The sequence below is a fragment of the Aythya ferina genome (assembly GCF_964211825.1).
Source record: "Aythya ferina genome assembly, chromosome: 6".
Lineage (NCBI taxonomy): Eukaryota > Metazoa > Chordata > Aves > Anseriformes > Anatidae > Aythya > Aythya ferina.
In genome coordinates this window covers 25647485-26755371 of record NC_140303.1, presented here as the reverse complement: position 1 = coordinate 26755371, position 1107887 = coordinate 25647485, and the positions used below count along the sequence as shown (strand labels likewise).

The 1107887-nt window shown below is 42.2% G+C and overlaps 11 protein-coding genes and 7 long non-coding RNA genes across 68 annotated transcripts; 4 read left to right on the top strand and 14 right to left on the bottom strand.

Annotated features, from left to right (window-relative positions):
- Positions 1-2301: 2301 nt before the first annotated feature.
- Positions 2302-204094, bottom strand: MYLK (myosin light chain kinase). Of its 4 annotated transcripts, none has more exons than XM_084524650.1 (33): positions 203970-204032; positions 192661-192733; positions 145963-146120; positions 122027-122234; positions 119154-119202; positions 117339-117504; positions 113503-113668; positions 111476-111512; positions 110001-110575; positions 108834-109037; positions 107554-107688; positions 101975-102127; positions 87345-87482; positions 86080-86277; positions 84684-84930; positions 76634-76714; positions 75369-76273; positions 64904-65020; positions 62934-63023; positions 51090-51140; positions 49299-49426; positions 45720-45873; positions 33202-33504; positions 29516-29554; positions 29324-29417; positions 28258-28461; positions 22935-23152; positions 17551-17674; positions 9835-9987; positions 8643-8766; positions 7295-7424; positions 6233-6352; positions 2302-4402 (listed from the first exon to the last, which is right to left on the bottom strand). In XM_084524650.1, the coding sequence occupies exons 3-33, from the start codon at positions 146110-146112 to the stop codon at positions 4143-4145; spliced, it is 5721 nt and encodes a 1906-aa protein (XP_084380776.1). In that variant the 5' UTR covers positions 146113-146120; positions 192661-192733; positions 203970-204032; the 3' UTR covers positions 2302-4142. The 4 variants fall into 4 exon arrangements, with proteins under 4 accessions (XP_084380776.1, XP_084380777.1, XP_084380779.1 ...); XM_084524651.1 differs by lacking the exon at positions 203970-204032 and adding an exon at positions 199887-199982; XM_084524653.1 differs by lacking the exon at positions 192661-192733 and having other exon boundaries at positions 203970-204094.
- Positions 204095-204363: 269 nt separating this feature from the next.
- Positions 204364-232270, top strand: LOC311439201. 2 transcript variants are annotated; one of them, XR_014694584.1, is made up of 6 exons: positions 204364-204429; positions 204875-204993; positions 215476-215511; positions 216211-216329; positions 225204-226895; positions 227891-232270. It is a non-coding gene; the product is annotated as an uncharacterized lncRNA (long non-coding RNA). The 2 variants fall into 2 exon arrangements; XR_014694585.1 differs by having other exon boundaries at positions 225204-232270.
- LOC311439202 lies at positions 209313-212431 on the bottom strand. Of its 2 annotated transcripts, XR_014694586.1 has the most exons (3): positions 211414-212431; positions 211238-211298; positions 209313-209815 (listed from the first exon to the last, which is right to left on the bottom strand). It is a non-coding gene; the product is annotated as an uncharacterized lncRNA (long non-coding RNA). The 2 variants fall into 2 exon arrangements; XR_014694587.1 differs by lacking the exon at positions 211238-211298.
- On the bottom strand, positions 230842-240604 carry CCDC14 (coiled-coil domain containing 14). Of its 3 annotated transcripts, none has more exons than XM_084524654.1 (13): positions 240533-240604; positions 240277-240332; positions 239520-239595; positions 238767-238839; positions 238534-238674; positions 237463-237696; positions 237278-237372; positions 235753-236308; positions 235149-235290; positions 234439-234518; positions 233801-234019; positions 233590-233722; positions 230842-232273 (listed from the first exon to the last, which is right to left on the bottom strand). In XM_084524654.1, the coding sequence occupies exons 1-13, from the start codon at positions 240563-240565 to the stop codon at positions 231307-231309; spliced, it is 2805 nt and encodes a 934-aa protein (XP_084380780.1). In that variant the 5' UTR covers positions 240566-240604; the 3' UTR covers positions 230842-231306. The 3 variants fall into 3 exon arrangements, with proteins under 3 accessions (XP_084380780.1, XP_084380782.1, XP_084380781.1); XM_084524655.1 differs by having other exon boundaries at positions 231134-232273; positions 233801-234016; XM_084524656.1 differs by lacking the exons at positions 240277-240332; positions 240533-240604 and having other exon boundaries at positions 238767-238853; positions 239520-239581.
- Positions 240605-275699: 35095 nt separating this feature from the next.
- KALRN (kalirin RhoGEF kinase) lies at positions 275700-772324 on the top strand. 6 transcript variants are annotated; one of them, XM_084524614.1, is made up of 64 exons: positions 275700-275729; positions 276427-276567; positions 276880-276946; positions 278296-278400; positions 433973-434047; positions 446647-446761; positions 472615-472807; positions 477054-477566; positions 500070-500192; positions 509292-509483; positions 516244-516375; positions 521189-521419; positions 545741-545863; positions 567209-567400; positions 581419-581588; positions 587554-587728; positions 599775-599970; positions 605719-605885; positions 611558-611677; positions 614409-614627; positions 617883-618032; positions 618982-619096; positions 621614-621729; positions 622299-622421; positions 625349-625531; positions 626693-626811; positions 628082-628148; positions 629032-629141; positions 631495-631564; positions 633260-633349; positions 636324-636416; positions 637809-637920; positions 639193-639383; positions 639811-639912; positions 640591-640733; positions 642060-642162; positions 680216-680245; positions 681823-682069; positions 721047-721330; positions 722188-722292; positions 725750-725845; positions 727448-727578; positions 730660-730726; positions 732086-732189; positions 734637-734706; positions 735138-735224; positions 735990-736082; positions 737125-737175; positions 737497-737574; positions 738422-738607; positions 742065-742236; positions 746610-746848; positions 747756-748003; positions 751224-751347; positions 752665-752724; positions 761744-761771; positions 762231-762402; positions 764282-764403; positions 765271-765402; positions 765584-765748; positions 766309-766387; positions 767564-767764; positions 768673-768811; positions 770534-772324. In XM_084524614.1, the coding sequence occupies exons 4-64, from the start codon at positions 278328-278330 to the stop codon at positions 771077-771079; spliced, it is 8952 nt and encodes a 2983-aa protein (XP_084380740.1). In that variant the 5' UTR covers positions 275700-275729; positions 276427-276567; positions 276880-276946; positions 278296-278327; the 3' UTR covers positions 771080-772324. The 6 variants fall into 6 exon arrangements, with proteins under 6 accessions (XP_084380740.1, XP_084380741.1, XP_084380742.1 ...); XM_084524615.1 differs by lacking the exons at positions 752665-752724; positions 761744-761771; positions 762231-762402; ... (5 more) ...; positions 768673-768811; positions 770534-772324 and adding an exon at positions 751515-751601 and having other exon boundaries at positions 276427-276946; XM_084524616.1 differs by lacking the exons at positions 721047-721330; positions 722188-722292; positions 725750-725845; ... (21 more) ...; positions 768673-768811; positions 770534-772324 and adding an exon at positions 711398-712785 and having other exon boundaries at positions 276427-276946.
- LOC311439198 lies at positions 532556-535021 on the bottom strand. Its single transcript, XR_014694583.1, has 2 exons — positions 534929-535021; positions 532556-532913 (listed from the first exon to the last, which is right to left on the bottom strand). It is a non-coding gene; the product is annotated as an uncharacterized lncRNA (long non-coding RNA).
- LOC311439197 lies at positions 686854-695127 on the bottom strand. Its single transcript, XR_014694582.1, has 4 exons — positions 694975-695127; positions 693713-693797; positions 689802-690098; positions 686854-689703 (listed from the first exon to the last, which is right to left on the bottom strand). It is a non-coding gene; the product is annotated as an uncharacterized lncRNA (long non-coding RNA).
- A 3353-nt stretch (positions 772325-775677) lies between the features above and the next one.
- Positions 775678-781933, top strand: UMPS (uridine monophosphate synthetase). Of its 2 annotated transcripts, none has more exons than XM_084524507.1 (6): positions 775678-775865; positions 776467-776620; positions 778138-778806; positions 779439-779614; positions 780152-780266; positions 781249-781933. In XM_084524507.1, the coding sequence occupies exons 1-6, from the start codon at positions 775725-775727 to the stop codon at positions 781422-781424; spliced, it is 1431 nt and encodes a 476-aa protein (XP_084380633.1). In that variant the 5' UTR covers positions 775678-775724; the 3' UTR covers positions 781425-781933. The 2 variants fall into 2 exon arrangements, with proteins under 2 accessions (XP_084380633.1, XP_084380634.1); XM_084524508.1 differs by lacking the exon at positions 775678-775865 and adding an exon at positions 776052-776235.
- Positions 781934-788947: 7014 nt separating this feature from the next.
- On the bottom strand, positions 788948-835201 carry ITGB5 (integrin subunit beta 5). Its single transcript, XM_084524506.1, has 15 exons — positions 835065-835201; positions 831859-831944; positions 826810-827014; positions 822030-822279; positions 819092-819260; positions 814757-814918; positions 814182-814277; positions 813394-813483; positions 810612-810746; positions 808262-808691; positions 795983-796205; positions 795703-795803; positions 791122-791238; positions 790041-790207; positions 788948-789546 (listed from the first exon to the last, which is right to left on the bottom strand). Exons 1-15 carry the CDS (start codon positions 835174-835176, stop codon positions 789451-789453), a joined length of 2439 nt encoding a protein of 812 aa, XP_084380632.1. The 5' UTR covers positions 835177-835201; the 3' UTR covers positions 788948-789450.
- An 8122-nt stretch (positions 835202-843323) lies between these two features.
- On the bottom strand, positions 843324-864626 carry MUC13 (mucin 13, cell surface associated). 30 transcript variants are annotated; one of them, XM_084524620.1, is made up of 16 exons: positions 864385-864572; positions 860875-860937; positions 859984-860043; positions 859125-859175; positions 858464-858520; positions 857795-857854; positions 857062-857178; positions 856002-856108; positions 854211-854266; positions 852622-852767; positions 851137-851262; positions 849820-849931; positions 848669-848706; positions 846681-846768; positions 845676-845874; positions 843324-844414 (listed from the first exon to the last, which is right to left on the bottom strand). In XM_084524620.1, the coding sequence occupies exons 1-16, from the start codon at positions 864440-864442 to the stop codon at positions 844367-844369; spliced, it is 1386 nt and encodes a 461-aa protein (XP_084380746.1). In that variant the 5' UTR covers positions 864443-864572; the 3' UTR covers positions 843324-844366. The 30 variants fall into 30 exon arrangements, with proteins under 30 accessions (XP_084380746.1, XP_084380771.1, XP_084380747.1 ...); XM_084524645.1 differs by lacking the exons at positions 858464-858520; positions 860875-860937 and adding an exon at positions 861533-861592 and having other exon boundaries at positions 864385-864626; XM_084524621.1 differs by lacking the exon at positions 858464-858520 and having other exon boundaries at positions 860875-860928; positions 864385-864595.
- A 4364-nt stretch (positions 864627-868990) lies between these two features.
- On the bottom strand, positions 868991-913152 carry HEG1 (heart development protein with EGF like domains 1). Of its 2 annotated transcripts, XM_084524504.1 has the most exons (21): positions 912838-913152; positions 899237-899431; positions 898394-898687; positions 897145-897465; positions 896473-896751; positions 895819-896148; positions 894607-894924; positions 893651-893968; positions 892893-893198; positions 892028-892351; positions 889608-890969; positions 887234-887353; positions 885796-885890; positions 885021-885079; positions 884375-884535; positions 882840-882974; positions 878551-878593; positions 878403-878440; positions 877686-877773; positions 876174-876348; positions 868991-874828 (listed from the first exon to the last, which is right to left on the bottom strand). In XM_084524504.1, the coding sequence occupies exons 1-21, from the start codon at positions 913031-913033 to the stop codon at positions 874679-874681; spliced, it is 5307 nt and encodes a 1768-aa protein (XP_084380630.1). In that variant the 5' UTR covers positions 913034-913152; the 3' UTR covers positions 868991-874678. The 2 variants fall into 2 exon arrangements, with proteins under 2 accessions (XP_084380630.1, XP_084380631.1); XM_084524505.1 differs by lacking the exon at positions 876174-876348 and having other exon boundaries at positions 874680-874828.
- A 2993-nt stretch (positions 913153-916145) lies between these two features.
- Positions 916146-919180, bottom strand: LOC311439148. The gene is made up of 4 exons (XR_014694559.1): positions 918847-919180; positions 918625-918679; positions 917403-917592; positions 916146-916314 (listed from the first exon to the last, which is right to left on the bottom strand). It is a non-coding gene; the product is annotated as an uncharacterized lncRNA (long non-coding RNA).
- A 902-nt stretch (positions 919181-920082) lies between these two features.
- SLC12A8 (solute carrier family 12 member 8) lies at positions 920083-973259 on the bottom strand. 5 transcript variants are annotated; one of them, XM_084523716.1, is made up of 14 exons: positions 973207-973254; positions 969243-969463; positions 968224-968370; positions 964794-964985; positions 960993-961224; positions 944519-944632; positions 937904-937991; positions 936710-936797; positions 933124-933270; positions 929617-930289; positions 928688-928785; positions 926249-926366; positions 923857-923917; positions 920083-921240 (listed from the first exon to the last, which is right to left on the bottom strand). In XM_084523716.1, exons 2-14 carry the CDS (start codon positions 969309-969311, stop codon positions 921075-921077), a joined length of 2193 nt encoding a protein of 730 aa, XP_084379842.1. In that variant the 5' UTR covers positions 969312-969463; positions 973207-973254; the 3' UTR covers positions 920083-921074. The 5 variants fall into 5 exon arrangements, with proteins under 5 accessions (XP_084379842.1, XP_084379843.1, XP_084379844.1 ...); XM_084523717.1 differs by lacking the exon at positions 973207-973254 and adding an exon at positions 970076-970117; XM_084523718.1 differs by lacking the exon at positions 973207-973254 and adding an exon at positions 969883-970069.
- Positions 973260-979756: 6497 nt separating this feature from the next.
- ZNF148 (zinc finger protein 148) lies at positions 979757-1017990 on the bottom strand. 3 transcript variants are annotated; one of them, XM_084524494.1, is made up of 7 exons: positions 1017675-1017990; positions 999494-999839; positions 998147-998272; positions 995049-995172; positions 994302-994385; positions 988065-988183; positions 979757-987733 (listed from the first exon to the last, which is right to left on the bottom strand). In XM_084524494.1, exons 2-7 carry the CDS (start codon positions 999821-999823, stop codon positions 986138-986140), a joined length of 2379 nt encoding a protein of 792 aa, XP_084380620.1. In that variant the 5' UTR covers positions 999824-999839; positions 1017675-1017990; the 3' UTR covers positions 979757-986137. The 3 variants fall into 3 exon arrangements, with proteins under 3 accessions (XP_084380620.1, XP_084380621.1, XP_084380622.1); XM_084524495.1 differs by lacking the exon at positions 994302-994385; XM_084524496.1 differs by lacking the exon at positions 998147-998272.
- Positions 1017991-1021039: 3049 nt separating this feature from the next.
- On the bottom strand, positions 1021040-1029310 carry LOC311438837. Its single transcript, XR_014694353.1, has 4 exons — positions 1029171-1029310; positions 1028621-1028720; positions 1025422-1025509; positions 1021040-1023272 (listed from the first exon to the last, which is right to left on the bottom strand). It is a non-coding gene; the product is annotated as an uncharacterized lncRNA (long non-coding RNA).
- Positions 1029311-1038815: 9505 nt separating this feature from the next.
- Positions 1038816-1071854, bottom strand: SNX4 (sorting nexin 4). Its single transcript, XM_084523715.1, is given in 15 exon segments — positions 1038816-1040730; positions 1041076-1041190; positions 1042546-1042691; positions 1043579-1043678; positions 1044890-1044979; positions 1049082-1049147; positions 1050626-1050687; positions 1052207-1052279; positions 1056396-1056451; positions 1060344-1060391; positions 1061487-1061636; positions 1061713-1061851; positions 1070627-1070742; positions 1071686-1071790; positions 1071792-1071854. Coding segments are annotated over 15 exon segments (1362 nt in total). The 5' UTR covers positions 1071840-1071854; the 3' UTR covers positions 1038816-1040682.
- Positions 1071855-1078215: 6361 nt separating this feature from the next.
- LOC311438834 (TGF-beta receptor type-2-like) lies at positions 1078216-1105092 on the top strand. Its single transcript, XM_084523714.1, is given in 9 exon segments — positions 1078216-1079369; positions 1079371-1079440; positions 1079443-1079503; positions 1092864-1093014; positions 1095915-1096117; positions 1098505-1099319; positions 1099666-1099807; positions 1100881-1101008; positions 1104602-1105092. Coding segments are annotated over 9 exon segments (1923 nt in total). The 5' UTR covers positions 1078216-1079229; the 3' UTR covers positions 1104815-1105092.
- On the bottom strand, positions 1080337-1087306 carry LOC311438835. Of its 2 annotated transcripts, XR_014694351.1 has the most exons (3): positions 1086718-1087306; positions 1086509-1086573; positions 1080337-1085034 (listed from the first exon to the last, which is right to left on the bottom strand). It is a non-coding gene; the product is annotated as an uncharacterized lncRNA (long non-coding RNA). The 2 variants fall into 2 exon arrangements; XR_014694352.1 differs by lacking the exon at positions 1086718-1087306 and having other exon boundaries at positions 1086509-1086627.
- Positions 1105093-1107887: the final 2795 nt, after the last annotated feature.

The window sequence follows — 1107887 nt, the reverse complement described above, 5'->3', positions numbered from 1 at the left end:
GGTTAAAAATACTCCCCCCCCACCCCCCCATGCTCTCACTCCAGAAGGGTGAAATAGGTCTATAATTCCCTCAGAGAAATTAATAGTTCTCGAATCGAGGTCGTCTTTGGGGTGTTTAGTGGGTTTTCAGCGTTTTTATAGGTCAGCAAGCTGCCGAAGCGGAGCGCAGCCAAGGTTCTAGCTCATTTTCTGATGAAGTTCGGTGCAACAGCAGAAACCCAGATAATTTGCTTTCATAGCAGCACAAATTCAGGCGTCGTTTTTAGGGCAGCTGTAACTAGGACCGTATTTTCCATAGAGTTAAAACGAAAAGATGAAAATAAATATTTTTTTCCTTTTCTACAGAAAGTGTAAATACTTTGTGGAGTTCTCTCTCAACTTCCAGGAACAATTCCCAGTTTATTTTTCCTTTTGGTCACTGTGTAGTTCCTTTATGTCCAGTTCAAAGTAACAACATAAGCACCCTTCCCTCTCCTAGAAAATTCTGTTTTCACATAAGTATTTCTTGTAATAAATCTGTGTTGTTATGTGCACATCTCTTCCAGTCAGTGTGGCTTAATAATTCAAAGATGATTCATGAGAATTTCATTTTCAGACAGTATTTTTTTAGTGCAGTACTCTGAACCTTCCTAATAAACATTCCAAGAAATTTTAAGAGAAGCAAGTCATTCATTATTCATATATGCAACTAAAAATAAATAAATTGTTTTCAAAGCCTGATACTTACTTCAGACGAGAGAGCTGCGTAGTCCTGTTCTGTCTTCCTTGTGAGCAAAGAGAAGGCAACACAGAAATCTTTGCATACCTTGCATACAATTTGCAAATGTCTCTTTATTGACCAGAAATATGCTCTGGATGCTTAGATGGTTGGACAGGCCTGTAGTTAACTCAATTAGGTTTCTGTAAATCCAGAAGCGCAACTAGTGATGGCCAGTCCCAAATTTTCAATGCCTCTTAAGAAGACTGAATTTTGAACAACAGAAATACAAAAAGAATGAAGTGGTCTGTCTAACTTGTGCAGTGTCTTGCCTAACCTCTCCTGTTGGGGATTGCTTCAACCCCACCACACCCCAAGTGTGGCTCTCTGCGAACATTATACAAACAAGACGAGGTTTGGAGGAAGAGGTAATACCCTTTATTAGACCAATCAGGATGGCTGGCAAAATTAGACACAGTTTCAAGTACATAAAATATCCTTCTTCAGTTAAAATAGAATAGTCTTTCTCCTATTCTTCAAACAGAAAACAAAAATCAAGATTAAATACAAGTTGGAATCAATTGCTCAAAGTTGAACTAGGTACGTATCACACCATTTTTGCAGTTCATTTTTTCCTGCAGTCTAGAAGGGATGTTAACAGGCAGCAACAGAAGGATGGCAAGCGCATTATGTCCTTGGGGAAAAAGAGGCAGTTTATAGCCTGTAGGCTGCTGAAGGACTATTAAATGAGGAGAGCGAAGGGAAAAATCTGTGCAGTATCACCAATATTGTTTGTGGATTTTGATACCCAGTACATGATCCTACAGACCTTGCCATGCCCAGGTCTCAGGCTATCAAACCTGTGTCTTTTACTGCTTTATAAACGCGACTATCTGAATGGAAACCAGCAGCCAGTGAATAAAGTTAAGTACATTCCACTACATTCACAAGATGGTAGAGTCCATCTTGCAAAGATGACTGTTTCAAGGGCTGAAGGTTTGCTCAAGAAACGTGTTGCTACAAGCAGATGTTTCACAACCTTTGCTTTAGGGACTTTCTGCATCATCCTGCATGGCCCATGCTGCTTCAGTCTGTGTGTTGAATGGTCTGCGTAAAGGCAGTGTAAGCAAAGGTGTTAAACACCTTCATCTTTATAGTACTTAGGAACACTGGTGTAAGTATGCACTTTTCCTATTTTTTCCCCTCTTGCTCCTGCAGTCTTTCTGGACTGTATATTTCCCTGTCGTCAGGAATTCTCAAATGTAAGAGAAAACCAGAGCTGCCATGGTGTCCCATCCACGTTTACGCTTGTGATCAAGCGATGAGGCTGGAGATGCATGGCAGAGCACGCAGCTGTAAGTCGTGCCAGCCCCACGCTGCACCTGATGGCACTGGGACAGAGCAGCCTCCCTGCAGCGCTCGCCTGTGCTGAGGGGACAGGAGAAGCGCAGCAGCACCGCAAAGACCAAGCAAGTTTCACTGTTGCCACCTCACCCGTTTTTGTGCCAGGCAGGTCTCAAGACAGAATAGGAAAAGACCGCAGCTGTTGGTTTGCTTAGCCAACGTGACCGCAGTGACGCCTGCAATAGAGTATACAAGTAGCATGCTTTGTGGTATTATTTATTTAGGAACTGTGAGTAACTACAGCTGTAGCGTTCTCATCTTTGCAATTCTGATGGTTTAACAAACAGGGAAAACATTAGCATATTTTTATTAAGGTACAAAATACACCCCATTGTTGCCTAAAACATTTAAAAACGTGAGAAAAGCTCTGTATGCTCTAAATCAGATTAAAACCTTTCTGTATAAGGAATTGTGGCAATACTGTGTTTAGTATAACAAGAGTTCTTTATCAATTGAAAAGGAAAAGACATGCTGGCAATCTGAACTTAGCAACAAAGAGTAAAGCAGTTAAAAACCATTGTGTCATCCACATTAGTTGAGCTTTGAATGTTGAAGAGCAAATCATATGAAACACATACACAACTAGGTAATATCAAACAACCTAAGGTTGATATTGTACACATCTGTAATAAAGTACACTGACTACTTAATTGTGAGGATTTAAGGTATTTTTTTTTAAAGAGGTAACCTTGAAATGCAAATGGTTGCACTTTACACACAAAGTGGAAAAGAAAAAGATTCACTTTTGGAATGATACATAGATATAAGACACTTTCTGGATTATGCATATCACCTTTCAGCCGCTGATATTACCTCTGAGCAACAGCAACAACAAAAAAAAATTAAAAAGTGCCAATACTGTGAAAGGAAAGCAAAGTTATTAAGTCTTGAGTGCATTAACAATTTCTGAGAAAAAAAAAAAAAACAAACGCAGGGTTTTGGATTTTTTTGTTTCAATTTTTTTTCTGCATTTAAAAAAAAGGCAACAGCCTTACTGGTGCAGGTTCAAGACGAAAACACGACAGTCAAGCTCATAAGGTACAAATAAGGTCCTATATAGGTTAAGATTCTTTGGAAACTGCTAAGTATAAAGGAGTTTTTAATCCAGACTACTGTCTTTTTTTGACTACTCCAAAAATCTATGGGAGTTTCCAGCTTACCATCAGTTGAAATCTGTTTTGCAATTGCCAAACAAATGCAAGTGAATTTTTAACTAACCTGTGATTCCATTCACTCACATGCACATCGAAGACACTGATTGTGCAATAACATCCTTCTCACAGCAGCATATATATGAATCATAAATCAATATTAAACTGACCAGAACAACAGAAAATATCCTGTCTTTGCAGTCTTTCGGTCTGTTTCTTAAGTCGGCAGCTGTAACTGCGCTGAGGTGACAGGTTCTATAAGGGAAAGTTGATAAGATTAGAACTGCACCAACAGCATGCTGAGAAAGGGCCGTAGATGTGTCTGAAGTTAGGACAATGAAATCACATTTAAAACAAATGCAGAAGGAATCATGCCAACATAGAAATTGCAATGCTGGATGTATCAGACCTTCCCTTATAGAAGCTCCTGCTCTGGGAGCAGCATGTTTCTTTGGACTGGAGAGATTCACTGCACGTCTGGCAAATGATTCCTTGTAAAGTAAACCTTAGGGAGCCAACTTAGCTGCAGTTTTGGCTGAGGAAAGTGATGTTGTAGAGCTATGAGCTCAGTTACCATACTGCTTTGCTTTAAGAAGCTCAGAATATAATTGTAACTTGTTTTCCATACATTCTAATTTTAAAATAGACTGGGCAACTTACTTGATGACTTGCTTAAAGTAAATCCAATCATGCTAGCAACTTAGATTGCCTGCTGATTTCAATTAATGCCCATACATGAAGCAAACAGGTATCAACTGATCATGCTGAAAAAACAACCCCCCAAAGACCTATGTATCACACAAGGTGCTTTTGATAACTTGGTTTTCTGAGCCTTATAAGGAGAGTCTTTAAATATATTTTTATCATTTTTTTTTTCTTTGAGCCTTGTTTCATTCTTCCTCCTCCTCTTCATCTTCTTCTCCTTCTCCTTCGCCTTCTTTTCCCATTGTTTCCACAAGGAGTTCTGCGGTGCATGTTGCTTCCCCAAGGCTGTTAACAGCTTTGCAGGTGTATTTGGCATCATCGTCCCCACATACTTCAGAAATAGTCAAAGAACAGTTCCCCTCCTCATCATAATCTATCTGAAAGTGACGGGACTCCTTGACAGGCTGATCATCTTTGAACCACATTACCTCAGGGTCAGGATAGCCTGCAATAGTGGAGAGAGACCAGCAATTGCAATAAACGAGTATTAACTCATCTGTAATTACTTTAAACTCCAATTTCACATCTGTGTATGGATATGGCAATATGCTGATACACAGATATTTCAATGAATTCAGTGTAAAATAAATGCAAATGATCTGATTTTTTTTTTCTTTTCTTTTTTTTTGAAAGTTAGCTCTGAGGTACTGTCTGGATACCACTTTCCATCACTTTTTCAATGTCTCCAGACAGCTTTTTGTACGTCTTGATCATCAGCCAGAAAGGGACTCTTAATAGTTTGTGTGAGGCTTACCTTATGGTGCAGCTTTTGTGGGACCTGCAGTTCCCACCACTGAGATTTAGGGTGTAAAGAGGATGGTATTTAGGGCTACAACTACAATTCAGAATCCTTCTCAGGTTGCTTTGTTGCAGCTGTTCTGAATTTTCCTCCTCTTATCGTGTTCCTGACAAACCAGCCTGTCCTGTGAGGTGACCATGGAACTCGTTTCCCATTTGTCTTTGTTAGGATAAACAAGGGAGTCTAAGAAAAGCATTTTAATTATGCAGCTCGGAGGGAGTTTCCAAGCCTTTTGTGAAACAAATGGCTCTGCTGTACTCGAAGCACCCGGAGCAGGGCTGTACAGTACATGCTGAAGAACAATCCCTTATACAGTACTCTTGGCTGGTGTAGCAAACCGAAGGCTTGTCTCAGCCAAGTCCTGGACTGTGACGAGAGGGTGACTTCCCGCTGAACAGAAATAAAGTGCAGGAATCCCTAGTGCACAACAAACATTACAGAGATGCACTGGAAAGTCTAGAACATCAGTGGTTCCAAACATCCACCCGTTTTATTCCATGCAGTACTTAGGCACATACCCCTCACGCTGAGCATCCATCAGCACCAATAATCCATCCTCACATCTCCGCTGTGAGGTAGGAAACACAGGCAGTGAAAGAGATTAGGAGCACAGAAACAAGCAGAAGGTCAGTGAAGCCGGTTCTGAAACTCATTTTAAAATTAGAAATTGTCTAATTTTTAATGCATGCACTATGGTACCCACTCTATCCATTTTGTTTTAACGGCTCTTTTCTTCCTAATCTTCAGTTTTTGTCAACAGCTGTAACATAGGAGCTTCAGTCTCATTGCAATAGAAATGCAAGCAGTCAGCCTTCAGGGTATTAGGCTGACCAAGCAAAGCTCCTTAGGAGTCCCCTCATAAACTTGTTCTATCTGCATATTCCAGTCTGAATTTTCTTCCCTGAGTTTGCAAGTTAAAACAACAACAACAAGCACATGCTGTTTACTAGCTGTGACTTTGGTAATGAGCACAATTATATTATTATTTCTTCTGCAAATACAGTTAGGGACTTCTTTGCCTTTAACACAATGCATGCATAGTCATCTTAATGTCACCTGAAACTTTCATTTCAGACAATGACTCCCTACTTGTTCTTAGTTTCTGCTTATCAATCTCTAAGAGTAATTCTTGCAACTTACGGCACTACATTGCATCTTTTTTTTTTTTTTTTTTCCATTTTAATTGTTTTGACCCTCAAAAATCATCCTACTGCTCCCACTTGGTATTGTAAATTAGTGACTCACACGTTGACTCTTGGAGGCTCCTGCTCTATGGCAAGCACAGAACAAGCCCATGCTGCTCCCAGTAAATTCTGTTACTACAACACATCCATGCTGTGACATGCAGATATTGGTAAACCAAAATGACACCAAAACAACAGTAACACAGGGAAAAAAGAGCTAAACTACAGCACACTGCAGAAAGCTGGCAGGGAAAAAAAGAAAGAAAGAAAGAAATATGCTAATTGAATGTACCTTCAATTTTGCAGTCAAATCTAGCAGCACTTCCTTCCACAACCTCTATGTCAAGGATGGTTTTAGTAAAATATGGCTTTACATGGGGCTTTTCCTCAGCCACTTCTTCAAGGAAAGCATCTGGAGGAGAGTGAAAAGGTAGTTAGTTATTTTACAGGGGATGTTCTCAAAAGATGCATTGCATTTTTTATGGTAATGAAAGCATCTTTCATTTAATTCACTTAATTCTTCAAGGCTGATGGGACAGTCAGGACGTTAACTGCTTAGTTCTGTGCCAGTCTTTCACAACTGAACAACTATTCAGACCATAAATAGAAAGAAATCAACATGCAGGCCAACCATGCTATGAATAATCTTTGTTATTTTTTTCCCCCTTGAATTTGCTTGTATGCAAATCCAGACTTCTGCTCGTCAGAGGGGTAAAGCACTTCAACTTGGATCAGGCCCCCCGCAGTCTGTGTGAGAGTGGCAGGATGACTGGCTTCATTTCCAGAAGTGTCAAGCATCTGCACCTCTGATCGATATACACCACAAATCCACATTTCAACTGGGGACTTCGGGGAATAATGTAGGCACGTTATTTTTTTTTATTGTTATTTTTTTTTTTACTTGTATTTTTTTTTGGAAATGCTCCTGTCTGAGAGGCATGGTTAAGCCCCAGTACAGCTCTTGGTTACAGCAAGCGTTAATACTTTACTGCTTGCTCGCTTGCATGAGAAGCTAATACATCACTGCAATCTTTGTATAAACACACATTCCCAAACTGATACAAAGTGCAGCTGACAAATCTGCCTTAATTCCTTGCCTTTAAAAAGAGAACAATTTACTGCCAGTACTAGCACTGGGGCATTCTGAATAGCAGAATACAAGAACAATAACTTTTTGATATATATATATATATATGTATTTATATATAAAAAAAAAAAAAAAAGAAAAAGAAAAAGGTAACAACAAAAGAGAGACAGGAGAAATAACCTACTTGACAATTGGTCTCTAACATTTTGCCGAAAGTTTTAGTACGATTGCTGGAGAGGTAAAAAGGTGGTGCAGCAAGGTTCTTACCTTCGTTCTCTAGTTTGTCTGCATTTATCGGGCTGGTGGGCGAGCTCCCAGAGGCCTTCCTCCCACTCATACCAGAAATCATTGCCATGGATGACAGTCTTCCTATTGCTCGGACAGCATGGCCTGTTTTCTAAGACATAACACAAAAGGCTTCTGATCAATCCAATCCAAAAAGCATGTGATTTTCTGTAACAATGGTGCTTCGGACAAATTAGCTGGGATCTCTGCAAACCGCACTGGAATTGTTGGACAAACTGCTTATATATAGCTCTGATGTTTTAGGAGAGACAGAGCAGGCTGGTCTGAATTACCAAATTTAGTTGCAGATATAAACTTCCCCTGATGAACTCATACCTAAATGAATGTCTCTGTTAGCTGAGGATAAGAAGCACTGTGCGAGAGGACAGCCAGCAAAAAAGCTATGTACTGTTTAACTGGAACTTAGTTCTGGAGGAGGACGGGTTTCTCGATAGCCTTATGGGCTGGACTGAGTTTCATCAAGAATGAACAAGCAGCTAATACGAAACGGATGAGAAAGTACCATCTGCATGATGGAAGCAGACCTCTGACAGGCTCAAGAATCAACCACCAGGACACTAAAATACACTCAAACTACATTGCCCTAGTACGGGCGTGTGTATTTTTGTACAGCTTGCATGAGCTCCTAAGAAACACGTAAAATAGAATGTAAGAGGAAATATAATTAGATTTACATAAATTAGTATTTTGTAGGGTAATTAAAAAGCTGGATCCAGCATTTTATGTATCAACTACCCTAGCTACCAGAACGGCACAGATGGACCTGCTACAACAGTTCCAGCGTTAAGAAAAAAGAAGACATGGACACCAGATAGGTCAAATAAAATTGTTAAACCAGTCTGACTGAATCCTGAGCTTGGTGCCTCAACAGGACAGGGACTACAGGTTTAGGAGAATGAAGCTACCTCAAAATGAGGGTATTTTTAGACAGGCCAGGTGGATAAGCTTTTTTTTTAAGTTCAGATTTCTTAAGGGTAGCATAAACCCCTGGCCCTCAGCAGCACAGAGCGGGCAGGGAGGGAAGGCACTCAGACCCTCAGAAGCACAGGCAAATCTACGCTTGGGCTCATGACCCCTGTGCCTTCCAGTAGCCTGACTTGGATTCACGTGTTACATATGTGCAGCCGTGCACCTTCCTCCTGCTTGCCTGTAGGCACCAAACCTGCTCACTGCATTTACACGCTGCCCACACCAGAGTTTTCCCTTGCAGCAGAAGCTGCCTGGCACGACGTGTTTCTTGGAATCACACACATTAGAAATACAGAGACTTATTAGGATAACAAGCCCACTTGTATATCCTCTTTGTTACCTGCCATTTTCTTCTGGCCATATATTTCTTCATCCTATCTTTGGAAAGTTTTTTGGCTTCCATGTTTTTGGTGTCTTTTTGCAGCCATGGATGCTGAAGACATTGAGTACAATTTAAGCGACTCCTGTTTTTACATAAAAAGACTAGTCAGTGTTGCCATTAACGGTAGCTGCTTTAACATTATTTCTCTCTCTCTTTTCTCAGAGCTGATTTTTCTGTTTCCTAAATTTAGCATCATAGATCACATGGCACTGCTTTCCCAGCCGTGCTCTCTTCCCAAACTCACTTTCTCAATTCTTAGCCTTTTCTTTTTTTTTTTTTTTTTGAGAGAGAGAGAGAGAAAGCTGTGCATTTTCATGTGTGAATAAAACGTTACAAAACAAAGCATGAAAAGCCATATGTTTTAGGCATGGAACATATACAACAGAGCCTCGATGGCAATGATCCAGTTACCTCATGCCTGCCCTGTCCCAGATCTCCTTTTCTTCAATTACGGAAACTTCCCCTTTCCCACCACTTAATACCCTCCTTCTCTGCAGCACTAAACATAAAAAAAAAATAAAAAAAGAAATGTCCAATTCTCTGACCAAGCCACACCCATTCTCCATTTTGTTTGTGATGCACACACAAGTAACCCTCTGTTCTCTACCATCCGATTGCAAACTCATTGGAAGAAGAATGTTTCCTCTCCTTGGTTTGTCCCTTTTTTTTGGTCTGCTGTACACAGGGTTTCCAACTCTGAGTTTTTTTTTTCTTTCTTGCCCAATTCCTAGATTTGTAGGAAAGCTGTGGTACTCAGAGGCACCGCATTCAAAAAGCAACACGCGAGCTAAACCTTGCGAAACTGCAGCTCATTCAGATCAAGACAGAGCATTTCATGCAGAAGCTGCAGTTCTTACACAGTGGTCACACTACAGTAAAGGACAAGGGGGCACACAAAGCCTCAGGCTGCATCTTGCCTGGAGGAAAGCAAAAGCAGAACGTGCAGAGGATTAAAAGTAAGCCCTCCATTGAGCCTCCGCACTGTAAACTAAACGGGAGCTGCACACACAGACAGGCGGGCACGCGGAGCTCCTTATAAAGTATTGCCAGAGGTGCCTGCAGCGATGTGGAGGTTCACAGTGGGGGAAACAAGAATGGCAAGTTCAGCTAAATGCAAACAGAGAGAGTGTATCAAGTCCAACGGCTTTACTTCATATCTTTCTTCAGTAGATTGCTGATAAAGTCCTTGGCATCGTCAGAGATTTCATCAAAAGCCTCATCATCGAAGTCCCACGTTGCTGAGGTCACGTTGGCCAGGGTTTCGTTGTCGTTGTCTCCCATGAAAGGAGAAAGTCCACTGACCCTGGGGGCAGAACAGACAGACGGACACAGAACAAACAGTGACATTTTGCAAATGGAGGAAATTAAAATCCTGCGTGACAGCTCCGATGTCCTGCAGAGCTCTGTCAGTAAAAGCTCCCTTCTCCCTCCCCCTTCTTTTTAATAAAAAAGACACAAAGGTCACTATGGATAGCCATGTGGGGAGGAAACTAGAATTTTGACTGCAAAACTGAAAGGAAAATGTTTCTGCTTCTTTCTCTCTTCCCAAGATTTTTGAGGAGTGAAGTGGAACTAGGTGAAAGTGGAGCATACCAGCTTTACAAGTGACTTGTGTAGTTCTGCATAAATAATACTGCAAATTTCACACCAAACTCAGTTGAATATATTTTTGTGTGTGTATGTATGTTTTCAGAGTGACCTTACTACCCTTACCATCAAATCCAGGTTTCTGTACATTTTATTCCATTTATTTATGCAGAGAGAGGCCAGGAAGAAAAATGCTGCATGAAATCAGGACATTCAAGGGGCTGTTTTGTAAACAAAACCACACTCAGCCCTCTCCCCGCCGCAAATTATATTGCCAGATAAAAGAGTCCCACATCACTGCAGGCTCTAGAGCTATGCAGATGCACCCAGAAGTATTTTGGTCTTTATGTTCTCAGTCAGTCATCATGATGCGTGAAATGGAAATAATACTCTTTTATAACATAAGTTGAGCTTCCAAGGCTTTTAACTCAATGTAACTGATAAATTGCAAGTGAAAGGCAATTACAGAACATCACGGTGTCATTTTTGCAGAGTATCTTTCCCTCGTTGAGCTTTGTTGTTTATTATACTGTACCTTTGTGCATCCAGATACTTCTGGTATCTGTATATTTCACCCTTTCAGTAAAAAATTTCAGGCAAAAGGTTGCTTTGTTCCTTGGAACCGCAAGCTATACAGTTTTCCAGGTCTTCTCCCTGGCATGCAGTTTACATAATAACCTATTCTTCATGAAATTTTACAGCCTTTATTTCCTTTCTCTGTACAATCATTGTACAATCAGTGTAAACTACTCTCTTAAACAACCAGTTACATTTCAACAGTAGTGTTGTGTTGTTTTTGTTTTTTTGTTTTTTGTTTTTTTTTTTCCTTTGGAAAAATGGAATTTATTAGCGTTCTGAAAATATTATATGGAAAAATATTGCAAAGCCACTGAATATCACAGAACAGATTGGTTAAAAAAAAAAAAGAGTAGGGATTTAATAAAGTGAGCTATTAGATTAATAATATTAGTATAAATCTCCAGTGAAATTATTTTGCTATGTTTTGTTTCTAGTTACATTCAAAATCTCATTCAGAATTTGTTCTTATGGATTATACTTCTATAGGCAAAGCAGGAAGACACTCTTTGAAGTCTCAGGCGAAGCAGACACAAAATCTTTTACCATTTCTGGAAGCTGTGTGCAGTACTGTGGAGTGCAGAGTCGTACACGTATACTTCAGAAATTTGCTAGTAATAATACATGAGATGAAGATAAAAGGTTTTTTTTTTTTTTTTTTTTTTTTTTTTTTTTTTTTTTTTTTCCCTCAGGCAGAAGAAGGTAAATCAAAATAGAAGGAATCTGCTGTCTTGTTTTCCATTATATGGGGTGCATTCAAACAGAAATGTGAAGCCTGCCTTAATAAATGTAGAAGGTGGCACAACCCATTTATGAATGTATTGCAGGCACAAGTTACAGAAAGCTGAAGGATTAACACACACACACAAAAAATGCTCACAAAACCAACCTACTTTCCCGTAACTGTTCTCTGTCTTTGACACTTACAGTTTGCCAGGAGAGGTTTTATGCCTGACAGCACTGGCGAGCTGGTGTAGCCACTGCAGAATGAGAAGGACTCTGTTTTGCCCTCACGCACATCAGCAGTCCCGGCAAGTCAGTTGCTGATGCAAAAGCTCTGTCCTGGAATCTGCAAAGCACTCCTGCAAAGCCTTAAATCTCTCCCCATTCAAACATTTAAGCCTTTTCCTGTTTGTAGTAATAAACCATCATTCTCCATAATGTGTTAGGAGGTAAAAAGATCTCATCCATATCACAAGTCTAGATATTGGCTTCCAGATTTTTTGTCTCTTTTTTTGACTATGTAGTAAGCACAATAATCTTTCAAGCAATTCAGTGGCTTACAAAAGAGCTCACAATTTATACAAATGACAGGTTTGTGAGGTATTTCTTTAATTCATTATCAATTTAGGGGATGCACGTCTTCTTCCTTCATGCTGTTAGACTTCCAGAGGAAACACTTGGGTAGGCAGAGCAAGAACAATCCCATTTCCCTTCAACACTTTGTCGAAGGATGGCAAATGTGACCTTTGCATAGTATTACCACAAATAGTATTATGCAGCTCTTGTGCTATAATAGCTTGGCCTATTTCCAGAGATTAAAGCTGCTGTATTGAGAAATCACTTTCGTGCTAAAGAGGCTGCTGCAGATATTGCCCATTGCTCCACGCTGATATTGCAGATGCAGGGTTTATAGAGACATCTCAGAGACAGCTAGCTTTCAGGGCAAAGGGAATGTGTGTCACACATATCTTCTGAGAGATGAGGATAAACAGAAAATTAAAGAGGTTAAAAAGAGGTTGTTTGGCTTTATTTTATTTTTATTTTATTTTATTTTTTTTAAGTATTGCGTGACAGGATTATCTGCTAAAATCATAATTGCTTTTGTAGGATTGACCCATTCCATGCATTTTGTAAATTGCCAGGTTGGTTCCCATTAAGCTGCCATTCGCTTTGCCATTCCAAACCCCAGTGTAACAGTACCCATTCCAAGCTTTCAATGAAAGTATTTTTGTATTTCTGTATGTGCTGTGCCAAATTTATAAGGTGAAAATAATCTCTCTCTACCACAGTTTTACACCATGAATCAGTTTCTTTGTCATGAAAAAACTTGTAAGGAGAACTAGATCCCTGTGTACAGAAAGTAAAAAACAAACCAAAACCAAAACCAAAAAAAAAAAAAAAAAAGCTACTAATGTAGGTTATACCCAGAAATTCTTATCTTTATCACAGATCTCACTGACCTAAGTCTTGGTTGTTCGTTTCTTAATGGCCATTTAAAGTAATAATAGCCCAGCAACTCTTTTGACAGATTATGGAAACAATTTCTTTTTGGAATGCTGCAGCTAAGTGATAAAGATGAGCTACCTCTCCAGAAAATTAATACTGAGCTTACACTGTGAAGTTACTATTAGACAAGAAGCAAGTTGTTTACTGAAAACATTTTTCCAGCTACTTAACCAGGCATCTTCCTGGCGTGGTAAGAACCATTTGTTTAAAAAGTCTTTCATGGTTTCCACTTCTAAATAAAGGAGAAAGATATTTTATCCTCTAGATGATCCTTAACATTTATTGGTCTGTTCTAATGAAGCTCTCAGGGCAGGTTTAGAAATCTTAAGATCAAAAGGACCAATGTAGTCACCAGTCTTACTGCCTGTGTAACGAACACCACAGCATTTCACTTGGAAATCTGTGCATTAAGACTGTCACTAATCCAGGAAAGATGAGCTTGCTGCATGTCCCAAAAAGTCAGACTCTGAGCGTTCCTCTGCAAGCAGTGTCTACAGCAGCAGCTGCTGACACTGAGCTCCTCCTTACTGTTTTTGCATGGCATTAATGGTGAAAAAAGCAACAAATTTCAGTATGAAGAGAACTTTATCTCAATCTGATAAAAACTGTGCAGGTCATGCTAAAAAAGCCCATTTAGGCAGAGATGATAATAACTTCACCCTGGAGAACATGTAGTAATTTAATTCTTTTACAAGTGAAATAAAACAAATAATTAGGCTCACTCTACTTTGTTGAAGACTTGCATCCACTGTACAAAACAATCTTTTCCTTATCTGAGGGCTGACTCACACCTGCACCAGTCATCAAAGGGAAGAAATGGACCACTGAGACCCATGTAAACGAATGCAGCTCATTGCTGAAGCCGGACGAGTACCCAGCTCTCATCCTTCTTTTATGTGCCTGGTGGATTAATGTGGAATCACACCTTGCCAGTGCCACTGACCAAATTATTCATTGCCTTTTGAGCAGTAGAATTGTGGCATCAAAGGCCTCTTAATTTGCTTTATTGAAAGAACAAGGCATGCTCTCTCATCTTTATATTTACAAGGCTTAAAATTTTAATATAACATAGAGCCGAATGCAAGTCAGCAGAGAGTGCTGTGCCTTGTCAAAGTCCCAAAATAAAATAGAATTTAGAAGTTGCTTCAGATTACTAAATATTGGAACTACTGGCTATCCAAATGTATCACTGGAAAAAAAAAACTAGAAATAGAAAAAAAAAAAAACACACACACAACCCAAAAAAACAAATTTAGTAAAATAAATTGGACAGAAAGAGCTGGAAAGAATTCAGGAGGTTTTAACCTTCACTAGATAAAGGTTACTGCAAATGCAAAAAGAAACACTGAAATAGACATAAACGGAGATGATATACACAAGCTATAATATTTGTGGCCTGTTACTTCAAAGGCAATATATCAACTTAAATATCTGGGACAGTACTGTGATGCAGAACAGGACAGAGAGCAAGATAAAAGTGGAAGATAAAAAGCGTGAGGTGGAGAATACAAATAGGGAAATTTAAGGAAGAACAGAGAGTGATGAAGAGACACAACTAAATGAGTTATCCAGAAAGATTAAGAGGCTTTAATATATAGCTTAGAAATGTGGAAAGGGTACACTATTAGTTGTAGGATTAAGTGACTCATGCTGTAAGGAAGACATGCAGCAACCCAGCAGAGTGCAATATCTGTATTTATGCCTGCATGGCTGAAGGAGAGAGGTTTTCCTGAAGGGTTTTGAAGGAGTGATTTCACTCTGTTTCTTACTTGAGGATACATCCCACCCATTAGTTCTTCTGCAGGGAAGAACCCTCCACCCACAAAGATCTCTTCGATAGCTCTCTGTGGAGCCTGGGTTTTATTTCTGTTGTGCAGGACATACCAGGAACACATTTCTCTCTAGGCTGCTCTCAACTCTCCTGAATCCTACCAGAAAAGAGGTGTTGTCAAGTCATGCAATGCTTTCTGCAGCTTCCCTTAAGGTGTATGATGGACACAGCAGCAGCTTTGGGCCATCAGCTACCTGTAGCAGACCTGTTCTTAGGTCCAGTGCCACAGCAGTGGTCACCTCTTCCTTCATGACCCCACTCACCACATCAGGGAGAGGGAGGATGTAAATGTTAAGTTACAAACCCGCGATGGTATGTGAGGCAGACACCAAGGGAGTGAGTCTCACACTTTGTGAATGAGATTTGGCAGTTCTGAGCTCACAATCAAAACAGGAAAGCAGAGTTACAACTAATGAGAGATCCAATTCTCAGTGACTTTTATTTGCATTCTGTAATGGTGATGTGATGGTCCCTTTTGGATCGTAGCTCACAGTTATAAGTCTGCAAAAATAGCTGGACTTTAAGGAAGTGAAGACAGATTTGGAGCCTGTCACTCTGAGGTGGGAAGGGAAAGTCCAAGCGATGACTCACACCTCTCCCCTCACTTCTGTTACTTTATTCTGATGGCAAGAAACAAATGCTTATTACTACTGCTGATTGTTATTGTGGGGATAGTTAGGCATCAAAAATGAGATGATTTTCATTGCATTTGGGTAATGTTACTTTCCCCTCATGAGGATTTATACAAGCTTAGACACGTTAGCAAACAAATTATTTCACAATATATTTCACAAGGCACATCGGATCAGGAGTAACAACCCCCGTCCCATCATTACATTACATTACAGCATCCAGGTATCTTCTGGTGGCACAGAAGAACCGGGAAGTTGCAGTCCTGCCACTGCCAGAGGACTGACTTTTGGTGAGACATTTCACCTTTTTTATCTCTGTTTCACCTGCTCCGTTTGCCTTGCCTACTTAGATGATGATGGTGTGACCCACCGGTAACATACATGAGCAGCAGCCCTGGCTACATGACATGGGAAGACACACAGCTGCTGCCACTGACTTCTTCTGGGCTTGTCTGGCACTTCACATGATAGGTTACCTGCTTATACTGCAAGTACACAAAACCTCATCATATACTTTGGTAACAGACGAAAGCAAAAGATGTTAAAAACCTCCAACGTGTGTGTCTCCTGTGAATGCTTTGCTCCTTAACGTGTAAAAGGCCTCTAGAGGGCAATGCAGCATTGATTTCACTGGTGATTTTTCCGTAGCCATGCAGGCAGTCTGGGATCTCTGCACCACTTTTCCAGTGCTTTGTAACTCAGGAGGCCTCAGAAACTAGAGAAATAAATGGATTTGTCTTCTGAGTACAGCTTGTGTGGTCTAAATTATTTGAACTACAGAATGATCCAAACGAGCTTTCAAGGTCCCGAAAAAAAAAAATGCTGAAAGTGAATGGAAAATAAAGGCCCTGTAAATAAACTGGCAGAGCAAAGTGACCTTGAAAAGTGTAGCACGCTTCCCATATGAATTAAATAACAGAAACATTCTAAGTCTTTGCTGGGAGTAAGAAAGTTGATGCAGTAGCTTTTGCACAGGACTAGAGAGAAAATGATTTTGCTTAGTTTGGAAATAAGAAGGATATGAGAACAAAAATAGGCTGATAAGGCAAGCAGAATCACTGACAGACTGAGTAAAGGCGAGGCAAACACCTCCGCATTGTCAGCTGCCAGGGACGAGGCCGGCCAGGGAGGGGGGGTTCTTTTACAGAACAAAGTAAAGCATCAACAGAAGCCTTTTAAAAGAACAAGTGAAAAGTACATCTCCCTTTTCCTGAATATTGAAACTAAAGTGAGGGAAAAAGAACCGTGCTCCAAATTGACTTTCCCATTTCATTTGCATTTGTATTTGTATCATTTTGGTATGATGTTTTTTATGTCACAGTTGGAGGAAGATCAACTGATGTACCAGGCATGAGACCTGGGAGATGCTATTTCCATATAAATTTCTCTAAGCCTTCTGAAGTTCATAATCACATGTTATCAAATCACATATAAAGATCACACCAAATACACACCAACCTTCCAAAGTATTTCCATGAGGTTTATCCATGCTACTTAAAAAAATATTTATCTAATACTTTGCATTTAATAATAAATGAAAATGCACCGTGAACAGATAAAGTAATGCTGGAGTATTTTAGTCTGTCCTGTGGAAGATGTACCCTGAATAAAAAGACCCCCAAATTTCACAAAAATCATCTCTCTTGAGAATAAAAGAATAGGAAGATACTTAGCACATGACCAAACATTTTTCTTAAACAGCTTGAAGGAATAATAGTTTGAAGTTAATAATAAAATACTGACACGTTGTCCTTTAAATGAGATGAAGTGTTGCTGGTTTATGATGTAGGATGTATAACACTAAACGGCTAAATTTCCAGAACTTCTAATTCTGCAGTTCACCAGTTACACCCTTTAGACAACAGAGAATTTTTATTAATCATGTTGGAGGTTGTAGTAGAATAAAATAATAAATAAATAAATAAAAATTTGAAGAACACCGAGGAGTTGATGGAAATTTCATGTGTTCATAAACTGTAAGGATTTGGGTCACAAATAGCAAAGTACTCACAAGATGTAGCAGATAACTCCTATACTCCACATATCTGTTTCATATCCAATAGGTTCATAGTTTATAACTTCTGGAGCCACAAATTCAGGTGTCCCAAATAGAACTTTCAGAGAACCTGCACTTTCTGTGAAGAATGAAAGAGAAAACTGTTAACTGCTGCATGCAGGATTTAAGAATTCTCCAGTTATTCTCCAACAACAGAAAAACCACTTTTGCTCTCATATTTGTGGTTTTGTTAAAGATTCTTACCTGAAAAACATAAATCATGCCTGAACTGCTATTCTCTCAGCTGACACGTGAATAGTAAAAAAGAACGACATGTTAAGCATCCTTTACCACACAGTACAAGGCACATTCTAAGAAGGTTGCTATTGCAAGGAGTTTGCACAACACAAGGACTAAGAAAGGAGAGAACTTTTAGTGTTTGATTAGGTTTGCATGTTCTGAAGTACACGAGTGTTTGAGACTTCATTGCTATAAGCAGCTTCACAAGAGGATTTCAGGATTCCAGGGTTAAAGATGAGTTTTCACAAATTATCCAAGATTTAATAAAGCTCAGGGATCTGTATTTTATGGTAGAGATAGAGTAATGATAAAGTTATAATAACAAGAAATATTTATTTTAATCCAACACATTTTTTATAGATTAAACAGGAAAGAGAATCAATACCAGGTCACATGTCTCTTAACTGAAGTGTCACAGGTAGGAGGTGAAACAAGAAAACAAGATGACACACACCTAATGGATCACTACCTTATCAATAAAAGTGGGTTTGAGCCTGCTCTTGAAACCAGATGTGACTACAAGCATACCTCTGGAGCCCCAAAGTGGTGAAAAAAGGGGAGATATCTTACATTTGGCTCTGCTTGTGGATGCTTCTGAAATGATCCACAACCAAGCTACTGCTAGCAATATGAACTCTAAGAATCATGTCATAGGACATAGGAACTTTGTCTTCATCTTTCTTGTGCTGACCCACTGGTATTATTCTACTGGAAAATGCAGTGATGAAGGTAGAATAAGAACCAATACAGAATCTAACATTACCAGTTTATGCTACCAGTATGCAACTAGGAGTGATAAGTCTAACTTTTACTGATAGTGTGAAACACAATGTAATTCAATAAGAAGGTACTAGGTAAATCTCAATAGGCTTAATTTCTTTGATGGCTATTCTAAATAGGATGGGAAGAAGAGGAAAAGAATAACCAAGGGCAGGCAGGAAGGAAACTATGAGGAATAAATTAGTGATGGGAAAAAAAAACAGTCCCAATTAAAAAAAAAAAAAAGGATTATAAAAGTAGAAAAATGTCAGAAGATAAGTTGTTTCTGACTTCAAACAGGCATGGATTTAGGTTGAGATACTCGTGTCCAGTCTGCACATGTGCCTGAATAATCAGTATTTGCCTTAAGTGAGACACATTGCACTGTGCTTATCTTTTGTGCAAGAGTAGTGTCCAGATAAAGCACAGTACAATGACAGAGAGAGGAACCATCTCTCTCCCAAAGAGATTACCATCTAAACAAAGCAGATATGAATGGGAAGAAAAACAGATGTAACAGATTCCAATCCTGCTTCTGCTAAGGTAACCACATGCAGAGATTTGCAGCTCTGTAATCAAGAGAAAAGCTTGAGAAAAACAAAACAAAATAGCAGGTCAAAGTTTTGAGAAGACTACAGTAAAAGCTGCTTGTCCACAACACTGAATCAGTACAGAGCATTTTTATGCGCTCAAACTTCCATTACCATACTTTGCAACATAAATGCTGATCCAAATTCTGATGATGCATTTACAGTTACCTCCATTTAAAACTGTTTAGTCATTTCATAAAATGTAATCATGCATCTATGCTGGTACTCTTATGATTTATGTAAATCCCCACTTTACAACATGAAAATTGAAGGATATATGGGGTAAAGAACTTCCTTCAGGATTGAATGGTATGCTTGCAGGTAATTTAGGCACTACCATAGTGAATTCACTCACAGTTGTGCCAGTTTCTCATTTTGAATGTTGTGAAACACTTTTTGCACTGCTCAGATGTGTTGATAATAAATTAATTGTGGAAACCTCATTTTCACGTGTAATCTCTGCTTTCAGAGACCTCTCTATGCAGAGAGAACTCTATTCTCCCCATGCAGGTTCACCAACATCAAGATCCTTCCTGCCCGATTAGCCTTTAAAAAGCACATGCAAAAAATATCCCACAGCATCCCTATACTAACGAAACCAGAGCCTTCCTACAACAAAAAGACCCTTTTCCTAATATCCAACCTAAATTGATTTAGCTAAAATGAGGACGTCTTCTCCATAGAGGTAATGAGAGATCCCCCATTCTTTCCAAAAACAAACAGGAAGCCTAAGATACCATTTTCCCCATTTTTTTCCCACCCGTCCTTATGAAAAATTACCAAAATTTGTCACAAAGAGCCTATTTTCTAAAAGCTTCATTGTGATCTTCTAAATCTGAGGCTGGGATTTTCACATCCAAGTTTGGAAGCTTTTCTGTGCACTGTGTAAACTACCATGAGCCACTGTGTATGCAAAAGGCTGGTGTATGAAATGTGCTGCCCATAGGTCAGAGGAACATTTTTTGAAAACACGGCATTTGAGTGCAAGCATACAAAGTGAAAGAACTGATACAGCATTTTCTGTGTATAAAAGAAAAAAAAGAAGAGAATAAGACCTTTTCTGTGCAGTAATATGTCAACTCTTTACCCAGATGTTTACAAGCTTGGTACACAGTAGGATCTGTGTTTGGATATCACTTAGTTCAGACAGAAAGCTGACAAGCTAGCTGCAAACTGTTGCCGGCACTGTGTATAGTCAACTGATTAATAAAAAAATATCTTTACAGTACTCAAAACCCGTTCTCTTCTGCTCAAGAAGTTTATCTTAAACAATTTTCTACATGTGTTCCTCAGCACACCAAAAAAGGTCAGGAAAATATCCCACTGCGGCTTTGGTATTTCCTGACAGTATAAGAAAACTAATTAGCTGCAGCAAATGACGGCAGAATGAGATGATTCTATTTTCTCTAAAACTGATTGAAACAATGAATATTTAGAACCATCAGTTTGCGTTAGTTACAAAAAAAAATTAGAAATAAATCTCAGAAGCTGAAATGCAAAATCAGTCACTGTTCCCTCTGGCAGTCCCTTGGTTGAGAAGTATCTGCTGCACTGGGGTCATGGACACAGCACGAGGGCTCCTAATCCCACATCTATCTCATCAAAGTGATTTTGACAGTCAATTTCAAAATCACAAGGCTTGAAGGAACACAAATGGAGGAATGTGCTGTCAGTTCTCCATGTAAGACAATTAGCAAAAAGAGGTCACGTAGTAAAAATTGTTTTAGCAAATGGAACATCAGGGGCATGGAATGGGAGGGCACTTTCTCTTGCTATGGAAATGCCACACACCCCGTGTTGTCCAGAACAGCGGGCTGGTGAAAGAAAGAGCAAGTACCTACAATGTAACTTTGCAAGAATTAGCAACGCATTAAGCCAAATGAATGTAGAGCATAGTAAAACCAAAATCAGGTTCAGTGCCCATAGCTCTCATATTTTGACATTAAAAAAAAAAAAAAAAAAAAAAAAGAAAAAAAAAAGTTATATACAGGTTAGAGATTTGCCACATATAACATGACTGTAGCAGCTCACAAACTAGTATCAGCCATGCAATATACAGTGATGCCTCTACATTAACAGAAAAATGGAAAACCTAATGGGTATGAACGGAACACTGAAAACAGGATCTTCCTTTTGCTGAATGTGGCTTTAACTGGGGCATCAAATTACAAATGTAGCTGAAGAAATTTCTATAAAAAGGTATTTTGTTGTTACGTGCCTATCTGTTGCTGTTGAAAACCACTCACTTCAGCAGTAAAAGTATAGTTTCCCAGGTTGACAGCTGGAACATCCGGAGATGAAGTCTTTCACACAGCTGGTAACAAAAATCTCACCACTGGTGAAGGAACATAAATGGTGCCACGCGTTTTTTAATGAATGAAATAAACGCTTAGGTCTCTGAGTTCCAAGACTCATATAATGTTGTGCCCAAGATTCATGCAATGCGCTTTTGGAGTTGAATATCTGAAATCTGAAAAGCAGATTTGTTTTTCCCTATTTTTTCAACATACCATTTTTGGTTTGTTTTAGTAAAATCATATTCTTGGGTATGTTATAGTCTGTTACTTAAGTATCAAAAGAAGTAGGATGAGCAGAATATAGCAGGTAATATAAAACAGGTTTCAATTTCAAAATTTACTCTTATTAAAATGTTTTTTTTTTTGTTTTTTTTTTTTTTTTTTTTAATAAATATTAATTATAATTTTCTTTAAAGAGTGAAGGGGAAAGATTATAACTAAGAATGTAGCTGTAGGCAACTTTATGCAGAGTTGTGCTAATCAATTTAATGGCAAAAGTGACAAATCTCAGCTCAGCCAGCATAACATCTTCATAAAGTGTTTTAGCTCATTTTAATTCTTGGAATTATTATTATTTTCCCTCTTGTGAAAGTGCAGGATTAAAAAAAGATGAGTGTGTGATTTTGGCATTAACACTGAACAAACACAGCTGGAGGGCTGCCTTCTAAAGCTGAGTTGACAACAAACAATATGAAGAGAAGAATCCTCCATGGTCTTTGGCTTTCAGATTGCAAGATTGCAGATCATGCTGGAAAACTTAGTCCAGAATGAATGAAAAGAAACAACTAAAAACACCAGAGGAAGAGGAGGAGCTTGTCAAATGGAACTTTCCCCTCCCCCCCCCCATTGTATTATTTTAAGTAGTATTATTTCATTAGTCATTTTGAGCATGACTATGAGCATGTGAGTAAAACACACCTTTTTATAGAATTCCTCCTATATTTCACATATATAACAATATATTGCTAGTTAGGATGGAAAATGAGAACACTAATGGGTAGGTGTAAATTCCATGTAACTATCCATACTTGAAAGTTTTCAGGAGCATCACCTTAAATCCTGCTGTTAAAAAGTTTCAAATATTTGTAATACTACTCATGCAGATTGATGTTTTGTTCCATTTCTTAGAGTTAGAAAGTTAGTGTTTTGCGATTTCTCATAGTAAAGGTAATATTTGTTAATATTAGTACTTTTGTATATTTTACATTGCAATCTACAGGTATACCATGGTCACAGAAAAAAATAGCTACTTTCTGCAGACTTTCAAAGATGAGGTGCCCTCCTCTCTCTCTGGAATGTGTTATTTTCCACTTTTTATTTTTTACTAATTTCATACTTATTTGTGTAAAACATGTCTATTTACTCATTTAAATGGAAGAATGTAATGGTAAGAATTATTTAATGCTTGTCCTGTCCTTTTCCCCATATCATACTGAAAAAGAAAAGTCATTACCTAATCTTCTTGCAAGTCCAAAGTCAATGAGTTTGATACTTGTACCAGTCTTGTTGACACACATAATATTTTCTGGCTTCAAATCCAAGTGCACAATACCCTGCTTATGGATGTACTGAACTCCTTCTGAAATCTGTCTCATATATTTAATGCATTCTCTCTCTGTCAGTTCAAAGTCTTCATCAATAATTCGTTCAAAGAGTTCTCCTCCAGAAACCCTAGGAAAGACAGAAAAAAAGAGGGCTTCTGTACCATTTTCATTTTGAGAGTAATCAAACTATTTCCTTTACACAAATCCAAATATTTCAAGCTTGCAGTAGTCACTCCAGGATACAATCTACATTTCTTAATGGCATTATCCTTTATCGTTCAACCACCTGCACCTGGCTGCCAATTGCATACAATATGGTTGTCAGACCTCTGACGTGTCCATGCCACCACTCCAGACTCCAAACTGATGTTTCTCACTGCTTTCTTCCCTTCTATGCTCCATTACTGCACAAGTGCAGGTAACATAATTTAGAAATTAAGAAAACTACAACACAGGATAGGAGGGGAAAAAAGTATGGATCAAGAGTATGATCCCAAAGTATGGGATGGGTCATAGAAAAGGACAAAATTTACAGTAGATTAGCAAAAAGGCATTTGGGAAGAAGGGAGGCTGAGGGTGACAAAGAATGTCTGCAGAAGGAAGAATTTGAATGATATGCTTAATTGGAATGTAAAGCTCAAAGGATAAATTTCTGATCCAAGTGAGCTCAGCGGGAATTTCCCCCTTAGCTATGGCAGGACAATATAATCCACAACTCTTTCAGTGCTGGTATTTTTAGATGAACCATCACCACACTCTTTGTAGGTCAATTCCATTTTTATGCTCATTTAAGATATTAAATAAGTGGTCTTTCAAGGGTAGAATCTCCTGGACTCTTCGTGGAACTAAAATGGGACAGTTCACATAGATTTAATACAACAAAATGCATTTTTTTCTTTGTTGCTGTATTTTATTTTATTTATTTATTTATTTTAATTCTGAGTAATCACCAACTGTTTCATCTGTTCATGTCCAAAGATGGGAACTATGTTTTTGCATGCAGCAGATGAATGACCGATACAGAAAGGAGCAAGGGGTGTGCAGAGCAGATCTGCTATTAGAAATCTGCTCTAATTGAAACGTTTCATGGTCTTTATATGGCTTAACATTTTGCAGCATTCATGCTTATTGCCAAATATAATTTTAGTTACAGTAAGAAAACACGCAAGTAAAAAACGGCCTTGCAATGTTTGCAAGTTGTCAGATACATGATTATACCCCTCATATCCTATACTGAAATTGAAACATCTGGAGTTCTGGACACATCTGTTGCTTTAGCATTATATATTTTCAGAAAATATATAATCACAGATGCTACTGCAGTTTCCTGTTAACACAGAAATAGAACAGCACACACTTGACACATTCAGAAGCTGCATTGGATTAGAGCACATTTGTAACATAACACCAATAATATGGGGATAGATATTGAAAAAACAGCTCTGATGAGTCTGGGATCAAGTATTTTGTTACTGCAGTAAGACATTAACTTGTATGGATGCGTTTATGAAAACATCTATATGAAAAATATTTATAACCAGAGCACTCTGCAATTCCAAATGATAATCATCCTGATACTAAAAAGTATGGATTCCTTTTTGATTGTTAACATGGATGTATTTTTAACAGAAAACTGATATATTTTTTAGATCCTTAAAGAGAAAGTTTTCCAGAAATTGTACGATTGCCCCAAGCACCACTTTTTAGCATACAATTTTGAAATGATTTACTGTTAATGCATCTGCATGCTGTTTTTACCTTAGGACCACCAGACACTCTGGAAACATCATTAAACAGCAATTGCATTTATAGAATGCAATTTTTTCCATTTATATCCTGAGTGAAATCCAGGTTAATTTTTCACAGGCTAGAAAGCTGAACTGAACCAATGCAGATTTGGTCCTGCATACACACAGGAGGACCTGCTTCTGCAGGCTTTCCTCACACAGTCACAGCTGTCTCAGAATCTAACGTCTAATCAGGTTAATGTGAGGGAAATATTCTTCTCTATAGAGTCAGAGAGTACACACTTAAGGTATTTGATTTAAATATTTTGGTCATGGAAGAACAGTGAGAAAACGCTACCTTGGGGATGCCCAAGCAAATACTCCCTGCATTTTGATAAATCTTCCTTTGAAACAAAACCAAGACCTTAGAGACTTGTGTCAACTTAAATCATACCAAATAAATGGAGACATGCAGAGTTGACTGCTGCAATTTTGCTTTAATAATCTTAATTTTCAACACAATAATTTTCCTATCTGTGTCAAAATAAACTGACTATGAAACTGACTTTATCTGAAATATGTAAAAATGTACTTTAAAGCACTTAGCTGCCAATGCTGAATACTGTTCACAACGTGCTACTGTTTTTTAAGCTCCTTTTCCACTGAGATACTTATTTTGAAACAGATCCTGTATTATATCTGCAAAGGAAATGCCTGAGATTTGCCCCGACTTCTAACAAATGGTAGTAGATAAGAAGGTTTTTAGGGAAGAGCACATCAAATGATTGAATCACTATTGCATTTAATTTAAAATGAATGACCAGAAAAAAAAAAAAAACAACCAACAATTAAATTTATTACATATAAAATCAAACAATGCAAAATAGTGGCATGACAAATTGTAAAACGAGAGAGGAATTGCTGGGCAAAGTTTAAAAGCTTGTAAGAAAGACATAGAAATAAAATTAAAATGAAAAATTCAGGATTAATATCAGGAAGAAAAATCCAAAGGTGCTCGTTGTCAAAAGCTCCACTCTGAGTAGCTGCTAAATTCCAGTCATTGCTAACATCTAGTTTAGCAGAGGACTAATGGCAGATGAGCTTGATTTATTTGAAATCTGCTTATTTATAGACTCTGGTAGGAATAAAAAGAATAGCTTCGATACGAAGAATTTTTGAAAGTACTTGCCACAACTTCCCTGACATGCAGAGAAATATTAGCTTAATAGTTAAAACAGAAATGATCCATTGGAGCCTTTCTAAACAATACTGGTGCAGTTGCCATGCTGTGACTGTCACCTGGGGACAGTGACAGCGCAGAGGCCACCAAACCATCTGACATGAAGGTGTCACAGAAGCATCTCACTGCCCAGACCTGCTCCAGAGCAGGGACTGATAGCTATTGCCTGCCTGCTCCTCCTCCTATGGCTCTTAAAGCTATGGAAATTTCCATGTGGGGTTTCAAAACCCAGTGTAGCCACCAAAATCACATCCTAATTAGACTGGTTAACAAAACTACTTTAAGTTTGTTTGTATTTTTGTGTATATATATTTTTAATAAACACCCTTTGTTTGCAGAGGGGAACTAATGGAGTGTAAAGCCCTATGATATTCAAAACTCTTTATACATTTCCTTGTTTTCCATTAGGTCTGCCAGCTTTCAATTCCAAGCTAAGTAGGGCTCCCTTCCCTTACCATCATCAGCTCGTTCAACTTCTGAATCTAAAAATAAAAGCACCGTCTTGCATGTAAGTACCAAGGTTGTATAACAGCATTTCAGTCTCTGAAATATGCCAGTGCAATAGCAGCTTTCACATAATCTAGGCAAATGCCAAGAAAGCAAGATAATAGATAAAGTATCTTTGGCTCTTAACAACCTATTTCTCGCTCAGCAGTTCCAGCCAGAAAAAAACAGCTTCTCCTTGTAGCAGACAGTGCATGAAAGTGCAGCTGTCTAGATGTGGCAGCAGCACAGTGGCTGATGTAACTTTTTGGGAAACCACATCAGCACAGATCAGGATTTCCTTTTCTTTCCAGCTGCTACTGCCACAAGTATGGGATTCACACTAAGCAGGTGCATTATGCATGATGCAAACATCACGTTGGTCATGCACGCTCATTCTTAGTGTTTCTGAAGTCTGACCACTACTTTCCACTCCTCAATGTGCAGATACTTTTCTTATAATGAATTTTAGTGTATGAACATACTCTCAACTTTCTCTTTTTCTGGAAAAAATAATAATCTATCTTCAATGCCTAAGTTCCAGCCCCGTGAGATGCTTTATAGCACTGCTTAAGGCAATTTTCTTCTCCTTCTCACAGTAGTGTGGAGTTAATAGCCCAAAGCAGTTTTTGTGAGGTGAAGATAGGTATTGCTATCTTACTCAGCAAGTACATGAAAGCAACCTAGGCTGTCTTCAAATCCAGCTTTACTCAATTGTAAATCTTGTGATAAAGAGTGTAATGACTTTTAGGGAGATGAGAAATCCCCTTCTACAACTGCGACACCTGGACCTTGACACAGAATCTGGCTTGATACTAAGGGCAGATCAAGTCATGTTTAACTAGATTATTTAAAAACAAACAAACAAACAAACAAAAACAAACAAACAAACAAAAAAAATGAATATGGAAAAAAAAATTTACAATTTTGAAATACAAATTTGGAAAACAAAAATACAAATGTAAATTACAATGTAAACCATCTTTCTGCATCTCCTGGTCTAGATCTGGAGCATTCACTGTGCTGACCTGTGAATATTTCTTAGATGGATTTCCATTGCTAAAAATAAGTGTTTTACAATCAGAGTGTTTGTGTTGTTGCAGGAAAAACTCATCAGACTAATCCCTTTTTAAGGACTCTTAAAAATATAAAAACTGGATATTGCCCTTGATGTGAACAAAGTGTTCCCAATACCTCTTGGATACTATAAATTTTCCTGGGTGCTTTTTTCATAGAAATTCAACTATTTTGTTGTAATATAGCTTTAAGGTTTGCATTTGCAAGTATATCTTTCTTCTCTACAGTCTGTTCTTCATCCATACTCAGTTCTTTGCAGGAGATAACTGGTTAGTGTTTAGGTGAAATTTGACACAAGCTTATTCAATATCTGTTTAGAACTTCTTAAAGAAAAATGCTTTTTGTCCTCCTTAAGCACATTTTTAGTTCTAAAACCAAGCCAAATTACAACAAACTTTTTTTCTCCCCTCTCAAGTTGGCAATAGAAGAGTGAGCTGCAGAAAAGCACCACACTTACTAGATTAAAAAACAAATGAAATAATGAAGTCTGCAACACATTGACACTGATTTTAAAGAAAGACATCACAGATTTACTTGCACAGTTTAAACAGCTTGGATGAATGACTGGAAAAACTTACAAGGTGTGAAACCCTGCAGACTCTGAAGCGTCTGTCAGTCACCCATATCTAGGTAAATTGCTACTTTTGTATGCACAATTATTTCCAACTTTATTAGGTTTGTTAGCGTGATTTGTTTTATACTTACATTTCCAAGACCATAACGATGTTGGCTTTTTCTTCAAAGGCATCTACACATTGGACGAGTTTTGGATGATGTAGACAGTTCATGATGCTGATTTCATCCCTTATGTTTTCTTTTTCCTTTGCAGAATATGCTTTGAAAAATTTTCCTGCCCACACTTTTCCATTCTTCTTTTCAACAAGCCTAAAGACTTGTCCAAATTTGCCCCTGAAAACATACATCTATTTCCATAAAATGTTTTTACAATGCATGGTCCACAAAGACTAGCAAAATTTTACTAAATATGCCAGTGCAACCACACCTATCTGAAATTAAAAAATCATCATATCGAGTACTCTTCTGCACCGATTTTGTGAAGAGTAATCTGCAAGCAATTTTGATGACTACCATATTTATTACTGATGACCCCAATTTTACAATTAACATCTTTTATACAAGAGGGTTCAAAAAAAGAACACCTAGCAGTCTTTAATTCATACGACTCAAGTTTGATTGCATACAGTTTTCCATAGGCCATACACCTATGCAGAAGCAGAAGGTAGGAAACATCTCTCAAGTTTGAGGTGAAATGTCAGATTTAGATGTAGATGAAATTAGAACCTGAATGATAGTCTTCAATACTTTCAATTCACTTCACTGTATATGTACAATTGCACCTCTATGACACACTTATCCAGCAGAAGGATAAATGCCAGCTCTGTTAAGAGAACGGTACGTGATCCTCTGCCCTTCAGCACCACCAGCAGCAGAAATTGCTCAAAGATTATCATGGCATGCAATTCACACAACCACGAGTTTGAGCAGTGAGAAACAGCCAGGCTAATCGCTGACCTTCTCTGAGCAATACTATTAATGCTCTTGGGATTATAACCACTGTCAACAGAGATTTTAGCCTGTGGGCAGGATAATCTTGTAACCACTAATGGATATAATGGAAATGCAAGTGCGCAGTGTGTTCCTCTTTTTTTTTTTTTTTTTTTTTCTTTCTTTATTATTTTTTTTTCTAGTCTTGTAATTTCCTAGTAGCTTGGAAAGCAACGTGTCTTTAAAAGCACAATATAGTACTTACGATCCCAGTCTTTCTTCAATATTATAGACATCTGAAACTTTTTGTTCAGTGTTGATAGTAACTGTCCGATATTCAATCTCTGTTTCTTTCCCTTCTACAAATAAGGAGCGAGGAGCGTGATTAAAACCTCCATAGAACATGAAATAAAAACACAGCTTTTAGTTTTTCCTGATTAAAATATGAAATTCTTACCATCATCAGATAGCTCCGCTTCCTCCTCTTTAAGTTCTTCTGTAAAGAAAATAAAGACATGAATAATGCATTAAATAGGATATTGAACTCCCATAAAGCAGTCAAATTATTCACAGTAACATGGGTAACTGGTAGACCCTTATGGCTAAGCAGCAAAACCAGTCAGAGATTTTGTGTATTAACTCCACAATTAAAATCTCTTCACCACTTTTTCATGTCTAATAACTACATAGTCAAACTCCAGTCACCATTTCTTGATAAATCTAGTTCACGTGTTTTGCAGTGCTTGTCTATTTTACCTCCCTAATAGAAACATGAGCATACTGAATCAATTCAAAATCATCTAATAAATTGTTTTAGGAATACCTTAATGGAATAGAAAATAAATTAAAAATATTAAAATCAATAGCTTCACTTCTGGTTCAATGACAAATCCTTTTCTGACTTTTTGATGCATTCTTGCTATTGCAAACCTAAAAGTAAAGCATGCTTAGAGATGAAAAGATTTCCTGCAAAGCACAGAGACACATTTTTCAGAGTCAAGATGACTAGAAAATTTGGAGAGTGTACACCTTTCTGAGCATGGCTGAACTTTGAAAGCAAGGATGTCCAAACGGAGACTCAGTTCTGCAGGAATATTCAAAGGCATGCAGAGGTGTAAGCAAGCCCCATGACACAAGACAGAGTGGAAGCTGGCCTGAGTGTTCTGATTTTAATTGTTTATTCTCACGTGAATGAACTGTTTGTAGCACCAGTTTGTGTGTTATTCCCTACGTTGCCTGCAGGTATGAGGCAAAGGGGTGGTAGCTGGAATGTCACTATATATTACTTACACTGTTTGGACTTGCTCCTAAGACCTCTGGCTATGACCAGTAATTTGAGCAACTGCAAAGGCAGTTTCACGGGGACCTGTACAATTTTCCCTGTAGCTGCCAAAGCTGTACTTTGTCATCATGGAGTGCAAGCCTAATCGAATGATTTATCCCCACTGTGTCAACCAATTCATGTTATCAAACATTGACACATTACTCTGGACACCATTATTTGCCTTAGAGTATAGAGTTAAGTGCAGTAGTGGACAATAAAACAATAGAAAGAAGAGTGAAGGGAGCGCAGAGAACTGATCTGATGCAGGCATCACCTTTTCATATTCAAGACATAACCCTGCATATGCATTCTGGTAGCAAAGCCAATCAAGTAAATATAATCTGTTACTAAAGTCCTCCTCTCTTTCTGCAGGATTTGCAACCCTTGTATGTCCCAGAACAGACTCGCTGGTTTGCTGTCATTTACCAGAAGAGCAGGGAGGGAAGCGAGCCCTCCCCATGCAGGCGTAGCTGTCCTCAGATCTTCCTCAGCTAGAAACCACACTTGCAGGGAGCACATCACATTTTCCTCCCCTTTTAAGGGCTGCCTAAGGGAGCTGATCCCAGCTACGCTGCCAGTAGTTAAGGTCTGCCAAACGGCGATTAGACAGACAAAGAAGTCAGTTCCCTGTTCTGCAGCGACACTATACTGAAGACATGAACTCGAAACATTTTGATTCATAACTGGACACCTTAAATTAAATTAAATTAAATAAATAGAATATATCTCAGCCCTGTAAGCTCTGCATAGCTGTGCTAAAACCTTTCTCAGAAGTGCATTAATGGTAAAAAGATTTCCTCAAACATGGCAGTCTTCTTGAATCTGTTGTGATTTACTACCTTGTTTTAGTAGCTGTTTTCTTGAAATTCACGTTGAAAAGTTACCCTTGCCTTTCTCTGCTAGAATTTTATTGAGATTGAGATTGCTGATATGTAACGGCCACCTCAGTATGAAAATCAGTAATCACTCTTCCTGGCAGTAATGGAAAATCCCCCACTACTCAGCTAAGTGTTTACATAGATGACAGTTTAATGTCCTGACTTTCAGAAGTGCTGAACACATGCATTTTCCACTGTCTTCAATTAAGGCACCAGCTACACTCACACACTTGAAAAATCACACTTTATATGACTTGCCCTTTCTTCACGCTAGCTGCAGTATTAAGAACAGAAAGCTAGAAGTCCTGGAACTTAGAGCACAAAGACAACCCACTCTCCTGCACACAAAATGCATTTTCTTTTCACCCAAAGAAACTTTTTGATTGTCAAAATGTGTATCACAATGATTGATTTGTTCTATAGACTCTTTGTGTTAAATCTATGTAAGAAAACTGCCAGACTTAAAAAGAAAAATAGCTTGTTTGCTTTAGTCCAGTACAAGTAGCGCTTGCCCTAGGACAAGCAAGTCTAGGAACAGGTCAGGTCCTCAGCTCTAGAAGGTGTTTATCCTGCAACTAAAGAAAGAGGGCATTCAAACACAGGGAATTCTATTACGAAAAGCCAATACCGTCTAGCTTTCTTTAAATTTTATTGCTACTCTTAACGTTATTTTTCCCCCTTTGAAGACAAGTTGCATTTTGATTTACAGTTTCTAAATATTTAAAACACTTGGAGTATGATTCCCTTTTGCTGGGAAATGACTGTTGAGAAGCTTACACAGCTTTGTGATGCTGCGCCACTTTGCTAGCATTTTGTCTTGCTATGGCAATGAAAGATAACATCACAAGGATTATGTGAAACATTTAAAACTCTAAAGCTTTGCATATAAAGATAAGGAGGGAGAGACACAACACACAGTCCACTCTCCAAAGACAGGAAACATAGCAAAATACATAATTTTGGTGCTGAAAATTTGGTTCTGGGATTTTCAGTGTGGTAGGAATATCAAAGCGGTCCTTGCACAGTAGGTAGATGTGGATGTGCACAAAAATCTGCATTCAAAATACATTAAAAAAAAAAAATAATGCTGATTTTGTGTGTGTGTGTTTAAAACATTTGTAACAATTTACAATAATTTCTAAAATGTTCCAACTCTCCCCATTAGCCTATTTGAGAAGATGTTAAGTAGACAACAGGAGGAAAAACATACTGAGAAGTATTTTACGTGCATTGCAACTGGAATCAAAAACTCTAAAAAAATATTTCTAGCATCCATACAATGCTGTAAACCCAACATGCTAAGCAGGATACAAGTCACAAATTCATAAGATCAAGTGTATTAGGGGCAACAGGACTGAGGTTGTTTACCGTACTGGGATTTGAAGCACAGAAATCATATCTAGGTCTGAGAGGCTAATTAAGTTTCTGCTGTGTATTCAGTGCTTGGCTGGCAGCAAGCTCGTTTGCTTTTTCCAAAAGTAAATTTGGGATAGTGTTTTTTGGCTTGTTTTTCCATAGTGTGTCCAGTATAACCTGTAATGAATTCCCCAGTATGTTTCAGGTAAGCCACCAAACATAATTTCCCAGTTGGGCAAGGTCTGAATGGGTAACTTATGTGTTAAATGTTTTATCTCCCTTTACCTGTGTGCTGAATGACAGCCAGTCAGCATGCACAGAGCAAGCCAGAAGTCAAGCTACAGGTTGCTTTCACAAGGTGGGTTTTAGGGATTCCTGAAGCCATGTTTCCACAACTGATGCATGCAAAACATAAGCACAGACACCCACATGAAGCTACAAAGGGACTTAAGTGTGCTTACAGCCAGCTTGAACATTCATTGCACAGAAGCACATGCGAAGGAGTGTGGTAAAGCTGCCTGACCCTACTGGGAAACTGCTATGATATGATTTAATTAAACCTTGACGTTTCTCTTAAAAACTAACCTTCTTGTTTCTCTCCAACTTTGACCAGCTCGGACTCTTGACTGGGCTCACTGATGCCATACACATTAGCAGCTCGCACGCGGAATTTGTACTCCCGGTCAGCCTGCAGGTCCTGCACATTGAACGATGTGCTGCGGCAGGTAGTGAGGTCTGTCCATTTGTTATCCACTGAGTTCCAGATCTCCACGGTGTAGGACTGCACTGCACTTCCACCATCATAAGAGGAGCCATACCATGAAAGAGTGAGGGAGGAACTCCGGATGTCTGATGCACAAGGTGTTCCAGCAGGTGGGTCTGGTTTATCTGCAAAAAACAGATGCAAAGCACACTAGATGAAATTGGGAGCGTAAGAGGTAGGACTTCTGTTAAGGTATTACTGGCCTTAGCTAACAACCATTTTCCTTCCATGCTATTGCTCTGCTTCACAGGTTTGTAGTGGAGTAAGAAAACAGCTGCAGACATACCTGAATTAGCAAACACAGATGCCAATCCCACATGGGACTCAGCACGGGCTGTTCAGTCTTTGGGCATCCTGCTAAGCTGTTCTGAAGCCTAATGCCCTTCACAGCTATTGTTACAGAAACCACTGAGACTAAAACCAGTCACAACTATGCTGGCAAGTACTGAAATCAAATCTCCCACAGTAGTGCAAACATCTCCTTGATGAACTTCCTTGGAGGGTTAACTTCTAACAGTCACCATAGCTGTGATACTATTCCCCCAGCTCCCTTCATCTGCTTCCATAATTCAAGGCCCCTGTTAACTTTTCATAGCCTCTATGCACCACTTATCCAACTATACCTGGGTATCACAGCCATCCTAACCAGTTTGTTGACATAGAAACACAGATCTTGAGTTTTATGTGAACAGATTTTGGAAGCCTGGTGCACTTTTTGGTTAAAAAATAAATAAATAAGTAAAAATGAGCCAGTATCATCAGAACCTGGTGTGCAGATGAGCAACCAACTATACAAATGTCTGACACAATACAGAAGCATTGAAGTTATATCACTTTTTCAAAATTAAGTTTAATCATTGACTAGTTACTGAAATGAATGTTCTTCTAAGACAGAAGAATGCTGGCTTCTAAAAAAATAACTGATTAAAAAAAGAATTATGAAGTTAAGCGCTTTTAAAGACTTTAAAGTGAACTAAATGTCTTCCCTGGGAATAATCCCCTCAGAATTAATCTAGAAAAACCTACAAAATAATGATGATGTTGATCTGGGTGAACTAGTGGTCAAAGGCTGAATGAGAAAGCACAGGATGGAATAAAATAAGAGAAGATGAAAATAAAGGGATAGCAAGTGTGAGATACTACAGCAGTTGCAATAGACGCTGACTGATAAAATTCTGTTCCCTTTTGCTGGTTAAAACTGATAACGGATGTTATCACTTTTTCCTTAAGAGAGGCAGAATGGCTTTAGTTTTGGCTGGTTTGGCAACTTTCTGAGCAATAAAAACATCTAAAAGTTGGTGAAAACTGCTATGGACTTCGATCAAAGCCTTACTGTGGTAGACTATATGAGTTGTCTCTCCAGAATGAAATTATCATCCCTTGGAAAACTACTTAGCAGACAGAAGTGGCCACAGTTTGCCAGAAGCCCAACTTTAGTTCTTGGACAGAGAGACCTCTTCTTCTGACTGCCGTGGTTTTACTCATAAAGGGGGAAAGTGGGGTAGGATCAAGACAGCTCACCATCTGGAACTGTGCCATCTCTTTCTACAGAAAATGACCAATGATTTCTCTGAGAAAACTCATTTGCACTTGTCATTGGATATCCACCTCCTCACCAACTTAAACATATTAGGAGTTGTATGAATAGAAGTTTTAAGTATGAGGGAAAAGACTGGGAGAGAGGAAGAGAGATGAGCACCAAGGGTTTGTTGCTGCCTTCAATGTGAGAATGCCCAGGCAGAAGAGAGATAGGCTGCCAGAGCGTGAGTTTATCTGCATTCAATTTGGCAACACTTAAAACTCCATTCCACTAGGAGTCATCATTATACTGTACATCTTTTGTTAAAAAAAATAGGTGTCCTTAACCTCTGAAATGGCTTACTGCTCTTCCTAGTTGTCACTTTTTACCGGTCTCATTCTCTGGCAAAATAAAAGGGACTTCTAACAAGCATAAATTTGTAGTTTAGGTATCACGGACTGAATAACAGATAAATTAAACGATTAAAGAGAGGTCTAAGAAGAAAAAGAAAGATTATAGCAAAGATAAGAATATAATCTCAGGCTCCTGGTGCCTGAAGAGCAGTAGTCCTGCCCCAGACTCCTTGGGGTGGCAAGAAGTGAGAGGTCAGTGCTCACATCACTCACAATTTCACCACCCTTGTGCAATACTGCACCAGGCTCCGGGGAACCGTTTACATGGCACACGTGCGTTATATGTTTTCAGTCAAGTAGCAATGACAGCCAACTTCTTTTCACTACAAATTATTATGCATTGAGGCCTCAGGGGAATGATATTGCCTCTGTCCTCTTCAAAATCTGTTCAGAAGAATATTTAACTGTGTCATACTTTCCTCCTATATAATCATCACTGCATCATCTCAGGATGCACATATAAGCACTTGGACAAGTAACAGCTGACTTATCCTATATCCAAACAGAAAAGAGCAGTTGCTGATAGCAAGGGGAAAATACTTTGAAGAAAAAGCTAAGCCAGTAGTCTATCACACTCCAGAGGCATCTGTTCAGATTTGCCAAACTAGTCCAGATTCTCTGACATCTGCCATGCACACAGCTAAATGTGGGCACTATGGGTTTATTTTAAAAAAAGAAAAAGTAGCTTGCTCTAATACTAAAACCCTAATTTCAGAGGGAAGGTGAGGTTATAGAAATCCATACATCTGACAGCTTCTGACTAGAGCTATACACTGAATTTTAATGTGAAGGAGAAAAGAACTCGTGCTTCAGTCTTTTCAGAGCACAGCGGGACATGAGAATACAGTGACTTCTTCACTGACTTTTAGCACTCTGCTGCTTCCAAATGAAACTCTGGGCATGCTTTAACAGTTGCCTAAACTTTCCGTGACTCACCTGGATAATGGCAACCCTTTAGACCAGCATAGCTTGCATAAAGCAAGGCTTTTAAGGTATGTGCTCACTAGAGAGAAAACATTCACAGCCAACGGTACATTAGCTGATTAGCTGTCAAGAAAATGCTACATGACTTTAGTCTAATATCTGCAAGTCTTGGGAATATATATATATATATATATTTTTTTTTTTTCAGTAGAAAATAAGTGGATCTGCAACCCTGGCTGGACTTGCTCAAGCCAGAAATATGAAATATGCACATTTTTGTTTGAAGCCTACCAAGTGCTGCTGCTTACAGATCTGCTCAATGTATAAATACTGGGGTAGTAGCTGCTATGGAAGATCATAAACAAGAAAGAAAGCTTAATCTTTGCTCTTTCTTAATATGACAGATGTGTATATAGCATTTTACCACGCTTAGAAATTATTTGATATCAGACTGGATGGTATTTTACAGCTCTGCACATTCAGAGAATTTACAGATGGTCTCTCCATGTGTCTGTTTTGTTTCTCAATAGTTTATTCCATGGGGATTTTAAAGGTTACCCTTTATTCATCTGTCTGTATTGAAAGCTAGGACATTTTGCCAAACTACATTCCCTTCTGGAATATGAAATCTCTATCAGCACAATTAACTGCTTCCAATAAAAATATCCAGTGGGTTGAGGAGGGGTGCGGAAGTTACAGCACAGTTCTCTATTTTGTCCTTCTGTTTTAGTGTTTAGCATATCATTCACATCCTTGAGCTGCCCATCTTCAATGTTTCAGTTGTATATCATATGCAGTCTTTTACAATCATGTACTTCACACTTAGGCATATATTGCAAGGATTTTACATAGCTTCACTGGACCACAATTTTGTTCTTGCTGTCCCATACCAAACCATAGCCACAAGCCAAAATATGATCTACAAGGAAGTGAGTGCATTCCAAGATACACTGCTCCTGGTGAACATTTCCATAGGACTATAATGGTAGGGGGAACAATTCATTTTAAATGTCAGTCTCTAACTTCAGCTTCGCTACTGGATGCAGCAAAAGAAAACATGTATGTTCTCTACCATAAGATATCTTATCTATACAAAACCAGGGTATTTCAGTCTTGACTAATTTACAGAATGACTATAACACCAAAATAAATATTTAGCTATGCTTTATGATATTCTAGATTGTCCTGGTCAAATTGTCTGTGTCCATATAGTCCTACTGAATTTGCCCAGAATCCTACAAGCTCCACCCCCTTTGGTAGCAGGCAGTACTTATACCTCTTTTACTAGGATGCATGATCACCTTATTTGCCTAATAAGCAAAACTGCAAAGTCTAAAAACGTTGTTGCAGGTTGGACAGCTAAATGCTAAGGGGGACTTGAGCACAAAGCTCCATAGGTAATCTCTTTAGGAATGAGGTGGCTCACAAAGCCCAGCTGCAGGCAAAGGAGACGGGCAATAAGCTAACTTGGCCTCCAGCCTGCCCTATGGACTATTCTGCACAGCAGCATAGAGACTGTGTAAAGCCACTGACACTAATGGCACAGGGGAAGGAGCAGCAGCTGCTCCATGTACTGCTATTCACCAAGCACAGGGGAGTAAGAGGAGAGGAGGTGATGTGAAAGAGGACTTGACTGCTTTTCTCCCTTTGTGCTCCAGCAAACTTGGCACAGATTAGGAAAGAAGGTACTTCCCAACAAATGGAGACATAAATTACTGCTACCCCAGACCAGGGAGGTCAGGTTCCAGTTTATTCTTTGTGACATACTTTCATTAGGGCAGATGGTAAAGTCATGAGCTGGACTCGCATGAAATGTATAAGCCACATTTAAGGCCATACCAGGATGGAAACATGCACTTCTTGTTTACTCAAATTGAATTCAGCTGCACTCCCTCCTCAGACAAATTCTCAGAGATATTTTGGTAAACAGTTTTTGATATACACCCTGGAGTAACCTTTATTTAATTTTTATTTGTACACTCTGAGAAGCGTAAAGCATAAGCACGCACGATATTTAATCAATATTTATGAAACAGATTTGTCTTGAGGTCCTTGCCCTTTTCAGTGGTCTGTAACCCCAAATTCCTCTTGATAAGGGACTTTCTCTCCTTCTGTGTAGGTAGCAAACCCCAATGCATGCAGGACTCCCACAAAATCTGAAACCGTGCTATGCAGACCTTATTGGCCTCTCAGCACTGCTCAGTTTACAGAGTCTGCAGAACACAAGCACCATTCCAGGAGACCAAAAAAGGCAGCATTCTCCTTATCTAACTCAGAGCACAGGGAAACAGCAATCCTTCTGCTACTTGATGGGACAGTCAGCCTGAGCCAAAGCAAGGCTCCAAGGCTTTGCTGCACATTCAGAGCTTGCAAGGCTCTGGCAGTGCTTTAAGCAGCAATGCTGTTTCAGTAGAAAGCCTCTGAAAACAGAACTATATAACCATCACCCCTGAAAAATAAAAAGTTATTTTAGCAAGAGAGACAGCACTGAAGCAACGTCTCTGAAATAGTTGTCTTTATCTGTTCTCAAAATTGGTTTGATTTCTTTCTAAATCCAGTTATCGTATTACTGTTTAACACTATTATTAGCTATTGTGATATTTGTCTGCCAGATAAAGAACAGACAGAAAGAAACAATTTAATTCCATCCCACGGGCTGTTTAGCCAGAGAAGGTATTTAATATGCTGCAAAAGCCAGTTGAACACTGTCCATGCCGACAGCACTGGCAAAGCCTTCATTTGAAATTCATCAGCAGGAGAGAAGCGAAACCATAAAAGGCCATAACTGAACCCTGCATTATTGCTGACAGGGCTTAGGGTCATGGCAGACCTCTCCGCTGTGTTCGGAAAACTATGCCCTGCAGCTTTTTTTTTTTTTTCTTTTTTCTTTTTCTCTCTCTCTCTCTTTTATTTTTTTATTTTTTTATTCTTTTTTTTTTTAATTTTTATTTTTTTCCAAGGGACAGGAGTGCCGTAAGTAGATTATTACCCCTTTGCACCCCTTTACACCCACTAACGCCCTTCTGGGTGTTACTGCACCATAGGTTTAGCATAAAATTAAAGTAGAAAATAATGCATGCACTCTCCCTCAAAACAACACAAGTGAAGATGAAATGAACAGAATTTTTCTGCTAATGAAGCAGCCTCCCCAGCGGGAGCCAAGGACAACATGGCCAAGGTTAGCCAGCTCAGGGGACTTCCACACCTGCAGCTCTGGCAGAGTTTGAAATCCACCCGTCCCTTTTAATACACACAGCAGACTCATGCTAGCCTCCTCAAAGTATGATCCCTCCCCACAATGCTGACATAAAACTGTTGTTTAAGATCTGCATTTTTGAGACCTGCGGGTAAAATAGCTCATGAACATCGAAGGCCCACAGCACCACTTTGTGCTCTTTTTCCCCCTTTGCCAGTGGGGTAACTGAGGCATAAAAGAGTAAAATGACCTTGCCCAAGGACACACAGGAGAATGGAACTGGGAATGAAACCAGATCTCACCACTCCTACGCATATGCCCTCAGCACAAGAACATCTCCTTCTGCCACAGGCCTAATGGAACAAACAAATATATAATGCATTCTCAGGAGCCCTTTTCCTAAACCATCTGTTCCTGTGCCTGAATCAACAAGCTATTCGGATTACTCATGTGCTACATGTTAGGCAACTGGTTTGATAACTAGTTGAATTAGATCTCTGATACCTGTCCCCTGAAAGGCAGAGTAAGTTTTAGGACTTGTCCTGGTGAGACTGTAAGCTGATTCCAAGTCCCTGATGGTGTCAGTTTAGGTCCTAGGAACACTGTGTTCATGCGCAGAACTGGAGTCACAATGAATTATTCCTCTAGAAAGTAAGACATTCCTGGCATTTAACAGCAGGTAAAATACAGGAAGTTTGTTGTAAGAAATACTGCCATGATATTTCCTTTTCTTCACCAGAAGAAAGGTGAAGGCAACTATGAGGAAAAATATCTAGGCAGAGAATTCTACTGTAATTTCTCTTAGCTGAAATGACATTGAAACTAGATGGCCCTTCAAGGAATAAAGCTGCATCAGTGTGCCAGCACTGATGGATAAGGCAATGTAAGCTGTTTTTCCTCTATACATTGTTATCTTGCTGTGATAAGTTAGTTTTGATGTGGCTGCAGAGTTTGGCCACCAAACATTGGAGGGGAGACTGACAGTGCGGGTCACAGCACTCTTGAACTGCAACAACAGAAACAAAAACAGTAAGATAAGACATCTCTTCCTTAACTGTCAGTCTAGTTGCCCTTTAACCAGAAAACTGGTAACAAAAGTCCTTCAGCAATCCAAAGGAATTTAAAAGGCTAAAGGTTAGAGGCCAAGTCCACCCACATATTCTTAGGAAATTCACTGCATTCTCAGACCCTAGATGTAAACAGGGAATCACATGGCTACTGCAAGATATAATCTGGTGCTCCTCAATAAGTTTCAAAAGCAGTCATGTTAGCACTTCTGAGCTGCAGTGTTGTCCGTAGAAGTGTTCTCTTCTTTTCCAGATGGATAACACAGTTTCTAATCACCGCTGGATCCACTCAGTCTAAGCAGCTAGCACCGAGCCAGACATCTCAGGCACTCACAAAAATGCAATGCCACTGTTAACTTTTGATTACGCTACTACATTTCCTTATAATATAAAATAAGGGCAAAGAAGTAATGCTAATGTAGCATGCATCTGTGTCACTTGCTGAACCAGGACCGAGTCCTTTATATAAACAATCAGCAATCCTACCTTGGATTCAATGACTACTGGAGTTAGTGTTGATCTTATTCTCCAGCTAATTCTCAAATTTCTAATTTTTGCTTGGAAAGACTCTGCTCATAGAGGTTCTGCTAAAGGCATGATAAAGTCATTTGTCCCAGAATGCGACCTCTCCATCACAAACCAAGTACAGAATTTTAACATCATGCAGAGGAGTGGGTATTACTTAATGAATTCATATTATACTACATGCCTGCATGCAACGTGCTTAAATATAGTTAAATACTTGTATTATCACTGTTCAACAGTACATGAGGACACAAAGTAGACGTTATGTGCACAACTGCTTAGCATAATAAATATACAATAACAATCTTTGAGCTTCTCAGGGTATGATAATATTGCTCCTATTCTTCTGCATATATATCTGTCTTATAGGTCACTGACCATCATCTTTTTTTTTTTTTATTATTTATTATTATTATTTTTTATGCAATACTACAACTACACCAGAAACAACACAAATTTAAAGGATTTATAAAGTTAATCAAACTGCCACAGGTAGGCAGTACATGTGTTTTTAATTCTGTATTTAAAAAAAAAAAAAATTTGCTGATATCAAAAAGTATTCACCAAACCCTGGTGAACATCAGAGTACCCCTGTATTATAGGCATGGAAACATGAACAATTTGCCCAAAATCATGAAAGAAGCTTGCAGCACAGCTGCAGGATAGTCCACTTCTTTAATGCCACATTCTCCTTGTTGAATACTCTGTTATTCTTTTGACTCTTTGTCATAGTACCCAGCCATAGCCAGTATGAAGACCAAATTCCTTTTTCAAAAGTGATTGCAGATGGGGGTATTCCTGTCACAGATCTAAAATGTTCAGAAACAGCAATTTGACATATTTGCATATATACAGCCAGGAAATGGCGTGGAAGGAATGAATATTCCTTGCTATCACTGTAGAGCGAGGGATGTACCTTTCCTAAATCAGTCCTATTTCACACTCAGCTCACTACTAGTTCATTTAATATAGCTTTGGCAACAAAAGTCCACTTTAATCTGACACAGCATCTGCCATAAATCATTAGCTCAGTCCCACATCAGGCTGATTTGGATTTGGAGCAGAAACATGTTGCAAAAAATCTCCCTAGAGAGATCATACGGCTAATGAAATTGCTTATTTGAGAGAGCCAATCTTAACAATAGAGAACTCAACATGGGTATTTTGGAAACTGTCTATCCTTTAAGAGAAGAGATTGCTTAACTTGGATGTCTTCTTCTACTGCAGGTCTCCCAGCATTATTAATGCTTATACAGGCACAAAGCTACACAATAAAGCAGTGTTAAACTCAAGACTCCATCCTGGTGGCTCAGTTCTATGTATTCATCATCACACCACCCTGCCAATAAATTAACAAAGGTCTTTGCTAACTTGACTAGATATCTCTGCATCTGGTGTGTGGACTGCAAACAGATTACACTGGAGCCTGAGTTTAGTGGACATTTTGCTCATAGATATTCATTAAAATTATAAAGGAAAAAATCCTTAGAATACAGTTGGAATTCTTTCAAGTGCTTCTGTTCCCACTTTTACTTTCCTAACTGAAAAGGAAGATCCAGGATGGTCTTAAATATCCTCAGGAAGGTTCTGCTCAGAGCAGTGTCAGTTATAAGGCCAGGCCAGGTTGTTCAGATGTTTATCCAGTCTGAACATGAATGCCTCTAAGAATGGAGACTGCACAACTTTTCTGGGCAACCTGCTCCCTATCATGTGTTACAGTCCAAATTTAATTTGGGAAAAGTGTATTGGAGTCTTTCACGTGGTAAACTTGCACATCACCATGAAGACTTTGCAACCCACATGGTTGTAAAGTAATAATAAAATAAATACTTCTTTATTTTCCTATTTATTTAATTTTATATTTTAACAAATGCATTTGATTTCCTGAAACTCAGAACAGAAAAACCTGTTACTTAGACCTTTGAAACAGCTCTAGGTCAGCTCAGACACACTCCTCCAGGGAGCAGATGTTCTGTATTTGTAGTTTCCCTCAGTACATTCAAGACTAATTGTGGACTGTGGTCAGTCAGCAATGTTTTGCACACACAGCATACAAACAGATGTGCCTTTCATTGGTGAACTGATAGGGAGGCAGCTCTCTCAGAGTTATAGCCTTTTTATAAATAGCTGACTCAATTCTAGCACCAGGGCTTTCTCCACAAACCCTTGTTATGAATGGGGGATCAGGGCAGGGAGAGCAAGTTTCTTCCCCGTACTTTGGACAGAGCAGAGAGAACGGATAGGTGAGAATTTAGGACTAAGGGTGAGCTTTTGTAGACTGAATTATCATGTTTTGCATATTTAGAGAAGTACATTTTCCCTATGCTGACTAGAGTAGGCTTTGGAGAAAAGACAGCATCTTCCAACCTCTTAAGGTGCAGATGGGGTGAGGGATTCTATCTCAGTAGTGAAATTTAAACCTACTTCCTAGAAGGAAGACATTTTTTTTGCCCCCTTTTCCCACATTTTTGAGGACCCACAAAGAAGAATCTATAGTTAAAATGCACATGGAGCAAACTAGAAATCTGGAGGCTTTGTAATGCCTTTGGCAGTGCTGACATCAGCGAGATGTTTCACTGAAGAGCTTGGCAATTTTACAAGAGGGAATTTATTCTTTTCAGTTGGAAACAGATAGCTTGTCATCAGCCAAAATGCATGGCAAACTCCAGCACATTGTAAGGATTCTTCACCCAACTCTCCCGAAAGCATCTCTGGGAATCCCACTGTTCTCTGGCACATTTCTCACTTATGGAAAAGCAAAGCAGGAGGCTGAGATGTAGCTTTATAAGGTTATAGAATTCAAAGACTTTCAAGCCAATTAACTCCAATAGACATGAAACAGTGACATATAATAATGAGGCAAGGATCACATAATGACAAGATCATAGGAACTGTTGGCCTGGTTCAGCTAGAAAAAAAATCCATCTCGCTGAATAACCTGTTACAGTTAACAGACTGCAGCAGTGGCCTAGGAAGGAGTGATAAAAGGGGAAATGTAAAGAGCAGATTGTCTCCTGCCTTACCTCTAGCTGCTAGACAGCTGTGTTGGCACTTTGGACACAAAAGCAGTAGTTAGAACAATATAGAGAATAGTTATTTGAGGATCAATTTTTCAAGGATTTCATTTTTAACCTAGCTACACTTCTGATTTGTACAACCTACCGTTGGAAGGAATAATATGATTTATCTATGATCTTCTATTCTTGCATTCTATGGCATATTGTTGGCATCTGCTTGATTTTTATATTCATTCACTGTTATCTTTAACTGCAACCAGTGCCACAGATTAGACAAAAAAAGAATTTAAATAATCAGGAGACTTGTATTGACGATACACACAACAGTATGCAACTGACGACATTCACTCTTTTGTAGTGGTCATTGTAGTTGAAAGTGTGGTTCTAGTCAATAAACATTGCATGTTATTCATTGGATCACTGAAATGGATTTCCAGTCCAACTTGTGCTACTGGTGTTTTGCCATGGATTTCATCAAAGTCCAATTTTTGCCTTTGGCATTGTATGCACTTGCTTTACTTACTCACTAGCCCACATACGTGTATCTGTAAGGGCAGCAGAGCCAATGCAGTTATGACTGCATCACTACAATGAAGCTTTGCTTTTTTGAGCTAGACTTTGTCCAAATGTCTGGGCAAGCTCTGCAGTCCTGCAGTAGAGGGGTTCTTCATGTCAAGACCCCTCCACAGGCCATAGAGACCAGAGCCTAGGAACAGAAGGATGCAGACTAATGTTTTAAACAGATCTCCCTCTTTGCCTATAGGCATTTCTTAGATTTCCCTGGAAACCATTTGCAGTACATCCATACCAAGGTGAGTTCACTGGCCTTTTCAAAGCTAGATGTCACAGCTATAGGTTTTCTCTAATGCTCAAGCAGTTATATATGCAAAGATACTGAAACTGTCTAACAGTCTAAAACTATCTGTAGATATCCACAGCCTGCTGCAACAAACCTGGTGCTCTGAAGTTGTCATCTGACAAGGCTTTTTGAAACTTTATTATGCTTTAAGTGATTCTTCCATAGTTTAGATGTGTATTTAAAATACATGTGTCTAAAGTTCCAGATGTAAAGAGGTCCATATTCATAACAGACTGTCTCTATCCAATGCTTTCTGTCACTATAAAACAAGTAGACAACGGTAGGAATTTCAGTTAGAAGGATAAAACCTCCCTCCCCCAAGCAACAGGATGTTTTCAAATTTACAGTCTAAGAGGAGTCATCTCAGGCCTTCCTGAACTAGCAGTTTTAAAATTTGCAGTCTAGCAAACATCTCGATGCTACAAATGTTAAATGTGAAGAGATGGACTATAGTGGTATCTAATCAAAAATGGAGACATGACCTTTTTTTTTTTCTTGTGTTTTTATAAAGTCTGGGCTATTTTACACCTCTATCTATAGTCAGTAATTTTGGAAAATATAACAAATTATAACCCTACTGAAGTTGCTTGCAGTGGTTATTACAACGCCGCTATACAGTCCAGATAATTTTTAAAGAATTCTTGTTATTGTTGTTTGTTTTTTCTTTTTTTTTTCTCTCTCTCTTTTTTTTTTTTTTTCCCAGTCTTCTTAACTTACCTGATAATTTCATTTAATTTTGCTTATTGTCATATATATTATGAAGTGAATGTAAATTATTGTCTCTCATAAGTATATATCTAAATTATTATTATGGACTCACCAACAACTGTAAGGTTGACTTGTGCTTGTCTGCTGCCAAGTTTGTTCTCTACAACTAGTGTGTAACATCCACAGTGTTCCTGCTTCGTTGATGATATTGTTAGCTTGCTGCTGTTTTCAGCATTCTCAATTTTGATATATTCATTTTCTTGAATCTGTCAAGATGAACAGAAAAAAAAAGATCTTACTGGAGAAATTTCTTTACCTCTATACATGAAAGTGCTTAAATTACAACACAAGGTTAGCATAATGATAGTCATCTGCAGATAACTATCATGACAGTGAATTATGTGCAGTTGGTAAAGAGTGTAATCGATATGAGACACCTAGAAATGCAGTGGAACATTACAATTGCTCCAGTCCTGCACCAGAAACAAGGATCCTTGTTTCTGGTGCAGAAACAAGGATCCTTGTTTCTGGTGGGACTCCACTATGGAACAGGATCTTCACTTTCTGTGACCCCTTTGACAGGCTTAAAGTGTACACTGTCTAGTTGGCAAAAGAACAAAATTTGGTCTCATATAAGTAACGCACAGTGACCACAGTGTCACAAGGGTTTAGTTCTAAATACCCTAATTCATTTGCCATTCCTTTCAGAATCTGAATGTGCAAGTCATCCATAGCTATGACTTTTACCCTCATCTCAACCAGCCTTATTCTGTACTTCCATATAAATCAGGGTAACAGTTTCATTGTTTTGAGCAATTGAAGATGTTGTTGCCTGAAATGGAGATGTAATGGTACAGCGGTGCAGAGACAAGTACAAACAGCAGATTTAGCCTTCCTACGGCGTTTTTATTTTCTGGAGAGCCCAAATTTAAAATCTCAGCTGAATACCATAAGCATATTATGAACTAGCTTTTAATTGAAACTAAGCTATCATAGCATAAATGGCCAAGGAGACTTAGATTTTAATCAGTATTAACTCGAGACACGAAAGATTATTTTAAAACCTCATAATGCTACATTGCAATTATAGAAGTTGTACACTGTGTTCTTATGAAACAGACAACAATGTCAATGCCCTTGTTCCTCCCACCACTTCCTTTTTAGATAAGTGACTCTTCCAACTCATTCTCAGAATTTCATTAAAAATGAAGGCTATTTAGTTTGGCTTATCTTGTCACATAAATTCAGAGAATAAGGAATTACAAGGCTAAGATCAGGACCTGCCCTGCTTTTTCCTCAGCTGAGATGGAACATGCACACTGCTATATGCCCAAAAGTAACCTGAGAAAGTGGCTCCTACAGTAATTGCTAGAGAAAGTTAGTAAATGGGATTATATAGGATTACAGTTTAAATTTTTCTGAAAGTTTTCTTCCCCACGTACTTTGTTCTGTGATTCTACACTGGTTTACATGCTTTGCTTCATTAGAACTAGTCAAAGGATAATAGTAATAAAAAAGCAGTCTAGTAGAACTGGATATGCATTATATACCCATTGCAATGGGTGTAGACAACAGGAAGGTAGATTCCTATGTTCCCAAAAGAGAATCACTGGTTATAGTTAAGAATCTACAACAATTGGAAAGGTTAAACAACAGATTTTGTTACTCAGCTAACGATAGAAGCTTTCAAAATCTTTCTCGGTGTTCTAGCTAAGCATGGCTCCAGCATCACTCCACTAGATTGCAATCATGTACAACTGTATGGCTCATAACTTGGTGACATTCCCTTTCTTCTAGCAAAAGACAGTTGTCCAGAATGTACCTGGGGGAGGCTACTGTGGCTCTCTTGAACCTGAGGAAATGTGAGGAAGGACATAGAGAGAATGAATCCCTCCTGCTCACAGCTGTATACAGTGGAAGGGACGAAATCAGAATTCAACACTCACTGGCTTTGCTCAGATAACTACAACTAGTCCCCAGGAAAGTTATAAGAATACTTGGGTGATTTTCACCATTACGACTGAGAATGGAACAGGGTTGAAATCAACCACATGTGTAGAGGAGGAAGAAATCCAGGATAAAAATGAGGAGTGATGATAAGTGAAAAAGAAAGCAAAATAATTGTGCAGCACAGTAATAATAATTGGCTATTACTATTGGCTATTATAATGCAGCACATAGTAATTGGCTTCCCAATTAATTCAATGAGTGAAAGACTGCTACCCTCACTTATCCTCCCACAATGTTTATTAACCTTCCTGAGGCTTCATCTTTTCTATACCATTCACCAGCCATCCTGACCCATCTAAAAAAATTATTACCCATCTGAATTTACAAGTTTGCAAGCCTTTAGATTGTCTCACAGTAAATAATTAAAAAAAGAATTGTAAAGACGGTTACTTTTACCATCCTTTTACAAATGAAAAAAAATGTTAAACCAGAGATCTGATATGGGTAGTATTAGGTGCTGGTCTCAGTTTATATTTTCATTTTGTATATAAAAAACTTGAAATTTACACAAATAGGACTGTTGTATTCATTGGTGAACTCAGAAACCTGCACATACCAGCAGCTCACTTTTGAGGGGTACATTTACCCATGTGTCAAGACAGATCTCAGCCAAATGGGGAACTCAGTGTCACTTCTGAGGCCTATATTTGTGGAAATGAGTAGACTGCTGTTTAATTCCAATCTTGAAATTAAAGTATTTTAAGGAAGTTTGAGAGTTCAGGGAAATGAAAACAAAAACACTCTTTCCCCTAAAACAGGTTATTTAGGCTTAGCAAAGAAGGAAGCTGGAATACCCTTTGGTCTGGCAAACTGTTTAGAACTTTTTAAATTAAATGATGACCCATCTGGATTTAGAATATAAACTTCCTTGTAGAAGGAGCTGTTTTTATTTATGTTCTATAGAGTGCATAACAAATTCAGAATGAAATAAACACAATAGCAGCTACAGTACATATTTACATTTGCTCTGTCTTAACATGGCACTTCATCTTCCAACTTGTACTTGCATATTGGATTGTTTGGTTTAAAGTGTTTTAATTACTCATTAAAGAAACTCTTTTTATAAGCTGCCTTTATGGACATATGCAATACAATACAAGGAAAGTAATTCAAGTAGAAAGAACTTTAAATCCAGGGGATGAGGGCAGCACTGTTGCTGATAAGCCTTGCAGTGTGACCTTTGTGTTTTAAGATATTTCATTCAAGTTTTCTGCATGGCACGTTGCCCCTCTGACATAGCTTTAGAACTAGCATAAATGAAGAAAAAAATGTTTCTAAAGGACAGAAACATTTCCTGTGAAATATGTCTTTGAGATACTACATCCTTTGCATCAACTATATTTTAATTACACGGTCTAAGGCTTTTCTCAAAGGAACAGCCATTACTTTTAGGAGAGAGAACACACAGCAATGGGTTTAAACTGTAGCAAGAAAGATTTAGGTTTGGCATTAGGAAAAGAATTTCTAACGTTATGGATATTTAGGTGCTGCAATAGGTTGTCAATGGAGGCTGTGAAATCTCCATCATTGTAATGTTTTCAGCAGAGGTGAGGAAAACATGACAGGAATGACATGGATACTGCCAGTCCCTGGAGAAAGGAGGTTTATAAGATGGGTTTTTGGAATTCTTGTCCAGCTATATTTTTTTATGATTGTTAAAACAGAACAGAAAACAATTTACCTGCTTACGGAATTTCATCCAGGTGCAAGTTATGGGTGCTGTTCCTACCACCTTGGCAAACAATTCCACTGATTCACCAGCACGGACTTTTCTGTCTTCTGGGAACTGAGTAATCTGAGGAGGAGTAGCTGACCAAAATAAATAAATAAATAAATAAAAATCATTTATATAACTATGCTTTCTATTTTTCTTAAAATTCAAAACACATATTTATTTTGGTTCAACAGTTTCAGAGCACCATTTGAAATACAGACTGGCACTTATCTGTTGCTTGCAATAGAACAACACTGTGGACATTTTTAATTCTACTGTAGTGAAGCAGTAACAATCTACACATCTGAAACTGCTCATACAAGACCAAGGCACAGAAATCTGAATGTGGAAATTGTCAAAACCTACCACCAATTCCAAACAGTTTACAAAATGCTTTGCTGTAAGATTCTTCTTCACTTTGTATTTTTGAAGGGCCCCAGCTAACTTCATCTCAGTTTGCACATGATGAGAGGGTCTGCGAACCTGCTCCCTAATGTCACTGGCATTCATAAAATCTAAAATTTAACAGCTGCCTTTGAATATTCTTTCTAGAGTGCCCAGGTGAGCATCATGTGGGATATCTATTATAGCGGTAAGGAAGAAAATCAACATTTTCTTCATCATATACAATTCTCCTATGAGCAATGACACATCCTTCTGTTTGTGTATTACAGTCTTTTCAGTCTTCCAGTCTCATTCTTATTCCTCCATGTTGGAAACAGTTATTTGTCCTCCTCTTCCTTCTCATCATATGGGTATGGTTAGATGGCAGAACCTCTTTTTCAATTAGTGCCATTTCCTGCCTCTCAGCTGTGATGCTGAGTGTGACAGACCCCTGGCAACTGCTAGGGACAGATGCCAGAAATACCACATTCTTGACAACTCCAGGGTTAAACCTTTTCAGTTGCTTTACAGGAGCAGCATGATAAAAAAATATTTTTGGGTGAGGGACAGCAGATATGAAGATATTTTGACAGAAGTATTAAAAGGGACTCCCTAACACTAGAATGACTTCACTGCCAAAAGTAACATTCCCATCCAAAGCATAGGGCTACTGGGCATGAAAACAGTGCTTTTATATCCTTTTCAGTGTCAGTAAAACAAAGTGGTTTGTTTTCCTTAGCAAAGCTTTGTTGTTGTTGTTGCTGCTTTGTTTTGTTTTGAAAGTATCTGAAAGAAATTAGGCTGAGGCACACATCTGCCAGAGAAAACAGCTTGAATAGTCAAAAAGCCTGACAAAGTTTTAGGACACTGAAAGCAGTTTCTTACAAAGGAACTTTCTAGGTAGCTTTAAATATAGTTTTTCCTAGGAGAATGCTAACAGACAAACAAGTTACCATAATGCCAGTTAAGAGGACATGTATGTATCAACTTCTCTGTGGTACCTACTCATGCAGATGTGGCATTCTGTGATACATATTAAAACCTTTTTCACTGAAAGCTAAGCTGTGTTGAGGATAGAAAAATGGGCAAGAGTTACAGTGCTGACATGCTATAGGATCTTGCTATAATTTATTTGATAATTACTTTTTTTGCATGCTCATAATTTAAGTTTTAACCATGTGTAACCTTATGAACAAGTTTGAAAACTGGATTCAGCTTTCCATTTTTGTCCTCACAGAACTTCATGCCCACTATTTAATAACACATGCATGATAAATTCAGTAGGTAAATGGCTGTACTTAGAAATGCATTGTCTGTATAAAACAGTATTGGTTTATTATTTATTTTAACTAGGTGATACATGAAAATGATTACCTGCTTTTGGAGGAGTCTTTGGAGCTGGTTTCTTCTTCACTGTTGCTTCACCTAATAAAAAAAAAAAAAAAAAGAAAATAAAGTTAAGTCAAAGGTGAATTTTGGAAGGTAGCAAATAAGCTGCTTACATTCATAGTGATTCTTTGTTGGCACTTGGAAATCTACAATGTTCTTGCAGCATATAAAACTCAAGAATTAAAAACACTTTCAAAAAACACTTCTGATATGCTGAATGAGTCTCAGAATTTTCACTGTTGAAATGGAAACTTTTAAAAGAGTCAAACAAATCTGCTGCACATATCCCATAGTCTGTCATACTCCATTCCTCATAGCAGTTTAACGAGGTGAAAACACAAGGCCAAGATCCATCTCATATTGACTATCTGCCCAAACTTCAAGCATAATCAATGCTGAATGAGCTCATTTAAAACTAAAGCAGTGAACACCATATACTAATCATGTCATTTATGAGATAGTAAAGAAACAGACATATACAGGCAGTAAATACTTGTATCACTTCTCTGCTACATCTTCTTCCCTAGGCAGGGACAACTTTTTCAAGTATTCACAAAAGAAAGGGTCATGGCACCCAAAAATATGGCCCAGTATTTGACACCTGGGCACCTACATATCAGGAAGACAATGTTCTACAAAATTGTGAATGGTAAATAGAAAATGATTGAGAAGACAGGTATGTAGAAAATGACTGTTCATTATTTCTCAGAAAAAAAGACCTAGGGGCTATCCAATTAAATCACCAAGGAACAGTTCTAAAAGAAACAAAAGAAGTGTTTTTAAATGTAGCACGCATAAGTTAGGTTCACAGACAAACAATGTTTTGCAGGTCAGAAACATAGAAAGGTTCAAAAGGACAGCTTCATAGGAGTTATGTCTAGTGGTGGCCATTAAATATAACAGTCTGGATGCTTTCAAACCACTGAATTCCAGAAGTGGAAGAAATCATTCCCTTTAAAGCACTCTTTTTATCTGCTATCCTAAGCATCCTTGTCAGAGGATGGCCTCTGCTCTGAAAGGACATTTCTTCTTTTCTTGTGCTCAACTAGTCAGCTTGATTGAGCAGCCTGGCTATTGAGATATTGTTGCCTGCAATGGAGGTAATATATGCTAAGTGATTTTGAATATCTGGCAGCATCTACATAGGTGCCTAGCGGTAGCCATTACAGTGTCAAAAGGTTTGAATTATTTGGATCATTGTTTAAAATACCTCAAAGTCAGAAGACATTGAGGAACTAAAACCAAAACAAAAGGGGAATACCAAACCCCCCACCAAAGCAATAAAGACATATTTTTATTTTAACTTCCTTTGCTACTTGCAAACTACAAGCTGTGCATGATACCCAGGCAACATATCATCTGATGCCCTGTGAATAAGGAGTCATGAGAAAAGAACTCATCATGGGGCTCTAATATCATAGACAGTTGTGAAGACTTGGATTTTAGTTTTAGAGCTGCTCAAAATAACAACTAATGTGCTATAGGTTGTTAAAAGACCAAATGCTTTAATAAGTAATGGTTTAGCTGTCAACACCAGTGTCTATCCAGTACATTCTGGGGAATATTTCACTATGCTCTGAATATAGAAGTTGTTGTCACCTTCTTATATAATATTGCATTTCATAGTGATTTTCTTTCAAGGTATGCTTAGCTTTCATATGCTCTGTCTTTATTGATTTTGTTGGAACCAGAAATACTAAAATGGAGAGGTAGGATATTCTTGCAGTACTTATGGCTGAGTCAAAAAAGAAGACTTAGCTATCTCCCAAGGAAGCCTTTCTTCAGTGACTGTCAACTCAACAGAACAGTTAAAAGTTTAGATGAGTACTTCTGGGGATTTTATCCCAGTATAAGTGGACCATATCTTCCTTGTGGATTTAACTTTTTAAATAGAGGCCTTCAAAGAGCACTATTGTTCATTGAAGGGACCCATTACTTTTGGTCCATTAACCGGCTGACAAGTCCCCTGGCTGCTATAGTAAGTGACAGCATATATATTTCCAGCTCCTCTTTCCTGCCCAAGCTGTACGAGCAAAAGTGATAAGTGGTATTTTCAAAGCAGTTCTCCTCTTTAACATTACATGGTCACACTTACTCCAAGCTCATTTATTTCAGGCTGTAGTTACAGTTACATGGTTGAAACTGAATACTTATATATCAGGTGCCACTTGGAAGGGCTGGAGAATCCAGCCCATCATCAACTGTTAAACATCCCCATTAATGAAAGTATTCCATTAGCTATGCATTAGATGCATAATCCCATGAAAACTCAGTTATATGATTTAATAACATGCAAATATTTTTTTGTGTGCTGCATTTGACTTCAGATTCTCTTCTCTAAACTGAGGATGGAATAGTTGCTTGATATATCCTCAGAGTTATAATGGCTATTAATACTGGTTAAAGCAACATCATGAATTCAGTTACTTTCATCCTCCATTAAGCTTGATATGAACAAAGAACACCAATGATGAATAAAAAGTACCATTTGTCAAATGACATCTTGGGTTGCAGGCACTATTTTTATTTTTCAGAACTGTCAGTGGCTACAAATAAGAGGAAAACCAAATTCCTTAATCCCACATAATTTTCACTCAGCTTTTACCTCTTGGCATTTGTAGTATATTTGGTGCAGTATCTTAGCTAACAGACAAGGTTCTGGTGGAGTTGTCTCATTCTATGAATGTTCATATTTCACTCTGACTCTTAATACATGTATCTCAAGATTTTTCTTTCACCTGGCTGACAATGTCACTCTCTGCCTTTGCACAACACATACATAGCACAGATGTCTATATACTCAGATGTCTCACTTTTCCCTGCTTACTATCTACTATCCAGTTCATCACAGAAGGGACCTCAATAACATAATTCGTTCATTCACAATCAGTAACATTTGATTTATCGCTGTTAAAGAACGATGCTTCTGTATATTCAAGGATGTACAGTGAACCACTGGGTATTACTTTACCCTATAAATGGAATAAATGCATTTTCCAGGACTACCTCTTAGACCTGGAAGAAATAAGGCTATGTTTAAGATGGCTTAAAAGGTTTTCACCTCAATGTGGATTTTTATAGCAGCAAAGCAAATAACACAACCCCTTCACCTTATTTAGCTAGAACAATGCTTTTTATGTGTAAATAAAACATTTTTGTTTAATTTTTCGTTTTTACCCATCAGGACATTACATTAACTTAACTGAGGATATGCAGACTGTCACTGGACTTCATCAAACCATGGAGACTGCAAAGGGTTGTTGGAAGGTCTGGCTGAATATCCTGTTTTGCAGACACAAATAGCCCTGAGCAGAAATGAAAGGCAGGGGCAGTGTGGAAGGGAATGAGTAGGATACATTGCTACATCCCTGAAGCTGACTTTTTTGGCTGCTTGTGTACACTCTACTGTTCTTAGACGTTCCTTAAGAATCCCAGCTCACCTCATGCATCTTTTGAAAAGCAGCTTTTGTTTCAAAAGCTGCTGGAGACATTGAAAAAATCTAATAAGATTAATCAGAATTGACAAGGTCAAATGATTGTTTTCATTAAAATATTTAAGCCTCTTGGAAATGTTAATGCAAGTCTGCTTCTGCTTTTTTTTTTTTCTTTTTTTTTTTTTTTTTTTAAAAAAAAAAAAGAGTCTCTCTTTTGATATTTACATTGAAATAGGCCAAAGCTGAAAATCAGTCTGGAAGAAAAAGGACATAATATTGCCTCCTTAAATGAATCTGCCTGCTAGAAATGATTTAATGTAAACATCACAAGGCTGGTATTTACATAACTTTATAGGCAGGTTTGCCTCTTAGACAGTTTGTGTCTGGGGGGACATACACTAAAAAAGGGAAAGATTCCATACAGTCTGATAGCTGTGGGATATTTGGTTGTGAAGTTCTTTGCCCTGATGTTGAATTCGTGACAGCAGATATGTTCAGAAGCCTGTCTTTCTTTTTTGTTTCCCTTTTTTGGAATTTTACTAAAAATAGTCATAGCCCTCCCCTGAAATGGCTCTCTGCACAACTTGCTTTCATAAAGCATGAAGTAAAAGTCTGTAACAGTCTGAAAAAACACATCAGTTCTCAAAACAGCATTTCTAACCAGTTCATAATTCCTACTATCTTTCTTTAGGGATATGTCTAAAGTTATGTGCATATCTTGTATAGGGATGGATTTCAGCAGCTGTGAAACAAGCACAGTAAATATCTAACTGTTAAACATAAGGAGCAAGACATTTCTCTAGTTCTGCCTTCTTGTGTAAGTCTCATTTAAGATTTAAGTTCAAGGTAGAAGAAGGGCCAATGTCATACTCTAATATTATAGTCCCATAGGAAACCGTTTTCCAATCACGCAAAACTTTTCAAGATTTTGCCTTCTGAGAGTTTTTTTTTGTTTGTTTTTGTTTTTTTTTTTTTTTTTTTTTTTGTGAGAGTGTTTCCTTAAGGAGACACTGGAAAAAAGTCATGTCTATAATGTGTTAGATATCACAGAAATGAGAACATATGTACAGGATGTACAGGAGACAGAAAACACAGATTCAAGTCTCTGCTCTGTCTTCTCCATCTCACATCAATGTATGTGGGATGTGACTTGATGAGGTCTCTGTCTCCCACATGTAAATGAATCATGGTGTAATCTCATTCTGACCCTAGGGACAGACATCAGGGTCTGATACCAAAGGTGACAGTTTTCTGTATCTTCACTACCCACTTCTGATGCTAGAAAGCATAGTATGACTGAGACCTAAAAGTACAGAATAATAAAAAGCTTGGCCTCATGGTTAAGGCAATAACTTACTCAGTTCTAACTTTGCTTCCATCACAGGCTTCCTTGCTGGTGCAAAAACTTGTTACAAGTATTACTTAACACAGACAAGCTTAGATAAGAGGAATATGATGACTAAAATTGTACTAAAAGACAACACATCATTACTTACCAACTTATTCATAAGCTCATGAACCTATGCTAATTGCTACGGAGGAAACCAACAGTGACAATATACCAGAACCAGTAGCCTGAACACTGTCTAGGTTTGAAAGTTAAACAGTTCCACTCAATTGCTTCTCAAGAAGTAAATTCCTCATTCTGTTTCCAAATAGCTATTTATTATCTAAATACAATAAAATAGAGAACAACTCTGATTAAATTTGATGACATGAGGAAATTAGAAAACTAAGAGCCATACAAGACAGTCATTTCAGTTTGCGTGTTTCAGTGAGGATTTTAGTGCCTTTTATTTTTCTCATTAAAAACAACTGACATTTTGTTGCAACATCCCATATTTAGCTTCTAAATCATGCAGAGATTGTCCTCTAATTGAAAAAAATCCAGCCTCCTCTTCCATCAGGGAAAAAAGTTCCAGGAAATATTCACTACTGCATTCCAGTCAAGAAAGAGCTTGCATATACTAGCACACTCAGAGCTTCAGCAATGCAGAATAGCACACTGAAAGTAATTTAGTATTTTAAAACAGCTCAGCTGGAGGAAAAAACAATTCTTTAGCTGTTTGTCAGCACTGTCCTTGAACAATTTCTGCAGTTAAAACAAATCTGAGTAACACAGAAGAGATCCAGTATCAAATGGAGCTTACAAACAACCAAGTCTTGTGAATTCCACAAAAATTTTGATAGGAGCAAGATAACTACATTCATTTCTTAAATATAGGTTCCATCTTTGCATTTCTCATGTCCTGCAAGAACATCTAGAATTAACTGCTAAAATGCTGTGCTTAACTGTGTATGAACAGCAGTCACTAGCCTGCTACCCAGTCTGTTAGAAAGGAAAAAGACTGTCATGCCCTTTAGATGTTTGGGATCTCCAAATGATTTCAGTGGGAAAAACTAAGTATTCTGTGCTTTTGCACATTTATTTAGGCAATGGATTTAGGTCTCTTTTTGAGAAAAGAAACTTTGGTCAATGTTTCTATTACCTGCCAAAGATCTGCGATTTCTAGTCAATGACTTAACTGGGAAGTAACGGTGTATGGCAACTCTTCAGTTCAAGGCCATGTTGCAAAAGCCGCACTCATTTTTCTCTGCATGAGACAGTCAATAAACATTTCTGTCTTCTTCTGTCAACATACAGCTATGTAGGGTGGACTGTATGAAAAACACATGGAAAATATTGTCCCGTGCCAATATTTAACTCAGAAAATGTCAGCATGGTGTGAGCTGTAAAGTAACCTGGAAGAGATTCAAAATGCATACCTGACATTATCTAACAGTGCTGGACTGGGCATCATGGAAAAGTGATTTACAAAATACATTAGTATTTCTCCATGGCTCCTCTACAGGTACTGTAACTGAATTTTCTTTTCATCAAGGGAAGCAACCAGCCTTCATGGTTACCTAAGTTAATTCTTACATTGCCTTGCTATTTCAGCCAGTTTGGTTGGAAGGAATTGTGCCACAGTTATTCAGCCTTGGACCCTAATTCTGAAGAATGCATTCAGCACTTCTCGTTATTTAGAATTTGAAAAAAAAATTAAAAAGTATCTACATCTTAATAACAGTTCATGGCAATTTTATTTACATATACTTATTGACATATTGATTTTTTTCCTTGAAAAATTTTGGTAAGAGACTTCTCAGGCACTGAAACTCATATTGTTCCAACACACTAAGTAGAAATCTAGGTACTTCACATGCACTGGGCAGAAAACATCTTGGTTCTTCTTGAAACAGTCAGAACTTGAGCAGCACGAACCTTCTGGGAAATGAATGGGACTGAGAGAACTGGTTTAAAGAGCTTCAGTGAGCCGTAAAAAGTATCTCAGACTACGCTAGAGACCAAAGAAGACAGCAGCAGCAGCACAGTTGCCAGACTACAGTTGCTACATAGTACTGTCTTATTTGTACAATTAAGAGAACAACTCTGACCTGATTAGTTACTTCCTTAGCAACTCAGTTCTTCCCCTAGAAAGAGGCAAGTTTTATACTGAAAACAATCTCACATGACAGTAAAATTTAGAAACATTTTATGTTCATCCATGCCATGTTTCACATTATATTGATGGAATATAATCAACCAAAAACTCATCAAACTTAAATTTTAAATGTAACATTTTCTTAAAATGGTGTTTGCAGATTTGAATTCTCTGACAAGATTGTTTATTGAAGAGCAGATAACAGGACTGCATGCTAATCATTTGGCCACTGACTCATAATTTCTTCATGGTAATTAAAATGCTTAAAATCCCCCCTCCACCCCCAAGCACACACACACTATGGCAATGAATACGTAATATGCTAAGAAGTCCTCTTTGACATATTTATACTTATAACCCTGTTCCAGGGATGCCACTGTTCAGCCTGAATTCAAGTACCAACACTGTTGAGAAATCAGACTTGGTAAGATAAAAGCGCAGCCTTCTAGAGGATTAAATCTGGAAAGTGTCAGTGGAGACATTTTATTAACAACTGTCAGCAAAAGAATGCATCATTACTTAACTAAAATGTATTTGACATGAAATCAAAAAGATTTATATAGTAGCTGATATAAAAGATTTATATCAGCAAGATGCCAAATAATGTTAAATAATGTATCTTGGACCCCTTTACTTGGAGGTGTGTGGAAGAAGTTCCTTCCTTTGATGTAATTTTATTTTTCAGAGAAAAGCAGAACTTATGCTTGTGCCATCAAAGCATGTGCTGGAGCATTCCTTCAATGTATGAGGTTTGGGTATTGAGAACAGTGGGTTTAACAACTGCATTACTCAGATGTGGGAATCCAGGATATCCTGTTAGATTTTCATACCAGTGATTTTGACAGGTGATAGTTGTCATCTCTTAATATCTACTGGAAGTAGTGCTGTGAATTAGCTCTCAAAAACAGTAGGCATTTCTCTCTAAACACTTTGATGTGATGCTTAGATTTAGGAGGGTTATTTTCTAAAGCATGAAAGCCAACTCTTTTCTCACTAGCAGTGAATGGGATACAGTTTCTTTCTACTATATTAAAGTTACATTGCAAAGCTGAGCCCTGGTGAAGTTTAAGAAATAGCCTCTAACTGTTGTAATATACCTTTTCACAAAGTGAATCCTAAAACCAAACCAAAACAAAAAACAACCAAACAAAAAACCCCAACCACCAAAGAAAAAATTAAAAAAAAAAATCTTTTAAAAAAATCTAACTTTTAAAAAACTCATGACTTATGTAAATGTTGGGGATGTTGGTTTAAAAAAAAAGTACATTCTGTGTATGGTGTGCAAACTAATCACAAGACCAAGCACCAAGAAAGCTGGGTTCCAGACCTGCAAGTGAATGCCCCTGCACTTGGGCTAGTTGCTCAAGCTGTGTTTTGCTGCTGTTTCAGTTCTTCAGTTTAAGAAACATAAAACAGCACAAAATTTTAGGAGGTATAGAGTAGTAAAAGTTTGGTTTTTCCTTTTTTTTTTTTTTTTTCTTTAAAGATAATTATTTATTTATAAACTATCAATTCATTATTTACTCTTAAAAATCTCAAGCGGCACTTCTATTTTTCCAGTCTGTTGGGACAAAAACATTTATTTAATGACCACTGAAAATTTTACAAAGTGGTCTTGGTAATTTAAATGAGTAATTCCCTTTAAATATCCTTTGAACTAACTTCTAATTTCAATGGGAAATTTGTTCCCAAATCACTTTACATCACATGATTTTGAAGCTCCCTAGAGAAATATTCAAGTGGTGAGGATTTTATCTTAGCACTTCTGCTGCAGGGTTATGTCAAGCTAGAAGACTCTTAACACTATCCACTTATTATACTGGCGTAGCATGTAGTATGAAGTATGATAAATAATAATATGTTCCAATTTTCCACTGTCTCTTCTAGTCCGTGTAGAGGAAACACAACACTTATTATTCTCAGTAGCATTTCACATTCACCTAGCTTTTCACATTAGCATTTTCAGCACATTTCTCAGGAGCATTTCACATTCATACAAGTGACAAAGCCTGAGTCAGTGAAGTCAGTGTGGAATGAACTGGTTCTGACATGAGAAAAAGAAGACATCCTTCTTTCTCAGGATTGATATTGATTTCATTCAGATTCAAACCTGAATCTGTTTGTTTTTCTCAAAAACATTATTATTTATTCTATTTAGCATTTCAGAGTTGCTAAATGCAACAGACTCATAATCATTACTAAATTCTGGTGATAGAATACGAATTTTGAACAAAAAAATGCATTCAAATTTTGCTGAGTTGCTAACATAAGAACAATCTTTCTGCATGTAAACACTGCAAGGATCCATTCAGAGATCTTTTAAAATATTGAACGCTACAAAGCTGTCTTAGATGCTTTTCTGAGAGTAACTGCTTATTCTAAATGACAGTCTAGTATGCATAGCATTTCAAAAGAGTTAATACCCCAAATTAGATTTACTACTGGATTTCTGTATCTTAGAGAACCCAAAATTCCAATAATAAAATAACATTGTCAGAAGGAGTCAATGGGACAGCAATTATTCTCACAGTGAGAAATTTTCTACAGATTAGAATCTACAGCTACAGATTAAACCTACAGATCAGCATCTACAAATGCCAGAAGCATTCATTCACTTTCAGAAAAAGAAATGTACTGATCTTTGCTTTCAGGAACAAAATATGAAGTCTACTGGATCAGTTTTGTATATTTTGCCAATGACAAATGTAATGCTCATTTCAGACAGATAAATACCCACAGTCCTTCAGAGTCTCAGACCAAGATGTTAAAAGACACCTGTGGAATCTCTGCAGCCAAATCCTTTTAAAATTAAATATGCATTTTTCCAAAGTTTTCTAAAAGCTCTTCTGAAGCCCAACATTCTGTCTGGTTATCTTGATGCTTTCAGTACAACATAAAACATGTATTACAGACATTTTGAAAATAAAACTTATCAGAAGTTCAAGAACTTTAGACACTGATATAACATGCCATAGAGCATTCTGAAGAAAATAAATCACCATTATTTCAATGTTTGTTTCCCAGTTATTACTGAGTACAGAATTATGAGCTTCCATTTTACTTCCTATATCCAATGTCCACTAAAATCAACAACAAGACAAGCAATGATTCCAGCAGGATGTGGATCAGGTCATACATGAATGTATTTAGATTTAATTCCCACTCTCACTTTCTCCTGGGGAAGCTGCAATTGATAACAGTGCTGGGAAGATGAGAGGAAGCTAGGGAGAGTGGCTGACTCACCAGAGTGCCATGCTGCCATCCAGAGGGAGCTGGATGGGCTGGAGAGGTGGGCTGACAAGAATCTAATAAAGTTCAAATGAGGAGAAGTGCAAAGTCCTACACCTGGGGAGGGACCAGGCACCAGTTCATGGTGGGGGCCAGCCTGCTGGAAAGCAACTTTACAGAAGAAGACCTAGAAGTCCTGGTGGACACCAAGCTGAATATGAGTCAGCAACATGCCCTTCCTGCTAAGAAGAATAATGATATTCTTGGCTGCAATAGTTAAAATACCATCAGCAGATCAAAAGAAGTGATCCTTCTGCTATACCTGGTGTTGGTGAATATTGTGTCCAGTTCTGGCCCCCCAGTACAAGAGAGACATGGACATACTGGAGAGAGTCCAATGTAGGGCCACCAAAATGATTAAGGGACTGAAGAACCTCTCCTATAAGGAGAGGCTGAGGGAGTTGGGACTGTTCAGCCTGGAGAAGAGGAAGCTCATGTGGGATCTTATCAATGTGTATAACCTTAATTCAGCCTGAAGGGAGGATGCAAAGAACATGCAGCCAGGCTCTTTTCAGTAGTGCCCAGGGACAGAAAAAAAAAAAAGTTTTTTTTTGTTAATTTCTGCAATTTACAGTGTTTCAAGATGAGGTACAGAAGTGGAGTATGTTGGTGTGACCCTTCCCACACTCTTAAGTGATTGCTGGAAGGGAAAAGTAATGCACAGCCAGAAATTAAGAAACAGAAACAGCTGTAGCCCAAGGCACAGGTCTACACAAGACATCAATTCCAGAAGCACAGTTATAACCTGTGATCATCAGTCAGTACAGAATCACACTGAATCCTGCTGAAAGCAGCTGAAAATGTTCCATGTTAGAAAATCAGATTTTATATATATATACATATATATATATTTATTTTGAGACAGCTGGATTAAATATTTCAAAATTTCCATTAAAACTCTGTCTTTACATCTTTTTTAGTAACTCACATGGTGGACATCTAAGATACAGAATTTTCAAAGTCCAGTTTCTGATTTAAATAGATATTTGTATCCTAAGAACACTTCATTTCAAAAATAGTAGTGGTTTTAGGAATTTCTAAACAGAGACATTATCATGCTTTCTTTATCATTTAAAGTTTCCTCTTAATCAAACACATGTTTGAAACAAAACAAACGCATGTATGCAGAGTAGCAAACATGGGAATTTGTGGCTGATTTGTTATTTCAAGACATATTAAAAACAAGTAAAGCATTTAATCTTGAAAAAAAGAATGTAAAATTCAACAAACCACTCCTCACACTCATGGAAAAAAATCACTTTAAAAGATGTTTCAGTAAGGATACCTTACTATCAATGGTAAGACAGTATATTGTCTACACAGGACACAACAGTACTTGAGAATTTATGCCCTCTTTGGGAAGCAGTGAGAAATAAATTTGTGTTCATTGCATCATTACAGAAAACTGAGAACTGAGTGGGCTAGGTCTGAATTCACAGTTTCAGTTCTTACTTCTAACCCCTACAAGGCAAAAATGCATTTCACATGCCTTATGTTCAAGGGTTAAAGAAGCAGCACAAGTTTCTGAGACTATGCCTCGAAACAGAAGGGAATAACCACAGAACCCAAAGTTGTCTTTTGTTTCCAGTGAAAAGGAAGTAATTAAAATCACTGTCACTTACTACTCTCTGTTGACAGCACAGGGGGAAGTGTGGTCTTAGGCTTCTTGGTTTTCTTCTCAGTAGGCTTTGGGGTCTTTGTGGCTGAACTATCTGCAATCAAAACAAATAAAATATAAATTCTATTTAAAAAACAATAACGAAAGAGCTGTCTGTTAACATTGCTTTGTTTTGTATCTTTCTGCAAGGTTAGAGGAAAATGCTGGCTTTTATTTTTTTAAGCAACATTTTCTGCACAGACCTGCTGGAGAGCATTGCATTCCAAAAGGAAAAGAGAGCAGGAAGAAGAATCCCTCCATGGAAGCAGCTGCACTGAGAACCTGAGAAAGCAACTAGGAAAGACATGCCCTCAAAGCTGATGGGTCTACTTTGATTAAATAAAGTACAATTTGCATAAAGCTGCTTTTGACATGGCAGGGAGAGTGAAGTAAAGGCATCTTTGAAGCATTATTTCATCCAAAATAATCTCTTTCATGTGTTTCTTCTATTCCTTTGTCTATGTGACATACATAGAGACGAACACAGATTGAAAAGTAGCATTTCTTCTGTATGTTTAAGTATTTCCAAGAAAATACCACACATTAATTCATTTCCTAAAGAGGATGGTAGAAGGGACACCATAGGACTAAAGTTTGATATAAATATTGTATTATTCTCAAGATTGCACAGCCCAAATCCAGCAACGACTCAGCACTGTGGACTCCACCAGCATCTGATAGTCAATATGTGCTCTCCTTCAATGTGTATCCCATAGAATACAGACAATAACTAGGAGATGTTATTATTTATTTATTTATTTTTCCAGCAAGGTTATCACAGAGAATTTCATTTAACACAAATTCTAATTAGTATTATCTTTTAGATTGCTTGATTCCAACATTTCTCTTTGGAAAAAGAGATTCCAGTTCTGGATTACGATCACAGCACTACCTGTATCAAATTAGATCTTTCTACTATTCAGCTTTCAGATTACTTTATGCAACAGATAACTGTTTAAAAATTAGTTACTGGAAAAAAGATAGAATAAACATTATGGAACCACCCATTTCAGTCACTTATCTCCAGGTACCAGAGCATGAAACTTAGTTTCTCTAACAAATTAATGGTGAAAGACAGAACCATGTAGCAAACAATTAAGGGCAGAAGGCTGTGTTAGGTCTGAGCTCAGACACTTAAGATTCTATATATTTGTCCGTGATCTACTTTGACAACTGAAGTTAAATATTTCTCACAGTTGGTTAGAGTTCATAGGGACAAAAGGAATAAAATGAAATTTAAGATTACTTCTTGAGTCTAAAAATCATCATGTGAGATTCTGACAGCAGACTGAGCCGTAGGAAAGCAATTTGAGTTGTTGTTTTAGATCACAATTCTAATTTAAAAATATCAGCTATCCCCTCTGCCAGTTATGGATATGGGATATACAACAGCATCCCTCAGCTAGCAAATTATTCATTTTCTAAGACTATGGCATACAAGGGCAGTTGAGCTACTAATTTCTTTGTATCACCTCCCCTTCACTAGAAAAAAAATAAACAAAGGACCAGATGTCATTGAATACAAAGAATTAAGAAGTTCTAGACAGAGAAACATGCCATACATAGCAGACCTGAGACAGACTGGTAGCCAGCCTCCCACATGGAATTCTTACACACTTTTAAAGAATGTATATAGCTCAGAAGCAAATCCTCATGGATTCAATTTACTGCTCTAAAATCCTTTAGAAAAGTAGAAGGCAGCAGGAGCATGTAGATTATTCTATAAAGCAGTGAGAGTCCTTGGCTCTGTACTGTCTCTCTGCTCATGCTCCTTTATGGTACTCGCTGAATTATTGTATCGACCAAAAAGTGCAGTAAGGAAGTGGGCAAAGGTACTTTTTGTATACGTGGTTCATAAAGGCTGGCATTGGGAAAGAAAAGGAGGGAAGGAGGAAGATCTAAGGATGATTTTCCTGTATTCAGGAAAGTACTTACCTTCCACTAGCACTTTGCAAGCACATTCAGCTTTTCCTGCTGCATTCTCTGCTATGCATTTGTATTCGCCTCCATCTTCAGGCATGACCTTCTCAATGGTAAGTGAACACAGCGTCCCTAATGCAAAGGAGAGACCAAATGAACATCATGTTGCAGTTCACTAAAAGCTCAGTGCTACTAAGAAACAGAATGCATGAAATAATCCAATCCTTTACTATAGTTGATCTTCGCTGCCAGAAAAAAAAGGATGTTTTGACCTTAAAAATTCAGCAGTGGAATTGGAACTTTATTAATGCTGAAATAAAATAAAAACAAATGGAGAATAGATATGCTGAATCATATCACTGTTCCCCATGATTCTCAAAGCTGTCCCTGCAGTGCTCAAGTGGTTAATGGATAGGGACAGAGAAAATGAAAAGCAGAGTCTCTGCTACTGTTCTTTGTCTTATAGCAGGGAAAAGAAGCCCTCACTTCAATGTTTTTTTCTCAAAAGCACTAGTAATTCAGGACTGTAATAAACTGATGATCTATAACATTTGATTCAGCCTTATCTCTGGCTCTCCCATGGGCATCTATGAAAGTAAAACTTCAGGTTACTGCCCAAGTTTAAAAATGGCACTGAGAGCCATTTTCTTTCTGCTTGAATTTCTCAAAGAATGAGTGACTAATATTATAATGTTAAAAAGTCCAACATATAATTGACAATCAAATTTGTCACTGCAACAAATTCCCCATTCCATTTCAAACAACAAAAAAAGCCAAATCTGACTATTGGGTTTGCAGAAACAGGATGCGACATAAGTTCTGTAGTTACCAAGGGAAGCTTGGTATGACCCAAGGGAAATACATTTCCTCTTAAAAAATAAAACTCTGTGAACCAAAACAGAAGTTGTTCCCACTAGTTGGGGGAAAAGGAAGGAGAACTGTGCTTCACCTAATTCCTTACATTCACTTGCATTGCTTGGAACAAAGCACTTTGCTTCTCAGGGTAAACCCCACTTAAAGCACTCCAGAATTTTCCCTTCCAAATATCCTTCATTAAGAGAGGGTAAAATGTGGTCTTTCTTTCTTCCTCACTGGAAAGCCTGGCCTGTACTCTAAACACAGCCTGAGACATGGTGCTCTACCAACCATTGTTGTTATCTTGCCCAGAATGCCTCGACCCTCCAGTTATTTCAGCCATAGAAATACCTTCCCTTCCCTTCTTCCTCCATTTACCTTTCTCATTCTCTCCTAATTAACAGCAAGAACAGACAGATGATCTTTCTTAAATCTTTTCCCTGTGTCTTGAGACACAAGGAAATTCTCTTGCCATTTTTCATCTTTCTTTCTACGTTATCTGGGAGCTGCCTTCTACATTCCAAAGTGCCTGATCCCAGGTTCGCCATCAAATATATCACTTGTGATGTGGGAAATGGCATGGTCACACATGACACTAATCCTTGGAAAGGAGCTGATTCACTTTGCTGTTAGAAAAACTTTGGAAGTTTAATGGCTCCTCTTGGAGACTAGATCTCAATTCTGATATGGTAACTATACTTTTGGCATTCAGATTTTCTCTCATTGTAAAATTAGTTGTTATAGTTCAAGGCAAATCTTTTTTTTTCTTTCTTTCTTTATGAAAAAACATATTATAAAAAAACATTCAGACAGTTCTCAACAAATTTGCTTTGCCAGACACACATGGGTTAGAAAGAATTGAATGTTTCTGTCGTCCTCATTCTCCACAAAATCAAGAAGCTCTAAATAGTGCTGATTTTCCCTTGAGGAATGACATAAAAGCTCTCTCAGAAGAGGAGTATTGACCCCTCACTCAGATGGGCTGTGCTCAGCCAACCACAGGGTGAAGAGAAAAGCCATGTGCCTTCCCTGAGTCAACTCATCTTCATGAGTCAGGCTGAGCCAAAAATGTCACGAGCTGCAGCCCTGTTCCAAATGGAGGAGGGACATTAGCAAAGTATTCTTGCAGGCATCCAGCAAATATAAATTCAGGTGTCTCTGCTGTTTAGAGAAAATTGGAGGGTAAACAGAAAGATAACTTACAGTCTGAGAATTTGTGTAAATCTATACAATGTGCTTAGAAAAGATCACACATTAGAACCTAAAAATGCTGTTGCCAAAGAACATGGACTATGGAACAATGACACATAACTATGAGGAAGATTTCTGGCCATCTTACTGCAGGGAAGGAGCCTGGCTCCTTCATACACATAACTTCGTACACATAACTGAATCTTTAAGGGACTAGAATAAAGCAGCATGTACTTTAGTTTCTGCTGGAGGTTTCTGTCTGCTCAAAAGCCCTTTCTTGCCTTAATCAGCTCACTGAAGACTCGTGTGACATAGGACCATGCCTCACCATTCACACTGTTGCATTTCTGTCCATACAGCATCCTGTGGCAACATAACGCCTTATGAGACACACTTCCTTATGCAGCACACACACAGAACCATCCCACATCAACAAGACCTTCCCCAAAGTTAGACTAAAATCGAGAAGCTAATCCTAGCAAATCTCATGATGATCCTCTACTTGCCACATGCATTAAATGTTCTGTTAGCTGTGATTTTATAATCCAGCATTGGCCAAGCCACGTTGCAGGGTCTGACTGAAGCTGCATTTGGCTTATTCCACTGGAAACAGAGTCCTCATGAGTGGAGAATGAAGGAAACATGATTATTCAAGGTTAAATCTTTATCTCCTGACTTCAAGCACCCTGCAGAAATAATCTGTATCTTATTTCCCTTCACTCCTTCATAATCCCCAGCAGCTAAACCAGGACAACACATACAAAGGACATGGACATGGCATTTGCCGGGCTTGTTGCTACCACCAGATGTGATGGATGTGATGGTATTCTGCCCTCCTCAGTGGAGGAGTGAAGGGGAAATGAGATAATTTGAGTCATTCTCCTTTATTTAGCCACTACTATTTATGAAACCATGGACTACTGTAATTTGGTGTGAAATTGACCTGCGGTTCACAAAAGCATTTGCTGGGCTGGGTCAGGGGAACAAGGGGAGACTGAGAGCATGGTTGTAGAAACTCTTTTCTAGGAAAACCAGGATAAAAAGACAGCAACAAGAAAACAAACAAACAAACAAAAATAACAAAAAGCACAAAACCCAAAACCAGGCAAAACTTGACAAGATTTAATAAGGGCAAGAAAGTCCCCTATGTCTATGTTCTGTGACCTAGAGCTCCAGCTGATTCCTGGGGCTGGAGGGCCAAATGTCTTTCAACAAAGTCTTTGGTATTTCCTCTGCATAAACGCTTTGTGACCTGAAATGAGCTTATTTTTCTCATAAATGTAAGAAAACTCAGACTGGTTACTCCAGATGGAAATCTGAATCCTGGCACTTCGCAAATCCCAGTCAACTAAAAGAATTTGCAATTAATTTCCTCCTTTTCCCCTCTTTTTCTTTTAGGAACCAGCCCATCAGCAATCTTTAAAACATTGCCATGAAGTGCAGGAATAGAGTAAACATTAATACTTGGATCTTCCAGTTAGCAGAACTTGTGCAGCTCTAGAAAAGACCTTAACAGCCACAGAAGCTGACAGTTTACTGGGGGCTCTGGTTTAGATACATAAAGCCTTTCCCTTGCATTTTGAGCTATTAAGGGATTTTCTGACTTACTCAGAAATAGTACAAACCAGTTTAAAATATCTCTAGGCTTCTGCATTCTTTCCATGACACTCTGCAGAAAGTGAACTTCAGATATAAAACAAATACACAAACCAACAAAAAACAGCTCCTGCATCTTATTCCCTGCTCTGGCATCTAGCTGGATTAATTCCTGACTCCTGTCTCTGGTGCAGACTGAAGCTACTATGTCTTTCTCATTTATATCCCATGGGACAAAGAGGTAATATGGAGTATTTAGCAGTATTAACAAATACTAGGTCATGAGAACTTCTGCCTAGGAGTCATAATGAATTTGTTGAAGAACTCTTTGGCCCACTGGTGTTACTTTTCTAATGAATCTCAAATTGTGCGGGAAAGTGTAAATATGTGCTAATGTCCCAGTCATGTTTTAAAATGGCAAGTGGCTTGACCTGGAGACTACTGGCTACAGTTAGGATGACAACAGCCAAAGTACTGAAAAACTCACAGGAGTTTCAGAGAAGAAAAAGAGTCAAATTTAATTATTGCTAATTGATAGAGTTGTAAGGAAAACAACATGAGAAACCTATTTTTATCCATTATGAGATTACACATTTAACTGTGAAATGTACCTGTACATAGGTAATTTGTCTTTGCTGAAATATTTATATTATCTCCCATTTCTGCTTGTAATGAACGCCATATTAATGACATTCACAGTAGGCAGAGTTAGAGTTGCCAAAATAAGGATCTCAGGAAGCAGCTGACAATAGAAAGTTGTCACTTGATATGTTTCTGGTGGACTTCCTCTGTGATCAGACAAGGACAACAGCTGTTCAATATTTTAATCTGTGATAGAAGTATTCACAAATTAAATGTTGATAAGCATACAGATGATCAAAAAACTATTAGAAAGGGAAAAGAGGAGAAAGAGATAGAACACAGGGCAGTTCACATAAACAGTCTCATTTACTTTTTTATCTGAGTCCTATTCACTCAAAGAAAATGGGGTTTATTGGAATGACAAATAACATAGCCATGGATGGGAAGATTTAAAGGTTTAACACAGAAGTAACAAACGTGAGCTCCACTGTTATGAGGTGGAAAGAGAACCAATGATCTCCAGCAAGCACAGCAATAGGATCTCCATCTCACTGGTACTGATGCTGAAATACAGTTCTGCTGGCTGTTTTCTAAACCAGATAACAAATCAACAAGCAGCAACTGAAGAGGAGTATTAAAAGGACACAGAAAAACCCACCCCAAAACAAAAACAAAAACAAACAACAAAACCAAACCTCTAAGGCCTAGATAAAGTGCATTATAGAGAGAAAGTTGTAAGAGTTTGACTTGTCAAGTCTTAAAAATAAGAAAATTAGGAATGCTGTCTTGATTACAGAATGAAAGCCATTATATCAAGTACAAACAGGCTCTTCAGCTTAGCAAAGAAAAGAAACTAATATATCGAAGCAGAAATCAGATACAGTCAATAAGAAATGTGGTATTTCCTTGTTTCTTGATTTAAAAGCAAAGCAGCAATATAAATAATTAGCCAGTGCAATAAATTAACAGAGATGACATCAAATTAATCTCTTTTGTTGTATTTAAATATAAACTACATACCTAGACTACAGGAAACATCAGACAAAAATGACAGTACAGTGGGAAATTTTGTGGCAAGTGACAAACATGGAGTTGTATCAGAACCGATGCTCAGACGATTGCCCTAGACTTAAACTTTATGAAAAAACTTTTAAAGCTTCAGGTTCCAGCTACTTTCATTAGTACACAGAACTGTGTTAATTGCACACAAAACTCTTGCTAAAAGTTAATTAAAAAAATAAATCAAAAAAGTCATGGCAGATCCTAGTTAGAATGACATAAACATGAACAACTGATAGGAAGACAGGAGTTATAGTAAGTCACAAGAAAGTTGTTAAGGCATTACTGCTAACAGGATTACCAACTCTTCAGACTGCCAAGACACAGAAAAAAATGTGTTTTACACAAAGCAATACAAGCTGGGCATTTTCTAACCTACATTGTTGCTGCCATTGAAGGCTGTATTAAGTAGTTCCTCCTCAATCTACATAGTCACGCAGTACTAAATCTAGCCCAAAAAAGCATAACAAGGTGGCTTAACAAAATGGCAAATTTGCCAATTTGTACTTATATTCATTATTCATCTCAGTTCTCCAGTCTAGCATGAATGCCAGCTTCCAAATACCTTTCACGGGTGTCTTCTAGAATAGTTTTTGTAACCATGCAAAAATTTTCTATCTGTTTTTTCTATCCAAGAGTGTGTTACATTAGGACACTAGCACAGGCCAGTACTCTGCCAAGTACTATACAAATCTAAAACAAAATGGTTCCTGCTCTGCAGAGTTCACCGTGTGAGGAAGTTTGTTCTACTCAATCCTTATATGTCTAACTCCACTGTAATGTCTGCCACAGCCTTCTTAAACTTTTTTTTTTTCAAACAAAAAGCCCCCCATAACTTCAAACAAAAGAGCATTCTCTCATATTGAAAACAATTGCCTCTTAACCACACACCATCTAACCTGCCCATATATACGCATGAAGCTTTAAGTTATGAGTATGCTCCTTTGTGTTTGGCTCTCTTCCATTTTATTTTGAGATTTCACAGGAAAAAAAAAAAAAAATCACCCCAAAACACATTAGTGCCTTCCCTCACGAACAGGATAAACAACTCTGATAAGTGTTTAAAAGAAGAAAAATAAAATCAAACCCTTACTAAAATCCTACCAGTTGTAAAAGAAAAATGGTGTAAGAGCTCACTTTGTCATAAAAATGATACTCTAAGCAACAAATCACATATACCAATCAACCTACAGAATACGATGTGGGGAATTATTAAAAGAAATGGGGAAACAAGTACCAATGTTCATGATTTGGAAGGGAAATAAATCAGTATTAATAAATGGAATGGAAAATGTAAGAAATTAGATTATTCTTAGACATGTTGTGAATGTAACATTCAGTATAACGCTGCTAGATTCTGACTTCTAATTGTTAATTTAAGTTTTATCCAAGAATATTGAGTACATTGCAAACCCTAGATTAAGTACTACAAAAATATGACATAGCGTGCCTGAATATGAAAGTCTTTTTTGGAGCAGGATGTATTTTTTCATTCCCTGAAGACCTTAAAAGTCAATGATTATTCCAACTGGTGTTTTAATTTGAGCTTCTGATGGCAAAGATCTGTGGCTAACATCCCCCTTCTCTTGCCCTATAATGGCTAACCTGCTTTGGACAATCAATGCAGTGTCAGCCTTTTCAAACACAGAGGACATGAATAGAAGATGTTTTTAACAGGTAAAGGGCCTTAGGATCAGCTAGGAAAAATATGCTAGGGAAAGTTGCTTTCTGTGAGTTAGTACGTAAAAGGAGAAGTTAGCTCTCCTATCCAGTGAACTTGTTACGCACAAGTATAATTTGAAGTGGACAAATATGCTACTTGTTTTATCAAGTGGATGTGCTTCTGAAACAAGATCTCATGCTTTTATATACACGACATATTTGACACCAACAGATCACTAAAACGCTTCTTCTTCTGGCTTTCTGGCGATGATCGAGAGGGTTAATTTCATTTCCAAAACACAAATACATGGCATTCTGCCAAGGTTCATGTGTTACTTACATTGAACAGTTTGTGGGCCACTGGCCCACACCAAGATGGGCTTGTACTATAATAAGGAAATAGAGATCTCTTGCTCTAGATTTTCCAGTATCCAGCTGACTAAGCATAAGTAAGCCATTCTTTATCCATGAGATAACACTGGAAAATGTACATATAGCTTTTTCAATATATGAGCCAGTAGTCACCATGAAACTTCATGGCAGCACAGAACCAGATGAAATAGCTAGCAACACACACAGTGCCATTTTCAGCATGGATTGTGGTGTTGAACACAAGAGGAGTAAGATCATACTGAATAAATAAAAAATGACTGCACGGTCTAAGCCCATTAATGTGAGCTAGGTCCATTTGCTCTGAACTTCTCTCCTTCCCCCAGACTCAGCCTTCTTTCAGCTGAGATGACTGTAGGGGATTATCTGCAGAGCCCATTAAATGCTGCTCCAAGGTTGGCCAAAGGCACTTTTGCTGAAGGGTATGATGCCTGTGGGCCTGACCAAGCTGCCTTTGCAGTGTTCTGGGCAAAATACAGAATGTGGGATTTTGGCACTGGGCTACTGAGCACTGCATCCAGTTATATAGTTGCTGTCTATGTTCAGAGCTGCTCCAAACACTTTATGTGAGACTAACCCATATGAAGAGTTTCTCTATCAAGAAATATTTATTGATACTCATCATGAACTTGTTATTTCTCTGTTCTAGTCTATAGCTCTAATTATTCCTTCTTCTCTCTTGGTTACTTCAACTAGTTACATGCTCCTAATTAGGGGAAAACAGAAAATCAACTTCTGAGAAAAATGAAAATTACTTTAAGAATCATGCATATGCAGTTAACTTCTTAACAGCTGTCATGAAAGCATCTCACAGCAGAAGAGCAGCAATGTGTCCTTCTCCAAATGTCAAAGCTAGCAGGTACTGTCTGAAAAAAAACTAAACTGACCATCGTGCAATGCATCCCTTCAGTGTACCAGAAGGTATGTAATAAGGTTAATAAAAAATACTTGTAACCTTCTTTCTGTTTCTTTCCATTAAAGGAGAAAACCATAGCATTTACTTCCCTGTGTAGTATTTCTTTTTAGAGACTCTGCAAATAGGTGCAAAAGACAGCATAACTTCTAAGTACAGGCAATAACAATTACCTAAGCAAGATAATAGTGCAATAATGCAGGTAAAACTCAAACATAAAGACAGTTACTTCACTCCCTGAAAAAACAACAACATCCTGAAACAATGGATTCCTCATCCAGTGGTGACCTTCATTCTTTACCTCAATGGAAAGCACTACTGCAGTGGGACATCCTGACAAAATGCCAGCTCTGTGCCATGATCCAGGAGTGTCACCCAGTCCAGGCAACCTGAGTGGGACATGTCACATAACCCTGCTCAGGCAGGTGGCAGAACATGTATGTGCATCAGTATCACGTCACTGTACTCCAGTACAACAAACACAACTCTACTGGACTTTCACAGAAAGGTAGAGGTTGGGAGGGACCTCTGGATGTCTTCTGGTCCAACCCCCTACTCAAGCAGAGCAACCTAGAACAGGTTGCTCAGCACCGTGTCCAGGCAGCTTTTGAATACCTCCAAGGAGGGAAATTCTACAGCCTCTTTGAGCAGTCACAGTACCATTTTATAAAGCAAATATGAGTTCAGGTATTGTTAACAGTCAATTACTCAGCTTCTTTTAGTCCAGAAAAGAGTTTTCTGCAGCACCATATCACTGAAGCTTTGGCACTCTAGGAGGCTCCCCCACAACTCAGAACTGGATTATTTCTGTCAAATAGAGATGCTTTCTATCTAGCATACTTTGAGAGGGCAAGCAAAACTTTAAGGTGCATAATTTCTTTTTACTCTGTGCAACTCCAAGAAAACTCATGAAACCTTGCTACATGGGCTTCGTCTACTGTAATGTTTATTAAACTGTAGTTTCCTACCTTCTGATCCCATCAGTCCTTTTCACAAGGATGGCATTTCCTCCTCTCAACTTTTTCTCTTGTAAATGACAGTTATCCAGACAGAGTGCACCTGCTATCATTTCCCTCTCCCCATCTGCTTACATTGTTATCCCCTTCATACAGTACCCAGGTAATTTTCTTTTCCTGTCTGAAGAAAGCGATGTTTTTGACTGCATCTACTTTAAAGAATCCTCATGTTTCAGTGCTTGGATCACTGTTTAAGAATTCACCGGTTGTGGTCAACCATCATGTGTGTTCATTTGATTTTCATATAATAACACTGAAAATGCTCTAGATTAAATGAAGCATGATTCATAGTTAAGAATGTGGAGCTCTGTGTATTTAAAAAAAAAGTTCACATGCAGAGTAAGAATCGTACCTTGACAATCTGTAGGACAATGTAATTCTCCCTATAATTCCTTCAGTTTTTTATGAAATGAAGTATGGAAGACTTCTGTATTATCCTTCCTATTTTTTTTTGCCCAAGGCAAATATACGTTAAATACAATACTAATATTATTTCATACAAAACTAATATAGTGGATTTTGATTACTCAGAATATGGAATATAAAGAAAGAACACTCAATTTGACAACAGTAAATGCTCTTTCTGAGGACTTTTACCAAACTCTATGCTGTTTTGAAATTAGGTAAAAGTCATCATGCCATTGGTGGACAAGTACTTCAGTGTCTGTAAGGACAACAAAAACATCTGTGGGAGGACACTAAATAGGCTATAAATCAATTCTGAACTCTGATATTAAACATGTAATTTAAACTTATAATAATTTCCTTCTGTAACACTACCCCTCTTTGCTTCTGTGTTTCTTAATGCAATAAAATACCTGAAATACTAAACATACAGAAGAATTAAATCAGAATTTGTAAACCAGCAATAATATTATTCTGTTTTCCATGTTCTAAATCCTTAAAGTTCAGCTTAAATAAACGTCATGTACCAGCTCCTTAAACAGCATCAGCAATGTAAACAGCATTTAAAAACGCAAGAAGTTCAACTTTATGAAAATTACATCTGCAGGCTGTTAAAGGAGAATCTGCAAGAAATGTCAAACATACTGTTCCTTGTGTACTCCACTGAAATAACAAGAAAGTTGCATCTGGAAACAGTTACTGGCACAGGACTTAAATAAAGTATTGCATTACCTTTAACAAACTTAATATTATTAATCAAGAGTCAGATATAACAGTGTCACACAGCTGGCTTGTAATTCAATTGATTTACCTTCTTGGGAGATGACAATGGACTTTGATGATTTGATGGCTTTGCTGTCCAGAGTCCAGGTGACAGCTGCAGGGGGATCTGAGGAAATCCGACATTGTAAGACCAATTTTTCACCATCTACTACTTTAGCATCCTGAAGCTTCTCTGTAAAAGAGGGTGCTGTTCCTTTGCTTGGTGTTGGCTTGCTTGGTGGTGGTTTGCTTGCTGCTGGTTTGTTTTCAGGTTTTTTCCCAATTATTCCGCCATCCACCACGGCACACCCGTGTTCACAGTTCCTGTCATTCTTTTCTTCTTTTTTCACTGCTGGTTTGGCAACAGGGGCTTCAGAATTGGGGGTGGCATTCTGGGCTTCAGAATTGGTGCGGGCATTTGGTGCTGGGGTGCCAGCATTGCCATTCTCTGCAGGTGGCTTTTTCTTTGCGCCCAACACAGATCTGAAATCTGTGACAGCTGGTTTAGGAGGTGGCACCTTCTCTGGCAATGGGGTTTTTGGGGTGCCCTTCTTGGCCAGCACAGAGCGGAAGTCCACCTGTTGAGGAGCATGAACTTTCCTTTCCTCTTCTGACAAGGTCTTGGGCTTGACCTGCCGCTGCAGGTTTGCTCGGAAGTCCATTTGCTCGGCTGGGATTTCTTTCAGTTCCTCCTCAGAAAAACTTTTGGTGCTGACTTTCTTGCCTAAAATGTCACGGAAATCAAGCTGCTCAGCTTCCTGCTGCCTCAGGCTCTCCTCTGTGTGTTCCCGAGTTTCCACTCGCCTCTTCAGCACACCCCGGACGTCTTCCTGCTCTTCCTCAGCTGCTCTGTTTTCACTGCTGCTCTTTCTGAAGCCACTTGTTCTACCAAATGTTAGTGTACCATGATCTCCACCATCTCTTCGCTCTCCAGAGCTGGCTGATTCCCTCCCACTATGATCCGAAAAAGAAAAGAAAGAGACAGCCAGGAAAGGGGCTGGTTTAAAAATGTCAGGGAACAATCTCAGAGCAGGAACAAAATGTGTTTATAGAAGGGGAGGTTGATTAGAGGAGCACACTCCATTAGTTTATTGCATCAATGATGACTTCAGGATCCATATAAGGGCACAAACAAAAAAAGATCTTCTCTACTCTGGCTTGGTACAATGTGCTTAGCCTGTATGATGAAAACAATTTGTTGGGTCACATTTGGGGATTAGATTGAACAGCAGCCAGCCTGGGTCTGTAAGGGCAGGGAATTAACGGAGCAAAAAATAGAACCCACCCATGCAAGTCCCTGGGAAAAATACTCACTCTCTGAGCATTTCTGCTCTGGAAGCTGAACTCTCTCGCAGCATCAGAGACACCTGGCAGCTGCATTCTCCAACTTGGTTCCTGAAATGTTTAAGTGAAATCAGAAAAGCAGAGGTTGCTCCCTCCAAGATTGTAACTTACCTGAGCTAAGTGACTGGGTAGTGCAATAAAACAGCTCAAAAACAGGGCGGCATTGTGGTGGTTGACTGAGTGGAGCTGGTCCCCTTATACATGGAGCCAAGCTATCTCAAATAGCTTTTCCTGATTTGTGACTGTCTACACTGGGAACAACACACTCTATGAACAAAAATCAAAGCAATTTACAGAATGAAACAGCTGCAAACAAACAAGCTAAAGGAAAACAAATACAAAAGCTGGAAAATCGAGGCAGAGGAAGGGGCTATTTTGCAAAGTTGAAAATCTTTCCAACTCTTCCTACTGTTTATTTATTCAAGCCCAAGCTCTTAAGTTTCCTAATGTTAAGATATTAAAAGCAGGGTCTCATTTCCTTCCCTCCCCCACAGCCCAACCAATCAGCAAATCCCATCTACATGGATTGCTCCAGCCTGTGCATGTTTATATTAAAAAACATAAAAGTGTCACCATATATGGTGCTGAGTACTTATTCTTCCTTTTGCAGAGGAATACCATGGATGCCTTCTGAAAAGGGCTCCCATTAAAGAATTCATCAAAGCGCTCCCCCCACCCCCACCGCACACTCCCTCCCACAGATATATATCATCCTTCTAGCCCCAAACAGCTCTTCTCCACTTAACACAGAAGATGCCAAAACCAAAATTTAACTCCCCAAGGCAGCAGCTCTGTAATTGTTGCCACTGTTTCTCTGAAATACTATTAAAAACACACAGACCTACTCCTTTAAATTGATTAAGGACTGGAGATATTTTTCAATAATGAGAACACTTTTGTTCTTCCCAATATAAACTAACAAATGGACTGCAAACTCCCAAATGATTTTTCTTATTAACAAAAATATTTTTTGTTACTGAAAACATGTCTTGAACATAGCAAAGGACTTGTGATCTTGGGGGAGGAAGGAAAGAGATGCAGTTTTTCCCAACTCTGATCACCTTTCAAAAGACTCTTGTTAAATAAGAGCACCTTTAAGCCTATTTTGCTCTGAATTTTAAAACATGGACTTGGGAGTGCCTTTCTGTTAATTTACCATACACATATTGATTGGCTTGTTTTTAAATAGCCCAGAGAAATGGATTCCTAGGTATTGTTCTGTTTGGGTGACTAAGCTATAATTTGACTCATTTGCAACTTGCAATGGAGTCACACAGTATGCAAGGGTATTAACACAAATGCAGCAAAAGATTATACTTTTATAATAGCAGTTAGTGCCATCACCTTTTCAGATGGATTTCCCTTGTTTTCTGTTGCTTTAGATAATTAAACAATGGGTCAGCACAGTGTGAAATCAAGCCTTTAAAACCAAGAAGAAACCGCGGAGGCTGACCAAAGTTACTGGACTGAAAAGTTAAGGACTTGCTGGTAGGAATACACCTTATTTGACCTTAAGACCTTAACAACAAGAAGTCATAGAAATACTTTCAACATTTCGTACCCCCAGAAATGCAGACTATGTACACTAGAAACTGCTATTGATGCCAATCCATTTGAACAGCCCTCAAAGACATAACCCTAATTTCCTTCAATACAAAAGGCTAGAGAACATCCAAGTACCAAACAGAAACTGTCCAAATGGCAAGACAGGAGCCAAGTCAGTGCAGGGAGCATTTAAGTCAGTTCTATGCTGGAGATCTGCCATTCTTACGTCCTCTTATATTTGACCTCCATTTGGAGGCAAGATAAATAGAAAGAAGTGCATGTGTCACTTCCTCCCAACATACTGATTGACACTGAATAATGGCAAGATACCAGTGTTGTCTTCAAACAATGTCCAGATTCATTTCAAAATGCTGCCTTTTGCAAATATTGAAACTCAAGATTTATTTTTTTCCTTTACCCTTATTCTCAGAAGCTTTTAAGATGAGTGGAAGCACTCTGAAACTGCTTAAGTAATGCTGGGCTATTAACAGGATGCTCATTTACTCTAAGATACCTCCAATAAGTCTCCTAGAGCCCAACTACTCTCTCTTAAGGACTTAAAACAATCCAAAGCTGTCAAAGGAGAAGAGACCATGCAAGCTGAAGTACAGACATTTCATAGCATTCATCAGATAGGGAGGCACCACTGCTCAGCTTCTGTCATGACTGTATGGCAAAAATATTTGCCCACAAGAATTATGTCACCAGTGGGAGAGGTTAAAGTAACAGAGACAGCACTCTCCCAGGAGATGAATCTAGGGGTACTGAAGTGACCCTGACAACTGTGAAGAATAATGGCATTTCTGCAGGACCCACTTCTGCAGTGCACCTTTCCCTCTGCAAAGTCTTTGCATGTACAAAGAAACAAATAAGGAAGGCAAGGGAGACCTTTTTAAACTAAGTTATTTTTTTCACAGGGTTTGGAAAATAAAGGAGGGAGCAAGAAAGCAGGAGAGCATTTTGTTCTCTCTATTTTTAAAACCTTGGGAAACACATACGAATTATGGCAACAGTAGAAGTACCTAGATAGACAAATGATTCATAAGGTAGTTTTTTGATCTTAGTTAAGGTTTCTGATTCAAGTGAATGGCTGAAAACTAGACCACTGGACATAAACCTTGAGTATGCCTCTTATTCATCATGTCCCTGTTCAAAAACATAACTTTCTCAGGTCAAATCCTGCTTTTGATTGAAATCAGAGGGAGTTTAGTTACTGGTATTAGGAGAAGGGACAACATAATTTTGTCTTCTGAATTCAGTTGCAGAGTCTAAAAAAGTGAAGTTACTAGCATTGACCCACCTTCATAAGATGGAAAAAGTGAACCAAGCCAAGAAAAATTAAGAGGGATTGGATGATTTAGATGCTAAATTCAATCAAGAATAATTCTGGAAACTTTGTAAATATTTATGCAATTTCAGAATTTAGGCAAGGCAAGATAAATAGGGACAGTTAGAAAAAAAAATAGAACTTTGTGGTATACATGCACTACTGCAAGTATTTCGGGTCTCTGCTGTTTTGAGTCTTGGCAATAACAATATTCTGTATCATGAGGTTCTCTGTGTTAGGATTTTATCAACAACCCCCTGGTCAAAGACAAATCTCAGTGGCTCTGTTACTGTGGAATAAAATGTAAGACATAAATAAAAGTTATGCTTAGTAGTTACAAAGATGTGTCTGAAAGTGTTGAATTTTGCAGGATTGTTCTGTATAATGCCCATGCACAGGATTTAACTTTAAAATGTCAAGGAATAAAAAAAAAAAACAAACAAAAGCAAAGCAAAACAAACAAACAAACAAACAATAACAATGACAAAAACACACAAATAAAGCCTCAGCTGGAAGGCCTGAAGCAATCTTAAAAATAGCTCCATCTCCTATTGTGGGATCAGTTTTCCTGGAACGGCTTTTATGTTCAAAGTATCTTGAAATACTAGTTTCTTGGCAGAATCTACTCAAATACTTCCACTGAACCTTAGATGAGACTTACTGTCTGTGTGTCCCTAGGAGTCACTCTCCAGAGGAAGAGGAAAAAAAGGTATGCACTGTTAACTACAACGTGAGGACACACTGAAAATTCCTACTAACCTATGAAGTGTGAAACAAGTATTGCAAAGTAAATTATATTTTTTGAGAACGAACAGAGAATAGTAAATTATTTGGTCCCTAGCTATAGCTGGTATTTTCAGGTAACTGTAAAGCCTCTGAATGAGATTTTGCAATACCTTTGTATTGCAAAATCTCATTGTATTGTAGTTAAAGAGGTAGAAAGCCCCAAAAGAAACAAACACACAAGTTCCAGGAAGCTTTCACCCCAAAGAACACAACTAATCTACTGGCTCACCAATTTAGCTGACATAACACAGACCAGATCTATTGACTTCAAAGAGGATCCACTGACTTGCCTCACTTTAGGGCTTGGAAAAAATTACTCATTTTATTTGCATTTTAGGGTATTGAGAAGGAGAATAGAATGGGAATAGGTCATGGTTTCTTTTTCTAAAAATAGACAATGTATTGATAACAAGGTTTGTAAACAGTATTTTACACAAAGACAGAGCCATATTTACTGTGGCGTAATGGAATGTAATCTGACAACTACATTTTATATAACTTGAAATGCAGAGTATTTGAGGCACCAGTGATTTATAGGATGAATGTTTACCTCTGATTTTATTCACATTATCAAAATCTCTAAATAAGGTTAATCAACATTAATCAAGCTTTTATGGAAAGTGATAGATGAGGAGAAGAGAAATACTCAGCTTCAGAGAAGACAAAGGTTAACAAGGCAGATGATTTATTTAAGGAACTGCAGGGGGATTTCTGAAATCTCTAGTGTTGCCTGTGCCATTATGAAGATGAAGGTTTTGTTCAACAACCTCAGTCGCAGTCCAGTACTCCATTTTCTTTGCTTATCTTTGTACTTACAACGTACACACTGACTGAAAGAACATGGGAAAAACACACCGGGACAAAAGGATACTGATGCTAGCATCATTAGAAGGATGCAGTGGACAGGAAGAGAAAAAGATTTCAGTGGTTTTCTGCATAAAAACAGATTGCTATTTCCCATTTCAATTGTGATGGTTTCATGGAGACTCTGACCAATTTCTTGTCCTTCAACTGTATGACAGGCATTTGGCAGGCATGAAACTTTTTTTTTTTTTTTAAATGCAACACCATTTCTGGAGGTCTGAGCAATAACAGGCTCAATGAAACATTATTAAGAGAGTTGAAATGAAAAATTTAAATGTATAGGAATAAGAGGTCTGTGTAGGTTTAAAACAAGGACCAGGAGCAGCTAAAATGACAGCCCTCTTGGAAGTCAGACTTAGCAGTTTGCTATACAGCAAAAGACAAAGCAAGAACATATCCTAAATGATGCTGAGGGAGGGAAAGAGAGAAAGCCAACCAGCAGTCACTGATGGATCACACTGGGATAATGCTGGGCCACACACCCTTGTCAGTTCACTCTGATGAAAAAAGAACTAACTAGGAAAATCCTTTATCACACCCAACTTGTAGAAACCAGAGTTTTAGTTTGTGAGAAGCCAACACAAAAGATGTGGAGACACTAGGACAGCATTTAGGACTTAAGAATAATGGAGAAAACAAATTGGAAAACAATTAACACTGGTATGAAACTATGCCCAGACTAAGTAAGGGAGTTGAAGAAGGAATGACTCCCTGAAAGCAGCTATGCAACATGCTTCTAAAATTAATACATGAAAGGAGCTGCACATTTCATCTGAAGAGAAAATGATTATGTTTAAAAATATCCCACTGTGTATTGTTAACTTCTGTATAAATTCTTCTCTGAATTGACTTGTGGTTTCTTGGTTATTCCATATTTTTAATGGACTTTGTAGGAGTTTTTGAGAGAAAGACACTAAACGCAGCTCTCCTACTCTCAGGTACTGTTAAGACTGCTCCTGAATATATAAACTATTCTCAATCAAGTATTCAAGACAAATGCAAGCAGTTCAACAGCTATTTAGACAAGATTATGTGCTGCTGAAAATTATTTTAGCTCTGCTGCAAACATGAAATTATACAGCTGACATTTGGCTCCTGGAATATTCCTGAGGCAGTTACTTCTCTGTTATTCATAAGCAATAAGCAATTGCCTAAAAACATATGGCTTTCTGTTCCCTGAACTGTAGCAGAATTTTTACAAATGAGAGCAGGGTAAAAAGAGGTATCAGCATTCTCCTGGCTCTAATTCCAACACAGCTTTGGTCATTATGGATTAGAAAAAGACAGCATGAATGCACAGATCTTTGTGGGATCCCCTGCTATCTATCTCATAAAGGGCTTATGGAATAACTGAAACTAGCATGTAATCAGCTGTGTTTTCTTCTAGCTACTGCTTTACTTCTTCCCACCCCCAAAAAATTCTCCTCCAATAATTTTATGGAATAATTTCTTATCTAAGCATACTGCCTGTTCTATTGTACAGTCATAACATTCTCTCCACTTTGACAAGTGTCTTCATTGATGAATTTGGCCAGGGTAATCATCAGCTACACTGAATCATTGTCAACCTTGTTCAAGACAGCCACATCAAAGTCCTACACAAAGCTTTCTTGGCACTTTTTTGTTCATCTCTTTCTTTTTCCTCCTTCGTCTATGAAGTTTTGATGAAATACCTCATCCTCTTTCAGTTTAAGTGAAACCACCAACATACATAGAAGTAGAAGGTAGTGACACTCACAGTTTGGCTTGCCCTGTCCTGTTAGCAAGGTTAGAAACCTTAATGCAATTGAACCATCTTTTCTAGTCCCGCCAGTGCTAATCCCATACTGAGTATTAGAAACACTACTGATCTCCAAAGAGACTTTTCTTAGATGCAAGGATGTATGTAGACATAACCTTCACAAATCAGTATTATACATGCCCTTGACCACCTTAGCTTATTGTGAACAAGCCACTTCTTCTGTAACGAGTCTGTTCACAAGTTATTACAAATAGTAGAAAGGGTCTAAATCTACTAAAGAGATTATTTGCAAAAAGGTCATGTTGCATATCGCTTTACCTACATAAGAGTTAGTAATAAGACTTGAAATTAAAACAGCTATACTTTTCTAAAACTCCCTGTTCTGGTGAAAAGTGATTATCTTGTCCAACTAACAATACCAAAATATACAGAGGCTACTTTGTGGCTGCCTGTAGTAGCCTATGGAAGCATACCTTAGGACTAGATATGTATGCAGTAACATGTCCATCATTTTGACAATAATTTTATTCCGTTTCTGACACTAGTTGGAAAATAAACAATAATTATACAAAATCAAACTCAATGTTTAGGGGCTAAATGGTTTAAATACATTACCCCTCCCTTAGGTTAGGAAGATGAGATTAATTTATTTACAAGAAAATAAAATACAACTCAGTTTTCAAATTTTATACTAAAGGATATGAAGCAAAGATAACTTTTTAATTGCTAAAAAAAAAAAAAAAAAAAGACAAACCAGAATAAAACAGGGCAAGTGCAAGTGATGAGGAACTGCAACAGTAATGTTTTGTGATATTGGGTGGTATCTGGATAAACTGTCTACTGGACAATCCAGCAAGGCCTAAAAAAGTAACATGTGGAGCAGAGCAGATAATTTTCTTCCAGGGTAATAGATTCAATTGTCCATGATGGTCAGATAAATTTTAATATAAAAGGTTATGAATATTAGTCAAGTAAGGCGATATACCTATGCACAAGAAATAGCAGAGAATGATAACATCATTTTAAAGTTGTACATTTGGTTTTCTAAGGCCTCACAGGAATTACATTGTTAAGTCCAACCTTCACCATTAGAAATAGAAAAACATGACAGCACCTTCTAGAAAGAAAGCAGTAGCAAATCCGATGTTTGATTTAAAGGACTACTATTTTACCAGAAAATAAATAAATAAAATAAATTTTAAAACAACTCTTCCAAATTTTCTAGGATGGCAAGATGCTCAAAGCATGAAGGTGCCTCATTTCAAAGATATGACAGAAAAAGGAGACTCCAGTTTCTGTATAAAATTCAAACATTTCCAAAATGGCAGGGGAGTACTCTCTCCTCTTAAATTATAAACCATATGATCATGTGGAATGGCCCTTCCTGCTCAGGCTGTTTCATGGAAAGCAGACATCCTTACAAATATTCAGAGAAATGCTAAAAATGATAAACAAGAACTGTAAAATCAAGATGTTGTTTGTGTTTTCCCTTGCTAGAAACTCAAATCACTTCCCATAGTGATACTACAGAGCTTTGTTTTTCAAGATCCCCAGAGAAACTGTATACTGTTTTGTCCTCTCTTGTGTTTCCTCTTGTAGTTTGATTACATCTTATCATCCCTCCAAAATATTTAGTTCCTCTAGTACTCTACTGTTTTGTGCAGATAGAAGTGAATACTCTTGTTCAGGTGGGAACTTCAGCTTGAGGGTAAATATAACTAATTGCTCCAATGGAATAAACTTCACAGCAAACATACCTGAGCTGAATTTCATATTGCCCTGCATGTCGAGACTGCACATTCCTCAAAATCAGTGTGAAGATATCTTCATTTTGCAGGATTTCACTCCCTTTTCCTGGCAATATTTCTTGCCCATCTTTAAACCAGTGAACGGTGGGGAAAGGATCTCCAGCAATGGCACAGGATATAAGGACATTTTGCCCAGGAGCTGCCGTCACTGATCTTGGTTTGCTAATGAACCAGGGCTGAATACCATCCTGAGGTTCTGTAGTTTACAAACAGAATTTACAATCAGGAGAAAATGCCAAGCTTGAAATTAATTTCAGGTGAAGCAAAAAAAGAAAAACAAAGTTGTTTTGAACATACAGGGTGTAAGTTTTTAATCTGAAAATAAACCAGGCTTTAATTTTGGAAGTCACTTGTGTTAGTACTAAAATTAATCATTTACTTGGCACTTTACTGGCTCAATCCAAACTTGTATTAAGGGCAAAACAAAGGGACTTTAAAGTTGCCCTAAAAGGAATCTTGAACATTTGTCCATAGAGAATACGGGTACGAATAGCTTTAAGGGCAACTAACATTACTTTGACTGCTGTTTAGTTCAGAGATCATGTAATAAATCATTAGGAATTACATAAAATTGCATTTAAGATATAACACTGACTCTAAGGCTAGACCTCAGGACAGGTCTGAATTCAGAGTAGACAATGACAACAGACTACAGACCCTCCCCTCAAGGCACAGCTTGCTGAAATCCTGGGGTTAAGATCCTTGATGCTAAAAATAATGAGAGCTTCCTATCAATCTCCAATTATTTGTAGTAATGGCTATGGGAAAATAGTTGGCTTACAGCAAGATTAGACAAAGTCTAGTGTCATGAAGGTAGTGAATACACAAGTCAAGGTAAGTTTGGAGGTGCTTCAGTGTTTACTGTGGGATTTACATCATACATGGAGATTCAAAGCCAAATTTTCTGCATGCAGTTCTCAAATTGCAGAAATCATGTGTTCCTCGCCCACTAATGTTAAAATACCTGGCTCCTAGACAGCTTTTCCAAATAGTCAGTGCTTTAATTAGAAAGAAAAACATCATTAAATGGTTTACATTAATTCCATAGCTAAGTAAGCCTCATAATTATAATCTGAAGCTGCATTTAGCAGAAGTTTTGCACTGTCCCTAGGAATAGGACTCAGGAATGCATTTTTGAAATAGTAACATAATGTTCCAGAGTGAAATCATTTTTTTAAAGTTGCTTCTGCTCAATATCCTTTTTAATTCAGATGTGGAGACTGAAAACTCCTAGTATCCTTCACAACAAACCTTATAAACACTCATCTACTTTAAATAGACACTCCTCCAGCACATTAGAATTATTTCCTTTTTGCATTTCCTAAGGTGGAGAAGAACATTATACCTTGTACTGTCAATGTAGCCTGCGTTTGAGTTTCTCCTAATTCATTCCAGGCTTCACAGGTATATTTGCCTGTGTCTTCAGGAAATACTTCCTGGATGTACAGACTGTACTCATTGCCTTTCTTCTCAAAATGGAAATCTTCTGTCTCCTGGATTTCTTTCCCATTGTGCAGCCAGATAATTTCAGGAGGTGGGTTAGCTGAAAAATAGCAAAGAACGAAAATTAGGGACATACACACAAAAAAACAACAACAAAACACAACCAACAAAACAAAAAAAATAAATAAGATGACCAAGTTTGGCTGTTGTCTGCCACCTGTCTGCAATGGCATCTTCAAAACTTTCGGGAATTTCACTAACTCTGCTGATGCTGTGCAATGTAGAACAGTTCTGTCTTATTAGAGTTAAAATGCAAATGAATAACGGAAGCATGTATACAATAGGGAGGGGAAATGATTTCTAGTTACCACTAAGGTAGCTGACAAGGGTTTCTATTATCAAAGTTCATACCAGGACTGCTCTCTCCTGCAGTGCTAATCCTACCTCAGCTGACAGGAATTCGGTCTTGCCCTGTTCAAAACAAAGGCTATTACAAGTCCTCTGAGATTTAGTTTTAGTTCATCAGGACTTGATAACGACCTGATGATTATTCCAGTAAAGAAACACTTGTACAGGTCTGAACATATTACAGAATCACAGAATCACAGAATCACAGAATTTCTAGGTTGGAAGAGACCTCAAGATCATCGAGTCCAACCTCTGACCTAACGCTAGCAGTCCCCATTAAACCATATCCCTAAGCTCCACATCTAAACGTCTTTTGAAGACTTCCAGGGATGGTTACTCCACCACTTCCCTGGACAGCCTGTTCCAATGCCTAACAACCCTTTCAGTAAAGAAGTTCTTCCTAACATCTAACCTAAAACTCCCCTGGCGCAACTTAAGCCCATTCCCCCTCGTCCTGTCACCAGGCACGTGGGAGAACAGACCAACCCCCACCTCGCTACAGCCTCCCTTGAGGTACCTGTAGAGAGCGATAAGGTCACCCCTGAGCCTCCTCTTCTCCAGGCTGAACAAGCCCAGCTCCCTCAGCCAAACACCAAACAATGTTCATGCACCCTGAAGAACAATCCTAGTTTTCACTTTTTAAAAACTAGTTCCTTGAAATATTATTTCAAATACAAAGGCACCTGCTAGAAGAGGAGAATGTCAAAAAGTGCAGCAGGACTGAAGGTATTTATATAATCCTGTTCTATGTCTACGTACCTGATACCTCCACAGTCATTATCACTTGACTTCCATCCATTACCTTGAGGTCAGTCAGGCCTTTAAGGAAGATGGGTGCAAAAGTCTTGTTTAACTTGACAGCCTGTGCACTTTCTGCCTTTTTGCTGCTCTTCTTTTCTGTGAAGTCAAGAAGAGAAAAAAAGTGATCTCTTACTGGAATTTTCATTACAAGCTTTGATGTTAGGTTCAAACTGGTTTGAACTGAGTGGTCTTGTTTCAGTTCTCACAAGGCAACATCACTGAAGCCACTCCAATACAGCTGTTTTCTCTGCCAATGCTCCAAGCAGGAAGAGAGGAAATCAGAATAGAACTGTCTTTCCTGCAGAGACCTTCCTAAGTCATTATTAACACATATGATTGAATATCACAAAGAAGTTTGCAGTCATTTCCCAGAAGTACACATGCCCAGGTACAAAAAGAAAAAAAAACAAAGAACAATAACTTGTAAACAACAAATCAATACCTTTAACCAGTGCTAGCTTCACATAAAAATCTTAAAATAAGTAACAAGCTGCTACTCTCATTGAGTAGTTAAAAATTTAAACTCACACAAATATAGGATTTGCCACTGTATGAAACTAGAAACCAGTTAGTCTGTTAGATGGTCAATGTCAAATGGGTCTGAGAATAGCTGAAAAGTTTAGCATACTCCTCTTGTGCGTTACACTTAGCCAACTGATTGATGATGGGAAAGCCTGAAATCTGAAGTTATAAACACACAGCATGAAACAAATTGTTGGATTGGGGCTTTTTTTTCTTTTTCTTGAGGCTATATAATCAAGTGACTAGTGCTGGAGTTAACTAGTGACCCTTAAAAATAAAATCTAGCTGTGATACATTTCCAGTACCTGCAATGTTTTTCTCCACCTTGTATTAAGAGACAGTGATGCGAGGTCACTTAACTGTGTCCTATATGGTCCACTAGACCAGGAAAGATACTTCTGCTCTAAAAACCTGAGCTAAGACACTTCTGGAGACGAAGTAGTGATCATGACCAAATGTAGGAAGTCATAAATATTTATCGGTCACTTGGATACACTTTTTGTTTTGTTTAGCTTGAGTTCAGACTTCTTACGTCTTACCTCTAAAATGCCAACCCGAGTTTCTGTCCATACATGAAAATAACTTCATTTTGCTTATTTCTACCCTCAACATTTTCAAAGGTATATCAAGATCATCCTAAACAGTATTACAGTAACACAAAGTGCCAGACTGGAAAAAAACAGATATTCCTACAATAAGAAGCTGAAAGCACCTAACTGAACAAGTCCACTGAACTTCCTGGAGGCCAAAAGTTAAGCTTCTCCCAGGGCTATTTGAGCTCTATGTAAATTTGGAAGCTGCCTGGAGAGGAAGTTTTTCCTCCTCTCTAGCAAAGGTTTTTCTAGCCAAAATCTTGTCCTTCTGGCTTACGTTGATCTTTTCCTGGCACTGAGCAGCAAGACATTGATGCATGTGAGAATGGAAATATGGGACCTGACTGAGACTCACTCAGAGCTTGGTGTTATGGACTTTGTAGTCTGAAAAGCTTGATTTTAAACCATGTTCATCAGTCTCAGTGCATTCTATAGTACCTGCTTGTGGATACTGATACTGTACAGAAAACACGTGTGAAGTTGGGTCAAACCCATCTGCACTAATAAACCATCGTGGTTCATCATATTCCTAAGTTTCGTACTGTTTACTCAGGGAAACTGCTACTTACAACTACTGGACTAAGCAATATTAGCACATATTCCTTCACTACTTCAATGCATTGCAGAAAATTGCTTTGTACCTTAAACAGAAACAGACCTGTCAGGGGAAGCAGAAATCCATATAAGGTGAAAAAGAGATGGCAGTCTTATTTCATTATAAGTTTCAGGGGAAACTGAATATAATTACACAGAGGAACATTAAGATTGATTATTAAGTCTGAAATATTGAAAACCTGAGGATCACCTCAGGGACGGAAACAAAAGCAACTTTATTGTATCATAACCTTTCTGAAGACATTCCTACCTTTGCAAACTTGTACACGGTTAGATTTAGTCCAGTCCTTTAAGTACTACATGATTTCTCAATACCTGTTACAGAGCAGGAATAAAAATAGTTCCCTTTCTATTGCCGATATTCTTTGGAGCATTGGAACAGTGAAGGCATTTCTTCAGCAACAGATATGTAATCTTCTGCATCTAAAAGCTCAAAAATATCTAAGAAGTTATAAATTACACCCAAGTCAGCATCATATGGGAAATTAGATGCTTGGTCATGGCTAAGGCAACCTGTATTCCTTTTCAAATGTGTGGCATTCAGGACAGAATAAATACATGACTAAAAGGACTGACTCCATGGCAACTTGAACAGACTTTCTTCAGAAGCATTCTACCACTACATGTTTTTTTTTTTTTTTTTTTTTTTTTTTTTTTTTTTTTTAATATATATATGTTATTTTTTAATTATTTTTTATTTAATAGGATATCTGATTTTATGCTACTGTTGTTCAATAGTATATGTTGGTCAGTAGCCTATGTTTATTCTAACAAATCATTTAGGCAGAATATCACCAAAATTGTCTACTATTTTTTCACCAGGTAGCAACAATTAAAAATATTTAAATTCTAGTCCCTAAACACTATTTGTTCATTAAGAAAGCACAGGGGCTCATTTCATGTAACAATTCTTCCTTAAGATCTGATATTGTAAACTTCTAGATTTAGGAAAAACAATAACAACAACAACAAAACAAACAAACAATATAAACCAACTGATTTACTGACAACTTGAGTTTCTAGCAGATGTTTTACACAAAACACCAGAGTTAGTTTTAGATAAGTTATTTAGTTTTGTTTAGTCTTAGTCTAAAATCACTGCATTTTCTCAGATGTAATCACGCAAAGGGCAAATTAAAAGGTCTGAATCTTAACTATCTTCAAATTCTGAGGCTTGTAAATACTTTTAGTTGATAATTTATTACATAGCAGCATGCAGTGACTCAGTGCTCCTCTGACAATGGCTTTAACATTTCAGTTTTACCATGAGGTAGCACTGGTGTACATTTTCATAGTTTTTTCAATGTATGTAAGCTTTTCTTAAATTTTACAGATCATTTGGAAAAATAGAAATCAAATTGATTTTGGAGGGTACTTGGGAAAAGAGAGACACTACTCATTCACTGAGCTGCAGACAATGTTCATCTGGCTGCAGATCCCAGACAAGGAGGAAAAGAAAGAAGAAAGCACCATTACTACTCCAAACTCAGGTACTGCTAGCCACTATGTTTCTGACTGAAACAAACAAACAAAAAAACAAAACAACAACAAACCAAAGAAGAGCACATCCTCTTTTACAATACTGTGGGCATATTTTTGCAGCCAAAACTGCAGACATGTGACGCATGGCACCAGAAAGAAAATCCAGAACCTAAAGAAAATTGTCTGACATTGGCATTGAGAGCATGACTTTGCTATATGCCTGCCCACCCTCAAGCTTAATTAACTGGATGTGAAATAGAGGAGATCCGATCTCTTCCTATTATGCTAATGCGCTCTAAGCACCTACAGCCATTTAGCATCTCCCCCACCACTCTTACTTCTTATTGCTTCTAATTAGGAGTAGGTTTACCTCTAAGAATGAAAACAAGGAATATAAGAGTTAACACATAGCAATACCATCACAGTGACCACAAAAATTTCTACCCTGAGTAGTTAATTGTCTTTTTCCTCTTCCTTTCCCCAGTCAGCTTCTGCTGCTGCAGGGAGTTCACCCTATGCGGATCACGCCAAAGCAATTTGTGAGAAACACCAGAAAGCACTAGATAGCATGGGCTTGATAAATAACAGATACATCTCAATACCTTGTTTTCAGATTGCGACTAGTTTATTTTGCAGTAGCTTATAAAAAGTCACAATTTTTAAGCACAACTATTGGTTTCACGCAGGTCAAATCAGGCAAGATAATACAAAAAATACTGTGATTTTCTCAAAGCCTGATTATAGAGCATTGAATTCTCAAAGGCTCCACTAAAATTACGAGCTCAAGAAGTCTAACAGCTCTTTGCACAGAGCTGTGGTCTGGCATAATGCATAAGCCCAGCTGGGGCAGTCTCTGAAGAGCTGCAGTGTCTTGTCATTTCAACAAGCATTTGATAAGGCATTACAGAAGATGATAGATTTAAAAGGCCACCACAATGATCCTACTTATATGTTTCCTATGTTTTTTTGCCTTTCCTTGGTTTTTAATATGCATGAATGTTGGAAAATGTCAAGTAATAAGATGCACAGCTCAGTGGGAAACAAACAAGACACTCCACATCTGCCACTCAAAAGAGCTTGGTTCTTAGCATGGAAGACCAGAAATAGTTAGCAAGGCATTTAAAGACTACCTTATATACCCACATATGTTTTTCTACAAAGCAAGTGTAATATAGGCTTTTCCCATAGTATTGCCTTACCCCTAAGGGTTCATTTTTTATTAGAAAGACACTCTAATAAGCATTTGAATCTGTGTTTAGAGAAAAAAGAAAAAATACTTAGTGCATTAAATCCACAGAGATTAAGGAGAATTCAGACCCTTCCAGTTATTTTCTTTCCTTTTTTTCTTTCTTTTTTTTTTTTTTTCTTTAAAAAAAAAAAAAAGACAGATTCTCAGCATATTTGGAAGGCAATGGTAAAGAGATACATTGCCTCACATGCAAAACTTTCCATTCATTTCTTATACTGCTCTCCTGTGTTTGTGCAATCAATAGTAAATTAATCCCTCTACAGATACAATATCAGATATTTATTTATAACTTTATTAATAGAACTTTAAGGTGAAAAATATGCTTTTCTATTCTTTGTCTTTTCTTAAACCACAATTTCAAAAATACTTTGCATCAATTTAACCTCCACATATCTGCAGACAGGAAATTACTGCAAGACTAATATTAATGTTAGCCATGGGCCTGAGCCAAAATACACTTGAATTTTTAAAAACCTAGACCTAGTGAATCAGAACTTGGTGCTTGAACAGAACTTTAAACATTTGTACTGTAGAATGATAAGCAGAGGTGGGTTATTGTGTTGAAGGTGTATACATAAAAGAAAAAGTCAGTGGAATATTCATGCTGCTCTGAAGTTAGTTCGCTACGAATCAGTTGTACCATACACATATACCTGCAAGTAACAACCAACTATTTACTTACTAAGGTAAAAGATAAATTTATACACACAGAAGGAAAAAAATGAGTCAGTAGCCTCACTATGGCGTTTTAATTCCTGGATTTGCTATTGAAGCTAGAGTGAAGCAGAAAGTCCAGATAAGGACACAAACTTCAAGATTTCCAAAGACTGAATTTGGGTTCTCCATGGCCTCTAGCTAAAACAGTTAACAATTTATGAACATTGTCTATCCTAAGAAATTTTGTTGCTTGTTTGCCTGCCCAGAGGTACTGAAGACTTATTAATATGAGCTGCAGAATGCTGACATCTCCTGTTGAAATATCAGGACTTCAGCATGCTTTACACTGCACAGAATAACAGAAAAGTAGAGGACGGAAGGGATCTCTGGAGACTGTCTAGCCCAACCCCCTGCTCGAGCAGGGTCAGCTACAGCCCTGAACATATACACCATCAATGCAATAACTCAGCTGCAGAGGATCAGGGTTACAACTGGTTACAGGTCAGGGACACACAAAGAATAGAAAGTTTGCTGCATTATGTTCAGAACACTGCAAACACGCTGTTTAGTCTTATGAGAGATTTAATTATACTCAAGGAATCTGTTTGCCAGAATCACATGGTTAACTGCCAAATAATGCCTAGCGTGAGCCGTGCAAAAGGACTGCCTCAGCAACATTTACCATTTATGGTGTTTAAATATCATTTTGGCTCAGAGGCTAATATGTCAACTGAGCTGAGGGGAATGCTTAACTCAAAGAGCTCTCCATGTGAGTGAGCTCAGAGAGAGAAGCAGCAGATTTCACTAAAATCTTTCAAAGAAAAACTCAGATTCATGCATATTCATACAGACAGAGCTGTAAAGCAGCCTGGCCAGATGAATTAGTCATTTTGAAAAGAGTTTCACCTCTCCAAATCTCCAAATATTCTCAGTGTAAATAAATCCAGCTGTTACCAGATCTCACGTTAACAATGCTAACATCTCCAAAAAATACTTTTTTTTTTTTTTTTTAACAAGGCAGAAAATGGATATTAGGACACTCATCTCATTTGTCTCAGCCTTGAAGTGATAGGGTAAAAATATGCTCTGCAAGATTTCCAAGAATCGCAAACTTGGCTTATACTGGCATAAAAAAAAATAAAAATGAGACCTCTATACACTTGAGACATGCAGGGACATTTCTCCTTTATTAAAGATCACAGGTTGGTATGCCATTTTGCAGACTTTGGTCATGAGAACTAGACATTTAATGACCTAGCAGTGTTTTTCACATATCTAAGTCCCAACATCTATTTCTGCAGTTATAAATGGGCTTTGTACATGGAAGGTTTAAATATCCTTGGGGGATGCTTTGTAGTTACAGACTGGGTGCTATGCACTGCACGCATTGCACAGAAATATTATTAACCCTAGACTAACAATGCCCTAAGCCTATATTAGCCAGGGTGGTTAGGGATATATAAAGGAAGCTGAGTTCCACTTTATCCAGCCTGGCAATCTATTTATTTTACTGCAGCACTGCAGGATAGTCATCCAGCCTCTCCTGCAGCTCTGTGTACATTCTTTCTTCTTTGAGTCTTTCTCTCTGTATGGGATGTCAGCAGGTCTTCAGCATTTTAACCTCTGCTTTGTCTATTCAGTTTCTTCTGCAGCCCACAGCATTTGAAAGAGACGTCACCCTAGAAATTCTACTATCAAAAGGCTGACAATACCAGTAAGACCCATTATTTGTGAGAAACGTGGTCAAAAATCTCCATTTATTCTGCTGAGGACTACAAAGTAGCCAGCTGGGTTCACTGCAGAGCACTTCAAAGTCAGCAGACCAAATCTGCAGTGACAGTCTCACTGGAAGTTTTTGCAGTCAAAGAGCTGTTTGCTTTTGCCTTCAGAACCATCTGCCTTACTAATGACTAATGTTTGTGAGTTATTTACGTCAAGTGATTGCTGCTCTTTTGTCACTGCCACAGACAGCAACTCCATGGAAGGCCTGAGAGTGTGTGCATCTACCAAATGCATTTATACAGCAGCTCAGCTGGCCTTCTGCTAATAAATTCCCCAACATTAGCTAGTCCACTAGAAATTCACTCCAATATCTGCACTAATACAGCATTGCTGCAAACGTAATTATACCAGTCTGACAAGGAGAACTGCAGAAAAGGTGATTTGTATACGCGTGATCAACCCAGGTTAGCCCTGTAGTGAAAACATGCATCCAGCTAGGCAGAATTTCACCTTTGCATGTCCAGTGTCAATTTCTCTTTGGCCACACAGGTAGAATTTAACTTAACTGCAATGCATATTGAAGTGCTGAGATACCACTTTGATCATTAGAAAAAGCACGGGCTCTGTGTGAGCAGAAATGGAATGGAAGCACAACAGGAACAAGTCACATAAAGTGCAAGTGTCCCTGAGGATGGCACTAACAAAGAGTTAAAGCCCCATTAGCCCTTCCCTCCCCAGGTCAATTCACTCTAGCAACAGAGCTGTTGTAGCATGGCTTTGTTTGTGGTCAGTTGTCTCTTCTTGATGAATTCATATTGGAAAACTAAACAAAACAGAAGACTAAGACATTATCCTGAAAAAAAGGCAAAGTGTGTCCGTGGAATTGTAGTTGAGGCAAGGTCCAACTAAAAAGAAGCTCCGTTCCTTTCCTCTACTTCAAAGGAATGACTTGTTCATTAGGACTTACACAGTAACCTGTGTTAAAGTGCTTTAACTTCTCTGTACCAAATATTTTTCCAATTTCTAAAATCAAAACCTTATACCTCTAAAAGTATCATTATTTGACAAAATTACATTTTACAAAGAAGTGTGAAAACAGGTGTTAGAGTGGTATATATGCCTAGATAGGTACGTTTTGCAACCCAAATGTTCACACTACAAACCCTGTTATGCTGCTTCTGTTATGTGGACAATTCTGCCTTTTCAGGCAAGAGAACTGCATAGACTTGCAAAATTATTGAAGACAAGGCAGGACCTGCTAATATACAGCATGGGGACCTGTATTTGTAGGGAGAGGCTTTCTGCTAATTCTTCTTGACTCAGTAAGAAATGACATTCTTGTAGTAGGACAAGGATGGGATACTTCTCACTACTATCTGTCCACAACAGTGTAGTTTCATGACATCTGCTCTCCAGGGTCAGTACTTGTCTTTGGCTGAGACAGGGCAGAAGGTAAGATGGGTCTAAGCAGCATACAAGCATTTATGCCTAGTGGAAGTGCCCTGCCAACAGCTGGGTTGGACTTGGCACATAGGAAAAAAACCTTACCCTCTTCATGTTTTCATCTGGGAGAAAAGGCTAAGGACAAATAATATTATTATTTTGTTGTTGTTGTTCTGTTTAGTTTTCCTTCAGAAAATTAGTAGCACTATGAAAGAAATGCAAATGAAAATGTAATTCATGAGATTCTTGTTTGGTCAGTTCACTCAGAGGAGTTTTGTTTTCAGTTTCGGTGTCCATAATAACCTAGAATACTAATACTAGAATCTATACTGTAACCCAGTAAGATGCTTAAAGAACACATTGATGAGTTTTTAAGACTAAACTGAAGAAACGCAACAATGATTTCTGTAAGGTTTTACAGTCAGCCTAATTCAATAAGATAATTTGATGCCTGACTGAATTCCCACTAACTAATCCATATCAGCTGCTTTTAGAAACATTCTCTGGGGTAAGATCATATCCATGCTTTCAAAGTTACTCAGGTGTATATTCAGTTAACAGGATTTATATGTTTTTTGATGACTTCCACTCTTCAGTTAAAGCTGGAACATCATAGAATTTGGCAATCCAAATTGGGAGTTTACCCCTGGACCAACATAGGGCCATTCCTAAGACTGTTAACAAAACCATCTGTTTTCTGTCATTCTGGCATACAATACTTAAATGTTCACAATTCAGAACACCATCAGATGTAGGGGGCTTTCTTCTTGTTGTTTTTCTTTTGAAATTATTATTATTTTTTTTCTGTCAGCTTTGTTCTTTGTTTATAAAAAAAAAATTATTACAATTCCTGCCATTTAACTTTTGCTCATTCTGCAATCACTCATCCCTCATTTGCATCCAAATTTGGTTCCGCTTTTTCTGGAAATGGTTTATATCAAGAAGCTGTCTTTAGAGATCTTTGTTTATATTGATGGCACAAATCCTATATCATTAAAAACTTCCACACATGTTTTGCTTTTGTCCCTCATTTTTGGTCTCTAGCCGGCATTGTGCTTCATGTTTGGTCTTGAGGTGCTGAAAAAAGGCAATTTATTAAAAAAAAAAGCAGCTCAGTCTTACAAGGATTACAGCTGTTACTGACCCACGTAGAGTACTGTACCAAGAACTTTAGGACACTCTTGAAAGTACTGGAACAGTTTCTTTGATAGCTAATATTAACTCTGCTTACAACAGCTTACCTCTGACTTTTCAATGTAGTAACAAAAAAATCTTGCTTTCACTTAGTGCTCTAAACCAGTTCTTCCATAGCCAAGCAATTCCACCAGGCTACTGGTCTGGAATACCTTCTGGACATTTAACAAGACTAGACTCTTGAATTTTGGAAAGTCTTCTATAGTTCTTTATATTTATGTTACACTTCAAATACAGCAAATTATTTTCAAATAAATATTGGCTTTGAAAAACTGTCACAATTATTTCATCGCTCTCAGCAAGTAAGACAACACACTTCACTTAATTTAGGCAGAAATATTTGAGAAAGAAAGCTGTATCCTCTCAATTAAGGATTCAAAGAGAGGTTGCTTATTGCAGTGATTACCTTCTTTAGAAGATAACTATCTGTGAGAGGTCATTCTGAGATAGAAAGGAAAATAACCCATGACCTAAAGACAATGTCTCTAATGAGTGGAAGAAAAGACTCCTACCTGAAAGCCTTTCTTCAACCTGCTTATATTTTACAGTCCCACTCACACCAGACAGAAAAGTGACAGGAACAAAATAAAGCGGTTTTCCAGATAACATCTCCCTTCAGTGCTCAGATAAACTGGTTACTAGAGCAGGGACTCTGACAGGCTTTCAGGTGACTCTAATCTGCTTGTCCAATGATCAATGAATGACTACAGTAATCGGATTACAAGGGCTACTAGCTTCCCTACATAGATATTTATGCTGGGGAGGCTGCACTAAAAAAAATAACAAAAAAACCCTGTGAACTGAAAGTGGTTGGGGAGAAAGAGGAACAGGTGTGAAACCTGGAAAGTGCAGTGCTGGCAGAGAAGAAGAAATGAGGTCAAGAGCCAATGAGCAGGAGCAGCAGCATTTGCTGAGTAGTGTTTGCTCACTGAGGGAGGCAGCATTAGGCCTCTGTTGAAGAAAGCAATATACAAAAGAGCAGCATCAGCAAAACAGTTCTGGGAGGCTGCAGAGCAACAGAGCCCAGCAGACTATCCTAGCTCTAAGCATGTGCTACTGCTATCGCTAGCCAGGCTTTGCACACTCCTTCTTAAAATCAATGCTGTTTCTGCCTGGCATGAGGAGGCTCAAGAAGTCCACATGATGAAAGAAGAGCTGCAGTAGGTCAGATGTTTTGTTTGTCATCTATAGCTGGGCAGAACTGTAAGATAGAAGGACATTCTCCTGGTAGTCAGCCCTCATGTAACAAGCACTCCAGCTTGATACACTGGAAAAATTAAATAACTGCCTCTCTTACATGCACACTCTGTTTGCAAAGGAAAAAAAGCTTCCTACACACAGTATTAATTTTGTACAGCACAATTATAGATTGATCCCATCATTTGTCCCATCCCTCTTCCTGCTCTCCCTCACCTTTGTAATCTTGTGTAGCACACCCAGGAATTGGTGTGGATGTCAGGTGGTTAAATATCCTTTTGACACATCTTTGCTACAGGTAGGTCTTACTTATGGTTCCTTGTCAGTGAATAGTTAACTGACAGAGACAATTACATATCAGAAGGCTTATCTGAGGTATGAGACAGACCTGAAGAATGGTTGCTGTGCCTCGGAGTTGGCCTTAATTCCAACTATACCAGTTATTACCACTTGTCATCTTGTCCATATACTTCAACTGCCACAGCTACAGCAAAGCACTCTAACCGACTCATTATATGTACAGACAAGTCAATTAACCTCTCCTTGGCACATTTTTCTATTAATTAAAAAAATAGTTTAAAAGGTCAAAGACTTTGACAAAAAGCTGAATAATATTAATATTCAACCTCAGTGTCTATGATAACCATCAGTATATAATCACTGAAAATACATTTCAGGTAACCTGAACACTTAAAATTTACAACAACAGCAAGAACTCAGTCACTCATACAGCAGTTAAAAGCTTACAGAAAAACTTGCACATCAGCCCCAAAGCTTCTCAAACTTTGATTTTGCTGTGAATGGAAAATGATGTATAAGTCTGAGTGAAGAAAGAAATCTAATATTTTCAGAGTGACAAATGATACTCTTGTGGGAACAGGGATGTCTGTCACAATGTTTGAGTAATCTGGACTGTTTCTCACCTTTCAGGATTTCTTGCATTAGACTAATTAATCTAGCATTTCATCCAGTGCACGCTTCTCACTGGAGAATTCAGTTAGAAAACATTCTGATGGTGAAGATATTTTCTAGGCTGCTTTTTCAAAAAAAAAGTGCTGCTCATTCTCTGGAGCTCATCTCTGTCCTGTATTTCAGCTTTAAGAAACCACCATCACAGAGAAGACGACTGTCAGGATTCAATTTAGTCTACTTAGCCTTTCACAAGACCAGAATTAGCTTCACCTTGATTAACTTACTTTCTTCAGAGACTACCTAGTGTCCCTTTAGTCAGCCTGCCTTTGTTTAAGTGATCTTCACAAGAATGATTAGTTTGAATTTGTTTAATTTTTAAGACCAATACATTTCTTAATGCACCATCCATAAGAAGTGTGGGATTTTTCCAACAAGATGCCAAAGCCTCCTACAAATGGCTAAATGTCTTCAGCTTTTTTCATACAAAACCAAGGAAGGACTGAGGTTGCTGGCCACAAGGCAGAATTTATCTTGCTTAGTAATAAGGAAGGAAAAGACAATTATAAATAACAATAAAGCCAAGAGTGATGATTTGGAAAGAAGCTGATTTCTGACATTGGTCTGATATTGATAATATGTCAAGAAGATTAATTCTGTCTTGGATTAAATACAAATTACATTTCAGGTACAAAAGGAAAATATTGCTCTAGCTATGAATGAACAAACTGAACACTTCATAAAACCTGAAAACCTTAAATCATCTGGGAGACAAAAGAGAAGAGGTGAGTTACAATTCAGAAACAGCTTGTACAGACTTTTTCCCACTAATCAGTGTCTGGTCAGGAGAGGATTTATGAAGTTTTCTCTCTTCCTCCATGTACACGGATTTCCTGCTGTAATCTGCCTGCAAAAGCCAGGCGTTTAGAGAAGCCTTAGCTGCAGCATTCAGGGTCTCAAAGAAGCCTAAAACCAGTAAGTGTTTGCTAGAGGATCTGATGGAAATATATGAACAGATAAGAGATTTGGAAATCACGATTTTAAATTTGGTACTATTTCTGTCAGGGAAATCCACATTGATCTGAGTGTTAGGGAAAGTTACTCTAATCCTCACGGCAATAAGGACATAATGACTTTTAGGGAGGAAGTGGAGAGCACAGCTAAGGCTGTAAAAGCTTTAAACACATGCCTGTCACGCATGTTCTTAATTCTGCTCCTCTTTGTCCCTCCACACTCCATGACTCACAGAAAACAGAACAGGATGCAGAACAGAGGAACTAACTCCCCATAGTAGAGTCACTGTAGCATTACAGCTTTTGAGCCCCAGACTAGCCAAAGTATAAGAGGAATCCAAATCAGTGCAACAGTGCCTAAATGGCCTGAAATAGCTCAGAAGAGTACAGAAACCTAGGGAAAGGCTAGGTCACTAAGTGGTCCAACAATAGCATTGTATGCCAACCCTAAAATAACTCAGAAATTATTAGTGAGAAAGGGGCTGTCTTTTTTGATTCTGTGTCCCAGTGAAGAATCAGCAGGTCCCATGTCAAAGACTGCTCCCTTGAGGTGCAGTTCTCTCAGTTGCCCCTTAGCTAATGCAGATGAAATGCATCAAAGAAATTATAAATGATGGTTTTGAGAATGTATTTGAGAACATAGTTTCAGGCTTATTTGAAGTCGATGTTTTCTTACTTCATGCCTTTTTTGAGGAGGTGGGGTAGGTACTGCATTTCCAATTCTGTAATCAAGAAATTAAGTTGTAGATTTACCACAATTACTCTGTTTTCATTTTTCAGCTTGCCTCGAGTTTTAAGTGGATTCACATAGACTGAATAGTTGCAGGCATATCACTGAAGTGCTGAAGACAAACACCACAGAACAATGGCAAACCAAGACAAATCCAGGGATCCCAGGCATCATGATACATTTCCCACTAAGATACATGCACTAATTTGCTGCAGGCATTATTTGGTCCTAGACAAATGGAATACTTCCCTTGGCAGCTGTCACTCATTTGTCTGTTGGACAGGCAGTGGCAAACTATTATAACTTTGGGGAAAAAATAATATGCAGATGACAAATACTAAATACAGTCTTGAGTATAGAGGGAGATGGAATCTGATCATCTGCTGCCATAAAACAATACAACTGTATAACCTGATACCATGTGAGATTATAAGAATAATAAAAATAGTGCTGATTGATACTACCTCTCACTGTTCAATTTATCCATGGGATTCTGACAAGATGAGATCTCTGTTGTTTTAGATTGGGTTTGTCCAGATCATAGTGCAGAATTAGGTCATTCATAGACAAATGAAACATGTCAAATCAACACTGAGGGTATTGAAATATAGATATTTGCAAAGAAGATGCTCCTAGATTTCAGGGATGACAGATCATCTCAACTGCTCACAACGTCCTTCTTCTGGTACTTACACTACCAAAATTCTGCTCATTTGGAGATATGCTTCCTCCAATTAGCTAACACATACCTCCTCAGAGTTATCTTTCTCTCTCATAACTCCTGGTAGCTGAACAGTGACATTTGCTGCCATAATTGAAGTCCCTGGCCCTGTTCTCTGAGACAACTCTGTTCAAGCAAAAGTGGTGCCAGCTACCTTCTCATCACAGCACTTTCTTCCTGATGGGTGATACTGCTAATACTGCACTCTTTTCTTTCAGCAGAGACAGTCCTTTCCTACACTGACATACTTCTTTCAGACCTTAGCTTCACTGCTCTCTACCACATTAAGCTGCTCTTGGTAATATCAGAACATGAATACCTTTTCCTGCATCATACATATAACTTTATTTTTCACAGTCCCTAAACATTTAAGTTTTACACATCTCCGAAGAAGAGAAAACCAACCCTGCAGAGAAGAGCTAAGAAAAACATGGAATATATTTACAACCACCTTCATTAATGATCTAATACTCTTTGTTTGTTTGTTTTAAATGATTGTGGCAGATATCATCGCTATAATTACATGAAGCTGAGTATTCACCTTTGACAGTGACCTGAGCACTGCATGATGCCCGTCCTGTGTTGTTTTCAGCCAGACAGGTATAAATGCCATCATCTTCTGGTAAGGCATCTTGGACAGTCAGTTTTGCAACTCCATCTTCAAAAGTGGAATGGGCATACTGAATTGGCTGTTCTGCAGACAGAAAGGGAGACAATTGTCTTAATACATCCGCCATATGTTTCAAAAACACTTCTTGCTTTCAGTGAAATTTGGATGTCTAACAGTGGTCAGTCTACTAGAATGCACAGCCACTGCTCTCTAGTGACTACAAACAGAAGCATCCCAAGCACAAAGCAGAATATGATCTTCAGACAAATCTCACCATTCATTAGGTTTATTGGATGCCACCTTTAGTAGCAACAAGAGGAAGAAGGTTTATCTTGTTTTATCTGTGTTTTGAAGAGATTCTCTTTCAGACAGATAAGAGAATATATGTCTTGTGTGTTTACTTAGACATTGCCTCCATCTAGTAGTACTTTGCCTGAAAAAAAGATACTGGTATTACTGTCCAGATGTACAAAAGGGCATGACGAAGAACTTGAAGCCCCTTAAATTAAGTACTTTGCAGTGGAAGACATTCCAAGAGAGGCAGCAAAATCTAGGATGGAGCCAAGAGGCTGATTTACCAGGCACTCAATCTACACTAAAGTATGTATAGTCTGTTAGCAGACAGGTACAGTCTGGTCTGTAGTGACACGACTGTTAAAGAAGTTCATTTTAAGAAACTGGTTCCTTGAATTGGTATGGAACATGCTAAAATGTTGGTGTAGACTGGTTTAAGTTGCCTTGCTATTGTTTCGGGAACTATCATCAATCTCAGCCTTACTTTCTCAAATGCTTCTGCAATCTGTTTTCCCCATATTAAATATTTTCCACTACTGACTCATCATTGGTTGCTTTCCCAGTGTATGCAATGCTTAAGAGGGCCTGATATCTGCATAAACACCATGCTGGAAGAGAAACTAGGGTCATCTGAGAGAAGGGTGAAAAAGCAGAGAAATTGTGCAGGACTTTATCAAGGACATCTGTCACTTCGGAGATCACGGTCAAAAGGAATGATCAAAATTGATTTAATTGACAAAGTCATTTAAAAACATTTGGGAAAAAAACTCTGGGGATTCTAAAAAAACATCTCCACACTATCAGCAGGATAAGTTAAATGATGATACAGATTTTTCTCTCATCTCTGATTTCCAACGTTAACAGGAGACAGTTATTATCTATGCACTATTTTTCTGCATATGAAGTTCAATTTGGAAATGCATAGATGCATCCAAATCAACATGATCTAATATTTGAAAAAATACTGTATAATGTCTGGGTAGATGATCTCATTCACTTATTTCTCTTTAAAGTTATCTGTTTGTTAAATTAGCAGATTTTCTACAGCATGAAAAACTGGGGCAAACATTTAATCAACTGCCCAGAAGACTCTGATTTCAGAATAAACTCACTTCACCTTCTTTGCAGATCACAGATCACATATTCTTAATGCTAGTTCCTTTGAGATCCCTTTCACTCAGTTACACAGGCTGTTGTAACTGTTAATTCCAATGACATATTTTTGCATGGACTTTTTTTTTTTTTTTGGTGTGTGTGTGTCATAAATAAACAAACGAATATGATAAATGTTCTATGTGGAAAAAGAAAATGTGGTCTCCTTTACCATGTCCTCAAATTGCAAATTGTCAGGGCATCCCATTTCTCACTCCCACTCAATGAAACCAATATTATATATATTTTTTAGTGTTATTCATTATTCTGCCTTTTCATTAGACCCCAGCAAAAAAATGAAAATATTTCTGCTCTGAGGAATAACCTACAGCAAGATTCTAAGTTATATCCATTGTTCTAATATTTTGATCTAATAAAAACAACTCTCCCAGTAGTGAAAGGTTGCCTTCTCTAGAGGCAGAACAGTCAAATCTTCACGACAGCTTGGCAGTAGAAACAATAACAAAAAATACCTTACTGCTGGCATGTTATGCCAGAAGAAAGGAAATTTTCCCCTGGCCCATTTATTAAAAGCTTTCTGGACAGATCATAAAGCTATCCTAAAACAAAACACTACTCAGAGAATTGTTCTGCTTAAAGTTGTGATCATATTGTTTTTAAATTCATCAGAAAGATGTTCAATTTAACTTTGGAAAAAAAATAAGAAAAAAGATATATTTGAAATAAAGTGAAATGGGCCTTATCCTTACAAATTAAAGAGAAGTTAGCAATAAAGCATTTAAAGAAGCTAAAATAAATTGAAATTGAAATTTTGGTGAGGCCAGAACAAAACCAAAAAAGGTTTACTTTCAGGGAAAAAAAATTAAAAAAAAAAAAAAATAATTGGTGAAGTAAATTGGTGAAGATTCAGGGGGAAATTTAATTTAATATGCAGAATTAGAGCATCAGGACAAAAGAACTCTCTTTAAAAAGTTGGAAAAAAATATTTAAATCATTATAACAGACCTGGAAAAGTATAAAAAATAAATTGAGGATGGTAAAGCTGCAGAGAAGAGTAGGAGCTAGAAAATAATCCACAGTCCAATCAAGTGGCTCTTGTACGTGTAACTTGGATGAATGTGGAAGAAACTCCTTGCCCTTACAGATTCTAAGAAGTAATTACTGACAATGCACCACTTACATCATCTATTGTTTTGGCTTGGTTGCCCTAAAAAGAGAGGTCAATCTATGTATGGCTTGGAAAATATTTTAAATTTGCATGCAGTCACAACTGGTAAAAATAGTCAGTATATAAAGTAGTACTTGCATGTAACGAGCTGTTGTAAATCTTTTAGTTCTCAGGTACTGTTGATACCTCAGAGGCAAACTGGGCAGCATACATGCAGCCATGCAGCTTGGTATCAAGCGCTTGCCAGCCTAGGCTCTTTTTTTTTTTTTTTTCCCCTCCTGTTTTCTTATGATTTGCTAAACTTAGACTTTACACTCATTATTTCATTTAGCTATGCATATTTTTCTCACTAGTCCTTTCAAAAAACAAATCCATTATTGCTGTCACACTTGGAAGACAATTTGCATTTGATATTTTCTTGTGATCTCTACACATCCTGTCCCATATAAAAAGTGTTATATTTCAAACAGTTGTGCAGTTGCTCTGGGCAGACTACATTTTTCTCTTCAGCTGTCTACCACTTATGAACCAAAGAGGATTTATATTCCAAGCATGAACAGCAGATTCTAACATTTTATTTTTTATTTTTTTAAAACCACACTTTTCTCCTTTATTTGGTTATGGATATAAAGATGAGTGGTTAGTAGTATCAAGCTATCTTGTAGACAGGAAGGAAAAGTTTGCATTCAAATTGAGATTGCTATATCCAATTTGATCGTTAGGTAGAATACCGGCCCTAGGAGCATATATGGAATTAGCAGCATTAAGCTACCATTTATAATCCATTCAAGTTTGTATCAAAATGGTATACAAACTGTTATGTATCACAATCAGATGCAAGACAGGAAAACATTAAAATATAATGGTATAATATAGGAGTCTTTAATAAAAGAAGTGTATTTATATCTTTAAAATAATGATGTCCCTAATTTTTATTATTGTGATATTATTGTGATAGTTTGTTGTGCTACTGTTACTCAGAATCATCACTGCCTTTTATTTAAGAGCAGAGCTAGCTTTCACCTACAGAACCATAAATGGTTTAAATTCCAAAAATAGTTGGAGTTTGGAAGTTGGAAAAAACAAAACAAAACAAAACAAAAACCCCACCATGCTTATGCCTCCTTCTGATACTAATACAATTGCAGTTAGAAGCTTGGATGCAATAAAAACATGGTTGTACCTGAATAGGGACAGACTCAGCTGAGTTCAAAGGAGGAAGGTCAAAGTAGAACAAACATACTGAAAAATGGCAGGCGAGCACACTGCATACTGGAGGCCTACAGAAACTTGTGGTTTATTGACCTCTAGGGTACATTTTTTCAGGAGACAATGTCTTTCTGGATAGCATGGTTACATCAATGGAGACGTTATCTCTGTTCCTGATAAAGTGTAACACAGACTTTGAAGTCATTTGAGACAAGAAGATGCTGTGAGTGATGTGGATGACAGCTAGGTGTAACTACATCATTCAGCAACTAAGGGAACTGCGTAGGGCATGGAATACCCTTGGAACATGAAGCTGAAAAGGTTGACCTCATGGGTAGGAGTTGTCCCCTCTTTGCTTCAAGACACAATTATTTAGTTGCAACAGTGATTCTACCCCAGTCTGCAAAGCAGAAACTGCAAAGTAGTCTTCAGAGAAACAAATGCTTTCCAATGGGAGTATGTCTGAGCTTTCATTCACATGTTTTGTGCTGTAAATAAAGCAGTGGCCTTTCTATTCTAGACATGGAGCTATTGGGAAGAACAGGCCAGGCTGTGGGAACATACCGATCTCAAGGTCATGGTTCATTTGCCCTGCCACCTTTTTGAGTTATCCCATTGACTCTGAACGACTTAAGAAAACCAGAGATCGTGTACAAATAATTCATTTTAAAACAATCCTAGAGGAAACAGCTTTATGGCAAAGCATGCTACTCTTTGTCCTTAAATCACACACACACAAAGATAGATAGTCTGGGGGAGTCTGCAAAAAAATCCATTGCACTTCAGGAATAACAAAGGTGCTTGAGGGTTAAGCTGAATAAATCTGTCTGGTGTTTAATAGATGTGAAACTGAAAAAGACCTTAGTCAAAGCATGTGGTCTCTTGGATCTCTGAAATCATTTGAAATCTAAGCAAAATACTGAAGTTTGGGTCCAACTCTGATATCAAGAAGGGACTGTTAAGGAAGCTTCCATGTTCAATTGTTTAATTAGAACATGGGAGGAGCTTATAGACCCTGATAAAATAAAATAAAAAATTATGTATAATTTTTTTAATCAACTTTTTACAGGCATTTCTGTGCAGCACTGGATCTCAAGGAACATCTTCCTAGTAGACAAACAATGAGAAAAACTGTGATTTTGTTATCTTAGGCATATGGATGCTAAAAACATTTATGATCTGCCCAGCTGAATGATGAGTGGAATCCGGCATAGATTTCCTTCCAACCCTAGAAGGTGATAAGGTACATATTTTGCTTAGGACTTATTTCTCCTGTGGGATCATGGTGCCAACCTGCTACTCTCTAAGCAGAGGCTCATACCAAAGGAGTGGGGGTAGCATATGATTCAGCATACAGTAGCAACACAGATTTTGTTGCAGCATGGTGAAAACTTCGTTTAATGAAACCCAGGAAAACCATCTGCATACAATGTTGTCACTAGAGTCCCCTCCTGGACATAATGGAAAACTGCAGTAAGGCAGAAAAACAAAACAAAACAAAACAAACAAACAAACAAAAAAAGCACACACACACACACAAAATCCCACTATCCTTCTTGCACACTACCTGCATATAAACTGATTTTCTTCAAAGGTTCTAGTGTATTATATTATGGTGAGTTAGAGTGCAGTATTCACAGCCATGCTATGTACTGATCAGAGTGGCATTTGAGACTGTGAATGTAAGTGGGTGCATGCACGTATTGCAGACCAGGGTGTTCCTTACCATTGAGAAGCCATGTGATCTGAGGCACAGGTATGCCTCCTACACAGCACTGCAGCACAAAGTCTTGCCCTTCACTCACAGTGCATCCTTTCAAGACACTGGAAAAGCATGGAGCAACCTCTTCAACTTTAGGCCCTTAAAACCAAAATGAAAATAGTTCCTTTAGCCCAAATTGACAAAATGACCTTTACCACTTAGTGACTTTTCTAGGTATGGTTAGGTGGCATGGCTGGGCTAATAGGTTCATCCTGTGACAACCAGAAAAAAAAAAAATCAAAACCACAGTGATACGTTTTATTGGGAAATACAAATCATTTTGAGTATGAACTGGTAGAAATATGGGGTTCTTTCATAATCTACAAAGCAGGCGTTGCCAGCCTTCAAGCTGTTTCTTAGGTGGCAGTTTTCTGCTCCAAATTTCACCAGTTGCAGCCAATCACTAGAAGGGTATGCAACATATTGCCAGAGAGCTCAGTGCAAAGAAGGAAAATTCTTCTCTCTGCTTGTCTGTGTTCTCCCAGTCCCTCTCCCAAGTTTCCCCTGGTTGGCAGTGATACAGGGTGAAATAAGGATGCAGTTTACAGATGTCTCATGAGATGGAACGTGAGAGTATCTTGGGTATCCTTCTTTAACTTCAGGCACAGAAAACAGAGAAATGTTGCATAAACATGATCATAGCTCCAAGAGAAACCTAAAACCAGGTGGAAAGCTTAGAACTGAGGACAGGATTTACTAAAAAGCAAAAAAAAAGTCTTTCAGTAAGACCAGTAAGACAGTACCTTCAAACTCAAAATAATTTGTTACTAGAAGCTATACTTGAATTTGGCAGCATGCAATTCTCATTCCTTCACTTTTCTTACTTGCTCTACTGCACAGGATAAGTTTGTGCTCACAAAACATTTCAGATATGCAGTGTCCTGCAGAAATGCTAAGCAACTCCAAGAGAACTACATGCAGAACAACAACAAAATCTTTGGCAAACTGTATCAAATACAAACATTAATAGAAAACTCCAATGGGGAACAGACCTCCCTGGGTACGAAGCATGTGATGCGAGGGTTTTAGTTATACAAACAACAAAAGCAAAAGGTCAGAGTGGAAACTGATGTAGAAAGTGGCTTGTCAGCTATCCCGCACCACATTAGTGTCAGAACTAGGAATCAGAATTAAACTTTACTGAGAAATTCCAACAGGAATTTTTTAGTCACCACCCTTCAGCAACACAGTAAAGACCAGCCACAGTTTTCAAAGTGCAGATGGGCTCACACTAGCTTACTTACTTTTGACAGTTAACAACCAGCTGGTGGAAGTCTGGCCTTTGGGGTTGAAAGCTGCACAGCTGTAAGATCCACTGTCTCCCAAGCAGGCTTTCTTTAACCGTAGGCAATGAACTCCATCTTCTTCATATATTTGGATATTTTCTCCAGTTTTAATAGGTGCACCCTCTTTGAACCACTCCACATTTGGTTTTGGTTTCCCTGAAACTAAACCATCAGGTCTTTGAATTTTTATGGACAGGTATTAGTGTAATTCCATTATTTGCTTTAGTATAAATTAGGTATAATTTACACATACATGATTATATAAACCTTAATGAGTCAGTAATACACTGCCTTCAAAAGACACTTTGATATTTCTGATCCTCCAAAACCTTTCAGCCAGTCCAGCTTTAAAATAACAAATGCTTGGTAACCTGAAAAACCACAGCACCTCTATCTGAAAATTCTTCCTCTAACAAATCACACACAAAAAAAATGCATGTGATATTAGTGAAGAAAAAGATATTTCTGCCATTCCTTCCTATCCTACTCATTAGGTTTCTCTGAGTACTTATCAGTACTTCGCAATCCACGGTTCCTACCACTGAAACAATTACTGTGGTTGTTCATTCTGGGACTGCACAGCCTAGAGAAGAGAAAGCTGGAGACATATAAAGTAATTTCTCTCTCACTTGTAGGAGCATTTTAGAGTGCAATTTTAAGAAAAAAAAAAAAAGTTATAAATAATCTTCTACTAAAATTGTAATTAAAAGAAAAAAAAAAAAAGAAGTGTTCTAAATATACTTCCTGGATTCATCAAGATGCAGCCTTCATTACTCTTTCAAGAGTTTGAAGCCTGGCCAAACTGTGGAGAAAACTCTTAAACACCATTTTAATTCTGACTTTTTCATTTCAGCTGTTAGGAAGCACTCAGATCATCACTGGACCAACCAAATATGAAGGGCAATAGTAGAATCCCAAATGGAAATATATAGAGACTGATTGCAGTTCTTCACCTGACCTTTTCCACAGCAGATTACTGTGGAAACAACATAAAATTCACCATCTATTTCTGAAACGCTTTATGAGCAGGGCAACTTGCAGTGAAGGAGGAAGAACTTCCCTACTTCTGCACACAGAAGGGTAACCTGACTAACCCCAGGGCTCTGATACCTTTCATCCCTTTACCTTTGCTCTTGAATTTAATCTCCTGTCCTTCTGATGCTTCCAGGCTCTCTGGGCAGCTCTCAAATTGAGGAGGAATTCCCAAAGGGTCCCTCTTCTCCTCCATTACAGCCTTCCGGGCTCCAGCTCTATTTTCTGCTTCTCTACTCCTTGGACCTACTTGTGCTGTCAGAGATGGGGTTTGCTGAGTTGTCGTCATGGGCTGCACAGTCCTTTTCCTGTCTTCACCCTGCCTGATGAAAGTGGTCTGGGATTCTGTCTTTGGTTCTGGTTGCACTTTGACAGGCTGTAGTGTGATGGTGCTTGAAGTTTTCTGCAAGACCTGAGATCCCTTTGTTCCTCCTTTAGGTTCTTGAAGAGATACTGCATTGACTTCTTGGTTCTGTACTTGCTTACTCTCTTTGGCTTCTCTGGAGATGTAAAAGGTCTCTTTCTTTGCTGCCACCCTGTCTTTGGTTTCAATCATGAGTTCAGTGCTGCTGGATTTGAGCTCTTTGGCAATCCCATTGCTAGTTGCCTGTTTGAAATCTGAATTTTCAGCAGATTTAGTAGCAAATGTTGTTGGTTTTGATGGCGTGCTGAAGGAAGATAAGTTTACAGATATACGACTCTGTATAAAGTCTAATTATTATTATCAGCAATGATATAAATGTCCAAGCCCTTAGGAGGAAGATCAATTTGCCTTTAGTTATGTGAGTGACAAGAGCAATTCTCTTTCCCTCAGACAGATTAAAAACAGAGATGAAAGAGGTAAAGTGAAATTACTCATTAAATGTGATCAGTGCTCAAACAATGTCTCAACTGAGGAGTTTCTGGGTACAAATCCTCTGCTCAGGTTGTAACACGTGTTTTGTGAGTCAGACACTAGCCTTGAATATGCTGCTAGAGAGTAATTACATGAGTCCCTGGAATATCCATAGTGTAGCACTATGGCATGCTTTAATAAATTGAGGCTACATGTAATTACAGTTCAAAATACCACATAAAATAGCTTCTTAGGGTGAAATTAAAATGTAAATTATGCAGTGAATTTACTATTTCTAATTATGGTGCCTTGGCAGAATAATAGAGGAGGGAGAAGTAGTGGAGTAAAAAAATCAGTTGAATGGATGTAAAAACATAATCTGTGGTATTATTAGGAGGAGTTTCTCAGAACTATGATGGATCTGTTGGTCAGAACTACTATTTGCAAACAATATCAAATACTGTGGCCATAGTGTATTTTGCTTTTGACAGCAAAGAACAACCTGCTCATTACTTACTTGATACTTAGGGTTTGGATGAAAAAAAAAAATAAAAACATTGACCAATTGGTACTGACAGTATGTACTATTTATATGAGAGTATATGTGAGTGTCCTCACATAGCTTTTGTTCAGATTATACAACTTGTTGTTGCATGAAGGCTCGTGCTGTAAATGTCAAAATTAGTGCTGAGAAGGAACCATGGTATGACAAAGAAGTCTAGTAAAAACGTACCATAGTGGCTGAGTGTATGTGTCAGTCTTGTCTGGACCTGAAATAATAATAATAATAAAAAAAGAACAGGTAACTTATACATACAATACCACACACACTCCCATAAATTTCAAAGATTATAAGTGAAGAACACACTTAAGATCCTTCACTCTTCATATCTTCAGTCCTTTGAAGTCAAGATTGACTACCACCATGTCTAGAATTTATATAGAATACACCAAATGGCTCAGCTGAAACAGAAGTCTTGGTCCACTTTGAGACATTTCTAGGTCAAGTAAGCTCTCAAGACCTTTGAGAACTATGAGTCTCAAAGATTCTCTGTTGGAGGACAGAAGTAAAGAAGAGGTTCCACCTGAGAACCAGCTCATCAAGTCCTATGGGAACTCCAAAGAGCATGCAGAAGTGGGAGAAAGACAAACCATCAGTACTACAAACCATCAGTACTACAACTGAGCATGCCAACAATGAAACTGCAGTGGTACCCTGTTTAAATCAGTGTTTCTTCACTTTGAAACATCACCAGGAAATCTGGGCTAAGCTACATTGGCGTAGCTACATAAGCTACATAAGCTACCTGGAGAAAAAAATGAAGCTCTTGGAGCAAGATTGTAGAAATAAGTGACTGCGTGGCTATAAAAGAAAATTCAGTAATTCTGAACCACTTGATTTTCTGCTAGCATTTTACAGCAATTTCTACTACCTAATTTAATTGATAATGAAAGACTTCGGTATTATATTATTGTGGTTAGGTAAGTGGAATCATCCAGTTAGTCGAGTACGTTGTAAGAGAGTGCCCTTTTTACTGACCTGTGCTAATCCAAGAAAGAATGCGTGCATTATTCGGAGATGTGGTCAGCATCTGAAGCAAACATATACCACAACTGACCTTGTGACCCCAGTTCTGCATCATCTCTCAGGGCAGATGTACCCATTACATAACAGAAAGATCACAAGTTCAGGGAGAGCAAGTAACTATCAAGTTTCACATTAAAAAAAAAAGTGCTTAGTGAACTTTATGGCCTTTTCTATGAAACATTAGTTGAACAGGCAATACATAGAAACTTTCTACAATGGCCTCATCAGATTGGAACTTACAGATAAAAAAAAACACACACAGCTTTAGGTGGTAAAGGCTAGTTGTGGTTCTGAGGATCCCAAATACAAATCCTTGTGTTATTTATGTTCTTGGTATCTTACAGAATGACAACACTCACCAAAAATTTCTCTGCTGGGGGCATATGTAACCTATTGATCTTGTGACTGCAGGTAAAAACAGCAGTTGTTGATTTAATTATTTCATTGGGTTCTACAACTGTTAAGCCAGCTGTTTGTCCACTGACTGATGAAATTCCTCTTTTGTGCAGTTGCTGAAGGCTTTATGATTTTGAGGCTAATGTAAAGGGTACCATAAGAATCATCAAACTGCAAGTTGAACTGTTATATGGTAAAGCATATGTGGAATAGAACATCCTGAAGTATTTATATAAATAGATTATTTTCTTTAACTGTAGGGAAATAAGAGCGAGGGGATTTGGGAGTTGAGAATTTTAATCTCATTAAACTTCTTTTTATCTCTTACAGTTTTAAGTTATGCTCCTGTCCTTTACTTTCCTAGTTCTACAAATACAGATACAATTTTGTTTTCCAAAAAGTAGTTGGTATAAACATGCACCCAGTGCTGTTATTCAATAAATACAAAATTAATTACTGTTTAGAATTACAACTGCAAAGTTTCTAGCCGAAGTTAAATTCTACGTTCAAAACATATGAAGATCAAAACCACAGTAAAAATGGAAAGCTGATTTTATAGAAAGTTATTACAAAGAAGCAATTAGACTGTTCATTGCCATTAAACCAACACAATGTTTTCAGCTGTAGCATGCTCCAAGCTATCACAGTACCATCTAATGAAGAGAGAGTAAGATGAAAAAAAAAGTAAATATTTATATTGAAAACACAACCAAAGATTTTTCAAAGCAATGACAGTGGTTCATTTGTGCTCTCCTGTGGATCTGTCTTTACTGTACCTTGGACAGTGAGCTCTGCAGACACAGAAGCCTTCCCAGCACTGTTTGCCACTGTGCATGTGTAAATTCCTGCATCAGCAAGCCGAGCATTTTGGATTTCCAAGAACTGGATGCCAGTTTTCTCAAACATGTTGAAACGCTCACTTTGCTGCAACTGAATATCACCCTGCAAATATCACAAGACACCATGAGACAGAGAGCTGTTTGTAGGAGACGGGGAGAAAACAGGTTTGTTTGTTTGTTTTTTGGTAAAACATCAGGCAAAAATGTCTTTCTCCTATCTTTCAGCCCAATACCTTCAGTGAAAAATATCTGCATGATAAAAAAAAAAAAAAAAGAAAAAAAAAAAAGTGCCCAGAAGTTCTTTAATTCATAACTGCAAGAGGCTGTTTCTCCTTGCATTTTGCCATCCATACTTTTTGGTTTGTTTTTGACTTTTCATTATTTACCATATTCACATCCTTACAAACATTTTCTTTTGTTGTATGTTGGCTCAAACCACTGTTCCATTCATGTTCACTCCAGGGAAGTCAAACATCACATTAAGTAACAACTTCCAGCCTGAGGAGCATTTCTCCATTCTTCAATAGCTGTATCTCTTCATCAATATGCTGTATCTCTTCAGGAACTGGAAAAAATTCTACATGAGAGGACCTCATCAAGGGCCAGGTGAGGAGGGTAGCAGAAGGCACTAACTGTGCCTTAAGGAGGTATTGCTGCAATACAAATTCCTTGTGGAGACCAGCTGAAGGTGGGTCTGGATTTAAGCATTCTCTAACAGAACCCTCATGACCAAGACAAGCCACTAGCAAAGAATATATAGATGGGAGAAAGCCAGCTTTGACTCTGTTACTTCTGTCACAAAAGAACTAAACTTCATGAAGCTTTAAACTTATCTAAAAAAGATGTTTAATGTTAGAGTGCTCCTTAGTCTAACACATCGGGATATTATGCAATGCAATAATTAAAAAATCTGGAGCCAGGAATAGTGAGAAGTATAGAAGATCGATACAATTTACTTGCAAATTTGATGCATTCTCCTACAACTCCAAGATTTAAAATAAAGTGGAGTTTCTTTCAAAGGGCTACACTGGAGGTGAATCAAAACACAAGACTTTACGGCAGGAAAACGTATATAGTTCTGTGCTTTTACATAGATCAGACAATCAGAACAATTGTTTCTTTGCTTTTAAATTCTATTCTATTTTAAAATTGACCAACTCATTCTGTGAGTAAATTTGCCTCTGCTTTAACATCAGCCATTATAGAGGATTTCCTTGCTATCAGGCACTACAACTTTTCCTATCCCAAGTTTAGGAAGGGAAAGATATGTTTCCTCCAGGATTTGTAAGGTACTGGTCAGTAAAAGTTCTGGGAAAAAGTGTCTGTGAACTTGCTGCTCTCTGGGTGTTGTAAATCCTGTAGATCCAAAAAGCTGATTCACAGCAGGGGTTTGGTAATTGTATAAGCTTCTGTTCTTTACAACTTAAGTAAGAAAAGGCAGAAGAAAAAAAATAAGCAGAGTAAGATATTTACACAAGAACTTACTCATTAGTTCTGAAATGTGCAGTTTTAATTTGTCCATTGTGTTGGCTCTGCGCTAGCCAGATGTGGTCCAGTTGTCACATAAGCTCATTTTCATGGTGCTGAGGCAGGGCTGATACACCGGCCACTCAGCAGAACTCTGCAGTACCTTTCTGATGTGACCTGAAGTATCATGGGCTCGAGCTTGTTTTCAGTTAGCCAAAGCACACACAATTACCTTTTGAGTCATGCCTTATGAATAAAGGTATAAAAACATGCTTCACAACAACCTGCCAATAAAACTCTGATACAGAGCAACAACACATTTTTACTTTACAGAGCAAATGAATTATTGAAAGAAAACTTTACAGTGCTCAAAATAGGTGCTGAATTAATATTATGAAGGCCTAGAGAAACCCAACTCAACCAAAACATTGTAGCGATGAACTGAGGATAAGTTCAAGAGTGACAGGGTGTCTGCAGGCCAGCAATGGTGTGACTAGTGAACCTCTGAACAACACACCTATGGTATTTTACTGAGTAATATATGCAGACCTATGAGCATCAAAATATGTTTTTTTTAAGGACAGAGACACGAACGGGACTCAAAGAGCTGCTAGTAACAAAAATGTCATGCACTTAGTTCTTTTGATTAGAGGAGGAATGTCAGATTATGGAATCATAGGGTAAAGAAGCTAACAGTGAATGACAAAATATGTCAGGTAACCTCTACCAAACCTCAAAACAGTGTGTGAAGTACCAAAGTGTTTATTCAAGCTGCTGTTTACTATGTAGTCCCGAACAAAGAGAACTGAATGACAAATCTTATTTTGTACTGAGCTGCATGGCTGGAAAGCCTAAGTGAGTCTGGTGGGACGGAAAGCAGACTGTTGCAGCTGTGTAGCAGCTGCAGAGGGGAAAGCTGATTCTAGGCAGAGCTGCCAACTGAAGGAGATGTTCTTAGTGAGTGCTTCCACGGAACAAGGTTGCTTGTTTTCTGAGATGTAACAGCGTTCTTGTATAACAGAGAACAAGAATAAGTCTGGAGTGAAACAGGCCATGAGTAGGAAGCATGTCCCTGCCCTACAAGCAGTTTTCTGCCTTTTTTTTTTTTTTTTTTTTTTTTTTTCCAGAAAACCTGCAGACACTAGAAAAAGTTAAAAGCTCTGGGAAAAGCTGCCACAACATTTCCACATGTCTTGACACCAATGCATAAGGCAACTGGTTCTTGAAGGCTGAAGGAGAGCAGGATGCCAACAGAGCAATCACAATATTTGTTCTTCCAAATTAAAGAAAGTAATTGTAATTCTCTAAAATTATAATAGTTCCAGAAAATAAAAGGTGTAATCAGTGAAATATTTAATTATCATCTGAGCACTCTCTCACTACTACCAAGAAAGTGTTTGGAGATCTTGCATATGCATATGCATATCTCTTGCATATGCCCAAAGGGGGCAGTAGGACTTAAGTCGTGGTTTTTTAATAGTCTAATGAATTTTAAGTGTTGCTTATTTCTATATAAATATGCGTATTTTTGTAAATGCTCACAATTCCCCATTTTAATGAAGATCTGAAGTTGATAGCTCAGGTCTCCTTTATATTCTATGTCAGACTCTTTTCAGCTACCAGTGTTTTAGCAGAGATCATACTGAATCAGTTGAACTGTTGTTTGTCTTAGACTTTTTTTTTTTTTTTTTAAATTTGCAAAAAACAATTGTGCATGCCAAAAAACAATCATGTCTGACAGTTCCTAAGCTGTTAGTTTTCTTTCCAATTCAATTTCATTTCTTTGAAGGTATCTTCTTAATTCTAATGTACAGGTGGAACCTAGTATAAATGAAACAGAAAAGGCTGCGACTGAGGCGCTGACATAGAACTTGGGAAATTTTCAAAGCTGTAAGAGACTCCTCTGTAACCTCAGCCATAGCATTAAATCCCTGCAGAGGGATAAAACAGAGATTGTGATAATCTTATTTCCCATCCCTTCTCTATTTCTCTTATCTACCTAGCAAGGTCTTTGAGCAAGTATTTCTCATACTTGCTATTTTTATGATAGAACTTTATACTCAGAAGAAAACTAGCATCTTTTTTGGATTTATTCCACATGAAAATTAGGAAGAATATGGCCCTCCTTGTACATAAATTCTTGCCATGATCATTTGCCATAATGCATTATGTATCAAATGCATTTCATTCTTTCAAGTATCAAATGCATTTCGTTCTTTCAAGTAAAACAAAACAAAACAAAACAAACAAACAAACAAAAACACTTCAGAACAGAAGGAGGACATTAATTAATTGGGAATTCATACCTTATACCAAGTCACTTGAGGCTGAGGTCGTCCTGTTATTTTACATGAGAATTTGCCTGTTTGTCCTTCACGCACAACAACTCTATTGGGTTTTGTAGCAAACTTGGGTGGACTCTCTCCCCAGATGCTTGGCCTATGCTCCACAGGAGGAACAGTAAGTCTTCCCCTAAAAAGGGAATCAAAATTCTGGTGTTACAGAAGAACTTCTAGAAGTTGTCCTGGATAAAGTAAAATTCAGGAAGCATTTTAAACAGGTTTTCTGCCAACAAGGATATATAATAAGCAGTAACCAACATTGTAGTTATCAGACTTTCAGCCATACACTAATTATTTTTTGGCCAATGGAAGAAATGCAAATGCTTGTGATGGCTGCTCTTGATTCCTCATGCAGTGAATGAGGATAGCATTAATGCTATGTACCCTCATCCAGTATACAAGGATGTCCACATGAGTTGCCTATAATCCGAGCTGGACAAACTAAATGACAGGAAACACTGCATACATTTAGTTTTCACTCTTTTTTTTTTTTACCTTTTATTTCAAGCAAACTCAATCACTTGCAAGTCCTTTTCCAGATGGCTATTTACCCCATTCAAGAGAGATGTGTCAGTACCTCACCATTTCTACGTGTCAGATACCAACAGATACTATATTCCCTTAATCCAAGGTGCTGCCAAGACACGATGACTGCCATGTAGGCAAATTGAGCTTTCTAAGAAAGAGATGAGACTGTGATGAAAAAATATACACAGAGAAGAGGATCAGTAAAAATGCTTGAGAGAGAAGAGTGACCATAATAAGCTGCAATGGAAAATACTTCATTGTAGAATTAAATAACTGATAGCATGAGGAAGGCAACATTAAAAGCTACATGTAAAGAACAGCAAGAAGGCTCATTGTGCCAGGTCAGGTCAGAGTAGATCACCCAATCAACCAGTTCTTCATAACAGTTACACCAAAACAGAACAAGTCTTTCCTCTAGCCTACAGTATGCCTACTGTGTTACTTGGAAATATTTAAATTATACTTGAATTATTATTTCAGTTGATTTTATTTCTTACTAAACAGTCTAGAAGTAGTAGTTGTTCTAGCTTTAAAAGATGCTTGACCTGTCATGGAAGATGCAGGGAAGGATTTCTGAATTTCAGAGAACAGAGACAGAAGGGTGCAAAACTGCAGCACAGATGCAAACAGAAAGTTCTCTTTTCAGCCATCTGAATTCCTGTTATGAAGGAGCAGTAGCTGTATCAAGCCACTTCCTGACAGCCTTGAACATTTTACTGACAGAGCAGTTCTCATGGTATCTATTCCACTTGGGAAAAATGGAGATTTGGACTTAACACACTTGACTTCAGAAATGTTTGTTTGTTTCCAGATGTTGTAGCTGGCATTCAGCTCTGCAGGAGCTAAGGACTTTGAATCGATGAAGTTAGGCTTGCCCTGCCTCTGTGAGCCCAGCCATTCTTGCTATTCCCATTTCACAAGTATGAGCGATCATGCCAACCAGTTATTCTATTCCAATGTCATGCTGTGCAGAACTGAGTCATTAACTACCAGGCTTTTCTTTCCTCCATTTCCCTCATTCTTGCACAGGCAAGGAGCCTTGGGGACACATTTCCAGCAAGGAATTACTGAGAACTGGACAAGAATCCAACACTTTTAATCTGGCCCTCAGAGTGAATCAGAGCTAAAGAAAAGATGCAATAGGCAGATGAAAAGAGAAGTGCATATACTTTAGAAAGAGTCATTTTACTTGTTCCCCACCAAAACATATTTGTGTCTGTTAAACAATATCAAAGCCACTGGACTTCTTACCCAGGGGTTTTAGCACTGGATGGCAGGCTGTATTTCTTCAAGGAGTTTCCTGTGAGCACAAGACAGAAAAATAGGAAGTAAGAATTGTTGTCAATAACATTAGGAACTATAGATACTAAAGGCTATGTAAAACATTCATTTCTTCAGGTTTCAAAAGTAAAGAAGGAATGCAACACCTGCAGCATGAGGTTATGTCACCCGTAGTCCAAAGTTAGGCTCTCCAATTTCAAAACCAGATTTCAGCAGAGTTAGCATCTAGCCCTTGGCCTCAGTAGTTACAACACCGCAGACTGTTCATGAAAAAAGTGTATAAAAAAAATATGACAATGCCTAATTTCTACAGTGCAGCACTAACTCAATTTAGATAGCATAAAAACTCTGAAAGAGTTGTTTTTTTTTGTTTTTTTTTTTTTTTTTTTTTTTCCTTCTTTCTTTCCTTCCTTTTTTCCTTCTTTCTTTCTTTTAATTATTAGTCCTGTACTAGCCCAGGAATACCTTTTCTTAAAAAAAATCATTCTCTTTTAAGCTCTAAAGTTCCTCTTGCTTACTGGTGTTGTGAGCAATAGACATGTGTATGAAGTCATGTAAGCTCAGCGCCATCTACTGCACACAGCATTCCTGGTAGCTTCGGGTCAGAAAAAAATGGCTAGTGGCCTGGGATAGATTCAGAGTAGTAGCACTGATGAACAACTCTGATGGCCTTGAAAAAACACATTGTTCTAGCACTTCATAAGAATTTACATTAACTCTCAGATAGGACAGTCATGCAAGATGGAAAGACTAGACTGTGTTTCAGTCCATCATTTTTTCAGGTAGCAGTCAGCCCTGTATAGGTCTTTGCTGAAAAACAAAATACCTGTGCTTTGCTGTCTTGATGCATATATATTAGAATAAAGACCACTGTAATTAAACTCCGGGAAATTCAGTCATTAGGAAATACCATGGCATTGTTTTTAAACTGTAGCAAAGCCTAGGTCAGAAGAACTGATATAAAAACACTTTTAAAAAACTCCACCTCCACACAAGTTGTTTCTCAGACAGTTTTAAACTAGGGAAAAAAAAATATTTTGCATAATTTTTAAAACAGAAGGCAATAACTATCCTTCCAGACACATGCATATTTCAGTATGTACTCTGAGGATGTGTGTAAGAGATTTTGACTCAGAATATATCCAAATGCTGATTGCTTCAGGCCTGCTGTCAATTTTTGCTGTGCTTCAGGAATTCAATGCAAAGTTATGATCTGAAACACTCTGATATTCAGCAGATCTCCGACATAGCCAAATAGCTAAGAGAGAAGCAATACATTTGATTTCCATAATTCACTGCATCTCTGTCACTCTTTACATTAAAAATTTGGAATTTGCAACAATCTAATATGCATATTTTCTCTTAAAAATTTCTGGGTTTGATCTTAGCTGTTTCCACACTACAATAAGCATGCAATTACAACCAGGTGTGCAACTTAGCAAATGGAAGGGTACAGACAGAATTCCAGACACATATTGCCCCAGTGCGCCTGCCTGATACACTGTGAAACATCCAAGATTGCCATAATTTTTACTGTCTGAGAGGAAACGTTAACTTTCCAGGCTTTTATTTTTGTTCTAAGTGGAGGCTTCCATCAAAATTGCAAAGCTTATAGCAATGTCTTTAAGATGTGGTCTTTTGTTACCAATGCCATACAGATCTGAAGGTTAACACCTACTTTATATAGCTATAGAATAGGAGTTCTGTGCATATCATCTTAAACTGTTAGATTTATCTGGGAAAGGCAGGGCAACAATACATAGAGGTCTGATGAGACATGTTGCATGTGGTCTAAGCTAACAAGTACAGACAAATGGCAGCTCTACCTGGTTTTATTTGCACTAGCTCCATCCTAGAAGCCTGACAACTGTCAGCCAATATCTGGTCCCACATTTCAGGAGTGAACAGAACAGGCTTATGCCTTTATGCCCCTGCTGGGGTTCTATCTCTATTGGAGAAGTGCACATCAGCCCTCTCTGCTTGCTCCCTCTTGCTCCGTCTTGCTTATACTGCATGTTCCCTAAGGAACATGACAGTGCAGTACTGGTGGGGCAGGTCCTCTTGTTAGAGCTTAACACAAAGGGAGGTCAGAAACAGCTCTAGTAACACAATGAATACCTCTGAAAGAGCAAGTCTAACTAAAGCTAACCAATTGTTTTACAAGCTGAAATTTAGCTGTCATACATGCCTTCAACAGAAACAACTTCATTAGTTTCATTTGGGAGTCACACATTGTTCTATCTGTTGCAAAACTGAAGCTTGATCTTAATATGGATGGCTCCCATTTTAAATATATTTATTTAGTGATAAAACAAAACTGTATTAGCCCACCGAGCCTCAGACTGGATATACTGGTAAGTGAAAATGTATAGCCATAGAGCAGATCAGAAAAAAAGCAGCAAGGATGACCCCTCATGTTAACATGAGCATTCAGCTAACAGCATGGGCAACTTTCAAAAGGGATCCAAAACAGTATCAGTTCCTCTTAAAGCCCCAAGAAGAACTGTCCATAAATAAAGCCAGGAAGGGAACAGTACCAAAAAGTTAAGAAAATAAGTAGTTTATATGTGAAAATGGGAAGGCTGTTGATACCACCACAGCACTTGGACTAGGACCTGCACCCATGTTAGAGTTGTGGCTATGAGAAGGGGATTTCTGTCTTCCAGACGTGTCACATTACTCTTCCAGTGACAGCAGCAATACAAGTAATGAATATTACTCTTGCGCCAATAAGAAAGCATGTATGTACTATTGTGATCTTAACCAGACAGGCAGTTTAGCAAACCTTGTTCATTTAATTAAACTTTATAATCATTGCAATAGCAGTATAAGTATCCTCTTACCTTCCACTGTCAGTTCCACAGTCACTTGACGAACCCCACCATCATTTGCAGCCTCACAGGTGTATTTACCACCATCGCTTTCCTGCACGCCTTTGATTACCAAGCTGAATATCCCCCGAATGCTGTGGTCTATGACATAATGGTCTCCTTCTGGGACAGGATGCCCATTTCTGTACCATGTGATGTGAGGTTCGGGGTAGCCTCTGACCTGGAAAGACGTGAGAGAGATCAGAGAAGAAGACAAACATAACAGATGATGGTATTAGGAAGAAATGTTGGACATTTAGCAATGCAGTGGAAAGTTCTTGACACAGGAGCTGTTAAACACATACTCTTTGCAAGCCAAATGGCAGAACATAATGAAATGAAGAAACTCTTGCATAAGTCAGACTGTTAAAATCATAAAAGTAGTGAGGCAGATAGATACTTGTGTAAAAGTTTCCCACTAGAATACTTTGTCTCCAGAATCATGGTGAGGTACTAACAAAGAATCCTCACACTTAGGTTCTCATTGCTCAGAGACTCAAGGGCAGAAGTGCTGTTATAGCTCTAAGTATGCAGGACTGCAAGGTATCTAGACCAAACATTTCTAATTGGTTGCCAAGAATTAAGCTTGTTTTGTAAATCTGCACGTGCTAAAATGTAGTGGTTCCAGCCTACATGTATAAACAGGCAGGCAATTGCCACCTTTTGTCTTGATCCTTAAAAGCAGGAGATAAAGCATTTGAGAAAGAATTATTAGGGGCTGTTCTCATGTTATGGTGGCAGGTGGACAACAATGATATAGCTATATTCACACAACCACACTGCTACATTTAAGGAGCTTTGTGGTCTATTAGTCACCCAAAGAAGAGAATTCAAAAAAACAAGGCAATCCTATGCTCGTTAAACAGCAACCACGTTAATATATCCTTGCCTGCTACGGCATTAATGATACCCTCAGATCTGCAGACAGATTCTCAGTTGGCATAACCAAGAACAGTTATTGATCTCAATTAAGCTGTTGAAACCTGCTGAGGATCCATGTCTTCCTTTCATAAAAAGATGGGAAAAAACAGACATACACTTTTCCACTAATGAATTAACTCCTCAGGCAAAGGTTTTTCCTCTGCTTTATGAGAGATGCCATCAACTTTGATGGTTGGTTTAGTATGTGTTAACTGTTAGAACACTTTTCCTGTTGTCATAACAACCTCTGATTACATTTTCCCCCCCTTTTTTTTTCCTATTCCCCCCACTCCGATATGTTAGCTCTCCATCGTCCAACTCTTTGATCCTTTGCCTAAATGTCATGAAGCAACTGAGTGGATCAAGATGAACTGGGATGAGTAATTGCTGCGGCTGTGTTTGCTCACTTGGAAAGTAGCAATGCTACATATTGAACTACGTTATCAAATCTTGGCAACTGAACAGGAAGTCCCTTCAACCTCCAGGTGGGCAAAATATTGATGACCTGTCTTGATTTGAAGAAGGCTGGGTTGTGGCTTGTCCAAATTCCTCCCAGCAGTCTCCTCTCAGCTTCAAATCAGCATTTCAGTTCTGCTTTCTTCTGCCTGCACAGCATTTACTTTCCAAATTACAGTCCTTAGCCAACCAGCCTTACCCACTCTTTATGTTCTCTTCTTTCAAAACCTTTCATTTTTAATCCAGCCCCACCTCACTCCAGCTGGGCTTCTCATCTGCCTGAGCTTAAGCTACAGCTGTCAGAAATTTTTCTCTTACCTTTAATTCCTTCGGTATCAGTTCAGAAAAATTTTGCCAGTGATGTGGCTACCCCTTCTTCCTGGCATTACTTAATATACATAGAGAGAGGACAGTAATGCTTGCCAAGAGCATGAATATGCTGAGTAAGCTGAATAAACTTTCCACTTCTGGTACAAACTTCTCAGGTTCTTTCTGAGTCTATCTTTATCTCAGCAAGAGCCATGTTCTAGGACGAACGCATTGTGGATCCCTGCACAACGGGGGGTCAATTACTGTTTAAAACTACCACAGCATCTTTTAAAGCATTTTGTGGCCATGCTTTTTCTTTCCTGTGCTTTCTGAAAAACATCAGCTCCTATTAGATCTTGCCCTCTAACATTACTGTAGCACATTGTTTTAGTGCTTAATCAGAGGTCAAGCTCCCAGGAAGGGTATCTTCCTCAGCACATCTAATTTTCATGAAAAGAAATTTGTGAAACATCAATATGATTTATTTTATTTTATTTTTTCAGTAGCGTAGCTCTTGTGAGTTGATAATCTGTTCATTGGTAGAGAATGTGACTTGTACCAGAAAACTGTTTCTAAGCATTACCTTGTCAACGCCCTCTTGCCTATCTTCTAATTTTAGATTGAGCTACCCAAAGCCAGAAAATAGATTAGAATTGAGTTTCTACCTCTCATTTCTGTTTTCTTTTATATTAAGTTAAGCTTTCTTTGAATTTGAAATATTTGAGGCAAAATTTCTTTGAAATTCCTATTTTAAGGATAGAGTAAAATAAGAGTAGCCCTTGTATTGGTGTGAGGAGAAAAACACCTTTTCAGTTCATTATATTGCATCAGCTTAACTAGTGGCAGTCTAACCACTGGTTACAGCTGCTGAGATTCTGCCCTGTGAATACAAGTCATCATTTGTACATTACTTAATCTATTTACTACTTTTTTTGAGTTTGCAATCATTCCTTCTGGTGTTTTTGATGATGTACTGTTTCACTGAACTTCAAAGGACCGAAGCACAAACCTTCCATCCCTTATGCCAGGGAAATATTGGGGTTGAAACAACGGGAAGCATCTTACTTCCATTTTCCTTACTGTTTTATCATATTCTTAAGTCCCTCTTGGACCACACAAGGCCATTTTTACCGGACTCTTCAAATTCAGGTAGACAACTATACATGCCCTTCCAGTATCAGATAGCTAAGCCTACATAAAGTATTTTTCCAATTCTTCCATGTATGTTTATTTCATTCTTGTCATGTCTGTACTATGTTGTTTATCCACACCTCTACACTGAGGAAATGCCACCCAGAAAATTACAAACCCAGATGATCAGCATGCCATTTCTTTTCAAAAGGTTGAATCATTCTATTCCCAAAATCTGATTTTATTTTTCTTTCATTTATTGTCAAAAATGAAATAAGGGGAAAGCAGAAGTTTACTGAATTGCTCTGTTGCAAGAATTTATTTCAGGTTTGGGTTTGGAATGTGTTTCAAACTGAGCCAGCCTGCTCTGAAATACATAGTCTTGCCATAAAAGTGTCAGGGACCCTTAAATGTATCACTCGTTACTAGGTTTTGATCCTAATGGATCAATTCCAGAACTGCAGCAGGTTTTATATTCCTTCCCAACCTTTCCAGAGCTCACTAAAAACATCTGCCTTGAATAAATCCACAGCAAAGAGAAATTTATCTGCTTATTTAATGCCCAGCAGCAGAAGGCTATAACGTTTATTTACAGCTTGGTCTGTGTGAGCATTGCCAGTCCCAGTGAGGCTACAGTTTTTCTTTACCTTCAGAACAACACTAACAAGTGGAAAATTGACAGTGAGCAGCAAATATCTGCTGTGAGCTTTGAGTTCTTTTCTGGACCCTTCAACCACTTAGAGTCTTGTAAAAGACGATTGGAAAAGTCCGGTAAGGTACAACAGGTCTCCTGCTTCATGCATCAACACAGCAAGTGGAAAAAGCTGAGAGAACCTGTTGCCTTGTGAAACTTCCTAAGTGTGAAACTAAGATTCAGTCTGCACCCAGGTCTGGGGGAATGTCATTGAAAAGGGATGGCACCAGGTTCCCAAAGGAAAGAAATGAGAAGAAAAAAATACAACAAATGCATTGAAGTTATCCACTACAGGACAGTATTATTCAAAAATGTTCTACTACAAACTAGGCTCTGTTGTCGCAAACCTAAAGGCATTCAGTAACAGCCAAGGCCAAATACATTCAGTAACCCTTTTCCCTGCCTGTTCTAAAGTGCAGGAAAGTTTTTCTAAAACTTGGCCTGTATCTATGCTCCATAAAACAGCTGCTTATATATCAATTCCAAAAACCCATAAATTTGCCTACTTTAATGTGTCACAGTTGCAGTAGCAGATTTGGGTAATCTGATGCACTCTTTTGGCTCATGCTTTTAACTTCCAAGTCAGATCCTACTTTGTAATAGCTGTCACTGCCTCCAGCAAGGTGAACAATGAATGCAAATGCAGAGCACTCAAAAACAGTCAGCCAGAAAAAGCAAAAACCTGAAGTGTAAGCAACTGTGAAACCTTGATGGGGTGTGTGTTATTGCTGAGTTACTCTTTGTGACTATAGCACTGTAAGGCTGTTGGAAAGGCTGGTGAATATTGCCTGACATATTCAAGTGTTACATTCATCATACTGGCTGAGATGTTCAGTTCTTGATGTTAAGGTCTAGATAAATGTTATTTTTTGCTGCTCAAGATTACAGCAAGACACAGGCAGTGAGAGCAGGAAGAAAACATCTACCAAAAGACTGTCTTGGATGGCAAAATCCCCCCAAAATACATCATATGTATTACACCAGATTCTGTCAGCACAGTGCTCACTTGCGCCACTACCTCTGTAGACTGCTTTTGCCTTCATTTCTACAAAATCCAGAGTTAAGACTACTGTAAGTAAACAGTTCAATCATTGAATAAAAGAATCACTTTTATTAAGATGGTTCAATCCACCTGAAGAACAATTAATTTCAAATTTATCTTTGAAAGACAAATATTTTCTATTCAATTTTTCATACCTGCATGCTATTTAAAGTGTAACTTTCTACCCAATTTGCATGCCTACCTGCCTTTTGAGGCATGTCCCCTCTGTAGGCTGTTAAAGAATGACAGCATATGGTAGGTGGTATTTAACATCTTACAATCTGCACGTTTGATGCTTCTGCACCTAAGTGACATTGCTTTTAACACCTCATTCTTGTTGAGAAGAACTCTTTACCATAACTACCCACTTATAATTCAAAGAGAAAAATACAGAATATACTTCTAAGAGAAAATATATTGATTTTTTTTTTTGTTGTTTAAATTAAAATGTTCAGTGGTAACAAACTATGTAAAAATAGACTTTTCCACATGCCTTGAAACTTTTAGGAATATGCAGTCCTTGAGGCTACCAAAACTGATGCACAGAGCCTACACTTCATTCATTGCTACACAGAGAAAGAATTTGTTAAAAACACTGATGGTTAGTTGTGCAGCTAATCTATTTGCAGTTAGACAAAAAATGTTTGGAGCATCATAACATGAAAACACAGTTTGCATTGAACCAGGTAACAAGGATACCTTGTATAATGAGAATGACGGTAATGAAAAATGTTTCCTAATGAAAAAGGTCCCCACAAAGCACGTGAGAATAAACTGTTTTCACAAGCACAGTGGAGAGGGCAAGCAATAGATTTTATCACCGGAAGGTTGCCATCAGTGTGGGCCTGTAAATACAGTTTGACAAACACCTATCAGGAATGAGACTATGAAGTTAACTCTGCCTTAAGAAGAAATGGATTAATTGAAGAATAATGGGAAACAGGGTTGGAAGAGACCATGACTACAAGATCATGTGCACAAAATTACAAAAAGCCACTACAAATGGTTGAAATGTAATCATTGGTTTGTAATCACTGGTTTTCTTCCTGCCATGTTTGACGTTAGTATCACTTTGAACATTCATATAATTCATAAACATATTTACCATGTATTATTTTATTTTTGGTCTTTCTAGTGATCTAGTCATTCCTTCTGCAGGAAAAAAAAAAAAAAAAAAAAGTGGGGGGAGAGGGGGAGCACAAACAAATCTGCTCAGAGAATGCTGTAAGAGAAACTGGCCAGTGGGTTGGTAGATGATGTCTGACAGCAATTAACTCCTTTAGAAGAACAGTTTGTTTGTTTATTTGTTTTTGCTTATTTGTCTGGTTTCCTATCTTAACATTAAAGAATGCCACAGAACGAGGTAACTTTTTGTGAAGGGCTTGCAGTCTATCCTCTGTCCCATGCCTTCAACCAGAAATCGGTCATTTCTGGGAATGACAACTCAAGAAAAGACCTGTAGAGATCAGAAGTTATAAAGGGATAGAAACAAGATAGCCTCACTTATACGTGGCTGCTGGGCTGCTGTTACCACTGAGCTTCTCCAAAAAGTGTGCTTTGGACATATCATTAGATGTCTCACCAGGAGGAGATTCAAGGGAGGTGCAGAAAACCTTTCAGAGCATCTGACAAACTTTGATCTTTGTTCTGCAGCCTGCAGACAAAAGTCTAAAACAGAAAAAAGGGGACTTGGCTTACCAAACAGTCATTACGAGCGGGACATAAACTGTCCCTTTTGCAAAACTTGAATCCATCAGATTGTATCAAGAAAGCATCAGAAGGAATGTGATTGAGCAGATGACAAATTCTGTAATTGTAATTCTATTCAAAAAAGTGTAGATAAAGGAATAAACAATGTATAACACTGACACTTGAAATATGTCAGAGAAAGTATAGCATACCTCTTCTTCCAATGTTTAGATATCACCAAAATGGAAAATTATTCACTTTATTGCAAGTTATGTATTAGATGTGCTCATCTGAAATTCATATATCTAAAGACAATCCAGGGCCCTCCTGTAGCCCCAAGAGATTCAATCTAGACAGTAATAGCTGTTCTGTGGATGTGGCTCATCCCACAAAAGGCTCATCCTAAGGCTTACAAAAAAATATTTCCCATAGTCATTAGACTCTAGCCAGTGTCCTTTGTCTGCCTTCAATCAAGAGCCAAGATTTTTTGCGTCTGGATCTTGACCTAAAGATTTATGAAGGGAATCAAGTACTTGAGAGTGGGCTTAGCAGAGGATGCTAAGAACTGGACACACCACAGTATGTGCTCTGTCCAGCTTGTTCTGTAACAAGAAAAAAAAACAACACTACTTCTTGTTTTATTAGTTTACACTTGTGTGAACTCTTAACGTCAATCTTAGGAGAAAAATAGTACAAACCTGTGGAGATTGCTATATAAACACCATGAATATGACCTCATCTAAGAGGTGATATATTTTTATGTAATTTTGGGGGGTTAGTGCAGATGGGAAATATGGTTCTGGCCAGTGCAGCTTTTTTTGCAAGACTTGTAACAGTGTTTTTGTCAGGTTCTAACTGCAGTTTGACATAACAAATGAACAGCATATGTTCTTGATAAAGGAGAGTGGACATGATACATTGTTAAGCTCCTTCTGAGATTTTAAATACACACAAACCACATATCAAGAATAGTTTATCCATTTTAAAAACTTACTTCTAGAACAGAGAACCTGCCTGTCAAAGTTAAACATGAAAATGTTAAATATTTGGGGACCTAGCTACGACCTTGCAAACAAAGCAAATAACTTTGCGTCTCTTACTTCTTCAAATGAGCAGGCTAGAATTACGATTACAAATTACAAAACCAAAACTGGAATATGTTACTAGGACTGAACATAGCTCACCTCAAAGCATTACCTGTAGTAGCTACAAGAAACAATAATGGCCTTTCTGTAAAGTTTGGGTATGTATATACACGTATATATTATTATTATTATTATTAGAGCTGAACACTTACATTACATCTGGTGTTTAGTGTTCTTGTTCTATATCCATACAGACTTCATAAATTAGTTCTTCATCCATAACCTTTACTGGAATGCTAGTCTGAAGACATCAGTCTTTACAACTGGTGTGTGCAGTTTTCTGGTTCTTTTCCAAAATGGTACAGAGAAGGGACAGAATCATGACAACACAAGAATTCAGACTACTGTCTTGAAGAGAGAGAGAGAGAGGAGGAAAAAAGGCTGCAAAACCAATAAAGAATCAAAAGTAGAAAGATTAAAACTATATTAAATTCCTTCTCAAGGTTTCACCTTTAGAAGTTTCAAACCATACATATTTTACTTCATTCCCATTTAGGGCAATGAAAAGAAACATTTTGCCTAGTTGGACTCCTTGATATTCCTAGTGTTAATATTGGGAGTGGAGGAAAACTCGTAGTCTTTTAGTCTCGAGCAGAAATTTAATATGATACGGCAATAACATGAAAGAGTCTTCAAGCTTTGTCATTGTACCCTTTGCCCTGATGAGAGATGAGGAGGAATCACCTGAAGATGCAATTCATAATATTCAAAGGAGACCCAGGAGGTAAAAAGAGACTTAGGACTCTCTTCCTATTTATTAAAAGCTTTTTCTTTAAAATCATTGTTTCAATGCACTTGTTAGTGTATCGTATGATCTTTACCTCTTCCAAATATCATAGAAAAACCTATGACCCAATTTCATAAGATGCTGAGTAAACTGTAGTTTTCATTGACTTAAAACACTATAGTGAATGCTGAGCGTTCCTGGCTCATTTTGACTGTTGTACCAACTTTTATAAATCCACTAAAAATGTTATAACATCGTAAACCGATATGTAGAGAGCTCAGATTATGGACCCTGGGTCTAATCTCTAGATCATAGAATGCAATTACAGAATTCAGGAAAGACAGAGGATAGGGGAAAGTAAAAATTCAAGGAGTTTAAATTTTCATGTGAGAGATCTTTCCTTAGAGTTTCGTTTGGCTGCCTGGCAAACTCCAAGGGTTTGTCCAGCACCTTGGCAAAAAGTCCCTCCATCCTAGAAAGCATAGAATGATTTGATCGCATGGAAGAATAACTTTCTGACATGCTTCTCTGCTTCTTCCATCCCTGACACCGTGAAATACTTCTGATAATCTTTGTCAAATTTTCTCTTTTCTCGACTGAGATAGGGAAAGATCAGAACTACAAAACAAACCACATTCTATTTGTTATTTTTACCACCTTGAGCTGATTAATCAGAGAGCTGTTCAGAGTGAGATCTCTGTTTTCAGTGGTAGTAGCTAATAAAAATTGAACTATGTATGTATTATTTTTTTTGCTTTGTACTTATCGACACCAAGTGGCATTTGCTGTTTTATAGTCCATGCACTAAACAGAATGAAATCGTTTTGCAGATGGTTCCCCACCAGTTTTCCCTTTGACTGTCTTTAGCAGTTCTGCATTACCTACACGTTTTGTCATCTTACTATTCAACTCCTTTTTACAGATTACAAAGGAGCTGAACACTACGCACACCAGCACAGTTCTTTGGGAGAATCAGCATTTGTAGCTCTCCAAGCAGGGAAAAATTTATGACTTATCCATAGAAGACATGGTCTGCTAACTGAAAAGCAGACAGCAGCTGCAGACAATTTCTTCTTCTGTCTTCTATGCTTATTTATTTTTGATTATTATTATTTTTGTAAAATTCAGCATGGAGGGTTCCCAGAGGTGCATGGAGTATTGCTTTTGTGCTCAGTCACCGTATATAGCTGTTTGAATGAGGCAATGCTTTCCCAGGTACCATAACATCTACAAGTTCGTCTGTCCTGAATTATTTCTGAAGGACTCAAGCAGAATTTCAGAGCTTACTGGGTGTTCGAGCTGCTTTCGGTTTATTTAATTTCTAAGTTCAGACACTAGCCCAACCTAATGCAGTTCTTAAGAATATGCTTAAGCCTTACTTAAATCTTTTGGTGTTAATCATATGCTTAGATGCTTTTCCTAAATTAAGTTTTATTTCATTTCAAGAATTAATTTAATCTTAATTTAATTAATTTAATCTTGGATGCGTTTTGCAGTCCCCAAATAACCTGAAACATCATTCAAATGAAATAGGGAACACTATTAAGTTGGCCTCTGCCCTTTCCAATAAGCAGACACGAGGGGAACACATTCTGTACAGGAGATAAAGTTTCTATATAACTGTAACGTCAGTCAATGGATCTGAGGTTGTAAACCTCTATTACACTAACGGAGATATTTTCACACAGGTGTTGCAATCCCAGAGTGGCGATGCTTTTCTGATGAAGCTTTAATAAATCATTTTTTAATAAATGATTTATTAAATCATTTTTTTCATAAATCATAAGCAACATATGTCTTTCTACTTCCCCCCTACTGCATTGTAGCCAGCTGACCTGTAGCTATTAAGAACATGAGGAGAGCTTTATACAAACCACCCACGTAGCTCACCTGGAACTTTTTGTCTCTAAATACAAGTTTTCTGAACTTAAAATGGGATTTCAAGCAGACTGGATCTCTGTATCTTTTAGATCTATCTTTAGTCTCCAAAATTTCCCCTTAAAATGAAAACATCAGTTTGACAATTAAAATGCAGTCAGATGTCACAAACCTCTGAAAAAGGCTAGGAGAAAGTTTAGGCTATTTTCCCCATCACCACTCATATGTTGTCCTGGCTCCCTCCTACTTTTCTGTAGTTGCACATTTTTATACAGGTGACAAGGTCTCTACGAAGTGGTGAAATTCTGGTACTTCATCACAGGGAAACTGAAGAGTGTGCAGGATACTGAGTTATGTGCAAGCTGAAGACAACCTCAGTTCCAAAATACACAGCTGTTGTGTGGGAAAGTGTCACTCTAACTTCATAGCTGAGCATCTGAGACACAGAGACACTCAGAGACTTCACCAAATTCACATTATAAAGGAATTAGCTTTCTACATTTAATAACATTAGATCAAATCATCTGACTGTATTTTCTCCTTGCCAACAAGCTCGCTATTGCAGAGATCAATAGAAGGACTCAGCTGAAGTTGTAGCACAGGAGAACAGCTGCTCTTCTGATGATGAGAGAAACCCATCAACCTCACATTAATGTGGTTGTTTAAAGGTATCAAAGTGCACAGTATTGAGTAAAGACGGCCCAGACAAAATAGGTACAGTCTTTGCAGCAAAATGAGAAGCATGTAAAGTAGTGTTACAAATGACAGAAAATTAACTCACCACCACAAGAGAATATGAGCAACATAGTCAGACAGGACTCAGTCAGCTCTCTGTAATTCCAACACTGCCATACAGCTCTGCAGAATAGAATAGTCTGCAGAATGGGCCAAAAAACTTTCAAAGCACAAGAGCTCTAGGCAAAACAGGAAAGATGAACTTTGCAGCCTTCTTTGGGTGAAAATCTCATCAATTTTAATGAGAATTTTCTCTGCTTCTGAGTCTCTCCTTAGAAGAAAAGAAATAACTGCAAAGAGGAAGCTTTCTTCCCATGGACCAACTGGTGTCAAGGCCTTTTAATATATGTTAAATGTTATGAGGTGCTGAATAGTTTGAATAATTTAAAATGCCCCAAATGCAAAGAAATATCAGATCTGTGTGTGTGGTTATGGGTCATTTAGGATTATGCAGTAAGAACGTAAATGAGTTCAAAGGGAAACAACCACTGCTGCTGATCGGAAATAGCTTGTGCTAATTGCTCCACATACCCCAGTAAGCTCCTAAAATGTGCCCTCATTCCCTATCCTTCCCTTCCTCTCCATTTTTGGTGATTCTGAATCAAGATATCTATCAGGTATTACTAAATGAAGCAGCTGCTTTAAGTCTGTGTGAATGGGTTTAGAAGCATGCCAGGAGTCCTGACAGGACTGGTGTTCATTTCAGAGCAGCAGCAATGTCTGCCACAGGAAACAAGGTTTTAAAAAAACAGCCTCGAGTTTTGTTGTGATGTGAGAGCTGTCAGAACAGGAGCAGTTCATTCATTTCCACTTCAACGGGACAGCCTGATTTACTGTGTTTGCTGCTACTTTTTTCCATAAATTTCATTTGGCAGCACTAGAAGAAAGGCTCAAACAATGCAGCTTAACACAAGAAAAACAAAATGTTGGTAAACTGTCTCCTCTCTTCACATCAAAATAAGTCAGCTTTTAACGCCTGACAAATATCTTTACTTTCGGTTGTGAATCCCCCATGCAGTCACCACTCAGAAAGGTGGAAAAGATTGCTTTGACCAAGTGCAAGTATGAAGAAGCCCCCTGACATGTACAGGGTGAAATTTCACTCTACCGTAAGCAAAATGTTTATGTCCCCACTTTGGAGGAAAACTATAAATATTTAGCTCTTTTATCTGACAGAACTGATCACAGAATCCAAATACTGAGCCACAGCTTGCCTGCAACATCAGCAGGTCAAAAATCTCTGCTAATACAAAATAAAAACAAGCAAAAAGCCCACAAACCCACAAAACAAATAAAAAAACTAAACTGCATCAATAATTTGCAGAGAGCAATGATCCCTTCATAACAATAATATTTGGCTTTTGAGTTGGCAGTCACTTTTTAAAGACAACAATGTACTCTGCTTCTTGCCTTTCTCAAGGCAATCATCATCATTCACTGCAATAACACACACACACACAAACTATTTTTCCATTGCATATTATTTCTGGAAGACTGGAAGATTATTATTTTTTCTTACCAACTTTTCTATCTTAATATGATGTGAATTGATTTTACATGCCACCAAATACAGGTGGCCCAACCTTCTCACAGGAGCTAAGCCACTGACCAAGACAGTTTGAATGTTCATACCTTCGTCGCTTGGAGACACTATTCCCCAATGTGCAACATCAATACATGCTCTCTGTGAATGATCTACTGTTGAAAATTAATAAAAAGAATAAGTGCTCACTGTTCTCAAAACACACAGCAATATGCTTGGAGCTCTGAAGTTTGTAACTAAGGTAAGTAATCCTCATCTGTAGTCTGAGATGGTAGCGAGAAGTCTTTGCTTTGAATGAATATGCCCCTGCTTTATCAATTTCCAGCCACACAAGATTAATTTCCTGCAATTTAGCAGTCTGTCAGTGGCCACAGAAAATGTTAAAACTGGGTTTTGTTGCTGAATTAACTGCACAGTTGTATGTTCATATACAGTCTGTCTGCTGATAGTGACGAATGCTGCTGGCAAAGGCAATGGTCTGGAGAGGTTATAAAAAGTTCTCCTCAGTTGTATGTACTGCTTCATAGTTAATGCTGCTTTGCAGAGCTGGCAACCAGAATGGGCATGAAATGTCATTTGTTTTAAATTTAATTAAAAAGTAGGATTGATGTGATGACAAATTGGTAATAAAATGCAATGTTGGATTGTTAAGATATGAATACTTTGGATAGCCTAAACATCTAGCATTTCTCCTTGCACTGTTTATTCTGTAACATGTAACTTACTGCTAGGCATTAAATAATTAAGACATCCATGCAGAAGCCCATTACAAATTGCTCCTCAGCAACTTTTGGTGATGTTTTTATCTTATAACTGTCTGCAAAAAATAAACTTCCCAAGCATAACATATGTACTTTTTAATAACAGCTTAGCAGAGATAACTCATACAGTACAAACTTTATGAGTTTAAACTCTATGAGCATATAAACTGCTGTATTTAAAATAAAAATAAATATCAAGTGCTGAGCAACAACCATTTAAGAGAGAAAACCCTCAAAGTACAAACTGAAATACTAAATAAATTGATGTGGCTATGAATTTCTAGCTCAACAGTTCAGAATAAATATTTACAGACCTGCTGAGTTCAAGAGAAATTTTGCGGGCTTGCCTCTTCTTTTTAATGCTTTCTCTCAAAACTAAAAGTGCTGTGATCTTGGTAAGAACAACACACACGTGCACTCAAAAAATAGCTATATTTGTTTAGGTTGTGAAAAAAGTGCTTACTCTGCATATGCTTTCAATCGAGCTCCACTTAACTGCAGTTGCTGGCATTCCTGTTGAGATTTGAACAAATCCGACATAATGCTTTCCATTAAACCTGTGGGTAAAAGTCTCCTGAGCAGACAAATCTTTGTCTACAATTCTCTCCATTAGCGTATCCCAACATGAATACAGACTAGTTTTTGTGTCAGGGCACTGAGAATCTACTTCTGCTATTCTGTTTTGATTGAGTGATGCTCTAAATCCAACAGCAGTCACCTAGATATTGGTAACATTTTTATTTATTGGAAATCTTAACTTTCTTTTCCAAAATCAAAAAATACTTATCTCCAAGAAGGATAGGGTCACATCTAAGGTAGTGGATGGGAACTGAACTTCTGGAATGTATGGTTCAATGCTGAATCCAGGCATGTATTTCTGTACGATCTTGTACAAACCAATAGATCTCACCATGCTTCAGTACTCCACACAAATGTCACAGAGGATAACAATAACTATTTTCTCTGCTGTGTTAGCTAAAAAGGTCATCAGAGAAAGGTCCAACTCTAGACTGGCCTATGTACATGTTAAACACTATCTGCAAACATACAGTAAGATTCCCATTCATTTAGGCTATTTCAGTGGTACCATGAAATAAGCAAAAATCAATTCCATTTACCATAGTTCTTTCATTTGTATTGCCAAGATTTTATCACAGTTTTTCTTCCAGTGCCCTGGCTTTTATCATCACTTTGTTATGAAATATTTACATCTACCATCCTGCAGAGACAAACTGTTGAGTTATTCTTTTATAAAGCAACACTAGAATTTACATAAGCTGAAGAATCAAGCTTAAGTATATTTAACTGTTGTTCCAGGGTGCTTCCAGAACAAAACATTCTTAATTCATTGTTTGTCTGATGAGTATGGGAATGTGATATAAATGATACAAGATGCCAGATACTACTAAAAGTTATGAACTTTTAGTATGCATCACACTAATATTCTAAAGTTTTGTAAAACCAAGGCTTGCTTGTGTATTATGGGTCACTTAGAAAGAACAGCAGCCTCTCAGGCCATACAGTTACAATTTGAGACTCTACTGTACAGCTAAAAGAAAATTACCATTCTAATTGATTCAACATGAGTCAGGAAAGCACAGAAATGGATGAAATAAGCTCAATTATTCTGTCACCAACAGCCAAGTGACCATAAGCAGAATTATTTAATTTGTTATTCTTTGAGTCCCCATTTTCTTTGGACCACATATGAGGATTGTTGTCATCTTTAAATAAAAAGTTCTTGTATATGCTACACATTAGCCTAGTATTTCACTAAGCTCAACTATTATACTTGTAACGAGCAATATATTCCATAGAGTAACATTCACTGAAGTACTGTGAAAAGGTGCAGAAAAGCAAGGGAAATTCAGAAATACTGATAAAAAAGTTATTTCCCCATTTCACCTCATTCTACACATGAATTACAAAACTCTCTATAAGGCAACGATGACATGCAAAGCTGGCTTGGAATTTGCACCAGCTTTAGGCAAAGCCTTTTTGAAGACAAGGATTGCTTTGTTTTGTCTGGCTGCAGGTTTACAGCAATGCATTGATTTACAGAGAATAAGACTATCTTCATCACCAGAAAGTCTAGAAAAAGATATATATTTTTTTAAATGTAAGAGTTCTGGGTGTTCACTCTCATGTGTAGTCATGCATAGTCCTTACAAACCCTTTGAAGAAGAGAGGTGAAAGAGCCTAGATCTCAGTACAACACATCCTTAATGTGGGAAGGGTAGCCCAGATGTCAGAGTAATAACTTTTGAGTCAAGAAGAATGATTGAATTCCCTTCTCTTCCTCTGACTTGTAGCAAGCCTTGGAGGAGTCACTGGGAGTTAAATACACAGGAATTTGAAGGCCCTGATTCCAGGAACATCTCTAATTCCCTATTCAGTAACTAAATGCAGAAACTTGGAAATGAGGTCCTTGGGAAATTGGTCACTGAAGAAGCTGGCCATATTCCATCCTGTGTCATAAAGAATTAGAGAAACTTCACTCAACACAAACAAAAATAAAAATAAAAATTGGCGGTACTGACAGACAATAACCTGTCTGTCAGGTTTCCTAGAATAAATTCAATATATTTGGACCTTGATTAAACAATTCAAACCCTTATACTAAACTGGTCATCTCAGGGATGACAAGTCAGTGGAATACCTTGATTTTCCAGCTCCTACTAGTACAGAGAGCTTTCACACATAACCTCTGACAGAAATAACAGTGGCAGCATCTCCTCCTCACCAAACACTATCCCAACATGTCAACATCTCTCCTTTTCCAGAGGTTATTTCCTCCACATGAAGGAAGTACATACAGAATACAGTATATTCACATGTGATACTGAACTATGAACTGGGATTGTCTGAGCATTTCACTGAGACTCAAGTCTCAGAAGAAGAAGTCTCAGTCTACAGGCTGCTTTACAGTTGATTATCCTTTTATATTAATATAATTTACCTGATTCCTTCATACTCTAGGTCATACCAGTTTACCTTAAAGATTTTCTCCTACCTGCCCCAACTTGTGCTCTCAGAGCCTGCTTGTCACACCAAGCAGCTTTCTCCAGCAGTGAGACCGAAACATTTATTTAAATAAGGAAGCACAATGCTTCATGATGAGTTTTATTGCCAGTGGAGTTGACCACAATAAAGACTTATGCACTAGTTCAGAAGAGGGAAGGAGACTAGCCTGGAAAAGATGATGCTATTTTTCAAATTAAAAACAGAATTGAGAAATCTAATTAGACTTAACTGAAATTTGAGAGATTCACAATTAACCGTCATGGGACAAGAAAAATAAGAGTTATACTGACTGCTTCTACCCTGATTTACACAGGCACAGTCTCCAAACTTATCTTTGTTCAGCTATATAGGATATTCTGACTAGCTCTCTTTCTCTTGAGAAACAGCTGGATATTATTCTATTCATTTTTCAGACATTTTTATCCTATCTTCCTTAAATGATGAACTTTATGATTATTCTTGGTAATTGTTCCATCATTACTTCTGTAAAAGAGTGAACCTCCTTTATAGCACAATATTAATGTTTTATATTTAATTCTCATCTGCAAATATGTCACTACATAGTTTCAGAAATTTCTGTCTGATTTCTGTTTAAGGACTATAGAAAAATAGCAAGATCAGAAGTCCCTACTAAAGAACTCTTATTGTCTTCAAGATCAACCCTAAGCATATTATTATGGGTAAATCCTTAAATAACCACATTTGCCTTTCTTAGCTGATCCAAAGCATTCCATTAATACATCACAGTAGTGGGTGATCCCAAAACAGATATCTACAATAAACTTCGCAGAATCAAAAGTTTGTTGTTCTCCCTTCCCTCATCTCAAACAGTGAGCAGGTATATTAAATTAAATGACATGATTTTTATTGTCTTGTTCCTCATGTGATTTTAATTGCATCCATCTAAAAATCCAAAACAATTGGAAACATGTTAAAGTAAAGACAGAAAGAAAAGTTATTGGCCAAGAGCAGCACAAATGCATGCTTTGGCTTCAGTTAAAACAATGCTTGTTTGTGTAGATACAAGACAAAATTAGATTCTCTCTAGCTTAAATGTAAATTAGTTGAAGGGCTCTAAAATCATCCTTACTAGATTCATTATTATTAAAACAAAACAAAAACAACAAAAAACAACTGCTTTTTACATTCCTTTAATTCCAGTAATTACCACCAAATCAACCAAGAATGGGAGCTAGTCCTCCTGCCATTGCACAGAGTAGCTCCTGTTCACAAATTATTCTAGATAAACAATTAAGATGGGCAAGGAGGTAGAAAGCAAACAGAGCAATATGTATGATAGTAGCAAATAGCAAATTTCTTTCATAATTTGGGGGGTGGGTGGGTTACTGAAAGCAGTCTCAATTACACACACACACAGAATCAACATTGTGCTGAGAAATGGCAATTGAGAGTAGGGATACTGTATATCCAGTCTTCCCCCATCATGGCCTCTTTCCTGCTTAGAAATTTTGTCTGGGTGGAATTTCAGAATATTTAACATTGTCTAGGATTTCTGAATGTCTGGCAGCTTGGAACAACTCTGCAAAAGGTCTGACCAAACTGAGCTGCCAAATTTCCAGAAGTCTTGGCTGTTGCTTCAGCACGTGCACAGATCAATTGCAAGGGACAGTGGACTACGTCCAGTACTTTGGGAGTTGTTGGACACACTGCACATATACTAAACAGACAGTTCTTATGTACCAATATCTGGAAATTCCTGAATATAAACATGATGGCCATATGTGACAGGAAGACAGGTAAGGAATGAATTTCAACGGCATCCTGGCTTGTATTAGGAACAGCGTGACCAGCAGGGCTAGGGAGGTGATCGTCCCCCTGTACTCAGCTCTGGTGAGGCCGCACCTCGAGTACTGTGTTCAGTTTTGGGCCCCTCGCTACAAGAAGGACATCGAGGTGCTTGAGCAGGTCCAGAGAAGGGCGACGAAGCTGGTGAGGGGCCTGGAGAACAAGTCCTACGAGGAGCGGCTGAGGGAGCTGGGCTTGTTCAGCCTGGAGAAGAGGAGGCTCAGGGGCGACCTTATCGCTCTTTTTAGGTACCTCAAGGGAGGCTGTAGCGAGGTGGGGGTTGGCCTGTTCTCCCACGTGCCTGGTGACAGGACGAGGGGGAATGGGTTTAAGTTGAGCCAGGGGAGTTTTAGGCTAGATGTTAGGAAGAACTTCTTCACTGAAAGGGTTGTGAGGCACTGGAACAGGCTGCCCAGGGAAGTGGTTGAGTCACCATCCTTGGAAGTCTTCAAAAGACGTTTAGATGTAGAGCTTAGGGATATGGTTTAGTGGAGGGCTGTTAGCGTTAGGTTGGAGGTTGGACTCGATGACCTTGAGGTCTCTTCCAACCTAGAAAATTCTGTGATTCTGTGATTCTGAGTTAAAGAGATTGAGAGACAGAATTGGAGCTAAGAGCACCACAACTGTCCAAAATCAAGACATTTCTTGAACAGTAACTCCTACCTCTTCAGGTTTTCCTGAAGGAAATATAAGCAGGGGAGCAAAAATAGGTGTTCCACACATGAGTGCTTGTGTCATTTGATGAAGTGCCTTTGAATAATTCTGTATACAGATAACTCTATGTGGGAAAACGATTGTGACTGAATCCCACTTTAACCACTTCCCAGCAGGGCAGCCGTCTCCCATAAAAGCATGGATCTTTCCTGAGTTTCTTCCTCATAGAGCTTAGAACAGTCACCCCTCCAGGACATACAGATCCAAAACCACTGGCAGCTTCATGCAATTAGCTGCCTGGTATGTTTTGTAACAGAGAAGATCTCATGCCAACAACAAAGGATTTTATGCCATGTCATCATCTTCTGTCATCATGTGGGCTTCTCTCATTTCAGATTCTGCCATCTCAAATCCAGACATACAATGTAATTAAGGTATACTTCCGGACTGTCTGCTGACTGAAACTTGGAAACGGAGCATGCATTTGCAGCTTAAGTCCAAAGCAAAGGGCAAATGACAAAGGTTTTGCCATGAAAAGCTGGTACAGCAGCCAGAACAAAACAGGTTGGTTATATCTCAGTTTTTCCCTTAGCAGGTAGTCATTTTCTCCGTTGTCTCTTGTTTCTCCCTGTCTGATCTCAGACAATTTCCTCAGGCAACATGTTTCAAAGAGTACCTGTGCAGCCAGCAGCAGCAAAAGCAGCTCAGACTTTGGCAAATTCACACATATAATTGGCTTAAGTATGATTCAAACAAACAGACACAGGTTGGGTGTTGCAAAAGAAGAATGACAGAAGGAAAACAGGAAAGAACATTAACCACGGGCAGGATTTGACATTAACCTGGCTAGTCTTAATATTTACCATTCAGCTCCCTTATTTGAGGGTGGATGGAATGGGAACAGCAGGACAGTAACTACTCAGTGAGCATCAAGCTATGAACTACATACATATCCCAACATCTGCACGAACTCTGAAGTACATCTGTCAATACATGACTTCTAGCTCCACCAGATTAGAATACCAGACTAGATTTAGTACTTTGATAACTTGGTTCTGGCAATGGACCATATATGATGGTTCACATGAAGCAGAAAAACAACCCACACTGCACTGTTGCCAATTGTGCAATGCTTTATCCAAGGAGAAAAATTCTTTCCTGACCCCTAGGCAATCAGTCTGTGGTCCGTAGCATGACATTTGGCTGTTCCTCTCAGGCAGAGCTGTAGCACAAGTATTCTTTAGGCTCGTAAAATTAATGACCATCAATATTACCCTTGAAAATTATACACACGTGCAGCCAAAGCAGGTTGAATTAACTGCTAGCAGCAAGCAAATGCAGAGGTTAATATCACTCTGGACAGGGAAAGGTTTCTTGGAAACTGACGGCTGACTTGTCAAATTTTATTGCTTGACACTCAGTGACATCAGTGTAAAGAACAAAAACTGTTCATGCTATATTTTTAATGTATTCAGTCTATTGCTATTTAAGTTCAGCAAAATTATGTATGGGCAGCTAGTCACATAGTTACTCTGCTTCCACCTACACCATAAACAGAAGTAGACTTATGGCAGCATTCAAATAACTGCTAAGTTCTACAGTTCATCCAGTGATGTGCAGCTGCATTAGAGAGATACACAAAAATTATTCAATATTGCAAAGCATTGATAAATATTCCAGTGATTCCAGTTTCTCCATCAGAGAAACAAACAGCTTAAAACAGAGCCTGGTAACATTTTGGCATGCTCTTCTTTTCCAAAAGTATCTTAAAAAGTACTGACAGACAAGGTAGAATGCCTTAGCACAAGGCAGGGGTTACTTCCTGGAGCTGTTCACCTCACATAAGACATGCAACGGAGATCTGCCCATCAATCAGTTTCTAACAAATTGCAATCCCACAACACAATTTCAAAATAACATGGGAAGATTTCCCCACCAAACACCTCAGCAACTGACTGATGAACAACTTCGGTGTCCATGCAGCAGAGGTTAGAGGAGTCCCTGGGGAAGGTAACCTTGTTTTAGCCTAAGTGGTTCCACCCCTCAGTCAGATTTCCAGGCCAACATCATCTTCATGCACTTACAAGATGATAAGCTAACATTTTACCCTGAGATCACATTGGGAGACTGAGATATGCAGTCAGACATAGATAAACTAGCTGAGATTTTAGCAAGAAAACCAGGGTGGTAGTAGGAGGAACAGAAAAAATATATTAATGTTAATGGCAACTCCAATTCCTTTCCACTTCCTGTTTCCTACATTTATGGGCTATTTTTCAATTTTCACTCTCTCCTTGATCTTCAGTTGCCATTTCACACAATTTGTCTTACATGCTGTTGGAAAGAAAAGCAAAAAGTTTGACTCCAGTGCTCCCTCTTCCTTGTTCACTTAGTGAGAGTACAGGATCATCACAATATCAGATTTATATCCTGTCTTGGATCCTCAAAATGTTTGTTTTTTCTGATAAGACAGATTCCACTGCAGAGGAACTCTTTGAAGAAAATCTCCTGTCTAGCCATTTTTAAAACTTTTTATTTTTCTTTAGCCTAAGTCTAGTTTAATATTTATACTATGTGATGAAGCAGAGTATCAGCAACAGACCCTCATAACATCTGTAGCTTATTTTCCAGGATAGAAAAAACTAAGTATGTTCAGTAGCTACCTCTATTACTAAATCATATTAACTTCTGTCCTTCTGAACCCCTGGAACATTGAAGTAATGGAAGAAACTACATTCTACAAAGTAGCTAAAGACGGTCCCATATGATACGAACTCTGAGGCTGCAATCTAGAAGGACTGCAGCTATTAAATGACAATGTCCTTCCAAACTGTGGCATTGTGTCCCCCATCCCCCTGTACATGTTACTAGACCAGGAGCACAGCAAGACATTCATTTGGACCCAGCAGTTAAAAACAACAGAACCAAACACAAGCGCCCCAAGCACATTACATTATAAACAACGGATCACACAAATTCAATTTTTATAGGCAGTGTAATCATTATAAAACTTGTTTTTCTTGCACAAGGTAATAAGGGGAACATGCTGTGCTTGTATTACTCTGTATTTCCAACTATTATAATGTAGGTTGTTCTCCCTCCTCCAGATTTGCAAGCTTGTATCTCAGCCTCCAACTAGAGTTGAGTCCAGGGAATTTGGAACTAATGCACAATGATAAAGATTGGCTGTTTTATGTCTACAGCTGTGTTGCATGCTTCTCAGCTGCATTAGCTGAGAGAGGCAAAACAAAGCTACCCTAAGCAAATACCAGACAATACTCTGTGCACAGCAAGAGGCTGAAGTGCCAAAGACAGTGGCTGTAATTACCTACCTTGGCTTGCCGGGCCATAGAATACAACATAAGGCAGTCTATTTGCACAAAGTAATTGCACGTCTCACATGTATTTCAACAAAGCTGTGGTCTGGATGCTTAGCACTTAATAAAGCACTTCAAGCAATACAGGTTTACTTCATCTATTTGACATGCATTCAGTCAGTATATTATCATCTGCATTTTAAGCACAGAAAATTAAAAGATTCAGCCATTCTCATATAGTAAAAAGGCAGAAATGGGATTTAAATTTTCATCAAGAGGTTCAGTCCAGAACTTCCACCAAACCTTCATTCCTTCAAGGAACTTAAGTCTTTAAGTTTAATTAGTATTGAATTTGTGTATTTTATCCAAGCTACTAAAAACCCTGCATAGTTTACCCTTTCCATGTTCAAAGCAACCCTAAAAAGGGGATGGATATTCTTGAAGAATTAATATTTTAAAGATAGGTCTGAAAAAATATTCAAAACAGTGATGGCACTCTAACTTGTAAGACAGTCAATTTTACCACTGCTTTCTTTTAACAAATAATAAAAAGTCTGCAGAGCAAATGAAAAATTGGAAATAACCTACTTGAGTCTTTAATTAGGAAACATAAGAAATGTAAAACTAAAACTTAGCAACTTCACACAATTCAACTTTCATTTCACTTGCTAGTTGCAGTGCTGTCTGGAAGAACCAGCCACAGTTAGAATAGTATTGTACACAGGTGTCACATAAATAAAGTAGCAACATGCCATCTTTTCATTGTGGTTGCAACCTATCAAGGTGAAATAATGGAAAAAAAAAAAAACAAAAAACAGTAAGAAAGGGAATGTTCATTGGGACCGGCCAATGTTGGACACACAGAGAGGATTTCTAATTGGTATCTCAACATTTCAAGAAGAAGTAGGCTATTTTTGGAAAAAAAAAAATAAATAATCTAATCTAAATGTTTGATAAAAAAATCTGCTCTCTGTCTCAAATGTTTACATCAAAATTTGTTGTTTATTTATTTATTTATTTTAAGAATGCCAACTTTTCTTCAAAAAGTCAAATCCAAGAACTACTACCAAGTTTTAGTTTTGCACTTAAAAACTGACATATTCCAGCAGTTTTCTGCTCTGTTCCTGATGGGAAAAAAAAAAAAAAAAAAAATCCTAGCCTGCTTTTGCATAAATAAATAAGATATATATCAGATGCCCTCTACTGGCCCTCTGTTTAAGTTAGTTTCAGAAGTTATAAATTTCCCAAATTCCTTTTAGCTTTTCTTTTGTTATCATAAAGTTGCAGTTTCCTGCCTCTGTCAGGGAAATCCCACCACTTCAAAGATTAGAACTGCATTCAGTTTGATGATATAGCTGTCAGCACACAATCAGAGCATGACATGGACAGGAGGAAGCTGAAAGGGCTAAGAGGGAAAACTGACAGCCCCAGAAGAAAGATTTGGCTTAAGGGAGAAGAAAGGAATGTAAGAGACCATACCAGGGTTGAAGCACAAAAGGAATATGGATGCTGGTAAGGACAATTGAGTGCCTCAGTTGTGAGGCGAAGGAGAGAACATGGGATCCACGTATGCCCACATTCTGCCAGTATGTCCTCTGAAAATGCTTTATGCTTTCAGATTATGGCAGCTGGTGCAGATACAAAAAAGTCACAACTCTCTTTTACAGATTCCTAGCTTAACTACCAAGAAGCACAGGTAACACAGTTAGCTTCGTGTTACACATGAAGCAGACAAGTTCAGAAACAGGCAACTTTGGGAGTCATGGAGATCGATATGCAGTAGGAGAACATATGCTCTCTGATTAGAGACAGATCCTGAGGCAGTTTTCCACTGATACTTAGCTCAGTGCCTGGCATGCTCATCTAGGTTAACTCAGCACACAGTCAGGTTTTGCAACACTACTCAGAAACAGACCTGTCACACTCCTGCCCCCTCAGGAATGGAAACACCAGTGTATTCTTCTTAAGTAAAGGTCCCATATTGAAGAGGCAATTTCACTGGCTTTGCAGACTGTGAGGTAGCCTCAGGAAAAGGTGAAACCAAACAAAGAAGCGCTCCATCATCTCCATTTCTTACCTTTCCCTCAAATCTTGCAATGGCTCCCAGCTGCACCCGGATATTCCGAGGAGGAAGAGTAAATGCTGGTGCTTCAGCAGGAACTGAGGGGCTGAGTGTCAGGGAAGTTTTGGATACTCGAGTAGTTGTCACCAGTTTCACATCCCCCATGATGTGAACTGTAAAAGAGAAACACAAAGGGTAGCATAGAATTTACAACCATTAATTACTTACAGTTGCAGCTAAGAACCAGATCAGAAGCAGATTGTTCTGTATGTATGCTATATGCATATACATAGTCAGAGTCTTCAGCCTGAAGAAACAAGTGCTATTTTTTGGGTGGGGAGCTGAGACCAAGGAAGATTTCCTAGTGTGCCTACAGTTGTTACAGGGTCACAGCCTTGAACTGAACTCAGTTTGAACTCTCAAGTCTCAGGCCAGCTCCTTAACCAAGAAGTCATCCTTTACAACTGCATTAAATTGTAATAACTTACTTCAGGAGGATATTTTTGCAATATGACTTTGATTTTCCTGGCCTGGAATACACCAAAATCAATAAGTCTCAAAAGCAGAGCCAGTGTTAAATAAGTCTTATGAAATAAAGAGACCAAGAGACCTCTGTTTGCACTGGAGTTAACTTGTGAGTGGGAATGTGGAAAATCTGATTTTTCATATCGTGCTTTCAAGATCTTAAGAAATATCTGGATAGCTCCCTCCAAAGTACTGCTAGTACATAACAGATACTTAAGCTGAAATTCCAAGTCTCTGCTTTGCTGCAAATCCTTCTGCAGCACATATACTAGTAAAATAGCGTCAAATTTCTTGCTACAAAACTGGCACTTAAGAAATCTCATTATAGATATCTGCTTCAGAGGTGACTCTTCTGCTACCCACCTCCTACTTCCCTAAAGAAAGCAAAAAAGAAAAAAAAAAAAAAGGAGAAAAAAAAAAGAAAAAAGCACTATTATATTTGTTAAAATGTAAAAGCTCGGGTTTTCCAGAAAAAAGTAGTTGCTCGACAAGTTTAACAAAGAATAAAACCAAGAAATGGCTTGGTTAGCCAACAGATCATTGTTGAACCAATGAAGAACACTGGCCTTGCAACAGTCTTCTATCTCAAGACCACTGCATATTTGCAGCTTCTGCAACCAACAATAGAACCTATTCCATGAGTTTCCCTTGCAACTCTTTCTGAAAATCTCCAGTTTTTCTCTGAGTACAGAGGCTGAGAAGTGCATTTTTTGAAACTGACTAGACAACTTAGGAACACAAACATCATTCATTTCTATTACGACTTATACTCCACTGTCATGTGTACTTCTGAAAGCCAGTCTGAGAACACAGTACTTCCATACAGCACACCTGACATGTTCAATAAACATACAGCATGCCAATCTCAAGAAACACCTATTCATTGTTAAAAAACAGTTTGAGGGGAAGTTATTAGTCTGGAAGTCAGATGGCTAATCTAAACTACAAGTTTTGGCTCCTTCACAGTCAACAGAGATAAAGAGGCACCTCCAGAGGTTGTTATGTTCTAAGGTGAAGAAGCCACAGAGCTTTCTTGTTCATATGACGCGTCTGTTAGAAACCCTGGTTTAGAGGGCAACTATTTCCAAGATATCAGTTAAATTATGTTTGTACACAGATTTTCTAAAAATACTTTAAAACTCCTTCCTCGGTCTTTCTAAAAATCTAGGTGAAAAGGGTTTTGGATTTCTTCTAGAATGGCATTAAGGCAACATTTCTGTATACCAACATGTGAAAGAAACAAGAAAACCCTCTAGCATTTTTAACGATTGGAATGCTTAGACCAACAAGTAAATGGAAAAAAAAAAAAAAAAAAAAAAAGATGGTTCTCTAACAAAGTTTTAACCTGTAAGAAATTACACAAGAGCTAATCTTGCAGAGAATCTGTGTACCTGCAGCCAGTCACTTGAGAGCTCAACTTAAGTCTCCCTTTCCAGTGTAAATAACTCTTCAAAACATAAAAAGAAAGAAAAAAAAAGCTATCATTTTGTCCTAATTTATCACAGAAACCATAAGAAATCATAACATAGCTTTAATTGGTAAAAAACTGCTTGTATTCCACAGACAGCAGAGATGAAATCGTAGACTTCCTTCTTTTCTAACAAGTCCGTGTAGCACCTTAAGAGACAGAGAATGACTGTCTCTCCCAGCTGTAGTTACTCCAACGAACAACCAAAAGCTTGAGAAAAGTATTAATTCAATTAACTGTTCTTTCATTAGGGACAATGCTCCAAACTCAGTTCTCAGATAAAACTATAATTTATCCCATCAGACTTTCCATCATTTTCACAGCTGTAAACTGATGCCTACCAAGCTAGTATGTGTCAGCACCTCTTTTTTTTTTTTTTTTAAGATTGATTTTTCTTTGCAGATAAAGAACACACATTTTTCAAATTACTAATTACTATAAATATCATCTAATCTTTTATCACTTTTGCTATTTGACACTGATAATTTTGTATCTGCCTACTTTTTCTGAGTTGGCTTTCATCCTAAATTGTATTTCTCATTCTCTTTTCTTCTGTTCTCCTTCAAAAAGTGCTTTCTTTAATTTTTCTTTTCACAAATAATCTTGACTTTTCAACATGCTCAGCTAACTACTCAGTCTTCAGATTTTCTTCCCACATGTTCTCCTCTGTTAAGCTACCAATTTCCTTATCATATCAATGCCAAAATCTGCATTGTCCCTCTAGCTGTGAAATCAGTGATGTCTCTCTAGCTCTTAACCAGCAAATCAGTCTGCCAACACAAACCTGCAATTAAAATTTTCTGACCATTTGCGATAGTAATGATGTTCCAGGTATAATTCAGATATGATGAAAATCTTCTCCAATCTGAAGATGCTAATATGTTTGATTTCATAAGAAACCAGTAATATAACTTATTGTTTCACACACAACTTTGCAGAGAATTTGAAAAACAAACAAACAAACAAAAACACCAACAAGCAACACAACATGAAACAGAAAAAAAAAAAAAGAAAAAAAAAGGGTATACTCCCTAAACCGTGTTAAAAAATAAAAACTGCAACAGCAGTTGCAAAAATTAAATCACCTAGGATCCAATTTCAAGCCTGATATTCGCCTATGTAAATGGAACTACATTTTGGCAAATGCCATTAAAATGGATAAAACAACTAAGAAAGAAGGCCACATGCACTGCAGATGTTCACAGGACAATTCTCTGGGGTTCAAAATGTTCAAGAAGTATCTGCCCCTAGGTACAGTGCACTGCTTATGCAGGGCAACTTTAAGGAACCTTGTTAGGCAGGACACCTGCTCACACACAGAAACCTCCCCATGGGGTTATGCTGTGAGACCAGGTTCACCAGGGACACGAAGGAAAGCCACTAGCACATGCTTGGAAAACATGCTTCATCCAACATATGCTCATCTTTCAAGCACCAGCTTGCTCAGGAATGTATGGACTGCATTGGACAAGAAGTCCTCTGGCTGGAAAGATCATCTAAAGAAAAGACTGAACTAAACTCCAACAACTATTTTTCTACTGATTTGTCTGGTTATTCAATTAAGCTCTACAATATGTGGAAATTAAAATAAAATAAAATTAAATTAAATTAAAAAAAAAAAGAAAAAAGAAGCAGTTAGGATAAAGAAGCAGAGTATGGCAACTAATATGGGCATTCGTACTGGTCAGATTACATTTCTTTTGCATGTTGGTGACATGCCAGAAATCAACAACAAATTGATGCTTAACATTATAGTGAGACTGTAATGTATAAAATAAAGTAATAGCTAGTCTTCTGCATAAGGACATCTTGTGTGGATTTATGCTTTTATAAATAAAATGTCTAAAAGGGATTGAATTTACCAATGAATATTATCTCAAGTCAGCACAAGCAGTTTTCTAGCAGCATAAGCCTCTAATCATCCACATTTAGCAGTCTGACTTTAATTAGCTGTGTATGCTGAAGATGTTTCTAGCAAATAATTAGGAAGTATTTTTTCAGCTTAGAGGATGTTTAACAATTATGTTCCCAAACAAATAAATAAATCCATGTTTTGCGGTCTGGTGTTAATATGGAACTGCTATGTCCAAATATTTCAAGGAAATAGTGTTCCAAAAAACAAATCTTATTCAAGCTTAAAATTTGATAGGCAGAAAAAATGCAGGCACTTAAAAACTATGGAACACATCTAACTGGTCTTCTTTTATGTAAGGAACTTTCTAGAATGAGCCTCTCCTCCCTAAGATCTTTTTCTTAGCAAGCTTGCTGCTGAATAAGATTTCAAAGATGCTGCGTGAACTCATAACGTTTCATTTCACATACTGTGCACACCTAAACTATGGTCTTTAAACAAAACCAACTGTAACTGAAGTTGCAATACAAACATTGTGGTATTAAACATAAAAGAAAACCGCCATGCAAATGTTGGCTTGTAGGCTAGTGATGTGGTTAGACAGCATTTCTAATCTGGATTTTTTTTATTCTTAATCCTTTCTAAAAAGCACATAAATCCTTACAAATTCTCACAGTGTGCCCTCTAATCTTTCAAATACCAAAGCAGACTAATGTGTTTCAAGCATTTTCTTCTGGGAACAAATCTCTGTCACTCAATACTCTGCTCACAAAAATAAACCCAAAAAAGCAAACACTGAGAAATCCATCTCATAGTTTTTCTCATCCAGTTAGTTTATATATGTAAATACTTACCACCAGCTTCCTACATAACCATTTAATTATACTAATTTCCTTTTACCAAGTCCTTCCTCCAAGGCAGAAGAAAAATGAGTTGCAGAGAGGGTGTGTGCGTATGAGAACGCAAGTGTGTGCAAATGCAAGGAAACCAGAGCTGCCAGTTGAAAAGCCTTTATTGGACTCACTGATATTGCAACTCTGCTTAGTGCAACGTAAGCAGCACATTTTGGCTTGGTCCAACTTTTCTGTTATTTTAGCCAGACCGCCCTCAATAACCTCTGAACCATCTCTGAAATCTGGACACAATCTTTTGAGCTCTTTAAAAATAGGAGCAAAAGGCCAGTCCAGGGGTTGGAGCATTTGTCTGCTATTTGGGAGTCCTGGTTGAATTCCCTGCTCCATATTGGGGCTGTCTGCATGACCTCAGGCGAGTCACTAAGCCTCTCTTTTGCCATGGCTCCCCATTTGTGAAATGGGGATTATTAGTTCCTTGCTGCAAAGAAGTGCTGTGAGGATAACTTTATTAGAGGGTGGGAGTCAGGCTACAGTAACAGGACTATAGAAATAGCATAGAAAAAAAAAAAAAAAAAAAAAAAAAAAAAAAAAAAAAGCAAAAATTACCATAATTACAGGAAGCTGGATCTCATTATAGACTTTTTTTTTTTTTTTTTTTTTTTTTTTTTTTTTTAATTAACCAATGGGGTGGTGTTTTCAAAAAGCATGCATTTTAAAACACTAGGTAAAATTTATTCCCTTACACAGATCACTGAATTCAACAGTTATGCTAGGAACTAAATGTCATCCCTTATGCCTTAAAACCTTCAGTATTTCACAACCTACTTGACAGTTTCCTCTGTTCACACACCTTATTTCCTCTCTCACAGATCCTTTCTTTACCACAAGGACTAACATGTGGTTACCATACACCTATACAAATCTGAACACACTCTCCCCAGAACTACAGAAATGATTTTTTGCAGCCATGTGACTTGTGTCTATCTTTTCAGTCTTACCTTACAAGACCACATAAGGAAGTATCCTGTCTCCTCTCAGCTACTGGTACCCAAGAAATGGCATGCAGGGAGAATGATAAACCACAGAGGATCAGCAAAGAAATTCAGGTGATAAAGTCACATGTGGATTTAACAGGCAAGATGAGGCAGAACTGGAACAGAAAGCAAGGAATTTGTAACCCCACCAATCACAGCTATGCTCTAGGCAGCCCTTCCTTGTATCAGTTCTGTCTCAACTCGACTGGAGTTTTTTCTTCCATTGCCTCATACATAAATGACCATCTTATTCTCACTGGTTTCCTGCCTACCTAACCTCTAGAAAAGCCTTTTCGTCATAAAGATATTCAGGGCGTTTTCAACCAGACCCCAGAACATCCAATCATTTTCCTAGTAAAATTCAATAGCAACTATTAGCCATGCCAGTAGGAACAGGATCAGATGCCAAACCTTCACACACAACTCCATGATCAAAAATTTTGCAAACTTAAGTTTTGGCAACACCATGCATGTAAAATCCCTGAGTATGTTCCCACAAAGTGCGTTTGCACAACTGTCCTACACAAATGGGAATTACAGGCCAATTTGTGATTTGTGCAAAAACTTTGCTGTCACTTTAATGAGCCTAAAATAATCCAAGTTAAGTTACAGTTTCATTTGGGACCATTATGTCAAAGACTTTCCCAGAAGTAAGCAAGGTATTCAAATCCTATCATTTCAGTGCCTTGGATTTCACACTCAGAAAGTCAGCTGTGAGGCTTTACATCAGCAAGAATCTTAGTGGTACATCAGATAAAGGACAGAACAGGTTCAAACTCTTCCAGGTGCTCATTTTAACAAAATACTATTGCAGCCAGTATATGGTATTTCAGACACAATAATGTTCTCCAGCCTGCTTTAAAGACTGAAATATTGTCAGCTCTAAAGAAGATGTATGTATGTGAGACTGTGGTGGAGAGCTTGAACTATAGTTGAGCTGTAGTTCCTACTACAGTAGGAACTTTCTGAAATGAAGCTAGGTCGTTTTCTTTCTTCCTTCTCCCAGATCTTCTCTTTACCTACTTGCTTTCATGACTAAGATGAAATAAAACCAACAGTGGTGTTTTGTGGAAGATTTCCTTTATTTTACTGTGTCTTGGGTATCCCTGTAAGAACAATGACAACTCCTACCTATTTTTTTCAGGGCTTCTTCAAGGCTTAGGTCATAAGCTTTTATGGAATATGTGAATCACAACTACCGTAGAAGTGTCCACAAGTAAAAGTGGCTAACCCCATGTGACTTATTATTTAATAGTCAACCTAAAAGTAGCCCTCTTTTTTGGAAAGTGCCTAAAAGAGACAAAAAGATACTGTTCTATGGTTTGCATGACACAGAGAACTGAACCACTTTTACTAGATCAGGCTTAAGAGAATCTATCTAATCAATAAATTTAGTCCTTTTTCAGATTTGCATATCTGTTGCAGCATAGGCTTTACCCTGCAATCATTTCCATGATAAAATCACACAGTTGTGCGAGGAATTTCATCCTGATCTTGTGAAAGAATAATTCAAATGATGCTAATTGACATTTACTTATATATAGGTTTATTAGAACACTAAGAACACTAGAAGGCTGGTAGTCAAACATCTTTAATTACTTATATAAACCATAAAAGGAAAACAACAACAACAACAAAAACAACAGCAAAAACAACACCCACATGTTTTTTTTCCAAACAAAAAGAAAACCACAACCTCCTTATCCATCAATTTGTGCTGCTTAGCCAGAAAATCACTTACAAGGATGCATGTTTCTTGCAGATGCTGCCAGTTGTAACCATGCTCTAATTTTCCTCAATTTAACAGTTCTGTTTAGGGTACTTGACCATCCCAGGCCCACTGAGATGTGGATACTTGACTTGTACAGACATCTAACTTCACTTACTGTCAGAAGTCATGTCGCTGAAACAAACCACATCTAACAAAAGCCATGATATCTGTTTTTGCACAATCACACCGTAATGGTTTCTTGCTATATTAAAGTAGCTGTAGAGGGTATTTCAGGTATAAGGAATGATATGGAAAACCATATGAAGAGAGAAAAGGATATATACCTTTGATAACATACATTTATCTTGATTATAAACAGACAGGCTACATAATCCAATTATTCCATAGCCACTGAACATTAAAATTTCAGAAAAAAAGAAGAAAAAAAAAAAGATACCCATTACAAGCAGCTGGACATGAAACTTTAAAGAATGCAATGGCATTTTAAGACTCAAAAATGTTTAATTTGAAACATCAGATTAAGGAGCAGTAAATCAAGAGAGACCATAAGAAATACAACTTCTTTGCAGCTGTTATCTTAGAAGAAATATGAGCAATGAAATATGACATGTATTGGGCAGGTTCAGTAAAGCACCTATACCTATGAATTATTTTATAGCAACAAATTGAAGCCAGAGGGAAACACAGATGGCAAATGGGATGCAAGCTGGGCTTGTTCTTGCTGATTCCAAAGTGGCTTCCTATAGAAGCACATTGGGGAGAGTAATTCAATCTGACTTCAAAACCTGCTACAGTTCTAGTTTACAAGCAGCATAAAAAGAAAAGAATAATAATAATAATAATAATAATAATAATAATAATAATAATAATAATAATAAAGGTAAGACCTATAGAAAGGTTTTCAGTGTACTAAGCAGCAGATCACTGTCAATAAAGTTCTACTATTCAAAATCTCCTTTCACTGTTCAAACAGTACAGAGCTTGTGACACCTTTAAGGAGAGCAGTATTTAACCTCCCAGTCTGTTTAGGAACACATTGCCTTCAGTCTTCAGGCTGTACTTATATCCAACTCCCACTCCACAATCACTGGCCAAACGCATGAGGAGGGCTTTTGGGGAAGGTTAATTCATTCCCATGTTCACGATACACACCTGCAAAATGCCATCACTTTCTAAAAATTCAAAACAACTGTAGCAGTTCTAGAGTTGGGACAAAAGCCAGCTTGCCACATGGAGAGGTAACTCCTTCTTGTCCATCTACCCACAAAGACAAACCTGATGGGATACCCTGGCAAATGAAGAGCGATCTGGTTTGAAAGTGGAGCAGGCAGTGAAGCCACAGACTTATGGGTTCAAACCAAAAGAGAAACACACCAGGACAAGCACTGGCACTACAGCTCCTGGGATGGAAGGGGAACCACAGCAAAGACTGAAGTTTGCTGGAGATGGTTTTAAGCAGCTGGTTTGAGAGCCTGCTGTATGTTTCAAAAAATCTCTATCCCAAATTAGAGCAAAACCTCTCTCCACCGCAAGACTAAACCAACCATTTTCCAAGCTAAAAGCACAACTTGTGTTTGTAAAGGTACCTACAAAGAAATTAAAAAAAATAAAGTCAAGATGTCAAAACTCCAAGGACTGAATACAAAATTAAATCTTTTATTAAGAAAGATAAAATCTATTTATTTTGTAGTTCCCATTTTCTAAGTGCATGGTTCAGAAAGGCTTCTAGCGAAACTAACAAGGTTAATTTTAGATGAAGCTAGCATTGGACAAGTTTTATGAGGTTTAAATAATAAGCTAGCTTGGAAAAAAAAAAAAGACAATAACAAGAGCTTATTGACTTGCTTAGTACTATACAGCAACAGGGGGCAGAACTTGGGAAGTGAACATTTTGTTTGAGATACTTCATGAAACATGTCAAGACAGGCAACCTAAAAGAAGCTAAGATTATTTTCTTGTGATTATTCTTGCTTTACCATTTGATTTAAATAAAAGTAGATTCACAGTAAAAGTCATGTATTTGCAATGGCTTAGTGGTAGTAGAACAGTATTCTAAACCAGTAGTTTACAGCAAAGTTGTCTTCTCTTTTTTTTTTTTTTTTTTTCTTTTTAAAAATTATTTTTCTTTCAGGTTCCATGTTTCAAAGAATAACCACAAGATTAACTTTCCTTGATGGTGATGCTGCAGGTGGCCAATTGCTGTTGCACATTTCCAAGCCAGTAGGGCCATAAAGTTGCATGAAAGGTGAGTCATGGAAGATTTGTGGTTCATAAAGCACAGAATATTTAGCCTCCACATTTTGCTTTGTGATTTAGTTTCAAATACAGCCAGAACTCAAAAATGAAAAAGAGACCCAAGTCTGCCAAGTTCTATGCCATTTGGGAAAATGAACATATGCACTATACTGGCTGAGGTGTGTGAACCCCAGGGTAGCATTGGAAAGAAACCTGTTCACTTCAGCCAAACATAGACTGGGCCATGAATAAACACCACTAAGTTTCAAATTATGCTGCAAATACTTAATACTAAAGGAATTAGGTTCTTCATTTGAAAAAGCCACTGGTTCTTCATGCTGAGATACTTTGTACAAGGCCAGATTCTGTGCTGCCTTCCATTCTATGAAGTCCCATTAACTGTCAGCATAAAGCCTGGCCCATAAGCTCTCCCACAAGTTTATTTTTTCTGGAAACTGCAGTTTTGTTCATGTATGCAAGCCAGCATTCTACAACAATCATCTGTTACATGTCAATCTTTCACAACATATTTGGCACCGTAAAGCAAATAAAAACACTACCTTAGTGAAAAAGTTATAGCCTAGATGTGAGATGGGCTATACAATGACAATTTATTATTATTATTTTTAATTTTAATTACCAAAGAGGCAGTTGGTTTTATTTCATAAAAGCACCTAAATTACATGCAGAACTTACTGCTGCAAGATGCTCCAGAAAGCCAATTACAGGCTTGACAAGAACATCTCTTAAATTGCAGAAGAAATCTTTCTACAGGGATGATAGCCCTCACAACTTCAGGATAAAGCAATGTGTACCGGAGAGAACAAACTCCTGGTTGGTCCACAATGTTCTTTCACCCACATTACTTATCAGGCACAGGAGAGCTTCCTATAGCCTTTTTCTTGTCTCTTTTCATAGAAAGAAAAGAAGTAAAAGCTTCAAGAGCACCATCTCAAAGAGAGCTATACCAGAGATTATGAAAAAATTAAAGCAGTCCTTATATGATGAAATGTGAGCTCCTATATGCATCATTTGAGTTGGAGACTTCTTTTCTACTTTACCTCTACTGTACAGGTTTTAGCAATGATGTAACCAAACAAGAGCAGCTTCTAACACTGAAGCCACCCACCTGTTCTTCTTGGAGCTTGTTAGGTTCCACATCCACATGCTACACTCAAAGCTTGAACCAGCTAGAGAGTTTTAAAACTAGCAAATAAAAATCGTCATGTGTTTTTATAAATTCTTGTGTGGAGAAATTCCCCAATTGGGCCCCACTAAGTGCAGAAGTTAAGGTGGTAATTATATTGAAACACTTAACAGCTTGCTGCAAAGAAAATGAAGAAAAATTAATTCTCAATGGGAAATGGGAAATAAGATCAGAAGTCATAAGCTTTTAATTGTACCAGGGAAGAATCAATTTAGACATTAAGGAAAAAGTTTAAGAATTGAAGCAGACCTGGAAGAGATTGCTTAAGGAGTCTGTTGAGTTTTCAGTGCTGGAAGCCATACAAATGTCTGTCAAGAATGACATGTACAATTGATTTAGCCTTGGACATGGGAAAGACTGAATGGCCTTCTGAAGTCCCTTCCAATCCCATGACTATGAGTCAGCTGACAACTGATGTTAAATTTGGAATATAATATAGGACTTTTACATGCTGGATATGGGCCAGCAAGACAACTATTATTCTGTAGAGAACACTATAAATCTGAAAAGAAACAACTGTTACAAGGTGGAAAAAAAAAATCAGCCTATGAAAACCACAACAATATCAATATATAAATCATTAACATTGAAGGGCTTACAAGAAGGAGGGAGACAGAAGGAATTTGGATTAATCTTACTTAAGCGCCAAATCTCAGCCAAAAGTCCGTTTCTGATAATAAGCAAATACAACTTTCATTTAAGACATGTAGACATGAAGGCAAAGAAATTCGTGCCTTTAAAAACATTTCCCATTTCAAACATAAAGAAGCTGCCCTGTTACATTCAAACACCTTATTGTATAAAAAAAGCTCTTTTACATACTTCTTACTGTGCTTGCAAATCAGATAGTTGCAGTACATAATACAGATTACAACAGAATTATTCAGCTGTGTTCCACAAAAGCACACATTGCATGCTCTTGAAGCCATCATCTTAAAAGTGTACGTAAAAGAAGATTCATATGTGAAACAATGGTTTGGAGCCCCTTCACATCTCAGTGGGGCTGGTATGAGCAGAAGATTGGTTGGATTCACTCTGAGATCCAAGTCTGTCCTGACTGCTCTGCTTCCTGCTGGGAGACAAGCCCAAGAAGGGCCAGTTTTCCTTCTTCTGCAATGGAATTTCATTAGGATGGTTCTTGTCAGAAGATCTGGGCCACATCCAGAACTTAACCCCTCCTTACGCAGTATATCTGCTCAATGAACATATCAACTTTTATTCTATAAGCACAGAAAAAAAGTGGTATAAATAATAAAATCAAAATCTTTCCATCATGATCACAAAGCACAAACTTTCCCACTTGCCTTTAAAAGGCCCAGGTGGAACAAGGTTTATCACTGCAATGACCTGATGAAGATGTTCAGCAGATGCTTGATCCTGTTTGTTACCTTAATTTATCTATCACATTGAGAGTAACGGGCATAAGCTCTCCTCACTGGCAGCAAATGATAGGAGGTAGATACCTCTGTGCCACTTCCAGGCAGAAAGGATATGCGGCAAGGAGAAAACAGAGAAGAAAAGGAAGGACTGAGATTTTTAAAAAAATAAATCAGGAATAAGAAGGAAATTGACAGGAGATTAAACAGACAATTCCGAGGATGCAGAAATCATCGAGGTGGGAAGAGTTCGGTCACACAGGGAGAAAGAAAGAAGAACATGGGATGAAGACTTTCAAAGTCTGATTAATTTTCAGCTGAACTGGCAGTATGGCTGAGAGTCATGATGGCTCCATTGCTGAATTTTATCTTTAATTGAACTAATTTCAGGATACTTCCTTTGATTCCTCTTCTTTCTCCTCATAAGAGATGACAAATAGTCCAAGAACGACTGAGGTTCGTACAAGCCTCTTTTGATAGACTTTCACCCACAAAGGTAGGTTGTGGAAGAATCATTCTTCCCTCATCCCCTTCCTTTTTTTTAAAATAACTTTGTTGTTTGCACATTTATTTATTTATTTATTAAATATTCCCTGCTCTTCCCCTTCCCACTCCCCTGAAGTTTCTCACTTAATTTGTCTAATTGCCAGTCTAGGGCAATTCTCCTTTTATAACATCCACCAAACTGCTCTGAATGCCAATACTGAAAATGAGCAGGTCAGGCAGGCACCAATTATCCAAGTGGTTATACAGATGTGAATAAAAATGTGAAACATTTATATTAGGAACAGATAAATGTATTATTCACTTTTATAAGATAAAGCATTTAAGGACATTTTTCAAAAATGGAAAAAATAAAGCTAGTTCTTCAAAAGCAACTGGGACTTCACATTGCATTACCTTTTTTGTATCTCTCTTCTATACATAAAAATTGTCCATGTTTTCTCTATTCTCTCTTCATTTCCTTTTTCCTTCAGGGATTTCTTCTTTAATGATAAAGATAAGCATCCCTCTCTTCTCCTTGAATTACCCCTCCCCACCATCACATTGAGATACTTACACTTAGCAGACTAACCTATTGAAGTCTGAAGATTAAAATTCAATCTCTCTCCATCGAATTTATTCTCACAATCTATTTCTGCCAAGGAGGACAGAAAGTAGAATCCAACCAGTCTTTTTTTTTTTTTTTTTTTTTTTTTCCTCTCTCTGTGGTTTTTTGTTTTGTTTTGTTTCCTTTCTGAGCACATATTTTATTTCAGAAGCAATGTATCTGAGGTAAACACTAGACAAAATAACATTGACTCACTTCAGTTTCACCAAAGGCAGTAAAGAGACTGCCAGTGCCCTTAGCAGCACCTGAAGAGGGAAGGAGGCTAAATGCTCTTCATTTAAGAGCACCAGCCAGGAGACTTGTGCTCATTAAAGAGCTCTGCAGTCTCTGAAAGCCAGTTCAGAACTGGGCACACTTCTAAAGCCTGCACAGAAGCTCTAAACCAGATGGGACTCAGAGGACCATTTCCCAATATAAAAATTGACCAAGTTTACAAAATAAGAACACATTAAAAGTAAGCCTCAGTTCTAGGTGTCTGTGAAAGAAAGGTTCTTAATTAACCTGGAAATAACAAAAGAATTGCGAAACCTGAACTTTGTTTACTACTAATGGGATTATAGAAGTTCAAGGAATTTTGTAAAGTTTGTGGAGAAGGTTTGAGAAAACATCAGTAAAATCCACACCATTTTCCCCCATATGCAGAGTCTGTTTTCCTGTGTCAGGAAAACCCAGAAAGTCATCCTAAGAAACTATCACACACAGCATCAAACTGGAATCAGAGTTCTGCAAACCACAAAAATCCTCTTTCAGATAAAAATCCCCTAGTCTAGAAACCAGCACTAGTAGGGTAAGGGAGAAGGACAGAAAACTGCCTTTCCCAGTGGACCTCTAGATGCAGCACAGACACAATTCTAGGAAAGGGCGGTTTGATCAGTCGCACAAGACAACTTATTTTCTTGTGTAGGCTTTTAAAAGAGAGATGGTCATTTCCAATAAAAGACAGTTGAAAGGATAATCCATATCCAGAACCGGTAAATAGGGAGCAGAAATCACAGCATTGAAAACTGGAAAGGTACACAAACAGAAAGTTCACTGGTCTTGCTGAGGAAATTCCTGGAATATTTGCACCTCATGTGATACATATCCAAGTCTGCTGATCTTGGAATGCTTGGGCTTGAGTTTTAAAAGATGTCCTCAAAATCACATGTGAAATAATTGATCGCTGAAAGAACTTTGTGAGAACAAACACTTATGAAGAGAAACCAAGCACTTAAATATGCACTTTTTTCCTAGGGATAAAAAAAATAAATAAAGAAAACTGAGTTGTACCTAAGGGAGTCAGAATGAGAATTTTTTTATGATGATGATGATGATGATGACTAATATTATTATTATTTAAGCATCCAGAATAGTTTCTGGGAAATCAAGTTGTGAAGGAGAGAGAGAGAGAAGTTAATTAAGAAAAATAAGCCCATATGAATATACAGACTAGATGTGTGTACCATAACTCCAAATCAATATGACAATATTCTGACAAGTATCAGCATATCCGAATCTCTCACCGACTATCTTTGGGGTCCACAAAATAGGAAGCTAAGACGGCAGTGAAGGTGCAAAGACCTTTTTGCTCAGCACATCGTAGGCTGGCAGTGGAGTTCCTGGCTCGCCACAGTATCAGAGCTTGTATTGCCCAGCATCCGGTGCTCAGGAGAATTTTACATGCTACAGCACAGGAAAAGTTCTCTGATGCCTCAAATACTTTTCCCACAAATCCAATGCCTTTGCCACTGTTCCCAACGGCCAAGGACCTCTTCCCTGTCAATATATCTCCACCTTCCTCTCCAGTGTTGCAAAATATTCAGTTAATTATTAAGTGATCTATTCACCTTTGCTTCTGCTTAGGCGATTTTTCACAGTATCTCACCTCGGGCTACTCCAATGAAGCCACAGCTGCGTTAGGTTTTTACATGTCCCCATACCACATCAGCTACATCTCTCCAATGCACCTTTTAGCTTCATATCTGAACTCTCAATGATTTTAGTGAAGACATACAGAAAGTCCATAGAAGAAGCAGAACCCAGTTCTGTTACTGGCCTTGGGCTCTGTGAACTAGTGTTTTCTTCAGTTCTTAAACAGCTGAACAAGAACTGATCTGAGAAGTTCTGCTTTTCCCATGTTTACCATCTGCTTCTTCCCCTGCATTTCCTCATGGCGGTATTCAATCTGTTGAACTCTGTTGAAAAACTCATCTGTTTTCTGAAGGATTATTTTTTTCCCCTCCACAGTGTGCATGATTCAGCTTGAAGGTTATTTTCCTTCATACCTTCTTGATACCTTGCATCACTGTGAGATCATCTACTGACTCTTCCTGTCTTTTCCATCTTTCCACAGCAGTGATGCAATGTTCCAGTGACATCACTGTTGGATGCATATTCTACAGACACTGCTACTTATTTCTGAAACAACACATACCTTACAGTGCACCAGATTATTTAAAATTAAAGGTAAAGTACAGAAGCCAGACAAGCACAGGTAAATAGAACTTTTTTTTTTTTTTTTTTTTTTTTTTTTTATTGTGATTATTATGTTTTCATAAGGGACAGGAATCTCTAAGGGTAGGAAGCTAAGTTTGCAGCTGGTGCAAATCAGTTTATTTTCATAGGGTCACAAAAGTGAACCAGTGTACACTGGCTGGGGATCTGGTAGCACATCCTTCTGTAAAAGTTTTGGCAGCTCAGTGTAAACCCATTAATCATGAACTACAGTACTATAGTTCTGTGAGATCTGCAATCACAATGACCTGGCATTATTTATTCTATTTCTTATCTGACAGGAAAAAACAGCCTCTAGGAATCTGCCTGGTGAGGTACAGGACAAAGGATGATTTCTGCCTCTGAGGCAGCAGCCTCATAGTCAGAATGACTAAGTTATCTGAAACCAGAGATAGAGTAGCTAGCAAGATTTTTCTTCTTTAGATTAAATAGCACAGTCCTGTTTTCACATAGTAGAGACATTTCAAAGCATCCTTTTCATTGCTTTAATAGATAACCCCTAAACAGAGTAATCTAGGCAAATTCCACAGAAGATCTAGTAATTTGAATAGTGGACAGGGAGTCCAAGCTTCCAAATTCTGCTTCTGATCTTGATTCCCTCTCAGTTTGTGATCTTTTCCTGTCCCCATTCTCCTAATGCACCTCCTGGTTAATAAAAGAATGCTATTCATCTTCGAGATGGCTATGAGAGTTGTGTTTTTTTAAAGTACATTTGACAACTTGATATCAAAACCCTGCTGCAAGAAAACAGTAGAGCCTGAGTCTTCAGTTTCTAATCATCTTTATTATTTGCACTGTAAGTGCCATTCATGCCAGCTTTGTATGACTAGGAATGACAGCCAAAGAATTTATACTTAAACTCTTAGCAAGCAGATATTCAGAAATGTAGGATGGCCATAAAAGAGATTATAGAAATTATGCAAGTTGTTATGAGGTACCTGTTGCGGCTTTATGCTTTGTCGTTAAAGTGCAGAACACAACCAAGTCTGGTGCTTTAAAGCGTGTGGCCATATGCAGTTTTGTTTAGAGGATGTTGCAACCCAAGTGATCAGAGCCAGCAATTTTATTTGGTTGGTTCTACAGGATACATCAGAATGATTCACCCAATAAATGACAATGAAATAAGCTTTTCTAGGATCCTAGAAGATGGTATTACACTTCATGTTCAACAAAGCATTGGTACATGTATTTCTAATGCACACAGAGTCACGAACACAAAGCCAAAACTGATTCCCTTCTTGAGGAATGAGGCGGGGGGGGGGGGGGGGGGGGGAAGTCAAGACATTTTAAAAAGACTCAGAACTGCCCAATTTTCTATTTTAAAGTTTTGGATATGAAATTACAGCAAGAACAAATACCAGCAGGCAGCAGAACTCCAAATAAGAATTGATTTGTTAGCAAAACAGGCAAGAACAGCTTTTCTCAGCACTATTATCTAAGCCCATGAGATATCTGAAACAATTATTAACTGCTTACTACAAAGAGGTGGCTGCTCCTGTGCTGGAAAAACAGACACTGTTCTGGGTTTATTGGTGCTATGCATGAAAAGATATCTGGGAGAAAACCTTAAGGAAAACAATTTCTACGGGTTTCTGATATCATGATTAGATATCCTTATAACAAAACTTGAACTAAATAAAATTACCCAACTTGAAAGAGTTTCTTGTAAGTCTAAAACTTATTCCAATTTCCTGAGGTTGGCAAACATTTCAGTTACCATTGCCATCCCTAATCACAGCAAGTTTTTCTTTCCACAGTATTGGCTTTTGTCTGCATTTGAAACCCAAGCTTACTGCAAACCCACATCAAGCAGAAACAGGATAAAACAGATCCATACTGAGCCTGCATGCATGAAGCTGCGGAGATTCTTGCTGCTGTAGTCACAATAATTGTTTTTCAGCTGAGAATCTACTGGTCCAGTTCAGCAAGTGACTGCTTTGCTCCTGTGCCACACAAAGCCACAGAAGAATGAATCTGTTATTATTATTAACTTCTGTTATTATTATTTTTTTTAAACATATGTTAGCTGGGGAACAGCAGCACAGAGTCTTCGAAGCTTGTAAAATGAATTAAGCAGACAAATGCACTGTATTTGTTTTCAGTTCAACAGGAGGCTCTTATATTGAATGCATATGAAGGAAGAGACATGCTAAATTGAATGAGCCTGGAGGCTTAAAGTGATATTAATTCCACTTGCATTCAGCCATGTGGATCCAATGATCAAAGGGATTTAGAAGCAAGAAGGGAATAATGGAAATATCAACACTCAGCAATTCCCCACTGCCTCAGGGCAGCCCAGGAAAGTAACAGATGTCAGGGAGCAGCAGGGCTATCTCTTCATACATCGAACAGAGACAGGAACTACAGTCACACTGGATTTCCAGGCACCAACCTCAAATCTTCAAGGGCTTATTATGAAAAAGGGCCAATTGTGCTTCTCCTACCTGTCTCTTTTATAAGCTTAAAAACTTTTTATATAGAGTACCACTAGTGATGGCTGACAGATTTCCTCCTAGGATGATTTTGAAGAGATAAGAGCACCAAAAGACTTTTCTAGTGGGTGAAAATTAGCAGATAAGACTTTGAAGAGGCCAGAGGCAGACCTGTTGAGTAGGCAGGTGTTTAAGGTATTAATTTACCATCATAATAAGTGGTTTAACTGTCGTTTTCAACCCAACTTTCTGTGCTGGATCGATTCTACTAGACACCCTAGTTGTCTAGGGTGATTGATTCTCCTAGACACCCATTCCCATATCACAAGAAGAAAAATAAAATAAAATAAAATAAAATAAAATAAAATAAAATAAAATAAAATAAAATAAAATAAAATAAAATAAAATAAAATAAAATAAAGCTACCATTGACAGCTCTGCACCAATACATCTCCTACCTTAATGGCATTATAAAATATTGACTAAGCTAAAGAACAGTTCTTGGTACATTATAGATTTATAATCTGCAGAGACAGAAAAGAAAATATATAACATTGATCTATGGAATTTCTTCTGAATACCAATATGAGCCATCTTCACCTGCACTCACTCACTATAACTGCTACGTTGCTTCATGCTGAAAAAGCAGACTTGTCACTGTAACACAAACTGGCTTTATTAAACCACAAAGAAATCAAGATTTTCCAGCTCATGAAGGATCAAAATCTCTGCTTTTGATTCTGTGGGGGATACTCAAAAGATTGGCTCTGTAGTGGAAGTACTGCAGCATCAACAAGCAGGGAAAATAGATTAAGCAATACCTGCTTATGACCAGTTCTTTTCAGCTCCCAGCTTCTCACTAGCTGTTAAGTATTGGAAAAATATACTTCTCTGGAATGAGCTTTTAATGAAAAACAAAAAAATTAACATCTTCTGCTCTTGTGAATTTTGGCTGCTCCAGCTGTATTCATTTTCTTTCTTTATTCCTGCAATGACATCACTCAATAATAGGAAAAATGGAAATTCATTGCAAACTTAATTCACCGCCCTTTAAAGGATGGAAGATCCAAACTGTACTGAATTAATGCATTTATGGGAACAGGGCTACTGCCTTCAGGAGTTTTATACATACATTATTTAGAGGTTCAGACACATGAACACTGGAAAACACAGTAATTGAAAATACAGTCATTGGCATCCCTTTAACTAGAAGAAGGCTGTAACTTTTAGTCATAAGAGGAAGAAAAAGAACCTCAAATCCTTCAGTAGTTGGAAAGCTGATAAGACTATACAATTTGCAAAAAAAAAAAAAAAAAAAGAAAAAGAAAAAAAGTCTAGAATTTGTGTATTTAATTCTCATAAATGGTCAATAGTTTCTCCTTTTATAGACTTCATAATATAGTCGTGTTTATCTAAATTTCTTTCAGGATTTTTGAATCCACTTGAGAAGCAGACATTCACAAGAGTGGAGTGGATGGATTACAATAACTTGCATCAGCTGTTTGAAATATAATTCCTTAAATTTAGACTCATAAGGGGAGCCAGTAGTTTTATATTGCACGGATGGGATTTTTAGAGGGGAAGAGGAGGGGAAAGAAAGTCTAATCACATAAAATATATCGAAATTTCCTTTAAGTAGTATTAAAATTAATCAGAGCTGTGCCATGAAAAGCAACAATATATGCCATTCCCCATAAAGAATCAACCCTCATCTATTCCTGGTCCCCATAAGATTTTCAGTAAGTAGAAAATTACTTCCTTCTACGCTCACTTCCCCAAAGAAATATTTAAGTGAATATTTAACTGAAGATGATCTGTGCAGTGAAACGCATTTTAACAGTAAACCTGACCAACCAAAAACTCTTCCTCCTCCAATGTCTCTAAATTCCAAGATATCCAAAACAAACAGTGCATTGCCATACCCACAGATAATGCACTACAGTTGTATCCCAGTGCTTCAGCCATTCTCTTTGCTCAAACCTAGACTGGTTTTGTGCCTTGTTAATAAGTTGAATCTCAGTCTAGTGCAGTATCATACCCCATTCAGAGCTAACAGCTTCCTCTTTTCCTTGGTAATGGTTGGGCTCAGGTTAAATGTAGCTGTGTCTGCTACACCTGGAACTTTACAGAGAAAACAGGCAAGACAGCACAAATACAATACAGATAACCTGCATGGTAAAAAAAAAAAAAAAGAAAAAAAAAAAAAGAAAAAAAAAAAAAAGAAAAAAAAAAAAGAAGCAAGCACCTTGGCCAGAAATAGACTATCCTCTATGCATTACTGCAAATCTGTAAATACTGAAGGTAAGAGATTTAGACAACAGGTATATGACTGAAACTACAGTTGTTTAAACAGGCAGCAAGAGAATGTATTACCAACAGATACACAGGAGACTTGTTGAAGGTATTGCCATTTATTAGAAATAAAAGACTGCCTACAGAGAGTTGAAATGATTAGCCTAGTCTTTGCTGATCAGTCTTCAAACTGTTAGCACAACTGTCTTGAGAACATATGGAATACAGCAAAAATTCTCTTATCTTTTCCAGATAAGAACTGAGTTGGGGTTTTCCAGTCCTGCATGCTGGCTCAGGCAAGAGGAGTTCCCACTTACTTCTTGGTGGAAATCGTTCTATTAATCAATGAAATTCGGAAACCTATTCATAGAATCATAGACATATTTCATATGACCCTTTCTTTCTGTGTATTTTCAAAAGACTATATATATATATATATGTATATTCTGCAAGAAGAGGGAGGCATAGAGACTTACAGCATACACAGAAGAGCATCTGCCACCTTTACGATGATGATTTGTCCACTGGAAAGCCCTGGGAAATACCCTCCCATGTATTTTGATAACTGCAGTCCATAACCTAAACCTAAATTCCTCTCTACTGTGCCAGTCACTAGAGCCATTCATTTTCTATGGGTCTGAGAGAGGCCAATGCCATTTCCAAACAAAACAAATAAGATAAAGTTTATAGCTTTCACCCAGGATGATTTGTGTATTTTGGAATAAACACAAACACATGAAATAAGGTTACTTGAAAAAAGAATGTGTTTACATGAGAAACACTCACAGACGCCAATTTTTCACTCCATGGTGGAAATACTGTGCTGGTACTCTTGAAAATTTTGCTCAATAAACTGTGATTGCTTTTCATCTTTTTCTCTCAAATTTGGATCAATACTTTCTAATTAGGTACTATATAGGCTCACCTGTAACAGTGGCAACTCTCCTTAAGAGATTTCAAACACCTCTTAAGAGAAGTCATTGTCCTTGTGCAATACCATACATGTTTTCATTATCAGTAGCTGGCTCCTCAGACAGACCGAGGATAAAGTGATCTTATTCTTCTTTTGGGTTTCAATTTGCATATGAGCTGAGAAGTGAGGCATTTTCAGAGACTGCCAGTTTTCCCATAGCCCTGACAGAAGGAGACAGCAGGCCTTCCTGTGGCTGACACACCTACCAGTAATACAATCCAGCTGCTCATTGTGGCTCTCTTTAGTCAAATTACTATTTTTTATTTTGTTTTTGAAGTCACAGCTACAGTGGACAAAATAACCCAAATTGCCTTCGTTAAAGCTCAAGCTTTCTGTACGTCTCTGTTGCACACAAATGCACACAAGCTTCGCCTGCTTCTACTGACACAAGCCTTACACTTGAGCGTGCTTCAGGGTGACATGCACACTTATGCTCACTCATTCGTAACATTTTTGGCCAAATTGAATTCTCAAAAACCACAGAAGTGGGATTAGAGAACAAAAGCTTGTCCTGTTTGTGTGCTCTAAGGCTGGCTGTATACTCCAGTTTTTCCCTAGTTTACCTGTGCTAGCTTTACAGTACAAATGAACAGAGATTCCAGCCTTCATTTGGCTATGAGTCTTCAACACGATTTATGGGAAGACAGCCAGCTGTAACTCCAGAGTTAAAGCAATATGGTAACAATAGAGAACTACCAAAGTCACACAGGGTCTAAGGAGGCTTTCCCTTGGCACCAGTTATAAAGATGCTTTTTAACAGCTATCTGTCCTCCAAAAATAAGACAACACTAATTATCTTCTAAATAGGTCTTCAAATAGACTATAAATAGGACCACAAAGTGGAAGTTTGAACTGAATTCAAACTGGCAACTGAGAAGTTTTACTGAGTTCAAAGTCGAAGAAGATTATTCCAATCATATTGTCTGAGCTTAGTGGGACACAGACCAAAGGAATCATGCAAGAATTCCTCCTCTTATTTAAGATACTCTGTAGAAGACATCCAGTCACCCTAAGATGTCTCTAAATCCAGATTATTATTATTGCTTATTTACTTTAAAGGTGGTTCAGCATTTTGGCATCTCGCTTCTAAGGGAATTAAGCTCTCCTTCAGCTTCCAGCCTCTGAATCTCATTCCACCACAAGTAACCTCCTATCCAGGTAGGTACAATTAGAACCAGTAAGAGTCACATTTTATCCTTTTGAAAAGTTACATGGACCAAGCTTCTTTAGTCTCTGGTTTCAAGGCATTTTTCCAGAAAATGACTCATTCTTTTATCTATTTCCTGAATCTTTTCCAATTTCAGCCTCTTTCGTGAAGTGTGGCTACTAGTATTGGATAGTAAATGTATAACGGTCTCTAAAAAGTAACACCTCACCTCTCCTTCTCCTTGATGTTTTTTTCCTCCTCTATAGCTCAGTAAGGTTTTAATCAAACTTCTTGTCTACTGCATCACAATGAGAGTCCTTATTTCCTTGTTTATCCAGTACTAGCCCCCAGACCTTTCCAAAGCTAGGCTTTGTCAGATGTAACAGCCTGTCTTCTGACCCATGCTCTTCTCCCATATTTTTGATCTAACAAGTGACTGTTAACAAGATTCTGCCTTGCAATAAAATTCAGATTAGCACATATAATAAGCCGTCTCTACTTATATTATTAACTTTAAAAAAGGAAGAAAACAGAAACAAAACAAACAAACAAAAACAACAAGGAAAGCCAAACCAAGCAACATCAAAACCAACCACAAACTCTGCCCCACTGAGGCTTGCATGGTGTCAACGAGTCCTTACAATTAACCACTCACCCAGAATCAGAATGTGGTATACTGCAGTCAAGGTGCTTCTGACACGAGGGAATTTCAGTCAAACTGAAGGTCATAATGTAGTAACATTTTCATACGTGTCATATAGGAATATGAATCTGAAACTCCGTATGGATAAAAATAAATAATGAATTTGATCCATTCTCTCACTGGCTCTCAGAAACTAACATTTTTTTTTTAGTGATGTATTCACAAGTGAATAAAATTCACCTCCAATATAACTGATGCCAGCGATGGATTTATTTTGAGCATTTAGCCTGTTAATCACATTAGTGAAGGTCCAGCTAATAGAAAAACCATCCCTAGAGATATCACTACTTTCTCTTCCAGCAGTACTAAGAAACAGACAGTGAATGATTTAGAGATTTTCCATACATATCATTTGTACAAATCTTCCATTGCTTCATGCTAATGACACTCAGACAGGTAGCAAATATCACAAACTGGGAAAGAAAATTTCAACAGAAAAAAGAGCAGGGATTTTGCTAAAGCTGTTTTCTACTGAAAAAAACTCAAAATGGAAACTTATTTGGCACCTTTGTTGGAGCTAAATTGGCAGGGTAAGATGGAAAGCAGTTCTGTATCTCATTACTGCCTCTACTATCACTAGCTGGAAACTTGGAAAAAATAGGCCCCTTTCTGTTTAGATACAACTGGTGTTGCTGTACAGAGTGTCTGTCTTTCTCTTTCCCTTTCCTTAGTTTGGATGACATCTGCATAGAAAGGCTCTTTTTAAGGCTTCACCTTCTGCTGTTTATTTTCCATGTGACATCTATTTGTGATATCACAGGCATTTCCTAAATAACAATTACAATGTCAGCAGAAGACTGATCAAAGGCCACCACACAAACACAAATAATCAAATGTCCCCAATTTAATTTCAATTTAGTTTGGCATAGTACGTGTTTTCATTTATTAGTTAAATGCAGATAAATTTATCTTTCTGAAGGAACTGTGAATTAGTGGGTAGAAATAGCAACAGCTACCCAATCTTCAGCTGAACTGAAACAAGACCTGGATTTCAGGTGGGCAGTAAGTGCTAGGAAGAAGCAAAATGTACAAGAAAATCTCCGCTTTCATATCAGAATTCCTTAAGAACAAAGCATGACAGGAACAGAAATCAAAAGCAAGAATACATGCTGGACTGCAGTAGGAGAGTTGTTTCCAAATAGGGATGTTGATTAAGGAGGTATGACAGCTCCTTTAATAGAATGGGAAAGGTGTTCTTACATCCAGTATAAGCCTAATCAGGGCAGTACAATATCCTATAGACACATCCAGGCCGGTTCAAAGCTAAAATAGCAACATGACCATGCTAATCCACGGGACTAATTATCACTCTTGAGACTTAAGCTAATTTTTCCAGGTGTTTCTTGGTGTAAGAGGCACTAGTACAGCAAGAAAAGGTGTAGACTTTCCACATTTTTCCTTTCTTTTCTGGTTTAAATACTGCAGTTCCCATCTAGGAGCAACAAAAATCTGAATTCATCATTCCACTCTTCCAAGCCTGACTCTGGAAAGACAACATGACATAGCAGGCAGAACAACCAGGTAGCAGGAATTCAAACATCTGACACTATTTCTGGATAAAAACATTTCATTTTTCTTTCTCTTTCTTTTATCTTTGCTTTGTGTACTGAAACTCATTGCAAAGAAGCTGTGCAACAACAAAAAAAACCTATATCTTTTGTCTCCAGGTTCTCACAGTAGGGTAGGGCTCTGTCTCACGCTTAAAGATGTCTGGAAAATGGAATACTATATCCAGATTAACACAGTGGGAAAACAAAAGCTTAAGTCAGCCATAGAGCACAAAGAACCATAGTCCCTTTACACGTCCAGTCCTTAGCTCCTCATTTCACAGCTAACACTGGAAATTAGCCCCCCACCATCCTCATCTCTCACTAATAAATTGTCTGATTTCTCTTAAAGTCATAGACACTGAAAAGGCACATTTGTTACAATTGGGCCATATGTGTTCAGACAAAATTATCTCCAGTCAGATTGGGCTCTTTAGACACAGTGAGATCAAACAGCTCACAAAATCCTTTGATGGAAATTTAATTCTTTAAAAATATGCACGAGGTAATTGAAAACACATTTTATGATATTTCAGATTATAAACAGTAGATCTCTGGCTGGGTTGAACAAATAGCATTAAGCCCTTTTCTTCCTTCTGAAAAACCACAGTGCTTGGCAGCATGAGTCACTGATGTGTCTGCTGTACCAGCACTGGGAAACCAGCATTTATAATGAAGAGCTTACTTGGATTCAAAATTGCCCTCCAACAGAAAAAATTATTTGTAAATACCAGTTATTATTCATTCAAAGCCATTTTGTGATAGCATGTTCTTCTAAGATCTAAGCAGAAGGCCTGGGTTTATTACTTTTTTCTTCTCCTTTCCTTTCCTTTCCTTTCCTTTCCTTTCCTTTCCTTTCCTTTCCTTTCCTTTCCTTTCCTTTCCTTTCCTTTCCTTTCCTTTCCTTTCCTCTCCTTTCCTCTCCTTTCCTCTCCTTTCCACAAATCTTCAGGGAATGCAAAAATAAGTATTAGTCACAACCTCCAGTCTTAGCATCAATCTTATCTGTCCTAGAACACAGAGACATTAAAATCATTAGATAAAGAATCAGAGTACAAAATCTAATTCAGGCTTTGCTCACTTGATATTAGTTGCTTCTTTCCCTTTGGCAGTACTGCAAAACAAGTGATGAAACAAATTCCTGTAGATGCTTAGTAGAAACAACAGCTAGAGAGGGAGGCACACTGCCTTACCCATTATCTACCACTTCCACACACACACCCCAAGATCTTTTCAGTCCCATCACTTGCATTTTGTGTGTGTGCTATATGAACAAGGAAGCTCTGAGCAGCAAACACCAGGGGCTGTCCAAAGTTTTAACACTTCATGCTACCAGGCTACTCAAACTTTGTTTCATTTTGTGTGGCAAGACAGAGCCTTATGTTAGGTGTCAGAGATACCACATGTAAGAGAGCTGGACAGCCAAGGTCTCTTTGTGTTCCTCTAAAAAAAAGAGATGTTGATGGAATAGGAGCGAATGAGGATTTTTCTGGCAAAGTAATTCAATAAAACAGTTCCTTTGTCACAGATAGAGCATTTCAAGGGAAAATGCAGGCCAGTCTGAAAGAAGTCGTTTCCAGTTAAAGGTAGAAGGTGCAAAACCAGCCTTGACTTACCCCAAACGAGTCAGAACCCAGATATTCACAGGCATTCAGAGACTGTGGGAAATCCTGCTTCAGGTTCTGCCTGATGCTCACACCAGCTACAGACCTTGGAGTTCCACGTATTTGGAACTGTGCATTTGGAAGTTTTTTCATAGAATGAACATATGCACATGTCTCCCCTTTTTCCTGCCCTTGAAAGGAAAGAGGCAAAGGGGAGTCCAGAACTGTCTGGGGATCCTCCTGTGGCAGAGACACAGAAAAATCTGCATGCTCAGCACACCAAACTTTATTTGAATGCATATTGCTCTTTGTTATCTACTGCATTTTTGATGGACTCTAGAACTAGCCCACTGCCTACACTTCCTCCTTAAACTAGAAATTAAACTACCTTAGCCCTAAAAAGGAAACAGCTATTATCTTAATTTCCACAGAGCTGACATTTCATTTCATCTTCTTCTAGGTGAGTGGCCCTTGAAAAAGAAGGAAGTTTTATGCCTGAGTTGGAAAAACACAGACCAGGGAATAGATGAAAAGCAGACCAAGACTGATGTAGAATTTTATTAAGGTAAGGGCACATTGTTGCTTGCTTCAGCTTCCTCACTGCTTGATCCATAAATGAGAGAGCAAAGACAAATATTTAGTGAAACAATGGTACTCACCCACTCACTCTCTGCTTCTCCTTCTGCCTGCTTACATTGACAAAAGTCTTTCCATTGTGCAGAAGTTAAAAAGAAGCCCTTACTTTATCAAAAACCGTCCCCTACCTCAAAAGATGTAATTCATGTTTAAGCAAAGGCTTCCTGGTTTGTTGGTTTCATTATAACTCATGCAGTGATTGAGAAATTTATGAATTTGAAATGGCAGGGTAGCATTCACAATATAAACTATTGCTTTCGTTTTCCCTTGGTCATTGAAAAAATGTGCTGCTCTTTGTGTAATTGGAGCAAGAATTTAATGTGCAAAGTTTAAAAGGCTCCACTGTTCCATAAACAACTTTTTAAGGTATTCTTCATCATATCTAAAGTTTTCAAAAGTGAAATAATCCAAAAGGACAGTGTGATCTAACAATAAATCAGGCTTTCAAGTGAGAGCACTCGGAAACACTGGAGGAGTTACAATTCATTGCATAAAGAGACATCTGCGCCTAGGCAAATCCTAGCAAACCAGTGGTAAGGCAAAACTGAATAGGCTGCTTATTGTTCTGCAACACTCTCCCTGGGTGAAGTGAAAGTACAGGAAAATGAAGTCTTTCCTTCTCACAACTAAAGATAGAACAATGCAAATCCCAGGGCAGCATTGACTTGTTAAACAGTTTCTGCTGGCTCTATTTTAAAGCTATAAAGACTTTGAAGTGGAGTTGTAAACTCAATTGATTTCAAACAAAAGGCTAATGTAATCCACTTTCAGCACCAGTACCATGCTGGCAGTGAATGCATCCTTCTCAGTAATAGAAATTACATATTAGGGTTTAAAGCAATTCATTTCAGTGTTTTCAAGTCACTTAAGAAGCTGGATAGGAATGATCTTGGCTGAATTCAGCCGTAGGGAAACAAAGCCAACCTCTGGACCTGTTTTACTGGGGAGACAGTAAGGCCTCCAGGAACACTGGCATCAGTATCGGACACACTCATGTGTCCATTTGTCCCAAGCTGCTTTCCAGGTATTGCAGCTTTTTTATGTGATTTGTTACTCCCAGCCTTGGATTGTGGCCATCATTGATGTGGGATGCAGCTTTAACAGTACCAGGTGAGCAGCATCAATTAGGGCAGTAGTAGATACAGCATCAGTTTGAAGACCTAGGCAGCTATTGGATACCTAAAAAATTTTATAACACTTACAAGGCACGAGAACAAACCAGTTTAGGAGTTTGGGGCAACAAGTCCAGAAGTCTCCAAGAACAGCAGAATGGAAAAAGATCTAGGAGGGATCTGATTAGAAGGATAAGGGAAGGACTGAATGGAATTACCAATTGTAGAGAGTCTAAGAAAAACAGGAACAAGTGGAACGTGGTACAGGTCAAAGATTTTAAACCTTTCCAATAAGTTTCACAGCATTTGGCCACTTACTTTGGAAAGTACATGTGATACACCAGGGAAAGTAATGACTCAAAGCAGAGTGTGAAACTAGGCAGACTTAAGGTGGCTCTGACATAACTCTACCAACAGATGAAAACTGCAGTGCCTCTTTCACAGTGTTTAAGAGTTTCTAAACAAAAGGTAGGACACGTGTTAACAAACCCATTAAGCCAGGATGGAAAAACCTGCAGCATTATTTTTAAAGGTCAATGCTTAGAGCAATGGGCATCCAGAACAATTCAAACCCACAAAGGTTCAAGCTTTCTGAGGCAACTACAGGCCCACATGAGGCCCAGTGACGTGAATTAAGATTATTTTGTTCAGCAAAATGTTTCTGGACTAGCTCTGCTGTTTGATCTTCCAGGCTTCTTGGCAAAAGTCTATTTTATCATTAAATGTCCAAATGGACAAAGAGAATATGCTGTCAAGAAGCTTCTGTAAGGGGAGGACACAGCCTAAGAAGGATTTTGCTATAACTAACTATAAATATTCAAATCAGTATTTCCTTATCACTACCAGTGGCCAATGTCTATCTGCTCCTGGCTTCTATAGAACTGACTTCCATGTTAATCTGAGAGTTCTTCCTATCCACAACAAATGTCTCAGAAGGCTTTACTACCTTACTTTTCTACTTTTGTAGTATTTGACTTAATTCCAGACAACAGCACTTTGAGGCTAGCAGTCCTTTTCCCAAACTATGGCACCGAAATCCTTTAACTATAGAACAATTTGAAAATATTAATAATCTAATCAGAGCAATTAAGCCATGTTTGATATAGAGAAACAAAAAGGAGATTTTTAGCTGCATCTCAGCCTCTCAAGACTGTTATTTAGCAGCTGGAGCTGCTTTGAAATAAAAACTCATACAGTAAATCTGTTCTGTGTTCTCTAACACAGATGATCACAAAACCTTTTTAAAAGACCATGTCGGTACTTTCTGAGTTGGACCACATAGCTAAAACACTCTCCCCCTCAAACCAATCTTTTTGTACTTAATGAAAAGTATAAGTGTACTATTTACTTCTGCCAGCAACAAAATATAGCTTGCACTTCCCTATCTAAAAAATCTACTCACATCAGGTAAGAAGCACACTCAATCTCTTCCCCCTCTGATTAGATAGGTACCAATGCCAAATCCAGCAAGCACACAAACATTTCTGCATTGTAAGATTGTAGAATATTTCAGTGATCATGAGACTGCCAGCATGCAAATGCCTGACTAACTCCAGTTGAAATTTTATGACTAAAGTCTATTTTTCCCTTTCTCTTTATTTACTTCATGCTTTCCACTGTTTATCTCCACTCATCTATAACTAATGTATCTTTAATTGAGCAGACTCGTGCTGCACAGATACTCAGAAGCTAAGTGTTTGTTAAAAGACTGCCCAACACAATGCCACTCACCTTCATTACACACCCCTTCCATTTTTCGAGCTGCTCTGATGCACAATGCAACGGTTAAGGTTCAACTTTAAAGTCCAATCGATGCCACTTGAATTAGCCACCCATTGAATGAATGAGAGGAATTCACACCTCAAGGCTTATTGTTTCAGGCTGCCTGCCAACTCAGGTGGCTGTGGCTGCAGCAGTTGCATGTTGGTCACACTTCAAAAGGTTTCTTCACAACTACAAGAGCCCAAAAGGTAGTTTGAAATCTTCTGGTCATAGAAAGTAGGGTATGACTGTTATATTTGTCTAACCTTCAACCTTTAGCTAGTTCTTTTTAAAGAAGCATGCTTTATTTATTTAAATCTTGTGTTTGAGACGCAGCTCTTTGCTTTCCCTCAGGACAGTTTTGTCAACAAGACATCCTTCTCAGAAAGGCATAAAAGCCTCCTCAGCTCCCTGAAGATGGCACGCCCAGGGCTGCATACATTCACACTGCATGCAAACTGGATTTTAATATGCATTACCAGGGAAGAAAGCAGTCACCTCTGCACCCCTGGAGGACTGTGAAAGATGGAATACTACATAAATCACAAAAATAGGCAACAAGCCAGGTACCAGAAAGGAAAGCAATTCTCATTCCTCAGTACTTTCTTGTTTCCTATTGATTGTAGTGGGAAAATTCCAAGTTCCCACTCCCAGTCTCTGGGACAGCAGCAAAAGTATACACACTTTCTGAGCATACTACTACAGAGGTTAACAAACGAGCGGGCCCCTGCAGCTTCACTGTGCTGGCTCACACACCACTGATGTGACACCGGCATTGACCTGAACTTCACTCATGGCAGTTACAGGATTAAACAAGCAAAGTCCTGAAAAACAAAATCCCACGTGCATTTTGCCCATGTGAAAAACAATTGTCGGTCATTTGTCAAAGGAGATTTACAGAGCAAACAGTTTACAGTGTTGCTTCCCTCAGACACAACAAACATGAACCCGAGTACCACACTTCCATCCTTTCCATGACAAAAGTAGGAAATACCCCCCACCCATTATTTTAAGGAAAAAAATACTGAAAACCGAAAGTGGATAGACAGGGGCTGGAAAGAAGTGTGGGTTCCAACTAGGAAAGCAACAGCTAAATTAACTAGATAACAACTGTGAATAACTTCAACAAAGAGAAGTGGATATAATGGAAAAGGTTTCCAAGACAATTAAAGTAGTAGCAACGAAAGTGCAAATGAGCATCTAGATGCTACGCAAATGACAAAACAGAATGGGGATCAGCACCTCACAGGCAGCTGCTCTGATGAAATGCATGGAGTCACACTGAATAAGTGACTCAGAAGTTCCTGGATGATGCCATGGCAGATAGGGCTACTGTATGCCTTTGTTGTATGAACAGAGGTGTACAGAATAAATATAAGGATGCAGTTTGGTCATTAGGTGGAATGTTACCAAAGTATCTTGTCTACAAATGGAGTCAGTCACCTAGAGATGCTGGAAAGAAAGCCATGAAAATACCCCAATGTCTCATTCTTACACATATCCTATCTCCAGTGGCCATCAGTAACACATGCCTTGGGAAAGAACACAAAGCCAGAGTAATCTTACAGCAATTCTTTCCCAAATACACCCTTCTGGCTTCTGAAAATCAGCAGTTTATGGACTTAAGAAGACAGGCCATCATGTTACATAGTCCCTGAGTTTAACCTCTATGAATTTAACCTTTTCCTGAACCCACTTTGGCCTTCATGACATTTTACTGTAGTGAGTTCCACAAGAAATTGCACACACTTGTATTAAAATTAATTAATTAATTAAACAAGACTTTTCTTTCAAGCTTATTGCCGAAGTTTTACTGATTTGTGCCTTTATTCAAGTGAGGCTAGGAGTCATTATTCCTTGTTTACCTTCTCCATGCCATTTCTGGATTTATGACATCTTCGGCCTCCAACCAACATTTTTCCAAGCTAAAGAGCCCTAGTTTTACTCTCTGGTCCTATGGATGTCATTCCATACCTTTGATTTTTCTGCCCATCACAGAATCCTACTCAGTTCTATCATGCCTTTCTGAGTTACAGTCAGAGCCACACATATAAATTTTGATAATGACAGAAAAATTATTTCTGTTTTATTCTGTATTATAATTCCTAAGTTCCTCTTCTGGTCACCCTTGAGTGGATATTTGAAAGAACCACGTATAACAATGCCAAGATCACTTGATATACATAAGAATTCTAATTACATTCTCCATTAAATTATTGCATGTGGATCCTTGAATCCTCAGTTTTACTAATTACCATAACACCTCTATGACAGCCAATCTAGAATTAACACAGACATTGTGTTCAGCACCACAGCTTCTCTTCAATACCGTGAACACTGGAGTATACTCAGTCCACTTTTAATAAAGTAAAGTAGAAGGTTGTTTTGGGAATAAAGCATACCATGAATTTGTCTCATGTCATCCCTAGCACTTATGACATCTGACATACAGCAGGGACAAAGAGCTGCAAAGAACATTCCCTCCATTTGTTAAAAGCCAATCCATAATAAAGAGAAGCCTGAATAAACGCTGTGTACTTGATTCTCACTCTCAGCACTCGTTTTTCCCTTCTTCAAGGGCATGATATGGGGATATAAATCAATAGCCTCAATTCTTCAGTCTCCCCCCTGCTCCCAAGTTAACAGAAGAGATGAAAACCAGCTGCCTTCTAATTTGCCTCTGTTCTAAGTAAGTGATTCCCACATTTATCAATATTTCATCTAGCTATTTTTTGGCACCAACATTTTCCATATCACTTAGAAGTAGAAGGGTGACTAAGGATGGGAGGGGAGAACATAAATATACCCCCCAAACAAAAGAAAAAAAACCTCTAGTGTCAGATCTCACAGTATGACACTTCCTTTGCAAAATTATTCATTGTATTTAATAGTTTTCCCTCATGGAACGGCTTTATTTATTTTCTCATTTTAAGCAACCAGAGCAGATAAAATTAATGTAGACTCCTTTGGAAGCATAAGAAAGATCCTGATTTCTTCACTGTTAATTCTGACAAATATTGACCAATACCAGTGCACTCAAAAGAAAAAAAAAAAGTTATATATGTACATCAAAAGGTACTTAGGAAGGCTTGCTTTTTGCTCACCCACTGAGAGAGCTTCCGGGTTCTGTACATGCAGCGCTAGGTTCAGAAACAGTAAATGGCTCCTGGTGCTAAGTTACCAAATCCACTGGCTGAATTCTGCGTGCCCGAGTACCATGTGATAGAAAATTATTTCCAAAGGCTGCTGGAAGATAAAACTGTAGTTTTATTCTAGGAATAGAGTATGTTCACACCCACTCTCTATAACACTGGGAAGGTCTCTACCAGGTCCATGGTAATTAACTTTCTACTTTGTTGACTGGACTGTAAGAAAACATTAAGGAAAGTGTGGTTTGGCAGGAATGCCCTGGACTCTAAAGACGAGTTAGGCCGCTGTCAGTGTGCACGAGAAGGGCTGACTACAGTGACCTTTGGCAAGGTACCTCATCTTTCCAGAATTGAGTTCTTCATCTTCATGCTCATAAAAGGATTGCTACTCAGTGTTTCTAGGTGGAAACTCCTCAGGCCAGGAGCTGCATCTGTTGATCTGTACAGCAATGTAATCAAGTTTTTAATCTTTAGTCTTGAGGGATCTTGGATCCACTCCTTAAGTGTCAGCTGCTACCAGTGACAACATTTTCCTGCTCATTCCCCTGTTCTCATATACTTTTTCCTTTTTTTCCTAACTCTGGCATTCATCCAAGCACAGGGGAGGGTGGATTAGGACTGAAAATAAAATAAAGTCACATTACATTCAAAAGGACAGGAATTTAGATTTCCTTGAAGATCTCTCTCAAATCTAAGACATGACTTTTCAAAAGTCCCAGTTTACACGCTGTCTTAGAAATATATTCTAGACTAATGTCACAATATTTCTTGAATTCTTTGTTAAGAACAAAACAGAGTGGCTGTAGTTCTGTTATTCCAAAATCATAATTTGTCATCTCAAGTAAAAACCACTAAGATGCTTCAGTAAACAATCCAAACATACCTTTTTGTGTTTCAGAAGTCAGTTGATGTGCTCATATAAAATACATTTTCTGCAATATTCAGGATAGATAGGATAGAAAATCCTACTGCTCAGTAAGCTAATAATTAAATAATAGGATAGTAAAAAGCAGATGACTGCACCAAAGTGACAACAGTATATAAAAAGAGGCAAAAGCCATCTAGGTACCAGCAAATACAGGCAAAACTACCTCCCATTAGGTAATCAGATGACCTGACAAGCTCAAATAAATCCCAGACAAGACAGAGCTAAAACCGACAAGCTCCATCAAAACAAGTTCCTCCTGCACAGAGAACTGTATTTTCAGAATTATAGTGTAACACTCATTGCTTGTTACCTAGGGAAGCATTTTTGATTTGTTTTGGCAGATAAGTAGGATTTTTCACTGTATTGTCACTCGTATCTTTATAGAAAAATCTTTCTTTCAGTACTACCTACTTGGAATTTTAAAAAGAAAAGTATTCAGTGTAACTTCCTTCAATGCACTAAGAGCTACTTCAAAGCAAAAGGTATACTGTTTTTGTCATAGGAGTTACTGGCCTTAAAACAAGCACACTACAATGTTCTTGTCATGCTCAGCTTTCCAGTACGTTTCTCCAAAATCCAAAAGGTACAGAAGGCACCCTCAATGAATTACACTGCCAGTGGAGCTGTCCGTACACGCATAAGTAATCCATCAAAACAAGAATTGTGTCAGGAAGCCTTCCTGGCTTGGAGAACAACAGAAGGCGTAGTCAAAGCCCAGCTGAAGTGCTTGTGACAATGTCTGTTCAGACAGACTAGGAATTCTGTGATTCTAGCTGTACGGAAAGCTAGCCTAAAGCACCATTTAGGATATTTCTGGCATTACCCCTTTAGTAATGGACTTTCACAACATATTACAGGTGTAATTATAAAATTCAACATGCATTTTCTTCAAAAACTTTTGTCTGCACAGATTCAAACTGACAGTAACAAAGCACTGATGCAAGCTCCAGAGAGAGATAACCCGAGTTCTATTTCTTTTAATGCCAGTCAAAAACATAATGTTTGTTTCATTTTCAAACAGAAATTACTCAGTTCTACAAGGCAGACAGAAAGTTCAAACGCAACCATATTCCCTTTAAAAGAGGACTTCCAAGAAAAAGATGTGCTGCAGTGAGGAACACAACACTAAATGAGTTTACTGCTTTTAAAAATGCATGTGCTTTCGTGATCTTTAAATTCAGGAGTATTGGACTTTTATATTCTAGGCAGGTATTTTACGGCTACCGTGCGGAGTTGCGGAGTTTTAAGAACATGCATCCTTAGGCTCACAATATATAGCAGTAAATTAAGAGATGTAGGACATAATCATTTCCATGGAAGTTGGATAGATAGAGATGGCTTTTTAGATCAGGAAAATAAATAAAGAAATAAAAACAAGGAAATTATAACCAAAACTTGCCATTGTTTGCTGAGATCCAAGAAAGTTCAGAACAAGGCTGACAGAGACAGCTTCATAGGCTTTCAGCAGAATGAGCTGTCCAAAATTTTAAACCATGAACCAGGACTCCAGACAGATGAAGATAAATAGATAAATAGATTTCATCTATTTTGGGAGATGCTGTAAGAGGTCTTTATTTTACCCAGGGATGCTGTACAAACAGGTGAAAGAAGGAAAGCTAATAAACCGATAACATAACAACAGAGTTCCAGAAATGCTGGGTGGAAGGGATCTCTAGACATCCCTAAGCCAACATCCCACTTGAAGCTGAACCAACACCAGACCAGATCAGCTACAGCTTTTTCTAGTCAAGCCTTGAATACCTCCACAAACAGAGATGCCAGAAAAATTTCTGGGTCACTGATTACAATACAGCACTACCCTCCTAGTGAGAAAGGCTTGCCTCGGGCTCAGTGTTAACCACCCAAGCTTCAACGTGTGGTCACTGCCCTTTGTTTTTCCATCTGATACCACTGAGAAAAGCTTGTCTGTTTATTTGTAACTCCCCTTCAAGTAGTGGTAAGCTGCTATTTGATTGCCCCTTAGCCTCTTCTTCATCATATTAAAGAAGCCCAGCTTCTTCATTCTCTCCTTATAAGCATGCAGTTGTGGAGGTCCCATCCTTGGAAATATCCAAGGCCAGGCTGGATGGGGCTTTGGTCAACCTGGTCTTATGGGAGGTGTCACTGCCCATGGCAGGGGGTTGGAACAGGGTGGTCTTTGAAGTCCCTTCTAACCCAAACCATTCTCAGATTCTGTGCATGCCAGACCTTTAACCACCTTCCCCTCAACCATCTCCACTTTCTTGACAGATTGCTGAGATGTGGCCCAAAAGCTGGGTGTGGCATTCCAGGGTACTCACCCCCAAGCCAAGCTGAGGGGAGCAAACAACTCTGTTCAGGAACTTTGCACTCTTTGTCAAACACCACATGATTTACTTTGGCTCAACCATCAAGTTTCTCAAGGACCTTGTAGAACAAAACTCCATCACAGAGTGGGTCAATACGGACTGTCTCCCAGTTTAGAGGCTTATTTTGTCACAGCATCTGCTCTGCAGATAACAATGCTGAACAATGTAGGGAACAATATTTCCCACAGTTTCCATTTCTGATTCTGTAACCACCCTCCAGATGAAGAGACGTACATTATGTATTAATAATTTTTTTCTAAGGCAATTCTGTGCCGTACAGAGTTAAAACAGCTCAGTAATAATATTACATATTAAATATTTGAAAATCTCTCACCTCAGTAGGAGACACTTCACAGTGAAATCTCTTTGAATGGGAAGAGAGACTGAGGAGTAAATGTTCAGTTTCCCATTCATTTTACATTCAAATTTATATTAAATAAAATACTTTGGTATAAGATAGTATGATATAAAACAACACTTCTCATTAAAAGCTGAATTTAGTTAGAAGTGTGACATTTTGCTTCCATGCTTTTAGAAGAGGAATAACTTTTTCTCTGGTGCCTGTAAGTTCCACTCCACTGTTGAAATCAGAAATTTTGATGTATTTGATGTAAGCTTTTTTCTCCTAAGGTAAGGGTAGGAAGTGGAAAAGAGGAAGAATTTAATTCATATTCTCTGTTCTTTTGCTGGCCAGAAAGGTTATGACTGAGAGAAAAATAAAACAAGAAATATGTAAAAGCAGCTCTCATTACAAAGTATAAACAGAATATTCTGCAGGAACACCTATTTTAAAATGAACTCTCTCCCAAGTTCATTGTCATCATTGCAGTTAGTTAGATACCCATATTTATGCTTTTACAGGACATTTGTACTAGCCTGTTTCCTTAACAAAAACAAACACAAAGTTTAACCAGAATAGTATGTTTAAACTTCATATATTCATGCCAAGACACTGCATTTTCACAATTATTTTTCTTCTCTCTGCTTCTGAGCACCTTGGGATATGTCCTTATAAAAAAGTTATTGAATCAATATAGAGAAAATTAATATCTTGCAATATGCATTCAAAACAGTTTAAAGGTGAAGTTTTGAGCCAACTGGTCAATTTTGGGAAAAAAAAAAATCCATTCACCTCACTGAAGCTGAAATCCTTCCCTAGGTAATGCTCCCTAACACTAAAGGTCAATGGATTCAATGAGTAAATAGTGTTACCACTTTGAATTACTCGTGTTTTAGATGAAAACAGGCTGATGATCAAATCCAGATTGGTGCAACTCCAGTGACTTCGTATGGTTTCAAACACCGGTAAGAATAGTCACAGTAATGATGAGCACCAGATGATCCATGCAAAATAAGGTCTAAGTAAGATTTGTCTAAACCTGGCCATTCTCATAAAAATCAGCATTTTCATACTGCCCCAGTTTCCTATGCACTGAAGTCAAGCTTCCAAAGAAGCAGATACAGTTTTTCCACCCAAACTTTATTCATCAATTTCTCTTCTTAATTGGCTGCATTATTCAGCCTATACTGAAAAGCTAAAGCAAGTCCAAGAATTGCTACAGATTTATTTGAATAAAGAATGTTTTTAAGAAAGTGTATCATAATTTAGACAGAGACATGACTGGTATGCTTTCAACCTTAAAATATGCACAATACAGCTACAAGTTAAGACTTTGTACTTATTTTCAGAGTACACTTAGCTAAGAAAAATCTGCAAAATGGCAATTTGAAGAAGAAAAGGGGAAGGAAGAACTCCAACACCAAAATATTTGTAACAGGAAACAGCTTTTTTTCTACCCAGAGCTTGACCCTGCTTTTCAAAGAGAAAAGCAAGAGTTATGAAAAAAGGTGGTTCTTGGTGAATTTCCGAATGGATATAAAATGATTAGAAAAGTGAGAAACATGAAAGAGTAAATCTGCTGGGCTCCACTCACACCGAGACCACTTTTGAGTAAATGGTTGGACTCCATCTTCTTGTCAAAGGAGAGTAAATACAGACATAAAGGAACATGCATATTTTAATCTCACTTGGTGTAAAGTCTTGTTTGCTTCAGTATAGACAAGTGTGTGTGGAGGAGGTGTTTTTTTTTTTGTGTGTGTGTTTTTTTTTGTTGTTTTTTTTTTTTTTTTTTTTTTTTTTTTTTAAACAACAGTAAAATGCAGTTCTTAATACCTCCAACAATCAAAGTAAAGATGAGTGGAGAGGGTATGTAAAATGTAGAAAGCTGGAGCCAGAAGGAAGCAGTAGTCTGTCAAGTCATTTATTTGTCTAAACTCTTGTTTTTTTTCCCAACTTTTTTTTTTTTTTTTTCCCTCCCCCCCCCCCCCCATATCCATCTAGAGGGGGAAAAACATTAAACAAACTATGGCTGGAATCCCCACTGGAAGGCTGGTATCTTCTATAGAGCTCAGCTGCAATGGTATTCATGTTCCTTAAGCCTCTGTTTGAACAATGTCACTATGGAAACAGGGCTGTGATGCCCTGCACCTTTATCAGGACTTCTCTATTTAAATTCTTTTCTTGAGTTTTTAACAAAGCCATTCACTGAACCTCAACTAATCCAAGATTCTGTTAGGGGTCTTGGGTTTTGTGGTTTAGTTCGGTTTGGTTTTTGTTTTCCACTACCCCATTGCTTGCAAAAGGTTCTCTCCTCCACTAATGCTGCCTGACAAGTTTTGTTTGTTTCATCTCTTCAGTTCCTAGCTCAAATTATTATGGCTGTATTTATTGCCAGACTCTATAATTTTTACCCCCCAGCCCCTCCCAATGACATAGTTTTCAATGAAAATTCCACTCATTCAACAGCAACTTTTTCATTTTGCTTTTAGCTGCTAGGAATCTGCCTGCATCTACATCAGATGTGCCTGAAAGTTCTCTCTGGAGAATTCTTAGGTTAGAGGTATAAAGGGTTACATCTCTGTAATACCAAGTTTATCATTTCCAGATGCACATGGAATCCCAAATCCTGTGTTTACAAATTCCAAATATTAGAATACTTTTGGAGAACAGAGAACAGAAAGGGAGCTGTGAAGCTTCAGGGCCAATTTACATAAGTGAAAAAGGGCAAATATGGGTTTACCCTCACTGCACCCAGATCTATCACAGAATCACAGAATTTCTAGGTTGGAAGAGACCTCAAGATCATCGAGTCCAACCTCTGACCTAACACTAACAGTCCCCACTAAACCATATCCCTAAACTCTACATCTAAACGTCTTTTAAAGACCTCCAGGGATGGTGACTCCACCACTTCTCTGGGCAGCCTGTTCCAATGTCTAGCAACCCTTTCGGTAAAGAAGTTCTTCCTAACGTCCAACCTAAAACTCCCCTGGTGCAACTTTAGCCCATTCCCCCTTGTCCTGTCACCAGGCATGTGGGAGAACAGACCAACCCCCACCTTGCTACAGCCTCCTTTAAGGTACCTGTAGAGAGCCATAAGGTCGCCCCTGAGCCTCCTTTTCTCCAGGCTGAACAAGCCCAGCTCCCTCAGCCGCTCCTTGTAGGACTTGTTCTCCAGACCCCTCACCAGCTTTGTTGCCCTTCTCTGGACTCACTCGAGCACCTCGATGTCCTTCTTGTAGCAAGGGGCTTCATTAGCTCACTACTTTTGATCTTCTGATTTGGCTGAAGAGAAGGTAACACAGCAGCCCAAGCCATGCTGTGGCTATCAGAGATCCCAAGAAGAGCTGGTATAAATACCAAGGCAATTGTCATCAACTATCCAAACAAGCTTCACAGTGAACTAATCAAAACCTCTATATGACTTCCACTGAGACAAAGCAACTGGAAATATATTGATGTTTTAAGAACAGGTAAACTGTAAAGAAAGCATAAAATTCAAGTACTCCCTCTTTTTTTCTTTTAATTACATTATTTCTGGACCTCCATTAGGCAAGCCCATGGAGGCAGGAGCAGCACAATTCACAAGCAATATTCACCAGGTTTCAGTTACTGTTTCACACAGAAATCAGAGGGGCTCTTTGGAATCTCACAGCAAGCCATTTCATTTCTTTCACACTGTCACTACTGCAAATGGAAATTTCCTTTACTCTTCTCATAATATAGCACATAGTAACTTCTGTGAGGTGTAAAACATGACAGACAGTGATAATAACTTCTAAAGCATATTCTTCCTGATCCTTAATTTATTTTAGCTTGCTGAGGAACAAGTTTGAGGTATGACCAAGAGGAGGACCTGCATACCTAAATAACCCTTATACATGCTTCAAGTTCTTCAATCCAAAAAAGAAATCAAATTCATATCATTTTCCACACATTTAACCATGGGACAGCAGCCTCCTTTCCCATTTCCACACTGATCGGGAATTTGCATTTCTAGTTCAGCCCATATCCAGGAGAACCATGGCAGAGCAGGTAAGCTCCTTGATCCCAAATACAGCATAAATCCCTGCAGAGTCATTACACAAGCAGCATGGTTCATAGAGAACACGTTTTTCAGAGAGCTCCTCAGATAATGATATGCTAAATTCCATTGATGTTCAAGAGAACATAGGTAGTTCTGAAAAGTGCTGCTACACAAAGAAAGAAAGGTAGAGGCCAAACAATATACATACATTTAAGCTTCATCTCTAGTACACTAATGGCTCTTCTTATTATTTATTTTTAGGAACTACCAGATCTGGCACAAAATAAAATGTTTTGTTTTCTCTCTCTCCCCCCTCCCCCCCCATTCTCAAATTAATAGTTCCTCATAAATCTTCTCTGGCAGCTACTGCTCCACATCATAGTATCTTGCCCTTGTACAGACTAAACACACTGCTGATTTCAAGGGACCTGGGATATAAAATGAATCCGTAGCATGCTAATTTATTTTCTTGCCACCAAACCACTTCCAAGAACCCTATGCATAAGGCCATAAATGCCTTCAACCTCCTCTTGCTCAGATGGCAAAGGACCATAGCAAGAGTTCAACTGTGCCTTTGGAGAGGAACAGTCCTACACCTACATCTGCAGTTTTGCAATCTAACCAGTTACCTTCCATGTATAAGTTGCCTACTGGTTCATTCTGTGTCTCACTCATATTAGTTTCTTACACAGCTGGGTTTTAGCCCCATTTTTTTCATACATAGCATACTTTTAATAGCTACAAGACCAAAAAACAAAACAAAACAAAAACAACTCTGAGTAACAAGAGATTACCAGAGATGTCTCTGAGATAGCCAAAGACAAAAAAAATCGTAGGTAAAAATTAAACAGGGAACATATTTAGTTTTAAAATCAGAGTAATGTTCACAAGTATGGTAAAGAAGTAACTTCCAACTAAAGAAAAAAAAAACTTAATTGTGCTTAAAGATCAGAGTGTGAAAGAGGTATGACACAGCTATTTAAAATGTAGGATAGGCCCTCCTGGACCACTGGGTCTCATTCCCTGCGAGGATAGTACCAGAGCTGGATACTTCTGTGTACCTCGTTATCCTTTCATTATGTTGTGCTCTTCCCTCTGAAATTACTAAAAGTTGTGCTTACGTATCTGAGGGCAGATCTGGGCAATTTGCCTCTAGCCTCGTACCACTGAATACACTTCCCTTCCTTCCTCCCTGCCCACAACTTTAACAATTAAACTAGGAACATAAATATCTATTTCAGATTTCCTTGGTTTAGGCGGATTAAGCCAAGATGCTCCCCTCCCCTCCCTAAACATCTATAGCAATGAATCCCTTTTGGAGTAATTTCTCCTGCTATGGAAGGCACTAGCCAATGACATTGATATGTATTTGCTCTAGTTTATATTACAAAATGGAATTAATATGGAGAGAAAGACATTGGTTGCTTCTGTACTCTTCAGGCTGCTGGGGGTCCCCAGAAAACAACTGAAGTGGTGAAATGAAGTTGGAAGACTGATTTTCCTCAAGAGCTTTCTCACAGAAAGCTTTAGTGATTCTTCCACTAGAGATTTCTCACCAGACAGTTGCCATTAATTACTGCATGGGAGCATTTGGCCAGATGCACCCAAGACACAAATCACGCATTAGGGATTTAGTTGGTTTAGAACCATAGCAGAATGAGTTGGCTTTCTCCTATTGCATCTGTTATGCATTATTTCAAATTTCTATGGCATTTTTACTGGCCTGGTTGCAGATGGAAGCAGGTAGGACTTAGTAGTGAAGCTAATGAGGACACAAACCGAATTTAAGTGAAGTAGGTAACTGGAGCATTTCCAAAACCATCAGCCTCTCCCTGCTACATTACATACTACCAACCTAGAGGCCACAGCAAGTTTAAACCCACTGTTAAACCTGTACATAAGTGGAAGGCTCTGCTTCATGGGCTAGAAGAAAATTAATATGATGATTAAGAGAAAAAAACAGAGTTAAAGCCTTGTTGGCACAAGTAGTAGTAGAACCAGCTGCCAGTTGTCTTGGAATGAGGAGGCACATTGCAATAAGAACCACATTTTCTGTCAGAAATCTCGGCCTCAGAGAACATTACTAGCAAGTTCTCTCTAACTTCATGGATTTATAGCATGGTCTGGCTCAGAACCACTGCAATTTCAGAGCTTCCTTGCAACAAAAACTGTTATTAAAGTTTGAAACTCTAGCCAAAGCTTTTTGTCCTGTAACAGTTTATCATCTCTCTCTCTTCCAGTGGTAAAAGAGCAACAGTGCAATGGTCTCTCTAGGTTATATGTTAAAATATGTGCAATAACATTTCAGAACTACAGAATCCGCCTTCCAAAAAACCCACTTTCTGTGCAAGTTGCAGGGAGTCCACTGGGTCCTGAGGTCAGCAAAATATATCATCTCATTCCATCTTCATCTCTTCTCTCATCAAAAGAGATCAACCGATGAGAGAGAAATAAAAATATTGTGCCCAAACATGATCAGAGGTAGGAACATATATTTATGTGTTTGTGGCGTGGAACAGTAATGCAATGATGGTGGAAGGAAAATAATCTAAGGAATTTTCTGTCTCATTCCGTACAAGTTATGATGCATTAAACATATGTGCACTACTGTTTGCACAGAATACAACTCATCCAGATATACTTGAACTAGTTTTAAAATGAGTTAGTGATGGTGAAACAACATAGCCCACAAATAGAGACTTCCCACTGAGTCCTGCTCCTCTCCCTTCACAGAGGGGTAGCATTTTTCTAGGATTAAAAGAACTCAGACCTGAAGGAGTAACTGAGTTGTGACATTCTCAGTCTCCCAATCTCATTCTGCCCAATCAGTCTTCACTTTATATATTGATAAATGGAATAAATCCCCTTGTAAGGAAAAGGAGATTAGAAGCTAATCTTTGCTCTAACAATAAAAATAAGAAGCTGCTTCACAAACCATTTCAGCTTTGTAGGTTAAATGGAACCAGCTGTACATGCAGCCATCATGCAAACAAAACAACATCGTCACTAAAAAGAAGCAATTTCTTGGCAGCACAAAAAAGTGGATAGGACACTGCAGTGGTGTCACAAAGTTTTAGGGTGCAAGGCCAGAAGATACAGTTCAGTCATTTATTTTGACCCACTGGATACTGTAAGCAATTCAATTTAACCCTCTCACATCTATACTGAAACTGATATTTTCTACCTGCATGATGCACAAAATATAGAAAGATAATTCCTGAACAGTGGTGCCCAAACAATTTCTGACAGCTGTGGCTGCTGCATTGACTGAACTCAAGTCTCTGAATTAAGTCCTATGAAATCCAGTATTTGCCCAGGAAATATGTCTGGGATTATCCCATAGATTCCACACACACAAGATACACGTAGCTTCAAAATACAACTCCCTGCTGACTGGAGGAAGAGCAGGTATTACAGGGTTTTAAGTCTCTGGTAGCAATATAGATATCACATCCTTTTACTGTATTACTCTATAGACTCCAATAAATCTACAGAATTCAGTTTACCACAAGGCTACTGTTTCTCAGAGAAATGGACCCAATGACTGGTATTTATTTGCTGAGACAAGCTCTATAAAAAAAGAAAAAAATCCATACTATTCCCCTTCACGACCACAAAGATGACAACTTGCTGCCAATCTGCCTGCCAGGAAACCAGCTGGAAGCAATATCACTACCACAATCTATAGGCATCAATCCAATGTATTAATCAGGTCAGAGTTCAATAACTGCCAGCATCTTGAAGAACTGGAAAGGATAAAGCTGTGGTAATAAGGCACAGTCAAGATCAATCCCCAGGGTCTGTTTAGTTGTTCTTCCCCTCCTTTGTTTTCTTCCTATTTTTCCTTTAGAAAACATCCAGCATTAGTGTTTTTCTTCCAGTGTTTGGGTTAAAATTCACCAATTCAGACAACTTCGAAGTGCAAGCAAGGCCTCCCAGTTTATTTGACGCACATACATGTAATGGAAAACATCTACTGCCTTGCTGAAAGAAAAAGTCCTCTCACACATAAGCCAGAAAAAGGCACAGACTTCTGCTTTAACAGTGGAGTTACCCAGATAATCCCTTAAAAGGGCATTGAAATAGTCTAGAGAGAATTGAATGGGCCATGACAATAATCCAGAGATTAGAAAAAATATGTACTTATATAAATGTTTACTATAAGCAACAAAAACAACAACAAAAAAAGTACAAATGTCATTTTAAAATGCTTACAAGGTTTTTTACCACAGAAGACAGAAATGCTTTCTGAGGCAAAAGACTAGCTGTCTCAGGTTTGAAAGTTATCTTGGAGAAAGTCATATCAAAATCCAGGTGCTGGAAACTGAAGCTTCAGAAATCTAAATTTCAGAGTGAATTTCTTCTAAAGCATGAGGAAAGGTTACAAATCAGAGAGAAAAAAAAAAAAAAAAGAAAAAAAAAAAGGTGTTGCATATGATTGCCTATGATTTTGGTCCCCTTTCATTCTCTTTTGAATAAAAAAAAAAAAAAAAAAAGCTGTTTTTGTGGATGATATGTTTAAACAACAGAAGTTAACAAGCATGTTACAAGACTAATGAAAAGACATTGGCTTCTGAAAAGCAAGGAGTAAGAGCAGAAAGACTTCAAATACATCTAGATTAAAGAAACACAGAAATCACAAAGATGCAATTTTTATCAGTTCAGTAAAGTTCTCCAATTTACAAAAAAAAATAAAAAAAAAATCATCTCACTGGAAGTAAGCTGTTCATTATCTTGCACAAAGCTCTTTGGGGGCAGTGACAAAGTCTTCCTCAGTGTTTGCACAAAAGCTGGCATAACACAGCTCAAAGTTAATCGTTGTACTACGTAACTGCATAATGCAAAAGGGAGCAGTCAGCCCTTGTTCTGAAATGAAGTTAACCAGAACTGTTCATAATAACTGCATCATGTCCCGACAGTGAACCTAAATTCTGGTTTTGTTTTCACAAGCTGAGATTCAATATTTGTCAAACAGTTCACCAAAGCTTTTTATTTTTCTCATAAGCTCATTTTTTAGTTTCCAGAAGTCTTTCTGCCTCCTGTAAAACTGGAAACTTCGCAGAGCAGTTTTTCAATAAAGCACATTAAAGATCTCTCATCTAAGGGTGGAGAAGAGTGAATAACTTTGTTATATGGAAGGGGCAAGAAACAGGGAATAAATGTAATAATTTTAAAGGGCGATTTTAAAATCTTATTTATTTTTCAGGGTATAAATTGGGAATGGTAGCTCATAATACCTTCATGCTTAGTTTGTAAGCATCTAAAATCTTCTTGGTCTGCAAATGGGGTGGAATAAATATGGATAATTAGAAATCAGAGTTTACCTCTGAAAATTATTTTTACATCAAATCTCTTAATGTGGGTGAAATTATTTTTTTTATTAAGTACATATTTTTGAGCTAATTAATCTAGCTGAGCCAACAGAGTCACAATTTATTTTTTTTTTCTCAATATTGCAATCCTAGGGAAAAATCTTAGAGACTCACAGAGAGCTAGGAACAAAAATCAACCCAAAAATATATTCCACACTACAACAAGAATTCTCCAATGAGTCACAAAAATTTGGCATATGAAGCATATATTTTAAAGGTAAGAAATTAAAATATTGATGAAAGTTGAACACCCAAGTGTGTACACTTGCATTTAAAAATGATACCTCTGCTCCTCCCACCCCCTCAGTATATCAAGGTAAACCTAGACTAAGCCTATTATAGGTAATGCAAGCATACCACTCACAGATTTTATCCACTGAACTACTAAATTGATTTTAGCTAGAGTAAAACAATTTTGCATTCAGATATGCGCTCAGAAGAATAACATTGCTTACCTTTTTTCAGGCTTTAGAGAAGTCCTTTCAAGCTCCTTCCCTTCTGATCCTTGTCTGTAAAGTGTTTTGAAATCTAGTGATGAAAGCAATAAGAACTATGTATTTGACCATAGCATTTGAAAAACATTCTAATAGAAATCCTACAAATAATTCACGTTAAAGAAGGCATTTTAGTTAGAAAAATATAAATGATTATGTTGTTGAAATTATCAATACCTAAATATCAGACTAGTAAAGTGTGTCTAGCTTAGCCACATAAATACACAAGTGAAATAAAAAATGATATCTAGATAACAAGGAAAATCCTTCTGAAGCCTAGCACTGAGAATAAATCCATAGCCTAATAGGTCCACAGAGGCCAATGATCACAAAAGTTCCTGACAGCCACTGAAATTTCATTTGATGAGAAATCATTCATGAGAACAGATTCATCAGACACAACTGCAAGTACTCTGCATCATGAAGTCCAGTTCCTCTTTATGACAGGCAACTGTTTCACTTAACATCATTTCCCTTGCACATATTACAATGAAATGATGAGATACAGGTTTTCACCACAGATGTTATTCCAGTCAGCTTTGATGAAGAAATTGCTCTGGACAATTTCACTTTTTTTTTTTTTTTTTCTTCAGTAACTTTTAAAATATACAACTCTTCTTCATTTTTTAGTTGCTGGTGTGATGGGGAACTCCTGCAACTCATCAGCAAAGTCATCTATACACATCACTGCCCCAGGCTCACACAGAGACAACATGTACGTTTCCAACAGCTCTCTGCTCCAGACAGACATGTAGTAGGCTTGAATCCAAGGCCTTCAACAGGAAAGCACAAACATATAGCTGGATCTGAAGAAAGACTGGTCCAGTACTCATAGGTTAAGTAAAGACTCAAAAAAAAGCTCTGCAGATTTAGGTGAGACTATTTATAGAATGTAAGGTGATTGCAAAAGCAGGGGACAGGACATGGTCCAGGAAAATGCATACAGTGCAGAGAACACAGCACTAGACTATTCACCTATCTAGGTGTTATTGGTTAATATTAGCTTTGACTAGGTAAGCAATATTAATTAACAATAATTTGTTTGCATATCTCCTATCAGTGCTGGAATGTGCTTCTAAGAAGAGCAGCACGTGCTTTATGGAAGAAGGACAATGTTCTGGTAACTGCACAGAAATTAATATAAACACACTTCAGCTCTTGTAAACGTGCCTACTGAGACCTCTCAAATAACCTCAGAAAATCCTCCTTCAGTTTTTTTCTGTGTCTGAAAAGTTGAAAGAGCAAGGCTCTTTCTGTATGTCTTAAGAGCAGGGGGGGTAAATTTTATGAAAGCCTGGGCTAGAATGTGTACAAATACAAAGATTTGCACATCACTGCATATACCATGTATGTGCAAAATGGAATATATGTAGTTCCGTTAGTTCCCCAAATAACTTTGTGCCTCTCAATTTTAATTGTTTGTTTCCACATTATTACAGTACCAATAGCTGCCATATATCATCAACACATAAGGATTACAGAAATAATTATTCTTTGTCCATTTAGGGAAGGAAGGAATGATACAGTATTGGTCATCATTCTAGATTCATATACAGTTCTCCAGTGCAAAAGACACTTCTAGGTGTATGGAACAGTCCAAACAAGAGAAAGCTATAAAGGCTACCTGCTAGACAACATACGCACAAAAAAAAAGTGATGCAGAACAGTTATTTTCCAAATCCCACAATGCTGGAATGAGGCTGTACTTACTGAATATTACAGTATACCCATCTATCTAAATAGAGAATATTTGTTAACACAGCAGGTTACAAGCTTCTGTAACTTGCTTTCATGGGAGGCAGTAAAGGCAAAGGATGTCCGTAGGTTCAAAAATGGATTAAACAAACTTCTGAACAACAGGTCCATAAATATACAGTTAAAGGACTAAATGGGTATGTATCCTAACGTTAACACAAGAACGGTGGGAAGTGGAAAGGCAGGGAGAGAAGTGGATCTCAAACAGTAGCTGTTCAAGAATCTAAGAATACTATACCTCTTTAAGTAGCTGTTTAAGAATACCATCTTTGAAGACCGTAATTTATTTTTATCTTATAATGACATTTAATCAGCAAAGCTGTATTTCCTGTCTTGTAAGTGAAATACAAGGACAGACAGAAAAAATACCTCACAAGAAGTGCTATTATACTGAGTTTGTCTTCAAGACAATAGAGCTTTTGTTTTGAGGTTCAATTTATTTCCTCATTATTTTTAACTCCTACAGTTGTAAAAGAAAATATTTTTTTTTGATTCTTTGGGGAAAAAATATCTGTATGCTACACAGATCAAATATTAGACAAAGATCTCTCTTGTGTCTTGTGTCTTGACATAATCTATCTCAAAATTTTGTAGTTGTAATAAAACCAGCTAGAAAGGAATGAGCACTGGGAAGTTTTATAGAGAATTCCATTCATCACAGAACACATAATGGGCATGAAGAGACAAGAAACACCATTGGCATTTTTATCCTTTTTAATTTTGTGAGAAGTAAGCTACGTTACTACAGTTTCTTACACCGATATCAATAACCATGCATCTCTAATATAATGTATGGTACATCCCATACATTCAGGATCCTTCACAGTGCCCATACACTGATGAATGACCACACCAAGCTCAAAGCAGGTTACCTTAATTGTCAAGCAAACTATAGAACTAGAGAAAAACAAATCCAAGAGGTGTTGTTTTGAGAAACAACAGTGTCCCGAAAGGGTACATTCTAATGCCAAGTACTAAATATACTTACACATTCATGTTTACTTTTTGCCACCTCAGACAAAACAAAAGGGATAAAGTGGTAACAAGATTGCAGTTAAAGGATATTACATCAAATCTAAGGTCAAGATCACATGTGGAGAAAGGTCCAAATTATTTTACCTGGAAAACTATTTGAACATCCCTGGCTTTCTGTCCTGGCTGTCAAGATGCCATGCAAGTCATTAATCTGTGCAAACTCACTTTCTGGATGTCAGTGTGACCCAGTCAGGAGCTGAGCCTCCACTTCTGTTCGGGCTAACCAGGACAGCTGATTTGGTCTCCATCCTTCAAAGTCCCCATGCTTGGAAATGCCTTGGAGAATGAGAGTAACTTCTGAGTTTTATAGCAGATAAGAGCTAAATAGATTGAATGCAACCTAAATGGTTTACAAGTCATCTGAGATGAACTAGATATTAGCACAAGCTAAGGTAAAATGAAGGAGTAATATCTCAACTGACTAAACTGAGAAGCATTTGAAGCTTCTGAGGCATTTATCAGTGAGGAGCCCAGTACAAATGCCATGTTCAGGTTGACTAGAACTCATGTCTTGAGCAAAACTCCCCACCAGCTGAAATAAAATTTTGGTCCAACAAATTGGGGCTGAGGCAAAATGGAGTGACTGCTTCTGAGCCTGCTCAGGCACTGGCCAGCCATGTCCGCAGCGCAAGACAAGACCCTGCCACCTCACACGACCCTCAGCTTGAGGGGATCGCCTCACTGGATACTCACTGCCATCCCTCAGTCCCCTCTTTATTCACCTCTCTCACACACAAAACTGTAATGGGCAGGTTTGTGTGCCAGGGTGGAGGCTGTGAGCTGCTCCAAACTGTTTCCAGATGGTTCTGGCGGGCTCTGGCACTGGGGCGGCCCAGTGAGAAAAAGCCACCAGAGCCCAGCCGTGGCGCCAAAATGTCCGTCAGCATGAGTGTGGTTGAGCAACGGTCATCCAGAGAGGGTGTGCAGTCTCCAGCTTTGGAGATGCTCAACACTGTATTGATTGGCAAAAAATAGTAAATAAAATTCAAAATTCCCTGACTCAAGCCTTTTTTTTTTTTTTTTTTTTTCTTTTTTCCCAGCAACACAGAGTTGTCTTGCCACAAACTCTCCAGCAAAAGTACAATGTGCTGTTCAGGCACCTCCCTGACCAGGGAATAGCACAGCACACACCCTGTGCCCCCCCCAGGAATGCTGGCTTTTGGACTTCAAAAACCAGCAGCCATCTTCCATTCAAATGTGTTCACTCCACTCATGAGCATGGACATTTTCACAGCAACATGAAAAATTTCTGTACTGAGGATGAACAGGGAAAAGAGTAGGAAGAAGAAAGGGAAATGAAGAAGAAACAAAGCATCTTTCACCACTCCCTTGTCTGTAAGAAAGATGCATCTAGGCATGCACAGACACATAAGACAGGATCTCTTCCTAAAAAAACTGCTTGATGCATGTTCATATATTTGCTTGCCTCTTACTGATAGGAGTTCAGTCAGCAGCAACTACCTCCAGCTGGTTTCAAGTTACAGCCCAGGGAAGCAGTGCCATAAAATTCCTCACAGCCACCCAAACCATTACTCTTCTATTTTCTACCATTTGGGGTCATCACACCCCCTCTGGAAAGCTTAGAGGTATGATACCACCGCAGGCATCTTCAGAGAGAGCCTGACAATGGTGTATTATGAGGCTTGTTGTAACATCCTTTCAATATCCTTAAGGTCCAGTGATTTAGAGAAGAGAGCCTTTTGTGTCTCCTGTCAGTTCCAGGAAGCTCCTGTCACTGGCATGGAGACTGCATAAGGAAAAGAGCTGCTAAATAGACCAGTTAAAAGAATATAGGCCCAGTTTAACCCCCATGTTACTGAAAACCATGAATGCTGCAGCTCAGTTGAGGTCAGAGGAATGGCACTGCTCTGAAGCTGGGGGTGAGATGCCCATAAACCAGCTGTTACATTTCAAAGCCAGGGCTCCCTGTGCAATGGTCTCACAGGCTCTGCAGGAGATACATCCCCTGAGGCCACCACAGCCAGAAAGGGGGCATTTAAAGGAGGACCACGTGTACACAAATAGATCCCACTGATATAACCCACAACAAAGACCAAACTTACACTGCATAAAATAGAAGTAAAGGGTTTCTCACCTCCAGAGCTGGGCTGGACTTGAACTAGTGATGTGGAGGCCTAGCAACACGTTCAGACAGGAAGCATTTACATAATATATTTCTCTTCTTCCACCAAAGGAGAGGGAAACTTATGGCCATAAAAAAGATTGAGAGTAAATAACCCGAGTAAAGAAGGCTTTATTTATTTATTTATTTCAATTTTCTCTTTCATGTATATTTTAAACACAGTCTGCTGATTGCTTTTGTTCTGTAACTCTCCTTTTGACACAAACGAGTATAAGACCATACCAACAGTAGTTCCCTGACTTTGACTTTGCAAGTGTTTCTTACTGAACACATCCTCACATTTGTTCTCAGAATCACAGAATCTCCTGAGTTGGAAGGGACTCACAAAGACCATTGAGTCCAACTTCTTTCATATGCAGGCTGTTAATCCTTGTTCAGGCAACATGGTCAGTTTTTTTTTTTTATTTTAATTTTTAAATATTACATTGATTCCAAATACATGACATAAAATAAAAGAACACCCAATACTTCAGTATTAACAAACAGTTTACATCATTATAAGGAGTTTATGGAATTATATATTTAATTCATTAAGAGTTGATCAACTTCCTAAGAGTTAATGGTGCAGAAAACACCTGAATAACTACAGACTTTTTAGAGGGAGATACTGAATTTGTCATCCTGTTACTTGTACTGCACATTTACTCAGTAAATGATATTGTAACTGTTACTCAGTAGATATCAAAAGCCTCATGTCCATGTCACAGTTTGTTTATTTATCAGTTAATGCTTTGCACCATGAGTATTCATCAGTTCATAGCACTTCAGAGAAAAGCACCACCATGAAATAAAATGCAACAACATCCTGATCAGAACTAGAGAGCTGGTAGCTGCAGCTCTTGTTACCAAAGCTGTCTTCAAAATATAACTCTACTAAGCCTTAGAAGCAGACAGGAAATTTGCAATACTGCCAGGCAGATAAGAACAGCTAATTCCCCAAATGGGGATCCTTTCATTATTTGGGACATTTCAGAAAGTGCCTAGGCCAGACCAAGTACCAACCTGTGCCTCTCTCTAGCCACTCAAATCCTGACCCTCTTTGTGAGAACATTGGCAACTCACTTGGTCCTTGGTCTCCCCATCACTGACTTGTCCCTTATTATTTTGCTGAGGTTAACAGTAAGGATAGTAATTTTCGTTACTTGACTGTCTTTCCCACCAAAAGCTGGATTGCACTGTTCTAGAGAGTAAAGCCTCTTGGGATGAAACTACAGGTCTGGTGGTCAGATTGTCCTCGACTACACAGTCCCTGTATTATTTTGGACACACCTTTCTGTCTGTTCAGATATCATCCTGCTGCTCTGCAAATGTCCCAAAACACAAGAGAGCTGTAGAATACCAGAAAAAGCAGTAAAAGGATAATCCAGAGTGGTGATCCTAACCTGTTGTGCAGCAATCAAAAATACATTGCACTGGGTGTACAATAACAGCACTCACCATCACACGCTTCCCTCAGCCCGAAGGCTGCAGCTTTAGACCACCTGTGGGCTCTCAACAACTTGTGGTATTTCACGAGAAAAGAAGATAAAAGATGCATAGTACTGGCAACTACAGCATATCTTCTTTCTCCCACAGGTTATATGTTCAACGTTCAAACAGAATATATGGTCTGTTTTAATCCTTTCTGGATGAAGCAAATTACTGAAAACGTCCCTCAGGATTCTGAATCCTGCAGCATATCAGCTGCATCACATAGGCCCTAAAATGCCTTTGGTGTTAAGAATGCTGTGCATACAAACAGCACTTCAGCCTAAAGAATAAATGTGCCATAAACTGGAAGTGTTTTTGGCAAGTGAGTAAATTTAATCCAATTACAGCAGAGGTGATGAGGTCAAGCTGACTCTTAGTGAAGAATCACCAACAAGACTGTCCTCAAAACACAAGACACAGCAGCTTGCTGGACTGCTTGAGAGAGCTGACACACTGTAGTGAAGTTCAGCAATGCTCAGACTCGTTATAACAAAGATAAGTGCCAAGAAAGTGCTTTGTGCCAGCAAGCAGAAGAGGAAAGGGATTCAGCAAGAACACACTTTGTAAAGCACACTGTAATCCTAAGCACTTAATTGCCTTTGGCAAGAGCTGCATCCCGTTGCTCTCTCAGAAGTCGTTTTATCTGCAACTTGATGCTCACAGCTACAGCAGTGAATGGAGTGGGGGAGGAGGAGAAACTGGGGAAACAGTGAGAGAACTATAGCTATGAGTCCTTGCTAAGCTACCAAAGCAAAAACATATAAAATACCATTGTGTGCAATACCTGATCTACACATCCAATCAATCTGGAGAGCTCCCTTAGAAGCAAAGAGTGACTTGCATCCAGGCTCCTAAATCACCTACAGAAGAAGGGAAATATGTTGTGGAGTTACACACCTGTATTTATATTTAGTATTTATGTAGGAGTGGCCTCGTTTCCAGACATTCTAAAAGAGCCTATTTAGGTGGTTGGAAACTCAAAGTTATCGTCAAAATTTCTGTTTCTTTTCCCTGCCTCTGCTTATAATGCAGCATTCACAAATATTTTACAATATGTTAATGCCAACTCATTGTTCCCACATAGATGGAAGACTCAAAGGTAAATAATGCACCAAGCCTCTTTAATTAAATAAGGAGTTTGGGGGAGGAGTTTCTGCAGACCCTTTTAAATTTTAAAGCCTGCCAGCAGGATGAACAAAAGGTAGATTAGGCTCACATGATAAATCCCAGTAAACCTGAAAAGCCTTTGTTAATAAGTCACTAAAGGAAATTTTTTTTCTTAGAATTTCTGCTCACCAGAAGCGAGAGTTAAGATTATTCTAGTGTGTTTAGTCTCCAGCAGCATTAAATGGGTATATGCCTCATGGAGCTCTAATCTCCTCATTTGTATAGAGCTCAATTCTCCTTTCATTCTTACTAAAGAAGAACCAGTTATTTCTAGCTTTTATATAGGGAGCAGCTGCTGCAACTCAGGAGGCAAAAAACATTTATGAAATCAGTCAAGTCTCCCAGGAAAATTAAAGTGACTCTCTAATCAGCTTTCTGTTTCCAGCTCTTTAATAGCAGCAGCAGCAGCAACAGAGATACAAGTGCATTTTCATTTCATTTTGGTATTTCTTTCATGTAGCAGGTTGCAAATGATCCTTTCAAGTTTCCATTCATAAGTTAGTGTTCAGTAGCTTGTTCACAGAGCCAAATGGCATGTTAGCCTGGCAATTAGTACACTCTCCTGTTTGTAGAGAAGCTTAATGAAGACATTATTAGAGACTTTTAGACATTATTGCTTGCTGTAGCACTTGCAACAGACCCCTTACAATTGCTCAGGAAAGATACAGATTTTAGCAAAATGTATACTGTAATGACAGACAAATTAGATAACATTAAATTTGGCAGAGGGCTAGCCATAAAAAAAAAAAAAAAAAAAAAAAAAAAAAAAAAAAGTCTGGAGTCTGTCCTACCTGGATCCATCTGGTTTCATTAATAAATCCTGTTCAGCACCACAAAGCACTATAATCATCTCTCTTCTCTGTCATGCAATGCTAAAGTCCAAATAGCACATGTAATCCTAATGTACATCATGGACTGATTTCCATCAGTGAAGGGGATTAAGGCAGCTGTGCAAGGCTTGCTAAGATCCTGTCTGGGACTCTGGATGCCACTGTGGTCATTTGGGTTCAGAAAAATATCATAGGCAAATAAATAAACAAACAAACAAACAATATCTGCTGCAACAGGTGTAGCTACACCTTGCAAGAACAATCAGAGAAAGGACATCCTACTTTCCACAGGGAGGCTAGAAATGAATAATTTAGTGACAAAGACAGAAGAGGATATTAACCAGCCATGGAAAATAAATAAATAAAAATAAAAAAGAACACCACCATTATCTTTGTTACAAACCTCTTAACTCAAGCCTGTGGAATATAGTTTGTGAAAACTATTGAGTACAGCTCTGAACAGGGTAAAAGCAAACATCTTCAACATGTTTTAGTATGAATTTGACAATTTTTTAAAAAGGAGATGAGTCTGCAAAATCAGGATTAAATGGTTCAGGATCGCTTTCAGACCATGCTCAGCTCTGAACCCAAAGTGGAGAGTCCAGCCACCACAGGCTGTGGCTCCCAGTTCTCCAGAGGTCCTACCAGAAACTTCACCCATCTGCCTGCATGGTTGTCACAAAGAGAGCTTCTGAGCACACTTTCCAGATTTAGACATCCACAACTTTAAGGCGTAGCACATGAAGCAGCTCTGAACTGTATTTACATCTGCATTTTGTTTTAGGAGAGCTCTGAAAGTAATTTGTAACTGTTGGTTTGTAGTCTAATACAGTGTTTTTGGCCTGCATAAGGATATTGGTATGGATTTTGATTGACTATAAAAACAGGATCATCGCCCAGAGGAAGTCCTTATGGTCTTAAAGGAGGAGGAGGCAGAATAGATTAACAGACCAAAAACCAGTGAAAAATCATGCATCTATACAATTTAACTTAAGCAAATGACGATGCATGATCACTGCTTATTCCAAACTTAATAAATTTACATTCAACGTTATACAAGCAAATCAACAGAACTTCAGTGATTTATTTCCTTCATCCTCCTTTATACCACGTTGCAAGGCAACTGAAGTTATGGAGAGATGCTTGCAACAGCAGAGTATCAGATTTCTAACTTCCTTTGCAGCAGACCTTTTAAGATTTCCCTACAAGACCAATAAAAATTGGGTCAGTGATATTAACTAGTGTGAGCCTCCCACATTTATAGAAAATCCTAGCTGTGATACATGTTAAACCAGGCATGTTCTTCTCTTCATGTCTCCCTAAAGAGGTTAAATACCATTAACATATCACACGTCAGCATGGTACGTGGCTGCTCCTCTGGTGGTTAAAATACTCCTCCTACAGCTAACAAAGTCACTCCGATGACTTCTGGCGTTAGCACACTTGTCCTGCCGGGCTGGAATGCAAAGTGCTAAGGACGAGCACAGCATAGATGTATTACGGAGACGTGTTACAATGAGCACCATATACCAAAACTACAGCTCAGATAGCTGCTAGCCTGTGTCACTACACAAGAATTGCATCATGAAGAACCAGAGAATGCTGTGGATATACGCTAGATGAAAATTACCAGTTCTTGCCATCTGACAGCTATTAGTAAATATACAATTCTGGTTTAAAAACAGAAGACTCCTAAAGTGTGCAGTTAGAGCCTAGTTCCAGGAAGATCTCAGCAAATGTGAAGTTTCACAGGAAGACGCAAGCCATATTTGGAAAATAATAATGCAAGTCATTAGGCAAAAATAAAGATGTGTGAAGGAAGTAGGGGGAGGGAGATAGTCCATCAGTTTGGGATTTAAAATGTGAGAGGAATGACTCCTTCTCTAATAGTGTCACTGACAGAAATGGTATTTCCTGCACTCCAGTAAGAGAGGGCATCATCTGGAGCGTGTGTGGGGTGTCTTAGTAGGGAACACACCTTCTGCACATCATGCAACTCCTGGCTCACTCTCCATAGGACTCAATACTTGGGAACATCTGAAGTAAGATGTCTGGAGCCAGGTATTTGCATTCATCCTTTCAGACATTCCATTTGTGGAGAGCATAATCTGGGCTTCAAAACACTTGATTCTGCTTCCCAAGTCTGGGAGAATTATCCCTATGGACTTGCTCTGCAGAAAACTGGGCTGGGGCTAAAAAGCATCTTTAAGCTGCAAAGGAAGAGACAGGTTCCCTGTCTTTTTGTCCCCAATCTCCAGCCCCTGCTATGCCATCCCCTTCTAGCCTGAGTGCAGGGTGTGGTGCCAGGCCAGTATCCAGATATGCACGTACAGGAAAGGGAGTTAATTGGCAAAGCATTTATTTTATTTTTGTGGCAAAGCAGTCCCCAAAAGCACATTGCTCCACTGTGTGAAGGCAGCATGCAGAGAAGTGATTCCACCTCCTCCTCTCTCCCAAGTTAATGATACAAAGCTTTCATCTCATTCCCTCACCCTCACACATTGCACTTTAGTGGTGTCACCGGGCTTTATCCTTTCCTGAGACAGTAAGAGAGTTGTGTGACATGGTGCAAAGTACTGTGAGAGGAGCAGAAATTTTAAAAAATTGAAAAGAAAAAGGGGGGAAAACAGATAGAAAACCCAACACGTTTTGTCTGAAGCAGGAGACCTAGATGCGCGGTGCAGGAACACTTCAGCATGCCTCCACATATGCACCCTGATATTTGAAAGGCTCCTCAGTCCAAGCAGAGCCCGAGAGCCGACCCTCGCAGCCCCGCCTGCAAACGCTTCTCCTGCCCGAGCCCCTGCTACCTGCCGCCGGGGAACGACAGACCTGCGCCAAACCCCGCACAAAAGATGCCCAGTACTTACAGCCCGGCTCGCTCCCTCTCTGCTCAGCGTGCCCCGGGGAGGTGAACCCTAGGTGAGCGCTTCTCCCAGCGGCAGCCCCCCGGGAGAGCCAGGGGGGTGGGCGGCAGCCGCACCGAGCCCCCACCCGCCGGGGTCCCGCGGCTCCGCCGCTCCCAGCCCGGCATCTGCCTGCCCGCTCCCCCCGGAGGGGCAGGTCTGCCTCCTCCTCCCCGCCTACCTCCGACACCCCCGGGCTTGCATTCACCCGGCGATGCCCGGCGTCCCCCCGCCCCCGGGCTTCCCCTCCGCGGCTCGGCACCGGGAACCGCCACCCGGTCCCTCCCCGGAGCCCCGCTCGCCCGCAGTTCCCCCGTTGTCCCCCCCCACATCCCGGGGGGAAGCGGTGCCCGGAGGCGATAGAGGCTGCGGTCGGCGAGGCTCCCGGCAGCTCCGCATCGGGGCCGGGGACGGGCAGGGAGCGGTGGGGAAGGGGTGCTGAGGGGTGCCTAGGGGTGCTGTGGGGTGCTGAGGGGTGCTGAAGAGGGCGCAGGGATGTGTTTGGCTGTGCAAGGTGCGCGCTGGGGTGCAGGCAGGGCGTTTGTGGGTTTGGGGCATCCAGAGCTATTTTGTAGTGCCCGTGGAATAGGTACAGGATGCATATCCAGGGGGCGAATGGCACACACAGAGGGTGCATGGGAAGGGCTGTATGGGATGTGGAGGGGATGCCTGAGGGATTTACAGGGGTGTGTGGATGTGCATGGGGTGTGCAAATGCCGGCTATGGGGTGCCCTCCCAGGCACGCAGGGGGCTTTGCCTCCCTGCCTCACCCCCAGGACCTGGTGCACCAGCTTGGGGTGTCTGGACCTGGGGCAGGGGGATTGGTTTGATAAACAGCTCACTGCTAATTGTATCAAGTGCTAAATTAGTGCCAATTAAGAACCGATGTGAGATGGGGACAAAATGAAACCTTCTCCACACCGAGACCTTACTGCTGCTCCCTAAGGTGGAATGAGAGACCCTGAAAAGGAAGGACAAGGAAAGCCAGGTAAGTGGCAAACTTAAACCACTTCATATCTCAGTACTTTTAAAGGTTTTTACTCATTTTAAAAAACACTTGACTTTTCGCCTGGAAAGAATTTATAGTGAGATAATACAAACACGTGGGGATAGATGCACCAAAAGCCCAGGTTCTAGGGATAAAGCCTCACCTTTCCATCATGCATTCTTCTGTGCTGCCATCAACATGCTGCTAGGTATCCCGAAAGTGGTTCCTAGCTGCTACGGAAAAGGGAAGGCACAAACTGCAGAGGACTGGGCTCTGAAACGCCTCTAGGGGCCATGGAGCAAACCACAGGCTCTAATCTCCCCCCTCTCTCCCCCCGTTTCTTTTTCTGCTAAACGGCGACCAACTCAGAAAAATGTGGACAAGATAAGGAAGTCACAGCAAAGCTGCAATTTGCTGCATTAGTGATAGGAGTCGTACATTGACAGAGACCTCAGTGTTTTTCGTTTTGATCCTGAGGTGAATTTTTTCAGCCACCGACAGAGGATGTACATGTTCTGCAACCTGAGTAGGTGACAGGACAAAATGCTGCTTTTTCCTGGTACATCATCTGTCTTACTGAGTGCAACCTCTGCCAAGGGTAAAAACATCTACCGGTATGAGTCTATGAAGAGTCGTAGCCATCTCTTTAGATTCTTCCAAGTGCAGTAGAAACTGAGTGAATGAGGAGGAATTGCTAGGAGGAAATTGCATGCTGGCAATGATGCTTTTCTTACCCTTTAATCCCTTAAATTGACTATCTGCTGAAAAGATGAGATGCTTTCACTGTTTTAAAGGTTCCAGGGGCTTTTTTTTTTTTTTTTTTTTTTTTTCTTTCCCTCTTTTTCAAACTTGAATGACTGAGAAATGTTTTAAAGAAAAGTGTCTTTATTTCCTGAGGTTCTAAATACCTCAGTTGTCACTGGCTCTGTTGAACCTTCCTCATCAGATTTATACCTTGGTAAAATCACAAGGAGGTTTCAAAGAAATTTTAAGAATATCTGTAAAGCCAGGCTTTTACGTCTAGGCTGCTTTTCCCTCTTCAGTGCACACTGGTGACATATCTCAGACTGTTTTCCTTTAGAGAAAAGCAAATGCACATAAATCCCTGATCCCTGCTGAAGTGTGTAACTGTCTATACTTGATCCTCCTCCCCTGTTGCAAATGGCAATGCACGTGCATGTCATGGGCATGTCAGCTGTTTTATAAAGAGGTGCATCTTATGCAATTGTTTTCTTTCTGTAGACAAATGATTATTTGCCATTAAAATTAGGAAAGAACACATACCCCTAACATTAAGAACACATACCACCTTGTAGAGCCTCCTGTGAACTTGCTTTGACCTTTTCTATGTCATAGCTGACCAAAGTCTGTGCTGGCAACATGTTTTGATAAAGTTTTCTTCTCAATATTCTAAAGCATGAGCTCTGAGAAGATGCTGCTCTGTATCATACTCATGTTTTTCTCTGCTGATTTCTAGTCTAGGCTTTGTGAAACTCCCTTCCTCTAAATGTACGCATGTCTTACCAGTTGGGAACCGCTGCTCTAGACAATCTTGTAATAGCATCACTGTCTCTGCTTTCAATTTAAAATGATTGCTCAGGCCTTAAACACTCACAAAGAACAAGGCCCACTGTTGCCAGTGAACCCACATCTGCCTTCAGCTGGGAGGGAGGAGTAGGAGACACTTGAATCGGGATGAAAGCCACTGAGCTCCATAAGGAGAGCAGACGGTGCCCCTGCTGGGTTTCAAGGGATTGACTCATTCTCAGCAGAACTCACTCACATATTTCTCTCTCTCACACTCTTTTTTCCCCTCCTGTTATTTTGTTTGCACAAGTCAAATGAAGAAGTAAAAAAAAGAAAAAAAAAAACTGGGGGATGTCCCATCCTACTAGAAACCAGGATGAGGTAACGCTTCACATCCAGTCATGGTATCTCCCCAGCATCCTTGCTAGGGCCATTTCACTTCAGGCTGGGCCTTCATTTTGAGGGTCCTCCAGGAGGTACAGGAGCAGCAAGTGAATAGAACCACTTCTGTAGATGCTGATCCTAAGTCAGGTCAAGCACAAAATAACCTTTTATTCACATATCACATTTAATGAATGTTGCTGGCTAGAACAGGAGTACATTCTCAACTGGCTGCTTGAGGTTTTGTTTTGTTTTTAATTGTAAACATTCTTCATGCAGCTGCTCCAGGGATATGTTTAGGAAGCAGTGGCTGGCTGTATTTAAAAGATTTCAACTCATCTTGACCTACATTTAGATTTCTGTAGCTTACAACCCAAGGCTTTAAACAGCGAAACCCTCAGAGAGCTTATATAGCTTCTGTAGGGCAAGGCACAGGAAACAAATGAAGGATGAAGTTACCCAGCTGAAGTGTTAGGAAAAGTGAGTTACTGAGGCAGAACTATAGGTTCAGATGATTATCAGATGATTAGGAGCTCAAAGAGCAGAGCTGCGTAAAGGGAGCAAAGATAACCTCTCTCTCCTTTACCTTGTGCTTTTTTCCTGATTCATTCTCTCACTTAAAGTTGTAAGTCTTCAACAGTAAAGTCTTTTAGGCTCCTTTCAGCAAGAAGTTCAGAAGGTGCCTAACCACAATTGCAATTTTATGTGTTTCTTTCTCACTCAAACTTTTGCTTCAGAAATTAATAGTGCTAGTTCTTGATACAACCCCTTATTAACAAGAGAAACTGGTAGAATTGAAGATGCTGAGGAAATAACTTTGTTGGGAAGGAACACATTCATCCATTTTCCAGAACTAATTCTTTCTTTTCTCTTCCTGGAATGCAGGGGCCTATTTTTGCAGGGCATAAGCATTTTAAAAAGCAATGCAGCTTGTAGCCTCTTAAAATTAGAAGGTAATCTTCTAAAAGTCACTATAATATCTTCCCAAATCTGCAGGCAGACTAAATTATTATCCCCCATCTTGCTCGTGTCTTTGCTGACTGGGTATGTCAAAGGCTTTGAGAACCTTTAAGTTTTGTGCTGCAGAGAATGAGTAGCTAAGGAGGCAGGAAGCCAAGAGGTCAGGCCCACTAGGTCAAGCACAATGCAGCACTAACACTGACATATAATGTTTAGACCAGCATCAGTTCACTCAGCTCAAAAGCAGCGGAAAAAAAATGAATTAGATCTGTCAGCAAAACACCACAAAAGAAGTGTGTGCCCATCTGGTGAAATATACAGGTAGTTGAGTCTTTACAAATTTAGGTTTGCTGGAAAAAGTCAACAGGGTTGTAAGCATTTGGCTGTTGGGGGGAAATTACAGGTTTGGAAACTCAGCAGATGTTTTAGTCCCTTGTACTTAGAGGTTGGAATAATGTATAAGCAAAAGGCATAAACAAGGAAAAGCTGGCAATTTCACTAATTTTAGTAGAAACTAAAATGTAAAACTTGTGTTAGAACCTGACATTTCTGTTCAAATTAGCAGGCCAAATATCTGGTCAGACTGCAAAAATTCTTCACCATCATTCTTCTAAAGCCACTGGTGGTAGCAGATTAATTCCACTTTCATAAACTAAAAGCATTAAAAACATTAACTACTACTGACCCTTGCTGAATTAAAGCCACTAATGGAGCGCTACTGGTATTCATGCAAGCCAGGTGATGGATAAAGGGAGTGGTTACTGTGTGTTACACAAAAGTTCATTCAGAAACAGGTAATGACTGAGTCTAGATTGACCCTACAAATGCATGGATCAATATAAAGGCAATAGGAAGGCAACACAACTCTACGTCATGAAGTTAACTTTACCCTTTTCTTCACAGAACAGAAACAGGCAGTAACTGCACATATGTGGAAGACTACAGCTTTTTTTTTTTTCTTTTCTTTTCTTTTCTTTTCTTTTTTTTTTGCTTTTCCCTGAAGCTCTCACTTCAGCCAAAATGAGTTCAAATTGATGGGGAGGTTCTGAGATGAATTGGAGGCTGGAGGAAAATCAGCAAGTATGCTTATTAACAATTTCTACCAGAGCATACTTATGTTCTGCACAAGTAATGGTCCAGAACTAGAGAGCATCCATTACACACAGTCGAGTTAGTGCCCATTCCATACAGAGAACAGCCAAGCTATAGAGTATAATTTACTGTTATTACAACCTTCAGTCTCTAATCTCAGTTTCTAGCCTAAAGAAAGAAGCAGTGGTAATGGCTACATGGCTACAGCATGATTACAGAGATGTACAATATTCTTGCCTTTATTATTATTATTATTTTGAAATATAAAGTTTAAGAGCAACATGCACATAATCAGCCTTACCCTTGGGCTAGAAAGAAAGAACTGCTGTTACATCTTCTATAAAACAAATCTGTTACACTGAAGAATTAAAAGTATTTTATTCAGGTGGTATATTTGAAGGTTGCCTTCATGACAATCAGACTGTTGTTTGACAAAGCTCGTAGTAAGTAACTTCAACACTTACAAGAGAGTAACACAGCATTTGTAAAGCAAAAGTTTTTTCCAGGAAATTCTATTGTGATCATTAACCAATACCCAAACAGAGGAAATGCAAGAGGATGTTAGAGTTGTCTGGAAATGCAATGCATACCTGACCATGGGCACATTTGGGATTGCCAGTCACCCACAGCAGAAGTTCCACAGAAAAAACTGACCACCTACATTTTGGAAGCCAACCCTCATTCCACAGTAACTATACCTAGGCTTCCAGATTTATAACTAGACCTCCCTTGTTGAGCAGGTGTAAACATGCAACTTGTGGAGCTTGTGGCTTCACAAAGAATTTCCCAGCCACATTCAAAATGACCGTGTCTGCACATCATTCTTATGTGGAACATGTGTCTCAAGATACCATGTGGAGATCTGGGGAGAAAGAAAGAAAATGTTTTCTTTACTTGTCCCCCTTTTGCCTTTTTCCCGAGACAGAAAACAGTTATTCTTACCAAACATAATGAAAGAAACTAATCCCGCTATATCAGTGCCCTAGCTAAGAGTATTGTCAGCAAATTCCATCCAGACTAAAAACTTGAAGTCCCTGTGGTGCGTCAAATTTCTGAGACTTCAAGCTAAAAAATGAATTTGTATAGATTAACTAGCTAGGGATTTAAGATAAAGCTGGCTTCTCTGAAAGAAATGTGTTTTACACAGTGTTAAGTGTTTTGGTTCCTCTTTTATTTAAAGGAAGCAAAGGGCTTTGTGAAGAGTCTTCAATAGAGTCTTTTCCTTTTAAAGCTGTGGAGGAGTTCCAGCCTGTCTGTTGCACTGGCTTAAACTTTGTTTTTCTCCAAAGCAAGAGCCCTTTAGTTTTCAGTGGCTTCCACATTTTTTTCTCCTTCTTTTGTGAAATGTGCCAATGAAGTCAAGTGGGTTGTATTAACTGAACATTTTTCCAAACATTCACACTCAGGACCAAAAAAGGGAATATTTAATAAACACAACCAGGAATATGTTGGAATGTTGATCTTCTGATGATCACAAGAATTTTCAGTCATAAGGTCTAATTAAATATCCCAAGTTGGAAGTGCTTCCAGTGACTGTTACGTCTCCTTGTTATCTGGTCAAATATTTTTAAGTTAGGTCAAGTGGCTTCTGCGCCAAAGCGATAGTTTTAATGTGAATAACACACATGCAAAGAGACTGTAATAAAATTTACCTAGGCTAGTGACATTTTGGCATCTCAAGTTTAATCTGGCAACATCAGCCTATCTTCATGCACCAGATGCTAACTGGCAATGAAACAACACTGTGGAGGTAATCACAGGTGTTTGCTTAGAGCAAAATGTCTTCGTTTGAGAGAAAATAAACAACAACAACAAAAACCACACAACAGTCTGCATGGTCTAGTACAGGAATTTGTAATATCATTGCTGATGTTGTTGAATTTCAATGCAATGAGTTTAAAGAGAAACAAAGACATCACATAGAATGGTTTTCCAAAAATACTATACGATGTTATTATCTAAGAATAAAGCATTTTTTTGCCAAGATTAAATAAATAAAACAGAAATGAAATCCAGAGATAACAAATGAATAATTAACCACTTCATCCCATTAGGAGCAATAGAATTCCAGTAGCACTCAGATAATCAGAGCTGCTTTGAATTAGCTGGTAAAACAAAAAAACATTTTAAGAGACAATCACTGCCTTAAGGAGCATCTCATCTAAGTAGACAAGCCAGACAAAGGAACATCATTGTTTCAGAATTAGGGAACTGAGGCACAGAAGAATTGTCTTGTCTGCAGCCAGTCTGTGGTAAGATAGTAATTGAATGCAGATCTCCTTACCACATGCACATTCTCCATTTATATTCCAACTGGTCAGCTGAAACAGCCTTTCATTACTGCTCTGTCAACATACCAAGAATTACACAAGACCATGAACGCTTTATAAGTTTGCTTCAAACCAACTTCTCTTCCTGCCACAGCATTTAAAAGCATGTAGCCAGTGAGCAAATACTTACGTAGATGCAATGAGGTCCCAACCCCGAAGAGCAGGTCAGAAGATTACGCTCCACCTGGAGACTCCTTCCCTTGCAAAATTCTCACTGTCTTCATATTTTGGACCCCCTACTTCCTTCTGCAGGATCAAGTTTTTCTTTAAAAGATCTTTAAAAACATTTCCTGTTTTTCTTTCTGTAGGAAGAGGAAGTGTCATTTATTTTAAGCCAAGGTCTGCCTTCTCACTGTATTCTTATAGTACCTTTCCTCGTGCAGTGAGTGGCACTCCCCTATCCAAGCACAGCCCCCAGTGTCATTCACAGAGAGAATCAGACAATCATAACTCCCCTGAAGACAGCATGTGCTGTTTCCAGGTCTACCATCAATCAGCAGAAACCAAGAATTAATCTGTCCTATTCATAAGTGTCAAGATATTCTCTGATGGAAATTAGGCTACAAGAAAGTTTTGGGAGAACAAAGGCAGTTACAGCCTGGCCACTTCTCCTAGCTCAGTGGCCCAGGTTCAAGAGGCCATTCACAGGCAAGTTCTGCTTCTAGGCTGCAGCACAAGGAGGAACACTGCAGGCTCCTCTGCTCCTCCCATGGCGAGGGTTTTTCTGATACAGACCTGTGAAAATTCCTCACCCAGCAGGACTTCCAGGCCTCCTGCAATACAAAGAACCAATTGTCCAAAGTCAGACCTTCGGCTTTACTAAACACAACCTTCTCAGAAGCATCTTCACCTTATAGAGTTGTGTATTTTATTCATACACATTTTAATCCACTGGGATTGAAGGAAAAAGCACTTTGAGACCAAACACGAGGGCCTCCACTTGCTCACAGGAAAACCAATAAAATATTTTAAAACATTGGCACACAGGCAGGGATATAAACAGTGTTTCGGTTGCTGGAAATGAGCAATAGTAATAATAATAAGAAAAGGCAATAGAGAACATATTGGTGCCTGCTTCTCTTCACTTGAAATCTAGAACTTGCTTGAACTTACTTTGCATGATAAGAAGTTCAGTCAACACGGGAAAGTTTCACAGTTGGGAAACAAGTCTGTGATTCCTTTGAAACCTAGGGCTGCTAAATTAGGATCTGGTGCCCTTACAGCCTCTTGGGTTGATCCTCCAGGTACAAGCATTTGTACAGGAATTCTATAGTATATGGGGTGTGCTTACAAAGAAAGGCAGCCAGCTCTGCTTGAAGACTTAGTACTGCTGGTGTCCAGGGACTTTCTCACACTAGTTCTGATCCCAATGTGCTCCATGGCAGTCACGTATATAATCCAGCCTTGTGCTGGGATTTTTTCTTAAACAAATGTTGGCCACTGCCCATCTGATAAAACTTAGAAATGGAAACAAAAGAGTAATTTGTACTGGCTTAAATTTTGTTCCTTACAAAAGCCACCCTATCCCTTCCTCCCTTCCCTCCCCAGGGAAGGTTAAGGGACTCCTGGAGCCACAGTGCAGGACCGAGCACTGCTCAGGGCAAGATCTTATTCCTTCTTTGCCCCCGCAATAGATAATTACAACAGCCACACTCCACATCACCAACCACCCAGTTAATGCACCCTTCCGCTGTCAGCATCTCCCACTCACCAGAGGAGACGAACCTGAAGTATAATGGGTGAGAGTTACACTGAGGGCAGAATCTTTCAGAAAACTCCCCTCCAACCAGGCCACCACTGTGCAGGAGCTGCTAGCAAACAGGAGAACCGGAGCCCTGGGAGCTGAGGAGCCAGGAGCCGGAGCACCCAGAGACAAAGAGACAGACAGAGCTGCCCACCCTCTGCTGCCCGCTGCCACAGTAGCTGGGAGCTTCAGAGCCCAGCAGGGCAGCATGCAGCTGAGCTTCATTTTCAACAAGACTATAGAATGAATTAACTCTATCCTGAATACAATAATTCCCCATCTAGACAACTTCCAAACCAGCAAGTGGCTGGCAGAAGGAAGCAGCAAGCTCCATCTACCAGAAAATATCAATGATCAGAGCTTGCTGCATGAGTGTTATCACTAAGCTATTAGCAGTTGCAGACCAAACAGCTGAATTTTTAATGTGACACTTGGGAAACACCTTTCCTTGGGATGCTGAGTGTCTCTTCATGCCTGCCAACCTGGGACAGCTCCACCAGCAAAGGTACAGCTGGGTTCTTGCCCCTGCACCCAACTCTTTGTCCCCAGCCTCAGAAGGGATCCCTTTCCTGCAGCAACCAGGGCAGGGCTCCCCAAGGAGGGCAGTGGACAGAAAGCAGCTGACTTCGCCACGTGCTCACCCTCAAGCTATGTGTAGAAAGCCTTCAGAGTGTCCCTGAACTTTCAAGCTGAAATGGGGCGAGACTCAGCAAGAAATGAGTAACAGCCCAGAGGAGCACATAGTACCAGGAGCAAAATGCAGCTTATTTCTTCTCAGATCTCTCTCTGCTGGCCCTCCTGGCCCCACCCCATGTGCTCTGTGCAGAATATACCACACCTGTATGCACTGTCTCCCACCACTGCTCTTCTGGTCCAGCATCACTATGAGTTGTGGTGCCAGGGATGGTCTCTCAATGCTATTTCTACTCTTTCCTTTCACCCATGCTAAAAAAGAGGCAGTGGAAGATAAATTTACTGTCTACCTTGCAGCAGAGAACCTGCAGACATCAGTTAGCATTTCTTTTCCCTGCAGCCCTAGGTGACACATTGGATATTCAGCCCACTTCTGACTGAAAGCTACTTTTGTCAGAGCTGCTTTATGCCCCTGTAGTTCCTCCAATTTTGGAAGCCAAATGTGCACACACATACAGCAAACACTGTTTTCACACAACATTTATGCAGCTTGGTATCTGTACCAAGCTGTGCCAACTCTGCCAGCCCCAGCCTAGCCCCAGCAGCTGATCCTCAGCCCAGCACCAGGACAACCTGATCTCTGTCAGGCAGCAGCATCGCAGGATGCATTGCTGTTTTTCAGCAGGTTAACAGCCTGATTCATGGGACACCAGATGAACAAAGCATGGCTTGCTGTTTGTCTCTCTTGAGTATCTTGAGCAATTGTAATTTGTTTGTTTTTTTAATTTATTTATTTATTTTTTTTTCCTGCAGAAATTTATCAGACATCTTGCCTGTACAGATTCTTTGATCTCAGAGTATACGTGCATTCTTGCAACAGACTTTTGGAGCATTTATAGCTTGCTCTCTTCTGTCCAGCTTCTAACTTGCATGAAACTTGTAACAGTTTAATTAGCTTGTTGTTCCCCCACTTCTCACATTAGCTCGAATCAGACAGAGTTCAAAAGTCATTAAGGGGACACAGATACTGGGATCATATAAGCCTTGTTTCCTTAATAAACTAAATTAACATTTCAGATGGTGTCTGGTTCTCATTGCTCACAGTCTAGACAAAACAGGCACATGCAGAGCAGGCAACGTATGAGAGCTCAAATTTATTTTTATCTTTACTTCATTTTTGCAGAAAAAAAAAATAACAGTTTCACAATACAAATAATTTTAAGTGGTTTTGGGGGCAGCTCAAGAGAATGGTTACAGAAGTAGCAGTTTTTCCATTTCTGCGTTTCCAGATTTATTCCAGCATAGGACAATATTCACCAAAATTAGGAGTTCCTAAATTTAATTCCCATTAGATTGATATCCAGTGCACACAGCACTGATTTTGAAATTCATTTTGAATTTTAGAAGAGATATCTAAATTGTCTTTTGGGGCTAACCAGGATTCCTGCTGGTTACAGATGATGAGGAAAAAACACATAATCAGATATTTAAAAGTAAATATTATATCAGAGGTGCACATCGATCAACAGAGGTATGTGTGCTGGCAGGGAATAGGCAGTAACCTGCAAACTAATGCTGAGCTTGCAATGAAAAAAAAAAAAAAGGAGAAAATCAGACAAAGGGGTAGCTTTGAAGCATACTCCAATGTCATGTCTGAAGGACTCCATCATCAGACATAAAAAAAAGGAACAAAGATGGATATTGCTTTATTAGTGCTCATAAAAACTGGATGTGCAGTGAGACAGTTATAATAAACTGAATGCTATGAGTTAATCCATACCTTTTTTTTTTTTTTTTTTTTTTTTTTTTCCACAGGGGCACTGAAACTAATATATACTGGCATTAGCTTCGGTAATTACTCTGTGCAGGTGCCTATATTTGCTATGCTTGTAGCTTGCTTTGATGCTGCTCCAACACAAGCTGTTAGCAGGGAAAGGAAGGCAGCTGTGAGTAGGTATTTTGTACCTGGCATTCATTAAGACTTCCAGTATATATCCCTGCTGGAGAAGCTGGAATTTGACTCTGGTGAAAGTGTGTACTTTGTGGATTTCATTTCTGGAAGTGCTCCTGATACTGAAACTGGTGACTTATGTTCTGTTATTCCACCATAAGGATTAACAAAATATTCAAGTCTTTTCAAATAATGTTGTGGCTGTATTTTTTTTTTCTCGATGCATACATATAAAAATATACATGTGTCTGAGTGAGTGTGACCATCTTTAGCACTAAGGCAATATTTAGTCATTAAGCAGAAATCTGGAGAAAGGCTGCTAGCTTGCCTCTCTGACCTTCAAAACAGACCAAGATGTCATTGCAATGCAGATGTCAACTCTGATTATTATTTTCAAAAACAATTGTTTTGAATGAGTTTGAGGTATTTGCAGATTGATAGCTGTGACAGCTCAAAGGGTGTCATAGTTTTGGTGAACTGCAGAAATAAAGGATTGAAGCATAAATATCTTAACAAGCACATTCTTTCAATGAATACTATTTTCAAGCTTTTCCCACAGTTTCAGATATGTACTAACCACAGCTTGCTTACATCCCCAGACCTCTGATGTCATCCCATCAGGATGGATGTTTCTACTGGAGTGCTGCAAAATGTCCAACTGTAAAAATGAAGTAACAAAAGGCCCCAAATGAGGCAATATTAAAGGTGTGAAATCCAGGTGAATTATGTTAATATTCAGCTATTTATCGGTATGCTAGTGCAACAAATAGGGTTCAGAGTTTCTCCCACTCTCAGTTATGTATTTTTACACATTAAAGTTTATGTCTCTTGAAGATTTTCATGCCTTTTTTTCCTTTTTTTTTTTTTTTTTTTTTTTTTTGTTTTTAAATTTAAATGCATTTCTGATGTGTCTTAATTATTTTTAAATCAGGCTATTGCTTAGGCTGCTTAACTCACTAGTAGTACTGATTTAACACCCTCATGGGCTGCCTTCTTAGACTGAAAGAACAACTTTGCTGTCCACCTGCAAATTCTAGAAGGCGTGAGAAGCAGAAAAGGAACGGACATTTCCAGACTTAAATAGAATGTCTCCAGACTTGTCAATTCCCATAGTTTTTGTAGGTGTTACAAAATACAGTTATATTTTTATCCTTTAATGAAAAACAGGGAGGTTTACTACCAGCCATATTTCTGTAAATACATTTAAGTTGGAAATCATTCCTACTTAAGCTCAAACACTGCAGTCCTTTCACCCTAAATCATCCACTACACTGGGGTTAGAAACAACCAAAAAGGACTACAAAATCTACCCACAAAATAAACTGCAGAAAATATCCCTCAACCAATTAATTTTGTTGCCAGAATTTTATTTTGAACTGGAGCTGTTTGACATCTTTATAGGTTGTATATCTTGCTTTTATCCTGAAGCATGTGTTCATTGGTAGCATAAATATGTCTCTCAGGTTAGCTGAAAATTGGAAGTTGGAATAACTCAGTCACATGAAAGTGAAATGTTTTCACCACATCTGCACAGCTCAAGAAACATTTTAATTTCTTTATTATGGATTTACAATATAATCTGATTTGGGCATCTCTCTGTGTCTCAATTTCCCTGCTTTGAAATGGAAGTTATAATAATAATTGTTTATGCTATTCCTTGGCAATTTTTCTAGACTTTCAGGACTACAAGACTGACAGTCTTTTCTTCTATACATATTCCCCATCTTCTAAAACAGAGTCTAGTTTGCAGTCTTTTAGTCTCATACCAATATGATTAATCATGTTGACTTCACAGAAAAATAGCCTTAATTAATTAACAGAGTAAGCTGGAGACTCCAACTCAGATCAGATTCCTATTCATCAGTAGAGGCATTCAAGTGCTAAATGATTTACAACAAGTCTCACAATAAAAGCTTTAACATTTTTTCCAATGCAATAGATTATTGTTTTCCTGAGAGATTTCGAAATAATTAGTTAAATGTCTAAAGAACAGAACATGTACATTAATTAGCCAATTCATGGAACTATGGTTTGTAGTAAGTTAATCTCATTAAGGCAAATTTAATGAAAGGTTGAAAACAACAATTGACCAAATATAACATGCTAAAACCACAAAAAGAAATCTGCTTTAATTCTATACTGAGAACTGGTGAAGTATTAACAGAGGGACAGTTATTAACCTAAATTTACCTGAGGCTTTAGGCTCTATAGCTGCTCTTGGAAAGCCCGTTTCCTCTTAACCTGGAATCTTTATCTGAAGCAAAAGCTTTGTCCAGAACACATTTGGCTTCAATAAAGCTGAATGACAATTTTTATCATTTTTATGCAGGTAACATTGTCTGCTTTTAATGTGGCTATGCATGTGTGCAGTTTAGAGAGAAGGTAAATAAGAAGGGACACTAGGATTGTAAAATGATATACGGTACCAAAGAAAGCCTATCAGGCTGTCCTGTTATTGTGTCTGCCATTATGAGGCTATGGAATAGCAACTGAAACTTCAGGGCAGCGTATTTACAACAGAATGAAATAGTGCTTATTAACCCAGAATATAAACAGCTTCCAAGGCACAAATACCTGATAGCATTGAGGCCAAAAGGTTAAAAGAATTCCAAATCCAATTAGCTCCCTGTATGGGTGTTAAGAACTTTAGTTTTGTTATACATTGTGTTAGTGCATACAGAATTTAAACTTACAGTTCAAGATATATCATAAGTTGTGTAGGGACAACACAGTTAATCTGAAAGTTTGACAGTAAATATAGAAGCTTTGATGCTAACGCCAAAACCAACATTAAAAAAAAAAAAAAAGTTGGAAAGAGAGAAAACAGAAAAATAATTAAATCTTAAATTTACAATACATTAATTTACAGTACATTGGGAATTTTTGCCAAGTGGAGTAAAAATAATGCCAAATGATTAGAAACAGATCTAAAAAGCAATAAAAGAAGGAAAACTTAGTTTTGGAAAATCTAAATCGATAGACTTAAGAGAAAAATATGTCATATTAAGAGGTAGGAAAGAGTCTGGAAAGCCCTGATGTTGAAAAATGGCTTTGAAGTTTTGTGGAACAATGTAAAGAATGGTAGTTTGCATTGTGGCACGACAACAACAAGAAACATGCAGCACCAAAAGAGTAGCAGGGAGAAGTACCTACCAGGCAGGTGGGATGGAGCTGCAAAGACGAAGCTGGTAGGCTCTATGCTGCTGGGATGGCCATATCCCTCTAGAGCACGGTGTTCAGCTCTGGGCACTTCATTCACCCCTATGGTGAAGTTTGGTAGGGGCTGGAACCTGACTGATGAAGAAAGGGATTCATTTGCTCAGCAATTTGGGTAAATCTGGCCTAATAGATCAGTCGAACAGTCTTTAACAGTTAATATTTAAATGGTATTAGACAATGTTTGTGGGAGTGTGGCCATGGGGGTCGACAAGCCCCATGGTTGGTGATAACATTGGACTCTTAACGATGAAGCCATCAGGAATGTTAAGAGTTTAGCTGTTGCTGGGCAAAGTTGTTGACCAATGAATAGTTAGTGGAAAAGTACTGCTGTGGGGCGAATGGTGTAAGAAGGGAGCCTGTCCTTAATAAGGGAGATTGAAGTTATGCCATCGATAAGAGAGAGTTGAAGTTATGTCATCAGCACAGTAGTAGCAGTTACTGATCTTAAAAGAACCCTGATGTTCGTGTGGTCGTTACGCCACAGATGGTGATCTAGTGCTTCCTGGTGTCACTGTCTCTCTCTCTGCTTTCTGGGCCTTGCTAGAGGACTTTATTAACATCTGCCTTCTCTATGTCTTGGAAGATGATGCCCCTAGTCATCAAAATGACCTTTACAGATTGACTGGAAATTATCCCATCTCCCAGCATCCCAGATATGCCTTGGGTTGCAGGCACCCAAGGGCACTATATCTTGACTAACATTTTAATTAGATTTGATGTTTCCACAGAAACGGCATACCTCATGCCTGCTAGAGCTAACTGGAATCCTTCATAAAACAAGACATGCTTAAACAGAAAACAAAAGCATTCTAGCAATGACTCAAAATAAATTTACAGTGGAGCAGCCTAAATGTAATTGAATATAAATGCTGGTGATACCTAGCTGCAAAGTGCTCCCTTAGATGTATCAATGACTCGACCATCCTGGACATGGAGGGAGATTATCTAACCAGCCAGATGTCTGCTACTGTTGATTGCACAGAAACTAAGATAGAAATGTTCTCCCTCTCTCTGATTTTTTTCTCTCTTTCTCTCTTTTCACTCAAATCTTTTTAGTCCCAGCCTGGCTTTCACTGCCATTCACTGTACCTGTAATAAGCTGGGCCCATGCCCTTTCCTAGAGCAATGAAGGAAGAGATTGTATTCCTGGATAAGTGTATCTAATAAGATAGTAATTACTGTCATACCTTACAACCTTTAGAAAATGCATTCATGCTTAATTAACACTTCAGATTATCAGAATGATACCAGGACAACAACAAAGCTTCAAAAGTCATATGACATAAGAATTATTAAGTGCATGTAAATTTCATAAAACTTACAGTCTGCCCTTTGACCTCTTCAGGAAAATTTAATGTGAAATCTAATGGTGCAGGCATTACTGGTCCAGCATTAGTGCTCAGCAGGAGAAGTACAGAAGGGCTATTCCCACTATTCCCAGGGCAGCTCCAGCTCTACAAGGGAATGTCTCCTCAGATTCCAGGACCATTGGCCGTCAACTCACACCTTCTCCAGTGATATAGGGTATATTTTAAGAAGTTTCTCTTTCCCCAAAACATATAACTATGTTGAAAAGAAAATAAATAAGCAAAATTCAAGTATCTCTGCTAGTACTAGAAGTAGCAAAGCATGATTTCCTGCAGATTTGTCCAAAGTTCAGGTCAAAAATAGCTGGCAGAGTCCCACTGTCAAACAAACCATGATATTGCTTAAGGAAAAAGGTACGTATGAAAAATCCAGATGAAAACAGGAGCTTAGCAAGAAGCTTAATAACTCCTTGTCCAGACTAATTAGAAATAGTGGGAACATTCAAGTAGGAACATGTAAGTAATATAAAGTTGTCAGGAGCTGTTTCTAGGTGCTGACTACTGGGACCCTTCAGCTACCTTGGCATTTGCCAGTCAAAACAGAATGCGTTCAGTGGTGAATGTGGTAAAGCTGAAGTGTTTTGTGTTTTATCTCAACAAATAAATCCAAGTTCAGTACTCTAGGTCTTATTTAGTAGGGATAGTCAAATGGTAAGCAGAAAAGTGAAGGTGTAGGGTCTAAAAATTACGTGCTGTAGTTAAAGCTTTCTTATGTTTTCTTGGCTTGTTTCACAGGTAAGAATTTTAACATTTATTCAATTACTTGTTCTGTATTACTTAGATCTTTGCTTAATCTCTAAAGCCTTTGCTACATTGAAAAAAATATACTTTTGTGAAAAGTTGTATTTTATGTTACATACAAAGCCTCTTTAGAAGTATGATAATACAGCTTAGTTTTGAAACCCATGAGGAACCTGCTCATTTTACTCTCACTGTTAAAATGGATTTAGCTTTGCACAGATCATATCCCCGCCATCAGAGTTAGGTTAACAATTTATGTTTGTCTTTATCCACTAATAAAATAAGTGGTGATAAAAGCAAAGATTTTACCTTCATAAAAAATAAAAATGAAGGCCTCTGGCTTGTAACAGTGATGTTGCACTGCATCACTGTGATTTTTACAGTATTTCCTCAAAACTGGTCTTCTATTACTAGATATAGTTTATAGCTAGTGCATACCTGAAAAAGATAATGCTTTTTGTTGTTGTAGTCATCATTTGTTTGCTTGCTTGCTTTTTAAGAAAATATGGAAATAAATGCTTTTCATTCAAATCTGGATAGTCCTCTAGCAGTAGTCCTAATATTCCCTATATCAGTGGTAGCCTTAGGTAAATACATTGGGAAGCATGAGAAACATGAGAATGTTGCAATTTTTTATTGATTATGGATGGAGTAGGAAGAACAAGAATAACCACAAACTTAGATAAAGCACCCGTTCAGCTATTAGTTTCTCTGTTACATAGTGCAAGAACTGCATAATCAGAGGAATATAGGTCCTGATCCTAAAACAGAGGCACAGAGTGCCTCAATGGGCTTGGAGCCCAGACACTTAAGCTAATCTCAAGAACACTCACTTTTATGAGCATTCTTTGGGGAACTTGGCTCGGAAATGCAGTGTCCCTGGAAGTTAGAGCCATGATTTATAATAAACTACCCACAGACATTCAGATGGTAAGAATTTGCTTCCTCTGGTGGGTAACCAGGGTAGACCTTTATTCCAATAAAGGTTGCATTGGAAGGAATATGGGAGCAGAACCTTGCCCAATATGATATACACAAGGAGAGAATTATGGCAGGAAGGAAAAGGAGAGGCTTTAATATATAAGCATAAACCTACATAGATTAGATGAAGAAACCTACAACAGTATTCTCAATGTTAATGGAATGATGTTGCCAGATTTGGTCAACCATAAGTGTAACAATGCACAGAAGGAATGCATGAATTATAATCTTGATTCAAATGCCAATATTTTCAAGAGGTGGATGGGAACAACCAGACTAGTCAATGTCTCCTTAAAATGTCAGAATAACTTCTTTAGAAACTAAAATTCTGCAAAACCACAAACATGAAATCTTTAATGACTAGGCGTACTGCACAGCCAGACTGTCTAGAGCATAGGCTGAGAATGATCAGCTTCAAGCCTTGTGACCCAAGTAATGAATCTTCTTGCAAGCCTGTAATGTAATCTTCAAAAGGATATGATTTTTTTTTTTTTCCTGATAGTTTTTGAAGCACTGACTAACTTTTCAACAAAACCCAAAAGTAGTGCAAAATGGCTTTCATTTGCAGTCCTCCCAGGTCTTTGTATAAGGAATCCTACTATGTCTGAATTAGACTAAGTAGTTTTCTATTTAAAAGGTGAAGAAGCTGCTGCTCTGTTACTTCAGTAAAGGGGATCCAGCTGAAGAAGCTGACTAGGATAAATGTCTAGACTTTTATAAATGGTCTCTGGATTTTAGAAGCAAAATGCTTCTCATTGTGGCTTCTTCTGTTGGATCAAATGACTGTTGAAACTGTATTTGGAAGATGCGGCCAAATCCAAAGTAACCACTTTCTGCAGTTAGGGTGGATGACAACAACTTTTGTTGTAACTGGGTAAAATATTTTATTTTTTAGAAATGCCCAGAGCTATTTACAAAGGAAGAAAATTAGATCACCACCAGATAACGTTTAGAAATGGTCCCTTTTGTTCTGTCATAAGCATGAAATGTAGAAGCCATGCAAGATCATACTTGAAGACCTTTGTGCAAGAAGGGGCTAGCACTGCAAGCAGAGGAATGTCCTACCACTTTTGGAACCTTTGGTGGAAGTTTCTAAGAAGGCCGACAGAATAGATTTTAAAACCATCTCAGTAATTTAAAATATTAATAGTGAACATGTGTTGTGACTGCAGTTAATTAAGTCTTGATAAAAGAATCTGTGTGTAAACAATTACACACTGCCTAGAATATTTCCTGAGTGGCACTAACAATAGCAGTTCTTCCACACATGGCTCAAGATGGTCTGCAAGAAGGGTGTCTGAGGCTCCTCAGCTGGTTCGTGGTGGTGTTTCCTCTCCTCGATGCCCCAGGCAGCTGCTAGGAGAGAGGCTCTGCTGTCCTCAGTGTGCCCTGAGCCTGGCTCTCCAAGCGGTGCTTTAACAGGGATGATCTTAGCCCTTGTGTGAGGATTGGATGGCAGAGACTAAAGTGAAGTAAAGATGGTGATGGCACATCAGGGAGTGTTTAACCCTGAGGCGTGCATTCAGTGAAAACAGTGCATGAATGTGATGGGGCTGTGACTCTCTGGTCCATTTGCTTGCTACTGGCCATCAGCTTGATTGAAATCACGGTTGGCATTGCTGCCTACTCTTACAGCAGGAAGGTAGCTGTTCGCAACGACTTCAGGTGGGTCTTTTAAAGGCTTTTTAACAATGTAGTGGTGGCTGCAGGACCTTCTTCAGGAATGTTCCTGGGAAGAACTCAACTAGGGAGCTCAAACAGGCAAATGCTGGTGTTTGCTCAGGATATAGTACACCAAGTAGATTGGATTGAACGACAATGTCTTTTCAAAGGAAAAAGAGCAGGTACTCTTGAAAGACCTCACTTCAAAATCTGATCTGACCACATAACTCCTTAGTCAATGGCTGCTGTGACAGTAATCACTGAAATTCCAGCTTCATGACTTAGGGAAGCTCCATTCTGTCAAACAGACGTTCATGGTTTAAAACCTGGAATTAGTGGCAACATTCCCATGTGCTTGTGCTACAGAAAATGAAAATCACTAGCCCTTTAATTTCAAACTCAGCTGCAGGGGCCAGTGGAAGATATAAAAATGCCATGGTGAAAAATTCTTTGAACAGCAACACCAACTTAGGCTGGAGACAACACTAGTGCTGGAGAGAGCCTGATATGGTGAACTGCTGCATCTCTGCAGGTTGGGAGGGAAGGGGGATGAAGGCTAAAGATCTGCACAGAGCAATACTTCTGTGCTGTTTGTCTGAAGTCCTGGGGGGCAGAGCAGAGCTCCTGGCCATGCTCCGTTTGTGTTTCTTGGAAAGAGGGTGCTGGGGTAAGGGTGATGTTGGGATGATCTTAGTTCTGGGATTCAGTCTGAGAGAGAACTGGCATTCCCGAAGGAATAAAGAGAACCTGAAACTGATATTAAAGCTATTTATGCTCTATCTTATGCCAAGAAAAATATTTTACACTTAGCTTAATACCATAATCATGAGTCCAAAACCATCACTGCTAGCTTCTAAATAGAGAACAGAATCTGGGAGGAGGCAGTAAGAAAATATATGTTTTGGCTGTATTATTGCAGCATGGAGGTAGCCAGAATTCATCACAGGCTTGAACAAAACCAGGAGTCTTAAAAGAAATACTACTTCTAAGTAGTCTTTAGACATGCAAATACTTTAAGGGCCTATAAACCACATAATGTGAGCTTCAGCACAGATGGCTGCTACATTCTAGCTATAGTTTAAGCTGCTCTTTTTCTGGTCAGTGAAGTCCCAGTTTTTACACTGTCTTTGGACTATAGTGTAGAGAACACCAGTAAGGGATGTTCTCAAGGGTGCAAAAAGGAGATTATCAGCATGTCTCAGTGCTAGTGAACTTGTTATCCTGGTGGTGTACCTCATGACCAGGCGTTGCAGCAGGGCTGTGCATGAAGACTGAAGACTTGTGTGTGGCAAGGACCAACATTTGAGGGTAGGACTGGAGAACCCATGGGATAATACTCTCCACTTTGTGTCCTGATAAGCAGAGCATTTGTTTTTCACATTGGTGCTTGTTCTTCAAAGATCAAGTGCAAGCTTTCACCGATTCACTGCAGCAGCTCTGCAGATTTACAATTCATGTTTGACACCATCCTGTTTACATACGATTTCATTACTGAAAAAAAGATCACCATGTAAGTGTGGCACTTCTGTTAAATTTCTGAAGGGAAATCAGTACGTGACTATGTGGATTGACTAACTCACATCTGCACAAAGATAATCTAGTGAATATTTCTCTCCTCACAGCTGCACTGTGGTATACCAGGAAGATCTTTGAGGACTCTTGGCAAGAATCATGGAGAATTGCCAATACCTGATGGTATGGACTACTTACAGAGGTACCTCTCCCTTGCCTACACTGCAGTAACAGATGAAAAGACCTACAGTGACTGCATTTCTGAAAAACATTAAAGACTGTGGAAATAGGGTCCATTTTCACCATTTAAAAGAAATCCAAAGACCAAAAACTGAGAAATCTGATTTCTTCTCTACCAAAAAGATTTCACAGTTTATGGACAATGTGTGTCTGTATACCATACGAGTACACAATGCTGCAGCCATTGTTTTTCTTTTAATTTATTAAAAAAAAAACAAAACAAAACAGAAAAATGTAAACGGCCTGAAGAAAGATCTGTTCAAATGTGATACTGATTGAAGGCTGTGAGAAAGGCTATGTTTTGTTCAGGCTTCTGCCTGGTTACAGCTCAACTCATAAGAGCAGTCATGGAAGTTACTATCACCCTCGATCCCACCTTACGGCAGACAGCCTGGGGTAAGCTCAGCAATGAGACCACATCTGCTGTTTGTTTGAGTCCCCTGCACCTCACGCTCAGCAGGCAAAATCCCTGATTCACTTGTGTAACCAAAGACTACTGAATATCCCTGAATCTGGCTGAAGAAAAACTGACTCAAGGACTTGGTTGTGCAATGAAATTACTGAAGGAATTTACTGAACTTTGGGGAAGGCAGACACTAATCTCTAACACTATTTGACTCAGTCTTGATCAAGAACCACTTGAAATGGCCTTCCTGAGATTAACTGGAAACATGTCATTAATGTGGCAGCCTGATCTGCCTAGGATGGTTAAGAGCCAAATCTCTGTTTGGCTTTAATGCCCCTGAGCTGACTTAACATTCTCAGTTTTTGGACATTCTGGTTCTGGCACAGTGGTGGGTGTGCAAAACTGTCTCAGCTGGTCCAGCACTGTCCTTGGATGTATTCACCCAGCACTCCAGACAGTTGCTCCAAGAAGTTATAGAAAGCAGCTGAGCAAAAATGTTTTTAACAAGCATTTTGGCTGTTCACTGTATAGCAAGACAGAGCTCACCGGGGCAGCACGTTACCATCAAAACCCATTGACTTGAAAATTCCACTGTGTTTTTTGGGGAGATCACTGAAGTGACTAAATCTATGATTTTAGTGAGTTCAGTGACTAAATCTATGATTTTTAAAATTGTATTTATTTTTCCTTTCTGAATCTGTTTTTCTAGCCTTCAGATTCTAACCAGGGATGCGTTTCTTTACCTTCTTAGGGAAAAAATTAAAAAAAAAAAATCATTATTATTAAGGATGACTGTGTAAGCCAATGACTTAGAAAGCTGCTATATACTATTAGCAACCACCGTTACTTTGCAAAATGTATCATGAGCTGTGAAACTCCTTCAGGACAGAGCTGAATGATGTTGCCACTTGACACGGGCTGGTGTCCCAGACAGTTTATGTACACATACAGAAGTAGCACTGGCTTCACTTCAGCAAGTAAGGCATCTTTGTTTCTTATGCAGATGTGGAGAGGCTTGCACACAGTGGTAAGGCAGCAATTCTCTGTGTCTGCAGGGAGCTATCACCATTCCCCGGATCTCTGAACGAGACACTGAATTATAGACACTCATCACCCAGGATGTCAGAGCAGGGAAATAAATACAGCTTAAACTCAGGTATGCTGGACACTGGAGTTTTGCCCTATCCATTTACGTTCCATATGGAAGAGGGTGCATAAGGGGAAATTTACTGATAAGAGCTTGGCAAAGCATATTCAAAGAGTTCCTTTCCTTTCCGTGTCTCTGGAAAGTGCAGATGTCAACTTCACAGAATATGCTCCATAAAAATGAAACCCCTGTATCTTGTCCCTTTGTGCTGACATAAATCTAGATGAGGCTACACAATGGCTAAGCCTGTAGCTGCTGAACTGTTCCTTGTAAACTAATCCTTGGAAGCGGAGAGGTGTTTCACAGCAGCTATTCCTGAATGTAAAACAGAACAATGATTTAATGTTGAATAAACACATTTCACATATCCCTTATATTTGGAGACTGATACAGTGGTGAACATAACCTAAAACCAGCCATCCTGGCCAGGCTGAACATTGTGCTGAATGCCTGTTTGCACAATGTGTTTGGCTGTACGATCAGCACGCTACCTGTGACTGAAACTGCTCAGCCCAACTAGCTGCAGTCTGCTCAACTTGGCATCATAAATTTCAACTGCAAATCTTAACCTCTTAAATTATATTATAAAATAACTTATTTTTAAACTATATACTATACCATGGAAGAAAATCTTAAGCTGCCTTTCCTACGATTGTAGTAAAACAGCAGGTGTGGAAGGACAGGCCTTCAGACACGGAGGTGCTGGCTCCTTTTGAGCTCTCTGTGTTATCTCAGGGCTGTTTAGGGTACTCTTCATCTTCCTCATTCAAACATTGTCTTCTGGCTACAAAAACTGAAGCATCACAGCTGGTTGTCCTTTGTCTGATCCTTCAGCTCTGAGGGAGGTCTATGCTTTTCAAACTAGACAATAAATCTGCCTGAATTTAAATACTTTTTTTTTTTTTTCCTTAGAAACAACAGCAAAATTTCACGTGCCACACAAAAATGACCTGTGTAGTTGACACTACAGTCCAATTAATTACTTTATTCTTTACCTCTTCCAGGCTATCCCAAAGCATTCTTAACAAAGCTTGGGACAGAAATGGGACTGGAATTGTCACATATACACGTTGACTCCACTCTCATGACTGTCTCCCTTTGTTGGATTGTGCTCAAAACCTGAATTCAGCAGATTACCTCACTCTTCTTGGAGCAGTTGGTATGGACGTTGGACTTACAGAAGTTAAAATTCAATACTACTTTCAAATAAAAAGTTACAGTTTTTAACAAGTGTAACTGTGAGTGGTGGGGAAACAGTGTTTGGTGTTGGAATCTAGCTAGGTAATGCCACCAGTAGGATCAGACTTAAAAAGTCCCCAAAGTAGCGTGGAGAAGAAGCCACCTCTGTTACTGCTGAAGGGCACTGATACTTGCTGCAGCATGAACTGCTCCAGTATTCCAAGAACTGGTGTTAACAAAGGTGATGTTCATTGTGATTTGCTCCTTATTATGGGAAATGTGAAGAAATCACTCAAGCAGGTTTAGCCAGCAAAGACAAATCTCTCTACGCAATTACTTGGGATCTGGGATCTTCCTTGCTGTCTACTTCTCAGACTATGAAACTTGAGTGGACAAACTGCTTCTATGACATACAAATTCTAGAAGAGTTTTTAATTTGGTGTTTTATTATATGCAACACTCCTTAAGTAAAGAGCTTGTAAGAAATATTATCATTACTTATTTTCTGTTGTACCACTCTCACCTTTTAAGGACCTGCGTATTTCACCTTGCCAGCTTTTGCTTCCACAACACTGCAAATTAATAAATGACTACATATTTACATATTAGAAATTTTATAGTTCGTTTAAATTCTTATAGTGCTGATTGACACATCTCAGTAAAAATCAAAGACTCTTATTAAAGAAAAATCTTTCCTCCTATTTCTTCTTAGCTTCTCCTCCTCTAAGAGGACATTAAAAATCTGCTCGCATCTCATTGCCCTGAAAACTTTTTGCAGCAGTTATTTCTTGCTTTGATAAAACTAATTTTGTAAGCATGAGTAGGACACAAATAAGATGGTGTAACATCCTCCCCATTGAGACAAAAGTGAATGAAAATGTAAGAATAACATGCTCAGGCATCTTGACACCATGGCTGCTTTATGCAGATTGTAACTGTCTTTGGCCAGGACAAATATCCTCCTTCAAAAGGAGTAACTGGAAGAAGAAAACTGGCTTAATTTGTGTAGTAACAAATAATTTGCAATCTTTTGTCAGCCTTCTTGTGAGTTTTAAAGACTAGAATTTATTGTAGCTTTTCTTTAATCTATGCTATAATCATAGCTTAAATCTTGCTTTGCTTTTTCTCTGAAACAGCTTGTAAATATTTAATTAAAACATGTGAGATTTCATAACATCAAACTTATTTTGAATCTGAGGACCAGTAGTGTGGAGAGTACTAAGATTTTCAGGCCAAGCCTTAAAAGCATTCTAAATCACTGAAGTCACTATTTAGTCTAACTTTCCTTTTTCGAAGTTAGAGTGCCAGTTGGCTTTTTTTAAATTTCTTTCTAGTATGCATTGTCTTCATACCTTCTCATTGCCCAGTTACCAGTAATGAAAATAAGCTCAGAACTTCTACACAGCACAACATACGCATGGTTAGCAGACCAACTTTGAAACATGTTCATTCAAGTAACTAACCATGGAAAGAAAAACTTCAAACTGCTAAAGCGATACCTGTATCCGACAAAGAAACATAAGAGAAAAGGCCAGCACCAGGTTCTACCAGCTTCTAGGGAAAATAAAACACAACCACAAACATTGCAGGAAAAGAGGGGTTAAATTCAGGTTCTTATAGTGCTGTTCCATTTCCAAAGATGCTTTCCCTGAAAAACCGTGAGCCATGAAAAAACCACCCTTTCAGTGCTGTTATGTGTGCAAGAGGAACATAACAGTAGCAGTAACCCAACCTCTCTGTATCTCAACTTCAAATCTTTCCTGATCCATGTCGAGATCTGGAAATACCTATCAAGGAGAGTAAAGGACTGGAACGATTCTCTGCTCTGCTCCCATTCCTGTGTAAGCCAACTTGCATGACTCAGCCCAGACTTTATTTATGCCCAGTAGATATTTGACACCTCAACAACTATTCTCTGTATTCTAGTGCTTTGCTAACTGTTCTGGTTTGCCAGCTCTAAATAATGCCTAATTCTTCTCTTTTATATTAACTGAAGCCTCTTACTGCTTCTGTTTCTTAGCACCAGTGTGTTTTGTGTTTATGCACTGGTACTATATTCAAGATAAAAAAAAGCAACAAACAATCATCTATAAAAACTATGACCTTAAACAGAACTGTAAAGCAAAACAGAACTCTGAAGGGTTTCGACTCTCCACTTATTCTTTCAAATACAATTTTCTAAAGTGAAAATTGAGTCTTACTCAATGATGAGTGAAAAAGGGCTACTTCATGTGTTTTGCAGGATCTACCATATACTGTAAATCCCGTACAATGTCTGCATTTGTTTATCCCCACACATTAATTTTAATTCTCCAATGCTGCTGCAGAGCTGCTCTGTAGTTAGCTCTTCCCTGGCATTTACCTGTGGAATCTCTCGCCTGCTTATGGTACCTTGCAACTGATCTTCAGGGAAGAAAACAATTCAATAAAGCAAAGTTTAAGCCTTCTGCCCTTAAGTCCTTAAATTCCCCTTTAAAAATAGCAATAAAAAAAAAATACGTGAAGAGAATTATCTGGCCAAGGTGGATTTTTTTTTTTTTTTTTTTTTTTTTTTTAAAGTTCAAAGCAGTTCCACTTTCATCAGTTAAATTCCCACTTTATTACTGAATTATATTGGATCTAAACTCAGCTTGGCTTAAAAACAATGCAGCTGAAAAAGAAGTCCTGTCCACCCATTTCTTTGATGTTGACACTTTGCACTCCTTCACCATAAGCCACAAAGAGTTAACTTTTGAAAACTGAAAGTCAAAAACAAGGGAAATAACTATGCATCTTATTTTATACATGTCAAATTATTATTAAATCAAAAATTCTCCCAATTTTATCACTTTTGCAGTTGACTTCAAATGCATCTCTTAATGCTGTTCTTTCTACTTTAGAAAAGCACAGAAAACAATTGCGTCCTTTTACCATTTAATAGAAAAAAATACTGCCAACAGTACATTAATTTATTAGAGTTATCAAAGTTTGTGCTAAGAATTAGATTTTGCAGTTAAAGGGTATAAACCTAAGTCATCAGTTTTTAAAAAATGGATTTATGCCAGTTATTTGAAGTTATACACATCAAGGGAAGCAGCACCAATATTTTAATGAGGAACAAATTCCATTCATAATTTAAACAGCTAGGAACTCAATTCATACAAAAAAATACAAATACTACTATCAGTACCATACTTATTAATGCACCTCAGAAAAAAACTAAATTATCTGAAGAAGCACATCCTATTTTGTTTCCTCATAGTCATTGTTTCATAATGGTATTTTGCAGAGTTCTTTGTAACCTAGCTATGTTGGCATCCAACGCTGCTAAGCCATTCTTAAAGTCTTCTTCATCTCGAGAAGTAAATGTTGAAAAAGAGGATGCACTCCACTCAGACTTCCCTGATATACCATCAAATGAAATAAAACTAGTATCAGTTGCTTCATTGCCTCGCTTCTTAGGAAACTCTTTCTGAAATGGCATTGGAACATGTGGCTGAATTTGGCCTGGTTTGTCTGTGCAGTCTTTTGCAACTCCACTTGGAGCACCTTTTGGCTTCACTTGGACTTTGTCTCCTGGCTTCACCTTACCCCCTGTAACTTCAAGTGTGTTTTCCATAGTCTTTTTCACACTGTACTCAGTGCTCAATTTATCCAGAATAGTTGGATCCTTTGACATTTCACATCTATTCTGCTGCAAAGAGTTTGACAGCTCACAGTTGAAGTCTAACATCTTACAAGCCCCTCTAGTATGGTGTAGTCCATCAGTTCTCCCCGAGACAACCTGTTTTTTAGAGGCACTGCTAGTCAATGGAATGTAAACAGTCTCATCCAACTTGCTTTGTTCATCTATTAAAGTCCCAGAATCACTAACTGTTTCTGCATCTTGCTTCAGTAAGGTTGGCAATATTCTGGAAGCTGATGTTCTTTCTTCTGAGAATATATGGTTTATATTATTTTCTTCAGCAGCAAACTTTTCATAGGCTAGATTTAGCATTTGCAATTCTCCGTTTTTATTTGAAAATTGAAGTTCTGTATCTGTCAAAATATGATCCATTTCTAATTTTTTAAGGTAAGTCATTACTGAACTACTCCCAGGAAATGGATCAGGCTGCATCCGTTTCTCATAGTCTTCCAAAAGGGACTTTGAGAGACCTTTTTCAGATCTGGGTTTAATACTGTCTGCTGTGAGGTCTGACAGAAGTTTGGCCATACTGCACTGCAAAGTTCTATTAAGAGAAGATAAATGCAGCAGGTTAACTATGTTTTTGGCAACTATTTCTCAAAAACTTTTATATAAAAATGAAAACAGATTTATCAGATGACAGCAAAATTACAATTCTTTCTACATACAGAAAATACTAATATAGATATGAACCAATTGCAGAGAATTAAATTGAAGAAACTTGCCTCAGAGAAATGAACACACTGAAGTTATTCAGATTATTCCTGATTTACCTGTTTTGAGTACTGCAAAGTAAATAGATGTCAAGAAACTATTATAAAGCATATAGAAATAACTATTGAAATCAGAGGAAGTTTTTCCAAAATATTCTCTTCTAAAGAAAAAAAAAAATCAACTTTTCTAATTTTCTGTTTTCTGTATCAAAAACTGAACACTTAATCCTACTATATATATTATCCAGGATATTTATATAAACAGGCAATAATGAGACATCATTATACTACCATCTGGTGGTCAGTATTTAACAGCTACAGAAAAGCATAATGTATCTGAATGTCTACTAAAGATAGAAATAATGATTAAAAACACTCCACCATTTCAATCAATATCACCTAAAAACAAGACAGATGATCTTCCTCTGCACATCATGTCCACACAAATTTTATGTACACGCCACTCTGGATGTTTACAAACATTTGTGAGCCTCTCAGCTTGTCACCAGATTCATAGAACATGATGAAATAAATTCACAGTAACATTAAAAAAAAAAAAAAAAAAAAAAAAAAAAGGTGAATAATGCAACGTTCCTTCAAGGGATCTAAGAGTTCCTACCCTCATCCTTCATTAAAATTTAAGTATAATCTAATTCAAGTGTATGTACAATTAAATGAGGGACTGCTCATTCCCACAAGAAGAGCTCACTGTGGGAGACTGGAAGACTGATCTTTCTGGTAGTTCTTTTCATAAGAGTTTGATTTCTGATTTTCTAAGGGGAAAGAGAAATCCCTCCTTTAGGAAATTAACTTTTGAACTGAATAATTCTACAGCTTCAAGGAAAGTATCAGTAGGTTTTCAGGTCCATGCACTTCCCAAGCAGCTCCTTACTTGCAGTCTGCTACAAGAGTTAAGACTTTGCACAAGTTACGTCAGGTAGCATTGCTCTTTAAAAGAGGACTAACATCACAGAACAAGATAACTGTTTTAATGAAGTTATAGCACTATAGTAGCAAATAGTATGCACCAAGAGAGGTTTTAGCCTACCTTAAAGATACTGATGTATTACTACAGATTACAATAACCTGAAGAATGGAGGAAAAAAAGTGATGTCAAGAGGCCAAAATAACACTTAGCCAACAGTACCTGGTTAACTCACGTAGTCTGTTAACTTCTGCATCACGCTGGCGTAATGTTATGCCCAAAATCTTATTTTCCTTCTCAGAAGCTTCCAGGTTAAATTGAAGGCTCTTCACATTTGCTAATGCCTCTTCCACCTCTAAAATACCAAGAAGAATTTAGCTTTTTTTTTTTCAAATTTTAAAAACCAAATGAAGAATAATTTTAAAATACTTACCGATCTTGAGCTTGGTGGAATGAATATCGTATTGCTGTTTGTTTTCAAGCAATTCCTTTTCTTTATCTTGAATATCTTTCGCAAGATGTTTATTTTCTTCCTTCTGATTTTCTATTACTTTAAGTAGCTCTTCATTTTTAGCCTGTAGCGACTCTAGGCCTTTCAGTGATTCTTTCAATTGAGTCTGGAGCATCATGTTCAAGGACTGCAAGGAAACTACTACCAAAAGTAAAATATATGAAGTTAAGTGTCTTGTGTGGTACAGTTTGGACTTATACACTGAACTGTTTTTAAGAAATGCTCATAATTTTGCTTACAGATAAAAATAATTTTTTTGAGGCAGGGAGATAAACTGCAAGCTTTCTTCTTAGTTGATTGTCATTATCATTGTAAGAGGACATAAGGTAAAGTAATCTGTTCTGGAGCTGAAACCTTCATGTCCCTGGAACCTAAACAGGCACAACAAGCCATACAAATGCAGTTGCGTGACTAGATCCTCAATTCTTAGCTTAGTTGTCACTAAAGGCCGTAGTATGTAGTGTTATTTTTTATTTATATATCTTTATTATGCTTATCTCTTTAAACAAAGCCTTAACAAAAATTCCCCTAATAAACATCATTATCTACTAGTACTTTACATTCATAGCTGCAGCTCTGTCCAGATGTCTTCTCATTTCTCTCTCGTTCCCTGAGTTGCTGGTTTAATATTCTTAGTCTCCTGTGAATTGTGAAAAAGTGCATATTCAGAAAGTTCAAAATAAGTCCCAAAACAATGCATTTTAAATTAGTTTGGTAAGAATAAAATGTCACAATATTTTAGAAATATGAGAAAGTTTTATTAGTGTTTTTTTCTTGCATTCCAATCTTTCTTCAACACAAAAGACCCTTTGCAAAGTCTGGTAAACATATTTCCCTCTGCTCTGAAGTGAAGTGTTACCCAGTTATGTAACTGAAAGCTCCTCTGAAATGAGCTTTATTTCTACATCTAAGAATACACTACAAAAGGAATAAGGAGCAAACTGATTATGTTAATACTGTAGTTTTCAGACAAAATGCTATGCTGATCCCACCTAGACGAAGTCCCAGTCGTGATGTAACTGATGCTAATAAAACACCAGTATTAACTGACACCTTGCTTCAGTGGCTACGCGTTAATTAAAACAAAGCCTTACCAACACACTTGGCAATATATAGTATAGACAAAGATAAAAGGGCCACAGCACTTAGAACACAACAATGCCAAAACATGCAATTTAGAACAGACCAATTAAGAATACTTAGAACAGATCAATTAAGAATATCTTAGGTGCTTTTGCAGTAAACACAGAATCACCAAACAGTTACTAACCTACGCAGCTGTGCATTTTCACTTCTGAGAGGCTGTAGAGCTAGTGCTATTTCGGTTTGTACGTTCGTACTTCCCACTACAGCTGGGAGCAATGATATGCAGTCTTCTATTTCATTCATCAACCTTAACATCTCTGAATCATCTGCACAAGGTGGAAAAAAAGAAACAGAAAAACCTGTAATGGGACAGTCAAACTGATGCAATAGTAAGTAATCTACATTAAAAGAAAACCCAATTTATTCTGTCCACCCATCTCTATTTAAAACTTTAAAGCTTGACTATGAGAACTACACTTTTGGATCTTGGTAAATCCTATCTAACTAACCTTGGTGGGGTTGCTGTTGCAATCTGTCTACACCGCTCTCTTTCTGAAGTGAAAACACTGTGTATGAAATGAGAACTATCTTTATCCTCGCTGTTACAACGATGTTAAAATACTCCCCAAAACAACTTAATTATTCTCCACAGTGAAACATTAAGGACTTAAAGCTGTGGAAAACCAATCCAAAATATCACACAACTTCCTGAAAATGAAGTGCTTGCTCAGTTTATGCAGTTTTTCTGTTATTTTTATATAATTGCTCTATGGCAAAGTGTGTCCTACCTTGATCTGTTATCAGTGCTCGGAGCTCTCCCAAGAGGTATTTCACTGTCTTAACTTTATGGGCTGTTTTTTCTGGGCTTTCTTGTCTCTGTTTTAGATCTTTCCTTACAAAACTTCTCTGGCAACTTGTATCTCTCACTGGGGCTACATCAAGTACATTCAAGTCGTCTTCTTCACTGAGTTCTTCAAAAGCATCTTCCTCCCTGTTCATTGAGACATTTTGTGGTGCTGGACAATGATTACAGTGCTTCTGATCAGTTCTGCCATTTGTCATTTCATGCGATTGTAACAGGGACAGGTGAGCCTGTATGCATCTTATTAGGTCTGCTTCTTTACGCTGCTGCTCATGGCTTGGGGTCATCTCTCTGCCAACAGATGATGGGGTGAACATAGGCACTGTAGAGTTATGTGATGCACCTGATGCTATACAGGGCATCACACCAGGAAGAGCACTGGCTGATTGTGTTTGTGGAGTGGTAGAATTAGAAACTACGGGGAAAGCCACAGTTCCCTTCATCTGTGCCATGCATTCATTGCCACTGCTTACAAGAACATCCTGCATGAAGATTATTCATATTGAACAGAAAATTAACATGGAGGTTTTTCAAATGTTTAAAAAACAACAACAAAAAGCTAGTCTCCCTCACTGTAGTCTTGATCATTCTTTGCATTTTATAAAAATAAATGCATCTCAAACTCCTTAATTGCATAAGTTTTCCAGCAGACTGAATAATTCACGTGTAAATCTAGTTTACATTATCTTTACCTTAAATATAGATAACATAAAGCACAGTCATTCTCAGCTGTTGTTGAAGAAAAAAACCTCAGCAGCATTTTTATTGCTGTTGCTTTTTGCTTTGTAAGTACACATTCCTTGAAAGCAAACCAGAATGGGAAAAAAAAGGACTTGACTAATTTTTAAAGAGTCAGAGTTAGCACTAACTATACATGGAATGCCTGCAGATGGAAAATAAGTCTACAGTCTCAAGGTGCAAGCCTTTAACATTTCCCAAGATGGCGGTTGGTACTCTCCATTAGTATTATTTTATGCCCTGAAACACACAAGCCTTTTAAAATATGGCTCTAAGATACAACACAGTATCTAAAGAAATACGCAACTTGATCATTGATGGCAAAAAGGTACATATCAGATGATTTATTTAATCAGAAATTGTTTAGTGACCCTAATGCGCATGACTGCGAATATAATTATTAACACTAAAAAATAATTCCCTGCACTTTTCATGCTCACTGTCTATTACAGAATCCACCACAGAGCGACAAACAGCCATTTGTAATGCCTCCAATGTCATTCATCCGTGTCTATGTATAAAACATTTTAAATAGAAGTATTTCCTGTCATTATTTATTCTGTTCATCAATATAGGTTGAAATATGTACATTTTTTTCTTAAGGAAAAAAAAATTATGTAAACCCAATAAAAACCCCACAAATAAATGAAGAAATAAATAGTTATTGCTCATTTAAAATGCTTATTAATATTTCAAATCAAACTTTTACTTACTGATTGAGTAGATAAGGGATTAGCTGCACACTGTAGGGACAGATCTGCTGTGGAGGTAGGTAATCGATAATTAAAAGCTGGAACATTTTGATATCCTGAAGGAAAACAATGGTGTCATAGATCAGGGCAATACTGGACAAAACTCAGAGTAAAATAGCAAACCCACTATTAATAGCTCTACTAACCATGATCTGAGGTAGGAGTTACAGCAGGAATTTGGTTACTGTTCTGCGGTGGCTGGTCAGTTACCAGAGACATCTGAGTTTGCACATGTTCACATAGTTTCTGATGCATCACAGGAGACTGTTGACTACAAGGCATATGAATTGGTTGAACCAGCTGATTCTGTTGTGCAATGGAAAGTTCTTTCTCCGTAGATGGTCCGGTAGATAGGGCAAGTTTCTTATTTGATATTTGCACTAGAGAAAAGGATCAAAAAACTCAGCTGAAGTTGAAGACCTACACAAACACATTGTGTCATCAGGCTCACTGGTAAGTTCCTTTCGCATATAAAATATCTTATGGCCTAAGATCCTAGTCAGATTTGATGAGCAGCGAATTAATTCATCTTAGGTCCCCCCCCCAAATAGAGCAAATTAACCCAGTTGGATAGACTGTTGTCCTTGAAAGAAGCAAAGGGATTTAATCCTATATAAAGTTCGAAAACACTACTTGTAACATCTCTGCTAAGCTGTTTCCTAAACTTTTAGGCTATTGGAAATAACCCATACCAAGCACTCTCCAAATATAATTTTTTTAATGTTGGGTATAATTAAAATTACATATTCTTCCAGTGCTGGAAAGACATGAACTAGGTGCCCATTTTCTATAATTGACAAAAGAGTCATCCTGCTATATACCAAGTTCACAGGTCCCGCCTGTCTACTGGATTAGAAATTGCACAAAAGAAATGGAGTGGAGAGAGGAAGAAATGCTAATAAGAACATGAATTACTTCAAATAACATTCTGTTTTGTATTTCCTAATAGCTAAACTCTTTATTATGCTGGTATTTGTAAACCCACCTAGCTTTCTTTTTTTTACATGAAGCTCAAACATCTGAGAGTTTCCGTAATTGCTAAAATATTTATAGTTTCTAAAAGTAATGAGCAACGTCTATATCCTTTGCAGATCTAGCCCCGGATCAACCTACAACAAAATACAACTATCTGAAGCCTTATTACATCTCCTCGAGAGGTTCAACAGTCTCTCAGTATTGTTTGAGGGAAAAAAGCAAGCCCCCAAAAATCTGCTTACCAATTTCTTTTCGGATGTGCGCAGCAGTAGTATTTTTTTTCAGCCCTTTCTTATTGGATGCACTTGCTTTTGTTAGCAAAGGCTTGGAAGTAGATTTAACAGAAGTTGTTTTCCCAGGTTGTTTATGGTTAGTCTCCCTTCCTATTAATATTTGAAACAAAAGCTGGTCAACAAAACAAATCAAAACAGCATTACAAAAACTGAAGACTTAACAAATTTTCAATAGGTACAACCTGTAGCCTCATTTTGTAAGATATTCTTCAGTAAAGCTGCACAACGGTCAAGTCCATTATGAATAGAATCAACCTGCATAAAGAATACTGTGGTCAGAAAAAGAGCATCAGTAAAATAAGACACCATTTTAGAGAAGACTGTTCCCCACTATTACCTGAAAAAACAACTATTGATCATCAGCAAAAATGCTTGATTTCCCATGTATTAGTCTACAATTATTTGCAATTATTTGAAAATTAGCAAACATACAATTTTTGAGAAAACAAAACAAAACATATGTTGTTGCATGTATGTCCTTTTGTTGGAGTACATGCTTTGGTAATTACAAGCATGTGGGTTTTTTATTGCTACTTTAAGGTACAGTTTAGATATTATCTACAGCATATTTTTGGTTTGGAAATAATTGACTCAGCACTGCACAGAAAACATTGCTGCAGCATGCAACATACTCTTTCCGGCACAAAATCTAACAAATATGGCTATGGTTCTGGCAGCATATACAGCATCGTTATGTTTGCAAAACATATGTTGTGCCTTAATAAGCTCTGTCAATAGTCAAAATGCACACAAAGCCAACTTGCACGCATCTGCAACATGGAGTAGAAACGCTCTTGCTGGCTTTGCCGGAGCTGTTTCTAGTCGAGATGCAGTAGTATCTAAATTAACGTGTTGACTTTTTTTTTTTGCATGTATTCCAGCTTACATTCTCTCTAGATAACATAGATGATTGTATTAAAAAGCCACTTGACTACCTGGTCATCAGAATCAGTGGAATAGAGAGAGTATCCAGCCTCCACGTCAGGGTGACGTTCTTTTCTTAATCCAAACCTGAAAGAGTTAAATTCACTGTTCATATTACCTCCTTAGCATGCAAACTAAGAAGTTACCTTTATTCGATAACAGCAAACTAAAAATTATTCTGTCAACATTTTTTTTTTTTTTTTGGCTCAGAGAGGTTGTGGGTGCCCCATCCCTGCAGGTGTTCAAGACCAGGTTGGATGAGACCCTGAGCAACCTGATGCAGCGGGAGGCATCCCTGCCCATGGCAGGGGGTTGGAACTGGGTGGTCTTTGAGTTCTCTTCCAACTCAGGCTATTCGATATGATATGTATGTATATACAATATATGCATCTAATATATACATACACAATGTATACAGCATATAAACAAGTATCTTTCTCTTTTTGCAAACTCTACTGCTGCAGCAGAAGCATTGAACAGATAGTAACAACTTACGTCCAAGGAGAATTTAGTCTTAACACTTATATGAGACTAGTAACTATATGGATACAGTCTTTCATAAATGTAATGTATAGAGTTAAGGTCTTATTTCCCCAGTCAAGCCTTTTGCTCAGGTTAGCTCTGTATGTGCACAGGCTGCTCAGCCTTCAAGCCAGGCACCTTTATCGATGCACACACACAATTTCTGGCTGCTTGACAGCAGGTACAAGGCCCCCGGATGCTAACACCCACCCTCCAGCCCAGACACAGCCCCGACCCGAGCCTTACCGCCTCCTTCCAGCCGGCACCTTCGCTGCTCCCGCCTGCCTCCCAGAGGACAGCACCTGCCGGGCACAGAAACCTTTCACTTTCACCAACACCCCCACAACGGGGAAGGGCTGCCCGAAGGCAGCGCTCCCCGCAGGGCCCTCAGCAGGACACCCCCGCCCTTCCTCCCTTCCTCCCTCCCTCCCCCCCCGAGGGTCCCGAGCCCCGTGACGGGACAGCCCCGACCCCAGCCCCGACCCCAGCTCCTTGCCCGCACCTTGCAGGGCCGCGCGGCGCCCGCCCTCGCCATGGCCCCGGCCCCCGCCGCGGCCGTTGAGCCGAGGGGCGGGTCTAAGGAGCGTTAGCCCCGCCCCGCCCCGCCCCGCCCCGCCGTTTAGTCGAGCGCGGGAAGGAGGGAGGGAGGGGTCTGTGCGGGGAGGGCCTGCGCGGGGATTGGTGGAGAAAGGAGCGAAAGAACCAATGGGAAAGCGGAGATGGCCGTGGGGGTGTGGCCGCACCGCGGGCCCGCCCCTTGCTGAAGGGCTTCTCGTTCCCGCCCCGCTGCTCCTCTCAGAACCTCCGGCGGGCGGCTAGGGGTGGTGCGGTGCCTCACGCAGCCTCACGCAGAGCCGGGGTGCCCCTCGGCGTGCCCGCTGCGGCTTTAGAGCTGCTTTGGCAGCATGTCCTGCCCGGTGGTGGCTGTATGCGCCCACAAAACACCCCAAGGAACGGGGTTTGAATGGTGCGCGGCGCCCCCTGAAGGAGAAGTGCCTCATAAAAGTGCCTTAACGGCCTGAGCTCGGCCTCAGCAGCACAAATGTTGAGCGGAGTGGTGGAAAGTCAAAGGGAATCGCTGACGTTTGGCATATATGAGGCCTTTGGTCTCCAGCTAGTGCCAAAGCTTCCCTTAAAACACCACTGTATGTAGGTGGTAAAGGACAGACAGCACCTCAGCCGAGTTTCGCACAGGCTGACATTAGCATTCCGCATATATTCAGTTTTGTTAACTGAATAAACAGACCTGAAAACATCACGGAAAGCAGTTGCACTTACTCAGGCTGAAAATGTAATTACAGTACTGTGTTATTAGAGTACTGTAGCAGAGGTGCATATTCAATCTCTGTGCTCTCCCAACGTGTACATTGGTTTTGGGAATTACTACATTTGCACTGAAACTCTGCTGAACTGAGTAAAACCATGTGAATTTAGTTATCTTGTCAAAAAAAAAAAAAAAAAAAAAAAAAAAAAAAGGTTTCTGAGAGGATTTTGGGACAGCTTCATTTTTTATTTTTTTCATTGAAAATGTTAAAATAGGAAGATCACTATAAGAAGAAAACAACTTTAGTCCTCTTTCAAATTTGCTGAAGAATACAAACTAGCAAAATGGAAGAAGATTAAGAGAACTCAAACAGACATATGGCAACTACCCAACCAGTGCCAGAAACATAGGTGTTCGTTCTTCATTAGCGTGTTTATGGAACTTTATGGGTGATTCCTCATTGAACTGATGGACATGAGTGTGGTGATTAAAATAATTAATCACAGAATCACAGAATGGCTGAGGTTGGAAGGGATTTCTGAAGATCACCTAGTCCAGCCCCCTGCCAAGCAGGATCACCTAGAGCACGTTGCACAAGATGGCGGCATTCAGGCAGGTTTTGAGTATCTCCAGAGAGGGAGACTCCACAATCTCTGTGGGCAACCTGTGATGGGTCACCCTCACAGTAAAGAAGTGCCCCCTCATATTCAGCCGGAACCTCCTGTTCTTCAGTTTGTGCCTGTTGCTTCTCATCCTGTTGCTGGGCATGACTGAAAAGAGGCCAGCTCCATTCTCTTGATGTCCTCCCCTCAGATATTTATACGTGTTGATGAGGTCTCCCCTCAGTCTTCTGTTTTCGAGGCTAAACAGGCCCAGCTCTCTCAGCCTGTGCTGGTACAAGTGCTCCAGGCCTATAATCATCTTAGTAGCCCTCATCTGGACTCGCTGAAGTAGTTTTGTGTCCCTCTTGTACTGGGGAGCCCTGAACTGGACACAGTACTCCAGGTGCGGCCTCACCAGGCCTCACGAGCTTTGTGTTGTCAGCAAACTTGCTGGGGGTGCGCTCCCTTCCTTCGTCCTGCTTGTTGATGAGTGAGTTGAACAACACTCGACCCAGTACTGACCCCTGGAGGACACCGCTAGCTACAGGCCTCGAAGTAGATTCTGCACCACCAAGCACAGCTCTCTGAGCATTGACACAGAGCCAATTGCCAATCCACCTCACGGTCCACTCATACAGGCCGCAATTCCTGAGCTTTCTTATGAGCATGTTGTGGGAGACAGCGTCAAAAGCCTTGCTGAAGCCAAGGTAGACCACATCCACTGCTCTCCCCTCGTCTACCCAGCCAGTCATCTCATCATAGAAAGATAGCAGATTGGTGAAACGTGACTTCCTCTTGGTGAATCCATCTGCTTTTTTACAAGAAAAAAAATGAACAGATATAAGAAAAAAATGAGTAGACACATAGCTATAATGAAGTCTTTATTAATAGTGGCATTAATATCAAGGATGTGGGCTGACCTACAACCTCAGGATCAAAGCAGAGATTATGCCCAGATTTGCCAAGGCTGTGAATTAGGCATCATTAATTACCTCCATTCCTCTCAGAGCTTTTTGGCAGATTTGGGGGTAAACAACAAAGAAGAAAACTGCACAGAACTGTATTATTCTCTACTGATTTGAAAAAAAAAAAAATATATATATATACACATTTTTATGTGTACTTATATATATATATATATATGTATAGCTGATTTCCCTAAACATCCTCCCTTTTTTCAGGGGAGGATGTTTAGGGAAGGGAAAGGAAGGGAAGGGAAGGGAAGGGAAGGGAAGGGAAGGGAAGGGAAGGGAAGGGAAGGGAAGGGAAGGGAAGGGAAGGGAAGGGAAGGGAAGGGAAGGGAAGGGAAGGGAAGGGAAGGGGAAAAGAAAAGAAAAGAAAAGAAAAGAAAAGAAAAGAAAAGAAAAGAAAAGAAAAGAAAAGAAAAGAAAAGAAAAGAAAAGAAAAGAAAAGAAAAGAAAAGAAAAGAAAAGAAAAGAAAAAGGAAAAAAGAAAAAGAAAAGAAATGAAAAAAGAGAAAAAAATAAAAGAAAAGAAATGAAAAAAAAAGAAAAAGAAAAAATAAAAGAAAAATAAAGAAAAGAAAAATGAAAAAAAATGAAAAATGAAAAAAGAAAAAATAATAAAAGAAAGGAAAAAGGAAAGGAAAGGAAAGGAAAGGAAAGGAAAGGAAAGGAAAGGAAAGGAAAGGAAAGGAAAGGAAAGGAAAGGAAAGGAAAGGAAAGGAAAGGAAAGGAAAGGAAAGGAAAGGAAAGGAAAGGAAAGGAAAGGAAAGAAAAGAAAAGAAAAGAAAAGAAAAGAAAAGAAAAGAAAAGAAAAGAAAAGAAATAAAGAAAAATGAAAAATGGAAAAATAATAAAAGAAAAGAAAGAAAGGAAAGGAAAGGAAAGGAAAGGAAAGGAAAGGAAAGGAAAGGAAAGGAAAGGAAAGGAAAGGAAAGGAAAGGAAAGGAAAGGAAAGGAAAGGAAAGGAAAGGAAAGGAAAGGAAAGGAAAGGAAAGAAGAAGAGAAGAGAAGAGAAGAGAAGAGAAGAGAAGAGAAGAGAAGAGAAGAGAAGAGAAGAGAAGAGAAGAGAAGAGAAGAGAAGAGAAGAGAAGAGAAAAGAGAAAGGAAAGGAAAGGAAAGGAAAGGAAAGGAAAGGAAAGGAAAGGAAAGGAAAGGAAAGGAAAGGAAAGGAAAGGAAAGGAAAGGAAAGGAAAGGAAAGGAAAGGAAAGGAAAGGAAAAAAGAAAAAGAAAGAAGAAAAACTTAGCTTTGGCCTGCCTGCACACATTGAAATAGAAATATATATAAAGCAGATTAAATGCTCTTCACATAGAGAAGCTCTCACACAGAGAAGATCATAAGTTTATTGAGTTATAACTTAGGAAATATCACTATGATTCAAAATGTTTTGACCTTTTTGAGCTGATGGTGTTTTAAATAAAAACCCGGATTATCGAGAATATTGTGCTTCACTAAGTACTTGTGCATGATTTTTGAATTCCACAAGGTGGTGCCATGTGAACAGAGAATAGTATGAGCAGCACAACGTGACTCATTATTTCCTTAAGATAAATCAATGCCAAAATTTGTTGCAGTAATGTTAGGACAATTCCTCTGATGTTTTATAAACTTTGTAAAAATTTGTTTACACAGGTACTTTTACTTATAGGAATAATACTTTATTAGTGAAAGAGTTGTGTATGAAAACAGTAATTTTTGGCTAAAACTTTATGACACTACTTATTTACTACTTCTTTACTGCTCTACTAAATATAAAATGTACTGTAACATGGCTAACATGTACTGTAACATGGCTAAAATGTACTGTAAGATTGGCTGTGCCAGGGGGAACAATAGCAAGGCCGGGGGATAAGGCAATGGCCCAGCTGAAGTGCATCTACACCAATGCACGCAGCATGGGTAACAAACAGGAGGAGCTGGAAGCCATCGTGCGGCAGGCAGGCTATGACTTGGTTGCCATCACGGAGATGTGGTGGGACCACTCTCATGACTGGAGTGCTGCAATGCCTGGCTATAAGCTCTTCAGAAGGGACAGGCAGCACAGAAGGGGTGGTGGGGTGGCTCTCTATATTAGAGAGTCTTTTGATGTTGTAGAACTCGAGGCTGGGAATGACAAGGTCGAGTCCCTTTGGGTTGGGATCAGCAGGGACAACAAGGCTAGTGTCCTGGTCGGGGTCTGCTATAGACCGCCGAACCAGGATGAGGAGACGGATGAGGAGTTCTACAGGCAGCTGACAGAAGTTGCGAAATCTTCAGCGCTTGTACTCGTGGGGGACTTCAACTTCCCTGACATCCTGGAAGCACAACACAGCCCTGACAAAGCAGTCTAGGAGGTTTCTGGAGAGCGTGGAAGATAGCTTCCTGACGCAGCTGGTTAGTGAGCCTACCAGGAGTGGTGCCCCACTAGACCTTCTCTTCACAAACAGAGAAGGACTGGTGGAGGATGAGATTGTCGGGAGCTGTCTTGGGCAGAGTGACCACGAACTGGTGGAGTTCACTATTCTTGGTGAGGCCAGGAAGGGGACCAGTAAAACCGCTGTATTGGACTTTCGGAGGGCTGACTTTGAGTTGCTCAGGACACTGGTTGGTAGAGTCCCTTGGGAGGCGGTTCTGAAGGGCAGAGGGGTCCAGGAAGGCTGGGCGCTCTTCAAGAGGGAAATCTTAATGGCGCAGGAACGGTCTGTCCCCACGTGCCCAAAGACGAGCTGGCGGGGAAGAAGACCAGCCTGGCTCAACAGAGAATTGTGGCTTGATTTTAGGAGAAAAAAGAGGGTTTATTATCTTTGGAAAAGTGGGCAGACCACTAGGGAGGACTATAAGGATGTAGCGAGGCTGTGCAGGGACAAAATTAGGAAGGCCAAAGCTCATCTGGAGCTCAATCTGGCTACTGCCGTTAAAGATAACAAAAAACATTTCTATAAATACATCAACACAAAAAGGAGGACTAAGGAGAATCTCCATCCTTTACTGGATGCGGGGGGAAACTTAGTTACAAGAGATGAGGAAAAGGCGGAGGTGCTCAATGCCTTCTTTGCCTCAGTCTTTAGCGGCAATACCGGTTGTTCTCTGGATACTCAGTACCCTGAGCTGGTGGAAGGGGATGGGGAGCAGGATGTGGCCCTCACTATCCACAAAGAACTGGTTGGCGACCTGCTACGGCACTTAGATGTGCACAAGTCGATGGGGCCGGATGGGATCCACCCAAGGGTACTGAGTGAACTGGCAGAGGAGCTGGCCAAGCCACTGTCCATCATTTATCAACAGTCCCGGCTACCAGGGGAGGTCCCAGTTGACTGGCGGCTAGCAAATGTGACGCCCATCTACAAGAAGGGCCGGAGGGCAGACCCGGGAAACTACAGGCCTGTCAGTTTGACTTCAGTACCAGGGAAGCTCATGGAGCAGATCCTCCCGAGAGTCATCACGCAGCACTCGCAGGGCAAGCAGGCGATCAGGCCCAGTTAGCATGGGTTTATGAAAGGCAGATCCTGCTTGACGAACCTGATCTCCTTCTATGACAAAGTGACGCGCTGGGTGGATGAGGGAAAGGCTGTGGATGTGGTCTACCTTGACTTCAGCAAGGCTTTTGACACCGTCTCCCACAGCATTCTCCTCAAGAAACTGGCTGCTCTTGGCTTGGACTGGCGCACGCTTCGTTGGGTTAGAAACTGGCTGGATAGCCGGGCCCAAAGAGTCGTGGTGAATGGAGCCAAGTCCAGTTGGAGGCCAGTCACTAGTGGCGTCCCCCTGGGCTTGGTGCTGGGGCCGGTCCTCTTTAATATCTTCATCAATGATCTGGACGAGGGCATCGAGTGCACCCTCAGTAAGTTCGCAGATGACACCAAGTTAGGTGCGTGTGTCGATCTGCTCGAGGGTAGGAAAGCTCTGCAGGAGGATCTGGATAGGCTGCACCGATGGGCTGAGGTCAACTGCATGAAGTTCAATAAGGCCAAGTGCCGGGTCCTGCACCTGGGGCGCAATAACCCCAAGCAGAGCTACAGGCTGGGAGAGGAATGGTTGGAAAGCTGCCAGGCAGAGAAGGACCTGGGAGTGATGGTGGACAGTCGGCTGAATATGAGCCAGCAGTGTGCTCAGGTGGCCAAGAAGGCCAACGGCATCCTGGCTTGTATAAGAAGCAGTGTGACCAGCAGGGCTAGGGAGGTGATCGTCCCTCTGTACTCAGCTCTGGTGAGGCCGCACCTCGAGTACTGTGTTCAGTTTTGGGCCCCTTGCTACAAGAAGGACATCAAGGTGCTTGAGCGGGTGCAGAGAAGGGCGACGAAGCTGGTGAGGGGCCTGGAGAACAAGTCCTACGAGGAGCGGCTGAGAGAGCTGGGCTTGTTCAGCCTGGAGAAGAGGAGGCTCAGGGGCGACCTTATGGCTCTCTACATGTACCTTAAAGGAGGCTGTAGCGAGGTGGGGGTTGGTCTGTTCTCCCACGTGCCTGGTGACAGGACGAGGGGGAATGGGCTAAAGTTGAGCCAGGGGAGTTTTAGGTTAGATGTTAGGAAGAACTTCCTTACCGAAAGGGTTGTTAGACACTGGAACAGGCTGGCCAGGGAGGTGGTGGAGTCACCATCCCTGGAAGTCTTTAAAAGACGTTTAGATGTAGAGCTTAGGGATATGGTTTAGTGGGGATTGTTAGCATTAGGTAGAGGTTGGACTCGATGATCTTGAGGTCTCTTCCAACCTAGAAATTCCGTGATTCTGTGATTCTGTGTGATATGGTTTTCTTCTGGTTTTCTTAGTCAGGAAAACATGAACTGAAAACGCATGTTAAGGTACCAAGTTGCCCTCGTATTCTTGGTTTTCTTTGACAGACATTGTCTGGATATTAGCTAGTGGTGAAAAGATGCTGATCTGTTTCCTTTGACATAAGAAGTTTGCTTCAGTCATCTAAATTAACTACACAAAATCAGAATGAGTAAGGAATAGCAGGACAGAGCCAGGATATTTCTCATCAGTCATACTCGCTGAGCAATGCTGGAAGCAAGGGACTGTTCTGGGCTTACCCTCACAGGCATAGCACTGCAAAAACATTTTTAGCAAGTCATTAGATGAGGCTCACAGCTAACTTCCCCAGTGTTTAATCTGTTGTGAATTGTCTACAAAGGTAAAAATAGGTAAAAATTGAAAAGGAGTCTACTACACATATTCTGACTCCATAGATTGCTGAAAGAATATCACAGAATCACAGAATTTCTAGGTTGGAAGAGACCTCAAGATCATCGAGTCCAACCTCTGACCTAACGCTAGCAGTCCCCACTAAACCATATCCCTAAGCTCTACATCTAAACGTCTTTTAAAGACTTCCAGGGATGGTGACTCCACCACCTCCCTGGCCTTTAGTTTAGTTAAACTAAACTAATTCCTTTCTTATGAAAAAAAAAAAAAAAAAAAAAAAAAAAAGACTTCCAACTGACAAGAACCAATGGCTGGGTTAGTCAGTGAGACTGTTAAAATTCATTATTATTCTGTCTCCAACTTTAACACAGACATTAACTCAAAATCACAATATACAACAAAGTGTGAAAGAGGTTACCATTCCAATCAGATTACATGCCAGGGCTAAAAACAGCAGCCACTCATTTTCATCAGTAAAAAAGTCCAATATTCATCACATTTGCAAGTAAGACCTCTGAGAGCGTCAGTGCTTCCCACTGGAAATAAGCAGAAATGAAAATGCACTGCAGAAGAAAGCGTGCTATTTTGCCTCCATTCAGAAGAAGACAAAATTTCCAGGAATCCAAAATTAGACCCAAATACTTTTTTTTTTTTTTTTTTGAAGTGTGCTGTGATGTGATTGGGGACTAGATATATCAGGAGCATCGGTGATATCAGAGACTAGCTGTATGCCTGAAGCACACATTTGGTGCATACCGTTAGGAAAGATTATAGCAAAAGTGCTATAGAAAAAAAGAAGGGGTGGGGGAGTGGAAGCACATAATAATTGCACGTTATAAAAATAGAGGTAAAATTAACAGTGTGAGTACAGCAAATAATTGCTTCTGTAACATCTGGAAGGAAGTTAATTTCACAGAAGTGTGTCCTGACTGTAATTTTAATTTTTTTTTTTTTTATTGGACATTTATTCATGCTCAGACTTTCTTTGGCTATGTTGGTATGACTTGGGTGAGCAAGTGATCTGAGTATGAAAACCGTCAGTCTTCAGAAGCACAGCTGAAGAAATAATCTACTTTCTACTATATAGAAACAGACAATTCATTAGTATTCACCATATCCATTATATTTTTATTAACTCTATAGAATATTTATGGACATAGAGGGGAAAGAAGATTATTCAACCTGAAAATGTAGTCAGTGTAACAATACTGATGGAATAATAAATATAACAGAAAGCCTACAGATGTAAATTACCCGTCTCTCATATATTTGCCTCAGAAGCAGGGAAGATATGTCTTGCTCTTTGATGCAGGACCTCTAAGAGGTCCTGCCCTGCCAGCTGTGGCATGGCACTTGGCTGCTGCCTTCCCACACCGGGGGAGCAGCTGGCTCTCATCCTGCCCTGGTGCTACTGCTCCCCTGAGCAATCTGCCTCAGTGCTTCACTGTGAGAAAGTCTGTCCTGTTCCCACCTTAAGTCCTTCTTGCTGTATTTTAGCCTACTGTTTGATTTTCTGCTCTCCGTGAACTTCATGAGCACCGCTTGCCTTTCTTTGCAGCAGTGTTTGAGAGATTTGCAGACAATTACCACGTCACCTTTGTTTTTCTCTTTTCTGTTGTAAACAGCCTGAGAGTGCTCAGGCCTGCTTTGTGTGTTATGTTTCATAAAATTGTAGTTACTCTCGCCTGGAGTCTTCAGCTGATCTTTCTTGAAATACGATGCCCAAAACTGGACAAAACACTCCAGCTGAGACCTTACCAATGCTAAAAATAGCAGGAGGGTTACATCAGTTGGCTGTAAATGATCTCCATGTTTATACTGCCCAGTATGATGTTTTTCTCTTTTGTAAAGCATGGTGTTGTTCAATAATGTTGAGTTTCTATTTCGCAAGAGTCCTCAAAACTTTTTCTGCAACATTATGAGCTGTCCAGTTGTTCCTTAAATTGTACATGTTGCTGTTGATTCCTGACGCACTGTAAAACCTTGCACACTCCCTGGCTGAATGGCTATCATTTCTCCACAAGATTAGTCTCATAAAATGAGACTAATGGTAAGAGAATTTTTTTATGGTTTATGGTAAGAGAATTTTTAATCTTAATTTCATCCCTGGGGTCCTTGATTTTTTTTCCAGATTAGAATTTGCTCCCTTTAATCTGTCCTCATGCAGTTGTCTCTACCCAATTCTTATGACAAATACTTTCCCTTACTTTTTTGGATCAGCAAAATAATTAACAGCACAGACATTTTGATTTTAATTTTGAGTAAAAGTAACACCATATTATGATAACTAAGTTTTGTCAGAAGACTTTGTAAGAAAAATTAAGTATATTGCATCAGATGTTGGCTTCAGTGGGTTGGCTTCAGAACATGACAGTGGGATAATGGAGAAACAAGTTCATAACAAACCTAATTGGTTATATGCACATGTGTATGCCATTTTAACTAATTAATAAGGATTATTTTTGTCAACAATTGTATTAGGCAAGTAGAATGTGTGAGACACATCATAGTGTTCTCCCTGAATGGTCTAGTATTTCTGGAAAAATATAAACTTAGCCTAATGTATAGCTATCAAAAACTTCATTTACATGAGCTAAAAAGCAGATGTGTATTCCCAGTTTAGCTACTGGGAACTTTCTGAATCAGATCTTATCAAAGTATCTTTGAAGGCAAAAAAGTGCAGGGCATATAGCTTGCTGCTTGTGAAAGTGAAACGACATAAATATACAGCTCTTTCAAGCAGTTCTTTATTCTCACAAATGTAAGAAAAATAATCTTGCTAAATTGACATTTAGCCGGTTGAAGTCTGTGCCGAACTGGTTGCAGTCTTGCTGAGAATCCTTGGTGAGTTCTCAGGCTCTGATAAGTGTTCTTGTATCTAACTGTTTCAAGTTGTGATTAGGCTTTATATGTCCCAGAGAGATTTGTTGCTAACCAATTAGCACTAATAATATTACTTCCCCTTTCCTATTGATGTCAGGGTAGGCTTTTGTACTTGAATGTAGTGGGAATAGGATGGGCATCTTAATTACTGAGGGCTGAATCGTGCTGCCTTGTTGGAAAACCTGTGGGAGGAATGCAGAGGAGAGCAAGATTCTGCCAAGTTGCTCTTGTCTGAGCTTTCTTCAGTTCTTCCATTGGAAAGGAGGAGCGTTACACCACCTTCTCCTTCCCCTGGCAGGGAGAAGGCGGCACAGGGATCCCTAGCACTTCCAAACCATGTGCAGGAGACACTGGCCTCAGCGTCAAGGGGACTTTGTTCTCTTCAGGTTGGTGATAGCACTGCTTAAATAGAAGGGCACAGGAGCTTGATATCAATTAGAGGCGAAAGATTGGTGTTATCTTCTTTGTAGACTGCCCATGGCACCTGGGAAATGAACAGCTATCTGTGAGATTCTTCACCTTCCATCAAGGTTCTCAGAAACCATTTAAGAGTCATCTGAAAATATTCACCATGGCTGTGTATACATATTTATTTATATCTAGTTACACATCTTTATTTTTACACTTATAGTTATCTCATTTTAACAGGCAGGTAAATTTAAATTTTAAATGCATTGTAGTAAGGCAGAATATAAAGGCAAAAACATCATTTTTTCATTCTGTTTTCCCATTAAGGCATTTTTTGTTACAGCATTGTACCAGGGTTAAAAATAATATATATAAAAAAAGTAATGATCTGTAAATATAGAACCAATTGCCACCATGGAGGCTTAATAGCATTTATAACACTGTTGAGAGGATGCAAATGCAACAGAACAGAATGCACAGTAACTTTTCCTGTGGATTGCTAAGAGCAGAAATTAAGCTCAACATGTTACAGAGAATGAATTAAATCAGAGAAACTGCAAATAGAGACACTTATTCCTTGAGAATATTCAATTAAATAAGTTTTATTGGGGTTTCATCAAGTAATCCCCATGATTTTTGTTATGATTCACATTTCTATTTTAGTCTTTGCCGTTATTTATTGCTATGCAGAATAGTTCCTAAGCCTTGTTTAATAGAAATGAATTTAATTAATCTATAGAGAAACACGAATTCTTGATTTAGCATAGCACAGTAATGTTGATTTAAATGAGAACTTAATAGCGATGAGTGGGACAAGGTGTGCAAAGGAACTGTCTCTCAGAAAGCGTGCTGCTGCGTGGTAACCACGTTCCCACTAAATGGAAGTAAGTAGGCAGCAGGTTGCTATGGGCATGCAAGCGTGCTGCAAGCATTAGGAAGACTGCTTATGCTCCTTCCTCCCCCGGATCGATCCTAGTGGTCTACGCATCTTTAATCCATGTTCCGAGAAGAAGGTGAGCAAAGAGGGGCTAATCATTCCTCCACGGGCTGGAGTGCTGGCATCATTTGACAGAAACAAAACAGAAACAAATGGCTGGGCAGTAGAGGCATGCTGTGTTTGTGTCCTGTCTTATCTTTCAGAAAGAGCAAATAATCTGCAAGAGGTACGGGAGAAAGACAACAAAGAGGAGCTTGCTGTTTTTATGTCACCATCTCCCTTAAATAGAGAGTGGGAGACTTGAATGCTTATTATTTCCCTATTTGTAGCCATAACCAAGGGAAACAATGTCTTGCATATATAGTCTTGCATATAGTGTTTGCTCTCGGGCCTTAGCAGGGTGAAATATGTATTTAGTATATTTAGGTGGCCGATTTGGAATGCTGAATACATTTTTGAAGCTCAGATGTTACCATCTTCATCTCAACAATACACCTTTCAGCAAGCCTGAGAGATCTCAATCAATTATTTAGTGTAAATTCCTTGCTTGATCTTGATTTTTGCCATCTAATCTGACAATACAAAGGCAGCAGAATTCGCTAGGGTGTCTCCTTCAGACTTCATTTGTTTTTTTTTATTTCCGAATTGTCTGGTGCAAGTGGGTTGACACAGGAGTGGCATGAACTAAAGTGCTCGCGCCCTCATCCTAAATGACCCCTGAGCCTTTACAGCCTCCCGGTGTAACACTGGCTGCTCTGACACTTGGCAGGGAAAAAAAAAAAAAAAGAAAAAAAAAAAAAAAGGGACAGCTATGACCTGATTGCTGGGTTTTCTTATTTCATGGCCCCTAGGCTTACCTGAGTGGCAGCAGGGAGCCTGTTTATCACAGTTCATTTGGATCCCCTGAGCCTTTCCTCCCCTCTGCTTCTCCTGACAACTCCATGCCTCAGTGAGAAACAGATCCTAAAGAAGCCAGAGAGACTGGTTTTGTCTCTTCCCTCTCCGTGACCCAGGCAGCATCCAGCAGAGAAGCTGCTATCCAGCTGCAGCTGGGAGGGGACTTGGGCTCAGACTGCCTCAGGTGTAGCCTGTGGCTGCTTCCAAGCTAGCTAGGGAGGAAGCAGGAAAGGTATTTTGAGAGGGGTTGCCAGCTACAGTGATGCTATCAAAAGATTCCACGTTTTCAACTCGTCATCAAACATAATTTTTCTTATGTCAAATTGGCACCACAGGGACTACAAGCCAGCAGCAAGGTGAAGGCACAGTGCCTGGGCACTGCTACCATGCAGACACATTTCCTTCCTGACCCTGGCTCCACAAGCAGGGGAGAAAAAAATGAAGGTGACCAGGAGCTGGAGGACAGGGGTTTGGTGGGTGAGCTGTGGATAAAAGGTGGCATTCTGCATCTGCACACCAGTTCTGTGCAACTGCCTCACCACCCACTGCTTCCTGATGCATTTCAGACTCTCCTTTCTCCTGCTTTCCATGGAGTCCTCATTCCCCAACCTGTATCCCTCTGTGTCAGGGAGGAAACTTAATGTCCTCATCTTTCTTTTCCCTGCCCAGGTGCTCCTCGGCATGGAAAAGAGCAAAGCAGCCTACTGGGACATTTTTTTTCCATAGCAGGGCTGTGTGTTGAGTCCCCTGAGCAGTGATGCTTTGCTGAGGGCAGTATGACACTGCAGAGTTGCAGGGTTGTGTTGCAGCTTGGGAGACCACGTTCCTGGGAAGAAATTCACCTTTGAGACATGTGAGGACCGTATCACTCACTCATGTATCTTAAGGATGATGGTGATGTACACCCAAGTTAGTGTTGACACTGGGCTTTACAGCAATCAGGGCCACGATTACTAATTTAGTAACAAAATATAGCCAGCAGAACTTCCACTCCATTAAAAGATAGGCTGTTTTAAACGTTGCTGAGCACATAATCTTTCTGAGACCAGTGCCTTGGCTTCAGACATACAGTGTGAGCCAGAAAGACCATGAAGGTGGAGCTCAGAGACTGCCTCAGACAGTGAGGAATGTGGAGCACACGAACGCACCAAGGCTGTGCCTTGACACAGCTCAGCAACTGAGAGCTGCTGTGAAACATCTCCAAGGCTTCTCAGCAGGTTCGAGGTGTGCTGCAATTTGCTTAGAGGGGCTTGGTGCTTGATGGAAACCTGAAAACATTTCTCACATATGTCTGAGTCTTCACAGAGCCTCATAAGGTCCAAGGGTGCAATCAGAGCCCTGACGAAGGGCTGGATGTTGGTTTGTGACAAGGTCTGGCTGAGTGCTGCCTCGTGCAGAGACCTCGCTGCAATGTGTGCCTTGAAACCGTCCCAGCACAGCACGCGTGCCGAGCCAGTAACCTTGCACAGACAGATGTCCTCATGTGGTTCCAGGGAGCTAAAGGAGGTTAAACAGGTAAAACTGACATGGGGAGAGTAGAAAACTACATTTTCTTTGCTGAAATTGTTAGAAGTATTCTTCTATCCTTGCTGCAGCTTTGGTAAAGCTGACTTGCCTGTTCCAGCCATGATTTCTTGTGTTTTAACTGGGAAAACTGGGAACTTGCTGGTTGGGGGAATCTGTGAGAAGAACAGGGTAGTTTTGTAAGTCTTTTGCTACCAGTAGGTTGGGGGGGCACAAGTTTGGAGAATCCAGTCTGCTTTCTTTCTTTTGTAGGAAAAGCTCTCAGCTGCTTTCTTTCTACCCCACTCAGAAATTTGAGAAGAAACACGTGGGCAAGGCAGAGTCCTCTTCTGTGCTTGCATTCCCCCGTGGGATTGCGCTGAGCAGTCTGGATGGCCCACCCCACCAAACCTGAGAGCTGAGCACACCTTGCCCACCTATGTGCTGTGTGCTGAAGGCCACTGGCACACATTACATCCCCTGACTCTTCTCCCATTGTGCAGCTTGGCCAGTCCCCTGCCTACCAACAGAAAGCTGCCTGGTTGGATAACAATCTCCTGATTTGCTCTAAGGTTTTTACTTTATTTTATTTTATTTTATTTGGTATTGTTAATGGAAAGAGACCATACAGTTACGGAGAGCAGCATGTAATGAAAAATGGAGATGCTGTGTGTACCCACATGCATGTCTATATCTCTATCTAAATCTGTACATAATTTTAGCTAATAATACTGCAAAATATTTAAAATAGATAAATTTTGCTTTGGCTTTTAATTCCTTCCAATTCCTTCAATTCTTTATTATGTGACTGGGACTCTGCTGATTCTGTGTCAGTACACTGTGAAGTGGTAAGCCCTAACAACTCTATTTTAATAGAATCCATACTGAAAATCAGAAAATAAGATGAAAGATGACGTTTTTGGCTTCTGGGCTTTATCAGGCTCTAGGAAAAAATGCACATTTTCAGCTGAAGAGAAGAGAAACTGGGAACCCAGAGCACAAAGACGAAGAAAGATGAAAGCAATTGAGAAAGAAGAGGAGGAGGGGAGTGAAGGAAAAGGGGGTGGAGGAAGTACGAAAGGGTCAGATGGCTTACTAGGAAGGCAAAAAAAGGATCAAAGGGTAGGAAGCCAAGTACTAGAAGAAAGAATTGTAATTTTCAGCAGCTGGGAGAAGACTAGGAAAGAGGAGTCTTAATGGTGCGCAGTTGGAAAGGGAAACTGAAAGGAACTAAATCAAAAAATGAGAGTGAAACAGAACTTGAGGGGAAACAGCAGAGCAGAGCAAAGCAAAGTGGCTGCTAAATGGAGGAGCAGGCTGTCATTTATATCAAGGGATGGTGGCAGTGAAAGCATAAAAACAGTCATAGCTTTGGCTTCAGCTGTTCTGGGAGAGGTGCTGGAAATCCTTTCACAGTGGTGCAAAGAGAAATGTGCTTCCTCTCAATGTTATGTTCAGCTGAGGATCTTTAGAAAACTGGCTGAAGCAATTCACACAGCTGATCAGTTTAGCATTCTTTGAGTGCTGTTCTGCTAGACCTCCTTCTGCCCAAAATATGATAATTAGGGACATTTCTTTCAAACTACTAAGTTACAAATCAAGAACTAAATGAGCAACTCCTGGTAAATGTGATCCTGCTTCTAGGGACTTGAGATTGGTAGCAGATGCCAGGTGATGATCTTAAGGTCATTGGGTGGGAATGGGAGAGAGTCAGCGTGACATTTCTGATTTTATGACTAGTTTTCTCTCTTGTCAGTTTTTGTTGCTGTCTTAATCTGTAGCTAGTGGAGAGATTTGGGCTCTTCTCTATGGAATCCTACAGAGCAGTCAAATTTCCTAAATTTCTTGGCCATTTATGCTGAAAGTGAGAAGCAAAATCACTTTCCACACAAGTTTTTTTGGCTTACAGGATTTTTTTCTACTGAATTCTGAAGTTATTTCTACATTTTCGACTGTGTGACAATCTTTTATGAAGGTTTTTCCCCATATTGTCTCAAAAAATGATCCAGGTTTTTATCACCTGTTCTACATTTTGTCCCAGTCAAGAGCCACGTGGAACAAACTAGGCTTCTCGTCCCTCTAACTTCTGTGATGAAAATAAGAAAAAAAGAATCCAGAAAAATTAGGCATAGACACAGTGGTTTCTCTGGAGAAAAAAGAGAGTGTCAAGAGAGAAAATGTATTGTTTTAAAATAATATGTATTCACTAAATCAAAATCACTGTTGAGTCCCAGCCTGTTTTCAATGAACTGAATAGCAGCATTAATATTTGCAGGTTTAGTGCCATTAATGTGAATGGCAGCAGACCTCTGGTTAACCTCTCCTCCCCACACTCAGTGTTTTGTCCACTAGCAGGGGAAATAGATAAGGGATGATGTATCAGTGGAGAAATACCGAAATCAGCCTCAGTCACAAAATATTGAAAATATGATGGAATAAATTATCTGGCATGCAGTCTGCAGAAGGGCCTCAGAGGTAGTTAAAAAAGTCAGTGGTACTGTTAATTTTCAAAGCAGATCCTTTAGCATCTCCACAGGACTTTCTCGTTGGGGTGGGACTTGGTTTTGAACATAACCCCATGTAATGAAATGTCAGCAAAATGTGCTTCATGGGAAAACCCAGTTGCTTGAGATACCTAAAAGAAAGCTGATTACAGTGGAAAACACTGGTGGAGAATCATGCATCCTGAAATGGAGATGGGAATAAGGGTCTGACTCCTTTTACTGCTAAAAACCCTCATGCTATTCTGACGGTAAATATGGGCAGTAAAATGAGAGGACCTTTCTGTGCATGTGCAGAAGGTGATATTTCCCTCCAGAGATGACTCTAATCATTTTTAACTGGTGAGCATCTCGTTGGAGTTTATAGGAGACTTGTAAGTGTGCGTGCGTACATCTAGCTGAAAGGAAGCTGAAGAGAGCAATATTGCACAAGTCAAGAACACTACTTCTTTTGACCCCTTTTTTGTGCTTAGCTTCAGTTATCATGTGCCTGTCTCAAACTGTGAGGTCCTCTGTTCAGATGCATGAGTAGCAGTACAAGAACTCTAAAAAGGGCCCTGCTTAAACAGCATTAGGAAATAAATATATATAACTTGCCACATGTTATAGTGGGTTGTTGTGTGCTGTAGGAAGTTCCTATAAAATGTAGAGATGGGCATGAAGCTGAGCATGAAAAAGCCAAAGCTCCATGGCATCCCTCTGCCCAGGAGGGAGCAGTAGCCAGAGAGTTTAGTAAGGGCCTCCAAGGGAGAGTTCAAGAGGGGATGGGGTGGAGATATTCCATACAGTGGCTTCCTTGGCATTTCAGAAACAGTGCTGGTCATCTCCAATTTGGCATCCAGTGTTCTCTTAATGCCACTTGCCAGCTGGCATTTCTGGCAATGGAACAGAAGCACTCTGTAAGAATAATCTGTGGTTTAGGCCCATTGCTTGTAGGCATCAATGACCCCTTTGGTGATGTCATCTTCCTGGGATCAGGGCTTAAGTATGCGACCTTACCCGCTGGCTTTGTATACTTTGCATGACAGCCTGACAGCAGGAAGGGTGTTTTCAGCTCTCTGCTCAACAATATGGCAGTCCTTGTGATTATGTCCTTCTTCATGACTTTCAGCCAACCATCTGGAACTGAGGACCCCAGAAGCATGGATGTTAGGTTTCTTCTGTTGTTTTTCTGAAGTTTAGTTGTCCCTAGCATCCCACATTTTGCTCAGTATGACTCGTTTTTGCTATTTTTCTAAACTCCTGGAGTTCTGCAGTTAAGAGAGGACTTTTTGCTCTACCCTGCTGGGGAAGGAAAGAAATTCTGTAATAGGGGAGCAGAAATGTTCCCCTGCAATGGAAAATGATGAAAAGGCAATCATCATCTTTACAAGGTATTAGTGTTTACCCTCCTGATAATTACCACATCATTTGTTTAAATATCATACACACTGGACAATGATTTTCTACACTTGTCCTCAAGTATTATTTTATGCTTAGGCTTTGGAGAATGGGATTTCCTATGGGAAGGGGAGATCTCAGCATAGAAATAAACTACACTTCTGGGCAGCCTGCAGGCTTGCAGTAACCACGATCATTGGTAGTGATTCTGGGGTGGTCAACCTACTCTGAATTTCTTTCTTGCTTTCAGCAACTGAATAGACAAGGAAGGAAGAAAATCCTGGTTTTGAATGATAATATTTCTTATACAAATAGTGACTTCTTGTCTGTCCATAGAAGATGGGGGTTAATCTGCTTATTTCTGAAATTAGCCACAGGGCTCATTTCAGTAAGTGGCATTGTAAATGATCACATTGGAACGACTTCCTTCTGATCATGTAATTTTAATGTAATTAAGATTCAGAAAGACTCTGGGGCTTCTCTTAGATAAGCAAGAAGAAATGCAACATGACTGCAAACTTTGTAGTGAAAATAAAATAAAATCTTGCCTTCTTGTGACCTTGAAGAGTATTGTAATGAAAATCTTCACCAACTCAGGTACTTATGATCATAAATTCTTTCAGTCCAGAAAGTCTGTCTCCTCCCTTTGTCTAAACAAGATGAAATCAAACCAAGTTCCTTTTCAAACCAGGACCCCTTCAAAAGGGGCAAGTCCTCCTTTGGAAGGTCGAGTGAGCAAGGTACTGCCTCCGGTGAGCCCTGCCAGCAGAGGCATTGACAAAGACAACTTCTGCTTAAAGCAAGGAGACAGAAATTTCAGGAATTGCCTTCAATTGCTAACAAGGGTAAAAGATAGAGTCTGATACTGATGCTTAAGTCACAGAAAACACTTGCTATGGAGTGGTTGTTTGCTGTTAGGAAGGCCACTAAATCACAGCTTTAATTGGAAAAAGAGCTGATGTATTTGAATGCACAGACAAACTAGAGACTTGTGTGATCATGTCATTACAGAGCTCGGCCTTTCTTTTCTCAGTCCTGTGCAGTTTGTAACTTTTTGCTTTTGGATCATTTGAAAACGAGAGTCTGAGTTCTCTTCTGGCACTGCGAAGGCAATCAAGCGTGCCTGCACAAAGCCCTTTCATCTGAGCCTGTCCTCAGACCTGGGATGCCGTCCTCGCATTGCCTACTGGTATTGACAAAAGGAGCAGCGGCTTTTAGTTCTCCTGTAAGCATCTATCTCTCTACAAATAATAGCGTAATGACCATGGGAGGAAATAACTTGGCAGTGAAAATTGGAAAGAAACTACTGCTGATAGAATTAAAAAACTGCCGCTGTTTGGACTGCTTCGCCTGGCTGCAGCCAGCCTGCTTCCCCCCCCTCCCTTTGTTTTGCAAAGTGCTTGGATTTCCTACAGCAAATAGAGGCATTTGTTGTAAAGACAAGTTGTCTCTTCCCACTCCATGCAAGCTCCACATATTATCTATATGGGTGAAAGCTAAAAAAGAAAAACAACATAAGGAATCTGCATATCCATGCTGTGGGTGCAGTCTCCATCAAGCCTGAAAGGCAGGATCTCCGTGGGGGAAAAGCAACTGAAGCAAGTTGGATGATGCCAACAAGAGAGATTCTGTATTGACCGAATCAATTAATTCTGCTGTGCCAAGAGCCTGTGAAAAGCTGGTGAAAAGGCACGCTTTGGATCAGGTTAGGAGCGGGGCTATGAAGCCTTGCCCAGGCATAGCACTCATGAATTAAAATAAAAATCGTGATAACTAAATCAGAGTCCTGAGCTTCGGACATACACATGACATGAAGGTTTCTTCTCTTATCACCACAGACTTTTTCCTGTCTGGGAATTTTTAAAGATTATTATTTGAGAACTATTTCTGAGTGATGAGAAGCTGCTGGTGCCTGCCAGCCTGCTGCTAAGCTCACAAATGTGTGAGTCAGTCTTGCCATGGTAGTAGCAGTGTTATGGTTGTGACAATCCAAGCTAAAGGTGTAGGCAAGGCGACTGTATCAGAAGGCACTGTATTTTATTATGTCACATTGTATCGCTGGGAGAACAGACATATTTTGGGGAATATAAACCTCTTCCTAGGGAAAAGTTTTGCAAGAGCCTCAAGGAGGCTTTATGCACCCCAAACCATCTTTTTTTTTTTTTTTTTTTTTCTTAATTACATCTGCTGAATTAGTAAAAGATGTTCCTCATCTTTACATATATATATATATATATATATATAAATTTCTATTTTCAGGATCTTTGCCTTTTATCCTATTTAGTTCTGCTCATCCTCTCTGATATGGAACAGCCCATTGCTGGTCCACCTTTAATCTGCCATGGGAGAAATGTCCAGCGAGTTTATAAAATAAGGTGTGAGAGAGGGCTTTTAGGAAGAGCTCACTTTTCTCTAGCTGATCTGCACCTTGTGATTCCGGAGCAAGGGCTGGAATAGCTGCAAGGTTTTGCTAGAAGTCTGAAGCACAAGGAGCACTAAGGTAATGAAAAGCTGCCTTGGTATTACATCACTCTTTCATTTTTTCCCCTTCATTTACATAAAGAAAAAAATGGAAACAAGGTGCACGACAAGAAGGATTATTTTTTTCTTGCCTCCTTGTATTTTAATGTTTTCTCTCTACTCAGAATAAATGGCTGTTGTTAAGTCAGTCAGTGGTTAAACATCTAAAATTCCACGGCTAATTTAACACAATAATCCTTGTTTCAAAAGAAAAAAAAAAAAAAAAAAAAAAGGCGGCACACCTGAGTCCTAAATCTCTCTGGCCAAATGTCATGAAGACAGTTTAGAAGTATCAGTTTTGGAAATATTTCCAAGCTTTGCCAAGTCTTTCCTTCACAACAACAACAACTACTACTACAATGACAACAACAAACAAACCACCAACCAAATAAACAATCCCCTCCCCCCTAAAAAAAAAAACATAAACTTTATTGTCTATGGATGTTTTTCACTTTAATGTGGTCCAAAACATACAACTCTTCCTTTTATTTTATTTTTTTATCTTCTTCCTCAATGACAGTTCCTTCCTCCCCTACAATGAAAAACCTGTGTGGAGGAAAAAAAGTGTAACTGTATGTTCTCATTAATCCCTGGGATTCTAATTACACCCAGGGCAGGATAATTGTAGCTTGAACTCAAGGCTGGCTGTACAGGTCTCATTGAATTTTAAAAGATGTTTCTGACAAATGGCTTTAATTAGATTCAAGTGATGATGATGCTATTTTGTGGATCTAATCTTCACAAGCTATTTGTCTGGGAATGGTTAGAAGGAAAAAAAAAGTTTTTAAACTTTAGGAGAAGTCTTTATCCCTACAAAAACTGTCTGGAGAGTGGTCAGTCATACACTTTAAATATGCAGCAATGGTGTTCCATATTTATTCTCATGATAATGTCAAATTCAGAAAAGCTTAGGAGAGATATTGAACTCGTGCGCTCTTTTACTAGCTCTGAAGTCTTAAGCTAATGATTCACATTCATATATTTTAAACTAATGCAGATTTATGGGACTTCAAACACAATGAGCCATATGCTTCCTCAAGCAACAGAGCATGGCGTGAATAAGACAACTGAAATACACTTGCCAAAGTGTGCATTGCATGCTTTCTTGCACAAAAGGAAAGAAATCTGCATGCTAAAATACTGTCACAGTTACAGATCCTTAAGGGCTGCAGAGCACAACAACTGATCCATAGAACAGTGAAATTGGTGAGGATTTTTCTATTGATTTCAATAGCTGGTAAAACACGAAGTTGAGATTTGTCCCAAATGAAGAGCAGAGAGCGTGTTAAAACAAATCAGTCGATGATCCTTATCCTGTGTAGTTAAAATTAGTAGAAAATGAAAGTTATCTCATTCCTTCCTGGAAACAGTTTGGAGAAAGGCGAAAAGGGCACTGAGCTCTCCAAGGATGTGCTACATAACAAGGACATGTGGAGGTGTGTGTGAGCCTTCTCCTGCCTGGTGCTGGGCACCTGGGGTTGTGGCGATGCTGTCGAGTTGAGTGCCCTACAGGAGTCTTGGTGCTTTTGGGGGCACCTACCCCAGCTTGGCCTGCACCATGCTGCACTCACTGCTGATGCTCGAGGCTTAGTGGGGCCTGAGAAAGTGGGGAGGCGATTTTAAATTGCCCACTGGAACAAATTTTGAGGATCAGAGCTTGTTTGAAGATGCCCCGTGTAAGCCCAGCACTGCAGCAGGCAGAGAGCACTCGCTCCTGAGCTGAGGAACCAGCTGACTCAGTCACCGAGGCTCTGCTTCTGTCACCTTCTTGTTTATATTCCTTTCTCCCTGATTAATTTTCTGAGTTCCTCAGGGCTGATTTTTGCAGTGGGAGGCTGTTGAAGATTCAAAATACCTCTCACTGGACACCTCTAACTTCTGCTTTCATCTCTTTCATGCCCTTTGGCACTAGAAAGCAAGGGCAGGATCATCAGCAGAAAGGTTTGCTCACCTCTTCGCTTTTTTAAGTTAGTGGATGCAAGTACATCTATCACTTATCTGTGACTACAGCTAGAATTAAAACCATCAGATAACTTGCCTTTTTTTAAAAAAACAAAACAAAACAAAAACGAACAACAAGCAAACAACATCTCATTTCATTGGATCTTTTTCTGACTTCATTGCTAGGGAACATAATCTTTTGGTTACACCACTCTGAAAACATGATTTTCTTTTTGACAAGTTGAATTATTTCTGACTTGGAGTATATCACTTGTGTTAAGAAATAATGAATATTTACAGTAGAGGGAGCAATAGCACTGTTGCTGCTCTATTCCTCTGGCTATCTGTCAGCTGTGCTATAGCTTTATGTAGCAGGTATGTAGAAAAACAACAGTTATCTGGATGGAATGATGTGGTCTCTTCTGTAGTAAAGGCTCCCTGATAGTTCATTTTAACCATTCAATAATGCTTTATTTTATAAGGAGCAGAGGATTTTGCCTGGGCAGTTATATGTCAGCTGGATGAACTGAGCAGTGACACTAGAGATTTTCTCTTTCAAATGCTACCTTAAAAATACGAAATGAGAAGAATTTTGATTTCTGATGAGCATCTTTGGCACCTCCCTGTCAGAGCTCACAGAGCAGGTTGGCAACCTGTGTATGGCTTGGGTTGGGTACTGCTATGGGAGCTGGGGGACTACCGTGGGCACACACAGGACCCTCTGCATGCTCAAGTGGGAGCAAGAGACATCAGTGGTTCAGCAAGGGTTTCTTGAAAAGAAGGAGGATGCATTTCACACCAATAAGCTGGAGATTTTGTAGAAGGCTCCGGTGGCTGCATATGGGAGTGGGGTTTGAGCTCCTGCCTCTCAGGGTGTATGGAGCTGAGGAGGGAGCTAAGAACAGAAGTGTACCTAAATGTAGGTCTGTATTGTGACTTCTGCTCCATCTTTACTTCAGGGGAATTACAGGAAGGATGTTTCTCCTCTGTGGTTGCAATTTCTGAACTGACTGTGGGTCCTGCACCATATTGTGGTGGCTTTTTTAGGGCAAAGCTGTGTCACCTCATGTGAAATAGATCAGGCTGGAAGACTAGATCTTAGATGAAAATGGAGAGATAAGAAGTTTGGCCTGAAAAAAAAAAAAAAAAACAAAAAAAAACAGGATTTTTCTGTGATAATACTGCAAAAGTGAAAAAAAATGTAGGGAAGTCCACAAATTTTGAATTTTGGAAGGCTCTTTTTCCTTAAAATGTAATATCATAACTGAAACTTCCCAGTGATTCTGCTGTTCAGGCTGCAAACTCTTCTAAACCAGGGTTCATGTGCATTTACAGTCTAGGTAGTGCATGGCAAGAAAAGGCTCTGATCTTAGTGCAGTCTCCAGTAAAGTAAAAGAGAGACATTATAGGCAAAAAAGGTAGGAATAGAGCTTTTCTCTGGCGGTCACTGACAATGAAGAAATATTGATCTCCAGAGTGCTGTCTTATGAAACCACTCTTCTTACCAGAAATGCACTTTATAATCTCTTTGGAAGGTGATTAGAGGAGGAGGGAAAAAAAAAATAAAACAGTCATATGGCTCAGTTCATGATGGAACTGTCAAAACATTTGTCAAAACATTGTCATTTATTGTACCTGACTCATTTAAAAAGCCAAATCACAACTGCATAAATGGCTCCCACTCGTGATATGATTTAAATAGAATGTCACTGATTTTGTTTTATTTAATTTGGCCATCATGCTCTCTTTACAGAGCCATATTGGTGTCACTCCCATTTTCTTGCTAAAGGTTGCTCATCAATGATTCACAGCAATGTCCTCTTGGTTCACTTTGACCATCCAGCATCACCTCCATATATGCACACTGATGTTGCCCCATTCTAGTATCACAACATCACCTCGGTACAACCATGGAAATATGGTTTTATTTCCGTAATGGTGTTATAATTGCATACTAGAGTCTTGAAGCAATTAGTGGTACAATAATATGTTACAAAAATATATATGACACGTGCTTGGTAGTCCGTGCTGTAATATTTGTTAAGATTGTACTGTTTGCAGGTCTCCAAAGAGTGGTAGTTGCTAATAAAAGTTTACACACTAATTAGTGTTTGGGTCCATTTCAACAAAACAAAACAAAACAAAAAAACCCCACACCATTCCTACCTTGTCATAAGTAATTGCCTATTTCTGTGTAAACTCAAGAAGAACTGATTTATTAATGCTAATTTTAGCACACAGGATGACCACACATTTGACAATTTATGAACCAATTAACTTTGCTTTTCTTTACTGCTCCTTGAGCATCTCAGAACACTTTATAAACTAGAACAAGGGCTCCTTGCCATCCCTGTGAGGCAAATAAGTATCGCTATAACCATTTTACAGAAGTACAAAAGAGAGGCACAAAACTGTGAATTGTTTGGGGTCATTTTGCAAACCCGTAGCAGAATTGTTATAAGAACCAGAGATTTCAGTGCATGTGTAAGAATGTGCCTGCACACACAGCCACTCATACATACAAATCATCCAGAGGCTTTAGGTATGAGAAAGGCAGTATTTAAAATCTTTAAAATGGCAAAATATCTTTAGGGAAGAAAATATATCCAGCTCTTTGTGCTCATTTGCACTTTCCCTGGCCCTGTGTTCCCCTTGCCATCAACGTAGCTGAGCCCAGGGCTGGAAGGGACTTTCTGGGTCATCAAAGCCTCCCACCTCTTGCTGACAACTGTGGCACATGCATGTTGTGTTTGATCAACCCCCAACTGTTCTTTTAGTTTATATATGTCATCTTTTATTAAGATGGTAGAGAATAAGGTGGGAAAATGAGGATTCTAAAACATGGGTAGAAAACTGTCAGTCGCAAAGAATCAGAAACTACAAACAAGAGTCAAATCCTGCAGTTCTCTGCTTGAAATCTGGAAGAAGGCCAATGGCAATTTTGCTTTAGCCGAGGGTATTTCCAAAACGAGTAAGGAAGTGACAGCCCTGGAGCTCGAGCTGCCTTTCTGTTGGCTTCTATGAAAGTTACATCGGGCTCTGAAGGCGTGTGCCTATGCACAGGGGGTGGCCACAGAGCAGTGTCTGTTGGGTGGGCTCAGCTGGTGGTTTCTGAAACCTTTTAATGGACAAATTTCTCAGAGGCTGCAGAAAACACTTTTATATTTTTATTATTATTATTATTATTTTTTTCCAGAGAGAGACTCTGGGGTTGACTCCTGTTAGTTGAAAGTTCACAGCAGATTCTGAGTCAGTAGCTCCTCTGCCTGATGTTAGTGTCTAAAAATGTCCACCCACACTCTTAGAGAAAAAACTGCAGCACAGTGAGGAGGCAGCTCCATGCCTTGGCAAAGTGTGGCAGATATAATCATTTCTTTAGGGATTTTAAAAATGGTTTTCAGGGGCTTTGGCACTTAACTTCTACAAAATGGTAATAGGACTTGAGTGCCTAACTTCACTGGACTCTGGGCATCATTCCAGTGTGGCGATGTTTCCCTTCCCTCCTCTTTTCTTTCTCACTTATTCCCTCTTCCATCTTGGCTTGCAGGAGATGGCAGGAGCTCCTAGTGGGGAGGCAGACGTGTCAGGGTGTGGGACCAGCCTAGCATTACTCTTCCCGGGTACAAGGAGGGCTGAAGCAAGCACAGGCAATGCTGATGCAGTGGGGATATTCAACTCCCATGCACTGGAAGGGTTGGAAGCATCAAGCTCTATTTTAAATGTGTGCTGTTTTGTTAGCATACCATAAACCACAGAAAGGGGTTTGGAGCCTGGGAAAAGAAAAAAAAAAAAAAAAAAAAAAAAAAAAAGAAAGAAAAGGGAAAAAAAAGCCCTGTGCCCTGGCAAGGATGAGAAGTCCAGCTATGTTTCCTTTTCTTTAGGGACTTGTGTTAGAGTATTTTTCTTTTTCTAATGCTTTTTGGATTTTGTTTCTTGCACCACTAAATGTATCATAGCACAAGCCAATTCAATATTAAGAATAATCACTCTGTACTGTAGAGAATATAGCTTTCAATACAATTCATTATGATCTAAAAGATGAATTGAATAATGAAGTGGCAAAACTAAGCAAGAAACCATAGAAGACTGGGAGGATGTCTGGAAGGATTTAATAAAGCTAGATGATGGGGCAGTATGATGGCAAATGAAATTCAGTGAAGATAAACACATGAAAATATATCGGGGGGGGGGGGGGGATTAAGCTATTTGTGTACACTGTGAATTCAGAATTAGCTGCAACTTCACAAAGAAAGATCTTGGTGTCATTAGGGTAGGACAAGGTCTAATAACTGATGCAGAAGAAAGTAGTGAGGGAGATCCTGGAGCACATTAGCATAGGGTGGAGGACTGAATTTCTGAACAATACACTTTACTGAAACCATGAAAATGTAACAAATGTTGATTTTAACTCAAGTACGAGAAATTGCTCCTGAGTAAACTTCCTAAGATTAGTTCCAGTTTCACAATCTAAATGGATGGTGTGTAGTATTTGAACCTGGGATTTTCAGCAATAAAAACATCTTACACTGATCAGACTAAGAAATGTTTGGATGAAATTTGCTCTCCTTTTTGCTACAGGGACTTTTGCCTTTAATTTTATTGAGTCCAAGATTTTACTTCAGTTCCATAGCTAAAGACAAAAGAGACTTATGACACTTATGTACTCTACTGACTGAAACTAAATGCCAATGTTGTGCTATGTTGCAATTACAAGACACAGAAAAACTTTTTTTGTCTAATAGCTTAGACAAAATAATAGTCATTGGGAAATCTAGAAAAATGTTTAGTAGAGAACTTTTGTCTTCATTGCCAAAATTGGTCATAATTTGCTTTCCCACATTAAGGAAAAGAAAAACAAAAACAAAAACAAAAACAAAAACAAAAGCAAACAAACAAACAAACAAAAAAAGCATGCAACTCCCCTTTCCATTGACTCATTGACTGGAGAAGAAAATCATCCCCAAATTTTCTGTATATACATGCATATATAAAGAGAGCAGGAAGGATTGCCATGGCAAGAGATTAAAATAAAAGGATCAAAATGTCATTACACAAAAAAATATGAATTCATGGGTTTCAAATATTATATGACTGTGAGAATGGTACCACTGACTGCAGTGCTTACTTCTGTTGTCTTGGAAAAGCAAGTACGTTTACAATATCAGCATTTGAATCTTAAATTTATTTGTCACGTCGTTCTGCTCCATTTTGTGACTGATGACAAGATTTATCTTTGAGATAAAAGCTTTGTCTCGCAGAACCTCACAATCAGATATTATTTAGCACTTGCAGAATATCAGAGTTGGAGCAGGGGGGTCTGCTTTTTGAGTGTCACTCCTATGACCAAATGGGGACAAATGTGGCTGTGTCCCAGAGCAGTACCTTCAGTGCTGGCTGGGAGGAGAAACCAGAAGCTGGAAGGGAAATGTGTGTCTCTTGAGCACTAAAATACCTTGCTGTAACTCCGTATGACTCTTCATAAATATGAATGTGGAATTCACCTCTGTGCAAAGGATTAGCTGAGACTTCTCATAGGAGTAAAATTCACCCTGAAGTAGTGTGTCATTAAGCTGTATAACTAAGAATATTTCACTGAACCATAATGAATTTAGCCTTTCCCTGAAGGTAAGAATATAGTACTGCCCTGTTGCAGATAGGTTAATTATTATTTAGAGGGGTAATTGTTCTATGAAAGGTCACAATTCATAGCACAAAGAAACTTTGGAAATTAATCTAAGAATCCTTACTCCCAGTATTTGTTTCTATGTCATATGTATTTGTTGTTCTGTTTTTGGCACTGGAGTAAAAGTATTTTTCTTTGGCTGTGTACCAGAGTGAATATTGCTGAGCACGCACCGCATGGACACAGGTTTAGAACATTTCCAGTAGCCATAACTCCTTGAGCTGCGCAGGCACCCTGTATTTGTTTCACTTTCAGGATGCTTGGCTTGTCTTTAACCACCATCCATTTAAAGAAAGAAGTCTCTCTGAAGCAAAAAGTACCGTTTTCAGATAGAGGGTCAAAATGTCAAGTTTTGAAAGCAACACATCCTGAATTCTTTCTCCTGACTTCTGGCAGAACTATTTCAGTCACTCCTGCCAAAACTGTGTGTTACAGCAAATTTATTAGATGTTAAAAACTGATATTAGCCCAACTTTACCTTGCAATGAAACAATAAAGGTTGCCCAGCCTTCCCTTTCTGGCTATTTGTTTGGTATCCTGAGCTCCCTAGCGCTGCCCCAGCTGGCTCTACCCAAGAAGTGAAGTCTTTCCGAAATGGGTTATGCCTCTTCTAGTTACTGACAGGACAATTAATACAAAGCCCTTTGTAAACTTCTGTATGTGTCATACAGCAGGTCTGCTGGTCCTCTGGCAAGTTAAAAAACATTTTCTTCCAGGACCAATGAGACCTGATCCAAAGATGCTGAGTCTCAGTAGCCAGGTGGCCCATGACCTATAGCTTGGACCTGTTGCCGCTCTGGATCATGAGCTGTCTAGTGATGTCTGTGAAATAAAGTTTGCTAACAGAGCATAGCGTGGATTTGGTCTCTTCCAGATGTTCACCAGAGTATGGGGAAGAGCTGATTTACGTAGTCAAAGAAAGGAAAATGGTTGGTGCTTATGCACAGTGGTTGAAGTTACTAGATTCGTGATATCAGCCATAATGATACAGAGAGCTTCCTTTTAGCAGATATCAGTGTTTCTAAACAGATCCAGATGACCAATGAAGGTTTCCCCTTTGAAGGAATGGAGTACTCTGGCTCTAGCAGCTGTGAGGCATTAGGCTTTCAAAGATACTCAGAATCATGTGTGGTCCTTAAGAATTTATAGCTCAGCTTTCATGGAGGTAATTTTGATACCAGCTTCTATTGGACTGACAGACTGGGATGGAGAAATACCCATCTTGGAGGCAGCTCTTCTTCTGGTGAAAGTATATCAGCCTTTCCTTTTGTCATGTAACTGACCTCCATCTTGGGGCATGTGCCACAGCAGTTAGGAACAGGGATGTTTTGAAAATGCTACATCTTGATACTGTCCTGCCCCTCCTGTGAAGTGGGATCATCTGGGACTTCCCACCCGGATCCTTACTTTATCTCCTTCTAAGATTTCACCATACCAGATCTGTACTTCTGCCTGACTGTAGGTCCCATCCATGCTGGAATTAAAAATACAATGTGACAAATTATACCAAAATCAGCAGCAATAACAATGACAGCAACAATAATGTGGAGGCTTTGGGGTCTTTCTGTGGTACTGAGTTTCCATGCTGAATCTTCTGCCACTGGAGCATTCTTCTAAGGTGAAAATCATTCACATCTGCAGTTGGCAAAGTGCAGTCAGCACCCTAGGGTGCTAAGGGAGCTGGCAGAGGTAATTGCCAAGCCGCTTTGCATCATCTATCAGCATTCCTGGTTATCTGGAGAGGTTCCAAAGGATTGGAGGTTTGCTGATGTGACTCCCATCTACAAGAAGGAGGACCTGGGGAACTACAGGCCTGTCAGCCTGACCTTGGTTTCAGGGAAAGTTATGGAGCAAATCATCTTGGGTGAGATCACACGGCACTTGTGTGGCATCCAGGGGATCAGGCCCAGCCAGCAGGGGTTCATGAAAGGCAGGTCGTGGTTGTCCAACCTCATCTCCTTCTATGACCGTGTGACAAGACTGGTAGATGAGGGAAGGGTTGTTATGTAGTCTACTTAGACATCCCCCTGTACTCTGGTGAGGCTGCACCTTGAGTACTGTGTTCAGTTTTGGGCCCCTCAGTACAATAAGGACATCGAGGCCCTGCAGCATGGCCAGAGAAGGGCAACAAAACTGGTGGGGAGTCTGGAGCACAAGTCTTATGAGGAGCAGCTGAGGGAACTGGGGTTGTTTAGTCTGGAGAAGAGGAGGCTCAGGGGAGACCTCATTGCACTCTACAACTACCTGAAGGGAGGTTGTGATGAGGAGGGGGTTGGCCTCTTCTCTCAGGTAACTAATGACAGGACTTGAGGAAATGGCCACAAGTTGCGCCTGGGGAGACTTAGATTAGATATGAGGAAAAACTTTTTCTTTCAGAGTGGTCAGGCACTGGAACGGCCTGCCCAGGGAGGTGGTGGAGTCACCGTCCCTCAGAATGTTCAAGAAGCGCCTGGACAAGGTGCTATGAGATATGATTTAATAGCGTGGTGGGTAGTATTGGTGACAGAGGATAGTTGGACTAGATAATCTCGTAGGTCCTTTCCAACCTTGTGTTTCTATGATTTTATGATTCTGTGATTGGCAGAACTGGAACAAAGCTCATAAGGAACTGGCAACGAAGCATATGCTCACATCATCCCTGTCTGTCTGCTTAGGACTCCTTGCGAACTATGGAAATCCATCCCTGACTTTTTAATGTATGGGAAATGTAGGGTACACCAAGCAGGATGTGGTGGCAGCAGAGACCTACTTTTAGAGTCCAGAGCTAGGCTGGACTTTGAGCTGCGTGAGATCTGAAGGAGCACTACAAGCAGCGAAGCACCAGGCCTGTAAGGGTTGGGAGCGGGGTGGGAGCCTGGCCCTCAACACACGAGACCTGGCAACACCGGGACGTGCCTGGTTGGCCAAACCTTCCTCCTTGCCTACTGCTTAGTCCTTGGTCACAGTCACACGTGTTTCTTTTGCACTCTCAGTGTCCTCAGACCTTTTCTCCTTCACGCTTACCTTCAGCAAGCGGTACTGGGAGCAAGCTGGAACTACTCTGCTTCCTTGTGACCCTCTGTTTATAGGCAGCAGGGAAAGGAGACCCACTAATAGTCAAGAAAGAGAAAGCCAAAAGGACAAATAATGAAGCAGAATATCTGGAAACTCTCCAGCCATAGCTTTAAGCCAGGCTGCAAAGAGATATGGGGAAAGTGGCAGAACGGGAGTTCTGCTTAGCAGGACCCTTAAAGCTCTCTGGAGAAAAGTAGTTGCCAGAAAGCAGAGAGACACTGAACAACTGCCCCCTGCCCTGGAGTAGGGAAGACTTAGAACTGCCCCTGAGATCTATGGAACAAAACAAGCGTGTGCTTGTAGGAGTGTGGGTAAATAGTCACTGAACAACTCCAGTGCATCAGATTGGGTGTTGGTAATTTACTGAGTGCAGCCTTCAGTAACAGTAATTCTGTTTAAAATAAATAAATAAATAAATAAATAAATACAACTGATGCGTATCTTGTGACAGTTATTCACATGAAGCTCTGCAGATAGGGCTCAACTAAATTTATTACATGACCAATGCTGTGATGTTCTTTTATAAAAATGGCCAACCAACCAACCAACAAACAAACAAAAAACACCAACCCAACCCAACAAGCAAAAAGCCCTCATTTGTGACATTTCAGAAAAGATTCTCCAGTCACCAATATCTGGTGCTGTGAATGTTACAATGTTCTGTACATCGGACACTGTAATGCATGGAGCAAGGTCAGTGACCTTCTGGTAGGGTCTGTACAGGTTTCTGGCCGGTTGTGTGAGGACTTTATAGTGCAGTTTGCAGTAAGAGGGTCCAGGGGATTTTGAAAGGATATCTGTGATGACACCACTTAATAAAAATGCCTGAATCACTTGACGCCCTACGGATACTTTTAGTGTTTTAGCTGATTATTGTAAGTTTGTTAGGGCTTCTTATGAGAATCCAAATCTTAAATGCTGCAACAAATTTATAGATCCAATCTCAGATCCAGTCATTTAGTTCTCTAACTTTCTACAGAAACTAAACTGAGCTCAAATTGTTTTTGGTTTTGCATACACAACAGCAGGGAAAAAGTTCTCTTTCTTACACTAATTTGTACTGGTGAAATAGAAAACAGGTTAGTATTTATGCCCAACCATGTGTGAAATTAGTATCCTACAAGTGCACTGAAATGAATGCTTGTGGTAATAAAGTAGTAGTCACTGTTTAATTTTAATGCATGCTTCACTTTAAAATTGTTTTTCTGAATAGCTAATATGTGCATTTAAAATTCTCCCCCAAACATTTCAATGTTTAATACTTCCTTTTTCTGGTCTACCTCTGTAACTCTTTCTGCACTGGGCAGAACATGCCCGGGAGGTTGCAGGGAGTACAGAAGCTCCTGGTAAATAAATAATTCTCTGTATCATTAAGAATGTGGTCAAATTGCAGAGCCAGGATTAAAAGTTTGCAAGAAATTTAGTTAGAAGAAAATGTTCCAGCTTAACAGTGCTTGAGACTGAAGTTCTTTGTGTACGTAAAAATAGAATGTGGACTTGGCCAATGCAAGCTTGTCTTGTCTGCCTTGCTGTAGCAAATGGGATCTGGCTGAGGGATACCACCTTTGCAATTAGCTTTTTTTTTCTTTTTTTTTTTTTCTTTTTTTCTCCCTACTATTTAATAAAACTGGTGATCCACTGGCACTAACAATTTAATTAACAAGTGTAACAAAACAGCTACCATGGGAAAAAGGATTTTCAGTCACGATTGACTCTTTCCAGACTCAGACCTGTAAACTTAGCAAAGGACCTGTTCAAAGCTATTATATAGTTTTTAAATTACCTTGCTAATTGTTGTCACTGTCTTCTAGACAGGGTAGGTTTTTTGAGAAGGAGTGATTATTGCTCATCTTCCTGCCCAAGTTCAGGGAAATTGGAGATAATGTTGACTCTTGAAGCAGGAGAGTAGGTGGCAACTGAATAGACATTCCCACTTCAGCTTTGGAGGATAACAGCAGCAGGGATGATGCTGAGACAAACCCTTTGCCATGGGATTAGGGCTTGCTCCATGCCTGCTCATACAGCTGTTCGTATCTGAGTAAAGGATCGAGCTAAGCTGCATGTGTAAACATACACATGGCTGTTGCAAAGTCAACCTTGATATGCGCACTGTCTATTGAACACAGCAATAATCTTTGACATATATGTGGGCATTTGTGTCTAAATCTGCCTCCTCCATCTTGCCCTAGAGGCTTCTGTGCACACCGTGTTTCTGGGGGCTCACAGATTTTCCCCTGCAGGATTCCTAATTGTCTGGAATATGAGCGGACACCTCCACCCCCTGCACTCAGCCCAGTGTAAGAGCACTGTAATTTCAACTCTAATACCTAGGCATGGGTTTGAACAGGTCTCTGTGTGTGAGAAGTTTTTCTCACATACCCCAGAATGTAGCTGCAAATAACTTACTAATGAGGCAGCCCTAGGTGCTTTTAAGACTTAGGTTTTCCTGCTCTGCTGTTGAGGCTTTCTCTTTGATCCTACCCATTAACACTTTGCATTTAGATGGTGCTGTGACACCGACAGGGAGGGACTTTCTGCACAAGTAACGGTCTCTGCAGTGCCTTGCAGACTTCAGCTGTCGGCTGAGCCTGGCAGGATGGGTTTTCTCTCTGTTCCTTTCTGAATAAAGAGCCTTGGCATGGGTCCTGGGTATTGCAGCAGTTGACTCCTGATCCCTCGCGTGGGACACCCACATTGCATGTGCTTCCTCTGAGTGCTGTATTGTTTTCAGCACTGCAACTGCCCTACAGCCTTCAAATACATTTCTCCCATCGGATCTGCCATCTTGGTAAAATTAAATTTATTGATTTCTTGTTCATATACTTCTCCCTCCTCCCATCCTATAGTTCTCAGGCTTGTGAGATCAAGCTGAAAAATGTTTTGTCTCTGATGCCATCTATTGCTGTCCTGTTGGAAAACTTGACTGTAGTAGGGGACTTAAATCAAAAGCCTGTGTGACAGTTTCTGCTACTTGAGCAGCTTCAAGAGTCACACAAATAAGAACAATGGCACCCAGCTAAAGTAGTTTTTTGTTATGAATTGGAATATTTGCCAAGTAGAGCCATGCAAAAGTTTAAAACAATGTCTGTCAATGAGACTGGTGTACTTTGGCTTATGTAATTCTCTAGGTGGTTTTGTTTGGTTCGTTTATTTGGTGTTTTGTATCGCAAAGAAATTGGAGGTACCTTCAGCATTATAACAACAACAACAACAACAACAAAGTGACATAGATTGCAGAAAGTATTTTATTCCATATTTAACAGCTCTTCTTTGAACAATACAAATTGTGAACTTGTTGCTGAGACTTGAACTGAAATCATGGTGGCTCCAAGTTGTTGAAGATACTTTACAGTGACCGCCCTGCTTGTATCACAATGGTAATGAAAATAGCAGCTTACAATGTCTGGGGCTGCATTGCTACTCACTGATGTGTGTTCTCCCCATCCTGCATGGCCATGCTGTGTGGAAAACATGGCAACAGCACTGATACTTCAATGATAATGCCATGAAAACAGTGAAAATGTTGTGCAGGGCTTTCCTGACAAGTGGAGCTGCAAGCTCAGGAGTGCTGTGCCTAGCCCAACAGAGGTGGCAACAGAAATGCGCAGCTAGGTCTTGGTGTACTTTAAAGGAACTGAATAAAAAAAAATATTCTTTAAAAAGTGGGAATTCCCATTTGTTTTAAAGCATGAGAAAGACCTAGGGCCATTCCTATTCTAATGAAGATGCCCTCTGAAGAAAAAAAATAGTTGTTTTCAGAAACTATCTGTATTTTATATGGTTAAATCTAAGTGCCTTAACTGGTTTAATCATTAACAGAAATCGGTATAGTTATCAGCATGGCAGGTGAGTTAAACGAACTGCTCTCCATCTCAGCATTTTCTAAAGTGGTTGCAGGTTATGCAGACAAGGACATTTTCTGTTGCCTATGTGACTTCTACAATCAATGGTATAGGCCACACCTGCAGGATTCATATAAATTTCTGTCACTGACATCATTAATTCTCCTTGCTGAATGATGTAAAACCTTCCTTGCTATGGGTAACTTCTGTTGCACTTCTAAGGATGCTCCTGGAGGAGGAACGCTTTGACTCAGAAACCCACCAAACTGTACAAGATCCCAAGTGGACTCTAAATGCTTCACTGGGAAGTCCTGATCTTCCCAGCTACCACAGCTTTAGCTCACACTTGCACATCAGTCTGCATGTGAGAGAGTCTGGGGGGCAGAAAGGGCTAAGGAGTGAAGCAGGGCTGTATGTAGTGAATATTCAGAGATGAAATCTTGTGGCAGGACTTGAAATGGTGCAGCTTGCTTAGGCCTTGAAGAGAGAAGGCTTTTCTGCCTTGTGGTGTGGAAAAGGGATGAGTGGTCACTAAAGAAGGTTAGTGCTTAGAAGACTGATTGTGCTCAGGTGTTTGTGGTGTGTTAATGCCCTGCTGCTGGAGTTTGAGCTAGCCCTGGTGTGCTGATGGCCCTAAGGAGGCATCACAGAGGTCTGTACCAAGCCTTGTTTTCTGCAGATAGTTGTGAAATGACCCTTTTTATCCCTAGGCATAAAAAGGTAAATGGCTGTACTTAAACACAGCTGGGGTGAGGCTTGGGAAATGGGCAGTAGATCAGAAGAGAGAGAATAAAGCAACCAGAGGGAAACTAAATGCTAGATCTCTATAGGATGCTTGCTTATAATTCTGCCATGCTCAGGCCTGATATATGGTTTGTTTCTCAATTCTGTTTCAGTTCCAGCAGTAAACAGTAAGGTTGGAGAAGATGTGACTGAGATGCCTCTGCTCAGCCTGCCTGCTCAATGCTGTTCTGATATTTCAGCTTCTTCAGGGAAAGATTCAGCCTCTTATCAAGTACAATATACCTAGTCTGTGGGTGTGTGTCCAAATCCAGCCTTCCCCTACCCTCTCTTGGGAAGAGAGCTGATGGAGGAAATCCATTTTCCTGTGTTGTGTGAAATACTCAGCGGTAAAATAGAAAAGGTTCTGCTGGCCTCAGCTGCTAACCTGCCCAACAGATTGAGATCTGATCCAGACAGTGTTGCTTACAACCAGTTGGTTCTGAGATTTCTGCTACCTGGAATATTTTATTTCCTGAGAGGCACTAGACTGGTGCTGAGCTCTTTGGAAGTGCCCCTGCGAATCCCTCTGTGGTGACCTGGAGACATTTCTTCTGTGTCTTCTCCAGCACGCTTCCTCCTGTGTGCACCTCGAGAGTCCCTCAAACATCTGAGTTCTTCAGTGGCAAAGGAGCGGTGAGTGGGCATCATCCTTACAGGGATATGGGTATTGTGGGGGCACGGGGACCTGCTGGCTGAGACCCTTGGTCTTGAGAGTGGAAGGTGCTTTTCTGCAGCAGGGCTGGGTTATCCAAGGGTGATCCAGTGAGAGGGGTGGCTGCTCCAGCAGTTGCTTCCCCTTTCCCAGGGCAGAGGTAACAAAAAATGAGCAACCAAGGTGTGAGAGCAGTCCTGTTTTACAGTGGGGCTCTGCCTAGGTGGAACATTTCTCCTTAAACAATGTTTCTCCTTAAGCAGGCTGCTAGTCCTAGGGCTGTTACGTGATTGCAGAGGAATGAGGAGCTGGTGAGGCTTCAAATAGGTGAACAGGAGAAGAAAGGAAAGTGCCCAAATGGCAAATATCTGCCTTTCTGTCTATCTCTGCCTGTCTGTGCTTGAAATCTTGATAGCTGGGCTTAGGGAATAATGTTTAACACAGCTGCTGGAGTACAAACAAGCATTCCTCACGGTGTTCCTTTGGGGACAACAATTATTGTCCCAAATCACAAATACTGCAGCTAGAGCAGAGAAATAAAATCATTTGAATAGCTGCATCAGCAGCTGAGCTGGGAGCAGGACCTCGGCTTTTCCAACTCCTTTTGGCCTCTCCACCCCTGGGACCGCAAGGGGTAAGCCACGAAGGCGTACCTGCAGCAACACGCAGCTGCACCGAGCCTTTCCAAAACCCCTGAACAGCAACCAGGGAAGGAGGGGGGAAAAAAAAAAGGGTGTGGGGGTGTGTTTCCTTTCAACCACAGGAGCTATTGCTCTCGATCCCCGACCACCTGCCCAGCTGACAGCCCCGGCACCGCGGCTGCTCGCCCGGGGGGCGGAATGGCAGCGGCGCAAGCTGGCGATGCGCAGCAGTAGGGCTGGGGGAGGAAACCCAGCACCAGCCCCCGGCTTGGGCTGCCCGGGGGGAGCCGCAGGCTCGGGAGGTGCCGGCAGGGGAGCGGTGGGTGCCGTGCCGAGCCGTGCCGGGTTATCAGCGCCGAGAGGGGCAGGTCGGAACAATAGCGGGCGGAGGGAGGGGACGAAGGGAGAGAGGGGGGCGGCGGCGGCGGGGACTCACTCGGCGGGGACTCAGCACCCCGCCCCGGGCAGCCCAGCCCAGCCCAGCCCCGGGGCAGCCGCCCCGCAGGCACCGCGGCTGGGATGAGCCGGGCGGCGCTCGGCTGGGCTCGCTGCTAAACGCGCCTCCATCCCTCTTCTCCTCCCTCCTCTCTTCCCTCCCTCTTTTTTTTTTTTTTTTTTTTTTTTTTTTCTCTCCTCTCTCTCTCTCTCCCGGCTCTCCTCCTCCTCCCTAACTCACTGGATATTACCAGCCGCCGGGCTCGCCGCCTCCTCTCCCCCAGCCATGAATCCCAGCGAAGGGGCGGCGGAGGAAGGCGCTGTCCCCGACTCCGAGGTGGATGCTTTCTTCCGAACAGGTAAGGGGAGCCCAGGGGAAGGGGAAGGGGCTGGGGCACCGCCGGGCCCTGCCTGGGATGCGGGGCTGGCGGCGGCAGCGCGGGCACCGCAGGCAGCGGAGCCGAAGGAAGGGAGAGGTGAAGCGGGAGGAGAGCCGGGGGTCCCCGCCTGCCTCCTGGCTTTGTCCCCCGCAGCCCCCTGGGCTCGCTTCCCCGGCTCCCCTCCCCTCCGTGTCCCCGGGAAGATGCTGCCGCGGAGCCGCCGCACGGGGCTGCCCTCCTACCGCCGGCCACGTCGGGAGGGGACCGGCCGGGCCCCCGCCCCCGGCAGCCCCAAAAACCCTACAGGGATGCTCGGCGTGTCCCCCGCTAATCCCCTCCCCGGGGGACCCTGCGGGTCGCGGAGCCGGCTGCCCGCCCTATGCCCTGCCTGGGCTTCGAGGGTCGTCGGACTCCGGCGGAGTGGGGGCTTCATTAATCGCTCCTTCGTTAATTAAATTCTGCGGGCAGCGGGGATATGCTGGGGCTCCCCCTGCGCCACCCGCCCGAGAGGTGCTGTTCCCTGGGGGCCCTCGGCTTTGCACAGGCTCAGCATCTCAGCTGAAACTACTTGCGGTCCCTCCCCCTCCCCCGAAGGAATCAGAGTCTCAAGAAAGTATTACGGGCTTCTTGGTAGATATTTAATTAAAAATTGTAAAGGATTAAATGCTTGTTTCATAAGGGGATTGACCCTTTTGGGCTGGGATTGCCACTTATTGCCACAGCTGTTTGTCAAGACCTTGCTTTTCAGCTGTCTTCCTCCTTCTACCTGCTCATTAGCTATACAGAGTGCTTTGAGCTCCGGTTACAAAAAAACAACTATGTAATCACCAAAACTTTAAGTAGTTAAATCCTGAAGGCTGCAGCGGTTCCTGCCATGGTAGACTGCACCCCATTTATGTGAAAACCCTTTGATCTAGAGGATAACTATAATAAGGTCTGGCTGTGTGTATCTTGTGATCCACAAGCCATTAAGGCATAGGATACTTGCCTGTTGATAGCTTACCAGGTTATAAGCTCATTTCCCAAGCTGCCTCAATATTAGCATTTGTAGGCAAAAGAAGATTTCTTTAAAGAAAAGAAAAAAACGCACACACGAAACAAAAATCACGACAATTTTCCTTTTAGACACACATCACTAAAGGTTCTCCCCACCTTTTCTCCTCTCCCCTCCTTCCTCCAAAACTAAATCATTTCCCTGTGGCACTGCCTTCTGAGCGTAAGCACATTAGCAGAATTGAATCTGGAGAGAGTCAAGTCTGTCTAGCTTTTATGAAAAAATAATAAAAAATCTTAAATGAGGAAAAAGCATAGAGAAGCACTATGTTCTTCTCCCACTCTGTCTTCTTCCCTGGCTATTTCACCTGTAGAACCAGAAATACACTGCTGCCTGTTTCAACTTCTTGATGCTTCTGTTCCCCAAGGAAACAAAATCACAGAAATGTAGGCTTGGAAGGGATGCTCAGGCCACAGCCGTGTGCTGAAGCATGTGTACACACGCAGGCCATCCCTAGTGGTTGGCTCATCTGCCTCAAAGCTTCATTGAAGGAGATCAGAAAATTCTTGTTTCTGCACTGTTAATGTAGCATTTTGTGTCCAAAAATATGACATGGAAAAATATTAGTAATTCATGTTGATTGCCAGCTGTTATAATGACCGGGAGACATCACTGAGGAATGGGGAGAAAGCAAACGATAGCAGGCATGACTCACGTGAAATTGCAATGTTGGTTTTCTGCGATGTTTGCGTGCTGCTTGCTTCTTGGCGCTGTGACTGCCTGAAGCTGTTGCTGGTCTCACTGGATGGCAGAGAGACCAGCACATGTGGGACTTTGGGGCTTCTGCTCCTCTTCTTCTCCATCAGTCCCAGTCTTGCCTGAGTGAGGGCTGTGAGATGGGGTCTGGTTTGTAGTAGCTGTGGAGACCTGCATAGGCTTAGCATTTCTTTTCTCTTGGTATTAGCTTTTTGTTTTTATTTCTCCTGTCCTGGCTTGTATTCCGGATTTGTAAAGCCATAAAGCCATAACCATTGTGGCTTTCATGCTCTTGAATGGTCACACACAAAAAAAAAAAAAAAAAAAAAGAATCCGTGTGGCTTAAAGATTAGCTGCTCCAATAGCATGAGCATACACCAGGCTGCCTAAACCCATCCTGAATTCACAGCTACTGCATGGAAAAGCATGAATTCATTATTCTCAGTGAAAAGATGGAGTCCAAACAACTAATATCTCACTCGGAGGCTTTTAGCAAGCAGACGGGCTCTGCACTGAGCCGGGAGGATCGATAGGCTGCTCCCTGGTACCAGCAGAGGAGGCTGATGCTGGGAATGGCGCCGTGCACGGAGCAGCTCCGCCGGCAGCACCCAAACACTGGACATAGCGGTCCCTTTTCAGTGAGAACCATTGAGACAGCAGGTCTCTGAGCTGGAGCTGGGAAGTAAAACCAAGGGAATTAACACGAGGTGGTAAAGGAGGGCCTGTTCTGGAGAGTACGCAGATGAGAACTAGGAAGGACTTTTCAGAAAAGAGTGGATTTAACACCTGTGTGGTTGGTGCTGGAATTCATCCCTGGAGGCACGCAGGACTGGGACTATTCTAGTTTTCACCATCAGATGTGTGCAGAGTAATTCTGTCTTTTAGAGAATCATTTCCATGTAATTGGGATAAAAATCACCTTGCAGAGGGAAGGGACTTCAAGGGCAGAAATGACCATTGCAATCTCCAGCTCTGATTTGTGAGATAACAGGCTGCTGAATCAAGGCAGTAATTTCTGCAGAGTCTATCACTGCTGTTTGAGCTTATGTTTGAGTGAGAAACCAAATTTGTGCCTAGGTATACCTTATTAAGTTCCTCATGTCTATTTCAGTGACAGGTAATAAAATACAAGCAAGTTCTGTAGAGCTCTTAGCAGTCTATATTAAAAGTGTACTGAGACTTTTACATTGCATGGAACCGAAGCCAAATACCTGTTGTTTGAAACATAAAATGAGTCTCTTTGTAAAGTGTACAAACGACAGATCTCCCTCAGATACAGGCACAGAGGGAAAGCTTTGTCTTTGTGCCTAAATTGCAGGAATTTCTGCAGCGTGTTTTGGAAGCAGAGGTAAAACAAATGAGAAAATCCTTTACCAAAATATTAAATATTTATAGAGGTCATTGACAGAACAGTTTAGCAAACTACTGATTACTGGGAAGGTTAATCATCAATACTTCTTATCCACTAGTGGAACGGTTTTCTAAATTATTTTTCTGGCACTTAACATTGATTATATCTGATATGAAGATGCCGAATTTGTCAGAGATAATTCCTGTGGGTAAGTTGAAAATTGATATTATTCCATCTCCTTTGACTACGATGAATTATTCTGTTTGCTTTCGGCTCTCCACCAGCCGCTCAGACTTCCAGCATTGTTCATTTGTGCACAAGTGACTGGCAGCTCCGCTACTAAATAACTTTAAAATGATTGGCAGTGGCCAGGTTGTTTGATCAATAGATGTGCTTGAAATGATGTCTACGGAGAAGTGCTCCTCGAGGTTGATGGAATCAAGTGTCTCCTCGTAGAGCGGATAAATTGATTCAATCTAGTTGTCACAGGGAGTGAGGTGTTTGCATGACGCATGACTTCCTCACCTTGAGACTTCATAATTTATAAGGTCCAGTCCAGTAATGCATGCTGATAAAGGAGGCTTTGCCATAGGAAAGGCTGTCAGGTTCTATGGACCACGTGGAAAGCGCCCATGCTCTTGATGGTGATGCTGTTAATTAAAATCCATACTGCTCTCTGGGGGCTTTGACCTCTGACCCTGTCAGGAATATGAGGTTTGTTCCTTTCTTTCCTTATTATCTAATGTAGGCATTGTTTCATGTGACTGATGTGGGAGAGAAAGCTGGTTATGTCACTCCATGTGAGGACCCAGATGCTCCTAAGTCTCTGTCACCACACAGTCCAGTGCATGGGGTGGGCCATATGGATCTGCCCTGCTCTTCCCTGGGACCCTGAGAGGGAGCTCTGCTGGACTGGGAATATGGCATGGACATATGACAAAGGACACACCAGTGGATCCAGAGATTTTGGCAGCAGTAACTGTCATCTTCCCCCTCTGGCCCTGCAGGTGCTGTTCAGAAATGAGGCAGAACCTACTGATTTGTGAGGTCTTGTGACAGAAGGGGAAGGATCTCTGCTGTCTGGTCCTAGAAAGGAGTAATTTAAATTAGTGATTTAGTTCAGAAAAGGTATTTGAAGGAAAATTTCTTTCCCAACTCCTTCCTTTTTCGTCACTCAGAAGTATGAACAGGGCAACAGGGGTGACACCTGTTGGTTGTTAATAATGTGCTTCTGCTGGATGAGCTTGCATTGTGTTACAGGCCAGTAGGAAGGTATTTGTTCTGTCTGATATTAATCAAATTAAGAGGAACAGAGTTACTTCCAGAGGCAAAGGCTTGTTGCATCTAGCTTCTGGTCAGAGCTGCTAGGTACTGAAGTCACAATCCTTGCTTTCCATAACAGGGTGAAGTAGGGCAAGTAAGCTCATAGTGCAGACGCCAGTGAAGTTCACAGGTGATGTGATGAGGTTTCATACATCACCTGTGATGTTACTGAAGGGGTGGGGAAAGCCCCTCTGGGGCCTTCACTGCCTTCACTGGGTTTGGGGGCAAAGATCACAAAGAAGGAAAGTGCTACCCCAAAATCTTTCCATCAAAGAGGAGCTCCACACAACTCTCCTAGTGCTCACGTAACTCTCCTAGTGCTCCGTTTTGCATCCAGCATAGGTGGCCACTTATGTTTTGGGGTGATGGGCTCCATGGATACAAGCAAGCATCCCACTGGGCCATGAAAATATATCTACTGTTCTTCCCCCAAAACCCCTATATTGTGTCAAGTCCCATAATAAGGTGCTAGAGAAACAGGGGGGCTTAGAAATGGGAGCAATTTTGTTTTTTTTGCAGGTTCCCGCCCACTCCAAGCACACCCCCCTCTGTGTTTAGAGCCCCTTGAGGAATCCTCTGGCTGGGCAGGTGTTCTGGACCCCTTGAAGATTTGGGATGAAGTATTTTGTTGTTTCAGCTGCTGTGACCTTATGGTCCCTAGGAAGTTTGATTATGGACGTAAAGCAGCTTTATAGCTCCGTGGCGACCTGTACCATACAGTACCCAGTGGTATTTGTAAGTACTTCGTAGTTGCATCAAAGAAAATACTTATAGAGTATTAGACCTTATAAACCCACAGCGCTGTGTGTTTTATGGCTGGAACTTAAAGTAAGTCATGAAACAAGTTAGAGGTATTTATGCTTTTGTTTGATTTGGATTGGTGTCCTGCTTTTAATATTTCTTTAGATAAACAACTCCCGTTTTACAGGCTTTTATGGCACACATGCCCTGTGTTTAACTAAAGGGACTCTGCCATTTGGGGAATTTTGCCTAGCCACTCAGAGAATAACAGCGAATATTATGATATATGTGTTGCAAAAGAAAGCAGGATACAAAAAGAGAAGGCAAACAGATAAGTCAAATATGATTGTCTGAATAGAGAGCCCTAGGATGTAGAGGGCTGTAAGAAAGAAGCCATAATATTGTGATTTTTTTTTTTTCCCCACTCAGTTCTGGGAAAGACTGTGTTGTTACTGTCACACTTATTCAGAAGACTTCTGAGGAATTGTTTGGGAATTTTCACTGATGTAACCAAAACCAGCACTTGGTCCTGGCACTGCAAAAGCAGCCATAAATCTAGGTTCAAGTCAGTCACCTGTGCAAGATGTGGATTGCAGCATGTTGAAGTAAGGTTTCATGTTTTGCAGGCTAAGGATGGAGTGATATTTCAGCAAAATATTTGGTTTTCTTTTTTTTGTTTGTTTTGTTTCATGTCTGTTTCAGAAAGCCTGGTGTTTGAAATTCAGGACAAGGACTTTTCTCTGTTTTAAGTCATTGCAAACGTTATGTATGTGACTGCTGGAATAACATCTATTTCAGTCACTTTGCATTTATTTTGTTTAGCACAATTCAGTTAAGGTTGGAAATGGTATATTCAAATTACATACATTTAGTGCTGAAGTTGGAAATAGCAGGTAAAAAGATTGAAGTTTAAATAATTCCTGTTCCCTACTCAGGGGCTTAGGAAATATTGAAAAGTGGAAACAGAACTATAAAAATTGATTTGTATTTGCTCGCTTTCATTAACCAGTGCCTAGAATAAATTGTGTCTTATTGGGGTTCTTTCTCCCTAAACAACATGTGTGGCTTTGCTACTAAACCTAGGGCTGCCTTCTGTTTCTTCAAAAATTACACTGTATAATGGCTGGGAACATATAAGTACATAGGCCTAATTTGTCACACTCCCACTTCAAGGCAACAAATTGCCTTTAAAACTAAAAATGAAATTCTCTTTTTGTAACCTTAATTATCTGAACCAGCATTTCAGTCTCACTGATGGAACAAAACTACCATAATTAGGCAGACTTCAGTTTTTAGCGTAAGGTCACATCATGCTTTGCTGAGAATAATAAGAGGAAATGATCTTCAATTTAACATCGCGGTGACTGGCAGACCAGCTGCTCTGGTCATTTCTGTTAGTGAAGTGGCCTTGGGAAAAAGGGCGAGTGAGTGCTGTTTGTGAGAGAAATTAAATTAACCTCATGGCGTAATTGGTACCCATGCAGAGACTTAGTGGAGTTTTCAGATTTTTTAAACCCTTTTGTACGTGTGTGCAATAAGCTGTGCTGAAGAGGCAGAAGATAAGGCATATATTGAAAATAAAAATCGATAAAAGGAAAGATTTCCCTCTCGGAAGTTGCTCTCCTCTGGGGACGGTGAGCCTGCCTTGGCAAGGGGAGCACTGGGAAAAGCAGCAGAGGTGGTGTGTCCCGGTGCAGCCACGATATGAAGGATGGAGGCTGGTCCAGGCTGGTTTATTACCTGAAATTAGAATAGATGCTGCAAAGAGGGCTTTGTGAAGGTTCCCTGCTAATGCCGACACTGCTGCGTGGTTCACGACTCCCGGGGTGTACCCTGGTGCTCCTGCTGTTGTAATCGCAACTGGCAGCCTAGGCTGGAGCAGCATTGTCAGCTGGAAACAATAGTGGCTGATTCTTGTTTGTCAGCTGGGACAATAGCCCCGCTGATGGGCTGCGGTGGAAGAGAGCCGGCCCCCTTTGTATGGCAGTGCAGGCATGGCAGATGGCTAATTGGACATGATAAACCACGGGGGCAATGGGGAAGAAAAAGGAGATCTGCAGGGATTATCGGCTTGTGTCTCCCATGTTTAAAATATATAAACAAAGAAGAGTATTTTAAATATGCTTTTCATCAGCTTTTTTTTTTTTTTTTTTTTTTCTATGAATATATCATTCGAAACCCACTAACTAAACTCCTTTTCCTAGCTAATGTGAGGCATGCTTTATTAGCTGGGAGCAAATCACATTACTGGATGGGAAGGTGGGCAAACACGCGGCCCCCAGAGACGCTGGCATGGCACTTAGGAAAATTAGCAGTGCGTATTTTTCCCTGGTCTTCTAAGTGAACGTCAAACTGTTGTGCCAAACAGCATCCAAGCTGAAAACAAAGAGCTTTGTGGCAGTGCTTTTTGGGAGTGGAAAGTTCAACTCTCCTCTAGCTTGCCTGGGTGCCAATAGACAACCATCAGTTTTGCATCACTGAAAAGTTAAGATGACTAATGAGAGCATAATTTATGTATTTAACTGTCTTTTATTAGGCTTCACAGAGAATATACTATAAAGCCAGGTCCTGAGGCCTTTATTCAGACAAACTTTTGCTTATTTAAAACAGCTTTTTAAAAAATGGAATGAAGACTTTGAGGTGTGTCAATCCCATGTAGTTTTCAAGTCCTTTTGGTATGAGGTCTGTAGGGGCTCTGGGCTGCAGGCTGTGAGCTCAAGGCTCACGCCCACAGCCTGGTAGCAGCAGTCCATCCCTTTGGACGTATTATAATTCTGGTTTTGCTCACCCCTCGTTTAATGGTGAGATAAAAAACACACCCCTGCTGTTCATTCGTTAATTTTTTCTGCTGTTCATGAAGATGGTTTAAGAAGTAAAGCTGTAGTGGGGTCATTGCACTGGTGGCTGCTGCAGCGACCCACGGTCCTCGCTGGCTTTAACACCCAGATTTGTAAAATGGTATCAAGTGCCTAGGATATTTTACTATTTTAGTGCGTCTCGTAATACTAATGTTATGGCATATAACAGATACATTCAAATTGCAGTAAAAATAAATCTGCAAGAGGTTAAAAATAATAGCTAACAAGAAATATGCGGTACTCTGGTAGCAGATTTACTTTCTGTGGAGATGTCTGGACTGTGTTTCTTGTGCACTGTTTACTACTGTCTTTTCCCACAGGACAGGTTTAGTGGAAATGCCAGATGAGAAGTTTCATGGGTTGCTGCTGGTTTCAGCAGGTCCCAGTGCTCTACCTGTCAGTCTGTGCAGGCCTTGAAGCTATAGGTGCAGGAGGCCAGTTGAAGTGAGTGGATGTACGGCTGATCTCTTACAGGCCCGACGGCGTTGCTGTTATGTTATGATGGCTCTCTACAGGAGTTTATTTCTCTAATTGTCGCTGTCGCTGATTAGTTCCTTCTGAAGTAAATGCTGCATGAACGCTGAACAAAAAGATGGTCCCTGCCACAGCGTGTTTACGATAAAAGTGCTTAAGTGGATTGTGAATTCATTTAACCAAAGACTCACTCGTCTTTCGCTTTGCTCTGCTTTTGAGCAGTGGATGAGCCAGTGGTGTTATAGGGGTCTGACACTGGGTGTGAAGCAGAGGGAATGGCTGAGAACAATGCAAAAAAAAAAAAATAATAATAATAATGGGGGAGAAATAAGAAAACTGTAGGGAAACCTGAAAATGTGGGAGAAAGCAACAAAGGTATCAATCAGAGTACTTCAGAGCTGGAAGGCCCTTTGCTGGGAAAGTGATCGCAGCCTGCATCCTTCGTGGAAGGGAAGTGAGTGATGTCAGTGAAGTGAAGGTCAGAAGCCAAAGGAAATCGCAGAAATGAGACAATAAGCGGTTTGATTACCTTTGGCTTTCCATCCTGAAAACTACAGCTGTAGGTTTTCTCACGTGTAAGATGAAAATATCAGCAGGCTTTGGCTGGGTACATAGTTAAAGGAGGGAACAGGCCATGCCTATGCATGTGTCATACTCAGAAAGAGGAAGGTGGCCATGCAAAGCACAGGAAAAACAGTAGAATTTTCTCCACCAGGAGATGCCTGTCACCATCTATGACCATTATTATCACACTGCAGTCTTTTAATGGTGACTGTACCAAATGCCTGTCTTGCTTTGATGTTGGAGAAATAAGACATTTGCCTCTGAAGCAAAGACATAGAGCCAAAATCCTTGGGTGTTCTCCTTCACGTTTAATGTCTCGTGTTCGTAGAAATATGGCCTGAAGAGGCAGCCTCCTTGGATCCGACTGCCGCTGTGTTTGCAGCAATTTAACTTTCCTGTTCTGCTTTTCCGTGCTGAAGCAGGGAGTTCAGGAGTGATGCTAATAGAGTCAGTCTGAAGCATTCAGATAAATTTACTCCGAAGGAGCCAGTCAGGCCTGCCGGGTAAATAGTAATGATCTTGTGAGCTTCCAGGACTGAGATCTACGGTGCGTGGTTCTCTGGTTAGCAGCTTGCTCCAATTCAACTCAATCCTTCTGGAAAGTTAGCCGGGGTGTTAAATGGGTCAGCTATCTGTTACAGGTTCCTGATGGCCTGTTATCTCTGCTTCTTCAGGTGATTCATCAATTTCCTAATGAGGTAGTCTTTAATTATTAGGGACCAGGAGAAAGTTGCTAACACTGGCTTGGTTTTAAACACCTCTGGTGCTAAATCTGAGCAGAGGGAAAAGCTGTTTGGTTAGATGAGTTCAGATTGATTAAAATTGTTTTGTGTGGTAATGACAATTTGTAAAAATGATGCTCCTCAGGATGTGAGTCCTTATCATGGGAAAAGATTTAAACAACAACAACAGAAAAAAAATATTGCTTGCCTACATCATTGAGCTGGGCAGCTCAGACCTGGTTGCTGTGCCTGGGGTAGATCTCAGCACTCAGTCTAGCTTCAGCTCCACTGCATTTTTATTTATTTTTATTTTTTTTCACTTGAGGCTTATGGTGGTCACGTGCAGTAGTTCAGAACCGGCAGCTGGTGGGCTCTCACACAGGTGGTCAAATGGCAGCTTTCTGCAGCTTCCACCTCAGAAGTCAAGCTGTGCTCGAGACGTGCAGGATGAACAGAAATTGCATTGCTTGGCTCAGCGCTCCTTGGTGTGGAGTGACAATGGTAATTAGAAATAGCATACAAATTTTGTGAGGCATTTCAAAGCATGTGAAAAGTTACAGTCTTTGTGTAGGATAGGGAAGTCTTACCAAACCCACCTATGAAATGGGAATAATCAGACATAAAGCTGTAGTAAGTTGTTTTCTTGAGGTTATGTGCTTTGCACAATTTTTTTTTTTCCTCTTTAAAACCCACATTCTGGTCATGGAGCACACCCTGCCAAAATGCTGTGTGGCTTTAACTTACATTGCCATGGCACGGACCAGGAAAAGCACACCAATCCCTTTGTACCTCAGGATTGTCAAAAGTCACGGCTAAAGTGACAGGTGAAATCAGATTGATGTGCAAACACTCAGTTCCTCTTAAACCACTTGGTACAGACACCTATATATGGATGCTGGTGACCTACTTCAGACAGGTTGTACGGTTTGGCCTTACTCCTGGAAATGGGATTAATGCACCTTTCCTGCATCCACACTAGCCAGTCAAATGGTCTTAAGATTTTCATTATGCTGACCCTATTTTTAAATATACGTAGGTCATATCCACATCTGGCTTAAGAAATGGCCCAGAGCCAGTGGCAGCAGAGGAGCTCCAGTAATTTACACAGGCGGAAATTCTGGCCCGTGTTCAGCTGACAGACTCTTGTGGGGATGGGGCCAAAGAGGACTGGTAGCAGAGTAAGGATATTTCTAATTTAATGTGTTAAGACATCCAGATGATTTTTCTCATCACCATGGTATCCAAATGCTCAAAAAAAATGAGGCACTTGGGCTCTGGGTCCATTCTGCTCACTGTTTGGTATGGTCCCCTGTGCCTTTTTTGTAATGAGCATGCTGCTGTGAAAGTTACATCTATTAAATGCTAAATGTAAGAGAGATTTAATGACATGCTATTAAAAAGTTCCACCTACCTAAAAATGCTTTGCTTTCCAGCCCAGGTTTGGTAATATATTCCATATTTTACAGAGATCTCTTCATGAAGAGAATGCTGTCAGGAGCCATTTAAAACTCTGATCCTGCTCTTTTTTTGGTCTTTTACAAGTGCCAGATTCCCTTTTGCTACAGATCCAACTGCTCTGCCATGAGGTTTATGCCGTGGATGTCTCCCGTGGGTACGTGAGTTACTTGTGGGCACGGGGAGGTACCTCCTCTCTGGTTCCACACAGCATAGTTTTAAAGAGCTATAAACATAGTATATGATTTCCTTCCCTTGGTCTCATTTTTCCTCATACTTTTTCCTCTTGGTGTATATATCTAGTGAATGTGAAAGCTGCATGTCGCTCCTCCAAATGGGGCCTTTCGTTTCATGTGGCGTTGTCCAGGGTAGAATAAATACCTGCGGCCTTCTGAGGAGAGCTGGACCACTTACCACCTGTGTGTAACTGCTACATTCCCCATGTGTGGTGTGAAGGAGAGAATTAGGAAGAGATGTGAATAAGCACTACTCCAAAGAGTCATTTTCATGCTAACAAGAAATAAAGTCTGAAGTTCCCTGGCAAAGTTTTCCCTTTGGGAAGGTGCAAACCTGATGTCTGGCTTTGTTTTCTGAGTGCCCCGAATCCAAACGAGCTTCCCTTGTTGAATTGAGCAGGAGTGCTAGGGGGGCAACCTGTCATTCCTTTCCCTCTATTCCCATTCCTGGGGTGCGCAGTGACTCCATTTGTACACAGAATAGCTGGATTTCAAATGGACGAGACAGCAACTTTATACAGATTAAGCCAAAAATCCTGAAACTAATAGGATGGCACAGAGGGCAGACTCAGTGAAGTACACACATGAAAAAAAGCAGGACTACGTTTTTATTATTTTATTTTATTTTTTTTAACTACCATGCAGCCATGTTAACAGCTACAGCTAATGACTTCTAAAGGGATCTCCTCTCCTGGCTCCCTTTTTGCTTTTAGCATCTATGTATGTATTTTCCCTGGGAGGAGAACTGTTCCAGGAACTGAATTTAAGCTTCCCTAATTGTTATTTTTCCTTTTGGTGTACGGGCACCTTGCAACTAGTGGCTCAGACAACAGCCTGAAGCCCTTAGGTTTCCGAAGTAGCCAACTGTAGCGATCTATTTTTAAAAGGTTATTTTCATGAATTGGATTTTGTGACCTGATTTGAACTGGTCTTGGGCACACGTGTGTTGTGTCACCTCAGCCTGAACCCGCAGGAGCCTTGCTGCTGTCCATCTCCCCATTGCAATTCCAGATGCTTTCTGATCATACCCAGTTCTGAGGCTTGCTCTTAGCCTGGCCTGGCAGAGGTAACACGCCAGCCACTTCTCAGGCAGCAGGAAATTATTCTCTTCCTTCTCAGTACTGTTTATCCTGTGGCTTGATGATGGAGGGAGTTGCAAAGCTTTTGCTGGGGAAAGCAAAACTGTAACAGTCCTGTTTCTTGGCTGTCCTGCTTCCCTTCAAGTGGTAGGAGGCTGGAGTTGTGGCTGTTCTCTTTTATGAAATGCCATTATGTTCTTGATTTTGGCTATCTGCGGAAAGAGATTTAAAAAACTCTCCATGACTGCATAGTTACTTTATGTAAGCTTCATCCCTAATTTTGCCATTAACGTACAGATGTAGGTATTGTGTAAAACCTTAAATCATGAGTTACAAACACCCATGTTCCTCAGCTACATCAAACAAAGCTTGAACAGCCTCAATCTGGAAAGCCACTGGCTTTTGCATCATTTGTCCCTTATATCTAGCCTGGGCACATGCCTGCTAATTTCCTCTTAACATCAGTGGTACAAGAGTTGTACAGCAGGACTCTGGTGGGCACTGGCCTGGGTTTGTACCTCATTTTATATGAGGCATTCAGCATGTAGGAGTGAATATAAACCTTGTATTCAGTCTCTTGAAACCGTCTCAATATTTCTATTGTGTAATTCTACACAATATTTCCACTGTGCTGGAGTAACTTGAGTTTATTCTCCTTCTAGAAACAAATGGGAAAGCTGTACTGCATTGCTTTGGATTAGGTGGTGTTGATGGTCAAGAAAACTGTCTGTTTGCATTGTACTTTTACATGCAGATAAGTAAACGAATATGTTAATTTAGAAGTTGAAGACTTGTCACAGAGATATTTATCATACAGGACTCCTGCAGGAACTCTGCAAATTGACGGGGTCTTTAGATGGGAAGCCTGCATGGATGTATAGGTGCTGATGGATCTCTTGTTTGCACACATCCATTTGAGACAAAAAAGACACCTAGGTTTGAAATTGCACTTTCTTTGAAGTCAAAACTTGAGGTTCACAGTTTTGAAGCTGTTGGAGCAACTAAAGGACATCGCCACACCACAAGCAATTGTTGGGAAGGAAAGCTGGTTCCTAATATTCTGGCTGGATAACTATATTATGTGGAATAATTATATTCCTCTAAGCGTGTTCTTTGTGATAATTATATTCCTTTCTTGCTTTTGTACATTTCCTATTCAAAAATTAAGCTTTCTAATGGTGATGTCTGTGAACAGGTATTTGCTGAATTTGACTGTACAAATTGCTGCATTTTTACATTGAGAGGTAATTCATATCTGTGACTCTTCCGTAGGACTTCCGGGTAAAGACTCTGTTCTTAACACCTCTGGTGTCTTTGCATCACCTCTCTTGCTTTAGGCGAGATAAAATGAGCACAGCCTCTGGCAGCTCTGTGTCAGGATCAGCACATGCGAGTACCACATCCAGGCACCCTGTCCTTCCCAGCTGCTGCCAAAGCAGTCTGGGAATACGTGGGCTTCCCGTCACGCCCCAGCCTGTACGTCTGGAGGAAACCTCCCTACATCTTCACCTTTTCCTGTCCATCTGTACGTGGTCCAGCATGTCACAGCTCATTGTTTAAGATGGCAAAGCGTGTTGTGGTCCAGCAGTGTGAAGGGGGTCGTAAAAGGATGTTATTGTTGTTAAATAAGTTTATAAGCTGTTAAACACCACGCGTTGGCCAAGCAGAGTTTTCCCATTTCCACTGCTTGATAACAGGCTCATAAGTGAGCACCTGTTGTGGGCAAAGAAGGGGAAAGACAGGCTCTAAACAGAGCTGCTGTGTCCCAGATCAAAGGATGTTTCTGGTGCTGGTTGGAGCTAAGTTTTTAGCAAATCAATCTTCCCCATATCTCAACTCTCTTCTGCTTTTCAATGTTTAGTTCTCACACAGGGTAAACTGTGTTGCAGCAGCTGGAATGCAGCTTCTTTGACAGCAGCTCCTGAGCTTCTGCATCCATAACTTCTCTGAGGCTCCCTTACATATAGCCTGGCTTGCTTTATCTTGGACAGCTCAGTTGGTATTTCTAATGGCTTACTCTGGTGGTGTCTGTGCATCCACGTGCAGTCAGCAACTTTCATCTTAAAGTCATAGGTGTGATGGAGGTACAAGGGTCAGTGTTGTTGCAATGGAAATGCCTCAGCAGTAGGCTTTTGAGAAAGGAAGGAATGTTGCATGCCTGGAAGGTGAAAGGTTTGTGCCTTCATGGGTAGGAGCCATAATTTGAGTAAAGGAGTCTTATGTTAAAGACCAGCATCTTTTACTAGGTTTTCTATTCTGTGCATCTCATCTTTGCTGGCGCATGTCAGAAATACAGATTCTTCAGTTTTTCATGTTCATTTTAAATATAAGTTATTCCCTTGCTGTGATAACTGAGGCATTGCAGAAAGAGGATTTTTGCATTGGAGTAATCCTAAAAGAAAAGATTGCTTCTATGCAAAGCAAGGCCCATGGTCCCGTTGTTCTGTGCTCCTCTTGTCGTCATTAAAGCTTTTCGTGTTAGACCTCAAGCAGCCCATATCATCACCAGCTTTTCCTGCTGCTGGAGCCTGCAGTGAGACCATAATCCTGCGATTGCCATCGCAGTGTCTTCCCCTATAATGTGATTTTACAAATCTAACACTGTGCTTTCCCTGCAGGAACAACAGCAACAAGAAGATAGGCTGCAAATAGCGATGTTAGCAGAAGTAAGCAAGTATCCTGTTGTCTGTTAGTGCTGGACAATCAGCTAGCTCATTTTCACCTTGTAATGCCAAGGTTGTAGAGAAGTTTAGTGGATAATGCAAAATTCAGGAGACGAAGGTCCTACTTCTGCTGTGGCCTGCTGGATGACATTAAGCAATTAACATCCCTCCATGCCTCAGTTTCCCTCTGAGAACTGGGTAATTGGCTGTGGATGAAAAGCCCTGTACAATAATAACACTTAAAGCTGTGCACATAACGGTTATTAACACGGAGTGCTGTCATCATCTCTGCTTTATAAATGTGAGGAACTGAGGCAGAAAATGGTTTGCCAAAAGCTATTGATGCAGGCAGGGCAAGAGTCCTCATTAGACCTCTGGAGCTGGCGGCTGCTGGGCCAGCCTGCAGGCTTCGTGCTGCTCCTCAGCCTCCTGCCCCTGCACACCACAGCGCTGGTCAATGTGGGGACGCGGGCATGCAGAGCAGGTTCAGGCTCGTTCCTTTCAGTGGTCCCGCTGAGTGAATTGGAGAAGTAATAAACAAAATGTTTTTTATCTAGGAAAAAAGGGTTTTGAGCCCTCCGTTTTTAACGAGAATACATTAATAGTACACAATATATGGGACAGCATTGTCCTAATTAGTTTTCTGTTGAAATTAGCAGTCCTTGAGTTCAAGAGGAATACATTTAGGCCGACACAGTGTCATTGAAATATTCTCAGGACTTTTTGCTGTCTGGTTTTGAATATGAGCTGAAGCTCTGGCATCATGGAACCTCTTCTGGGCAGAGCTTTGCTCTTCATTTAAAATGTTCTCCCTCTTTAAAAGCCAGCTTCTTTGTGTAATTTGAATCCATCTTATGTTAGGGTGTATATTTAGAATCCAACCATATTTTTTTTTTGTCTCTAAAATTCTTGGATAGCAAGTCCATTAAGAATTCTCAGTGTTGCCAAACCCGTTTAAGACATTTGGAACTTCAATTACCTGCTGAACTCTTAAAAAGTAATTTGGTAATGAAAGCAGTGAATGCATTCTGCAGTGTTTGAGGATTGCTTACAGAGATAAAATGGTTTTGGCTGGTTGTCAGATAAATACTTTTATTATGAAGCATATGTAGAACATTTTTTTTAATGAATCTGAAGAGTCTAATCTTTCAAAACATCTCTGAACAAATTCTGGATTAACAGATCCTGTATTCTTAAAATAAGAAAATCATTTCCATTTTGCACCTTAGGAGCATCTTTTGTTTCTGGATTGTGATGGATTGTACAAAACCAAATGAATTCATTCTAACCAAACTTCTGTGAAACAAGAAAATAGCATTACCCATTTTGCAGCCACATTAGCCAGCAGGAGAACATAGTCTGGACCACATGTCAGGCTGGTAGCAAAGAATTCTGTACCATGATACAGGATGGCATGCCTATATAAGAAACTTAGGGAAAAGGTTGTTGGAGTCACACTATTTTTGGTTGACTTGAATGTGATCCTGGACACATGACTGACTGCCTCTTGCAGGGCAACAACAGAAGTGTGCAAAGCTGTTTCTCTCCTACTTTAACTTAGAGATTATATTTTAGTGGGTCTCTTGGTGAACTCTGCTTGTGCCTTGGAAGCCAGGAAGGGGTTCTGATGTACAAGACAGCAACAAGTGCAGGGAGAGAGAGCTGGACTCCCCTGGTACTGTACAGACAACAGATAGCATTTTGCTTATGGGAGAGCAGCTTTCCAGCTCTTTCAGTGTGCTTCCATTTTAAAGTTGATCTTTCTGGAGATGGATTGACTGAAACATGCACATTCAGCTCCAGTTCAGGAGGTGACTTAAGCTGTGCCCCTTATTGTGAGATGCTATTTGTGTATGGCTATGCAGTATTAACAAGCCATACCTAGTTGCCCTAAAATGAATAATTTAGTTTGAAAATGAGGGCCATTAGTACTAGCATCTTTTCTTCTTGAACTAATGGAATCTGAAGCTGAGTGGTATTTCCCATGAATCATACTTTTTACAGTACATAGTTCATCTCTGACACTGAATTCAACCTCGTATGCCTTTTTTTTCCCCCGAACAGTATCTACAGCTGTGGCCAGATGTGCTGCTTGGCTTGCAGCTGAGCCAGGTTCAAAGGCTTTGAACCCCAGCCAGGCTCATAGTGGCTGGGCCGTGTCCCCGCTGCTGTGGGGTTGGTGTCTGCAGACGTAGCTGCGCATGCAGTCCTTCTCTAACCCAAATCAGTCAAAGTGATCTGGGTTAAAGAAAGCCCTCCATACTTTTAAATAGTAAGCCAACCTGCATCATTTTGACACAACCGGGTTAGGGAGTGACTGCATGCGGATAAAGCGGCAGGTTGGAGGGGGCTGTAACCCAGCTCTGCTGCAGCTGCACCCTGCCTTTGACCACAGGCTGAACAACTTGACTTGAAGGTGAGTTCAGTGAACTGCCCAGAAATTTGTCTCATTCAGTCATCTTTTTTTTCATGGGAAGTAATATAATACTCTAGGGGCTAGAAAAGCAACTGATTTTTCCCAGGCGTGGTGTCTGTCAGAGCTTGCAGTCTGATGCTGTACACAGTAGATGGACTCATAGATGCATTCCTGTCCAAGGGCCTGGCAGGGGCTATTTTTTTACCCTACAGCTGATTTAGAGAGACTTCAAGGTTCTCCCAAACTGCTTGCAATGGCCATAAGGAAGCTTGTTACCCAGGCAACGTTTTCTGGATAACAACAGTGATTTCCAGGTGTTTATGCACATGAGTGACACATGTGGTTTTGACATGAGAGATGTCCTGTGTGCTTTCACAGCCTTCCAAACATGCTGATAAGGGGCAGATATAGTGAGGCTTTCTGCAGAAACTGATTGAAAGCATTCAGGATATTAGTTCACATCTTTCAGTCTAAAAATCCCTGTAATTCTACCTTGGGCAAGTTTGTAAATGTGTGTGTCTGACATTGGCCTTGGCAGTGATCTCATTGATTTCTGCTGTGCTGAGACTCAATTACTCTGATTTAACATCACTGTGTGCGTGAGAGCAGAATGAGGCCCCCCAAAAGGATGGAGACTTTTTCTTCCCCCTCAGGAACTACTAGGTGGTAGACACACAGGTCATGCCCACACTCTGCAGCCTGTCTGTGTGACAAGCCACAACTCTGCATCATTTGCCAACAGGCATTTCCAAAATACCCTCTGCTATAAAAAGGTATTTTCTTACCTGGTCTCCACTCCTCAGGAGACACAATCTCCTTGCTCCCACAGAGCATGAACTAGATGCTGTGATCCAGCTCCTCACCAGGAGGATATGTTCTGGCCAACATCTTTCAGTTGCTGGTGGAGGTGACAGGAATCCTATTTTGGTGTGTGGGTTCACTCAGCAGCCACATGAATAAATGGGATGCCGCAGTGAGGTGCTTGGTGGTAAGGAACAAGCCTCAGGCAGGGTACCCCAAATGTCAGTGCCCATCTCTGCCATGAATTATCCCATCTGGTGCCTGCTGCAGCTGTGCTGCTGATGGTGTGTGACAGCTTCATGTTGTCTAGCCCTGAAGCTGATGACAGCCCAAGAAGTGACTTTCCCATGTCGATGTTTATTCCCAAATGCAGTCGCAGCATGACTCGGTGCTTCCCCAGCTCTGGCTGGCTGAGGCGAAGGCTCGACCTCTCTTTTCTTCTTTCACTTCACTTGACTTGTACTTGTAACGAACAGACCTAGATGTTGCAGTATGTTTTTCTGGGTCATCAACTGCATTATATGCTTGTCCTTCACTGAAGAAATACGATGTCTTTCATCTCAGCCCATCAACGTGGTTTTGTTGCTTTTAATTTTGTTGTAGCCATTTAAACCCCATGATTTTGTCAATCAGCATGATTCATGTGGGGAGAAATAAATTGATTGATACTCGAAGCGTGGTCCCTCACATACACAGACCCGGCAGGGCTGTAGCACAATGCAACAGCCCATCCAGCCCAAAGGAACTGACCCTGCTGCAGCACGGCCTGTGGGGCCACGAATACTCATGGATATGGCGTGAGAGATCCTGTGGCTGAGCTCAGTTGCTTGTGGGGCTGAGCAGTGCCTGGGCAGTCTGGCCTCAGCCAGCTGCATTCGGCAAATCTACAATTCCTCCTGCATTACCAATGTGTGCTCACAGACCAGATCCTCCTGCTTGGTGTGTGTTTGCAGAGACAAAACTATACACGGCCTGTCTTCAGCCTTTTGAAAACCTCTGTGCATGAATGATTTATTTGCATTTCTGAAAACAAGCTTGGTAGACACAAAAACACAGGAAAAGCTGCATCCCAGATGCTTTTCCCTATGATTTGATTGTGTTTTCTTGGAATACTTGGCATTCGTAACGTTGCCTGGTCTCCTTCAAATTGTATAACTGCCCGGAGGCCAGGACTCCGTGAGCTCACGGCGTGAGCTGGAACTGGCTACCTTCAACCTTAAACATTGCTTTTCTGCAACAACTGTCTTTTATTTGTAGAATTTCAGTCCAATTTCATGGTATTCAGGCTGTTTCACTTACCAATTCTTACGCTTTTTTTCATGCTATCTCTGCATCCCAGTAGTGAGATGGTCTCCACATCATCTCATCCTGAACATTTTGGTAGTGACAATAAAAATGTCTGTGGTCATGGTGATTTCTGGAAAAACTTCCTCAGCATTTTGTTGAGAGAGAAAAAAAATAAATAAATAAAAGTATGTTTTGATGAGGTTTGGACAAAAACACTAAACTGATTTTTTTTTGAAAACTTTACAGAAAGTAAGAATAGAAATCTAGTGGATGAGTGGTTTACATTTTCAAAAGCCAAAAAAAAAAAAAAAGTGTTTTATTTGGAAGACAAGTGGTACTCTCATTGGATTATTTTACTGAGTCAAAGCCATGTTTCTTTGTAGGAAGAAAGTTTTGTTGGAAACTTCTTGTTCAGCCCTGCTCCTCCAACTAGTTGTTAAGTGTCTTCTATAAAACCATTCATATTCCTTCCACAGTAAATTTACCATGACAGTAATGTTTAAGTTCCAAATACGTCTGATATATATTAAAAAACAAACAAGCAAGCCTGCGACCTGCACGTCCCAGAGTTAATGGAGCTGTCGGCTCTCCTCGTGCTGCAGTGATTGATGTGTGCTCTGATGGAGTTGCTTCTTCCCCCTCGCTCTGTCTTGTCTGCATGTTAATGCCTCCACTTGTTGAATAATGATGCACTTTAATACAGATTTGTCTTATTTTTGTTTCTGAGTGCTGGCAGGCCTCAGAACACGTGTCTGTGTTTCTCTGAAGTGTGCTTCTGGTCACTTGGAGTAATTCAGCAGGAAGAATTTGACCTGGAGACAAGCACATTCCTGCTTATAGGAGCACCACCCAGTGAAACAAGGTGGCACGTTGAATTTCAGTGAATCTGAAGATTTGGCACTGGGCATGGAGGAGTCCATTTCTGACTATTTGTTGAGCTGTACCTGCGTGATGGATGCCCTTTGCTTTTATGCTTCATGTACAGACATCCAAAGCTCACGTAAACCTTGTGAAACAGTTTTTCTCTATGGGTGCAATTCCTTATGGAAATATGTTCATAACGCCTTCAAAACAGCCCAAAGCTTTTCCTTGTCATAAAGATGCTCCAAATCACTATTTATTCAGTGGTGTGTAGCGTACAGGCAGATTAGTCTCTCTGATACAGCAAGCCTTCTGTTTGTCCTACTTGGTATCGTCTCTATCAGTTATTTTATGGTAGGACCAGCTCAGCACATTATTAAACTTACAAGCCTGTGGTTATATCATTAGTAAGAATAAATATTTTAAAAGGCAAGGGCAATTTAGAGATCCCAGGTTAGATGCAGCAATTTAAGCAGCGAAGTCAACCGGGGAGCTTCTACCCTAAATAGAATATGTGAAGAGTAAAGACTGAACAGCGTGGGAGGAAGGGGGCTTCAGGGACATATGCCACCAGTGAATATAGGATAGGTTCAGGAACCATAAAAAGACTCTAAGATATTTGGATCAACTGCTGCCTATATGATTGCAATGTAGGAGTAGTGTACATCAGAAGTAGAAGGGAAAGCAAGAGTATTTCTAATAAAATTAATTCCCTGCTTCTTTTTACACTTTTTTTTTTTTTTTTTTAATATATATATTTGAGTCTGATGGGTCAAAGAGATCCTGAGCTCACTGTCTGTGTAGGATACTTGGCTTAAGGATAAGTAATTCTTGCAAGATGGTGATCCACCCCTATCTCTCTTGTTTGTTTTAAAGGCAAGAAATCTTGAGATTAAAATATATATATATTATCCTTCTGCAATATATTTCAGTGGAACATATACCGTGAATGGGGGGAAGAACAACTTGCCACAGTGCTGCAGTCCGTTTTCTAATGATCTGGAAATCATAAAGTATTATGGTTCCAGAAGGACAACAGAGGTTGCAGTTTGCAGACTCCTGCACTATTTATGCACAAAACTGTACAAAGTGCCATTAGCCATTGAGGCAATTTGGGATTTATGTCCCTTGCTTTTTTTCACTGATATGGAGCTTTTGTACCATCATCATTGTACCTACTCCAGAGAGTAGGTTTAGTTTTGCAAATCTGCCAGTACATGGTACAGCTGTCATATTCCTGCTGCTCGAGCAGAAGTTTATGGCAGGGAAAGACAGATATGTGTGGCATTGGGTTATGAGACTGACAGATTTGCTGTCATGTTTCATAGTAGTTTAGGTAAGATAAAGTTGTTTTTATTTATTATGGAGTGCAAAACTTGAGCAGAAATAAAATTTAACAAGTAAACAGAGACTAATGTTTCTATTGGTCTGCATTTGGATTTTTTCCAGTGATTACAGATGATTTAAAAAAAAATAAAAATTAAAGCTTATCTAAATGACTTTGAGGAAGGAGACGAGGTACATGGCAGTGATGAGCACAATCTCCAGCACACTGGGGATGGCATCCCACCTCTCCCATGGGACAACATGGGCAGCGCTCATCCGCAGTGGGGTTATTGCAACCTTATTGAAATTGTTTTCACGTGCCATTTTGCTGTCTTCTCTCCAGCAGCTGTCAAAATCCTGTCTTGGATAATGTCTCTCAGTGGTCTGCTCCTGCTGCATGAGGCCACCCGACTGTGGTCCCCCTGAGAGTTTGTTGCGTGCGGCCGGCCACGCAGGACGATGCACTGCGCTGCATGAAAATGAAGCGATTGGAGAAAAACCTGGAAGCCATGTTTTAAGCTGAGATTTTGAATAGTTGCCAGCGACTAGCATTTTTTGAAGCCTACTGGTGGCTTCCAAATGGAGGCCTGGTGTTTAGAAACTGGGGCTAGTCCATGCTGCAACATCTTTTGTTGTTATTTTTGGTTGGCGTTTTCATTCTGAGGCTGTAGGTGTGAATGCTTGCATCAGAAGCTCTTGCCTTAAGCAAACCAGGTAGTAAATGAAGGTCAGACTTTTTCTCCTCTTCTGTACCTTGCACAGTAGGTCCGTATGCCCATATTCTGTCTGCTGAATGTGATTTAGGATGTTTAAAAGGAAAACAATGTTTTCCTGTAAATCCGAGGGAAATTTTGTCTCTGAAGTAAAACATGAAGAATTAAAAGGAAAAAAATCCATTCATTATGTAATTTCCTCTCCCATTTATTGTATTTCCTTTGAAAAATGTAATCTGTGTGACGCTTGGATGTTGCAGTGAATTTTTGTTAAGAAAATCTCGCAGGTGATTCCAAATATTTATTACTTCCTTAGCGGAAAATCAGTTTCTAGGGACCTGATGAATGCTTTTCCCCCTTACATCATGGTCGCACTTCCTTGTTGAATTTACTGTCCAGCTCTAGAAAAATAAATGAATCTAGGAAAGCTGGGTTTATTTACTCTGCTACTGGAAGGGGTTTCATTCAGTCTCACTCCTGTTTGGATAGTTCCAGCTTTTTAACTTGCCTTTACGTCCTCTTTGTTTCCCCGAGGCAGATTGTGTTACGCTCCTCGGTGCTTTTTTGTGTGTTTCCATATTCACAAAGCCGTTCAGCCAAGGTTGGGCTGGATAGCACAGCGTAGCAGCATCAGCAGCCACTGGCCTTGCCCTCTGAGGGTGCTCCTTATGCAGGGTGAACAAATACTGGACACTGTGCTCTGGGAAAACAGCGGTGTGGAGCCGGAGAGCAGTAATACGCTTGTTCGTGTGGCTTGCAGAGGACGCTGCCTATAGGTCATGTTTATTCCAGGCATTTTAATTTCATATTTAAAAAATAAATTAAATCAGACATGCGCTTTTTCTTTTTGACTGGTCACGTTGGTGTGATCAGAGCTGTAGGGAGAACATTGAACTGGTCACGGCTTAAAACATCAGTAAAATGTGCTCCATTCTACAGCCTTGGGGTTGCTCAGAAGAGCTGGTAATTGCTGCAGCTCCAGCTCCACTGCCACCACTTCCATGCATGTACTGGAGTGCTTTGGCATTTGTTGGGTTCTCCGTTTGCCACCTTGCCAGGGTGGCACAATGTGTTGCTCTGAGCCAGTTTTGTAACACTTAGCTTTGTTCCGTAGGACTTCTGCCAAATGCGTTTTTTGCTTTCTTTTACATCTCTGTGTATCCCAGCAGAGCAACAGGAAAGCTGCTCTGCCTGCACATAGATCTTAAAGAGAAGTGGTTTTCCTCATTCAGATATTCAGCCCTTCAGAAACATGACCCCACTATTTTGGTTCAAGATAGATGGTCCAGAAAGGAAACAATATAAGTGTCATGAACACTTTGAAAATCTTGACATGTGCTGCCATATTTTTGTGAAGGGATTCCTTAGTGGATGCCTTTGCCCATAGAGCAACCAGAAACTGAATGTGTGCAGTATTTATTTTTTTAACAGTATGTGTGTGTATATATATATATGTGTGTGTATATATATATATATATATTTTTTTTTTTTTTTTGGGGGGGGGGGGGGGGAAGGCCTGAGATTTTTTTCCCCTGCTCAAAGTTGTCAAGCTCCATTGTTTAAAAGCTGATGTTGAAATATGTTGAACAGCTGGTGCCCTTGGTTACAAATCAGCATCATTGTGCCCCAGGTGAGGCATTTTATTCAATTTCTGCTTTGGGTGCAGTATTCCCTTAGCTATCAGAACCCTTCATGGTTACCTATCTTTTTTCCTTCAGACCAACAAGAATTGTTGACATCTGGGCACCTTTAGTTAAAATATCAAACCCCATTGCTTCATTCTGCTGAAGTGTACGTATGCTAACAACTTTGCTGAACAACTCACCACAACAGCCCTGTTGAGCACCTGAAGTAACCCAACTGTTACAAGCACCAGACACTGAGATGTGTAAGCAACGTACAAAACCTTCTACTCCATCATGGTGAAAAAGGGTTTTGTTACCAGAAGACTTCTGCATACTTGGGTTAAAAGACTCAGATCACAGTTGCTAATATTAGAGTTATAAGTGTACTTTGGACTCGTATATGAATCAAGACTGCGTTTTGGAAAAGAGTGATAATGCAGCTCTCTCTGGCTTCTGCAAATGCAGTCACTTGTTCAAGAATGTGAGTTAGATATTTAGCATGGGTAGACAAGATGCTGGCTGTGGCTTTAGGGTGAATGAGGTGATGGATTGCTCGCACTGGTGGGCAGCTGGAGAATCCCTAAGCCCACCATGGGCAGGACTTCCAGGACTCGTGAGCAGCAGCCTGTGGTGCTGTGCTCAGTGCTCCAGCAGCATAAATGGTGCAGTAGTTTTGTCTGTTCTGAACAAGTCGAGAGACAGAAATACTTCTGGTCTGATTCATTAATAATGGCATGTTTGAGCTTCCACACCAAATAAGGTTGTGGTAGCAACAAAAGGTCAATTTTCTGTGACTTTTGCCATCCATGGTTGCTGTTATTGCTTAGCTTGGTGATCAGGTGCTGTGATAGAGCAGTTCGCTCAACATCTCAGACATGCAGCCTAGAGTCTAGTGCAGAGAAGTTTTAAGAAGGGAAAATATGTTTTCTCTAAACAGTGTAATTGGGAGCATAGATAGACAAACAGAGCTCTGGCAAGTATTAAATGGTGTGTCCCAGACCCTTTTCTGTCCCAGTTTGTACTTCACAATATGAAATTGTAACTGGAAAAAATATCAGTGTTGTAAAGGTTTAATAGCCTTTAAAGAAGCACAAAGCAGGGCTTTGGTAGGTTATTAAAATGTTGGTTAGAATCAGGGTTCCTGACACCTCCAGTGCTGCAGTTTTCAGTAATCCTCCTTCCAGTGAAGTCAACAGGAGTTTTGCCATTGCTTTTAGTTAGGTTAGATCATTCTGCAGCAGAAAGGAATAGAAACAGCAGTGATTTATTGCGCCAGCCAGGTCTGTTCTAACCACCAAAAATTCCCTTTCCTGTAGTCACCTGATCCTTTTTTCACTGCTATTCTAGCAGAGATTAAAAGCTGTAGTGTACCAGCAATTTTGGAGACTTGTTCAAATGCACATCTGTCTGATGTATCAAAGCTCTGCACCCTGGTATCCAAAAGTTTTCCCCAAATTATAAAGTGTGCACATACAGTGAGGTTTTCTCTGTCTCTCCCCAGTGCCATCTGGGCTTTGTTTATGTGTGTGTGTTGTGGGGGGTTTAATGTGGCGTCCTCGTGGGTAGCCTGGTGAAAGAAGTGGCTTTTGCATCCTGTGACGGAGGCACTAAAGCTCATGATCTTGATTATTTTATTTCCCCCTGACTTTCCATTGCCTGTGACTGAGGGAGCAGTGCCTCCTGGGGAAGAAGGACCTCGTCCTCGGTGGTGCAGTGAGTCAGGATACGACTTGGGATGAAAACTAAGACTCAAGGCTCAGCATCCCTTTTCTCCACACTGTCCTAGTGCGTGTGAACTCAGGTAACTCACACACAGAGTAAACTGGGTACTGTGAGCCATGGCCCATAGGCACTGCAGCTTTTGCCAGGAAAGCAAAAATTTAATGCATTCTGGTAGGGTTCAGCTCCCTCCAGGACCAGCACCAGCCTCTGCCATCACTGAGCTGCCCTCCAGATCCACATTTCGAGGAAGCAATATGAACATCTTGGGGGTTTGTAGGAGGGCAGCTGACATGTTGGAGGTTTTATCTGGTGTTTTGTGTTCAGGTGAGCCTAGATCTGCTCTTTCCTCCAGCTCCATCTATTTCAATTTGTGTTGTTCCTCTAGAAATTAGCTTGATAGAGCTATGGCAGTTTATACAAGCAGAAGGTCTGCTACCATCTGTAATTCTGCCCTCATACTGTTGAAGCATCTCACATACACAGTGTTTTTTATATATTTTAAATAATGAACTGAGTGTTACAAAAGGTCGGTCTCTGTGTGAGAAACAAGGGGCTGCCCATGTGTCCCCCTCATGGTATTTGCAATGCTACCCATCTTTCCAAGTGCTGTGATGGAAAACGTTTGCTCGTGCTATGTGGTGGTTTCTCTCTGTTACCCCTTCCTGGGTTGGGTGGCTGATGTATCAAAGTTAAAATTTAAGCTTTAAGTTGTATTCCTACAAGGTGATACAATTAGGAATAGCAAACTCCTAATAGTTATTTCATCACGTGTTAACAAAGGCCTTGCTACAATTTTATTTATTTATTTTTTAATTGCAATTTTACTATTTCCAATTTCTTCAATCTCCTGTCACTATTTCTGTGAAGCAGAGCATGACCCAGGCTGGACTGCAAAGGTTTTTCTTGCAAGAGTTACAAAGAACCCAAATGTGGTCACAAACCTGATCTTGCTTGCGTTCACTTGAAATCTCACTTTACCCCACACCATACTGGGCTGTCAGATTTACATTAAAGCTGATAAGATAAATTTATTTCTTTGGATTTCCTGCTGTGAAAGGAGCTGTATATTTTGCTGACATGCTCTGATTTTGCTGAAATTATGACAGAAGCTGGACCCTTTCCAGGGTCCCTGCTGTGGAGCCAGCCAGCTGTGCAAGCTGCTGTGGGGTTGGCGATCCCCTCCCGGCAGGGTACGTGGCACTGGGGCAGCCAGGCGTGCAGACTGCCGTGGGGCTGAGGATCCTGGCATCGTGGGATCTGTGGCTGAGGAGCAGGCTGCCAAGTCACTAGGGCCCCATTTTTTCTTTTGGAAGAAAACCAGATTTTTAAACACTGAAATCCTACATTAGGCAACAGCCTTTCTCTTCCCAGCTCCGGTTATTCCTGACCCTGGAGGAAGAGGACCATCCCAAACCCCTTTCTCTCAGCCATTAACTATTCCTTGGATGTTTCCCATCTAGGTATTTGTTTAATGTGCTCCTTAAATCCCAACAGAAGGAGATACAGCCCAGACAGCGAGAGAGAACTCCGTTTAGTCTAAAAGAAAATGTATGAAAACTTCACTGGTTATTCCATGAAAAAGTTCTGCAAAACCTACCATGACTGCTTTAATTTTCAAGATCTGCTATGGTTATAAAACTGTTGCTGTCTCCTGTTCAAGAAGCTGAGTGAAATATGTAATATAAACATGCACTCAGCGTATGGAGGCTTATCCGGTACAACTGAAGGATGAAGGGTTTGGGCTGGCATCATCTCGCGTTACAGCACTGTTTAATCCCAGTCCAACAGGAGACATAGCCACAATCAGCAGTAGGTAGCCTGTAACACAGCAACACTCATTAAGAGAGGGTGAAAATTATATATTGATTAGAAGTTTTGTCATATCCAAGAATGTGACAGATGGATGATTTATAGGCAGGGAAAGGTTATTTACTCTTATTTATTCCAGCCATTAAAACACCCCGAGTTGCAGAGACCTGGAGAATATGTGCAGTAATTAATAATCTGACAAAGAAAAGAGTTGACATTGTGTATGTCCTGTTAGCTCCCATCACCAGAACTGAAATGCTGCTAAACCCTGGTGAGTCAATTCCTAGAACAGCTGCGAGACGTGGGGGATTATTAGCATCTCTGGTTTACAGATGGCACTGAGGCATGGAGAGGTGGATGAAATGCTAGGATCTGACAGTGCTGGGGGAACAGAAATGGCTCCAATTTTCTGAGGTTTAACTGCAGGACTTCCTTTCTCCCACTGCAGCCTCTTGTAATAGAAAGTAGGATCTGGCTCTGAAAAGGTTCAAGTTTTGCTCGAGCATTTTGTATGATACTGTTTGAGTAGGCAGTAAAGAAGGACAGGGAAAATCTTCCATGGAGCTCCAGCTGGAGCCTCAGAGGGATTTCTAGCCAGTTAATAGGTTGGATTACATCCAAGAAAGCAGCGAGAAGCTGGCAGACCAGGGCCACTTAAGCTTCCTCCTCCTGTTGCCCCAAGGAAGCAGGCTGTCTTAGGTGAAATAACTGCTCTGTCACCCACGTAGTAACCTCAGACAAGCCCTGGGAGAGCGATGGTCAGAAAAGCTGTCTGCATTGATGGAAGTGAGATTTAAAGGGAATGTATCTGTCTGTTTTGGCAGCCTACATGCACGTTTCCAACAGCAAGATGCTTTCTCATATGTGATATATTGGTGCAGATCATAACAGCCTTAGCCTACTTGGTTGGATTTCCAGGAAAAGAACAGAAACACTATGGAAATAATGGCTGCCCTTATGAGTGTCTGCCAGGCAATCAGGAAAACCAGGCAGGTTTTCAGCACTAAGCCTTCGTACTGCCCCATTAATGTAAGTGCCTGGACTCCTCAATGAGCTTACTTGCCTCTTTCTCCTCCAAAATAGCCAGAAGAGACCCTGACCTATGGTGAAATTGTTATCCTAATGGTTTGACGGCAAGAAGAGGTTGATTGATGTATTTATCATAAATAACTTGAGGCCTGTCAGATCTAGCTGTATTGGGCATTCAGGCGGCAGGTGACCATCTCCACTAGCAAGCATTTAGCTCACTAAATAGATGGGATGGAATGGGTGAAGGTGAACAGTTCAAGTGGCACAGAAGAAATCATGGATAACAACAGTTGGTCCATCAAATGATGTACTCAGTGGTTGTCTAAATGAATGACAGCTTATAAAAGTAATTTTAAAATCTCACCACCTCTGTTTGGGAATTGCTCCATGAGCTGGTTTGACTGCCTGGCTGTACTATGATAAGCTGCTCTCCATGGTTGTGTCTTTTTTATAAAACTCAAGCTCTTTGGCTGGTGTCTGTGTTTCCTGAGTGTTGGCATTAGCAACATGTGGTACTAGGCAGTCATGGCATAAATAAGAGGCAGTGATCTCTAGAGAGCTACGTGCTGGTCTTACAAAATATTAACTGAGCTTTTAGGGAGTAACATGTTGGATGTCCCTGTGAGCCTGCCAAACTGGAGCATTTGGCACGTATGACTGAAGTTCTGAGATTCCATTTATTACTTTAGTCTTCATCAATACCTCAATGATGGGAAAAGAATATCCTGTCCTTTTAGGTGCTTAAGATGTTATCAGTGGGACAACTGAGATTTCTCTCTCTTTTCTTTGTTGTCTTGTAGGTAAATTTATCCTGGACACATCTGTCCTTTCTATCAGTGGTGTATTTGGAGGGTGTTTTTTAACCTTTGAAGGGCATCTGATGTCTAAAGAGCAGGTGGATTAAGGGTTCTTCTAAATCTTTTAATGGGGCTGCAATTCTCTGAGTTCTGGTTTCAGATTTCTCCTTTGGACCAACAGTGTTAACTGAGATTTCTCGTTCACCCTTGTGCTGGTGCGTACTTCTAAAAACATGCTAAGGGAGGTAACCACTTCACTCTTTTTCTGGCTGTGATAAAGTTAATCCCCAGTTTGATGTCAGTTCCCATCTTCAATTTTGTAATTTGGAGATATTCAAAGAACAGTTTGTTCAGCACCCTCATTAAGTATTTGCACTTACTGATTTGCAACTGCTGATTTAGGCAGATTGAGCTTGTGAGGGGCCTCTGAAGTCTTCAAAGAGTATTTACAAAAGGTCCAAGACAACAAAGTTCTTCTAATTGTATCCTAAATTCAGTAGGGACATAATGCTGCTGGTTTCATGCTAAAAATATTAGTTGTATTCAAAAAAAGAGAGATGTCCAATTTGCACATCTATCACTTCTTGCAGAACACAGTTGTTTTCTCAGGATATTTTTTACCTGTGCACTAGTAAATAAATAAAAGCAGCCTGTAAAATGAGGAATAGCTTCTCTAGAAACACAAGGAATTCCAAGCCCACTAGATGGTAATACCAGGTAGTGTAGAGGATGAAATGATGATGTATTAGATCCTCTAAAATGACATAAACCAATGCTACTGCTTCTGATCAGAATTTTAGAGTGACTGGGTTGTGCAGAATGTAAACTTTTATAGCACTTCTTAAATGATTGCCTTTGTCTGTGGCACAATTTTAGGAAGCCGTAGCTGAAAGTAAAAGAGAGATAAGGACTGGAAATGAATCTTTTACATTTTGGTCTAATTTTAGATAAAGGGATACATTTTGGTGAACTTTGGAAGATGCAGATTATTTGCTGAGTAAACCCAGGCTCTGTAGCAACAGATTTTATTCTGTTACAGCACTACTCATCTACAGTGAATCCATTTTTATCAGTCAAGGTACTGAGTGATATATTAGAGCCAAATTTATTGCTCAGGGGATTAAAACTGCATAACAGTGCAAAGCTGAAAGGAGTATTTTTCTGGTGTACTTTCAAGGCATATGGGTATCTAAACATGGAAACCAGCTTTCTGTCATCTTAGAATTCAGATAAAACAGCTTAATTACATTGAGGCATTGCTGCAAGGAGTACAAATACAATCTTGAATGCACTGCTTCAATTACTCTGTTGGAAAGTATGAAAGTCAAGCTAACTAAAGGGCGTCATGAGATGACAGAGTAAGGACAGAAGGAGAAAGTAGTTGAAAGCAATTAACCAATTACTTGTCCCTGTCCTCTCTTTATAGGTGGTAAGAGAGATGAAGTCATGTTATTGGTACACACCAGTGCTGTGACTGAGATCCTTCCATACACTGTCATGTTGAAACACGCTGGATAAAACCCCAAACAACAGCACCAAAAAAAACACCAGCCCTGCAGCTGGTTAAAACAGACTCAATTGTACCAAGTGTTTGGGAATTACAGATTTAGGAACAGAAAGTCCTTACAGTGTTGGCTTATCCTTATTTTGGGGACATGAGTGAAAATAGAAATATTATGAATCCCACAGGGAGGACACAATCAGTCCTCTGGCTCTTTCGAAAATGTAGAGCAGCTTATTGGGTCTCGCATCTTCTAAGCTGAGTAGGAAGGTCTTTATCACGTCCTAATGAAACATCTCAAAGATGTGGTGTTCATCCACTAATGATTTAAACCAGACAATGTAATGTTATGAGAAATTCTTTGGAACATGAGATTTTTTCCTCCCTTTACTGCAGAAGCTCAGCAAGCTCTTATCGAGTTACTGGTGACGCCTGATGGCAACCATCAGGGTGATATCTGTCCTGGGAAAAAAGCAAGGGGAGTTTCAGGGGGTGGCATGAATCACAGGGAAAGCAGATGGAGTCTGAAATGCATTGCTTGAAGACACCTTCAGCATGCTGCATACTTGTCAGGTCCCGACAGACATCTTCTGAAAATTGGTCCTTTCAGTAGTTATTCTGTGTAAAGGTATAAACACGGTTTGCTTGTCAGGATTTTACATATGTTTCTCATAAACTCTGTGTCCAGGTATCTAAGGAACAGTTTACAACTTAGCAATATGTGAGAATGGAAAATATTATTTTTGTTGTAAGTATTATTGGCTGGGTCACTGAAGTTTCTCATAAAGCATCCAGTGCGTCTGAGGTGCCTGTGTCCCTGAGGATCCTCTGTTCTCGGAAATGGATGTAACTTGTGGCTCAGGACTGACTGCATCACACGCTTAATGAGACTTTGAAGTTTCCATAGGAACTGAAATACTCTGTGTCATTCAAAGTAGACATTGTTGGCCTTTTCAAAGTGTTTGATGTACACGGGCTTGTCTGATCCTCATCCCACAGAGGCTAATGGGAGCTTTGCCATCAACTTAATGAGAGTAGGAAAGAATCTGTCACAAGTTGTGATATCCAAGCCATGGATTATTTTATACAAATCAAGGTCTTTGTCTTAGTTGCTATTTTTTCTTATTGCAAGTTTTCTCATTGTGATTTGTCCTCCAAGCATACCCGGAGACCCCAGCTATGATCAGGGCTTCATTAGGCCATGCACTGCACCAATGGGTACTTGCAGCAGAAGCCTGCCCCAGATTGCTTGTAGGGTAAACAGGGAGATGGGGAAAAGCTGGCAGGGGAGCAGGGGTTCTCAGACAGGACACAGCCAGCTTGGAGTGGCCATCGAGGCTGAGGGGTGAAGCCAAGGCTCTTCTGTCCAGGTTCAGCACTCTGAAGCACACATCTCTGGTTTGTTCTGGACTAATTTTGGAGCTATTCCTACGGACCTGAGGGAGTTTTCAAAACTGATTGCAGCTGGAGTGCTCTTTGTCCATTGCTGTCTGAGGGCAGCAGGAGAAGAGCCAGGTTCTTTCCTAATGGGGAATTACGGTGCCTGTTATGGAGGTGAATAGAAGCCACTTAGGCCATCTTGTCCTGTGAGTAACCATTTGCGTTCTCAGGAAAGTTGTTCGGATATTCAGTGTTTCATTGTGCTGTGCGGTGGAGTTTCAATAAGATAAACACAAATTGAAGTTTCCTTTACTGACTTTTCAAAAATACCAAAGATCCTTGTTAAAACAGGAGGGAAGCAAGGCTTTTGGCAACAAAATGCATCATTATATTCAGTATCTTATGTTTTCAAGGTGGTGACTGTTTGGGTTTCTTTATTCATTATACTATGTTGGAGAGGAAGCAGTGTATGTTTTCATCTGGTTCGTTATTAATAAGGGATCCTTAACTTCATAAAGCTACTGTGAAGTATTTTACTCCTATTCCTGTACTCGTTGACTTCATTTGTCTGCAGTTCTGTGGCTTTACACATCCACAGCTCCTTCTGGAGGGGGGATTTCTTTTCTGTTGTTTTGCAGAGGCTGGTTTATTTCCTGGACCAGTTCTCACCCATGGGAGAAAAGGATTCAGTAAAGCTTACAAGCTCTGGGTTTGCTTTAACTAATTCATCTAGTCTCTTCAGGGCAATAGTCCAGACTTTTTCTAACTATAGGGCAAACACGGTATCTGTTACACACACCAGAAAAGGAAGCTACCACTGTGAGCAAAGACTACAATGCCCACACAGGTAGATTTATTTTAAATGTGTTGGTGATAGACATTAACCCAGGATTGAAATCACTTTCTGCTTTGCAAGGTTTTAAAATGGTTGAAAGCTCACTGCCCAAGTCTATGTTGAGGGACACTTCTGTCCTAAACTTTTAGCGAAATTAATTCACTATTGAAATGAGAAATATTGCAAACCCGTCCACGTCTTCCCTGTAGTGAAAGTAACCAACACGTACAACATGACAAGGTGGTATTGCTGCTAGGAGCTTTCTTCTGTATGTGATACTATTTGAGAAATGGAATGCTATGGTGTATTTAAAGACTGTGTTGTAAAATGCATATGCACAGGGGGTAAAATTAAGGTTGCCCAGGCAACCTTAATTGTGGCATTTCCTGATTTTTGAATGCTATTTTGTGCAACCTTCTCGTTGCCTCAGAGTGGTGCTTGCTTGCACTGTGTTCTATTTATATGCACACAGTATAAACTAAAATAAATGTTTTGTAATGTTAGTGTTGGATTTCAGCTAGTTATTTGTTCTTTGTTTCATGCGGAGTTGTTTCGTCTTTCAGGTTTGTTTCTGAACATTTTTAACAGTTAATAGTTAAAGGAAAGTATTATCAATTTTGTCCTTCCCATGCTGAAGACCACACTTTTCAGTCAAGCCTGGTTGTACAGAGGTAAATGATGGCAGGAAAGAATTTGACTAAAGTGATTTCTATTTCCTTTGGTATTTTTCTCCCAGTTTTGCCATATTTCTTTATGAGCTTTTCAATGAGCAATATACTTCTCCTATATTTTAACTCTACTAAAGAGATCAGGGTGGAAACCATAGCATCCAATCAAAGTGATGTAATCTTCAAGGGAAAAGTTGCTTCAGCCTGCTATAAGTAGAAATTACGCTTCTTTTTAGCAGGTCCTGGATCAAGCTGTCTAGGGCTTCTAGGAGTGAGTGCATCCAAATGGATTTCCTCCAAAGCAATTTTTTTTTCCTCTCTTGGCTGTGCTTTTAATAGAAGAAGTTATTTTAACCCTCATCAATTTCTAATAAGTCAGAACAATGAAGTTCACTGAACCATCTGAAAATATAGCTGATAGGTAATCTTAGAAATCGAACCAAGAAAACAAGGAGCACAACCAATGATGTATGGGGAGCTCATAGAAACAAAGATGAATGAAATTAGTTTTATTGGAGGGGGGAACAGGAAGGAAGCAGATGGGCAGAGCTAGCTCTAAATCAGACAGTTTTAAGTATGGTCCAGGTTATTTTTAACGTTATGCCAGTGGTTCTTCTAATGGTGGAGGAACTGTTCTGATTTCCTGAGGTCTGATTGATTGAACAATGAAACAAATGTTGTTTTTAGCTTTGACTGATAGTGAAATCAGACTTGCAATGTAACTGAGGGAAGGAACAGGTGAGTAATTAATTCATCTTTAGTACCAAGCTGAATAAATCCCATTGCCCTTTTGAACATGAGGGATGAGAGTGGGTTACTGCCTTCCCAAAAGTGTGAAGGGGCATGGTGCTGGGGTGGCACCTCTACCCACCTGTTCATGGCTTTCAGCAGCCCTGTATCCAACCTTGTAGGCACAACCTCTTTCTAAAAATGTTTCCTCAAATGATGATTTAAAATTAGCATTCCACCCCGACACATCATATGATTTTCTAGCAGCAGCAGCAGTGGAGTGAATTTGAGTGTTTAGGACACTCCCAATATCAGCTGTTTTAATCTAAGTACAACTAAGGAGGGGTCTGATGTCCTTCTTGCCTGCTTTCTAGGCTGGAACATGCTGTTCCTTTCTCCCATCCTGAGCTTTGCAACATACTTTGGGCCAGATTGTCTGTGGATGTAAACAGCCAAAGTATCATTTGAGTTTATACAATCCCAGACAGGTCCTCCTCCCCCTGGGGGCTGGGGGAGGGTGGAGAGTATCGTATTGGCAGCTTCATCGTAATTTCCCCAAGTCTAAGCACTGCAAGCACAAGGAATTTTCAGTTACAGAGACATTCAGAATAAATCACTCTTATATAATAAGAAATGCACAATTAAGTTAGTTAAATAATCTACTTTATACTAATACCCTACAATAATGCCAAATATGTGCTTAAGGTATTTTAGTGGTTGTGGTCCTAGAATAGGTGCAACTGATTATAAGGTGCATTTGAGTTTTCTCCTTGTAGTCTCCTTTTCCTCCTCCTTTTAGTGTCTTTTGAGGCAGAGATTTCTTGCAAGACAAAGGAATTGAATCCTCGATTTAATATACAAAATGAAATTCAGCCCAAGTATTGATTTGCTCAGAATACTGTCATAATAATGACTTCATATATAATCATGCAATGACTTGCAGCATTTTGTGCCAGATCCTGTTTCTGTCAAGACTGCTGGGAGCTTTGGCACCGACTCCCTTAGGAGCAGCTCCGGGCCACTCACGTGTACTTTGAGGCTCTCACTTACTGGAGCCCGAGGACGAACTGGTCTTGGAGGTGACAGTACATGGCTCAGAAAACCAGTGTGGATTGATGTGTGTTTTTTGATATGCTGTTTTCAGTCACTTCACAGGCCACTTGTAGCCTCTATGCCATGTGATTGTCACTGCTGAGCTCCTGTATCAACATGGCTCTTCTGGCCAAAGGCCTTTGCACAGATGCACCTCTACCAACACAGCTGTGCTCATGCTGCCCTGGAAAAGACTTGAATAAATCTGACAAGCAGTTTTGTCCTTTTTCTTACACATGCTGCATCCACAGCCCCATCAGCACAGTTGTCCTGGTTTAATTGCATTGACATGAAACCCTTGCAGTAGCACCGCTCTGTCAGCTGGAGCGAAGACCTGAGCACATCCCTGACTGACACAGTGCACCGCACAGGCGAAAATACTTGGGCACTTAAAAACACCTGCTTTGTGCTGGGTTTAACCTTTGCTTTCCTATTTCCTTTTCTTGAAACTATGACAGCCCCAGTGATTAAAATACAGTTCTTGGTCAAGAAATTATATAAAGCTAGTCTTGTTCCAGAGAGCTGCTTGCTACACACTGTGAAAGTCAGGTCTTGAAGTCTGTTACTTTACTCTGTGGACCCACCACAACTCTGACAAAAAAAAAAAAAAATAGAAACCTTTCCTAGCTTGTAACTCTGTATTTTATCTGTATCTTATCTGCATTTTTCTTGCAAAGCTATCTGTAAAAACTCTTTGTCTTCCACTAATGCTCCCAGTGGCACATGTACAACCCCAAAGAAGGAAATAGGGTTGGCCAGATGACACAGGAGACATAATTCATGAGTAATGGATTTGCATAGTGCTGGACCTGAAAGGATTTGTATTATTGCTGATGATGTATGAACCAGAAAAAAAAAAAAAAAAAAAAAAAAGAATTTCCAGCTGAAGGTGAAGTGGTGAAGTTTACAGCAGTGTTGTTTTACTTTTAATCTCAGCATCTTGCCATAGTGGTTCTTAAGAACTATTTGAGCCACATAGGCCTGTCATGCAGAGCCACAGCACACGGCTGAACAACGCCGCATGGGAAGACGGCACCACTGAACAAAAGGAAAGCTGTTCCTAAAGATGCAACAGTCCTCTGATGAGGAAAACAAAGCTTTCTTCTTGACCATGAAAATGTGATGGAATCTGAAAGTCAGGAATTCTTTCCATCTCCTAATTTACAACTTTCAGATCAACATCAGGGTATGTCATTGTTTGGAAAATTAATAACTTCAAGCTGAGTTTTGTCACAACATCCACAAGTTCTCCTTTATAGACCAGCAAAAGCACGGAGAGTTCTGGTTGAGTTATTCTCAGACAAGTCTGCTCATTTATTTACTTCAATTTAGTTTAGTTATCAAATGTAATTTTTAGGGCCTGAATTTTCACTTGTAACGCTCAGTTTTACTCTGTTATAATTCATTTTGAAGCCAGCAATGCTACACTGTCATAAGAATGAAGTAAGAGAAATCTTTTCCTTCAATCTAAAGAGCTATCGGGTGCTAGCAGTTATGAGTAGAAAAGGCCAATATTTCCATGCAGCATCCTAAAAAGACAGACATTTAAGCCCATATAAGGACACATGGTTAATACATGCCTGCTTTCAGACATACCGAGTCTCTGTAGACCCCGTTGACAGAAATGGAAATGGAGATGTTTGCTGCTTATGCTCATGTAAGGCTTTGGGTCTGCTTCCCACATGTGTGCCCACTACTGGAGCACCCAGGCGTTTGAGCCAGATGCTCAGCTCCCCAAACTAAGTGCAGATCCACTGCAGTCAGCAGAGCTTTGCTGATTTACACCAGCTGAAAGCGCGTCTTCCCAAGTTTGGTTTCAGAGGTGTTCAGGTCTTGGCATGCAGTACATTTGGTTGGTTTCCAGAAGGTGCAGCCATGTGATGTCTTCCCTCACTAGACCCAGAGAAGGGGAAGTGAGGCTCAGTCCTCCAGGAGAGCTGAAATAAGGCTTTCTTCAAATCTTATCAGTGCTTTTCTAACTCCTGATCTATAGGACCAGGGCCAAAGTGGGCTATTACTGAACAACGTGAGATGTACCCTTTTCTGAAATAAGCTGCTTCTGTTGCCTCTTGAGTGCTCTTGGCCTCAGGAGCTGCAGACAGGGATCATTATTCAGACTTGACTTGGCACAGAGACGCAGTCACTAAGCTTCTGGGCTGGCTTCAAGTTGGTGCAGTTGAGCAATTTTATACAAGGCCAATGTATTATTTTTTTTTCTTGTAAGAGAAGAAAAAAATTCAGATTCTTTGAGCTTGATTGGAAGGAAAATGATTTCCAAGGAAACTGGATTTCCCAAACTGCCATGTAATCCAAATGTCTGGATTTGACCAAATTCTTGTAAGAGGCTTATTGATATCTGAGCCATTGTTTTAACTTAATGCTATCTGATGGGTTCGTTATACCAAGTGCTGCAATACTCAGAGCTTTATCCTATTTGTTAAATTGTGGATGAAGAGGTTCATTGGAAGATGAGGTCCCTTTCATCTCTTTTAGGAATGAACAAGTCCAGTATTCGTTCATTTAATGAGTAACAGTTTGTGGCATCTCTTGCAGCATGGCCTTTTTGATCTGCTTTCCAAATTTGCATGCCTAGGTAAGGCAATGTATTATTTTGGTGGAGCTGTGTGCATAAGATGTGGTGATCTCTTGGAAGTTTCAGTTCTTTATCACGGGAGTCAAAGTCCCTATTTCCATTACTCCAAATTTATTGCAAAAACTGTTCAGTATAACAGATCCTTGCTTGCTTCTCATAATGGATTAGATTCACTGGCATAATGTTCCTATTTGTTCTTGGCTAGTGGTGTGACTTGCTAAATGATTACCTGTAGCTGCCAAGGCTGAATTATGTCTTCTTACACCTTGTGAGGATGAAAACATGACAAAGCATCAATCAAAATGTTGAATTTGAAGCTTTTGCTAGTAAACCAAAACTGTCAAAGGGCACATTACTAAAAGCAAAGAATATTTCTGTACGGATCCTGTGTTGCATACTAAGGATTTCTTTCTTTTTTTTTTCTTCCCCAAAAAAATGTTAATGATCAACTGGGAGTCTCAGGGAATGATTATAAATTGGCATCATTATCGCTGCAGCACCCAAATCATGCTCCTGCCCATGTTAGATCTAAATATGCCCAAATCATGCTCCCACTCCTGTTAGATCTAAATGAGCAGAACATATTCGCGGCATAATGATGGATTTATTAACGCTGAACCAGACTGCATCCTGGTGATTACCATTACAAATGGGCTCTGATCAAGAAGATATTTTGGGAGGTGACATGTACCCGTGTTGTTGCACGGCAGGAGCAGCACGCGGCTTGCACCCTTGCTGGGCTCCCAGGACCAGCTGCACAACCTGCCCTGTTGCCAGACCCGTCCTCGAGAAGTTGGATGGGAAGGAGAGGTGATTTTACATCATGAGGGATGCGAGCATCACAGAGCATTTATTCATACTGATGCCTGGGCAGGAGAGAGTTGATGCCAGTGCAACACATGAAACTGAAAACCAAAGAGTCTGGAGAAAAAAGCTTAATTGATTCCACCTTCTTGTGTGGGTATCTTGTCTGTGATTTCAGTGAAATTTACAGTGATTAAATAGACAGAGGATCTGTAAACCTGTGATTTAAGTGTTTTTGGTTTTAAGTCATTGAGGATTTGGAAGAAAGGGTGTAAGTCTTTATGATCTCTTTGGTTATCAATAGGGGAAGACTTGGTACTACACCAAGTGAGAGACTGGCCTCAGGGCCTCTCTTTCCCTCTTAGCTAGCTCAGCTGCAGTTTGAACTAACCCAGAAAGTATTGTACACTGGGGAGCCGCTCTTTCCAGCCTCACTTCTTTCTGTCATTTGTATGAATTATGCTGCGCCTCTGACAAAAATGTGTCATATGTTAGCATAATATACTCCCCATGTTCTTACTGTATTTTGAAGCATTGACTTCATCTTTCTTTCCCCTCTCCTTGATGGTTTCAATGCTGTTGCATTCCTGGCATTTCAGATCGATCCCATTTGAGCCAGTGACGGCAAGAAAAGTTATAATTCTCATTATTTTATGTATTATTTTGGTGACGCAAAAACATTGAGAAGAGTCTAAAGTCTTTCCCAGGTTGTGTACATGCACAGGTGCCTGCTGCCTGCCATCTAAGTTTAAGATGTATTTAAGCTCCTAACTTTTACTTTAGGCTCCTAGGTCCCTACTGAAATGAAAAAGAATTCAGGGTCTAGATTCATCGGAATATTTTGGCTTTTATTTTCCACTGTTTTCGGTGGCTCTTGTGTCCAAACTTAACAAGTCAGTGTGTGAAAGTGAAGCTGGTTTTGTGGGTTCAGGTTATGGAGGGAGTCTTGTATCCTCACTTGTATTTTGGTAATAATTTTATGGAAACTCTAAATGGGTCGCATGCCAAAATGCCATTTGAAATCTGTGCTTTGTTACATTAACTGTTGCTGCTGATGCACACATCCTCTTGATGGGGCCTGGCAAGAGTGGGGACGGTGCACCAGGCTGGGCTCCTGTTGGTTAGATACCTCCAGAAGTGAGAGGTCTTTCCTTGCCAAAACTGCAACCTCTACACCTGGACACTAGTGCTGTTATTGCTCCTACAGACACATATGGAGCTAGTTTTCCAATTGGCAGCAGCAGCTTATTTTTATTTGATGGCACTTGAGTCCTGAGTGGGGAATATGCTATTATTAATGACTTACTGAAAATCTTTTGTGGCAAATTTATTGCTAATGCAAAAAAAAAAAAAAAAAAAAAAAAAAAAATTATTTGGACTACCTTCTTTGATTGCTTGTTGCATACTGATGGATATATGTCAAATTTGGATTCACGGTAACAATTTCTCTGCTGACTTTGAAGCATTTACACTGGAAAATTATTGGGTTCATTTTGTCATTGTTATTAACGTAAATCTGAACTGTAACTTCCAGCTACTCGCCAGATGTTTCTCCCAGGTACTGTAACGACTACCTGGATTCGGCAGGGAGGGGTCCCATCCACCAACCCCAGGCAGTGGTGAGGTAGAGATGGTGTCGCACGCAGTTGTGTTGCTGCTGTTACGGGAGGTTCAGGGTCCTGCTAGATGAGTGGCTGCTTTCACTCCTGAGCTAAGGTAACCTTCAGCAGATAGGAGGATCTTCACCTCTAACTACAAAGGGCATACAAATTGTGGGGAAGAGAGACTGAATTATGAAGCTGTAAAAGCTGGCAGGTGATGCTCCTGCTGCCTGTGTCTTGTTCTGTAGCATTTTAAGACTGATGGTGAGATCAGGGCAGGATTAGGAGAATTTGGTTACTAGCTAACTTTTGGAGGGGAAGAAGAAAACGTGAAGGACACAGGAGCTGTGCTGACCCTCTAAATCCTGCACACAAAACTGCTACTTCATATTGACAAGGAGGGGTGAGGAGCAAGATGAGATAAGAAACCCAAGCAAATCTTCACCGTTGGTTTTCAGTCCTAATAAACACTTTTAATATGATCTCTGACTGCTGGAGGAATGCAATGAGATGGAGCTAGAATACAGGGTTACACCTTTAAAAGGAAATAATAGCTAAATGTAGGAAACTAAAGGCAGGCTAATGCCCAGCTGCAGCTGGCTCGGTGGTAAAGAAGAGCTGTGTCATTAGATACTGAATGTCTCTTGTGCTCTGAGGTGGAAAGTCATCTTTGTTAGCTCTCAGTTAGGCTCCTGTGCTGCCAGGTGCCTCTCAAAGCCTAGCGCTAGTTTTGATGGCATCGCAGCAGTTCAGTGATGCTCAAAGCAGTGGTGAGTGGTTGGGGTTGCCCCTTCAAAAACAGCCTCGAAACACACAGATATCAATATCAATAAGGGTATTTGTGCTTCTCAGCCTGAGCAAGGGGCCAAAGTGATAACTGCTCTTACAAAACTCTTGGACCAGCAAGAGGAAATGTCTAAATTTGTATAGTCCAGCTTTGAAAAAACATTGCCTTTCCCTTTATGGAAAAAGGATTTTGTGTCAAAGTAGAAAGGAAAAACATTCCCAGACCCGGGTAAGGCCCTTACATAAGCCATCCTTTCTTTTCGGATGCCCAGCAGTAAATGATGCAAATGAAAAAGATACTGTGTGGGGAGTACTATTTCAGTGTAATCTTCCACCTCACGACTGATGCCTGAATGATTTTATTATAAGAACAACATGGTTTGGGGCACAGTGTCAGAAAGTCAGCTCTTGCCTGGAGCATGCATTTAAACATCAGTAACCCCTCTGTTGCCAATTGTCCAGAGAAATCCTGTTCCCTTACTTTTTTAATTTACTTTTTTTTTAATTTAAATATTTTATCTCTCTGTTCTATATCCTACCACTGCATTTCGTACACAAACCCACCTAAAAAGAGAATGCCCTCATGTAGAATGTCTTTTCAGCATTGTTATTGAACAGGCTGTAGCATATGTCGATTACTTCTTGCTAGTGTAAATTAAAATTGGGCATTGATGTTTGCAGTGTGACCAGCTCTTACCAGGGAGTGACAGAAAGGCTTAGCCACTGTCCCATGGTTCAGGAAAAGCCTGAAGGTGCTTTTTAGGCATACTGTGTTAGGGAGCAGTGTGTTTTGTTTGCTTTGTGCAAGGTGCAAGGAGCATGGGGAGCTGCAAGGATGCTGCATGAGCGACCTTGGGTTTCAGCCTTCCCCCAGAAGGGCTTTACTTCCAAAAAGTGCATGCAGTGTTGGTACTGCAGAATGGTTTGCTCAGAGCAGGTAGAAAACAGAATCCCAGAGACCTTGTGGAGGGACATGTAAGCAGCAGTGAAATTTACCTCGTGCAGATGTACACTAGGCAAACTGTCTGAGCCCTGTATTTTGTGCTGTCCCTCAGGGGCTGCACCAAAACCCCTTTAATTTGGGAGAAGGGCTTCCAGTCTTGACTGAGGAGTGCCATCTATATTGAAGGATATAATTGATTTTAAACCAGTCCATGCCATGTGTTACCTTCAGCCTAGTGCAGAAGTGTTATTCTGATATCCAGCCTCCCGCAGGGAGTGTGAAGTGGCTGTAACCTGTAGAGATAATACTGGGGCCATCCATCTGCAGCAGCTTGTGTTGCCCAATGCTACTCCCTGCTTTGGAAATGGGAGTGCTGACCCAAATTCTGTTAGTCCTCATTTGTCTTCTTATTCCATGATTTGAGCTCTTTAGAGTGGATGCTGTCTTTACTGTGTGCATGGTGGCTCGTAGTAGATGCTGGAGATCCTGGGCCAGGAAAGCCCAGACTCTGCACAGTGGGGGAAAAATGTTTCAGTGGGATAAGAGCTGAAGTGTAGATCAAGCAGCTGCATTTGTAAGTAACTCCTAAATGATAAATCTTGAAACTTGCAGTACCATATGTTGTCCCTTTGGAAGCAGTGATGTGGGCTTCTCCATCTGGGCAGCCCAGGGGAGCAGCTGCCCCTGGGGGGTGTCCCCTTGCCCCACAGAGGAGAAGAGTGGAGCCTTCCTCGCCCAGCACCACAGCACTGGCCTTTGTCTTCCGGGATGGGTTTAGAAGCAGAAGTGGGAGCATGAGGAGGGGCAGGATGTTGTCAGCTGATGCACAAGAAAAGCAGAGGGTTTGCATCACCCTCAGAAGCACACGCAAGGAGAGTTGTAGTGGAGCAAGCACTGCAAAGCAGAGGGTTTGGGTGTTGGCAAGCTGGCGGGTTCAGTTATGATGCAGTGGCTGGTTTCTGATATTCAGAACTGCTCACCTGGCTGCTCTAGCTAATACGTTTGATTAATACATTCTCAGGTGTAATTTTAAACTAAAGCATGCTTCCTTGCCCTTTCTCCCCCTAGATCAGTTTGGTGCCCAGCCCCTGGCAGCAGTTGAGTGATGGGGCAGTAGAGATGGAGCTCACGATGCTTCTCAACTCCTGTGCTTTTGGACCTAGTGTTACTCTTGGCTGGCTGCGTCGGCACAGTGCATTTTACAAGTCTGAGGGAGTTTTGCACAACAGGGAAGTATTAAAGCAAAGGAAATGTTTTTTCTACCCAGCATGTAATTAAAATAGGAAATTCCTAGTCACAGGGGGTTGTAGGGATCGAAATTACAAATGGATTCTGAAAGGGATTATGTAAATTAATGAAAGAGAAGTCCAGAAAAAAAATATTAAAAAATCAATTTGAATCTCTTTCTGAAGAAACTCTGAAACCACTGCTTGCTGGAAGAGTATCCTGGAGAAGAGTCACTCCTTGTGTTTCTGGTCTGGTAGCCTCTGGGTAAGGTTCCTCTCACCACATCAGCCCCTCTTTGGGTTAGGCTTAGGGCTGAGCAGGTGGAACACTGCAGCACTGATGGTGCACACTGTGCTGCCTCTTTCTTGGTGATGTACAAAAATATTTTTGTTGCTATGTAAAGTGTGAGGATAAGAAGAAAATAATTAGTGGAATAACTAAAGGAGGGACATGTGCATGTACATTTTTCCTTGCTTAATGGGGCTAGCACAGTGAGGTTTCTCCCAAAAAAACAGAAGCGAATTCCTGGGACCTACGTGCATGCTCAACTTGTGGATGTGGGTGCTCTGTTCCTGCTCATGGCTCTTTGTGTACCGGGCAAATTGGGCTTTTGAGACACTATGGAAGCATTGTTTCTGCAGTAACTCACTGTCAGGGTATTATTTGGCAAATAGTTTTCAGCAGCAACACGTTTGAGAAAATCTGCAAGGTTTTGTTTGAGTAATCCATAAACAATATTACAGGCTTAATTTGGCAAATGAATTAATTACTTTAAAGCTTTTACTGGCCTTTGATTTTAGGGCAGGTAGTGTTATTTTGATAGTTGATATCGCTTATGTGCCTGTTTAAATGTAAACATGCCTTATTGAACTCTGAATGTCACCTGTAGTAATGAGTAAGAAATCAGTGTATTTTTTTTTTTTTTTTATCAAGCATGGGAAAATACTGATGTATAAACATCTTGCAATTCGATTTCCTATACAACTTATTTAAGCGCTTAACAACTGCAAAAGCCCAACTTCAAACACTTCCTGCAACTACTTAGGGATTAATTTGAATTAAGATAATTCAAGTGTTGGCATATAACCACGAGTCGGGCTTTTTTTTTAAAAAAAAGATCTTTGCAAAATGAAAGGATTCTTTTTTTTTTTTTTTTTTTTTTTTTCCTAATAAAAACAAACAGCTGTGTCTCCCATATGGTATTCTCTTGTAAAATATTTACATTTGAAAGGTGCCCAGACTCCTTGTAGTAGAACACAATTTAAACAATGAGCGTAAGTGAACAAAAATCTATTGTTGTCAGCTCTGATCGCAAAGGTTTTAGCATGCACCTTCCCTCTGCTGACCCCTTCATGCTCGGCATTGGGCTATCGTCTTATTGGAAGATTTCCCTCAACAACTACCTCAGTGTTTCCCTTTCTAAAGAAAATAATTTTCATCAGGAGTCAACCTGGTGCAAGTGAAAAGAAGTGTGTGAGCAGAGAGATGTTATGAAGGAATCAGGGAAAAAAAAATCGGTGAAAGAAGGGCGTGATTAGTACATGAAGTTTTGCAATGATTCCCTGCTCTAAGCTGCAGCAAAATTGGCTGTAGGAGAGTCTCCCTGGAAGCACCATTGCTCCTTGGTTAGAGGAAGCAGTTTCCTTGGCTGCATGGCTGCCAGAATCTGTCTTTTTAGCCTACTGCAAGAATAAATGTTAACTTTCCAGCTGGAATTGCTCTGTTTGCTTTCACAGTGAAAACAGAACTAACAATTCTGGTAATGTTATTAAAAAATATTTGTCATGTCAAAAAGTCTTGCTGCCTGTAATTACATTTAAACATCCCAAACTGAATAGCAACATTCAAACTCGCCTAGAGTATTTGATTAGGCTTGGTTAATAGTTACTAATGGGTGTGCAGCTTTTATGTGTGACTCAAGGGAGAGAAAGGGGGAATTAATGGCAGGCCTATTTGGAAAGCTGTAAATGACTGAGGAGCTCTGAGGTCTTGAACCTCATCTTGTCCCATGCGTGGGAGAGGGAGGGGGGCTGGTGCCAGGCCTAGTTATAAAGCAGAGGGTCTGATTTTACCAGACTAAGACAAGATCTTAATAGGAAACAAAACTGTTTGTGTGTCTGTTGAACACAAGGGTGATAGGAGGTTGTTTTTTTGCTTGCTTGCTTCCTTTTTTTTTTTTTTTTTTTTTTTTTTTTTAAGTTTCTGCTTTGTCTCAAGCCCCCAGAAATCTCTTTGCTGGCTGTGTTTGCTGTTGACGTTATGCTCTGCAGTGCACGGGGACCTCAGTCTGTAGAGTTTCAGCAAGGAACAGCGATTACAGGCTCTTTCATGCTGCAGCACGCATCATCTCCTGGGTTTGCCAGACACCCACAGCAGTTTCCTAAGACCTTGCCTCCTGGCGAGTTGTGTTACCAGTCACACGAGCAGTATCACTGAAGCTGTACTGCACTCTCTGACATAACCACAGTGTGCACAGGTAAAGGTGCTTTGCACAGAGCATCTCTTCCCCAGGACCTGGTCTACCTATGTGGGCCTTGATTATCCCACAGTGATGTCTGCAGCAGGCCTTACAGTGGCACAGTGTATTTATAACTGTGTAGGTACAAAATCACATCCCTGACCTTGTGGAAACTGGGTGCAGACCTGGATTTAGTAATTAGAGAAATCCATGCAGCTTCACTTTCCATTTTATGTAACTCCTCTGCACCGAGCCCCTTGGCATAAGCTTCACGTGGTCAATGAAGACGCAGAGGTGTGCTATGAAGGAAGCTGTTTTACCCTGTGCAATGTCATTGTAACATCCCAAAGAATTAGTTTCCAGCACAACTTCTCTCTTTCCCCCTAGCTTTTCTGTTCTTTCCATGTCGAGTGAGGACTTTCCCATTTGTAGTAAAGGAGTATTTTGCTTTTTGAATTATTTATCAACTCCATCTAGTGCTCCTCAGGAATAAATAGGAGCTCCTGATAGGAAGATAGTTATATGCTTTTTGGCAGTAAGCCAACAGATGCTCCTAAAAGTTACATCTTATATTACGTGTGATGTTTGGACTTTGAGAATAGTTTATATTGGGAAATAATATATTGTCGGTGCCTTGAGAAAAGCCATGAGACTAAAGAATGTTTGTTTTTGTTGCTTAAAAGAAGATTGTAAGGATAATGTTTATGACACATCTGATGTTTGAGATAAACTTGTTATTGGGGTGTGAAGTAGTGTGCCGGTTTGCTAGCTATTTCGAATGGAGGAATTCAAAGTCCTGGGGTATAGCAAATGCTTAAAAAAGTAATAAAATAAAATAAATCTCAACAGAATCCCAAGAAGTCAGGAAAATACAGGAGCAGATAATGTGGATGCTGAGCTGACAGTGTCCTTGAATAAGTCTCGATGATGGATTTCTCACACAAGTGTTAGAAACAAATGACCATTTAAAAAGAAATGCAGGAAAGGGATGGCTGTTTCATACAGAAAGCACCTGGCATGTCTACGTTGGTTTCAGAGACCTCCATCGCCCTGCTGTGTTTTGGGGCAGGTCTGGAGGAGATGGTAGGAAGATAATAACAAGTTCAGAGGGTGCTGCTTGAAGGAAAACAAAACAAAACAAAAACTAAATCAATGTTTTTAACCCGTCGCTGGCTGCTGCATTTCTCTTTCGCCATGTGTTGCCCTGGAACAGCTGTCGGCAGCTCTGAGCACACCAGGCTCAGAGCACACAAAGGCTCAGAGACACGAGGGTTATGACCTAATGGTAATAGTGCTGCCATTTATTGTGTGGCTGCCAGGGGACTTCCCCTGCTTTGTCTGCAGTCCTGCCTAACCTAATATTCTCTTTAAAAGGCTTCCTTGCACAAGGAAGAATTATGAAATCAAACTTTCTCTTTTATTGAAGCAGCTTGTGTTTACTCTTGATGTGCTTGCTCAGAGAAGCTATTTTTGTCACCGCTGGGGAAAAGCAAGTAGGTTCCTGTGCACCCTATTTAATCGGTTGTTTCAAAGGGACAAAAAAAGCAGGTCAGCAGTCAAGGGATCTTTTATGTTGGTGGCAACTGTTATATTCTGCAGGATTTATAATCTAGATGAGGGAGACAAAAATACTTGGGGAAAGATGTTCTGGCTCTGTAGAGAAAAAATGTTAAGCATTGCTGCAAGGCTGACTGTAAGTCTTTTTCACTCTTGAGCTTTACTGTATTCATTCATGTAGCGGTGTAATTTTTCACCACAGATTTTGCCTTCAGATTTGCCTGTTAGGTTCTGTTTATAAAGTCCGTGCACAGCTATTTTAAAACTAGCTGTAGTCTGTTGTTTCTTACTGATGGGATGGTGGGAGGCATGCATTTTTTACCTACTTGAGGGTGTCTATTATATTCCTGCAACAATAATGTGCAAAAATACTGCGGATCATCTGTGACTGGTGATAGTGATAATAAAAACAAACCAAAACCAAAAATAAAGAAATGGTGATCAGTTCCAAGGGTGCAATAGAAGGTAGGTCGAATCTCAAAGGGGCAGCAAGGAAGCAGCATTGTCCTCCAGTTCTTAAAGCCCAAACTCTTTGCTACCGACATTGACTCAAATTTATCTTTGGTTGTTAGCATGTAGCTGACCTGTGGTGTGTATTTGGACAGTCCTTTTCAATACAGTGAAGGGCAGCAGTGCATCTACAGGCTGGCCAATTCATTATAATTAGTTTTGCAAACTGGGAAATCCAAAAGAGCATAGGTTGATTAAGCACAGGGCAATCAGAGCTACAAAATTAAATATAATATTGTTAGGTCTTTACTGTGCCCAAAGGATACCTAGAGGAAAAGCAGATTATAGATATGCCATAGCAGAAACCATAGGATACAGTCCAGAATTCTGTCCAGAATTATCCCCAATGTTTTTATTCATCTGTAGTTAAATTTAACCTTTGGTTAGACACATTTAACTTGAGATACATGTGCTACAATGGGCAACCTATAATTCAGGTTCTTGTATCTGTGGTCGCTAGCTGGTGCCTAAGCTGAGGTGCCTAAAGTAAATATTTGCTTGTTAAAATCTTCTTTTCAGGTTTTCATTCAGAAAATGATAAATGGATGGGCAGGAACAGGAAACGTTTAAATCCTATGAACATAAAAGCATCATGTGGCAGCAGGAACAGAATAGTGTTTTTTTGCCAAATGCCTGGGACAGACGCAGGGACCTGAGCACCCCCACATACTTGTGATGCCGGCGCTCAGCCACATGGTGAAATTCTAGCTCGCCAACTTTGTTTCATTACTTGGAGAATCTGTTTCAAATTTACTTATAAGAAAAAACACAGTGCAAACCAACAAAAAACAAAAAAACAAACAAACAAAAAAACCACCAACAACCTATTAAATATGGCTCATTACCAAGTTTATGGGATATCTGTAATGGATATTTCTCAGGCTTGTAGGTAATAGAGGCTGCCCTTTGGAGAGTTACCTAAAATGACCCTTTCCATGTTTAAATCATTTTCTACCACCACTGCAAAATGAATTATAACGATATTTTAAAGGAAATGTGTATTAATTAAAAGTCTCCTGAGATTCTTCAGCTGTGGTTCAGATTTGTCACAATAGTGAAGCTGTCGAGTGTCTGAGGTTTCCCAACTGCATGTTGCACAGGGGGACACTTAACATTTTATGCCACAAGAGGTATAGGAAAGGCCAGTCCCCCAGGCAGGGGACACTGGTGTGGCTTCTGCAGTTTTGAAGGAATTCTTCAAATTCTGTAGGAATCTGCAGTTTTGAAGCTGTCCTTTGAAGTTTTTGTTTGAATACCCTTAACATGTCTTTTCACAGACCTTTCTTATGATAACTGTAGTTCCCTCAGTCTTTCTGAAGAACTCGTGCTCTGGAGCTCTGCATATTTGCACTCTTCTCTTCTGGCCTTTATCCAATATGTCCATATCTTTTTTATTATTGCTATTATTATTTAGTTAGCGTTTGTTAGTTAGTGCTTGCAAACAGCTGATTGAGCAAAATAGAAGGCAAAACTGAAGAATTGACTTTTGGTTAGTCAGCAAATTTGGCTTGTTCCAGGTGGCCAAGTGCCAATTTAATGAATTTCTTGTTGTTCTGATGCAAGTGATTGGGATGCCTTCATTTCCTGAAAGTTGCAATTCCCTTATTCTCTCTTTATTCTCTCCTGCTCCAACCTATAGTATTTACTTGCTGCTAGGTTTCAGATGGGATTTTTGAGTAACCAAGGATGGAACGAAGAGATACAGCACAAGAAAATGGAAATTTACTGGCTGCTGCGTTCCATCCCATCTGCAGGGTGATTTATCTCTATCTTCATCTGCAAACCAGCTGCCCTCTACTTTCTAACTCTGATTCAGCCCTCCTTCCTATTGTGGCAGCAGTCTGGGACATCAGAAAACTCTCCTTGTGTTTCCTTGCTATCCTAAGACAGCTGAAGCTGTATCAAAGCTCCGTCTGTGTCCAAGAACAAAAGTTTCAGCCACGGAAATATCATGAACTCAGTTTTTCTGTGTTTTGTGAATGTAAATCTTGGATGGATGTTTGCTGAGAGCAGCGATCCTTTACAGCTATAAATGAGAACAGAAATATGGTCCTGCTTGTTTATAGAAAAAAAAAAAAAAAAGAAAAAAAAAAAAAAGAAAAAGAAAACCCACATGGTTTGGGCTTTTAGTGATGTTATCTTTTGGTTGCTGATCTGTCCAATGGTTTTCAAATTATGATTTCTAAAAAGTTACTCATAAGGCATCTGCTGAAGGATTTTTGGCCTAAACAGTTTGGCATAGTGCTGGTTTTATGGGATCTGTATCTGGGTTCTTGACTGTTACTGCTTCTACTAGCTTATCGTTTCTGTGCTGATTTGCAGCTCTGAGCTGTGGTTACCTGCGGTAATAATCTTGGCCTTTTCCACTGAATAAATGGACTGGATTCAGAAGTGGAGTTGCAGAAAAGCTGCAAATCAGGCCCACATGTAGAGACTTCTGGTTTGCAGGAGTATGGCTCGAAGGCGCATTTCTGTCGGGGGGGATGTGCCGAACAGGCCAGGGCTCACAGATGCCAAAAGATTGGGTTCTGCAGTGAAAATGCCCCGGTTGCAGCAAGGCTGAGGTGACTTGGAGGAACAGCTCTTTCTTAACCTGGCAAGAAGACCACAAGAAAAACATCTCAAATCACACAGCCTTCTGTGAGAGAGAGGCAGCAAAATGCACAGCAACCCAAATTCCCTTGAGGCTGTGTAAGCCTGCGAAAGCAAGAACAACTGTGATGGCTGCATGGCTTCTTGGGGTATTCTTGGTTTTGTAGCAAGATGTGGGAGAAATTCCGCTTAATCTAATAGTGTAAAAGTCTGTTGTATCTGTATGACAGAGCAAACAAACACCAACAGCAACAAAAGAAAGAATAAGAAAGCGCTGAACTTTCCCAAAGCTCAGAGCGGTGTTTTGGGATGATGGAGACCTGTGCCTGACTGTTCCCACTTCTGCACGTTTAGTAGCCACAGAGTGCAATGTGGTGACAACAGGCATTTCCTGGCTGGGCCTGTAATTCTTAGAGTAGAATGCTTTCCATGCCTAGAATACCAGATAAGATCTGAATTTCCTGTTCCTATAGCTGAAGAAAACCATCCATCTGACCAGTCATTTTGCTCAGCACTTTCCAATCCACAGCTGACTAAGTGCTGGAGAATAGTTAAGATCAGACTTTCAGCCTCGGAAAAATGAGGCTGGTGGAAGGGAAAATGCTGTTTCTGTTTCTGGAGGCAGGGAGCTGAGGAATGGTGAGGAATCCCCAGCCGGTACGTGCTGCTATGTGTGTGGTAGCAAGCAGAGCTGAGCAAGGAGGGGTGGATCTGCGCTGAGAGCCACTTGGCGTGACAGGGAGGATGTTTGCACGCTGCAAGTTTTGGCTGTTGCACTTTGGGCTGACCCCACGGATGCTCAGATCAAGCATTTGTGGTGGGGTGGATCAGCCATTTGAGTATCATCCAAAACGATGCACTTTGGGTGCCCCAAGCCCACTCTGCAGCATGAATCAAAGTGCAATAAGCAGGGCCAACTGGAAGATGCCTTCAAAAATGCATTCTCATCCTGTGCTGAAGTATTTGCACCTACCTTCACCCTAGCTGAGCGTACCTGCATGCCCAGTTTACCACATGTGTTCCCCAGACCAGCCATTATTGTTATCCTGACTCTGAAGGGTGAACACTCCTCCAAAACGACATCCTCTCACGTTTCCCTTCCCCAGCGTAATGCATTTGCCTCTGGCACTCAGCTTCCCTCCAGCGCCTCCACCTCCATCTCTCCCAGGGACATCCGTGTGCACATCAGCACCGCTCCCAGTCAAGTGGTTGCTATTTTGGAAGAGAGCAGAGAGGATACCAGCCCCTGTGCAGAGCACTTACTGGAAGTGCCTGACTGAGTCACAGCAATTACTGGGGTATCTGAGGTTAAGGGAGTGATGAGTAATTGAGGTCTCTCATTTTAAGGATGCCAAATCCTGGCTTCTTGTGCACCCTATGGAGAGAAGCAATTTGCAAGCCTTAAGTGAGGAATTTATAATAGCTTTTTTTTTTTTTTTTTTTTTTTTTCCCTTCTTATTTATTTATTTATTTAAGTGAGACTAATGGTGTCTCTAAAGCATCCCTTTGTATCGATCAGAGGTGTTAGGGCAGAGAGGGCTGCACCCTGCATCCTCCATGGGAAATAGTGCAGGGCTGTGCTCTCTACCAGACCTGCAAAAATTGTCCTGAGACCTGACCTTCCCTGCTCTTGCTCTGGGAAAGGGAAGCTTTGTCTCACATATATCACAAGGGCACGCCTGGAATTTACCTCTGGGTGAGGATGTATGGAGCAAGAGCTCTGGAAAACCAGGGAAGATCAGATTCTCACTGATAATCTTGTGAGCGTGCCGTGTGCTCTTCTTTATCAACTGGTGCGCCACATCCTCGGCAGACTAACGATTGATGCCTGATAGCAGACGTTCCTGGGAATACAAATCCCCACGCTGCCATGTTATGCATTCATAAGGCAATTATCAAAATGGAGGTGATCTTGCTGAGCGTATAATTTGGATGCTGAATAATCCCACTCAAATGCAGTATCAGTGCAGAGAGAAGGAGTTGTTTTTGCATGCTTGAATATGTATACCTTAAAGCAGAGAATACAGCCCAGCGGATCCAGTAGCTAAGCCTTGTTAGTATTGTGCACCCACCGGCAGAGCCTAGATGTTTTACTGCAATTGCCTCACCCATTTTTCCTGAAGCAGCTTATGTTGCAAAACGCTTGGCAATTTATCTGATGCTATATATTCCTATGAATTATTGACTCCCTTATGCCCTTCTATCAGGTGTACCAGATGGTCACTCCTCCTTTCCTTTTTAGGCTCAATGTGGTTTTACTATGGGCTTTTCCATGCCTCTAAAAAATTCAAATTTGGCTGTTGTTAGTCTCTTACCTGCCTCCCATTACCAACTTCCCTTCCCTTCCCTTCCCTTCCCTTCCCTTCCCTTCCCTTCCCTTCCCTTCCCTTCCCTTCCCTTCCCTTCCCTTCCCTTCCCTTCCCTTCCCTTCCCTTCCCTTCCCTTCCCTTCCCTTCCCTTCCCTTCCCTTCCCTTCCCTTCCCTTCCCTTCCCTTCCCTTCCCTTCCCTTCCCTTCCCTTCCCTTCCCTTCCCTTCCCTTCCCTTCCCTTCCCTTCCCTTCCCTTCCCTTCCCTTCCCTTCCCTTCCCTTCCCTTCCCTTCCCTTCCCTTCCCTTCCCTTCCCTTCCCTTTGGAACTGCAGCCCATACAGATTTAATTCTCCAACTAAAACTACAGAGATGTCATTCCAGTCACTTCTACCCTGAGGCCAGACAGGCTTGTGGGGATTTTTATCATCTAATGAAAAGCTTCCAGTGACACAGTCTAAATGAAGAATAATATCATATGTATCTTGCAGAAATAAATTCAAAATCTAAACATAATTAAAATTGCTTTTAAAGGAGGACACATCATGCTGGATTAAAAACGTGCAAAAATTCTTTTTAAACATGTTTCTGAAAAACGTTGGGTTTGTGTCTGATTTGCTGAAGTAATGAGAGATTTTCAGAGCAATCAATGTTTGTCTAAAAATATTGGCTTCCAGTTCTGTAGACTGCTTGCAACCTGGGTGGACGAAACCTTTTACAGAACAGGTCTTAGTATCATTTCTTAAAGGCCAGACAAGCAAAGAAACCTTTGTTTGAATAGATGCTTTCATCCCAAACTCTGGGCAGGGTTGCTCTGGGACTGAAGGGTGGCTCAGCAGGTCACATCTTTGCCCTTCCTTCCCCTTAGGATCAAGACAAAGCAAGCTGTGGCAGCTCCTGATTTTTGATGCTTTATGGGGCTGTGGATAGTGTGTATTCACAAGACAAGCCTCCTCTGCCATCACACTTGTTCCCAAAACTTTCTGAACTTGGAGAGTGTCTTTTACCACACTCCTAAAGCTTAAGATCTAAACCAGAAATGAGACAAATCAAAACATTTTTCCCCCTGGTGGTGCCAAGGCGTGGTTATGTAGGATGGTTTTCGAACTCTTCATTTTATTTATTTATTTATTTATTTATTTATTTATTTATTTATTTATTGTTGGTTAAGCCGGGAGCCCCTCATATAGCCCTTGGTCTTTCCCCACCACGAGCGGGCTGTGGGGTGCTGACCCCGCTGCCTGTGCAGACCCAGCTCCGCCACGGTGCTTTCTGCACTGGCGCCCGCTCAGCCGCAGCCTGGTAATTGCGCAGCCAATTAGTCTTTGTTGCAAGCATCTGTGACAAAATATACTTTGTTTTAATAACAATCATTATTTGACAAGCCACGAAAAAATTAAAACAGATGCAGCCATTATGTAGCTGCTTACATTTGCGTGGCTCTACCTGCTTTCTTCAGTCATGAATGAAATTGTAGCTTGTTTGGGGAATACAACAGACCCCTAAATATGGTGATCAGGCAAAATATTTTCACCCGGCTGCCTTCACATAGAGGAGCTCATACACCAGAGCTCCCAGTGGCTCAGGGTGAGACAGTGAGCTGGCAGACTTCTGAATTCAAAATAAATTCAAGTCAGGCTCAAAGGCAGGGATGGGAGGGAAGTTTGCCGCTCCCCTGTCCTTTCCTTGTGTGAGTGTTAGGTCCCCATAAAGCTCCAGATTAAACTATAATATGCAGGTTATATTTGTGTGAATATTTTGAAAAATGTTCTCCCAGGAAATTAATTAAAAATCTTTCCTCCACCTGTAATGGTAGGAATGTATTTCCTGGTAATTTAAGTACCAGCGATTATCATTCTTTACATTGTTCAGAAATTATTTTCCAGGGAAGAATGCATTAAAAAATTGCAACATCTGAACTCTATTTGTATGAGAAATACTGTTTAAGAATGTCTGTCGTGGTTAAGAAAAAAACAATGTTTGTCTCAAAGCCTGTGATTATATTCTCCCATTTTCTTAACATGCTTATTTTCAGACCCACTGGAGAGGATCACATAAGGAATGGTATCTACTGTTAGGAGTAATGGGGACTTGTTACATGCTTTATGTATGTCCTTGTCTATAAAATATGAGACATGGAAAGAACTTCAGAAGGAGATGTCTCAGTGTAGGAGCCACACTTGCTTTTTCCATGTTGGCACTCACTTTGCCTGAAGTTCCCTTCCTTTACATCAGATCCTTCTTCAGAAAGCTCTCTTTCTCATCTGTTTTTGCTGCCTCCCTTTTTTCTGACTCTGCTACCTCCTGTTAAAGTAAACACCTTACTTACAGATGGACTGCATCAAAGGGAGAGCCAGGATATGTAAAAAGAGAGAAATGCATGCCATGATCTTTGGCTGGTCTCCATTCTCCTTTTCGTGATATATCTTGCTGTGCCATGTGTCCTCTAGGTCCAGAACTACTCAGCTGAGGAAGAACTACAACATTGCACTGAAATTGCAAGTTAGATCTCCTTAGGGTCCCAGTGCCTTTTATTTTTATTTTCTTAATTTTGTAAGGCTAGCAAATGGTGGTGACCTGATGGAGGTGAGGTAAGGAGATAATGCTTGCAAGCAAGCCCTGGAGTCTGACAGCAGAACATGGAAGGGATGCAATGGAGCTACTTCAAGGTGTGCACCAAGGTGTGCCTGAAAGTGTCACCAGCCACAAGCCATCCTTGTGATACTGCCTCACATGGTGGGGTCTCATCAATCTCTTGTGCAGGATGTTTGCAGTGGGAAAGAATCAAAAGAATCTTCTCAATTATTGTTCCTCTCGATGCCAGAGGTCCTTAAGAACCTTAAATAACTTATATTAACTTTTTTTTTTTTTTTTTTTTTTTTTTTTAATAAAAAAAAGAAACCATAAAACCAAAAAGCAACAAAGGGATGTAAACGCAGTGTGCATGACTTTGGAAAGTTAATTATGAAAAGTAGAAAATCTGTTAAAACTATATTAGGAGACTTTTTACTAGTGAATCACCCCAACTTTTCAAACAATAATTTCTTCTCCTAACCATGGTTTTGTAGAGGAAGATGCTGAGTAGAAACTTCTTACACATTTTTCAAGTGATAATTTTGGGATGCAGTCATGTCAGTTGACTCGTCCAAAACGCAGATGGTTTCAAAACGAGATTAAGGAAGCGGGAATTCCTGGCTCTTGGCCCTGAGCTCAGACCGTTTACCCTAACGGAGAAGAGGAAACCACAACACACCAGGCACTTGAAGTACATGCCATTAAAGAGAACACGAGACTTTTAAATTAGACCCAATTTCAGCAAGGTGCTTTCAGCGTACACTTAATGTTGTATGATTTATGTAATGACTTCACATGTTTTCCACAGGGTTACTCATACATAATGTCATTTGTTTGCTGAATCAAGGCCTAAATCAGATCTTCTTGTAAAACTTCCTAGTTAATTAGCGATCTCATATTATCTTGTGCCCAGAGCACTTTCCAAACTGGTATTTTAGAGCCTGTGGGTACAGTTAGCTTAAAATAATCAAGATAAATGCTACATTTGGAATGCTAGTCTTATCCAAATTGCACGTTCCCTAAAAATACTGTTTGAATAAGCACTACTGAATGCAAATAATGTTAAAGAACTGACGCAGCCCATGTGTACAATTCAGGATATGTAAAAGATCAGGAAGAAGAGGGGATAAACAAGAAAGATGTTGACATATTGAAGAATAAACCACTTATTTGTTAGATTTGTGACACAAATTTCTGTAGTAGCTAGGGCCCAGTGTGTTTCTCCAGCTGTTGTAACTTGGCGCAAACTTTAGGTTAATTTGTCAGCAGAAGGAGTAGAGTAGGATTATGGAGGAAGAGTGGTAATATGTTTATACTGTGTGACAGAAAATCTGCGTTTAGTTATTGTCCTTGCTATAAATGTCCCATTGGACAGTGGGCAAGTCTCTTAAACTCTGTGAGCCTCAGTTCTCTGTCTTCTGCTTCACATTTCTTTTATCCTTTGGTTGAATATTCAGCATTCAGGCTTTGCAGCCCAGAAGTTGTATGTGATTTCAGCTCGATAGACCCTGCATCTGATTAGTGCACGTAGGTGTTTCCAAATTACAAACAATAGCAAAAAAATTACAGTACTTAAACCATAAAACGATGCAAGATATAATATTCTGTCATTTTTATTTTGGGGAAAATAAATAAATAAATAAATTACTGTTCTGGCCTCATTTCTTTTGGGCCAAGATCCTTGTACAAGAAGCCTTGTTGTTTCCCCAGGTGAGGTACTGATGTTCTCTAGCGCCTTCTCATAACTGCTAAGACAACCGGTGTTATCTAGGGCAGTGATCCAAGCTTTGGTGCTCCAGTGTTTTAACTAACCATGAGCCTAACCTAGATCCCAGTCCAAACTGCTTGTTTTCTTTTACAGTATTTGGTGTGAATGATACGGCATTCTGTCATCTTCGACATGCTTTTAAACATTAAGTGCCACTAATGTTTAAGGTGTATATTATATGGTGGAAGCAATTATTGTCTTGGGTGGAGCTGTGATTTGGAGCAGGTGATTTGTCTGCTCTGCACACACTGAACAGCAACTATACTTTTCTGAGAGCTCTACTTTAGAAAATATTTTTATTCTCAGAACTAAGGGTTGTCCATGGTTCTTTATATACAAAATATAAGATAAAATATAAGTTTAGAGGGAAAATATACATTTAGATCTTGGTATATGAGAGTACCAGAAATAGTGAGGAAACTTTTGCAACCTCAGCAAAATGTTCAGCTCAAAGAAACAATGGCACCAAATTTCTGTAATACTTCTGTTTCAATTGCACATTTTCCTGGTCCCCACGTAATGGGATTAAATCAGTTTACCAGTGTTTGGTCTTGCCTTGAAATGGCATGAAAAATATGGGACTTTGTGGTTTGTAAGATTACTCCTCTATGTTTCTTTCAAACTGGGTTCTTGAAGGAGATGTAGCCTATGAAACTAAATAATCCCAATTATGCCTTAGAAGCATCACGTAGTAATTTCAGATGAAATGGTGAAAGAATTAATGCCATCTTGTCATCGTTTTAATATTTTTGATATAACAGTAAAATATATCTGTTTGCTTGGCATTGGTGCTGACATAGTGCTGTTGTGCATTAGTTCTGAAAACATGAGGATGTATTTAAAAATTCATCTTTATCACATAGGGTTTCAATTTCAATGTGATATAGCTTCCAAATCAATTAGGAAGCATGGAAAAATTTACTCACTGGGTAAAATATGTCTATTAATTTGAAGTGCAATAGAAGTCTGTGTGGATGATTTTAATCTGTTTGTTGCCAGTAGTTCTCTATGGTGGAGTTAGATGACATTTTATGATCTGCCAAAGTTGTTTGCATTTTTGACACAGTTACATAGCATTACTAAGGTTAAGTCAAGGCAACCTCATGGAACTAAATAAGAAAAATATATTTTAGGCAGTGAGTAAAATGCTTTTAATATAAGTAAAATAACAGCCACTCATCACTGACAGTCAGAAAAGGTAGTAGATGGACATGATTGCAAAAAAGTTCTGGAACTGTCCCACACTATTCAAGAAATCTCGTTATGGCAACAGGTATCAAAATGCACTGCAAATATTGTATGGCTTTTCAAGCTGTCACATTAAACACTTCTAAGAGAAAGAATTTTCAAACATCCTCATAGTCAGCCTGCCTCAGCCTCTCTTCTTAATGATTCCAAGTCTCAGTAATGATTTCTATAAGGAAGCTTGACCAGCAGAGAGCTCTGTATCTTACCTAGCCAGCCTGATCACAGTGCTACTGGGTCACGATCATATATTTCTCCCAGTGAATTCACAAAAAAAAAAAAAAAAAAAGTAATGCCATGTATTAATCTGAGACATCCAAATACCTCATTTGTAAGTTCATTCAGATGCAAAGACAATAAAGTGAACTCTTCAGAAAAAGTTGCAGGTGTAGAAAGGTACTTAGCTATATTCCATGAAAATACAGTAATTTTCATTAGACAGCTAGCTAATACAGCTTGAAATCAAAGGTCTTTGAGGTTTTTCTGAAAGTCCATTGAAGGTAACAGAAGGATTCTCATTGAATTACTTAGGACTTGCATTTGAGTGCAAGCGTATGCCAATATTTTAGAAGTGTAAAATACATGTAATTGTCAAAGCAGCATACAAAACCACAGCAAACGGTCTAAAAAGCTGATGAACAAATCGATTAAGGGAATCTTCCACAGCTTCTCTTTGTGTTGCAGTGCTGAGAGTTTGAAGATAACAGTAGGTGAGGTACAATTAAAGGAGTTTTCAATTTAATACTTCAAAGTATGAGGTCTGCATGGTAGATTATTGATCGCTTAGCCTTTATTTTATTACATGCCCTTGTGCAAATGACCAGCTTTTGACAAATATTAATTTAAATGCTCAGGAACGTAGCAGTACAATACTAATTTGATGTATATCCTATTTGATTTGAAGATGGAGAGACATTTGTCTCCACAGTCTTTTCCCTGTATTCCTGTGGCCAATGTACAGTATGTTCCACCCATGAAGCAATCATTGAAATGAGCTAGGCGGGCAGACCAAGTGTTGGGTATATGGTGCTGCTCCCCAGGGGTCTCCCCAGCTTTGAGAAGACAAGCACTCTGTCCTGCCCTTTCAGTAAAGACGTTGCCAGTGGGGAAAAAAAATCCTGTTCTTCGTTAAACTTGTGTAAATTCATTGACATCACTCAGGCTAAAGGAGATTTAACTGCACGGGGAATTTAACTGCAGGCAGAACTTGGCAAAAATTGGAAAATCATATGGAATGTAATAAGTTTTGAGCTTGGGAATATTTGTTTAGTCTTTGCAAGCATTAAGTGGACCTTTTTCTTTTGTCAGTCCCTTTTTTTGCCACTTCTATAGATTGATTATGATGACTTCTTTTTTTTTTTTCCTTCAAGATTTCTTCTCTCACCTGGTTCTTTTTCATAAAACAAAATAAAATTTTGCAATGGTTCCCGGCAGGGGAAGGAGGTAGCATAGTACTGCAGTGCTCTTTGCGAGGCTGCTCACTGGCACGTACCTAACATCTTAAAAACTGAAGCCCATCATGGAGCCTGTTTGTAGATTTGCCTCTTTATCTGAGCTTCCAAATACTCCCAGAATAAGTTTTGGCCAGTGCTTTCCAGATCTGTGTGTAGCGTGGATGGGCCCTGGTGTAGATGATGTTCAGACACTACTGCAATTGCACAGGTGTAAAATATTTCTCTGTTGTACAAAATTGGCTCAAACCATTAAAAAAAAAATAAAATAATAATTAATAGGGTATTTACAGGTCCTTCTTCTGAATTAACCCTGTATAGTACCGGTAAGGAGATGTAACTGCAGATAACAATCTAACACTAACACTCAAGGGACTGGGATGATAAATGTTGACTGGAGTAAATGGACCGGATAGCAAAGGACTTCTCTGTGAGAGCATATAATAATCATTTGTACTTTGTTTTTACTTTGTGGGAAACCTCCAGTTCCTGAGGAAGCATTGTTCTTAGCAAGGGTCTTCTCGTGTTGCATCGTGAGATGTTTCTGTCTATAGCGGGATTTTCACTATTTTCATTAATGAAGAAGTGGTTTGAGAACCTGTAGGTCTCTGCATATGAGCGCTCAAAGTAGATTATAACAAGTCAACAAGCTTAGGGGGAGACTTTGCATGATTTAGAAGAAGCAAGGTGCAGGAGGGGCTTGAGCAGGCACTCAGCGTTGAATAACAAACGAGACTGTGGGGTATGTGGCCAAACAGCTTTAAGGTGCTTTAGGGGAATGAAGGAGGTTTTCAGCAATGTTGGGAAGTTTTAATCATTTAGAAATGTTGGTGGGACTGTCATCGCCAGCCATCACTGACCATAAGAGCCCGTTCCTGCAGCCCTCAGGCAGGGCTTTCCTGGCCTGGAATAGCTGTGTAACCACACCTAACGTGCCCCGACAGCGTTAATGTCTGGCAGGTCATTTCACAAAGCAGCTTTGGCCATAACTATGTAAGCATCTTGGAGAAAGAAAGCTCCCGATAACTAAACATTGTTATTAGCTGATGGTTAGAAGCTTATATCTTGCCTGTCTTATGTGTTCCCTGTCTACAGATGAGACTGAATATATTTACATTTCAACATAAAGGCAAATTACACTGGGATGCTTTGGTAAGCATTTATAGATAGGCTAACAGCTCCCATGCCATAAAGAACCACATAAAAAGGCCGTTTCTTGACATGGCCCACACAGTTGTGTTTGATGAACCTGAAAATGTTTTGTACAAAGAGACCTTGCAATGTTTTGTCTAATTGTCACAAAATACTAATGATGGATCCAAGTTGCTGTTGTCTTCCAAAAGACAGCAGGACTAACTAACAGGGAACCAAATCTTCCCAGAATCTTGCAGAATGACATAATTTGTTTCAAGATGTAAACTGCGGATGATTTGAAGGAGGTCTATAAAAAGAAATTGGATGTCACCCTTGCTAGCCTTGTGCAGGGAAGTCTCTGCTCAGTGTTTCTGTCTGTTGGGGGTGCTGCAGGGTGGTCACCCGTGCTCACAGGGGACACCCCTGGCTGGGTACGGGGTGCTGCCCTCTCCATCGCTTAGAAGGTTGCATGGAGGCACAGACCATGCCAGCTGCCTGCTCAGCAGTCTCTCCATCACCCACAGGCTGGCTGTGTGATTTATGTTGTTCAATGGCCGTTTATTGCTCGTGAGAACCCCGAGGGCTGAAGTCATTTATTTATGCATGGAGCCGTCCTGCACACAGCAGTGTAGTGTCTGGCCCTGTATGGGAAAGCCCCCAGGGCTATGTGTGAGGGACCCACCGGCCCAGAAAGGACTGGTGACTTTATGACACGGGTGTGCGCCTGGAGGAACTGGACCAAGGCCACTGATGCTTCTCCCACCCACCCACGGCTCTCAGCTGAGCTTGGAGGATGTTTGCTGGTGGTCCCTTGGGATGAGTGACTCACACAGCCCCGAGCCACCACTCTGCTTGCAGCTGCTCAAGTGCCTTGTAGGGTGGCTGCAGAAACACTGGAGTTTTCCATGTAAGCAGTGGACACACGCATGGATAGCATGGGAGGTGTCTCCTAAGTGTGACTGACAGGGAGGGCGATTGGGAAAAGTCTGGAAAATGTGAGTGCTACAGTACAGCCTCCAGGAAGCAAAGGCCCTTCACTCCCAGGAGACCTGAGATATACTGGAGCCTGTGGTAGAAGTGAGAGTGCACTGCTCCCAGTGCCCAGAAATGTCCTGCTCTGCCTGAAGAATTGCTATAAATATATAGTGCTATTCCTTGTAGCTGTAGGGCTGGAAAACATTCTCCTAAGGGAGGGCTGGCAGAACAGTTAAATAATGTTTTTTATTTGTTTGTTTGTTTTGTTATGTTTTTTAATTGTATTTTAATTTTTAATTATTATTATTATTTGTCCAGTCCATATTCTGCTTCTCACTGGAAACAAAGATGTTTACAGTCGAGCTGGATTACCAAACTGTCACTGATGTTATCAGGAGTGATGATTTAGCATTTATTTATACCCACCCATTAAGAAGTGATGGACAGCGATGCTTCTGGCAGTCCGCACCCACTGTTATTTAAAGGAGCCAGTCACAATTTAACGCAATCGTGGCTTCTTGTTGTCTCAGAAAGCAATTAAAAAGTTTAATTAAAGTCAGCACTGTCTTTATTGCCTACAACTGTAAATATCCTAAAATGATCAGACATGCGTCTGCAGCCTTTGGAATTGTGAATAGTGAACACTTGCCAAAACACTGAAATGAAGGAAAGTGTTGGCATGCATTTAAAACCCATATAAATGCTAAATTAAATCTCTTAGATTGGATAATAATCTCCATATTTTAAAAAACTATTTTAAGTATATCTGTCTCAAAATAAAGCAAGAAGGAGGCAAAGGGAATGACATATACTTTAGGCAGAACAGCATTACTCATCAGACTTTTAACTTTAACGATCACAAGCCTTTTAAAAGACTCTCTTTGCAATACTGTAATGTAGACCATATTTTCAGCTGGATTTTTAGGACAAATAGAGTCAGTTGCTACAAGACAAAATCAAGCCTCTAAGAAAAAGCTTTTGGGAGGCACCAGGACCGCACCGTGGTGTGGAGAAGCTCGTCGTTTCTCCTGTGGTTCTTTTCTCCTCCCTGTGATGCTGGAGCCCTGTTTTTAAAGCTGTTGATTACAAAATTAGATGATGTTTGCTTTTTTAAGCTGTACAAGATTTTTCTTGAATTAATTTTTCTTCTATTTTAATTTATGTCTTTAATCAACGATGTTTCTGGCATATATTTTAGGCCAACGGCCTATAAGTTGAAACCTTGGTTTAAGGAGGAAATTCTACCAGCGTGGCCTGGGTGTAAGTGAGTTCAGATGCACAGATTTAAACTAATGAATGGATAATATGGATATATATGGGAAATCTTTCCCTATTTTGCTCATTAAAGGTTAAATCACAGGCTCAGTAGCTAACCTCTTCTGGATTAAATGAAGCTGTAGAGCCAAGAAACATCTGCATTCATGAAGCGCCAGAGTATTTGCAAAATGTGAGAAGGAATTAGAGGATGTAAACTATTTTTTTGTGTGTGCCCCTTCCGTTTTGCATCCCTCAGCCCATCAATCTCACTAGGCCTGCAGAAGAGCGTCCTTTGTTTTCAAACAGCACCTCAGTGTTACACAGCAGACCTCACCCAGGATGCTGTAAAAGCCCTCACAGTCCATGTCGTGGGATTTAAAGCTGTGGGATGCTTGAGTGCTTTCCTTGTTTTGTTGTGTTTTTCCTTTTTTTCTGCATACAAAAATGAAACCTCATAAATGCGCATAATTACTAATATTAAACAGTCAGTGTGTGGTAAAAATTACATTAGATCTTGGTGGAGTTACAACGGCAGAGCTGTTCTTGCTGGTAACAGCCACACGCACAGCCGCTCGACCAGATTACATCTGCCAAGAGCTCAACTATTCTGCAGTCTATATGTACATAGAGACTGTTGCTGTGGCCACAGAACTGTTTTTAAAAAGGCATAGAAATTGTGCTTTGTGTTTCCCTGTCCCACCCTGAAATCACCCTCCTGGTGCCCACTGTAGGGAGTTGGTTGGTGTGAGAAGTCAAAGGCGCAGAGAGGAAATGGTTTGTGTTTTCTTTTCTGTAAGGAAATGCTCTGCCTGGGGCTAGCACCTGATTGCAGCATGATAGTGTTTTTTTCTCAATGTTAGGAGGTAATTTTTAAATGAAATATGTGACCTGAAAGCATGGAGAAATCCACGTTTCAGCTGTCAGTGCTGCAGGTATTCTTCAAGTGTAGTTCTGCTGTTGTTCTCCTGTCCTACTTTCATTACTCATTATCATCAAAAGTCCTAAACAGGCCAAAAACATCATCTTTCAGAAACAAGAAAGTAGCACAATGCTTTTGGTCATTGGTGCGTAAGAGGAAACATGAACAAAAATCCTCAGCTTGATATTTGGGAAATATAGAGGTGAGTGTTTTGACACACATATAATATGTGTGGCAGAGAGCAAGAGAAAAACTGAACTCTGACAGAATTCAAAATCTAAACTTTAATTTTGCGTTTGGGGTTCTGCAGTGGTGCAGCTTCTTCCTAGAGAGGTGTTGCAAGTGGGCTTCAGGCAGTAAATTTGGTTAATCATAAACCTGATAAGCATGAATAGTATCTTGGAAGCAGGATAAAACCAGTAATAGTAACAGAATAAAATGTCCAAAAATGGAAAACCTTAAAGATATCGTAAGTGTTCTGTGCTTGTTATTGTAAACATATCTTAAACTTAACAGAACCTCTGTTTAGAATCTTCACATCTGTAAAATGCTATCACCAGACACAAGATTGTTTATCTCTACAAGGTTTCACCCTCCTTCCTGGCATATGATAGGGATTATTTAATACATGTAGTTAGCTGGAAGCCTTATACAACATTGTGAACCTCGGGTTTTCAAAAATTGTTGGTTGGGTTCACCAATGAATTACAAATTATATTTGCAAACAGTATACATTTCCTTGATTTTTGTAGTTGTGTTCTGGACTTTAAACCTCTATGATCTGTCCTTTGAAAGTTTACATTGATAAGCACGTTTCAAGGAAAGTTTGGGGACACTTGTGGTAAAATCGGTAGCACTGCAATCTCTGTTGTATCGTCTGTTAAGTCCAGAATGCAAAGTAATAGAGGAGTGAAGTTTTATAACATTTTCTCTTATGCATAATATATGTACTTCCGGATGAGACACAAATGGGACTTCTTGATATTCATCCAACACAATGCACTGATCATAATTTAATTGCCTGCAGTAATTTCACAGATTTTATTGAGATAAAATTTAGGAGTTTGGAAACAAATTTATCTTGGGCTTATTTGAACACATTCAAACAGACATTCTGGGAACATGCAGAGCTCTGTTTTCCATTTCTTGTGTGATCTCCAGGGCTAAATTAGAGCAAAATGAATCATTAAAATGCTGCACAACTGCCACAATGGTATCTCACCAACCTGTAATTACAAATAGTTCCCACCAATTTGCCCCACTGACCTCCAATGAAGACAAATGAGTGTTTATTTGGCACTGCGTTGCAAATTGTCCTGCTTGTTTCTTGTCATTGTGCATTGAGCTTTTTATTCATTTTGCTTTGTTTCTTTGTTTTGGGGGGAATCATGAGTTGGTAATATTTACCTAAAAGTAATAAAAACAGGAGAAAGAAAAAAGTAAATCTGAAGAAGTGAATATGTTGGCAGAAAAATCCATTTGAAGCCACTGGGGAATTCCTACTGTCACTTGAAATGGCTGTTGGGGAGAATAATACAAAGGCCTGGATTTTTAAATGTGATTAAGATAAACAAGCAGTGTTTCTTATCCTTTTGCTGGTTACAATCTAATCCAAGCAGCTCAGTGTAAAAGTGCATTTTTGGCCTTAATTGATATTTTTACTAATGTCAGTGCACAGTTTGGAACAATCACATTTTGCTTTGACAGCATAAAGTGTTGTGTAAGTTTTCATCCGTACCACTGAACTATAAACATTGCCTCAGCCAGCCCACCAGAGCTTGAACGTTTGAACTGGAAGCCTGCTTGCCATGAGGACAGGGATGGAGCTATTTTTCGTGCTGAGAGCAGCATTGTCAGTGATGGTTCAGGGGGACATCAGCAAGGGAGTTTGGTCCTCAGGGTCTGACACAGCCTGGCTCTGAACTCTCAGGGGAGCAGAAGAAATTGCACGTGAAAGGCAGGTAGGACTGGACACTGAAATAGTTTACGGTAAGCCACCTATCTGCATTGCAATTTCAGTTTTAACTGTGAAGATCTGTAAGTACCAATGGATGCAAAAGCTCCCCAGAAATGCCTGTGGCAATGTATCCTTCCTGGTTATTTGCTTTGCAAGTGTAAAGTCTACCCTATTTCTTTTTAAGTCTGAGGCTGAAGTTTTTGTTAAAATCCCCAACTGTGAGCAGTGCATCCAATACCTGTGGGTTATTCTCCTTGGGCCTAGGGCATGCTCACCTTGAACCAAAAAGGTGTTTTGCCATGACTGTGCTTCCCCCTTACTCAGAGTCCCATTACCCTTTGCTTAGAGAGGAAACACAGAAGAAGTGTCTCAAAGGAAAAAGGGGATCCTTATTTTTCTTGTCTGTGGTGCAAATCAAGGCTTTGTCTGCTTTGTCCTCCCAACATAAATAGGAGATAGCGATTGGGGAAGCTGTTGTGGGCACATTTTAGTTTGCCTGTGGGAAAAGAAAACTTGGGACAAGCTGGCTGCACAGTCCTCAGGCCAAACCTACAGTGTCCAATGAAAGAGCTGAAGGCAAATGTTGGTGTGCAAAAGGGAAACAAGTGAAGGCACAGGTGGTAGGAGAGGACACAAAGTGGGTAACACTTCAAAGCTCACATTAATGAGAATAAATGGCAAATGAAATGTGAAAATGCCATACCTTTGTGCCTGTCTGAATATAAATGTATCTTGAACCTAAGAGCAAATGTTGACATGACAGAGCACAACTCCATGCATCCAAAACTGGTCTGCACAGGGGAGAGCACAGGGCTGTTAATGGCTGATGAGCTTCTGTGCTTTTCTGCCTCTGTGAGAGGAGAGGAGCTGTGCTCAGGGTTGGCCCTGTCAAGGTAAAAAACAGAGCTCCGAGTGCTGAGCCACTTGGAGCTATCAGAAAAGGAGTTGCTAGATATATGTGTTTGCATCCAGTGACTGCTCCTTGTCCTGTCCTCCTTATCCCTCCTTTCAATGCTGTAAAGCATGGGGCTGCACCAAGTTTCCTCTTGCTTCATTGCTCTCAGTATACAAGTGCATCTGTTCCTTCAAAATCTCTCAGGACCAGTTCCCCCTTTCTTAGTAAGGTATGTGGTAAAACAATGAAAAGTTGGTACTACCATGTGAAACACTGCTCGCAGAGTCTGTGCTGACTCTGTATCACTGGCCAGCTGGCTTCTCAAGAAGAATTTTAGCCCCTCTGAAATCTGTGAAACACTTTACAAGTTCACACGGTCTTAGTAGCCAGATCCTGCCAAGGTTGGCTGGGATCCACGGCACCTTGCATCCATGTAGCTCAGCATGTCAGACTCTTGAGCAGCATATTTGAAGCTAGTTGACAATCTTATATTTACCAAGCAAACCATGCCTGGATATATTCATTCTCATCATCTTTGGGTATCATTGTCAAATGACAAATCATTCCCTCCTTAGTTTCCAGGACAAACATCTGATCTGGTATGAGGAACACTGACAACTGCATGTAAACTTTAGGTCTGATGTGCAGATAAAAACTGTCTTTTAAGACACAACCCTCTCATGTCTGTCATGCTGTCTTCCATGTCAGTGAAAAACTCTTTCTGCTGTCCAGTAAATTTCTGACCGATCCAGTGATCTCTGGCAATATGACCATGACATTGACTACACAAGACCTATTCCATTGCACCAGATCCCATTATTTTTTTTATTTTTTTTTTTTTATCCCCCCCTGCAATTTCCAGATCATTGTCAATGATTAGTTCCCTGGAGGCACTCAGAGCTTCTGTATGTGCAACCTCCCAGCCCAGGGATCTTCAAGAAAATCAGAAAGTTCTTATTAAAATGGATTTAACTTTGCTAGCATGGTGAAGATATTTTGGTTCTTCAGCCCTTGGTATTTGCATTCTACAGTTTATTATAATCATGATCTTAATACAGAATTTAATTCCTTAGAAACAGGAGCCTCCATCTACTGCAACCTCCGTCTCACCCAAGGTATGTTGAATAGCTCTTCGGAAAAGGGAGTTCACATAAATAACCAAGACTTCCTCACTAGCAGCTGTAAAGGCTCAATTAGAAACGTTTACCTGGCAAGGTAGGAAAGGATTTCAGTTTGGCTCATTGACATCTTCTGTCTTTATCCAAAGAAAGTCAAGGTATTTTGGGCCTGCCAATGCTGGAGAAATCAAATCCCACAACAAGGTCACCAGAAGTTCTATTTTAGAAATGATTTGTTTTTACCTTCTGCAAAGATAAGAAGAGTTTAAAATGCTTAAGTAAGAAGCGTGCATCTTCTTGGGACCATAATTCAATCTTGATGGGACTTCTGAGACAAAATTTGCAACTGTTGTCTTCATTCTTTCCATTCCATTTATAGATGTGTGGGAGAGCTACAAAGTTTTAATGGCAAGGCTCTTTTCCAGTCTTTTATTTGCATATGTTGCACAGAGGCCTCCCAGGTGTCTGTCAAAAGTGATCTTAGAATTCCGTCCAAACCGGGCAATATATCCATCAATTTTCTTTCCAGAACTCGAAGAAACATGTAAAAGTTGAGTTCACAGGACATTTGGGTACAATGGCCCAGATACAGACATTATTTTAGATCCACTCCTTCACATTTGCACCTTCTGCAAAAGTAATTAAAAAATTAAGACTCTATATTGGCATAAAGTAAACTAAGCTCAGCTCGGCTTGCATACATCCTTTTCACCAGACAACTTGTGGCACACGTAGTCAGGGCTCAGTTCTGTGTGGGCTAATCAGAGGACGAGTGCTTCCCAAGATGTACTTACTCCAAGGGTGTTCATGTCTGAAAAGCTGGGGTTCCCAGCAGGCTTGTTTCTCAGAAAAGTGTAGCTAACTCTGAATCCTGAGCAGTCCCAGCTTTAGTAATTTTGGTGCTCAGACTGTCTGATTGCACTGTGGAAATACCATGTGACTTCTTTAGGCTGGATACAAATTCATGATAATTATACACAGAAGCAAATGTAAACCTGATGAGGCATAGCTAGTGTGCAGGTAAATAACCATCTAGGTTTGCTTTGGTAAATTATCAATTTCATCATTTTCTGTTTGGGGAGTGTATGAGTCATGACTCAACTAATCTAAACTATTCAGTGTTGTGTTGAAATGTGCTCCATCCAATCTACAGTTCATGGTATTGAAATTCTCCTACAATCAAATTTATTTACAGTTATTCATTTTTCAGTGTCCAAATATACTTCTTTTACTGGCAACTGCAAAGAAATGAAGACAAGAACTGATAGAAGTTAAAATATGCCTTTGTGACAATTCAAATTAATGCTTAGTTATGAGTTTATCATCTTGTTTGTTTGCTTTACTCAAGCTAACTATCAGAAGAGCAAGCTTACTTGGTGCATTTTTAACTGTAATCTGTGATAAAATGAAGAGTGTTTTCTTGACATGGGATCAGTTATGGTAAACTTGAACGATGCATGTGTAAATGTGTGACAGTGAAAGAAAAAGGAAAATTTAAAAGAAGGACTTAATGAACGGAGTGCTAGGAGCTGTGCTTGGCTACAGTACAGTAACCCTTTTGCTTCAGACATAAGTGGCAGAGACTGATAAAGGGTAGTTGACTAAGGAAAAAGAGACTGAAGTTATTCAAAACATCCAGCAAGTGGGTAACTTCTTTGTTCATCACCATGCATTTCCCTAAATTGGTTTGCTTAGAGTGAATTGTCTGATAACAACTTTGCTCGTTGTTTGAATGGGAAGTTAGGATATTTAATTTGTGTAATCACAGGTTAGATAATGCTAAATCAAAGTGACGGTGCTGACAGATGGGAATGTTTAAAGTCACAACCAGGTGCTCCTGGAGGCTGTAAGTCTATGATCTATCAGTACAAGTACATTTGTTTTCTTACAAATGATAAGGGAACAAGAGACACTCTACAGAAGCATTGATTAGGTATTATTAGCGCCTTAAAGTTCATCTGATCCTTCGTAACAACTTGTGTTTAATTTAATGGAATACTTTAAACCATTCAAGTCATCCACAGGTAGTACAAAGCAACAGTTAAAAAGGTGATATAAGTGTCTCCTTCAGCAGCAAAATTTTCGTATTTTACTGATGCCTGGAGGAGAAGAAGATGCTGATACTTAGAGAAAACCCCGCTGGTATGTTGGATGTGTTCATGGCAATTAGCCAAGGAGCTATCAGCTGGAATTCTTTTGTTTCATTTGTCTGTGGCATCTTGAGAATATCTCTTCCCAAAGTACAATAAACTTTGAGAGGGAAAGAACAAGGAAATTCCAGATATAAAATACACAGTTTCTTCAGTGTTATGGCGAGGAGAATATTTGGGTTTGTAAGAGCATGGGGCCTGCAACACCAGGTCAAACCTATAATCTCTTTAGTGCATATTTCTGGGTGTTTTCCTTTGCTTCTAACTTTTTTTTTTTTTTTTTTTTTCCCCATATCTTTTTTATTTATTTCATCCCTGCTTATCGAGTGGCTATAAAACAAATTTCAAAAGCAGTGTTGCTATTTTATTTCAGGGAGTTACATTTGTGATATTATCTGTCTATTCAGTGGAAGAGTTTAACATCATTCTTTGTTGGCAAGTGGCTGTCAAGAAACAGAGGTTTCTTGACATTAGCTTGCATGTCTATTTATTTTCCTTAATGATTGCAATCCTCTGCCATTGAAATTCATTTAACTAACTTAATTTTAATGGAAACGGGATTTCAAAAATTGAAGAGTGTCAAAAATTAAACATTTTGAACTGTTTTGAACTGCCATCCTCCTTCCCAAGGGCCACAAGAAAGCCTTCAAGGCCAAATGGTCTCTCATGAAAAACTTTGTCTGTCCCTGGGGCTATAATCAGGCTTTCCTGAGCTGGGGCTGTTTAGGAGCCACAGCAGAGGCCCTCTAAAGCACAGAAGAAAATATGCTTTGGTTTTGGACAATTTCAGGGGAGCAGAAGCCAAAGAGAATTTGTCTTTGGGGAAAGGGAATTTACTGGAGAAGAGAAGAGCAAATGGAGGATAACAGGAGAAAAGGATTTATCTGTGGGCCTTGTGTTCTTCATTCATGATGTATGCAGAGGTTCACCACACCGTAAAAACTGCGAAGTGCTGATGGGTACACAAGTGTCTGTTGGTGCACACAGGTTGTGGTGTAGCATTGCATCTGTATGCTCCTCAAAGCAGAGAGCTTTTCCTTCATTACTGGCCTCTGGAGAAGGAATTTGCTGCCAACTGAATGATATTTGAGTTCATTCTTCAGCATACTCTTTTGCAACCTCAATTAAGAAAGTTCAAGCAAAAGCTGTGCATGCAACCCCATGAAAAAGCCACTGTGGCCTTGAATCTTTCCTCCCTCTTCGTATGCTGCTGGGTATGCATTCTTTCAAACGTTGATACTGTGTTGCTTCCAGACCGAACCATTTTGGATTGTGGTTAAATATCATCTTGTTGAAATTACTGCTGTTGATATTAAATTGGCTGGATGGTGACTCTTGCTTGGGGTTAGCACAAGAATAAATTCCTTCTCCAACGATTGCTTTCAGGTTCAGCACCACTAACATTGTGCAGCAAATCTGTTCTGAATGTGCTTAACTAAACCTCTTGGCATTAACAGATGTCTTGCTTCCATTGGTGTACACACAAAACAGATCTTGCAGAATTTCTTTGTTTTGGGAAATCTGGACTCTTGAAATCAAAGGGGTGAACTGCACGTTTAGGATAGATTTATATATGTTTTAATTCCTGCCCTGTGGAAGTATAATACAGTATCTGACATGAGATGCCTTTAGATTAATGTTTAATTCCAATGGTAAAATGGCTCTTAAAATTTAATGTCTCAGTATAGTGCCACATGCTATTTCATTGTGGAATGTTTTTCACTCATTTTATATTCATTTAAAACCTGCTAGTGCCAGTGAAGTACCCCTAAAAAGTGGCCATTCTCTGCCAAAGTAAGCTTGGAGATACACTGGGGATAGAACATGAGAAATTCAGTGCTCTACTTTACTCTTTCTCAGTTGCTTCTTAGATGTAACATTCTCATCATGCATTTTTTTTTTTTTTTTTTTTTTTCTGTTTGGGTTGTCTAATGTATATGGATATTGCTGTGTATTTGTTAAGTGTTTGTAATTCTCACAATGCCGTATGTGTTGCAAATATCAAAAGGATCCCTTACTCGGGGAATTTGCAGCCTAGAAAAAGGAAAAATGAACTATGCATCCAAGTCAGTACAACCTAACACAAGTGGATGGAGCAGCCCTGTAGAAAATTTATGTATGTACATGAAATGTATATTCTGATTTTGGAAAAGAACCAAGCCTTTTAGAAAGGTCAGAATAAATGCAAAACCTCAATTCTCTGTGCCAGTGTTTGGGTGAGGGGAGAACTCTTGATTTATTTATATATATATATTTTTTTTGCTAGTAGCTGCAGAAGATGAGGCAGGGATGCAGACTGAGCTGGGAGAAGTGGGACCTGGGCACTTCCTCAAACACATGAAGTGAAAGCAAGGCTGATAGGTGGGCACCCAACTGTAAATAGTCTGGTGGGGGACCCTCTTGAGAGCTTTGAGGATGACTCTTGAGATGGTAGGCAGTGGGGAGGCCATGGCCTAGCACAAGGTTGGGCTGGCCATGCTTGGCACTGGATGTCTGTTTTGGATAGCATTTTAGCTGCCTTGTTTACCTGAAATGCTCTCTAAGGGGATTTGTAGCCCTGTACCTTTTGGCAAGTGACCTTGTCTACTGAATGAAGAAAAGTTGTATTGGAGAGGTCTCAAAGCAGAAAGTGGTTTCTTTTGATGATGACTTTTCTAACTGTTGCTTACACTATTGATAAGTAAACCATCTTCCCTCTCTCCTCTGTTGTACCATCTCCTGCAATCTGCATCATCCAAGTGTCTCTAGTCATATTTACTTTAACAAAATTATATATTCTACCCCACTTAGACCTCACTTCAAGTCTCCACTTTCTTCCACGAGCCATTCCTAATCTTTGATTCCAAAGGGGAAGCAATCTTCAGAATCATTCCTGATACTTGTAGCGATCTTTTAGGGTGTCCTCTTAGCAGAGGGGATTGCTTCGTGACAAAGGCTCTGCTAGAGGAGTTCACCATGCATTAAAAAATGTCAGATTTTTATTTATAATGTGAAACTGAGTAATTTGTTCCTTTCATTAACCTGTAAAATGCAATTGCCAGAGGTCTAACAAAATCAGCAGAGCTGAGGCCTCCCTAATAATTACAATCACTTTCCAGCTTTAACTTTTGAAAATAACCACGATAGTATTATATGCAAAGCCATTATTAACTGGGTAAGCCTTTGTAATTAATTTTCTGCTTTCTCTTTAACAGTCTTTTTGCCTTGGTCATTTGCATTATAAATCTTTCCTACAATGCCATGGGTTTAAATTTTTTAAATTGAATGTAATTAATGTATACATAAGCCCCTTTGTGTTGTAAACAACACTAGGAGTCCTGACTGAATAACTAAACAGATCTTTTAATTCTTCTGTTGTTACTAGACTACCAAACACTGTCAAGAATTTTAACGCCATCATCCCTAGTGATGGATCTGATATAAATTGCTACACAGAAACTTCTTAAAGCCTGAATTTTCAGTTGTTTATGTAGTCCCACTTAGCTATTCACAAAGAGCATAATAAGTTCAGAAAAACCTTTGGCATGTTTAGAAATACCTGGGATGTGCTAACTGTGACATCTCTATATAGAGCAGGAGAAGATTTAGAAAAAGTTTTGAGTATTTGAGCAGTTTTGAGTATTGGAGCAGAACTGAACAAATCCAGTCTGTTTCTTAGCCTGGTTTCTGAGGATTCATGTCATTGTGGTGGTAGAGAGATACTGGCAGCTCTGTGGATAATAATTTTTGAACCCTGTGGGGAAAGGCTGAGCATGAATCGAGTTATATCATTATTAGACCACAGAGAAGCCCTATTGTAAAGGGTGGTTCTGAAAGCCCAAGCTGTAGAGAAAGCATTGGATCAAAATGTCTTACTCCCCAGGGAACTCTTCCACAAGACAGAAACCCATAAGAAATGGGACATTGTTAATTCTAGTGTTGATTTTATTTAATTAGAGCATAAGACTGGGAAACATTAAATCTTTTTTTTTATCTTTTTTTTTTTTTTTTTTTTTTTTTTTTCCTAACTCTGACCTTGACTTGTTTCAATGGTTTGGACAATTTTTAATTTATTTTATATTATTTTTTTACCCTCTTGGTCAAACTTGAAAAAGAGGAAAAAGTTTTGCTGTTCATCCTACTCATGGCAATAACATTATGTTTTATCTAGAGGAGTGGCATTTAGCTTTTGTGCCATCCAGACCCACTCGTCAGTAGTGGGACTATGATATTCTCATCTGGGCTGTTACCAGAGACTGTCTTCTTCAGCAAAATGAGAAGGGCAATGTAACTGAACTTGTGTACTTAAAACATATTTTACTCTACAGGAAGCTTTAGCTAACATTCAAAAAAGGCCTTTTCAGAAGCTGGAAGGGCAAAAACTTTCTTTTGTAACATCATATCCTTTCTAGGGAAAGCATGAAAACTAAGCCAGTATTAAGGTTAGGATGAAATCTTTCCATGTCAAATCAGTGGAAGCTTTCCCAATTGCTTTGGTAATCCCAAGCTTCTAACATATTCGCTAATTAATGAGAGAAAATCTTCACACAGAAACTCAAGAAACACACATAACTTTGGAAGTTTAAAGACAGTTTACACTGATGAAAACAAGAGAATGTTGAAAAGTTTGGAAACACTGGAAACCAGCAAAACATAACCCTCTCCCTGACTATGCCTTTCTTCAATACCATGAGCTGCTAACCTAACAGGAACTAACTGATAAGAACATTAAGAAAGAAAAAAAAAAAAAAAAAAAAAAAAGATAAATTGTTAAGAGAAATAATGAAAATCATACAGGACTGGGAAGACTCTCTTCCCAGCTGCATATTGATCTTTAGATACTTTCCAGCCTCTGGAGTGATGAATCTGAAAAGCCATTTGCTTTCAGACATATCAGGATGGAGTTTTAACAGCTGGAGTTGAATGAGTAATTACTTCAATTAAAATGCATTCAGAAAGAGGTCACTGAATATTTGGTGTAACAACATATATAGTACTTAGCAGCTTAAATGTGTGCAGATTTTTCAGCTATGTATATATACAAAGTGTCATTTGGGGCTGGGTGCGAGAAGCTCAGGAGAGCAGCCAGGAGGTCTGGATTTTACAGCCTTGCTGTCTGGCGGTGGTTGCACTGGGCTGTGCAGCTGGAGGCGTGCTGGTGGCCAGAGGCCACAGGTGAGGCTCTGCCCTCCCTGGGACAGGTCTTGGTGAAGCTTTGGTCTTCTGTCTTGAGCTTGGGCTGCAGGCTTTGTGAGACCCGAGACATTGTTTGAATGATGCAGAGCACACAGCTGGGTTGCACTCTGTTATTGTTGTGCAATAACAGCACAAAAATGTTATTAAGCTACACACAAAATTAATTGAAGATAATATGGAACAGACCCACAAACTGTCTCCATAGTCTGTCTGAGATGCCATGGTCTAGTTTCCACGCAAAGAGATGTATTTCTAGTGCTTGCAACCCACTTTAATTGTGATAAATAACAAAGGCACCTGACAGAGGGGTAAAGAAAAGTGCGTCCTACCTCCTTGGTGACCCACCTGTCCCATTTGGATTGTGGAGATACTAATTCTACTCATCCAAAGACCATGAACACTTTATCCAGATGGAAAGTATTAATTTGAAAGCATTTTTCATCTATTTCAGCCTTTCACTACAAGTATCTCTCTTTGCAAATCTCTTCTCTCCCCCTCCCCCAATCCCTTTTTTTTTCTCCTGTCTCTCAAATGGAATAGTTTAAATCTGTTGAGCTTACACCATCCACAGGCCAGGACGGTGCTGCCCAGATAAGGGCTTTGGAACTGAATTCTTGATGCACCAAGTTCCCAACAAGTCTTTTCCGTGACCACGCAGAGGATCACACCACTGCGCTTTGCTGCTGTGTGGATTGTTTGAGACTGTGAGTCAGGACACACCTGGTGACTTTCACAATGATGATACAATTTTTTTAAGGAATATATTTTATTTAGCTAGTGTCTTAAAGGTCTGAGCCTAAGCAGGTCTGTTCACTAGGCTGCTTTTTATTCTAGAACAAAATCCCATTTGATAAAATGTAGCGAGAACTGGGGAATTCATATAGAATTCATATAGGACCTATGTCTTCCTGTTGTCAATACAGTGGCCAGTCATGCTCTTTCTTTAGTCTTTCCCGTATGAAGTGTGTTTTTTTTTTTTTTTATATATCTGTACACGCATATAGATGGAAATATACTCTGGAAAGCACTCAGATGTCTTCTTTCTAGTAAATTCTGTAAACTAAGGTTTTGAAATCTCATTGTAAGATTTTTTTAAACCTGAAAAAAATTTTGATGGCCTTTTTCTGCATCACTTCCAAAATTTCAACCTCACTTTAGCAGTAATGATTATAATCTGAAGTAATCTATCATTTCTTCCAGTTCTCCTTTTACAGTCCTCTGTTTCCAAATGGATTCCCCAGAAAGTCAGGTTGCTGCTGAATAAGACAGCATTCATCACTGCCTACTACTTCACCAGATTCTGTATCAGGCATTATATTAGCAGCAGTGTTGCCTTTACCTTCTGTACACTGATGAATATTTTCAGAGAAAAAATAATAAAAATTTCCAAAGAAGCTGCTGCAAACACCCCATCACTCATGGGTGATTCCCCACTGAAAAAATATTTTGGAGATCTGTCAGTTAGTCAGTTCTGAATTCATTTAATGCATGCTTTATTGGTATTCTATCAAGCTAATTTTTAATCACTCTCATACCACTTTAAATCAAATACTTTATAAAAAGAGAAGTGCATATCAATAAAACCAGACTTCAACAACAAAATTTGCAATCTCTTTATGTAATGAGGTCCGGTTTGCTTGACAAGATGTTTTAGCCTTGAAGTATGCTCAGGTATTGACCACATTCATCTTTATCAACCACATTCTGTATTAACTTTTGCATTCATCTGCCTGCAATTGATGTCAGACTTCATAGTTTATAGTTTTTCTAAGTGGCTGCTGCTTCTTTTTCAGTGTTGGCACAGCATTAGTTCATTAGTTCTCTGTGAAAGATTTTTCCCTGGTGTAATTTGCCAGGCAATCATGTCTAGGCTGTAAGACCTTTGCGTCTTGCCTCTTTCTTTCCTTCTTTCCTTCTTTTTTTTTTTTTTTCTTTTTTTTTTTCTTTTTTTTTTTTTTTCTTTTTTTTTTTTTTTTTCTTTCCCACAGATGCTGCCTGACATTGTTTTCAGATTTCCATTACCTGGAAAGGGTTCATCATCTTTGCTTGATGGGAATCCATTCTCCTCTTTCTTTCAGGGCAGAGTGCTTTTGTCACTGCTAACAATTCATTTCTGCAGTCTAGCAAAGGGCCTACATAATTGCTAGGATTATAATTGCTAGGATTTCTTTTTCTGTAGAAGTTCATATCAAAATTTAAACTGTAGAGAAATACAGCTGAGGAAGAAAAATGTACTGTACAAAGTAGATGAGCACTCTGTTTTTAGAGTGCTCATGTCTTAAATGAAAGTTCAGCATGGTTTCTGGAGCAGCATGCTGGGTAGTTTTTCCTTTGAAGACTTTTCTTCTTTTTGCAGTGCAACCTTTTCATGTAGGGCTTTGCTTCCTTGAGAAGATCTCATGCTGCTTAATGTCAGTAGCTACACCTACAGCTGGTCAGGAGGTAGATGTCAGAAAGGCATCCTGCCGGGGCTGGATTCCCAAGGCAAACCAGGAGCCCTGCTCAAGGAAAGGAAAGCAGCTAAATGCTGCCTCATGCAGCAGTCAGTAATTTTCCCTGGTTAAAATGAGGCTTTGAATATAAAGCCACACACTCCCTCCCCCACAAGCCTAATTGAAATACTTATTCTCTTTGTTTAAAAAACATAAATCACTATCATTTCATGTACTTGTGCATGGCATAGACTGAAGCTATCTGCCTGTTCATTAAAAAGAGATGTATTATTGTGGCTTGTTTTGTTGTATTTGTGGGTTGTTGTTGTTATTGTTATTGTTTTTGTTTATATTTATTTATGTTTTTATTTTTGTTTTTTTTTTTTTTGAACATTCAGTCTTTAATGTTACTGTGATCTGTAGCAGCATGGCCAGTAATTCTGTTTCCTTCTGTCCTCTCCTATCCAACATTAGTGTCCTGTGCTCATGATATCCAGAGTTGACTGTCTTCCAGTGGTGCATTAGGCAATCCAAAGAAGAGCTGAAACTCATTACTACATTACCAGAGCTTAAGGAAACACTATCATGTAATGAGTAACTGAGTACTACAAAGTCAAAGACAGTACTTCCAACCTCAAAGTAAGACAATAAAACACATAGAGAAGCCCAGACATCTGTGTGTAGGAAAGGTACCAAGAAGGGCTGCTAGGATCATTAGAAAATTGGAAAAGATATGTATGGGGATCTCATTGGTACCGAAAGAGGAGACTTGTTTATTTATCCAGAAGACTGAGGGGAGATAAGAATTGTTTTTCTACAAATACACAAGGAAGAATTACTGAGGGATACAAAAAACTACATAAACTATAAAACGGGGTTGTGCCAGTGTTTTTCATTATACTCAATGTATTTGGCCATATTTTCTCACCAGTAACAGAGTGAGATTTGGAACAGTCCTTTAGTAGCTGAGGAGAAAATAGTCTTGACACCATGCTTTTATTTGCTTTTGAGTGCATTTCTATTCCTCTGAACTGTCTCTGTCAGATGAAAGAGTGATGTCCTATGGTTAGCTGCAGTCCAGGGAGAGGTGAATGGTGTCTTCCCTATTTCCTTCCTCAGAACTGTCTCTGTCAGATGAAAGAGTGATGTCCTATGGTTAGCTGCAGTCCAGGGAGAGGTGAATGGTGTCTTCCCTATTTCCTTCCTCAGAAGGAGATAATCCATTACTCCAGCACTAACAGAGGTTGAACTTCGTGTTCCTGTCTAGTCCATATTGTCCCAGTATATCAGGTGAAGTTAGATGGCTTAGCAGCTATTTTTTGAACTTTTTTTGTGAGTTTTCTAAGAAAGAGAAAGCTTGAATTTGGTCACAGTTTGTGAGAACAATATGAAGTTCTTTAAAGAACTTCCAGACAGGTCCTCTCAAATCATGGGCAGTGTCTGGTGGGCTGGATGACTCATCTTGGGATAACTGGTTTCCTATGACTTGCAAGTATCCTGTAAATACTTTTAATAATAGATAAAATGCGACAATTGAGCGTCTTGTGACCTACCAAACACTAGAAATGTATAATGCATGACCTGAACGGTGCACAGATGTGACTTTTGTTTCAGTCAGTCTGTACAGAAATTGGGAGGCTATGGGAACCGTGGGCGATCATTACTTAAGTGAGAAGCAAATCTTGGGCTGTGGCCAGTCATCATGGACTGGCCCTCCCCTTCCTACCAGGCTGACCCTTGTGGCCCAGGAGCTTGGTCTCCAGGGAGCATGGTTGGTGTTGGTATAAAAGCCACAGTTATAGCTGTCTTCCTGCACTCCCTACATCCTTGCAGCTCTTACCACCGCTGGGAACACAGCAAAGCCAAGCACAAAAGTTTCAGTGAGAGCAGCTTTACAGTGTTTTTAACTGTCATCCAGTCGATCATCTTTCTTCCCCTTTGGTGTTTTCTGGCTGAGTGGTAATTTGATAGATTCAGGATGATCCTGGAAATATGCTTGGAAGACTTTTTTTTTCTTTTGTTTTGCTTTGTTCAAAGAGAAGTAATTAATTCCCCTCCTGCTGAATTCAACTCTGTTGCAACTTAGTTTTCGTGCCTTGTCTTACCACTTGACAGACAAATATGTTTGCGTAAGAACTGGCTTATTAAAATGGGATAGCCCAATAAACCAGAAGTAAACTCATTGAATCCCACTAATATCCTTGCCTAACAAAAGCCAAATCCCATGCAAGTGTCTTTGTTTATTGTTCCAGATCACATAAAATTTGTGCCAGCAATTTATGGGAAATAAACTCTTATTTTGCTTCTGATATTTTAGTTTGTGGCTAAAAGAAAAGAGAAAATACCCAGCTCTTTGAACAGGAATTCCATCTAACCTCAGCCCTGAGGTAGAAGACAGACATCTGGATGTTGTCTGTATGCCTATCCTGGAGGTCTGGGGGAGGGTAATTTCAGGGCAGAAATGATCCAAATGTTAGCCTTTAGTTAGCTGGATACTGACCACAAGCATTCAGCCGCATTTGGATGACCACTGTTTGTGTTATTCTGGAGGTAGGTGTTTCTTTTTGTCTTTTCCCACCATCGGGGTCTTGCCCTTTCATGAACTTCTCTAGCGAGGGGGAGGCAGAGTTGTTGAGTGCAGGACATCAGAGCAATTTCAATGTTTGGAGTATTCTCAAGCTGTTCAAAGAAAATAACCTTCCTTTTTCCTTATTATATGCTAATATCTGACTGGCATTTGAAAACCTTTCTTTGCTCAGGTATTCGGCTGGCACCTGTGAATTCTGGTCTTGTATGGAGGTGGGCTGAATATTTCAGTAGCTGCCAAGTACCGTGTTCCCATAGCAATGTGGAAACCTTAGTACCCTGCACAGGCTCGAGTGATTCACAGTTCAGAAAGGCAATCAAGGCAAAACTGGCAAATCCTGCACAGTCCTAGTTCTCTGGGACAGATTGTTGTGTCCGTTCCTTGTTGAGGGGGAAATGCTGATGTGGCAGCACTTGAATAGTTGATCAAAGAGAGCTGAAAAGGAAAAATAGCTGGTTTGATTGCACCTACTGTGGGTGATGATGCTCACCTGGACACGTTTAGTATTCTGGCTGTCCTGCTCACAGCTGGCAACAGGAGGGGTGTCCCTTTGGGTCTGACCACCACACCTTTCCTGAGGAGAAGCAATCTGGGGACAGTATTTTCTCTGTATGCCATTCTCCACTGAATCTCCCCTTTAATCAACGTAGAGTAAATAAATGGTACATTGTGAATAACAATGTTGATCTTAACAGCTGAATAATTATGGTTTTGCCAGCTTTTGGGATCAGCCAAATTTAAGATTCATTTGACACAATGAATTAAAAGAGAGAGGTATTGGAGTATATTTTCTGTAAAATAATCTTCTATTACTTTCATAGCTTCTTTGCTTGATCAAACACTGAACCAGAGAAGTAGGGAAGAAAGGATGTCTGGATTACATAGCCAGATTGGCATCTTCTAAAGAGTGGAATTTGATGGATGACCTGAAACAGGCTGGAGAGCCACCTAGGCTTCTCTGATAATGACCTCTCTCTGGTTGGGAACAGGGGGTTAGACCATATCACCTGGGTTGGCTTGCAGAAAAGCTTGCTTAGGCAAGGACACCAAAGCCATCAACTACTGGCAAGCAGGTTAGGGCAATTTTGCCCTATCAGTGATGCAATGGAATTATGCCAGGATGCATTCCACTGGCAATACTCTGGCTTAACAGACAAAAATAATCATAGAGTCACATCTACAAACATGCAAGAAGGAGCTTCAAGTGCTTTTAGACAACACCACTGTCGAGACCACAGTTTTAGTAACCTTTAAGTCACTACAGTGTCTTACACTGTGACTACAGTCACAGTGAAGTGAAAACATGTCTCAAAAATGACCTGTGAACACCTAGAGAAAGGTATACTCTGTTAAAGAATTGTTTCATTAGGAGGAACAAGCATATTGAGATCCCTTATCTGGAGCTGAAGTGAGATATGTTGAAACAAGAAAGATGGATAACACTTTTACAATCATTATAGCAATTGCAGTAGCTTACCAGGGGATGTGGGAAGATTTTAATTACCTTGAATATTACAATAAAGATTAAATATCTTTCTGAAGTAAATGATCTAAAGTGACCACAGTCTGTAGCTCCATTTCTCAAGAAGAGATAGGAAGTTTTTACAACTTGTCTGAAGTGGAGGGTCTAAATTTCTGTGCTTGTGATGATGTCTTTTTGCTTCAAAACATATGTACCTATGTTACTTTGATTATTTCTGCATATTCTTAAGTAACAACATTAAGGGGTTGATAAAGCAATTGATTGACACCAGTTCCTGAACTTCATACATTTAGACCTAAAAAATTCTCAGGATGAGTTTCAAAGCACTTTTTAACTCAGACATCTTTATTATATGTGTCTTACTGATGAAAAGTAGCTGAGGTAAGATACCTTGTTTAGGGTCGCACAGGAGGGCTGCAATGTGACTGAGACTGGAAACACATCTTGTTTCTTCCAACACTGAGGAGGGTCCATAGCATCTGTACTGATGTGCTCTCTCCAGGTAGATTAACTTGGTGATACCCACACCTGATCTGGAGAGTTAAAATCCATTCCCCACTGCTAAGAAATAAAGGGGAAAAAGGCAAGGCAAATCTCTTTCATTTTGCTTCTAGTTTCTGAGCTGAAATTTAAATCTGTTAGGTGATGTTCTTAGCTAGCTCAGTGACAGAAATTGTAGTAAAAACAGATGAGAGATTGATGAGTATTTTTTACTACATATAACTTTTTTGTTACACTCTCAACATCTATGCATGTCTACTGAGGGCTTCTGGCAAAGACAGACAAACAGAATCATGACATGCTTGTCATTTTTGTATCTAATAGTATGATATTTCCTCTATCAAATAATCAGGAGTGAAATTTGAAGCTTTTTTTCACATCATTCCATTGTGTTACTGAACAAAAATATATACGCTCTTGTCTTTTTACTACATTAATTAATAAACAGCATGCATTGGGAATATATATAGTAACTTTTGTCTTTCAACTTCACAGCACTTAACTGAGGTAGATACACCTTCTTCATTCACGAAGAGGGAGAAAAACACAGATGGGAACAACATAACCCAGAGAATCAAGCAGTGCCAGAGCTGACAACAGAGCTCCTCAAGCTCAGCTCTGCTTACGTGTAGCTGTCAGCTCCCAATAATCAAGGCATTCAATCATGACTTGTGGCTTCTGTTTTATGATATGACTAATGACAGTGGAACGCATAACTTGAGCATATTTGCTGAGTCCCAGGCATAAACATTTTTAAGAACAAGATTTCTTAAATGTCTCTCAAAATCGCCTGCCATTTTAAAATATTCAGGCCTGTTTTCATGTAAATGTTGTTGATCTCTTTGTCTTCCCAGGAAAATAACTTGTACTTTTGGGCTGATTCAATATGAGAAAAGCCAAGCTGTTATAATCATTCCCTCTAGCAGAAAGAATGTGTTGTTAACTGAAGTATCAGAGGGATGAATTTTCATTTGTTGAATAATTAAATTTCAACCTTGAAATGTGTCAAAGAACATCATGAAGCAACAGAGCTTACCTGCAACCTTCTAAAAGTTCTCCTTTAATGTTCACTCTACTGAACTCCTGCTTCAGAAGTCATTTGAAAAGCCTGAGAAGAGGATCACTTTCTCTCTCTATGGAAACCTTTCTTGATTTATCCCATGAGCAAGAGTTGTGAAGATCAATATCCCGTTGGTGGCAAGGAATAAATTGTATTGGCAGGTTTTTTTTAGCAAGAAAGAAAAAAAATACAGCTTTAGAACTGGAAGGTTGATAATGCATTTCTGGTAAATTAATAAGTTTTTCTAAGAGCTTCTGCATGGATACCTACAGACAGATTGTTGTAATTCTTAACCCAAGTGGATATTAGAATAAATATTTAATCAAACCGCTTATAGTGTGAATCAGAGAGTGAAACATAAATCTCACATACAAACTTTCTATTTCTTGTTCTGAATTTGGATGCAATATTTATTAAGATCAAGTAAGTAATTTTGGCTAGTGTGGTTGGATTTTTGAGGTGATTTACAGAGAAACATGCACTCTGCTGGTCATTTACCCAGTAGTCCACCTATGGGCATACCTTGTTTACTGTGTTTACTTCAGGAACAAATGTAATAAATAAATCCTCCAGTTTCCTCTGAATTATGAACTCGGGAGTGAGTAAAACTAATAGAGACAGTGTCAGTAGGTTGCTCAGAAACAAACAAACAAAAAGATGTAATTCATTGTTGTTGTTTTGTTTGTTGTTGGTGGTGTTTTTTTCCTCATGTATCTCTTCAGCAGTCTGGTTCTGGTCTTACAGGTTGGTTGCACCATGAACAGCTTTAGTGGTATAAACCACTGCATACCTGTATTGTTATTAGACCAAAGAGACTCTCAAAATGAATATTTCAGAAGACTGGGCTGTCCCTGAGATGTCTGTTAGAGAAGGTAGCATAGCCTGAGGATCTGATGCGTGTTTACACAGTGCACACTAAATGCCTTTTGGTTTCATATATCTAAAGGCAGTTACCTCTTCTCCCTCCTAACTCTCTGAGGATGTCACCATTGCTGGTGCTTTAGCTCTCTCTTCAGATGCATAGAGTTCAGTCATCTTTTTTTTTTTTTTTTTTTTTTTTACTACTATTAATATCTATATCATGAGGCCATTGAATGTAATTGGTTTCTTGAAAGGAGGTGTTCTGATCCTTGGCCCCTCACACGAAGCAGATGGCCCAAACACTACGAGGATACAGACCTGCTCCCTTGATGTGCTGCTCACAAATAAACATTTTATGCTGCTTCCAAACTAATTCCTGAAACCTCCTTGTACTTCCCGTTCAGTGCTGTCACCCTACTGCTACAGGGGAAAGGGTGAAACCTGCTTTGTGGTGTGAGAAGGTGAGTGTTGTGCAGTGGGCCCCTGTGTGATCTGGTGGGTGCATCTGAGCTCTGAAGTGGAGCTGTTTGGCTTTTCAGTAAGTTGCCCCAGCTCCCTTGCTACTCAAATACTTTGGTGATAAGCATAGTATAAGCATGAGGATCAAGAGATTAGACAGTCAGTAAAGAAAAAGAAGCAGAAGAAAGAATTTTGAGCATTGTGGAAAAAGAAAAAGCTTTTGAAGGATTAAAAAAAAAGAAAAGTCTATTTCACCACAGGGATCTCAGATATTAGATTTTGATTAGCAAAGTACATCTGTGCTTTATGCAGCACAAACATACAGAGCAGCAGTGACTAAACAAAAAAGAAATCTCTTCTCATTGAATTATAAATAATATCTAACATATGCATGTAATTATGACCAGGATTACATTTATACAGAGAACCAAGGGAAAGCTGTAACATCTATGCTTAGAAAACCACTAAGATCTTCTTAGTTCTGAAGGGATTATGTGAGAGCGTGTAGTACACACTAATTCATTTTGCAAATATGGTTAAAGTCCTGATCGGCCAATTTCTGGTCTTGTTCACTTACTATTATCCTATCTCTCTTCTTGACATATGTTTTACCTGGAGATCTTCAGTTGTATTGTCTGGGGGACCTGGAAAACTCAGGAGATAGATGAAGGGCTAAACTTCAAGGTATTCGTCAGCAGCCACGCATACAGGTACCCTGCTGAATACAACATTGACCATGGCGAGGGCTGGTAGAGTGAAAAAAGTGAAAGAAGAAAACTTGCTGAGAACTTGATTAAAATAGTAACAGATTCACAGTTAGTTTTGTAGTTGATTTCTTCGCATGTGAGTAAATTACTGTGTACTTGACTGTTATTAAAATGGCAACACTCACACTACTACTCCCACTTCTCCACTGTTGGCAAAGTGTTAGAGGTTGCGGAGAAGCTCTGAAGCCCAAGAGATACAAGGAATGCCTCTCACTTTTTAGGAGTTGAGCTGCATATTGCACATATTATTACTGATACTTATCCCTTAACAGCAATATATATCACTTCTTTAAGTAGGTAGTGAAAGCCCATTAATTTTCTCTGCTGCTGTGTGGAATAGTGGAATTTAGTTGCACTTAGCTATTATTAGGAGAGGTGGCCGGCTTGAAACTCTTTTCATCAGGAAAGTGCATCTTGACTTCACAAGACGAGATCCATCCTTCCTGTGAATCATCGTGCCCTACGAAATGTCCTGCACCTCTTAGCGTCTCATACTGGGAGTATTGCTTGCTCATAGGAACACAAGAGCAATGTGAGGAGCATAAGAGAGGATGGGGCCTTCTTCTCCCATTTATTTGGAAAACTTCTGATCCTTGCATACTTTAACTCCTGGCTACTTTCATACCTAACCCCCAAGTGTTTGCAGTTATAATTTTTGAAAATCAAGTATTTGCTTAAATGTTTGGTCCTGATCATGCAAAACGGAAAAAATAACAATTACCTCTAATTTTCCTACCACTATAAGGCAGGCAATTTTCCCCTGCAGCTTAGTTGTAGCTCCCTAGGGACTAATAAAAATTATAATACTGCATCTTGTTTAAATCATTAAGTAACTTTATACAGTCTTGCAGAAGAAAATATTGTCAGATTATCTGCCTGCTTTGATGTAGAAACTTTTCCTCGGGTAGAGCTTTTTCTGTTGAAAGCTTATTCATGTCGCTTTTATTATTTTACTGTTTTCACACGTGGACCCTATTATCAGCTTAGGGATGAAATGGTGCTTCTATATTCTTTTAAATAGAGAGTTCAATGAAAATATTATTAATCTTTCTGGGATATTTACCCAGCATTATGAGTAGCATAGCCATGGCGTCAGTGTTAATGATTTTATGTAGGAAGGAATGACATCTCTCTGCTGACCCTAAAGCACTGAGAGTTTGCCAAGTATTATTTTGCAGTGCAGACATCTACAACTGATTACTCCAGTCCCATGAAAGGGTGTATTAGCTGTAACATTGATTTTCTTGTGCTCTTACATAGATAGGAAAAAATGTGTTTGCTACAATTCATTTGAAGGGAGATAAAACAAGGTTTTTTTGCACTCCCCTAGCCCCAGCTGAAAGGACAGTTTGGGTCCTGCCTTGCTCGGTGGTGGCGTAGGAAGGGGTAGGTTTTTATATCACGGCATAGTGAGTTCTGAGTGAAACTTACTGAGCCTGTGCTGCCTTGTGCTACTGGAAACTGTGGTGGAAAAGAGAAGAAGTTGTCTTTCCGGAGGAAAAAGTAAAAGTTGGGCTCTGAAATGGAGGGTAGGAGTGTGAGCTGACCCAGCATCCTGGCCAGGACCTGAGCGCTGCCCATGGTGAAGGACTCCAGAGAAATACTTATGAGCATACCTGTCCTCTGAGCAGATCAGTTCTGTAGCTGTACTAGACATGACAGACCCCCAGTGCTGTAATTTAACACTTGTCATGCCATCAGGCCTGAATCTGGCTCCCGAGTTTTATTTTTAGAAGCGATTTGACAGAGCGAGTGCTGAGACCTGCCCTTTCACTTTCGGAGGGGAGCTCTGATTATCCCTTCAGCCGCAGCATTTTTGTTTGACTGTCTCTAATCTAATCTACCTCTGGAGGCATTTCTATCCTGCGCTCATTACTGTGGTATGAGAGCACTTTGTGCACTGAGCTGAAGAGCAGATTGAAAAACAAAATTCCCCAGGGCAGGATCCTGCACCATGTTCCACTTGCTGCTGCTCGGTTTTAGGGAGGTGTCTGGTGGGGGGCTGTTGAGTTTGCCATCCCCTTTCTGAACATTAGGAAGGGGGTGGCCCCAGAGCGGTTACTACTCATTGTGTTTCCAGTCATTGTGTTTCGACCGTGTGCGGAGAGGATTTCCTATATGGGGTTTTCCACCGGGACCTATAGGTCCATCATGCTGTAGTGATGTTGATTGTGACAGGGCTACTTCAGCTTGGACAAAATGGGACCCTGGCGTTACGGACCAAAGCCATGCCACGTCAGCAGGAGCACATTTCCTCCTTTGGACCATTTCAAAAGAAAGTTTGTTTTGAAGTCTATCGTGTTTCATATGTGTGGAGCTGCTGATTCACCCTGCTTCTTGAGCATGGATATACCCATAGCTTCCTGTGACAAATCCCATACAAACAGCTCTACCTTTTTACTCTCATGAGCTTGCATGATCCTTTACTTGCAGGACTATCTGCCAATGCCAGGCATGTTAGGGTTGTGTTTTCCTGCAGCTTTCCCCATTATGTCCAGAATGTTAGGATAAAGGAGAGGCGGAAAATTGCTGGTTTGGCTTGACACCTGGGTCTTCAGAAGATGCAGTTCACTGCACCAACTACCCATCATTTGTGGTGCTGCTGAGGTCCCTGTTCATCCCAGTTACAACTCAGTGCAAAGAAACATGCTTATCAGTGATGGTTCAAGTGCTCCAGTAACTGCTGAGATGTTCCTTTTTTCCCTCTTTTTGGCAAGGGACCCCTGCGAGGTGGAACACTTCTGGCTTCAGTGGTGATGGAGAGAGTAAGAGGTACTTTTTCTCCATCTGCCGAGCTCCACTTCACTTGGTCTTCCTTCATGCTTTCTTTTCCCTTCCAAACATAAAATTGGCAGAAACAAATGAAGCTGTAAAATAACAGCCCTGAATTAATAAAATGTAATTGTGCCAAGTGCTGTTAAAAAGAGCATTGCCCTCAGTACGCTCTTAACACTTCAGCTGTTATGGCTGCTGGGAAGAGAGGAAACTAGTTCATTTTTACCTGCCTGGATACTGTGGGGTTAATAGACCCCACACTGAGTCTGTCAGTGTTAAAATCGTTGTCTGGAACAACTGGAAATCCTATGGAAACAACTATGAATGCAATTGAACAGCACCAGCTCATGGACTGCTAGTTAATACCTGGATCTACAGCACTGCCAGTGAAAATACCCAGAAGTGGGCTGGGCACTGCTGAGATGAAAAACCGAGTAGGATCATGTATTCTGCTGCAAGAGGCTGGGGAATTTTTATTTGAGTCATCAGAGACTGATGTGGGTGTCATGTCTTTTGGACGAGACCATCTGAGCTGTGCAGTGCTGATCTATGATAAATATTTGCTCAAAGTCTTCCAGGTGACTAACCTAAAGCCAGGCAGGGGTCCCAGTGCTTTAGCTGACTGTCAAGCAAAACTGCTTTATATTCACAGTCAGGTAGCAGCGTGTCTGAAAATCTGCCAGATTTTCTGTTTAATTATCTATGACGTTTGCACCATTACGGCTGTTTCCTATTTTGCATTCTCTGAGGAAACACACAGTCAGGCTTCCTCTGCTAGTGACAGGAAAATTTGGGGATAGTAAGGAAGAGTGGCTTTGCTGGGGCTGCAATTCTGTTAGAGCTCATCAGAAAAATTGTGGTGGAGTCCATTTTCAGCAAACATGCTGTGCATTGAAACTGAAATGTTTTGTGGTAACACATGGGTCTCAGGGATGTTTTCTAAAGGAATAACTTGGGAAGTGTTGTAGACCCTTGCTTCTGAAAAGGAGGAGCAAGATCACACCCCTCATCTTTTCTACCTTGAAATAGGCATTTTAACACTACTGGTTTTCTAGTAAAACTGAAAAGGTTTTTAGAATGAAGAACTCAAAGAAAAGAACCTAATATTCTGTGCAAATTGAAATTATCCTTTGTTCAGCTCTAGGTTACACCTAGAAACACCTGAAAACCTAAAAGCTCACTTTTGTTTTTGTCAGTCAGAGGATGCATATCCTGTGACGTACAGGCTGAAAAAATCTCTTTACAGACCCACATTGATTTTCATTGTGGTTGAGGTTGTTTTTTCTTTTTCTCATCTTTTCTTTTGATTATCAATTGTTGGTTTCCTCCCAGGTAAGGAATGCTGGTCGCTCCGAGCAATAATCTCAAGCCTGCGCCTGTCAGATAAGGAGAGGTGATTAACAGGAGCAAGAAGGGTGTCTCATTTACATTATTAGTTTGGTGATACTGTCATGGGGCTGCAGGTGAGAGAGCTGACCAGCTAATTACAGCTGCAGAAAGACCCTGGAGTGGGACTTTGTTGCTTAAAGGCAGCAATGGGTCTGGAAGCTGCATTACTCTTTTATTTGCATGTCAGGTCTATCCACTAAGCATTATTTATTTGGAATCTGATGGAAACATTAGACATCAGAATAGCATGAGCAGTTCTAGTTGACAATTTCCCAAGTTACTTAAAAATTCAAGTTAGAGGTCTTAGAGTGCAGTGCCCCAAGAAGCAGTACCAGGGGGTTAATTCAGAAGAGCTGAGCTCAGGTTCCAGCTCTACTGCTGGCATCATGGAAAGCACTCAGAAAATCATTTTGCACAACATTTTTCAAAGGTGGCCGTTTGCTTTGGGTATAGAATCAAATTTGCCATGTGCCTAGTTTTCAGTGCCACGGCTGAGAATTTGTCATGACCATCTTTTTATTTGATGTAAGGAAATGAAAGAGCTCAGAGTCACAGGTCCATTTTGAAAACTCTGGTGATGGGATTGCATGTGGATGAGTTATCCTTCAACATCTTTCAGTCAGTACTGAGAAAAATGGCACGTTAAATGGAGAAAATGTCAGCAAGGATTTTCATAGAGTAAAGCAAATGGAAAGATGAAATTTGCAAACTTGAAGGTGTTCCCGTCTTGAAAACCTTTGGAAATGAATGGGAAATACAAGATTCAGTCACATATTCATGCAAGTTTGTTTCCTGGTGCATGCTTTCCTGCCGAAAAGGGTGTTAATGTGTAAACCGATCACACAGTGTAAGCCTTGGTTCAAGAAATATATCTTAAGAATGAATTTTTAAGAAAGGGGAAAAATGCTTTATGGACATTCAGGGAAACTTGGGCTGAGCAGGTCAAGATAGAAGCCACTAGGCTACCTTTTCCCTGCAACTTCATACTAATAATTAGAAAAATACATTAGCAGATGTTGCACTTTTATGGGGAGAGTGAAAGATGCCATAATTAAGAGAGGGATGATCTATTATTTAAGAGTAATTTGCAATTAGTGTTCCTAAGTGCTGTGCTATATTATTAGTTTCTTCACTCTGTCTTGACCAAATGCAGTTGGATAATCTGCAAATTAACAGTGACAGAAAAATCACTGTGAGCACATCTCTGGCTCACCGGGTTGAAAAGAGCTGGAAGAGGGATCAACAGTTTGCTGCTGTGGTCATAGGAGGCAGTGGCAGCAGGAAGGTGGTGGGAGGCTGGGACACCATGGGCACAACAGGTCTAGACAGGAATCGTTTGGGGCTTTTTGGTCAGGCCCAGGTCTTGATGGTAGAGCTGGGAAGGAGGGTTTTGTGCAAAGCTCCTGCAGGAGCACGTTTCTCCAAACACTTCCCTCTTTCTCCCTGCAAAGCAGGAAAAGCAGAACTTTGCTGTCAGACCTCCTGGGTGCTCACAGGGATAGAAACCCACCTGCCCCAGGTCTCTCAGCCCTACCAGTAGGGTGGGCTTCTCTCCCATGCTCCTGATTTAGTCTTTGGATTTTCACCGGAAAAGGTCTTGATTGTGGTTCAAACACACAGTTATATATATTGCATGGGGTATTTATTTTCCTTACAGTTATTGGTGTTGAAAAACTGGATGCCTCTTCTAGTGTCTAGGCTAGAAGGAGTGATATATTGTCCCTGCCACATAATGCCAAATGAACGAGTTCCTTAAGCTCTTTGTCACCTTCTTGCATTGTCACATTTTCTTTTCCTTTGGCAAATTTATTCTTGCAGTATCTGTGGCCGAGAATGATCAAATACAATTAATTATTTCAGTCTGTTCCCTACCATTCATGCCTTTAATAATGTCATAGGAAAAGAAAAGCGTTCAACCTGTAATGTCAGTGCAAGGAATTAAATATTTATCATATGTATAGTATTCCAGGGAGTGATTTGGAAATGATTAACATCGAGATTTGCATACAGGAGCATTAAGAACCCCCACAAAGTGGACCATTCATTTCTGAAAATATATGCAGAAACACGTTTTGTTTTCAAATTTTCAGATATATGCGTTTAAAAGCAACCTGAAGAACTGTGATCGACACGGTCTTATAATTCTACCAGCTTCAATGTCTGATTATGCTACCTATCCCAAAAAGGGATCAAAAGCTCAAAATCATTTATCTCAAAACCTTTTGGTCTGTCTGTGACTGTCATTCTTGACTGTTTCATTTTGAACCAGCAGCAGTTTTAATTATTTGAACTGGTGTCATTGTGAGCATCGAGTCTTTCAGCAAATGGTCTAATGGTGAATTTGCATGGTTGGAAGTGGTCAAATAGCTGCAGCTTAACTAATCCTGGTTTATCAGGCAGAACATGCTAATCTACTGTTAGTGTGCTCTTGGCTTACCCCAGTCACTAACGTGGTGGGTTTAAACCTCCGTGAAGCAGCTGCAGATATCCCCTGAAGCACATTTCCAGCAAATGTATTTTATTTCAGTATTGAAGTGGGCTTAAAGTGCACACATAGTTATTGCAACTCAGTGGATGGGCACTAAATTGCTGAGCTGTAACAGCTCAATCATTTTTAGTTATGGGAACATACCTACACTTTCTGGTTTTATTAAGAGTTTGATTTTTTGTTATAGGCCAAATTTGACTTGGCAATGACAAGCTGGAAATACTTTTGATTCTTTTTCAGAATCAAGCAGAGCAACTTCACTTGCAATATTTTAAAGTATTTTATATTCGTTGTCCCTGGTGCTACCTGGCTACATAAGCAAAGCCTTCTAGAGGCTCATTTCTTCCATCTGCATGAATAAACTTGCTACTCAAAATAGAAAACCAGGGAGATTTTAAACCCCTTTTCACTAAAAGGGTATTTCAGTCTCTCTTGTGTTTAGGCTGGCAGTCAATGAGATACACACCCAAGAGTTAAAGACCTGTTTTTTCTCTAAGCTGACTCTATTAATGCATTTCACACTGCTCTGGCTTGTAGAGCTTGTGCTGAATCCTGCTGTGGACCTGGCAGTTCTCTTGCAGAGATCACATCCCACTGACCTGTTTGAGGTTACTGCTGATGGAAGACATGGTTGTTCTGTAGCTCTCAATTATCTTTCCCTCTCCAGAAAGATGGGAAGAGCTGTCTTTTATCCCACAAAGCTCTACAGCTTTTAAAGGGAAACACAGAATAGAGTTGAGCTACTTTACAGGTGTTGCAGTACCTACCTTGCCACGTAGTTTTAACAGAAAACTGTGGCTTTCAAAAAGTGTTTGCATTTGACAGAAGTAAAGAACTGAATCTGGAGTCCCCTATCATATTTGTAATTCTAATAATAACAACTTCCAGCATGTTTGCAACAGTTAGCTTGGCTTTAGGTATTTACAAATAGTAACTAGTCAGTAGTGCTCATTTACGCAGTGTTCTCTCCACTTCAGCTTGTAGGGAGACACTGGGTACCTGCCAGTCACTAGAGGCTCAGAGATGCATCTCATTATTTTCTTTCCTGCCTTATGCACTGTATTGTTTCTAAATAGTGACTTCTGTTTTATTTTTAAAACTGATTGTTCTTAGAATTATGAGGTTTATGCATTGCAGTAGGCATTTTATTTGATAGACTTGGCTTGAGTGTCCAAGATTAGTAAATGTCAATAGGGAAACGTTTCTACCTGTTCTCTTTCACATTTTCATATTTCATGTGCTCAGAGCACAAATGCATTACAACGCCGGGAGTTTTGATACAAATAATAGATAAGGTGATGCCACTCTGAAGATGAAATTAGAGTCAAGGTACAGCCAGCAGTGTTCATTCAGTTTCTGGCTTTCTCATATGATTCAGCTTAATGAGGAACAAAACCGATAGAGGGTTATCATTTGTATGTACTGAGAGTGATGGGGGTAGCACGCTATTGAACCAGTTGTTTTTATCACCTAGGTACCAATCCTGTGGTGTTGATGAAGTTCTATTAAAAGGAAAAGTAACAGAAATTGAAAAGAATAAAAAAGTGAAATAAAGGTTGAAATATTTTATGAAACACATGCTAAATCTCCCTGCTTTAGAACCAGCAGCCTACAATGGAGCACAGCATCAGGCCAAAAAGAGTAAATCTTACTGTAAATGAGTGAACTTGTAGACCAACAACTTCATGCACAGCATGAATTTAGAAGGGGGAAGAAGGGAGGAGGCCATAAGGCCAAGACAAAGGCAGCCAGAACAGAAAGAGGTAGAATATGTCAGCAAGAGAATGCATTCATAAAAGGAAAGGAAAATTGACACAATATGAACAAAATATTATGAACTCACTTTTTTGTGCTATTGCACTTTGTTTTCCATGTCAAAACCTATTATACCATTACATCATTTGTGTGCTGAGTAGTAAACTGTGCTTTCACGAGGTCATGTGTTGTTCCCGGGAACTTTGCTACCAATTCAGGTTACCTTGAGACTTGATTTTGCATTACGATGGTGACAGTGGGGTTAGTCTTGATTTATGTCATTCTAATCATATAAAAATCATTCACTTCATTGGTAACACTTAGCATTTCTTTATGGTTTATCATTCATTGATCTCAGAGCACTCTGTGGCAGTTAATAAATATTATTTCCAGCATGTGGCATATGATTAAAAAAAACACAACAGAGAACACTTGCAAGATTTGCCTGTGATCACATGGCATGGCTGAGAACACAACCCAGAGCTCCTGATGCCTTGCCTATGAGATCATACTGCCTCCCTAAATAAAAGTAAAATGGAGTTCCGCAATAAAAAGGAATGGCTCTGCTCTGATACCAGTCTTAGTGAGATCAGCAGTGGGCCTCCACTTAATAACGCTGCATTACTGCAGGTTCTCTGGGACCCATTGTATACCTGGAGAAGAAAGCACTTGAGCTTTGGTTCCCATCTGTACACAAAATGATCTAGTGCATCGTATCAGCAGCAGTTTAGCAGGTGAAAAAACAGTCACCTTACAGTTTACATAGCAAGCCATGTATTTGCTATATCTACGCCATTTATATAGCAGTATCAAAACAAAACAAAAACACCTTTTTTGTTTTGTTTTTGTTTCATTTCTGTCATGTGGTAGTGCTCCCGTATCTATCCGGTGACTTTCTGAGGCTCAGCTGTCTTCAATGGGGCACGCGTGTATCCCACTGCCTCTCTCCCTCTGTTTTCACCCCACTCTGCTTGGAAAATGTGTTTCTAATATTGTGAAATGGAGCTTGTGTTTCCACACTTCCAGCACCACTGGAAATTCAGCCCTTGCTAATAATAAAAAAAGGACTTAGTGATTTCACTTGGAAGGGAGTTCAGGACAAGTGCAGTGCATTCAGGAGCTGATCTGGTGTCCCAAGGACATGGGAGCTGGGCAGCAACAGCCAGCAGTAAGGGCTTTGGCTGTGTGGAAAATACACCGCAGGAGGTAACAGGAAAAGCCACAGCGGGATATGAAACAGCCAGGATGTCTGCCTGGGCCTGTCTAAGGTGCTCTGCTCACCTTCTGCGTTGGCACAGTGTTGTTGATGCTTCCTGGATGAATGGAGGTGCAAGGGACGTATTGCTGGAGGCCACTGAGCTGCTCAGTTCCCCAGCCAAAATTATTAATTTTGTTCCGAGGTGAGTAATGTACCTTCTAGAGAAAACCATTTATGCCAGTGTTGTCCATAGGAAAAAGAGAGAAAGACTCAAGGTTGCCGTGTCACTATTTTTAGGTCTACTGTTTATCTGATTTTCCCTGGAAATATGCTTTTTACTCCTGGCCTTTTTTTTTTCTTTCAAGAAATGCTCTACATCAAAAGGTCTGAACAAATGGTCCTAGCAGATGTTTAGGCCACCTTGGTGCACAGCTGTTTATTTGTGTTGGACCCATTGGGCTCTGTGCAGTGTGTGGGCCCCAGATCCTGCACACCGTGGGCAGCAGTGTTTTGCATGCAGAGAACAGGCAGTTTCTCTTTCTCCCAGTTCAGATCCCTTTTTCTCTCTGTGGAGCCCAGGGCTAATTACAGAGGCATGAAGGGGCTCAAGGGTTTGCAGCAAGCAACCTGACCCCAAGGTGTGTGCTGACATCTTCTGCAGTGAAGCTGCCTGATGTAAACATGAACAGGAGGGCACCCTCAATTAAGGGGCAGTTTGCTGGGGAATAGTACAGCACAGCAGCCTGGAGGGGCAGTGGGGGCTACCTATGAGAAGATAAAGCATTTTTTGATAAATGGCAGGGCAAAGGCATAGTGCTGTTTTCCTGAAAAGGCCCTTCTGTTTCTATACATTTAGAAAGTACAGCTGTGACTTGGCTTTGTGGGTCAAGGCTTGGGAGCCAGTGGAAGAATACGTAGGCAAGTGGCTGTGAAGTGTCTTAGTATTGCCATATCGACCTGCAATTCTGAGCTCCTGTGGTGGTGTGTGGTGACCCACTGCACCTTCACACGCTTCTTCACAGGTGTGCATGCTTGGGGTGTCTCTTGAGATGCTTCTTCTTCAAGGGCGAGTTTAATGCATAGTGGGCGGCCTCTGCAGCGCGCCTTTCAGGTACTTGGCAATGACCGGCCCTGAGGGATGTGTTTTCTGAAAGGGTTTTACAAGACATATTTAATATATTTGATTGATGGTAGTAAAATAATTTTAATTATTTTAAAACATAATAATGGGAACAAAAAGCAACTTTGATGTTGGCGTGGTGTTCTGGCCTTCCTCTACTCTGGTACTTCAAGTTTATACAGAAAAGAAATACCGGGTTGCCATGGTAACTGCTTTTTCACAGGTTCACCCTGTGTAACGTGCTATAAATCCTTCTGATGCGCTAGATGGACAAAGAGAGGATAAGGAGGTAAAAATCTGAGCTCAAAGATCAATGTAGGGAAAGATAAGTATAAAGTGTGCTCACAGGGTAAGCAATCCAAGCAGTGCGGAGAACGCAGGCTGTGCTGATCTGTCCTCATAGCCCTCTCTCTATTATTTGTAGTTAATATTCCTCTCTTGGGAATACCTGCTTCGTTGAGTCCCCGTTATTATGTGTGCCGTGCAGTGGAACCGAGATGGTAATATTACAGCTCTGTCACGTGCCTCGTGGTTTTCTTAATAAACATCGCAGCCGCCTATTTATTAATGGGGTTTGCTCCAAGCAGACTGATAAACAGTGTCTGTGATGACCTCGGTGGGAAGTCATTACTGCCTTGCGAGGCAGTTAGTGTCCTGTAAATCAGGGAGATTATAACTCTCACCCTCCCCACAAAACACAGCTCCTTACTTTGGTTGCCCTGCTGTGCTGGCAGGTTTGGGCTAGGGATCACCTTGCTGACAAGGAAATCTCCCCCCAGAACAGCAGATTGGCTGCTAAATTTTTCAGATTTGTACTGCATGCGATTTGTAATCAGTGTCTAAGTCCTAGTGAGGAAACACTTTAAAATACAGAGAAGCATCCATCATAACTGGCAAACATCTCTTGGTTATTTTGGTATTGTGGTTGTGCTTGAGACTAGAGCACCCTTCTGTCAGAAGCAGTTTCTGTCTTGAAATAATTCCAGCCTAAACAGAAGTGATAAACAAAAGCTTTTAGGACCAATCAAGACACGCAAGGGTGAAATAGCATCTGGGGTCAGCAACATAGCTGGGAACAGAGGGATGCAGAGCTCTTGGTTCCCCTGGCTCCTAAACAGTACACAATCCTGAAAATGTTCTGAGTTTGCAGGAGACAGAAAATTGAGCTGCTCGGTGTCTCCTGGTGATTGCAACGTTGGTGTGCATTGCAGGGTGAAGCAAGCTGAAAGCTCTGGAGTAAGAATCTTTAGAGTGGTTTATTAGCATTTTTCCCAGATGATAACCTGGGTGCTTACAGAGCAATGTGAAAATAAATAAATAAATAAATAGCAGTTCCTGCTCACACAGTCTTGTGCTGGTGATCTTACAGGTATTCAAGAACCTGATATCCATGTGTTTCTGTTGTTCATTTAATTTTTCACTATTTTTCCCTTGTGGGGAATGTATTCATGGTGAAATTTAGCACGGGAGACAGCAGGCTAAAATGTGGATAACTGGGAACACACCGCATCTCTCTGCAACAGGTAGATTAAACAACCCAGAACCTCCAGCAACAGAAGCCTGGTGTTCGGCTCCTTTTCTATTTTTACTGGTGGCATGAGAACCTGAAGAGAACCTTGATAGAAAGCAAACACGTGTAGCTGTTTGACTTCATCCCTGTCAAATCAATGTTGCTGGACCTTCACCCCAATCGATGTTGCTGGACCTTTGAATTCTTGATCTGCACTTCACTGATTTGGTATCAAGTGAGAACTGACAACAAATACTGGTTTCAAAAGCTGTCCCATGGTCCCTGATGGTCTGCAGCAGTGCAGAACCATGTCAGTTTTCACCAGTGAGATTCCTTTTGCCTGTCAGTAAAATGGACTGAAGAAATTAGCCAAAACTTGCAATTGCCAGAATTTCTATGGAAGAACATAACATCCAGATTATCCTTAGTTATTCCGGACACAGGGAGCAGTTCAGACAAAAGCCTAAGATTCAGGCCCTACTTAGTGAAGGAAGAAAGTTGGACAGTGCCTGATATTATTTGTATTGATTGCTTTATCCATTAAGCTGATGTACAGGAAAGCTTTTGTGAATGAGTAAGGCTGTAGGAAGGCAGCACAAAAGAGCTGCTAGCAGGATGCTTTGCTTATTACCAGACACACTATGGAAGGGGGCATCAATTGCCAGGAAGGTATTGAACAGGGAGACAAATGGGTGACCTTCTAATGGGCAGCGTTAGGGACTTGTTATGGACCATTTCCTCCACAAGTCAGGCACTTTGGCACCAGAGTCATCCCCCACAGACACAGAAACAAAAGGGTTTGAGAACCAGGGCTGGCCTGGGTCACTTGTCCCCACTGCCTGAGAGCTGGTGTGTACAGAGGGAAGGAACTGCAGCCTTGGCCAGACCTGAAAAGTCTGATCCTTCAATAAGGGTGACCGGTATTATTGATAACAACACCAATGGTGTGCATTCTAAAGTTACAAAATGAGAGAGCAGAAGTGCTTGCATCATCAGAAACCTTTATGAGTTTCCTGGGTGTTGAGTTTTTTCAACTTCCTATGAGGCTGAAGTCCCAAAAGCTGTAGTTGGTGCCAAAGCACGTTAGCTGTGCCCCACAGCCCTTGTCATGCAATGAGTCAGAGCACACCATAACTCAGGGTTTCCTGAGTAACAAAGGTTTTCCTCCAGTTAAAACCAGGACCAGGAGGGCAGACAGTGGGACTTAGCACTTGCCCTGACATTAATTTGGGATGTGGCCAGAACATACATCCAGACTGGGAGCTGGGAAAATTTCCCAGACGCCGTAGTTTAGATGTGCCCATGTAAACACTGTCTGCTTTGCCTGATTTATTTGACGGTGTCACCTGGGTAAACTTCTGGGATGTGAGGCAGCACCTTTGAAACTCAGTCTCCAATAGGGAATATTCCCATCCCACTTTTGCTAATTTGATCTGAGTATCTAAATCAGCAATGTAGGTGATCTGTATAAACTCAGTGGAGTCTCCAGAGGCAGTCCAGAGTCTCTAAGCATCAAATACAAGGCACTTTTAATAGGTAGAGTTTTTTTTTACAACTTTTTTTTTTTTTTTTTTTTTTTTTTTTTTTTTCTAAATGCAGTAAGGTCGTTTAACAGCACTACTGTAGGAATTTTCTGTGAACTCGTTCAATGACCATTATTAGAGAGCTGGGACAAAAAGATAAAAAACATTTTCACTCCTTCTGCCACTGACCATATTGCACCCAGATGGAAGATAATTCCAGTTAACTGTGTTTCAACAAGAAGAGTATTAGGCTCCTAAGTGGTTTGATGCTAGAGGAAGCAGAGCACAGGGTGAAATTAGTGTCAGGGATGGTGAGGATGTTGACTTTCAACGTGTGCTACAGAGTAGAGATGATGATTTTTTTCTAATAATTACATAAAACTCACTTAGAAAGTGGAAGTGTATCTTACTCTCTAGTTGAGGTTGTTCAGTTTCTGCATTGAGATGAAGCTTTATCCAACTTTTGACCAGCTTGCAATGTTCATTGAAGCATTCAATAACTTTTTTAGCCTGGCTTTCACACAGGGCATAGCACAATGCAGCCCCCATCTGTGAAGGGATCTTCTGTTATCACTGTACACGTAATATGCAGTGTTTCTTGGCTAAAACTTCTTGGGTTCGTATTTGGTTGAACTTCATGTAAAAGCCTGTGTTTTCACCAGAAAGAAAACTAAAATCAGTTTCCAGACAGAAGGCATCCTTTCCTATTGTTATCATTCTTTTTAATGCACCAATAAAAGATAATAGAAATTTTAGAAATTATTCTCCAAACATGTCTTTCATGCACTAAATTTCACTCATACCGTCATTACTCCAAAGGAAAAAAAGCGAAACAGTTTGTTTGGTTTTGCTGGATGCAATCATAAAATCATTAACAAAAAGGATAAAGCAGCAGTGAAATGGAAATAATATAGAAAGGAATTATTTTTGAGATTTATCATATATCTGCTCTACTACTGTTTATGGCTGTATTTTTTTTTTTTAACTCTCATCTACTGGTGATAAAAAAAAAAAAAAAAAAAAAAAGTGGAAAGCTTTTCTGCTTTCTCCCCCTTCTAGAAATGTGTATGGTCGGCAGAACATACAGGCACATGCACAAGGCTGCTAATGAGTTTGTACCCGGTTTGATTTTAAAGAAGCCATCAGGAGACAAAACAAAAATTTATGAAATTGTGTGTTTACATGTAAATTACCTGTCAGATTTCCTCCAAAAGATTTAGCTCAAATGAAAATGATGTGCCCAAATCCTGTTATATCCAAAGCATTTAAGTAGTTTTCCTTTAAACTTTTATAGCAATTAAATGCAGACTCATTGTGTTTTTTGAAGTGTCCGTAATTGATGGAAATTATGAAGTGTGACAACAATTCCTCTTTTAGGAAAGTGTGTTGCTTGGCATTAATCATACTTGGTTGCAGTGAACAGAGTGGGTGTGACTGTTCAAATAAAACAGCCACAGAGAAAAACACTTTGAGATTTTCCTCAACTAAGCTAATGTTTGGAAAAATATTTTAATTTGAAAGCAAACAATCTTGAAATCTGGGTTGGAGAAGGAGGAGCAATGTTTTATTTTTATTCTCATTTAGTGTTCCAGCCTCTTCCTTGCCATTTTTGTTGCGCTGAAAAATTCATTAACTTAATTGAGTTCATTTGGAAATAGTAACAGAAGGCTGACAGACGTGCTCATTGCCCCACTCTCTAATGAGGGGGCATGGTCTCATTTGGGGGCTGCCCAGCTCTGTGTGTGGAAGGACAGCGGTGGGCCCCCTCCCTCTGCCTCTAATGAGCGGAAAAGTCCCCCCACTTCATCAGCACTCCATGACTAATTGCTCCCTTAAAGGCGCTCCTCCTGGTGGTGAGGCAGAACGTGTAGCCCAGCTCTCTGGGTCTACATTGAACAGCTTTTGGTAGCACAAAAATCATTTGCAAGGACAACTGATGTGACAAAATCAAGAGGGATGAGGGAGATGTTTCCACTGGAGGCAGGAGGTGGACACAGTCCTGTGTCCCCATCCTCACTGTAAGGCAGACGGGTGGCAACACTGCTGATGCCATCCTCCAGCTGGACATTGCTCTAGCTGTGTGTGTCCAGAGTTGTAAGTTCATCAGGCTTTTACTGTGCATTTGCATAGTAATGTGCATGCTGGCTCCTGACTTCAGTCTGGGCCTCCAGGTACAACTGGCCTGGACCTACTTCAGCCAAATCCCTCCACCTTTCTTCCAGCTCTGCCAGAGCTAGAGAAGCACTGAGCTTACCCCATGCACCCTTCTTCTATTCCGTATACATGATCAAAAAGCAGCACCTGTAACCAGAGGTTCCCTTGGAGGGATCCATCTGGTGTAAAGCTTTTACTTTATGCTGAGAATTTGATCGTGCGGTAGAAGCTGATGAGACAGAAGACTGAAATAATCACTCAGGCATTTAGTCTTCTTACTTATGTGCATTATCCTTTTACAAATATATTGTTTTTCAGTTAATTTCAAAGCTGAAACTGAGGTCTTTATTTATTTATTTTTCTTTTCACTCTGTAATTACAGTCCAAGGAGACAGCTCAGATGTCAGGAATGGGAATGAGGGAGTCCAGGGGTATCCTTTGTGGTCCATCACCCTCTGGGCTTCAGGCATCCTCCTCCTCCTCTCTTTCCCTGTGACCCCAGCAGACGGCTCAGTTGCCCACCATGGAGAGCAGTACAGGTGTGGACAAAGGCAGACTCTCTCCTGCTTCCAGCCTCACACGAGCCTCCAGAGGTCCTAGTTTAGTCTGTCTCATCATTTGTTTTCAGCCTGGATGTCAAAAACACCTGTTCACCTGGCCACAGGCATGAACAAGAAGGGGGATTTACATGTAATAGTCAACTTGATTTAAAGAGTAAGAGTCACTGTGAGACAAGAAGGTGTCAGCTATTCTTCCTCCTAGCAGGAGAACCACCACATGGCTGCAGTAAACCATATTTGGCAAGAATGACCAAAGTGCAGTAATGTGCGTTTTCTATGAAACACACAGGGGATCGGCCATGAAAAACGCCAAGCAGCTCTGCAGGGGCAAGGCACACTTGGTTTTCCTCACTGCCGGGCCCTATGCCCCCAGGGTGCTTCAGCACCCAAGACCTCAGCTTTCCACATCTCCCCTGTGCAGTAAAACACAGATGCACATGCTTGATGTTAAACCTGCTCCTAAGCCTTATATAACTCACTAAATACAAGCACATGCATCGAAATGCTCTCCTGAGTGACGCCCTCATAGCACATGCCAGCAAGCACGTATTTAATTTCATGCATTTGGTGAAACGTTGATTTTGTTTTATTTATTTTTGTGCCTGGTGAGAGGGACCGGTTTTGTTATTTAATTTTTCTGCCACTTTCTATATTGGGAGTGTTGAACAAAATGACTTTACATCATCAGTTAGAAGCTTTGCTACCTACTAAATCTAATTACTTCCCCCTGTGGTTTTTCAAATCAATGGTGATTTCTAAATGAGCGTGGTATGTAATAAATCAGGTTATTTTCCTGGCAGCTTGTGTCTTTGATATCTGGCTACAAGATAAAAGGTATTCACTGCTGGGCATGAGCAGTGAATGAGGATGCATCATGCCCACATCTGTACACCTTTGAGCACGAATGAGCAGTTACCTTCATGCACTGGGGAAGGAATTCCTGCAAATGATAGATGCTAGCAAGCAGTCCCAGCTCAGCAGGAAACACCCTGGCTTTGCTAGAACATTGCGTGTGCGTAGCTTTACTGAAGCAAGGGTGGATTTGGGGGAAATTTTATATATGCTTCTCTTCCCAGTTAACACCAGCTTCCCCCTCGCATGAGCTGTGCGGTTTCTGTATTTAGATTGGGCTGATCATTACAGACTTAGTTCAGCAAAGCTTTTAAGCATGTTATTAACTTCAGTGTGAAGTTAATGAGAGTGCTTTGATGACTGGGGGCTAATCGCTGTCCTACCTGCCACTCTATGTGGAAGCAAGATAAAACTGTTGCTGAAGCAGGACTAGAGCTACCGTACTTCAGATGTGTTGGTCCACCTGTGCTTTTTTTATGCCTGGGAATTTCAAGTGTTTTGTGTCTTTACTGCTGAACTCCAGGTGTCAGGTAGTCCTAAAAGTTACCCATCTTACACAGAGTTCCCCTGCTTGCTCATCTGTGCCCACAAAGCCTGATGCTTCCAGGAAGCATCCAAGGCAGCAGTTATGAGTCTGAGGGGCTGCACGTGATGGGTCTGACACTTCTAGGTGCTGTGGGGTGGACCTGCTTGGCATTTCTGTCAGTGGTGCTGTGCATGAGCAGTGAACTTGGCACATCCAGAACACCTCCTGGTAGTGTCCTGGAAGTCCCATTCAGGAGTGTTAGATGCATATAAACTCACCTAATGAAGTTTCTGATCTCCAGGTGAATGGCAGTAGGTCTTGTAAGAGAGGAGTAAGCAGTGTGGCTTCCTAGATCTTCCTGCTGGTAGGCTCTTTGTAATATTTATGTCAGCGATGGAAGAAGGAGGCACTGGCCTGATTGCCAGATGCTAGGTGTGAGCTGGCAGCATGCCTGTTACCAGCAGTGAACATGTTAAATTTGCATCAAAGACTGGTACAGTTTTAATCAGAGTCATAAACAATGGTGTTAGTCATCAGGCAGCTGAGAAAGGCAACTCACCAAAGGCCTTCTAGCCCTTAACAAACGTTAGAAATATCACTGTAAAGTATCCAACCCTTTGACAGGGCACCTTGCCTGTAGATCTGACAGTGTTTTGTAAAAGGTGTCAGTGTGATAAGTGAATATGTCAGGTCTGCTTCTAGACCTTCCTCCTAATATGCATCTGAACTGGCTTTAAAACAAGTCAGTGTAGGTGGACTTTGTGCAATAATAAAGGTTATTTGTTTGTTTTGGTTCCATTGCAAAGGTTCAGACTGAAGCAGCATTAAAAATTTCATATTTATTTTTGTCATGCCAAACTAAGAAATGCAAGATGGCTTTGACATCTTCCCTTCAAAATCTATGCCCCTACAAATCTATGCAACTGCATTTAGTCTTCTTTTTCAGACACAGGAGGGAATTCTTGTTCATCTGTAAAGGTCATTTTCCCTAGTATAACTAATAACAAAATATTAATTAGGGTAACTAGTATAATCATCTTTCATCTCTGAGAGTCTTATCAAGCCAATAAAATCTTGCAGACTTACTGCCACAATTTAAGTGAGTGCAAAAATGCCTTGGATTTGTGGTCATGATCATTTCTCGTGCTGTAAATAAATGAAATGATCAAAATGCACAAGCAGCATCTGACATTAATTGCATGAAATACAGTCCTATTGAGAGTTAAACAGAAGAGAAATTCACTGCTGGAGACTCCTCATCTTTAAGATTGATGATACGTGGGACAACAGCCTTAAAGTTCATTACATTGGAGGCTGCTGACAGGGGAGGACGTCTCGATGAAATGCACTCTTCATGGGGCATTTCCTAGTTTCCCAAAAGGGGGTTGGGGTTTAAGGAAAAGCGTGTTGATAGAAGTTAGATCTTTGGGGTTTTCCTTGTGTTCTCTGTAATCCCCAGCAAATCTCTGCTGCCTCCTCATATTCTTGGATTCAGAAAGGAGATGGTGCAGGTATAGACAGGTGATTACTGGATTCTATTTAAAAAATGACATTTCCATTCCTGTTTGGAAGCAAAAGCGCTGTGCAGCTTATTAGTGCTCAATTAGCATAATATATTGCAGTTATTACTCTCAGAATGATACCAGACATCCCATCGGAGGGGGTAAATTGAATCCTGATAACTGGCATTTAAACAAAACTGGAAACTAGCACTTAATAATAGGCAGCATAAATACGGAATATCATTGTTCCTCTTCTTCTGAGTGCAGTTAAGGCTGGTTGTGGGTAAAGGACTAACCACAAACTTCCATCCTTTGTTTAGAAAAAGGGGGGGGGGGGGGGGGAATAAAAACAAACAAACAAACAAAAAACTTGGGCTGAAATAATCCTTATATTTCATAACATGGCTTGCTGTCCATATGGACCTTAGCAAGATGAAGGGGGTGGTATGGCTCTCGGCTTGGAGCTTGATGGACGTTTATGGACTTTATCAGTTATTTCTTCCAAGTTCCTGCTCTCATTTTCTTAAAAGACGAGGATAATCACTTTTTCAGTCTGCTACAATCTCCTAGAGCTCTTAAAATGATCCTTTAGTGCTAATACAGGGGGGAAAAAATAAAATAAAAATCCAGCTAAAGCCCTAGGCAGAATCCTCTGTGTCCTTTGCACCATGATGGTGAATTAAGTCCAGTTGTTATGTTAATGACCCAGAAAGAGAAATTCAATGGCTACTATGTTATCTGCAAATCAATATGATTTTTAGGCTGCCGAAGAGAGCTTGGAAACATTCTGGTGTTGTAACGAGCAGCTTATGTGAAACTCTTTTTGTGTACATACATGTTTTTCCATCACATTGTTCTAAACAAAGACATTATCACGAACACAGGAGGTTTTCATACATTCAAGTGAATTGCATTTCATCCGTTCTTCCTTATGCCTAAGAGGAAGGTTGCCACAGCAAGCTGCCAAAGCTGTGCTTGTGTACCCTGGACCCAGCTGGCTTAGCTGGGAGCAGTGGAAGCAGGGCTGGGAGCACTCCTTGTGGCAGGTAGAGAGCTTCACCCATTGCCTCACTTCATGGTGCCACCCTGTTGCACCAAGCGCATCTTGGGCACAGAAAATTTGGGAGAGCTATCCTTGATTTGACGTGTACTCTCTTCTAGAAAACATCACCTGGAGAATTTGTCAGTCAGAATACTGGAAAGCATACAGGGAGGAAAACTGAGTTACACGGCATGTTAAAGACATGGTGATTTGTGAAACAAAAAATGGCACTCAGTCTGAGGGTATTTAGTTAATACTGCCACACATGAAAGGTGAATAAAATAACTTATTAGGTTATTTCACGCCTAACCTGAAGAAATTATGGCAGATAGATGGGAGAGCAGTAGTGACCACGCTCTCCTCCACTCCACGCCATTTTACCTGGGTCCCAGATCATCGCATGCTCACATTCAACAAGATGCTTGAGGCTGTGCGTACATCTATGAAAGAGCACCTAACCAGATGATTAACTGGTTTATTAAAGAGAAATCTTTGCTGAATTGGGGTGGTCTGTGCCAGTTGCCCTGAACTAGGGTGTGTTGCAATTCACCCAGCCTGGGGGCTGCGTGCCCACGGCAGCTTCACAGGGTGGTGAAGGCTTGATTAGTGTTTGGGAAGTGATTTGAAATCTATGGAAGGAGGCTGTCAGATGAAGGCAAAATATTACAAAATATGTCTGTTAGGCTGTACTTATGAATAGGTTCTGGGATCCCTTGGAGATGGAAAGTGTTACATAAATGTGAAATTTTAATTATTTCATGCAGCATTACTCATGCAAAGGTACGGCAGACCTACTATCTGATTAACTTCTGTGCTGCTTAATTTCAAATATGTTTAAATATCATTATTGGACATGTTGAAACTCCAGACAAAACCTAATTTGTTGTTTTATAGTGGAGGTAAAAGTCTCTTTTTTTTTAATGTAATTTAATAATGATTATGCGCAGGTATTAATTATGAATAAAACTGTACCATTGAATAGGTCACGGATGTCATTATTTCAGTGATCAATATAACAAAGCATGGTGGAAAGAAACATAAATAATTAGAGACACATTTTTAATTATTATCAGTCTCTTTTTGAAACGTTGTGCAGGTCCGAGAGCGGCACTGACGTTGTCCATTCTGGTTTAACAGCCTCCTTTGTGTGGCTCCAATTTGCATGAGATTTCCTTGGGAATTGATTCTCCCCTAGCCCTGCTAGTTGCTATTTTGGGAAGACAAAAGGAACCAAGTATGGTGCTGTAGCTCAAGCATAGGGCAGGATTTCAAGAGCTGAAGGCCGATAGGCTTTGTACGGCTGTCAGGCTGCTTTGTTTTCCTGCCCTGCTCTGGTCCAAATGCTGAGGTTTTTGAGCTTTCCATCTTGCAGAGCAGAAATAATAATAATTCTATTATGACTTCTAAAAAAAAAAAAAAAGTGGAAAGTCCAATTTTTATTGGACCCCAGGCATTTACTTATTAATCTTATAATGATTTCTGGAAGTTCTGAAGACAGGGAATTGCAGCTTCTTTATAGCATATGGAGCACATGTAAGTGCCTGCCTGAGCTCCTTTCTCCAATCCTGGCAGCTCCACTCCTGGTGCAAGCAGAGGGGCAACCAGAGCCCCTCTGGGGCAGCAGCCGAAGAACCCATCTGCCTCCCCTGGGTTGCACAGAAGGGCATGAAGCGTGTTGGGTAGCACGCAAGAGCATGTAATAGGTACGGATTTAGTAAGGAGAGCTTAACTGTGTACTTGACACGCTGCAGTGTAACTGTAGCACACAGGGCAGGCTAGAGAAAGGGCTGTGATGTTGGAGAGATTGACACTGAATTATGCTTGAGGCCTTTGCAGCCCCGGGATGTCAGGATTTGGAGTGAGCAGAGAGGGCTCTGAGCCACCCAAGGCTCCTCTGCCCCACCAGCCATTCGCTTTACGCTGCAGGTCATAGCATGGTATTATAGCAGGTCACCTTATTGCAGTGGATCTGTGTAGGCAGCAAATTGCATTTTATTTCCCCAGGGACTGCAGTCTTCTGTTTTTCCCTTTCTGACACCAGCTGAAACTAACCTCCTGTAGGTGTGAACATGGCTGTATGTGCATGTAACACTGACTTGACAAGCCTGTGAAGGGATACAGGTATGTACCAGTGGTGTCAAGGGCACCATCCAACAGCAGATCAAAGGTAGTAAGTACAGTTTTCATCCATAGCCCTTGGCACCTCTGTTGAGTTTTCAAGCAGTGCTGGCAATAAAGCATTTTGGGGGCTATAAAAACCCACTTAGTGGCATCTGCACATAAAGATGACAGATCTGAAGTGGCTGAAGAGGTAAGAACTAAATAAACTGAAAGCTCAACTGAAAAACAGAGGGCAATATGACAGGGCATTTAATATACATGCTTCAGAGTAGACACATAACTCAGCACCACCTGAGTCTCTAGGAGAGGCCAATCCTGCACGGTCCCGATTCCTGTAGGAAGCAGAGCGTTGGTGGGAACAGAGATGACAGAGCTCCTGGCAGGATCAGACCAGGAGCTGGCATGTTTCACAAGTGGCTCTTTTTGCTGTTAGCAACCAGTTCTTCTTTGATGAGAAGCAAAATAAAATGAGTGATGTGCTTTTTTGGTTCAAGGAAGAGTTTTAAAATGTGATGGAGAGCTGCCAGGCTAGGAGCTGCACTCCTCGCTCGATTTGCTTTTGATGTGCGATGAAGATGAAGGCGTTGCCTTGAAATAGTCTCCTGAACTGGGCAAAAAGGAGAGGATGAAAGGGAAGGAAAGTGAGAAAACTGTCCTGGTTTAGAGCATGGCAAAGGCACTGTGCAGAATAGTCTCTGTAAAATGTTCCGTGATAGGAAATCAATTCTGAATTACACTATGTGACGCATACTGTATTTTCCATCCTTCATTATAATGAGCAAGCATACCCTTACATAATGATGACTTTTTAAGAGATTGCCTTTGGCTGAATTTATTGCCAGACAGATCTATTTGATGGCATTTAAACTTTGTAATGCCATGAAATGTGCGAACTGGCTGAAGCAGTGGGAGGATGCTTGTAAACCTTCATGGCAGTGAAGGCCATCTTTCTTTCACTCTTATGCCTCATTGATCTCTTGCAATGGCTGAAAAACAACACAAATCAATTCTGCAGATCTTCTGTAGGAGTCTTTTCACCTCCCTTTTTCCATACTGCAGCATCAGCAGCAATGCTGCTGTAACAGAGAGAAGTGGCTTTCCTTAACATTAAGGTCCTGTGGCCACATAGCATGCCCTGTGTGTCGGCACCAGCAAGGATGCCTGAATAGGTCATGTGGCTGAGCATGAAAAGATGATGCCAATAGATGAAAAAAAACCTCTTTGCACAACACTGGATAAAGAAACCCGTGCTTTCTCTGGGGAAATCCCCAAATGGTGTGTAAGTGACTTGCTGGAAGTTGTTGGCATCTAACAGTTTCACATTCCTCCTTGAGGTACATGGGCACATTTTCCAGCATTGCCACTATTTTGAGACACAGCAGTTGCCCCAAGTGAGCCTGTTGTGAACAAAGGGAGCGGGAGACACTCCATTTCTGTGCACATTTGCTTCCTCCCTCTCGCTACTGGGACTGCCAGCAAAAATGCTGGTTCTGAGGGTGGCTTTTAGCATGTGGGCACCTGTCCCTTCCACAGCCTGTGGATGGATGGACGTTGTAGTACTTGAAGCCAAGCACTGCATGTGGACAGTGACATTCACAGTCTGGGTTTACACCAGACCACCACAGAGTGAATGCTCTCCTAGTTGCTGCTGAGCCAGTGGACTTTTAAATGAAATTGCGATGAATTGTCCTAATTTTTAAGGTATACTTACAATTGATGTGACAGAGGAGTTTTTCACGTTTTCTATATTTTTGTTATTAGTTCTATTTCTAAAAATAGTAGAGTGAAATCCCCATGTGGTGAAATCCTCCCATCTCCTCCTTTCTTGTCAGGAATTGAAGTAATCTTTAATGAATACAAACTCTCTTCCAGCTTGATAGGTGACATTTTCATCGATGTCCAAAATGAAACCCAGTGATTGATTTGCTTCTGGAAATTTTACCTGGAAATCACTAACTGCCCAAAATTCACCCTGCAATGTCAGAATGTTCCCTACTGACTCATGTTAAAACCTAGCTGAATCAGAAATGTGTTTGAGTTTTCATATTGGAATCTAAACTGAACATGTTAGATGGTTCACTGTTTTTTGTAAATTCTTTGGAAAAAATGACATTATTTGTTCTACACTAGTCCACAGAGGTGAGGAGGTATTTCCTGAATCTCAGGCAAATGAGAGGTCCCCAGCACGGGGATTTGTCCTAACTGATGTACAGAAACCCATATCAGAAAATAACTGATTTGTCCTAACTGATGTACAGAAATCCATATTTAACATATGGATTCTCTGCTGCCTCGCTGCACTGGATCTTCAAGGGTTACTTCCCTCATGTTGAGAAGGTCAAAATGCCAGGAGGAAATTGAACACAACTTCTTGACATTTGAGATCGTGAATTTTCCTTTCGAATAAAAGCAGTAAATTTGCAAGTTAGTAGGAATAAAACTCAAAACCCTTCAGACAGTTTAGGGCGCTAATTAAATCCTCCAGGTCAAGCAGTCCTCACTCGCCTGGCTCTATCGTGGTGCGCTGCCTGGGTTGGTGCGTACAGACATGCTTCGCTGTTTGCTTTGTTTCCCAAACAAAAAGCAAAGAAATACGGTGAGCTGGAGCTTCCTAGCAATGGAGGTGGGGAGATGCTTAAGCACAGATCTGGTCTGTACCTGTAAGTTCTCCTGGTCTTATTCTCCCTGTCTCTTCTGCACCTCTGCCTCATCCCAGCTGGTCCAGAGGGGTGATGGGGCTCTAGTGGTGAGGGCATCTGGGGTGGGCAGCCCACGTCTGTGATGATGGCCTTGGCTTAGCCTCCAAAGCAGGGTGGCTATGTGCACATTGCTCGTGGGGAATGGTCCGTGGTCTGTGCTGTACTGCTGGAAAATTGTTTAGCAAAGAGATACTGATACCGTGCCACACCTGGGCTTTGACCAGCCTGCCTGGGATCCAAAAGTGCAGCGCCGATGCAGAAGAGCAAGGTTGTTTTATTAGAATTTTCCCATGGCAGCACGGAGTGGCCACTGAGGGTATCTGGAAGCAGAAACGGGCTCTGAGTAATCTGCTGTGTAAACACATGGTGGATGGGAAGCCAAATTCAGATCTGGTTTGCAGTTTATAATCCCCCTTGTTTTAGTTAGGGTTAACGAGGTCTAACCCTGGGCTGATAATGGTCCCTGAGAGGATCTCTCTGGTGTCTGTAAGGGACCATAGATTCTGCTTCACTCACTGATAATTATTTTGACAAAAATGCTGGGTCCAGAGCCAGAAGATCTATTTGTTCCACATAACAGAACAACTTTTCAATTTAGGTACGTGTTTTCTATTGCTATTTTAGTTAATTCAGGGCTTATCCAATTAGTCCCTGCCAGTTCCAATTTCTGAAGGTATTTACAGTACAACTGTGCTGCAGATACAGATGTGTTCCCCCAGGTTTGGAGTAGCTTTTATTATCCTTCTCTGTACAGGTATGTGCAAGCTCATAGTCACTGCTCCACTCCCTGAGCCCTTATGGGGTCTTTGGCTGGTGTCCGATCAAAGCAGGCAGCCTTCCTGACTTCTGGTCTAATGCGAGAGCCCTAGGAATATCAGGCACCTAAATTAAGTACTATATTTTCTAAGAACTACTTCTCCCCTGTTTCCTGTACGTTGTCACATCTTCCGTGATGTTAACTACTTTTTTGTTTGTTTTTTAAAAAGACAAATGCTTCCTTTCCTTTTACATGCTTCACACAGCTTTTCACAATCACGCAGGGGAGCTGGAATCACCAGCTGTTTCCTTTCCAAATCTCTTTGAAGCTCTCTGGGCCACATGCTCTGCTCCTGGGTACCTGCAGGGCCCATGCTCCGTGCAGGCTGCAAGGGAATAGTTTCCACTCTCTTAGCCTCACCCAAGGCTACCTGGGGCTGTCTCGTCTTCAGTTTGTAACAACTCTGTCATCCTGCTCCCACAGTGGTGGAAGCAAATAATATATGCAAGGCAGTCATTGGTAAAAGTCCCTGTTCCTCATGCCCTGGGAGATGCGCCTTCATGCTACAGTGTGGCAAGGCAGGACATTTACTGCCAGTGAGAGAACGCATTTCCATTCAAACTGCAGTCAGAATTTCATTTAAAAATTATATAGGAGAGTTGGAAGGTATCACAGCTGGCCTGTCATAAAGAATGAAGGGCTACAGCTCAGCCTTCAAAAAGCCTAAAGATGTATGCTGAGAGCAGCCAGTGAGGAAAGGCAGGAATGGTAATGCTGGAGCTGCCTCTGGAAACATCCCATTACAGTCACAGGCAGACTGCAGTGCTTATCAGGATACTGCCCCGACTGGCTCCTGGCACATTTCTGCGTGTGTCATGCATTTGGGGATATTACTGGGATCCTGCTCCTTCCCCCCTGAGCACTGCTCCTGCTCCCACGAGACAGACCTGCCTGGTGTCCCCATCACACCGACGCCACCCTCGCCTGGACACAGTCCACCACCATGCAGTGCTGGAAGCTGTCCTCCTGAGTCCTGCCCCAGCAGCAAGCATATTATCACCAGGTGTAACTACTAAAACACAGTTATGAAATATTTGATCCAACAATGAATTTGCAGCCTTGCTTTTGTTGCTCTCAACAATGGTAACTGCTTGGGTCTCTGGAAGACCCTGCAGCTAAGAGATAACCATGGCCTTTCTACTGCAAATCCGCCTGTGGGTAACTTTTTACACACATGCAGCCTCATTAAGCCATCTGTAGAAAATTAGACTGCTTACTTGCATAATTGTTTGCAGGAACAGGAACTGAGTTCATCGCCTTTCTAACAAAAATTGTGTGTGTCTGTCTAGAGACTGATGACTTTATTTTAATTTGCATCAAGACCAGGGTAATGAAGTAGGCTTGATGAAAATGAAAATGAAAAGCAGACTAGGAGAACCTGGCATCGGTGGTGAACTACTGATAACATGGTCTCATTTTCAGTTCATCCTGAGTCTGTGCTGTGCTACTGCTGGGAAAGTGTCAGCTTCTTAATTGTATCCCAAGAACATCCATCTTTAAAGATCTGTAAGCCAATACTGTGCTGATTGCTACAGATGCCCATGTTCTCACTCCTTGTACTCTTACACACAAGTATTTCCCTTCTGAAGAAAAAAAAAAAGAAAGAAAAAAGAAAAAAAAAATAGAATTTTCCTTTTTCTTTCCTTTTCTTTTGGAAAGGAAGGAGAGTTCTTTACTTGAACCCTTGATTATGGTGGTTTGAGGTGAATTAATTTCCAGCTCTTCATCTCTCTGGTTCTGCAGTTTGCTCTTTGTATAAATAGGATTGTGCTCCTTCCCTTCTCCTACTCTGTGTGTTTTTAGAGATTGCCTTGCCCTTGGGAAGTGCTAACTCCTCAGGTTCCCAGCTGGCACAAGCAGAGGCTGCCCCAGGAGGGATGGCTTGTCCCCCTGTCCGTGCCTGGACCCTCACCCCATGTGCAGTCTGACTGCAATCAGCATGTGCTGTGCTACTGGACATAAACATGGTATTTAGCTGCTAATGGTAAAACTCCAGGGGGAGGAAACTCAAAGAAACCAAGCAGCTCAGCTCTCTGAAAGTGCCGTGGGTGGGATTGATGGGTCCCACTTCAGAAGTTTACACCATTTACACCTAAATCTGGGCTAACTGGGGATCCCTTTGTTGTTAATTAAGAGAAACGAGATGTATCCCATGGTTTTAGATGTCTTCTTCAAGTAAGAGCTGCCCTCTACATCACCCTATTTCTCTGTTTGTTCCTTTGATTCCGTGGTGAGCCATTTGTATCTAAGGAGGGAAAATCATTGAACATTGCCCTCTACAGCTGTCTCCAAGATGTCTTCCAGTGCCCTGCTGCAAAGGGAACACCACCAAAGTGATGGCTTGGTGGGAACGGAGGAGTTGAGAATGCTCCAAAGTGTCAGTGGTGGCTGGAAAAAACAGTGATTGAAAGCCACAATTGAATGTATTCCCAGACCCACAGAGTGCTTTAGGGTTTTACTGCTATCTGTGCAGTGCATCTTCACAACCTACAAGATTTCACTTGCTCATTTTCTCTCCTCCTGCTTTACTTGATCAAGGAGCACCTCTGACTTGAAAGGAAGTGGTGAGAGACCACAGCGACCAGCACTCTTCCACTCTGTGCTATTTGGAGCTGAAAGGGGAAAGCTACTTGAGGTGGAAACCTAGCTTGCATTTTGCCACAACACACAGCCATATATTGCAGTCAGGGAAACAGACATTGCAAATGGGGAGTTGATTTATTTCACGCCACGCTCTTGCGAGGCAACAACGGACTGAAATGGAAGTGCACAAATAAGTCGGCACCATTAGAGGGTTTTAATAAATGTGGCTATGAGCATGTGCTTTCCTGCTAGGAAAGAGGGACTGGTGAGCAGAGTTCAGGCTGGCAGCTGTGCACTAATTAAGGTTTTCCATTTGTTAAGATCAGGCGTGGCTACAGAATTACACAGGGAGGGGAGATGTACCAAAGAGGGCAGATGCATCCCTAACGCCGTCACACCAATGAGCACATCTAGTCTGTACAATTAACATGAGAAGTGTCTTTGTTTGTAATTTTTACTTTTTGATCTCATTAGTAATGAGGATTGACTTGGTATTATTTAGTAAACATTAGGACATGATGATTTGCCAAAGTACATAATTTTCACCAAATCTGGCATTTTTTGCCATCAATAGGATATACTATACACATATGAAAGTAATTATGTATGTAATTCAAATTTATTTTTCATATTTTCATATTTTAAACTTTTCATTTTTTACCACTTAGAAAATAGTTAGAACTTTATTTGTTTATTTATTTACTTACTTACTTACAGACCTACTTTTTATTCATGATTTATAGCAGGCTTGGTACAGATGTAAATTGAAATTCAGTTAAAATGCAGAAAACCTGCAGTGTAAAATTGTTTTGGTATTAGCTAAGTAAAGCTACTTTACTTGTGCTGGATGCAAGAGATTTTTATTATTATTATTTTAAAACTAAACCAAGCATGTTGATATTTAGAAATATTCTGAATATTACTTCTAGGCAATAAACTAGACTGATTATTTTGGAAAGGAGGCAGGGAGGCTGGAACTAGATGATCTTTAAGATGATCTTTGGTTTAAGAACAACCCAAGCTGTTCAGTGATTCTATGATTTTTGGTCAACCTGTCCTTCTGAATGGTAGATCCCAGCTTTCCACAAATGTTTCTTCTTCATGTATCAGAAGGGGGAAACAAATCTTTTATTATTATTATTATTATTATTATTATTATTATTATTATTATTATTATTATTATTTGCACACTCAGTGCTTTTCTTAATCCTAGGTGAACTGATTACACTGTCTTTATTGAACCAAATTAAACTAAGCTAACTGGATCATTCCATTGAGACAATGAGAGTTTCAGTCCTGTCAGAATGAAACCCTTGTGACAGATAAAGTAGTATTAAAAGATGAGGATGTGTTTATATTTTAAGCTATTCAATATCTGTTAATTGTCTTTCCAAAAGCTGAAATCTTTAAGTTTTCTATACAACTGAATATATAACTCAGGTGTTCCTAGGCACCTAATGATCAATTGTGTGGTTTTGGATATCATTCCCAGTGCTATTTTTGACCAAAAATGGACAAGAATTTTAGAATGGTGCATAACATTTTACATGAAAGTTGTTGTTTTGTTTTGTTTTGTTTTGTTTTGTTTTGTTTTGAAGAAGGGAGAAACATCCCCACACTTTTAATGCCTAGAAATACTCACTGAGAGATCTAACCCAAGTGAATAACCTTCATAAGATTTCAGAAGTAAATATAAGTATAAACTGAAAGAGTTTTTTATTGTTAGCAAGAATAACAGTCAATTTTAAATGCAGAATTCCAATTACTTATCTTAAGGTTTGTAAAGCTAAGGATTGTTTATACACTGGAATTCAAGTACAAAATAAGGATTTTATATGTATAAGAAAAAAAAACAAAAACAAAAACAAAAACAAAAACATGTAAATATATTAGGTTGGATTTAGTTGAGAGAGGTTATTAAATTATTCAGTTTTTCATGTGATATTTAGATAAATAAAGTCTCATTTTCCACTGTGCAGCTGATCTCATTAAAGGGAGGAAAAAAAAACCTTTAATGTTTAAACCACCCTCTAATTCTCAGCAAATGCCTAAGAATGTTCTAAGGAGAGAGAATTCTTAAATCACTGGATTTTGTACCCTAATTAAATCTCTTGACAGCTCTCTGCATTGCTGCAGCAGTGGCTCTGTGCAGTACTGGAGGTGGGGTTCAGCTTTTCATACTTCTCCTTTTCTTCCAAAATAAGGGTCATATTTTCCTTTTTATTCTGTGTACCAAGGAGCCCCGTTTCCGGGTGGTCTGAGTTCAGTTACTCCTTTGAGGTGTTTTTTTCCCTTTGACGGGAAAGGGAGGACTGTCCAAAGGAGGGGTGGGTGTTGCCAGTAGTGAAACAAATTAGGAGGAGGAGTGGATCCATTTCTGAAGTTGTCTTAAGAATGAAGTATGGGATTTGGCTGATAGATTTTTAACTATAAATGGATTAATTAGACCGTGACTGAGGTCACATATAAAAAAGGAGTAAGCTAATTAAGTCTGAGCAGTATTCCAAATGGCTTTTGTACTGATGACTAGAGATCAAAGGCTAGAGCAAGTTTTTTAAGATTATATTGCTTTAAATAAAAAAATGAGTCTTGCTAAGGGTGGACAGGGTGTTCTTTTCAGAGAAGCACAAACAAGCCAGGCGTGTTTTCAACATGGTTGACCTACTCAGAAGTGTCTGATTTTAATTGATGCTTAGATATCTAGATATATTGTAATTCTATGCATTATAGCAGAATAGACTTGTATTTTTGCATTTTCATACCTAATTTAAATGCAGGGATTTTCCTCCCATGCCTTGGGGTCAGATGTCAGAGGTTCTGGAAATTGTGTTTATTTTGGTTAGGCTCTGTTTCCCGTCTGACCTTGTAAGAGGATTCATGCAGCTGCACCAATCCAGGCATGGCATGCATCCCAGAGACTCATTCTTCCTCTCTTCGTCATAGGGGTAGAATCAGGTACACTCCCATACTCTGTCCTGCTTCTCTTCTGCATGCTCTCCTTTCTTCTGCCACTACATTGGAGGTGGCTGGACATCATGCTATGTGATATACAACCAGATTTGAGTTCGGTAGACCTTCAATGGGGCCAAGATGCTGTCCTCTTCTATCTCTTTGGTATATCATCTATGACAAACTGCATCCATGGATGCAGTTCTACTCTAGGCTTTTGAAGAGTTATGATTTCAAGGTGATAATATCTTGTAAAAAGCATTTCCTGTAACATTCTGAATGCCTGTATTCAATACAGAAGTCAAGTAAAAATAAGGGTATTTAATTCAATACAAGGAGTCTTGAATGTTGGTATCAATGAGGATCCTAAATGTCATCTTAGTTTTTCTTTCAAATTCCGTTCCTGAGCAGAACAGGTCAAACCCAGATACAAACTTGTCAATAGTCAGTAGCAAGGCAAGTTTGGGGTGGAAGGACAGTCGTACACTTCACTGAAAGCTGTTTCTCTCAGTAAACAGACACAATGAACCTATTTACTATAGTTTTCATACACTGTGGTTGGAGATGGTTTTTCACAATTATTTCTCATTGTTTAGCCAGATACAGAGTAGTACTCAAATGCTGACTTCAGCATTTACACGCGTATGATGTTCATGTGGCTTTTCTGTGTGGAATTTGAGGGAATTCTTTCTTCTGGAAGAGAAAAGGCAAAGGATGGGACAGCTAAATTTTGACAACCTCACTCTAAAACTAAAGCTCTTTTCATGTGGACTTTTAAGTGAAAACAGTTATTGTTAGGTTTATTTGAAGACCTGCTTATGGGGGTGACATAGACCAGATGATGTCTTGAGGTCCTGTTCTTTGAATCGTGTAGCAATGTCTTAGAAATGAAACGACCATTCAGAGTTATACCATTTAATTCATGAGGTTTATGCCTTTTCCTGTCTTGTGGTTCAGCTATCAACATTTAAATGATCATTTAGGATGGTAAGAGTCCCTGGCTGATGCCCAGGTGGACATACAGACTCTCCTGCTGAAGGTGTTGAAAAGCTGGACAGCAGCTGAGATTTATAAGATATTGCTCCCAGCAATCTCATCATTCAGCTTTAGTCTGATGTGCAAAGACTTGTGAATGGGATTGAAGGAGGATTTATTGTCCTCCCACCCTGGATGGCCTGAGGTGGAATACTGTTCTCCAGTCTATGGCTTGTTTGCAACATCCTTGTTGCTTCTCATACATCACAGCACAAAACGCTTCAGTTTGTAATGTTTTTAGAGAAATGCAACCTTTTGATGACAGTAAACATGACTTGATGGATACTCCAAAAGAGGTTTTAATGACCTTTGTGTCTTTATATATTTTCTGATTTGTTTCTTTTTCAGAAAATCTTGGCTGGGATAATCCATAGCAGAACTATATGGTTTCAGAAATGAGCATAGCTGCTAGCTGGAGGCTTGAAAGCATCTCCTATTGCTATATTCAACCAGCAAGATTGGAAAATAGGAAAAAGCTTGTTCTTCAACATTTTCTCCCTGGGTGCACAGATCTGGGATCAGGATGTACTAACTTTTGATCTCTTTCAACTCTCAGCATTGGTTTTAGCTGAAAAGGGACTCCACTTTGCTCTCTGCAAATGGATGCCCTGCAAGTATTTCCTTCTTTTTCCACCTGAAAATAGAGCATCTGACAAATGATTGCAGATGCTGACAGTGATATTCAGATGCTGGTGAACCCATGCCACTGCTTTCAGGCAATCCTCTCCAGTAAACAGGACAATGTATTTGCTTGTGTGGGAGCCTGAGCATGTCCTTGTGTGCTTGAGGAAAATCTTTGCTGCTCATTGCTGACAAATGCATAGGCTTTTAAGCAGCTGCACGAGGTCCCAGTCTCTGGTTTGGAAACTCCCAGTAGGTGCTGAGCAAGGGCTTGGGCAAACTCTGCTCTGAATTTCATCCCATCTGCACAAACTCAAATGGCATCATCCAGAAGGGTGCTGGACAAGTTGAGTCAATAAGGTGGGAACGCAGCTCTAATTCTCCCTGTACTCCCATCTTCCCCAGTTTTATTTTTCGCTCTGTATCATTTTAGGGTGTTTTCCAAAGCTACTCAATAGCCAAGGGGGCCGAATCAATAGCAGAACTCGTAGGTTCAAAAAAAATCCTGAATACATCTAAGGACAGATCTGTGTACAAAGAAGTGTAAACATTACCTCGTGTGTCTTGCCAAAGCCACTTAAACAGCTTTCCTATATCTGCAAGCCGTTTTTATTTGGAAGACATATGACTATCTGCCAGTGCTCGAGCCATATCTGCCGTCCTCAGGGCCTAATTAAATGAGATGATGCTTCACAAGCATTTTTATTTCCAAATAAAAATTGCTAGAAAGCTTATTAGGGACAAAGGAAGAATTCTGTGGAGGGGAAGATGAGATATATTATGCCTGTTCATAGAAATTTAAACTGGGTTATTTAGAGGGGCACAGCATGTGGACAACTGCCTGTATTATGGAATATTATTACTCTATGTAACAGGAAGAAATTGAGTGCTATTAGATAGAAACATTATGATCTCAGTTCTTTGAAGACCAGTGGCCATTTTGCCCAGATCAGGTGGTGCTAAACAGTGCTGGAGCCACTCTGCAGGCGTACAAAGGCATTTAGGTGACCGAAAGCTGTTTGCTGCTCAGTTGCTTGTTGCATACTGAGGAACAGGTCTAGAGTAAGGTCGTGTATTTGAGTACATAGAAGGAGCAAATCTATTGTAAAATTGGGATGATATTTTCATTCTCTGCAGACCAGTGATGTCAAGTGAAAGTGCATTAGGGGCTTTGTAGTTATCGGGGGTTATAGTGGAAAGGGCATTGCCAGCTCGGTCACTCACAGCAGCCAAACCATCTGGCGGATGGAAAGAGCCATGCTGTTGATGCAGCACAACCTGCAGCTGGACATGCAGCATGCACCAGCCAGGGAGCCAGAACAGCACACAGTGAGTCCACGACCTGAAGAAAGCCAGCTGTCTCAGATATGGGTGAACCAGGACTGGTTTTTTGAGGAACTTGTTCCTCAAACCCCTTCCATGCAACAGCATCTCCACAAATTGTCTCTGATAACTCCCAGAGGTGTTGCAATGTCTTTATGCAGACCGGTAATCTGACATGTTCCTACCATGCATGCCCATACATGTGTATGTAAACATAGGGGGAGTGTACATAAATATGTGTGTATACATATATGCACTGAACACATGTATAGTTATAAACACGTGCTCAGCTTTCTCTGCCTGTCCTTCACAACTCTCTTGACTTTTGTGAGTTACCTATACATTGAAGTTATAAAGCAGGTTATGTGCTTTGTGTTTGTTGTTGTTGCTTTGATTTTCTTTATGCGTTTCTCACTGCTTTCTCTGAACTGTGCTAGTGAGTAGGAGCTTTCTTTAACAAGCCACAAACAAACTCGAATTTGGTCTATGCTGAGTAGACAAAGCAATTTGAAATTATTCCTTGGAAGAGGTGATGGTTAATGCAGCACTTGCTGGGGTACAGCTTTTGAAGCCCTGAGCCTTTCTTGTGTTTTTTTTGTACATCTAAATGAATTTGAGGTGCAAGTCAGAATATTTTCTATATCTTTGATTTGCAACCACAAAGAAGCAGTAAGAAGTGCAAGTATTCAGCCCAGCTCTTTCTTCTCAACAGCTGGCACACAAATAGGAGTACCTTAATTATGGGGGAGCAAAAATACACCTGCAAAAGGCAGTCCTCATTTGAAATTTAGCACTGTATGAAATGCAAGATGGAAAGGAAGCCTGGTTTTGTCAGTGAATTGAGAAAATGTGGAGCTTAAGTCAGAGCAATTGTTCTTATACGTGCTGCTGCTATTTGTCTTTCACGGGAATAAAATTTAATATGAATATGTTTATTATTACCTCATAAAGCCAAGCAGCATTTTAGAGCGGAATAAGTGCATGTCTTTGATGGATTGCTTTCCCCCATTGGAATGAAATCCCAGTGAAAACAATAACACGGTTAAGGAGTCCTTTGGGAAGCAGAGGATGACGCGGCTGGAAAGCCTTCTGCTGTTTCACACTGGTCTGTAAATAAGCTTACATCTCTCTTCTGACTCTTCGTGTCTCTATCCATCTGGGAAGAGATTTATTTTTAGGACACTACCTATATTTATATTACTGTCTCTGGAACTAGAAGTAGTTGCACTTTGGGATTTATCTTTGAAACTGCTGACATAAATTAGAGTTGTCCTGTCCCTTTTTAGAGCTACTTGGGCGTGAAAGTCCCAGCGCGTTTCATACCTCGAGCTGCTGACAGAGCAGAGCAGAGCAGTGTGTGTGGCAGGCGGGCGTGGGGCGTGCTGGGGGTGTTGTGCAGCCAGAAGCATGAGAAGGTGGGTCCTGCCCAGCAGGTGCAGAGCCCCTGGTGGCCTCATCTGCTGCTCCACCTGGGTGTCTCACTCCTGGTGAGGTTCTTCTCTTCATCTCCTGTTGGTGTTAAACCTGGTTGGAGCGCTACTCTATCTCTCTGCTGGTAAGAATGAGGTAGGGACACAGATCGCTTGGAAATTTTAGCTTTGATTTTCATGAACACTGGCTCTTCACACACACACACACCCTTCATATTTTCAAAACACTTTGACATCTTCAAATCAAAAATGCTGAGAAGGTGAATAGTATTTTCCACATACACTAGAGTGATCCTGTTTTTCTGCTTAGTGATTTGAACATTTGGTTCTGTATCATTTGGTTGAAGAGCATCAAAATCTGTTCCTGTCTTTATGGAAATATAGGTAATTTCAGTTAACATAAAAACAAACAAAAAATCACAAAACACAAATAACCTTCACTATTAGCCATCAAAGGTGCTTGTGAGTGGATTAACAAATAAATATGTTACAACCCCTTCGAGATCAGCTTCATTGTAAGGCTTGACTTGTCTCTCTGTTGGCTGAAATTTTTATGGAGCTGTAGCAATGCCCCGAGCAAGGATTACATGGCAGAAGCAGCTTAAATTACCTGGAGATTTAAAGATTAAAAAAAAAAAGAAAAAAGAAAAAAGAAAAAAGATAAGACAAGGGAAAGCCAAACCCATTGCAGCAAGACTTGGGGGGAGAGGAGGGAGAACCTTTATAAAGAGAGACAAAATAATTAGAGATTGGGCTTGGAGGTAGCAGCTGAATTAGTTTTACAGTTTGAAGATCCAGGGCACCCCTGCATCACGCCTGGATCACTTGCCTGTTTGGAAAAGAGTCTCTGGTCTCTAGATGGCTTACTATCTCTAAGGACATAGCTGACATTCATTAAGCAATGGTAGTGAAAATGCTAAAAACAAAAAACGAAATGAAAAAGCCAGCTTAAGGCAGCAGCGTGCCATGCCCCAGAGTTTGATGAAGGTCACCTTTGGTTGTGAAGCTTTCACTTCTTGTCGCATGCTCATATAAGGTCACTTTTTTGTTCATCCTCTCCGAGATGCCCATCTTCTCCAAGACAATCTCTGTACTGTAGAAGCTCAAGATGAAAATCTAAGTCATGTCCTTCATCTGTCCCTTGGGGACCAAGTTGTTCTGTGGAATATTTATTGCTTGCACCTTCATTATGTTAAAACTGGGTAAACGGTCACACTGCTGGAGACCAAAGTAATTTGAAAGTGCTGTCTTTCGAGGTGTTGAGCATCCTTATGTCCATTAAAGTCAATGGGAGTTGATAGCACTTAGCACCTCACAGGAGGCATTTAACGTCCCGGAGGGTTTGAGTTGAACATTACAGAGCCCCTGGGGAAGGGAATCTGTCATGATTTATTTGCCTTTGAATCTCCAAAGTCCCCCGTGGTGCTATATAAATAACATGCTTCTGGAAACACCAGTCACAACCTTGTGTAGTTGACCCACTTATCTTGAACATCTTACATCTCCTTGCTGCTGTTTGGCTGTAGGGTGCAAGGTTCGAGCTCTCAGCGTGCTGGGCAGGGGGTACTGGCAGAGATTTCAGGCACCCGACCCAGGAACCTGCAGGTACCTTGCTCGTCCTTAAAAGTTCAGCTGCAAACTAGTTTATCAAAGAGGTGACCTGCAAATGCTGAAGAACAAAGAATTTTAGGACAGCTTTTAGGACAAATTGAAAAACTCAAAGACTGAGTGGTGAGGAAGACTCGCTGCTTTTCTCCCTGTCCTCATCCACAGACTGCTGCTTTGGGCAGCTGGTGCTGGAGGTGCTCTGCTGCTGGTGTCGTGACATCAGGGCAAGCTCTCCTTCTCTGCCACTGGTTTCATTGAAGTTTGTTTTAAACAGTGCAGCAGCCTTGCTCTGCCCTTGGTGTCCTGCCTCCAACCTGCCATTGCCACTGGCAGGGACATGGGTTTTCCCCTGGGATCTACATACCACGAGGTGATCCAGATGAGCTGCAGCAATGCTCTTTTCCACCACCCTGTCAAGTGGCCGTGTCCCCAGGTGGGAGCACGTGAGAGCCACTGTCTAGACTTGGAAGAGAGAAGAAAAAAAAAAAAAAAAAGATAAAAACTGACATCTGTTAGGTGTCAGCTGCCCTCCTTATCCCTGCTGCTCAGTTCTTCCACTGCGCTGCCACACAGCTCTGAATTACAGATTTACTGCAGAGAGTGAAGGCTCCCCCTTTTAACCCAGTCCAACCGAGGCAGGTTTAGAGGGCTAATCTTTAAGCTAGCTCCTTCAAACAGAAAGGCCAAATACTCCTTTGTTCATACCAAGGGGTCCTCAGAGAGGGCAGAAGCACTGGGAGCAGCGCTGCTGGTGCATATGGCACCAGGAACCACGCTCAGGGCACTGATGCAGCATCCTGGTTCCTGTATGGACCAGGGTGCATCTCTGTGAAATGATGCCTGATGCAGCTTCATATCTTCAGGGAATGACGAAGAATTTATAAGGATTTCAGAGAGGGGAGGGGGACTTCAGGCTCGACTCTCTGCAGCTGGAGGTAGCTGTATGCCCTCTGTTAAGCGTGGAGGTCACAACACAGTCTGGGCACCACTGGCACTGTACTGTCCCTGGGACCCCACTTTAGAGCAAACTCAGCTCAGGACAGGGCTTATTTTCTCCCTGTGCTGTGCTGTAGCACAGAACAAACACGACTGCTCAGCATGGAGTTCTGTACTAGTTTTGCATATTTTGCATTCCCCAGTTTGAATTGACGTGTTCCTCTAAAATGATTTTGATTTTATTCCCTGCTGCCGTTTTCTCAAGGGGTGCACGGAGGCTAAACAGAAGCACCTTTTGTTTATAACCATACGTTTGTAGTGATGGTGGGAGCACTTTAAACACTTTTATACACAGCCTGTGAGAGAATTGCTCTATACTACAGTGTTTTCTGATCAGTGGCTGTCACAGCCGGCTATTACTCTGCAGAAAATCTCCAGCCTACTTGCTATGTTATGAAATATTTCAGGCATGCAATCCTGCAAGTCCTGCAGATCAGGTGTGTGCATTCCCCCGGCAGCAAAAGCTCCCAGTCTAACTCAGAAAAACGTACAGAGGTTAATCTTTTTTTCATTTTTGCAGCTTTTTTTTTTTTTTTTTTTTTTTTCTTCTTTATTACATGTTCATCACCAATTAAAAAAAGGAGAAGCTAAAATCCAAAGTTCACTTCTGTGGTCACATAATTTTTTTTGTCTCATATGAACGGGTTTTGCTGCTAAATGCGTTATCGGCTGCACGAGATGGAGCTGACAGGCTCTGGGCTGGGAGTTTTACTGCTAAATCCCACCGATGAGGTTGTTGATGACTTTGACAGATAGCATGGCTTTTATGTTGTGCCTCAGCTTCACGTCCAGATTTTCTTAACCTCATAATATCAAGATCTCGTCATGAGGAGATGCTCTGACAAGTTGAAATATTATTTCAGTGAGCGCCTGCCACACACACACCTGCTTATCAAACCTAAATGCTTTTAGCTTTCTCTGTAATTGTGTGATGGGACCTGCAGGCCTACGAGCCACACAGCAAGGGTCAGGGCTTGCTTGGGGCCTGCTGCTGAGCCAGCCTCTTGTTGATGTTTTTCAGACGCTGTTTTCTAGCATTGCTCTGTGAGGGAAATCAGGATGGTGCAGAGGCTGGGATGCATCACGGGGTGACGTGAGACCCAACCTGCAAGTGGAGAAAAAGGGCCTGGGGGCATACTACTGTAGGATGCATGCCCTCCTCGCCCTGACAGTGAGTCCTGTGTAGTGGGGGCTCTTCACCCTCTCTTACACCAAGGGCCAGGATAATCCACAGATTTTGGAAATGTTTCTCTCCTGAGAGCTTAGCATCCATGCCCTGCACAACCCTTCCTCTCCCCACACGGCCATTTCAGCTCCACAGCTGCTGGCTCTCACTCCTGGGACAGGAGCTGGCCCTGAGCATCCTGCAAATGCCCTCTGCCCTGCCTCAGCACATCCCCTGACATAAACAGGGATAGAGGACTCCCCACAAGGTGTCCAAATGCTTGGAACAACAAGAGAAGGAGACAAAGGGAGAAGCTGAGGGCCTGGTCTGTGAAAATATACACGAGAGGTGTTGTGATGTCTTCCTAAGCTACTCTTGCACAAAGTATCTCGAGTTCATCCTTGCGTGTCGTGCAGGTTTATTGTAATGGTACTTTGCAAGCAGCTCACAGCCTTCTCCAATCATTACCTTGTGCTGGATTTTACAGAAGAGTAAAAACGCTGTTTTTTCTCCTTTTTCTGTGTAGGGGATTCTAATCTGCAAAGCACTGAGTTTTATTTAGGCCTCACTTGTGCCAATGAATATATTACAGGGTCTTGGTGATGCCACTGGCTTATATGCACTGGATACTGTAATGTAGAAAAGCACGTAGCATTATCCAGTGGGCAGAATGGTGTTTCAGAGTACAAAAGGATTGCATGCAGGGCTTTATCTCCCCAGCCAAATGCGGTGCAGTGTTGCACAGCCAGGTAGCAGCCTGGTGGAGACTTTCCTTCCTTGCCTCTCTTAAAGCATCAGCCCCTCATGCTGCTGAGCCAGATGGCAGACTCGGTGGCCCTGCAGCCTTGCTCTCCAGTGAAGCTGCTTTCCATACAGTGTGATCTCCTTCGTACCGTGGGTCAGATCCTCAGCTGGGCTAAATCAGAACCTGGGTCTCACTGAAGCTATGTGAAATTACAGCTGCTGACTCCAGCTGCTGAGGATCCAGCCGGTACCAAACAAAGAGCCCAATGAAAATCTTACATGTAGCTCATGGAGATGGCTGCCAAAAACTCAGATAAACAGTTGTGGATCCAAGAGCAAATCCAGGCTGTGATTTCATTGCTCACCATTGTACCAGCAGTTTAAAATCTGGCGTTGTGATAAATGCAGTAAAAGTGCTGGCTACACCTGCACAAATCTTCTCCCAGACTGAGGGCTCCACAAGCCTGAGCAGATGTACCTGAAGTCAAAATTTGCAGCCTACCACTGGCTTCCTTAGAAAGGCACCAGCTGGTAAAAAGCAAAGGCTTTTTGACTGGTTGGGTTTTAGTGAGCAAAACTTTACCACCATGCTGTAGGTGGGCAGCCAGTTACGGCATGTATGGCATTGTTGAACTGGTGAAGCGCTCAGTCAAGGTAAAAGTCCGCTGATCAATTTGGCAGGAGGAATGCGACCATTTCTCACATTGTGCAACTCTGACATAACATCCACAAGCCCTCTGACAGCAGCAGGAGAGGCTCAGTGGTACATCTCCATGAAGTTTGGGAAGATGCTCACTGAGTCGTGAACAAAGGGCTCCAGTTGATTTCAGGATGGCTCCAGTCCCAAATCATCCAGGGTTTCTGGCAGCAGGATTCTTCCAGCATCACACTTCATATATATACATAAATATATACATTGGATCTCACTTAGTCATGAGTGTTTTTCTTTTACAGGAAGGAAGAGATGCACAGAAAAGAAATGTAATGGCTGCATATAGAAAAAAAAGTTACTTTCTTTGGCTTTAAGAGCTGAGTTCCTACTAACCTCAGGAATATTCCTTTTCCCACTGGGAGAATCAAGTTTTGTCTGGGTATCATGTCATCTGTCCACATTTATTTTGAGTCCAGAAGAAATTATTAACTGATTGAAAAATCAGGCTTTGAGACAGTTGGTACAGAAGTGTGAGACCTGTCTATCGCCTTCCATCAAAGAAGTCTTGGCACCACACTCTCCATCTGACAGTTCCCCTCGCCCTGTCTCTCTAAAACAAAATCTGGCTGCTCTGGTTGGGGAGCACAACCTACCTGGTACCAACAGACACGCTGGGCTCAGCATGGGACCTGCTGGCAAGCACTGCATTAGCAGATTAAGCCTTTTTAAAGGGGAGAGCAGAGGCTACCACACTGTTCCCTGAACAACATTGGTCTCAGGGATATAGTCCACAGAAAGCCTGTTTGTACATTTTGTAAACTACATGCTGTCTGTCCTCCATTGTTGCCCTTTTTTTCCTTTCTTCTTTTTTTTTTCTTTTGCACCAGTGATGCTTTCTTGGTTAACATCCTGCCCCATCAAAGTGGGGCTTTAGTCCTTCAGTTATTTGTTTTCCAGCATTATCCCCTCTCTCTCTTATTCTCAGAAGAGAGTGACCTATTTTCTTGTTTCTTCATGTCTCTGCATCTAGTCTTCCCCTGCGTTATTATTAGCAAGCTGAAGCATCACTCACTAATCTAGGAAAACAGCCTTGTCCCAGAGAGGCACAGCCATATGCCTCAGTGCCTGCTCGAGTTTAGACCTAAATCCATGTCCTTCTCCTGCTGTCCCCTGTCGAGACCGAGCTGTTTCCAAACTAGGACTCACATTGTGAACCCAAGGCATCTGAGAGCCGCTGCAGAATCAGTATGCAGTGTTGGTTTGGCATCCCCAAGCTGTGATTAGGTAGAGACTGAGCGCTGGAGCTGTCACCTACTCCACTAAATGCCTCGTGGGCAGCTGAGTGGCCAGAAGACGGGAGCAGCAAATTTGGGCTCGGTGCTGATGCTCAGCCTATCAATAACCAGATGTCATGGGCAGATGTCAGCAAAGCCATGTGTACGATAAGGAACATTAGCTCACATTTGCTACTTTTTTCCCTTTCCTGATAAGCGTCCATGCTGCCTTCTCCATTTGCTCTCATGCTGTAGGGATCGTACTTGCCTGATGAAAAACAAGTCGATGAGATTGGCTTATTCATCCTGGCTCTGTCTTTGGTATCACTGCCCTGCAGGAAGAGAAAATTGGGCTGTCCACCCTGACGTTCCTCCTGTAAATCTGTGTCACTCTTTATTCAAGTTACTCAAGTAACTTTTGCTGGTGTTAAGGCCAGGCTTAGAGAGCCTGATCTTCCCTGCTCTCTGTCCTGAGCCTGAACGCTCCCTGTCTGTCTTCTGCTCCCCCCGGGGAGTTAAAGGGATTTCACCACACAAGTTCTTCAGGTTATCACTCTTGCCTTGCTGATCATCCCAACCCCTTTAGAGCACTGTCTGATTTTAATTGTTCTTATCCCCCTTTTTTTTTCCTTTCACTTGACATACTCTGGTGTTGCTTAGCATTTCATTAATTTTTCATTTTCTGCCCCCGGGAAATTTCTCTCCATTTCTGGCATGTTTCCTTCATCCTCCCCACAGAACACTGAGTCAAAGAAATCATTTAGTTTCCTAGCAATATCCGCCTCATCTGTCATCAAGAGATAAAATTACTAAAACAATGAACAAAAGGTTAAAAAAAAAAGAAGCTGGATGTCTCCTACTGCCAGATTGTAGGTCCCTGCAGTCAAATACTGGTCGTGCATGTGTTTTCCCCGTATGCCTTCACATTCGTCTCCTGCCCGCTCCCTCCTCTGGGCTGAAACAGCTTGGTTTGATCTGATCCATCCTTCTGTCTGAAAAACTGGGTAGAAATGTCTCCTGAAAATACCATTTTTGTTCATGGGGCAGCTGAAAGCTTTTGTGGGGGACGTCTCTCTGTTGATTGTCATTAACAGGAAGATTAAGGTGGATTGTAGCACTAGAAATGTTATTGGGATGCATGTGAGTGGCAATGGACAAGTGCCTGTGACTGCTCAAGCATGCAGGTTGATGCCCAAAATATTGGGTGGACAAAGCCAAAAGTGAGGAGATACAAGAGTTGAGACTGCTTACTGGAAAAAAAAAAAAAAAAATCTTGCTCCTCTGCTCTTTTATTATTACTCACACTGTAAATGAAAGTGGTTTTCTTACCCAATTAGTGCTGAAGACAAAGATTCCCAAGCTGACATACATACTGTCTGTGGGTAAACAGGCTCCTTTGGGTGGAAGTGGCCTGGTGTATGTGGTGAATGACTGATGCTGCCTCCACTTCGGATCTGGAGAGAGCAGCTGTAAAACTGGCAGGTTTTTCACAAGCCAATATTATGCCATAAGTTAGTAAATTTGAACAAAAGGTTGTCTGAGTTATCTAAAATTTCTAGTAAGGAGATTTTGTGGTTATACAGTAAAGCTTCTGACAAAGCCAGACTGTGCAGGTCAGTGGAGGTGCCTCAGAGCCTGTTATCAAATCATAAATAATATCAAAATAATATCATATAAGTAATATAAGATAAATAATTTCAAAAAGTAAAACAGAGGAAAAATCTCTTGTCAGTTTTAAAACTTCTGCTATTGGCTCCTGGTAATTTTGAAGGTTATATCAAAGGTGGATTCTTATATTCCATTGCCTTCCATATTGTTTATGCACAGGCTTAACTAACCTCTCTGAGCAGAGAAGCATTACTGAATAATGACCTTTATTTGCAAGTAGGTACATACTGATAACCAACCGGTTTGTATCATGAAGTCAGGAGAAAGACTTCTGTCCAATCCTTTGTCCAGAAAGCATGTGTGTGGTCTGTACTTTACCATACTCATTCTGAATTAGCCAAAATAATCAGTCCTTTTCAAAATACGTATTTTCCTAAACTGCTATGGGAGCACCTAGACCACTTTCTATTCCATAACCCAGGTTAGCAATACACTGTAAGTTTGCTTTTCTCATTTTAGTTTGATGACCTGCGAAGAACAGAAATTGAGCGAGGTATTCCAGTTTATTTCCCATGTGCATTTTAATTCTGCATCTAATGCAGGTTACTCCATCAGTTTATATTTTTCCTAAATCAAGAGTTGCTATTTAATTTTTCCAGGTATATAAGCTGTTTCAAATTTGTTATTTTTGATGCCCATTAAAGCATCAGGATGACAGTTGGTCAATACTTGGAAGTCCAGTTTTACAGAAAATTTGACATTACAGAATTAGTCTTTCAAAATTTGAATACTAATGTCCTTGTTAAAATTTCCCTTTGGAATAGAATTTGCAAAGCTAGAGGAGAAATGCGTCTCCTTCCACCACATGTAAACCTGGCTGAAAAGAGCTGTGGGAATTGGATCCCATCTATTGGCAGCACAGAAGGAACTCCCCGACTTTCTAAAAGATAACGGAGGAGAGTTGCAAGAGGAGAGTTGCATGGGATATCTGAATTTTAAATCCATCTCTGGTGTGTGCCCATTCTTGCTATTACATTGTTGCACTGAGCTGCAGAACAGGAGGACTGAGCAGGGCACCAGCAGGCGCTACAAGCACCTTGCTGGAGGACAGCAGAGGTCCTGGGGTACAAGGTTTTGTCTTTTTCCTTTCTGTCTCTTTGTCTTTCTCTTGTTTTAAATGGACAACTCTAGTGAACTGTCGTATTATGCATCGCCAGAAGAAAAAGCATGACTCCTTTTACATTTGTATTCAAAGGAATCGGGATTCTACGATGACATCTCTGGTAGTCCCTAATGAGCAGGTTTATGACACACACGAGCATACGTATTTTCTAGTTTAAAATTCCCACATCGTGCAGGAACACCACATGACTTCACACTGTAAATGTCATTAGTGCCTCGCATGTTAACAACCCTAATTGTTTTCAGTGATCTGTCGTGAGCTGTTAACAAAGGACACCAGCTCTTAACAGGAGAAGTTGCACTAATTGCCCAGTTTTCACAGATTAGCTAAAACCATTTGTTAACATAACTGTTGGCCTTTGGAAGTTTGTGTGCATGTGTATAGTCTTTGTTAATGGCATATAGATCATTACTAAAGCATTCAGCTGTGCTCAAATCCTCTAACAGGGACTATAGGCCTTGATGGTTACTACAACTGTGTTAGTTCTTGGGAATAGAGAGCCAGATCATAACTTGACTCTGATCACACTGTTATGCTCAGAAGCTCCTGGAAAAAAAAAAAAAAAAAAAAAAAAAAGACCTCAGAGTCTAGCATATGTGTGAGTCCTTGTTTATCTTTGAATTATTTAGGATCCTGTTTCTGGGATCGCATGCAAATAGCAAACACACTTCAGCTATAAATTCTGCAGATTTGTAGAAATGGTTACAAAAACTGATGGTCTGAAGTGGTGAAAGTCCTTACAAGCCAGCTCAGTGCTTTAAATGTTGTCTCACTTATTTGCAGCTGGTGAAATCAAGCTATAAAAATTATTTTCTTAATGAAAGGAAAATCAGTAGTAATTAATTCTAACAGCTATATAGCAACCCAGAAAAAACAGCCATCATCAACCTAATGTGACTTACAAATTTCTGGTTACTCGCAGCTCTTTACTATTTTCTTCTCAGGGATATGGGATGCAGAAAGCCAAGATAACTTGCTGCTGATCTGACTCTGCAAAATGCATATTTTCAGTTCCAGATGAGAGCCATGATGAAAAAGCTATTTCAGCATGGCTCTGAGCCTCTGCCTCTGGCATTGGCTGGCTGTGGTGGCCTCACTAAATGGCTGTAATTGTTGGGTGCTATCGAATGTGTGTGTTTGTTTTCACTTAGGTCATCTGCAAGGCTCAGACCATTGCTGTTAGCTTCCAGATGCTTTTTGGGGGGGTGGAATTACATGCTTTAGGGACTTGCATAAGAGGTGTTGATCCCTCTGCAGGGCATGCACTGTTATCATACAGCTTCTGAAGACTGGTGGTTATTAAACAACACTCTGCATGTTCATGTCACTTCTGTGAACATACTGCTGCAGATTTTGGGTAGGTAGGGTCCAAAAGCAGATTGAAAGGCTTGTGAGGTGCAGTGGTGAAGAGTGGGTGTTTGTCCTTGAATTACGGGCAGGATTTCTGCATAGGAAGGTCGTAGAGATGATCCATGATGGTGTAGCCATTAACAGATAACAGTGTGCCAGCGGCCAGCTCTCCTATTTCTTCAGTAAAGCTGATAAGGTATTTTCTAATCTGCAGCTCCATAGGCCATGCTGTTACTCTGGGCCTGTTGATATGAAGATCTCATGAGAGTATTGAGTGGCAAAAGGGGATTTGGTCCAGAAGAGTAGGAAAAACAGCTTAGGTGACAGCACACATCTCTCTTGCTGAGCAGCTACTCTCTGCTGCCTCTTTCAGTGCTTCCCTACACCATGGTTATATTGTCCTGACATATTGAGCCTGACTGTGAGACCCCCACAGCCAGCCTTGTAATGGCGATTTCCCTGACCATGGAATCATTCCTCTGTGCTGCTCTGTGGGGACAAATAGCAAAGCAGACAGGAGATGCCTGGACCCAGGGGGATGTGCTGGCCAGCTGCAAGCCCTCCTCAAATTGCTGGCTTGGAGCCACGGGATGCCAGAGGCTGGGATGGAGCGTGCAGGGAAGGAGCCTGGCAGGCAGGCATGTGGTATGGGTACAGATCTGCAAACCCAAAGGCTGCAGGCAGGAAGCAAGCCAAGGTTGGGGGAATTCTTCTGTTTTTAAAGTAATAGGGAAAAAATGTTCTCTTTTTTTGGCACAAATTTGGGTTAAACTCAGTTTGTATCAACCTTTGTTAAAAGAGCAGTTGTGACTCCCTGGTACTTCTTGCGTATATTCTTTTTCATTTAAAAAAAAAAAAAAAAAATACATATATATATATATATATATATATATATATATAAAAGTAATTGATTCCAAGAATGTGAGGTCTTGCAGTACTTCTGTTTTGATTTATGGCTTCTAATGGTGAGGAAGCAACACTGTGTGAACAAATTATTCAGAGATCTGGAAAGTCAGTGAGGGGGTGCAGAACAAGAAGCCACTGAAGAAATTTGCTTAAGATGCACTTAAAGTGATTCCTGTTTCCAGTACAGTACTGGGATAAAGTGGGCAGCAATGCCATGTTACTGAGTAGGTCCCATATGTATACTCAACAGTTCAGATAGAGGAGGCAGAAATGGAGAGCAGAAACATCATTAAATGTATGGCTACAGGGGCTGATTGAGGCTTGGGGGGATTTTTTTTTTTTTTTTTTTTTTTTTTTTTTTTTTTTTTTTTTTGGTAATACTGTGCTTCTCCTGCAGTGGTGGGAATTATGAGGCTGCCTGGTACCACAGCAGGTCTATTGAGGACTCCAGTGTGAACCAGTACTTTAGCATTCATGATGTACAGACTGAACCGCTGACAGTCCATTCAGCAGGGCAAGTGAAAAGGACAAAACTGCCCTGTGTTCTGCTCAGCTGCACTGCTTTCTGTGTGGGACTAACAGAAAAACTCCCCTCCAGTCTGCTCGACAGTAAAAGACTCCCATCACACTGTACAGCGTGTTTCTCACTAATAGTAGATTCAGTACGCCCTGGTTGTATCTGATATTCCAGTTGCTAAAACATGGGGTGGGATGCCAGAGCACTGTGCTTTCTGAATTAAAGGTTGAAAGAGTTTGTCATTCGATAATCCGATCTATACTGTTCTCTTTAAACTCTTTTCCTAGTGGAGTCGTTAAGTGCACGGGAATGTTTGGCAGGGAAACGATGGAGCGTGATATATCTTATTTTGGGAACTGACTTTCCTTTTTAATAACAATGGACATTTTTTCCAACCATCACTTTTGAGACTGACACTGGAGATGTAGTAAAGCTCCTGTTTAGAAGAACTGTTAGGTCAAACTGCAACATTTCCTACAGACAGAAACAGCTAACATCACTGTCTGGATAAAACTTTGAGATTTACAGCCAAGTGCTTGTTTGAACTTCCAAAGCCAGCTGAAAGATTGATTTTAATGGAAACAAGGCCTACTTGCAGCACTGAGAAAAACACCTATGCTTTTTTTGGAAAAGGGACGACAGATCCTTTTCTAAGCCTGCATGGTTAATGCCAGTGAAGAAGAACTGAGGGAACAGAGCGAGGAGCATCTCCATCCTGAAGTTATGTGGCAGTATTATGGACTGTTTTGAGCTGTTCCTGGTCAGGTTCTGCTTTTTCACCAACCTGAGTATCTCAAGGAGTCCTTTCCAGATAGTGGAGTTGTTCTTGTACATATATCTAAGCTGCCAGTGGCATTGTAGCTGAGAGGTTGTCTCACAAGAGGCTTACTTGGGCACCAGTGACATGGCAGACTGGGGCATTTTGCTTGTCTAGAAGCTCATCGGTGCCTCTGTTCAGCTTTTTACGGCTGTAGCCTCTCAAGTGCCCCTGCAGCTGCTTCATTATTTGTATGCTTCACTGCTGCTTGCAGTGGAGACATCCTCACATGTGAGCTGTCCCCAGAACCCTTTTCTGCCTCCTCACCGCACCCACAGAAGTGGAGAGGCATCTTTCCTCTTTGCACCAATGTGGCTTTGTGTTCTCCTCTGAAAAAACAGCCATAATTTGAGCCTTTTGCTAGTCTCTAGCTTCCTTCATTTTTGTTTAAAAATGCATTATCTTCAAAAATATAAACGTAGAGCCAGAGTTATCCCTGGTTTATGCATGCCACGCTACCACCTCATCCTGAGTCTGTAATCACTTCATGTCAAGGTTTCCCATCTCTTTCAGAGGGCATTACTTGCATGGATTGCATGGATTGACTTGGCCTTGTAACAATAAGTTTGCTTGCAGTATCTTATTTAGATGCTAGTTATCTTTGTGTACTGTACAGAAATTCAGATGAGATTTGTTTCTTGGTAAACAGGAAGGTAGAGTAGGAACCAAAGCCTTGTTATTCACATCAACTCCTTTATTGTTTTCCCTTCAACGCACACCTTCTGCTTAAGAAAACAATGCGTGACAGGAGTAAAACGGGTACAGTGTGATCCTGAATTTTCAGCTTGAGCTAGAAATTGAATGCTGCTTTTATTCCAGATTCTGGATTTGAATATTATCTTGTCTGGAAAGGTTTGAAGAGTTTTTACTGCCAAAATATCAGTACATTTTTACCAACCCCGCACCCTGTCTTCTGATCACCATGGAAAAATGGATCAGTCAGGCCTGTTTTGTATCCAAAAAAGCAGTATATAACTTGAGCAAGTTAGCCTGAAGTAAAGAATTATGGCTTGGATATATGTCTTCCTCATTTGCATGAATTTACAATGTCCATTTCAACTAGCACTGACTTATAGGCAATCAAATAGTGCAGGGCATTTAGCTGAAGAAGGCTGACAATATGCAAGGAATAAAGGGCTGTGAAAGGAATAATTGCTTATGAAGTTACATTGCTAGAGGTTTTCTTTTTCACTATAATTTGCCTTTGAGTCTAAGTAACATTTTCTCTTCTGTGCGTATAAGATAAGCAGTGGTTATTGGTCCTGTTTGAAAAGATATCTGGATTTCATTAAGGTTTCAAATCATCCTTCTGGAGAAAGAGTGGCACAGGCCCTGTGTCTCTAATACAGGAAAGGACAAAGGTCCTCCCCATGCATCTAGAGAAAGTATGCTGTGAATTTTCCATTTGAGACTGGGGCATGGCTGTAAATGATGACCCAAGTAAGTGCCAGGTAATTTACTTGTCTGTTGTTAAGCTGAGAGGAAGGGGAAGAAAAAGACAGGACACTCCTGTTCAAAAGTTATTCTGAAGCTTTTCCCCATCATCCTAATTACTAGTTCCTCACCATTTCCTTCTATAAGTAATTATGAAGGAAAAAGGTCATAAATTATAATATAATTTGCTCCAATTAATGTTGAATGATCAGCACAGTTTGCGGAATTGAGTGATTCAGCTGCACTAATGGACTGTGGTGAAAATGGCTTTCTGTCACGTTATATAATGTTCTGTTATTGTCTTTAGCCCAGCTTGGGAGATGCTAGAAAATCTCTTGTCACTCTCTTGGAAGCTGGAGTCTGTCTCGGTTTGCCAAGCGAATTACGTGGGTTTTCTCCTCAATGCTGTTACCAGGAATCCTGACACAGTCCAAACCAGGAAGTGCTGGATTTCTTATCCAGGGTTATCTTTATGGCAAAACAAACAAACATACAAACAGAATAAATCTGTGTGGACTCATTACATGGGAATGTATTTGCTATATACTTCTTTAGAACAAAAATATTAGGTTCATGAATTTCCATGACTACTGATTTCCCAACTGTTTGACTGAGATCTGCAAAACCCATTGATAAGAGTTCATTTCCTGTCATGGGACTAGACTCGTTTCCAATTACCATCCTATGGTTTTATCTGCAACAGATTGTTGACTATTTAGAAGACGAGATTTTTTATTTTTATTTTTTAAAGAAAAGTGTATTCAAATGTAACTCTTTTTACTCATGCCACATTAAAATTTTATTTTCTTGACTTTTAAACATGCAATTTAGGATGATAATATTTTCATTAAATTGCCTGTGAGTCTTCCTTTCTGACATCTCTTTTTTGACTCCTTGTCTTCAGTTTCGTTGATTAACTGTCTGCTTTCACCCCATCACAGTTTTAGGTGGAAAGGCCTGTGAGTTCAGAGCTCTCATGCAGTTTCATTCCTTTAGGAAAGTCCTATATATTCCATTAAATTCCTATAAATTCCAGGTGGATTAAAGGTAGAACATGGGATAGCTGGATTACCCTGTTTTCAAGAAACCTTGTGTATCTGTAGCTTGGATAAAAAAAGTATGCAGCCTGAATAATTGATAAGCATTGTTGCCCAGATGACTCGAGTTCTCTAACGGATATCTCCAATAAACAGATATGTCTCCAGCCTGGAGAGTTCAGAGATGAGCATGTCTCTTTATGACTTACTGACTTGTTTTCAGCACAAGTCCCCTCACAATAAATCTAGGTCTTGGCATAAAAAAGGCCTTGAAATTCAGCCGTCTGTGCCAGAAGAGCATGTTCAAGACCCGTTATGGTGCAGATGCTTTTGAAATCTTGGCCAGTTGTCCTGTCTGGAGGAAAAGATTTGACAAACAGCTAGCACAAATCCTACGTGAGACCTGGTTTCTCTCACAGGAAAGTAGGATGAAGGACAAACATCATCTAGTTGTTAATATCTTCATGTAACATTTCTCTGCTGCCCGTTGCCATTTTTTTCCATTTTCAGCATGGATTTCCTTGGACACATTATTGGTTAGCTAACCTAATTTAAAATCACAGACTCCAACAAACCCAATATTTCCAGAGCTGGAAGCTACAGCCCAAGTAATGTGTCTCCTCTTTAGGAATATTGGATTTGGTCTAGACATGACTCTTTGACTGTGAAAGGCCGTCAGCAGTGGGAGTCTTTCTTTCCCGAAGCAGTCTTTGTTTTTTAGCTACACATCAAACACTGCTGGTTGCCAACTTCCTCACCATGCCCTGCTTAACACCCCACACACAGCCATAGGACAAGCACCTTAAATGTGAGGGGTAATTCGGTGTCAGTTCTGCTTCACTTCTGCATCTCATCTGAACAGAGACCAGCAACTGATTTCTCTGTATCTCGATGTGCAGGTTTTCCTATCGAGGACAGTATCTTCAACCTCATTTCACTGAAAAACACAAAGAGTTGGGGCACGTGTCTTAAAAGTTGAAGATGATAGTTTTGGTAACCAAGTGTTCTTGCTTCTTGGGCAAAAAACATTTTACAAAAGACCTGTGCTTTCTGCCCCACACTGCAGCTCCTTTTTGCAACTGCGTTGGCAGCTTTCAGGCTTGTGGGTAGAGAAATTATATGCTCCAGTACCCAGGTGATTAAGTATGTGGTTTCATGTTTTATTTTCAAGTCTGCCAACTTTCAGAGCTATTACTGCTCGGAAATTTGGTGCAGTCATTGTCTGATGTAGGGAAAGGCTTGAGGGGGAAGAGATTGGGCTAACACCCACTCTGTGTTTGAATGTGTGCTCCTTGTGCCACCCAGACTACGCGTGGGCTCACTCCTCACCTTCTGACGCATGCTCACTGCTTGTGGTGGGAATTTCAGATCTAATGGAGTGTTTGAAAGCTCAGAAGTTGAAGAATGTGTAAACAGTCTCCTGGGACAAGCGCCTTGTTGAAGTGTTGGTAAGAATGCCTGTAAACATCTGCAGCATGGAGGATAAGCAAATGACTGATTCAGTCCTGGTTTTTGTCAGGAGAAACAGTGTGGTACATAGCACAGGGGTCTCTGCAAAGGATAAGGGGCTTATCCTGAGCCTGTGATAAGCTGATGCGTGACCTCAGAGAGGTACATGGCTTTCCCATGCTGCTCTTCCTTCACCCACAGACTTTGGGACAAAACGCATCATTCTCTGTGAGTGGCTGCTCTGAGAAATGAATGTTCCTGTCCAAGGATGTGTGTGGTGAAAGCTCAGGGATGACCAGACAAGCTGGTTTTCTTCCTGAACCCAATATTCTCCATTCTTGTTTCTCATTTAAGAATTGGCAGTGGTTGGTGGGTGCACCTGAAGGTCCTCAAACCAGGCCAGCAGGGCAGATGGGAATAGCTCTCTGTAACCAGGATGTGCTGGAGATGTCCCGTCAGTTGTCCTGATGGTAAGTTAGATGACACCCAGCAATGTTCAAGCAGTCAGCAAGCTAATTGCTCCAGGCTTGATTTGTCAGAAGTGCTAAATGAGTGGCACTTGAATATTTTCTCAGTTTTCTAAAGATGAACATGTCTTCTTTTAAGAACAGCTTTACATCTTTTCTTTCTGCCTTTTTATTTCCCTTTGAGCAAACCGTACAGAGAAAACACCCACTTAGCACTGATGGTAAGAAATTTTCTTGGCCAGCGAAAAAACAAGATGCTGCTTCCAAGCTCTGAGGCTGCTCTGGGAGGTAAGGAAATGCTGCTGTCCCCAGCATATGGGTGAATCAAGATGCAGGAAGAGCAGATGATCTGTGTTTGATCACAGGGTACATCTGTGGCCAGGATTCAAAACCAAATGTTTCATGCTAACCCAAGTAACCGTTCTCTTTCCTTATCTTGGGACCATCAAGGAAAATGTCAGAGCTTCCTGGAGACCAGAGCTGGCACAGCAAGACCCAGCGAGCAGAGCTGCACAGAGCTGGGGGAAGGTTTCACATGTTGGGCCACCCGCCGCTTTTATTAGCTTCTCTGTGACATGGGTTACTTCATTCACAGGCACCCAGAGAGGGTACGCCAAGAAAGACAAGGCTGTTTCCTTACAAGGGATAAAGTGCAAGCACAGGATCAGTGTTAATTTCTGGAGATCTGTCTCATATGAGCTACAAAAAGGGGTTGGGATCTGCACCAGTGTCTGGGGATCTCTACCATCTTTTATTTTTGCAGAAAAACAGGTAATTGAAAGGTTAAGAACATCCTGTGCTTATGAGGCAGTGACTGTATTCTGGTCTAAATTAATTTATGAGCAAGGTTTGTGTAAGATATACATCTTGAGGCTCTGAGCCAAGGGATTGTCCATGATGTCTTTATTGCCACTTTAATGTGGTATACCTCCATGTTGCTCTTAGCAGACAGATTTGTGGTCTCCTTTTTCTCATCCTAAAATAATTTAATAAGAGAAAGATAAAAAATGAAATGGGCTTTCAATATCAATTTAATCTGCAGCCATTAATAGCACTGCATGCCAGCCATACATGTCCACTGATTTCCTGGTATCCCTGAAGGCTGCCTGCAACTTGCTATGCCTCAGCACTGATTTCCGTACCTTGGCCATCTTGGTTTGCTTTTACATTTAACTCTTCTCTGAGTTTTTTGGATTTCTGTTGGTTATCTGGAATAATTACAGCTTCCCACAGAATGCTACTTTTGCTTTCAGATATCTGAATTTTCTCAAAGTCCAATGTAATGTTATTTTTCTTGGGAATCCAGTAGTAAGTGTTCAGTTCTGAGTCAGTAACTATCTGCAACGTCTTGTGCTCTAACTGGCAAGGCAGACTGATTTATTCTAATAAGGAATTAAAATAATTCAGAGAGAAACTGTGAGGAAAGTGATACAGAAGCGTGGAACTGAAGCATGATTTAACAGGGATAAATCTGCAGTTCTCTGAAAGCTGTGCAGAGAGGAGCAGCTCTGCACTGGCATGACTAAGGACAGGGTTTAATCCAAAGTCTAATGCCAGTAGTATTTGGGAGAGCTCCATTTTTCCTCCAGCCTAAAACATTTCCTTACCTACCATCCCTCCTTGGGCAGCAGCACAGTTTGGCTTTTACAACACAGCATTGCCTATAGTGAGCACAATCTGGAAGAAAATTAGGGTTGTTCAAGGCCTATCTCATTGCTACAAGGCTGGGGCTTGGAACAACACCCTTCCTGCAGCAAGGCAGAAGGATTGGCTTTGGCAGGGTAAAAGTTTATTCTGCTTAAACATCAGACAAAACTGATTCACAGACAGCTGCACTCAGCTCCTTCAACCCCCATATCAGGGTCTGTTGCTGAGGTCCAGATTTGTCCTGTGGGCTCTCTCTCTGCAAAGCACATGAATGATGTACCTAGACCCTTCTTCCCAGCATCGAACATCCACTGGCTGTCCTGGACCCAGCTCAGCTTGAAGCATCACGAGAGAAACCGAGCTCTAAGCCCGCAAGCAGAAATGCTGCATTACCAGTTGGGAACTACTTGCATTCTCAGATGAGGATGAGTCAAATAGCACGAGCTGTGACTGCGTGCTGGGAAAATATCATCCGGAGGATGGGATGAGCCACAAGTACCCCCGTACCTCTTAGCTGTACTCATTTCAGAGTTCCCATGACTGTTTGTAAAGACATGTCAGCGGTGGCTTGTTTGCTGGAGCAACAACCCTGTCTTGCACGAATATAGCTTTCTAAAATCTCCAGGCAGATTTTATCATTGTGGGTGAGACTTTGACTGTGGCTGGAGTGGGAAAGGGAGGGCAATTGCCCAGCACTAACCAGCCCTGTGATGGAAGGGGCCCTGGAAGGAGCTCCTCGGGAGCGAATGTGTCCTCAGCAGTGCACTTTGTGTTTGCTGCTATACTTTCCTTCATTTTGCACCTGAATACATAAAGAGAGCCAGAGAACAGAAACACATCTCTGGGTACCATAACAGCCGTAATTGGCCTGATGTTCCATTGATCACAGTGCTCTTTAATGATGAAAGCCAGGCGCCGTGCTTTCCAAATCAACGATTTTACACTTAGCTAGAAATGATAACATTGGGATTTAATTAAACACCCTTGTTTGTCCTTGTTGGAGGGGGTGGGAGAAGGGGGAGAGCCAGAGTAATCCTGCCAGGATGGCCTGGCAGGACTGCCCCTGCAAGGAGTCATCTCCAGCTTGTGACACCAGCATGAGAGGCCGGGTGGGTAAAACCGGATAATGTTTTGGAAAGTTCCCCCAGACTCGTTAACTCAGTACATCTGTAAATGCTGGCTGTGTTCCCAGCCTTTATTTTCAGCTCTCTTTTCCTGCAAGCTCTTCTGCATTATCTCTTGGGTTGCCATCAGATGTTCCCATTAACTCCCAAAGGTGCAAGGCAGAAGGAGGCAAAGGGCAGATCCAGACGGGGTGGGCAGTGCTGATGCTGTACTGTGGGAACCTTTCATGGCAGATCTTCAGCGGGGGCAAACAGTGCCTCAGTTTACTCAATAAATCCAGGTTTCGTATACAGCTGTTAGTTAATGCTCCTTCGAATCCTCTGCAAAGCTCGAGGCAGCCATCCTACTAGGGGTGTTTGTTTGACCAGTGGCAACCAGCAGCAGTCAGCACAGGAGCCCAGAAGGAAAGAGCTGGGTGTATGGGGGGAGGAAATGTGGAGAAGAAAAGACATGGCTGAAAACTGGAGGTTTTTCTGTGGGGGAATCACAGGGGACCTGATAAAGAGCGCTGTAAGAATGGTGTAAGATCCTAATCCATCGCAAAGCAGGTTTTAAGAGTTCTTCTGCCCCTCGAATACCTTGCTTCTTCCATATGTGTAACTGTGGGGCTCAGACACCTGGCTATGACCTATGGGAGCTGCCGTGACAGAGAGATTCTAACCCTTGCAGAGCTGAGGTTTTGCAGGCAGACAGACAAACAGACAGACAGACAGCTGTGGAATGGTTAAGTCACATGCACACGTGTATCTGTGTACGCAAGTTGGCTGTGCCTCTAATGCAATAATTTGCAGCTGTCAAATAGTTAATGGAGACTCGGCTTGCGGACTCATAAATTTTAGTTTAACATGCAATTCTGCTCTGACAAGTGTCTATATAAAAATAGCACCTTCCTACTGAAATGATCTGCTACCTCTGTGTAATCATATGCAGATCTGATTAATTTGCTGACTAAATTAAGGGGAACAGTTTTGAAAAATGGGTGCCTAAAGTTAGGTACATACTATAGCTACCTAAATATGCAGGGAGATTTTAAGTGGTACTTAAGTCTTGTCACTTCAAGTTGCCCTCGATGTAGCTTTTAAAATCAGATTACCTTGCTGGGGCCCTAAGGCGCGGAATGAGATAAGTGGGTTAGAAAATATTGTCTTCATTTTTATTCCTTGTAATCTCTGTTGAAGCTGGAGATACGCAGCAGCTCCGGGAGTGGGCGAGCAGAATTCTTCTCCGTTCCTTTTGCCAAAAAGATGACAACTTAATTTCTAGATCCCAGCATGGGCTTGTAGACCTGGTAGTTGGAAAAACAAACCAAACATCTTTTTACTTGTAAACTGACTGCATTTGATCTGGAAATCATTGAGCTGCAATAAACATGAACTTCATGATCCTATTTTCATGGAGTCAGTTTTCAGAGTAGAACCACACTTAACAAAACAATCATTATAATTGAATAGCAGTGCTCGTGAAAAGTGCTGGATTGAAAACACTGATGACAGAAGCCTTCTGTTTATCCGTGGAGCAGCAGTGACAGTGGCAGTGTGAGCTCCAACACACTGCTCCTCAAGCAATTGACACGGAGGGACTAGCTGACGTTACAGCTCCAAGTGCACTGCTTTACTGGGTACGGTGCTCCTGAGCTAGCGTATTGCAAGTGGTTGCACACCCCTGTTGCTGAGCAGGTTGCTGTGTGTTAGGGTACCTCATTTTACTGGCGCTTCTGTAGATACACAATTGCTAAAAATATTTTGGAAGCAAAGCAGAGAGGAGGTAGCTTGGTTGCTGGTACTTATTTGGTGTCTGCACATGAGCTCACTGCTGTTTTGTAAATTAATGCTGGCTGTGCAGAGCTTGGACTTTTTTTTCCCCGTTTTTTTTTTTTTATGCTGACATCTGTCTGTTGGACATCAAAGTGCAATCTTTCAAAGCCACAAAGTCATATGACTCACCGAACACTTAAGTGGTGATCTATACAAATGGAGACAGCCTTGCTCCTGGAGAAGGCATTCTTCTGACGCAGTGCGTTAAAACGGCTCTTTGTATTTGGGCAATAACAAAGGTTCATTTGAAAGTATTAGCTCCCATCAGGGCTTGACCTCTTCAGAAAGTATTCTTAAGTGAGGGTTTTAAAGTGGATTTAGCAAGATAATTATTCTTGTCCTCGGGTAGAATCTGGGCAATTTATGTGCTCAGCTGACTTGCCATTTTGGCTTCAATGGATATTTATTCCCATAATGTAGGGTTTCTGTGCATGGTTGTGTGGTGGCGGCTGAGGATGGTAGTAATGGTTGGGTTAGATATGTACAGACAGAGATACTGCTCAGAGTGACACATCCTTAATTGTCAGTAGCCTTATAGCAGGCAGTGTGCTCAGTACTGTGGCTCTTCAGTAAAGGGGAAGAAGAGTCTATTTATCTCTGTTTTGTTCTCTGTGTATGAGTTCACAAAACATTTCCAAAGATGCATTTCATGACTGTGAGAAGGTTGTTTGTCTATATCACTAAAGCCAGTATACCACATGGAAAACTGGATTTTGTACCTTTACTCCTGCATGGTAAATTTCTTTCCATAATATTTCAGTATGCCTTTTTTATTCACAAGCATGTTGTTAATGCTTTATCCTGCAGCTTTTATTAGTAGTCAGTCTCATGTATCTTGACTTTCTGTAGTTACTACTCTCCTTGTTATAAATGATTATTGTCATGTTTGATAGGGCTTCTCAGGAAAGTGGCAGACAGGGTAGATGTGTTTACATAGGCTGAATTTTCATCAGATCACCAAATTTAAGCAGACATTGCCAAGAGGATATTTTCCTAGTCCTCCCAGTCACAGGCAATATTCCCAAAACCTGCTGGTGAGGACAGGTCCAAATACTGCAGAGGGATCCACTGGAGGAGATATAAAACTGATTTGTGGAGCAAAATTGAGTATTTTCTCAGCATATTAAAGGAACAAGAGCTCAGGCTGAAAAGCCATAACCTAGCTCCTTTTCCAGCACAGGTTTGTAAATAACAGGTTTCGAAAAGGTTATTATGAATGTCTTGCCTAAAATCCCTGTCCATGACACCTGCTCTCTGCCATCGGTCAGCTGCTATGAAAAAGGGAGAAGTCATTACATGTTCAGTTGTCTACAACTGTACTTGGTTGTGGCCATTTTAGATACTTTTGGGCAGGAACTGTTCTCCATGATGTGTTGGTGCAGTTCTACTGCTGACTTGACCCCAAAAGACAGCTGCAGTCAGGACAGGATGCAGATTTAAGATGGATGGAGAGGGCCATCAGCACAGCTACTGTTTCCAATGACTGACACACACATTTTGTACCAGCTGGTGGTGGCAAAGGGGTGGAAACACATCTTCTTAATGTACACTTGCTAATATAAATTAATTATTATAATAATGAAGTCAAAGCATGATAATCTGTTCTCTCCAGCCCATCTTTCATTCTGCTTTTGCTTTGGAAGCAGGTAGAAAAATATGTTTCTTTCTTTCCCTTTGTGCAGTTAATTTGCCGTTTTTGTTTTGTGATTGTTCCTAATGTTTTATTGACTTCTGACTGTGTCTTGTCATGTGTTCAAAGCTGTATTAGCATGGTAGAGCCTAAGAGTTATTGAACCAATATAATGGATAAGTCATTCCAACTGTAGAGCTGGATTTTGCAGGAAAAGGTCATGGAAAGCCTGGGTTTACTTATAGGCTGAAAACATTGACTAGGTCTGTCCTTTTATCAGCAAACCTAGAATGAAAGTAAGAGAAGGTGCTGGTGGGTACATTTGTGCTGGAGAGCAGGGACACTGAGCATAAGATGTGCATGCAGGTTGTATTACTGGATGGGGAAAAATAGAAAAACGGATTTTAAATGGGTTATGAAAACTGCTGCAGCCAAAGTGAAATCTCACCTGCAGTAGGAGATGTGGGTGAAAGGAGGAACTCTCCTTGCCTCTCATCTTCAACTTACTGAAGGTAATCAATGTCTTTTTGTTGGCTTGGCTGGGTTTGGATTGGGGTCTGCTGCTCAGTACTGTGCTCAAGATCCTAATAGGAAACCTCAAGCTGCAATAGATCAAGTCTGTAATTGACGCATAATTTCACTGCCTTTAGGAGACCTCTCAGACGAGCTTTGTGGACTATTACCAGCTCTTCGCATGGGGCAGTTTCCTCCTGCCTGAAATTGCAAGTCTTTGCAGAGCGTGCTGGTTGGTGAAACTGGAATGGGGGGAGACACCAACCAATAAAATCCCTTTATAAGAAGAGAAGATACGTGCGGGAAAAAGATTTTATATTGCATTCTGTGAAGTTAAAGAATCATTCCTGAAATAATAGCTCTTTAGTCAGCTGTGTCGAAAAAAATAAAAAAAGTAAACATTGTCAGGTATGTGACTCTTTCTTTTACAACCTGGCAGTGGGCTGGGAAGAGGGGTCTTAATTTTTTTCCCTGTGTTTTAGGGATGAGTTAGTGGGATGGTCATTTGACTCCAGTTGATGGGCATCTATAGAGCAGCAGCTTGCACCCTCTGGAGATCAGTCAGATCTCATTAACCTGTAGCTAGGTATTTGTGCCACTCTTAGCTCCCCCTTAGTGAAAAGTAGCCAACTTATCAAGTCTAGGTGATAATCGTGTTAGAAATATTTTAGCCCTTTCAATTAAAAAAAAAAAAAAAAAAAAAAAAAAAAAAAAAAAAAAAAGAAAGCATGTTTGGGATGAAGAACATATTTTGGTAATTATGTCATCCAGTCTCACAGTCTAATAGGATATGTGAGATGAGGTTAAACGTGTATCCTCTGTCTTTGAAGGCTGTCTGGTGGCATTGTGTACCTTTACCTTCTGTTGAGTACCACTGCAGTAAATTTAAGAGGAGTGCTTGCCCAAGAAGACATCCAGGCAGTTAATGAGGCTTTAATCCCAGTCATCTCTTTATACGTGTCTTTAGCTGGAATAAAACCAAAAGAAAGCTGCATTTTCAACCTGCTGGTGATCCTTTTTGATTCAACATTACAATAACATTGCAGGTTTTTACCACAAAAACGTCAAGCTTTTTACAACAGTAAGTCGTAGGGCTATAAACATTTATGGTAGCATGCCAAGGAGATTTGGGCAGAAGGGGACATACTGGCCTTAGAGTGAAATGACTGAAAAAATGAGTAGGCTAACATTAGATTAAACAGAGGCAGGCAATAATATAATTGGCATTTATATATTGAAACTAAAAATAGGAAGATAAAAAAAAAAAAACATGGCTAGGAAGCTTTTAGAAATCAGGGAGGTAATTTGCTTTGCAAAATAATTCCCAGCCCCTTGCATTCAGCAATTAACACAACAGCGGGCTGGTGAATTTAGCAGCAGCGGGGCTGGGGTTCAGTGAGCTCTGCTCTCTTCCCTGCATTCCCAGGGGATGCTGAGCCCCCTCTGTCCCCCAGCATCTGGGGGCTCCTGGTCCCATCCGAGGGCAGCGTTACAAGTGGTCATGCTCCACCGTTGGGGCTGGATGAGGGGGAAAAGGGCAGGTGGAGAGGCAGAAGATGGTGCGCCTATGGCATGACTCAGCCATCCGTAAAATGATTTCCATTAATGTTTAATGTGTGTCAAACATGTCAGCGTACCTAAGAGAGGCAGATGAATTATTTAGCCCCGTGAGTGCCTTGCCCTCTCCTTCCTGCTGGTGTATGTAAAGCATTTGCCCTGGTTTTGTTTAGGTTTTGGATGCGGCTGGGGAAGTTAAGCCAATGGCTGTTATACCTCGTGGGTCCCTCAGAGGAGCTGCTGCGGCCACCCTGTACTTTGGTGCTTTGTTAGAGTGAGGCAGCCTGTGAGGGGGATACGTACTGTCATCATTTAGAGGTTAGCTTGAGGAACAGTAGGTTCTGGGAAACTGTAATGCGGACAATGGGTGCCAGGGGAGCCCCTGCTCCCCAGGTTGCTGCTTTTGGAGTAGCCCAGCAGGAGAGCAGAGCTCATGAGCATCCCCTGTGCCACTGTGGGATCTGCTGCATTGGCTGCTGGCTGGCAGCTTCATTTATCCCCTCTGTGCCAGCACAACTGGAGATGCACAGCCAGAGACAACATCTTGATTTATCCCTAAGGAAAATTCTCCTGCAGGTCTCTGCTTTTTTTTTTTTTTAATTATTTTATTTTATTTTATTTTATTTTATTTTATTTTATTTTATTTTATTTTATTTTATTTTATTTTATTTTATTTTATTTTATTTTATTTTAATTGGCTTTGCAGAATGACACTGTAGTTGCATGCTGAAATCCTAAGCTCTAGCAGAAAGAAAGAAATACCAAAGGGGACGAGCAAAGGAAGACATGTATCTGATCAGATGGGATTTGAAGTGAAGTGAGGTGAGACGGAGGGAAAAGAAATCCTAATTAATAGTGAGGTGTTAGTTTGTGAATGCTGGATGAGCCACAATCACATATGACCAGTTTAAAATCCCCCCTGACACTCACACAAGACACAACTGTCTCTCCAGGGCAGGGATCCTGCTGAAGGCAACGGGAACTTTGTCAGCCTGTGCATGCATTAGGACAGGGTACACTGAACCCTGCCAGAAAAACTTCAGAAAGTGCTCTGCATTCAGAGAGAAAATGTACAGATTGTTTTTAAACACATGGGCAAATGTATTTGGTTAGATCATTTGTTGTGTTTTTGTTGTTGGTGGTTGTTTGTTTTTTATTTTTTAGGGGAGTCACAGGCCTTGGGACAAGGATCTCAACTGGCTTCTAATTAAAGTTGCTTTCTTACTGTCTGGCATGAAATCCCCCTGAGAGGCAGATGTTTGCAAAGCACACTTGAGGCACTGGCATATGGTCCCTTTGTATGGCTGGCGTTTCAGCAAAGTGCCTCCTGAATGTTGTTTATAATTAGATATTTTATTTTATTTTTTGTCCCAGATAAATTTCTGGTGCCTGGGGACCTCCAGGACCTGAGCAGGGCTTTTGCAGGGACAGATTACAAGTTACAGGTGCTGGCTGATGCCCTGCTGCTGCTTTTTGGAAAAAGCCAGTAAACTAAACAAGTGCTGGCTAAAGGAAATTATTCTACCTACCAGAATTTAATAGAGGATGAGCCCCTGTGTACCCAGCCTCTCAGATTTCACAGAAGACTTGCATCCTTCCTGCAGGAATCCATCAGCAGGTTTAAACTTTTTATAGGATTATAAAATTCTGAGGAATGTTTCCATAAGGAATCTGATTGTAATCGAGAGGGAAGTGAAATGAAAAGAAAATATTCATGCACACTAGCCTGGGTAGAAACCATGTCCATGCTTGAAATTCTACTTCAGGTTACAAATGGCCCATAGCTCTTTATTAACGCTGTAAAAGGCTGTTGCATGTGGGTGGTTACTGAAGCATACCGCAACCTACAGAAAGATACTCAATGTCTTGAAGCTCAAGGTGCTAAATGTGATTATTTCCCTCTTGGGTAGCAGATCTGCCCCTTGCACACTTAAGAAATAAAACACAGGATTTTGTGACATAATTTTTTCCAGTTCTCTTAACATCTCCCTTTCCTCCCCAGAAAGTTGTGTTCACCAGGGCAAGTATTTCCTACTGTCACTGCCACATTTTGCCTATTTATAAAAGCAGATTGCAGCAGTTCCCTGTCTCAGAAAGGTTTTTTGAGACAAAATTAATTCACATTTTTAAGATACGTTTGAGGTCTGTGGACCTGACTGTACTTTACTAATGTGGGCAGTCATTATCCCCCTTCCACAGCCAGGAAAACCAAGATCTAGCACAGTTAAAACAGCCTGTTCAGGATCACAAAGCAGTTCAGGAGCAGAACCACAGAAAGAGCCAAGTCTTTTGACTAGCAGTCAGATGTGCTATCCACAGGGCTACCTATAATGTCTAATTATTTTTCTAAGGGTAGGAACTGAAAGATCTCAGCCTGGTTCCAAGTACTGATGAAAATAAAAAGGAAATGCATAAAAGATTGACTCACACTCATTGCGTTCTCTTAGCATCCCTGTTAATGTTTGCTTCAAATGAAATGAATAAAATACCCCCTGGATGGAGATGAAGCTCAGCCTTTGCCACAGATTGTGTGTTAATTTGGTATCCTTCTGATGCTTTGACTAGTTTTGTGCCGTGTATGAGAAGGCAAAGCCTGAGTGTTGGCTTAAGTGGGATGCACAGGGTGCAGTGTTTTAGGTTTCAGATGCTAAATTCAGCTTATTAGAGACCACATGTGCACAGAGGCTAATGAATTTGCATGTTTGCTGCAAGGGGCTGTACCTTTGTTGAAGCCTTGCCTATTCTTTGGCCTGCTTTCAAGCTGAGGCTACTGTTTAAATGTGTGGACATTCAAAGGCTGTGCTGGGAGGATCGGTGCTGCCAAGTACCTCGTGGAAGGAATAACAATCTCAGCAATTAGCGAGCTCCCTGAACCCCAGCCCTGCTTTTTGCAGCATTGTAGGCAAGGGAGGGAAGGGGGCTGTGTTCACAGAGGCTGTCCCTTTGGGAGCATTCAAGCAGTGGGAAATCAGAGGGACCGACTGCCCCATGTAGAGGGGACAGAAAAGCTGCTGGACCTCTGACAAGCACTGGCAAAACTTGGCAGCGGAGGAAGGAAGCTCTTAGCATCACTGCCCAATAGCCGTGACCAGAAGGGTGTTCCAGCGAGCAGTGGTGGTGTATAATTAATAGATGGGAGGACAAAATAAGGAAGTGTGGAGAAAATAGTGTTGGTCTTGGACCGAGGCTAAGCATTACATATAAAAACAGCATTCATCTTTTCATTTTAGAATAAATGCAACAATGTAGTGAATATAACTTTTGTCTCAGCTGGGATAACATCTTTGGCTTGTGGTGCAGTGGTGTGAGTCTTCTGTGCAGCCTGTCTGTTTGGTTTCCATGGCTCTTGCAACTTTTCAGGAGGTCACCTGGAAAGCGAGGCTAAGGCATAGGTCTGTGTGTCCGTCTGCACACTACATCTGATGGCATAAAGACATTTACCCTGTACAAGGCTAACAGGAGTGCTGGAGATCAGATTCAAAGCAGATTTATGGTTGGATCCTCTGTCAGGTAGCTGTTAGGCACTTTCCATCCATATTTGTCTATAATCCTGTGTTTATATACACTCACACATGCAGAAATAAATAGACATTTCAGCATAAGCTTCGATGCTGCGTGGGTCTCCAGTTGTATAGCGGGAGAGCCATCGTGTCTATGAAGGTCCTGGGGATTATTTGCATTTCCATCGCAGAGCTGAAAGCCAGCTCCAGCCCTTGCTCTGCATGGGGTGAGGAACACAGCCAACGCCAGCTGTGCTTCCTCGGAAAATACCCGCAATGTCCCCGTCAGTGCTTGCTGAGGCCATCCCCAGCTCAAGGGGCACTGTCCTCACCCCCTGCCTATGGTGCCTGGCAGCCCAACCTGCCTCACTCACCCTGGCCCTGCCATACTCTGACCTGCAGGCCCAGCACTGTATGTGCTTCCTGTGAGGTCATTTTATCACTGTCTATCAGTTAATAATGAGAATAATATCCTTTGTTGGTGAAGTTTCTGACTTGGTTTATAACTGCAGCCTGCAGCGGGGAAGGCTAGCAGGAGAGCCTCACATGGCCCCTGGGGAGTTCAGGGCACCAAAACGCCCTTTCTTTGCATCAGGGATCAGCCTGTCATCCGCAGAGGAGCGACAGGCAGATGCAGAGTGTCCAGGCCCATTTATCTCTGCCAGATGGTGCTAAAATGCAAGTCCGGAGCACATGTTGCTTCTATTCAACAAAATGCTCGTGCCATGCTGTGGCCTTTCTGCCTGCAAACCAATGAGCCTCTACCAGGGAAATCCCAGTGGCAAAGCCCCCGCCAGCCCTCGGCTAAGCCCCTCTGTGCGCCCTGTGGAGCTCGGAGAAATCCAGCCAGGAAGGCTCGCAGCCCTGTGGAGATGGACAATAGCATGCAAGAAGTGAAGGAAAAGGTTAAAGATAGCCTATCCCAGACAAGAAAAGTAAATATTTGAGGGAGAAAAGCAGAAAGAAAGAATAGCAGAGAGAGAAAGGCAGGAGGAGGAAGCAAAAAGTATTAAGACGAGAGAAAGGAGGATGATATTCTTCCAGAAAACAAAGGGATGGTTGTGTGAGGAAAGCACTGGGGAAGCGCTGGGGAAATGAGGGCTCAGCTCTGCACAAACTTTCTGTCTGACACTGGACAAGTCAATTTTCTCTGTCTCAGTTTGCAAAGGCTACAATGGGAATAATAATGTCTCCTTTGTTCTCCCTCTCTCTGCTCACATCAGACATCCCTTCTGTTTGCACATTGTAGAAAGGCAAGATGCTACTGTACTGTAAACACAAATAAAATCCACTGAGGCTTTGGGAGGGGGGAGGTAAATAGGCTGTGATAAACTTAGGAGATAACTGCTCTGAAAAACTGAGGGGAAAAAAAGTAAGAAATATGGAAGAGGCCTTTACTCAGGCAAGAAGAAATGAACAATATGGACCAGATTAATCCTACTGTTGCCTCCTGGACTCCAGTGGAGTTCCTCAAGGGATGGGTTCAGCTGAAGGAGTTCAGTTTTGTTTGGTTAAAGAAACTTCATGCCAAAGTTTTTAAATAGTCAAATCTGTTCTGAGAACTATGAGAATGTGGGCTGAATTTCATGAAACATTGCATGGGACTTGGGATGAACTACTCCCGCTGAAGACATCAGGAGCCAAGTGATTAAGCCCCATGCAGTGCTCTGACAGGAGGCCTTCTTCTTGCCTACGCATACTTTTTTCAGTATAGAAAGTATTTCCATATTTCCAGCAGCTGATCTTTATTTGAAGCCAAGAGCACACTGCTTTTTTCAGATTGGAGCTAGAGCTTTTCTAGGAAAAGCCACTCTGGAGCAGACCACGGGTTGGTCCATCTAACCCAAGACAGCGTCTCCAACAGAGGCCACTGACCTCTTCTTAGAGAACGAAATCCTAAAGCCTGCAGGGCTCCCTCCAGGCATAATTTATATTTCACTCCAATAGCTAGAGTCTGGCTTTCACTCCAAAGTCTGGAGGCTTATATTCTTTCCAAAACTCTTGTTTATTTTATTAATCTTTACAGTTCCCTGGAGATGTTTGCAGCTTGCAGATCTCTAAGCCTTTGGGAAAGCCTCTTGTGCTGCTGACCTCCACGTCCTATAGCAGCAAGTTCCCCAGGCCAAATGGGGCATTAGTGTGGGGAAGAAAACCCAACCCAAACCCAAACCAAAACAAATTTCCTCTTATCAGTTTCAAGTTTGCTGCCTTTAATGTGGAAATGTGCTTTAAGTTTCCCATCTCACCCAGCTGGCTTCTCATTACAGCATCTCACCTAAAACTGTGAGCTGCTTCTGCTGCACAGGGAATCCCTGCTAGGAGACGGGCTGTGCATTTACAGCGTTGATCTGCCCTGAAAAGTGACTCAGCCATGCTGAGCATCCAGTTTTTAAAATTTTCAGTGTTTCCAAGTTTCCAAGAATACATTATTCGGTCTGCTGCTCCTGCAGGCATGGTATGTTTTCTTCTTGTGTGCCTGGAGTAACAAAGGTTTGTGGATAACCAGAGCATCCCCACCATGTGGATAACATGCTAAGCCAAGGTGTGGCAAAGGAGTGAGGTGCTGCAGGGTGACTGGGATGTGGCACCGTGCTCTCTGCACCTCTGATTCTCTTTTGGTAAAGAGGCACTCGCAATGCTGACACTTCTTTGCAAAGCATGGTGAGACTTGCAGGTAGAAGAGCAAGAGGGGCACTGTTGTGTCGATGGCTTATGATGGCTTATGGCGATGGTGAACCAGCAAACCAGTGCCCAAATGCTCAGAGTTCAGCCTGCCCTTCCCTCATCCATCTGTCCTTCCCTGTTCATCTGCTGCAGAGGGGCTCGAGTCATACAAGGGTAGGGGGGAGTGTGGGGCAGAGTACAAAGCGTGGCCTTCATCATCGACTAGGAAGGCACTGCCTACACAGTTGTATAACTGGGGCTCTGCAACAAAATGAGATGGTGCTATGCAGACATGGCTTCAGATCCAGCATGCAAATAAACAAAACAAATGTATTAGAAACAGCTGGGGGTTAGGATGAAAATGAGCATTATTAGGAGTATGCTTATAATAACTCATGAACTGGGGAATGCATCATTGCTGCTTGGGGCCCTCCTGGAGACAGATTTGCCGTTGCTTTTGGAGCCCTTATTACAGCCATTGTTTTTCCTGTTCAGGCATCCTTTCCCCCAGCCCTTGCTGGAAAACCTGCCAGCCTGCTCCGAGATGGAGCTGCTGGTGTGTGGCATTTGGCATGAGCTGCAGTGAGCTCTGCACGCTGCGGTCACGGCCCGGTCTGCAGGTCATGAACTGCTGCTCAGGTGAGCATGCACCTCACCTAGAGCAGGGACCTTGCTTTAAGCACTACTCTGTCTTTAGGAGTTTCATCCCTCATCCTGAGGGAAGATTTGCAGTTTTGGGGAGCTTTTGTGGATTTTCTGGCTGGAGAACAGGGTCACAGCTTTCCAGTTCTTTCATCATTTTGGAGTGTGACCAATCTGTCCCGGGGAATACTGAGAATGTTGAAAACACCTTCTGGCAGCACTGTCCCCGTTCATGTCCTTCCTTGCCTCTCCTGCACACAGCCAGGACATCGGAGCTGTTAGCAGCAGGTCCCCCTGCCTTTAGCCTGCCCTGCTGCAGCTCAGGAGGTGACTGTCTTTAAAAGTCAGATATCTTTCCCCTGGGCTCCAGGTGCATTGCCTCCGGGAGATGCACTGAGGTAGGAGAGTGTTTCAAGTTGTCCTTGAGCCCTCGGTGTAGCAGTCTACAAATGCTTCTTGCTGAGAAGTCTTTATTATATATTTCACATAGCCACTGATTTTTTTTTAATTTTTTTGTAATGTGTTCACTATGACTTCAGTTATGTAATGTCTACTGCATAGTTAAGTGCCTAAGAATTGAGTTCGCTGTTTCCCCAATGAATTTAACATGCATTGGCCAAAACTCAGCTTGCATTGACACTTGCTGATCTTGCAGCTGGGGGAATTTGGCCCAGAACTCTGGTTCAGTGTCTTTGAGCCCTCATGATATGTCTAGCACATTGGCTGTTCTGGTTTGCTTCACGGTTGGATGAGATGCATACATACAAATCTGCTTAAATTCCAAAATATTACCTTTGGCTGAACGGTTCCTGTCTTTGATGTGAGAGCTAGCCAAAGCCCAGGATCTGTGGGGTTATTCTCATAAAAAGGACAAGTTAATAGCAAAGACTCATGTCTTTAATTCAGAGTGCATGAAGCCCTTCTTACTTGAACACAGAAAGAATTCGGCAACCAGAACTAAATTCCTCAGTGCTTTTCTGACACAAAGGGCTCTTTAGGGATCTCTCAGGACTGTCCTCCAGTGCCTGTTGAAATTGCAGTTACACTGGTTTCTGCTCCTTTTTATATCTCCCTCCAATTTATTAACCTTTCAGAACTTCTGAAGGATGAAGTGGGATGAGTTGATACTCTCTATTTTCTTTTCACAAGCATGTCTCTGTTGATGCTAATGATATTCATTTATCAGCCATAAGGGCCTGGCTCTTGGTGCCTTTATGTAATTTATAGACTTCCTCCAGTCTGAGTGAGAAACATGGATTGTTGGTGAAGTCTGAAGCCAGGACATTGTATCTTCTAATGTGGCTTTCCTGTCTTCATCTCTTTTGCAGGTTCATTCCGAAATGATGGCTTAAAAGCTGCTGATGTCCTTCCTATACTAAAGGAGAAAGTGGCCTTTGTGTCAGGTAAGCACATCCCTCCTGGTTCCTCCAGCCCAGCATGAGCTCTGCCTGTCACCCGCTGGTCCTTACAGTGCTGTGCAGGCACAAGGGACCAGTTTCATGTTTGGACTTTGTGGTACTTAGCGTACTTACACTGGCTCTTTTGCCAAGAAAAGGGCCATTTGTAGACCAGGGCCACCCGATAATACTCAGAGAGTTGGAAACTGGCCCATGGTGATTTTCTTCCTATTCTGAGAAATGGGTAAATAGGCAGCAGAGGTGGGAAGGAATGTCAGCTCCAGGTCAGACCTGGGCTGTGTCAGGATCCAGGATGGTTCAGGTCAGTGAATATCACTCAGTCCTGTCTGTAGGAAGCACTTGGTCCTGTAAATCACTGGTATTTGGTTTGCAATCCCAATCAATCTGCACTTAAAAGTGCCACTGCTACATTTTCATAACTCCGATGCTCAAAGATCTTCTGTCATCCCGTGCAAAAATTTACAGCCTTCATTCAGGGGATGAATCTCAAGGACATGGGGATGAATGAGGGCTAGACAGTATGGAAAATGCTTTGAGAATGGCTTAGGTTATATTGTTTCTGGGGTGAATTACAACTTGTCAGGCAGGGAGATGGGTGGGGAGAGAATGTCTGAAGCGATCATAATCTTGCATGAAGTCATACAAATCAGCAGTACGAAAAGAGGGTACTTCCACTGTTGGTGTTTCTGATGACTGTAAGCCATTTGCGCTGCTTTGGGTGACCTTGCCTGATGCAACAAGAAGACCAGTATCAAGCAGCCAGCCTGCTCGGCCCATTGTCTGCAGTCTTAGCTCTTTGTTTCCTTCATCTCCACAGTGCTGCTGAGTGCAGAAGGCAGGAGAGCAGCAGTGAGGCCATGAGGTGCCTGGGCCTTCCTCCTCCGCTCCCTGCTGGCTGCCAAGCGGGGCCAGGGGATGCCTGGCGAGGAGGAGAACCCTTCCCTTGGACTAGCAGCTGGTGCAAGCTGCCCTCCCACTTAGCATCACTGAAATGGCACAGGAACCAGCAAGGGCTTGGGCAGACAATATGTGGCTCTATAAGCCCTCAAGTTTTTTTACCGATGATATGAAAATCCAGGACTCGGGAAGTTTGTGAGACACCAAATGTACCTCATGACCCACCCGACTCTCCCAGCAATTCTCACTCGCACCACTATTTGCCTCACACTGGTGTCTCATTCTGAGTGTCACGAAATATTTTATGTCCTTTTTGTCTTTCACTGCTCTGAAGAGGGGAACATAGTCATAAAAAGGCACGGTACTTGCAGACTTGTTGGTGACATGAAGCTGAACCGGGTGCTCTGGGGAAGCAAAAGGCAGGAATTTATACAGGGACTGTACTGGAATTTAGTTCTTGGCTCCTGCTGTTGCTTCACATGGAAATGACCACAGGATCATTTGGTAATGCATGGAATATTTAATAACAACAACTTGTCTGGGATGTTTATATAGCACCTTTCCTTACTGTACCTGGGTTCAGCTTGCAGCCAGAGGGTCTCACACAAAATCATCAGCTCCTGTTGATGCTGTCCCGGGCCAAGCTTGCCTTGGGGGGGTTGAACAAGTGAGAGGTGCCAGCGCACCCCCAGGGGTTTCTCACCACAGTCTGCTGCAGGCAGGAGATGGTTTGTTACTTTTAGACCCACCACCCTCCAGACTCATCTCTGCTCAAAATGTTCCTGTTCCTAACCCAGCTCACTAGGTAGCAGTCCCAGGATTTCCACCTTCTTTCCGAGGTCTCCAAATGCAATGGCTATGGGAACAAGTGTCTGAGCCTTTGTAGATAAAATGTGCTGAGGCTCTGGTGCCTTATTAAAATAGCCCCAGCATCACCCTCCAGCCCAGAGTTTAGGAACTGCTCCGACTTTCCCTGGGTTGATGTAATAAAGCAGATGAAGAAAAGGATTTGACAGCTTCAAGTGATGGCTAGGTTCTTTTTAATTAAAATGGAGTAACTTCCTAGAGTGTGCTCTGAGCACAGAAAAGAAAGTGTTTGCCAGAAAAAGAAAAAACAAATTGCTGAACTTTGTGAGGATATATATATATATATTCGAGTTCGAGATGCAGTTAACACTGAGTCTGTGAGCACATTGCATTTGCAATCAGGCTTCCTTGAGGAAAAGGAGAGTTTTATTGAGTCTTGTTGGAGTTTATACTACAGTTAATTTTAACGGTAACAGTACAGTAGGGATGTCGAGTGGGTTCATCTTGTCCTTACACCGGCAGAATTTATCAGCACACAAAGTAAATCTGTTGAACATCTCAGTTACACACTTTTTCCTTTTCTCATCTGTTCCAGCTACACCACCTTGTCTTTTCAACCAGTCTTTGACAGGACGGCTGCAAGAACAAATAAGCTCCTTGTGGAAGGGGCTGTGCTGTTCTGTGTTTCAGTGCCGTGGATGCTCCACACCTCGACCACATAGAGCAGTGGGGAGAACGGGCTGGACACCAGCTACTGCCTGCCCACACTGCTGTGCAATCTCAGAGGCACACTCAGGCTTTCAGAAGTGCACTTAATTTCAGAGTTGCAACACAGCTGTAGCTAGCTGGGCATGGATTCACCCAGCCTGAACGCCGCCTGGGGCTTCGTGCCTGGCACTTCCTGTGGTTTTATTCCTGGAACTGCTTCTTGATTTCTTCCAGTGACCTTGTTTCTAAGCTGGACTGAACCCAAGCAAGGTTCATATATGTGTGTATCTAAACAAGATCTGAAAACCCCATGCCATCTCTCATAAGCACGGAGATAGCCTGAGCAGTGGCAGTGCATCCCAGCCATCGCAGCCTGACTGCTCCCATCACTGACCTCGCTGAGGCAGATTCAGCCAGGGCTGGGAGGGAGGCTTTGGCCGCCTGCTTGTTGCCTAAACCCTGATAAAATCTTGGCTTTGCCTGGGTGGTTCACAGTGTTGTTTCCAGCAATGGAAAGGCTTTGGGAACCATTAGAGAGCAAGCTTCAAGCCAAAGGCTGATTTTTATATTCTGAGGAGATGAGCACAGAGGAAAGGAAATAAAGCAGGTTGTAGATTATTTCGGTATTTTTTTTTCGTGAGAGGTGGTGAAAGTGATATTTTGGAAGCTGTGGCTATAGCCTTTCCTGGGAAATGCAGATGCTGCTTTCGAAGGGTTGTTTAACTTGAGATGTCGTTCAGCTGCTTGATTATAGTCATAGGAGATTTTCTATTGATCAGGGCAGTACAGAAAGAAGTGGATGAGGCTCTTGGGAGAGGGAGTGGAGCATGTTGCCACGTTGCCTTCCTGCACATGGAGCTTTTCATACACATGGCTATGAAAAGCTTTTTAGCTGACTAGCACAGTGGGTGTTGCTGAAACCATTTGCCCTTTCCCCATGTCCCACCCAGAAGAGTTTTGCAGGATCCCTCCCAACACTTCCCATTCCTATGGGACTCTTAAGACCCGCGGTGTGTAGGCTCCTGCCAGCCATCCAGGTGCCTTCTGCTCCTCTGCCAAGGCAGGAGTACAGAGGAGGAGTTGGCCAGGTTGCTGAGAGGCTATTCAAGCAAGAGGGAGTCAACAGCAAAAGGTAGAATGGTGTCACAATTTGGTGACAGGAGCACAGCGATGTCTGAGCCTGACTGAGAGCCTGAAGGGAAAGCACAGAGATTTCCCAAAAGGTTTTTCAGAGGAAGAAGCTCAGTGTAAATAGACCAGATGAAACTTTGCAACTAGGTCTCACTAAATGTAGGCTGGCAAGATGAATCCAAAAGGAAGGCTTACAGGTTGTTTGGCTTCTGAGACTGGAATCTGGGAAAAAATTGTTCCAAGGACTGTTAGGGGGGAAGAGATTGACCTTCCCAAAAACTATGGGTCTGAAGTCACCCCAGGTCACTATGTACCAGAGATATGTGGGACCATGTGTGCAGAAGCACGTTTTGCTTTCTGTGCGATGGATGTGCTTCACTCTTTGGAGAAGGGACTGAAATGAGATTCCCAAGGCCCTCCACGTGCTGGAAGAGTTCAGGTCTGGATTTCAGGAGGTCTCCAACATAGATTTGTGGACACTGGAAATTGTATTGGATTGGGAAGAGAACTAACCAAAATATTTAATTTTTGAATGATGTAAACATTTTGTATTTGCACAAAAAGTTTTGATTCCAATTTTAAAAGTTTCTATTATCTTCCTCTGTAATGGAAATTTCAAGTGAAACATCAACAATTCTTCTACATTTTGGTAGAGAAAAGTGGCTTCTTGTTTATACCTTTCCCTGATGTAGTTTGAAATCTATGGGAACTCCAAAAAGAAGAAATATGCTATTAGAAAAATATAACACTGCTTAACTATTGAATTTTCATAGTGGTTTTGGTCCATCGTCCTTTCATCTGGAATTTACTCCTGCATCGATGCATGTTTTTCTTTGAAGAAGAAAAAGGAAGTTTAGACTGCAAAGTTTCCAGGTCTTTTGATGAGGTCTGAGCCTGCTTTTTTGTATTGTTTGGTCTTGTTTTGTTTCTTTTGCCTTGCAAGATTGCTAGATCATTTGTGAGGATACCGAAGAACCTTTACCTATAGTGTCTGTTTAGATATCCTCATCAGGACTCTAAGGTCAGAGCAGAAATCAAAACATTCTCTGGGATATCCAGTGATACTCAGCTAAAGCATTGCTAGGGTGCCAAATCAGTTGCCATGTTTCTCTCCATATGTTTTAACTGTAGCCATGGACTAAATTTAAGAATTTCTGTGGAGAGTGCCTAGTGACTGCCAACACTTACCGTCCTGGCTCTCGGACACCAGCAGCTTGCCAAGATCCACCACCGTCTCCTTCCAGCAAGGAGACTTCTCCTTTGTGTGCTTCCTTAATTAGCAGGTGTGAGAGCAGGGATGCTACCTGTGCTGCCTTGTGGAAACACAAAAAAACAACCCCAAAAAAACAACCCAATAAACATTTTTGTCTGAAAGGACTCAGAAGAACTTGTGGGATGTAAATGAAACTGTGGGTGCCATCCAAGCGCGTTGAGTTCCTGACTGCCTCCTGGAAAAGCCTTCAGAGCCCACGGGTCAGTGGTTCTCTGCATCCAGTCACACGGGTTTAGCTTTTAAATTAATGATAGAGACTTTCAAAATAACAATAAGAGGAAGGAACTGAGACTGTGAAGCAAGATGTTCTGTATACATCCCATCCTGTTCCAGCTCACAAGGCTTTCTAGTCCTTAAAGACACAGTGAGCTCCATACGTATCTCAGCAAAGGTCTCTGCTTCATTTATGCAGGCAGATAAGAGTAGTCCTTGTACAGAAATGTAACCTGGGACCTTATAAATCAATATAAGGTCATTTTGTAGTAGGGTGTGCACTTGCATCCCACTGACAAAACACATCACCTCTGAAAACTTCCTTGTTTCTGCAAAAGCACTTTGCTTCGTAGGCTTACGTTTGTTTTGCTTGTTTAATTGGTTTTCCTAAGGAATCTATTTTAACATACAAGAAGCTCTGAAGTTCACAACTGGACATCTCTGTATTAGCAAATGGTTGTGGGTTTTGTGGTTGCTTTTTTTGTTTTTCATACTTTTTTTTGTAGGAAAATATAGGCTTGATGAAATGGAAATACTTTGCTGGAATGTGCAATTTTAGAAACATTTTTATCTGATGGTGTTTTCCAGCTCTAGGCCAAATTTTTTCTCAGAGCCAAAGGAGAAAAAGACTTCCTAATAGCAATTGTGTAAGTCTGATAGCTTGAACTTTCCCCTGAACTTCCATAAATTTGCAGGAGCCTCTACTTGGCTGTAGCTGTCAAGGACTTCCCTGCTGGGACATGGCAAGCCTGAACAGCCACTTGCGTTGAATCCATTCATTACATGTTTCACTTTGCTGAAGTGACATCAGAAACTTTCTGTTTCTGGTGTGCTCACCTCAGATTGGGAAGACAAACAGTGTGTGGTCAGGGTGAATGCAGTTTCTCTTTTTGTTTGTTTGTTTCCCTTTACTCTGTATAGCTTCTAATATGATGCTCAGAGACATGAGTCTGGAGTGCCTATTGGCACTGCCATCAGCAGCGTGATCAACACGGCTGTGGGCTGTTCTGTTCCTTTCCCCTCACCATCAGGTTCAAGAGTGTTTGCAGCAGAGTATTTTGTTTTAGAAAATTTGGGGTTTATTTTGTTTGTTTCTGCATCTTTTTTATTTTTATTTATTTTTTAATAGAAGCAGGTATTCCCATACATCTGAGATAGAAGAGCAAAAGGAAGCAAGGTTTGTATGTGTGTGAGTGAGGGGCAGTGTTGAAGAGGATGCTTCTGGGCTGCCTTGATACTTCAAAGCAAATCTGTATCTTCCAGAGGAAAAAACAAGCTCCTCTGGAATGGGCAAGTTCTACCTTCCACACAAAGAAGCTCTTCCTTTATTGTAACAAGTTTCACCTGTTCTTAATTTTGCTTTGCTGGGACAGTAATTTTCTCAGTGGGAAATGAGACAATTTTCTCAGTGGCTTGTTTTCAAGAAAGCATTCAAAATCAAAGAATTACCCCAAAATACTTGTAATAAATCAGAAATAAACCACCCATGCTCTGTGTGGTTATGGAACAAATCCATCAGGTGGGAAATGGGCTCATCCAGCAGCTGTGCTGAGCATCCCATCTACAGCCATTTCTCTGATCTGTTCTGCCAAGGAATCTCCTGGTGGGAACACACAGCCTTGTTTTGGGGGGTCATTAACCCTAATACCACTAGGGTTTGTTTCAGGCACTTGACACTTGTTTATGGCATTCTGCAAAGAGGAACACACTGGAGGATCATTCTCTGCTGACTGCATTGCAGCTGTGTTAATTTGCAGGGGGGATTTGTTGTGGGAGGTTAAATTTCCTTAACTATTACACTGGAATCACCTGCTTTGGAATCAACTGAGTTTGTGTGTGCTCATACAGATAATCCTATAAAGAACCCTTGCAAGAAATTAGTGCTTCTTGAAGCTGGAAGAGTTTTAGTGTGGAGGTCTGTTTGCAGGAGGTCTGGTAGCAAGAAGACTCTCACAGAGCTCAGTTATGGCAGACTAAAGGAAAAGAAATATTATTTTGAGGCTCTGGATATCAATTCCTTGATACTTTTCTTTTCTAGGAAGTCTGTCAATTAGATTTAGAAATCCAGACCATATTGTTTGTCATTTTATAGAGGCGCCTGACATCAGCTGAGCTCATTCTGTCTCCTAGTTCTCTTCATTATCATTCATTTTTTCACCATATTTTGGACTGAAATATCTTTTGAGGAGTGTTTCAGCTCCTCTGGAAAGTCACTTATGGTCCCAGCACAGTCTGCAGTATCAAGATTGATCAGCTTATGGTCTGCAGGGGTTAGACGGAGCAGCACATCCATTTGAGCTACAGCAGACACCGGAACAGAGGCCAGAGGTGCTGTGTGCTACTTCTGTCCCCACTGCTGATGGGTGTTGCAGGACCTTAGAAAAGGTACTCAGGAGCCTTTATGTGTGGGGGAATTTGTTTGCTTCTGTGGTTAATCCTTGTGAATTCTGGCTTACCAAAAGCATACAGAAGGAAGAAAAGGACTGGAATATTCTTAAATATAGATGAATTCAAGTAGGAAAGCATTGTGGTAGAGAAGTAGATAGGACCGGAGTGACATGGCTTGAAAACAGAGCTCTCCTTAGTCATTATCTGTTGTATACAAGAAGTCTGCATTACAGGAAATGTCTTAGTTCCTTTCCTAAACAGGATTCCAGAGTTGGAATTTCACCCTTCTGGGTATTATTGGGGATAGTTGTTTCTCAGGACTTGAAATATGGAACCCATACCCACGGTACACATTAATAACTCTGGGCTGGCCAACATCTTCCCTTACCTGTAGGCAGCTGGAGCCACACAGACCACTGAGGTGATTAAAATCTCAGTTCAGGCAGCTGCTAGGGAAAGCATCTTATGGCTGGAGTCCCTTTTGTCTCAGTCAAAAGCCTGACCACAACCAGAAAAGTGCCTATCAGTAGGTCACTGAAACCTGCCCAAGTTGTCTGCTGCTGGCTTCCATTGCCCCTGTTTGCAGGTTTTTTGAGGTTTCTTTAATTATTTTTTTTGTTTGTTTTCTTTTAATATGTAGAAGTGGTGCCCATCATCATGCCTCATGCTATTGCTGCAGTATCTCCTGTATTATTTATGGAGGAAAAATGATGTGATCCTACTTCTGGGACCAGGTGCTGAATGTAGTGGTGGTTTCTATACAGGTAGAAGAAGGGGAGATGGGAAGAATGGGCAAGCATGCCAGTCACAGGAAAGACAATCAACAAAGGATTTTGTAGGAGGGAGACAAGACATATATGGCTAAATATTTGTTTTCAGTGTTCTTTGTGCCCTGAAGAACATGTGTTTTTCTGACTCCTTTATTCCAGAGCACTAATAACTAGACCATCTGTTTGCCTCTCTAAATCAGAACAAACCCCATGAAAGCCCACCTTGAAAACCAATTAGAAATTATCAGCTGTTTGTTTTAGCATTTAATAACTGTAATTAGCAAACATAATGATATGTTTGATTATTGCATCCCATGTCTGTGAGCCCAGTGGGAGGCAGAAGATGGGACATATTGATTAGAGCAATTGAGCTTCTTTGCTCCCCTCCATTTTTTGTTTTCTTTTAAAACAATATGCTGGGTAGTTCTCTGATGAAGCTGTGCATGTAAAATCAGTGTGCAAATCAGGGCTGACTTGAGGCAAGATTAGCCTCTGTGGGTGGGTTCCTTGTAAGCACAGACAGAGCTTCTGTAAGGTTTCTAGTTGCTGATGTTTAGCCTAAGTACTATAAAGCCCTAATACAGTGTACTAGGGATCAGAAATCCTCATTTCTACTTCTTGTACTTCAAGTGAGATCTGGGGTGAATTTCCTCCAATTTCGTCCCCTCTCTGTACTTTACTATTTCCCTCAGTAAAAATAATAATAATAATAGAGAAGAGGAAAGATATGCATGGGACATTAGACTTCCTGCAGAGCAAATGCAAAAATAATTTCTTCTTTTAGTGGTTCTTACTCCTTGTTTGGAGGCTTCCTTAGAGGAGATGAGGGTCCTAACATTGGCATGGCAGGTGTCTAAAGTTAGGTGGTGTGACCATCCTGTTTAGTCTGTCTGGTAAAGCTGACATTTGCAGTTATGAAGCTCAACAGAGAAGCTACGTTTTATTAGTATTTAAGAGAGTAACCACAGTTACTGGACTCTGCAGGACCTATGGTGAATTAAACACACTGTGGTTGCTTCTAGAAGAAACCTGACATTTCATCACGCAGGCTCTTCATAAAATTGTAAATAATGCAGGCATTCATAAAAATTAGGGATTGCTCGTAAACTATTGGAAACAAGTGAAAGATTTTTAATATGTATGATGCACTTGTAATAATATTTTCACCCTATTACTCAAAGCATAGAGCAGTGATTTTTATCACATTTGTTTCTAAACCTCATATTTCTTGTTTTGCTGTGCTATGGAAGTAGAAGGAATCATTCCAGGCACTTATTTATCCTTCCATCCTCCAGAAAACTCCATCTGGGTCATCTTGTAATCTTCCTCCAAAGAGAATTAACCCATTTTCTCTGGTCTGTCCTGATAACTTCTGACTCTGTGCAAGCCTTATTTATCCTGTTCTCCTGAGGACAGTTCAGATGAACTGATGTAGGAGAAGTTTTGTCCTGAAAAAAAAAAAAGACAGGACAGAAATGTTCTGACCTCTGTTTCCCTTTCTGCAACTTCCATTACTGTCAGCAAAATGGTCAAGAATTTTCCATTTTAACTTTCTCAGTCTCCCAGAATTCAGTGTGTGGTGTTTCTTTTCTTGTTTGTTTTTGTTTTGTTTTCAGAGCTCACTTTGGAAATGTAGTTGTGAAAGGGGTCCCTGAACCCAAACACAACTTCTGGTCATGACCAAGCTGAGGTGAACAGGCAGCATTGGAGTGGTTGGGGCTGCTGGGCTGAGGGAAGATAATGGCCCTTTCTGGGCGTTTCATATCCTGGGAGAGGATTATAAATGTGTGCTTGGATGTCTCTTGATCTCATCTCTTAACACTTTTTTTCATTTGTAGAAGTATTAAAATAGTTGGGACTGGGGGAGGAGGGGGAGCCTGACTAAGTAGTGGGTAGCATATTCTTCTGGGATGTAATTCAAGTTCATGTCTCTGCTTTAGTGAATATCTGGAAACTTTTGAAAGCCTTGGTTACATCTTGATATGATGGGAAATGTTTCAAAACCATGAAAAGCTTCCTGTGTCAAAAAAAAAAAAAAAAAAAAAAAAGAAATCTTTCCCACCAGCTTTAGTTTCAATATTGGTTTGCCATTCTATAGGCTGGCTTGCTTTCCTGTTGGACACATCACGCATGATATAATGGTTTTGGCTTTGTTATGGTGTGTGAAATAATCCCAACAATGGGGGAATGTGCTTGAAATGAGGATCTTTTTATGTTTAAATGTAGTCCTGAAAATAAAAATGAGCTTATTTCCTTGTAAATTGAATCCTTTTTACATTACACCCCCATTCTTGTGCCACGTGGCAGAGGGATGGATCAGCCAAGATGAGACCAAATTCCCTTGGATCCTTCTAGCATTTGTGGCATGCTTGTTGCAGCAGAGGCTCTGCTGTTTGAAGGCTGCTGCAGAGAGACCCATGTAAGCAGTATAACTGGAAGCAGCAAGGTGCCTCTGAGAAATCACCCAGAGGATTTCCTGCAGTGCTGGGCAGCACACTGCACACCGTTAGCCAAAGGCAAGCATCAGGCACCCAGCTTTAGGTGGAGCTGAGGCAGGGCAGGTTTTTTGTACTCTACATGTTCCCCTGGCTGCACGAAGGCTCAAAATGAAGATGTCACCTTGTCTTTGCCTCTCTGTACCTTTGGATGTGACTGAAAAATTGGAAGGTGTTGCCCTTCGGGTGTAAAGCATCCACTGAAAGCTACAGGAATTTCAATGCAGACAGAATGTAACACTGGGTTACATTGGCATCTATATCTCTGTAGGTGAAGTTTATCTATAATGTGACAGGCTTTGAGCTGCACAGTCTGCAGGGCTGTAGAAAACTCATAGCCCTGGAAATTTTGTAAAAGAAATAGAATATATATACATAAAAAACAACATTGCTATTTTTAGCTGCTTCTACATGACTTGAGTTATGTGGAGACACTTTGTGCTAGAAAGTGAGCTTGTACCTATCGTGGCATGAACTCAATGGACACTTTCAGACTACAATGAACAGGGACTATGTTGTCAGCTGGCAGCTGCATCTACAAGAAACCTCTGTCTTGTAGTCAGGGTCAGGTGGAAAACCTGTGCCTCAGGGATATGTTCATATACATCACTGGATTGATGTGCACCTGCTGGAACTCCTGCTGTATGAGACACCTCCTTGAGTCCTGATCTAAATTCTCTTCAGAGCAATTCTTTGTCCTGTGGTGAGCTAGGATTCTGTTTATCCAAGCTCTCGTGCCAGTCCTGCTCTTACAACAGAGCCTCCCAGGGCTCTTCCTACCAAGCTGTGGTGGTTGGGACCCCTGCAGAAGTCATGGCCCCATGGAGCGCAGGTGTCCTGTGCCCTGTAACAGAGAACACAGTGTGTGTGAGTGCTGGAGATGCACGTGTCTTTGCATAGCTTTTCCTTCTTTTTGGCCAGATAATATAATTCAGAGGAAGCACGTGATTTCCCTTTGTCAGAAGTGATATTTCTCTTAAAGGGATTATATGTTCCATTAAAAAAGTGAATGTCGATCTGCTTTTTTTACAGCTTATTGGCAAGGTGTAGTCCTGTGCTAGCTTTTTGAATTGTAGTTTTGATATGAATTTTTTGCTAGATAACAATGCCAACATGTTTCTGACAACACACAGTTCCTGAAAAAATCCATTGATAATACATGAAGGAAGAACTAAACATTGCATGAGGAACTAGATTTCTGTTACAAGCTTATTAAACTTTATTCACAGCAGAGAAACAAATGAGGTGCAGTAGAATAGGTTGTATTCACCCCTATGTTTATGATTGTATAATTCAGGGTAGAACCACTCCTTTGTGGCTCTTTTGAAAATTGCTGTAAAGCATTAAGTGCCAGACACTGGCAGTTTAAAAGGAGTGGATTTTAAGACAGGAAAGCTGCAAGAGAAAAAACTCCAATTGCTGACAACATTCTCTAAATAGAAAACACAGGCACAAACTTCTAATCAGAACTTCAGTCTCTAATGAGTTGCCAGATAGATTAGTATGTCTGACTGCATAAATGTGGCGGGGGTGCACTGCATCCAGCTGGTAGGACTTTATAAACTGCCTGGTAATGAAGGATGCAGTTCATTGAGTAACAGAAATATTTTCACTTTCTTGCTGTTGACCAGTCATACTGGATTTTATGGGATTATGTGAAAGCCAGAAGAAAAGCTAGTAGCAAATTTCCTTGTGGTTGGTGTGTTGTTTTTTTTCTTCCTTTTTCTTCCTTGGCGCTCTAACAAATGCAAGCATGTCTTCCTCAATTAAGCAAGCCTGAAAGCTACAAAGAGTGCGCAGGCTCTTGAATGTGCCTTAATTTATGTTTATCAATTCAGTGCACATAGTTTTTTTGACGTGTGCTTCCTGCCTGATTTTCTAACAATCCTCTATTTTCCGCAGGTGGCCGTGATAAACGAGGTGGTCCTGTCTTGACCTTCCCAGCCCGCAGCAATCATGACAGAATAAGGCAGGAAGACCTTCGGAAACTTGTGACTTATTTGGCCAGCGTGCCAAGGTAAAGCTAGAAAGAAAACACTTCAAAGTCAGTGTGGATGGATGGGTGGGGAACTTGTTCTTGGCAGTTGCTGATTTCCAAGTATTAACCTTTAGTACCTTCAGTTCTTGGGACAGAGAAACAAAAGTGTTCCCTTCCTCCTCCTGCGTGTGTTCTGATGGTTTTTATCATACAAGCAGCAATGCAGAAGTCCCCAAGAGCAGAGGCAGTGTTCGCAAACGTGAGCCTCAGGCTTGCAAACCCAGCTCGTGACAGCAGCAAGGAGCTGCTCTCATTTCCAATGTTTCTGTGCAGCTCTCCTAGAGGCATGGAAAAGGAGAGTAGCTGGAGGCACTGGCACTTCCCTGAGCTTTCTCCAGGCTCAGGAAGGAAAGTGGGTGGACAAAAGGGGCAGTTTGCAAAGAGAGTCATTTTAAATGGCTATGCATGCAAGCCAGCTCTGTTAGAAGGTGTTTGTCCAAGCATTAGTCCTCATGCCCTTCCTTCAACATGCAGGTCCCCATTCCTTTCCTAGGGATGATGGAAGATGGATCTATTGCCAGTGCATATGTATCTCTATTGCCAGTGCATATTTATCTTAGCAAGACTCGGGAGATGGTTTGTTGGGCTCAGTGCCCAGGTAGGTATTTCTAGGCCAGTGTTTAATGCCTCAGAGAGTACGAGGCTATGCACACCCTCATCCAGCTTCCTTTCCCTGTTTTCAAGCCTGTCCACTGTCCTTACCCGATAACCACCACACCGGGTGTTGAGGTGTGGATATCCCAGGGTGAGTGAGGGGCTGAGAAGGGTTGCTCAGGGTTGCAGTGGTGGACCCTGTGCCACCCCCAGGAATTCCTTATTTTTTTAAAACCTGGGATAAAACCCTTTCAATAATGCTTATATTTTTGTAAAGAGTGAAAAGTTAACATCTCAAAATGGAGGGCTGGTTGTAGCTGGATATAAGGAGGTAAGCGTCTCAGGAGTGCTCTCAGTTCCTTAAATGTATGATGTACAGAAATCAAAGCTCCTGCTTTTGCTACAGAAAGAAAGTGAAGGCTGTTGGGAGATTGCAGAGTTAAGGGCAAAAGAAACCACATGTACCAGATCTGCCAGTGTTCGTTTCATGTTGACAGTACTTCACACTGTCTCAGGTGATGCATTTTTTTTTGCTGCACTAGACTTTTGCTCATCAAGCTTTTACTAATAAGTTGAATTGGTTTGCTTTTACTTTTGCTCTTTTTCCCTCTCTTTTCCTCTAGCCAACTCTATTTTCAACAACATCGTGAGGGAGATTATGGACATGATTTGGAGTTGGGAGAGCAGTAGGTCACTCCTTGGGAGTTTGTGTCCCAGGGCTTGACAATTCCCCTCCAGCTGCTCCAGTAATGAAACTGCTCCTTTATATTTTATTATCCTTTGCATGGTTTCAAGTACAAAGATATGACATTGCCTCTTTTCCCTTGGAGATAGGGGTTGCAAGCAATTGCACAGTTAAAATGACCTTCTAATATGTCAAACTTTTCTATTAATTTCTCTTCTTGTATGGCAGTAATAGCAAGATCCACCCATTGTGTTTTCCACTCACACACAACTGAAAAGATTAGCTTAGTCTTTGATGCTGCTTTTCGTTGCCTCACTGTGAATCAGTCCAGCAATGATTTTTCTCTAGTGATGGTGAAGTTGGGGAGCAGAGGTGCATGCTGAAGGAGCTAATACAAAACTCAGGAACATGGAAAAAAAAAAAAAAAAATTCCCCCTTGTGACCCCCACTTCAGAGCCTTGTTCTGCCCTGATGTTTGACACCTTTGAAGGACACATCTCTAGTTATGACAGACAACATTTCTTCCTCTGCAGTACAGCCTCCCATTGTGACAATCAATAAAGGATTGCTTGTTCATGAAGGCCTTTCACCAGTTTTCCAAGGATACTTGCAGATTGGTACTTCGGAGCCGTTAACCAGAGTACTGCCTCCTGTTTGGGATATCACACACTGAGAGATGGGGAGCAGAAAGTGATCGGAGGTGTAGCAAAAGCAACCTGTCATGGAGGATTAAAATGGCAGAGGCTGCTTAGCCTAGAGAACAGGAGAAAGTTAACAGAACAGTTTAAGCTGGACAAGAGGAAAAGATTTATAAATAGGAATGGTAAACACTAGAATAAATCATCTCATCTCTTCTTAAAAACCTCCACAGCTCTGTACAAAAACCTCTAGCATGGGTATAAATGTTAGGGAGAAGAAATGAACCAGCAGGTGACTTTTAGGTTCTTCCCAGTCCTGTTTTTTCTGGTGCTGTGGTTGTGAACTCACTGTGGTGGGAGGAAAAAGTGATCACAGACTTTGAGAGTTTGGCACGTGGGACTGTGTAAGCTATGCAGTGTGAGAAAACACTGAAAACTCATCTTTCCCTAAACATTTAGTTTGCTTTAACTAGGTCAACCAGCAGAGCTTTCAAACTTATTTACTTTTTGGAAACAAATAAATGTGAGGAACAGCAGTGAATTTGAATTCATATCACTCTAGTTTCTATCTATTCCAAGATGACTGCTGTAATGAATAACTGCATCAGCCATCTACAAAATAAACAGTTTCATTAGCTGAGACTCTGGGCGCAATGTCAGGAGAAACTAGTCTGATGCTCGGAGTGCTGAAAGGGGGAGAGATTCTCTGCTGGTTGAAAAACTGGAATTTCTTGGTGGAAAAAAAAAAAAAAAAAAAAGCTGTAATTTATCTTATTGACACCAGTATAATAATTCTTTCTTTATTCCTACTGCAGTGGTTTCTGAGTGAGACAGATTGCTATCTACATTGATACTATCTGTCACTTAACCCTGGTTTTGTATCTTAATGGAGGGGCAGAGGTGGCACATTGTTGGAGCTGGGAGCAGGTATAAGGTTGGTGATGAAATATGATGATAGATTAGGGTAAGTGAAACCATGGCCTGCCTAGCAGCTTTCAAAGTTTCTGATTCAGCTTTCTGTAATTCCTTCTTCAGAAACAGAATAATAATGTGGGTTTTCTGAAAGCAGCAATGTCTGCTTGAGTTAGAGCAGAATAGTGAGTGCTTTCATGCAGCTAGCAGTGACGGCCAGGCGGGTGCCCGAAGTCAGTGGGGTTTCTTACACAGCTGAGGACTGCTGTGTGGGGGTGAGACTTCAGATCTATGAGCCTCAGGTCCTGATCCTGCAGTCTTGGAAACTAGGAGGAGGAGGCAAGCAGCTATCTGACATTGCAGACGAATGCAGTCTTGGTTTGGTGCTGTATGCTGACTTGTAGGCATACCGAGAGGTCCTTTTCTCTAAAGTGCTCCTGTCTAATTAGCAAGAAACTAAGATGCTCTTCATTAGAAGTAAAGATAATTGCCACGGATGCCAGGTCCCTACTGCTCTGCCATTTTCTGCTTGATTCACATCTGCACTAATGCTTTCTGGATAGGCAGGCTGTATTTCTTGTGAATCAGGATAGCTCCTATTTACATGCAAATTTAAATGGGATGAGGTGTTTAGAAATTTGGAAGGCGTGACTGAATCTGGGATAGCATTGTGTTTATGATCAGGGGAGCTGAGCTAGTTCAATAAGGGGGAATTTTCTGACCTCGCTGAGGATTTTATTTTTTAACACTAGCATAGAGACATTTATTCCAGTAGAGTGAGTTTTGATTTATGTGTGTGTAAATGAAACTAGCACCAGGCCAATCTCAGCTGTGAGCCCTTTGGAATTAAGAATTAAGTTATGCATAGGCTATAGGAAGATAATAAGGAGACAGAATATTATTAGCTTGAGTTATCTCCCCACATGGCAAAGCAATATGATGAAGGAAATGTTCTCTGTCAGCTATAGTGAATCTTCCGGATGAACACATCAGTCTGTTTTGGAGCCAAGATAAGCAGTCCTGTATGCTCTCTGCAGAGGGGGAAACCCGAGATGCCTCAGAGGCCTGTATTTTTAAAGGCATCTACTTTTATTTGTTCTCTGTTTAAAAACTTGCTCAAGAATTTCCCAGTTCTGGGGGACATCCAGGGCTCATAACAGTAGCAAAGTGTTTCCAAGGGACAGCCCGGTGTGTTTGAACAGCTTGTCAGAGCTGCCTGAGCTGGATTAAAGGTGCTAGGATCAGTAAAACAACACAAGTGCCCCTAAAAATTAGTTCAATGATTGGGGCTTCTTAAAATTAAGAGAACAGCACAGGGGTTGGCAAAACGTAGCAATACTCACCTCTGTTGGATTTATTTTAAGCTCTTCTCTCATGACCTGTGGTACTGTGTATATTAGCTCCTCTGGCCAGGAGTAGTGTGAAACTTGTTTTGTTGATTGATAGGTATTAAACCCTGGAGCTCTACTTTCTGTGACACGATCCCAGCATAAAAGAAGCTTCTGAGGATGGTTTTTGCTTGAGGCTGTTGTAGATGTACAAAAATATCCATGTATTTTAAAAATAACACCAGGGACTTCATAATAATTTTAGTAACTAAATATATGGTGCCACGTGTGAGATAATTATTCCTTCATCCACTTGCATCAAAATACCACATTAACAAGTGAACTGAAGCTAATGAGGCTAATGGAGGTTTAATATTTGCTTCAGACATAATTTGATTTAAAAAAAAAAAAAAAAAAAAAAGAAAAGAAAAAAAGGTAAGTGTTTTGGAGAAAGAAGTTCATTAGGAGTATATAACTGACATGAATGCCAGTAGATTTAAGAGCCTTTCCTTTCACCATTTGATAGCCAGTTCACATCCAGCCTGTATTGTATGTGGCATTGGTACACAATGCTGCCACTCATCGCTATCCCGAAGTGACAAGGGAGCCTCTGTGGAAATGGCTGGGGGTCTCATCTTGTGACCTTTCAGAGGGCTTCTGACTATATCCCTGTTCTGTATCTGTCTACTTACAGACCACGTAAGGACCAGGTTGCACATTCAAGTTGCATGTTCACCTTTTGTTGGAAGTCAGCTCTCCAAAAGAGAATTTCTGGTCTTCTGCCAGCTGTGTTAATGACCTGCTGCGAATTGGGCTGTGACATTTTATAGATTTTATAGATAGCTGGACAGTTTCTATAATTGATGCCAAATTCTGCAATAAGTCATTACAGCTCCAGGATAGCCTGCTCCCCTGTGACCAAAAGCTACTAGAAAAAGTGGGCTTCCTAGAAATGCAGAGAGCAACAACAGCAGTCAAAGACTGTGGAGTAGGAGTTATGAGAAAAGATTACAGGTGTTGGCATAGCTTAGTTTAACAAGAGGGAAAGTAAATACATATTATGGCAATCCAGTATGCAAAACTGAGCTAAAGGAAACAATAATCCAGGTGTACATGGCAAATAGGGCAAAAAGAAAGGGGTTAAAACACAGGTAAAAGAAATGAAGCACGCAGCAGGTTGCTGTAGCATCTGCAAATTTGGAAAGCCTGTTGGAAAGTTTATCAGGAGTGACCCATGTATTGGTGGTGTTCCTGTTTTGCAGCAGAAGGATTAAAGTGGCATCTTCTCAATATCTCTTCTGACAGTGTTTTATATAAACCTGTGGGTTTGTTTTTTTTTCCAAATAGATACAAAATTTTCTTATGTTTGTTTATTTGTAATCCCCAGATTTTTTATTTATTTATTTTTTTTTTTTGAAAACCAGCCCAAACTTAAAGTAAATGGGGGCTTTCCATACCAGGTTCCAAATAACTTCCTGCTTTCATTGCCTGCTGCTGTTTCAGGATATTGCAAGGATTAATCTTACAAAGCTCTGGATCTAAAGCAAATGTCCTCTATTCTTCTGCACTTTATGGGAGCCAGGAGCACTCTCAGGCTGGTACTAGCTCTGTTTGCTGCTGAGACCTGCTCTGTCTTCCAGCTGGATAACCGTGCAAGTGTTTTCAGCCTGGTTTTGTGGTGAACAACACAAATAGCATGATACAGAGCTTCGTAGGTAATGTACTGTGAATTGCACAGCTCACATAGCCTTTTTCTTCTAAAGACTGATAAAAGGCAGGGCAAGCTGAGCTCTGCTTATCACTCGTACCAGAGATCATCCAATGCATTCTGTTTCATCTAGCAGAAGCATCCCTTATCCTTATGATGGAAATAGTTTGTGAAATAGAGGCAAATGAGAGTAATATAATGTTAATGTTGAAACAAACGCATGGAGATTTGATTGTCTTGTGTCAAAACACAAATTCGGAGACTTTTTTTTTATTTAAAAAAAAATTCTTTGCTATTTCAAGACTGAATCTTTATTTGAAATTAATTCCTTAAAGGATATGGAAAATACTTTGCAGATCCCTTTGTAAACTGTCTAGATTTTATCCAAAAATATTTGCACTATTCTGGAAGATCTGAAAGTCTATTACTGGATTTTCACACTAACTTCTCCAATATTTCTGTATTTTTTAAATAGTAGCTTGCTCCATTTTTGTTTGATATTAATTGTATTTCAATAAATAATTGAAATTACTGATTGTTACAAGCAGAAAAACTAGGTTTTCAAATTGCCATTGTGTTTTTAAGCATTCTATTCTGCACTCGACATCTGCTTAATTCTAGGCTCTAAATCTGCAATTGAAAACAGTTAATATCAAGGAATCCTTCATTTATTGTGTCTGAATTATTTCCAAGGCGATTGTTCTTTTTTACAGTGGGGTGTGTGTGTCCAGTTTTCTCTTACTGCCAACCATGCAGACTCATGCTGAGATTTCAAATGCATGTTGGGTTCTTTCTGGTTCATCTAATGTCTCCAATGTAAAGCTTCTCCAGTGGGTTGCTGATTTGAAGATTTCACATTGCAGAGGTAGTCCTGCTGGCCAAGTTTAATATACAAAGAAAGAGCACAGGTCTGGAAGAGAAGTTCCTTTTCTTGAAGCTTCACTGCTGTTCCAGCCCAGTGGGAGCTCAGTCATGCCTTCTTCAGCTGAGTCAGTGGATAAGGCTCAAAGGGGAACAAATTTGATGAAATTAAAGGTCACTGGTTTACTTTGTGCTCTCCCCAGCAGCAAAGCAAGTGTCTCTACCCGTTCAGGTCCATTTTGCCTTTTGGTGTTACTGGTCTGGCCCTCTCTGCTCAGAGCCCTACCCTACCCTACCCTGCTCCTGCTTCTCCTCACTGCAGGCAGCGTGTTCAACCTGGGAGTTTGGAGCCACCAGAAAAGTAGCAGTGAGTGGAGTGCTTCCCCACAGCCCCAGTCTTCCCGTGTCCACTGGGCAAGAAATAGAAAGCCCACAGGCTGCTACTGCTAAGCCATAGCTCCACAACATCAGCACACCTGGCTTCGCTGTTCCTCAGAAAAAAAAAAAAAAGGTCATTCCTCAGTGAGAAAGAATGGTCTGGAGGGTTCCTAAAAAACACCAATGCAGCCTTGAGCAGGGGTAGAGATACCTGTGGCGGCATTTCCCATGAAAGGCATGGCCAAAGGGGAGCTAACCTAGAAACAGTAACCTCCACGCAGCAGCATCTGCTGAGCCTCCTCAAGGCATCACAAGGGGTCGATGGCACAGAGCTTTGCCAAGGCACTGGAAAAACCCCAGCTGCCTTCTCATGTTGACATTGACTGTAGTAACTGCATTTCTAACAGGGCTTTCAGGGCTGGGAAGTATTCTGCCTGGGTTTCTCCAAGTCTGGGGTAAACAGCAAACCAACCTGCATTCATAAAGGGCAAGTGAGAGCAGATTTGAAGATGTGCATTTCCTTTGTATTTCCTGCACCCGAAACAGGTGTAGGCAAAGCCTTTCACTGCTCTGTCTGTGGCAGGCACTGCCCTATCTCTGCCAAGGGGTGGCCCCAGGTGTGCTTCCAGCTGTGGGATGCAGGAGCCACCTTCGAGGGCTGGGCTCGATCCCATCTCCTGAGCTGCCTCACGTAGAGCTGTGCTGCCTCACTTTGCTTTTTGGGCTCTGTCCAAGCCCTCAACCTGGGGATTAGATCAGCATTGTTCCTCCTTGCTAAATGGTTTCTGCATGTTGATTATGACAGCATTAGCTGCCTGGAAGAAAGAGCTGAGGTGATGGAGACAAGTGAAAAACCCCCCTGGTAAACTAGAATATAACCCATGGCCACTCGCTGCTGTGGAAGCCAGTGGGCACTGTAACTTGATGTTACTTCTATGCAAAGCATCATTTTCTCCATCTTCTTCAGTGGCAGAGAAGTGGTTTGTGAGTCTCTGCAGCACGCTTCACTGTGATGCTCTCTCTGGCCTTTGCCATGCTAGTGCTGATTTAAGGTTGGTGCCTGCTCCTCGTGGGCTTTTTAGCCACCAGACCTGTGGTTCCACAGTACTCAGAGAGGTGCGGGCAGCAGCGACCTGGAGACTTCCAAGAAGAGGGCAGCTTTGCACTAATGTGAGCAGTAATTCAGAGGAGCTAAAATTAGCAGACAGAGACCTTTTGTGGGAGCTACATGTTAGCAGCAGAGCCAGCACTGGTTTGCTTCCCTGCGGTTCCCTGGTGAAGCTGTCAGCAGCCATCAGCAGAATATGCAGCAGTTCAGCCAATCCTAACTTTTCTTGTTGGTGATCTCTTTCCTACAGCTTTTACAGAGACTGTAAAATGGTTTTGTCTCATTCCTGCATGGGTGCTTGTGTTCCTCATCAGTAACTTCAGTACGTGCTACTTCCTTTTCACTCTCAGAAACTATTATAGCTTGGAAGTGTTTTATGCCACCCTCTTCATGGATGTCTCTAGGAGCAGGAAAACTGCTGCAGTGCTTTGTAGTTTGCTTTGTAACAGGAATATTGTCAAAGGTGTTTTAATATGAATGGAAAGCTCTTGTAAAGTCCCATGGGGAAGGAATGAGACCTTTACTGCATCCCAGTATGGAGCAAATAATGGGAGATGGAGAAGCAGAGTCAGATCAGTCAAGACTGCTTGGTCCTTGGCCTCATGGGATGGATAGAGGTGTTTGGGATGCTGCTTCAAAGCCTGGATTCACCAATGCACTGCTTGAGGAGGACTGGAGATGCACTTTCAGGAATGTATTTTTAGCCTCGTCTCCAAATGATACAAAGCTTATGCAAACATGCTGTCTGTCAGTCAGTGTTTAAACCAAATCTGTCAGAGAAGAGTCTCAAGAATACTAAACTCCTATAAGTCTAATGAAATTAGACAGCTCTGTCAAGGAGAGGAGACCTAATTAGTGTCCAGAGAGAGGGAAAGGTGGGCAGTAATTGGTACCTCACCCCTTCCTAGAAACTGAAGGCAGAGGGGATATCTTGGAGCACAAGAGCTCCAGAAGAGGCAAATGCATTATTAGACATTAGAGACTCAGTGCACAAACCACCACTGAGGATTCGGCAGTTCTAGTGCTCCTGAAAGTGCATGCTAGTTTATGGTCTTAGAAAATTGGATCATACTAAAATAGAACAATGACCAATTCATGGTAACATGTGGTATTGAGCAGGCTGATGCTCTTACAGCATGGAAAGTACGGGTTGGGACTTCGTCTCAGAGGTTGGGATGCTCAGTTCCCTGCTGTTTCCAAAGGGAATTGGTATCCAAGAGTTTGGTAGGCAGTTGTAAATCTCATCAATGGTTTCCTCTCATTTTCCACAAGGTGCTTCTTTAATGTTTTCCTTGTGGATCCTGGCACTGCTCTGGAGTTCTCTATGGATCCTGTAATGCTGTGTGCAGCAAAATGTAATTGTAACTATGTGGTGTGAGGCTGCCAGGCTACTTTGATTTTTTTTTTTTTTTTTTTTTTTAAAAAAGGGGGGGGGGGCGAAGAGAGAGAGAAAAGGAAATACCTTAATTCAGAAGAAAACCATAAATAAGGGAAATAATTCTAGAAAGTGCTGCCCCCTGCACCCCAAAAAGGTGGAAAAGTGTAATTCAAACCTGCTTTTGGCTCAGCAGATATTTTCTGGTCTGCAATTTTTGCCATGGTGTACTTTTCTATTATGAAGAAGGGAGCACTGATTTCCCTGCCTGTGTACACAGAGCTTTATTTTATGTTTAACTTTAAAGAAAATCCGTAGTCTCTGGAGAATTTTCCAGTGATGTAATATTTTAGCAGGTTCCTTTGTAGTACTTTCTGCCAAAAAGTCAAACCTCCAGAACAGCTTTCCTTTGTTCTGCAGCTGCATTCAGAGAAGCCTCTTCCATTTCCTTGCTCTTCCCTGTACCCACCTACCCCTGCTGCAATGCAAGCAAGAGAAAATAGGATCCTTCTATGGGCTCTGTGTAATATCTAAAAGAGATGTCTTTGCTGAATGATCCTTCTGGTTAAAGTCATTGAATAGAGATCGAAGCGAAGCATTGGCTTTGTAGAATAAGTGCATCTCTCTGCAACAGCAGCAGCAGTTCATCATGAGCCAGATTTAGGCTGTTTTTATACATATTTTCTGTGCACTACTCAAGCGTGTATGTGATGTTGATGTGATGCAGCTCTCATCTATCACCCTGCTTCCCGTGGGAATAGGAGGAGAACTGACAATCTCGAATATCTATGCAGTGATACTACCACTTAGTCTTTTAATAAAATGTTGAGTTAAGCTTGATTTTTAATTCATTTATTTGAGCATCTGGCTGGCCAGATGCTTCTGCTATTGATGTTGTCATTGAGGATCGGATAAATATTACTTTGAAGCTCAGTTTGAAAGATATACTCATTAAAATACTTGGCTGCTTAAATTCAACCTTTCTGCACTCCCCTGCCCCCCACCCTAAGTCAGGGTTGAAGACCCAAGCAGTTATTAAACATGTCCATTTGAGGGGTAAAAATAAAAAATATGTCAGCATAGCTTTAGTATGAAGATGGGTGGGATCCTTAGTAGAAACTTTATGGCATTTCAGAAATACACATTGGACTAAACTAATCCTGGAGCAATGCCACTGATTTCAATGCATTAAATTCAACCAATCAGTAGCAATCCCTACAGTGACATTGTAATGCATGTCTGTGTTTGGATGAACAATTCATAAGCAAGATCCATCAACAACCTCAATCTGGGATAACACATAGGGCTGTGATACTTCGGAACTCCAGTTGGTAATTTCAAATTATCTGCCCAGGTTACCATTCTGCTAAACAAGGTAATGGCTTTTGTGGTCCTGAGGGATGATGAGCAAAACAGTTTTGAAATACTTTGTCTCAGCTCAACAATGAACGCTATATTCTGAAGTGCTGTTGCATGATATTAATTAAGTGTTCAAGGTCAGGTTGGATGGAGGAACCAAATCTAGTGGAAGACATCCCTGCCCACAGCAGGGGGTTGGAATTAGGTGACCTTTAAAGGTCTCTTCCAGTCCAAACTATTTCATGATTAAGCAGCTCAGCAGGAAAACATCACTTTCCACTAGGAACAAAAGATTTTTTCCTTAGAGAACTCCAAGTGGGCTCACTGTGTTTCATCTACTGTGCACTTACACTTCGTACATCATGTGGAAAAGGTATCTAGTATCTTACCATCAGTAACAGTAGATGGAGACTTTTGTATTTCATATTTTCAAATGTTCATTAAACTATATTAACATGAGGTATAAATCTAAATTGATTCCCTACCATTTTTTCTTTATTTGCATGTGAATTTAATGCCAGTGAAAGCTTAGTTTCAAGAAAAGTAGGCTTATGGTATTGATTAGTATTCTTTCTTGGCAAAGTACCAACTACATCCCCACCTAGGATGATTAAATAGGTCTCTTCTATCTCAGTCTTCTGTGATTTGGCATATGACAGCCTTAGAGACCAAAGTCCTCCGCTAATGTAGCAATGTCAATTTTCCCTTCCATTGTTTTTCTACTGTGTGTCACTCCTAACTTGAGACCAAAATTGTATTTCTGCTTTAGCAGCTCTGCTTAGACCACCACCTAAGAATGGTGTTTATTAGTAGTTCTGCTTATGTTTTTTGTGCTCTTTGTAGATGGAAACCAAATGGGAGTCTCAGGTGTAATTTAGGTCACCCATTTAGGTCACATTTGCACTAATGTATGTGCCATCCTGGAACACCTGGGAAAATATGCAGAGTTTCCTGAATTTTAGTTCTGTTTTCAACGTTGAGTTATCTTTGCCCTTAGCTTAACTGCAAAACTTGAATTTAGTAGTCCATGCAGTAGGTACCTCACAAAGTTTCAGGAAATTAAATTAGCTGATATTTTTACGTTTTGAGGATAGAAAATCCTAAGCATTTTATCAAAGTTATGCTGCATGAGGCAAAAATACAGGTTCATTTAATAGTACACACTGAATAGACCTCTTATTTCTGGGAAGCAAGCTCTTTAAAGTTGCAATTCCCATTACTGCCTTGGGAGCACTGTGTAAGAAATTGTCCATATACTGTGTCATCTCCTGACCTTAGAAAACGCACATGGTAAGAGGTCTTCATTATAAATGTACCATTTTGCCATTCAGCAAGTACAGAGAACAAGAAAGAACTAATTCCAAAACAAAATCTAAATGAAAAACAAGTACCTGATAAACTAACAGATCTTAAGCATAGGAAGAATGGCTGGACATGCTGCCTGCTAATAATCTGTCAGTCTAAGTAGTAATCAAATAGGCAATATGTACTTTTTCTTGAAGACCTCTTTTTAACTCCATTGTCAAGATAGAATTGATCTCTTCCAACTGTGATTAATCACATCCAGTTTTGTGGTTATGTCCTCTTACTTTTCTGTTCTCCCATTTCTGTAGCATTTGTAATTCAGTTCAGAAACTGCATCTGGAGAAGCAAACATCTCAAGGATCACAGATCAGTTTAAATTTTGCTTCCCATTGGAGATTTGTGGGAAGGAGCTGCAGTTCTAACATCTAATTAAAAAGCAGCTACATAGGAAAGTAGCAGACAATCTTACCCATAGGAAGAGTGTCCGGAAGCTCTGCTTTGTTAATGAACTTTCAAACTAGGAATAAAATACACAGGCAGTATGTGCTTTTTCTGTAGGGTTGCCGTCTTCTCACGGCAGAGCCCATCCACTATATCATGTCACATTTACCAGGCTTACTGGAAAACTCAGTTTCCCCTTAAGTTCCAGAACAGCCTCCCCAACGATTTTGCAGTGTCAGATGCTGTAATATGGTAGGTGACAAGAAAATAGGATCAGATAGGATCAGATAAAGACTTTTCCTGGGATTTCCATTTAGGAATAAATACTGTAGGAAACTTAATCTGTGTGGTTTTATGGACTGTTAAATTGCATCTGTGGTATATTAGCATTGGTAGCACTTTTCCAAAGACTTGTTGGGTACTACCAATTATAACAATAAGGCACACATTTTCATTAGGTAAGATCAGCTCAACACCTTTGAGAAACAGGCTACTTGTGGATCTACTTGCTCAAACACCAGGTTTAAAAATATTTTGTTAGTGAAGACGATGCTAATTGTTCTCATGTTAAAATAAATATTTTCTACATTCCCACTGGCACCAGCAAAATTTAAGCAGAGATACTTAAGTAAGGTACAGAAAGTGGAGTTGTATAAATAATATAAATGCATCAGATACAGTACCAGTACAAAGTTGCCTTGATTTTCATTTTTGAACTTTTAAAATTAGTGACAAGTCAGTGTTTCCAGAAGCTGAAGTCCATCTTGCTAATATTGTGCTTGCTTTTCCCACTTACAGGTAATTGACTTATGATTGTATTTACAAAGGAAAACACATTTTTTGTCTTTTTTTAGGAGGACACACATGCACAAAAGAACTTTAACTGTGTTCACGCTGCCTTGAAAGGATGCCAAATATCAGATGTGTAATTAGGGATTCTCTTAAATGTCTAATTCCTGCACCTGTGAACATTTTTTTGGCACAATACTCCTTGCTTTTCTTCTCCTGTTTCTCTTGTTCTTGGCCAAGAATTAAGTTCCTTTTCAAAGAAAATTGTCAAAGATCTTTTGGGGTATATTTTGTTCTTTGTCTAAATCCAATATAAAAAGGCAGTTTCCTCTGCTTTTGTTGTTGAGTGAAATGTTCTAAAGCATAATATTAGATCCTGTTTTTTTAACACCTAATTATAACAATAACTCATACTCAAAAACTCATAGTAATGCTCTTCAAGATCCTTCAGAATGAAAGATGATACAACAGTTTATGACAGTGCTGTTCGTCCTTCCAATGCTAAATGTAATGTATGGGGCACCTTCTGTTTCGCATCAGATAGATTCAAATGTTGGCCGAGTTCTATCACAGCCATTGATAAACTATGTTAGTTAGATGGGGTAGAATAAAGAGCTAAGGTTCATTATCACCAGATGAAGCAATAGGACATTTTTGGTGGATCTTGTAGTTATAAAAATATATCAGGTCATTTTAATAGTGGATCTGGATTTATTTATCAAGCCATTAATTCTTCCAGCCTTTGATAGATGCCTTCTGTGAAAATGGTAGGATTTCATCTGTTGGTTCTTCTGGCTACAGATGACTTCAACAGAGTCTGAATGTAACAAATGCACATCTGTTCTGCAAACAGACTCAGTCAAGAAATGTATCTCAAAACAATAGACTATAGCAGATCCATCTAAGCAGCCATTCACCACACATAAGACTTCTATAACTCTCTTACTTTAAAGAACATCTAATTACAAAACAAAGGCATTTGTGTGATGTAAATTATCAGGGACATAGGAGGGAAGTCATCAAGGTGGAAACATGCATTCACCATATTTACTGTTAATCACAAATGACTGGTGGGTATCAATACTTTGTTAGGCTAACACATTAATTCAGTAAAATAAACTTGGAAATTGATTCAAGAGTTCAACCGAAGCAGGAAAAGGTCTGCCTGGCCTACAGGCTTCTACTTCACATGTCCTTTCCTAGTTCTTATTTAAGGATTGTGATGCTTCTCCAGCAAAGCAGTCAAGTGTGTGCGTAAGTCCATCTGTATCCAGCAAGTGTAAACATGTGCTTTACGCATCGTCTTAATTGCTTAATCAAGCTCTTTATATTGTGAGGAACAAGGATACAAGCAGGAACCAGATGGAAGATATTTTTATCAGACAGTCCATAGGACTAAAGAAGCACGGTCATTGAACATTGCTGTCCTTTAAAAACACAGTATCAGGATATGGTTGCATCCATACAGTGTCCCCACAACATGATAATTCAGACAGTACTCACTGTCTTAAACTCAGAAGCAATCTTAGCTCCTTGTTTTCTGATATCTATAGCCTGTGTAAGCTTGTTTGACTGACGTAAGCCAATGTTGTCAGTGATTTTAAGAGAGATAACATCAAGAAATGTTGTGTAACAGTTATTAAGAATCACAATTTTAATATTACAGAAAATGCAGGAATAGTCCATTCTTTTTAGAGTCATTAGTTTTGTGGGTGATTTTAAAAATTATATTGAAGTGCTCTGAATTGGTAGAGTGTCACTTTTTAAAGTCACCAATGCAGTATTCTTACTATTTTCAAGTGGTAGGAAAAAGTCTGAGTCTATTTGAGCTTTGTTTTGTATGCTGTTTTTAAAGCATGCCATAGCAACAGACATCTTTTAATCTGTTTTCCTTAGTTTTATATCATAAAGCTTTTTAAACCATATATTAGGCTAGTGCTCCTGTGGGTTCTATAACAAATCCAAAATAATTGTGGGTTTGCAATCTTTTCCACTTAGGCTTCTAATACTAGTTGTCTGATTATGCTGTGATCAATGCTGTTACTCCACATGTTAAAAAAGATGCAAAATACTTGATTATAATTGTAATATTCTATATTTGGCCAGACACTTGCATGGTCCTAACTGACAGCCTGATTTTCCAGCACAGACGTCAGAATGGGTAAAAGGTTATGTGAATAAATCAGGGCTTTGACAAGCTTTTTATTTATTTTTTTTTATTATTATTATTATTTTTTATTTTTTAGGTTAGGTGGCAAAATTAAGAGTAAGGAAATAGGGAAATAGTTAAGAATCCTGATATTAGGCAGTCAGAACTGGCTTTTTACTTAACACCCCAATAAGATGGAGAGTACAAGTTCACTATTCTTCTAGGCTCATTGTTTCTTTCCACTGGCTGCAGACTCAGCAAGACAAATGTGCATTAGTTTATATTGTCAAGGCTATCTTTGCAAGCAGATGGGCTGGAAATCTAATTAAAAAAATCCAAAAGCTTTGATTCTGTCAAAAATAGCAAAATCTGTGGGACGACCCTAAATCCTCTGAATTAAATGGATGTTCTATGCCAATGCAGTTCTATTGTCCCACTTTATAAATAAAATATGAAGGGCTCTAATTTCACATAGACCCATAAGCGTGCTCATTTATGAGTTTAATAAAGCATGTGTATTCAGTGCAATTAGATAAGCATATGTATAGAGCAATAAATGCTCCCTATATAAAATCAGCACACGTGTAACAGAGAATATTGCCCAGCATGGATAAATAAGCACATGCTTAGATTATTAATGCTCTGTCTTAAGCTTCTGTGAATTAACCACGAAGCAGACATGACTATCTGCAATTTGTAATTCTCCCACAATTATTTATCACACCTGTGCCTGAAAATGTGGTAAATACAATGCATTCATTGGAAAATTCATTAGCCTCAAAAAAAGAAAAATACCATTACACCCATTTTATAGGAAATAAAATGGAGTAGAGTTGAGCTATAGCACCAAAACACAAGCAGGGGCCAATTAACCCAAAGCTAGGATCCTCTGACTCCCAGTCACCTATCCTGGACTGTGGTGCTTCAGCAAGGTTTAAAAATGAGTAAGCTGTGAAGTGATAATTGAAAGGCAGCTGCTTGCAGTTATTTGTGTTTTCTTAGCGTCAGGGAGCTGTACTAGGTAGGCTTTTCTTGTAGTGGGTGGCTTGTCCAGCGTGAGCATTAGCTACAGGTTTGTGGTGCCGTTGTGAAATGTTTTCTGTTGTTTCTTGCCAATTGTTGCCCAGAATTTGTGATGGTGGTAGTATTTCTTTCTACAGAAACCTTCCCCGTTTATGCTCATTCCTACACAAGGCATTATGTTACATTAGTTTAACTCACAGGTAGGAAACTCATTAGTCTAGTAGAGGAGATGTGGCTGGTAGCATATCTTTGATGTGTCTCTTCCAGATCAAATGAGCCACTCAGTATTAGGACAAATGTCAGCAGGTACAGTTCTCCATGAATCTACTCTGTGGTTTTTATTACCATGGCCTGGCTGATATCTACAATAAATGTTATGAGTTTTTTGACTACCAGACTCCTGTCATTCCTACTCTGGCATACATTAATTTGTCAATACAATTCTCAGGTCTGGCAGCAGGGTAGGCACTATATGGGGTATGCATTTCATTATATGAATAGGATGCTGCACATTCACATGTGGCACTTGGAGATGGATTTGCTTGTGATGTTTTATTGTGCTTTTGATAGAGAAGTGACACAGCTAATAGTGGAAAAGGAGCAGGCAGCTGAAATCAAGCAATTACTTGTCAGAGCATTTATCTGAACCTGCTTTAGTTGATGAAACAGTTATTCTGGATTTTTCCAATTAGTGGTGACTGATGAGAAGAGGTACTGGTGGAGAACAGAAATGGTTAGCAGTTGTGGAGGAAATTTGGGATAATAAGGAATATTTTCTTGGAGGACTGCATGGAGTAACCTTAAAACGGTGTTGCTGTGATGCCGGTCCATGGGTGAGAAAGTGCTCTATCAAGATGGACTGTAAAATTGGTGGGACAAAACACAGGCATCTGAGGAGCTCAACATCCTACAGGTGAGAGCATGTGAGGCTGCAGAAATGAAAGAAATACCTCATGTGCGCTTGGCAAGACAGGCAGAATGTTAGCTCAGAGATTCAGCTGAGTTTTGCAAAGCTATCAGAGCCACAACACCAATTTTTGGCTCCGTTATTCAGTTGTTTGGTTCTTCTGTACTTTCCGGAAGCTTTTTGGATCCAGCCTTCTTGTTCCTTCACTCCTTTTGAAATACTGAACTATTGACTATTTGTGTTCAGTTTGCATCATTTTGGTCTACCACACACTTATGTCACCATGCAAATAATAAGTGACACCTCATGGCAAGTAGCTTCAATGTCAAGCCTTAGCCCCCTTTGCTAAGAGGAGTGAGAGAGCCTGGCCTTACTAGGAGACAGAGTCAGAAAAAATCAGAGCTAGATGGTTTGAAAGTGGATTGTAAAAAACACATCAGTATCCACTGTCTCTTGAGGACTCGGTAAAATGGACTTTTTCTCCTCTAAATGTCATCATGGTAGTTATTTGAAAGAATGAGTGAAGTCTGTTGTGTAAAGAAATACACAAGCTATGATTTTACAAGTGTGTCTTTAACACATAGGTTGATTCTGCAGCTTCAGAGCAAACCCTTCTGCACATAATACCCCAGGCACCCAATCTTCACCCAGTCTGGCACAGCAGGAAGTATCTATCTGATAAGTGAACTATTTGGGGATAAATCATTGTGACTACAAAGACTTGTTTTGTTTCTATATGGGTGGAGCTCAAAAAAATGTACCGCTAGATTTATTAGTCATGGAAACTCCCCATTGTCCAACCTGGGGAAAATGGAGACATCAACTTTTAAACTACATATTTCCCCAAAGAATTCAAATTCTCACTAAGTGTCCTAGCAAAACAGAATCATTGCAGGGCCTGCAGACTGTTTCTGGGCTGTAGCACTCCACCTCTTCTCCTAAGGGATGCACCTGAATTCAGCATGTACCCTTAAACAAAATGAACGTGTGGATTTAAGCCAAAATCCGGTAACTCTCAAACAAGTAACTCATCAATTCTGCTAGGCAACTTCCATGCTGAACTATGCACTGCAAAAGGGCAGAAGCTAGGTTACTTATTAGTGAGAGAATCTGCTCTTTTGAAGTGCAGATTTTAAAAGAGAAAAAATTCAAAAACTTCAGAAACTCCTTACCAAAAAATACCTCTAAAATATTTTGTTGATCAAGATGGTTTGTTTTGATAAAATTCAAAGTTGGTGCTTTTTTTTCTCTTTATTTGATGTCTGTTTTAAAGCTATAGAACAAAATGAAAGATAAAGATATTTAAGCCGAAGAGGCTCAGACAAAATATTTTGCCGTTATAAAACACTTTTTTCATTTTTTATTTCAGTATACACTTTCATGAGAACATGCACCCTTCATGAAACATGTTATTTTGGATCAAAGTGTATTTTTCCAGCTCTCCCTAGTTCCCTAGATCTTTTTTCAATTGCAGCTCTTCCATACATGGATGTACATTGCTTTCCTGTGCTGCCAGAAGCAGTGTGTGATAACTGATGAGTGTGTACTGCAAGAAATGTCAATACTACTTAGAAACAGTAATTTTAGCATCTTTGAAGAGTTTTTTTTCTTCTCACCTGTAAGCCCAATTGAACCCTGGATCAAGTGTGTTATTGTTGCCTAAACCTACATTAATCATTCCTTTTTTTTAAAAAAAAAAAAAAAAAAAAGGTAAAAAAAGTAAAGCATGAGCTAAACATGTTTGCAGGCTTATTTGTGCTATAAAAGGTCTTTCCACTGTGGGTAACTCTGCCTCCCACAATGTGTTTCAATGGAATGTGTGTATTTGCAATCTGGAGACTTTCCACTCTGGGGTAACAGTGTTTTACTACAATGACTAGAATTCCTGGAGCTGTTTGCCACTCTCCATTCACTCACTTTTTAAGTTGCTGATGTCTTGAACTGATAAATCAGGATCTTAGGTCTAAGAGCCCTGAGCAGTCATTGCCCAGATGAAGTATCCTTTTCCTTATATTAAAATCTGGCAGTGTTGACTGTAGACTAAATGTTATAGTGACTGCACGTGAAATGGACTTCATGGTCTCCTTGCATGAACTAAGTACTTAAAATACAGGCCTAACGTGTTTTGTTGTTGTTGTTTTTTAAATAAATCTCACTAGTTTGGCTGTGCTAAACACAGTCACTTATTTACGTCTCACCTAGAATCCAGTAAATTTGAATCTCCGAACATATTCTCAAATAGCATTTGTTCAGCCAAACTTTTTCAAGAATGGTGTGTTTACATTTCAACACAACTCTAATATTTATTTTTTCCAGCAAATGTCAATAACATATCATTTTCATTTAGTAAATCATTTTTGTTTTGTTTCTGCTAAATCATCCCAAACACAAGAGTTTAAATGCTCAAGAGAGAGTTGAATGGTACTTACTGTTCAAATATTTCTTTGTTGTAGTAACAAATCTTTAAATGTAGCCCAGCTTCAACAAAAACAAAGCCTTGATTAATTTCATATTTATCTCAGCAGCTGTTTCAAGGAAGACCTGCCAGATATTGATCCAAATATAGTAGACATGAAGCAACAAAAGGGGAAGAGGGTAAATGAGTTTGTGTGAAGGCATCATTTACCAGCAGAAACTTAATAGGAATGTAAAAAACTATAATATTCATCCTCCGGCTTTGGCTTTAACAGCTGCAATCATGTATTCTTGGACACAGCTGTGTTTTATATATTTGCTATTTAAATAAAGACAGAAAGCTTCTCAAATAGTGTTTATTTGCTCAATTAAATAAGAGGATGAATGCCTGCAGAGATCTAATCTGGGTTATAATGGTGTAGATCAGGATTTTTACCTGGGTAGAAGACAACACAGTACAATCCTGCTGGATCCTGGCAGATTCTCCTGAGATACTAACTGTGACCAGCACCTCTCATAGTGGCACTCAGGATCTCACACCGTCATGCTTACATGTTAGGAAAAGGTTTTCTTAGATCAAGCTGGTGTCTAAGTCTTTCCCAGCTTATATAATTTTATAGCAGAATCACTTTGACTCCAGAGCTATTCTCTTAGAAGGAAAATTTGAATACCAAAATGAGTTACTTGCTTGAGAATTGCAGGAGCACCCATTCTGGCACCAGTTAGCTTCTGCCAATATTTTTTTTTTCCTGCCTTTCTGTTCCCTCCTGTTGACATGTGGCCAAAACCGGGGGTTGAATGTGGACATTGTGCAGCCCACACATCTGCATTCTTATGCCATTTGCAATCACACCTCTGTCCCCTAAGAGCAGTGGCTGGAAAGCAGAGACAGGAGGTTTGTCTCTGACCAGACCTTACTGGCTCCAAGTCTTTTTACAAGATGTCATTGAAATTTCTCTACATTGCTGCTTTATGTCCAGCTCCAGCCAGTGTGAAACTGTCTTGGGTTTCTTTCTTTCTCTTTCTAAAAAAGGAAAGTGAGAATGAATATTTCCTTTTCAGTGCTGCAAGAGAAGAAACAAAATTAGGTCACAGTAAGGAACAAAGGATTAATTGGAAATGGAGGTTGGATGACTGTTTCTCCTCTAATTACAAAAAAAAAAAAAAAAAAAAATGTGAAATGAAGTAAAAAAAAATATAAGAGGGAAAATTTAGGCTGAATTCTGTCTGTCTATGGTCTTTTAGGTAGCTGAAATTCTCTGGTGGGAGAATTCCATGAATTGTTTTTCCAGAGTAATGGCATTCTCGGGATGTGTATCATTTACCTTCCCCCACTGGTCACTGGTACACCAGCACGTAAGGGAAATGTGAGGATCAGCAGGCAGAGGTGTCCTGAGATCTCTAAGAAGACAGACTGCCCCAAAGCCAAGCAGCCACGGTCACTGGGGGACGTGGGTGGCAACTCTTGACGGTGTGAGTTCAGAATCACACCTGGTAATTGAAATAATGAGCAAGGTACAATTTGCTGAGAAGTTTTAAATGTCAAGTATTTTAATAAATAATGCTGGCTTGAGAGTTCTTGATAAACAGGTTTATTAGAAAGGATTTTATCTTGTCCTCCAAATGTATTAGAAAGCGTATTATCACTCAGATAAATGCATTGGAAAGCGTATTATCACTACAGATAGCTGTTTCTGTTGACAAGTTGATCTTCAGGCTCAATCTGGTAATGAAGAACCAAACTATTAAAGCCAGTAAGTGACACTGATTATAAACCTCCCGATCTAGCTTCATTTTCAAGCTGCGTTAACAAACCACAGACAAGATGAATAGAGTTACAGTAAATAAGAAATGTTAACACTTAAATTACTCAAGTGATCCTTGGCACATTTTGATATGGAAACTAGGCAGGAGAGTTAGTTTGGTCTCAGTATGAAATGAGGCCTTTGGTATAATGGTCTGTGCTTGGAGGCTTTCACATACTCATTTTTCTCCTCTTCCTCTCCCTTTTCCACCCTCAGCTTGTTGTTCAATTTGCTGATTACAACCACATTTGTCAAAGGAATGGCGATCGCAAAAATAATTAAGTTCCTGCAGATTTTGTGCTCACAAATTGATGCCTGTAGAGCTACTTGTTATGCCGAGAGCGTCTCCTGACAAGGTTACATTGACCTTCCTTGAAGGAGATCTTTCTCTCACAGTTAACAAATCATATGTTGAATGAGATGCCATATATGTCAGATCTGTGCTTTTAGTGGTCCAACAGGCGTGCTAAATGTGCTGCTTTGTCATTAACTCATGACTGCAAAATGGGCATGGAGATATTACATTATTTCAGCTAATCAAGTGCTGAAGCTTCTAAATGCCAGAAGCTTTGGCCAAATTGTAAGATGAAAAATATATATAATCAATGATAGGTATTTCAAAGATTAATCAGAAAGCATGAAGTGCTTAAACTTGCTTCGTACCCAGCAAGCAACTTCTTGCCAAAGAAAATATAATTTAGAATGTGCCTGAATTAAAGAGGAAATTTGAGAAAATAACCTTGTGAAAGTAACCTAGAAACCAAAATAAAGGGGTTATTTTGACAAAATTAGCATATCTGCTTTTGAGTTTCTATTTTATTCTTTAAAACAAACAAACAAACAGATCCTAAGTATTGTTTTCACAAATATTCTAGGATGTTTTTATTAAATTTCTAAGCTGGTCTCTGTCTTTGCTTAAAAGCAGTATAGCAACTGAAATGACATATCAACTATCAAATATTTTGTGCTCATCATTGCAAATCTAGTCCAGATGAGCACAGTCAAAAGGCTGATGGATTGTCCAAATACCTTGATCTGAGTGTTTTCTCCAGTTTCTGGTCAAATATCAATACCGGAAAAAATTAAGCACTACAATCAACATTAATTGCTATCCTAAAATGATTACTTGTGCATAATAGATTGCTGTAGCCTCCTGAGAGTCAGGGATAAGGCATGTCTTGCTCAGACAGTGTGAAGGAAGCTTGATTGCTACTGATGCTTTTTCCGATCAATTGCTAAACTGGGGAGGGTTTGAGTTGTTGCTTTTAAACAATAAATTTAATAAGCATGGCTAGACTATTCAAAAGAAACCTAGGGTCATTTCCTCTACATATTGAGGTAACTGATGAAAAATGACTGACTGTCAAGGATGACAAATGTTCACAGATTGCTCTGAGTCGCCAGAATTTTTGTGTACTTCATTACATCTACAAATGAGAACACTTCTTTTAGGACCTTATCAATGGCTGTATTTGGACATTGCAACTTAAATTTTGGTCTTTTCAATTATTTTTTAAACTGCATTGCCTATGGTGTTTCCCCACGTTTATATAAGCATTTTTTGCATATATGTAAGCACTTTTGCATATACGTTCTGTTGTGTTTTTACAGACTGTTTTTTTAATATTTCATAAAATTATTTAGATTTGCATATATAGTTTCCTGAAAAGTAATTTTTTTTTTAATTGATTCTAGACAGCTGAAGACTGTGTAGGTACCTGGAGATATCCACCAAGGCAAGCTCTTTACACAAACACAGCATAGTAGATGGTTTCTGCCCTGAAGAGCTTACAATCTAAATAAATATTTTTCTTATCTCCCTCCTCTTTGTCTGGCTACTCTCTGTGCTGAGAGTCTTAAGAAAAATCAGTCCTTCAAAAAATCAGTTCAATATAACAAGGATTGGTGACTTGGCAGAAGTTACGGAAGACCCCATAAAGCTTTGCAAGAAAAAACAACACAAACCCCCTATTCAGCCCTTTCTGATTTGATTCTTTGTCTCAGCTCTAGTTCCAAAGGGCAAGAGGCAGTAGCAACACCAACAAAGCTTCTTTGACAGTCTTTTTTTGGCATTAGTTATAGAAGGATCAGATGTCTGACCTTTCAGCACTAGGTAAAAGGAGAATAAAAAGATCTATATTCCTGATGGTGCTAGGAAGTGCCTGGTCTGCCTAGTTTTTCTTTATACAGACTGTTGTAAGCAGCATGCTCTGAGTGTGCCAATAACATTAAGGAAGAGGACCAAGCTCATTGGCTCTGACTGCTTCTTCCTGGCACTAAGTGGAGACTGTTCAAGTTAGGGACCTCCTTTAACGTGACATTGTACCCTTTGCCATGGGTACCCTTTGAGCAGTCTGTGCATAAACTTTTTTAGATCTTGGTAAGGTCACCAAGGACTTTCATTTTTAAGTTAGGTGTGTTAATCCAGTGTGCCTCCTACGAAAAATACCCCGTCTTCGATTTATAGAGCTTTACAGAGTTTTTTTCAGTGAGACATGTGGGACTTGGATCTTACCAGCAGAGAGTGCTTTAAGGATGCAGAGAGGTAGAATATAGTGAAAATCGTCCTCTGGGTGTGCACTGAGAGTGTTCATGTGGAGGCTAAACAGTCTTACAGTTTCCGCATCATAACCATGCTTAATAATATCTGTCAAGCATATTTTTAATTCATTCTAACAATATCAACACTTGCTATTTTGAAGTATCTTACATATGCCTTTATGTCTGCAGTATTGATGCTGTTTATAATGATGGCCAGTTTGCAGAAAGGCCACGGGTGCTATATTCATATATTAGAGAGGATTTCTTATTCTGTACCTCACTGTTTCACAAATTGTGTTCATGTTATGTCACATATCTCTTCTTACACCACTGTTCTTTCAGTTAATATCTTCCTTTCTTTTTTCTACACTCCCTTTCTTCTAGCAGCTTCTCCTTCTGGCTGTGACCTCTATTCCGTCTTAAAAATATATATTACATTGGCAATTAGGCCATTCTGCCATTTTTAGTGCCTTGGCAATGAATTTTAGTAATTACCATGCCAATAATATTACTGGGGGTGGGGAATTCACATTTTATGCAAGTGCTTGAGACCCACACGAGACACCAAAGCTCTCCAAGTTCAATGTTGTGCATGACAGTCAGAGGAGCAGGCACTTCCCAATTCTAATCCATGGTTTGGACACTGCAGATGGAGGATGACACTTTTGAACCATATCCCTTTTCCTAAGAAAGCAGTACTATGACACTGGAAAAGCTATTCTGAAAGCTACCCATATTTGAATTGAATCAACATGTCCTTTCATCCTTTCTCCTCTCCTGTGAGTAAAAATGAAAGGCACATTTGCAGGCTAATGCTGTGGTACTCTTGGTCCACATGCATCGCTCAGGAGCAGGCCAGATAACCATCTTTAACATTTGAGAAGGGAAAAGAGAAGGGTGGAGGAAAGGTATGACTTCAGACCTTAAAAGACCTGCAACATTTGGAAGATCAATCAGGACAGAAAAGAGATGCAGTTTTAACAGTGCACATGCGAAATCACACAGACCTTCCTTTCATGGAACAGCTGCTAGGTGCTTTTATGGAAATTGCAATTTTTTTTAAAGTTCTTAAAGAGGCATTTAAAGATTAAGACACACAAATTTACAGATGGTCAGCAATGTTAAGACACAGGAACCTGCTTATTGGCTTTGGTTGTGGACTGAATTCAATAGGTTGGAAGCAGAATCTGTTGTGTACATTTACAGCTACTATATAGATACATTTTATTCTGGTTTTGATGGTAAGTGTGTATGTTTTCAGTGAAAATTTGAATTGTGCATATTTGGGAAATAAGAGATTAAACTGTAATGTATATACCTGACTTCATGTAAATTAGATTATTGCAAAACTCTTAAAATTCATATAGCCTTTATGCTTTACTCTTTAGCTTTTAATTTTCAGTGTATCATTCCTTGCTTTGCTCTCCAGCACTGAATGCTATCAACAAAAGTTAAGTCTCAGTGTGACTGCACACAATATTAATTATCTTGACATGCTTTTATTCCTACAGCGAAGATGTCTGTAAACGAGGATTCACTGTTATCATCGATATGCGGGGATCAAAATGGGATTTGATCAAACCTCTCCTAAAGACCCTTCAAGAAGCCTTTCCTGCCGAGATTCACGTTGCCCTGATTATAAAACCTGATAATTTCTGGCAGAAGCAGAAAACAAACTTCGGCAGTTCCAAGTTCATCTTTGAGGTGAGAGCCACATAAGGGATGTATGGCAAAGCATTATCCCTGATAAGAAATGTTCTTCAGGGGAAAAAAATCTCAAACCTGGAAAGAAAAATATGACATTTAGATCTGCTTCCCAGAGGGGTTTATGCCTGGCATCAGGTGGCCTTCTGAGCACATCTGTGGAATGGGACACACATTTCATCTCAGAGGTACACATGTGGTTCACATTACTGAGAGTTTTACTGTGGGTTTTATTTTTGGTGGTAGCATTCAACATTCCTTTGTTTCTTTTAGAAAAAACAAACAAACAAAAACCAACCATCAAATTAGTCAAAACGCTAAAGACAAAGTTCTCTAGCTGCTAATGTACGGGTTTGTTAGCTGACCTCTATCCAACTTCAGATAATGGCTCTTTTAATAAAAGACATTTAGATTAAATTCATCTATATATTGTCACCACTTTAATTTAACTGCAATTTACAATCCAGGGCTAACAATAACAATTCATGTTAATGATAAGGTGCCTCAGGCAGGTTCTCTGAGAGGTAACCAATATACGAAACTGCATAATTAAAGGAAATTTTACTGACTTCATCATCAGTGAAGACAAATCTCTTATGCTCTCTTAGTGCTTCTTAGCTTTCTCGGAATTTCAGCTTCTCACTCGAAGAGAAGCAAAGCTCAGGTGTGTGAAGTGCTCATATATCAGTAATGCCCAGCCATGGGTAAGTCACGTTGTATGTTTTTGTTGTTTGTTTTTTTTTAATTCACTGAGAAACAAATGTATAGTTGACTGTCTTACCAATATTATTAAGTTCAGATATAGACTCTGAATTTGAAGCTCTGTAACTCAGAATAGAATTTGGATGTAGTTCTTAATCTTGACTGCAATGGAAGAGTATATTTAAGTACATACTTAAGATCTACTGAAGGTAATGTGGTATTTTCAGCCTCTGCCTAAGAGCACCGTTTAACTACACTGGGCAACTAGATTACCATGAAACATTAACAGGCTTTTACAGTATTACCACAATTCAAGTATTTGTAGATTTTACCCCCAATTCACGAAATCTCAATGAAAATGATTCAACTCAAATTTCGCTAAGTTTAAATGGACTTTATCTTCGTTGGCTTCCTGTGAGGACTTAGACAGGGAAAGGACTTCCACTTGCTATCCCCTATGAGCCTTTGAAAGCAAGGCTGCCTTCAGCAGAGGTTTGTATCACCTCCAGACATTGCTCATGCTTACTGAAATCACTGCTCCTGGCAGAAGTGCCTACCATTTCAGTGCAATGAGACTGACAATGCTACCTGTGGGGAGTGAAAGGGATCAGGGCAATGGGAAGGAGAGGGGAGATGCAGGGGCTACAAAGGAACAGGAGGGAGCTCATGCAGAGACTCATAACAGAAGACCTGTTGGATGTGGGGAGGCTTCTGTTTCACATATATGGGAACATCAAGGGGCAGTCCCACAGCAGCCCAAAGAAAGACAACTTTCTTTGCATGTATACCCAACACTGAATTTCAATCCTTCAGTGCTTTAATAATCAAAACCTAGGGGTAAGGTAACAGAGTTCAAATGCATATTTTAGATCATTTGTTTGTTTTTAAAATGTTTTAATTCTTTCTGAAGGCTTGACTTATATTATTTACTGTGTGGAGTTGGTGTGATGATGAAGAGTAAACTGTGGTCAAGCTATTCTTCATAGGTACAGCTCCAAGTCTGTATTGTGTTAAAAGCTCTGGAGTCATTTGCTATAAATGCTGGCATGCAATAAGGATATTTTTAATTTTATGTGTGTGCCTTTGAGCCTTGCTCTGTCTGCTGAGCTGTTCACATGGATGCCTGTGATGGTGCAAAAATTTTGGGGACCAGAGGAAGAGAAAGTCAGATCTCTGTTGGACAGTTTTATGACTTTAAAGAGATATTTAAGCCATGGCCCACAGTACAGCAGATCCACTGCAATACAGCCTCCACAGTCCAGGAGCATCTGTTTTAAGGGGGTTTTGTGGCTGCTCTTGCTTAGCGGTAGCCTCTGACTCTGGGGCAGCTCATGCTTTACATAAGAGCTGTGATTATTAAATAAGCATCCCAGGCCACTATGAGTCACATTTATTTGATTTATGTGAGACAACACACATGCACCCTCTTTGCACTGAACCACCCTGGTGATTTCCCACAACTCAGATCAAACACTAGGTACTCAGCAGGAACACACTGCAGTGGAAGGCAATGAAAGTCTCTTTTGAATTACCCTATGCACCAACTTAAGTTACCAGTGTCAGTTTTAAGGCCAGATTCTGCTTCTGGGCTTAAAGGAAGCATTATGCATGTGCCAGGGCAGAGCATGGCCCTTGGTGGAGGCTAATGCTCTGGATTTTGTGTTGTGAGCTGCTGGCAGAAAGCTTCTGTTACAGTCTGGAGAGTGAAGCATGCCCTGCAGTTTGTCACACCCAGAAAAAAAAAAAAAAAAAAAAAAAAAAAAAAGAGGAAAAAAAAAAGTTTGGTTGATGTATGCAGACTCCAAAACTTTCTGTCATTTTAAGGAATAGACCAGGCAGCTTACAGTATTAATTCAGAGGTGCTTTCAAATTATTTTTTCTCCTGCCAAAAGGGTTTAAATAGTGGGCAGTGCTTTTTAAAGTGATTTTAAAAGAAAGATGGGTGAAGCCTGATATGCAGTTACTTTGTCTTACCACACACCTGTCAAACTAAGGTTGTTTTCATGAGAGTCTGAAGAAGTCTGTAGAGAAACAAATCTGAATAAAGACATTTGCTACAGAAGTCATCTAATGAAAAGCCTTTCTGATATATTCTCATGTCAAATTCTCAGTATGATAAGGGTAATGTTGCCTTAGTGAGAAGCACTTCAGGGGGAATGCCCAGGTATTAAGGGAAGTCTTTTCTTGACAGCTAAATTCTAAATTTAATTATCTTGAAAGGGTTAGTGTTCAGAGATTTAGAAATTTGAAATCCCTCTCAAGCTGCATGCTTACCTTCCCATTGTTTGTCGGCTCTTTCCCCTTCCCCAGACCAAGGAACATTGCAAAAGGGCTTTAAAATAATCTTTCTGCTGAGCATATGTTCAATAGAATCCCCATTTTTTACATTTCAGAATGCCTGATGTCTTTAGCTGGATACAAATTGGAAGAAAAGCCTACTATTAACTTAAAACCAGTGGGCAGCCTGCTATTTTGGACATAGTTCAGGATAATGGACAGAACTTAAGTACTTTTCTTTATAGATGACTTTTGCGAGATTGCTGTGATTATTGGGTGTCTCCACTTCTGAAGAGCAGAAACTCCAACTTTCTGTAGAGGCATGACTTTTAGGGGATAGACACGCAGCTGTTGGTGAACATTGCAAGCCTTGAAGGGTTACCAACTTGAGTGTTAACATGACAACACCAAAAATCTCTAGTATAACATTTGACACCCCATGCTTATGTTTCAGAAAAAAATACTTTGTCTAAAAAAAAAAAAAAATGGGAAAAGCCATCAGTTGTTGGGTCCTTAAACTGTAATCTGCTTTCTAGGCACCCAGTGCATTTCTCTATCACTGATTACTGAGCCTAAATGAATTAAAACCATTTCTCATTCTGTATGATTCATGATCAGTTCTTTCTATTAGCAATAAATTCTAATTGTTAATACTCTAGTGACATTCTGCTTTTACATTGATTTTGGTTTAATTGCATTTGAAATTACTAATATGAAAGAGCTCTGCCTGTGGCAAAAAACAACTGCATAATCTGGAAGAAGAAAAAAAAAAGTGCATATTGTAGGTTTTGGCAGGTCACAATACCTGCTTAAGTTCAAGTGCTTAAAACTTTTGCTGCTGTACAGCCACTAACCTGAATGTAATGTAAATCACAGAATCCCTGTAATACCATATACATGTTTAATGAATAATCATGTCCAGATATTTAACAGATGTAGGAAGAAGTCTTCACTGTCCGACTGGATTAAAGTAATCTATGGCAGAAGCATTCCCATGATAAATTTTTGAAGGAGAGTCTGGTTTGAAAGGACAGACAGTATTACAGTAAATACCATGTCTTTAAATAAATAAATAGAATCAGTGCTATTAATAGAAAGCTTTTCAATCCAATTAATTCTTCAAAATTAAACATCATTCTCAGCATCTTTAACAATGTTGTTGCAATTATGTATTGATGAGGAAAATAATCGTTTCATGCTATTTATGGATTGTGCTGTTATTTCTTCTTAGTCACAAATTCTAATGCTGTCATTTTCTCTTCCTTAGACAAGTATGGTATCTGTTGAAGGCCTGGCAAAACTCGTAGATCCTTCTCAACTGACAGATGAGTTTGAAGGATCATTGGATTACAACCACGATGAATGGATAGAGTTGCGTGTCTCCTTAGAAGAATTTTTCAACAGTGCCATTCATCTATTATCAAGACTGGAGGACCTCCAGGAAATGTTGGCTAGGAAGGAGTTCCCAGTTGATGTCGAGGGCTCAAGGAGGCTGATTGATGAGCACACACAGCTTAAGAAAAAAGTGATTAAAGCTCCTGTGGAAGAACTGGATCGTGAGGGTCAGAGGTTATTACAATGTATAAGATGCAGTGATGGTTTTTCTGGTAGGAACTGCATTCCTGGAAGTGCAGACTTTCAAAGTCTTGTGCCAAAGATCACCAGCCTTTTAGACAAGCTGCATTCTACCCGACAACATTTGCATCAGATGTGGCATGTCCGCAAGCTAAAACTGGACCAGTGCTTTCAACTCCGGCTTTTTGAGCAAGATGCTGAGAAGGTAAGGGAAAACCTGTTTTCTTCTTACTTTTACCCAGACTATCACAAGGGCTAATTATAGAAAAAAATGTGATCATTTTCTCCTGTAATTAGACACATGAGGTATTCATCACAGGTGTAAATCTCATGTTGCCAGCTGATGTACTTTATGTGACTGGGAAACCAAATTGACTGAACTAATTGTTGGATGTAGCAGACATAATGACATCCAAGAATAACCTGCTTGTTTCACTTTTGATGAAAGTTAATCTGCTTTTTTTGTGTCACAATGGGTACATTTGGTTGATGTCAGCACATAAATTGGTCCTTTTTTCAAGTTTCTTTTACTAAGCTTATGAATATATTTATCTACATGTCGCAGCACCTAAAGAAGAATGATTTTAGGGTTTGATCCACTATGATTGTTGTTTGTACTTCTTGTGAGGCTGTGGGAAATTTGTAGTTTAAATCATCCTAATTGTTATCCCAAACATTTTCATTTTCCCTATCCTAGGAAATCACAACAGGTTTTGCAACTGGTAAAACCTTTAGTAATGGAAGTACGTACCAACGACATGGCCGCTTAGTTCCCACAGCATGAGATCTGAGAATGTGTTTAAGTTAAACATATAAACAGACCTAGAGAAAGCATTCTGAAATGATGACAGCAAGTAAACCTCACTGTGGCTGTTTTACATTAAATAACACATAAGGATGGCATTTGAGTTCATACCTGATGTTGAGTCAGTGGCCAAGATTCCTGTTCACCAGTGTAAGACCTTATTATTTGAGAAATATTTAACATTAAATTATTCCATAGAGATTGCATGGTGACTTCATAGTTCTTAGACATTTGTAATACGGTGTATCAGCCTGAAAAGTACATAGGGTGTCTCAAAATGAAACACAGTACACAAAAGAATGTAGAGCAGCAGAAGTGGTGAGCAACGTGGCTTTAGGAAGCTGTAGTGTGTAGTACCACTGCAGAGTTACACCCTCACCACCTCCTTCTTCAGAAGATATTCATTTGGGAACCTGTACTAGATAGGGAAGTCCCATATAAGCAAATCATAGCAGTTTGTCACATTTGTTGAAAACACTGGCTAAAAAACAGAGTTCCCTAACCAGCTTTCAGACACAACAACCCTTCAAACTTCAGCAATCCACAATAAAGTAGGCTTCTCAACATTACTATTTGTCTGCTGCTTGTCACTGGAAGCAGGTACCAATTTTGGTGAATTTGTTTTATAAAACCATGTCATGCTGGAGTCTTGGCAGCCTCACTTTCTTAATACAGTTGTGCTTGGCATCTTATTAGGTGTTTTTGTAAGAAGTCCTTGCTGCACATTTGAAATTCTAGGCCACAGAAGTAGGATATTCTCAGGGGAAAGTACTGAGCTCTTAGACTCTTGTTTATCTAGTCTGTATATCCATCAAAAGTCCCAATCTCCAGATCTCCCCTTAATGTATGAGCCGGTTGTTTCACTACCATGTCTGCTGGGCCCGGGAGGGTTTGCAAAAGAAACGCGGACATCATCTGAAGGGGCGTCCCATTGAATATGATCTTTTAAATCAATTTATATTAATTTTAATTGCAAATTAATTTTGTTTTTAAATGTCAGGGAGAAGCACATTGCTGAAGCAAATACAGCCGTCAGTACTTCAGGGAAAAGCACAGGACATTGGTTTTCTGTGCATGTACTAAATATCTCTAAGGGATGCTAGGACAAAAAAGGCACCATTGTTGTATAATCAATCCTCCTCTTGGGAAAGCCTTGAATTCAGATGAGTCTGCCTAAAGTGAGAATCACTGCAGAATCACTGAAGAATGCATAAGAGCAGAGTTTTTCTTCAAAATGCTACAGTATTTTCTTCCTCTCCCTTTTTCTTGTGTATGCCATGCTGTAAGCAGAGCACTTACTGCTGCCCTTCCCAGTGGTGGCTGCATTTCAGTCAGCTTGGATTTTCCATTTCTTTGGGATTTTTCAGATGACAAGTGCTTGCTAACATAAGTTCTTATTTTTACTAATGATTACTTGCTATGTTATTAACCTTATCAGCTGAAAGCTCTTAGATCAAGTCAGTGTCTGTGAAGCTTTTGTTGCCCAGCACTTTTCTGTAGTGTTGAAGGAACTTTCTGAAACACTTTTCCATTTCTTTCTCCTGAACAAGCACAAATGGATGGTGTAATACAAGCCTGAGCACTATGACAGCTGGGCTCTTTGCATGTGTTATTCTGAGGTTAAGTGCAAGGTTTGGGCAAGTCAGCAGGTACATGAAACTTTGAGGTGAAGACAGAAGCAGTGCGAACATGAATCTTCCCTTTTTCACACTGGCTGTCTTGAGCAATTCCTGACTGACAAAACAGGTGTTTTGATCTTCTAGGTATCTCCTATTCATTTACCTCTCGTAATCAATAAACAAAAACTAAGCACACAGTCTTGCTTTGGCTTTTCTGAGTAGCTCTCCTTGCCTTACTTTGATGACTACTGCATTATCCCAAAGAATAAAAAATATTTTGTTGCATTATTCTCACAAGTCAGAGTTTGTAATCTTTTTGGTTTATGAAATTCTCCCTAAAATTCTTCCAGTGAAGGTTGAAAAGCCTTTTACTTCACATTTCACATAGGTAGACTGGTGTAAAATATTGATGTGCTTATTCTCCTTTTGCAGATCTCTTTGAAGTAGTCTGATCATCTGAGACTGGAATGTACTTGTCTCATAAAAAGTTCAGAGCAAAACCCAGACTGAGAGCTGTCTCCGCTGTATATATATCCAGCACAATGTGTCTGTGTTTTGAATTTTCAAGTTTCCGGGTACCTCTATTTGCTCACTTGAACTCTACCCTCTACTATTAGGTATGGTAGCAGAGCCATGGTCTTCATCTCCTGGGGAAAGGCACAGCTCTTACCCTATAGCCTGGATATGTCATTTAGTGCTAATCAAATGACAACGTTAATACCTGATAAAAGCTCAAACACAGAATTCTGAATATGAGTAAGACGTTAGGGCCTTGAAAAATATCTGTATTGTCATTGGGTGGTATTTTAGGAAAACAGTTCCAAAAGGTGAAAATGGACAAGGACTTTCCATTTTCTGGACACCTCTGACTTTAAAAATTTTAGCTGTCCTCATTGCCTGAAAAATTGTTAAAGATAAGATAGAAAAAAAAGGGGGGCACAAGATGGAAAAACACACAGTATTTTCAGATAGGTTTATTTTTGAACCACTTGGTATTAAAATACTACATTTTTTCAAAGCAAATCAGTTCACTTTTTTCCCTATAGATCCCCTCTATTGGAACATTTATAAATGACAGTCGCTGGCTGGACATGTGAATTATTCAAACTACAGGTATCACAACTTAAAGAAGGTCTGCATGCTTCTCTGCTAAGCATCTCATATCACTGGCAAATAAAAGGAGAGGATGGCAGTCACAAACGAGTGGGCGAGAGCCCAGTCACCTGTGGAGAAACTTTGTCTCCGAGTCAGACCTTTGGTGTTTTATTTTCCTGTGCTGGGGCAGAGGGAGCGGAAAAGTTGGGCTCTGCCATCGGCACAGCGCAGTGAGATGGGATCACCAGATGGAGGCTGGAAGCTCCCTGAAGCTCAAGTCAGCAGGCAGGGCAGCCACGCGGGGAGCTTTGGCAGAGCGCTGCGAGGAAGTTCACATGCTGTGCACTGCCGACTGTAATGATCTGCTGATAAATAACACATTTCAGCTGCAAGTGTAGCCCCAGCTCTCACTGCTCGACAAATTAATTCCTCACCAGTTAATATACGTACATACGTATAGATGTACACAAGTCTGAAACGAGAGCTGAGCCTTCGCTGTGTTTTTACTTGGTAACAAAGAAAATACTTTAGTGATCAGTTATATGAAAAAAAATGTGGTCCAGTCCAAACTGAATATTGTTTAAAATAAAAAAAAAAAAAAACACAATGAACATAGATCCAACTATTAGAACTATCTGAGAAATGTTAATTGGTTGGTTGAAATCTGGACAGGGCAAAGAATTCAGGCAAGAGTCCACATGTTTTGCACTGAATAAATACCAAAAAAGACAAAAAATTATCCTTACACTCTGCACTTTCCAGTCCTTCTGGAAATCATTTGTAACTGGCACCCAAATTGACTTTTGTAGGAATTTCCCCATTTTGGATTTGTTCCATATCAATTTTACTACCCTCATGTAAGTGAATGAAAAACAGTTATCATGATGTAATCAGTGTTGTCCACATTAAAAAAGATGATATAGTCATCAGCTGGACTGAACCTAGGGTCTCTGTTACAAACCTGTAACACCAGAGCAAAGACAGAGCAGGCTGCTGTAAAATCACTGGAGTCAGCCTCTATCGAGAGCCAGAGGAGACTTGCATGGTTGTTTGGTCGCCCTCTCTCCTTCTGCTTTCTGCCTTTCCACAGAGTCCACAACACAAACTCCAAAAAAAATGGCAATGGTTGGTGGAAAATGCAATGAGTGAATTTCACTGGAAGCTTGTGGTGGAAGAAATATTTTGTTTGGATAGGGCCAGCTTTGTGGAAAGTCTAGTGGCAAACCACTGGCCACATCAAGTATTCAGGGGGCAGCGAAGCAGCAGGCTTGCAGTCAAAACCTTCTGCTCATCCATACTAAAGCTTCCCTTTGAAAAGGATAGCTTGGCCTGTGATTTTCCCTGTGGAGCAGCTCTGGGAAGCTGTGCTGGCTGCCAGGGGCTGCCGTGGTACTGCTGCTCTGCGGGTGGCTGCAGAGAAGGAGCAGAGGGCTCCCTGCGGCTCCTACCCCACCGCAGTCGTCGCTCCCATTTCCCGGACGATGGGACTGGTCTGGGATGATGGGAAGATTTCAGTAAGCGTAAGAGTGATCAGAATGTGATAAAATGTGAAGTCCTTATGGTAAAAGACACTTTTAGAGAGGGGGAACACTAAACAAAAGGGTCAGGAGGGGAATAAGGGGGGATAATAGTGGCACTAATTCCCCTGCATCCCACTGCCATGAGGGACAGCGAGAACACAGCACCAAGGAGCAGATTCTGCATCCCTCTCCTCACATGCAGTGCTTCTTCAGGCCTTTTCCTCTGTCTGGGCTCCTTAAATAAGGGAACTAATGAGAGCTGTTTTACCAGATAGGCTCTATTAGACTCAGCCTCCATTTAGTCAAACAAATAATGGGGCATTTGGTTCCTGAAAGAGGAAAATCACAGACACACCGTCTACTGTTTACAATTATTTTGAAGTGCCATATGAAATGCAGGAGTTCCTGGTTTGGAACCTAATTTAACACCATGCAGAGTTAGTCTAGAAGAGTACAAAGAACCTCTAGCTTTACAATGAAGTCAAAGCAAGAAAAGATTATCCAGTAAGTGTATAATCTTAGTATTTGAGCCATGCTCACACTATTATTGGAGTATTACATGTGTCAAGGGTTTATGTTCCTCAGAAAGAAGGAATGCTGTGCGAGCTATTTGTTGTCTAAAAAGATGCAGGATAAGTTTGATTGGGGAAAAATAAAAAAAAAAATAAAAAAAAAAATAAAAAAGAGAATGAAAAATGTAGAAATTTACCTTTTGGTTTAGGAAAAAAAGGCGGTAGGAAGAAAGAACCACTGAAATCTTGCTGTTGAGTGAAGGGAGGCTATCAGTGTATTTGTGACTGTGTGATACATGTCCACATTAACCATTTCATACATTACTTCCCTTTATACTGCACTTTAAAATTCTGATGCTGTATGTTCTGTAATAAAATGCATTACAAATCTGATGATATGATCCTTCTTGCTAATAGGAACCAGTTTATTTTATTACAGTCCATTAGGCAGGGGAATTGTAACTGCTCCTTTAGTCAAGTGATGCTGTTTCAAGAAGCATTTCTAAGAAATGGGTCTTAGCTGACTTTCTGGAAGAGCAGCATTAGAAAGATTAAAAAGATCAGCAATATCTTTACCTCCTTCCTCATTTCCCTTCATCTCTACGTTTCCTTCTTGCAGCAGTGTCAAAACACTCTGGAATTGATATATATAAGTAGATGATATAATTTTATTATTTATACTATGTCATTATTAACCCTTAAGGATTTGTCTAACACCAAAAGGCACAGCACCTGGGAGAGACTCCTCTGACTGAGAAAAAAGCTACTCAGTGAAAGAACATTTCACCACTCTTATTTCACTTCTGGAACCACTTGCTTTCTTTGGTCTGTTCTACATGCCATATATGCAATTGCCTCCACAATTTTGTGTGAAACATTGGCTTAGAAATTAATGGAAAGGGGATGTGTCCCAGGGAGCGAGAATGGGAAAGTGGTGAGGGAAGCACTCAGAAGCTGATGGAGCTGTCGTGTGAAATGAATGTAAAGTCAGTGAGTTCTGGGACATGGTTAATTAGGGCTGGGGAGGAGGCATGTTAGGAGGGGAAAGAACCAGAACTGGGATAATAACAAGAGCATGTCCTTAGTGTCTTGCACCAAAGAGACATATATATGCCCCCTGTGCTGTTTCACTGGGAAAGGATTTGTTATTGAATGAGCATATTTAACTGTTAACAGTAATAATCATGCTGGCATAATAAGCATGGATTAGACATGGATTTTTGCGTAGGATTTAGATTTCATTGAAGCTCCATGAGTATCCCATTGGCGTACAGAACTCAGAGTGCTCTGGATTTTCCACCTAAGTACTTACACCACTGATATCACAACAGCACAGTAAGCGAGCATCACAGTAAGGAGCTTTCCTGGAGATTTTGAACACAGGGGGTGTTGTTAGACCTGAGGTAAGCTCCGTAAGACTTCCTCTATAAAAGGAGTCAATAAGCTTAGTGTCTTCTGCAGAGACATTTGACTGAGGATCTACATGAGGCTCATTTTAGCATGTTACTTTTGTTCTTAGCCCATCCCGAATGCCTGTGCAGACAAAGGGTAGTGGCCCTGAGGTACAGATACTGACTGGGAGAAGCTCAACACTGGGGTCAGTGCTTGTGAAGACGCATGTGTTTGCAGAGGGCTTTGTAAGAAGAGTGACCAAGAATTTGACTAAGTACAAATGAAATCCCCTGCCCATAACCCCAGAAATAGAGTTCTCAGAGATCACAAGGGTTTGATTTGTTGGTGGTACCTAGCCCTCTCATTCCAAAGCAGCTACTTCTCTCTTCATCGGGTGAAGACACTCAGTTTCAGGCTGGTTTTAGCTGCATCCCCTGACCTGATAACATTTTGACATCTCCTTAAGAAAGCAGTGCCTGGTCCTGTAAAGCAGAAGTAGCCTTAGCTTCCATTGGAATTAGTGGAAGACTCTCATGGTCTCTCTAAGAGCTCCTACTGGCAGGTATTCAGCAAGCCTGTGTTAGAGCTCTGCGTGCAGGAGCCGTGCACTTCTGTATGACTCCAGCACCTCTTGAAGCCACCATTTCTAGCTACTGTCTCTGGTGCCAGCCTTACTGACGGCTGGGTTAGCACCTTTGCCACCCACTTAGAGACATGGGACCTTGCTTCCAGCTGTCAGTGCTGGTGCCCTACATGATATTCCAGTTATGCAAGTGCACATTCGCAATGCTATGGGCACCTTGATTTGCCAGGGCTTGTATTAGTCCTAATGTAAGAAAAATTGGCTTTGAAAGTGTACCTGACACAATTGGTTTTATTTTTAACTACAGAAAAAATGCAGAGATCTCTATTTATGGATCTGAAAAGGAATAGAGAGGTCTTTGTGACCAAAGATTGCTTAATTGGAACATCTAGTCAAAGTATTTTAAAGTTGCTTTACCTTCTCTTTCTCTGCCTTTTCTCATACATATGGACTCATGCACAGTGCACAGTGTCTGTTCTCTTCTGAAATTGTATTTCCATGTCTGGCGTCTACTCTATCATACTGCAAGTGAAAAATTCTTTCTTTTATAATCTGAAGTTTCCCCTGGCATATGGTGCCTTTTTGGATATAGAAATTCTCACTAGGTGGCTGTTCTTCCCCGTTCATAAAATCAGGCTTGGGATGCCAGTGTGGGGAAGGGAAGTCAGCTATCAGTCCAAATAAGCTGCCATGTAAGTAGAAGATCATCGAGGACTTACCATCACTCCTGTTATCCTTGTGCCATTCTTAGTGTTTAAGCCCACTCTGAAACAAAGGTGACAAAAGAGGGGATGAGCCCCATGCTGAGCATAAAGTGTTTGCGATGACACAGAATTGCTAATATGAGGCAGAACACAGAAAATGGGTGCAGTTAGGTTCCTAAATTGTTGAACTGGCAGACACCATCTAAAAATATTAGATCCTAAAACACTGGAAGGATAATTATATAGATGACTTGTAAAGGAGGTTCAACTTGAGACTGAGCTGGGTGCACAAACAACAGTTAAGTGCACAGTTATGTAGCACCTAGCACAGTAATAGAGTGAATTGGGCTGGGGCATTGGCTGTTTCCAGCAAAGAAATGCAGCTTTGCAGTTGAAAAAATGCCCTTGCAGATGTAATGGCATGGAAACATTCCTTGTGAATACAGATACATATCCACACATGATTTAAGTTGCTTTAGTATAGTACTGAGAATATTCAGCTTCACTTCAGATATTTCGTGTAAAACATTTCTAATAGCATCAAGGACAAAGGACCAACACAGAAAATTCATATCAAAGAGAGAACCTCTATATCCATTCTTAAAAATCTTTGTGTTTCGCTAAATGAACCTATGCCAGCTCTAATCACTTTTATTTAATTACATCACGCATCTTAGAATAAAGGAGGCTTTAATAAAACAGGTGAGAATTGAAAGCATGCAACAATAACTCTATTGTGACAGCAGTTTTTCATTAATTTTCAGTGTGTTTATTCAAATGTGTCCTGTATCGTGTTCTTTTTTTTTCTTTTTTTTCCCCCATTTTAAGATAATAGAATTCTTGCTTCTGAGTACTGCTTCTGCTCTGTCTTGAGGCAAGTAGTCAGTGCTTTCTGTTTTGGACAAGCCACTATTAGATGGTCTGATGCAGCTGAATAAACAGTATTATATTCTGAATCCATCTTTTCTGATTATTATTTTTTTCTGAAGCTCAGTGGCAGCAGAAAAGGGTTTAGGCTCATAGATACCCCAAATTACTAGGCTTGCATGACCTCAATTTTTTTTTTTTTTTTTTTTTTTTTTAAGAAACACAGTTTGCCTAGAAACAGCAAAATAATGAGGGATGATTGCACACAGAATGTGCATTGACAGCCTCTTGTGATGCTGTGAGCATAGATGTCATGTGCTGAAGAGATATCAGAGTGGGATCAACACCTTCAACTTTAGTGGGCTCTAAGGATGCTTCTAAACTGTGTATAATCTGCAATGCCCCTCTCCAAGTCATGGACATGAAAGAGCTGTTGGTGAACTGGGGGGTAAAAACACTTCAGCATCTATAAAGACAAGGCATTTTCAAAAATCTTTAATAGAAAGATGAATCCTGTGTACCCTATATCTTGTAGTTAGAAACCTGCATGCTGGGACTTCCACTCATTGCAGGCTATAGCTCTGAATTAAAGATGCAGCTAGCTGGCGTCCGCTCTGTTTAATATGAAGTAGGATTCTAGCAGGTTGCTAATGCCACCCTCAATTTGCTGCCGACAATCTAAAGTGAAGAGTTGTTGGAGCGGGAAGTAATCATGGGGGGCTCTGTGGGAACTGTTCATTACTTTGACCACTGCTGGTCACACTTAATAAGATCCTGTTCTTGGTATCTGTAGGAAAGAACAGATTTTGCAAGATCAAGAGATCATTATAGAAGATTTTAACTTCCCTCAAAGCACAAACAGAGCTCATTTCTGCTAATTAGATTGTAAAATCAAAATGTCTTCTTTATTAGAGGAATTTATTTATGTCTTCTTTATTTAGAGGAATGGTTGGAAAGCTGCCAGGCAGAGAAGGACCTGGGAGTGATGGTGGACAGTCGGCTGAATATGAGCCAGCAGTGTGCTCAGGTGGCCAAGAAGGCCAACGGCATCCTGGCTTGTATTAGGAACAGCGTGACCAGCAGGGCTAGGGAGGTGATCGTCCCCCTGTACTCAGCTCTGGTGAGGCCGCACCTCGAGTACTGTGTTCAGTTTTGGGCCCCTCGCTACAAGAAGGACATCGAGGTGCTTGAGCGGGTCCAGAGAAGGGCGACGAAGCTGGTGAGGGGCCTGGAGAACAAGTCCTACGAGGAGCGGCTGAGGGAGCTGGGCTTGTTCAGCCTGGAGAAGAGGAGGCTCAGGGGTGACCTTATCGCTCTTTTTAGGTACCTCAAGGGAGGCTGTAGCGAGGTGGGGGTTGGCCTGTTCTCCCACGTGCCTGGTGACAGAACGAGGGGGAATGGGCTTAAGTTGAGCCAGGGGAGTTTTAGGTTAGATGTTAGGAAGAACTTCTTCACTGAAAGGGTTGTGAGGCATTGGAACAGGCTGCCCAGGGAAGTGGTGGAGTCACCATCCCTGGAAGTCTTCAAAAGACGCTTAGATGTAGAGCTTAGGGATATGGTTTAGTGGAGGGCTGTTAGCGTTAGGTTGGAGGTTGGACTCGATGACCTTGAGGTCTCTTCCAACCTAGAAAATTCTGTGATTCTGTGATTAGTGATGTACCAAAGGAGCTTCTGGATTTTTCAGTGTCAAGCTTCTATCCTGCTATTTTCTTTTTTATCAGGCAAGGCCACAGGGGGTCTTCCTCTGCGTACCAATTGCACTATGAACATTTGCTTTTCTGCCCTTCCATCCACCAGTAGAAGGTTTAGGGACAAAGCTAATAACAAGACAAATCCACAAGTACGTGCCAATTGCTTTGTGTAGCTCCTACAACAGAAAGCCTCTACAAACCCATTTTTGCCATCTGGTTTGAGGAAGTGTGGGATTGCCTTGCCTGCTGAGCAGAGCAGTCGAGGTAATTGGATAAATACGCGTCAAAAATCTTCCCAGTGGATGTTTTTCTAGTGGTGAATGTCACCTACCATGTTACAACCATCATTTGTTTCTCTTTGGAGGAAGTGACAGGACTCCTTTTGGAGTCCACTGTTGATATTTCTGTTTCTTCTGCAGTGAGTCTGTAGTTGGTTTGACAGATCAGAGGATACAAACTTCCTTCCATAACATTTCCACAACTGGACCTGCGTTCAGACTCCATAAGCAAAGCACATTAGAATTTTCTGAATTCCATTTGCAGTGCTGATTTTGTAGATATGGACAGCTGTCCATCAAGAGGAGCAATCATCTGCCAGAGACTGATTGCTGTTGAGCTGGATCAGCTTTGGAGCAGCAAAATGAAAGTACAAAGAATGCAAGGTTCAAAGCAAAAAATGGGGAATTAAAAACCACAGGGGTTAATTGCCTTTCCTCCTGTCACACGGGAAGTCTGTCCTGAAGTAGGAGTCCTGATCTGATGTGCAAAATAGATATCTCAGTGCTTTCCATCTTTCTGTATCAATTCATCCTGCCCCGTGCTGCCAAATCTGCATATTTTTTATTTTTTTTCAGGCAGTTAAATATGTTGCCTCCACAGCACTTAGAAATGAACCTGATCTTTTTGATAGGTGTGTAAAAGTAATAACAACTCATTGCTCCATTGCTATAGCTGAGGATGAGGAAGACCTGCGCATTTCCTTCATGCTAAGTGTGCCCTATAACATAGTTTAGCACTCTACAGCACTTACTATCCAGCTTGCACTGGATCATCCAACATGGCTGTGACCTTTCAGAGTAAGAGGGCAGAACATTAGCTGAGTGATGGCGTAGTTCCTGCTTTGTTTCCTAACTCTGGCAGCAATCGCCTCGCAGTCCGTCCGCGCCTAACTGTAAGGAAACAGCTCTGAAGCCCGCTGTTATTGGAACTGGAACATGGTGTGCTGTACTATTTGTAGTTTCCTGCTGCCGACATTGGATATGCAGTTACTATTCCTCTTGCTTCCTCCATGAACATTAGAATGGATCCAAAAATAATTGAAGGCAGTATGTTCTGATAGAATATTTTTGCATTTGCACAAATTTCCTCTTTATTTCTGTTGCCAATTTTGATATAGAGCATTTCGAAGCTGTTTCAGCTTCTCCAACTTGGCACCACTGGGAGGCACAGGAATGCTCCCCTGATCAGTATGGCAAGATAAAGTGTTTTGGCATCTGAATACAGACCTAAAACTCATTTTTAGGTACAAATATAGGATATTATAACCAAGAAGTTCTGCTTTAACTAATGAAGGCAAGGAGACCCAAATGCTCTAAAGGGCAAGGAAGCCTACACATATAGAAAGAGAAGAAAGCAGTTTTTTTTTTTGTTTTGTGTTGTTTTTTTAATTGCTTTGATCCTCAAGAAGGTTAGGTGCTAAAAGCCTAGGTGTCAGGAAATAATGCAATTACACTGTGCATGAGGTTAACAGACCTATTCTGCAGCATCTTTCAGAGGTATCTATGTGATTATTCCTAAACAAACATCTTCCTTGCCTGGATGAAATGCTTTAAATGGCCCATACTTGGCAAAGTTTAGGTTCTTAAAAGTATATCTTAAATTAGACTTCATAAGTATTTATAGGGACACACGGTGGTGGGTATGCAGTCAAGAGGTTGCCTCCTCAGGAACTGGTGGTGGCTGAAGAGGTGAAGCCAGGAGCACAGTCAATGGTTGGTTTCCAGTATCAGTGTCACTTTAGACTAAGATTCTCTGGCTTTTCTTCTTGCATACCATACGCATTATGAAAAAAAAAAAAAAAAAAAAAAAAAAAAAAAACAGAAATGTTTTCTTGAGCCTTCATGTATTGCCAAAATCTTCAATGCCTTACTTCTAACACAGGCACTGAAAAGGTGTTGCAAGCAAAACAGTCTCAAGTTGAGAATTTTTGCTTAGTTCATTGTTAATCAACACACGTGATCTGATCTTGGTAATGGTGATGAGAGGCAAAAGTAGGACACAATGAAACAGTCTCAATTTCCCCTATTTTTATCATGGTTTATAGTCAGTCCATCAAAATACTTCTGGCGGGGAGACAGGCAGTGGAGGAAGTCAGGGATAATGTTTGCATGAGTTTCTTTCTGCCAATGTTACAGCTACTCTCCGATTCTTAACATTTTCCTGATACTGTGTTCCTTAGTGTCCCTGTCCCAGTGTGGGTCACCTCTGGTCCCTCAGCAGTGTCTGTGCCATCGAGCCCCTCCACCCCACCCCACCCCACCACTGAGAATGTCTTCAGTCCTCAGCTACTTCCTTTTTCTTCCCCAAATGCTGTATCTGGGTGCCCCACTGGCTGACGGGCATTTTGGTGTGATGGTTGGGTGCTGGCATGTGGTGGTTTTCCCCACTGGGGTGGCTCATGGTCTCCTCCTGCTGTCCCACTGTGCATGCCCTTGTTGGTGCCTGTTGTTCGGCAGCATAGGCAAGCACCATTGTTAGAAACCCCTTTTCCTCACCAAATTAGCTTTCACAATCCTTGTGATTTGGACTGAGCTGGATTTAAATCTTTTCAGCAGCAAACCTCTTCACTGAGGTAGGCCCTACGGCAGTCCTCTGAAAACTGGGGAGCTGGAGCAGCAGCAGCAAGACCTGGTGCCACCTGAGCTTGTGTGCTGAGGTGGGGAACACATCCACCCTCACAGCTTGCCAGATTTGCTGGTGTAGAGGGGAAAGATGGAGCTGTCTGGTTTAAGGGATGTGGAAATAGCCAGGGTACAGCCCTGCCTGCTGCAGTGGGGCCAGCTGGAAACACCCCGAATTCCAGCAGGAAGCTGGTGCCTTTGGCTGTCCTTCTGCACAGAGATGCTGGCTCCAGACCTGACGTTTCATGACTTGCCTGGAGTTAAAACCTGTGATTACCCTACAGCTGTATCTCTGGGCTTTAGACACGGGTAATTTTGGTAGGGGAAATGCCACACTTCTGATACAAAACAGTAAACATCTGTCTGGCTGTTTCGTTTGTAGTGGCAGCTATCTGGAGTTGCAGGAATGTCACACATGATGGGCATGGAACCAGAGCCTATAAAGTCACCAAACTCATACAGCATTTTCAAGTGAATGAAGTTTACTATATATCTCCCAGATTCTGAACATTAAGAGGAACATTTCCTTATCTGGGAGAACCACTCTGATCTCTTCATAATTTATACTGTTTGTTGCTTTTTTTTGTTTGTTTATTTTTTCTGTTCACCTGAATGCTGTTTATTTGTTTCTTTTAGTATTACATTTGTAGTGTAGCCAATGCATTGATTTACACTTAGGTAGCACACAGTTTTCTGCAAATGAGTTATACTTGGGAAAGGCAGTTTCCATTCTAAGGAACAGAAAATTCTTTCCAAGAATGACTGAGTGTTTGGTGTCTCCAACTGTGGTGGAAAAGCACGATATTTCAAAAAATGAAGCAAACATGAGGATGCATAAAATACGCCCAGATATCATTAGACATATTTATGTATTCAGTATCTGTAATTTTCTCCCACCTTCAACAATAAAATTATTGCTTCTCTATTTAGCATTACAGGAATCTCATGCCTTACTCTGTGCATGACTGTGCCTTCATATCTGTCAGGAAAAAAACACATATCTCTTACTCTGGTATTTAGTAGGAAAATTCAGCGTGAGTATGTTAGAACGGGTGCTCTGACATTAATACAAAGCTATTTGTCATGTCACATATCTAGTTAATTTTCTAGTGGGTTGACAGTTGGGCCCATTGTCTGGAATAATTTAATGTGCTGTAGCTTAAACTTACTTTACTCTATGAATCATATACACAGATATTTATAATGGAAAAACTGTGTTCATGCAGTGTTGAGGTTACACAAATACAGCTGTAGGTCTGAATCTTCAGCTGGTGTAAATTGGCTTCATTGGCACAACACCAATTTGCCCTGGCTGAGGACTGTGCCGAACACATGTGAAAGGGAAAGATCTGGCTGAAGTATCAGCTTGTCCGTCACTGTCTGTGAACAAGAAACAAACACAGAAACAAGCACAAATTTGTGTTTAGGCCCTGGTTTAGCAAAACACTTAAATGTATGCTGAGCTCTATTTTAAACCTATAAGTACTTTGATTTAATTAAGGATGTATGTTACAGAGTGGAGATGGGGATTTCAGTCAATTGGAAATTCTCATGCGTTGAAGCAGTTGTCATCAAAATTTTCATCAGAAGTTCTCCTTGGGTCCAAAAATTATTCTCAGCCAGCACAGTCTCACCAGAATAACAGCCATTCTCCTAGCAACCCTCTATGTGACCTGCCCCATGTCAGGCACTGTGGGTAATAATTAGTGTCGTTGACCCTAACCAGCCTCATCTGGTCCTCCCCAACAACTACTCATGGGCCCGGAGCTTCATTTCAGCTCAGCTGGGGGATATTAGCCTATAGCCTATGCCATAGGTTCTGCTGAACAGCATATGGATGCATGGTCTGACTTTCTACTGTGATCTGGGACCTGTTTTGCTTGTGTGGACTATCCCTGTGATTAATTTCTTGACTCAACTTGGTTGCTCTCAGGTCTTAGGAGCTATAGGGTGGGCTCTGGTTGAGGAGTCCCGTGCCTGCTGCTGGGTTATGGTTCCCAGATCCTCATCCCTTAGGGAATGGCCTGGACACCCACCATCAGCTCTCTGTTTGGCTGAATTTAGCCTCGAGGTTGGATCAGGGAGGTTTCCTCTATTCCAGGTAAATGGGCTCATTTGTTGGACTGCTGGCTCTTTTGCAGTGGAACACTTTTGGCTCTTTTCTTCAAGGCCTTTGTGAAGGTGTTGCACACTTTCTGTCTCTTTCTAGATTTTTAGGAGACCTCTGTATAGCCTCTTCTGATTAAACTGTAGCTATGTTTCTTGTTTGGAGGCACTGGAGATTTAATATTGTTATTATTTGGTTAATTTCTTTTTATAAAGGTAGCTGATGCAGTGCTTTCCAAGACTGAGTCCTCCTGTGTCAGTATAGGTTGTGTATATGCCACAAAAATGTTCTGCGGCCTTCTTCTTGTTAAAGTTCTGGTGAAGTTCATTTGCAGGAGATACAAGGAATATGGCTTGATTTATCTTTAACTGAATTGCTCTGAATGCTTTAATTTACTTAATGTGATAGGCATAGACCTTGTAGTTGGAAACTTGTGAACCTCAGGAGAGAGGCTCTGGTAGTTTCTGCTCTATGTGTGTTATTTTGTTTATATTCTGGAGGCATATGAAAATGAACTTGTTGAGCCTTAAATGGCCTTGCAGTGGAACTTTCCACTTTCTGTTGTAGATTAGTCAATTTAACACTGGCTGGGTAGTTTTGAAATTCCAAAATACGCATGGATTCTTATGTGGATGTTTTCTTAATAAGCAACACAAGCTTATTTCTAATGGTTTCCCACCTATGGACCACGGTTTCTTAGTAGTTTATATTCATTAAAGCTGACTTATTATTCAAAGATTTTGACTTGCTGTAACACTTACCTTGAAAAACTTTATGGGGTCCCCAAACTGGAAAAAGTACAACAAACGCTGTTACAGTAGGGCATATTATTTGGTTTTCATCTGGCATGTAATTAGTCATCTGTCCTCTACTCAACTACAGGCTTTTTTTTTTTTTCTTTTTAGATTAACAATGTTTTTCCTCTTTGTTAGCAGCATATGGAGGCATAGTGTGAGAATATGTTTATGCCTGGTGTATTATATGTGAGATTGACTGTAGTTTATTAAAAAAATCCACCTTGTATGCTTTTTCTGAGTGCTCTTAAATGTTCTTTTCTTATTTGGAACATAATTTGAGCTGTGTTTGTGAGAACAAATCTAGTAACTGCTACTGTTATTTGTCGATATTTATGCTGGAGGTGACCAAGAAAAAAAAAGCCAGGTAATACAGTAGGTACAGATGTTGATTCAGTAGCTGTTGCTCTCCTTTTTGTGTACCTTCTTTTTTATGAGTCCAGAAGCACAGATTAATCTAGATGGCATCAGCTGGAGTATTTCCAGGGAGATAAAAAATGACACTCCCCAGAGTCCTGTTAGGACCTTAACTTGGACAGTAAGATGACCATCAACCAGAACGTGTACAGAGAGAGGCTGTGTCTTATGAGGAAAAACTAAAAGACCTGGACTTGTTCACACTGGAAAAGGTTTCACACCTTGGAGGAGGATGTGTTTTAACTTGAAGGAAATCTTGACGTAAGAGCAAATGTGTATAAACTACCCACGAATTTGATTTAGACCTGGGAGACTCTGAAAGCTTCATACTGAATATCCCTGAGAATACCTGGATGTATTCTTGATGTGTATCCTATATTGTTCAAGATGGTGTGGTTATAGTAGTTATCATTCTGCTTTTACTTACCTGTGTGAATTTGATATTTATGGCTCAGAACTACAGACAATATGACTTGCTACAAACAGGGTCACAATTAAATCCGGTTGTATTACAGTGTTAGATAGATTTGGTTGTGTTTTTTTGTTGTTGTTGTTGTTTTTTTTAACATGTATGACCAACTTCATTAACAATTACATTTGGTTCCCTTGCTGCCAAAAGATTTGACCATGAGGACTGTAATCCTCCCACCAGTACCGCTTGGTACAGGGCGTGCTGCTGGCCACGTGATGGAAGCATCATCCTGTGGTGCTCTGTCCCACCCTTCCAGAATCCAGCACCAATGCTCAGTGAGCTCTGACAAAAGCCAGAGCGCAGAGGTTGCTACTTGAAATATTACAAATCCCATTTTATCAGAGCTAGGGCAGGGCAGCATACAATCTGCAGACATGCTGTTCCACAACCGTGTGTTTCTTCTCTGTTCCCAAACAGCTGCTCTCACACTGTTCTCACTAGCCTGCCAGATGTTACAAATCCAAGGAAAGTGTGGGGTCCCCTACTCCCTCCATCGGACTTATTCATGACCAGCTGGAGACCTGCTGTTTGGTCTAACACTTAACCTGGATTTTTCTAGTAACTCATCAACTTTGATGACAAAACATGAGGTTAAGAACTCATTGTTGCCAGCACAAGTGATGCTGGAGATACAATCTGATACCCTAACTCTTAAGTGAAGTGGCCTGGAGACCGCACGTGTAATAATTACAGGTGCATGCATAATCATTAACGAGGGTTCAGGTAGATGTTTTAGCAAAGCTTTCTGAGGAGACCCAGGAGACTGGTTTTGGCTCCCTTGACTTTCTTATAAGGGACTAATTCTCTTAATTAAATGTAGGGTGTATTTTCTTTTCTTTTCTTTTCTTTTTTTTTTTTTTTGTTTTTAGCATTTAACATTCTTCAATGTGTGTGTTTTATTTTCTTTATGTATTGTTAGAAACAGGGACTACAAAAGATAATAACACTGAAAGTTTATCTTCTGTTTTACATGTACTTAACCCCTCCTCCCAGCTACTCAGTAACTGGAAAACTCCAGCCATTGGTCTCCAGATTAGGCACAGCAGTGCAGCAAGGTGCCAGTCAGGGAGACAATGAGGACAGCTGGTTTGCATGTTTTAAGTGATAGTGTCTGATCTCAGCTATTCTGTGTTCCTGTTTAGTGTGAATTCATGACTGCAGGAATGATTAACAGACTTAAGAGAATTAGCTCACAGTCAGTCAGCACCACTCCAACTAAGAAGCAAGTCAAAGGAATAATTCAAGATCCATTAATTTTATAGTGATCACTAGGCTAGGTTTGTAAGGGCCCTTTTAATGAATGGGATGAGATCCATTGATACTGTGCTGTCTAGCAACATTATAATGACATGGAAATTCTCAGCTGAGACACCGTCTAGTCTAAGCTGATCTCACAGGGCACGTTTTCTGGATTCTGCTGTTTACTGCATTAAAAACTCATTTCTTTGACAGGGAAACTAACTTATCAAAGGATATTGAATGTTTTTCCAGGAGCCCAAGCTAGGCCCTTGATACTAGAGCAGTCTTTGCAGGATGGAGTAAAACAGCAATTATTGGGTCATTGCCATGCTCACATCCTTAATGGTGTGATTTAATTAAGCAGAGAAAGCAACACACTCACTTCAGGAACACAGGAAGCATCAGTGTTTCTCATGTGGAAAACAAGTTTAACTAGAAAGCTTCCAGGAAAGACTGCTTGTAATGTGGGCAGGCAGGCCTTTGTATTGAACCCACTGGCCACACATTACCATCTCTCACAGCATCATCACAAGTCACCCAACATCTGGTATATTCACAGAGTCTCAGCTTCCAGTCATATTATGAGAAAATAATTTTAAGTCCATTTATGGACTTTGTGGTTGAAGAGAAACACAACCCATTGGATGTCACAAGCAACGTAGACTTCATTTATTTATTTATTTAAATCCCATGATTGTTACACAAATCTTGTGGTCTGTAGGATGGTGATACTTATCATTCCTGTGCATCCTTGATTAGGAGGGTGAAAGTACAATTTTTCCCATGCTGCCAGTGATGTGTGATAAAGAAAACCTAATCCCTTCTTCATAGTATTTAGAAAATGACTACAGTTCAATAAGTGTGAAGCAGAAATGCTTAAAGTCTCTGAATGAACGAGCCCTGGAAACAAAAGCAATACAGACAAATCAAACCATTACTGTGCCCAGACTGTTCTGGTTTTGGGCATCAGACTAGTATTTCGACACAGCACTGGACTAAACCATGCAGAGGTACCAGTTCACCTGGAACTCGTTTGGGTACCTTGGCTTTAGTGATGCATTGTGTAAGGTAGATGTGCCTACAGTCTTGCAAAGCCCTGGCTGTTGAGTAAGTATATACAATCACTTCTGCCTTATTAGTCATTAAAACAGAAGTGCAATGAATGCTTTTACCGAACAAAGTATGTCATTAACCCTACTTTAGACCACAGTGAATCTGTATCTCCTTTTCTCTGGGCATCTTGCTTCATCTTCTTCCTGGTTCAAACCACGTGAAAACTCAGAGAAGAAAGACTTTTGAGTTTCAAGTCAGCGAAGATTGCAGCAGCTAACGGGAGAGACTCCAGACAGCACTGTGGAGGATAATTTGCTACAGACATATGCTAGCTGAAACCAAAGTTACCTTTTTTATGAAGAATATAATAGAAAGATTCAAAGTCTAATTTGAAGTTGAGTCTCTTCCAACATCTGCTGCTGTCCATGAATAGAAGTTGAAAAAGCAAACTGTTCTGAAAGGTGATAGAGACCTCATCATGTGTCACTCAAAATTCCTGAAGGTCATCCTTTCAACTGCTTTGTGTATTTCAGTTGATTAAACAAAAAGATGATTCAACTTTAAAACCTTTTTTTTTTTTTCCTTGATAGTCTATTATTGTGTTTTAGAAGGCAGAAGCATGATTTAACTTAACCTACGTTCTTGTCCAATAATGTGTGTATAGATTAGATGAAGGAAATGCTCTCTATCCACAGAATAATAGATGAGTAGTTTAAATTACTCGTCTTACAAAGATCCTCATTTGGCCTTGCTGACCATAAACTATTAGATTTACTGTTTATTTTCAGTGGATTGCTGCCAGTTTTCTTCTTGAATGTCTTTAGATTGTTTAAAACACTAAAAAAATGTTCACGTTGAACATTTATCTACTTATAAGTAGTCTGTGTTCGTTTCTAAGCAGAGATGTAAAATCTTGTTGGGACATGAACTTCACTGCTATGGAATCTTTCTGCCTTTGTGGCTTTTTTGTTTTTGAAGTCCACAAATGTGGCAAATGATTTTGTGCTTATTTTTCTTGTTAAATCTTAATAGAGTGGGAAAAAGGAATCCAATGAGAGAACATACTATCTTCTACCTGAAAAGCCACCTAAAGCTTTCTTATTCTGTTTAATTGGCAGTAATATTTGAAAGCCCTGATCTCATCATTGCATTAAATCTTATTTGTGCTGTCTGGGGAAAAAAAAAAAAAAATAGTCGTAGGCCTGAATTGGATCAGCTCCATTGGTACAAATCGGAAAGCAGCCAACTTGAGGATATTACTTTGAACTTGCATCATTGTAACTTGAATCAAATTTACCCTTGAAGACTATTCATCAGTATGAAATAGTGGAGACTCTGTAGTTGCAAGTGTATTCTTATAAATAAAAGATTAAGAAATCTGGTGTAAGTGACAGGTTTTGGGGACTGGGTCAGTGCCGTGTGTCTGGTGGCACTGGAGCACTTGTAGTGTTTATTTTCCTTCTAATGAAAGGGATACACAATATTTTTGCTGCAAATCCCCTGCACAAAGCAATTCATCCCTGTGCTGAATTGAGCACTCAGCACAAAATACTGGGTTTATCTCAGGAATTTGAAGTTACCCAAACAGGGCCTTTTCTTTGCTCCTGGGAGCACTATCTCTGCAGGGAACAGATAATGGATGCTGAGAAACTCAAGCAACACACAGTGCTTTTCAGGTGTCAGCCTGAAAATTGTTATTCAGTGCTATGGAACAAAATGTCTGCTGGCTGGAGGACACATCAGTGGCGTAACAAAGATCTGGACTGATCCCTTGACTGTAAGGTGGCTGCTTAGAAGCTGCCTCACTTCCTCCTTTTCACCCTAAAATGCTTGCTTTAACACCTATGACTATATTGACCTGCCTGACCTCTGCTGCTTCTAAAATTGGCTTTTCTTTTCCTTATAATGAATTGGTGAGGTTTTTTATGTTGTTGTTGTTGCTATAGAGCTCTTATTAACAGAGAGGTCCTTGGCTCACTGGGATGAAGATGGAGACAGCATGAGGGAATGAGGTTTGAAGGGGTTCTCTAAAGAAAATGTTTGCAGGAATAAAGAAATCCAGGACCGTAATGTCTGCACAGCTGCAGACAGGCATAAGGAATGGTTCCCACTTTGAAAGCATTTAGTCTCCAACACAACACAGAGCAAGCCAAATTGTAAACATACTATCTCCTATCTGTCCTGTGACAGTTATAACGAATGAACATGCTGCAGATTGGAGCATCACATTAATATGCTACGAAGTAAGGAATGAGTTTCATCAGCTTTATTCAACATATTTCTATCTGTGCCTGAAGAACTGTACATTTTACTTGGAAACACATTTGGAAGAGGGAGAAGTTGGAATGCGGACTCTTTATAGATATTAATAAAATACTTTTTTCCTTCATCCCAAAAATAATAAGCAGAAGATAGACTAGGTTTTGGCATTGGAATTGGAAAGATCTAGGAAATAGGTGTAGGAAGTCAACTGGCTATTTGGATATAACATTTGGAAACTTTATGTATAGACTATAAGGAAAGGGGATGAGAAAATCCCATCAATAATTATGGAATTTTTGGTCCATTTCTGGTTTAAGGGTACTTTATGAACTGTTAGATCTTTGGTAAATGGAGCAACCCCTGATTTAGGTCCCTCTGCTGCCATCTTTCTATATATGAAGTTGTTATTGCATGTAGGAAAAGATTGTAGTATCAGTTTACTGACGAATATGCTTTATGAATTATGTTTCTTAGCCTATTACTCCACTCACATGTGGATAACTTAAATGCTGTTATTGCTTGAGCAGCTTATTTCAATACGGAACATTTATTTGTAAGGCAACATAGTTGGGTGTGGGGTGGTGGTCACATAAAATTCCACAGTTCAGGGACATTTGTTTTGTGCTGTTTCAATCTTCTTCATTCCTCCCTAACACTTTCTTTTTCCTCCTTCTAGATGTTTGACTGGATCAGCCACAACAAAGAATTGTTCCTGCAGAGCCACACAGAGATTGGCGTGAGCTATCAACATGCCCTTGACCTACAGACACAGCACAATCATTTTGCCATGAATTCAATGGTGAGTTGGGAGCACACTGTGAAGAGCGGGTCTGGGAGTGTGAGCAAGGAAGGAAAAGGCACATGAGGCCACCTCCAGATCAGGGAGTGCTGAGGACCTATGAGAGGTGAAGCAGGGAAGGTCAGGCTGGGCTGTGGTAGCAGCCCTCTTTCTGGGAAGAAAATTGATGCTCTATCTGCCCAGATGCTGATATGATTATTTCCTTGACTTAAAATCAGCACAGTCCTGTGGAGTTTGTTTACATTTTGGAGAGTGAATACAATATTTTTTACTTTTTTGACATTTCTTTGGGAGTTAATGAGAGCTCTATGTAGTCCTTTAATAATTTATGCTTCTTCCCCTATACCCTGCTAAGGTACTTTTCAAAACCTTGAAAAAGAGACACTAATCAAGCTGTCAGTTATGGCCATGGTGGGATTTTGGCTTTTTCAATAGTTAATTGGTTAGTCCTTTTTAATGCAACTCACCTCATGTTGAGTTTTTTTTCTTTTCGTCTTTTTTTTAATAAAAGAAAGGAAAAAAAAAAAAAAAAGGAAGTGTCATTATCCATTTTTAAGAGCTTTGCTTATTTTTTCTTATTCTTGTATGAGATACTTGTTCTGGAAGCTGCCCTGTTTTCAGCACAGAAGTAAGGACTGACTGTATTGATCTTTTGGTTGTTGCAGTGGGTTAGAGAAACGGATGCATACCCCCTGCTGCAATCGCACAACGCAGATACGAGTCTCTCTGAAGGCTGTCAGTTACACAAAAGCTTGCCCAAGTCAGCCAGTGCCTGCAGATGTACCTGTACACACTGTGCATGGTCAGACTACGTTTGCATTGGAGCTGAGACTTCAAAGGTGTTGGTTGATATTTCAGTCACTAGAGAGCCACACCACCCTGTGGTGCCAGAGGGCAAGGTGTTGTCTGAAATGTTAAAGACTGCCCACCACTTTCATAAGATTACGTTAACCCTGTTACTCGGGCCAAATTTCAGCTCAGGTAATTAAATTCCACCCACCATTTCCACCTGTTTACCTATTCCTCACTAAATCATCGTGTCTCACTAAGGCAATGCATAAAAGCAGAGGATGAGAAATGTTTATAATGGCTGTTATGTATTTATTGTGATTATAATTGAAATGAGCACTGAAAAATAGGCTCTAGGCAACTGATTGCTAAGCTTGCAATCACAAAGCCAACTAACTAAATGCAGGGTAGAGCAGCCTCCGTGTAGTGCTGCTGTTCACAGAATCCTAACGAATAAATTTGTCCTGGAGGTTAATGCGTTAAAACTCATTTGGATTATGATAGATGTAAACCCAGTCATAATCCTTCACAAAGCATTGTGAGAAGAGTCAAGTTGAAAGACCTCCTTTTATCACTTTTGTGGTACTGCCTGGCATTATTTTTCTAAAAATATCCGGGAACTGAACTTGGAAAGGGATGACTGTTAATTGAAAATTAATGGGTGAAGGCAAGGGTGCTGCCTAATGAAAGAAAAAACTAATTTCCTCCATTATTCTTCCATCTGTCTCCAAGTGAACTTTTGGGATGAAGAATGCAAGGAAGTGAGGCATTTGTAAAGATCATGGGGTCCCTTCTGAGGGTGGCCATGGCTTCTGGCTGTGCCGTCTCACCACTGCCAAGCTCTCGTCTGATAGTGCTGCCCAGAAGAGAAACCTTTTGTGTTTTGGGGCAGATGATGTGCCTCCCATTTTGCTGTCTCTGGTGTAAACCACACATGTATAGTCATATGGAGGCCCATATGGTCAGCATGAGCGATACTGCGAAGAAGATTGTTGTCTTCATCTCTTATGCACACAAGATCTGTGTGGAAGGGCGTCCATACTGGGCACCTTTAGCTTTCAACTACTAAATACGTTGAGAAATGGCACTCTACTCTGCACTAACTAACTGGGCTGAAACGTATGAGCATGTGGCTCATACGCTTGCTGTAAGGCCTGTATTCCTGTTATGTGTCTGCACAGTGGCCTTTCTGGGGGGTTTCAATTCCTGGGTTGCACAGGCTGGCAATCGAGATGAGTTTTCCAGCCTGGTGACACTGTCTTGCGGAATTAAACAGGGCTGCTGTCTTGCGGAGGGCCAGTCATCCTATTTTTGGAATAGCTGGCATGAGGGTGAATGTATCAAGCTGAAAGGACATTTGAAAATTAGTGGAAAAGGGGTAATAACCTTAAGCTGCAGCCTCCTTGCACTAACCTGGCGCTGCAGTCAGCAGCGATGCTGGTTTTTAGATGGAGTAAATTCTTTGTTAGAAAAACAGGGAGTGACTCCTGCTGTCCCCAAAAGTTGACGTTGTGAAGATGAGGGTGTTAGCATGCGGGAGGCATCAGCTTGCTGCATGAGGGTGTTGGGCTGCATACTAGTCACTCTGACTGAGGCAAAGCATGCAGGAAGAGCAAAAGGAGATTAAAATTAAAGCAACCGTTTCCTGGCCATGGCCCAACTCCTGTGATAGATGATAGTTGCCTCTTGGCACACATGGGAGCTCTGTGTGAGCATGTGGGAAGACAATAGGTAGTAAGGAGGAAGCCTCTGCACTTCTTTAAGGCAAGAGCCAGTGGTAGCAACAGACTTGGGACAGATAGACTTACTTGAACAAAGCAAATACAGAGGAATGTGGGTGTTGATTGTGAGCTTAGTGGTAGGCTTGGGACACACAACTGCCTACACAGCAATCTGGTCTGTGTATTTTGTTAGGTTTTTCTGATGGTTGGTCTGACTGGAGGTTTTTACCATATGCAGGTTTTCCATAAGAAAATTGTAGTCAGGGATATCAGAAATAAAAAGTCATGCAATTGCTACCACATAACTGCTTTTACGCAGCTGTCTTGTTTTTATAATAGTATCTTAGCATACTTATTCAAGCTATTGTTTGATTTCTGCAGAAAGAAGACTGTCTGAAAATGGCTAGTGCATGTGTGCCTATTATTTGATAATATTCATGGTGCAGTAAGAGGTCTAGGTTGTTGTGCTAGGTACACCGTTCTTTGCCTTGCAGCATCTGTTGCCAAAGGCTCTGCTTCTGCAGATTTCATGTACATGAATTACTTTTGTACATTGGGAAGCCTCCGTTATTAAGTTCCCACTGATAAATATTTGTAGACTTAAGGATTAGCACTAACTAACATAACGCAGAAGGTGAGAGAAAAATATAGCTCTGGTGACTGATATTTAAGTACTCATTTGGAATTATAATTCAGTTTTTTTCAATCTCTCCTGTCATACCCTTGGCTGCTAAGAGAAGATCACAGGAGTACTTTACTGTTCCTTTACCAAAAATGAGAGCAAGAGGTCCTTCAGACCTGTTTGTCATCCCAAATATAGTAGATTTATCCACCTTGGTCTGAAAACTTAAGATTTTGATGAGTTTTAATTAACATACACATTCATATCTGATGAGCCTTCAAGCTTTCTTATGCTAATTACAAAACTGAAATATTTAGCTACCTCTTCATGCTCAAGATGTGGAGATTGGTTCAAGAATAATGACATTACAAACCCAGGTAAATGGTGTGGCTTTTTTTTTAATGCAATTTTTTTTTGTTTCTGAGTCTCCAGGGTGAACTAGATCATACTATCCACTTTTTCTCTAGACATTTGCTATGTAACTTTATTTTTGATAGAAATTTGCTTTTTAATTTAACTAGATCATTTTTAAGTAGCATGTTAGTCACAGCAGATAGTTAGATTGAGAACAGGTCAGCCATCATGAATCTGAGTAATGAAAAAAAAATTCAATCTTGAAGCGCTCTTATTGGGTGTGAGGCATTGGGTTGTGTTGTTTTTGTGTTGTTTTTTTTTTTTTGCGTGTTTTGCTTTTTTTCTCAATACATCAAAATTGGTATTTAGAGAAGATGTAGATAAGGGTGGCTGTGTGTTGTACAGGGAGAAACCATACAGATTTCAGCAGCAGTTGGATCAGATCTGGGATCTTCTAAAGGTCTTTTGTTTTCCTTATATTATGCTCAGTGCACCATAGGCCTGGTGTAACTAACAATATTTACAACATTTTTTCACAGTTCCTCGAGAAGATGCACTCTCTGGATGTTTTTTAGGTCATTCCTTTTGTTGCATGCTCTTCCTAGGTGTTCTGTGAACAAAGCTCCTTCTTGAATCAACAGTGTTACTTTTTTTAAAATAATTCTTTTTAAATGAACAATATGGCATATGGAATGTGAAAAAGTCATATCTGAGGTAATAAACTGTAGCATAGTAGTTTTTTCAAATAAATGCTGTAGATATTTTTTCCTGTGATTCAAGACAGTGCTTGTTTTTATTTCAGTTTCAAAATAAATTGTTGGTCTTTATCACAGCTGTATAATATTTATACTGAAGCAATGCTACTTCTCACAAAGATTAATATTTAGCTCAACCATTGTGTGAGTAATCTCATTCCTCTAGTCACTTTGATAGAGGAAAGCCTTGGTGTTTCAATATGATGCAAAGCATATTGATCATCGCTCTGCACTTGGATATATGGTATGTGTATCACTTGTTCTGGACTGAAGGTACTTGTACTTCCTTTGCTGGAACTGTTCTGTGCCTGGATCTGTTAACCTCCTGGAAGAGTGAGTTATCACTTTCCATGGAGCATATGTAAATATGGCAGAGCTCACTGCTGCCCATCCTGCTGTCAGGGAGGCAGTTGTCTGACACTAGATGGAGATGCATATTGTCCTAAGGAAGTCGCAATATATTTCATACATGTTACAATTTTCCTGTAAAGGCTAATAATGTATTTTGAAAATTCCCAGCGTTTGTCTTAAATGAACAGTATTTTTCTGTATGTAGGCTGAGCTAAAATGCCATCCAATATTATTCTGCAACATTCTAGATGTAATTGGCCTTGTTATAGAAACTTAAAGGTCTTAAAGATATCTCATGAGATTATTTTGTCACTGAAACATTCTGCTTTGGGTTTATGTGTTAGGTTCATTTTGCAGATGGTTTCTAAACTTACAGTAACACAGTGAAAGCTTTTCTTGCCTTTTTTTTTCTTTTTTCTTTTTTTTAAACAAAATCTTCAGCAATCAAATTTCACCTTCAGTTAATCTGCAAAACCCTTCTTTTGCAGCCCACATCCACTGCCACCACAATATCTCAGCTAGTTCTCTAGGAAATGAGATGAACACAGCCAAGTTTCTTGCAGATTTAGTGCTTCTCACTGCTCATTTTTCTTTCAAGAGTGTAAGGTATTCTCTATATATCTGTAATAGAAGAAAGTAATGTTCCAGCTAGAGTTGGAAGGTTTAATTAAGAGGGAAGGTCTCCCAGCATGATTATTAGATGATCAGTTCTGAATTAGTGTTGTATTTCCCTGTGGGAGATCATTCCCCAGCTGAACCACCACTACTGTCAGTGCTTACTGCTGATGGCTGTTATCCTAACAAGTGTTAGGGACTTTTGCAATGAACACATGCACTGGAAGGAATGTCTATGTTATAGACATTAGTTATAAAAATCAAGGCCTCACTTACGCTACAGGAATGGACTAAGAGATGGTGGAGACACACACACACACACACACACACACACACACACACACACACGGTATTCTGAATTTGAAAGGCATTGCAGGTGGCCTCCCTAAACTGTCAAAGAAACTTGCATATCATGATGCTGTTGCACATACAGAGAATTTTTGCTTTTGTTTTGTTTGTCCACCACGTGTCTTCTACGAGTAAAAAATCCCCTTTCTTGCCCAGAATTTCAAAGTTGAAGTAACTAGATGAAAAATTCCCTCCTGTTGTATTTGCAGACTTTCAAAAAGCAGTCCCTACATGTAGAATAAAGTTTTATCAATGATATAGGGAACATGTTCATCAAAACTTGGCTGTACCCTAGTATCACTACAACAGAATGTCAACGGAAGTGTTTTTGTCATTACTTCTAGACATTAATATATGTTTTCTCATTGTTTGACCTATTGTATTCCTGTGTAGCCATAAATCAGTGATCCCTTGCAATGCTCTTTGGGGACACCTCTCTGTTTTGAAGAAAAAGACAAGGGGGAGGAGAGAAGGAGAAGACTTCCGTTATATTTAAAGTGAAACTCTCTATGAACCTGGTAGTTTCCGGCCTAAAGGAAAAATAAAGTCACAGACATTAGTTGCTCAATTTAATTTACATCCTGTTAGGATAAAAAGATCAGTGTAGTAATAATACAGAAGCTCTCAATTCATTCAGTTTTTAGAGATGAACAAACCAGAGGGAAAGGAAGGTTTAGCTCTGTGAAATGTTGACAGTTGGCAGCACAGACTTTTGTTCCATTTTACTCGGAACATTACACATTGGCAGATAAAGATGAAAGCAGCCAGTTTACAACTTTATTCTACTTCACGATGGAAATGTCTTGAGTCTTTTTGCGGATTGTGGTCAATTAAATATTTCCTCCTAAAACTAAATTCTAGAGTGCTTTGAAGCTGTATTGAATTTTTCAACCCACAACAGGCATCCAAATCTCCCTCACAATCCTGATCCCATAACAGCAACGTCTGATAGGATGTGCTATTCTAAATTTCAGTTTTAAGTCTTCCCTGTTCCTTGGGTATCTCTGAGACCTTGGATGAGCATTGTGTCTCCAAGCCCCGCTTCAGTGTCACTGCCTCATAGAGGTGTGACAGATAAAGCAGAAGGAAAGGATAACGGTGTTGTGGAGTAGAAGATACCTGCATTACACTACCACTAGGAGCTGTACAGAAGAGCACACCATGTGTGACAGTCTGCTCTTGAATCCATGAATCCATTTATCACTCAGGAAGCACCAGGAAGAACATAGGGTGAGCAGGTAACTACCAAACTGCTCCTTGCAGGAGGGCTCCTTGCTGGAGGAGCTGTGGAGTTAGTGGGTTGGCTACAGGACAGCTTGGTACTCCTCCATGAGAAAGTTTCATCTAGTAAAGTGAAATTCCCTCTATAAAAATCCTCTTCTCCATATAAACATGTAAAAAACAGACATAACAATATATAAATCTACCAAAAAAAAATAAATAAGACTAGGACTCTATCTGCTATATTTCAACTAATTGTACATTTTATCCTTCTACTAATTAGTAAGTCCATATACTGTAGCTACAGAGATCTAAGGCATTCAGCTGTTTTCCTCCTATGGAATCACGTCCACTGTATTGCAATGGCTGAGACAATTCTGTAGGGGAGAAACAACAACTTAAAAAAAAAAAAAAAAAAAAAAAGGAAACCTACTATTTTTGACATGAAATCAAAAGTTTTTCAGCAACATTTTTTTTTATTCTTGAAATACAGCAAAGGTTCATTTCTTCAGTTGGTGTACCTCATCCAGTTTTTAGCAACTGTTGCGATGCTATATTGCTTTCCATCAGAATTGCTGACCTGAAATGTTAAGGAGTCATCTTGGCTGAGGTTTAGTCATGAAGGCTTTCAGGGAGAAAAGCTTTAAATATTTATTATTCTAAATTACGTTTAGAGGTGTTTGAATTTTAGATCACCAGCCACAGTCAAATCATAACAATTTTTTAAAAATATGTTAAAATCCAGGAAAAAAAAAAAATAAAATCAGTGTTCTTCTAACCATACGGGGGGAGGGGGGGGAGTTTTGTTTCTTTAAAATTAATCTGACAACTTCTATTTAAATGAAATTTTTAAGAGAGGCTATGAGGTAAGGGAAAAACTAAAACTGGAGGCTGGGTACTGCTTTGTCTATGTAATTCATGTCACAGCTTTCCCAGTCATGGTTTTACTAGGAGAGCAGACTGGTTGTGAGGACTGTGGTCACATCCCTCATTACTTTAGCACCTACAGGTGTGGTTAGTATACTTTGTAGTTATCCAACAGGCTTTGCAGACATACGTTGCCCTGCTTCACAACTTAGTTTGGAGCTGTGCCTACCTTAGCAGTGCTCTGCTGTGTTTCATATTTGGATTGGCAGATACCTTGCCACATGGTGCTCCTACTCACTATGATGAGATCCTGCTCCAGAAAACTTTTCAACCTCCAATTTATTATTTGTCCATGAGTACTACTGTAAAAATCATCAGGGCTCTGTCTGCCCTTGTGTGTAGGGGTCTTACAGATTCCACTCTGAAATTCCTAAAGCCCTTTTGAAGTGGCTCAGCAAGACGAAAAACAGTGAGTCAGTACTGGCAAAACATCTCAAATGCTGGGACGTACGTTCCTTCCTTCCAGTGAGAGCAGAAGAAGGAGAAGAGTTTGCATCAAGTGACTGTCCAGAAATCTGCAAGACAGATGTCATTTTTCTCTTGACAGTGCATCTGTATATGACATTGGCATGGTGGCCCTTTATTTTTAGGCTTATGTTCCAATGCTTGGGGTATCATAATGTAGTTACTGCTGTCCACTGTCCTGTTTGAGAAAAACCTGTTCTTCCACTGCTTTGAGGCTTGGTAAGAATCACCATGGGGAAGTCTTGTGAAAGAATAGAAAATATCCTTTTAGTAGGCTTTTTGAATCCTTCTAAATTCACAATGTAGTTAAATGATCTCTCTGCTGGAGAACAGCTTAAAATAACCTACAGAAAAAATAACGTTTTAACTGAAGAACACAATATAATGCTTATTTCTATGGAAATTTATTTCTCTATAGAATATCCTTATGAGCTCTTTTAAATTCTATAACATTTTTACATTTGTTGACACTGCGTGTCTATAAAGGATTGTCAGAGAGGTCTCAAAGGATAGAAAGCAAACATTTCATTTGTAAATATGTGGACTTAACACACAGAAAGATTAAGTAATTCAACAGAAATATCAAGAATAAGATAGAAGCAATGAGTAAACCCCAACAGGTGAGTAAATAGCTAATGTGCGACAAATGGTTTTACCTAAATAAATACAGAAAAAAATAAACTGAAGAAGAAGCAGGGCAAGATAACAGTGGTAGATAATGGCATAGATGTGCAAAAAGATTCCTGGGGGATGTATTTTTAGAGTGGAAGGTAGTATGCCTGCTATTCATGCATATTTAAATGGGTGGTTGATTGCTCTCTCTGAACTGCTCGGCTTTTCTCCAGCTGATGGTGTTTGGAATACGTAATGAAGGCAGGGGGTGGTCATGGTTCTTCTTGCTCATTATTTATGTGTGCTTTTTAATTTTCAGAACGCCTATGTCAACATCAATCGGATCATGTCTGTTGCATCCAGGCTTTCTGAGGCAGGCCATTATGCATCCCAGCAAATTAAACAAATTTCTACCCAGCTGGATCAAGAGTGGAAGAGTTTTGCTGCAGCCCTGGATGAGCGTAGCACCATTTTAGCCATGTCTGCTGTCTTTCACCAGAAAGCTGAACAGGTAAGCTGCTTTTGTGACTGGCAAAGTGGTCCACTGCCGCTTTGATAATTGTGATGCTGCAGTTATTACCCTATGGCTTTTGGATTATATACAGTGAGGTTAAAATTCTTGTTCCTAGTGGAGCAGTGTCTCAAACACAAACAGTGATGTCGACCCCTCCCCGCTTCTGAGTGGATAAGAAAATATGTTTAGGCCTTAGTGTTGAGATCTGGTGATAACAGAAGTACTCTGGTGCAGTAATGTGCTGCCTTGTTTCACTTGCCTAGTATTTCATCGGTGCTGTGGATAAAGTCGGGATTACTATGGTCAATAAAAAAAGTATGTATCTACATTCATATGTATACATGGGATGTGCACAGAAATATTCATAGGTATAGCATAGACCTACACCAGCAGACAATTTCCAGAAGCCAAGGCATATTACTGTTAATGAAGCTTACAAAATTCAGTCCACCTCCACTCCTGCAGCATTCTCCATTGCCCCAAGCTTTGTTAAGCCTCATTAAAAGACAGCTAGTAGCATCCCAAAGAACTTTCTGTCCCTGAACTCTGGTTTGCATCTTTAACAACTACCAGAATTGTTCCATAATTTCACGGCTAAAAGCAGACTTAAAATGTGTCAGTGAAGAAACCTGCTTTTTTACACCTAAACCAGCTTCACTTAATATTGATGGTTCAACTTTGGTTATATGTTGATTACATTTATTTTCCATTGACAAATGGTGCTTTGAGGCTCTCTTGAGTGCTGTTGTGCACTTGTTTTTTCCAAGTAGTTTATTTAAAGCTACTAAGTGGCTGTGGTTGATATTTCTATAATAACCCATATTTCAAGTGGCTAAAGAAGAAATTATTACTGATATGCCAGAAACTGCGCCTTGTAAATCTGAATGTATGCATGGAAATGTTTAGCTGAAAAAGTAAAGATTTTCTTTGTTTGTTTCTGAGCATAGAATTATCATGGATTTTTCTTTATTTTCTGTTTCTTACTGACAGCAGACCATAGCACAGAGCAATTACTCACCCTACTGGGCACTTACTCATGTAAGCATGCTCATTGGCTTTGAGACTGATACGCTAACAAGATGACCAGTACAAGTACGTTCATCTCAGTACAATGGACACTGTAAAGCATAGTTGTAGAATTCATACTGATAATTGTCTGTCATACAGAAGAATCAAAAAAGAATTTATCCAGTCTACAGTCTTAATGAGAATAATACAAGGTTTATTAATGAATTAGTTCTTTTTTGTTTGCTTTGGTTTGATGTGTGTTTGTTTTGGGGTTTGTTTTGCTTGTTCACAAGCAATCCCCTATTTTTCTGAAGTGTCAGTCTTGTTTGCAATTTATGAGGAGTTGCCAAGGTATTTTATAGCACAAAAGGCAATAAAACAGAAAGCTATACTAAGCTGTCTGTCAGCTAAAGGTGAATTTTTTTTGTCACTCTACCCTTTGAACACTGTCAAAGTGGATATTTTGCTTCAGCCTGAACTTGAAAAAAAGTTTCACTAATGTCACTTTCAGCTTTGGCTCTTTTTTATTTTACAATTGAATGGATGGGTCTGAAAAACTCAGTCCTCCCTTGGCACCTCTATAAAAGAAACTGAATTTTGTTCTGCCTGACAGAATACAGTATCTCATTATTAGGCAGACAGGAGAGTTTGCTAATTCTGAACAGCAGTTGCTCCTCACTTGTAATAAGCAACAATTCAGTGGGAGGTAAGCGCTGATCTCAAGCCTGTAGGCTCAGACTGCTGGAAGAAGGGGAGTGTGGGAGTTAGCGTGTCCATTAGCCAGGGCTGAAGTGTTGGTCCTGCTTCAGTAACTCTGATAGAATAAAGCAGTGACTTGTAGGCTAATAATTTAGTCATTTGACCTCTGTATAGTATAAAAAGTGAGGTGTTTGGCATCTGTTCTCTAACTCAGACCAAATCTGTGGTCTATCAAGCCTTCATTCCAAATGTGGTCCTTTATTATGTGGCAGCACCCAGGGTTGTGGTGGTGTTCTGTGTTTGTGTTGTTTTGTTTTTTTTTTTTTGTTACTGTTTTACTTTTTAAACTCAGATCAGAGCTTCCTCATTTTACAATAAATAAGGCTTATATCTCTGAAACAAATATGTAGATAAACCCACTACTTCCTCTGCCCTAGATCAAATCTTGTTTTTGCTCCCTCTGTTGTGTTGGTAATGGTAGTACTGATGCAGATCCAAACAGTTTTTCCCACAGTATGCCCCTGCCTCCCCATACCAGTCTGATATGCAGATTGCCTTTCCCTCTCCAGTGCAATAAGCCACTACCATCTCTTTATTCCATCCTTCCTACTGATTGTAAATCTTAGTAAGATCATAATCTTCCAGCCGTTGGCACACCACAGCCTGCAAGGAAGTTGTTGGCTTGGGACAGAGATTTATGAAAAGCTCTATATCTTATAACATGCAAGCTGAGCAGGAAACAACTTGTTTTTCAAGGTCTCTTCCTAAAGACCCCACACAGCACACTGTACAGAATACAATTTGTCTGGTTTGAAAGGATGAAAGGCTGAGTCAACCCTGCTGGGAATTGAACCTCACATCTGTCTTCACGTGCTTCAGAATCGCGTTGCTAGCCTGGCTCTCACAGCAGATACATGTGGCACACTGAATTGAACTTGGCTGAATGAGTTCCTGGATCAAAGCTGGGTTTTTGCTTTGTCTCTTTCTTTTCCTTCTTTCCTTTTCTTTGGCGTTTTCTTGATGATGGTTTGGTATGTATAAATTATGTTTAAAAAAAATAAGGAAGACACGCATGTGCCCAAAAATGCATACAAAGAAAAGGGGAAAAAAAAAAAAAAGGAAGGAAAGAAAAGACAAATGTTGCCAACTCAGCCTCCAGCCAAGCTTTCTTCAGCACGTGTGTTTGATGAAAACTAGTAAACTAAACTGCAAATACCTGCTGTGTCCAGGTGAAGGCTCAACTCAGGATACTCAATGGAGGTGTTTCCCAAATGTCCCTTAATTCTGCCTGCTACAAATCTTTCTTTTTTTTTTTTTTCTCTTCTCATGTTATCATGGAAAGATCTTCTAGAGCAAAAGAGAATCCACTTCTATATCTTTGGGTATATCTGAGGCTATTCAAGGTTGCAAGAAAAAGTGTCTTATCTCACTGTGATTTTGAGAGAGCTGTGCTGAGTTACGCCAGAGGAGATTCTGACCCACTGAGTGCCAGATGGCAGAAGCAGACGTACTACGTGTCCTCCCCTTTCTTGGTTGCAATCTCTGAAAGCGTGCTGAAGTATTAATAGGATGCTCACATCTCAGATTTTGTCAGAATGAACAAATTAACGTCTTCAATCATCTGAGAGATCCAAATCAATTAATTCTGGGCTAGCGTCTACCCTCAGAAGGACACAAGCAGACTTACTGGTTAAAGTAGTTAGTGTTGGGTGTGTACACTAGACATTCATGCTGATTCTCTGAAAACTGACCCTTGACTATTCATTTCATGTTGCCTTACTCCCCAGACAGGAATATTACTGTTCTCATCTCTATCTGGATCCCTCTCAGTATGTCCTGGGGTTCTCTGTTTGAGGAAAGGAAATGCAAAAGAGAAGAAAACAAAAAAGGGAGGAAGAATTTGAGGAAAGGGAGGAAAGGGAAAGTCAATTGATATCTGTGAGATGCAGGGATAAAAACAAGATAACTTCTGCATTAGGTAGGGAAAGGAAATTCCAAAAACAACATCAGGAAGCATACGGTTAACCTCATCAAAAAAATATATATATCTATATAAAATATAAAATCAGGACATCAATAGATATTTTAGGCCACTGAAAAAACAATTTCATTGCTGCCTTTTCATCTTTCCCCACAGACTTTCTGGATCCATCTCAGGATGCTCAGGATGACAAAGGCAGACTAGAGTCTGTTTTTAATTTTTCTGCGCCTGGGAGAACTACCCTGGTTATGCCACAGTTCCCAGGTGGAGGCCTAGTAAACAGCAAGCAAAGACTGTGCAAAAAAAGTTGAAGGAATATGGACTACAAAATGACAGAGCTGTGTTTTGGAGCAGCCATGTGATCCAGAATAGGAGTTAGAAAGGAGAACTTGAAAGAAGTTGCCTAAGAATCCATTAGTACCTGACCTAATACAGAATTTGTGACTTCGGTGAATAGGTTGTGAGTTAGGAGTAATTGTGGGTCATTACTTTAAAGTTACTTTTGGATTACATCAGAGGCACAAAGATACCTTAGGGAAACTTTTAATTTTAGGAGAGATTTTTCTTAATCTTTCCTCAAGTCTTGAAAAACATGTAGAATTATTGGAGTCTGTCATTTCAAATCATATTTAGGCAGCTTTTATGTTCCCAGTAGGAGCTATTCCTGTCTAAGGGCTAACTAGAAACTTAAGCAATTAATTTAAATGGTACTGAGTATCCACTAGACAGTAACAGCTCCTGTTCTGATCTCACAGTTAGAAATTTACAATTTTAAATTTATTTAACTCAAATGGCGACTTTGTTATATGAATGTGCTTCTAGTGTGAAGGGTTACATAAAATAAAGTTGATCAGGCCCGCTACAATAAGTGAGAAGTAATAAAAATTAACATAGCTGCTTTTTTCAAGATACACAAATTCCAATGTTGTGATGTAATACTTTGCAAAAATCCTTAAAAAACAACTTGCTCTCTGTGTGGATCTCCATGTAGACCACCACTTCAGGGTATCAGAGTAAAACACTGACAAGCTGTATTTCTTAAAACTTCTCAAAAGAGAGGATATCAACTGTTTCTGGTGGTGGTGGTAGTAGTGAAATTGCTGATGTAATTGCTGATATGATGTTCTCTATATACAATTGATATATAGAGGAAAGATAGATGTGAGACAACCAGGTGTGAATGTACTTACATTCATCTTCTTGAGGTGTCTTCCATCTACACTGCAAATCATGTTCTGGAGACATGGCCATATATGAGAAACAGGTCTATAAGTGCTTGTACAAAAATTGGTAGAATTTGGCCGTTTAGATAAGAGCCATAACTGTGTGATTTCAGCAGCAGGAACACTGGTCTCTAAGGTGTAAAGATCTTTTGTTCCCTCTGTTCACCAAGAGGTTTATGTAACAGCTCTAGAAAGTATTGGTCTCAGCTCCGTACTCTTAAAATTGCATAGGACATTATGTGAATCCCACTAGCTTAGCAAAAAAAGATGATGACCTCAGCTTCATGCAGGAGTGTTTGGGAATTTCATCTTAAGAGATTCAACAAATCAGTGGTCGAATCAACACAAGAGAATCTGCCATCCTTGAGTCCAGTCTTCTAGAAAGCACAGTTTTCACTGGTAGATTTTTACTTTGTAGATATGAATGTTTAGGAGTTTATCTTTGTTATTGAATCTTTGTACACTGAAAAGTATTTACAGTGCAAACACTTTATAGCCCTGATTACACAGCAGCGTGGTGAATAGCTTTACACTGCTAATAAAAAAGGATGCTGATGCCAGAACCAGAGTTGAATTGAAATTCTTTACTTTGAATCTCACAGCCTTTCATGCTGTGAGTTAGTGCTTTACTAACAAGCCACAGGTGAACGCTTCAGGAGTGGATAAAACTGTGGTCCTGGGGGTGGTTTTGCAGCATTATACATTCACCCTACAGGGTACTGCATCTGTTGTATAATTAGCTGTTCTTTTTTATTTTTATAAATAGCCCTGAAATATGGCAGGCTGGCTTAACAGCAAGATGGGGAAAGAGAAAATATTAATGAGTAGTAATGAGGTGGCATTAGGCAGTCAGTACGGACAAAATATGAGCACGTTAGATGCTGTGTTGTTGAAGTAGGCTCTGTTTAAAAGAAAAGGAGGATGGGAACCTTACAGACTAAATTCCACTTTTCTTTTACAGAACAGGCAGCCCCCAGGAGAGCCTCCCCAATATGTTCTGCCAAAGTGCATCAGCACTGCTCAGGAGGCCTTTAAGAGTGGAAAAAAAAATTTCCATCCCTCTGCTCCCCAAGCCTGTTCCATTTCTGGCTCTCTGTTAAGGCTTCCAACCAAGGTGCTAACCCATATCTATTGCAATGGCAATGACTTTTTTCTCCCTTTTTGTGGATGTCTGCCCACCAGGAACTGGACTGAAACCAGCAGCTCATTTTGCATTGGCTGCCTGACAGCCATCAGATGGTAATGGTATCTGATCACTGCTGACCTGGGCCAGAATCAAACGTGTGACCCAGGGGTTAAAGCCTTGGTATTCTGTTAGCAATCCCACTGAGCTGGTGCTGAGGTGGGAGCTACTTGAATACAAACTGTCTGTCTATCATTAAAATGCATGTCAACATTGATTTTTAGTGGGAGTTTGTATTGCCCAAATTAGCAGTGTTAAGTACAGGTAAGTGACCAAGGGAAGTTGGCAGCTGAGATGATGACAAATACAGCTGGATGTGCAACTGTGTCCTCCTGTGCCTCACGCTGATGGTTTTTTTCAAAATGTTTCAGCCTCCCTGCAAAGTCTCTTAGAATGGATGTTTTCTAGACCTGGTTAAAGAAGCATTAGTTTTTAATCAAGAAAACGCAAAAAGCATTACATTTGGATATAGGTGTTTTTTCAGGCACTTGAAGGGGTGATGGGAATGTGCTGTTTCAGGGTGCCCATATGAACCCCTTATAACTGTTATGTTCTCCACGGTCCAATCTACAGTCATCTGTGGCACTCTGCAAAGTTTTCTAAAGCTGACAGTGATGAGATGTTCTGTGTCGCTGTTGCTCATTGTTTCTGGAATTGTTTCAGTTCCTTTCAGGTGTGGATGCCTGGTGTAAAATGTGCAGTGAAGGAGGGCTCCCCTCTGAGATGCAAGATCTGGAACTGGCCATCCATCACCATCAGACCCTGTATGAACAAGTAACACAGGCATACACAGAGGTATGTGTTTCCCAGAGGATTATGTGAGTATCTAAGTGATAAGATACTTAACAATGTTTGGGAGGTTGGCTTTTCCAAGTAAGATAGGTTTGTATTCCATTGTTGCAATTTTTTCAAAGAAGGAGTCAAATCTACCTTCTCCCAGGCTGTAGGATTCTGGGGAGTCACAGTAATCTTGTTGCAAGGGTGCACCAGGACAATCTAGGGGACAAACCCAAACACAAATGGAATCTGGAACTAGTGTTGGCACCCCAAAGAAGAACAGTTTCACTGCCTTTGCTGAAATGGAAACCCATTTTAGATGGCAGTAGCTTTACTCCTGTTGATTTCCTGTTGTGAATGAGTCATGACACAGGTACGTGAATGGGAACTGAGGATGACAAAGCTTCTTGTTTCAACATACAAAGTCACACTGTTCAGCTCTTGCTCTGTTCATCATATTCTTGGAAGAACATGTAGAATAAAATGCAGGAGAAAATTATTTGCTATTTGAGGGTTGGTGGTACACATATACGGTGAAGTTGTTCAGATACCATGAAAGTAAGTGATGTTAAATAGTAATCTCCTATTTTCTGAATAACTGGAAGAATTTGAGCGTTAATTATTAGAGCAATTCTGGATTGTAATCACAAAGATCAGTTCCTAATTCAGTACTCAGACAGGCTTCTCAGGAGCAGCGGCTTGTTTAAGTAAACACAGAACAGCCCAGTTGACGTCCAGTTACAACCATGAGTTTTATACATGTGTCTAGTCAGAAACTAAGGTTTTCTGTTGGCACTTAAAAATACTTCTAAAAAGTAAGTCCAATTGGGGTTAAATAAAAATAATGTTTAAAACTGGCATTTTGTTTAGAAGCCCCAGTCTTATTTTTTGTGAAAAGAAAATTGATTTAAAAAACAAAAGCAATTTTTAAAATGCATATTGCTTTTACTGATGCATCCTCGGAAAGCTACAAATTGTCACAGACACAGCTGTTTAATACATTTCCGTATTATTTCACTAATAAGCACATTTTTAAACAGTCTGTAGAACTGCCAGAGAGGTTACAGTCTGTTATTTCTGAAATGTTCATTCCTTTGACTACAGCTACATGGTGAGCTGAAAAGCCTAGATTAGACCTAAGGGTCCTGCCTCCTATCCACATGCCCATATCTCCAATGCAGACAATGCCTCTTGCCTGTAGAATTTAATGTCTTCCCTCAGAGCTCTCTATGATGGGATGAAAATGGTAGCTTTCTCTTTCTTTTATTTTCCTGCAGAGTCACTGAAAATCTGTTTTTACTTCTGTAATTGTAAGATATTTGAAATGGAATGCACGTTCCATGGAATAAACATCTAAATCTGGATATAGGGGCCTCTTCTGTTCTATTACATAGAAAAATGAAGCGTTTCACATACTCTGCAGGAACCCAAGAAGAAATGCCCAAGGAATTTTAGGAAAAAAAAAAATTCCACCTTACCGTGGTTATAGCCATAATTGTTTGCCTTTTTTCTTTATTGACCATGAGTGAAGCTCAAAAATAGTGAAAGCAGGGACCATGGGTCTGATATGCAATCCTCTTCTACCCCACTGGTAACACCAAAAAGGTTCTCTTTAGTCAGGCTTGAGCTATGTTGATGGTAACTTTTGTTCAGTGTGACTTGATTAACTGAATTTTACCGTCTGTTCCCAGAGGCATGATACATTTGCTCTAAAGACCCATTTTTTTCCTAGTGCAAATTGTAGCTGTTTCACAGGTGGCATCATTACTCTAGTCACTGGCAAAGTTTTGGAGGTATTGCTGACCCAATATATATATGATGTTTACAGATTATAGCTTATTCACTACTTATGCATACAACTTCCATGGAGATTATTGCATTAGCGCAATAAAATCTAGCTTTTTTGGTTAACTCAAGGACACACAATGTCTTACAGAAACGTTTACATACAGCCCACCCTATCCCTTTTCCCATCATGAAGTCAAAATGCAGGAATATCACCAAATGACAGGAGTATGTACATATCACATGATGAGTTAAACCTTTCCAGAAACTCCAGGCAATTTTGTACTTTTCAAAATAAGTGAGAAATGGTCAAATTTGCTTTGACAAACACAGCACTGGCACTTAGACATCCTAGGGGCTGCAAGTTATGCTGGGTGTAGATCCATTAATCTTGAAGACTTTTGCAGCACTTTTTAAAAATTTATCGTAAGTGATGCTTGTGACCTTGCACAGTCCCTGAAAAACTCAGAAGAATCAAATGAAAAGAGATTGTTTTATTTTTTGCAATTCTAAGAACATGGAAATGACTGGAAGAGCACAGCATGTAGCTCCTCCATTTGTGAAGCTGTTCCCTTCCTTTCTGTAAATTGCGCATTGCTGAGCTCTGAAAGCACAAATCTTCTGTGCCCCTTGATTGAGAATGCAGTAATATTCACAACAAAAATACTTCCAGGAAGGAAACTTTTTAAACCAAAGAAGTGCAGAGCTGCAGGAGACATGAAGTCCTGGAATATATAAGTATTTTTGCAAATATAGAGCACCACTGGTTATCTGTTTGTCACTGTGCTGCTTGCCATGTATTTATTGTACATTTCATCCAGCATGACAGGACAAGCCTGTAAGTTGGAGAGCAGGAGAACATTTCTAATAGCCTCTAATTTGTGTTAATGATTATTAGCAGGACAACTCAAGCACCTGGTGCCTGGTATTTATCTCTAGCTGTGCAGAGAATGACTGGAAGGCTATGCCCATCAGGGAAGAACCATAACTTGTAATCTCTGAGGTTTTTTAGGTAGACAACAGGAACAAATAACTCATGGAATAGATAAAAGCCTAAATCCTGTAGAAGAAGCAAGGAGTCAGAGAGAATGCAGAAGTGCACTTGTCTCTCTTCCTCCTCCTCCTCACAGTGTGAGTCTAGGAGATTGTCTCAGCTCCTGTCTCAGCTTTGGATGAAGCAGGTGCATATACAAAAATTGCTGTAACACCAGCCAGGGACAGATGTGGACCAACTGTAAAACCAAAAGCCAGTACCAGGACAGTAGTGAACTCACATGGTGAATTTAGCCAGTGAAAAGTGAGTTCCAGGTCTAAGAAGCTGCTCCCAATCGTGTGCATGGCCGTGGTTTCCTGTTCACGGTGATTAGATTGTTGCTGATTATCTTCTCCCAGATACAATAGCATGTCGTATGCCTTTTCTTCCCTGTACGAATGCTTCTTCTTCCTGCCTAGCAGCTATTGCCACCTCTATAAAGTTGCTAAGGTAACACCTGTGCCTCGGTGTGCCCTGCTAAAATCCCCAGCATCTCCACTGTGCACTGCTGCTGGCAAGTGCGACTGTTCCTTCTGCGGCCCCAGCAGGCTTCAGCATGTGCAAATTGTTCCAGCTGGTCCTCAGCAGCAACTGAATTTGAGTATGGAATGCCTCTCCCTGTGGACTCTCCATTTACTTCCTGATCTAATTCCAAGTTACCCTGAATATTTAAAAAAATCCCCAAGGATCTGCCGAAGCCCACCTAGTAGCCACCAAGTATGATGAGATTTGACTCCCAGTTTTGCCAGTATAAATCACAAAGGCTCTCTTCATTTCTCTGCAATTGCACCAGACATATGCTGCTGTAACAGACTGCAATGTAGCATGGCTTGCCAAAAGACTCAGTTTGGGATTAATGGGTATTTGCTACATTTGAACAAGCAATTTATAATACAGATATAAGTGAGACTTGAAAAATCCTTGAGAAATGTTTAACTTAGACTGATAATGCTCAAAATCCAACCTGGATGGAAAGTGTTCTTTAGACTGTTCTCTAGCAAGGTTGGTGATTATGATTGCATAGAAATGAAAACACTTTTCAGAAAATCTTGTCATGCCACTGTAGTTTGTTTCAGAAGGAAAGTGGACTGGGAAAATAACATATTCCAATAATGTCCTTATTTAGTGTTTCTGTTGATCAAAATATTCTAATGTTGTACTCTGCAGTTGAAAAATATTTCAAAAACATTTTTAGAGAATTAATATTTACATGCACTTATTAATAATGTTTGTTGGGATTATTTTTTTGTTGTTGTTCCACTTTTCATTTTGCCCCTGCAATATGAAAGTGCTCCAGAAACGTTCCAGGAAAAAAAAAAGCTGGCATTCTATTTTTTAATTCCCCAATGCCTTTGCATCTGAAAACGTGTTTTAATATGCACGAAAAAGGTTACATACATGCAGAAGGCTTTCTATTTGCCAACAAACTTTGTAGGCCATTGAAAATGGAGGCTATAGATGCATCTGAGCTATCCTGGGAAAGAGAAGAATCGCTACCATATACTAATTTATTTTTCACTGTCACTGAATGAAGTATAGAATCAGAATGTCACACTTCTGAATGTATATTCATACTTAGTAATCCTACGAAGAAAGGACTCTCCCATACTGTACAGAATATGACTGACTCTACCATCTGTGGTTTTCTTAAAATGCCACCTCCTCACAAAAAATAGGCCTGCTATTGCAAATGCCACCTGTCATCAGCTAGTGCACGTCAAGAGTGTTCGGTGCCCGAGTGTCAGAACATAACGCAGCCTTGGGATCTCTGGTTCCATGCAGCCCCAGCAGCACAGTATCTGTGCTCCTGCTGAGTGGCACTGGAGGCCCACCAGGAAGCAAAGGTAGGCACTGCATGTGCAAGTACAAGTCAAAAAGAGATGTTACAAGGTCTTTCTTCCTTTTTGACTAAAGGAAAAGATATGAGGGAAGAAGAATCAGCTAGACTGTTCTCTCTCAGCTCTTGGATGTTTGAGTACCAGAGCAGTGAAGTAGATGTGTTTCTTCACACAGGTGAGCCAGGATGGGAAAGCTTTGTTGGATGTCTTACAGCGTCCCTTGAGCCCTGGGAACTCTGAATCCCTCACTGCTACTGCAAATTACTCCAAGGCTGTTCACCAGGTGTTGGATGTGGTACATGAAGTCCTGCATCACCAGCGGCGCCTAGAGAGCATCTGGCAACACCGAAAGGTCCGGCTACATCAGAGGCTGCAACTCTGCGTTTTCCAGCAGGATGTTCAACAGGTAATGCCATTACTAAAGGAGGTAAAGAATGGTCTTTTATTTGCAGACATAAAGATTGTTTGGTGCCTTATCTGGAGGATATTGTCACAACCAAGATTTCGTGCGCAGCTTTGCCTGTGCTGGAACCAGGCTGAAATACTAATGCACCTTTCAGTATCTCTCAGTTTCACATTGAAGTCATCAGTCAGTCCACTGATTATTGATCAATCCATTCCCCAAGGGAATGTGACACTCTTTTCAGTGGTTAATTTGTCACAAGTGAGCAATTAGCTGTAGGTACTCTGCTGTTTTTGAGAAAACAGCGTTTACTAGAAAAAGAAGGATTTCAAGTGTAAAAAGCAATCGAACCATGGTATATTTCATCTTCTTGTGTGGAGGCAATACAGATACAGACCTTTCAGTGGCGATGCTTAGGTGATCTTTACATTATTTCCATTTGTGGAGGGCAGGTACCTGTACTATGAGTTTGCTGGCTCAAATGAACTACACACCCCAATGTACGTAGCCCACCTCACAGAAACGGAGTTCATACCGTACAGGCTTGCCTCTTAGAATTCAGGCTCCAGGGAAATAAAATTTCTGTCAAAAAGAAATCCTTTTGAGTACAATCACAACAGTGTAACTGATAGTAAGAATGAGATGCCATTTTCATAGCTGCTAAATATGCAAACACAATCAACAGATGTTACAGGACTCTGCTCATTCCTCAGGGTGTGGTTTGTTTATGGGCCCCTGTACAGCCTGAAACAGATGTTGGTGGCAATATGGTACTTGCTTTAAATGAAGAGGCTGAATGCTCTAATCGTGTTTATGGAGCATTCTAATGTCCCTGGGGTTCTTTATGTCAGTGCCTTCCTCCCAGTGAAACATGAGGTGGAGATGGAGCGACAAAGCTGTCACAGGCAAAATAGATGTGAACCAGCAAGGAAGGGGGACAGGCCACTTGTATGCAGCATGTGTACATTTGTGGTCCTGTTAGTGCCATAGTTAAAGTGCACCAGCACAGACAGAACTGTGGCTGTAGATATCCTTCACAAATACGTGTGACCATTTCTTTGGCAGACTTGAGAAGTTTGCTAAAATTTATACCTGCTCATTTTTTCCCATGAAACCACACAAGTATTCATGCCATATATATAATTAAAACTGAGATTTAATGTAACAGATGCTTAATTTAAGCAACTTCACTTTCATTATGTACCAGCAAACGTACTGCATGGTAATGAAATTCATAAGCCATATATTAAATAGAGCACCTACTTGGAATTCAGCTAGAATGCTCTGCAAACTTTCTCAACTTTGATATATTATCTTAATACAATTTTGGGGTTAAAATCTTAAAAACCAAGGCATTGTAAATTCTGGTATTTTTACATTTTATCCAACTGCGGTATATAATGTCCATAGGTACCCATATTAGCTATGTATTCTTCATCCGCTAGGGTTACTTACACTTTCGTTCAATACCTCCACTCCAAAGCTTTCTTTTCCATCTTTTGAAATCAGTAGCAGTGCTTAAGAGGTGCATTCAGGAAACACATTCAGACTTCTACTTCCTGCTTAATGCAGGGCAACGAGACTGTCACTGGTTTTCAAAAAGTACAGGTCTTTTGTGTGTAATCTGACTTCTGGTGAGGGGGGGGAAACAAGCAGTAAGAGTTGCTGGATTCCAATCGATTTAGAAAGCATCACTCTGTGTGAGTTCTGTTGGCAGCAATCTTTCCAAATTTTTCTCTTAATGGGTAGTTATTATCTGGGAAACAACAGCTTAATGACAGACGTGCTTCTGTCCCAGCACACACTTCCATCCCTTTGTCCTACTTAGAAAGTAGAGAGGAAGAGATGAATCATTCTGTTCACTAAACATCTGTACTATTCAAAATGAATGCTTTGTAACTCATAAGTGAAATTAGCAGCTAAACAGAAATATGAAGTGTAGATTCCATGAGGAGGAGGAAGATCAGGAAGATCTCTGAGCATGCTTTTTGGTTTGTGGTTGTTTTTTTTTTTGTTTTTTTTTTTGCTTGTTGATTTGATTTTGTTTTGGAAGTAATCACTTCCTATGTATCTGTCGTGCAGTTCTTATTATGCTTGCTTTTTTAAATAGCTATCAGCTGGCAGGTGAAGCTGTCTACTAGTAAGTTGTCTGCTAGCCAAAGTAACATCTGCCTTATCAATATTTAATAACTTTTAACTAGCTTCTTCCTGGTTCAAATCAAAAAAGGTATGTGGGAGAACAAATCCTGAAAAGAGAGGCCTGAATTTAATAGAAATTGCTGTCTTCTAGACTGGCAGTGATACAGTGTAGTTTCTCAAAGGAAGAGTTCCTCTTTCCTTTCCACCCATCTTCAAATTTAAGCTTACCACTGTGCATGTCCCATGGTTCACCCTCTCCAGGGTTGGCTAATGCAGTGAAAAATTCAGGTGGAAGATGATCTGTCAGACCTTACACTCACTCAACTTCTTCATCTCTACCTTTCTCTTCATGCCAGCTGTTCTGCATCAATCTTGTCCTAAAAGCAGATGTGAACAGGAACTAGATTTGTTATGTTTCATGCTTCTAGTACAGATTCCAGGATTATTTTGCATGTTCTTGCTCTATGCTTAACTGCATTAATAGTTTTTAGTAAAGACAGATCTCTGAGAATCTTTTGGATCCTGAGAGATCAATTATTTTTCATTTAACTACTCTAATTAGACTTGACAGAAGGTTCAAATACTTAGTCATGCAATGTCAAGTTTCCATAAGTTTTGCGAAACTGGGTAGCAGGATGAAAGTTTTATGTCGTCCAGGTGTGTCCTTTGGACTGGATTAAAGGGTTATTCTGTGTTAGACAGGGCTTGTTCACTTCATTCTTGATATCTTCTACAATATTTGCAAGGCCAGAGTACACACTGCATGCATTGCTAGCAGGTCAGGGCAGTGTTCTGAGATAATCTCCCACTGACAAGGAAATCCTTTTGACTGTAATTTGGTTTCAGTTTGAACTGCACAAAACCTGAAAACATTGAAAATGATAAATTAAAAGAAACAAAAGTAACTCCTATTTTGAGAAAGAATGTATCTGTACAGTCAAGTTGTAACCAAAATAGAAGTTGTGGTATAGAAAAAAAGTTTAAACAAACACTGTGGATTGCCAAGTTACAAGTATAAGAAATGTTATGCTATAAAATGTCATTAAAATAATCACTACCTCACACCATCAGACATTTTCCAAGATTATTTGCTGTTAAATCTATATGTAAATACAATGATATCAGTTTGCACATGTGAACAAAGGTAAATACTGGTGTACTAAGAACTATGAGTTATGAACATATAGCATTTTAAAGAAGGGAAGAAAATAAATGGAGTGAAACTGCATTTGCAGCCTTCACAGGAAATGGAGCACCATTCACACAATAGAAATAGCAGATTAGACAATTTGTGAGCTGTTATGAGGCTCTACGCAGGCATAAACTGACAAGGAACTCTTTTAACACCAGAAGTATTTAGGATCATTATAAAAAGAAATGTTGGATTGCCAACTGTGTAAAATACTTCATTGCTTCTCTTGTTTTTCAGAAGTTCTCTATCATTTCAGATAGGGAAGAGCTGTGCTGTTTGATCCCTTAACACAGCTGTGGGAGGAGGTGCTGAGATTCTGTCTTACAAGGGAGGAAAAAAATCCCTTTGACATTCATACTGTTATTCTGTAATTGCTGCAGATGCTTTAGCCCATTTATGGTAGCTTTTTCTTTTTGTCCCCCTCTGTTCTGGGTCTTCTGCTTCTCCAGACTACTTACCAGCAAATTTACACCATTTCAATTTCTGTTGAAAATTGAAATTGTTCTAATGTTGTCTCCAATTTTGCCTGCTTTGCCCTGTTACATCTTGATTTACCCTGTCTGCCTTGGCATGTGTCTCTCCACTTTAATATGTTCCCTTTGCACTCTTGAACACCAACAGTGTAAAATAGCAAGGCACAACGAGTGTTGTACCATAAGCAGATGTTATTGAACAGCCTTAGAAATAACTGTAGTAAGTTTATAACATTGTTCTTCACTCCATTGCCTTCCCCTATCCCCTTGGTTTAATATAGGCAAGAATTTTGTCTGAATTCTCTCACTTCATAAACTCATTCAAATGAAGCTGTAAAGCCCAAAGCATACCTATTAAAGTAGAAGAAAAATGGAGACCTATCAGATGCATTATTGAAATGGTCTGTGCATGCCTTGAAGTTGGTATTTTAAGGCACTTTGATGGTAGAATAGTCAAACTGCTGCTCTTATTCTGCAGGCGTCGTTCCTTCTTGTGGAAGTTCTTGGTCTTTCCACCCATCTGTGTATGCACAGACACCAACACCCTGCCTGACACAGCCAACCTTATTCTCTACAGATTCACATTCTACAGACTCACGTGTTTCTCACATTGCTGGTGCTGCTTCCTTCTTGCTTCACTTTGGTTGTGATGATTTCCTGTAAAGGAGGAGCTGGAAAATAGGTGGATGTAGAGGTCCTGTCTGTACTGGTGTTTTTTGGCTTTGTACAATGTCTTGATTTAGCTGGGGTGGTTCTGCATGGAAAAAGGAGACATGCACCTCGTGCCAGATGAAGACTCGCAGTAAGCCACAGGATGTCCATCACTAATAAACCCTTATTAGCAAGTGGGTACCAGTATACTAAGAAAGCAAGGACTGTTGCCATACCAGTTGTAGTGATGTGTCAAAGCCCTTTTGTTATTAAAGAAGGTCAAGCTAGACCAGAATCAGGTTCATCTGGGTTTCTCTAAATTTGTAGATCGTTGGCCTCATGCCCAGAGACATTAATGAGCATAGCTTTGGTTTCCTTGTGTGGTTATCTGCCTCTGGTGATGGATAAAAAGGCCATGTGGCCACACTGATATCATTACATTTACCAGCTGCCATTGTTGTGGGAGACTGCAAAGTATTGCAGAGGAAAGGCTGTCTCTCTTCATAACCAAGCACTTTAACTTGTAACATGTCTGGCTTTTACTGGCCGAGAAAACAGATCATTCCCTGTTCCTGCCCTGCTTCACTTGTATGGAGAAAAATGTCCTGCCAACATCTATCTGCCTCCATACACTGTCCAAAAACACTGAATACTTCATGTGATGTGTGTGATGTACATAGTCCATTTGCAGAAGAATGCTGGGATGTTTGTGGCACAGTTCATGATTCATTTAGCTTTCACACAAGATTTTAGAGGATTAGGTCTGTACATCCCCCACATATGCATGTGGACAATCAGTTGTTTTGATCACTTCAAGGCAATGACTTCTCCAAAATTCTGTATTTTTCTATCACAGTTTGTCACAGTTTGTTTCAAAGGAAGAAATCAGACTATATGTCTCCTTTTATGCTTTGTTAATAATAAGTACCTTCACTGAGCCTTGTAAAACAATAGATTTATTTGTAAACAAGAGCAAAGTAAAAAGAACATTAGAGTCAAGTCAAGATTATATTTACTGCCATATGACTTCAGCTACAGCACCCTGCAAAAACACGTCACTGCTCTCTGCGCCATCTGAGCAGATTTAGCTTGTAAATTACTACCACTGACAGATAAATAATTAAAACATTAGAAGCATCCTAGAGAATTTTCACAGCCCCTTTGGTAAATTTATCAACTAATGAAATGCACTTAGTTTGTCATTCAAATGTTTGAATTGTCAAAGCATTACTGCCATACTTTCTCTGAGCTTACAAGGTATATGTGATCTTACCATCCATATGGTTGCAGTGGTACCTGATGGTGAGGAAAGGTTGAACTCTTGTTGTACTGTACCAAAGAATTAATGAAAAAAGGAACTCAGGAGTCAATACTGGTAAAACTACCTGGCAACCTTGTCCCAGTGGGAAGTGACAGAAGAAAATAATCTTTTGTCACCCGAGACCAAGAGATAAATAAATAACACTGCTTTTACAAACCTTGCTCTTCCAGATAATGGTTGAGGCCAAAGTGTCCACACCTAGTTTATTATCTAATATAAATATCTCACCACAGAATTTGGTAGATCACAGTAAAACTTTTACCTACATATCTCTAAATGGCTAACTTAATAAGATGTGCACATGCTTACAAATCCACATTATATCCTTAACGGCCTCTTTCTTGGTGCTTGTCTGGTGTATTATTTATGCCATAAACAACAGTAAGTCTGTAGTAAAATGATTTTTGTTTGTTTGTTTCCATCCCCTTTTTGTCACAGACCATGCAATAAAATATCTTGGCAACTGCTTCCCTAGAGCAATTTTCATTCCATTCTTTTGTTCCTGCCAAAGGAACTGGCACCTTTTCAGGCTGTATGAGTGCAAGTCCAGGCAATGAAGAGGTTTGTGGCCCCACTCATCTTCTGAAGAGGGCTGACAAGTAACCAACGCTGTCACTGACTTGAAAGTGAAGTGGTACTGATTAGTATCCTGCAGATCCTATGAAATGAACTAATAATAACATGGCCATTTAAATAACACAAGGCTTTGTGTTTCTGTCCTGGTAGTCACACTTGTACCCTCTAACCAGTGATCAGTGTCTCATGTAAGAACAACTCAGATGTCTTAAGAAAGCAGCCCAAGAAGTTAATTTCTTTAAATACTTCAAACTCACATGAGAGAGCAAACTGTGTTCTGAACTTCTGACAACATTTATAACAGTATCATATATATCAGTATTATACTTTTTGTGCCAAAAGTATTTACAAAGAAATATGGGTTTAAGCAATTACATTTTCATTTAATGATATTTTTTTCAGGAAATTCCTTAAGGCTTGTTGATTAACAGTACTGTATCCTCTGCAAAATTTGATTTAAAGTGTAACTTGAAATTATCTGGAATCAACCTTTTATCTTTTTTACTCTATATAGTTATTAAGCCAAGTAGACAATTGTTCTTTGTGCTTTTGAGGAGTCACTGATTAAAAAATAATAATGATCACTTTTTAATTTCTACACAGAGCAGAAGCACTAGGGATATCAAACTTCAGGGGCCAGCTTCAGTTACTAACTGAAGTTTACTTAGTATTGATGTAAGAGCAGTGCAAGAACACTTTGATGAGCTCCACAGCTGTCTTGGGAAATAGGATCTGAAGAAATCTGAACCAGCCAGCTTGATCTCTGAACCTACTTAAGTGAGAAGAGGAACAGAAAAAAAATAATCCTTTGTGCCCCCTAAACTGTTTTTCTTGTTTAGGATACTGTCTGTCCTTTAAGACACAGTCCTTACAGATGGTCTGTTTTGCTGCTTTCTGAACTGGAAAAGTTTGGATTCTTACTAAGAGTTTAGGAATCTCTAAGAAGGCCTTCCAGAAACTCTTGAAAATCCTGCTGACTCCTCCAGGCTTTGAATCTACCTCATAGCAAATGGAGAGGATGCAACATGTTGTATGAACAAATGGAAAAGATGATATAATAATACAGTTACCTCTCAGGAGGTAGAGGCAGCTCTCCGTGGTCTGGATTTATCCTGCCTGTCTTTAAGAACGTAACTGAATCATCCAAGTCAGGAGCCTAATGCATAGTCTCCTTTTATAGTCAGTGGAGAGACACTGGCATCTTCAGGGAATGACTCAGTCTGTCTAAGATCTGAATTGTACTGTGGATACTCTTTCTGTCAGGGGAAATAATGAGAAAGTAGGCTCTCCAGGGAGGTCCTTCAGTTTGATATTACCTGGTGTTGGGTGAGATGAAATAGGATGCAGGAGACCAATCCTGTGTGGTGCTGAGCACTTCTAGCCACCATGCCAGGCCATTCAGTGCCTGTCTGATCCAGGGTTCACTCTGTAGCAAACTTGAGAAGTCAGTCCTAGGGAAAGTGCTAAAATTTGCTGTTGTTATGCTCGAGCAGAATCATCCGCCTTATATAGCATATCCTCGTTGTTTAGTTCTATACCCAGATTGTTTGCATGTCAGCATCCCTGAAAATACGATGTTTAGTTTATTGTTTTTGAAAGGCATCATTGGCTCCCATTGTCATGGCAAAAGGGGAGGAAAGAATCAGGCTCGTCTGTTACTGATTAGGCCTACAAAAATAGTAGGGCTGCAGTGGTGAAGGAAGAAAAATAATTTTCTCCAGAAATATATATATATTTTTGAAAGCAATTGCTAGAATGAGTAATTGTCACTAAGGGTACAGAGAAAAAATAAGGTCTCTGAATAAACATAAGCTGGAATGCTAGAAGGCTTTTCCTCCTGCAACTTTAAGAAGTAACAATAACAGTAGTACTTCTTGCTTGTTGTGGTTTCTTTCATCTCAGGATTATGGGTCTTCTGAAAGGTTGATGCTAAGCGACTTGCCAAAGGTCACTGAAACCTTCATGGCCAGAACTCCTCATGTCAGGATGTCTGATTCACAAATCCTTGCTCTAAACCTTCAAAGTCATTGCTAGTCCAGTTTTACCCCTGAAGAGAATGTCTTACGGGATTTATTTAGACTATGTAAAAATGAAATATGGGTCTGTTATGCTAAGAAATAAATATGCTATTTTGGGCATTGGTTTAGGAGTCTAAAATAGTCTTTCTTTTCTACTCCATTTGTTTCCCGTGATCTTTCCTTCCAATTACCTCCTCACATGATCTCCCAGCCTTTTCATGATTCTGTCTGTCACTCAGTGATCAATCCTCTTTCATATTGCTTTTGACTGATGGCCAACAAAAGGTATTTTCATTAAAGTGAGAAAACAACTAGCCAGACAACAAAGAGGATAATGATAGCTAGTTGCTGAAGTATAACTATAACGATTTCACGGTGTTTTCCTGCATGGGGCAGCTGCTCAGCCAGCTGGTTACTTTCTGCCTCTGGCAATGACCTGCGCTCACAATTTGAGATTATTATGTCTTACTGTGTAGCGAGGCCCAATTTAGGTTGAGCTGATCTGGCACCATGACCTGTTTGTGCTAGCTGTTCCTCTCCAGGCCAGTCATTCTCACTACTTCTCACTTCTAGCAGCTCTACCTCAACCCGTGTCACAAACTGCTTTTTCTAGCTCTGCTCCATATAACTGTGCTCTGTGCTCCTGTTGGCTGTACCTTAAGTAGCGTCCCTACCCAAACAACTTGATTGAAAAGTTCTGGTATTTCTGTCCTTGGAAGTCAGTTTGTGTACCATCTAAGTCTGAACACAATGCTTTAGCTCACAGGAGACTTTTAAGCAACTACTTTTGTTTCATATTCCTCACAGGGAGCTCTTACAACAAAGCCTCTTGTTTGCTTTTTAAAGTTGTAATCTTTGGATTGCAGTTCTGGAAGCTATTGCCTAGGCTGGGGTGACCCCCAGGCACATTTTAGAACTGGTAGGCCCAAACTCCTGTATACTATTACAAATATAAACTTTCTTTTATGCTATGATTCCCTTTTTAAAAAAAATGTCCTTCAAACATAAAAACCATGTAAAACAAACATATTTCATGCCTGTCCACTGGTCTTTTATATTTCTCCTCCTGTTGGTCTGACAGTTCTTTACTTGTTTCTTCTTCCTGCCTTTTGGAGTTTTTTGGATGGGGGACATGTGTCGAGGGATGGAGAAAATTACTTTTATTTTTGGCTTCAGCCACAAAAACCATTTTGACCTTGAGATAGTTTCCTTCCCAAACCAGCATGAAAAGTTAGGGAAAAAAAATCACAAAACAAAAACAAATCAATAATCACTTCTTTTTTTTCTTTTTTTTTTTTTTCCTTTTTTTTTTTTTCTCTATAACAAAAGGTAATTTTTAAAAAATCAGAATGTATTTGGGGTGTTGCTTTTGCTTGCTTGCTAGCCTCCTCAGGTTTTTTAAAGTGTTATGTGGTGTCAGGAAACAAGAAGAGCAGTAAGTTCAGGATGAGGGGAGAGGGGATGCTATATGCTGGGAGACACAACCCACCCCTCACCCCCACCCAAAAAAAAAAAAAAAAAAAAAGAAAAGAAAAGAAAGAAAGGAATGAGTTTTTTTCACGGAAGACTTCACGTGTGAGGAAAGTGATTTTTTCATTAAATGAGATGCTCATGGGAAGTCCCCAACCACTTCTGGGCCTTGCTCTGCCCATGACTCACACATCTGGAGTCCTTCAAGTGTCTTTTCTCTCCTGAACAGTTGAAGGTTGTTCCTTGCTGAAAGAGCTTTTCATAAGTCTCATCCTGCTTGCACATAAATCTTAGTTTATTTTTGCATCATCTCAACCAGTCTGCCAGGGGACTTAGGGCTCAGCATCCATTTGTTTGCCTCCCCACAAACAGCTCCTCATTGCCGTTATCCGCAGCCTCCTTTGATCAGTCTGTAAGGTCATTGGCCCTTCACCCTTCAAAACCCTCGTAAGATCCATTTCTGCAGTGACCTTTGGAAGAAATCAGCCATATGATTATGGGTAGGTTACACAGCAATGCAAATGTCCTGAGCTTTTTATTTTCAGTTCTGTTGTGTCTTTCACACTGAGTGTTTGGCTCAGCATGGAGCCTGTATGCCACATGCCAAACTTCTCACACATCTCAGCAACTCAGCCCTTTCCCCGCTTATTTGCAGCACCGAGCTGTGACTTCTCTGTTCAGGGAGACCATGTGTCATATGCAGCTGGTTGGCCTGAGCAGTGACTGACCGACAGGCAGTGTGAGCAGAAGGGATGCTGTGGTGCCAGTGTGAGTCCCTGAGCGGGACCCTGTGGTAGAAAAGCCCTGCTGGGAGGCCAACCCCCAAAGGCAGCCTTGTGCTGCCGTCCTGTCTACCCTGGGCACAGCCTGATGCACAGAATATCTCAAACTGGGAGAAAACATTTGAGGAGTTAGGTTAATTGTTTAAAAGACAAACAAGTGATGTTAGAAAAGTCTCTGATAGTTGGGAACTGCCAGGATGGAGAAGAGCCACTCCTGGCATTCAGGGCGCTTCTTATTTGTACTCAGGTTTTGCCTCAAGTTTCAAACCAGGTCAGAGCCCCATGGAGGAAAGGTGTTTTCCAATGTGGTGGCACAAAACCCAGCCCCATGGGGCTCTGACCCTGGCAAGGGTGTTTGAGGCTGCTGCAGTGCTGTACCTTTTTGCATAGTTTTTCTGTTACTGAGACAACACTACGTACCAAGACCCATTTATCCCAGTTGGAGGTTGTTCTCATACTAAACTTGTCTGTTCTGGGATTATAAGCCTGGTTAAATGAAGATGATTAAATCGTCTGCTCCCAACAGTAACCTAAGCAGAACTTTATTTAATATTCTGGTCGATCAGCAGGTTTCTCTACGGCGAAGCAGACAACTCAGCACAGTGAGGGTTGTCAACATTAGGCCTGGAGCATAGTGCTTGCATTAAAGACTGCTCTGTCGTGAAGCTCATCTTTGCTTTATCAGTCCTTTCTATTTGTTCATTGGCTTTAAACATCTTATTTAGTAACAGTTCAGGTGGGTTGATACTATCAAGCTGTCGATGGTACCATCTTAATCCATGTCTAAATTCACAGTGCAGTCCAGGTTAGTAGCAGGTCCAGACAGTGTCCCAGAGCACCAAAATTAGAAGCCAGTCACGTAGGTAGTTCCTTTCCTACAGAGTAAATGAGGAGTTGTTACCCAAGGTAGGTGCCTAACCCTGCTTACCATTACACTATTCCACTTCTGCCTACGCTAACAGTTATGCTCTGGTTACAGCTGAAAAACATGTAGTAAATATGTCCTCCAGTAGTTTTGTTTCCTCTCTTAAAGCCTTTAGGCACATTTGTCACTGACAGAGTTAAAATCAACTGCTCTATTTACATACTCGAGGTTAATGTACTTTTCTAAAGAGTTCATGACAGTCCTTTGGTCCCTCCTGTGTATGTGCTGTATTTCTTTAGGGACATTTTACATTTTGGACAGTCCCACTGAGAAAAAAACAAATTAAGTGAATATATGCAAGGAATCTACTTTGCAAGCCATAGTGGGCTACTCTTAAAAATGATAATAATAATAAAATTAATAATCTCTTCAGGATCAGATGCTTTCCCTCACAAACATGAAAATCAGCACTGGGCAATTAGCTGTGATGTTAGCAGTTAATAATAACTTCTGTCAACACCTTGGAGGTCTAAATCATAACTGCCTATCAAAAATCCAAATCAGCTGGGTCCTGCAGGTGTCTCTATTTACTATCAGGACTGCAAGTGCTGATTTTCTGTTCTGCTCTGATGCCAGAGAGGTCACATACGAGTTACTGGAGGGGGGGTATTACTGAGGAATTGAAAAAGGCCCTAGTATGGTTGTAGCATAGTCTGAGCACTGTTAACTGTTTCTTTAGAGCTCTCTCTTCTGTGGATCAGCTGGCTCTCTGGCTCTTTGGGGGATGATGTGCAGGAGGACTTGAGCTTCTGGCACTGTGTCTATGCCATTAGGGTTTGTGATCATCATGAGACCTATGATTTCTCTGTCTGTGTTGTTGGTTCTTATTTAGGCTCCAGGAATCTGCACTTGCAGCAATAACTGAGCTCAGTCCTTTTGCTTCTGGGATGTCCTAATCCTACTTCAGAGCATGTGAGGAGGACCCTGGGTTTGGGCCAGGTGTTTCTCTTCTTGAGAGAGCTCCAAACCGCATTCTAAAATGGTGGAAACAACAGCAATGGAGGATGAGAGATTGCTTGAGTAAAAAATTAACAACTTTTCAGATTGCCTTTGCTTCAATGTCTACTCTGCCTGGCACATTTTTCTTCCCATCCTCTTGAGCTGAGAGGGGCCCAGGGTGTTCTTTCAGGAAACTCTGACTATGTCTAAGCAAACAGCCTGAGGTCTGAGGGAGCCAGACCTAAGAGTGTAGCTGGGCCCAACCTTGGCTGACCTGGTGGTTGTGCCCTGAAAAACTGGTCTGAGAGGGCAAATGTGGGACGGGAAATGGGGACCTGGGGAAAGTGAAGTAGCCACTAAGCCTTAGGAGGAGTGAAATCTGTTCAAACTAGTGCTACAAACAGCAACAACCAAAACCTAGCTGCTCTAGGTAAGAAATTATTTCTGTATTTCTGCATATTACCCTTGATAGGAGATTGACATCAATTAGTTGTATTGCTAATTCATCGTGCTACAGTTAAGTGCCAGGTATGTTTCCTAAGCATTGGAGAAAAGGCTCACCAACAGCAACACCAGCAGCGTAATTGCAAAAGAAAAAAAATCTACCCACAAGCCTTGAGAAGCCTCATGCAGAGCACAGCAGCATCTTTCTGTGCTGATGCAGAGCACATTTTCTGTGTCTTGTACAGAAGGAACATGCACAAATGTCGTTATTTATAGCTTCTCCACCCCCACATAGCTTTGAAAACTTGCTGTAAAAGAAGTTAGCATTTAAAGAATACAACAGAGGGTTTTTTTTAACCTGATGATTTTTTTTTCCTTTTTTTATTTCCTTAAAAACAATATTCTGGGAACATTAGAAACAAGCCAGGCATCAAGGAAGAAACATTAGTTCTTCGTTTGTCTGTCTATTGTTCTCTTACTTGGAATGTTTTTAGAGAGGCAGTTTCCAAATTTTATCAAGTAAAACATTTGATCAAGAAAATGAAAGATAAGTGGGATGCATTTGATGAATGGGAGCCTTACCAAAGGAAAGCAGCATTAAGTTGAAGGAAACCCTTCCTCATGGTAAGAGAAGCATGTGTTCACACTCCCTTGTGGAGAGCTTGTAGCCTAGATGACCACATTCAGTGAAAGAGCAAGTTGAGGCTGCATGACCTCCGTCACTGCTCAGAGGAAATGGGCAAGTACTGTACTCAAAATGCCCAGCCTACACCCAACCAACTCTGCCAAAGCCCTGAATTAAATGTGCTGTTCCCAAGAGACACATGACTAAATGCTGCATCTCCCTAATTACCAGGGCTGGGATCAGCTCTCTCCTTTACGTGAAGTGAAGGTGGATGGTGCCAGAACACATCACATTCTCACTTATCCAAACACTTGTCAGTTTTAAACCATCAGAATATGGTTATAGATGTGAAAGGCTTGGGTGAAGAACTGTACAAGTATAAAATGGCAATCTGTAGAAAGCAGTGACAGTTATTTTTGCCATGTAAGTCTGTGAAAAGGTAAGGAGTTAAGTTGGAGCTGCTTCCCCTCCTGAAGTGAGCAGCCCTCTTCCTCCATGGGAGGGCAGCATACATGGAGCAGGCAAGAATATTTTTGACTGTTGTACAGTTCTACGCTCATCTCAAGTCTCTCGGAGTGAGATAGGGGTGGAAATGGAAGAACAACACCCTGGCAAGGCCTGAAGCAGCAAGGAATGAGACTGCTAGAAAAGATAACAGTCTTGTTGGTGCTCAGGCCACAGCACTGCAGGACATATTTAGGATGTCTTCACTTAGTCATGCTGTTAACTTTTGAACCCTTTTACAACTAATTCTTTTTGCACACTTGTGCATTAGAAGCTGCTAAGAAGAAGACAGCCAGGGAGAGTTTTTCTGGAGTGATTTCCAGTGCAGGAGATGTTGATGAACAAGGGATTGTGTTGCAGGGACAGACATGGCTGGCCAAACTCTTACGGTCCTGCTTCCAGATGGGTTTGTAAACATAGGGTAGCTATGGGTGTTGGAAGCAGTGAGGAGTCTGGAGTCTCCGCGTGTATTTTCACTTATTGAGGACGTTCTGGTACCTATTTGTCTCTTTTATATTTGTTGTCCCATATTTCAGTAGTTGTATAATTTACTGAAGTACATTCATTAGTATCAGCTGTGCTATGCAAGGCTGTCACTACTATAAAGAGCAGAACATGGATGTCCTGCTTTTGGCAAAACAGTATTTTATTTTTTTAACCACTGAGGTTATATTTTGTTGTTAAAATGAGAAACTGTGCAGAGGTGAACCTTTCACATAGTGTCCAGGAAACTCATAAAAACACCTACGATCTGATTTCATGGGGACTTGTTTTTCTGGTTGAATGTAGACAAGGGAATAGAAGAAGTTTTTTTAATGTTGTAATTGGCTCTGCATTTAATCCTCCTTGTTAATTTAGTTGCTCTATGCAGCAGAATAATACTGATAGGTCTGTAAGGTTGCTTTTCCTTCCAAGGGTAAAAGGGACTGCATGGCTTTTCTTTTTGAAAAGACCTCTTTAATTATGTGGTGGTATTTGGAATAACTACAATTAGAGGAGAAAAGCAGGGAGTGATTAAAAAATCATACTTAATAGCAGCTGCATTAGTTCTTTGGCTTTTGAAAGAGATGCAGGCATGGCTTGATACATATTTACCAGATGCTGTTGTGGTGAAAAGGAAGGGCAAAATGGAGATGACAAACTTCTGAGTGACTTCAGGAAAGGTTGTCTGTTGTATCATTTTGAGAGTGACCTTCATTGACAAAAGACTGAGGAAGTATCAAAATTTGTATTTGTTGTCCAGTCCTAACACCCAGTCCTAAGAGTATGTTAATCAGTGTAGCTCTGATGACTCAATTACACCTTCTCTACAAAAAGTTAAAAAAAAAAAAAAAAAAAAAATCAACAACAAAAGAACAGAATCCCCAGACCTCAGATTGCTTCATTTGTGTGATAGCAGAATGCACCAATTAGGTCTCAAGCCAATTTGAAAGAAGTAACATGTATGACCACCTAAGATGAATCAAATAAAGACAAAGCTGGTTGGCTGGCACATTATTTTCTGAAGATGAATTAGTTATGGACATATAAATAGGTCAAGCTACGGTGTTTCAGATTTTATAGATATATGTTCAGCAATTAGGTATTTATACTGCCGTGAATTTGGAGCAATTTTCAGCTGATTTTATAGCCCTGCTTTCAAATTGATTGTCTGCTTATTTGTGTGTAGCAGCCATTATGTTGTTTGCTATTTACGATATTTTAGTGTGTTCAAGTATTGGAAAAGGTTTCTAGAATCCCAACCAGATTTAGAGCCACATATTGCTAGAGGCTGCAAAAACTTAAAATAAAGGCAGCTTTCACTCCAAACACTTTCTCTGTCAGCCTCACTTGTTTTGACTGTAAGTGTGGTTAATGTCATTTTACAAATGAGAATGGAGGCAGGGAAGTTGAGTCATTTGCTGAACTGCAGTGCTGGGCATTGAACCAAATTGCTTAAATTCCAGTCTACTTTTGATATGAAATCCTTGTTGCTTTTTGCTTATTTCTTAAAGCTCTCAAATGATTTGGCATGATTAGCCAAACAGAGTGAGCAGAGTAAGGCACTGTTGCCTTCCTCCACAACAAAACTCCATTAGCAGAGCTGTATCTGTACATTAGGAGTGCACTTATCCACATTAGCCTATATGCAGCTTGTAACATGCTGTCAGAGGAACTAAATTTGTTCAGAAGTTGCTAAATGGGACATAGAATGTGGGGTTGAAGTGTGTGTTTGGAGGCTTGGATTCTGCTGGATGAATAATTAGCCCCTGCCTATCTTTTACAAACATGGGGTCTTTATCAATATTTACTGAAGTCAGTTGAAATTTTGCTGAGGATTTTGGTGGGAGCAAGATCTAAGTTTTAGTGTCAGATTTAGATATTTCTGAATTTAAAAATAATGGCATGAGAGCCAAAATGATGGTTCCACTTTTAAAAATGAGGCATGATCAAACTTTATTTCTCTTCTTTAAAAAAAATGTTTTTAAAGATACTGTATCACTAATGTAAAATTATAATGAAAGAGGTGGAAAAAAGGAGCTCTGTTTTAATTGGGATGGAGAAACCACAAGTGCAATGGCTGACTTTTGTTTAGGGTTTTATTATAAACCATTAATAATGGCAGGAAAAGCCAGAGGATAAGTTCCTTTGTATTTTGGTGTATTTTCTCAGCTAGACCTTTACTTGACGTTACCCTGCTGTGACAGGGCCAGGGATAGGAGAGAAAAGAAATCTATTTTCAGCTATGATTTGGAATGCAACAAAGAAACTATGTTTTAATTGAAATCAGACTTGGTGTGCATTTTAGTCATTAAAGAGGATTAGGATATATTAAGTCTCCTTGAGTCGTTGTGGGTTTGGGAGAACTTTTTTTTTTTTTTTTTTAAATTTCTTCTGATTCTTGGTGTTTGTTCTTTCTTTGCTGGTGCTGACACAAAATTCTCCTGGAGGGCCTGGTAGCAGACCAGGGGTTGGGCTGCCCATGCCAGCCTGCACGGAACGATGTTATCCAGGAGCAGATATAATTGCAGTGGATAGAAGTTGACAGTCACACAGTGGCTACCGCCTTCACAGAGATGCAGCGCTCCCCCTGGCAAATGTGTATATTTTATCCTCGGAGGCCTTTTCCTTTTACCTCCCAAGGAAGGAGTGGTTTGTGGGTATCCTGAGAACACATATACTTTGAATTGTATTGCTCATAAATCCACATATGCTGTGCAGTTTCTAGTACTTCTACTGTAAGAAAATGAGTTATCTTCTGCCACAACATTCTTTGTCATATCAGCAAATTCCAGCTCAGCCAGTAAGTGTTGTTAAATAGGCTTGTATGATTTTGAAGGGCTTTGACAGAAGAGATCAGATTTTGTTGCTGTGCAGTAGAACAAAACATTTACAATAATCTTTGGATATAAAGTCTCTATGAAAGCGCGATTTGAAACATGAACCCTTTAACTACACTTCCTGGTTACAAAATGCATGGTTGGCAAGGGCAGGGTTTTGAAATGGGGATTTCAGACAAACAAGGCCTTTGAGTTCCTGTTCATCATAGCACCTACTGAATAAGTAAAGATGATTTTTGATTCCTGAGTGGAGATGGCGAAAATACTTTAAAAACACAAGTTTTGAAGTGCCGTATAAATTCCTGGTATCCCACCAAAACTCTAATTATCCCAAAGTATCTCAACAGCAAGCAATAAAGTGTACATAGTGGCAACTTGATACAGTTTGGCTGTTTCTCACTGGCACGTTTAAGGCATGAGCCTAGTAGATTTTGGAGGCTTCATCCATGTGTTTAAAGTTAGGCAATGCTTATGCATCTGTTTGAAATGGGGCCTCATTTAAAGCAGGATAAATTGGGTGCACTTCATTGGAATTGCTTTGGAATTTATTACAACCCTGCTAAAGTTACCAAAGAGTTAATCTAAGCCCTTAAAGTTATGCTAGATTGGTACCATTTTAGCTGAGATCGAGATCTGACTCTTAACTCCTTAAAATGGAAAACGGTATCATTTATTTTCAGTTTTCAGAGTAACCCAGTTTGACTCACTATGGCAACAACAGTGGGACATAGAGTAACAAAGAGTAATCGTTCCCTCAGCCAAGGCACTTCTTCAACAGGTCATCTTGCTCAGGAGCAATAAAACCGTTCAGAACAGGTCTGGGTCAAATGCAGAAGTCAGGATGCCCCATCACTGCTACCACAGCACACTGCAGCTTATTCATGTGTGTTTAATCAGCAGCTTATGCTCCTCATCTCCTTCCTGTGTAGGAGCAGGGTAGGGTTCTACCATCAGTTATTTCACAGAATAACAGAATGCTTTGGGTTGGAAGGGGCCTTAAATATCGTCTAATTCCACCTCACCTGTTTTCCATGTGTTGTTTTTTTTGTTTGTTTGTTTGGTTTGGTTTGTTTTTTTTTGAGCCTCTTTGTTCTTCTCCAAGTCTCTCTCATTTCATCTTCATTCCTTGCTGCTAAAAGAAATATAATTTAAAAGAATGCAAAAACACAATTTTTCAACTAACTTCACCAACAGAAATGGTTCCTGAAAGAAAGTAACAGATTCACTACTCCTTTCACAGTTTGTATCACTGTAAAATAGGATCAGAGCATGAGGGTTTGCTAAGAATGAGTCATAGAATCATCTGCGTTGGAAAAGACATCCAAGATCAAGTCCAACCATAAACTTGACCTACTGCATCCCATCACTAAATAATGTCCCTTAGCACCATATCCACATGTCTCTTAAATGCTTCCAGGGATGGAGACTCGGTTGCTTCCCTGGGCCACTTGTTCCGATGCTTGATCACGCTCTGTGAAAAAATTCTTCCTAATATCTAATCTAAACCTCCCCTGGTGCAACCTGAAACCTTGAGTCCCACCACTCATCACCTGAGAAAAGAGACTGGATTCCAATGAGTTTTTAACTTAAAGTCAAATAAAGTTATGAGGTGCTTCTTAGTTTTCACTCTTACGAATTAGGAAAGATACCTATGGATAGAGTTTGCATTTTCTAAGAGCTGCATTGAGCTGTCTGCTCTTTAAAAATAGTGTCCAACTCTTTTTTTTTTTTTTTTTTAATTTAAAAATCAAATTTAGCTTTTTAAGCTATTAAAAGAATTGACCTTAACTTCACTAATGCAATCATCTCACCATATTCCCATCATACAAATTAGCCTAGAGGAAGAACAATTATCATCCTAGAACTTTCTTTAATTATTCCCTGATTGCTTCTTCAACCTTCTTCCTTTAAAATCATTCTTCCACTTCTTTCTTGTCATCCTACTCTGTCTTCCTACTTTGTCTTGTAGAAACTATCACCATTCCCTGCAAATGGAGTGTCCAGTACATTTTTCCACAACCTCACCTGTGTGTTATTTATTTTGTCAGTATGCCACAGGACTTGACATAGGCAAGAGTTTTGCATCAGCAAAATGCACTATCGAGGGGCCTCTGGAAGAGTTTCTCTTCAGAACACGGGCTTCCTGATGCTGTGCTCAGATAAAACCTATACGAATTGTCACTCTTGTTCTTTCTGAAGTTACACAGATCATTCATAAAGGGACAGTTACAGCTATTCTTCCTCCAGGTAGCATTTTGAATCTTGTGATTATCCAGCCATATAATGACTGTAATAGCTAGCACAGTCAGCCCGCTGTAATTGTGCTGGAATTTTATTTAATTTTCTTGGTGACCTGAGTTTGCTGTTTATTTTGTTGGGTGTGTAATTTTGCCCCTGAGGACAAAAGAGAGACAGGATGTTCACATCATTATAGAAATAAAATAATGCTCCTACCACTTTTGATCTTAAATTAGGTGACATGTAGAAAGAGAGATTAGCACCGTGTTTTTAACATACGTGTGTATCCAGCAGCATTCCCACCAATAGATGTTGCTGACGTCAGATGTGCTTCTTGAACATTTGGTTTGTGTTCTCCTTCTGTTAAACAGGCTCTTAGGAAACAATTCATGATTTTGAGCCTAATGCTGTATAAACTTTTACTAGCTGGGAATTAAGCACAGTTATGAATCCCCATCCAGAAAAGAAATGGGGTCCCTTTCTCGTCTCCCAGCCTCGCATGCACTCTTTCTGGAGTCCTTTGGAAGCTACGAAGGCACGTAAGAGTAAACAGAGTAACTCTATTATACCCTGTTGGCATCTTTTGGATTGGGTGGATTAACAGCAGAAACAAAGCTACCCCAATCCACTCTCCAAGAGCAATGGGGTCAGTAAAGTCTGGGATGTGCATCTGCCATGGAAGGAGATAAAGTACCATAGTATTCTCCAGCCTTCTAAGATATCTGTGAGTTATAAAGTTTCCTAGGTGATTCTGGTGGCATGCTTGGAGATGCCTTAGGCTTGGAACTCAGCATGTTTTCGTTAACATAGTATTGTTGTCTGATGGACAGTGGCCTGGACTGGAAAACACCCTCCGACCAGGAAGTGTCCCCACAGTGGTTAGCCTGAATGTACATTGCAGTCATGCAGGATTCGGCTTTACTCTGCTAGAAGCTGCAAAGCAGGAGGGAGGTCCTGGCCCCTGCTTCAGGCAGCTTTCAGAGTAGTAGTAGTACAGTAGTAAATGCATAATGAAAAGAGCGTTGACATATACTGGAGTTGCAGAGTATTTTTTGTTTCAAGAAACGCCCCAGATGATGGACCTGTCTGGAGTGCAGGATTGTAATGCCAGCCAATTCATGACCTACAGCCTTTTTCTAGCCGTTTTAAGAAAAAAATAGCTTGGCAATAAAGGATAGTTATGAAATTTGAAGATGTAATTTGGAAAACACTCTTAACTGCCTTTTTAACAGCATCTTCAAGCTGTTTAAGTTTTTAAGGAGTAATTAAATTATTTGAACTAAGCCACCATAAATTCAATGGCTAACTGTATCTCAGGATATAAATTTTCAGCAGTAGAGTAAGTTAAAAAGTCCATGCTTTCAATTAAAATGTTAATGTTTATCTTGAATTATTACACAGTTATGCTGCTTCTAAAAATGTTTCCTTTTTTCCGCATAAGGGAGAAAGTCTCCAAACCCACTGACAGGTAAATGTTTAAAAGAGCTGGTGATTTCAGGTTTATGACCTTTCGGAGCTGTTCCTGTGTTTGCTGTAGATAATTGCTCAACATTTCTCATTGTTTTCTCTGGAAGTAAGTGCTGCTGTACCTGTCTTATTCTTGTACCTGATTTATGTTCTTGTTGTAGCTTTGCTCTGTTATTCCATATCACAGCTCCTCATTTAGTGCAAACTTTCCGTGCCTCATAGGATGGAAGCAAAGATGCGATATTTCTCCCTGCTTGCCAAGTATTGTGAGCTTATTAGAGGGCAAATGCTTTAATGCTGAGGATTGTTTTAACAGTTAGGGCTGACAGATTCACAGAGCCTTGAACTAAGATCCTGTCTTATGCCAACTTCCTGGGACATCTCAGCGATTCATTTTGTCTCTTAATCTCTCTCTCTTTTTTTTTTTTTTTTTCTTTTCACTCTAAGCAAAAGAATGATAGTATTCACATATCTGACAATGGCTGCGAAATCAAATACATTGATGCCTGGAGTTGCTAAATATGCTATTGTGAGTTTCAGAGCCACAGAAAACATTGTTAAGCAAGTTACTCTTTAAAGTCGTGATTTTTTTTTCTTGCAGGAATCATGGCAGAACTAGAATTTGTGGAGCAATTAGAACTCTTTAAAGAGCAGGTAGGGTCTGGGAAATCTGAAATGTGGCACCATCAGCAGAGAAATGGCATAGGAAAGAGGTAGTCAAACAGGGTGTTACACTCAGTGTCATTAGGGGATGGTGTATAGATTTTTATCTTTCCACCTAGCACTGATTTGTTAAGTGGCTGTAAGATTTTATCACCTCAGGGAGGTATATTATACCTAATCTCATAAACTAAAGGATTTGCAAACCTAATCAATATTTGAATAGAAGACTTCAGTGGGAAGCTTTCATGTTACAGGAAGGATTTGGTGAATCACCTTCTGCATCAGCACCATGGAATAACTGCCCAAATGCAACATGAGACTTTGTGGCAGTTGTCAGTTTCTGGTTGAGACCTGGAACAAAGGTTGATTCCCTGTGGATTAATGTACTAGCACTTTTGTTTGTTTTTGTTGAGAGAAAGCATCCATATTTGGACCAGTACTCTGATCTAGATTCATTGTTTCTGTTGTCATCTTTGTTTAAAGTAAGCATCACATGTTGTATTACTTGTTTTGAATTGCAGCATGTACTGAAACATCCCTTTATAAAATAAAAGCAGAGATCTCTGTCAACAGTCATCGAACAGTGACTAAAGAGACCTAAGCTAACATTGATTGGGTTGAAAATTTAACTATTATGTGGGCACTACTTTTATGCTATAAACATGAAAAAGTCTTCAGAATAATTTTTGGGGGAATTACAGTGCATGGCTGTCAAAGATTAATGGATAGAAAGCATGCATACTTCATATAAAGCATTGTTTAAATTAAAGCTATTTGCAATTTTAAAAATCATATTTTAAAATTAGTCCTCATCAGATATATTTTTTCCAGAATTTAGTTTTTCTCTGTTTCCATTTTTAACAGATAAGTTGAAAACTCCTGACAAGAGGAAGGAGGATGTTAACAGAATTATTTGCAGACTGTTAATGACACAGATGCTAGAAGGCCACTCTCCAATACCTAATGTTATTACAAATAACATACACATTCCTGGTCAAGAATATATTGTAGCCTTAGCAGACCAGCTGGCATGTGGCTGCCAAAGTTTGAAGGGATGTATTTGGGACTCTATATTGAGAGCAACCGGAAGCTGAATTGATCAGAGAAAGGGAAGCAGGAAGCGGTGACTGAGCTGCTAACACACCTGGTTCTGCTTCTTCATCCCCACAGTGACGCTTGTGCCAAATCCATGTTGTTCTAGCAGGGCCTGAAGTGTTGTGATACCCCACTTTGTGAAGTGCTTTGTACTCTGAATGAAAAATACCTTGTAAGCACAAAATACTGATTAAAACAGTGCTTTTACCAGCAAAGAAATGGGAGTGAAAAACAAGTATATGCATATAAAGTTTTGTTTGTACTTGGAACTTTTTATTTATTTATTTATTTTATTTATTAAAATATACTTGGGGTCTAAAGTACAGGTTGAAAGCCAAGTTGTATTCTCTACAACCAAGCCATCAAATAGCTCTGCTTGCCTAAAAGAGGAAAAAAACACATCTTCAATTTTTCCCCTCGTAGGTTTCTAGGCTTTGTCAATAATATCTGCTCCTTTATCAGCCCCGCATACAACACACAGCTCCTCACACAGCAGCTTTCTCCTGTCCAGTTCTGTGCCCCAGTAGCAGAGCCCCTCTCAGGCCAAGCTGGCACGGCTCCTGCAGCCCCTGGCCACCATTGCTGGGACCTGTGGTTGCAACCAGTACTGATCTATTACTGTCATACTCTTAGCCTCTGTGTATTGAGGAAGGGTGGAGATCACATCCTGAAATTTCCCAAGATGACAGCATCAAACACTGTTTTTGAGGTATTGCAGCTTGTAGTGGACCCTGAACAGATTTAATCCAAATTTCAGTGGCTTAATAGCAGAATTGTGCCAGTGTTATTGTGTGAAGGAGCTCCAAATGGATGGCAGTCATACAGTTGATCTATTTTTAAAAGAAAATCTTCTTTAGCTCTCAGTATATCAGATTTGCCACTTTACTTTTCCATAGGGTTCAGTTACATTTGGAACTGGAAACCTGATAAGAGTTGAAAGGTGCATTCAGTCAATGTTCTATGGCCTGCAGTGAAGGATTCTTAACCTTTTCATTCTACTTACTCTGATTTTTTCTCCCCATTTCAAAATCAATTTGAATTGATCCCTCCATCACGCTTTTGGACTCATTTAAGATTCTTCCTATTGGAATCTGCTCTTTATGTGAAATCTGCTATCTCTGTTTTTTGGTTTACACAGGGAGCTTTAAGGGGAGGATGCTTACTGCAAAAGATTCCAGATTTCTGACCTCCTTTCCCCAAAATTCATTTATGGGAAAGTAAATACTTAATATCTGTCAGGCTCAAATAACTAAGCTACACTTCAAAACAAATTGAATAGTAAAAATACAATAATCCTAATTTACCAGTAAGATCTATAAACATTTATCTTCTATCTTATTGGAATGGATCTTGACAGATCTCCATGTGTTTAGCTACTGCAAACATAAAGCTATAGCTCTGCAGCTGTTTTATCCTCACCCCAACAATTGCTCTGTGCTGCTGAGACAGGAGAGGTAATTGGATGCTCTTCTTTTTTGACAGGTACTGGACTGGATTGAAAATCACGGGGAAGCCTTTCTGAGTAAACACACAGGAGTTGGGAAGTCTCTACATAGAGCACGTGCACTGCAGAAAAGACACGATGATTTTGAAGAGGTAGCACAGGTAAGAGTCTGAATCAAAGACTTCTGCTTTCTGGCTTGATTTTTGTTACTTCTCTCATACAATAAGAAAAAATCTACTGGAGTTTTAGGGGCCTGGTAAACTCACACTGCTCTCTTCAAACACTGGGAGCTGAACAGGATCCTTGCGCAGTTTATATGTTACGTGTAGTAGCAGCAGCAATTACAATTAGAAAATCACCGCAGTGGGTGGGTCTGTGCAAGTACAGCCTGTTGCCTAGAAAGATTTTTGTTTATTTTTTTTCCAGAATTAGAGGATAGCTGTTATTGTTGTTACGGGATCTTCCTCATAGCACAGGGCAAGCAAAGCATGACGAGGAATTTTGGTATGAAGCCAAAATTCCGGCCTGAAAGCCCGTAATTTTCCTTGAAGCATGCTCATAGCAGATGTTTAAACATACAACTAGCCTTTACTTACAGAATTAAAATGAAGAAGGAAACTTGATAAGTTCTTCCAGGGACCAATTTTTTATATTTATTCTTTTAATAAAAAAAAAATCTTATGGCCAGAAATTATCCAGTCTCAGTTCTGCCTGCTAGATCATGTTACACTTTTTGCTTTAGATTGAAGCATCATCTGTCAGAAATTGGTATCCTACGAAGGTACTCCTGCACTGGGTATTTTAGATAAAATCCTGATTGATACATTCTTTTTTATGTAGAGGAAATGCTTTGATTTCCTGATGAACACAGGCTGGTTATTGCTCAAATATTTCACTGCAGCATAAGACAACAATGTTTTAGACTTTGGTTTCATTTTTCTATGGTAACTTTCCCATGTGTTGGCCTACTTTAGTTTTAGATGGTTCCAGCAACAGGGACGTAACTCTTTCACTGTGCTCCAAGGGAAATTATTTCACTGCCTGACAGCAGCTACTGGCAGACTGGCAGGATTATTATTATTTTTTCTCTCCCTGATATTCAGGATATATATATATATATATATATATATATATATATATAAATTGTTGTTTATATCCCTTTAGTCTTGGTTATCTCGCTTAAGGAGGTAAATGCCAAGGAAGGAGATAAAATAACAGCCCTGCAATATCTGTTGAATGTTATCATGTCTTCTCCTAAGTGCCTCTTATCTACGTTAAGCATATTTAAATCTACTAACATGTTCTTATTAAATGCTCTTTTGTAACTATTTGCTTGAATCCATTCAGTTTGCCGACATCCTTCTTTTAATTAGACCTTCAGCTATCAATGTAATACTCATATTCCTTGGCTTGATAGTGAATTTCAGTGTTACCTTTCGGCTGTGATGAGGTATCTTTGCATGCCACTGACAAATCACGCAGTCTGAAAGCAGCAGTTCTAGGCTGCTGGATCTCTAAAATTTTATAGGACCTTCTGTGGATTTAAAATTTATGACAATAGATTTGAAATTCTAGAGTTAACTTACGCAAATGGATTAAAATAGGCCTTAGGCTGGAGGCTGCAAACCACAGTCTTACAGGGCCCATCCAAAAGCAGGAGTTAGTGGGAGGTTTCATCCTGAAATCAACATAAGGTGCCTTCCCAAAGATGTGTTTAAGTCAGACAGCCATTACATTACACTACATACACAGAAACTGAAACTAGGTGATCTGGTATCTTTTGTGGCATTAATATTCTCTGAATCTTCCTGTCTGCAGCGTGACACTGGAATGCGAGGCTGGCAAATGGACATGGGGACATGTGCTGGGGGAAGTGAAAGGAATCTCAGGCTTTATCCCAGGTCAAGGACTTGAGAATATAATACTGTTTGCTTTCAAAAGAGTAATAGCAAGGGTAACAGGAAGGGCCATAAATTTATCACACCTGGAGTTCTCCTGCAGAAGCTTTTCATGAGGTCAATTTTGTGTTGAGGAATAAATCTCCTCTCCACTCTGACTATTACCAGTTTTTACTCTTCCTGATTCCCTTCCTCCTGATGCTTAACTCTTTATAGTTGGTCTATAATTAATTAATTTTAACTTTTTTTTTTTTTCCTAATAATAGTGAATAACTTTGTCGTGTCTAAGATAGGTAACTGGTATTGCTTATTCCTGATATAGCCACATAACAAAGCACACATGCTAAGATCCTGAAACAAAAGACTGAATAGTATGCTCACTCCCCTCATCAGGATGTCAATTATTGTCTGCTAATGATTTTGTATATATATATATATATATATATATATATATATATATATATATATATATATATATATATATTTAACTGCAATACTGACATACCTGGTGAGACTGACAGTACAAGTCTTCTTGCTTCTGGCAGTTCTCTGAAAATAACACATAGTCTGCCATACAGTATAAATTTATTCTTCAACATCTACTTTCTTTTGGCTCTGATATATTTGTTCTTATCTCCTACTGTTTGAGGAAGGTATTTGCAAAGGTCAAGCTAAAAGCAATTTTCATGAGTTTTTGTGGTATTTGCAACAGTGGACAAAAAGTTCATGTTTTTGAATGCTGCCTAGCTGCAAGTAAAGAAGAGAATTATATCTGGGATTGCTGTGCTGAGAAATGCTCTGATTGACTGACCTGCCAAGGCACTAGATTGAGAGGTGGAATGTATTCCCTCTATGTCTGATTAGAAACCTCACAGATTTATAAATCTGGATGTAATGATGCAATCAGGCATGGCCCAAATAGATCACCTTCCTGCATACAGCTGCGCTTGGAAAATGTCAGTGATTTTCGAGTGGTGCATTATGGGCAATAGGAAATACAATTTGGGGTCCCTTTCTCTCATAACTGCTGTTTAGACAATGCTCTAGCATTTTTTTCTCATCGTATTTATTCTACACAGGATGCACAGATGGGAAATGTTTGAATTTGAATGAGTTCCTGGGAGGGAGGTTTTTATCTTGAGTATACCTGGGACTGTTTCTCTGCCAGTGCTGATGCTGGTCTCTGGCTGCACCTTGATAATGCCAGCTTTAGGCACTGTGCCTCCTGCACAGAGAAACTGAGCAGTTGGGCATTAATGGCAAGATAGGTATCAAGGTAACCATCAACAAATAAACACCACTCTGTAGATGTAGCTGTTCGTGCAATGACAGCTTGTCTCAGATTACTTTGTGTGAATCAAATAACCCTCATTCAGCCAATTAAGATTGTAAATCCAGGGACAATTTCATTTTAGACTTTCTAGCTTTTCCTTATTCAGAGCGTTTACCTGAAAACCAGTGGAAAAATTGTGTTAACTGGGTTGTGCTCCCCAAGTCTCCCAGCACTTGAGCACTATTGAGTTGAGCTCTACGTGTTGGAAACCCTTCTTCTCTTCTCTGTATATGAGAGGGGCTGCTGTACATGAGAGAGGGGCCACAGATCATTCTCCCTTCTGTTATTCCTGGCAATTGGATGTTAAGGTGGCTTTGTCATCCTTCTCTGCTCACAAAGAGCATCGCTGCATTTGTGCTGGCAGGGAATTTGGAAAGATGGTGGGGAAACACCTCTGGCTATGCGGCACTCCGCTGCCGCAGGACCGAGTGGTTTGTGATTCGAATGATCTGCAAAAAAATGTGCCTGTAGTCCTTCTGCGTTTCTCCGCTTTTCTATCAGGCAGGTTTATCTGCATTTTTAGCAGGAGGAGGCCCACCAGTATGTACTTCAGCCTGCAGATGGCACTCGCTGTGCATTTTAAAAGCTTTCAGTTCAACTACCGGTAAACAGCGGGTGTTTCTAATCCAAACTAACCGAACGTTGTACCAAAGTGAAATGAAGCAGAAGTAGAAGCTGGCTCACACGCTGTCCCCTTGGTGTTCTCCCTCTCCTGCCAAACCCCGCGTTGTTTGGGGTCACCCAGACAAACAACCCGCCTGGATTCTGTAAATGCAGAGCTGGGCGGTCTGTGCTCTCATGCAAGGTGGTGCTTATTTGCATTTGGAGGATAAGCTGCTCTCAGGTCTATGGAGATGCTTTCAAGCCTCTTGAACTGCACTGTACTCACAGCTACAGCTGAGTTTTGTATTTAGTACCTGAAAGATCTACAGGCTCCATTTTGCCAAGGTGCAGTGGGCTATTCTTGAATTATGGAAGTGGAGAGCTAGGTAAAACATGGGCAAAATTGGAAGCAAAAGCGCTGAGCTTTGCAGTATGCTATTTGGGAAGCTAATTGGTGTTCCGGTTCTTGGGTGTCTATGCTCGCTTTCCTCCAAAAGAACTTTTGGGAGATGATTAAACACTGAACACAGGTTTTGAACCATCAAAGCTAAACTTACATGTATGTAAATGTGTATAGTTCCTTTAAGAATCCCTTTCTTCTGTTTTTTCTGAGGGAGATAAAGGTATTTCCTGCAAGAAAAGAGTTTCAAATGAGAACTAAAAAGCCAGTGGCTTATATCCTCAAAAATTAGGTGATGTTCTTCATCTGAGATGCAATTTGTACTCTGGTGATCCTGTCTTGAGTCTCCCCTTCCTTCATAGTTCTATTCCCCAGATGCCATCAGTTCAGAGTTTTCAAATGGCTCTTGGAGATAAAAAGATCTTTAAGTGTAAATATGTTGAATAATATGATTATAGTGTTTGTCCTGTGAAATATCCAATGGTTTCAGTAAGAATATCCACTGTGGGTAAAAAAAATAAAAAATAAAAAAATAAAAAAGGTATTCTGTGATCTTTCAGTCCCATGTAGTTTTACTTGAACTGCTTTAAAACTAAGTGAGGTAATGGAATAGTCAGGCCAAACTGAATTGCAAACAGCTACTTGTTTGGCCTTCAGGATAAAAACCTAGCGCTTTCCTATACAGATTCCAGCTCTGCTGGATGTCATTGTTCTAAAGTTTGGCATGAAGTTCAGTGCTGATGTAAAACAGCTAGGCATAAATGAGGAGCCCAGGTTGATAATGAGCACTTAGGGAGCATTGTCCCAGGGTGATTTTTTTTTATTATTATTATTAGTTGTTTTTTTTTAATTTTGTGACCTACCTGGTTGTTGAATGGAATAGCTCACCAGGCATGCTGGATTTCTCCCTTTGTGTTGGGTGACTAAAATACAGTGTAGGATGAAATATTAGTCCAAAACAGGGAGAAAGCAGGCAATTAAACCTGGTAAGAACTATGCTCAAAGTTTGCAGTATAACTGTAGTTTCAATAATGCCAAATGCTTTTATAAAAAATAAAATTAAAATAAAATAAAACAATAATGAGACAGGCAAGAGAAACTCAGCTCCATTTATATTTTCTTCATCACCCTTTGCATGGTCATGAACAAGCTCTGAAGCTATAATGCAGTTTCCTGTTCACTTCATTTATGCAAATGTATTCATTTCTACACAAAGAGGAAAAAATGCCCACTGGCAGCAGATTACACAAGCATGTGTGCTGTGGTGCAGAGCTCTGGGCTCCAGAACTCTTGGTTTCTTCTGGCTGGCAGCAGGCAGCATCTGGCAGTCATAGACAGCAGAGAAAAATGAAACAGTGCCTATGTATAGGTTGTATGGGAAGGTTATCTGGTGACTTGTGGATCTAAAAACTTCCAAGAACACAGTTAAAGAGCCAGGTAGTTTATCATGGAAGCAATAGTGTAACTCTGTGTGAATTCTAGCAGCTCCTGGTGACTCAGGACATACTTGAGCTGCAAGTGCAAAGATGCTGGAGCTGTTCTGCACAGAAAAGCTGGGAAGGACAGAGCCGTATAGCTGTGCTGGATGCACTCCTGTGCAAGCATGGGGACTCTGCTGCCAAACATGAGCCAGAAGAAGGCCATGTAACACATGTGCTTCCCGAGGAAGTGTGACAGAGTAGGCTATCAGAGTAGGCTGTGGATGTGTCAGTACCATGCTCCGTTGAGTGGTCTAGAGATGCCCATGGAGACCTCATTAGCAGAGGTTGCTGAAAGAGCTTCTTGGCTGATCTTCTGAGAGTTTGGATAGCAGAGTAATTGAATTGGTAGCCACCGGTACTTCACAAGTTCCCAAGTAATGAGAACTGTTTTTAGAGAGGCTCTGTAAGAGCAGAGAAATCTTCCTGGCAATTGCCTGAAGAGCTGTACTAAGTATGCCATGTCTCCGAGTTACATTTCAGTATATTGCTCATCGAGCTAGAGGTGATTTTCTTTCCTATTTCTTCCAAAATCACATGACAGATGGATCTTTTCCTTAAACTGCCTGGAGCTTGATTCAGAATCCAAATATTCCCTGTAAAATCTCAAGGATTGGTAACACAATACGTTTTTGACAGTTGCCAGGAGCTAGCTTCCTATAGCTGGTTTATTTGGGTAGGTTTATTTTTGGTTCTTTAAAATGTGTTCCTTTAGTTTGCCTATAAATGCAAAATACTGCTCCCTTGACAGACTGGCGGAACAATGAAGCTATTTAAGAAACATGTATTCTTAATTCTAGAAGCTCTAGAAATTTGAATTTCTATTGTGTGGGGATATCTTAGTTTTTGAACTCATTTCATTCAGAATAAGAAAACAGAGACAGAAAGAATTGCCTACAGAAGAAAAATTCTGGAAATTGTTTTTTTTCAGGCCCCTATATATATATTTTTAAAGATAACATTGGAAAAATGTAACACTGTTGTATCGTATAACATGCATGCTAAAGATATGTTCAATGTTGTGCTGATGTCTTGACTGAATGAATGTACAGCTGAAATAAAAGCTGTTTACTATTGGAACTGCTAATGAACCACTGCTGTTTTGACAGCATTGTGTATGCTGGTGAAAATCATTGTCATCCAAAGGCTTTGGATCCCCTCTGATCATTCTCCCACGTGCTTTTCTTATTGGGTTACCAAACCGTGCCTATTGACTCAGGAAGATTAATTGCAGCAGTGTCCGAATCTCATTTGTAATGATGGTGGACTAGTACTCTTCAGTTCAATTTCTTGTAGCTATTGATAGCAGGGGGAATTCAAGGGGAAGAAGGTGACATTATGAATCCATCTGAGTTTTTACTTGCTGCTGCCTCCAGGCCAGCCTGTGGTGCTTGTGGGAGAATGGTACAGCATTAGCACAGCAGATGTGGCTAATCACAGATATACTGCTTTGCAGGTATTTGGTGATTTTATTTAGGTTAAGCAAATATCAAAGAGATGTATATTCAGTAATAAAGTAAAATAATTTTCAAGGGCAGGTTTTAGGTATTTATTATCATTGTGCAAATATTCTGGGAATAGACTAATGGGGTCCAAATCTTCTTGCTGCAGAAGATTTAGAACAATGTCACATTTCCAGTTTCAGAGAAACTGCTTGTAATAACTTGTGCTAAAGAGCAGAGAATCCCATTCAGTGGCTGATCTATTCTGTGGGAAAGTTGCTCTGCAGTCTGGTTGCTCTTCTCTTTACCTATCATAGGTCCAGATGAGGAATGTCCTCTTATTTCTCATGTCAGGCATTTGAGTTGTCTGAGAACAGTTGCATTATGTGACTATTACCAACGTTTTATGTCAGTATTCTACCAAAATTTTATTGCATATAATCCTATTTTTTTTTAATTTGTTGCCCTGCAATAGAGTTCAGATCTCAGCTTCTCCTGCGTAGGAATAGAGGGATATCGGTGGATTTATATAAGTCTTTTAGAATAACATGTGTGTGAACTGGGGCAAAATCCTACTGTGTGTATAAATAACTTGTTGATTCAGTGCATGTAATAGAGCCATTAATATTGCCCTCCATAGCTGCTGTCTGTGAGGTCTGGCTTTGCATAACTGAGCCCCAGGAAAGCACTGGTTTGTGTCACTATGGAAATGGCATATGGTTTGAAGCATTTAGGCATCTTTGTTTAGTGTCTGCTTGAGAGCACAACCACATGCGAAAACACAGGTTCCTCTCCTGCCTCAGCCTTTGCGGAGGGAGGGAGGGAAGCTCTGAAGACTGACATGAGAAAAGCAAGCCGAATTGGACTTGTCATGTCACTGCATTTGAAATGAAGCTTGTTTGGGAGGAAGGAATTGCAGAATTTGTGAAAAGCCAGGAAGGGAGACAGGAGGTGTTTCTGACCTGTCAGTGAGCGTGTGCACGTGTTTGTCTGGCACGGTTGCCTATATTAGCATGCAGCTAATACAATAGAAGCCAGCATGTGCTGCAAAACAATGACAGTGTGCGTGCCCTATTAGCAAGCAACCCTCATTATTAGAGCGCTTTGTTCGATGCATAAGGCTTGTTTTTTCCATGCAGCGTAGGTAACTCCTCGTGACATTAGTGAGATGCGGAGCTAGGCAGAGAAGGGAGAACAGAGCCTGCTTCTGCCTCCCCCGGTGTGATATTAGTCCTCACTGCAAAAGTGCGCAGCACAAAAAGGTGGTCGTGACTCATTCCCATCAGGGAATTAACAGCACAGCCTTCGTGTTAAATGTGTCAACTTGAGAGCTGAGGTGAACGCACTGGATGCAGGGTGAAATGAAGGATGGTAGGGCATGGAGGTGGCTGCATGTGCTAGTTTTTGGCACCTGGTGCCTGGTTGCTTTGCCTGTGGCCAGGATCTGTATTGACAACCAGAATCAGGATTTGACAATGCCCACACATCAAAGTGGGGTGCAGGAAGGATTTGCAGTGCTCCCTGGTTTGACTCTGAAATAGATGCTACTGGAGGGGGGAGAAGTCTTATATGATTTCAGTGTCACTTTCTGTTGGCTCTGGGGTATATTTTAGGCTCCAAATAGACGTAACCAAATCCTTTTTAAAATCAGGGGTAGGTGTTTTCTCCCACCACAGAAATGGCTCAAAGAAATACCGCCCAGTCAGAAATGCATTCACACCATTGCTGCCTCCTGTCATGGGGTGGCAAGCTGTCCCTCCCAGCTCCAGGCCCTTTCCAAAAGGATTTGAGGTTTTATCCCTGCAGGGTGCACACCAAGGGGTGGTCTCACTTCCCGCTGCACCGTTGTGCCCCAATGTGAGCTATGTGAGAGAGGAGGCAGCTATGTGAGAGAGGAGGCAGCCCCACAGCACAGCCAGGGCTGCAGCCACATCAGCTGCTGGAATATCAGCCAACTCACCAGAGTGTGCGCTCCCCTCTGGGACTGGTAATTGGGTCACTGGGTCATGTAACCATTGTAAAATTAGTTTTTTTTTTATAATGGAATGTGAATGTGGGACAAGGAAGAAAGATGGCACAGCACAGAGCAGAAGCGGATTTGTGAGCTGGGACAGAGACACAAAAATAAGGAGATTATGTGGGGATGGGAATGGCAAGGGGAGTGTAAATTGCTGCTTGCCCCTGCAGGGTATGCCTCTGGGAGCAGGAGCAGGTGCTCAAATCCTGCTCCTTAGGGGCGGGCATGAAGCTGGGGCTCCAGGAGAGCAGGCAAAGAGAGATCAAAGACAGCTCAAGGAGAATTTCTCTGATCTTTGATTTTGTCTAATATCATGTCCTGTCTTATCATTTTGGGACCTGGTTGGGATTTTTAGAGGAAAGGGGGTTGGGCAGGGAGAAGGAATGGTTTGGCAACATTAAGTAAAGAATAAACTAGAAAGCTCAGAATTTGGGCAAATTTTTATAGTAAAAAATAAAATAAAATAAATTGGCAGAAGTTGACTACAGAGGCAGTATCTCATATGGCTGCGGTGTTCTTGGAGATCTACTACATGCCAAAAATCAATACATTTTTATAGCACGGTTCTGTACCAGATCTCTCATTGTAAGTCATTATTAGGATATGTTTAGCTCAAATCATGTGTGGCCTTCTAATAAGAATCAGAAATTTAAAATGTTATATTTCTAAATCTTTGTTGTGATTATAAGTAGCCTGAATTGAATTTCACACAGTAGAACACGTTGTTAAAATGTTCCCCATACAAATGCATTCTGACCAACATGAAAAATGTAGGTCCCTGTCTAAAACTTCTCTAAAGTGTATGAACGTTGGGTGTTTTAAAAAAATAATAATAATAAAAAAAAAAAGTTTATTTCTTCCAGGATAGTGAAAACTCATTTTCTTTTCCACATTACCAATATGCAGTACATCTCACTAGCTGTTAGAGAAGATCTTAATCCTTATAAGTTGTAGGGAAGACAATGCCTTTAGTCCATTTTTGCTTTCACAGCACACCTCTGAAGAACTAATTTGATGGGTAAGCTGTATGGACATTTCACGTCACTGAAATAACAGTGGTGAAAAATGGGCTTATAAATCTAATAAGATTCAGAGAATAGTTTCTACTCATTTGAAACAAATTCCTATGTGTAAACCATGATGGAGAGCTGAATTAATGCTGACAGTGAAGAGATTCTGAATCCCTTTGGATCTCACTGACCTGCTCCTAAGGATGCTGAGCTGGAACAAGGAGGTGAAGTCAAAAGTTACCTCAGTTGTAATTGAAGCTGGGGAGGCTGGCTTATTCTTGTAGATAGAGAATAGAGAAACTTGCCATCAAATTATCTGAAGGCCAGAGAGCAGGGGGATGGGGACTGAGGTTATCTGAGAGATGGGCAGGTGGTGTGTTACCAGTCCTGCTCAAAGGGTATGTTGAGAAACCTTCCCCTTCTGCCAAATTGGAATGTCCAAATTGTCAGCAAAATAGAGGTGTTGACATTTTCTTCTCATCATGTTTTGTCTCTGGCAGGCAGTGTACCCAAGTGTGAGGTTTCCTCTGGATGGAAATGCCAATTTTTAAGTGCATCTTTGCTACAAGTCAGATTTGCGTGGGTGAATACAAGGGACCCAGGAGAGTACCAAAAGACTCCTTGCTTCCCTCTGGGTCTAGGGGGAATGTAGACAGCACTAGCATGTCACAGCAGCTCAGCTGCACCAGGAGATGCGGTGGCCTCGCTGAGAAAATCTCCCACACCACTCCCACCTGGGTGCGAGCACAGGAGCTGATGCAGTGTAGCATGTCAGGGAGGTAATCTGTGTTACAAAGGAGCAGCAGCAAAAATTTCATTAAATCTCTGCATCCCTCCAGAGGCAGCAGCAGCGCGCTGACCCTGCTGAAAGGCTGTGGCACATCTTTCGGCACGTTTTTTCTGTCCGTGTTGTTCACAAATATCCATTTGTTTGTCAGAGGTGGCCTTTAACTTATGGAAAAATAGAGTTGGCTGCAAATCTTGGGGTCCTGTGATGAATTCTTGTTAGACCTGTTTTTTTGCAGAAGCTTACGTTGCATGCATGAAAAATACAATTGTTACGTGATGTATATACAATACTGTGTTGTGGTCCAGCCTGCCTGGTCTCCGTATTTGTCTATATAGGATTTTGTAAGCTGGAAGCTCTGGGGAATTCAGGAGAGAGTTCTGCTGAATTTTCTTGTGTTAAACATTATCTCGTTCTATAAGCAGCCCCATCTCGTTCAAGACGTGCTGCAGGAAAAATGTATAACCTATCTCTACAGTGATAGAAAGAGAGGCACAGCTGAGGAAGTGGCTGTGGGGAAAGAAATGTTTTGCTGTCTTATTTAAAACAGGTTTCATAAAAACCAAGACACTAGAAACAAAGCCAGAGAGTTTGCAGAATTCATGTCATAGCTTTATTTCCACCTCTGTTTTCATGGCAGTAGTGCTGCCAGTTGGTTTTGGTACTGACTTTTCCCAGTGCTGCTGACAGTCTAAAGCCTTTTAATACTGTCATCACTGTTTCTTTGAAACCTCCAAATTGTGAGCATGATATTAAATCCAGAATGCCCGAAGTTATTTCAATTGAGAAGGCCGGCAGGACTTGATAAAGCTGTCATGATTGCACTCATGTCTGCAGGGCTCAGAAAAGACACAAGCTGAGCCTTTGGGACAGAAAACAATACCGTGTCCTCCCAGATTGCTCACCTCTGAGCTGCCACACGGCTGTCTTCCTCCACTCTCTTTCCCTTTTCCTTCCTATCATACAGAACTTGGGAGGCTTTGCTATGTACTCTCTGGGTTTGTTGATAATATTTATCATTTGAGAAGCTTTCAGAACACTCTGGTTTGCTCCTGACAGTTCGCTTTATTGTGCTCCCTTGTCATCTGTGCAAAACAAAATGCTTTTCTCACCTCTGTTGAGCTTTCTTCAAAGGCTCAGTTACCTTGCAGTCACTTCAGCAGCTCTCATTCATACTCTTTGCTAATCACTTGATTAACAAGTCATTTTGCAGTCATAATATTTCCTGGTACCCTCACCATTCTGCATAAAACTAACCAATACCAGATGTTAATTTTTGGCTGCAAGGCCAGTTTGGTTTCACGTCTGACCCCCGAACATTGTTCTGCTGTCCTTGTTGTCAGTTCCATGCTTCCATACTTCCATATGCTTGTTACTGTGCAAAGGTGTTCTCAAAGAGGAAGGTATCAAGCTGTTTTCATGCTAGGATAAAATTTGGCCAATAATTGTCCATTTCAGATATCTTCCACTATTCTTGTACATCCCTCCATCCATAAAATATTGAAACAACAACGGGAGTATTTCATCATCTCGTTTTAATGCGCTGTTTAAATATTCTTTTCCTAGAACAGCAATAGGTTGACAGAAAAAGAGGAAAGTATTCCTAAGAGTATTAATTGATCTTTACCTAGCTCTCTATTGTATTTCATATTCCTTCCCCTATAAGCACAGAATGAGCCTACATAGTAAGTAGGCAATCTTTCTGTTTAAGGTGCTGTAGGGTGCCAAAGTAAGGTATAACTGCTGGCTTTGAAGGGCTATGAGACCTCCTCAATTAAAACTGTTAATTTTTTTTTTCAATACAGTCTCAGAAAATTGTTTTCTCAGAAATTTCTTTGGTTTGTAAACACAGCTGTTTGTGCATTAGACCCAGCGTATGAGCCTTCCTGGGGCAACACTGCTTTCTCAGCTGGCAACCTCTTTAGGTCTCAGGAAAGACACCAAAAGCTGGCTTTGTGAGATTAAAACACCATTCTTGTGCCAAAGGAGTGTTCTTCCAGCTCCTGTGTGTGGAGCCTTGCAAATCAGAACTTCTTGAATCACAGCTCACAAACTGTAAAGTAGTATGTATTCCTCATGCTTCAAACTGCAACTTTTTAAAGATGTGTATTGGACTCCAAAGTAATCCTGCAATGATACACACTCCACATGAAGTGGATACACACACCACATGAAGTGTCCAGATTGCTTCTCTGGAAAGAGTAGGTTTATTTACATGTCTCATATTAAGTTTGTGCTTAGATGTTTATTTAACGGAGGAACTTACTCGTATAAACTCATTAAAATAAAATGGAGAGGAAAGAGGAGGTTTGGCAGGATGTGGGTGAAACCTTTGGTGAGTGTAGCATTTCTAGCTAAAGAAAGAATGAAATCCCATCTTCCCCCTTGGAGCAAAAACTAAAATGAATCTTGCAATATTAAAAATAAAAAAAAAAATCCCAGCAGAGGTTTGAAAAGTCTAAATCTCAGCCAAAAATGCATTTGAGCATTTGGTTATCAGAGAAGAAAATACCTTTGGAGGCATTCCGATTAAAGTCCTTGCATGGATGGTCTTTTTCAGTAGTGACAGTAAAATTCAGTGATGGTTAAGCTGACCTAAGAAGTACTGGGTTAATAGTTTGTGATTTGTGTGTGTGTGGTATTTGGGCATATCTACGCCTTTGCATACTTATTAATATTGGATGTGATGTGTGATATTAGATGGAATTTAAAACATTAGTTCACTATGTGTATCACTTGCATTTCATTGAATAATAGTTGTGATCACAGCAAAGTTAATTAGTGTGATTGTGCTAATAGAGTATTTTTCTATACTGTGATTGCACTCCTGATTTAAGATGAATAGTTGATGTGATTAAAATATAACATAAGTGACATTGTTTTAATCTAAAGTAAGCCCTCAATATGAAGTAGGACAAAGAATTCTTTTAGTTGTTATATTTCCTATGTATATAATAATATTTATATTATATTGATATATAATATATAATTCTAATCTTACTTGTTTGTTTAAAGGACTGAGTTAACTTTTAAGCCATTTTTATGGGTTTGAGCTTTTAATGTAATGTGTAATGTCAAATAATAAATTCATCTCAGCTTGTAGGTGAACCCTGAGGGAAAAGCATAAATAAAAAATAACAATACATGGAAAAATACGTGGTTCTTCATGTTTAGTGAGGATGCTGTGTTGCATCTACCTTGTTTGTTCTTGGGAACAGTTTGTTTCTCATTCATCCTGAAAAATCCCTTATGCTTAAATAACCCACTGAAACCATGATACTACTTGTGGATTAAAGTAGTAATTAACATCAGCATGGTATTATTTATTTTATATTATTATATTATTTATTTTATATTTATATTATTTATTTATTTATTATTTATTTTATATTATTATTTATACATGGTCTCCTCACCATTTGAAATAGGAGTAAAATTTTCATTCCTGAAATTTGTGGATGTTTCTGAACTGAGCTAAGTTTCAAATTCTGGTGAGGATAGTGACAATAGACCAGTAAATACGGGTGCTCAGCCAGAAAATGTCTGAAAGAAAAATAATTTAAAACAGCATGAATTACCCACAATCCCTCAACAGGACATGAGAGGCAGGACATTGCAACCCCATGTATCTATCAGCTCCAGGATAACTTTTTGAGGAGCTGGGAGAGGTCTTCTATGCAGTGCTTGCATGCTGAAATGACTTTCCAGGCACTCTGGTTCTTCAAGTACATTGGCAAATAGGATGCAGTCCTGAGAACAGTAGTAATTTTATTGAAATTGTCAAGAGGTTGAAATTTGGACACAAACTCGTACATGCTTGCACTCATAAGCCTACCTGAGACCCTCATTTGGTAAACTACTTAAACAGATGTGATTATTATTCACTCATTTAAAGGTAGGCATGGTCTTAAGTGTTCATCGAAAGAAAATATAACAGGCTCTAGGATTTGAAGATCTCAGACTTCAGGAAGGACAGAGTAAAGAGAACTGGTGCAGAATTATGACAAGAAAAGCCTTAGATGAATCGTCAGATTTAAGGAAAGATCAGTCTGCTAAAGATTATAATGGAAACTTCATTAATCTGGATGTTTTTAAGAAAGGTCTACTGTATCCATTCCTAGTGTACAGTAGGGAGTGATCCTGTATCAATAGAGCAAGTGGCTACATGACCTCAGAGAGACATTCTGCCTTTAAGTTGTGTAGCCATAGTTCCTTGTAAGTCTGTTTTGAATTAGAGCAATAGAACACAAGTAAGAACATAGGTCTTGATTTGATTATGTGAAATTGAAACTGAATAAAATCACATTTTACATTAGATCATCATATACACTTAGCCTTTGCCCTTCAGGGAGGAGGAATTTTGACAAAGATGGATGCTTCTCTAAACCCCAGATTTATTTATCAAAGGAATCCTTCATCGTGGTCACTCATTTTACCTTTAGAATATCAAATTACTAAAGATATAATGCTCCAACAAAAGCCTCTCTGTGACATCATTTAACCTAAACAAAAAAAACAGAGCTACTTTTAACAAAGTGGCCTGAGCAAATATCTGTTAACAGTAACTGAACTTGGTAATAAAGGACAACAATAGATTATAAGGATTGAGAAGAAATGCAGAATCAGCTCCATAATCATTTTGTGAACGTGAATCATGTTGTAGTTTCTGTGAGGAGGAATGCTGCCTGCTCTCCTATATGCACTGAACAGAGGTACGTGGCTTCCAGAGGTCTGCTTGCAGCACTTCACCGTTTTTTGTCTCCTTCTCCTTCTTGAGTCAATGACTCAGAGGCTGACCCAGTTCTCACTGTAGTCAGTAGGATCCTTTTTGCTGTTTTCAGTGAGAGATGGATCAGGCTTTGACCTTTGTCTCAACATCCCATCCTCACTGCAGGAGTAATAATACTGGAATTTCATCTTCAGTGTTGAGCAAGTTCCAGCTCACAGAGAAGGTATCACATCAGAGAAAATCTAATAATTTTGCTAAACTTCAGCTTGAAAGCATAAAATTGGATTCCCATCACTTGTCTTTAGTCAAGAAGATCAGGTCTAAGCTAGTCATTTAAGTTCTCTCTCTTGTCAGTATTTACTGGTGTCTGGAGGTGGCATCTTTTCTGCATTATTTATGTGGTAAAACCCGGGTGACACAACTCTGAAAGAATATGAGAAACCTTTGCCTGGAACTTCCTTCCACAGCACCAGAACTTGATCAATATGGAATAAGGCAGACCAGTGCTGCCTCATTCCTCTTCAGCGTATCTAAACATGTTCTTAGGAAGTGAGGTGTCTGAGGTATGTAGTCTGGGTTTAACACAACGATATATCTGATCACCTGCCCCATTCTCCTGCCTCATGCTTCTGATTCATGCAACGAAATGTCTTTCTCTGGCTGATCAGCATAGTTCACATCACTCTGGAGATCTTGGAGACCAGGATCTCCATCTTGGAGACAGGTACCATGAAAATTTCTCAGATATAATAAACAGCTGTAAAATATCATGAAAGGGGAGATTATTTGGAGGGGGGAACAAGACCAACTTTTAGCCATAAATTCATCCCTGGACAACTATTAGACAGCCGTTTTCAATGTAATCTGCATAGAAACATGCAGCAATAAACTAGTTATAAGTTTAATTGCTAGAACTGAAGGAAAATCTTTATGTGGAATCATTTTGTAAAAATACCCTTAGGTTAAAAGCAAAATGCTGCACTAATCTGATCTTTCAAATGTTTTCAAAATAATTTGTCTCTAAGTGACTAAACTGTTAGACTTTAGGTTGCAATAGATATCATAAACAGGAAAGGCAAAATATTTCTGTTCTCATACCTCTAACCTTTACTTTGGGACAATAATTAACTGATGCATTATTCAGGTATATATTTTTTTCCTTTTTTTTTTCTTTGTTTTGTTGTTGTTGTTTGTTTGTTTTTAGAAAAAATATGCCAAAGTCTTTCAAAGCAGAATTGTTTTAGTAAGCATTGTAATGCAATTTTCTCTCTCCGTAGCAGGTGAGGCCGGCACTGGCTGCATGCAGCCAGTACTCTCCGATGTTGAGAATCAGTGCAACTCCTACTCTGGGTTAGATAGATTTGGAGAGAATGGTTGACAAAATACATCTATGATACAAGGATTATGGACACAGTAATGTTGGTTTCAACTTGAAGGAAATCTCATAGGCAGTTAGCTGAAGGAGCTGTGTTGGGATAGCACACTTCTGATGCTGCTACAGCTTCACACATGTTAACCTGGAGACATGGTGGAATCAGATGAGATCTGCTCAGAGACAGAAATTGATCATGGCATTTTAGCATTTGTTGATATGAAGTAAAAAGGATAGAGTAGTAAGTATAATGGGGAAAATTCACATCAGCTTTTCTCATAAGCAGTCTTTTTTTTTAGCTTGCTACAGAATGTCAAACTCTTAAAAATTAAGAACCAAAATTATGAGAATCTTATTAGCAAATATTGCTATGTGATCAAACTGCAAGCACTTCTCATTCTGAATTGTGGTAGGGATTACTGTATGGGTTTTGCTAGTCTGTTTCTTTTCCTGTGTTTCTTTTTTTATTTGCAACAAACAGAAGACAGATGAAAAAATGAATTCCAAAATCATATACTCCAGCTGTTCTTATTCTGAAGCCTGAGGCATGCATTTACTTTTTTTGTGTAATTGCAGATTTCGCAAGATGAGTAGGTGATCATGGAAAGATTAGTAGAGAAAGATACTAAGAGATTTGAGATAGAAATAGGTTTTGCTCTTGAAATGTTTCAGAAGTATGTAATGCAAGTTAGTAGATCACTGAGACAGAAATTCAAGGATTCTGAGTTTTCTCAGGCGTTAAAGCAACTTTAGGAAAAAATACCATGCACCACTAAACTTTCAGAGAGCATATCATGTTACAGCTCCAAGATTTTTTTGTGTGTAATTGGTGCTATCATTGTTTAACAGGAACTAGTTTCCACAAATCCCTATGTAGAAGAGAGATTCTGTGTAGGGTCTTGCCTTCCAGAGGGATTAGCCATTTTTGGCATCTTCTTCCTCAGGATGCCATAGAAAATATTCTGTGGGGCTGGCACTTGCAGAAAAGGGGATAACTATGAATATCCTTCTAGCAACATTTTTTTTTCTAGTGGTTGCATTAGATGATAATGTCTGCCAAGGTTTTGTACCTCGGTGCCATTGTGGAGATGTACCTAGATCTGGTGCTCTGGGTACATCCTTCCAGGTCTTGGGAGGGCTGGGAATCTGAAGCACTCTTGTGGCAGGGGGGACAAGAAGGTATTTGTAAAGGAAGACCTATTTATTATATGCTTTTCTTCATCATGAGACCTAATTCTCTCTTGGATTCCCCCTGTGTCCTGATCTAGTACTTGTTATGTCACACCAAAAAAGTACAAAGTGCTTTGAACAGATGAAAAAAGGACCTGTGCTCTGAAGAGCTTGCTATCAAGAGAGGGAGCTTGGGACAAAAATGTGAAAGTGCGAAGCAGGCAAGTAGTGGAGCATTATAGTACTAACCAGGTTGAAGCTCTCGGGTTGAACATAGCTTTAATACGGCACTTGTAGAGAGATAGATGTACATGAAAATATTTGATATATGTAACAACTCAATATGATTTATTTGCACTTGAAGCAAATGAGCAGAACAAACAAAAATAGCACAGGCTCTCACTAAAGAACTAACCTCTAGCTTATTTGGCATATGCTGTATTTGTATCTCATCTGACAGTAGATGACAATCCTTTCACAAATACATCAAGCTCTGGAGTTCAAGGCAAGTGCGGTTAACTCCCAGCTGTGGTTGCTTATCTGAAGTGTATCTAAACCTCTTGAATCTGCATCACTGAGCTGGAAATCTCTCAGCACCAACCCTTCCTTCTGGAATGGCAGGGATGAAGACATTAGTGTTTTTCCTATCATAAACTGCACCTGTTTTTAAAACCCAGATAATTAGCTGGGAGCTTCGTAGGAACAGATAAAAAGCAGGGGGACAAAGATTTCACCAAGCTCAAAATGTGCTGTGTTCAGACTTGTTGTCCACGCTAAGTGTTCACAGCTATAGCAGTCTTGGCCAAATTTAGGTATGAATACTTTGCAGATGCAAACTTTTGTCATATGTTGACAGTGCCTGGCAGAGCCCTGGGCAAACACAATATACATCTCCATCTACACGCAGCCAGCTTCCTTGTAGAAAATTCCATTTGCCTTTGGAGAATGTTGTGTAATACAGAGGGATTACTGAAGGACCACTGCATCCTTTAGTGTCTGTACACAATGGCCAGAGCCTCTTTTGAGGACAATCTTCATTCTTTTTCTTCCTCAAAGCCTAGGGCTCTGCCTACACTCTTTTCACCATCCAGGACGTGCCATCCAGGCCACTTGTGTCTGATCATCACATCAGTGAACTCACCTCACTCCAACTCACATCTTGGGATCAGTAAACTCACGATGGTTTTCAGCTGAGATGGACGCAAGTGTGTAGGTGCTAGCATAAAAGTATGAGAGTTGTATTCATACTGTGTCTCAACAAGGTGTTTGTCTCTCAGAATTGTTCTATAAGCAGGGTGTGAATGTGTTTAAAAGAGTACTAAATATTACACAAAAGCAAGGGACAGTCTTCTCCCTAGGGAGCTGCACTGGTATTTGTGCTGTTGTAGTGGTAATATATGAAAAAAGCCAAGAGTAAAATAGACTTTGAAAAACAGTGCTAGCTTTGGCACGTGCTCCAAATACTGTTGGAAGAGGATTATTCAGAAAGGATGCTGTTAAGTGAAACTGGACCCTAATACAGATCATATTAAATGGAAAATTTTTACAAATTCTCAGCTAAAGAGGTTTCCAAAAAATGGTTATTAAAACATAAAGTTTTGCCACTGTTAACAACCTAGCCATTACAGCAGTGACCTGAAAGTGAGGGAATAAAAATTTACTGTTGGTAACAAAACTGTCTAGAATGTGTTCTTCACAGTCCAAAAGGAGAAATGCAAATACCATGTATTTATAGTCAGCCCTCAGAAACTGGGAAAATGAACAGTGAATGAGCTGTTTTCTTTTTGCTTTTTATAACTGGAAATATTTTTCCCCATTAAACACTTGGAAGCCAGCGTTCCATCTTTGTGTTCAATATTTTCTTTAGTAACAGCTATTGATTGTAGCAAGGTATTATCCTAGTAAGAACAACAGGATTTGATTTATGGCTTATATGTTTGACAGTGTTCCTTTAATGCTCTGAAGTATGTGTGTCCACAGTTTTGAAATGTCTTTTAAGTATATGTTTCAAGTTAATGCATTTTTAAATTGAGGAGGATTCTCAGTAGGATTTTGAAAAGGAAAGTGCTACAATTCTTCTTCTATTGATGGGGAAGTTAAAATTCCCAGTGGGAGCAGTCGTAGGCCAAGGCTGAGCATTTCTGAAGATCCCACCCAGTACTGGAAACTCCCTACATCAAGCTGATATCTTTGTCTCTCTGTATTAAGTGTTTAACACCACAGAGCTATAGCCCTCAACTTGAGATAAGAAAGCTTTTCTGTGACAGCAAGGGCTGACTATCTTTAATTCCTGGCTATGGAGAAGATGTTTGCACTCCCATTACCTTTCTGCTGCTATTTATGGGAATCTCAGGTGTATTGGTTCGGTGGTGTTTTCTGCAAACATGAAAGAGGGAGAGAAAGGATGAGCGGGTACTCTGAACACTGAGTTAAGTTTGGTGGAGTAGGATTCACATCTTTTCCTTCAGCTTAGCATGTCTTGGGTACTTCATGGAACTTCTGCATTCTTCAGTTCCCTCTGTGTTGTTGGGGTAAGGGGTCTCATATTGCAAAGGCCATGGCTATGGGGTAAATCAGGACAGTGAAGTGTTCCAATCCTTTTGTAATGGAGGGCAGGTACATGGCTCGGGCAGTCTGGAAACTATACCCCTCCAAACCAATCTAAGCGTTGCATACTGGCAGCTGCCAGCTAATCAAGTGGACCTACTCTGCTTAGAAATACAGTGCAGAACAGCAGACAAGAGGGAAAAATACAGAAGGAACTTCAAGATACAGTCTTTCAATTTATCTCACAAAAGCCATTGAAAGGGAAATGTTTCCTGAGGCTGAGGCATCTCTGGCTGACTTGGTTCCATGCTGTAATGTGATAGCCATTGGGAGGCCTTTGCAGTGAGCTTGTAGCCCAGTGTCACATGAAGCACTATTGGCTTCTGAGGTGGTGAGACCCCTTGCTTCATTACATTATCTTTGAGAAATTCCAGGGGACTTGGAAATAAACAAGTGCACAGTCCTGTTGCTGTGCCTGGACTGGGGTGGGGTGGTGTGTTTCAAATAAGAAATTGTTTCATGCCTACTCAAGGCTTAGTCTGTGTGGCTTTATACATTCTCTTTCCACAGATGGCAGCACCCATAGGAATTATTACTATTGTTTAAAATACTAGTAATCACTTGCTTTCATGCCTTTGAAAGTATAAACAGCCTGTTTCAGGGGTATACTTGCCACAGTTGTATTACTCATACTCTGTTTCTTGCTTTGTTTGCTGGTAGAATACGTACACCAATGCAGACAAGCTTTTAGAGGCTGCAGAGCAGCTGGCTCAGACTGGGGAATGTGACCCTGAAGAGATCTATAAAGCAGCCCGGCATCTGGAAGTACGGATTCAGGACTTTGTCCGGAGGGTGGAACAGAGGAAACTTCTCTTGGACATGTCAGTCTCCTTCCATACCCACACCAAAGAGGTAAGATGTGCATGAGGGTTTTTTTCTGTGTACTGCACAGTGCTGCAAGAGGCTGACTCTGGGTACAAACTGAAAACCCAGATAAAATTGAAAGGGCATCATCGTTGTGCCAGACTGAAATCTAGTGTGCTTGATACATAAGAATATCTGTTGTAAAGAGAAAACAAAATGTGAATGAAACACATGAGCAAAATAGCACAGTAAAATTAAGGAATTACATAACAAACAGATCAAATGGTGCTTAATTCACAACTAGAATTTATGTCATAAAGCAAGAATTTTCTTGTAAGAACATCAGTTGATATTAACACACTAGATATAAACATGCTTGCAGGATGATACATATCATCAGAGGAATTCTATTTGAATGAAATGTTAATTAATGTAACCATTAAGTGTTACTGGAAATCTTACATTTTTTAATGAGGCAGACTTCACTTTTCAAAATTATGGGTAAAGAGCAAACAGCCACATACTGATACAGTGAATCAGTGAAGACCTGAATAAATGCAATTTAGCATAATTGAAAAATATCCAGAGATAAGGCTGTCTCGCCAGAGATACAGTGGACAGGCCATCAAATGGGAGGCCACTGGGGATGTAATTAAAGCATACTTCACATTTTTCTGCAGACCAAAGGCCATTCAGTGATGAGTGACTTTTAAAGATAGGCTTTCTGCTGAGAGAGATGGAATTAGTCAGAATGGTTGTTTTCATGGTCTGTAGCATCTGTTTGCAACAGCACACTTAATCAGAAAGATGTTGTTAGAAACTGAAGCTTTACCTTGTGTTTGTTGATTTACATGTTACAAACAAGTTGGATGTAGCAGGTCTTAATGTGCTGGGGAGCCTCCTTAAATAGAGGGTGTATGCACACATTCGTATATATGTGTGCGTGGAAGATAGTTGGAGATTCAGCATGTCTGTTATAGCTGTTGATACATGAGGGTTTTCCTTTTATGTCCTGCTTCAGAAATATACGAAGGAAAAAAAAAAAAAAAAAAACTACGTACTTTAAGCTTGTGAATAGTACTATTGTTTCCAGTGTATCTCAAATGATTGCAGCTATTTTGGTTTGCCACAGGAGAAACTTAATTGGTTATTTCCTCACTCAAATTATTTCATAACAGTTTCTTACTGTGATTAACCTTGCCTCACCTGTGCAGGTGGTGACTAGTCATGCCAGGAAGCTATCAGTATAATGTTTTCTATCATCTAAATTTCTTCTGATGATTCCTGGTACTGAGTGGCCTAATTTGGGTTTGGGAACTAAAGCTTCCCTGTGTGAAGGTTTTGGGTTGCAGTGCAGAATGCTCACCTCTAACCTTCTTCAACAAGAAGGGAGCTGGCCAGCTGCACTCACCTGGTTTCAGTGAGCCATGTTTTGGGGGTATAAAAATGCAGATGTACTAAAACACCAATCTTTTTTGAAACTATTAAAAAGAGAATCTTTTTTTAAATAAAGAGAATCAGTGCTGTTTACTAGGTATTAAGAGTGAACCCTTAATCTCAGCCTTATTGTCATTTACCCTTGGGACAGATGGGTGCTGTGATACCCCATAAGTACTTGCAGTCAGTTTTAGGGAGATTCGGAGTGGACAGGCTCTTCTGGGTGCCTAAGCTCTCTCACTCCAGAGGGACAGATGAGGGAGCTGTGGCATAAAAGTGGAATACAGCAAAGTCAAGATGAATCCAGAGATCCATGTTAATCACGGTAAATGATAGCTATTAGATTGGATGGAAAGAGGTTGCAAAAGTTATTGCAGTCTCCTGCAGCACCTTCCCCCCAATATCTGGAGGATGCACAGTAGCTTTTTGCAAGAAAAGTTTTCACATCTTCACCCCTGTGTTATCTCCACTCCTGGGGAGGCTGAACACTCAGGTCATTCAGTAAATTCACTGAATTTATTTGTGTGTCACTACCTGCCTCCTTCAGTGATGCGTTTCTGCACGTATATTTTAAACTGACATGTTAACCAATGTATTTGTTGTTTTTCAACGTGAAAAACAGATAGTGGAATTTGTCAAAAATGAAGAAATACAAACATCCTTCCTTTTCCACCTTGCCTCTGATAATATTATGTCCTTTCTCTGTTTCATATCTGAGCTCAGCTGATTTCTCCCCAGAGTCTGACCAGGAGATGCACCCAGCTGTGGTGAGAACATCTACAGGGTTGGGCTGGACCCAATGCAGGTTCTTGCTCTAGCCACTTGCCCAGGCCAGACATGTACCACCCATGCTAGTTTCCCAAAATTGCTTAAAAGTAAATCCACCGTATTAGCTGGCATTTCAGTCCAACAAAGATAACATTAGATTCCAATTTTAAAGGTAGGGTTTATCAAGCAAAATTCTGTTTGAGTCAATGGCAGTTTTAGCTGAGCTAAAGAAAGAGTGTGGAGTCAGATTTAAATTCTAGCAGATGGCAAGGCAAAAATCCTTTTGCTACAGCAGTGAAATACAGGAACATCTGAGATCCATTGCTGCTGTTTTACCAGGAGGCATTCCAGCTACAGTGCCAACACATGCCTCCGTGATTAACCCTGCTCTCCTACCTGCAGCGTTGTGCTTGGTACTTTGCTGTACTGTGCCCATTTAAACACTTCACCTGGGAGTGTCTTGGGGCAAGGAGAAAGCCGTTTGGCTGGCATGTTAGGGTGTTTAACACCTGGCATGTTTTGCATTATTCTAGAAGACGTTATTAATTACTTAATACTAACTGTCATTATTCATTTCAGCCTTTGTAATTCTTAAAGAAACCATTTCTTAAACTATTAACGAGTATTTCTCTTATGACCTTGGAAATGAATAAACAGTTGGCCTAGTGTTTTCTTGGCAATAATGCAGGAAACTATGGCCTAGATGTATTTTTCATCTAACTTTCCCAAATTCTCATTATTTCTTGATATATTAATCTACTGAGACAGAACTGTTGAAAGGGAGAGTTAAGTAGAAAGAATCAGTCTTACTGACATGTTTTTTATGGAAATATCCGAAATATCTTCCTGCAGCAAACACGTTGCTTTTGACAATCTTCCTAGAGCAGATGAATTGCATTTCTGATGCAGTAATTCCCAGACGTGGCTGAGTGCATCGACAGTGAACTTCTCACTGCTTCACCTGTACTCTGCTCACCTCTTCGTCTCTATGTGTGACTACTAAGATTTCCAGCATCTGAGAAACTTTCAATAGCTCCCATTTTTAAAAAGCCATCTTGTCAAATAAATGTTTCTTTTAAAAATCTTCCTTGCTAGAATTTCTTCAGGACAATACATAGTACTGAATTAACTTTAAATCTAGATATCCCATGAGCAATGAAAGCTAGAAGCAATTTTTTCTTAATACCACAGCAGACTTGAATCACTGCTCACTTCATGTCAAATAATCATGATAGGATTCTTTATGCTAAACATTGACCTATACAGTTGAGGGAATACGAAAGACTAACAATTAAACATAATAATAATTCAGATTTTTTTTAAGCAGTCTTACTGTATGAATACATGCAATAGGCTAAAATTATGACTTTCTGAAATGGTAGAAACATTTTAGAAGCACAAATTTAGAGCAGTCCCCTAAGTGACTGTTAGTATCATAACTCGTGAGTGAGGTAGTTGTCCTATTGCCTTTCCTATAAAAGAGATGTTGTGTCTCACTGTCCTACAGTATTCATGATGCTCTCAGTGTTTAATCAATATTTTTATACTCTTTTAGGCAAGGCATTCCTGATGGTGTGAGCAGAAACCTGTTACCTTGGGAATCAAATCCAATTATCTGTATGGCAGGATAAAGTTATAAATTATTGTCAGAGGGAGAAATGCTTCCAACAGACTTGTACCTGAATCATTTCTCTCAGGATTAAGTGTGATTGAATTCAGGATCTTATTTCAGATCTAAATCAATTAGTGGCAGAATTGCCAGATCTTGCAATTCTATCACAAATCTCATGATGGTTGATGTTCTTTTGTGAGCTCTCAGCTTCTAGGATCAAATAATAATACAAGATTCTTGGCTGCCATTTCATTTTGTTTAAATGAGAATAGTTTTTGAGCCTCTTGGAGAAGAGTTCGCAGATGTGATAAGATCTCACCCTGCGGACTGAAAAACCTCAGTGCAAATAATTATTTGTCTGAACCTTAACGTTTCACAGTTTTATATTTATGGTTCTGAAGTGGACTTTATCATTCCAAGTATAAAAATGTAGACACAAAAGGGCACTATCAACATTTCTATATCATTACTAACTTTTGAAATATTTTTGCATAAATAAATAATGACAATATGTTGTAGACGTCCTCACTTTCCCTACAGATTTTCTGTTTAGCACTCACAGTTTTGTTTTCTCTTGCTTAGGGAAGCAGGACGTAGTGCTACCAGCAATTTCTGATTCAGCTTCAGAGTCGCAGGTTTAAACAACAGTATAGAAAGGCCCAGAAATTGCTTTTGTCAAGTAACTGTTGAGGTTAGGCTACACTTACATGTGTGTAATACCTGCAAATAAAGTCTTGTCTCCATCTGCAGGATTTTAGAATTTGCGTGGGTGTTTAAGAGAAAGTATACCTGTATTCTGTATGTAGCTCTAGTAAAGGTTTGTTGCATTACTTGTGTTGGCTGATCATGAAGTCACTAACTTAAAATACAAGGAGGAACTTTGCATTTGGATCCATTTACAGCACATGGGTCTTAACCTGAACTCCAAAACAGTTCTGCAAATGCCTCATAGCTCTTCGGGATATGGAAAGCATGTCTTAGCACCTCTAAATTTCCCATTTTTCAGTGGATTTCAGGTTTCCACCTTTGTGTTGCCCCAAGCCCTGCAACAGAACAGTGAAAACCAGGAAAAGTAGGAGAGGCAGGTCCAGGCTTTGTTGGCTTTTAGTGGGTCAGAGCAGTACAAAGAGGCACTCAGTGCTTGCAGTGCCATGAGGAGCCTGCCAGGCCTACCTGGCCCATAGAATGGATGATGAGCAAGCTCAGGAAGTATTTAATGTTGAAAAAAAAAAGAACTGCCAAACTCTTAGCAGGTTCTTACTGAACGTGTGCAAACTGGAATTTGACAGAGGTCTTTTGAGTGACCAAATTTGGGCAGATTTTCACAGGGATGACATAATATATGTTCTTTACATCAAGGGTATCCCTGCAAAATTTCAAACCCCTGCTTAAAAGCATGGAGTGTCTGGAGCATCTCATGCAAGCAGAAATAAGACTCCTTTTCTAACACAGACAGAATAACTCTTTTTACCCCTTCCTATCATTCAGGACCTTTTACCTCAAAATTCATCAAGTTCAGCCTTAGGCAGATACCTGGTATGGAAAGTTTTACTCGGAACAGCTTGTCTGATAAGGCCATGTGAAACTGAGAACAAAGTCCTAGACCATTAAGTGTCAGGCAGCTTCCTAGAAAGACTTACATTATTTGTGTTCAGCAGGTCACCTTGGTCACCCCACAGACATCAGTGGGGCTACTCAAGTGAGTAATGGAAGTGGGTTTACCCCGTCGTTTAGGAAGTGTTTTACTGCAGGCACTGCTAACTTAATTTTGCTTGATAACCAAGGGCTGTGAAATTAAATTCTCTCTGCTTCGATTGAGTATCATGATTAGGAAATTATTTTAATGTAGGTCACTAATTTTGACAGGGTTTGGATCTCATGTTGAGGAAGTTTCTGGGAAGCAGGGAGCAAAAAGCTCACTGGCTAAGGGTTGCTGCTATTGGCTCGAGTCAGAAGAGTTGACAGAATGAATCAAAGTTAATCATGGAGCAAACATGGCAGTGGTTCAGGGATATATTGTATAATCCTATCATTTGTGGTAAATTGACCCAGGATTCACAGTTAACGTTACTGAACTTAATAATTGGTTGTTTTACTTTAACTGTTAATATTGACATTTCAGAGCAACCACCCATCAGATTATACAGATTTATGATGAAGGGGATAATCAGTTCAGCAATTCCACTTTCTGGCAACTTCTGGAAGCTCTGAAAAGGTCTCATTCTGGGGACATGGTTCCCACAAAAGCACTTCTTTCCTGAACTGCCATCCTGGTCAGTGCTTTTGTTGCTTTTCTCATATTATGGCCAGATCTAAAAACAGTGAAAGCACAAAACACTAAAATGACTCAAATTGGCTCCCTATGCTTAAAATGTGCTCTGACGGGGCATCTAATATGCCAACATTTTTCAGGGCGTGAATGAAAACCACGTGTCTGGTTGAAAAGATTAAAATTTTGTTCCTTCAATGGACTAATATTTCCAGCTGAGATTTCTAAAACAGCAAACAAAAGCGGACTGTGAAAATGCCTGCTCCTTCTCTCACTGCATGACTGTGAAACATCAAACTTTAAATTTATGCTTTTTACAAGTAAGTGCGTGGTTCTTGGGAGATGAATCAGTGTAGTTTGATCAGAGGGAATACTGTAAACAGAGAACTTGCAAAATAAAGGGAGGGGAGGAAGCAAATGCTTTTACAAGAGATTAAGTAAATGCTGTTGTTTTTTTTTAAACAAGTGCTAGGTTTTTTAACGGTTCTGATGTTCCAATCAGAGGTGGTTTAGCTGGCAGACAGCAGGAGATGTGGATGAAGGGAAAAGACAACACTGCATGCATCAGTAACATATATGTATGTGTATGCTGCCCTTTGCCTGGAAGGCAGATGCCTTGAAGAAGACAGATGTGTTTCTTTACCTGCTAGCTTACCATTATGATTCTGGTAACTGGGGCTACAGAGAGAGCTCTGCTAGTAAAACAAGCATTACTTTTGTGTGAGCTATGTGAAAGTTGACTCTGAGTTACTACTAATCAATTACCATGAAGCAAAAAAAAAAATAGGAACAAAACCCTCTTCCATCTCCAGAGCACAGCCCGTGGCTTTGACCCAAAGGTAAGCATTCACCAGTCATTGCTTTTTTGGTGGTTTCTTTGCAGGTAGTTTAAATCTTTTCTGTAATGATAGCAAAGCTCTGAGGCTGAGGGCTGAGGAATGAGGACAGCTGGGGTGGTGCAGTGTGCCCCCCTTCCCTGTCGATTTGTTGTCTAGAAGCAAGATTTTTTTTCGTGAAGGATTAAGAAGCTGGGAGTGGAGAGAGCTGTGATATCCTGGTAGCACATCCAGATCTTGAGCAGAGGAGTTTGAAGCGTGGCCAGACCTCTAGTGAATAAAATTCTGCCATCTGTGATCTTCCTTAAAAAAAAAATAAAAAAAAAAAAAAAAGTTGTGAGACAGAATCAAGCTAATAAGAATTAACTGTCCAACCTTCAGCAGAGTTGAGGCAGATGCATGGAAGGTAAGTTCTTTCCGTCTTTCTCTCCCATGTCCTTACCAAAGGATTCTTACAGACTTCAGTTCAATTTGTACATTGACAGCCACATTTTTCAGGCCAATTGTTGGTATTTTGACTGATTTCTTCCTATGAATCAAATATTACCAGCTTCAGAAAACCCTTGCATGTGTTTTGTGTGTTATGGAGATGGGACTTCAGCCTGTATGTCGTCCTCTCCAAGTAACAGCGGTTCATACTGCAACTAGAAGGGTGCTTTATAAGCACTTTTAAATAAGGGGCACCAGCTCTCTTAAAGTACTCTTTTATTAGTCTTACAATAAGGAAGGAAGGGCTTATAATGAGGAAGGTGGGCTTCTCCCATTCCCAGTGTGTGGGCTTGCAGCTTTTGTTGTTGTATACAAAGGCAACAGAGTGGGCAGCCAGTGCCTGTGACAATTTGTGTAGGGAGTACTCTTCATCAAAGCATTACAGGAGCACCCCTATAATTCACTCATCACTCAAAAGACACGTTCTGTTGCCTCTTAAGTGTACATGTGCAATAGAGCCTATAAAACTAGTTTAAAATGGTTAATGTCAGTGTAGTGGTTCCAGTTGATGGATTCTGTAGGACTGTTTGGTAAGAGAAAGGTCGCAAGTTTGTTTAATCCTTAGCAAGTCTCAGAATGATTCAGAAGTGTCAAAAGTGATTTATTTCTGAGCTTCCTAGATTCCTTTGTAGAGCTCAAAGTTGCGCAAAGGTCTCAAAGCAGCAGATCAGGGTAAGACTGCAAGTCAGACAGCAAATCTATTGAAAAAGCACAGAGGGAAGAGGTAGTGCAACTCCCCATATGAGAAGTAACAAAATGTTTAGAGTCAGGGAACAATTTAGAGGAAAACTTAATAGTACCTGGATTTATTTAAGTGTACTGCTGAATTTGTAGAGCATATTTTGAAGATATGGAAAGCTCCTCCTGCAACAAATTGTACTGTATTACACTGGTGTAAATCTGAGTAAAACTTTTGATGTAGGAAGAACTTCTCCAAGCATATATCAGTATGGAGATGTGCGAAATTTGATTTGCTTAGTACAATTACTGCAGCTAATTACATCCAGATTTGTAATTACAAGTAACATATTAAAATTATACTAGAAGGTGAACATGTTTTTGCAATTCATGATGGTAGCAAAAGCATAGAACATTTACAACTGATTCTTCAGTAATAAGCCAACTCTTCTCCTAGAGCAAATAGGCCCTGAATTACATTTACATGACCTTGGGCTGGGGATCTCACACTCCCTGATGGAAGTGTAACTACCCAAATCACGTTTCCCTTGAGAGGGGATTATTTTGTGCTGTATCAATCTGGTCCATGCAGGACTTGGAAAAAACATCAGATGTTTAGGCATTGCAAATCCTTTTGCCATAGGCAAGGTTACTAATTAAAACGTGTTAGCATACAGAAGCACCAGATGCAACCTAACCAAGGATGAATGTCAAGAAATTGGCAAGAAAAAGGGAAAAAGCAAGAAAGAGGTTAGGAAGAGATCGGATTTTTATTTTTTTATCACAGAACGTTCCCTTTTTTCCACTCACCATTTCTTCCCAACCAGTTTGGTAATATTTGACATTACATCTTGCAGCAGGGTGTCTCACCAGCTGCATCTTACCATGGAAGTTGCATATTGTGGCATTTCATCACATGTAGTGTCTGGTCATATCCTATCTTGTCACATTTTATTAGGTATGCTGTCATCATGTGACACTTCACTGGTGGTATGCGGTCACGTTACAGCTCATCATTACATACATTGTTTGATGTGTTTCCATTGACATTTCCATCAGACCTTGAATATGCCTTTGTGACTTTAGAAAGTGTTGTTGAAGTATGCTCTTAATTTATAACCATCACTTCCTTCAATTTAAACAGCCCTGGATGCATTCTAAGAGCGAACAACAATGGCTGTTGGAAATTAGTTATGCTGAGAAGTTTTGTTTTCTTCACCATGTTGGTGGAGAGAAATCAAGGCAGAAAAAAAAAAAAATTATAAATTTAAAAATTTATAATTTTTAATAAAAAAAATAAAAATTATAAATTTAAAAATGTAAAAATTATAAATTTAAAAATTTATAATTTTTCACACAGTGAAAACAGATTCACAACAGGTACATGAACATATACACATGCTGAAGTCCTGCCATAAATCAACCTGAAACAGAATCTGTTTCCCAAATCTATCTCCCCTCCTAGGGTTTATGGGACCTCCTTCTGTGTATGGTAAAATAGCTAGATGTTTTACTGCTCAGAATGGGTTTGTATAAGCCTGGTTTAGAAGGAGGGGGAAATTGCATGGATGGACATCTCTCTTTGGAACAAATCTGTTTTATTTTTCTCAGCATGCTCTTGGTTCTCTGCACACTTCTGTGTGCAATGCAAGTCAGGTGGGAAAAGAGGAATCCCATATATCACTGAATTCTTCTCAGTTCTGCTTTAGCCTTGGTTTCTGTGATGGACATTCACTTTATTGAGTTGGAATGCAAATCCTCTTGTGGCATTCACTGCAACACATGGCACTTTGCTGACGCTGTAAAGGAGTAGATGATATACCCTGGAAAGTTGCTTGTTTCCATTAATACCCTTGTTTTGAATGAAAAAATGTACAGTGGTTATTCTCATGGATTGAACTGACTGTTTCTTTGCTTTTCCCTGGTCTCATTACTCAATGTTTTTAAAATGTTTTGGAGGCGGGGGTTAAAACTCATCAGTGACATTTGCACATCGCAGTGTACAAACACTGGGTGTTTAATATTTATTCCAAACATGAAGGCAAGATTTTCTCAGCAATCTCTCTAGGTTTCAGATTTATTTTTTTTAAGTGGTCCCTTACTCTAAGTCAGAAGCATTAATTTCTAGGTGACAGGCACAGATGTCCTTCAAACCTCCGGTAAGTGGTCTCATTAAGTACTTGAGTAAAATGAAGGGTATTGCATCAGATAAAATAGCTGAGAATAGAGAGCAGTATTGTCTCCTGGATGGAGAGAAACTGCCTGTGTTTTATAGCCAAGAAAGACAGAGAAGTTGTTACAGTGCATTAGAGAGGTGCCAGATGCTCCCCCAGAAGAGGTGGCTTTCATTCTTCTTTTCCACTGGCCTAGTAATAAGAAGAGAAGTGTTTTTCTTGTTGAAAGCCATGGTTACCTTGGTAAATAAAGTCTCAATTCTGGAGCCTCTATGGAGCAGCATGATCATTTTAGGGCTAGATATTTGCTTTAGACTTCAGTGCAATCAACACTTATAAAGCTTGTAGACTTAGTTTCCTTGAGTTTGATTTGCGGCTGGCTCTTTCTGATAGAATTAATTCAGGTTTTGCCACTAATGCATCAGTCTTTCCACATCCAGTTAGCTGTACCAAAGCACAGATCAATTTGAAAAACAATATTTTTGCGTTTTTCTTCATTATTTTGCAGGATTTTATATATTTGGATTAGAATGTGTTAAGCAATGCAATGTAGAGAGAATGTATTCTGGACATGTGCATCACTGTGAAACAGAGTCACTGCAGCTGGATGTGTAGATACTGTGCTAGTATTTGAAATGTCTGCAGCTACCCCCCCCACACACACATCCTTTACGGATTGGTGATAGATTAGCAGTAGTTTGGAACATGTATGGGAATGGGACAGGTGCTCACAAATGCTGCTCATGCAAAGAATAAAAGAGAAAAGAGTTGGATTCTGCAAATATGACATAAAAGCTGGCCTGTGTAATATATCAAATTTCAACAAAAATTTGAAAGTGTGCATTCAGTCTGAGCTAGCTAGCTGTTTAAGAGAGTGTCACAGCTTGAATTAGGAAATGCACAAAGTGTCTGATGATTTGGCGTTTTAATAGTGAGGATTTTTAAAAGTAGTTGAATAGTTGCATTAGAATTAAACATCAAGCCTTAATAGGGACTGATTTTCTGAGTTGTGACAAACACGAACAAGCCAGGATGTGATTTCTGTTTCATGATTAACAGCTCATCTGACTTTGGTGCTGTGGTGACATGGAGTTCATCTTCTCGTTTCTGTGGCATTCACAAATGGGGCTTGGTGGTAATTTATTTCAGGTGCCATCAGTTGTAGCACATAACGTAGGAGGTTTTTGAATCTGGTTCCTATTGTAAATTGTTCCTGAAAGATCTTCCTAATCTTATTAATATTGACTGATTCTTTGTATTAGGATTTCCCAGGGATTGGTGGAGTCTAAAGGATTAGAGGCCTCTGAGTCAAGGATGACCTAGATTCTGATAGCTTTTATTATGCAAATCCTTACAATCAGAGGTCATTTATGGGAACATCTGAAGTTAATGTGAGTTCATATATCTGAGTGCTCTCTGAAATTCACAAGTGTTTCTGTTCCAGGTGAGTACAGTGCAGTTTATTAAGTATTTCAAAACTGCTTTGAGGTAGAAGCATACTCAAAACATGATGTAGGATCTTAAAAGTCCAAATCCTTTTGGCTGCTGCTGACAGATTGGTTCTGGAGACACTTTTGAAAATGGAGTTTCCTCTGAAGTCCCAGTGGGGGGGTTGGAAATTTTATTCCCTGCCCTTTCTAATGTGATAATTTCAGGAAAATGGAAGATTGCTACCAATAAAGCAAGTTATTTATTTCACTTTCATTTTTGTAAACGAAATTCCCTGAGCTTTTTTTTGTTATCTTAAGAAGTGGGAAAAAAATAAAAAATAAAAGACAAAAAGCAGCAAGAAATTAAAAATATACTGGCTTTCCCAATTCAAAACAGAAGAATGATTTATATGCATGACCATTTTTCTCTTCTATATTTACAAAGTGCTCTGTGACTTGAAGATCTGATAAGCAGAGAAAATAATATTTCCCCCCAAATGGTCCTTGCCTGTTATAGTCCAGCTGTCCCTGCTGTTTCAGCGGGAGCAGGGATCAGCTCAAAACCAGGATGATTCTGAATGTGACTCATAGATAAAGGCACAAACACATTTTCCTTTACAGTGGCTTCTCAGAGCTCAGTACCCGGAACTCAGGCCACAAACGGAAAAGTTCTCTGCTTGCTTCTTTAAATATGTTCTCATTATTTCTTCTATATTATGAGGCTAACTACTTAATTATATTTTTCTTGTATTAATATTTGCCTTTTTATATCATGTCTTTCCTCTGTGAAAGTGAAAATATATAAATAAATGGAGCAGACACATTCCATTTTAGGCCAGTAGTAGAGTAGGAATTATGATTATGCTACTTATGAATAAACAGAAGGGTTCACCCTAAATATTCAAAGCTGACTCTGAAAAGCTTAATGAGAAGCCTTCAAATTAAGCAGATATTTTAAAATGTATGAGTGGCTTGTAGCCTATCAAGCAAGGAGTCAGAAGCAGAGGTGAGGATAGGGCATAGAGAACTGGGCTTTTTCTTCTCTGATATCACCAGACATGCTGGGACAAGTTCTGGTTTGGAATGTTTTGTTTTAGTTTGGGGTGGCAGCCTTAGGTTTGGACCCTAACTGTGAAAAGCTCTATCAGCTGGCACTTAGAGCATCTCTCTATTCCTCTTGCTGTACAAGGACAGGCAGAATTCACAATCGCAGAAGAAGTCCTGTAGGATGGGGATCCAGTGCGTCTCGTTCTGAACAGAGACGTTTTTACCAGCTCTCTTGCCGCCCCCACACAGCGTCTGTCATCTGCTTCACATGTACCTCCAGCTCCCTGTGAGACAAATTGCTTTGCAGCTCCCTGGGCTGGCAGCACAGCATCCTTTGACATTCCCCAGGGCAGTGGTGCAGCGTGGTGCATCCTGCTACCTCGTGGGATAGACCAGCAGAATGTGGGTTAATGGGGCAGGCATGGCACAGAAAATAGTCTCTCTGGCGGAGTCATTAGGATTTGCTGGCAGATTGCCTGCTCGGTTGGTGCAATTTTACACTCACTTTTCAGAGAAAGCTTAAAGGGGAAACCTCTGTTCACTCTGAGGCTTTACAGCCAGGAGAGGCTGGGGCTTGCTGCCACTGTCCAGATATCTGCTGAACAGCTGGCTGGAAATTCTCATCTGAGCACTTACTCAAATGATTTTGTTGTTGTTGTTGTTTTGAAATTGGTAGTCAAGACTGTTTAGAATGAATGGATGTGTGTGAGATAGATTGGTGAGATTGCTGTTTCCTATTTCTGGGATTTCCAAAAGGCTGAGGTACATTTAGGGGAGAAAAAAAAAAAAAAAAAAAAAAAAAAAAAGAGAGAGAGAAAGCAGAACACAAAACCTTCTGCCTGGGAAGGCATAGCTGAGCAACTACAGCTAGACTTCAGTCAGTACTATACACACATAACAAATATTTTAGGTCTCAGTCCTGCAACAGGCTTCAGCAGCATGTGAAATTAATAGGAGCTGATGGCATACAGCTCCTGAAAGGGCTAGGTTATCACAGCTATAAGACATTGTAATTCATTACTTGTGTTAAAGAATTAATAGGAAGAATATCATTAGGCTAGTTGTTGTCATATATTAGACTGAAACACACATTAGTTTTGGAAAAAAAAATATTATCTGATACTGTATTTATTTTACTTTGTAGCTTAAAATGGGATTGCACCAACCAGTATTGAATAACCAGTGTCTTTTTGTCTTTAAAAACTTCAGGTCAGTTTTCCTGTGAAATATGCAGCCCTAGTTAATGCTTTCTGATCTGGAATTAGAGAGCAAAAGGGTTAAATCTCAATCCCTCTCTGATTTATATTTCCCTCCCCTCCTTCCCAGCTGTGGACATGGATGGAAGATCTGCAGAAGGAGCTCTTAGAGGATGTCTGTGCTGACTCCGTGGATGCGGTTCAGGAGCTCATCAAGCAGTTTCAGCAGCAGCAAACAGCCACCTTGGATGCAACCCTCAATGTTATTAAAGAAGGGGAAGATCTAATCCAACAGCTCAGGTAAGCATCCACCTGGAGGACAGGTGTTGAGAAATCTGGTCTTTGCTGTGGTTTGGGTGTGCATAAATGGGGAAGTGTAAGTTTAGGATTAATGGGGAGAGTTTATTCATTCCTTGCTTATTTATTATTCTTCAGTTTCTTTGAGTAATATATTGAAATTGCAGTGAGTGATTTATGTGGACTGATTAGAGTAGTCTGTGGATCAGCATGGGTTGCTGTTTGACAGGGAGATTATTTATAGGCACAGTGAAGTGAATTGAAACAAATGCATTTCAGGTGAATATTTTTAGTTGGTATTTATAGAAGATTGTTAAACGGTTGTGAGCTGAGGCCTTGTGATTTATGTGGTTACTCCTGGTGTAAGAGAAGTGTATTCCTCATAGTAAAACATGCATATCTAACAATCTTTGCTCTTTTATTTTGCATGCAGCACCCTTCTATTTATCTTTGTCCATGAGCTGTTTATTCTTACTGTCAAGAAGGGTCCTGTGCTGCCAACTCTATTTGCATTATGAATTAAAACTCATTTTATCTGATTTGAAATACACAAAGTGACTGGCTCAGAGAAGTTGGGTGTTTGGATTTATATTTTTTTCTTTCTCAGTCTGTAAGTGTAACAACTAATATCTGCAGAGCACACAGTAAGCTTACCCCAGAGTTTTAGTTCTGAGAGCTTTCTCACTTGTTTTTACGTACAGCAATTTTCTATACCTTTAACGTCATTGACAGCAGTGGATTTTTCCTGCCTTCTAGAGATGTTACTGAGTTCAAAACCAAGACCATTGAGTCCCTTGTTCTTGAGACATTTCTTTATTTATTTTTATTTATATTGTTACATATTTCCCTCATCTACCTGTATATAGTGTGAATATTCTTTCTACATATGTAATATCCAAGTGGTACAGGTCTTATGTTGTCCTCTCCAGCCTGAGTTTTTTGAGTCTGATGTCTTCAGTTCTTGCATAGGAAGAGCCAAAGGTGCCTATTGCAAGGTAGTAATGAAGCACCGTGGTAGAACCCTGCAGGGGTTCTAGGTCTTCTACTACAGCCACATGCTGAGCTTTCCTCTATACTTTCTCTTATCACCCTGGATGTGGAGTCTTCTCCACTGGTTTGGGGAAAAAAAAAAAAAAGAAAAAAAAAAAAGTAGATTTGAAAGTCTTTTCTAGGTTTTGATCGTCATTCAGTTGTAGGCAGCCACAAGGAGAGACAGACTGTATAAATGCCTCTTCTTGGTGAATGAGGCTTACCTGCATCATGGAGAACACGGAACCCAAGTGGTATTGTTTGCTGAGACCAGAGTTGGGAAGAAGGGATCAGGGAAAGAAAGAGCTAGGCTCCATCCATCCATGCATCTTTGCTGATAATTAGGAAGGAAACATGCTTTGCTTGGTTTGTATGCTGCCAGATGGAGGGGACTATAGGTAAGAACATGCATATGGCTGCCCCTACCAGGTCAGCCAAAGGTCTGTGTGGCAGTTTCCCATTGTGCAAAGAAACATTTTGCTAAATTTAGGGGATATCTATGAGACCATGAGAAAGATGGTGAATTTTTTTACTAAAACATTTTTTTCTTGCTACCCCACCTGTTGGTATACCATCATGAACACCCAAAGAGAGAGAAGACCCTGGAAGGGGCCCTGTATAAGGCCATCAGGTGGACTACTAGAAGTAGTCCTGGTGCAGGCTGTGGGATTGGCCTAAAGGTTTTTGCCTGCACCTGAGTCAGCAGGAAGGCAGAATGTGGAGTTGTACAGAGGCCACGGCAATATTTGGAGCAGAGAAGTCAGCAGAGCACCAGTATGAACAGCAGTTATTGGAGAAAGTTTCTTGTAGTGGCTACAAGGTCATGCTGGCAAAGAAGTGAACTGGAAATGTGGGAGTTCAGCTTTTTTTAATGTAAACTTTGTCGGTTTTTAAATGGTGGCCTCAGGTTTGAGACTTTTTTTAGGACTGGTGTCACACTTAAACATTTGTGAAATGCCAAGACAGATTTTGAGACAGTTGTATTTAACCAAGAAATCATATTTTGGGATCTGGCTTGTGTTCTGGGCAGTGAGCAAGGTGGTATAGGGTGAGCATCTTTATGTGAAGTAATCCCCTACTTCTGGTGAAGTTAAGGCCAAACACAGAGAGAAGCACACAAATGTTGTCTGAAATAAAGCAACCCTGAGCACACACAGTGATTGCAAAGCTGAACTGTCACGATGACCTCTGATTCCAGTATCAGTTTTGAGCTATGGCTAACTGCAAAGCCTGTAATGTGATCCTGGACTCTTTCAAAAAGTGAAGAAGAACTGCATAAGAAAACCATGAAACCACCTGTGTGTGTGTGTGCCCACTTGAACATCTTTTGTGGCTGATGACAAAAGTAAAGAATACAGAGATAAAGGAATGGAGGAAAAAATGGAATTGCTGCAATCTTTCCTTAACACAGCATTGCATTTCACAGTGTGGGTCACCTAGTACCTACTGTGAACAATGGCTGAAGACTGCAAGTGCTACAACGCTGAAGAAAATGAAATACACTGCTCTTACCAAACATGTTAAAATGAATAAAACTAATGGGGCCTTGAAAAAGTTTCCATTTCTTGTCCTTATCTCTGAGAGCACAGATATTCATTTAGAGAAGACCATTTGTGTAATAGCACACTGTCTCCTTCAGCTAGCACAGGAAAATCTCAGCTGTCCAAACCAGTGAAGTACCATGCCTGGGAACACACTTCGCAGAAGATCATCGGAGCCTTTAGTGACGCTTTGAATCAGGAGACCATGCCCATCAGGAACAAAACAGACCTGGCTTAAAACATTGTACATATCATGGCTAGCACTGAAACCACTTTTTTTTTAGTCTTTGTTATCAGTATTGTCCTGAGGTGAGCATTGTTCCCTGCAATCAACACAAAGGAGATCTTTTGAACTGCGTTTCCAGGAGCACTACTGGGGGCAATATTTTTGCACATCTATGGAAGTCAAAACAATGACTTGCTCCAGTGAGATGTGAAAGAGCAGGAATGATAGGGCCAAAAATAAGGCAGTTAGAGTCATGAATCTTGCTTTTTTTTTTTTTTTTTGCAGTAGTTCAACATATGAGCTTTTGATAATCAGTAAGTTTCACTAAGCATTCAACCAGTTCAGGTGCTTAAAGTGATTTCAGGAGTACAAGGTTCATTCTAAGCAAGCTCAACAGCAGTGAACGAAGCCTTATTATATGTTCCCCAAAGTCTATTTTGTATTTTTTTCAGTAATTTCCCTGCATTGTAAACTCTGATTCATGTCCATTCAAAGAATACTAGGAATCTTTTATGAATTTTTACCCAGAATTTCTCATCATCTGACAAACAAGAAATCTAGTGGTAGAAGCATCCAGTCTCAAAAATTTCTTTTTCCAGATAGAGATCTTTCTCAAAACAGCCTATATAGGGATCTGAAGGCCTCATCTGAGGAGACTATGAAAAAATAACATTACTACAGCTAAATGTTTAGATTGCATCAGCCACTGAAATGCAAGTGTGGCTTGATTTGAAGAGTGAAATATTTAATGAAAAGGAATTTCTAAAACCAAATGTGCCTTTAGATCCCATGTGAGATCTACCACTCTTGAATAATTCATTCAGTCATTTAGGTAATATATGAATAGTAATAATCCTGCATTTAAATGAAGACTTATTTCTTGTTCTTTTATAGAAGACAGGTGCTGACTGAAGGAAGCAGAACTTGACTGAATGTGGCGTCACATTAAGCTGTGGTTTCAAATCTCACCTTGTTATATCTTCGTTCATCCTTTCTCTGTACAGCTAATGTCTAGGCAAAGAGAGACCCTGTAGTCACCAAGAGGGTGAAAAACGCAAGATTTACAGAATGGGGCAGAAACTGCCAGCTGAAGAGAGTAATATTGGTGTAATATTTTCTTATTGGCAAAGGAAGTTGGTAGTATATGCTCAGAATAATGGTGGATCATCTCATTCCAGCATTCATCAGGATTCAGATGATTGTTGAACAGAATCATCTCTTCATTGTGTCAAACAGAAAATATCTGAGGGAAAAGCAGAGAAACACATCCACAGAGCAAGTTACTAAGCACTTAATAGTATTCTGTATTTTTAACTGTATTCTTAGTCTTCATATGTTCAGGAAAATGTGTTGTTTTTTTTTCCTTCGAGACATATAATGAAATCAGAGTAACATGGTTTTTGTTGCCTTGGAACCTCAAAGGTGTGTTTTAAACTTGCCTAAAATGACTGTGTCAGTGCCTAGTTTCAATTTAAAACGTCTGTAAAAGGTTGTACTTTTTACCTCAATTACACTTGCTGACAGTGTTCAATTAACATTTAAGTTGACTGTGTGTTGTTTTGATCTGACCCTACTTGATGATAATGTGCAAAGTACAAACATTTCAGACAAATTCCACAGAAAACTACCTATACTTTGCTAGATGTTTATGGAAGGAAAATTCAACACAGAAAAAGGAAATAGAAACCTAAAAAATTGGAAACACTAGCACTGTTCCTCAGTGGGAAGACTTCATGGACACATTTACTTGGCAGCCCAGGTTAGCTGGCCAGAAGAAGGGCTCCCAGCTGCGTTTGGTCCCTGTGGGACAATGTGGTGACCTGGCAGTGTTACCTGACATTGTCCTTGTCCTCCCATTTTGTCAGCCAGTTCCCTGCACACGTGGGAGTTTGATAAACCAGTAGTCCAGTGTATGCCATTGGATTTGTGATTGTCCCGCCACCACCACCACCTTCTCCAAAGCAGAACTAGAGGTTGGTAGGAAATACTGATGGTAAAACCTGCTGTTTTACCCATGCCATCTGGTTACATTGTGCAGGGTATCTGATAGGGCTTTCAGTTGGTTTGCTTTAAATACCCAAACAATGCGGCTGCTAACACATGACTTTAGGCAGGTTGGACAGAGAAAATCACTGCATCTAAATCTTGTTTTTGCTGAAGTACCAAAGCCAAGCATTTAATTATGGCTTCAGACTTTACGTTCTGGTTCTTGTTAATGTCAAGGGATGTTTCATGGTACATTCAAGAGTAAGTTTCAGCTCATTGTGCCTGAAAAGGCCCTTTATCTATAAAGCATACGCTTAAATTTACTGAAGACATAACAGACTGTAGGTGAGCTCATTAATATATGAGAGAGCACAAATAGAAAAGAAAATGTGAGGACTCTCCTATGTCCGTGCTAAGATCTATTTCAGGTACAGCAAACTTCCCCTTGGTACCCATACCAGTTAAAGGGTTTGCTCCCTTTTGTTCCCTGTATATGGGGAGCACAGATGGAGCAGTGCCTGACCCCTCCCAGGAACATCTCATTTCACTTACTCTGGTGAAAAGACAAGTGGATGACACCATCTTACAATGTTTGAAAGGTGCTTTCCTTCAGTGGAGGTTTTGCACTGTGTTCTGAGACTGTTGCGTTACTAAGAAATGCAGAGGAAATCAAAGCATCCCTGTTCCCTAGTCAAAAATGCTGGTAATTCTGATTCAATTAATCTATACTAGAGCAAATGCTCAAAATTAACTTGTAAAAGCCCAGGTGGCTAAACAATAAGGTGGCTAAATAGCAGCTCTGAGCTTGGTGCCCCTGGGCAGTGTGAGCAGAGGCTGGAGCAGGTCAGTGTGTAGGACTGGCCAGGATTGCCAGCCAGACTCCTTAAAAGAGCTATTGAGATTGATGTGCCATTCTCTCCCCTCTCTGCCCCTCTAACCCCTCACAAACATGTAAGGTCACAGTGTCACAGCACAAGAAAGGATGATCCCCTTGTTAAAACTTGGTGCCAAGCTCAGGAGCTGCAGGATTTCAGCGAGTAGCAGCAATGAGTGCTGCACACACCTTCCCTCAGCCCTTTGTGCTTGGGCTTGCTTCTCAGCAGCACGCAGAATCACAAACGTGTAGTTCTTGCTCTTTTGCCTGCCTTGAAGCTCAGCTTTAACCATGCTTTCTGCCTTGCCACAGGGACTCAGCCGTTTCCAACAATAAGACTCCACACAATAGCTCCATCAGCCACATCGAATCTGTACTTCAGCAGCTCGACGAGGCCCAGGTACAGATGGAAGAGCTCTTCCATGAGAGGAAGATTAAGCTAGATATTTTTCTTCAGCTCCGGATTTTTGAACAGTACACCATCGAGGTAAGAGCTGGCTGCACGACCTGAGGAAGGTAGAGCAGGGGGAAAGGGGTGTGTGTAAAGGTACTGTGTTAGGAAACATCCCCAGCTGCTTGACTGCGCTCAGCTGTCCAGCAGGAAAGAGTGATAAAACCACATTTTAAATTTGGCATCTTGAAGGTAAAAATATGCTTTAGGATGTACTGCTTAAATGCAGTGAAATAGCTTCATGTTTGCTCAGCTGGCTGTATGCTGAGAATCTGCCTGCTCCAGGGAGAAGCTGTGTAAGGTGTAAAGCACTCAGTGCTTTATTGGCACTAGTCAGGGTTTGCAAGTTCTCCATCACTTGGCAGTGAGGTCTGTCTCTTCCAATACAAACATAGATGCATGCAAACAGACGTGTGATCATCTTTAAACCTCTGAGAAAAAAATATATATATATCTATGAAGGGAGAGGATAATTAAAAGCTGGACTTTGAGCATCACAGTGGATTTTTTTTTATTATTTATTTACTGGGGAGAGGGGGGAATAGTAGAAGAAGCTTTTAAGTAATTTTCATGTGCCTGTTTAAAAGGTCTTTCAGTTTGCCTTTTTTTTACTGCTATTTTGAAATCAAAAGCACTGGAAGGAAAACTCATCAAAGCATTAATAATTGAGGTATTCTTGGACAGAGTAACTTTAAAGAGACTAGGCAATCTCATTAACTGCTTGCTGTAATTCTGATAGGACGTGGTGCAAAAAGAACAACATGTAAATTAACTTGCACACAAAATCCATGACAGCCATGTAGCAGCACACATGTCCTTCCTGGGATGTGTTCCTCCTACTATATCCCACTGGTCCTTGTTCAGGTCATGCAGCACTTTAAGTGTTTTATGATGAGATATTCCTGATATCATTTGTAAATCTATCAGCAATCTCAAGGTGGGTACTGATAATTAATTGGGAGCTTTAGTATGCTGGGTTACAGTTTATGTGTATTTTGAAACATGGCATGATGAATTACAGTAGAATGAAAGGCTAGGAACAGGGGTTTGTATATGTTTTTTAATTGGATGCAAGAGATAGAAATCAGTGAAGAGTATCTGAGCTTTCTTGTTGTGACTGGTAAGTTAGGTATTGTACTGAAAGCTGTTCTACAGTGCTTGTTATTAATGTCAATTAGATTAATTAACATTATTTTACTCACCAGTTACATACAGGCTTCCTGATACTGGGAGGCAGTATTCCCTGTGAGTATGTGCGTATATGTATAAATATGTACACTTCAGATTGGATAGCATTGCTGTGTGAGCAGTGCTGCCCTAAGACTACTACATTCCCAGCTCAGGAGCCTGCAATAACTGTGCTATCTGCTGAACTTATGTGGAAGGTATTTTGATACAGTGGTGTGGTGAACGGTAATTAAGGCTTGGACTCTAAAGATAGGAATTATAAGTGAATAAATATATGTGTACCTACCTATAAATGGCACCTGTGTTTTCAAAAATGAAGCAAAACATGAATAATAGTATGTGCTTCTGGACACCCAAATATATCTGTTGGCAGTATATTTTGAACCTGCTTGGGTCATTCATTAAGATCTCAGCCTGTCTGTATTTCACTGCAAATTCCAGGTGGGTTAAAAACCAAACCTCTGTTTTCAAATTCTTTTCCTTCTTACATTGTCACCCAACCAAAGATCACAAAGACCTTTACCATTATAGATTGCTTTATTGATGGGACAACTGAGGCATCAAATGATGTGGGTTGTCCTGGCCCACTCTGTATGTTGTGCCAGAGGTGGGAATGCTGCGTGGATCCCTCTGTTTTGTTTCAGCATGAATCCTACTTCGGTGTATTCAGAGATAACATTTAGACTGTCTGTGATACATTAAGATATTTAAAATTGGAAATGTACTTCAGTCTTCTCAAATCAGATTAGCTAGAAAGGACTTTAAAGAAAATCATCACTTAGTTGTCAGTGTAGATTTGCTACTTTTTTATCATCAGAACATCTGAATTCCCTCTGCAGGATTAACATTACAAGGAAATATGAGAACACATTTCATAGGGAGTTTATGGGCATATGATTTTTATTTAGAAAGCTCTCTCTTTCAGGGGAAAATATTTTTATTTTAAAATAATTACTACATTTAATTTATAACTGAACACAGAGTAAAAGTTATCATATCCATGTCAGTATCTTAAATTTTATAAGTACGTTTAGCGCTCAAACAAGAAAAAAAGTCTGATTAATAAAAAGAAAAGTAATTTGAAATACTATATTAAATGATAAATTTATGCTGTGCATTTCAAACAACAGCTGAATTAGCTCAAAGTGACACAATAAAGATCTTTAGAAACTAGATTGCAGTCAGTTGCCTCAGCCGTATAATAAAGATTACAAGTCAGTAGGAAACTTATCAACATTAACACCATTATCTCACACCATTTTTAAGAAACAAAAAGATGTTTTCATCCCCATAATTAAAAAGCATGTAGTATTTCTGACGGTTAGCTATTCTAAGCTTGTAAGGGAAAAAGATGATGAAATTTAAATTGAGAAATTAAATATATATATATATATATATTTTTTTTTTTAACTAAAGATGAGTAGCTTGGGCTATGGCTGGTAATGTATTTAGGTTGTAATTTTCCATAATAGCCCAGATCCAGCATAGATTAAGAATCTATGGTTCTATTGGTTCATAGGGAACCAATGTGTACCAGTATGATTCTCAAATGAATTTCTCCTCCTCTAGCCTAGATAAGCCCCCTTCCATCTGTCCAAAGAGCGGCGCCATGTTGAACATATCCCTAACAAAACCCCTCTACCTGCTGCATCCATGTTAAATCTCTCTCCTTCCTGCAAATCATCTACAAAAGTGGGCCCAAGGCACAGTGCTGTTGTAGCAGAAGCTCTTCTCAGCATGCTGGAAATCTCAGTCATCAGCATCCTGTTTTAAGTAGAGCAGCTGAGGAAGTTAGAGGTTGACACAGGATCTTCCAGTCCCCTTGTCTAAGAACATCATGCACATTACCTCCCCAGAGAAGGAAGCGAGCAAGAAGAGCTGGCTGGCAGCGCGCAAGGGCAGTGCTGCTAGGGCAGGTTTGCTCCAAGGGGACCAGGTTGCACAGGCAAAAGTTTCCTTGAGAACCCTGAAGCTGCTCTGTGCAGAGCAATTTGGTACATAGGTTGTAAGGCACCTGTGCTTTCACAACAAAAGCACTTGATTGACATGGGTTTCCAAATGGAAGTTTTACTGGATTTCCAAAAATTAGCCAGCAGATCTTGGTCTGATAGCAAAACAGTGGCCTGGTGTTTCTGTTCCAGCCATCTCATTTTTTTTTGTCTCCATCTCCCAAATTTGAATGCTCTTGTTCTCTTTGCTGCTTCTGTCTTGTTAAGTGTTGTGTTTCCCACTCTTTCTATGGGTGTCTGTGTTCTCAGCCTCAATTGTCAGGTTCTTGAGTTCCTAGGAAGCCCATGTGATGAGGATCCTTCCCTCAGAACTGCTCAGAAGAAAACCTTTCCTCTCTTTAATGAAAGCCAGATATGCAACTGTGGGAGCCCATCTCCTCCCAAAAGTTTTGGGGAAGGTTTCATATTAGAACTCAATCTCAGAGAATAGTTGCATCCTGTGTAGTCTTTTTCCATCCAGTTTTGGTACCAAACATGTTTTCTTTCATTGCCTTTCCCTACTAACCTCTCTCTCTCTCCCTTTTCTAATTGATACTGCAAACTGAACGTATTAGGGAATTTTTCAAGCTCACAAATGGCCATGGACTATTTGACCTTCATTTTTTATATTTAGAAAGTGTCTGACTGCAATTTCTTTTTTGGAAACTTTCATGTTTTATTGTTCTTCCCAGATATTGAAGTCCATGCCATGGACCACGTAACCCTTTCCTCTGGCACTTCTTTCTGGACTTGCACTGTACCCATCCACTTCATAGCTGTTGTGGTTTTTGGACTTTTCTATGACCTTTTCCTCCCGACAGAGGTTTGGAGTCCAGACAAACTTCAGAATTAATGGTACTTCATGAGCAACACTCACTTCCATCTACTTAGGCATCATTAACCTTCTCTGTGCTTCAGTGGAATCTGCCAACTATTGTCTCATTTTGTCTTCAGGAAGAGTATTTTATGTAAAGAGAAGCCACCTGCCTTTTTTGTCGGTAGGGCAGAGCAGCTGTCTTCGTTTAGGACTTCTAAGGACTTGTGAGTTGCCTAGGCAGCTTTTGTGTTGTATTTGAGTCAAGGCAGGTTTGGCAGATATGAATTTGGATGTGAACCCAGAGGCACATAGCATATGCTGCCTTTTATTTTTTTGCCTTAATCTCATTATATTGACTGATATTTACACTGTAGGTTCTTGGGGTAAAGTATGAAATCCAAGCGATGACGACACCTGGAAACCAGCATAACAGAAATATGAGAGAGCCTAGCTATCCCAGTGGGAGGTTTTTCTGCCTTAGGTTTTAAAACCATAAAGTGACAACCAATTCTTTATTTAGGAAACGTGTCTAACTTTGATGCCTGATTTGTTTTATTCCTTTACCAAGTCATTGCACATTCCAAGACAAGATGGGATCATTAGGATTATATGGTGGGGCTTTCTGTGTGATGCATGCTATGACTGAGTTCATGCAGCCAACCAAGTAACTCAGGAGATTTCATGCAATGTGAATGGAGTAGTTGATCCACTATGAGGAAGTAGGGTATAAGACCCTGGGGACAATAGCTGGCAGGCATCAGCGGCAGCGCTGGCACCACACTGAGCAAATTATATGTATGAAATACAGTAGTATCCCAGAGATATAGCTTCACTAAAATCTGTCAAGTATTCTTTGACTTGTGCTTCAAAAATAGTCACTTAAAGGCTTATTAACCATTATTTGGGTGGATGTTAATATTTAGTAAAATGCTGGGTAATTGCATAAGAAATGAATGGTAAAATACTCAGAATTGCAACCCCTACCACAATGAATACCATCCAGAGCATAGACCACATCTTTCTACATATGTTTTCTTTATATCTTTTGTACAGTGTGTGTGTTGTTGTTTCCTGCAATACACATGGTTCTGTGCAGTGCTAGGCAAAGCCAGTCCACTGTAGTCTTAGAGCAGTGTACTTTCTATGCAAAGACATAGTCCTGGAAGGGATTATGGGGTCCCTGCTGTACAATATAAATTGCATCTTGTATACTGTTATCTTTCAAAAAGTACCACAATCACTAAAATCTTCACCTGCTGGTTATCCAATTTTCCATTTCACTTGCTAATTAAATTGTTCAGCCTTGATTTCATTTGCTGATTCTTTTGGCTCTTCCCACCCATTCCTGTAGAAGGGAGCAGAAGCCAGCTTGCAGACAGTAGTTTGATTCACTGTTATTTACAACTTACTTGAGTTTCCCATTCCAGGTTTATAACATTAGCAGGATCTTTCAAGTGAAATAGCTGCCTGCTTGGAGGTACAAGATGCTTTATAACCCCCCACTGACTTATAGCTGACACTCAGATGTGAGCTTCTTTATAAGACATAAGAGTTGCTGGAATCTTATAATGCCCCATACTTAGGTGTTTGTTGTTGTTGTTTGTTTTGTTGTTTGTTTGTTTGTTTTTCTTTTTCACATGCATGGGTTTCAAACTGCACATCACTTCATTTTAAGGAAAGCAAGGCATGAGTCTCTCTTGGGTACCTTGTCTTTAGAGTTCAATTCTATTGTTTCTCTTGATATTTTTGGGACTCAGGAGCCAGAGGCACTGGAGCGGAATCATCACTGCGACAGCCTTTTCACATTTCAATAGCTCAGGTCCCTACTAAGCCAGTATTGTTTCTCTGCCACATGTCAAAAGGAATGGGTGACAGCATTGTCACACTGCACAACGTCAGTCCAAACCAAGACCTGAGAAGAAGGAACGGCAAACTTTCTGCATACGTGGTTTGTAGAAGTGACAGTTTCATTCACCCTTTCCTACCTACATCTCCGACCATATACCTGCAGTTTTAGCCTGCTCATAGATCCGCTTATAGGGTCACGTCCAGTCTTCTGCTCTTCCAGCGTCCTCTGAATTCCAAACCAGAGCTGAGTGCTGCTGCCCCTGGCACATCTGGTTAAAACATAAAAATAATAATAAAAGTATGTGCCCTGGAGATCTGGTTTCCCCTACTCTGTTATAATCCCTTTCTTTCTTCACTCATAGACATTCCCTTAGCATCCAGGAGTCAGAATGATCTTTTTTTTTTTTTTTTATTCCTCCCTAGATCACATCTGACCTCCCATCTCATCCACCCCCTCTTCATATTCTTGAAGAGAGGTAGATACTCCCTTTCCTTGATTCTGAGCTCTGCCCTGTGCCTGTGTGACTATTCTTCCCATCCTGCCTCATCCCTGTACTCTACCCACACTCCTCACCTTTGCTCCTCCTCCTACCTCCACCATCCTTTCTCTTGCAACCTACCTCCTACATTTGCTTATTCTTCCCAATCGTCTTTACTCTTTTCCAGATCCCTCTCACAAGCCCACTCTCTGTTTGTTGATAGTGGCTGCTCCCAGGGTAGAACTTTCTTTTTCCTCCTCCTCATATGCCCATTCTCTAGCCCATACTTCAAAATATCAGCTCCTATATGATTCATTCACCATATAACATTTATTTTCTCTTGCTTGATTCTTCATTTTCCTCTCCACCTTCTTCAATTGGCAAACATTTTTTTTCTGGCTGGCATTAAACAAGAAGACTTTAGGTGTCAAACACTGAATTTGGGCCAACCAAGCAGCATTCAAGGCTCAGCAGCACCATTTTATAGAAAATTTCAGCAGTGGCATCAAAAAACAGATAGGATTTAGATATGAAACCATTGCAGATATACAATTGCCTGTGCAGCAGCTGCTTTAGCTTGAATAGGCTCTTTGGCCTAATCCACAAACAACTGCACTACAGGAGTGAGATGGCAGGACTGTTTCTGTTGGTATTAGTGCTATTACTTTTGACCTGCCCACTACCTCTCTGTGCCTCTCCTCTCTCTCTCCAGGGTTGAAGATGAACATGTCTCTCTCCCCACAGTCGTGTTATCTGCTGGCGTTGCAACATGGTAAATCCAGGAAGCAGCAAAAGCAGCAGTTTTGCAGCAATAGGAATTTGGGTATATTAAGTTGCTGCTTTATTAGGATGCCTGCCTAAAAAATATGTGGTCTAGACTGTGGTTGCTGTGTCTGCACAAAACACAGACCTGGCTGATGTACTCTGTGTATCTGTTATGGTCTTGTGATAGTGGAGTTCAGCACGAACCCAGTATTTGGTCACATGCTGAAGTGAACTCCTGGGCTGTCCCTGCTGCTGTCAGGTGGATATCTCAGGTAGCTCATTTAATGCTAGCTTGGGTTCTCTACCTGCATCATTTCTTCTCCCATGATCATGACAGCAGGAGAATCTGTTTCAGATGAAGAAAAAAGGATCATACTTTCCATGCTCATTTTCAATATATAGCTTTGTTGTGTCTTTCTCTCTCATTTACACTCTGGGGTCATTTGACCTCCTTTTATTGCTTCGGACCTGTTTCTTGGCCACCAACCTTATATTACCTGCAAGGAAAAGGAATGTGGCTCCTTCCAGAGTCAGTTGGAGAGTGGCTGACAGTGAGGTATGCATCTAGCTTTCCTTTGAGCAGTGTGAGTGCTTTGGAGTGCCTGCCACTTTTGCTAATGCAGGCCTGTGCACTGCCACTGTTGCTGCTCTCATGACCCTCCTGCTTTGGTACAATTTCTCTCTCATGCCATAGCAGAACAAAGCAGAGCTCAGGGCTTCTCTCGTGGCAGCACTCTTCTTCTTTCAGGGCATGTGAAGGATGCTAAGGTCTATTTAGAATCACAAACACTGTGAAGGAAAATGAATAAACATAAGAAGTGCCATCAGTTCTTCCCACCGAAAATCCAATAGATGAACAGAACAAACTCTAATCAGCCATTCTTCTGGGTCAAAAGGGAATTAAACAAGTTCATGGCCAAGTGAGCCTCATTTATGAGACAGTCCCTGACATAGGCTCAGTGTAATTGGCTCTTACCACAGTTCACAAGAAGTTATGAGGCAGTCCCTGTTATGAGACAGTCCCTGACATAGGCTCAGTGTAATTGGCCCTTGCCACACACAGTTCAAGTAGTTTCATCTTGTGTAGTCCCAAGTTTCACCATAGATGTCAATGTCTGACCTATTCTGTGAAAGCATCCAAGGTCCTTTTTTAGGCTTGAAAAATATACATCTGTAGTTAACAGAGCTGCCTAATTACAGCCTCTTTCTAAAGAAAAATAAATTTTCCCTATACCCAAGTCAATCTAGCTAGGCACTCAGACTCTGGGACCATTTCCAAATGGTCCGGTATGAAATACAGAAACTGCTGGGATTTTGAGGCATTGGCTGTACAGACAGAAAAGGAAGTGTCTTAATGAGATATGCCAAGCAGCACAGTCTCTGGGATAGGGCACCAGATTGGGAGTCAGGAAACCTGGGTTGTTATCACAGCTCTGCTATTGCTTCTTTGCCTCCGTGTGCTTTAGATTCCCTTCTAGCCATCTGCTTGTCTCAGTTACTCAGAGCAACGTACCCAACCTTCCTGTGCACACACGTCGCCAGAGGAGCTTGGTGATGTTCCACCTCTCTCTGTGTCTGACTCCTTCCTCTCCTCCCCTAACCCACCACATGGGATAATTAGCACTGCTTCCTCAGCTCCCACTCAGAGACAGCTCCCCTCCTTCGTTCCTCTTCCCTGCTGCCTGTGGCTGAACTAAGGAGCCTTGCTGGACCTGACTGACCATCCAGAGCCTCACAGGCACAGACACAGCTCCAGCTCATGGCCCTGACAACACAACATAGAGCACCCGGTCTGGCTTTGCAGCCTGAGGAGTTTACCAGCTTGTGTTCTGCCTGACCTGCCTCCTTTCCTCCACTTGCAACTAGTGATTTGAACTGGGGAATGTGGATAACGGAGCATGAATCCCTCTGTGCCTTGCAGTGGATAGCAGAACACATAGATACCCACGTGGAGCTCCTTCTGTGCTAGGAGCCTGGTGAGAGATGGCTGCTGATGTGAGCGTCAGGAGCATGGGTTGCCTGGGAAGCAATTCCTCTCCTGAGTGCCTGTAGATGCCTCTCTGCTGTTCACCTGTCTTGGATGCTCAGGGACAAAAGCCAGTGCAGTCAGGAACAGCCCTTTTCCTGTGCATGAGTGGAAACTGTAGTGGATTTAATGATAAAATCAGTGCTGCTCAGTGTCCCTTCTCCTGCAAATGGAAAAGTTGCTAAGAGAAATGGCATCACAGCAGAGAGGCTTAGCCAGGCACTCATGTAGTAGTGCTGGATCCCAGCCTACTTGAAGATGTGGGACTATCTGTTGATTCGTTCATAAGTCCATCCTCGACTTCCCTGGCAGTCCAACCCTCCAAAAGATTTGTATTTTCCTGTACTGGAGATGATGTCCAGAGACATAAGCAGGATGAAAAGAGATTGATCGGAATCCCCATGTTGTAGCATGGCTGCAAGAGCAAACTATTGTAACATGTTCCTTGACTGTTTTAATGTTTTGTATTGCAGTCACTTACAAATGCTTTTAGACATCTTCCTGAGTGCATATACATGGGAATGCTTGCAGGGAATTGGGAAGTACTTTGCAAGCCCCTGCAAAATTTCAAGTGATTGTTTTAGCAGCCTTATGCTTAGTGCAATGAATTTGAACAGACAATATTTTTAATACCTCGTTAAAATAAAATAAAAAATCCTTTGGTTTGTTTATATCACTACTAAATCCTACAAGCAGAAGGGGCTTTGCATTGAACTGTGTTATTGTCATGACTGTAGGAACCTGTGCTTACTCTAAATTCATTCCATTTTTTACTTTAAAACAAGGTCAAGGCTACCTCAGTTCTGATTGCAGTTAGCCAAGGATCTTTCTCTAAAGTAAATGTATCTAGTAAAACCCTTCTCCAGCATCTACTCCAACCATTCCTCCATAGCTGTTAAATCTGCCAAGAAGCCTCCACAGTCCAGGGACCCCAGCTAAAACATATAAATGAATCAGAGGCTGTTGGAATCAGGAATGGGGCCAAAGAGACTGTAGAGATAGTTGTTATTTAAAGGTAATTGAGTGAAATGGGTGATGGAAAAAGCTGAAGAAAAATAGAAGCTCCTCGGAATGTTCACACTCTGCCTTCCACCCTGCAGCTGAGATCCCAGGTTCTCGGTTGAGTAAATCTGCTTTTTTGCTTCTCTCAAACAAGAGCCTAGAAATTGTGCTTATGTTTTCCCATCTAATGCAAAGCTCACATCCATACTAATGTGAGAGGGGCTGAAAGCCGGTCCTTTTGGGTTCCCTTCTAGTGCCTGTGTTGGATTTAATGTTATGCTTTCTGAAAAGGAAAACCAAGTGGAAAATTTCGAATCCTGGCTACTTGGGAAGCTAAACATCTCACTGCACACAGGCACTGAAGAGTGCTTTTAGTGAGAAACAGAGAACCTCTCACTACATGATAACATGCTCAAGTGTGAATTTAGATACCTATTTTTAGCTCTCCTGGCTCTAGCTATGAAGAGCTGACCAATGAATGAGAATTCAGGCATATATTTAATAGTTCTGAAATACTTTAAACAATTATATGCTGCACAGTACTAGCCTATGTGTGTGATTTAATTCCCATTCCCCTTGTCCCACTTCCCCAGTTCATTGTCGCTAGCACGTTCCATCTTTTAGTAGCAGAGTCGAATTTGAAGGGAGGCTGGGCTGTTTGAGTGGGGTTAAAGCTTGCATTCATTGTACAGGCAAAACCAGAGCAGGACTGTGATATTGGTTGGCTACTTGTGAGCTAAAATGTAAATGGTATAGTAAATGGACTGCTAGAATCATCAGTCTGCCTGTTTAAATTAGGAAGCAGAGAGAGCAACAGAAGATTTTGCCTGTTCCCATGAGCTATTGGCAGGTAACATTGGTCTTTGGCAAGAACTGGGTCCTGCCTGTGATGCTCCTGGTGATTCACCCAGCCCTCGAGTGTGATGTGTCTGTGCTGTGCTTTCACCATCTGTAAAAATGTGTTCATAGAATTGTAGAAGATCCCGAGTTGGAAGGGACTGACGAGGATCATCAAGTTCCGACTCCTGGGTCTGCACAGGACCACCCAAAAATCAGACCCAATGTCTGAAAGCATTGTCCAAATGCTTCTTGAACTCTGTCAGTCTGTGACCACTGCCCTGGGATTATTATTTATATTCGTTCCCCAGTATGAAATCTTTGAGATTCACAGAAGGAAGTTTATACAGGGCCTGTTCCCACTCCAGCTAGCAGAAAGACCCTTAAAAAGACAAAGTCCCTGAAAGCACAGACTGAGACAACTGCAGTCAATGCTGTGGGGGCTAACTCACCAATTTCATAATAAAATGTTAGGTGTCATGATGCATTTTCTGTGAACAACATGTAGATACTGTTCACAATGCATTATATTAATATATAACTTATAATATATAATTTATAACAACATAGTATTATAATATATTCTGCAAATGTATTATTTATCCCTGTTTTAGAGCTTAATGGAAGCATCTTATAATTTAAATTCTATGAAGAAAAAGAATAAACAATAATAATAAAAAATATTCCCATCTGTAGTATGTAACACATAGTGTGCTACAAGAAATTTTTAGAAATATTCAGGCAATTTGGCGATTATGTAATCACAGGTGTCAATTTTTTTTTTGCAATTCTGACAGCATTATTTCTTAATTTAAATTTGAATTTATTCATAAGCACTATCTCTACCACCCATGTGAATACAGTGAGTCTTTTCTTACAGTGGAATGTGGAAGGGAAAAAGAAGTTGTCAGATTTCTCGCTGGACTGATCATTTTTCCATTGATCCTTACCTAAGTAAAATGTTAACTGTGACCATTAAATGGGCAGAATCTAGAATGTATTGAGGCGCTGGTTTGGGGGTTTCTGGATCACAGTCAAAATGTGAAGTATTTCAGTGATCCATACACAGTTTGAAAGTAAGATTTTTCATTGCTCTTGAGTGCTTACAGTGTCTTATCTTCTGCCCATGAAGGTTACAGCAGAGTTAGATGCCTGGAATGAAGATCTGCTGAGACAAATGAATGATTTCAATACTGAAGACCTCACTCTGGCTGAGCAACGTCTGCAGCGTCACACTGAGCGGAAATTGGCCATGAACAACATGACCTTTGAAGTCATCCAACAAGGGCAAGATTTACACCAATACATCATGGAGGTCCAGGCTTCAGGTCAGCAGAAAAAATTGTTCTCTGTTTTATATGAGAAGAAACAAAAGAACCACCCCCCCCCCACACACACACACACACAATAAAAAATAAATAAAAAAAAATCCTGTATATCAAACAAAAGTACCCCACTACATACAAAATACTTCAACTTTTAACATGAGCCACTCTGGCCTATAGCTGTCTCCACACCCAGAACTGTTCCATAAGTTTGGGGAAATTTTGGATTCAGGATTATAAGTCAGAAATTGCTGTTTCTTTGAAACCAAAACTCAGTGTGAAAGTAAAGCTGACTTTCAAGTTCCATTTGGAAACTTTTACAACTGCAGGATGGAGTTTGTTGTCAGTTCCAACATGGAGGGAGAGGAGAGGGCAAGACACATTACACAGGTAAGGACACTTGTCCTTGTACCAGCTCCAGAACAAGCACTGCAGGTAGTCATGAGTTATGAATACTTGAGCTGGCCAGTCTGACCTCAGGTCTGGATAAATTCTAGCTGCTCTAGACTCCTAAGCTTGTAAACCTTTCTGCAACTAGATTTTATCCGGAGGCAAGCTGACCAGATGTGCTAACTCGGTTCTCCTCACGCTTGAGTATCCCTTCCCTGTGCCATGTTTCTGGGTGCAGACATGCCCAAGGGACAGAGAGAGGTGGAGGGAGAGAGGAGCTAGTTATCCAGAAGCCCTCTGGAAAATAATCCAAATATGAGAGCCTTGAAATGTACCATGGAATTGAATTCTTGTTTCCAGCCAGCTCCAATTGGAATTATTTTGTGTATAAAAAGGCAATATGATAAATGGTACTGGAATTTTCCTTTTCAATGTGCATTTGAAAGTTAAAGATAACTAGTTGGATGCAAAAAACCTTTGGCATGTGCTTTTAGGTGACAGACTTGATTCATGTTGATTGGGAGTCTGTCTGGTACTTCTACTCTGCTTCTCAGCAGTAAGATCCTGTTTCCAAGACATCCTATGAATCAGGATTTTTGTGTCCTTGCATTCTGCATTTGGAAAAAAGAGTGTTGTCATTCAAATTAATCACTGCATAAAGCCCAGAAGTGAATGTTACTTGCAAAGCGTTTTAACCTTCTTGAATATCTGGAAAGAATGCAAAGCAAGAGTGATTCCTGTTCTTTCCCTCCCCATATGCACTTTCAACATAAAAAAAGATTTTTATGGTTTTATTCTTTGGCAAACATTTTACCCTTAGGCACCCACCTTTAAAAAAAAAAAAAAAAATTGGCAGTATTCAGCCTGATTTGGCAGGCTGCACTCAACAGAGGCTTAAAGATTGCTACAAGAGTATGTTGTGAACTAGACAAGCCGGTGCATTGTGTGAACCATGTGTGTAAGCTTGTAGGAGATCTGCCCACACTGTGTCTGGCCCTGTGCTTCAGCACCCTTGCTTTCTGGGGTAACAAATTAGTCCTAATACATCAGTTAGTATGCTTTTTTTTTTTTTTTTTTTTTTTTTTTTAGCACATCTTGGAAGCATCTTAATATGAGTAGGAATCTGTGGGAGGTACAGAATATGATCCAGAACAGAGAACAGTCAGGAGTCTCAGGGCCTGCTTTTTTTTTTTTTTTTTTTTTGATTGCAGACAAAAGATCAACAGCTAAATGAAGTGACTGTTAAAATGTTTTTATAAGATTATCTAAGATCTCTTTCTATAAAGTCTACCTGATAAAAATCCATTGCTCCCAAAGGCAAGGAAATGGAAGCCTCATGGGGATGCACAGTAACTGTAGTTAATCAAAGGTAATGGTCACGTCTGCCTTGCGCAGAATGCTAAATGATGGGAGAATGGCAAAATAAGGGAGAGAGATTACACCTGGGACCCTACTGTTTCTTATTTTAATAAAGGAAAGCTGTAGTCCATAAAAAATTCATTTAATTTTACTCCGTCTTGCTAAATCCTATATCACAGTCACTCAGTGCAGAAGTTAAGGGATGATTGTTCTTACTGTCAGAGCTGTGAACTTGTAGGGGTTCTGGGAAATCAACTGCTATTGCTGCTTCCCATTGTACAGTGTCACCACTGCTACAATCAAAACTCAGCTACAGCCATAGAAGTTAAAACATTAAAAAAAATGGTGATTTTTCAGGGACATTCCACCTAATCAGGCACTCTTAATCGCCTGAGGTTTCTTCCCTTCCATGTAGTTCTCTTTCAGCTTTATTCATTTTAACATGTCACACAGGAAACAGATTCAATTTTGATTGTTCTGGAGTTTGTCTTGGAGGTCCTTAAGCTAGTAAGTCTGTCAGATAAAATTACATCCAGGTTTTTTTCCATGCGTGCATGACGCCTTTTTCACTTGAAAACCTTGTGCAGGTACATAAAGGTTTTAGACATGTGCCCATGATTTTTTGCACATCTCATGTAGATTTGGAGCAGTGATTCTCAGGCTGTGGAGTACCTGGAATTCTCTATGAACACTGTGGTGTGGGTACAGTAAATCCAGTTGTCCTGTAATGGACCATGTCAGAATCCATCCAGATATACATGGCATCTGTGTATGTTCCACATCTGTGCAAGTCCACTGTTTCCAAAATGCCATACAGCACAGAGTGATGTCCCATGTTTTCTTCCACTAGTCCAGCACTTGTGGATGAGCCTGCTTTAGATTAGCCTGTTTTTCACAATGAGAATTATAACTCTTTGAATGTTAAAAAACTCTTTTGAAACTCAAATAAATGTTTGTTTTTGTTAGGGAATATGTAAGATCTGAAAGTCAAGTCGTGTTTTCTGAAATTTTGCAGTACTTTCAAATTGTCTTCCTGTCTGACTAATACCAGTGTCCTTCAGGAAAGAGGTTTGCATTAGAGAATACTGTAACAGTATTCTCAGAAAGACTGGACTTCTTAATGACTCATCAGTTCTTATTTCAATGAGTCTATATTCTGTTTTTCCAGTTTGATTGCAGCTCTATACATCAAAGTATCCCCTGATTAAAGGGGATCTGTGTGCAAAAATTCTCAAAAATGGATATTGATTTTTGGGTGTCTATCTTGATAAATTAAAAGGCCTGGTGTTTCCAAGAGAGGCAGCTTGGAGATTTCTGAGAGTTTAGGATCACAGTTCATGGGTGGTTTAAAACCTCAACCCAAGCGGCAGTGATGACACGTTCATGTCACATTCATTATCATATGTCCCTCAGTCAATCTGCTTCTAGGTACTAAAAGCAACTACACTCTGATAGCTGATTAACTGACTACACACATTTATTTTGTTATTAATGTCCATTTGCATTGTTAATATCATTGTCACCACGAGCACCACAGTCAGGTGTCACTCAAGGTTTACAGAGCTAGCTTTTTATGTGTTAGAAGTAATTTCTCTAAGCCTAGCCTGAAATACACTGAAAAACTGATGTCAGGGTAATTTACACAATCCCTGCCTGTTATGTGGAAAATTCAAAGCCCTTTTGTGTCCTGGGTGTCAAACTAACATAATTCATGTCTTTTCCCAGCATTGCATCACTTAAAAGGGAAATGCAAATCTGTTTCTTTTTGGCTGTGATGTCATTTCTGGGATAAAAAATACATATTGCAATAAAGAGGAGAGTGTGCTGTTCAGTTACAGGCTTGTAACAGTTTGGTCTAAGAAACAGGTTCAGAAGAACTTCAGAAGAGCTTTGTACAGGTCAAAAAGCAATACCACTTCCCTACACTGAATAGTATGTCACACTGCAAATAGCTCAGCTGTAACTCACGTACGTCTTGTAGGATGCTGACCAATGTGGGTACTTTTTTTTGTAAATATCTTTTAAAAAAACATATTAAATTCATTATCCTTCATGTCATATCTGCTGCAATGGTTGAGACATGAGAAAAAAATGGCAACTGAGTTCAGTTTTATCAGAAAATCATCTGTGCTTTTCTGTCTATCAAAACACAATGTAAAGATTTTATGTATGAAATTATTCTGAAAGCAAAGCTTTCCAATTTGCAAACCAATCTTTGAGAAGAATAAGTGTTCTCGCTGCATGCACTGGCGTTGCAGAATAAATCTGTGTGACATATGACAAGCAAGAAAGGGCAGATCATTCATCATGGGGAGTGCTGGCTGCCCTTGGATAGCATCCCAGTCAGTTCACTGGTTGCCGCTGATGAGTTAGCACAATCAAAACCATACCAGCTGAGTGTGCACGGAGGAAAACCGTGCATTTAATATCTTATAGGTATGGTGAAGTCAAGCGTATGAAAAGCCCGTCATGTCCTAAGGATACAGAGCCATACGCAGGCTAATTGTAACAACGATGCCTCATGTCTGGCATTTGAAAGAAACTTCACTCCTAAGAATAGAAGCATATATTAAATTTCCAGGTCTTAAATGAGAAGCCAGGGGCCATTCTGCTTTATTTGGTAATGAAAAAACTGTTTTGTTTTGGCCGGGAAAGGGAATAAGCCAATCCCTTGCATTCCCATGTGCTTTTTTCCTGATAAAACCAGAAAGCAGGAAAAAGAGGATAGAGTCAATCATAAGGTTATATTTATTTTGTGTACTGTCCTCTGTGGATACCACTGTGAGAGAGAATGAAAGTCACGAGTCTCTGAGGAGGATAAAGGGGAAAGAAAATAAATCTTTTTAAATGGATTTTAAAAATTATCTCCAGCCTTTGTACAGAAGCTTCTAATTAACACATTTCTTTTTTAATGTCCTAATATTCCATGGAGTCAAATGGCTTTGGAGAAAAGTGTAGTGTTTTCTCAGCATTACAGCAATTTGATTATTTTCTTATTAGGTTCCTGATCCTCCCTGTACTGAGGCCAGTGGCAAAATTCCAGTAGACCTCAGTAAGGGAAGAGTCGGTTCTTTATTAGTTTATAAGGGATTACAGTAACGTAGGATGACATCATAACTCTTCCAGGCCAAACTTTCCCAATTACACTTGTAATGTACTCACCAATGCTATCATACCAAGAAGGAATATGTGACACTCTGTGTTTGTATTTCATATAACTACCACTCGCAAGGCCCATAGGGTCACAAGAAAATTCAGGAGGTGGGAAGGGTCCTCAGGAGGTCTCTCTTTCAGCCTCTGATCAAATTAGGGTCAGCTGTGAGATCAGGCCAGGTCATTCGAGAGTTTATCCTTTTCATGCAAGATGCAAGGAACAGAAAACGTGGTACAAGGCAGCCTTTTTTATCTGGTATGTGAGGAATGGATGAAAGTCACTCTGTGGAATAATTCTGAATGAACTACAGGTTGGTTTAAACTAAGTTGTTGTTAATGATCCCCGAAAGTCCTCAGATGGAAAAGTTGTTTGCCCTGTGGAGTTCCAACTACTCGTGGGCACTATTGTAAATCTGGTGACTAGAATTTACTTTATTTCACTTTTCTAATTTCTTCCACTTCTTTCTTCCTCTTCTAAGTTTTTTTCAACATGCATTTGTAAAGTATAGGTTAATGATTTACTGTAATGAAGAGAGAATTTCTGCCTTTTTTTTTTTTTAATTTAATGTTCACACAAGTTTTTGAGCAAAGCTATGGTTAAATCATGTTCTCTTAGTCAATTGCTGATGGGTGAGATGAGCAATGATTACCAGAGAAACACTACATTGTAGAAAAGATGTAGTGGTGCAGAATAGGAAACTGGACAGGCCAAATACTGACGATGAGAGAGTTCAGTGAGAAGGAATTACTAAACGAGTTACAAATCAATGTGTTAGGTGGCAAAAAATGTTTGTGCAACTAGAATTGCAGGTAAGTGTAATGATCTGTCTGCATGTTGTTCTGTTGTAGGCATTGAGCTGATCTGTGAAAAGGACATTGATCTTGCAACACAAGTTCAAGAGCTGCTGGAATTCCTTCATGAGAAACAGCATGAGCTGGAGCTTAATGCTGACCAAACTCACAAGAGGTTAGAGCAGTGCCTACAGCTTCGGCACCTACAGGCTGAGGTCAAGCAGGTGAGAGTTTTTAACCATGCTGCCGGGTCTTAAATGGGTTTTCAACCATTATAGCACATGCTAAACCATTATCTGCCAAGTCACTCACCTTTAGGTGGACAATCTTAATCCCTTTTTCCTTAGCAGTACTTAATTTGCTGACAGATTGCATCGTGACCTTTTACAAATAATGAAGGGCTCTGTTCCTTGTACTGCGTGTATGTGAGGCTTCATGAATAGTTATGGGAACTCCGTGCAGAACGGACACCCTATCTTCTCAACTGGAATGTGCCTCAAAGCCTGTGTTTTGGGAGTACAATGATTTCATATGGGATCCAGACTGAAGTTATTATGTAGAATTGGCCTAAAGCAAAGGATAACTGAACAGTGATGTCTAAGCATGGCCTTACAGTAGTTTCACATTTTAAGTTATTGCTACACATCTGTTGACCTGTAGGATCCTTTAAAATCTTCTGGGTCAGATAAAAACTTCAATTTGTGGTCTCTATCCTAGGATTTGCTTAACCATCTTGGTATTGTTATATTGCTTTTCCTCCAGATTTCATTCTAGCTTAGGCAATCATGTTCTGCCTCCCTTGTTTTCCCCCCTAATATTTCATTTGGATGCCTTGCATTTCTTTGTTTTCTCGTGCTTTCAAAGCCCACTTTGATTTGAATATTTTGCAACCATAACTGAAACTAACATGGAACTGTCCTGAATTTTGATTTTGAAAATGCAGTTGATTTGTGTTTGTGATAAATTGAAAGGACCCTCCTTACAAAGTTCCAGAGCTCTACAGCGTACTTTGGCTTTCTTCTTGAGACACTGTGATATTCATAGTCACCATGTTAATGTGCAGAGAATCCTTTTTTTCCATAGGTTCCTGATGCTTGTTATACACTACTTAATAGCTAAGTACTAAAAGAATAAATGCTAAAAAATAAAATAATAAATAAATAATAAAATGAAAAAATACAAAAAATACAGGCTATTGCTAGCTGACCAAATCCCTGTAACCCTATTGACCCAGGATGCTGCTTCGGTCAGCCAGCCCGGCGGCTGTTCCTGGAGCCATGCAGTGGCAGTGTAGCACTCTCTGCAGGTACTTTATGTTACTTGCCTCACTGTCAAGTATCTGTTGGGCTCTACTATTCTACAAATCAAAATCTAACCAAAGGAAGTGGTTTTAGGACTGAAATATCTAATACTTACTGTTAGAGAACATACAGCTGCCTTGAATTAGTATTTTCTTAACATAGCTTGGGACTATCAGAATCTTTATTACTGTGACCTTTCACCAAACCAATAGTGAAGAATCATTTTATTTGTTCAGCTGAATGCTACGGACTCCTTTTCTTATTAACCTATAAATTACCACAGCTACAGTTTCTCTTGAAAAGAGCCAAGTTAAAATATATCTGTGCCCTATCTATTTGGTTTCCTGTAGATGAGTCATATTCCCAACCATTTAGCGAAATTGGGAAATATATTGATTTTGGCTTGTAGTTCATCTCCAGTCTGGTCCAAATTTCCTTCACTTTCATTTTAATGCATCTGAGACGATGGATGATCTCATTACCAAATTGCACTCACTCTTGCAAATCAGCTGAGATTTGGTTGCCACAAGACACCTACTGTAGTGGTGGTTAACTTCTGCTGACATAGGAAAATCGGTCAAGACTGCTACGTGTACATGTGTTTGCATTTTGATGTAATGGCTCATGGAAATGCAAAGTCTTTTAACCTTCTCTATCTATTTAAGTCTCGTTTAGGAGGGGTTTCTGCTTTAAATCATATGCACCAAGGGTTCGAATGCCAGGACAATGAATCAAAGTTTGAGGCCATTAAAGCAGAACAATTCAAAGTGAGATGTTCTGTGAACTGCTTTAGACTGGAAATAGTATAGACCAGTGATTCACAAACTCTTTGTTATTTAGAAATACCCTTCCCAAGACTGATTTCCACTCACTTTCCCCACTCATTTTCGACAGAAACTACAGAGCTTGGATTGCTCACATAAAAGTAATAGTAGAATAGAGTTGTGGAGATCAATTTAAAAAACAAACTCTCCAGTGCTGTGCTTGCAGATATTTGGCTTCCAAAATCTCTTGCTTCTTGTCTGTAGTTTTATTTCTTTTTGATAAGTGTTGAACTTCCTGTAATATAGCCCCGGATATTGTCACAGTGTACCACTATAATTACTTACCAGGTTGTTTTTAAATGAATTTTGGATATTTTTTTCACATGGCCATTATTCATCCACTTTCGGTATTTTAGCGTTAGATTTGCTTCCAGGTAGATATGCCCAAAGGATGATGGAAACCAGTAATTCAAGGTATATCGAATGCACTTCTTTTTTTTGTTCTGGTGTTGGGTTTCTTCTTGTTGTTTTTTCCCCATGCAAATATGTCACAAAGTTCCTGAAAACTGGAGTGCAGTTTTGAACATGACTGAAATTTACCAGAAGGTGTCCCTGCTGGTGGTGGTGTCTTTCCTGGTAAAAGCCACTCAGAGAATCTTCAAAGGGATCAGAGATGTAAAAGGTTCTCTTACATTGTTTTGCCTTTTAAACTTAAAAGTCTGTTCCAACCTAATTTGACTTGTATCATTATCAAGGCCTTAAAGCCTTTTTTAGGAACATCAAGAGAAGAGTTCTGACTAAAGTAAACCAGCAGAGAGACTCACTACAGGATGCAGAGCTCTTGTTTCTTAAGGAAGGTTGCACATGAGGTGCCTCACTTTTTTTTTTTTTTTTTTCCTGTAAGTTCTGATGCTGTGCTCAGTGAAGATGACAGAGTTTCAGGGTATTAATCTTATAAGAATTTGGAACTATTATTTAATTACGGTGGAGCCTTATCCAAAAGCAGTCTGTTTTAAGAAAATTAGAGACACAGGTGGGAATTGTTTCAGAACTGTGGTGGTTGCTGTGTTAGAGAACCCATGCCTTGAAGTTGTTCTCCAGGAAGACGTGGCTTTTATGTAAGTCATTGTTAATGCATTTCTGTTTCTCCATTGTAAAGAAAATGGTTAGGCTTTTTTTTAAGAGTCTTTGGAGATTTATTTAACTCCAGGATTATTTAATCACTGCTTCTACAAAGTTGATAAAATCTGTGATTTGTAGGACGTGTCTGTTTAAAAGCATCCTTAAATCATTGGCTTGCCTGTGCATTCCCAGATAGTGGTGAATCTATTAATAAATGCAACAACCAGAGACATGTTTTGGTGCTGTATTAGCAGCTTCTATATGTATTTTAATGAAAAGGTGTAGAGCACCATATAAGTTCTTGTTAACCAGATACAAATGTGTGGGAAAGTTAACATTCCAGACAGACCCAGTACAATGCTCTCTCCCAGTCATTTCACGGTTTACTTCCAAAATAGAGGTACAATAAAAAGCTCTGCAGGTGACTGGATTTTGCACTTCGACTTAAGGAAGCTTTAGATACGCCACAAAATGTTTTCTTTGTATGTAAACCACATGCACGCAAAAAGAGGAAAAAGAAATAACAGGAAAACATTATTTTGGAAAAAGCTGATACAATCCCAGATGAGGTACTGACATTTAAGTGTTGCACTTTTGGAGGTAGAACGGGATTATTTAAGTTCTTTCAGACAAAATCTGCTGGGGTTTGGGTGCTCACTGGGTCTGGAAGAGGGAGTGCAGGGGTCCCACAGTGAGTGTCTGAGCCCACTTTCTTTGGGGAGGATGTGGGGGACACAACGGAGGTGGCAGCAGCCTTGGTCAAGAAGAGCTCTGAGAGGCTTTCAGGATGGAGAACCTCAGGCCTGACCCGGAGTACTTCATTCTGCAAGTTACTGAGTTAACGAGACAGTTGTAAAGAGTGATCTGCACATCCATTAACACTGGAGGAAACCTTGCTGCTTTCAGTTGCATAGTTCCTCTTCCTCCTTACTCAAACTTGTCGATTAGCTTTTTACTAGTTTAGTTCTTTTTTTTAAGACTGAGGCTTCCAGTGTTTTTGTTTATTTGTTTTGTTTTGTTTTGTTTGTCTTTTTGGAAACATGGATGTTTATATAAAATCTGTACCAAAATCTCTTTGACAAGTTTTGAAAATTTCAGATCAAATGAAAGCTGTTGCCCAGAGGACCCTGTCATGTACTGATTATATTGCTTGGGGGGAAAAAAAAATCAATTCAGTTGCTGCATTTTTAGCATACAGACTCAGTATTTTTTTACAGTCTAAACGGCCTAAGCCAGGATATATCGCAATATATCAAGTGTAAAATGATGCATTGCTTTATGATATACTCTCCTCAAGCCTTTTTCAGATACAGCCATCTTTTGGTTAACTTCAGCTTTTGGTACCATGTAGTGAGTGGGTAATAATGTAGCTTTCTTCTCTGATGGATTATACAAAATGCTAGCCAAAAAGATTGCCACATGATAACCCGATTTCTTTTCCTTTAAATCTTTGTTGCATTTCCCACAGGATCAATTATACCTGCTGATGAAAGACAGAAAGCTGACAAATGAAATCTTCCACACTGTTATACTGAGCAGATGTAATTTCCTACAAATTAGGGTCAGATACATGTGTAAATGTTTCCTCTTTCTTTGTCCTAGGGAAAACTCATTTTCCTACCCCACAGGGAATTGAATGGCCACAAGTAGGGTGATACTTGATGCAGGGATCAAAAACAAAACAACAGAAAATCCCTGTTTCTTTCAGACAATTTAATGGATCACTTGATGAAAATGATGTCACAAAAGGGAAATTGCCGTGTAGAATATTGCAGCAAAGTCAATTTGGGAGCTTTGTAAATCACAAGCTAAATTTAGGGCAGTGCCTGGGCAGTCAGGATTTCCTGTGCATCTGTGAATTGAATTCAGCAACTTGCTGGCTTTATTGGAATAATTTGACACCCACACAGGTAGAAAATAGGCTTTGAGCCAACACAGCAGAGAACTTGTACATGCGTGTGGGTTGCTAATTTTCAAAAAACATGCCTTAAAATAGTAGAAAGTGTCGCTGTTTAAATAAATAAATAAGAGCTTGATAGATTAATTACCTACATTTAGTGTTTGATTCTGTAGTCATAACAGCATGCATTGCATGTCTACAAATAATCTGAACATCCCTGAAGTACAGCCTCTTGACTAAATATAAAATGCAAGACATGGAGTTTCTTCCTAGTTCTGCATGTGCACAGAAACTCCAACTGCATCTTAACTACGTGCCAGATGAAACCAGCTGCATCTTCTCCTTACCCCCAAGCTCTGACTTTTGCATGAAAGAAACACAAGAATGAAGGAAGCTGCAGCATGACCCAGCAGGGTCCATAATTCCAGGTGGAAATTCAAAAAGGAGAGAGATCTTTATGTTTTATTTCAAATACCCCTTAGTGTACTTTGTGGTTTTGCCCTGGGGTATTTGCACAGGAGAATATTCATTTTTGTGATCAGACCTTTGAAATGAAAGCTCTTTTCCATCTGAATATCCACGTAAATATTTTGGTATTTGGTTCCTTAATCAGTAGCTTCTGCAGTAAGATCTTTCCCTCTGACAATATCTGTCACTGAGTCCTTATCCTAGGATTTCTTTCTCCTCACTGATTCAGCCTGAGACCACACTGGGCAAAGTACCTTTCTGTTAGGCTGAGCTATTTTTTGATAGCTGACTACAGAAACCTTTGTATGGAAGCATCCTTTAAGCACATCCTTTCTTTGCAGGTGCTTGGCTGGATCCGGAATGGTGAATCAATGCTGAATGCAAGCCTTGTCAATGCAAGCTCCCTCTCTGAAGCTGAGCAGCTCCAGCGAGAGCATGAACAATTTCAGCTGGCCATAGAGGTAATACAAATAAATTAACTTTGTTTCTTCATCCCAGCTGTACAGCATGCAAAAGGTTATCTCTTGGGCATCAGTCGTTGCTTGCTTGAAGGAGGAAAAAGAGTAAAAATTTTAGAAAGTCATCCTACCATTAAACTCATAAAGTAGATGGAGGTTAGTAGTGAGATAAATTATTTATCATCTGCAGCTAATTCTTTTGCTGTCAAATATCAGCCTTTCCATTCATGAAAATGATACTCACATGTCTGATAATTTCTTTGGTAAAAAACAATAAGATTAAAATTCACAAAGTGATCTGAAAATGGTAGAAGTTCATAAAGTCAGATCATTTCAGAGCATTCACGTATGAATATCTTTGATTCTGGATAATGCTCTCACTTGTAATCTTTGTTTGATTCAGCGGCTCTGTTGTTGGTGGCAGAGGAGATTTTCATTCAAACCCACATTCTCAAACACCTTTGCTTTAAGCAACAAGGGTGATTCTTAAGAATTGCCTGCTGAAATGAGCTCATGCCCCTGCTTGCCCAGGAGGAGCACATTTTTGACATGGCTCTTGAAAACCAATAGTGAGCCAGTGCATTTGCCTCCATCATGGTGTCAGGACATGTCAGGAGTAATAGCACATCCTCTGAGCTGCTGTGCTTTGGATAAGAAGTGGAAAGTTATCCGCTCCCCTGAGCAGGGGACTTCAGAACTCATAGTTTGGCTCAGTTCTTCATGTACCCTTGCTATTATGAACACATCCTACACTCACAGGGTGTGCTCGCTCCAATTATGTGTAAGGAGGTACATTACTTTCTCCTGTTCCTGCTTATCAAGGTGCATATGCTTCCCCAGTTTTCCGTGTTAATTGTTACCTTTTTACAAAGCAAAAGAACAGGTTGGCAAATCACTTTCTGTGGTTTATATGTGTCTGGGGAAAAATAAAAATAAAAAATACACTATGAGAATAATATTCCCATAATGGAGATTTTAAAAAATGCCCAGATTATGGGGAAAAAACTGTCATTTGGTCTTCTGATAAACTTCAAAGCAGTCAGTATACATTATAGTGTGGCTAGTAAGTATAGAGTTTAAATCTTTGTAAATGACCTGTTTTGATCCAGCTCCATTCACAGTAAGGAAGGAGCAGCTGCTGTAGCTCCTAAGGGAATGGAAAGAAGTTTTCTATCAATTCTGTATGAGCTGGCTGGTACTGAGCCTTGCTGACCACGTCTTGGCAGCCATCACCAGGCAGCGGTTGGGGACAAGACACCCACCAGCTGTGTTATCACAGCTTGCTGCCATTGAGCAAGTGCTTGTATTTGGTGGTAAATGCAAATCACAGAGGGAGAAGAGGGTTACACCACAGTATGGGGAAAATAAGTTTTCAAAGGCAGAAAACACTAGATTAAATATTTCAAGTGTTTAAAGCTCAATATGGGGAAGAGATCAGCAAAGCATGCAGGGCAGACAGTCCTCTAAAGGCACGCTAGATGTGGTATTGATTTTCAGTTAAAGTCCTTTAAAGTCTATTTAAAACAAGTATTATGACTCTAACATCAGTAAAGCAGCTGGATATTAAATTTAACCAGTTGTTCTTGAGCATCTTCCTAACTGTTTCTGCCAAGTATTAATCCTTTTTTTTTTTTTTTTTTTTTTTTTTGCTAATAGCTTTCTCTACATTGCATTATTCATCAATGTATTACCAGATGATTTCAAGCTTCTTTCCAGGTTCAAGGATTAGATCATAAATGTATCACATGAGAATTTGTCAGCAGCAGTTACAAATGGGATGCAGAACAGAGGAGTTTGGGGGAGATTTTAGGGCTTCTGTTCAGAAGATTAAAATCAAATATTGGGCTAAACCTGAACACAATTACTTAGGAGCTGGGAAGGGACAGGGGCTTTTTTCCCCTCAATAACCTACAAAGGAAGGTGTAACCACCATTTGGTTAACTGAGAGGCACTGATGCAGGCTGGGGAATGGGGAATATAAGTCCAATGTGAGTGAACTGTCTGAAACCTATCTTATTTGAACTGGTATCTGTGACATAGTTCATGCTGTTATATATATATATATATATATGTATATATATGTGACTAAAGAAACATTATCATAATGGGGAAGGGTTTTTTTTGTCATTTTGGCCCAAATAGTATTTTCAACATTTGTTGATGAAAGCCATTCCTAATATCTTTAATTTACGTGGTGCAGCAGTGTTCCCTGTAAGGCATCCTCATGTTTCCTGGCTTAACGTTTTGTATCCTGCAGACAGGACAATTGCATACATGAGGAAAGCTGCTGATGCCAGCAAACTGCCTGGCAAGAGTCAAATCGGGGTGATTCGGCCTGTAGTTTGGAAACTCGCTGTGCCTGCAGACTGTGTGGGATGCAGTCAGCACTGAGTACAGGCAGGGTGGGAGCTCAGCACGGTAGCTCCCTGCACTGGGGTTGCCACAAGGGATCTACAAGGACTCTCCCCCTTGCCTCAGGTTGTTGCCCATGGGGCAGTAGCTGTGCAGCGGAGCTAACCCACTGTGGCCAATGCTTGCTTGTCCCAAGCTTTAATAATGTTGTAAATGTGTGTGAATAACTGAAACTAAAATGCTTTGCGGAAAGTAACTATTAACTGGAGATAACTCTGAAAATGTTTCACTCTCTCACATCTCCATGTTCACACCTTGCTCCACCTTTCTACCATAAATCTGGCGCATCTGTACAACCTCTCTTTCCTCCCCTCATACACAGTCCCTGTTTCATGCCACTTCCTTACAGAAGACACACCAGAGTGCCCTGCAGGTCCAGCAGAAAGCCGAAGTTCTGCTGCAGGCAGGGCATTATGATGCTGATGCCATCAGAGAATGTGCTGAAAAGGTGGCCCTGCACTGGCAACAGCTGATGCTGAAGATGGAGGACAGGCTCAAACTGGTCAATGCTTCAGTGGCTTTCTATAAAACCTCTGAGCAGGTGAGCTGAACAGTGCTGTGTCCATTTCATGGCAATTGCTTACGGGCTTGCATTTAGTTCCCAGTGTGTAGTGCGAAGGTCTCAGTAAGATCTCTGAGGCAGTAGTCTCTCTACTCCTTTAGGATGATGAATTGTTCCAAATATCTGGTCCCTTTTCCTTGAGCAATCCCAGAAACAGGAAGTGTGGGGCTTTGGTCAGCCCTGCTTGCCCCAGAAAGCTGCTTTTTTGCCTTTTGACATCGTCCACACACAAAGTGCAAACAAAGCTTTCTGTCACCAGAATAGGACCCAGCCGTGTGTGTCCTCAGGTGCCCCTCAGCTAACAAACACCAATGTGATTGCACTCGACCCCATGACAGCGGTGGTTCATGTGGGTTTTTTACTCTGACCCCAAGTGCAGAGGGTCTTTTACCAGCAAGGGATTGTACAGCATTAACAAAATTAACCAAAAAGATGTTTTATCCAGTGGTATAGCAATACTCAGCCACACAAGGAAACTAAAGGTTGAATTGGCCAAAACTGTATTTCAGACAGGCAGTTTGAATTATGCAGTATCTTTAATCTTAAAGTTTTTATTGAAACTGTGTTGAAACAATATAATTTTTGAGCTTTTTTTAATTGTCTCTTTCCCAAAGGGAAAAATTTCTGAAATCCTATCATCTTATTTTCAAGTCCTCATTATACCAGAGTTCATTTTGAGGAATATAAACCTGCATTTCTTTGAGAACTGCTTACCATTAATTACTTAATATTTTGTGAGCAGAAATAGCCAGTGTTTTCAGTAGTAGTAAAACACCACCATGCCAAAAAAGATGCCAAGATACAAAGCGATTTCTCTGAAACCCATCTGCAGCACAGGTAATTATGGCAGTAACCATCATATGTTGACACAACTGTGCCTCGTTCCAGGAATCCATGAATTGTAAACCACATCCAGTTGGCTGCAGGTACAATAGGATCATTCATCTCTTGCATAAACAGGTGCAACTTCACTGTAGCTGGTGGTGAGAATTAGTGTCATGCTATGGATACTTGAATGGCCTCGTGTGATGTAATTTACTGCAGCCAGGCAGCTTGTGTTAGCAGTAGGAACCTGCGGTTTTGTGAAAAGCAGCAATGTTTTCCGTTAAAATTTCTATTGTTACCACCACACAGTTAGTTCCTCTATTAGAGAACAGGCTTGGAAAGTTTTTTAGCACAGCTAAGTATGTCATTATGGACCAAGATAATTTTTCCTTAACATCAAGGCTGTAGATGATCCTTGGGCCACTTTTTGTTGTCATTGTGTAATGCATTTATAAGACTGTTTAAAATAAATTAATTCCTTATAATGAATGTCCTTCCCTGTGAAGGGTTTACAGATTTACAGTCCCTGATGCACTCAGGATTGGAAAGAATTACTGCTGGTGGAGGACTGTGAGAAATGGAAGCCATTAAGGGATTCATTAGTGCTTTAGACAGTCAAATGTGCTGGCCAAAATATGCATAGCCAGTCATTTATCAATTCAGTCTCTCTTCCTTTCTCCAAGCATAGACAAGCATACTACAGTGCCCACCAGTTCATTCATGAGTGGTGTCTCTTCAGCAAATGTTTGGACAAAGATCATTCTGTCTTTAATGCTCATGAACTTGCTGCTGCAAGCAGTCTGTCATTCTCTCAGGCTGCAGGCCTACAGGCCTTAGCAGTCTGGTCCCTAGCTGCATGGCAGTGGATTGAGTAATTTATTGGATCCTGAGTTCTCTTGAGTATCTACAAAAAGCAGCTAAAAGGGTGGCCAGAGAGACTGTCACAACCAGCCAAACTTCATCATGCCTGTCTTCTCCAATTCACTCATGGTATAAGTGGTACAGCCCTGGCTTTCAAATAGTCCAATTTCTCACTGACTTCATCTACAGCCTGCTTCCTGATGATTTCTCTCATCCTCTTAACAATGAGGTGATACCTGCATGTGCAGGAACAGTCTTTCTGCAAAGATGTGGACCCAAGGCAGTCCATCTACTTTCATTGCTTTTAAGTCACCAAACCCCAGCAGAGTACCAAAATTCTCAAGAACCAACATGTAAAACAGAAATTTTCTGTGCCTAAATAACACATGGGGCATTTGCTCTCCAGCAAGTGTTTGAGGGTGAGGGCTGGTTTGCATCCAAGCAAGGAACTGATTTCAGATTGTCAAATACCCGGCAGCAGGATAAGTCAATCAGTTAACCTCAGTTCACCAGTCTTAAAATGGATTTTGATGTGTTCATGAATGGAGTTTTATGAAAATAACCTGTAATGGTGGGGAGGATTGAGTGGTTCCAGAGTCTCTTCTAAACTATGTTCTTAAGCATGTGGGGTCCTCTGAATTATATCTTTGTTCATATAAAGATTGCAGGAGTGAGCAAGAAACGGGTGAACATGGTTAGCTGGAACCCCAGCAATAACTGCCTGGATCTTCAGTAATCTCAGTAGTGGAGTGTGTAGGAACAGTCCTCTAGGAAAGAAGAGGAAAGTCCCCAACAGTCAGGAAAACTTACAGATATTTCAGTGTCTGCACAGAGCACTGAGAGTCATTTTCAGGATCTGCAATGCAAAAGACTCAACCTTGTCCAAGGCTGCCGCACACACAACTTTCAGACTGTGCTGGTTTATTTGCCTTATTCCCATTATTCAACCAAGATAGAAGATCCTTCTGTAAGCCCTGTACAGTGGAACACCTGCATCCACCTACGTTGGGACACTGATTTAATGTCTATTGGTATCCATAAGTCTTTACAAAAGCTGTATAGGGAGCAGCTAACATGCAGCTGAAGAGAATTAGTTCCAGCTTCAGAACTTGTTTCAGGAAAGTATTTAAGCATGTGTTTTTCTTTAAGTATGTGCTAATTCCCTTGACTTCAGTGGGATTTAAACACATCTAAAGCACCCTTCTGGAATAGGGATTGTTTCCTGAATGATCCACAGGGACCAGACTGACCCCTGCCTTGGTTATACCTTTTGAGCTTCCCCCCTGCTATGCATTGGAAGAGAAGAAGGATTTATCACCCTTAAACCAGATGAATTGCATCCCAAACAGTAGAGATCCCTGTGGGCAAGAATAACTAATAGATCATTCTGTCCAGGGCCTGTTTCATACCTGGTTATCCTCCATGCCATAGCCTACAGTCTAAAATATTTGGGTTTGAAATGTTTTTGGTTTTTAGACTTTTTCTGAATATGTTCCTCTTTTTTATGATTGTGGATAATTAAGTTGTTGTGCTCTGGGCATGCTTCAGGTGTGCAGTGTATTAGAGAGCCTGGAGCAAGAATACAGACGGGATGAAGATTGGTGTGGAGGCCGAGATAAACTTGGACCAGCAGCTGAGATAGACCACGTCATCCCGCTGATCAGCAAACATCTGGAGCAGAAGGAGGCTTTTCTCAAGGTCTCATTTTAGTTCTGTAATAAATCAGAAAAAAACCCTCCCCATTAGGTAGTCAATTTAGGGCACTGTTGGTAAGTTTGAGAGAAGGCTCTGAGGTGTAATTCCAGTTCAGATACTGGCTGTCTGTATAAGCCCTAGGCTAATTTCACACTGATATAATAGGAGTGATAAGCATTATCGTCAATGTGTATCTCCAGGAGATGTCATCAGGACTAATTAGGTGATGCGTGCATTGCACGTTGAGGATGCTAGTTGTTATGGTGGTTCAAAGTATTTATTCTCAAAATTTCATACAAGGAGCATTATAAATGACAAATGTTATATGGTATTTTGGTGCTGGCTTATACAAACTGTACAGAATTTCAGACTATGTCTTCTAAGCCAATACCTGAAAAACTGCTAACAACTGAAGCCACTGTGTCTCTCTAGCACAGCACTGGGATGGAGACTGATTTCCTCCTGACTTCCAGGTGTTGCTTGCTAAGAATTGCAGAGCTGACAGGCTGACAAGTCAGCTGACAGCCAGCTTCCCACTTCCACTAAAACTGGTGTACAACATGAAACTAATCTGACAGGCATGGCTTAAGAACCGATGCCTGTAGATTGCACACTTTTGGAAGGAACGAGTACTCTTCTTGAGGGAGGATTAGGATTGATTAGATTGAAAATGTATGTGAGGTACTAGCTCTTTGCAACCAGTTGCTTGATTATTGTCATTAATTTGCCTTAAGACGTAAAACCAGGCACTGAATTCAAAATGACTCATGTATTTTAATACATTCATGAGGCTGTTAGTTTATTAGCTGGGTTTGTTGACTCTTAACTGAAGCCCCTGTGTTTCCATATGAAAGAGAACTTCTTGCAAAATAACTGGACAGTTCCCTTGAATCCCTTTTGCTTTCTTTGTTTATCTTTACTAACTTTTCTTGGTGGGGGCTGTTTATCTTAGGCCTGCACTCTGGCACGAAGAAATGCCGAGGTATTCCTCAAGTACATCCACAGGAACAATGTTAGCATGCCTGGAGTAGCAAGCCATACCAGGGGGCCTGAGCAGCAAGTGAAAGGTTGGTGCACTGATGCAATGACAGCATCACAGGTTTTCCTTGCATCCTTCCTCCTCCCTTGCTAAGTTCTGAGTTGTTGTCATCCTGAAGTTTGTGCTTGCTGAGAAGGCACCTTAAGTTTTGCCATCTGCTTTCACTGAAATGATGTACATGCCTGACACTGTTAGCAGTGGTAGTGAGACCTCTCAGAAGGTGATCCCTCCTCTGCTAAGCTCTCATGCATAGCTCTGCTATTGCAAGTGGTAGTGGGAATAAAGGAAAGGGCTTTGAAACTTGGGCTCTCTCTGGCTTCCCTTGTCAGAGGAGTGCATGGGAGTGACATTGTGCCATTGTTCACTACACAACTAGTCAGCTGTGATGATCAGATGCTGTTTTGTCTTAATATCTAAAAAAGCATAAATAAAAAAGCACATATGCATCCCATTTCTGCTGAGCACTGAAACAAAAACAAAAAAACTCCAAGCTTGTTTGGTCCTAGGATGGATCTGCATTTTTTTTTTTTTTGTCTCTGGAATCACCCTACCACATCAAACAATCACCAGCAAAAACACCTGCCTGTAATTTTCCTTTGGTCAGAAGAGCAGTTTGCAATCATGTGATACATCTGAGATGTTTTAAATGTTTTCACTTCTCTGCTTAATTAATCATTTGTCAACCTGTGGCTAGCAATGCTGCAAGGTACTGATAACAATAATCAAAGTGAATCTACAGAACTAAAGCATTTTTTAATTATTATTGGCTGGCTTGCAAACTACAGAAAGAGACAGCCGTAGCAGTGCAGCCATTATGTCTGTGGGAGGGATAAAAGCCTTGCTTAAAGACAGAGGGTGAAAATGGTGGGTCTGAAAAGATTATTTTTATTCCTTTCTGTTGATACCAGTTCTGCAGTATTAATCTGGCTTTGGTCCATTTTCCCTGCTACTGCGTCAAATATTTTTTTGTGTGTGTTGTGGACAGTTGTTCCGTACAGTTGAAAATCTTGGGGAAATTGCTTAAACCCTCATTCAGTGAGTCCCTAAATATGCACCTGATATAAGCTTGTGAGTTTTCCTCACTGGGTTTCTTTGAAATTACTCACACGTTTAGAAATCAGCTCATTTGTTAGTCTTTTTGTAAGTCAAATGTCTAAAACAAAGTTGTTTATTTAGAACAAAATTAGTTTTATTTGGCATAAACTAGTTACTCAGAGACCTGATCTGGAACACCCATGACAAGCTTCCCGTTAATTTTGTCATTCAGACAAAATTCCTGCTACCTCCAGCAGGGACTGGGCTACATTTTACAATTTACTTAAAAATTATCAACTTTTGACCGTAATAAGAGTCAGACTTGTAAATGGGAATGGATGTATCCAAATCTGCTTTCTACTAGTGGAGTGGATACATAAGTAATGGATGAATCAAGGCTCAGAAAGGGCTTTAGGTAAGAGAGATTATTTTACCGGGTGAAGTAACTGATCATAACTCTCTGTAAGGGATTGACAAACTGGACTTAATGCTTTAATACAAAATAGCGTGGCTGCTGCTCAGATTGCGTGTGCCTAAGCCCCCTCTAGTGGATGCCACATTTGATGCTATGGCAAGGGGCTGCGGTGCCATACCTGAGCTCCTCACCCAGAAGTGCTTGACACGAGCTGAGCTGCAGGGCTGCCAGCCACACGGGACTTAGCATGGTTTGATTAGAAAACACAGCTTTTACTGATGTCTGTGTCAGTGACAGGGTGTAAGTATCTTGCAGTTTCTGTGCGTGCGATCTTTCAATTAAATCCATGGTGCTTTTTTTTTTTTTTTTTTTTTGAGTAAAATCAGACCCTTTTATCAAGTTGATACAGTCTGGCTGAGCACCCTCAGGTTTCAGAGAACATATGCACTAGACCCCAAAGTAAGGCCAGTCTCTTTCAAGTCTGTTCCTGAGCCTCAATGTCTGCCACATCCCCTTCACGCAGAAAAAGAGTTTAGAAGATCAATACCAGACCCTAACCCAAAGTCCTAACTCTGCAGTTATTGCAGGTCCCCAGGAAGCACAGCTGTACAAAGACCTTACTAATATGTCAGACTGGAGGCTTAGGTCTGTTTACATCTAATCATGATGAGTTCTGCTCAAGACAGCATTCTTTGGTGCCAAGTGCTGGGTAGCCTGTGGCCAGAACAAGGCAGTAAAAAGGCAACTCTTCTGTGTCAATTAGCACCAGACTCCTAAAATAAGCAACAGAAGAGAACAAAAGGACTAGAAATCAGGTACCCCAATGTATTTGCTGGGGTAAATTTCCAGCTCTGTTCTAGCACCTCCTCCTTTACCAGATAACTCTGCAACTGCATCTTATTACTGTTGTTATTATTATTTAAAGCAGTCCCTTTGAATCAGGTTTTTTTTTTTGGTTTTTTTTTTTTTTTTTTAGGAAGCACAATCTCAGGGGCAGTCCTTGGGTCCAGTCAGAGTGATTAAATTCAGATTTTTATGGCTTATTTCTTTATTCATTCCTATAACAACTAATCCTGCAGTTCCTTTGCCCTACAGCCATTTTGAGTGAGTTGCTGCAGAGGGAGAACCGGGTCCTTCACTTCTGGACCCTGAAAAAGCGACGATTAGACCAGTGCCAACAGTACGTTGTCTTCGAGCGTAGTGCCAAGCAGGTAGTGTAACAACCCCTGTTTGTCTTTCTGTCCTGGCAATCTGTAAATAACCCTTGTATCCACATCATGTATCTTTGTGGGGTTCCTACTGCAATCCTAAATTGTATTTTAAAACTGTAACTTTTGAATACATGGCAAATATACATTTTAAAAACAATTTAAAAGAATTCCCAAGTCCAACAACAAAACTCAGTATTTTTGCCAGGTCATATTCATTTCAGGATTTGTTCTTCTGTTAGAAAATAAATATAAGAGCAAATTTGTTTTATTGAGCTTTTATTGAATAAGAAAACTGATTTCCCTCTGTCCATATTTTGCTGTATGTAGGTTGAATTCCCTACACTCCTTTTTCTCCTAGGAAACAGACAGCACCTTTTGTATCCTTTCCCATCTGCTTTAATTATTGTGTTCTTTTTATGTGTTCCTAGAAAGTGTATTAATACACACAGTATTATGTCACAGTTGCCCTGATATCCTTTATTCGGCAGATTTTTTTGTTAGTGGAATAGTTCTTGAAATACAAAGACTATTTGTTTTGTTTTTCCTTTGGTTGTTTCTGACATTCACAGGCCTTAGACTGGATCCAAGAAACAGGCGAATATTACCTCTCTACTCACAACTCCACAGGGGAATCGGCTGAGGAAACTCAGGAACTCCTGAAAGAATATGGGGAATTCAGAGTACCTGCAAAGGTAAAAAATGGCATTAGTCTAATTATGGCATCTACCTTAGTCTGATTATTTATGGTCCTATAAATGTCTTAAATCTCTGTAATCACATTCTCTTGATTTTGTATTTTCCTCCTGACATTCCTAGCCCAAAATATAAATGTCCTTTGAGAATTGTGACCTTTCATTTTTAGCAAGACATAAGCACAAAAATGTGTTTTTCTTCCCCTTGGCTTGTACTGATTATGGAGCATTTTTGCTTTCATCAGAATGAAGAGAAAGTTCATTTGCATACACAACACGGCAACCTAACAAGACATACCTAAATTCCATCCTCAGAAATCACACAAGAATTATACAGAGTTCTTAATTGATCTGCAGCTTCTAAATATACCCATGATCATCTTGGATTCCCTTTCTCTTCTTCTTAGCCTGGAGAAGAAGAGGCCTGGGGGGCAGATCTCATCAGTGTGTATAAATACCTGAAGGGAGGATGCGATAAAGACAGAGCCAGGCTCTCTCCAGTGCTGCTCAGGGATAGGAGAAGAGTCAATGGGCACAAACTGGAGCACACAAGGTTCCCTCTGAACATCAGGGAGCACTTCGTGCTTTGCAGGTGCTGAGCACTGGCTCAGGCTGGCCAGATAGGTTGTGGAGTCTCCTCCTTGGAGATCTTCAAAAGCCACTTGGACACGGTCCAGGGCAAGTTGCTCTAGGTGGCGCTGCTTGAGCAGCAGGGTTGGACCAGATGGCCTCCAGAGGTCCCTTCCAACCTCAGCTATTCTGTGATTCTGTGATTACAACCACAGTTTGTTTGATTCATTGCAGCTGGACTGATCACAGGCGGTAATTTATCTTACTAGAAATGTTCCACTGATCCCAACGAAATATTTTAAATAAATGGGTTTGTAAACTCTGGAGTGAGCATTTTTCAATACAAAGCTGCATTACCAAGAATCTATTAATTTATATGGAGCAATTCTGAGAAGTCTGGTCGGGTTTACAATGGAATAGTGATTGGATCTGCTTCAGACAAATTAATTCAAACCATAGGTAATTCACAGACCATGAATCTACAATGGTATTAACAGTCATTGATAAGGATCTAAACTGCAAAGTCAGACTGCAGCATGACCATGGCTTTGGTATGATGTAGCTTCATTTCACTGTGTCTTAAAATTGATCTTCTGTAATCCTTAAATTCCTTATTAGGTTGTCCATGCTTGCATGGGTTTGATTCACAGGCTTTGTGTTCTTCGTGTCCCCTTCCTTTTTACTGAGTTTGCACATTTGTGAAAATAGGAGATAAGAAGAGTGGATGGGAGCTAAATTAATCAAACAGGACATATACAACATTCCTTTAACAGAGCTTCTGTCCCCTAATCATCAGCATGCCTGCGGTTGTTCCAATTTATCATTTAATTTGTAAGCAGAATAATCCCAATTCATCCCAAAGTTTCCAAGCTATTTCTATTCATGATTTAGCCTAGAATTAAGTTTTATACCTTGTTGTTTTCTGACCATTACTGGTCATTCCTTACACTGACACATCCAGTCCTGCTCCCTGGGGCTCTACTAAATCACTATCCTGCTGCTGACCTAGAATATTTCCAGGGCCATGTGCAATCTGGTAAATGCAAGTCACTCCCAGATGATGTTATTCTCAAATTAAGCTGTAATGGAAAGCTTTCCTGATCCCAATTCCTTTCTGTCCAAACCAAATGTTTGGACAGCAAAAACACCAGTAGCTTTTGGGAAAGAAAAACCCTTTAAATATGACAGAAAGTCAGATTTTTACTCCTCCATACCTAGCCTTGCTTAAGTACTCAGTGTATGAAGATGGCCTCTGATTCTGCTGTTAGTTTATTTTGCTGATAAAATTTCTAGCAGGTTTCAAACATAGAACTAAATTCAAGAAAATAGTGGGTTGACAAGTGCTTGTCCTTTTTTGGCCAGATTGCTGATAATGTCTAGTACTTGACAGCATGAACCACTTCTGGCAGAGGGGAGAGTTCTCCCTTTCTCTGAAAAGCAGCTCACCAGCATCTCTAGGGGTACAACTGATTCTCCTCTGCTTTTGAGGATTAACATGTGCATTGCAGCTGGAGTTCAATCCATGCAATTGATAACTCTTTTTTTTAAAAGTGTTTTGCACTTGAGTTGGCTTAAACATAGGGTTCAGGCACCTTCAATTGCTGGGACTGATTTGGAATCTAAGATAAAATTTGTGACTAGCCCCTTTGTACCAGATTTGTTCCTCAAAACAAAAAGTTCCAAAAAGTTCGCAAAGTTCCTCAGTGTGGAAAACCATGCTGACTGAGGGGCAGTCTGAGCCCTAAAGGTATAGATAAGACCTCTGGAAGATTTGAGGGCTTATTGTATGTTTTGGAGTTCAGGCATCTTTTACTTTGTAATGCTCCAACTGGAGCTACAATACTGACCGGGGATTTATAATGGACAAGGAATTTGGATTTAATTTCTGTTTGTTTCTGAAGCAGAAAGTAGCAATTCAAATTCACTTCCTGGATTGGCCTGTGATGCACTGATGACCTGTCTACACAGGTCTGCAGAACCACATACATACAAATTCAGAGTAACTGGGTGTGTTTTATGAGGTATGATTCTGAAATCCTATCTTCTACTCCAAGGCTCACTAAAATAAGTTTTTGGTTATGGGAAGGTGATGTCTCTAACTTCCAACATGTATTCCTTATGTGTTTGTGTGTGTGGTTTCAAATATTTGACTTTTTGTATCTCCTGCAGCTTCATAAGTTTCATTATAAAAATATAATTTCTTTCATGTTTTACTGATAAAAAGTTTAAAGCATTTTATTCTGCATAAGATGAATTTAAATGATCTATATAAAATTATGAGCTGTTTCTGAATGCAGTGTAAATTAAAATCAAAAGAAATAATAGTGTAACATAACTGAGCACCATGTTTTGGGCAGCAAACGAAGGAGAAAGTGAAGCTCCTCATCCAGCTGGCTGACAGCTTTGTAGAAAAAGGACATATGCACGCCACTGAAATCAGGAAGTGGGTCACCACTGTTGACAAACGCTACCGTGACTTCTCTCTCAGAATGGGGAAATACCGCTACTCCCTGGAAAAAGCCCTTGGAATCAATACAGAGGTACTTTAAGTCTGTGTCCTGCTGAGGTTTTATACCAAAGCTGAAAGTCACAGAGGGAAGTGTAGGCTACAGAATGAATGCTGCAGGTTATCACACGTCTATTATAACCACTTAAAACTAGTCAATACTAGAACTGTTCTTTCTGAAGAGAAAAAGTGTTGTGGGGTTGTTTTTGTTTGTTTGTTATTGTTTTTGTGTCATATCAATGATATGAGGAGGAATCAGATGAAGATCAGAAGGACTTTCTAAACAAATGTTTGCAGTATTCTCCAGGAGACTATACAGCTACTGTGAAGGAGGGAGAAACATATTATTTGAACAAAAGTCTGTATTCATTTTATCATAAGCCATAAATATTAATGCTACACCATTATTTTTAATCAAACCCAGGCTTGGATTGGATGTTACTATTCTCTCATCCTTTAACTAAATGAAAAAAATGATCACCAGCCTCATCTCTGAGCTCTTTTAGGTGAAATAAAGCAATACAAAAGCAACAAAAATGAGAACCTCCCTGTATTCCCAAGCCTCATTATCAGTGGTGTGTCAGAAGCAGAAACACTTAAAAACCTTTTGGTCAACCATCCTTTAAAACAAAGTATCAAAGAAAGATGAAAAAATTCCCTCACATCCTCAAGATAACTTAAATGTCCTGTTCCTTGCAGGGTCTCTAGTTTGCATAGACTTACTAACTACTTTCTGGAAGGGCGTTTCCATAGCAGAAGGCGTTTAGAAGTTGGAATAGTCTCTGTGCTCTTGTTGGATAGTGCCCCACTTTTTCAGACTATTTGTGAGGTCTGATACTAGGCAATACATTGAGATGTGAAAGGAGTAAGGTAATATTTAGACATTTGTCATCAATGCTTATTCCTAGACAGATAGAAGTAACAGCAGAGACTGTAATCAATTTCATAGTGGGCTTGGGTGGGTGGGTGGGTGGCAGTGTGGGTTTTTTTGGTTTGTTTTACAAAGATTTCTTTCTCACCTTCTCATCTTCTTCCCCCTCACTGTTGTTTTTCTAAATCTCTTTGAATTTTCTTCTTTCTTACACTAGTATCTTTATCTTACTTTTGTCCCTTCATTTTATTCTCATGGACATGCTGCAATTTACACAACAGTAATCTTACATGAATTTAAAATCTGTACTGTTACTTTTTCTAGGATAACAAGGACCTAGAACTAGATATTATTCCAGCAAGTCTTTCAGACCGGGAGGTAAAGCTGCGAGATGCAAATCATGAAGTCAATGAAGAAAAAAGAAAATCAGCCAGAAAGAAAGAGTATGTCCCAAAACTCTCACAATGAGCCATGATATAATATCTACAAGTGATTCTATGATATTTACATGACCAGAATGGACTAATATCACTATAACTCCTAGCAGTGGAGCTATTGAGATATGTTCACAGGTGTAGAGCTAAAGTTGTGATGTGTAGGCAGGAGAATATCAGAACATACAGTTTGAATTTCTTTTGTTTTTAATCAGAAATTACTTTTAGAAAGGGAAAAGAGTTAGTTGAGTACTTCGAGTAGACCCTGACAACATCATGAAGATACTCATTGTCATGATTTCTTTCTGGCTGTATGTGACAAGTAAAATGAACAGGGGAAGAAAAAAAAAAAAAAAAAAAAAAAAAAAAAAAAAAAACATCCTCATAAGTCTAAGTATTATTTAAATTCCACTGACATCCAGAGGAGTTATCTGGTTTTCAGTCACTTGACGTTTAGGTTCAAATTTCAGTGGGTGTATAACTGAGAGGGATGGAAATTTTTCATACTAGTTGAAATATTGTGAGAGTGGTTGTTGCACTTAAATCTAGAAATGCTTCACTTTTACAATACTTTGCCTTAAATTTTGTGTGAGAATATTCTGGAAAGCATTTGTATGTATGATCCTTCTCATCCCTCTGAAATACTCTGGACAACCTTAATAAGAAACCATTTCTTCTTTAGGGGACAGTGGTTACACTTGGTCCTCCTGTAGCACATTTTCAAAGCATTGAGCATTTGATTTTTGAGCTTGAGCACTACAAATGAGGTTGCTGGGTTTCCCAGCAGTTTGCATTGTCTCCAGTCAGGTACCAAGTTGTTGTATCCTCTTCAAATTAGCAGTGTCTCCCAAATCCATTAGTATTCCCACTGAAATTCAAATTGCAGGGTGACTTTTAATTGCATGTTAGTGAAGTTGCAAATGTTTTCAGGGAATCTCAAGTCTTTTCTTATGGAAAAAAAAAAAAAAATCTGACAATTGGTTGATTGCTATAGCTTGGTATGTAGATAGTAAATCATGCCTCAGCACTGCAGAAATACAACTTAACAGAATTTTATGCAGAGAAGTTGTTTAAAAATAATGCTACAAGATACTAGAATATCAAGTGATATTTCATATATGAAGCTGAAATGTGCAAGATGAGGCAGCTGGAGGTTCAGAGTGGAAGTACGTTGATTCGTGAAGGCAGTAGAAGAATGTTGTGTTTTCTCTTCATTACATTGCCAATAGTGCCCAAAGCACATTAAATGTGTTTGTTGTTTTTTTTTTTTTTTTTCTAGATTCATTATGGCTGAGCTGCTTCAGACAGAAAAAGCTTACGTCAGGGATTTACACGAATGTTTAGAGGTAAGTTACAGCCTGGGGAGTCTCCGATGTTTTTAGGAAGGACACGGTGTCCTTTGTGGTGGTGGTGTGAGGTTACCCACCATTGGCGATTGACAGCAGAACCACGTCTGGTGGTGGGAGCTTGGTGAGCGTGGAGGGAACCTGTCTGCCAGTAGCAGAACAGTGCCCTGTGCTTCTCACTTATATGTGTGAACGTCTGCACCTCTGGGGACACCTCAATATGCATTTAATATCAAAACAGATAGTAAGAGAGTAAGTAATGTCTTGGGACTCAGTAAATAGCGGTACATTCATGAGTTGACCTGAAATTTGCTGGATTCCAGTCTTTTTTTCAGTCATGAAGCATTTTCTTAAGAATTTAGTTCTCTTTGTTTGGATGTTCTCAAGCTAGAGATCACCTCAAGCTAGACAAAGAGCTGGATTTGCACTGTCAAATGGCTTACCTAGCTCTGCAGCAGAGTAGTTCTGAAGGAGACTGTGATACTCAGGGCAAAAAGCAGAGTGTTTTTCAGTGAAATCTGTCAGATTTCACATTCCTGCAGTTTGAACTGGATTTCTATATCTAATGTTACTGAAGTGGCAAATGCAGCTTATCTTTCAACTGTTTCTGCCTGAAGTTCTTGGTCACCATCAGTTGGACAGCAAAGACAGGTGCTATTGCCACATTTTTGCTTTTTCCTCAAACAACTTCTCAGTGTCAGCACTTTGAATTTCTCTGGGGAGCTTTTTGTGACACTGGAACATCTGTTTTTTTACTCTGTTTGTTTAATCACAAAGTGTGTAGTTCCCTTGTCAGCCCATGCCTTCGGCAAGAAAGCAAGGAGATCTATGCTTTTTCACTGCATTTATTCTCTGAAAGCTAAGAGTTTTTGCTGTCTTCCAGACTTACCTTTGGGAAATGACAAGTGGAGTGGAAGAAATACCCGCTGGGATCCTTAATAAAGAACACATCATCTTTGGCAATATTCAGGAGATATATGACTTTCATAACAAGTAGGTTTTCCTAACATTTATGTTGATGTTTACTGACTAAGGAAACCAAAAGCATACATATACCTACACATCTATGTGGTGTCTGCTCTGAACGCCTACAGTAGAATGTACAGCAGAGTGTAAAGTAATTGATCTAGATTTATAAAATAATGTTTGATTTCATTTTGTTTTGTTTTTCTTTACAAAAAAAAAAATGAATTGCATTTTTGTTTAAACTGTGCCTACAGCTGATTAACAATGTTGAAGTCCTATTATACCAACAGTTTGTAGTCTTACACATGTTTTCCATCTCACAGCACTGTATTTGTGCTTTGCATGTCTTCCATTTGAGGAAGAATGGGGCACTGAGGTAGCAGCCATACTCCTTCAGCTTTACAGTTTAGGAAATGAGGTCTTCTTGATGGATGCATATTATTTTTCATATATATAGCATCACAACCATATCCTTATCAAAATGTGAGAACTGCAGCCTTTGGCTCCATTATAGCTGCATGTCTCCAACTGGTGGATGTGAATTCATAGTAATGTTCAGCAAAATTAAAGGAGTAGAAACTTTGGAATTAACTTTTATTGTTTCTGATGCTTGTGAGTGACTTAATAACTGAGGAACGCTGTGCTCTGAGGTTACTTGTTGCCTAGGGAGAGGCTGATAGGTGACGCTTTTGTGTGAATTGATAGTGTTTATATTAATCAGATGGATATCAAGGTTATCAATGGTAGGACTTTGTCATTGGTATCTGTTGGTACAAAAAAATACTATCACATTCAAAGGATTGATCGTGGCAAAATTTAGTAACATCATGGTACCACAGCTGTGACTCTCTCTAAATCATGCTGGGGTGAGAGCTGATAAGTAAAGTGAACATTTTAAGTGGAAATTATGAAATAGAAAATAGATCAGGTCTGGAAGCTTGTCTGTCAAAAATACAATCTCTTGGAAAACACAAGGGGAGGAAAAAGAAATGGCTGACATGAGCTGGATTAAAAAGCAGCTTTCTTGCCACTTAGAGACTCACTGTGTTTAATCTGTAAGTAACAGTGCTCCCTTTTATCAAGATGAGACTGTATCAGATATGCTTAGAGAGCATTGTTTCCCTGATATAATATGAATGCAATGGGAGTTACAACACTTAGGGATGCTGAATCCCACAAGTTCAGTTTGAATTTCAAAGTCTGTCTTCAAGTTGTACATCAGAAGCAAGGCAGTTTGAAAAACAGCTCAGAAGACTGTTCTCTGTAGAAGTTCTGGGAGACTTTCAGTGCTTCAGACAGGTAAATGTGCCATTGTATGCACATGAATATGGTCCAGGAGAGGCTACTGTTTGCATGCTTCAAAGCATTACAAAATAGTAGAGTCAAACTACATATTAGATTAAAAAGACCTTTAATTAATGGATGAATTGACTTACAGTCCACAAGAATTGTGCAGTCATACCAACAAATATTCTTCCTCATTTAACTATGCCATGATCACCCAGTTGCCTTCCCACTTCCCCTCTCCTCTCTGTGATGCTGTTTTCCTTTCAGTGACTCTGACCAATGACATCTGATTACTCTTTTTGACTTTCCCTCACTCTCAGCTGCCACCCCCTTCAGCCCTCAGCCATGCCCCACAGCTCCCTGTTGCTGGTTTCTCCTTTCTCTGACCTATCCTTTACCAGCTCGCTGTATGCGCATCATCCTTTTCCCATCAGAGCTTCTAACAACACTAAAATAAATTGTCCCCTTCATACCTGCACTCTCCACAATCTTCTGCTTTGGACAGAGATGTTAATGCATCCCCCAACCTGATTCAGGGCAAAGGAAACAGCACACATAGTTGCTTCTCCTTCTGCAACTTCTGTTTCATGTTGCTCTTTCCACCTTGGCACTGTACAAGGCTCTGTCTGAAATCAGAGATGTCACTCACAGTACAAGGTGATGGGAGCAAGTTGATTATGAAATCTTTATGTGGGGAATTTACTACTTACCCACAAAGTGTCATGCTTGTTTAAACTGTTCTTTGCTCAGAGTGCTGAGATTCACGATGGGAAGCTGGAACATTTGGGCTCCTGTTTTTGAACCACTTCACAAGATCTTTTTGAAGATTTGGTCTGGTTCTTGAATATCATTTTGTCTTCTCGGACACGCTGGACCCTTACCTGTTTCATTGTAGTTGAGTGGGGCATGTTTATACTCAAATAGCAAAGCATGCCTTTGCAAAGACACAGTTTCTTCACTGGCAGCACACTTTATTAGCCTCACAGTCAAGTTACAACTATTGATCATTAACACTGATCAGCTCATTGGTCATTCTGCTTCTCCTGGGTATTTGACTGTAACTAATTATATCGGTGTCTTCTTTTTTTTTTAGCATTTTCCTGAAAGAACTCGAGAAATATGAACAACTGCCTGAGGATGTGGGCCATTGCTTCGTCACCTGGGTAATGAGCCTTCTTTTTATTTATTCAAATTAATTCCTCCAGTACAGACAGAAACAAGCTGAGAATTGGTGCAGGGGTTACATCCCTGGAGAAAAGTGAAATCAAGAGTTAATCTGTAATGAGGACTGTTTCCAGCATCACCCTCTCAGGATGGAAGCTCCCTTCCTTAACTCTTCTCTTGAGCGGTATGAAACCTTCTGGAGTACCACTCCTTGTCCTGCACTGACCAACACAGTACTTACCTCTGATGGTTCAAGAACCTGTTCAAAAGGAATTTATCAAACCAAATCTGTATTTAAGGTGACATTTATTCCTTTGCAAAGGACCCTGCAAGGATGAAACATTTAAAGTCATAATCTACCCTCCTTAGAGAATTTTAGTCATGCATGAGGCCTTTACAAAGGCATGAGCATCTTCTTTTATCAACATTTTGCTTCAGAAATGAGTGTCAAATTGCTGAGCCACTGTACTCTCTCATTCCATTACCCACTGCCATGAAAATTTCCAGCAGGACTTTGAAATCTTGATGCTAAGAGTCTTCATGGGAATAGGAGGCTCCAGGAATTGGCTATGGTAATTTATCTATATGAAAAACGTTATTTTTTCAAAATATTTACCAGACAGTTCAACCTTCTTCATGTTTGTTTTTTGTTTGTTTGTTTGTTTTGTTTTGTTTTTCCTGCTGGTTTTATTGATATTTTAAAACTGTGAATTAGTATTTTTGAAGTCATTACGGAACCTTTTCACTTACCAAAAAAATGAGCATGTTTGGATGATTTTGAATAGGCTTTTAATTTGAAAACATGGCACAAATACTGATGAAATGGATTCAGAAATGTAGTTTACAAGGAAGAGGTTACATATTTATGAAAGATGAATGCATTTACGTATCATTCTGTGCAAGATATTCATGGTACCGCATCACCTCAGCAACAGTACTTGCCAAGAGCTGTGCTTATAGATGTATATGCAGAATTGCCTGCCCAATTTCAAGGTCCTGTTATTTAGATTCATGGTATCAAAAAAGCAATAGTAATCAAAGGAGGCCATCCTCCTCTGCCTGCCTCTCTCTCTCTGAGACCAGTGTTGAGTGATATGAAACTGCTCTAAGACAGGACTGCACAGATGCTTTTAATTTCCTCTTAAATAAATTAGGAAATGAAATGCAAAACACTCTTAGCACAACATAAAGTTTGAGCCATTAAAGTCTGAACCAAGGTAGGAAAAGCAAGTTTGAGCCAGACATCACAAATCGGAGCCAGTCTTAAGACGAAAGTGCTGGCTCAAGCCACTTTCAGCTAGGTGAGTGTCTTGCCAGGAGTTCTCATGCTGGCTTTATCTGCAAGTAGGTGATAGAGCCAACACTTCATGATTGGGATTTGGATGCAATCTGTGTAACCTCATCAGAGCTCTTAGAAATTGTTTTTCAGCTGGATTAAAGTTTTAGGCCTTCCCTCTGTCACATTTGTTAAAGAAAGCCTCCCATAGCTATTACATGGTGCACCTCATTCCCCTCAGAACTGCTCAGGTAAGGTGTGAACTGCCTCTAAGTCTTCCATTCTTAATTCATATTTCTCACGTTGCTTCGAGAGGTGGGGGTTTGTCACTTGTATTTGTCCTGGTGAGCCCTAATGAGGGACTGTGCGAGCAGAGAAATAGCTTATCTTGCTTTTCCCTTGATGTTTGTTTTCACAGGCAGATAAATTTCAGATGTATGTCACCTACTGCAAAAACAAGCCCGACTCCAGCCAGCTCATCCTGGAACACGCAGGGACTTTCTTTGATGTAAGCAGCCACTGCCATTTTCCTTCAGCACACATGCTGCATCTGAAACACCTCCTCTTTACATCTGAGCAACAGATTCATTTTTGTGCCTTAACATTTGAGTTTTCCATTCCACTGCAGATACCACATGCTGTGAAAACTGATAGGCTGTAGTGTGATGTGTGATCTTCATCAGTGTGGCAAGTCATTTTTAATGGAGGCAGGCACTCTCATGGGAACCTTTGTGCATTTTTCAGACCCAATCCTTTCTGAAGGTCTGGTTTAGATATACTCTATGCTTCCGGGTTTAGCGGTAAAATGAAAAGCAAATCCCAATATATTTTATGACCTGAAATCCTTAAGTCCAAAACAAGATCCTGTCCTCCTGTTCTGCAAATCTAACCCACCCTAGTAAACATTTGCCTCATCATGCTAGTAAGGGACTCCATTGCCTGCAATTAGACTGTTTCTCTTACAAGCAATACACCCGGTTATAAACATTTGCAGGCTCCCATCACGGTTTTGTGGACTGAGAAAAAAATCATTGATGTTTCTCAGTACTTTTATACTAAGCACTCCCTCTGATTTTTGGAACCTCATGCAGTTTTCCATGCCTGTCTGCTAGCTTATAGCTTTAAGTAATTGTCTTTCTGAGGAAACACAAACCAAAAGCAACCCTCCCTCCCCAACCCCCAATAAATAAATAAATAAATACCCCTTTATGTCTCTTTTCCAAAGAGAAACCCTTTTACAAATCCTTAAGACTCAGCAGTATCCAACCTATGATGTGGTTGGCAATTGACATGAATCAGTTCCTCTGGGTTTTGTCTGTGCCACTGATCAGTTAAACTCAACACTGAAGGGGCTCATGTGAGCCAGAAGAAAAGTAATGAAGTTTTTTTGTTTTTGTTTTTGTTTTTTTTCCGTGTTGCCTAATGGTGAAAGTAGAATTGAACCGAAATGGATTTTCCAGGAGGTGGCGCTTGAGCCTGTTGAATGGTGTGCACTGGTTCTCCATGTTGTCTATCCCAGGTCTATCTGTAAGGTCCTCTGCTGCCGTGTGTAGAGGATATTTTTTATGTTTGCCTGGGTTGCTGTCGTTGCATATAAGACTACATGTTGATCCTGTTTGCAGCTCAGCTGGGTGCAAGACAACTGCTAGCTCAGTGCCTCACACACCTTCAGTTCTCCCAAGCCCTTAGGACGCTTTTCAACCCAAGTAGTAACTTAAGCTCTGTCTAATGGTGAGCCATTGTATGCTATAACATGAACTAAGCTTGCTTCAAACAAGAACCAGAGCAAAGATGAGAGCATATTGCTCTGTGGCTAGGCTGCTTCAAATCTCGTTCAGTTATCTCTGTGCCTGGCAGTCACAGTCAAGCAGGTTGCTGTCTTATTCTGAGACTTCAGAGACCAAAGGGAAGAGCTGCAGGGAGAACGTCCCTCTCCAGCAGTGCATTTATCTGATTGCATGTAGCAGTGCTACTGCTTTCCAGCTGCAGGCTCCTACAAAGCAGGGACATCTGTTATTCCACCAACCTCCTCTGCTTTTATGCAGCCTGACCAGGGAGCATCCTGGCAGAGAAGGGGGTGTCCAAGGGGGACACATCTTGCTGGGAGCATGTCATGCTGCTCAAAGAGCTGGAAGGAAGGAGTACTGCTGAATTAATCACTTAGATCCTACAAAAATTAGTGTCCTTAGCCAGCTTTGGGAAGTTCACAGGTGTGGCCAAAGCCATGCTGTCTCATGCAGTTACTAATTGAAGCCCAGCTGTCTGCTCTGCAGACACCACCAAACACAGAGCCAGCCGTGACTCAGCTTCATGCAAACTCTTCTAAGCCCCACACAGAGTCCCTTTCCTTTTGGGTCTTGTTCACGGCACAGACATTTATTTCAGAAAGAAAAAGAAAAAAAATGCCTAGTACAAAAACCAACACCATCTGTTGGCACGTTTTGTGAAAAAAATGGCTATTTTTGCATCTCAGCATAAACACTAGAGCTAAAATAAATAAATAAAAAGCAGTATTCAGCAGAAAATCAAACTGTTCTTGGCAGCTCTTCCCCCTTCATCTTGTGCAACTTCTTCACTTTATAGCCTAAAAGTTACCCTCCAGCCTCAGATAAATCCCATTCCCCCCCTTCCTATCTCTTCCCCTCATACTGGAGTATATCCTGGCCAGGAGGGGGGGCAGGCATGCCCAGAGCCTGGCGGAGGCAGAGGAATCCCAGCCTGTCCTACTTCAGCACAGAACCTGTCCCTGAAGGGTAGCAGGGATCAAATATTACAAATCTTTTAGATGACTAACGATGTGCAGTAGGGTCTTCAGGGATTCTCGGGAGCTCCCACTGGAGTCCTTTGCAGACCTCACCCAGTACCTATCTGCGATGACTCCAGAAGTTCATGAGCACGTCACGGTGATCAGCCCAGACATTTGGCTGCCATTCAGAAGCACTCAGTGCTGTAAGAGGTATCATAAGGGCCTCTCTCCTGGCCCCCAGCTGCTGCCTCAGAACAGCACAGGTCTGTCAGCACTGTCAGCTGCATTGCTCCCATGTGGATATTTCAGCTACCTCAGGGCTCTCAGATGGTACTAGCTGCTTATGTTTAGACAGCTAAATTGCACCCTACTTGTGCAATTTAATTTAATGTCACTCCATTTTAATTGAACGTTAAAACTCTGCTTTCAGCCTTCGTAGCTAAGAGAAACCAGTTGACATGACAGATAAGTCACATTTAAATCAAAGCCTGTGTAGTTTACTCAGTGTAGCCTTAGCTCAACTTGCACAGTGCTCCTGCAGTCTGAGTGGCCTTAGGGGGACACTGCAGTTTATTGCCAGCCTCTCTGAAACCACACTATTTTTATGTGAACTTGAAGAGAGTTAAAATGCTAAACAAAGAAATGCAGATACAGAGCTGACATTTGTTATGGGTGGTTCCGTCTGGCAGGGGGTTTACACTTTTCCATGACTGACTGCTGTTTTTATCTCTTCTAGGAAATTCAGCAAAGGCATGGTCTGGCGAATTCTATCTCTTCTTATTTAATCAAGCCTGTCCAGAGGATCACAAAATACCAACTCCTACTGAAGGTACCTTAGTGAGCTGCCCAAATCAGCTCACGCAGAGCAGTTCACAGTTGTAATGAGTTAACTTTTATTCTAAAAGGAGCTGCTTCATCAAGCTGTCCGTGATCTGTAAGCAGCTACTGCTGAGCTGCTGCTCCTACTACCTGGGCCTGAGCATGACAACAAAGTGTGAAATCAGGTTGCATATTTTAAAGGAAAATACTCACAGAAAGGAGTAAAAAAAAAGAAAGGAAAAAAAAAAAAAAAAAAACAGCAAACAGCAAACAAGTGATGGCTTGCTCCAGCTGGTTGTGGGTGTACAACCTGGATTTAATCCTGAAGAGCAAGAACTGGGAAAGGGAAATTGAAAGGATGGCAGAATGGTTTAAGTTTCCTTTTCTTCTTGCTATAGCATTTGTGAAGTAATATTTTAATTAAGGGCTTCAATGACAGCAGTCGTGAACTTTGGAAAATAATTCTTTACCGAGACTCCTGTTAGATTCTGTTTGGGGACGGACACTTTTGTGTTTGAAATACAGGGAAAACCTTCATATACAAAACAGACTTAAAAATGAAGCACTAACATTTTCCATTTAAAAATAACGACAACAACAAAAACTTTTGATTGGTTTCTTGTAAATTGGTTATAGTTTTTTGCCAAATCTTGTCAATAGCTGAATTTTAGATATAACTTAACCAGCTGTTGTTCAGTTCTAAACTAGAAAAGCAAAGAAAAAAATATCTTAGGGATAATGGAAGAGACAGGTTCTGACCTTGACAAGCTAGGACCATAGATGATATTTGCGTCTCTTTCGATGCATGTTTCCTGCGTACAAATGGAGTGGTGTGCTGTACTACCAAGGTACTTACTGGGTACAATCAGTGTTTCAACAAATTTGTGCTTTGTACCAGTTTACTGAAACAATGTGCTTACAGTCTTGTGAGTGCTGTGGGACAACAAGTCTGCACTGCGCAAACCAAAGCTACTGGGATGGCTAAAACAATCCTTCAGTTGTCACCCTTTGGGTTCCTTCTAAGATGACTCTTTCTAGAAGGGACCTGCCTGCCCTGGGCACAGCGCCCTGCCAGACCTGCCACAGACATGCTGCTGGAGCAGGCTGGGATCCTGCTCCCCAGCTGGGGAAACATGGTAGCTAAAACATGGGCATAAAACCTCAGAAACCCTCTGAGTGCAGTCTCATTCAATAGCACCTTGACTCATCTTGGTTTATAGTCCTTCCCATATGATACCCAATATTTTTGAGCATCCACAGTGAGTTTTGATGAAATTCAGCTTTTTCCTGTCACTGTTAGTGACATGGTCCCAACTTTGCACTCTACATACCAAGAAACACAACATGAGATAGAGACAGCATGGTCAGAGTTTGCTTACAGGTGTTCTGCATTGCTTCTTAGGAACTGCTAACCTGCTGTGAGGAAGGCAAAGGGGAGCTCAAAGATGGTCTGGAAGTGATGCTCAGTGTCCCCAAGAAGGCCAACGATGCAATGCATGTCAGCATGCTGGAAGGTATGGGTGGATGGGGAAAGGAAAGGACTTGGGTGTGAATTGAGCCTTCTTGCAACTTGTTTAGAAGGTTAACACAGGTTGGCTGTTGCAGTGCTGTTGGCTGGCTATCACTTTCAGGACATTCCCAGCTCCTTCTGAAATTTCTTCAAAAGTCTTGGAGACTGGCTAGGAAGTTTTGGAGTTTTGTTTACATTTATGTATAAAATATTTACATATGTAGTATATGTGTATGTTATGTATATATATATTTATATATGTATATATACATCTGAATGTATATGTAAACATATGCAATATATATATGCTGAAGATTTTCCTACGTACTGAAACAAAAATACCTTCTGAAACAGTATCAGTTTAGCTGCTCACAGGTGTAATAATTATTGGATGAAAATATTTCTAACATCTAAACATCTCAACATTTCAAAAGAAAAAGTTCTGTTTTTCTGAGTCAAAACAGTTTGTGTTTCAAAATATTAGTATATGTATAATCAGCCCAAAGGGAAAAAAAAAGAATCACAAAAAAGTACAAAAATATATATTCCAAATTTATAGAAAATGTTTTCATTGGAGAGAAGTGTGTCCCATGGGCTGCTGAGATAGCAGCGAGAAGGGCACCTTGTACCCAGCCCACACCTGTGAACTGTCCCCAGGACTCCCTTTTCCATCAGGCCTCCAAGTTATGTGGAGGGTATCCTGCAATCCTTAGATATGAAGGTTTTTAACATGCAGCTTGGAAGATGAAGAACTACTTCTGGAGGGCATGTTTCAGACAGCCTACTGATTTGCTCTTATACATGTAGCTCCCCCAGCACACTGCTTTGGGCTCAGACGGACTCTTGGAGGTTGGGTTAGCATGCTTGAGGGCATCATGGTATGACAGAGTACTTCTAGCCACAGCATCTTAGATTCCTCTGAAGTTGTGGTGACACACATAAGATTCCTTGCGTTGCAGTTCTGTGTACAGTAACCACCACTGAAAGCTTTAAAGATAAATATTATAATTTATCTTTAAGTAATTACTACTATTCTTAGCTGAAGTCTCATTTAGCACATAAGACATTTGGCTCTGATGAAATAATTATGATTTGGCAGTAGACCAAAAAAAAAAATATTTTCACCAGGACAGTAAATGCCCATTAATGTTCTTTCAGAATATGCATAAAAAACAGAAAGACCCTTTTATTCCAAATCCTCCTAGCTCTGTTGCTTCTGGGCATTTCTGCCCCCAAGAACAAGTACTAGCCGATGTGTTTTGTGTGCTCTGTTTAGGGTTTGATGAGAACCTGGACGTCCAGGGAGAGCTGATCCTTCAGGATTCCTTCCAAGTGTGGGATCCCAAGTCTTTAATTCGGAAAGGCCGTGAGAGGCATTTGTTTCTCTTTGAAATCTCTTTGGTGTTTAGCAAAGAGATCAAAGATTCTTCAGGACATACAAAATATGTTTACAAGAACAAGCTACTGGTAGGTGTGGCTGCAAAGAAATATTCTGGGTGTTGCATTTCTTGTAGGTAGAAGTAGAGTTTGGGGGATGGCTTGTACTTCCCTGTCTTGGGTTGGAGATGCTCATGCCACCTGGAGGGGCTGGCTCTGGGCCCTGTGGGAAGCCAAACTCACAGTGAGTCTGGGGAGGTTTAAGAGAGTGAGATGTGATGGGTGGGTGGGAAGTGCAAGGAGGACCACTTAAACTATTCACTCTTTCTTGACATACCCTGATGGTTTTCTGTCTTTTACCTGTGTGTAGTAAAACAGAGACAAGATCTCATTCCCATATCTCAATTCCCAAGATCTCATTCCCTGCCTCCTCTGATTCTCCCTAAAATTGTAAAGTTGTCTGGATTCATGAGGCTTCATTTATATGAAATCTCTTACCGTCTTTCCACCACACTAGACCTCAGAACTGGGAGTGACTGAACATGTGGAAGGAGACCCCTGTAAATTTGCTTTGTGGTCTGGACGAACACCATCCTCAGACAATAAAACAGTGCTGAAAGTAAGTCTTTTTTTGTTTATTTCCTTTGCCTTTAGAGCTGCTAGTTGAGGCCTCAAGAGCCCTAAATGGAAGGTCAGTTTCTTCCACTCTCATACTCACATGGCTTCCATATCTGTCGGTGGGGTCATGCCTGCGTCAGGAGCAATTCGGATCCAAGGCCACAGTCTGAGTCAAGCCTTGCTGAAATCGCATCTCTTGCAATCTCGACTAAGCAGCTGCACACTAACACAGGACACATCTTGGGGTGTTTTCTGGGAGGTGTAATTCCCTTAGTCCTATGCCACTGGGTTTGTTGACAGTCAACATTTTCCTCAGCCCTCCAGAGCTGACAGCCATTTCTGTCAAGTGATTTTCAAATGAAGAATTTTTTTGGTAGTTATTTAGTCTGAGGAAATCCCACTGTGCACTGATAACCTATTTCCTCTCCACAGAGCACACTGTATTGCTAGCATTAACTATATTTATCCAGAGCTTAGCTGCTTTGCTGTTGCTTGCCAAGTAGGTCTGGTAAAATACCCTCAGTTGGGGTTACCAGGTATCCAGCAGCTAGAACAATACATCAGAGAGGAGAAGCGGTTAATCATGCATTTTTATCAGCCAACCACGATTCTTCTACATAGAAGGTGATACGCTGGGAATGTGATAGAGTGTCTGTCTTTCTGCCTTGTGGAACTTCAGGCGTCCAGTATTGAAACAAAACAAGAATGGATCAAAAACATCCGGGAAGTCATTCAAGAAAGGATTATCCATCTGAAAGGAGCTCTGAAAGAGCCAATTCAGCTCCCCAAGACACCAGCAAAGCAGCGAAACAACAGTAGAAGGTAACCTCAGTCATTGCATACAACATGAAATCATTAGAGGTTTATCAGCCAACAGCAGTGTAGTGTCTGTGGACTCTTTACTGGATTCACTTGCTTTTCTTACTATAGTTGAAAGCAGTTTTCATCATCGTGCATTTTATGTTGTTTTGGCAAAAGTAACTTTTCTATTATATTCATGCAAAGGTCTTTAATTTTACTACTCTGAAGTATTGGAGAAAAATGAACAGTAAAAATTCTTCAGAGTCCAAGGTTATGTTTCTTTCCCAAAGGAGAAATTACCTATTTAATTGAGTATTAACAGATTTTTATTTTTTTTCCTGTTTGGCATTTTGAATTGTTTGACAATGAAAGTCATAGCTGGTCATTACAGTATATTACTAGGATGAAGAATCTGTGTTTCATCATCAAATTCATTTCATCCTAGAAAATAATATTTTTTTTTTTGTTCAACCTCTTTCAATTCTGGATTAAATAGAAATTATATAAAACTGATTATTCTTTCATTGACAGGCTGACATTCCCAAAAGCCACTTGCAGTTTGAGCATCTCCCCTTCCTCATCAAATATTATCATGTATCCAGTCTCATAATACAGGCTGTTTTATAGAGGTATCCAAAGAGTGAGTAAGCTAGTCATCTAGAAGCAAGGCAGAGATCCAGAGCTTTCTTCCTGGGGACATGTGCCAATCTAAGAGCTTTCTAGCGCAGTGTTGTTGTTTATGTTATAATTTATTGTATTTTGTATTATTGAAATATTTTGAAAGACCGATAAAAATTTAGGAGAACTGCAAAAGGGAGAAAATACCCTCTGCTGGCAGATTCATAGAGGTAGTCTCAGAGAGCAATACACTGTCATTATTCATATTTGTTTGGATATCATTTTATTGCTTAATATTAAATTCCTGAAAGTGTGGTTCCTGTGAGACAAGAGAAATGTCCTTTCCTTCTGTGCCACGTGTAGCCAGGGCTGAATGGTTTTGGTTAAGGCAGAAATCTAATTTAAGGAAAATTTCTGCCTGACACCCTCATTACAGAGCTATTTCTGAACACCAGAGCTTTCTGTGCTGTAAATACGCAGGCAACAGCCATCCTGTTTCCAGCAACAAACGTGGTGATTATGTGCTAATCCCAACCTGATGGCTGAGGGTTACATCATTTTAAATTTCAAGCTACACAACAACATAGGCTGTATCAGTGAGGTAATTTTAGTGTAAAGCCAGCCCTGGCACGCTGATTCGGCACTTCTCAAATCCACCTATAAAGTTGTGCACATTCCAAGGTGGTGCATTAAGTAAGCATGGTTGTTTTCCTCTTATGTCTTTTGCAGAGATGGAGTAGATGATGCAGACAGCCAAGGAGACGGCAGCAGTCAACCAGACACCATTTCCATTGCATCCAGGACATCACAGAATACAGTGGACAGTGATAAGGTAGGACTGAAATGTGAAAATACACTGCAGCTAATTGGCCCCAGAAAAAAAATGTAAGTGAAAAGCAGAATAGAAAAGACATAACACAGCAACCTGACTTCTACTGAGTCAAAACTTGTATTCCCTTTTGCTAGGCTGTTAAATCCAGCCTGTTTCTGGATGCTCATCAGTACCACTGTTTTACATGGTAACATCTTTTGCTGCAGCTTCTTTGTAGTTAGTACATAGAGTTTGAATTGGCTCTGAAGAAACAGCCCAGAGCAACCTTTTCTTTCCCTAGTAAAACCTGCCTTTTGGGAGCCAGCTTCTGAATCAGTGAACAGTTGGTTGCGTTCCACATTTACCCTTTGAGCTAAAATCACTAGTTTGCTGGAGGGAATACAGGTGCTTATACACCAATTAATAGAGCAAAACTGGGATCCTGGCTGGTATCTTGAGAGCCTGGGAGACCTACCCTTTCCAGAGACTGTGATTCTGGACCCTACGCCTCGTGGACATATGGTGGAGCATATGGATGGCCCCAAGACACGCTACGTTCTGTTGGATTGCTGCATGCTGTCGGCACGTATGTACTCGACGGTTTGTTTGTCAGACAATCTGAGTCCAGATTCTCAGCTCCACGAGGATGCCTGACTTGAATTTGTCACCCTGATACCTTCAACTGCTGTCTTCAGCAGTTGGTGGTAGGAGTAAATGGGCTGTTAGTGAGAATTTACTTCAGCTAAGCTGATGAGGTTTGTCATATCCAACACGAGAATATCCATATTCTCTTCATGTGTTGTTTTGAAACTGTTTAGCTTGCAAAGGGATGAATTCTGCAGAATCATTCTGAATTTATCTCTGTGTCAGGGCTCTAATTATGTTGCTCTTTGCACAGAGTAGGAAGGTATCTTCATAAACTCAGAATTCATGTTTATGGTCATAAGGTTCACAAATGCAGTGTAGTGCAGAAGGTATTTTTTGAAAGCTTTTGAAAGCTGGACTCAGAAATAGGAATTAATTGAGTTAATTGCAAATTACCTTTGGAAGACCACCTATTATATTTATCTTAAAAGCATGTTCCCATGTTGTTGTTTTTATTATTATTATTTTTTATTTAACTAAGAATGTGCCTTAGAAAAGTATTACTCCAAAGGCCACTGTAATATATGCAAATACTTTGCATGATGTGAAAGAATTACTTTCTTATGTCTTTAATCCATGTGGAATCACCGTGCTTTTCCATGTTTTTCGCATTTATCATTCCTGACAAAGGCCCTAGCTCAGTAGAATACTTGAGCTCATGCTTAATTTTAGTCATTCACATAAGCTTTGCTGTTTTGCCCTGCACCCATTGACTCAGTTGCATGAATTAGGGCAGACAGGCAAGCTCTGGTAAGACACCCCACACTGCTGTAGCTGCATATAAGATCTATAGGGCCAGCAGCGCCAGAGATGTTGGGCTGTGCCTTGAAAGACAGCACATCATTGCAACAGCTGGTTTAAGGATACAAGGCTGGAAAGAGTTGTAGGCATTTCTGCCTACAGATCTTGTCTGAACTGAAAGGTAAATGCATGTGGGATAAACTGAGCACCAAATCACACAGGCAAAAATTTGTTACCACTGATGACAGGCTAAATCAGTTCTAGGGTTGGGCCATGTTACTTTTTAAAGATAGATAGGTTCACTTGCTGATTTAAAGCTATTTGTGGTCATGCAACTGTATATATACATTTACTGGATAGAAACAAATTCCAGTTTACTGTTAAAGCTTAAATGTATGTGCTTTGTTGAGTCTGAGCAACTGGTGTAGCATCCATCCTGAGATAGAGAGGCAATTCCTGCTAAAGCACTTTCCTTTTTGTCACTGATGCTAGTGCCAGCGAACTGTGGAAAATTTAGCCCCCAAAGTACTCCATTTCCATGTCTTCGCTGCAAGGCAAGTGAACTCCCCACATAGTTTTATGGTTCTCTTTTTTTTTCTACACAATGTTACCCCAGTTAATGACAGCTGGAGCTGAGTTGTCTTACTTCCCCTTGCAGGCCCACCTGTGTTCAGTCTCAGCACAGGTGCAGGCTTTTCCACTGCTTGCTGTGCAAGGCCCTGAGCACAGACTGGCATCTGCTAAGAGGGAACTCTGTGTTAGCGGATCCCGAAGCTGTGCAAGGAGCACAGAACTCCTAGTGGTGACATTTCACAGAACTGGAATGATTTGCTGTCATTCCAGGTTATTTTACTCTCCAACTTTGAAAAGGGATTTCTTCCTCCACTGTGTATTTGAGTTTATCTTGTAGGGTGGTCTGACAATCTTGTTGGGAAGATTTACCTTCTCGCATAGATGGGTACTGAGATACCAGTGCTGGAAGACTGTGCCATTTTGTGCTTGCTAGCACAGGTTTCTTGACAGAGTTGACATGATAAATGCTGTAACGTGTTGTAATTAACCTGTGTGGTACTGATAACTGCACCAATAGGTAAAGTGTTCAGCAGATTGCAGTTTCCCTGGCTATTAAACTCTAGCACAGTCACCAGAGTTATTCCCAGAAGTTCAAAGTCAGGCTCTGAGTGACCTCCCTCTGTGCTCCAGTGATATCCCCAACCAGAAGAGCCAGAAGACAACTCCTACCTTTAAGAAAAACAAAACACTTTGGCTGTTCAGAGCAGGCTCATTTACAAGCACATGCAAGAGCTTTGCAGTGCTAGTAGTGTGCCAGGTTGGGAACAGATTAATCATGTGCTGGGAACATTTATGTATTAACTGAGTGCCAGAAACAACTCTGAAGCAGCATTTAAGAATCAACATTACCTGAATTGATATTGCATCTGAAGGCAAAAGAATGCAAAGCTTTAGATGACATGCTTTATCCCTTTCCTAAATTTTGCTTTTATGCCCAAGGATTACCTAAAGCATGAACTGAATTTTCACAGAAGAGAATGCCAAACAACAATTTAGACAGAAAAAAAAAAAAATCTCAAAGACTCCCAAGTTCAAGAAGCGTTTTGGCTTAATAACACTCCTTGTGCCTCAAGTCACATGTATTTCTTTCAAATTATTTGTAAGCCAACTCCTCCTGGGTTGTGAGTAGTGCTTTCTGTCTCGTGTCTCTTCAAGGCGCAGCCCTAGAGCAAAGCTTTACCTTTGCATTTCAAACTCAAGAAAGGCAGAAGGTATTTTTGTTGTTAAGTGGGCATGAGATAACATTACTGTAAATTCAGCAAGGATTTTGCTTTCTCTGAAGACAGCTGAACCTAGCTGCAATATTTACCAGGGGGATCATTTGGTGTACAGAGTATACTTGACTGGGGGCCAGAAGTGCTGAGTCCTATTTCTACAGAGCAAAATCTGTCATGCATATGGTGGGTGCCATCACAGATTACATCTCAGGGTGCACTGCACTTACCTTTTTTTCTTTTTTTTTTTCTGTTTGGATTAAGAATTTAATCCAAAGGCGGGTGGGAATTCTTCCAATCATTGTGTTTGTACAACACCCAACACAGGATACAGACCAGAATTCAGACCAGTGTTTTGTGTCGAAGATAATTCACAGCAATATTTATGGTAGCAGGCTCCTCTTTGAAATTATTCCTAGTTATATGCCTAGCTCCAAAATCGTTACCAAGTCTTTAAATATTCAGGTTTTCCTGGCTGCAGGCAGGGGTCAGGTGATTATATGAGAGTCTTCAGATTAAAAAATAAAAAAAATCCAAGTCTCTTTAAAAAAAAAAAAAGAGAGAGAGAGAGAGATTACTCCTTTCTTTTAAATGAAATGCATGTTTAAGTAGCTTCTTAAATCTGGATCTTAGTCCTTAATATCTTTAATTTTCTTGGATTTTTATCTCACAAAAATATATAAAGCTATTATCCCTGGGCTCAGACATTTCATTTTCATTAAATACTGTGTAGCGGAACCTCAGACTTCAAGTCAGATCTGTAGGTCTGCACCTTTTAAAAAAGAAAAAAAAAAAAAAAAAAAGAGAACATATAAAATATTACGATGTTTTTATATATGCAATATGTAACCTAAAATATTTAATAGACCGAAAAAAGCATGATTAGGATTGTCATTTGGGAAAGTATTATGTAGAGGGAAAAAGTGGCTTCATGAGCTGGTCTCACGGAATCAATAGATAACGAACACTATTACACTAAGTGTTATTCCCATTGGGCATCCATGTCAGGTCCTAGGTAACCTACTATGCAAAATTTCTTCATCTTCCTCCAAAAGGCACAGTAGACGGCTTTTGTTCTGTACAGTAAGCCCTCTTCAACACGTTATCTGAAAACCATTTCTTCGTGAGAAATCCTTGCCCTATTCAGTTCACAGCAGACAGGATTTCAGTCTTTATGTTTGGATTCAAAGCAGTGGGGAATTGCATTAAAAATGCCAGCGTGCAGGGCATTCTCATTTGTTAAGCCCATTGATCTATTGGCTTGTAAACCAGCTGTTTCTGGTGATACTGCTCCATCTTCTAATAGCCTCTTTTTGTTGGCTTTTGCAGAATGCTGAGAACAGCTCTGGTTTCCTCCTGTTGTTTTTGGATAGGGAAAAAAGCACTGAAATGTGAACTGAAAACGTTTTGCTCTTTAAAAATAAATATACATGATATACTTTTGTCTCTTCCATTAGATACTGGACTTAGCTCATCTTAGATTCATCATCAGAAGTCATGAGACTGAGATCTTGACCTCTTCTGCCTTGTTGGTAGAGGTAATTAGTGTAAGAGGGGAGCTCTTAGAACTTAGGCTTTTTGGAAGAAGTGACACAGGAGTGGATTCTCTTTTCTTTAAAGGCTTCAAGTCAAGGCAAAATAGCTTTCTCTCTGCGATATTGTCACTCAAGGAAAAAATAGGATTTGATGCAGGAAGTATTACTTCAGATTCTCTGTTACAAAGGAAACCGGGGCACCAAGTATTTGGGCTCCCTTCTGTCCTTAAAATCCATCATTTCTAAGGGTCTCAGTGCTTGCCAGGAGTAGAGGTAATTACTCAGGTGTAATTCTCAGTTCCTTGGAAGTTTCCTTTCCAAGTAATATGGGAATGAGGGAAGCCTTGATCCCCTTGATGCTACTGATCGTTGGGAGCTTGAGCTCTGTAGAGTCATGCACCAACATGCTGCAAGCTTTCTTAAATAGGTATATGTCCTGGGACTGTTGCCTAGTGTTAATGCATTCTTATTAAAAAGCAAATTAAAAAAATAACAAACAGAAATGCCCAGATATTCAATAGTAAAGGAAACCTCTTCTGTAATGTACCTCACATGGAGAATATAAGGGAAATCACTATGTTTATTAGATGCCACCTTCAACATATGCAGTAAAAAGTGGTTGATAATTGCTTCCCATCATAAATTAATCTGGAAATTAAGTATTGAAAGTGCCTAAAACCAAACTGAAAAAACAAAGATCCCACTCTATCCAGGGATCTTGTAAAGAAGTGAAGTATGGTAAGGTGATCAGGAATACTTATCAATACTTAAATTAACAGATTAAATTATGCAATTTAATCTCAAATAAATAAAAATACAAAATGCTGAAACAACAGTAATCATTTTATGAAAATCCCCTTGAAATAAGAACATCAACATAAGGGGAAAAAAACAAAACAAAACAAAACAAAAATTTAAAGCACTGATGCCGATATATAACATTATTTTTTCAAGTAGAGAATGTCTAGATGTGGAATAAAAATGAGAGACATTCACATTTTCAGAGAGGGAATTTAACAGGGAAATTAAAACAATACCATAAGGCAAATGCAGGCATTAATTAATTCTGCTAACAAGAGCACTCTCACTAGGACTGAGCTGACAATTTAATTTTTGCTTAGTTCCTTAGCAAGGGAACCTATATAACAAGCAGATATAAAAACTACATAGCAGATCTCTGTTTCTCTTCAACAGTATTAAAGTTTTCTGCAGCTTTCAGTTATTGAGTTTACTTTCCTGAAGCATTTTTTTTTCCTTTGAATCCGTTGGTACTAGGGTTTTTTAAATCATCTCTAAACTCTTACAAAACAGGTACACAGCTAGCTATCCAAGTCCTCTATCCCTCCGGCATTGTTGTGGCACAGCATGTGCATCCCATGATCCAAATTCAGCTTTTTCCTTCTCTGCCTTCTCAGTTCTGTACCGAGTCAGAGCAGGTTTGTGGGCAAGAGGCACCTTTCTGTAGCAGCACGGGAGGAACCCCAAGGGACAAGAACTGCTGACCCTCGGTCGTGCTTGTATCAAAGGTATCACTACAGGCTGGAGTCTTTACAGACCTAGCGCAGTGGGACTGAAGTGAATACAAATCACCTTTCAGTGGCCAGCCACTCTGTCAGTCATTAATGGCTGCTGCAGGCTACAGCTGATGGGAAGGGAGTCGGAAGGCATGATGGAAATTCTGGCTACAAAAGAGCTAAGGGAAAGCATGATCATGGGAACAGGGAGTGGGGTGGTAAAGCAGGCTGCTGCTTAACTACAGCACTTGGAGTATTTCTTTAGAAATCTTCTAGTTTTCCAGAGCCCAGTGAAAGATGTTACATACAGAGCTGTCTGACAGGTGGGGCTGGGCATTGGCTTGGAGAGATTTCTTCCTGTAACCTATATATCTTACTCACAGTAAATTAGGTTAGATTTAGCAGCGGAGAGTTTCTAACAGGGAAAGGAAGTGATTGATTTGGTCTCATTTAGCTAAGTGTTGTTGTGGTTATTCTGCACTGATCCTGTCCAGGCAAGTGACGTTCCCAAATGCAGTAGTGCATTGTCTGGAGTTCTGCTCCCTTACAGTGGCTGATGAATTGTGGTACCACAAGTAAAATTAAATTTATGTAATAGAGAATGACCTCTGACTGTTTAGTGAATTTTTCCCGTAAAGATATGATGGAAAAAATGAGTGAATTATAACCCCAGAGGACAGATTTCTATTGCTTTGACACTGCCCAGCATTGCTGCTGTTATCACACTGAGTTCTTACTGCCCTCACCTGTGGAACAGGGAGAACATGATAGCTAGCAAAGGCAATCCTGAGATAAAATATTTTGGCACTTTAATTAGCCTTACTGAGTGCTCACTAGCTATAGGTTGTTAACTCTTTTCAAGATAATGTCATGTGGTAGCAAAATGTTTATCTTATCAAGGAAATAAATCGTTCAGCCAGGAGCTGACATCTCCCCAATAGTTGTTTCTTCAGATTTCTTTAAGCTTTGGGAGTCTGCATCTGAATTCATGCTCTACAGGACCAGGCCTAAACTCTGCTTTGGTATAACTTAATCTCTGGTTTGGAGACTTGAATGGCAGATCTCACATTACCTTTTTGTTTGTATACGGATCACTGTGACTTGCAGCTTTGTAGGAATTTACCTGTCTGTCATCTACAAGTGGAGTCAGTTGACAGCTCTTTACTCGGATGTGTAATGTATGTAGCACGCAATCTGCAGCTCCCTCAGCACTGGTATCACTACTGGCAATGCCTTCAGCACAAACCTCCCAGGGCAAATTTGGGGGCCCTGGCCTTTAGGTTTCCCTGAGAACTTTGAAAACATCTCAAAACAAGGGAAAAAGTAATTCTTACCAACCTTGGTTTTCATCCAGGTTTAATCCTGGCATGAATTATGTGTTATCTGTTTTTTCCATCACCCATTTCTAAATGTAACAAGTGGGTGATCAAGAGAAGTGACCTGTCCAAGTGTTGCTGAGGGTAAGGACATTTGCTTTCTGTTGTTGCCAGCAAGTATTTTTGGAGCTGTGGGTGGAGAGAGCACTAAAGGCAGGCTGTCTGGTTTCAAAGAGTTTTCTTAGAAAAGATGTACATATTCTTTTGAAAAGCAAGCAATACATGAACAACTCCTTTTAAAACATGACACTTGTTGCAAGCTTGTGGAAATTTCATAGTAATTTTTCAGGGAACCTTATCTAAAGTCCATACCATGCAGTTGAGCCACATCTATTTCTTTGTGTACTGAGGGGTTGTACAACTTCCCCCACAGCCAAAAAAGAGATGATGACAGTAGATGAATTTCAGCAAAGACATTGTTTTTTTAATCCAGTAGTAAAATTTTAGCAAAGAAATTTCTCAGAGATTTTAGTGTTTCACCAAGGTTTGCTTCATCACAGACAAATATAGCAAAGCCAAAACATAGAATAAGGCACAAGCTTTGCAAAGGGTTCCTTCTTTCTCCCCTCAAAAGACATTTCATGTGAAATGAATAGCATCAGATTTTTAATTATATTATATTTTAGAAGTTTAAATCCCAATGCAGTTGTTTCTAATGCGCTCTGAAAGACAAAAAAAGCTGCCTATGGAGAGCTTGTTGGCTCAGGAGCAGCCTGTAGTTTCATTGCATGGATTCAAATGAATGAATATCAGGAAACTTGGAACATCTGTAGTGTATAGAATACAGGAATAGAAAAGTTAGTGCTCAGTGGCTGATATTCCCAGGGAATAATGTCATAAAAGGCATGCATGAAATTTTCCATGCATCTTAAATATCTTAGCTGGGATTTCTGAAATTGTTGTTGAATTTTCATGGGATTTCTGCTCTAAAAATGCTGTGTCCCCAGAGGAAGGCTATTCCTGTGCTGGTGTATGAACAGTAACTGCTCTGCATTCAAAGGTTTCTTTCCTTCAGTGCAGAAGCAGCAGATATTTTTTTACACCTCTCTCTCTTTTTTTTTTTTTCTTTAATTTGCAACTGTAAATAGTAGCAGATATAAAACCAGATTCAGTTGGATGATTAGATGATGAGAAGAGATCCAATTGAAAGTCCCTGAAAGCACAGTCCTATGGAAAGAGATTTTTCAAAGATTTTTTTGACAGCATTTTCTTCTATGCATAACTGGCGGTGCGTTGTATTTCTTTTATAAAAAGTTGTATTTACTTTTATAAGTGCGTTGTATTTCTTTTATAAAGTACGTTCTTTAGTAAATTTTCATCTAGTTGCTGTCCCTTTCATAAAGAAAGTTTGTTATTGATTTTCATAGATTTTTTTTTTCTTTTTAGGAAGTAAGAATCAGCATTTAGTCTGCTTTCTGTCTTTTCCTTAAACCATTTCAATCTAATGCATCTTCTGGTAGATAATAAGTTAATCACATTGCAAAATCAAACCAAGTCACTCAGATAAAACAAGTGTATGGGACTCCTTCAGGCTGAATCTCTCCTGAGAACAATGCAGGTATGAATGCCAAGGGTCAACACATACATGCAAGGGTAGTAAGTGTAATTTCCGTGGCTGCCCACTTGATATCTCCGTTCCATTCCTTCGAGCAGCATGAAAATCAGATTCCACACTAACGTGCTGATGAACACATTCCGCTTACAGGCACAAGGCACACAGCTAAAGGTCATCCTAGTGGATATATGGAGTGTTCCAAATTTACTGCAAATGTGGTATCTCACAATCACAAGGCATTTCTGAAGAACATGTGATCCTGCTTAGCTAGGACGGCTGTAATTTTAAAACGCACAGGCATAAGGTGCAGAAAGCTGCCCTTGTAAAGGTGGTTGAAAGGCTTAACTGTGGTGTACACTGTGGAGTTAAATGACAGGAAATAAATCATACTCCATATTAACGAATCTTTATTACCAAACTGAACATCAAAAAATGTTTTGATGCCTGCCGGGAAGAAAGAGAATGTTTAAGTCATGAGGATGTTTAAGTGAATCAGTTTGATTCAAACAAAACAAAATAAGAAGGAGGGAAATGCTGTAAAATCCCAATCTTTCTTTCAAAGATCACCAACCCGAGTTTTGTACACTTTTAAATAGAAGAACTAAAAAAAAGAATAAAAATGATTTGCACAGAAGAATTAAAGGATACTCTATTTTTCATCTCTAAAGCCAGACCAGCTGTTGTCTGACTTTTATAAATACACCGTGATTTTCAAAGAAATGAGATGTCAAAGATTTGTTGCCATTTATGTTACATTAAAAAACTGAGTTGGACTTCGAACAGTAGAGGAGTTTGAAGATCTGAACTGATCTTTGACATAGTGAGGAGTGATTAAAATTACATCGTGATAATCATAAATAGTATTCTTTTCCAGCAAGATTCTGTCTGTAGTGGGGAGACAAAAATACATATGTGTTCTGAGATCAACTGTCTGAGTTGCTTTTTCTTCTAAATATATGTTAATGAGAGTGTAAACTGAACTGTAAATTATTAAAGGGCATTTCTTTATTACTGCTTATCAAAATTAACATTAAGTGACCTGTAAATTATTTACTAACTCATTTCCCTTTCCCTTATGAAAAGCTACTTTTCAATTTTGTTCTCACACAGCACAGAATACCAGCATTGGGCAGAAGGCAGGTGAGATGATCCCGTAGTCTGCCCCGAGACTCTCTTGCATTGTCATATCAAATGGGATTGCACTGGCATTTCCTGAGACTTACTGCCTATAAGGTCTGCACACCACTTTGTAAACAAGTCTCCTCAAGAGGTGAAATGAGTCCTCCAGGTTCAGCATCATGCTATTTTTGCATGGATAGAAGGGACAAAAGGACTGATTAAAAATGGATAGATTATACAGTCGTCCCCCAAAATGAGGTCTTACATGGAATACAAAGCATCCATTAGAGATTTCAGGGTTGTCTCTAACCATTCTTGGGTCAGCTCCTAGATAATATAGAGTGGCCTAGAAAGAAAGGAGCAAACAGGATTCGGAACTTATTTTAAATGAGAGGTTTTTTTATTTGTTTTTACTTCTTCTCAAGTTCTACCTTCAGTGTTGTCATTAAGCAAGAAGCTTTTCCTCATCTAAACCTGATCATTCTCCTCCTGTTCTTCCAAGAACTTGAGTTCATATTTATTTGTCCTCTGCTGTTGTTTTGAGTTGTTTCTGAGGTTTCATTCTGGTGATTACAGCATGTTTGTTTGATTTGGCTGTACAACATTAAATATATCTCTCTAGAGGAACAGTATGCTTTTTTGTTGTTGTTGGCATAGATTTTTTTTTCCTTTTAGAATTTATCATTTTTGTGTAGTTAACGCTTATTAGCTGTGAAGAGCTGGGTTTGTTCAAGGAACTTCGTTTTGGAAAGGCATAGTTCCAGCTATAAAGAGATAACAGAATAACCGTTTGAAAGGGAAGAAAAGACTGTGTGTGATCAAAAATTAGTGTTAAGAACAGATTTTTGAGCAACACTGTTAGACTTGCTTGATCAAGGACATTAGGGGGCATTGGAGATCATCCAAGTTCAAAGTTAATATTAGCAAGAGCTTTGATATTGGAAGCAAAACAGTGTGAAGGAGGAGAAAAAAAGGGAAAGAGGGAAAGAGTTGCAAATTCTCTTTTTCTTCATAAGAGATCAAAACAGGGAAAACATAGATCACAACCAATATTTGTTAGAGCACTTTTAATTCAGGAGTGGAGGGTCATACTGGTGTGCAGTAGCTCTTAGGAAGCTGTTCACAAAGATTGCTGGAAAGTACTTTATTTCATCAAGTGTGTATTTATATTTGCTTACTGCAGCCACTACTTTTTGGATGCAGCCTGAATTATACCACCAGTATGTGATGCTAGTGTGAGCTGGTCTTGCCTAGATTCAGCTGACTCTTGGTACACTGAATCTATCCGTTCCTGGGGATTCAGGGAAGACTGCTTGTCTCCAGAGCTGATCAGTTCCTGGAAAAGTTCACAATTTACCATCTTGGCATGAACTTTTCCTCTCTTTAGCTTTCTGTCTGCTGGTAACTGTTTCTCCATCCAAACTATACATAAAATCTATATAAAACTCATTTACACGTTTTCATGCTTTACAATGCCTGAGTGTGGGCAAAAAGGAGCAGACAGATGATGAGTGAATTGTTTTTAACTCTTCGATCAGGGCCACATCTAGCTCGGTCTTTATATGTTGCCTGGCCAAGTGCAGCAGTGATGATCATGTCCAGGACCTTGAAGGATCACCAGAACAAAGGTAGTGGCTGGGCTGGGAGGTGATACAGAAAAACACAGAACTGAGCAGGCAGCTTAGGGAGGTGACAGTTTACAGCAGAAATGGGGAAGTTAAATATGAGGGGAGCAGAGGAAGAGATCACACCACCCAATATATCGTTGTTTTTTCTTTCCCTTTCGTTCCCAGTAAGGGTTTGCCTCCTCTAACCCAAGATCAAGAAGGGAAGAAAAGTCTCTGAATTATAGGGAGGTTCATGATGTTCATCTCTGCTAGTCCACAAACTCCCAGTCCTTTTAGTCATCTGAGGCAGTATTTATTCTGGGGCCAAGTCTCTCTGCTGCAGGATTCTTTAGGAGGCAATTCCCTGTCTTGGAGTCAGCATTTTCCCCACCTTATAAACCACACGCATGCCTTGCTACTGGCAACCTACAGACTAGAGAGACATCCAAAGCTTCCCTCAAGCCTTGGTTTCAAGAATCACAGTGCTGCTGCTGTCCAGACCAACTTTATTTTTCTGTTTGGATCTTGCATTAATTTAAAAGCCACCAACAATCAAAATCAAACTCACCCTCCTCAAATGTGCGTGTGGGCGAGAAACAGAGGGGTGTGAAACGTGTGGCACAACTCCACAGCCCCTTTCCTCCCTGGGTTCATTTTTCCTGACACTACAGCATCACTTCCTGGCCGTACTTGCAAATAAACAATTACTGAAAGAACATGGCTGGACCACACATGTGTATTTTCCACTCTTGTGGAGAAAAGCTGTGTGTTGGCTGGTTGTTATTTATTTTCACAAGAGGCGGTTGGGTTTGTTGTCGTGTCTTCAGGGCACAATCTCTTGAGGTGCTGAGCCTTCTCAGCTTGCAGAGAGGCTGCAGGAGGAATTGAGGATGGGAACCAGCTGTGTCCCACAGGTCTCGGGCCTCAGTTGGCTTTATTACTTCTAAAAGTTTTCCAGTGTTGATATTTGCTGTGTGATCTTGAGGAGTCGATAGAGAAGGGCAGCAGGGGGTCTACCCACGGGGATGAACACTTTTATTAACCCAAGCATGTGATGTTCCTTTAAAACAGGAGTTGTTAAACCATCAGTTAGAAGTATAGCAGATATAGGAAGAGAAGAAAGTAAATTAATACACACTGAGAAACCCAGCCTGTGGGTGCTGGCCCCTAGCTTTGTGCTTGCTTAGGTGCTGCTGACTGCAGCCTATGGGCCAGGGGCTGAGGGCTGTGCTTCATCGGTCACTTTCTGGGTGTTGTTACAGTGGCTGAACAGACTACCACTGCATCCTCACTCCCTCAGTGGTTGAAAGTAATAGTGTATGAACCAGGCCCTCACAGTTTTTGTTGTTGTTTTTGTGGGTTGTCATTTAAAATCTCTGGGGTTTCCTATTCTTCCAGGGGTGCTGGTCTCAATACTACTTGCAGTTATTTTGCAAAACCTCTCTTCCAACCCTGAAGTTGTGCTGTCCCCCTACAGCAACTGAACCTTCAATACCTTCTAACTTTATGAAACGTCTGCCCTTTTCAGGACTGATAAATAACGTTAAAAATCTACCCTTTCTCAAGCTCATCAGAATGCTGCTTTATGACCCTGTCGTTGTGTGATGCCCATGTGTTATTTATGAGTACTTGGCCACCCTTCACCACAGAAATTTAAACACTGTTGAAATTGAAATGCAATTAGCTATGTGGTGCTGCAGAGAGGCAGGAAGAAGACGAGAGCTGTTGCACTGGGTTAGGCAGCTGCTAAGGTCAGAGATGCAAGGCAGAAAATATAAGTCATTGGAAGAAATGGATGGAAAAAAAAAAAAAAAAAAAAAGGAAAAACGTTAGTTGTTTTTTTCACTGGGTCAAGGAAAGCACCTCACTGTACACCGGGTGAATATCTGAGCACGATCCTGAGCATCCCATCATTCCACACCATGTCCAGCTCTTCAGGAACCCATCATCAAGTTGGGGTTTTGGTTCAGTGTTAGCAGGATTGGCCTCCAGCCTTTGAACAAAACACTTTCCTTTTCAGGGGAAAGATAAATGATTAAAAATAGTCCAGTAAAAGCTGGGCCAAAGCAGATGTCTTCTAAACAAATATGCAACTCATTTTCCATCTGCTGGTTTCCAGTCCACGGTTGCTGTGAGACAGAGCAGCATTGCTGTATTTCAGGAGAACCAGGGTGTACATCCCAGGGTGCAGACCTGAAACAAGGCACTTGCACAGTCCATCCATGAACCTGGCATTTTTGTTGGAATAATTTTTGATAGGAATAATACAGGAACTGCTAATATTGATCCTAATGGTTGAGGGGTTTCCTTTGCATTTCTTAAATTTTATATCCGATAAATTCCTCAAACAATTCTTCTGGGCGTCCCATCCCTATGTAAAGGCTAAAATTAAATGACTCAATAGGATAAGTGCTTGATAAAGCAGCTCTGTAATATTTTAGTTGTCTATTTTCATGTCAGTAGCAAGCATAAGGGATGCTAATGTCCCAGACAGGGGGATTTGTAATCACCATTAATGGATATAATTCCCCTCATGGAAAACAATGTAAAGTACCATCATAAGGGCTAGAACACTTTTCTAGTTTTTCTCTTTAATCACAGCAGATTGTGTCTCTTTTGCTAAATTTCTTTGTGCTGTAGAGGAGGTAAATCTAACAAAGAAAAGTGATTTTTAAAACCTTAAGATAAACTCTTGATGGGGCACAATAAAAGAGCAATTCTGAATGTCCCAAGGCACCATCTATATGGATGAGGAAAATGAAACCAAATCATGGCAGCCATTAGCAGTGAGTGAGTATTAAGTGAGTCCTGAATGATGGCAGAATTAGGTAGAGTTTTTATCTTTATCACTTTATCATCACTAAAAGGAGAGATCTCACTGTTCCTTCTATTTTGATGGTAAATCTTGATTAAACAAATATGCAGACAAGCTGCAAAAAAGCAAGTGATTTCAATTGCATGTCATGTCTATTTCATATTCTGTATTCAGAGATCTTAAAGCCTGCTGGAAAGCAGCCAGAGTCATTTTACAGTTGAGAAAACCAGGTCACAGAGAAGTGATGTGATTTGCCAGAGTTCACCCTGCTGCCCCAGTGATCACATCAGGAGAAGTTCTGGTTTAGTTCCACTTCGTGCTGAGACCATTGGGCATCCTTTTTTATAGATCAATGGATAGTACTTGTTCAGAGGTTTTCCTGACATCTTTGTGGTTGTATAACTCAAAATGTTATTTGTGTGTATCTTGTCATCCCTGCCTTCAGTTTTGTCTTAATTAGTGGTACAAATTTACCTGTTTTCATTATTCAAAGCTGAGATGTGCCAAATCTTTACAGATAGGGTCTGCATTTTTATTTTGAGAGAGAAATTCAGCCCATTTCAGGAAGGATGCCTGAATTCAAGCTGACTGTTCCGTAGGGAAACAGATTAAACTTATCTGCTCAAGGAATGTTATGGTCCACATTTTCAGGATCCATTAAAAAGCTAAAGAGCCACAAAATAATTTCTGGATCCAAATGCATATTTTCCGAAGATCATAGTCATTCCAGGCTGGGATTTCAATTCAACAATTTTGTTAAGCATCTTGTTTTAGTGGCAAATAAGGTGAATTTACTTTAAAGCCTAATTTTATTAAGGAGGAATTTAACTTTCTGTAACTGGGTCCGAGCAGCTATGGAAAAAGTACAGTGAAGCAGCTATGAACAAGGTTAACTGCCAAGAGAAGAGAGTGTTTCTGCTGAATCTGATGGGAGCTTGGCATCCCAATCAGACTGTGTTTAACATCATCAATAGACAGTGAGCTGTGAGACTTTTTTAAAAGTCCATGTTGAAGTCTTTCATCAAAACAGAATATCTTATGAAATTTCTTCCCTTTTTTCTTGAGCTCAAGTCAAGCTGTTACCTGCATTCATCTGCATGAGGACCAAGTCCCCTCTGCTGTCAGGTTTGGAAAGGAGTGCCAGCCATTGCTCATCAGGAGGGCTGAGAGAGGATCATTTGCCATGTCCTACTTTTTTTTATTGGTGGTTTATGTTCATAAGAAAGCATTAAGCAAAGCTTGGTTTGACACTCTATAGTTTTAACCAGAAGTCTGTAAGTGTAGTGAGGACCTTGTTTTGTTCCTGGAAGCATTTTTGAGTTGGGAAAAAATGCTCTCCAGGGCTGAATGCCAGGTTACAAATGAAATGTGCTGTAAGAATGGGAACATGCAAAGGACGGACAAGCCTTTAAAAAGTGGATTTAATGTTATTTCTCCTTTCTTTTCAAAATGTGGAAGCAGCTTGTAGTGCTCAGAAGCTGTTAGAATCTGTTTTTCACATCGTTAAAATTTACAGCAGTGAAGATTAATACATTGGTTTGTTTTTTAATGAAGAGAAACTTGGAACTGGATTTGATCATTTACTGCAAACTTCTCTATTTCAGTGCTTTCTTATTTATAGGGGCATGTTTGGAATGTTATACATAGCATTATCTGACTATTAACTCCTACAATAAGATGGATTTGGGGATTAAATAAATTGCGTGCATTCCTTTAAACTGCTTGAGCCAAGAGGGTTAGGAGTGTTAGCTTATCCAGCTGCAGCCATTCCCCCTGCATAGCCCAGTTGCATGTTACAGGGGCTGTAGTGGGTGAGCAGGAGCGAAGAAGCCGCTGGAAGCAGCAATTGCATGTGCAGCTTGAATCACACATCTTCTACTCACCATGTAGGGTAGGTGGCCAAACTGTTCAGCCTTGTACATAATTCAAGAGCAGCAGGCAGAGAGAGGGAACGGTAGCCTCGATTCCTCTCAATGTAAGCTCACTGTTGGGCATATATTTATTGTCCTTTGAGGTAAGTGGGATTTAAACCTGATGTGCTTTGCTTGCTAAGTTGGGGGCTCTATGCCAAGTTATTTTATTTTTATTTATTTGGCATTGCCAGGTTGAAGCCAGCAATATGAACTGGTGCAGTGTCCTAAGGGAAGTGATTATTCCAGGAGCTGTTTGAGGTGTGGCACATTTCTATTATGTGACTGGTCACAGTTATCTCTTTTGGTGCAGAAAGATGGATGTTTTCTCTTTTAGTCAATTGCAATGTAGCAAATACAACTCAGTCACGTGAAAGTGTTGTGTGGAAGTATACAAAGGTATCTAGGACCATAAGTGTCCCAGCCCATGGCAGGTGGGTTTGGAACTGGATGATCTTTAAGGTTCATTCCAACTCAAACCATTCTGTGATTCTATGATATGAGCTGTATGGATTCCAGCAGCCCATTGCATCTGTCTTCCCACCTTCTCTTTTGAAAACCCGTTATGTGTCCAGGACAAAGCCTGCACACGGGGGCTGACATTTTTGGGACCTGATTTTGGCTCCCCTCTCAAGCAGTTTATTGCTATGAACCTTTACCCTGGAAAACAGAGAGTTTTATGAGCCTCATACTGGCTTTGGGCCAAGACTAATCTTTTAGTCAAGCAAGGAGGAATCATGTTTTTAGATCCAAAGATTAAACATTTCCTTCCTGCTGTCACCCCTGTTTCCACTAAGGAGTGTTAATTGCATGAAGAGTCTCTACATTTACAGTCAGATCTGTGCCTTGGAACAAGTTGTCTTCTGTCGACTCCTCTCAAGCTCCCGGTAAAATGTGTTCTTGGGTGATTAGGTCTTAGGCAAACAAACCCTTGACTGATTGATCATTTCCTTGCCTGATGTCTCATACACTTGTTATTCTCCTGTCTGCTGCATATCGTGCACTGGTTCAGTTGGAACCAGTGGGAATCTTCAGTTGGAAAATAAATGAAATTTCTTATCCTTAATTTCCTGATGCATATAGAATGTAAGGTTCAACTTCTTTGTTGCCAGGAGCTGTGTTCATTGAGGCTGATTAGTCAATGAAGAGCTTTAAATCCACTACCTAGTTATAATTTCATCCAGTGATTTGGCTGTGTAAAATGACTGGTGCAGTTACTCAGGTTGGTGTGATCTGGTGGTACCTTTAGGCAGGAATGTTTTTTGTTGTAAAGTGTAATCAGGCAAAAATATATGGTTTATTTTATTGACTCCAAATCAACGTCAACTTAAATTTTATTGTTGAATAAGAATATTAAAAAGTTAATGGGAAAGGAAAAGGAAGAGGGAGAGGGAGGGCAATAAATAGTGAGTAGCTCATTTCCACAGAAATAATAATCAGAGATGTGAATTTTGATAAGAGAGAACTAGCAGAAGAAGGAGAAGGTATCAGGTGAACCTGTCTCTTATGTTAGTAAATGGGTTCTGGCAAAATGAGCAAATAGGAACAGGTGATGCTGTGTTTTTTTTTCCTGCTCTGTCCTGTAAACAGCAATGTGACTGTTTTTTCTGAGATTATCTGTAAAACAGAGCACGCAGGGTACTTGTGACAGCTCATTGGCTCACGTTTGCAAAGAATATAGGACATGCAAAGGCCTGTGTGCCTGTTCTCCATGCAGACCTTACTAGTCTTAGAAACCTCTCCCAGGCAGTGTCACTGGGTAGCAAGTGGTGGGCACAAGGAATCATGCCTAAAGGGCAAAAGGTGGGGAGCAGCAGAACAGAAACAGCAATAAACCTGGAGACTGAGATGGAGCAGAGCAGGGACTGGGGGCACAGCAGGAGGAGCAGTGGACAGAGACCCTCATGAGCCCCGCCAGGCCCTGGCAGCCTAGCTGTGCCCCGGGAGACCATGTGGCTGGCTTGCCTGAGAGGAGCCTGGTGTCAGGGACCCGTGGCAAAGGGTCCACCGAGGCTCGATTGTCCAGGCATCCCAGAAATTAGATGGTGTCACGTAAAGATGCACTTTGTGCTGTTGTACTAGTGCCTTTCATGGGAGAGTAGGAGAGATTGTTGGAACACTGTGTGTTGGAGTAGGCGCATTGCAAGTAAATTACAAACCACGAGAATGTATTTGACAGCAGAGCTTCTGATTTTACGACACATTCATAACACCTTGGAGCACTTAGTACCTTGTTAACCCAATTAGCATATGCTAAAACTGCCAAAGCAATCTGAACAGCTATTAATCACATGCGAAACTATCCAAGATCATTCTTTGTTATTGCTGCAGAGGCAGCTGAGAGTAGCTTGGGAAAGAAGCATCTTTAAATTTCTAAATGCATATGCAGTTGGTCACCATAAAGCCAAAGAATTATGAATCAGAAGCTGATACAATAAAACATGCTGTCATCGTTTGTGTTGCCTTGTAAGCACAGGGAGAGCTATATTACTGTACATGTGGAAGTTGCTTATCCTAAAGGTATAAAAAGAGCTCTGAGTGATTTGTGCTGAGCAATTGCTGATAGTACTGATCCATCCCATAGGCTGTGGAGGTTGTTTCTAGCATGTCTCAGAAAAATGATGCATTAGCAAAACATGACTGCAGCATGCAAGCAAACAGACCAACGCCTATGCTTACACTTGGTATTTGTATTGAGCAACTTCAGATTACGCCCACTGTGAGTCATTTCCAGTCTCTGGGATTCAAGGCTAAAATTAGAGTGCAGTTCAACAGTCAGGTACAGGTAGTCCTTGGCCTCTCTTCCAAGACACCTGTGATAGGTGTTAGTGTAATGGAACCATTTGGCCCTAGCCAGAAGGAATGGGACAAGGGATCTGTGCCACAAACAGGCTATATTAACACATCCATTAGGGAGTTGCTTTCCAATTTCTGTTCAAGTTTCCATAGGATTCTTATCCTAGAAGAATTGTCTGATTTAGAGTAATTAAAAATGATATTGTTCCTAATGATTTATCAATGGTATTTGTGTTTCCTGTATGAAATACAAATTATACAAAAGATTTTGAGAAACCTTCAGAAATCTTACTTGACCTAAAAATGAAAACAGTAAGAGGATCCATAAGTGTCTAATTGTCCCACTTCACCTGTGACTTGGTAAAGAGATTGCAGTTCTCAAAATCTGCAACCTCTCATTTTTAGTTAACACAACTGAACTGTATACCTGGTATATTGACTCCAGGAGTAACAAAGAAACTACAAACAAAGAGGGTGAGTTTTCAATAGATTAAATCAGTAAGTAAAGCCAGTAATGCTAGCATCTGTTTATAGAAAATAAAATTAAACTAGTTTGGTATTTCTTGATGAGGTTTTAATTCAGCTAATAGAGGAAACAGTGTCTCAGTGATAGGCTTTTGTGGGCATTTGATTTGGGCCACGTGATATTTTTACAAACAAAGCAGAACAATAGAAAATAAACAGCATGTATTAAATGGATTGAAACATGGCTAATTGAGAGACGTAGATATAAATAGAATTATTATAGGGCAGGCAAGTTTGTAGAATATCCTGAAGAGATCTGTCCTTACTCTTGTGATAGAAGAAAGTTTTTAACTTAGTTTTCAAAGAAAAAAAGGTTTTCTTTTGTATTTTCCACATCTGCTCATGGAAATTTTCAAGTAAATTGGCAGAAAGCTTCTGATCTCAAAGATGATTTCTGTGGGGTTCCTGGAAGTCAGCATAAGGGTTGGGAGAGAGACAAAGAAACTGCTCTAATTAGGAGAAATGCAGTGGTGTGAGCATGTGCATTGCTAGAGAATAGACAGGGATGAGAAACCTCGTAGATGCTTGAGCCAAAAAAAAACAACTTCCACCACAGCTGGAGACTGACCACACAGTCCAGATCTGTGGGGAGTTGGGCTGCGCTGGTTCTGCTCCACAGGGACTGCTAGTTATCCCTGGGAAACAGAAAGATTAAAAGCACACTGCTAATGCCTGCAGCTGGGTGATCTGACAAGAGCAAAGAGAACAGCCTACTGATCCAAATAGCTTGGTAAGCTTGGCAGAGGTATAAACAGGATGAGCCCTAATACATGCAGATCTGATTGTCATGGAGGGAAGACTGCCAGCCCCAGGTATAGGCACAGAGGTTCGAAATGGGTTTGAGGAGACTGATGATTTCAGCAGATTTGTGGAAGTTTGGCATTGCTAGAAATGTGTTTGTGAAACAAATGGAGTGTTTCTTGCTACAAATACATGGGTTGAAATGTAAGCTTCTGCTTAGTCTCATGAAAAGATGACTGGCACTGTCCCTACTTCCAAGACACAGAAGTGTTACAGGAGAATGAGATGGCCCAAATCAAACACTAGAGAAGAGGCAGAGTTGGAGTTAAAACCAAGATCATCTGTGTCCCAGGCAGCGGCCTTCAGCTAGGTTATTTTAGCTTCCCTATCTGTATGTTCCCATCTTTAAGCGGTAAACCAATCCCTCTGAATATAAAAAAGCACCCTTCTTATATGCAAGTTCATAATAGTTTGTGGCACTCAGCACTCTTGGTGCACATTTATGCACCTTTGCTAACTTTAAGATTTTAATTATTTTGAAAACACATCTGTAATGTCATATACAAGAGCAACAGGGTAACAATAACAATAAAGTTGTGCTGGGTCCCTGGGATAAACTCTTTGGTTTGGGGTTTACAATTTATGTGTTCTGGAACTGGATTATTGCCTCATAAAACAACGCAGCAGCCTTTTCTCATTTAGTTAGCCATCCATTTTTATTAGGGTGCTCTATAGAATGCCTGCAATAATATTATAAAGGTGCAGAAGGTTCATTATTTCACAACAAGAGGCTAGCCAAGACCATTATTATTTTTGCAACAGCTAGGCTTGCTATTGAAATATAGTTTTGATTATAACCTTTTTTTCCCTCCTCTCTCTTTCTCTTTTCTCTCCCAAAACCAGAGATGTGCAATTGTTCCTATTCAGATTGCTTTTCCACTGCCCCACAAACATGTCATTTCCAGTGAAATGGATGGATTATAATGGGAACAGATCAGTGATAATGCATTACTGGAATACAGCCATCCCCAAGAGAGCTTATAATAATATCCAGTCCTCCTAAGCTTTAAAATCTGCAGTTTGGAGACCCTATGGCTCTAATGTGGAGCCTAGCGTTGAATTTTCCCTGCACATACAATTCTTTGATGCTCGATTATTGTTTGGGTTCTCCCCTCCCCAGCAAGTTTCCATGACAACTGCCTTGCATAAAACCCAGCTCTCCGGCAATGCAGCCGCTGCTGCAGAGAGGGGTTCCAGCCTCATAAAAGTTAAAATTGTTGTTCAAAGAAATTACGGAAGATTAATGACTCCGCTCTGAGCACCGCAGAGCAAATTTCTGAAAATGTTGGTAATTAAATAGAAATATGTGCAGGCGTCGTGTTCTCCAAGTCAGAAGTGCTGGCACCTGCTGGGAGTGGCGGAGTTACTGTAAATCTGGATAAAAACATCTGTGGGTATTATTCCTGCATATAGTTTCTTTATGCTAAACAGCTAGGGTGTTTAATTAGCTGGGCTGGTTTTCACTCACCTGTTCCATGGCTGGGAATATTGAACATATCGACAGAGACCTGAGTGGGGCAGGTTGGATGGTCCTGGGCTGGTGCTGGGCACCGTGTTCATGCAGTGTAACAGCCCCATCGGTGCTTCCGTCCCTGCACCAGCCGGTCGTGATTTCCCAGGCACGTTACCAGTTGTAAGGAAGATGAATACAGAGCTGCAAATTGCTTGCGCTGAATCATAAAACAAGGCTTGTTTCATAAGCCCATTAAGCACATGCCCCTAATGTTAAGCATATGCTCTGCTTCGCTTCATAGGAACAGGGTTAGCACTGGCTTGAGGTTAAGCGTATGTTTTTAAGTCCTGCTATGGTTTGAAGGTCTTAGAGTTGTGAACCTCACTGGGACAATGAATAAAATATGTTGATTGTATTTTCAAAAGCGTTAGGTATTTTCATATTCGGTAATAACATCTTTAGTATTACATGCCACATTGTAACCAGCTGTCCTGCAGCAGGATTTAAAATGGTCTTAACAGGATCCAAAGGAAAGGTGTTTTGTCATCCCCAAAGACAACAGTACACGGTTTAGCGTTTGCCTTCACTGAAGGTGAGCAGCGCTCCTCAGGACTGGCTCCAAAATCACATCTGGTCAAGAACACTATATTACAACCTTATGTTACTAAAATCGGGAGAAACGTGTGTACCAGGAAAAAACTAGCTTAGGAAAAAATCTCATGTATTCTAACGGGATAAAAATATTAACTCAAACCAGATGTGTACAGGTTAGTGCCATCTTTGTTCACCACAGCAGACCTTTTGAAACCTCTTTCATACTGGTGCTGTCTGCCACATATTTGTTTGTGCCCATCGAGAAACCTGCAAGCACAAGGAATTCATGAAAAACTCAGAAAGTATCCCCTCTAGCCAGCACATAAGAAATACACACAGGCTGAAAGGGAAAAATAATTCATTTTGGAATCTAAACCTGTTTTTAAATAAGCAGTTTGTATGTTAACTTCCTCAATCAGAGTCTTAGCCATCTGTTTCAGTTAATTGGTTAGCCTTTGGCTGAAACTAAAGCAGTGTCGGAACATGAGGAAGGGGAATCGGTAGGCCTGGAGGGGTCACAGGGCCTGTGCCATGCAATCAAACCAGCATCAGGTCCCCAGGCTCAAATACAGGGGAGAATTTGTATTGTTGGGCATGGTTAAACCCCTGTGGGTCCAGCGTGGCAGTAAGTTTGGGGGGGACCATGGGCGTAATTAAGCATACTTCATTGCTCCTTAGTGGGTTTTGGTTCTGTTCACACAGCCAGGCTGTGGTCCTCTCTGAGGACTTCTAGGTTCTCCCTCGATGCCATGACAATGACAATAATTGAAATTTGGCCCAGTGACTTTGCTAACCTGGCATCTGCAGCCAAGCTGTGCTAGTCTTCTGCCTGCGGTGAGCCGTAGGCGTGGGGCAAACTGTAACAAAAACCTAGGCAGCATTCAGGCTTCTGGGCCAGCCTTTTCCAGTGGGGTTATTTCATGTCAATTGCTGCAAATTAGAGGCATATAAAATTTATAATGTGTGGGTGCCTGTGCACAGAAATATAGTTCCCTCAATATTTACAGAATATAAAACAATCCTCCTTGTTTAAGGCCAGGATGAACATTTCTGTCACATTAGGAAGGAAACCTTATTTCATTCTGCAGCTGCTATTTAAACAGTACGAAATCTCTTTTTAATCTTAGTCAAAGTTCAAAACGAGATGTTTCAGACATCTGCTAACTATTACGGGCCATGCCTGCTAGGGGAGGTAATAAATTACAGCCAAGAATCAAGTGACTTAATAGTGATTTTGTTCTTTGCTTCAAAGTTCATCCTCTTTCAGTGTTATCTGTTCTCCTTTCTGTGGTGGGGTGCAGGAGTGACACCCTCTGCTCTCGTTTAGGGGAGAAGCAACAAAGGACCCAGCTGCTCTGTCCCAGAGCAGAGAAAAATCAAACTCACCCATGAAAATGCAGCCGGTGTGCTATGTGCCAAATAAAAGATGGGTGGTTCTAGCACAACACGGGAGAGAGGGCATTTCGGTTTCCTCCAAAGGGGAGATAACAGATCAGCTTTCTGGTTTGTCATGGAAACCTTTTGTCAGCCCAGTAACAATGACGTCAAGGTGGCAGTGGCACGGAGACGGGGTTAGTTAACAGAGCACACACCTGTTGAACTGCCAGAGGGGAAGGAAGGTATGTCGGCTTTTACATTTTCCATCCCTGATTCTAAACAACTGTGGGTGAACGCCTACAAAGTGTTACCCAAGTCCTGGGGCAGTTTTCCTGAGCTGTGGCAAATTCAGGCTGTGAGCAGGTGGTGCTGGAGCTTGCAGTCAGAGAGAAACCCAGTTAAGAAGCATTTGCTCAGTCGGTGCTGTTCTACAAACCCTCCTGGTCTGAGTATCCTTCTGGAGGGTGAAGACTGCAGACTTGTACTTCTAAAGAAGAGCACTGACCTCCTTCATTGTATTTGCTTTGCTTGGGAGTAAAGGGTTTGCTAGCATTTACCCAAGCAACTTTCTAGAAAGACTTCTATAAAAAGGGAAAAACGAACCTATAGTTATCACACCACATCTGTAGCTGTAGATGTGTAACTATAAGCTGTAACCTATTTTTGGAATTACTGTTTTCCTCCTTTTTTTTTTTTTTTTTTTTTTTTTTCCGTGATGCTTTTGTGTTTAGTGTTGTTGTCTGGCTACATTTTCTATTTTGCAAAGTGAGATTAGGCTACTTTTTCTCTTCATTCAGTGTTGCATTGGTGACTACCTTCCTATTTTGAGTAATTAAAATTAAAAAAAAAAAAAAAAAAAGCTGTAAGAATTTCTTAAAAACAATGTAATTTCTTTTCTCAAGAAAATGTTTTAGCAGAGAAAATAGTCCATTTGTGCTGAACTGTTGATGTGAACTACCAAAATCATGTACCTGGATGATGTGATTGCAGCAGGCCTTCAATCAGTTAAATAATTGCACTATGTCAGTAGCTGACGCAGTTTTTGTTGCTGTGGCTAAAACGTGAATTTACAACAGTTGCATTTCTTAGCAGTATTCACAGTAATTTTGATAAAATTAAAGTGTTCCCTTGTTATTGCTAAACAATAGCCGTTGAATGGATATTTTTCATATCATACAGTTAGTGAGAGGAGAAGAAAAGCCAGTGATATGAATGATTATTTGAATTATATGGGGTTGCAGAATGGAACTGAGGCTGAGAAAATGTCGTAAAATGACATAGGGTGATCAGAAAAGAAAAATGGAGTCAGTCAAAGTAAATGACAGTTACTGTATGGATAGAAACCAAATGTATGTAGTGGAGCCAGAGAACTGTAGAAATGTTTGTAAGACAGACCAGTCTGGGATTGTAATTTTCCAAATAGCCAAGCAATTAAGATAAGTGTTCAACTGATAATCCATGGCGTCGTAATAGAGATGGATGATATAAAAGGACTGCCAAGTTTTTAGGGGGTAGAATAAAGCTCAATGATAAACTTTTTGCTTTCCATAGAAGATGAAATTGTCCTTCATAGGAAAGAAATAAGGTTTACCTATATTAGTACTAATGCTGTTGTGGTGAGAATGTGTAAATATTCCAACAATGTGTACAAAGAACTGTAAATCTCTTTGGCTTCAGTTCGGGAAATGCTGCACACTCCTCTACAATTTTTTCCTACTTCTTTCTGGCAATTTCAAATGTAACAGCCTGACAGAAATGGTTATTTTGTGTGATCTAAAGGCACTGTAGTATCATTTAATTTTATTTGGGCACTTTGTGGCTGGAAGATGAGAAGAAGGCTTTGTAGATGTTCTTGAAATAAGACTCGGAGCTTTTACTAACACTGATAGGGGAACCAAGGCATGGCAAAATGTATGGTCTAGTTTTACAGGTGCCCCTTTTGCCTTCATCACCGATAGCAGTGAGATGTGGCTGGGGTCTCTATAACAAAGTTGCCACATAGTAAATTAGACCTACAGTTTGTGCCTCTTGCATCAAATTCGGCACATTGCAGGTGGAACATAAAATAAGCATTCATAAGGGTATTGAATGTCCTTTTCCCCCTCTACTTTTATTTCAAGCTTTCTGTGCTAAACTCTATTCAAATTCTATCCCAATCCTTTTTTCCTCAATCATTCCCTTTTTTTAAACTCTACTTAGCAGAAAAGTCTTGACTTGACTGCTCAAACTGCCTGATCACTCTTCACTTTTTGAGACCAGCAAACTGTAGGGGGTTTTGAAAACATTCAGGATTTGGCCTTTTTGATTGATATTTACCCTATCCCCCATTAGGCACCAAGAGCAGGTCACTGGAGAGCCCAGGGAAGAGGGGAGTCTCAGAGGGCTGCCACAGGTCCTGCTCCCCATCCCCAAGAGCTCCCCATCCCTCTGGAGTAGGTGCCCCTACTGCCTGCATCCATGGGGATCAACCCCAGCATCCTTGGGCACCAGGACAGGGGAGGAGATGGCTTGCTGCAGCATCTGGGCCATGGCCAAGAGTGGGCCTGCCTCTAAATGCTATTTCCCCAGAATTTCTCTGGTTTCTACAGGGACTTTTCAGATTCCCTTTGCCTTTTTTTTTTTTTTTTTCCCATGCCTCAATGGTGCATCTTAGTGAGGAAAATACCTTTGATACAGGAGAGAGGCAAATTCATTTATCGGCACTGTGGATCAATCCAGGCATTAGTTACAGTACAATATGGAGCAGTGTGATAAAGAGTCCCTTTTTTTTTTTTTTTTTTTTTTTGCTGGAGGGATAAATAGGGGAATCAGAAAGGAAACTGTGCAGTCTGTGATAAATTATGTACATGCTCTTAATAGGGTCACTACTCGCTAAGGCCTTGCGTGCAAACCCTAAGAATGAAAGAAAGATGTTTTACACTGTGTTTTCATCATTTTCTTGTGGAAATTTATCTTTGAAAGAGCCACCAGCCCATAATTACAGTGTTTTGTGTGGTGGTGCCACAGTAAAATCATTTTTCATGCAGTAAAGACTAGGTTCATTCTTTTTTAGTTTAAGCATGTTTTCCTTCCATTTAGAACTCATTCTGGTGACCAGAGCATTTCAGCAGTTGTTTCTTTAGGTTGGATAGGGGTTAATGAGGTTTGGGCAGACAGTTCTGCTACTGTATTGCCTTGGATTGAGGAAATTGCTTACTTATTATTTATCATTATCATTCTTGTCCAAAATGTGCTTGCATTTTATGAAAGGAAACAGATGCTTATGCCAAAAATCTTACGGCAGAGATGAAGGAATAATGAATTAGTGAAACGGGATTTATTAAGAGAACACAATTTTATGAGTGGAAAAGGAGATATTCAGCCAAGGAAACGTCGTGTTGGGTATGTGGTTTAAGTAAGTGCAATTAATATAATGTTAATACCATACGCACACATATGGAAGACAGGCTGTGGGTGTTAAGCGTAGACGTGAATGGCATTTAAGAAAGGTGCAGCAAAGGTTAATCATTTCTTTCTTCATTTTAGAGTTCTCCAATATGCAGTTTGGGAAACATCTCAGAGTGAGTCAAGGTTTCGTATGGGAATTGCTTGGTTTCATTACAGTACTGATCAGCACTGAGGGTCCTTTGTCATCCTAGTTGGTTATTTCTTTTATCTGCTCCTGGGATCCCAGTTTGTCATCTGCCCCTCATCTCTCCAGCCCCAGTTCTGCCACAGTCCTATTCTTTTCCCAAGCCTTCACCCATTCGTGCTCAGGCTCCTGTGTCACTCTCATCTGCAGCTGGGATGCCACGAAATCCCTTGCTATCCCAAGGGAAATAGCAAGTCAGATCCACTGTCCAATTCTTTAGGTTCTCTGTCTTTCTGCAATAGATATCTTACACAGTTTATCTCCCAATTACTTAGTGAAAAAAAAAAAAAATGTAGCTCCCCAGAGCGCATATGTTTCTATCTGTCAGTTAAGGATAAAATAGAGATTTAGTGTAGGATTTTCCAAAGGAATCCAAAAGAAGTAAATGTTCAGTTCGTGCTAAACTTCACTGACTTTAGCCTCAGCAGTGGCTCTCTGATTGAGCTACCCTGAACACGTCCTCCACATAGCTTTAGAGACACACTGGATATGGTAATGTCAAATATTAAGTGCACTTGGATCTCACACTGAAAATATCACATTTGGCTACCAGAACCTTTTGTTTATCCTAGGCACTGTTGTATTTTATGTTGTCAAATAGCCTGAGTATATTTTAAGCTCAGTTCTTGCAGCCTTCCTTTATGAGTGTTGAGTGCAAAAGAGAAATGTGGTTTTGGGGAACAAAAGAATCACGTGCATGAGTGTTGTGGGTAAACAGACACCTGTCTTTGAATATTGAGGTTTCTGTATTGATCACACTGAGTCTAGCAAGAACAGAAAGAAAGAAATTCAGCTGGGGTCTATTTACATATAACAGCAATAGGACAGAGTATTTTATCTGAAGTGTTTTCAGTGAAAGAAATGAAGCGGGAGTGGGAATGTGCTTATCAATAGACCTTATTATTCTGCTCATCCTTTGATAAATTAACATAGCAAGTTCTTTTAGGCTCCCCTCAATCTTTTACTTGTTTGTACTGGACTTCATTGATCCATATTTAGCCAGGCCTGATAATGTGACAAGACAGCAAATGTAAATGGCAAAGTCAATGAGTATTTTCTTTCAGCTGAAACAAAGCAAGTCAGACTGACTATCAAACTCTTTGGATTTATATTCTTGTTTGCAGCAGAATTTATTACCTTGTTAGGAAATAAAACAAAACAAAAAGGGTGCAACCATTTTTTGTTATTGTAGTTAAAGAAGAACAATGTTATGGGAGGAGTGTCCTCTGGGCTTGCTCCAGTCAACTCTATCAAAGAGGCCAAGAATGATAAAATTCAAAACCTGCAGCTGCCAGTTCCTTTGGGAGTCACATTACAGTAGTACAAGCAAGAGTCTTTCTTTTTAAAAAGGGAAGCATATGACTGCAGCCAAAGTCCTTTCAACGCAGTTTTAGGTAAGCTGATCTGCATAAAAGCCATTGTAATCTCTTGCACTGCTCAAGTTTTAGGCGATATTTTCGTTTCATAATGCTGTTTCTGTGTCCACTGGAAACATCTGCTTAGACGTGCCAGGCTCGATCAAGCACCCTGTTACATCACTTGGCAAATGAGGTCACCTCAAGTAAATAGCAGTATTATGGCAAGGAGAATGAAAGCCTCAGGATTTAACTGCTAGGGCTCAAGCTGCAACCCGCCATGATGCCTGACAATGATGCAGCAATGCTGAAAAGGTTCAGCGGGTGCAGTGGAAGAGGCAAGCAACAGGGGGGACTCAAACACAAGTAATCAGGTCCCTCGAGATCCGCTTTCCACTGTGCCAAGCACTGACTGAGGGCATGGGCATGCTTCATATGCAGTTCACCCCTGCAGCCTATTTGCAGCAGCAGTTGCGTGGTTTTACATGGTGATTAATGGGAACACTGAGCTGGAGCATATTGTTGGAATATGGCATTAATGTACCAGCCATAAATACAGGCATTAGAGGAAACACCTTGGGAATGCAGGAGGGTGAAGGATCTATGGGGTTACCTGGCTGTCTCCAGCCACTACCAGGCAACTGCAGGCACCTCACCCAAACAGGGGCCAAGCCTCTTAAAATGTCATTTAAATTTTACCAGAAACATTGTTTCTCTCACTGTGACACCCACAAAGGGAAAAGGGGCAGGAAAATGTGCACGTCAGGGCCAGGTCTTCCTTGGGCAGTGAGGTGAGGCACTTTGAGGTGAACACTGGTCACTGGCATTAATCCTACAGGTTCTGTAATCTCAAATCTGCTTTTGCCTCTACAGTCTATTCGACCAACCTACTGAAAATCATTAAGAGCAACTTATCTAAATCTACCTTTGAGTTAATTTTGAGCCTAAGGCTCTGACTTACAGTGACGGGACCTAGGGACCCACAATAAAAATGAAAAATAGCAGCTATTAAATCTGTAAAAAGGAAACAACTTGGAAAAGGCGAGGGATGCCAAGCTAGCCTCTCCAGCAATGGCAGAGGGGAGTCAGACTTAAAGGACCATATGGCTTAGGCATAGTTTGAATAATCCCTTCCAATTAAAAATAAAGCCAGTTTTATATAAAACATCTGTTCTCTAAATTCAACAATTTGGACAAAAATAAATAAATCTTTCGTCATGTTTTTGTTTCTCTGTTCAGATCCTTAGCCCTTTTGAGACTGAAGGAGGAGTGTTTGTTGTTTCCTGTGATACTAGCAAGTATCAGTGCAGGCTTTTGCATTTTTCTTTGCTGGACATTCTCGTTTTCACCCACTCCCCAGCCACAGAGCCTGTGGATAGCCAGCCATCCTTGCAAAGGGTTGGTTGTTTCAAGAGAGCCCAGCATACCCGAGGCAGGTCAGTGAAGATCAGCAATGAGTCTGGGCAGATGCAAGAAGACAGACTCTGCCTTCAGCCTTAGGCACTGCCCCCGTAACGCTGCTGGCAGCTGGGCATGATACTCCGCTGGCAGGGTATCTGTCTAATGTCATCAGGCTTACATGTATCTAAAAGAGTTAGCCACTAAATCCTGATCCCTGAATACTAGCAGAGGTAAAGAGAGTACAAGATTATCCCTTTTCTGCCTGCATGCATTCACTACAGAACCACAACAAAAAACAGCTTTGAAACAATCTATATATAACTGCTTGCCTTGGAAATGTCTGCTTTTTATTTGATAAGGGGAGGGAGATCTGTTGCAGGTATTATTAGAAATGATACCACTTTTCATAACTCCATTGGAAATCTAGCTGTGCAGATGGCAACATACCTGTCAAAAATAATTATCCAGATTGTAAAGGAAATATAAGCTGGGGATATGTATATCAAGCAAATTTGATCCAGTGCATAAACCGAGATTTGCTTTGTTCCAAAGCATCCCTAGGGTGATCTTACTGTCCTTTTCCTCTGAATATCATTTGCATCCTTCTCAGGAGGACATCAGTCTGATGTCTCTCCTCTGGCTGTGGCAAGCCATTGTTTCTGGTTCTTCAGGTAATTGTTTTTATTTCAGCGTAATGTAAAAGCAGAGGTGGCTAATCAGGGACCTGTAGATCCTAAACATTCCTTGTTGTTGATATCAGGTGATATCAGGGAGGCTGTAGGCTGTAGGTTCTCTGCTGACAAGCAAGTGGCAGGGTACATACTCAGCTGGGAACACAGTCTGAGAAGAGAACAGGGCTGCTGGAAGATGATATGATTCCTCTCTTCTCAAAACTCTGGCCAAAACAGAACTCCTCAGTTAGATAAAGACAGATGTGCACAGTGCCTGCCTTTTGCAAGGGCTTGTGTGCTTGTCCCATTCTGTGCTTGTTTTTCAGAAGCTTCCGCTGGATTTGAACTCCCCTTCTCCAGTGGTACCAAGTATGTAATGCAGACAACTGGCTTCTGGTTTTAAACTCATCGACAAAGACCTTTTACTGTGTACACTTTGCTGTTTGTACCTGGAGATGTTTCACAAAGTTCCTGGCCAGATTACATGACCAGATTTCGTGTACTTGCTAGCAGTGTCTTGGGAGTTGATGCCTGATAAATGATACGTTGACTGAAACCCTTGACCTCCTGGGGCAAGACTGTCTGTTTTGCTCAGTGTGCTGAACATACAAAAAAAAAAAAAAAAAAAACCGCAACTAGTCATTACTGCCTAATTTCAGTCTACTCTTGTGCTTTTGTTAACCCTAGGCGTGTTCAGAACATCTTGTGGCTGCAAGAGGTGACAGCTGGAGCTTTACCTTGGGGTGTTCCAGCCATCTGCCTGTCTCGCCCTCTGCTACACTGGTAGCAAATGGTTTTGGAGCAAGTTGTGCTGGCCCCGTGGCACTGAGGAAATACCGATGATATATGCTTTATTTTGTGCTTCTCCAGGGAAGGGAATGGGATTTTGGTACCAGCTCTCTAAGCCAAATACCATGAGAAAACCTCCAGTCTTAAAAGGCCAAACACAGACTGATGCTCTGGTTCAGTTTGTAGGGTGAAACAGAGTCTGGTCGTCTTTATCTTCAAAAGATTTTTTTACAGTTGCATGCGCTGTTTAATTTGGGCTGACTCTAGCCTTACTTTCTGGGAAAAAAAAGGCTCCAGAAATAATTCAGGCAGCTCCATTCAAGCTGTTCTGCAGATGTCAGCATATGCTGGAGTCCAAAATCCAGCACAGCCAGGATATGGTCGTATAGTAAGGGACTCCAGCAAGATATGCTGGACAGGAAAGATTTGTGCTATTTGAGACCATAACACCAGATTTCCTTTCCATTAGCATATTTATATGTCCCGTGTGCCATCTCTGTTTCTTCTTCCTGCTGCGAAATAGCATACTGTGTCTTGATTTATGGAATGCTGAGCATCCAGATGCCTCTTGTTATCTCCTCGCTGAGAGGAGCAAAGCTGGTACATTTGGGCTACAGGCTGTCACCATCATCCTCACCATGTGTTTGACAAATAGCTTAAATATAAAGAGACCTTCCTGTGAAGCTCAAGCAGGGATCATCTTCATTTGGTCAGACAAAGCAAAGAGTGGGAAGCACCATCTCCATTTTAAGGGCAGATGAGTGTAGGGGCCTGAGGATAAAGAAGGACTCAGAGGCGAGCCAGGTATTCTCCAAGGACTTTCTGAAGTGAGCTCAATCTGGAGCAATTTTGCTAACCATGATAGGTTATTCCTGGTTCAGTTCCTAGCTCCTGAAATATAATCTACCCCACAGAAACACCTCCATACTGCTGCAATGAAGCAATCACCAAACTTGCCAGAGCTCTCAGCTCAGCATCCCTCAGAGGTGCAGAGCTTTTAGAGGGAGGAACATGGGTGACTCAGTGTTCGCACCCCAAACAGAGCCTGTTACACCACAGTAAAACTAAACCAATTCTCCAGGACTGAAATTCCTCAAAGGCTTTTTCTGGATTTGATCTCTCTCTCTCCAGCTTCCCAGTAAAAAGAAAATCCCTATGGAATTTCAGAAATTTTCACAAAGAATTCTGTGGGGGATAAGATTTCTAGTGCCTATCCCCCAGCTCGAGTGACAGCTCCTGGATTTATTTCAGTGCAGACAGAATCGGCGACTAAGTGGTCTTATTCGCTTTTTTTTTTTTTTTACCCTCTTGATAAGAATGCAAATCCCATTCTTTCTCCCGCTGCCGCTCTCACCCTCTTGAAATAGGCTGTTTATGGTGACTAAATGCTTCTATCCAAAACTGGCTGCCATCCAAATCCAGATGGGCAGAAAGCCTAAAAGCAACAGAAAACTAGCAATTTATATTAGGACACAGAGCAGCACCACACAGAATGCTTTGTTTAAACTAGCAGAGCTCTGTGTGCTATTGAATATATGTAAATAACCGGCTAGTGTGGGTTTCTACAATGATGCTGGCATATTTTAAAATACTTAAATACTCTGAGCAGCTCTTCTGACCCTGACAGATTCATTCTCTGTTGCTGGTTCTTTGAGTGAAAATCAGATGGTGGCTTGAGATTTGTACTACAGAGTAAACGAATTCTCACCTACCTGAAATATATTGTTTTTTACCTCTGTCTGTAGATGCTGTGCACTGCTGATTCTGCTTCTGAATATTCTGGATTTGTGATTAAAAAAAATATACTGAAGGCATAACCAAAACATTCTAGGAACAGAAAAAAGGAGATAAATATGACCAAAATGATACAGCAATTTTAATAACAGATTGGATAATCTAGCATAGTGAGTTGGGCTGGTCATAGTTCTTTACATTATAATGTATTTTTTAATAGCTTAGTATTACATGAGAGGATGTTGTGCGTGTTGCGTACTGACAGAGCATCTTTAGCAATCACAAGCACTTAGACCAGACAAATGATGGTCTAATACAACACATGTAGCAACGGTTTGAATTTGGGCTTTGCCAAAGGTGTGGCAGCTTCAGCTTGCTGTGTTTTTGTGGTGTGATTCTCCAAAGGAGTCAAGGCAAAGGTGAGAGATAAGTGTAATGCGCTGATGTTTATCCTCCTGCCTTCTGTTACTACTCTGTTATGAGAGGGAGCTGACCAAAACACAGGCATATTTGGAAATGGAGAACCCCAAATATAACTGATCTGTTTGCCTCCCTTGGCAGTGAGTGTCAATGACCGGTAATGTGATTACTGGAGCTGTAATCATTGCTCAGCATTCAGCTCAGAGATCCAAATACCACACTGAGCATCAGGTATGAGGTATGAGCAGCATCTGCCCCAGAGCTGTCAGAGAGGACACAGCAGCACAGAACCCCTGGCTGTGATGCTGCTCACAAGGACTGCCATGAGCATCAGATGTAGTTCCCTGACACCTCAGGTAGCCAGGTCCTCTCTGTTATGTGCGCTCACAGGTCACAGACCACAATGTGCTTTGTGAGGTTCTGCAGCAAATTTAATACCTTATTTACAAAAGGACTAAAACCTTAATTATGGCACTGTATCACAGGAGGGAAGACCAAGTACACCAGTATTTTGCACCCGTGTAGAAGCAGCCAATTGAAATGCCACCACATTTGCTGGGGTGAGAGGTATTTATTCACCCATGCTGTTAAAGCCACTGCAGTATCTCTATTACCAGTTCTCAGCCTCTCTGAGACGGGTTCGTATTTAGAACCAGTGTGAGATCAATTGCAGTTTGCAGGATAAACCTGTCAGCTGCCTGTTTTTAAGAAGTGTCTGAGGTGTCCTTTTCGAAAGACCATCTTCCAACCCCCTGCTTGCCCTGTTGGAGAGCTATTAATTCCCACTAGACTTTAAACTGAAGTGGATTTAGTACTAGTTAAGCTCTGTTCTAGCAGGAAGGAAGACAGCCAGTGACCTGATAGGTCTTTTCCATCTGTACTGTAATGATAAATGTTCCTCTGGTGTTCAGTCTTGCTTCCTCTGACTGCTGCTTCATGGCTGGAAATTTAACAGATGCCGCAGTGGCCGTACACACGTACTATGGCTCAGGAAGGGCCATCAAATGGTAATCCTGTCGTGGTACACCAGTACCTCCTGATCCCTGGAGCTGAGTTGGCTCCCATGCTTGGAGCAGCTGGGATGTCCCCATAGTAGGACATGTCCTTGTCTGGGATCTTTTTGGTGGCTTGCACTTCACCCTCCTGAGACTGATGAGCACTCAGATGGGTGTTCCCAAAGTCAAAAAGGCTCGTGTAAGTCACAAGAAAACTCCTTTCCCAGGGTCAGTGTCTGCCCTAGATGGCTCCCATCAGTGCTCAGAGTTTTGTGAGCAGTGTCCTGCAGCTGGGAGGGTAGCTGTGTGGCTGGATCCCTGCCTGCACCTGTGGCATAGGGCAGGGCTCTTTTCTAGCACAGATTTCATCTATTTTAGCACATCCTGATGAGAACATTTACACACTGAATGCATGATGACGCTTCCTAGCCCAGGCACAAGCGATCGCAGAGGATGGGAGTTGGTTTGCTGGTGGCAGGCAGCAGCCATCTCTGTGGGGCTGCCTTTGTTGAACATGGGGACAGGCTGGGGCTCCTGCCGGCTGCACTCAGGACACGGCACGTTCGCTCTGGGCTGCTCGGGGCCCTCCTGCATCTTTGCAACATTTCACTATTTGCCTCTGCATTCCCTTTTCTTCTTGATTTTCAAGCCATTGCTTTCTGTTTAATTCATTACATTCATCCCTGTGTCAGATCTTTCGGTTATGCCTTATGGTTTGCAAAGGCATATTGCATCGTTATTTTTATTTTAATGTCTCTCACTGATCTTGTTGTACAGCACACAGATTAGACTGCTGTCTGGGTTTTAAATGTACCAGCCAATGGCTTTAATGGTGGTTTTTATCACAGGAATAATAAAAGTGAATATTATATGTTAAATTATTGAGCCATTTACCTGTGAAGTGCAACCTTAAGGACATCCTTTATTTTCTTCTTCCAAATGAAATGCAATACATGTGAGAAAGCAGCAGCCTGTCTGTATTCCAATTTGTATGCTCAGAGGTAGAGAGAGGCATGATATCTTTCTCTGAGATTGCAAAGTTACTCTCCAAAAATAAATTAAGTAATTAATAGCTTGAGGGAACACTTCAGAGGTGAAAGGATTTCTGTCATCAGGAATCAGATGTATTTGCATTATTCGTAAGTGGCTGACAAATTGTACACGTATTAGTGTAATATAGTCCTTCCAGAGAGATTACTTTGCCCTGGGTTAATCTGGTCAGTACATATCCTTTGTGGTGTGGTGGTAGGTAAGACACAAGAACAGGCATGGTAAAAACCTGGAAGTCCTTTGCAAAAGGGAGAGATTTCTGTTCCATTCTTTGTGGACCGCCTCTAAAAATGACTTGTGGGTCTCTACCTGTGTTAACTGCACCTGTAAAGGGACCCTGTTTAATTCCTTCTGCCAAAGATTGGGTCTTTCCTTGCAAATTTTAGCACTGGCTATTCCAGTGGTGAGGTGGAGCATGGAGGGAAGCCCTGGTCCATGTTTCAATCCAGAGGATGCTGGAGGAGTAGGTGATAGAAATTCATGGCAGGCAGCTGGGGAAGGGCAGCTCGCTCCCTCACATCCTCACATCAGAGGTGGGTTTCTAAAGCTAGAGGCTATGAATGCTGAGGAAGAGCTTGATCACACCAGGTGCCCAGCAGCAACTAGAGGGTCTGATTTCTTCTGGTTCTCATTATATTAAATAGCTATTTTAATGAGACAGGGAAAACAGGAGTTTGGGGCTAGATGGAGTCATGGAGTGCACCTGCCTCCTCTGGGATAATGGTTACAGGTGTGGTCCTAATGGAAGCATCTGCTTATATCAGGTGTTTAGTTGTTTGAGAAGGGATTGTCAAAGGCCCAGGAAAGGCTGATTTTAGGATAGCTGCCCCTTAGCCTGCTGTGCCCAGGGCAGCATGGCAGGCTGGAAACTGCTTAGGGCAGCCCTTCCTGAGCTGATGCTCCCTAGCAAGTGCCTCATTAGTTCCAAACTTTCTGAACTGCTAACTTCCCCAGACCTCGTTTCCTGGGATATTTCTGGATTGTTTCACCTCTCAAGCAATTAAAATGACTTATCTGTCAAAAATCAACCTAACCATGTGAAGACAGTTTTTGACTGCTCTGGAACATCCTTTGTCCGTATTGTTGGAAACGATGGATCCTGGGCTCCTGTTTTGACCGGCTTCTTCATGCCCAGATACCATACACGGCACTTAGGCCCTTTGTCTGAAGGCGAGAGTTAATTGTTTATAGCAGATGTTTCCTGTGTGATGGCAAACACGGACACCTAGTGGTACTTCAGTGCAGGGCATGTGAATGTTTGAAATTTGTCTCTGGAAGAGAAGTGCAACGCGGTATTTGTTCGTGTTATCCCCCAGAAGGAAATGAGATTTGATTGTGTTCAGAGAAGAAATCACAAATAACGTAATGTTGAGGAAAGAAAAAATGTTTGGCAAGGAGTACTGAAAGTGATATTCATCACAAAATTAATTTGATAAAATTCGTCAGTGAATTTACCACAAAGTAGTCAGGATTTTACTTGTGTCTTAAATATCTCATACCATACCAGACCTGGTCCCATACTGGATCAGAAAAAAAAAAAAATAGTTCTCAAATTAGCCCATAGCAAAGAAACCTCAGCAGGTAACATAGCAATATCTTATTCTTACCATACCTGTGAATGTTTGTATTCAAGTTATGGGGAGAGTGTGTCAGTGTGATGAGTGGTGGGTTTGTTGGTCAACTGCATTGCTAGGTGCCAAGCTGATCTGGTGCGCTTCCATCAACCCACTGAGCTCTTTCTGCCAGGATTAATGCTACCACTCTGTCTGAATGGCCTCAAACAGCCACCATGGTTTGTTTTGTTTGTTTGTTTGTTTTTCCTATTTATTTACAAATAATCTTTCAGAGAAATATTTCCTTCTTCTTCCCCAAATCTAGCATTTCGTCTACGGCAGAGACACAGGACAGGTGAGAACCAGTCCTTGTCCACTGACCCTTTTCTGTAATTGTAAATATCACAACTGTGAATGGGATTTCTTTCTTGCCTGCATTAGACACACAAACCACTATGCCACTGGGTGGGGAGACAGGCTGTTCCCGTGGGGGCGTGCATTCGGCCCGAGTGGGCTGCAGTGAGGGATTTTGAGGTTGTACCAACTTGAAAGTAGAGCCTGTAGAGGTGGGTGTGCTCTCTTCAGGGGCTCACCCTGTCAAGCCAATAAGCAGGTTCCAGTTCTCACTGATTTCACAAAGGTACTGTTACACCTTACAAGATTTCTCCCAGTTCAGTTGGATTTACAAGCAGATTATTTAAAAACATTTTATAAAGTGCCTGTTTTTAGCTTGATATCCAAAGAAAGTGAGGTATGTGGTATTACACTGTTTTGAATCAGCTTGTTTACTTCTCGTCTTAGTAACTTTTGAATCAGTGGGCTAATTCAATCAAATTTTACATCGGAATAAGGACCTCAAAGATTCCTGCATGTTCCAGGAAGCAGGCAGGACATACAGAAGGGCCCTGATGAAGGCCCCTAAAGACAGGCAGACAGAAAGGAATCCAGATTGGAGAGGAACATTCACAGAGCTTCCTTATACCACAAAAAAAAAAAAAAAAACAAAAAAAAAAAAAAAAAAAAAAAAAAAACTTATAGATTTGTACTCACACCCTTTTAGACACCTGCAAAGCCAACCCTGAAATCCAAATCTTTAAGATAACAAGCTTTGTTAGCTATGCTGCTTGTGCAGTCACTTTTTCTGTTTTGTTCTGCTCTATACACAAACACTTATATATCTGGTCTCTGGTTGTATAGAGACAGTGGTTAAGCAGAGACCAGTATTGTTCATTGAGCATTGCAGGGTGTGAGACTGAAGGAAAGCAGCAGGTTGCCAGCACTCAGTACGGAAGTAAGACGATACATTTATTCTTAGATACAAATCCTGGAAGTCAGCATATAATCAGTCACTCTGCGTTTATATATTTACACCTCTGTTTTCCGTCAGAGAGCATGGGAGGAGCTTTTCTGATCTGCCCTGTCAGGATTCCCTAATCTCCCAAGGGGTCCTGAGAGCAAGTTTGGGAAGACAAGGGCACATTTCTTGTCTTGCAAAAAGTTGTATCTGTATCCTCACTGCACTGGTGGCATGTGGAAATGTGTCTAGCTTATGCTGTGGAGGGGGAGCTGGAATTTGTTCTGCCATGAGGCACAGCGCCAAGGCAGCCTGGGCTATTGCCCAGTCACCCCAGAAGCTAAAGCAAGAAAAAAAGCAAGGTTTCTGATGGACACCCACAGCTAGAAAGTGATGGCATTCAAAAGGTTACTGGGTGGGTAGCTTTGATTTCTCACTTAAGCCCAACAGAATCAGTTAGAAGTAAAGGAAACCAGGGTCACAACATGTTGAACTTTGACAAAAGAAATGATTAACTTGGCTTCTAAGGAATACAGAGCCTGTCTTTGCCAGTGTAAATATGATACACAGATGATTGCTTTAATCCTGCCCTCTCTAACTCTTATTCCATTTTTTTCTTTCCTCTTGAACCTGGGCAGTTGTCTGGAGGGTGTGAACTAACCGTGGTGCTCCAGGACTTCATAGCAGGCCACAGCAGCGAGCTGAGCATTCAGGTGGGGCAGACAGTGGAGCTGCTGGAGAGGCCGAGCGAAAGGCCAGGCTGGTGTTTGGTCCGGACCACGGAGCGGAGCCCACCGCAGGAGGGTCTGGTCCCCAGCAGCGCTCTCTGCATTTCCCATTCCCGCAGCAGCGTGGAGATGGATTGCTTCTTCCCTTCAGGAAAAGGTAGGCAACATCCTGACAGGTGTTAAGACTGTTTCAGATTTCCCCTTTTGTATCATGTAAGTGCAAAGCTGCTTGGGCTGCTGTTGCAGTCAACGTGGGTAAAGGACTGTGTATCATGAGTGAGTTTTGTTACTGGATCTCTGTGAATCAGCACAGCGCTAGCCTAGCTCCATTCCATGAATCAATGTTGTACCTGTGTGTCTTTTGCTGTGTGGCAATTGTTATTGTCTTGAGACGCGGGATAATAGTAAGAGCTTTTAAACAACAAAGGGACCACTTTCAGAATCTAAAAGCCTAGAAGGAGGGAAAGTCAAGCTGTATATACACCCAAGATGCCCCAAGTTATGGATGTGTTACTTTAGGAATGCCACTAGTGTGTGGTCTTTTAGTGTATCCCAGCTGAATGTCTATGGCTAGAAACACCAGTGAGTACTGGTACACCAGTACTGACTGACTGGTGAAATGAAGACTTTGTGCGTAATGCCACAGTACAAGGGGTTAAGAGTCCTTTACAATCAGTGCATGACAAAACACGTCACCTGTATTACCCTGAGAGCTTGGGTGTTTACATCAGTTTTCAGGGAAATGTCCTACCCTTTCCTACAAACACCTGCACTGAAAGGTGAAATATTGTTCGTCTCTGTGGTGTCTGTGGCCTATTCCGTTGATGTTGTGTTCTGAGCTCTGTGTCCCACGCATCACATCAGTGCAGCCAGACACAGGAGATGCCCCAGACTGCTAGACCAGGACCTGTTCGGTTCAGTGTGGCTGGAGCGAGTCCCCTTCTGGCTGTGTTCTGTAGGGTGCAGGGGAATAGCTCCACAGGTCCCACTCCTGGCTTCAAACCCACAGCCTCAACTGGCTTTTAAAATTTGTTTGTTTCTCCCCCTGAGTTAGGGGAAATAGAACTTGATCCGTTCTTGTTTGAACAAGTTAAGCTTGGTGGTTATGTTTGTTTTGAGAAAAAGCATTGAAATCGAGCTCTCGTCTGCCTTTGCTCCCTGCCTGCAGCCCTGTGGTTGCAGTGGGGAGAGGTGCACAGGGCACTGTAAGGGGTCTGGAGTCAGAGTTTACTTTAAAGCCCAGGAGGCAGGAGGTGAAGCTGCTGCTGACTGTCCTCGCTGCCTGAGGTGCAAACTCCAACTTGTCCCATGTCACGTAGACCTGCCACACCTCTCCTCCCCGCATGCCCATGCCCTGCCGGCTCTTCTGGCTGCTGCTGCTGCCCTAGGAGCCTGTCCTGGTCCTCAGCTTCTCCCTTCAGCCCTACAGGGCTGTCTTCTGAGAAGCGCTGCCACACCTCCCTGCAGATTAAACGTGTGAGTAAAGAGGTGAAGCCGAAAATCAGCCTGGCCTGCGTAAGAGCAGCCAGCACCTGACATGAGGTGACTCACAGGAAGACAGAGACGTGCCCACTGGGAGCGCGCTGGGCTCGGCTCCTCTGCTGAGGGATGCTGTGAAATGCCTCTCAGACCTCGTTGGCTTGAAGAGTTTCTCCTCAAATGAAACAACACCAAAAAATTGCGAGTGTAGGCCATGGGCAGGGAGGCAGGAAGCCCTGAGGAGGATGGAGGCCAGGTGGTGTGGGGATGAGGGTTGAGCACCAGGCCAATGCCGCACAGTGGGCACAGTGCGATGGGCATAGTGTGGGGCTGTGGCTGGCAGGCGGGAGCCAACCGATGTCCAGTGGGCTCCAGGCTGCCTGAACACAGCACCCAGCCTGTGCCAGCACCTTGCTAGGCCATGAGATGGATGATCCCAGGGAATTCACTGAGCTGGCTCTCACCCCCTCTTCTCCAGGCAGGTGCAGTCAGTCTGGGGCCAGCCGGCTCCATCCATGCATTCGTTGCCTTTAGCTCCTTGCATCTCTCTCCCCCTCAGCCTCTGTTTTCTTTCTACACACACCAGACCTGTAACAGGGAGACTCAGCATTAATGGGATCTCCAGAAGTGCTTCTAGAAATAATAAAAATAGCCACCCAGTCCACAGTTTTGGCCAGAGTACAGCAAATAGGTTCTTCTGTGTCTAATCAGTTCTCCTTCCACTAGGAAAACAGGAAATTGTTTAAAATGAATGTACAGATGCTTGAAATAAAGAGAGGAGAGTAAGTTTAAAGTGGAAAATGAACTATCCACTGGAAGAGCTTGCCAGTCTCATGAGATCCTGCAAGGATTAACATCATAAACGGCTTCTAGCTGTTCAGATTTGTGTCCTTCTCTATTTCCAGTATCTTTGGGCATGGTTTGGATTAGGAATCCCTTGGTCCAAGATTCCAAAATGTCTGGCCCTTCTCTACAATCCTTGCTTTATGTAGGGCAAAGGCTGGCACGTCTTATGTCAGCATCAAGTGGTCTCCCCCCATCTGTTTCAAATACGTAAAGATACACAGCTGCAGAATAGCTGAATTTTGCTTGCAGTTAACAAGGCACACCATTCTTTGCCTTTACAAGCACGGTAATTTCAAGAATAGAAAGTATCCATACATAAAATTTCTATTAGTAAAATTTGCCATCTGTGATATAAACATGCAGTTTTTGACAAATGTAGAATAGTTGCATTTTCTTAATGAAAATGGTAAATAACTGTGTTTTGTCCTATATAAATTATGGTGGACTGTAAATATAAATCATGAGGCTCACAGAAAGTACCTACCATCCTTAAAATGAAAGACAAAAGATGCACCTGAAACATCAACATCTGAACAGAACACCTGTGAAAGCCACTGGAAACAAAATTAAACATCACAACTGAACATGTGCTCTGGCTCTCTTCCCCCCCCCCCTCCCCCCTTTAACACTATTCCATTCTAAATAGTTATTGAGTTAACATAAAATATTACAAAAGGGAAAAGTTGGTGGAAATATAAGATACAAAAAAAACAAAAACAAAAACAAAAACAAATAAAAAAAACATTCCCTATATTTCATAATGGAATATCTTTGCAGATTTCTCTTGTTGATCAGTGAAAGCACAGAGACGTCAAGGACTAGTCTCCCAGCCTTCCGACTGACTCCTGGCTGTGTTCCTTTGAAGGATACACACTTGTTTTTTTCATGACTTTACTACAGTTCAGAGCCCAAGTACAGTCCTGCCTGTCTGCGCTTTCCAGTGAGCTGACGGAGTTTGCAATTACCCCCTGTAAAAAGTCAAACAGGTTTCTGAGATTCACCTTTTTGCAAATAATTTACAGTTGACTGAATACGAGGAACTGGTCTGCAGTCTTGTTACTGTAATCGAGAATTTGTGCTATTATTTTTTTCCTGACTGGCATTCCTTCAGAAGGAAAAAGAAAGGCTTGTGACACTAGGAATGAAGCTCTGTTTGAATTGTCTCACGGGGCTAATTACAGAAAACTGTGACTTTTATTCCTGTCTCTTTTATTCTATAATTGAGCTCTAAGGTATTAAACTATAAATTTCACATTAAGGGAGAAATCTGCATGGATGGAAAGCGACCTAATGACCTAGTCAATATTCATTAAGCACACTGGGACAAGCATGTTCCTGGTGTCAGCCTGTTAGTTTCATCTGAGTGATTCCAAATTTGAATTTGGCCTATCAAACCTTTAGAAGAAATCTTGATCTTACAAATCTTGTTTTATGATCGCTCACTCAACATTTCTGTTGTAATATCATAGTCACAGTGTAATTCAAAGGCTAGTTCTTGTAGTAATTTTAAACAATGTCAATCATCACAACAGAAAGCGTTAAAACAATAGGGTTTATAGCATTTGGTTTAGGCTGATGATATGCAAAGGGATCCCATTCAGGGCCCCAAACCAGATTCAGCCTGCAGGATGCTTGTTTCTGGTCCAAATCCCTGGAGGAGATGAGAAGTACATTGTTTTAAGATGCTATGCAAACATCTTGCTGCGCAGGCAGATGGCCACTTAACAGCAGGGCTTTGGTGGCAGCGGTGGGTCCTTGTAACAGAGCAAACTGAGCAATAGTTGGGTGTCTTCCAACTGCAGAGGGAACGTAGGCCTCGCAAGGTGTGTGTTGGCAGAGTGAGCATCCTGTCTGCTTTTCCCAGCCTGCTCATGCTGGCTTGGGTGCATCAGCTGGGACACTGTCAGACTTCAGGCAGGAGGGCCAGGGGTTTCAGTGCTGCTCAGGTGAAAGCTTCTCCATTTAGAGAGTCCCACCTGCCTGATCTTATGGCCTGTGGGATCCTGTGGCTGGTAGGTGTGACTGCAGGCTAAGCTGCAGAGGAAGAAAAGAGGGAAGATGAATAAAATCTGGTGAAAAAAATAATAGTATCAATGAAAAAGAGGCTACCCTGAAACCTGCATTTTTGTGACCACTCCTCGTGGGAAACATTATATGGATCATTATATGGATTAGTGTGCAAAACCAGTGAGGCTATAATGTGGTTCTTGTTGGGGTTGGAAGTCTCTTCCCTCCAGCCCCTGATCTCAGAAGAGCAATCTATGTAGGGAAAAGCATGATCGTTTCTTCCCACGTCTCTGTTTTTAAGAACATCTTGGATTTTAGTAGGGGAAAAGAGTCTAGGTTGCTTTTGTTGTGTCCCTGTTCCTGTTGAGTATTAAATTGTGATCTACATTGGCTTGCGCACTTTCTCTGTTGTTTTAAGCAATCTCTGTTGCAAAACATATTCAATGGTAATGATTCCTGATTTCTCGGGGGAGCTGTGTGAGGACGATTCAGAAGTTTTAGTGCACTGCATTAAACCTTCAGTTGTCCTTGTAGAGGCAGAGAAGTTGTTTTTGTTTTTGAAAGTCTTAATGAAGAGCAGTCAATTAAAATGTTTGTATGGCTCTGAACTAAAAGAAACATTTTATTAGGTAACAGTTGATTTATCTGGCACATAAACAGGTCATGGGCTTTTTATTAAATGAACAGTGTTCAGGCTCCCATTGTCAATATAAACACGCAGTATTAAAACAAACAAACAAACAAAAACCCCGTTCCTCTGTTCCTAATACCGGTCCAACAGGGGTGTTCAAAGTCAGAATTTCATTGTACAGCCTTTCAAAAGAGGTCACACAAACCCCTCCTACTAGTGCTTAGTGCCTCATGGCATCCTTGCTACAAGTTCAGGACATGACATATGTTGAAAAATCCCACCAGGAAAGCTTCTACTGCATTTTCACTCTGTTACAATTATGATAGAGCAGCTGGAAACAAGTCGGCTAACAAGCATTTTGTAACATGGCAGTTCTCTGTAGGCTGACACCAAGGGCTTCTGGGCCCAGCTTGGGACCAGTGTTCCACCTCAATATACCAGGGGAAAAATGAATAATGCTAAGGAATGGGAATAGAAAGACTAGAGAACTCAAAACCGCTTTGCTATTTCGGTCAGGTCATCCTTTCCTTTGTTTTTTCACTGCTGTGTCTTCCTCCTCTTGCTCTTGAAATGGTTGGTGGTTTTTGGCTTCACTTTCATGGACCTTCACAGCTTCTCCCCACATCACTTCTTTCTCCCTTAGAAGGCAACTCCTGCTTGGGTGCTGGAATGATTGATGATGCTTCACTCCCTTATCAGCTGTTACCTTTTGGTCTTGGATCCTATACTTTCTCCTACCTCATAGTCAACTGTGGGAGAACTCAGATAATCATAAAGTGTCCACTCTTGGTGTTGTCAATGCTTACACCTTCTCCTGGACTGCATTATCACCAAAATAATCAAAAATGAACAAATATTTAGCAACAAGTGGCAATATGGATGATGAGATGTGCTTTTTGTTCTTTCTAAGAGGTAGACCAAGATGAGCTAAAGCTGAATAGGAATATTCCTGTCACTACAGCTGTAGCTCTGCCACAAATGGCAGATACATTAGTACATCCAGAAGACATAACTGTACTGATAAATTCTTGTGCAACCAAGCCCTAGAGGTTGTGTCAGTCCAAGCACCCCCAGAGCAGCTAGATAAGGTAGGCACAGCCTGACCAAGCCTTGCAAGTACTTGGCCTCCACAGTGAGTCTCAGCAGCTACAAGGCATGGGGGCAGATTGAGTGCAGGCTGTTGGAGTCCTGTTCTGATAGGTCATGAATGCCACTACTTCTCTGACATGGTGTTTCTATTTCTTTCTTCCTTTTTTTTTTTTTCAGTATGTCATCACTAGATATTTAAAGCTAGATTCAGCCACGTGGGTTTGTTTAAGACGTATCAGGTACCACTGAAGTCAGTTATACTTATTGCTTCAGCTGTTCTGTTATCTAATCAAAGCCCAAGGCCTCCAGTGCTCTACCTGAAACTTTATTTTTGTGGAGAAGTACAATTTAGATGAATGCTTTGATAAAACAGGAAAGGCTATTTTGGGGGAAGTTGCTTTGCTTTTGTTCAGTGGATTTTTATTAATTTAAACACAGGAGTCTTTGTTTAAAAGAGAGAAGGCCTGCAAATTTTCTTGTTTACTTTGCCTTTGCTTCCCCTTCTGACAGGGGGTAAAACTTTATCCACCTAATCCCCTGTCAGCTTAACCCCAAGTTTCACTGTACAGTGGCCATGCTGATTTTTTTTTTTTTCCACTGGGAAAGAAGAAAAGGGGGAAGGGGGACTGGGATTTAAAATGCTGCAGTCAGCTGTGCTCATCAAGGATGCCAGAGGATTCAGCACCTGGTCTGGGGGGAAATTCAGCTGTGGTACACACAGAGCTGTAATCCACCTGCTGTGATCACAAATAATCTGATCAGAAGGATTAGACACTTGGACATAGCATGTGTTGGGCCTGATTCTCTGTATTAATGTGGGACCCTTTGACAGGTCACCCTCATGGTGCATGTACCAGGAGCAGCTTGGAGGGTACAGCATAAAACTGGACAAAATCCAGTAGCTGATATTGCACAAAGGTCAGGCACCTGAGCTGAAGGTTTATTCTGGCATTACAGTCTCCGACAGCTTTATTATTGTGTAACTCATGCTCGGTTTTCTAATGCGTCGTTTACTGCGCCTTTGGGATTTTTGCTTAATTTGGCTGGGAGGCTGTCAGAGAACAGGCTTTCCTGGTAGCAGGTATAATATCGATTGCTCATACCTCTTCATTAACATACTGGCACCAGCATCTTAGGCTGTGGCTGAATATGGAATATAGAATTTCTGCCGATTGAGATAATAAATCTTTCTGCTTTTAGCATCGCATTAGTCAGCCAACTAAAACCCAACAAAAAACTGGCAGAGAAACACTACTAGTAGTCAAATGGGAAAGCATCAGCAAAAATGTAGTGCGGGATGTTTCCAAACTGCGTGGACCTGTAGGAGGACAGAAGCATTCGCACTTTGGAGGGTTAAGTGCTGGTCTCTGCAGAAGGAAGTGAGGACCATGGTGTATCGCTGCCACGCAGCGCCTGTCAGCACTGCGCCCAGTGGTGCACATGAGTTGGCTGTTTCCAAAACGAAAAATCTTCTCTCTCAAGATAAAGAGTCATTTGTTTCCTGTAGATATGCTTGTGGGCTTGTTGGAGAGGCAGGTTTTAGAAAAGGGTACAGTTACTTATTGCAGCGCTTCTGTTGCATGCAGAGGGTGGCTTGGCAGGTCCAGGCTTGGGTGGTGGAGCCCAACGTGCAGTAGTCTGGGCAGGCTGGGTCTCCCCATCGAGAGCTGGAGCTCGGGAGAGGGAAAGCAGCTCTTGTGAGTCCCCCTCAAGCTCAGCACATGTTTTTCTCCTGCAGCCTATGTGGAAGACCAGGGTCAGAAATTCTCCATGCTCTCCTGCCAGATTTCCCAGAGGGCCACCCCTTGCTTTCCAGGGGCAAGTTAAATCAACTCACATATTTAGGGCTCTGTGCAATGGGATATGATTGTGCTCCTCACTGCAGGCGTTGAGAAGCCTCAGAGCACCCATGTCTCTATCCATTTTCTGCAGAGAAGCAGGAACCTCCTTCCTTGGCTGCATGCTCACAGATGAAGAGGAGAACCTAGCTGCTTTGGTGGGTTTTGGGGGGTGGCCACAGCCTTCTCCTGGCCTTGTGAGCCATCTGGGACAGACTGGGAGTAGTTCAGCTGTGCACACCTAGACAAGCAAGACTGCTCTGGTCCTATTTTCCCACCTTGTCTTCAAAGGCATGCTGCAAAAGGAATCTTTAATTTGTATTACTAATGTATTGATTTCCCAATTGTTGGGACATCACAAAGGACAAGGTCAGTAAGATAGAACTACTAAGTAAATACTATACTTTTATTTCATTAAGTGAGACTGCTTTCTGGAGAAATCTGGGCTGTGCAGCATCTCATATTGCCTGGGGAAGACCAGAGGCATCTCCCATCAAAAGGAGTCTGAGCCAGGAATGGCCTGTCCTACCCAGTCCCCAGTTCTCCTGGTGCTCATCCCATCCTTTCATAAAACAGCTGAGCTCTGAACTTCCTTTCCTGTAACAGGGTCAGAGCAGACAGAGGGGCCTTTGAAGGGACTCCGTGAAAAGCAGTGATCGAGTCTGAGCAGCAGTTGCTCTACTGAGGAAGGAGCCAGGCTCCTGCTGTGGTGCTGGGGAAACCAGGTCAGAGCAGGTATTTTCCAGGACTCCCCATGCAGTTATCCAGGAGAGGAGGCACCTATTGAGAATGGTTTGAATTCAGTGCAAGTTTCTTTTTAATAACTGCCCAGGGACTTTCTTCTTCTCCTTTGAGCTGAGTGTACTGTAGACACCAGAGCAAGCAGGCAGAGCAGAGTTTGCAGCATGAGTTTTTGTGCTGGCTCTGACCTGAAGCCAGCAGCCATAATATCTCCACGCCTCTGCCCCACTAGTGAAAAACAAGCAGCATGGAGGTATAAAAATAGCTCTTTGAGTAAAATCTATTTCCTCTCTATTTAGTCGTGTGTCTTGAGATACGTGTAGCATGGTGGGAAGGGGGGAGTTGCTGTGCAGCGCTTGGCCTGTTGAGCTAACAGGAAGGTCACCGGCCGCCTTCGCTGAAAGAGCGGCGGGAGCATGTGGACGGCTTGTGTCTTGTGTTTCCTCTGAGGCCAGACTAAATTTAGCAGATTCGCAGATGGACGTTGGACCGTAATCCATCTGGGACTGTGGGGAGAAGAGTGGGATCTGGGTTGTTTGCCTAGGCTTTTTGCTGCGTAACCAGCCCCAGCGAGCCACCATTCATTATTATGTCTCTCTTCTGCCTTGCTGAATGCGCTGCAACCTCCTCCCTGGTCGCTTACCCTGAACTGTTTAAAGTTTAAGCATGAAAGAAAAATAAAGACTGCTGGTTCTGTGTTTGTACTAACTCAAAGTCAGACTGTGGATGTACTTTCTATAGCATCAACACGAGGGCTGAGCCTATAGATCGTACCTGTGAGATTTGTAGTAATGCAGATACTAACGATGAGGGCAAATCTCATTTAAGGCTTCCCAGCTTCCAGACAGTTAAAGGGATTAATCCTAAATGCAGTATTTACACCCTGCAAGGTCTGTACACTGCTGGGCTGGTCCTTCCGTTGCTAATCTTAAACAAATATTTTATGAGTGTGTTTTGAAGTGAACTAGCTAGGCTAAAAATCCCATTTCCCTGACCAGTCTGAACCAGAGCTAGGCAAACTGAAATGCAAAGCACATGTGTATTAAATAATGTATTTTAAGTAATTGAAATTATGTTTCTGTATATGTGCTTCAGCACACTGCACGGATTTGATATATTGATCCTGACACAAGAAGCCTGATTTTCCTGTCATTTACGCAAGCATTTTGACAGAGCAGTTATTCCCAGGTTACACATTTTGCAAGAAGAGCCTGAACCCATGTCAGCTTCACTTAGTTCATATTAATCCCAAATTCAAGAAAGTAGAGTTAATGTTGTTGTTGCTCTGATGATCTAAAAGTCTTAGGGCAGGAGGTTATTTACATAAGTGCCAGTGTTTTTTGTTTTGTTTCCCATTCATATTAACTGGCCCAATAAAAGGCATTACTTCTTCTCACAAATACTGCCTTGCTTTAACTACAGAACTGCATTTATCGTTTCTTCAAGGCAGAGCCCATGTTTGACTATATTTTCCCTAAATCTGTTTAAATAAGTCTCTTGCAGTTCAGAACACCTAAAGAATGGTTCCCTCTTTTATTATAAGAGGCTAAACCATTCTTGTCTCTGGTTGTCCTCAGCATTTCCTAAGAGGCTCTGTTTTACATATGTATCACAAATTCTTCATAAGAGCACTGAAGAATTATTGACTCTGCAGAATTGTAATGGAGTGAAATAAGCATTTCCTTTCCTTTCTGGAGTTTAAAAAATACAAATTAAATTCCATGCAGTCTCAAACAGTAGAGGGATAATTGCTTGCAGATTGCAGTGAGGGTTGGGATGGCCTCCGGTCTCTCTAAAGGTGTGCGGTCAAACAGAAGCAGCAGTGATACTCTATCCAAGACTTCCCATAACAAAGCAGCTCTGATTTCATCTCCTCACCAATGCAATTTGCAACTCATATATGCTGTTGACTCCTGTTTTAATGAAGAGGACCCAGTGTTCCATGTTTCTCACCAATAACATTTAACTGCCTGATGCCAAATTAAGTTTTTGTTGCCCTTTGCTTTTGCAAACCAAAGAAATTAAAAGTTAGATAGTAGCACCCCGTGTTTCCATTTCAAGGGCATTGTTCTAGTTTCTAGAGTAGGGAGGATTGCTGAAATCTTTTAGCTCAAGCTTTTTCTTTCCCATAGATCATTTTTTAGAAGTGTTCTAAGGTCCTCATACATTTCAGTTTTATTCCTTGCAGACTGTGCCCAGCTCATTATTTTTTTCTGCAGATTTCACATATCTTCAGATTTTTAAGTTAGTGGTTGCATTTTGCCAATGAACATATACCCAGTTTCCTTGGAAATCTATGGGAATTACATTTAGGTATCAGAGAACAGAATGCAGCCTTAAGAGCCAAATGTCATTCTTCGGAAAAGCACTGAGGAATTCATTAACTCTGCAGGACTCAGTGAAATAAATACATTTTTACTTCCACAGACTGCAAAAAACAAGTTTCATGCAGTGTAAAGGAATCAAGGTGCTCTTGCTGCAAAGAAAAGCCTTTCTAACCTGTGAAAAAGCTTAGTAAAAAAAAGTTTGTGCATGGATGGCAGGGAAGGGCAGTTCAGGCTTTTCACTACAGTAATCTTCATGGGTGTTTCATGTCTGCTCAGATAAATCTGCCTCGTGTGCTACACAGACATGCTGCTGCTCCATGGGACAACTGCTTTGGACAGAGCCTTTACCTGAAAGTTGTACACCTTCTGCAGTGTACAGTCTTTCCTTATATTCAAAAATGTGTCTTTCTGCCCATAAAAATGCACATTCTGCTCTCCATCAGCTCACTCACCATCCATCAAAAAACGTGCTAGGGGACATGCAGGAATGCCAGAGATGGGCCTGTTCTTAGCAGCACTTGGGGCTGGTGCTTCCTTCTCTCTGCTGAGCAAAAGATAGCCAGCCAGATGGAAGTACCCATTTTGTCTGACACAGAGAGACTGAATCTGAACCATCAAACCTGCACACCGTGCCTCCCCAAGCAGTCAGGATCTACCATAGCGAGTGGGATCTCTGAGACTAAGAAATAATACAGGTGATGCATCTGTCATGTACCCTGAGGCTCTTCCACTAAATTATTGCCAATAATGGCAGGAGAAACAAGGTAGATCAAGGAACTGATCTGGACTAAAAGAAATTTTTTTTTTTCTTTCCCCCCCCCCCATCTTAGGTTAATTTTAACCTGGATCCATGTGTGGATCAGATTCACTGTGAGGCTGCACAAACATTTCTGTTGGCACAGGGAAGAGGCAGGAAGGCACAGGCACCTGGGAGAGACAGAAAAGGCAACAATGAGTTTTGGCAGGGCAGTTGGCTCTTGACAATGTGAAGTGCTCATGGAACTATCATATAATGCAGAGCTGTTACGTACCAAGAGATTGGCTAAACATAGGAATGAAAAATTATTCCAAGACATCGTGTACTTGTTCCTCTTGCAGAAATGCAACAGGTTTTTCTGTCTTGTAGTGACTAGAAATGCCAATGTGCTGCAGTTCAGATTTTGGTAATGTCTGATGGTACCAAGCAGAAGAAGGATTTCTTGAGTGTTTGGTGCTGAACCAGCAATCACTCACAGACATCCTTTGGAGCAGCATTTCTGTTAAGGAGATCTGCAGAAATCCTACCTGCCAGAGAGCTAGGATCTGAGAAATGCAGTTATTGCTGGTCTGTGGACAGTAAAGAACAGAAGTGGGCAGAGGTACTCCACATTGTTCCAACATACAGTTGTTTTCTAGCTAGTCATTCCACAAACTGATAAAATATAGTTTAAAAACTATATATATATTTTTAATTCTCCCCACAACAGGCTGCCTGTTACGTGTGTCCTTGTTATTTTTATCCTCCTTAAGTTTTAATAACAGCTTTGCAGATTCTTTTATGCTTGTCTTAGATCTGGTGCTGTAAACCAGCAAGCTTTGCCATCCTAAACATTGCCTGGTAAGAATTCCTCTATGTTCTCTTTTTTACCCTAAGAAAAAGGAAAGTGGAAAATAAACTTACTCCAATAGTTTGGCCCAAATAAATAAGGGCTTTGACAATATTGACATTGAATTTTATTTTAATTCCAATCCAATTCTTCCAGACTGGCCCAACGGAGAAAGTTTCCTCTCTAGCAAATGGTGTTTGCCAGTTTTTTAATGTTTCTTTCAGTTTGCCTTGAATTATAATTGTGTTGGATACTGGATGGGGGGACAGCTGATGAACACAGCTTGCTGTTTACTGCAAGACATCTCAGGCAAGTAGACCGAGATGTCTACTTCTCTTCTATCAGAAACAAAACAAAACAAACAAGAAGACTTTCTCTAAGGAAGGAGAAATCCCATTTAAAGAGAAAATTAGCTGTGGTTTCTAGCATCCAAATAGAACAACCTCAGGCAAGTTGAGACAGGCACATCAGGACTACTTCTGGTACACTATTAGGCTATAGTTGCTAAAACAACTCACCTTTGTCATGCACAAGTGGGTGAGGCTCCTGTTTGTCTTGGAAATCAGACTATGATGGGCTGAGATAGGCTCATGATTTCCCCACTGAGGCGCAACACAGTAAGAGAGGAGCCAAAACTTGTCCAAAAGGCAGCACTTTAATGCTTGCGTCTTCCATCATTGCTTATTGCTGTAACTCCCAAAGATATGTCTCTGCTTTAATGGAGATAAGTGCTTCAGGAAATGAATACAAAAGCTACTTTAAATTTTTATTTCACTTTTTTTTTTTTCCTGAAGGTTTTATTATTTTTTTTTATTATTTTGTCCAGGAGCTTGTTCAGGATGTGTCCACCGCCTAGTGTAGTTCTCCAGAACCCAAGTAACCCATTACTAACATCACCATCCCTGTGGTTGTTCAAGGAAAGGTTGGACCTGGTGCTTAGGGACATGGTTTAATGGGTGACATTGGTAGCAGAGGGACGGTTGGACCAGATGATCTTGGAGCTCTTTTCCAACCTTCATGATTCTATGATAAAGCGGTACGTGGCTCCAGTGGGCCTCTTACGTTAAAGTGGTTGGTGAGGGGAGGCTCTTTGCTGACTCCTCTGGTGGTATGGTGGGTCCGGGGAAACCACTCTGCTGGCCCAAGGGCAGGCCTTGCCAGAAGCTGCCCCTACCTTGCCAAAGCACTAGAGCCTCTGCTGAGGTGTCGGAGGAAGGCAGCAGGACAGGGCTCTTCCTTCTTACAAAGTGCAGAAAAAGAAAAAGGATGAGTTGTAAATTAGGAAAGAGAAGTTATGTTGTCAGTGGGGGGCTTGTGACTCTTGAGAGAAATGTGTGATGTAGCACAGAAAGGTGAGGCCCATATCACATTGGAGCATTTGGCAAGGGAGACAGGTCTGGATGTGGCCTTCAAGGCTTTACAGAAGAGTTGGTTGGCCAGGGTGCTCTTTGGCCATGCAACTCTTCTAAATTGTCGTCAGCCAATCCCATGCTGTTGTCTAGAGCAGAGGCATAAGGAATGATATACCCTAACATTTGCTGAACATATGCCTACACTGCAGTTCAGCGTGGAGTTTGTGCTGGGCTGTCTATATTTCTTTTTAATTTGTTTGTTTTAGCTAGTTGAGAATGTTCTTTTTTTTACCTACCACTGTGCCGAATTGAGAAGCCAAAAACCTCTCCTTGGAGTTGTGCTCTCTTGCGCCAGGAGGGAATGTGACTCAATTTATTTATTTATTTTTAATTTATTTGATCTGTTTTAATACCCAATAAAGTTGTTGTTTTTTCCAACTGGCATGACAGGGCTCTGGCTATTTTTAAAGAACGTGGTTCATTTGATTTAATCTAATGAATGTTTAGTGCTGTTGAAAATAGCTGGAGCCAGAGCCAAGAATAATGTACTGCAATGTACTGGTTGAACAAGGACTGCTTCAGTCTGCCAATCTGCGTTCCTTCCAGTTGTTCAGATTTACCTGGTTTTGTGAGTAGCATTAGCAGGCAAGGCATATTGATCAAAGAGCTTTTTTAATACTATATCTAACAGTTGATAACATCAGAGCCATGTATTTTGCCACCCTCATATCAAGACACATCAAACAATAAAAACTCTTCTTGCTGTTCAGTGCAGGACGTCTAACCTCAGTTTCTGACCACTTTGAGGGGAACAAGAAATGGTAGTATCCTTTTATTGCACACATTTTTTCCCCAAAGTCACCCCGAAAGTGAGTGTGAGAGTTGGTAATGAATCAAGTCGCCCAGTGTCTCCTGGGCTCTGTGAGCTGCTGTGTAACTCTTGATATCTCCATGAGCTGAAACTAGGCTGTAGTCAGAAAAGAAATGCTGCTGAGTCCTTGCTCCTGGTGTTTCTCACGTTCTGGTTCTCCGCACATCCATGTTTACTGTCCTGCCCACAGCATCTGAGTTGCTCTGTGGAGGTACCTAGCTCTCCTTATTAACTAAGCTTAAATTTCATGCACATTCTTGCACTGTTTGTTTCTGCAAGTTTTATCACATAATTCAATGATGTATTTAAAACTGGGCAAATCCATCTCCCTTTTGCCATCTGTGAGTTATTTCTGTGAGACGGTTGTTTCCCTGTTCCTTCATAAGAAACGAGTGGCTAATACTTAAGCTTCATTGGACTAAAAAAATAAAGCAGCCATAATGCATCTCGCTCCCTGATGGTGGTGCCCGTGGGGATGGATTTTCAGCAGAGATCGCTTTACACCCCAAAGCACGATGTAGGATTGACTCGCATAAGTAACGAACAGATGCTCCTGATGGCCATTATGTTATTTATCTCTATCTTTATGTGATGGGGGAAGGAAGCAGCACCTGTTACAGTGACAAACGTTGTCACTGCTGGCCTGCATGACAGACCTCTGAGGCAACATAGGCCAGGCGTATTTCTCCACGTTGCTGTTGACCCAGATGAAGCTGTTGTATCCACCAGGTATTTTGCCCTGTGTTTCCCTCAGATTTGTCCCTCACTTTATAACCTAAGACAATTAAGCAGCCTCTTCGTGTACAACAGAGCACTAGATACAGTGTAAGGTTTGATATGTTCCAACTTTCACCCCAAAATTTTCATGAAAGGACTGCGTAAAAAAATTGGAAGAACTTATTTCCACTCTACAGCAAAAGTCAGTTCTGCAGACTCTCTCGGATTTCATACAAAAGCAACTCATGCCTGGGGAATTTTCTGAAGCTGTATTTAAGAGCAGACAGAACTAATTTCCTCATCATCCTGACTCAAATGACTTCCCTTCCATCATCGGTGTTGCACAGGGCAGCGCATTTGGCCTGCGGTGCAGACACACTGCTAATAGCCTCAGCTTCAGCTGGGGCGAGTCAGGACCCCGACGTTTCCTCGGTCACTGCACTGCAGATAACAGCAGCTGGGTTTAGAGTGTGGTGCCGGGAGGTGTTTCCTCAAAATCCTGAGAGCTGGGCTGGTTTAGAGCAAGGCTGGGAATGTTTTCCATGACAGGGGACATGGAGGCCATTCGGGGACCGCAGAGCCACACATTATTGCATCCTGTCCAAAAATAACATAAAGAATATAATGTGAACATAGGAAGTGAGGTTAAGGACCCTTTCTAATCCCAGGCAAAAGCCTCCTCAGCCCTCGTCTAGGGCAAGTGAACTGTGCAGAATTATTTTTCCCAATGCGATCTCTGCCACGCTGCTACCTCCTGTCGGCTGAGCTCCCAGTCTGAAGCTGCAGGCCCAATGCAGGTGACAGCACAGTTCCCACTCAAGTTCAGGGCAGAATTTGTCCTCACCCAGTGCTGAAGCTGAGCTAGACTGTGCCCACAGCATGTCTCTTCTTCTGCACTGTGGGAGCTAATTGAAACGGTGTGATTATTAAAAATGTCTTTCGTTCATATCTTGCTTTATTAAATATTTATTGCATGTGTAATTCATCATTGAATATACATAGGTGTATCTTTCTTAAAAGAGTAACTTTTCAGATATAGCCTTCACAATATTCCCAGCATTGTACGTTTGGGGAGAAAGGGGAAAAAAAAAAAAAAAAAAGCTTGCTTCCTCCCCACCTCCCGAATAATGACTTCAATTCCTTCAATTCTGTCTTAATTAAGCAAACAGTTTTTCAGAGCTGAGATTGCATCTTAATTAGGTTTTAAAGTTCAGCTGCAATTACAAGAGCTACAAACTTGTTTTAAAGCCCTCTTGAGACTCTCAAACTTCACCTGTAAGCACTGCTTTACTGAAACTTCACCTCTAAGCACTGTTTTATTGCCATGTGCCGTTGTTAGAACGTGCACTGTATCTCTAAGATGCTCTTTCTTGGCCTGATGGCTCAAGCGTTCCTTGAGGGAAATCAGAAATGAACTTTTTGGCTCCCTCAAGCAACGCTGGGATTTGTTCTCCGTGCCGCTAGGGTTTACCACTAGATGTCCCTGTGAATCCCTCAAACCTCCCAGGTCCGTGGGGTTTTGCAGGAGCCAGCTGAGGAAATCTGAGCGCTGCCGTGGGATGCTGCATCCTCATGGGATGCTGTGCCTTTGTGGGATGCTGTGCCCTCATGGGATCCTGCACACGGGGTGCTGTGCCCTCGTGGGACGCTGTGCCCATGCACTGCTCAGCCTGAGCTCCTGCAGAGCTTATCCTGGCAGTGGTCAGCTCTGCCAAGAGGCATGGGAATTAAATAGTGAAATGCTTCTTTTAGAATGTTTTCTAGTTTCTTAAACAAGAAGTCTTAAAGTTTGTCTTGGGATGGCTTTTAAAACACACCAAGAGTAAGGTTCCAGTGTGCTAGGTGCTGTGTGGACCCTCAGTGAGGGACTGCCCCTGGCCCAGGCTGTGGGGAAAGGGAGAGGGGCAGAAGGGCAGGGGTGCCCCTGCTGGTTCCCCATCCCCATCTTCCTTCTCCAGCTGCTGCTGAGGCCGCTGTTCCCAGCGAGATGCATTATCTGCCTGCTGCAGGCTCGGAAGCCCTGCCTGTGCCCCGAGACATTCCTGTGCATCTCCCAGATAGGCAAAGCCCCAAGCCAGAGAAAGACACAACACAGTGAAGGGGAGACAGAATGAAGGTTCACTTCATCCTTATGTACTGAACAGCGTTGTGGTGCTCAAGGGCAGGAAAATTTTGCGTGCTGCAGGCTTGTTGTGAGGTTGCCAGTGCTTCTAGTGAGGCTGCAGTCAAAGAGCAGCTTGCACACTGCAGGCAGAAGCAAGGCAGGGAGGTTTTCTATTGCAGTTGTGGTGGAGGCAGCCTCTTGGGGAGGGTCTTGGCCACTCTGCTGGCCTGGGGCTGTGCAAGGTGACTCTCCAGGGCAGCTCGAGGGTCTGAAGGATCCTGCCTGGCAGCAACATGCAGTCACCCACCGTGTAGGTGCAACCTCGTGAGGGTTTGTGAAAGCAGTGCTGAAGCCACAGCCCAAGCCTCCTGTCCAAAACCACCCCTTGGCCCCACAGAAGAGCTGCTTCCTCCAAAGCAGTTAGGCAGCAAACCAAAACCTTAGTCCAGACGCCCGGTGTATGGCATCGATACAGCCAGACGGCTCAGGCTGAAGTCCTGGCACACAGCGGCACAAAGCACAGCAACATCTTCGCTCTCAGCTATTCCCTCCCTACGTGTATTTATGCCTGGGAGAAGCAGTTTGTTGGGTTTGTTCAGCTTTCGATACAAGTGTGCAAAAGCTGTGATGCTGCCACTCTGGAATCCTGCCCAACCTCTCCTACCAGCTGCCTCCAGCGAGGTTTGGGCCATTTTTGGCACCTCCAGTTTTCCGTGCTTTAGGTGGAAAACCCTAACGTGACAGGCTGGCACCTTCCAAACCAAGCAGTGCTTTTGGATCTCACGCAGGCTGATCTGTGCTTTGGAAGGGTAAGCACCTAGCTTACCCTGAGCAAAAGGGCTGTGGTGCTTGAGGCAGGTGTCCTGCAGAAAGCAGGCTGGCAGAGTAGTTGGGCAGGGTGGTGCTTCCAACTAGTAAAAGGTTTTAGCTGTCAGATGCTTAAAGCTGAGGAATGGTTCTTGGAGGGGGAAAAATTTTTTAAAAGTTGTTCATTTAAAAAAAAAAAAAAAAAAAAAGACAGCAGCGACACAAGTTTTGCCTTTTGAAAACCTCGGAGGAAACCCTCTCCGCAACATATCAGAGCTCCGGCAAACTTCCTCCCAGGCAGCTCTTTATTCCCAACAACCTTCGGCTGCCTCCCACCCGCTGCGCGCTGCCGGAGCTTTTCCCAGCCCCCTTGCCCATCTCGAGGGGCTTTTCCTGGCGGGGGGAGGCCGCAGCCCGGCCGGCCGCGGACCCCCCTCGCTCCCTCCCCGGCCGCCCGCGGGTGCGGGAGCTGCGCGGCCGCGCTCCGCCCGCCGCCGCCCCGTTGCATAAGGCGGCCCCGCTCCGCCCCTGGAGGTGCGCGTAGGGCTCCGCGGGGACAGCGGCTGCTCGGCCGCTCGTCCCTGGTCTTTTTTTTCTTTTTTCTTTTTTTTTCCTTTCCTTTTCTTTTTTTTTTTTTTTTTTTTTCTCCAAGCGGGCCGGCGGCTCCTTGCCATGAGCAACCCGAAGGCAGCATGAAAGCGGGCAGGCGCGGCTATCCCGCCCGCTCCGGTGTAGGATGGCTCTTGGCGAAGTGTTGCTGCTGCTGCTCCTGCAAAGGTCGGTGGGCAAAAAGGGGATAGATAGGGGAGGGAGAGGGGCCCCCAGCCAACCCTCCGCGGGATGGGGCTCGGCGGTACCCCCGGCAGCATCCCCGCCGAGCTGCCCCGGGTAGGGAGAGCGGAGGGAAGGGGCGGGCGGTAGCCGGGAGCGGTGCCCCGCAGCCCCGCTGGGCTGCAAGGGGGTGGCTGGGACCCCTCCGGGGCTACCGGAGTCCCCTCGGCTGGGAGGCAGCCGGAGGGGCGGGTGGACAGGCTGCGGGCTGGAGTTGCCGGGCTGTGCGTTGGCGTGGCTGGTAGGAAACACCCCGGGACTGCAAGGTCAGCGGGGCAGGGAGAAATATTTGCTTAAATGAGATTTCTCTCCTTCCCTCCCTCCCTTCCCCCGCCGCTAGTCTTTCTTGGGCTCGGGTAGAGCGCCATGCGCTGAGAACATCTGTTTCTCGCAGTTCGCAAATCTCTGAATGGTGATGTGGGAAGGTCTGGGGACGCGGGCTGAGCGGGCTGAGACTGCTGCTCGCAGAGATGTGGGAAAGCCACAGCAGCGGGAGTGCCTTGTGAAAATAAAATAAAAAAAAAAAATGGCTTTTGCAAGGCACACCGCAGCTGAGATGCACCGAGTGAAGGTTTCCCAGCCTACAGCCTTTACGCTGTGATACTGGCTCTTGAACTCGGTCTGGATAGTGTGAGCTTGCTGAGGAGGAGTCGCCGTGGTATTTCAGTGTTTCCTGCTCTCTGAGTGGCCAAGCATAAATGTCCCAAACAAAACTTGTTTTTCTCTTTTGTTTTGAGCTGTTGCTGTTGTTTAAAGATCAAAGCTTTCCAATGCAGTTTTTTAGTAATTCATCTGCAGAGGAAGATGGCTTGAGGATGGGTGACTTGCTTATTTCACGAGGCACACATTTGCAGTGCAGAAGCCCTGTTTCCCCAGTTATTGACCTAGAGTCACGCTTACTTACATGGTGAGAGCAGCAAACCAGAGCTGCTCAGTCTGCCATGGGTTCATAAGATGATCTTTTCCAGGCTGGGAAGAACATGCTACTTCACGCCAAGTAGGGGACTTCAAGGGCTGTAAAAAAAGACACGTAACCTGGTGGTCGGGGTAGGGTTGTAGAATTAAATCAACAGAAAGGTTGTAAAATTAAATCGCTGTGAAAAGCCAAATCTCTAGGACAGACTGTGCTTTAATGTGTTGGCCCACGCAGCACATTTGGAGCAGGCTTCAAGCTCTCTGACATGGCTCTGGTCTTTAAAATGTTGATTCTAACAGATTAACATCTCCCCGCCGCCTGTCCTGCCTGCAGACCTATCCAGAAGGGGGAAAGGGAAGCAGCTGGCTCTTCTCTCTCCTCTTGAAATGTTAACTGTGTTTGCAGTTCTGGTTTACCCAGCTAGTAACAAAAGGTGTTTTGTGATACTGGTCGCTTTATTTCTTTCGTGTCCTTGGACGTCAACTTTGAACAGGCAGAAAGTTGTAAAAAGCTATCTGTTACGCTGCGTTTATTAAAGAAAACCAGAGGCAGTCGGATGGTGGAAGTACTCCGTAAGCATAAGCAGATACCAAACCTGACATTTGATGAGGGATTTGGGTGCCCCAGACTACAGCATCAGCATGCTATTGTTGGCAGCTTCTGCTGTTAAGCTTGGAGATGCTTTTAAAGTGACAACCTGACTCTCGGAGCTTCGTGTATTGTGCATTGTCAGTGATTGTCTTTGCTTTTGGGGAGATGCTTCTTCCCCAGGGCTCCCCGGTCTCAGACTTGCAGTAGGAAGAGAGGTGACTTTGTGTTTAAGATGGATGTGAAGCACCTTAGGGTCGTTCTTGCTGCTGCCCCATAAACCACCTTCCCTTCACCCATGGGAAAGCACCTCTCCTTTTTCCTGGTGACAAATGCCAAACCTGTCTTGATCTTTGCAACAACTGAGTAGGTTTTGTTGTGTCAATAAGAACTTTCTGGTGAGCAAAATGGAGCAGCTGAGTGGGCAGCCCACCCTCAAACAGGGATTATGTTGGTACAAACTGTGTCAGTGCATTTTGTGCTGTGAGGCTTGGAAGTGATGTGGATGTTTGAGCTCCTAAACAGCAATATTAACGCAGAGCTGTAGAAGAAACAAAACAAAACACAAAAACAAACATACAAAAACTAGGTCTCCAATATATCATGAAATACATAAATCTTGTGTAATTGGTCATTTCTCTGAAACATTTGACAGGTAACTTGATCTACTCTATTGCATAAATCTTACCCTGTTATTTGCAGCAGTAGCAACCTTGATCCTGCTTTTTTGCTTGTTTCTCTTGGTGAGTTTCTGATTGCCCGTGTACAAAGCTATTGGGATCCATACAGGGAAAGTGACTGACACTTAGTACTGTTCCCAGTTTTGCTCCGACCCAGATAGTCCTCTACATGAACTAAATAAGGACTACTTCTCTGTCTTTCAGTATGGGGAGACATGAATCCTAATATAGGAGTGCCTCATAGCAAGAGTGTGTCACTTGCTCTCAGCCATAAAAAGGGGTAGTTAAGAGCAGTAGGCTTGTATAGCCTTCAGGCCAAAGGCCTTAATCAGCCAAGAGTGGATAAGCAAGGCTTTTTGCAGTGTTTCTTAAATACACAAATGTAAAGTGATCTGGAGTAATGGGATGCTTCTCAGCACTGCAGAAGTGGCTTTGAAAGCAGACTGATAAGAGGGTTCAAGTTCTGCTGGTGTTCTGATAACTAGACAGTCATTGAACTCTCCTGAAAAAACAGCCCAAGATTTGCGATTGAAAACAACTTACTTTCTTTTAACACTGAGTCCACCTCCTTGTTTCCTTACATGGTTCAGGTTTGAGGCTCCGTTAAAAGGATCACGATGTGGGAAAGCAGGGAAACTGGAGGGACTTGTACTTTGCGAAATGTCTTTACTGAAGCAAAGGAGGATCAGCCGCGTGCCTCGACTGTCACAAGGTCAAAGCTTCATTCCCTGTAATCAGGGAGCAGAGGCCAGGGTTAGGTGCCGTTACCCCGCACTCCCTCCAGCGCAGCTCTCTGCAGCCTGGCTGTGGGCGCACGGGGCTGGCGTCAGGTGGAAGCTGGCTTCCAGGTTGTAATTAACACATGAGGGTTGTAAAGAATTTATGATTCAGATTTAACCTAGACATTAAATTCTGGGTGTTGTATTATAGCCATATTTAAAGGCCATCTCTTTGCAGTAGTCCAGCTCGTTCAGGTCTATCTCTGCCTGCAGTACGCTGGGCTCTCAGTGCCCTGCAGGGCACTAGGAGCAGGGGAAGCATTATCAGGGTGCAGGAATTGCTTCTCTTCGAGCACAAGGAAGATGTTCCCAGCTACTGGACCTCAGAATTTGGCTATGAGTGCACCATGCGCATCCCAAAGGAAAGGGTCTGTGGTTAAAAATAATCTGTTGTCAGCATAATTTTGCAGTGAAACATCTTACACCCCTTTCTAGGTAATATCGTGTGGCTACAGGGTGGCTTTAGGGGAGGACATAAAACATGTTTTACTTGAGGGTAGCTAGAGACAGGGAAGATTGATTTAGATGGATGTGCTTGTTGGTTTCAGTGCAGAACATGTCCCTCTGCCTCCTTGAGCAGTTGCTCTTCCGAGCAGGCTGCCAGTCATATCCCAACTTTTCTTTCCAGAACAAAATAAAGCTAATCTGAATGTCAGGCCTTTAATCTCAGTGCATTAAAAATGAAAGATGGGGTGGCTTAGTGTCTGTGCTAAGCTCCTGACAAGGCTCTTCAATTCCTGGTCCCTCTGCCTTCTCATCTCCTATCCACAGCTTTTCTCTTCCTTCTGCATTCTTTGTGTTACTGTCCTCTGCTTCTTTCTTTCCTTTCTTTTCCTCTTCTTGCTATCCTCCTTCGAGTCTTTGATTTGTTATTGGCTCGGTCTGATGAACCTTTTCGCCGTAGGATTAACAAAGTTCGTTTCTCCTGACAAGTGTGGTGGTGACTAATGTGCAGGGAAGGGAGCTCAGCCAGCCACCTTGTACATCTTTGCGAGCTGGTCAGAAACAGAGCCTTAACTGGAAGTTGGGCAAACTGGCATGATTACAAGGGCTGTCAACAGCATGTTAATAAAAGTTTTTTCTTCATTAGGTAAAAAGTGAGATCCGATGCTGCTTTTTATAGAAGGTGCTGACATCGTGTTAGAGTGAGCTGCAGGGCTTTGCTAAGGGAACTGGTACCTTAGTGCTGTGTGGTAGCAAGACAGTGATCTGCAGTAATATGTTCGAGCCCATAACATTTCCTAATTTGAACATATTTTATTTAGTGTTTCAGGCCGAGCCATGGTTACACTGTGTAAAGCGCAATGGAATGCGTGGCCAAGGCAGTTCTGTCAAAATTGAGGCAGAGGAGAAAACAATAGTAAAATGAAGGGTGTCAACCAAAGTTTGCTTTGTTTCCTGGTCCTTCCTGAATAAGAAATATGAGGAAACTGTTACCTTCTCTAAATCTACTTGGTGGGTAAAGTCAGTCTGTTGCTCGTTAGCTGCACCTCCGTAAAGGCAAGAGGATCAAGTGTGCAGGTTTTGTGAGGACGCCGGCATTGGGCTCAGCTCTTTCTCCTGGCAGGTTCACAAGAAACCTGTGGTGAGGTTTGGGAGCGCTGTTAATGTCTCCTTCCAGTTCTAGTAAGAGAAAACCAGTAAGCCCATGACAGGAACATCCCTTCCAAGTCCTGCATTTTCCCACCTCTGCAGGCTGAGTCAGGAGTTGGAGCAGGTTGTGGCAGAAAGTTACTGTAGGGACGGAAGAGCTGATGAGAATGGTGCTCGGCTGAGCAAGCAGGATTAGCATGACAAGGTGAACACTGTTAGCAAAGCACCTGTGCTTTCTGTTGGTGCAGAGTTGTGCTTTCTCGTGCCTGCTTTGCACGCTTTGGACAGTGTCCTGAGCTAAGCATGTCCAGAAGGTGTGCCTGGCAGGCCCCCTACCAGTCTTTTGGGGTAAATGAAGACTCATGGGTCTGAACCTCTTAGCATTTGTGTGTCCTCCCTTGAACGTGGCAATGAGACCTACAGAGATTTTGGCAGGGGAAGTCACGAGGCTGATAAGCTGAACATGAGCAGTGGAACGGAAAGCACGGCCGCTGCTGTCTGTGATCTGGTGTTGTGGCAGGCTGGGGAGCAGCAAGCTCTGCTTAGGATTAATTAGGTACAAGTGTGCTAAATCTTACCTCTTTGTGAGAGTATTTCTGGGGGGTAGAGACACGGCTCACCGATACAGCCTTTCAGTGGCTCTGTGTTGCCGCCATACAAGCGCGGGAGGTGTGGGGTATTTCACAGGGCTGGTGGCTGCCCAGGGCTCCTTTGCTCGCCACACTCACCAGCTGCCAGCCACTTTCTATAAACCTGATGTTCACTGCATCAATGCCAAAGTTCAGGATGCTTCACCAACTTTCTGTCAGTTTCCAAGATGCCAGTAGTACAAGCATTATTTTTCTTTTTTCTATTTTTTTTTGCAAATTGCATGCACCACTAGATAACTCTAGCTCTCTTGCCGTGAGCTAGCACCTCATCCCCCGGCTTTGTGTCTCCCTTTCGAGACGGATCTTGCAGCCTTATCTTTTGAGATGCAGCCATATACAGGATGTAACAGCAGTTGTACAGAAAATAAACGTTCAGATCTTAACTCATATGAGTAAAATAGACAGCAAGAGCTCCTATAAAGATCAGTTTTCAGTTACTAGTCTGGGGCTGAATGCATGGGGGGATACTTATTATTCAGATTGCTGCATTGTTTTCGACTTTCATAAATTCATCCAGCGTTAAAGAAACATGGGGTTTGCTTTTATTCAGTCAAAGCTCCTAAACTTTCCATTCACACCAAGAAACATATAAGAATTCACAAGGCTTTATTCATCCTGTCAAAAGCCTGAAGAAGGGAGACTTTATTCTAAGGGGAAAAAGAACAGATAATTGTGAAAAATATAGCTTGGGTAACTCCCTGCTCAGTTCAAGGAACACGGGGTAACTAAGCATGCTGCTTTCCTTTAAAAATAAGTGCCAGACAGATGTATTGTTTAGGAATTCAATGCACGGATGCTGAAATAAAATCTATCCATTTTGAAGTGAAAGAAAAAGGGCAGCAATTTCACATGACCCAAGAAAGATTTTGTTGCTTTTCCAAACCGTTATGTTTCAGCATACACCTTGTTAAAACTTTTGTATGTATTAAGAAATCTAATTTATCATTTTGAAGTTAAAAAAGAAAAAACATTTGAGTCTAAAAATATCATCAATATCATACTACTCAAACACAACTGAGCACTGTTACTTTTCAGTGTAATTCTTTTCTGTTAACAGGCTCTATGAAAATATTTTGATTTTTTTGGCAAAAGTTGCAATTTCTTTTCAAAAGAGAAGAATTGGTTGGGTAGGTAGTGAATGCAGGGGGAATCTATAGAAGTGGTTTTCAATTTGTACGAAAATCCAGTTCTCTGCCAGTTCAGCCACTGCATATCAGTTGCTATTGCAGAACAGTTCAACTGCAAATATTGAATCACACAATTCAGCGTGATGTAAAAAGTATTTTCAAAATAACTATAGAAGCACATCAGACTGTTTCCTGAAAAATAAATAAATAATATTCTGTAGATTATAGGTAGGACCTGAGCATGTGTGAAGAATTATCAGAAAATACCTGAGGAGATATGCTCAAAAATGTCTCCCTTGGCTAATGTTCTTTGCCACTAGAAAACCACAAACCAAAAATCAACCTGTTTGCTTTTAGTTCACGTTTGATGTGGCTGATGATGCTGAAACACAATCCATTCCTCAAATTAAAGGTGGCTAGTGCATCCCATTAGCTCTCCTGTTGAGTTTGATGTGCCACGCGATCCATCAGCCTCTGTCCTGCGCTGTCCTCATCAGACTGAGAACGTGGAAGTTACACACGTCACCTGGGCTCCTTACAGATAATTAAGATAAAATATGAAAATGTAACCAGTGAAGTCCTAATGACACAAAATGGAACCTGCAAACTGAATTACAGCAGTTAATAATAGAACAGCTACGGGTATTTCTTCTCTTTGATGGGGAGAGAGCCATTAAATATGGTTCAGCTTATGTATTTGTCATTGGCTTTTCTCTAAGGTAACATCCAGAGTATTACATTGCAGAAAGCCCCACGCAGCTCCGGTTGCTCAGTACTTTTGGAAAATAGAACAAATACATCTCGTCACATGAGGAGTTGGTAGTTTCTGTCCAGCTGCCCCTGTTGCACCCCGATGCACTTGGTTGCTCAGTGTGCTACAGCCAGTGTTAGTCCTGGTACAGCTCAACAGTTGTGAAATCTTGGCTCCCTGTGAAATTATTTGTCAGGCTGGGCAAGTCCATAAAGGGTGAAGCCTGGGAGCCAGACCTGCTGCTAACCCATTAGCAAATGTGGTCCCAAGGAACCAGAAGATGGTTACTGGTGGAGGTTTTATGTTCTGTTCTGGGAGTCTGCAAAACAAACGTGAAAATGTTGCATCCCTGTGCTCTGGAAAGCACAAGTAGGTTCTGTATGTCAGTTTTGAGCAAAAATCCTTTGTTCACTTCCACAAGGCAGCTCAGAATTAAACATTTATGAAAGAGATGGACTCTTTGCCTGGAATCAGAAGGGAATGGGTTTAGTGGCCCTGGAGGTGTCTCTACGGTTATGTACCTGGACATTTTTCCATGTTGAAATTTTACACGGAGCAAGTAGCTCTGAGCAAGGAGAGCAGAGTGACACATCCCAAGTTATGGCTAAATCCTCTGAGGACACTTTTTCTTGCAGTTTAGGCTTGCTGACAATTACAGGTACAAAGTATAGCAGCTGAGGATGTGCCCTGGTGTGCTGTGTGTGTTTTTTTTTCCCTCTTTCCTTCAAAAAACACAAGCAGCTTTAGTGAACAGACAGTTCATACATCCCCAGGCGTGCAGTACAGTCCTGACCTATCTGACAACATGCTGCACTTCAGTGAGTGCTGTAAAACTTTCTTGGGATCACATGAAGGAACAGGTGACAAAATGGGCATCAAATAATCACCAGTTCAAGCTTCCAGATTTCTGTCTACCCGTTGATTTTGACCTTTTCATAGGCCCGCGTGTTTTAGTATACAGACCACGCACATACCCAAGGTGATGTTTCTCAGCAGCACCAGAATTAACCGTGGCTAAAACCACGTTAGGGGTGCAGGCAGCATTCAGGTACGTGTGTCCCTTCACATCAGCCAGGCCTTGTGGCAGCCCTGAGCCCCCCTGCCCGTGCTGAGCTCCCCTGCAGACCAAGGCCCCAGCCGCTGCGGCTGCGTGCGCCCAGGCAGGCTATGGGGAGTGTTGCACAACCCCGTATAATTTAACCACATGCTGAATAAATACACTTTTGAGAACTCTTTTGAAGAGATGTTGCCTAATTAATCCTGCAGGGGGTATAATATGTATATTTTTGAAATCCAGTTTTAGCATCATGCAATTAGCTTTTATGGCCTAAGGATTCTGATTTAAGACATTCTTTCATTACCAATGGTAATCTGTTTTAATTAGAAATGCAAATGTATTTTAGATCCAAATGTATCTGAGCAGTACAATGTAAAAAGATGATTCACAGCTAATGCCATTGAAGTGCCTCGAGTCTGGTATTCATTACACCTTCTGTAGTTTGAACCCTGAGGATCAACACGATACTCAAACACGTCTCTCAGCTGAAGTATGTGGAGGTTGAATAGATTTCTTTAGGAAATAGAATAAGTATTAATCAACGGGGATCGTTTTGAGGGCAGCAGAAGGAAAATCATAGCTTCAGGCAAAAAGGAGGCGAGCATTTGGAGTGTTCCAGGAGTGATTTCAAGCTGGTGAGGGCAGAGCACAGCTCCTGCCATGGTGCAGGTGCTGAGCAGACAGCATCATCTTCCTTGGCTCCATGTCAGGGAGCATCTGAGAGCTTACTCAGGCCTGAGCATCCCGGGCTGACTGGGGAGGGCTGTAGCTGCTGAGAGCAGTGCTGCTGTAAAATTTGATCTGACAGCGTGTCTGAGAAAAGCTGTGAGCAAGGCAGGCTCCAAACACGTAAAGGCTATCGCTTGCTGAATATTTGCTGCAGTCTCTTGTCCCGGAGATAACAACTACCGGGTGGGTGGGGGGGGGGCATTGTACGTTGCAGTAAATGATTACCATACTCAGCAAAGTCTTTCCAGAGTCAAAGAGCCTCTGCTGCTAGGCCAGTCTACCCTTGCTGTTGTTTTCAAATAAAAAATTATTTTTCCTAGCTATTTTGAAAGATGTGGCTAAAGGAAGTAACTGCTCAGCACCAGTGATGTAACTGTTTAGAGGGGGTTTACAATGATAATATCTCCTGTTAAACATGCTGCCTGGTAGAGCATTTTTGCAGCTACTTGCAGTTAGCCACTGATGCAGTGGGGAACTAAGCAAGTGCAGTTTATGTAGTGCACCTCTCCATGTCTCTGCTAAACTGGACTTTGAATTTTTTCCCAAGATGAATTTGCTGGTAAGAAGAAATGGTGTAGGCACTGCAAAAGCCACGGGAGGCTCCATGGGGCCCTCCAGAAACCAAAATCACAGAGTTCCTCAGGACCAGCCTTGTGGGGAAGGCTGGTAGCTGGGTCAAGGCACTTGCACAGCTTCAGAGAGCTGAGAGCTTGGCAGGGTGCTGCAGAGAGCTCTCCTGTTCCCGAGCAGCAGATGCTCTCCAAGACTTCAAGTTCCCATCCCATCTTTCTTGCTGACGCAGATAGAGTGTAGTAGTGATTTCATCACCTGCTCTATGACAAGCGTGTTGACTGGTGCCACGGGGAAGGCTCCTTACAGAACTGCTCCCTGCCCTGGAGAGCTGTCAAATGCCAACCGAGACACAGATCGCGTGAGGCTGTTATATGGGGCGGCAAGTGATGTTCTGCATTTCCTGCTTGAGCTGAGTGAGCCAAAGCTTCCCACAAGTCTGATAGTCGTGAGTGTGCAGTTAAAAGTCTCTGAGCTGCTTAGCCATTTCCCTGTGCCGTGTTCAAAGAACCAAGCATCGCAAGCACCAGCAGTTCTTATCTGTGTGTTTTATTTCCCAACCGCTGTTTGCATTTACTTCATCCATTACTTCTTTTAACTCATCACAACCAGTACCTTTGCTGTGAGCTTGTATTTTCCGCTAGTATTTCTGGAGGAGAAGGGTGTGGAGGAAGCTGCTTTGGGCACCAGCCCTGGAGGCTCAGGCTGCTGTGTGTCTGTCGTCCAGCACCCCAACCTCGTTGTTCTTGGTGGTTTCGTGGTGTCCGCCCTCGCCTGCACCACTTACAACTTATTCTTATTCCGTTCTTTTCTTTTCAGGGGCTGTCAGAGCCTGAATAATTTAAGAGTGAACAAATGAGAGACGTTCATGGAGGACTCAGTTCTTACCTAGGCACAATTTGACAAGCATGTAGATTGCCTTGGGTTTCCACTGCACCTACCACAACTTTACTAAGAGAAAAGCCCCCTTTCCTAGACATCTGTGTCACTCTTGCTTAGTAAAGTTATTCAAGATCAGCGCCTTTGGAATTGGTTGGTAAATGGACAAAGACTTTCTCTTTGCCCGGAGCTCCTGACAGCCTCCAAGTACCAAAGAGAACTCCACACCACTAGAAAGCAAGAGACAGCTGCTGAATGTTGGAAGCTACTGCATTTGGCAAAAGAAGCTGACGCTAAGATGCACACAGTTGTGTTTGTTTGTTCTGCTTGTTTTCTGTGCTTTCTGAGCCCTGTGTGTGCCTGGAAAGTTTAATGACCAATGCCTTCTTTATCAACATGCAGTTTTTCTTCCTATCCCAAAAAGCTTTGGGTTCTGTTCTTGCTTTCCCCGCTCCCCCCAATTCCAATTTATTTTGTCACTGATACTCCTCTGCTGTTTCCATTAGGAATTGTTTGGGAACATACAATTTCCTTTGAGGTAGGGAGATATAAATAGGACATTCAAATGTCCTCCTCTCTCCCCAGAAATCCAGCAGCGATCCACCTTGTCATGCAGGCTGCTGGCTTCCAGCGTAAGGCAGAGCTGACCTTAGCAATGATGTCATTTGACTGAGAAATTACTTCGTTAAATGTGGAAAAGTTCTTACAGTAGCTCAATTTGAAAGCTGCTGAATGAAGCTGACCCCTGACACTTTGCAAAAGAATAAGGCTTGTGTTGTATTAACAGCTGCTTGGAAACCATGTGTAATAAATTTTGTTTTTGTGCCCACCACTAGGATAAAAGATGGCATTCGCTGACTCTGGTACCCTTAATACTCTCAGCAGAGTGACACTGCTTAGATCAAAGTTTAAAAGTCTGCTTCTATGTGGGTGTCTAAGCATTTCACAGTTCCTTATGCTAAAAGTAACAGTGTACTTGCAAAGGCCAGCAAATACTGCTCTTCTTGTTCAGCTTCAATCACGACATTTTTCCCCTTATCATCCCGTATAGGTTTCTGTAAAGGTTCAGGGTTAAAACTTACTTTTTTAAAGAACGTGCATAAGTCTCCTGTCAAAATATATCAAGGAGGTTTTTGCGTTGTGTTTGGAGTTCTGTTCTTTTCGCTGCTAGTGACACTTACTCTGGAAACTTCAGGGTTTGGGATTACATTATTTTTGTCACAGAAAGAGGACAGTGTAAATACAAAATGTAAAGTAGAAGAACTTAGAGAAGTGCTTCAACAAGTTGTTTGACTAAATTGAAATAAATGTTGATTTGTTCAAAAAAAAAAAAGCATGCCCTTTCTGGATCTTGTTAGTCTTGACTTTTTATTTCCTTTCTTTGCTAAAGCAAGATGCATGCCTCTAGCCTTCAGAAATCCGCTCACCCAGCTGTGAGGCATTACCAGCAGACTATTCCTACACGCCTTCCCTGCAGACGTGGTGCGCTTGCTCTGGCTGTGCGCTGGGCGCAAACCCCAGGCAAGAGCATGGGTACATGAAATCGAGTGCGTAGACATACTGTGTTTGTCCTCAAACTCTGCTGCGTGGAGCAGTTGCTCTTTGAGCTTTTCCACATCCTTTCATTCAGTAAAAACATATTCTAGAAAGGAGTTGCTGTGTCTGGGGAGATAAGTGAGGTGTCACTGAAGGACTCAAGGTAGGCCAACAATGTACCTATCTCACGGTGTTGTGGGGTAGGAGCTGGCTGGGAGCATCACCCCAGCAGATTAGTGGATTCACTCTGGGGGTGTTGTCCTCTTATCACTCTTGCCCTGAACTCACAGCAGTTTATATGAGGGGTCGTATGGGACTCTGAAGAAAGATGATTTTGTCAAGAAGACTGACTGAGAGTGGTACAGAAACCTCCCACTGGACATGACACGGATACCCATTATGGTTTTAAGCAGTTACACAGAAACACGTTTCTGACTGGGACATTTGAAGAGAGGACCACAGATACGTCAGCTGCCATTGCAGTGCTTGATGCTGCCAAGTTGAGTTGTACACCATCCTGATAGCCTCTTCAGAGCCCCAAGGATGTGCTCTGCCATCATGCGCAGCAGCCCCTCAGTTAAATGCTCATCTCTAGGAAGCAAGATCTTGTCCTGTAGCAATCTGAGGACTCCCTTTCTTCTTCTCCCTGCGCCTTCCCTAAAGTCGCCTCTGGCAATAGCTTTAGGCTCATGTGAAACAGCAGATGTGGTGATGACTGCTGTGGCTGTTCCTCTTACCAGGCACTCTTGGACAGTAACGAAGTCATGCTTTCATGCAGCAGGCTCTGTCACTGTGCCTCACCCTTGTGCTGTTCCTCTCCCTGGAGGCCAGGCTCACTCATTCAGCACGCTCTCTGGATTTCAGTAACTTTTCTTGCAAGGTCTCTTGAGACCATGAGCCTCTGTGCTGTTTCTCCAGGCTCTTGGTTTTATCTCACCCTTTGAAACTTTCCCAGAACTGCAGTGACTTTTCTCTGACCCCCAGGAACCGGCGCTCTTGAGCCCTGACACTCTGACTGGCACAACCAAGACCTGGAGACTACTTTGGGATGTCAGCTTTCCCAGAGCATGCTGGATGAAAGCCTCATCTGAGCAACACCAGCTAAAAATAAAAGCTATTCAACTGGAGCTAATGGCGGGTTGCCATGAGTTATTGCTCATTAAAGCGAATTGTCAGATGCTTAACTTCAGCTAATCATTTCCTGCTGCGAGATCGGCCTGGTATGAAACATCCTCAAATGTGGGAAGGGGATTCACAATAACTAAATTTAGCTAAGGGTGTAATTTCCTTGGACTCCCTCTGTCGTTAATGGAAAGAGAAAGGGTGCTACAGGGGGCAAGCCCCTCTCTGCATCCCCCTCAGGCAGAAGTGAGCACAGCTCCTTGACTGCGAGGGCCTGGGGTGAGCTGCTCCCTGCCACAAAAATGAACAAACCCAAGTGCAGCTGCTTTGCCACCCCAGCTAGGCGAGTGCTTGTTGTCCTCCACTTCGTTTCCTACCTGAAAATAACAATCAGAATTTGAGTATTAAAAGTTACAGATCAGTGGTTCTTTCCCCAAAACTGTAAGTCAAACACAATTCCCACAGCAGCATCCTTCCTTTATTACAGTGTAACTACAGGGATCTCGGCAGAACATCCTCTTTCTCCAACAGCTCTTCTTGCCCAGTTCCACAGCTCTTCAATAAAGGAACAGTTGCATTCTGAATGTCATGTGATTTATTTATTTTTTAGTCACATTTTTTCTGTTTAATTTTGGAAGTTAGTCTTGTTTTCAAGTTTGGCAGTGAACCCAACAGCCAAATTTTGAGTTTTTATGTTGCAGTGATTGGACAGTTTGTCAAGTATGTTTGCTTTTAGCAACATAGGTTTCTTTCTCTGTTGGATTAGAAAAAATTGCATAAAATATTTAACTCCATACCACTCTTTGAGTTTGGACAGAAGCAATTTTGTCCATGTGAATGGAATTGTGACAATCCTGCCAGATTGATTTGTGCCTTTTTGACATTGCTTCCAAGCTGAAGCTTCAAGTGATACTCCAAGATACAAACAGAAAATTCCATTGAAACTTCCCAAGGCTGCCCATTTCCAGGAGATTGTGAAGTTCAGGACAACATTGGAACTCGGAGCAGAATTTGCATCTAAATTTCAATAGCAGTGTTTGAGGGTGTCCTTACCCTTGCGTGTGAGGTGGGTCCTACGTTGTGTCCTCTCGGTTCTCCCTTGCCAGCATCTCCACACGCAGCTGGATGTGACCGGGGCTGGGTGCGGGTTGGGAGCTGGGGAGGACTCCAGACAAGTTTTGCAATTCCGTTGCGAAAGTTTAGTGTACTTCTAATCTAAAGGGCTTTTCAAGCCAGTTGTCCTTTATCTTCGTCTGACACGGGCACTGAAAATTTCCTCATGTCCATTTGCGTTCTTTGCTGGGACCTTATGTGGAGGCAGTGCCTGAGGAGGCAGTTTATCTGTTGACATTAAAACACATCGGGTTCATTATTTACATGTGTTATGAAGCAGTGTTTTCACTTGAAGAATAGCTGTAAAGTGACTTCGAATTATCCAGATGTCACTACCTCCCAAATTTTTGCAAATCCATGCCAGGTTTTACATACAGAATAGGCTCTAACACTAAAACTGGGATCTGTACTGTCATCTGCCTAAGCCACAAAGTTTTGTAACCCTGACTCGTGCCAATAAAAATGTTTCTCTGAGTGTGTTTTAAACATTTAATACAAAAGCACAGAAGAGACCAAGGAATCAGTGTTTGTCACTCCTTCTGCCATCTTTGAGCTCGCCAAGTAGAGCGTTGGCCCTGAAGTGCTGGAGCAGACAGGAGGTGGCTCCCACCACACAGCTTCCCCTGGGGAGCACATAAAGCCACGAGGGGCCCAGAGTTGTGAACTGGAGCCCACAGCCTGCGTGGTGAAGGAAATATGCTTGGAAAGGGCAGGAGAGGCAGCGTTTCGATGGTTTGGATGATCCTTGTTTGTTTAGTGGGAAATACTAACACAGGGGCTTTGTTTGTGCATAGGGTGAGTCTGGATGACTCCTGCTTTCCAAGATTTTCTGCTACAGAGATTCCTGTCCTTCAGGAAATAATAGCTTGAGGACAGACTGAGTTACTCTTTCACCCACATCTGATTCAATTCTGCCTTTGTCAAAAATGTTATTTTACAGCAATCACTAAATATGGAAAATGGGCTCTGCTGAGCAGAGTTAATTTATGTGCTCATCGGTCAGATTTTCGTTATTGGCTTTCATTCATGAGTGGAATTATTTCTGTGAAAAAAAATGTTGATTTAAATGCACATGCTAATAGGATTACAGAGTTCCCATTCTGGCTCATTTTCTCTAACTTCTGTGGAAAAATCCTTTTCTCTAAGGCTGTTTTTCTGGGGTGAGAAATGGAGCCATACATAAATCTGCTGGTCCCATGTAATTATTCAACTCTTCTCACCTCGAGCAAGAGTGTGTCCTGCCGTAGTCACGTCTTCATAGCTGTAGTCTGTATTAACTTCTGGGTATCAAGGCATATTTCCCTTCTGCCATATACAGTCTGTGGTTAGTGTGGATCAAAAAGACAAGCCGTATGTTTTATTCGGAATCACTCTGAGAAGCCTTTCCCATTTCCCGTTAAAGACTTGGGTTCCTGCAGATGAATCCTCTGCTGCATGAGCCTGGTCAGACCTCCTCTCCCCTGCATGTTCTGGGGAATGGCGAGGTAAAAATAAAATGTCTTGTAGTTAAGTTCCAGCAGCAATTCCTACTGGCTCAAGTGGGAATACAGCCGTGCCTCTAAAATGTGTCTGTGAGATTTTTGTTTTTCCTTTCACCCAAGGTTGCACAGAACGGGAACCTTCCATTTTCCAAGTAAAAGAGCTGTGCTTTTCTAGACGTCTGTTCATTTCAGCAGCAACAGCAAAGATTTCATGACTGTGGCAGTGCAAAAGCTCTGAAAGTTAAAGCTCTCTGGTCTGGCTGTGTATCTGCCACAGTCATATTGCCAGAAGTTTCTCGGAGGTTTGCTTAGGCGTGTTTTGGAAACTGTCATTTCTTCTGTCTGAATGAATGGGTTGGCCAGGAAATCCATCTAGCCACACTAGTCTGCTGACCTCCCTGCACCCACTCCACTTTGCCAGATACCTTTTTTTAGATTTCTGCATCCCAGGATGGTGGTGGCAGGATGACCACGCGCTGCAGCTCGCTGCGAGCCCCGCAGTTCCTGCAGACCCCTCTGGTGCTGCTGCTTGGTGGCTCCTGGTGGGCAGCAGCTCCCTGAACTGCCACACAATGGGCCTCTGGCTCTTCTTGAGCAAAATCTGTCTCCAGACAGCTCTAATGATACAGTTTGCAGAGCACATACGTGCTGGTGCATTGGAAGAACACGGTAACATGTTCCACTTGATCCACTCTGTGTCTGGATCTCAATCTCCTACCACGTGTTTAATAAATGTGTTTGTAGCTGTATGTGCCACGGAAGCAGTGCAGCTCACACCAGAAGGGCTTTGGAGCTTGTCCCAAAAGTCTTTCATAGCAGATTTTGTGCATAACATGTCTATGTCTGTTGTGGGAGCTCTGCTCTTTCTTGAGTTCCACTCCTGCCTCCATGGCCGTGTCAGGGGTGACCTGTGTTGTGTGTAAAGCAAATCATTCTCCACAGGGATGGCAAACAGCAAGTGTGGCTTGTTTGGTACAAAACACAGTAACGTTTGCAGTTCCTTGAAAAGGAAAAAAAAAATGGTTATCAATATTGTGTATGGACTCATTTACATTTCAGACAGTTCATATTTGGAGATGGTGAGAAATAAGACAATGAGGTGAATGAGGTGAGAGTGCTTTGTACAACCTTGAGGTACTGAATAGAAAGAATTCACCCAATGCTGGAGGCTCTCGAGGTGGCTGCAAAGCAGGGAGATTTACACCGTCCTTTCCAGCCCCTTTCCCTGCCTTTATTCCAACCAGAGAGCACACTGACATCTAACCGCGAGATAAGGCTGGGGCAGGCTGCACTTCCAGCCTCAAGCTGCTGCGTGGCCAAGCCAGGCCCAGGGTTCTCTCCCAGGTGCCTTACGGCAGTCAGTTGGGCACTCCAGCAGATAAGGGGAAAGAAGGAGAATTCATATCTGCTAGGGACACGTACGGCATGGCACAACTGAGATTCAGTAACCTCTGGCTGTTCCCAGGGGCATGGAAAACACACCATTGCTGGTAAATAGCCTTTTGCATCACCAAAGCTGTGTCCTTGAGCAGGAACATCCAGAGCCTCCTTCAAGTGGGATCATTTTGCTGTGTAACACTCCCGACTATTCAAAGCTTTCCCTCTGGAAGCCTTTGGGTTGGCTTTCATCTCAGCTTGATGTTCTGGAGGCCTGATGTTCAGCCTGGAGAGCTCTCATGGCCGTAGGTTAAACTTCAGACAAAAACCCTGAAAGTGGGTATGGTGGTCGGCGGGCCAGCTCTGGGACTTGGAGCATTTGTGCTGAAGTGCTGCCTTTTTCTGGGTAGCAGGGGACAAAGACTGGCTATTGCATCCTGGGGACCACCTCAATTGGATTGTGGTGGTGTGGGAGAAGCTGTGTGTCTGTCCATGCCCAGGCTGTGGCTGTGCTGTCTGCTCATAAAACCAGGGGTGTTCCCTGGTGGGAAGGGAGGTCCCTGCATCTTCCATCCCAGGCTTTGGGGCTCCTGGGTTTGGCCCTGCCTTGAGCCCACCAGCCTGAGGTGGGATCCCACAGCTCAATAACAAGTCCTTGGGGTACAGGTGGTTGTCCGGTGTTCCATTTTGCCTCCTATCAGCTCCCCTCCAGCACTAAGAGGTAAATTGGCAAGGTGCCTTCATCTTGAGGCAGGAGCTTGGGCTATGCTACTTCCAAGCTGTAGTAAAAGCCTCTCTGTACATTAATCAACCAAGATGTAGGAGATGGCTTATCCTCATTTTAAGTCCAACTATCCCCTAAGCCCAGTCCCCTGCAAAGTCTGTAATATGCCTGCTTTCCCCAAATCTCACCCCCCGAAGTGGTAGCCTGCAGTGAGTGAGTTCTTCCAGCAATTTTCCCCTGTGACTGCAGCCCAGCTCCCTTTGCACCAGGACCTCCCTGGCTAGGGGGATGGAAGGGAGAAGGTCCTTGCACCCTGCAAGCTGCCTAAGTGCTCAGAATCACCTCATCCTGAAACCCTGAATTGTGCTGACGCAAGGTGTGCTGATAAACTGCCAGAGCATCACGTGGAGTCTGCTGGGGCAGGCTATCTAAAGCCTATTGAATGGAAGATAAGCTGGTCATGGACAAATATTATCTTGCGCTCGTTGATTTAACACGACTTCACATTCACGGAACATCAACAGGAGCTGGCTGAAACCAGGCTTTTTTGAGATAAGACTCCTACTTTGCCCTGATGGAGGAATGCCTGAAATTAGCAGATCAGCTGCAGGCAGACCAAAGCAGCTCCACCTGGGACCTGCCCTCCTCCCAGCCACCCTCGCCCCCACGCCTCCTGTTGTCAGAAGACAGACGAGTTAGATTTTCTGCTCTCTGGGAAATGAACTTTGACTTCTCCTAGCTGCTTACAATTATTTCCATATGTTCTAAAAACCTGACTTTTGATCCCAGGTACGTAACACATTACTGGTGTAACTTCTGACTGACGCCATCTCTGGTCGTGAAGCCTTGTCACTTCTCCCCTGGTCTGCAGGTGACAAGCTGACAGACGATGTGGGCTGCGATCTCTGCTGGGTGTGCAGCTGGCTCTGAGCAGCAGCTCTGCCCACCAGGGCAGGAGCTCTGTGTGCAGGTGGCAGAAACTGGCTCCTAAACCAGTACAGGGGACTGGGAGAGCAGCTCTCCCTCAGCACATGCATTACCTAATATCTGTCACGGTATTTGTTGTGGAACTGCGAATATCTGCATGCACCAGGCTGTGTTTGTGTGTTGTAACTTATGTTTTTGTTTTCTGCTGGGGTGGATAGGAGATTCAGAGATAAACATCTAAAAATGTGTAATAATGTCAGGTGACTGCTTTCTGATGCACAGTGTGAGATGAGCCTTACGAGAGCACAACAGAATTTCTGAATTCTGTAAAAAAAATATCTTCTTAAACTGTGTAGGATAAAACACCTCGGTCCCTGATCCCTTCTGGGGAGGGAGTTGCCTTTGCCACAGTTTCAGAAAGGTGAGAGCAGGGCACTTGTTCCTAAAGGGCAATTGAGAAATGTTCCAGCAACTTGTTTGCTTTGTTTTTAAAGACTTACTGATATTGGCACATCTTTGCTCTGTTGCTTCGGGAGGGTAAGGGAGGTTGTGCCCATTTCTAAGGTGCAAGTCTGAACATGTGTATTGATAATTGCAGTTGGATACAGTTCAGCAGAATTTCCTGCTAGGATATAAAGGAAATCTTCTTAATTTTAAGCCTGTATCTCCTTCTTGGGCGTTTCCTTTGGTTTGAACAATTTGTCATCTTTTGTAATTGTTCATTCCAATTTCTTAGTTCTAGGGAAGGTGTAAAGTCTTCTGACAAACTGCTTTCAGGGGCAAAGGAGATGATTTTAAGGTGTTTCAAATAACCTTCAGAAGTTAATATGTAGTCAAACTATCAGTAATGTTATTGAGGTCTGGCAACGGCTGAGAAACGTTTATGGCACCAGAAACTGTCAAAGTATTGGTGGCTGTCAGATCTCTTGTAGTAATCTGCTTTTTGTGCTTGATTTCTTCCTGGCAATTCACAATGAAATCTGTGAGAAGAAGCTGAGAAATTCAGCACTTAACATGAAATTCAGACTTTCATAAATAACTAGGTAACTTTGCTGCCTGTGATCTTTCTTAAGGACAGACAGTGCGGTAGCAGATGGGCGAAGTGTGTAAGATAGTGGAAAATGCCCTCAGCATGGCATATTCCTCTCTGTCCTCTCTGGTGTACAAGGATTACACAACGCTCATAGGTCACAACATTTTCCATTGAGGCATTTTGTATTTTCATGTTTAGAAATGTCAAGCGCTTGATGTACACTAGGAAATAGGGCAGGGGCTGGTATAATCTCCCGCGTGCACTGTTTTCTTGCAGAGGCATATTCAGTTTCCTCCAATGACAACGGGGGCAAGTCAGATTCGGTGGCCAACCTACAGCCTCAGCCATCCCTCAACTCCATCCAGAGCTCTCCGGGCCCCAAGCGCTCGACCAACACGCTGAAGAAATGGCTGACCAGCCCTGTGCGCCGGCTGAACAGTGGCAAGGCTGAGAGCAATATCAAGAAGCAAAAGAAGGTGCGAGATGGCAGGAAGAGCTTTGACCTCGGCTCACCAAAGACCGGAGATGAAACCACTCCGCAAGGAGACAGTGCCGATGAGGTGTGTGCTGGGGTTTGTTGCAGGGAAGCCTGATGTTTCTGATAGTCTGGGGTGTGTGATTCGCACTTGAGCAAATGCAGCTCCCTGAGGGTCTAGAGGGAGCAGCGAATCATATGAAAAACTAAATTGATTAAAGCTGTCTTGCAAGAAGTATTGTCATCTAAAGAGCAGCGGAATGTGTAGGGAACAGCTTTTCAGAGTCTGCATACATTGTCATCCTTTAACTAGATTTTTTTAATAGCCTATTGGGAGTCTGCCAAGGATAGAAATGAAGCCATTTCTGAGCAGTTGTTATCAGTTTTTGCTGAGGTTCATATCACCTTCATCGTGCCATGGCAGTGTAATTCCTTATTGAAAGGGAACACTCAGAGAAATAGCCATGTCTCTGTTAAATCAGCTGCGTGTTTGTAGCTGCAGTTTCTCTGCAGGCATGTTCTTTGCTAGAATGGCTCTTTCCTGACAAAGTGAATAAAGAGTTACAGGAGGAAAATGGAGAAGATATTAACTGAACACAAATAGAGCAATGCATTCTGAAAACTGTATGTTGAGCTGTTTTCATTTAAATTAGAAAATACTTTTCCGCCAGCACACAGACAGCTGTAGCTGCTGTAGCTGCTTTGGTGCCCCAGTACTTGTGTTCCTGTAACTCTTAGAATTTAATCGGATTAACAGGCCTTGCATCTTTATTGCTTCTCTTCTATGATGCTTAGTATTACCTGCAACTCCCTCCACCCAGTGCCATAGTGAGACACTATTAGTATCACTAACAGACTCAAAGCCTGGTGGCAGGGCTCAGATATCTGAAAAGATAAAAAGAAACCCCTCCCTGTCTCTAATCATATTTCACTTTCCTTCAGAAGAGCAAGAAGGGTTGGGGAGAAGATGAGCCAGACGAAGAATCTCATACACCTCTTCCTCCTCCCATGAAGATTTTTGACAATGATCCAACCCAAGATGAGATGGTAAGACCTCCCCTACTGTATCAATTTGCTCTCTAAGTGCTTTTCTCACAGAGCTGTCTTATAGTGGTTTCCCAGTGGTCTTCTAGACATGTGGTTACACTAGGCACCTACATGCGAATCATAACCTAATACCTCTCACCAACTGAATTTACAAACAGTGCCTGATATGCAGTTTAGCCTCGGGATTGCATTTCATGCCAGGTGTGGTGTGCTTGTGCTGTGTGTGGTCAGAAACTCCACTCAGGTTGATGACGTGTGTTCTCCACACGGGTTTCAAAAGTGCTGTTGGTGTCTGGCAGTAGCAGCAGAAATGGTATTTCGTTGCAGCCTGGGCCTGAGGACTGGGATAGGTGCTGGAGTCTGCTTGAATCCTGAAATACCACCTTTACCAAGAGTTGGATAACTTGTGTTTTCCATCAGGCTATGTGGTTGGGCTCCAGGAACTTTGTCAGTCTGTGTCCCACCATACACCCCCTATTCTGAAGTGCCTTAAAACTTGCATGTGGAAAAAATCCCATTCCTAGCACGTGGTATTTCTGGTTGTAGTTCTCTGCCATTAGCTAGCGTCTGCTGAATGTTAAACCAGGAATTTGTTGTGGTAGATGGTGCAGTTGTTTGCAGCGTCCTTCAATTACTGTTTTGGACTTGAGGTGAGGATCTGTGGATTTGGCTATGGAAGTGGTTTGCTTTCTCAGTTAGCGTGGGCCCTGTCTCCATGTGTCCTCCCCCACCCTTTCCTGGTGCTGGCATCTCCCTTGCAGAAATCCATCCTCCTGTCTGGCTGTTTCCTGCTTTCCTGCTGGCATCTGTTTTTAGCACTGCCACTTTTGTATCTCTATCCTCTGATTGTAATTACCGCATGCAAAGAAGCAAGGATAGGGGAAATTAATAAAATAAAAAAAATTAAAAGTGATAACCTAGAATGTTCCTGGGAAAGGTTCAGGCAGCAGTTTGGAAGAAGAGCGAGAGGAAAGGGAGCAAATGTTTCTAGGATGCAAAGCAATGGAGGAAAGGATTCGGGGCTTGCTGCTAATCTGCCAGGAAGCACTGTGACATTGCGGTGGCAGCAGGGCCAGGAGGAAGTAGCTGGAGCCCCGGACTGGTGCTGTCTGAGTGCTGCGTGTGCTGCTGGCTGCCTGCGAGAGGCAGGGGCGAAAGGTCTGCAAAGCAGAGCTCTGGTGGATCCCTGCCCAGCACAAGAGCAGTTGCTCCTGGCTTGTTCTCCGGGTCATTTAGCTAAATAGTTTGGGGTTAGTTAGTTTGTTTGTTTGTTTAAAGAGAAAGAAAAACAAAGCTGCTCTAGCTCTGGTCACTTTTCCCCCTATGTCATGAGGATACACAACTTCAGCCCACAAACGTGGCTCCTGAACTCCCTGGCACAGAAACACTAAGCAAGCGGTGTCTGAGCCATTCTGGAGCCAAAAGCTCTTTAACTGTGTTAATTTGGCTATGGCTCCTTGCTCATGTCCTCATGTCCTGTGACTGCTTACAGGTACAGCCCTAGGTTGGAAGAGCAGCAGTGTGGGGAAGCAGAAGTGGTGGGAGGTGACACCCTGCCCTAGCAGTAATAGTGCCTCTCTGCTCCTGGTGGCACTTATAACCACTAATCACCAGATATCTTCATATCAGAAATTCATAATTTACTCACTGGGAAATCAAAACACCATTTTTTGATTTGCCTCACACAAACCGGGCTCTTTTGACAATCACCAAAGAGTTGTTTTACCCTGAAAGACTTGTAGGCAGCAAATGTTTCCGTGCTCCCTTGAAAATCTTGCGCTTATTTACTTTTTAGAGATATTGAGCAATTTTGGGTAAAAGAAGTGAGAGCAACAGCTGTTCAGTGCCTCCAAAATTTGGATTCCTCCCACTAGAAGGGATATGTTTGACAGTTATCATCTCTGTATTTGTCCGGTATCTCTTAGAGTCCCTGTTTTTTCAGTCTTTTTAGTCCAAGACATGCCTGTCGCATTGCAGGGGAATCTGTCTGCCTGAACTTTTACATTTGTATGAGATTCCTGCATTTCCAGCCTAATTCCTCAATTACCAGCCTGATTACCTATAATTTTTGTTGTTGTTGTAATTAGAACTGTTGATTAGATGTATTATTTGAGTGAAAGAGGAGACTAAAAGTGGCAGGCTGTTCACATTCCTGCTTTGTCTTTCTCCTTTCCTTTTTTTTTCCTGGGGCTGTGTCACTCACCATGAGCAGCATCCCCAAAGGGCTGCTGAAAGAGATGGCCAGCTGCCTAATTCCTGCCATCACCTTTCCACGTCTCATTCCCCAGCACTATTTAATCTCAGATGCATGTGTTGGCACCTGCCTGATGACTTCGCTGAAATAGGCACTCTCCAGAAGACCTATATCAAGTAGTTGAGAGATGAATAAGCTTTTTAATAATTCTACTGCGGAATTTTTAAAAATTTAGCCATGTTTAGTCTGTGTCAGTCTGTTGAAAGCTGGTTATCAAAGGGTTTGGTCAGTATTTTGTTCAGAAGAAATGTACATACAGGTGAGCTAATAAATGTTAATTCCCGTAGGTATCATCTGAGCTTTGGTTTTCAAACTGAGATTTCTTAGGACAAAGACCAAGGGGTGTCCATGTAGAGCAAAATCCTTCAGCTAGAGCTGAGCATTTCACAGAGATGCCAGCCTTCACACTGCCGTGGGGATGTTCGGGCAGTATAGTGATGAGGTCTTAGCGTTTTCTGGAGATTTGTGACAATCTTAAAATTTTCAGTTGAGACTGAAAATATTTTAACTAATGCCAGTAGGGAAAAGTGAGCATCTCTAGAGAGTGTTTCTGCCCCTCCTATGCCAGGTATCTAGGATAGATGGTATACATAAGGGAATTTTCTCTCCACTGATTGCAGAGAGTGGAGAGAAAAGATGCAAATTTTAGTTGGCTGAAGTTGCATGAATGTGTGGTATCATCTGAGTTCACTAGGCATTGAGATTGATCTTTGGGGAAGGAAGGAGGAAGGATTTCTTTGCCCCTGCCTCCCTCCCCTATTGCCTGTAACTCCACGTGTACCTTCACTTATTGCATCCATTAAATATGCATGTATGGGGGAGAAGGTAATTTCTTACATCTGCAGCAAGAAGATCAATTTTCTGGAGCCTGTAAAACCATAGATGTCCTTGGAAGGAGGAACCAGGAGACATTAAGAATATTTTAGCACGGTTGCAAATGAACTTGGTTTCTGATGCCGCTCCCTGTTTCCCAGCCTTGGAACTGCTGCAGAGGAATGCGCAGACAGACTTGGATGGCAATTCTGTGCTTGTCTGATAAAGCAACACTCACTCACTTTACTGTGCATGTGTTCCTCTAACCCTCCTGCTCCCCTTCTACGTTTATTCTTCTCCTGTCTCAGAAGCTGCTTCACTGACCACTGGTTTCCTGTTCCCTTCTCATCCTCCTAACTTGCTTTTCCTTTGCAACCTGGTGTCTTGCAGTCCTCTTCTTTGCTAGCTGCTCGACAGAGCTCCTCCGATGTCCCGACTGCTGCGGATCTTGTCAGTGCAATAGAAAAGTTGGTCAAAAGTAAGCTGGTAAGTTTAGTGCTGTGAAAACTGTGTATACAACAGGCCTGATACAGCTCTAAGGAAGGGATTTAAAGTCTACTTCTGTTTCTGGTTCCCTTGCTTTCCACCTTCATCTGCTATGCTTCTATTAACCCTGTGTGCTCTGCTTCTCAGTAGAGTATCGAATATTTTTGCTCCACATGTGAGACAAAGCCCATGGGCTCTGCGCTGCAAAGTCAAAAGGCAGTTTTGGAGAGGGCTTTGCATGGTATGAGCTACTGTACTGTCCTCTTCCTGGGGACTGTTCTTTCCCTGCAGTGATTTAAAAAACAAACAAAATTGTTCTGAGGCAGAGGAGTTTTGATACCCAACACATGAATTTGTTTGGTATTCTGGCTTCTGTGAAAAAAACTGTGAAGAGTAAAACTGCTTGAAGTACCGCAGCTGTGCTTTAATTTTTAAAAAGATTCATATGTTGCTTTTAATCTGTCTTGTCAACTCTACCTGACAGGGACTGGAATAAGCAATACAAATGCTCTGGGTTTAATTTCTTCGAAAATTTCAATATCATGCACTCGTGCACTGTCATACATGACATGTGTGATCCCATGTCTGTCGGACAAAGAGTAAATCGTGTTTCATATATTGGCTTCTTTTAAGTTTTGCCCCCAAAAGTACAAAATGTTAATGTAAAAGATAAACCTATTTTATACATGTCCCAGGACCTCTAAAATTAGGAAAACGCTTGCTTCGAGCAAATTTTACTTATTAATAAGCCAGGATTGAAGCAGTTACGATGAGCTTACAAAGGTTTATTTCCTTATGTGTGTGAAAACAACACACACACAAAATCATTGAATTATTGTAACTGTGCAAGCAGTTCTGTCTAGTAAATCATATCAGAAAGTTTTGGCATTTTCTCAGTTTGAGATGTTGTTATGAAGAGGTCTGTTAATAGGGTGCTCAGTTGGAGCAAGTGAAGAAGGATCTCTCTGGGACATGGGAAACTGAGAAGGACATTCCCAGAAAATTTACTCAAAATAGTTTTATTCCATTGAGGGACTAAAAAATTTTGAGTATTTCATTAACCCAGTTACATGTATTTTCAGAGGATATTTTATTTTCTCTCCCCAGTGTGTACACTGTTAGGTCAACTGCGATTACTTTCCAGGGATCTGGGGGAAACTTTAATTATTGTGGAATGTTGCTCTGTATCCATCCATTTGTTTCAGCCTATGTTCTACTTTGCTACTAGGAATTCTTGCTCAGTCTTTGGCAGAGAAACACTGTCCACGTGTAGCCTAACCTTGGGTCTGATTGTGACACTAGGATGCTTTCAGGTTGTTTTGAAAGAATTTGGAAGAGTTTCCTCATCCTGGGGCTACTGGGATGTTTTTTCACCTTCTGGCAAAAGGACATTTTCTCTGTTTTTAATCCTTTTTGGAGGAGGGGGCTTGTATCAGTTTAAAACTAGTTTGGTTTTGTCTCACTAAGGCCTGGGGGAAAACTAAATATTCCTCTTGGTTTTAGACTGCACTGATGATTGCAGAATTGACTTGAAGCAGGAGGTAACACCGATGCTGGAGTTCAAGGGTAATTTTTTTCTGTTGTTCTTTGGGGTTTTCGTAGACCCTTGAAGGAGGATCTTACCGAGGAACCTTAAAAGATGCCACTGGCTGCTTAAACGAAGGAATGACGCCTTCGACTCCCCCAAGAAACCTTGAAGAGGAACAAAAAGCCAAAGCAATGAGAGGCAGGATGTAAGTTGTCTCGCTTGTTCGTATTTTGAAATAGGCACCCAGGGAGGGCATGTAGCTGCTCTGAAAGAATACTTTGTAGTCATTGATCGAGCACAGAACTGGGAGTAAAACTGTGTCCTGCTGCATCTGTTTCTTCTTAACCTGCAAAAATACTTTTTAAAAGCGCTTTCACACCCAGGAAGTTCATCTTCACTCTTAAAAATGTGCAGCTTTTACCCCAGATAGCATGTATCTATTACTGTAGAGGCCTCTGGGCAGTTACACAGAGAGTTACTGAGGTGTTTGCTTTGGAAATTACTGTGCCAGAGGTGAAATCAGCTTGCAAAGGGCAATATATTGTTGACCTTGTTAGCTACTTCCAAGGAAAAGAGAGATTTTTTTTAATGAGATGATGATTTTTCACCCTAGCAAAGGAAGGGGCAGAATTCAGAAGCATTTGTGGTGGGAAAATGCCACAGAAGAGAAAGTTTAATTTGGGAAACCCTCATGTTCATGGTAATGGGAGAGGAAGCAGGAGGTTGTTGCAGGTCCATGAAAGCCATCGATATCTACAACAAACGTTGTTTGTTGTAGGAAGCTGGAGAAGCACTATAGCGAGGGACGGGATGGGCTGCCAGCAGCGGGCAGGGGCACAGCACTCCTGGGCGTGCTTCTGACTGAAAGAAGTTTTCTGCTAAACAGCTGTCAGCCTTTCTGCAGGAAACCTCTCTGCCCCTGTCTGTCTCCTTAAAGCTCCTTGATATTTCAATTTGGGGGGGGTTTCTGGTAGCAGTTCATTCATTAGATAACTTCAGGTTAGTGCTGGTGTAAGCCCCCGTACAGTAAGGCTTTCTAACTTGTGACGCTTCTGGCAGGCAGACTGGCAGCGTGTTACACGTAATTAGCTGCTGCCTCCGTCCAGATTTCCGAAACGCCAGGATGTTTAGGAGCACCTGCTAGTGGCTTTCAGCACAAGACATCTGTCTCCTCTCCAGCTCCCTGGTGTCTGTGCTCTGTGTCTGTGCCTCTGGTTGTGTGTAATTCCATAGCCATATTAGGAAGCCGGGCTCCAAACTCGAGCTGTGACCCCCCATTTCCCACAAAACAGCAACTGAATCCTTGCTCAGGCATGGGTGGTCATTTCCTCTGTCTCAGGCAACATGTGCCTGTCAGCAGTTAGCCTTGGCACTGGGAAACCCCTGTTCCATCAGACCCGATTTCTGCATCCCTGTGAGCATCCAGGCAGCAGTCTTACTGAGCAGTGTCAGTATAGCCTTAGTGTGGAGTTACTGAGATACCCAAATTCAGATATTCAGACTGACTCAGAAGTGAGGCTCTACCCCTGGTGCATTTAATGCCATTTTAACTACAGCTGTGTAGACAATACCTGCTGGTGGCTGGGGCAAGCACTTTCTAAGTAACTGTCTGTCCTTGCTCTGTGTTGTCAGATGAGGAGATGAATGAACATGAATTTTTGCAACATGCTTCTTAGAAATCTCAAATTGTGACTACCTTTAGGGTCCTGTGTCAGATAGGCTTCAGGGAACTAGCAGAGGACGAAGGATGATTTTTTTGCTTTTCAGGGAGAGGGGAGCTGGGGAACCCTAGTGCCAAATTTAACTTAAATAATGGTGATGGAGACCCTGATTCCTAACACAGGTACAGAATGGCAGGTTTAATCTGCTGCCTCATTTTCAGAGCAGGCTTTGGCCAGCTGTACCCTCACAGCAGGTGAAACCAGGGAGCTGGGGGCGGGTGGTGGCAGAGATTCCCCAGCCTCTGGGCAGCTCTCTGCTCCACCAGGAGCAGTGCAGCCAGAGGGGATGTGAGCCCATTTGGACGAGATGCAGCCAGCCTGTCCCAAGGGCACCAGGTCAGCCAGCGAGAGGGCACCGCACGGGACGCACGCGGCCGCTGTGTGAGGGAGCAGCCTTCTGCCCCGCTCGTGTTTACTACCCAGGCACGCAGCTTGGCAGGGCACTGCCGAGAACACAAGCATCCAGCACCACCGCTGCCAGCCCAGGCCTCTGCCAAGGGGGCTGGATTTCACTCTCAAATGAATGTGAAGCTGTCTGACCTCTCCCTGCCTCATGTCCAAGCATCTCCTCCCTGCGTCCAAGCAGCTCCTCTGCTCCGTCCGAGCAAGGGACACCTTGGGAGCACAGCCATTGTATTGGAGCAAAAAGGCAGCTTGTGTTTTTTTTTCCCCTAGATATTCTCAAGCAGGCTTTTATCTTAGCACTGTTTGCCCTCAGACCTATCACTTCAAGTGGGTCAGGCTGCTGATTGACATGAACAGAGCGATATTAGACATGAAAGCACTCCTCTATCTTGTTAGCCTTGTTACCGCCGGAGCGAGCTGGAGCACAGATGGAGTTTATTTGTCATGTGCCAAATCCGTGTATTGGCGTAATTGAGAGGAAAACTGTCTGCAGCAAGCTGTAACTTCTTGAAATTGTCCTCGAAAGAACATTATGTGATTAGTCAGTTTGACATACAAAGGAGGGTTGTTTTTGTTTTTGTTTTTAGCTTGGTGTTGTTTGCATGCATCAAGCCTTCATTAGCTGACTCTCCTCCCTGGGATTATTAGTTCTGAGATAAGTGGGAATCACTGGCCACCCCCACAAGGATTACCTAGGCTGAGAGATTAAGCTCCGCATTAAGGCAAGAAGGGGAATTTGTTTTCCAGTGTTTAAAACTTCCAAATTACATCTTAACTGGGGCAAGAAACCCTCTCCTACATGCTGCAAAATGGGTTGGGAAATGTCCCCATTGCTATCAGGAGGGCTGCATGGGGGGGACAGATGAGAGCAGGGCAGGGAGAGGTGGTTGAAAGCAGAGGCACCTGGTTGTGCTGCTGCTCTAGCACTGCCCTGGAACCTGGTGCAAAAGAGGGGAAGGAGAGATGAGTTAAGAGCACTGAAACTACTCTGGCCTGAAATGTAAAGTTTTTGTCGTTTTCGTCCCACTGAGCTATGAGCGAAGAGTGTTGTGTTTCCTGGGATGGTGGTGTTTTTTTTTTCAGGAGGTAATATGTGGTAAGAGGACCAAACAGTAACATCAAAGAACATGGTCAAATGCGTGTGTTCTGTTTAAATTTAGGTTTGTCTTAAATGAGCTGGTGCAGACCGAAAAAGACTACGTCAAAGACTTGGGAACTGTTGTGGAGGTGAGCTGAAGCAAGCCCTGCTATGCAAAATGTTTTCTCACTAACAAACACCATTCTGCAAAGTGGCAACAACAAAAAATACAGCATGAGAAACAAACTGGTTTATTTTGCACACTGCTTCCATGGTCCCCTCCTCATGTTGACAGAAACAAGAAGAAATGCCTTCGGAAACTATTTCTGTTTCCATCTAACAAATGTTGTATTTTAGGTTTCAACTCCAGCATGTAAAGGTTTTTCTTGGCTACCCTGCTTCTAACAAACTCTGCTGTAATGCAGCCTTGAGGGCAGTGGGAGAGAATTTACGCCCCTTCCATTTATTTCATTCCATTCTTGCTGTCATGCAGTGATACCACTTCAAATCAATACTGAACAGTGGTAGCACATACTTCCCTTGAGTTTGCACCGGGGCTACAGTGCTGTGTTTGAGTAGCTTCCCAAAGCCTGGCTTCGGGTCTGTGCTGAGGTGTGTGTGTGGCCAATGGATTCATGTTTTGGAAAAAAAAAAAACACCCACACACCTTGAGATAACATAGAGGGAGGATTTATTTTTGTTTTGTTTTCCTATTTTTTTCAAAATCAGTCATTGTTTTGTAAGCTTCAACTTGTAAAGACCTGGCTGATCCCTAGGGATCACCTGTCAGAGACAACTCACATGCACAGTCTGGTTTGATTCCCAGCAAGGACTGAGAACTGGAGGCACTCGGTTGAAGTGGGCTTTTGGGAATGCTTCTGGCGTTCACTAGTCCAGGGAGAATTATCAGCCCGTCTAGCAGTGATTTTCAAGAGCTTCCAAATTTGAAGACTTTTGTGTTATCTTCTGTTTACATCACGCTCCACTGGCAAAGCTAACAGGGCTGCAGTGCTCCAAAGACTTATAAAGAAACTCTCAGGAGGTGTGAGAAATCCCGTTCATGTGACTATTTAAACTTTCTGCATGGCTTTGTGCTCCCACAAAACATTCATGGTGATGAACAGAAGAATTTTGTCTGTGCAGAGTCTGGCTTCTCCCTCTTACCAGTGAAGCCAAGAGCATGATAAGCTACTTTTGTTTAACTTTTATCTTCTAATTGCACTTGTCACTTCAATGACATCTAACAAAGGGGTTCCTAAAACAACTGTAGTTATTCAGAATAAATCCTTTAAAGTTTTCTTTTAAGCAGACTATGTAATTTAGAATATCTAGATGGGTTTCTGATTTTAAGTTGTATTAAAAAAAAAAAAAGGTATTTTAAGTGTTTTCAAAGCAAAAAGCCTGACATTAAACTTTTACTTTTTTTTTTTTTTTTTAAAGTGAGTGTAATTATACATACTCCCTCTTTAAGTAAACCCTTTGCTAATCACTGATCATTAATCCTAAAGGGCTTCATGAAGAGAATAGAAGAAAAAGGAGTTTCCGAAGATATGAAAGGGAAAGACAAGATAGTATTTGGCAATATTCACCAGATCTATGACTGGCACAAAGAGTAAGTCATTGGTTTAGTTTGCTTTTCAGCACCCTTGTAACCACTCGTTTATGAAGGATTGGGGTATGTAGTATCTGCACATCTAAGCTGTTTTTACTTGAACATCAGCAGGTCATTCAGGGCCGAGCTTCCAAAGGATGTTGCTTCACTTTAAATGGCCTCTGTTGGTTTGTAAGTGCTGCTTCCTAACTTCACAAATCATGGCTGCTGTGACTCCCAGGAATATGTTACAGTTCATGTGCTTTTAGCCTCAGTTCAACAGTATACTAGATTCTGATATAAGATTCTGTCTACCCAACCAAAAATGGCAGAGCTGCATGATGCAAAGCATCAATCCTACATAAAATTCTTTTTCCCAGTGTTAAAAAATGCAATGGGCTACAGCTTTGCACTGGCTGGCTTCATGGGAGGGTTTTTGTGGTACCATCTCTGATTACAGATACAACATTATGCTGGCTCACACCCCATGCCAGGAGTGCTGGTCAGGGTGACAGAGATGTTGTGGATCACAAGAGGGTCTGTGTCAGTGCTGTGCTGCCAATAGCTCTGCCATTCCCTGCTGAGGAGCCACAACAAGAGGCTCCATGGGAGACATCACTGTGGTCAGTGCAGGGCTCCTCAGCTGTCCCAGCATAGCTCCAAGAGGGGTGTTGCTTGTGGGGTGCTTGCTGGATCCTCAGAAAAGCTTCTGAGGCTGCTGTAACTCTGTTGCCTGGGTCACAGCTGTAGGCTGAATTCATCCCGCCACTGAGCAGTAGCAATGCAGGAAAATTATTGTTTCCTTCCTTTGTATGAACTACTACTACATACCCTCTTCTTGGCTCTCTGGGGTTTGTGGGCATGGATCTGGTGGTTCTCAGCAACACTAGCATCTGCACGTTCAGCTGATAGGATTAAGAATGCTGACCACGGAAGCAATATTAGGCTAGGAGGGTGATAAGATACTTCTCACATTAAAGCTCTGTCAGGCTTTGGCCTGTCTGATGCTTTTGACTCTGAATTAGGAACTTTTTTTCTTGAAAATCTTATTCTGTCCCCATTCAAGCTGCTTTTGAAAAGTTGCTGGAAATACAAGGGTTATTTCAAACCCAGAGCCATTTCTACTGTAACTTTATGAACAGCAGGGTCATGCTTTTCGGTAATATGGTCACCATTTCAACTCTGCTACTCATAAAAACCCCATGCCTTTGGTTAACTAGAATTTGAGTACAGGCAGTGTGAATATCTGAGCGATGGACACCAGACTAGGTATTCCTTTGGCTCTGGACATTTTCCTCATCAAGGAGTCACAGTGTCATTGCCATCATGCATCTCTTGGGTGCCAATCAGGTCCTGTCCTTATGTTCTGACAACAGCTCTTGGAAGCACAAAACACAAAAATGTGAGAAAAATATTAAGTTTATATAAGCAATGGAGCATTTTTTAACAGTGCCATTCACTGTTTAAATGTGATAAGAGTTTTCTGTAACACACAGGGAGGGAGTCTCTATTTTTAGTTCTGCATATCTGGGTCAAGAAGTCTGTTTAAATGCAGATTAATTTAACTTTTTTTTCAGGACTGAGTTGCGAAAGTAGCTGTAGCTGATAGTGGTGATAGGGTTGTTTAGCTGGGACAGCTGTTCAACATGCATCTTCTTGGAGGTTCTGGGATTTCTTGGGGCCAGACCATTGCTGGCATATGCTCTGCAACTGGTTTCTGTAGCAAGTCCATGGAGGCATTTGAGACAGAAATCCTGCAGTGAAAAAGAGGAACATCATGGAAAATGAGATTGTCAGAATTTACCTACCAGTTAGAAAAACCTATCAGCATTTCTAAACTTTAGTTGAGATGATAATACCTCACTTCCAGGCATCTCAGTGTATTCTTGGAAAGGGCATTCAAGCAGGCACCTACAAAAGGTGCAGGTCAAGACAGAGGCTGAGTTTATGAATAAAACTAATGGTAATATCATGAGAAACGGTGTAAAATAGAACATGTCACTACTCTGTGACCAAAAAGGTGTTGATTTGTTTACTCAAGTGAAAACTTCTGCATTTCTTTCACGTTGACCAGTATTCCAAATCTGCTCATGCAACTGAGAATTCCTGGTAAAGCTTCAGTTGAGTTTTCACAAGTGTTTTGATATACAGACGAGTTTTACTTTAGAAGTTCTCAGTGAAGGAATGTAACTCTCGCAGTTAGGCATTGACAGTTTTAAAAACCTGAAACCTCTGTAAGTGTAACAGTAAAGAGGACCAGAGAGTTTGCAAGACAAGATCTCCATATTTCACAGCTCTCATCTACTGTTTTAGAAATGCCACCATTACGGGCTGAAGCCAGGCTTGTCTTTTCATTTATTATTGAACACTCTAGCTAAAATTGCATTGATATATTACTGAAGGATGACCGATCTGCCCTGGAATGACCTAAAAAAAGTCTTCTGAAATGTTGATATCCTTTCTTTCAGCTTTTTCCTGGCTGAACTGGAAAAATGTCTTCAAGAGCATGACCGTTTAGCACAGCTTTTTATTAAACATGTAAGTTTTATTTTGTTACCTATCTCTAGTCTAATCGTCATTTAAAGTGTGATAACTCCTTTCCAGAAGCATCTGCTTGTGTTGTCTTGATATTTTTACATGTCTAAACTTAATTTAAACATCATTATTCATCTTCAGTGAGCAGATGGGTTTCCCTGAAACATTAGTCACCATCTTCTTGCAGACGTCTTATTTTGGGGGAAAAATTGGTCTCTCGATTAACTGGCTTCCCCCATGGAAACTTCCCTTGCCTAAGGGGAAACAGAACCCATTATCAATTTGTTTCCCCACTTCAGGAAACTAAATCTTTGATTAAACTAAAAAGAAAGATGACCTATCAGAACATTTTAGCAATTATCTGCTGGCTTTTAATAGCAGGACAGAACAGTAGCCAATATCTCACCAGGCTGCTCTGCATCTTGTTTTCACAGGAGCGTCGATTACACATGTATGTGGTGTATTGCCAAAATAAGCCACGGTCTGAATACATAGTAGCTGAGTATGAGGCATATTTTGAGGTAAGCGTGGCTCATTATCCATTATTGCTACTTACAGCTGTGAGTCCTAGTAAAGTAGACCATTCTGTAACTCGTGAGGTTTGTCTAAAACAAACTCCTGACCATGTTGGTATTATGCATGCTGATAAATTCTCTGCTACAGGGAAGAAAAGTTCATTTTGTATCAATTTTTAATGTTAATTTCTAATACATACTTGATCCAGTGCGCATTGTCTGTTGTCTTCAGAGTGCCACAACTGAGTTCTGTCCAAAATAAAACAGACTTTTTAATCTGTAGCCTACAAACAAGGGAGGAGGTGAAAGTTGTTGGAGCTGGGTGGTGCCTCTCATAAATTTCCAATAATGTTGTTTCAAGAAATCCGTGGGACTAGACACATTTAGATATTAATGTGAAAGAAGCTTGTTTAACAATGGGAAGATATTTTGTTTCACCCAAGGGCACAAGGCGTGTTCTGTAGTACTTGTTTGTGGGAGAAACCCTGCCGCATTGGAGAGAGCAGTCTCCAGACCTTGCAGCCCTGCTTGGTCAGCTCAAAGTGGGAAGGAATCTTGTGCTTTCAAATGTCTTCCAGCTCGGTCATGACTTTTACCCAGTCCCTGCTTAAATAGGATATGCCAGATTTTTAAATCCTCTAAAGTACCCTTTTGCAAACAAAAGATTAAGAACAGATCAGCTTTCTGTAGAAATAAGTCTCTGTGGAGACATTTTATCTTTGCCTTATTCTGTGCTTGTTTGCAATTGTTTTTTTAATCCTCAATTTTTAGGAGGTTCAACAGGAAATAAACCAACGACTAACCATCAGTGATTTTCTGATCAAACCCATTCAAAGAATAACTAAATATCAGCTTCTTCTCAAGGTGAGTGGAAAGATGCAGTTTGGATCTTGTACTAGACACTGTTACTTTAAATCAGCCTTAGTTTTAATTGAAGAATAACTTCATCAGATTAGGAAGAAAGAATGTTTATATGTGGGCATCCTGTGAAAAATGTCCAGAGAGCAGGAGGATCCCATCTCTATGGGAGTAGTTTGTAATTGATGATAATCAGATTTCTTTAAAATAATTTTTCTGTTGGAATATTTTTATAGGAAAATAAATTTCAAATAGAATTTTTCATCCTCTAAAATTTCAAAGCAAACTTGCATTCAAGTTTTTTAAATTGCAGTAAATGCACACGAGACTATTAATAAACCCATTTTTTGGTGCTGAATGGTATGTCACTATTTATTCTGAATGTCTCAGAATATCTCATTGCTGAATATCTCTCTTCAAATTAGCATGCAAAACATATTTCCACAATATTCTGGTCTGGAGAGTGCATGGTAATTTTTTCCCTAAGGAATCTGACCACTATGGTTTCTGCTGACTTTATTCACTATGCCAATTACTCAGCATTTCTGAATATTCATCCTTAGGGGTCTCAAGGTAACATCCAAAATTAGGCATGTCTGGACCATACACTGTAATTTCCAGCAATACCGGGGCTCTGAGGTGGTTTCTTCTCTCTTTTGAACTAGTCTCAAGCAGGCTGCCATCAGCCCACAGTTTGGTAACTGCACACTTGTGAAGAGACAGCAACATGTTCCCTGAAATGCCAAAAGGAAAAGAAAATTCCTCAAGCGTGTGTGGTCCTGTGGCTTAAGACAAGGACCAAGTCAGCATTCCCAAGGGCTAATCCCAGCTTTGTCTTTTTCTTGTGGTATTTTCAGCAACCATCCACACCCCTTTTCCATATCTACAAAGTGGTCATAACATTCAGCAACTTCTGAACATGTATTCATTAATATTAGCAAGTTCCTTCTCAGAAACTCACAGGCTAAATACACTTCTTCTTTTTTAAAACTGACGTCTTTCTTCTCTTTCTGAAGTGCCTTAATGCAAACCTTTCTGCTTTCCCTAGGACTTCCTGCGGTACAGTGAAAAAGCTGGGCTGGAGTGCTCAGATATAGAGGTATGTTTTCATGGCCTGGACAGTGATATTGCATTGTCTAATGGTACTTTATATGCAGAAATGCAAGCCCCGGTAGTCCTTTGAAAATGATCGAAGATCCCGCTGATATTCCAAATGTGATGTTTCTCTTTAGCTTCAGTCAGAAGAAAAGATGAAGGCATGGTCCTCTTTTAGATATTACTGTAAATGTTCAGTACACGAGGGCCTCAACGTGAATAATTTTTAGCAGTGATTATGCTGTTGGAGTCCATTGTTTGACACTTCTCTTTTAGGGACCCTCTGACTTCCTTGTACCAATACAACCTTTGTTTTCCTTAACAGAAAGCAGTTGAATTAATGTGCCTTGTACCGAAACGTTGCAATGATATGATGAACCTGGGTCGCCTCCAGGGCTTTGAGGTATGTTCTGCTTTAATAACGACGAGGCTAGGAAAGGTGTTTTATCTTTCTGTGATTGTCTCTACAATCAGCCCCATCCCAGGCTATTTATCTAGTGCTATCTCTGTGGTGGTGAGCAGCATGCTTTGGTGAGGTTTTGAAAGTGTCATTCGAAACTTGTAACAATCAAGCTATTGTTTCTTCAAAATGTGAGGTCTGTGAAAGCTTCTGCAAGCCCGAATTAGACTTCTTATCTCTGTTGTCAGAGCAAAATAAACATTGAACCAGACCGCTCTGCCTGTTAGTAAGGTCACCTAACATTAACATCAACAGCTTCCTCCAAGTTTGGCAACATCCAGGAGGGGACTCATGAGTTATAACCCCACAGGTTACAGCTTGGGATTTGTAACTAAGCCAGTGTAGTCTTTGGCAGACCCAGTGAGATGTCTTATCTCCAAAATGAAGTTTAAGTTTCTCATACCTTGTTATACATCATGGCATTCCTGCAAACAGGTAGGTCCTGTTTTGCACCTTCAGAGATTGCGTCTTTCACTTCTGGTTTGGCTACTGCACTACAGTAGCAAATTACTTAATGGGAACAGTGTTCGAAATTAAGTACAAAAACAGTCTACTTGCTTTTGGTTTTATATGTACATATGATGGTGATGACAGTAAAGAAAACTTGTATTATTTTCCTTAAACTGAGTTCTTGATTTAAAAGACTGCTGCTTTAATAAATTAGAGGGGATATGTCTCAAATGAATTCAGCTCTGCTTGAACAATGTGGACTGCATGAAATATAGCAGATCATCTCAAGGGACCGTACTGGGTTGGGATCTGTAACACTGGTGCCTTGTCTGCTTCTCAGGGCAAGCTGACAGCTCAAGGCAAGCTGCTGCAGCAGGACACCTTCTATGTGACCGAGCAGGATTCTGGAGTTCAGTCCCGACCAAAGGAACGTAGGGTGTTTCTCTTTGAGCAAATAGTTATCTTCAGTGAACTGCTTAGGAAAGGATCTTTAACACCAGGCTACATGTTCAAGAAAAGCATAAAGGTAAGAAACGGAGTGGGAGATGTTTGTCCTATTTGATTGTCACATAGGGAAATCTTATCAATTTTCTGTACTGTGAGTCAGGTCTGTCCTGCCATAGCTGGACAACAATTTGCAGAAAACACTTGCATTTACTTTTCAGTACATCAGAAGCCATTTAAGACCAATGACACTAAATAAACCACAGGTTGTCTAAATTTACTGGGTGATTTTTAGAGGAAGCACAGCCAGGGCAGGGCCTCTGACATTCATAGCTCTAAGCTAGCAAATAGTGCTGCAAAGCCTGCAGTAGTCAAAGTAAGTGTATGATAGTTGCTTTTAAGTATGATTATAAAAGGTGGGGTAAACAAAACACTCGTCTAACTGTAAGTCAATATTAAGCCTGGATGTGACATTACTGGAAATACCCTTCCTAATGGGGACAGGGCTCTTAGTGCAAATGTGAGTGTTGCACGAGACAGAACTATGTCAAAAGCAAACAAAAATACACACAGTAATAAAAATGTAGTGAAGAGGAATTACAAAACTAGCTGACCTATCAAGAAAGTTTTAAGAAATTTAATTTTATTTTTTAAAAGATCTTTCTAGAGTATGGGATTGGGATTAAAAGTAAAAGTACTAAAGTACTGAAGAGTATTAAAGTACTGAAAGTAACCAGGGAAAACATGTTTGTTTGGTTTTGTTTGTTTGTTTTTTTTTCAGGGGTTTTTATGTTTGTTTAATAAATGCAGAATTCCCCTCTGAAATGGTAGCTGAGGGTGAATGTGTGCTACACCTCTGTCAGTAGAACAGCCTTTGCTGTGGCTGCAGAAACAGCAAAGTCACTGGTTTATCTGAATGTCTTGATTATTCAAAGGTGATAAACCAGTCTGGGATTGATTTCCTTTCCAAAGATATAGTTAAAATAAGGAGTGGGAGAATGAATGTGTTTGCACTAAAATTTAAATGGTGCATTAATATGAAACAGAAGAGAACAATGCCAGGGAAAATAATGCATATTAACCATATGATCTATGATAATAAACAATAGATAATAGGCATCTTCTTGGCTGACAGAAACTGCAGCATTTACTGAAAAGCATATCCTTTGCAAGTCACTGTATTTCATAGTTTCCAACCAAGTAATAAGTTATAACGGAAAAACCTGAAGTGTACAAATAAACATTAATCTTAATTTAGATGATCAGCTTTGGTTTTATCCTGCTGCTGATTTAAATCATGATTAAAGTTGGAGATAGAAATAATGTAACTCATTTTTGCTTCAGTTTATTGTATGTATAACAATGAAGCTTTTATCTGCAGGAAACAATTCCTGAATTGTATATTGTAGATAAAGAGAGAAAAATAAATCTCTTCTAATGTCAATAAAATTAGCTTGCCTCAAGGGTATGGGTTGCTTTTCTAGTTAAACAGCTTATGAACATAATGCTGTTCCCAGTGCCTGAGTTGCTTTAAAATTTCTGTGTGACAATTTTCCAGTCCCTCTTTTCTTCCATTTGGCAAACAGCTTGTTCTTCTGTGCCTGCAGCAAATGTGGGATCCCCCGTGGCTCCATGTGCATCTCCCCCACTGCAGCAGGGAGTCTGTGCACCAAAAGCACTCACAGCCTGCTCCCAGCCCCTGCTTCAGCTTCTGGCTGCCTCTGCTTTGCTCTCGTGCCTTCCTACAGGGATAGGACCATTCCCTGTATTGGCTCTTACCTGCTTTCTTTGCTACCTTGCTATCTTTGCAGCAATTACCAGGCTGCCTAGCCATCTTATGGCACGTGGGCCATTGCAATGCTTCAGTACTGTCCTCAGTCACACTTGTCCAGCTTCCTGGGAGACACTCCCTGAGAGATGTGGGCTGTTTCTCTGCTGAGCACATCCTCCCACACAGCAGAAGAACCTCACCAGCACCAGAGGTCTCATTTAATTCCTCTGTGTCACAGCCACTGCTGAGCACTGAGGCCTCTCTGTTAGAGTAAGAAGTGCATATGACTTCAGATGGAGCCATTCAGGTCTGCCAAGGAGATTAGCTTCCCAAATACTTTTCTCCAAGGTCTGTCACACTCAGGCCATGACACAAGCTTCATCGTGATGTCCTACATTAGCAAAGAGCCCTTTTTAAAGTTGGCATTCAGAAATAGCACATCCCTTCTTGCACATTTCTCAGTTGGATACCTTTCAAGGTTTCAAAATACCTACGTGGGTAGCCTTGGTAAATGCGTCTCCCCAAGACACAAACAGTAGGTGTGGGACTCTGACCTGCAAGTCCTTTTCTTAGAGTCATACCAGGATTGACTTGCTTGCTTTGGCTGTCAGCCAGAAGAGCAAGAGCTCAGAGGAGGCACTGGCCAGGCTCACTGTCCACCCCTTTCCTTGTCTTCATGTCAGAAGAGTTTCTGCCTGTCCCACTAACTCCACAGGGACCCTCAGAAGAGAGGGAAGAGGCTCCATCTGTCTTGCAGTTTGTGTGCTGGACAGCATTCAGATGTGGGGTAAATTTCTCCATACCTTGAATGATGTTCGGAGCAACAGGAGAGAGACCTAGAGGGATGTGATGATCTTAGTCTTCAGAGCTGTCTCTCTTTAACAGTGAGGACCCACCTTTTTTGGTTTGTGGGTTGGTATTTTTTTGTGTTTTTGGTTTTTTTTTTTGCCTGCATGGGACTAACTTGTGAAGTCGCATGGATGGGTGTTTCAGTCACTATCTTGTAAATTAACTTGTCATGATTCCATTATAGTAACCCCAAATTGCCCTCTAAAGCAGAAAGGATATGCCAGCCTATTCTTGTTTACTATCACAGATGTGAATAACTCAGGAGAATTCAAAGTTAAGAGTACACTTACTCAGATACCTCACAAGGACAAGGTATCCTACAGGGCAGCAGCTGAAATTGCCATCCATGAGATTTCCAGGAAGAGTATCTGTGACTACAGTCAAGTGAAGTGATTGCACACAGTTGATGGTGTAATCCTCTAGAAATAAGATCCGTTGCAGCATCTGTGGAGAATTGCTCTTTTTTTTTTTGGTATATCCCTGTACAGTGTCCATTCCAGTCTTAAAATAGTCTAAAGACTGAGACTTTCTTCCCATGGAGGATAAGAAATGTAAACTCATTTAAATTGGGGGAATGATAGACCTTATTAACATCGTAATAGGAACAGCTTAATTATGTTTTTGTGTCACAGTAACTTTTTAGCCCATTAGTCAAGTCTGTGTCACCTTAAAATAGAAATTGTAATTGAAGACAAGGCAGATGGATGTCTGGTTCATCTGTAACAGCTCTATTAAGCATCATATTTCAGCTTAAGATATATCTGCCTAAATCTATGAGACAAGTTCTTCTGACTATAATCTTACAATCTGATACTGGACTCAATTATTGTCAGGAACTTCTCACAACAATTTTATTCTGATTCTTGAGTAATGCTAAATCGTGCTCCATGTAACACATGCTTACCTTGGCTTATTTCAGATGAACTACCTTATCATTGAAGAAAATGTGGACAATGATCCTTGCAAGTTTGCTCTGATGAGCCGGGAAACATCAGAGAGAGTTATTTTACAGGCAGCTAATCCAGAAATTCAGCAAGCTTGGGTACAGGACATCAACCAGGTTTTGGACACACAAAGAGATTTCCTAAATGGTATGTACATGGTCTTTGTGATGTTTCCCAAACTGTGATGCTAATGGGACTCATAATCTTTGCAACTTTGGTCCCTCTGTAAGGAAAACATTCAGCAACTTATTTTTCATAAGGAAAATCCCATGGAGAAAATGAGAGCCCAGTACATGCAAGAAGTTGTCATAAGTGACAGCTGGTGTTCAAAGAGACCACCTCAGTGTGGAGGTCTCAGTCCTGCATGCCAGATCAGCTGAGTGGGATGGTGAAAGAGGATGGGGCAAGCCTGTGATGAACTGTTGGGTTGCCCTGGAGCCCACGCCGGAGGCTGCTGGAGCTTCCTCCTGCATTAAAGACTGCAGGTCGTTCTGGCCTGCCTCGATTAGTGGTGTCTTGTGGGCTGATTTTGGCAGCTTGGTGGTGGGTTGCTGTGTGGTTGACCTGCTGCATCAGTCAGGTTCGTGTTCAGATCTCAAGCCCCCCCCCCCCCCGTTACATGCTGTGGTGGTACTTTCGTGCAAGATCCTTTAAAAATGCAAGGCTGTATCACCTGCTGCTTTCTATTCTGTAAAGAGGCTTTAAATCGCATCTCTTCCCAAGACCATGTCAAAACCAGGATGCCATTGTACCAACACAGTATCTGCAACTTAGTCAGAGCAAGTCATATCCCCAGGAGCCTCTTATTTAATGTCACCATGTGCTACAAACTGAGGATATGAGGTGGGATGAAGGCTGCCTCACCATCCATCCGCCCCCATACTAAACTCCATGGGGCAGCAACTGCTTACAATAACAACAAAAAAAAAAAAAGAGAGGGCAAGGAAACATCTGGGCTTGTTTCCCGTGGTAACTACAGGAGCTCTGCATGAACAGGGGTCTTTTCAAAATGTCAGCTCTGCTTTAAGAATAGATTCAGGGTTGTTTGAAATACTATTTCAAATTAAAATAGTCTTTCTACTTAAAAAATAATAATACATTCATGATCAACAAAAGTGTAGATTTTGAAAATAAAAAGGAACCATTCAGTTAACAATTTCAGTTTGTTCATGCTCACAATTGGGTAAAGGAAAGAGAAGCAACCAGGACTAGAGTCAAAAATTAAAAATAGTATCTTTTTGTTTGTTTGGAAGCAAGAAAGTGGGAATTATTTCTTTGGAAGCTTCCAGAATTGTTTTGTACTATTCATTTCAAAATTGTTTTGTACTATTCATTTCAAAAGAGCTTATTTAAAAAAAAATAAATTAAATTAAAAAGCATTCGATATTTAAAAACTCAATACATGATCTATAAAGAAATTTACTAGCTTGAATCAAAATATTTTGGTTTGGCACAAGTTGTTAGATTTGTGGTGTTCTGCTTGTGGATTTTTTGTTGCAAAATCTGAAGAGTCTCTTTCAATTCACATCCAAACAAAACTTCTCTTTTCTTCATTGTGGAGTTGTGTGTGTGTGTATGTGTGTGTGTATATATATATATGTTAATTTGAATTTAGCATAGTTTTGCGTCTCAAAAGTTAAATAGGAAAGGGTTACAAAGGATGTTTGTGGAAGTTTGAAAACTATGGCTGAGCTGAGAAGAGAGTGTTTCATGTGATTCCAAAGCTTGATGTTTGATTTTCATGACTCAGAATTGAAAGAACCTCATATAGTCACTGTAAAATGATTCCTTGAAGAGATTGGTAAGATGAGCAGCTTGAATTCTCCTGTTTGACTGGCTGATACCAAAACTTGCAGGTTTTGTGTCAGTGCAGTTGACTTTGAATGAGGGCTTATTGGAATAAAAGTAAGTTCCAGTAATGCTCAGCTACAGAAATTTTTCTGTAAACCTAGTGAGGACTCCGTAGACACTACTGCAGTGATTTTGTATCCCTTCCATGTCTGTCTTTCCTTTTTTTTTTTTTTTTTTTTTTTCTTCCCCCCCCCATCCTACCAGGACTTACTTCCCTGTGAGTACCTTTTTCTACTGAAGCATCCTTATAGCCCCTGTTTAGCCTCTGTTCTGTGAGACCAGCAAGGAACATGATGGGTTAGGAATAAAATATTCAGTATCTCTAAAGCTAGAAATACAAATAGATTTATATTAAAACACAAGCTTAAGGATTTACTTTAAACCTATAAATAAGATCCAAGAAAGTGATGCTGTATCCAGTAGAGCTTGTCCAGTTTAGAACAATTTAAGTGGCTTTTAGGAGGTAATCTCATTGAGGCTGACTAATCTTTAAATACGTTCTTTAGCTTTGCATTTCATTAAAGCGGATGTTTTCTGTCCTTAAAATCATATTAAATCCACACTGAGCCAATGCTATGTAAACTTAATAACAAGATATTCCCTGTGAGTTCTTACCCAAGCTGTCTCTGATTTTCTGTCTTTAACTGGGAAGCCCTAGAGAGTAAGGCACCATGCACGAACCATAGTATTTGCGTAGTCAGTTTATAAACGTAAAACTTGGTGCAATTACACTGTGATATTCAAGCTTTTCATATTTTCCCTTGGAATAACAAACGCTGCTAAGCTTGAGAAACAGACTGTGCAGCAAATGATTGCCTGTAGTGACTGCTCTCTACTTCTGCTTTTAAGAAGCAAGGTGTAAAGAAAATATGTCACCAATGGATAAGGAAAATATGTACCAATGGATGTATTTCTTATGAAAAATGCCATTGATCTGTAACTTTTTTTTATCATGTTTTATGAGTTTTTTTTTGTTGTTGTTTTGTTTTGTTTTGTTTTTTGTTTTTTTTTTTTGAGAGAGGAAGTACACGAACATTGATTTTTGCCAGAAGCCTGAAAGAATACTAACAGATGTTGAATAGGAGACTGGAAGCCAGGCATCATTGTCATAGTTAACTGTGGAATTAGTAGCCACCAGTGGGCTCCAAGCTGAGCACCCTTTAAAGGCACTGATTAGGATGTATTGTTTCAAGATAGAGGAGTACTAATTCAGGCCTTATTGCTAAAGATCTTGCAGCCTAATCTGCTATATATACTAGAAAAATGTCACTGTCAAAATCACTGTCAAAGATGTCCCCAACCCTCCTCCTCCTCAATGGCTGATCTGCAGCAGGACCAAAGCATTTTCAGCGGCTGTTGAGGTAAGCGAGTGAAATGGGTAGTCCCTGTGGCAGAAACACAAGTCACTTCTGTGGCAAGGGTTACTGCATAGGCTTTTGAGCCAATTAATCTTCCAGATCTACGTTAAAATGTGTGCTTTTGAAGAAAACAGTGGTCTGGCCGTGTTGATTTTTTCAGTCTCATTCTCTAGTATCAAGTGGTTTCTTGTTGGACCAGCCCTGCCTTTCTCTGGAAGGGGAACGTTAGAGAGTATGTTGTGTGGTGCTGAGCCTTTCTGTTTGTCTTTCCTTTTCCTCTTGTTGGGAAAGACATTCCTTCTGTTGTGGTTCCCTGGCTGGGCCGATGCTGTGACATTATGTCCTCCTGTCTGCCTCCTGCTAGACTAGTCTCTCCGCATTCCAGTAGGTTTAGTCTGGTGCATGTACACAGCATTAACTGCCTATAAATCAGCCATTAAAGCCACATGACATGCAGAAAACAAACCCGTAGGTCTGGGGATGGGAGTCTGAGCCTAGTAAATCTGTCTCTTTCCCATCCCATGTGAGTCCCAGCCCTTGTCCCTTCTCCTCCAAACATATCAAATTCTTCACCATCTGGTATTTTTGTCCTTCCTTTTCCCAGAGTGTAAGCTCTATCCATGACTACAAAATGTACTCTTTCACAAGCAGTCTTTTTTAAAGGCTTGTGAAGCTGTTTAATATTGCTTTTTGGGTGTTTTCTGGAGAGGTCAGGGCTGCTGGGATTGATATCATTGTACAATCTATACTTCCTAGCTTGCTGGTCATCTCCAGTGGTTTCTTTGAGCCAAAGCAGTTAATACAGAAAGTACATAGGGAGAAAAGTTTCAGTGCAGCATATTTGAAGATAATTTAGTAGTCGAGCTCTCATGGGAATACACAAATGAGATTTATGGGTCTTAATCTGTGTTTCCTGATGATAAGCAAAATTCAGTATAAAAAAGCTGTACATCTCTTATTCAGACTTTTTTTTCAGGATTATTTTTCTGATACTTCATTTGTGCAATTTCAAAGAAACTGAGTGCAATTACGTGTACTGTGAATGGCAAATGAGTTAGCCCACTGTGCTCGTTAGAGAAGCTGTTCCTCCCAGTAGCATGGACTGCTGCGTTCAGTTCATGCACAGTACAGAGTGACACGCTTGCATCCTGTCTAGCTGTGAACATGCCATGTGCTTCCATGGGTGGCCTTCTCTGTGCCTGTTTGTTTTGCAATTTATGTATCTGCTCCAATTGAGTCACCCCATACATTCCCTACATCCCTTTTCAATGTCATTGAAAGCATATCACTAATTCTTGTCCTCTTTTGCAGCGCTACAATCTCCCATAGAGTACCAACGCAAAGAAAGTAGCTCAGCAGTGCTGAGGCCCCAGACCGGTAGGGTCTCTCAGCCCAACAGCAGACCCTATTCTTCTGTTCCAGTAGGGTCTGAGAAGCCTTTGAAGGCTACAAGCCGTAATCCCTCTCTCCCACCCCTGAAGATATCTACCTCCAACGGCAGCACAGGGTATGAACACTCACAGCCCGGAGACAAGTACGAACAAAGCAAGGTACTGAACTCATCTGGTAAAACATGATCTCATAGTCCATTTCTTGTACGATAGACTATCAGTGATGTTAGCTTTAATTATCAGCTAACCAGGTCAACGGGAATCAACATACTGAAGCAATGGTGTGAAATGTGATTTGAAGTTAAATGGAGACTGTGAAAGCTCTGACATTCAGGCAGGTGGCTCTTCAGCTGGAAATCTGGAACAAAACCTGCCCGGAGCCCTGACCCCAGTGTTCTTCAGGGCACTACGTTTGCAGACTTGGTGAAATGAATTTCCATTTGCAGTATCACCAACAGCAATATTCAGGCCTCTTTAATATCCATTAACCACCCATTCCTGAAGAGGTCTACCCCGATGGTTTAAATAGTTTAGACCTTTTCTCACGTAACAGCTCCAAGGATGCCAGCTGAAGGTTGTAATCCAGGTGCGTGTGCACTACCCCAACACAATTCACACAAACCACCAAGGAAGCAGTAACTGTCAGTGGTGGTTGGACCCAGCTGCTGGCTGCGGTTGGCCAAAGCCACTTTCCAATACGACCTATATTTAAGATCAATGAAATGTGTGAGTATTCATTTGGCTTCTAATGTGAGCCTTCATTGGTCTTTCCCTGCATTTGGTTCAGCACAGGTAGTTCATCTGCAATACAAAATGAGTACACTGCTAGGGCACCGTCGCCTTCAGAACAGCTGTGAAATCTAATCTGAAGCAGGAGGTTGGTTTGTATCAGGTTCCTGCTGATGCTTAAAATCCTTCTCTACCTATGTGAACTTGCATGCGTTTTGTATCTTTTTCCCTGTTGCAGTTAGGCTGGGAATGAAGTGCTTTCTGTGGCTGCTGCCAGAAAAGGCAGGTTCCTCAGCACCACCTGCTCACCAGGTTTCTCTTGTGTCCACTTCCACAGACTGAACTGGGAGGGTGCAATGGGACCTCTTCCATGGTTGTGATTAAAGATTACTATGCACTGAAGGAGGATGAGATCTGTGTGAATCAAGGAGAGGTGGTTCAGATCCTCGCTATCAACCAGCAGAACATGTTCCTGGTGTACCAGCCTGCAAACGACCACTCTCCGGCTGCTGAAGGATGGATCCCTGGCAATATCTTGGCTCCCCTCACTAAATCCACCACAGATAGTAGCGACGGAAGCATCAAGTAAGTGCCATGTTGGCTTCGCTGGGAGCACTATGTGGATTTTTTGAGGAAAAAAAATAAATAAAAATAAACAAACCCAAATGGTAGGGAATTCCTGCTGATTTTTATCTACAGTGCCATTGGAACAAGTTGAGTGGTCAATCCCCGGCATCGGGCAGCCATGGTGGATAGCTTGGGTTTGGCTTATTTTTGTTTTGTGGGGTTTTGTTTATACTTTGGAGAGAAATAAATCCATAAATGGTTAAAGATGTATTTTACATTACACCATTTTACACCAACATGGACCTGCTTGGACTGGACTTATATTTATGTTGTATTAAGTTACTAATCTATATATTGGTTATAACAGCATCTAGCAAAAAAATAATCAGGCCCTGAGTTGGACTGAGGTTCGCTTCTCTAAGAGGAGAGATTTTGTTGTCTATGGCAATTTCCTTGTACAGCTTGTATCATTTATTTTTTTTTAAGTTTGTTTTGGTTTGTTCTTTTTTTTCTGTTCGCAGTAACTTTTGTAAAATATTTTTGGTTTGCAAGACCCCCATCCAAGTACATTCCTGTATAAAGTATTTTGCACTATTTAAAAAGAAAGAAAAGAAACAAACTCATATTGATGAAGTCAGGTTGTGCAATATAATGGATAGTCGCAATGTTCATCATTGTACCTGTAATGTAACTAATTTTAAATGTACTATTTTAAATATGTAAAATAAATTTTCACCATGAGCATGTTTTAATGAGGTAAAAGAACTAGTTTGACCCTTTTTTGTTTAGTTTTGTTTTGTTTATAACATTTTGTTGTTTATTTAACAAATGTGTGGATATATATTTTTCTTTTTTGATTTTTAGAAATTTGTCAGTCTGAAATGACTAATGCAAGAAAGTGTTTTTTTGGTATTAAATACAGAAGGTACAACCCTCTTTTCAGTAATACCGATTGATTTCTTTTAACATCTAAAATGACTACTTGGTAATGCGTGGTGTATGCTACACATTCTGTTATCTTATGTGAGTGCCTTGAGGTGAAGAACTGAATGTGAGGAAAGATTTTGTGAGAGATTCCCTAAAAGTAGTAATTTGGTATCTGCTAAAGACTCAGTTAAGAAATACGGTGACTTGACCCATCAGTTGGTGATCTCAGGAATACTACTGAATGCTATTGCAAATGAAATATTAAGCCAAAAAAAAATTGCTCAGCACATCTCTTGCTCGTGTGCCACAGCTATTCCTGGGTTCCCCTCTAACCACAGTCTGCAAACATGTGCCTTTACATTCACCCCAGCACTGGGCTCCTGGTGGAAGATGTTGATTTCATGGCAGCTGCGCAGTCAAATTCTGCAATATAGTCATATGAATTGGGGCCAGGAAGGAATACCAGAATTGAAAGACACATGTATTGCACTTCTCTCTCAGTCTTAAATCATGTTTTCGGACTCAGAGCTAAAACAACCCTGCAACTAAGAAGAAGCCTGAATGACTTTCTAATATAAATCCAATGGGTTAAAAATGCAGCTGTTTTCAGCCCTGTCTAGTCTGCCAGATCACGGGGAGTTAAAAGTAATAAAACTGTTTCTTCTGTTGACAAATACTATACACAAAATATGTGTTCGATCCAGTAGTGTTAGCATCATGATAGGTGAGGGTCAGGGAGTCCATCAGCCACATCCTTGACTCTTTATCATGTCATAAAAGAAAATATAACAGTGCCAAAGTGCTGGATAATGCCCCCTGGTCTGCACACCTAATGCAGACCTCCCCCCCAAAATGCCCAAATACCAAGCCATCCTTCCTGTCCAGCCAGGGTGTGCAGGGAGTGTTGGTGCTCCTTGTGCCAAAACACAACTGCCCCTGCCAGCCACCAGCTCCATGCCACTGGTAGGCACCTGGCCCACAGTGCTGCCACACCAGAAACAGTCACCATGAACCATTTTGGTCTTACATCAGTGCAGCCAGTTCCTGGGAGGCCCTTGGGTTTACTTTTTAAAAAATGAGCTATTGTACAGCTCCAGTCAGGTGCTGAAATACAGAAAGATGCTTATGAATCATCGTCGGTGATCATGGGGGAGCATCGGCTGTGTGGGGTGTCCTTCAAGTCCTACCTTGCTAACATACTGCATTTTATTGGCATCGCAGGTGATCGTTGGATTACATGCAACTTGCTTTGTAAAATGTATCAAGGTACTGTAGACGTGACATGACATGTGCCAAACATTGGGCTTAAAACATGCAAATAAAATTTGCATGACTTAAAGGTGGGCAGATGCTTTGAACCTGGATCCCAGCTCATCACACTGCTGTTTCGAGAGCTTTCAGCTTTGGACAACATACCACTTCCCAAATCCTCCCCCACCTGCCCACTATTTAAACCAAATGAATTCCATATTGAGAAATGTTTTGTTTTGTTTTCTTGATTTTTTTACGTCTGCTTTGATATGCAATTTCTGTTGTTGACACAGCATTGCTCTTACAAAGGGTGACATGATCTTTTTTTTTCTTTTTTCCAAGAGTAAGGTCACAGGCACAGTAATGAGGGGTGAAAAATATTCTGGAAATCATGCCTGCTGTGATTCTAGTCAAAAAGCATGGACTGATTGATGTCCTTTCTATCCCAATTGGCAAAATCAATTATTACACTAATGGGAAATTATTGGTCTTGAGAAGCAGAGCAGAGCTTGTCATTCTAGGAAAGTACTTATCTCTTGGAAAGTTAGTGATGTAGCTCCCGTTTTCTGAGCTATTCGTGTTCTGAGTAACATGTAGGGAGCAACACCTTCAATTTCTTAAATCTTTTTATTTGCTCAACAAAGTAATCTATGAAGATGGTTCTCATTTATTACATTTGTTGCTTTTAACCAACAAGACTGAGGACTGAATTGACCTATTAACTATAGCAAAAACAAAATAAGTCTCTGTTTGTGGCAATGCAAGACAAAGTCCCTGAAACCAGCTGATCGAGTTCTAGTTGCCTGCTTCCATCATGGGATATTTTTTCTTGCTCCATGCATTTAAACAGCAAGTGTGGCACAACATCTGCTTTGCAGAACTCTTTGGTTTGTTTTTTAACTTCAACTCTCATTGCTCAAGTAGAGATAGGCGTATTGCCGGTGGCTTCCACCTTCTAGGGAATTGCAGTAATCGCAAATGTGGATGCTGGTTCTCCTTTCCCAATCCTTCCTTCCTGCTATGATTTGCCATTTGATTGCTGCGTTTTTTGGTACAACAGGAAGTCATGTTCATGGCATACCCTGCGCATGAGAAAGCGGGCGGAAAAGGAGAGCAGTGGCAAAAATGAAGCCAATGGGCCACGTAAATCCAAGGATATTCTGGGGAACAAAGTCTCTGTTAAAGTGAGTAAGGCCAACGGAAAGCTGTGTGCCACTCTCCTGCTTCCCATCCTTTTCACCCCCTATAACATCCTCTCCTGAGAGAGGGAGGGGGCGGCAATTTTGGGTTGTGTTTTTGTTTTTTTCCACTTCAGTTATCTTTTTTTTTTTTTTTTTTTTTTTTTTTGTAGTATCCATTTTAGCAGGATTTTTGCATGCAAGATAAAATGCAGCCTTTGTTTTTCATTTTCTTTTTCCTGGCATCCCATACACAAGTAAGTAATCTTCATTAAAAGACTATGTATGAGGTTAAATAACTGTTCTGTAAATAACTGAAAACAGTGAATGACTCCTCTGATCTAGACCAATCTGCAGCTCCATCAGAGCAACTGCAGCAGTGAGAAAGCCACCGGGTGAAATGACTGCCTTTTTAATGTTGACAAGTTTTCCTCAGGCCAATATTTCCCCACATATTATGATAAGGGGCTCTCAACCTTGAGATGCTAAAGAAGTTCACTGTGGGGAGATGGTCTGAATGACCTCTTTATTTCCATATCACCAGACAGGGAAGAGATGACTTGGTCTTGCCAGGAGAGGGTTTTGTGTGTGTCCGTGTGTGTGTGTGTCCGTGTCTGTCTCTCTCTCTCTGAGATCTCCCAGTGTGGAAAAGGTTGAGAACGGTGGGGTTAAGCTCCATCTTCTGCATTGAGTGCCTGACTTCTCTGCTCCAATTGAGAGGATCCATCTCTATAAACCAGCCATGAGGCCTGCTCAGGACTAATCTGGGGCTATCCCTCCCAGCAGAGGCAAGCAAACAAATACTCGTTGTGGTTTTGACACAACCAAAGCCCAGCCTTGATGCAGGAAAGCACTTGAGCATGTACTATGGATCCACCCCTCTCCAGGAGAGCCCATGATTAAGTGTTTTCCTTTCTGGAGGCTTTCCCTCATGTATGCCTCTTGAAACAGATGGCATGTGCAAAGAGAAGCCCTGCCACTGCCACCCGGCTGCCCCTCGCACCCAGAGCTAAGGGCAGCAGCTGCTGCAGCATGGTGGTCACGGGGCTTCCTTCTCCTGCTTCCTTGCTGTTGTACTGCCCGAACGACTTGCAGAATCACTACCTTTCCTCTGGCAAAAGCATGTCTTTGCCTTTGCTTCTCTTGTTTTGTTGTTGGTTTGGTTTGGGTTTGGGTTTTGTTTTGTTTGGGTTTTTTTTGGAACATATTCTGTCCTGTTATCCATCCCCATGCTGCTCACAACTCCTTGCTGCTCTGCCCTGTCTAACCAATCTCTCCTCTAATCTCTTGTTCTCTTTCTTCCTCTTCATGCTGCCAAACAAGGAGACAAACAGCTCAGAGGAGTCAGAGTGTGATGACCTTGACCCCAATACTAGCATGGAGGTAGAGACAATCATCCTTGTCATTATTTTTGTCCAAGAACATGTGCCTGTTTTGAAATGCCTGTGCTGGAAGGGGAGCTGGTGGGTCTGCATCGCTCATGGACATATGTGCCAATTAAACATGAGTCACACAAAGCACCAATTCTGTTTTTGCCAACCAGTGAACTGGAGTTCAGGCTGCCTTTGTGATAGCAGCAGTGGAGGAAGCTGAGGAACAAGTTCTTGCTGAGCTGGAGGCTTACAAAGCCGCCCTCAGTCGCTGCTTCCCACCTGGGACCTCTCTCAATGAAATGATCGTGCATGCCTGTCAGCTACCAGTAAATGCAGCAGCTCTCTATTTTAAAAACACCCACTGTCCTGGCAACACATGCTGGGCTGCTAGTCAGGCTTGTGTTGTGAATTACTGGAGCAAACGTTGTTGCACCAAGCTGGTGCTTTAAATCTAGATCAGAAAAGAAAAGTTTTGTTTTGTTTTTTTTTTCCCTAGAAGTTGATGTCACTTAAAAAATGGGAAATTGCATTTCTGTAAAGGTACTGAAAGATCTTGGTAAAATTAGTTGCTTTTATGTACCTGTATCATAGATAAGACTGTAGATAAGTGGACCCAACCTGTGATGCATTACATGACTCTTTATTTCCAGTGTGAAGCCACCGATTTTAGTGGAGTGACCAAGACATGCCTTGCTGAGAGAGTCAGAAAGAGCTTAAAATCATGAGAGCTGCATGTCTGGCTCTTCTCAATTAATATCTTGCAGAGCCCATTTTTCTGTGTATGGTGACCACCCTAAACACCTGTGTACATTGTACCACGGCTGAGGCTTCCTACTGAAACAGGCGAGGAAAAGGTTCAGCAAGACCTCCATGATTTTGCAGAGATAGTAGAGCAGGTCATTGGAGAAGAGGGATATCGCACCTCCAGGAAGCTGTTAGCCAGATTGCACTACAAACGTCACACAAAAGAAAGCTGACCTTCCTCCTGGGGTTAAAAAACAGCAGAAGTGTATTGGGATGTACCACCTCAGCTATTAACCTGCAGGTTCTCTTCTGTTGTAATTGTGTTGGCATCAGTAAATACATCTTTGAGAAAAGGATGTGTGTTAAAGGAAAGCTTTTGACCCAGCTGACATGCTGGAGATTGAATGATATTTGCCACTAAAGCTCCATTATTCTTAGGAGTGTCTTTGCATTTTCAAAAAGCATTTTGCCAATCACAGGTAACAACTAGAAATATATGTATTTGGTACAAGGCAGTGCCCAGTTACTGCACATAAATCTATGTAAGCTTTAGATCATTGGAAATTGCTCCATGGAATGAAAAACAGCTGAGACACAGGCCTGATGTACAGAGCCGGGTGAGGATTGCCATCCAGAGGGAGCAGCGCAAGGGCAGGCTGCTAAAACGTGCGTGAGGGAAACGGCCCTAGAAGTGGTATTGTAGCAGCACAGTCTGCAGTGTCTGGGGTTTTCGCTGCTGGCCACACAGTTGTTCTCCTTGTCCCTTTATTATGAATGTTGTGATGCTCCTTTTCAAATGTGTTGTGAGAAATGTATTGGATTAAGGCCTCAGGAGCTAAAACCTTTTCCCATTAAAACAGAAGCAAGGCAAGCTTTTTCCACACCTTGAGCCTGATGCAGGACTTCATTGGGCAGGAGGTCTGTGGAGGAAATCAGACAGTGATGACAGAGCATCAGGAGGTCTATGCAGAGCTGTCTAAGCTGCAGAGCAGCTGGCTAGCACGCCTCACAGCACAGGTCTCAGCATGGGCTGCGAAATCTCTTCTCAGAGGAACTGCAGCTGGATCTCTGGCAGCTCCCAGGGCTGGTGGGCTCTCCAGGCTCTTTCTAGTCTGCATTCCTCTCCTCTGGTGATGGTTCCAGTTTTAAGGCTTGTCAGTGAGGGGAAAGCAACATTGGCAAGCCCTTTCAACATCATTCATCACAACCTCCAGCTCCTTTCCTGTGGCAGGCTCACCATGAAGACTTTGAACCTGACCCAGTCCATGGGGGAAACATTAGTCCCTTGCTTTTTCAGGTTCTTGTGTCCCATGATTGTGCTTGTGCCTGCACATAGTATCAGAGCAGGACTGTCAAATCCTCCATCAGCCAGTGTGTTTTCAGTCTCCTCTGGGGGCTGTACCTGACACAGAGGGAGTGGGGCAGCTGCTGTACATCCTTAACCATATTTTGCAGGAAAAAAAAAAAAACAACTGACTTTTCTGGCTTTGTGTCCCGTGCTTAAATATTGCTAAAAAGCTGTGATACCCTCTACCCCAAGCTGTGCACATAGTGAAAACCCGCCTCTCACCAGGCTCCCCCTTCTCTGTTCCAGGGGCCAGGAACATCACCAGCTGCCCGTGGTGGGGGCAGACCTGGCTCTGACACCTGGCTCAGCTTGTGACAGTTTCATAGGCTCAGCATGTGACAATTTCACAGTCTGTGGGAGTGCTAGCAGGAGAGCTGTGTCCTGGCCCAAACACCACCATTTAGAGGCCCACGCAGCCTACCCATGTCATTAAGGAGGAGGCCTCTGTACTTACAGCCTTGGGCGAGTCACCCGGCTTCTCCTACAGGGCTGTCACCCCTAACACACTGACATCCCTCTTCCCATCTTACGTGAGAACATGCTCCCAGTGCTAGAAGAGAGAGCAGGCTCTAAATGCAACGAAGCCATATTAATTAGTTGGAAGTGTTGGTGCATTTTACCTCCAGCCTGTTTCCTGTGCAAGAAGTCAGTAAGCTGGTCGTGATAGATCCATGAAGTCCCACGGCTGCTGCAGTCTTTCAGGTCCAGCTTTGGTTGCTATTTATAAAATACCACGGATCTGTTCAGTAGATTCCAGATTATTGAAGCACTTTGGCTTTGTTTTGTTTCAAGGGGAAATAGAAAGAAGGAAAGAAATGTGAAGAACGTATAATGAGAGCAAAAACCTGGAATTGTGAGTGACTTTTCAAAGAGCTAAAATGCTATTACTGTATTTTTATCTGCATAGGGACAGGCTAGCCCTGGAGAACTTTCCATTCTTTGTAACTTGGAATAGAAATTGCATCTCTTGGTGGCTGTTTCTTTTCTTGTAGTTTATCAATATGTAATGAAAGCGGACAAGAATGGAAACGAAATATGGTGGTGTTTTGTTTTGTTGGGTTGTGTTTTTTTTTCCTAGTTTCTATTTTGTGCAATTGTTACACAAAACAGAAGGTGTAAAGTCACCTGTCAGGCATGTGGAGTGTAGGAACAGGAATGTGAGGAGCAGTTGTAGCCACGTGAAGGATAGGAGTAACCTATGTTTAAGAAAGATCAGAGAGTCCCTTTCCACGTGTCTGTAGCTAATTGCACAGGGACAGGCAGTTCTCCTTCTGGGAAGAAGGTGTATGTCCTTGTGAATCAGTGAATATCGTCCACACCCATGTCTGGGGTCCTGGACAATGACACAACTAATTGTTGTACAATTTGGTGTCATAACACCTCCTGGGGTTTCAATATTGCTGAGGAGGTCATAAGTCACCTGTGCAGATCCCATCAGACCACGTCTCTTCTCTGAGCAGATGTCCTCCCAGCAGTCAGAAGACCTGATGAAGCCGAGGCTCACAAAATTCAGCTTCCAGGCTTCAGAGCAGACCTCTCCTGTAGGGACCTGACATCTTGTTTTGCACAGGGCGATGCCAGCTGCAGTGCATTGCAGGTAATCCTGACCAACAGGCAGCCAACACCCAGTGTGTTTGTTCCTGCTTCTTAGCCCTGCAAAGGTGCGATGAAGTCCAGGCCCACCCTGAGTTGGTGGAAGTGCCATCAGGAGGTTAGTGAACTGGGATATTGCCAAGGTATGTAGGTTGGGCTTCATCATCATTTTTTTTCAGTTATGACACTTAGGCACATTCAAGACTACCCAGAGACCAAGGGAGATCAGCACTGGGAGCACACTGCAGGCAAGAACGTCGTGTTAGCACCCTCACGGCCCAAGCGGTTGAGTAAGCAATAGCTCAGTGGATACAGCATTCATTGGCTTCGCGTCAACTCTCAGCTCAGGCCAGGAATTCTCAAGTGCTTTAGGCAAATGCCTTCATCCCTCTGCCTTGAGTTTTCCGTCTCCAGAGCATATCTAACATACTCTCTCTGTTCTCAGACAATACTGGTAAGAAAGCCTATCCAGGTACAGATTGTTTTCCCATGTCTGTGTGCATAGTACAGAACAGCCTTACTCTGGGAAGAGACTCTTATCACAGATACAACACGAAAAAACACAATCCTGAGAGCTTCCAATGTCCCTGGGGTGGTCTCCACAGGCAATACCAGTCCCGCTGCCCTGGGTAGACAGGGATGCTGAGATGGAGTGGGCAGGCAGCTTATCAGGTGTCAAGCCAGTTGGCAGCCCAGGTGCTGTAGTTAAGCTTTCAGAAGAGGAACAAGTGATCTGCTAATCTGCAAGAAGACAATAGGGTGCCACAACACGGTGTGGTAGCCTTCAAAAGCAGGGACACCCCGCAGCTTCAGCTATTGAAGCACCTCAGCTGGAGCCTGATGCAGGGAAAAGGACTCCTGCCATATACAGACCCATGGGACACAGCCAGCATCTCCTGTGGCTCCTCTCAGCAGCAGCCAAGCCCATCCATGCCGGGTGCCAGAAGGCATCCCCCTTCCCCACCAAAGGCCTGGTGCTGGGGGATGTTTCATCAGGTACCATTCTTTCATTTTAAATAATTTCTCCCATTGGTGGCACCTACCCACATACAGCGGGGATCCTTATTCACTCTACTTATCGAGGGATTTCTCTTGTCTTTTTTTTTTTTTTTTTTTTTTTTTGGGGGGGGGAGGAGAATTGTTCCCCCTAAAACTTTCACATTAGAAGTTGACCTGATCAGAGAGAGACTAATATATCTTTTCTTGTAAATTGCAATTGGTTTAATTCTTCTTCAGTTCTTCTTTTTTTTTTCTTTTTCTTTTTCTTTTTTTTTTTCTGAGAACCATTACTTTTTTTTTTTTTCCTTTTTTAAATGAAAATGAAGGAGCAAGGAGCTTGCTGCTGGCTTTGCTACCAGCATGTGCGAATGACTCAATATTTTATTTTAACTTGATGAGCAAGAAGTGCTAGGAGGTGTTTACCAAATGCCGAGCTGCTTGCCTTGGAGTAAACATGCCCTCTGCTGTTTAGCTAAAGCATGGCTCTTTTTATGGAGGGCTTGGTTGGCAGTCCAGCTTCACGAGTCGGCAAAAGTGGGCAAAAACACTGTCTGTCCTGTTTGTGATGCACTTATGCAGGGTGTGCATATGCATAACAGATGAGCTCTGTTAAGGAGTCAGAGGTTGGAGTCACTTTGCAAGTGGACAGCTTTGCTGTGATGAATGCAAATGCCTTTCTGTGCTCATAACGTGAGCTTGGCAAACAAGGAAAAATGTGATCCAGTGCTGCAAAGTGCTGAGTTGCTGTATGCAGCATCTGTGCTGCTTTTCCGAAGTCTGACTGCAACCCTAAATTGCTTCTTTTGTCCCGTTTAAGCAAACTCACAAAGAATTCAGCATGACACATCTGGAAGCCTGGTGAGCCCTTTGCAAGTAGGCTTAGGTGTTACGGGTGAATTTGGCAATCATCTCCAAACCCAGTTTTGCAACAAAAAGAGTCACTTAGACCCACAAAGGCATGTGGACCATTCTTGGTCTGAGCCCTGAAACAATGCAGGCTGAAGAAGGGAGGAGCAAGGTCTATTTCTGTCTTCTGTATGGAATAATACTGGCCTGTCATCCCATTTGTGTGTCTCAGCCCCTTCTCTCCAGCTCCCATTCTTTGCCTTGTCAGTGCTGGACCCCATATGATGCGAGCAGAGACCACTTTGTGGGCTGCCTTTGTCACTTTGCACAGGGTTTCCATTTTTAGCCACCATTGTTTGGGAAACAAACTCTACCAGTCATGCAGTTAGAAGATTTTGTCCACTCTGGATCCATCTGCAGGTATTTTGTCTGACAAAAAAAGAAATCTGTCATCTCCCTTCAGCTCCCTCACCTGCAGGAGGCTGTGCAAAGTTCTCAGAGGGTGAGGCCATGCTCCGGAGCTCTCTTTTCCAATTAAAAATCAATTTGGCACATGAAGAATTGACCTCCAAAGGCCTTTCAGTTAGTCAAGAAGGACTTCATGGAGTCTCTCCTCTCCTGCCATACACCCATTGCCCAGAAACCTGGGAAGAAGCACCAAATCCCCATGGGGCTGATGTGTGGGTCAGGAAAGCTGGCTTCTGGCTGTGAATCTTTGCTATTTCTGCACTTCTCACCCTGTGATTTAAGCAAATCCTGTTCCCTAATCAAGTGATGTATTAAATCATTTTGGTAGCATTTAGCATTCTCTTGCGAAAAGGCTTTTATTTTTCTCTAAACTTACAGCAGGTAAAAGCTGAGACATGGCTGTGGGGTGTCGTTAGGCAGCATTTTATTAATTAGCAGCTGAAGTTTTATCAAAGGAAATGTAAATTTTACCCCTAGACTCTTCCAATGTTATCTAGCAGCGGTAATTTTCTTTTATGATATTCCATTGGTAAGGCAATGGAAAAAAAACATTGGTAAGTCAATTATTATAACTGATTGTGCCTTAGAAAATATTGAAATTGTAGCATTATTTATTTATAGATATATCTATAACATATATCACTGTAGCTGTATCTTCTAATAGATCCTTTAGCACTATAAAATTAATACAAAGTGTTAGGAGCATTTCTTTCTTGGGATCTCTAATCTTACCAGGACAGAAATCGGTGAATAATAAGGGAATTTAATGCACGCTGCAGGGAAGAAAGGAGAGTGCTACCGAGGATGTACGTGTGCTCCAGTTAAGCCACAAACTACAAAAATGAAGATGTATGTGCAAATGAACCACTGCCTCAGGTTACTAATCTGATAAATAGATGGTCTCATTTAGTGAGAAGTGGCAAGTGGTGGTTATCTAGCTGGAAATCTCCCTCCCTACAACAGCTTTTTCTTCCTTTGCAGTGCCACGTGAACGCTACAAGTTAATCACAAATGCCATCTCCCCTTTCCCTCCCCACAGGCGGGGAGATGTTTTTCTTCACCCAGTGCCCTCTTACACCTCGATTACTTACTGCCCATGGGGGCTGGAGGCTATATGTGGGTCCTGGGCCCCATGGGTAGCAGTTGCAGGAGGGTGGGTGACAACAGGGATGATGGACGAGACACAGAAGGCCATCAGGGTGCTGGGGCCCTGTGGGTGCAGCCAGGCCAAGCTGTGCCATCCCACCGCAGTGGGGTTACACTCTGCTGTCACCTCCCCATGGAGGTGCCCCCAGTGTGGCTGTACGAGGACTATAGAAATAGTCCTCAAAGGGGCCTCTCCAGGGGTGTAGAGAGGTTGGCTGCTTCCAGGCTGCTGGGGATGAAATGTTGGAACTCTCGGTGCTCTTGGGAGAACCCAAGAGCCCAAACCATCTCGCCTGCCAGGTCCAGACCCGAAGGATGGGCTGGCCACGTGGTAGGGACCGTAACCGCTGTGCCCACCAGCATCAGCCCTCACCCCTCCCTGGAGCACAGCATAAAGCACTGGCATTGATGGGTTGCTTCAGCCTGTATGGTGAATTAGGTTCTCTATATACACTCCTGTAGGACCAAATTCTGCCTGCTGCTATGCCAAAGGATAGTCTCAGATGATGAGGAATTTATGGAAGGTATGTTTCCATGGGAAAAAATGCCCATGAGAGCAATGAGCCCATGTTGGACTCATCCATTCATGCTTTCTGGTGGTGATGGGGGAAGCAGAGCCTGGGGGCTGAGTGCTGATACCAGAGCTTAGCCTATAGGGCAATGCAGAAGGGCTATGCAGCCAAAATTAATCTGAGTGCACTCCAGTGCCTCCTTGAATGGCACCTTGAGCCATGCACCTTGGAAAGCTATTTATAACTCTCCAAAATAAATATGAATCTCAAGGATGCATCTATGAGTTTGAAGGCTTGTTGCTTCTGCCTCGTGGCCTGGTTTCTGATCACTGCAATAACTCCCATCAGCTTTGGCAGACCATGAATTAGGTCACTGCTTCACTGACACCTTTCAAAATAGCTCTGAAATAGACAGTAGCAAAGAAACAAGGTGAGATAACCACACTGGTGTTTATGGTGCTTGATATTTATTAGTGTGACTTTGGATAACAAGACTTCATTGGATTATTAAACCAGTTCATGAGGCTAAAACATTTATACTGTGGTACACCATTACATAATTAGAGTTGATGCTGTGTGTGAGAACTTACCGCTGTTGTCTTTGCTATCCCGCAGCTTTTCCTCTAGGACTAGCATGATGTAACTAGCACGTATATCCATGCTATGGTGAGACAGTAGCTTTTCAAGTCTTTGCTAACTCACCAGTTAACAAGTTAGACAAAATAACTCAGTTATACAATTCCAGGTTCAAGTTATAAAGTTTCCAGCAGCCCAATGAAACAAGTGATATTTTACTCAAGATAGGCCATGAGCTGTTGCAGCACTGATATGTGTCAGTAGGTGAAAAGAGGCCAGTATTTCTGTTTTAGCACTTTACCTTTTTTTCCCCTGAAGCTGAGCAGAAGCTCCCCACAGCTGGTTAGTGGCCAGAGCACAGGTGAGGTGCCCCAGGTGCATGGTGGCTGCAGGTGCTGTGTGATGTGGGTCTGGAGCTGGGCACAGGGGGGCACAAACCACATCCAGGTGGAAAGCGATTAATGGCTTGAGCATCACCTGAGCAAAGAGAAAGCACGGTCACCTTCCTCAGCTTTGGTGTTGTGCCTGCTACCTGCGATGCAGTTCACACAGTCTGCTTTATCAGCCTTCCAGAAACTGTAGCTGTCATTTACTGTTTCAACTGTGCACTGGCTTGTTCAGTTGTCACCAGAGCTTGCTGTGTTTGCCAGTTGTTGAGACTGCTTGAGCCCACTGGTCGGTGTTTCTGCAGTTCGGGTCAGCCTCACCACCTTGCCTTGTGAAACCAGATGTCTCTCTGTAACTGTCCAGACAACTAAATAATTGCTTTATATGTATTATTTCTTTGTATTTTTCAGATAATCAACCCCAATTTCATTCAAGAAGGTGAGTTAAAGACAGCTGTGCACTGACTTGCATTGAGGGGCGAGCCAGCAGGTGGGATTCAGTCCCACACAGCAGTGCTCACAGCAGAGGCAACTCTTCTTCAACAATCTGCTGGTGGGCTCACAGAGTCTGAGACCAAGCACTGAGTGCCCCAAACCCACCCATCACCAAACACACCTTCACCATACCTCACCTTCCTGCCAGAGCTCAGACCCAGGCACAGCCAGTCCCTGCTACCTCCTTCCCTGGGCTGCTGGCAGCTGGCTCTTAGTGAAGGTGGAGTTCTGCTAACAGCTCTGGGATAATCCATTTGGGACCCAGATCTTCAGTGCTTAACCCTGACGCATCGTCCCTCTACAAAACCAAACCACAACTGATCCTATAATGCATTCTCCAGACTTGCACAGGGAACATCCTCTCCTGTGCATTAAAAGGTGTTCCCCCTATGTTCTTCTCCAGTGGCTCCAGAGTTTCTTGTGCCTTTAGTGGATATCACCTGCCTGCTCGGCGACACAGTGATGCTGCAGTGCAAAGTCTGTGGACGTCCCAAACCAACTATAACCTGGAAAGGACCAGATCAAAACATTCTTGACAATGACAACAGCACGGCCACCTACACGGTGTCATCCTGGTAAGGTCCCACCTCTGCATCCCAACACGTCTGGTCATGTCCCCCTCAAGTATGGCACCAACTGGGCTACAAGGCTCATTAGAAATGCAGTTAATCAAGGCTGGCATGGTGAATTGGCACATCACTGAGCTACACTTCAGCTAGAAAGGGTTGAACTCTGGGTTTTGGGTAACTCTTTAGTTTCTCAAGTTGATGTAGCCTATCTTCACCAAGTGTGTTGTGGACAGTTGTGAGCTTTGGTTGTGCTGTTCCCCAGAATGACAAGAGCTCTGAGCCAGCTGCAATCCAGAAGCAATTAATGTTTCCACCATATTATTTTAGGTAATATTGCCTCTGCTTTGCTGGGGCTTGTCTGCTTGGGTTTGATACAATGCTCACCTTTGGTAGGGACAGGAGTAGAGCAGAGCAAGCCCTCATCAGCTTTCAATATTCTTCATTTACTTATTCACACCATGTTCTCATCTCACAGCAGAGGTGGTAACTCACACAGTTTTCCTGAGCCTTTCCTCAGCTGTTCCTCAAAGAGCCTACATGTGCTCCTGGGAAGGCTACATCCAGCTGTGCTTGGACAGAAAGATGCTTGTCATGATGTTCCTGGCCCATCTTTACAGCAACCAGTGGGATGATCTGGAGTTGAATTCAGGTCAGGTAACAGCCCGCTGCTGGATGCTCGTCTGCGGCTTACATAAGCTATTTGGGCCAAACTGAAGTGGAAATCTCCAGGAGGCAATCTTTCATGTGAACTTGTGAGCGCTGCTGGCTCAGACTGAGACAAACCCAGGGAGTACGAAGTCCATGGAAGTGACAAATGAACACTAAGAGAGAAGGGATTTTACATGTTCAAAAAAAATTTTGAAAAGAAAAGACATCCGATCAAGAGCTTCCTTCAGAGACCGTTGCCTTGTGAAGCTGCCCCAGGGTACCCCAAATTGCCTTTTTAGCTATTAGATTGATAGAGCCTTATCTTCAGGCTGCTGGCCAGGGCTGGGATGGGGGGGGGGTATTTCCATGTGGGGCTCTGTTTTACATCAGCCTTTCGCCTGTGCCGTCCCTCGCTGTGTGCTATCAGCACTCGTGTTGTCTCGTTCCTCCTGCTTGTTTTTCCGTGCAGGCGCTGCCTGCCAAAGAGAGGCCCATCAGATCAGCATCTGTCTTACAAATCCTGCTGGCATCGGTGTCCAGATTGCGGGGGAAGGGGATGTTTCTATCCCATTCCTCAACCAGCACAGTTGGGCCAGCCGAAGCCGCAGTGTCCGTGCGGTTACACCGGCAGCCGGGTCCCTGTGCAGTTTCTGATGGCTTGCACATTCAAGGACTGCTCTAGTTTTGCCATCAAGGAAATTTATTGTTGGCTCTAAGTGGGGTGTCCGGCACAGCTAGCTCAGTTACACAAGCAAAATCCTTTCATTCAGGCCAACTCCACAGTGCATGTCGAAGAGCTGACTATCTGCAGACCTGCTATAAATTCATTAGGTTGAGTAGAGCTGTTTATTTGCTCAGATTGGCCCAAAGACCAAGCGTCTCCCAAGAACTCAGCGCTGACATTTGTTATCCCCAGCTGCTGTGAAATGTCCACTCTCCCAGCCACATAGGTCACCATGACAAGCTCCAGGGGTCTGAATCTCCTTTGAGACCACAGCAGAGCAGCAGATTTGCCCTGCAGGGCCCCATTGGGACCATTCTGCTTGAAAGTTTTATGGTAATCTAATCCTGAGAGATGGAGGGGTTGCATTTAGGAGCATCTTTGGGGAGATGCTCCTTGAAATGGGTTAACAGTATTTGCGTGCATGTGTGTTTGTAACGAGGCAGGACAGAAGTGGGGATAAAAAGCATTGGTGGGCAAAGCAGCGCTTTGTAATCCAGGCTTCTGCACCCACAGTGAATCTGGGGAGCTGACACTGAAGATCTGTAACGTGATGCCCCAGGACAGCGGCATTTATACCTGCGTGGCAGTTAATGAGCACGGGACGGCATCAACCTCAGCCACAGTCAAAGTCCAAGGTAACGTGCCTGACCCTCACAGCCAGCCTTTTTCCTCTACAGGGCCAGGAACATGCCGAAATACTTGGTGCAAACGCAGCCAGGCATGGAGGTGTGCCAGGCAAACCGAGACAAATATAACCCATCCTCAGCCAAGCATCCCACTGCTGGCTAAAGGCATCACAGGCTCTTTGCGTTGATGAAGTTGTCCAGATGTAAGCATCACATCTGGGCAATGGAAACACACTGGCAGGGGCTCAGCTCCTGCATCCTGCTTGCAGTGTTGCTTCCCAAGGCTCGGGGAGCTTGGGCCAGGGGGAACCCTTCTGCTGGGATTCAAACCCAGCCTGAGTCCTCAGCGCTGTGATTAGTGACCCAGCTAATTGTAATAAACAGAAAATGGTGAGCTGATTGATCCTGACCTCCAGCTCTGGGAGGGATGTGTTAATGTGAGAGATGTGGATGCCTGCTGCATTCAAGGGCACAGCGCAGAGACGAATGTCTGGCTGGTGAATTACGGACCAGGAGTGTCACCAGCATTGTGAAGTCAATTTGTTTCTTCTTCCCTTTGGCCCTAGAATTACCATTTCCCCAATTTATCCAAACAAGTTAGTGGCTGCATTAACTGCTACGGCGCTGAAGGGAGCCCTGGGCAAAACACAGCAGCCTGGCTGGTCATTTGTCAACCCACTGCCACCACACCAAGCACCACACACACAGACACACTCCAAATGGCTTCCTTCTGTCATTTTCAGACACTTTGAGGGTAACCACCTCCCCACCTCACTGCTGCTCAGTGAAGTCCACAGGAACACTTGTTTCCCTCAGTTAAAGCACTAAGGCTTGCTGACGTGATGCTAGACTGGGTGCCTGTTTTCTATCCCCAAGGTGTCCCGGCTGCCCCAAATCGCCCCATTGCTCAGGAGAGAAGCTGCACCTCTGTGATCCTTCGCTGGCTGCCCCCCTCCAGTACAGGCAATTGCACCATTTCAGGCTACACTGTGGAGTACAGAGAAGAAGGTAAGTGGTTTGAGCTCTGGTCACTAGCTGAGAAAACGTTCTCATGTTGACAGCAGTTTATGAAATGCCCTCCAGCATTTGGCCATATAACCTCTGGGCAGCAAGAACAAGTCCCCTGCTCTGAGTTCACACGTTGGGGCTGTCTCCATCACCTCTCCTTCTCTCCCTCCCTACACCACAGGCTCGCAGGTCTGGCAGCAGTCAGTGGCCTCAACTCTGGACACCTACCTTGTCATTGAAGACCTGTCCCCAGGCTGCCAGTACCAGTTTCGAGTGAGCGCCAGCAACCCCTGGGGGATCAGCTTGCCCAGTGACCCATCTGAATTTGTGAGGCTCCCAGAGTATGGTGAGTGGATATGGCGAGGAGGGGATGATGCTTGCCGGGCATCCATGGTGAGCAGGACTTGAGGGGTCTCCTAAGCCTGGGAGATGCTCAGAGCCAGCTCCTGCCACTGGAAAGGCTTTCCATGCCTTTTCCTGCACCGCTGGGCTCGCAGCTGCTGCTCAGTGTGCATGCATTTCCCCAGGTTTCAGTAGCTCCAGCACATAACCAGCTGTGTGAGTGGCTTCAATAGCCTGTGCTGGATGAAATGAGATCTCACATGGCATAGATCTCCCTTCCATTTGCACACAGATAAGCCCTGAAACGGTCTGTGTGGTTCCTTTCCAGCCCAAAATAGCAAGGACAGATTTGAATTCATCTTATCCACACCTCACTCTGGGAAGCTCTGGCTTTTGGTGGTCTAATACACTGGATTTGATGGAGCAGCATGAAATTGGACTCAGTAGTAATTTTTGCTGTTCTTAAGTAATATATTCTCACGTAATTCAGAAATATGCAGTTTATAATCCACACTAACCTGTCTTGTATTTACACTGTCTTGCATGTGCTTTGTTTTCCCAAAGATTCTGCTGCTGATGGTGCCACTGTTTCATGGAAGGAAAACTTTGACCTTGCTTATGCAGAGCTGCACGAGATTGGGAGGTAATGTTAACCCTGCTTATCGCTGCAATGAAACACTGAAACAATGGCTTGAAGATGTGGCCTTGGAAGAGAGCTTAGGCTGCTTTTTGTAGTTAGCTTGAAAACTGCTCCTTTCAGAGAGCATTGCACGTTAAGTACTGATTACAATACAGACAGGCTAAAATGCTGGCTAAATCTCATCTTTCAAGATGAGTTGTGATTTGAGGATTGCAACTAGGACATGGGTGACCAAATGCAAACCTCTCAACAATTAGACAGCCAAATCTCTGGCAGCTACCACCAGCAGTTGCTGGTATCTCCTCTGACATCTCGGGTTTGATGTGGGCTTTTGAAGTCAGGATGACTTGCTGGTTCTGGCTGTGCTTAACCTCAGAGACTGTTTGCAAAGCACTTAGGCATGTGACTGACTTAAATCAGGTGCTGAAGGGCTCTGCTGAGTGGGGTGGTCAGTGAGCAGGACCTTGTGCAGACAGCCGACAAGAGCACACAAACAATGCAGGTTGATGTTCATGTGGTCATGTCTTATCCCAGAGGTCAGCGACGAGTGCTTCTGGGGCTGAGAGGTAGGAGCCTGCCTGGTTCTGGGGAAAGGAGAGTGTATGTGTTACCTGCAGGCCAAGTGCAGCACGTGGCTTCATCAAGTACTCTTGCTTCCAAGAACAGCGCTAGGCACCGGTCTGTGTGACTTTCCTAAATGCCCTCATGCCAGCTGTTTGCCCCTGATTTCTCGCCGTATGCCTAAAACTGTAAGACAAAATGATTGCTTAGCGATTATTTAACAAGGGTTTTCCTTTTGTTGTCTGAGTAAGTTTGGGCTCATTATTTAAGCAACTGGAGAGGGAAGAGACAAGTTCAGGAACAAGGAGGCAGAACCTGTAAAAGCAGCAGCAAATTGAACCCAGGGGAGATTGTTAGAGGACATCAGTAGGGCTGCACGAAACAAAGTGGCTGTTTGCTGTCGGTGCTTGCTAATCCCCAAAGAATCCAAACAGCCAGGGTAAGAGACAGGGGTTCTTGCTGGAAAAAGGTTATGAACGACTAGTTAAGTGTGATTCTCTGTGAAATGTTAATGTACTAAATCAAATAAAACTTTGAAAATCAGCCTGCTATTGCACTGGAAAACGAGCATGATTTATTTATTCGTCCCATTCATTAATGTGATTTTTTTTTTTCCAGGGGACGATTCTCCATAGTAAAGAAATGTGTTCACAAAGCTACCAGGAAAGACGTTGCTGTAAAATTCATTAGTAAAAAAATGAAAAAGAAAGAGCAAGCGGCACATGAAGCAGCCCTGTTACAGCACTTACAGCATCCTCAGTACATCACTATCCATGATACCTACGAGTCTCCAACTTCTTACATCCTAGTTTTGGAGCTGTAAGTACACGGAGCTTCAATTCAAGTGTCTGGGTAGGAATCACAGCACTATTTAAAGCCAAGGATAAAATCCACCCTCACTTCAGCAGGGCAAAGACTTTGTCATCTGTTTTTTATTGATTGTGACATCAAATGATATAGCCATTTTCTGCGGACTTTCTGCTGCCTTTTCTTTACAGTAAATAAGATTCAGGGGTACAAATAAAACTGCTTTCTACTCTGGTGAGGCCTGGGTAATTGTATCAGCAGTTAGTCTGTCACACTGAATAGGATGAAATTTATTTGGGCAGTTTTGTCCACTGTTTATATGTGAGTAAACGTGCTTCAGCTGGATTGCAGCCTACACTTCTCTAATAGTTTTTGGTGAAAAAAAAGCTGCACAGGGACTATGCTTGTCCCTCTAAGGAGAAATAGCAACCAAAATCCAAAATGCTTCTTTGTTACAGAGTATCCAATGAAATACATTTGAGCTTTTTGCTTATTTATTTATACACATAAATAAAACTAGGTGGAAAACTTTTATGCGTTTAGTTTTCCCACAGAACATATTACCAGCTGAAAATGCCAGTAATTCTTTCTGCATTATGCAATCTTCTCTGTAAATAAATAGATGAAGCCAAATAATTAAGTGGATCTGTTTTCAAAGGAACCTCCTCTGTCTATTGAATACATCCTTAAGCATATTACTTTACTTTGAGACTGTTGCTAAATTTTTTAGGACTGGGTTTAGCAATTGAGGGTTAATCATTCTACCACTTCCACAGCCTGCAGTATCTTGAGATATCGTTAAATATCAGATCTCTCCTTTTGGTTTCCTTTATTTTTAGGTCACAAAGTTTCCATTGCAATTTTGTTGTTCCTGGAGATCCTGTGTGATCTTTCACGTGTGGGGTTTGGTTTGTTTGCAGGATGGATGACGGTCGTCTCTTAGATTACCTAATGAACCACGATGAACTCATGGAGGAAAAGGTAGCTTTCTACATAAGAGACACAATGGAAGCCTTGCAGTATCTTCACAATTGCCGAGTGGCTCATTTAGACATAAAGGTAAGAAAAGAAGAAAATGATGCTGTTACTCAGTGCCCTGGTACAGACAGTTCCCAGCTTCACTGACAGCGAGGAGGTGCAGTCTGTGCCCTGAGTGATGATCGCTGAATGGACAAGTGCTACTTTTCAGACCTATTGGCCAGAAAAAGGGCTTAGGACCTGCAGCATGAGGTCTATATCTTCCTTCAGCTCAGAGATGTACTTTGTCCTTGATTCATTGGTTTGTTCTCAAGGGCTTTCTGAAAAAGGGATTTAATGAAGAAGGGCAGGAGTAAGATGTCAGTAGCTGCTGAGTGAGGAAGAACAAGCTGCAGTCTCTAATGTGAGACTAGCACAGCTCATTCCTCCCCGTGATAGCACACGTGGCAGGAGGCACTGTGTTGTCCTGGATTCGGCATTGTGCTGCCGTCCTCATCAACATCCCAGTGATCTGGGATGGCAGAGAACTGGTGATTGAAGTTATGATCAAGTGCTCTGGGCTTTGTGGTCCGCAGCTTTGATTCAGGTTGCCAGAGGTATCAGATAATCTATAATTTATTTGAAGACTTAAATGGAATTTAAAAATGGAGAATGAGAGATGGATTTGACTGTCATGTATCGTGGACAATCCAACTCCATGGAGGTCTCATCTCAGCCCTGCAGCCCCCAGGCACATCAGATGAAATGGTGTTTTCATTCTTCTGCTTCTTACTGCTGCTACTACAAAAAAAAAAAAAAAAAAAAAAAGAGAGAAAGAAACAAACAAAAAAAAAAAAAAAACTTTTGTGCAATATCTTATGTGAGCATTAGTCCCAAAAAGCTATATTATCCTGGTTTCTTTCAGTCTTTCTGCTTGTATCTTCTGCTGTATTTATAGGACTTGTCAAAAATAGACATCACTTGTAGGTAAGAAACTGCACTGAATTCTTTATTTGATCATAAGATACCTCCCAAAAACAAGGTGGGAAGCCAATTTTCTGTGACCTATTTACAGTTCTCCTGAATGAGGCATGCTAAATAAAGCACCTTCTGTTGCTGAGTGGGAAGAAGGAAATGCATTGCTAGGGACAACAGACCTAGCCATGGACTGTCTTGTCCCAAGATCCTCTAATTTCTTCCTAATTTCTTCTTTCCACAACAGAAGAGCAAGTGGAGAGGTTTGAACAGTAGTGTAGTAGACTTTGAGTTGCATATGTATGTGCATGAGCATGAGGAGCTATAGGACAAATGCATGGAAAAGTGACTCTAGAGAGGTAGTGGGGAAAAAAGTTTAATATTTGCTTTACAGAGAACATTTCTGGCATACATTTATATCATCGAGGTGTCACGCAAACAAGTGGAATCTGAATGAATTGATCAGAGGTGTTGTAGCTTGTCTCAAAATTACAACTGTCAGTGCTCTTAATCTGTACAGATTATTTTGAGAAAAATAAATTGCAAGTATTTGGGACTAAGTACAAAATCACACTGTGTTGCACTGGTGTAAAACGGGAATGGTGTCATTGCAGCTTCAGTGTTGATCCAAACTGACAACAGGGTACACAGGAGCTGAGCTGGTTCCTTGTCAGTAACTCTCCTGCTCTGTATGTCACACATACCTGAGAAAATATGATTTTTGACCAGTTCTTCAACCTAAAACACAAAGCTAAATATTTGGGTAGGGGTGTATCTAGAATAAAGGCTACACCTTTTTGTTTGCAGAACTAGAGCATAATTAAGTTTTTGTTATTCTGTTTTCCGCAGCCAGAAAATCTGCTCATTGATTTAAGAATCCCAGTACCTCGTGTCAAGATCATTGATTTGGAAGATGCAGTTCAAATCACAGGCCATTATCACGTCCACCACCTCCTTGGAAACCCAGAGTTTGCAGCTCCTGAAGTTATCCAAGGCCTTCCCGTCTCCCTGAGCACAGACATCTGGAGCATCGGGGTCCTCACCTACGTCATGCTGAGCGGTGTCTCTCCCTTCCTGGATGAAAGCAAAGAGGAGACTTGTATCAATGTGTGCAGAGTAGATTTCAGCTTCCCACCCGAGTACTTCTCTGATGTGAGCCATGCCGCCAGGGATTTCATCAATGTTATCCTCCAGGAAGACTTCAGAAGAAGGCCAACAGCAGCCACGTGTTTACAGCATCCATGGCTGCAACCGCACAACGGCAGCTATTCCAAAATCCCTCTGGATACCTCCCGCTTGGCTTCCTTCATCGAGCGCCGCAGACACCAGTATGACGTGCACCCCGTCCCCAGCGTCAAGAGTTTCCTGATGAGCAGGCTGAACCCAGGAACGTAATGCCTGGCTCCCCGGGACAAGACACTGCTGGTGCTGAGGCACGGCACAGGGAGCGAGCAGGCACAAAGATCTTCTGTACATACTTCTGTATTTGGCGTTGGCATTTGAGGGGTACAAATCTGTCTGGAGGCCACAGTCCTTGCCCAGTTACTCAGAACCAAAGCAAACAGGGTAACAGCGACAGGTACCTGCTCCCCTCCCTCGGCAGGCTCCTCCTGGAAGCATCTCCACAGGGCTGCGGGCAGCAAACACCAACTGGAAACAAGAGCCAAAACTGCAGTTGCCTTAATCTTTGGGAGGCAGCCTTATGAGAAATCCTCTTGATCTTGCTGAACTGATTTCAAAGCATCTGAGAGATTAGGAGTAGGATAGCATGTGGAGGAGTAAGTCTGGCCGACCTTAACGTGTGCTGCAGGACTGCACTGAATTCAGCTCTTGCTGAGGTCACTGCAAGCCTGCTCCATGTTAACAGGTGGATTTTGCACACCCTGTACACCCAGGTCTCCCATAATTTCAGTGGGGACTTTGCCTGCATGGGACATGCAAGATCAGGTCTTGTTGGATCAGCTTCTGTGGTGGCGTGGCTTAGGTACACTCTCATTACATGGTAGTGCTCAGAATAAAATTCTGTGTTAACCCTTGGGCTTTCTGCTTTGTCAAGTCAACATGCAGTACCTTTTGGAGCTATGATTAAGGCAATGAATTCATTGGAGCATACAGCTGTTTCTGATGAAGCACAATGGGACTACGATGGTGGGTTTTTTTTTAAAGCATTTTATATACACTGTACAGAAATCTTTTGCGAAACCTGTGCATTGAGAAAAGGATGTCCAATTTTTGCAGTATCTGTAAACTAAACGATGATTGACGAAGACAATTTTTTCTATCACAGGTTTTCAGTATACATATATTGTATCATATATAGAGAGAGTATATATATAGAGGATCCTGTTCCATTTCTAGCTTCAGAATTGCTTGGCCCAAAGTCCATCTAAAGCCTTTCAAAGTGTAGTTGGTAAGTGGTGAGTCCATCCCTTTGCTTACAGCTCAAAAATAGTTTTCAGTGTTTAAAGTATGTCATTTGTTTCATTTCCAAACTTGTAAATATCTCTCAGCTGCCGTTAGCACCTCATCACCAAAGCATTCGTGAGGATATTTTTATGTCCAAAGCCTAATTTGTAATAAAATAAAAAAAATCTGCAATTAAAACATTTCTCTCTTGCAAGCCAAGTTGCAACATCATCACATTGATGTTACAGTGACAGAGCCAGCCTTAGTACAAGCAACGCAGAGTCTGCAGTGACAGATCAGCAGTTCATAGGCTGGCCAAGTCTTCCTCTCTCTAGCAGCAGGACTGGAAGGGGAAACACCTCCCAGGCTGGTGCTTCCCCATCCTGCTGCAGCACCATAAAACCCTACAGCCTTCTAGGCTGATGATCAGAGAATTTTTTTAACCCTAGCACGTGAGTACATTGCCTTGGTGCTGAGTGCCACTGCTGTGCCTGCAATAGGAAATGTCAGTTGTTACCAAAGGTTTTCCTAATGAAAAAGGGCTTGCTCTGGCCATGTGTACTCAGCAGAGGCTCTCTTGAGATGTCTCGTAAGGGCAAGAGCCAAATTCAACTTGCCATCTAAGTAACTGCACTGTGAGCCTGCAACATCTCTGCAGGAGCAAAAGCTGGCTCTGCCAGCAGGTGATGGAGATTCTCTGCAAGTGCGCACTCTCAGGGCTCTGCTAGCCCTTCTTCTGATCCAACTCCAAGCTCAGTTTCATGGCAGGTAGGAGGCCTTCTCTTTGTGCTTGCTCTACCAGGCACAGCAAATCACGATGTTGGTGCTGCATGCACGCAACACGAGAGCAGACCTTAAGATCTGGGAGCTGCAGTCAGAGAGGCGAGCCCAGGTGCCCGAGCAGAGTCAGAGGCAGCGTATGGGACTGTGTGAGTGATGGAGAGGTCTAATACTGGAGGAAGTTGTGGAAAGGTTTGAGTGTTCACAGAGGGCTAAAGCTTTGGTTTCCCTCTGTGGTGCAGCAGATAATTTTCTGAGCAACTCAGCAGCACCTCATAGACAAAGAACAGACTCTCTTCCTGAGCAAGAGTGCGAAGTATGTGATTTCTTAGCAACCAAAACTTCAGGCAGCAGTCATCGAGGGGTGTCTTTAATTAGCACCAGCCGCAGGTACTTCTCACTGTAGGACTGTTTGTGCTTCTTCCTATTTGTCGAAGCTGGCTCTTTGTGCTGTGATTGTGCTGCCCTTAAGAAAATGTTTATGGAAGTGCGGTTTATAAAACCCACAGCTTTTATTAGGCCCGTGGGTACTGTTTAAGCTGCAGTCTTTCTGCTTGGCATTAATACAAACAAATTCTCATGTATCACAGGAAATCTGGAGTTATTTATCATTTTATTTTACTGTGTCTTGCATTCACATCTCAAACTGTGAAAATAGGCACTTTGGGCACATAGGGGTAAAAGCTGGATTGATTAAAGGAAAACTGAAGTCTCCAATTGCTATCAAATAGCAGGGAAAAAAAAAAAAGGCTGAAAGAGGATATATGGTGCTCATATGGTTCTGGTGCTCATATTCAAAAAGAGATTCCTCTTGAAGGGAGAGCTGGAGCTGCTGAGCTCTGAAGATTTTGAGTGTTTTGGAGTTGCTTTCCTTTATGGCCCTGCTTTTTCCGTGTTCATGTTAGGTAGCTCCTCTTCCTGGGCACTGCTTTTCTTACAGCACATTCAGGAAAACTCAAACCCGTCGGTACCTCCAGATGTGTCTGATTATAAACCTTGCATTTTAGTGCAAACATTATATGTTTTTGCCTGAATCGTCATTTATGTCAGGTTGATATGACATACTGCCATCTGATAAACACAGAGGAAGCATTCAAATATTGCTCTCCCAAGGTCTTTTTCAGCCTTTGCCACCTTCTGCAGGGAGTAGGTGACCCCTTGGTAAAGGACCTCAGGGCCTTCCCAGAGGGCAGCATCATGTGCAGTGCTGGTAGTCACCCCAGCCATTACAACCAGCAGCAATATCAGTGCTTTGGCTGCACAGGCTTGGTGCAGAGCAGCCCTCCAGGCAGGTAGCCACTGCCTGCAGGCTGCTGCACTGCCACTGGAATCCAAATTCATGTCTTAGGTGAGCTAAGGAGCAGCACGCCCTGCAGCTAGGGTGGGCCAGGTTGACACACAGCACCAGGGTCTTAGGCTTGAAAACCCTAAAGCAACCCAGAGTATGCATTTGCAATGCTTCTCTTGTCCTAATTGTACCAACAAGTCTTGCTTAGTCCCATTGCCTTTTTATTTTAAATGACTTTATTTTTTTTTTCATTAACATTTACCTTTAAAATCATTTTTACTTTCAACCTACAATAATGCTGAGAGAAAGCCTGTGCCCTCAGCTGACCTTCCCAGGTTTTGGTGCCCAGCATTTCTGAAGATGCCGTCAGGCCCTTGTTACAAATGCCACAGACGAAGGCGCAGAACAGCACAGTATGACTTGGCTATATACAACCGTATTTTAATACCCTTGCAATGAGAGGGCTACATCAAGTGACCTGGGATAATGTAAACTCCGGAGAGAAATGTCAAGGCTAGCCTGTATATACAAGTCTGACAGATAATTAACGCGCACAGGGGCTAACAAGCTAACAATTTTTGTTCCTGTTCCTTTCCACCCAGCAGCAGATCCCCCCCTAACACAGGGCCTGGGTCTATTTCCCTGCTTGTTTGTCCTCACTCCATCAGAAAATGGTGCTTTCCAGGGACACGGGGCCTGGCCCCATGCCGCCAGGCTGGTCGCACGGTGCCACCAAGTGCTGGGCCTGGTGCTGGGACGTGTCACACCGAGTGTCACCACCACGTGTTGGCCATGACCGTGGCGGCTGGGACAGACGAGCTGGCCTCAGTGGAAGCCATACGGCACTGCCACGTCCACCTCCTGGTGCTCTCCTTCTACCAAACCCATTGGCATTGCTCCGTCACTGAGACCTGTTGGCTGGTGACTTTTGGAAGGCAAATGTGACAGAAAGGGAAATATATATATATATATATATATATATATATATATATATATATAAAACGTGTCAGCCTTGTTCGCTAAGGGCAAAACTCAATGCCTGTCCACGACTGCGACCACCAACTGGAGCTAGGGGGGAGCGGCATGGCCAGCGACACAGCGCTTTCAAGGTGCGAAGTACGTCCACAGCCTTAACAATTTCGGCACGCCGCTGGCCTGCCCAAAGCGCCGTGTGGCTCTGGGGCACACGACTGCCCGCTCGCCATTTGTAAAGTCGGCCTCTTGGTATGGGCTGGCACCGCCGCCATGGCTGCCATGCCCGTGTGCTTGGACTGTGCACCCTTTCTATAAACGGACTGTGCTAGCGACGCGTTTTCTGGGCTGTTCTCTATTTTGGATTAAAACTCGGTTGTTGGGAGAACAAGCGGCTCCGTCTCATTTCCCAACGCGGCTTTTTTCTTTTTTTTTTTTTTTTTTTTTTTTTTTTTTTTTAACGGGCGGAACCAATCGCACCCGGACCGTTCGTGCCCGTCCCCAGGGACCGGGGGTGGTTGGGGAAAACACAGCGCTGCGCATGCGCAGCCACCCAGCCTGACGCCGCGCCCGCCATCTCGGGAGGCCGGGCAGATGGCGGCGGGCGGCGTGGCGGCGGCGCTGCTGGCGGCGGGCGCGCTGCGCTTCGGCAGCTTCGTGCTGAAGAGCGGCATCACCTCGCCCGTCTACGTGGACCTGCGAGGCCTCGTCTCGCACCCACGCCTCCTTCGGCAGGTGCTGGCCCTGGGGGGGGAGCCCCTGCTGCGCTGGGAGGAGGAAGAGGAGGAGGAGGAAGGTGAAAGAGGAGGAGGGAGGAAGGAGGAGGAGGAGGAGGAATATAAAGGAGGAAGAGGAGGAGAAAGAGGAAGAGGAGGGAAAAGGGAAGAGGAGAAGAGATGAGATTGGGCTCGATGATCCTTCAGGGTCCCTTCCTGTCCCTAATGTTCCGTGATCCTGTGAGGAAGAGGAGGAGGAGGAGGAAGGAGGAGGGGGGAGGGGGGATGCTGCCGTATCAGGGGCCTGGGGGTCCTGCCCTGTGGTGGCGCCTGGGGCGTTTGTGGCATCGCTTCCCCGCTCTGCCTGCTTCAAGGCGGGGAAATTCGTGGTAAGTAACCAAAAAAAGAGGGTGTGAAGAGTCCCGAGCATCCTTCACAGCAGCATCGTTCACAGCAGTGATGCTTTCCTGTGGAGAAACTGCTGGAGTTTCTTTATCGGTGTTAGGCAGCTATCAAATAATGCAAAGGAGAGAGCTTTTTGTGCCTTCCCTTCCCTTGGTGGTGGACTTGTTGAGGAGTGGTCGCTCCAGTCTGACGCCTCGCATACACGTATTTTTCAGGTTGCAGATCTTCTGTTTCAAACAGCAAAAGATGCTGGCCTCGAGTATGACTGTGTGTGTGGTGTTCCCTACACAGCATTGCCACTGGCCACAATTATCTGCTCAGAAAAGCAGGTTCCCATGCTTATACGGAGGAAGGAAGCAAAAGACTACGGTAAAACCTTCTTCACGTGATGAATTTGTATTTACTTGTTGGCTGGTTTGTGAAATAACTATATTTTTAAGGTTCTTCTCTAATATACATCCCTCTTTCAGTTTAAGACTACCACTTCAATGGAAATAGCTACACCTTTTGCCCTGAAATATACCTCCCACAGCATCAGGCTCTCCCAGCTGGTCTCTTATTAGCCTGCAGCTCAAATCCTGCTGTAGTAGGTTTGGAAGCTCATGAGCTGCTTCTTTACTTCCACAGTGTCTTTTTTTTCCCCTCTGGCACAGTTATTGTGGGTTACCGCCCTCTACAAAAACAGTTGCTGCAGTTTCTGACGTGCTGAGACCAGTGCCATGTCTCAACCCTAAACAGAACTTCTTGCATATTGATTCCAAGAGGAATCTTTTGTAGTCTGTTCTTGTTTTGTCTCTCAAACCTCTTTTTCTTTCATATCCTGTAACCCTTTAATCAGTGGGCAAGGTGTACCGGGTAAGAAGCAGTGAGTTCTCTACACAGTGATCAATTTTATTTTAGTTTGGTGGAAAGGGGATGAGGGGTGTGTGTAGGAGAGGGAAACTGAAGCATTAACATACTCTGTCAAATGGATTTCTTTGTGTGATAAATACTATCCTCTTCCAACAGCGTTCAGTCAGAGAGGATGTTTTTCAAAGTTAAATGTTAGCCAGTGTGCTAGGCAGGAGAGCTGTTGCTATTCCTTCTTGTGAAGGACAAGTTGATTGTGACAGCAATTAACTGCTTGGTACAAGGGTTCCGGTGTCACACAGATTGCAGAGCTGTACTTACACTGGTGAGACCGTCATGGTTGAAGCACCGCGGTCTGTGTAAAGCGAGGCAGCCTTTGTTGTTGCCCCCCGGGACACCTTTCATGGATTTGTGCCTATTATTCGTTCTGGCAAAGGCATTTGGGGGGTTTACTCCTCCTAATTGTTCTAACAACAGAGATGTTAAGCACAGAATAATGCCTGTGAAAAATAGAAAATATGTTGAAGAGTATCAATGGCTTTGCTACTTCAAAGACATTTAAAGTAACTTTTAGTTTAAAGACTTTTAAGTTACAGGAGAAAATATTGTTGGTGTTTTGAAGGTTCAATGCATAGTAATACTAAACCAGAATTTCTGTAGTCAACTTACACAATGATTATTTAAATATGTGCAGCTAATAATATGTCACTTCTGTTAATGGAATATACAAAATCTGTTTATCCCCTTGGAGAAGTAACAGTCTTTGTGAATTGGATTACAAGTCAATTACTGAGCTGTGGTAAGAACTGTGATACCTGGTATCAGGTATTAACTAAAGAAATTCTCTCTACATACTGACAGTATGAAATTGCTATTTTCTTGAAGTCTGATTTGATTTTTTACTGCAACATATGCTTGTATGTAAAATAGATATCATCATTAACATATCAGGTTAAAATCTTGATACTTCTGATGCGTTCTGATGTGATCCTTTAAACCTTGTTCATTTAGTTAAGTGTATGCCTTTTGTTTTAAAGGTACCAAGCGACTGGTAGAAGGCATCATTAATCCAGGAGAAACATGTTTAATCATTGAAGATGTGGTAACAAGTGGATCTAGTGTACTGGAAACTGCAGAAGTTCTTCAGAAAGAAGGATTGAAAGTCACAGATGCTGTAGTGCTGTTGGACAGGGAGCAGGGTGGGAAGGCCAGGTTAGAAGAACGTGGGATTCGTCTGCACTCTGTATGCACGTTGTCGGGGCTGTTAGATATTCTCCAGCAGCAGGGAGAAGTGGACGCTGAGATGGTTGAGAAGGTGAAGGACTTCATTCGGGGAAATGTATTTGAGCCAGTGGCTCAGAATGGTCCTGCTCCCGTGAAAAGGATTTGTAAAGAGCTGAGCTTCAGGGCTCGTGCTGAGCTGCCCGGGGTGCATCCTGTTGCAGCCAGGCTTCTCACGCTCATGGAAAAGAAACAAACCAATTTGTGCCTTTCCGTTGATGTCACAGGATCCAAAGAGCTGCTGCAGTTAGCTGCCAGCCTGGGCCCCAGCATTTGTATCCTAAAGACTCACATAGATATCCTGAATGATTTCACCCAGGAAGTAGTAAAGGAGTTGAGAGCACTCGCAGATCGACACGAGTTCTTGATTTTTGAAGATAGGAAATTTGCAGACATTGGAAACACAGTGAAACATCAGTATGAAGGTGATTATCATCGACCTTGGTTTACAATAATTTTGCTGCCAGTCTGTGTAACTGCAGCACTGGAACAGGCTGTCAGGAGAGACTGTGGGATCTCTGACCTTGGAAAAAACTCGTGAGCAACCTGATCTAGCTTTGAAGTTAGCCCTGCTGAGAGGGCACGACCTCCAGAGGTCCCTTCCAAAACCTAAATCTTTTAACGAATCTATGCTTGTCCTCAGTAAGTACTTCTGAATAGCTGTTTGCCACGAGAAATGCAGTGGGGCTTATAAAGCAGCCTGCTATGCTTGTGTGCTTGTTATGGCTTTCATTTGTTACTGCAGCTGTAAATGATCAGAATACTGTTGCACCTGTGATGGTAGAATTTTAGCTCACTGTAAATGACTTAATGAATAGTAAAGGCAAGTTACTAAGTGCTTCTGTAATATAAAACTGGGAGATGATGCTTTGTGGTTGTGCAGCTGTCAGGAATGTCTGGTAAAACTGCACTTGCAACTGTTAAGCTTCAGTAGTAAAAAGTCTTTTAACGTGAATGAGTTAGTATGCTGCTTGTTTTGTTTAAGTCATGATTCTTGTTTAATACATTTCTAATGACTAATTTCACTTTGTGTGTGTCTTTCTCTCTCTCTTCTCAGGTGGTACGTTCAAAATAGCATCCTGGTCAGACATAGTTAATGCTCACGTGGTGCCAGGTTCTGGAGTTGTGAAGGGTCTGAAGGAAGTCGGCCTTCCTCTGCAGCGGGGCTGCCTTCTCATTGCTGAGATGAGTTCCCAAGGGTCACTTGCAACGGGCAAATACACAGAAGCTGCAGTAAGTAGGCACTTCTGTTTCAGCTTGTAAAGTGTTCTGATGAGGGAGGTTTTGTGTGCTGCTGACATCTATGCTTCCAAAAGTCTCTCCAGCACTATTTATTATAGGCTCTCTTTCTGTGCAGACTCAGGAATCTGACAGTGTCACACTTAAAGTTTTATATCTGCAGGCTGCTGGTGTCAGGTTGTTGTCATTCACATTGTGAGCTCTAGTGAATGTGATAGGTTTGCCACTCACCACCTTTTTTTAAATTAGCAATAGAATTCTAATCAGTGTAAGTTCATTGAGTGTATCATTTACAACTTAGGAACAAGAGTAACTTCTGCATTCCTGTCTGCAAGCAAAGCTAAAATCAATGAGGGATCAGTCAATTCTAGGTGACTTTATATTGGTAAAGCAAGAACTTGCTAGAACACTCCAATGTTTCATTCCCCTGCTCTGCACACCTTAATGTGTCAATGCATGCATCAGAAATAGATTAGTGGGCAAGCTTGATTTTAGGTATATGACTTGAAACTGTTTACTGGTCTTTTTCAGGTACAGATGGCTGAAGAAAACTCTGATTTTGTTTTTGGATTCATATCTGGATCTAGAGTTAGTAAGAAACCAGAATTTCTTCACTTAACTCCAGGGGTACAGCTGCAAGCTGGAGGTAATGTCTCCTGAAATACTTAGAGTGTGTTTGTAAATGCAGTAGGTGCAAGATCAGTGCTTTTTTGAGCATCAGATCCATCTATTGGAATTGGTAAATCATGAAAAATGAGGGCTCTCTATGTCAAATTTGATCTGTGTCATTGTCATGGAATTAGATTTTACAAAACTCTCATATAGAAGCAGTTAAGGATTTATTATATACCTTTATAGAAATAACAAGGTTTATATTTTTTATAATATAGAATATAATGATTTTAACAGCAACGTTATATTTTTTTAACAGCAGTTAATCAGTATCCAAGTTCTTGCTTGGGATTACTATTTATAGGATTGCGAGGCTGTTGTCTTTTTGTTCAGTAATTTTCCAGGATACAAGGCTCTTGCCAATTTTTTATGATTCAAGTTGGACAGTCCCCTTCCCCTTAGCATTTAATCCTGTCCTTGTCAATTAGTTACACCACAGGGGCTGGATACAGCTGGAGGGTAGGGCTGATTGTCCAGTGCCTATATGGCATAAACAACAGGTATGAAGGGGAGAGAGCATCAAGCTTCCCTCTATAAATAACAGGAATGGTGTCAAGATGACTTCTCCTTTGATTAAACAGAGGAAAGAGATGAAGTATCACATTTGTCTAATAAAGTGATTGATTTGTAGTCAAGCTGAAATTCCTTCATTATTTTCCGTGAGATTTCATGGTATAGAGGTCTTCCTGAGGCTCTGTGGCTAATGAGCTGTCTGGTTCGAGGAGCGATCACGTTGAGGCCTGCTGTGGCTCATAAGCCTGAGCAAGACTTATGTCAAGTACAGGAGCAGAGCATGCCTGCCACAGTAATTGGTAGGTGTTCGTTAGTTGGAGGTACCTGATGGATTACTAGGGTGAGAACTGAAACAACGTACCTGTTTTCTGTTCCATCTCTTTGAAAGTTTTTAGAATGTATAATTTTGCACAAACTAAAAAAAAATGGTGTGTCTGTTTCAGGTGATAATCTTGGACAGAGGTACCTAAGCCCCAAGGAAGTTATTAGTGAAAGAGGTTCAGACGTCATTATTGTGGGACGAGGCATCTTGTCAGCTTCAGACCGCCTTCAAGAAGCAGAGAAGTACAGGAAGGCAGCTTGGGAGAGCTACATAAGCAGGCTTGGTGGTCATGTGTGAGATGGGATGCAGGTCACTTCCCGACTCAATAAGCAGAGCTGATGGAGCTGTAATCATCGTGAGACTTCTACGTAAATACATTGACACTTCAGCCAGTAGAATACTGGGCCCTTTTGGAAAGAAATCTGTTGCTGGCTAAATTACTTTTTAATTGCATACATACAGACAAAGTTGTACCTGCCGTGGTTATTTTTCAGTATTTTTAGTTGTTGGATATATGAAACCAAAATTTTATGTTCAGTTTTTAGTCTTAATCATTTTCTATGCTGAAAAATGTTGAATGAGAACACTCCAAGGATATTTGCCTTGCGGTTGTTGCTCCTGTTTATCCTCCTCACCCTTAAATTGGGTCAGTATTTCACTATTAACTTCACCTGCAGCACCGACCTGTCTTAATCTCACAGGATTGCTCAACTCCACAATTTCCAAGTAAAGGTATCACGTCTTGATCCTATGCTTTGAAATTTAATAATATGTTCTCAAATAAATTTGCTACTATTTTCATGTAACTGGATCTGTAAGTCTTTTTTTCTGTGTCAGTGCGAAACACTGTTTATTTTCAGAGCCAGGGCATTACAAAAATAAGTCATTCTGCTGTTTTTTGTGACTGCAGGAGTTACTGCTGATGGTGCTTATAGTCTGCTCTGACAAGAGCCTTTATAGGTCCCAGCTGTTGTGCTTTTAATTATGGTGGAATTGCTGATTGCTCTAATGAGAAACAAATACATACTCTCTGTTGCTTGATTTATTAAAGTGTTTGTGGAATCTTTCCAGGAATTACTTTCCATGCTTTGGCATTGTGAAGAAAGGTTAAGTTGAAATATCACGTATGATAGGATGGAATCACCTTAAATAGATCCAGTATTTTCCAGGTGGAAATCAGCTTGAATTTTCATTGCCAACATGAAAACGTGAAGAATGCAGATGCTTGGTGGTATGGTTCTAGACCATTGCTATTTCTTTGCTGATGCAAAGTACACTAAGAAAGCTGGATCCTTTTTTAAATACATCTGCCTGTAGGCTAGGAGCAATTATATCCGGTGAGATTTTTTTGGGGCTTTAATATTTGACATTTTTCCCAGCCTTTCAGGAGATTAGGGTTATGCTGAAGTTCAAATGGAGATTTTGTGCTTGCTGTCAGTTGGATTAATATATGCAGAGTGCCTAAGAAGAGAAATGGGCTTGGATTTAAGGGTCTGTGGTATGCTTCTTGTATCTATGACCTTGTGCAGGCAGGCAGACTTCAGAAACTTGCAATTGAAAAGCTTCCTAGCTGCCTGTGTAGGTTGAGGATAATGACCTTATCCTTTTGCATTTCATTTTCCTTGGAAGTGTTTCTCCTGTGCTTGATGAAGGTTTCTTACAGGGCTTATAAATCTGTTGCTGTGGAAAGAGTATTAGAAAAACAAAACATACACAGAGAAAATTCTGTGGGGCTTTTGTTTGGTTCAAGAGTCTTACCTACCATGTTTAGGTGGAGTTCTCCATGCACAGGAAACGTGAAGGTTCTCGTGGCCACCTTTCACCACTGGAACTTGATGAGTGTGTTGTCTCTTGTGAGCTGCCCTGCAATAATCTGCGAGTCAGGATACTTTGCATCAACTTCTAAGAAGTTTCAATCCTTTAAAGTGAATGTGGGTTCAGGGATTTGTTTGCTGTTTCTCATTAATTCCCTAATATCCTTGTGGCATGTAGCAGAAGCAAGGCTTTCTTGCTTAAACTGCTTTGCAGAAAACTGCTTTGTCCACCAGGTGGAGCCGAGGCTCTATTTTTCAAGGTGGTTGATGCCCTAGCCCTTCTATAGCCGATAGTTTCCACTGTTGATGCCAACTTGAGATATGCTTAAGATGAAACTTACCTGGTTTTCAACAACTTACTCCCTTGTGATGCCATAACTTAAGGCAATAGAGTTTACTAGACAGCTGCCTCAGATTTGGGTTTAGCACTGTGTCTTTTAGTAGGGTCACTGTTAGAGCACAAGCAGAACTTGGTGAGTTCAGTATTTTCCACAAACCATGAAGTATGCATCTGAAATTTATGCAGCTAAAACCATGAGGAAGATCCGAGAGCTACTTTATCAGGCCCCTGGTGGAAAAAAATAGCCACTGAATTTGGAGATATCGATGTGATCTAATATCTTGTTACTTTGGGAAGGTATTTGCAACTCAACTTTATGAAACAAGTTCTGAGCAACGGATCGGAAAACTATTTCTCAGTCCTGCATTGTGCATTGAGTAAGTCACGGAAAAAGTTGTATTCCAGTACTTCATTTGACACCAGCGTCACAAACATTTCAATTAGCAAAACAAAAACATGTTACCTCCTACATGCATTCTTGTGTCTGGGTGATTATAGTAAACAAGCATGTGTGCCTTTTTTTTGAGGCACCTGAAAATGATTAAAAATCCATTTCAAATTAAGAACAAATGTTAATTTCCTTGCTTGCCTCTGCTGCTCACATTCGTAGCATAGTTCCTGCTGTTGGTCCCAACTGTTTCTAACATGGGAACTAGGTCACAATTTACAAAACTAATTTGCATTATAATATATGAATCTGGAAGTCTTGCAGTTCATTCTCTGCTCTGATCAGAGCCTCTTATAGAGGCATAAGGCTGTACTTAACTTTGTTGGTTGTCACATGATCTATGTTATCTGTCAAGGAAGCATTTATATGAACTTGCTGTCCTTAATTCACTCTGGAGGATCGTTGATAGCAGAATGAAAAGATACTGTCCTTTTCATAATGGGTAAGGCTGTGGTCAAGTGATGTCAGTGCTTGCACCAGGACGACAGCTACCTTGCTGGTATTTCTGAGCAAGTCACCAGAGACTGCATGAGAGATCAGCCCAATCTGGAATCACTAAGGAATTGTTATGTAGCACACACATTTGTGTGTAATTTTCACTGTATCTTTTTGTTGTGGGCATTTCTGCCTAGAACAAGGAGGAGCAGCATGGGTACTTTTAATCAGGATAGCTGCTTAAGTACAGTGTTTTACTCAGACTTAAAATTCTTGCAAAAGTCTTGATAAAGCCAGCATCAAATTAAAACAGTTTAAATTTTTGTCCTTAAATGTACTTGTACATAACAGTATCAACATGCTTTAGTAGCCAATAGTTGACAGGTCGTGTTATTGTTTCCATAAACTTCCATAAAAAGTTATTGGAGATCTAAATCCAGAAAAAATGACTGCATCACTTCCCCTTAAATGTACTTGGAAAGCCTGTTGCTGTGGGTTCTTAGCAAGTGACACAAACATTGCATTTAGGAAACAGTTAGAACCGAAGGAATGTGAAATACCCAGAGGAAGTTTGTTTCCATTCCTGAGTTTTGGAGGTCAGTGACTCAGGGAAATGGTCTGTTTTGGAAGACTTTTAATTGAACTGCAGACTAGACAGGGCTGGACATCTTGTTTGTTTGTAATCACTCTGTTAGGTCTTGGTTGGTCTACATCACACTGACAAGTAGAGCTTCGTGTTCGAACTCTGCAACAAATTAAAAGTCAGTTTGGTGCTTGCTCAGGCTTTGGGTTTTTCTGTCTTTTGACAGACTCCTGCAGGCTGAAAGCAGTGACCCTGCCTGCTTGTCTGGGTCGACTTTGTCCTCGCTCTTGATTCTCCATTTCTGCATGACCTGTGTCATGCTCTGAACTCATAAGCTCGTGCTGTCCACGATCAGGCTGTGAAAATGCAGGGTTATGTGTGGAAGCTGGCCAATACAGAGGAGAGGAGGAAGCCCGAACAAGGATATAGCTGTGAAGTTCTTGCTTAGAGCACAGTTTCCTGAGCAGAGATGAAAAATAAAGCCTCAGACCATGTGTAATTGTATGGCCATAGGCTGTGCTTAGGTCAAATAGATAATGTAGGAGCAGATGAGCAGTGCGGTCACTTTTTATCTATCCCTGTAGAAATAATAGTAGCTACACAACAGACACTTTAACAAATAGGACTGTTTAGCTGGGGAAATTCTGCTGTGTTCTCTGCAGCTGATTATTTCTGCTCTGCTGAGAGGTGTCAATGTAAAGCAGAATGGAGAAGTTTCTGTTGTGCTGGGACCAGAGCACGACACCACTGATAATTGGAATAGAGAAAGGGCAGGATGAAATCAAAACCTCCGTTGTATTTGTAGTTTTTCTTTTCTTTTTTTTTTTTTCAGATGGGCAGTGAAGAGGAGGAGGAACGACAGTGAGCTGAATTCCAATGTAAAGTATGTTCAGATCAGGAAATGATGCTGGAACCCACAGGAGATGCTGGGTTGCACATGTAGTTAGTTACCTCGCCTTGGTATTTCCTGCCAGACATCTTAGTGACACTCCTCGATACGCTAGCTCATTCACTTTCCATGCAACTGGAGAAATGCAAGATTAAATGCGTGAAGAAGCATGAGGCATTTGTGTTCTAAAGCTTGGGCTTAGCCTCCAGCTGTTGAGCACCTTCTTACTGCATCATTGTATGGGGCAAGGAGGCTGCTAGGAGGGCATGTTTCACACCTGGCTTTTGTACATCACAGGCTGCAAGGGATCTCCATGCTAACAAGGCAACGAAGGCTGTGCTTGACCTTGACTTTTCCCAAGGTGTGACACAACAGCACTCCCAGAAATGGGAAAACACGTTGATGGGACAGCAAGTGAGCCCCTGCAGGGCTGTGCAGCAGCAGCCTCCAGCTGTGGCTGTGGAAACATGGAGCTGATGTTGCAATGGCATCTGGGTTCCAAGTTGGCCAGACAAGAGCTGACATTTTCCATCACCATGTGACCTGCTGATGCCTTCTGCTTTAGCTTTCATTCAGGAATGCTAGCTGTGGTCAGGCTGCGTGTGTTTAGGGACACAAATAAATGGCTGCTGACTGAAATACACCATTCCTATGACAGAGCTTGGCACTAACCTTGCCAAGGGTACAGGCAGATCTGCTTACACAGGAAAGTAAAGCTTCTCACTCACAGCATCACTTCTTTTTTGTTTTTATTTTATTTCCAGATGCAACCTTAAGTAGAAGCTAAACTTGGAGGGAGAGACCATAAAAATTAAAAACATGCAATTGATCGTTCATTTGTATAAAGTTTCTCTGGTACCTTCTGATATTCTTTTGGTAAAAGACAAGCCTGACCTACAGGCTCAATCCTTCCCCCACCCAGATGTGGTAGTAGACATCCCTGTAGGACACAGCGGCTTGCCCGTGGTGCTGCTCTGCCTTCAGTGCCCTAGTGCTGCCAGCCAGGGAACAGGCAGCTGCTCGCTTGTCCCTGACAGCAACTGGCCCTATTTCCTTCTTGCTGGAATTACTCTGCACTTTCTCAGAAGGGTGCCACAGGACAGACTCCCATCTTCCACTTGTTCTCCATGTTATATACCCTGGCAACTCTTCGGAGCAGTTTGTTTCACAGCTGATTTTCCCCCCAACCCCATGAGCAGGGGAAGAAGCAAAGCTTTTCATCGCATCTCCAGGTCCCTTCCTTTCCTTCTTTCTACCCTCCCTACCCGAGTAACCCCCTAGCAGGGTCAAACTTCACATTGCCATCATTCACTGTTCCCTCAGCACCAAACTAATGTGCTAGGAAATGCCACAGCTTAAAGGTAATCTGCAAAAGAAATGCTGGAAAGGGGAGCACTGGCTGCGCCTTTCCTTTCCAAATGCAAAGGAAGAAAGCAAATGGTTTTCTTTTGTTTTTAAGCTGCTTGGTCCCTCACAAACTAGAGGCAGCGGAGCTGTGTTCAAAGTGTTTGCTGCTCTGGGTGGCAAAGCTGGCACAAAGTTCCTGCCCTACCTTTCCCACCACTTTCCTTCCTGCTCTCCCTTTCCATGCCTGTGAACCTTGCAAGTGAACCGAGCTAAAACTTGATCTGTAACAAACAATCTGGCCTACTTAGGATGGATTTTTTTTTTTTCTTGGATGCAGTATTTTTGTTAACCTTGTGTTAGCAATGAAATTTCTCAAAGCAGTGCTAGGCAGCCCGATGGTGGTAAAACCAGACTTTTTCCTGGATAGCCCTTCCCAGGTGGCAGCACTATTCCCAGGGATTCAATATGCAACAGGGCAAATCACCTTAAGCTGCTCTCATTGCCTTTCATTAAAGCAACGTGTAGGAAATGTGCAGTTAGTGTTAGCTTCCCCTGAAGAGCACTTCTGTGCCATTGCTGGCTGCTGAAGCCAGCTTGCCACTGCGACAGCAGCTGCTGCTGCCCCTTTGCTGTGCTCAGACCTTTCCTATTTCTTGCAAAAGCACAGGGAGAAACCCCTGCACCTGCTGTGTCCTGGCTCTGGGCACGATGTGGCCAGTGGTGCACAGCCTTGGTGTGCCCCAGGCAGCTCTGCTCTTGTGCCAGCCTCGTTCCCTACCCTCTGCATTTATGCTATATCAAACTGCCCTTGCTAGGTCGGATTCAGTAACCATCCTGGATTAAAAAATGAAGTGTGAGGACAGAGCACTGTTTTGTTTTGATTTTTAAGGCCACCTGATCAATTCTGATGCTGACAGCGTGTAACTTACTGCGTTCTTAATCCCTGTCCCTAGCTATTTTTAACATGGTTTGTTGTGCTTCTTCAGTGTTGCTGGTAGGAGGAGGGGGACCATAAACTTCTTGAAGGAGAGCTGTTTATACCGAGCAAATAAGGGCTCCTGTTTATAGAGGCAAAAACAAATATATAAAAAAAAAAATCCGGAAGGATGGGCCTGTGGCTGTCTTCCAATGAGAAAAGCAAGTCAAAACAATGAACGCCATTTGTTTTTGCTTTTCCCTGGCAAGCTTCCTTCAGCTGACTATTGCATGATGTGTTCAGGGTGAAGAGGGGAAAAAAAAAAAAAAGCCAAAAAAAATAAAAAGCAGTAGCAATTGCTCTGGCTTCTCTCTCCTGCCTTCTGCTGAAGTCCCAGTGCAGAGCTCGTGTGGGTTTAAAGCTGCAGCTGTCATCTGGGGTAACACAAACCCCAGCTTCAGAGGAAAACAGATGGGGCAGGAGGAACAGTTTCAGGGAAAAAACAAAACAAAACAAAACAAAACAAAACAAAAAGTTCTGAAATAACAACGCTGGGCCTTAACCAGCTCCCTGCCCAGCCAGAAGCTGAGGCTGGACCCCCCAGCTCAATTCTGTGTTAAAACCTCGGATGTGAAATGCTCAGAGGGAGATGTGTGGCCAGCAAGCTGAGCTAGCAGCCGCCCAGGCTGGATGCCTGCTTGCAAAGCCCAAGGAGTCAGTGCTGAACACTTCCTCAGCCTAAACTCCCATTTCCCTCAGGCTTCCCCTAGCCTTCCTGCTGCTCGACAGAGCAGCTACACCGAGTGTGAGCGCCGAGCGATGTCTGGCAGTCCCCACCCTTGGTCAACAGCGCGGCGTTAAACCAACATACCTTCTGCAGCCGTCACTGTGGCTCCGGTTCCTGTTTGTGTCCTCGTGCTGGGACTGATAAGGTGCTACCGATAAATAAATAAGGCAGCACCCGTTTTCCTTGCAGAAGCACGCCCCGTCTCAGTCTGTCCCTGCGGGGCTCAGCAAGGAGATGACAAACTCCGCTCGCAGCATCATGTATGCACAATAGTTTTATTTTGTTTTTATATAAAAAAAAAATCCTAAAGACTGCAGAATTCTTGTATCCTAATTTCTTATACAAATGCTTCCAACACCCTCCTCTTTTCTTTAAGCTAATTCCCCCCCTAACAACTTGCAATGGCATGGGGTTCCCCTGATTTTGGCCTAGTCACCCTTTCTAGTGGGATGGGATATGTCTAAAGCTGCAATATGGCACTTGGTTCACTTAGTTGGCAGGTTTAATATATCCGGAAAGCTGGGCTGTGGAGCCTCACGTGGCTCGGAGTCCACGAGCACAGGCGGCGAGCCTGCCTTGGCGTCGGCGTGTCCCCAGACAGCACGCTACTCTTCTCCTCACTGTGCAAATAACAGGCTTCCGTCATCGACCAGTCCTGTTGTAAGGTATTCCCTCCCCTGAAGAGGATCGGTCCCGTCTTCAAGTCAGGAGCAGCAAATACAGTCAGGCAATTGTCCACAGCAGTCCCACGTGCTGAGACCTGATCAGTCAACCGTACCGTTGTAGGACTTGTTGAGCTTGTTGAACGTAAACTCCACGTTATGCGTAGAAATGGGCTTTCGGTAGAGGGGGTTGGATGCCTTTGGAGAAGTAAACAAATGGAAAAGGTAAGGAGCAGAACCTGTGTCATGGCAAAGATGTGTGTAATCTCACAGGACTGCAGAACGGTTTAGGTTTGGAAGGGACCTATACAGACCATGGGCTGGGACCCTTTACACTAGGCCATATTGCTCAAAGCCCCATCCAACCTGGCCTTGAACGCCTCCAGGGATGGAACAGCCACAATTTCACTTCCATCCTCCCCTTCCTGCTCTAATTACTTCAGAGATGCTAACTGTATTTGGCTTTGACCCACCTTCTGTCCCATCTGCATGCACGAAGTGATGCCCTCTAATGCTGACCAGCCCCATGGGCAGGAAGCCTCCCCACAATGCTTCCTTGTAGACCTGGCCACCTGAATTTCCAGTCAGCACAGTACACACATCCATCTCTTTTCTCCATCACTGCAGAGCTGTTTGCTGCCAGCTATGCTGAGAGATCCCCCCCAGAGCCCCAGCAGCACCCCAAGGCTCACCATTTCGTATCTCGCCCGGGAGCGTTCGCTCTGGAAGCGGTCAAACTCCCTCCTGTCGTGAATGGTGACGAGCAGCTTCCAGAGCCCCAGCAGGATGGTGCCGATCAGCACCACGCTGCCGATGACGGCCAGCACGATAGTCACAGCGCTGGGGGCTGAGCTACATGCTGGAAAGGAGGGGGAGAAGAAAATCAGCTCTGGAGCAGGTGTATCCAGACCAGGATACCGAGACGTCATGACCTGGAGCGCAGCCACTGAGCAAGTGGCCTCAGGGCAGTTCGAGCAGCAGGGACTGAGTTAAAAAAAGCAACAGTCCTCGCTGTAACGGAAGGGATCTTTTATTTTTACATTCAAGAGCATTTATTCCTGGCTGGGGGCAGGGCAGCAGCACAGTTCACAAGGACGTCACCAGGGCTGGGATGTCACACAGCTTTGGGGGACGAGCTGGGCGGTCCCCATGGGACACAGAGGGCAAAGACACCTCTGGCAAAACCCAGCCCAACTCCTGGCCCACTCTGACCTGGAGACAGGTGATTACGGGTTGCTTTAACTAGGCACTTTGCCTGCCAGCTAATCAGCTGGCCTTTCAATTAAGTGCAGGCTGCAGCCTAAATTAAATAAAATGTGCTTCCTCCAAAACTTCCCACCCTGCCCTGTGTCTCAGAGGGCCAAATCAGAGCACAAGAAGCTACCGCTGGGTGCTCACCAGCTCTTCCTGCAGTGCCACAAGGGATTTTCTTTGAGAAGCCGCATTGCCTGTGATTGAAGCAACACACAGGGCCCATGCTGCGAACTGCAGCTGCCCCAGGGGAGGGGAGGTGGGGCACACACACTGTGCTGCTGGGACCAGAGCTACTGCTTGGAAATGCAGAAATCCACAGCTCCTGTGGGGGCTTCCTGCACATCACACTCTCAGTCAGAAGCCTTTTTTACTAAGTTGGGAGCATTTGGCTCTGGGTTTCACCCCAGTTATTTGCTCATGCATGCAGCCCGTGAAACCAGCTTTCTGCCAGCCAGCAGCAGCCCAGCACCTCCCGCGGGGCAGGCTGTGCTGACACAAGGAGGGCAAAGGAGGGCAAACCTGGCTCCTTGAGGACGGTGAGGTTGGACTTCCCACTGGCGAGCTCTGAGTAGGTGAACTTCATGACACAGTTGTTCACTGGGTAGGCGCACAGGATGGCATTCGGGTCGTCCGTTTCTGGAACGAAATGAAGAGCAGCTCTGAGTCCCTGCCAGTTACTTGGCCAGGAGACCATGTGCCACTGTCACCCTGCACATCAAGGCAGCTCTGCACATGATGGCACACCCAGCGCGGTGCTTTGCATGGGGAGGAGAGATTCGTTTCCACCCAAAGCCCAGCCTCGGAGCTGGCCCCTGCTCTTCTGGAGCAGTGTCACGCCGGGGACCTTGCATTCCTTCCCATCCGAGGGGCTTCCTGTCCTACATATGGTGCACATTACAGCCCAGCTCCAGCCGAACTCAGCATCACGTGGGGGGAGGGAGAAAGCATTAAGAAAAGCTTAAAAGCCTCCACTATAGTGCCTTTGCTCTGCAGCTACCTCTGGTCCTGCTGCAAGGCACACCTGGCTGAGAAAAAGCCTGACAGAGCTGGGAAATGGCATAGAATAAATGAGGAGGCAAGGTGGGCACCCCCAGGGGCCTGGGGAGGGAGGAAAACGGGAAAGAAAAGCAGCACCTGGAAATGATCAGCATACTGATCTTGATTCACGTGAAAATACGGTTGTTAACTGGGACTGTGGCAACACACAGTTGGGGGCTGCCATGTCCCTGCAGCCCGGAGCACCCCAGGGTGCTGAAGTCAGCAAGTGTCACACTCACTGCTCAACAAACAGTGCACAGCAAACAGGAGCAAGCTCGTTCATGCACACTCTTCCTTCATGCAGGGAAATAATAAATGCCCTTTTCTTCTTGTTTTTTTCAGCTTCCTAAGGTGTGAAAGCTGGAGGAAAAGTAATGGGGACACATCCAGCCTTAGTAACACCCAACAGCAGCCTGTGTCTGGCTGGTGCTCCAGCTGAGCTGAGCTCAGGAAAGGCTGGAAAACACCTCCAGTCATGCCAAGCCCTGCAAGAGCCCCTCTTGCCTTTGTGGGATGGTGTTTTCAAGAAAGGGATTTTGGGCACTCAGTCCTATTTGCTGGCAAGACACGGCTTTGGTTTAGGCACCTGGAAAATGCTTCCTGCAGTTTGTCACTAGCATCTGTGCCCATCTGTCACACAGAAATGGCCTGGCTTTAATGACGGCAGCTATTCCAGACCCTTATCTCCTGCCCTTCTGTTTGTCTTTCCTTTCAATGCCTTCGACCTGCCTTCAGTGGGAAGATTAATTCCTTCCACTTCAACGGCTCCGAACCCAGCCACAGCTGCACCTCTGGTGAGCCCCAGCAGGGTCCTGGTGCACACAAACCTCAGCTGCTCCTGCCTCAGGACAGCAAAACCTGCTCCACCTTCACCCATGGTACCGAAGGCAGGGCACACTTGTACCTAGCAAGGTACAATTAGACTAATAGAGATAAAACTTGGTTTGGAGTTTACGCACCCCCAGAGAGCAGTAACGGCCCCCTTGAGCTTTCAGGTCCACCACCATGTGCTCTTGGCAGGGGCAGCTCAGCACCGGATCTGTCACAGCCCCTCATGCTGAAAGCTCCTCTCTGGGACCATCAAGAATGGAAACTTGGTATTACAGAAATAAAGGGGATCCTGCAGCACACAACACAGCTCATAGAAGCCTCCCAAAAAGCATCATTCTGGTTCATAAGTCCAACGTTAGATGGCTCTGCTTTATAAAGCTTTGAAAGACAGGATGCTGCAAAGAAACAGGGAACGGCCTCGGTTTGCATCAGGGGATGTTTAGTTGGGTATCAGGACAAACTTCTGCATGGAAAGGGTGGTCATGCATGGGAACGGACTGCCCAGGGACATGCTGGAGTTGCCGTCCCTGGAGGTATTTAAGAGATGTGTGGATGAGGCACTTAGGGGCATTAACACCAAGTCAGAGGGACATACGGATCTTTCCCTGACAGAAAAATAGAAACAAATCTGAAACGTTTTATGAACAGATAGGACAAACCTTTACTGTGTTTAGTTAGACAGAAGGAAGCTTAGAAAGTCTGTATCTCTGTTGCTACCATACTAATTAGTCAGCTTTATCAGTAAGCCCATACAGAATTGTATCTCAGAATGAGGGGGTTAAGCTGACCCAGGCGTGGAGGATGTGTCTGAACAGATTAAGTGAGGAACTCATGGTGCACCTATGTCCTTGGATACATAAATGACTTCACTTAGCATGCATGCCTGAGTTGAAACAATAAGATAAGAAAGAAGGAGGTGGCCTGAGCGTGTGCAGGAACTGGGCTCAACCAGCGAACACAGCGAGGAAGACTAGCGACGACCACCAGAAGACCCCAAAAAACCACCAGTGGAAACAAATGTGCATGCACCAGGGGTATTTAAATGCTTTAATGGGCAATAGTGTGAATGTTAATTATTTCTTGGAAATCCAATGTATATGTATGTTTTGATTGTATATCACCCCTGTAGCTTGAACGATTCGGTACGCACACTAGGAGGAGCAATCCCCTGTGTGTCTGGTGCCCCAGCTGAAGAATGCCTGCTTTCTTAAACTCCAAACTGAGAGTTTCTTTGACCAGTTTTTATGGTATCAGCATGGTTTAGCAGCAGTCTTCATAGTGTTAGATGATGGTTGGACTTGATGCTCTAAGGGATCTTTCAACCTAAACAATTCCATGGTTCATACCCAGAGCCAGAAGGCACTCGGGACCTCCCAGGGGATGCTCAGCACCGCTTGGTATTTAAGGTCCTAGCCTCCACTGCTGGGACAACACACACCCGAGTCTTCTGGCTGCCAGTGACAAATACCAGACTTCAGCCTTTCAGCAGGGATTGTGAACATGTGCTACATAGCGCAAAAATACTTGAAGGCGAGGATTTGGCGGAGTTTGCCTGTGAGGTAGCCTGCAGTCCCTGCGCACTTTCTCTAGGAATATTATGCAGCCCAGCTCTCCAAGCTGTTCAGTGCTCTGAGGTCCCAGAGCTCTGCACCGCCCAGGATCGGACTGCGGCAGTGCAGCAGAAGAATAAGCATAATTCCCCAGAATGTCTTAAAACAGAAATTTGGCCGTTTTCCTCAGAAAGCAATGGGGGGTTGGCCAACCACAGCCCAGACTCACCTCCCAGGGTGCAGTCAGCACAAAGGCTGGCTTTGGCGTTGTGCAACACGCAGGCAGGAGAGCTGAGCTTTAACCCCCAGTATGTGCTGGCTCCTAAGAACCATGGGCCAGCCAGGCATCAGAAAGGAGCTTCATGTGGTTTGGAAGCATTTAAAAGGGACTTGTAACCTCTCACAGTGAACTGATGTAGGTTCACTCCCCTGGTAAACTGCAGTGAGGATGGGGAGAACTAGAGCAAGCCTCCAAGGGAGAAGGTACGAAACCCTGTTGGTGGTAATTTAAAAGCTGGGCTCTGTGTATGAGAGGAGTCAACAGGAGAAGCATCATCTGCAGACAGCTCAGGAGGAAGGGAGAAAAAGGACGAGCAAGGTAGAGCACTTGTAATATATGACCTATGAAAGAGAATGAGCAGTTGTCAGATGTGGGTGGGAATTTATCCCAGCCTCTCTAACCCTTCTCCAAGGGGTATAGCCAAGGCCAGGGTAAGGACTGGGACTAAAGCTGTCACAGTTTGGGTTTCCTCTACTGTCTCAAACAGCAACCAAAGATTGCCAGACCGAAGCTTGAAAAGAAGGGGGAAAAAGTCATCTGCTGAGGGACAAGGTGTGGGGTGACCTTGAGAAGAGGACACAATGGGCAGGACTTTTAGAAGTCAGTTTAACCACAGCAGAACTCATCATCCTCAAAACAGCTTTGATTTCTCTTACAGGCCCACTTCTTCCAAGAGGAAATCTCAGGAAGATTAGAGAACGCCTTTTTTGGGTGATACTTTGTCCTTCTGCACTCTCTCGCAGCTCATCTAATCTCTCCTGTCATCTGATCTTATCCTACTCTCTTCGCTCTTCGTGCTGGGAACTGTGGTCCTCGTACACCAGACAGGGCGAAGGGAGGGCTGCTTTGGACACCCTCCACACCAGCCCTGTGCAGAGGGTTACATGGATGTTAGATCAGCACTGCAGAGCCACAGCTGCTCACAGCAAATGCGTGCCCAGAAAGACGTACGTAATGCCTAACCTTAGGATGGGGGGACGCTTATCTCACGTCTCTAGCAAGCCAACATGTCCAATTCATAAAACTCATAATTTCTTCTAAATGACTTCATTAAATAAAACTGATGTGTTTCCTTCCAAAAGGAAATGAGGTGGTTATGTTAGTGTTATGTACTGCTGCTTGGATCCAGGTTTTAAGATGTTATTTAAAATCAAGGGTTTTTTACTTAGCATCAAATAATGGTGTTTTATGTAACTAATATGGAAATAATAACAGAAGAGCAATTGAGCTGCTAACATGAACACTCAAAGCAATGCAGATTACAGCCCAGACAGAGGGTCATACATTATGCTTTCTAAATACTGCATTTTCCCTGAGGCTTTCTTCACAGATAGGTCTTGGACGGGTTAAGAGGATTTGGATGCTGCAGTCACTGGGCACTGCTTTCAGCTGCATACTTACTGAGAACATCCACAGTGGTGATGATCTCGTCCTTGCAGTGCTTTTGGCAGGTTTGGTTATCCAGTCTTCCTGAGTTAAACAGCTTGCATTCAATGCAGTCCCTGCAGAAAGACACACAGAGAGAAAGACTGAGCACACGAACACTGCAGCCTGCCACCTGCACCCCCACGGAAAGGGAGGTGTAGGTCTAGAAGCTGCACCACAAGGGAAGAGGAACATCAGGATCAGCCATCTCCCCTTTCCACCAGCGAGAAGCCTCTCCCAAAGCCCCCGTGTGTACCTTTTAATGCTGCAGACACCTGGGCAGGTGGGACACTTCTCACAAGTCTCTCCAAAAGCCCCGGGCTCGGTGCACTGACACCTCCCGCAGACACAGGTGCCGCGGCCACTGCACATCTGCCCATCACTGGACACACAGCCGCCGGTCTCGGTGGAGCAGTTGCAGTTGTCCCCGATGTAGCCCGCGTGGCACTTGCACTCCCCGCAGTGACACTCGCCATGGCCTAGGGGACAGAGATGTGACAAGGGTGTCAGCAGTGGCTGGAGCCAGTGCTGGCATGATGCTGATAGGTCTGAAAGCAAAAAGCCTACCAGGCTGACCTAAGGTCTTTCCTGTCCTGCTTTCCTAACAGCTTTATTTAAGAAGTAATCCCAAGGCAGTGTATTAAAAGAATTAAACCAGCACCACCTCCTGTGTTCAAATGAGACCTCAGCACCCCAGCCAGCCCCACAAAGTCTGCCAGGACCAGCTGAACCTCATCCAGGCAGCAGCTCAGGGCAGCTCACAGCAGAGATGAATGAAGGAACCGCCTCAGTGAGGATTCTTCCCTAACCAAAGCATCCTCTTGCAGCTATGGTGTTAAGCGACAGCCTGAGAAAGTCAACAGACTTCAAGGCTTTCAATTACAGTAAGTGGAGTGGCTGGCTGCCGAGCATCTGGTTTCAGAGAGGCATCCATCAGCTCGCTGGAAACACTGCTCGAATTCCTCTGTGGTCGGTCCCTAGGAGAAGGGATGCTTCTGAACGCACGGTTTATAGAGCTGAATGGTTTGTACACAAGGCTCATCAGCAACCTAATTACAGCTCAGCTTTCCCACTTGAAACAGCCTCAAGTTCCTCAGACAAGATAAATTATATACGTGCTCTTTTCATCAGCACAAAACCGTTGATAGCCCTGTCTCTGAGATTGCCAGAGGGGCTGTACCCCTTGCCAAATGCCAGATGCCCTCCTACAGCCTCTTTTGTACTCCCACCGTTTGCTTTGGATCCAGCCTGTGAACTCAAACACTACTGGACAGAGGCCACGTTCACCAGATCCCTGAAGGTGACCTCCCTCCACACCACCCATGGTCCCAACTGGAGTGTGAGTCACCCCCTGCCCTAGGAGAGGGGCAGAGCCCATCTCGAAGCCCCTGCACCTTCAGCCTTAGCTCAGACCCGTTTGGACACCACAGAGCCCAGCACAGGATGCAAATCCACTGTAAATCCGTCTCTGGAAGTTGAATTGCTCATGAAATGGTTCAGTTTTTCAAGCAGTTGGTGCCAGGCCAGCCTAGGAAGCTAGAGAGCCTGCACGTCCCTTCCAGCTCTGGCACGCTGGGGATGGAGCCTGGAACAACTGCCCCAGGGAAGGGAAACAACCGCTTCCAAATAATGCACCCTAGTCCAGCACTGCAACTGCAAAATGTAAGAAACAGCCTCTTGAAGTAAATGGTTTTGGTTACTGAAGAGGATCAAGAAAAAGCCCTTATATATGAAGGTGACTAACTGTGGGGTGTGAGCAGGAAATACAAGAACACGTTGAAATGTGCTTTCTGCCTTGGCCACACTGGCTCAACATACAAGAAGCCACTGGCTGAAGCTCCTCACAGGGAACGTGCCAAGAAGTGAAAATTTCCATGTTGACTTTTAGCAGCAAAGATGTTAATATCTTTGGGCCTGAACCAGCTTGAAAGAGCAGCCACTCCTTCCCCGCCACGAGCTCCATTTGTGGTGCCCTCCATCCCCCATCCACCTCCCATACAGCATGAAGACTGGAGAACCATGAGTGGGTGGGATACATTTATTTCTCGTATGGGCTTGACAAGAGCTGACCCACTTCTCAAGGTCCACCCGGGGTCCCAGGATGGGAATTCATGCTTGTGACTTGACACACCTCGTGTCCTTCTGCTCAGGACACAGGAGGCTGAGGCAATTCATTGTGCCGGTCGCTGGGAGTCTTTAGATGACTGTGACGCAGACTTGAGGTTTGCAGCATGGAGAGTGCTCCATGGTGCTTGTGTTTCACAGCAAAATGTCCTGCAGGTTCCCACTCTGAGCTATGCCACAAGGCTGACGAGGTGAAGGACTCAATATGGCACCTAAGATCATGCCAGTGGAAGCCCTTCCACCACTACATCCATGCCGAACCTAGTCCCAGTGTCATTTTCAAGACAAAAATGCACCCTCAGGGACACCAGGGACTGTGCTCCAGGACTATGCACCAGCAGCAGGCTCAGGGTGCAGGATATTAGCCTGGACTTTAACCCCACCTTGAACCATTTGGGCTTGTGTGTTTTCTACTACAGTTGGTTCGTGAAGCCAAAAGACACTAATTATGTTCTCCAAACATAACAAGGTATGTTTTCTTCTGTTCCCATCCTTGAAATGTGAGGATCTTAGATATTTAGAAGATCGAGATCTAATTGGGAAATTGAAAGCTCCCTCTGAATTTGATAACATAAGTTAGCCAGCCAACTCTTAATTGTTGGGGGTAACACAAAACACATGTGTGGGAGGCTGCAGAGACCCACTGGGAGGGTGTAGCAGAGCCACACCAAGCTCCTGGGGGTGGAGAGCAGCCCCCAAAACAGATGTGGGCTTGCCTGGGCTCTGGGTGGGAGCTGCAGGGCATGACACTGCTGAGCACTGACTGTCACTGTCACACTGGTAGTCATTTGCCTGGCTTTTGGCAGGACGTCCAGCCGCCCTCGCTTTGCTCCAGCCTGTGTCCGTGGCTGTGTTTGCCTTTTAGGAACTGCACCAAGCACTGGTGCACCAAGAGGTCAGAAACTCAGTGTACTAAAAGCCCTGTCGCTGGCTCTTATGGTTGGGAATGTTTCTCCTAAAGCCCCCAGCTCTTGGGGACCACATGATTACACAAAAATATTGTCTTTCTTTTGAAAGAAATAAAATGTGACCCCAGCTTTTATGGAGAAGGTGAGAGGGTCTGGAAACAAGCCCCTTTTCCCCACCTTTTAGCAATTCTCTAGGAAAATAAAATCAATATGATAAAAGAAAAAAAAAATCCTCATGATTTTTAAACTAGTTTCTTAGTTTCTGAGGCTCTTGGGACAGAAGAGGTTACTGCATTTATTTCCCATTAAATCAGACACAATAATAAATTCTGTGCCTCTGTGGTCTTGGATGAACCTTTGGATCAGGACCTTCCAAATTCTGGGCACTTGTTTTTGTCATTTTTGGTTACCTGAATGACTAGTTAAAAAAAAAAAAAAAAAAAAAAGCTGGGTACTGAACCTGCTAAGACAAATAAGTGATGGCAAGCAGCTTACAGCCTCGCCACGCCATGCCTCCCACCAGCGTGCTGAGCCCTGCCCTCCATGCTCGATGTCCAGCCAGCCCTGACGCAGCAGCCACATGTTGTTTGCATTCCCTCGGGGTGAAGGCACCAAAAATAGCTGCCTACAGAAGAGGGAGCGCTCAAAACCCACTGATGCGGGGCAGTGCTTGAGCAGTTTCGATGTCTGCCCAGCCAACCCTTTGGTGCCCGCGGCAGGCACAGGATTGGAGCCCCTGGCACCGCATGGTGTGCGTGGGAGGGAGAAGGGCAGCGGAAGAAGCTCAGAGTGCTTGGAAAACTTTCCGCTTGGGAAAGGGCCCTGGTAAGATGCAGTGCCTGCTTAGGCAAATAAATCATCTGGCTTCCCACTCGTCTCTTTCCATGACTCAAAGAAGCCACAGGCTGCAGTGCCCGCCCTGCACAAAACCACGGCACTGCGTGGGGATGGGACTGGGATCCCATCCGCCCGTCCTGCAGGGCTGGCAGGGAAAACAAGGGCTGGCAGGGGCATCCCAGCCTCTGTCCTTGTCCTAAAAGGTTACTATCTAAACACAGACAGCGAGGGCACAAGGTCTCTGTGTAACTGAAGCACAGCCACTGACGGGCTCCGTTTACGCCAGAACTCGCCCACGCTCATGTATCCATAGCGCTGTACCGAAACGAGCACTAAAAGGCAAAATAATAATAGGAAAAGTGCTTTTTCTATACATTAATTACACAAGACACCGTGGACCTGTGCATCCTGCCAGTGCATTCATTTTAAAGGATATTTATATCTTGGAGTATATGGGTTTGGCCAAGAATCGACAAGGCTTTAAATAATCCTTAATTTCAATCCTAGCGCTGGCTGGGCTCACCAGTTCTGTCACTGAAAATAGCATCAGAGATGCAGACTAATGAAAGCAAAGACAAAGGAATAAATACATCTGAGCTGCTAATTCACCCTTGGGTACCACAAGCCACATCCCATTACTGTCAGTATCCCACACATCGCAGTGATACATTACAACCCCCACCCCGCACCATCCTCCTGCTTTCTCCCTCATTTGGGAACTTCTGGGTTAATCGAGAACAGGGCAGGGAAAACAGGGCTTTGGAAACTGCTGTCTCACAAAGGCAGCTGAAAGTGATCCGGGGCAGAGCGGATTTCCTGCGGCAGCCCTGGCCAGCCTTTCCTCATTTTCCTTCTCTCCGCCACAGAAGTGGAACTGAAATGCAATCATGAGATACAGCTCCTGACAGAGATCTAAAGCTGAGTTTCTTAAAATAAAACCACCGCTTTTTTTTTTCTTTTCCTCTTTTTTTAACTTATTTATTTTTTGTTTAAGCAATCTCAGCACGCCGCAAACCTCTCAGCTTTTGCTGAGAGTGCCTCGGCTGAGCCTGCCACACGTGGTCTTTTGGACGGAGACCCCGAGCTGGGAATTGGAGCTTTCGGGTCCTGCTGCCGACTCTGCTACCACTGCAGTGAGCGATATGGGGCTGCCAGACCCTCCCAGAAACAAGAGAAGGGAACTGGGATGGGTGTGCTGGTTCCCTTAGAGCTGTGTGTTGAAATAACACCAACTCAAATCGGGTACATCCATGGCTTCATCACCCCTTATGGACCTCCTAGGTCCTTAAGGATTGAAATGAAAGGCACAGCAGAAATGGCTAATAATTCATATTATTCCTAAAGGCAAAGGGGAGTGGGGAGGGGAGCCCTGTTTTTTTCCCCCTCCCGTGTTTCCCTCCAACCCTTTAACTCTAAAAGGGCTGGTGCCACTGCCTTCTTCCAGAGACCTCCACCCCCCTTTGCTGCAGGTCTCCACAGGCTCTCCCATGGGATGCGTTCTCTCTCCTACCACAATGTCCCTGCACTTGCCACCAAAGGCTGACAAAAGCCAACTCTCCAGCACCATGGGAGCATTTAGGGAACTTCATCTGCTATCACGTAGTTGATGATATCCACTCCTACAGTGTGCAGATCCCCTCACTGCAGATGCCATGAGGTTCATGATCAGGAGCTTCTTCCCACTTATGTGCTCCTTGGCCCAACCCTTCGCAGGCACAGTATGGCAGGCCAGCAGGGATGGACTTATCTCAAGCATGCACACAAAAAAAAAAAACAAAACACCACCACCCAACCCCCCAGATTCATTCCTAAAATATAACTTGGCTCCAGAACAAAGCTGCAGGATCCCAAATGCTTGAACTTTGGGGCCAAATGGTTCAAGTCATCCTGAAAATGAAAAGCAGGCTAATTCCCAACCTACCGTGGCACGAATGGGCTGAATGTCCTTTCAGCTGGACCTCATTATGAGGAGTGGTCTCCAGAGCAAAGAGACATTCTTTCTCTACAAAATCCAGTGCCGCGGGAGCCTTGCCCAGTTCTGCGTTTGGATGCAAACACATAATCTGGTGCAAGTTCACTGAAGGTCCATGGTTTTGGAATGGATTTCTCCCTTCCCAAAGAAGCTAGAAGAAGTCAGAATTTCATTCAAAATAAGACAAAGAAAGAGAGAGAGAGAGAGAAAGAAAGAGAGAAAGAGAAAGAGAGAAAGAGAGAGAGAGAAAGACAAAGAAAAAGAACCTGCAGCTTACACTGCACTGTACTTTCAGGTCTTATATTTGATTTTCTAAACCAAACAGCAAAATTCAGGGGCTGACCATGCATGCCAACAAGAAACGCAGAGACCCAGAATTTCACTCACCTGCTTGTTTTAGGCCTTCATTTGCCTCTAAACCCAAAATACAGCATTCATCTCCCAGAGTTTATTTCTGTTAATTACTGTAATCAGAAAGGCCAAATGCAAACATCAAACGAGCTGGCCATAAAAGCAGAGCACTGAAGCGAGACCATCCCAGCACATTGTCTCTCTCTGGGGAGCAAATGCGTGACACAGTTTGTGTTCAGAGTCTGTATTGTTTTTTTTTTATTTTGGAGCTTCCTAACCCCAAGACATGAGGTTATGGGCCATGGGGGCGGCTGTGCCTGCACACGGGATTTGGGTAGGTGCGTGTGCCATCAGATGTCACCTCTCGCTGCTGCTTTAAGAGCAGACCCCCAGCCAGAGCTCTGGCTCCTGCAAAGATGTACAAGCGTCACCACTTTATTCTTTAATTCTGCCATGGCATTGAACGCCTCATTAGCATGCATTAATGGTTGCAAAATGCCCGCTCAAAGGGCAAGGAGAAACAGCAGTGAAAAGCAGCCAGAAAAGCAGCACTCTGTGCGGTCAGGTCCTCGAAGGAATCGCTGCCAGATTTTGGGAGGGCTGCACGAGTCTTTCACAGCACTGAGGGCCAGGACAGGGGGAAAGGAGGGGTAAGAAAAGATGGCACCTCCCTCTTGTGCAAGGAAAGGGACCTCCGGCAAAGCAGCGTTCAGTCCATTTGGGAAGGACTTTAGCCCTTTCCAAATTCCTGGCAGTACAGGGCTGGGCATCACTGCTGCCACTGCAGAAGGTGCCCAAGGGCAGGACGTCCATGAGCAGGATGTGCACTGTGGGCTGTCTATAGCGACTAAGCAGGGCCCCTGTGCATCCCTGTGGCTCCTCATCCTCTCCAGGCTGTGTAAGGAGCAGGGAGCATCTTGGTGACATTCCCCACTACAGGCTGAGAGGTTTGGAGAGCTGCTCTCAGACCTCAAGCATCTGGAGCCGCTTCCCCAGGGCCAAGCATGGCCAGACCCGACCTTTCGGGATGACACTGTGGGACGCAGCTGGAGCTGACCCCAGATGGCGGCAGCGACTTCTCCACAGCCACTTCCTGCACTTTCTGTAGGCAATAAAAGCCAAGGTGAATGGAAACACAGCAAGGAGAAACGGGCTTTTAGGGAGCTCGAGGAAATTGTGCAGTAACTCTTGACCACATCTTCAAAGAGAAATGGATGCTACGGCAGTGCCATCTCCTTGTTCCTTGCACTAGCCACAACATCCCGTCTTCTCCAGGCAGAAGACCTCAAGCTGCCTGAAGCCAGGTCTGCTGGCTGGTAAGAAGGAGCAATGGGCACACAGTGCTCATCTTTGCCATTGTGGGGAGGATTCAAAGAGAGAAGGAAAAGAGACACAGTACTATGACACTAATTACAAAAGGAGGTTTTGGTTTGTAGGATTTTACTGGGTTCAGCTCACCCCAAGCTGCAGCCCCATTGGCACAAGCAAAAGCTGCCTGGCACTGTGAGGCTGCACCACAGTGTCCCAAGCTGAGACCACCTCCTCCATCACCAAAATAGGCCTCAAAAACATTTGTTGGAGTGTGTACTCCCCCCAGCTCACCCCAGCCTGGGGCGGGAGCAGAAACAATGCTGAGGCAGCAGCGTGCATTGCTGCTGCAGCAGCCCCCGTGCAAACACTATTTTTAACTTCCACTTCTTGTAGGGCCCTTTTGTCTCTCCCCTTCGTGTCCTTCTTTTCCTGGCAGTGACATGCATCTGCATTCAGATTCTGCATTTTTTTACACAAAAAAAAAAAAAAAATTTAAATCCCCTGAATCAAAATCCCCAGAATAGCAGAAATTGACATGACAGAATAGAAAACATTGCAAATGCGGTTCAGGCTCTCTTCCCTGTATGGATGCCTCTTTCTTCCACAGGCCACCCTCTTCCCTTCTGGTCTGTACAACATCCGCTTTGTAGGGACACCCCCAGTGCCACTGCAGGATGTCTGAAGATGCAGGCACACACCAGTTCCTTTTCCCTCCCAAACCACACTCGACCGTCACCTCTACCTCTGACATTACCCAATACTGCCCACATCTTCCTTAATAAAACACAGCAGCTTCTTTGCACCTCCATCTGAGCCCTCCCTGGCACACCAGAGCCCAGGTCTAGATGATGCCTTCAAAGGAAGGTGAGGAAAAAAGTCTGTTTCCATAAGAAGTGTCCCAGTCCATCATCATCTGTGCAGTAACAGGCTGCAGTAGGACTCACAGGGTGGAGATACTGGCAGTACCATCAAACCTGAGCACTGCCCTCAAAACACAGGGCTATCGTGCTTTGGGTCTCTCTTGCACCCCCAGAAACTGCAGTGCCAGCACCGGGAGGCCCCTTGCCATGAGACCTGCTGAACCTCGATACGGCGCCTGGGACCAGGAACTCCAGAAACAAATTGCAGAAGCAGGAGTGTGATTTCTAATTTGTGGTTTTGTTAAACAAAACTCTTATGTCACTGGGTACCAGTAAGGGCTAAAACCTCACAGAAACCAAGAAAGGGAAGCATTCAGAAATAACTACCGAGTCAACAAAGGACTTGCACATCCTCAGCAGTTTTGAAGTGGTTTCCATAGGGCAGCTGGAGTTGCACTGCACGCTGGCTTGTCTATGTAGACAGTCTTTGTGAAATAAACCATGGGTTTTCAATGAGTTGCCCTTTCCTAAATCCCATTTCAAAAGTGTTTTTGGCACTTGCATGTGTTTGCAAATCTGACACCTGATGCTGACGCTAGCTGTTGTGCCGCAGGGAGCGCTGCACAGGTAGGCAAGGCCGGATCCTGTCTCCTCTGGTGTGTGGGGATGTCTTTGCGTTTCAGCCAGCTGCTCACAACCTTCAGCTGCCATCACAACGTGGTACACGCTGTTTATTTATCCCATGGTAATTTACTCCACAGTAGCACTTCGAGGCTGCGATCCTACTGCCCAGTCACAACATGAGTAACCAAGCTGGGACTGAAGAGCTGACAAATGGTACCCATGTGGGAAACCAGGATACAAGCAGTGGTGCTTGAGAGGACATTTCTCTAGAGACACCAAAGCAAAGAAGACGCTGTACTACCCTCCCCCAGCAACAGAGGGGTCTGAGCACTGAAGCTAATGAAGCGTGGCCTCCAGCGAACCAGTCTCTCTTCATTAGAGGCAAATGTGTGATGCTCTCACCAGGGCCTCCCCTCCTTCTTACTACCTCATTTTATGGAACCTTTAGGAATGCAATTAGCACTGAGATGTTTCCTCCTTTGTCAAATATCCTGGAAGGCAGCCAAGGGGTCCAAAAGTCACTGGGACGTGCAGCGATCTGCAAATTCCTGAGCCTGGGCTCCAGGCAGGGAGGCAGGCTGAAAGCAGGACTCTGCCTCTCCATGGCAGCCATCCAAACCATCGAGCAGAGGCCGGAGCACCGCGCTGAAGCTCCCAGCATGACGTACAGCTACGTGCAGCATTCAGAAACTCTTCTGTCCTCTCCTTCAGAAAGGCTGAATCCACCCAAGCAACTTCTTCCAGAGACAAGCTTGAGGTGAAGCATTCAGGGGTTTGCAAAGGGTCTCCCTATTTTGTAAAAATGCCTGCTGCAATGAGTTACCCATTCAGTTCTCAAGGGAAAAAGTGTGGAGGGGCTGAGGAACCGAGCACGCCTGCGAGCTGTCCTGTGCAGCCCTCCCAGAAGTTGAATGATGGTTTGGAACAGCTATTCTGGGGCTGCTAACTGCCTGGGGAGCAACAGCACACACATCACATCCTTACTAAGAAGTGGCACTTACTAACAGTTGGATACAACTTCAATCAACATTTACAACATCCTATAAACCACTTCTCTCCCCACCCCATCTCATCTTAAGGTACAGAAGGCATCTTATACCTCGCATTAACAGAGCACAGCCCCCCTATGGACACAGCCTGCAGGAGAGCTGAAGTTCCTCCACAACCCCTTCTAACCCACTTCAAAACTGTTTTTGCCTCTCCTTGAGGTTATCTTCTGCCCAAAATCTGCTTCTCTACTTCACGCAGGCCACAAAAGGACAGGATCTGTACTCAGCCTCGTCCACAGTCCTCTCATCTCTCCAGCACTGACAAAATGAGGTGCCAGTATTCATAAACAGACCCAGGAATGAAAACACTTTTGCTGGCCAAAGGGCTGAGCACTGACAGACGAGAAGCTTGGAGTTCATTTCAGACTGTTCCGACTATTTCAAACCCTCCGTGCCTTCAGCCGCTTGCTTTAGTAGGAGCAACCATATTAACTGCATAACACAGAGGAGCAGGGGAAGACCCAACCCTTCAAAAAGAGGAAAGTGTCTCAGAGCATAGGGACACTTGGGCTTTTCTGAGGCAACAAGTGTTTTGGGAAGGCAGAGCACAGGCCTGCTCGCCTGGCTAGTGTGACACCTGCCAGCAGTAGGGAATCCTGGCAGCAGGGCAGGCAGGATACACTCCTCCACTGCTCCCAGCAACCTGCCCTGTGCCACTGGAACCTCAGGAGAAAGCTATTTCCTAAAACCCAGTGGGTCTGCCCTCGCTGTGGGACCAGCCTGCAGGAGCTGTGCCCAGAAGGAGACAGAAGAGGGCATGGTGTCGTTGCTCCCTCCCGGTAGGAACAAAAGCAGCAAACAGAAAATTGTCCCCGTGCCACCACCCTGGGGGAAGCTCCTGCAGCCACGGCACTACTCAAGCTTTCTGGCTGTCAAGCATCCACATGTGCGGGTGGACTGAAATAGTCTTTTCCAGTAAGACCACACTGGCAGGGAGGAGAAAGCAAGCTGTTTTGAGAGGATACCTGGGGGACTTACAGAGACAGCTGATAGATAGGGGCAGCTTTGGGCACACCCCACACTGCTTTGGGCAGCCCTACTATGCAAACTCAGGCACTTTTGGTGGGCTGCAGAAGCCCCAAGCCCCTTGGGCTGAATAAAACACATCTGAATGTCATGTCATTGGCACAATGCTTGCTACTGCTCAGATATAGCATTGTAGTGGCTGGAATTTAAAAGAAAAAAAGCCAACAAAGAACAATAGAAATACCAGGAGGCATACCAAGAACAACCCCACCAGTCCATGCAGCCTTGCTGGACACCATCCCACCCTTGGAGCAACGAGGAGGGTGCTCGGCCTCAGCCTACTCCTTGTTTTCTTTCACAGCTATAAAAAGGACTTTTAAATGACTTTAAAAATCTTGCACATCCCAAACCAGCTATGCTGTTCTTCCCACTGCCAGAAGCTCTCCACAGGGGCAGAAGAAAGCAGATGCAGTAGAGGACACATAACTTGTTTTCCTGTGGTCCAGCAGAGCTCTGGCTCTCCTGACGGCATGGAAATTGGGGCAAAGGGGTGTCCTTGCCTCGCTGTACCAACTGCTACACCAGGATCTTCCAACCTCTCCTTAGCTCTGCTGTCCTGCTTGCTAGTAAATATATTCCTCTTGGTGGGATGATGCTACCAGAGCAGGGTGGTCATATGGAAAAACCCCAGGTAATACAGTTCTCAGTTAAGGTGCTGCTTCCAATTGTCCCTACCTACCTATCAACTTGACAGTCTCAAACAGCCAGAAATGCACAGCTCAACCCAAGGGTGGCCCACTATTTACTGTCCATCTCAGAAACCTTTAGGGGAAGACACCGTGGGGAAAAAAATCTTCGACTTCCACAGAGAACAGTGAAAAACAGCTGTTTTTCCAAGCTTCCTCTAACAACCATAAAGCCAACACAAACCTGCATGGTGTTCTGGATATTTGGTCTGAGATTTTCAGCTGGGGAAATATTTCACTTGCTTGAAAACAGGCAAGTTTTGAAGAGTAACATTTTGCCGAGCTCCAAGTGAAGGAATTGCATCCAAGGGCTAATCCAGGCAATATGTGCAAGGTAAATTATGTGACCTCAGGCTGACAAGGAATTAAAGCCATTTTAGCAAACACCACTAAATAACTCCTCTGCCTTTGCTTAAGCAGAACGGACCGGTTGCATCTTGAGTGATGAACGACTGTTTTCCCCGTAGAAAAAATAAATAAATCTGTATGTAAGTATCTTTTGGAATCTCCAGCAAAGATTTTCTCTAATGAGTAACAGATTGAAACACAACCTTTCCTTTCACTTGCACTGTACCATCAGATTGCTTTAAAAAAAAGATGGTTTCTGTCTATGCAGGCAAGGATGGTTCATGTGGAGAAATCCAACCTAAGAAGTCACCATGAAACTTGGGAGAATTCAAGCCTGTGAAGTTTTACTCGTTCCTAGGGCTGCACTTCAGCCTGCAAGAACCACATGTGGCTTTCCGACCCGAGCAACGCAGAGGGCATGGGATGGGACAGCACCTACCTGAGCAGAGGACTCCCTTGTACCTGGCGCAGGAGAAGTCGTCGCACTCGCAGAAGGGCCCATAGATGTTCCCGAACTCGCTCTCGTAGCAGACACACTGGTTGCAGCTGCACTCCCCACGCCCGCTGCACAGGGGCTTGCCCTCCACCTCGCGGCACAGCCCTTGGTGCGTCTCCCCGCCGGCCCCCTCCTCACACTCGCAGCGGGCCCCCAGGTAGCCAGCGTCGCACTCGCAGAGCCCGCAGGCATAGGTCCCATTGCCACTGCACTTGCCGCTGGCCGGCTCGGCACGGCCTGTGCACCCGCAGAGGCAGTTGTAGGTCACGGCCACCTCCAGCGTGTCTCTGAAGCCGGCTGGTTTGATGGTGAAGACATGGGAGGTGTCCTCGGCCGGGCAGCTGCGGGCCTCCACAGACACCTCGAAGGAGACCTGGGGAGGAAGGGGGAGGAGGGAGTTAGAGCATGGCCTGAAACTGCCTCCTGAGGGACAGTCGACCTTCACTCCCCTATGTGGAAGAACCATCCCAAATCCACGTTTCATGTGGGCACCTGCAGCTCAGCACCTGGACAGCCCGCACTGGGGGTTTTGGCATCCTTCAGGCCCCTTTGGTTTCCCACAGGCAACCCGGTGACCCAAATGGGACAAAAAGAGGCACAAAGCAGGTGTTTCATACCCACAAACTCCACAATGGGGGGAAAAAAGCACCAACAGGGAAGTGCTGGTGCTGTCTGAGGAGAGCCTTGGCCCTGTAGCCTTTTCCTGCCAAACCCACAGCTCATGCGGGCAACCCCAGCCCTAAGCAAAATGCTTGTTATTCTCTGGATGGCTCATTTTAAAAGACACCACAAGCAGCAGAGTGAAGTTTTAATACTTATTACAGTCACCTATTAGTGGTAATTTTCTCCATCATGGACCACTGGTTTCTGTGAGGCAGGAAGGAACCTGTTTATCCCATGAAATAACTAGGGCAAATGTCTAGCAAATAGCCAGGTTTTCATGACATCAAAAAGAAAACATTTTCTTGAAACCAAGTACTAGCACAGAGCCAGTATAGCACAAGGACCCAAGATGCCCACAAAGTCAAGGATTTAGTGCATTTTGTGGGAATCCTGACCTGCCTCACTCACAAAGCCCCAATTAGGGAACACGCTCAAATTGCAGAGGAGATCAGAAGACAAGCCCAGGGACTGGCACAACCCTGCTTTCTTCCTGGTACCTGTGCCACCAGGACCAAACCACAGCAGGTCATGGCCCGGTGCCAGTTTTGGGAAAGATTTCTCAGCAGTTTGCAGCAGATAGTTCTTGACCCCATGGATGCAATGGGGCCTGAAGCTGCTGAGCAGGAGGGGACACAGGGACACACTGCAGCAGCTCGGTTAGCTCCGTGCTCATGCCAAAGCCCAGATTAACTCTGCTGCCTCGGGAGCCCTGGCTTTGCTGGGGACACCAGGAAGGCACGTGCCTATGGTGGCACAGCTCCAAGGACTGCAATCCACTGACCTGAAATCCAGTCAAGTCAGCTAAAATTGCTGAGGTCACCTTCCTTTTTAACACTTTCCATGGCCCTTATTAGGAGGGATAAAAATTCAGCTACTGTTTATTCTTTCAAACTATTTTTATATGCCTCTGAGTGCTTAGCACTCTGGTATGTTTTTAAAGACTTTATTCTCAAATAAGGAAATTGTCTTGCTAATGAGCACACGTTCATCCTCACAAACAGCAAAGGCCAGGAAAAGGGGACGGGATTCCCAGCCAGGCTGAGTGACACCAGATGACAATGTGCCCTCCTGCCTTGCCCAGCAGTTCAGCTACATCTGCAAGAGGCTGTTTTTTAATTTAGATTAAAGCAGGAGAGGAGAAGAACGCGGTCCTTGCTGGTGGGAAGGGGCTGTGCTGTCCCAGAGGCTCAGCACCCATCAGCAGCGGGGACCGTGCCCTCTGGCATGTCCTCCTGTGCCATTCGTCACCACCACTGAGAACTTCCCTCCCTTCTCACTCCCACATCAACCATATTGCAACATCTCTCTAAACCACCTAAAAAAAGAAATGCTGAGAGAGCATAACATGAATATCGGGGATTAAAGACAAGCCCTTTCTTGACCATTGCACTCTGCTGCGTGATGAAGACTTTTTGACTGTAGGTGCTGGAAACAAGACACCTGCATTCCCTCTTTCTGGACCACCAGGGGACCTTGGATTGATCTGCGCCATGCAAAGCCACTTCTGGCAGAGCCGCTTTCAGTGGGTTTCTGTATAAACGTGACATTGCTTTGAGGCTAGCACAGGAAGATGGACGCTGCGGAGCGTTACAACAGCCTGTCCAAGGGATGTGCAGAGAGGCAGACTCACCGTATCTCCTATCTTGAGATCCCCGCACTTCCTGAGCCCAGGGTAGGACAAACCATCCTGGCATGTGGCAGTGAAGCTCAAAGCAATGTCCTCGGGGCTGTCCCAGACAGTCAGTTCTACTTTTGACCGAATACTCTGGAAACACAATGGAAAAGAAAGCTGTCAGGTTACCACAGGTGGAACTTTTTCTTTTGCAGAATGTTCTGCTTTAGTCTCTTCTCCTGTTGTTTTCAGAGCTAGGACACCTGTGCACTGATATAAAAAATACCTGGAATTGGACTGAAGAATCTGGCAATGGTTTAGGCAGTCTAGGAGGGTCATGATGACCACCATATCGGAAAGATATACATACACAAGAAAAAAAAAAAAAAAAAAGAAGGAAATATTCTTGATCACAGGTGGACCATATGCTTCATCTCAGAGCTGAAGGTCAGAAGCTGATGTGCACATCTGTACCTCGTCCATATCAAAGACTGCTGGAGGAGTACAAAGCCCAGTTCTCTGCTGGTATCCATCCTGTGATGCCTTTTGTACTGCATAAAGGCAGCATAAAATTTCTCTGAGACTGAACCTGCAACTCTGTCCTACTTTCTTGATTTGACATGACTTGTCGGAAAAACGTATTTTCCCTCTTAAGAGAAAATACCAGACAAAAAGTACCCTTTCAGATATGTCAGTAACAAACACCAGGTTTTCCACAGGAAAAAAAGAATAAATGAAAAAATCTCTGTGAAACGTTTCAAAGTAAAAAGCGGTTTTCATCACTGAGGTTTTGGTATCCTCCTATTCCCTTTTGTTCTGCTTCTCATCTCTCCATCCTGCTACACAACCCAGACTTTTAAAGTCAAAACAAAACAAAGGGAAAACTCTGTTTATAAGTATTAATGTGAAATGAGGTTGTTTTGTTTAATTCTTCCAATGGCTGGAACCGCTTTTTTTGTGAGTGGTGTCCAAAAAAGACAGAGGCTTTCAAAATGGAGATTTTTGTATAACCACATTCATTTTCCAAAGCTAGCTCGTGACTCCATCCCTCTGCCCCTTGTCTCTCCCCTCACTGAAGTGGCCAGATAAAGGAGAAGTGCTAATTTAAACCTCTCACCAGTCAGTGTGTTAGCAAAGCCGAGGTCCATGTGCTAGCCAGGAGCTACCACTTTTGAAAAAGGACAGGAAATACATGACTTTTGACCAGTGTGTCATAACACTGAACATAGTGCATGTGCATCTGCTGCTCTGCCCCAAATTATCACAGCACAACACACTGTCACACAGACGTGCTCTCTTCTTCCTGTCCTGAGCCAAACTCACCAGCCTCCTGCAGCCTAAAAGGGCGATTAATTACCATGATGGAAAGATGCTGGCTTATCCCTTTGTCAAGCCCAAGTCTGTTAGAAGGACCGTGGAAGCTGCAGAGGTGCACAAGGCGGTAACACATTTCACTGACCACACTGCTCACAGTTTTCCAGAGAAGGCAGGACACCAGGCCTGACCTCACCTGGGTCATTCTTATGTTCTCACACAGGCACCAAGATTTCTTATTAGCCTGAGAGGGTAATGCCATTAGCCTAATTGTAATGCCATTATTATTAGCCACTTTGCACCGTCACGCAGCAGTACCTCCTCACAGCACTGCTGTCACTACCACAGGGATTTTGCTGCTGTGCTGTTTGGTGGTCTCAAGCCTGCTACACCTTCAGGGGTGAGCAGAGGACCCTGTGGAGACCTAGAGGAAAGACTTGGCCCTGAGATGGAGCAACTCCTCCATCTGAAATAAAGCTGTCATAGTACAGGGAAAATTCAAAGGATGGAGCTCTTCAGAGTAAAAACAAAGGGATCCTGGACCCACAGCTGCTCCAGGGACAGATGATGTGAAGGCCACCCGCCATGGGAAACCCGTTGTGTTGTAATGAGAAACATGCCTGAGACCTGCTGGGGCTGGCTTTAGGAAAGCCGTTGTAAAAGAAGTGTCCTGTTCACTCCCTTTGGGCCAAATCCAGCCGGGAGTCTGTGCCAAAACCCTGCCAGCACCACGCCAGCCAGGCAGTGGCACAGCCTGCATGGCTCCCCAGGGCATCTCCACCTTGCAGGTGTGCTGAGATTCTGCGGAAGCAGGAAGGGTTTTTGTCAGGGCGGACAGAAAAGCCATCCTGTTCTCTTTTGTTTCATGCCCCCAGGACAGGAGAGCGCTGACAGCAGGTACACTGCAGTGGGGTTGTCACACCTGGCAGGGAGGAAAAAGTGAGGCAGGAAATGAAGAGATGGGGAAGAGGGATCTCAGGAGCAACATAATGGCTCATGAGGCAGGAGGACCAACCCAAGGATGGACTAACCTGAGCTGGAGCTGCATCATGTCCCTGGGAGGCCAGTGGGCATCAAATTGCAAAGAAATAATCAATTTTATCTAGTGGCAGGGTGGTCTGTGAGAACTGCTTCAAACCAGGTTGAACTTATAGTGCTATCCTGCACGAGAGACGTGGGGCCAAACCTCTACTGTGCTCCCACTCCACCTCAAGCAGCTCACACAGGGAGGACCCACAAAGTGCTCCACAGCCACACCAGCAGGGCCTCGAGCAGCCATCAGCCCAAGAACCGGCGTCATCCCAAGCAGGGCGAGCTGTTCTCCTCCCTCCCCAGTGTGGGTGCAACCACGCCAGCAGTGACCCACTGCGGAGGGGACCCAGGCATGGAGAGAGCCAAGCCTGGGTGGAGCACCCGAGGCAGAGCCGAGCTAGCTCAGCTCTTGGCGCTTCCCACCCCAGCAGCTGTGATGTTAAAAGGCACTTACGTTGTAGGCCTTAACTATCAGCTCGATGATATTCTTGGAGTCCTTGTGCAAAATCTCCACCGTGGTCCCAGGAATCAAGGCGGTGAAGTTCTTGAAAAGACAAGGAGCAGGAAAAAAAACGTGCTGCGACATGCCACAAAAGCCAAGCTTCCCCAGGAGCGGGCGGGGAGGATGAGCTCAGCCCCCAGCCCCGCGGGGCAGCAGCAGAACTGCCACCGCCTCGCTGCTCGCTTGGCTTTGCTGGCTCAGCTCAGAAGCATCCAGAGCTTCCCGAAAGCCTGATCCCCTCCCTGAACCCCTTCATCCTCACGAGTTTGTTCCACACTCCTGAAGAGGGGTGACCCCCGCGGGGCAGCCCCAGGAAAGCCCCCCCTTCCAGTGGAGGTGGCAAGGGAGCTCAAACCAGGGCTGTGGTGCTGGGCTCCGTGATGGAAAAACACAGCTGGGCAGCAGCCCTGCGCTGCATTAGGTAATGGGATTGAGTCACAGCAGAATGGGTTGAACAGGTTTCTGCTCCCTTGTCTGCTGCACGGCTGGCAGCCCTCCTAAAGTCAAGATTAGGCTAGGGTCTATTTTAGGTACACACACGCTCACTGACATATAGGTCTGTTTGTTCTAAGCAGCTTTAGTGCTTTTCTCTGAATGACCGTGCTCAGGGTGCTCGCAGGGAGAGGGGATGGCTGCACCGAGCCACTGTGCCCTGAAGGGCTGCCCCCGTCACGGCCCTGCTGAAGGGGAGATGCTCTCAAGGGGCATCGAAAGCCCTGCCCAGCCCAGGCAGCACTTACCTTGTACAGGACATAATGACTTTTTGTAACAGCGAAAATCAGGTGGATGTTGTTTTCAGCCAGTTTCTCCCCAAGAAGCGCCAGGGAAGGATAATCCTAGGGGCAAAAAAAAAAAAAAAAATCCAAAAAGACTGATGGGTAGCCCAGAAACAAAGGTTCATTTCACTGTTCTCCTCCCAACAGCAAGATTTGTTACAGAAATGTGGTATTTCACTGCAGCACGAAGTCCCTGATGTACCACTACAACTGAAACAGCAGAAACATTCCGGCAATTCTGTCACCCCTTAAATATTTTCTGCTGCACCTATCACTACAAAACATCATGACCTACAGCAACACCTGAAACAGTGAATTGTTTTCTCTTCTCTTTCTATTTTGCTATCAGCCAGTGTATATGTGTAATAACCTGGCTGCAACCTCCGGGAATGCAAGACGAGACCATTATCTAGAACTGCACTAAGCATTAGAAAGAATTAAAAAAAAAAGCAGGGTGGTTGGTGCCCAGAGCACCAAGGGGCCTGCTGACACCCCAAGGTCTCCAGCACCTGCCCCCCACAGCCCCTGTCCCCTCTCACCAGCTGGCTGGAGGCGCTGTACTCGTTGGCCTCGTTCAGGTGGCACTGACCATCGTGTGGCTGCACCAGCCCCCCCAGCTTCCCATCCAGGGCAATGTGGGGCACATCATCCGTCGTGAAGACCAGCAGGTGAGATGCTTCCTTCCGCCAGCCGATCTTCTCCTGGGGGGGAACAAAACCCATCAGACAGACAGCTCCCCGGCAGGCTGTGCACCCATCCATCCATCAGAGCCCCTGTTACCACCAACTAGAAGAGCACCACATGTCTGTGCACCCATCCCTGGCGAGGAAACAAGCTGCTGGGGCCCTTCTGGCACTCCCCAGCATCGCCTTCCAACGCACTTACTTAAAAAGGCATGAGGAGGTACAGCGACTGTCCACCAGACCTTCTCTGCCCCGATCCAAGAATAAGAATTTCAGCTGCTTTTACGGCCAAAGGAGACCTGCCAAATTCCTCCATGCGCATTTAATCTGACCTTGTTTCCCCAGCTTGGTGGTATGGCCGTGCTGCTGCGCACAGCACGAGGCAGCAACGAGAGCTGCTGCATCCTTGGTGAGTGCTTTCCTTACAGCCCGCTCAGAAAAGGATTCCTGAGCTGCAACACTTGAAGCAAGGTCCCTGCCTGTGCAACAGACGTCTCTACCACCTTTGCATGGACAGATCTGCAGGGCTTTTGTGAGGGGAGATGTAAGAGTTAAGGATAATTACCCGCAGATACTCAGGGCACAGAGCCAGCAGCATCCAGAAGCAACCCACACATCAATATACCCAACTCCTCCATATTTCACTGCTCAGCTTACTTAGCAAAATCTGAAAGCTACCTTGTTCTACATTAATTAATATGTCAGCCAACAAACTACTGCAGTCTGTTTGCAGGCACTTCTTATGGACACCACTGGTAGGGTCACGGCAAGCATGCAGAAGGATGGTAATCATGATTGCCACCACAATTTTCGCTTGCAGATGTGAGTCAGAGCCCAAAGTCTGCTGATCTTTCCAATAAATACAACTCATACTCTGGGACAACTATTCCAGACTTTATTTCTTTTTCTTCCCTAATGCAAAAAGTATTTTTTTGTTAATGGCATTTTAAAGAGCCATGCAATTCAAGTATGGCCACAGGAAGAAATCTTTGTCAAAACACATCTGTCCTGCACCAGCACTTTACCGCCCAGGTCATTACACTACGAGGACTGTTGGGGTCTGGGAAGCAGAAGCCATTCAACTGAAGTGACTCCACTGGATAAAGGGCAAGGCTCTTAGTGCCAAAATGTGGTTTCTTACAAACTGAACCCAAAAGTGATTATGACTGACAATGCAAAAAGCAGCTCTTGGTCTACCCGGCCACCAGACAGTTGCCCACCCAGCGGTCCATCCAACTCACTTTTCTTTGGGTATCCAAAGTTGGTTTCTATTAAGGATTGAGATGATAACTTGAGTTCGACTCGCTGAGAAATGTGTTATGCACAAAGAAAACAAGCTCAACAGTTACAAGGTCACTTAGGGAATGACGCTTCTGCTTATCTGCCTGCTAGCACCACCTTCACATCAAAGGCTGAGCATCCTTTCAGGCAAACTATCCCCTATTCTTGTACTTAAGCCAAACACACAGAAACGCTGAAAAAAAATCAGGGCAGGACACCTCAGCTGGGGCACCTGACCCAGTGCCAAAGCTGCCTGGCAGGCTGGGTACAGCACTTTGAGCCAACACAGTGAACACCAAAGTGCTGCAACAATGGCATGGCTGCTAGAGACCACCAGGGAAAAATCCCTCATTTTTCTTGGGGAAAAATCACCCCAAGAGGGCAACGTGCAACGCCACACACCGAGCAGCCACAGCACTTCACACCGCCTCTGCCAGCAGCTTCCACTACCGATCACACAGCACTCTGCTCTGCCTAAAACAAATAACCAAAGGGGTTTTAATTTATTTTTACTGGACAGCAAGTTTTGAACAGACATCTGCATTGACACCGGCCTCTTTTTTGATCCCCGTGGGATAGAAAGCATTTTAAACCAAGGTGGGACCTGACCCAAGGCAGAGTGAAGGGGAAAGACGTGTCTCCACAGGGCTGGCATGGACGGATCCTGCCCCCAATCCCACAACCAAATGGAGCTGCCCCCTTTCCCCAGACAACCACCTCTTTGCTCCCAACAGCCTGCCACCAGGGTCAAAACCGCCACAGCTGGCTCACCCCATCCCTGCCCTCCAAACCCTATTGAAAAGGCTGCAAAAATTCCTATCAGCATTTCCAAGCCTGAAGTAAGTATCTAAATTTATGCTTTGGCCTCTGAATAAAAAGAGCTCAATTGCCAAGGCACTGACTGCCAGGAGATCCCCCTGGACTCATCCGTATGCGTAAAACTCCACTCTCATTTCTTAGGTGCGGGCCTTCTTGGAAGAAAGAAGCTGACACGTGCATGACAAGAAAGCCTTGGAGGTTAAAAGCCAAAGCATCCATTCTCCAAAGCCTCCTTAGCCCTGCGCAGCTCTGAAAGGCACCTCAGTGTCTCCCAGATGTCTTGGCCATCTCCATGCACCAGTGTCTAGCAAACACTCACCAAAAGTATTTCAAAAGGCACAGTTTTATAAAACAGGCTTATCTCCTCGCTGCAGTTTAGTGTGTGTGACCCGAAACTTAAACACACCACCAAGCCATATGATGTTTGCACTTACAGAATGGCAGAAGACCAGAATACTGCAAATGGAAAATATAATTACAGAAAGTTGATTAATATTCCTGGCTAACCATTTTCGCATCAGTATAAAGGCTTATTGTCTCTGGCTCTCTCATTGCCTCCAGAATAACACTTACCATATCTTCATCTTTCAGAGAGGAGCCAAGCGCTGGGCCTGGTTATTAGCCTGTATTAGCTGTACAAACTCTCCCCACTCCTGGGTTTAAAACCCGGGCCAAAAAAATGACTTGAACGTTACAGAGCTCTTAGGACAGCTCATGCAGAAGAAATGCCTGATATGAACTGCAGCACAAAACCACCTAGTCAGCAGACGAGGTATGGTTTCTCCTACCTCTCTGCGTGAAGGGGAGGAGAATAGGCATTTGGACACCGTGGCTTGGAAACAGCCAGGTTCCTCCATTGGCTCTCCTGGGATGTCCCCCGTGACACCACAAACTGCTGTTGACCACAGCATATTTCACTGCCAACGTGTGGCCACAGGTGGAGCTGGGGCATCTCTCGGCTGCTGCAAGGGAAAGGAAGCTCCTACTTGGGCTGCAGGGCTTAGGGGGTGTTTCTACACCATAAGGAAATGCTATCCCATTTCTGCAATAAGAAAAATGTGCTGGAGAGAACCGTGAAGAACCACACGATGGGCAGCACAGCAGTCACTGCCCTGAGACATCTCTGCTGTGTCCATCAGTGCCACCCAGCAGGGACACAAAGAGCTCTGTGCCTGGAGGAGGCCTGGGAGCAGCGCTGTCGTGGTGCCAGCAACAGCATCTGTGCCAGGCTGGGAGCAGAAAGACGGCTGCTCAGAGGCGCCAGATCCAACAGGGCAGGCTCAGTCCTGCCGGGAGCATGAAGCGTGCATGAAACCAGCCCGCAAGAAGGAAACTCTGCTTTACCACTCAACCTGGTTGCGCAAACCTGCATCAACCGCTCCTGCAGGTGATGCTTATCTCCTGGCTCCCAAAATCTAGACCTATGATTAAATGAGACCTACCAACAGGACTGCACAAGGCTGGAGCACACAGAAACCAAACCGTATGTCAAAGGTAAAAAGCTGGCACTGGAGAGCAGGGCAGCCCAACCACACTGCGCAGGGGAGCAGCATTGCATTTTCATCCCCAGCTCACAAAGGGACATGGAGCAACCCACCTACTTGCTCCATGACAGTTCTGAGCAATTCTCTCCCAAACCTCATGGTGAGGAGAGTGACAGCACAGCAAACTCAGACAGCCACTGCAGGGAGAGGGCTTGTCCCTTGTGGGAGGGTGACAGGGGAGGAAATGCATTCCTCCTTGCTGTGGTGGGAGAAAGAGCACAAAGAGGACCCTAAGCTGGAGAGCAACCCCCACTGCACAAGCCCTCAGCACCTGGAGATGCTGCCACCTGAATCTCCATTCGCAAAAGGTTCATTTTACGCCTTCAAACTGGAGAAGGTATTAAATGGTTTCTTTGCCTGTTCATGCACAAAAGCACGTAAAAACAATAGCTTCTTTTCAATGCATTCTTGTTGGTTTCTGCAAAAAGAAATTATTGGTTCCTTCCAAGAAACCATACACCAAAGCCTCACCAGGGTTCAAAAACACAGCTGAAGAGCTCCTCCTGTTCTGCTTTGTGTTAAAACCCCAGCAACCAGCGTGACTCACCTTGCACACTGCAGCTTGCAAAATCGCATCGAAGCCGCCCTCCGGAGCATCCCTGTTCCGGGACACCTTCTGCTTCTGAACTTCTTCATTAAAACGGTCGACTTTATCCGTCAGAGACAAGAGGTGGCGGAAGCCAAAGGACGGGACGCAGCTTGGGAATAGCTTGTAGCTGCAAGAGAAGCAGAGGGGAGTGGTTAGTTAGCATGAACCCTAGCAGGAGCCAGGAGCTGCAGGAGGCAGCAGCTCGAAGAGGTTGGTATCCAAACCTTTGTCCAGAGGGTTGAAATGCTTTCATGAGGTTTTGTGTTCTGGATGCTTTGATTTCTGGCCAGTTATCTACAAACAGTAGAGTCTGCCTTTCTGTCCCACCCCACCCAGAAGGTGCTTTGAGCAGCTGAAGTTTCCAGATACCTCATCCAGACCAAAAGTTTCTCTCCACAGAAGGTTTGAGCAGAGACACCAGCACTGGACACTGGACCTGCCTGCCTGGGCCCAAAGGTGCAGGGAGGAGGATGGGGACCCCTGGACCAGAGGCAAAAACCACCCACCGCAGCTTTTTCCAGATGCAAACAGGTCACTGGACAAGGACTGCTTTGACACTAGAAGTATCCGAAAACAAAACAAAACCTCTCAACCCATCTCACAGCCAAATCAGCAAGCCACCTGGCAGCAGTGACAGCCCGCATGCAGCGCTGCGAGGGGGAGGCAGATGGTGACAGGAAGGGAGCACCCGCCAGGAGGGCTGCCTTTGGCAATCACACCTAAGTGGCTTCCCAAGAACAGCCTTGCTTAATGTAACCCATAGACAGAAAAGCAATCAGCTGGGTAAAATCGAAAAGCCATAAGGACAGCCTGATCACAAGGGCAGAAGGTGAGGTGACAGCTCTGGACTGCCTTGGTGAAAGCAGCTCCAGGTGATCCACAGAATCACAGAGTGGTTTGGGTTGGCAGCGACATTAAAGCCCACCCTGTTCCAAGCCCCTTGCCATGAGCATGGACACCTCCCACCACCAGACCAGGGTGCACAAAGCCCCATCCAGCCTGGCCTTGAACACATCCAGGGATGGGGCACCCACAGCTTGTGAACATCACCAACAGCCCCATCCTCTCCTCTGCCAGCACTGCCTCCCCCTCCTGCATGTCTTACCCCATCTCACTCCACAAAAGGCCTGTTGCTTTAAATCACACGTAAGCCAAAGTTCCTGAGAAGATTTTGTAGCCTGAAGCAAAACCCCGTCCCCCCAACACGAGTGGCTGATGGAGATGAGGATGATGGAGATGACTGAGTGCATCCTTGAGGCCAAATTTCAGAGGGAGAAGACCTGTGAAGAGCACAGACATGGTGCTGTGGTGGCACAGAACAAGAGCAGCCACATGCTTTTGTGGGAAGCAAGAGCATGTCCATGGGGTGGGAACAGCTCACGCAGAGCCACTCCTCCATGCCCGGCCATGCTTTTCAGCCAGGTGGTTTCCATTACAGCAGCATCCCAAAGTTAGGCACACAGGGGACAGAGAATGGAAAATACTGTGTAACCTGAATGCTCAGAGCAAGAAGTGTTTGAAGAAAAAGGGACAGACGTAAGTATTCCTCCACCGGCCAGGGCTTTCATCTGGGCACTGAAAAACTTTATGTGCTCCACACTTGGAAACTGAATCTATTCCAGCAGAACAAGCTCTGTATTTCCCTCTGACTTACCTAACTTCATCACACTATAAACATGTGCAAGGCCACCAAAGGGAAAGGAGTTCCAGTTTTGTGGCTAGGCTTCATGGCCAAAGCACAAGCTTTTAGCACTGAAGTAGATCCATTTGACTTTCCTCTTTGGGAAGAACTGATGAAAAAAGAATATGGGTAATTTTGTCTGGTCAATGGTCAACGTGTGATGAGATGCCAAATGTTTGGTCAATGCCAAAAGATGGCAAGAAACTTCATAGCTGATGACAGCTCTCTTTAATCTGCCTCTCATATGGCAAACTTAGAGCATGCTTGCTCACAGAGCTTGGCAACTGTCTGTGATGTGACTTTACAATTTAAGTATCCAAGAATGGCTCCAACAAAAGGGCTAACCCCACTGCCCTTACCCAACTAACCAGAAGCCCAAAGAGGGATAAGAGGGATGAGGTTAAGGGGCAGGACAGGGAACACAAAGGTAAGAGTCATTTATTGCTGTATCCGCCCTCTTTTGCCAACATCCCAGCCCATCTGAGCCTGGACACCCTCCACTTCAGCCCATTTGATTCTGACACAATCCCTAATACAATGGACTTGATCCCAAATTCCATCTGTTAAAAGGCAAACAAAAAGACACTAGCAAATACACTAATAAGAAAAAAAAAAAAAAAAAAGAGGAAGGCTCTGATAACATTGCACAGCAAATCGCATCATTTGTGTCTTTCGCAACTGCCAGTTTGCTTTCCTCCCACAGCAATAAAGATGAAGAAAACTGCCTGAAATTTTTACAACACTTTACAAGTACTCATTAATCAGTCCCACAGGCCCTTCCAGATCTCACTTCCCTCAAACACTTCTGTTGGGAAAGACTCACACCGCCTTGGTTTCCTTATCTGTAAAATGGAGAAGAGCTTAATTGATCTACCCAAGGCCAAACTATGACTCAGAGCTAGGATCAGAAAGCAGGAATTTCTGGCTCTTGCTTCTTTTCCTTAAAGCCTGTAAAAATGCTTGCAATGTCTGCATCCTCTTCAGGTACTTAAAAATAGCATTAGGCTCCTGGTACAATAGTTTCATGTGTCTAGATGTAGGTATCCTTCAACAGCCACTGCAAAATTGGAAACTGCCCTATTTTGAATGGCTCTGGAGCATCGTGCATTCCCAAAAACTGGGGCATAAATGGGGTTCACTATCTAAAGCCAGAAATGCAAGAAAAGACCCTGCAACCACCGTCTGTGCAGACTCTGGAGAACACCTACCACTTACCCAATGCAGGGATTGTTTTGGTATCTTGGTGCCGTGTAGGAGAAAGGAGAAATGTTTTTGTCCACGAAAGAGCCAAACCCCAGGCGGAAATTGCTAGTGAGCTTTCGCATCTCTTCAGCCAGCTTGGTCCCCAGATTGCGAATATTGTCTAGGTCGTCGTTCATGGACAGGGAGAGGTCCATCAGGTAGTAGAGGTCCACAGGATAGTCCTCCACTTGCCGGACCTGAACTCGGAAGGAGGTCTGGTCACCTGCACACATATAAGAGTTGAGAGCGGTGAAAAGCACTGCCAGAGAACCCCTAGCACACACAAAATCCAGACTGTTGCCTTTTGTTTTTTTCCCATGCAGAGCAGACAGATCTCTTGGAAAAGAAGAGGGCAAGGGGAACAAGCCTGTTCAAATCTGATCCTCAGGAGACGAACAGAAAAGCAGGACATGCTTTGGGGTTTTAAGCTATGTATTGTACCAGCTGGCAAGATAAAAACACTTATCCATCAAGTGCATGTCTCCATTTAGCTTTGGAGATATGAGAAAGGGTCTTTCAATCTCAGCTGAGAGAATGTCTACAGATACACACATGAAAACGTTGCTGTCCCAAACTGGTCAGAACCCATGGGCATTTTCCTAGAAAACTGGAAAGAAAAGTAAGCAGAGTGAACCTCAAGTGGGATGCGTCATGGAAGAGGGATTCTTCACGCTCTTGTTTGGGTACATCCTCGAATGAAACCAGACCAGTCACATAAGCCCTGCACAAGAGAGAAAGGAGGTGGAGCAGGAGAAGGAAGTGGGTCAGGAGAAAACAGCTGGTGTGAGATGAATGCAAGATGTTCTCCGAGCTGTGCAGAGAAGTCGAGTCAAAGCAGACACAGAAGAAACACCTTTCAGAAGGAAATTTCTCCAGAAAAAAAGTCTTGCCACCATCACCCCGGAGAAAGTACGGCAAAAGGGAAGCGAACTGGAAAAAGAAGGTTGTTGCAATCACATGGGGAAGTACCAAAACAGAGATGAAGCTTTCTGAAGTGATGAACACAAGGGAAGGAGCTGACAGGACGGAGTCAGGCTGTGGACATGTGAAAAAGAGCTGAGGAAAGCTTTTCCCCTGACCTTCTCCAACTGCTTCCCTTTTGCAAAGCTGCCCTCAGCTGAAATGCTCTCCAGAAGGGTGTCCAGGAGCAGAGGCCATGCTGGCAGAAAGCCACATGTTGAAAACGGGTGAACTGGCATCAAAACAAACTCATGTTCAAGCCAGACAGACCTCAGTGGAGCCAGAAGGGACATGGCAAACATTTGCCTTACACTTTGCCAATAGCTGAGAGAGGGGACAAAATGAGACCCCCAGATGCATGCACTCGAGCCATGGGAAAGCCCACACCTCCAGCTGCCAGCTCAGCATCTTTTCCAGCTCAATGGCTCCTCCGGGACTCAGACCACCTCCAGACCAAAGCTCCCCCTCCTTCCCACCTCTCCCAGCCCTTCCTGGCCACGGCTGAACTTTGGGCACCAGCAGGTTCTGCAAAAATCTCTTTGCTCCCTCCCTCTTCCCCAGAAATCAAATGCACATTTTTTATTATCGTGAAAACATTTCCCTAAAAGTTTTATTGTTCTCCTCATTGTTCGCAGCAGCACAGCTGCTCCCACTTACTCCCAGCCCATGAGCAGGCAGCAGCAGCATCCCCAAACCACCGCGCCGGAGAAACGAGGCAGGAGAGGCTCTGCAGCCCCGTGCAGAGCTGGAATATCCCAGTCCTGCAAGCCCCATGCCACCCCCAACTCCAGGATCTTCTTCGCAGCCCCTCTTACTCCCACCCAGCTATCTCAGCTCTTCTCTCTTTCTCTTCTCTTTATCTCTCTCCTTCAATTCAGTGCTGCAAGACAGTCTTTCACTCCAGGAATATCCACTCCTATGCCTATTTCTTTTTCATTCCTACATATTTTTCACCACTGTAATACTCAGCCCTTTGAGAAAAAGAGGACGTGTCCTTTGCACATGCTGCCTCAGACACTACGGTTTCCAAACTGCCCTTCTTCCAGAGCAGGCCCTAAGATGGGAATTGCTGTGCTGGAAAGAGCACTTGGGATGCTCTAATGAACCTTCTCTTAACAGTTATGAATTTATTAGTCCATGAAAAGGCACCAAAAATAACAGGATTCCAGGCCTGGTTCTCTTTTCATTCCTAACTGTACAAATTGATTATCTCACAGAAAATATTGCTAATGTATGCAGATGTCAGTACAAAAGCATTTATTATTCTCTGTGCACGGTATTACTCTCATAGTTTAGGGATAATCCAGCCCTCTCGCTCCCCGCATACCATCACCACCATCCTCTCCTTAGAGCTTTTACTGAGAAGTTTTTAAGTCAAAAATGAATACAGAAATGCTTCTTGGATACAGTCACACAGAGGCAGTAAAAACAAATGGAAAAGCTGCTTTCAGCTAATTTAAGAATGCAAACTCAACAATCATGATTACCCATGAAAACCTCTTGCTTCTGCTTTCTGAGGCTCCAGGCTTAATGGACAGCACAACATGAACCTATTCATTGTTTTAAATTCCTTTTACACTATTCATGTTTTTCAAAACCAGGACGCTCTGCCTTATAGCTGGACCCAAGGTTAAAAAGCAATGCTATAAAAACTAAATGCTTGATCTGAAAGCTGCCCCAGAAAGACATCAGTTTAAGGCCTTTGGGAATTATGTCTGAGCACAGAGATTTGGGGATACGTCCTCAGCCACAGGATGCTTCGATCAAACTGCCTGGGTGGGACCAGCAAACAATTGACAATTTGCCCTCTTCTGCTTCTGCTTAGCAGTCTGAGAATAGAAGAGCACAATCACCACGACTGCTGTGGGAGCTCAGCCTTGAAATTCTACACTCTGCAAGCAAAAAAAAAGATTCCTGATGGAACACAAAATTGGCATTGTGCACAAAATTAAATCAACATTGTCTCCTTTTTGTCTTGGGTCCACAGGCTGCAACCCTCAGGACCTGTTCTCTAGCTCAAGAGTTAATGGATAATTTAAATTGGGGATGCTAATCCAAGGGTGTGGGAAGTCATCGGCCCTGAGTAAGATGGCATGCACCTCAACATCAAAAAGACAGCAAAAATGGGAGATATTATGAAAAACGTGCAGAAATGTTTGTCCTCCCATAATGCCTCTGACGCTCTACAACAGGAGCACATGAAGCAGAGCTCATGGGCTCAGCCCCACTCAGAGCACTGCACAAGCCCTCGGAGCAATTCCTGCTGTTCTGGGCACTTTCAAAAGCACTTCCAAGCTGCTCTGGCAGAGCTGCTCACCCCAGAGCAAGTCGTGGAGCCGCAGGAGCAGCTGCCTGGCCACTGAGCCCGGGGCGGGACAGCCGAAAGCTGCTGGCACATCTCCTAACACTCCCTTGCTCCTGCAGCTGTTGGGTACCCTGGGGATGCTGTACGGCCTCAGCTTCTGCTGACCTGCCAAGCAAACCACAGCCTACTGCAACCCTCAGCATCCAGGTGAAGCAAGAGCAGTGCTGCAGCTCATCCCGTATAGGAACTTGTCAGCACATTAGGGTTTCCACCTCAAACCAGACCTGCAGGGGCTTCTCTTGCCATCCCACCAGAACCAAAATCTGCCTGGCACACCACTGTGCTGCTCTCAAGCACCTGGAAATCTGCTGAAACGAGGTCTGGCAGGCACAGCAGCTCCATCATCCAGCAAAGCAGCCCCAGGAAAGCCTCAGGGAGCTGGACCCCACGTCCCATCTCTCCCAAGCCACCGGAGCCGTGGGCGCCCGCGCCTCCGGCCGTGCCGAACAGCCAGGGGTTGGGAAAGGAATGTGCTGTGGAGGCGAGATGGAGAAGCTGAGCCAGCCCTTTCCCCCAGCGATTGCCTCGAGAAACAGGGGGAATAATAACTCACTTCCGACAGGAGCAGACCTGTTTCAGAAACAAACTGAACTGCAGAAGTGCCGCTGCAGCAGAGCCACCGGTGGGACCCTCGGTCAGGCACGCCATGGTGACTGACCTCAGGCACCTGCTTCAAAGCAACAATTCCTTAGGTTTAGGGGTCTGACCGATGACAGCAGTCCCGCTACTCAGGAAGATTTAATTAAGAGACATCGTTACTATTCATCCTACGGAACTAAAACAACAAGGCCTGCAGGAACTGGTTGGCTCTGGAAGAGCGCTGGTAGCGTGAACACCGGCTCGAGCTGCTGTTTTTCTTGGGCAAAACGTCATATTTCATCTTTCTGTTTGCTCATGAGAGCTGTCACAGAAGTGTAAGCCCTCAAAACCCACACCGATCGCTTATAATGAATCGAGCTTTTATATTTGCTCCTTCACTTTGCAATAAAGAGCTTTTTTTCCCCCTTCAGAAACAGCGGCTGCCAAATTTTTGCAAGAACTCTGAACCCACACTACAGTCTGCCCCCACCATGCAAGAGCTTTAGATAACAAGCACACTCGCGTGGCTTGCTCTAGCCTTTCACTTTTAATTTTTAATTAAAATGAAAAGATTTATGAAAATCAATGGCTATGGGGAATGAAACAGGGACATGGATACAGTCCAAGCTCTGAGTCACAAGTTCAAATCTTCATCTCAGGCCTTGATCCCACGGCTCTTTTGCATACCAAAAGATTTTTTTTTTTCCTTTTTCTTTTTCATAAATTTATATGAGGAGCTGTCTCAGTTTAGAGTCAGATGAAAGTTTAGAGTTTAGAGTCCCGGCACCTTTCCTTGCCCTGCCACGTGCCTGCAGCCCCCCCATGGGTCTTGCAGCTGCTGAGACTCACCGGGACGCAGGCTCAGGGCGACCTTCTGCGGCGTGATCTGTGTGACGTCCAGGTGGGTCTGGCCAGAGCCCTTGCTGCTCAGAGGGACATCCTTCACCACGCTGCTGCTGCTGCGAGGGTTTTCGATGGCGCCTGTACAGCCATTCGCGATGAGGTTCTGCAGGAGGTCGCACCGCGACGGGACGGACCTGGTGCTGCCAAACTCCTGCGAGGTGAAAGGTGGGCAAAAGGGAAAGAGGAAGGAGAAATATCAGCCCTGCAATTGTGTGGATGTGCTGGGGTCTGTAGCAAATGACAAGGAGCCCTCAGTGGCATTTGAGCTGGCTGTGCCTCAAAAGCAGCTTGCATTGAGCCCTGAGCCTTTCAAAGGGATCTACCAAGAAAGAAACACAGCAAGGTTTTATGCGCTGTGCTCCCAAGCCCTCAGCATTTCAGCGCCTGGCCTGTAGGTCTGCAAATGGAATTTGCTCTCAGACCACAGCAGCATAAAGACACACACTATTCTGCATCCCCAGCAGCATCACCTCAGGGGAGCTTTGCAAAAGGAAGAGAGGACAGGGAGGTGTCACCGAGGGAAGGAGGCCAAGTCCAGGTGTGAAGCTGGAGACCCTGCTCCCCTGTGAGCCCCCACATCCCATCACATCCCCCTTTCCTCAAAACCCTGCACAGCCAGCACTGCCCCAGCTCTATCCTGCAGGAGAAATGCCACCACCATGAGCGTCCTCCGGGCTGGCGCAGACCGGGAACAGACAGCAGTGGTTTGGGGCACAACATCCCTAAGGCCGATATGGGGCTCAGCACTCCCCATTGAGCATCTCCCCCCATACCCAGACATCTCATACCCCCCATGCCAGCCCCAGTGGCAGCACACTGCTGGGAAACAACCCAGCCACACAACATGGCCTTCTGCAGCTAGCATGTCCCGTTTGTCAGCATGCCAGTTTGGTTTCCTAAAAGGACCAAAAGGAGTGAGTTGCCCAAAGCTTACTGCATTCTCAACAGCCGATTTCTACTTGTTTCTGTGCTCTAACAAGAGACGCAGCCATCTCCTGCTCTGGGGCTGAGCTACTGAAAATACAGGAAATAATGCAGAAAAGATGCTCACAGCCACACCAGCCCCTCCTTCAGCCACACACCCAAAAACCACAGCAGGGCTGAATAAACCCCACTTGCTGCTGCTGCTGAGGTACAGCAGAGGACAGGGGAGATGTCAAGATCATCTGACTGATGTCACACACAGCTCTGGAGGATCCCCGAGGACAGCCTGGGATGCAGACAGAGCATCTCTGCTGTGTTTCCTCACTACGAGGTCCAAACGCTATTGGAAAAATGAGAGGTTTGCATTCCTGCGTTGAGCAGCGGTGTCCAGCCAAGGCGACGGCACGCTGGATGGATGTGAACATGAATTTCTTGGATCGCCTCGTGTAAACAGCTGGACTTCCAGAGAAGAGGACTGGGACTATGTAAATCATCTCCAGCATGACAAAACAGAAACCAGGGTCCCTCCCAACCGAGAACAACGCCTGGCGTTTCAGAGCAGCAGGTTTAGGGCAGCCTCGAGGAACAGTTTGTCTCGGACACGATTTGACCTTAAGTCAGTGAAAAGCCAGGCTTTATCAAGCACTTCCAATCATCCCTGTGGGGATGCAGAATACCATCTAATGGTAACTGCGAAAGCTCTCACTTCAGCAGCACCTCTGCACCTCCTCAGTTCCCAGTCCCCACCACTCCTGACTTAGCAGGTTTCTGTTTAAATTTCTTCTAAAATGGGCCCAGGGGAATTGCTACAGGATGGCAACTGCGGAGCTGCAGCTCTAAGCAAATCCAAGCCCTCACCTGTTCGGTGAGATGCTGCGTTACTCAGGGTAGGGGAAAAGAAATCCCACCCAGAGGTGGGGACACAATGGGGGAGGCAAGGGGGGTCCCGTGTTGGGGTGAGGAAGGCAGCGAGCAGGACCATGGTGTTGCATTACAAAACCAGGCAAAGCCTAAGCTGCCCCTTGCAGCTTTGGCCACCCTGTCCCATCAAACCAAACCACAACGTTGTCTCCAACAAGGAAAATCCCAGAGACTAAATGAAAGGGGAAAAGGACAGGAAGCTCTGTGGGGTATTTCACAGGTCCAAATACTCCACAAGCAACCAAAGCAAAAAAAGTCCTCGTTACCTCGTGCTGCACAACAGCATCCCCTCGGGGATTGTGCCCCGTGGCTCTCAGGATCAACTGGCACTGCTCGCGGGCACGGTGCACCAACCAACAGGCAAAAGGCAATGCACGCGAGCAGACGGGGGAGTTCAGGGAGACGAGGCCAATAATGTGACAATTACACGCTCTTCAGTTTGAGAGTTTTAAGACAAATCGCTTGGCTCACGCGCAAACAGCGTTGACCGTATCCAACTCCTAACTTTACATGTTCTAGGCTATTGCCTACAATTTTTGTTTTAATCAGTTCAATTCTGCATTAAGTCAGCCTGAATGATGCCTTCTTTCTTCATTAAAATAACCTTACATGTTCCCTGTAGGAAATCCCTTGATTTTCCTTCCTCATCCTCCAGGCACAAATGTGTTCAGAGAGCATGGGATACATGCAACCCGCTGGAAAACAGGGTGCCACAGGGGAAATTTCAGTTGAATTCATCATAAAACAAATTTCATTTTAATTTAAAAGAATTAATGTGCATCTCTGTTTTGCATGCACACACATACTGTCATGCCTTCTCTTTACAGCGTAATTTAAACGCATCGCCCCGTTTAAGCCCTGCCTTTCAAGGTATTAGTCCGAGAGCCAACAGTCAGCTTTTGTTTCCAAATTTCCAGCAGCCCAAAGCCTTGTGGTTAGCTCACCAGCCCCTGGGAACTCCGGGCTGCACGGACACCAGCAGCTGCTCTCATCAGCTCATCCATCATCATCCTCCCGGATGGCAGCAGGGATGAGCAGAGGCCGATAGAAGCGGCAATGTGCCCCACACTTGTGGGGCAGGAGGTGGTGAGTTGGGAGTGGGAAACAGCACAGCCCTCCTCTCCCACAGCCAGGGCATCCTCTAAAGCATCAGCACAGGGATGACTTTGGGATGTCCTGTGGGCTTCACCGTGCTGGTGCCACTGAGAAAGGTGTGCATGCACGTGTGGGTGTGCAGATACCAAAAAAAAAAACATAATTCTTGCCTGTAAAAATGACAACAGTTGGCCCAATTTAGTCCCAAATGCGCTAAGCAAATGCAAGGCGAGCAGTAAATACATGCTAATGGGCTGATTGTGTTTCTACCACAACATAATTAGCGCCTGTGGAAACCGCTCTGGTATCTGAGCCTTGATATTTGAACGTCAGCAGAGCTACAGAATTTGAGCAGCATATAACGCTCCCGGGCACACGCTGCTGTGAATGGCAGCTAATGGAAGCAGGAAAGCAAAACAGACCGAAAGCCAGCAATTTTATAGGCATGACTGACGAGGCTGCAGCAGAGGGAAGGGGAAATAAGGTGGTGACATGACATGCAAAGAGAGCCAGTCGTGAAGAGTTTATAACATTATAAACTTCTGAAGTTGAAAACCCCTAGATATCTTTCACAATCCCATTACCTCATCTGATGATTTCATAGTTAGAAACAATTCAGTTTCAAACATGAAATTTAAAAAAATATACAGAGAGTTAGGATAAGAGCTTCCTAAGTCTTAGCATGTAGCGTATAGCAGGGACAGCAGCTTTTTAACACATCACTCTTGGCAAGAAATACATCGAAGTGTATTTTTAAATAGCTGCGCCAGGCTAAAGGTCAGGACATATTCCAGGACTTCCTTATAAACACACCTTTTCCTTCACTTGGCCCCTCTGCTCCATTCAGGATTATTTTTTTTTTAGTAACTCTTCTGTTTGCAAGATAAGAGTCAAGCAGCCAGTGCCAAGGGCTGACATACAATTAGTGGTCACAGCGACCACCAGACAAACATTTCCTCTGGCAGTGTTTGCCAAAATTGTCTTTTGATGCCAAGAATTAAAAAAAAAAAAAAAAAAAAAAAAAGGCAAGCTATTGGGTACCCGTAGCTGACCAGCAAGCGCTCCTGGATCCAATATCACGCCGCAGATGAGCTGGCTGGAAGAGGAGCTCTTACAGCTGTTTACAAGATGTCTCAAAAGCAGGATCTATTGCTTTACCCTTTCCCTTCTACACATCAGTCAACCTGCTGGGGGGAAAAAATAAAACAGGAGAACTACTCCGCTGTCAGGTAACATGGTGTTAGCTGCGTTAAGAGGTTTTCCTTGGAGAGCTGCAGCCGTGCAGTGGTCAGGCAGCTGGACGCGAGGATCTTTGCAGGTCCCTTCCAACTGAACCATTCTCTTCCATTTTACTCTATTATTTTCTGTTCTATTCTATTCCTTACTTCTCTTGTCAACACCGAGGGCAGATACAGGCACTAAGCAGGCAAACACCATCTACACATCATGTATCATCAGGTCTTTCAAACACCTTAATCTCTAAAAATTGTAAGTCTGCTTGATAAGACGCACATTCGATAAGAGGTATATATGAAAACCCATAAGCTATACTTAGGGAGCAGGGAAAGGTATTTGCAACTTCTTGCAAACCAAGGAGGACCAGGGTAAATAACCGGAGAGAAGCTTCAGCACCAACATAGGATGCATTTTGGCCATGAAGCATGCAGTTAAGCTGTGCAGCTCATCACCTTGATGACAGTGAACATGCCAAAGGTGCTGGTTGCCTCCCAAAAGGACAGTCGAGGGGGAATGATCTTTGTTGCAGCACAGGACACGTACCAGGATTCCTGGGGCTCCCAGGGAGAAAACAGGAAGGGAACTGAAGGAACAGGAGACCTGAAGCACCAGCGCTGCTCCCTGAGCAGGGTGGAGGACATTTCCTACGAGTTGCATGCGCCCGAGCCACACTCCACCTGGGAGTCCCCGCTGCCCTCACCAGCCCCCTCTGGCACCAGGATAGGCAAAGGGGGGGCTGCAGCCTCCTCTCTGCGTTACAAAAAGCACCTGAGAACCAACTGCAGCATTTAAAGCAAAAACCAGAGTCTGCCCACGTACCTCTTTGGAGCACCAGGCGCACTTTGGGTGGATGAGGAGACACTCTTCGCAGGATGAGGCGCTCCCACTCGTGCACATGTTGAGACCTTCAGCAAGAGAGAAGGACAGAAAGTGGGCTGGGCTGAGCGGTTACAGCCTGAAAATAGGGATCAGGGGGATCCTGATGTGGTTTTAACGCTAAACACGCTGCAAGTTCAGTGTCATGAGCAGGGAATCTCCCAGGAGCTGAAAAGGCTGGAGGAGGAACAAACCTCTCCATCTCTCCTGCAAGGAAGTCCTGACTTCTCCTTTCACAAAAAAAATCAGAAGGGCAGAAATGGGCACCGGGGGCTTAGAACACCTACAATATGATTCTAGGAACCACTCTTTTCCAGTGGTTTCCGGTTAATGAAAGAAGGAACCTGTCCATCTTTCTAATGAAACCCTCCCATCGCTGCTGACAATGCAATAGCTGTTCCACTGCCCTGAAGGAGGCTGTCCCCCAATCCCCCAGATGCTGACTTTAAAAGCCACACGAGGCACATCTTCTGGATGTTTCCAACTGAATATACAGGATCTCCCTCCCCAGAACTTTCACCTTAAAGCAGTCTTACAAGATATTCCCCCTCCACACAGATGACGTCCATAGCTGACTCCCACTGCAGTAAATTGCTTTAATTTACGACAGGAGTCACTTCCACAGGACATCCAGGTTACGCCAGCCTGCCTCTTCACCTTGGGGTGCATCCAAGGCTGGTCCAATGCCGTCCCAGAGATGCTGCCTGCTCCGGGGCTGCCTGCTTCCAGGCAAAATCCAGGCTTTGAGCTTCGAGAGGATTTTAAAATAAAGTGGAATTGCACAGATTAAAACAAATGTCACTGGTATGGGCTCTGAATGCGGCGGCTTGTTTAACCAAGCCTGTGGCTATGAATGTGCCCTTCAGTGGCACCGATGCCCCAGCTCTCCCCGGGGTGCAGCTATTAATGTCCATGGTCAATAAGTAATTAAACAAATTTTCAGCCGAGGACTCGGCACAGAGGTTGCAGCCTCCAAGCGGAATGCTTTGGGCGTGAACTCCAAGCCTGCTTTACTTTTCCCTCCCAGATGTCAATAAGGGCTTTGTCCAGCCTCTGTTTTTGGAGGGCTTGTAGCCGCGGCTCGCCCTGCCCGGCGCTGCTGCTGGATGTCACCTGCAGACCTTGGGGACACACTGACAGCTGCAGAAAAACATCACTGAGCTTGGGCCTGTGGCAAGGACCTTCAGCAGCAGGAGCCCTGGACAGGAGCTTGCTGCTGTATTCTTTAAGAATAATTTACTGCAAACCTAAAGCTGCCTGAGGAGTGGTGCACCGAGCCGGACAGCTGCACAAAATCACACCATGCCCGAGGCTAAGCACAGAGGGAGGACAAGTGGTCCTGTCACTGCTCCTAAGCCACCCCAGCAGTGTGACCGTGCCCCAGCCCTGCGCTGACGCTTTCCATGCCCTCCAAGGTGGTTAACCCTCACCCCGGGCTGCATCTATGGCTTTCATTCAGGCAGGCTGCTGGCTTCCCCCACGCCGAACAAGAGGCTCATTAATGCCCTCTCACTGAGTGTTAGCACATGCCCGTTCCTTGCTCACATCCACAAGTCAGCCTTCAGCTCCTGGGCACTGCAAGAGCTCAAAATACAGAAAAATAATAGAAAGTACAATGTGACTGGCTTTATAAAGCACATAGCTGCAGTCATGCCCACACTATCCAGCCCTGGCTAGCCAGCAGGCTTCTCTCACCTGTCTGTCTGGAAACAGGACAGTATTTGCCTCCGTTCCCAACTAGTGAATTTCTGGAAGTTTATTTAGTGGTGGTAATATCTGAATGGAAACCAAGGTCTCCTCCCTTACAGCTGGTGCCATGGGCAAAGCCTGGCGGCGGCCACAGTCCTGGGGGCCACTGCTCCCAGGGGCAGCTTTTGGAGATGCAAAGTATGCTTTTCTTTCCACTTCAGAGCAAAACCAAAACACTTCCAACATTGTTGTGAAAATGGAGCTTTGAAAAGCTGAATTTGGAGTGAAAGCTGAGCTTTTTGAGTTAAAACACACAGGATTTTCCCAATGACAGTCTTAGCTGCACTCAGTTCTGTGCAGTTTTTTTTGTGCTGGATCAAAATGAATTGGGCAAAGGAGGGATTTGAAGATGCCTGTGCTAGTCCAGATCCAGGGGTGAGATGCCAGGTAAGGTTGAAAGAAACTGAGTCCTTCCCATGCATCTAACAGGACCACTCCTCTCAACTAAACTTCCCACAATGGGAAAAATTCCATCCAGGATTTACTGGGATTACTCTGGAGGTTGATAATCCACCCCGTTGGACTGCCGAGCTCCCCACCCCACGTACACACTCATGCTGATGCTGCCGGCTCCCAAACCCAATTTCATTTTGCAGAGCAGCGTCCAGCAGGCACGAAGGCATCTCCAATCTACATCCTGCCCTCAGGCTGAGCCCCTGGAGAGCTCGAACACTCAGAGGACAACTGCACCCAGCAGACAGCCAGGAGTTGACTATGTAAAACTAATGATGCAAGGCAAGACAGGAGCCTCTCATGAGAGGTGTGCAACAGATTTATTCCCGAAGATGCTCCGGGCAATCAGAGCTCATTTTAAACCTGTTCTGCAAGAAATCCTAGTTTGGGCAGCTCCCCAAAGTGAGAGGTGAATGTAGTGGGTTGGTGAGGGAGGAAAAAAAAAAAAAAAAAGTTATATATTTTATGCTTTATCCAGCTCAGTGTGAAAAGATCATTTTATTTACCCTTGCAGTAAGGGCTCTTCCCCGAAACGGTTTGCTGCACTTTCACCAGCAGCTCCAAGCATCGCAAGCACAAAATAAATTAAAAATAGTAATAATAATAATTTAAAAAGCTAAGAAAATCTCCTCGGCGCTTTATTCGCAACCGTGTGCCGCAGCGCGGTGTCCCGGGCCACCCCGTTAAAGCGCCCAGCACCGAGAGCATCGGCCCCGCAGGGACCCCCGGAGCGGGGTGGTGATGGGGGGGAGGCAGGAGCCGGGATGGGGATGGAAACAGGGCTGCAGCCAGCCGGAAGGGGGGGAAGCAAAGGAAAGGGAAAATAAGTAAAAAAAAAAATGGAAAACCTCGACAAAAAACGCGCTGAGGAGGCTGGGGGCAACCCGCCTTCCCCGGGGGCTTTTCTAGGGCCGGGAAAGGAGTGGGGGGAGCGCGGCGAGCCTTACCTCTGCCGGGCTGCAGCAGGGCGGCCAGGACGAGGAGGAGGAGGAGGAGGAAGGAGCGCGGGGGGGGCCGGCGGGCGGCGGCGGGGGCCGGCAGCCCCCCTCGGCGGGGCATGGTGCGGCCGGCCGGGGCAGCCCGGGCCCTCCTCCCGCCGCCTTTTGTGCGAGGAGGAGGAGGAGGAGGAGGAGGAGGAAGAGGAGGAGGAGGAGGAGGAGGCGGTGCCGGGGGGGCGCCGCGCTCCGCTCGGCGGCCGCAGCCCGGGGGCTCCCCGCGGCGGCGGGTGGCGGAACCCCGCGGCTCCGGTGCGAGCCCCCGGGGGCTCGAGGAGCTCCTCGTGGGGCTGCACGCCCACGGGCACACGCGCGGACACGGGTGGGAGCCGCAGGCTCGCCCCGCACCGACTTCCCCGCGACTCCCAGGTTTTGGTGCCGCGGGGATCTGCGCCCTGCCAGCAGGTCCCAGGCGGCCGGGAGGGGACCTGTCCTACCTGGTCCCCAGCACCGCGGGACATCTGCAGCGCAGGTCTAAAGGGAACGGCGGATTTATGACCCCATTATCCCGACAAGCTCTCTCTTTTTTTTTTTTTTTTTTTTTTCCTTCTGCTTTAAAAAGAAATCATAAATCAGGTCCGTGGCCGATGGCTGGTTTAAAAGGCAATTTATGGCACGCGTTACCTGCCGGCGGCCTGCAGACCTTTACGCCAATCTGACATAAACCCTCCAAGGTAGCGCCTTGGGTTTGCTCGAAACGCCCGCCCTCCATCCCCGCCCCGCGCGTCGCTGCTCTCCGGCAGGGTTTGTTAACTCTAACGCCACTTGGGAAAATTTCTCCTTCTTTCCACTGATTTCCAGCGCTGCTTTCGGACACGCCGCTGGCTTCTCCAGAGTCTCCAGACCCTTGGGCCACACTTTCAATGTTTCAAGCGTGCTGGGGCTGCTAAGCAGCATTAACGCCTGATGTGGCTGCAGGTGCATCCTGGAGTTCCTGCCTGCACACAGACCGGGGTTTTCAGGCCATGCCGCAGCACCAGGAGCTGCCCTGTGTCTCCTGCTGCTGCCTCGAACACCCCCTGGTGCACCCTGTCCCCCCCCCCAGTAATGGTACTTACCCCACACTGACCTGGAAAGGTGAGGGCACTGCAGTGTGCTCACAGGAATTCTGTGATGAGACGGAAAGTGAAAGGCAGCTCCCGTGTTTGCAGGAGTGAAAATAGCCAGCCTGAGGCACAATGCCCATGTGTGGACCTAGTACTCTGACCATGCCTGAGTACCCTGAGACACAACCTGGTGAGGAGCCCCCAGCCTTGCATATGTGAAAACCAGCCCAGATGTTCCCTTTCCTGGACTTTCCTCTATTCCTGGACAGAAGCCAACTCTTGGGCTTTCCATAAGCATTATGCACACGTTTTGCACAGCACAGCAATTTGGGGTTGGGAACCTAAAGAGGGGCTGCAAAAAGTCAGCCTTGTTCTCCCAAAGCATCCTTCATTGCTTCCCATGTCTTTTCACTCTTGACATCACACCTCCTGCCTACAAAACGCCATTATTGAGGATGACTTAATCCACGGGACTGAGACCTCTCAGTTTCTCTCAAGAATTTAGGAGCCACGTGAACTTGTGTTTTTTGGCTATAACTGCATGATTCTGTTGGAAAGAAGATGTGAAAACCCTGGGCTGAAAAGCCCTGATCTTTGTGCTTGCTCCCTTATCAGTTGCATTTTGAAGCCATGGTGCAAGTAGGACATAACCCCGGTGTTTCTGACCTAGGCATGCATTTGCAAGTGATGCAATTTAAAATTTGTTCTTTGATTCTTCGGTTATCAGTCAAAACAAACAAAATGCTTTATCAGAGATACTTTTGAGTGTATCAAAGACATGTTTTCATTGTCATATCTCCCTTGTGGCAGAAGGTGTGGATAAAAGCATCTGAGTCACAGCTAGATAATCTGCCGTGTTGCTGAAGCCGTTCTAGGTTCCCAGGGCTGACTCCCCTTCCTGCATCAGTCTGGCCAAACGGTGGTGCCACAGCCTCAGCCTGCTTCAGGGGTGACACTGCCCCTCTGCCCACACGTCTCACAAAGCGTGGGCTTGAGCCTGGGCTCATAGTTCGAGGCTCTCTGACGTAGTTTGAGGGTTGTTGCTTGCTAGCAGCTCCAGTGCCAAATGTCCTGAGACATTTCCCAACTGGATACAACTCCTTATAACTGGATATAATGCCTTATAACTCCAACATTTTTGGATGTAACTCATTAAACCACCATACCTGCAGTAAGTTCAGAAGTCATAGGACCTTGAGCACAGCTGTCTGCTGTGCCAGAAAGACCAGTTAAGACAGCAAACATTTCCATTTCCAGGAGTCACGGGGCAGCTGGTAGCTGCTGGAAGAAGGATTGAGCCTGGCCTGGCACACAGACAGCAGGTCCTGAGCATCCCACAACCCTTGGTCCAAGCAGCTTCCCATAGATGGGCAAAACTGGAAACTAGGTGATGACCAAGCTGGGCTGATGCCTGGTTAAAAAATAAATAAATAAAAGCATTGTTTTGCTTTTCAGAGTCTGGGGAGGAGCTAGGGCCAAGCTGGGTGGTAGGATTAGCTGTGAAATAAAAGGCGAACTCGTTTGAGCCTTGGGGATTGAGAAAACACTTCCTCTCCTTTTCCTTACATGCCAGGGCTGTCCTGTGGGCTCCGTGGAGCTTTGCTGATGGTCTTTTCACAGCACTGGAAACAGCTCATCTCCTGCTTTTTGCATAGAAGCTACAAAAAATAATAATAATAATTCCAACTCCTACAAAACCCATGTCAGATGGCAGTAACAGGCAACATTCCAAAACACAGCAACCATGAGTTTCATTATTAAACAGTATATTCTCCTCCGGGTGATGATGCAGCTCACGTTGCTGCTTCCTATTTTAAAAAAATAGCTATTTTTACCGTCTGAGGACCAGTCTCTGTTCTCAGCCTCCCAAAAGCAACACCAGCACTCTCTGCTGCCGGGAAGAAACATTGCTGCTGTGCTGGGAGGCAAAGGAGGGATACCTGAAAACCTCTTGCCAAGTTTTGTCCTTCTCCTGCGTGAAAAAGGATAAAAGGATAAAAAGGAAATGAAAAGGATAAATTTAATAAAATAAAATAAATAAATAAAATAAAATAAAATAGGTTCAGAATAAATCTCTGTGCCTTCAGTCAGCAACCCAAGGGGCTGTGTGTGCTGTGTGAAGCTAAGAAGCCTGAAAAGGGACGGGCGTGAGGGTGCACGAGGCTGTGACACAGGAGAGGGTTAAAAGTCAGCAGCATACTGGAAATCTGCCTGTGGTCCCTGTTAATGCTTAGCCCTGACTAAAATCTGCTCATTCAAAGGTTTTGCATTTCTTGCGGTCCTTCCTGCAGCTGCGAAGAGCCAGCACCATCTTGTGGCAGGGACTTTGCCAACTCGCGGAGAGGGGACAAAGTCTGATAGCCTGAAGGCTCGCCCATCCCTACCGCCCTGTCTGCTATGTTAAAAGCAAATATTCTCTCTTGCTGTGCATCTCATCCCACGCAAACTGGAGCTGATTAATGCTACGGGAGAGCCACAAAAGCGAGGGGCATCTACTGCATACATTTAGCAGAGGGCTTCTCATAAAGTGCTATTGGAAAGAAAACCCCAAAGAGATTTCCTGTATATGTGTGTATGCGAGGCAATCATCATTACATATGATTTCCTATGTCAGCAGGTAGAGCCCGTTAGCCTTGGCTCTGCTGAAATCTCTGGCAAAATTCCCACCGAGGTCAGTAAAAGCCCAGGTCCCAAGCAACCAGGCGAGTGGAGCGCTCGGGGGGCACAAACAGCCAAGGAAATTCACCCTGGGGCTGTGCCCGCTGGAAGCCTGCTTTTTGCTTATTTTTCTGGCAAGCTGTTGCCACCCAGCATTAGCTTGCTCCAGAATGTGATGGAAATTGTACAAGGAAAGACCTTGCCATGAGAAGAAGAACAGTTATGTTTGTGAAGCACGAGCCCTGCTTCATTTACAGGAACAACGCGTAGGGCCAGATCCACAGTTCCTCTTCAGGGACCCCAGTTCCTATTAATTTCAGTGCAAGTTAGGCACTGAAATACCCACCTGGATGTGACCCCTGATTCCCCCAATTTAAACATTCCTCTACTCAAGAGTGAATTAAGCCCCTTAGCACTACAACAGTGCCTTCAGTTTGTTAGATGCCCCAGACATGGAGTATATATATTTTTAAATATGAAAAATCAAATTCTTTAAAAAGAAAACGTGATTCTAAGACACCAGGGTTTCCTGCTGTGGCCTCTGTCATGGGCAGCTCTCTGTTTTGTCTAACTGGCCCTATAAAAGGATCTCTGCAGATAAAAGATTTCGGAGAAAGTCTTTTTTTCCAAAGTCTCCCCTCCCAGATGCAGCAGACTTTCCTCTCCCAGCTGCGCCTGGTTGTCCGTGACTAAACCAGAGGTGGAAATCCTCTAATGTTTAACCAGGTCATTTCAGAGGGCACAGGGCAGGTGGCAGCGACACCCAACGAGGGCCTTGGGGGCAAGGGGCGCACCTCAGGGAGGCAGAGAGCTTTTCTCCCCCTCCCCACCCCACAAGCATTGTTCCAGGCAGACTTGAAGGTCACTTTTAGGAAGCTGACAGTGGACAGCAGGCGACAAAGCAGTGGCCCAGCTGAGGAACCTTTTGGGACAGATGTCCCTCAGGGTGCTACCAGGGACAGCAGCCTTTCAGCCCAGACAGAAAGGTGATGCCAGGGGGTCGGTGCCCAGGGCCTGGGGACAGCGGGGAGCAGGAGAGGCACAGCCCCTTGGCCAACCTCTTGGGCTGCAGCAGGAGGTGCCGGCCTGGTGCTGCTGCTGGCCTTGGCTTGCTTTCAGAGGAGAAGCAAGGACCAGCTCTGTGTCCCCAAGGCAGGAGCCAGCAGGTGGCCAGCTGGAGCCTACGTGTGAAAGGCAGCACCTCTGGGGCTGGTGAGCAGGAAGTGTTCTGCATTTGCCTAGTTATCTGCTGGAAAAAAACACCCCTGTTTTCTGTTACGGGGCAGTTTTTACATAAACAATAAACCACCAGCCATACAGCACGTCACCCGGCCTCTCTGCGGTTTACCAACACCCCCAATAATTAGTGTCATTAGGGCACACGGGGCACGCTGCTCACATCCATCAACCCCAGCCAACCTCTTCAGCTGGTGCTGCTGGTGGAAAAGGCAGGGCAGGGGGGGGCTGACAGTGAGAAACACGGCCCTGTCCCAGGCTGTCCTCCCAGCACAGTGCAGTGGTCCCCGTGCTGCTGCCGCACCGCTCCTTTGGGTCCTTCTGTCAGAGCCATCGGGTCCAGGCCATTTATTAACCACCCCTGTATCTATTTGACCTGATCCCTCCTGTTACCCATTTACTTCAGGTACTTTCTTTTGCTCCTACCATCTCTTTACTCCATTACTTATTTGATTCAGGCTGATCTGGCTCCTCCGGCTGATCCCGCTGCACAGACTGGGAAGGGTGCAGGAAGCCCCCCAACAGCTTCAGCAGCAAAAACATTCCCAAAGACATCCCGAAGCTCCTCTGCTACAGCTTCCTCATTCCCACCTGCCCCTTTTACAGCCTCATCAGCAGTCCCACTGATTTCCTACCTGGTTTTGATGTATTTATAGAGCCTTTTACCGGCAGTCCTTTGTATAGTACTTTGTGGATTCTTTTTTTAGCCTTCTGTCTGGTGTTTGCAAGTGGAGCGGTTTTGCCTAGTAAGAGTTTTCAGGAGGAATTAATTGACTTCTCCCAGGTTTAGAAGGTGCGAGCTGAACCTACACATTTTTGCAGAAATTAGCAAAAAAAATAATAATAATCTCCAAACCAAGCCTTAAAAAAAAAACATCAGTCCTGATTGGCCTAAGAACAGGGAAGCCCATAAAGCATAACAGGTCACAGATAACAGGAAATAATGGCTAAAAAGAACAAAGAGATCTGCTGCTCCTACTGTTTGAAGGGGTGCTAGAGCTCCTTCATTAAACAACAAACCATCAAAGTCAGAGGAAGCAGACCAGAAATGAAAAGTCAGGCCCTTGGGTTTGGGGTACCTTCTTACCTTCATTGCTCGCTCTCACTGGCTGATGACTGCAGCCTGGATCTTCATGTGCAGGATCCACCTAAAACCAACCTCATAAATGAAAGAGTGGTTGTTTTTCTGTTTGTTTTTGTTTTTTGTTTTTTGTTTTTGTTTTTTTTTCACCAGCAGATAACTAGAAAAACGCGAAAATCTTTCTGCTTTCAGGACCGAACAGAACTGCTTTTCATGCTTTCACAAACAAGTTTGGATGCTGAGCAGTCGTGCTGTGGACTGCTTGGGCACTGGGCCTCATGGCTCAGTTTCGAGGATAGTTTCAGCCTCAAGCAGTCCAGCCCAACTTATCCCACGTCACATCATGTTATGCTGTGACTGCTCCTCTAAGGCAGCTGCCCAGATCCAGACTCTTAGCCCACAGCCACCCACAGCGCCATACCCCTCCTTGAGCATCCTGCATCACTTAACATGCCCAAATGTCTCCAAATAAATTAAGAATGGCACATGACTTAAGCGACCCCAGTATCTCCATACAAGCATGGGCTGTAACCACGCAAACACCTGTGCCCGGCCTCTTTGGCACTATTTAGCACACCCTGTGCAGACATACCAAGAAATTTCCCTTCTGTTATTCTGGGTCTAGGACAAAAGCAGGTGGCAGACTCCAGTGGCACCATTTTCCCTCCTCCCCTGTGGCTCCAGTGCCAGTGGGACACCCTGTGTCTCAGGGGAGCAGGAGGATGGCAGAACCCAGGACCCCAAACGCTGCTGTGGCAGCCCCCTGGAGGCTTTCCCCTGCCTGCAGCACATCTCTCGTTGCACTCTGCCCTGTTTCCAGTGCCTGGCTGGGTTTGGCTCTCTTCCACGATCACTTTTCCCAGCAGAATTACACGTCAGTGATAGCCACAGAGAAGCGAAACATCTGAGAGTTTGCCCTTCTGGTACAGAATTTCAATCCAGATAAAATAGCTGCAGCTGCCTTTGAAATGCTAAAGAGCAACCCAGGTTTCCAGTAGTATCTGGCGGCCCCTCCCCAACAGGAGCTGAATTGCACCTGGTTGCAGCAGCAGAAAGCACCTTTGCACCAGAGCAATGAAAATTTCCTTCCCATTAAATGACGCAAACATCTGCCTATTTCAAGGCTTTTATTATCAATTACACTGCATTTCTACATGTTACACCCTCAATAAAGTTTTACTGCATTATAGTTTTCTGTGTTGTTTGTTGAGCTTCCAGCTGCATTTCAAGTCTGTATTACTTTGCGAAAAGGTGAAAAAGAACTCTTAAAAGGCTTTTCTTGTACATCTGTAACAGGGTACTGGCACACAGGATCCTTTAAGGGATCCTCAGCACTCAGTGGAGGAAACGGGAAATTTACTTCAGTGAAAGATCACGGGCTGTTGCTCTTGATGTAGATAAATCTTTTTATTAGGCTTGATGTAAGTTTCAGTCTGCCTTATAAAGAAGGTGAGGAGAGGGTTTCCAAGCAGAAGTCAGCTGAACAAAGTCAAAGTTTACACTGAACTTAATGACTTTTTGCTATTTGCTCTCTCTATATCCCATCTGTTTATCAGTGCCTCACCTCCTTGCACCTGCCCTGGTGTGTTCTTCTAGCAGCATAACCTAATCCTGCTGGTGAAAAGTAGGGGAAAAGGAAAGGAGTCCTCCTCTCCCAAAGGCTTAGCAGGGGAGTAGGAGAGGGAGCCTCTCTCTCACCCAGGGAATGGCAAGGACACAGGGTCCAGAAGACAAGAGAGGGTCAGTAGGCATGGGGGGCATGCAGTAGTGAAGCTGTTGGGGAAGGGACCAAGTCCCTTTGTCATGAGGCTGGTGCTCATCGTACCTGAGGGGGCTGCTTCCCACCCTCTGGTTCCCCCAGCAGGGTTCCCAGCCGGAGGAAGGAAGGGGTCTCCCCTGCCATTCAGAGAGCAGTGTGGACAACTTTTTTATAGGAGACCTACCTGCCTTATCAACACAGTTCCCACTGAAAGTGATTACAGAAATTTGGTGCTAGCCCTACGACAGTAAACATTTTAGGTTCATTAAGATTTAGTAACATTTTTTATCAGAACCTCTGAGTGAAAGATGTTTGTCTGTGCAAGTCTGTGCACACTTGCATTTAAACTCTGCACAAGTTTTAACATCAAATAGACTGGATTTATTAAAAACAAAGAAACACCACTTCACAGTAACATAAGAAAGACTTGGTACTGAGAAACAACAATGTTTAATAGGAAAAGTTAATCTAATACAACAAAAGCAAAACACAAAACATAATACAGAATTTAATGACGTTTTAAATGAACATAACCTATAAATATATGTACATTTCTGGGCAATATGTATATTATATATATAAAGAAATGCCAATGACTAGTCAACAGATAATGCAAATGCACACAGAAAAATATGGTAAAATACGGATTTTTTACAGTATCTATTGAGTGTACTTAAGTAATGAAAAATAAAGACTCAAGATGATTCCATCAAAACTTACAGAGTGCAAGAGGGAAAAATATAATGGTAATGCTTTCCACAAACAACCAATGTACTTATGCAAAATGGAGAAAAAAAGTGTTTGAAGTTACAGGGTTTTGTTGTTGTATTTGGAAGGAAGGCTGCATAAGAGGTCAGACAGTACAATTGTCTCACACAACAGGTGTCAGCAGAGATTTGAACCGAATACTTTCAGATGGGAAATACTGTGGGGTTGAGTAGGGGAAAAAAGACTGTATCTTATATAGTACAGAGAGTGAGAGGTTCTCATGAACAGTTTTGATACTGCTTTGATCTGCCCACAGCTACACAGGTAGCGTTTAGCTGCAATGGAGTGATATAGGCAAAGCTCTGGGAGCTGACATTTATCAACATCACACGTGTTGCAGTGACCATCTTTCACAAGAACAGAATAACAGCAGGATTAAAATCCTGGTATCTTGTCTACACTCACTTTCTCATCAATGCACTGGCCTTCTGAAGGGAGTTTAGTGTTTACAGGACCCTTTTAGATTTTGAAGTCATCATCTTCTCCCTACCTTCTGCTTCATTTTTATTTTCCTTTATTTCAGAGAGCTATTGCCCGCTATTCTCCTTCAAGTAGAAGCCTTCATTTAGAAAATCTTCAGAGAATCTGGTGTTAAGGACTTTGTCTCTGCTGCTGAAATAACTGCACTGGTAAGAGGCTGTGAAACTCTTTGGTCTGACCCACTGTTGCGGTGGTCATCCATCCTTCTGCCACTCTGGCCACTTAGTTATCTGCGTTGCATCCTAAAGCCCTCAGGCTCCCGTGATATGTCATACTAGAGAGAATTTGGACAAGAAAAGGAAAAAAGAGTTTCTCATGGTCAGAAAGATTTTTTCTCAGAATAGCTCAGCATGTAACACAGTGCACATGGTAGCCCAATAAGCAACACATCAGCCCTCATGGAAAACCAAATGTATTTCACAGACAGATTTTCAACAGGTTTTCATCAACAAAAAGTTGACATCTTTGGAAAGTTAGAAAAGCCAAAATCCACGTGAATCTGATCAGTTAACTAACTATATGGATGTATTTCTTCTTTTAGCTGGCAGCTTTTTAAAAGTTCTTTTTTTTAAACATCAGGCTTCTGCGTTGCTTTTATCATGGCATAGGCCTCAATTCTGCAAGACATGTAAGTGTATTGCAATTAAACAAATTGTCTTCAGTATACAGGGGTAGTTTCTCAGACTGCAAAGGTCTAAGATGTTGTTTAAAGAGTTCTGAATGGACAAAGCACTCCCTATTTACTGGATATGTGCAGAACCCAACAAATCACTCATATCACTTCTCAAGTCCCTGCTTCCTTCACAGCTCCCTTGCAGAATACAAGGATAAAACAGTCAGTTTTTCAGAACACACATGCAGCTCATGACACTTTTTTGCTGAACAGGCTCACCCATGCTACATGAATGCAAAAGCTGTGCTATTTTTTTCATGGCACTTTGCACTTCACCCCTTTTCAGTGCTGTAGGAATTGCAGAGGTTTATTGCTGTGAACTACACAGCTCAGAGAGACAGGGGGAGGATGCTGTCTGTCTGTGTAGCTGTGCCGGCTTAAACTGACTGTGAATCTTTCATGAAGCTGCAACTGGGGAGCACCACTGCAGCACTTGTATCAAATTTTAGTATCAAATTTTACTACAACTATCTTAAAAGAAGCACACGTTGCAATGGCTTGTGATGCTTCCACGTGCCCCTGTGCTGAAGGATGTCTGCAGTTGATGTAGAAAAAGGTTCTATCATACAGCAGACCTCTGGGCAGCCAGACTGTTGCTTAGACCTTTGCTTTTCACCTATGACACTTGTGACTCAGGAATGACCAATAGGGCTTAAAAAAGGTCTTCACGAGATGTCTGCTGATCTTTGTGTTAGGGAACTTTTTTCAGCTGCAGCTACAGTCCTTTTGCTGTCTTTGTGACACTCCATCCCTTTAGATCAAGGGAGGGAGACAGAGTGGAGTTTAGGTTCCAACAATGTCAGTAGCCCACAACACCACAGTCCAGGAACACAGTTCCCATAGGACTGTATGAAACACTTACCACATCATCATAATCCCCGTCCATAAAACGATTCCTGTTTGAAGAACGAGCCTCATACGGGTTTGGCTGATACCCTGGATTTGCATGGCCAGAAGTGGTCTGGACTCTGGGGAAGATCCTAGTCTCACTAGAGGTATCAGGATTGGAATGTTTTGGCTTTATCAAGCTCTTTTTCTCTGGATCTTGACTGTGTTTGGCTCTTCAGAGGAAACAAAACAAAAACAAACAAAAAAAAGAGTTTTTAAAAGACCTTTAAAAGTACCTTACCTATTCAGATGTCCCTCCACCTTATTTTGAATGCTCAGTCCTGTTCTGAAACATGCAATGGATTTTTCTAGCATACATCTTGCAAAATCCCTTGTAATCAGTGGCAGAGTGCAAACTTGGCATCTCTTATCACAGATGGGGATAAGCTGCTAGGAAAGACAGAGGGCAACTTTGACCTCTCAGCTAGATCCTGAACTGAAGGAGTTTCCTTGACCACCACTAGCTCTTACTGACTATTCAGAGGAGGAAATGAGACATCCATTAAGTCCAGTTTAGAAAAGTTGCCTTCTTGCTGGCAGCAAAAGCTTCACAGTCAAATGATGTGTTTGAATTGCCTGTTATCACAAGTCCACATTTCTCACACACTCAGCACTAGCTTGTGCACTGAAGGTGAAGTATGTTCATTATGGCGGGTCTTATGATAGTCTTTACTTGGGCAGCACTTAAAGCAAAGGCAGAGAAGGTGCTTGAATGTTTATTTATTGTATGGACAGAGGGGAGGAGGTTCATCTGTAAACAGGAATTCACCAGTAGACTAGGAATAGTAAGAATTAAAGAGATGCCTGGCTACTGATGGCTACAGAACTTAAATGAACTTGATGGCCCAGGTTCATTTTTGCAACCACAGTTGCAAAAGTGCAACTACTTTTGCAGCCCTGTCCCTCTCTAAATTTCTGCTTAGTTCTCTAGTAACACACAGCAATGCACTTTCTATTCAATTGTCAGAAATACTCTTACCTTACTGAAACAATTGAGACTGCTACCACTAAACACAGGATAATGGCTCCAAAAACTGTGCCCACTATTATAAGGATGAGTTCAAAATCTGGAAAAAACAAAGATACGGCAATTCAAAACTCGTGGCAAATATTGAAGCTCTTGCTGTTAAAATAAAAAAAAAAATAAAAATAATAATTAAAAAAAACCATTATTCATTCCTAGGCTCCTGATGCTGCTTTAGTCCAACTGTCTGTGTGGACACTGAAAGCTGTAAATTAATGCACTAATTTGCATTAAAGACTCTTCTGGATGGCTATTTTGATTCTAGCTCAGGTTTCTAAACCCATGCACTGAATGGCTTCACATATGGTTGTTCCATTATAACTGGGGAACAGGAAGGACCAGGTGGATATAGGGGTTGCTTAAGCTAAAATTGCTGCTAGCGAGTAGTTATTTGACTCCCACAGGCACACTAGGTACTTAGGGCAGACTGATTTAGGGTGTCTATTATGTGGCCCTGTGAACACTGAATAAATATTTGATATCTGAACAAATGTTTGGCAAGGAAAATTCAATTTCACTGACCTTGCTGTAGAAACAGGATAACTAAGGGAAGGAAGACCTGGATTCTGCATATCTCCCTTCAAATATGAATGGAATTGCTACTACAACCTACGTATAGCTCTCCATAGACATAGTAAAGAAAAGACTAAGAATGGTGTCCTGTAGGGCATCATTTCAAGAAAAGGACAGGATGAATAAGACAGTCTCTTGAGCTGCCCAACCTTACTGCTTGGGGATCCCTGTCTGATTTTTTAAGTTTACCATTTAATATACTGAATGCCTACTGTAGACATGCACAACATGAAACCATCAACCAGCAGAGCAATCAAGCGAAATCTTAATCATATTGGGGGCATATATCAAGACACCAGGGAGTATGATTTCTCAGAAGAATATTACATCAAACGTGTAAAGTATCCTTGATTACTGCTCAGCAACTGCTTACATTATTACACACTAAGTGCCATGTAGAGAAGATGGGGTTATTAATGGAGTTTATTATTAAAGGGTCTCAAATTTGTGCTTAAATTCCCAATGTCTGTGTTGGTTTTGTACATATTTAGTGTTTTCGTTTGCTTTAAGAAAAAGGCATTAAGATTTCCAAAACTTTCCCCAAAAATGCATGTTCCATAGGATGAAAAATATCCTTCCTGCCAGATATTTATACCTGGAAAGCTACTTTGTGCTGCACTACAACCACCATTAGCCAATCTACAAAATTTTAGGCATAGACAACAGAAAATGTTCTGAATTTAAGCATGTGCAAACACTAGCAGAGATGAAGGATGTCCCCTCCTAATTTATATGACAGTGGAATTTGGAGAGGGTGCACAGAACAGCTGCAAAACAGACTCAGAAAATGGAAAAAGCTTTGGAAAGCCAGTCTGATTAGTTTGTCCCAACAATTACAATTATGGGACAACACAGTTGGGTCCATCATCTCTTCACCGGTACAGGACACTAGATATTAAACAGTGCTTGCAAGGTAAAGCACAAACAAGAGCTAGTAGTTGGATATTACAGCAGGAACATTTCAAGTGAAAGCAATTCACTGATGTTTTATGAGAGTGAATAATTACAGGGAGTGATTAATTACAGGGGAAACTAATCTGTCGGTGGTGCTAAATTCAGCATTGCATATCTTCAGATGAGGACTAAAAGCTTTTCCGCCAAATAACCTGTGTTTGACTAAAAGCTATCAGGCTTAATGAAGAGGTCATTAGAAGAAATGCTACCATCTGTCTGAATGTGAGGTTCAAGAATTCGGTCTTTCAGGCAACAGTGGAATTTCACTCATTCTTTTCTAACATCTTCCTGCTATCACTATAGAATAATCACACCTCTAAAGGCTACTACTTGTTATGTTTGTTATCTCAAGCAAGTTAAACATTAATGGGTATTTTTCCATACTATAATTCAAAATCAGAAATTCTTGTACTTACTGTTCTCACAGTTCTGTCCAGAGTAGCCCACTGGACAGCTACATGAGACAAGAAAGAAAAAAAAGGTGAAAAAGAAAGACAATGTCATTCAGCGGATGATCACAAAATAATAGTATATTACCACACTTTATCATAAATTTCTGCAATATTCGCTCATTACAGGTTTCCTTTTTGATTCTATCTAAATATTAAATTTAGTTTCATTGTTAGAGGAAAACAATCTGAGATTTTCAGGATGATTGGTAAGCTGGGAACTCAAAGTTTCAGGTTCTCAGCCTGAAAAAATGCTAAAAAGGACTAATTTCTTCAAAGAACTAACCTGTGGATCCCTAAAACACTTGTAATTGCAACCTGCTGCTGAAAAATATTCTTCATCAAAAGTTTCAATATAAGGTCTGTAAGGACTGGTTACTCTTTGTCTTCCTCCCATACTAGTTTCTTAAATTTAAAATATATTGACATCATGGTAAGAAGTGATTCCATTCTGTGCAGAGCAGCAGTAACAATAAAAAGTGGTGAATTAGCAGTTTGGAGAAGTAAGGTCCTACTTCTTACCCACAAGAACAGAGCACAACAACCTTCTTAGCTTTACCAGCAAACAACTCTGCTCTGTTCTGAATGTGAGCTGACAGCAATACCCGCAGAGGGAAAACCAAGACAAAATAACATAGGTCTGAAACTTATCAGGGAACAAAGTCCCTCCTAATACCAGAGGAAATTTGCCAGGGATTTGAGGCAATTCTTGCACTACTGCAGGTTGCTTACTGAACACTTCAGCATACAAATTCCTGCAGCTTAGTTACTCTGGAAGAATAGGTTATGTCTATGGGAGTATCCCACAAAATAGGTGTGAGGTAGTTTATCTTCTTCACTGGATCACAGGTGACCTTGGGCCTCCATGACTTTCCTCTGGGGTATTATGAGTGCATACCAACAGCTAATGCCAAGGAGCTAAACCATCGTAACTTGTGACAATGTGTGACTTTGTCTACCTGCTAACCACCTCAGGCACCTCCCTGATTCACATAGCTGCAGGCTGTTCTTTTAGACTGAGGGTGACCCTGTTTTAGATATTTTTTTTTTTTTTTGACACTATTTTTCTTCCCTAACTACCTACAACATAGGAATGCAGAAAAAAGCTGACCACTCACCTTACACATTTTTGGCCCTCCCTCTTAAAGTTAGTCATGCAATGGCATTGTGGAACCCCATCTTCTCTGGAACAGTACTCGTTGTCATCTGCAGAGCAGTCACTACTGCAATCTGTTTTCAGAGGGAAAAATACAGTGTATTGAAGATAGCACCAAAACAAAACAAAACAAAACACAAAAACTTTGTAGAACACCATCTTGGAAACATTTCTATATTCTAATGATACTATAAAACCTGGGATAATTTCCACACACACACATTTTTATTTTTTTTAATTGAAATGCAAACACACACAACTTTGTTGTGCTTCAAAACAGCAGAATAGTTTTTTTTTAGGGTTGTATGTAGGTAGAACAGAACCTGAAATACAAAAGCACAAAATGAGAACTAAGAACTAATGAGAACTTGTTCAAAACATCTGAACAGTTCAGAACTGGGATCATCTAGGCTTCATCTTGCATAGGCAATCCAATTATCCTACAGTTTGATCTCACAACAGATGATCTATACTGCAAATGATCTAAAACTGGATCGTATTTAGACAGGGTAGGAGCCATAAAGGCCTACACCAGACAGCATCTCATTGGTCTTTATTGTAGCCAACTTTCATGATTTTATCACGAGAGTTTGTAATATTTGTTGTTTTTCTTAAAATGTCGCATCTTTTCTGTAGTGTAAAAAAATTTAGTTTTCATAGCAAGAAAATAGCGTACATCTCAGGTCTCTGGAGAATTGTTAAAATACAAGAAGAGTACTGTGAAAATTCAAAGCAAGCAATCAAATAAAAACTCAATTAAACAATTAACAGGTTCAAAAATTCATTAATTACACAAATATTTGTTTAAACATGGGTAATGCAATCCTGGAACTACCAACAGGGGACATAGTTTTAACAGATCATTGTGGTGAATACTTAGACTTCCAGTTCTGTTTGCATTTCCATAGCTGCCTTCAGGTAGCATGTGGAGTTTATTCCCAAAATATGTCCTAGCAGAGAAAGCTGTGATATAAGATTAATTTTGTTCCACTCTTTATCCGTATAGGTTTCAGTTCTTGCCAAGAGTTTAACAATGAATTTAAATAGTTGCCCAACCACTGATTTCAGTGATACTTTTCTCAGGCTTTAGTGATTTATTTTACTGGAATAGAATTATGGACGTGTTCAAAGTGAAACGTGAGAATGTGTCTCTATTGCTTGCTTAATATGACACGTGTTTCCTGACTTTTAGAGCTCAGAGCATTTGAGAATTCAAAAAGACTGAGACGTGATGACCAGGTCAGCCTTTCAGGGATAAATAAAGTAGCAAGGTTCTTACCTGAACAAGAAAAAACATCCCACGCTGTCTTTGATAAACCGTCTTTGCACTTGCATTCTGGATACTCACTTTCTTGACATTCTGTGGTTGCTTTATCACAATTGAAAACAGCACAATGGGTTGTATCTTTAAAAGAGAAATGGTCAGGAAGCAAACGTGAGTACTAATAGTATCCTTTCATAGAAAGTAGTACAATTGCTGAGTAAGCCATAAACCATATTTTTAGCAGTTCTGAATAAAAAATTATGTCTTTTTTTTCTGAGGGGACATCACTTACTGCAGGCATTTGGACCAGTCCTTTCTTTTCTCTTGCCCATCACCACTTAAGGCCCTGTTTCCATTGTATCTTCTGACATTCTGTTTCTCAGCCTCCTGCAACTGCCTCCATATCTTCCTTCCTCCCCACCACCCCCGCCCCAAACCAGTATAGAAAGATGGAAATTCTACCCATAAGTTCATATTCTGAACACTGATTTTCTAGCTCACCCTAAAAAAAATCAGAAGAAATATATATAAAAATATATATTTTAAAAATTCCAGCACTATTTCTTTAGTATTTTGTACAACTGAACTGTGAGGGCCAGATCTCATGGAGTTCTGCACAGATTTAAATGTTTATGGGCATGCAGCTCACTGCATGACAAATATCGGTATGATGTTTGCCAAGCAGGTTGTTCTTCAGATCCATGTTCCAATGCTGGCAACAGTTAACAGATCTCAGTGGGTGGCATACAGTGGAGGAATGGAGGTATGTGATTGCACCAATGCTTTATGAGCTGTCAGGTTTTCTGTTTTCTCCTCATATTTAGGACTAGCACATAGGAAATGTCAAGGCTGAGGTGGATACAGTCATCTTGGAGACCAAACTCAGGCTATAAGCTATGAACTGGATTCTTTTAATTATTAGATACACCTTTAGCAAAAGCTAATTTCAAAATGTGAGCACCTTAAAAAAAAAAATCCTTACTTTATTACAAAAATGCTCTCCAAGAATTACACTTTTAGTAATTCAGGATTTTACAGGTTTAGCATCGCCTAGCTGAGCACCTAATCAGTGAGGGTTCTTATCAATAAATATGGTCAATTATGGAAGAAAACATCTAAAGAAAGTTTCATCCTCTTTTTCCAGTAAAACACTGGTTTATTCTGAGAAGCAAAATCTATGTCTGCAAGTGTTTTGTCCTGTTTTCTCCAGATGCTTAACGCTCATCAGATTAAAATCAAAACATGCCATTGCTTATTTGGGAATAATTATTTTCCATCACTTGCGCACACAGGAGGTAGAAAGCTTTAGTAAGACAAAAAAGCCCAGCACTGAATGCTTGATTCCTCAAAATCATGTTAGATCGAACACTCAGCTCCTTAAAATCAACAAGGTTTATGCTCTAATGAGCTTTGCTGCATACAGAAATGTTCCAATCAACTTTGAAAATAATCAACTCTGCCTCAATTGATTATTTACTTCAACAGTAAAGAATTACATACTGTCGTAGAATTTCAGGTAGCCGGACTGGTTTTTTTTTATTTTTTCAGAAACAGTTTCGGTGGTTTCTTTTGTGTTTTTCTCAAATATGTTCATCACTGTTATGTTCACTCCAAAATTTTCACTTCTGGTGTTTCCTGTAGTAACACTGAGAAATACAGATGATAACATCATTTTAACATCTCAAATAACCCATATAGGTAAAAAGCTAGATGCAAAGACAGCAGAAGATTTCTTTCAAACTTCCCCCTCCCCCCTAACTTCTTTCATCCCACAACGTAGGTAGTTGCTAAGGCACCTGAAAATGAGTTCAAGGCTTACTCACGAATCCAGTAACAGCCATCTTCTTTTACACACAAACGTAAATGGAATGCTGGTAAGCAAAAGCAGTTGGGTTTCATGCTAACAGTGTAACTCCTTTGTGTGCTGTTGGCATGAAAGTGCTATGAAACTAATGTTTTTTTTTTTTTTTACTGGGCTAGCTTCAAACCTGTTGCAGTGTGGAAGATCTAATCCACTAGATCCCAATTTTTCATAGTCTTATCAGCCTGGGCTGTCATTGAAGACTGACTTGGAGAGGCCACCCCGAAGCACAGTGAGGACAATTCGGGGTATGGCCACAATGAAGTCAGAAGTGTCTGTTCACACTATATTTATGACAACTTCACATTAGCTGGATTGGGTTCAGCTGGATAGTGATCTCCTTGGCATGAGGTGCAGCGCAGCAGTGACTATTCTTCAGCTTGAACTTCATAGTGCTCGGACATGCACACAAATTCCTTTAAATGGCAGATTGCTGTAGTGCCTTAAAAAGTTACTGTGCCCCATGTGTTTGTCACAACCACTCTGATGGAAGTTACTGCCCTCACAACTCTTCTAGAACAACAGTCTGCTTAATTGATCAAGCCACAGGATTAGCTGAAAGGGTTTACACTGCTCCATGTGCTATCAAGCCAGATTTTGCTTGATGTGGTTAGGGAGTGTGTGCAGAGAAGATGGCAAAGCTCTCAGAACAGTAATCTGTAGCAGATGGGGATGGGAAGAGAAGGACATGTTGCAGTGTCCACCTACACCAGCGAAGGACCTATGCCCACAGCCCATTCAATAACCTTTTTGTTCAGCCTGCCATCAGGGAAGACCGGCAAATACGGAAAGAAATGCAGTGGGTTTCTGTAGTGAGGCCATTTCTGAAATTAAATTGGGACTCCAAGTTGGACATATTCATTGGAACTTCAGTGTTAACTGTTACATTTTCAGAGGCATGTCAGCCATCACAGGAACAAACTGCCTAGTCACTGGCACAGTGCTGTATCCTACACGGTGATAAAAGTGGGAGATCCACTGTAGAGCTATCACAGCCTGCCCACTTCACAGACCTATCAGAAATCTATAGACATAGAGCAAAAATGGAGCAGGGATTTTAAAAATAGCAAATGAATGGCGTGATTTAACAACAGTAATATTGAACTGAATTCATCCCATATTCTTTCTTGAACTGAGGACTCCACAGGAAACAGATTAAAAAGAGGTCTGTGGGAAGCACACAAAGCAAGCTTCACACACAGTGGAAAAAACAAACTGGCAAACTTACTGAACTTTCACGATGACAGTCTGTTTGTAGTCTGTTAAGTCAAATGCTTCCTCAAACTGTAAAAGATAAATGAATTAGAGTTAAAGCCAAGCAGAAACATAGACCATAATCCCATGAAGCACTGATTCTTCAGCTGTGAATTTTTGACCCAGAACACATTACCATGGGCACAAATAAACTAATCAGTCACATCAGCCATGCAAGATACTGCAGAAGAGGAGCTGTGGGGTGATGCTGCAAAACAGGAAGTACGGGAGAGCAGTGGATGAATGGAGAGACATGAGTTGCATGAATGGCAAGCAGTGCATTTGGGCAGGCTGGATGGACAGCTACAGACACTGCCTTGCAGACTTACCACTTAGAAGGAAGTCTGCAGTATCAGCCTACATAGATGCAGAGAGAAAAGGGAGAAATAGACATCCTTACAGATGGCGCATGTCACTAACATGCAATCAAGTGGGATCATCAGGGGCTGATCTTGTGGGGAGAAACACAGCACTGATAAAAGTACAAGGGGATGGATGGGGTCAGTAGAAAAGTCACTGCTCTCCCTCACACTGTGTGAAGCAGGGAACAACTAGTGGAGGCAGCCAACTGCCACATACACAGGAGGCACCATAAGAAAAGGAAAAAGTGCCTAAGACAGCTGAAATGAAAGATAAACTATCCTTCTTTATAATAAAATGAAAATCGTTTTTATGTTATTTTCACTTTTTATAGTATTACATATCTATTCTAGTGTTTCATGTCATGTAGTCATGACATGAAAAAATGTCGGACCAAAAAAATGAGCAGACTTTTTTTTTTTAACATTCTGAAGGGACAACTTTTGGTTACTCCCTGCTAAGAATTTCACAGGAAGCAATATAATAACACAAAGAATTTTTAAGCCATGTGTGATGACTTCTGATTAATATTTCATTAATATTTCATATTATCTGATTGGGTCTCTGGCAGAGGTGCAGACCTCTTCTTCCTTCCTTTTTTGGGGGCTAAGTGGTCCTTTGGAACCCTTGGGTGATCCTTGTGGGTCCCTTCCAACTCAGATATTCTACGGTTCTCTGATTCCTTACTTCCAGAAAAATGACCTAAGCGAATCTCCTGGTTTGCTTACAGAGCAGTGTGAATTAAACATTTTATCTTACTTCTACATGAAGTCCATTACAAGACTTTATCCATAGTCACAGAATGCTCAACATGTGTAATATCCATTTCATTGATATAATTAAAATATGGATACTGGTATGCTTATGGAAGAGACATTATTTAGGTATTTAGACACAGCTAGACAGTCGTTCTGAAAAGTTTGTGCTTTGTGGAAAGGATAGGGAAAGGATAGGGAAAAGATAGGGAAAGGATAGGGAAAGGATAGAAGTTTTTTTTGTTTGTTTTTATTCAACTGCTGAGTATTACTGAGTCCTCAGAAAACAGTAGAGATCAGAAACTAAATGTTTTGGAAAACTTTGCTTCACCCAATGGTTTATGGAGAGAGAATGGTGCTTTCACATACAGAGCAATCTGAGGACTTCCCAGAACACTGGGAATTGCCAATATTGCTTTATCTCAGGTGCAACCCTTCCTTCAGCAAGAGCCATACATATAGTCATCTGAGGGCAAAATTCAACTCTTTAATGAATAGGTCTAAGTGAGTGTGAAGTATTCTCTGAAAGTAGATTTCCTAACTGAAACTATCTTAGGCTATACCTTAAAGGCAGCACGTATCCCCTCTGTCTGCATCACATTCAGTAAAGCATTAAATATGCAGGAAAGTTTAAAAATAAAGTCACTCACAAAATCTGTTAAATTTTCGGACATCTGTTGATACAGTTTGGAATTTACAGTTTCAATATCCTTAGGGTAAGTTTCTGCCAGTATAATGGTCCCTGGGAATATTTTCCCTGCAATGAAAACAGAGGTTATTAATTTATTAGAAACCATTCAAGAAATTTGGGTTTTACCTTAGGGTTCTCCAGCCTTCAGAGATGAGGAAATACAGCACAAAAAAAACAATCTTTACTATTTTTCATATATCCATGGAGGATTTGGTATGGAGCAAATGTCTGCTCCATCAGTTCAGCAGCAATAGGGTACATACTCTGGCTACCTGAGAAGCAGGCAGGATCCTGGTCTCAATTAAACTGGACAGACTGTGAAATTGAATGACATTAACTATAAGCATGATCCAAAGCTAACAAAAGACTCCATCTGAGGTGTTACAGAATTTAGTGATATACATTAAAGACTAAATCTGCAGTCACAGCCACTAAGCAGCTAACATGGTTCACCGTATCTAAAACAAAAATTGGTGTCTACCTGTTTGCTTCGGCTCACACGTAAATTTGGTAGTCCTACCTGCTGGCACTTAAATAACAAGCCCCCTTTGCTCCCATGCTTGTCCTTCAACAGCATCTCAGAGGTGCATTTCAACAGGACTTTGATGAAAGATTAGCAAGAGGGAAAATCAAGGCAAATATTCTGTCTTTATAGGCTTGGGCTTTCATAAATCTTGGCCATAAATATAATGCAAGCTTACACTTGCATTACTTTCCTGGTTTTCACACATTTTGATCTCCAGCATGCCTGACACTCAGGGAATTCACCTTCTTTTCTTATCACATTAACCTCTTTGGCTGTTACTGTTTTGTGAGATAACAATCTAGGTCATTGTAGAAGTGGCTGTCTGCAAAACAAGGCATTATTCACCAGCTATTTTCCCAGACTGATTATGTTTTCAATTATAACATGAGAACCAGGCATGTGGGAAGAAAACTCCACTTGAGCAGTTATCTATGAAGTACCTAAAATATAGATTGCAGTTATCTTAAATATAGATTGCTGTCCTGCAACTCACCTGGATAACAAGTACTGTTGTTGTAGTAGAATCCATAGGGGCACTGGCAGTCATAGGTGGAATACATAGAAATACATTTAGCCGAACTTCCTCCGCAAGGATTTTGGTTGCATGGATCTGCTGATACAAAGATGAAAGATGTTGATGTCAAGATTTCTATGAATTTGCAATAGTCAAGCTTCATTACATTCCCACGAGAAGAGCATATTCCCCCAAGCTCAGGAACACAGACTGGACACAGCTGGTCCAGTTATGCACACAACCTAGACTCCCTGCAGGAATGCTACCTCCACTTGAGCAAGGAAGATCTGCAGAGGTGATTCCAACTGTTGGAAAGAGGTGATGTTGAGGACACCCACCAGCTTCTGGATGCACTATTCATGACAGTCTGCTCTGTGGCAGTCCTTTGGTGAAACTGTGAAGCAGCAACTATTTATACATGGGAAGGATGTGTGAAATAGATGTGGGTCTTTGAGTCTAATTATGAGGTCTGAGTCCCTGCTCGGAAAGGGAGTTTTGTGAACTCCTCCCCAGCACTTCTCCCTTGCAGCAAAGATCAGCCAGGAAGGAGAAGGTGTCAGGAGAGGAGATTCAGCCTTGTCCTTGGGTTCTGTGACACCTCCTCTACAGAAACTCAGGCAAGGCTGGTTAAAAGAAAAGGCCATCCCCAATGGGAATGAGTAACCCCAGAGTGTCCCTATGAGGGTTGATTTGAGGGATTTTTCATCCTTACCTGATGATGGTTTTGTTGTAGTTGTAGCAGCAGGTGTCACAGTTGTTGTAGTTGTGTTTTCTGATGAAGGAAAAACAAAAGACATTGTAGTGCTACTTCATGGTGTGTGGAGGAAAGGTCTTAGGGAACTCTTGTGTGTGCAGAAGAACCTCTGAGCAGATAAGGAGGAGAGGTGTGTGGGGTTCAGTGAGGGGACGTGTGGCAGCATTAAATCCACCTCACTAAGGCAGCTCTGCACAGATGACTCTGACTGCCAGAGCAGGTCAAGGGCACCCAGCAGTCCCTGAACTCATTACCCACAATAGCCTCCTTGGCAGCACTTTGGGGAAACTGTGAAGCAGCAACTGTTTCTGCATGGCAAGGATGTGTGAAATAGATGGGGATCCTCACGTCTGATCCAGGAGGCTGAGAGCCTCACCAGGAGAGGACCAGGTTGTGAACTCCTCCCCAGCACTCCTCCCGCACAGCAAAGGCCAGCCAGGAAGGAGAAGGAAGTCAGGAGAGGAGATTCAGCCTTGTCCTGGTGTTCTGCGACTCCTCCCCCAGATAAAATAAGGGTAGACCAGGCAGGGGAATACACCACTGCCTATCAGGGCTCTGGGGCTCCATGCAGTGAGTAACTCCCAAGTGTCTTCCTAAGAGGCAGCCTGAGGGATTTTTCACCCTTACCTTCTGTTGGTTCTGTTGTATAGTTAGCAGTAGGTGTCACAGTTGTATTTGTGTTTCCTGATGAAAAGAAAAGAAGAGACATCATAGATCTACTTCAAGGTCCATGGAGGAGAGTTCCAGGGAAGAAGTTTGTGCAGAATTACCTCTGCATATGTAAGGAGGGGAGATATGGGGTGTTCAGTGGGTGAACCTGTGGCAGCCTTCCCTGCACCTGGCTAAAGCAGCTCTGCACAGGTGACTCCCACTGCCAGATCAAGGGCACCCAACATACCCTGAACACACCACCCATCGTCGCCTGCTCTGTGGCAGTCTTTTAGGGAAACTGTGAAGCAGCAACCATTTCTGCATGGCAAGGATGTGTGAAATAGATGGGGGTCCTCACGTCTGATCCAGGAGGCTGAGAGCCTCACCAGGAGAGGACCAGGTTGTGAACTCCTCCCCAGCACTCCTCCCTCACAGAAAAGGCCAGCCAGGAAGGAGAAGGAAGTCAGGAGAGGAGACTCAGCTTTGTCCTGGGGCTCTACAACTTCACCAACAGAGAAACTCTTTGAAACTCATGCTAGAATATGAGACACTGGCTGTGGGAGCTCTGGAGCTCCATGGAATGAGTAACCACAAAGCTTCCTCATAACGGGCAGCCTGAGGGATTTTTCATCCTTACCTTCTGTTGCATTTGTTGTAGAGTTAGCAGTAGGTGTCATGCTTGTTGTCTCTGTTGAAGGGAAAACAGAAGATATTGTAGTGCTACTTCACGGTGTGTGGAGGAGAGGTCTTGGGGAACTGCTGCATGTGCAGAACAACCTCTGGGCAGATTAGGAGGAGAGCTGTGTGGGGTACAGTGGGCCATCCCACCCCCCCTCCCGGACAGTGCTGCCTTTGGGCTGTCCCAGGGCCTGATGACCCTGTGATGTGTCTGTGACTTCTCTCTCTGCAGTTCCTAGTCTTGAGCACATTTCCCACAAGGAGAGTGCATTTGCCCCAGCTTAGCTGCACTTATGGGACACAGGCAGCTCTTTTTCCAGCAGACATGTGTCTCTCAGTGGGAACAGAAAAGTTCCATCTGCCTTACCCAGGCAGCTCTGCACAGGTGACTCCTGCTGCCAGGGTAGATCAAGGACACCCAACAATTCCTTAGCACACTACCCATTGTGGCCTGCTCTGTGGCAGTCTTTTGGAGAAATGGTGAAGCAGCAACTGTTTCTGCATGGCAAGGATGTATGAAATAGATGGGGGTCCTCACGTGTGATCCAGGAGGCTGAGAGCCTCACCAGGAGAGGACCAGGTTGTGAACTCCTCCCTAGCACTCTTCCCTCACAGCAAAGACCAGCCAGGAAGGAGAAGAAAGTCAGGAGAGGAGACTCAGCCTTGTCCTGGCACTCTGCAACTCCTCCTCCAAGAGAAACTAAGGGTAAACTAGGCAGGGGAATACACCACTGCCTATCAGGGCTCTGGGGCTCCATGCAGCAAGTAACCCTAATGTGTCCTCCTAAGGGGCACCCTGAGGGATTTTTCATCCTTACCTTCTGTTGCATTTGTTGCAGTTGTAGCAGGAGATGACACATTTGTTGTATCTGTGGTTTCTGATGAAGGGAAAACAAAAGACACTGTAGTGCTGTTTCATAGTTTGTGGTGGAACAACTGTGTGTGCAGAACAATCTCTGGGCAGCTAAGGAGGAGAGTTGCATGGGGCACAGAGTGCCATCCCAGGGCAGCCGTGCCCTGCCTCTGGGCTCTCCCAGGCCCTGATGACTCCATAGCATGAGGTGTCCTTGTATTCTCTCCCCACAATCTCTGGTCTTGAGCACATTCACCACAAGAGCAGTGCCTTTGCCCCAGTTCAGCTCCATCGATGCCAGGTACCAGAAGAGGATGAAAGCAGCCACTAGCCAATAAAGGCACCCGCCATCATGGCCTGCTCTGCAGCCACCCTTTTGGGGAAACTGTGGAGCTGCATCTCTGTCCGTATGGCAAGGATGTCTGAAATAGATGTGGGCCTTGGAGCATAATCAGGGAGGCCAAGTCCCCATTTCCATCCCTGATCATGCTCTAAAGAGCTACAGCAGCAACTCCCTGCAGAGTCTGATCAGAACTTGCCCTAGCTACCAGGTCTAGAGGGATCCTCTTGCATCCAGGACAGGTCTGGGAGGAAAAGGCAACAAGCAGGAAAAGATCAGCCTCTTCAAATTGTGCCCAACACTTCCCCTTGCAGCAATAACCAGAAAGGGAAGAGAAGGGAAGCAGGAGAGGAGAGTCAGCCTTTGTCCTGAGGCTCTGCTACACCCCCACCAGCACAGAAACCCAGGCAGGGGAATACACCACTCCCTGAGGTAGAGGGGGGCTCTGGAGATCCATCAACTGAATAGCCCCAACGTGTCCTCATAAGGGGCAGGCTGAGGGATTTTCATCCTTACCTACTGTTGTTCCTGTTATATAGCTAGCAGTAGGCGTCACAGTTTCTGTAGCTCCTGATGTTCCTGATGAAGGAAAAACAAAAGACATTGTAGTGCTACTTCATGGTGTGTGGAGGAGAGTTCCAGGGAAGAAGTTTGTGCAGAATTACCTCTGCATATGTAAGGAGGGGAGATATGGGATGTCCAGTGGGTGAACCTGTGGCAGCCTTCCCTGCACCTGGCTAAAGCAGCTCTGCACAGGTGACTCCCACTGCCAGATCAAGGGCACCCAACATACCCTGAACACACCACCCATCGTGGCCTGCTCTGCAGCAGTCTTTCTGGGAACCGGCAACCGTTTCTGCATGGCAAGGATGTGTGAAATAGATGGGGATCCTCACGTCTGATCCAGGAGGCTGAGAGCCTCACCAGGAGAGGACCAGGTTGTGAACTCCTCCCCAGCACTCCTCCCGCACAGCAAAGGCCAGCCAGGAAGGAGGAGGAAGTCGGGAGAGGAGATTCAGCCTTGTCCTGGCGCTCTGCGACTCCTCCTCCAGATAAACTAAGGGTAGACCAGGCAGGGGAATACACCACTGCCTATCAGGGCTCTGGGGCTCCATGCAGTGAGTAACCCCAATGTGTCCTCCTAGGGGCAGCCTGAGGGATTTTTCATCCTTACCTTCTGTTGCATTTGTTGTAGAGTTAGCAGGAGATGACACATTTGTTGTATCTGTGGTTCCTGATGAAGGAAAAACAAAAGACACTGTAGTGCTACTCCATGGTGTGTGGAGGAGAGGTGTTGGGGAACCGCTGTGTGTGCAGAACAACCTCTGGGCAGTTTAGGAGGGGAGCTGAGTGGTGTCCACTGGGCCATTCCAGGGCAGCTTTGCCCTGCCTCTGGGCTGTCCAGGCTCTGATGACTCTGTAGTGTGATGTGGTTTGGGCTCGTCTTTAAAAACCTCCTTTCTTGAGCACATTTTCCACAAGGGAAGTACATCCCGCCCCCCCCCCCCCCAGCTCAGCCATACTTCCCAGCCACAGACAGTTCTGTTGCCAGCAGACATGTGTCTCCCAGTGGGAAAGTTCCCTCTGCCTCTGATTTTTCATTATTCTTTTTCTTCTCATTATAGTTCTTTCTGAATGAGAAGAAATCTGGCTGATTCTAGGAACAGTTGAGGAAAAAGAAGTTTCCTCCAGTTTGGTTTCAGCATTACCTGTTACTGTGTTAACTCTCAACTGTTTTGTCTAATTATATTTAGAATATTGTCTTTATTGTGCTTTTTTGATTTGTTTGTTTGCTTTTTTTTATTTAAGAAGTACCATTCTTAACTTTTGTTATAAAGATGTAAAAGATTTTTGGGTGTTGGGGGTTTGCTTGTTTCATTTGTGTGCGAAGTAAAGAAAGCAACTAATAACACAGGCTTGCTGTTAAATTCATTATACTGATAAACAGCCAGTTTGGATCACGTGATATAACTTCAATCTGAGGTATTTAATTATTATGAGTTAGGAATAAATGTATTTAATCTCAGTTAATGCTGATGCAATCATAATTTAATCTAAACTATAAACAATACAGATGGAAGGCTAATATTGTGGCTAACACCCTTGGCAGTAGCATACTCTTACAGCTGGTATATTAAATAAAATACTGCAAATGACGCTAAAATCTCCCCCCACCCCTCCCCCCCAAAAAAAAAAAAAAAAAAAAAAAAGGCACCTCCCTTCAAGAACTTTTACAGGCCTTCAAAAATCCCAAACAGAAGTAAATTTAATAGACTTTGTTCTTCTGATCAATAAAGCTGATTTGGAAATGCATGTCAAAAAGACGAGGCCTAAGGTAATCCATTAGTCTCCTCAGGGTGGAGAGGAAACGCCAGAAACTGTGCCAGTTCTCTGCCAAGCCTTCTGCCTTCACTTGTCCCTGAGTCCCGTAGGCTGCAATCAGCTCCCTGGTCAACATGAAGAAACGTACATTTTGGCTGTAATCACGATAGTATCTATGAGTCTATGCTGGCCACAGGCTGTGGGTTTGGTGCCTTGTTCTTGATTGCCTTCTCAAACTCAATGTTACAGCCTTAATGTCATGCAGAGCTAGTCCTTGGCCTACAACAGCTGTTAGCCCCATACAGACTCTGGCTAACAGCTCTCCAGGAGTACCTTTGGACTCAGGAAGAATCACATCTGTGGTGACTGCAGTGCGCATGAGCTACCGTTGGGCTTGTTGAAGGTAAACTGAGCAAAGGTGGCTCTTTTATGGCCATATTTGCCCAGACCCAACCTTCCATGCAAGGAAACAGGATGTATAATAGACGTTTACCATAGAGATAAAGTAATGGATCTTAAGATGCAGGCTATGGAACAACAGACATCTGACTGCTGAGCAGAGCAGGGAGTTTGTAAGTACTCTGCAAATGGACACATCATACAAAGCTTTTACAATGTTTGCTCAGAATGAAAAAGGTTTCTGGTCAGGGCCGACCTAATGCAAAATCTGCTCAAGTCAGTGAAAGCCTCCACTTGCTTCCAGTACTTCTTGGGTCAAGATTTTTCACATCTTGCTGTTATCCAGAAACAGAAAACCAGACAACTGACAGTCATGAAGATTTCTACACTTATAATTTATGGTTAAAAATCAGTCTGTAGCATGTTGTAGATGTTGCTGTAAATACTTATGTTCACTCACAGTACTCAGTGGAGACTCACTACCATCTGTCACCATCTGAAACAAGCTTGATAGCATCAGTGAAGGTCTTAGTTTAGCTCATATCTCTTTAAAGTAGCTGGGATTTCCTCTCACAGGTTCAAGTTGCCACAAAACTCTTCATATAACTAACTTAATTAATTAACCTTAACTAATTAACCTAACTAACCTTAAATAATACTGACTCCTCTGCTACCCTGGAACTGTCACTGAATACCAGCGACAGGCAAGTTCAGGCTGATGCTCTGACCTACAACCACCAAAATTGTCACAATGCTAGAAAAACTATTGAGATTTAAGGAATGACACACACCCTTGCATTTGAATAGACTATAGTGCAGCCCTCTGCCATCTGAGTTGGTGAAGTTCCAATTAATTAGTTTTAATCGAAGGGGAAGAAATGCTCAGTGAGCCAGCTCAGGCAGTACTGCTTTCCAGACTGATTGTTTAAGGAGATTCCATTCGGAAGGCCAGCGGCAGCACTCCTTTTCCCTGGGTGCTGGGGTAGAACACTCATCTTTTGTTATGACTGTAACAGAGCTTGAATTACCTGGGTTTAGTCTACAGGTTCTGAAAACTGCTCTTGGAACAGGCTAAATTAGGTTAATCACAAGCACCAGCACTTTTTCATTGTTCTGTGAACAACGAAAACTGTTTTCCTGCAGTAACATATTTCATCACTAATTAATCAAAATCTAGACGTCCTGAATTGTGTTTGGCCACCGACCTTCAGTCTCTCAACAGCTGTTAAAAGCACTAAGCAATCCATTCACTGTAACAGAATAGCTTCCCCAACAAATCCCAAAGCAGAAGATAGTGTTTCTTACCGACTGAAAGGCTCAGCACCAGTCCGAGCAACACAGTGAAGAATACACAGAATCTCATTGCTGCTTCTGTTGCTGCTGCTACTCGCCGTTAAACTTGAGAGAAAGTGCTTTTCTCTTCTAGCGGCAGCTCATTTAAGGTCTCAGCCACAGGTAGAGTTCAGCCCTGAGCTGACGTCATGGTGGCAAGTGGCAAATGACAGATCCAAGCTGTTTTTTCTCTTCCTCCTGTGTCTGGGAGGAGATTTCTGGATCTGCAATATTCTTCCTGTAAGCCATAAACACTTGAGACCTGTTGACACAAGGAAGTTAGCGCTAAATAATTTGACCTGTGAACTGACAGGACACTAGCTAGCCCCTGCCAGCTCTATGTACAGCCACTTTCAGTGCAAGTTAAGTGGAGGTTGCAGTATCGTCTGTTCTTAAAGTGGAAGAAGCTATCTTATACCAAGGCATGCTAAGGATGCATTTAGAGTACTTGGGACATACACACACACCCTTTGCAATAAATTACCAGAATAGATGAGCTCTATGCCTCAGACCCCCAACTTCTCTGTCCTTAAAAGCAAAAGTTTACACCAAAGCACTTCTTATTGCTCAGCAGGGTAAAAAGCAACAGAAAATAACTGCATCTTGGACGTCAAAGAAACCAAATTCTCCTTGGCCATTGTGGCAATGATTATTGCTGTTCTGTTTGCCTATATGGGAGCCTGCAGCAGATCCGGAAATGGGAAATAGTGCAGAATGCCATGAAGTAACACAGCCATGACACAAGGAAAACTTGTGGGATAGAGAGACTTTTTGAAACTGCATCTCAGGAAGCCTCTGAAAATTGCTACATAGAGACCAAGATGGGAAAAAAGGCCTGTGCACAGGATCTGTTTCTCCCAATCCCTCTTATTCTCACCTGCCTCACCTACCCAAGCTCTCTAGCTGAATAGTGCATTTATTCTAGTTTATGCTCTAGTAAAATGCACTTCTTCAGATCAGCAGACATCCCATGGTGGTTTCCAGTTCCTCCTTTTCAAGCAAAGGTGTCATTTCTCTCGCTTTGAAGGTACGGCTGACCCCGGATCCTGCCACAGCTACCAGTAAAGCCCTTCTGAGAAATAAGCACAGGCTATCCTGTCATTCTCAGCCACAGACAAAAAGGGTGAGCAAACCATTGGTGTTTCCCCCTGCAAAGCCACCTCAGGAATCTGTGGAGTTGCTCTCCTCTGGTAAACACCCCAGCCAGCAACATTAGCAGGTTGTGAACAATTTCCAAATGCAAAATGATAGCTTTGCATGTGGAAGGCTTCTTCCCGTCCTTCACCTGCTTTTGTTTGATCTGCTGTGCTAACAAGACATGCAGTCTCGTGTACTAATCTAATATATTCAGAGGGTGGCTCTCTTTGTATGCAAGAGGGTAGACAGCATCAGAAGTATTACTCAAGTTGTTTGCAAGCATGGAGATGTCTTCAACTTTTAACTTTTGCTGAACCAGGAAATATCAGTGGCTTGCAGATAGCAAATTTGGTTGAGTGCCTCTCTGATTCTGCAGGGAGTGACCGATCTTGTCCCTCTGTGCCCTGTCAGAGGGGCCGTGACAGGTCTTGGAACCCAGTCGTGGGGGCTGCCCCCAGCGTTCCTGAGGTGGTGGGACAGGCCCTGGCTTCAGGGCTTGGCACTACCAGGAACCCTTTGTTGCCCAAGTCCCAGGGATGTGTGAAATGGCCAGGTCTCAGGGTACCCCTGAGGAGCAGGCTCAGCCCTGCTCAGGGCCCTCACAACACCCCTCACCTCATGCTCAGCACGGCTGTCCTGCTACCCTGCTGCCCCTCTGCCACTCACTCTGACGCCCACTTCCCAACCTGTCCATGTCCTACAGACCCCTTCTTAAATCCCCTCTTCCTACAAAGCTAACAGAGAAAGAGGAAGACATGCATGAGAAGTATTTTGTACAAACCTCAGGTTACCACCCATCTTAAAGCTCTGCTTTGCAGATGGCAAGGGACACCTACACTAACCCCAGACTCTTGTCAGGGTGGAGCATTTCCATCATCCCTGACTGCTGTGAGCCCCCAGGGAAGCTCAATGCCTCTAAAAAACACTTGTTTGGGGAGTTGCAGCCCATATTTCAGCTGGGAATCTCTATGCAAAGAGAGACAAACCTGGTTGTGATGGGCATTCAGGAGAGCTGAATGCCACTAGTCTTCTGACTGTTTACCATTCCCATCTGGATTCCTGAGTCATCGTGACACATCCCCATTTCCCAATGTCACTTTAAGGTGCAATTGGACCAATCCATGTTTTAAAGTCTTATTGTTAGTTGTGAATTGACGGCATAGGAAAAAGAGACCTTCCCAGAGTGCTATTAAAAATGTGGGTTGAGCCTTCAGCAGGTGTAGATGATAGTGGCTGAGAGCTGGCTACACCACCGTCAGCTGGCTGAATGTATTGTCCTGTTCATTAAGACTGTTTTCTACAACAAGTACACAACAGAACCTGGCATACCCTAATCCATGTCTTTAGAGTTAACTTCCGTTCTTACTTGGTTGCTGCTGTCACCTCTGGGAAGTGTGTGTGACACATTCACTGTGCAAAAGGCACCAGTTCCTCCAGGAAGCAAACACTGAGCAAACACATGTAGACATATCAGATCCTCTTACCTCTGCTTGTGACAAACCAGTGGTCACAACAGACTCTCTCAGTGAGAGATGGGGCAATGAGGCTCTGCGTACCTCCTTGCTTGCAAATCTCTGGAGGAACTTAAGAGATTTGATAGTTTAGGAGCTCAGACACAGAAAATTATCAAAAGAGGAAAACCGGTATCAGTGAAACATCAGTACCTCTAATGGTATTATTAATGCAATTATTAAGCACACATTTAGATAATAGGTAGTTGACTGTTAGTGCAGACAGGCTTGCACAGCCACAGCAGTTATGATATGCTGAAAAGACTCACAGACAAGTCTTTCTTTGCAGGGATTTCTAAATTACTTACCAGAAGGTGTAAGACCAAGCTGATATGCATTGAAGTTCAGCTATGGCAGGCAAGAACATTGACCAATGATTGTTATAAAAAGTGTGCTATATTTAGGAACAAACAGTAGTTGTTCATTGTCTTTATCCTTGCTTACATCAGAAAAAAAAAGTTATCAAAGGTAAAAGGTCTTCTGTACCTATTGTAAGCTGTATAGTCACGCATGGCCCAGTTACATAACCATAAATTGAATGTAAGCAAGGGGCAATCATGCTGTAAGATGTACATTAAAGCGTCTTTTATAGCTCTTCACATGCGTCAGCTGGGTACTTTTTTCCTGTGTAATTTTCAGTTCTATTCCTTACTAAATTCCTATATATTTTGCTATCTCATGTAAATTTAGTTCTTCCACTGTGTATTACACACCTGTAGAAATATATGTTGCAATTAGCTAAAGGTTCAAACAAACCTGCAGGAAGTCTAAATCAAAATGATATACATACAGATTCACCCATGATCAGGGAAAGTATATGCAGCTCACCATCTTTTCTTGGGTAGTTCCCAAGATGGGAACCTGGTTGACAAAATTCTTTGAGAGGCAGTTCTAAAAGGCAAGAGTCCAGCAAAGTCTGGACATTTTAAAAGAATGAAATCTTGAAAGCACAGGAGCAGGCCATCCCTATGTCTCAAAAGATGAGACATAGATGAACAGAGAGCTTCTTCTGGACCTCAGGAAAGAAAATAGAGTTTGAGAAGAAGGGGCAGGCAATTCAGGAGGACTACAGAGATGTTGTGAGATGATTCAGGGAGAAAATTAGAAGGGCCAAAGACTAGGTGGAATTTAACCCAGGCATTACAGTAAAAGACAATACAAATGTTTTTATAAATACATAAACAATAAAAGGAGGACCAAGGAGAATCTCCATCCTTTACTGGATGCAGGGAGAAAACACGGTGATGAGAGATGAGGAAAAGGCTGAAGTACTTAATGACTTATTTGCCTTAGTCTTAATTAGTAAGACTAATTGTTCTTGGATTAACCAGCCTGCTGAGCTGGAAGGCAGAGACAGGGAGCAGAATGAAGCCTAAAAAATTTTCTTCCACATCATGCCTCTCCCCTGGACACTGTGTTCATCTGGATTCAAGGGATCAGCCTTCCTCCTCTGAGAGACACTCAGCTGCAGAGTCTTCATGGTCTGTAGTGGCAATTAGAGATGTGGGACTGACCTCACTGTGGTCAAGTCTCCTGCCCTTGCAAAGAGCCCTTGTGCACCAACCTCTGCCAACATTTTCCTTCCCTCCAGCATGCACATACACAATTTCACCAATTCTAGTATTTCCAGATGGATGAAAAATTAAACTGAGGAAAATTTTTAAATTAAACTTTGAGTTGCTTAATATTACTGAAATAAAGAACTTACATTTAGGCTGAGCAAAAGCTTGTTTAGCATAACAGAACATACTCCTTTCTTCTTTGCTTTACACTTAAGTTATTCAATCACTAAACAACAGTAGAAGAACAGAAGTACTATAAAATTTCTTATTTTATAGTTTAGACTTCTAATTATTGTTAAAACAATCTAAAAGTCAGATATGCATTTCTTTACAGGGAAAGCTTTAGACAATAAAAAAGCCGAGACAAACTAATATTCATAGTTTTATTGTATCCTTTTATAATACTGACTAGAACGCCAGATTTAACAATATTGGATGCAGGTATAAAAATAGTCCAATCCTTAAAAATTATATTTTGCTACTACAGTACTGTATAATTAGTGAAGGCTGAAAATATGATACAACTTTAAATAATACTGGTTTGGAAAACATCTTTAGAACCCCAGCAACTTGGAAGCGAACAATCAGAGCTACAGGGAGGGAAGCAGGACAATGTGAAGAACATAACACAGGTTTACATTCAGGTTGGTAGAGGAAGCACAAACAAATGCTTAAAATTTACCTTTTGAAACAGACTTCACTAAAGATATTGCAACCGCAGTTCTGAAAGCTGCTCAAAGAAACTATCATGACTTTACATATAAAATTTTGCCTTCTGCTAGGAGAAAGTCTTGCAGAATTTAAGAGGGCTCAAAACAAATGACTGAATTTAACAGAATTTCCTTTTTCTTTTTTAATGAAATAATTAAATATTTAATGTCTTTTTTTTTTTTCTTTAAAGTTAACCACCCTAATGGTTTTTATAACAGATATTTTATGTCAGATAAATTCTGTGGCACTGCTCAAGAGAACTGATCGCTTCTTACTGGATTCCCCAGGACTCTTCCATATCAGATTTTACAGACTTGTGGGCCACCTGCTCCAGCAATTACCCAAGCAAGACTCCCATCACTTTGAGCATCTTACCAGAATGAAGACCAGGGGACTTAGCATTTACACGTGACTTTTGAGGAACATTAGGCACCTGCTTTAGGTTTTCCATCAACAAAGATATTACTCATACACAACACAAACCACACACAGAAGAAGCGTGTCATCCCAAACATAACCTTACAGTACAGAAGCCACAGTGTTACACTCAATTTCGATGTTTACTTCTACAAAACAAGGAAGTATATTTCTTTTCTTCATTTCTGTCTCTTTTTTCTTTCTAAATTTCCTTTTTTTTTTTTTTTTTTTTTTTTTTACCTCTTTACAGATTTCTGTCCTGCTTTTCAATTCCAACAGTTCAAAGGAACGAAGAATTAAATACACATTAAGAGGCTCCCAGAACTTACAAGAACACAGTGCTTACCCCTTTCAAAACTGGGAGATCTTGTTTCATTTCTGAAGGCACAAGTACGTGAACTGATGGGTAGTTCTTATCTGTGAATGCATGAAGCATCTCTACCTCTACATCCCTAGACAATCTCACACAATGGGAAACAGGTTGGCTGATCAGTAAAAAAAAAAAAAAAAACACTTTACAAAATTCACATTCATCCTCTTCTCAGAAAGGTGTTACAAATCTTGAACAACCTGTTCAATCTCACATAATACAGGTTCTGCTACAGTAATAAGGATACATCCAAAAAATAAATACGACATGAAAAGGCAGCAACAATGTCACAGAAATGGGCAGAAAACAGAGCTGCAGGAATGCATATTGTACGCACAAGTGACCCTGACAGTGGAATGATTCAGGCCTAAAAAAACTTCATTAAAATCCGTGAGAGAGTTATCCCAGCCCACTAGAGTGGATGCTGGCTTGGGTCCTTTGTGTGTAAAGAGGAAAAAAACAATAGTCAGCATAGGAAGAACATTTAAGTAAAATGCATCCGTTCTTGTTAATTTAAGGAAGAAAATTAAAGATTAAACATCACTATGAGGGAATGAGAAGTCCAGATGGATTTGGAACGGATATAGCCATTGACCAGCATTAGGAACATGTCCCAGGGAAGCACTTCACATGGCTGCAGCAGTGTCCAAAACCACTCTGCTGCTCTCTCAGGCCCTGCTGAACAACCTTTACAAGTGTTGGCACAAATTTGCAGTCACAAACACCTCTCAGTAAATACAATTTATTGCTATTTTTAGATTTTTTTTTTTTCCCTATTGCTCGTTGTGGAAACAAATCACTTTTAGAAGGCAGGTCACAGGCAGTGTCTCTGTATATGACTGTGACAGTGGAACTTTATGGGATATGCTGAAAAAGCAACGAGCCAGTCTTTTGCTTAACACTATAAAGGATATAAATACGTGGAGGGCAAAAGGCATCAAACTATCCCTGTTCCCCGTACTCCTTACGTCAGCTAAATTCAGTGCTTCAAGGTTTCAACAGTGTGCAAAAGCACTCTGCTTTCCCAGTGCAGCGTGGGAGGGTCAGCCAGGATGAGCAGCAGTGCAGGACAGGGACACAGGGAGGCTGCTGCATCCCTTTCCAATGACCCCTCCAGCCTGCCTCTCACTGCTCTGTTCATTCTGACTGCCTCTCCTAGGCTGACTGCCAGGGGTATTTCTCTGGGCAAGGGGCTTTTGTCAACACAATTGTCAGAGCACTATAGCAGCAAACATATGCCTCCTACATCCTTCTCTTTCAAGCAACACAATTAGCTTTTTTTCCCCCAAAAGTTGATCAAAACTACTCCCACACACCTGCCCATGGCCCCTTGCTGACAGCTCAGCTGGACACATCAGCCAGGAGTACGAGCAGATTTCCATGCAGTATTGGTGTGGCTTTACTTCCTTTCCCCACATCTGTCTGAGCCACTTGCAGTCTTCTTACAAGAAACGTGCCATTTCCATCTTATCCTTTTGGATAGTTGAAAACAATTCTCCTTGGCAAAAGCATCCAGTGTGCTCAAAATTTGCAATTTGGGGTAGCTAAAAGCAATCTAAATAGCCTGAGAAACAAGCTGCACTTACTTAGGCACCCTAGGAGAGTTATCCATATTCAAAGGTGGACTTGAGGGACTGATAGGGCGCATGGAGACCTGACTTATATCCAGCAGGATCAACAAAACCTAAAACCACTACCAAGGGTGCTTAGTTGATGGCAAATAGACAAGCAGATGGAGAGGATCCCGGTGGCAGTTTCAGCAGAGGCACGCTGCACGGAAACAAGTCACATCCTTGCTGCAGCTGGGAGAGCCCATTGCTACTGGGATGCAGTAGTAATTTATTGCCAATTAATTGCAGTAAAGCTACTGTCAAACCATGGCAAAACACGCTGCACTCCACCCATCCTCTCTGCCTTTGTGGAGCCGGTGGGGTTTGGGTGCAGACAGAGGGGAGCGCAGGGAGCGGCAGGGCTGGCTGACACTTTCTGGGTTCCCACGCGGGTAAGCACCTGCACTGACCTCGGGGCTGTCACCTCCCCAGATCCTCTCCTCTTCCTTCCCCTCCTGGAACACCAATGAAGGTCTTGGCAGGGGCAGGTCAGCAGAGACCCCTTTCCTTCTCCTGTGGGATAAGCATTGACTTTTTTCTCACCAAAACCAAAAGGAAGCTGCAATGGGTTAATTTCGTAATAATTTCCCCAACATTTACCTGTTCTGGCAGAGACAAAACTTCAGTGCAACAAAGTTTGTTCTTTTGGAAAAGAGCCAGGTTTTGCAGTCCTCACCTAGAAAACCCTGCTGGGTTTACCGAGACACTGACAATTTGCAAATTGCTGTGAGACAATACAGACCAGGAGTTTTGCTCATATAACCCATATGTTACACTTTATACAGAAGGATTAATCTGCATTTGTGAGCTGGTATTTCATACTTTGTCTTTGCACCTGTCACACAAAGGAACATTTCACAGCCTTCAAACTAAACAAGTGATTAAACATACCTTGTATAAGTAAATACCTAAACCCTTTCCTGTCTGAGGAAATGCTGGCATGCAGTTAAATCCTACCATCACTGCTGAGACATGCTGCTTAGATTTTGATAAGCTTCTTTAGTAGACAGAGACAGATTCCAGTGCTCATCTATACACTTTGGATTTAGATCCAGCACAAAGTCCCAGCTTCCCCATTTTCATCCGTAATAGGGACAAAACCCTCCTTCACACCATGGGAGAAGCAGTCCCATCCGTCCTAGGCATGCTCAAAACTAGAGTTGGCGTTACTCACCCCTGCAAGAACAACCCCACCAACACCCTCTTTGAAGGACCTCAGAGCACAGCAGGGCCAAGCCCTTGCTTCACATCATCCAGTGGACCCTGTGAAATTAAGATGTTGGCTGCTAGTGACAGGGAGAAGAGTGTCATTCACAGACCAAAACCACTGGGAACGGTTAATTTTTGTGTTTTACTTGTTACACTATTTTGGATACTGCAACTGGAATGTTCCTTAAATATAGTTCCTTTCGCAGCATAAGCATCCATTCCCTGCCTACATGTGAGATAAGCAGTGTACTACCACCTGCAAGTTTGATTGTGGATTAAGTCACATACATTGTCACCATAAAATGACGTCAGTGCACAGCATGCTGCCCCAGGCATCCAAAAAGATTTGTTTTTCTGAAGACCACATGGCTGTTATTGGTGGTGGGTAAGGGGTGAGGCATACAGAGGCACTGCGGTTGCGATGATTTAGGTTTACATCTCTGCAGTAAAAATAAGTGGGAAATATACATCAGTAATAAGATCTCTTTTGACACCCTGCTCTGTAAAGAAAAAAAAGTCAATAAACTTTTGATCTGATCTTTGGTGAGGAATGTAATAACGTACATTCTTCTGCTTTTGCCAAGGTGCTTGATAAGAATTTACGCCCAGATGGGGAAACCTGCCTGGTTTGAATCACTCTAAACTAGGACAGAAGAAATCAACCTATTTTGATATAGCTCCTTGACTTCCTTCAAGGAAGTCAAGGTGGCTGTGGAGGGCTGAAAACTACGTCCCACCCACAGTGCCCAGCACTCACGTGCTGCCTACCCAGCCAGAGACATAGCCTTACTGCTCCTTCCTTGAGTTCCACATAAGAGGCACGGTGAATTCCCAGATCATGTTTTTCTTCCTTATGAGCAACGAAGTGATAAAATTTTACATTTCATAGCTGTTTTTATAAGCCTTTAAATCCCTGCAAATAAACAGCCTCATAAGGTCCTACACAGAAGCACCATGATGATGTGTAGTGTCATCACTTCTGAACCACGCTGGCTGACAAAACGACAACATACACCAACTCTTCCCTATATATGTAAGTTTTCAGAGCTACACAATCAACTGTGCCTGTTTTCAGTTTGAACTGCAGTGGTATGACTAACTTTCCCTTACTCCTTGGAGACAATCAACCCATGAATTCAGCCAATACTGCCAGGCACCAGCCTTCAGTAAGGGCCCGGCCATTTGGAGAACTTCTACCAGTATGGAGATCAAGGCCAGAGGACAAGCCAATTTCCTGTCACATACGATGCAAAAAGCAATGCAGCAAGGGGAAATGGGGGTGGACAAACTTGTCCTACCAAAACCAGTCACACAGTGAATCTTTGCATGAAGGTTAGCCAAGAAGACAAGCACAGTCAACAGTGAACAAGATCTGTAAACAAAACACTCCCTAGTGGTATTCACTGGGTGCTGGGAACAGTTCATCTGCCTGTACTTATCGATGCTTGCCGTGTAGCGTGAAGGGTGAAGAAACAGCACAGAACAAAACCGGAGTACATGCACTAGCTTCCACTTGGGTCTTTTACTGATGTGCACATTGAGCCATTCCCTCCTCCTCCTCTTCGCTGCTGCTCAGCAAGTGTAACCATTCCTCGGGGCAGCAATGCTTGGCATGGAGTTCAAAGATCATCCTGTTATATGGGAAGAGTAAGATTGGTGCGGGCTGAACTGCCAGGAGACACATTGTACCTGGGGATCAAGGGCCAATTTGCGTCAGTCTTCCACTCCCTCTCTGTCCTGCTAAAAATAGTCTCTTCTTCTGGTTTCATCACTAATGAAGGATGGATTGTATTGTCCAGGATAGATGCATGAATGTCGAGATCCAGGCAAACCAGTGTAGGGAGGATAAAGTCCATTCCTTTCCAGTTCAGGATTTCTCAGTCCAGTTGGCTGTATTAGCAAAAATAAATAGATAAATAACATTTTAAAAGGGTCTTATTCTTATAGTCAAATCCTCTTTCCAACACATCCTTACCACCTTTCCCAGCAGTTATTTCAGTAGCTACAAGGAATAATAATATGATCACTAGTTATCTCTGTAACTTAGAATGATTTTCACTGCGAGAGTTATGCATTTTCTGGAGGGCAGTATTCTCACGCAACTGAGTTTTGATGTCTTGCCAATTAGAAGACTTGAAGTTTACCTGGCTGGAAATTTACCTGACTCCAAGTGCAGTCTAAGTACACAGTTAATTTTTAATCCAAGTGAATTGTGCTGATGATCTCGGGCACTGAAATAACACTCCTTAATTCAGGATATTGTCCCAGAGTCATCTTTAAAGGAAACGTTTCTAGAAAAGCCAAGTTTGTTTCCTTCTCAGTATTATCTGAAAGGACTTTTTTTCTCATTTCCCTTCATGCTGTGATGCTGTGTAACCCAGTAAAATTGCTTTGGGAAAACTTAAAATACAAGCCAGAAAAAAAAAAAAAAAAAAAAAAAAGTATTGCCCACCATTCTCTTCTCTGGAAAGCAGGAATCTACAAAGTGTGATTTGGATGAAATCCTGCAACCTTCACCAACGTGAGTAACCCCACACAGATTCGAGTGCATCCGGTATATTGATGTGGGATAGTGAAAAATGATATACCAACACAACAGCTCTGGATACAGACATTAGCAGCTGGTACCAACCATGCAGGTATTACAGTATCCATTACGACAGGTATTGTGACCCTTCCTCTGCCCTACACAGCCCATTACTCCTTCACCACCTCCTTCCTGATGCGTGTTCTCACAGAGCTGGAGGGATGCTTCTTATGCATCCTTTTGGCTTCAGAAAGGGGCCTATACCTTGGAGAGGGGAGGAGTGGAAGAAAAGAGGGGTCCTCAGTGACCATCATCTTCCCATTTGGGGGTGAGGAACCCCCAGGGAGAGGTCTCAACCTTCCAGCATCATCAGTGAGAGTGAAAGGGAGAAAACTGCCCACAGAGATTCCTACAAGACTGCCCCAAACCTTCAACTCTCCTTCTCTACTCTACGATAGGGCTTTTTAGGCATCTACCAAAATGTTCCTAGACATTTCCCTAGCACTCTTCCTAATGACAGCTCCTTGTGGTATTCAACACACAAGTAATAGCTGGAGTCCACCAAACTCCCACTGCCTTGCTGTCTATGGAAGCCATTTGCTTAGCTTTTTTGTTTTGCAGGAAAGGGATCTGTGATTCCCAAAATAAAGGAATGTATCTTTGCTGTATCAGGTACAAAGGGTTAATAGTTAAGCTATGGATAGATACCGAGTAATACACATCTGTCATCTGCAATAGGTTCTTGGTGCTTCCGTTCTCCTGCATCTCGATGGTCTCTCTGCCCCACTCTTGTGCTCGGGGGTTCTTTGGATATTCAGCATATGGTGACATCTGGAAATCCCCACTCTTGAAAATGAGTTTACTTATGTCATTTTTATTCTTTCTGTTTAGAAAAGAATGAAGGAAAGCGAAAAGATGTAACTTATCCTCATATATTATGTGCATTTCTGATATGATCTCAGGAGACTTACCACATGTTGCAAACTTTCACCAGGAACAAAGATAACCAGGTGAGACCCCAGAAGGTCTACAGTCCACCTCCTGCTCCGAGACACAGATAAGACCCATATGATCGTGCCATACAGAGCACTGTCTGGTGGGATTTTAAATCTCTGAGGATAGAGATGGCATAACATCTCTGAGCAGCTTGTTCCACTGCCTTGCTGTCCTCCTGGTGAAAGAGTTTTTCCTTATATTCAGTTTAAACCTCTCCTGTTTCAATGTATGCCCCTTGTCTCTTGAAAATGTGCATGTTCACTAGAGTCAGTGAAAAAGCCTAGGAAGAATGAAAAATGCATGGAAGCCCCCATGCTATTCAAGTCTCCAAATGCTGAACTGTAGCACTTCCAGGCACCACCTTAATTCCGGAGAAAAAAGGCTGGCAAGCTGCCAGTCTGAACACCACCAAACACCCCTACATCACTGCCATGTTGTAGGAGCGGATTTTGGTGACAGTCCCAGTCCAGAGCAGAATACCCTCCAGGAAAGCACATAGCCTGCAAAAGGCCAGGACTGATGAGAAGACTGGTCTGTCCCCGCAGACAGGGACCTGGAGTGACCATCTCACCTCCCAGCTGGACCTTGCTGCTACTGAGAAATCCAGCTGCTGACTTTTGTCAGAGAGCTTTGAAATCCCAGATTTGGGGGCTGGAATGGGGGGCAGAGGGTGTTACTGCAAGGCAGCCCTTTCTCGTGGTATGTAAATCATGAAGCACAGCTACCTCAGCAGCACATCTTGCCTCTACTCCGAAGCTATCTGCTGGTATGGGAACTACATGTGCACATGTGTGTGTCTGAGAGGGAAAGACACAGTGAGAGCACATGCAGGGCTTGTGCTTGGAGGAAAAGAGCATTGAACGCATTCCCACACCTCTTGAGCAATGTCCCGGAAGCCCTTCCTGTTGCCTAAACTTTTCTCTTCTACTTAGCTTGCATTTTTGGAGGCTACTGCCTGGTGCCCTGTGGCTCTGAGTGGGAAGGACTCCTTTGCCTCTCCATCCATACAGGACACAATTGCCAGGCAATTAAGAGACACCTAGTTGAATTTATTAACCTGACTGCTTGGAAAAAAAAAAAAAGAGGCATGTCCCAAATGAAAGCACAAGGTAATACTTAAATACCTCTGCTTAAACTGCTTGCTTAGCTGTGTTTTTTGTATCCTTCAGGGCTCCTACATGGAGTGCTAAGCACAGTGTAAGTGGGACTGGCAGCCATACCTACCGACAGCAGGTGACAATCAGCGCTATGCCCATGATAAGCAGAAGTCCCCCTCCTGCAGCCGCAATCACCACAGTGATGAGCTGATATGCTAGGGACAAGAAAGACATATTCTCACTTAGAAACAGCAATGCGGTCATAAGTATTCATGTAAACATCTCCACAGTCCTCACACAAGGGGATTAACTGTTTGCTTCCTGCCTTCCCTCCTTCTATAAACAATATTACTGCATTTTTTCAAGTGAAATAGATGGAGCTGGGGATCTCTAGCTGAGGAAAGGAGAAGCTCCTGTGTGCTGAGGGGAATGATTCCCCTTACTGATAAATCTCAGTAACTCAATTGATCTTTCATTGATTCACCTCCAAATATCTTGCTTCAAGAGTGCATGCTATATGTGCTGTCATGACAGAGTATCCAGAGAAAGATCTCCAAGGAAAATACTGATCTTGTTAGCAGATAATATTAACTCAACTCTGTCACAGAAATAATTTCTGTCAAAGAAATATTTTGGCAGACAAAATAATTTTTGACAGACATTGAGGAAACAGAAAACCCTGATGAGAGTAGTCTACACCTACTGAGTTTTAGACACAGTTATTTGCAATTACTTCTTCAAAATTTCCCACTTCTGACACAGTGGAAATGAAATGAAGTGAAATGAAATGAAACGAAATGAAACGAAACAAAATGAATGAAACGAAACGAAACTCTGTACTTACGGTTTCCACAGTTGAACCCGCCTAAGCCAAAGGGACAGCTGATAACAGAAAACAAGAGGGAGTTTCAGTAGCTTGGTTATGCCAACAGGTCACGAAAGCAGGACTAAGAAGGATGGTGGGGTAGGAGGGGGCAGAGCAGTCACCATACCTCACACAGGTCTCGTTTTCCAGCTTATATCCATCTTCACAGGCTACAAGCAGACAAGAGAGAAGGGCCATGAGCACCCCACAGTGGTGCACAGGAGGCATTCAGCATTGCCGCCTCCCTCGGCAGCTGCTCCCCAGCCAGCCTCGGGACCAACAGCAGCAGGACCACCTCCCGCTCCGTCTCCTCTGTTTTAAACAAAATGCTGTGAACTTAAACTTACCTCCCACTAGCTTTGACAGGGCCGTTTCAGTTTCCCAAGAACTAACCTGGAACCTGCCATAGGGTGGGCAGCTGGTAAAACAATTCCTGACACAATCCCTCCTTGCCCAAATGGAAACTCACCGCACGCTTGTATTGTTCCCACAAAATATCAGAGTACAAAATCTGCAAGTGTCACCAGCTTTCATTTTGAAACCTCACTTAAGTTGTGCTACTTTAGCAATGATGCACGTTATTCATTGTTTTTAAATGTTAATACTGCCAGAAAATGTTATCCAAACAGAGCTGCGGTTAACCCAAAGTGAGATGTTATGTTTTACCTCATTAAGAATGCCACTTTTTTTTTTTTTCTCTTAAAGCTGGAGCTAAATCAAAGTTTGAAATGTCATATTTCACGATAGTATAGTTGTATTGAATATAAATTAAATTTTGGAGTAGGTATACATAACCCAGAAACTGCTACATATAAAATCTTGGATAAAAAACAACCCCGAAGCCATACTGATGTGCTTAATGGACAGCTCTCTCATCATCTGAATGACCTGAGAAAATTGTATTATGCTTCTGATGAACAGCAAAGGTGGTGACCCACTGGGCACACAACTACAAGTTTTGGGTTACTGCCTAGACCAGCACTTTTTCACGCACTAGTCCCTCGGTAGGCATTGCTCGTGGATTGTTTTCCTGACACCGTATGCTTAAAAACAGCAATGCAGCAGCTCTTGAGCCCTCCTCCCTCTTCCTTGACCTCTAGCTGCAGGGATAAGGTGTGACTGCAAACATGGGGGCTCTCTAAACCCCACCAAGCTCAGGGAAATCCCTCGGGGTGCAGGGGGCTGCCCCACAGAGCTGCAGGAGCGTGGCCAAGTGCTCGCGTCCTCCCAGCACAGCACGGGAGATGCCATTCCCCCCGCACAGCTGGAGCCCACATGTTTTCAGAAGCACCTAGCACAGGAGGGGAGGGAGGAGGAAAGGAGGGCAAATGTGCAGCTTATTATGATGGGCTGGCAATACCATAATAAACCAAGAGGGACCCCTAGTTTTCTAGCTGGACACAGAAGCTCATGGCTCTCGCAGCACCAATAACAAGGGGTATCAGTGCCAGCTGGGAGCAATGTGACCATGACCTCTCTCTCATAATGCAGGTCACAGAACTTCCCTAAATTCAGTTCCAGTTTCAAATCAAATAGTTGAACTGGAACTACATTTTACAGAATCATCCAAGCCTGATTTTAATATTTCCAGCAACGGACAATCAACCACAACCCTGGGTCAGATGCTCATAAAGTTACTTTCCCCAGCCACAAAAAACATTCACCTTCTTTCTGTTCTGCATTATCCCTGTGTCAAATTCCAGTCTTTGGATGTTTTCTCGGTAGGTTGGAAAAGGTTATATTATCCCATTTCTTCCCCTCGCCATCAGATCACTCCTTTGCCTCTTGTAAAGCCAAGTGCTCCGAGATTTTTGAGCTTCCCTGGCTCTTGCAGCTTTGCTCTGAACACTCCCATTCTCTCTCTGACCCTTTTGAGTTCTGGTTCCCAGAACTGGATGTTGCAAGCACAGGGATAACAAAACCTCCCTTCTTCTGCCTGCCCATGCCCCTAAATGCACCAGGCATGGCATTATCCTGAGCCAGAGCTTGGGACTCCTCTTTGCTTGCCAGGCCCCCTCTGCAGCTCTGTCCCAGTCCTGGCTTTTCAGGAGATGTGACCCGCAGCATGCCTGGCACTCTTGTCTCAGATGCTTGTGGTCATGTAAAAATGCTGTTTGCTACATCCCAAGAGGGTTGCTCCATCCAAGAGGTGCAGGAGCTGTACCCAGCCATGCAGGCATACACATCCCGAGCAGCCTCAGCACTGCAGCCCCCTTTCGGCAGGAGCAGCCCTGGGGACCCACTGGCACACGGCTGCCAGCCCGGGAGCTCCACATGGGCTGGAAAGAGGAAAAGCAAGGTCCTGAAGGGGTGTCTTGGTGTCTTACTTTACTTAGAGCAATGCAGAGCTTTAATGCTCAGAGTTTATGTCCTTGCCTCTCCTGACTCTCCCTTTTTCTCCCAAGTTGCACGCCTCAGAAAAGCTGGCACAGTGGGGCTGTTGACCTCTTTCTAGAGCAGCCCTGAAGACACCAGGAAGGTTGAAACCAGCAAGAACCCCGAGATGACTGAATGCACACCGCACGGTACCTCAGCCCAAACATCAAACTGCCCTGGCTCAGAGGGACCCTTCCCAGCTCCAGGGGACACTTTCCAGGCGTGCCCCAGGTGACAGACAGAGCCAGGCAGGGAAGAACAAACCTAAACCTCCCATGGGGAGGCCAGATGGGGCAGCACAATGGCTGTTTCCCTCTTTGCAAGGACATAATGGGAGTTAGCACTCCACCTCTGCATGATCCACAATGGGGGTCAGATGCTTGGGAGGCCGCAGTTCCTGTTTAGTCACTAAGAGGGCAAGGATTTTAAAAGAGCCTGGCATATCACTTGCTGTATTGATGGGAGAGAATAGCCCTAAATTTCAAATAAGGGCCATAGCATGGTATTTGAAAAAGACTTTTAAAATTGTGATGGCCTGGCTTACCCAGTGGGGACAGTGATGCCGACAGCCCGGTACATCGCTGGAGCACTGCACCGTGCGCTCAGCAGCAACCCCTCACCGCCATCCCCAGGCTCACCTGGCCTCAACCCCTCACCATTCCTGTCCCCCAAGCTGGTCAGTAAGATGTTTCCTAGTGCCAGCAGAGAGCTGAAGATGGGAAATCGAAACCTCACAGTGTGGGGGTTGGTCTTTCATATTTTGCACAGCAAATAAGACCAGTGGGTAGGGACTGATCACATCTCCGTCTCTACAAGACGTTACATCACATAGCACTCCATAACCATCACATCCAAGTGCCTTGCAGCCTTTTAGGTATTTATCTTTACACAACTATTTGGCACGGGTCACGTCCAAAACAAATGGATGGTTCCCTCCACAGGTGGTGGGGAAAGAGTTGGGCAATATCCTCCCAGGAGTCTTCTCAGCTCCCCACTCACTGCATGAGCCCCTCTCTGCCTGTCAAGGTGGAGGCAGTCAGTATTTCCTAATAAAAAATCCTCCCCAAAATACAAGTTGATGGGAGGGAAATACAAAGGAGAAAGGTTTTGCCTGTAGCCACAGCACAGCGGAGAGGCAGGACCACAACCCAGCAGCCAGGGATGCCCATCTCAGAGGGGCCCAGCCCGACCCTGCAGCACATGCATTATTTCCAGACACATTTCTCTCACTCATCAGATTTGGAACTGACAAAGCATCTCCTACTTCAACAGTAACCCAGCTGACACTGCCAGAAACAACATATAACCATTATTAAAATTATTATTGATATATCATCAGAAAACTGAATTTCTGAAAACTCAAACTGAATCAGAAAACTGAATTCTTCTTAGGACCTATGAAAACTGCTGCAAGTAGGGAGTGGATGTTCTGATCCTACAAAAGTCACCCTGACTGCTGGCACAAGGACAAAGACCTTGTTTAAGATGTAGCAAAAGAAATTTCATGATCTGAGGAGTAGCTAAAAAATAATATAACCCTGAAGCTTAAAATTTCTATTAAGAACCCCGTTGAAAAATAAATTCATAATCATTTTCAGATAGTTGCTTATTTAAAAAATAGTGATGATGTATTGATATAAGCTTGTGAGTTTAAAGCAATTATCTCCAGTTCGCCGAGAGTTCAGACAAAATCAAAACAGGCAGAGCTGCACTACATCTCTGCTCTGTGCCACTGAACTGAAGCCCAAAGCAATCAGGCCCCCTTCTCCCTCTTCTCAATCGTTGTGACTCGCAGCATGCTCCAGAAAGAGATAATATTATTCCTAGAGAGAGACAGTATCTCCAATGTCTGCTGAAAAGTCCCCTAACTAACAAAAAGAAACTTGAGCTGCTAATATTTATTCATAAGATCATGCTTCTTGCACACACAGTGATGCATAAGGCAAACACACACATGCACGACTCTTTTAGCTGGGGGAAAAAAAAAAAAAGTTAAGCAGAATTCAGTCCAAAACAAGAATGCTGTATAAAGGACAATACCTCTGCAGGAATGGTCCATCTTGTTGTATTTGAAGTACCCGCTTTTGCACTGGCAGAGTGCAACCCCATCGAAGTCGGTGCACTCAGAAGTCTCCTTGTCGCATTCGGGGTCCTTCTGCTTGCACAAGCTGCCAACTGTTGGGAAGACACAGCCAAGAACAGCACGTTTCTCTCTGAACACACCACCATGCACATTTGCTTTCCCTAGGCATTGCATTCAGCTGATGCACTGCTTTCACCTCTCTTTTTTTTTTTTAAAAAAAAACAATATTTGTTCTACTATGAGACAATCAACATTACAACACGTCACAATTTCTTGCATATCTACTGTCATTTGTACAGGAAAGGAGAGTGGGTGAATAATAAATATTTCAGCTTGGAGGCAGGAGGGGAAATTAAAAAGAAAAATTTGTTTTGGCTCAAGCTGAAACACATCCTCCCCCCGAGACAGTTCAACAAATCATTTTTTAGGTTTATATCTAGCAAAACATTTTGCTCAGCCCAAAAGAGATTCTTCCATTTCAGTATCAAGCCCCATATTCTTTCCACTTTTAAACCACGGATTTTGTCCTTTCATTTACATTACTTTGAAGTGATGTTTTACTCTAAAAAGTCAGATTTGTTGAAATGAGCATACAGCAAAACTGGGGGTAAACAATGGAAATTGTGCCACCAATCTACCTATTTTACTGGGAGGTAGGATAAATGGAACCAACAAATGAAAATGTTTTCATGAGAAGCAGGAACTCGTATGGTGTATGTGCCACTCACCCGGAGCTCCCCTTTTGCAACCCCCTCCCTGCTGGGCGCACCATCGTATTGTTTGATCTCACATCTTTTCTTTAAGTACTTACACAAGAATTGAATTTGTTTCTTAGTTATTTTAAGCAAGGAAGTAGACTTTACCAGAAGCACTGTAACGGAGGTAACCGCCGAGTATAATTTGAGCTGGTTCACTGAAGTCATTTAAATTTATTCAGTCCACAACAGTAGAGTGTGGCTTTAAAATACACCACGTTAAAATGAAATCCCACATTGGATTTCTCATCTCCACGTTTACTTTGCCAGAATGACCAGCCGAGGCTTCCCACCTCACCCAAAGTAGCTGCTGCCACCGACCATCCTCACTCCTGGCATCCCACCAGGATCACCCCTCTCACTGCCTCAGGAAGGCAGGATCAGGAGGTGCAGAGCTTGGGGGCAGCAGCACCACTGGGGCCAAGCCTGGAGAAGGTTCTGCCCAGCACTGGTGGGCTTCTCCTTCTGCTCATTCAGCAGGTGGGGGACTTGGCACGGAAATTATTCTTGGCCCAAAAACTCTAAATTGTGAACAACTTTTATACCCCATTGACTCCGTAACTCACAGCCACGTGAGCAGTTTAAAACATCATGTTAAGATGATTCCCATTGAAATGAGACTAAAACTTTTAGAGGGGTTTTGCTAAATGCCAAAATCTTCCTCCCCCTTTTATAAAAGGAGCCAACCAAAACGTGTTCACCCACCCTCCCATCACAGTCTCTCTGATGCTGTTTACCTCTGTGGAGTGGTTTCAAGCTGGAGATGAACTGGCAGGGATCAGGGGGGGATTTGCAAGCCCGAATGTAGCTTTGCACGCTGCCGACAATGTCATAGAAAGTCACGTTGGATGCTAAAGAGAACGTGGATTGCACTGAAACATGCACAAAATTTGCCTCCCTAACAGAAAACAAAACAAAACAGCCCTGAGTACCACGGGTCAGTCTGAGTCCATTGTTAGTACATTAACAACCTGCTAATTATTAATGCAAGCAATGTTTAACACAGAAACAACACCACATACAGACCGAGAAAGCTGTGCATCGCAGTAGACCTCTGTTGTACTTTAAAGGCAAGACAAACTTGCGCATAGAGAGGCAGATTTAGGGCTGGATGGGGTGCTGGTTGTTCACTGTGAATCCAGCCACAAACCCACCCTGGGCAACAGGCTTTTTCAGGCTGTTGCTTGGCAAGCTGTCCCCAACAGGGGTACCAGGAGAGATGGCCAGGGTGCAAAGGCATTTCCCATGCCCTGCGCTATTGCTGGGCTTGATTTCATTAAGCGCAGCACCCCTGGGGCTGACTCAAAATGAGGACCTCAAGCTGGCCACCCTGAATACGCAGGCAACCGATGCTGTTTGTCGCTCTTCCTCACGGCCCCTTACCTGGTGGCTTTGACTGTGGAGTGGTGGTACCCAGGCAAGCCTGACAGCGAGGCATCCAGCTGAAAGGAAGGAGAGAGTAGCTGTGAGGAGAGAGCAGCATGGCTCCGAGCAGCCCCCCTCACTCCAAGACAGCCCCCAAACACGGGCATTTGTTTTCCCTTTGCAGCAGAAGCAGTGCTGGCAGCACCCAGATGGTTCACCCCAGCACCCCGCTGCTTTTGTTGCATCTCCAAACCACCTGCTCCTAAAAGTGCTGGGATGAACTGCAGCCAGGAATGGCTGGATGAACTCTTGCATGCAACAATCTGCCTAAATAATGCACAGAGATGTATATATATCCCTATCCCAGGGGTCTTTCTGGAACAGGTGAAGGCACAGCATATGGGGAACCCACCATCCCACCCAGATCTTGCTGTGAACCGACTGTGACTGGGAAATGCTGCTGAGAGCACCGTATGCTCAGCTGGGCTCTGCTGCTGCCCTTTATCCCTCGGGATTTGGCTATGAGCGAGCTGCCACCAGCTGCAGTCCAAGCCACCACAGCCGGCAGGCACACAGGAGATTTACGGTGAGTGTCGTGAGCCCCAAAGTCACCATTCCAACGTCTGACCTCAGAGAAGCATTAACACCCTTTAGAAGCCTGGGAAGCTTTAGAAGCTCCCACCACACCAGGATGTTCAGCAACTAAAAGGGTTCAGCCCAGACCAGAGAGCCTTGTGGCTACCTGTCCTAACTGTACGAGGAGAACCACCACCACCCTGGAAGGGACACTCACCATCGCCAGGATTTCACCCTCCACTTGCTTGAGATCTGCATATTTCCCGTGGGTCATGTTAAGTTTCAGGGGGACCTGGCCGATGAATATTCTTACTAAAAAGGAGAATGGGGTGAGTTGGAACATATTCATCCTTTCTATAAACCGAAGCTGTTTAAGCAACACAGGCTCATTTAAAAGGACCTCTGAACACAGAGAGAGAGAGGGGGAAAATTTGTGGCAAGGTGGTTCCAGGTGTCAAAGCTAATTTATAATAATTCAGGTCAGACGTATCAAATCTTTTATCCCTCCCTCCAGTGGAAGGAAAGCAAACCGAGAAGTCAAAATGAAGCACTGTAGAAAGGATATTTTCTCTTTTTAAATTGTTGGACAGAATGAGCAATGACGTTTGAAAGGAGGCCCAAAAGATGCATTTTTCCATGCTTAGATTCAGAGTTGATTCATGGCAACAGAATGCAATAATCCAAGTTGTTCAGCCTCAGAGAGATAATATCCCTAAATCTTGTATTAAGTGCCATGAGATACTCAGTGGAAATGAGAACTCAGAGCTCAAGTTTTATGTTCCACCAGAAAAACAAATACAGTTGCAGATAACATTATAAAGCTTCCAATTCTTTCCCATTTTTTTTCCCATCCACGGAGTCTATCTTCACCACAAATTTTATATCAGACAGCTCTAATGTAACAACTCCTGGTAAAAATGAGACTAGAATCACCTTCATGGTATTTGCATAATCTGCCCATATACCCGTCCAAGGCACAACCAAAACAACTCTCTAAATTAGAAGCTGACACATTCCTACATGAAGAAAGGTTTCAAAACACCCTTCAGGGACACCTCAGTCATGCTGCTTAGCAAAATGCCCATGCCTTTAAACCTCGCTGATTAAGGGCCAGAAGAAACTGCAGCAAAACAAATTCTCCTTTGCAACAGATCTCTGAAAGTCCTTGGGATTCAAGACCTTTATTAGAAAGGAGGGAGCCAGAACCTGAGCCCAAATAATAACTGTGCTGCACAGAAAACGTGAAAGGTAAGAAACAAAACCTTGATCTTACAAAGGCTTTCATGGCTCCTAATTTTATGCACCTGGCTGAGCCCACTGAAGTCAGGTTGTACAACAGCCCTGCTCACTGATCTGCTTTGGGGTAATAAAACACATTAGAAACAGAAGTGGCACATCTGTCCTTACTAATGAGCCTGAGCTCACTGCTCTGCTGGTGTGTTTTTAGGGCAGGCTGAGAAACTCTTACCTATCGCTGTGTCTGGTCACATGTTAGACACTGCACTTGTGTAAACACTAAAGGCTCTTGTAAAAGTGGTAGTTGCGGGGTACATTGAGCTCTGAACTTGTCTGAGCCTAGGCTCATTGATTTTAGAAGATTACAGGTAATTATTTCCATCTTTTTCTCCCTTGTTTTTTCACTTTCGTTTGCTTACCCAAATTGCACTTTCCTTTTTCCAGCTCATATCCAAGAGGGCACTGACAGACATAGGAGCCTTGGGTGTTGTTGCAGGTAGCCAGTGCGGGACAAGGGTTGGAAAGACATTTATCCACATCTACAAAAAAAAAAAAAAAAAAAAAAAGATCAGCCTATAGTTACAGAATCCCAAAATCAACAACTGTTATGCTAAAAAAGATCAACTTGGCTTCTCTCCTGTGACCCCCTGAGCATTATCAGATGGTTCATTGCATCATTTGCACTTACTGTTTATCCTGTTTTTAATTATTCTGCTGGAGCTGAAAGAATAAATGCAAAACACTTTCTCTTGAATATTCATCCAAAAGCCCTTGGGAACCAGTGTTGATCCATGTTAATATTAACACCCAGCAGCACTGCTCCTCTGCAGAGCTCGGAACGCTTTTCAAAGACAACCAACGCTACAGCTCTGGACAAGGACATCAAACAAGGGAATGGCAGGCAGAGCTAGACACACGGGCAAGGGCTTCTTCCCAAAGCCCTGGTAAGCCACTGCCTGCTGGGTGTGCAAGGGTCTGGGGAGCAGATGCCATCTGGAAACACGGTGCTTCAGGGAATTAATGGTGGTAGCCTCAGAAGCTTTTAAACAAGACAATTCAGACTGCAAATTCTGAAGATACACAATATTTCCCTTTGAAAAAAAAAATAATTCAAAAATGTTTTGTCAAAATGGCTCCTCTCGCTGTGCGTGCTGCCCACAGGAGCACAAGCACACGTCACAGGCGTGCTTTGCAGTTCCTGCTGAGCACTCTCGCAGAGGCAGGAAGGATGGGCTTTGTGGTTAAAGCACAAAGCACAGGGGCCACAAGCTTACATGCACTATTTGTGATGCCCCCGCGATGCCCATGACACCACGCAGCCCCCACAGCCCAGACAGTCCCAAGCTGACCCCCGCCTCAGGACAGCAACAGGGGATAATCCCTGTGTCCTGGGCCGTCTGGCAGGGCCATTTCAGCATCAGCAAGAGGGAGACTTGCTGTCTCTGACCTGAGCAGTCAGAAACAAGTGGGTTTATTTTAAAACCTCTGCTGTTGTTTCCCCGTGCTTCAGCACACACTTTGCGTGGTGGGGCCGACAGCAGTTCCTTCTCTCGCAGCAGCAGATGCCCATGTACGAAGCATCCCACAAGGAGGATATTTTTCATTCTGGCAAATGGCAAAACTCAAGTATTTAGAGGAAAGAGTAACTTGGAAAGCATGCGAATCATTCTGTAGAATGGATCCATTACATTAGTTTTTGATTTAAAAAAAAATCCCCCCCAGGTTTGTTTGTTTTTTGGTATGAATCCATAGCAATAATTAAAACCAATCAGCCCAAGAAATAACCTTTAAATGCTTAATTACTTGTAGAATATACACTACTGCCAGTATTGTGCTGAGTGCAATTAGTATACACAATACCCTGTAGTGGCACTAGGGTCAGACGTCTGAACTTTAAATGTAGAATCGATTTCCGTTCATATAAAACAGCTCAATATATATACTTGAGAAGGAGCCTGGCAGCAGTGATAAATGAAAACCTTTGTTCTTCCCCAGTGCTTTTCGACACTAGACTCCTCAGAATGTGCTGCAGTTTGCCACTGCCACTGCCTGTAGACTCCCACATCCTGAGAGCCCCCACTCCTGCTCAGGGAGCATCCCTTCAGCCACGCGGGGAGACGTCTGCCCATGCCAAGCCTGGGTTCTCCAGGGTGCCCAAGCACAACCCTTCCCACCTCTAATACCACTATGGATTCACAGAACACTCCTGGGCCACAAGGTAATTAAAAAGCAAATCTGAAATGGTTGAATAAGGTGTTTCTCAGCTTCCCTTTGACAATCTAGGTTGCCACAATGTGCTGAGCAAGACCATGGCATGTGACATGCCAGGAGAAGTGACAGGCCCCTGTTAGTTAGTGGGATGGGGAGAGACCGGCCATAGGTCGTGATAACAGAAAAACTTCCAACAAAAATACTGATTGCTGGCCAACTGAGTGCCTTTTCACCCGAATAAGAGAGAGCTTGGTCTATTCTTCAATTCTTCACAACAAATATACAGTGCATCCTAAGCTTACCTGGAAAGCCAATCAGCTTTATTTTTTTTTTAAATTCCCATATTTCAGCTTAACATTTCCATTGGAAACATTCAGAAAAATGTTTGTTTTTTTCCCCAGCAGCTCAGCATGATTGCTAAATCCTTATCTTAAAAATACCAGAACAGAGACAGAATTCTTATTCCCAAATGCAGCTGACAACAGACTTGTCATGTACGCATAAGTAACCCTTCAAAGACCCTTCAAGTGGGACCCAGCTACTGCTGGCCCCACCGCTGAAGAGCACTTTTAGACACCTTACCTGTTGCTGGAGATGTCCTCACGCCAGCTGTGCTACTTGGTGGAGGGATGGTTGTGCGTTTGGTAGCAGCCAAAGTAGTTCTTACGCTCACAGTGGTCTTAATGGTTGGAGGGATTTCAGGAGGACTTGTAGCAGGGATGTTTTCCTTGGTGACTTTACTAGGTATTGAAGTGGTGAGATCTGTAGCTTCTGTCCTTTCACCAGGGGTATAAACGTGTTTAGTGGCAGCGGGTGTTTGAGTTCTGTGAGGTTTTGTGGTGCTAGCATCAGTCGGGGTTGGCCGGCGGCTGGCCGGGGTTGTCAGCACAAGGGGTTTCACCGTGGTCAATGGTACTGCAGGGACGACGGCGCCGTGGCTTGTTGCACTTGGTGAGGTGCTGAGGGGAGCATCCGTCAGCACTGCCCGTGGGGCTTCGCTGGCTGTGGTGAGCAGCGGCAGCGCCTTCCCAGAGGTGCCCCCGGAGGTGGCGGCTCTCGGTGAGGTGTTCTCTGTTACCACCGTGGGAGCAGGCGTGGATGCGATGCGGCCACCAAGCAGCTCCATGGGCGTCGTGGGGAGTGGGGGAGACGTGGTGGGGGTGAAGGTGGTGGTGTTTGGGGGCTGGCGAGTACCACCGTGCTTGCTGGTCTCCCTGGGTGAGCTGCCAGCCACGGCGGCCGTGGAGGGCACCCGCCTGACCGCAGTCGTAGCTATGGGGGTGCTTATTCGACTGCTGTCATCGGACTGTGAGATGGATGATGGTGATGAAAACAGAGGCAGTAACGATGGTAATGAATACGATGACGAAAGCAGCGAGGAAGTGGACAAAGAGGACGACAAAGCCTGCAGAGGGGCTGAAGATGCCATCACAGAGGACGAGAGCATCTCAGATGGCTCTGATGTTGCCAACAGGTAAGTTGTTGGTGGTGTTGATGTGAGCGAGTGATGCAGTGGTGACGCTGAGGAAGAGGGTGGAAATGCTGATGAAGACAGAGATGATCTGCCAGTGGGCAACACCTCGGAGTCAGTGTCGAAGAGAGTCGTATTTTGTGTGTTGCCTACAGAAGCAGAAGTCAATGGCTGGGAAGAGTGCACCAACAACGGCTCCGTAGATGGTTCAACAAAACTGCCATTGCTGGATGCATTGCTCCTCCTGTCCTGTGCCACGGAAGATTTTGATGAGTCAGAAGGGTTGGAAATTTCTGAAAAAAAGGTGGAACTTTCGGAGGAGTCAGCAGAGGTGCTGCTATTTGAGATAGACAGGAGGGTCCTTTCTCCTCCTCTGGTGTACGTGGTTGAAATGTACGTGCCATCCGTATGAGAAACTGAGGTCCTTTTCTCAGCATCAAGGCTACTGACTGGCTGATGGCTACTTGAAAAGCCTGGAGTAAAGGACAAAATACACCACAATGACAGAATAAAATTAAACTATTTTGATATCATATTATAGCTATGTGATAAATACATAAAATGTTCTCGTCTATAAATAAGCCCATACTCATCTAAAAGTTCAAAGCATAATCCAAGTGTGGCTATTGAATTAGGAGTCTTCTGTACTCCTTAGCTCATTTTAAAATGATGAACTCTAACAGACATAAAACTCCCATGAAAAGTGCAGGTTTCTAAAAAAAAAACTCTTCTTCCAGTATTGCTTTTTTAATGTCATTGAGCACTTATCGTTCTGTGATATTTTGTGGCAAGCTAAGCAGGAAAACCCATCAGCACTTTCTATCTTTCATTATTTATAAAACTCATATAAAACTGTCTCCCTCTTATCCTCCTTTCCAAACTAAAATATATCCATCTTCTTAAGTCAGTTTGTTTTTAGACACAGTGAACTCCATGCCTCTGTAGGATGAAATTATTACATTATGTTAATTTGCAGCTTATCATGAACTCATTGACTGAAAACTTTGCAGTCAGGAAATCCTAAATGAATAGCACAACAGCATGCAAAAATTCAGATTATTTAGCATTAAAGGAGCAGTCAATCTTATAATATGAATTTCAGGATGTACATATAATTTCAACAATCACTAAAAATCAAAAAATAGGATATTAAAATTTCAGAATTTGGTGTAACTCTATTACTGACTCTTTAATTCATGCTGACCTACAGCATGACACACTTCTGAAAGCATTACCCACAACAAACCAGTTAGGATGCAAAAAAAAATACCATGACCATCAAAACAGGAGAGTTTTCCTGCTGCTGCTCAGGTTCGGGGCTTCGCTTTTGGATTGAGCATCCTGCTACGAGGGACCTGGCTTTGAGGCCTCTGTTTGTGTCAGCATTTGGAGACATGAGAACATCTCCAAGTACACCCATGGGTGGCATTGCATGTACCAATGAACGAGAGCTTTGAACATAACAGATAAATGCATGTCAATGGGAACCCTCTTACCCTCAAAAAGCACACATTTGGACACACTAACTTACTTGTGAGATCATTTTGGAAAGATGAGTCAGTGGCTATCTCAGAAGAATGTGTGAAGAGAGTTTCTGTTGCGAAGCCTGTGCTGCCAACTGAGGCATTGACTGCCCTGCTCTGGTCTGCTGATGCTGGCCAAATCGGCTCTGAAAAGCTGGCGGTCTCTGTGTAGGAAGCGGAGCTCTCTGTGCTATGGGCCAGTTCACTGCTTGTCACCCGTGTCCCCTCTCCACCAGCTAACGTGGCTGAACGGTGCGAGGCATCGGTGTAGGAGCTGGAAATCTCTTCCTCTGTACTCAAGCTGCTGGGGGAATGATGGCTGCTTCCCACAGCTGAAATAGGATTGAAAATCAGGCGTTTGATTTTACCACCACAGATCAGACAGTACTCTTGAGCTCTATAGTAATTCTAGTTTGAAATGCAGATTAATAAAATTGCACTTATCAATACAGATTAAACACAGATTAGGTAGTCCTCACATATCTGTTACCTTAAATATGGATTTAACAAACAAAGCCTACTCCAAGGGAAGAGGAGTGTTTAAATATACAGGCACAATCAGTACACCCTTAGCATCATAATGGCATATTTAGGCTACTTATAATTGTCACCCCAACCCAGGCAGGTATTAGATGTTCCCTGTAGCAAGAAGATACAGGTCACATTCCTGAGACTGTTACTGTTAAAACACCAACAGCTGCAGATACACAATACTAATGAGCTGAAGCACCATAGCTTTTAAATAATACCCACGACACCCACAGCAGCTCTGAATGGTGTTGGTGGAAACATCAGCCCATGGAAGAGCTGGGAGGTGAGGGAAGGGGGCTTTGTCTTAATTCAGCCACGACTATGAAGTTCAGAAAGACTCACTGGAAGGTTCACCGGAGGCTGAGAAATAGGTAGAGACTCTGGATGAAAGGGTGACCTTGGGCTCTGTGTACCCTGCATAGTCAGAGGAGACATGTCCCCCTCCAGACCATGCTGGGAAGGATGGGAGGGGGCCCGAGTGGGGCTCCCCAGCTGTGCCCGGATGGGATGTGGGACTTTCCATTTCCATGCTCCATGTGCCGCGGTTAGCTTCATCCCGAGATGTCCCCTCCCCACGGGTGGAGAGCACGGTCAAGACATATGTGGTCTCAGTAGGAACACCAGAAACCCACTGCCCTCTCTCTGGAACTGCAAAGCAAAGACAGACATACATACATATATTTATGATATTATTATCCCTGGCCAGGGAGTGCAGGATGTGCAGGCTCTGAGAAAAAGGCAGAATTTTAAATGTAGGGAGAAAAAAAATAAAAATAAAATAAAAAATATATATATGCTTGAAAACTTCATGCTGGAATATTAAGAGCTGTGAGGTAGGAACCCAGATGAGTTCATGCTTGAGTTTAAACACTTGCTCCATGTACGTGTGGCCCTGAGAAGCTGCCTGGCTGTCTACATCCTGGCAAGAGAAGTGCTGCCTCAATGCAGAGGTGAATAACTCACCAGCCCTGCAATGCTCAGGCTTCCTTCACCACAAACTGGGATCATTAATATGGAAAATCTAGCTTAAAACCAGAAAGCAAGGGTAGGAACTTGGATGAGGGGCCCTTCATGGCAAATGAGGAACCCACACAACCCACCTGAAGCACTCGGTGAAGATGAAGGCACTGAAACACCAGGAGGAAACACAGGCAGTGGCTTTGTTGGAAGCTCAACGAGGCCAGCATCGCTCTGTGAAATATCTCTCTGCCTCCTAGGCTCTGTCACTGAAGACAGCAGAAGGACAATATCCAGGGAGCTGGTGCTGGCTGAAGCAGGAGCAGAGTTGCCTGTGCTGGTGCCCACCATGGGCTCCACGGTTCTCTCCCCACCACTGGTGGCTGTCACCGAGCTGGGTGTGCTGGTCAGAGGAGTGTCAGGCAGGCTTTGTCTCCTGGCTGATGTTATAGCTCCTTCAGCTGGGAAACGACAAAGCAAAATGGGTTTATACGTATTAAAGTATAAGCAGACAGGCACACCCCTCTTCCCTCACCACCCTCAGGAAGATACAAGGAGTGAGAAGGTTTCAACCTGGAGAAGATGCCAATTGCAAAGACAAGCCTTTCCAACCTGAGGGTCTGGGGAAAGGCTGCTCACAGGACAGCACCCTGAAGAGGGCACCAAAAACAAGAGGTGGGAGCACTGGTGTGCTCACCGACCTGCTCCAGTCTGTCCTGTGTGCCCCACGATGCCTGTGCCAGTGAGATGGGGCTACAGCACCCTGTAACTCCCTGGTACTTGAAACAAAGCATGACTGTGCTTTTATCAGTAAATAATGCATTCGTTTGCTAGGGTGGAATCAGGGCCAACGGGCCTTGCCTCCCATACAGCCAGCAGGCCTGCCTTGAAATGGTGCTACCTCAGAAACCACAACAAAGCTGGGTGCCAGGCTGCTCATTGCAATAAGGCTGGGCTATTCTGGTGACTAAATGCAAAAAATAGCTAACATTCACTGAAACTTTCCTCCATAACACCTGATAGCATTGTCCAGCACCTCCTAACGTCCCCTCACTCCTCCACACAGCGGGTACTTGAGACCTACGGGGTCGGAGCTCACCTGTGGCAGCACTGCCCGAGGCAGACGATGAGTGGGCAAGCTGCGGGGCTGTGGAGGGTACGATGGCATCCGTGCCACCACCAGCGTCTGCTCCCACAGATGGCCTAGGGGACCGGGTCTGGTCTGGAGAGGAGATGGTTTCTGTACCAGAGGTGGAAATCTCTTCTGCATGGGCCAGTCCGGTGCTGGCTGGCAGAGACCGTAAAGTCCTCCCGGCACCTCTGGTGGCTGTCATGGACATGGAGGAGCTGGTGGCGTCAAAATCAGTTCTCCTCTCCGTTGTCAGGATGCTGAATGATGCAAGGCTGCTTCCAGTAGCTAAGATACGACCAAGAAAAAATTACATATGTAAAACTATAAATAAACAGATGAGCTTTCTTCCAATAGCACCCAGAGGCAGTGAGTACATGCACAGGTAGAAAATACGAGAAGACATAAATCCAGGAAAAATAGGAAATTTCCAAAGATGTGACTCCTTCCCATAGAAATCTGTCTCATAAAAAAAAAGGGGGTTGATGCCAGGAAAAGTGCTGTTATGTAAAAACTGCTGAACAACTATGCCTTGCACTTGATTTCACCATTAAGTGCCTGAGGGCACTCCTTGCTGCTAGAACAAACACATATCCTAACAACCCAGAAAAGGCAGGAATTTAGTTCAGACCAGGCACAACGCTGAGCAGTGTGTGAAGGTCATGGCTGAAGAAGTGGGCTCAGATTCCTTCAGCACCACAGCAGGGTCAAGGAGCAAAGCACAGCCTGATGGACCTCAGAGACCACATCCAAAGCTGCCCTGAATCTGTTGAGCTGGTTCCATTTCTGAGAAGGAGTATGGTCCACTGTGTACAAGGCAGGAACTGAAGCCTAATCCCTGGAACTGCAGGGACATGATTGAATCCCCACGTGCTTAGTTCCCTTGCTTATGAAATAGAAATAACAACTGGAGATGGTAAAAAAAAATACCATGATTTGAAAGTAAATTATTTTTCTTGGCCTAAGGAAACTTTTCACGTGTGCCTTTTAGGTAAAAACACTAAACCAAATTTTTTCCTCAAAAAAGAGCTGAATTCCTTCAGACCCAGAAATCATGCTACACCTTTAACAGTATATTCAACATAGTTGTAATGTTTTGTGATACATAGGTAGTGCAGGATAAAATAACTACCCTCCTTTTACTCCCCATAAAAATGGGCTTCACCTCTAACTCGAGCTCACCTGTAGGACCTTCTGCAGGAGAGTGAGAGCGTAGCAGCAAAGAGTCTTCCACAGGCTGGCTGAAACCTGTGGTCTCTCTGGCCCAATGCACTCCATAGGTTGCTCTTACAGAAGAGGCAGGTGAGGATCTGATGGTGCCCAAGGTCCTGGACACGCCACTGCTGGGAGCAGAGACTTCTGTCGCCCAGTGGCTGCTGTTTGTGACAGACCTTGGTGGCCTCCCTCCACTGCCGGTGGCGGTGGCTGAAACGTAAGCACTGGTGGTAAAGGAAGCTGAGGTTTCTTTCTCCGCCGTCGATGTGTCAGTTGGTTGGCGGCTGCTTCTGATACCTAAGATAGGACAAAACCAGATTTGACTTACGCATACAGAGTTGCACATACGATGAGTGATCTTTTTTCATATGTATTTATAAAAAATGGCTGCTTTTCTCAGTATGGGAATTTCAATAGCAGCTAGGACACTGCTACTTTGCAGTTTTTCATAAGCTGAAAACAACTTCCACCCTTCCCCTAGTCCCAGTGCAGCTGGTAATAAAAATACACATACATCCAACAGTGACTGATGGTGATACCCTACGGGAAAAAAAATGAAGATCAGGGATGCAAAACCCACTCCAGGCACAAAGCAGGCATCTTTCAGACTAACCACATTACCTGTAAAAACATGTGCAGAGGCAGACAGCAAGCTGTTGAGCTCCTGGGGATGCTCAGTGAGGGCTGTGTCTCCCTGCCAGCCATCAGTTTGGTGTGCCTTGGCCACCGAGGAGGACAAGGTTTGTCCCAAACTGCTGGTGGAGTCAGTGCTGGTGGCAGAGCTCGAGAGGGACCCTGGTGTCCCCACAACCACACTGGTGAGTGCAGGGGGCACTTCTGAGTGCAGCATTGCCTCTCCTGTGACTGGGATGCTCTTGGGTCCATGACTGCTGTGAAAAGCTGAAAAAGGAGAGAGGAAATAGAAAACTAAAACAGCCGGGTAGGTTATGTCCCAACATCGCTAGGTGCAGACAACATATGTGTGAATATGCAATAAGGAAATATTTACTACTGGGAAATCATTAGGACAAGGAAAAAATGGTTTCAACATAGGAACTCCTGAAGTAATTGCTTGCAAAATTCAACTGTAAGTTTTCAACAAAAAATCTATCCTCCTCTTCCAACAAGAATAATATTTATCCATACTTTCACTTCTGTGAAATGTTTTTAAACGTACAGAATGTGCCAAGTACAATATTATTCCTCCTTTCTTTAAAATAGAAAGGATGTATTTTGTTTATAAAGACTCTTTAAATAATGTTCTGAGTTATACAGCTAGCTATCAAAACTCACACGTGGCGGCACTGCCCGAGGCAGACGATGAGCGGGCAAGCTGCGGGGCTGTGGAGGGTACGATGGCATCCGTGCCACCACCAGCGTCTGCTCCCACAGATGGCCTAGGGGACCGGGTCTGGTCTGGAGAGGAGATGGTTTCTGTACCAGAGGTGGAAATCTCTGCTGCATGGGCCAGTCCGGTGCTGGCTGGCAGAGACTGTAACGTCCTCCCGGCACCTCTGGTGGCTGTCGTGGACATGAAGGTGCTGGTGGTGTGAAACCCCCGAATTCTCTTCTCTGCTGCTGAGCTGTTGGACGGCTGGTAGCTGCTTCCAGCGGCTACGGCACAATAAAAAAGCTGGATTTATATACATGAAATTATAAACAGATGGATCCATTTTCTTCCCAGATGCTTACACTGCACGTATGGATATTAAGCAAAGGAAGTTTTCAATCTGGATGAAATGCTCTTTTGGAAAGGCATGAATCCCCTCCATTCAGGAAGACCCGAGTTACTGCATGTGCAAGAACCGCGGCTTGGAAAGCACCGCGCTGAAGCCCCCATGGAAAAGTCTACAAATGGTGGAGTAACCAGCTCGCCTGCTCCAGGCTTCCCAAAGCCAGGCGAGATGTGGAAGGCCCAAGGAAGGTCAACCAAGGAGGCTGCAGAGGTGGGGGCTGATCTGTGCTCCCCACAGAGCCCCTGTGGGGAACCTGTTATCAGGTCTGAAGCACAGGCCCCTGCTGCGGCATGGCTTGAGTGGGAAGTTGGGCTTTACTCTGCAGCCAGCAGTGGGCCAGCAGGGAAATTGTGTTGCTACAGGCCCCCACCCTGATGAAAAAGCATTGATAAGGCCCCAAGGTTCTACCTGCCTTTTTTTTTTTTTTTTTTTTTGGTAATGGAAAATGTTGGGGTTTTTTGACGAGATGCTTTTTTCTGGTCTCTGCCAGGAATTTCAGCTAACCATCAGAACAATAACAAGCACTGAAATAAATAAATAAATCAGCATTTCTGCGGAAAGCTCAGGTTTTCCATAAAGTAGCCCATAACTGGCCTTAGAAGGCAGTAGGAACCATATACACCCCTACTCCTGTAGCAAGCAAATGCTTGTGAACGTGGGCATGGCTTGTGCATCTGAAAGCTTCTCAGGCACATAACCAGCAGAGGAAAGGTAGCACCTGGGCAAGGAGCGTGGTGGGAGGAGGTCCCTGGCTTCCAGAGATATTTTGGAGATACAACACAGAACCGTAGGCCAGCAGAGCTCACCTCTGGAAGTGTTTTCAGAAGCAGGCAATGCTGTAAGTGCAGGGCTTGCAGAGTTCCCCATGGCGTCCTCAGAGTGCAGCGTGGCACTGCTCACACCAGGCTGGGTGCTGAGTGCATGGTGGGAGGACGAGGGCTGCCCCGGGGAGCCAGGCACGGGGGTGCTGGGGAGCACCCTGTGGGCCTGCAAAGCTGGGGATGAGGACCAGGCTGGCCCCGCTGTTGGCATTGTCTCTGTGTCTGCAGGGTTTCCAGGAGAAGCCAGTGCCCTCTTGCCTCTGACCAGGCTTCCAGCAGCTGCAAAGAGCAAGAAAGAAGAGAAATGAATATTCCTGCTGACCAGGTTAAGGTGTCTCAGATGGGGTTGCAGCAGCATCACCCACAGTGGTACCCAGCACTACGACATGCAGTAAGTAGGGTCACAGCAGCACTGCCCACATTTCTCACAGCACATGCAGCTAGAGGGACTGCTGGGAACAGAGGGCTTCTGTCATCAAAAAAGGGATTTCTGCCATCAAAAATGGGATGTCAGGATTTCAAAATTTGTCTGCATTTGTCTATGTGGCAAGAGAAACACAGACTTTTTTAAAAACTACTACAAATGTGTGAGGTGTGGAGTGCTCCCACCAGGACAAACAGTAGCTGGCAGCTGGGGCAGCTGCCTGGGATGTGACAGCTCCTGTTGAAGTCCTCAAATGGGGAAAAATGAGGAATGAAAAAAATTTAGGACAACCTCTACGTTCCTATATCCCAGCAACACTTATTTCACAAAGAGGTGTTAAGAAAAAAGTGGAAATGGGGACTGGGAAATCAGCACAGCCCTGTCCTGCTGGTGTGGGAACTCACCGGGAGGGGGGCTGCTCGCTGTGCCCCCTGCTCCTGGCAGGGGGAAAGCCCCAGTGCTGGAGGGGGGACTGAAATGGTCTGCCCCTGGCTCCCGGCTGCTGGCCAGCATCGTCACAAGCTCCACGTCACCCACGAGAGAGCTGGAAGTCCTCATTGCCGTGTCCGAACTTCTCCTCACCTGATGGCTGTCAATGACTGAAAGGAATAACGAGGAAAAATTAAAATCCCATCAGTGCTGGATGTGCAGGCTCGGCTCACTGCAGTAACAGCGAGGCCAAGCTCTGAGCTCATTTGCACTAGAGAAAACGTTGCATAATCAAAACACAGCCATGAAATTTATTTTTGGATTCACACCAGTGTAAATCAGACCAGTCAGCGGTGCCAAACACCGAAACCCACCTCTAGGTGCAGGAGCACTGCCACTCAACACCCTCATGCTTTTTGTGTGTGCGATAGGAGGAATAAATCTTTAAAGGAGGAAAAAATAATAATAATAACCACTAGAGATTCATGTGCTGTGTCCAGCCAGAGCTAGTGCCAGGCACCATGTGCCCATCATAGGACAAAGGGGAGAAACTTATGGAGAGGATTACACCGGCCATCCAGGCACTGCTGCACCTCAAGGTGAGAGGCATTTTGGTGTAACAGTACCAGTGTCTATCAGAACTTCACCAACAAGATAGGGAAGAGCTTTGACCTTCAAGTCTTTTCTGTGAGCTAAGGTGGCCAGAACCCCTGCTACAACCCAAAAGATTTAGGTTGTTGCTCCTGCGAAAAGGCTGCTCCAAGCTCCCACCTCTGCCCTCACCCAGAAGTGTTTCCTCAATGCGTTAGAAAATGAACAAACAAATTTGCAGAATAAATGCTTATTCCCAGGCCAGCACTGCCCCTTAGCTCAGCTTGCTCTTCCCCCAAAGTGCCTGCTGCCAGCTGTGCTCATGTGCTACCAGCAGCAAGCTCCCCTTCCTTGCACGAGGGCCTGCAGGATTTTGGGGATGCAGAACTGCCTTCTCCCAGGGAAGGCAACAGGCATTATGTGCTCTACAGGATTTCCAAAAGCCGCAAGCACCTCCAGAACACAAACACATCTCCCCACCAGCCTCCGGACAAGGGCTGAGGACTTGGCTCAGCAGCCAGCAGCAGTTTGGGGAGCGCTCTCCTCCCTCCATCTGCCATAGCTTCGGTGGGAGCTCACCAAGAAGAACAGAGAGACGTTTTGGTAGCTCAGCCTGCACATTGTGGTGGGATGCTTGCTGCCCTTCCTTGCAAGTCAACACTTGGCCTGTAACCGTAGCCCATGAGTCCATCTGCTGCCAAAAACTCCGCGTGTGCTGGAGGGCATCACAACAGCTTTTCTCCCTTCCCCTATCCATAAAAGCTTTAAAAAAGAAAGGTGAAGGAACCCTTTGGGACCAGGCAGACCTCTGGAGACCCCCGACCACCACAACCTCTCGCTCCTTGACTCTCCTGCAGAGATGACCCTCCCTGGAGAGCATGGGCCAGATGCAAAGTTCTCCCAACAAACCACACCCGGGACCACCCAGCCTCCTCTGCTCACTGAAGGCTTACAGCAGGGCAGCCCCGTAGCTCGGGCACAAACCTGTCACCACTCCTTTCGTCGCACGCTAAGCTGCCAACTGGGTGCTGCCTCTTACCTCCCCACGACCACGGCTGTCAAGAGAAATATTTTACTTCCAGCCCAAAGCCGTCGCGCCACCTGCGGGCCCAGTGTTTGCGCTTCCTGTTAAAAGCAGCAGTGCTGCTCCCCAGGCGGAGTGGGGCTGGGAGCTCCTTTTTCTCTGCAAGCAATAACAAGGCAGCTGGTTTGGGGGAGCCGAGCTACGGCGTGGCCAGCACAAACAGATCAGGTTCCAGCAGATTTCCCAAGGCCCTGGCTTGGCTGGACCTTGTGAAACTGCTGGAAACATGCAGCGACCTGCTGGGGACCGGTGATTTTGGGTGTCCAGCCACGCCGTGAGTGATCAAGGCACTGCCCTGGCCAGGAGGTGACCGCTGCAGGGACGGTGAAGGCTCAGCCCTGGCCACATCCTCAGCCGTGGGACAGCATGATACCAAAAACCACAACACTGCCAGTGTTCAGCAGCAGCTGTGCCACCTCACAGGCATCCTCAGGAGGGCTGTGGCCACCCCAGGACCATCCGAGGGCAACGTGAGCACACAGCAGCCTCCCCAAGAGGCAGCGCAGCCACAACTGCGGAGCCCACATCTGCGGGGTTGCATCATCTCAGCATCACCCCAGGCTCGGGGTGGGGAAAAAGTCAGCTAAACTTAGAAAACTCCCGGCTGGCCGGAGGCGAAGCTGTGGGCTCGAGGGAGGAGGAGGAGGAGCAGGGGCAGAGCCGCAGGCAGGGCAGCGGGGGGCACGGTGGCTGCCGGCCCCCCGGCGCTGCGTTGGGAAGCGCGGCTGCGGATGTCGGGATGAAGGGCGGAGGCCGGTTGGGAGCCAAGCGAGGTTGTGTGAACAAAAGCCGCAGCCCTAAATCTGGACCGTCCAGGGCGCGCTGGGATTTTCAATTTCCTTCCTTGTTCTTGCCCTGAAAGGAGCAGCCCGAGGCGGGGGGGAGGAGGAGGAAAACTGGAGCTTAAAAAAAAAAAATGAAACGTTCGTGCTCGAGACTGGTCAGCTCAGCGTAAACACGCCGATAATATTGCTTCAAGCAGGTCCCTCGTGTGCACTAAGCACGGGAAGAATGCAAGAGGTTTTTAACCACATGCACTTAACCCTTTTTACTAGTTCTTTCTAATTTTTTCTCTGGCATCGCGGCTCCCTCTCCACTCCACGATGAGGAGGATTTATCCAGCCACCAGAGGTGACCCATGCTTTAATACAGCAGCTCGGGATGGGGCTTAACACCAGCCACAGCCCTGCAGGCTGCGAGTTTTGAGGTCCCTGGCGTGGGTGGCAGCAGCTGGAATTTCAGTGGCTGTCTGTCTGTGTCCATCTGCCTGTGCTGCCCCGTTGCTGGGGACAGCGGTGTGGTCCTTGTGGGGCTGCTATGTGGGACCACAACAGGATGACGAGGGCTGCTTTTACTTCCTATCCGTTTTAGTTGCTCCACGTTCATGATCCCAAAGTCCAGGGACCTGAGATAACGTAAGAGAAGAAAAAAATCCATAATTGCTCTCAGAGCAGCACCCTGAAGCAGCAAAGAGCAGGTACTCTGAAATGAAGAGCACACACCAGCTGGGGTCACTTCCAAAGGCCAAGGACAAAGCTTGTGCCGTGGAAGGACAGGATGCTGTCCTGCTTACCCGGTGCTTTCCAGCCTTTCAGTTTTGGTGTCCGAAGCACTGCTCTGTGGAGGCACAGCCTCCCAGGCCTCAGCTCAGGCCTAGGAAACCTGCATTTTGTGCTCAACTTGCTTGGACAATTTGGGTTTAATGCCCAGGTCCCTGGGATCCCATGGACCCATATTTCTGGAAACCCACCACCCTGGGGCTCAGAGCAGTGACTTAAGCCTCTGGTCACAAGGTCTGCCTTTTGTACAGCTTTTGGCAACTGAATTGACAAAAAAAAAAAAAAAAAAAAGTCCTGTTTTACTGCTGAACCTTTGGAAAACACTTTCAAATACAAGCCCACTTCGAATAGTGATAAGCCGTCTCGTGACTATCCGCACTCCCCACAAGACCCCATATCCATGCAGAAACTCCACTAAAAACTCCCTGAGCAAGAACCGGGCAGCTTGCAGACACCTAATTCCCTCTTAAAATCCTCCAGGCTTTTCTGCTGCAGCGGTGCAAGAGGAAAAATCACCCACGCACTACTCCTCGCTCCTCTTTCCAGGGATTTAAGGTCCCCTCAAAGCTTTCCCGGGCGGGAAGGCAGCAGCAGGGCCACCAGCGCAGGCGAGGGCAGAGCCAAGCCGTGCTGGACCCAGGCTGTTGTCGGTGTAACTCCTGCTCCCATCCGAGGGCAGTGCTGCTGGAGACTGTCAGACGGCGCGGGGAGGAAGTCTGCTGGCAGGGCTCCACCGCAGCCGAGTTGCTAGGTCACTGGAACAATAAAAAGGCAAGAAAAAACATCCTGGCTGCAAAAAAGAAAGGAAAAAAGAAAAAGGGGGGGAAAAATGAAAAAAAAAAAATGCTATGGCAGCTCCACCAGCGTGTACAGTGCTGGCGAAGGGGGGACAAAATGAGGCCTGGGAGAGCAGGACAATGCCACTGCTGGCTTTTATAAGCACACGAGTTCATTTATAACCGGCCCTTTCTCACACAAATAAGGAAATAATAGAAACAAGGGGTTTGTCCGCAAGCTTTGCAATTGTTAAAAATCTCACATGGGGCTCACCAGAACAATATTTCAGGGGAAGCCAGCCCACTGCTGGTACGGCGAGATTAATTACCCTCTGAATGCTGCTGAGGGCATCACCCCGCATTGTGCAGCCTCCTGCAGCACTCCAGCCCCCAGCAGCTGCCCTTGTGCATTTAAGTGGGCACGAGGTGGTCCCGGGGCTCCTGCTCCTCTGAAAGAAAAGGCGAGAGCAGCTCAGAAGTTGCAGGACCAAATTTTGCTTTCTGAGCGTTTAATTTATTTCAGGGCCAGGAGGGAGCATTAGCTCATTCTGCCTGACCTCATGTGTAGCAGAAGTCACTGAACGGAGCTTATTTATTCCCAACATAAGCACAGTGCCTTGGTTTAGACTTAAACAGAGCTTGCAGGGGAAAAAAAGAATAAGCTACGGGTATTTGTGGGCTGGTGTGGATACCAAGAGGACTGCTTGGTTTGGGACGCTGTGTTTTCCCCTGTGGGGGCAGGAGGGTAAGACCTTTAGCCGGGTCACGGGCTGTGTCCCACAGGGGAGAAAAAAGCAGCTCAGTTTGACTCAGAGCCATAGAAGAAGTGGCACAAATGCCACCTAAAAGAACCAAAGCCACTGGCAGAAGTTCCTCAGAAAAGCCCAGCGCCCTCCAGCTGGACAGCTGGACACCCTCAGTGCTGCACAGAGCCACAAGGAGCATCCGCAGCTGAACACGGCAGTGGCAGCCTGTGGACCACAGGTATCGCTTGGCAATCTAAAAAAAAAAAAAAAAAAAAAAAAGCACAGTATTTCCACGTCAAACCCTGGAAGCAAAACAAGCGGGAGCTCTGAGAGCTGCTTCCCGCAGCCGGGAGGGACAACAAGCAGGAAAGCCACCACCCTGCCAAGGAAACCCTTCCTGCGGGTGCCAACTGCACCAGCACAGCTCTGCCAGGAAAGGGGAGTGGGTGCCACTGAGCCGGGGTCGAAGGTTTGGTCCCACGTTGGGGTTTAAAAAGGATTGTGCTTTCAAAGATGTATCTAATTATATTCTTTTGAAGGGGTTTTCTAAGCAGCATCTCACTGCGAGGGGAGGGACAAGTTCTATGGTCACTGGCTAGGAATGGGTTTGGGAGCAGATGGCCAACCTGGGAGCTCAGTAACCAAAGGATGTAGCAGGGACAAGAGGGATGAAAATCCCAAGGCCACCAAGGGTGGATGTGTGTTGGAGACACTCAGATACAAGGCTCGCTGGCTTCCCCTTCCATCTGGGCTAGCAAAACTCAGAACCACCCCGAGGGTGAATAAGAAAAAATAAATAAATTTAAAAGCTTAAAGAGAAATGGATCCCCTGACGAGATAAGGGCCCCTGACTCCCTTCTCCCACCCTCCATGAAAGGACAATGATCTAGATCACATTTCCTCGATGACACCATGTCGAGCGGCCGCTGGCCACAGCAATAGCAGAGCTCAGGATGGTGCTGCACCTCCTTCTTCCCAGGGATGAGCCAGGTCCTTCCCCATGGCACACGGACACCAGCCCTGCTCCCACTCCGCACTGACACCACCGGTTCCTCCCATGGGGATGGGATTCTCCCAGTTTTGGTTCCGTGCAGTGGGATGCTGGAGGTGATGGAGAAAGGCAGGGTCGGGGAGCAGCGCTGTACCCACAGCCTTGGTATGTGCCTGCAGAGCAGGGACTGCCACGGGCTTAGGTTTAGCCACCCGGAGTCCCTCAGAATAAAACCTTCGCGGTTACTCTGCACTCTCTGATCAAGTTTCCCCCCTAAGAAACATCCCTTCAAAGGGCTTTTATCTGCAGGGTTGGCTGCTGCTTTCATACTGCAGCCCCATTCTGCATCTGTTGAAAGAGCTGATAACGTCCCGAAAAGAATTAACATTTAGATCTTAGTCCTGTAACCGAATCCCAAGCCGGCAATGATGAATGTTCAATGCCTAAAGCTCCTCAGAGGTATTTTCCTTTGAGCTCTTCCAAGCCTGTACCAGGGGTGAGGAGCTCTCTAAGGATGTCTTTGTGAGCCACAGCTACTGAAACCCTGCTCCGTGTCCTGCAGACACAGACACAATTGTGCCCAGCTCCAGCCCAGAGATAAAGGATGAGTTACAAGGGCAGGATTGTGCTCCACAATCGGGGCCCTTGATTCCGGCGCACAAGGAAAGCAAATCATGCACAGTTTGTTTGCTGAGGCTTCCCCTCCTGGAAGGACACTCACAGCACTGTGCTAGGACTTAGCCCAGCACACAAGGTTGCATTCCTCCCTTTTGTGCTCCCTCCTGACACTGCTCAGCTACCTCTGCTTGTCAGCTCGAGAGATCTCACGAGTTGTGCGGGGACAAACCCAGCCAGCACTTGTACCTGGTACTGCTCCTCCCAGAAGGTTTAACTTCTGGCTGCTACAGTTTCCCTGATAAGAAAGTGTTTTCTTACCTGGGATGGCACAGGTACAGTGGAACCACTATTCAGAGACGCTGTGAAACCCTTCCCCTTGAAAACATGTTAGATAAACATCTTTTGGGGCAATCCTGCAAGGGGAGATGCCTTCAGCTCCTTTTCAGCCCTGCCTTGTGCTTTTTACAGAGAGCTCAAAACCGAAACCAAACCCCAAACCTCTCAAACACCCAAGCTCCAACCCGCCCCAGCCTCCTCCCCTCAATGTACCCATACTCCAAAAAGTGCTGTCCTCCCCTGCTGGGCTGCAGCACCCTGCCACGAGGCTGCCATCGGTTCTGCGGCCACATCCCCAGCATGGCGATGCTCACCACAGTGTGACGTTTCACACCGGTCCTCAGGGCTTAAGAGATTTTCCACCAGAGGAAGGGTGTTAACAGCAGCGTCCCGGCAGGCGGTGACGTGGGTAATTGTGCCCTGCAGGCCCGGATTCCTCCTGCTGCCCCAGCCAGTGCCTTTTAAGCAAGCACGGTGCCAGGGAGCTGCCTGCACGGGTGGCAGCAAAGCCCAAAATCTCCTGGAGAGCAAATCCTGCACTTTGCAGGCCCCTGTCTGCACAGCCACTGCAGGGTGATCTTACAGCCCTGCCCTGCACCTGGGGGACCCTTTACTTGTGATGAGCAAGTTCATACTGAAAAGGTTTTACTTTGATGTTTTGGTTTCAAGCATGCAGGATGCTTTAGGAATAAGAGGTATAGGTGTACATGGAAACTCCCAAGTGAATCCCACCAAAAACACAGCAGCAAAACAAAGCTCTCCTTTGTTAGCCCCAATGAGGTTGCCCATCAATCCCAAAGCCCCTGCATGGGGTTTCTTCCATGGTCCAGACATCCCAGAGGGAACCTCGGGGAAGCAGATCTGGAAATGCTATGCACCTTACTACAGGCAGGAGGTAGGCCCGGTCTCTGCTACAGCCTCTCAAATCCCTGACACCACATCATGAGGAAAAATGATGAGAAAAACGCCCCAAAGGTGCATGTGCTGGCTCTGGAGGTATCACCACGACTATCCCATGTACTCTGGGAGATGCAGGGACCCCAGGACAGCCACCAACCTGGCCCAGTGAACCCCTCCTGGGACCCACGGGCACTTCTACCCCAGCAGGTAGCATCACTCCCCAGCTGACTTCACACCTGAGCTAAATTAGCTTCAGGTTGAAAAGAAAAGGGCATTTTTCCCAAAGTTCACCCATGAGAAGCTCGCTGCCATTCTAATCACTGTGCAAACAGTGATTATCTTTTGAGTTTAGGTTTTTGCTTTCCTCAAACATCTCCACAGTTACCTTGGCCAGCTGGATCCAAGCGCTGACCCAGGAGCCAAAGACCCGCATCAGGGTGAAGGGCAGCAGGGCAGGCTCACTCCTATTGTGAACAAGGTGGCTGTCCTCACAAAAGCAGCTTTAAAAGCCCTTTCAGCTTCATGTCAAAGTGCCAAGGCCACCACAGGGTGCCCACAACACTGGGCAGAAAACAGCTGTGCTTACTCCCAGTTTTCCTGCGGCATGGCCCTGTGCTTCCAGCACCAGCACACTCTTTGCTGGCCTTCCCTTCTCCCAGCGGAGTGAGACCATCACAGTGGCCCAGCTGCTTGTGCACACACACAGCATGACCATCAGGAGTGGCTAAAATTGCCTCTCAAATGCCCCAGAGACCACTTTTGCACTTGTGCTGCTTTTAAATACAACCAGCCTGCACTTCTAGTCTGTCTCCTGGATTCGCAGCTCATGTTTTCATGTTTTTTTCTACCACCTCCACAGCCAGCAGCTCCCTTTCTCCCCCTCTAAGCGATTCTCCTGTAACGACAGCTCCAGGAGTCGGAGCTTTCAGGAGAGAAAGCCAAACCTTCCGAGGCACTCAGCACAGATCAGGACTTTTGGCAGCAGCCCATCATCCACAGCCGAGATGCTGAGTGCAGCTGGGGCGATGCTCCAGTAACCGGTTGCCTGCAAAACCAGTTAGCGAACAACTTGGTGTTGGGACATAGATTTATGTACAGTTCTACACCTCCCGAGGAGCCCCACCTGCACGGGGGACAGGCGATGAAGAATTCCTTGTGGGACTGGGGACACCACAGCGAGCCTTGCCTGGGGGAGACAGTTTGCCTACTGCACTTCAGATACTTAATAAAAGGCTTTCTTATTCCTTGTGCATTTTATCCTGGCTTCTGAAAAGACAAAGCTCATGAGACAGCTTCATCTGAGCAATTTATCACACCTTTCCCTTGTGTGGCTTTGCCCAAAGACAGACAGCTCTAAGAACAAACCACCTTCCCCGCCTCCCCAGCTCCACACAAGCATACTTTTGACCCCATCGTCCCCATCAGTGAAACCCTGCAGGTGTTTCACCTTCCTGCAGCTGGTCCCACCCCTGCTCCTTCTTCAGGACCAGGGTGGCTGCCACCACATACAGCACCCAGCTGGCACAAACAGGCGATTAACAGCAAAGAAGGGACAGGACCCAGCATCCTGAAATCTGCACTGGAAACCTCACAGAGTCCTGACCCTAAGAGATCCTCATTTCAAGCAGGAGCTGGTTCTCGTTCCCACTTTGCTGTGTGATCTCCCGAGCACCCCGGCAGACAAGCTTTGACACTGCTCTAACACAGGCAACAGCAACGCGGGCAGCTTGGAGGAGCTGAAGTTTACAGAGCTTCCTTTCCTCGAGGGAACTGCATTTTTCTAAGATTATATTATTACTTGGGCTGGTCGCTCAGCAATGCAACATCATTTCCCTTTTGGGTGGGAAAGTTCTCTCCTTGTCCTCTGACTCGAATGATTTCAGCCCGAAAGGATGACTGCAAATTCAGTGCATAATCGAAGAGCTGTCAGGGAACCGTGCCCCTGGCTGCAGCAGCGGGATGCTGTGGCACAACACACAGGCATTAAAAATGTAGGGCCAGTCGTGTGCACACCCCAGCTGCACATATACAGAAGAGGGTGAGAGGGACGGGTGCCCAGATGTAACAAAACCACTTTCTGTGCACCTACAGATTTCATTCTTTCACCGAGCCTGTGCTCGCAGCCCACTTGCATGTGCTCTGGCTGAATATCTCAGCAATTGAAGCTCTGGTATTTATGGAAACAGCAAATTACAATGCAAATGTTGCAAAAGTGCTCAGAGAAATAAAAATTTGAATTTGTAATCAGGCCTATTTCCACTGAAAATTGGATTCTGCCTTTTATGCTCAGCCGATCGGGAAAGAGAAAAACACATTGTATGACCTACATCTTCAATCGAATGTAAATAACAGGGCCTGGGTTTGGGGTATTAGAGGCTCGTGACAAGCTTGCTCACCAGCTGCAGACTATGGATTATCTATCGGGCGTTACCAGGGGAATATACTGAACAAGCAACCTTTCATTTGCTCGGAGCACCTGCTGACCCTCTGGACAGCCAAACCGCCCTTAAAGCTTCCTTGCACCACTCTGACAGCAGAGAGATGCTAGAGCAGGTGCCGGGATTTGGCTGTGCTTCAGGATGGCATTTTCATGTTGCAAGAAGGCAGATTTTTGACCTTTCCATGGAAATAATTCTTTATTTTGCCTGGGATCAGTCTCTGCTTTCGCCTGGAGGACAGCTCGGTGCCAGGGTGGGCAGCTGGCGGGGCAGAGCAACCCACAGCCAGTACAGCCAACCCACCACTGCTTCTCTTTTTTTATTTCCATTTCCTACCAGGGTACATTTCTGACTACCAGCCCTAAAACTGGGACCTGTAACGGGGGAAAGAAGCTCCAGAGGACTTCCAGGATTTTAGGAACTCTGCTGCTTAAAACAAAGCAGCAGAGACTTTTGACACTGAAAATCTCATCCCCTGGGGAGGGTACCCGCTGCCCAGTGGGGCTGGCCATAGCCAGCAGAGGTGCTGCAGCAGCCGCCTGCCTCCCTTGGCTTCCCAGCCACACAAAATAATTACAGCAAATTAAATTATCCGTCTGAAGTGGCGATCACAGCTTGGGAAGAGAGATGTGCGAATGGCTGCTGAAGCACTGAGTTCATGAGACACACGGACCAGCTCTGGCAGTTTGCTACAGGGAAACGAAAACTTCAGGTGAGCCGAGCACAACCGCGCCTTTCCCCCTCCTTTTCTGAAACGGCTTCTTTTTTTTTCCTCTTTCCTTTTACACTCTTCATTCTGTACCCCAAAGGAGCAGAGCTGAACCTATGCAACCCCAGGGACCTCTCGGCCCACAAAACAAATTCAGCATCCCTTCTGTGCCACCAGCTGTCCCCTGACGTCGTGCCGAAGCTCGCCAGCAGCATCCTGCACCAGCACGACCACACGGACAGCTGGGCTTCTGCCCCCGCAGAGCCACCCGATACGTACCGGAAAGTCTGAGGCAGATTTGGAGGCAATACAGCACTTTTGTGCGAACAAGCATCCTCGTGAACCTCTTCCTTTGCTCCTAAATCTGCTTCTTCCACCCACAGACAGTTTCAGAGGAGGAGAGTTAATGAACAGATGAGTGAGTGCCCCTCTGCCAGGGCAGGAGGCTCCTGACAGCCAGCCTGGCTCTCCTGGGCTGCAGGCAACGTTGGTTCCTTCTTGGGTGATCTCCTACCTCATTTCCCGGCCTCACACCGGGGAAGCTGCAAGGAAAGGCAGCAGCTGGCAGGGGAAGGAGGGAGAAAGGACAGGAGGGCAGGCACAGATGGCAGAACAGCAGATTGAGTTATCAGGGCAGCCGCACGACTGGCGTCCCCACGGGGCACCGGTGCTGACAGAGGGCTGTGGGGAGGTGTGGTGAGAAAAGGGACATTGTAGGAGCAGGGGGAGGATTCGCAGAGCCAGAGACCCCGTCCACAGGGACCTCATCAAGGGCTCAGTGCCACCTCTGCCCTCCCCACAGCACCACTGTGACGGCCTCTGCAGGGCGCAGCAGGAGCAGCAGCGTTTGCCAAAGAGGTGACCACGTGCCGTGCATCCCATGGAGCAACGGAAAACAGAGGTGTGTTATTCCCATTTTACAGGTGGGAAACCTGCAATAACGAGACCAGCTGGAGACAGAGCTCATGACTGAGCCCACATACGCCCCAGCTTGCCGGTGCCCATTGGGTTGCCTGTCTCAGATGCAAAGCAGCTGCCAGGGAAAATCCCACCACAGGCTTTGACACCAACACTTCCTTTCCCCAACCTTCCCGCTCCCCGGGTATGGAGGCACAAGCAGGCCAGGGAGGGGAGCCGGGCTCCCCAAGCCCACTTGTACCCATGTTGCTACCAGCTCGCTGATGAAGGGCCGCTGCCTCCTAACCTCAGAGCTGTCTCGAAGCCACCCAAGATGTAATCTGCGTTTCCACGTAGCGGCGGGGCGACGGGTTCACAAGAAACGCTCCCCACTTCAAACAAACATTTTCAAAGAACCCCTCAGAGCGGTGCAAGCGCCCACGAGACAGACGACGGGGCTTTCTGCAGGTTGGCCTGAAAGCGGTTCAGGAGATACCGTCCCACCGCACCGCTTCCCTTGACTGACACAAGCCTAGAGCTGTAGCTAACAACGAGTGAATTGCAGCTGTCGGGACACCCCGTAATTTATTATGCCATTTGCTCTAGATCGAGCTACTACTGTGCTATTTATCACCGCTCCTGGCTCGGGGCTGACGTGATTCACGAGCACCTGTAGCTGCCGGCAGCACAGAGCTAACTGCAGAACCCCACGCCCCTGGCCAGACCCAGGGTTTTGCAGCACGAGGACAGCCAGCTCGGGCTTTTCAGGCTCGAACAAAGGAAACGCATTCCTCCGCCGACTCTCAGGAGCCATCAAGGTCACAGGAAAAGATGCCAGATAGGAATCTGAGGTGAAATTGAATATTATTTTTTTTTCTATCCGGCAAGGGTTCTGCAAAGGCTCTCGTCAAATAACAGCTGAGAACTTTGCAGGCAGTTGCAGATTTTATCTCCGCGAGGCACACAGCAGGAAAGGCAGTGTTATTTTCACCCCTTCTGGAGGGAGAATTGACTTGAAGTGGCACCGAGAGCTCTGTAGCTGGGCCGGGAAGGGACCCAAATCTCCCTAATTTCAGCACGGTATCCTGGTCACCAGGCTGCTCTCACAAACACTGTTAGCAGCTTTCATGCACTGCAGGGCACATCCCAGCCAGGATCCCCAGCCAAACACCTTGTATAGCATGGGCACATCCTACAAAGGCACGCTTTGGGTACCCAAAGACAACCAAAACATTACAAATGCAGTTTCGCCACATTTCCTGAAGTTTCACAACTTGGGTTTTATAAACTGACCCCTGCGTGGCACAGCGTGGTACTCTCCTCACATCAGGAACTAAGCCAAAACTCGGCGCTCCATCCCAGGCAGGTGATCAGCCGTCCGGACCCAAAACCCACACAGGTCTGTGTTGACGTGCTGGAGCTCCTTAGCCCACTTGCAGCCGCCCAGCACCAACTCCCCCAGCGCATCAGGACTTACTCATCCTGTGAGCCCTGTCTCTTCTTGGCACCTGAGTAAACCCCATCACAAGGGGATGAAGCGAGCTCTGCGTTTCCTACCAAAAACCCAGCCCACCCACTCCCTGTGCTGAAACCAGCCCCGGCATCACCGGCAAAGCACCACGCCAGTCCCCGCTCCCGGTCACAGATGTGGCAGGCGAGGAAAGCCGTGACTTTGCAGGTGACTGATGTGCTGGGCTGGGGTGACACGGAGACACCCCGACGCACCTGTCCCATGCGTGGCATGGTCTCGCTGCCCACCCGTGCACCCACGTCCTGTTCGCTGCTTCCCCCCCAGCTCCCTTCACCTCTGGAAGGATCCCAGCACCCGGGGGGCTCTGGGAAGCCCCAGGGAGCGGGGCAGGGGGCTCGGATAAAGCCCCCCGGCTTTATCCACCAGCGTGTCCCCCCGTCCCCATCCCGACCCCACTCACCGGGGCGGCCGGCGTGTCCCGCGGCGGGCGGCGAGCAGGGGCGGCCGAGGCGGCTGCGGGGCGATGGAAGAGGAGGAGGAGGAGGAGGAGGAGGAGGAGGAAGGCGCCGGGGAGGAGGGGGTGCGAGGGGCAGCGACCCGGCCGGCGGGGCCAGCCCCAGCCCCAGCAGCACCAGCAGGGTGCAGGCTGCCGGCATGGCGCTGGGGACGGGACGGGGAGGAAGAGGAGGAGGAGGAGGACGAAGGGGGGCTCACATGCCCGCCGGGGGACGAGGCCAGGCCGGTGTGGGGGTGCCCATAGCGCCGGGGGTGGGGGGGTAGGGGGGGGTCGGCCAGCGGCGGCGGCAGCTTGCGGCCAAGTGCCGGCGGCCGAAAGTAAAAGGGCAGGCGGCCGAGGCTCCTCCTCGAGCCTGACATCACCCGGCGCGGCCCCGCACGGCTCGGCACGGCTCGGCACGGCCCCCCCCGCATCCCTCCCCCGGGCCGGCCCCGCTCCTGCGCTGCTTTGACCCCGGCCTGGCCTCCCCCGGGCACCCGGCAGCGGCTGGGGGGGCGATGCCCGAGTCCCCCGGGGGGCACCGCCGGAGCGGCTCCGAGCCGAGCACGGGGGGCGTCGGGCAGCCCCCAGGCTCCAGCCCCCTCCCGGCTGCTCCTTCGAGCCCCTGCCAAGTAACTTTGAAAGCTTTTATTGGTTATAAAGCGAACCCACTGCTGGCTTCACCGTGCCAGCAGCGGCTTTTTGCGGCTGCAGCTTCTTGCGGGGGTGAGTTCCCAGGCTGGGCTGCACGGGAGGCAAAGGATTTCCCTTTATTGTTCTGAAATTCCCCTTCCTCGCCCCGTGCTCCTGGTTCAGCGAGAGCACACAGCGCCGAGCTGGGGCTCGGGCTCGGCCCTGGCTGCTGGCAGCCCCAAGGAGCCTGGTCGCAGTGTCCCCAGCGAGCCCTCCATCCCCACACCAGCAGCACCCCGTCCTCGACAGCCTCTCCCCCCTGGGATGCTTGCACGCCCTTTGCTTTCCCCTCCCTGAGCTGTTTATTTCAGGTTCAGGCTGAATTTCCCCCAGCCAAGCAGAAAATGGTGTTTTGAACACAGCTGGCAAGCGACAACCCACCGAATCCAGTACCAAACACTGACGTGGTCTGTAGCCCCTACTCACTCTTTCTCCCTTCACCAAAAGAGAAGCCAGTAGCCAGCTACCAAACACAAACTCTCCTGAAGGCCTCTTTCCACCCAAAAGGTGGCACTGATGAGCCCACACAAGTACGGGAATGACAGGGGCTTGTCCAGTTAGTCCCGGACACGGGGATTTGGCATCCCGTTATTATGGTTTTCCCTGAAATGAACCAGCACATCGCAACCCCGCTTCTCATTACACGAGGCAACACCCCAGCCCGGGCAGCTGGGGCCACCTGAGCGACCCAGAAGCTGCAGGCAGCGGCCACCAAGCTGCATGGTCTGCACAGGACATCCTTGGGGTCCTCCAGCCTACGCCAAGGGATTCACCCACACCTTACAGAACAGGTCGCCTAAAAAAAAGGCTTCCTCATCAACATGATGGAGATACCCACATTCAGCGAAGCAATGTGCCATCAAGAGTTAAAGCGGGTGTGAGGAGCTGTAAAGTAGCTTGCTACTTTGGGAGAAGGCCCAGGGAATGCAGAGCAGCAGCTCAAATAGCTGGGGGATATCCTTTCGCACGAAGTGCATGACTCCCCGCCACCAACTCCTATGACAACAAGCACTCCGCATCCTCCGAAGCTGTAAATCCAGCAAGCAGGAAGCGCAGGATCGACTGCTCTTCCAACAAGTCTCCATAAATTCTTCCTACTGTTTTACTCAACAGGCACGTTGAGAACAAAATCAGCCACACGTAAATGCAAAATAAACGTCGCTGAAAGAACAACCTTGAGGAAGACGGGGTTGGTATCGAGTGTCCCCACCTCCTGGTGTCCCGGTGGTGCACAGCAGGGCCCCCGCCATGCCCTGCTGCTCCTACAACACCCAAGGCTGCGAAAAAAGCACCGTGATGGGAGCTGGTACCATTAACTGAGTATTTACCATACAGAAAAAGCTATCCCCGCTCTGTCGTGGCTCCAGTCACAAACAGTGTGTTATTCACAGGCACCTGGAAAGGAAGCACCGATGTCCAGGCTGTTTTGTACTTCCCAAGTGCGATCCCTTCCCCCACCAGCTGCCCAATTTGCCAAGGCCTCGTGGCTCTAAATGCCAGGCTACCGCCTTTTCCTGCCACCTCACTTCAGTCCTACCTTTGCCGCTTCAATGAGGAACACCCTAACACTGAAGAAGTCAACTCACAACAAATTCTGCTATCTTTGAGGTCCAGCTCACCAAGTGAGCTCCAGTTCACTTCTCCCCGCGTGGCCACGAGCTGTGCGTCCCTGTGGCACTGTACATGGCACCAGCACTCGTGGCAGGGCCGCATCCTGCTCCCTAGTAATGGGAGATTTAAATGCATGGAATTCATTTCCCAAGAAGGACCAAGCAAACCCCGATGTCAAACAATGCCTCCTGAAAGAGGCTGTGACCTAAAAGTCTCCCCAAATTATGTATAAATACATTCAATGCTTCCATCCAAAAGCAGCACATTCAACTCAAAAAAGAGTTTAAAAAGAATAACAGCAACACAGGAAGCCTCTAACATTACTATATAAAACATGATTTATATAAAACATGATAGTAAATGCTGATTAATTGAATCCCACCTATCACCCTGCTCTGGGGGAGGAAAAACAGTTTGTTTTTGTTTCACCTTGATTTCCATGTTCCAGTCTGAGGGGCTGGAGGCACACAGCCCAATTTACCAGTTTCTGCATTGTTTCAGCCTGAAATCACTAAAAACACGGGAGTTTCTACAGAAGAGGCATCTCCGTAACACCTCGTAAGGATTACACTCACTGGTCACTTCTCGTCAGTTCTATAGGAACCCTTCACAGCCCCAGCCAACATCATGAAACTCCTGCAGCTCGCTTGAAACGCAGCCCAGATCTGTCTAAAACTTGGATCAGGCTCATAAACCTCAGACAAGTTTTAAGCTGATGATGAATTAAGGTACAAAGTGAATATTTTCTACTCCTGGAATTTGTTATTAAAAGTCCTGAGTTTCCGAAGTGGACAGATAGTTCCTAACCAAGCAATTAATTACCTTCGCCGTCTCCTCTCGATGCTGTAAGCCATCCATTAATGGATCCCAATCATCCAAAAAGCACTTAGCACCTAAACATTTTTCTTGAAATTCTGGGGATAGTGGTGCTTGATTGATTTATTTTTACAAGAAATGCCTGCCTCGTACCTCCCTTGGAAGCAGCTCATTCCAGATCCTTGACATTTGGAGGTCAGGATGGATACGGGTCTTGTGCTCTCTTTTCATCCCTCACAGAAAAATGCACAACAAAATAAAGCCACTGGATACAAAATGTTGCCTTTTGAATCCCGTTGTTGGAAATAAACCCAACATTTTCTGGAAAAGAAGAAAAAAAAAATCAGCCATTTCAATCTATCTGGTAAGAAGCAACTCTAAACCTCTGATTTATTTTTTTCAGGACCCTTTTCAGCCAGCTCTGGTTTGGAGCGCATCAAGAACAACCCAGCCCTTCCAACAGCCCTGCACAGCAGCACCGCCGCGATCCAAGAAGCTGCTGCTGCTGCTGCCAAGGTTCACGAGCAGCATTTGGATCCCATAAAGCTACAGGTGCACCCCGTACCACCAGGCTCTGCCGAGTGGCCCCAAGGCTTCTGCCCACAAACCTCTCAAATCCGGGCAAATCCCAAAGCCACGAGGGGCAGAAGGGAAGGAGCCTCTGTTGCACCCCGCAGCTTTAGGGCTCTGTGTTTCCAGCCCGCAGTTGGCTGCCAGAGCCTCTCATCCACAGCTTTTCGGGCTGTTTTACCCAGAGGTCTCGCCTTGTCTCGGGTTTAAATGCCATTACACCAGATCTGGGTCTCAGCACTGTGAAATCAGGAATGTAAGTTCACTGCATTCCTGTTTTATATGGAGTTACCAGATTTATAGGTTGACTATAATCTTTTAATTTTCTCTCGTTTATTGCAGTAATTGCCCTTTCTAGAATTCACCAGACAAAGGCAATAATTCAAATAACCTCATTTTCCCTCTGATTTAAATGACTACCCTAGGCTGGCTGCTGTGATTCAGCACATCTCGTCCAGCCTTGCAGGTGGGGGTACGATGCCGCACAAAACCGTGCCTGCCTGAACCAGAAAGTGAACCAGAAAAGCAGGGGTGAGAACACACCGCCTCACTCTCACAGGGAGCCTGTTCCTGCATTAGCCCACACACAGAATCGTCCTTTATTCAGCACGTTTTGTCATGCTGCTTCTGTGATCGCTGTTACCTGCTAGGAACAAGCGACCACCCTAGCTGTGAGGCTTTTTGGCCAACATACACAACAAAGAACATCCAAGGAAACCCAAAGCTGACAAGAGAGAGCCACAAGGGGAGAAAAAAGAAATATGGATATGGGTTAAGCTCTGGATTTAAGGGGTTTGGCTCTCCCTGAGCAGACTCCTGATGGGGGAACACAGACAGACCTGGGGGGGGTGGTGGCAACTTATACCAAGGAGCTGTCATTTAACGCTGATATCACAATGAAACTTGGCTTTCCTCCTGCCCATTCTCAATCTTATTTGTGTTGCAAGTGTTTTGAGGCAGAAGATTCTGATTTCTGGACACTTGTTAATGTTGTGGCATCACAAACACAGCATGAGCTTCTCGGCGAGACTGCAAGGCAAATAATAAAATATTTATCCTACCGTCTGTGCTTATATCTTCTGCAAATGAACCTGTCAAAACTCGATCTAGCAACCTACAGTTGAAGCCTTAAAAAAAAAAAAAAAAAAAAAAAAAAAAAAGCCCTTTTACATCCACATATCTCTCAAAAACAAATGTTCTCCTTCCCTGCCCCATTGCTAAACATCCTAATTTCTTAAAAACAATTCCGTGAACTCCAAGGAAAGCAGATTGTAGATGATGACAAAGCTCACATGGCTAAAAAGATAGAAGGGTCTTTTCATAAGGACGTTAACCAAAAAGCAACTTGTAGTGGACAGATAAGGCTCAGTGCTGGGCCCCAAGCTGACCTTCAGGGATGCTGAGTGTTCACTAACGCTGCAGCAGCCAGAGCCACAGTTTGGCTCCCAGGTGGGCAGAAGGAACACTTCCCACTCACAGCAGGAATTGCCACCCACATTACTTCCCTTCAACCACTAAATGTTAAGCTGACAAATTGCTATCCCTAATTTCATGCATTTTTAGAGTGCTACAAAAGCTACAGACGTTTTTGACAATGCACCCCAATGATCTGCAATGCTATTAGTCTTCCTCTCTTCCTAGAGAAGCTTCCTTGATACACAAAGACCTGCATGCCAGTGGGGTCTGAACTCATCCAGCCTCAGAAGTGGATGAGTCTGTGGGGTTACAGAAGGGGGGGCCAGCCAGAAACTTCAAATACAGTTGCTCTGAGGTTGATTAGGGTACCCCAAACCACAGGCCTTGTCAGGATTAAGTCAGTGGTTGGGAAGAAAATAAAGCACAGGCTTGATTTTTGACTGGCATTGGCTTTTCGAAAGCACAGGATGCATGAGGAAGTAGGTCAGACTGCTCCTAACACCATTGTCCCCATCCCTTCGGAGGTGGTGGCTCCTGAAACAAGCCTTCCCTCCACCGTCACTGTTAACTACATCAAAGGTAATGCCCTGAGAAAGATGAGCACACCCCTTCTTGAGCACTGAAAAGGAAAGCTGCTCTACTTACAACACACAACGGTGGTGAGGAAACCAGCCCCACACGATACACTCCTCTTGCAGGCCTGATGGGAGGAGAAGACCAAATGCCAGCCTTACATGGCGGTGCAGGATCTGGTACGTGCCGTGCTGGTGATGCCAGGAGGGGTGGATGCTTTGGGGAAAGCTTCTCCAGAAGCAGCACGTGGAGCCCAAAGCCCAGAAAACCCAGGCAAAAGGTGTTTTGCTGCACCTGGAGCACTCACAGGGCTGTGGCCACAAGCAAAGCTGTGAGCACTGTCCTGAGAGAGCTGGCTGAAATCCTGGTAGTCAAAGGGAGGAGCTGTTTGTATTGCTGGTTTTGGGGAAGAGCAGGAAGCATGGCTCCCCTGTGGGGTCTGGTGAGCACAGTACCTGCTCTCTTCCCTCCCCAGGATCCCCTGAGTGCTGCCTGGCTTTAAGAAGGGAACTAAATTGCGTGGGAGCTAACGAGGTTAACGCAGGGATTTCCACTCATTAATCACTTCATGCTGGGCTCTGGGGTTTCCTTGAGTTTAAGCTGTGCTCCTGAGGCTGCAGGGCTGGGCAAGCTCATGCTGGGGAGGGCAGGCACCCCGCAGTGCTCACACAGGGGCTCTCTTTGAAACCCGAGGGCTCACAGCCCTGGTGCTGCGGTCATGTATCAAACTCTAGCAGGAGACAGCACAGCACCATGCGGCTTGTCAGAGAGGTGGATCAGCTCCAAGCAGAGTCTAAAAGCTTGCACAACAGCAGCAACTGCCAAGGTCAAAGATAAGTTAATTTGATCTTAATAGCTGACAATAAAAATTGACTGTTATCTTGCCACGCTTTGAACTGATAAGAGCAAAGCACCAGCAAAGTTTCTCAGATTTGTCTTCAGAGAAGAATCCGTGTAATTCTGCCTACTGTGTACCAGCACAGACATCCCCAAACTCAGCCCTGTGCCTTTTGCTATTCATTTTTTCCTCTTAATTCAGCACTGCAAGATGTGTCCTGATGCTGTGAGCACAGGAAGGGCCTTCCTGAGCACGCAGGTGGCCCCAGAGGACCTGGGGAAACTTCAGCACATCCAAACAGCAGATCCACACCATGTGGAAATCCAACACAAAACGACAGCAAGAAATCCTGACAGGACAGCTTCCAACAGAGAATGATATGAGGTAGTTCAGCATTGGCCACCGTTTTCTGCTTGCTTCTATTGACATAGTAAAGACAAGGTTACAGATATTTAATGAAATACCTGCAACCTAGGAAAATGAATATGCTTTCTGCACCATTGCAGGATTGCTCTCTTCTTCATGTCAGCTGAAAGTCTCCCTTGGTCCCCTTTCTAAGAAACCTGGAGAGCCAAAGCCACAGCAGATCAGACCACGTGGTGGGACAGAGGGTCCCCAACATTGGGGCACAGCCCTGAACAGCTCCGGTGCTCAGAGGCACTGAACACGCCCACAGCTAGCATAGAGAGGCATTTCTGCTGTCTCAAGTTTTTTATTGCACAGATGAAATAAATAATTTAATGGCTGAAATGATCAGAGATTACAGGAAGCGAGAGGCAGCGATTTCCCCCTCTTACTTAGGTGCATACATCTATAAAGCTCAGCACAGGATGAGCTTGAAGCAGAATTAGCAAAATGCATTTTGTTAAGGCACTTCTGAATCATCTCTCCTTTTATCCAAGAGATGCTGTATTTGGAGATAGCTTTGATTTTACGTCTTGGTTCTTGTTTCAGAAAGGATGTGGGAAGCCACTATGAAAACATGCTAAGGCATCACTTCGTGGTTTCACAGTGGAGAAGAGTTCATTATACTGCATTACTGCATAGAAACGCGCAGGTTCGATTCCAGTTATGAATATATTTCATAATCCTCTTGCACTTGCCACTGGTTCTGGCCTATTGTCTAATGCCTTAAAGTACTTTCTAAGACCATGGTAATTGAAACACTGAGGTAGAAAATTGCTGTATCACAAGCAGGCAAATTCACGCCGGGAGGAGAAGTGAATTGACCTGGAAGGTCGCATCCATCGGTGGCACAGCTGGGACCGGGCACTCGGCTCCTGCATCTGAGGTCACTGCTTGCAAATACAATGCACACTGCTGCCCTGCTCCCCCAGAGGACATCTGAAATCGGGTGTTGTTAGCTCTTACAGCAGCGGCAGTTTTCAGAGCTCAGTAGTGCTTATAATTGATTTTTTTAAAGGATTATATCATTCTCAGTAACTCATCACTTCACTGGATCGGCCCTTTCATTTGCGTGTTGGTTTTATCCCCCTCCCTTTTGGATACGGTTTGAAACCTGGGCATGCTGTAGTTTGCATAAACAAACAAGCCTTGAATATGTAAATAACTATTCACATCCTTTCCATATACATTCAAGTATTTCACAAGGCCCCGTGGCAGGGGCTAGCACTTATCAGCCCTTTCAGAAGCGACAACTCGGTATTTTTTCTGTCCTCCCCCTTTACTGAAACTGATTCACAAACTCTTCTCTGCTGATAAGGGAGGACTGGTGATAGCGGTCTCGAGAGGCAAAGTCTGCGTTCTCCTCGGTGAGCTGCGTGGTCTCCATGCCAACTGTCGCAAAGGCCGGTGTCACAACGATCTGCTCCTTTGGAGATGGCCTTCTCCTGCAAACACAGAAGCAGAGGCATGACCCATTAGCAGCCACGCGCCCGGCTGTGCCAAGGAAAAATGCACCCGCGGCAGGGCGCTTGGAGAAGGGGCTGCATTGCCCTCGGAAGGCAGAGAGTTAATCTGCAAACAGTTTCCTAGAAGGCATGCAAAAACTATACTTCAACCTCCTCCCTCATAAACACTGGAAAATATACATTTTCTTAGCAAATACATTTCCTCTTTGGAATTGCTCCAAACGTTGGCTCTGCCAGTTTCCAGACAGTGCAGGAAAAGAAGGAGCACGAACTATTGCTAATGAAAAATATCCTTCTTATAGTTTCCTAAGCTTTCGTGTACATTTCAATTACTTTTGAGACCATGTAGGCAGGAAACTCTTTTCCTCTTTTAAATATAAGAGGAGACTTCCCTGCAGTTTCTTTTTCCCCAGAGGCCAACTTTAAGAAAACCTTACTGCACACCTGCAAATCAAAACTGGAGGACCTTATAACACTGACTCAGCCCTCTTTGAGGTGCCAAGGATCCTTGGTTGCTTTCATTGCTCTTGCACTCTAATGCAATGACTTCTTTACATCAAATTTTTTAATGTGTCTTGTTTGGATTTCAAGAAATTGTGGCTGAGGAAAAATGTGCAAGTGATTTCAATGCAATTTCTTGCAGCTTAGCAAAGGTGGGCTTCAAAACAACCCACCCGGCCCACAAGCAGAGCCAAAATTGTGTCCATACCAGCATAAGCAGGATCCCTGGCATTAGGACGAGGTTACCAAGCTGGCTGGCTCAGAGATTGCAGTCTTAGGGGGAGAGAAGAAAGATCGGTCTCCGTCTTGGGCTGCTGCCAGTTCCTCACTCCATCTTCCCTGACAGAGCCTCTCCTCATCGATTGCACTGATCAAAGCGCTGAGGCCTGTGCCAGCCAGATAACCTGCAGGGCAAAACGCCCGGCACCAATGACACCTCTGCCCACAAGGAGCACAAGGGCTGCCTCTCCAGAAGGGCTAGCTTCATCTTTCCTACTCTCAGCCACATACGGCAGCTGTCCGTGAAGTTAACCAGCCTCCCACAGGGAGCATCTGACAACAGGCAGGGTTGAGAAGTGCCGAGGGACAACCAGGAGGAAAAACTGCTCCATCATCATAGCTGCAGCACGGCAAAATTACAGGCAGTGGATGCGGCTGTACACCGAGGCGGAACAGGACAGCTAAATGCCTGGGACACAGAGCAGCGGGGTCTGACTCACCCTGCAATGAGTAATTCTGGCAGCGCTTCCAGCACAGCCCCGTGCGCCCTGTTCTCCTCCTCACCTCTTCACCCCTGGCTTTGGCTCGTGTTAGGAGTGCAGCAGACATGGTGAGTGAGAGGGAGAAAGGAGAGGGCAACCCCTTATTCCAAATGAGACATGCACAAAGCACAGTGCACACCCTTGACACCCCCTCGCTCCTCCTGTTCTGTGTTGCTTGTCTGACTTGGGCTCCCATCCCGCTAGCAGAGAAGTGTGTGGCTTTATGCAACTGCCATGAGAGGCAGCAGCAGCTGCAAAAACAAAGCTATTCACAGCAAAAGAGGTTTGCAGGACAGGTGGGTTTTCAGGGCAGCCCCACACCTGGGGAGATCCACTGGTCTGGTAGAGGCAGCTATGGATGGTGATGCAGGAGACCTGACGTGTCTGTTCTCAGCCGTGCCATGGACCTTTCATGGGGATCTAAGAGAGGTCCCATCACCTCTGGCCACTCCTAAGCCACCTCTGCCACCAAAGGCATGTAGCCATGTTATAGGGACAGTGGGCAGAGACAGGAGCTGGCAAAACAGGCGTACACATATGCCAACATGCCTAAGGGCCTGGACCTTCATTTATTTTAAACAAGCCACCAAATTTGCACACCTAATGCCTGGCAGCTCATGTTATGTGATCTTTACTACAGTGCTCCCCCATTGCAACAGTAAAACAGCCAAACAGATTAGGAACCCCAAGTCCCACTGCTCTGTACAGCAGCAGAGGTGGTCATTACCCCCCATGGGAAACCCAAACATGACAGAATTATTAATTAATAGGATCAAAATAAGTTAACAAAACCAGTTAGTATCCAACCAAATAAAAGCTCTGAGGCCTTCTGAGAAGGAAAACACCAAGATACATGTATTTTCTGCTGCAATCCCATACAAACTCGATACTGAATGGTTCCTTCATTGAAGACCTTGTTTATTGTATTTGCCTCTGCAGCTATTGCTGCTTCCCCCCAAATCTCCCCTCTGTCACTCCAGCCCAGCTGGCACCTGTGTACCTGTTCCACCACCACAGCAGTTCACCACCTGCCATGGGTGGAAGAGCTGGAGTCTCCCACTCCTCATTTACTACTGTGTTTTTGGGTTCAAGCTGTTCCTCCAAGGTTGAGCACAGACCTTTGGGGTTTGGAGAGTAAGATCAAGAAAGCTTCAGCCACTGGGATACATCAGCACTGGACTAACTGAAGCCAACAGCCCTGTTTGCCTTTAACTAAGAACTTCAGGAAGGGCCAGACAGACTGCTTGAGGTAAGAAGCAGGTCAACTCTTCCCATGCACATTAGTGGGAACAAGGAGCACTGCCTCAATCTCTGCCAAGTGACTGGTACCAACCTGCATGAGGTGATCAAAGCTGACTTAATCCAGCTGAACAAACTGAAATTCGCTGCTGCTCCTACAGAGAAAAGACATGAAAAGTCAGTATGTTGCTAATTCCCTCATAATAGCATTTCACCATTTAATTTTTCTGCACAAAATCCCAAACTGACATGTTTGTTACTAGCTTTCAGTACACAAAGATTTAGCAACTGTGAGAACAATTCTGAAGTCTTCCCACTCGCTGTGGCTTTTAAATGATTGCTGAGAATCTAACCCAAAGTTCATATGGAGAACAGCTATTCCTTCCCAGACTGACAGCTTGTTAAAATACCAGCAAAGCGATGGCCAAAGCAAAGATACCAGCTGCAGCACCTTCTCCTCCTTAGGCTGCAAATACCATTCCCACTGCAGGGATGGGGAGACTGAACGAGCTGCTCCGCTGACCTAAGCCACGGTGGCCGTGGTCTCACTGCTCCCTCTTGGCTGTCCCCACAGAGAGCTGGTTTAACTTATTTGATCAACACCAAGGTTTATTTTGGGATTTTTTTTTTAGAATTAATTTCCTGCACTGGCTAACTGCAGGGGCAGATACGTTCTGGAGCTGGCAGCAAAAGCAGCCCCCGAAGTCTGTGGTGAGGGATAGGGAGGAGAGCAGAGACCCAGAAACAACTGCTGGATTTTTTTTAGGCTGTTGGAGGGAAAGAGAGAGGAGGAGGGACCCATCAAAATCATGGAGCATTCCTGTGGCAGAGCCACCGCTCCTGAGGTTTTCATCTAGTCCTTACTTCAGAGCATCTCTCAAGACAGTGTCCCACAACTTCTCTGTATAGAATGGTTATGCAGTCTTTTGAAGAACAAAATGGGTCATTTGATGTGGTGCGACTGCAAAAATCATTTTCACTCACAACCAAATAAAAATCAGGCTGAACTTTGTGTGTTCATTTTTAACTTCTTTGCCATGTGCTTTTTTACAGCATGCATGGGAACACAAGTGCAAAACAAACCAGGACAAAAATGTTTAATTATGCTGTCATTTCTCAAATCACTTTCCATAATCCTCTACACACTGAGAAATTATTTTTAGAGTCATTTTTGGAAATATTTAAAAAGAAAATAACAAAGATGTAACAGTGAGTAAACAAAGGCAAAGAAAACCTTAAGGCCTGAAGACACTACTTGTGTTTTGTTCAGTATTTGGGGGCAGTACAAAAAGTTTGTTAAAGTAAAATTTATGTATTTCCAAAGATACAAAGCTGCAAGTAGGAAGAACTAATTCACAGAGTCACAGAACGGTGTGGGTTGGAAGGAACTTGTAAAGATCATCTGGTCCAACTTCCCTGCCGAGAGCAGGGATAGCTTGTGCTAGCTCAGATTGCTCACAGCAACTCTTTTCCACCCCATACAGATAAATAAAAAAAGAAACCAGCTGTAGTAGAAAGATTGGTGAGTGATATATTGATAGTTCCTGAACGACTACTCATTTTTGCTTTCTCACAGCACGGGTTTCTGAAATCTGGTGTCTACTCACTGAATGCCAAATAACCTTTTATCTAAATAAACACAGGTGGCTACCTCTGCATTGTTTAAAAGACACAAACTCAGGTTTTTTGACTTCTCTCAACCAGGTGCCAAACAAAACATTGCACATCCATGCATGCAGGTACGTACGCATTATACCCCTACATATATATGTATGCGTATGGACGTGAGCAGGCACCTACTGTGTGTGTATCACCCTCTCCCTTCAGAAGCAGACCAATGCAAACCTCTCCTGCCTCCGTGCCAAGGACTATGCAATTATGAGCTGCTTTTTCAACATGCTTCAATATTTAATTTTGAACTTGTTTAAGCCCATCACATGCACAGACCTTTTTAAAGCCCTTTGCCTAAGAGTATTTTCCCAGATTACGTTCCTAACATATTCAACCTGTTTAGATCTGGAATCAAAAGGCTCTCTTGTTTTGCAGTTACGAATGCCGAGATTTAATGAGATACTTGTCATAATTCCCATTTTCATTAAAGTTTTCTCAGGTGGTTTTAGACCGATTAATTAAATTTATTAAAATGTATTTACAACAGATTTTTTAAAACAGATTTTTCTCATTGCCACGATACGTCTGCAATCTGCCATCCCTGTTAAGTCTCAGAATCTGCTTTTGCCATTTAAAGTACAGTACAGTCGAAAAGCAAGCGCAATGTGCAAACTATCAGGCTAATGCTAGTTACAGTTGGAATCAAATATTAAAGAGCCAGACATAAAATGCATTGAAACTACCAAAGAAATTAAATCTCATCACTCACTGTGCCACCTGCATATTAAACACAAGCATCTCAATTCCTAATTAAGTTAAATTAAAGCTTAATGAATTTTTAAGCAGATTTAATAATACAGAAAAAAATTACTCACCCAGGGGGAGTCCTGGACTCACTTGGCCAATGTAGAAATACAGAATAACTGCTGCTCCCAGGCTGACAAGGGTGTAGATCCACTGAATGACAAACATTATGATGAGGGACACGATTGCCTGTTGAAAAGACAAGGTTTAGGGTTGCTCCAGAGCGAGGTAGCATACTGCTGTCAATCTGACAGCTGTTCTGCAAAGTCCAGAGAAGCTCTGATCATCTCTTGCTCTGGCCCATGGGAGAGCTGGCAGCACGTGCCCGAGGAGGACTACCCACCTTCACACACAGCTTCACATGGTTTCAGAAATTTATTCTTGAATCTTGCAATCTGAGCATGGTTTACAACCCCAATAAAACCTTGTTAATAAGTGAGGCAGTGCTAGGGTTCTAAGCTGTTATGAAAGCATCAGTAACTGCATTTTTATTTATTTACTGCTAGAAATACTGAACCTTGTGTTTCAAATTCATGTAGAACTAGTGCTATGATGGAATCTCTGCATCTCCATCTTTCTCAGGCCCTCTTGGGAGTACTGTGTAAGTGATGTGCATCGTCTAGACCTGGGATGCAGACACTCAGGTTTACCCTGCTGAGTGTTTCTGTTGAGGTGTCTTCCTCTTAATAACACCCCATGATGGGGACAGAGCCAAGGTTCTCCTTGCATGAGATCTACTGCACAGCCTGCACCCTGCCCATGGGAGGACCGACAGCAGCCACAACCATGGGTGGATGGACCTTACGGGCATCAGCAGCTGAGGGCTGTGGTGCAGGTCCCTGGAGGAACCACATCATCTCCTGCTTCCAGAGCACTCCATCACGAGTGGCTTTTGGCCACACATAAAGCATTTCTATCCAGTATTATCAGAAAAGATTTGGGTATGGCATGGCTGAGGTTTCTCAGCAAGGAGTTCCCCATGCTATACAGAGCTTCATTTGGTCTCACTCATAAATGAGGGACAGCACAGGCTTGCACTGTCACCTTCAGCAGCGTGCAGGTAGCTTTTAGTGAGCTACCTCAGGTCCTAGAGGCAGAGTTTTTGCTCAGGCTACTCAAACATACACTAGCTGTAGGTCATGGAAGTGTTGGCTAGCCCACAGGGAGCTCCAAGCTGCAGCAGCCAACAGGTCACTATTTGGGAGCATGAAGCTGTATCTGGAGCCTCACCAGCTCACAGGGTAGAAATGGCTCAAGGGGCATATGAGTAGGGGCAGAAGCAGCATCTTCACAGATCAGGCTAGACACAGCAAGAGACAGCACGTAGGAGCTAAAGCAGTCACGGCTGACATGGCTGGTGAAGCCTGAAGATGAGGCAGAGGGGAAAGGAGCTTGGATGAATAAGTGCATCTGATTTTATCTCAGTGATTTTATTTTGTGTTGATCTCTTCTCAGCTCTGTTGCAAACTCCTCTCAAGTCTGATTATTAACAGGAAACCAAATCTGCTTTAATGAGCACATCAGTCATCTCTTTAAGCCAATTCCCCCACGAAGGAAGAGCTGACCACTCTGAACCCCACGATAACAAACACTTGGGGGCCCTGTTAGTTACTGAGCCCAGAGAAAGCATTAGCGTGCAACCTCCTAGAGATGTCATCGCTAGAGAGGAGCCTCCAGCATCCATCCCACCCACTGCGCCAGGCTCTGGAAAGACCTTTCCCCAGTAGTTGGCTGCTGGCAGCCAGAGCATCAAATCTGAAAAGTAGGTGTCAAACTCTGAGGATTAAATTAGAAGGGTTCAGTGTGTTGTTCAAGGGTGTTTGTTAGGTTTTATGTACAGCTATTAAATCCCCATCCATACAGCAAAGCCAGATGGTTCACTCATTATCCATATCTGACCCTTTTCCTGTTATCTGCCTATTAATCTGTCTTCCCAAGAAGAATTTAAACGTCCTAAACTCTTCTGTGGCTTCAGGAACAAGCAATTTAAAAGTCATTTATTTTTAAAGTAACATGCTAGAGGAATGCTCTGCTTTCCTCCCTCAAAACGTGGAATTTCACAGCCAGGCAGCTCTGATCAGGAGTTCAGTGCTGCTGAAACCCCACCCCGAGCTTGCAGAAGCTGTTTCATAAATAAAAATAACACATCTTTGAAGCTGATGTCTCAATCCATTCCATGGCAAGCAAAAGCAGGTTCTTTGGTTCATAGTGAAAAGAGGGATACAGTGACTTTTTCCCAGCAAGCCATGTACATTTAACTCTAGAAAAGTCCTAAGATGTTGGAGTTCGTCTATTTATTGCTGTTGTTGTTTTAAATAATGTCATCTACCTTTCTCTTAATTTGAGCCGCTGGGTCTATGGTCTCTTAAGTATTTAGTTCAGGTGACCTCCTGGGATACCAGAAACAAAAGCCATTTGAAAGTACTGGAGTGTATTTACACTAAGTGATGAATTTCCTTCCATTTTCAGCAGTGATAAACCAGTGCTCAAAATAAAAGAAAATTACTTACACCAGCAAAGGAAACCCAGTGATTGCAGAATCTGGAGTAGAATGATTCTGGAATTTGCTGAATTCCCAGTTCTAGATTTTGTTGCCTTACAGATGGTTCTAGAGGAGAAAAGGAAAGAAAAAAAATGTTAAAAATGAGCTGAAGAATTGGTCTCTTTCCACTTTGCCAAAAAACAAACCAGAAATTCTAGGTGACAGTTGAGTATGGCACAGTTTAACCAAAATTTCTAAAATGAAAGCAGAAAAGATGATCAAGAAAAAAAAAATTACAACTTTGGTACTGAGTCTATCTTTAGGCCTCACAGATGTCATTGCCTGCGATGGAAACTGAGGCACAGTTTCCATGTTTGTAAAAGAAACTAAAATTCTTTTCTCCCTCACATGCGTTTATGAAGCTTAATTGACTAATGCTGATAGATCTGAGACAACAACCTCTGTGGCAAAACACCCATATTGCCAACGAAATAAATTCAGATTCCTAGCTGTGGATGACAAATTACAGCCTCCACCTGCAGCATGGGGATCATCTCATTTCCACAGCCAGAGTTTTAGTCTCTCAAGGCTCCATCCCTCCTACTCCACATCATGGTGAAATAAGGCCCAAGATAACACTCAAAATGTTTTTAACGTACGGTGTTAAGATCCCATTTGTAGAATAATGAGTATGCAGTAAACAGCCCTACACTACATAGAGTCCTGCCTGCTTTCCTGTGATTAATCTTCCATGGGAAATTACATTGGAACTTCTCCTGTGATTCATTACGATGAACTCTACCCTCACCTGTAATAAAAGATATTATTGCTATGAATCACTGAATGACAGCCCCCTATAAAGCTAGTTTCTCGCCTGCCTCCAGCAAAGCACCAGGAGGACTAAGACTGTAGATAATTCCCTGTGAGCATGGAGATGCCCATCTCCTACACACTCACCTTCCACCTTTTGGCTGCAGATCACCGGTGCCTGGCTACGGAGCTGCTCCCCCTGCTCCAGCAGCTCAGGTGTCCCCTGGGTGTCCGCAGCAGGCGACCAGCATGGACCCACCTCCAGCTGGTGGCCCTGCTCAGCGAGGTCCTGCCAGCTTTCGTGGTGGGACTCTGCAGTCTCATCCCAGCCACACTGAGCTGAAGGAGCATCGTGATCGAGATCCAGAAGGAAGCTGTCTTGTAATGTCTGCTTGGCTGGCTTCTTCACCTTTTTCTGTTTGACCTTTTGGGTTAAACTCTCAGCTCCTTTTTTGCTAGCACTTGGCTCATTACGAAATGGTTTAAAAAGCTGGTCCATGTCTTTTGTGAATTCCAGCAAGGTGCCATTCGATCTGCTTTGAATTACTCCATCTGATGCATGGCTGGAGGGCTTGTTGAAAATCAAAGGCTGGGAAGAGTTTGGAGGCTTAGTGTTTTCCACTTGTGTCTTGCCAGCTTTTTGCTGATCATCGTAGCACAAGGAGATCGAGAAATAGGAATAGTCAACAGCAATGTATGTCAACATGAAGTTGATGGTCACTATCGGAGCAAGAACGTTCACTTGCCCAATGAAGACAAAAGCCATGGTGATGAGACTTGTTAAGCAAATTGCAGCCACTGGAGTCCTGTTGGGTCCTTTCTATTACATAAATAAAAGAAACATATTTAAATTAATACTCATGAACTTTGCCGTGTGGGTCTCTGGTGGCTTAGCTGTAAAGAATGGTTACCCCAGCAGTCTGCAGGTACATGCATAGTCATGAAATGCACACCCCTATGCACACAAGCAGAGGCCCATTGGCTTAATAAATTAAAGAACAGACTGGAAGCCAAAAGCTGCTGAGTTCCCACCTCACCTCTGATCCTCACTCAATCTTTGCCTTGGAAAAACTCATCAACTCTCCTCTGTATCTCAGAGTATGGCATTGCAACAGTAATAGACTTTCAGAGAGACACATGGGGCCTATGGGAAGTCTGGGCTGTGTTCTGGCAACAAAACGTGTTAATCAGAGTTAACTGTTCGTTTCTAATTTCTGTATTTTTGTGCCATTTTTCTATCAGTAGCTTCAGGCCCTACCCTGACTCAAGGCTGAGCTAAATCCATGATCTGCTGAGACTCTGTACTTGGCATTTTCTCCTTTCTTCTACGAAAGCTGTATCAGCCCAGCACCAGGAGGAAAGCAGCAGAAAGGTTTAGCAGCTAAAGGACACTGGGGGCACCAGCAATGCCAGGCATCAGTCAGGAAGGCAGGCAACCAGAAGAAACTTAGCTTGTTCTTCTCCTTTGGGGCAGGGTTAGGCTAGCGAGACTACGAGAGAGAGAGAGACGAAGCAAAGCACATCAGGAAGTGGGGAGACAGCCATCTGCTCACAAATTTTAACCCTAGGTCTAATATGCCCTTTCTCAGTCATTGCTAGAATCAGATGAAATGATGCTAAGTGTCCATCAGAGCCCCTGCCAAGGCCCTTTTGGGATCAGGGTTTGTCCTGTACTCCTCACCTCCAAGGACTTTCTAAAGACAGGTAGAAATTGAAACCATGACAATGTCCCTTAAGAACAAGCTTCAGTTCTGAAAAGGATCAAAAGGAAATGCTTTGAGTTATCTTGGCACAACACGGAGTTCTGCCAGCAGCATAGCAGCTGAGGGATGCACTTCAGCAATGGGCTGGGAAGGTGCTCTTACAGCCCCCTCGCACCAACACCAGCACAAGACGGGGAACATTTTCCATTCTACATTTTCATTTACTGCATGTGCTTCTTCAATAAACACACAGCTCAAATGGAAACTATTTCTATTTCCTCCAACTTATTAATAGAAAAGGGGACCAGTTCTGGACCTTACGCCTTTTCACAATGAAATGAGAAATATGTCTCAGGGATAAGTGAGCACGGTTCTCAGAAAACATCTTAGGTATTAGAAAGACTTAGTGAGATAGGGAACAGATGGTACGATCTCAGGATGCTTCTGGCTTAGGTTTAGCACTACAGAAAACAACAGTGTCCTTCACATTAGCTGGGGTTATGTTGACTATAACACTTTCCTAAACCATGGAAAAGAAGAACTGATGTGGAACAGATTGTTAAGGGCAAATTACATTTTTTAACTCTCCATGAACCAAATCTAGACATTTTTCAAGGTGGCAGAGAGAAGGAATGGGTAAAGTGATCTGCCTTTAACGTCTCACCTCTTTCTGAGCACTTCCACTGTGGCACTCTGCCTAGACAGAGTTCAGAGCAGAAAATATTACAGAAAGACAGAAAACCATCAGAGAAGAAAGGGAATCAATTTCGCAGTCCTAGGGCTAAATCACTGACAATTTGGCAAGCGTCACCACATGGAGAACAGTCTGTTCTGGGATTGCCTGACAACTATCCTCAGTAGCTGGAAGTTTTTGCTGTTCTTACCATTCCTGATTCTCCTATATTTATGACTATCATCTTGACTTTCAGTTTCAAGAATTGCTTTGAGAAATATAAAATGACAGAGGAGATAATCATGCTTATAAAACAATTTTAAATATTACTATTGTGAAATATTTTTCTGTATTTATAAGCTGCTCTGAAGGAGTAAAACGTCTTAAGATTTTCCCAGCTGCTCAGTACAGACAGTTAGATGCTGCAGGTTATTTAGAGCAATGGAATTTTTTTCTCCCTGTTTAGAAAAAGGGAAATCCATAAGAAATACTTTGTTCTAAACATATAGCCCAAGACTACACAATCCTTAGTGACTGGGACTTTGACTGTTCTCAGGGGAATAACTCATGTGAATGAGGATTAGTGACTGAGACAAGGAAAAAGCCTCTTGTCATATTCAAAGCAAGGCTTTGTTTCAAAGTATATCTAAAGCTTAGCAGCCCCCTAAATTAACCTTTCAAATCTACTCTCTTATTACTTTTATTGAGCCCAAAAGGCATCTCACCCTATAAAGAAGTGTCCTCTTCTCCAGCATGCACAAACTGAATCCACTGCACTGGGACTAGCACTGTACTCAGCTCTGAGGTCACCAAAGAAGGCAGGAAGATTTCAAAGAGAAAGTGAAGGAAAGAAGAAGAAAAGAACAAAAAGATAAAGAGGCAGCTAGCATCCATCTGACCAGAGTGGTTAGACAAAAGCTTCAGGCCTCTGCTCTGAAAGGGTGGGCACAGAAGTGCTAAGTACCTTGGTCACGATTACGACTGGCATGGGCTTAGATCAGGTGTTTGCAAAAAACAAATGACAGGCAAATTGTATCATAAGTGGCTGTTTTCCTGGAGACATCTCAAAAGAAAGGGACCAAAAGGGGGAGGTCCCACAGCCAAGGAAGGGCTGTCCTGGTACAGCGACAGGACTGACAGCTCTGGGGCAGGGCATGGCTGAGATGGGGTGCACAGATCCCATCCTGCCCCACAGACACACAGAAATACTGCCTCCTCATATCAACAGTTTTCCCTCAGGTTGGGTTTTGACAGTAATTTCAGAGAAGGATCACTAACCCCGCGTCCAAGAAAGGCGAGCATGGGGACCACGTTCTCCTGGGCGATGCACTGCAGGATTCTGGGCGCTCCGTAGAGCCCTCCCATGCAGGAGGCCAGGGACGAGATGTACAGCCCTAGCAAAAACAAGAAACCCACCAAGGATACCTGGAGGAAGCAGAGGGGATGCAAAGTTCATTACTTCATTCTTTGAAGACCTGTGAGTGATTTTAAACACATGTATTTTCAGAAACCCCCTGCATTTTGTAACATTGCATGATGAACTGAGCGAGCCCTGGGAAAGCAGCAATTTAACTGGTCTGTGGTATAATGTACAAGCAATTAATACGGGAAAATTACCCCATAGAAGTAAGTTAATACCAAACATCCTGTACCAACAGAGCCATTTGACAAGCTCATATCCAAGAAATTCTTTGTCACTAGGAGCAATTGCAGCAAAGCAGCAGCTATTAGATTCCACTTAAGTAACTGGAAGTGAGTTTATTTCAGGAGAGATCGCTTATATACAGAGCACATCGTACAGGAAAAGCTACCCAGGCTTCCAACCATCCAAAACAGGAAGACAAACCCCTGTGTCCCAGAGGGGAAAACCAATCCTGAAAGAAAATCTGCAGTAAAACCAAACCAAACTTGCCACTTAAACAAATGGCATCTTAAAAAAAATATGCTCCAAGGGATATAATACAATGACCTTATTTTCCTGTCTTCAATGAGTAAAGAATTTCCTTCAGCCAATGTGAAACTTCAAACTCTTTAAAGCCACAGTGCTCCAAGGCTGGTTTTATTACCAGTTTGTATTGAGCATCACCTCGAGCTGCCAGTGCGACTGCGTAGCACCTCCTGCAGGGGTGGAAACCTGGTGGTGCTGCAGCAGCAAGCTGTGAGCTGGGCACGGCCACCAGCACCTACAGACTGCAAAGTTCAGCTGAAGCCTGATAGCTCTGACCTTTCTCAAGGAGAGCAAAGGGAGGTCCTCATGAACCCTGTAGTTATGGGCAACTTCTACAGGCCAAAATACAAGTTGTCTATACAGAGACTTCAGGGTTGTTCTCTTGGTTTGCTAATAACAGGTTTTTAGCTCATTTTTCCATGGGAAGATGTGTTTTCACCATGTTTGCCAGATGTTTCCAGATGATTTTTGAACACGCTCCTTGATCTCAGCTCAGTCTGACACAGGTCTGAGTGCAGGAAGTTCCTACAAATGTCAAACAAGCAGAGGGATGGGAGGGGGAGCAGCCATCTCCTGGGGGAGCCCTCAGCTGACATCAGCCTTCATCAGACTGCAGGGAGAGGCAAGCTGAAGGGGAAATGCCAAGTACAGATGGAGTTGAAAGCATCCCTTCTCTCCCCTTGGGGACACAAAATGCTCTCAGGGTCTGTCAAACAAGAGTGAGGACTGGTGTATCCCTGCGTGGGTCCCCAGTGTCAACTGCTGCAAGCAGAGGTGGAGGTGCACACAACATGGTGCCAGAGGACAGCACCCAGTGCAGGTCCTTCAACCTTCACTCACTGCATGACCTCCACTCCTGCCCTTCTCCTCATGGAAAATAACATCTAAATGGACCTGCTGCCATTTTCTGCATCCTCCGAGCATCTGCTGCTGTTGAAGTCTGATGGCATATGCTTTATTAGTAGCAATTAGACAAATTTACATGTCTTAAGATGATTGAAGATACATCTGCCTTTTTCTTATCTATGAAATCAGCATGTGGCAAAAAGGAGACTGGGTAAAGAGACAAAAAAACACTTGCTGCTCAGGGAAGGCACGTAAAATGAATGTGGTGTTTCAGAACCGTACCAACCTCCTGCCACTCAAATATACACTTCTTTTCACCACAAAAATCCACTTGCCTTGGGAATTTTATCTTGTGGGACAGAAGAAACTTGAGGGAAAGATTAGCAGCTATCAGCTTCCATCAGACAAATGGACAGACCTTGGACGCAGCAGTCTTATGAGCAGAACTTCCCTTCCCTCTCCTACAGTACAGGCCTGGTTTGAAAAATACTTGACCGAAACAATCAATTGTGGCAGACATCATATATTAGTTTAGCTGCCAAAAATGCTTGCATTTAAATGTTCTACTTGACATTCAAATCAGGGTTAGAGGGGAAGAGTCCCTTTCACTGAGGCTGATGAAAGGTTTTGCTGTTGGTTTTAAGCACAGAGAGTATGAATACTTCGTAAGAAATTGGCACTTCTGGCTCATTAAGAAGGGAAATTACTGAATCTCATTTCTGTGTTTAAAAAGCCAAACAAGTATTGTGAGGCAGAAAAGCAACTAAACACTCATTCACCTGTGACTGATGAAAACGGGGAGTTTGCATGCTCAATGTATAATGACCCCTCTCTCCTTCTCTCTGTCCACACAGTCATTAAAATATAAAGCAACTTGTATAAAATATAAAGAAACCACATGAGTATACGGATTGTACCATAAAAAGGGAAGAGAAAACTGATTTTGCTTTTTTGTTGTTTGTTTGTTATTTAACATAACTAAATATCTCCGGATTCATTTACTGGGAGATTTTTCTTTTTTTTTTTTTTTTTTTTTCCCTACAGAGGGTTTTAAAATTAAAACATAGCTTCAGTAATCTCTCTCTCTTCAGCTGGTTCAGTTATAAGTACCATTTCATTACTGTACTTTCCATCCATTAACTGTCTCATTTGCATAACAAAGGCGTTGCCTTAAAGAACGTAGACTCATTCTTTTTGTTCCCTGAAACAGTTTTTTTTTTTTTTTTTTTTTTTTTGCCTTAGCAGGAAGTCATAGAAGCCCACCAATAACCTGTAGCTTATTTTGGGGACTGGAGGAAGTCTAGGGCTACAATTACTTGGAGAGAAAACGAAGTCTGAGTCTCAAACTGACATTTTAGATTAAAATCATATTATAAATTAAATCAATGGAAAACATCTCCAATTAATTAGGAAAATAGTTATACAGAAAATAGTTATAAAATAGTTATATATTGTAAGGCAATGCTTTTGTGTAATGCTGAATATTGTAAAAATTAGCTCTTACGTATCCAATTTAAAGTAAGACAGCAACACAACAAAATCTTTACTCTCTTTTCAAAGGCCTGTAATGGTAACGTTCCTTGCCTGTAACACTACAACCCTCCTTCATTTATATACACCAACATGGAACATCTCAAGTTCGATAATCTTACTGCTCACACTGCAATTACAGTCCACTCGATATGAAAACGTAAGCTTCGCTTGACTTAGTAAAGATAAGCAGTGCAGCTCTTTAGAGATTTCAATTTGGTCTGAGCTTTCACCAACGAGACAGGATACGTTGAATAAGATACAGCATTTATCACTGGACAACATTAGCATATTTTAGCTCTTCAAGCTATTGCCGGGTGATTACGCCAAGATTCAGCATTATCGGATATGCTGGTGAATGCAAAGCTATTCAAATCAATTGTACGCTGGGATTTGCAATGGGAAAATCCCCTGAATATCAATGAGAGATGGGCACCCAAATTGCTCAGGATTTGGGAAAAGTTCAAGCGTTCAACAATGCTGAAGGAAATCTGAAAGCCCCGTTATATAACACTACACTGAGTCTGTTGAACAAGTTACCTTCTCTGCTATCATGAAGTCGTAGCGGAGGGACTGGCGGGTGCAAATGGCTCCCAGCAAGAAGACAAAGACCATGTACAGAAACCACCTGCAAGCAACAAAAACAAATTATTTTCACCAACCAGACATGACCACTGAGAACCATGCCCACCAGCAGAGCCAGAAGAAGGCCAAGAAGCTGTAAACTGGGTCTTCAGCCACTCTGTCCTGGCTGCTCCTGCACGGCAGCCTCGAGGCTCGGCGTAACACCCACACATATCACTTGCCCACTGCAGTGCAGTGGGGAGAGACACAGAGTGATGGCATGGTACCCCGAGGTGAGGAAACCTGCACTCTTGATGTGCACACAGAGGGAATAACCTCATCCTGCCCGTATGCAGGTCCCCTCATCTGGTGGCAGCGTTGAATGTGCCAAATTTACTGCCTCAGCCATGATCCTCCTCGGTATCTCTGGGTTTTCCAGTACTCAGTTGGAGGGATAAGCTAGACTGTCTGCAAAGTCTGGACAGCAGAGATGTGAATCCCCTGACTCAAAAGAAAATGAGCACCAGTTTTCAGCAAGAATCCCACTAAATTCAGAAGGTCCCTCTTTTCCATCTGAACCTGGGTATGCAAATATATGTAATATTTTAAAAGTAGTTTAGTTGGCTATGAAAGCAGGCAGGAACCTACTGAAGTTCTTTTAAACACACAACATCCTATTACTCCTGGAAAACAGCTTTTCCCAGGGATGCAGGGCACCTGTGCTCCCCTTGCCTTGCAGGCAGGCAGGTCATTTTACCTCTCGTGGTACCGTTTTCTCTAATAATAACGAATGCATTTTCCTCTTTTGCAACGGGAGCGCTTTGAGACCAGCTGCGAGAAGTGACAAAACCACGTGCTCCAAGCCTTCCAGAACTTTGCATGCTGCTTGGGAACAGCCTGGCTGCAGCAGCACAACTGCTCTAGCACCAACACACATCCCATCCGGCAGAGGAAGGCTGAAGCATGAGGAAGGACTGATTGTATCCACATTAACGAATCTCCTCTCCAACCCAGCCAGAGTAGGTGGTGGTAATGGATGAGGATTTGAATGAGAGCCAGACTTTAATTTTCCAGATGGCTGAGTAATAAAAGGTTGATGGGAGTACGAAATGGGTTGGTCACATCCAGGGCAGACTCTAGACAGTAAATTCTCCCCAATCTATTACTTACGAGGTGCCAATAGCAGCCAGAGACCCTAGGGGGATGTTGGTAGCAGGCTTCTGGAGATCTCCACTCATATTGAACCCAGCCATCACACCTATGTTTTGTAGACATAAATACAATTTAGAGTTAATTTAAGTTATAGCATACATGACATATATTATAATATGCAATATAATTTAATCAGTCACTTAATCGATTACTTCAGAACAGTAACTATATCATTTCATTGCACTGCCATGGACAGGGTTACTGGCTCCCATCAACTGCTTGGTAAGTAACTGCTCTTGTCTTTAACAGAAAGGAGCTACCGCTAACATGTCTACAAAGAATCCTTTGTCCAGTTTGAACAATGCTGGGGGAGAATGAGGGGGGTGAAAAAGCAGAAATCCAAACAAAACCCATCTTATCTTAATGCAACCATAGCGGAAAACAGTGCCATCTGAGTGTTGAAAAGAAAAACGCCACCGTTCATCACTGCAGGACATTCAGCAGGTTGTCCTACCCTGCCCAGACCCTGCCGCTTAGACCAGATCTATTACAGGTGCCCACATTCACAAGGGACAGCCGCGATTGCAGAGCAGCTTGTGCTTGTTAATGGCTTTCACAGGCGTATTTAGAGGGCAGAATGAGAGGCTCTGCACGTAGGTGGCACCTTCCATCCAAGGGCTGTGCGTCGCAGGCATCGCTCACGGCTCCGGGAGGCTGGCATTATCTCTGCTTTGCAGATAGGAGAATAGAAGCTCTGAGCGGGTAAGCGATTGTCCCAGCGTCACAGAAAGCACACGGTAGAACTAAGAATAAAGTACTGAGATGTTATTTTAGGCCAGAGTACAGGGTACTGTATGACAAGGGACAGACCTAAGCCTAACAAATTAGCAACCGACAACAAAGGAAAAGGAAACAGGATGGAGCAAAGGATTAAAATCTCTGCATTCAGGCTGGGAACCCAAGCTACAAAAGGGTTAAAAGACTTTACTCACACTTGAAGAGGAAGTCACAACAGACTTGGCAAGAAAGCACACCTTTCCTCATCAAATTATCCCACAAAATTTGTTAGAATATTTCAGATACCTGCTATAAAGAGAATCTATGGTTTGGATTCCTGATGAGAATATGGACAATCTGAAGGCAGGCTGAGCCTCCTTGACATATTAATTCCTGCCCACCTCTGTCCCATCCCTTGGATGTTGGATGAACATCACTAGGCCACGTGGGCTAAGTGTCAGTCCACAGCACCCACAGGACCCTGCTGGGAGCTCAGGTGAGACCAGTAACAAAGAGCAATGAGGATGAGGATGCCAACAGCATGGCACTCGCAGGCAGAAAGCAGGGAGCACGTAGGGCTGTCACTTGGCTGCCAACGCAAGCAGCCATTCACTGGGCACAGGAGCGATCAAGTCAGCCTCTGAGGCTGCAAATGCAAGCGGCTGCAGCTCCAGGCCAGGACAACTGGTCAACTTAACAATTGCGTGTTAAAGCTCAAACACTGACTGCTGCTTGGGAGGATTTTCTCAGCAAAGGGTGGACAGGAGCTGTGGAACACATCTCAAAGCAGAGGGGACAAACCCAGCTCAGCCGATGGGCGTCTTCTCTAAAGCCCTTGCACAGCCACAGATCGATGGCCACCGGGGAGCAAACATTTCGTTGCTAATCAGGGACCAGAGGCTCAACTGCCTGCTCCATCCCAGGCTTTCCTGTGCATTTTCACAGCCCCATGTCCCCATCTGTGCTAAATAGGAATCATAACACTTCCTCTGCTCGCTATGCTGCTGTGAGGACAGCACACTAATGAGCACAAGGCACTCACATGTTGCCAAACACATCAAGCTAAAGATCCAGAGCTTTATTTCTTTTATTTTTTTTTTTTCTCTTCCCCTTGATCATCCCAGGCCCACCCAGCAGCCATTCCTTTCTGTCATCCTCTCCACCCCAGGGCCAGAGCCCCAGCAGCCGCTCTCAGCCCCTGCGGGCCCCTGGCACTTCTCTGCTCCCAGAGGAGCTGTCTTCCAGATTTAGACCAGATTTGAATCCCTGGGACCATACTGAAGGCTTTAAAAATCAAAACGAGTTGTTAATTTTCTCCTGGAAGACTACTCCATGGACATAGATCTGAGTAGTGCTGCTAAAAGCCCATCAGCTGGTGAGCTTTTCCCTGGATAAAGCTTCCAAGCGCGGCTCAAGCACTGCTCCTTTTTCGAGAGTTATACAATGAGCTTAGCTGGAGGTGAGACAAGTTAGGAAGGCAGAAGTCCATGGAAACAGTCAAAAACATCAGGCTACATGGAGCATCTATAAAGCACTCTTTGGTGACAAGCTACTTTGCATTTCAAGGGCAAAGCAGAGAACGCAGAATGCCCTGAATTTTTCTTCCAAAGGGAGCAAGCTGTGGTCAGAAGGACAGCTGTTTATCTAATGTACCTCTTGGCCAAGTTTCCCAAACATCTGGCACCGCTTCTCTATCTTCCAGCTTGAGCTTGACTCACCTCTTCCTCATCCAAGCTCTTAGCTCAGCAAAGCACTGGGGAAACACCAAAATGGCGTTTTCTGGACCAAATACCAAAAAAGTTGAAGCCACGTGAGTCACCCGTACAGTGATGACTGCACAGCCCCGTTCACCTCGTTGCCTCCCTCCCACAGACCCACACATACTGAGGAGCAGCCAGAAGATGACCTCCAGAACCCACATAAGTGGGATCTTGAGATTGATGATTGACCCCTGCCCTGGTGGAAAGCCACCTTTCCACTGCCACCACCACCCAAAAAGTAACTTTCCAGACAGGGTGTCAGCTGCCAAGGAGCAGTGCTGAGAAGATCATTGTGAGCAGCAGACTAATGACCACACTCTTCAGTGAAAAGACAAAAGGAACCGAACAGATTCCACTTGCACTAGCTTCGGTCACCCCCTGCCACACAGCAAACCAGTCTGCCTTGCAAGTAGCCAAAAACAGGGTTTCCAGAGACTTCAGCTACTCAAGAGAAGAAAAAACCCTACAAATTCAATGAAGTGAAGAAGCTGGGACATTTCATTCTCCAGACACAGACCTACCCCCCAAGGAAACAGCCAATCCTGTCTGAACTCAAGCAATCCTATCTGCGGGTTGTCCACGGAGAAAATTACCCACCTCTCTGTTCCAACGAGATAGCAGGCTGGATTTTCCACACTGGCTATTATCTCAGAGAGCAGCAGATAATGACAAAGCTTCTGGACAAGGGAGCATGAAAACACGGTCAGCTCAGCCAGGAAATTATGGCCGAGACAGTCTGTACATTGCTGCTATTCCCAGCATAATCCTGTCCTGGGAGTCATCCAGGCAGTGGATACGTGCACGAGGGGACCACCTACGTTGTAGGTTAGACGCAGTCGTCAGCTCCACCAGCTCTGGCCCACAGCTCTACCAGCTATGGCTCACAACTGCAGATACAACTGCCTGCAAACACCCATGGCATTTTTCAGCAAACTCACTATAAAGCGTAAAAGCGTTGTGTTCTGTTTTTTTTTTCCTTCACCAAGAGATGAAGAATGGAAAATCTGAGATAGGAATTGCAGCTAGTTTTTTTTTGTTTTTTAAAGGGCCAAATTCTCCACTGATGTAAGCTGGCACCCCTCCATAGGCTCCAGTGGAGTTGCGCCAGTTTACATCATCTGATAACTTAGCTCAAAACTTCTAAATCTAAATCTTCTAAATGCTGTCATTTTGCGAGTGCCAAGTATGGGATTTTTCAGAACTGGTGTCAGTACAACTACATTTTCCACTAACGCCACTTCAAACATCATCTTACTTTCTCGCATCTCATGACAACACACTTCTTTCATTAAATGGTACACCTTGGGGGTTTAGTAGAAAAGAAAACCATTTGCTGCACCACAGCAATGTTTAACTTCATTTTGTTGCTGCACTGACAGCTGTGTGGCTGCTGAGCAACCGCATGCGTGGTGTGGGCAGGCAGCTCCTGAGCCTCCTTTCCCACAAAACCCCCTGCTTAGACAGGTAGCTGAGCTGTCTTTCACAACACAGCAGCAAAACATGCACGTTAAGGTGTTTACAAACACTCAGAAAAACATCTGGTTAACACACAGCATCTCTATAACGTATATTCACATCCTCCATAGCAAGTGTGTTAGTCTCCAATTTAAGCCAGCAAATCTGAGCCATCTTCTTCAATAGTTTCTTGAGCTATTTTGGGTGGAAATAGACAACGTGTATCTTTTCAGCGTCCCAGAGACCAAACTTAAACCAGCTGAATTCAGATAACAATTTCCAGGGAAGACTAAAGAGCTTATCCTGAAGACATCAAAATAGTTTCACTTCAAAGAGAAGCATTTCATCACAGAAAGACCTAAACATCTTGTTTCACAATTTCCTACATTCTTTTAAAAAAAATAACCAAAACAGCATCTTAGATTGCAAACTAGCATATGCTAGAAATTAAAAAAAAAAAAAAAGCAAACAAAACATTTACTAATAAAAGGTAAACACAACATTGAAAAAATCACTTTGACCCAAAGCAAACATTCAAAGGAAACCCCCAAACAGCACATTGTTCTGCTGAAACTCTCCCTGAATTTTGGTTGCACCTTGCTTAGTGCATAGGATTTTGCTGCTGATGCATCCCCATCACCAAGGGAGTCCCAACAGATGTGGAAACCACTTTCGGATGGTGCAGGAACACAAACCAGAGGTGTAGCCAGGCAGCAACGCTCACATATTCCTGCCGCTCCTTTTCTTTCTGCCCTGCAGGAGAGGCCTGGAGATTGCATTGCATCTATCTAGTCTGCTCTTAATGCCACTGCCCAAACCCTCCCTGACATGTCACCTGGAGCCTTGCAGACAGCCTGTCCTGCTGGGGGGCTGAGGCTGCCTCCAGGCAGGGAGCATCATCCTCTTGCCCACAACACCATGGGAAGCAGCTGTGCTGCAGCACATTGGACACTGAAAAAGCTGCTGTCCCCTCTGCAGCCCCAGCATAGGTAAGTATGGAAGATAAGGCATTGCACCAGCTCTTGGAGATGTGAGCTTTACTCCCAGTACCTCTGAAGTTGCACTGGGATCCCAGCCGTGATCTGGAGCAGAGAAGTCACGACTCCCATCTCCTGCCTTTTTAATCTTTCTTAATCAGATCACAAGTTCTCCCACGTAGAGCACCTAACACAGCACTGTGTTTTCTTTCACGAGGTTCCTGAACACTGCAGCGCTATGAACAGCAACAATGGTGGTGTTATATGGCACCATTGCTCCAAAGAACAATTTAAATCCTCTAAATAACCAAGCAATTAAAAAGAACACAAGAAAAAGCTCTGCAGCAACCAAAGTAATTACACATCAGCCCAAACTGTATTTTGGGAGAATATTTAACAGTATTACTGGTGTTACTACCACTAACTAACAAATTATCAGGCTGTCAAGACTTTAAATAAATTATATCTATTAGCTTTGGCCTTCTTCCTAGCAGCCAAGCATTAGCAGTGATGGAGAACCATTTAATACGGTTAACCATCACAATTTTCTGCTTTGTCATAACTATTCCTTCTTCTGTAATCAGAGAACTGGAAAAACCCATTTTCCTGCATCAGTGGTAGGGCTCATGAGGAAGGTTTCTTTTTGTGGCTGGGGGACTCGTGTGGGCCAGACAAAACAATGAGGAAGAGGGCAGCAGCCAACTTCTCCATGGTGCCAACAGTTCATGCAGGCTCTTTTTCCAGAAGAAAGCCTACCTGGAGGCAACAGCCAACCAGGTAAATTGAGAGAGAGGATTTCAAAGGAAAATCTGAGATCCTGCTCTAGGTATACCTGACTTTGTCTGGTAGCAGATTGTTCCTCCAGCTCATCTGTTTCACAAAACCTTTTAGTTTGTCTCTCTGTACTGCAGCAATTCTGCTAACAACTTTTAGCTAGTTGCTTAGAGCTAATCCTCTGCAAATTCATCCTATAATCCAAGGATTCATCACTATGGAAACTGCTTATAATCAGTACTTTTTATAGCTTAAAAACCAGCATCAACAAAAGGTATTGTAACTCCAACTGATAGCTATTTCATTCCCACTTCAGAGTGCCAGCTGTGGAGAGGAGACATCGATCTTCCTCTTAATTTAAGGGAAGGAATAACACAAAAGCATCCAATTAAACTTAATGAACGTGAGCTCTGCTGAGCAGGCAGTGCAGAGAGTCAGCATCCTGAGTGATAGCACCAACCAAGCTGCGAGGCTGGAGGAAAAGCCCTCCTGTCCCCTTCCCACCTGTCCAGCACAATCTAATCACAAGGCTTATTGAACAAGATAAATCATGATTGACACTACTAAAAAGGCTTGGTATCCTGTGGCCTGGAAGCACTGGTCAAGATCAGTGCCTAATCCTTGGCAACAAAGGAGTGATACCATCAGATCAACTCACAGACTTGAGAAACAGTTTCTGGCCACATGAGAGAAAGCAGAGCACATTCAAGCAAACCAGACAGGACTGTGCAAAATTTGAGGCTTTGCAGGAAAGGCTGTACATTTTGAATCGGCTGCATGAGTCTGCTCTGGCTGAGTGCTCACCGAAAGGTGCTGCAGAAACCCCCCAGGCTTCTGCTCATCTGGAGATGTGCCTGTGGAGGAAAAGGAGAGGATAAAGCTCACAGTACCTGTGGCAGCTGGGAAGAACACTCCAAAAACAGTGAAGAAGGACTCCCCCTGGCTGTAGTCCGGCAGCGTGTTGTTGAACAAAAGCTCTTCGGAGTAGCCAACGAAGCCGTGCTCTGCAGACACAGGGAGGGAGAGAGGAAAGCCTCAGACACGACATGGATGTGGCAGAGCCACCACGCCTGCCCCTGCATGGCCACACTACCTGCTTTCAGTGGTAGTTTGAAATGGCAAACGTCAATTTTTTTTTACTGGGGGGAAGAGGTAAACGTGGTTAAATGGGTGCAAGTGCCAGGGAAGGCCATAGTTGATGGTGAGCACAGCGGTTGGTGCTGCTCAGCATGGGCACTGCTGCCTCACATCGAGCCCTGCCTGTGAGCAAGCAGGATACCTGCCTGTGAAACGTCTCCATGGAGGAAAACTTGCTGTAGAGATCAGCTAACATCTATTTTCATTTGCCCATGCCGCTTTAATCCTTCACTTCCAAATGGATGTTTAGCATGGCACATGGGGATGTGGCCCAACACAGAGCAAACACCAAGCCAGCCTGCCTTGGGCTGTGCCCCCCGCCAAACTTCCACCAAGTTTTTCCAAGGTCATACACACATACACAGGTTTTACTCCCTAAACAGAAACGTTTTCAGGAGATGGGAGGGCAGGGGAAGCAACAGAGAGGACAGCAACGTCGTGGAACTGCTTCACATGTATTTAATGGTGTACCCCGCTCCCTTGCTTTAACGAGTCAAGTGCTTCCACAAGCCTGAATTTGCCAGGAACACTTGAGACGAACACAGTATTTAATGGGAAAGGTTTTAGATGTTTATAAGTAGAAAAGATAACTCACAAGAGGAGATTAAAGAATTAAAGATACATCTATGAAATACTTTCATTTTCAGCTGGTAATGCTGCTTTGCAATGGCGTATCTTCATTTGTGGAAATTTCTCCTCCCTGTCAGAGCTCCAAATGCTAGTGCTAGCTGCGGGGGGAGGTGAGCAGAGCTGGTTTCTTTTTAATTCCAGCCACCCCAATCTATTTCCACAAGACATGTGACTGCATTAACTTGAATTTTCTCATTAGCAGGCAGGATGTTGTTTATGGCTGTGCGGGGTGACAGCCAGAAATTAAAAAAAAGACTCCATCAAAGCTGTCCCACGCCTCAAAGACAACATTAACGATGTTTGGACAATAGATTAAACCGGAAAATTAAATAAGATTTCTGAACACACTACATATCCATTTAAAGCCTCAGAATATAACTAACTGCAGAGCTTTGAAGTTGCCACAGAAAAATCCTATAGATAATCAAAAGTTTCCTACATCTGCATTCATTGTGTTACCCAAACATGGATGGAAACACACTGATAGAAAAGGTCTCCTGCTGCTCGGCTTTTTAACAGCACCAGCAATCTTCACAAGAACAAGGCACAGACAAGATTTAAAAGGAATACACTCAGTGCATCACCCTGACCTCTGGGCCTTGTGGAAGTCTGCATAAAGTGCAGCTTCTGTAGAAATAAAGGGGGAATTTGTGTACGTTGTACATTCCTGCAAGACCAGACCCAAACTCCCTTTTTCAGATGATGTTCCTACAGACTTCCCTGGAATCTGCACCCACAGCTGCAGAACTTCCATCAAGCTGCTTGAGGAAAATGTTGGTCTACGATCAAACAATTCTTCACGCGATCCTCACAGCAACGGTAACGTTTTGTTATTAGAATAATAGGGGTGGGGAAAATATTCATCTCACCCTGAGGAATCAGGGATATAGGCAGACCTCCAACCCATGCTTCAGAGCAGCACTGACTGTCACTATGTCCCTCTTCATAAAAATTTGCCCAACAGTCTTAAAAATCCCCGTGAAGCGGACTCCAGAGTCTAACCAAAGAGTCTAGCCAAAATCACCCCATTTGAAGTTCATGCTCTGTTTCTTGCCTGGCCCACAAGTTACCTGCATTTTCTTTGTAGTGCCCTTTCACCTACTTGGAACAGTCCCCATCCCACGCTGGCACGGTCCATCATTTCTGCCAGGCTGCAAAGCCTTGTTTGCCTTGACCAAACCACAAATGTTTCTTTTCACACCACTCCCACAGTTTGTGCAAGGTCACCTGGAAGTCTGATCCTATCAGCCCGGCTGCTTGCAAACCCTTCCCAGCTTGCAGTCATCTGCCTATTTCATAAGTATATTCTCTTTTCCCTCAGTTAAGGAGAATACCAAACACCAACAAACCAAAACCTTGCACAACCTCACCACACACAACCTCCTCCTTTGCAAGTGGACTGTCTCCGACTGGGGTCTTCCAAGTGGTTTTGGGGTCTATGTAATTCCATATATATTTTATTCCTCCAAGTATAAGTCTTGGATGGCAGAGACTGTCTGTTTATATGCACAAAGCCCCAAACAATGGCAGATGTTACTCGACCGTGACAGCAAGAGATTTATTGCAGAAGTCACAGGATACATGCACTGCTCTGTCCCACTTCTATTTCCTTTTCTCGCGGCTTTGGCGGGATGGAGGAAGCCCAGCAGTTCAAAATTTCCCCTTTATACAGAATCAGGAGCTTTCTCGTCTCATTAAAGAAAAGTTCATCCAAATGTTACATCTTACGACGACCTCATTTCTCAGTCAATTATCCTCCTGTAAAACAGTCCCCCTATGTCCCTTTTGATCAGTTTTATGCCCCGGCTGGCAATGACCATCAATTTGAGCCGACCGTCGACACACACGACCTCGGAGCTGAGAACACCACAGGGGGAATAGCTCCTGGCTGCTGCTGTGAGCCATGGGTGACCTTTCAGCTGTCCTATCAATGGTCCTAATTGTAGCTGACGGGGCAATTGGGCTGAAAATCATCCAAAACAAAACAGGAATCAGCAACTGAGACCAATCGGTTAAACCAACAGAGCACTCACTCGGGTGTTCATGGAGTCAATTATCCACATCCCATTTAAAGTGCACTTCAAAAGGCCACGCTTCGGAAGGAGGAGGGAAGGAAGCGCGATAGGGTCTATATTTGGCTCTCTGATCTCGAACAAGGCACGACCATTTTTTAATTCCTGCAAGGGGATCTTTTCCCTCCACCTAGCTGCTGGGTATGTGAGATCTGAGCCAGATTCCTCCTGCATCACTCAGGACAAAATTTGTGTCTGACAAGTTTTGCTCTCAGTTAATTTATGCGACCCCACAGACTCTAAATCCTGCCCTTAATGAGCCTGATCCCTGCTGGTTTGTGGAGGGATGGAGCTGAAGTGCTATAAACAATCTTCCCAGTGTCATGCTAGAAGGAAAAGAATCTGGTTCTTCTTCTGTGCTGTGTCAGTCTTATGGGAAAAGAGTAGTAAAGAGTGGTAACAATTTATTTTCATCATTAGATACTCAATAAGAAGCAGGCAAATAATGGATTTCTCAAGTGGCTGAGCTGAAGTAAATAAACAAAGGGGAAAAAATTGACTTAAACCAACATCTGAATTATTTCTGCGACCTTTGACAAATTAAGACACTAAAAAGCTTTGCTTTGGTTCAAGTCAAATTACTTTGCTCAATCCCAAAACATTTGTTTTCATTCTGGAATTCTAATTTTTCTTTGATTTTTATCTTCCTCTTTTCTTTTTTTCTAAAAGAAAAAAAAGATAGATGATATCTCAGGTCTATTTTAAATGAAAAATGTCACTGCACGGTAAAGAAAAAAAAAGTCGGATTTTGAATCTAGATGAAACATTTCAGCATTTCCAAGGCACAATGCTTCCTTGAAAGGTCAATGTAAGATGTTCCATCATTTTTTGATTTCTTTTTTCATATCTTTAGACAAAAACCTTCACAGACACAACCCTTTCCAGCCAACTCAATCCAAATTTAAGCACATTCTTTGGATCTCCTTACAATATACTATATTTGCTAAGTTACCCATTTCTGGCACGCTTTGTTTGTAGTAAGGACCTCACCTAGAGTCCTTCCCGTTGCCCTTATTAAAATGAGATAGTAAACCAGAGGAGGGGAAAAAAAAAAAAAAAAGGAAACAAGAAAAAACACACCCAGGACATTCCAGATGGGAGACTTTCCAGGATGAATGTCCTCCACCCCCCAAGCTCCATGAAGCCATCAGGGAGTCCTGCATGGAGACAGCTGCATCCTCCCTCCACCCCAGCTGGGTTTTGGTCTTTTCTTGCTGCATTTTCCCTCCCCACTGCCTCTCTCCCCATGGATGAAAGTATCTGAGCAGGTTTCCATCCCTCAGGACACACCTTTGCGGGCGACCCCTCCACAAAGCCCCAGGCTTCAGAGCAGGATGTCAAGAGGCTGGAGAAAGAGCAGGGCACAAGCATGCTGATGGTGCAGGGGTGACAATGCTGGGCCAGCCCCTTACACAAATACATGCAGGACTGCCTCAACATCAAGCCTCAGGCAACCTGCAGCTCATTACGGATTAGACAAGTCCTGGCCAAATTCAATAAGCCTGTTCACCAGCTTAAAGTTAAGTAAACCCTGGCATGTAGGCAGGCCTGAGCATGGAGCGAAATAATGCAAAATGGAAAGCTACCTTAAGAAACAGCTCCCAGAAGAGTCACATACTGCGCTCTGCTTGTGATTAGGGGTTTAATTATGAAGGTGGATGCTGAAGGCTTGAAGTGCTGAGGTATTTTTTCTTTTCCTAAATAAATAGGCCCACACGTTCCCATCTGAAAAGCCACAAAGAGTGGCTTCTCCTTCTATCTCTAAACCCTTTTGGCACAAGCTCCAAAGTCCAACCATTCCCCTGGGTCACCACTGAGGTGGCCCCAGCCCAAGCATCCTCCCAGAGCAAGCCTGGTGTGGTTGCTGGAGATACCTGGGCACATCAGCATGGAGGAGGCAGGGGCTGACCCCACAGCCCAGCCTTGCAGCTGAACACAGACCTTCACAGTCAGACAAAGCTTCACAACTCCTTGCCAGCACCAAGTTCATATAGTTTTCCTCCAAACTTAACAGAGGGCAAGGCACAAGCCCAGGATTTATGGGCTGTGAACTCCCCCTTGGGCAAGTCAAGCCCTGTCAGGCTGGTAGCTCTCAGAAGTTGTGCTCAATCAGATGACCGTTGGGTGGCCTAAACCAAATTAATTTCTGTACACATCAATATGTCAAAGCACTCTACAGCAGAGGACTGAAATTCTCTCCCTTGCAGCACTAATTCTTCCCTACCTGCAGAAGTTTGTCCCTGCATGGTCTGGTGGTCACCAAACCACACTCACTACCCACTGCCAGTCACACAAGAACAGCAGCATCATTACCCTTGGTGAATGACATGCCCAGCTTTAACACTTAGACGTCAAACCACCACCACCAGGATTTTCAGCACCTCCAAGCACAGTTGCAAGACACACAGGATCGGCTACACACCTAGAAACAGCGGATGTGAAGAGGTGGATGCAAACCCATAAACGTCACCCAAGTCCTGAGCTACGAGTACACAAAAATGTAATTTGCCTGAGGCAACAAGCAGCTCAGGATCCTCAGTGGCACCAGCTCTGAATGTTTTTGCCATATCATAGACAAGGCATGAAGAGGGCACAGGGGTGATGAGTAATGCTTTAATTACCTTTCCCAACAGAATGAAGAAATAATAAAAATCAAAGCGGCGCAGCACCAAGCCCCACCTCTCCGCATCCCTCTGTGCACACATTTGGCTTCCTGTGTTTGGGCTTTTTTAACAACTGCATTAACAATCAGATCTCAGACTCCCTTCCAAAGCCTCTGCAGCCACTGAGCTCCATTTCCAGCTCCCGAGGTCCACCGCATGCCGACACCAAGCAACCTGCCAAGTAAGCAGAAACCACACCATCTTTTTTTCCCCAGTAAGTCCAACGCCACCATCTGTACCCCCAGGCATTGCCCTGCTGCTGCCAGCCTGGCGCAGGACAGATGGAGGCAAAGAGGCACAGGGGAAATACAGAAAGGTTGGGAAGGAAAACAGCGACAGGGAAGCAGCGCTGCAGGTGGACAGAGGACAGAAACAGTAGTTTTTTTCCGTGCTAACTATTCACTGCAACACCTTGCTGTGGGCTGAAACTCAAGTTGGTGAGATGCAGGAACAGATTTTCACCAGATCATCCCCAGCCCTCTTACGAGGGCGAGTCAGGAAAGCAGAGCACTGTAAGAGGCAGAACTGTGCTGGCAGGTTCAGAGAATGAACAGAACTTCTCTGAACTCACAGAGGTACAAAAATGCTGCAACATTTTTTCAGGACATCTCCTGCTTCTTGTTTGGACATACAAGTTTCAGCTGAAAGACCAGCAGTGGGGTGAGCTGGAGGTAGATGGGGAAGAGATTGGCAGCCCTACCTCCTGACTGGTACCAGGGGACCGATGTACTCACGGGCCCAAATGCACCAAATTTGGGTAGCCCTTTTTGGCATCTCCCATGGGTCCCACCTGGCCTGGTGGGACAATGGCAGTCACGTCTGTCTATCCCAGAGCCCCCAGTCTCTTATAGCCCCAACTCTGCCTCTCCCCAAACTTGGGGGATTTTGGGCAGTTGGCTTTGGATGCTTGCAGGTCAATGATTATATTGAGCTAAAAACATGGCTATTAAGGCCTTAACACGATAATTTCATCTCTAAGTTCCCGTTTGACAAATCTGCCATCAGAAGAGTTTCCTTCGCCCTGCTGCTCCTGTGAAACTGGGCTCACTGAACAAAAATCCCAGCTCGAAGAAACCACACAGCCCTAGGGACAGCGTGAGTGAAAAAAGTGGTGTCCCACCACACTTTGGGATGGCATCAGCTGAAAATTAAGCTGGATGCCACAGTTGGCATCTCCCCAGGCCATGGCAAGAGGCATCCCCAGAGCATGAGCAGCTCAGCAATGCGAGCAGCAGGGCCGTAGCAGGTTTGCTGCTCCTGGTGCACAAATCAGCTCCTTTTATCCCCGGCTTCTTGGAAAGCCAGCTTCATAAATTAGGACAAGTAACAAAAATGCACTTCAAATGCGTCAGAGTTGCAAGGAACAAGAAGCAGAAAGGTTTTACTTAAAAAAATTTTAAAAAAAAATTGGCAAGAAGTAGATGGGGAAAAGGATCAGAGTATTTTTAAAGGAAGGAGGAAAGGAGTTCCCTTGTCCGAGACCTTCTCTGCACCCATAATAAGGCCGGCAAACCCAAAATGAGAGATTATATAAAGTCTGTAATTGAAGGAGTGAAAGCCACAGTTAAAACAATCTGAAAAGACCAAGCCCTGAGAAATGCAATCCGAATCCCTTATCTTTTGATGGAAAAGAATGTGCTCCCTTAGATTAATGACGTGTTTACCCAAAAGGAAATCACCGCCCTTCTGAAGCAGCGAGTGTTTGTTCCTCCCAAGTCCCTGTTTTCTGATCCAGCACTGATCTCCCAAACCTCCTGTTTAAAGCCAGCACACAATGCGGCTTCCTGCGGCGGCAGGCCCCGAGCGATCCCAGCCTTAACCCTCTCCCCAAAACCGCCCTCAGCTGCACCTGCTGGGGAGGATCACAGGATATTTGGGTCCGGCTCCAGCTGCCGTGCATCCAGCACAGGGACAGGCATCACGCCGGCAGCTGCCAGCACGGCTGCTGCAGGGTGATGAATCAGCCCCATTGCATAAATATTGCTGTGTCGAGCAGACAAACAAACCAGCATGCAGTGTGACAACACTTGCATGGGGAAGCACTCCTTGCCTGCTTTCTGTCTCACCAAACGGCTTGCTCTTCTCCAAGGTGGCCTCTTCTCAGGTTGCTCAGGGCTTCGGCAGAGCATCCTGCTGCCCGTTCCAGGATGCTCTGAAAAAGGCTGGACTCAGGACGCTACAATATTGTGCTCTGTTACAACGGGCATGGGGGAGGCCAGGGTTTGTGTGCTGAAAACTGTGAGCAAGAAGGAAAGCCTAGAGCAGGAGTGCTGTGGGGTGGTTTTGGAGAAAAGCAAAAACAAACAAAAACACACAGGGATTATCAGTTACCTTTGCATGCATGGCAAACCCAAATATTTGCATCCTTCTCTTCTGCCCAGAGACCCCAAGAAGGGGGACAGAGGCCCAGGTGTAGGTGACCCCCCGTAGATGCACTTGCTCCCTGTCACTCACCACATGGGTACCATCCCTGATCTCCTCGTGGTGCAGGGACCTTGGGGCATCCTGGCCACAACAGCCAGCAGGTCGCAGGCATCCTCCTTCCCCTAAATCCAACAGACCTGCAACAATGAGTGCTGGCCAGCAGCTAAAAATAGCACAAAAGCCGTAATAAACAAAAGGAGCTGCTTAAATCAGTCCCCGATGGTTGGATTTAGCTGATCGAGCACATTTCATCCTTGGGACACCCTTGCCTCTTGCAGCCAATGCAGGAGCCTGTGCTGCCCACAGCCCTGGGCAGCCACCAGGAGGGAGAGCTCAGCTCTGCATGATGCAGGGCTTGGTGACCCAGGGACAAGCACTCCCTGCTCCATCCCCACCCCGGCTTCTGGGGGACGGAGACCTGGAAAAACAACAACGTAAGCCTTATGGAAGTAACTCAGAGCTGTTTGGCCTCTATACTGGCCACACAGGCTGGTGTTTTCTAACTATTTTCTGCAAAAAAAAAAAAAAAAAAAAAAAAAAAAAAGCCATGAAAAATAAAATAATGAAAGAGCATTTTCTACAGGTAGAAAATCTGAAATTTTGGTTAGGAGGAAAAAAAAGAAAAGGAAAAGGTTTTAACACGACACGGGTATTTCAACTTTATAAAGTCCACTTATGCTTTATATTACTTAATACTAAGTATAGTCTTGCCATAATATATAAAATACTTCCATTACTATTTTATTTCTTGATGTGGTATCCGCTACCTGGCTGTTCAGCACTATTCAAACCTGCCAGCAGAAATGGTTTTATTCATTACAAGTCACATGAGAAATAAAACATCCCTTGCTTCACCCTTTTTCTAGGAAAACATTTTGCACAAATGGGATATTTTTATTAATTAGAGAGGTATTTCTTGGAAGCCATGCCCAAAGTCCCTGTTGCGGGAGGCTCCGCAGAGCTTCTCAGATGAAAACTCCCAGCCTTAAGAACCCAGAATTTAGGCTGAGTCAAGGCACAACAATTGGAGGAAAGTGAGCGGCACTGGAGCTGCAGCAGCGATGACACACATCCTTCGGGCTAGCTCGCTCCGAGCTGCTCTGTGTGTTGCTTGGGACAAAGCCCAACCCATGGGGATCGGCTCCCCAGCTTCCGAGAGGCAGCAACAGCCTCAGTGCTCTACACACTCTTCTGCCATACTCATGGCTAGAGCATCCCATACCTTCAAGCTATGGATATATTATCTGGATGGTAACAATATTTAAAAAGAAAACCAGTCCATTTGTTGATTCTTTGTGTCCAAAACAATAGTTTGATTTTATTTTGGGAAGGTTTTCATTCCCCTTTGCACAGCACACACAGCTACAGCTCGAAGCCTAGCTTCAGAACTGGGAATCAAGCAGCGTTTTATTTTGGAAAAGCTGAGCAAGACATTGCCACATAAAAGGATCTTTTTGTTTTGTTTTGTTTGAAACCATTCACTGAATTCAGTTTAAATCAGAGAACACATTTCCCCTGCTAAAACCACATTTTTCAATGAATACATTTCTTCTTTGACTATAAAAGAAAACCAAGAACCACCATTAGGCCATCCTCCAGGGCAGTGCAGATACAACCAGGCAGAAATCTTTCACCTACAACCAAAAAAGGCCAAAAACCGTTCAGACAAGCCAGCAGGGAAGATGATGAGCAGTAGATAAGAACCCATATCCTGCACAGTTTCCTCTTTAGCCTAGGACACAAATGCAAATCAGAAGTGAAGTGGCTGCAGAAAGACTCCAATACCCAGAAATTACCTTCCTAAGTCAAACCCCTTAATAAGGAAAGCTGATTCAGGGCACAGCCGAACTGTGACTGGAATTAAACTCTGGGGGGATGAAATAAGAGACGGTATCAAATCTCCATCGTTTGAAAACAATCATGTAGCGGCACACACACACAAAAATCAATGCAATCCAATAAAACTGTCCAGTTAAAACACAGCAACAGGGAGAGATGGAGGGATTACGGGCTGATATACATCATTCCCGAGCCAGCCCGTTTTGTGAGGCCCCTAGCATTAAGCAAGTGTCTGCTAAACCTGAGAGCAGGAGGTTTTATCAGAGGAAAGCCCATGTGAAGGTAATATCTAGCAGGGGACAAAGCCCAGGGTACCAAGCAGCAGCTGACCTGTCCCAAACACATGGGGGCATGGATCAGCTTTCTGCTTCTGCACCCTGAACAGCATCCTGCTGGGGGGCAGCACGGGCTGACCACCACCTAAGCCTCAGAGGTGTTTCAGGATTTATCTACAAGCTCTAGGAAGATAAGCTTAGCAGCATCTCACAGGGAAACAGCAGAATTTAAGAATTTAAAGGTTAAACCAACCACAAATGAAACCTCCTTTATTAATCGGTAGGGATATCATCTCCCCTCCACTATGGGGCTAGGCAGTGTTTTTTTTTTTCCATGCTAATACTATCACAAGCTGAATCGAAAGCCTAATTTCTGCTATACTCCTGTTAAATGAGTTAAAAACTAACACCTACAAGATAAAAGCAAACCCTCTGCTGCCCCAGCCCTGCCTCCTGGCCCTCTGAGGGCAGCAGCACATTGTAGGGCATTGACTGATGACATCCCTACCTCTGCAAGCTCCAAGGATGATGCTTGCTCCCGCACAGCCACTCACACAGCATAGCCCAGAGCAGAGAAGACTATAGGGGAGCAGGACTTCATGCAGAACAGAAGGAGAAAAGCTAGTCCCCAAGTCCCCAGGAGAGCCAAAGCAGTGGGCTGTGGCTGCAGGAAGGGAGACAGCCTGGGATAGCTGTGACCAGAGCAGTGTCCCTGGGAATGCAATGGAGAATCCATCGCTTGCAATTTTTAAGAGCCAGTTAGACACATGCACATCCCAGGAGCAGTAACAGAGTGGGGAGAGAGCAAGCCAGCTCTCAAATCCCATCATAACCCTCTTTCCAGCCAGGCTGCTTGAGGCCAGAGGACTGCAGGGAGGATGGTGGGTAAGGCGGTCGCAGATTTTGAAGAAAAGCCAAACGAGAGAAAAGAGCAGCAGCCTGGGAGCTTTGATGGGACATTTTCCCCAAGCTTGAGCAGCCAGCATGGGGAAAAATGAGGGCATCCATGGGGAGATGCTAAAAACTTCCTCCCTTCCCAGGGATGCTACCAGCATCAATGAAGCTGGATGCTTTGCAGCATCCCCAGCATGACCCAGTGGGTGCAGGAGGGCAGGGACCCACAGGACCCCGAGCTCCCATCCCTTCCTCACCACCCCCAGGGAGATGCCTCAGGCTGGTGGGCTGAATTTTTACTTCTTTTAGAAAACCAACTGCCTTAAAATACCTACTTCAGAGAGACTGGTGTAGCTTTCCTGTCTGTATCTAAACAAGGCCCCTAACAATGTTATCACTTTTCAAAACACATCTGTGCTGCAGCTCCTAGCCCAGACAATTGGCAGGTAACCAGTTAATAAATTTCTTCGCCAGACTGTTGAATAGGCTGGCCCCGGCTCAAAGGTGATGTCACGCCAATTCAATGTGCTATAATTGGAAAAACCTGGGGAAAGCGATTGCGTGTTTTTTAATAAATAAAGATCGCATTAGCAGCCTCCTGCTTTTATTCACCACCAGGTCTACCTTGTTCAGTAGCAAAGTGGGATTTTCTGCTGCCGCTCGCTCAGTGATTTCTACTTGGAATTCGATGCCAGTTTCCAGATGTGTTTCAAGCCAGGAAGTCAGCAATCAGCCTGGATAAAGCCTCTGGGATTAACTGCAGATCATCTTCTGACACACACATCCTTCCTGCACCCTCTCTTAGAGAACTGGGGCACACCCCTCGTGCCCAAAAATACAATAGAACAGCCCAGGCCAAGCAGAGGCCTCTGATTAGGACGCTTTGATCATTTTCACGTTAAATAGAAGATGTGAATGCATTTCATTAATTCAATCCACCAAAGCCCCTGAGGCATCATTTTAAGGATCTTTACAGCTCCAGAGCGTTTATGTGTACACACCATCTGAACAACTGCAGGTCCCCTTTCTGCTGGAGCAGCCCCATGCAGATATCCCCCGGGTCCCCTCCCCATGGCTCCTCACCAGCAGTACCCCCAAGAGAGCACCAGCTCTCCCAGGCAGCCACAGGACAGCCAAGGGGAGAAATCCTTCACAGGACTCGCCGTCGGAGGAAGACATGAGGATAAATGTTTCGTTCCTAGACTCTGTGAGAACAGCGTCAGAAAGCTAAAACAGAAGCGGGTGACACGGAGGATGTGGTTTGTGTGGGGAGTGATCCCAACCAGAAGCGCTCCAGCAGCAACAGCCTAGGGGCTGCAGCGGGCTGGATGCAGGCAGGGGCTGTGCTGAGGGCCTCGGCAGGCTTCAAAGCCTCCAGACATCCCTGGGAGATGAATTGCGTGGGTTCCTTCCAGGAGAGGGGCTCAGCCCCACTTGGACAGCTCTGTGCTCACCCTAAGTGAGCTGCAGAATGGGGGTCCCAGCCCAAGCAGTGCCCAGGCCTCAGTCCCTCAGCCAGATCCTCTCCTTCCCATTATTTAACTCCCTGCCACAACAAAATCCTTTTTTTTTTTTTTCCCCAGGAACATTCCAGGCATTTAAGAGGCTGTAGCTGGGGCACTTTTCCTTGTATTGCGACTCCTTTCATCTCACCAACAAAACAAAGCAGGACCAAATTAACACCAGATCTCCCCCAAAATAACCCCACCCCGCCCGATTTAATCCCACGGCCGCTTTGCTTTAGCGGGGTACCTGCGAGCAACTGCCAAAACAGGAAAGCAGGCGCCTAATTGAAGGGAGTATTTGGGAGTCACCCTACACAAAAATTAGCAGAGATATGCTAGGAAAATAAAAGTGTGGGCATTAACAGCAGTCTTATCTTCTTTTTCCATGACTCTAATGTTCAGTACGTGAAGAGGCCAAAAAGCTTCACATGCTGTTCTGAGGAGCTGCTCGCAGACAGTGTCCTCTCTTTTATGTTCACTGCTTCCCCCGAAATGACTCGGGCTGATTCTGAGGTGTGCACCTACAGAATTAAAACAAACAGGCCAAGAAACCCCAGCACTGCTGCTCTGCCTGGAACCTGTTATTCGGCAGCGTAGCAAGCACAAGGTCCCAGCTGTGGGCCAAGAAGCTGAGCGCTGATCTTAATTCACCTGCATTAGGTTTGGCAAGAAAGCGAGGCAGGAAGGTAACACAGGGGTCTCCATTTCTGGAGGTAAGACTGAGTTTTAAGGTGAGAGGCTGGAGACAGCTCAGAGCCTGGATTTTAGCTAGCACAAGAGCCCCTCTCCTCAACACTGACCTTCTCAGGGATCCCAGCATGGGACTATGACCCATCACTGGGGGAAGCACTGGCTGGGTCCAAGGTGGGGATTTAGGATCAACTCCAGAACCAGACAGTCCAACCCCACTCTGCCTGCAGCCTGACCTGCAGCACCCCAGCACACCCTGGCTGAGCCCTTGGGTCATATCCAAACCCCTAGCATCCACCTCCTGCCCTGGAGATGGGTCAGGAGGACATCTCCTGTGCTCACCAGGCACCCAGCATCACGCTCCGTGGTGCTTCAGGCCAGAGTTCCTGCCTCGGGTATGGCACCCAAAGGAGGCTGCAGGGCTTGGGACCACACCAGCATGCAGAGAGAAGCCAAAGTCCTTGGGGCCAGGAGCAGGGACACTGCAGCCTGGTGGTCACAGTGCTCAGGTAGGGCAGGCAGGTTTGCTTCAGAATGACAGCGATCCTCACCTTTCTTCTTCCCTTTTGTTTGTTTTCCCCCTTGCGTCTAAAATACACAAACACTCGTTTTTCCTGCCCTCGCTCTTTACAGCTTCTCCTCCACTGCAGCTTTTCGAGGTTCCTGGCTCCCCTCGGAGGCCGAGCCCTGCAGTCTCTGCATGGGACGGCAGCATCTGGAGAAGGGACCGGCACTGCCCAGGCTGGCTGCAGGACAAGCCACAGCAAGAGAGAGAGAGAAAGGAGAAATAGCAGCGGGAAGCCCTGCTGAGAAGCCCCTTTTGTGTAAATACTGCCTGTCCTCTGACTAAAAATAAAGGCAAACCACAGGAAGGGAGTGAGTGCCTGGCCCACATCCCACGTTGTGTGTGCCGGGGTGTGACATTGGGGAACGGGGGAGACGAGCAAGGGGCCCCCATCCAGTGCAACCACACACAGGCACGGGCTTCAGGCCTTCAGCATGGACAGGCATTCCTGCAGATCACTGCAATCCAAACAATCACTGCTTGGCAGAGGCACGGGTCTTCAGCGTTCACCGAGCACTTGGAGCTGTGAGCGAGGGGAAATGCTCCCAGCGCAGCGGCGGGAGGGCTGCTGTGTGCCCAGTGCGCAGGTGGGGAAACTGAGACCCAAAGCTGCGAGCAGAACTGTGGAAACCTGCCATAAACAAGGAAGCAACCCAAACCTTTGCAGCTCACAGGTCCTTCCTCCAAATTTACCCCCTTTAGCATGTGTCTCATGCTTTCCCTTGCATTTACAGTTGCTGCTGTAGCCAGTTAACCAGACCTGAAGCAACCGTACATGTGTGAAGCCTGCAGACAACCGATCACAGGTGCTCAAGGAGGGAAAGACTGCAGCTAAATGCTGCCCATGAACAAAAGGACTTCTTGCTGTCACCGAAGGCCAAAGATAACTAATTTCTGTCCCCAGAGCCATATGGCTCCCAGTGCCTCCCCCAGGGCAGCATTCGGATACACTGCACCCCGCTGCCTGCGGCTGAGGGACGGTGTGATGGGTACCGACCCCAGCACATCCCAGCCATTTGTGGGGTGCTGGCAGGAGAGGCGTTTTGCCAAGGGGTGCAACACAGAGGCAGGAGGCTGACCCTAACCTGGCCAGCCGGGGAGGATGAGGCTGGCAGAGGCTGGGGCTCACCGTCGGTGCTGACACACCACTCAGAGGCCTGCTGGGGAAATGCAGCGCCGTGCCGGGCATCCAGCCTGAGCTCGGGATCATTCCCTCAAACAGAAGCTGTCTAAATATAAGACAAGACAGTACAGCTCTTCCCAGCCAGGCCACAGACCCAGCCATGTGGGCACAGAGCAGCTGGGCAGGATCTGGCCCTCCCTCGGGTCCCACACCCTCCTCTGCCACCCGCCACAGCTCAGCCACCTCATTCCTGCTCCTTTCTCTATTTTCTGTCAGAAGAAAATGGCTCAGCTGTCAGCAGTGGATGAAATCAAAGACAGCTAACACTGACCTCAGCTTGGCCGTGCCTCCTGCTGACGCATGTTCTCCTCTCTCTCCTCCTGGTCCCACCTTTGCTTCCCCATTGTCATCCCCCACCCCGAGCATTCCCCTTCTGCCCCTTATCAGAAAGGTCTCTGGGGCTACATGAAAGGTCTCCTCAGTGCACAGCTGGAATCTACGCCCCTCCAGCTGAATTCTAGCTGTAACAAGCTCGTCACAACTGGAGATCTTCCCCCTCCAGCTACTTCAGCAGGTTTCCTGAACCCCTGCCTAAGATCCTTTCGGATGCAGGGGAACCCAAGAAAAAGGTGACACCTTCTGTTTACTCAGCTAATTGCACTCGGTGATTGCTGAAGTGCTGGCTGCAGTGCTCCTCAACTCCTTGCAGCAGGTTTCCCACATCCTTTCAGGATGAGGATGCAGGGAAGGGAAAGGAGACTCGTGGAGCCCCATCCCTCTGCCTTGCCAAGGCCCAGCTGTCCCACACTGAAGACCCCACTGTGGGCTGCCATCAGGCTGGTGAAAGTTAATGGGGGAAACTCTTTGGAACCCGAGCAACTCCCTTCCCCACCCCACCTGTCCCTGTCCTGAGCAGCAAATAGATGCTGCTTCCTCAGCTGGGAAGCCTGGGGCCAGCACTGACCGCATACCTCAATGCCAGGGCTTAAGGGATGCCACACACCTCCAGTGAGAAAATCTCCTCCATGACAAGTTGGATCTGTAATAGTCACGGTGCTGGGCAACCTGCTCTAGGTGGCCCTGTATGAGCAGGGGGTTGGACCAGATAACCTCCGGAGGTCCCTTCCAACCTCAGCCATTCTGTGATTCTGTAATCGTACATTTTTCTCAGCACAATACTTAATGCAAAGTCAAACAGCAAGCAAGGTTACAAACCTCAATCACAAGCGCAGCAGCTCTCAGTTGCTAGAAAACCTTCAAGGGCAATAGGAGTATAACAAAAGCACAAGTTAAAAGCTAGATTCCTAAGGTTAGTTGCCAAATTAATGACTTATCTTCAGGCAACGCTCTGGAAAAACTTATTCCTTGCAAGATTAGGGGTTGTCTCTTACAGACTTGGTAACATAGCACAGGAAAGCCACATCTGGCAGCCCTGAGCTCTACCTCTGTCTGGATGTACACCTTCACAAAGACTCCTATGGAAAAAAAAAAAAACAAACATACAACCAACGTGCACTGATCCCAAAGCTCAGGACCCCCAGCTTTACCTGGATCAAGGTGCGAAAAGGATCCGATGACAAAGTCCAGCGTCGAGACAGCCAGCAGCAAGAGCAGCAGGAGCTGGAGGCGGATGATCCACTTCACTCCTGCCAGGTTGATGCCGAGCAGCCCCAGCAGGACGGCCAGGGAAATGCCCCGCACTGCCCAGATGTTGCTGAGGCTCAGCACATCCGCGATGGACTCCGCAAAGCCCGTGATGTACATGGCACCTGCAACACACTGAAGGACAGCGGTCTGTGAGCATCCCGTGGGTGCAGTGCCCACAGCAGGCAGGCATTTGTTGTCACACGACAATATTTAAGGCAACTCTGACCCACAGGGACTGAACCTTATTACTACAACAGAGCCCGCTGTCAGGGCAGTGTGGGGAAGGCAGCACATGTTCTGCTTGGGTAAACACAGCAGCAACCAGAAACTTCCCACTGGCTTTAAAATTTACCCTCAATTAACTTCCCAAGAGAAACCCCCCTGACATATCCAAGGAAGAAAAGGATGGGTCAAGCTCTGTAAGCTTCTTCCCTTCTCCTATTTCTCTCAAAGAAAGGCTCTTGGTCAAACACCTGCCTGAAGAATGGCTGCATACTTCCCCCTTCGCTGCCTCCTAAGGTTTATTTTTAACTCAGTATTTGGTTTGGATGCAAAGCCTGATGTTTCACCAGCTCCCCATCTTGCTACTGGAAGGCAGCCTGCACACTTGAGGAGAGCACACTGTGCATCCCGTGCCCCCTGAGCACTTGGGAAAGCCTTTTGTTTTTCTTGCTGCAGAGCAGGATGAGCACCCTTCCCAGGGAGGCTGGCAGGCTGCAGGACAGGACAGCTGCAGTGCAGGAAAACCACTGCAGGTTCAGGCCTCAGATCACCCTGCAGGGCAGGGTAATTCCTCCCTTGGGAGAGCATCATGCCTTCGGGGACCTGAGCCTCCCAACCCAACAGCCTGCTCTTTTGCTTAGGTGACAGCAGCCAGGTGACAGGGAAGATATGAGCTTCATCAAGCAACTGGAAAAAGTTTCTGATCAGTGCATGCTCATGCACTGTTTTAGGCAAACAACACACATGGGATTCACCTGTTTGGGCTCAGACACCTCCAGGACCACCAAGCTGCGGAAGGATTCATTTCCACCACAGGCAAACATCTCATTAAAAAAACAGGGGGCACACACGTCCTAAACTATGTTCTGATCATTTACTCTGATGTCAGCTTAAATGCTTGCAAGCGGTTAAGACATAACATTATTATTTTTCTTCTCATAAATGTCATTATCCAGATAGTCTAGACAAGAAAGTTAATTGTCCAGGAAAGTGATTAGATCGGCCTATATACGCTGGTTTTTCGAGTGTGAAAATGAGCTAGTCTCCACAGAATACATTTAAGCCTCATGATTTCAATGCCTGCAATAGCTGTACTTCTTGGAGAAACCAGATTTATGCGACAGTTCTAGCAGAACAGACCTAGCACAGATCAGGTGAACTACACCCTGAAAGAGTATTTTTCTTGCTGATAGCCCCACCATAAACATCTCCACCAAAGATATCTCAGGCCCTGCAAAGTGAATGCCTTGCTTGAGCACCAATACATAAAAATCTGTTTGTTTAGGCTCATTCTATAGTCCCCAAATAAGTGGATTTTCTCTTCTTTACTTGTGTTTGGCACAGCCTATACACCACCACTAAGAGGACAACACATGTACTACCCACACACTCACTTCTCAAAACAGTCTCTCTCCTGAGCTGGCTGAGGTTGAACCCTGAGCCCACACAGCTCCAAGGGGGCACACAAACACTGCACTTCAGATTTGAAGTAGAGACAAAAAACAACAACAAAAAAAAAAACAGATTCTAACTCAAATAAATGTATTAAAACAAGGTGTGGTGGCTGCATCTCACATGAAGAAAAGCACCACAGGCAGCAAGCAGGATGGTTGCACTCCCAGTTCTGACCAACACCATTTTTTGAAGGAGTTAAACAAGATTGCTTTACTTCCCTGACACCAACTGCAATGTGCCACTTCTCCTTGTTAGGAGGACACTTGGAAGGAAGTAGGCCAGGAGAGAACTTCTGATAGCCTCAACATGACAAATGTTCTTGAAGCCTTTCCCTCGATAAAACATGAGCATCACCAGCAGACCACGTGGTTGGGTGCTGCAAAGTCCCCCCTGCACCTTGCACAGCAGTGACCATCACCCCAGCAGCACTGCAAGAAAGGCTTCTTTCTCAGGGTTTGAACTACCCACCTTGAAATCAGAAGTGAACTTCTACACTGAACACTTGTAGCAATCAGCTTGCATTTGCAAGCCACACACATTGCTGGGCGAAGAACATAGTGGGTTTTCCACATCCAGACAAGTACTGCCTCATCTTAGCTTTTAGCACGAAGCGATTTTAGGGCTAGAAAACGTTTCCTTGCACAAACAGTTCTCACTGTGAGCCACTCCAGACAAGGAGACCGCAGAGAAAAGCACCAAACCCCAACCCTGCAGTCAGGGCCACTGTGACCAAGCACACGTTGGTTTCTGTAGGACCTGGTATAGGTGTGCTGGATCCAATTAAACCTCTCCTCTGGAGCACCGCAGGAGGACCCCAAGCTGCGTCCCAGCTTGGCTTGGCTGAGGCAGCCCCAGCAGGCAGAATTGCAGCAGGATGCTGAGCAATTCCTCATGACTGAGGGCATCAGCAGCACATGGCCAGTTACTGCCCCATTTCTGACTGACTACAGCATTCCCTACACAGCTTGCAGTGGGGATGCAGCTCAGAGCTGGTGCAAAGCACATCGGGCAGAAAGTCTGCTGAGTACAGCCAGAGAGAAAGGAAACATCAGCTTTCAGGAGCACGCAAAGAGTTTCTCTGCGAGCTGCCAATTCCCACCCCACAGCCCCCCATGCGTGCTGGATGCCTTGCTACGGGCTGGGGCTGCCAGAGCCCAGCTTTTACGACCCTGGGGACAGGCTGCAACCTGATTGCTTTCCCAGACAGGGTCCGCTCGGAGAGCGAGAGTGGAAAATATTACAGGAAGGATTCTCATGTGTGGCCCATTTCCATATCTTGGCTTGTAACTGCATTCAATTTGTATTTTATGGACACTTGCTTTTAATCTGGAGTGAAAGGAGAAGAGGGGATTATTTTTGGGTTGTGTTTTTTAAGGGTTTTCAGAGATTGCTGCAAGCCAGTCGTTTAAAAACAAACCTCAATAAAAATTCTTCCCGGCTCACCACATTTTAGACTGTTCATAACATCTTTATGGGGGGGAGGGGGTTAAGTTGCTACAGATTTAAGAGATTACTTTCCATTCCTTATGTTTACTGCACTTGCATTTCAGCGCTTCACCACTTGCTGCTTGGGGCCCTTCAGAGAACAGAGAAAGTTGTGACTCCTGATCTCAAGAAGTCACTTAGCTGTGGTCCTTACCTCTGCCCAGCTCCCCTCCCATACCAGCTCCATTTCTGCTCTCTTTGGCTCCCGCAGGGAAGCAGCCAAGGCTCACCTGGTCCAAGTGCTCCCCCCAAGCACACGGTGAGTGTGCTGAGGCCAACATGGTAGCCCAGACTGCTCATTCTGCTTTAGGTGGCCACCCTCGCCTCTCCCTCTTCAGTTTCATTAAGCCAGCGAGGAGTTGTCTTGGCACCTGGGGTAATTTGGGATCAGAAGGGATGTCCTGCACAGTTCACCTGCTCAGACACCCAGCTCCTCCATTTTGATCGTGCCAGGTGGTGGATTGCCATGCACAGGCCTGCTCTTATGGGCATATTTAGAAACATTGCAAAGTTTTTATTTATTTTTTTTTCTTATTTACCTGGCCAAAAATATAAAGGAAGCCAATGGTCCCCCCAACTTGACCTCCGAGGACAGTAGAAATCATGGAGTAGACGCCTCCACTTCCAATGCTGCACCTCTCGCAAACCCCAATTCCAGATAAGACTGTCACCAGGGCAACCAGGACTACAAAGGACACCAGAAACATGCCCATCACAACTCCAGTGTTTCCCTGCAATGAAACAAACAAAAAAAGACACAAAACAACAATTAAAAAATCCCAACTCACACAACACAGATCGATTGAGACAAAAAAAAAAAAAAAAAAAGACCCATCTGCTTCTAGTTCCTTGTGATCAATGACTATGGAGTCACTACAGGTTAAAAAACAAAAACAACACACTGCCACCCTAATTATCTAATTAATGTAACTGATTGCCAAATCTGAAGTTCCCATTAATACCCTTTTGCAGAAGACCTGCCTCGTTGTGTGGCCAGACAGACCTTTGCGTGATAAGGTCCTGCTCCATCACTGGACTCCTGCATGAATCACTGATTTTGTCCTCTGGTTCAGAGAGAATGATGTCAAACAATGACTCAATGACCACAGGGAGGTCACTGCCTATTGCCATGTTTCATCATGTTTTAGAATGAAATGTTTTGTTTTGTTTTTTAAAAAGCTTTCAGAAAAAAAAAGCAAAAACAGTTTCAAAACTGAACATTTGGGATCTGTGACAACTGATTTATTAAAAGCATCAAGCCAGCATTTTAATTTATCAGAACATTTACCTTTGAAAGCTCTAATCCTCCCAAACGATGAGATAACAAAGAACAAAACCCCAAAGGAAACACTGCGTGGAAGATAAATAATACAGTCATAAACTGCCCCACGCTGGGCCTTATCTGCACAATATATGCAAAGTAGCAGGTGGTTCTCGCTCTCAATTTACTCGCACATAGTTTTGTGCGGAGGATTTCGCCCTGCTGACAAAAATTTCCTTCCTGCTCCAGGCAGAGGAAGCGCCAGGGAGGAGCTGCTGCAGGGCGAGGAGCAAAAGCCTCTGAGCAATGCCAGGTGCGGGTCTCACAGGGGCCAGCACAAACCCCTGCTTCGGGGCACTCAGTTTGCTATCTGGGCATGGATTTTCCAAGAAGAGTGGAAGGCTGCCTTCTGCAGGACCAAAGGGAAGGTGCTGGGTGTCTCCAAAAGCATTCAAGCGCCTCTTCTGCGCTCAGGACCCTCCGCTCCTCTCTCTCACACGGCTGTAATTTATTTTCCAGGGTCAAAAGTTTTTCTTCGTGCTCCAGCCCACCTTCCCTTCTGGCAAATCGCTTAGTCCAGTGCACGGTTGACTCCAACTCATTGTCAGAAATCTCTTCCAGTGCCCAGCGGTTCGTTAACGTCTGGCTTCCTCTCCTCTGCCTTGACTCGTATTACAGGCCGTGTCCCCATCGCTCCTTTCCAACCTCGCTCCCTCTCCTCCCACTCCAGCAGTTTCTGAGGTCACGCTAGCCTTGATACGGGTTTGTTTATTACCAGCACTAAAAGGCTGCTTCTCAGCTTTGGGGTTGGTTGAAATCCCAGATCCTTTTTTTTTTTTTTTTTCTCCCTTCCTTTCCTCTTTTCTGCTTTTTGTGAAACAACAGAAACATATCCAGGATGTTGCTATCATCATAAAATCCTATTTTGGTTCAGTGTCCCGCTGCCTTTGACAGGGCTTTATCTGGTCAGTAGGGAACAGAGCCAAGGTTTGTCATAAATGCAGCTGCTGGCTGGGTCAGCACCACAGTCCACTAGGATCTGACACTCCTTTTTAAAAGAACAATTGTTCTTTTTCTTCCGCAGCTTGCCCGCTTACCCTCAGGTTAAAATGGTTAATAAATAAGACACGCTTCAGTTAAAAAAAAAAAAAATGCACTCATGCAAACATACACGTGGCCTTGGGCTTTCCCAGAACCTGCTGGACACACCAGGCTACGTGGCAGCTAGTTAATGCTAGTGGTTTCTGCAGAAGAATGGGTTAACGCCGGGACCAGGAGAGATCCTTGCAGATCACCAGCAGGGAGGAAGGATGGAGTTGTCTCGCAGCAACAACAGCAAGCCGAGAAAGTAGGGAAAAAAAAGTCCAAATTAAACAGCAATGCTTATTTATGCATGCATGCTGGAAGGTGTTAAGATGGAGCACGATAGAGTAGTGTAGCAAGGCAGTGAGTGCTGAACATGCCTGTAAGGTTAGGGTCCCCTGCAATCGCAACCTTTACCTCTGGAAATTCATAGCAAAAGCCTGACTGCGCATGGATCAACATCTGACCGTGCTCTGCCACGTGAACTCTGCCAGCCCTGACTTCTCCTCCCTTCCCCGTCATGCTAGCTTCCAGCTGTTACATTTTTTCTTTTATTTACTTACTTTATTTTTATTTGTGCTTGTTCCAGCAGTTAACTCGCTTTCAGAGGAGACATGGAGGAAATCAGATCAAGAGGAAGAGGGAGCTAGGAAAATCATCCTGACTTCTTCACCAGAACAGACCGCGGTTCTCCTCAAAATTTGCAAGCCATGCTTCTGCTAGCAAAGACAAAGCAAGCAAGCACAACACGCAGTAGCACTCTGCCCTCTGATCTGAACCCACCGGGGGATTTGTGGGATGCAGTTTGCACCCTGCCATCAACAAGGGAGCAGCCCTATTTCATCTCAGTTGTCCTGCAGAGTTTCTACGGCTCTTCCTTCAGTGTGGGTCCCGATATTCCCTTTGGTTTTCTGGCCCTCAGTGAAGCAATTTCCAATATAGAGTGCAAGTTGCTTCCTGCTCCTTTTGGAAGATGGCCACCGTGCCTGTGACATGAACTTGTCCCTGTGACGCAAATTCTGCCTGAAGCTCAGATTCCACCATTCCCTGGAGATGCTTGCCTTTTATTGAAGGGAAGTTTTAAGGGACAGTACAACATATTGTATCAGGAAGAGTCCTGCATCGCACTGCAAGAGAGCAGAGATGGGCACTGACCCTGAGTGAGATACTGCTCCGGATCCCCAAGTGCAAGTCCCTTTGGCAGGGATGACAATTTCACCTGACTGAGGACTCTCCATTCCAGACACAATGGGGACTCCAAACAATACAGATGTGTTTGGAAGAAACCCCCTTTGGGGGCACTGGGAAGACAGCAGAGTAGCTCTAACTACATTTTTCAGGTAAAGTGGTTATTTTGCCTCAACAGTGCAAGGCAAGGGTGTTCCTGTTTATTTTCCAGGTTGGTTGATGTGCTGTTTTTTCTTTTCTGAAAGCTAAAATAGGAACGCTTGAAGAAACCACTTAAGCTTCCGATTTTAGTAGAACCTCCTGAAAAGCTAAGCAATAACCAGAGGACTGAACCAAGAAAGTACCTACAAGCATTACAGAACCAGAAAGGGTGGTGATGGAGACAAGTGGCGAGGAGGAGATTACCTAGTCACACATTCAACCAAATCAGCACTCACCACGAGCCATCCCGTCCTCAGGAAAAGAACCACTCCAAAAATGTTGATCATGCAGGAGGTGAAGACGCCGTCCCACGTTCCAAAAAGCACCGGCTCCCACACAAACAGCTGAATCTTCCACCAGGGCCTGGTCTGCGTTTGAGATACCTAGAGGAAAGCAAAGCCTTCAGTTTTACCTCTCATGCTCTATGGGCAGGCTGCAGAAGTGGTGCAACAGCCGACCAGCATTATTGCAACAGGGGTGGCCACCAACAGGTGCCAAAACATGACTTTGCTGTGAGTTCTCCAAGATCAAGGGGCTGCAGAGCTGTTGGGATCACTGGGCCATAGAAAAGAGGGCTCCCTTCAACACTGAATTAATATTATTGTAGGATAAGCAGCAACAGAATCCTACTCAGCCTCAGCAAATTAACCTGGTCCATGATGTTACATGAACAAAAAATGTCATTTGAGGGGTTCTTTACAGGGACTGCAGCTATTTATTGCCATGTCTTATGTCATGCCTCTCTTTCTGTCCCCACCAAGATGAGCAGGGTCCTCTCTGCACTGGAGAAGTGTCTCAGAGGAGATGACAAAGCAGGCTGGACAGACTTGGACTGGAAGAGTAAGTTAAGAAGGCTTCCCCATCACATACAGCCATCTCCAAAAGAGCTGGGGATGAGGATACTGCATTTTGAGAGGAGACACAGGACTCTGGTACTCAGGGCACCTGTGAATTTAAGAGCTGCTGGAGCCAAGAGCTAAAACTCTAGGGAACTGCAGCTTTTCCCATTGCAGCTGCCCTCATCCTGCCCCTGCTGCCTGGGCAGGACATTATTTCACACCCTTTCTACAGACCAAAACCTGCTGCTGCTCTTTGCCTGTGAAAAGCTGGACTTTCTAAAGGGAGCACCTCAGGTTTAGATAGTAGAATGGGGGGCAGCTCTGCTCAGTCCTGTTAAAACGCCACCGAGGGCAACAGGAGCAGACCACCAGAGACGGAAACCCGGGCTGTGAAGGGAGACGGCTCTCCGACATACCTGCTGTGCCTCCTCGTGGAACAGCTCCTGCACATAGCCCTCGCTTCTGGCAGCACGCAGGCCGGACATGGCACCCCTCGTGTCTCCTCTGCCTGCTCCAGGCGCGGCTGCGGCCCTCACGGCGGGCAGGACCGACCCGAGCAGGTCAGCTCTTCTCCTCCCTCAGACCCCTGCAGTGCTGGGTCCCCCGTTGTGGGAGAATCATGGTTTTGTTGCACTCGCTGTGGAAGAAGGAAAGACAGAAGACACCGGTGCTGCTTTCTGAGCCCGCAGAGGCGCAAGGCTGTAACCCAGAGCCAACAGAGGCTGGCAGCCGACACTGAACAGCACAGCAGAGAGCAGCGCTCCCTCAGCGGCACTCCCACCCATGGCAGGGGCAGTATCAGCAGCCTGACACTTAATGGCCCTTGACGGGCTTTGCTGAGCCTGCTCATACTCCTGGCACCCTCAGCATCCTGCAGCACTAGCTCCAGAGCTTCGTTATGCGCTGCCTGGGAAAAGTATTTCCTTTCACTGCTTTTAATTCTGGCACCTGATAATTTTATTCCACGCTCCTGCACTCTTATGACACGAGACACATGAAGTATTTACTTCCCAGCACCACTAACGATTACACTGCCTTAACCGTGGTCATACCCACCCCTGCAGGTACACTCTTCTTGTCTGCAGTGGCCTGGCTTCAAATCTGTAGCTGCCAGAGGCAGGCTCCACCAGAGGGCCAGCCTTAATTCAACACCTTCTGTGTTCCCAGAAGGGTAGCATCAGGTTTTCTCTCAAGGATAACTTAACACCACTTAACAGAAGGGAAAAAGCTAGCACAAGCACTTCTCTACCTTGACATCCCTCATTCTTCTCTTTGTCAGTCTGTTTTCTATGCTCCTAATTACAGAGAGCTGCTTTTATACCCCTCCCTCCAGCTGGCCACAAGCCTTAACCTTCCCCAGGTGGCCCTGCAGTGGCCACATCCCCCCAGTTGCCACTTCTCAGCACAGCTACACAGCACCTGGGGAACGTAGCCCACCTGCCTGCTCCACTCTCCCAGGGCTGATTCAGCTCCTGGCCAGCTGAGTTCACAGGTTTACAAGAACCAAACATGATCACCCACACCAATGTACCCGCTTTACCACAGGCACAGTGCAGAAATCTCTGACTTGTCACACTCACGAGCTAACGAGACAAGGCAAACGACAGAAATGTGCTGCTCCTGTTTCACAGGGACAGAGACACAGAGAATCAGAGTGAAAATCACTTTAGGTCCGTCAGGATTTTGGCAGCAGGGTGTGAATCGCAGCTTTTATCAGAGCTTTCACCACCCTGCCTCCATGACCCTGTGAAATCAATAACCACCACTGCTCCTTCAGGTGGCCGCAAGTCTCCTGTAGGACCAGGCACAATGGGCAGCATGGGAGGCATTTCTGTTTTTTTTCTGAGGAAGAAAACACGCAACATGAACCACAATTACAACTGAATAGACACATTCTCCTAAGATTCCCCAGTGCAGCCCTTCCAAGCCAGCAATTTTATTCAGTAAAGGATTCCCTGTGGTCACACAAGCTCCTGTCTTTTGCAGCAGTTCCAGCTGTATGCATGGAGGTGAGGAAGGCTACAGGCAGCCTTCTCTTGATCTTGGTCTCTTGATACGTTCCCCTAAGGGAGCCCACAAGTGGCCGGCCCCAGCCCTTTGCAGCAGGTAGGGACAGCTGGAAGCACATCCTGTGTACGACAGCACAGGGAAGTTGGATGCACCAGTATTACGGGGCCAAAATTTGAGCGACGCAGCAAGGAGATCCATGGGTTTCATCCCTGGAGCTGACCTTGTAGGAAACATTACCCTCTTAGATATTTAAAGCCCCACATCTGAGGATTTCCTTCCTTTTCCTCAGTGTTACAAGCTCTCTCCTATTCCGCTCCCTCACCCCGCACACAGCTCCCGGTGCTCTTTCCGCTTCAACACGCTCCCAGCGGCGTTGCCACAAGCACTTTCTCCTCCGCAATTACAGGAAATTGCCTCTCCAGCATTGCTCCTCAGTAGCGTTTCAAGCCTCCTAATACCTTCCCCTCGCCTATTATTTAATTCGGCGACTGTTTACACGCACAGCTGTACACATTCATTTAGACTAAAGGTAACCGAAGCAAACATTGCTGAAGGAGCGCGCCAGGACCCGGCACGCGATGCCGGGCGCACGTCCGTGGAAACTCAGGCTTTGGAAGTGGCAATCCTCCAGGCAGGAGCCTTCCTCTCACCATGAGCACACCATGGTTTCTAAGTGACTGCAAAACACACATATTTTGTGGCGGCATTATCTATCTGTGTCGCTGACTGGGTGGAAGCTCAGTGTTGAGCTATACAGGCAAGTCTGCCAAAACCACCAAACAGCCGTCGTTTTCCTCTAATATAAGCGAGCATCTAATCCCAAAGTTAATTGATACTACTTTTCCTCAGGTTTCTGCCAAAGACACTAACCAGTCTATAAATTAAGGGAGAATGCTTGTTTTAATCTTTCCAACACATTTCAAGCTAGCACATTAGAAACCCCCTTGTGGGGCGGTGAAAAGCCTCGTCTCCTTTTACCGAGACGCTTCCCTGCTTAATTACAAAAGCATATTCCTGCAGATGAATTTTCTGTGGCCTTCGCACCTTATCAAAGCAGCGATGTTTTATTAATAGTCCCATTAAAGGCGTCTCAGAGCTGTGAGCTCTCCAACAGAGGGCTGGTTTTACAAACATGACTGCGTGTGGTCCTGCTCTGTTGCTGCCAGAAGAGGCACTTCCAAGGCCTCGCTCCACCAAAGGACCAGGCAGCACTTCGGGTTTCTTAAATCCCCTCCACTCCTCTCCTGGTCAAGTTCTTAAAAACACCTGATTTAGGGGACCCTGAGGAAGGGATGGATTAAAGGGAAACGAAGCAGCCGCCAGCACCACGAATGTAACACCACACATAGCAGTGCTTGCCCTGCCCTCGCCCTCCCTGTTACTCATTTACCGTAACAGCCACAACAATTACCCAGCTCTTTTATTTTTTTCACATATATTCAGCACAAATAACGTGTGGAACATGAGAGGCAAAAAGCAAGCCTGGGCTCACCAGAGCAGTGCTACCTCCGTGGCACGGTCAGCACACTGGGGCTGCACCGAGGCGGTGGCAGTGCCAGCGGTGACAGCAGTGCCAGAAGTGCCTCGGGTGCCAGCAGTGCCAGGGGTGCCAGCATGTCCCTGCCACAACCCCGCAGTGGTGGTGCCGGGCACTGAGCCACCTGAAGCCACCAGCCCAGCCAGAACCTCTAACCTGGCCGGCTCTGCCTTCCTCCCCCTCTCCCTCCCCCCCGTCACTTTTTCTTCTTCCTCTCTCCCTTTTCCTCATTGCCCTTCTTTTCCTCTTTGCCCCTCTTTTTTACCTTTTTTTTTTTTCTGTTTTAGCTCTTTTTTTTTTTTTGTCTTCTTTTGCCCTTTTATTTTGGCCCTTTTTTTTACCTTTGTTGGTTTTTTTTTTTTTTTTTTTTTTTTCTGTTTTAGCTCTTTTTTACCTTCTTTTTGCCCTTTTATTTTGGCCCTTTTTTTTACCTTTTTTTTTTTTTTTTTTTTTCTGTTTTAGTTCTTTTTTACCTTCTTTCTGCCCTTTTATTTTGGCCCTCTTTTTTACCTTTTTTTTTTTTTTTTTTTTTTGCTGTTTTGCTGCTTTAGTTTGTTTTTTTTTTTCTTCTTTTGCACTTTTGTTTTTTTTTTTTTTTTGCTTTTTAGCTCCTTTTTTTCCCTTTTGCCCTTTTTAACTCCTTTTTGCCTTCTTTTGCCCCCCCCCCCTTTTTTTTTTTTTGCCATCTTGCCTTCTTTTGCCCTGTGTTTTTCCTTTTCTTTTCCCTTCCTTCTTTTGCCTTTTTTGCCTCCTCTAGCTCTTTATGGACCCTTTACGAGGACTTTTTTACCCTTTCTGTCCCCCCCCCCTTTTTTTCCCCGTCCCCCACTCACTGGCGGTGCCGCTCCGCTGCCCCCGGCCCGGCGCTGCCCGGCGGCGCCTCCCCGCTGGGGGCCGGCCCGGCGCTGCCACGTGTGCCCGGGGCCCTCCTGCGCGGCCGGGCAGGTCGGGGAGCGCTCCCTTACCGCTTCGGCAGCGAGGGGCTGCCACAATCCGGCCCCCCAGACGACGGCAGGCAGCGGGGCAGAGCCGTTTAGGGTTTTTTTTTGCAGGCTTCTCCCGAACCCTGAATCGTCTGGAGGCTGAGGAAGCAAAGGGATTGTTAAAGAGATTGATAAATGCCAAGGGGCTCGGTGCCCCCCCGAAGGGAAATGGGGCTCCTCGGTGCCCCCCGAAGGGAAATGGGGCTCCTGTTCCGCCCCGGAGCAGCCGCCACCTGCTCGCAGCCCTCGCTCACCTCCCAGTTTCCCCGTTCGGGGCTGCCAAAAATGCCGTGTCCTGTGGGGACGATGATCTGGGGTGGTCTTTCTGGAAACGGGATTAATTTTAAAGCTGGGTGCCCTTCCTTAGCATTTGAACACTTGTCATTGACTTAATTTGCTTCCAAAATGAAATAAGCTAGAGTAAGCCAGGGCCCTTCTACCATTCACTATAGTATCCGTACAGGACACCTGTTCAATGCAGCTGGCCCGCTCTGATTTTCCACAGACATAAAGCATGAACCAGCCCGTATTCTTGGACAGAAACAGCAGGGATGGAGTGGCAGAAGAGGAAAGCAGGAGTCCAAAGAGGAGAGGAGACTTCTTGCAGGAGGATGAAGCCTGATGGGGGAAAGCAGCAGGTTCCTCCCTCAGAGGTCTCCCATTCCTGAGATGTTTCTGAAACCCCCCATTTGCCTTCAGAGGCCAGTTTTACACCTGCCAGGGAACAGGCTCGGCCAGATTCCCTCACCTTGTGGGCCAGGGCAAAATCTGAAGTATGTGATTTGTTGCAAACTTGCTGAAGACTTGCTAATTCAGTAACCAGCTGAGCCCTGTGGCTTGCCTGCAGGCACCTCTGCCTCTATGTGCACATGTGCAGAAGATTAAAAACTTCTTGGGGCAGTTACTGCTGCCATCTCCCACTGCTGAACAGTCCTTAAAGACATCCTGCTTCCCTCCAAGGTAAAATCACAAAGCACCGATGCTAAAAACACTTTCAGGAGTGCTTGGTGTCGCTCTCTGCCTGCTCCTATTTAAGTCATGGCAGTTTTCAACATTTTCCTTCTGGGCAACCAAATCCAACCCACAGCATGCCTTCGATGGGTCTGCATGCATTCCTGCTGAGCACGCTGCTTTTCCATGCCTAGCACATTAGCAGAAACATGGACTGACATCGCTTCTCCGAGCGTAACTGAATTGCAGTCATGTGCAAAGTGTTTTTTCCTTAAATGACAGGAGGTGGCAAATGTTATGAGATAAAACAGGGAAGGGAAAACTACACACAAGCAGCCCTCAGGGAGTGGGAAAGCAGCAGGGCTTAGGTCAGTCGGCAAGACAAAATGTGTATTTTTGTCCACAGGTCTGAGAGATGACATGAATTGTAGAAAAGGCTGATTCTTAGTGGAATGGATGTTAACCACCACGTACCTCAGCACCACCTGCTTCAGCTGCTCGACCTACCTGCATCGCCTGCCGCAGCGGTGTGCAAGCTGAGTTCCAGGTACACACACAGCCCGCTCCTTTCACGAGGACAGAGCTGTGAATAAACTGCATGATTTAACTAGTCGCGTGATTTAACCAGTCGCTCTACATACCAGCCCTAGACCAACAGTTAAACAGAGCTCTGTACACAAAGAGCCAGCATTTTTCTATTGGAGTTCAAACCTTGCTTTTAAATTGCATTTTACCTAACGTTGTTCAGAGCATGCATACAGCAGTTATTGGCACAGTATCCAGGCACCACCACAAACGACGTTCTTGTTTCAACTCCTTAAAACAGAACGTCAGGCAGCACAGGACGGCTGACAGAGGGCTCACACTGCCAGTGCATTTTGCCACGGCTGACATCAGAGGGACTCCTGCTCCCATCGTGGCTCCCTTCCAGAAGCTGCCGTATCCAGAAGTCCATTTGTGGGTTCGACTAGCTGACCGACTGCTCTGTAAGCTAACAAATACAGCCTTGAAGAAATTAAAATCCCTGAAAATCCTCCCTTCTGACTACAGGTTTGGAGACAGATCACTTCGGCACATTGCTTACTTTGCACTTGCTTTTCCTTCTTTTGGAGCTGCAGCGTTCTTAGGCTGTCCGTAATTAGCCTTATCATAAAGAAGCTTTCAGGAACTGGCAAAGCAAATGCAGGTCTTGAGAGCAAACTCACAGGTCATCCTTTCAGCTTCTGATGGCATCCTCTGCGTTGTTCTCACACGGTACTCCATGGCGAAGATTACCTTGCAACCACCTGGAGGTATCCCCAGCAGCTGTTACTTTATCATCTCCCACCACTTAGTTTATCTTTTGACAAGACAGGGATCTCCTTTGATAAGAACAAGGAAGTGCTGCTACCAAAGAGCCTCCCGAGTATTAAAATAATACATTTTGAACAGTTGTTATTCATATCAAAGCACAGAAATATTTTTAATTGCAGTGGAAAAATAACGATTCCTCTTGGTTCCACTTAGGCCAGACTCGTGCTTTGGTCTAACAGAAAAGCTGCCTCTCTGAAATGGCACTAATTATTGCATCCAGCCAGGAAAAAAATACAGATATACACAGAAATAGAATTGAAAACTACTGTGTTCAGTGGCCCAGCTTGCTGTGCCAGCATACCTCTCTGGGGCAATGCCGTGGAGAAAGTACTGCCTCCTCCAAACACAGGCAGCTACGTCCAATCTGTGCGCTGCCAGCACGCCGACCTGAGCCAGAAGGTGCCAGCACAATGTTTGATTTGGGACTAGGCAGCCGGATTTCCAGGAGGGAGGCTTGCAAGGTGCAGCTGCCAGGCAGACAAAAGCCTCCATGATACCAGAAGGCAGCAGTGTTCAGTCACCACGCAGAAACCTCCTTCGGCTCTCCTGTGTAAGGCAGGCGGAACTGCCTGAAGTGACTCCAAGCAGAAAAACACAGCTTCTTGTGCACCCAGCGAACATCCAGAAGTACAAATAATGGAGGAAGGAACCGGATCCCGTGCTCTTTTGCATGACACGCGGGGCTGCTGACACGGCTAACAGCAACTTAGCTGGCCAGGATGCAGATTGCCACCACCACCCCACGGTGGCACCTCGTAAGATGGCAGGCACCTCACCAAATTGTCGTGTTTTAACTTCTGCCAGCAACTCATGTCCACGAGACTGCCTTTGAAATTCAAAAACCAGAGCAGATGCTGCGTTAGGGATGTTGTAGACCCAAAGCTCAGCCTGACGTGGACGTGGAAGGATGCTGAGGAGGAGGCAGCTTACCTGAGTGACCGCTGCAGGACTGCTTGCAGGACTTCAGGGAGGACAACACATACGGGCTCCGTTTTAACGCCCCATGACCGAGTACAGCTCCAGCAGAAAGCTTGTTTCTTTGCACTTCGTATCTTGACAGCTAAAGCAGACAAAAGAGCAAACAATATTCTAGAGGAAACTGCCCTCTGTTGATGTGGCAGGTGCAACACACAAGATAACCAAGAAACTGGACACTTCCACCCCGTCTCCCTAAACCAACCACCGCCAAATCTCTGCTGTTGTGAACTGCCTGCTGTCCTACTTGGAGCTACAAAACAGATTATCCTGTGTGGTACAAGGAAAAATAAAGCTACATGGGTTATTTTTCTCATTCAACACAAAACGTAGGTCCTAACAATTCTTTCCAGCATCAAAACATTTTAAAATCCAATTATGAGAGTCAAAAAGCAGAAACTATCAGTTCTGATTCCTTATTCTCACCACATAATTGAAACAAATAAAAATCATTGTGACTAATGTAAGCAAAACTAACAAAAACAAAGACAAGCAGGGTGGCTGAGTAAGCAGACGCTACTTACTAAGGTATATTGCATAATTCACCCACAATTTAAGACTATTGAACATAAAACAAAAGTAATAACTATACTAGATGGATGTCAACATACAACATTAAGTTCTTTATAGGTTATTTTAAAAACAATACCAGAACAAGCATACTGGAATAATATTGAAACAAAGTCATATAAAATAATACCGCTGTACTCATTCCATGTCTCAGACATATGTAAAGGGACTACGAGGCAGCAAGGATTATAGCCTGACACAACTAACAGGGGCTGGACTAAGGGCAGCCCTACTAAGGCCAATTTCAGATAGTTCCTGCAGAAATGTCTGTGCTGATTTCATGTATTTCTGGCTGTGTGCTCCTTCATCTGTTAGAGTTACCACCCCACTGGCTGAGACATTAAAGCAAATCTCAGGAGCGCTCTTTCTCTGCTGCAATGCAAATTCAGTCACCTTGACTTAAACAGCCTCAGAAATGGTTTAAGCCAGACAAAAAACTCCTCACCCGCAATCTGTGCTAACCAGAGGAGGTTCCCTGAGGTTCCTGCTGAAAGTCACCCCTCTGCGGGCTCCAGGACCAGTGCTGTAACAGACCGGAGGGGATCTAAACCAACACAGCTGTTTCTGCAGTGATCATCTGATCATGGCTCAAGTTTGAACACAGTTTAACTCTTTCTTTTTTCTCTTTAAAAGGTGATGTGCAAGTTTTAACATTGTCCAACATAAAACTTGTTCTTACACAAAGTAAAATCCAGACAGCCATGTATTTCACAAAAATCAAGTCTTTATCAGAAGTGACCTTACCAAAAGGTTCAAATGATACCTTTAACATTTGAATAAACAGAGGTAAGGAAAACTAAATTACCAGTCATTAATGCTAAGGGGCACATTTCTGGTTTTATAAGTGCAAAAATGCTATCATCAGTATTTCTCACATATCTGCTTGAATGGTACAAAAATACGCTGCATGTTAAATAGGTTGTATACTACACAGACTACAAAATGATGTAGCGCACACATGGCGTATTTGTATCCAGTAGGCAATAAAGTTAAATAAAATTCACCTTTCTTACAACTGAGATTAAAACAGACAAAGTCCTCATCCTCATTTACACGAGGAGTTGCTGGCACTGTGTAGTAATGCCTCTCTGGGGACAAAAGAAGCACAAGAGGCAAGCTAGCCTAACGCTATGTGGTCCTGTGCAAGTAACTCCACTGCTACCATCATGCAAAGTCCAGGATTAAAATTAAGGTCAGAGATGCAGTTTAACCAAATGTGGCAAGATGGAGATCCACAGGGGAAGGAAACCCAAATAAATTTGGTACATCTCAAATCAAGTACTTAAATATTTAATTGTTGAAAGCATCCACTTCAGTGCTTACACAGCGACATGTATCCTCACATGCCTTCATCTGTCTCGTTAAGAAAGATCTGAAATCATCTAACATGAAAAATACTGCTAAGTCTATTCATAAAACAGTATTCTATATTTTTATTTTTCAAACAGCAAGTGACCACATTTAAAATGCATCATTTGCAAATATAAATTATCAAACTATTAGTTTAATTAAAAATAAAGCAAAAACATAACTTCCCTTAGTATCACAATACATAGGAGGGTAGTATGAACCCCAAATGACTAAGTTAATCATAAGAAAACAGTAATGTCAAAAGTGATGGAACTCATTAAGTCACTTAATGAATAAATCAATCCTAATAATACAATACCATTCACCATGATTATGTAAAAAAGCAATCTTTCATTGTATTATACAGATAAAACAATCCAATCCTTCATGCCACGTTTTGTAAACCATGATATAAATTACACTCACAGTCAAATGAACAGATAGAATAACTCCCAAAATATTTTTAAGTTGCTTTTAGGGCAGAAATAAAGGCAGAAATAGAATCATCTAAAATATATCAAGTTTAACCAAAAAATTCATTTGGTCAAGCCTGCTATCCAAATAGTTTTGTTTCCTGCAAAACTATTGTCTTTCTGAATTATGAAATTTATATGTTTCTTTTACATATTAAATGTCAGATGTTGAGTTACATTAAATCCTTTTATACCTTGTATCATTTTTGCCATGAGACCCAAGCATCTTTCGCGTACGTACACACACACACGCGCAGACACACACACATTTTATCAGGGAATTCCTCATTTCACAGGTATAAAGACAGACTCCTGTACTGATTTCTGTCAGAAACATAAGGAATATACAACTTTCACACTCTTCAGGTTCCTACAAAACCATCTCTTATTTATGTACATACTTTTACTGACGGAACTCAGGTTACGATCTTTTGCCTAATAATAAAGGGACGGAATAGATGTTGTAGGATAAAGAAATATTGTATAGTTATTAATATAAACCTATTATCCTAAATTTATCCATACGGATTTTTTTAATAGTTGAAATACAAAGAAGGCATATGGACTTCAGCAAAATAACACTATATCAGAAAATGCACTGTAACAGTGTTCCAATATATATATCATCAGGTTTTTCATAACACAATTTCTTCTGTACACTAGATTTTGTATTAATTTCTGTCTTCAAATTCATCGTGTTTCCAGATCCAATTCAGCACTACATAGTATGCCTTCAAAAGAAAAGGAGGTCACTTGCTTTATTGAATATTCCAGGTTGCCTTCCAGACAGCATTAAAAGAAAGACAAGACTACACAGACAAAGTCCAGTATAATTCATTTCTGACAATGAAAATTTCAACCCCTCATACTGTTGCAAAATTCCTCCTACTGAAATGCTTTACTACAATAATAATAAAAAGCATACATTACATATAAAAGATACCAGTGTACTAAAAGTGACAGAAGTGGACTAGCAAATCCTTCAAAGCACATATTATATAAATGACTAGCATTTAAAAACATTTTTTTTTCTATAAAATGTAGGTCATATACATTTATAAATTGGGATGGGGGGGTTCTAAAGCAGTGATGACTGTGTTCAAATAGTTTCGCTGCTCTGTACAGTCTAATACCTATTCAATTCAAACTATAAGTTTGACGTTGATTTATCAGAATAAACTCATCTCGTAGCTCATAATTTGAAAAATCTGCAACTCAAATGAACATGTGACTTGTAAGTTCACTGCTTATCTGCATATGAAATACAAAGAGAGCTACTCCTTTCTACTGGAGGCCCAAGTCTCATCAGTTCAATATCAGGACTTAAAGACTCCAAATTTAAGTAGAGGACTTGTCAGGAATCAGCACAGAAGCAGAATAGTATCTCTCATCCTTTAGAGACACAGCTATTCAACTTTTGCAGTCTTCCTCCTCTTGCAGAAGTGCAGCCAAGCCATTCATTTCTTACTCAAAGTGTGCACGGATGAAGCCATAGATCTAAAGACTGTCCCCTCTGTGTCTGAAATTGTGCTGTGTAAACAATGTTATATACTCCAGCAGGAGGACGTTTGAATTTATTTATAAAAAATGATTAAGAATATTCATTAACTCAAGGCTAATAACTCCCAAAGGTATTTTTGGAACTTATCCTTATGCTACTTGTAAAGTTAGCACTGTCATGTATTATTGCTTACAAACAGTACAACATCGTATGCCTTCTAACAGAGCGGTACTGTGTTCAGTTTGTTTGTATTTACAACAGGGTTTTTTCTTTCTTCTTTAAACAAGCTATAAAAAACATTACATACTTTACAGACAATACAAATTTCCACATTGGTACTCAATTCAAACAAATGGAATGCATAACAATAATAAACATCATAAAGGAAGACTGACATAAGTCCTTGATTGTCAAGACACATTTATATTTATATATAAACTCTAACTGTGCAGAATCAAAGATTCAATCATAGGTACATCCTTATTTGATAAATCATATTTACAGCATGATATTGCATAAAAAAATAAAATAATGTTGTTTACACAATATTACCTTTCCATCCATTGGATTAAGGAAAGCAAGAAACAGCTCTTAGAAATGTTGCTTGCCTCAGTTTGTGTTTCCTACCAAAAGGTACAATTTTAAAAAGGAAACATAAGGTTCTTTAGCAGAGTAGAGCAAAAGCGACTATAAATGTATTTCCCTGACACAAAGCAATTTAAAATTGAACAAAGGTTTAAATTTTAACTTAACGACATTTCCTTTCATTAGAAGTAATACTTCTTAGTACTTGCCCTTTGCAAAGTGAGTTTTAGCTAAATGCATCACATGCCTAACATAAACATGCATTACTGCAAGTTGAATGAACTTTCAAAGTTACAAGGCTTCATCTCAGGAGAACATTTAAAACTAGGGACGTGTAACATCATTAGCTTGCTTCGGTACCAACCATGTAATTTGAAAGTTCACATGTATACTGGTACCGATGGCGTATTTCTGCCTAATAAAACTTCCAAACGTATTCCCAGGAGTATTAGGATTTTCCCTGCAATTTGTAATGGTATTAAAACAAACAAACAAAGAAGAATAAAAATCAAAGCTCTCAAAAACCAAGAAAATTTAGTTAGCAAATATGCATACATAAAGAAATCCAATGCTGCAAAATGCAGAGTGAATTCATCCAAATATTCTGGTTCATTTCAAATAGTTACTACATATGATACAAACACCATAAAAATAGTCTGAACAAGCATGGAATATAATGTATATGTCCAGGTGGAAAGTTTTCATAGGAGAACATGAATACTTTAGAATAAACTCCAAAAGTTACAGTAGAACCCCAATAATTCGCAGCAGTGACTTAGAAACCCTTCACAAATGACAATTTTGAGAAGAGCGAAGAAGCAGGCAATGAAAGCAAGGATGTCACGTCACAAAAGGTACTTTGTTCATTTATTTTGACAACTGTAATTTAGTTTTCATTGTTCCTTGTACCTCCCAGTATACTGATATGTACAGTATACTCGGGTGAAGCAGTAGAGTGCTACTGAGACGAGACCTCGCTCCAGTACTTTTTGGAACGTTGCAGAGAGGTGGGGACAGACCATGGGGGATGTATAAACTGATCGGATTAGCAGTCAGCGAATTAGCAAGATTTTACTGTACTTCTCAATCAACAATGAAAAGCTCCCTTCACGCAAAAAACTGACAAGTACAATATAAAAATAATGCAAGTGTTAATTCATGTGAAGAGTTTGTTGTCCTATTTTCTTCCTCAAATACCTTTTTCCTAAAGACATACTAGGAGACACAAGATCATAAAACATAATTCCTTTATCATCCAATTTAAATTATGCTGTTATTTGTAAACCAACATACAGGGATACACATTGTTAATCCTTCTCCCTAGACCTTGTCGTTTATGGTTAATTCATTCCCAAATCAAAAGCAGAAAACGTAACTGGTTATTAGTATACCATCACAAGCTGATTCCTTCATTGTCTGTTACATTAATGGTAAAACATACCAAAGGACTCATGCTAAAAGGGACACTGTCAAGTAATTTAGGTCCAAAATATGGCCTATTAGTATGTGTCTATATATATAGACATATATGTATATATATAGTTTGATAGTAAACATTATGAATTTCCTCTTTTTTTTTTCCTTTTTTGAAATCATCATCGCTCTATCACTAGGAGATAGCCACAAAAAATTCCATCGTGCACACACACATGGTGCCTGCATGACCTTTAAGAAAGAACCTCTATTGTTAGCTCTGTGCAATATAAATGCTAACCCCGAACTCATGCTGACCGACTGAACAATATCAGTACAAGAACAGAACAGAAAACCAAAGACTTTTTTTTTCCCCGGCTCTTTTGGACATACATGGAAAACTAACAAAAACAAACACTGACCAGGTCAAAACAGAGAATGTGCATCTGTAGCAGATTAGAAGCAGCAAAATAAGAGCAGTAGAAAATGTTATTAAATAATGTAATTATTAAAAAAGCAAGAGCTTTTCACACAGAGAAACCTTCCAGAACTACATACAGAGTCTTTCCAGAATAAAAGGCCATGTACTCAGGAAATTATAGCAGTATTTTTGGTTAGCTCCTCCATCACAGAAAGCTTCAAGCATCAGCGGATCAAGTATTCACACCACCTCTTTAATTGTGCATGTGCGAGAATCCTACAAGATAGTCCCTGTGGGCTAGGCTGGGACTTCACAATCTGTCCTAAGGCACAGAGGATAGCTGTAATGGCTCAGCAGCAGACTAGAGAATGAACTGCGACATAAGGAGTAACATTTTCTCCAACAATTCCCATTTTGCTCTGGGGAAGAGCAAGTTCCTTCCCTCCATACAAGAGCTTACTCACGTACCCAAGCAGCAATCCATAAGTGTGAAGATGGCATGGAGCGAGAATTACTCCCTCCTACTCCTCAATCACTTTTTCACAGCAGAGGATCAATGCAATAACTATTTTTTTTCTTTAAATAAAGCTGAATCAATCTGCTTAGGGAGAAGCAGGCTTTATATTCCTTTTACCTCTCGGTTGGAACAGACTAGTACAGTAATAATCCTACTTTTTTTTTTTATTTTTTTCTTCTTTTGGCATTTGCTGCTTGTTATATTTAACAAATAGTACTATTAATGGTCACCTACTTGCAACAACAGGGCACTAGAACAAAGATGTCGACACAGTATTATTATTCAGGCAGCACAAGCTAAGATGTCATGGAAATGAAACAATGAAAACGAAACATGCGTAACAAGAGGTGGCTTCCTGGGGAATAGGGGCCATATTTATTGTGTCTATGCAAAGTAGAACGGAAAGTCAAAAAACCCAAACTGATCATAACGGAAGAAAACAGAGACATGGAACAAATTGAAATTATTCTTTCAAATAAATTTCTTTACATGTATCATTAATAATCCAGAAGGAATTAACTATTCTCCCTTGATGCTCAATTCTTAACTCTGGGCCAAATACTCAGACCAAATTACTGGTAAGTGATAACATGCAGAAACACCTTCCTTATATCATACACAGGGTCAATGAATCACAACATAATCTGTTTCCTTATACAAAAGTACTAAGTGAGAAGTTTACATAAATTGTATTTCCTGTCCATGTAGGAACCAAGCTGTGGGTTACAAACAGGCCTTCTCCCTGAACTGTACCAAGCAAAGTTAGTGCTTTAAGAGCGAGACCACAAGGGAAACGAGAGAGAGGGAAATTGGCTTCCTAGTAATAAAAGTCAAGAAAAATGTTGCTACTGTTTTGGGAAGAGGTGGGGACTCTCGTGTGTCCTGCTCAAGTCCCTTCAAAAGACAGCGTATATCTTAGCCCCTTGAGGTGCAGCCTTTTCTCACAGCTGATGGCTTCATCTGAGAAATATCAGCTAGCAATAGTGCTGTAAAAGAATGTATGCAATCCTATAAAAAATACATATACATACATACATATATATATACACACACACACACACGTGTTGTGTGTGAGTGCGTTTTTCCCTGGTTAATCAGCCTGTATTAGGCTTAAACTGCCTTAAACTACCAGACAGTGTCCCTTTAGGGAAGGTGCAATATAATGAACATACAGTTCAAAAATCTGTAAATTGTTAACTTAAACTACACAATAGTTATGCTACTCAAATCTTACCACCTTAAAATGCACACAGAACTACTTATCGTACCATACTGCATACATCAAGACAAAGTACTATTCAAAAAAACATATTCATGGTACAGGGATAAACTTTGTAGTTTATTTATATTGTGAAATGCAATGAAAACTTCTGATCACTCATCTATGCTGAAAAGAAATCCTTTTCACTAACATTATCCAATGGTTTTGGTTGGCAAAATTGTAATGACTTTCACCAAGCAAACTCGAAAAAGACATATGGAATCTGAATGCCCACTTCTTCAGCTTTTGGGGATACTTTCATAAATTTAATGAGCTGAATTGTCAAAACTCTAGACAAAGAATTAAAACAGTTTTTACAGAAGCTCAGAATATTCGATTTCAATGTATGCTGAAAGTAATCGTTGGAGTTGTATGAGATGAAAATGATGCAACCATATCAAACCTAAAAATCTAGAATGGTTTTATTTTTTGAGAAATCAAATCTATCAAATAAACTAAGTGCTCTATGTTAATCATTGTGAATATGTAGGGTAAGGTACAATTAAACTTTGAAATCTTGGAACACACAGTTTGTGTAAGCATTACGTAATTGGGAATGTCATCTACAGAGTATTTTAACTAAAACTTCAAAATCTTGGTATCTGTGTATGAAAAAGTCATTAAAAAGTTACATCTAGATTCAGCTGTACAAAGAAATACACATTACTTCAGGAATGAAGTAAAGGCATTAGCAGTTATGTATTTTGCTTAAAAAAGTGTTTAAACAATTTTAAATTAATTAGACTTTTAAATAGTAGAGTTAGTCTACCAGAATTTTTGTTGTTTTTTTTTTTTTTTTTTCCCTCCAAACACAACTCGGGTAATGCAAAGCAGAAACATAGGGCATATGGTCTAAAATTATTTTTAAGAGAGTTGGAAGAAAGATTATTTTCCTAGAAAATGCCATCTTTTAAAGCCTTATTTACTTGACTTTGAAACTTATAGTTTATTCTGTGTGTTTAATACATGTTGATTCCCTGCTGAAGAGCAATGACTACACTGACAAGCTTAAAAATGACAATATGAATAGTATCAGACAATAAACTGTCCTCCCAAAGCATACAAGGAAACCAGTAAGGAAGCAACCATGGGGGAAAGTCTTACCTGGGGATTTTGTTTATTTTAATTTTCATAGAAGGTAAAATAATTACTGGATTCAAACAAGTGAATAATAACCTGCCTTTGATAGGGGCAACAACATCAGGCAGATCAATGACTGGTGACTAACCATTTAAAAAAAAAAAAAAAAAGGAAAGAAAAGAAAAAGAAAGCAGTTATTGGTCTTGCTAATATCAGCTTACTTTTGTTTTAACATAGCGCTCTTAAAAGCTGTACAGAACTCCATCTTATACAGAGCAACCCCCTTTTGACAAATGTGTTCTAAAGTGCCAGTATTATTTACAAAGATTTCTTAGCCAAAAGTCTGGCCTGTTGTGGCATCAGGTGAAGAAGTCATCCCAGCTCTGGTATCATTTACATTCACCAAGGGAAATTCTGGGAAATCAGCACTTGTCCCTGGTCCCCGAAGGTTCACCTGTCCATTGGCAGTGCTAAACTGAGATGATATTCCAGCTCTTGCCCCATGGTACTGAGCTCTGAAGGGCTGCTCAAAGGAGCTAATTTGATATGCTTGATGAACAGGCTGTGCCTCTGCTTTCTTCTGAGAAGTTACTTGATCCAAGAAGTCCTGGGTAGAGGAGGAAGAAGAATGATTTGCCTCATCACCTGAAAAGGGAAAAGGGTGCTGCGAATCACCAACCATTAGTCCAAAATGAGACTTGTCTGGAGTTGTTCTTAATGGAGAGTTCATTCCCGATCGAAAGCTATTGACGGGGATAGACGTGTAGACCTGCTTCTCTATGGAAGGAAATGCTGGCTGGGTTGTAAGAGTCTGGTTATCAGTCACAAAATTAAGGCTCGGGTTGTTCAAATAGGCATCATTTTGGCTAGTTCTGTCCAAAGCTTGTTGTAAAAACTTTGAATATTCCTGTAACATACTAGCTTTATCTGATGAGGAAGCCTGAGAGCTTGTTCCAACTGTCTCAGATTGGGTGACCTCAGACACTTCAGACGAATTGATTGATATACTGGAGGTCACCTCAGTATCGGCCACGCTGAAGGATATCTCATGCTGTCCGTTAGCCTTGTGTGAATAATGATCTAACAGAGTTTGCAGTACCTCATCTGGAATGACATTTTTGTCATGGCTACCTTTAATTTCAACATTCAGTGCCTGTGTGTCTAATATGGAGGCTGTAGCAGTTTCATCAATGACGCTTGCCACAGCCGCCTGCGTAACCGAAGGCTGAGATGCTATGGTACTTACATTCAAGGCATATTCTCTACTGTTGTTACTAGCTGCTTGTAGATACCTCTTTTTCTTTAAAAACTGCATTGCATCATCGTAGTTAGTGCTGCTGTGTACAGGTTTACTGGGCCCTTCTTGTAATGTGTCAACTTGATCAATGTCAGCATTACCTTCAGAGTCCAGTAAACTCTGTTTGTCCACAAGATCAAAGGCATACTTTGAAACCTTGCTGTCTTCATATGTAGATAAAGGTGAAATGGTTTGACTTTGCTCAAGTGGCTGTTTCAGACTCCTTTTGCTGTTAACTTTTTTGAGAACAAGCTTGGGTGGGTGTATTTCTCCAGAATTTGCTTCTTCTAAGTGCGTCCCGCTGACAGAAGAATGGGGCATCTCAACAGCATATTCCGCTACCATATATTCATCTTTTACTTTTGTACTAGCAGAGTACAAAGGCAAGTAGTCATTTTTGTCCTTCTTCTGTTCGGATTTATCTATACCGTCCTTATCTCCAGATTTTGTTTTCTCTGTTTTCTGCCTTTTCTTCTTTGGCAAGGAGCTGTCTTTCATAGGCGTAGAGAAACCAGAATCTTCCTCTGATGGCAAAAAGCCAACTTTGGTGGCACTTCTGTTCGGTTTCTTGTCACGGTTCTCATGGCACATACGTTTATGTTTCAGCACACGATCAGTTCTGGAGAAATACTGCAGAATACACATATATATTTAATTAGAGAAAAAAAAAAAAATTAACACTAAGAAAGGAAACTAATTCTAGCAAATTTACTTGACAGTCTGTCCACTTTACTGACTTCTAATGATAGCGTATATCAATAAAATCAACTGCAGACAGCTGCGACTCCTGTGCATACAGACAGCTCACTGTAACTGAAAAAAAAACAAACAACACGATTCTTTTGTATGTTTATTTGTATATGCAAAGCTACGGTATCTGGAGAAATTTCCCTGTGTACTGCTTGGGAACTGACTGGTATTTTGCTTTCTAATTGTGAAAGACTTCACTACAACATCTTACCTGCAAACAATATTCACACTGGTAAGGCTTCTCTCCACTGTGAGTTCTTTTGTGCCTTTCCATGTGATACTTCTGAATAAACCTCATACCACATTCATCACAACGAAATGGCTTCTCACCTGATAAAAAACACGTAGCAATATTAATCTAAAAAACCATCGATGTTCTTCCACACAATTACCAGGTCAAATATTACATTCTCTAATAGAAGTAATAAGGAAGATTTAGATTGTTGCTACTGAAAAACAAATTATGGCTTGCTCACATCACAGTTCTCCCAGCACTCAGGAGCTGATGCTTCCAAATTACTGTAAATCTTTACACTAAAAAAATTTAAAAATCCACCTTTAAAATGATTTCTCCCGTCTTTCTAATGCAGGTGCAAATATCTGCCTTAAACCTAACAAATGAAGAACCACAAAAATAACCTTCCTAAATAATTTTCAGGGCAGAGGACTATCTAAAAAATACCTTAATTCTCTCACCAACTCATTTAACTCAATCCTATCCCATCTAGAAGATAATTGTGTGTTTTCAAGCTGTTGATTTAGATTTTTGTAGGATACTCTGTATTTTCAGTTGTTTCTTTCCCCTTATCTGTTTGTGAAATTGAAATAACTGCTCTGAAACCAATTTACTATTTTGGTTGGAACCAAAATTCATTTTAAAATTGCAATTAATTAAAAAAAAAAAAAAAAAGGGAAAATCTCTGTAGCTGAACTAACACAGGCAAATAGGGTTTTGATCCTTTCAGAACATGCAGTAACTGGTTTTACTTCCTTTAACTTTTGCCTTACATTTTCCTTATGATTCATTTACTTTCTAGGTTTCTCCAACAAAACTGAACAATTCCAAATGTGTTGAAAAGTCAGTTTTGATTTTACAAAAGTTCGCTATTATTTATCAGAACTCATCCTGAAAAACAGTCATCTTTCCCCTTAATATTTACTAAAAAGTCTTCTGAATTGATGCAGTCATAAGGAAATATCTTGGCAAAATCAGTCAACATCCTTTGTTCTGGATGCTGTCCTGCAGATTTTTGGGATATAAAATATCTATCTTTTGTTTCCAGGAGTATGCAGACTTATTTTTTTCTAAGGTAGTTTTTTTTTTTTTTTTCCTTAAAAATTAATTTACTAAATAGCATTACCAAATTATTAATGATAAATAAAATATTAATTTTATTTCATTATTATTTTCTGTTTAGAGTGGATAAATTCAGCCAAATCCTTCTATAAATGGAAACACTATTGATATGACTACACCTTAAAATAAGATGTCAGTACTTATAGAAACTAGAATGGAAAAGAGATGCCTCACCCACATGTTTGCTCCTTGTCAGATCATTAATGCCCAGAGTTTCAATTCTTAATTCCAAGCAACTTCTAAACCTCTCTCTTTGTAAGCCTATACCCAATTTTCAGTTATTAGTTCTTACCTCTCCGTGTGGCTTGTCAACCAAACCTTTTCTTGGATGAAATAATTCCAATTTATTCTCTCCTAGATCAAATTATCTCCCCTCCTAAGATCTTTCACAGCTACCATCTTTGTTTTTTTGCAGTCTCACAACCTCAGCATCCTCTCTCTTCTTTCACTTTTGGTCCGAGACCAACTTTACCATATCTTGTTTATTAATAACCACCATAAAATTTTGATCTTTTCAGCACCCTCTATAAATTGTAGCACCTACCACTTAATCCTTGCTCATACTGTCTACAAGTAAATCCTCCTCTCTGGCCTATTCCTTTCCTTTCAAATTCCAGTTTCAGTCTTGCCATGTTCTCTTTATTAGTTAGGCATACCTACTACTATGGTGTTTTACTTGCACCAAGCCTCTTCAGGCTTTGTCAGTCAAATTAAATTCCCTGTTTGCACTTTTAAGAAAGATGAGGCAAGAGTTTTAGGTCTTGATGTTCTACTGTTATACACCAATCCCTTCCATTCCCAAAGACTATTACTTAATCCTTTTTAGTTTATGTTTTATTTTCCTTTTCTCCACTATTCCACTTGGTGCTTCATTTAAATCACCTCCTTAGAACAACTCTTGTTATGTTGTCTGAAAGTCTGTTTTCAGTCTCTTAAACTCTTCTCAGAGCAGCACAATGCTGGTTGGGATGCAGACTGTCCTGAGCCTCCACAGAAGCTGAACCAAACCAGAGAAGCGAGACAGCTCAGTCCTGCTGCAGTGCAGAGCAGCCCTCCATGGAGCTCTCCTGTATCCCAGGGAGGCTCGAATGCATTCTGCTTTGGGGGTACACTTACCTTCAGCCTCACACCCATCTCTGTAAGCCAACAGTCCCAGAGTCCTTAACAAGCTGGCTATTTACTGGCAAAAGCCTAACTGCTATCTATTCCCTTTCCTAGGCTTAACTGGGCTTAAACATTTTTTTCCCTGCAGTGTATTCCCACCAGCGATGGTGAGACGGCAGAGGCGTACCTCTGGCAGCAGCAGCATCTGTGCCAGACTGGGCACCACTGCTAAACAGCTTCCATACCCCAGGGGTAGGACAGGAGCAGGCTGCGACTGCTTGTTTTGGAGACCTTATGGGGACGTTATCAGGGCACTGCTGGCCATGCCTCAATAGGAAGAAAAGTTTGGGAATACTCCCCTCAACTAACTAGTACCAGACAGCAAATCATACTTTCCAGGAGAATTCCAGAACACTGGAAGTAAATTAAGACACATTTTGTGAAACTGATACCATGCTTAATTCTTGTTTTAATCTTCATAAGGAAGATAGTGTTAGAAAAAGATTAAAAATTAATATGAAGATATGCATCCTGTAATACTTTCTTCCTAGCAGAAGCCTGAAACTTCAGGTGCATTCTGAATTTTTGTTGTACTTTTAGAACAGGATATATTGCAAATGGAGCTCATTATTAAAAACCTTCTGGTAACATAGGGAGAATCCAAAATATATTTTTCTGAAATGCATTGGTGACATAGGAAAAAATCAGTTGTAGGAAAAAAAAAAAAACATTAAAAAAATAAAATATAATAAAATAGTTATATACATTATTTACAAAAGCAGCCTATGTTTTGCATCTAGACTGGAAATATGTTACAAGTGAGCAGTAGAACTATTTATAAAGCATGGCTGCAACAACTGTGTGTATGAAGTCTTTAACAATTATAGCAGCAAATCTCCAGGGCAGTTTAAAATCTAAACAGACAAAATACAAATGATAAAATATAAAATAAGACAATAAAAAGCAGCATGACAGAATATTAAGGCACTTGAATGTTTAGCCACTAATGTTGTTTTCTTGTTTGTTTGTCTTTTTTAAATGTAATCTCTTTTTTTTGTGTGTGTTTAAAATGGAAAGTAGGGTGGCTTACAGAATTAGGACACATGAATGCATGAGTGGGTAACATCTATGGATACATTTATAAGCAATAATAAAGCAGATATACATGAAAAAAAAAAAATCTGCTATCTTCATGAGCCTAGTAAACTCAAAATATGAAATTATTTGTGTGCCAATGACTGTTCATTTTCTCACAACTGAAATGGCAATTTTCCGTATCATTAGTGACAAGTTCAGCAGCAAGGATCTAAGCACTGCTGCCCTCCTCTATATACAATTGTTTCTAGAAAGTGAATTTTGTATTAATGTAATGTCTGCTTTTAGATGCAACTATTTAATTATTTACACAGAATAAGGCTGTTCATTGATTGCTTCCTACCTCCATCGTAACACTTCATTCGACAGCGTGGTTCAAAGAACCGAATTCAAATCAGACTGGAACTAGTTGGAGCACCTCTAAATTTAGGGCTTGTGAGAGGCATAAAATAGGGTTTCTATGTATAACTGCCATCTTTGATTCTCTTAAAATAATGAACTTGAAAATTTGATAAACATCTTTAAAAAATAAGAAGCATATGTTATTCATTGGTATTTTGAACAATGTACAAAACCTGGTGCTAAAACCAGGCAGAGATTAAAAATGCAAAATAAAACTAAAAAATACAACAGAATTTATAAGGAATATTTCTTAGAGTATGAGTAATACAAGGAGAGCTTTCCTTTACTTCCATCAAAGCAAAAACCATGGACCATGTGGTCTGACATGGAGGTGTTCACCTCCATGTCAGAGAAGCAAACTGAAAATTCCCCTTTTCTGGGTGGGTTCAAACATGTAGTTCTGCAGAACAGAATACCACTAAGCAGACAGCTATGGCCCAGGAGTGAACATATTGTCACATCGAAATGAAAGCACAGATGGGCACACAGAATGACAATTAGCTATACGGGGCCAGGCCCTAAAACAGAGCTCTAGTCAAATACTTACTAACCAAGTGAACTTCAAAAAAGATTTTTTTTTTCCTTTTGTTTGTTTGTTTTTGATTGTTTTTGTGTGGTTTTTGTTTGTTTTGCTTGTTGTGGCTTTGTTGTTGTTTTGTTTTGTTCTGTTTGGGGAGGTAAAAAAATAAAATCCGTGTTTTTCTTTTTTTTTTCAGAATAAGATGTATATATCCATTAACTACAATCTCACTGAAGATGAAAGATGTTTGTCTACTGGAAACTAGCTAAATAAAGTAGGAATTACTCTACTGGAAGTTGGGTCTTAAATGATTTCTCCAAAGCATTTACTAGCTGTCATCTAGGGAAACATACACAATTCAGCAATTTAATCACAATCACTGATTTTAATTTTTTGGGAAACAAACAGACTATGCCTCTGGGTGCTAAGGAAAGAGGAAAACATAGCTATCTAAAAATTCAGATAACAATACAGTTAAGTTGTTAAATGGCAGATCTTTCTCTGCTAGACAAAGACTTAAGTATATAAGAGCTGAAAAATAAAAGTCCCACCAACACCAGACCCAACCCTGCCTCCAAAGCTTACAATCAATGCAGCGGAATTGTCATTTGAGCTAGAAACTGAATTTTAAAAGATAATCAGATGCAGTTAAAAAAATATTTTCAGTCAAGTGTTAATTAACTACATTGCCCAGACTCTCATTTTCAAAGCCACGTACAGGGAATAATCATCATGGAGAAAAAAAAAAAAGAAAGAAAAAAAAAAAAACACTTCTGAAAAATGTGGAAAAAAATTGCCTTTTCTTTTGGGAGTCAGGGGCAGATATACAGACAAACGAGAGTAAATGAGCGTTCTTTTCAAGAATAATATCTACACAAAGTGAAGGCTGCATGGTTCACCAATTCAGGGCCAGAGGAAAGACTATGAACAGAACAAAGACTTGGGACAGAAGAATGGAGGACTCTTCTGTGGCTGACTGGCTGAAGGAAACCTACTTAGTCTGGACTCATGGCAACCTCGGATACAAAAATCCCATAAACAACAGGGCACTTGTGCATGCAACTCCCTGTACACTGCTCTGAAAATTCATTTTGCAAAGATTTTTCTCCCTCTCGACTCTTACACATGCACACACTGCACTGCGTGTTAGTAGCTTTCATATCCACTTAAATGCTAGAGCCAAGAAACACTGTGCGCATTCACCAGCTCTGCTTTTCTGTAAAAGAGGCTGAGAAGTTGGCATCTAGTCCAAAGGGACCATATTACAAAATATTTAAAGAGGGATTGAAAGGCCATGCACCAAAATGCCAAAAACCCAATGAAGCCAAACCTGTTAAAGAATGTGGTTTTGTGCGGTGCAACAAGATAAAAAATAAACATGTGTAAACTTTAACTCTCTTTGGCTTAAAAATTCAGGCCTTACTTGACCTACGATATTTTTAAGCTAAAGCTCTTATTTTTAGAACAGTTCTGAATTAAACCTTTCAAAAAAAAAAAAAGGTGAGAAGTAAAGCTGATACTAATACCTTTGGGGTTCGGCATTTTGGCCATTTTAGTCCTGGCACTTATCCATCAAATTCCAAAAGAAATTAATAAAAAAAGAAAAATCTACCAAAATATGATTTGGAAATCCCTGTTGTCCACGTTACATTGATACTACAAAAGATAGAACTGCTTAATAAACCTTGTTTTTAAGGAACGCACAAACTTCAAAATTTGTCACTCTGGGATTATTTACAGAGACTACTTTCAAAATCGCTTATTACAGTTTATACCACTTTACAGCCACAGAAAAGTGGAACACATTGAAAGCACAAAGGTAATTTGTTTTTTAAAGTCTTATAACATTTGTTAAGTCAAAACAAACTACAACAGGGTCTTAGGCTGCATACTTCTTATCCAAAATCTTGCCTGAGTGGGGAAACAGTTTTTAAGCACACTAGCAAAGATACTCAAGGCACTATACTCACCAGTATGAATCTTCTCATGCCTCTGTAGCAGGTACTTCTGTATGAAACGCATGTCGCACTGACTGCACTGAAATGGTTTTTCACCTTGAACAATATAATTCCACATCCATAAGTTAATAACTACACAGTGTTGTTTCTGATAACTACTTTTGAGGATTATTAAAATCTTTATAAGAAACCAGCATCTGAGCAAATTCCAAAAATACTCTAGTACCAAAAAACATTAGCCTTACTAAGTATATGAACTCCAGAATTGTTTCCATGATCCTAAGAATCACATTGAGACTAGCATGGAAGAGTGATCTGAAATGGCTGTAACATCCTCATGAACAAGATCAATCATGATGCTGGCATAAGACTGCATTCAGGATACTGGCAAGCTATTATAATGGTAAGTACCTTTTTCACTTCTCCGAACCAGAGAGATACCTCATCAGGCAAATAAGCAGCCGGAGCACATTTTACAAAGGGGTCAATTTTGGCACTTAGGCTACAAGTCAACCCATTACTTTCTGATAAAGAAAGAAAAGAAACCTTGTAAACAGTTAGGTCTTAAGTTGATTAAACATACGTTGATTTTTTTTTTTCCTGGTATTCTTTTGACACTTTGGTGCATGGAATCTCTAAGCTTAGATGCCAAGTTTGCTACAGTCTTAAAACTGAAATCCGCATATAGCTGAAAACATTTTAACATAAGTAAACAACCCTTTATATAGCAGAAAAGACAAATTTGAAGTCAAGCAGTACCTGTATGAATGAAGACATGTCTCTGTAAATGGTAGTTGGTTCTAAAGGCAGCATTGCAATGCTCACAAACATGAGATTTGTGGGTTTTCAGACCAAGTGATCCATCCTCATTTATTGTAAGGATCTATTTTAAAAAGAGTAAAATTTGTTCTCACACTACCCTCTAAAGATGTCTTATTAACTACAAAAAAAAAAAAAAAAAAAAAAAAAACCAACATTTTTTCGATGCAGAAAATTTAAATATTTCAGGTAAAACAATGCTAATTTCTATAAAGCTACTTCTTAGGCTTTTAGCTTACATTTCCAATTGCAGTCCAATCCAACTTGTGTCTCATTGTACGTTAAGAAGTATTTCAACAGGACGGAGGCAAAAGCATCTCAGAAAATCAACTTAGAGCTTCCCTACTCACAGCTGAGTCATTTTATATGCTACTGTTTACTTTGTCCGTCTGTTGGAAAGGACGCGAAGTAACCAAACCACCTCTGGGCAGTGAACCATGGATAATCACATTTTAAAGTAAAAGTGAAAAGTTATGTTCTTTTTTTCAAATCATTATTGCAATTTGCAAAGTAACATACAAATTATCCAGGATAGTCATACAAATTACCTATATCTACATATATCAGCAATCTTGGAGACAACATTGTATTTTAAAAACTAAAACCCCAAAGCCAAACAACTAAGAAAATAGTATCATTATTCTCCCAAGGTTTTCACTCAATAAAATATTGCTCACTCAATATACATGTTAGAGCATCTCCTTGACAAATTCAACGTTCTACACTCAACTGCTTTGGTGTCAAAGCAGCTGTTTTAATATAAGTTGAAAAAAGTAATTGAAAAAAAAAATTACACCATATCTTATTCAGTAAAGCTCATTACAGGTTTGCTCTAATTTGTCAAAAAAAAATAAAACAAAAAACCCACACCCAAACTCTCTATCATCTCTGGCAAGAGCATAAGGAAACCAGTAAATAAATTACATTTCCAGAAGTCTTACTTAACTGAAAACAGAGCTATAAAGAAGCGCTTAAATAACCTTACATAAAACATTTAGTCCCTTGTTATTAAAAAATATAAAATAAAAATCTGCTGGGGAAACACATCTGCATTTTGATTAGCTATGATGTTTAAAGTTTTATGATAATGATAGCGATGAGAAAGGGAGTCAGAATAAATGAAATATCTCTGCACAGTAGCAAATACTATAGGATCTACTTAACAATTTTTAATTTTGCTGCATCAAAAAATCAGCAAGAGTGAAAGTCTCAGCTAGCAAATTCTTGCGCATTCACTCTGAAGGACAAGCACATTCATACGTTTGTAGGGTTGGTATGTTACAGCTCCAGTAAGTCTCTGATACAGACAACTATAATTAGGTACTGTAACAGCATTCAGCTAATGAAACTGGTTATTTAAAATAAATTTAAATACCTGCTATGATTTTTTTCATATATTGAATATTTTTAAATAATTGTGCAAACTAACCCTGAGCTCTTCCACTGCATCCATTCATTGCATCATGTCTTAAATCAAGAAAACTTTGACAGTTTTCATAATAAAAGTAACGTGTGTGTGTGTGTGTGTGTGTGTGTACATGCATGCATTTGTGTTCTTGTGCATGTGTGTGTGCATGGAAGGGGAAAAGTAGATAGGATTCATAAGAGCTACTGACTTTTTATGTATATGAGGACTAGATTAATAGAAGAAAATTTCAAATGTTTCAGTAAATTAATTGACTTCCATTTGTAAAAGTCCCAGCTGCTGTTTGGATGGAAAAATCAACCCTGTTACTCTGGGAGCACTAACTCAAACTGCAGAAGGCTCTCACCTATGTCAGCCCTTCAGCTTCATCCTGCCATTCTACTCTGACAAGCTTGAAAAAAGGGGAAGAGAGACTGAAAAAGAACCTGTTTAACAATTCTCCTGATCATTTTTCAATCTTTTGTTATCTCAAAAGAATGGCACTGACAGACTGGAAGATAAAAAGGAAGCATGCAAGTATATGTCTGTAGAAAGAGGGACACATGCCTCTCCTACCTTGCAATGTTTCCATGGAAGTGATCTGTGGAGGGTACTCGACCTACATCGCCTTTCTCTATCAAAAGGACAAATACCTTGATGCAAAGGATTTGGAACTTGCTTCCACACCCAATTTGATATAATTTGTCAACTTTCCAAGAATACGACAGTGCTTTGAGGAGGGTTGAAGGGTCCCAATCCCAGGACAACAAGCAGGAGTTTTTGGAATTCTTCGTGGTGTTAGGCTGAGTTTTCCTTCAATGCATACACAGTCTAGGTTGGTTTCAGAGTAGGCTTATTTTAGGGCTTCTGTGTGATGATATATAACTGGTTTTTACCTATCAGAGCTTCCAGCATATGTTCTATTTTAAATCTGAAGATGGATTTGGAGAGTTGCTAGAAGGTATAACACTGCTACCTCATGAGGTGAAATGATTCTGTTTTTATCTGAAGTGGCTCTCAACAGAAGAAAACCTAAATTTTCAGACATATAGGGATACATACTCTTCATGAATGGATCTACAAAACAATTTTTGAAGTAACAAACCAGCAGCTATCATAAGAATCTTTTGATATCAATAAATACATATATGAAGATGATTATGACCACAGGAATATTCCCTACTGGTAGATTATTTTATATATATTAGTAACTTTTTAGAATTTTCCAAACTATCGTTTTAGATTTCTTTTTAAAAACTTTTCACTATGCATAAAGCATATAAAATTGACAGGCTCACAGAAAAGCACAACTATTATTAGACTGATACAGAGTAATGATTTATAGGTTGTCTACAAAGCTACTGACTCATAATTTTAAAAAAATATTTGGAGAGAACTCCCTGGAGAGACAGATGTTAAAATATGTCAAGGGTTCATGTTGCTAAAAAGAGTTCAAAGAAAAACACTGTTATATCAGGTTTTGATTTGGGTCTCTGGTAAACTTCAGAACTGCATCTTCACTGAGCAAACAAACAATTTCCAGCCTAACTACTTCAAATGCTAATGAAATTAGTCATAGTCAACCCAATCTTCAGGTTCTTTTAATCTTGGTTTTGCCAAATCAATGTCTTACTTTTGCTGGTGAACGCTGTTTTCTTTTCTTCTTTTTCTGCAAATCTACTGGCTCTCGTATTTGTTTTTTGTCTCGTTTCTGTTGTTCAGATGCATCAGTAAAGGTAATTTCTTGCTTTACACTGATCTGTTAAGATACCAAGTGCCAGTTTCAGGTAAGGTTCTCACTACAGAAAAGCAATTTTTCAATTTTAGAAGATGACAAACTGCTGAAACAGAAAACCTTTTTCTAAGGGAATTATCGTGTGGCTTCATTCTTTCAGAAATTTAAGTGAAAGGAATAATAAGAATCTTAAGTAAAAAGGGCATAGTTAATTTTTACAGTGACATTTTGATGTATCCTTTCATTCATCTCCCAAAGTCTTTTTTCTTTCTGATCTGTGGTGATTTTGAGATCAGTTCTTATATTAAAATCACTTCCATCTGTAAAAGCATTCAGCTTTTCACACCTACTTTACTTTAGTCCGTGTATTGTCAATGCAAGATTTAACGGAATAGTTTAGTATATATTTAAGACAGAAGTACTTTTAAAGAAAACAAAAATATTGCTAATGATGGGATTTTTTTTTTCCAAAAATATTTCTTCACCTATTGTGCACTTCAATGAAGAGCAAGATACTCTTACATTTTTCTAACAGCTGAACTGCCTGATCTACAGCTAACAGAGTCGTGTTTTCACAACGCTACCTTTCCGAGGATTATTCTTCATATATAAGGCTAGCTGCTTTTAAGGTCCTTGTAATTATCCTTTATGTTTGACAGCTATCAGTGATGGTGTGCTGCTTTACAGACAGACGTTCTGCTTTCAAAAGGAAGTCATCTGTATTCTCTCTGGGCAAGATGAGGGAAACTTTCTATTAGATCTCAAGGAGGGGCATATTTATGGTCATGTATGAAGTGTCACAGTCCAACCTGCAGCGTGAATGCAATTGCTAAGCGTCCACATAGCTTGAAAACATGTAAGAAGATGCTTCCTGCATCAAAAGAAACTAAACAGCACTATCAACAGCATAAACAGTATGCAACTTTTCATAACGCTATTTATTCTGGTTTGTAGTTACCCTCGAACATTAAATGTATTTAAAAGAGCACAATTTAACTCGTTAATTTTATGGCAACAGCCTGATTATAAAATATTTATAAAACAGATACTTAAAGATTATACTTAATTGGAAAAATTTGTCCACAGCCAGAGGCAAATGACATTTTCATAAACAGCATCTATTCATAAATATTTTGATAATCAAAATCCAAACAAGCAATTAATAGATTCTTGCCAGAGTAGGATAAGACTATCGGATCAAGCTCCCTAGTAATTTCTCCAATATTTCACAAAGAAATTGCTTACAGGGACATTAACAGCATACTGCAGCCCTTGAGGAAGTCTATCTTGCGCATCCATGTCATCATCATTTTTTACCGTCTCCTCATGGACCATGAGTTCATCATGTGAAATCATCTCTTGCTGTCGAAGTTCACTTTCCTGTAACACTTCGTCTGCCGCAAGAATTTCTTGGTGCGCCATAGTCCGATCTTGAAGCACTGCCTCTTGCCGGTCTCCCGATACTCCGGACTGGTCAGATACTGCACCCATCCCTACCATAGCCCTGGATGACTGCATTTGGTCTATGCCACCACATTTAAGAAATAATCCTCCCAGCTTGTCTTCAATGTTCATTCTTAAGTGCAATAACCTACAAAGAAAGTTTTAATAGTAAACATCTCCAATCGGTGCTCTTGCTTCAAGTTTTCACTTAAAAACATTTATAAGGCCCCACTCAGTACTCAGCATACATACATGCACTCCACTCCTAACACCGACACCCGACCAGAAGCGGGGAGTTGGATACCTTGCTTCAACACGAAACGATTCTCCTTTCACACACATGCATGTGTACACCAATGAAGACTTTCAGACAAAAGGTTTATAACAAGGTGCCCTCTGATTGCTGGCAAAAGCCTAAGATTAAATGAGACCTAACTCCTTATTTTTTCAAAAAATGTTGTTTTTTTCTTCCCCTTTTTCTCTTTTTCTGCTTTGTTTGTCTGAGAAATGCCAATGTCATACTGGTCCAGCTCCCCCCTATTTCCTTGTTCTTTACGTGCTCTTTTGTTACAGCTACCCCGGGGCATGCTATAGCTGCAGGAACACCTTTAATATCCCCGAGTGAGAGAAAAGAGAACTTTCTGGCTAAGCGTGCACGTCAAGGAAGGACTACAGCGAGGTACAATTTGTTTATGAAAAGGGCAGTCATTTTCACACCCGCTAAGCTGGCGCATTAGTCAGGAAACATTAATTCCAGTCGTGAAGAGCAATACCGGTAGTTACACTGATTCGTGATGCACAGATACCAAGTGGAATATTCCAACAAGTGGCATGGCTTTCTCCTCTGTTGTCTAACACAGGGCAGCAGGCTTTTGTGGCTGGCGGTGGCAGCATCTGCTTGTCCCCTCCCTGTTCCTCAGGTGATGTGACTTTGCTAGGACAGGACACAGCCCTCTGGACCTCCCTACACACCGTGGGATGTGTGGCATGGCAGGGCTAAAACTTCTTGGTGTCCTGCATGGGTCCCAGGAGCCAGCCTCCTCCGTGCTAGTCCCCCGGCCCCTAACTCCTACCTGCTGCACAGCGCTCTGGTCCACTGCTCCAGACAGACCCACAGACAGACAGACATCCCTCCTGCACCCCTGCCTCGTCCCACAGCTGGCGGCAATGGCTACACAACAGCACAGGGTGGGAGCAGAGGCACAGCGGGGCCGGACAGTGCAGGGTGAAGCACAAACAGGAGCATATCTTGGGGACAGCTACGCCAGCCCCTTGGATTTTGTCGCATTCAGAATCACAATATGAACGGGATGGCGGTGCAGCCCCCTGCAAACCCACTGCCAGCTCCTTGCAAACCCACTGCCAGCTCGCCAAACGACTGGATCAAACGAGTGTACATCAACTATTTAAATTACCAGTCTTGTTTGATCGCTTTCCAAAGCACTTTCTTCACCAGGAATATCTTCTGAAAATTCTTGATGCACCTGAAACCTTTGCAAAGATTTGTTTGTGCTGAACTACAGGGAGCTTACAAAGCACGGAGCAGCCTTTCTGCAGGTGAGATCCTAGCGTACTGGGTAGGAACACAAGCCACCAGAGAACCAGCTGACAAAGATCTCGAAGTTCTGCTACATTATACTTTGCTTCCAATCCTACTGTTAGCTCTTAATCTTCTTCCTAAAGTAAAATTCACTCATTTTTTCTAAAAAATGAAATTAAAAAATTCCACATTAACACCTTCTAGTTACAGCTCATGTCATATAGCACAGAATTGGAATAATATTTGTTCCCATGCCCTACCAGGAGATGTTCCAAATTTCTGACTGTATCACTGAAAAGCTGATAGCCAGCATGGGCTGACTTCTCCAAGTTTCAGCTATTTAAGTGGCACGCCAAAGAAAGAAGCTTTTCAGACAATTACAGGTCTTTTTAATAAGCCTTCTGATGCCACAAGTCAGGAGGACGCAGTCACCAAGCTAAATCTGTTTATATATGACAATGTCATCAACAATTTTAATAATCTCCCTTCCTATGCAAAAAAAAAACAAAAAAACATTTTAGAGACCCAAAAAAGCCTGTGATGGAAGCAGAAGAGGAAAAATTCTGTTAAGAGCATTTTTGCTTGTTATCTGTCCTTTTTTGTTCTTCTGCAATTTTAACACAAGGAAGTTTGGAGTCTTTCTCTTGATTTTCAAAGCATCTGTCTTCAAGTACTGACAACTCCTTAATGTCGTAAGTGAGCTCAGGTAGTGCTAGGTGACAAGCTTACTCCCAGTTAATCCACTTTATAGGAAGAGAATGGGATTTCACATCTTCAAGAGAAAACGGATGTCTGGCATGCCACACAGCCACCTAGAGACATTATATAATCCATAAAGTATTTTGGGGAGGTAACTGGGAAACCATACTGATTGTTTCTCAGCAGTAATACAAACAAAAAAAAACCTGGCATAGCACAAAGGCTGCATTTTTTCTACCAGTGCAGGTCTCCCAGAGAGATCGTGCAACAGACCTTAGTGATCCTAAAAGAACATAAGGGTGAATTTATCATTTTATCAGTGCAGAGGATCCTGTGTCAAGTAAGAAATGCGAGAAGGAACTCAAGGTCTTGAGAATCTGTCTCCCATGGAGTCACTATTTGATAAAGGATGGTGCGAAGGAGCTAAGGTTTCTTGGTAGGGCATGTTAAATATGTACAATGAAAGATAGACTCCAAGGAAAACAAGCAGATATATTTATTCATTTCAGCCTTTATCCCAAGTTTATCCACTCTCAGCACACATCTTACATAGATCATCATCTGCTGCGCTTTTGTTCCATGCTACAGAAATGCGACAGTGTAAGCTCAGCACAGAGTCTTTAGAGGAATGGTATGTGCAGGTACTGGGATACAAGAACGCAAGGTGATTTAAGGAAAAAAAAACAGCATCAAGTCTGAGAACACAGTGGCCCTGATCGCTCTGCTCAAGCCACTCACGGAAACGGTTGCTCCACATGGAGCATACTGCCGTCTCACCCCGAAGTTAGGTATGAATTGAGGAAATCCTGGATACAAAGCTATTTCCTGGCAGGAAGATAGGCAGACAAATGAAAATAGAGAGACCCGAGCGTTTCAGGCTGCAGAAGAGCTGCTGCTCTCGCCAACAGAGACGGGCAGATTCATAGGGGAGTTGGCAAGACAGAGCAGCTGCCCAGAAGACAGTCGGGCACTAGATGGCATGTCCTGGTCTCACTAGAGCTCTGAATTGCCAGGGGAAGGGAAACTATTTCGTTCTCACCCTGCCAAGTAGACTTAGCAGAGTCATGCAACTGCAAACACTCGGTTGTTTTCCAATCATGATCTTGAGTCATATCAGCTGCTGGTACAGTGAGCGTGCTGCTTATTGAATCAGGCTTTCAAACATCTGGCTTTTCAGAGAGAAATAACGAGAACTTGTAGCATATTCTTAGGCTGCGTACTCTAAGCGATGAAGCACAGTGTAAGTCATATGACATCAGGTACTGCTTGAAAAAGAAGAACTACAAACACAAATAAGCTACTAATTCAAATGAGAAGTATCCCAATTGCCACCATCTCAGTGAAACAAGGGTAATTTGTCATCTGACACCTTTTGGCTCACATAAAAGGAATCCTATCATTTACATTAAAGATGAGGAGAAGTGTTCTTGGAAGAATGACAGTGGGATAAAGAAAATTTAAGTTAAAAGCATTCAAAGCAGCTCACTTTACCAAGCCTGCAAAGATTAAATAAATATTTCAAGTGCAAGATGCATCTGTGAGATAAAGATCAACTCATTTTGAGATTATCTTGAGCGAAGTTACAATAACACAAAGCATACACGAACGTACACAAGTACTTCCCTTGGCATCAAACATTGTTATCCTTATTGCAGAGACATTTTCAATGAAATTGCAGAACTTTTATTAAGCTCCACCAAATAATCGCATAATTTTAGCATTTTCTTTGAATATATAGCTCCCATTTTGAGGAAAGAAAAATAAAAAAGAGGCTGGGGAGGGACTGCATAGAAAAGGTCTCATCAGATCATCTCAGCATCTTCTCTCTTCACACAGTGCTCAGCAGCTGCTCGCAGAACATCCACAGCCAGTGAACAATGTGCTCCTTTTCAAAAGCCGCTGCCGTGCCAGAGCCTACGGCAGTCCTTCAGAACTGTTCGTTTCAGTACCCCTGACATCAGTTTTTCCAGCGATCCCTGGTGCAGCAAGTCGGAGAGCTGAGTGGGAAAGACAATATTCCTATCATAGAAACAGTCACCTAAACCACATCAGGATAAATGAGAAGCGTGACAACCTTTCCAATTCAGAATCAACAGTTGCAATAGTCAAAAGAAAACATTAATAGGTAAAAAACAAAAATAAAAAGGCTGGTGGGATGGTGGCTGCTCTGCACTAAGGTTGAGCAGCACCCCTGAAGGCAAGTGCTACAACTTGTTAGCCACCGGAGTGCCATGTACTCTCCTGCTCTTTCCACTTCTTTTTCTCCACTTCTTTCCACTCCGCCTTCTTCCCTTCTTTTCTGAAGCAGGCAGCAAAGGATTACTTAATGATCAGCAAGCACCTAGAGATACTGCTTCGGTTCACCTCTGAAATTAATCTTTATGTGCAGTACTGGATGAAGTTTCTATGGGTAGGATTTAAAAGACTGAGAGATAAAAAAAAGTATGTCGGACAATTAAAAACTGAGAGACAAGATAGAGAAAATAGTGTGCACGCACAACAGCAATCCTAGGGTGCCTGTAGCACCTCCATGGTGTCCTGATGTAAGCACCCACCACTAAGACTCCTTCTTGGAGCTCACCTTTATGGCCCAACTACAATGGTTTGTGCTAAAATGTAAACTTTAATGAATGGAAGGTATATGGCCCGGTGCCCAGCCCCTCTCCCAGTGTTCTCATTGCCTTCACTGGGATGAGCAGCGCGACTGTCACCGTGCCACCACGAGTGGAGCTGGACAAAAGGCCACCAGCCAAGCCACCGGCTGTCCTCCGGGTCACGGGGGTAGGCAGGAAGCGAGCACAGGAGATGGGCAAGGGAAGAGGCAGGGAGAAGGGAAAGGGGCTGCTTCTTTCTGCTGCAGGCAGTGCTTAGATGAGAGATGGGTGTATGGGGAACCTGCAGCCCGAGTGTGATGTACACATGCAAATGAAGGAGGTACAGCTGCCACGCAGACGTACCTACAGGCTATGCTAAATTTAGAGGTGCAATGTGTATCTATATCCTCAAGGCAGTGCAAAAAACCCACTTAATTCTGCAATTCCTAATGCGAGAGAAGAAAGAAATAGCAACATGGCTTAATAGCACATTAAAAACTACACGTGCCTAGGTCACGTTTTATGGTGATGCATTCCTATTAATAAAACTGCCTTCAATGCAACGCTCTCCAAAAGAAGGAAAAAATCGCAATTCCACAGGTTCCTACTAGCCATTTGAAAACCCTATCAGCTCATGAAACATGTTGAGGATTCCCACCTCAGAAAAGATACTTGGCGGCATTATTAAAGTACGGATGCAGTCAAATGGAAAGGGAAACACTGCTCGCTTTCACAATACCAAAAGTTCAATTCTGATCATACACCTGGAAAGTAGAAAATACCACCCTCGTTAATGGTTTTAAATAAAGAACATTACATGAACTTAGCATCCCTTCTCCCTGCTGAGAAAATAAGACACAACTGAAAGATTTTGCAATTAGCACACAGGCATTTGAAAGGATGAATTAAAATGATGACTTGTAAAACAGAAAAAGTGAACAAACATAAATCATTGTGCACGGGTTCACAGATCATAAAAATAACGCATCCTAAAATGCAACGTATGATACAAACACTCCTAAGACTTGTTGCACAGCTATTTCCAAACGCCCCATGTTGCTGAACACGTGCCAGCGCAGGGCCTGATCCCACCCAGACTTACGCTCGCGCTGAGCTGTGAATAGTCCTCTTACAATCAACAGGATTACTCACCGAAAATCTACTTATTGTGCATAAAATTATCCGTGCATGAAAATCCTTGCCACCTTGCTTACTCTAAATTCAGTATTTGACCACGCCCAGCACAACCACGGTCTAACATCAAGCAGGCACATCAGAAGCTCTCCGGACCGTGTCAGCAAAGCCCAGTTCCGCTGCAACACCCACAGGGATGTTACCAGTGGAGCAAACACACTTTCCCTATTACAGAAGTCACAGGCAGTGTTGCTTTTTATCTAGAGAAAAAGCTGGTTTGCCACTGATCTGGTGGCACTTAATTTCAACCTGCTAGAAAACAGGTAGTTTTGAGAATGTATATTTGGACCTCTACCACTGCGCAGCTAACCCAAAAGAGCAGAATTTCTGCCCTTACGTTATGAAACTCAATCCTCAGATGAATTTGTACACGGGACAGAAAGCCCTACACAAAGCAAAGGCTAGCCAGCACCTTGTAAGTACTTGTGCTAGTTTATAACTTCACACCAACTTGTTAAATTTTTGTAAAATTTGATATATTGCAAGCATACCTCTAAAGCTGAATTTTTGTAGAATTATTTCAGATAATGTATCATGCCTTTTTTTTTTTTTTTTTTTTTTTTTTTTTTACAGTGCAGTCGTATGACATAGCTAAGCTCCCTCCTCCTGGGACACACCACCCTATCTTTTGTGCCTACCCCAATGCTCCTACAAATACATGGTCATTTAAAAGTCCTTCAGGCTGGCAAGAAAAAAAAAAAGTTACTTATTTTCTGCCAGGTTAACTCACTGAGTTGGTGTACTGTACAGAATCTGTCAGAAGCAGCTCGAAATAGCGTGGGAGTAGGTCCTTCCCCATACAGCATTCAGAGGCTAACTGGCTCAGCCTTTCCCGTATAATTTCACCTTGAAAACAAACGGAAAAGGAAAATATGTTGCTTTTTAAACACTGTGATTTTTTTTTTTTTTGACAAGCCCTTGAGTTCCTTGGAGAAATTCCTGGGTTTCACCACCCCTCTACTATCTGCAAGTATCTGTGAAGCATCTCTTCTTGTCACTAGCACCATGCTAGTGTTATTTTACAGAAGATGACAACCTGCTGTTGCTATCAGTTACCCTCCTGGCTCAAATGGCAGAGGTCTCTGCATATGTATGTATGTACAACAGCACTTCTGCTGTTTCTTTCCAGATTGATTTTTAAAAATCCCTCAAACATTTTACACAACAAGCCCTGGGAGAGTACAAGAAGTTGCATGCAAACTTACAGAAGCCAGGGACAGCCACACTTCAGGTACTTTTCATCATTAGGTTCATCATCATTTGTCTCTCTAGCTTATTTTCATACCTATCATATGAAAATATGATAGATTTTCACATCTTTTCTTCTTTTTAATTAAAGATCATTTGTATTTTTCTATAAAGCATCATTTTGTTCAGCACACTGGATGAATCTGCTCCATATACGCAGGTAAAATAGTGAGAACGTTTATAACACCCTTGCTGCATTTGCTGTGATGGCTGAAACGTGTGCAAACGAGGCATGGATAGCAGGAAAAGAAAGTCATGACCACTCAACACTGCCTTGCAAAATAGGGTCCTATCCTTGCTCCTTCTTCTGCAATTCTACAGCTCCCAGAGCTCAGTGGGAGCCACACTACACACAAATCTCGATCTAACTCCCCGGCATCAATTCCCCAGCCATAAAATAAGAATGGAGGTACCCGTTTCATTTCCCTGAGGCACACTGAAATAGTCGTAAGAATAAGCAGCGTTCAATATAGGTCAGCAGGGTGGACTGATCACTTCATGGTGCTCACGTTCCTGCAGCCAACACAGCTCCTGGGGGAAGAAGGTGGCATATGCAAGAGGGACAGCTGAGCCCACGCCTTAGTGGCTTAGGTAACTACTGCAAGAAGGCAGACCGCAGGGGTTTGGCATCCCCTGGGACCGAGGCACTGCTGGGAGGGCACAGCCAGCGTGTTTCCAGCTCATCCAGACAAGTCGCTTCAGTGGAGAATAAGCTGAGGAATTTGGGAGCACAGACACAGGACCATCAAGAAAAGGTGAGCACAATGGCACGACGGGTTACAAGCACGATGTTGTAACAGAGCTTGGCTCCGTTTCTCAGCCGTGCCGCTGCTGTTGGGCAAATCTGTCGTCTTGGCACATCACCTTCCCCTCCCGCACTGCCGCTTCCTCATCGCTGCAGCGGGGGCACTGACCTACCTAGGATCTGGGTGCGAAGAGAGCAGTAGGAGCTATTTCTGAGGGCCTCACAAACCTCTCCTTCACGAAGAAATATATTCAGTCTGCCTTCCGAGCAGGATTAAGCAGAGCACAGTAAGAGGAGGCATTATGCAATGAGCAGAAAACAAATTAGCGAGCAGCTGCTTAGCCAGCGAGCGCTATGGATCCTGTACATTCAGAAAGGTAGGGGACTGCAGGGGGAAACGCCGTGCTCATGTACCACTAAAGACCACCAGATAATATTACTCCTGGGTCAGTGCACCTACACTTCAGATGGTAAACTTACGGTGGCATAGGTGAACACTGCAATTTTAACATTTGTGTGCTTGACTTATAGCTAGAAGCGTTCTAAGTGCACCATTTTCGTGCCTGAAATGATTTTACTTCATCTTCTCATTCTCTTCTAAAAGGTCATCCACAGGCATTAAAGAAAAATTATAATTACAGAAAAAATTCAAGCCAATTCCCTGGTAAGTCCACATAGACTAAATAACATTGGGCAATATGCTAATGAAAGTATAATCAGGAAGGATTTGATCCCAAAACCTTGAAGTTACCAGGGAAAGCTGTCTCAAGAGAACCTGGAGGACATCCCTCATGTACATACACAACAGCATAAGGAAAACTTTTAGGAAAGTACCAACAGTAACCTAAACCACAGGTGAGAAGGACACAAATAACAGACACAAAGCATCTCATGGAGCTCAGACAATATTTATTTCTACATCTTACTTGAGTGGTTGAAAGCATGATTTAAACACTGGCTCTCAGACTGTGAGGGCAAGGAAAATGTTTTGGAATACAGGAATCATTCTCCTAAGCTGCAATTTCAGTTCTAGGATATTGGCATGAGCTAAGTACACATTTTTTCCTTAACTTCATTACAGTAGACTTATTCAGGGGAAGGCTGCATTCTGTGTAAGGTCTCGGAAGGACTCGTGAGGGATGCTGCGCTCTCTGCAGCCTGGCTTTTCACACAGCGGCACCAGCAAGGAGCATTTTCTCATTTAAGCCTGCTGAGGAGGCTGTGCAATATGCCAGTGTAACTTTATTTTTAATGTATATTTATTGCATTTTGGCTGCTTTTTAACCATACCTTTCACCCGCACACGGAACAGTAACCTCAGAAAATCCAATTAGCCAAGAGCATGAGAGGGTGAATCCCTCCTTTACAGAAAGAGGCACTGCGGGCAGACCAGGCGAATCCTCTGCTCTCTTTTATTGTTTTTCAGACACCATTGTGCTACCTTCAGCGGGCATATCTCAAGGCCATCACCGTAGGCCAGAATATCAGATAGAGGCCTCCCAAAAGTTCAGAAAAACGCCTTGGATGACGGCTCCGCTTCCCCCCAAAAATTCAGGTCCTTTCAGGGACCCATTCCACAAGATTCAGCAACTACAAGGTACTAAACAAAACAAAGCATAAAAAAAAATAGTTCAAGCTCAAGGAAGCTAACCTACCTCGTTTCTGTTAATGTGAGCACAAGGCAACACACACAACATGGTATAGAAAATAAAGCCACGTAATAATCCCTGGAAAAAGCAGGAGAGAACCACAGGTGGCAGCTGCTCATCCTAACACAGGAGACATTTCCGTAAGGTGGTCAGACCCCTCCGAGGTGACAGCGGGATCAGGATATGAAAATAGCAAAGAGGCAACGGTCTCGGTACCATCACCAAGGAGCAATTTCTGTCCCACGAATTAGGGACCGTGGCCTAACCCACACCCTGCTATAACGGCGTAAGGGGAGTACCAAGCATCTTCAGCAAGGGGGAGGGGAGCAGTCAGTACACAAACCAACACACGTCCGTGTTTATAGACTGCAGGAAATCGGCCAGAGGAGAAGCCGTAGAAACAAATTCATAATTAAGGAAAGTGAGCAACAACTAGGGCACTTTCTTAAAACCCACAGCTGGTACAATAGCAAGTGACAGACCACGTAAAGTTGCCAGGACAACGAAGAAGTTTTTGAAGAGCACGCTTCTGTACAGTCTGGGCCTTTTTTTCCATGTTGCTGCAACAAATCCATCACCTCCCTCCTGATAACCAACATTTGTGGTCAGACTGAATCAACTAAGAACTATTCCCACCCCGCTTACACCAAATACCAGAGCTGTAAGTCAGCCTTTTTTCAGTCTGGCTGATCCTCACTCCAAAGGAAAAAAAAAAAAGTCAAATCAGGTAACTCCTAAACACACTGTGCTTCTGCAGCATGTCTGCTTCTCAAGACCAGCCACAACCCCAAAGAAAACTTCCAGGTAACGCCACTTTAGTGCCCCAAAAATTGCATGCACAGGGAACCCCACTGATTTCTATCATACTCCTATGACTGTTAGGAACAAAAATCTTGAAGGTCCTTGATGCCATTAACTCCCAGGCCAACAATTCAGAGCTGCCATCCCCAGCAGGTCTGAAATTTCTGAGAAGCCCTGGTCGAGCAATTCCACGGGGAAGCCAAGTCTTAGTAGGATACATTCGATACAATCCCGTATTACTGCACGAGCAGGAAACCAACCTGTAAAGAAGGAAAATATTCCTACAAGACTTGGGGAAAAGAGAAATGCAGCATGCCCTGTGTTTACAGACTGCTTTCCAGACACTGTTTTATTGTCCAACCCTGCTAAGAGGCTCCAGCCCTGCACCCACTGGTTCCCACTGGGCGACAGCACCAGGAGAAGCCCAAGCCAACTCGTGCGTAACCACAGATGGAAACAGAAGAGCTGCCCGACTTAGGGGCAAATTCCAGGCACCTGGCACGTGTAAGTACAAGCGATCCCGCACTTTCTGGACACGCGGCCATACGCACAGGATCACCACAGCTGTGGGAAGCTCCACGCTGCCCCGTGGCCCAGAAGGAATGCGAGCTGGGGACAACACAAAGGCTCCCTGGGCAGCGAACTGCAGGGTCAGGCAAAGGACTGAGATTAGGTTTCGTGCCAATTTCCCCTTCTACAGTGCAGTCGACTCCTGCTTGAAGCTTCCTTATATTTGACCCGATACAGAGGATACAGCGCTGAGCAGGGGCTCCTAACAGGCACCAGAAAAGCCCGAGCATGTCTGGTTGGCTTGATCTGCTTTTACCTGTCAGATTAAGAACACAAGCTCCCTGGGTTTGTCTACAAATTGCCGCCTAGTCTACGTATTCAAGTGATGTATTATGACAACTGGATGATCATCCTCTGCATGCTCCTTTCCTACAAACTCTGCTTTATTCCATCCCAATCCCTTAATTTCATGTCAAGTATAAATAACCTGTGCTCACAAAAATAAATATTTTAAATACATCAAAATTATTTGCTATGAGTCATTTTAAAAGATATTACTGGCAAACTTCATAATCTCTAAAAGGAAAAAGCAAAACTAAAGCCAAGTAGCTTTCCATGACTCCCTCATACCCCCAAACAATCCAAACTTCCCAGGCCCTCTGCAGACAACCACATAACTTTCCACATCTTCTTGCTGGCCCACACAAAAACTCAGCAGCATCTACCTGTCGAGTTCACCAGAGCCAGAGGGAGGTCCTGAGGACTGCAGCCTGATAAAGCTCTCCTTGAGGAATGACGGCAGGCTTCCTCCCATGCAACTTACTCATTTCTGTTTGATATTGTTGTATTCACACACAGCACCTTTACTCTAGATTTTATACCCCCAAAAAATAAAGTGGTTATAAGGTCACAGGAGAAGCTGAAAACCCATATTCTACAGACTCTTCTTGAAGACATCATCTCTAACATCAGTTACACCACACTGTGGTGTCCTCAAGATTGACCTGCTCTGTCTGCAGTGCTCATCACAAAAATTCCCCTGACATGTTAAGATTATTTCAGCAAAAAAGGGGCTGCTTGAGCTTAGCAATCTTTAGCCAAGAACCCCTTTGATAAAAGAAACTTAGGACACAACACGCGAAGACTTTTTAAATTTATTTATAGCTCCTATTGTGTCCAGAACTGCGCAGCGCTACAGATGACCCGACGTAAAAGCCTGACAATTGTCATCCACCTCAGGCATATTTCATCTGACAGACTCGCATAGCAGTGACCTGTGTCAGGACTCACTGTGTATGTGGTCAAAACCAGGGGAGAATTGCATTTCAGGAGGTCAGCAGCAGAGATGGTACTTTGCTTCCGAGCACTTTCATTTGAAAAACTCCGAAATCATCGGCTGCATCTGGAAATGCTGTTATAATGCTTACAGACTAAAACATCATCCCCGGACATCAAGCCCAGTGCAATGCACTCATTTCTTGGCTTTCACATCCATTTTGCTCCCTCTTCCTCCCCTTTACGAAACTGAAGAATGTCAGCGATGTAATATTTCAGATTTGCTTGGTGAAAGCCCAGCTAAATAGCTTGCATCACCAAAGGAAGCCTGCAGAAAGCTGGCGAAGGCAGAAATTGCCCGTGTGCTCTGCCCCTTCCCAGGAAACAGCTACGGGTTCCAGCTGCATGCCAGGCAGGCAGCATGCTGCTGGGGTTGGCAAAACTCTCTCCAGTTTACGCTGAGCATTTCTCAAGCTCAGTTGACTAAAGCCTTAGGCCAGAGATCATCACAAACAGATGCCAGAATTGTTTTATACGTTCACCCATACTTTTTAGGAATATAATGCTAACTCCTTCATTCAAACCTAATCCCAGTAAAAGCAAAAAAAAGAAATAAATTTGACTCATTTTCCAGGCAATCGCGTAGAAGTTAAAATTCAGGGAGTGTACAACACATTTGTCTCCCCTTTCTGTCTTAACCACTGCCAGCGAACATATGGCTGTGTCAAACCTGCCCAGCATCACTATTTGTCACTGCACCTCTTGCACTGAGGTGGCATGACCTGGTCACGATGTTACTGGCACTGTAAACGCTGCTAACAGCGGTTTTTACATCCGTGCTGGGCTACATATGTAGTAAAAGTTTACATGGACTTTATGGGAAATGATTACCACGCCACTACGATACTTGTTGAAATGCTTATGAATGGGCATCTTTTTAGCTTACGGACACGACTGCCGTTTGAAGTCTTTTGTAAAACTGTTTATCACTCCCATATCTGAGTTTATTTACACAGATACCACAACAGCTTTATGCAATAGTAGTATCACGTGTTGCATCAAAAAATGATTTTGCTTCACAGCTACTTCACAGGCACCTTGTGGTATTTTTTTTGCCATGCTAGAGACCTAGACAGTTTATATTCGATAGGCTGCTCATAAATTATACCCTGGTGCTGTTTGCAGGTTGGAACGTCTTCCCACACAGATTTCATTTTATCATCAGACTGTTTAATTCTGCACTTACAAAAACGTCAGCCTAGTCATAAGGAGAGAATCAGACAGTACTGCCTTAGAGTTTTCTGCACAGACTGTGACGAGACGCAGGTACTCCAGTACTAATATGTCCACGGAGCGCATCAGTGGCAGGCTACGGCCAGCATGCAGAGCCAGCTGAAGAGCTGTGCCTTGCTGGTTCCACAAAAGGGAATGAAATCATGAAGTAACACAAATTAGTAATACATTAACTGTATCACCTTATTTGTGAAAAAGCTGCCTCGCAGTATCTGGCTTAAGTACATTAACACACTGACAATATCATAAAAGTACACTAATAATTATTTCTGAGCAACTGTGATAACAGTCTCTGTATCACCTCCCAGTGTAAAATTCTGACGGCGTGGAAGAAGTTATCAGGAGGTTCAACCTTTTTGCATGTTGAACTTTCTGCCATCTTTCTAAAAGATGCTGAATTTCCCCTTTAGGACACACTTATAATCAAGTCCTATGAGAACTTATTATGGATTTTTCCTGATATTTTATCCAAAATGCTGAATATCAGAATAACATATGAAAAAAAATCCCTATATGCGGGCAGGGGCAGGCATTTTAATCAGAAATAACACTGGAACACTCACATATGTTAGTTTTTTAATTTGTGTGATAATTTGTAAGTTAAATAGGTTTAACCTATGTCACTTGTGTAGTTTATGACATTATTGCTGGTGTATAAAATATTCTAATGAGATGATAAAAAATGTATATTGAAAAACATATAGTGCACTAATGAACTAAACAGATGGAACTGTGCTTTTAACTGCACTGAACAGTAACTGGAATGAAGTAACTAAAAGCATTTGTGCAACTGAAAATAAACCTCATGAAAGTCTGAATGGGTTTTCTTTTGTTAGGGGGAAGTTTGTGCTTGGCATACACCTACATATGTTACAGCCAATGGCTGCTGCTTTCTGACACGTCCTGTCAAGCGCAGTCTCAGCTCCCAAAAGCTAGTAAGTTGCGTGTGTGTTAAAGTAAGTTAAACTTCACTGCTAGTTCAAGGGTGTCTGCAGATTCCAATACACAGAAGAGCAAAAAAATATTCTCATGAATCTCAGTATTCCAGGAAATGCAATTTTTCAAAAACCTATTTATGTCCAAAAAATCAAATTAAATTAAAATACAAGTTAATCACTGTAGTGATGCCTCACATGAGCCTTGTAACTTGTTAGAAGCAGACACACACATCTACTTACATCTGTGGAGGCTTTGTGGGACTTCGTTTGTCTTTAGGCACTCAGCTCTGCAGATCCAACTGAGAGCTAAAGGCTTGAATCTATTTCATCATAAATTATGTTGATTTGAAAGGTAGATATCATTGAAATGCCAGACAGAGGCAGAAAGAGTGCTTATTTTAAATAAAACATACCTATGATTCTGTGATGCTATTCTCTGCTGGATCCACTTAGAGGAGTCTTTAAAATATTTCCAGTGGCATTTACTTTTCATTCCTTCTCACATTCACTCAGTGGAAAAGATTTTTAAGTTTGGAAAACAGAATCAGACACTTTGGTTTCATGTTCAAGAACTCCAGAACAATACCAGTAAGTTTATTTGTCAAAGATTTATATGTCACCATTTCTTATTTAACTTTAGTTACTTCACACAAAAATCTTAATATTAGAGCCAAAATTAAATCAAGCTTAATCCCAAACTATGCTAAACAATTAAAGCCTTTTCAGATAGATTAAGGCCCACTCACTCCATCAAGCTGCTCGCCACAGACAGGTCTCCCCTTGTAGTATTTACAGTGGGACAACAGTACACGTAACAGTCCTCACAGGAGGAATTCTCCACAGAGATCCTAGTCACAAAAAAACATCGCTAATTCTACCACCAGATAGAAAAGACAATCCCACTCTGCTTTTCCCCACGATACTAGAAAGCAGCTAAACCTTTCCTCCCCGTTGGTAAATTTAAAATATTTTACCTAAGTCAACAGCCTAACACCTAATATCCTGATCTTCACCATTTCCAGTTTTACATCATCAAACCTGTAGTGCAAAGAACCCAGCTAGAAGCGAGCTAAGCTCTTTTAGATGTACTGTTATTATATTTCACTCGAGTAATATATTCTTAATATTCTGGTAATTCAACTCTACCACTACTGGTACACAGAAGTTCTCAACTGGAAGTACGAATTTCCACCCCCAGTGGCTTTACCACACCAACTCTCTCTAGAATAAACGCCTGCTCTACAAAGCTTTAAATCCTAATACCAATAAACTTAAATACACTGAACTGAAGAGTGAAAATTGTCCTTTAAGAAACTACACAATAGCATTACAGGAGGTTCTGTCAGGTGAACAATTTAGCCTGCAACGTAACCTTTAATGTCTGAGCAGTTTTTCTTCCAGACAGTACTTTTTTAACCACTGTGGTCTTCACGCAGCTACTTACCCACTTAAGCTTTCCTTTCATAATCCATTATATTAGGGATTTTCCATAAGTAGAATATGTTTGCAGTACAGCAGCAATTAAACGCACGTGGGCAAGGAAAACAATAACAGAAACATCAGTTATAAGTGCATCTGTTATCTCATGCCCTAGCCTGAGCAGTAAAGACAGAAAACGTACCAGCTGCATGCAAGAGGTCAGCCTCGTCCTTTTGAGCTTTATTCAGCTCTATGAGCTCACTGCCTACACACGTTTGGGGAAGAAGAGCATGCAGACATACAGAAACGAGAAAGAAAACACTTCTGGAAACTGAATACGCGCATACATTCAGCTGAATATTCAGGAGGAAAGGCCGTAAGAATTGCTTTCAGGGAAACAGTACAACTGAAGAACTAACTTTTGTAGAATTCCCCTTAATCACTGCAACAAGAGCAAGGCTGCCTGCCCCCGCTATGAACCTGACTGCACCCCGCATCAAGAGCCTGCAGATCCCACTGGATCCACGTGTGACCAGGCCTCAGGAGCTCCGGAGCTTCCCAGCCCAGCCCCAGCTCCTGCAGATGACAGCTGTCAGCGGCAGCGCCCCAATCCCCAGCGTGGGAAGCGGGGCACTGGGAAACCAACCCTGTCTGCAGGTGTGCAACTTGTCTCGCGGCAGGAGAGACTTCACGTCTGGGTTCGACCACTGCCTGGTCGAATTCTGATTACAGCTTAAGAACGCCTGTAAAAAACGATGTAGGTTAGCACTACCTCTCCACCTCTTTTCTTTGCAAGGCACGCATCACCAAACGCATGGAGAACGAGCGCAAAAGCTGTCTCGCTTACAAAGAAATCTGATATGGGCACTCCAAAATATGTAAGCGTGACAGGCCCAGGTACATACTGCCAGCAAGCCTGAAAAGCCTCGCTGAAATCTGTAAGTACGGCAAATAAACAAGGCAACCAAGATCCCAGTGGAGACAAAACAACAGCTCCCTGTAATTTTTCTTCCTGGTACCAAAGGCAAAGATGCTGCTGAGCAGCAGCACAACATCTCTCCCACCTAAAACTTCCTGGATCGGACTGTCACATGTGCACAGGTCACGCTGCCGGCAGACTTTCAAAGCAAAACCAAAGCCACGACCGCTGGGATCCGCACACTTGTCTCCGACCACTGCGCAAAGCATCTCCGAGCTGCTCCGCACACTTCGCAAAGATGAAGCCATCGGAGAGGTGATTTACGGCCGCGACATAAATGCCTTCCCTTTTTATGAGCCAGCTTAATCAAGCCTTTGCTGCGCTCATCCCAGCTGAGATTTGGCAGGGACCGGGGCAGGGGAGCTGAGTGCAAGCTTTCGGAGCCCGGCTCGTTCCTGCTGGACTCCCCGTGCTCCCTGCCCTTCCCGCCTGGCACTTGTTAGAGGCTCCCAGCACCGCAGAAAGGCCACTTCCAAAAGCTCCCTCCGAGCAGCGACTCGGGAAAGGTTATTTAAGAAGGGGGGGGGGGGGGGGGGGGGGGGAGATAAATAAATAAATAAAAAATAAATCACCCTCCACAACTCCGCGCGCTTCACCTGCCTTACACCGGGAACAATGGGGGCGGGCAGGAGGGGGGGGGAATAGGGCCACGAGGGGTGTGGGGGCACGGGGATGGGGCCGGGCTGCGGGGCCACACACACACACACGCTGTCCGTCGGTCTGTCGGCGGCTGCCCCGGCTCTTTGTCTGTCGGTCTGTCCGTCTGTCTGCCTGTCAGCCGGCCCCACCGCGGCCTGCAGCGGGGCCCGGCGCGCTGGGGGCCGGCTGGGCCGGGGGGGAGCGGCGAGGGGGGGAACCGGGAGGGACGCGGGGGGAGCCGGAGGGCCCGCGGGGAGCCCCCCGCACCCCGAGCGAGCCGCGGGGGGGTCCCGGGGGCTCCCGCCGCCTCCCCCCGCTCCTCAGCCGCCGGCGGGGCCAAGCGCGGCCCATGCGGGCGGGCGGGACGCGGCGCTGCCCCTGCCTTCCCCGCGGCCCCTGCCTCCCTTCCTCCCGTCCCTCCCCGCCGGCCGGGCCCGGCTCCCCCCTGCCCGGCACTTACCGGCCGCGGGGCTGCGAGGAGAAGGCGGGCCGGGGCCGGGGCCGGGGCCGGGGCCGGAGCCGGGGCCGGGGCCGGAGCCGGGGCCGAGGCGGCGGCGGCTGCAGGGGGCGGCTCAGAGCGGCCGCGCGGAGGCCCCGGGCATGGCGGGGCGCGGGGAGGCCGAGGGGAAGTTGGCGGCGGCGGCGGCTCCGGCCCCTTCCTGCTCCCGCTCCGGCTCCGGCGGCGCGATCGGCGCCTTCCCCTCAGCCTCCTGCTGGCGGTGACAGCGACAGAGCGCCGCCGCGCCGCGGTGCAGCATGGGAAAGGCGCCCGGAGGACCGCCGCCACCGCCGCCGCCGCCAGCAGCAGCGGGGCCCGGGCGGAGGCCGCCTGCCCGCGGGGGCCGGCCCCGAGCCGCCGAGCCCGGGGCGGTGCCGGGCGGCGGGGTGACATGGCGGCCCTGCAGCGCCTGAGGGGAGAGGGAGGAGGTTGGGGGGTGGGGGGGGGCACGGCCTCGCCGCCTCGCTGCCTCCTCAGCCGGAGCCGGAGCGGGAGCAGCGTCCTCCAGGCGAAGCCCCCAGCCCCGCTGCATCGCCTGGTGTCGCTTCTTGGCACTGGGAGGGGGGCGCCGCGCTGTGCGGGACCCCTTCTTGCAGGCTCTACCGGGTTGTCCGTGGAGGTGCTGGGGTCACCGTCCCTGGGGGTGTCCAAGGGAAGGCTGGAGCTGCGCCTTGGGGACGCACTGAGTGGGTGACACTGGTCCTAAGGGCACGGTTGGCCTCTTGGAGGTCGCTCCCAACCCTAATGGTGCTGTTGGGCGACGCTCACCAGCTCTGTAGGGCTTCGTGAGGCAGCCACCCAACTGCAGCACAAAGCTTTTCGCTGCACTTTGGCTATGCCCAGATTGCCCTATCCCCGCCACAAAGCTCACAGCCCTCATGCAGACTCTGTTAGGATGAAGGTGCATCTGTCTGGGGAGCCAGCAGCACCAAACAACCCCACATAGGGCTCCCACCTCCCTTTAACGAGATGCCTTCATAAGGTTCTGCATCCTCACACGGGTCAGAGATCGTGCCACTTCGTTGTGCTGTAATAAATTGCATTAAGAAAGTATTAATGACATTAAGACCCAGTTTGAAGGTCTGCCCTGCCTTTATGCAATAGCTATATTTCAAAATAATTGCGCCGACTACTCACTCTGTGAACAGAGGAAGGAGTTAATAAAACGTGCCTACATCTCACGCAGCCGTTTACAGCTTTACATACACACAAGAAGCGTCGTTAACCTGCTTGCTGAATAAAATGGGAAACTTTTTAATCTCCAGAAATAGAGTTTTAGAAACTGAGGGAAGATGTACATTTATGCAGCTTTGATATATTTTTTTTTTCCTTCAAAGACAATTAATTTAGTAACTATTCATTTTTACCTGTCAAAAAATCTTTTGAATTTCATTAGGTCTGAGTCAGGAAGCTCAGCACTAAAACCTTGTTTTAAAATACACTGAGGAATTAAAGCTTTCTGCAGGGTGAGCACAAGTCTTTCTCCAAGGACACATCAATTGGAGCCTGCTTTTCAAAAATTTTGTTTGGCAATTAACAATATAATAAGAAGACTGTCTTGTATTTAAAGCAAAGAAGTAAGACTCAGCATATTTAGTTTCTGTTCATTACCAATCTTCTCCGACTTTAATCAAGACATGCTCCATTTTCAAATGTCGGTTTGGGTTAGGGTGGAGTTTTCTGTTGTTGTTTTAAGAGGAACTGAGCACCTACATCTGGGAGAATCTGACGGTGTTGTCTTCACCTGAAAGTCCCCCATGCCGAGGCAGGTGTGGTTACAGGGCATTGCAGACCTCGGGCCTTTACCCCTGCCTGCCACCCATATTTTCAAATGATGGTAATTTCTCACCAAGTCACACAGCTATTACACTGAAGTTGTTCGTACTAGTGTTTTGATGCTTTGATGCACATTTAATAATGTAGTGTTTATTAATATCGATGTTCAGACATAACAAAAATGTAAAAGTCTGGAGCTTGATAAGTTTAAAGGGGCACTTTGACTTTTTTTTTTTCTTTTTTTTTCTTATGACTCCAGAAATAACAGACAAACTTTGCTTTTTCCTAGAGAAAAATTTAGTAGTCTTCCCTCTCCTTTCTGAAATCCAGAAGTTGCCCACCCATGAAAAGCCCTCCAAAAGGCAGTGTGCATACCTTGTTGAGTAGGGTGCATTTCAGTTTCTTTTCATTTATTTCAGGGTGCAAAATAATGGATATAATAAAAAGAATAATGTTTCCCTTTTCTGTATAAACCCAGAAACCAAGAGGAATAAGAACCACACGTAAATTACATATTAAAAAGAATGGCTACCAGGAATCTTTGGAGAGTGTGTGTTTTGAAAGGTCTTAAACAGGAAGGGACTTTAGAAATAACTGTGCAGAGCAAGAAGAACCACCTCATTTAACCTCATTTATTGATGAACTGAAGGATTGCACTCAGGAATTTCTGCATCAGGATAGTAACTTCTAGTGAAGCAAAAGCTAACCTGGACAGGTCCACTCTTTGAATTGGAGCGAGAAGTCCACGAGTTAGGTATGCTATTGAGATGGCTGCTTAGCCTAACAGTTAAAGTTATGCCTTTATAGTTGTCTGACTTCACCAAGCTCTAACTGAGCTTAGACAGTCTGTAAATCCAGTATCTAAAATTATCAGAATTCTTAATTATGTTTTCCAAGTCTTGCTTTACCATTGTAACTCTTTTTTAAAATACAGTTTTTCAAAAAATATTTTTGTTTGCTTGAAAATGTCATTAGTGTGGGCCTTCTGCTCTGATGGTGTAGCACACAGAGAGAGGTGAATCAACTAACGTCAAGGGTAGGGTGTTGGTTTTCTTTGTGCCTGATGTGAATGTCCACTTAGCTTATCTGTGGCTTTGGCGCGATGTACAAAACCTAGTGATGTGGTTTGTCCTATTGACTCTGTCTGGTGATGAAAGCTCCTTGCTTTGTTTCTGTCCTTCTTGGTGTAAAACAAGGATAAAACACATCTGTCTTCTTCCCTTCCCCATGCAGATGATGCCAGTCAGCTATAGTCCCATTCCTTCAAACACAAACAACTGCCTTTCCTTGAGTGGAAAAAATTCTGTCCAACTATTCATGTCTCTACATGGCTACAGGATAGGGTCAAAGGAAATCTGAAAAGCAGTCTTCATATCAAGGATCAATATCTTACTGGGTATTTTGTAACCATGTGAAATCTCAAAAGAAGAAGACTTTTGAGGTTATCAATGTTCATACTCATAACTTGTAGAAGGCAAACACTAGCTGAAAGATGTCCATGTTCTACTTAGGTCTCACACCAGTCTTCATGCTAGCTATGACCTACAATTTTGCCTGGAACCCATTTGACAAAAATGAGCACCGGATCAGACAGTGACTGTAATAAAGAAATGATAATCATAATTAGTAGTAAACACAGAATGGACAGTGAAGCAAGTATAAACACATTTATTGCAACTGGGTTGTCACCGTAACAGTGGAGATGAACACAGTTTGGTCCTCGTAGATTTATGCCTTCTTCCCCATTCAGCAAAAGAGCCAAGCATGTCTAGCTTCAAAAATGCAAATATCCCATTTAATTAAGTGGAGGTATCAGAGATTGAATCAGAAATAAAACCGAATGCCTTCTTCAATTTCTCTCCTTCTTCCTTGGACCATTAAAAGTGCTGTAGACATAGTTAATACTAGTTTGTGCAAGTGATACAACGAACAGTGCTTCAGAAATGCCTAGATGAACACCTGACATTTCAGCAGTAGATGTAATCAGGGAACAATTGCTATTTAAAGGTAGAAAATCTTCCATCCATTTTTTCAATTCAGTCATTTCACTGTGAATTTAACTAGCACAAATACTCAATGCAGAAAATTAAATGTGTCTATTGTCTGAGTATCCACTCACATTGTCTGTAAATTGCTCCTATTTATTTCAACAGCCCTGATTGAATTTGCGTTTTAATCATTTTTAAGAGCAGGCTTTCAGTTCGTGATCCTAGAGAAGCCTGACTCAATTGAAGCTACATTACACTATATTCCTAGCAGATCTGGAATCAATCACATTGCTATCAGTCACACGGCTGTCCTGACATGAATAAATGTGTTATGGTATGTCTGAAAATACCTGTGCATCTGATGCCTGCAAACAAAAAATGCATTACAGAAAATATTGGTCAGAAGGAAAGTGACTTAGCCCTTTTCCTCATTTCCAAAGTCTTCTCTGCTCCTAAATCTCTTTAGAGGGGAACACTGGTACTGAAGCCCTGAAGAAATCTTAATATCGGATTAGTTTCTAATGCCACAAACATGCCTGACTCAACTTATTCATTTATTTTACAGAAATGCAGTATCTTGAAGTGCTTTAAAACTTGATCCAAAGACATCACAAAAATCCCAAATAAAATGAAAAGTAATAGTTTGATATGAGATGTACCTGTCTGAAACAAAGAAAGATAGAAAGTCAGCGTCAGTCAAGACAGTTTTATGTAGACATAAGACATTCACATATCTGTAATATATTTGACTTGGTCCCACATGGCATTCCTATAAAATTAACATTATAAATCTCCAGATTAAAAGAAGAGAGGATGTTTAATGTCCCATGCCAAGATGCCTAACAGACAGAAAAAGCAACAAAAATGATGATAATGTAGTACTCTGCCTAACATAAATTGTCCAAATGACACAACGTGGCAGAATTTAGAGAACCAATTTCTCTGCCTTAAAACACAAATCATAAGCAGAGCAGAAACACACCTGCTCTTAACTGAAATCCCCTGTCTACTTAGGACATTTAAGTTGAATTAACTGAAGTTGGAAAAGGAAAAGGGCCTTAAGCCCCGGTGTGAACATTTTAGGATTAAGCCTTTCAGAATTAAATGCAAAGGAAACTACGTGTATTTTACATGTTAAAGGGAAAGCATCCACACAGGGATTTGGTGGGCTTTAACTAATGCAATTTAATGTCACACCTTTACTTAATTCATCTTAATCTTTCCCAAGTGTCCCACTGCAGCTGAGTTCTTTAGTTTGAACTATTACAGTGAATCTAATTCAAAAGATAGCATTAACTAAAGGCTTGTCCATAAGGGAAGGTTATTTGGTGTAGATGTGAGACAAGATACGGCAGCTACTTCATATCTACTTTAATGTATACTCCCTGACACAAGGTGTTATAGGTTGCATCAAACCAACTAACATGCACAGAGAGCTCACACAAGGAACTACTATACTTTAAAATTCAGAACCACACCTCTTCATGAGTCTAACCCAATTTAAAGCAAAACTCAAAGATTGAAAGAGCAGGTGGGGGACATTTGCATTACTACTTCATTGCACTGGGATAATGCTGGGAGATATTGATATTTATTAACCAGACATTCAAAGTTAAAACTTACCAAAAAATAAAAAAAATCACCGTGTGGAGATGACATGGATACTGCTGAAAGCAATGAAGTCCAAGATGATATACATTCCCACCAGGGACAAGGATCAAGCCATTATGCTAAATGGGAAGTTTCCATGTTATTTGAGCCAATAGGAAAACCAACAGAATATGGAAATCTGAATCTACAAAAGCCAGTAGAAAGGAAAATTTCAAACTTCAGTTGGCAGTGAAGAGGAGGAAAATGAGAAAGGCATGAAAGGGCTTTGAAAACCTTAGGGTTTTGCAGTTTCATAATCAAAAACATCAGAGTTGCCCTCCTTTTATTGGTCTTTTCTGGTAATACTCTCAAAATTGCATCTGAATAATACAGAAATATTGTAACAAAAGAGACTATTAGCAATTCTTCAAATCACAGCATACCTAGTGGCTGTCAGAAGCTGAAATAGCTGGTCTGCCAGCAAAAATATGCAGCCACACATCCCTATCTGACAAACCAGTCAGAATTATCTTTCAAAATATTTGGAAGATCATGTTATTACAAGTAAAGTTTTATGAATGAAGCTCTTAGAATTATCAATTGTATCAGAAAAGTAAGGAAAAGGGTAAGGAAAAAGGAAAATAAAAAGTTTACTTTGTCTTTCAAAAGACATTTGACATTTTTTGATGCCAGAATTTGTCCAGGAGACAGAAAGTGGAAAGTAGGGTTAGATGGTCATTTTTGATCAGGGTATCAGTCTTCCATCCTAAATCCATCTCACGTTGTTTGTTATAATACAGATTGAGAAGTGATGAATGGTAAACTGGGATTTGATAGATATAAACAAAAAACAGAGATATGAAGTTACCAAGTTAACCAGGCCCGAGGGGAGTGAAGGAGACTTGAGGGAGTTTCAAAAAAGCTGGGTGAATGAACAATACAACAACCAAAAAAGTTCATGGCATCTGTATGAAGCTGCACATTTGGGAGAACAGGCAACCTGCTAACACACCTTACAAATAAAAAATAGTTGAGCTACGGCTTCAGGTGGGGTTTCTTTTTGGCAGGTAAAAGCTAGAAGGTAAGTTATTACTGTCAGTAAGCAATTTTGTCATGTGCCCTTCTCATAAAATATGGGAAATGGACTAGATGAATTTTCTCTAACTAGCAAACCTTTCTTGAAAGTAGTTACAACTGATTTTCTTTCAAAGGATAAGGGTGCATTGAATGAAACTGCTCAAGATTTGGACCAGACTATTCAATGTTTCAACTAGAGAATGAACACTGCTAAATTTTCAGATTGCACCAAGCTGGAGATGGCCATGACAACGACTGGTGTCCAGGTTCAACTTCAACCTCCTCGGATAAGCTAGGAGTGAGCTGGAGAAGCTGGAGCTCCACTCAGTAAGGATGGAGGGACAGGCCTGGATCAGCTGCGGAGCTGAAGGACAGCGATGTTTCAGAAGATGGGCAGAAGATGGTCGCTCACAAGCTGGACATGAACTGATATCATGCAGTCACCAAAAAAGTTCACATTACGCTGTTACATACAAACTGGCAAGTGTGAAAGACTCAAAGGACTTGTTCCCATTCAGTCTACACTGTGCTGTTGAAATGTCAGCTGTAAGTATTGTGGCTGGTCTGGGGCATGAAGCTAAGGAAATAGACGTCCCAGTCAGAGAGGGGACAGTGAGAATGAAAAGAGATGAAGAAAACATGACTAAAAAAGCCTAAATGAACTGCACTTGTTCCCAAGCAGAGTGCTAGAGGGGAAACATGATAGGAGTCTTCAAATATGTAAGAGGCCATTGCACAGACAAGTGGAAAAAGCTGTTTTCCCTGCCCATGGGAGCTGTACAGGTGAATCATAGCAAGGAAGCTTTCTTTAGGTTAAGTATTTTTCTGTCTTTCTAATAGCAAAGGTCACAAAACACTGGGAGAGCCTAGAGGGCTGTGAATGGTCTTTAGGAACAGATTGGATAAACATAAAGGGAATGCTTTACGAAGTAACCTAGTTCATCGCCTTTACCCTGAAGTGCCACCTAGCTTTGTTTTCCATTGTGCAACAGAAACCTTTATAACTTCATCCCTTCAGTGTGCAGGTAAAATAAGTGAGCAGATTATAAGCAGATAAAATAGGATGAAGAGCAATGAAAAAACGTGGTACAATCTCAGGCAGACTGCTGTGGACCAGCCATCTCAAAGAGACTGGAAACTTCAGAAGATTCAAAGAACAGCAAGCAGGAGCAAGGGCATGGCAATTCATGAAAGATGGAGAAGATTGGGATTATTATCTTCAGAGAAAAAACAATGGAGACAGAATAAAAGTACATGAAGTAATGTCTGGTACAGACCGATCAGTGACTTCTGTTCTTCTTCTCTCATACTGCCAAATAAAGGGACGTTCTCCAAACTATCAAACTGAAGGTGGGTTAGTCCAAACTAAAAAATAAAATAAAAATAATAAAGAACACTAAAAATAAAAATAAAATGCACAACAAGAGATTCAAATATGGAGCTTCACTGCTATGGTACATCCAAAGCATCGATGCTGAAAACAAAAGGGTTCAGAAAGAAAATGTGTTACCAACCTCAGTCCAGGAGAAAACCATCCATTGTGCTCCCAAGAGCAGAAGGACTGGGTCAGGAGCCACCAAACCCAGCCCAGCTGCCACCCACCCCCCAAACCAGAGGGAATGCTTGTTTTTAAGAGGGCACCATCCACCCAAGTAGGCTGAGGACTGGCCATGGTTGAAAGAACAGAGGAGAGGTCTGACCCAAGCCCTAAGCTGTACGTGTCCTGACCCAAAAAAGTGCTCTGCCCCAAAGCAGTAACTTGAACAGCCTTCGCAAAATCATGGCCTTGTTATCATCCTAAGAAAACAGAATGTGTGTGTATCAAGGAGGTGTATCTAGCTGGTTGTGTGTCTTGTTTAGCCAATAATGAGCAGTGACAAACGATCTCCAACCCGGATGACAGCACTGACAGTATCTATAAACAGAGGGGCAAAGGTCTTCACTGCAAAGTCTTATCCAAAGTTAACTTAACAAACAAATCTACTTATTACTGAGTAACTCCAACCACTAGCTTCCAATGTTATACATTTCAGCTAGCGCCTATGAAGAACTGAACTTGAGGGGGGATCCCAGAACAAAAGCCAACAGTTCAAGGACACATCAGAGACATACCAGCAGCTTAGCCAGAAATTTGTTTAAAACACAAATGTCAAGAGGCCAGCAATTTCTGGAAGGAATGTGGTGCTGCATGTGCACGTTAAGAAAAACTTGACCTTTGAAATGCTAAATACATCACATTTTATACCTGGAAACAGAGCCCTCCTCAGCTTCTCTGTGGCTCCACATGGTCTCTCTGTAGATGATCTCAGTAGTAGCAGTTGTTTTTTTTTTTGTTGTTGTTGGTCTTTTGTTTTGTTTTTTTACCATTGAAGCTAGAGATGTTGCAACTGTATATTATTTTTGGCTAACAGCACTGATGCAGTTTTCAAACTACACCTGACTTCCAACTAGCCTGAGAGAAGAGCACCACCTCTGCTCATCACAGCTGGCAGAACAGCAAGACCCTCTGCTAGCGCTGTGCATGCCAGCCTGCAGCCTCTGGAGCATCACACCCAGCACAGCCTTCATAAAGCCCCTTTCATGTTGGTGTAACCCTCCAGAAGGCCTCAGCTGGAAACAAGGCAGGAGAGCCTCTGGAGACTAAGATACCCTCGCATTTCATGCCCAGGCAGATTCAGAAAGCCTGCCTTGGAGGTTGGTCAGATAGCCCAAAGGGTGCTAGCTCAGAAAGCATCCAGAATACGAGTTACCACCTGCTTGGGAAATCCAGGGAGCCTGAGCCTTAGGGACAGTGTTAAGATGAAAGCGGTCAGAAGAACATCAAAATGGTTTGACTGGGGGCTGGGGATATCCCAGACAACAAAGGCTGGTTAGTAAGTGCTGCCTTCCATCTGCAAAACAGATGAGGGTTCACTGCCGAGGATAATTTAAAAGTCAAATGTATGATTAAAAATTACATGTAATAAATAAAACCATGTTTCTTTGTAAAGCGAACTGGCCTTGTTTGCTGGCTGGACGTGCCCACACCAAACCAGACAAGCAGATGAAGTAAAAACACTCCCTGGGTGGAAGCAAAGAGTCTTGCCCAGCCTGAGAGGAGCTGCAGCAAAGAGTGGAAGAAAACATCCCATCAGTGCTTCAAAGGTCAGGTGTAAAAGGAGGTGGTGAGAGGGTGAGAGCAGAGTGTAACAACTCATAGTCGGAGAGGACAAATGTTCTCAGCAGACTGAGGTAACACACTGATTTTTTTCCAGCCTGGGTCAAAGCTGTGGGTAAAGCCTTATCCCGAGAGAGAAGGTTCTTCCCCTCCAGTGAGCTGAGCATTGCAGAGTTGCTGGTGGCTGTGCTGCTGTCCCTACCTGTGACACAAAGCTGATTCTGTTTTCAGAAGCCAGTGGCATGGAGTGAATATACCCTGGAAAAATACTGTGTTGAAGTATCTAGCCATTAACTTCACCAGTTGGCATAAATAAATGGTGGAGATTCTGAATCATTCATTTAGTACAAAAGGGAAAACCCAGGAAGGTGACCCCAAATCCATGCATCTCTGGAGGAAAAACAGCTTTATTAAAAACCAACATGTTATCAGAGACTCCTTATTATCACCAGTAGATGCAAGCTGACAGGCTGAAATCAATGTCAGCTATTGGAAGGCACCACAAAAAGCTACTTCATTTGAAAAATGAATATTTAGATGTAGATCAAGGATTCTTTCATTTCGTCAGCTTGGCCATTTTTGATCAACTCACTTGGCATATTTAATTAAAGATGTAATAGTCAATCTTATTCCCGACTGCATGCAAAGCGGCAATATTTTGGAGATCAGTTCCTGCCTGGGAAATGTATCTGTTTGTAGTTCAGCCCACTTATGTACTAAAATGGCTGCTTTTTCCCCACAGTTTACAGAGAAGTTTACAAAGCTGAAGCTGTCAAAAAATAAAACATCCTGTGCTATAGCTATGCATACCAATGAGTAATGTTAATGCTGGTGATTTTTTCATGTAGGGATCAGTACACCAGTAAAAAGAAATAAAAACAGGTCTGATTTAGTGCCAAAGAGTCACAGAGAAATAATATCATTGGAGGCAGGGGGGAGAGAGGGAGGTTGGAAAGAAACACAAAGCAAGTTCAAAACGGCATTTTTCTCTTAAACTGAATGTGTTTTCAGAGTAAATTATCTTGATGATACAAACGTTACCTGAGTCACAAGTAAGGAAAAGAAACAGAAGAGTAGGGAGTAGTATAGTATGACACGACAAAAATACCAAAAATAGTGAATGCAAAACCAGCAGGTGGGCTGGGCCAAAACAGAAAGAGGATGTTGCTGCATCTTTACCACAGAAAGGCTGATCGTAGACATGTGAAATATTGCAGTCTCAAAGTTAAGGCTACCAAAAGATGTTTTTCATAGTAACTTGAACAATAAAAAGGAGTCCTCTGAACTTGAAATAGAAAAGACAAACACAACAATTTCACCTGATTTTGCAAAGCCCAGCGTCCTGAAGCTGACGGGGAGCACCAGCCCCTCTGTTCTGTCAGACTGATGTTCTTGCAGGTGGTAAGGACAGGCACAGCCCTTTACAACACAAAACAAAACCCAACAGATGCTTTTTGTTATTGGAAATGTTTAATCATCTAAGCTTAATCAATTTAATCATCTAAACTTAGGAAATCATTTAATATATATCAGATCATTCTTAGTTGGTATTGTGGTATATCACTTGAGGGGTCCTGCTGGAACCAAAGCACTGCTTGTGCTGGACACTTGTCCTCAGAAGACAGAGATGTCTGCTAGTCCTTCCGTCTGTTACAACATGCAAAGGCACAGCCACCAACACGAGTACAGCGTTCTCAGTCTCTCGTTGCTGAATTTGCACATCCTCTTAGCAGTCCCTGTAAGTTGTGTATTATTTATAGCTACAACTAAATTCATGAATAAAGGAACGCTAACCTTAAATCATCCACTGCAGAAAGGGAACTTGGGCAGAAGAGAAGCAAGCTGCAGTGATGCTCTCGAGTGACATACCTGACCCTGCTCACCAGCTTGCCTGAAAGCAGCACCTTGCAGCAGCAGGCACTCCTCTGTAGCTGAATAGCTTCCAGTGAGGGTCATCGCTTCAGATGTCTCAGAAGAAAGGTGGAAGTTTTTCAGGCCCACAGCAAAGCCTGTAGCAGCAAAAGAGATAGCAGGAATGCAGCACACATATGTCTAAGTGAAAACTTCTGTGCTTTCTCTTAGACAAACCGTTCCCTTTTCCTCTTGGTGGTTCTTCAGGTTATATATATATACATATATTAAAAAAAAAAAAAAAAAAAAAAAAAAGCATTGGAGTGTGGGAAAAGAAATCTCAATCACCCTCTAGAAAATGAGATCCTGGTCATTAAATACTGCACTTCACTTAATTGTTATCACGTTGTGAGGAAGAGCCATCACGCTGGCACAAATTGCAGTTTAATTGTTCACAAAACACTCAAAACACACAACATGCGCCCATTTAACCACAGTAACACTGGAGCAGCAGCTGGGGCCCAGAAGGCACTTACACAGCCTGGCTGCGCAGTGGCACGCCCTGAGCAGGCCGGGTCTCCCCAGCACACTGCCTTCTGCTCCCAGACCATGCCTTCCCTGGGGAAGAGCCCCCCATACCGTGCCCCTGTGCCCCCCACCATTAGCTGGGACCCCATCCCATCGACTGCTTTGCTCCCCTGTGGCCACGTGTCCCCTCACGCAGAGGGCTGCAGGTTCAGCCAGGCCTCAGCCCCTTCTAAGCGCCTTAAAGCATTAAAACTCTGCTCCTTAAAATGCCTCTTTGCACATGGAGGGCTGAGGGCACATCTCAGCCCACCAGAAGCTACCAGCAGCCCAGGTTTAGCACAAAAATAAAAGTGTTATTCCCCAGGGAGATCTTCCATCCTGGGACAAGATGCTGGCTGGTGCTAACAGAGGCTGAAGTTGGAAGGGACCCCTGGAGATCACCTGCTGCAGCCCCCCCGCTCGAGCAGAAGTTGCAGCTGGGTTTTATTCCAGACCCTTTGTAAGATTCCCTGGCTTTGCAATTAGTGAAGAGTACAAATAGCAAGGACACTGCAAACATGGCATCAGGGGAATGGGGCCACACCAGCTGCAACACCCTCTTCGTGGTGTGAAACAAAAGATTTCTGGAGCAGAGCATTAAGAGGCAGCTTCAGCCAGCAGCTCTACCTGCAGGAGCAAGGCATGTGCTGTGGAGACAGTGGTTTTTCAGGGGAGAAGATGTAAGAAACTGGGAGTAGCCCTATCTGCTACTTCAGAGCACTGGCTGACTGCTGGGGGGGTCTCTGTGAGGAGGGCTTTGCTGTGCTGCAGGCAGCAGCTATTCATGAAAAGTTGCAAGCAGGGCAATCAACAGAGAGAGCTAAATGGGTCTCGGTCCAGAGGATCCCTACCCACCACCACATTAGCAGTATGATGGCAGCATGCTAAGCTGCACTACTCAAAGTAGCATCCCATGACAGTTTTCCCCCTAATTCACAGCATCAGGCACAAGCTTGAAACACAAGCATAGGGGACTATGGCGCAAAGAAGGAACTTGCCTTCAGCTTATTTCCTACTGTGGGGAAGCTGAAAGGGCCCTGACACCAGGCAGTTCGTCTTTCTATTTCCCCTTCCTCCTCCACTTCTGAAGCCACCCAGCAGCTTCAGGCAGGTTTGCACAGGGTGGGAGGACCAAGGCAAGGGTGGGCAGACAACCCCAGGGTCTTTGGAAAGGCTGAGCCAATGCCAGGGAGGATGAGAGGTCTGGATGAACCAGGGTGTCCCACATCTCCGGCAGCTGCTGCCACCCTTCCCATGGTCCCCAAAAGGAACCTCTTCCTTTGGACTCCCTGTCATCAGACTGGCTCCATCTGAATTTCAGATTCTATGGTGGCATGCACAATGTCAGTGCCATGGCCAGGATGGCAGGAACTCACCACCAGCTGCTCTGAAGCGTGGCAGAAATAATAGGAACAAGGCCAAAAGCATGCCACAAGGAAAAAAAGAGTTTTAGATTATCAAGTAATAGAAAAAAAAATACCAAAGTGAAGAAAACAAGGACCTGGCTTTTGCTGATGAAGAGGAGGGAAGCAGCATCTCCAACCAGCCTGAGAAGCACCCTGATGGTTGGTTCTCTGCCCCAGGGTACTTTGTATTTTTCTAAGCAGAAGATACAAGTTCAGGCTCTGCTCATAAAGTTCCTGTCAGGGATGGTCCCCAGCCAAGCGTGAAATCCAAAGAAACCTCTCGAAGCAGCTGGAACAAAGCTTTGCATCTGGAGCTGTGTAAGCCAGAACAGCTCCAATCTGTCTGCTCCAAGCATTGAGGAAGTTTGGATTAAGATGTAAGTGCGATGGCCAAGATTTCTCCCTCCTCTGACAGGTAAGAAATAGAAAAAAAAAGTAATTTCTATTGTTTTAATTCCCTGGGCCCACAATCAACATGAGTTTCTCTCTCAGAGACATTGTGCAGTAGGAAAATCTTGAACTGAAGGGTTTTGCTTTCATGGTTATAGCAGAGACAACACATCAGGGCTTACAAAAAGCATGCATTAAATGACTTTTGATGTTGCTTTGCATTTCTTTCAAAACCCAGCTTGCCTGGCACGTTGTCCCTTTACTGTGAGTGCTGTCAGTGTCAGAGGCAGCTTCTCCTCCACCACCCTCCCCATCACACCTGGCTGTGATGCAGCCACCACAAGCACTTTTCCCACCATGGCATCTCAGGTGGAAACTTGCCTTCATTTCCCTAACACAGCAAATATTCTGAAGAACTCATACAAACTACTGGCAACCACAGATACTGCAGTGATGGCTACTGCACAGCAGGTGAAGGTTTCCAGAGTATCTTCTCAAAATTCACGATGAATGGTCTGATTTTCAGAGCAAAGCTAAGGGCTAACATGGAAAGCTAAAGAAGAAGAAACCCTGCAGCAACTGTTCAGCTTTTAAAGATCACACCCTAAATCCTTTTTATTTTCTTCATTTTTAAGTCTAGTTTTGATTTTCTCTGCTGCAGACTTCTGAACCAAACCACACCACTTTTAACACTGTGTGGCATGGGCTTGCTGTGTGCGGCCACTGCCATTGTGCCACCTGCTGCCTGGGCATGTAACACCCATGAGCTTTTGTGATGAAACCCTGAAGTCTGAGGCTCCACAGGTGCTCCTGCCAGCGCCCAGAGACAAACAAACCACCGCAGGGCTGTGAGTCACCAGGAACCACACACTCACGTTCGCGACGACATCTGGAGAGCAGCGACTGGCACACGGCGCACAGGGCAGGCGAGTCAGCTCCCACAAAGGCACAAGCAGGGGGAGATCACGTTGCAGGACCACACACAGGCTGTCACCTTCCACCAGAGCCTTCCCTGTGCTTGGCGTGGGTGCTCTGAGCCCCAGTCCGCTTGCATGCAATGCTGCAAACCCTGCAGCAGCGCTGAGCAGGAGCCAGGTAAGAACCGCGACTGCTGCGATTTGGCTCCAGTGGGAGCCAGCAAGCGCAGGTACAGACAAGATTTATTTTTGCTGTTGGAACACGTTCTTTTGTGGATTAGCGGCTGCCCGGTGCAAACAGACATGAGTTAACCCTTCTTTGCCAGAGGGCTCTGCAAGCCTGCACCGCTGCCATTAGGCAAGATGCAGACGATACCTACCCCAGCACGCAGCACCGAGCTCTCCAGCTGGAGCCTTGCATCTCTGGGATCTGCACCCTGTGCCTCAAGCACAGAGAACAGCTGCACATGGACCTGCACTTCTTTCTCTTTTACAAAGGAAAAAAATATCTTCAAGACTGCTCTTTAGCAAAAGGAAGCCCTAAGTGGATATTTCCAGAGCACTTCCAAGAAGGATCTTTAAAAGTCCCAGTTTCTGATTTTCACAGACACAAGAGGGTCAAAAATCTTCAAAAGCAGAACCAAAACAATCCACCATAGCTTTTGTTCCTTATTTAGGGCAGACTACATCCAAGATCTAACTATCTCTCTACAACTCCCTGAGCAGTCAATGCAGACAGAGGGGTCTGCGGGGAGCCAGCCGTTGAGCCCACCTGAAGCCCTTACCTTGGGACGTGACTGAATCTGTCTCGCATCCAGTGCCCTTGGACAGACAGGAAAACTGCACAGAAATGACTCCAGATCCCCCCTTTGGTGACATGGGGGTCAGATTGCCCCTTGGCAGAAGGTAAGAAGAGGTTATGCTTCTGAGCATCAGCCCCTTCAGACACTTAGAGGTAAGGGAATGTTCTTGGTGCACGCTGACCTCAGAGACCATCGGCTTCATTTTACCAGCACTTTATTTTCTCCCTTCTTTCCCAGATTAAGGCAGTCTACTATCTAGATTTAGAGCTCAGATACAGCTACACAACCATTTGCTTTTCCGCTCATTGGATCCAGAACAGCTTCTGAGAGAAACGCATTATATTGCACTGATATGGACAGCCATGGAAACGCACCTCCTACCTGCTGCCGCATGCCACATCTCCTACCTGAGGCAGAAGGATTTTCCTCTGTGAGAAGCCAACACTGGTCACTGTGCCACCAAGACATCAGTGGAGTGGAAGACAAATGCTGGCAAGCAATTGAGGAATTCTTGGACCACTGAGCTGGAGAAGGCTTGTCACTCCATCTTTAAGGAATGTGGGGAAAAAGAAAAGTGTCTGTGAGCAATATGGTTCGTATCAAACCTAAGAGTTTCTGTAGTTTTCTAAACATGAGACAAAAGGGCAAAGTACCACGGGCTGGAGACAGGAGAGCGAAGGACAGCTAAGCAAAGGGAGGCTGGCTGGCACCTCCAGGAGCTCAGGAAATGGGACATGAGGCGAGTTAACCCCCTATCCATGTGGCATGGGAAAGTGATACCATGTCTGATGCCGATCCTGGAGACACCTCCTGAGCAAACGCTTTACACTTTCAAAAGCTGCAGAGATGCATTTTTATTTAACTCCAGTGCGGGAAGTTCTATGCTGGATGTCAAAAGGAAATGTTTTCAAATTTAAAAGTAACATGAAACTGAGCAGCCAGTGAGTTGCCTTGTAATCACAATCATTGTATTTGTTAGAAGGAAACAGAAAAAGGCCCAGCTAAGCACCACATATTTAGCATTTTGAAGCTAAAAATAGCAGTGACCAAATCAGCTGGAAGAAGGAATTTGAGCAGAACGGAAACTATCACCAGAAATTATCTGAGAGTATTTTAGAGTGCCCTGGAATTGGAAAAGGCAACACCCATTCAAATCCCCATCGTGTCTTTGAGGAGAAATAGAAACAGGTAAAGTATTACGGAGGGGGAAGGAATAGTAAATCCAGCCACAGGTAGGAATTAGAGGCTAGGAATGATCAGTTATCTATAAGGCAGCAAGGAGAAACCAATGGCCAGCAGAACGAGCAGTGAGAATAAGCTTCTTAAGTAGAAAAAAGAACAAAAGCGTTCCCAGCACAGGCCCAGCACACCCCAGAAACAGAAGAGTTGTTGACAATTATGCAGAGAAATCAAATACAGAGTATTGAAAAACATTTCAATTCCAAAAACTGGACCAAAAAGCAGGTGAGACACAGCCATCGACCCCATTAACAGTCAGTTCCTTTAGCTGTCACCTGCCCAATAAACGCTGAAGGTTTGGGAAAACATTTGGACAAATACTGCTTACAGCCACAGGACTCGGCACGCCGGCAGGAGGAACTCGAGGACGTACGAAGGCAGCAGCACAGCAGAGTCACACCCGGAGCTTATCTGCAGCTCTCCCCCAGCAGGAGCTCCCGGGGAGCAGCCAGGGCGTCTGGAGAAGGCTCTCTCCTAGCAGCCCTCCAGACCAACTTGCCCTGTTATTTGGCAGTCATCACAAGATGTGCTCAGGGAAGATTTAACACTGAGAAGTATTTTAGAAAGGAGAATTCCTCACCCCTAATAATTCAGTTTAGATATGCAACATCTAAGGATATTCTTTTAATTTCATTCTACGGGGATGCTTAAAATAAATCATGCTGTGTGTGCAGCCTTGCTCCACCATATCTGTGCATTATCTGTACCACAGAGGTCATTTCTCCCTAGTCGCATCCAGGGTGCAGCACTGGGGATCAGCTTCTTGCGTTAATGCCTCTCAGGTCTCTACAGTTTCTTCTCAAGCCTTACAGAAGTCCTAGCGTGAGAGATCTCTGAACCACTGGTACTGATTTTCAGCAACTTTTGAATTTGAGGAGAAATCCCACAAAATTGGAAGACGACTAATATTTTGCCTATTTATAAAAATATATCATTAGAGAGATTGGATTATTATAGGCCTGTCAGTCTGAAAGTAATCCCTGGGAAAACAATAGTTGATGCTGAATTAAAAGGGATCAATGCCAATCATGATGTTCATGGAAAACAGACCGTGTCGGGTTGATTCTGGCTTTAACAGCTCATAGTTTCCTTGACAGAGCAATAGCATCGATGTAGCAGCCACACACAAGGAGCATTTCCCGACTGCCTCCTGCAGGCAGAAACACCCTCGGAGGGGAGCAGACGAAAGCCTCCCAACACAGGCTGGAAGTTAAAACAGACAAATGAGCCTGGAAAGAAAGCGTATGCTTTTAGCCTCTGGAACAACCAGCGTAAGATTTTGGCCACTGTCACCGGAGAGTTTCAAGACTGGGATCAGAGAGCACACGCTTCAAGAAAACCCTAATTCAAAGCAGCGTCGGGCGAGGGCAACCTTCCCAGCGTTTGCAGAGCACAGATTGCATGAACGATCACAGATTGCTCCTGCTGACCGTGCCGCCAGCACCCCTTCCAAGCAGTTCTGAGGATCAGAAGCGTGCCACTAGCCTAGAAACCCACCTTTAAGCCCAAATCACGGCAGCGTTTGCCCCCGTGCGACGGCGACCGAGGAACCTGCCCACGAGCTTCTGAAGCTCCTGCAAGTCACCGCGCGTGGTTAGCGGCACCCTGCGGGAACGAGCGCACTCCTCGCGCAATCCTGCACGGAAACCTCTCCGGCTACACCCCCGGCCCCTGCGAAGCGGCGCTGGAGACCCACAAGAGGGCGGTCGGGGTTGCGTTTTCCTCTCCGCAGCATCCTTCCCCCGGCTCCCGGCGAGGCGCTCAGCGCGCAGAGCCGCTCCCGGCCCGCTTAAGGCGTCTCTGGGTGCACAGCCAGAGCTGGGCTCCTCGCATGCCACGAGATCTCCCGACCACAGACAGTGCTTGCTGAGGATGGGCGAGCTATTTAATGCCCGCTGGTCCTGGGATTTCCATGGGGCAGCCTGCTTGGCTCACATTGGCTGTGTGGGCCCCCAAATGGTGTGTGTAATTGTGCTGGTGGTTGCAGGACTGGGTCTCCACCGAGTTTATGTTAGGCTTTCAAAGGCAGAAGCATCTTCTCCTATATGTTCAAAAATAATAATACTAAAAACCAAAGAGATTAAAATTAAATATAGCATCAGGCTGAAAATTAAATCTCTCCTTCCAAGTGGAAGAGATGTTGTAATAGATGTTACACCGTTACTGGTGTTCAACTCAGCTTTGAGACCACAGCCACCCCCAGAAGTTTAATTCAGACCTGGGCTGGCCATCATCAGTATTACAGGCAGTCCATTCATGTCTTTGACAGCTCTCAAAATGTCCTTATCTCCTGTCCCCATTTCATCCTCCCTCCCAAACAAGGGCGATGCAGTGCTGCTTCCCCCCCCCTCTGCACAAGGCACATCCCAGCTATGGATGCTTTCCTTCTGTTCTCCTCCCCAGCTCTTCCACCAACCCCATGTCTGCCCTACATCCTCTTCACTTTCCCTCTCCTCCTTACCCTGTCTGTGCATCTCTTCCCAAAACCTTTCTTTGCTTTTGTACAGTTTAACCTCCCTTCCTCTCCTGGCATGGTGCCATCTCACCTCATCTTTAAACACTGCACCACCACTACCTGGAATCCTTCTCCTCCACATCCATCTGAGAATTTCTGATTTGGCTAAAATAAGTAAATAGGAGATTGATACCTTCTACAGTCAGTCAGTCAAAAAAAAAAAAAAAAAAAAAAGACTTCTGGAAAGAAAATACATTATCAGCCTACAGAAGCCATTCAACAGCAACCAAAAGCCAGCAATGTTTTGCCTCTGCACCTGACACTGCAGTGTAAGTCATGATGGCAAAATCCTTTCAGTGACGCTGTGTTTTACCAGTAAGTGTCAGAAAACAGCAGAGGAAGAATCAAGGGAGAAGTGTGTTAGTGTGTGTGTGGGGTGGGGAGGCTGCATTTGCTGGTGGTACACAAGCATACTGTACTTCATTTTGGCACTGCAGCTGCTACTCCCATTTAGCAGCCCTCATTCCAGTTGTTTCCTTTGTTTGCCTTATTTCTATGGCAGCCCCGTAGTACGATTTTCATTGAACAGATAAAGCTCCATGGGGAGGCACTAGGAGCAAACACAAGAGAAACTCCAGGAATGCACAGACCATGAGAACAAAAACATGAGTTAGACCATTGCCCTGCCATTGCAAGACAAGTTGGGGGCAAGGGGAGAGAAAATAAGGCAAATGCCTTCTCTGTAATCCTTTAGGGAACATTAAAGTATGTTTCTTGTTTCTTCAACAAATACACACAGGAATTTCAGTAGCAGGGAGAAGCATACAGGACAACAAAGTCTCTCCTAGGCGGCAGCACTCGCAGCCCAGCCCAGCCTCACTCCAGGAGCTGCTAAATTAATTCTGCTTTGTGAAGATGTCAGGTATTTAAGTAGAACATTTTAAAAGAGATAAGACCCTTCAGAAAAACATCTTACCTTTCAGTTTCACCTGGTTCCCTCACCCTAGCTGCATTTCAAAGCAACAGTAGCCAGTAAAATGCACTGACAAATCAAGGTCCTGCTAGTAGCAGCGAAGGTCGGGGCAGCACCACCACTGATAATCCCTGCCTGTGGCAGAAGTGACAGCTCTGTCAGTAAGTCAGATTGTCCACGTAGGTAAGGTGTTGTATATATGAGCATTTGGGTGACATGAAGTTGAAGTGGTCTACCTGGGTGCTGTTATTTTCAAGGCCCTCCACCAGTTTTTGACATTTACTGGATAAGAGAAGGAAGCAAGCCAAGGCAGAGGGGCTTGAGTTACAGAAGCTAAATCTGTGCTGGAAAAATGCACACTTTGCGAGCGTGCACTGTCATGTGGACTCTATTAACCAAATGGAAACAGACATTAACTAGATGACTTCCTCTTCAAAAGACAAAAAATTAAAAGAGGGGGAGGAACCCTTAGCGTTTGCTAAGATCCACAAGTAAATGCATGCAAGACTGCATGCAATGCAAATCTGGAAACAGCAAAAGTAAAGGGAATTAAGCTATTTCAAATTACCCTTAACTAAGCTTTCACCCAAGTTCTGCCAAACATCACAAATCCTTTTGAAATGCATCTTCTCTTACCCAGATGACATACATGCAATTCAGACAGCTAGTTCTGTTTGGGCAAAAACAAAGCAGGGATCAAAACTGGATTATAACAAGGATCTTATTTTGGATTTAGATACTATATTCTTCACCTAAAAGGTGAATCAACTAGTTGTGCACAACTTACCTCTTAAATTTTAAAACCAAATTTTGGAGATTGTTTGAGATGGCCAAGAACTGAACTCAATACAGTGAGCAACATTTGTCAGCATTGGGAAAATACAGCATTTTTACAAAAACAGCATAACAAAAATATCAAAGAGCAATTTTATTTAGCTTATTGGCACAAAACTTACAAGAACGGTGTTGTTCCCTTCTTAAACTTAGTACAACTAGCAAGGGAAAAAAGGCATACTAATACATTTATAGTAAGCTGTACAGCAAGTGAATTATGGAAAGAGGCACCAGAAAGATCTACCAAAAATCAAAGTGCATGAAAAATACCTACTCTGAGCGCCTCATGGTATTGTATTAAGGCACCACTCCTTTAGAAGGCTTACTGAATATGTCAAGTGTGCAACTTCTTGGTTTGGAATGTAAAAGTCCTTCCACCTGTATCGGAATTGGATACTGCAATCCTCTGAAGAGAACACTTCTCCTTGTAAATATTAAATGGAGACCTCCTTCTGTCCATATCATTTCTCAGAAGTGTCATTGTCAAATGCTTTGAGAAAGCTAATATACGCTATCAAAGCGACCAGTACATTACTTCCAGTTTGAGTTGTAGTGTACACCAGGTCTATGAATTCTTTACAATGATTTTATAGAAAAAATGCCACAGAGACAAAAGTGACATGGGACACGTCAAGTAATGATATTACTGATAAATTACCAAAACAACTTCTAAAGACTTCCTGGAATATCTCAAAAGAAAAAAAAAAAGGATCTGAGTAGTGTTATAATCTGGAAAAATTAAATACACTATTCAAGAGAATGTTACGAAGCTTCCTGTAGGATTAGCAATCAAGTCTGATGAATTCCACAAGACTTCAGGAACTTTAAATACGTAGAAAAAGCCCCATATTAGACAGTGGTAAATGTTTTTCATAACTGGCAACATTTAATGCAAGTACCTGTAACTGCAAATCATGTTATACTGGTGATATCATGTTATAAACGTTAAACACAGAAACATCCTTAAAAGAGCCAGACAGATACCTTAGTTCATTGCGGATTCTGTACATCACTGCTCTTGATTACTACAAAAATCACACCAGACTTTATATTTCAGCATCTCCACTAAGGACTACTCGTTTATGAGCCAAACCACTTCAGTTACAAGAAGAGGTACCACAAACCAGATTCACATCTAATGTAAACAGGTTCCAAACAACCAAACAGAAGTTGCAGAAGTTGCATCTGCTTCTTAACCAGCCTTGTTTTTGGTTTTGCTGCTCAGCTGGATCACCAGTTTCCTTAATTTGCAGGAAGAAGTTTGATAAGAAATCAATGCCCATATCAAAACTTAGGTGGGAACCAGTAAATGCAGAATATTGTATCAAACCATTGTACAACACCTCTACTGTAGAGAGTTTCAAACATCTCAGGAGCTGCTTAACCTGACCTTTGGAAAAGCACATTTCTTTATGGACATGCAAAGGCATTTAAATATGAACCCTACACAATTTCATTTTTTGTCCCTCCTGTGGTGTAAACCTCAAGAACACAACTGTGTGTCCTATTATAAAACCAAAGCACCCTTGAGCATTACAAATTCTAAACAGCAAGAGCTGAAAAAAAAGGGCATCTGGAAGTGATCTATACATTACGGAGCATGGTGTTTCACAAGTCTCAGAGAGAACAGCTCAGTTCATACTTTCTGGGATAACTTTCCCTACACCTTTGCCCAAGTACAGAGTTGTAGTTTTCAGTAACTCTTACCCCTGAATTATTTGCTACCACATATAAAACATGCCACAGTAGTGGCAGTCAGAGCTAAACATTTAATAACATAACCTTTTTGTCCTTTATTAACAATTACAATCAGCAGAAAGAAAAACTATTCACTCAACTCATTTATTTCATGATTTATATGTAGGTCATGTAACAACTTAACATTGGTGTTAAACGTTTGTGCTTCCATTCTCTGGCACTTGGAGGAGGAATTCATTTCCAGATAATCACATCTTGCTGAAGCATTCCTTTGCATTTGTCCAAACTTGAATTCCCTTTAAAAATAATAATAAAAAATTATAAAGGCAAAAAATAGACGGAAATATAATTTGCTTGCAAACCTCAGACTTTTTTTCCATGGAAGACTCTATAGAAAACCCCACAAAACTCCACACAAGAACAAGGCAGAGACCACACTGGGATTGGACCACACTGCCTATTATATATATATCAACATTAACATGTCACAGAGTTAGAGTAGGATGGAACATGTGGGAGGTTTTACGCTAGTGACTTCCAACCTTCTGTGACTGCAACGCTCCTAGATGCTGAAAGTTTGCATCTGATCCCCTGCTGACATGATATATACACTAGCCTAGCCTTTCACAAGCTACACATACCTTTTTGCACATGCTAATCTGCATAACAGCATAGCTTATAAGAGCCTCCTTCAAATCGCGATTCTTTTGCTCTTTAAACCGTTCAATGTCAGCCCAGGCACTTTTCACAAAGTCTCTGGAATTAAAAGCAATATTTCTGTTAGTTTTACATGTTACAATCTCAGCTCATCTTCCTTCTTCTGAAACCCACAACAAGGAAGTTTTATGTATGATAAAGCACTTTGTTTCAGTCAGCAAATCAAGTTCTGTATTTATTGTGCATCCCGCAGTGTTCTCATTTTGTAATTGGCACTACTGCTTAATTCTTCATCTACTTCTTAAGATTTTTAAACCAGAACCAGTTTCACAGGATTTTTTTTAAATATAGTAAGCATCACTGCTGTAGAACCAGCATAATTCAGAATACACTTTTCAGATTTTCTCAGTGACAAAATATCTTTATGCTAACACTCAGCACACAACATTCCATGTTTCCGTTTCAATTGTCAAGTCTGAATCTTGGTCTTTCCAATGTGAAAACTCAGTTGTCAACAGGATTTGAGACAGTAAAGTGTAACAACATTTACAATGCAAATTTGACTTGGACAATTCACTTCAGGAATTAATTTTGTTGGTTTGGGGATGTGTCTTCAGGTCTCCTTAACCAAAATGGAAGAAGAATTCTGTAATTCATGGCTTTTCATTTGTGCTGGACTGTACACACAAGACAAGTATTCACTTGAAAATTGCTTCCAGAGCTACAAAAGCAGATCTCCAGTACTTCTGTCAAAATGATTAAGAAATTGGGTTTACTGAATGTCTTGTTGTTTTGAACTGCTCATGAACTAGTCTTATCTTCTCAGCTTTAATCCTAACATACCAGGAGATACCACATTTACCCCTTCTATTATATGATGAACATGTTTTGACACAAACACATTGCTTTAGGAATGCTAGTTCCTATTTTTCATATTTGCATTCCTGAAGAAAATTTCATTACAGCATTGAGAAGCAGTTACTCAAACACTGCTTGCCAGAACTTCTAATCTCTTTCACACAGGAGTCAGTTATCCCCCATATGAGGAGCTGTAGAATATTAACTTAGGACCCATACATATAAACCAAACTAAATACTGTATTTGAAGCAAATCAGCTTTTGAGTCTTAGGCTATTCAGCTGCAGACCTACAAGCCCACCTGCTAAACATATTACTAGCTGAACATAAAAGCAAGCAAGTCAGCCATTAGAGTGGGCTCAGTAACTGGGAAAGTCATCAGGTTTTACATAAGCCATACACTCAGACCAGAAGCTAACTGCATGTACTGTACTTTATTTCACAACTTGCAGCTGACAGGAGCTTTTATAGACAGCTCATAAACACCAAGAATATATTAAAAACACTTATAAAATGCAAACACCTTCAAGAGCATCCAGTCGATGACTTATGCTAAGACAAGCCCCATCTCCTTTGAACAAATCAAGCCTGTTTACCTGCCTTCCAGATTTTTAGATTTTAGTTGTTCTTCTCCTTCCTGTATCTGCTCTTCTAAAACCTTTATCTTGGCTTCCCTCTGCTCAGGGGTTTCCTGCCCGAACAGCTTGCTGGTCATCCCTTTCAGGGAGAATGTTCTCATAGTCTATGAAAAACAAAAGAAATTCTAGATTTCGAAATTCTTGAGCAGAGCCATGATACATCACATGACTTTTACCGGCATTAGGGCTTATTATTCTGTTCGTTTTTGCCTTTAACTACCAGAAAATGGCATATTTAATTTCTTGAGTGTCCCATATATAGGTAGCAATTGAAAGTATGGCAGCTCACATTATATAGAGACAAGTGAGGATGGAGAAAGAAACAAACTTGTATCTCAGCTTTCATTCCCAGGAACTCTGGACCCTTCAGACACCTTTAAGTAATTTGATGTTCAAACTCACAGCTTGTCTGTGGATTAGACCATAAGCAAGTCATTCCACTGGCATGGGTAAGCTTCCAGACAAGTTTTTATCTCAGACTGAGGTAGGAAAGAACTTAAAGCCTTGCATTTTGTATGGTAAAGAAAAACTATAAAGTATTTCTCCACAGGATGTCAATAGATTCAATTAGCAATATTAAAAAAAAAATTAAATACATGTTACTAGTAGTAGTTTCTTAGCCATTGTCTTCCATATAAGAGGAACTAACGCCACGTATCACTAGTGTCCATGTTCCAAAAGGCAGAGGAAGCCTTCCAGAAGTCCTATCATTTTGACCTCTAGGGTAGGTATTGTTATTATTCTGCCCAGTTCCTATTTCCTGCAACCTTGTACTTGCTCTCTATCAAATTCTCTTATTGAACACTAACAGCTTACGTCATCAAGAACCAAATTACTTTTAAACCTCAGAGGCCTACAGCTCATAGGATACTGCTTCTCATAACCAGGGGCCAGCATGTTAGTGCCATTTAAATGTCATTCTAAGTAACTTGGCTCACATACACACACACAAAAAAAGGCATCTTGGAGAAGAAAGTGGAAAAAGACTCACTCCTGTTGCCAGCTCCTCACACTGCTGTTTCTTAGATGTTAGGTCCTGTGCCGCCATTTCCAAGTCATATTGCATTAATTCATGTTTCCTGCAAACTGCCCTGAAAAGTAAGTAATGAAAGATCTGTCACGTACTACTTTGTTTTGCTACGTTTCCCTCCATTTAAACTTTACAAATGGTAAAATGCTTTGTTTGGCAGGCAACATGTTCAGTTATTTATCTAGCTCAAATTCAACAGCCCTATCACAGAATGCTTAACTCTGCAATTACTGTAGCTTGCATCAAGGTATAAAGAAAGTTCTTATTCCAGCAGCATTCTGTTCTTCTTTTTAGACTCACTCCAAGACATTCTCAGCAATGTGAGCCCTGCCACCTACTTAAGTACACCACTGTAAAATAATTTTATTCAAAATACATCAGAGAAAAATCACAACTACAACAAAAGGTAAACGGAGACAGAACATGTCACAGCAGCAATGCATCAGTCAATCATAAAGTTCTTCATGTTTTAGTTTTTAAACAAAACAAGAAACAGTGCTCCTAGACTCGCATAGTGCCTTTCATCTGGAAAAGAGGCAAGTTTCCTCTGACCACCTGCAGCAAGTCCCAGTCCTGTGTGGGCTGATGAGGCTACATCCGTACTCCACTGCCGGATGCATGTTCATCTCCCAGGAGAGGCTACTTGTGCTCTGGGTTCCCTGACAGCAGCCATCACACTCGCCAACTTGATTCTCTATAGTGTTACTGGACCTCTCTGAAAAGTTCAGAGCCAACCTAGAGAGAGCATAATAGCACTAGGTGCAATCTTACAGCGTGAAGAAATTTGCTTTCACATCCACGTTTGTAAGGGAGACTGCCCTGTGAAGTCTAGTCTAAAACAATTTTAAAAGATAAAAAATCCATGTTTAGCTGCACAGTAACATACAGGATAAAAGTTACATGGGGCACTTTGAAATCTGCTGGGACTTATAACAGCTGTAGCAGCTTTATTTGGCCTGTCTTTTAAAAGACAAAGCTTTCAGCACATTGGGGCACAACTAGCCAAGGAAACAGCATTATCTTCCACAGTATCCAGATCTTAATATTTCCATCATTTCACTTACTGACCAGCTAGCTCAGTTTTAAATTTTTATTACCACCCATATTGCAATCAAAATACAAGTAAGCAAAATAGGAGGTAAGAATGTGAAGATTCCGTAACACTGAAATTTCTACTTCTTAGAGAGCAGAAGATACCAAAATTAAACACCAACACAATATTAGAGAAAATCACAATGATTTTTACTTGATCTCTATATTTCCGTTTCTTACCGTAGTGCTTCTGCATAGAAGAGATACTCTTTCAGCTGATCTGCATAATGTTCCTCTTCTTCCAGAATGTCATCAATAGAAGCTGCATATCTAGTGAAAAAATGGGCATGGTCAATTAGGAATTCATTAATTTAACCTTTATGGACTGCACATACAGTAACACAGGAGGACACCTGTTTGACAGAAAGGCCAGTCACAAAGTAAAACAGTGAAACATGCTTCTGAAAGGGGTTTTCCTTTGTCCTTTGTTTTTAATTAAACTCTGAGTCAGCTAATATAAACATTCCTGCAGGCCTGTTTCTTTGGTTGTTACTACAATAAATCTTTTGATGAGTACAAGATTTATCATAAGTTTCCTGCTGAAGATGAGGCAGTTTTTATTACAGGAAAGGAACACAATTTATTCCTTGTCTTCAGTGGATTGTCAACAGGCAGCACCAAGGCAAAAAGAAAAGATACAATGCAGAAGAAATCCTGCAAGGCTGAAAGCACTACAGCTTAGAAACGTGAACATCATACCTTCTGAAAAGCAAAGGGGCACTATTTAAAAGGCTTCTTTTATTGTTTGTTATTCAGCCAACCCATAAGCCTGAGAGCAAAACTCATAGTGGCTGCTCTGAACACCAAAACACGAAGTCCTTCGGCTCCTTGAAAACGTGTTGCTTTGCCTGCTGTGAAAGTCAGGCATATCAGTTCAGAGAAACAAGAAGTTTAAACCTGCCTTTTAGGGAAAAATCCTCAGAAGCACAAGGGTTTTAATTAACTCCACAGCTCTTATACTCAGTAAGTTTCATCATTTAGGCTGACCTCTACTAGAAATGGCAAAAAGCACTTCCTTTTTCTAATTTATATTGCTGACTGAACAGTATTTAATAGGTTCTTACTAACCAACATGACTGTGCTCAGACACATCTGCAGGAACAGGCCCACAGCTAAGAGACGTGCACATCTCACTTGGCACAGTAACAAAAATAGGATGCTGCTTTAGTCAGCAATATGGAGCGTGTACCATTACTGATGAACAGAATGAATGAGAGCTTATCACAAACACTACCAATTCAGTTTGGGTTCTTGAGTCCGTGGCAATCCCTGGCACAGAAGAAACAAGTATTTCCACATCTACAGGCTCCCTGAAGTAAGCATGTGTCCATGTCTGTCCAGTGACCAGCACAACGAAACCAAATGTTAGTTACTGCACCTCTTGCCTTTAAAGTTTGTGCAAAGTCTTTGAGTTCCTCAGTTTCTTCTGGTGCCTCTCCACTAATTATCTCTAAGACAGAAGTGGCAGAGTCAAGCTGAAAGGTAACTGTTAATATGACTTGGTAGAGAACAGAACATTCTTCCTGCAAGTTCTAGAAGAAACAGTAACGTCACTTAGATACCAGCAATCTAAGGGAGTTATATGATGGAGACATTAGTAGTGAATTTACCATCATCGGACCCACTGCCCTGCTCAGAAGAACTGCATAGGTTCTTCACGTACTTGCAGAAGAACTCAAAGAACGAGGAGCTTGAGGAAAAGTGGCAGACATGCTCATCTGTGCAAAAATGATTTTATTTTTTAAAGTTTGCAAGCAAGGTAGGTTCCTCTGATGCTCTGTGAAATCAAAGACATGGCATACCCAGGACAAGCCCTACCAAGTCTACTTGAGATAAATAAGCACAATACCCAAGGTGATCAGCAGCAGTGGAACAGTTCAAGTAGAAGGAGTAAGAGGAACAGAGAGAACGAGAATTCACATTGTAAATCCAAGCAAGGAAGAAGTCCAAATTGTTGAAAAACATGCATATTCTGAAAAATCCTACAGCCACACAGGTCATATGTGGCTTACCCTCTCTATTCTTAAGTTCTGAAGTGCAATAATTTTAGTATAGTGGTTAGATTTCCCAGGGCAGCAGATGGACCACATTTCAGTTTCAACTAAATTCTAAGTTTGTAGAACTGTTAGAGCTTGTATGCGGCAGAACAACTCTCCCAAAATAAACAAACACACAAAAAAAACCACCTTACCTAGGCCAGACTTTCAAGACACTTAAGTTTGCTTTCAAAGTAGTAGTAAGACAAACTATATTCCTGACTGCCTAAGCTGAAATTTAGACACTGGTTTGTCCAGGGAAAAAAAATTATGGAGAAACACTGTAGTAAGTACTAAAGGTACCCAACATGTTCCCACTCTTCATGGGAATCTTTAACTAAAACCCTGTTTTAATTTAGACTGATTCCACCTGTATTGACAGTCCAGTTGATAAAGAGATAAAGGGCCATTCATTAATCATATAAAGGACAGAAGTCAAAGGCCAGACGTCTTTCATATTTTAAATGCCAGGATTACAGTCATTCATTTGAGCTTTCTCAGCATATTCAGTTGTTTTTATTAATGACTTCAGCAAGCCTCATCCTGTTATACAACATGCACCCAGAGGTACTTTGGGATATCTTCTCCATATATTAAGCAGTTTTATATCATCCTAAACAATAACATCTCAAAAGTTTAAATAAATAAATACTAAAGACTACAGCAAATGGGGTAGATATACTTCCAAAACAAATTTAATTACTGTCTATCAGGCAACCTTCCTGCAGTCGCTTTCTGTTGCAACAAAACTGCTCAGTCTAATGTTATGGGAAGAGTAGCTGCATTGATAAATTACACTTTCAAGAGATCATCAGTGTGATCCTTGCTGGTAGGAGACTACATGAATCTTACTGCTGCCATTTCTTGACTGCCACTAAAAGATTACCGTTGTACAAGAACGTCTGAGCAGAAGAGATGACAGACAATGAAAGCTACTTCAGACATCATGCAAAAAAAGTTAGCTAGAGTCACCACCACACCATTACTCCAGATCTTTAATCCTAACCACGTCACAGAAAAACCTCTCTGATGTGCGGAGAAGGTTCAGCCTCCTGACTGAGAGGTCAGACCCACTTCAGTTGATTAAGCTTTTTCTAGGTGTTGACATTTAGTGTGATGCATCTCAACCACTGAGAACCTACTTGTGCCTACCCAGCTTCTCTGCATTACAGCATGTTTTCATAATGTCTTCAATTTTTGCATATTGCAGTAGGTGCTGAACATTGAAGTAGAGTGCAATTATTTTCTTCTGAAAGCAAAACACATTTTCCATTTATTTATTCTCACCAGAGCTTTCCATTTAGAAAAACATAATAGATTTTTTTTGGACGTAAACCATCACATGAACAAAACACAGAAGCATGAACACATTCAGAAGAGCCCAAATTCTTGAAGATCTAATTAAAACAGGGTTCTTCTGAAGAAACCAAGAGCAGTTTGGTATGGCTCTTCAAACCCTTCCATTTGATGAGGCACAATATCAAACACAACCAAGCAGTAGCACCACATTCGTAGATCTGCACTGTAAACTGATAGCTTTACTTCTACCCAAACTATATGTATATCTATAACTTATAGAGTATAAGTATCAAACAGCTTTCCTCTGTTGTTGAAGTTGTTACTTTACAGTAGCACCTGATTACAAAAGAGGAATCGGAGTCACGAGAAGTTATACCATAACTGAAACACGATAACAGGATACAACTACCTGGAAAACAAAAAGCATGAACCTAGAATAGTACTTCTGTGAGCACTCTGAAGTGTTAGACTCTTATTTTGAAGGCAGTGTTTCACGTACTCTGCCAACTGACTCTAGAGATGCAAAAAGGGAGGATTCTCTACTTTATTACATCCAGACAGCATTTGTTTCAAGAATCCATTAACGTTTTAGTGCTGAATAATTAAATTTCTTAGCTTTGTGTAATTAAGTCCAAATCTATGTACCATCTACTGCATGGTACAAAATACCACTATCAAAAACAAATGGAACTCATCAGGTCTGCAGTACATTAAAGTTGTATTCCACCAGTTTCTGGCATAGTAGCTTAAAAGAAAAGCTGGAAGAATTCCAAGCACTTCTACAATTTCAAAATAATAATAAAAAAGAAACCCCTCTGGTTCTCCTGAGACCTTTTGAGCTACTTAATACAGTACATGGATGCTAAAATTGTGCCTGCATCCAAGTCACAGAAACACTGCGCACCTAAAAACAACGCGCCCCCAACTTTCTCGGTGCACTACTTGTATGCTCTTTGGGGTTGAGGGAAAAGAGAGGAAAGAGGGAGAGTTCTACATCTGGCTTCCATCAAGCTATCAGATATTCAGTCAGTACTTACACATCCATGTGGTGGCCAGCACTCTGCAACCCATCCCCCATCTCCTTTTCAATTGCACTCCACTCACTGTACGAAAAACAAACGAGAAACAACATCACACGTGAAGGGTAAGGGAAGTTAATAAGCTGCATCCTGTATATAGTTTCTTTCCAGGTGACACCTGAATGGAAACTGCCTTCAAGTTGGACTTGGCCAAACTGTTTTCTTCCTCTAAGCAGGCAGCGTAACTGACAGTGTAACTGCAAGGCTATTTAAGGCACTCTGTTAAACAACTGTCCCTGCTGCCTAAACTCATCCTCACAAACATGCAGAGCTTAAGTTGGTTTTGAGCCAAGAGGGTCTTGTTTAAATAGCTAAAACTAAAACAGAGAGAGACTAGAACTTAAAGGAGAGAGAGCGAACTTTCTTAAACAGAATTTGGTCCACCTCATTTGCCGAGGAGAAACTGAGCCCTCCGCACTTGCAACACATCAGGTAGAAGCCTTTCATTACAAAAAAAACAGAAGGTGGGATTGGACATTTGCAAGCCTTTTACCTCTTCTGAAATGGTTTGCTGTATGTTGTTTTCTATTTTTATGGTAGATTGCTGTTTAGTTCCATTCATTAAAAAAAATATCAACTCATAACTGCCTCCCGCCTCATTACCACAACTCCCTGTTCACACTGGGGAGACCGTTTGGATAAAGTAGGAAACAGAGCAACAGTAAAGAAAGTAAGATACTTGTTCAGGACACCCATGTACACCGCAAATTTAATTGTGTTCTCAGCTTTGTGAAACTTTGAGACTTACTAGTTATAAGAATTACATCGACGATTCTTCATGCAAGAAAAAAAGCAGAGGGGCAGTCCCTTCTATTTCACATAATTTGTGCCTAATGTGTCTATTTTGTCCTTCACTTTTTCATAAACATTCCACTCCGTTAATGTTGACATTTGTTTGTCTTTGTGTTATTACAGAACTACACCTAATTTCACTTTAAAACCCCCAATGAGAAAGACATCTGCAATCCATTAACCCTGAGAATTAAATTTAGCACTTGAACAGTGTGTAGAAGCAGGAGGTTTCCCTTAACCAGAAGTTTAGATTCTTCAATTCTCCAGTGAGATGGAAAACTTGAGCATGCAATTCACTTATATAAATCAAAAACGATAGGCAAATTCACTTTAAAAAAGGTACTAAAATTGGATAGATACAGTTGTTGGGCTTTAACTATTTAAAAGACCTCGAGGTTTTTCAGACAACACCATGAAACCAGGCAGTAAGTTACATCCTGAAGAAACAGAATGCAAGTGACACAACACAAGTCTCAAAGTTCTGGAATACAAAACAAAAAAACAAAAGTACTTAAAACTAAGCACAGCAAATCCGGAGAGAGATCACTGTATCCAACATACAAATCTCATTAGTTCTGCAAGACAAAATTTTTCAAGCCAGACATTTGAATATTGCAGACGCTGTTACATGTTTGCAAAGCGGAACCAAAACAAATTCACTGCTCTCTCTACATATACCTGTAAGCACATTTAAAAACTAAAAATCTTACCTGAATACTCTTCCATAGTTGCCGTGGACTTTATAGACACCATATAGCCGGTCTGCCACCCTCTAAAACATTTAAAAGTTAATTTTTGGTCATCAACATCAGAGAACTTGCATTGTGAAAATCGACATACAAAATCCAAGTCTTAATATTTTTACACAGGTAAATAGGATAAGCCCTAAGTCTAGTCTAAGCTACTACTGAAGGAGAAGATCAACAGCATAAAATCTTTGAAGACTGAAGTCACAGTCAAGGCTATAATGAAGAGTAACATTTGAAGTATTTCTTTGGAAGCACGTGTGTACAGGGTATGTCAATGGAGTCCACAAATAATCAGTTAATTCAGTTTTTGATAGAAAGATGTAAGACATATCCTCCTTTGCCTGCATAATGCTAAATTTATATGCACACTCGCTTATTTAACATAAATATGGCAAGACAAAAATCTATCCTGACATCAAGACCGCAGGGAAAGCTTCACTAGCATTCTAACAAGTGACTTGATTTTTCCATCTAGCTCAGTGAAATAAAGGAAAGGAAATGAGCTATCCATTGCAGAGCTTATTGCTAGAGCTAGATATGTCATTTCAGCTGTTTGGAGAGTTAGTACCTACTGCAGCCAGTACTACAATGCTGGCGACAACATCAGAAAGAGACCACATGTACAATTTGAGGTGTGACTTGTAATCCAGATAATGCCCTTGTAATTGTGATGCACCAAGGAATGAGACTGAAGTTCTGTAAGAATTACAGAACTTGTTAAAGCAGTACAAAGGAAATGTAAGCAAGTCACCTAATAGATCTCACACACAGAGTCCTGAGAAAAAGGCACTGTTAGTACAATACCAGTGATTAATCCTCTCATGTACCTCAGTTCAACAGGGCAATCAATTACCAACCTTCCCCACAGCACAGTTTTCATCAAAAATTAAATCTCCGTGAAGCATACTAAAAAGGCAGTATCATGCTCCTCTTTATTGGAATTGTGATTTCCTGTTTACTTTTTGTGTCTTTTTTTTTTTTTTTTTTTTAATTTTACATCTTCCATTGTCAACCCACAGTATATTATGCATGACATAGTTGTTCTCATCATTAAAAAGAACATTATTCTTCAGAGACTGAAGAACAAGCCAAAAAAACTGTGCTGGGAAGCATGCATAATTCATACTACAAGTTCTGGAAAACAAAGTTTTATATTTCTGACCAGAAAATTGTGTTTTGGGTCCCTTCCTAATGCAGACATACAGCAAAAGCCACTTGCCAGCTGAGTGGACATCCTGGTCCCCTTTAAAACACCTCTTCCTGATATGCGACCAGCGGGAGGGTGGGCAGATTAGCAGTACAAATCAACCTAAACTGTCCTATGTGGAACTCTCCCCCACACACCTCTACCCCGGCTCCCCAAAATCTGCACGAAGCCAGTACTCCCCTTCCCATCTCCTGCCCCACACTTGAGAGTTGGGCTCTCTGAGGCAGAACTGCCCTTCTTCTAGAACACGTATACCAGTTCTCTTGACTAAACAAGAAATTCTGCCTTATAAATAAATTACCCTGTTTGTCACGACACACATGGGAAATACTTACAGCTCTGACTCGCAGAAGGTGTGATATGACAGACTGCAGTTCATCGCTATAGTGTTTTAGCTCAGTAAATCTCCTGGGAGCAGGAAACAGATAGTACATCATTAGCTATCATGAAAGCAAGCTTTCACAGAATGCAAGATAGAGCCACAACGCTACAGTCAGCAAGACAGAGCCCGGGTTACGCTGAAGACTCCTAAAGAAGCGACTGCAGAGCTTAGTTTCCCTAAAACGAACAACCTCAACACTTGGCTGACTACTGTTTTTGAAATGCAAATGCTGAAGGTTCAGATCAATTTAAGAGACATTTTATGAAATAGGTAGTGAACTGAAATTACAAATTTATTTTTATGGGGTTTATAAAAATAAGTGTTAGTGAATAGGAAAGTTTAAAATAAGTACCAAGCCGAAATTTGTGAACGTGTTTTTATGAAGTAATATGGTTCAGCATTTCTGACCTGACAAAGGTATTTGCTTTCAAGCTGCCATCTAGCCAGTTATCAGTACAGCCTCTGAGAAATTCAAGGAAGCTTTCATAGTTATCACAATGCCTGTAAGGCTAAGGTATACGGTAACTAGCTGTGCACGAAACCCTACTGAGAACTGAAGCTGCTTGAAGCTAAAAGCAAGCAGGCTACCACAGCCTCACAAGGTACCAGTCCAGCAGCTCGTTGGGAGTGCTCACGTGCACATTGCTGAAAGCAACAGGCATTTATCAGCCACCCCAATCAAGCCTTGGTGGTAGTTTCAGTTGATACAATTTGGCTCATCCTAATTAGAAAGCTGAGTCAGTCACCACATCTGTGCTAGTCACAAGTGACCAGTTAAGCCACAGCAGCGACCACTCATGCATAAACCCTCCCTGTTACACTGAAATCCAACTCACAACTCACTCTGAAAGCACATGGCACACAAGAACATGCTTCTTTTAGATAGGTAAGGTTGTTTCTGGCTTCCTAAGTTACTAAACAATGATCTGAAAATAAACAAACACCGAAGAATGTAACTAGAATGAAAGAATGAGATACTAAAATTAACCTTCTAAAGCTGATGTTCAACCATAAAAAAAACCACCTGAACTCCTCCACCCACTGCATGCACACAGCCAGGCTTTGTATTTCAGAATAGTTTGTACCCAAGAGGTCTTACTGAAATGAGTCAGGTCACTTGCTTTGGGTGACCAAGTATGAAATTCCAGGGTTTTTCATTTAACACCTCTTCTTCCCCTGCCAGGAAGTCTTCCCCTAGAACATTCTCCTCCCTACGTTCAGGAAGTAGAAGCTTTATTGCCATTTCTAGTATTTCTGATCTCCAAGGAGCATCTTTTATAGGATTATGACACACACAGGGTTAAAGTACATAAAAAGATTTAAAAGCCAGCAGAGAAGCTGTATGGGAAAAATAAATATAGTCATTGATCTGCACAGTGGGGTTTAGAGAGCAATCTTTTCAGTTTACACTTTATAAAATATGCACCAGGGCAGCATGTCAGACAGCTGCAGACACAAACAGTGAAGATATTTGAAATAATTGAACTAAGAACAAAAGATTAAAAAGCATGCCTTCAGCTCAGGAAGACTCCCTTTTCCACTCCAGAAATTTATAATGAAAAGTGTTATTTATCCTGTTTTGTGGCAAGAAAGCTTTCAGGAATGCTGTACTCCCTTGAAGGCAAGGGTCAGGAACCCGGGAGAACTCTCAGTATCCTGGGCTCCAGCAGCCGTACGTTGTCTCTTACGCCAGTACATTAAAAAAAGTCACCTTAGAATCAAGCTGTCTTCTTTTTGTTGTTTCATAACAGCATAAACCAAAGTGATGCTATTTTTTGCCCAGTGTTCCCTGAAGGCCAAGTGTTACAAATACCAGTTTTTGCATTATGAACCAAGACCTGGTTTCGGCACTCAATAACTGCCTAGCAAGCCTGACCCTCTTCCCTTGGTTTTCCTGGTTCTGCAACATTACCAACAGCCTAGATGTTTAAGAAGTTTGAGCAATTAAGTAGAACTTCAGATAAAAATGATGAACAAATCAGGTTATGTTTCTGTGAGTTTCATCTCAAAAGTATTTTATGGTAAAGACAAAGAAGAATCTTTCACTTACAGTAGAAGGCATTTTACTCAGCAGGGTTTTTTGTTTGCCTTCTTAATTCTGCCTTAGGAAAGGATTTAGTGTTTTCTAAAGAAATCTTTCACCAAGAAGAGAGCTATTGTTTTGATTCAAAGCACAGAAGGAGAACAAGAGGATGGGTGCCATGAGACCGAATTAAGCGAAGTCTGTAGGAGAGAAACTACAAATTTACCTCCAAGTACCAGAATATCACGTTTTTATCACCATACAATTCCATCAGAAAAGATCTTAATTGCTTCCCACAGGAGGAGGTTTGCATTTGATCACCTGGAGCAGCATCGTTTCAGCTGTTTAAAGTTCCTTACATCGCTTTAAGCTAAGGAGCACAGCTCCACGGCACCGCAAGACAATCTGGACTGAGAGTTGCAGCAATTTTTCACCGGGACCCTTCCCGGCTCAGGAATCTGATTGTACCCAGAAAGCCTCCACTCCACACAGCAGGGACGTCTTCTGTTTGGGCTTGGTGAGGTTGTTGAACCCACTTTACCACCCACTCACATAACCAGAAGTAATGGAGAAGGGTAAGGAGTCAGGCTGCAAGCAGCTCGAGCACAGCTATGCCAGGCAGAGCAAGGCACTGCACCTCCTGTCACAGCCATGCAGGCTCTCCCTGAATAAACAAATACAAGTTACGCTCATCAGTTATTCAGCAACTCTTAAAACTGCTTGCTGTTGTAACTGAAAGTTCAATTTGGAAGTTTTGTAGCTGGCAGAATACAACAGAAAGCACACGCCGTATCTCTCAAGTACTGTGAAGTCCCTATTGAGTTAGATACTCAGAGACTGCTTTTGTTACAAGCCATTCCTCCTATTTTCCTTGTATTAACTCTTCTCCTGCTTTTTACCAAGCCACTTCTCACAACAGCTTTGCTTTCTGCAACATTAAGTTACCTTGAAAGATAACAGCAAATTTCTCATCTCGGCATTAACCAGCCCTTCCTATCTATGAGCAGACTACTGGCAGTTTCCCTGCCACGAAAGCTGGAAAAACAAACTCCCGCTGGTCACAAACAAAGATATTGGATGAAACATTCAAAAAGAGGGCAATTTCACCTGCAAATACCAAGAGAATTACCATCTTTTATCTCATTCATGAGCATTCATACATATTAAATGCTTGCTAAAAGCTTCCTTGCTGCCACAGAAGGCTGCAGAAACAAACACTATCAACAAATTCCAAAAGAGAGGGACTGGACCGGTTCAGAGACAAGTCTACTAACTGACATCTAGGTGTGTGCCCTCTGACATCCCTCATATGACACCCACGGGCACTGGGGAAGTACAAAGGGAACAGAACAGCAGAGAGCAGTCAGGCACATCCTCTCCCTAAACAGCATGTCCTACTGCCACTACTGGACAGCAGATGAACCCAAAAGGGCGCTGCATGCATGTCTGATGTATATAGAGGGCTAACAGCAAGATCTCCTGATCCTATTGCTGCATCCTGATGTTTCCAACACCTGCAGGCATAGAAACTCACGTTTTACACTCCTCACATCACCTAGGGTTGGATGATCCTCCCCTTGTACTTCCAGGTTTTGATCCAGCAGATACCTCTAGCGCCTGTCTCTGAGCTTCCTAAGCTGCAGCAGAGCCCAACTGACCTCAAGACTTCCAAGAGCATCTGTGAAATTTGGCAGCTTGAAGACAGCTATGAACTACAACACCAGCGTGCGTGCATCCAGAATTGTACACTATTGTACACTTTTGGAAAGACCTACTATCAATCTGTACTCTGTTCATGTTTGGAAAGGTTTCATTGCAAACAAATATTAAGAGGTTATTTTTCTGGGTCTTTTTTAACCCTTCCTTTTATTCTAGCTAAAAGGAAAGACTCATTTTACATGAAGTAATGGCATTTTTCTGAAAGTTTCCTGCTTCTAGAAATAGGATTTATCAAGTCTTTTCACACTGCCTCCTTATTGGGCTTCTGTTAAGAATTAAAATGCAGAAAGATCATTTTTCTTTTCTGAATTTATTCTAAGGAGATAGAATATTCTGTCATTTGAAGTTACAGTTGTAACTGAAAAGGGGAAAGGGAGGGAGGAAGGATGTGGAATCTTACTTGTCTGGGTTTTTCACTCTGAATGTTGCATTAAGAGCTTTTAATCTGGAATCTGCCTGAAAAAAGGGGAAAAAAAAGCTTTGTTAATTTAATGCAATTAAATTCCAGTGACAAAAATCTCAGCCTTCTGGCAGCACCATTAGAAAAAAGTCCTGCCTTCCTGGCATATTTTAATCTTCAGACATTGAACAAGTTGACACTAGCTGCCCTGCATGTCAGATTTTTTTTTTTTTTTTTAATAAAAAGTAGAAAACTAATATATTTTTGCGAATTAGGATGTAAACAGTATCCACTAATACTAAGCAGGTATAATCCTAAATCCCACAAAAACAGTCCCTTCTTAAAAATGCTATACAAATCATGGAGTTAAGATACACAACCTTACATTCTTCTTAGATGAAGCAATTAGGTAACATAAGACCATATGGACAAACTATTTTATATTTTTCAAACCAAATAAAATCAGTGGTAGAGTGACCTCTGTATGTTCTTTATTACTAGGAACAGTTCCCCGGTGAAATCAAAACCTTATATATGGTGTTCTCTTATTTTATGAGTCGCTTTAGAGAAAATATGTGATTTGTATATCAGTACTGAACTATTTTAATTTCAATGTTCTTTTCTATAATATATATAGGTATCTACAGAAGAAAGTACATACCTAATTATAATGTTAATTGGCTACTTTTTGAGATGTCATTTTACTAGCGACTGCAACAGCAGTAGGAAATATCTCTAAGAAGGTGGGGTTTTTTGGTTGGTTGGTTGTTGGCTTTTTAAGTTTAATTGAGCATTAATAAGTGTGCAATGGTTATTTCCTCTTAAAAATAAATATAAATCCAGATGAGACATCTCAGCCTCATCCACTGAAGTCCCACATTACAATGTTTCTGGCACTTCACATACAGCTTCACCAAGGCTCAGTTATACCACATACAAACCACAGTGCATGTAAAATGGCTGAAGTTTACTTTTGATCAAAACAACCCTCCTTCCAGTGCAAGAACAAAAAGAATATACCTTCTGAGGTATTCAAGATCTCCTGTAGTGCACTGTGTCACAACTGCTAGCAGTGAGTTACTCCAACAGTACTTGTTAGTGCCAGTATACGGCATGGGAATATTTTGTGCACTGGTTTAGCCAACTCAGAACTTGGAGAGCTGCTGTGAATTTTACAGCATACAGAACACAGCGTCCTCTCAAACCAGGGGAAGTCCTTCCTTTAGGGCTCTCTCAGCAACTTCTCCTGAGGAGGCAAGCACTGCTTGAGACTGTTCCACCTCCCACTGCATGGAGCCTGAGCAGAAAATACCTGTATTTGAGTATCACTGCAAGTTCTTTCCACCTGGAACCACCTCCTTATTCAGAGGGCACTTAGGACAGCATCTAAGCTGAGAGAAAAGCAACTGAGCTGACAGCTACTGATGGAAGTCTTTTACACCACAACAGTCCTGTATCAGGATGGCAGATTGCTTCTCCCAGCAAGCAATCAGAAAATAAAAAATCTACAAACTGAACGGCAAATAAATGAAATCTGTAAGACTGAGAGATATTGGAAGAAAACAGGCTCGTTATCACTGCTGAATGCAGCACTCCTCTAAAAATACCTCACAAAGTGAAGAGAAAGGCAGGGCTGAGAAGCACAACGAAGACAGCACAAGGCACACAAAGCCCCGCAGTATCTCCAGCTCCCAGCCCAGGCTTTGTGTTTACTCAGAGTGCTCCACATGCCTGTACAGCCTTATGCCTTCACTGCTCTGCTCCCACAAGACAATATACATGCCAGCTAGATTTCAGACAGTGCAGATGTGCCTATATGTCCTCTTTACACGATCTCTTGCAGTACAAACACTACCTCATTATGCTGTCATTAATCAGAGCCCCTTCCTGTAGGTAGTTTTCACAAAATACTGTATTTATGTTCAAATGGCAGGCACCAAAGCCATTCATATTTGTAAGGACAGAGTACACATTCAACAGACTTATACCTGAAGAGAATCACTACCTACATTACAATTACAGGGCAGGTTGCTGCCTTCTGTTACAGACATGCAATGCTCTGAAGGAAGAGTTCAGCAAGTATAAAAGCACTGTCAGGCAGGAACCAAGACCTTGCCGGTGCACAACACTATGCTGGATTATTTCCTTCTTGCCATTAACAGCACGGTAACTCCCACACACCACTTTGGAGCATTTGCACCACGCAGTTATGCAGTTAGAAAAACATCTGTCCAGTCTTAAACTTGATTTAAGATCAATATGAACAAGCATTTTAGAGGTAATACCCCACCAAATGAAGTACAAGCAAGGAGGTTTCAGACAGTTAATTCCTACTAGGATGCCATAATCGTTTAAGTAAACTAAAGAGGGAGGGAAGAATAGTTGCCACTATTTCTTCATCCCTACAGGAAGGGTCCAAGTGACAAATCTCCTAAAGAACAAAATTCAGTGTGGGGGGAAGGGAGGAAAGGCATGATTTAATGATATGGCTAGCAGAGTAAACAAAGCCTCCAAAACTGACATTCAACTGTAACATGCCCAGCGACACTGCATTAATGCCTAATTTAAAGTCAAGTTAGCCTGGTTCAAACCTTTTGGGACCAAGCACACATCCTGCTTTAATTCAGCAGCAGCAGAGACAGCAGCAGCGCTTAAGCCAGTGGTCTGACTCTAGTCCTAGACATGCAGTGAATCATTTGTAGATTTCTGTCCTCCAGTGTAATGCTAAATAACCAGGCAATCTGAGGGGTTTACACTTTAAACATTGAAAAAAGGAAAGAAGATTCTCCCCAGAATTTTGCAAATTTACTTTTCTTTAAGGAAACAAGAACTGGAAAAAGAAAACTATATCCACAATCCAATCCAACAGGAAAATGAGACCACTCATCTTTTGTTAGATCTGCAATATGGTTTCTGGTACTCAAATATTCTCAGCACTCCTCTACGAGTTTTCTTTTCCACCACATGGGCTCCTGAACACACACTGCCAATCCAAACTTTCTGAAGTTTGAGTACAGCTGAAATAAAAGCATGTGGACTAGCAAAATAGCTTGACATTGTTGCATTACAAAGACTAGCAAAATGCAAGCCCTGCCATGACAGGAGGGAGTTACTGTCAAGTGAAGTTATCAACATTATGTGTCAGTAACAAAGTTGTTTGGACACCGAGGATAAGCACCAGTGATTTTCTTCAGTTCTCACTATTCAGAAAAAAAATGGGCTTTCTCCAACTAGTTCCCAGTTGTGATTTCCTAAGAGCTGATCACGTTACAGCGAAACAAAAGCTTAGTATTTGTACCCATACAGTAACATTTCCATGCACAGCCCTGCAATCTGCCAGCTTCTCACTGATTCGTATCCTGTCCAGCCAGGAGATCTTTGATCATTTATTCCTCTAGTCCTCCACCAGATTACCAAGTCAGGAACTCACTGATGTCAACGTGGATAGTACTACTTCAAGATGTGCTCCTCTTAAACAGTTAAGGGGCACCACATCCATTCCATCTTAGTCCTTAACAGAAACTTAAAATTCACACTCCTCTTGCTTTTTTTTTTTTTTTAAGCAAAGACAACTTGTATCTCTTACCAGCTAAAATCTGACACCAACCTTTAAATTGATACTAAGCTAAGTTGACAACATACAAAAGCACTGCTACGATCTCACAGTCCTTAGTTTTAAAGCTTCTGAGTAGCATAATTCACGTTACTAGCAGAATTATAAGGCTGGGCATCAAACACAGGCACGTTTTAACAAACTTCTTACAGAACTTGACAATTTTAGCCTTAACCTACTACATGCCAAGAACACCACTTTTTGTAGCTATAAATATACTTAAAGCAATGCCTTTAACTAATTCTAACAGCAAATAGCCTTTTGTAGATAGCCTACAATGTTTGCTGAAGTATTTGTGTGTCACAAATCACAAAAGAAATGTCTACAGTAATTACCTTTAACTGAAATCCAGTCTCATTCACCATTTCCTTCCATCCGCCTTCCTAAAAGGAAATAACACACAAGAAAAGAAGGTACTGTTAAAGTGACTTAGGAGTGCCACAGCCTTCCCGACTCCCTATACCAAGCCCATATCAGACCCGAAAGACGAGTCTCCCAGTGGGCTTGGGGCCTGCCTCAGGCACCCTCCCCATCTCAATTCAAGAACCCAGGTTAACATGTCCTTATGTTTTGCCTACACACTAACCTCCCACCAAAACTTCTCTTTTCATCACGTAAGGGTGTTCCAGTACCACGTTCTATCAACTGGGGGTGAGGGAGAAGCCTACCCAGCTTTGTCTAAGAGACTTAAAATTCAACTCTTTAGAAAGAAGGGTAGATATCTGCCGGCAGACTATCAGCTGCACCAAGGACCTTTGCAGCTTAAGACAGAGCACAGAGAAAACGTGCGGGCAGTGACTGAAGTCACCTGTTTACTGTGCACGCAGTCATCTTGCTCATGTGTAGTAGCTGTTTCGCCACTGCTTCCATACTGCTACCCATACTACTTCATCTGTATACTCTATTGTGCTACTGCAAACATCTCTGTTCAGCCCACTATTTGGAAATCTCTGATCAGAGCACAGACAAAAAACGCCCAAAGTTGAAAACCACAGGAATGCAATGCTTTGGCTAACAATCAGATCACAACATTTGGGATAACATAGGAGAGGATCACAATTTAAAACGCAATGTGAAAGAAACCACACACAACCAAAAGGCAAATCAGTCGCCAGTACACCCTCTGCAGCCAGCAGTATAACAAGCTAGCTTTCCTAGGACTAAACCTGGAGTAGTTCTTAGCCAACACGTTAGCTTCTCAATATGCTGTTCGAAAGAGGTGAAAATTCTCTCTTAGAAGCCTTAAAATTGGACTAGAATAAAGCCATAAGGTACATTAGAAGGCCAACTGTACAACTGCAACAGGCTATTACGGTGGAAAAGGGTCATCTGGCTAAAACAAGTGTACTAATGTTGTCTATCTTTCTCCTAGACACAGAACAAGCCACAGGACAGTGGGAGGGAAGAGGAAAAGGGCATTATCTTAAATAAATGATCACTACAAATATATATTTAGAAAGTACATCATTTTCCTGTACCTGTGTTAAGAACAAGTAAAAGATTTTGTCTTGGCAAAGAACAGGATGAGAAGCCACACGTAACAAAAAGTTTTCCAAACCGATTCTTCTTCTTTCCACAAAATCTGGATCCATATTATCTGCTGAGAGTTTGTGCCAAACAAAGTCAGCCTATTTGAAAAGAAGAGTGTTAATGGCAAATAAATAAGAAACAATACAGAGCAGGCTGCAGCCACAGCTTCCTTACCCTTTTCTCTGGCAAAGGTGGAACAACAATATGTGGATAGGTAACTAACAAATAATTCCTCAGCAACTCAAATTCACTGTAACGTCGCCACAGGGAGTCCACTGGGGAGCACTGTCCCTCATTCTGGGACTCAACAGCCCTGAAAAATAAAACAGCATGTTTGAACATTAGTAAGCTACCGCCTTCTTCCTCACACCATCAGCAATGAACCTAAAAATAGTTTCACAGTGACGATTACCACATAACTTGCTCATAATCTAATCTTAATTTTGTGTCTACAAACTCAATTTAAAAGACAAATCATGTTGATATCTTCCTGATAGCACTCAAAACATCTGCACATGCCAGGAGCACAGGAAAAGTCAATGCATTTTCATCACACCACAAACAGGTAGGTCACAGTCCAGTTATACAAGTGGCTTAGTTCACAGCACTATAGAATTAGATATATTTGTCTTGGAACAGTGTTAGGCTCCGAGCCAGCATGACTTCATGAATCGCTGAAGGATACAGTGCATTGCAAGAAGAAATTTACTATTCATTGGGAGAGTCTCCACATAAGACAGAAGTTAGATCATCTGTAACAGCCAGAATAATTCAAAAGAGAAATAGCATGAAATTTTAAAGTTTTGTTGGCTTGTTTGTTTTCAAGAAAAAGGAGCAAATTTCAAAGCACTTCCAATCTTTTGTTCTTTTCACATGTAAGGATTAAGGAAGGATGCGTAGTCTAATAACCTAGCTCAAGATACAGTATGTGGGTACAAAATTGATGCATCTGAACATTTCGTTGAACACAAAGCCAACATCATCCAGCAAGGGTTAAAGAATTGTGTGTTACTATAAAAGAAGAAATCGTGGAATCTTATAGGACTGAAGAGTAACTAAAAACCTGAAAAAAATAATTCTTCATACAAGACAGTTAAAGCAACCAAAAATCTTTGCAATATCCTAAAATAAGCATCAGATGGATCACCTCTTGGCAGTTAGCATATGCCAGAATAGACAGAGAGCCTTCAGACACGGCACTTCACAGAAACCAGCAATGCCTATGCCTACCTTAGCTCTTACACTAAGTGACTCCTTAACGTACGAAGCCCTGGCAAAACCCTGTATGGAATAATATTAACTGTGTTATGAGCTTATCACAGAGTAATTGAAGTTGAAAGGGAATCTGCAGGTCTGTAGTCTAACTCCTTCTCAAAGCAGGTTGCTCAAAGCCATTTCCATTTGGGTTTTGAATATCTTCAAGTGCAGAGACTCTGCGACCATTCTGGGCAACCCATTCCCCATGGACTTCTTTGCTATGAAGACCTGCAGAGTAAAGTTCTCATTTAAATGGGATTTCCTGTATTTGCATTTGTGGCCACAGCTTATTTCACACTACGTAGCTCTTGAATTCTTAAGAACTTCATGGACTAAAGTTTTAAAGATATCTAAAGAGATCACGTATCATTTGGTATCTTAAAGCTATTCTTAAATCCACAAGGTTGGTTTTCTACTGACCTTACTGAAAAACAAACAACCCTGCCCCAGAGCAGCCCCATGTATTTGATACACCTAAAAAAATAGAGGTAGTCTTTGTCATCCTTCTGAACTCTTACTAGAGAGGAACAGCACTTCTATATCCTCTTGCTTTGAAAAATAAATTATGGTTCCACTTTGAGATTGAAGTAATATAATACAGAATTACACAATAGGAGTTTTTAAAAATGAGTAGGGTCATGGGTAAGGTAACTGAAGCTGTAGGAAGAAAATTCACTGGGAGAAAGAATAAAGAACAAGGCTATACTCATAAAAACAATTCAACCTAAACTGCTGCAGATTTAAACTGTTTCAGACTGACTTAGAAAAAAAGGCCAGCACACCGCTGACAGCCACTAAGTCACACTGCAAACAGCCTACTGTATGTTTGTAGGAAGAATTTCCTTATTACTGAGTATTTTGACTCAAAGTCGTTACTACAACCATGATATTTTGGGGAGAATACGTTTAGCTCAGCACTGGGCTGACAGGCTGCGCGGCATTCCTCGCTACACAAACATTGCATTATTCAAACATTTCAGTTATCCAATTCTTGAAAAGCACCTATTTGCTGATTGTACTAGTGCTGGGCCAGAGGTTAATTTATGCAGATAAGGAATTAAGCTATCAGGCCCCAGTAGATTAGTTGCTTGGCGGAAAGCTGAAGATGCAAACCTGCCTTTCCTAGAAGAGAAACTCCCAGCAGGATTTGGTAAATAATTTGACCATTGGAGACACTCACACTGAAGTACTTCAGAATTAGGGAACCTTCAGATCTCCAACTTCAACAGCTGTGACTCAGTCGCACGGACTTACAACAGAGGCTTCAAGAGCACCACTTCTGTATGGGTTATTGCTGACACTTAAGCAAGACTGCCACCATCAATACACCACAGGATTACGTAGACCCTGCCTGAGAACATACTGCACAAGCAGACAGGAATAGGAAGAGAATAAAAACACTGGCCAGGCCAGCCCTGAGAATGCAGCCGTGTTGCAGAAGGGTTCATCCACGTTGCAGACACATCCTACTGCTAGGGCAGCAGTGTCCAGCAGAGACTTGCCTGAAGTTTCTGGTCCAGACATTCCTACTCCATTTTCAAGTGCTCTTCTTTAGAAGTACAGCTTCACAAGATGTTAGAAAAGACCTATCCTGAATTCTGGTAGCACGCATTTGGAAGCGGTCTCAATATAGCACTCTCATACCAATATAATAACATAAATAAGTTAAGTCACTTGTTTTCCATAGCTGATCTGCCTTCACATACCCAGCTCAGGCTTGCCATTCCTCCCCACAGCCATCTTTGCCAAGTCAGCTTTATCATGAAGAATTTGACCCGTGTTTTCCTTAAAACTCTCAATTCCTGCACTTAAGAGTCCTATCATCATTTGTTGTCATTAATTCTAGCACCACAAGTCTAGGAAAAGAACTAAAAAAAGCACTCTGCTACAAACAGAAGAAAGAGAAATGAAATCAAGAAGAATCTATTTATAAAATTTAAAGTTCCTTCATACACTTGGGTCTACTTGATAAAGAGCGTGTCCTCTACATCTGTAACACAGACTGCAGGTCAGAAGAGAACGCACTTATATTCCAGGTTCCCATCCATTCCTACAAATACTGAAGGAAGGCAAACACATCAATAGGATCATCGCATATTTTAATAGCGTAGCACTTCATTTATCACTTGCAATGGCTCAGGTCAACACACCATCAGTAAGCTGTCACTGCAAGAGAGAGCAGCCTTCTGACAGGAGAATGCTCCGGTGTAAATTATGCCCTTAATGCTTCATGGCTGCTTTGCAGAGTTAACTATACACTAGAAGCCACAGAGACAAACCATTTGGAGTCTTAAGCGTGTTTTTTGCTTTTTCAAGCAGCCTGCTACACCAGCTTTCTACCTGTCAGAATTAACAACACATTTGTTATCTAAAAAGGAAAAAAAAAATAACACAGTAATCAGTAGTAACATCTCAGCCTACCCACCAAAAGAAAAAAGAATCAAGAGATTAAATAGGAATTAATTTTTTTCTGAAAAGCTGTCTAGAAGTGCAGGGCTTCAGCAGGGAAAGACCACAGCTCTGTAGATACCTAGCCCTAAGGCACAGCCAACTCGTACCACCACAGCAGTGACACGGGGACCCTGATACTTTAGTTTTTTGTTCAAGAGAGGCCTTGAGAACTCAAGCAGGAAGGAAGCAGACTGATGATGCCACACAGATCACGCTGCTCACCACATCTTCCCTGTCCACACTGAAGTCTGGTCAGCTGAAGGCCCAGCCCCAGTTTGTTTTGAGGAAATAGATCTGTGTACAGGAGGCTAGGCTACCCTAAACTGAAGTTAGTCAAGCTTTACAGCTCTTATTAGGGGCACACAAACCTCATTGAAGAAATAGATTAAATTGCAGTTTAGATGACTACTAGAGAACCTTGCAAGCCAAACTTGCCTGGGTAGTTTGCTCTTTTTTTGCAGTTCTTTTGCAGTACTTCTTTGCCCGAATTCCCATTGCAAAAAGCAACACCTCAGTAAAAAGTACACCTCAGCAAGAGTCTTCCATGCATGTACTACACTCTGCCTTCTCTGCACGATGGGGATTGCTGATGCCTCTGCCCTGGCAGCACACACCCCAGTTGTTCTCCAAGAGGCAGTGAAACTTCCCTGGTAGCAGCTGCAGTGGGAAGACAACAGGACAGCTGTGCAACATCCAAAAAAAGCAGCTATGCTTCTCCAATTCACCCATCTGAATACATTTAAGATGCATTTTAAAGTTATTAATACTAGCTCAAAATCCCCCTTCCACCCAAGCTTTGACAAAGTAAAAGCAACCAGATTTTGCACAAGACTGCACAGCTGAGTAAAGGACAGGAGCAGCAGTTCTTTGGAAAGCTGCGGCAGGAAAGTACTGGACAGCCCTCAATTATAAGCCTACATCCACACAACTGCCTTTTAAACAAGGTTTAAATAAAAAAAGGAGTTTGAAACTGCAAGGATGGATTTGGGACAGGCAAGCACAATGAGAGAAATCCCTTTTTTTTTTTTTTTTTTTTTAATTGCACCAAAAAATGTCCCCACCTGGCTACGTTATGAGACCATAAAATATCACCAATTACAAGAGTGTTTCTCCCCAGGAACACCGCTCCAGAAAGGAAGTGGAAATCCACAAAAGTACTCGTTACACTTAATACCTTCATTACCATCTAATTTTTTAGACCACATTATGAACTCTACCATTAAATACAAGTACTGCAGACCAGTTTCAATTAAGATTATAATCACTTGTTGACGTTCAGTCAAACTTCTCAATTTGTTTTGGTTTTAAAAACACAATATAATACTTGTACAGTCTTCAGGCAGGAAAACCATATGTTTCCCCTCTAAGTACAGTTTTAACAATGCACGTTATTCATTGAATGAACCAACCTGCCTGAAAAAAAAAATTAAAAGACAAAATTGAAACCTCCAGCTTTTACATTCATAACTGATGTTATCGTAAGCGATTAGAAAATTACATTACTCCAAAAGCCGCGTTCATTTGCCTTAATTTGACGTGCCAATGTGAAAACTTCAGTCCATCTAATTAACCTCTTCCCATTCGCCATTTAAAACTAATTATCTTAAATGAGCCATTAAACAATTCCAAATGCAATAAAAGGAGGAATGGCTGCAAAATATTAAATCAGAAGAGAAGGAAATACATTAGTTTATTTCCCTGTAAAGCCAATCACCGCTTCGGTTGGGGAGGCAGCACCTGAGCTTTCAGCCTTTGACCTTCCAGCTACTTCCACTCCCCTGCAGTGGACAACGTTCACGCTCTGTGAAGACGAATACCATCCAAGGACGCCTTTTCCATTCGATATCTAAAAACGGTCTATGCATTTCGGCCTCTCAACAAACAGAAAAAGGATCGTTACAGATCGACTCTGTACTTTGTGAGTCACCCAAAGGTACCTGGCAAGCTGTAAGGCAAAGAGGCAGTTCTCCTGTCAGAAGGTGACCAAAAAACAAGTTACCTCATCATGAATATCATCAGCTAAAGAGTGCTGTTTTTAATTAAAATACACATCTTCTAGGCAGGCTAATGATTCATAACATCAATTGAGTAAAAACCAGCAGTAAACTGAGTTTTAACTCTTCCATCTTTTTTCAGCTTCCTGACTCTTCCCTGTTTAAGCCTCATACTGAATTCAGACTTTTTTCCTGTTTTGTTTTGTTTTTTTTTTTCCTAACACTTCCTTTGGATGGAGCAAACAATATTCCCGGCTCTCAATGAGCAGAAAACTGCATTTTTGCAGTTATACTAGAAGACAGCATGCCCCTTTGGGCATTTGTTCTGTGCTACCCCCAGGAAACACATGCTGGGCAACATGCAACAGGAGACTTTGGGAAAGGAACTCCAAGAAAGCATAGCAAGGGATAAATTCTTGAAGTCCCATGGTGCTACATCAGTGCCACTGAACTCTGACCTAGCTGGCTACTGGTTTCCAAGCCCATTTCTCTCAGAGTAGTCTTCATGTAGTAAACTACCAAGCTGCACAAAGTTGTGTTACTCTTTCCTAAAGCCACACACACAAAGGAAAAAATAATTACATTCACTATCTTCACCCCAAGGACAAGGCTAGAGATCTGAAAGCCAGCAAGGACAGAAGCAGAGTTAGCTTGATGAAGTGCCCTACTACTACAGGAGAAGCTGTTTATGGAGTATGGGGAAAGAAAGGCATCCCTGTATGGACTATAATTAAACCAAACAAATTGCAGTTTATCAACACAGAGCATTTAGAGGTCTTTTATATCGTGGTAAATTTTCAGCCCCGTCACAAAGAACAAGAATGTACGAGCCAGGGAGACAAATGCTCAGTTTTATACCACCTCAGTTCTTGCAGCTTGAAGAAGATTCTGGTATGAGACACAGATGCCTAAATTTCTAATAAGCAAACAATTGTGAATTTAGAGGGCCTGGATACTTGCATTTTCCCTTATAGGAAGGGAATGATACACTGAGCACCTGCACTGCAAGAAGGAATATTTAGTTACACATCTTAATTATAAGAATTTGTATTTCCCTTAATGCCATTTCACACAAAGAGGTGGAAGTGTTCATCTGTTCTCACAGGGAGAATGTAAGAGCTGAGTTATTTTTAAATAACCGTATAGTTTAACGGAAGCTGGGAAACAAACTGACTTCAAGACTAATTGAACGGAAATAGCTCACCACAAAAATCCACTAAGCTAATGCAGAAAGGTGTAAACCAAGACTGAAGGAGATGCTTTCAGGAAGCATGACCCTTGGAATTTGCTGAGACTCCGGTGGTCTACAGCAGTGAAGTTTGTTTTGTCTCATAAAAAAAAAAAAAAAAACCTACATCGAGGTGCACTATCACTTACAAAAAAAAAAAAAATCAACAAATCACATGAAAATGTGAGAGTAGTAATAAATCTTCTCATTTTGAAAAGAAAAAGGAAGCAACATCATCAATTATATTCTGAAAACAGCTTTGTCTGAGCTAGCAAAACTAACGTGTTAAAAGTTGAAGTAGTCAGCTCCTGTTCTGTAACAAATATATGGTGGCTTTAATTGCACCCATCTTGTGCCTCATTCACCAAGATGCACACAACTCTTCGATTCAAATCAGAGTTAAATCCTAGATAGCAGTAACAGCGAAAACCCAGTTCACACGAGTGTAACACAACCATTAAGCGGTCGTCCTTTTATATTCCTATAAACTGAGTTTTATTCTTCAGCTCCAAAATATCCTATTACCCACAGACAAATTGCTGTGAAGCCCACCTACAGCTACAGGCTCAGCAGGAAGCTCATTTAATAGCCAGCAATTATATTTATGCAAGAAATTTTGCCTTCTCAGCAAAAGGAATAGAGTACCTATTTTATTAGAGATGTGACAAACCCACATTTTCAATAGCGCTGTGACAAACATGTAATTGGTCTTGGTATTTGCTGACCACAGAACAAAATAAATCGTAATGAAAGAAGGCAATCTAGGCAGCGAAACACAGTTTTGCCACTAGGAAGGAACCACTGGGAAAGACCAGCAGGAGAGAGTTTAAAGTAATGTAAGGATGATTGAGAAAGGAGATGCAGTCAGCATGTTCTAGGGCTGCATAAAGATGCCCCCAGAGTATACTCCATATCACAGTTAGATACCAGTGATTCCAATTTCCTTCCCTTCTCACTTACAAATACCAGTAAAGGAAAAATAGCATTAGCTATGTGAGAAGATTTGGTCTTTGATATCAATACACTGTAAAAGTATTTTAAAAACATCTCAACAAGTGTCAAAGAGCTACAGTATTCTAAAAACACAACTAAAATCCAAAGCAGAAGTACAGTATGAAGTTCAGCAAAATACAGTAAGTGTATCCCCGTAGGTCTGCACCATGGTCAGTACGGCTGCTACGACACTTCATCAGCTAAACAAATTGAGAAGCCCTTGAGCTAGCAACTAGAAAACTCAGGCTGCATTTTGCTAAGGCTGTGAAGAGTTCAAACTTTTTTATTTCAGAGAGTATTATCCATACAGCCCATCATTCCTGAGGCAAGGCCCAACAGTTAAAACTGTTAATGTAGAGAAGACACATACAAAACTCCTAATAAAGGCAAATTTGAAATCCTTGCTTCAGCTGAATAACCTGACTCCTGTTGTGCAGGATCATCTGTGACTGTTTGGGAAGGAGCTATAAGAAAGATTTTTAAGCTCTGTTCACTACTCAATACTTAAAATTGTGAGTTGTATTTGGGTACTGGGTGTGTTAACCATACTTGGTATTATTAATCTTACTAACAGAAGAGGACTGAAAGCAGTAAATTCTCCAGTGAAAGTTCAAACTAGTATGAAGGAAGGAAATAATTAACCCTTACCCTAGAACATTTACAAGGAGTTCTGCTTGATCTGATCACCACATACACTTCAAACACTAGTGGAGCAGTAAATTCTGACCACATGACCTAAGTCAAGAGACTTCTTTATTTCCTTGTGATCCCAAACAAGTCTAACCATTACTTTAGACCACAAAGCACAACCTCTCTCACACGCAAGCTGCATATACAACCTTATATATACAGATATAAATTTATCCAACCCAGTTGTTGACACTGTGTTAAAGCAATACCTTCCGAGCACACATTTTTCCACCTAGCTTCAGATGTAGAGTTACAGTGCAGAGTTAGGCAAAACCAGTGTTAGTACTGAACTGCAGACCAGATGCCAGGTTTCTGCAGGAAAAACTCCTCCAGAGCACGTTGTTATCACGTAACAAATCATAAACCAACTAAACCCCCTCATCAGCTGTACCTGAATGTTTTCATGGGGTAAGGAGGGAGAACGGGTTTGGAATGGCACATCCAGGTCAATTGCAAGCAAGTTCTCATCACCCACCTTGTCTCAATGAGGTAAGCAGTGTATGTTTCTTGCATGTTCATGGCATTTCTCCCAGTCCGCTTTTCTGCTTCCGAAACAGTGATTTCCATTTTTTTTGCTAAACAGTCTTCCATCTTTTTAGAGGAGAAAAATAAAGATTCATGTAATATTAGCAACACAAAGCAAAAGCTACTAACCCTACCTCCCCTTCCTCACACCACTATCATTCAGTAGCAGGTCTCTACAGAATAAAGGCTCTGGCAGTGTTTTGTTTTATACATATGTTTTGTGCCACATGTGCAAACAAACACAGAAAACCCGCTTTGGGGATGAAACTAAGTCAACAAACAGCTTTGAACACCTTCAGTCATCAGGAGCCGGGAAGGCAGAGAACGAATAAATATTTTTCCTACAAGTAACAAAGTAACTTTTTTTTTTTTTTTTTTTTTTAATGCAAATAGTTCTCCTACCCAGTCACTTCCCTACCACCAGTGAATTCCTCCTCTGAACACCTGAGATGCACACAGCCCCTACTCCCCTTCCACAGGGAGGAGAGGACATCCTGCATGAGATTTCCCTGTTTTTTCCCTGTTATTCTTTAAATCTCAGCGAGGACGATGGTTATCTCCCACACAACCAGGCAGGAGTGGGTTCGGACCGCATGCCCCCCCGGGCAAGCAGAGAGCACCGGGAACCCCCTAGGCGAACCCAGCCAGGAGACCGATCCCTTTGTGCAATCCGTGGTGTGGGGGCGCAGGCCGAGAAGCCAAAAATAATAATTACAATTAACACCACGGAAAGCTGGCACCCCCTGCTCGGAGCAGCAGCCGAGCAGGGCTCTTCCCACCTGTAGCCCCTCGGCGATCAGCGCACAGCCCCCGGGCCTCACCTCCCCCCCGGGCCCGGCCTCCCCGCTCCGCCCGAGCCCCGCGCCCCCTCCCCGGGCCGGCGGCGCAGGCGGCCGGGCAGCGCGCTCAGGAAAGGCCGGTGCTCGGCCCCCCGGGCTAGGCCGCGCCGAGGCCGAGGGCCCCGCGGCGGGGGGCAGCCGGGCCGAGGCCGCCACCCCCGCACCCTCACCGTGTCCGGGGGCTGGGGCTCACTGCCGGGCGCGGCGCCGTCCTCCTCCGGGCGGCTCTCGCTCGGCTCGGCCTCGGAGCTCTCCATGGGGATAAGGGGCTCGGCCGCCTCCCTCCGCGCAGGCGCTGAGGCCGGCTCCGGCGGGCAAACTCATCGCAGGTCCTAGAGAGAGCGGCCGGGGCGGGCTCACGGCGGCACCGGGGGAAGGTGGCGCCGCTGCCCCGGCCCGCCCCGGGTGCCGGAGCTCGGGGCTCCAGCGCCGGGCTCGGCGGGGCCTCGGGCTCCCTGCCCCGGCTTCGCGGCCGCCTGCTCAAGTCCCCTCGTGGAGGGCCCGGCCGGGCACCGAGAGGCTTCAGCCGCTTCGCCCTGAAGCTGCTTCGTGCCTCCCCTCCGCAGGGACCGGCCTGGAGCTGTCCCCTGGGTGGTCGTGTCTGCGCTCGTCCTCATCCAGTTAGATGTTTGTACCACGGAGGTGCTGCTTGCCTGCCTCTCCTGGTGCTCAGGTCATCGAGGAGTTTCTGATGCACTCACACGGGTTTTCCATGCAGCATCCATCCCTAGCTGACCTCTGTAGCAAGACAACTCGCCACTTTGCTTTACAGACTTTCACTAGCTGTCAACTTTCCCATGAGATGTTTGTTAACATTTGGCAGCTCGATTTTGTTTTCGTTTTTGTAAAACCCACCAGCCGGTTATTTTTCTGCTCTTACTCCTTTACATCACCTATTTACAGGCACCAAAGGACTCCATGCTCTGTTAGCTTTTACTTAGCCTCTCTTCTGCCCTGTGTTCTCTATGGGCTCTTTTCAGGCGGTGCTGTGAAATCCAGACAGGCTTTTCCCTTCCCATTGTGCCTGAAGCCTGTCCTGTCATGGACAGGCCGCCACCACGCTTACCCGAGAGTTACCTGAGTAGTTAAAATCCCCTGAGTTCACCTTTTGGGAAGTCTCTGCTGTTATTTAATAAAAGTTTCAGCTATCTCCTTTCTTCTCATTGAGCAGGAACAAGCCCTCACCGTGCTTTCATGTGATTCCGTCTTTTCAGAGGGATGTTCAGCAGCTCCTCCTGAACATACATCCATACTATTATCGCAGCCTTTGGGTTTGACAGATCCATACCTTTATCACAGCCTTTGGGTTTATTCCCTCAGAACCCCACGGTGCCCACACAGTCCTTGTCCAGCTGGCAAACTGGGCAGAGAGGTTCTTCCCATCTGCCCCTTGTAGTTCAAACTTCATTTCAGACTCTCAGGAGATGCCTCGTCGATCCCCTAAGGTTTTCCATTTTTGCACCAGATTTGTGCCTTGATTCAGGCATATTTTTAATATACTTTTGTAGCTTTTTTTTTTTTATTTTTCCTACCTGCCCTTTTCAAACCCAGGTTAAAGGCCACTTCAGGGGACTGAAGAACTGATACTATGAGTTTCTTTATTTTGCTTTCTTGTGCTTTAATGAGGAACCATTTTTTTTTTATCATTGACCAGGGCTGAATTTGCATACATTTTTCATCCAAAAATTAATCTTTCTCTTTCAACAACAATTAAAATAAATCACAAAATCCCCTTTGAAGATCCCATGAATGAATATTTGGCGTCTGGTTTCTATTCTGTTGTCTTCAGTGTTTATTCAACTTTTTCCTCAGATTGTTTGAACTGATACCTCTTTTCCCACCCCTCCACCACTGTAGCTGGATGGAGTTTCCCAAGCTTTTTCACAAAAGGCTTGCCTAGAACAAAAGTTTTTTTACAAATATGTGAACTCTGGTTTGTCCTTTGAATAGGATTGATTTAAGATTTGTTTTCTAAACCCAAAGTCCAGTTTAGATGTAAAAGCATGATTGCACATTGTAAGACAAAGTCTGTTTTCCATTAGGGTATGGTCTTCTTATGTTTACTCAAGATGTACATTAAGATACATACCTTGTATCAATTACACTCGCATTTGCAGGATGTGCATACTGAAATTTTTCAGATCCATATCAGCAACGTAATGGAAATATTTATGTGAAGCTCATACAGGATATCATACTTTGCATTAAATATTTTTATTATGGAAACAACATTATCAATAACATACAGTAATATTTTGCAGTTGTAACATCCAGTCATTTCAAAAACTATTTTCAGCTTTGATTTTTCTTATTACTCCTAAAAAGTAGAGACGTGGCATAGTACAGATTTGGACAAGAATGAATTCACTGCATACGTTGGAAAAGGGTACCAGAAAGAGTATCCAAATCAAGATGACCTACTGCCTGGGAAACCCTCATGTACATTATATCCTGGGGAGCATTAAAGGGAAGTGTGAGATGTCCTCATGACAAACTAGCATGCAACAAAGAGCTCTTTGGTAAGCATTAAAGGCCCCACAGCTGTACAGGGTGCTCCTCCTGAGCCACGTTTCTCCCACACACAGCCTGCAAAGTGGGCTAACAGTCTTTTCTTACAGATAAACTGGGACAAAGTGAAAGGTCTCTCCATCTGGGTGATCATCAGACCTCTGAATAAAACTCAACAGTTAAGAATGTCTCCAGGTCTAACAAGCCGATCGCACAACTTTTCCTGAAGGACCTGAAAGGCTGAGAGTTGGTCGGAATTTATCACCAGTGTCCAGGTTGGGAAGGTATTTTTTCAGTGCAGTGTCATGGCAGGGCACCCAAACCTTAGCCAGCTCTGGTTTCAGCACAGTAGTGCTTCTAAGAGTACTTCCAAGACTTCTATTTGGTCAAAATAAGCTTTAGTGTTTCCCTCAAAGCTAGACACAACCACTCTTGCAGTCAGGCTCTCTTTAGACCTGGCAACCATTCCATATCTATTTTAGGGGATGTTTTTTAGGGTTCCCCCAGCCAGCTCCCTGGGACTGGGCACCCTTTGCACCTCCCAGTTCAGCTGCTGCTGAAATAACCCCAGTCTGTGCCTGCCCTGAGCCAAAGCAGGATGGTCAGGAGTTTCCCTTCAGAGGCACATTTCTGATCTGTGCTTCAGGCTCCTGGATCCTATGATAATTTCACAATACAAAGATCATGATTCAGGCTGTCAAACTGTTCATGCCTCCCTCTGCTAGCTATTCCCTCAGAGCTGAAGGTGCTTGCTAACCGGAGGCCTCCAGCTGTTGTTCTTTTGGTCTCCAAAGCCTGATTCTCACTGAAGACCCTGGTGTCTGTCTGCAAATGGTGTCACTGGTATGGATGGAGCAGAGAAAGGTGTTTGTGTAGGTTACCCAAGAAAACACAGAGGGGAAATGGAGAAAGTACCACAATTGAGTAGCTGCTTTAGCATGGAAGAGTGTGGGAGGAAGGAGGAAAAGTAGGTTCAAAAAGAATAAAAGAGAAATCCTTACCTCATATAGGTCCATCTTCCTCGTAGACATACTTCTATATCGTCTAAATGGCTGTGTGAAATGGCCATTAAACAGTAGAAAAGCAATATTTAGTTAATTATTCAAAGAAAGAAAAACTCATCGAAAGGAAAGTGGAGAGTGGAAAAGAGATTTGGGTGTTCTTTGGGGGGGGGGGGAGGGGAGGAAAGCAATATAAATTGGTAGCAGTGTTTTCCATTAACTTTACCAATGGCAGAACTGCATCTATGCATACAAGATAAAGAGTCAAAACTAATCCACATTTTTGGAAGAATCTGGACAAGAACATCAGCAGTATGAATCAAAAATAACTGAAAGTAGCTGCAAAAACAGCAAAAAGAAAGCAGTGAGAAAAACCTGAAACTTAACAGGAACAAATACACAATTTGCTTCAGAACTGAACAAGAGTAACAACAACAACAACAAGGTAGTAATGTTGTAAACAGTAGAGATAAGCAAATTAGGCATTTACTTAATCTTGATGCACCTTTGGTCAAGAAGCCTGTTGTATGCAGCCTAGGAGAAGTTAGATCACCTCTGGAGGTGTCCCTGACTATGGCAGGGGGTTGGACTGGATGATCTGGAAGGTCCCTTCCAACCCCAACCATTCTATGATTCTGTGATTCTATGATTCAGTGATTCTATGACAAATGCCTTCAGCTCCCACCAGGCAATGGCATCTGAATTTATTAAACCCTTGAGAGTTGGAGCCAGTGTCCTTATGAACACAGGATGAGGATGCCTGCTGAATCAGATCTGCATTCCAGGGTGCACATCCTCCTCAGGTGGCTGCTGCTGGTGGCACAGTAAAACTAATGCTATGCTTATAAGATTGAGGAGTGATGACACTGAAATTCCCAGGTTTAATTGTCTGTAACACAACTGAGTAGTTGTGATGTTTCAATACAACCACACAATACATGCACATAAATTAAGAGTATGAGCATGGATTTGTGCTCACTAATAGAAGCAAAGTCCCTGATCCAGTCAGGTAGCCATTGTGCTTAGGCCTGCCTTTGAAATTTTTGAAGTATAGAACAAACCTCTCAAACCAAAAATACTCATGGACCTTATCCAAAGCTTTGGAACTCAGCATCACCACTGATTTCTACTGATATCAACAGATTAAAAAAAAAAATTAGGAGAAAATTCAACAGATATTAGTCAGGTCACACAACATGCAAACAATCAAAAGGTCTGAAGGAACACTTTCTGATGCAGAAGTAAACCCAGCATCTTTTTGGGGGTCTGGCAAAGTCGCTCATGATGGTGCCCTGCACAGGGGAGTTCAGTGTCCACGTTGAGAGCTTCCAACCCATTGATGGATTGCAGACCCTTGCCTCCTGCAGTGGAAACCCAGGCAGTTTGAAACCTTTGTTTAAATATATGCTGTATTGTTTCAGGTGGCCACAGTTTTATTTTACTTCTCCAGTAAATATCTTCCAGCTCCTAAACGAGAACTTAGGGAAAACTGCTCCCACAATGCAACTTAAAAACCACCCTGCAGAAACCTTACATTGCTCAGCTTAAATCCAGCCTTCAGTACGTCTTGAGTTATGAGGTTGTCCAGATCACTAATAGAGAAGCAGGGGAATTTACACCAAAAGGCATAAACAAGTCAACAATAAAAATAACCATTTATCTCTTCTTCCTCCCCAGTGTCTTATTCCAAAGGTCACTGTGTTCTCTCGTTGAAGCAAAGCTCTATAACGTGAGTTTAGACACTTCAGGCTAAATCCCAGAGTTCTTGCTAACTTTGCTCCAAGTAATTCTGGTGGATTTTTAGTTTGCAGTCTTTCCTTGGATAAGGTCTGAGAAACAGGCAGGTGCTCTGGAGAGGAGCTGTTGGCCAGAGAAAGGCCTTGTTTGGTGGGGCACATGCTGGGGGGGCTCCCACCCAACCCTGGGTGACACCACAGCGTTAGGAAAGAAACAAGCTCCCAGCCCCATCTTCTTCCTATTTCGCAGTTGAGGATTGCTTACAATAACCTCAGCTAAGCAGATTGAAAATGAGCCTTATTGGAGGGTGGGTACAGCTGTTTAGGAAGAGCAGGACAAACATCATTGCCAAGAGCTTCCCCTCGCAGAGCTTCCCATAGAAACCCAACTGTAAATTGTAAAGATACCACCACGTGGGGCAGCTGTTGCCTTTCCTCTCATTTCAGTGGGCTCAGGCCACAGATCTTTCCCTAAGATTATTTTGCATAAATGGAGAAGCATCACAGAGGATTTGGGTTGGCCCAGACGCTGTCTGGGATGCACTGGGCACCTGGAAATCTCCCTGCTGCCCGTGGCTTGGGCACCTGGCTGCAGGAATGCTGCTCAGGCTTCCTGCTGGCTTCCCAGGTCCTGCGGCTCGACAAATAATATCCAGCACTTCAGCCTTCCTGCACTCACACTTCCAAGCTGTACAGCGTGTTTTCTCAATGTCCACCATTGTTTAAAGCCCCTCTGGGCTCCTGCTGAGGACATTATTTCTCTCCAAGTTTCCCGGCACAGCAGGGGATCCTTCCTGGTTTTAAGGAGGCTCCCATTGATCATGAATAATCTGTGGTGTTCCCAGCAAAGGCCTCGTCCAGCTTCCTCATAACGCGCAGAAGGGCTCCCATTTGAAAAATCCAGCTGGCAGCCTGAGTGAGCTGTGGGCATGCTGAAATGCTGTAAGCCAGAAAGAGAGCTGGCAGGTCACCCAAATAAAACCATCGTGCAAACTGCAATTTCAATATTCCGATTGGAAAATAATGTCTTTCTGAAAGTTGACTAAACATTTGCTTGTCCTTTATTCCTAAACAACCCTACCTCAGCTGTCGTAACTCAGGTCAACCCATCCCTTCTACATTAAGACTACTTAGTGCATACAAAGATGTCCAGCTTGATTTAAAGACAACCAAGTGATGGAGAACAATTTTGGACCTTTCCCAGGACGTGAGCCGATGGTAAGGACAGAAGGCATCCATGAAGGACAGGCTAAGCCATGTCTGGGCACTCTGAAACAACAGGGAGCACACCAAGCAGCTCTCTGCAGAGATGTGCTTCTGTGGCCATGGCATAGCCATGTATTTATTAGCCATATCTATACCCCACCTAACACCCCCCTTTTTGTTAAAAGTACAGATGAAAGGAAAAGATACTGTAACTTAACTCCCTAAGAGCACAATTTACATAAATAATACACAAAACAGTTTATTGGAACGATTCATACAAAGAAAGGACCATACAAATCCCAGCACTCCAATTCCAGCTGAGCAAAATGCTCACGGGTCACGCATCCACATACATGCAAGCACATGTGTATCCACATCGTGTATACTCCACACACTGATTAATGAACTAAAAAATGAAATGTGAAATGGACAAATAGAAAGCCGGAGACTCACTGACACAGAATTCTGAACGATAGCTGTATCTATCAATAGCTGTAAAAAATTAGCCGTACCCTAGGGCAGGCTTTCAGCTGCAAAAAATCTTAATAACATCATCTCTCTCTCTGCCCCACTCGATTACATTGATCATTATCTTAACATGCTCTGAAGGATGGGGATAGATCATAGGGCAAGAGTTTGAGGATTTTACTCTTACTTTTGCTGCTGATTGATTGTGTTAACAACCAAGGCCAGTCAGATTTCTGCCATGTTTCACAGTTTCCCTTTTGTAAGTGGGGATAATATTTCTCACAAGTTTTTGTACAGCAGTTTGAGATCTTGGGGAGAAAGCAGCTATTTAAAGGCTCCAAGTTATTATTTTAGGCCCTGATTCAGGAAAACATATAAGGATATGTTTAAATCCTGCTGCTTTAATGGGTTGAAAGCACCTACTTTAGGCTAAGCTCATAGTGATGTGGTCTTTCTGAAGAAGTTGCCCTAAACCTTCCAGTTATCCCTATGAAAAGCAGAGCCCGTTGAAGCTTACTTAAAAGACAGAGTTTATGTCTAAAAGGGGAAAAATCAGCAAATTAATGACAGGTCAAGATACAGAAGCGTTCCCCTCCGTGTTTTATTCCGATGAAAGAGGTGTGCAGCTGTGCCCATGCTGCTCTGATTAGATGCGGGCAGTAGGCATTAGGTCCCCTCCGAAGTTCCCTGGGCTGCTTGAAGCAGCTCAGTGCCGTTGTTGGAGAAATCAAACCCTTTTCCCGGAGCCGGAGCTCTTCCCCCCAGCTCCCCCCCTCCCATATCTGTATATATTTCATGAGGAGAACGGGGCTGAGTTTCTTCATGAGCTGCAGTTCCTGGGCGGACCCCACGCACAGCTGGGTTTGCTGCGCCTGGGTCCGCCTTCCCAGCCAGCCCGGCCAGCAGCCTCGCAAGTTCGGGGCTGCTGAGTTGACAGCAGCGAGGCAGGAGAGCACGGGAAGATGAACGGGTCAACACCGTGAAGCCAGGCTCCTGGTCACTGGCGGGATCCAGAAAATGGGTTGCTGGAGGAGACTGGGTCTGCTTTCCTTGCTGCTGCTGTCCTTCTGTGAGTAGAGATATGTTTCTGCTTAGGCGTCGTTAACCAGCGTACGCAAAGAAGTCGTTTATTTTTCCTTCCCCCAGAAAAATAGCAAACCTTTGATTTGTCCCCTGATGGCAGTTAGCTGGAGGGTTGGAAATAAAGGGGAATTTCGTAGCGAGCTGGTCATAGCCCTGCTCCGACGGCATCAGCTGCGGGTTTGTCGTACAGCGAAGGGCGAGCGCTTGGCTTGGTGGAGATCGCTGCGTGCTCACCGAGAGCAGCTCCCAGATGTCAGTGTTTACAGCGCAGGAGTATATGCATAGGTCAGCACGACTTGGTGGAAGTTTTTACTTTCTCAAGGGAGATTAAAGGCGACTAATGTGCACCGTTGAATGATCTGGCTTCAACGGTGTCCAGATGCGGTGGAGTTTTCAGCTTTATCAGCCCCAGTTTATGTGCAAAGTTAATCGAACTGTTAAAGTCAGAAAGAAGCAGGGAGAGGGGGAGGAGAACTGTCTCTGCAACAACATCTGGCTATTCGGCAAACCTTTCCAGCACTTACGTAAAGACTTCTTTGTAATAAGTGCCCTGTTTAGGTTTTGATAGCACTTCTTCAGGACTGTAGATAAAACCCTCCAGCAGCACTTGAAAACGTGCCCATCCATGGCTTAAATTCTCTTGTTTATATCTCGATGATTGTTTCATAACAGGGAATAGATTTGTATATAAGTGAGTGTTATATACACATCTCCTAAGTATGTGTGTGTGTCTTTCTGTATATACAATGCCGATGTATGTGTATACACACATATATCCCTATATAGTATCTATTTATGTATTTGCACGGACAATGGCACTTTTTGCAGTGATCTCTTTTACGAACACAGACCCGTTCTCCTCACTACAGAACTTTTCATGCAAATAAAATTGCTTTTTAGTCAAAGCAATGAAGTGCTAGGATTATACTGCCCGTATATTTGCATGCAATTGAAATAACTGGGGGCAGGGATCTGTATCTGCATCCACTTTCCATGGGTCCCCCTATCTACTGAAATAGGGAATCAAGGCATACGGTCAGTCAGTAATTTGCATGTATTAAATACAATCATTGGTGAGCCTGCTGAAGCAGGGAGACCCAGATGGGGGGATTTACAACATAAGCCGAGGCTGACTTTCCAAGGAGTTGCAGAAATATGTAGTAGTCATTACTGTAGATAATACCCTAAAGTATGGGTTGAAATGTAGGATGCTATACTGATAACATCCTGCTAAATTAATCACATTTGGAACAGCACTGAAGGAATTATTACAAGGCATTATTTAAAGCACAGTCTTGGGTTGTTTTTGGTAAGAAAGAAGACCACTAATTATCCTTCAGAAATACCTAATTTTGGAGTTATTTAACTTATGGTTTCCTTTTTCTGAAAGGCAGGGTTTTAATCTGTAAGAAGCCAAACCAAAACATATCATGATTACTAAGTTCATCTGAAAGGTTACGTGAATGATATGATGACAACATTTGTCTTGGTACGGGGAAAAAAAATAAGCCAAGGCGCACTCTCTCACTGTCTGATTCAGCTCAACTGTGATAAATGTTTACTGGGGTTACCTCCCATCCATCACATATAGTGTTAGTATCAACCCTACAGTGACTCTGAGACAATAGAAGTGCCTGGGGGGCCCACATTGCATTGGCATTAAGAGAAGAGGAAACAGCAAGTTTCCCAAAATGGCAGAAAATGCACATTTGGTTGTTCTTCACGCAACAAATCCCACCAGTCATTCAGCCTCTCCGCAAAGAGTGACAGCGGTGGGTTGGTGACAGCAGCAAAGTCACTCGTCCTAGCACAGATTTAGGAATTACTGCAGAGAAAATGGCCATGATGGTGTCCCAGCTATCCCAGAAGAGCTCCCTCAGCACCAGCTGGGTGTCCTCAGGGACCTTGTTGTTCTCTCTAAGGGGTCACACCAGGATGGCTGAGACAAGGTGGGCTCTGTGCTGTCTGTCTCTATCCTTTCAATCACCAGCAGGGTTGAGTGGTCATCAAGCAGCGTCTCCAATCGCTTTGGTCCATACATGGTGGAAAAAAGGGCTATAGCCTGACTGCTGAAATTTCAGCTGCTGGATTTCCCTGACTCCCCCAGTCACCTCCAGCAAGTGGCTCTGGATTTACCTAGCAGAGGGACCTGCAACAAAATAACACAAAGATCGTTCAGGATGGGAAAACCTGTCCTACAGTAGGGATTGAAAGCTTTAAGTGCCTTTAGTTGTTGCAGAAGGGAGCTGGGAGGTGAGGTAGTCATTGCTCACAAAAAATTCCCAGAGAGATGCTTTCTGGCAGAGGGTTTCCTCTTCTATCGGACAAAGGAAAAGCAAGATTTACATGCTGGAAGCTGAAACCGGGTGCTTTTGTGTTAGATCACAAAATAGCAAAGTTGTTCCAGCAGGTAATTACTCAGACTCAGGATGTGGTGGGGTTTTGTTGCTCAAAGCCTTCAGTGACTGCAAGACTATCTGCTAGATGGACTACAACCCATCCAGAAGTCACAGACTGGATACGGAGATTACTGTACTGAGCACACAGAAACACTCTGGCCTCATAATTAGGAGTTTTCCTGTCCTGTTTTGCATCAGAATCTGGAAAGCCTCCCTCGTCACCACTGTGACGACAGCTCAAGGAACCCAGCAGCTCACCTTTGGGCATCCAGCCTCCAAAGGAGGACATGAAACTCAAAGCCTGCCAAGGCACGTAGCACTCGCCAAAGGAGAGCTGTGCCCCGTGGGATATGCTAGAGCTCCGAGGAGAACATCTGCCCAGGAATTTCAGCAAGTAGTTCACTCAGGACCTGCGGTTGTACCTCAGATCTGTGGTGAGGAGCACAGTGATGGCGGCTGGATGAACACCTCTGCACTGCGATGGCTCTGCAGATGTGGAGATGGTACTTCTTGGTGGATGGTGGCTCTCTGAAGCCACACACTCATTCCTGCTTGAATAAACAACCCATGTTCTCCCTCTGAGTCTCTTTGGCTAAAGATGTGGAGCATATATAATTCATAAATCATGACAGGGAGCCCCAGGGCTATTAGAAAAACATCTCTGCCTTTTGATCTGCCCAAGAATTCTCTGACCTATCCCATGCTCCTCAAGCAGCTTGTTGAAGAAGTTGGTCTCTTATTTCTAAGATCACCAGAGCTAAAACTAGGGGCTGCACTGTCACCAAAAGACCAGCCTGGTCCTCAGGCAGGAGACCTACCAGGATTACACCCCAACAGCAACACACAATAACTCAGAGGCAGAAACCTGGGTGAGAAGATAAAGGAAAGGAGAAGAAGTCACCTGCTGCCTCACAAGCAGATTCATCCGTATGCAGAGAGGGTCTTTGTGGCCCAAGGCTCTTCTCCCAGGCCATGCAGTGTGTGAACATGGGCGCTGCCCTCCTCAGTGGCAGGTCTGGCTACACCAGTCCTTCTCAAGAAGCACTGTGTTCTGCTTTGACTTGGTAGCAATATATTTTCCGGTAAATAAAGGGGAAAGCACAAGGAAAACCCTGACAATCCCAAACCAAAGTCCTCTGCAATGTTTTAACTGGCATGAGACTCAGCAAGAGCGTGATTCATCCACCTTAACACTTCTCCAAGCCTGATGCTGCTTTTTCGGTTGCTGGTACAAGTTGGATGGAGACTCAAGGCCAAGAAAGTTTGCAGCATACAGCTGTGTCAAACTTAGGAAAGTGGGCATCTCCTTTCTCCTTGCTTCTTAAACTTTTCTCAGACTTGAGGCAGGCCGGTCGTCATTAGAGCTGCTCAAATCTACATTTTAGTGTTGTTTTTTTTTTTTTTTTTTTTGCTTGTCTGTTTATTTGTTTTCAGGGGAAAGTCCTTTCTGAGATATAACCCCATGGCACTTGGAATTAAAACACACTTTAAAAAAAAAAAAAAAAAAAAAGCAAAACTGATTTTTGCTCTTGGTGCTGTTATCAATATTGGACGATGATCACAAAGACATTTTTGTGTAATGGTGGTAAAAAAGTTCAGCCAGCTGCAGTCGTGATATTTGCTGTCCTATTAGAGGCGGAGTCCTGAACAGATGTGTCCCACGTATTCACTGAACAGGCAGAAAGCAATCATTGGCATTAAAAACAGATGACTGGGGGCTTTCACTCTGAGGAAGTATTCAACTCTAGTGCCTGTCCTCTATAGCTTTATATTGTTCCACTTTTTGCTCCATCGAGTTTATTTCCTTGGGACATGTTTTCCTCTCCCCTTAGTGATAACTCCTTGCAATAACATTTGCTTTCCGCCAGCTTCCTCAGTGCTGCAACTTGCCACAGACTAATGAACTCTCCCGTGGATTGCCATGTTTTTAGGGAAGTGCCACATCTGATCTCACTATGAAAAAAAAACAAAAGAACCACCAAGAGTCCCACCAAGGCGATGAAACCAGCAGCTCCCCCACACTTTGCTCTTTCCACATCTCACACTTAATGCTGTGCGCCAAGTGGAAGCCTCAGGTGGGAAGAGGCTCTGTTGGCAGACAAGGTAACACCACAGATGGCTGCCTACCTTATCAGCCCTGGGGGGTGGAGCGACATCTCCTCGGTGCTGGCCCCCAGCTGTGGGATGGCATTTCCTTAGGGACCTTCACGGGAAATGAAGGGGCGGCTGCAAGCTGCCTCGTCCCACATGCACATCCCTGGATTCGGAGAAGACCACTGTGATCCTCCTTCCAGAAGGGCTCTGTAAGGTCCATCAGAGTCGTATTTCTTGTTCTCCTGTTGGTTCGTCTTCTTATTACAGCCCATGTAGGGCTGGAATTCTCTTGCCAGCTGCTGGTAGCTGTCTAGCTTTTAGGAGAAGTGGGAGAGCCTGCTTATCTTGTAATCCCCTCTGCAGCCTGTGCCCCCACCAATTGTGCCGCTCCAGGACATGGCCTTTCATGGAGCTGCTACGCCGCAATGTTTTGCTTCCCATTGATAAGCCAGGAACATGCCTGACAAGCGACAGCTGATTTATACCACAGCAAATGCATCTCATCTGTGGGGCAATTAATTCATCCAGCTGTGCCCTGCAACCTTCCGTCTACACTGAACACAGGGCTACTGCCCACACGGGCTCGAGAAGCTCTGGGAATATACCTTAACCCAAGTCTTACCCTTCATTAGACAGGATTATTTACAGCTGGATTCAAGATTTAAAAGGAAAAAGAAAAAAAACACACCAACCTTTTGACATTTCCAGTGTGCAATTTGCAGCTATCAGCAGAAAGGAGCTGCAGAGGAGAGCTGTGGGGGTCACTCTGCAGAACCCCAGTTTGACCCACACCTTGGCCAGGACCCCCAAAGTGGTTGGAGCAGTGTCATGCTGGACATGCTGGCCCTGCTGCTGTGCCTTTCACCTTGCCACACTGTGGATGGAGGTGGTCCCTTTAACTCCATGGTTCCAAAACTCCTTTTGGGAACAAGAATCTTTTCTTACACCTCTTCTTCTGGGAAGCCCAGAGGCATTTGCTGAAGTTCCTGGACTGCTGGTTATTACAGTCCTGTGGGGCGTTTTCCTACAAGCAAAAATGCAAACACTGAGCATTGGTCCCCTCAGCTTCAGCCATCCCAAACCAGACAGCTATCCTGTGCCCGTGCAGAGCAAACCCCCGTGTCCCTTTGACAAGGGTCTGATGCAATGGGTCGCTGCTCGGCGCAGCTGGGACACAACGTGGGACATCTGCCTGATGTCGCTGGATAACTCTCACTGCCTGGGAGCATCTGAACACCAGCATCCAAAGTGGAAGAGGCTTAATCAGCTGCTGCCTTGCTGCATAAGCTATTTTTTTCCACGCTAGATCTATCCCAAAATTAGCCCCAGCCAGTCCACGACAGCAGACAAGACCCCTCGCCCTACAGTGGGAAGTGACACAGAGCCCTAAGCAATGAGAAGCCGAATGAATCATTCTGTTCCACATAGACCCAGGGTATGGGCATCCACAGAAATCAGACCAATGGATCCCTCGGGAGCCCAGTTCCTGTTGTGTCTTTAATATGTCAAAAGGCACTTGGTGGTGCTGGTAGAAAATGGTGGCAGAAATTCCCACCAGAGGCACAGAGAATTTTTGGGGGGCTGGGCTCATCCCACAGCACACAGTCACATTTTCTGACTGCTCTTGGCTCTCTCCTGAGGCAGTGCACACATGTATGAGCTCCCACTGCTTTCATGTGCAGGAAAAATGCACCTCAGGCCTCATCAGCAGCTCTCCTGCAAAGCCCTGGTCCCACTCCTGCAAAAATCCTCACAGTCTGCGTTCAGCCCAAACCGCATCCCCTGCCCTCTGACCAGGTTGTGAGTGGTCTCTTCTATTTCGGAAAAATATTCAGGTTGAATTCAACCTTATTGGACAGTGTTTTTCAAGAGATTTTGATACTGTTGTCATAAAAGAGATTTTTTTTAAGTCTTCAGGAAAGAGATGAAAGAGGAGACCAGACCAATTTACGTACCTACATGCTAAAGAGGAGATGCCTTCAGAAAAGCAAGGAAGATTTTAGCATCTGTATCCAGGCTACCCTCAAGTTCAAGTTCCCTCTGACAGTACAAATTACTTAATTACTGTCAGATCCGGTCTAAATGAGGGCATAACTTGACTATACATAATAATGTTAGCAGACATAAAGAATAGTCAGTGCTGGAACAAGATGATGACAGCACACTGGCGAAGAACGAGCAGCACATCTCTGCTCAGCACCCAGCCCCCTGCACGCCCCGCTCCCTCCAAGCACTCAGGGAATCAGAATAATGCAAACACAAAAAATGCAAACTGGTCAGTCACAGGAGCCCACACGAGATATGAAGTGCAGCTCCGGTCAAATGTCTCTTTGTGGGCTCATCAAAGTCCTCCTAACAGATGGCAAATCGAACGTGTGCCAGGAATTTCAAACACTCTTCAGGAAGTTCAGCTAAACCATCAGCAAACCATTTGCACTTAAAACAGAGTGAGCCCTGTCACCCAAATGTGACCCAGATAATGTTTCTGACACATTTACCTATTTGGATGATATCTTTAAATTGGGCTTTGATCTGCTCATGGAGATCCAGGTTCCTGCAGAGCCTGTAAAACATACACAGAACTAAATTTTAAGGCATAATATGATGATAATGGTAAAAAAAAAAAGAAAGAAAAAAAAAAAAAAAAGCTGCGCTTTTTCTTGGATAGCAATAGTCAAAGGCCGAGCAATGTCTGCAACAGACTCACAGATTTATCTTGCTGTTGGCTTTGTCGTTGCTGCTTTTTCTGTGTAGAGCGGGGACTCTCTGCTGCATCTTCCTGAGGGAGGGGTGCAGAAGCTGCAGTTAAATAAAGCAGACAAGATATGCTGTTGATGGGCCTGGAGAAATGAGAACAACAAAAGTGATGACAACAACGTCACGCAGTTGGTTGGCTCTTACCTTCCACCACCTAGCTCCCAAGCTAATGCTCTTATGTCCTCAGTGGTCTCTGCGGTGGCTTGTGACACGGTGAGCCCAAACCAGCCCTGCATGGCCATGCTGTGCCGGGAGGCACCTTCTTGTCCTGAAAAATCTGCTTCCATCTGCCTCGGGGAGGCAGCTTCTTGTCCTGACCTGCCTTTACCCATTCCACTTCTCTGCATGCAAACTGGCTTTAGTGGCAGGGACGATGTCTGTGGTCTCTAACAGCAGCAAGAAGAGCCCCTGGAAGAGCTCCATGCAGATACTTGCCAGTACCAGCAACGTTTTTGCCTCACCTGATGCTTTTGGAGGCATCATTATTGCCTCACCTGCTGCTTCTAATCCTTCCAAAGCTGAGCAATGTAGAGTGCCTCCCTGCCACTTTGGATGGGGTCCTGCTGAGCTCCAGGACCCGAGGACTTCATTTGTTTGTTTCTTTTTGAAACTTTAATGCCAAACCTTCTTTGGTGAGTGATTTTCATATTCAGAGGAATCGCCCAGCTGAAAGACAAACAACACACCAGCACAACCCATTTCAACGAGTATCAGAAAAATCCACAAAGATGCTTAAAAATAATTAAGTGAAATAACCTTTATCTTAATCACTTCGTGCGGAGAGTGACCAGAGAGGATTTGTTTATAACACCCTGTTGTGTGCAACATGCAATCTTTCCATAACTCTTTTCTGATGGGTTGCAGCAGAGCCAGGATGCAAACTGGTGGTGAGGAGATGGGGAAAATCCTCCACGGGTTGCTTTGAACGTGGAAATGAATTTCAGCCCTGCCACTTCAGAACACTTTTTGTTTACTTTCCACTGACATGAAATCAGCAGCGATTTTGTAGCATGCGGGATCGGTTAGCTGGTTACATAATGCTTAATAAATCCAAGAGAAATAATATAAAACACATCGCCCAGTCTGGGAAGAGTAACGGTATCTCAGCTGTGTCACCAGCCCGCCCGGCCACTGGCTTTTGGCAAAAGGCCTGACCTGGTGCTGGGGGCCACGAGCTGTATGAGCAGGAAAAGGGGCTGTGCTGGGCTTGGGAGCCCTGGGGACGCACAGACTGCAGGCAATGCTCAGGGGGCATCCCCGTGCTGCTCACCCGTCCTGCTCTCCCAAGCACGTGCTTGCATGCCCAGCTCCAGCTGCATCTGCTGCCCCTGTAAGCGGCACCACTGCCCCCACTGATTGTCCTCAGGGTGCTTTGTAAAGGGTGTAACAGCCCTGTAAGCAGCAAGAGTGGGATTTGGTGGTTGGTTAGCGCAGGCTGTGGCCGCAGGGTGGTGTGGAGAAGAGGGGACATTTGGCCAAGGTGTCAGCACTGGTCTCCTCTGCCTTCCCCGAGCTTCCCTGCCCGTTCTGTGCCCTGCTCTGCCTCCTGCCACCTTTGCACCCTGGACAGCACCCCGCAAGGTGCTGGGGCTGGCGTTGCCTCTGCCCTGCGGTGGTTTCGCAGCAAAGAGAGCAGAGCTGGGGACGCAGGGGTTAATCCCAGCAGGCGCAGCGCTGGGGCCAAGTCTGTAAGTGACTCCCTTTGCTATTTCGAAAAGAGGCTGCCTGGAAAGGGAAAGGAAAAAAAAAAAAAAAAAAAAGAAAGAAAAAAGAGAGAGAGAAGGTTTACTTTACAGCCATCGTTATTTCATCTGCACAGTTTATACAATGGAAAATAAAAGCCAGGGTATGCGAAGGCAAGTCATTTCTGTTTCATTAATGGTATGGAAATCGTTTTGTTTTTATAGGGGAAAAACAAATGTGAACTTGATGTGTGTGTGTGTGAGTGTGCATGCAACTCCCCTCATTGCAAAGGGCAGAGCAGTGAAATCCAGAAATAAGAAATGACTCAGAGGCCGTAGGATCTATGAGTCAGTTGAGCTGTTGTTGTTTTTAAACATGAGCGAGAGCACAATATGGGCGACGATCGCCCGCGCAGCCCTCCCAGCCGGCCCCAAACCCAGCTCCAGCAGCCCCGGGGGTGGAGAATGGGGTCTGGGGCAGGGAGCTCGAGGTCCCCCACAGGGAACGTGCCCTGCCCAGCTCGGTGCCTTGGGCAGGAACAAGATGGATATGGAGGTGGCCAGAGGAGATGAGCAGCTCCACGAGCCGATGGAGAACCGCTTGCCCTGTCCTCACCCACAGGCAAGACACTGGCTGACCAAAATTGAAGAGAAACCTCTCCTTGCTGGCTCCAGGTACCTCGCCATGATATGACCCAGCACCCCAAAACAATACAAGGTCGCTGTGCCAACACATCGCTGGTTTGCAAAAGGTACCCCAGCAACACCGGAGACTGCCCCAGCAGAAGGACAGACAATATTCGGCAGAGCTCGTCTGTCCCTGGGGAGAAGTTTGATCATGATGTAATTCAAGCATCTGAAAGAGATTTGAGAGGTCAGCTGGTACAGTCCATACCCAATTTACTTTGTAATAGGACTAAGCATTATTTGCTAAACACTTAATTTAAGGGGTTATTTTTACAAAGAAAAAAATAAGTGGTAGAATAAGTCAGTTACCAGCCTGTTTGAAGAAGGTCCAAATAAACCAGAAATGTATACTGTGTGTCTTTTTGGCACGGGGAAGCACTGATGTCTAATGCAATCAAAATCAGCCCCTTTTTATTCACCAGGAAACGTTACTGGCTCGCTCCTCGCTCCACACGTCCGCTGCCAAGTACAGTATTTGTTCTGTGGGACTGTGCAGGACCACAGACCTGAGGGCAGAGCTGCTCCCCCGAGCCCAGTGTGTGTGCTGCCGCTGTCCCCGCAGAGCCTCATGTGCAGAGAGAGGGGTGTTGAGTTCTCTCAACTCAATTTGGGCTCCCCAAACGAGGAAACCCAGGGTCCTTGCTGGGCAGATCACACCGGACAATTGCAATGGGGATGTCTGGCCCTGTAGGGATCCCCTGGAAATCAGGGATGTAGGAATTGCCCTGCTGCATCCTGCCCGTGGCAGCTAGGAAGTAATGGGGGCAGATCCTGGAGGTCTCACGTGTGGGTCAGCGAGCAACCACAGCACATCAGCCCTGCTGCTGTTCTAATCTCAAAAACAAGTACTGTATATAATAGGGAAGGAATTTGTTTGTTCTCATAATAATTTTATGAGCAGCTCTGTTATTATGCAGTCATGTCATTAGCTGTGGACGACGGCCCGGCAAAAAGCCTCGTCCTGAGCTGGGAGTGGATGGAGGACTCGTGGCTGAGCCTGGCATCCTGTGCTGCACCCACGTCTCCAACTGCACCCGCCGATCTGCCCGGGGGTCCCTGCCCCATCCCAGCCCTGATATGAACCTCCAAAACAGTGGGCATTCCCACCGGGTGCACCCTCTGTGCCCAGCCCTCCAGCTGTGGTGCCAGCTGAGATGCCAGAGCTCCAAAATCCCACTGGTTAGAGTGGGATCTGTCTCCCCCCAGCACAAAGTCTGGGGCTCAGGGCTGACCTGCTGTAGAAAGAGGATGCAGAGAGCTCCTGGAGCAGTGAGGAAGCCTTGTACAACTGCTGGCTGAGCACCAGCTGCGCCCCAATGCACACAGACACGCAGAAAGGAAGAGGCCAGCCTCCCTGCGAAGTGCTTATGACCCAAAATGATCAGTTGTTCTTTGTCCTTGAATATTAAGTGCAATTTAAGTGCAATTTAGTACTGAAAGATGGAGCGTAATGGGCATAAGGAGGAGACCTGAGCAGGTCCTGCCTGGCAGAAGCCTTGGTCCCTTCCACCTCGGGAAGAAGATGGACAGTGTGTGCCTCAGCATCTCGCACTGAGTGCCTTTGCTTACACCCCTCTGCTGTTGGGTTGCCACAAAACAGCTCAGCAGACACAATTTGAGAATGAAAACCACTCATTCCACTCTGCAGTGAAGCGAATTGCCTGAGCATGCCATCACTTTGGCTACAAAGCGCTGTCTCCTTCGCCGTAACGAACATGCCGTGCTTCCACCTCCTCACACCCAGGCTTGCTCCTCGCCAATACCACTCACATCCCAGCATCCATGCTTCAACTGGCCCTCCAGGAGAGCGTGGATGCCCTGTGGGCAGCAGCAGGCAGGAGGAAAGACGTCCCGACATGCTTGGATGGTGGTATCAGCCCTGCAGCTCTCGCGGGCACTTTTGGTGTAGTTTTTCCCTTCTTTTGCCTGCTTGAAAATTGTCTTGTATTCCCCCCGTCGCCTCTCCGGGGTCCTGGTTATAGATAGCAGGAGATTTGATGCCGTTCTCGTGCACAGGAGAACAAGCCTTCCTATTGATAAGAAGCCAAACTCACTGTGAGCCCACCTCATCGGTGACTTCAAACCGTCTTTCCAACCCTTGTTCCACAATAACTTTGACTAACTGTACTATTTATTGGCTCACATCACATCCTTATGGCTTCAATTTATTTTTGGAAAACTCAACCCACATTTAATTAGTTTATAGTTTGTTCCAAGTTTTGCTTATCCAGCTCTTTTTTTTTTTTTTTTTTTTTTTGAAGTTTATATTTTGATGTTTAGCATTTGCCTTGGCAACATCTGGAACCCCTTTATGGAAGCGTATTGTTACTTTTACTGCTCGTGCAGCTTTATTAAATCATCCACGTATTAATATTGAAAGTGTTCATCTGGGTCTAATCAGGGCCAAGACGAGTGATGTGGCAGCTAAATTGTACCTACGAGCTCGTGGTTCAAGGACACGAAGTTCTGAGGAAACTCACAGTGGGCTTTGTGCACTTCTGTTGAGGAGAATAAGGAGGGGGGGGGGGGGGGGGGAAGAAAAGATATTCCTGCTCTGACCTTTCTCGCAGAGCAGATAACAGCATCGCAGGCTGAGCTCGTTTAGAACAATTTGTCTCCAAAGAATTTTGTCCAGTTACTGCTGTATTTCTGGCTCTTATTTCCACATTTAACTCTTTCATCAGCCCTTGCTCCTTGTAGTGCAGGTGATCGCAAACCCGGATCCTCACCGCATGCCGGGCATTGTGCTCACACCCTGAGCCCTCCAACAAAGCCTCACATGGGGTGTTAACGGGTAAATGACAGCCCCATGGGTGTGAATAAATGAATAGCAAAACCCTAATGGGCATCAAGCAATAAGGGCTTTGCAGGCAGGGGAGGAAGGGACTCACCAGCGGGCATGGATTTGGCCACGGCCATCCCCATTATCCCACCAAACCTTCACGCCTTGGCAGTCCAAAATAAACCCCAGCAGCAAGGCCAGTGGGGAGCAGCCCATTTTTGCTGGGGCACTGCATGAAGGAAGCCCTGGAGAGAGCAGAGGTGCTGGGCTCCATCTCTGCATACAATGACTGGGCACCAAAAGTTGTCTTTCTGGACAAATCCAGATGGAAAATAACTTTCTTTCCCCTGGACCAACAGGATTTATGAAGCAGCAACCTAAAGCTGGGCAGACTTTCTATAGAAATGACTATTTTTAAGCCCTGTTTGTGGTTAAAACTTCCCATGCAACCCTTCTCTGTGCACAATAAAAATTCTCCATGAGGAGTACAGGTAGCCCACACCTCTGAAAAAGAGCTGCTGTAGTTCAGGTTCCCACCTGTGCACTCCTGCATGTATTTCTTAGACTAAATGTTTATTAGTATGTACTTCTACATAAGCCATTTAGTGGCTTCATTTTTCTTTTTTTAGTGGGAAAAAAAAAAAAAAAAAGACATTTAGCAGCCTTAACAGGAAGTTTAAATTTAGCTGGGATTTATTCCTTAACTGAGAATAGTTCCTATAAAAATAGAGATAACTTGCTCCCGTCCGGTGGGAGCTGCCACCGCAGGGCCAACAGAGCAGCATCTGCTTGCTGTGAGCTTTGCCACCAGCTAGAGCACGTTGGACTGAGCAGCTGGGCAAAACAAAAGCTACAAATCCACGTGGAAATAGTCATTTTGGGCAGCTTCCCCAACAACGTGTGAATTGCTGAAATCAGCTGGATGCTGTCCTCTGTGCCCCGCAGCCTGGTGTGCCGGTGCCCGCCGCAGCCTGAAGACCAACCTGTGCAAGTGGTGCGACTCCACGCCGCCGGCCTGCGAGCAGGAGGTGTGCTACAGCAACTGCAACCTCAACTCCTACTGCGAGGACCCCTACGAGATCTGCGTGGCCATATGGTGAGCTGCAGCCCCAGGGAACAGGGGGATGTGGGGAAAAAGGAGTTGTGGGAACGCGCTCACGGGGATGCTCATGCTTGAGCTGTTGGACATCAAAATCATTCAGGGCTTTCTATTTCTTCCCCGTCGACTCTGTTGTAAGCATAATTGCAATGTGATTTGATCTTTCCCATAATTAGTACTGGTTTATTTTCTAAATAAATTATGCGTATAAATGCCTGATGCAGTGCTGCAGTCAGGACCTCTGCACGCATGCAAACCTGAATTGAGCTTTGCAGGCTGAGCCTGTTGGGCAAAGCCAGCAGACCTGACCCCAAAAGCCGTGATGTCCTCCTGCATCAGGCTGGGAAAAGCCCGGTTTGGGGCTGCAAATCCTCATCTGCACCCGAAGGTCTGTCCCCATCCAGTGAATTGGGAATTGGAGCTGGTACCAAGCTGCTGGTATCATCCCCAGGGAAAAACCCTTTTTTGCTTTTCCTGGAAATGCCTGGAAAGGAAACACGATCCAGCATTTGGGTCAAACGTACACCCGGATGAGCGCCTCCCACAGCTTTTTGGTCCCCATGAGCAAAACTAAAACAAAAGTCCATTTTGGGTCTACCCAAAGTGATTTTCTTCTCCGTCCCTTTTAATTTGGCTGCCAGAGTGAGAGCCAGCTAAGCACATATCACTGGGCTTTATCTCAACCTGCTAATTAGTGTGATCACTGGACTGCCCCACTTTCAGCAGGGTTTTGCCTCAATGTAATTGTTGCATTATGGACTGAAAAAAAAAATAACAAAAACACAAGACCAGCAAGAAACCCAAACAAACAAACAAAATATGCCCCTTACCACCCCCACCCCCAAAACTAGAAAAATCTGCCACTCTGCCCCAACTACCCCTGCACACAGATGGGGAGCAGACCTTAAACCCTGCATAGATGAGCCAATGTCTTTCAAATTACCTGGGCTTCCCAAGAAAATGCCAGGAGCACTAAGGCAAATGTTTCACTCACTTTAGTGGGATGAGGATGACAAATCTGGGTTCTTCGGTTTTATTTCCAGTTTCCCAGCTGACCTGTAAGGCATTGTGAAATCTCCCTGTACCTCCATTTTCCTCCAGAAACAAGGGTCACACCCTGGTGTTCTGCCTTGGCAGCTGCTTTTAGCTCCTCATTAGCCCTTAATTACACACTGGCTCTAGAGGAGTACCCAATGATCCTCCTTAGGTGAAGGTCTGCTGGGCCCAGTGCAGCTGCCACCCCTTGCTCACCATGCAGACCACCTGGGTTAGCTCTGCTCCAGCTCTCCATGGCAGCTCATCCCATCTCCTGGCTCCAGCTCCTCACGGCTGCCACCAAAAGCTCTGGAGGGAATATACTCGGCTGTTGGGGGAAAATTGTCACCCAGGCTGCCAACAGGACTGGCCTCAAGGCGCCCAAAGAGCCATGCAGTTTGAACGTGCTCCTTCCCTGCCCAGCTGGCTCTTCTCTCTGTCACCCCGTTGTCCGTGCTGCCCGTGATGATGGCTGCTGGTGGTGCTCCATGACCTTAACCGAGGGGTGGAGATGAGCTCGCGCCTGGGGTTTGGATGGTGATCTGCATTTTTCTGGATCTGTGGTGGGAGTTTCACAAGTGTGATTCTAGCTTGGGCTTATCTCCCCATAAACTAATGCAGAGGCCAAATACCACAGGCCCAATACAACATTATTAAAAATAACATGTGCTCTGTACCTTACCCCATCTTGGCCGTCAGAGGCACGCATCCCCACAACCCCCACACCCGAAGCGAGCTGCCTGCCCCACGTGCTGCACCACTGCCAAAACCCACTCAGGGCACGGTGAGCGTAGGAGACCTCACAGCAAAGCACTTCCCTGATGGCTTTTCCGGGCTGCTAACCAGCAAGGATGGCTTCACCGTGCTCTGAAATAAGGGGCTCCCGTGCGCCAGGACACACTTGGGTTGGACCCTCTTGTTAAGCCAATGCAGCGACAGGGAGAATGGGGGATCTCCAGCAAATGAGCAGGAACATACATGTTATACATTTCCCTATACACGTGGCAGCTTTCCACAGCTTAGAAACAGACACAGCCCTACAGTTCCTACGTGCCCAGGAGCCGTATCATCATCACGTTATTTCTATAAAAGTTCTGACCTTTGGAGCTGCTAAATTATAGTCCCCACCAGCTACCCGATGGCTCTGTTCCTGCAGGTGGGCATAAGTGGTCACCCAAGGACAGTGCTTGAAAACCAGCATTTAGTCCAGGAATTCATCAATGAGATGGGGCCAACCAGCTCTGCCAACACGTGTATGCCGAGGGGATGGAGGCACACAGCCAAGCCATTGCTCGAGGGCAGGCATCACAATCACCGTGTCCCCTGCCTCTCTCCTGCACAGGTGGTGGGGGTTTGGAGCCCTGCCAAGGCAGGGATTGCAGCAGAATAATGCGCTAGTTGGGAAGAGGCTGTCCTTGCTTTGGAGGTTTCCCTTGGACCGTGCAGCAGCAATGTGGAGGGAATAATTCCACCTGCACCTGACCTGGCTGCTGGCACTGGGAAAGGAGGGATTTTGCCCCAGATCCCACACAGGGCACTGAGCCTTAGGGCTGGCACTACCTGATCCAACACCTATTAACTTGTGAATTATCTACAGGAAACAACAGAGTCCCTGGCTCAGATCCTACTCTTGGCATGCATTACAAATTTCTCTTCCACCATTTGGAAGAGATAAAGAGATTTAACAAAGCTCCCCACAGGCACATATAATAAGAATTATACCAGAGTCACCACAAACAGGTCATTCAATACACAATTTAAAACTGATGCTCGGGTGATGTTGGGCTGGAAACCCCGTGCTGCCTGCTCTCTGAAGGCTGCACCACTAGGCTAACCCTTGTCGGTTCATTTGGCACCTGCAGGAGACAGGACAATGACAGCATCAGGATCAGCACGCTCTGCCACAACCCACACCGTCCCATAGAAAACCTCATGGTCCCAAACTACAACACTTCGCGCTGCATCATGACCCACCAGCCCAGCGAGGAGGGGATCATCTACATCTGCGGCTGCGTGGACGAGCAGGAGTGCAATGACAAGCTTATATTTGAAAACCACACCAACGGTGAGTAGCTTTGCTAGTGTTATGTAAAGTGGGTAGGAGCACTCAAAGCTAACAATAAATAAGTCATGTGTTGGGCCTTTGCATTTCCAAGAAATGCGGTAGCAGATGCAGTGTCTTCTTTGACCTTCTGTGTGAGGTAGGTAAAGTTTGTACCCCCTCACTGAGCCCAGCAGTTTGCCAGTGGCTCAGCCATCCCTCCAAGAAACACGTCCTGAGAACACCAGATGGAAAATGCACCGTGTCCTTCAGTAGGCTGCGCCCTTTGACATGAGGCAAATCAGCCAGGGAACCCAAAAGCTGACGTAACCCGGAGTGAGTCAGTCTAAAAGCTTTGAGAAAATCACACCAGATCAGATCCTGCACCAGACTGTGGCCAAGCAGCGTGGTGGTGCTGGGGAGATGGGGCTCAGCAGGCAGTGGTGCTGGGCATCACCTTCCCAACCTCTTCTGGGGCTTCTGCAGCAGGAATCTCCCTGCACACAGCTGCAGGCCCTACAGCAGCTTTAAATGCACGCTGGGGAAAACAAAGAGGCAGCTTGTGTCTGTTGCTCAGGAGGGTGGTGTGCTTTGGAAAAGCTACCAGCTAGATCGTCAGCCTCTGGAGCCTTGTCCAGACCTCCAGAGCTCCAACTGGACCAGGTCTATCCAAGCGCCCATCAGGCATCTGACCCATAATAGAGGCAAAGCAAATCCCCTCTAATTTTCCATAATTCATGAGATGCTGAAAATGATACTAAGTATAACCTACGATCCAGCAGCACAGCTTCTCCCACAATGCTAGAGGGAGAAAAAAAAAAAAAAAAAAAAAAAAAGCATATAAAATGCAAATTCTCAGAACAAACAAGCCACTTTTAATGAAAGTAAATGATGCTAAATTTGGCAGTCCTTTGCTGCTCGCTGAGCCAAACATAACAGGTACACACACTTCTAAAGAGAGATAGTCAAATCCCAGAGCCGATGCTGGGATATATAATTTCACACCAAAATGACAACTGGCTCATTGGAAATGCCGCCCCCAGCCAGGACTTTCACAAACAGCCTCCTTTTGCCAACCAGCACGTAAAACACTGAAACCCAGAACTGGGCAATGCGTGGGCTGAGACCCAGGGTATTTTGCAGAGAAAGCAGAGCCACTGCCTCTGCTCTTGGTGGCAGGGGTGGGAGCCATGCTGCAGCCCCCTCATCGCAAGGGGTTTGTGTTGGGAAGGGGCATCCTCACAAAGGAATTTGCTGAAGCTGTGGTAACTCACTGCTTTCGGGACTTGTGCACGCGACGCCCTTAAAAATATCTCCTCTTTCTTCAGCGTTTCAGAGATGGGATCTTAAGCATCGGGAAAAGCCATTAAAGCAGTAGGTGATATCCAGGCCTCGCGCTTTCCAAAATAAACATATTCCTGAGTTAGTTATTGATTTATATCAGTTTAGGTTGATCTTGTGGTTTGAACCTGATGCCTATTTTAGAAACGCTTTCACAGCCTCGCAGAAATTAGCTGCAGCACGTTTTTTGAAATTTGCCAAGTAAAATAGCGAAACGCTCTGTTTTTCCAGAACCTGAATTATGATCTGCACACACTGAGGTCAAGCAGCAAGAGTTTTGCTTATGGAATGATTCTTATCCCTCTTCCCCTGGGTTATTATACTTGGCAGAAAAACCTCTGAGTAAGATTTTACTTGAATATCTCTACTGAAGTCAGCATGTTTATTCCAGGAATTGCGAACATCAAAGCATCAGACAATTACACGTTGCGCGAGGGTTAGGGTTTTTCCCCCCACACTCCAATGAGCTGAAGGCGGACGGGGGCTTAGAATACATAAAACAAAAGCGAGCGTGCCCAGGGTCGGTCGATGGGTGCCAGTGCTGCAACGTGATGATAAACACCACACGGACAGCACTGAAGCGATGCTCCTTTACGGCAGCATCGTTCGTGGTCCTCCATGCCATCCCGTCCTCCCCTCTGGCATCCCTCCTCACCCTCCATGCACAGAAGGGCTCCAGAAAAAAAACTAAAAACCTAACAATCTCAGATATTTGATATGTTCAAGCCTAGCTTCAGCTTTACCATCATTATTTCTGCCCCGGCACACAGAGGCCGTGGCTGCAGTGGGGTCCGGCACCCCCAGCCCATTGAGCGCAGGCCGGCCTCCCGAGCCCTTGCTTGACAAACAGCCCTGAATTCGAGACCTAAAATGAACAGCCCTCGCAATAATTGCATACATCTGGGTTCTTACCCTTTGCTCAGATGGGATTTGTGTGCAGCCTGCATTACCGCCCCACGAACGGCTGCGCCTTATTAACCGCTCCACATATTTTCCTCCTACCCGCGATCAAAACAAGATGTCGCGGGCCCCTCACGGCAGCGCCTTCCTCTCCGCTTCCCTCCCCGCAGGCTACTCCATGCTGCAGAGCAAGGAGGTCATCCCGGTGGCTGCCATCAGCCTCCTGCCGCCGCTGCTGGTGGCGGTGATGATCACCGTCATCTTCTACCTCTGCCGCACGCAGAAGCGCCGCAAGAGGGCCAAGGCATGGGGTGGGAAGCAGGGGCAGCCCCCGGCGCTGCCGGAGCCGGGCAGGGCGGCGGAGCGGGACGAGAAGCTGTCTGTGATGATGGACGATGGCCCTGCCGGCTTGAGCCCAACTTGTGCCAACAGCCTGAACCACAACACCGAGCTGCTGCCCATCGAGCTGGACGAGATGGTGGGCAAAGGGCAGTTTGCCGAGGTGTGGAGGGCCAAGCTGAACCACAGCAGCTCGGGGCAGTACGAGACAGTGGCGGTGAAGATCTTCCCCTGCGAGGAGTACTCCTCCTGGAAGAACGAGAGCCAGATCTTCACAGATGCCAGCCTCAAGCACGACAGCGTCCTGCAGTTCCTCACAGCCGAGGACCGGGGCTCGGGGCCCCGCAGGGAGTACTGGCTCATCACTGCCTACCACAGCCGGGGCAACCTCAAGGACTACCTGTCCAGCCACGTCCTCAGCTGGATGGACCTGCAAAAGATGGCGGGGTCGCTGGTCAACGGGGTGGCCCACCTCCACAGCGACTACACCGCCTGCGGCCGGCCGAAAATCCCCATCGCCCACCGGGACATCAAAAGCACCAACGTCCTCGTGAAGAACGAGCAGGAGTGCGTGCTCTGCGACTTCGGCATCGCCATACGCCTCGACCCCTCCCTGACGGTAGATGACTTTGCCAACAGCGGGCAGGCGAGTATGGCCCCTGGGCACCGCCCTGGATGAGGCCCCTTGCAAGCCACACATGCCATCAGACACGTGGCACTGGGTGGGAGATGTGGCCTTTACAGATAGGACCTGGGGTGGTCAAAGCTTAAACCTATGGGATGAGCCCCATTACACAGGGCAGCTCTGCCAGGTGCTGCTTTTGGGGCCATTAAGGGAGCGCTCACCTCCAGAGCCCACAGCGAGGGCAGCCCCACAGCCACAGCAGGCTGGTGGAGGCAGAGCAGTGGTCTCTACACTGGACCATCCACACCAAGAGACCTCACCCGCGTGCTCCCCTGCCCCTGCTAACCCTTCTCTTCTTTGTGGGCAGGTGGGCACCGCCAGGTACATGGCTCCTGAGGTGCTGGAGTCCAGGGTGAACCTGGAAGATCTGGAGTCCTTCAAGCAGATGGATGTCTACTCCATGGCCCTCGTTCTGTGGGAGATGGCCTCCAGATGTGAAGTGGTGGGAGGTAGGCTTGTCTTGTCTCGCCCAGGCTTGTCTTGTACATCGTAGCTCCCTTCCCACACATACAGCGACCATCCTAGCCCTCATGTCCCTGCTGGTGACACTGTTCCACCTTGACGCAGGGCTGTAGGCACAGGATGTGGTTTCAGGTGGGATCTGCCACCAGCTTTGATGACCACCAAGGGATGGCATTTGCCCAGGCACTCACTGCATGTGTTGTGGCTCAAAGGGGATGGCACTATGGTCAAGGAGCAGCAGAGGGGACCCCAACACCTCCAGCTGCAGCTGCAGAAAGGCTTAGCGAGGGTGGACGGCTCAGGGAGGTCTCCAGCTCAGGTCTTCAGGACGAGGGGGTGGTTGTTCCAGGGCTCAGCATTTCCTGGTAATGAAGTGTTACAAAGCAAAGAGAATGGGAACAAGGGGGGTAAATTCAGCAAATGCAGACCCAGAACCCAGAATTTCACTTAGGGGATCAGAAAGCCCCCAAATCAGGCTTCAGCTGCTGTCTTTAGAGTATAAACACTCCCCCTGTGCAGCTGCATCGTGCAGCTGCAGCAATGTAAGCAACCGAGCATCTTTGCTTGGCCCACAAGGTGCTGGTGAGTGGCCAGAAAATTAAAGCTAATTAAAGCTATTGGGGTTAGAAAAGACAAAGGGTGGCCTCTCACCTCTGCAGTGCAGGGCTCCTCAGTGGCCTGCCATGACTTGGGGCTGCTCTTCTGCAGGGGCCATTTCTCCTCTTGCCCAGCCCCTGCCCACAGCCCAACTGGGGTTGCCTCTCCTGTCTTTCACCCCCATGACACATCTTACCTGCTGAAAACACGCTTCACCCAAAGGAAGACCAAGTCCTTTGCAGTACTCCTACGTTCAGAAAAGTGGCCAGGCAGATCGACCAACCTGTCTGAAAAACACCTTTAAAACCTGTCACTATACTTTTGTGTTCAAATCCTAGATTGTTTCCAGAATGGTTTTTGCAGACTGATAAAAACACATTTATTCCCATCCAGTAGGCCACACCAAAGTAAGGCAGTCAGTGTGCAAAAACCATCCTATTACACTGCTGTCACTTCCTTGCAGAGGTAAAGAATTACGAGCTGCCTTTTGGGTCCAAAGTCCAGGAGCAGCCCTGCGTGGACACCATGAGAGACATCGTGCTGCACGGCAGAGGGCGGCCTGAGATCCCTAGCAGCTGGCTGGTACATCAGGTAAGGCAGGAGCAACCCACCTTGCCCCACCTTGCTGACCCAGACTGAAAATCAGTAAAGCTGCAGTCAAATTAGCACAGCTGCCTGGGCTCAGATAAGCCCCCTAGACCCACTTCAAACCATCAACAAGGGGTAGAGAAACATTAGTTGGTGAATAAATGGCCACAACTGGGAACTAGGAACACCAAGTGATGGCATTCAGCTATCCCACGGATGCTGTAGTGCAGCAAAACAGAGCACTTCAGCACAAGTCTCCTGAAACAGCCACTCCTGTGCGTCTGCTCCAGTTCTGCCATCACCACTGCATCCAGAAACCCATGGCTCAGGGAACATGCCATCCCTCTCATCAAGCCTTCCCACAGCAGGCAGGGCGGGGAGGAAGGTGCATCCAGGCCTCTGCCCTCAGAGGGTCTGAGAGCACAGCATTTTAGCACAGGAAGCATAGTCCAGCGCTCTAGAACAGAAACACTTCAGCAATAACGAGATACGCTGTTAAAGCCATCCACAAACACACCCAGAACAACCAGCTCCAGAAATATTGCTCCCACATGGCTCCCTCCTGGCCCTGACACGGTGTCCTCTTCCCCACACGCAGTACTCTCTTTCCCTGCATTGAGGACACGAGGGGTAACAGGCACACTGAGTGACATTTTCAAATCTTGGCCAAATCGGCACTTCTTAAATTTCACGTCTTATAGAAGAGCACCATAAACTCATCAACATTTCGGCTCATCTGCAAAACAAGCTGAAATATTGGAACTGCTGGCTCACAGAGCCCCACAGCGCTCGGTCATTGATCATTGCAGATCGTTTTGCACCATCTACCCCTAAAGCACACTGCTTCCACTGACTGCACAGCACACAAAGCCAGATTTTTGAGAGGAAAGATACAGTTTCGTGATTTTAGAAGGCTGCGTATTCCCTACGTCTCTCTCAAAAAGGTGTTTGTCCAAAGCCCCTAGGTACCTGGCTGACCAAAGCTGCAGCCAGCATCAAATGAATCCGTGGTTTCTGTTGGACCATCGGTGAGTTTATCAGTCAGCAAATTCACAGCTGAAGTTCACCCAGCCTTTTCCCTTGAAGTAGTAAAAATACACGACCTTAAATCAGCAGTGCTACATGTTTGAAGCCTTTGAGTATTCATCTCAAACATTCACCTCCCAGGGTCTCTGATAAACTCTGAAACCACAAGAAAAACATACAGAGGCTTGGGTTGTCAAAAATCACACTCTGATAGAGCCTAACCATAACTGCGCTGTTTGCGGAGCTGGAGAAGGGCTGACTGCAATTACCTCCGAGAAATAATGCCGCTGTAGTTGGGTTGGTCTAGCACGTAAACAGAGCGAGGTTTATAAGTCAGTGACTTTTATTAGACCACCTAATAGCCACTGGGGAAGAGGAACAGAAAAGCCACGTTGTGTTCCTGAAAGTTTGCCTCTGACTAATATTAGCTGGTCTAATAAACATCTCCCTACAAGCCCGGCTTTAAGAAATACTCCCAGCCTTTCCCAACCAGCCTCCCCAGGATGCAGACAGGGCAGCACCATCTGCTGGGAAACAGCAGAAGTCCACCAGCTCGTGCTGCTTGGTGCCTCCAGCCCCTGCTGCTGCCTCCAAGCTGACACCAACATTGGGGAGACGAGGAGCTCATCTGCAGGGGAAGCACCCGCAGATTGTCCCATCAAAGAAAACCAGTTTCTTACATTGGTCTAAAGGCTGCTTCTGCATTTCAGCATAGGGCTCCCTCAAGTGACTGCTAGCCATGGGTTAGGATTTTCAGCTGACATTGGGGTCACAGCACTAATTTCCCTAAGAGCTGACTCACCCAGTGTGCTGCACAACTGCTTGCAAGGCTGCACAACAAAGCCCATTAAAGAACGTTATCCCCGAAGTATCCCATACAATTTGTAAATGCCCACGCTTCTACCTCATTTTGCCATTAAAAAGAGTGATTATTTAGGTCAGGTAAATTCCCAGGGCTGGGTCATGAGGCAGCTGATCAGCCTGCTGTACTGTCACTGCTGAAGGGCTGGTGCAGGGCAGGAAGGAGCACTGGGAGCTTAAGTCAATATTGCTGCTAAAAATACACTTGTAAAACTAACTATAGCCAGACAGAGCAAGCAGCATCCCTCAGAAACCCAGGGTATCAAGCACCAAACCCAAACTAAGCCCACTTCGCAAGCGTTACAAAATGCAGCAGTCAAAAGAGCATCACCACATTTATGAGGCAAGCTGCAAATAAACGTCCTGATTCCAGCGTAAAGCAAGCACAGGGAGAGCTGGTGACTGAGCAATCTAACAGTGCCATCTCCTAGCTGAGGAGCTTCAGCTAAACTAGCTCATTTTCGCATGTTAATCAATTATCTTCAAATCCTCCCAATTAGGCTAGCAAATGAATGATGTCAGGCGCACTGAAATGCACCATCTGTCAGTTTTAGTGCACGAGCCCGTTCCCTCTAATCTGGGTCCATTAGGGAAGATTTAGTACAACATTTACTACAACAAACCTTGGCACAGAGCAGCGGGTTCAGAGGAAGGTGCAGGACAGATGCCACTTGTGGCACACCGCCGTGAGACCCGTGGTTTTTCTTTCATCTTCATGTGATTTTCTTTGTTGTTCTCTTAATTGCAAATTAAGAAATGCACAAAGCCACTGAAAAACATGACGCTTTATTTAGAATAATGATTTTTCCACTGTGGTGCAACCTCGGTTGACAATGATGAGAAAAGCAACAGCACATGATAGGAGTCACAGAGTCAAAGGGAGGTGCAGCACGGCTCCTGGTGCAGCTGCACTACTGGCTAAAAAAGGGGAAATACCAGCAGAACAGTGCTGTTTAATTAAAAATAGTGGGACTCTTCACATCACTACACCAATGGAGAAAAAAAAAAAAAAAAAACACACATTACTGGGGGTTGTAACCACTGTAGCCAAGAGGAACTGAACGTGTTCTGAAGCACGCAGAAAAGCCCCCAGCCCCACGTAAGACGCTGTTCTGTGGTGAGAAAAAAAAGTTCAGCTGCATGCTACAAGGAGTATTTGGCATGGCTGGCCCTCTGAGGAAGCCGCTGAAACAAGAAGTCAGTTTGAAGAAGTTTAATTCTGAACTTTTAATTCCAAACTTGCCTTCAAGCTACCCCTGCCCATCCCCTCCGCCCAGCTCTGTGGGTCACCACCTGCACCTCCCCTCGCCCTCCTGGTTTTAGGGTGCTCGGCCAAGACTGAGAGCAGATGGAGGGCGTAAGTCCCTTGGGGCCCTGGTTAAGCCCCGCAGTGATCGCACTCCAGCTTTCAGGGAGGATTTCCTGGCAGGGTGAAAAATGCTTGGGACCAGACCCCATGTCAGCAGAGGATGCTGCTGTGACCCAAGCGGTGCCAGTACCAGTACAAACATTGGCACTTGCCATGGATTTCCAACGCTTTTTCCTCCTGTGCTTAAGCTTAGCAGAAAAAAAAAAAAAAAAGAAAAAAAGAAAAAAAAAAAGTATTTCCGCAGGAAGCTGTCAAAAGCCCATTAAAACACTGCTTTACTGAGCTTTTAGCTTCTCTCCCTCCTGCCTTCAGCCCTTAATTTCAGCCCTTCCACCCGCAGGGGATGCGTTTTCTGTGCGACACCATCACCGAGTGCTGGGACCACGACCCCGAGGCTCGCCTCACTGCCCACTGCGTGGCCGAGCGCTTCAACTTGATGGCACAAATGGATTGCGACGACATCCTCAACAACAACACGGACAGCGAGGCCGACAAAACGGCCTCCCCGGGCGGGGAGCACCAGGACAGCGACGGGAGCAGAAACGTGCAGTGACCCAGCAGGCAAGAAGCCTCTGGAAACAGGAGGATGCACCAGGAGCGTTTAGCTCACCGGGAAAAAGCCTCCCTTTGTTTTTCCAAACAGAACTAAGATCTAGTACATAACTTATTTATGAGATCTGTTTCCTCCCACAGATAGTGAACTGTGGAATCAATACTGTGGTTAAAGTGCAACAGTGTATATGAACTGATTTTGTACTTACTTTAAATGTATAATGATGCAAAGCATTTCTTTTATTATTTTTTAAAATAATAATCTTTTATTAATAAGCACCTGAACTCCAGGTTCATCTTTTGAAGTCCTTTTGTGCAGTCACCACAAGTTTCTCCTTTAACTGTTTATTCCACAGAAGTCAAAACATTTTGACTGCTTTTAATGCCCCTTCCCCCCCACAAAAAAAAAAAAAAAAAAAAAAACAAAAAAACCCACAAAACTGTTGTAGCAGCAGAAAAAAAGATGAGGTAGTGACTTGAAATGAATCTCAGTGGAACAAAAGCCAGCACCCAAGAAGTAGTTCAGTTAATCGGGCATCCTTAACACATTGTGAAGATACCTGATAATCCAGTTCATCAAAGCCTGATTTGCTGCAACTCCCACACACACTTTTTTGTCTTTTCAAATGGGGAATTCCTGGGTGTCCTTAATGATTCAGGTGGCCACGTGAAATTTCTTCAATAGAAGAAAAATGTGCATGCACAGGCACTGCTGCTCCAGCCTCAGAAGCCTCCATGCAGGCTGTCAGGACAGTTCTGTGCACCACCACCCCTCCCACCCACCGGTACCCAGTCTGGTTTCCAGCCACCTCCAAGCAGCAGGTCGGTACCACAGCAATCCTGCCAACACAGGCACCTTGGCCAATTCTTCTTGCAGCTCTTTCACACACGCCCCGCCGCGTTACTCAACCTGAAGAAACATGATCAGGCAGGGCTGGGACCTTTCTTTCCCATAACCACCGGACCAAGCCAGATGGACTCTGCCGTGGAACGGCAATTAATCCAATGCGAAAGGTAAGTCACTCCTCAGTGAACCCTGGCATTGCAAATCTTAATCCTTGCAAGCAAAAGGCAATAAAAACCTCAGCTGCTACCAAGAAGCCCTGCAAGCCCATACCTGACACACACCTACACAGAGGTTCTCCCAGGAGAGCAGGAAAGAGGAGCAGTTTGCTTGCCAGCACGGTATGGATCAACCTCCAGACGCAGGGGGAAGGGACTAAAGCACATAAAGGCCATGAGCAGCCTCCAGCCAAGGCTCCCTGATGTGGAGCAGCAAAGCAGATCTGCAGGGCTGCTTTGGTTTCTCAGAACACACAGCTATGACAGCACCAGCCCATACAAAAAGCTCTTCTCATCTCACAGTTGTTTCTGCCTTTTTGGGCCATTTCCACAGCCCCTGAATTAAAGGTAGCACAAAAATGTCTCTAATTCCCTCAGAAGGGGAATGAATTAGGTTGCATCAAATCTAAACAACAAAAAGCTGTATCAGCTGTGATGTACAAGTTTCCACCCGCAACTGTTACCCTACCTGTCATTCTCAGCAGTCACCCACCTGGTTGCTGCCTCTGTCACCTTACAATCTCCAAGTCAATCCTTTCTCTTGAAGCAGACCTCTTCTGGTTCACCACAAACACCACCCTTTCCACCCACCCAACTTCAGTCTTATTTATTTAATGCATTAATCACTGCTCTGTCTGTATGCCCAGGAGGAACAGAGGGCATGATGCAGCTTTTCTAATAGTGACAGAAACTGAGAACACACCAAACTCCCTCTACGCTGTCAAATCCTTCCTTCCTGCAATATTCAGTGCAAAGTTTCCCACTGATGTTTTCATCGAGCTGTTTGGATATAGCACTGGTAAATATATTCACTTTTTCTTCCAAGTTCAGTTCAAGAGGCTTTAAAATGCACTCTGACCTGGTCTTCCTCCAGTGGCGACCAGGACCAAGAGGGGATCAGCCTGTGTGAACTGAAAGCTGAAGGCTGCAGCTCCCATTCTGAAGGCTGGAAATTCTCCCAGGGAGACAGACTTTGCCCTAGGCTTGACAGCTTACACTGTAGATACTCCACTCAAAAGAGTATTTTAAGAAATGCCTCCTAATCTATTCCCCTCCCCATGCCTGGAAACAAACTCTCCCATTTACACATTCATCCCCCCACCCCCCAATGAAAAACAAGCCAATAACCAAGCTTTCAGGATCACACACTCGCATTCCCACATTAAACAGTGACACACCACACTCAGCTCTCCATGAGCAGCAGGACACCCAGCACCTCTGAAGAGGGCCAGTTAACCTCCAGGATCTACTTACATCTCCAGGAGCCCAAAACCACTAAGATCAGTAAGAATCTTGCTCTTAAATTCAGTAGCCAAAAAAAAAAGGGGGGAGGGGAAAAAGCCAAAATCCTAAATTTTGCCATGCTCCCCATTTAACGCGCTGTGGTTCTACACAATACCTATACAGTAAGCAGCAGCAATCCCTTGCCTTCACTCCAGAAATCACACAATGGGAACAACAGTAGTTATGCAAGAGAATCAAATCTGGGCAGTGTGAAAATACATGGCAGTCTGCTGAGTACTTGCAACTCTTAGAAGAATCAAATAAATGTCACATAATTTATGCTGGATATTGGGTGGCTACATTTTAAAAAAAAAAAAAAAAAAAACTGTTTTCATCTAAACTGTTTCCAGAAATAACAAGAAATCTGCATCATTACTAAACTCACACCATGAAGCCATTCCAGTTCTTGTGATCATCTGAGCAAAGGAAGATTTTTCCTTTTCCCCCCCTAGCAGCACTCACATGTTAAAAGGATTCATCTCATGTTTTAAGACTACTACTTCAGCATTGGCGTATTTTTTTACATAACAAAATTAGTAATAGCTTTCTCAATGTGAAACCATAAGCATCCCAGACAAGGGTGGAAGAGAAATAACTTGACTTACATTATATAAGGAATGCAAATGAGTTTAGGGTCAATAAGTGAGCTTTCCAGTCTGCCTCACAGCTATCACCTTGACACACTAACAAATCAAAGTTTCAACCAGAGCTCAGCAACTGAGTCATGG

Coding starts and splice junctions, on each gene's coding strand:
- MYLK (XM_084524653.1), bottom strand. CDS start 146,112: ATGGGGGATGTGAAACTGGTGACAACTACTCGAGTATCCAAAACTTCC. Junction 9,988..17,550: donor GGAGTTATCTGCTACATCTT/GTGAGTACTTTG, acceptor TTCTGCCCCCAG/GGTCAGTGGACTTTCTCCTT. Junction 6,353..7,294: donor AGACAAACTAGAGAACGAAG/GTAAGAACCTTG, acceptor ACTCTCCTCCAG/ATGCTTTCCTTGAAGAAGTG.
- ITGB5 (XM_084524506.1), bottom strand. CDS start 835,176: ATGCCCCGCCGAGGGGGGCTGCCGGCCCCCGCCGCCGCCCGCCGGCCC. Junction 831,945..835,064: donor CCTGCTGCAGCCCGGCAGAG/GTAAGGCTCGCC, acceptor CTCTTGCTGAAG/GTCTCAACATGTGCACGAGT. Junction 814,919..819,091: donor TGCAAGCTGCAGTGTGCAAG/GTGAGTCACGCT, acceptor GTTCCCCCCCAG/GAGAAGATCGGCTGGCGGAA.
- SLC12A8 (XM_084523716.1), bottom strand. CDS start 969,311: ATGTCCGGCCTGCGTGCTGCCAGAAGCGAGGGCTATGTGCAGGAGCTG. Junction 930,290..933,123: donor TCGCCTTTCTTGGACGCGGG/GTTAGTGATCCT, acceptor TTTATGTAATAG/AAAGGACCCAACAGGACTCC. Junction 921,241..923,856: donor GCTTTGATCACCTCATGCAG/GTTGGTACCAGT, acceptor CTGTGTTTGCAG/GAGAAGGCCATCTCCAAAGG.
- ZNF148 (XM_084524494.1), bottom strand. CDS start 999,823: ATGAACATTGAAGACAAGCTGGGAGGATTATTTCTTAAATGTGGTGGC. Junction 995,173..998,146: donor AACAGCGTTCACCAGCAAAA/GTAAGACATTGA, acceptor TTTTTAAAATAG/ATCCTTACAATAAATGAGGA. Junction 988,184..994,301: donor GCATGAGAAGATTCATACTG/GTGAGTATAGTG, acceptor GTTTTTTATCAG/GTGAGAAGCCATTTCGTTGT.
- HEG1 (XM_084524504.1), bottom strand. CDS start 913,033: ATGCCGGCAGCCTGCACCCTGCTGGTGCTGCTGGGGCTGGGGCTGGCC. Junction 878,594..882,839: donor GATGGACCATTCCTGCAGAG/GTATTGTCCTTT, acceptor GTCTGCTTGTAG/CCTGTGAAGATGGATATAAG. Junction 878,441..878,550: donor GAAAACGAGACCTGTGTGAG/GTATGGTGACTG, acceptor TTCTGTTATCAG/CTGTCCCTTTGGCTTAGGCG.
- KALRN (XM_084524614.1), top strand. CDS start 278,328: ATGAATCCCAGCGAAGGGGCGGCGGAGGAAGGCGCTGTCCCCGACTCC. Junction 477,567..500,069: donor TTGAGCAAGATGCTGAGAAG/GTAAGGGAAAAC, acceptor TCCTCCTTCTAG/ATGTTTGACTGGATCAGCCA. Junction 642,163..680,215: donor ATACAGTGGACAGTGATAAG/GTAGGACTGAAA, acceptor CCCCAAATCTAG/CATTTCGTCTACGGCAGAGA.
- MUC13 (XM_084524620.1), bottom strand. CDS start 864,442: ATGAGATTCTGTGTATTCTTCACTGTGTTGCTCGGACTGGTGCTGAGC. Junction 859,176..859,983: donor TGCAACAAATGCAACAGAAG/GTAAGGATGAAA, acceptor TCCCTTCAACAG/AGACAACAAGCATGACACCT. Junction 848,707..849,819: donor GAGGGCCAAAAATGTGTAAG/GTGAGTGGTCAG, acceptor TGTCTCATGTAG/CTGTCCAGTGGGCTACTCTG.
- UMPS (XM_084524507.1), top strand. CDS start 775,725: ATGGCGGCGGGCGGCGTGGCGGCGGCGCTGCTGGCGGCGGGCGCGCTG. Junction 775,866..776,466: donor ACCCACGCCTCCTTCGGCAG/GTGCTGGCCCTG, acceptor CGTATTTTTCAG/GTTGCAGATCTTCTGTTTCA. Junction 776,621..778,137: donor GAAGGAAGCAAAAGACTACG/GTAAAACCTTCT, acceptor TTTGTTTTAAAG/GTACCAAGCGACTGGTAGAA.
- CCDC14 (XM_084524654.1), bottom strand. CDS start 240,565: ATGGCGAGGGCGGGCGCCGCGCGGCCCTGCAAG. Junction 237,697..238,533: donor GCACATCCGAAAAGAAATTG/GTAAGCAGATTT, acceptor CCTTTTCTCTAG/TGCAAATATCAAATAAGAAA. Junction 232,274..233,589: donor AGACTACGTGAGTTAACCAG/GTACTGTTGGCT, acceptor TTCTCTTAATAG/AACTTTGCAGTGCAGTATGG.